The 1153433-nt window shown below is 42.0% G+C and overlaps 7 protein-coding genes, 1 long non-coding RNA gene and 3 pseudogenes across 27 annotated transcripts; 4 read left to right on the forward strand and 7 right to left on the reverse strand.

The window, feature by feature from the left end:
• Positions 1–1954: 1954 nt before the first annotated feature.
• MEST (mesoderm specific transcript) lies at positions 1955–21150 on the forward strand. Of its 3 annotated transcripts, none has more exons than XM_082633068.1 (12): positions 1955–2019; positions 10795–10949; positions 13033–13112; positions 13521–13598; positions 13722–13858; positions 14011–14069; positions 15163–15203; positions 15741–15811; positions 16063–16164; positions 17507–17583; positions 18769–18832; positions 19754–21150. In XM_082633068.1, exons 2-12 carry the CDS (start codon positions 10796–10798, stop codon positions 19869–19871), a joined length of 981 nt encoding a protein of 326 aa, XP_082489194.1. In that variant the 5' UTR covers positions 1955–2019; position 10795; the 3' UTR covers positions 19872–21150. The 3 variants fall into 3 exon arrangements, with proteins under 3 accessions (XP_082489194.1, XP_082489193.1, XP_082489195.1); XM_082633067.1 differs by lacking the exon at positions 1955–2019 and adding an exon at positions 7360–7632; XM_082633069.1 differs by lacking the exon at positions 1955–2019 and adding an exon at positions 8339–8521.
• Positions 21151–21302: 152 nt separating this feature from the next.
• COPG2 (COPI coat complex subunit gamma 2) lies at positions 21303–160202 on the reverse strand. Of its 2 annotated transcripts, none has more exons than XM_082633065.1 (24): positions 160075–160202; positions 158847–158899; positions 158207–158287; positions 154310–154381; positions 140215–140294; positions 122432–122507; positions 120634–120726; positions 119568–119654; positions 118331–118488; positions 91973–92106; positions 91140–91207; positions 82500–82688; positions 70101–70196; positions 69560–69803; positions 67126–67201; positions 66173–66276; positions 65559–65684; positions 64731–64793; positions 64130–64269; positions 63395–63566; positions 23345–23442; positions 22452–22590; positions 22061–22159; positions 21303–21581 (listed from the first exon to the last, which is right to left on the reverse strand). In XM_082633065.1, the coding sequence occupies exons 1-24, from the start codon at positions 160109–160111 to the stop codon at positions 21451–21453; spliced, it is 2616 nt and encodes an 871-aa protein (XP_082489191.1). In that variant the 5' UTR covers positions 160112–160202; the 3' UTR covers positions 21303–21450. The 2 variants fall into 2 exon arrangements, with proteins under 2 accessions (XP_082489191.1, XP_082489192.1); XM_082633066.1 differs by lacking the exon at positions 160075–160202 and adding an exon at positions 159709–159843.
• Positions 160203–160452: 250 nt separating this feature from the next.
• On the reverse strand, positions 160453–199613 carry TSGA13 (testis specific 13; the record flags this gene model as incomplete). The annotated part of the gene is made up of 6 exons (XM_082632247.1): positions 160453–160715; positions 163629–163756; positions 164327–164466; positions 168985–169191; positions 170075–170146; positions 199533–199613. The coding sequence occupies 6 exons, from the start codon at positions 199611–199613 to the stop codon at positions 160546–160548; spliced, it is 798 nt and encodes a 265-aa protein (XP_082488373.1). The 3' UTR covers positions 160453–160545.
• Positions 199614–211457: 11844 nt separating this feature from the next.
• KLF14 (KLF transcription factor 14) lies at positions 211458–212441 on the reverse strand (the record flags this gene model as incomplete). The annotated part of the gene is made up of 1 exon (XM_082632294.1): positions 211458–212441. One exon carries the CDS (start codon positions 212439–212441, stop codon positions 211458–211460), a length of 984 nt encoding a protein of 327 aa, XP_082488420.1.
• Positions 212442–280025: 67584 nt separating this feature from the next.
• LOC309810328 (small ribosomal subunit protein uS12-like) lies at positions 280026–280754 on the forward strand (annotated as a pseudogene). Its single transcript has one exon. The product of its transcript is annotated as a small ribosomal subunit protein uS12-like (transcript).
• Positions 280755–319116: 38362 nt separating this feature from the next.
• Positions 319117–519298, reverse strand: LOC309810579 (uncharacterized protein). 5 transcript variants are annotated; one of them, XR_014295024.1, is made up of 10 exons: positions 518996–519298; positions 517027–518114; positions 469106–469217; positions 449910–450080; positions 409496–409551; positions 408304–408385; positions 383378–383451; positions 376634–377072; positions 349421–349527; positions 319117–336264 (listed from the first exon to the last, which is right to left on the reverse strand). XR_014295024.1 is itself a non-coding variant. In XM_082632689.1 (9 exons), the coding sequence occupies exons 5-7, from the start codon at positions 409543–409545 to the stop codon at positions 376795–376797; spliced, it is 402 nt and encodes a 133-aa protein (XP_082488815.1). In that variant the 5' UTR covers positions 409546–409551; positions 449910–450080; positions 469106–469217; positions 517027–518114; positions 518996–519298; the 3' UTR covers positions 319117–336264; positions 349421–357971; positions 376634–376794. The 5 variants fall into 5 exon arrangements, 1 of the variants encoding a protein (XP_082488815.1); XR_014295023.1 differs by lacking the exon at positions 383378–383451; XR_014295025.1 differs by lacking the exon at positions 349421–349527 and having other exon boundaries at positions 319117–324690; positions 395063–408385.
• Positions 519299–519430: 132 nt separating this feature from the next.
• Positions 519431–881857, forward strand: MKLN1 (muskelin 1). 4 transcript variants are annotated; one of them, XM_082632687.1, is made up of 21 exons: positions 519446–519524; positions 548159–548283; positions 550937–551004; positions 560249–560320; positions 739503–739572; positions 764263–764405; positions 765677–765765; positions 774616–774725; positions 777398–777590; positions 792983–793060; positions 796264–796329; positions 808135–808247; positions 817671–817883; positions 825012–825233; positions 828148–828277; positions 849808–849955; positions 851476–851590; positions 853252–853391; positions 858360–858462; positions 866289–866343; positions 873417–881857. In XM_082632687.1, exons 6-21 carry the CDS (start codon positions 764371–764373, stop codon positions 873536–873538), a joined length of 1932 nt encoding a protein of 643 aa, XP_082488813.1. In that variant the 5' UTR covers positions 519446–519524; positions 548159–548283; positions 550937–551004; positions 560249–560320; positions 739503–739572; positions 764263–764370; the 3' UTR covers positions 873539–881857. The 4 variants fall into 4 exon arrangements, with proteins under 4 accessions (XP_082488814.1, XP_082488813.1, XP_082488812.1 ...); XM_082632686.1 differs by lacking the exon at positions 550937–551004; XM_082632688.1 differs by lacking the exons at positions 548159–548283; positions 550937–551004 and having other exon boundaries at positions 519431–519524.
• On the reverse strand, positions 636066–687728 carry LOC309810580. Of its 4 annotated transcripts, none has more exons than XR_014295027.1 (5): positions 656980–660030; positions 651594–651780; positions 644793–644877; positions 637593–638060; positions 636066–636871 (listed from the first exon to the last, which is right to left on the reverse strand). It is a non-coding gene; the product is annotated as an uncharacterized lncRNA (long non-coding RNA). The 4 variants fall into 4 exon arrangements; XR_014295028.1 differs by lacking the exon at positions 636066–636871 and adding an exon at positions 687645–687728 and having other exon boundaries at positions 636921–638060; positions 656980–657124; XR_014295029.1 differs by lacking the exons at positions 636066–636871; positions 656980–660030 and adding an exon at positions 687645–687716 and having other exon boundaries at positions 636921–638060.
• On the reverse strand, positions 815055–816013 carry LOC309810632 (transcription factor BTF3-like; annotated as a pseudogene). Its single transcript has one exon. The product of its transcript is annotated as a transcription factor BTF3-like (transcript).
• A 2801-nt stretch (positions 881858–884658) lies between the features above and the next one.
• PODXL (podocalyxin like) lies at positions 884659–925869 on the reverse strand. Of its 4 annotated transcripts, none has more exons than XM_082632897.1 (8): positions 925552–925869; positions 894290–894943; positions 893130–893350; positions 892733–892819; positions 890662–890809; positions 890376–890437; positions 889942–890109; positions 884659–888848 (listed from the first exon to the last, which is right to left on the reverse strand). In XM_082632897.1, exons 1-8 carry the CDS (start codon positions 925613–925615, stop codon positions 888651–888653), a joined length of 1602 nt encoding a protein of 533 aa, XP_082489023.1. In that variant the 5' UTR covers positions 925616–925869; the 3' UTR covers positions 884659–888650. The 4 variants fall into 4 exon arrangements, with proteins under 4 accessions (XP_082489023.1, XP_082489021.1, XP_082489022.1 ...); XM_082632895.1 differs by having other exon boundaries at positions 890247–890437; XM_082632896.1 differs by lacking the exon at positions 925552–925869 and adding an exon at positions 910648–910912.
• A 27629-nt stretch (positions 925870–953498) lies between these two features.
• On the forward strand, positions 953499–954777 carry LOC309810289 (cleavage stimulation factor subunit 1-like; annotated as a pseudogene). Its single transcript has one exon. The product of its transcript is annotated as a cleavage stimulation factor subunit 1-like (transcript).
• Positions 954778–1153433: the final 198656 nt, after the last annotated feature.

Consider the following 1153433-nt stretch of genomic DNA (forward strand, 5'->3'; position numbering starts at 1 on the left):
TTTCTCTGTGCCAGAAACTCTTCTCTTTACACGTATTAACTCATTTAGACTCCATACATCCCTCGTGATATCTTGGTATCCCCATCTGTGGCAAGTTTTTGAACATTCTATGGTGACTCTTTCAATTTATCAATATATCTCTCTTACCCCACTTATCCAGAAGGAGATTTTTTTTAAAAAAATCTACTTATTAATGGTTTACAATACATCAGTCCCTTAGCAAAAAAATTCATAACATTCATATCATAAGAAAACATTATACAGAATAATAGCAGGATTTTTTCCTTATTTAGCTTGATGTCAAGGCTATTTATTTGGCCTTCAATACCATTAGTTTAAAGTAGAACACTATTTCCATCTACTAGAGTAGAACAGCTGTGTGCTTTTTCCTTTAAAAAATAAACTCTGTAATACTTTTAAAAGATGATCTGTGATTTTTCATATATCATTTAATTCTACAAACCTTTTTGATGAATCGATAAACACGAGCAGACATATCTGTGTTCAGATCCTGGCTGCACAACTTACCACCTCTGCATCCTTAGGCAAGCTCCTTCATCTTTCAAAGCCTCAGCTTTCTCATCCGTAAAATTAGGAAAATAATAGTTCTTTTACAGCATTATCATCAGAATTAAATGATATAATGTACATAAGGAGTTTAGCACAGTGTCTGGCACATAGTGATCAACAAGGGACAGAGATAGCACAGAGGGAGTGATATTTCTGTAGGAAGGTTGCAGGGAAGGCTTGCAAGAGCATGTGACAACTAAGGTGAATTTTGAGTAATGACGTTTTTAGATAGCCTAAGTGGGGACGAATGTATTTGGCAGGGGAAAGAAGATGTGTAAAGGCATGGAGAATGGAAACCACACTGTTTTGGGAGGAACTACAATTAGCAACATTAAGTCAGATTATGAAGTTTGGGAGAGGTGCGGGTGGTAAGAGAGAAGATTCTAGAGGAAGGGAAGGTCCAGATTTGGAAGTGTTTTGCATGACCAGTTAAAGAGCTTGAATTTAGCATTGGGAATAGGAGTTAGTACAGAGTTTGAAGACAGAAAGAGATGTGATCTGATTTGCATTTTAGAAAACATCACTTTGGGCAGGTGTGTGAATGATGAATTAGAAAGGTGTGATCGTGGAGACCTGGAAACCAATTAGGGGGCAGTAGTCCAAGTGAGAGATACTGAGGCCTGAACAAGGGGAAACGGCTGGGAATGGAGGGAAGCAAGATGAATCCAAGGTACCTGGGAAGTAAGATGAAGAGGAGGGGGAAGGAGAGAACTTGCTGGGATTTGTACCCAAGGCTGCTTGGCTTTTTAGCTTCATTCCATTAGGCCACAGGTGTTGGTAATTGAGTGTCGTAGACTGGAGTGGCTAATGATGCTATTAACCACAGCAGAGAATAAAGAAAGTAGCACAGGTTCTGGGGAAGGGGGGTGGTTAGTTTGTAGTGGAGGAAGAGTAGTGAATTTAACTTAGCCCTTGTGGAGTATAAGACGTGTGTAGGCCATTCATGTGAAGAGGAACAGAAGGCAGTCAAATATATGGATCTAGAGTTTGGAGTAGAGGGAAGGGCTGGAGATACAGATTTGGGAGTCTTTAGGGTAACTATGAAGTTAGGGAAATGGTTGAGATATGGAAGCCTCGCCAAAGATCTCGACATAGTTAATAACTATCTTTGGCCTTCAGTTTTACCATGTAAATGTACTCAGATTGGGCCCTATAAAAGTTTATTCGTTTATTCAGCCTCTTATTCAATGCACAGCCTGCCGTTTCATACCCTTTGCAATAGGTGGCGCTGACGCCCGGCAGGGAGAAGGCGGCAGCATAGGTTGGGCTCGGGGGCGATGGGCCGGTGCGCGGAGGTGGCGACGCTCTAGCCCAGAGCCGGGTATTCGGTGGCTTGGCCGGGTCTTCCCTGGGACTGGGGTCAGGCGGAGAAGCTCTGGCCGCGGGAAGCGCATGCGCAACCGGGTTCCCAAACATGGAGTCTTGTAGCCCAGGTCTTACCTGAATCAGGTAGGAGACAGGCGGGGAAGGAGTGACCCTCCACCTTCAGCCTCCTAGCCCAGCGGATGACTGGGCATGGGCACACTCGGGGTATGTGGCTAGTGTGCGTGGACTACACCAATCCTGGGGCCAAGCTTTGAATGATAGTGGCCTGGGAGGCCGTGAGGACCGGCTGGGGCGTGCCGGACTACGCGGAGGTTGGTGGGTGGCCGCACGAGGTGTGCGCGCCACTCGAGGGCTACGCGGGCGAAGTCCTCGGTCCTCGTCTCCTAGAACCTCGCGGTCGGACGAGAACACAGAAGTCCCCTAACCCTCGTCCGAGGCTTGACTCCCCACAGAGCGTTTAGTCACTCAGTCGGCTTGACCATCCCTCCAGGAAATCGGGTCTCGAGTTCCCGAGAGGCTGCGCCTTCCCGCTTCGGGACCTCATTGGTGGTTGGGAAGGTCGCAGCCACACGGGCCTGGGCGAATGTTGGGGGCACAGGGACGCGGCCGCACGGCGCCGGTGGGGAGGGGGTGTAGTTTTCGCTGGGAGTTGGAGCAGCGAGTGCGGGGCTGTGCAGAGCGAGTGCTTAGTAACCGGCTGGTGACCAAGCGCTGCGGTAGTAGCGGGGGTGGGGGGCACTGGAGGGCATGGTGGGGGAGGACAGCTGAAGGTTTGCGGTGTTGCTAGCAATCGAGGAAAAGAAAAACACCTGCTTCTGGGTTGACTCATCCAGGCTGGGGGAATAATTTAATGTGGAATGTAGTTTAAAAAAAAAAAAAGTGAATTGTGTGCCGTAGCCCTTTCTTCCCCAGGCAGCTAGGAAATTGCTTGTCCGTCCGAAAGAAAGCTGTTTTCCTTAGAGGACTGTGATGAGCATCAGATGAGATAATATACATGAAAGGGTAAAGAGCTATAAAAATGCAAGATATGATTTTATTTCAAATCCTTCATCCTATTTATGTGTGAGTGTATAAGATGTATTCCAGGTGTGGAACAGCAGAATAGTACCAGACTTGGGATTATGGGATGTGCCCAGTAATGCAAAGGGTGTGTAAAGATACTTTAAGGGTACTCAGTAATACTGTAATCTCTAGAAACAGTCTCTTAGGTTTATCTTATCTGGTTAATGGGTTATTCGGCTCCCTTGCTTCTCTCCTCTCCCACTTGTCTTTTGAACTTTTTTAGCCAAAGATTTTTACCCAAAAACGAGCCTGAAGAGGAAGATACCAGTCGCTTTTTGGATATATGGGTTAAATTTGATTGAGAGGGAGGTTGATGTGATTGTATGCATAATTTCTTCTATTTGTCTTGCCCTCAGCATGAAATAGCATGAAAGAGCTCTGGGCTGAGGGACACCCAGGAAAGATCTTGTTGTAGATCTGACCTTTCAGGGAGGGGTCACCCTGGCCAAGTTCCAATGCCTCTCTGAGCCTTAGTTTCTATCAGATGGGAAAAGACCTTAAAGGTCATTCATGCATTTATCCAGACCTTGCATACCTGCCGCAGGGCTACCCAACCCCTAGAGACAGCGAACTTGTCACGTCCCCAAATGGTTGAGCTACCCAGTCTCTAGACAACCCTGTTGGAAAATTCTGTATGTTGAATCGACATCTGTTTCTCTACAATTTGCACTCATTGGAGCCATACAGAATAAAATGTCTAATGCTGCTTCCACAAATATTTGAGGACTGCTAACACATTTCCCTTCTACCACTCACTCCACAAGGGTTCTTTTCTTCCAGCTAAACATGCCCGGTTATTTTAAACAGCGAGGCAGTGTGGGGTAGTGGAAAGAACGCCAGCTTTGGAGCCAGACGCATCTGCGCTCAGTTCCCAGTCCCTTCACACACTAACAGTGCTCTGAGCTGCTGTATCTTTCTCTGAAAAATATGGATGAAAGTATTCATCTAGCGAGTTATTATGAGAATTAAGGATAAATTGGGTGAAGATCCATGCTATAGTAGGAACTTAAAGTATGACAGCTGTTACACCTTCAGTGACATAATTTGCAATGCATTTCAGTCGGTCTTCTCTGAACAAATTCCTGTTTATGTGTCTCTTAATATCTGCGCTGCAGAACAAAATAAAACACTTTCTCACTAGCAGACTAGAGCAGGATTAGCTTATTCTGCGTGCTTCTCTAATTACAGTCTACAGTCTATCTACAATGTTTTTTTTGGAGCCATATCACATTGACTCACTGACAGCTAAAATCCTGACTCGCTTTATGTGCTGCTGTTCAATCAAGTTTCCCCCATCTTGAACTTCTTCAGCTTATTTGAATCGATAATTATGGCTCTTGCAAGTGGCAGTCCCAGTTCTGTCCTGTTGTCTCCATAAATATCCTTGTTGTTATATTATGGGTCTCAAACTGGGGTTCAAAAAAAATGATTATTGAACCCACAGTACCAGCCGTGCTGATCTCACCACTGTTGCACATCAGCAAGCTAATAAATGCTGAGCTTTCTACCCTCATCTTTGCACAAATCTGAGGTCTTTTTATGTGGGACTGTCTGAGAATTGGAATGTGACAGGAATGTATGATAAGCTACGGGTTGAGGGAATGCTGCTGCCTGTGATGTCGGTCGAGTGTGGTGTTTGTATCCAAGAACTGAAAGGGTGCACTGAGAACCAGCCAGAGGCAGGCTTTGGATTTATGTACGGTTACATGTTTTCTCAGGCACTCCAAATGTTTTATACCTTGGGCCAGATTCTCCCCTGGTGGAGGAAGCTTCTCTCTGTAAGTCAGGCACAGTTAAAAAACTCATTAACTGTTTGGCTTCTGGGGCATTCTCTAGCATTTTCTCCCGGCTTTAGCCAAGCTGATCTCTGTTAGTATCCTCTGTGTTTTCCAGACTCCTTGCCTCTGTGCTGGGAGGTTCTTCCAAACATGAATGCTTCCTTTGCCTAAACGAGTTACGGGTTTGAAGTCCTTCTCAACCTTGTTCCCTCCTTTTCCAAGGAGGTTTTTCCTAGCACTCTGTCCGGGAGGGTTTGTCTTGAGCATCAGACTTTGAATTCCCGTTGTCTTCAAGTGCTTCCCTTGGTCCCCTCTGCCACCCCCTCCCCCAGCCCCAGCAGTCTCCCCTCCTGTCTACCTTCTTGTTCCACGTGGGTGGACATGTTCCATGGCTTTCAGAATAAGATCCTTTGTGAGCACTCAGTCCATTAAATACAAAATTGCCTTCATCTTGGATGCTGGTGCTTCTGGTATGGTGAGAATGAAAGTACGGAATTGTTTGTAGGACTCATAGGTTCCATTGACAGTAAATACGAAAAACTATAATGCCATGTTTGTTATATATTGTTGTCTTAGTTAAAATAGGAAAGTCTTTATTCTGTTGAAAGGACCGATTTAAATTTTGCTGAGTAATTAATTCCGTCCTTAAAAGGTGGTGGTTCGTTAAAATAGGTAATCTTCCACTTGTTAAGGGGAGTAATTTAAATTTCATTAAGTAACCAATTAAGGCCACAGAGGGTTTAAATCCATCGGTGGCTCCTCATTTTCTTCAGGACAAATTGTAAACTCCTTAGGATGAAATACTCTTTCTAGCCTAATTTTTTGTCTACCAGAGCCACGGCCCAAAGGACTTGGAGTTTTCCCCAAAGGTTGTGCGGTCCTGCGCCTCCGGTGCTTTGCGAATGCCGTCCCCTCTGGTTGGAATGCTCTTTGTCTCTGGTAAATGTCTATTCATCATTCAAGACAACCCTTTCCCCCTCCCCTTAATTACTTCCTCCCCTGTGCGCCCTCAAATTCTTGTACTTATTCATGCAGTATTTATTAGGAGTCTGCTTTGTGGCCAGCGCCGTGGCAGGCTCTGGGGATACAAAAGGTGAATAATACTTGGGCTCGGGCGTTGAGGGGCTTGCATGTTAGGGGGAGGGGGCCAACCTGTCACAAAACGCTGATAGGAAATTAAAGGGAAAATTTAAGCACCGTCAGTTCTTGTGTGTCATCCTCACCGGATGGACAGCAGCTCGCTTTGGGGGCAGGGTCAATTCCTCCTTCGTCTTTGCACCCCTGGCTCTTAGCGCTCTGGAGGTGCTAAATTAGCATTGGTTTCATGAACCTCGGAATCGACACCAGTAGAGGTGTACCCTGGATTGCGCCACACGTTTTGGTGACACGCTCATAGATGGCGGTTTCTCCTATGTCTGACTGGTGCCCTCAGCTCCCTGGCACACTGTGAGGTGCCGGGTGGGCTCGGCTGGCCCGGCCTTTCGCCCAGATGTTCGGAATCTTGCTCGCCCGCGCTCTGGGCAGCGGAGTGGCGGGGCGGCCTGGGCGGGCGCGAGTGGAAGAGAGGCCTGCAGCGCCCCCGCTGGAGGGAGCTGGCACCGCTCGGGCTGCCTGGCTCGCTCACAGCCCACGCGTTTGTCAGGAATTCAATTTACAGCCAGAAAACGAACAGACACTGATTCTCTACACTTTTCTCTTCAAAGGCGCGATAGATGCCTTTTAAAGGATTGTGGATGAAGAAAAAATCCTTCTCTCTTTTCCGTACCACTGGGGCCCTCGCATTGTGATTCAATCTTAAATAAATGCATAAACAAAGGGAGCTTTAGTCTCATAATTCGACCGATCATTCTTTCCGGCACAGGACGGGCTAGTGCCGGGAGTGGGTGCCGCGGGAGGGCTGCAGCGGGCCTCGGGCACGCCGACCACGTCGTGCTGCCGCAGAGGAAACGTGCCCGACGCCGCGGCGGTGGCTGACCGAGAGAGCCCAGACTTGCCGCAAGTTGGCCCCTTTTTTTTGCTCTCGAGCGGCCGTCCCTTGAATCAGCCGATTACCTCTGCGGTAGCCCAGCCGAGCTTGTCGTTCCCTAGCCGCTCGGTTGTGCCCTTGGTGGGTACCTATAGTTAGAGACCTAGGAGGTGTTGGGCGCTCAGGGACCTATGCTTTGGCCCGGGCACTCGAGTGGTTCAGAGCCCCCGCCTGAGAGCGGATCGCGAGCGGGATGTGAGCCGGCGCCACAGCGGAAGCCCTGGTCCCACTGCATCTGAGGTCGAGCGGCCACCTCTGGGGCTGGGGGTGGGGGGGCCTATGGGTGGTCTCGGGGGAGGTGATGGAGTCTCAGGAAGTCTGTCGTCTCTTCCTGCAGTGTTAACTCGCCAGAGGAGGATTTTTGCTATAGAACCTGTGGTTCAGGGTAGGGGGCCGTGAGGGAGCAGCGGGGTGCTGGTGGGGGTCAATACCCCTGAAGATGCCCTCCGGAGCAGCTGCTGTAGGAGGGGCGCCCCATCCTTGCGCCCTCAGCGGGGCTGCGGGGAAGGGGGTGGCTTCGGCGGGAGGGGCACTGCGGCGCGGTGGGCGGGCCAGGGGCGGGGCGCGGGTGGGCTCTAAAAGTCGGTGCCCACTCGCTCTGCGCTGCCGCGGCCACCAGCACATCCCGGCGCATCACGGCGGGCGGCGCCTCCTCTGCGGCAACCGCGCCTTGCGCATTGCCGCAGCGCACGTCCCGGTGGCCGCTCGCTGCTTGCCGCGGCCGAGCCGCCCTCGCGGGCTGTGGGCTGCGCCCGGCTGCCGGCCGACCCTGCACCGCTGCGGGCGTTGCGGCGCGCCCTTTGCTCAGGGCCGGTGTGCAGGCGGCATGGGATAAGACGCCACCATGGTGCGCCGAGATCGCCTCCGCAGGTGGGTGCGTGGTGGGCGCTGGGGGGGCGTGTGTGACTGGCTTGCAGCCGTCGTCCCCAAATGGGGTGCGGGCCAGCGGGTGGGACTTTGCCCGTGCGAGCTGGGGCTGCCAGAGCGCGACTCCCGCAGTGGAGGGAAAGTCTCCGGAGGGTGAGGGGCATGCATTCCTGTCCTCTGAGCCCGTTCTACCTGCTTGGAAGGGGATGTCTCGCCTGCACACAGTAGAATGTTCAGAACGCCTGATCGCCCTGATTTAGGATTTCTAGATCCTGGTATCTCTCTGATGCAATTTAGAATTTCTAGATCCTGGCGTCACCCTGTGCGGTTTAAAATTTCTAGACCCTGGTAGCGCCCTGGAGTGACTTAGGATTTTTAGACCCTGGTATTACTCTGATATGGTTTACAATTTTTAGACCTCGGCATCACCCTGGCATGATTGAGGATTTTTAGACCCTGGCATCGCCTTGGTGCGATTGACGGTTTTTAGATCCTGGTGTCACCCTTGTGCGATTGAGGATTTTTAGATCCCAGTACCCCTAGGTGTGAATTAGTGTTTCTCGACCCGGGTTTCACTTTGACGCGACTTAAGATTTTTAGACCCTGGTAACGCCTTGGCGCGATTAGGGTTTTTACACCCCAGCATCGCCTTGGCGCGGTTTAGGGTTTCTAGACCTGGGTTTTGCCTTGGCGTGAATTAGGATTTTAACATCCGAATATCACCCTGACACGATTTAGCGTTTCTAGACCCCTGCATCGCCCTGGCGCGATTTAGAATTTCGAGATCCCGGTATTGCCCTGCGGTGATTTAGGATTTGAAGACCCTGGTGTCGCCGTGGCGTGAGTTACCGCATAGGTGTGACTAGAATTGGCAGTGTCTTATCACCGAGGCGTAAGTATTTTTGAGATTTCAGTAACAGGAAGCCAAGTGAGAATGATGTGACCAAACTCATAATATTACACATGAATTATTTGCATTGGTTTACAAAATAGTTCATAGTCTCACCGCGATGCTGTAAAGTGGGCAGGTTTGGTGGTATTAAATGTGTGTATTTTTCCTATTTACAAGATGAAGAAATAAAGGCTCGGAAAGGTTCATTAATTTCTGGAAGGTTTGTTACTGGGGTTTGCTGAATTTGTACTCTTGATTCTTGGCTCATCAAAGAATGGAGATTTGGGTCAAAAAATGTTTAATCTATTTTGCCTACTGACTGCCTGATTGCTTACGTACTAAAAATCCTAAAATGTTGTTGGGGGCATTTTTACTGAAGTAATTAAGACAGAAAGCGGCTTTCTGAGGGGTTGCCTCTTCGCTTTCTTAGCGTAAAAGAGAAGGAAGAGGTGCGGGGTGAGGGTGTCCCGAGCAGAGTCTGTCTGTCCTTCCCCTCACCGCCCCGCACGGTGGGCGGCGGCGGGGCGGGGGAGCCTCTCCTGCTCAGCTCCTCTCGTATCCCTCCCCGGCTCTCTGCTGAGTCACTGCAGAGACTCGGCTGCTGGAACCCGTCAATGAATGAGATGAGAAGTATGGGGATCAGGGGTGATGAAATGCGCAGGTGAAAATGTATAAGCTTAAGTCCAGGACAGATAGCGCTTAGAAATGATCATCTAAACCTGATACTTTTTGTCATCTCACCTTTTCAGGAGATAATGGGATGTAGCCTACTACTACTGTGGGGGGTGGATATTTTGATATAATGGTCATGTTCCGGGCATTTTTTCTAATCATTTCTTAATCTTTAATCTTTCTACCTTGGAAGGTAGAACCAAATCACTGGGTCTGTTTTATGGATATGCACTTCAGAGGGGGGAAGAAAAAAAAGACCGCCCTAGTGACACCTTAAAAATAGGCAAAGGAGCTGAGATTCTCTGTGGATGTGAAACTACAGGCTCTTATTTTTTGAAAAAAACTCTAAAATAAATAAATATCTTGTGAGTTGGATTAGTTTGTTAGAGATTGTGGCCAGATTACAGGTAATATGGTAGAAGGGTACAGACACAAAGACATTTCCACCAGGGCTTTCACAATTAATTCTCCTTATTTATAGTTCTGTGTCCTTGACAATTCTTATTTTAGTTTTAGAAGGTATTTCCATTCTGGCTGTTTTTAAGAGAATTTCCATTCTACTGATGGTTCTTTCCCTGGTGGCCATCAGGAGTCATAAGCTAGAAACAGAGGGGACTGTTTCTAACTCCCGTTTAGCACTTCTTGTCATTGTGGATGAATTGATCTGGACCTTTGAAGTCCTGGGCATGGGAAGGTTGGGTGTGCAAATCCGTGCTTTCCTCCCCCAAACAAAATCAGTTCCCAGATGCTCTGCCCCCTTTTTTGGGGGGATGGGAAGGAAGGGGCATCCTAAGAAATTAAATAAATGGGGGAGCTTCCTCAAGAGTCTGCTAAGAAAAGCAGAAATATAATCTGCTGCCGTGACCTCTCAAGAGATTAGATATTCAGGGTCATGACAAAGCTGCTTACGTTGGAATATACAGGGCACCTATCTTCTTAACTTTCACAGACTCTTTACCCTGAGCAGTTTCTCAGCACAAATCCAGATAGTAGTAGCAAACTGGACTTCACTGGAGTCAGAGGGTTGATAAATATTAGAAAATCAAGAGCAGCTCTCTGCTTTAGGACATGTGATGTTCCTACGTATTTTTTTTAACAAACATTTGTTTAAAAAAATTTATATATATATATATACGTAAAACATTTTACCGGTGCGGGGCTGGTGGGTAGATGGTAGAGCTTTTAGAGTAAATATGAAGGGAACCCTCCCTCCCCCCAGGAAGCCTTGATAAAAGACAATGAAGTTACTTAAGTAATTTATCTTCCTTTTACTTTATATAAAACCTCTACAGCAGGTCTTGGGAAGAGCACAAGGGGAGGGGCTGTGCGGTTAAAATGGGACGAAGTTGAGGGGGAAGATTACATATGAAAATAGTTATTTTTTCCTTAAAATTAGAATGATGAGCAAATATGGTGATTGCCATAGCAGGCAGAGTACACTTACATTCTTGGTAAATTTTCTGCCATGGTTGACATGGAGGACAAGGTAGTCCCCACATGGTACAGAAATTCCCCACCCTGTTTTACCAGTTTGGGGCTTGTGTTAGAATCGTGTACAATGTCACCCAACTGCTTACCCCAGGTTTCTGATTTTCCTACAGGATGAGGGAGTGGTGGGTCCAGGTGGGGCTGTTGGCTGTGCCCCTGCTTGCAGCCTATCTGCACATCCCGCCCCCCCAGCTTTCCCCTGCTCTTCACTCATGGAAGTCATCAGGCAAATTTTTTACCTACAAGGGACTGCGTATCTTCTACCAAGGTAAGAACAGGGCTCTTGAAACACTCTGCATGTAGAGGTTCCGTGGGTCCCTCTGAGGTACTTATTTTGCATCCATTGGTCTCTGTTGCCCCTCAGTGATGGAGGGGAAAACCCTCTTTTTCTGTATAGTGTCCATTTGAAGGAATGGACTAATTCCCCTCATTAACTTGATAGCAGGGAAACTCAAAAAAAATTGCTGGGAGGGTGAGGGTGGTGGAATGGAGATTCCAATGTCCATAGACTGACTTGTTAGTATAATTTATTTATTTATTTTTTCTGATTTTGACTTTAACATCTTTATTGGAGTATAATTGCTTTACAGTGGTGTGTTTCTGCTTTATAACAAAGTGAATCAGCTCTACATATGCATATGTTCCCATAACTCCTCCCTCTTGCGTCTGCCTCCCACCCTCCCTATCCCACCCCTCTAGGTGGTCACAAAGCAGCGAGCTGATCTCCCTGTGCTATGCGGCCGCTTCCCACTAGCTATCTATTTTACATTTGGTAGTGTATATGTGACCAGTATAATTTACTTTGTAGCCTGATTTGCAGTGATAGATAGTACTGGCTTTCTTTTGTGAGCGCCCCTAGTGTCCGATAATATAAACAGCGTCCATAGATACAGCTGCCATTGGTTCTGTTCCCCCCATCCCTGATTTCATTTTATTGTTTCTGTAAAGATTATTTGTTATATGTATAACTAAATGTGATTTAAGTCTTATACCTTTGTCTAAGTTAATTTGCTAATAATTATTATGACTGCTACTTACCAATTAATTACCTTATGCTAGGCATTGAATTATATTTTCAACCTTCATAATTTCGTTTAATCTTTACAACAGTACTTGGAGGTAGGTGCTATTCACCTCATTTTATAGGTAAAAGGAATGAGAAACAAGATTGGAAAAGATTTCTTTTGGGCGGGGGTCAAGAGCAATAACGAAAAATGTTTGTCATAAACCGTTTTTCATTATTGCTCCTGACCTCCTCTCATTCGTTATATTCAACTAAAAGTAAGTATATAATTTTCTTTATGTTGGTCACTTAGGTTGTTTCTAGTTTTCCAATGTTTTAAATAATGTTAAAGGGAAATCTCCATGTATGTGTTAATTTTTTCCTTATTTTTTCAAATAGTACTACATGTAAATGAAATGATTTATTTGCATGGATTCTCAAGAATAAGACTCCTAGGCTAAAGTATATAAAATTTTTCATTGCTTCTAACTAAATTATTTTTGTAAACCTTATTATCAAATTCTCATGCCAGTGGCAGTATATGAATCTATCAGTTTTAATCTAATACTATTTTTTATTAGCAAGGCTACTTACTGTTTAAATATTTGGATAATTTAAAAGATGTTTATACATTAAAAATGTTCATGTTTATGTTGATTAGCCTTTTTTTATAGTTGCTAGAATTTTGCAATAGTTGAGCATTATGCTTTTAATATTCAGTTGAGTCTCCTCTGCGGGAAATAAAATTGTTGGACAAATGGCATAAACTGAGGCACTCACTGGGTTGAGGAAGGGAATTTTTGCGAGGCCATTAATAATAGGTACAAAGAACTTGTAGTTATTAAGTTGTGACTGTATACTTTTAACTGTGAAGCTTTACTTTTTACTGTGGAAAAGCAATTTACATATTAATGATACAGAATAAAGGGAGAAATGAGGAAATACTTCTTAAAAATCTAGGTGAAAGTAAGCAGTCTGCCGTCAAGTATTTTCATATAAAGTGAGCTATTTACGTTTTTAAAAAATTGTAGTTGATTTACAATATTATATTAGTTCAGGTGTAGAACATTAGTGATTCAGTATTTTAATAGATTATACTCCATTTAAAGTTATTATAAAATATTGGCTATATTTACAATTTTTAAATATACAGAATAAAAGAAAACAGATATCAAATGCTTATTCTTACGTAAAGCAATAAGCTTGCATTTTAAAAGAAATCTAATATTTTAATTTCATTAATTTGGTCAGGGTTTCTTGTCCTTTATACCAGATTATTTAGATTTTTCATATCTTCAAGGTTATTTTCTTAGGGCATCAGCCTAACTGATCTCTCTCCTCTTCCCAGACTCTGTGGGTGTGGTTGGAAGTCCAGAGATAGTTGTGCTTTTACACGGCTTTCCAACGTCCAGCTATGACTGGTACAAGGTAAGGAAATCAGACTTCTGGGTCCTACTATGCCTTTAAAAATCCAAAATCGAGGATTTTGTTGTCAGCACTGGAAGACTTGCATATTTGAGTTGCTTAATAAAATAGGATTAAATGTAGAACTGTTGCTCATTTACTGTAAGGGAGTAAAAAAGTCTTTGGCAATCTGGGAGGGATCATTGCCAAGTTAAAAAGTGCTGGAGTTCCTCCCTCAATGGAGATTAATTGTAAGGAATAAAGCACTTTCCAGGAGGATCATTTGTGGGCCTGTGGTGGTTTCATGAGATTTTCCCTTTATCGAAGTCTGTTTATTAAGCTGAGATAGGGATGAAACTCCTTTGCTGCTGTAGGTTGGAGAAGAGGAGGAGCAGGATTAGAAAAACCAAACCATCCCTTTCCTTCTTGTAGATTTGGGAAGGTCTGACCCTCAGGTTTCATCGAGTGATTGCCCTTGATTTCCTAGGCTTTGGCTTCAGTGACAAACCGGTAAGCAGCATCTAGATGGGGCAGTGTTGCGGGATGGGGGTAGGCAAGGATGGAGGGGTCAGGCTGGCAGACACACCTGCACCCTTGACTTCACCCTGTGTATCTGGGCTCTCCTTTCCCTAGAGACCACATCACTATTCCATATTCGAGCAGGCCAGCATCGTGGAGGCTCTTTTGCGGCATCTGGGGCTCCAGAACCGTAGGATCAACCTGTTGTCTCACGACTATGGGGATATCGTTGCTCAGGAGCTGCTCTATAGGTCAGTGAAGCCATGACTTGTGTACGATTCCCAGGTTTCACTCGTTTAAGATGAGAGAAGTACATTGTTCTGGGTTCTTTCTAGCCCTTTTCCCTCTTGGGAGTTTGTCTTCAGCTGCTCAGTAAGCTATGCGTTTCCCTCCCCGTCTCTAGGTTCAAGCAGAATCGATCTGGTCGGCTTACCATCAAGAGTCTCTGTCTGTCGAATGGAGGTAACTGCCTTGGAGGCGGGTGGAAAGTGAGGTGTAGCCTAGAGGGCCACATTTAGATACGGCAGTGACGTCTAAATGGTAATCTGATGGTACTGCAAACAGACCCAAGCAAAGTAGTGGATCTTTACCTCTTTCATGCCATGAACCACTTTGTGGCCTGGTGAGATTTACTGATGCTTTCTCAGAATAATGTTTTTAAATATAGAAAATAAAGTAAGATTACAAAGGAAACTGATTATCTTGACATAAGTTAATAAAAAACTGTGTTGTAGTAAGATGTGCTTTTAAAAATGTATTTAATGCATTTTCCAGCAAGATCTTGTGGTGTGTCTGGTAACAACTGTGATTAGAAGTGGTGGGGAGTGCAGATGATATTTTGCAATCTCTGTGACAACTGCAGTGGGTTCTGCAGACATTTGAGATGAAGCCACAGGTGCTTCTACTACTTACTACTGTGGTTTGTATCATAAACTCTCAATTCACAGCAGTGCCAAGTTTCAGTTGGAAATTAGTGAGCCCTTGATTAGACCTTTTGGAGATGTTTCTTGTTCTTTGCCTGCCATTGAGCCTGGCTTGTAAATCCATGAATATCCAGGTGTCCCCTGAATACCTTAAGGGCAGATTGGGAGAGGAGTCTGTTTGTCCCTTTATCAGCAACACTCATGGCTTTCTTCCATTGACTCTGGAAAAAAACGGAAACGGAAAAGCTCTAGGTTTTTTGAAGGATCTACACTTCTGAAAAATCTCTGGTTTCCTTTGCAGCCCGAATAGTTAACAACATATGTATTTTGAAGAACGGGTGGAAACGCTAAGGGGAGCCAGAGTCTAGTCGTCAGCAGTGTGGAGGACCATGACATACTTTTCCCTTCTCTCTACAGTGGGGAAAGTGATCCCAGTGGGCTAGAATTTGACCTGGTAAACACAGAATTCCCTGGAGAAATAATAAATGACAGTACTAAGTTTTTATTTGTAGTTTGGTTTTTGGCAGTAAAAGCCCTCAAGGTGACTAATGGGGTGAATTGTCTCCGATAATGGGCCTATGTTTGGCCTAAGATTGTTGGTAAGTAACTACCCCAAGTCTCTTCTCCTACAGGTATATTTCCTGAGACTCACCGTCCTCTCCTTCTCCAAAAGGTTGGTTACTCCACTGACTAGATCTTTAGTTTTTAAGGTTTATACTGATATAAATAATGCTGGTATCTTTATAACGGCCATACCTGCTCTCATGGGCTGTAGTTAAAATCCGTTTCATCATGAACTCATGTTAATGAAGTTAATTTTTTCCTTAATAAAGGAAAAATAAAGCAGTAGAAGTGACCCCTAGATAAATAAAGGCTTATTTCTGAGAATGAGAGCAACAAATATTTGGAGAAGTACAGCTGTCTAAAGAGTTGTGTCATTAGCATGATGTTTGAACAAATTGGGATCCTAGTCTAAAGTTGAATATATCAGTTAAAAGTCTTTGGGATTTAGGGAAGTCTAGAATGTAATCTTAAAGGGAATTAGAAATAGGTTTGTTTTCTATGGGAGAAGAATGTGGGTAAGCAAAACAAGAAACTAAAAGCCAGTAGATTTGGCTAAAGTCGTTTTTTAGTTCCTGGTATAAAACCTTTTATCCTGGATAGTTGGTTTCTTTCTTTGGACTGTTGATTGTTGCTTTTACACTTATAGCTTCTCAAAGATGGAGGCATGCTGTCACCCATCCTCACGCGACTGATGAACTTCTTCGTATTCTCTCGAGGGTAAGTCATTGTCAGACACTGATTCACTTCAGCATGGGAGCAATGTAGTGAAAAGTTGCTGCCATTAAAGTTCTGGGCCAAATCTTAGGGTTTGACCCTTTAAAGTAAAGGTGTTGACCACTGCCAGGCAAGTAGTAGAAGGAATTCATAAACCAGTCAAGGGTCAGACATACATGACCTGAGGTTCCAATCATACTTGATGTACTGAGTTCTTCTCACACTTACCTTTCTGCTTTTTTGGACTTGTTCAGTCTTACCCCGGTCTTTGGGCCATACACCCGACCCTCTGAGAGTGAACTGTGGGACATGTGGGCAGGGATACGCAACAATGACGGGAACTTGGTTATTGACAGGTAAGAAATAACCCTTTGCTTTGGTTTCCAGAGACACTTTTTTGGGGAAGTGGGGAAAGATGTGGGATTGTGTGTTCTGTTCCTTGCTTTCATAACCACAAGAAGAGTGGTTAAGACCTATGAGGCAAACCAAAAACTCATGCTCTGTACTTTCTAAGAAGAAAGAAATTGAGAATAGAGTGAGCTCTGAGCCTAAGCCATTTGGCACCGTAAGTTTGGATAAACAGCTGCAAATTCTAATGCTAATTTAGTCTGTAACTGACTGACTGGCAAATCGTCTTTGGACCTTTTGTCAATAGTAAATGTTTCAAAATGTCTAATCATAATTCTGAAAGGTGCTTAATGCCTCTCTCAAAGTACAGATTGTTTCCTTTTTCATATCTTTTCTATAGCAACAGGGACTGAGAAGGGAGGTTTCTCTGTCTTGTACAAAGAATCCCTATGCCTTGGTTCAAACGAGAACGTAGCCACTTTCACAGAGGGACCTAGAGATAGTGTATCCAGAACTACTTGGGGTAAGGCCCTGTCTCTTTGCCAGCTGGGTCAGTGTAGCTTCCAGTGTGTTAACTGGTGGCTGTGCTGGGAACTGTGAGGTCGAGGGAGCCATTCCTCCCTAACCCCCATGGGACCCTTGAAGATTCATTTTAATATAAAAAACTGAAAAACAAAGCCCTCTTGTAAAATTCCCTTGTGCTTTCAAGAAACTAAATACCATTTCTAAGAGGTGATCTTTGAAGTGCAGAATAATTAGAATACATGAGTTTGAGTTCTGAAATGTAGCTATGACATCCTACACTGTAGGATGAAGACTCTGCCTCCATTGTATCTGTGGTCAGATGAAATGCAGAGGTGGAAGCTTTGTGCTCATGAACTTCTACACCGAGTATTTTAGAAGTAGATGCCAATTTAGAGATCATGTAGTTCAGTCTCTTAAAGATGAGGAAAGATGTGTGTGTTACCAACAACTTTTGAGTCACAGAGCTTGTTAGTGGTGAAGCCAGAATCAGAACTCTAGTCCCAGACTTCAGTCACATGTAATCCAAAGTAACTTCCAGCCTTCCTAGATTTCATTCCCTGCTTAATCAACACAAAGAACCATTAATTCTAACATCGATAGTAGGCATGATCACTGCCGTAGCTACGTGGTGGTGAACTCTAGAGGTTAACAGAAATGGGTACATTAAGTGGGCCGTTCCCAGGAAGGCCAGGTTGCTTCTGGATTAAGAAAACATACTGATCGTGTTCAGTAGGCTGTGTTCCTTGTGGTTCCTGTCAGGCCTTTGCATCCCCATAGCAAAAAAAAGTTTCTTGTTTTACTCTTGCTGACTTCTCTGTCCTATAGTCTCTTGCAGTACATCAATCAAAGGAAGAAGTTTAGAAGACGCTGGGTGGGAGCTCTTGCCTCTGTATCTATTCCCAGTGAGTATTTCTATATTACCTCTTTTTTCTTTTTTTAAATAAAGTTTACCTTGGGCTGCGTTGGGTCTTAGTTGCAGCGCACGGGCTTCTCATTGTGGTGGCTTCTCTTGTTGCAGAGCACAGGCTCCAGGCATGCAGGCTTCAGTAGTTGTGGCACAAGGGCTCAGTAGTTGTGGCTCGCGGGCACTAGAGCGCAGGCTCAGTAGTTGTGGCGCACGGGCTTAGTTGCTCTGCAGCATGTGGGATCTTCCTGCACCAGGACTCCAACCCAGGTCCCCTGCATTGGTAGGCGGATTCTTAACCACTGCGCCACCAGGGAAGTCCCTCTATATTACCTCTTGATAGGAAAACTGAGGTACTATGGGTTAAATAATTGCCAGACTTAGCAAACAAAGATACAAGATACCTAGCTAAATTTGAATTTCAGATAAACAACAAACACCTATTTAGGATAAGTATATGCTACGCAGTATTTGAGATATACTAAAAAAAAAAATCCTTATTTGAAGTTCAGATGTAACTGGCCATCCTTTATTTAATCTGGCAGCCAGTGACATGTGTTGAAGAGAAGTATATAAAACATTGGGATCCTGTTGCAAAGGGAGTTGGTGTCTCTGTCAGGAGTGAGAGTTAGACCAGTTTCTGTGCTGTGCATTGTCAGTAGCTGCCACATTCAATGCTGAATTGCTGGGACAGCAGGCTGTTTAGATTACTAATAAAGAGGCTATAGGTGGTCTCTTCTTATTTGTCTCTTCATTCTTACGGATTTAAAAAAGAAATTCAGCGCACTATCTCACACAGAGTAATTAGTGCTCAGGATATCATTGGTTGATTTCAAATGTCAAGGGTCAATTATAACTGAAGAGAGAGACTTAAAGAATTACACTCTTCTGGATTTATAAAAATGGAATGTTGGAAGTGGGGCTTATTCCTTTTGGTCCAGGGCACAGAAGAGATGAAGGGACTGAATGGTTGTTTACAGGAGAAAAGGTCTCAAATGGACTGATTTTTAGGCTTATTCCCATATGTTCCTTGTAACCTACTTATTGAAAGAAGCTAGGTTTTCTATTATAAAAAAAATTATTTAAAGAAAAAAAAATTTTTTGAGGGGTAGTTAATTTTACAGTGGGAATAGGAAAATGGATGTGAGAGCTGTTAATAATTCATTCCTTTTCCCTTTCCTAGTTCATTTTATCTATGGGCCACTGGATCCAGTGAATCCCTATCCAGAGTTTTTGGAGCTGTACAGGTGAGTCTCCCTCAGGGGGTCTTTGTTTTCTTAGTACCTCATCCCGACAGTGGTGAACAGGATTGTCTGCTGAGGCAAATCTAGCCTCTGTCTCTGACCTCACTGGCTGTTCATCTAGGAAACACATAACAGAGGATGAAATGGGGGATCTTACTCTCACATAATGTAAAGATCAGGAAATTCAGTTATACATTCTCTTGGTTTATACAGTCTGTTTTCACTATCATGGTTACTACATGTTCCAATATGTACAGGTAAGAAACAGCTATCACGTAAACCAAGGAATGGAAGTGGATATATTTTAAGAAACGTTTGCTTTAGTCTGATTGTAAAGCCAGCTCATTGGCCTCAGCTGAGGAGACTGCATGGGGAGAATGAACTGTGGGAAAGTGCCTTTGCAGGTTGTTCTTCTCTCTAGGTATTTATTTGGAAGGTGTCGGAATATGAGAGCTTGATTATGTCACATAAAAATGTTCCATACCTTCACATGGCCTAGTAGAAACAGCCCAGTAGTAAATAGCTTACATTTAATTTTAAACAAAAATACCCTCTCTCATCTCCTCAGGTTAAGCAAGGTCTTTTGTTATCTTTACTTGGACAGTGAATTGCTGAATGGCCCACTTCTCCAAGGAGCTGGAAGTCATCCCGCTCTGACATGTGTTGTATATGTGTTATATTTTCACGTTGTTGTCTGCTGGAATATGAGCATTTAAAAACTAGTCTGTATACATCATAAATGGAATTGGCAAGTTTATCTGCCTAAGATAGATATAATTCCAAAGTAGAAGGTGAATAAGCTCTTTGTTGGTTCCTTCCAGTGTGGTATGTCCACAGGGGCGTTTACTAGGGCTGCCCACTGGCTTACATCCCTCCCCCTCCCTCCAGCCTCAAGTTCACCTACATGCTGTTCTCTTCCACTAGGAAAACGCTGCCGCGGTCCACAGTGTCGATTCTGGATGACCACATTAGCCACTATCCACAGCTAGAGGATCCCATGGGCTTCTTGAATGCATATATGGGCTTCATCAACTCCTTCTGAGCTGGAAAGAGTAGCTTCCCTGTATTACCTCCCCTATTCCCTTATCTGTTGTGTATTCCACTTAGCAAGAAACGCCCAAAAGAGGTCCTGGCCACCAAACACTATTCTCTCACAAAAGTCCACCTGACTCACACTGGTGAACAGCATATAGTAAAAAGCCAGCAGAAGCTCTAAGGGTGACCTAGTAGTCCACCTCCCATTCCTTTGACATCTGATCAAGTGTATGGACTTGCCTTTGTCTTTGTGTTATTAGGAAATTCTGATGGGCACTACTACTCACTGATGCAGAAAGACAGACAGACATTCATTTGCATAAAAGTCTTTGAAACACTTCTATGGACTTTTCTGAAATATTTAGAAATGCTAATTTCTGGCCCTGATTGGAATTATCTAAAGGTGCCACCTTCACCTTGCCTTGAATGGCTTTAATTCTCTAAGTGACACAGCTTTAAGCGAGAATGAGGCTCCCTTGTCATAACTTTGGATTTAGTTTCATTAGCTGCTTCTAACTGTAGTCATTTTGTTAGACTTTGGTTTCAATAATGCAGTATTCTAAGTATACTTTAAGACTATGATTTACCTACACGTATTATGTATGTATTTTATAAGGACACTAAACCAGCAGACACCTACTCTAGCAGAGTAGTTTAACCTTATTAACCATGTTTCATTTCTGAGTAAATTGAACTAAAGCCAAGCTATTTACAGAATTTCCTAAAATCACAGAACATTAAGGACAGTAGTCTCTGTGCCAGAGATTTACTGTTATTTGCTGTTAGAACTGGTCTTTCCAGCTAATAACAGTCGGACTTGTCATACCTCAGTGCTTAGAAGCATGTCCCTCCTGAGCCAGAGTGGAGAGGAGGGGATCGTTGTACAGTCCAAGTTAGCAGGCTGAACATATACCGATTGCTTAACTTCTCGTTAGTTGTCCCAGAGAGGGTTCCTCATGTAGCTCAGCAATTCCTGTACTTTACAGACGGGAAAGTTCCAGAAACTTTAAGAACAAAGTCTGAAAGTTCTATGAGCAAATGGTGCTGAATACTTTTTTTTTTTAAGCCACAGTTTCATTGTCTTAGTTAAAACAGGATTATTAAGTGGTGATTTTAAATTCTTTTTTTTATTAGCAACTTCAAGTATAACAACTGGAATAAGTGTTTATTTTCTATTAATAAAAATGAATTTTGACAAAAGTGGACTCTGGCTCCCGCTCCCCCACCACCCCTCTGGGATAAAAGCTTTCCAACATTGCCAGGAGCTTTCAGATACACAGTGAATTAAAGAATTTAATGAAGTTAAGCAGCTGGGGCATAGGATAGTATTTGATTTTCAAGATCACCCAAAGCTGTACTACCATACCAAAGCTGACCAAGTGTAATAAAAAGAAAAAGGAACAACAACAAAAAGACATGCACAAGGACAGATATCTGCTTGATCTGCTGGCTCAGGGCCAAAACATTTAATTTGCTTTTCTGAAGTCATTCATTTTTGAAAGTATGATTCTGGGAAATTCATGCCAATAGCCTGAAAGCCCACTGACAGTGAAGGGTACATCAACTTCATCTCACCCAGTAAAAACTTATCCAACAGAAGCCAAGATAACATCTACAGGTGTTCCCTCTTTGCTTCTGACAGTCACCTGCATGGTCACCCCATCTGCTAAGGCCAGCCTGGACCTCACCAATAAATCATAGCCACCTCTGTATACACCTGAGAGGAAAAGAGTGAGGAAAACCATTTTAAGAACTCAAAACAAGCTCTGAATAATGAAATTTATCATGCTCTGCCTGCATTTCCTTTCTATTATTTTAGTTTAGCTTTTCTAGAGATTTGTGCTTATGGTGGGAATTGAATCCTACATACAAATTCTAAATAATCTTTTATATTCCCATAATACCAGGTACATAGAAGGTATTCAATAATATTGATATGGAGTACTTAAGCGGGGAGCACTGGTATCTGTAGAAGAGATTTAAGTGTCTTGGGCCAAATATACATCTTAAAAGAACCATCTAAGAATAGCATGCAAATTAAACAGCTAAAACAAATTATTCATTTTGATGGGGCTTCAAGTTGTAACTCATACAATGGGATAATGGGACAGTAGCAGGGCATGAGATGCCCACGCACATCCCTTCCTATCAAATTTTGCAACAAAATAAAGGAGAAATCTGGTGAAAGTTTCTTACCTGCCAGATAGAGGGAATGGGAATTCTTGTTCTCAGGTACTTTGTCCGACCTCTCACATGGCTGCATGCCCAGAAATGTGATGATGTTGTTGACAGCTTCTGTGTTGAGAAGATGGATGCAACCGTATGAGAAAAGGTCAGCGTAGGGATCTGCCTCTGCACTACTTGGTGCTGGGAGTTGGGGGTGCACGGGGTTGGTGGTGGTGTGTGGAGGGAGGCTACTGGACTGGAAATGGGTTGACTGTTAGATGATGAAGGCAGCATTTGGCCTTTTAAAGTGGAATAGTTTACGGAGTGTTTAAAGAAAAGGGAGTCCTTTTGGAAAAACAAATATGCATGTTAGGTGTTAGACTGCTATCAGGCAATATACTGATAGCAAAATTGTTCTCACCTTCAAGAGTTTTGGTAGAACTGAGGGCAAAGGTCTCCTCTTTCTCAAAGGTGTCGCCTACCTCTTCCCAGGCAGCAGCAAAGTTAGGCTTCATTACCTTCTGAATGTGGTCAGACACAGTCACTTCAAGATCTTCTAGCTAGTGGGTTAACAAACAGGGGTCAGAAAACGAGTCTTCTCAGTTCAGTACAAAGGTAGAAGAGACTAGTTCATTTGGTTTTATCATCCTGTGTTATAGCCTTTGCAGGAGCCTAGGAAAAACTCTACTACCAAGCTAGTTTGAAGTTCTGTAGTCTGGATAAGTCTAACAAGGTAGGCCCTAGCAAAGGAAAGCAAGAAAACAGGTCATCTGGCAAGAGCCATATTCAGATTAACGTCTGTAGCCCTGGCGTAGGTACAGAGCAGTCACACTGCCACACGTAACTGCAGAGTTCAAGCCGTACAGGGCCTTCTGAACTTTGCATTCACGAACAGGTAGATATTTCTAAAACTTTTCCCTGTATTCTGTGAAGGCTTTTCAGTCCACGATGTGGATACGTTATAAGCAAACTAAAAGCTGCTGAACAACAACAAAAAACCCCTACCCCCAATACTTTAAATAAAGCTGATCTCAATGAAAATCATGTAATTCTTTTCATCTCTTAATTATCCCTATTATAAAAACATTAAAAAGGGTGAGTTTTGCTTTAATCAGTAATGAAGTGGTAAATCCCAATTCTCTTTGGCATGATGCACTCCCACGACAGAGGAGGATTAGCCCAGGTCCTCCTCAGCTGTAACGTGTTTGAGAATACAATCCCATAAGTTCACGTCAGATGAAAATGTTCTCTCCAGACAGAAGTCACTCAGTGGTGCAAGGGGTCAAAGTGAGCCTCTCTGCAGGGGAGACTCACCACGTACTCATCATCATACCCCTCCTCAGCTGGCACCCCCGTGTCAGGGTCGCAGTCCCGGACAGTGAATTTCATGGTGCAGCTGAAGGTACCTGCAGCTGGAGGAGAGAGAGCAGGCGAGCCTGTGTCATGGGCAGCACAATCACACGGTTTCCATCAGTAACTTAGGAAGCGCCACCTGCCCTTGGCTCTGTGTTCTGAATTATCAAGTGACACATGTGTAGGCTGTTTTCTAGGGTCGTAGTTCTCAAAAGAAGCCGGTAGGCTGGACTTCAAAATCTATTCCCTGCTGCGAGTTAGAACAGTACAGAAAAGACAACATGGGCAAAACTCTGTTTTTATGTTCAGATAAGGAAAGCAGGGGGTATGGCTCAGTAGTAGAGCATCTGACTACAGATCAGGAAAGCAGCAGGGGAGACACCTTTTAAGGGGCTTTTTGCCATGCCTGTCAACACGTTAAGAACCACTACTTTAGGAGCTGACAAACAAAGCATAAAATATGGATGGTAAAGCACACAGATCATTAAATTAATACTAAGTATATCACAGTCTTGCTATCTTTACAGATATTATATCTGTAGACTGTGGACCAAAAGTGGGTTCAGAGATCACCAGAATGAACTTGCTTTATGTCAACTTTCAACCTTTAGTGAGTAGGTCAGTAATGAAGTTCTAATATTGGTGAAGTCAGTGTCTTACAATGGAAAAGCAAGTGGGCAGTTATATGTTTTGAGATAATCAGTGGAAGAAATGAAGGAAAATGAAGTCTTCATGAAGAAGATAGGATTTTCTGAACTGTCTGAAGGAGGGGATTTATTAATCTTGGATGAAGAAAAAGCACATAAGGGTCTAGTCCATGGTGTGGAAAAGGCTTATAGGTTTAAAAAATTTCATATGTGTGTGTATATATATATGAAACTGTGGAGTTAGAAAGTTACTTGGGGGATAGGCAAGGACAGGAAAGAATAGACTCAGATGTGAAGACCGTATATGACAGGTTGGGTAGTGAGACTTTCATTTGTTCAGTCTTAACTTTAAACTCCCTCCATCCAAAAATGTAGAAAATGTCAATACATTTATAATGTAAAGGTATAAAATGAATATGCCAGATCCTTAGATAAAAAGACGACTAAGACATGACCTTTTTCCCCACAGCTGATTGTCTAGGAGTTGAATAACAGTGTGTGTGAGAGATCTACCATAGGTTCTTTAATATAAGTTTTAATACAGTGCTATGTGGGAGTGCAGGATTAACAGCCTGGGAAAATCATAAAAAATTTGAAAGGATGTACAGTTTATTTGGATCTCAAAAGATGCAAAAGAGCTTTGGCAAGCAGAGGAAGGTACACGAGCTAAAGGAAAGAGGCTAGAAAGGCAGTGGTGTAATTGGAAGCAGTAAGAGAGAGATTAGTACATAGGTGCTGAGAAGAGAATGTGTTTAGGAACAAATGTGAAATACCTTATATTTCAAAGGAAGGAGACTAGATATTTTCCAGCAGGCTCTAGTAGCTGAGGCAGTCAAGAGATTGAAATGTTAGAGGTAATTAAAGCCACTGGTAGGAATCCTATGAATAGGCCTGAATTCAGAGAGCAAATGAATTCACTCTAGCATACCGAAAACAGATGATGGGAATGGACTGCCCCATATAGGAAAGAGTGTACCTATCAAAACTACAGAATGTATTTCAGTGCAATAGGGGGTTGATGAAAGAAGGTCCTTGTTTAAATTAAGGTAGGATTTTCTGCAGGAGGAAGGGGGAAGAAGAAAGAAAGAAGTGGAAATTAACACAAACCTAGAATGCGTCAGTTGAGGTATTTAAAAAAGAAAAAATGAATGGAGAGAATGGGATTACAGTATGAACAGAGGTCATGATCAAATAAAAATGGAGAGACAGGATAGATGTTGAGTAATAGAAGATTATATGAACCCCAGGTTGGTTCATGGAGGCTACTGGCAAATGAAGAAGAGGAATAAGGAGAGACAGTCAGGAATAATGGTAGATCACAGACTGGGTTAACTGGTTGAATTTTATGTATAAGTAAAGACAGAAGACACTTTATATATAAGTAAGTGATAAGGAAAAATGGATTAAGGAAGCAAATAGGAATGGTATTAATAGAGATAATGTTTCTGAAACTTTTGTGGTAAATTTTCAATTAAATGGTTTGGTTAATACAGTGAGAGGTTACATGGAATCTAAGGTGAACTCCATTAAAAGCCACTGGTAGCAATCGCTCAGTGTTGTGAGAGAGGATGACTAACGCTGGGTGATGAGGAGAAGGGGGTGAGAGAGAGCCTTTCCATGGCAAGAGAACAATACTGAGTCCACTGCCATGACAAAGATGAGAGCTTCATGAATGAAGCAAGGCAGATAACCAAGGGAGTAAGAGAGGAATGCCCTGAAGGTCTACATTAAGACTGTTCCCAGAAATGAGGCTTGTCTGAGAACTGACTGAAAATGGGAGATAACTACTGAGGAAACTTGTAGGGAAAAGAAATACCAAAACACAGACTTAGAGAAAAGATGGATGCTGGAAGCTAAGAAAGGAGCGAGCCATGTGAATTGGGCTGGGACGCAGAACATGCAGTGTGGCAAATGGCAGTGGGAGATTTGGTGGGAGCTGTCAGGCCTCAGCCACTAGAGGGAAGACTGTGACTAAATAAGTGGGGTTATGAGGAGATGCCAGAAAGCTCTGTTGGAATAATAGTTACAGAAAATGATGTGGTCAGTGGGGTGAAAGATAAGAGGGTAGGAGGGATGGGCCTGAAACACAGGCTACCTGCAGCAATCCCCACAGGACTGGACCAAACTGAGAAGGAAGGGATGCATAGAGTGTGCAGGGAATCAAGGCGGATGAGAAAGCAAGTTGAGCAGTGAGTGCCAAAAATGAGGAGAACATGCCTACCAGGAAGATGCTACACATGTGGCAGAAGGCGTGCTGAAGATAAGGTTTTCCTCTAGGACAAATATGGGGAAAAAGGAAGAAAGGTACAGAAAAGTAAGATTAAAGTTGCCCTCAGACAGAAAGGAGACACTAAGGAATGACAGACATCAACTGGAAGGATAAGTCAGCATTCCTGGGCCAAAAGCCATGATGGAATAAAGAAAGAAAAGAGAGACTGGAGGCAGATAAATGGAAATATTGTATAGTGGAGAGCACAGAAGGCAGAGCAGGTGTGTAATAAAGGCCTCAAATGGGGAACCCTGTCAGAGCTCAAAATGGTCTAACTGGACGCATTTTGGATGTAAAGACCGTATAGCAACGAGAAGTATACAGGAAGTGCAGGGAGCAAGGACCTGAGTAGGAGGCAGGAGTAGACTAGCTCCTGAAGCACCGATTTGGAGGGAAACTGTTAAAGGACTTGGGTGACAGCAAAGTTTATAAGGAAGCTGCTTACAATGAATGCGGATAAAACCCCATTGCTGCCAACTTTAGAGAGAGTAGGTTTGACTTAATAGAGAGCGTGAATAGGTAGTTTGGCCAGAAGATAGATTATTGTTGGAGAATGGGTGAAGATTCTGAGGGAAATACACCTCAAGAGAAGTACTTTGCCTCCATTCCTTCTGTAGACAAGATGGTAAATGAAAGGGTGACGGATAGCTAAGTTATCGTAGATTATTGCAGTGCGCCATTAAAATTGGTTGCTCTTAGAAGTTACCCTACCATGGCTAAAAGTGACAGACATTTCCTAGGGAGATTTGTATGAAAATATCATGGAGAGAGGGGAGAAGACGGAGGCTAGAAGCATAAAAACAGAAGATGGAGGGTTTAGGCTGGGGTGCCGAATATAAGGTGTGAGTAGGGAAGGCCATTAAACAGGGCCAGAAGGAGGAGCACTGGAAAAGGGCAGAGCTGCGTATTAAGTAGAGAGATGGGAGCTAAGCTAGGTTACAGCCAAAGGGGAGAGAGGATGTGGAGAGGAAGTGGCTGATAAGAGCTGGTGTTCATGAGGGAGTGCCTCACTAACGGAATCTGGGAATCTTTTCTCAAATGATATTTGAAGCAACAAGTATGGCCAATGGAGTGACATATTAAAGAGTCTAAATGGGATGGATCCAAGCCATGGCCAGTGGCAAGAATCCTATGAAGGTCCGTACTGAACTGAGAATGCAAATGTATTCAGAACAGTGTGCAGAAAACAAGATGAAAGAAGAGACTTCTCAATCCATGAGAAATGATATAAAGATGGTAGCTGAAAAAACAAGTGACTGTAGGTAGTATAGGTGTTTCTCTAGAGTCAGTCAAGGAAAAGAGTGGAAGAGCTGCAGAAGAGATGGGGTCATTGGAAGATTGGCAGGTACTGACAGGAGGGATATGGTACCATACTTGTACCAAAGATCATGATTAAATAAGAAAGAAGAGAGAGACCGGAAACTACAAAAGGGAAGAACTATATGAAGAGCAGTTGAGAACAGGTGGAGTGGCATGGGCAGATAAGATGAGGAACACAGTTTTCCAGAATGAGAACTCTTGTAAGGTCTTACAATGGGTCTGTCTGGTCAAATGATGGGTCTTAACGCTGGACTTTGAAAAGCCATATATACAATGGGAGAACAGGGCCCGAAAAGTAATGGGAAGTTTTGGTGGGAAGTTTTAGCTAGGAGGATTGGAAGGAGATGGATTAAGATGAACTCTGATATAAAGACAGGCCAGCAACCTTAAAGACACCAGGATAAATCTCTGAGCACTGGATGACTAATACTGAGAGTTGAGTGGCTAGCGATCATGCCCAACTCAAAAGTAAAACTTCATTTGTTATTTTCATTTACAGATGGTAGATGAAATTATGCTATATGTAATTAAGACGTGGGAGGGCAGACCACCAAAGGGAGACACAAATGAATATCTTGCAAATGCCACATTAAAGTTATCCTTAGAATTTACTCTGTCGTGTGAAGATTTTCTGAAAGTGGAGAGACAGCTCCTGGGGAGAGAACCTGGCTAGGGAGTGCTGTCCACTTGAATGAAACAGAGATGGTAGCTATAAAAAGAAGAGAAGCTGAAGATAAGGCAGCATATTTCTTTAGGGCAAGACAGGTAGCAAGGGAAAAGGAATGGGAGAACATTACAGGTGCCCCCAGATTAAAAGAATGCCATTTGAAGAATGACAGGTATTGACTGGAGGGAGAGGATCCCATACTTGGGCCAAAAGACACAGAAGGAGGGGTGGGGGGTAAAGCTAAGAGGAGCACTGTATGGACTAGAGAACGATTCTGAGTAGGTGGGTGGTAATAAGAAAAACCACAGGACCGTAACGATGCCCAGAATGGGGAAGCCTATAGTGTGAGAATGGGCCTGAGTGGTATGTTGGCTATAAGCCAGACTGCAATGACTAGTCTATATAATGGTAGAGAAATAGAGGCCTGAAAAGGAGTGATAGTCAGGAGTAGACTTGCTCTTGATGCCTTCATGGGAAATTTTTAATTAAAGGGCTTGGTTGGGGGAAAGATTAGAGCAGTGCTTCTTAAGATGTGTTCTATCAGCACTGCCTAGGAATATGTAATTCTTCGCCCTACTAGACCTACTGAATCAGAAATTTGGTGTGGGGCTCAGCAGTTTGTATTTTAACAAACTGCAGTTTGAGAGCCACTGCTTTAGACAAAGGCAGATTAAGAGTAATCCCGATTAAAAAATCTTTGCTAGCAAGCTGTCATATTAGGATTAGCTGAAAATTAGAGAAGCAACTGAGGAGACTTGTAAGAAAGGATAGTAGACAAGGAGAGAATGGCGACTAAAAAATGGAAAAGGGCCATGTGAATTAGACTCAGGTGAGGAACTTGCAGGAGAGTAACATGGCCAATGGGTAAGGGCATTAAGGAGTGCTAGAGTGAGAAATCCTGGCACATGGGAGAGTAGGAACTTTAACAGAGTGATTTTATGTTAATCTAGATTGCAGCCACTCAAAAAGAGAGAGGAAGGAGGGAATGTGGCTTAATAAGAATTGAGGTTATGAAGGGGAACTGTTCAGGAAGCTTTGTGGAAGAGAGAGGCTGCATGGGCTGGAACTATATAATCCAGTCCAGAGTCTGAACAGTGACTGCTGAATATGAGGTGTTTGTTTATCTAGAAGAGATTACTGAATCTATGGGAATGATATGTACATACACAGTCTCTGAATGAAAGAGGGATGCTGAATATAAGGTACAGTTTTTTGTGGGTTTTTTTTGCGGTACGCGGGCCTCTCACTGTTGTGGCCTCTCCCGTTGCGGAGCACAGGCTCCGGACACGCAGGCTCAGCAGCCATGGCTCACGGGCCCAGCCGCTCCGCGGCATGTGGGATCTTCCTGGACCGGGGCACAAACCCGTGTCCCCTGCATCGGCAGGTGGACTCTCAACCACTGCGCCACCAGGGAAGCCCCAAGATACAGTTTTTAATAAGGCAAAATAAAGAAAAAGGAGTAAAATAGCAAAGTTAAAATTGCTGCCAGCCAGATGAGAAGGTATCACTTAATACTGACATAGAAATTGTCACTGATACCACCTGGAGGCATAGGCACCATAGCTGGGCCAAAGAACACGATGGAAAGGAAGAAGACAGGTTAGAAGCTATCTAAGGGAAAGGCTTATCTAAAGAGTAGAAAATTGGGGCTTCCCTGGTGGCGCAGTGGTTGGGAGTCCGCCCGCCGATGCAGGGGACACGGGTTCGTGACCCTGTCCGGGAGGATCCCACATGCCGCGGAGCGGCTGGGCCTGTGAGCCATGGCGGCTGGGCCTGCGCGTCCGGAGCCTGTGCTCCGCAGCAGGAGGGGCCACAACAGTGGGAGGCCCGCGTACCGCAAAAAAAAAAAAAAAAAAAAAAAAAGAGTAGAAAATTGGTTTTGAGTGAGGCACAGAGTGGGGATCAGGAGAGGAGGTAACCTCAAAAAGAATATGCATTCATCACTGTGAAAGGTTAAGATATATGGGGGAATTCTCCAAAGGGAAACTGGAAAGAATGTCCCATAAGAGGGACATTAAAGATATACTCAGAAGTTAAGGAAATATACTAGAATTTGCAGTAAGTTAGAGAAGCACCTGAGGAGACTTGTATGAAAAAATAGCAAAGAAGGAAAGAGCAAAAGATGGAGATTGGAAACTAAATAAGCAGAAAGTGTGTGTGAATTGGGCTAGCGTGCAGAACATGCAGTGTAGAAAAATAAATATGGAAGGACACTGAAGAGGTCTAAATGGGAACATTAGGAAATGGGAATTGGAATTTTGTTAGAGCTGTGTATGAATGAGAGAAAGTGAGGTTAAAATGTAGCAAAGTAAGAATTGGAGTATAAAGTTTTGCTGTCCAGATGCTTTTTTGGAAAAATACTAGAAGTGGTGGGTGTGGTCAATAGAGTGAAAGGTCAGAAACAGGCCAAGTGGGATGGACTAAAAGGCAGGCCAGTGGCAGGAATCCTATGAAGTTTATGCTAAACCAAGAATACAAACAAATGCAGTAAAGAGTGTAGGACACAAAGGGAAGACAGCAGGGCTTGGGCAGTGAGTGTCCAACATGAGGGGAGTATCTAGCCCAAAGGGACAGCTGAATCTGTAAGAATGATGTGAATGTAGGTGGAAGCTGAAAGGAGGGACACAGAAGACAAGGCAGCATGTTTCTCTAGGGCAAAATAAGGATCAGGGGAAAGCAATGGAAGAGCAAAGTGAAGCTTCCCACAGATGTGAAGGGATGATTTAAGAATGGTATCTATTGACTGGTGGTAGTTATGTTACCATATTTAGACCAAGATTGTGATGGAATAAAAAGCAAAAGAAAGTTTGTTAACTTAATAAAGGACTATTGTATGAACTATAGAAGACTTAAGAGTAATGGAATAGCAGTAATATAGATCAGGTGTGTAATAAAGAGACTCAGAATGGAGATTTCCTTAAATGTTCAAATTGGATGGGAAGGCCCAATGGTAATGAGTGGTGTATCTAACAGAGTTTCAAGGACCTGGATAAAAATGGGAATTTTAGAGTAGACTAGCTCTTAATGCTGTGGGTAAAAGTTTTTAATTAAAAGCTTGGTTAATAATAAAGTTTACGGCAGTTTTATTAAGATGAATTCTCCTAAAAAGACATAGTTAGTAATCTTAAAACACATCAGGATTGACCAGTTAAGGAGCATGGACCAGTGGTTTGTCTATAGAGAAGACTATCTGTATTTCTTGAGGAGTAGTTGGGAATCGTTAGGGAGGTAAACCTCACTAGAAAACTACTGTACCCTTTGCTATGACATAGGACAGTAGCTGAAATGGATAGTTAAGATATGGTAGAGCATAACAGAATAAGAAAGAAGAGGAGGTTTTAATCTAAATAATGGGAGCATTGCATGCATTAGAGTAGGGTTCTCAGTAGTCAGAGTAGCAAAAAGGCAAATAAGATGTGAATTGAAGAGACCTGGAATGGAGAAATCTGTCAGATCTCAGAAGGGGTCTAACTGGTTAAAAATGTTTGGTGTTAGTTAAAGATGACAATGAGTGGTATATAACTAGAGAGAAGTAAAGGCCTGCATATGAATGAATAGGAGTTAGAAAGTAGACTAGCACTCAAAGTCTTGATGGGAAAAAAAATTTTTTAAGAATGAATATATATATATCCCTCAAAGAGGGCATTACATATTATTTATAGATATATGAATATTTGTGGAAAGTATAAAATATTTATGAGGATAAGTATTTAAGTATTTAGTGATTTTCTCTTAGAAGGGAAAGAGGTAAATGATTCTAAAGTGGTACAAAGGAAGTCTCAATTACATGTTCACTGTTCTATTTCTTTAAAAAAGTCTCAATCAAATATAGCATAAAGTTAAGATATAAAGAAGTGGGATGGTAGGTATATGAATTTTGGGGGAACGGAACATTTTAATTAAAGGGATTGGTTGATAAGAATGGTTAGAGGGGGAAGTTAGAATGAACCCTGATGAAAAGTCATCGATAGCAACCTGAAAGGCGCTGGTTTGACCAACTAGAGAGTGCAGGTGGACCATTTATCTGGTGAGAGGATGAAGTGTACTTGGTAAGAAGTGAGTGGAAGTGCGCCTCAAGAGAAGACTAATGTGTCCCTCACTATGATTACAGATGGAAACCAAAAATATTATAGATGTTCATGTATATGACAGAGCAAATAATCAAAGGAACTCAGGAAGAGCTTGTTGAGGTATGATGTTAAAGTGCTCAGAAATTAAAGTATCATGTTAGGACTGGCTGTGAGAGAAACTGCTGAGATGTATTTTTAAAAAGAGAGAGAGAAAAAAATTGAGGCTGAAATCGAAGTAAGGAGAGGGAGTGTAGGATATAGGCTGTGGTGCAGAGCATGCAGTTTAGCAACATGTTAAACAAGGACGGGCGTTAAAGAGGTCCAGGATGAGGAGCACAGAGAGATCAGAACCAAAAGTTCAGTGAAGGATTGTACGGCAAGCCAGGTATCAACCAGCCAAGGAAAGAGGTGAGAATACCGCCAAGTAAGAACTGGAGTATGATGTGTTGCTGCCCAGAAAGCTTTGTTGGAAAAAGATTTGAAGCAATCAGTGTAGTCAGTAGAATGAGAGGTTAGAGAGCAATTAAATGTGATTGGACCTAAAATGGGCCAGAGCAGAAATCCTGGGAAAATCCAGACTCCATGGAGGGTGGAAACAGATTTCAGTACAGAGTGCAGGAAATAAGGAAGATGGATGAAGGCTGAATTGCAAGTGCTGAACATTAGAAGTGTACATATCCAGGAAAGATGATCAGATTCACTGGAATGATACAGCTGAAAGAAGGGATGTTGGAGGAAATGTAAGGAGTTTGCAGCAAAAGGAGAAAGGGGAAAAGGAGAAAACGGATAGAAAAGCAATGTTCAAGTTCCTTGCAGATGGAAAGACATTATTTGAATAGTCATACAGATGGGAGAAATGGCTTTTGCTCCATACTAAGGCCAAAGGTCATGACAGAATAAAAAGAAAATAGGAGAGGATGGCAAGTAAGTAAAGGGGCATTGTGTGAATTAGAGAGTAGTTCTGAGTAGCTGGAATGGCAACAAGACAGATCAGGTGTGAATGAAACAAACACAGAACCGTCAGGTCCCCGAACTGCATATATAGAATGAAAGAGGATCCGGGCCCTGAAAAAGAACGGGACTTGGGTAGGCTGGCTCTTGAAGTCTTCGTGGGAAATTTATGACTGAAGTGATTGCTTGTTAAGAAAGGTTAGAAAGAGATGGATTAACATAAACCTTGACAAGAAGGCATTGGTGGAAACCTTAAAGACATCACCACTGACTGACCTTTTAGAAGGTGTGGATTGGATACTTTTTCTAGTAGAGCAAATGAATGCTATTGGTTGAGGAGTGGTTGCGAATCATGATGAGGCAATCTCAAGAGAATAATACTGCATTTATTGATATATTATAGAATCTGTGGGTGAGAGATAAGGGAATGTTTAAGACCTGGTAGGGCAAATAGTCAAAAGGAGTTATGGAAGACCTGCCTGTAAGTGTGATGTTAGCTTGCTGAGAAGTTAAGGAGTCACGTGAGGACCGGCTGAAAGTGAAAGAAGTAACTGCAAAGACTCGTATAAAAAAAAGAGGGAAGGGCTTCCCTGGTGGCGCAGTGGTTGAGGGTCCGCCTGCCGATGCAGGGGACACGGGTTCGTGCCCCGGTCCGGGAAGATCCCACATGCCGCGGAGCGGCTGGGCCTGTGAGCCATGGCTGCTGGGCCTGCGCGTCCGGAGCCTGTGCTCCGCAACGGGAGAGGCCACAACAGTGAGAGGCCCGCGTACTGAAAAAAAAAAAAGAGGGAAGAGGAAAGGAGAGAAGATGCTGGTTAGAAAAGGGATGTATGAATTAGGCTAGGTTTGTAATATGCAAGGCGCAAAATGGTAAATATTACTGAGACCAGAATGAGGAATGCAGGTATCACCAGCTATCTACTCACATTACCAAAATACTTGTTAACATGAAAAGTTTTTACCTACATATCACCATGTGCTTGGGAAACTTGGTAGAGTGAGTTAGCATTCTTGTGCTAGCAAAAACTTTGACTTTGTACAGTCTATTTGGGATAGTATATGTTTGCTGCAGACACAGGTCTTTTATCTATAGGTTTACTTCCTATGCTCAAGGTTTTTAAATGTGTTGTGCATTACTCCTATCATCTTCCCTATAATATGTGTGGAACAACTCCAGCAATTCGCCAATTGGTAAGTAAATGTTTCCCAAGAGTTTCTTATTTATACAATGCATTTTGAAAATGTATATGCATTTGTTATTTCTCTTGAGAACCTTTCATTATTCCATGCACTGTAAAAGGAGAATGCAATTACAGTCTTATATCATAGTATGGGATCATTTTGTACTACAAACATGTACACTAGTAAATGAATTTTATGTTAAATAATTATGTAGTTCTTTAAAATGGTTTATATTATAAGAAATACTTAAAAGTTTTTATAATAGCATTTTTGTGATAGTTGAGAAGATATGTTGGATTTTTTTAAAGGAAAATGGTTATGGGCCTTTTCACATTTAAGATATTGCAATATAACCATTTACTAAGAAAAACTGCTATTCAGCATATCTTAAAGAAAGGATAATGAAAATTGCTTGTACTTATAAAGCAGTTGAGCCAGGAAGAGAACTGTGTGGTGAGGCATTTCTTAAAGGAAGAAAAGGGGGAGATAAAGTTATAACTGAAAATGAGACATAAGAAGGACTGTATGTGGGAAAGTACATTTGTATAAAAAAGTGTAGTCGGCAGAAAGGTCAGAGATAAATTCAGTAAAGTGGACCTAAAACAACACAAATTGCAGTGATCCTACGAAGGAATAAATGGAAAACCAAAGCAATTCAGCAAAATATGTAAAAAGAAGAAATATGGAAATGGATTGAGCAATGAATGTAGAACAAAAAGAGGAACCAAAGAGGGAGGTATTAGTGAGTGTATGAGAATGGTACATACTCAGAATATGGATGGTTAATAAAAGGCAGAATAGGGAAAAAAGAAGAAGAAGAAAATGGGTGGCAAAGCAAAATTTAACTTTAGACGGGAAAGCTCATGTGAGGAGTGACATACTGAAAAACAAGTTTTGGTACTATAATTATATCTAGTGGAACGAGGAAGAATACAGGTGATGGAAACCACGTAAAAAGAGCACTGTATGGATAAGAAAACATTTCAGAGTAATGAGATAAAATATAGGGTAAAACAGTTTCACAATAAGCAGATCTTTATTGAGGGCAGAAACAGACACAGGATTAAAGACAGGCGAAAAGTACTGAAGAAAGTGAAGGCAGATGGAAACAAGTCAGAAGGCAACTACATGCAGTAGGGTGGAATATTAGAAAAAGGCAAAGTGGGAAAAGAAGTTAAGACATGGATAAAGAAGAATTCAGCTGACGGGGGGAAAGGGTGTCATGGAATGGAAGTGAAAACTGCACATCCACATCTAGAAAGGATTTATAACTTCGTAAGGTGGTACTGGATGAATTACGGAACAAGGACGGGTTAACTAGGGGGTTAAAATATGGCAGAGAAGAGAAAGAGGAACAAAATAGATACGCAAAACTAGAGTTACACATAGGACTAAAGGATTCCATGAGAAGAAATAAAAATGAGACGAAAATGACCTTATTCAGTAGTAATGGAAATAGAGGAAGAACAAAGGAGAGGAAAACTGCATGGATTACAGAAACAAAATGACAAAACTAGAGTCTAGTAAAACCAACACATGATGCGGATAATAGCAAAGAGTAGCTAAAATAAGGTGGTAGAACAGAGAATCTTGCCAAACTTGTTATAGTATATAAACTTAAAACATACAAAGTACTTATGAAAGAGGAGAAAATATTAAATGGGAATGAGAGTGAAATCAGGTTGAGAAGAGGGGGTTAAGGCTATATGTACCTGTTAATAGCTGAGTTCAAGGAAGGGTCAAGTTTTCAACAAGACCCAGAAGAGAGAGAAATTAAAAGTGTCTGGCAATAAGAGTGGAGTAGGGGAATGAGGGATGAGAGGAAGAGGTTAGAGCACGTCCTGCAAAACATAAACACAGAAAAGGATGAGGGCTGCAGTGAGTAGATTTCCAGGGTTCTGTGCTAACACAGTGAACACTAAGCACTTTGAAAACGAGTGAAATGAAACAATGGAATGAATGTGGATGGTTTAGGAAGTTTAAGTAAAAAGAATTAAAGTCACATTCAACAATGATTCTTGACTAAGAGGGAAGACAGACGTAAGAAAATGAAAAGTGTAACTATGTAAAGTAGGCTGGAGTTTGGGGCATATCAGATGGAAGGGACTGTGTTGGTCCCAAGAAGGGATGGCTGGATCAGTGTCAAGAGTGGGGGCAGGGCTGGGATCCTTGAGGAACAAGGGTCAATGGCAACCGGTGGGAGCCTAGAGGCGGGCAAGGGGAGAGTGCAGCCCAGGGAGGCACGCTGGGCTTCCACAGCAGTGATTCTTCCCCGGGGGGGAGGGTAATTTTCACCCAAGGGGGGCTGTGGGCATGGACCCCAAGGCAGGCCTGTCAGGACACCTGAGGGTGAGTGGTGCACTGCTCAAAGCAAAAACAAAACCAAAAAGATCAAAGAAGAAAACACAAAAACATTCCTGAAGATGATGCTGATAGGCTTGCCTTGGGGGTCATGCATCCTCTGGTGAGAATCACTGGGTGGAAGGGGCAGGGTGGACAGCTGGGCAGAGAGGTGAAGCATGAGCAGATGAGCCCGAGTCGGGCAGACGGAGGCATCAGAGTCAAGAGTGTCAGACATGGAGGAAAAGGCCCCAGGCAGGACCAGGGAGACAGCGAGTAAATGAATGTAGCCAGCAAGGCACCTGGAATGATTGGGGGAGGGGGAGGGGGATTACTGTCAATCATTTGGGAGGGGATTGCAAGCATGGTGTCCCTGAGCTTAGGACTCTGGAGGAGTAAGGCTGAGGGAGATGGAAGTGGTGACTGAAAGGAAGTTGGGTTGTGTGTATGTGAGCAGAGAGCACCGGAGGGGGGTGTCCACGCAGAAGGAAGGGGCCGATGGGACGGGAGAGGACAGTGCAGGAGAGCGTCTGGGAGAGAGAGGACTGCTCGGAGGTGGGGGGAGGGCGGACAGCAGGACCCGGGGCTCTGTGCAGGTGGTGTCGGGAGTGGGTCTGGCAGGTGCGGGGGCAGGAGGGTGGGAAGAAGGTGAGAGTGCTGCGGTGAGAGAAAAAGGTCGGAGAGTCAGAGGCCAGAGCCTCCCTGAGAGCTGTGTCAGAAGAGTACGTGACAAGGGGTCTGGATGGAAACCTGAAAGGTTACAGGGAGTGATGTCGTGGGGTCGTGCGGCCCGGGAGGCAAGCTCAGCCTGGCTCATGAGCGTGGGTTGGTGGGCGGAGCGTGAGGATTCAACACAGTGTGCCTGAAGCAGAGGCGACTCAACTGGGTTGAGCAGTGGATGGGGGACGGAGAAGGGAGCACAGAGCAGAGGAGACAACTGAATCCAGCTGGAAGGTGCACAGACGGTAGCTGAAGGTGTTGCTGTGTGTGCCATAGAGAAGCAAAGCAGCAGAGACCTAGAAACTGGGCCCAGGATTAGGAGGTCAGGTGAGCTGCCTCCAACAACTGAGAGTGTGGTAGAGGCGCGGGCTCCGACGGGCCACAAGAGTGAGGAACTTCAGGTGATGGCACCCAGCAGCCAGGGCAGGAGAGACTTGTTGAGAGGATCAGGGAACACACTGTGCTGAGAGGGATGGCAGGGAGTTAGAAGGAGAGAGTGGGTGTGGAGAATCTGCTCCCAAAAGTGGGCCAAGGGTGAGAGGAAGCCCATGCAGGGGGAAGAGCACCGCGCAGGTAAGGCAGGCAAGGGGCAGGGAGAGGGGGGTGAGGCCCGAGGAGCATGGGCTGGTAGGGGCAGAGGCCCACGGAAAGTGCTGGAGACGGGCATGGTGAGAAGGAGGGTCACAGAGAAGCACGCAGAAGCAGTGACCTTCTTCATTCAATGTCGTGGACCCAAAATGGTAGGGTGTTTAGGGGTGAATTTGGACGGCAGATGGACTTAGTATGAGCACACTGGGGACAAAGAAACTGGCCATCCTGGGAGCATGAGGGCTAGTCAAGGAAAAGAGTACTGAATCCTTCTCATGACTGACAGAGGCAAGGGAGTTGCTCAGGGGGTGGCAGGGAAGAGAGACAGGGACAAGTATCACAGGAGAAGGGAGAGAACCTTACGAGTATGTGAGGGGCTCAGGGTAGAAAGGGGAAGGCAGCCTGAAGAGCTATTAATCTGGAGACTTTGGCAGATCTCAGGGTTAAGAGGGGTAGGATGTGTGGTATTGGGACCAGAAGGTAGGTGCAGTGCAGAGGTGAGACCTAACAGCCTGGGCATTTGAAGACCTGGGGCCCTCAGGAAAAAGTGGGGTCCATCTCCTGATACGACTGTGGTAAAACTGAGAAAACTGGGCATCGTTGCACATTAAGAAGGACTCTACAGAGAAACCACTAGTAGGTAACCTCAGAGATTTCGGATGGACTTAGTGGTTGGAGTTCAGAGTGCGGGTAGCAAATATGCTTAAAATGGCAGGGGAGTGAGGGAGAACCAAGGCTGTGTTGACATTTCCCAACCATCACCGATTCTGAGCTTTTGCTATTCCAGGGGCACTGGAAAGGGGGGTGGTGTAGGCCTAGCATGTGGTGGAGAGACTGCACACATGGTAGAAGGGGGACCTTCTAAAGGAGTGGGGTGTCAGAGGTCGAGTCTGAGAAGACAGTGTGTGCAGAAAAGGGGCACAGGGGGAGCAAGCAGTGGGTGGGATGGTAGAGGCTTGAGGGGTAAGGAACTCTTGTTTGGGAGACTTAATCCAGAAACAACAGAGGGGGCAATGCAGAATGGGACGGAGAGAGAGAGGAGGATCTTAAAATCTGTACATGAGGGGATCATAGCCCAGAGGGAAAGAGGGCAAAGAGTGGATCCAGACCATGTCACCGGGGAGTGGGAGAGCAAGGTGATGGGCAGGGGTGCATTCTGGAGCCTGTGGGAGGAGAGACGAAAGCAGTGGAGGTGATGGAAGAAGAGAGGGGAGTCGGGCCTGGTGTAAGGAATTGTGGGCAGTGGCTCTATTAAAAGGAAACAGAGACGAGGAAGGAAGGTGAGATGAGGTGAGGATGAGTATAAGGAAGCCTAAAGGGAAGGCAGTACTAAACCCAGTGGAAGGACCTGATGAGAGACAGCAGATGGTACTGGAGAGAATGTGGCAGGGCAGGGGAAGAAGAGAGAATGAGCATAAGGGCAGGTCACAGGAGGGAGAGCCCCTACGGAGAAGGGATGACCCAATGCATCTCGATGACAGGCATCAGGGAGCACTGAGATGACATCACGGGCCCTAGAGAAGAGGCAGACACTTTCCCTGGGCCAGAGAGGGAAAGGGAAGGAACGGATCACGTGAGGAAAGGTCACAGGAAGGAATGTCCAAATGGGGCCTTGATGTGGCACGACAGGAGGGTCACCTACCAGGGACAGACCAGGTGATGGGAGGCATGCAGGGGAGGATGGAGAATGGAGCGCAGTGGAAGGGACACAGGCTGGACACCAATGGGGGAGCAGCGGGAAGAGGGAGGTGGGCAGGTAGGAATCCAGGCAGATCTCAGAGGTGCCAACCAGAAGGAACCTCAGAGTTACAGGGCCAGCCAGTGGGAGCAGAGGCTTGGGGAGGGAGGAGTGGAGGGTGGCAGGCAGGGGGTGGGGAGCAGTGGCCGCTGCCGCAGCCTCGAATGTTGTGGCAAGGGTGCAACTCTTCCGCCAGGCTCTTTACTACGGATCCGCTGGGGGCGGGGAGGGAGCTGGGGGCGGGGAAGGACTGGGTTAGGGTGTGGGTTGGCTTTGATGGGGTTGGACGGGAGGGCAGGGTTGGGATTAATGGGGATGGGGGTGAGGAGTTGGGCGAGGGTTATGAGGCAAGTTCCAGGCACTGAGAATATCATCTACTTTAACTGAACTTCTGGTGCTTATACGTCCAGTGTTGGGATGATGACTTCAGGTTGAGGAGAGGACTGGGAAGACCAGTGAAACCACCCAGAGAGGACAAAGGAGAGTAGCTGCAGGAAGGGAGGGAAAGGTCTGCTTGGCAGGAATCACAGAGGGACAGGAGGACCATGGGGCCAAGGCTCTGCAGGGGATGGTGTCGTGGGTCTGAAATGAAGTAAAGTAGAGAAAAGAACGATGGCAAGTGCCAAGAAGGACTAGATTTGGACCAAAGATATTGTCCCAGTGCCTGAGGGTCATAGAGGATGGGGGGCAGGAGGGAGACCCAGTGTGAAAAGAACAGTGTTTTAATGCAGACCGGAGTTTGGGGCACGGCAGGTGTCAGTGAGTTAATATGGAAGGGAATGTGGTGGTGCCAGGAGGACAGTGCCGGGCCAGTGTCAGAGTGGGGGCAGGGCTGGGGTCTTTGAGGAACAAGGGTCAATGGCAACCGATGGGAGCCTAGAGGCGGGCAAGGGGAGAGTGCAGCCCAGGGAGGCACGCTGGGCTTCCACAGCAGTGATTCTTCCCCGGGGGGGAGGGTAATTTTCACCCAAGGGGGGCTGTGGGCATGGACCCCAAGGCAGGCCTGTCAGAACATCTGAGGGTGAGCGGTGCACTGCTCAAAGCAAAAACAAAACCAAAAAGATCAAAAAAGAAAACACAAAAACATTCCTGAAAGATGATGCTGATAGGCTTGCCTTGGGGGTCGTGCATCCTCGGGTGAGAATCACTGGGTGGAAGGGGCAGGGTGGACAGCCGGGCAGAGAGGTGAAGCATGAGCAGATGAGCCCGAGTCGGGCAGACGGAGGCATCAGAGTCTAGAGTGTCAGACATGGAGGAAAAGGACCCAGGCAGGACCAGAGAGACAGCGAGTAAATGAATGTAGCCAGCAAGGCACCTGGAACGATGGGGGGTGGGATGCAATTACCGTTAATGGGTCAGGAGTGAAGTGCCAACTTGGTGGTCCCAGAGCTGAGGATGCTTGAGACATAAAGCCGAGAGATGGAAGTGGTGACTGAAAGGAAGTTGGGTTGTGTGTATGTGAGCAGAGAGCACCGGAGGGGGCTGTCCACGCAGAAGGAAGGGGCCGATGGGACGGGAGAGGACAGTGCAGGAGAGCGTCTGGGAGAGAGGTGACTGCTCGGAGCGGGGAGAAGGGAAGGAGGGCGGACAGCAGGACCCGGGGCTCTGTGCAGGGGGAGATTGGGGTTGGTAGGTGTGGAGGCAAGAGGGAAGGCAAAACGCAAAAGAGCTGTAGTGAAGGGGTAAAGGTCGGAGGATCAGGGGAAGGGTTCCCCACGACCTGTGTCAGTATGAAACAGTCTGAGTGGAAACATGGAAGGTTACATTGGTGGGTGCCTAGGATGACAGCGTAGTCTGGGTTCACAGGACAGGAGTGTGGGTTGGTGGGCGGAGCGTGAGGATTCAGTACAGTGTGTCTGAGGCAAAGGTGACGGAACTGGGTTGAGCAGTGGATGGGGGACGGAGAAGGGAGCACAGTGCAGAGGAGACAACTGAATCCAGCTGGAAGGTTCAGACTAGCTGAAAGTGTTGCTGTGCATGCCACAGAGAAGCAAGGCAGACCTTGAAACCGGGCCCAGGATGTAGGTCAGGTGAGCAGTCTGGAACCACTGAGAGTGTGTAGTAGAGGAGAGGGCGTCCAATGGGAGGATGGGCAGGTGATGGTACCCTCGCAGCTAAGGAATGAGAGGCTTGCTGAGAGGATCAGGGAATGCGCTACCTCAAGAGAGGGATTACAAAGAACCCGAAGAAGTAGATGTGGAGAATCAGATATTCTGCCTCCAAAAGTGGGCCAAGGGTGTGACAAACCCCAAGTAGAAGGAAGAGCACAGTGTGGGTGTGGCCAGCAGGGAACCTGGGAGATGTGTGACAAGACGATAGAAGGTCAGAGAGAAGCCTAGAGAAGCAATGACCATCTCCAAAATGGTGGACCCGAAAAGGAAGAGTGCTTAGGGGTGAATTGGGACAGCACATGGATTCAGGACACTACACTGGAGATGGAGAGAATGGTGATACAGGGAGCATGAGGGCAGGTCAAGGAGGGAGCAGATGTCAAGAAAAGACTGCTGACTCTGTGGCATGACTGGCAGGTGGTAGGAGAAGCAGGACAGGATGTTGAAGGTAAAGCAGAGAGGTTCTCGAAGACAACAGTGAAAGAAGAGGCAGAGGCTGGGCCAAGTAAGGTTCCATCCACACTCAACGTGGGAAAAGGGAACAGTGGAGTCTGGAGCAGCCATCAACTGGTGGACCCTGAGAGTGAGTCGTATCAGGGGCATCAACAGGAAGAGAAAGGGACAGCAGAGGGGAGAAAAGCTCATGAAAGTGCTAGGGGCTCAGGTATAGTAAAGGGGACACCATGGAAAATGGGGAGGCCATGTGAAGAGGTCCCAATCTGGGGATGCTGGCAGATCTTGGGGGCAAGAGGATTGGCATGTGTGGTACTGAGGCAAGAAGGCAGAAGCAGAGCAGAGCTGAGACCCCATAGCCCGGGTGCTTGAATACCTGGGGCCCTCAGGAGCAAGCAGGGAAAGGGGACCTGGTGATAGGGGTGCAACTGAGGAAACAGGGCAGTTGTTGCACATCAAGATGGACCCTGCACAGAAAGCCCTGGCAGGTATTCTCAAGGACTTTGGTATGGACACATGTGGATGGAGTCCAGTGTGTAGGTAGCAGATGTGCTCAGAAATGGAGGAGTGAGCAGGAACCAAGGTGGAGGTGACATTTCATAATGATTGCTGAATTCATGCATCTGCTATTCCAGGGGGGCTGGAAAGGGTGGGGGTCTAACATGTGCAGAGACTCCACCCAAGGAAGTTGGGAGAGAGGGGGGACCATCAAAACCTGTGGGGTGTCAGAGGTCTAGTCTGAGAAGATAATGTGGGTGGCAAAGGAGCACAGAGGGACACAGCAAGCAGTGGGAGGGTGGAGCCTTGGGGAAAGAGGGGTCTCTTGTTTGGGAGGCTGGATCCAATGGACAACATAGGCATCTCTTGTTTGGGAGACTGGATCCAATGGACAACACAGGCAACAAGGCAGAACCGATGGAGAGTGAGAGGAGGGTCTCAAAAATCTGCACATAGGCATGGTGAGTGGAATGTGGCCCAGAGGGAAAGAGAGCAAAGAGGGGATCTGGACTCTTTCAAGGGGGAGTATGAGGTCAAGGACATCTGGCAGGGGTGCATCACGGGGGGCTGATGGAGAAGAAATGGAGGAAGTGCCAGCTTGGTGTAAAGAACTGTGGGCAATGGCTTAACTAAAAGGGAAGAGAGGAGTGGAAGGAAGGTGAGACAGGGGAAGGCTAAGGCAAAGGCAGCCTAAAGGGAAATGGTGGCCTAGGCCAGTGGAAGGACCGGACGAGAGACAGCAGATGGTTTTGGAGAGAACGTGGCAGGGCAGGGGGTGGAAAGAGCATGAGCTATGAGAGCAGGTCACAGGAGGGAGCACCCCCTATGGAGAAGGGATGACCCAGTGCAACTCGATGACAGGCATCAGGGAGCACTGAGATGAGATCACGGGCCCTAGAGAAGAGGCAGACGCTTTCCCTGGGACAGGGAGGGAAAGGGAAGGAACGGATCACGTGAGGAAAGGTCACAGGAAGGAATGTCCAAATGGGGCCTTGATGTGGCATGACAGGAGAGTCACCTACCAGAGACAGACCAGGTGAGGGGAGGCATGCAGGGGAGGATGGAGAATGGAGCGCAGTGGAAGGGACACAGGCTGGACACCAACGGGGGAGCAGCGGGAAGAGGGAGGTGGGCAGGTAGGAATCCAGGCAGATCTCAGAGGTGCCAACCAGAAGGAACCTCAGAGTTACAGGGCCAGCCAGTGGGAGCAGAGGCTTGGGGAGGGAGGAGTGGAGGGTGGCAGGCAGCGGGTGGGGAGCAGTGGCTGCTGCCCCAGCCTCGAATGTTGTGGCAAGGGTGCAACTCTTCCGCCAGGCTCTTTACTACGGATCCGCTGGGGGCAGGGAGGGAGCTGGGGATGGGGAGGGAGGAGCTCAGGGAATGAGTGGGGATGGGGATGGCGTTGGGGTTGGGGTGCAGGTCGGGTTTGACGGGGTTGTATGGGAGGAGAGGGTTGGGATTGCTGGGAGTGGAGGTGGGGTGGGGAGGGAGAGCCAACTGCAGACACAGAAAATCATCTACTTTAACTGCGTTTCTGGACTGATTTCAAGTCCAGTGTTGGGGTGATGACTTCCGGTTGAGGAGAGGACTGGGAAGACCAGTGAAGCCACCCAGAGAGGACAAAGGAGAGTAGCTGCAGGAAGGGAGGGAAAGGTCTGCTTGGCTGGAATCACAGAGGGAAGTGAGGACAATAGGGGCAAGGCTCTCCAGGGGGACGGTGTCGTGGGTCTGATATGAGGAGGGGTAACCTAGGGTAACAGACAATGGCAGGCGCCAAGAAGGACAAGCACCAAAGATATTGTCCCAGTGCCTAAGGGTCATAGAGGATGGGGGGCAGGAGGGGGATATAGGGGTGTGTGAAAAGAGTAGTGTTTTAATACAGACCGGGGTTTGGGGCACGGCAGGTGTCAGTGAGTTAATATGGAAGGGAATGTGGTGGTGCCAGGAGGACAGTGCCGGGCCAGTGTCAGAGTGGGGGCAGGGTTGGGATCCTTGAGGAACAAGGGTCAATGGCAACCGGTGGGAGCCTAGAGGCGGGCAAGGGGAGAGTGCAGCCCAGGGAGGCACGCTGGGCTTCCACAGCAGTGATTCTTCCCCGGGGTGGGGGGGTAGATTTCACCCAAGGGGGGCTGTGGGCATGGACCCCAAGGCAGGCCTGTCAGAACATCTGAGGGTGAGCGGTGCACTGCTCAAAGCAAAAACAAAACCAAAAAGATCAAAGAAGAAAACACAAAAACATTCCTGAAAGATGATGCTGATAGGCTTGCCTTGGGGGTCATGCATCCTCGGGTGAGAATCACTGGGTGGAAGGGGCAGGGTGGACAGCTGGGCAGAGAGGTGAAGCATGAGCAGATGAGCCCGAGTCGGGCAGACGGAGGCATCAGAGTCTAGAGTGTCAGACATGGAGGAAAAGGACCCAGGCAGGACCAGGGAGACAGCGAGTAAATGAATGTAGCCAGCAAGGCACCTGGAACGATGGGGGGTGGGATGCAATTACCGTTAATGGGTCAGGAGTGAAGTGCCAACTTGGTGGTCCCAGAGCTGAGGATGCTTGAGACATAAAGCCGAGAGATGGACGTGGTGACTGAAAGGAAGTTGGGTTGTGTGTATATGAGCAGAGAGCACCGGAGGGGGGTGTCCACGCAGAAGGAAGGGGCCAATGGGACGGGAGAGGACAGTGCAGGAGAGCGTCTGGGAGAGAGAGGACTGCTCGGAGGGGGGAGGGAGGAGAAGCAGACAAGGAGGGACGGAAGGCAGCACCCATCACTGCAGGACGAGACTGAGAAGCATGGTGTAGCATGTGGGGTAGCAGGTGCAAAGCTAAGAGGGGGGCAGAAGTGCCACTGTGAAAGGAAAAAGGAGAATCAGAGGAAGAGGCTCCCCAGGAGCTGTGTCAGAAAAATAAGTAATAAAGGAGTCTGAACAGAAATATGAAAGGTTACAGGGAGCGACATTTTGGGGGCCCAGAAGGAAACCATACACTACGTCCACGGGGAGTGAGTATGGGTTGGTGGATGGAGCGTGCAGATTCAGTGCCTTGCTTCTGAGACAAAGATGACTGAATTCAGTTGAGCAGAAGGTGGTGGACCAAGAAGGGAGCACTCAGCAGAGAAGACAACGAAATCCAGCTGGAAGGTTCACAATGGTAGCTGAAAGAATGCCACATGGCTCAGGTAGGACAGTTCCTTTGCTATGTATGCAGTGACTGCAAAGCGGCAGAGACCTAGAAACTGGGCCCGGGAGGTAGAAGGTCAGGGGAGCCATCTCCTAAGGGTGGGAGAATATGGTAGACAGAGGTAGTCCACAGGGCAGGAAGAGTGAGAAAGGGCCTGCCATGGAGCCTTGGGGTTAGGGCAGGAGAGGCTTGTTGAAAAGGTCAGGAAAGCAGTGCACCAAGAGTGGGATGGAATAGAACCTGTAGGTGGCAGTGGACATGGAGAATCCAGGAACTTTTGCCCCTGGGAATGGGCCAAGGGCATGCAGGAGGCGGAGCAAAGAGCAGGTAAGGGCAGCAAGGAAAGCGGGAGTGGTGGGAGGAGACCAGAGGAGAATGCGCTGGTAGACAGAGATACTGGCCCATTGAAAACGCTGGAAACAACCCTGTCAGTGCAGGGCCTGGGGAGATGTGAGAGGTCAGGGAGAAGCTCACAGACGCATCAACCTTCTCCAAAAGGGTGGACTAGAAAAAGCAGGGGGGGAGCAGAAGGATTCATAGCTGCCCATTAAAGAGGAAGAAGCTGGCAACAGGTGGAGCTTCATGGCAGAAAGGAGCAGATGTCAAGGAAAAGACCACTGAATCCACCCAGGAACTGGCAGATGGAAGGGGAAGTGGAAGATGAAGTAGAGGAAAGAGAGCAAAGAGGGGATCTGGACTCTGTCAAGGGGGAGTGTGAGGTCAAGGACATCTGGCAGGGGTGCATCACGGGGGCTGATGGAGAAGAAATGGAAGCAGTGGAGGCCAGGAAAGGAAGAAGAGGAGGAAGTGCCAGCTTGGTGTAAAGAACTGTGGGCAATGGCTTAACTAAAAGGGAAGAGAGGAGTGGAAGGAAGGTGAGACAGGGGAAGGCTAAGGCAAAGGCAGCCTAAAGGGAAATGGTGGCCTAGGCCAGTGGAAGGACCAGACGAGAGACAGCGGATGGTTTTGGAGAGAACGTGGCAGGGCAGGGGGTGGAAAGAGCATGAGCTATGAGAGCAGGTCACAGGAGGGAGCACCCCCTATGGAGAAGGGATGACCCAGTGCAACTCGATGACAGGCATCAGGGAGCACTGAGATGAGATCACGGGCCCTAGAGAAGAGGCAGACGCTTTCCCTGGGACAGGGAGGGAAAGGGAAGGAACGGATCACGTGAGGAAAGGTCACAGGAAGGAATGTCCAAATGGGGCCTTGATGTGGCACGACAGGAAGGTCACCTACCAGAGACAGACCAGGTGAGGGGAGGCATCCAGGAGAGGATGGAGAATGGAGCGCAGTGGAAGGGACACAGGCTGGACACCAACCGGGGAGCAGCGGGAAGAGGGAGGTGGGCAGGTAGGAATCCAGGCAGATCTCAGAGGTGCCAACCAGAAGGAACCTCAGAGTTACAGGGCCAGCCAGTGGGAGCAGAGGCTTGGGGAGGGAGGAGTGGAGGGTGGCAGGCAGGGGGTGGGGAGCAGTGGCCGCTGCCGCAGCCTCGAATGTTGTGGCAAGGGTGCAACTCTTCCGCCAGGCTCTTTACTACGGATCCGCTGGGGGCGGGGAGGGTGCTGGGGATGGGGTCAGTGGGTGTGTGGGAAGGGTGAGGGGTTGGGGGTGGGAGGTGCGGAGGGGCAGGGGGACAGGGGAAGGGTGAGGGGTTGGGGGTGGGAGGTGGGGAGGGGGAGGGGGGACAGGGTTAGGGTGGGGGTGTGGGTTGGGTTTGACTGGGTTGGATGGGAGGGTAGGGCTGGGATTAATGGGGTGGGTGGAGGGACATAAGCCAATCTCTAGGCACTGAGAATATCACCTACTTTAATTGCGCTTCTGGACTGATTTCAAGTCCAGTGTTGGGGTGATGACTTCAGGCTGAGGAGAGGACTGGGAAGACCAGGGAAGCCACCCAGAGAGGACAAAGGAGAGTAGCTGCAGGAAGGGAGGGAGGGAAAGGTCTGCTTGGCAGGAATCACAGAGGGACAGGAGGACCACTGGGGCATGGCTCTGCAGGGGGACAATGTCATGGGCCTGCTATGAGGAAGGGTAAAGTAGGGAAAAAAACAATGGCAGGTGCCAAGAAGGACCAGATTTGGACCAGTGAATATTGTCCCAATGCCTGAGAGTCATTGAGGATGGGTAGAAGATGTGTGGCATGTGTGTGTGAAAAGAACAGTACTCTGATGCAGACTGAGGTGTGTGTCCTGTCGGGGGTCAGTGAGTCACTGCGGAAGGGAATGTGGTGGTTCTGAGAGTACTGACCAGTGTCAGGGTGGGGCCATTTGGAGATTCTGAAGAGGTGTCAATAGCAACCAGTGGGAGGCTAGAGGTGGGCAAGGGAGAGTGCAGCCCCGGAGGTCACACTGGGCTTCCCCAGCAGGGATCATCATGGGGACAGGGGGGTGGATTTCACCCAAGGAGAAGCTGTGGGCAGTGGCCCCAAGGGAGTTCCATGAAAACATCTGAACAGTGAGTAGTACTCTGCTCAATACAAAGAGAAATCAAAAAAATCCCAGAAGGAAAGCACAAGAACACGCCGGGATAATGAGGCTGATAGGCCTGCCTTGCGGGGTCATGCATCCTTGGGTGAGAATCACTGGGTGGAAGGGGCAGCGTGGACAGCTGGGCAGAGAGGTGAAGCATGAGCAGATGAACCCCCGAGTCGGGGCAGATGGAGGCATCAGAGTCAAGACTGTCAGAAACAAGGGAAAAGGACCCAGACCAAGCAGACAGTGAGCAAATGGATGTAGCCAATAAAGGGCCTGGAATGAGAGGGGGCAGGTTAGGATTCACCATCCATGGTAGAGAGGGTGGGCACCAAGGTGGTGGTCCCTGAGCTGAGGACACCTGAGGAGTAGGGCTGAGAGAGATGGGAATGGCGACCAAAAGGAAGGTGTGTTGTGCAAACCTGAGCAGAGAGCTCTGGGCGAGATGTCCACAGTGAAGAAAGGGCAGACGGATGGGACACAACACGGAGCAGTGCATCTGGGAGAGAGACGACTGCTGGAGAGGGAGGAGGAGAGTGGAAGGGCAGACAGCAGGACCCAGGGCTCTGTGCAGTTTGAGACCGAACGGGATGATGTCAGGCAGCAGGGAGGCAGAAGTCGAAGTACTGGAGGGAAAGGAAGAGGGGAGGAGAATCAGAGGGGGGAGGCTCCCCGAGAGCTGTCAGAGGAGTATGCAACAAGGGGTCTGGATGGAAGCATGACAGGTTACAGGGAGCAAGCTTTACGAGGTCCCGGAGGAAAGTACAGCGTAGGTCCACAGGGCTGAGTGTGGGTTGGTGGGCAGAGTCTGTGGATTCAGTACTGTGTGTCTGAGGCAAAGAGGGTTGAACTGGGTTGAGCAGCAGGTGAGGATCAAGAAGGGAGCACTCAGCCGAGGAGACAACTGAACCCAGTTGGAAGGTTCACAATGGTAGCTGAAAGAATGTCACATGCTCAGGTAGGACAGCTTTTTACTGTGTTGCAGTAGAGAAGCAAAGCAGGAGAGACCTTGAAACCAGGAGGCCAGGTGAGCAGTCTCAGACAGGTGGGAGGGTATGGAGAGAAGAGGGGATCCAACGGGCCAGATGAGTAAGAAACTGCAGGCGATGGCGCCCGGCAACCAGGGCAGGAGGGGCTTGTTGAGAGGATCTGGGAACACACTGCATCAAGAGGTGGATGACAAAGGGCTAGAAGGAGACAGTGGATGTGGAGAATCTAGGAACTGTGCTCCCGAAAGTGGGTCGAGGGCACAAGGAAGCCCATGCAGGAGGAAGAGCACCGCGAGGGTAAGGCAGGCAAGGGGCAGGGAGAGGTGGGTGAGGCCCGAGGAGGCTGAGACGGTAGAGGCAGTGGCTCTTTGGAAATTTGGAGACAGCCCTGTCAGCGTAGCGCACGGTGAGATGATGAAAGGTCAGAGAGCACCTAGAAGCAATGATTTTCTCCAAAATGGTAGGCCCAAAAACTAGCATACTTTGGTGTGAATTCAGACAGCCTGGGTTTAGTACAGCATGCTGGGGATCAAGAAGCTGGCAATGGGGGAACATAAAGGCAGGTCAAAGAAGAAGGCAAAGAGTAGGGAGTGTGTCACATGACTGGCAGCTGGTAGAGGAAGTAGGATGAGATGTTGAAGAGGAAGCAGAGGGGCTCCTGGAGACAAGAGCAGGAGAAAAGGTGGATGAGGGGCCGAGCCGGTTCAGTGGCAGCCAGCTTGGAAAGAGAGAAACATTGGAGTCTCGGGCAGCCACGAAAGGTGTCTGCGGGATACGAGTTGGGTCAGGGAAGTCGATGGGAAAAGAAAGGAACAGGTGGCAGTGAAGAGGGGAAAAAACATCATGAACATGCTCGGGGCTCAGAACAGGTAAAGGGGGCACTGCAGAGAAGAGCAGGGCAGCCTGAAGGGCTCCCAATCTGGGACTTTGGGAGATCTCAGGAGGCAAGAAGGTTTTGTGCGGTACTGATGCCAGATGGTAGGAGCAAAGCAGAGCTGAGACACCATTGCCTGGGTCTTTGAAGACCCAAGGCCCTCAGAGCAAGGGGGAAAGGGCCACAATGACTGGTGACGCAGAGGACAGGGCAGTGCTGTACCATCAGATAGACCCTGTACACAAACCACTAGCAGGTATCCTCAGGGACACTGGAAAGGACCAGGTGGAATCCAGTGTGCAGGTAGCAAGCATGCTTAGAAATGGCACAGGAATGGGTGGGAACTAAGGTGTAACAGCATTTGTCATCAGTCACCAAATCCATTCTTCTGCTATTCATCAGGTGCTGAAGAATGGAGGTTAGCAAGTGGCAGAAAGACTCTGCACAGGGAATCAGGGGAACAGCTGGGACCTGTGAAGCCAGTGGGGTATCAGAGGTCTAGTCTGAGAAGATAATGTGGGCAGGAAAGGGCCACAAGGGGAGAGAGCAGTGGATGGGGTGCTAAATGGTTGGAGGGTGACGGACTCTTGTTTGGGAGGCTGGACCCACACAACAGAGGGAGCAAGGCCGAACAGGACGGGGGGCGATTGGAGGGTCTTGAGATCTGCACATGGGTGCTGTGAGGGGATCGTGGCCTAGAGGGAAAGAGGGGGGTCCGGACATGTTATTGGGGAGTGGGAGAGCAAGGCAATGGGCAGGGGTGCATCCTCGGTCCAAAGGAAGAGAGATGGAAGCAGTGGGGGTGAGGGAAGGAGAAGACAGGGAAGTAGGGGCCTGGTGTAGAGTCCCGTGGGCAATGGCTTGATTAAAACGGAAGAGAGAAGAGGAAGGAAAGTGAGACAGAACATGACTAAGGAAAAGGGAGCCTAAAGGGAAACGGTGGCCCAAGCCAGTGGAAGGATCAGACCAGTGACAGCCGATGATTTCAGGAGAGAATGTGGCAGGGCAGGGGATGAAAGGAGCGTAAGCTGTGAGAGCAGGTCACAGGAGGGAGCACCCCCTATGGAGAAGGGATGACTCACTGCAACTCGATGACAGGCATCAGGGAGCACTGAGATGAGATCATGGGCCCTAGAGAAGAGGCAGATGCTTTCCCTGGGCCAGAGAGGGAAAGGGAAGGAACGGATCACGTGAGGAAAGGTCACAGGAAGGAATGTCCAAATGGGGGCCTCAATGCAGCACCAAGGGAGAGTCACCTGCCAGAGACAGACCAGGTGATGGAAGGTGCACAGGGGAGGATGGAGAGAAGAGAGAGGTGGAAGGAGACAGGCTGGTTACCACTAAGAGGAGCAAGGAGAAGAGGGAGGTGGCAGGTAGGAAACCAGGTAGATGTCTGAGGCGCTCACCGGAAGGAAGTGCAGAGTACTGGGGCCAGCCAGTGGGAGCAGAGACATGGGGAAGGAGGAGTGGAAAAGGGGTGGCAGGCAGGGGGTGGGGAGCAGGGACTGCTCTTACAGCCTCAAATGTTATAGCAAGGGTGGAACTTTTCAGCCAGGCTCTTTACTGTGGATCTGGCAGGGAAGGGGTGAGAGCCTGGGGGATGGAGTTTGGGACGGGGATCAGGATTGGGGTGCAGGTAGGGGTTGACTGGGTTGGATGGGAGGGCAGGGTGGGGATCAGTGGGGATGGGGGGACGGGGGTTAGAGTCGGGACACATGAGTCAAGCTCCAGGCACTGAGAAAGTCATCTACTGTAACTGAGCTGTGGACTGATTACAAGTCCGGCGCTGGGGGGTGATGAGTACATTAAGAAGAGTGAGGGTGAGAACACTGAAGCCGCCCCGAGAGGACAAAGGGGAGCGGCTGCAGGAAGGCAGAAGGGAGACAGCTGGTTGGCAGGAAACACAGATGGACATTATGACCATAAGGGCAGGGGGTGTCACAGATCTGAAATGAGGAGGGATAAACTCTTCAAAGGGACAAATGACAAGCACTGAGAAAGAGGAGAATTAGACCAAAGATATTGTCACATGCCTGAGAGTCATGAAGCGCAGGGGATACAAGGGGTGTTTGGGGCTGTGGGCATGAAAGAGACGGGAGAGGACAGTGCAGGAGAGCGTCTGGGAGAGAGGTGACTGCTCAGAGTGGGGAGGGAGGGTGGACAGCAGGACCCAGGGCTCTGTGCAGGTCCAGACTGAGGGCGGTGGTGTCGGGAGTGGGTCTGGCAGGTGCGGGGGCAGGAGGGTGGGAAGAAGGTGAGAGTGCTGCGGTGAGAGGAAAAGGTCGGAGAGTCAGAGGCCGGAGCCTCCCTGAGAGCTGTGTCAGAAGAGTACGTGACAAGGGGTCTGGATGGAAACCTGAAAGGTTACAGGGAGTGATGTCGTGGGGTCGTGCGGCCCGGGAGGCAAGCTCAGTCTGGCTCATGAGCGTGGGTTGGTGGGCGGAGCGTGAGGATTCAACACAGTGTGCCTGAAGCAGAGGCGACTCAACTGGGTTGAGCAGTGGATGGGGGACAGAGAAGGGAGCACAGAGCAGAGGAGACAACTGAATCCAGCTGGAAGGTGCACAGACGGTAGCTTCTTTAAAGAATGTCACATGGCTCAGGTAGGACAGTTCCTTTGCTGTATATGCAGTGACTGCAAAGCAGCAGAGACCTAGAAACTGGGCCAAGGAGGTCAGGTGAGCAGTCTCCAACTGGTGAGAGAGTGTGGTAGAGGAGAAGGGGTCCAATGGGCCAGAAGAGTGAGGAAGGTCTGGTGATGGTGCCCAGCAGCCAGGGCAGGAGAGGCTTGCTATGAGGATCGGGGAACACATTGTGCCGAGAGGATGGCAAAGAGCCCACAGGAGGGAGTGGATGTGGAGAATCCAGGAACCTTGCCCTGCAAACTGGACCCAGGGTCAGAGGAAGCCCATGCAGGAGGAAGAGCACAGCGCAGGTAAGGCACGCGAGGAACTGGGAGAGATGGGATGAGGCCACAGGAGCATGGGCTGGTAGAGGTAGAGGCCCATTGAAAATGCTGGACACGGGGCATGGTAAGAAAAAGAATCAGAGAGGACCCAGAAACAACCACCTTTTCCAAAATGGCAGACCCGAAATGTAGGGTCCTTATGGCTGTTTTCAGAGGCCATGGACAGCACTTTGTGGACCAGGAGCTGGCAGTCAGGAACATGAGCGTGTGTCGGAAGAGAGGGAGCAGGTGTCAAGGAACAGGCAGCGAAGACCTCGCATGACTCAGGTGGCAGGGGAAATAGGACGGATGCTGCAGATGAGGTAGAGTGTTTCTCAGAGAGCGGAAGAAAAGGCAGAGTATGGGCCAAGTAACGTCCAATCCCCACCCACTCTGGACAGCAAGAGACAGAGGCATCTTGGGCAGCTGTGAGAAGGAGGGAGCAGGTTGGGTCAGGTAGTCGATGGGACAAGTAAGGGACAGTAGGCACAGAAGAGGGGAGAGAACCTCATGAATGTGGGGACATGCACTAATCTCACGGCTCAAGAGGCGTGGCCTGTGCAGTACTGAGGCTCAGTGGTAGAAGCAGAGCGGGTCCCAGCTGAGATGCCAGAGCCTCTGGGCGTTCAAAGACCCAGGGCTCTTAGGAGCAATCGGGGACAGGGTCCACAATGACTGTGGTGACATGGAGGAAACAGGGCAGCACTACACATTAGATACATCCTGCACAGAAACGACTGGCAGGTAACCTCAGGGACTTCAGGATGGACTCAAGTGGATGGAGCCCAGTGTGTTGGTAGCAAATATGCTTAGAATTGGCAGAGAAGTGGCCAGGAATTCAGGTGGTATCAACAGTGCTTCTGCTATTACAAGGGAGCTATAAAGGGTGGAGTCCTAGGATGTGGCAGAGAGAGTCCACACAGGGAACCAGGGAAAACCAGGGACCTTCAAACCATATGTGTAGTCAGAGAAGAGAATGGGGGCAGCAAAGAGGCACAGGGAGAGAGAGCAAGGGGCAGAGTGGTGGAGAGTTGGAGGTGGGGTCTCATGATCAGGAGACTGGATCTGGGGAACAACAGAGGGGGCGGGCACAATGGGATGGACAACCAGAAGAGAGTCTTAAAATATGGCCAAGAGGGAAAGAGGGCAAAGGAGAGATCTGGACCACGTCATCACGGAGTGGGAGAGCGAGGCAATGGGCAGGGGTGGACACCAGGGTCTGAAGGAGGGGAGATGAAAGCAGTGGAGGTGAGGGAAGGAGAAGATAGGGAAGTGGGGGCCTGGTGTAAAGTCCCGTGGGCAATGGCTTGACTAAAAGGGAAGAGAGAAGAGGAAGGAAGGTGAGACAGAACATGACTAAGGAAAAGGGAGCCTAAAGGGAAATGGTGGCCCAAGCCAGTGAGAGGACCAGACCAATGACAGCCCATGATTTCAGGAGAGAACGTGGCAGGGCAGGGGGTGGAAAGAGCGTGAGCTATGAGAGCAGGTCACAGGAGGGAGCACCCCCTATGGAGAAGGGATGACCCAGTGCAACTCGATGACAGGCATCAGGGAGCACTGAGATGAGATCACGGGCCCTAGAGAAGAGGCAGACGCTTTCCCTGGGACAGGGAGGGAAAGGGAAGGAACGGATCACGTGAGGAAAGGTCACAGGAAGGAATGTCCAAATGGGGTCTTGATGTGGCACGACAGGAGGGTCACCTACCAGAGACAGACCAGGTGAGGGGAGGCATCCAGGGGAGGATGGAGAATGGAGTGCAGTGGAAGGGACACAGGCTGGACACCAACCGGGGAGCAGCGGGAAGAGGGAGGTGGGCAGGTAGGAATCCAGGCAGATCTCAGAGGTGCCAACCAGAAGGAACCTCAGAGTTACAGGGCCAGCCAGTGGGAGCAGAGGCTTGGGGAGGGAGGAGTGGAGGGTGGCAGGCAGGGGGTGGGGAGCAGTGGCCGCTGCCGCAGCCTCGAATGTTGTGGCAAGGGTGCAACTCTTCCGCCAGGCTCTTTACTACGGATCCGCTGGGGGCGGGGAGGGAGGAGCTCAGGGAATGAGTGGGGATGGGGACGGCGTTGGGGTTGGGGTGCAGGTCGGGTTTGACGGGGTTGTATGGGAGGAGAGGGTTGGGATTGCTGGGAGTGGAGGTGGGGTGGGGAGGGAGAGCCAACTGCAGACACAGAAAATCATCTACTTTAACTGCGTTTCTGGACTGATTTCAAGTCCAGGGTTGGGGTGATGACTTCCGGTTGAGGAGAGGACTGGGAAGACCAGTGAAGCCACCCAGAGAGGACAAAGGAGAGTAGCTGCAGGAAGGGAGGGAAAGGTCTGCTTGGCTGGAATCACAGAGGGAGGTGAGGACAATAGGGGCAAGGCTCTCCAGGGGGACGGTGTCGTGGGTCTGATATGAGGAGGGGTAACCTAGGGTAACAGACAATGGCTGGCGCCAAGAAGGACAAGCACCAAAGATATTGTCCCAGTGCCTGAGGGTCATAGAGGATGGAGGGCAGGAGGGGGATATAGGGGTGTGTGAAAAGAGTAGTGTTTTAATGCAGACCGGGGTTTGGGGCACGGCAGGTGTCAGTGAGTTAATATGGAAGGGAATGTGGTGGTGCCAGGAGGACAGTGCCGGGCCAGTGTCAGAGTGGGGGCAGGGTTGGGATCCTTGAGGAACAAGGGTCAATGGCAACCGGTGGGAGCCTAGAGGCGGGCAAGGGGAGAGTGCAGCCCAGGGAGGCACGCTGGGCTTCCACAGCAGTGATTCTTCCCCGGGGTGGGGGGGTAGATTTCACCCAAGGGGGGCTGTGGGCATGGACCCCAAGGCAGGCCTGTCAGAACATCTGAGGGTGAGCGGTGCACTGCTCAAAGCAAAAACAAAACCAAAAAGATCAAAAAAGAAAACACAAAAACATTCCTGAAAGATGATGCTGATAGGCTTGCCTTGGGGGTCATGCATCCTCGGGTGAGAATCACTGGGTGGAAGGGGCAGGGTGGACAGCTGGGCAGAGAGGTGAAGCATGAGCAGATGAGCCCGAGTCGGGCAGACGGAGGCATCAGAGTCTAGAGTGTCAGACATGGAGGAAAAGGACCCAGGCAGGACCAGGGAGACAGCGAGTAAATGAATGTAGCCAGCAAGGCACCTGGAATGATTGGGGGAGGGGGAGTGGGATTACTGTCAATCATTTGGGAGGGGATTGCAAGCATGGTGTCCCTGAGCTTAGGACTCTGGAGGAGTAAGGCTGAGGGAGATGGAAGTGGTGACTGAAAGGAAGTTGGGTTGTGTGTATGTGAGCAGAGAGCACCGGAGGGGGGTGTCCACGCAGAAGGAAGGGGCCGATGGGACGGGAGAGGACGGTGCAGGAGAGCGTCTGGGAGAGAGAGGACTGCTCGGAGGTGGGGGGAGGGCGGACAGCAGGACCCAGGGCTCTGTGCAGGTGGTGTCGGGAGTGGGTCTGGCAGGTGCGGGGGCAGGAGGGTGGGAAGAAGGTGAGAGTGCTGCGGTGAGAGAAAAAGGTCGGAGAGTCAGAGGCCAGAGCCTCCCTAAGAGCTGTGTCAGAAGAGTACGTGACAAGGGGTCTGGATGGAAACCTGAAAGGTTACAGGGAGTGATGTCGTGGGGTCGTGCGGCCCGGGAGGCGAGCTCAGCCTGGCTCATGAGCGTGGGTTGGTGGGCGGAGCGTGAGGATTCAACACAGTGTGCCTGAAGCAGAGGCGACTCAACTGGGTTGAGCAGTGGATGGGGGACAGAGAAGGGAGCACAGAGCAGAGGAGACAACTGAATCCAGCTGGAAGGTGCACAGACGGTAGCTTCTTTAAAGAATGTCACATGGCTCAGGTAGGACAGTTCCTTTGCTATACATACAGTAGAGAAGGAAATAAGGAGAGATGATGAAGGTGGGCCCCGGATGTAGGCGAGATCAGGTGAGCATTCTGAAACAGGTGGTAGAGAAGAGGAGGTCCAATGGCTAAGAAGAGTGAGGAAGGTAAGGCAATGGCGCCCAGCAACCAGGGCAGGAGAGGCTTGTTGAGAGGATCAGGGAACACACTGCACAGAGTGCAGTAGCAAAGAGCCAGAAGGATGGAGCTGGATGTCGAGGGTCCAGGAGCTGTGCACCCATGAGTGGGCCAAGGGTGTGAGGAAGCCCATGCAGGAGGGAGAGGACAGCGTGGGTAAGGCCGGGTTGGAACATGGGGGAGGTGGACGAGGTGAGAAGAGGATGAGCTGGTAAAGGTAGTGGTCTGTGGAAAATGTTGGAGAGGAGCCTGTCGGTGCAGGGCATGACCACACGAAACGATGGAAGGTCAGACAGAAACCTGAGTGACCTGAAAAGACACGGTGCTTAGGGATGAATGGGGACAGCATAGGGAGTCACTACAGCACATTGCAGACCAAGAAGCTGGAGACTGGGGAGCATGAGGGCAGGTCAAGAAGAGAGCAGATGTCAAGGAAAAGACCACTGCATCTGTGGCATGACTGGCAGGTGGTAGGGGAAGTAGGATGGGATGTTGAAGATAAAGCAGAGAGGCTCTCGAAGACAAGAGTGGGAGAAAAGGCAGAGGATGGGCTGAGCAAGGTTCAGTCCACACCCAGCCTGCAAAGAGAGAGATCCTTGGATTCTCTAGTGTCCATGAAGGTGGTAGGCCAGTATTGAGATGGGTCAGGGGAGTTAATGGGAAAAGAAAGGGACAGGCAGCATGGATGAGGGGAAGAACCTCATGAATGTGTGAAGGGCTCAGGGAAGTTAAAGGGGGCTCTACAGAAAAGGGGAAGGCAGCTTCAAGAGCTCCCAATCTGGGGACATCAGCAGATCTCAGGGGCAGGAGGGGTGGTATTGAGGCCAGACGGCAGGTGTACACTAGTGAATAAAAGAAAGTACAGGTGCTATCTGTTATATCTGTGGGAAAGCACTGTTTTATGGGAAGATAGACAATGTAGAATGTTTATAGAGGGAGAGGCTACAGCATAGCCAAGTACAAAGCAAAGGTGTACAGTGCAATCAATTGGATTTTGAAAGAACTGTATTTAGCACTGGTAAAATATGCCTCCTACAGATGCTGATATAGTGTTTATACGTTCATTGTTTTTCCAATGAAAATGAGCAGAGGAAAAAGACAAAAGAAGTGGTTAAAATAAAATTGGAACTAAGTCAACAGTATACATACAAATCATTCTTAGAATTATTAAGGAACATTATAATGGTTAGGATGCATAGTGCGACCTGTTCAACTTGATCACAATTAATGGAATGAAGGGAAATAGGAGAAATATATAAAAAGAAATTACCACAGGGAAATTGGTGGGTGGCTGCCTGAAAAATCTATCAGACAATTATGTCAAAGTGGGTAGATTCAAGAGAATAAATGGTCACATAGAGATAAATTCATAAAACAAAATCTGAAGGGAGAGCGTCAGCAGCAGTTCTTGTAACATTAGTGCTCCTGACATCCTAAGAGGAAGATGCATGCCAGAGAATGGGGTTGTTTTGAATAATAAGAGTAGGTCAAGGAGTAATTTCACACATTTTCACATACTGAATCCATTTAAAGGCCAGACTGTGAACCAAGCCTGGGTGGTACCAACAAGCAGAGGGTTTTTCTAAGGCTACAAGATGGGGAAAAAGGAAATGAGTGGATATGCCGTGTTTACATTGCATTCTGGAGAGATGTTATCATTTAAGAAAGGCATCAATGAAGATGACAGCTATCGATGATGGTGTGAAACGGGAACATGAAATAGGACAGGAAAACAGGTTCAAAGTCAGCACAGAGGAAATGTTAGAAATTTCAGTGTGTTAGAAATTTCAGTGTGTTTGAGGAAAGGGAGGTTGGTTGCAAGATGAATGAACAGGTGAATGAGGTCTCAAACTGGAATCTTGGCCAGTCTCATTAACGGGTCAGATTTGGAGGAATATGGATTCTACAGCTAGGCTGATACAAATTCTAGTGATAAAGGTAGGGGAAATGGTGGCTAAATAGTAATGTTCAACCTATCCTGCTTTTTTAGCATTTGAGTAAAAATTCAGATTACGTGCTTAGCTTGGAAGAATGCAAAGTTTCACCAAGGGTCATTAATATGGATCCCAGTGAGTGGTTGGAGGTGAGTCAAAGTAAAAAAACAGGTAAATTTTACTTAACTGAAGTTGTGGATTTAATTCAGAATGTCAGGAGTTAATATGGCTAATACTGAATAGCAAATAATGGAATGGAGACAACAGATTCAGCGAAGAGACTGGAGCCCATCGGGATCCTGTGGTGGTAGCTCATTAAGATAAAGGTTTAAGGACGTGTAGAACTGCAAGAACTGCAGTAGGTATGTATAATATGAAAGAGTTATGAATTGTTAAATGGGAGGCAGCATCCCTAGTGAAAAACAGAAAGAGGGGCTTCCCTGGGGGCGCAGTGGTGGAGAGTCCGCCTGCCGATGCAGGGGACGCGGGTTCGTGCCCCGGTCCGGGAAGATCCCACATGCCGCAGAGCGGCTGGGCCCGTGAGCCATGGCCGCTGAGCCTGCGCGTCCGGAGCCTGTGCCCCGCGACGGGAGAGGCCACAACAGTGAGAGGCCTGCGTACCGCAAAAAAAAAAAAAAAAAGAGAGAAACTTATATACATGTCCTATTAAACTTGATCTTAGTATGGATATTTTCTATTGAAGGCTATTTAAATGAGTTATCTAAATTTGTTGAAATGAGAAATAATGATGCAATGAGGACCAAGAGTTCAATAATAAAAGCAATATAGGGATTAGAATGGTTCTGAGTAAGTAATAAAGCAAAAAGGTAGAGTCATTACAGAGGTCCAAAGTGGGGAAAAATTTGTAGAATGTTGCATATATATGTTCTTACTGGTGTAATAAACATTCAGAGGAAGGAGCGTTGCTGGATGAGAAAGGACACTAAGAAAGCATGCTGCCTTGAAGGCTTTTCTAGAAAATTTTCAGTAAAGAGTAGTCGCTGGAGGATGGAAGATAAGTAGGCCTAACTAAACTGAGACTTATATGATGTTCATTACTCTTTCCACAATTTGCCCAAGATTTCAGGGAAGGAGTTATGGTAATACCTTGATGTTGAGTTAAAGTAAATTTTTTCAGATGGCATAGATTTTTTGTATACTTATAAAGTAAGGAGGAGTGGGAAAGTTTAAAGATACAGAAAAGGTAAGAACAGTTGATGGAATAACTTTCTGAGGAGATGGGTGGGTGGGTGGGTGTCTTTTGAACTGTGAACGACTTGATTGTTAAAGAGGATAAAAGGAGAAAGTGGATAGTTTCAGAATTGAAACAATAATAGCCTCTATCTATTAAGTATTTACTAGGTGTCTGGCACCACGCTAATCACGTTACTTAATTTCATTTTATCCTTACAACAATCCTAGAAGGTTTAGAGATCAAATAACTTGCCTATGATTACACACTCAGTGTGTAACAGAGTCAGAATTCAAATCGAATTTATCTATCTCCAAAACCTACATTACTTTCTATTTTATACAGTTTTCAAGTTGAAGGAAATCACAATCTATAGAATTTCTGTTTTTTTTCTGTGACTATATGGAAAATATATTTTCTGAGATGAGACAAGCAGAGGTGATTGATGTATAGATCTTCAGGTGATTGGTAAAATTCAGAATATCTGCAATGGGAAAATGCTGAAAGGAAGGCATGTGGAAAAGACTCTTATTACCACCTATGCCCTGGTATTTCACTTCTATTCATTGCACAGCAAAGACTTTGGATTGGCCATGGATTAAAAATTTTAGAGTTTCTAACAAAGACTAAAGAATAGAAAGGAGTTTTTTTTAAAGCAGGTAAATGATAGGTAAAATGTAAAATCGACTACTAACAAAATTTTAAAAGTCCAAGTGTTGAGACTTCCATTGGAAGAATTCCATTTCTTTTCTCCAAGATGCAATCACAAGAGTTTATAACTAAGTTTTAACACCAACCAGCAAACCCTTTGAATTTAACAGAAAAGAAAGAAAATTCTCCAAATGACAAATTTTTATAGACAAAATACTAACACCCATCAAGCAAAAGAGTCCATAGCCAGCAGACCAAAGGTTGAAACCTCTGGGCTAATTTGTAAGATCTGTATTTTAAAAAGAAATTAACTCCGTAGTAAGGAGGGGTAAGAAAACCTCCCTATGCTTTCTGTCTTAGTAGAAATGTTTTCTGTTGTTGTTGTTTTCTCCTATACTATATGTAACTTCTGTAATTTCAATATTGTTGTTTTATGTATTTTGATATTGTAAAATTGTATTTATTGTATTCTGTTAGAACCACTCCGTGGGGTGTGAGGCACCTGAGTTATCAGTTATCCAAGTGAACCTGGGGAAATGGGAGGAGCTAGTATTCTCAATTGGGGAGAGCTTGATTCTTTAACCAATGAGTTCAGCATTTTGCTTCCAAAATTAAGTGGCGAAGTAATGGCATCCCTTAAAAAATAGGAACTTAGTGGGAAGTAAAATGGGGTTAGAATTTTGAAATATGGAGAGGTGGCTACTGGAAAAAACTGAAGAAGTATGGTGTATCCCAGGATGATGGCAGAAGCCATAGGGCTACATTAAGACTGGGCCCAGATACTGGGTTAGAATAAGGGTAAATAAAACTAGTTTTATTTACATAAGAGTACAGCCAGCTTAATTACTGGCTGGTGGACATAAGCCAAATCTAACCAGAGGGAAACAGACCAGGAAAGAAAGTGAAGCTAAAAGGGAATGGAATAAGAGAAACCTTAGAAAGGGATAAAGGAGGTAATTAAAGGTTAAAGTTGGATGGCCTAATGCTCGAAGGAGAACTAGTGGAGGCCAGATAGGAAAGTGCCTTCCTACCCAGGGGCTTATGGATCCAGGGTGGCCGCAACTGCAGGTCCACCCAGGGCCAGAGGGAACAACCTGGGGTTCAGACCCAGCAATGGTGCCAACTTGAATCTACCTCGTGCTAGAGTTGAGTAGCCTGGTCTATCATCCAACACAGGTAAGATTGGGCAGGGGCTCCCAGAACCAACATCTAAAAAGGGAGTTGGGAGAGGGGCTAAGGGAAGACAGGTTAAGCCCCAAATGTAATGAATGATGACCAGGGATAACTATTTACTAGTGCTTTTACGATTTCTTGTAACTCTGTAACTTTCCCAGTATTTGTTAACTTCTATCTGATTTTTCCTGTATTAGTAGTAAAAATTGTTTTTTCCTGTATTAGTAGTAGAAGTTGTTTTTTCCTGTACTAGTAATAAAAATCGTTCAAAATGTAAGTGCGATGTGTGTGCTTATTTCAGTGAAAACTGGGTAACAGTTGTGGAAACTCTGCAGTGAATATGGGAAGAAAAGAACTCAGGTGGGAAAAATGGGAAAAGAAATCAAGTACAACAAATACTTGACATTCATAGGTTAGAAGATCTCAAACCCCCAATTTGTAAATACCACTGGCACTAGCAATTGGCTCTCCTTCACAGGCCTTCCCCACTCCACCCCACCCCCAAGATTGCATTCAGGTCAAGGAGATTACAAGCCCTTCTCAAATGTGGATACACAGATGTTGGCTAAGCCACTCATTAGGCTGAGACATACTCTTAGACACTTGCCTTGTGTTATAGGACCCTTAAAAACAATACATTTTATGATGCCACGGATCTACTAAGTAAAAAGTCCTTAGGATGCCCTGGAAAGAAACATCAGGGAGAAGCAGGCCATGATCCTTCATAGGAGACATCAGGTATATGAACCCTCACTAGTGGTGACACTGTTCCAACAGAAAGTCTGAGTTCCTTTTTGGGCTACCACTGTATACATCCAGTTTCTGTTTTACAATTAAATGTCCAGCATATTTTACTCAGAAACTTGGTTATAAAATTAATATTTCTATAAGCAGTAACTCATTTTATAAATATAAATATACCATCATTTAATTCCGGAAAAGAAACAAATTCTTGAACCCCAAACATCTGTCCAGACATTTAAGAGCTCAAGTGGTAATGCACTCTTAATCATATCTCTTCCATTCTGTGTGTTAGTACCTGCTGTAGAGTCATCATCAGGTAAACGAACAAGAGTGTAGCATATTCCTGGTTGATTATAAGGTAGGCTGGGGACTGGGATACAACACAGCACTTCATAGGAATCTGATGGTTCCACCTGCACTGTCACTTTCTCCAGTAGCTGGTCATTGAGAGTATTGGTACAGTCAAACTGAAAAGTCAGCAAATAGGAAAGTTACGAAGGAGAAGAACTGTTTTCAAGCAAGTTGTTCCTTCCCACCCGTAACCCACGACTGAGTTCTGGAACCTTCTATACTTTCTAAACACCATGCATGTCTCCCCCTAAGATTTTTCCTGAGGCAACGAGGATAACCTTATTCTTGAGGTCTTTTTTGTTTATATTAACCAGTTTTTTCCTCCTTCCTGAGATTGAGTTCTACCAAACAAGATGGTAGAAGTCTGATAGCTGTCTGAGAACCAAACTGAAATCCAAGTTCTTGGAACGACACACTTATTTTACCCTGATATTAAATGATGATTATTTTTTCCACAGGTTATACTTTATGCTGTCCAACTTCTTCAGACATTTCAGTTTTATGTCTTTTTAAATTTAAATCATCAAAAGCTACCCATCCATCTCTACAACTATGGAGTTAGGAAAGAAAACCAGATACGCTGCTAAATTTGCTTCTCTATAAAAGGAACAAGAATCATAAACTAAAAGGGGATTAATACTAAACCCTTTACTAGAGCCAGTTCTGGCGCTTATCTCACCTGGAACACAATATGATTGGTAAACATGTGCTTGATACAACGAACAAAATATTCTGTCTCTGCTTCTGTAAGTTGAACAGGCTCAGAAGACTTGAACAAGGGTCCTAGATTCATAAACTCAGGAATGACAGCCAGTTGTTCTATCAAGAAAAAAGGAAAGAAAAGGAGGAGGAAAGTAAAAGACGGGGAAGACATTACTCTGGGTGTCTAAAATGTTTTAAGTTTCTATAGTCTTACTAATAGTTGAACACTCAACTAATGTGTCCCCAAGCTTTAGTGAAATAATCTTTTAAGTAAGAGTTTATACACTCAATTACTAAAAGCAACAAACAGACAAACAAACTTAATTCCTAATTTCATAGAATTTGAGTTCCCTGATACAGAGTAAGAACAGCATTCTCCGTAAGCTGGCAACTGGAAATGGAATGTCCCACAGACTCCAGGTAGCGCCCGCCAACTGTAAGCTAGGACAATCAATATTCGGCCATACAACGATCTCCCGTACTGAGAATTAATCAAATTGAACAAAAGTAGTGGCCTTCATTATACTTACAATGCCTCGGGTGCTAGGCTACTGCTTCTACACATCAAATCATCATACCTTGGAAAATGTCTTGCCTGGAAGGAGCCAACTTCTCGGGCTTAGTAGCCATCAGTGTGATTTCTACAAAGACAAGTATGAGCAATCAAGTGAGCTTCCCTCCTACTATCAAGCCAAACATGCAGACAGGAGATGAGGACAGAAACGTCAAGCAGATAAACATAAAGAGCTATTGCTGAATCATACCGGGAGGTTCTCTGTCATCTTTTTTGGAGGGACACTCAAAACGTATTTAGTGAACATATTTTACAAAATAATAAAGTAAGTCCTAAAAATACAAAATTTGCTTTAATGGACTGGAATGTTTTCTTTAATTACTCTTAAAAGGAGGAACAGTTTATAAAACAAATCTCATGATTCAAATAGGAAAAACTACTTATATAGTACCAACAAAAAAACCTGAAAATGTTGAAAGCATAAGCTCTTTCATTTTCGGTTCTAAGCACTACACACTTTGTTCCTTTATTTTTTTAAGCCTCCAACAGAAAAATTAATTAACTAAGAAGTTAACTAACATCGGAAAATAAAAATAAGAGGTGACAGCACAATTACTGCTCTGAAACACACGGTGACAACTAACTTCAAACGCTGTAACACTTAGCATTAAAAAAGAAAACTTTCAATCTGAGTCACATTTCATATTCTTGCTTTCATGAGAAAACAAGGAAAAAAATTTTAAAACCCTAATTTAAAAAGTGTCATCCATCTTAGTTCTATAAGATTAGAAGCAGTGACCATTAAAAGAAATATTAAAGAAAATATGCTAACAGTGTATTTTACTGGTGTAAAACTACTTATACATAGAAAAACTAACAGTGTTCCCCTTACCTGCTTTCTGTTCAAAGACAGCAGCCATAGCAAGAGGAATAGATTTCATATCAAAGGGCTTTTCTGAAGGCTCCAGTGTGTACTGGTGTAAGGCTTTCTCCATCCCTGGTACAGAGACTGTCAGACCTATGAAACAGAAAACTCTCAGCACTATAACTTCTTGCCAATCCTAGGACCCAGATAGGCCCAGATTTGTAACATTTATCTAAGCTTTCTAAAGAAAACTATAACCACAGATTTTATAACCTAAATAATAAAAAATAAAGGCTCTTTAATTTCATCCAAGGAAGCATAAGGAGCACAGCATAGGAATTTTCAACAAAATAGAAGTATCTTCCAGAAAACAAAGCAACGGAGACACACGGAAACGATGATGGCATAAGGGAAAAAAGGTAAACCCATCCAAGAGGGAGCTCAAGGAGGACCAGAAAAAGCAATATTCTTTGGGGTTTTACATACTTTAGGTCTCCCTAGAAATGGAAGTGCATTCAAAGACAGAAACCAAGCATTTTGCCTAGTGAAGCCAGCTCATATGCAAATCATCATGGATATGCTTCTCAGACACCATTTGTGGAACAAAAGTGTACTTGTCTCCATTCTTGGCTCTCACTGACCATTGAAGATATATGTAGCATTCAGCGCCATCTGCCTCTGCTGCAGCACATTCAGATAGAAGGTAGCTCTATCCCGTACCTCATCGTCAGTATCCATCATACACCTGTCCAGGGATACAGAAGGTGCATGTCACAGCACCATAACGATTTCCAATAGCTCTACCACTATACCTAAAGGACACGATCCAGGCCATCTGATACTGCCTTTATAAAAGAGCTCAACAACAGCCAACAGTGGATCCTAAAATCTCCACAAATATTGGGTACTGTTCTCAATTGGTAAAGAAATGGTGTCATTATGAATCAGAAGCACTACATAAGTAGGCATTAAAATAATTAGGAAGGACACAATAACAAAAGATAGCAGTTTGGAGTCTGTTCTTGGATCTGCAACCACATGACCCTGGTAAAGATTTAGACTTCGAATATAATTTTAAAATGGTAATATTATACTTTCCAAGGATACTAAAAAGCATTCCAAATCCAGGCATTGGTATCACTCAAATGGCAATTTATTTGATTTAAACCAGCCAGCCTTTGGCTTGTAATTTTTCTGCTTCAATTACAAGATGTAATCACAGAGTGTTTGCTAAAGCAAGTTTTTTCCTCATCAAATAGGGAGTCAAGGAGACCATGAAAAGCTGGTATTTTCAACTCTACATAGTGAATCTCTTTGAAGTTGGTCCCTGTTATACAAATTGAGGCACATGTATTTAAGTCACTTTCTCAAAATCATGCAAGAGAAATTAGAAGTCAAATTTTACATGTACTTAGCACATGCAAAATTACCAGAAGAACAAGAAAAATGCCATTTGCCCTGACTCCATCAGCTCTACTCTTAGGTCCTGCAATGCATTTTGATATGGTACAATGAGGAATTCTCTATTCAGCCACATGGCATTCTTATTTTAAAAAGAAAAGAAAAGAAAAGAAAAAGACATTCTTTTAATTACCTTTGTAAGAGTACCAGGATACTCGGGAGAAGATTCTCATTCTGAGCCCCAAATTTAGCCAAAGCGCTCACAGCAGCTATAATGGAGCATAAAATGAAACAAGATGAATATTGGCTTCTCAGAGTCAAGCAGTAATCATTAAAAAAAAAAATTAGGGGAGTTTCCCGTGTTCAGTTGGAATAAACTCTTATTGTTTTATTGTGAGTTTCTTGATCTTATTTCCTTGATCCATTTAAGCATAAATAGAAATCAGCAGACCCAAGAGAGCTCTGAGTAAGAAAACCCACCATGCATTGAGGAAAAAGGATCATATGTATTCCTTATATGAGCTATCCTCCAGTCCAGCTCCTTATATACCACACTGATTAATTAAGCTCTAATCTCAAACAACCAGCCCCACACATTAAAAAACAAAAACCCAAAACTCTATTATTAAAATTCAGTGTATCAACAAAGGTTTACTGCTTACTTAACCTTTGTCAGGAGTTGTGCTAGATGCTGGAGGCAGAAAGACAAAAGACATCAAGGAGTTGTACTCCAGTGGGAAAGACAGGTAAGTAAAGAGGTAGTTACAACATAGCACAGAAAGTCCATGGTAGGACTATATCCAGGGTACTACGTGAGTAGAGAAAGGAACGTAAGTCAGAACTGGAGGAGGAGGAGACAAACAAGGAGTTGACACTTATTACCTGAGCTAAAGTTTGAAGAACAAACAGAGTTAGCCAGAGGGAAAAGGCAGGAAAACAGCATTCGAGGGAGAGAGAATAAAAAGTACCAAGGCCCTCAGGCCAGACAAGAAAGTGTGGCAAGATCCTGGGACTGGACACAGCTGAGCAAGGCTGAAGCACTAGACCTGTGCTGGAGAGCAGGAGAAAAGTGAGAGACTAGAGACAAAACAAAATTCGGTTATGCTTCAACCTCAAGGCTATTATTAACGGGTGTTAAATACAGGATGAATCTGTGTATTTGTAGCAGAGTGTACTACTCTAAATTTGTGAGATTTTATGTCTAATGACCATTTTGGTAGCAGAGTGTGGAGAATATACTGGATATGGGCGAGACTACAAGCAGTCAGACTAGTTGGGCATCTGAAATGGATGGGAGCCTAATGCAGCCCTCAGGAAATCTATGAAAAAAGACAATGAAGAAATGCATTTTGAGGAGACAGAATGGCAAGAACTTTGCCAAAGGATAGATGGGGGTTATAAAACAATGGAGTAAGGTTCTAGCCTTGCAACTGAGTGGATGATATAGGTGAGGATTTCTGTTTGGGATAGTTTGAATTTCAAGCTGAATTTAAAGTGCCTTAGATAGCCAGACATACAAGTTCACGAAAGAGACATGACTGCAATGCCACAGCATATCAGCAGAGCTCTGGAAATGATCACCAGAATGAATGTGTATGTTGAGAAGACAAACCCCTAAGGAAAACTAACGTTTTAAGGAACGGAAGAGAAGCTCTATAAATAAGACTGAGGAGTGATGGAAATATGCAGGCTATTGTGGAAACCAAGGGAAGAGAGTTTCATGAAGTGTTTAGGCAACAGTACATCAAATTGAGGTGAACAAGGGTAAGAACATTAAAGTGTCTAACTTGATTTTCCAACTAGCTTATAAATAATTTCCAAAAAAAATAGCTTCAGAAGACTTTTAAGGGAGAGAGCAAGATTATAGTGAGTTGAAGAGAAAATGGAGAATAAGTTCATAGGGGCAGCTAGTAATAGCTCCTACAAGGTTACATAACAGGGGAAATGTGGTCAGTAGCTAGTGAGAGACAATGGATCAAAGGAAGGCTTATAGTTTTAACAGGGGAGATTTGGACCAGTTCATATGCTAAGGGGAGGAGGAAGTAAAAAAAACCCTAAGACCTGTTTAAAAAGTCACTTAAAAACTACAGAGGGCTTCCCTGGTGGCACAGCGGCTGAGAGTCCGCCTGCCAATGCAGGGGACACGGGTTCATGCCCCGGTCTGGGAAGATCCCACATGCCGCAGAGCAGCTGGGCCCGTGAGCCATGGCCGCTGAGCCTGCGTGTCTGGAGCCTGTGCTCCGCAACAGGAGAGGCCACAGCAGTGAGAGGCCCGCATACCACAAAAAAACCCACAAAAAAACAAAAAAAACTACAGAGGCAGAAAGACACACAAATTTCACAGACATTCATACTTCTGGCCATAACTCGGAAAAAATGGATGACGCCATCATAGTCTTCTGTCATACCAAAAGTCAAGGGTTATTTGTCTCTGATACAGGCAGAAATCAGGATGGAAATTGGAATACAAAGAAAAAGCTGTACATCTGGGGCTTAAGTGTGCTCCAAGATCCCACCATCAAACAGACGTTGCAACTTCATTTTCCAATTTCATTACCACCCCCTTGAGTTAATAAGCATTTCACAAGATCAGCAGTTACACGATTATTAGTGTTCCAATGACTCACCAGCTCTGACAGCCTCATTCTCCAGTACCACCCTATTAAAAATAAAGCGGATATACTTGGAGGGGACAGGCGTTCTGGGGCCCTCTTTGCCCAACAAATGTAGAATCTTAGTAGCCAGAACAGTGTGTTCACAGTCCTCGATGAATTCACAAAGGTGGGCTAGACCTGCCTCTTTACTCTCAGGGTTCTCTTCCACAATGCTGATTATGCAGTCCACAATGGCTCGCTTATATTCAAAGCCTCCCTGGCAAAAGAGAAAACTGCCATTCATTCTGAGGACACTTTTTGGAGAAATGCTTACACTCCAAGGCTCATGCTATAACATTCAGATTTCATTTCCCTTCCCTTATGAAAGAAACAAAAGCGTTTTTTCCTCCAAATGGGAAAGCCAAAGCAACAGCGTGTCTAGTAATAAGACAGAAAACAGAATTCAGCACACTATTTGAGACGCATACTGAGATGATAAAGCAAGCTGCTTTAAATACTATGGCATAAGAATTTAAGACAGCAACTTCACACGATTAAAAAGTAGTGCACCTACGTCATCTCGGAGCATGTTGGAGAGGAAAGTCATCATGACGCTGTGCTTTCGAGGATATTTCTGACAGAGAGCACTAATTGCCTGTACAACCACCACCTGTAGAAAAACAAACAAAAAGGACATGCACCTTTATAATGACTACAACTACCACCTAGAGGAAAACACAGAAAAGACGTTCATCTTTATAACTTTAGCTACTTATTTACTGCAAGCTAAGAAGGCACTAAAATTAACTAAAATAACAATAATGGTTCTTCATGAAAGATAAGCAAAAGAGACCTCAGAGGAAAATAAAAAGCAATGTAAAAATGAAGTGTATTCAAGAGACCCCAGGGCTTCCCTGGTGGCGCAGTGATTGAGAGCCCGCCTGCCAATGCAGGGGACGTGGGTTCGAGCCCTGGTCCGGGAAGATCCCACATGCCGCGGAGCAGCTGGGCCCTTGTGCCACAGCTGCTGAGCCTGTGTTCTGGAGCCTGCGAGCCACAACTATTGAGCCCACATACCACAACTACGGAAGCCTGTGTGCCTAAAGCCCGTGCTCTGCAACAAGAGAGGCCACCACAATGAGAGGCCCACGCACCACAACGAAGAGTAGCCCCCACTTGCTGCAACTAGAGAAAGCCCACGAGCAAGCAATGAAGACCCGGTGCAGCCAAAAATAAATAAATAAATAAAATAAATTTAAAAAAAAAGACCCCACCCCTTTGCTCCAAGCAAATAAGCTTTGAGCATATTTTAAAATTTTACATTTAAAATTTTCACATACAAATTTTAAAGTGAACAGTAAAGATAAAAAGCTTAAAGACTGATTTCCATAGAAGAAATAGAGAAAGTTACCAAAGAACTATTTCACAAAATGGTTTCTAGGAAATTTTTACCACAACTTTAAAGACCAGTGTCAAGAAGTGAAAAGAGTGTGAAATTTTACCCTACTTGCAAGCTAACAAGTTAGACTGCTACAATTTCATGGATGATGGAAGAATACACAGGAATCCTGGATCAGAGATGAAAGACAGTTATTTAATCACAGCAAAAGCAGTAGCCAGGATATCAGCATTTGGGGGTCAGTTTCCTAAGCCCCAATCACCATAGGACAATGCAAAAAGGGCCGGATAATACCTGAGCCCACAGTAGGCTGCATTACAGGAGATTTTGAGATATGGAACTTGAATATTTTACAGTGGGCAGTAAGCATGCCAGTCCTCTATTCAGAAGGGAAACATTACCTTTATTATACTGGGCAATGAGCATGTTTGCTTTTTGCTCTAGAGGCAGGACTAGCTGTATCTTCTAGGGCTATATGGAAAACGGCCATTTACTACTTTTAGGGAGATGCTTTATCTTTTGAGACTGGAAGAGATCTTGCACTACACAAAGGGAACAAAACTGGTATAGTAGGAAACAAAGGGCACTTAGTGCCTAATTTGCAGGGTGTGCAGAAATGCAAGAAATTTATGGAAGACTGGAGAACTGTCTGCCAACAACCAGATAGTCCCAAATCTATATATGTTGTTTCAGAGCATAGAAAATGAAGGAAAACATCCACAATCTTTTATGAAGCATTGATATATAAACTTAATAAAGATGGTATACACAAAAAGAAAAATTACAGATGGAAATCATTTATGAACATTGATGCAAAAATTCTAAGTGATACATTAGCTAACAGACTCCAACACTACAGTAAGAAAAGAATATGCCATGATGAAACGGAATTTATCCTAAGAATGCAAGAATGATTCAACATTAGAAAATTAATATAATTCATCAGTATTAATGAGTCTGAGGAGAAAAATCATGACTATATCCATAGATGCTGAAAAGCCTTTGATAAAATCCAACAGTCATTCCTAATAAAAATTCTTAAAAAAATAAAACAGGAATGGACGGACACTTCCATTTTACACACACACGCACATATACACACACACACCCCTCAATCGTACTGCCAGCATATTACTTAATAGGGAACCCCAAGGGTCATTTACTTTAAGGTCAGAAACAAAACAAGGATGCTACTATCTCGACTGTTATTTGACGTTATTCCAGCACTATTAGCCAATGCAATTAGACAGGAGAAAACAATTAGAGGAATAAGAATTAGAAAATAAAAGACAAAACTATCTTTATTTACATATGATATAACAGTATAACATGGAAATCCTAGAGAATTGATGATAAAACTAACTCAATAAAATAATTCAGCAAGGTAGCAGGCTGTAAAGTTAAAATGCAAAAAGAATACTATTCATATACACAAATAATAACTAGTTAGAAGACACAATGAGTAAAAAAAGATTTATAACAGCAACAATAATAAAGTACATAAAAGAATTTTTAAAACATTCAAATCTAATATAAAAAATACTATAAAATATTCATGAAAGGCACAAAAGTAGACTTGAACAAATTAAGAAATATCCTTTTTCTTCATTAGGATATCTCAATATCATTAAGATATTTGTTCTCCCCTAAGAAAACTTATAAATTTAATGTGATCCCAATAAAAATGCCAATGAGTTTTTTTTGTGTGTTTTGTTTTTTTTGCCGCACCATGCAGCATGTGGGATCTTAGTTCCCCGACCAGGGATCAAACCCATGCCCACTGAAGTAGAAGCACAGAGTCTTAACTACTGGACTGCCAGGGAAGTCCCGAGATTTTTTTTAAATGAAGCTAGACAAGTTAATACTAAAATTCATAAGGAAATATAAACATGTAAGAACAGCTAGGGAAACAATGAAAATAAAGAGCTATGAGAGGAGACTAACAGATATTAAAACATCCTTACAAAGCTTCTTTATTTAAAATAGCGTGTAGTACTGATGCATGAATAGGTAAAGAGAACAAAAGAATAGAATAGAAAGCCCCCAAATAGACCCAAGTACATATGGAACTTCAGTATATGATAAAGGTAATATCTCAAATACTGGGCAAAGACAGACCTTTAAATAAAATTTTGGGGGGCAACTGGACAGTCATTGGAAAAGGATAAGATTAGATCCACTTCTCATTCTACATACAATAATAAAATCCAATGGATCAGAGATTTAAATGTAAAACATGAAACTATACATATACTAGAAGAAAACATGGGTGAATTCTTATTCACCCATTCAGATTCTATAGTCTGAAGAGAAAGGCTTTCTAACTATTACTCAAAAGCCCAATGTAATAAAAGAAAAGATCAACAAAAGAAGATCTGGCACATATATACAATGGAATATTACTCAGCCATAAAAAGAAACGAAATTGAGTTATTTGTAGTGACGTGGATGGACCTAGGGTGTGTCATACAGAGTGAAGTAAGTCAGAAAGAGAAAAACAAATACTGTAAGCTAACACATATATATGGAATCTAAAAAAAAAAAAAAGTCGTCATGAAGAACCCAAGGGCAGGACAGGAATAAAGACGCAGACCTACTAGAGAACGGACTTGAGGACATGGGGAGGGGGAAGGGTAAGCTGGGACAAAGTGAGAGAGTGGCATGGACATATATACACTACCAAATGTAAAACCGATATCTAGTGGGAAGCAGCCACATAGCACAGGGAGATCAACTTGGTGCTTTGTGACCACCTAGAGGGGTGGGATAGGGAGGGTGGGAGAGAGGGAGACACAAGAGGGAAGAGATATGGGGATATATGTATATGTATAACTGATTCACTTTGTTATAAAGCAGAAACTAACACACCATTGTAAAGCAATTATACTCCAATAAAGATGTTAAAAAAAAAGATCAACAAATTTGACTACATAAAAATTAAAAACTTGTGCATGACAAAAGACATCATAAGGAAAGTCAAAAGACAAATGACAAACTGGGAGAAAATATCGTAACACGTTTCACAGGTGAAGAATAAATATCCCTAATATACAAAAAACTTTAACTGAGGAAACAAAAGACCAAAAATCTTATAGAAAATGGGGAAAAGACATGAGCAGACAATATTAAAAAAGAGATATTAAATCATCTTTAAAAATATGCAAGAATGTTTACCTTCCCTCATCATAAGAGAAATTCAAATTAAAACTACACTGAGATACCCTTTCTCACCCAACTGATTGGAAAAACTTCAAAATACAATATATGTACTCTATTGGTAAGGCTATGGGGAAACTGGCACTCTTTCACACTGCTGGTAGAATTAAACATTCTCTACAAAACTACATACTTATTTACCTTTCAACCTAGTATATGAACTTCTAGGAATTTACCCTGAGGATACACCTCCAAAATTTCAAGAAAACACATGCAGAAAGTTATCCACTGCATTATTTGTAATCACAAAATACTGCAGACTATCTAAATGTCCAAACATAGGAGATTCATTCAATAAACTATATTACAAAATGACCTTCATAACCTCCCAAGGTTTCCCAAAGATTCAAAATGTCTACTTGAATATACAGGCTATGTTTGTTTTTTAAAAGTAGATAAATACAAGAAGAGAGTATACAGAGTCAGCTATACCTCTTGACTGCGAATTAAATAAAAATGAAGGAATAATATCTTTTTACTTTAATTCTTCTAACTGAAATTTATTGCTATTTTGATTATCTCTGACACATTCTCACCAGTTCTCTTCAACACTGTATTGGAAGTCCCAGCCATTTTAATAAGGCAAGAAAAAGAAAGGAAAGGTATTTGGATTGGAAATGAAGTAAAAATGTCTCTATTTATAGATAACATGATTATTTATATGGACAATCCTAAGGAATGCATATAACAACTACTAGAACCAATAAGGGGACTCAGCAAGATACCGAATTATGGGAGAGTTAAAAAAACAAAAGTTTTTGTTTTTGTTTTTTTTGCGGTACGCAGGCCTCTCACTGTTGTGGTCTCTCCCGTTGCGGAGCACAGGCTCCGGGATGCGCAGGCTCAGTGGCCATGGCTCATGGGCCCAGCTGCTCCACGGCATGTGGGATCTTCCCAGACTGGGGCATGAACCCACGTCCCCTGCATCAGCAGGTGAACTCTCAACCACTGCGCCACCATGGAAGCCCCCAAAAAGTATTTTTAATATACTAGTAGCAAACAATGAAATACAAATGTTAATAAAATGGAATTTAAAAAGCATAAAATATTTATACATAAATTTAACAAAAGACGTGCAAGACCTCTAGAATAAATGCTATAAAACACTGCTCAGAGAAAACAAAGAAAACCTAAATAAAGGAAGAGGTATACCATATTCATAAAGTGGAAGAATAAATAATATTAAGCTATCAATTCTCCTCAAATTGATTATAGCTTCAACACAACCCCAATCACAATCCTAGAAGGCTTTGTTTTACAGAAATTATAAGCTGGTTCTAAATTGTATATGGAAACAGGAACTAGAATATTAAAAAAAAGGACAAAGTTGGAAGACCACACATTTAAGAGGTACCATAAAGTTACATTAATCGATACACTGAGGTACTGGCATAGGATTGACAAATAGTTCGATAGAATTTGATACGGATCCCAGAAATACACCTACAATTATATGGTTATCTGCTTTTTAGACAAAGATGCCAAGGCACTCCAATGGGGAAAGAGAAGTGTTTTAAACAAATTATGCTAGAATGACTGGTAATAAGTATGGAAAAAAACTGAACTTATCACACACAAATATTAATTCAAGTTGGATCATAGACCAAAATGTAAAAGCTAAAACTGTAAAACATTTACAATAAAACATAGGAAAATATCTTTAAGACTTGGAAATAGACAAAAGATTTTTAGGACACAGGAAGCAATAACTGTGAAGGAAAAAAAATAATAAATTAGACTTCATAAAAATTTAAAACTTCTGCTCATCAAAAGACACTGTTAAGATAACAAAATAGGGAACTGAAACAAGATGGCGGACTAGAAGGACGTGCTCTCACTGCCTCTTGTGAGAACACCAGAATCACAACTAGCTGCTGGACAATCATCGACAGGAAGACACTGGAACTCACCAAAAAAGATACCCCACATCCAAAGACAAAGGAGAAGCCACAATGAGATGGTAGGAAGGGCGCAATCACAGTAAAATCAAATCCCGTAACTGCTGGGTGGGTGACTCACAGACTGGAGAACACTTAAACCACAGAAGTCCACCCACTGGAGTGAACGTTCTGAGCCCCACGTCAGGCTTCCCAACCTGGGGGTCCGGCAACGGGAGGAGGAATTCCTAGAGAATCAGACTTTGAAGGCTAGTGGGATTTGATTGCAGGACTTTGACAGGATGGGGGGAAACAGAAACTCCACTCTTGGAGGGCACACACAAAGTAGTGTGTGCATCGGGACCCAGGGGAAGGAGCAGTGACCCCAGGGGAGACTGAACCAGACCTACCTGCTAGTGTTGGAGGGTCTACTGCAGAGGAGCGGGTGCTGTGGCTCACCATGGGGACAAGGACCCTGGCAGCATAAGTTCTGGGAGTACTCCTTGGCATGAGCCCTCCCAGAGTCTGCCATTAGCCCCAACAAAGAGGCCAGGTAGGCTCCAGTGTTGGGTTGCTTCAGGCCAAACAAACAACAGGGAGGGAACCCAACCCCACGCATCAGCAGTCAAGCAGATTAAAATTTTACTGATCTCTGCCCACCAGAGAAAGAGTCAGCTCTACCCACCATGAGTCCCTCCCATCAGGAAACTGGCACAAGACTCTTAGATAACCTCATCCACCAGAGGGCAGACAGCAGAAGCTAGAAGAACTACAATCCTGCAGCCTGTGGAACAAAAACCACATTCACAGAAAGATAGACAAGATGAAAAGGCAGAGGGCTATGTACCAGATGAAGGAACAAGATAAAACCCAAGAAAAACAACTAAAGTACGTGGAGATAGGCAACCTTCCAGAAAAAGAATTCAGAATAATGATAGTGAAGATGATCCAGGTCCTTGGAAAAACAATGGAGGCAAAGATTGACAAGAAGCAAGAAATATTTAACAAAGCCCTCTAAGAATTAAAGAACAAAGAAACAGAGATGAACAATACAATAACTGAAATGAAAACTCCGCTAGAAGGAGTCGATAGCAGAATAACTGAGGCAGAAGAATGGATAAGTGACCTGGAAGACAGAATGGTGGAATTCACTGCGGTGGAACAGAATAAAGAAAAAAGAATGAAAAGAAATGAAGACAGCCTAAGAGACCTCTGGGACAACATTAAACGCAACAACATTCGCATTATAGGGGTCCCAGAAGAAGACAGAAAGGACCAGAGAAAATATTTGAAGAGATAATAGTTGAAAACTTCCCTAACATGGGAAAGGAAATAGCCACCCAAGTCCAGGAAGCACAGAGAGTCCCATATAGGATAAGCCCAAGGAGAAACACGCCGAGACACATAGTAATCAAATTGGCAAAAATTAAAGACAAAGAAAATTACTGAAAGCGGCAAGGGAAAAACAACAAATAACATACAAGGGAACTCCCATAAGGTTAAGAGCTGATTTCTCAGCAGAAACTCTACAAGACAGAAGGGAGTGGCATGATATACTTAAAGTGATGAAAGGGAAAAACCTACAACCAAGATTACTCTACCCAGCAAGAATCTCATTCAGATTTGATGAAGAAATTAAAAAGCTTACAGATAAGCAAAAGCTGAGAGAATTCAGCACCACCAAACAAGCTCTACAACAAATGCTAAAGGAATTTCTCTAAGTGGGAAACACAAGAGGAGAAAAGGACCTACAAAAACAAACCCAAAACAACTAAGAAAATGGTCATAGGAACATACATATCAATAATTACCTTAAAGGTGAATGGATTAAATGCTCCAACCAAAAGACAGGGGCTTGCTGAATGGATACAAAAACAAGACCCATATATATGCTGTCTACAAGAGACCACTTCAGACCTAGGGACACATACAGACTGAAAGTGGGGGTATGGAAACAGATATTCCATGCAAATGGAAATCAAAAGAAAGCTGGAGTAGCAATACTCATATGAGATATAATAGACTTTAAAATAAGAATGTTATAAGAGACAAGGAAGGACACTACATAATGATCAAGGGATCAATCCAAGAAGAAGATATAACAATTATAAATATATATGTACCCAACAAAGGAGCACCTCAATACATAAGGCAACTGCTAACAGCTGTAAAAGAGGAAATCGACAGTAACAAAATAATAGTGGGGGACTTTAACACCTCACTTAACACCAATGGACAGATCATCCAAAATGAAAATAAATAAGGAAACAGAAGCTTTAAGGGGCACAATAGACCAGATAGATTTAACTGATATTTATAGGACATTCCATCCAAAAACAGCAGATTACACTTTCGTCTCAAGTGTGCACAGAACATTCTCCAGGAGAGATCACATCTTGGGTCACAAATCAAGCCTCAGTAAATTTAAGAATATTGAAATCATATCAAGCATCTTTTCTGAACACAACGCTGTGAGATTAGAAATGAATTACAGGGAAAAAAACGTAAAAACACAAAAACATGGAGGCTAAACAATACGTTACTAAATAACCAAGAGATCACTGAAGAAATCAGAGGAAATCAAAAAATACCTAGAGACAAATGACAATGAAAACACGATGATCCAAAACCTATGGGATGCAGCAAAAGCAGTTCTAAGAGGGAAGTTTATAGCTATACAAGCCAACCTCAAGAAACAAGAAAAATCTCAAAAAAGCAATCTAACCTTACACCTAAAGGAACTAGAGACAGAAGAATAAACAAAACCCAAAGTTAGCAGAAGGAAAGAAATCATAAAGGTCAGAGCAGAAATAAATGAAGTAGAAACAAAGAAAACAATAGCAAAGATCAATAAAACTAAAAGCTGGTTCTTTGAGAAGGTAAACAAAATTGATAAAGCATTAGCCAGACTCATCAAGAAAAAGAGGGAGAGGACTCAAATCAATAAAATTAGAAATGAAAAAGGAGAAGTTACAACAGACACCACAGAAATACAAAGCATCCTAAGAGACTAGTACAAGCAACTCTATGCCAATAAAATGGACAACCTGGAAGAAATGGACAAATTCTTAGAAAGGTATAACCTTCCAAGACTGAACCAGGAAGAAACAGAAAATATGAACAGACCAATCACAAGTAATGAAATTGAAACTGTGATTAAAAATCTTCCAGCAAACAAAAGTCCTGGACCTGATGCCTTCACAGGTGAATTCTATCAAACATTGAGAGAAGAGCTAACGCCCATCCTTCTCAAACTCTTCCAAAGAATTGCAGAGGAAGGAACACTCCCAAACTCATTCTGTGAGGCCACCATCACCCTGATAACCAAAAACCAGACAAAGATACTACAAAAAAAGAAAATTACAGACCAATATCACTGATGAATATAGATGCAAAAATCCTCAACAAAATACTATCAAACAGAATCCAACAACACATTAAAAGGATCATACACCATGATCAAGTGGGATTTATCCCAGGGATGCAAGGATTCTTCAATATACACAAATAAATCAATGTGATACACCATATTAACAAACTGAAGAATAAAAACCATATGGTCATCTCAATAGATGCAGAAAAAGCTTTTGACAAAATTCAACACCCATTTATGATAAAAACTCTCCAGAAAGGGCATAGAGGGAACCTACCTCAACATAATAAAGGCCATATACAACAAACCAACAGCAAACATCATTCTCAATGGTGAAAAACTGAAAGCATTTCCTCTATGATCAGGAACGAGACAAGGATGTCCACTCTCACTACTATTATTCAACATAGCTTTGGAAGTCCTAGCCACGGCAATCAGAAAAGAAAAAGAAATAAAAGGAATACAAATTGGAAAAGAAGAAGTAAAACTGTCACTGTTTGCAGATGACATGATACGATACATAGAGAGTCCTAAAAATGCCACCAGAAAACTACTAGAGCTAATGAATGAATTTGGTAAAGTTGCAGGATACAAAATTAACGCACAGAAATCTCTTGCATTCCTATACACTAATGATGAAAAATCTGAAAGAGAAATTAAGGAAACACTCCCATTTACCACTGCAACAAAAAGAATAAAATACCTAGGAATAAACCTACCTAGGGAGACAGAAGACCTGTATGCAGAAAACTGTAAGACACTGATGAAAGAAATTAAAGATGATACCAACAGATGGTGAGATATACCATGTTCTTGGATTGGAAGAATCAATACTGTGAAAATGACTATACTACCCAAAGCAATCTACAGATTCAATGCAATCCCTATCAAATTACCAATGGCATTTTTTACGTAACCAGAACAAAAAATCTTAAAATTTGTATGGAGACACAAAAGACCCGGAATAGCCAAAGCAGTCTTGAGCGAAAAAAACGGAGCTGGAGGAATCAGACTCCCTGACTTCAGACTATACTACAAAGCTACAGTAATCAAGACAATATGGTACTGGCACAAGAAATGAAACATAGACAAATGGAACAAGATAGAAAGCCCAGAGATAAACCCACACACCTATGGTCAACTAACCTATGACAAAGGAGGCAAAGATATAAAATGGAGAAAAGACAGTCTCTTCAATAAGTGGTGCTGGGAAAACTGGACAGCTACATGTAAAAGAATGAAATTAGAACACTCCCTAACACCATACATAAAAATAAACTCAAAATGGATTCGAGACCTAAATGTAAGACCAGACACTATAAAACTTTTAGAGGGAAACATAAGAAGAACACTCTTTGACATAAATCACAGCAAGATCTTTTTTGATTCCCCTCCTAGAGTAATGGAAATTAAAACAAAAATAAACAAATGGGACCTAATGAAACTTCAAAGCTTTTGCACAGCAAAGGAAACCGTAAACAAGACAAACACACAACCCTCAGAATGGGAGAAAATATTTGCAAACGAATCAACGGACAAAGGATTAATCTCCAAAATATATAAACAGCGCACACAGCTCAATATTAAAAAAACAAACACTCAATCCAAAAATGGGCAGAAGACCTAAATAGACCTTTCTCCAAAAAAGACATACAGATGGCCAAGAAGCGCATGAAAAGCTGCTCATCACTAATTATTAGTGAAATGCAAATCAAAACTACAGTGAGATATCACCTCACAGCAGTTAGAATGCACATCATCAGAAAATCTACAAACAACAAATGCTGGAGAGGGTGTGGAGTAAAGGGAACCCTCTTGCACTGTTGGTGGGAATATAAATTGATACCGCCACTATGGAGAACAGTATGGAGGTTCCTTAAAAAACTAAAACTAGAATTACCATATGATCCAGCAATCCCACTACTGGGCATATACCCAGAGAAAATCATAATTCAAAAAGACACATGCACCCCAATGTTCATTGCAGCACTGTTTACAATAGCCAGGTTATGGAAGCAACCTAAATGCCCATCTACAGAGGAATGGATAAACAAGATGTGGTACATATATACAATGGAATATTACTCAGCCATAAAAAGGAACGAAATTGGGTCATTTGCTGAGACATGGATGGATCTAGAGAGTGTCATACAGAGTGAAGTAAGTCAGAAAGAGAAAAACAAATATTGTATATTAACGGATATATGTGGAACCTAGAAAAATGGTACAGATGAACCAGTTTGCAGAGCAGAAATTGAGACACAGATGTAGAGAACAAACGTATGGACAACAAAGGGGAAAGCCATTCGGGGGTGGGGGTGGTGGTGTGATAAATTGGGCGATTGGGATTGACATGTATACACTGATGTGTATAAAACTGATGACTAATAAAAACCTGTTGTATTAAAAAAAATGTGCCTCCCTGATAAAATGTTTAAAATAAAAAAAGAAAACATTGTCTTGCATAAAGAAATACTTATTTGAAGTTCACAATTAACTTCAGTTTTGATTATTTTCCTTTTTAAAGTTCAAAATTTATTTTTATATTGTTAATTTTAAAATAATATGTATAGTATGATTATATTTCTATTAATTTTTTTCTGAATATATCTAGCTATTCATTTACCCAGCTGCACATATAAAGAGCTATATTTAGAATAATGTTTAACAAATATCAAAGTTGTTCTGGGGTATTGAGATTGTGGATAATTTGTAGCTGTTTTTTCGGTGATTTATTTATATTCTTCATATATATGTCATGTACATCTCTATTTTTAATAAGAATTATTATTTTTAAAAAGCAAATAAGGGCTTCCCTGGTGGAGTAGTGGTTGAGAGTCCGCCTGCCGATGCAGGGGACACGGGTTCGTGCCCCGGTCCGGCAAGATCCCACATGCCATGGAGCGGCTGGGCCCGTGAGCCATGGCCTCTGAGCCTGCGCGTCTGGAGCCTGTGCTCCGCAACGGGAGAGGCCACAACAGTGAGAGGCCCGCGTACCGCAAAAAAAAAAAAAAAAAAAAAAAAGTAAATAAAATTTATTGGAAAAAAAAGAAATGAAATAGGTAAGCCAGCGACTGGGAGAAAACATGCTCATATTTGAACTCTTACCTTGAACTCATCTGAGATTTCAGACACAAAGGATGATATCTGCTTCATGAGCCTGTCCACACTGCTCTCACTTCCTGTTTTGAGGAGTGTAGTAATGGCCAGGGTAGCAATGCTTCTGTTTGAGTCTGTGATCAAGTTTTCTAAGTCCAGATTGCAGGCAGTAACAGCAGAGGGGTGCTTCATTGCCACCTTGCAAAAGGGCGAGAAAAAAATTAAGCAAACTGCTACTGATAAAGACCAGAACTTTAAAAAATAAAAGAAGACGAAAATAGAAATTTTTTTTTTTACTTTAAAAACTGGAATTTTATTTCCTTTATTTGTAATTTCTATTTGGGTCTCCCCTTATAATATGATCATCACCATTAATTATACAGTTGTGCAAAACCAGAATCAGGAATTTAAAAGTTTCCTTTTTTTATTCACAACTCACACACACACACTGTATTTTATTTTTACAAGAGATAAATAGACTGACACCAAGCATTGTAAATGGATGACCACAACAAAAGCAACAATGATTGCAATTACCAAACACGAAACACACTCACGCTATGTCATAATATTGACATTCAGTCCAGTAATCCTCCACCGTTACAGCTCCTTTACTTTGCAGTGAAAATTGATTTGTATATTTTTTGCCTCTGACTCCTTGTGGGATTTTTTTTTATTCAAACAGAAAGTCACAAAAATTACAATCATCCTCATCAGTTCACTCAGTCCCGTGTATTAATTTTTTTTATCTTGATCTTTTGTTAGCACTTTTATGAATTCATAAGTTTTCCATTAGAGTTCTGAAAATGCTTATTCATTCAGTTCAGCAGTAGAGTCAGTTACCAGGAACCTGTACTTGTCAGTCTTTTCCATGAATTCCTTGAAGATGAAACCCTTTTATAGGAACATTTTTGTGAAAGCATCAGAGTACACCCAGAACTATCTGTAAGTGACAAAACACTTAAAAATGACCACGATTGGGGCTTCCCTGGTGGCGCAGTGGTTGACAATCTACCTGCTAATGCAGGGGACATGGGTTCAAGCCCTGGTCTGGGAAGATCCCACATGCCGCAGAGCAACTAGGCCTGTGAGCCACAACTACTGAGCCTGCGCGTCTGGAGCCTGTGCTCTGCAACAAGAGGGTCCGCGATAGTGAGAGGTCCATGCACCGCGATGAAGAGTGGCCCCTGCATGCCACAACTAGAGAAAGCGCTCCCACAGAAATGAAGACCCAACACAGCTAAAAAATAAATTAATTAATTTAAAAAAAATTACCACGGTTAAAGATTTGATGAAAGTTCATAATGCTGCAATTGACAAGGAAATTTAGTTATTTCTGAGATACACATTTTAAAGTAATAACTAGAATTATGACTTATAACATTATACCAGAACATATAAGATTTTCAGAAATTTTATGTAATGTTTGAAACATTTATATTAACACATTTCCATACAATAACCCAAAGAAAGTTTAGTATTACTTGTTTTTTTATGTGTTTGTTTTTTTATACTGCAGGTTCCTATTAGTCATCAATTTTATACACATCAGTGTATACACGCCAATCCCAATCGCCCAATTCAGCACACCACCATCCCCATCCCACTGTGGTTTCCCCCCCTTGGTTTCCATATGTTTGTTCTCTACATCTGTGTCTCAACTTCTGCCCTGCAAACCGGTTCATCTGTACCATTTTTCTAGGTTCCACATATATCCGTTAATATACGATATTTCTTTTTCTCTTTCTGACTTACTTCACTCTCTATGACAGCCTCTAGATCCATCCATGTCTCAACAAATGACTCAATTTTGTTCCTTTTTATGGCTGAGTAATATTCCAATGTATATATGTACATCTTCTTTATCCATTCATCTGTTGATGGGCATTTAGGTTGCTTCCATGTCTGGCTATTATAAATAGTGCTGCAATGAACATTGGGGTGCATGTGTCTTTTTGAATTATGATTTTCTCAGGGTATATGCCCAGTAGTGGGACTGCTGGATCATATGGTAATTCTAGTTTTAGATTTTTAAGGAACCTCCATACTGTTCTCCATAGTGGCTGTATCAATTTACATTCCTACCAACAGTGCAAGAGGGCTCTCTTTTCTCCACACCCTCTAGAGCATTTGCTGTTTGTAGATTTTTGGATGATGCACGTTCTAACTGCTGTGAGGTGATCCCTCATTGTGGTTTTGATTTGTATTTCTCTAATAATTAGTGATGAGCAGCCTTTCATGTGCTTCTTGGCCATCTGTATGTCTTCTTTGGAGAAAGGTCTATTTAGGTCTTCTGCCTATTTTTGGATTGGGTTGTTTATTTCTTTAATATTGAGCTGCATGAGCTGTTTATATATTTTGGAGATTAATCCTTTGTCCGTTGATTCGTTTGCAAATATTTTCTCCCATTCTCAGGGCTGTCTTTTCATCTTGTTTATGGTTTCCTTTGCTGTGCAAAAAGCTTTGAAGTTTCATTAGGTCCCATTTGTTTATTTTTGTTCTTATTTCCATTACTCTAGGAGGTGGATCAAAAAAGATCTTGCTGTGGTTTATGTCAAACAGTGTTCTTCCTATGTTTTCCTCTAAAGAGTTTTATAGTGTCTGGTCTTACATTTAGGTCTCAAATCCATTTTGAATTTATTTTTGTGTATGGGGTTAGGAAGTGTTCTAATTTCATTCTTTTACATGTAGCTGTCCAGTTTTCCCAGCACCACTTATTGAAGAGACTGTCTTTTCTCCATTTTATATCTTTGCCTCCTTTGTCATAGGTTAGTTGACCATAGGTGTGTGGGTTTATCTCTGGGCTTTCTATCTTGTTCCATTTGTCTATGTTTCATTTCTTGTGCCAGTACCATATTGTCTTGATTACTGTAGCTTTGTAGTATAGTCTGAAGTCAGGGAGTCTGATTCCTCCAGCTCCGTTTTTTTCGCTCAAGACTGCTTCGGCTATTCCGGGTCTTTTGTGTCTCCATACAAATTTTAAGATTTTTTGTTCTGGTTACGTAAAAAATGCCATTGGTAATTTGATAGGGATTGCATTGAATCTGTAGATTGCTTTGGGTAGTATAGTCATTTTCACAGTATTGATTCTTCCAATCCAAGAACATGGTATATCTCACCATCTGTTGGTATCTTTAATTTCTTTCATCAGTGTCTTACAGTTTTCTGCATACAGGTCTTCTGTCTCCCTAGGTAGGTTTATTCCTAGGTATTTTATTCTTTTTGTTGCAGTGGTAAATGGGAGTGTTTCCTTAATTTCTCTTTCAGATTTTTCATCATTAGTGTATAGGAATGCAAGAGATTTCTGTGCGTTAATTTTGTATCCTGCAACTTTACCAAATTCATTCATTAGCTCTAGTAGTTTTCTGGTGGCATTTTTAGGACTCTCTATGTATCGTATCATGTCATCTGCAAACAGTGACAGTTTTACTTCTTCTTTTCCAATTTGTATTCCTTTTATTTCTTTTTCTTTTCTGATTGCCGTGGCTAGGACTTCCAAAGCTATGTTGAATAATAGTAGTGAGAGTGGACATCCTTGTCTCGTTCCTGATCATAGAGGAAATGCTTTCAGTTTTTCACCATTGAGAATGATGTTTGCTGTTGGTTTGTTGTATATGGCCTTTATTATGTTGAGGTAGGTTCCCTCTATGCCCTTTCTGGAGAGTTTTTATCATAAATGGGTGTTGAATTTTGTCAAAAGCTTTTTCTGCATCTATTGAGATGACCATATGGTTTTTATTCTTCAATTTGTTAATATGGTGTATCACATTGATTTATTTGTGTATATTGAAGAATCCTTGCATCCCTGGGATAAATCCCACTTGATCATGGTGTATGATCCTTTTAATGTGTTGTTGGATTCTGTTTGATAGTATTTTGTTGAGGATTTTTGCATCTATATTCATCAGTGATATTGGTCTGTAATTTTCTTTTTTTGTAGTATCTTTGTCTGGTTTTTGGTTATCAGGGTGATGGTGGCCTCACAGAATGAGTTTGGGAGTGTTCCTTCCTCTGCAATTCTTTGGAAGAGTTTGAGAAGGATGGGCGTTAGCTCTTCTCTCAATGTTTGATAGAATTCACCTGTGAAGGCATCAGGTCCAGGACTTTTGTTTGCTGGAAGATTTTTAATCACAGTTTCAATTTCATTACTTGTGATTGGTCTGTTCATATTTTCTGTTTCTTCCTGGTTCAGTCTTGGAAGGTTATACCTTTCTAAGAATTTGTCCATTTCTTCCAGGTTGTCCATTTTATTGGCATAGAGTTGCTTGTACTAGTCTCTTAGGATGCTTTGTATTTCTGTGGTGTCTGTTGTAACTTCTCCTTTTTCATTTCTAATTTTATTGATTTGAGTCCTCTCCCTCTTTTTCTTGATGAGTCTGGCTAATGCTTTATCAATTTTGTTTACCTTCTCGAAGAACCAGCTTTTAGTTTTATTGATCTTTGCTATTGTTTTCTTTGTTTCTACTTCATTTATTTCTGCTCTGACCTTTATGATTTCTTTCCTTCTGCTAACTTTGGGTTTTGTTTATTCTTCTGTCTCTAGTTCCTTTAGGTGTAAGGTTAGATTGCTTTTTTGAGATTTTTCTTGTTTCTTGAGGTTGGCTTGTATAGCTATAAACTTCCCTCTTAGAACTGCTTTTGCTGCATCCCATAGGTTTTGGATCATCGTGTTTTCACTGTCATTTGTCTCTAGGTATTTTTTGATTTCCTCTGATTTCTTCAGTGATCTCTTGGTTATTTAGTAACGTATTGTTTAGCCTCCATGTTTTTGTGTTTTTACGTTTTTTTCCCTGTAATTCATTTCTAATCTCACAGCGTTGTGTTCAGAAAAGATGCTTGATATGATTTCAATATTCTTAAATTTACTGAGGCTTGATTTGTGACCCAAGATGTGTTCTCTCCTGGAGAATGTTCTGTGCACACTTGAGAAGAAAGTGTAATCTGCTGTTTTTGGATGGAATGTCCTATAAATATGAATTAAATCTATCTGGTCTATTGTGCCCCTTAAAGCTTCTGTTTCCTTATTTATTTTCATTTTGGATGATCTGTCCATTGGTGTTAAGTGAGGTGTTAAAGTCCCCCACTATTATTTTGTTACTGTCGATTTCCTCTTTTACAGCCGTTAGCAGTTGCCTTATGTATTGAGGTGCTCCTAAGTTGGATACATATATATTTATAATTGTTATATCTTCTTCTTGGATTGATCCCTTGATCATTATGTAGTGTCCTTCCTTGTCTCTTATAACACTCTTCTTCTTATTATTATTATTATTATTTTTTTGTGGTACACGGGCCTCTCACTGTTGTGGCCTCTCCCGTTGCGGAGCACAGGCTCCGGACGCGCAGGCTCAGCGGCCATGGCTCACGGGCCCAGCTGCTCCACGGCCTGTGGGATCGTCCCGGACTGGGGCATGAACCCACGTCCCCTGCATCAGCAGGTGGACTCTCAACCACTGCGCCACCAGGGAAGCCCAGACATTCTTATTTTAAAGTCTATTTTAACCGATATGAGTATTGCTACTCCAGCTTTCTTTTGATTTCCATTTGCATGGAATATCTGTTTCCATCCCCTCACTTTCAGTTTGTATGTGTCCCTAGGTCTGAAGTGGGTCTCTTGTAGACAGCATATATATGGGTCTTGTTTTTGTATCCATTCAGCAAGCCCCTGTCTTTTGGTTGGAGCATTTAATCCATTCACCTTTAAGGTAATTATTGATATGTATGTTCCTATGACCATTTTCTTAGTTGTTTTGGGTTTGTTTTTGTAGGTCCTTTTCTCCTCTTGTGTTTCCCACTTAGAGAAATTCCTTTAGCATTTGTTGTAGAGCTGGTTTGGTGGTGCTGAATTCTCTCAACTTTTGCTTATCTGTAAACGTTTTAATTTCTCCATCGAACCTGAATGAGATCCTTGCCGGGTAGAGTAATCTTGGTTGTAGGTTCTTCCCTTTCATCACTTTAAGTATATCATGCCACTCCCTTCTGTCTTGTAGAGTTTCTGCTGAGAAATCAGCTCTTAACCTTATGGGAGTTCCCTTGTATGTTATTTGTTGTTTTTCCCTTGCCGCTTTCAGTAATTTTCTTTGTCTTTAATTTTTGCCAATTTGATTACTATGTGTCTCGGTGTGTTTCTCCTTGGGTTTATCCTATATGGGACTCTCTGTGCTTCCTGGACTTGGGTGGCTATTTCCTTTCCCATGTTAGGGAAGTTTTCAACTATTATCTCTTCAAATATTTTCTCTGGTCCTTTCTGTCTTCTCCTTCTGGGACCCCTATGATGCGAATGTTGTTGCATTTAATGTTGTCCCAGAGGTCTCTTAGGCTGTCTTCATTTCTTTTCATTCTTTTTTCTTTATTCTGTTCCACCGCAGTGAATTCCACCATTCTGTCTTCCAGGTCACTTATCCATTCTTCTGCCTCAGTTATTCTGCTATCGACTCCTTCTAGTGTAGTTTTCATTTCAGTTATTGTATTGTTCATCTCTCTTTGTTTGTTCTTTAATTCTTCTAGGTCTTTGTTAAACATTTCTTGCATCTTCTCAATCTTTGCCTCCATCGTTTTTCTGAGGTCCTGGATCATCTTTACTATCATTACTCTGAGTTCTTTTTCTCGAAGGTTGCCTATCTCCACTTCATTTAGTTGTTTTTCCTAGGTTTTATGTTGTTCCTTCATCTGGTACACAGCCCTCTGCCTTTTCATCTTGTCTATCTTTCTGTGAATGTGGTTTTTGTTCCACAGGCTGCAGGATTGTAGTTCTTCTTGCTTCTGCTCTCTGCCCTCTGGTGGATGAGGCTTTCTAAGAGGCTTGATGGGAGGGACTGGTCGGAAATTTTAATTAAGGTAAATGGCTTTTTAAAATCTAAAGGGGACAACATACGTTAAAAAGCAATTGTTTCAAGATAAATGTTACTAATAAATAAGATACAATATATAATTTGATAAATGATTAACTGCTAGTTACAGTATAGCACAGCACTTTATCTTACTAGGTTTCTATAACCTTTATAACAATATCATAATGTGTCTTTTATTACAGTTGTCCTGTTCCTCCTTATAGTATATGTGTTCATGGTTATCTATTCTACTAGATTTTAGAATATCTGAGAGTAGGACCTAGAATGATAAACACTACTCGAAGACACTTAAATGTAATATCTTACCACTTATAAAACACTTCTGTATTTAAGCAAGCAAACTCCAACCAAACTGGATTGCTCATGGTCACTGAAACATGTCTGTCATTGTCCTGCTTCTTTGCTTTTGTTGATGATGTTTGCCTCTCTGACTAATCCAATACTGGTATAGAATCCTTTACCCATAATGCTATAATTTTGAAAACTCAGCAAAGTATTACCATCAGAGTTCACTGAACACAAAAAATGACCCAAACTAATGTAAAACTAAGTGTTAATTTATTCCATGTAGTGAGGATAGTCATATGTATAAAGCAGAAATATTAACGTGTCTAATGTGTCTAACTGCTCTAGGCCGAAAGGGGCTAGTATTAATTTAAGAGATGGTACCGTATTACCTCTCTAAAATTCTCAAAAGACTGATTTCTGAGATACATCTAGTCCCAAGATTATAGATGAAGGAATGTGGACCGATATCAACTCTTCAAAATACAATTCATATTGTTCTATAAAGCCTCCCTCCATGGCTGCTCTAAATTTCTCTCTCCTCCAATTCGTAATACAATTAATTTATAGTCAACCACATGTTACATTAGACCAGTATTCTACAACATTAAACTTTCATTTAAAATTTTTAGGGACTTCCCTGGTGGCACAGTGGTTGGGACTTCGCACTCCCAATGCAGGGGGCCTAGGTTTGATCCCTGGTCAGGGAACTAGATCCCACATGCATGCCACAACTAAGAGTTCGCATGCCACAACTAAGAAGCCAGTGAGCCACAACTAAGGAGCTGGTGAGCCACAACTAAGGAGCCTGCCTGCCGCAACTGAGACCCAGCACAACCACATAAATAGATATTTAAAAAAATAAATAAAATAAAATTTTTACAGTTATTTAATTCATTCTGTGTTTCTGCACTGTATCCTCTAGATTTATGCTGTCCAATATGGTAGCCAATAACCATATGTGACTACTAAGCCTTTGAAATGTGGTTATTCCAAACAGAGGTATGGTGTAAATACAAAATATACACCTGATATCAAAGACTTAGTATGAAAAAACAGAAGGTAAAATATATCTCTAATAATTTTATACTGATCACGTTGATAAATTTTATAAATGTTAGGGTAAATAAAATATATGTTTAAAATTAATCTCATCAGAAACGAATTTAATGTGGTTATAATAAAATTTAAAATTGCATATGTGACTCGCATAGTGTTTCTGTTGGATAGTATTGCTATAGTCCAGCACTGTCCAAGAGAACTTCCTGCAATGATAGAAATATTCTATATCTGCAGTGTCTAATATGATAGTCACTAAACTACATGTGGCTATTGAGCACATGAATAATAGTACAAATGGCCATATCTAAGGCTGCAAATACAAGTGAGGTGCTACAGAAGTGAAGCCCATAAATCATATCTACTAACCTTGGACAGACAGCCAAATGCTTCATATTTAATGTTTCTCAACTGAACACTGATACAAGTCAATAGTTAGCAAAGGAACACCTACCTTGTTCAAGGTCCTCACAGCTGCGTATCTCAAAGCTGGCTTAGGAGAACTACAGAAAAGCTGAAGAACTAGGAAAAAAAAAGGTCACTGTGAACATAGCTCATTTCAACCTATGGCATGTTTCTGAAACTACAGCACATGAAGAATCACGTTCAAACTACGCATAAGGAAATCAGATGGCAGCATCAGAAGTTCCCGTTAAAACTACATCATCAGAAACAGGAAAAGTGCTTTCTGTTGGCTAGAAAAACTTCAAATACAGGAAACAAAGTGTATTTTTCCCTAAAAAAGTTAATGTACCCATTAGTATCTTAATTTAAAGAGTAGGAATATTTATGGTTGTAAGAGTAAATGGGTTTTTTAAACATGGAGAACTGAAGGCATTAAAGTTACTTGTTTTCTAAGTAAAAACTTAAATTTTTTAATATGGGGAAATGATAACTTCAGAAAAAGCAATACAGTCACCCCTCCATATCTGCAGGGGACTGGACCCCGGACCTTCCAGGACCCCTGGCAGATTCCAAAATCTGGGGATGCTAAAGACCCTTATATAAAATGGTGTAGCACAATCAGCCCTTGGTATCTGCAGGTCCCACATCTGAGGATTCTACCAACCGTGAATCGATTGGGTTGAATTGGTGGGATGTGGAACCCAAGGATATGGAGGTACAATTGCAACTAAAAAACAGCTAAAACAAACCGTTTATGTATCAAAATGTAAAGGCTATATATACAGAGCTAAGGTTCAAAAATACCTATTCTGTAGACCTATGGAACTTAAGACAAAAACATAAGAAAATAAACAAAAGCCAGTTATCAAATATATAACTAACCTGAAACAGCAGGTGCCAACTCCCTTGCAGTACAGTTAGGAAGATGGATGATAGCTGAAGCAGCTTCATAAATAACCATTTCATGTTTATTTCGCAAGCAGCTCTCAATGAAATCAAAGACTGGACTTTCATGGCTGACAATAAATATACATAGGCCATAATTAGATATCATAAAGAACAGAGGCAATGTGCATAGTGGCTAAAAGCACAGACAGGGGGACTTCCCTGGTGGCACAGTGGTTAAGACTCCATGCTCCCAATGCAGGGGGCCTGAGTTCAATCCCTGGTCAGGGAATTAGATCCCACATGCATGCCGAAACTGAGAGTTCATATGCTACAACTAAGGAGGCTGTGTCCTGCCACTCAGGAGCCAGTGAGCCACAACTAACAAGCCCACAAGCTGCAACTAACAAGCCCACAAGCTGCAACTAAGACCCGGCGTGACCAAATAAATAAATATATATATATATTTTAAAAAGCACAGACAGAATGAGAAGCACTTTTGGAATTATGAATGAAGGACCTCTGAAAATACACTCCTCCATAAAAGCAATGAGAATACTGGTGTAAATTTTCAAAATCAACGTTTTCAGCACTCTAGAAGTTAGCTAAAGGACTGCAACAATCCTAGGAACATTTATTCAAGAGGAACAGCTGAATCTTCATAAGAACAGTAAGCTTTCTGGTATTTTAACTTGCTCTATTTCATACCCTCTTCCCAGCTTCATGGTAGCCTTGGAAACCAGGGCCTCAGAACCACACTAGCTATGAAAGCCAGCAGCCTAGTACCCACTGAAGGAGGCAGATGAATTTGGAGCACCATCAAAAGCCCTGTTCCCAGAGCACTGTCACTACTTGACCTGAATGATGCTCCTTAAAAAAGCCCCATTCATGAAGCTAATTTTTTGGCCACACTACACAGCATCTGGGATCTCAGTTCCCCAACCAGGGGTCGAGCCCATGCACTCTGCAGTGGAAGCGTGGAGTCCAAACCACTGGACCACCAGGGAATTCCCCGAAGCTAATTTTTATTTCATCTAACTCTGAGGACATTCAGTGAGGAAAGCCCTATCCCCAGGAGGTTTGTGTCCCCAAAAACAGTGGCAATTGCTTAACACTGCGGTTGCCACAGGTATTGATTCTAGTTGGTGCAAACAAGAGTCTGGCCAAAAAAACTTAAAAAGAAAATCTAAGGAATAAGATGCCCATAAGGGGCTTTAATTTCTGACATATTCCTGGGGATCTAGAAGGCTGTGCAAATACCCAGGAAAGAGCTTACAGAGCTCTAGCCTCTCACCCATGCTTGACTTTGAGTTTCTGCACAATTAGGAAGGGAAGACTAAGGCACAGTTATGCATACCCCAACACACAAAATGCCCACTGAAAAAAAGATGGGAGACATGTTGGTCAAAACCATTTAAGAAAATCTGTCAAATCATTATCCGAAGACTCAGCTAACCAAGCAGACTTCAGTAGCCACACATGACAAAGAATAAGGACTGCAGAATTAGTCCAGGAAAGTCACTAAACAAACAACAACACACAGCAACAAAAACAAACTCTGAGGATGGAAAAGGGGGAAATAAGGTTGTCAGTTACCACAGTGTATTAAATATCCGGTTTTTGACAAAAAGCTATGACACAAATAAATAGTGAGATATGGGCCCATATATAGTGAAAAAAAGCAGTCAATAGAAATTATTCTTGAGGGAGCCCAGATGTTGGATTTACTAGGTAGGCAAAGCCTTTAAGTCAACTAATATAAATATGTTCAAAGAAGCAAAAGAAACCATATCTAAAGAATTAAAGGGAATTAAAAAGTTAAAGGCATGACAATCATGCCTCACCCACGAGAGAGTATCAATAAAGAGAAAGATTGAGTTTTGTTTTTTTTTTAAAGGAACCAAATAGAAACTCCGGATTTAGAAAGTGCATAACTAGAATAAAAATTTCAAATCTGCTCAGATAAAAAAACAAGTACCTACAATTTGCTGCCTATAAGAGACTCACTATAGGGCAAAAGTCACACAGATTCAAAGTGAGGGGATGGAAAAAGATATTTCATGCAAATGGAAACAATAAGAAAGCAGGGGTAGCGATATTCATATCAGACAAAACAGACTTTAAAACGAAGTCCAAAAAGAAAGACAAAGAAGGACACTATATAATGATAAAGGGATTAATACAAGAAGAGGACATTACACTTGTTAACATATATATGCACCCAATGTAGGAACACCTAAATATACAAAATAAATACTAACAGACATAAAGGGAGAAATTGACAGGAATACAATAATAGTAGGAGACTTTAACACCCCACTGACATCAATGGACAGACCTTTCAGACAGAAAATCAATAAGGCAAGAGAGATCCTAAATGACACAACAGAACGGATGTACTTAATTGCTATCTACGGGACACGTCATCCAAAAAAAACAAAAAACAAACAAAATACACATTCTTTTCAAGTGCTCATGGAACATTCTCTAGGATAGACCATACACGAGGACACAAAACAAGCCTCAATGAATTTAAAAAAACAGAAATTATTTCAATCATCTTTTCTGACCGCAACAGTATCAAACTAGAAATCAACCACAGAAAGAAAAATGGGAAAAAACAATCACATGGAGACTAAACAACATCCTACTAAAAAACCAATGAGTCAACAATGAAATCAAAGAGGAAATCAGAAAATACCTCGAGACAAACGACAATAAAAATACAACCTTACAAAATCTATGGGATGCAGCAAAAGTAGTTCAATGAGGGAAATTCAGAGCGATACAGGCCTTTCTCGAGCAACAAGTAAAATCTCAAGCAAATAACCTAACCTACCACCTAAAAGAATTAGAAAAAAGAAAAATAAACAAAAGCCAAAGTCATTAGAAGGAAGGGAATAATAAAGATCAGAGAGGAAATAAATAAAATAGAGATCAAAACAACAATAGAAAAGATCAATAAAACCAAGAGCTGGTTTTTTGAAAGGATAAACAAAATTGACAAACCTCTAGCCAGGGTACCAAGAAGAAAAGAGAGAAGACCCAAAAAAACAAAATAAGAAATGAGAAATAACAACCAATACTGCAGAAATACAAAAAATCATAAGAAAATACTATGAACAGTTATAAACCAACAAAGTGAACAATCGAGAAGAAACAGAAAAGGTTTTAGAAACATACAGTCAGCCAGAATTGAATCAAGAAAAAACATAATTTGAACAGACCAATCACTAGAAGTGAAATAGAATCTGTAATAAAAAAACAAACAGAAAACCCCAAAAAACTCCCCACAAACAAAATCCAGGACCAGATGGCTTAACTGGGGAATTCAACCAAACATACAAAGAAGAATGTATACCTATCCTTCTCAAATTATTCCAAAAGATTTAAGAGGAGGACACACTCCCAAAGTCAGTTTATGCAGCCACCATCACCCTGATACCAAAAACAAAGACACTACAAAAAAAAGAAAATTACTGGCCAATATCTTTGCCAAATAGAGATGCAAAAATCCTCAACAAAATTTAAGCAAGCCAACTCCAGCAACACATATAAAGGATCATACACCATGATTAAGTTGGATTCTTACCAGGGCCACAAAGATGGTTCAACATATGCAAATCAACCAATGTGATATAACACATCAACAAAGAAAAGACAAAAACCACATGATCATCTCAATAGATGTAGAAAAAGCATGTGATAAAATTCAACATCATTCACGATGAAAACTCTCACTGAAGTGGGTACAGGGGGAATACATCTCAACATAATAAAAACCATTTATGACAAACCCAGAGCCAACACAATACTCAACAGTGAAAAGCTGAAAGCCTTCCCACTAAATTCTGGAACAACACAAGGGTGCCCACTCTCACCACTGCTACTCAACGCATTATTGGAAGTCCTAGCCTCAGCAACCAGACAAGAAAAAGAAATAAAAGGTATCCAAATTGGAAGGGAAGAGGTAAAGCTGTCATTATATGCAGATGACACAATACTCTATACAGAAAACCCTAAAGACTCCACACAAAAACTATTAGAACTAATAAATGAATTAGCAAGGTAGCAGTGTACAAGATTAATATACAGAAATCTGCTGCATTTCTTTACAGTAACGATGAAATATCAGAAAGTAAAAAAAAAAAGTTTAAAATCGCACTAAACACACACACACACACAAACACACACACAAACACGGGAATGAACCTAATCAAGGAGGTGAAAGAGCTATATGCTGAGAACTCTAAGACACTGATAAAGGAAACTGAAGATGATTCACAGAAATGAAAAGATATCCCATGCTCTTGGATTGGAAGAATTAATATTATTAAAATGGCCATACTATTGAAAGCAATCTACAGATTTAATGCTATATCTATCAAATTACTCATGACATTTTTCACAGAACTAGAACAAATAATCCTAAAATTTATATGGAATCACAGAAGGCCCCGAATTGGCAAAGCAATTCTGAGGAAAAAGAACAAAGCTGGAGGTATAACTCTCCCAGACTTCAGACAATACTACAAAGCTACACTAATCAAAACACTGTGGTATTGGCACAAAAGCAGACATATAGATCAATGAAACAGAATAGAGAGCCCAGAAACAAACCCATACAATTAATCTTCAGCAAAGAAGGCAAGAATATACGATGGAGAAAACACAGTGCCTTCAGCAAATGGTGTTGGGAAAGCTGAACAGCTATTTGTAAATCAATGAAATTAGAACACTCCTTCACATCATATACAAAAATAAACTCAAAATGCCTTAAAGAAACATATAGGATGTGACACCGTAAAACTTCTAGAAGAGAAGATAGGTAAAACATTCTCTGACATAAATAGTAGCAATATTTTCTTAGACCAGTCTCCCAAGGCAAAAGAAAAAATAACAAAAATAAACAAATGGGACCTAATCAAACTTAAAAGCTTCTGCATAGGGCTTCCCTGGTGGTGCAGTGGTTGAGAGTCTGCCTGCCGATGCAGGGGACACGGGTTCATGCCCCGGTCCGGGAAGATCCCACATGCTGCGGAGTGGCTGGGCCCATGAGCCATGGCCACTGGGCCTGTGCATCCAGAGCCTGTGCTCAGCAGCGGGAGAGGCCACAGCAGTGAGAGGCCCACGTACTGCAAAAAAAAAAAAAAAAAAAAAAAAAAAAGCTTCTGCATAGCAAAGGAAACCATCAACGAAATGAAAATACAACCTACAGAATGTGAGAAAATATTTGCAAACAATGTGACTGACAAGAGGTTAATTTCCAAAATATACAAACAGCTCATAAAACTCAATATCAAAAAAACAAACAACCCAATCAAAAAATGGGCAGATGACATAGACAGTTTTCCAAAGAAGATATACAGATGGACAACATGCATACGAAAAGATGGTCAATATCACTAATTAAATGCAAATCAAAACCACAAGGAGGGGCCTCCCTGGTGGCGCAGTGGTTGAGAGTCCGCCTGCCGATGCAGGGGATACGGGTTCGTGCCCCGGTCTGGGAGGATCCCATATGCCGCGGAGCGGCTGGGCCCGTGAGCCACAGCCGCTGGGCCTGCGCGTCCGGAGCCTGTGCTCCGCAACGGGAGAGGCCACAACAGTGAGAGGCCCGCATACCGCAAAAAGAATAGAAAAAAAAAAAAAAAACCACAAGGAGGTATCACTTTACACCAGTCAGAATGGCTATCATCAAAAAGTCTATAAATAGGGCTTCCCTGGTGGTGCAGTGGTTGAGAGTCTGCCTGCCGATGCAGGGGACACGGGTTCATGCCCCGGTCCGGGAAGATCCCACATGCTGCGGAGCGGCTGGGCCCATGAGCCATGGCCACTGAGCCTGCGCGTCCAGAGCCTGTGCTCCGCAACGGGAGAGGCCACAACAGTGAGAGGCCTGCGTACCGCAAAAAAATAAAAAAATAAAGTCTATAAATAATAAATGCTGGAGAGGGTGTGGAGAAAAGGGAACCCTCCTACACTGTCGGTGGGAATGTAAACTGGTGCAACCAGTAAGTAGGGGAAACAGTATGGCGGTTTCTTAAAAAACTAAAAATAGAGCTACCAAATGATCCAGCAATCCTATTCTTGGGCATATAACCAGAAAAGACAAAAACTCTAATTCGAAAAGATACATGCACCCCAATGTTCATAGCAGCACTATTTACAACAGCCAAGACATGGAAGCAACCTAAGTGTCCATCAACAGATGAATGGATAAAGAAGAGGTAATATGCATATATATATATATATATATAATACACACACACACACACACACACACACACAGACTATTACTCAGCCATAAAAAAGAATGAATCACTTCTCTGTACACCTGAAACACAGTAGTGTAAATCAACTATACTTCAATTTTTAAAAAACTGAGAGAGTTCAGAAACAACTTTTAAAAAATTCAAATCTGCAATTCAACAGCTGATTTGCACTGACAGTAGAAAAAGCCAGTAAACTTGAGGACAGGTTAAACTGAGATAATTTAGCTGAGGAAAATAAAGAATGAAGGAAAAACAAAAACAAAAACAGAGCCTTGGAGACCTATGGAATACGACCAAGTGTACCAACATTTTCACCATAGGAGTCCCAGAAGGAAAGGAGAGAGACAAAGGGACAAAAGGAATATCCTGAGAAACAATGACCAAAAACTTCCAAAATTTGTTTAAAATATTAATCTACACACTTGAGAAGCTCAACAAATCCCAAGTTGGAAAAATACAAAAAGATCCACATATAGACACACCATAGTCAAAGTGCTGAAAGCATAAGACAAAGAGAAAATCTTGACAGAAGCAAGATAAAAGCTACTCATCACATTGTACAGGGGAGCAACAATACAGTTAATGGCTTTTCACCTGAGACAATGAAATAGAGAATGCCATATTCAAAGTGTTGAAATAAAGAAATAAAAATTCTCATCCAGCAGAACTATGTTCCAAAAATGAAGGCTAATAACAGGACATTCCCAGATAAGCAGTGACTGAGACAATGTATTGCTAACATACCTGATTTATAAAAAATACTAAACGAAGTCTGTTAAACTGAAAGACTGACTCCAGTGCCATGAATAATCAATGAGAAATAAAGAGCACCAGAAATGGTAAATATGTGAGTTAATATAAATGATTCTATAAATAATTTTTTTCATTTCTCTTCTTAACTAATTTAAAGGACATAAAATTGTATAAAAATAATTATAACACTGTATTGGATAATGCACATACATGTAATATACATGACAATAATAGCAAACAGGAGCAGGGAGAGAACAGAACTATACTGGAGCAAAGATTCTATATTTTACTAAAATTAAATTAGTCAACCTGAAGTAGATTGTGGTAAATTAAAATGCATATTCTAATCCCCAGAGAAACAACTTTTTAAACAGTAAAAATACTGACAGAGAAATTAAAATGATTCAATGAAAATTTTATTTAACACAAAAGAAGGCAGTCAAAGAGGAAGAGAGGAACAAAAAAGACAAGATACTTCTATAGAAAAAACAGCAAAATGGCGAAGGTAAATACAACCACGTCAATAATTATATTAAATGTGAAAGGTCTAAACACCCCAACCGAAACATAGAGATTGCCAGACAGGATAAAAAAGCAAGATCAAACTATGTGCCGTCTACAAGACATACACATTAGATTCAAAGATACAAATGAGATGAAAGTAAAATTATGGGAAAAGGTATCCCATGCAAACTAATCGTAAGAGATCAGGAGTGGCTATATTAATATCAGACAGAGAATTTAAGACAAAATATTATAAGAGACAAAAAGAGACATAATGAGAAGCTGCTCAATACATCAGGATGATATAACAATGATAAACATATACACACTTAACAACAGAGCCTCAAAATATATGAAGCAAAACTTAACACTAGGGCTTCCCTGGTGGCGCAGTGGTTGGGAGTCCGCCTGACAGTGCAGGGGGCGTGGGTTCGTGCCCCAGTCCGGGAGGATCCCATGTGCCGCGGGGCAGCTGGGCCCATGAGCCATGGCCGCTGGGCCTGCACATCCAGAACCTGTGCTCCGCGACGGGAGGGACCGCAGCAGTGAGAGGCCCATGTACCACAAAAAAACCAAAAAAACTTAACACTAAAGGAGAAATAGATCTTTTAACAATAATAGCTGGAGATGTCTATACCTACCCAATAGCTGATAGAACAACTAGACAAAATCATCAAGGATATAGAGGACCTGAACAATTTAATTCCTCAACTCAACCTAGAACATTCAACCCAGAGACTATAAAATACACTCTTTTCAAGTGCATATGGACAGTTCTCAAAGACAGATTAAACGCCAGTCATAAAACAAGTCTCAATACATGTAAAAGAATAGAAATCATCAAAGCATATTCCCCAACCACGACTGAAGTAAATTATAAATTAGCAACAGAAAATAAAGGAAATCCCCAATATTTGGAAATAAACAAGTTATTTCTAAGTAACCCATGTATCCAGAATAAATCAAATGGAAAACAAGAAAAAATCTGAAACAGAATGACAACAAAAACACAGTAAATCAAAATTTATGAGATGTAGCCAAAACAATGCTTGAAGGGAAGTTTATAGCTCTCTAAACACCTATACCAGAATAGAAGGTCTCAAATCAGTAACCTAAGTATCCACAATAAAGAAATTAGAAAAAGAAGACTAAACCAAGTCCACAGTAAGAAGAAAGTAAATAAAGATCGGAGAAAAGATCAATGGACTAGAATGCAGAAAAATAACAATGAAAAAAAAATGAACAAAACACAAAGCTAGTTCTTTGAAAAAATTCAACAAAATTGCCGAACCTTTAGTTAGACTAAACAAGGGAAAAAAAAAAAAAAAGCAAAGGAATACAAATTACCAAAATCAGGAATGAAGTAAAGGACAACACCACTGATCCTAAAGGAATTTAAATGATTATAAGAGAATATTATAAACAACTATATGCAAACAAATTAGATAACTTAGATGAAATGGCAAAATCCCTAGAAATACCAAACTACCAAACCTGACTTACAAAGAAATAGAGAATCTAAACAGACCTATGAGTTAGTTACTTAAAATCTTCCCTCAAGGGCTTCCCTGGTGGCGCAGTGGTTGAGAGTCTGCCTGCCGATGCAGGGGACATGGGTTCATGCTCCGGTCCGGGAAGATCCCACATGCCGTGCAGCGGCTGGGCCCGTGAGCCATGGCTGCTGAGCCTGCGTGTCTGGAGCCTGTGCACGCAACAGGAGAGGCCACAGCAGTGAGAGGCCCACGTATGGCAAAAAAAAAAAAAAAAAAAAATCTTCCCTCAAAAAAAGCAAAGGTCACAACAGCTTCATTGGTTAATTCTATCAAATATTTAAAGAAATAATACCAATCTTTCACAAACTCTTTTATAACATAAATGAGGGTACACTACCTCCCAGCTAATGATGAGATGTCATTATTACCTGGATAACAAAGCCTGACAAATTCTCAGAAAACAACAGACCAATATCCCTCCTGACATAGACATATGGAACTCCTTAATAAAATATCAGCAACCTGAATCCACCAATACATAAAAAGAATTATATATCATAATCAAGTAGCATTTTTCCTAAGAATGCAAGCAAAATTGATTTAACATCAGAAAATCATTAGGACCTTCAAGATGGCAGAGGAGTAAAACGTGGAGATCACTTTCCTCCCCACAAATACATCAAAAATACATCTACATGTGTAACAACTCCTACAGAACACCTACTGAACGCTGGCAGAAGACCTCAGACCTCCCAAAAGGGAACAGAAGCCCTCAGGCAACCTAAACGCAGAGGCAGGGCCAAGTCCACAGCTGAACCCCAGGAGCTGTGTGAACAAAGAAGAGAGAAGGGGAAATTTCTCCTAGAAGCCTCAGGAGCAGCGGATTAAATCTCCACAATAAACTTGATGTACCCCGCATCTGTGGAAAACCTGAATAGACAACGAATTATCCCAAAATTGACATGGTGGACTTTGGGAGCAACTGTGGAATCGGCTTTGCTTTCGGAATCTAATTTGTTTCTGATTTTATGTTTATCTTAGTTTAGTATTTAAAGCTTATTATCATTAGTAGATTTGTTTATTGATTTGGTTGCTCTCTTCCTTTTATATATATATTTTTCCTTTTTCTCTCTTTGTGAGTGTGTATGTGTATGCTTCTTTGTGTGATTTTGTCTGTATACCTTTGCTTTTACCATTTGTCCTAGGGTTCCGTCTGTCCACTTTTCTTTTTTTAGCATAGTTTTTACTGCTTGTTATCATTGGTGGATTTGTTTATTGGTTTGGTTGCTCTCTTCTTTTCTTTATTACTTTTTTATTTTTAATAATTTTTTCTTTTTTATTTTAATTATTTTATTTTATTTTATTTTTTCTTTCTTTCTTTTTCTTTCTCCCTTTTCTTCTGAGCTGTGTGGCTGACAGGGTCTTGGTCTTCTGGCCGGGTGTCAGGCCTGAGCCTCGTAGGTGGGAGAGCCAAGTTCAGGACATTGGACCACCAGAGACCTCCCGGCCCCATGTAATATCAAACGGCAAAAGCTCTCCCAGAGATCTCCATCTCAACACTAAGACCCAGCTCCACTCAATGACCAGCAAGCTACAGGTCTGGACACCCCATTGCAAACAACTAGCAAGACAGAAACACAACCCCACCCATTAGCAGAGAGGCTGCCTAAAATCATAATAAGTTCACAGACACCCCAAAACACACCACCAGACGCGATACTGCCCACCAGAAAGACAAGATCCAGCCTCATCCACCAGAACACAGGCACCAGTCCCCTCCACCAGGAAGCCTACACAACCCACTGGACCAACCTTACCCACTGTGGGCAGACACCGAAAACAAGGGAACAACAAATCTGCAGCCTGGGAAAAGGAGACTCCAAGAGCAGTAAGTTAAACAAAATGAGAAGACAGACAATACACAGCAGATGAAGGAGTAAGGTAAAAACCCACCAGACCAAATGAAGAGGAAATAGGCATTCTACCTGAAAAATAATTCAGAGTAATGATAGTAAAATGATCCAAAATCTTGGAAATACAATGGAGAAAATAAAAGAAAAGTTTAACAAGGACCTAGAAGAACTAAAGAGCAAACAAACAATGATGAACAACACAATAAATGAAATTTAAGATTCTCTAGAAGGAATTAATAGCAGAATAACTGAGGCAGAAGAATGGATAAGTGACCTGGAATATAAAATAGTGGTAATTACTGCCACAGAGCAGAAATAAACAAACAAGAACAAAAAGAATTGGGGACAGTCTCAGAGACCTCTGGGACAACATATTAATCGCACCAACATTCAAATTATAGGGGTCCCAGAAGAAGAAGAGAAAAACAAACAGAGTGGGAAGATATTTGAAGAGATTATAGTTGAAAACTTCCCTAATATGGGAAAGGAAATAGTTAATCAAGTCCAAGAAGCACAAAGAGTCCCATACAGAATAAATCCAAGGTAAAACACGCCTAGACACATATTAATCAAATTATCAAAAATTAATACAAAGAAAAAATATTAAAAGAGAAAATCAACAAATAACATACAAGGGAATACCCATAAGGTTAACAGCTGACTTCTCAGCAGAAACTCTGAAAGCCAGAAGGGTGTGGTAGGACATACTTAAAGTGATGAAAAGGAAAAACCTACAACCAAGATTACTCTACCCAGCAAGGATCTCATTCAGATTCGATGGAGAAATTAAAACGTTTACAGACAAGCAAAAGCTGAGAGAGTTCAGCGCCACCAAACCAGCTTTACAACAAATGCTAAAGGAACTTCTCTAGGCAGGAAACAAAAAACAAGGAAAAGACCTACAATAACAAACCCAAAACAAGTAAGAAAATGGTAATAGCAGCATACATATTGATAATTACCTTAAAGGTAAATGGATTAAATGCTCCAACCAAAAGACATAGACTGGCTGAATGGATCCAAAAATAAGACCCATATATTTGCTGTCTACAAGAGACCCACTTCAGACCTAAGGACACATACAGAATGAAAGTGAGGGGATGGAAAAAGATATTCCATGCAAATGGAAACCAAAAGAAAGCTGGAGTAGCAATTCTCATATCAGACAAAATAGACTTTAAAATAGACTATTAGAAGAGACAAAGAAGGACACTACATGACAATCAAGGGATCGATCCAAGAAGAAGATATAACAATTGTAAATATTTATGCACCCAACACAGGAGCACCTCAATACATAAGGCAAATACTAACAGCCATAAAAGGGGAAATCGACAGTTAACACATTCATAGTAGGGGACTTTAACACCCCACTTTAACCAATGGACAGATCATCCAAAATGAAAATAAATAAGGAAACACAAGCTTTAAATGATACACTAAACAAGATGGACTTAATTGATATTTATAGGACATTCCATCCAAAAACAACAGAATACACATTTTTCTCAAGTGCTCATGGAACATTCTCCAGGATAGATCATATCTTGGGTCACAAATCAAGCCTTTGTAAATTTAAGAAAATTGAAATTGTATCAAGTATCTTTTCCGACCACAATGCTATGAGACTAGATATGAATTACAGGAAAAGATCTGTAAAAAATACAAACACATGGAGGTTAAACAATACACTACTTAATAATGAAGTGATCACTGAAGAAATCAAAAAGGAAATCAAAAAATACCTAGAAACAAATGACAGTGGAGACACGACGACCCAAAACCTATGGGATGCAGCAAAAGCAGTTTTAAGAGAGAAGTTTATAGCAATACAATCCCACCTTAAGAAACAGGAAACATCTCGAATAAACAACCTGACCTTGCACCTAAAGCAATTAGAGAAAGAAGAACAGAAGGAAAGAAATCATAAAAATCAGATCAGAAATAAATGAAAAAGAAATGAAGGAAAAGATAGCAAAGATCAATAAAACTAAATAAAACTAAAACTAAAAGCTGGTTTTTTGAAAAGATAAACAAAATTGATAAACCATTAGCCAGACTCATCAAGAAAAAAAGGGAGAAGACTCAAATCAATAGAATTAGAAATGAAAAAGGAGAAGTAACAACTGACACTGCAGAAATACAAAAGATCATGAGAGATTACTATAAGCAACTCTATGCCAATAAAATGGACAACCTGGAAGAAATGGACAAATTCTTAGAAATGCACAACCTGCCAAGACTGAATCAGAAAGAAATAGAAAATATGAACAGACCAATCACAAGCACTGAAATTGAAACTGTGATTAAAAATCTTCCAACAAACAAAAGCCCAGGACCAGATGGCTTCACAGGCGAATTCTATCAAACATTTAGAGAAGAGCTAACACCTTTCCTTCTCAAACTCTTCCAAAATATAGCAGAGAGAGGAACACTCCCAAACTCATTCTACGAGGCCACCATCACCCTGATACCAAAACCAGACAAGGATGTCACAAAGAAAGAAAACTACAGGCCAATATCACTGATGAACATAGATGCAAAAATCCTCAACAAAATACTAGCAAACAGAATCCAACAGCACATTAAAAGGCTCATACACCATGATCAAGTGGGGTTTATTCCAGGAATGCAAGGATTCTTCAATATACACAAAACAATCAACGTGACACACCATATTAACAAATTGAAAGAGAAAAACCATATGATCATCTCAATAGATGCAGAGAAAGCTTTCGACAAAATTCAACACCCATTTATGATAAAAACCCTGCAGAAAGTAGGCATAGAGGGAACATTCCTCAACATAAAAAGGCCATATATGACAAACCCGCAGCCAACATCGTCCTCAATGGTGAAAAACTGAAACCATTTCCACTAAGATCAGTAACAAGACAAGGTTGCCCACTCTCACCACTCTTATTCAACATAGTTTTGGAAGTTTTAGCCACAGCAATCAGAGAAGAAAAGGAAATAAAAGGAATCCAAATTGGAAAAGAAGTAAAGCTGTCACTGTTTGCAGATGACATGATACTATACATAGAGAACCCTAAAGATGCTACCAGAAAGCTACTAGAGCTAATTAATGAGTTTGGTAAAGTAGCAGGATACAAAATTCATGCACAGAAATCTCTGGCATTCCTATACACTAATGATGAAAAATCTGAAAGTGAAATCAAGAAAACACTCCCATTGCAACAAAAAGAATAAAACATCTAGGAATAAACCTACCTAAGGAGACAAAAGACCTGTATGCAGAAAATTATAAGACACGGATGAAAGAAATTAAAGATGATACAAATAGATGGAGAGATATACCATGTTCTTGGATTGGAAGAATCAACGTTGTGAAAATGACTCTACTACCCAAAGCAATCTACAGATTCAATGCAATCCCTATCAAACTACCACTGGCATTTTTCACAGAAGTAGAACAAAAAATTTCTCAATTTGTATGGAAACACAAAAGACCCCGAATAGCCAAAGCAATCTTGAGAATGAAAAATGGAGCTGGAGGAATCAGGCGCCCTGACTTCAGACTATACTATGAAGCTACAGTAATCAAGACAGTATGGTACTGGCACAAAAACAGAAAGATAGATCAATGGAACAGGATAGAAAGCCCAGAGAAGGGTGGGAGGGAGGGAGATGCATGAGGGAAGGGATGTGGGAACAGATGTATATGTATGACTGATTCACTTTGTTATAAAGCAGAAACTAATAATAATAATAAAAAAAGAAAGCCCAGAGATAAACCCACGCACATATGGTCACCTTATCTTTGATAAAGGAGGCAGGAATGTACAATGGAGAAAGGACAGCCTCTTCAGTAAGTGGTGCTGGGAAAACTGGACAGGGACATGTAAAAGTATGAGATTAGATCATTCCCTAACACCATACACAAAAATAAGCTCAAAATGGATTAAAGACCTAAATGTAAGGCCAGAAGCTATCAAACTCTTAGAGGAAAACATAGGCAGAACACTCTATGACATAAATCACAGCAAGATCCTTTTGGACCCACCTCCTACAGAAATGGAAATAAAAACAAAAATAAACACATGGGACCTAATGAAACTTCAAAGCTTTTGCACAGCAAAGGAAACCATAAACAAGACCAAAAGACAACCCTCAGAATGGGAGAAAATAATTGCAAATGAATCAACTGACAAAGGATTAATCTCCAAAATTTATAAGCAGCTCATGCAGCTCTATAGCAAAAAAACAAACAACCCAATCCAAAAATGGGCAGAAGACCTAAATAGACACTTCTCCAAAGAAGATATACAGACTGCCAACAAACACATGAAAGAATGCTCAACGTCATTAATCATCAGAGAAATGCAAATCAAAACTACAATGAGATATCATCTCACACCAGTCAGAATGGCCATCAAAAAAATCTAGAAACAATAAATGCTGAAGAGGGTGTGGAGAAAAGGGAACACTCTTGCACTGCTGGTGGGAATGTGAATTGGTACAGCCACTATGGAGAACAGTATGGAGGTTCCTTAAAAAACTACAAATAGGACTACCATATGACCCAGCAATCCCACTGTTAGGCATATACCCTGAGAATACCATAACTCAAAAAGAGACATGTACCAAAATGTTCATTGCAGTTCTATTCACAATAGCTCGGAGATGGAAACAACCTAAGTGTCCATCATCGGATGAATGGATAAAGAAGATGTGGCACATATATACAATGGAACATTACTCAGCCATAAAAAGAAACGAAATGGAGCTATTTGTAATGAGGTGGATGGACCTAGAGTCTGTCATACAGAGTGAAGTAAGTCAGAAAGAGAAAGACAAATACTGTATGCTAACACATATATATGGAATTTAAGAAAAAAAATGTCATCAAGAACCTAGGGGTAAGACAGGAATAAAGACACAGACCTACTAGAGAATGGACTTGAGGATATGGGGAGGGGGAAGGGTAAGCTGTGACAAAGCAAGAGAGAGGCATGGACATATATACACTACCAAACGGAAGGTAGATAGATAGTGGGAAGCAGCCCCATAGCACAGGGAGATCAGCTCGGTGCTTTGTGATCGCCTGGAGGGGTGGGATACGGAGGGTGGGAGGGAGGGAGACGCAAGAGGGAAGGGATATGGGAACATATGTATATGTATAACTGATTCACTTTGTTATAAAGTAGAAACTAAAAAATAAAAATAAAAAGAAAAATAACCAATAAAAAAATTAACTTAGCAGAACAATACTCAGTATGCACCATTTATCTACTTTTCTTATTAATATTATTTACCCGCTGGTATAAACAATCTACAGAAAGCCTAATAAAAGAGATGGGATGCCTTAAGGCAGGAAAAATAAAAAAGATATATGCACCCCAGTGTTCATAGCAGCATTATTTACAACAGCCAAAATATAGAAGCAACCTAAGTGTGCATCAACAGATGATTGGATAAAGAATATGTCGTATATATACAGAATGGAATACTACTCAGCCATAAAAATAAATGAAATTTTACTGTTTGCAACAACATGGATGAGCTTGGAAGATATTATGCTAAGTGAAGTAAGTCAGAGAAAGACATTTATACGTGGAATCTAAAAATTAAAACAAACTAGTGAATATAACAAAAAAGAAAAAAGACTCACAGATATGGAGAACAAACTAGTGGTTACCAGGAGGGAGAGGGAAGGGGGAGCAGCAATATAGGGGTAGGAGAGTAAGAGACAGAAACTACTATTCATAAAATAAATAAGCTACAGGGAAATATTGTACAGCACAGGTAATACAGGCAAGATTTGATAATGACTAGAAATGGAGTATAACCTTTAAAAATTGTGAATCACTATGTTGTACACCTGAAACATGTAATATTGTAAATCAACTCTACCTCAATTTTTAAAAAAGGAAAAAGAAAAAAGAAAATCACTTTGTGTTACATACTAAATTAATAATAAAAAGGACAGAAACCACATGATCATCTTAACAGATACAGAAAAAGCAGTCAACAAAATCTAACACCCATTTATGATAAATACTCTCAAAAAAGCTAGAGAATGAAAGGGAATGCCCTCAACCTGATAAAGGGCATCTTCATAAAATCCATGGTTAACATCATGCTTAACGCTTTCCCCTTAAGATCAGGGACAAGGCAAGGATATCTGCTTTCACCACTTCTATTCAACATTGTACTGAAGGTTCAAGATGGTACAATTAGGAAAAAAGAAATTAAAGACATCTAGTTTGGAAAGGAAGAAGTAAAACTGTATTTGTTCTCAGATGACATGATCCTGTACATGAAAATCCCAAGGAACACACACACACACACACACACACACACAAATGGAACAAATAAATGACCATATCAAGGTTACAGGATACAAGATCAACACGTGAAAATCAAAAATCAACAATCAACTGCTGATTTCTATATATTGGCAACAATTAATCTCAAACAAAATTAACAGAACAATTCCATTCATAGCAGCATCAGAAAGAGTAAAATACTTAGAAATAAATTTAATAAAAGCAATGCAAGACTTTTACACTGAAAACTACAAAACCCTGCTGAGAAATCTAAATAAATGGAGAAACAATTTCTGTTCATGGACTGGAAGACTAGATATTGTCAAGATGGCAATTCTCCCAAATTGATTTATCCAAAATAGATCTATTCTATTCAATGCACTCCCTATCAAAATGCCAGCAGGCTTTTTGTTGTAGAAATTCAAAGCTGATCCTAAAATTATATGGAAATATAAAGGATCCAGAATAGTCAAAACAATTTTCAAAAAACTAAATATAGCAAACATTGACAGATCTGAAGGGAAAAGAGAGCAATTCAATAATAGTAGAAGACTTCAATACCCCACTTTCAATAATGGATAGAACATCCAGATAGAAAATCAATAAGGAAGCAGTGGGCTGGAACTACATTGACCTAACAGACATATACAGAACTTTTTGCCCAACAGCAGCACAGTACACATTCTTCTCAAGTGCACAGGGAATGTTCTCCAGAATAGATCACATGTTAGGTAACAAAACAAGTCTTAACAAATTCAAGAAGATTAAAATCATACCAAGTATGTTTTTCAACCACAATGGGATGAAATTAGAATTAACAAAAGGAAAACTGGAAAATTCACAAACATACGAAAATTAAACAACACACTCTTGAACAACCAATGGGTCAAAGAAGAAATCAAAAGGGAAATTAGAAAATACCTTCATACAAACAAAAACACAGCATACCAAAACTTATGGGATGCAGTAAAAGCAGTACTAAGAGGGAAGTTCATAGCAAAAACTGTAATTTTTTTAAAGGCCAACTATAATAATGGACATACAAAATCCAAAATAATTGCCAGAGAAATTCTGAAAATTAATAAATGAGTTTAACAAGTGAGGAGTATGGTCATTTTGTCCAAAACTGATCTTCTGGCCACTCAGAAAAGAAGCTGGATTCCTATGAACTTCCATAACAACTGGACTCAGCTAAATGTGTATTCGATTCTGGTCACCCACAAAGCTTGGACTCAAGCTCCTTCCTATCATGCCAAAGGAGGGGCTGGTGCTTCCCCAACAGTAAAGGTGGACGTGGAGATTTCTATTACTAGCATGCCATGTCATACATCTGGCAAGGTTTGGATCCCAGCCCTTGATTATGCCAGGGAAGGGCTACTTCTCTCAAAATTTATGTTAAGCCGTCAAAATAGGTTCTAGGTTATCCAATTTGTTGGCATATAATTATTCACAGTAGTTTAAAAATCTCAAAACCCAAGGGTCATAATCCCTTTCTCAGGGTGAGAAAAATGGTCCTGATAGACCTCTGTACACTGTCCTAGGATGAAAAGGCAATGTGGAGCCCACTGCAACTAGTACTGCCCCAGTCTATGCGTTTTGCCCAATGAATGTTACTCCAGTAGGTTAGGTATTTCCTTGGATATTTGCTTGGATATTTGTACTTATTTGCATAAAAACTGTTATAGCAAGGTGGGCATCAAGCCAGGTTTCTACTGTAGCTTTCTGGAAGTGGATCAAAGAATGAGAGGTCAATTGGCAGCATGCCCAAAAGAGACTCATTTTGGCAGCATGGCCAGTCATTGGGATGGTTGGTTTCACTAGCTGCCTGTGGAAAATATCCCTAAAGTCCCAATGAATGAAAAATCTGGGGGATAAGATTGCCCAGGTTAGAACTTCTTGGTTTTTATTAATGTTCTTGGTGGGAGTGTCCCAGGAAGAGGCAAACTCAACTGAGGGGAAAGCGAAATAATCCCTGATAAAATGATATACACACAGAGAGAGAAGAGAAATAAGGATACAGAACAAGAACTGAGAAACACTACTGCAAATGAATAAGAGAGGAGGATTTGTTCTACCATATATCTACACTATTATAAAGCTGTGATGATAAGGCAATGTTTTGCTGGTACAGGGAGAGAAATATAGAGCAGTGGAGAACAGGAGCCCAGAAACAGACCAATGCATATAAGGATGCCTGTTTCATGGCAAAGCTGATATTGCATAGCAGTGGGTACAGACAGGTATTTCAACTAATGGTGCTGGGACTACTGGATATCCATATGGGAAAAAAAGACTGCTACCTCATACCATATCCAAAAAACAATTCCAGGTAGATTATAGACCTAAAACATGAAAGTTAAAACTATAACGCTTGTAGAAAATAGTAGAGAAGATACATTTGAGAACTTGGGGTAGAAAACATTTCTTGATCAAGACACCAAAAATATTATTCTGAAAGCAAAAGAATGACATTACCTTTAAGAATGTTCTGTTCATTAAGATATCAAGAAAGGGAACAGACAAACTTGAGTGGGAAAAGCTATTTGCAACTTATACAACCAACAAAGGACTCACATCTAGAATACAGAAGAACTAGAAATCAATAAGGATAAAGTGGATAACCCAAACAAAAAAAAAAAGGGCAAAACTCCAATAGGTATTTAAATAAAAAGAATATCAAAATGGCTCATAGCCATGGCCGCTGGGCCTGCGCGTCCAGAGCCTGTGCTCCGCAACGGGAGAGGCCACAGCAGTGAGAGGCCCGCATACCGAAAAAAAAAAAAAAAAAATGGCTCATAAATATAGAAAAAGGTTCTCAAACTCATTAGTAATTAGAAAATTACAAATTAAAACCACAATGATTTGACAATGATGCCAAGACAATTCAAGGGAAAAGGACCAGTCTCTCAACAAATGGTGCTGAGACAACTGCAAACTCATATTGCAACTGCATATCCACATGCAAAAGAATGAAAATGGACCCCTGCTTCACACCACATACAAAAATATCTCAAAATGGACCAAAGACCAAAATGTAAAAAATAAAACTCTTAGAAGAAGGAGGCACAGGTGTAAATCTTTGTGACCTTGGATTAGATAATGGTTTCCTAGGTATAATAACAAAGGCACAAGCAACCAAAGAAAAAAAGACAAATTAGACTTCATCAAAATTTAAAACTTCTGTACTTCAAAGGACACTATCAAGAAAGTGAAAAGGAAGGCCACAGAATGGGAGGAAATACTTGCAAATTATATACCTAATAAAGGTCTAGTATCCAAAATATATTTAACAACTATTTCAAACAACAATAAAAGACAAATAACTCCATTTTTTTTAAATGAGCAAAGGATTTTAAAAAGATATACAAATGCCCAATAAGCACATGAAAAGATGCTGAAACTTGTTAGGGAACTAAAACTTTTCTTGCTGTCAGACCAAGAACTTATCTGTATAACTTTTTTTTCAATAAAACTTTTCCAGTGGGGAAAAAAAAAATCCCACATTGATATACCTCTTCACACCTACTATGGTGTGTATAATAAAAAAAGACAGACAATAGTGAGTGTTGGTGAGGATGTGGAGAAATCAGAACTTCACACACTGCTGGCAAGAATGTAAAATGGTTACAACCACTTTGTCAAACAGTTTGGCACTCCTCGAAAAGTTAAACATAGTTACATTATGACCTGGGGATTCTACTCACAGGTAAATGTCCAAGAGAATTAAAAACATGTCCACATAAAAAATTATGCATGACTGCCAATAGCAGCATTATTCATAATAGTCAAAGAGTGGGAACAACCCAAATGTCCATCAACAGACGAATGAATAAATAAAATATGGTATAGCCACCCAGTGGAATATTATTCACCCATAAAAAGAATGAGGTACTGATACTTCTACAATATAGATGAACCCTGAAAAGATTATTGTAAGTGAAACCAAAAACTAAAGACCACATATTGTATGATTCCACTTATATGAAATGTCCAGAACAGGCAAATCCACAGAGACAGGAAGCGGATTAATGTTTTCCAGGGGTTGAGGGAGGGTAGAATAGGGAGTAGGACTGTTAATGGGTTGGGGGTTTCTTTTTAGGGTGGTAAAAATGTTCTGGAGTTAGCAGTAGTGGTTATACAACTTTGTGAATATACTAAAGACCACTGAATTATACACTTTACAAAGGTGAATTTTATGATACGTGAGTTATAGCTCAATAAAAAATATATAATATACCCCTTAGATTAGTAAAATCTTTAAAGTTTGACAATATCGAGCCTCAGGAAATCCCACACTGCTGGCTGGAGTGTAAATTGGTACAATAACTTTGAAAAAAAGTCTAATGTTACCTAGTAAAGAGATGTACACCCAATGATCTAGCAATTCTATTCCTAGATATATACCCTATAGAAATGCATGCTTACATAAAAAGACATAAAGCTATGGTAATGAGGTAGTGTGGTATGAGGTACAGGGATACTGTTTATAGCCATTTCATTATTAATAAGTGCTCCAAACAGAAAATAATCCAAATGCCCATTAATAGAAGAATGAATATAAATAAACTAGGAAGTATTCAATCAAGGAAATATAAAATATAATTAAAATGAACTAGAGCTACACCAAAAGCAAGGGTGAATCTTACACCAGAATACTGAGTGGAAAAAAAAAAAAAAAACAAGACCCAAAATACTGCATGATTCTATAGACAGAATGTTCAAAACAAGGCAAAACTAAACTTTACTGTTTAGGGATACATGCACAGGGGAGTAAAAATCTAAATAAAAGCAAAGAAATAACTACCATAAAAGTCAGAAAGTGGTTTCTACTGGGAGTAGTTATGACCAAGAAGTATACATAAAACATTTCTGAAATACCAGAAATGTACTACCACCTAATGTATACAATCATTATAAGAGTGTCTCACAGAAAGTGGAAATAATGTATACAACTACAACTTTTATGCATTTTTCTATATGTACATTATGTTTCTCAATTTAAAAATTTTAAAGAATTAATATTATGTATTCTCTCTTGGACACAGGGTTATAAATCCAAGGTCAATTTTGTTATCAGTGATATACAGGTCAACTACAGTCTGAAGTTTTTATGCTTGATTGGCCATCTAAGAGAAGTGTTTAAAGTCTCCCAAGACCTTGAGATTGGGATTGACATATATACACTAATATGTATAAAATGGATAACTAATAAGAACCTGCTGTATAAAAAAATAAAATTCGGGCCTCCCTGGTGGCGCAGTGGTTGAGAGTCCGCCTGCCAATGCAGGGGATGCGGGTTCGTGCCCCGGTCTGGGAGGATCCCATATGCCGCGGAGCGGCTGGGCCCGTGAGCCATGGCCGCTGAGCCTGCGCATCCGGAGCCTGTGCTCCGCAACGGGGGAGGCCACAACAGTGAGAGGCCCGCATATCGCAAAAAAAAAAAAAAAAAAAAAAAAAAATAAAATAAAATAAAATTCAAAATCCAAAAATAAATAAATAAAGTCTCCTAAGACCTTAATTTCTTGTATTTAACATTTTGCTTTACATATTTTGAAACAATGCTATTAAGTATATGTAAGATCGCTCCTGTTATACCATTTTTAAGACCATTACTTTTGTCAAAATACAAAATCCCACTATCATTTTTAATGCTTTAAACCTTGATTCCTATTGGGGCTTATACTAATAATGCTAAACTATATATTTTTTGTGTTAGTATATATCTAGCATATATTCTTGACATATTTACTTGAAATGTTTCCTCGTCATTTTGTTTGGAAGTGTCTTATGTAAAAGGCTATATAGTAGGTCTGTTATTTTGTTTACCAATCTGAGACTCTTTTAATAAGTAATCCTTTAATAATGTAAGTAAACCCATTTACATTTATTATTATAATTGAAATATCTTGTTTGCTAGCCAGCCTCCAAGATGGTCCTCCCAAATCTCCACTTTTGAATATCTACATCCTTGTGTAGTCCCCTCCCACATTATATGAGGGTTGGTCTGTGTGACCAAGAGAAAGCATCAGAGGTGATGGCATGTCACTTTCAAGATTAGGTTATAAAACACTGCAGCTTCCATCTTAGGCTCTCTCCCTCAGTTCACTCTGGAGAAGCCAGCTGCCAGGCTGTGAGGACATCCAGGCAGCCTAGAGAAAGGCTCTCAAAGTGAGAAACGAAGCACCTGGCCAATAGCCAGGAAGAAACTGAGGCCTATCAACTACTGCATGAATGAAATTGGAAGTGAATCTTCCAGATTCAGTTGACTACAGCTCTGACAACTTGATTGCAACTACATGAAGAACCCTGAACCAAAACCAGACAGCTAAGCTACTTCCAGATTCCTAACCACAGAAACTGTGAGATAATAAATGTCTGCTATAAGCGGCTATGTTTTGGGCTAATCTGTCACACAGCAAGAGATAACTAACACATTTACACTTAATTCTATCCAGTTTATCTTCTTTTTTCTATTTATATACTTTGTCTTTCTTATTTTTTCCTTACCAACCTTCAATCAACTTTTCCTTGTTCCATTTTTATTTCAACATTATTAAAGCTTTATATTCCATTTATATTCTTAGTTACTAACCCATATATTTTTCTGACAAAGTTTAATATCACTAACAATATCTTCCTCCCAAACAAAAACAAACCACAAAAGCCTTAACATGCTTTTACTTCCATCTAACATCAATATTTATCATGGTGGGCTTCCCTGGTGGCACAGTGGTTAAGAATCCGCCTGCCAATGCAGGGGACACAGGTTTGAGTGCTGGTCCAGGAAGACCCCACCTGCCACGGAGCAGCTAAGCCTGTGCGCCGCAACTACTGAGCCTGCGCTTTAGAGCCCGCAAGCCGCAACTACTGAGCCCTCGTGCCACAACTACTGAAGCCCGCGCACCTAGAGCCTGTAGTCTGCAACAAGAGAAGCCACTGCAATAAGAAGCCTGCGCACCTCAACAAAGAGTAGCCCCCGCATGCCAACAACTAAAGAAAGCCCACACAGCAACGAAGACCCAATGAAGCCAAAAATAATAAAAATAAAGCTCCCTTTTAAAAAAAATTATCACGGTGCTGTCCTCCTGGAATTTTTGAGCTTGTTTTTAAATTTTAAACTTACAACATCGATTTAGAATTACCTAAACAGTGAGAATTCCATTGCTCACTATTACTTCTTAAATCCCACTATTGCCTTCTATTTGTTTGTGCTGGAATAAATCTATGAATAATTCTTACAAAGTGATGGGTTAACTATTTATGGTAAACCCTTATGTTTGAAACTACCTTCCTTTCACCCTCACTGATGAATGACAGTTTGGCTGGGTACAGAATTCCAGGTTGACAGTTATTTTCCTACAGCACTATGAAGACAATGCTCCACTGCTGCCTTTCGTGCAATGCTGCTGAGAGATACCTGAAGTAAAACTATGGGTCAAATGATCTTTACATAAAATTTAGAATTTTTTCTTTATTCTTGATATTTAAAAAAAATTCACTATTAGAATGTGCTTGCTTATCTTTGTCCTTCATTCTACTCGGCATTTGGTGCTTTTTTTTGGTTTTGTTTTTTTACTCTAAAGATATCTTTCTTTGTACAGGCCTGAGAAATTATCAGCCATTTTTAAAAGTTAACTTTGTATTAAATTATAACAAAAATATAGAAAAATACATGAGGTAACTGTTAAATGGACTGAATGTGTGTATTCCCCCATCCCCCCCACCAATTCATATACTGAAGCCCTAACCCATAGTGTGACTCTATTTGGAGATAGGGAACCTGCAAGGAAGTAATTAAGGTTAAATGAGGTCATAGGGTGGGGTCCTGATCTGTTAGGATTAAGGTCCTTGAAGAGACAACAAAGAGCTCGCTTGCTCGTGCTCTCTCTCTCTCTCTCTTTCTGCACATGCACCAAAGGAATATCACGTGAGCACACACTGAGAAAGCAGCCATCTGCAATCCAAGGGAAAGCTCTCACCAGACACCAGCCCTACTGGCACTCTGATCCTTAATTTCCTAGCCTCCAGAACTGTGAAAAAATAAATTTGTTGTGTAAGTCACCCAGTCTGTGGTATTTTGTTATGGCAGCCCTAAAAAACTAATACAGTAGATAACCTCGAAGATGCCCCCGTGACTATTTCCTGGTATTTGTTCACACTGAATAGAGCTGACCTTTTTTTTATCCAACAAAAGACTGCAGAAGTGTTGGGATGTGTTTTCAAAGACTAGGTCATAAAAATGACTGTGACTTTCACTTTGTACTCTCCTGTATCACTTGCTCTGGGTGAGGTCAGCTACAATATTATGAGGACATTCAAGCAGCAACATGGAGAGGTCAACACAATAAGGAACTGAGGTGTCCTGCTAACAGCCTGCATTAAGGCGCCAGTCATGTGAGTAAGCTACCTGGAAGCAGATTTTCCAGCTTCCATCAAACCTTCAGATGACTGCAACCCTGGCCAACATTTTAACTGCAACCTCACAAAAGACCTCAAGCAGAAATCATGCAGCTAAGTCACGCCCAAATCCCTGGCCTACAGAAACTGTGTGGGAAAATAAATGTCTATTATCCTTTTAATCTGGTTAAGTTTTGTAGTAATTTGTTGTACAATAGATAATTAAATCATAGGTGAATTATTACAAACTTGTATGTGCAAATCATAAGTGAATTATAACAAACCTACTATGATAAAGAAAATATTTCAAGCACTTCGGAAGCCCCCTACATGCCAAGCACTACCATGCTGGTGCCCTAAAGATAAACACTATCCTAACTTTTAATACTATAGATTAGGGGCTTCCCTGGTGGCGCAGTGGTTGAGAGTCCACCTGCCGATGCAAGGGACACGGGTTTGTGCCCTGGTCCGGGAAGATCCCACATGCCGCAGAGCGGCTGGGCCCGTGAGCCATGGCCGCTGAGCCTGCGCATCCAGAGCCTGTGCTCCGCAACGGGAGAGGCCACAAAAAACAGATGTGATTCTTGGAATCCCATGATTTTTTCTTAATTTGGAAAACACCAATCCATCTGTAAAGTCGGCATTGCCCAAAAAATATTCATAAAGGAAATAAACTCTGAGGTGTGTTAACCAGCAAATGGAAAATTTCTTAGGTTTAGCTGAAAACACTTACCCCTCTTCATTTTCTTTTAGTAAGCGACTGGCAATTCGGATCAACATGCAGTAGGCAAACTGTGATTTGAGACCAGATTTAGTAAATTTATTCAACATCTTAGAAACAGCAAGGCGATCACTCTTTTTAAGGTGATACAAGACTCCCAACGCATGGTACTAAAGAACAAGAAAAAGAATATGATATAGAGAGAAGGCTGAGTAGGAAGAGGATAAAACTTACATAAATATAGAATCATACGGAAATACATTTTTAATAAAAAGATACCCAAGTTTAGTGTATACAAATAGCATATCTTTTTCATACTGAATCAAACACAGGCATGATTGAAAGGATAAGAGTTTCTAATTTACCCTCAGAAGTTGTTAATACAGATTAGGTAAGTATTAAGGGGGTGACATACAATCTGAAGATGGCTCTAGCAGGTTCAGCGTTGCCCCATCCATCGTTAGTACAAAGGCTCTCAGGTCCAAGGCTTTAACCAGTGTTATAGGTCTTGCTTAGTGGATTTAAATCATCTGTGGTTATGTTAGCGGTTAAAGGATTAATCTCCTGAAGTAGGCTTATGGCATGTAATTATCATGGCACTTTGTGTAAAAACACAATGATCAGAGTTAGGAAGGTGAGAATGTTTCCCAAGGGAAAAAGTACTACTCTACTTCCTCATAAGTGAATATGAGAAGTAAACATTAGAAGAGGATAAATAAGTACCCTCTCAAATATAAATGGAGTACTTTACATAAAATTGCCAGTTAAGAATTTAATCTTGTTCTTTTTAATTAAGAAGAGCGTAATGAATATCAAAAGGAGATCTTTCCAACAAAACAGTTTTAAAGCTTCACAAAGTGATAATACTCTTTACTGTTTTTCTAATGTCTAGTATAATCAAGGCCTGAAAAGCTTGGAATTGAACATCCATCTTCACAAATTATTTTTCAAACAAAGGACTGAAATGAATAATGACCTTTGGAATGAGCATCTCAAACTACCACTAAATATAAGAATCTTCTCAAACATTCCTACAGTTTCTACTAAACACTACAGCAGGGCCTACAGTGGTAATCATAATTAGTGGGATACTCACTTGGGAATATGCACTAATATATACTTAATATTATGCTGCTTAATATTAGCCTTTAGCTAATACTCATCTGGGGAATCAATAAACTGCCTGTAAAATGTAGGGCTAAAGAAAGATGATCTGGAGACATAAGCTAAGGTGATTCAATGACAGTACCTGGACCATAATATTATCACTTGAAGCAGCTTCTTGGGCTTCATTGACCCAGCGCTTAACCACATCATAGCTTATCTTCATCATGTGCTAAATACAGAAAAAAATTGAGAACAGATCATGCATAGTCACTAAAAGTTTAGAAACATGAGTTAGTTTTCTTGGAGAATTACTAACAGACATTTTCAGAAAAAGAGAAACAATGTTATAGCTTTTATAAGTCTATTTCAAGTCTCTGAGACAACTAATAAACCTGAAAAACTTTCTCCAAGACCCCTTTGCAAAGGTGAGCATATGTTTGTGGGCGGGGAAAGGTGTATAAAGGGAAGTAATGAGAGGGGAAGGATGGGGAGGGAATGGATAATTAATAGGATGGTACTTAAATAATGTTAACATTATAGGTTTTACTTCCAGGAAACTCACCTGGAAGAAAAAACAGAGTACCATAAAAAAGTAGAGTACCTGCTGTAAAACTTGACCAATTATATTCCAGAACCAGCAACTCTCGTGATTCAGATGATCTAATCCATTCACACATTAGTAACCAATTTTAATCAAATACAATGTGATAGGCTGTCATGAATAAATTTTGTTTTGATAAAAAAGAGAAAGAAAAGATATTACTAAAACAAACAGCACTTCCTGGGAGGAAACTTAGTAATGGGACAGTAGACTTTGGACTGAAGGACACTGCAGACACAGGGCACCAACAAAAGCAGAGGACAAAGAGACAAGAGGTAGAAGGGCAGGTCATAAAGGAAGATTTAAAGAAAGAGATTAGCTCAGTTTCTTCCCTGATCCCCATGCCACACTAACCCACCATCTGTATTATACGTACAACATAGCTTTCTGATCACCAAAACCTTTCAAACATATGAAAATTTCATGTTTTTATAACTGCCCATTTAAATTGCTCAATGTTCCTCTTTCAGATAAAGCATTATTGTATAAAGTAACAGAAATGTATACATATTTTTAAATGTTTCACTTGTGAGAGAATCATAGTGATACTTTGTTTTTGCAACTAGAAACTGTACCATGCATGAGAACCAGTTACTTGTTCACTTACTAAGGAAGATACCAATGCTGAACTCGATACACTGGAGACTTTATCCACAATGGCCTGTTTCATGTATCTTTCAATGGCCTGCAACATTGTTCCCTGAGAACATTCATAAAGAAAAAGCAGTTGAAGCAGAACACTTTCATCCAAAACTACCACTTCAAAATAATTTACAAAAACAAGTCACATATTTGTCTCTGTGCAAATATTTAGAATGCATTAAAAGGCTTATCATATAATAATCAGATCCCAAAGGGCAAAACCCAGACAACCAAGTGGCAGCTTCAAGAAGGAACATTTGGGGGCTTCCCTGGTGGCGCAGTGGTTGACAGTCTGTCTGCCGATTCAGGGGACACAGGTTCGTGCCCCGGGCCGGGAAGATCCCACATGCCGCGGAGCGGCTGGGCCCGTGAGCCATGGCCGCTGAGCCTGCGCGTCCGGAGCCTGTGCTCCGCAACAGGAGAGGCCACAACAGTGAGAGGCCCGCGTACCGCCAAAAAAAAAAAAAAAAAAGAAGGAACATTTGTAAGGAAGAGTAATAACTGTTCCACAATGAAATAAACTATCTCAAAGTGAAGAATCCCAGTTCGGAAGAAATACACAAGTAGAGGCTGAACCTATCAGGGATATTATAAAAGAAATTCCTAAATAGGGATGCTTTTAAAGTCCTGAAGATACCTCTATGTGTAGGGCATGTATTTTATATGGATCCCAGAGAGTCCTATAAATCAACTGTAATCTCTGATTATTTTAGATTCATAAGAAATTAAATGTGCAATATGCTACTGTATTGAGTCCCCAATAGGAAATCCTCTGAAAATAAAGTTCTTTTTAATTTATCTGGAAGAAAGCTTAGCACTGGGAAGGTGGTGGCAGGTAAGTAAGGATGCGTAAATACACCAAGATCAATACTTAGATGAAGAGAGTCTTAGCTAGCTCTGGAACGGTCAAGTCTTATGGCATCAATTTAATGCTAAAAACAAAAGCAACCACAATAAAGTAACTGAGCATTGAAAAATACTAAACCATTTCTATTACTCCTCCTAGGATCCAGATTTACCATTTAATCCTGCTCAACCTTTGAAATTTGAGAAGATTGCAAACATATACATAAAATACACCCGATCATGAATATAGCTGAAATATTATTCAATTTGCTTGGCAATGCCCAGCCTGTCCTTCATTTTAACCTTTCCTTCCCAGAGTTCCAAGAAAGGGACAGCCTAACATACTCTATAACTTCATCCCTCCCAATACAACAGACTAAGTCAAGGTTAAACGCCTGATTTGGACCCAGGTAGATAACAAGCCACTGGATGGCTGATGGCTAATCAGACTGTTTCTCTTAAATACTTAAATGAGAGGGCTTGAGCCTGGTAAATGATGCCTCATAATAGTAAATATCTGAGAAGCTTGCTGCTGAGTTCCTTAGAGCTGCCCTATTTCTTGTTCTGGTTGTAAGCTTTACCTCAAATTCTGAGAGATTTGTATTTTGTAAGAAAGCTTTTTTTTTTTTTTAAGCTAAATTCAAATGGGTTTTTGTCTCCTGCAAGCAATGTGCCCTGACTATGACAAAAGTCCATGAGGGTAAATATAGAGAGAAATAGAATAATCTAAATAAACAAAAGGAAAAAACAATCTAAAAGAAAAAAAAAAACCTGGAGCCACAAAAGCCTTTCTGGTGGTCATGTTTCTCTTCTGCTGATGATTCACAAGGTCAGACAGGGAATCCTACTAAATTTACATGGCCACCTGCAGATAAACATAGGTCCCCTTTGACACCTCAGTAAAACAAAGAACTTACATCAGTGATTCTGCAGAGAGCCCTGATGGCTGGGCCTCGGTACACATCTTCCTTTCCAGTCATGTCCTTAGTCAGACTGAGAAAAATCAAATTGGTTACCATAAGATTAAAGTTTTCTCTTTTGTGGAGTCCACCCCTCGCTAATTCCACTTGTCCCCATAATTATCTTAATACAACTATTGATTAAACAAGTATTTATTGAGTGTCTTCCTTGGATAAATATAAAAACTACTGGGTAGAAGACTATTTTAAATCTTAAGAATACAGCAGTGAGTCGGTGGGAATGTAAATTGATACAGCCACTATGGAGAACAGTACGGAGGTTCCTTAAAAAACTAAAAATAGAACTACCAAATGACCCAGGAATCCCACTACTGGGCATATGCCCTGAAAAAACAATTCAAAAAGAGACATGTACCACAATGTTCATTGCAGCACTATTTACAATAGCCAGGACATGGAAGCAACCTAAGGGTCCACAGACAGATGAATGGACAAAGAAGGTGTGGCACATATATACTATGGAATATTACTCAGCCATGAAAAGAAACGAAATTGAGTTATTTGCAGTGAGGTGGATGGACCTAGAGTCTGTCATACAGAGTGAAGCAAGTCAGAAAAACAAATACGGTATGCTATCGCATATATATGGAATCTAAAAAATAATTTAAAAATTGGTACTGATGAACTTAGTGGCAGGACAGCAATAAGATGCAGACATAGAGAATGGACTTGAGGACATGGGGTGGGGGAAGGGTAAGCTGCGACAAAGTGAGAGAGTAGCATGGACATATATACACTACCAAATATAAAATAGATAGCTAGTGGGAAGGAGCCACATAGCACAGGGAGATCAGCTCAGTGCTTTGTAACCACCTAGAGGGGTGGGAGGGAGGCAGATATGGGGATATATGTATACATATAGCTGATTCACTTTGTTACACAGCAGAAACTAACACAACATTGTAAGGCAATTATACTCCAATAAAGATGTAAAAAAAAAAAAAAGAATACGGCAGTGAGCAAAACAAAGTCTTTGCCTTCATGGAGCTTACATTCCAGTGGGAAAAGAGATATTAATCACCTAAACTAAATATATAAATAATTTTAGATACTGATTACTGGCATAAAAAACAGACAATGATATAGCCTAAGGCTGAAATCCCCCAAAATCCCCAAAACTCATCAGACTTCAAAATAACTCTATGAAAGAAACTGACTAAAATGATTACTTCATGAGGTCTCGCTCTCACAGGAATGGCTTTCTAAAATAATTGTCAATGGTTTCAGACCTTTCTGTGGAGCTGCAAAAACAGGCAGAGGAGTGTGGACTGAGCTACAGAATTTCATGGCCGTAATTTTAAAAGGTTTTTAACCTTTAGATTATTCACTCTTTTACCCTTCCTTCTCTTGTCCTCTGTGCATTTATACTACCCTCAAACTGACTATCCACCTCCTCCCTCACTCAACTTCCCTCACATATCCAAAACGGCCTCCAACTCCAAGTCACTCCATTAGGGCACCAAGAGGAGAAAGTTGTGAATAACTGACAGTCCTTCAATTTCGTTCATTTTTCAATTATTAGGGTTGCTTAAGTTTTCTTAAGAAAGTTCTTAAAATATATGCAACCACAGAGACTTTTTAAAATGCATGCCAGGGCTTCCCTGGTGGCGCAGTGGTTGAGAGTCCGCCTGCCGATGCAGGGGACACGGGTTCGTGCCCCAGTCCGGGAAGATCCCACATGCTGCAGAGCAGCTGGGCCCGTGAGCCATGGCCACTGGGCCTGCATGTCCGGAGCCTGTGCTCCGCAACGGGAGAGGCCACAACAGTGAGAGACCCACGTACCGAAAAAAAAAAATGCATGCCAATGGATCGCCACTCTTCTGGTACCTTCAATCTTACTTAGTAATATAACTTGAAAATCTTTCCTTATAGGCAGATGTTTTAAAATTTTAGATAGTTATGTATATTAAAATTTCTAAATAGTATATCTAAAATATCTTTTGAATGGTAGCACAGATTTCCATTGTTTGGGGATAAATAATTTATCAACCAGTCTTTTTCACAAATATTTGCATTTTTCTAATTAGATTAAAAAACTGAGGCTTGGCAGGTTTGGTTCCTGAGTCCTCTCTCCTTGGCTTGCTGATGGCACGGAAGTAGCCATAGTAATGCACAAACAAGAAGGCATGGCTACGTTCCGATAAAACTTCATTTACAAACTGAGGCAACAGTTTTGGCCAAGGGCCATAGTTTGCCAACCCCTGCTCTGTACTTCTGTTTAGCTTGGGCTGCCCTGACCGCAAAGGCTTACATACAGATAGTTTATGTGGGAGTGTGTTCTGAGGGAGAAGTAAAAGATAAGGAAGTAAACAAAGGAGGAGGGAAAGTCAACCCAAAGAAGTTTTCTCTAGTGTGTCACTGCCACAAGCAACTGGTTATTTAATGACCAATCTTCTGAGGAGCCTAATGAAATACATTTCAGAAACCACACATTCAAGGGATGAAAAGCAAAGAATTTATCCACTAGCTCTTAGCCCCTGGTAGAGATTTAACCCCAGAGTGTTAACTCCCCATTCTCTTAACATGTTAACTCACACATGTGAGTTCAGTGAGCGTGCAAGAAATTGCAGGGCAGGAAGCAAAACGCACAGGACATGCTTGAAGTGAGGCACTATCGATGCTAGTGAGCTGGACCCTACATGGCAATGTTGACCACAGCCACAGCTGGAACCAAAGATGAAGCTGAGGAAACGGGAGGTTGCTCAGAAGTGGCACCCAATACAGCCCATCCTTTGCACCCCTCACACTTGAACATGTCTTCCATTGAATCTAATCTATCACTGAGTCTTCAAGATGGTAACCATCCACTATTTCTACAAGAGACTGGAAGATGAGTAGAATATGGTACAACCTATACGGCTACAACACATTTCAAAGCCATAATTGATATTCATCATCTCCTTCCTATAACCACCCATCCTTTATTTCCCTCACTCTTGGCCAGCACTTCACCTCATCTTGGTTATGTGTCTGGTAGGTGACTCAAACCTTTATCCCAAGGGATCTGAGCCTTTGTTGGATTTACCCTGGTTGGACCGTTGGTTGTTCCCTAGTCCCCAGTCAACATTTTCCCATGCATGAATGCACAAAAATATACTCAAGTGAATACTCTGAACTCTAGATACAGTCCTCTCTGTCACCTTTATATAGAAACAACCCTAGATCCTGATAGGGATCAAGGTCAGTTCCCTCTACGAGTATAGCAGCTCCTTTCATTACCTGCTGGTCTAGTAGCATGAAGAACACAAAGTGACCCAATAGGAGTCGTCATTTCAAGTGTGCAAACTGGCTCACTTCCTGCCCCACGGTTGCTCTGACTCTGCAGTGTGGGATGTCTTAGGTTGCCAACCTGTTACTCAGACATGTAGAATCCAGAAGTGTGGGATGTTTCTGTGCTGGAGACAATCCACAACCCACGGGAACCAGGAGTCAATGGGTTAAATGCTTCTCCCTTTTCACCCCTTGAAAACATTGTCCCCTGGGAACTGGGACCTCTAATCCACATTCGGGGTGAGAATGGGAAGCATAAATTCTACAAGTGAGTCACGGGGAGTGAGGGTTAGAGGAGCCAGTCCTACTTCCACCTCTTGATTTCTGGACCTGCCTATTCTATTTCTTGGTGACAGTACCATACACTGGCAATCGATTCAATGGATATATGGCATCTTGGAGGAGAATTCCCCAACCTCTCAGAGTCCTTCCTCCAACCTACTACCTCAGCTGAGCATTCAATAGGCCATCTCATCATAGCATCAGGCTGTCTGCTCCTAGGTGAAGCACAATATAATAAAACTACTCATCTCCCTCCTAGTCACAAGCCCACTATCACTCTGCTTTTGCCATAAAATGAATGGCAATGTCATGTAGGATACCATGACAATAAATTAAGAATAACTGTTTATACCACAACTTGGCCCTACTGCAAACCCCTGGTTTATTCTCTCTATATTTTATGGTGTTTGGGTCATGCAATTTAAAAAAATTATGTAGTCAAATTTATCAATCCTTTCTATTGCCTTCGGATTTTAGTCATAATTACAAAACTTTTCCCTACACCAAGGTTAAAGAGGAATATACTCATGTTTTCTTCTAGTACTTGTACGGTTTCATTTTTTTAAATTTATACTCCTTATCTTTTTAGAGTTTACTCATGTATATGATGTGAAATACAGATCTAATTTTATCTTTTTCTAAGTGGCTACTCTAATTTTATCTTTTTCTAAGTGGCTACTCAGTTGTCCCAGAAACATGTATTAAAAAGTACATGCTTACCCCAGTGATTAGAGATGCCACCTTTGTCATATACTAAGTTTCCATGTGTCCTTGGGTCTAATTCTGTACTTTCCATTTGTATCAGAGAATTCTGAAAAATGTAGATCAGCACGGCCGAGTTGACACTTTACGCAGTCATCACACAATTTTACTCCACTGGTCTCTTTGTCTATTCACGTGCCAGTACCACACTGTTCTAACTGTACAGGCCTTAGTATTTCACTGACTGGTAGAGCTAGTCCTTCCTCACGGTTTTCCCTTTTTCAGTTATTTCCTGGCTATTCTTACATGTTTGTTTTTCCACATGAACTTTAGTATCAACTTTTCTAACTCTATAATATAACCTGTTGGATTGAAATGAATTTATAAATTAATTAAGAGAGGATTAAAATCTTTATAATGTTGAACTGACCTATTCAAAACGGGATACCTTTACATCTGTTCAAGTATACTTTGAGCATTTCAGGGCTTCAAATTTTTTCTTCCTCTTATAAGTTTCGTGCATTTTTTGTCAAAATTATTCCTAAGTATTTAATCTTTGTTGTTGTTGCAATGGGGTTCTATGCGTGTTGTTTGTTTACATAAAGGCTACTGATTTCTATGTGTTAATTTTATATCCTGCTACCCCACTGAATTCTTCTATTGTTTGAGTTCATTTTATCATTGTCTAGGGTTTCCAGGTATTCTACCACATCATCTAAAAACAGAGAGAGCTTATTTCTTTGTTAATTTACTCTTATTGTCGAATTGGTTTCTCTTGTCTAACTGCATTGCTTAATACCTCTAGTACAATGTTGAATAGTGGTGACTGTGGTTCTGCCGACTGCTTTGTCTCTTGAGAGTATTCTTTTTTTCTTGTTTTTTCTTAGGCTTTCTAATTTGTTGTTGAAAGCCAAACATCTCGTGTAGGACAGCAGAGATGAAGTAAATTGTTTACATGCCTTGAAGTGGGGACACGTTTCCTCCTGCTAAGCCATTAGCTCAGGGGTTTGAATTAATCTCTTTGGGAGTTGGACTGGGTTTGGTTTCCTGTTGCTCTTGTAACACTCAGTGCTCCCCAAGCTTGGCTTCAAATTCCTCTAGTGATACCCTATGTTTAGGTTGAGGGCTGGTGTGACAGAGTATTTTTTTTTTCAATGACTACCCTCAGCTTTTGGTATTTTCTTCCCCCAGCCCCTCAGAGAGGATTGGTCTCTTGCAGGTTACACTTACTTCTCCCTCAGTGCAGTGGGCGGGTAGGGATGGGCGGCTGTTCTTTGTGGTTCTAATTAAGGCTGTCTTAGGCAGGCACCCTGTTCCTGGATCTTACGGTTGTGGCCTTCACTTCTGCCCCTTCTAGAACTGCAGTTGACTCAGTGCATATCCTTATCACTCCCCCAGGGGTAGAAAGTTTTTCCCCTGTTCCCTTCCCACAATGGCAATGAGTTTTCACCAGTATCTAAAGATGAGTGTGTGTTGCCATTCCTCCTATAGCTTAAGGCTTTTCTTTCAGAGGGGAAACGGAGGAAAAGGATCCAAGGGCAGGTCAATATCCCTACCAAGGTAGCTGCTATTCCCTGCTCCCAGTTCTTTACTCTGAGGGAGATTCTCCCTCAGGACTCTCCCAAATACTCTATAAGAGCTCGGTTGGGTCCATGGAGAAGAACCAACAAGGCTATAGAGGCTCAGACCGCCCTGTATTTGTGGCACCGAGGGGCTTCACTCTCTCTAGACAGTGGTTATACTCAGTCTCCACCAATTCAGCAATCAGCCCAGCTGAACTCTTCTTACTGGTATCAGCCACATCTTGTCCAGTAAACCAGGGCTCACATCTCATCTAACCCTGTAAGCTCTGGTCTCTCTTTAGGTTTTGAGCCAGTTGGTTACTCTGAGATATCAGTGTCAGCACTCTAAAGGATTCAGATAAATTGCTGAACTTGCTATTTGTTCAGTCCCTTTTTCATGGAAACATTGGACATAATGCTCTTTCCAAATCTCTATACCCCAAAAGCCTCCATTTAACTTTTGCTTCATTTCACCTGGGTTAACAGCTAGAAGTGAACGAACTGGATCTTATGGTAGGTTCATGTTTAACTTTTTAAGAAACTGCAAAAATGTTTTCTAACATGATTTCACCACTTTACATTCCTACCAGAGATCCAATTCCTCCTCATCCTTAGTAATATTTGCTAAAGTCAGTCTATTTAATTTTTAGTCAATTGAAAGATGTATAGTGGTATCTCACTGTGGTTTTAAACTGAATTTCCCTAATGACTAACAAGGTTGAACATCTTTTCATTTGCTTTACTTGCCATGTATATATCTTCTTTAGTGGTGTCTATTCATAGATTTTACACGTTTTTTATTGTATTGTTTTCTCATTATTGAATTTTGAAAGCTCTTTATATGCCCTAGATACAAGTCCTTTATTATATATAATTTATAAGTATTTTCTTCCAGTCTGTGGTTTGTCTTTTTGTTTTCTTTATGGATCAAGCTTTTGACGTTATATCTCAAAAATCTTTGCTTAATTCAAGGTCACAAGGATTTTTCCATGTTTTCTTTTAGAGGTTTTGTAGCTTTAGGTTTTATATTTAGGCCCATAGACCTTAGAAGAAAAAAAAAAAGGCTACAGATTAAATCTTTCAGCTTTTTCATGTCTGAAATTGCCTTTATGCCAACTGTTTTTGAAAGCTATTTTTGCTGGACACAGAATTCTGGGTTAACAATTGTGCTTTTTGTTTTCTTTCAGTACTACAAAGATGTAGTATCATTTCCCTTCAGCTTAAAACACTTCATTTAATATTTCCTTCAGAGTAGGTCTGCTGGTGACAAATACTCTTGATTTACCTTCATCTGAGGAAGTCTTTATTTCACTTTCACGCCTGAAAGATATTTTTTGTGGATACAGAATACTGGGTTGTCATTTCCTTTTGTTTCACCACTTAAACGAGTGTTCCACCATCTTCCGACATCTGTGTTTTCTGATGAGAAATCCACAGTATTTTTTCAAAATATTTATTTATTTATTTGGTTGCACCAGGTCTTAGTTGCGGCAGGTGGACTCCTTAGTTGCAGCTAGCCAGCTCTTTAGTTGCAGCATGAAGGCTCCTTAGTTGTGGCATGCAAACTCTTAGCTGTGGCATGCAAACTCTTAGCTGCAGCATGCGTGTAGGATCTAGTTCCCCGACCAGGGATCAAACCCAGGCCCCCTGCATTGGGAGCATGGAGTCTTATCCACTGCACCACCAGGGAAGTCCTCCCACAGTATTTTAAACTGAAGTTTCCTTATATGTAACGAGTCATTTTTCTCAAACTGCTTTCAAGAATTTTCTTTTATCTTTGGTTTTCAGCAGTTTCGTTATGATCTGGGTGTGGATTCCTTTGAGTTTATCTTGCATATGCTTCACTGAGCTTCTTGAATCTGTAAAGTTATGTCTTTCCCCAAATTTGGAAGTTTTCAGCTATAATTTCTTCAAAATTTTTCTGCACCAATCCCTCTCTCCTCTTCTTCAGGGACTCCAATGACATGAATGTAAGACCCTTTGATACAGTCCCATGGGTCAGTGGGGCTATTTTTGTTTTCCATCTTTTTTCTCTTTATTCTTAATTGGAATTATTTCTACTGAATTACTTTCAAGTTTACTGATGCTTTCCTCTGACATCTCTATTCTACTATTGAGCCCAGCCAATGAATTTTTTATTTTGCATGTTGTACTTTGTCATTTCTAAAACTTTCAGTTGGTTCTTTTTTATATATATAGTTCTCTGCTGAGAATTTCTACTCTTCTATTCATTTCAAGAGTGTTCACCTTTATGGAGCATGGTTGTATTAGCTGCTTTCAAGTCTTTAATAATCCCAACATCTAGGTAATAACAGGGTTGGCATCTATTGATTATCTTTTCCCTTGAGAATTGGTCAGACTTTCCTGGCTGACTCATTTTGGATTGTATCTGGAGATTCTGAATATTATGTCATGAGACTCTGAGTCCTGTTAAAAGCCTCTGAGGAATGCTGACTTTTGTTTTACCAAGCACTCAAGGCAGTTTCAGATCGCAAGTTCTGCATGGCCTTCTGTGCATGTCATTTCTCCCACACTCTCTGGCTCTCAAGGACTCCTTTTCCCAGTTCTTCTCACCAGAAATATGAGATTCTCTCAGAGTTTTAGCACCCTATGCTACTGCACAATTCTTTGGAAGCGAGCCCTCAAGACAAAGAGATAAAAGAAGGAAGGGGGCCTCCCTGGTGGCGCAGTGGTTGAGAGTCCGCCTGCCGATGCAGGGGATACGGGTTCGTGCCCCGGTCTGGGAGGATCCCATATGCCGCGGAGCGGCTGGGCCCGTGAGCCATGGCCGCTGGGCCTGCGCATCCGGAGCCTGTGCTCCGCAACGGGAGAGGCCACAACAGTGAGAGGCCCGCATACCGCAAAAAGAAAAAAAAAAAAAAAAAAGAAGGAAGGAAAAAAAAAATACAGTTGACCCGTGAACAATGCAGGGGTTAGGGGTGCCAACCCTCCACACAGTCGAAAATCTGAATATAACTTATATTCAGCTCTCCGTATACGTGGCTCCTCAGGATCCGTGTGTAAGTGGACCTGCACAGCTCAAAACTCCTGTTGCGAGGGTCAACTGTAACGTGGATTTCCCCCCACTCTTCACATGCCGGGGCCCGTTTCCTCAGAGACAGGTCTTACCTCAGGGCTTCAGGTGTCTGAAATACTGCTGTCGCGTCACGGTAGTGTTCCACAACTAGGGCTGGCCTCAAGGCAGGACCAGAAAGTGAACAAAAAAACAATACCAAACAAACAAGGATTCTCCCCCATGCTCTCCAGCTTGCAGGGGTCTTTTCTTTAACTTGTGCTCAGGCTAGAGAGATGGGCTTCTGCCTTTGTTGGCTCCTCCCACTGTACAGTTCTCTAATTAGCCTGCTCTTGGGTCAAACGTGGGGTGTAAAGAGGAAAAATAAACATGAAACTCACTGTTATCACACTGCTTATTCATTAATTACTGTTTTCTCTCCTCAAATTTACTGTTATTATTCAGTTTTCAAAGGCCTCAGGTAGTCACTTTCTGTACTTTTGTCCACAGGTTTCTGTTGTGATCATTGGGAGACATGGCCTGCCGTGGCCTTACTCCATCTTGGCTAGAATCAAAAGTCCCCTGACTTTCTCTTTTACTCATTGGTGTTCATTTCATTAGGCTTTGGAGAAAGGAGGTTTATGACTTGGCATCATTTTCATGATTTTCTCTCAAAAGGTTTCCATAATTTCATTTTAAAAGAGAATTAAGTATGAATCCAAATAAATCAGGGCAGTCTGCTTGTCAACTGGGCAGGAAAGAGGCAGGATACAGAAAGGTTTCTCAACTCCCATTAAACCCACAGTGATGGTTAATTTTCTGTGTCAACTTCACCGAGTTAAGGGATGCCCAGATAACTGGTAAAACATTATTTCTGGGTGTGTCTGCGAGTGTGCTTCCAGAAGACTAGCATTTGAATCAGTAAGCTGAGTAAAGAATATCACCCTCACCAATAGGAATGGGCATCATGCAATCCGTTAGGAGTCTGAATAGAATAAAAAGGCAGAGGAAGGGAGTATTTGCTCTCTGCTTGGGCTGGGACATCCATCTTCTCCTGCCCTGGGAAATTAGGACTCCTGGTTCCCAGGCCTTCAGGTCTGGTCTGGAACTATACCACTGGCTTTGCTGGGCCTCCAGTTTACAGAGAGCAGATTATGGGGCTTAGCCTCCATAACTGCATGAGCCAATCCTTCATAATAAATCTCTTTCTATGTATCTATATATCCTATTAGTTCTGTTGTCTGGAGACACCCAACTAATACACCTGTATTTCTCCACTTCTTCATATGTGTGACTGCTGTCTTGAGATAGAGAAAGACAAATAATCCTTATGATTTCAGCCCCCTTAACTGAAGTGAGAAAATGGATTATCCTGTGCTTAATTCATGAAACAAACTTTTAATGTGTGTCTAATACATGCAAGGCACTTTTCTAAGAATTAATGATACAAAGTCATATATGATATAATTTTTGCTCTCAAGGAACTAACAGTACAGAGGGTAGAAAAACATGTAAACAAATCCTTACAGCACAATGTACTAAACACTAGAAGAGAGGTTAAAACAAAGTGTTATAAGAACGGCAGAAGAGACAATGACTAACCTGTCAAGAACAGGAAAATCAGTATGTAAAATGATATTTGAGCTTTGTGGAAAAGGAAATAGGATAAATGCAGGAACAGGGAGAAACATGTACAGTGATACAGAGGATCAAACAGCATGATGAGTTTGGGAAATGGCAAAAGCATTGATGTGAACCCCAGGGAGTGCCAAAATTCAGGGTGACAGGCAGAGTAAAACAGCCACTTCTGTGGAAGAATAAAATGGAATAATCAGAGATGGGAGGAAATCCAGGACTATGGTTCTGAAAGCCAAAGACGGTAGAACTTCAGGGAGTGTTTAACCATATTAAAACTAAGAGAGAGGTCAATTAAAATACAGACTGAAAAATCAGCTTTGGGATTTTGCAATTAAGAGATTACTGGAAATCTTTGAGAGAGAAGTTTCACTACAGTGGTGGCTAAGTCAGATTAGAATAGTATCTCATTTCCTTTCTTGCTCTACACCAAGTCCTGGCAGACATAACGTCAGGGACAGCAGCACCATTCAAACAGAAAAGTTGTTTCAGGCTTGAATATTTCTTACCAAGACTGTGGATGGTCTTAGCTTCTTCGTTCCCTCAGGAAGCTAAGTATTATCCTCCCCCTGCCCAAATCCTCACATTATTCCCACAATTGATATCAAAACTGCCTGCCAGACAGCCGTTTTCTACAGCCCCTTTATTTCTTCCTAAACCATGGCCTATGAACTGTTCATCTGATTTTCTGAGACTAGGGATGTAACTAATCACATACTGAAACCCAGTCCCCCATGCTACTCCCCATGTGAATGATGGGTCATTCCTCAGGACTCATTTCCAGAATTCTAAGCAATCTTCAGATGCAGCTTTTCACTGATGAGTCTCATCAGACAGGGGTAGAACAGTATAACTAACCAGATTGTCTATATACTTGACCATCCTTAAGCCACTAACTAAATCTCTTCATGTTTTTCTTTTTGTTAACTGAGCTGTAATTTATATACAATAAAAATGCCAGCTTAAGTATTCAGTTAGATGGCAACTGTGATCACTCATATATCCTTTACCCAAAATAAAATGCTGAACACTTCCATCACCTCAGAAAGTTCCCTCATGCCCACTTCCAGTCAGTTTCCTCCAACCTACCACACTTCTGGTTTCTATCACCACAACTGAGTTTTGACTGGTCTTAGAATTTATATAAATAGAATCATCCAGCATGTATTCTTTTGTGTCTGTTTTCTTTTGTTCCAACATATTATTTTAGGAATGTATCTGTGTTGTTGCTTGAAACAGCAATTTGTTCCTTTTTATTGCTGAGTAATGATCCACTGTATTAATATAACACAGTTGGTTTAACCATTCTCCTGTTGATGAACTTTTGGGTTGTTTCTGGTTTAGGGCTATCACAAGGCTGCTATGAAATTCTTATACAGCCTTTTTTGTGGCCAAAGATTTTCATTTTCTTGGGTAAATACTTAGCAGTGGAATTACTGGCCACAGGGTAGGTATATGTTTAACTTTATAAGAAACTGCCAAACTTTTTCTGTGGTGGTTGTATCATTCATTCTACATTCCCACCTACAATGTAGGAGAGCTTCAACTGTTCCATACACCAAGTTCCATACTTGGTATTGGAGCAGGCTTGTTGATTTTGGTACTGTCAGGCCTTTCTGTTTTAACCATTTTGGTGAGTATGAAAAGGTATCTCGGGCCTCCCTGGTGGCGCAGTGGTTGAGAGTCCACCTGCCGATGCAGGGGATACGGGTTCGTGCCCCGGTCTGGGAGGATCCCATATGCCGCGGAGCGGCTGGGCCCGTGAGCCATGGCCGCTGGGCCTGCGCGTCCGGAGCCTGTGCTCCGCAACGGGAGAGGCCACAGCAGTGAGAGGCCCGCATACCGCAAAAAAAAAAAAAAAAAGAAAAGGTATCTCACTGAGGTTTCAATCTTCATTTCCTTGATGACTATATTGAGAACATTTCCATGTGCTTATTGGCTATCTGTATATACTCTTTTGTGAAGTGTCTGCCTTCAGGTTTTCTCAATATCCATGATTTCTTACCAAGCTAACACAATTGTCTATGTATGTAGAATGGTCATCTAATATATTAGTTTTCTATTCCTGCTGTAACAAATGACCACAATTAGTGGCTTAAAACAACAAAAATGTATTTATTATCTTACAGTTAGTTCTATGGGCTAGAATTCCAACTTAGGTCTCACTGGGCTAAAATCATCGTGTCAGCAGGGCTGCATCCATCTCAGAGGCAAAATATATTCACCCTATCCCAAGATCCCCCCAAATCAACACATTATAGCATCAACTCAAAGTCCAATATCTCAGGACTTCCCTGGCAGTCCAGTGGTTAAGACTCCATCTTCCAATGCAGGGGGCACAGGTTCAACCCCTGGTTGGAGAGCTAAGATCCCACATGCCCTGCAGTGCAGTCAGAAAAAAAAAAAAAAAAAGTCCAAAATCTCACCCAACTCAAAAGTCCCAATCTTATCATCAAAAATCATCTAAATCAGGGATGGGTGAGATTGGGTATAATTTATCCTGCGGCAAAATTCCTCTCCATGCATGGACATGTGAAACTAAAAAACAAGTTCCCTGCTCTGAAAAACAAAGATGGGACTGCCATAGGATAACACATACAGACGTTCCTGTTCAAAAAGAGAAAATGGAAGGATAAAAAAGAGTTACTGGACCCAATCAATTCTGAAATCCAACCAGGCAAACTGGAAGAGGTTTCAAGTCGTGGCAGAATTCACTATGGTTCTCAGCTCTACCTTATGGGCCTCTGCCCTCTGAGCCATCCTTCCTTTTTATAAAGGGCAGCTTGTGTTTAAAGCTCAGGAGTCTTATCAGCCTGTCTCCTGCCTGTAGAATTTTGGGGCTCTGATAGCCTTCTTTCACTTCACCTCTCTGTTCCTTTCAGTCCAAGCTGGCAGTGTTTCTGCTGGTATAAGATTCTCAAGAGCCTTGTGGGACTACCGTATACGTACAGAGACTCACTCCACCTGACAAGAGGCTCCTCCACAGATCTTGCCTAGATAATCCCATCTCTATTTTTGGCTTCTGCTTAGATGCTGAGGGAATCTATGAGTCACACCCTTCATCTCTCAGTGTTTTGTGTGAGTGAATACACTGACCTTTTAATCTTTCTGAGGTTTCAGGAAAAGGCTGTAGAGTAACTCTGCTTTTTTCTCTAGAGAAGGCTTTCCCAACACACATCTCTTGATTTTAGCATTCTTTGCCATTTTGGTAGGCTGACAATTTCCAAAATCAACAACTCCTGGTTTATTTTTGTTTTGTTTTTGAGATGTAATTGACATACAACATTATATTAGTTTCAGGTGTACAACATAACCATTTGGCATTTATCAAGATCTCCTGGTTCATGTTTAACAGGTCTCTCCTCAATTTATTACCCTACTCTCAAATTTTACTACAAGTGGCAAAAAGAAACCAAGCCACACCTCAACATTCTGCTTGGAAATCTCAGTTAAATATCCAAATTCATTGCTTACAAGCCCTGCTTTCCACCTAACTGCAGGATACAAGGCCACTAAGCTTTCTGCCACAATATAGCAAGGATCCCCTTCCCTCCAGTTTCTAATACCTTCCTCATTTTCTTCTGAGCCCTCACCAGCAACACCTTTAATGTCCCTATTTCTATCAACAGTCTGTTCACAATGCTGTATGATAAATGTTTTCTCTATCCTGCTCCTCACTTCCGAGTCTAGCAGTCATTAACGCCCATATTTCTACCAGTTTGTTCAAGGCAGTGTAGGCTTTTTCTATCATGTTTGCCAAAACTCTTCCAGCACCTACTCACTGCCCAATTACAAAGCCACTTCCACATTTTTAGGTATTTGTTACAGCAGCACCCCACTTCCAGGTACCAAAGTCTCTATTAGTTTTTTTTTTCTAGTTTTGAGATATAAGTGACATATAACATTGTGTAACTTTACGGTATACAATGTATTGATTTGATACACTTAAATACTGCAAAAATCTGTTAGTTTTCTATTGCTGCTGTAACAAATTACCACAAACTTAGAGGCTTAAGACAACATTCATTTATTTACCTTACAGTTCTGTAAGGTGAGGTCCAACACAGGTCTCACTGGGCTAAAATCAAGGTGTCAGCAGCATGGCATTCCTTTCTGGAGGCTGTGGGAGTAAATCCATTTCCTTGCCTTTTCCAGCTTCTAGACATCACCCATACTCCTTGGCTTACGGCTCCCTTCCACCATCTCCAAATCCAGCAACAACAGTGCATCCCTCTGAGCCGGCCTCCATCATCACATCTCTTTACTGACCCGTTTCTTCTGCCTCCCTCTTCTACTTTTAAGGACTCTTATCCTTATATTGGGCCCACCTGGATAATCCAGGATACTCTCCCCATCTGCTGATTAGCAACTTTAATTCCCCTTTGCCATGTAATGTAACATATTCACAGGTCCTAGGAATTAGGAGAGGGATATCTTGGGGGTGGAGGGAGCATTATTCTGCCTTCTACATCTACTAATCACTTAAAACGAACGAGAAGCAAACCATAATTCAAAGCGGCCTAACAGGACTCAGATGGAAGTATTAACAGCTAAACAAAGGAACGAAAAACCCTCAATCAACAGTTGATTAATCTATTTTTAATTTTTCCAGTATTTAGTGAATCTAGCAATCTAAGTGAAGTTTTTTTGTTTTGTATTTGTGCCACACACTGTTAGCTGACTAATCCAATACCCATTTTTAATCCCCTCCCTTCTCCCAAGCCTGCCCCTTGGGCTATAAAAGCTATATACTCACTTTCCTGGCCTCCTAAAGTTAGTCATAACGCAGTTGTGCCAAATAAAATCTAAAAATTGCCTTGGGAAAAGCTTTTGCATACCTGATAAAAGGGGCAGACAGCACTGGCTCTCTCTGGCCCCCTTCCCGGTACCCCTCCCACCTTGAATGGTGCACTGCCAGTAATTCAGGCATCTTATTTTGCAATAATGTGAGGATGTCCAAGAGAATTTAAGAGACACCAGCCCTGACACTACTGAACCACTGAACCAACACCAGCTACTCTGTGCTTATTTTGTTTGTTACTATTTAATTCTGGTTTGTGTTATTTTCAGCTGAAAGCTTTACTAATATTATGAAACTACATTCAACACAACTGCTGGTTAAACGTAAGTACCCTCCTCCAAAATTTATTTTCTTCTACAAATACCAGATTCACTTGAATGAGTTATAATTAGTAAGTATTAACTACAACTATATATTAGTAATTGTTAATAACTATTTTCTAAATAACATTTGTTATATATCTTAGGACTCTGGATTATACATACTCATTCTAGGACATTAGGAAATTATCAAAAGTTTAAAGAAAATAAATAGCCACAATTCCAAACACCCAGAGATAACTTACTGGTAATTTATCAGTGTATATCCAATCATATATTTTTATATACATACTTAGAATATTTTTAAAAGAGACTACAGGGAATACACAGACTTGAATCCAACTTTCATTTAGCACTTTATTGAAGACTTTTCCGTATCATTAAAGATGTCTCAAAAATATATTCAAAAAATTAAAATATTTCATAATATGACTATAACATGATTAATTAGATCATTTTAACAATGACACACATTCAAGTTGTTTTTTCCTTTTTGCTAGTGTAAACAGTGTTGCAATAAGCATCATTGTATATAAGTATTTCTGTGCTATCTCTGATTGTTTTCTGCGGATAATTCCATAGATGTGGAATTACTGGATCAAAGGGATAAACCCTTTCAAACATTCAACAAATGCTGCCACACTGCTTTCAAAAAAAACTGAATCAATTTATTATTCTACCTCCTGTATACAAGAATATCAATATCCCTTACAAGTACTGACTGCCTTTTTTCTTTTTTGCCAATTTGATTGGCAAAATATTATAATTTTTCAAAATTTATAAAGAACTCATAAACTCAATAGCAAAAAAACAAACAATCTGATTTAAAATGGGCAGATGTGAACAGACATTTTTCCAAAGAAGACATACAGATGGCCAACAAGTACATGAGAAGATGCTCTACATCATTAATCATCAGGAAAATGTAAATCAAAACCACAATGAGCTATCACCTCACACCTGTTAGAATGGCTACTATCAAAAAGACAGAAACAGCAAGTGTTGTTTAGGACACGAAGAAAAGGGAACCCTCTGCACTGTTGGTGGGAATGTAAATTGGTACAGCCACTATGGAAAACAGTATGGAGGTTCCTCAAAATATTAAAATAGAACTATCATGTGATCCAGCAATTCCATTTCTGGGTATTTATCTGAAGAAAACATTAATTCAAAAAGATATATGCACTCCCATGTTCACTGCAGCATTATTTACATTAGCCAAGATATGGAAACAACCTAAGTGTCCATCAACAGATGAATGGATAAAGAAATTGTGGTACATATATGCATTGGAATATTATTCGCCCATTAAAAAATAATGAAATCTTGACATTTGTGACAACATGTATGGACCTTGAGAGCATTATGCTAAGTGAAATAAGTTGGACAGAGAGAGACAAATACCATATGATCTCTTTTATATGTGGAATCTAAATAAACAAATAAATACATAAAACCAGGCTCATAGAGAGATACATAGATACAGAGATCAGATTAGTGGTTTCCCAGAGGCAGGGGCTGGGGGAGTTGGAGAAATGGGGGAGCTGTTTTGGTTTTTTTTTTTCTTTAGTTTAAATAAATTGAATTTAAAAAGCACAAAAAGCAAAACAAAAAAATATTATAACTCATTCTTGAATTTTTAATTACATTTTTTGGTTACTAGTGAGAATGACTATTTAAAGATATTTAGATCCTTTATATTGATTATTTTATGAAGTATCACTTGGAGTTTTTTTTGAAGAGTTCTTTATATATTATAGATGTTAGCCTTTTGATGTACTTGTTATATTTTTTCATAAATCAACTATACTCTAATATAAAATAAAAATTTTTAAATAAATATTTTATTTCAATGTATCATTTACTTTTTAGTTTTGTTTATATATTTTTATGACATTTTAAAATGTAATCAAATCTATTAGTATTATCCTTTGTGACTTCTTTCTCAGCTTTATTAGACAGAGATGGTTTTCACATGACAACCACATTTTAGAAAAGAATGCTTTAAGACATTATGTTCTTTTAAATTCCTACTGGCTTTCTTACAGTCAAAAAGTAAAATTAACAGAAAGAGAACAACAAATACTCCACTAAATATGTAAGTATCGCATCCTAGGTTTTAACTATTCACATACCTGCTTGTCACAATTATGACATCCTCAGAGATGGTAGCCATTTCTTTGATAGTAAGGTAGCACATTCTTCTCAATGTTTGCTGAAAAATTATTTATAAAAGGCAACAGGTTATTCATAAGGAAATGGTTTTTTAAACTGTTTGAAGTGAGGACCCCAAGTAAATATATTTAGAAAGTTATTCTTAGAAAGATTCTCATCTACCCAAAAAGTCCTTTTAAAAGTGCCTGTATGGGCTTCCCTGGTGGCGCAGTGGTTGAGAGTCCGCCTGCCGATGCAGGGGACACGGGTTCGTGCCCCGGTCCGGAAAGATCCCACATGCCGTGGAGCGGCTAGGCCCATGAGCCATGGCCGCTGAGCCTGCGTGTCCAGAGCCTGCGCGTCCGGAGCCTGTGCTCCGCAATGGTAGAGGAAGTCTCTATATTGACATAAAACATTTAGTATCACTTTTCCATATATAACATACATAACTACTGATCTATTGCATAAATGCCTGTTAACATCTGCAGCTAAACAGTAAGTGATTGCCCATTAGAGAAAGTATTTTATGATTCATAAAGGATGCATGATAATAGAGTTGCTTATTATGAATATTATCCTCTTAATGTATATACCAACTTCAAAAAACAGGTCCTGGGCTTCCCTGGTGGCGCACTGGTTGAGAGTCCACCTGCCAATGCAGGGGACACGGGTTCGTACCCCAGCCTGGGAAGATCCCACATGCCGCGGAGCGGCTGGGCCCGTGAGCCATGGCCGCTGAGCCTGCGCGTCCGGAGCCTGTGCTCCGCAACAGGAGAGGCCACAACAGTGAGAGGCCCACGTACCGCAAAAAAAAAAAAAAATAAAAAAAATAAAAGTGCCTGGATGAGGGGACTTCCTTGGAGGTCCAGCAGTTAAGACTCCTCACTCCCAATGCAGGGGCCCGGGTTTAATCCCTGGTCAGGGAACTAAGATCCTGCATGCCACAAGGCATGGCCAAAAAAAAAAAAAAAGAAAAAAAAAAGGCCTGGATGAGAAAATATTCAAAATTCTAGTATTTCCTAAACACAAGTAATTGATGCACTAACAGTAGAAAACACCTAGATGAAAATTCAAAAATTCAGTTAATTACATGGGTCTTTATACAAAAAGACCCAAACTGTGACTCTGACAATGTAAGTCCAAAGACAGGTTTTTCAAAGTGCTAAAGGCTTGTCCTAGAAAATGTATTTTTTAAATTCTTTAAAAATATATACAGAGAGACATGCAGACTCTGTTTTCCTCAGTTCAGCATATTTTTCCTTTAGGTATTTGTGGTTGTACAACTACTATTTTCAATTATCAAGATTTCTAGATGGATACCTGGATCCAAAAGAAGTGTTAGATAAACTTCCGCCCACCCTTTCTCCTCACCTGGATCTCCGATTTTATTCATAAACACTCATACTCAGTGCTCAAAGCCTTGGTTCCTCTAGCCTGTCTAGCCTCATCCTCTACCAAGTAACTTCAAATTTCTTATAAGTAGTGAAACTCAAATACATCAGACCCAGCTCCAGAGTCCAAGCTGTACAAAGGATCTGTTGGAGACTACTGAGCCCATTAAGTAACAGGCAGAACAGAGTGAGGATTCTCATGGTGATTAAACACAGAAAAAATCACCCCAGAATGAGAAAGGCAGCATGGAGCAGATAATGAGGCATATCACATCCATATGAAGCTACTATGAGACAAAAGCAAAAAAAATGACAATCAAAACTTCAGAGCAGGGCTTCCCTGGTGGTGCAGTGGTTGAGAATCTGCCTGCCAATGCAGGGGACATGGGTTCGAGCCCTGGTCTGGGAAGATCCCACATGCCGCGGAGCAGCTAGCCCCGTGAGCCACAATTACTGAGCCTGCGCGTCTGGAGCCTGTGCTCCGCAACAAGAGAGGCCGCGATAATGAGAGGCCCGCGCACCGTGATGAGGAGTGGCCCCCACTTGCCGCAACTAGAGGAAGCCCTCACACAGAAATGAAGACCCAACACAGCCATAAATAAATAAATAAAATTTTTTTTTTTAAAAATTGTTTAAAAAAAAAAAAAAAAAAAAAAACCTTCAGAGCAGAAGAAAATTTACACTCCCCCCCAAATAAAAATCCACCACGAAGCAGAATAAAACTAGAGATCCAAAAAAATTTAGCTAAAGCACAGAAAATGGAGGCTCAACACTGTTAGTCACTGGGGAAATACAAATTAAAACCACATTTCATATACCACCTCACACCCACCAAATTGGCTAAAATTAAAGAGTGACAATGTAGTGTTGACAAAGATGTGTTTTTAACTACTATACTGCCTAAACAAATACACAGAAATGCTGAATAAAACAGGAAAAAATTTTATTACATAGCCAAGGGAAAATGAAGGGAAATTTACAGGTGCCAAAAATGGAAAAACACACGACTCATAGCCACAGAAGTACAAGCCCAGGGTCTTGCATAGGATAAAGTATCTAAAGTCTACAAAAGACGGGATTCTAGAAGGTATATTCTTCAGGCACGGGGAAAATTATTCTAGATAATAACTCAGAAAGACAGTAAGGAATGAAGAGTAAAAAAAAAAAGAAAGCGGTAAACAGTAACAAGACAGAGTGGTATTGGCATAAGAATGGACAAATTTATCAATGGAACAGAAAAGACAACCCAGAAATATACCCACATAAATATAGTAAACTGATCTTTGATAAAGGAGCAAAGGCAATACAATGGAGTAAAGATAGTCTCCTCAACAAATGGTGCCAGAACAACTGGATATCTGCATGCCAAAAAGATGAATCTAGACGCAGACCTTACACTCTTCACAAAAATTAACTCAAAATTGACCACAGACCTAAATGTAAAATGCAAAACTATAAAATTCCTAGGAGAAAACCTAGATGATGTTGAGTATGGTGATGACTTTTTAGATACAACACCAAAGGCATGATCCATGAAAGAAATAATTGATAAGTCAGCCTTTATTACAATTAAAAACTTCTGCTCTGCAAAAGACAATGTCAGGAGGATAAGAAGATAACACAGACTGGGAAAAATATTTACGGAACACATAACTGAGAAAGGACTGTTATCCAAAATACACCAAACCCCACCCCAAAACAAAAAAAAAACTCTTAAAAGTCAAAAATAAGAAAAACAACCTAATTTTAAAATGGGCCAGAGACCTTAACAGATACCTCACTTAAGAAGAAAAACAGAAGGCAAATAAGTATATGAGAAGATGCTCCTCATTATATGTCATCAGGGAAAGGCAAATTAAAACAGCAAGCTACCACTACACTCCTGGTAGAATGGTCCAAGTCAGGAACACTGACAACACCAAATGCTGATGAGGAGGTGGAGCAACAGGAACTCTCATTCACTGTTGGTGGGAAATAAACATGGTACAGCCTCCTTAGAAGATAGTTTGGCCATTTCTTACAAAACCAAACATACGCTGAACATGCAATCCAGCAACTGTGCCCTTTGATATTTACCCAAAGGAGTTAAAAACTTATGTCCACGCAAAACCTACACACAGCTGTTTATACCAGCTTTACTCATAATTGCCAAGCTTGGAAGCAACAAAGATGTCCTTTAGTAGGAGAATGGATAAACTATGGTACATCCAGACAACAGAATATTATTCAGTGCTAACAGGAAATGAGCTATCAGGCCATGAAAAAACATGGAGGAAACTTAAATGCGTATTAGTAACTGAAAGGAGTCAACATGAAAATGCGACATGCTGTATGATTCCAACTATATGACACTCTGGAAAAGACACAACTATGGAGACAGTAAAAAGACCCGTGGTTGACAGGGGTTGGGGGAGGGAGGGAGTTAGGGATAAATAAACAGGCAGAGTACAGAGGATTTTTAGGGCAGTGAAAATACTCTGTATGATATTTTAATGATGGATATATGTCATTATACATTTGTCCAAACTCACAGAATGTACAACACCAAGAGTGAATGTAAACTATGGACTCTGGGTTATAATGATGTGTCAATGTAGGTTCATCAATTGTAACAAATGTACCACCCTGGTGGGGATGTTGATAACAGGGGAGTCTGTGCATGTGTAGGTAAAATCTCTGTACCTTTCTCTTAATTTTGCTATGAACCTAAAACTTCTCAAAAAAAAACAGTCTTTTTTTAAAAAGTGGTAAAGACATGGGTAAATCTCAATAACAACAAAAATCCCACAAAAATAATGTATGATATATAAATATATATATGTATATGTAAATGTTTGTGCATGTGTGTGTGTATGTATGTGTATGTGTGTGTGTGTGTATATATATATATATATATATATACACACATGCAGATTACAGATGGTCCCCAACTTCAATGGTTCAAATTATGAGTTTTCGACTTTACGATGGTGCAAAAGTGATAAGCATTCAGTAGAAACCATACGTCAAATTTTGAATTTTGATCTTTTCCCCATCTAGCAATATGCTGTACAATACTGTCTCATGATGCTAGGCAGCGGCACTTAGCTGCAGCTTCCAGTCAGCTATGCAATCACAAAGGTAAACAACTGATACACTTACAACTATTCTGTACCCATACAACCATTCTGTTTTTCACTTTCAGTAGTCAATAAATTATATAAGATATTCAACACGTTATTATAAAATAGGCTTTGTATTAGATGATTTTGCCCAATTATAGGCTAGTGTAAGTGTTCTGAACACGTTTAAGGTAGGTTAGGCTAAGCTATGATGTTCGGTAGGTTAGATGTAATAAATGTACTTTTGACTTATGATATTTTCAACTTACAACTGGTTTATTAGAACAACTTAAGATGGATTTATCAGAGCTGTTTTAATGTCATTGTCTGCTAATTCCACCATCTTTATCATTTCTGGGCTTGTGCCTGTTGATCCTTTTTCTCCTCGTCTGGATAATATTTTCCTGCTTCTCTGCATACCTGATAATTTTTTATTGAATGCTGTACATTATGAAGTTTCTGTTGTTAGGAGCTGGATTTTGTTGAATTCTTTTACATAGTGTTGCACTTTACTCTGTCATGAGGTTAAGTCACCTGGGATCAGTTTTTCACTTTTGAGGCTTGTGTATAAGCTTTTTAAAGCCTTAGTCTAAGGCTAATATATTCCCATTACTAGGGTGTACCTTTCTGAGAACTATACACAATGACAAGGTCTTCCCACTCTCACTGGTAGGAATATGAATTATTCTCAGCACTGTGTCCTGGTGATTCTTTCTTTGGCCTTAGGTAGATTTCCTTTTACATACGCACAGACCAGTTCTTATCTAAAGATTCAAGGGAAGACCCTCAGCAGATTGCTGGAACTATCTCTTTCCTTTCTTTCTTTCTTCCCTCCTTCCCTCTCCCCACACCTCCTTCCTCTCTAGTACTCTGTCCTACAAGTTTAAGATTTCTTGGCTTCCCCAAACTCCATCTGTTTTCTCTGCTCAGAGAGAGATAGGTAGGCTCCTTTTCAGTATGCCCTCCCTAACCTGAGAACTGTAATCTGCCCCTAGGAAATGAACTAGCACAACCCTAGGTTTTTCTCTTTCTTCAGATCATAATCCTGGAATGCTTGTTAATCTGATTTCTGAAAAACTACTGTGTAATATATATATATATATGTATGTGTGTGTGTGTGTGTGTATATATATATGTATGTATTTTTTTCTAGGTATTTATGATAGCAGGGTAAATCTAGCCCCTTTACTTCATCATGGCTGGAAACAGACAGAAATGTGTTCTTTTGTTTTTTTGGCCTTGTGGCTTGCAGGATCTTTGCTGCCTAACCAGGGATTGAACCTGTGCCCTCAGCAGGGAAAGCGTGGAGTCCTAACCACTGGACTGCTGAGGAATTCTCATAAATGGGTCTTAATATCAAAAAATATGGTGAATTATCTAGTTACTCTTTTATTATTGATTTCCAACACTAATCCAATGTAATTAGAGAACATAAGATACACAATTTCATTCATTTGAAATTTGTTGCATCTTGTTTTATGGCTCAGTATATAGCCAATTTCTGTAAATGTTCTTTATGTTGTTCATTTACATTTAATGCGACAATGATGTATTTGGGTCTATATCTACTATCTTATTATATAATTTATGTTTGTCCTGCTTCATCTATCTTTCTTTTCTTTTCCTTCTTCTGGCTTGATTTTTTATCGTGTGTGTGTGTGTTGTGTTTTTTGTTTGTTTGTTTTGCACAATTAAGTGCACAGTTTGGAAGAGAAAAACAATACAGAAAAGTCAATGAAACAAAAAGCTGGTTCTGTGAAGAGATCAATAATATTTATAAACCTCTAGACAAACTTCGCAGGAATAAAAGAGAGAAGATACAATTTACCAATATTGAAGTGAAAAAAGAGATATCACTACAGATCCTCAAACATTAAAAGAATAAGGAGATATTACAAACAGTTTTATGCCAATGAAGTTCAACAATTTAAATGAAATGGACAGATTCCTTGAAAGACACAAACTACCAGAGATCACTCAAGAAGACAAATAATCTGAATAGCAGCATATCTATTTCCTTTTAAAGTAGTTAATTATCAAAAACCTTCCTAAAATGAAGATGGTTTCATCAGTGAACTCCATCAAACATTTCAGGAAAAATTAATAATGATTCTACAAAAACTCTTCCAGAGAGCAGAAGAGGAAGAAACACTTCTCAATTCATTTTATGAAGCCAACATTACCCAAATACAAAACCCAAGAAAAAACTATACATAAATATATTTCATGACCATGGACTCAAAATCCATAACAAATTTTAACAAACAGAAAACAAAGATTTTATATTTTCCAGGAAAATAAATGCATCTCACCATATTAATATACTAAAAAAGAAAAACCACAATAATTCAATGGATATAGAAAAGACATTTGACCAAATTCAATACCCATTTATGGAAAAAAAAAATCTCCCAGCAAACTAGGAATAGAAAGGAAATTCCTCAACCTGATAAGGGTCACTTATGAAAAACTTGGAGCCAGCATCACATTTAATGGTGAAAGATTAAATTAAATACCTTTCCTCTAAGATCAGGAACAAAGCAAGGATGTCCTCTACCATCATTTCTATTCACACTATACAATAGTGCAAGAAGACAAAAAGGTAAGATAAACAAATAAAAAGCATACAGGGCTTCCCTGGTGGCGCAGTGGTTGAGAGTCTGCCTGCCACTGCAGGGGGCACGGGTTCGTGCCCTGGTCCGGGAGGATCCCACATGCCACGGAGCGGGTGGGCCCGTGAGCCATGGCCACTGAGCCTGCATGTCTGGAGCCTGTGCTCCGCCACGGGAGAGGCCACAACAGTGAGAGGCCCGTGTACCGCAAAAAAAAAAAAAACATACAGACTGAAAAAAGTAAATCCTAAGGAATCTCCCAAAATACTCCTAGAAGTAATAAATAAATTTAACAAGATCACAGGAAACAGGTCAATATATAAAAATCTATTTAATCTCTATAGACTACCTACAAACAATACAAATGCAATAGTATAAAAATGTTAACTGCTTTGGGGATAAAGTTCACAAAATATGTATAAGACTTGTATGCTGAAAGCTACAATACTGCTGACAGAAATTAGAGACCTGAATAAAGGGAAATATATACCATGTCTATGGAGTAGAAAACTCAATAATGTTATAATATCAGTTCCCTTCAAACTGATCTTTTTTTTTTAATTTTCTTGAAGTATAGTTGAACATATTGATCTTTAGAGTCAATGCAATCTCCATCGACATTCCAGCAGGCCTTTTTTAATAGAAATGGACAGGTTGATTCTAAAATGCATAGAGGAATGCAAAGAACTTAGAAGAGCCAAAACAATTTTGAAAAAGAAAAAAATAATAATAAAATAGGAAAACATGCACTAACTGATTTAAAACTACTATAAAGCTACAGTAATCAAGACAGTGTGATATTGGAATAAGAATAGATATATATATATCAATGAAAAAGAATAGAATGTTTCAATATGCCATTGTAACGCAATCATCATTATTTCTTCCTCCTCCTCCTCCCTCCATATTGGTATGCAATTATTCCAGTAGAATTTGATGAGAAAAGAAAGGAGGAGGAAAAGGAGGAGGAAGAGGAAAAGGTGGAGGAAGAGGAAGGAGATGAAAAGAAATTCAACCCTCACTTTATATCATGTACAAAAATTAACTCAAAATGATCATAAAGCAATTTAAGACACAAAAACTACAAAATGCTTAGGGAAAAAGCATAGGAGAACATCTCTGTGACCTTGGGTTAGGCAAAGATTTCTGTAATACACATCAAAAGCACAATCCATAACAGGAAAAAAAACCCTGATAAACTGGACTTCATCAAAATTTAAAACTTCTGTTCTTTTTAAAGACTAAGAAAGTGAAAAAATAAGACACAGACTAGGAGAAAATATTTGGGAAACATCTGATAAACAACTTCTATCCAGAATACATTAAGACCTTCAAAACTCAATAATAAGGAAATATACAACCAAATTATTAAAAATGGGCAAAAGATATGAACAGATCCTTCATCATGGAAGATATATAGAAGGCAACAAAAGCACATAAAAAGATTTTGAGATAATTAGTCATTTGGAAAATGCAAATTAAAACTACAAAGAGATACTACTACATACATATTAGAATGACTAAAATTAAAAAACACACAAACAAACAAACAAAAAACATATAATACCAAGTGCCGACCAGAATGTAGAGCTACTAGAAGCTTCATACAGTAATGGGGAGAATGGTACTGTCACTTTGGAAAATGGGTTGGCAGTTTCTTACAAAGTTAAACATATATACACCTATCATATGACCCAGCAATTCCACTCCTAGGTATTTACCCAAGAGAAATAAAAACTTACATTTAAAAACTTATACATGAATGTTTATAGCAACATTATTCATAACCACCAAAAAACGGTAACAAACCAAATGCTCTTCAGCTAATGAACAAATAAACTGAGGTACATCCATACAACAAATTACCACGATGAAATAAAAAGGAGTAAACTGACACAAAAAATAACACGGACAAATCTCAAATGAATTATGCTAAGTGCCTGAAAAGAAGACTCAAAAGGCTTCATATAGTATGATATCATTCTTATGACTTCCTGGAAAGGCAAAACTATAAGGAAAGAAAAGAGATTACCGTTTTCCTGGGCCTGAGGATGTGAGGAATAGATCATATAGTAGGGAACTTTTTGGAGTGATGGAAATGTTCTAAATCTTGACTGCAGTGATGATAATACTACTGTATGCATTTGTCAAAACTCATAAAACCATACCCTAAAAAGGGTGAATTTTACCATTTGTATATTATACTTAAAAAAAAAAAAGAAAAAGAATGCAGTGTTGAGTGAATGAAAAGGCAAGCCACAGACTGGGATCTGGGAAGGAGAAAATATTTACAAAACACCTATCTGATGAAGGTCTTGTACTCAGAAAATAAAAACAGCACCTACAACTCAATGAGCAGAAGATAAACAACCTGATTTTTAAAAAAAAATAGCTAAAAGATTTCAACAGACACTTCACCAAAGAAGATAAACGGATGGCAAATAAGCATATATTTGCTTAATACATGCTTAATACATTCATCATTCAGGAAATGCAAACCCAAGAATGCCACTTCTGGATACTAACCAAAGAAAATGAAAACATAGGTCCACACAAAGACTTGTACTTGAATATTTTTAGCAGCTTTGTTTATAATATCTATAAACTGGAAACAACCCAAATATCCATTAACTTGTGAATGGATAAAGACAGACTACCTCCATACAGTGGAATACTACTCAGCAATAAAAATGAACAAACTACTGATACATACAAAAACTTGGATCAATCTCAAAAGCTAAGGGAAAGAAACAAGAAATAAAAGTCATAAATGACTATATACTATATGATTAAATCTAAATGAAATTCTAGAAAATGCAAAACTATGTTGTCAGGAAGTAAATCAGTGATTGCCAGGTGCTTGGGGTTGAGGAAGGAGATAGACAACTAAGAAATAATGGGGCACATTCTGGGATGATGAAAAGTTTCTGTATCATGACTGTGGTAATTGTTCCATGACTCTATACACTGGTCAAAACACAACTGTACACTTAATTGGTGAATTTTATTGTATATTTAAGCTGATTTTTAAAATTAAAAAAACAAAGCAGATTTTTTAAAGGCTAAAGTAAAGTTTTAAACCTATAAATCAATAGAAGGAATATAAATAAGCAAAGAATATAAACAGACAATTCACAGAGGAGGAAAGTAAAATGGCCATTAACTATATGAAAAGTTTCAATTTCAGCAGTGATATGTCAATGCAAATTAAAACCACAAAGAGATGCCATATCACCTTCTTGTGAATGGCAAATATTTAGATCAGATAATAAGAAATTATTATTTGGAGCAGGTAAGGATTTGGAAGCAAACCAGTGTAAATTAGTACAACCCTTTAAGATCAATTTGGCAAGATCGTATAAATAGCATTACCTAGAAATTCCACTTAGAGGCATCTAACCCAGAAAAATTCTCTATGTGCACAAGAAGACATGTACATAAACATTATGTGTAATGTCATTTGTAATAGCAAAAAAGCAGAAGCAACTTATAGATCTACCAATGGGAGAATGGATAAATAAATAAGAATACTGGGGCTTCCCTGGTGGCACAGTGGTTGAGAGTCTGCCTGCCGATGCAGGGGACATGGGTTCATGTCCCGGTCCGGGAAGATCCCACATGCCACGGAGCGGCTGGGCCCGTGAACCATGGCCGCTGGACCTGCGCGTCCGGAGCCTGTGCTCCGCAACAGGAGAGGCCACAACAGTGAGAGGCCCGCGTACAGAAAAAAAAAAAAGAATACTGTACATTCACACACTGGGATTCCATACAACAGTAAAATAGAATAAAGTAAAAGTACTTGTAGCAAGTGGGCAGATCTCAAAAATATATTAATTTTTTAAATTGCAAGATAATATGAAGATGAAATCATTCAGATTATATTTTAAAACACAAAAATACTAAGTATAGATTATGGATACAAACAGATATAATATATAAACACAGGAGGATACCAATCTCAAAATAATTATTACCCGCTGGGAAAGGAAGGAGCTCCACATGCCGCTGGCAAAACCCCCTCATCTTCCCCGCAAAAAATCATATCCTCAATTCCATATTCTGCCTAAGGGACCATCAAAACAGATCACATCATGCTGTTCATGGTTACTAAACCTCAGTCACTACAAAAATAAAATAAAATATCCTGGTCATTACTCATCTCCTGGACACTGGATGAGCACCTAATCTGACTCCATCTTCCATCCCTCCACAAATTCCAAACCCCTTCAATCAGGTTCTCTAGCACTTTCAACAGCAAAACTCCTTATATCCTTAAACTCTTCTCTAAACATTCCCTTCTTTTCTCTGAGACCTGGCTCTCCCCTGAGGATTCGCCTGCAGCCCTCTCAAATGGTGTCCATTTCTCCCTCGTGCCAACAGGCCAACAGGTAGGGAAGCTGTTCAAGTTGATCCTCATTGCCTCTGCAAAATCACTGCACTGACTTCTTTCACTGTACCTCTTTCATCCCTAAAAAACTCTGGCTTTAAGAGTTATGCCATTAAAAAAAAAAAAGCTTATGTCATTAGACTGCATCACTTGCCACCACTGCTGGCTGCATATATAGACCCCAGGTTACTTCCCTTATTTAAAAAAAAAATTAGTACTTTGTTTACTATCACTATTTCCAATAAAATCCCAGTAATAATTGGTGATTTTAATATCCATACAGACAGAATTTCTAAAACTCTGAATATTCCATGGAGTCGACCTCTTCTCCAACAATCGTGTCCTCCTTCCTATTGCAATTACCCGCTTCCATTGTCACAGCCTATATCAATAACAGTACCCCTTTTGTATTTCATTTCCAAGCATTCGCTCTCCAACCACCACTCCTGACTCAACTCTTTCACTCCATCATGACCTACAAGCCATTGATTCCATCAACTCTTTACTGTCCCAATCAGCCCCCGGTCTTACTTGCCTCCTAACCAAACACAGACTCCACAGTCAATATTTCAATCACTCAATTTCCTTGCTCCTCCCTCTGTTTACTAACATGGCAAAACCCCAATCTTGATTAAATCCCATCTTTAACTGTTCCATGCCTTAACCTGAAGCTTGTAGCTGGAGAAAAACATTCACCATGCTACCTGGGAATACTTTAAATTCATGACCACTAACTTGAAGGGGCCACACGTCCTGTCCAACAATCCTACATTTCCCCAATCCATTTCCTAGAAAACTACTTCATGTCTTCTTCTCTTAATACAACCTCTGTGCTAGAGGCTTCGAGTTTGTCCTCACGCTATTTCTTCCCTGCTCTGCGTCCTCTTCCCTGCTCCGTGTCCAGCTCTTCTTCCCAACTGCCAGCCCCGTGAGCAGCGACAGCCTCGGGCCTACCACAAGACACGTGAAGCAGCCTTCCACAACTTTTATGATAGTCTCTCTCCGTGACCCCACTCTCCAGCAGCTTGAAATGCCCAGTTTTCTAGTTTAATTCCTCTAATAAATAATTAAATAATAAACACAGTAATTCTGCTTCCCTGACTGAACCCCAAATTTTGGTACAGGAAGTGATTAAAGGGAAACAGGGCCTTAAGGATAGGAATCTGAAATTGCTTTTCTGACTTGATAAAAGGAATTAATGACCATCTCCAGTGGTAAAGGGGACACTAGTCATCCATGGCATGCCGTGGCAACATACTTAAATCATCACCTACAGACAAGTATAATCAAGGACTATAGAAGACAAAGGTTTGGGTAATCAACTAGTTGCTGCCATAGAACATTTTTGTAAAAATGAGTTGTATAATGGGCTAGTTCCTTCTAAGTACACTGGCAAACTAGGTAAAAGAAAATGCTAAGCTCAGAGTTTTGAATTCACAGCTTAAGGTCTATGTCAGGGACTAGGAAACATCCATAATGCCTTAATAGAAAGCCTCATGCCATGTGGACACAGGGCTGAGATTTCTGAAAAGTATATCCTGCAGGTGACTGAATTACAATGCAAATTCAATTTACCCCCGTGAGCCATTTTACGTTAAAGTTAGGACCACGATTGGCAAGGAGTGGGGCCCTGAAAATTGGAATGGGGACATATGGGCAGATTCTGATGAAGCTAAGTACCTTGAACCTCTAAATTCCTCCAAGCCTCCTGGGCAAGCAGAAGCAGTCCTTCATACCCTGTCTGAGGAAATTAGGCTCCATTTGCCTGAAGAATGTGCACTGACTTTCCCTGAGATAGTTGCCTTACATGGGACGCCAATGTTCCTGAGGACCTAATCCCCAAACTGCTCACTATCTAGACACATAACCAGACTCAAATCCTATAAAGTCCTCAGGGTCAGGCACAAAATGTGGCCTGTGATGATATGCAGTACATACCAAAAGAACTGCACAATTTGGCCAATTTACGTTAACAGAAAGCTGGGAAGTACAGATCCCACAATCCCCTTCTCTGATGGTTCTGAGTCAGAGCTGGGCAAAAAGGAAATATGTGCCACATTTGGAAGACAGAAGTGAAGCAGACATCATGCTTGAAAGTCAGGGTGGTCGAAGGTAATGAGAGACAGATGCAGAGGTGCTGGCAGCTTTAGTTTGTCCTCACTCTTCTTTTTCCCTACTCCATGTCCTCTTCCCCACTCTGCATCCAGCTCTTCTTCTCATCTGCCAACAGCAACCCCAGGCCCACCAGAAACTCGACTAAGAACTTAGAGATGTGATAGCTATGTCCTCTGACTTCTATACCAGTCCACCTTTGCAGTGTCACGCCAGAAGCTGGATATAAGCAGTCTTTATGACCGCACGGTAGATCTGTGAGTGAACAGCTTTAAACTATATACTTTCATTCTTTCATTTTCATATGTCCTTTAATGAACATTTATAAATTTTATGAAGAGAAAATTTTTAAGTAATTTTAAACATTTCAAGCAACTTTCCCTAATTTGGAGCACTCTAAGTTCCCCCAAGGAAAACAGATAAAAGGAGCTTTTTTCAGCCTAAAAGAATTAAAAAAAAAAAAAAAGACTTACATCATTAGATTGAAACAATCGAGTCATCGCAAAGAAGGCTTCTGTGGCTTCCGTAGTTCCAAAGTGTTCACCCTAAGTAATTTAAATTAAGTTTAAATTAAAACAATTTCTTAAACTCAACAAAAATTAAGGATTTTCCATTTATTTCTGCAAAGATCTTTGAGAACTCAGGAAAAACTCTCTGTATAAACATTGTGCCTCTTTGCTATTTTTCTGGCTTTTAATTTATAAACCTACATAGCCATTTATCCATTTCTTATTTAAAACAATCCATTATCATACACCATGCTTTTATGAAAGTTCTAGAACAGTGGTATCTAACTTTTTAGCAGGAACTATTTTAAATTCCCTGAAAAATTGTGATTTACAAGGAGATAGAAAATGATAGTAAGTTGACTTCCTTATCAGAACAGGATGTTATTGTTACACTGCCTAAGAGCAGAGATCATACCTTCTACATTTCTATAATCCAATGCCTGACATATCATAGGAGCATAATAAATATTAAACTGTAAAGAACTATTAGGAATACCAGAAAACATGGTAAAAAGGGACCAACCAAAAGGGCAGGAATCAGATGAATTATATAAAAGTAAGGTTTATAGGGCTGCTGATACATCGCAAGACACTGGCTCAAGCCCCTAAAAACATGCTTTGGATCAGAACTTCAATGTGCTTAATAAATCATCAGAGGATCTTCCCAAAATGCAGATTCTGATTCGGTGGCTCTGGTGTGAACCCTGAAATTTTCCATTTCTAATTAGCTCCCAGTGTTGTGAATGCTGCTGATCTGGGAACCACGTATTTTTGAGTAGCGAGGTGTTAGATAACGTATTGGGTTGGCCAAAAAGTTCGTTCGGCTTTTCCTGTAAGATGTAACAGAAAAACCCAAACAAACTTTTTGGCCAACCCAATATTTTATTAATAGTCAAAACACTGCAGATCACAGACCACCTGAAACATTACCATTTCAATATTTAACTTCTTCATTAAAAACAATCCTATAGGGGCTTCCCTGGTGGCACAGTGGTTGAGAGTCCGCCTGCCGATGCAGGGGACACAGGTTCATGCCCCGGTCCGGGAAGATCCCACATGCCGCGGAGCAGCTGGGCCCGTGAGCCATGGCCACTGAGTCTGCGCGTCTGGAGCCTGTGCTCCGCAATGGGAGAGGCCACAACGGTAAGAGGCCCGTGTACCGCAAAAAAAAAAAAAAAAAAAAAAATTCTATATGATATGTTAGGCTCAATCACTTTTCAGGGCTTCAGCTCTCATAAAAAATATAACTAGTCAATCGTCATAGGTATAAGAATAAACAAATTTTGAAGAAAAACCCTGAAAGTTTAGGATGAAAGAGAAAGTATAAGAGTTTACAATTACTTAAGTCAGAGTACCCAGCTTGCTCATCAGCAAGAGATTTCCCTTACTTTCTTTCATATTTAGAGAACATACAGACACCCATCTACTTGTCAGTCATACTAGTACAGTAAATCCTAAGTCCCTACTTTTTGACTTGAAACTCAGAGAATATACGGATATGTCAACTCTAGTAGAAACTTGTAAGTATTTTTCCATAAAGCACTACCAAGAACTAGGCAAAAGATAAAGTTCCCAAATCTGTTCACCTAGTTGACTGTTGATCAGACTGTGTGGGTAACTTCCTTATCAAGATAATTATATGTTTCAACATGAGTTGCCCATCAAAGCAGTATTGGTCAATGTAAAAATATATGCTACTCTGAACCAACTTTAACTACTCAAAATTCTGCTTATAGACTGGAGTTCCCCAACTTGGACACAATGTATGCTATGAAAAGTTAAATCAAACTGACTTTGCATTAAATGTTTCTAATATAATACCACACGAGGATATATGTTTGTGAATAGATATATTTTATTTAAAAGCATGTTCTTGTTGCTCTGCCTCCATTTGCAAGCTACAAAACTTCATGTCTCTGGATGAGGTCTTCAGTCATGAAGCACAGTAAAGTAAAAATATTCTCATGGAATTCAAATTGGAAACCACAGTCTTCTTAGCACCATATGTAAACCACCTGAGGTAGGGGTGTGTGTGTTTGTGTGTGTGTGTGTGTGTGTGTGTGTGCGTGTGTGTGAATCTAAGAAACAGACTCACATTTTCTAAGGCCCTAGACTAAAAATCATGAGATTTTTTAGTCTGAAGCAAAAAAAACAAAAAAACACACAAGAAACAAACAAACAAATAAATAAATAAAACCACACACAAGAAAAAAAATTAAATAAATAACAATAAAGAGCAAGTGGGGGACTTCCCTGGTGGTGCAGTGGTTAAGAATCCGCCTGCCAAAACAGGGGACATGGGTTCGATCCCTGGTCTGGAAAGATCCCACATGCTGTGGAGCAACTAAGCGCCACAACTACTGAGCCTGCACTCTAGAGCCCACGCGCCACAACTACTGAGTCGGCGCGCCACAACTACTGAAGCCTGCGCACCTGGAGCCTGTGTTCCTCAACAAGAGAAGCCACGACAATGAGAAGCCCGCACACCACAACGAAGAGTAGCTCTCACTCGCTGCAACTAGAGAAAGCCTGTGCACAGCAACGAAGACCCAATGCAGACAAGAATAAATTAATTAATTTAAAAAGAAAAAAAAGCACAAGTGGGATCTATGTTTCACGAGTGCAAATATTTTTGTTGGTTTTGTCTGCTACGTCCCCAGTGCCTAAAACAGTGCATAGAACACAGCAGGTATGTAATAAATATATATGCTGAATGACCGAATGAAAACTATTCCTGAATGTTTACTATGTGTCCAGGACTATTCTCAGTGCCTCACATTTACTGTATCATTTAATCATTATAACTTTATAAAACAGGTATTATCATAATCCCCATTTATAGAAAAAGACATTAAGGCACAAAACAGTTAAGCGCAGAATCATACTGCTAGCGGTGGAGTAGGGAAAATAAATACAGAAATACCTTGCAGATACTGTGGGTTCAGTTCCAGACCACAGCAATAAAGTGAATACTGCAATAAAGCACGTCACAGGAATTTTTTGGTTTCCCAGTGCGTATAAAAGTTATGTGTACACTATACTGTAGTCTATTCTGTGCAATAGCATTACGTTGGAAAAAAAAACAATGTACATACCTTAATTTAAAAATACTTTACTGCTAAAAAAATGCTAACCATCATCTAACAATGCAGGGTTGCCACAAGCCTTCAATTTGTAAAAAAAAAATGTAATAAAATATAATAAAATGAGGTATGCCTGTATAAAATTTGAATATTAAAATCAAAGCTTTAAAATATTAATATAATATACTCCCCCCAAAAGGATAAAATATCTATCTGGAATTTGTATAAGATTTTGCAATATATTTTTATTTTCTGAACATATCTAAACAACATGTTTTAATATTAACTAATACTTGTTAAATTCAAATCAACGTTGAGATCCTACTATGTGCTTAGCTGATTTGGTACCTCATGAATAAAAAACAAATGTCTGTCATACTCCTCGTCCTCAAGAAATTTTACATATTATTATGTTAATCGAACACTGTAAATTTTAAAATTAAGTGAATTTTTTTTTTTTTTGCGGTACACGGGCCTCTCACTGTTGTGGCCTCTGCCGTGGCGGAGCACAGGCTCCAGATGCACAGGCTCCGGACGGGAAGGGTCAGCGGCCATGGCTCACGGGCCAGCCGCTCCGCGGCATGTGGGATCTTCCCGGACCGGGGCACGAACCCGTGTCCCCTGCATCGGCAGGCGGACTCTCAACCACTGCGCCACCAGGGAAGCCCTTAAGTGAATTTTTAAAAAATAAATAATTACACTTGCCAGAAAGTACTTCACTGCATGTCATGTATTTCTATTCCATGACACAAATCTGAGGAAAATCAAAATAATTTACCTGGTTCAATAAGTAAAGAATCTTTGTAAGAATATGCAAACATCTTCTTGGATTAATGGGCGTTTCGTTGAATATACGAGCCTGTGGAAACAAAAGCACTGCTATATATATTTTCTATCTTTGCTATCACAGATTACAGAAAATCAACTTAAATAAAGACTATTATACATTTTAATCACAGTATCCAAATAATGTTGCTTACAGTTTTCAATTTATTATGTTATATAATAAATTATTAGATGTGGCCTAGGTTTTCCATTCTATACTCACTCCCTTAGGTCTGCTACTTCAACTTGTGGGCTTTATCTATTAAGTAAGAATCACAATATTTATCTACATCATTTGAATACAATAGGCTTAATATCTATAACTTCCTTCAATAACCTTGCACTAAACACCTCCTTTGGTGTTTTATTTAAAATTCTCAACGTGTGACAGAGTCTACATATTTTTGCATTTCTATAAGCTCTAGACCCTCCTATGACAAGTAACCCCTCTTCTTTTTCCCTCAAGTACATATTCTTTGGACTCAGTTACATTCCTTAATTCTTATTTTGGATCAGAGCATTCCGGGACTCTTCGTCCCCCATTCTAAAATGGAATAGAAAAGAAAAAAACACACTATACTTCCAAGCCATACCTCCTGTAAGACAGCACTCTTCTCCAGATGCCGAAAAGGATTGGAGCCACTACCTATGTTATAGGGGAAAAAAAAATGCCTTTAATAGCTGTCCTACACAAACTTACTTTCTACAGAAGGGTATTGAATGCTTGGGAAATCTCACCCAAGTGAGGTGACCACTTGGATTTCACAGTGATAATCATTACTAATATGCATACAAACTGATTAAAATCCTTCTCATTGTGACACTAGCTCTGTCTGCTATCCTGTAAGATCCTGTACTTCTCTTTTGCAGAAACCCTGCCTGAAACGAGTGTATTCTTGCCCTGCCTTCTTTTTATATGAATGTTAGAAATATCTGTCATGTCCATACAACTAAAATTAATGAGACTGTGGTAGGGTCCTTTGGATTTCCCTAAAGGAAAGCACTATTTTATGCGTTTCTAACATTTACTGTGAGGAGTTTATCAGAGAATTAGATACACGTCAAGCTGGAAGGGGCCACAGAGGTTTACTAACCCAACCCTGGACCACACTTAGAGCAGCTATCAAGCACTGAGGGTTTTTTTTGGGGGGGGGGTGTTGTTTGCTTGTTTTTGTTTTTTGAGGTGACTTGGCATCTTCCTCATTTACTCTGGACCAAAGACGGGTATCAAGATGCAACTCACTTTTGGATGCTTGAGTATTAAACAAGCTAGGTACCACGGAGCAGGCTTGCCCGCACGGAAGCGGACAAAGCAGAGGTCCCCAGGGAGACTGCAAGGTACAGACACCACAAAGTTCACAAACACACTCAGTCCCGTCAATCCCAGACCCACCGTGGGCCTTGCACTACCAGCACCCCACCCCACCCCGCCTCTCGCAAGCGCACACTCACTACCTCCGCCACCTGCCATGGGCCGGACTCTGGTGGGCAGCCCACCCCTGGCGAACTGGAGCAGGTGGCTCCGAGGAGCTGCGCCGGAGGAGGGGGCTGGGGGCGGGGCCGCCGAGTAGCCCGAGGCTGCGCGCGAGCGCCCGGGCACTCGCGCGCGACTTGAGGGGAGGTTCCGGCGCCCGGGGGAGGGGCTAGGGGCAGGCCCCCGGCTAGAGCGGAGTGGGTCGGAGGAGGGGCTGGGCTCCAACTCCGGCCCTCCGACACACCGGCACCCACGCCCCCAGGTCCGCAGTCCGCGAGAGCAGGTAGCGGCGGGCAGGGGAAGGGGACCCCGCGGCTGAGGGTGGGCGTCAGACGCCCCGCGCGTACCAGACTCCTCGTCCTTCTTGTCGAATTTTTTAATCATCTTGGACGACTTCCCAGCGCCCAGACCCACCGCGACCGTCCCAGGCGCCGCAGCCAGCAAGCGGAAGAAGCTGCAGGAAGGTCGGCCCCGTGCTCTGGCTCCGGTTGGGCCGCGGTCCCGTCACTCGGAGAGAAGGCCCGCCCTCCCCGGCAGTCGCCGGCCCCTCTCAACCCCAGGGGACGTGGCCACGCCCTCGCCTCCTCCCCAAGCCCGGCGGAGGCGGGGCCAAGGGTGGGCTCCCCGGGGCCGCGTCCCCGTCCCTACGGTGACAGATCGCAACAGGGGACTCACCACGGCCCACCCTGCAAGCGACCCGGCAGCCCACGCCCGGAGAGGGCAGAATGAGATTTTATTTGGTTGGCACGCCCTAAATGGCGACTTCTCCAGGCCGCTCAGCCTCTGGAGATGAGGCGAGGGGCATGTAGGGCTTGTTTTCATTTAATGACAGTGGCTTTTTTTATAATCCACTGCTGGGCCCTTCCGTTGCGGAACGCGCTCTCTCCTGGCGCGGTTCTGGTGGGCTTCTCTTCCAGGAGTGATGAAACGGTTAATGGTTCCCAAATCATCTGGGAAGTTGGCAGGTTGCTCCCTGACTTCTTGGAGACTGCAACGAAGCACAGGGCACCTTCGTGAACGTGGATTTCCAGAGGGTTTAGGACACTTAATGTGAGACGTAAAAAGAGACCCGCTCGGAGAGCCGAGAAAGCTGGTCTTTACTCTGAGCAAGAGGATAGGTTTTGGACCACGGACTACCATTCCAACCTTCTTTATAATTCTTCCCTTCATCAACACCCACCAGTTTAGGGTCTTCCCTATTTAATCCCACCCCTTTCAAACGATTCCATCTGTGGCCATTTTGACGCTTACATAAGTGAAGGTACTTTCACTTGTATATTCATATTCCTCTTAGCCTTTTCAGTTCTCCTGTCTGAGAGTGTAACTAAGAAACTGTTTCTACCTCTGGCTTCACTGTCATCACTTTTTCCAGATTCTCTTTCAACTTCTCCCCTTCTTGGACACCTCCGTTGTGGGCTCTTCTTGCTCCCATCCCTCCCCACCCCCCATTTTGAAGCATTATGCCTTGTAAATATCCCTTAAATTTGTTTTCTTATTCCTACTGCTGTCAACTTAATTCGGGTCCTATCTGTTTGTTTCTTGGACAGCCTCCTAACCAGCCTTCATGGCCCCCATCCAAGCAATTCTCTATGTAATCTTTCTTTATTTGGGAGCCTGGTAAACATGGAAAATTATTGATGGAAGGAGGAGTTGCTAGGTTCTCTTTTAGTTGAAGTAGAGACACTTTCAACTTCACAGTAGACTGTCTTTGTTTAGGAAAAGCATAATAATGGGCCCTTTAGATACATAAGTAAATATCCTCTCATTTTTCTTGAGGGAAACTGTAAAGTCACCATAATTCTAATAAATGCTGCAGACGGAGATGTTAAGTGTTCTGTTTAGAAATGTAAACTGGGATACCTTAACAGAATCATGCCCTTGAAAAATCAGAGAAATTCTAATCCAGATTAGATTCTAGACTGGAGAAATTCTTCCTTCCAATATAGATTTAAGCTGAACTGCTGATATCCTGCATATGGTATCATTTAAGATTTAACTCTGACTAAATGTACTATTATGTTTGCCTTATCTGGCTTATAAAGCTCAAAGCTTGCTTTCCATGTGGAGTTTCCCTTGAAGGAAATAGATGTTCCTACTTATTTATTCTGGGGGCTGAAAATAAACAGGCTTAGGGGAAGGAGCTACCTTTTCCCCTTCCTTGGGCCAAGGGTATTGGGATCCTAGGCAGAGACAGTGCTGGTAAGCCGAGAGACTCCCAAGAATGGATAATGTGCTGGGGGGGCCTGTTGGGAAGTATGAAGGGACTGAGGGGGGGTTGAGGCTGAGCCTAAGAGTGTCCCCTTTTAAAGCAAGATAAATGACTCTCTGCCATCCTTTAATTTTTCTTCACATCTATGAAGTGTTATTTAATATCACAGCTTGGTTTTAGCTGTATATGGGGAGTTAAGAGAGGCAGGAGGGATGTCAGGTGGTGTGGCAGATAGGTACAGAAGGAGCAGAGACACTTGAAGAAGCCAGGTAAGGGATGGTACGATATGACCTCATACCTCTGGAACTGTGACTGTTTGAGCTGAGGATGGCTGGCAATCACTAGGATGGCCTTGTAGAACAGGGAAGCATACCTTAGGGAGTTCCAGAAACTGCTCGAGGAGAGCAGTCCCGTAGGAGAAATGAACCTTATCTTGGAGCCATAGGCTGGTGAAGTCTGGGGAGCCATCGATTATACTTCTAAGACACAAATGTGTGTTCAGCGCTCTGCAATGTTTCAGTGGGTCCCAACCGCCTGCTGGATAAAACCTAAGCCCTTATTTATACAGATATACAAAGCCCTTCATGACCTGGCCCATCCATCTGTCTTACATATAGAAAGTGCTATTATTATTGGTGCTTGATAAATATCCAACACTAGTAAGTGCCCCATAAATGTTGCTAAATGAATGACAATTTGTGAGGAGCATTTTTGTTGTACCCCTTCCTTACAACCTTATCCCAAACCTCTTCCACGCCATAGCCTGCCTCAACCCCAAAGAGACTCATGGACCTCTGAGCCTCATAGCTTATCCTTTGGCCCTTCTAGAACAGTTTTCCTCGAAGTGTGATATGCATACCACTGGGTAGTTTTAGGTGATACGTAGATAAACATTTTAAATTTTAATTATTATGGGACTTCCCCGGTGGCGCAATCGTTGAGAATCCGCCTGCCAATGCAAGGGACATCGGTTCGATCCCTGGTCTGGGAAGATCCCACACGCCGCAGAGCAGCTAAGCCCGTGCGCCACAACTACTGAGCCTGTGCTCTAGAGCCCACAAACCACAACTACTGAGCCCTTGTGCCACAACTACTGAAGCCCGTACGCCTAGAGCCCGTGCTCCACGACAAGAGAAGCCACCGCAAGGAGAAGCCCTCACACCGCAACGAAGAGTAGCCCCCCGCTCGCCGCAACTAGTGAAAGCCCGCACTCAGCAACGAAGACCCTACACAGCCAAAATAAATTAATTTTTAAAATGTAATTATTATGAATTTGATTAAATGTTTGAGAGAAATGTATAAGAGAAAAAAACCCATGTGATTAGTATATCAAACCCATGATGTCGATATAGTATTAATTAGGACAAAAAAAATAATTTGAAAGAAAAACATTAAGTAAATAACAGGGCAAATAACTCATTGACCAAAACTAGTAAAGTGGTAGGTGATGTAGTTTGGAAAACGCTATGCGGAAAACACTATGCTAGAGCTTTCTTGAAATGTGAGGATTTAAACAGGGTGGAAAGCCTAGCACCACCTGGGCCTCTGTCAGTTCTTGGCTTCCATGCTAAAAGGAAAACTGGTCTCCAGAACCTCCAAGAGAGATTTGCCCTTATCTCTCGTCCCCATAGTTTGTCCCTCCTGCCCACATCTCCATCCCATAAACCATTGTTTTGATAGAGAGGACCTTACCATCACTCCTCAGATCTCTTTTATAGACTGGAGCAAAGTTGAGCTGAGGGTACATTTTTTTCTGTTTTCTCAAAGCATAGACCTTTGAATACTTCCCTTCACTCTTGAAATCTTTGTCCGTGGAAAACCTTAACAAAGAAAGTTCATTTAGTAGATCCTAGGGTGAGGGATTAATGGAACCACTGACTGCATTCTCAGATTCTGGGGGAGAAGAAAGGACAGTAGGATTTGAGAGTGTTCATTGGTACAGAGTGGGAGTATTGTTCAGTGGAAGGGATGCTTCTAGAACCTAGCATTGTAAACCTATGAAGGAACTCCAGAATCTCCTCTCTCCTCTCCAAACAAGATATAAGCTGCTCCTATAACCAGTTCCAAATCAAATCTCATACATAGCAAATTGTTCCTATATCACAACCCTTAACAGGCACTGAGGGAAAATTTTTTTTGTTGCTTCCTCAAAGCATAGACCTTTGAATACTTCTCTTCACTCTTGAAAATCATTCTTGTGAAAAACTTTAGTTTTGCATTACTGTTTCTCTGTTGCTAAGGTAGAAGTGTGGTTGGGGATCATGTAGGGAAGCTGTCCTATTATTATACAGTTGTCCACATTCCGTACAACCAAAAAGTGTTTGTTAAATCGTATTGGAAAGAGATAGTGACACGAATAAGGAAAAGGTAAGAAAGAGCCAGGACTTCACCTAAACCATTGTTCTCTCTTGGATTTAGGGTCTTCCAACAGTGTCACAGGGAAGATTGGTTTCAGCCCAGATCTTAACTTTTTTTTCTGATACATCAGAGGTAGGAAGAAGTTCTCAGTGGGCTTGTGCTGATGACTTTCCTGCAGCAAAGGGAAGAAGAGTAAGTGAGGGAGTTAGCTGAGTCCCCTGGACTTACTGACCTAAGCTCCTGGACTAAGCTCCAGTTCCCCTAAAATCATGCAGCAAAACCTGCCGAAGAGGGAAGTAGGGATGCAGAAACCCAAAGAAGAGAAAACAGTTCCCTGAGTGGGCTAATACCTGTTTGTTTCACAGCCAGATGATTTGTCCAAAGTTAGGTCAGTTTCCTAAGAAATCAATTAAGCTTGCCCACTAGCCCTTCGTAGTAAATGGAAGACAAATTTCCCAGGTTTTGAGAAGGATTCAATTAGTGAATTGCTTAGGAAACCAAACATTTGGTAATAAATTGGGAAATAGATCCATGGGATTCTACCCACCTTTCTTGGAGATGGCTGTCTCATTCACATCCCATTCTCTGTCTGCAGTGAAAATGCCACAGAGTGGGATGTTTTCTGTGGTAATAATTTCATCATTATTAAAGTCATAGAATCAAAGACTTTCAGAAAGGATCTTAAAGGCCATCAAGTCTAACCATTCATCTGACACTCTTATTCCCTCCATAGTAACACTATCAAGTGGTCAATCTTCCTATATCTAAAAACCCAGCTTACTTCATCTTTGATCAGCTGATTGCTATCCCCTATAACTTCTACCCTACAGTCCAAACAGAATAAATCTAGTGTCTCTTCCACAGAATCCTTAAAGAATTTGAAGAAATCTATCACGTTCCTCCTGAGCGCCCTCTCTCTTCCAGGCTCAACATTGCCAACATTTTGAACTTTTTTTTTTCATATGACATGGCTTTGGGTTCACTGTTCTCCTGATTTCTCTCATTTTCACTCATTTGAGAAAGTTACAATTTATATTTACACATTATGTTTATAATTATATTTATATAATATGTGGCAATTTGAAATGAAAACAATATGCTAGGTGTAGCAACTGCAGGACACATCCTATTAAAGTCTCTTCAAATGTCATTGCTGCTTCTGAGAGCCTTCCCTAACTACACTACCTAAAATCACCACTCACACCCATCACCCTCCATTCCCTTATCCTGCTTTTTGGGCACTTATCACATTATACATTATCCTTGCGATTGTTGGCTTGCTTATGGTCTTCTACCTCACTGGAATTAAACTTTGACTTAGTCACTGATAGATCCTTACTACCCCATAACGTTGCCTGGTACATAGTAAGTGCTCAATAAATATTTGTTGAATGAATAAAAGAATGACAATTAATGAATGAATAACCAAACTAATTAATTGACCTGTACTGAACTTTTTTGCTCAGAATTTTCAAACCTCTTTTTTAAAAATGCTTGCTGCTGAATCAACTCTTTTCAATTCTGTACTCATTCTCTTTAAAGTCTTCCAGTTTTGAGGAACAGGAATTCATTTAAGTTACCTCAATTAATAGGGGTTTTACAGTAGCAGCATGTGTGCCTAGGACCTAAGACACAGCTCATAATCTGGCCACAAAAGAGCAGAAACCTTAGCAGAGCTAGACCTTAGAGCAGAAAAACAAAAATAAAAAACTTATCTGGAATTCAAGGCAGCACTATCTAGGACCACTACTGCATGAGTTTGTCTATCTTGTCTCATATCATTTAGCATCATGTCATTAACACGCTTCCTACTTTCTTCCTGTCTGCTTCCTTCTGTCTCTAGTGTTCATTCCTTACCTTTACCCTGCATATCTTTTTTTCTACCCACAGCTTCTGCTTATTCATTTCTACTTCAAGCTGCCCCTACCTTCTTCCTCATGGTTTGACTTTTTTATGGCCTTCCTCTACATGCCCTTTCAGGTTTTATTCCCACAGCCTCAATCTTTTCCTTTCCCAATTCAGATGCCTGGAAGCAAGAATATGATTAGCTCAGGGATTTTGGTTGTTGATAAGTTACAAAACCGAGCAGGACCCTGTGTGGCTCCTGGGCACAGAAGCCTTTCTGTCCCCCATTTCTTGTTCATAGGGAACAGACTCCAGCCTCCAGCCTCCATGACCTTCCTTGAGTTCCAAAGGGAAGATTTGAACAGTCGCTAATCAAGGGAGGAGCAGCCAAGAAACCACCTGAGGTGAGATTAAAGGGACCAGAGAAGCTCATCAAGACCACCTGAGATTAAAGGAGTGCAGGCCCTGCACACACCCTAATCTTATCAGTAACCTTTGAACCATTACTATAAAACTCCTCATCAAATCCTCCCAGGTTGGAACATAGTTTTTCAGGGCAGGAGCCCACTGTGTCTCCCTTTGCTTGGCAAAGCAATAAAGCTATTCTTTTCCACTTCACCCAAAACTCTGTCTCCGAGATTTAGTTCAGTGCTGGTGGTACAGAGGCCAACATTTTGGCATCAGTTAGTTGGTTTTGGTTTTGGTTTGGTTTTGGGGTTTTGTTTGTTTGGTTTGATTTGGGGGTACCAATCTACACCACAGGTCACTAACCAGCCTATGAATTTTGCTTCACTGGATCAGACGGCCTTCTCTGGTCCTAGGTAGGCATAGAGAATTGAGTCTAGTTATTCAAAACAGGACCTTTTGGGGCATCCTATTCTTCACAAACTGTGGTAGGGCCATGTCACTTAGAAGAGGCTGTGAGTATAACAATCACTGTGATAGACATGTCTGGTTCATTCTTCAACTTGATTGCTGGTACCCACACTCTTCTTATACACATGTCTGGGTGTAGCAAAAGAATGCTTCTTTTGTGCATAATCTTAGGCTCACAAGAGATTGTCACATTTGTATAGTAAGAGGAAGGGATGCAGCATGAATATTAAAGAGGCATTCTAGATATTGGGCATTTCCTTCCATCTTCTTGGACTTCTTCCAGATAGCCCCATAAAATTACCATGCTGCCAGTCTTTGACAATCAGAGCCTTAATACTGTCTATTAATACAATTTGGCTGGTACCACAATTTACTCATGAATATGATCAGGTCCCACATGTGACCTGGAATGCTCACAAAGTGCCAGCTGTTGGAAGAAAGCTCTTCTTGCACCAAGGTTACATGATAGTCTTGTATTTCCTTCTCTACCTTGAGCAAGGCAACCCTGGCTCGACATTTGTTCCTCTCAGTGTATATTATCCACTACCATGAGAAACAACCACTGAGGCTATGTTCAAATGGCACAAATTCTGAGACCCAAGAAACCATAGGCCATGAATTAATTAACTCCTTTGTCAGCATATACCATTGGATATTAGCATTTTATCATCCGTTTGGAAAGGAATCTCTCACTGCCATCCATCTAGCTGCTAAGAAATACTAATTCCATATTGACCACATTTTATTTTAACAGTCTGTCTTGGATAATTCCACTCCCAGCATCAAATTTCTGTAATAATTAGATTTTTAAAATTTACACTTTCACTTATTTAATTTCTTCTTGTTATATTAGGCCCACTCTTAAGGCTGTCAAGATCTTTTTTAGATCATATGCTTAAATATCTCTTAATTGATTTTCTTCATTTCCTCTGTTATTGATTTATTCAGTTCTTCAGCACCTCTCACTTTGACAATTGTAGTAACAATATAACTAATCTTACTGATTTTTTCTCTTCCACAACTAATACACCTTTCTCTCAACTTCCAAAAAAGGTCTTCTAAAATGCAAATTTGATTTTACCTTTTATCTCCTGCCATTTACTCTCTTACATCCCCCTAAATGCACCTCACTTTCTCATGTCTCTATGCCTTTGCCCTTCCCACTGATTGGAATATTCTCCTTTTTTTTTTTTTGGACAGGGGTCACCTCTTCTGTAAAACCTCTTTGATTACTTCCTTTACTCCAACAAAGATACTGTTCTCTACTGTATATTAGTGTATCTTGTATATTCTTTTATTATTCATATATCCTGGTATATAATAATTACTTTTTATATCTCATTTATTGATCTGTCTCTCCTGTTAGACTCCAAGTTCCTTCAAGATAGAAACTGTCCTGTAATCATCTTTATATTTTAGTTCTTAGCGTAGTATATGTCCAGCAATTGTTTATTGAATTGAATTTGAACTTCTCTAGTGTATAACAAAGTCCCAAACATCTGGCTGTTGTGATAGTAAATTTTCTGTTCTCTCCTTCTGACACCCAAGAGCAGTGGGTATAGAGCATAACCCTTTACCCCTTTCCCAATTTGATATTCATTTCTGTTCCTTGTTCGTCATTTCCTGTTTTATCTGTTGCTACTTTATACTCAACTAGAAAGCCAGTGGCTAGTTTACCCTTTGTTAATTACAAACTAAATATCTTTGACCAAGGAGGAACAATTCTGAATTAAGCCCCTCTTTTCTCTGTGTAATGAAGTTTCATGACCGAAGTTTGTACAACTCTGATTCTGAGTATTTCCCAGGCTCTCAGATTCTATTTGGTGAAGCATATGGCAAAGAATAAGAAGGAAGAGGTTGGGTCCTGAGTACCATCCTCCTTGTTAGGTTAGCTCCCTTCTTCAAGCTAACTCCTAATTCTTCAGGATCCTTACTCAGGGTGCCAGGAAACCTCCCCAGGTGCCATCACCTTGAGCAGTAACTCACTGGAAAAGTATTTTGATGTCATGTCCTTTCCTTGATGGTCGATTGAGCAGGGAAGTGGGTTGTTGGTCATAATCAGTAAGGTCTTATCCTGATCATACTCTGTTACTTTCAATGTGAAGCTTTGAATTTTCCTGTTTCGAGCCAGGAATTTATGCAATGCAGTGGGCTTCAAAGGCTCATAGTACTGGGCCTAAGCAGAGAGAAAGATTTCCAGCGAGACAAAAGGATTAGTTCAAGAGCAGATTAACAAATCAGTTGGCTAATCTTTTGCCTCTATGGGGTAGGGATAGAAGCTGGACAGGGGCTGGGTTTAATAGAAAATGTCTGAAGCTCTCTGTTCCTTTCTTCTCTCAGAGCTTTTCCCTTCAAACAGACCAAGGGGCTGGGGAAATGAGATGGAAAAGTTTCCACATTAAAAGGAGCGAGATGACTTAATTCTTGTGAAAAAGTTGTGCCAACATTGTGTCCAACAAAATAGGGCAAGCAGAAGTTTCTATGTTCAACCTAAACAGCCTTCTCTACAACTCACTCTGAGGCAGAGGGGAGAAACTGCCAGGAAGCAAATCTCCTAGTTCAGAGAGCCCTGAGGGGGTCAACACAGCCGTTATCTGCATCTTCCCACCCACCAACGTTTCTCCACAGGCACAACCACATTAATGTGCAGAATAAGCACAAAGTTAAAAAAAGGAAAAGCAGTCACAAAAGACAGCATGTCACTTAAGGTGTAGTGGGGGAAGGGGCATGTCCACTAAACTTGCTTTTCCATCAATAGGAGGAAGGCAGAGGATTAGAGAGGGAGGAAGGGAGAGGGAGAGAACAGAATACTTCCTGATTCGAAATATGTTTTCTCAATTAAAAAAAAAAATCAGCTGCAGGGACCACCTTCTTCCCAGTCCCGCCCTCCTCCCTCACCACCATTCCCAACAGTGTCCCAAGACAGCTCTGCTTCCCTGTCCTAGGAGGATGCACAGTCACAGAAGCTGGTGGCACTTGGAGGCACTTGGGATACTCTGCAGTGGACCTCAGCTGAAACTTGCTGTTGGAGATCTTGGGGGAATGCTTTTATCACCTACCAAATTTGGATGGACTGTGTCATGGTGAAGGTTCTCTAGAACAAATTTTGATTGCCCGACTGCATCAAAAATCTAGAGACAATAATCAAAATTAGTATTTCAAGTTGTACCTATTCTAAACCATATTCCTTTCCTTACCTCACCTTAGTCTGGCTAAAATCTGGTCTCTACCTTAAATTAAGTGAGAAGAACTCCATGCTCTGCACCCTGGGTTTCTGGAATGAGGGCCATAGCATGGAGAGCTAGGTTCTAAGGCATCCTGACAGGGTAGCTTGTACATGGAAATGTGGACCAGCTTTGTGAAATGTTAGGAGCTGTTAGGAAGTGAAGGGGTGAAATAGACAAGGACAGCACTAAAGTTTAAACTGGGAAAAATCACCCCTAGAGCTCACACCTCTTTCTTTTGCCTCTTCCATCCCTATAGAAGGGAAGTCAGGTGAAAAACAAAACAAAACAACCTTTAAGGAGAAAAACAAGTTACAAAGGGCAATAACTTAAGGGCTGTCAGTGAAAGGAAGCCTGGCGGATAACTGCTTTCGGGGCTGGGGGCAGCACACAGGAAGGGAGAAACAATGGTGCAGTCTGCATTTTTGAATATTTCTGCGACATATAATTCTTCCAGAAATGTGGCAAAAAGTAATTGCATTTTGGTAACCCTTCTGTCTACCACTTTGTATTTTTCTGCTGCTCGTGGTGCTGGTGATTGGTGGATTGCTTGAGCGCCATGTCTGGTGGTAGGGTTGCTGGGCCTCCTCCATCTCCTTCTGTTGACCCCCAGGCTGTTGCCTGGCCTCTAGCTTAGCCCTAGGTTATCTAAGGATAAATCAAAGGGATGAGAACACAAGGAGATAAAAGCTCTGAGTTATCTCCTTCAGGCTTGGCCTAATCAGGAATCAGATAAAGAGCACAATGCTGTATGTGGATGAGCATTTCTAAAGATTGCCATGCCCCCAAGGAGGTGATATAGTAAGCTGGGATTCAGAAGAAAGGGAACTCACACTGAACAGGTGAATACAGCAAGAAGGTGAATGGAGAAGAGGGAGATAGTAAGAGTGGGACAGAATTGTGTGATGAGGGGAGGAAAATGCCAGGAGTTGGCAATTTCCAGGGCTTGGAGGAGGACTGGGGGGAGGACTAGCAGAGATATGCCATACATTCTTTTAGGAATGGTGGGATGAAATAGGGGACAAATCCAAAGATGCAATGATTTCATTTGTGTTACCTTCTGTAAAACTGAAGTCCCTTTGTTCAAAACAAAAATACATTTGAAAAACCGGCTTCACAGATATAACATATATATTTAGAATCACAGACGTCTCGGAAAAATTTATTTGGGAGAAGATGTAAAGACTTTTCCTTTATAGTTGTTTTTTTTTTTTTAATTAAATTTTTGGGGAAAGTCTCTGGGAAAAATGTTTTTACTCCCAAGTTTTTCTAAGGGATTGCATCTTGTTTCCAAATTAGTCTCCAGTAGTTGACTAAATCCATAAGAATGTCCAAATTGGAGTATGTTTTTAGTTTTATGTTGAATTGTATACTAACATTATGTTGAATTGTATACTAACTCTGGCTGATGAAATAAAAGTTTACCTGGAAAATTCACTTGAATATGATAAATCTTGGGAAGCAACCAAGCTATCCAAAGGAGTTTTGTTGCAAGAAGTGACCACAAAATCAAGTTTAAGTCAGGGTTTAACACTCGCTCATCCCCTAAAATAGATTTCTGGTCCCTGGGTTTTGAGCCCTGATTCTTTGCTGATATGTCCCTGTCTCTTCCCTTTTCTATGTCTCTGTTTCTCTTTCATAAAATTAGATAAACTAACGTTGCTTTCTATATAAATCTTGACCCCTTTTTGCTTTTCAACAGGAAGTTTGTGAGACCCAGCTTATAAAGTAGTCTAAGCAATTCCAAAGAAAGATTACAAGTGAACATTGCTAACGCTCTTTCTTACCTCATCACTATCAACAATTGTTTCTTAAATTTAACTGGGCTAGTTCTTGAAGTCTTTGATTTGCCATACTGAAACCTGAAAAAGAGGCAGAATATCGAATTATTTTTTTCTTACTCAGAGTCTTGGTCTTCTACATGTTCTCAACCTCCCTCAATGAAGTTTGGGGACATGACTTAGAAGAGCCAAGTTTGGGTGACCACTAATTGCATATGTATGGGTAGTAAAGAACAGGACTCATTATTCAGCCTGCATGCTGGGCTCTTCAGTTTGAAGAGTTAATCAAGTGGGACCTCTTGAAGACATGGTGACAACTGATAAGTTGATTTCTTCTAAAATAGGGGTTTTAAGAAATGCAAATTAAAACCACAATAATCTATCACCTCACACCTGTCAGAATGGCTATTATCAAAAAGAACACAAATAACAATTGTTGCAGAGGATGTGGGGAAAAGGGAGGCCTCATACACTGTGGGGATGTAAATTGGTGCAGCCACTATGGAAAACAGTATGGAGGTTCCTAAAAAAAAACTAAAAATGGAACTACCATGAGACCCAGCAATTCCACTCCTGGGTATATATCCAAAAAGACCCTGAAGATACTAATTCAAAAAGATACATGTACCCTAATATTCATAGCAGCATTATTTACAATTGCCAAGATATGGAAGCAACCTGAGGGTCCATCAACAGACGAATGGATAAAGAAGGTGTGGTATGTATGTACAATGGAATACTACTCAGCCACAAAAAGAATGAAATTTTGCCATTTGCGACAACATGTATGGTCTTGGAGAGTATTATGCTAAGTGAAGTAAGTCAGGCAGAGAAAGACAAATATTATATGATATCACTTATATGTGGAATCTAAAAAATAAAACAAACTAGGAAATATAACAAAAAAGAAACAGGCTCACACAACAGATATAGTGAACAAAAAATAGTGGTCGCCAGTGGGGAGTGGGAAGGGGGGAGGGGCAAGATAGGAGTAGGGGATTAAGAGGTACAAACTACTATGTATAAGATAAATAAGCTACAAGGATATATTGTACAACAGGGAATATAGCTAATATTCTATAATAACTTTAAATGGAATATAACATTTAAAAATTGTGAATCACCATGTTGTACACCTGAAACTTATATAATATTGTACATCAACTATACCTCAATTAAAAAAAAATAAGGGTTTTAGACCACTCAAGGAACTGGTCTAGTAGACTGCTTAAGCAAATTCTTTTGGGCAACTGGACAATCATAATACCCTCAAAGACCACCTACTGTTTTGAATGTCTACCTGCACACTCTTCTCCACATGGAAACAGCTCTGCCCTTGCCAATAATTAGCCAATGATTCCATGAGAAGGGATACAGTTAGTCGAACTTCACAACTAAATTTCCAATTCTTAATGACCAAGCTTGGATTACTGGTTCCCTCATATACCTAACCACATCTAAATTTCCCTACCTAGAATTAAGGTAATAAAAACAATCATCAGTGGCAAATATTCTCATAATCTAAACTTTCATTTACTTTCCCATCTCCCTCTCCCCCAGATACCAGTTCCCTTTGAAGAAAAGGGGCAAAAGTTGCAATATTTAGTAACAAAGTATTTTGGATTCCTTGACCAATTCTTACTAAACCCATTTACTGCCCTAACATAGTGAAAGATGCTCATCAGTAAGATTGGGTTACTTAAAATACATAGCCTGCTTTCTCCCTGGAGGTTAAACTAGCTTAAATTAAGTAGGATCCTGGTACTACCTCAACTAAACCTCTCTCCTTTAAAAATGAGGGTGGCAGAGTAAAGACCAAAATAAGAAAAATAGAAATGGCCAAGCTATGTAGTTGATAGGTCAACGGGCTATAGCATGGTACAAATAATCCCAAATCCAGGATCAAATCCCATCCAAGGATGGCTCACTTCCATCTATTGCTGGCCACCAGCTGCATCATTAACTCAGGCCAGAGGTCTTAAAAATAGTCCCCAGGAGAGAGGGTGACACATTGTGGGTAGACCAAAATAAATTCACCCCCACTTAACATCATAGAGTTGGTGCCCTTTTGATGTGTCCTATTACCTTAAGTTATCTAATAATTAACACTATATTATAGGCTTTATTGTAGCACTTTTCAAAATGATTCTTTGGTATCTAAGAGGCAGCACAGGATCCCAGATACTCTTGTTCAAGGCCAATTTAAGGCATAAAACTGCATGAAAAATGCTTCTTCAGCCCAGCAGTGTCCATATTTGACAGCCCGGCCTTTTTCTTTTGATAAAGCTACTCGAGTTGCTGTATGAAGCACAGATCGAGATCTGATTTTTGATCCAGGGACAGTAGGTCAATTAAAATGTTTTTAATGAGTGTCTACTCTGTGACTAGTACTGTTCAAAGTGATATGGACTACAAAATGAGTCTGTATAAGAAGGTATTCATAACTTAGTTGGGCAAACAAGACTACACACTTGGCCTGTCTCCTTTGGCCCATTACTGTTCACTGCTAAGTGGGCCAACCCAAGGCAAATATTCAACCAGAGGCCAAACTCAGTGCCGCTAAATAGTCCACGTTCTGCAGGGGTTCAGTTCAATCCAAACATTCTTTTCTTAGCACATTCTGTGTGCTCAGCCCCATTCTTGATCCTGTGTGGGAAACAAGAGGAGACTTATTCTGCTGTTGTGAAGGCAGAAAGTGCACAAGACATGATGATCCTTGCCCTCAAGAACTTAAGTTTAGTTGGTAAATGTGGGGAGGGAAGAGAAAGTGATTGTTAAATGTGAAACAATAATGACAAATACATGCTAACATATTAGGTAAGTCAATTCATTTCTTGGGGCCTCAATTTCCTCACCTGTAAAAATAGAGTTAACCAAATGATTTAAAGGTGACGTTCTAATTCCACGACAGTGGTGAGATTTACCTATATAAAGACCTGAAATAAAATTAATTCACGTGTCAGTTGTGGGAGAAATTTGGAGGAGTAGCCATCCTTTAATGTATACCTCCCCTCTCAATATAATCATACTTTTCCAGATATTAGTCCTGACTGGAAGGTTATTTTGTTTTTGTTTTTTTGCTGTTGTTGTTTGAAATGGTAAGACATAAAAGTGGGGAGGTAGGATGAGATCAAATTATGGGGGCCCTGACAATTAAGTAGAGCTTTGATAAGGCCTATTAGCCCAAGCTCCTATAAAGCCTATGGGTTTGGAGGAAAGATCTATATTAATGTTAATAGTTTTGATAGGTGATTGCTCAGGGTTTATGTCTAGTTTGATTGTCTAGACACAAACCCTAAATATGACTATCTAGAGTTTATCACTAGACTGAGTTAACCTCTGAAACTTCCCTTCAAGGGAAATAGACTAATAAGCTTTTCACCCTTTTCTCACCTTTAGTTTTTCTGGAATTGTGAGTCCAGCTCACATGTATATTGAAACTAAAATAAGTAGGAGCCAACAAATTGGGGGATATAAGGCTTGTGCTGTTTGTCTGCAACCCAGGGTGGGGAAAAACATCACACAAACACAAAAACTACATCTAAAATAAGAATAGAAAGATGGAGTGTACAATACCTTGAAGGACATTAGGAAAGCTTAGTTCAGGGAAGAAGGGGAAATTCCTTGACATGGAAACTGTCCATTTTGAAAATATTCTAGAGGAGACACAGGGAATTTGTGATGAAAAGGCATTCTAGAATGCTGAGGTGTTCTATGTTGGAGTCAGAGAATGAAAAGTCCAAAGATTTCAAACAAAATCTGCTACAATCTGCTCCAGTTTGTTTTTCTAGCCTATGACTCCCCAACATACACACACACTGACCCTTTCACTGTATCTTTTTGAAAAAAATTTATTGAAGTATAGTTGATTCACAATGTTGTGTTAATTTCTGCGGTACAGCAAAGTGATTCAGTTTACATATATATACATTCTTTTTCATATTCTTTTCCATTGTGGTTTATCACAGGATATTGAATATAGTTCCCTGTGCTATACAGTAAGGATATATCTTCATTGTATCTTAATCAACCTCTGCCTTAGCCAATGTTTTTACCCTGTTCCTCAGACATAGTGAACATTTATTTCTCTTATTCTCCAAACTTAAAACTCTCTCCCCAACCTCTTCAAACCATTTGAGTCTTCTTCTTTACTTATGTTACTACTTAAGCCTTTCTTCTTCAGAGAAGACTTTCCACATCAATCTAATCTCAAATTCTAGCCTGCAGGTACTGTTTTTTTGTGCATGCAATTATATAGTAAATTGTTATTCTACGTATACTCTTCTTATATGCAGGTTGTTTGCTCCCTAGGCAGTAAGCTCCTTGAAAGTGAAATATGAATTATATATATATTATGTTTGTTCCACCCACAGTGCTTTATACATTAGGCATTCAAAATCAATATTTGTTTATTTCAATATATTTGCCAAACATCTATGACATATTAGGCACTGTCGTAGGTAATGGGAACCAAATATAAATTAAATGTAGTCTTCGACCTCAAGGAGCTCACAGTTTAAGCTAGAAGACAGACCAGGGAAGAGTGGAATGCAACACATTGCAATGGGCATGTTAGAGAGAAGTTCAGGATGCTAGCGGAGTAGAGAGGAAGAGCACTTAGCCTGGATGAGAAGAGACAGGGAGAGGTTTGGACCTAATCCCTAAAGTGAGTCTGGACAGATGAGTATGAGTCAACCAGGTGAAAAGAAGAGGAAATGGGCATTTGAGAAAGAGGGAGCAACACAAGCAAAAACATGAGCATAGAATAAAGCATGTCTTGTTTAGGAGCACTGCCAGTAACCACAGTATGCCTGGAACATAAGATTTAATGAAGGGACTTCCCTAGTGGCGCAGTGGTTAAGAATCCCCCTGCCAATGCAGGGGACACGGGTTCGAGCCCAGGATGATCCCACATGTCGCGGAGCAACAAAGCCCGAGCGCCACAACTACTGAGTCTGCGCTCTAGAGCCTGTGAGCCACAAACTGAGCCCGTGTGCCACAGCTACTAAAGCCTGCGTGCCTAGACCCGTGCTCCACAACAAGAGAAGCCACAGCAATGAGAAGCACGTGCACCGCAACCAAGAGTAACCCCCACTTGCTGCAACTAGAGAAAATCCGCGCAGCAGCGAAGACTCAGCGCAGCCAAAATTAATTAATTAATTTTAAAAAAAGATTTAATGAAACGGTAGTAAGGGATGAGACTAGAGAGGAAGCCAGGGTCTAAATCCTAGAGTGAAGTCCCTAGAAGAAGCTTGTAGGCTATTCTATGAATAATGAAGCACTATGGAGGGATGTTAACTAGGGATACTTTGAACAGTATATATTTGTAAAATACAAAAATGGTGGCCGTGTGAACTATAGATTGGAAAGATGCAGAGGCATTTGAGAAAGCTAGTTAGTATTGAGGAAGGGTTGAGAAGGGCCTATGGCAATTTTTGCCACTCACCCCTGTTTCCTAGCCCTGGATGACTTATTCAAAGATGGCCAACCAGATTCTCTCTACTAGGAATTTGAAAGTTTGATAAAGACAGAGAGATGAAAGGTGATTGTAGCTGAGTTACCTTACCCAGTGTCCCAGACAGAAAGTTTGAGCTCCACTTGCTAAGGTCCCCGGAAATGCCTCAGATCTAGTCTTCCTTGAAGCATGGTTATTCAGTTTTCCCTCCAATTCTGTGAGCTTTCCCAATGTCTTTTCAAATAAATACCCCTTTTTTGCTTAAATTAGTCAGTTTGTTTCTGTTGTTTGCAACCAAAAAAGCCTGAACTGGGCTTCCGTGGTGGCGCAGTTGTTGGGGGTCCGCCTGCCGTTGCAGGGGACGCGGGTTCGTGCCCCCGTCCAGGAATATCCTATATGCCGTGGAGCGGCTGGGCCCGTGAGCCATGGCCACTGAGCCTGTGCGTCCGGAGCCTGTGCTCCGCAACGGGAGAGACCACAACAGTGAGAGGCCCGCGTACCGCAAAAAAAAAAAAAGTCTGAACTGATATAAGGTCTAAAGTAAGGTAGTGGCAATGAAGAAGGATAAAAGAGGGAGATCTGAAAGATGTTAGAAAGGTGGGATTAATAAGACTTGGTAACCGGTTGGATCCATGGGCTCATGAATATTATAGTCACATTTCTAGCTCGGTTACCTGAGTGAATGTGGGTGCAATTTACTAAAATGTAGCATAAAGAAGATGGAGTCAGTTGATGAATTTTGGTTTTGGTCCACTGAGTATGAGATGCAGGTGGGGACAGTGTCAAGTAAATGGCTTAAAATATGCTTTGGGGAAAGAATTACACATTTGGGAATCAACATCAAGTATATATGCTAGTTGAAACTATTGGAGTCAATGAGCTTAAGCAGGAGAAACGGTGGGCTGAAAAGACACTAAGGCACAAGACAGAGCCTCAGATAAAGCAAACACTAAAAGAAGAACATCACGAGTGGATGGTGTAAAGAATGCCAAAAAGGAGTGGCCAGAGGTTGGAGAACCAGGAGAAAGGAGCCCCAGGAATCACGGGAAGAGATGAGAAAAGAGAGGAGAGCCTCTACCTTAAAGCACCTAAGCTGCAACTTTTGAAGGTACAGAAACGATTAAAAACTCACAAAAAGTATCAAAGCTTAATAAGCAAGCCCATGCTACCAGTTATAAGGCAGATAAATCAGATCAAAAAAACCTGCTAGGCTTGAGTTCATGGCAAAGCCAGGATTTGCTTGAACAGAGACCATCTGAGAGAAGATAATGTGAATGTATCATACATTCTCCCCTGACTGTCTTCTTTCCAAACACAGGAGCTGCATCCACCAAAACTCAGGTTGGTCATCCCTTTCTACTACCCCTTAGGTGTTGATCTATGATGGGACCTAAGAATTGTTCTTCTCATCCCTTCATCTCCACAACTTTCTATGTCTGGATGGAGACCTCACAGCCCAGGTAAACACTGGCTAGTAAGGATGGGGTGCTTGAGGTGGCATAGTGCATTTGGGGAGTATTAGGTGAGGGCAGGAGGCAGGAAGAACTCTTTGTGGAACCATTTTCTTCCTCTCCTCCTATTTCTAACTGCTTATAAAACAGAAACTTCTATCCTTTTAAAAGTATTGGTATGGTAGCATCCTCCCTTCTTCTCTGAAAAGAAAATCTATGGTATATAGTGCTGAGCAAGGGTAAGTAATCCCAATTTTGGCCCTTGCTTTCCCAAACAACCTGCCAGCGACATGTGGTAAGTTACCTGGGGGCTAGGGGGATGTATTGAGAAGCCAAATTTATATTCAGGTCCCAGCCACAGACTCCAAACTAGCCTCTAGCAAAAACAGATACTTCGAAATTATTTGATTTTTGCATTTTTAAAAAAATTGCTTTGGAACCTGTAGGGGGAGGAGGTATATTTGGTACATCAAATACCTCAACATCCTGGCTGCATTGAATGCTGAGGCTGTAGTGTGAATGTTCTACATTGGTTCAGATACCAGCGAACAAGGAAATAGGGGTTTCAGGAAATTATCTCCATGGCAAAGCAAAAATGAAAGCCTGCTAGAAACTGAAGCCTGGGCAGAAAGCTTTGCCTAGCAACCTGCCTTCCATCTGTGGGCAGAGTGGGACCAGGGTTTAAACATCCATTCATCTCATCTGTTGATCAATATCAAATCTGAACAGAACTAGCATTATTCAGCAATGAATGAATGGAAAATGACTTTCAGAGTTAATGATTTTATGAAGAGGAGAATGTAGCCGCAGCAATAGCCACTGTGGAATAAATATGGAGCTAAGAAAGACTACCAGAAATAGAGACATAAGAAGAAGATCAGGAGATTGGGAACCTGGGAAATTCAAGGCCATGAGATTTGTTTGTAGATCTGTCTATTTAAAATATGGGGATATCTACTCACAAGAGAGAGTGGAAGCTGTCTCTCTACACAGAGCTTTCATTCAATTTAGCACAGGAGTGTAAGGGATATGGGGGCCAAAGGAGAAACAAAAGGGGAGAAAATGGGTTTTTAAAAATATACAGGATGGACAGTAAGGGATAGAAGGTGGTCTCAGGAAAAACCTTGGGACTGAAGCCTCTCACCATGGCAAGTTTCTAAATGTTGTGACTGGGATGCTATCTGGAGGAGCAGAAGATGTGTTTTCCCATTCACGGCACCTTCCCAACCCCACTGACACATTTCATTCTCTTGTATCTTTAGAGCCTTTCTCCTGATCTAGCTCAATGGCACCACAGAAAAAGGTTGCAGATTCTTAGCTTATAAGTCCAAGCATCAAAGACCCAACTGTAAGACAGAATGGTTCAGGAAATAGATGTGATCAATAAAGATGCCTCTCTCCAAGAGAGAAGAATATTTGTCAGCATTACAGAATTCTACCCTGATATGGGAGACACAGTGTCACAATTCATTGTCAAGATTGAGTTCACCCACAAAAGGTAGACTCTGGGCAATTAGCACTGATTTATTGGCATCTCAGTAGGCTGAAACAAACAAGCTTTCTCCCACCCTCTTTTTATTTTCTCGATCCTTCCAGTTCTTTCAAATAACATCAGACTTTTCATAGTGTGATAGCCAGCAACAGTGATGTAGGATAATACATAATCATACCAAACTATATGTCTTCCTGTACATTACATTTTCACACCAAACCATATATTGAATTTCAATACTGACAAAAACTTTAAAAACTTCAATACTTTGTATTGTAGACTTAGGGTGAGGGGGGTTGGGAATGTGGAAAGATCTCTTTAGGAAGCCTCTTCTTTCTCACTTTTCCGCTTTGTTTTCCCTCAAGAAGCAAATTCATATCACTGTTGGGACTTCCTTTGTATTTGGAGAGATCTTATACATTAAAAGTTCACATAAATGGTTTCACTCATTCCTCTGTTCAGGCTCTGGCCCTCTATTCTCCATGTCTCCCTTTTCTCCATGTGGCAGACCAATCCAGAAATTTGAATTTGAGCTCTAATAGAGGGAAGAGGCCCCTCAGACACGGCTTTCTCTCACTATTTTAGGTATTAATATGTGGTATTTGTTTGTTTGTCTTTCTGGTATGTGGGCCTCTCACTGTTGTGGCCTCTCCCGTTGCGGAGCACAGGCTCCGGACATGCAGGCCCAGCGGCCATGGCTCACGGGCCTAGCCGCTCCGCGGCATGTGGGATCTTCCCGGACCGGGGCACGAACCCATATCCCCTGCATCAGCAGGCGGACTCTCAACCACTGAGCCACCAGGGAAGCCCAACATATGGTATTTGTTGCCACCATTTGCTTTTTATCATTCTGCTCAGCAATGGCTATAGGCCAGGACTTCAAACTATGAAAGCTTCAGACTCACATTTATTCATTTATTTGTTCATTCAGCAAATACTAAATATTTATCAAACACCTGCTGTGGGACTTCCCTGGTGGCGCAGTTGTTAAGAATCCACTTGCCAATGCAGGGGGCAAGGGTTCGAGCCCTGGTCCAGGAAGATCCCACATGCCGTGGAGCACCTAAGCCTGTGTACCACAACTACTGAGCCCACGTGCCACAACTACTGAAGCCTGCACGCCTAGAGCCCGTGCTCCACAAAGATAAGCCACCGCAATGAGAAGCCCCCACTCGCTGCAACTAGAGAAAGCCCGCATGCAGCAACGAAGACCCAACATGGCCATAAATAAATAAATAAATAAATTTATTTTATTTATTTATTTATTTTTTTTTTTTTTTTTTTTTTTTTTTTTGTGGTATGCGGGCCTCTCACTGTTGCGGCCTCTCCCGTTGCGGAGCACAGGCTCCGGACGCGCAGGCTCAGCAGCCATGGCTCACGGGCCCAGCCGCTCCGCGGCATATGGGATCCTCCCAGACCGGGGCACGAACCCGCACTCCCTGCATCGGCAGGCGGACTCTCAACCACTGCGCCACCAGGGAGGCCCAATAAATTTATTTTAAAAAAACAAAAAGAAAAAACCTGCTATGTGCCAGGGGCTCGTCTAGGCTCCAAGAATACAGTAGTAAACAAAACAGACAAAAATCCCTATCCTCTTGGAGTTTACATTCTGGTTGAGGACCAGATGCAACTGCAGTTTACATCTGCTCTTGGATGCTAACGGATATCTCAGACTTTGACAAGTTCAAAATAATTCTTGATTCTCCCTCCCCATCATTCCTCCCTCAGTCTTTCCCATCTCAAGAGGTGGCACTGCCATTTATTCTATTGTTCAGGCAGAAAGCTTTGGGGTTATCCTTGATTCCTCTTATTCCCTCAACTACACATCCAATCTATTCATCATCAAGACCTATTGATTCCATTATCCACATGTGTTCCAAATCTGACTGCCTTTCAACCACCCTGGTCCAAGCCAAAGCTTCCTTTCACTATGGGCTGCCTAAACACAATTGCAGCTTTCTTTGTGATGAATCTCCTTTGCAGGAGATGAGGAAAAGGGGAAGTAATGTTAGGGAGTGAACAATATGTCAGGCAGAAATTAGATGCCTGTTGGCAGTTCTTATCAGCTCTATTTCCCTTAAGAAATCAAAGACATTTGATAAGAAAGAATTCTAAGTGATCTTTCTCAGGCTTTTAGAAAGAGTCTATGAACTATGGTCCAAGTATTCCATTTCCCTGAGTTTGCAAGTTGGGCCTGCTTCCCTTATGTCCTCATGAACACTTGGTTAAACCCAGAGACAGTGTTAAACACACAGGAGAAGGGGAAGGAAAGAAGCAAATGTATTTCTGTAGATAGATCTTTTTTAAATGTAAAAATAAAATTACAGGATTTTCCTGCTCAAACCCTGTCAATACTTCCTATCGCATTTAAAATAAAACCCAAACTCTTTACTATATTATACAAGATCACCCTTCTCCCTAACTTCATCTCCTTCTAGGCTCTCCATCACGGCAGCAACTCTTGCTATTCCTTGAACACACTAAGGTCATTCCCTTTCAGGGCTTTTGTTAATTCTAGTCTCTGGAACACTCTTCACCAAGAACTTCCAATGACTTACACCCTCACTCCATTCCTTTTTCTGGGCAAGTGTCACCTTATAAGACAGGATTTCCTTAGCCACTCCAAATAGGTACTCCCTCCCAATGAAATTCTATCTCTTTATTATGCTTTATTATTCTTCAAAGCCCTTCAATTTACCTGAATTTATATACTTTTAAATTTATTATCCATCTCCTTTAGAAGAATGTACTCTGTAATGTGGCAAGGATTTTGCATGCTTGCTTCACTACTATCTCCCCAGTGCTTGGAAGAGTACTACTTGATACACAGCGGACACTCTGCAAATATTTGTTGATTGAATGAGTAACTGAAAACCCTGCTGAAAAATTCCAAGTAGACTATGTGAGTTTGGGGGCTTGATATATTATTGCTACACGTTGTTGGTGGTACTAAATAGCCATCCCAAACCTTCTTCCTTTTTATCTTGTTCTTAAAGAAGAAGTAGGTGTGAGGAAAAATCAGCATGGAAACAGAATCAAGGGTTTTATGTGGCTTATCAACAGCCTCCTTGAGGCATTTCCCTCCCTACCCACCTCTGCTCTGTGCTCTCAGTTTGGCTCTGATATGTCTATTAGTTTTGAGCCAATCACATTTGTGAATACCATAGCAGTATAGCCATGACTAGATGAAGAGGAAGAGGTCTATTCTTACAAGAAGAATGAAACAACACCATAGGAAAGGCCGAAAATTCACAATAGGGAGCCTGCATCTGGCATGCCTTTACTTATGGAGTTAGGCTGGTCCAGAAACAGTGGGAATGCCCTGATGAGCAGGCAGGGCCAACCCACTGGGTGTTTCAAATGAAGAGAGAACTATGGCTTGAAAATGTTAGTTTTAGAAATGATAGAAGGCAAACTAGTGGCATATCAGTAGATGAATGAAGAGAGATTGATACTCAGGGGAAGACATGAGATCTGAAATGTCAAAACTAGTCTTATACAAAAAGAAAAGAATATCTCTCTGATTTTATATGGACCTAACTGCTTTTACACTTGGGACTAGGCTAGGAAAAGGTTGGGGAGATGTTTTTGATGATAGTAGGTCTGGGAAAATGACTGTGTCCTAGAGAGGTTTAATGGAAGAGGAAAGGAAAGATATTAAGGAACAATTTAGAATTATACCCCAAGAGGGAGCCTGGATCCAGGAAATTATTGAAAGTCGCCCTCCGATGGTAACAAATAGGAAGTCCTTAATGAGAACGACTGGGGGACTTTGGTGATTCCTGGGAATAAAAACTTTGGGGAAGGGATGATTCAGGAATCCATAAGCAGGTAACAGAGAAACTTTGAGTTTTAGGGCCAGTGTAAATATAAGCTAAGGGGAAAATAGCTAAATTAGCCAATATAGCTAAACAGTTATTGGAAAGCTGATCAAATTAATAGTTATTACATTATTACATGCATTTCAGGTGCTCAAATTCATAATTTGGGATGTGAAAATAGCCTCTAAGTAGTGACTAAAACAACTTATGCACTTTACGTGATTGGATCTGCAAGGAATCCATTCAATTTCCCCAATGCCTGGCCTCTACCCCTTACATGTCCAGACATCTTTGAGTGGTTACCAATATGCTGGAGATCAGAGTAGAGAACAGTCTTCCTTCTTCTTTCCTACTGCCTAGTCTTAGGCAGCTCCTCAACATGTACAGACTTTAACTTTTACCTGAGACTTTGACTTTAGGGGAGAGACACCAGTTGACGGGGTGCTAGAGTTGGCCCACAGATAACCTTTAGGGGATGTAGGAGATTCTATGTTGGTCCATGAGCACTTCTGGAAGTTCTCCTGGGAAGTTTCATAACTCAATTTATAAAAAGAAAAAACATATAGGCATACACTCTATGAGATTAAAACCTAACCCAATCAAAACCTCAATTAATATAGGGGAAAATATCCACACATGGAAGAGAAACACATTACCCTGTTCAAAAACTGTTTGGTCAGATACTTCAATTCACACAATTAAGACATTCAATAACACTAATTTTTGAATATTTGGCATAGTAAAAATGCTTGTATGGCTTTTTTTTTTTTTTTTTTTTTTTGCTGTACGCGGGCCTCTCACTGCTGTGGCCTCTCCCGTTGCGGAGCACAGGCTCCGGACACACAGGCTCCGCGGCCATGGCTCGCGGGCCCAGCCGCTCCGCGGCATGTGGGATCTTCCGGGATCGGGGCACGAACCCGTGTCCCCTGCATCGGCAGGCGGACTCTCAACCACTGCGCCACCAGGGAAGCCCGCTTGTATGGCTTTTTATCACTGAATGCCGTGAGTCTAACAGGTTCCATAGGAAAAAAATACAACACCTAATTACACTAAAGGGCTTAATAGCAAATTAGACACTAAGGAAGAAAATCTCAGTAAATCTGACAACATAACAAAAGAAACTATCCAAACTGAAGCATATAGAGAACATATGAAATACATAAGAAAAATAAACAAGGCCTCATAACCTGTAGGACAATATCAAATGGTCTAACCTATGTGTAATTGGAGGCCCTGGTAAGTGGGGAAGGGAAGATATTTTAAGAGATAATGGCCGAAAAGTTTCCAAATTTGAAGAAAAATATCAATCAACCAATTCAAGAAGCTCAACAAACCCAAAGCAGAATAAACAAAAAGAAAATGGGACTGAGAAACATTATGCTCAAATTTCTGAAAACCTGTGATAAAGCAAAGGGGGAAAAATGTACACAGCTCTTTAGTCTGGGTTAAGGGTAGATACCATTCTTACAACTTTTCCCTAAATTTTAAATTCTATCAAAATGAACAGTTACCAAAAAGACAAGATGTAACCAAAATACTGGTTGATAGCAGGGAAGGTGGCAGGGAAGAGTTCAGAAGTAAACGGTCTTCCTTTTTAACTCCATCTGTTCAGAAGTATATTTCTTAAATTTGTAAAAACTGCACATTGAAAGTTTAAGGGTAATTACTAGAAGAATCTGCAGATATATCCCACATAATATCTTGCTTGTTAATATTATGAATGTTTCCTTGCTTTTAAATACCAATATTATAGAACTATATCACTCAATAAAAATATTTTCCATCCTTATTTATCTAAGAAAAATTTATATTCATTCCACAAAATTCAATACTACTTAAAAAATGTGTTTTATTATTTTTAAGGTGCTATAATTTATTAATAATGGCTTAGTTTATTTGTTTAATTGAAGTATAGTTCATTTACAATATTATATTAGTTGCAGGTATACCACTTAGTGATTCAGTATTTTTACAGATTATATTCCATTAAAAATTGGGAATTCCCTAGTGGTCCAGTGGTTAGGACTTGGTGCTTTCACTGCTGAGGGCCCAGGTTCAATCCCTGGTTGGGGAACTAAGATCCCGCAAACTGCACATGGCGCGGCCAAAAAAAAAAAGTTATTACAATATAATGGTTATAATTCCCTGTGTTATACAATATATCATTGTAGCTTATCAATTTTATATGTAGTAGTTTGTATTTCTTAATCCCATACCCCAATTTGCCCCTCCCCTCTCCCCTCTCCTATTTGGTAACCACTAGTTTGTTTTCCATATCCGTGAGTCTGTTTCTGTTTTGCATATACATTCATTTGTATTATTTTTTAGATTCCACGTATAAGTGATATCATATAATATTTATCTTTCTCTGTCTAACTTATTTCACTAAGCATAATATCCTCTAGGTCCATCTACGTTGCTGCAAATGGCAGAATTTCATTCTTTTTATAGCTGAGTAGTGTTTCATTGTATATATAAGCCACAACTTCTTTATACATTCGTCTGTTGACAGACACTTGGGTTGTTTCTATATCTTGGCTATTGTAAATAGTGCTGCTATGAACACTGGGGTGCATGTATCTTTTCGAATTAGTGTTTTCCTTTTTTCTGGATATATACCCAGGAGTGGAATTGCTGGATCATACGGCAAATCTATTTTTAGTTTTTTTGGTTTTTTTTTTTTTTTTTTTGCGGTACGCGGGCCTCTCACTGTTGTGGCCTCTCCTATTGTGGAGCACAGGCTCCAGACGCGCAGGCTTAGCGACCATGGCTCACGGGCCCAGCCGCTCCGCAGCATGTGGGATCTTCCCAGACTGGGGCACGAACCCGTGTCCCCTGCATCGGCAGGCAGACTCTCAACCACTGCGCCACCAGGGAAGCCCTATTTTTAGTTTTTTGATGAACCTCCATACTGTTCTCCATAGTGGCTGCACCAATTTACATTCCCACAAACAGTTGTACAAGGGTTATCTTTTCTCCACATCCTCTCCAACATTTGTTATTTGTAGAATTTTTGATGATAGCCTTTCTTTTTTTTTTATTGGAGTATAATTGCTTTACAATGTTGTGTTAGTTTCTGCTGTACAACAAAGTGAATCAGCTATATGTATACCCCTATACCCTCCCTCTTGGACCTCCCTCCCACCCCACCTCCATCCCACCCATCTAGGCCATCACAGAGCACTGAGCTGAGCTTCCTGTGCTTTATAGCATGATCCCACTAGCTATCTATTTTACGCACGGTAGTGTATATATGTCAATCCTAATCTCCCAGTTCATCCCCCCTCCCCTTCCTCACCCCCCGTGTCTACATGTCCCTTCTCTACATCTACGTATCTATTCCTACCCTGCAAATAGATTTATCTGTATCATTTTTCTAGATTCCACATATATGCGTTAATATACGATATTTCTCTCTTTCTGGCTTACTTCACTCTGTATGACAGACTCTAAATGCTGGAGAGAGTGTGGAGAAAAGGGAACCCTCTTGTACTATTGGTTGGAATGTAAACTGATACAGCCAATATCAATTGTGGAGTGAACAGTATGGAGGTTCCCTAAAAAAATGAAAATAGAACTACCATATGACCCAGCAATCCCACTACTGGGCATATACCCTGAGAAAACCACAATTCAAAAGAAAACATGTACCCCAATGTTCATTGCAGCACTATTTACAATAGCCAGGCATGGAAACAACCTAAAGATTTTGAACATCTTTTCTTGTGCCTGTTAGCCATCTGTATGTCTTCTTTGGAAAAATGTCTATTCAGATCTTCTGCCCATTTTTTGATTGGGATGTTTGTTTGTTTGTTGATATTGAATTATATGAACTATTTATATATTTTGGATATTAACTCCTTAGTGGTCATATCATTTGAAAATATTTTCTCCCATTTAATAAGTTGTCTTTTCATTTTGTTGGTGGTTTCCTTTGCTGTGCAAAACCTTTTAATTAGGTCCCATTTCTTTCTTTCTTTTTAAAAAATATTTATTTATTTATTCATTTTTGGCTGCATCAGTTTCTTCTTTCTGTCCTGTATCCCCCACTGCCTTACCAGTTCATCCTGGGAAGATTTCCTTAGTGTTTACATCACTGGCAAATAAGTCCATATCTCAACGTCTGCTTCTGTGGAACATGATCTAAGATGTATCCCCCCATACACATACTTAGTACACATTCAACTTGCTAATTTTCTTCCCATTTAATAGGTGTAAATTAATATCTCATTGCTGTTTTAATTTGCATTTCACTGATTATTAATGAGTGTGAACATTTCTTCATATCTTAATCAACTTTTGGTTTCTTCTGCCATTGTTTTATTGCGATTGCTCTCTTTTTCTTGTTCATTTGCAAAATTTTTTGGTATATTCTAGATATCAATCCATTGTCAGTTTTTATGAGTACAAGTAATCTTCTTTAATTCTATTATTTGTCTATTAATTTTTTTCTCTGGATAGAAAGCTTTTTTTTAATACTTCCACCAAGACTTTTATTAACCATTTTGGTTTTTTTATTATCTTTAAAAATATTTATTTATTTATTTTGGCTATGCGGGGTCTTCGTTGCGGCATGTGGGATCTTTTCTCTTTTAGTTGCGGCATGTGGACTCAGTTGTGGCATGCACGTGGGATCTAGTTCCCCGACCAGGGATCAAAGCCAGATCCCCTGCATTGAGAGCGTGCAGTCTTACCCACCGGACCAACAGGGAAGTCCCTATTAACCAATTTAAAGTGAGCGATTCACTGACATGTTCATTCACAATGTCATACAACTACTACTTCTATTTAGTTCCAAACATCAGCCCAAAGTAAAACCCTTCTGCATTAAGCAGTTTCTCCCCATGCTGCCTCCCCTACAGCCCTGGCAACCACCAATCTGTTTGATCTCTATGAATGTTTCTATTCTAGATAGGTCATATAATGCAATACATGGTTTTGTGTCTGACTTCTTTCGTTTAGTATGTTTTGGAGGTTCATCCATGTTATAGCGTATATTACTACTTCATTTTTAACAGCTGAGTAATACTCCATTTTATGGGTAGACCACACTTTGTTTATTCATTCTTTCATTGATGGACATTTGTGCTATTTCCACCTTTTGGCTATTATGAAGAGGGCTGCTATGAATATGCATGTCAATGTACTTGTTTGAGCACTTGTTTTTAATTCTTTGGAATATATAGCTAAGAGTGAAATTGTGGGGTCATATGGTAATTCTATGTTTAACTTTTTGAAGAACCACTAAACTATTTTCCACAATGGCTGAACCATTTTACATTCCCACTAGCAATGTACAATGGTTTCAATTTCTCCACCTCTTTGCTTGTTATTTTCCAATTTTTTTACATTGTAGCCATTCTAGTGAGTGTGAAGTTGTACCTCATCGGACTTTTGGAAAGCTTTAATTTTGATGTAATCAAATTCATCAACATTTTGCCTCATGGTTTGTGTTTTCTAAATTTTGTTTAAAAGTCTGTCCCAGGGCTTCCCTGGTGGTGCAGTGGTTGAGAGTCCGCCTGCCGATGCAGGGGACACAGTTTCGTGCCCCAGTCCGGGAAGATCCCACATGCCGCGGAGCGGCTGGGCCCGTGAGCCATGACCGCTGAGCCTGCGCATCCGGAGCCTGTGCTCTGCAACAGGAGAGGCCACGACAGTGAGAGGCCCGCGTACCGCAAAAAAAAAAAAAAAGTCTGTCCCTGCTCCTAGGATATAAATGTATTCTCTGAATTTTTCTTCTGTGACTTTCCCCCTACCCCTACATTTAAGTCTTTAACCCATCTAGAACACCCCTTTGTATTTGATGTTAGGTAAGGATCCAGTTTGTATTTCTCAATATAGTGACGATGTTAGGTAATAATTCAGTTTATATTGCTCCACAGAATGAGCCAGTTTCCTCAACATCATCTACAAATCAACTGATCAATCAAGCAAGAAAGCAATCTTCATTTCTCAATGAATTTTTGGAGTCTTCTTTAGTTATACATTTGATTCTGATAAATTTTTGTTTCTAAATTCTTTATTCTATTCCACTGGTCTGTTTGTTCTTGAGCCAAAAATTTATTCATCAGGTATTAAGTGCCAAATTTCTGTTAATATCAGATATGGCAAATTCTACCTCTATACTCACATTTTTTGCTTGTTTGTTTTTTTTGTTCTGGCAGCACCTCACGGCATGCAGGATCTTACTTCCCCAACCAGGGATCTAACCCTTGCCCCCTGCAGTGGAAACATGGAGTCCTAGCCACTGGACCACCAGGGAATTCCCAATACTCGTATTTTTTAAGTTGATTTTTATTCATATTTAAGAGTGAACTTATCATCTTCTTCAGAATGTCCAACTGGAATTTTGAGTTGGATTACTTAAAATTATAGATGAATATAGAGAAACATTGTTATAATATAAAGTTGTACCATCCAAAAGCATGACATTTTATCTATTTAGATCTTCTTTATATTGTCTATTAGTTTTTTCCAAAATAAGTTATTATTCTATGGAGTTGTACCATTTAAGAGGATAAAATTGTTTACTTAGATTTTCTTTATATCCTTTACTAGAGTTTTAAAGTTTACTTCATAGAAGTCTTAAGCATACTGGATTAAATTTAATTCTAGTTACTTCACAGTTTTTGTTGCTACTGTGAATAGTGTTTTATTTTTATTACATTTTCTAGTTGGTTATTATTGATGTAGAGAAATTAGTTCTAACAGTTTGTTGATTCTGTTGGTTCTTCTAGATCAATGATTCTATCATCTGCAGATAATGGCAGTTTTTCAGCTACTTACGTCTTTTTCTTTCCTTATAAAGTTGGCCAGGACCTTGAGTATAAATAATAGCAGAGATGGGGGCATCTTAATCTTGCCCTGGGTCTAAAGTTTCTCCATTCATTATGTTTGCTGTTGGTTTTTGACATATAAACTTTATCAAGGTGAAGTATTTCCTTCTATTTCTATTCCTAGTTTTCTTAAGGGTTTTTTCATCATAAATAGATGTTTATCAAAAATCAAATGTTTTTGGTGACTAGTGGTATAAGGTTGATGTTGTAAATTTTGTTGATAGCTTTTCTTATATAGACTCATATCTTAATTTCTGAGATTTTTTTTTTGGGGGGGGCTGCACTGTGCAGCATGCGGGATCTTAGTTCCCTGATAAGGGATCAAACTCGTGCCCCTGCACTGGGAGTGTGGAGTCTTAACCACTGGACCACCAGGGAAGTCCCTGAGACAAATTTTAGTTGACCAAGATTGGAGAATTGGTGACAATGAGGTTTGAAAAAGAGACTTTTAATTTCTTCTGTCTTTACTGAGACAGAAGACTTTATATTGACCCCACTTTCCTCTCCTTCCCTTTCAGCAAAATTCCTTGAAAGGTTTGTCTATATTTACTATCTCCAATATTTCTCCTCCCATTTTTCTTTTTTTAAAACTTTTTTTATTGAAGTATAGTTGATTTACAATGCTGTGCCAATCTCTGCTGTACAGCAAAGTGACTCAGTTATACACATGTAGACATTCTTTTTTTATATTCTTTTCCATTATGGTTTATCACAGGATTTTTTTAATATAAATTTATTTTATTTTTATTTTTGGTTGCATTGGGTCTGCGTTGCTGTGCGCGGGCTTTCTCTAGTTGTGGTGAGCGGGGGCTAATCTTCATTGTGGTGCACGGGCTTCTCATTGAGGTGGCTTCTCTTGCTGTGGAGCAAGGGCTCTAGGCACGCGGGCTTCAGTAGTTGTGGCACGTGGGCTCTAGAGCACAGGCTAAGTAGTGTGGTGCACGGGCTTAGTTGCTCCGCAGCATGTGGGATCTTCCCGGACCAGGGCTCGAACCCATGTCCTCTGCATTGGCAGGCGGATTCTTAACCACTGCACCACCAGGGAAGCCCTATCATAGGATATTGAGTATAAGTCAATATTAAGTATAGCTCCCTGTCTTCCCATTTTTCTTGATCCCACTTCAAACCACCTTACATCCCCATACTTTACTAAAACTGCTCTTATGAATGTCACCTGCATTGCTTCTTCCAATGGTAATTTTAGGTTCAAATCTTATTTAAACTATCAGCAGCATTTGTCATAGCTGATTACCTCTCCTTGGTTTCCAGGGCACCACACACACCGCACACAAATATCCATGCATGTTTAAATCTCCCCTTCTCTCCTAAAATCCATACTCATATATCCATCTTCACATTTCCACTGGGATGTCAAACAACATGTCCAAAACTGAGCTCCTAAAATCCACCCAGGAAAAAATACACCAAACTCAAACTTCTTGCAATCTCTATCTCAGTAAATAGCAATTACTTTTTTTCCAGTAACCAAAAAACCTTGGAGTCAACTTCCTCGCTCTATCTCACATCCATATCCAATACTTCAGCAAATCCTGTCACCTTTACCATCCACTGTCCCTGCTACCATCATGGCCTAAGCCATCATTGTCCCGTGACTGAATTATTGCAATATCCTCCTATCCTAACTGGCCTCCTGTACTTAACCTGGATCTCCCTCTCCACATTAGTCTATCTCAACATAGCAGCCAGAATAATGATGAAAGCAAATGTCAGATCATGCTGCTCCTCTGTTTAAAACCCTCCAATGATTTCCCATCTCACTCAGAGTAAAGCCAAGATTCTGTCAATGTCCTACAAAGCCTTACATACATGGTATGGTCTCCACCCTGCCTCCACTACTCCTTCACCTCTCTGCTATTATCTCTTAATACTATATCCCTCTTGCTCAGTCCAACTCACCTACTAGCCTTCTCTTTGTTTCTCAGATATACCATGTGTACTCACAAGAGCCCTTCCACTTGCTATTCCCTATGTATAGTCTGCTTTTCAAGATATCTACAGATATGAATTCCTGACCTCCTTCAGGTTTCAACTGAAGCCCTATCTGTCATCTTATTTAAGATTGTGATAATCCTCCCCAGCCAATATTTCCTATATCCCATTCCTGCTTTATTTTCTCATTATTATTGATACTTGTGCATATTTTATATACTATATATTTTATGAGCTCCATGAGGTTAAGAGTTTTTGTCTGTTTTTTGGCTGTTCTGTTCCCAACATCTGGAGTAGTGTTTGGTACATATTAGGTAAACTTGATAAATAATTTTTGACTTAATTTGTGCTGGATATCTCCTGTGTGCCTTTCTAGATCCACTCTTTAGTCTTTTCGACCTCTCTGCCCATTTCTTATTCTCTGCCCTGGGAGGCTGACCTGTTTGGTCTGCATCATTTGTCCTCTGGCTACTGGTTGGGTTTGATAAATAGGAACCCTAGGAAGAGATGAGAGGGAAGAAGGACATTTAAGTCAAATGATATAGTCCCTTGACTCTCTCCCCATTGGGTTATCGCAAATGAATGTCACAGCTTTCCTCCAGGTAGCCCTCTCTATATGACTTTATCTTTCTGCGTTTTCTTTTTTCCCTCTGCTTTTGGGTCTAGGTGTGGAAACAGCGCTAGGGTACTATACTGTCCTTTGTGCTACATGCTGCCTATGCCTTTGTAAATAACCCTTGTTACCTCTTTGAAATACCTTAATTTGAATGTACCATTTATCTCTGCTGGGACCCTGAGTGATAGAGAATGAATGAATGAACAGCTCAGAATGAACCCAGAGTGTAAGAATATCCATGTTCCCTGTGGCTGCTTAACAAAAGGCTCCTACTGCAGAGATGGTTGAATTATCAGGTAGATAAAATGACCTCTCCTGTAGATATCAGTTGGTTTCTTTCCCAGCACTGAGAGCTTGTTTAATGGGCTCATAAACAAAGTGAAATAGTGGCAGATTTCAAGTTTATACATAGGCTTAATAACATGATTTTTTTCTTTCTTTTCAGGTTATCAACCTGTGAGCAGTAATGACCTCCGAACCTTCACACTCAGGTGAGTGGTGGTAAATGAGTTACACTGAATCCCTTCAGTCATGGAAGGGACTTCTCTTTCCCCATACTGAAATAAACACTTATTCTGGATATGAATTTGTTTTCCATGCCTGCCCTTTCTCTCCCATTAGCATCATTTTTGGACTTAACGTTGATTCCCTAACACAATATTACGTATAACTTTATTTTGGACCAAGAAATTCACACTTCATAAAAGTAATAGAGCAAAAGGTTGATTATGCCCATGGGATCTCCTGGTTTTACCATCATCATAAGTCACTGGGTAGAAAGGTTTTTGAAGATTCATTTTCGGTGTCAGCAGGGAGACCTTATATGATTGAGAGCACTTATAAGATAGGGATGCTTGTCAGGGCATATGTTCTGAACCAGGACTATATATGGGGCTGTTTTTCCCAAAGCCAGAATACATGGATCAGGCTAAATGTTGGAGGAGTGGAATTCTCACATCACTTACAAAGTTCTTATTTCCCTTCTCCACTGCTTTGGGTTTTGCTTGTTTAAAGCTCCTAATACTAAAAGTCCCACAATGGTCCCATTGCATTAGAAGCTGAGGCTACCTCTTGACCATTTGGGGCTCCTCATGCCACTGGGAAAACAGATTAAAAGAGAGGTTATGATGTTGGTTAGTGTACATTTGATCCTTGATAATGTTGCTGCTATAATAAGAGGGCAGAAATGGAGGAGGAGTATGGTGGAATCTAGGCATCTTAGGAGAGGGAGGGTATAAGTGTCTGGATGTTAAATTTAATGTCTTGGAGAAGAATCTCAACTGTTGGGTATAAAATTAATTTTCCCCCTAGCGGCTGCCATAATCTACTCTTCTGAAACTTCCTTTCCTAACAATTCCTGGCGATTCATCTATTAGAACAGTCATTTCCAGTTCTTATGACTCCTTGCTGTTCATTTCACAACTTAAATCTTCTATGTGATTTTAAGGTCTCCCCTAAACCCCTTATTCAGAGCAGTCTGGCTCTCACCCCTCTCTCCCTGGCGCATGTTCCTCTGACTATGGAGTGGGGAGGAAGGATAGCAAGGGTAGATCCTTTTGGGTTGTCCACAAAGAGATTGTTTATGTCTCTCTTTGGCTCACTGTCTATGGGCATAGTGTGGACAAGGTTGTAGTTCCAACAGGCTCCACTGAGAGAAGATTTGTTCTCAAACTCTCCCCTTGGCTACCTCCCAACTGGGGTCCTCCCATCACATTCTTTTTATATGTGTGCATCTTAATCCCACTGAAGACTGTAGCCCCCAATCTCATCCACCCTCTGCAGCTAACTCTTGGGCCCACAGGCATTTGAGGTATTCACGTGCAGTTCCTTCCAGGAACAGAGAACTTGGGGAGGGAGTGGCCCTGGATTTCTCTTTTCCTTGTTAGCTCTCCTATACCATCTTTCCTCCATTTTTCCCTCCTGATCTCAAAGAACAGGGCAGGCCCCTTGGTGGTCCTTTGGCTAAGAAGACATTCACCTGTACTACCAATTGCCAGCCTCCTTTATAGAACACCAGTAGGTATCCTCAGGAAAATCACTCTGCAAGGAATTACTATGTTAAAATAGTCTTTTTGGTCAAGAGACAGTCTCCTAAATTAACTGAAACCTGTGTCAGTTTATAAGGAAAATAATGCAATTTTTCTTCTAAAATAGGACCAAGTCTGGGATCCAATAGGCAAGTGCTGCTCCTTGATAAGCCTGAGTTGGACTCTCTTGGCTCCTGTCAACTGACATCCAACTCAATGCTGTTCTGCTGTTCTGTGCTTTGACCCTGTTGCTAAGCCTCTTGCTGTTTGGCTTTTAGAAGGCTGGACCATCTGATATCTTCGACTGTACACCTCAGGGGAACAGGCCCAACTCTAGAAAACTATCCAGGAAGGCATTTTAGCATCTGGCTCTGTTTTATGCCAATTCTCAAGGTGATGTGCTAAGCCGGAAAAAAAATTATTTAACAAAGTCCCAACATATTATCCTTAAATCAGGACCTGACAGGAAACCGAAGGTAATTTCTCTTCTTTCCCTAGTGGTTCCACAGTTGGGGAGGTTGCTTATGTCCTGGCAGAAATGACTAATTTCTCTATCTTCTATAGCAAGCATTTACAGTTGTACATCCAGAACTGACTTCTCCACAATGATACACTCTAAATGAGATGGGATGCCAGCAACAAAACCTTTGGAATGGAGTATCAGTTACCTGGCTGTCCATGATCTGGCTCAAAGGTGAATTCCTGAGGTCCCTCTCTGAGCCCTCTAATATTTCTCTTGGGTTAACCTGGTTTAAAGAGTCTCATCCCCATAAATAGGAACATGGCTGGGTATCTGTCACACAGGACCCTTCACAGCCTGTCTCAGGATTGCAATATGATGGCAGGGTATTTACAAATGTCTGAGGGTGTTCAATTACTGCATAACTCTATTCTGATCTGATCTGATCAATTCCTTGAAAAGCATTCTGTTATCATTATTATTCTCTTAATTTTGAGGATTTCCCAGTACACTTGGGGATATTGATGGTTTAGAGGTTATTGGCATAACTTGCCTCTGTTCGATTTTAAATTTGATTACTATCAAATGATTCAGGAAGAAAATGTTTATGTGTGTATAAATTATAGTTGTGTGTGTATATATGTGCACACGTGCACATACACAGAGAGAGAGGTGAATAAAGCAAATGTGGTAAAAGGTTAACATTTGGATGATCATTGTGAAGGGTATATGGCAATTTTGTGTACTGTTACACAAAACTTCTCTGTCTAGAATTATGTCAAAATAAAAAGCTAAAAAGTATACAAATACATATGTAAGGTCTGATTAAGAAACTTAAGAAACATATCCCATAATATTAGTACTGCTAAAATGTGGGATTACAGGAAATTTTGTTTTCTCTTTTCAGTTTATCTGTGTTTCTAAATGTTCTACAATGGAAATGTATTGCTCTTGCTCTGTAATAAGGATAAAAGAGCATTAAAATCATAAATTGGTAAAAGGTAATGTTTTTCAAAGTTGATCTTATTGGCTATGCTAACCACACGATAGTTACTGCTCTTCTTGAGGAATGTAATGTAGACATAGAGTTCCATAATGTGTAGTCTAGATCTCCTGTTTTGAGTGAATAGATATTTTGTTCTGTCATCTAAACAAGTTAAAAAGAAAAAAGGACTACTGGCATTCCTCTAGCCCTTTAAAATTATTGATATTTTGCTGAATATCTTTTGATATCCCTCCATATCCACTCTCTACCTTTCTCTGCTCTTCTTTATCCTCAGAAGTCTGAGCCAGTCAAAATACTGTCTTGTTGTCTGGCTTCCAGCTGGGTTTGGCCAATGGTGAGCAAGTAAGAACATGGGAAGGAGAAGAGTGACAGCTGGGTAATTTTTTCTTGGTTCCCTCCTGGCAGGCTTGTACAAGCTGGCTTCACCCCTTAACTGAAGAACATTGCACCTGCCAGGTAACTCTCTCTACACAGCTCTCTCTTTCTCTTTCTTCAGGTGTGGTAACCTGCTGCTAAGACCCTGCCCTTGCTCCTTCAAGTCTAGGAATGGTACCTCAAGTTACTAGTTGCAGGATACTTGCTTCATTTCTACTTACACCTTTGAAGACAGTGCCTTTATTAAACTTCCCTCTATTGACCCAACTGAATGTGCCAGATGTTTGTTGCTGGGACCCCAAATGACATGGCAATATCTGGTGCCTTGTGGCTTTAAAGGAAAATTCATCAACTATGCCTGATAGCCTTCAGTAGAGGTCATTTTCCTACCACTCATCTCTTTGATTCTCTCATATGGCCTCTTAAAAAGATTGGCCACAGATGATTCATAGAGATTGTTGTGTGGGTCTTTAGCTTGGCTCAGATATAACATCTACCACAATTGTTTGCTGCCATTGATATGGCCCATGCTTTCCTTTAGATCTCTGTCCACTCCAACCAGCAGCCCTCCTTTCACTTGTGATGCTCAGTGACACACTCTCAGCATACTTAATTATGGTTGCATTAATTCTCCTGACTTGTACTCCTCTGTGGTGTGGCAAGAACTTTTCCTTGGTGTTCCCGTCTCCCTAAGAATTTTCTTGCAGGACTGTATCAATGATGTCCTTATCTAGAGCCCATTCAGAGATATTTGCACATATTCAAGCTCCAGAATGTCAGTACCTGACTTCTGAGCATTAAATGTCTGTTGTCAAATAGATTTTCCCCTGAAGGTGTCTTTTTCCAAGAAGGACATTCAGTGCCTTGTCAACTTGTCTAGTGACCTGCATCTTATTCCAGTTTATATTCACAGTCAGTCACCCATCAGTCTTCTACCTCGGAGCTCCCTTGAGTGGGAAGCCAAAGAAGCAGGAGGGACCCAAGTCAGTACACAAGAGAGGACTGTCATTCTGGCCTTGAGGTTTCCATTACTCTGACTGGAGTGACTCTGTTACTTTCCCTTGAGGCTTCCTTGTTAGATTATGGGCCTCCAAGAACTCTAGCAGAATGTGGAGTCTTTAAAAAAAAAAAAAAACAGTCTCTGAACCTCTGGATGTACATATTGTACAAGAACAACCTCTATACCATAGTTCCTAGGAACTACATCAGGATAGTCCAGACTCTGAGCACACATAGTGGTCCTCTGAGTACGATGGAATACGTGTTCAGGGTAATAAGGCAAGATTGCCTGTTGCAAAGATGTTAATATAGCTAATGGCCCACATGTCACCAAAAAGGACTAGAAGACCCCATCTGTCTCAGTCATTCCAGTTATAAAGGAGATCAAAATGTCCCACTCAGCCTTAAAAACAGTTTTCTGAGATGAGAAATTATGTGATATTAGCAATCTAAGGAAAAAGGTATGTATGATTTGAAACTAAGAATTTAACACCTCAGAGCTCTAGGTGGACACTTTCCTCTTATTGTCCAACCTGAAAATTCATCGGGGAAGCTAATGTCCCATCATAGATTTTGTGCTGGTAATTAAGTAATTAAATGGTCACTATAATGTGGAGCAGGCCTTACTAGGGAAGAGACTTGAATATCCAACTGCTTCACAGATCACATATTCATGTTCCTAGCTAAAATCAATCCCTCCGCTTGTGCACTAGATCCCATTGCCTTCACCTCCTCAAGGATATCACTCCTGAAATTCTCCCTGATCTCTGTCTTGCATTAGCAACTTTTTACTCCCTCTTGGATCATTTTCATTAGCATATAAACAGGCTGGGTTGTTTGTTTGTTTTTCCATCTAAAAAAAGCAATCAGTTCTCTTGACCCCATTTTCCCCTACCAATTTCCACTCCACTTCTTTGCTCCCATTTACAGAAAAATGTCTCAAATAGTTCCCTGTACTCATGGTCTCCAGGTTCTTTCCTCCTGTTCTTTCCTAAATCCACTGCAATCTGGCATTGACCCCTACCACTCTACCACGACTGCTCTTATCAAGGTCACCAATGACTGCCGAGTGGCGGGAGCCAATGGCCAGCTCCCCAGCCTTCATCCTACTTGACTTAGCATGATCGTCTGACAAAGTGGACCACTCCCTTTTTGGATACTTTCTTTATTAGGCTTCTAGAACATCACGCTGTTGGCTTTCTTCCTACCTCACTAGTCACGCCTTCTCAGCTCCTTTTCTGGTTCCTCCTCAATTCCCTCAGTTCTTCACTTTAAGATTGTCCCAGGGATCAGTCTTAGCCTTTCTTCTCTTCTCCCTCTACACTCATTCTCTTGTTGATCTGATTCAGACTATGAGCTTTAAATATGCAGTTAACTCCCATCTTTTTCATCTCTAGTCCAAGACCTTTCTCCCAAACTCCAGACTTATTTCATTGCCTATTCAAAATTTCCACTGGGTTGTCTAACATACATCTCAAACTCAACATGTCCGAAACTAAACACTTGTTCTTCCCCTACAAACCTGTGTACATATCTAGACTTCCTCAACTCAGTTTATGGTAACTCCATCCTCCTAGCTGCTCAGGCCAAAGCATTTTGAATCACTCTGACTCTTCTCATATTCTCACTCCCCATAGCCAACCTTTTAGGAAAGTCTATTGGCTTTTCCTGTAAAATGTATTAGACTCTGACCACTTCTCACCACCTCCTCTACCATCACTCTGGTCCAAGCCACCATCATCTAGATTAATGAAACAGCCTCCTAACATATCACCTTGTTTGAGCCCCTTTAACATAACAGTCAGAATGATCCTTTTAAACATAAGGCAGATCATATCATGCTTCTGCTCAAAGTCCTCAATGACTCTCCATTTTACCCAGAGAAAAAGCCAAAGTTGTAAGCTATAATACCCATATGATCTGGCATCCCCTCTTCCTTCTGATCATAATTCTGCTCCAGCCATCCTGTTCTCCTTTCTGTTTCTTGATCTCATCCTCTAGGGTTGTTTCTTTAGCTGTTCCCTCTGTCTGGACAATTTCCCCTCAGATAGCTCCCGACTAACTTTCTCACCTCCTTCAAGTATTTGTTCATATCTTATTTGTACAATGAAGCCTATCCAGATCACCCTGTTTATTACCTCAATCTAACCCCTACTCCCACCCAGCACTCCTGATCCTACTTAGCCTGCTCTACTTTTTGTTAACGCCATATCTTTTATTACTTAACATACTATATACTTATTGTTTATTTTCTATATCCCTGCTAAAATATGAGATCATAAGGGCAGGGATCTTTGTTTTATTCACTTTGTATCCTAAGTGCCTATAACAGTGCCTGACACATTCTAAGTGCTCAATAAATATTTGTTGAAATGTATGTCCTGGTCCATGAAAGCCTCGTTCTTTTAGGTAAAAGCCATGAATACACACAGCCCCAGAAGGAAAGCCTCTAGTACTGCCTCTGGGGCTGCTAGATGCATTCCAGTCCAATCCATTGCTGACCCCTGCTGGAACCCACTGACCAAGTTGCTGTCCTACCCTTGACTGCACAAGTGGACTCAAAACTCTTTGGGTGACAGGATGCTGCTAATACCCGCTCTGCCATCTATTTGTGCCATAAACACATCCTGCTTGGAGCAGTAATGACTATAATCCTTCCTTTTCCTTGGACTTTTCCTGATTCCAGGGGTCTGCAGAAGATAGACTTTAGCTTCCTTTTGTTTTACTTATATTTAATAAGTTTGTTCTTTTGTAAGGACCCCATTAGTCGGGGATGGGAGCGGTTGCTCTTAGTTACACCTTCAGAACTAATAACTTAATTTTTTTTTCTTTTTTTGGCTGTACCACACAGCTTCTGGGATCTTAGTTCCCCAACCAGGGATTGAACCCAGACCCTCAGAAGTGAAAGCACGGAGTCCTAACCATTGGACTGCCAGGGAATTCCCAAGAACTAATAACTTAATCTTTAACCAGACTAAAAATTGGTGAGAGGGAGATATGCTTTGAAAAATATTAATGTGATTTTTTTTCTTATTTTCTTCCATGCGACCATTACCTTTTTAACCAAAGGCATCCATTTGCCTCAAAAAACATCATGATAGTTATAGCAGGAAGGCAAAGGTAAACAATAACTCTATTTCAGCTTTTGAAGCCTATAACTAAATAGTAATCTTGAAAGCTTTGTTGGGAAAGTAAAAGAAGCTCCAAATTTCAAGCACTCTTAAATACTAAGAGCAAAGCATGAAGACTAGACAAAAAGTTTCACTATAATCATAGGCAAAGCAAACTTAGAGTATGACAGTGTGAAGTTGTCACCTACTGAGAGAGGAAGTGAAGTGTTCTTCCAGCTGGAAGAGCCTAGGATAAGGGGAAGGTCAGTGGGGTTGAGACAAGACTTGCCTGGTGCTTGTATCCCAGAGAAGGAACCCATCAGTCCCCTCATTCCTTGGGTCTTGGCCCAGAAAGGGGAAGATGGACACAACATCAGGAACCCAAATAAGCTGAAGTAGAATCTGGAACTTCTGGGCTCACCCTCCACTTCCACTGCAAGTTTGGCGTGGTGCTAGGGCAACATGGTGCCATCAAGAATTAATTCTGAAATGGCTGAGAGATATCTAGGCAGATGGACCTGTGTCTGTAACCCAGTGTCTTATGGCCTTGGTGTGATATGGAGAGGGACCAGAAGATATTTTACGTCTTGGCAAGAGGGTGCCAAAATGCTGAGAGAACCCAAGGTCCAGAAGAAGTCTGCATTTGGGATGAGAAAGTTACATTCAACAGAGACCTCAGAACTAGAAGTTATAGCAGGACCACTGGCTCCAGCAGGGAAATGAGAAAGGCAGCCAAAGAACCAGACAGGACCTGTTGTTAATTCATTGGGCATAAGCACTATATACCCAGAGATCCCTAGAATAGCCACACAGCAAGGAAAATGAGTGAGGATCCAGAGAACAGCACTGCACACAGCATTGAGACAGTTTCCCCTTCTGCCATGGGTTCCTGGCATTCAGAAACCATGGTGGGAAGGATCGGAGAGACCCTTGGAAGGAGGCAGCCCTGAGAGAGAGTTTGACAAACTAAAATTTCTCCTCTGTCATTAACAGGAGTGGGAGCTTGCTAGTAAGATACAATTAGCTATAGATAATACAGGATGCTACCATTCTGTAAATGTTTGCACGTTTTTGACTGGTTTTCTTTTCTTCCCCTTTCCTAAACTAAATATTTTGAAAGGGGAACTAGCATTCTGGGTCAAGCTCTGAATCATCAAGAGCTTTTTGTAAAAAAAAATGAGAGGAACAAAGAGTATTCTGGAAGAGGAGAAAGGAAGGAAGACCTGGGGAGGTGGAGAGAACTTCCTGAGGGAATTTAGATTGGGCTCAGTTCCTATGCGATTTAACCTTTGTCGGTAGAACACCCCCACCATCCCACCCCTGCAATGAGCTTAGAAAATGGGGATGGGTCTCTGAATTTCTAGAGAGGGATGGGAGAAGAAACCCTTGTCCAAATCCTGGAATAGGCATTAGAGCTCCTGAGCTGACATCTCTAATATATGGGCAAAAAGGGTTTTAATTACTTTAGATTCTTAGGGTACTATACTTTTTCTCAATATAAAATAATCTATATTTGTCCCACTAATGTATTGTACTTTGAATTTTATTTTGTCTCTGATATTAATCTTGTCATACCTGCTTGCCTTAATTAACATTTTCTTGGTATATCCTTTCCTACCCTACCATCTGCTTTTGTTTTTCAATCAATAGTATTTTTCCCCTCCTTTAAAATATCTTTCAATTTTTTTAATGTAGGCAAGCAATACATGGAGATATGCTCACTTTAAAAGAGAAAAAGCATTATATATACAAGGCTAAAGATCCGCTGTCTCTCAACCCTGGTTCTTTCTTTAAGCTGCCTGTTACTATCCTTTGACCACTTTTTTTTTGTCCTTATATCTTAAATTATTGATTCTTTATATATTCTGGATATTAATCCTGTGCCTGTTAAATTTTTTTTCAGAGTGTAGCTTGATATTTGACTTTGATTAGGTTTTCAGATGTAAAACATTTTAGAATTTGGATGCAGTCAAGTCTGTCTTTTCCTTCTTTAAATTTTTGTTTTAAAATTTTTTGTGTCCTAAACAAGAAGGTCTTTATCCAATGATTATATCTTCCAGCTTTTTAATAAGCTTTTATAGCTTAAAAATGTTTAGGTCTTTACCATCTGGGATTTATTTTTCTGAAAGATTTGGGATAGAATGTAATCCTGTGTTTTATTTTGTTGATTTATTTAACTGAAGAGCCAATTGTCTCAATAAAATTTACTGACTAGTTTATCTTTTCCACACTGATGTGAAGTGCCTTATCTCTTATATGTCAGCTTCTATAGTCACAAGACTATTTCTGGGTTCTTTACTCAATCCACTTATTTGTCTATTCCTGCACATTACCACGCTGTTTTAATGACCATAGCTTTGTAGCATTATGATATCTGGCAGATCAACTCTCCCTCCCTACCTCTCCCCCCCACCTCCCATGATCTTCTGTAATATTTCCTTGGAAAAGTTTCATGAAAAATCTTTTTGCGGTTTTGATTGGAATTTCATTAAATACATAAATTTGAGAAAAGGATGGACATCTTTTTTAAATTAATTAATTCATTAATTTTGGGGGGGGCTGTGTTGGGTCTTCATTGCTGCGTGTGGGCTTTCTCTAGTTGCAGTGAGCAGGGGCTACTCTACGTTGCAGTGTGCAGGCTTCTCATTGCAGTGGCTTGTCTTGCTACAGAGCATGGGCTTCAGTAATTGTGGCACGTGGGCTCAGTAGCTGTGGCTTGCAGGCTTTAGAGCGCAGGCTCAGTAGTTGTGGCACATGGGCTTAGTTGCTCCATGGCATGTGGCATCTTCCTGAACCAGGGATCAAACCTGTGTCCCCTGCATCAGCAGGTGGATTCTTAACCACTGCACCACCAGGGAAGTCCCAAGGATGGACATCTTTATAGTATTGAGTTTTACCATTACAGGAACATTATTTATCCCCATTTAGTCATATTTTCTTTTACATCATTCAGCAAAATTCTATAGTCTTGTCTATAAAGGTTCTTTATGTTATTCATTGCTACTGTATATGGATGGAATCACTTAGTCTATTACATTTTCTGATTGATGATTGCTGGCATATAGGAAAGTCATTGATTTTCTCCTTTCTTCAATTAATGTAGTGAATTATATCAATAGAGCTCCATTATTGAATTAATCTTGCATTTCTGAGATAAATTTAACATTATCATGTTGCATTATTTTCATTTGCTGCTGAAATACAATTTCTAGTATTTTATTGTACTTGGGATTTTTGTATCCATCTTTATAAATAAAAAGTGGTATATTATTTTCTTATCTTTTATATATCTTGTTTTGGTATTAAGATTAGCTTAACTATATAACATGAAGTAAACTGGATAACTTTCTCTTTCCATGATTTAAAGCAATTTATAAAATATGGAAGTTACCTGTTTCTTGAAGGTTTAGAGAACTTGCCTATATAACCACCTAGACCTAGTGCCTTTTTTGGGGATAGATCTTTTACTACTGTTTCAGTTTCAGTTTTTCTATATCTTCTTAGACTATTTTGAAATTTTATATTTTCCTGTAAAATTAGCCATATATTTTTCAACTCTATTAATATAAAACTGTTTGTATTATTCTCTTATAATTAGAAAAATCTGCTCATGCGTTATGATTTTATGTCCTTTTTTATACCTGATAAATTATTGTGCCTTCTCTCCTTTTTCTTAATATTTGCCAAAGAAACCTATTTTTAGTAGGCTCTTAAAAAGTGTTTCAGACAACTCTACTCACTTTCTTTTTCTGTTTCACTAACTTCTGCCTTTATCCATGGCAGTGTTTTTTCAAGCTTTTTTCATTATTACCCCTCTAGGAAACTTTTTAGACCTTTTTTCCCTTAATCACTACTTTCTTCCCCCTGCAACCCGCAACCTTAAACCACATATATAGTATGTATCTGTTTATGTAGTATGATCTTTTGAAAAGCCACAATCATTGTAATAGCTAACATTTTTTTCAGCCCTCAAGAACCGATTTTCACTCCCTTGGGGGCAATATCTTTTCTATTGAGAATGCATTGCCCATGGTAATGTCTGTTTCTACTTTCTTTGGGTTTATTTATTTTCCTTTTCTTCTGGAGTTGAAAGCTTAGTTCATTCACTTTCAAAATTTTTTTTAAGTAAAAAATTTAAGGCTATAAACTGTACTTTCTCCCCCAGTGCTGTTTGCTTGCATCACAGAAGTTTTGCTCTTTTGTACTTTTGGTTTTCATTCAGTTCTAAATTTTTGTAATGGCCACTTTTATCTGAGTTATGTAGAGGCTTGCTTTTATATTTCCCCATACATGGATTTTTGGGTAAGATTTTTATTGTATTTTTATGTGACTGCCTACCTGGAGTTTGTTGAAACTTTCTATCTTACCATATGGTCAACTGAAATTTCTGCAATCTTTCAAAGTTTGATGTTTTCTGTAGGCTTTTGGTAGACAATTTTTATCAGTTTAAGAATTATTTTTGTTACCAGTTTGCTAACGTATTTTTACTTTTTATTTATTTTTAATTATTCTTTTATTGAAGTATAGTTGACTTACAATGTTGTGTTAATTACTGCTGTACTGCATGCTAAGGTGTTTTTAAATTAAATGACAAATTGGTGTTGAGTTTTAACAAATACTTATTTTGGAAGCAATTGAGATGATCGTGCTTTTTTCTTCCTAATTTCTATTAATTTGATTAATTACTTTAATATATTTCATGTGTCTCATCTACCCTATGCTTTCCCTTAGAAGCCTAACTCTGTACATTCCCTAAGGCATATTTGTGTTCCCATTTACAATGATAATATCACTGAGACTAAGCTAAAAATGTTGGAAGTAATACATCTACATTTTCTTTAACCTTCTAATATACTCATCTTAGGGTTGATGGGATGATTTCCCATTGCTTTCTCTACAGATTCAGGAAGGTACCTCTCAATATTTCCCTGGATCTGAGATCCCTGGTGGAAGTGGGCATTTCTGTTTTCTCTCTGAGAGCTTGCTTCCATTCTTCTGTTGTAACTCTTTGGGTTCTAATTACCTCCTCTAATTAAGTAATGACTAAACTACTACCCTCTTCTTTAGTCCCATAGTAAGATCATTTGGTTCTGCATCATTTTCATTTTCCCATTTGTATTGTCAATTTTTTGTGTCCTTTAAGAACACAACCTTTCTTCTAAAGAAATCCTTTTCTTCCTCCAGATCAATTGGCCTGTCTTCCTTCACTTTTCACCCTCCCACTGCTTCTATTTTTTTTAATTTTTTTATTTTTTTGCGGTACGTGGGCCTCCCACTGCTGTGGCCTCTCCCGCTGCGGAGCACAGGCTCCAGACGCGCAGGCTCAGCGGCCATGGCTCACGGGCCCAGCTGCTCCGCGGCATGTGGGATCTTCCCGGACCGGGGCACGAACCCGTGTCCCCTGCATGGGCAGGCGGACTCTCAACCACTGCACCACCAGGGAAGCCCCCACTGCTTCTATTTTGACTTTAAGGCCTGAACATATACGTGAAACAAATACAATTCTTACTTGATTTCCTGAATAGACCTGTTTCCTAGGAAGAGAAGAATCCAGGCACAACACTTTTTAATACTCTTCCTAGCCTTTGGAATTACAATAGCGTTGCTTCTCGCTACCCCAAACCCCCATATAACAAACATTTGCATTTCTCTTTTTATGTTTATGATTAAAATCCACCATTCCTCTGTGATTGAACACACAACTTGAGTTCTTGAAATTCCCCTGTCAGGGCTCATATAGTTAACACATAAGGCACTTGGGACATAAATGGAAGGTGACTCTGAATACCCATGTGAATTAAAGAAGTTGGCCCCTTCCATCAAGATTAGCCCAAATTGGGTGAAACTAACCTAATGCCACCTGCTAATCTCCAGCACAATTTAAGGGCTAGACTCTCCAAAGTTTGTTGGAAGTACACATGGAACTTATGCCAGTAAGTTCCTTAAAGTCCTCATCTGCAATTCTGGCTGAGAATAAATGGCAGCACAAATTTTTCCATTCAATAGTGCCTTTCCCTTCTGCAGCAAGCCTGTCTCAACTATATCTATGTGAATCAAGATCAGCCACAGTGACCTGTACTTTTGCAAAGCCCTATGTCCAGTACCTCTAAAAAAATAATGACTTGCCTATGGACATTAGCTACCATAAGCTGATAGAACTTGAAAAGGCCAAAGAATTAAAAGACCCAAGATCACTACAGCACTAAACCTGTGCCCTTGCAAACCAGATGTTCCATCTCTACACATCTTATTTTGGTCCCCTAATTCCAGTCAGAGTGCCTATTTCTCAAGACTTAATAGTCAATGCATATTTGCATGTGTTGGGGCTTAAGGGGGAAAATTAATCATATCCATTTCCTTTCTAAGTTCTCAATCAGCTAGGTAATAGATACAAGAATCAGACCAATGAGGATCAAAATATCAGTATTTTGTTGATGAGGCTGTACCTATAGCCAAAATTGGGCTTTCTAATACCAACCCTCCACTGCCTTTCCCACCCTTCCCAATTCCTCCTATTGGTATTACTCACCCAAAGAATATAGAAAGAAAACACTTACCTGGGGAGCTGCAAGGGGGAATGGCTGTTCCAAAAGTGGAGACACAGAGAAGTGCTCTTCAGACCTGCCTCTGGAAGGCAGGCCTGGGCCTCAGGAGGTGTGCTTACCATATGAAAGCTGGATCCGAGTGGAGTGGGTACATATTGCAGGCAGAGGTACAAAAGAGAGAAGAGAGTTTAGAGAGAGAGAGAGAGAGAGTGTGTGTGTGTGTGTGTGTATGTGTGTGTACATGATGACCCTCTTCTGTATGTCTCCATCAGAGAACACAATCTTCCTTTGGAGATTAAGTAAGAGGTAGAGACAGAGGCCAAGAGTGATATTCCAATACAGTTTCCTACTTGGAGGAGAATAGGGAAATAGGGACAAATGACAGATTCTTGTCCCTGGGGGTGGGGCAAGGCCTGTACTCTTCATCCCCTCCCAGCAGGGGCAGGGGATCCAATTCTCTCGTGCCCAAGGTCTGACCTGGAATTCAATCCCAGCTCCCAACCCAGATTTTAGGAAGAGTTCTATTAAAAGATTCTGTTACTAGGTCATTCCTACATCAGAACTCAGGATGGTGGGAGTCGGGCAAGAGCCCAGAGGTTCAGATTGACCACAACCAAACCCCAGACATACTCACTTGCTGAGCTCCATCTGATTAACAAAAAGAAGCAAAAGAAACACTAATAAAACTAGGAAGACCCTTTCAAGGTATTTCACTAATGACAGGTCCTCAAGAGCTGTCTGGCCACTGGGGTGAAAAGGGTAACAACAATAACCAAAGCTAAGAAAGATCAGCCTACTAATATTACCCCCATTGTCTGTCTCCCTTCCCACCACCCCAAGTCCTTGGAGAAGTCACTGAAAGACATGCTACATTTAGCTTGTCAGAGGCCTTTCCCAGACAAAAGTCCCCAAGGTACAAGAACTCAAATAAGGACACTACTTGGGAGATTGAAAATCAAAAGTTATTTATCAGAGGGTGATTGGAAAAGTCACGCTTTCTCGAGCCCAATTCCAGAATGGTCAGTGGGAGTCTCTCTCCTGTTAGCTTCATTGGTCCACCTACCCAATGGTAGATCTTCAACTGAAGGGGACAAAAGGGAAATCACAGTCCTCAAGGGGGGCCCAGAGTGCCCTTCCTATCAAGTCCCAGCTGAGGAGACAAACCGAGCAAAGGGAGGACTCTTTCCACCACCAAAACCCACCTTCACAATTGCAGGCCTCCTATTCCCACACGTAACTCAAGGAAAGCTCCACCTACCCTGCTTAGTCCTCATCAGGAAACACTGAACCTCTTCATACCCTTTGGGTCCTTCCTAAATACCTTTCCTTCACTTAGTGTAGGAGCACTTAGTAGAGTCCCAGTGTTCATATCACTTACTCTCTCAAGGAAGATAGAGTGCCCAGGACTAGAAACTGGCATTGAAAATTAATCTACCAGATCAAAAGATAAAGTCTCTCCCAAGATGCTAAAGAGGCATTCCCACTTTAAGTCCACATGGTGTGGAAGGAGGGAATGGACTCAACCTGCTAAGAAAAGGGCTTTGGGGTTAAACACAACAGGCAAAGGGTTCAGCGGGGACTGGACAAGATGAAGGAACGTAGAAATGATAGGGAATAGGGAAGGAGGGGATCCTTGTGGCAGTAAAGGAGAGTGGTGCCCTTTGACTAAGGGCCCAGATGGGGTAACTAAGCATGAGGGAAAGAGTCACTCAGAAGGCCAGATAACCAAGTTCTAGTCATGGCTTTTGCCAGCAACTCAGCATGTGACTTTGAGCTTACCTAGCCTTCAGTACCTTCATCTGCAAAACAGGGGAAAGAGGTTTGTTTAACTAGATGCCTATTATGGTCCTTTGAGAGTATGGCATCCTCCACAAACATGATTGATGGACTATGACAAGATATTCAGGAGGGGGCTAAAGAGGACTTTACCAGATCAGGAAATGCCTTTCAGCCCCATCTCTAATGAAGGGGTCACATGTATACACATTCACACATACATAAGCAGAGTGGCCGACAATTTCATCCATAGCAGCAGAAACACTTACAGAGAAAAATAAATACTGGTGATGCTCAATTCCTGCACTGGGGGAGAGGGGTCCTGAGGATGTAACGTGGAGGGGCTCCAAGGTCAGGGGAGAAGGGTCCCCCTATTTGACAGTAACTTTCACCTTGCTGTCCCTTCCCCAAATCCAGAGCAGCTAGCTGTTTGAAAGAAGCCACTCCCACCTTCCCCTCCCCAAACCACCAACTCACCTGTTGCAGAAACAAAAATGCACAGACCCCAAGGGAAATAACCCCCTAGCTAGCCACTAAGAAATGAACAGAATCTACCACACCTGAGGTTACTTGGGAGTGTGGCCAGCTGGGACCAAAAACCCCTACTTCCCTGAACATTAACAATGGTTCTGAAAGGTCTTGGTTTGGACCTATCTCACCCACCGTCACTTGGGTTTGCCCTCTTGGTGAAGTGGGAACTAGCCTGGATCACCCTTTTATTTCTGGTGCGTTTATGATTGTTTCCAAATTTTTAAACCAATCTCATTGCAAGTGAGCCAGGAAATTACTTCCCCAAGTAGCACTTCAAATTAGAAGAAAAGCTACGACACAAGTCCGACCCTTGCAACAGGACCTGCAAACAGGCTCGCACAACCCCCCAGACACCAAGAAGCATCTCCCAGCCACACATCCACATGGACTCTTACATGGCCTCTCCTAGCAGAGGTAGCTGGGGCAGTTGGGGAGTGAGGGATATCAACCTCCTATCAACCTGTGATCCCTGTTTAAAATACACTAAAAATACATTAGTAAACATTGCTGTTTACAGAAATAGAAATCATTTCTGTTTCCAAAGGCCTCTCACCATCCCAGTCCTGGACATTTCCAAGACTGCCACCCCTGACACCCTCTCCAAGGTCCGCCCTGGTGGGTGGGTAAGACACTAGAGTCCTTTGAGACTGAGAGCTCCTCAGGCACCTGAGAATTCCAGTTTCACATCTCTGGTTCCCATGGAAGGGAGACTCTTCAGGACTCTGGAGAGTACCGGGGTTCATCCCTTCTTATCAGTTCCTGGGGGCTGTCTTGAGGCAACCCCCCCTTTTTTGGATGATATACGTGTTGTAAGGATTCCTGCTATTTTCGGGCCCACAGTCCCTCCCCAGAATCCAACGTGCCTGCCTGGACCCACCCTCAGAGCGGAGAAGCCAGTCTGTGCCTTGGTCTAATCACTCTGGGAAAGAGGGATGGGCAGAGAGAAAGCAAGGACAATGGCCTGGGGGATCGTCCTTGAGGAGACAACTAACAGCAATGACTGTCAGACAAGCAGGTGGTGAAGCTGGGCACCTGCCCGGGGACGGAGCCGGAGCTGTCCACCAGGTTGGCGGGTTGCGAGTCGACGCGGGGAGTGCGACGGCGCCCCCGGTACTCGATCATGTCGGGATGATAGGCTGGATGGCGGCGGGCGTGCTTGGTCAGGTGGTCGCTCCGGGAGAACTGCTTGGGGCAGAGGGGGCAGGAGAAGCGCTTCTCGCCCGTGTGCGTCCTGTAGTGGCGGGCCAGCTCGTCGGAGCGCGTGAACTTCTTGTCGCAGTCGAGCCAGTCGCAGGAGAAAGGGCGCTCACCCGTGTGGGTGCGCTGGTGGGACTTCAGATGCGATGACTTGTAATAAGCTTTGTTGCAGCCCGGGAAGGGGCAGCGGTGGCGCTTGGCAGCAGGTGTGACTGGCCTCCGACGGGGGCCTGGACCCGTGGCGGGGGCGGGGCCCGCCCCAGGGGCCACGCCGGAGACCGCGCCAGGGTGGGCAGGCACTCCCGGGATGGCTGGCGCGCCAGGGACCGTGAGCGCGCCGGAGGAGTGCACGGGTCCGGAGACCTCGGCCGCGCTGGTGGCCGGGGTCGGATTGGAGCACAGGGTCGGGCCGGAGCACGGGGTAGGGTCGGAGGAACCGGACGAGGCGCGCAGATCTTCCCCCGAGTACTCTCCAAAGCACCCCCCAGAGCCGCCGCGCAAGTCAGCCAAGACGCTTGCAGCCAGCAGGTGGGGCGCGGCGCCGCCCGCGCCGGGGCTGGGGGCGGGGACCTGGGGGAACGGGGGGACCGACACGGGCCCCGGTGGCCCCGGACCCGGCAGAGCGGATTCCGGCGGCGCCGCACCCACCTCCGAGCTTGCCGCTCCGCCCGCGCCCTCGGGGTCCGGCAGGCGGCGGTGAACCACGGCACCCGCTGACATGGACACCAAGCACTCGGCGGCGAAGTAGTCCAGGCACGCCACGGCAGCCGACATGCTGGCACCGCCGGGCCGCCGGCGCGGGCCGTCCGAGCGCGGCCGGCCGCGGGCGAGAGAGTTCTCGGGAGCGTCCGTCCCGCAGCCTCGGAGCGAGAAGCAGGAGGCCCGGTGCGCGCCGCCCGCCACCCGCCGCCGCCGCCGCCGCCGCCGCCGCCCGCGCGGCGCCCGCCCCGCCTGACGCGCCCCTGACGCACCGGAGCCCGCGGGGGCGGCGGGACCCGCCCCGGCCGCAGGACACCCCCTCGGAACGCGCGGCCCACCGGGCTAAGTCATTTTTAACAGCCTAAGAAATTATCTTGTCTTCGCGTTCTTGCCTCTGCTGGTGAGCCAGGTAATTTTAATAAAGAGAAAACTCCCCGATCGTAACTTCTGGGCAGTCTGCCGGCTTCGCCCCCCCTTCGCCCGCTGGTCCTCCGCCAGCTGGGTGTCCGGCGGAGTCCGAGAAACTTTTTTTTTAAGGGAAAAAAATGCTTATACCTGACATGTCTTTCTATTCATAATTACGATTGTTAGTTAAGCGGGCTGGAATTACATTTCACTTCTGTTACCGCTGTCAGATCGAATTTAAAATATCCCCGAGTCTTCATCAAAAAAAGTTTTCTCATCTAACAGTTCCACTGCTAACCCAGGGTCGGTACCAATTCCCTAAATAGAGCCACTACGTAGCCATTAATTAATAGCATTTTGAACCAGAAACATTTTTAACCTTGAAAAAAAGCAAAGAATCCCCTCATGGTTGAAATTGAAACTTAAAATCCTTTGAGTAACGATTTAACTATTCAACCAACGAAAGAAAAATGCATGTTTAAACTGCTTTAACCTGTCACAGGCATACAAACAAATTTCCACGATGTAGTATAAATTATAGACTAGCAGCGAGATAAACACATTAAAATGGATTCCCACAATTTTAATAATAGAAAGTCACGTTTCCAATTAGGCAATATCTTTTATTTTTCTCTTGACAAAAATTAAAAATAAGAAAATGCAGCAATTTATATAGAATTGCTCATATAATGTGTTGTGATTGTGGAGGTTTTTCTCTTTATATAATCAGATATATGTATGTATATGTTTACATTTCTGCACTGCTTTCATTATTTTCTTCTTTTGAATTTTAAAAAATTAAAAACACAGAAAAGAAAACAGGATAATTTCTAAAAATAGTCATAGCATCGTTTTTGATGTATACAAGCTTTACTTACATATTTTTGAATTATGTGCAGTTTGTTTGCAATTCTTCAGTACTTTTTCTTTTGAACATTAAAAATACATATATCTCAAAAATAACAAACATTCATGTATTTACTTCTTAGGGTAATCAAATGTGAAATATTTGTCACATTTGCTTCAGGTTTTTTATTTTTATTAAAAATTCCAGATAGAGTTGAATGTCACCTTATTTTCCTCCCCAGTTTCATTCACCTTTCTCTCTCCTTACTTGCCTAGGTAATCTGTATCATAAAGGGTGTATTCTTCCAGCAGTGTTATTATTCTTTATTACCTAATTACCTATATATATTTATATGTAAATATATATGTCCATGCTTATATATTTTAAATTTTCTTTATAAATGGTACAGTAGAGTACATATCATTTTGCAACTTACTTTTTCCCCTCAGTATGATTTTGAGAACTATCCATGTTGACACTTATAGAATCTGCTTTATTCATTTCAGTAGTTTTATGATCTTGTCAGCCTTGTTATCTTTATGGAGATTCTATTCTAAAACAGATAATTATTATAAAGCTGCTTGCTTCAAAATTTTAGACAATTAACTCAATCTACACATATTAAAATTCTATCAGATAGAATTCTTTACTAGCTGTTTTTAAAAAGTATTATTATTTAGAAAAAAATCTAAAGCTATTTTAAAATGCAGAGAGAGTATTACAGGCACCCATGCACCTATCTCATGTAATTGGTAAATGTTAGCATTTTGCCATGTCTGCTTCAGGTCTGTTTTTTTTTTTTAATTGAACTATTCAACATTCTGATAAAATTGAAGTCCCTTTGCACTCCTCCCCAAAACCATTCTCCACCCTTTTGTCCAAAGGCAAACATTATCACGAATTTGGTATGTAACTTTTAAATCTAGGCTTTATACTTTTACTACGTATGAAGCCATACAAATACAGAGTACTGTTCTGATTTTTTAAATGCACAGGTGTGGTGTTGGACTATGCATATTCTGTGACTTGTTTTTTTTTTTTCCTTCATGGTATGTTTTCATTCTTTCTCTCCGTGTTGATAAATATAAATCCAGTTCATTCATTTTAATTGCTATATTGTAGATCCATGCATGTGAATGTGCTGGGTTTATTCATTCCCCTATTGATGAATATTTAAGCTGCTGCCAATATTTTGGTATTAAGGGCAATGCTAATATGAACATATGTGTACATGTGTCTTCTATAGGTAGGTAGAATTTCTCTATCTACCTATATGGGGAATTGCTAGGTTACACACACATTTTCAGTTTATTAGAGACTGCCAAATGGTTCTCCAATTTATACACCCATCAGCGGTGTATGAGAGTTCTTGTTTCCCTCACATGACCTTCCCTTACTTTCTAGATTCAGACTTTTCTTATTTCTGACAATTTGATTTTTTTTTTTTTTAAAGCTCAGTATCTCATCGCTTTATTTGAATTTCCCTCACTGCCAACGAGGTTGAGCATATATTTACTGGCTATTAAGGTTTCTGAGTCTGTGGTTTGTTTTTTCATAGTCTTCATCCGTTTATCCAGTGAGCTGTGTATGTTTTCATCTTTTTCCCTCTTGATTTGCAGGAGTTCACATATATTAACATTATATTGTCTCATTCTGTGACTTCTCTTTTAACTTCCAATAACTTTTGAACTATAGAAAATTTAAAATATAGTCATATTCACTGATCTTCTTTATAGTTTGTGTCATTTATGTCATATTAAGGACAACTCTCCACACCTGATGCCACAAAGATAGCCTCCTATGTTTTTTCCTTTAATGTTTTAAAGTTTTGTTTTCCACACTTGTAAAATTGATCCATCCAGGACTTATTTTTTTGAATGGTGTGAAGTAGGAATTTAATTTTATTCTCCCTCCCCCAACATGGAAAACCTGTTGTCATGACCTGACTGACTAAACAGTCTTTCATTCCTCCCATTAATGTGTAATGCCACTGTGATTATAAATTAAATTTCCGTACATTCATGGATGTATTCCTACTTTGTCCTTTTCTGTTGATCAAACCAATTCTGAGACAGTACTACAAAGTTTTAATTATTATGGCTTTATAATAAGTCTTCACCTATAGAAGGGCATTTCCTCCATTTGTTCATTAAAAAAACTGCACCAGCTATTTTTTGGACTTCTGCTCTTCCATACCAACTTTAGTATCAGTTTGTCAACTTCCATTGAAAAATCTTCTCAGTATTTTGCTGAGTTAAATTTGTAGGTTAAATTTTGGGAGATATGACAACTTTATAAAATTGAGTCATCCAATACATTAACAATATTCTGATTTCCTCATATCCCTCCATAACATTTTATACTTTGCATATAAAACTCTTGTACCTCTTTGTTAGATTTATTCCTCAGTACCTTACAGTTTTTGTTGCTTTTTCAAGTGGGATTCATTAAAAAATTTTTAAATTGGTTAGTGCTGCTGTTTGGAAATGTTACTGATTTGGGAATAATCCTGGGTTTTTTGGCTGTGCCACACGGCTTGTGGGATCTTAGTTCCCCAACTGGGGATTGAACCTGGGCCCTTGGCAGTAAGAGTGCAGTGTCCTAACCACTGGACAGCCAGGGAATTCTCATGGAATAATCCTGTTTTAGCAAATATGCTGAACTTTCTTACTGTTTAAGTTTATTTGGAAATTCTCTTGTATTTTTATGTAGATAATATTATCCTTAAATAATACTCTTAATACTTTCTTCTTTTCTTATGTCATTGGATGGGCTGGGACCTCCAATATAACATCAAATAGCAAGAATGAGAGCAAGCACTGTTTTCCCATTTCTATCTCGTTGAGAATGTTTCTAATGTGTCATCATTATTTATGGTAGTTGCTATAAGTTTTTGGTAGAAACCCTTTAAAAGGTGAGGGAGTCCCCTTCTATCCCAGTTGAGTTTGAAGTAGGAATATTTTAAAACCATGAAATGAACATTGAATTTTGTTAAGTGCTTTTTCTAAAACTTTTGAGATGATTATCGGTTTTGTCTTTGATATGTTAAAGTAACGGGTCACTTTGATAGATTTTTCTAACGTAGATTTATCCTTGCATTCTTTGACATAAACCTTGTTTTGCCATAATGTACTGTTATTTTTTAATACACTACTTCATGCAATTTGCAAGTGCTTTTTATTTTAGGATCTATGTTCCTAAATGATATTGGCTTATGATCTTGGTTTCTTGTGCTACCTTTGTCCATGTTTATACCACTCTCATAAAATGCATTTAGAGGTTTCCCTTTTTCTATTTTCTGTAACGATTTGTATGAGATAGGTATTATTTGTTCCTTGAATGTTTGGTAAGTCTCATCTGTGAAACTATCATATTTTGAAAATTCAGTTCAGTTTCTCTCATGATTATTAGTTTATTTGGATTTTCTATTTCTTCTTGAGTCAACTTTGTTAATTCACTTTTTTTTCTTTAAAAATTAGGTATTGGGCTTCCCTGGTGGCACAGTGGTTGGGAGTCTGCTTGCCAATGCAGGGGACACGGGTTTGTGCCCTGGTCTGGGAAGATCCCACATGCCGCGGAGCGGCTGGGCCCGTGAGCCACAACTACTGAGCCTGCGCGTCTGGAGCCTGTGCTCCACAACGGGAGAGGCCACAGCAGTGAGAGGCCCGCACACTGCGATGAGGAGTGGCCCCCACTCTCCACAACTGGAGAAAGCCCTCGCACAGAAACGAGGACCCAACACAGCCAAAAATAAATAAATAAATTAATTAATTTTTTAAAAATTAGGTATTAAACTTAAGCCTCTAAAATTTTGGTATGTGGTTCACAGCATTCCCTCATTATTTAAAAATTCTCTACAGTATCTGTAGTTATATCCTCCTTTTCATTCCTGATATTACATACTTGTGAATTCTTTTTTTTTCTTTTTGTCTTAACAGGTTTGTCTTAAAATGTAGACAACAGAGGTTTGTCTACACTTTAAGACAAACCTATAGAAGTGTGTCTATAATCTTTTCAAATAGTCAGCTTTTGCTGATCATATCCGTTTCTTTTAAAATATATTTAATTTCTATATTTATTTGTATTAGTCTCTCACACTTTTGTCTAGTTTAACATGTTACATCTTTTTAAAAAAAAGTTTTGCAACTTAAATACCTAACACATTAATTTCCAATCTTTCTTATTTTTTCTTTTTGAATAAATTTATTTATTTATTTATGGCTGCGTTGGGTCTTCGTTGCTGTGCGCCGGCTTTCTCTAGCTGCGGCGAGTGGGGGCTACTCTTCCTTGCGGTGTGCGGGCTTCTCATTGCGATGGCTTCTCTTTGTTACGGAGCACAGGCTCCAGGCACGCAGGCTTCAGTAGTTGTGGCACGTGGGCTCAGTAATTGTGGCTCACAGGCTCTAGGCTCGTGGGCTTGGGGTTGGGGCCCTAATACTGATTTGGAGGTTGCTGAAGGAGCTCTTCCAGTTCCAGTGGAAGACACACAGTCTTCAACCACTGGGAAGGGCCTCCCAAGGGATTCCTCTGTATGAAAAGAAGCATAGGTGGAGGAAGTGGCAGGGAAGAGATGCCTTATACATAGGTAGTTTCTCTAGATAGGGAGGGGAGTTTTCTTGTTTCTTGGGGTTGAGGAATTCGCTGGATAATGGACAGAGCATCAGTTGTTTAAGTTGATGAGAAGACTTTGGGGTCTCTATATAGGTGGTGTTCTATCACTTGAGCTGATCTGTAACCAGTGCATATTGTGTAACCTCTTAGGAATTTGCCCTGGAAGTAATGGAGGATTATTTGAAATGGAAAGTAGAATAAGGGTAATTCCTCAATGTAGTGTTTACTGCAGCTTGAAGTAAATGTTACAGAAATGATATCTCTCCCAAGCTTATTCAGAAGCTTCCAGGAGCATCGTCAAAGAGATGTTCCTGAAAGCCTGGAAAGGATGACCTGTCTACCCCTTTGGTCACAAGTGGTTCAAAGGAGGCACATAGTAGGCATTATATAAATATATATGGAATAAATGAATAGGAATATATAAACTGACAGATTAGTATCACTATTCATTCATGATTACCAATCTCAAATAGACATTCAACATTCCCAGAAAGACTGCAAACCCACTGCATCTGTACCAGTCTCCTTCCCCACTTTTGGCAAAGGCCAGTCCATTCTCATGAGTTATAGCCCCATTACTACTTGTTTCTCAAGGTCCACAAATGATAACATAGCTCTTCTCTCTCCATCATCTTCTGTCTTTCCTTCTCTACAGAATAATTTCAATCAACATTCAATAATGGACTAATATCTCCAATTAAAAAAAAACTCCCCCCTTGACTCTCCATCTCCTCTAGCTACTGTCACATAGCCATATTCCCCTTTAAAGCCAAATTTCTCAAGAGATGGATATCTTATGTCCTCTGTCACCATTTCCATACCCTCATGTATTATTAAAATCGCTCCAATATTTAGCCCTTACTTTGCTACAGAAATTCTTTTTGTTAAGATCAATACTGATTCACAACGATGTGAATGTACTTAATGCCACTGAACTGTATACCTAAAAATGGTTTAAAATGGTAAATTTTGTTACGTATATTTTATCACAGTAAAAAATCTCTTTTCTCAAAAAGAAAAAAAAAAAGATCAACATTGGCCCATGTTGCTAAATCGAATCTTCAAATTAATAGATCTTTCAGAGCAGTTGAGTCATCCTTGAGACACTTTTTTTTGGCTTCTGTGGCACTACATTATTTTGGGCTTTCTTCCGTCTTTCTAACTGTTCCTTTTCAGTCTTAACTGTTCATTTATCTTCCTTTACCTAACCTTTAAAATTTAAAGTTCTGCAGAATTCTGTACAATGCCCTCTTATCTCAATTCTACCCATTCTGTCTACCCACTTTTAACATTTTCCATGACTTAGGTACACCTATATACCAACAATTTATGAAATTATAATCTTTACACCAGATATATTTTCCAGAGATGTCAGGTAGCTTTATATCCCTATGACTACTTGACAACTACCCAGCCCTCCTGAGATGTCTCATAGATGTCTCAAACTTAATATATTCAAAAGCTGATTTATTGGTTATTACCCCCAAATCTAATCTTCCTGTATTTTTCTCTGTCTCGGCAAATAGCACATTCATACATCCTGTTCCTCAAGCCAGGAAACCAGGTGTCATTCTTGACACCTCCCTCTCCATCAGCCCCCACATCTAACTCATCCTAATGTTTGGTTAATTCTACCTTCAAAATGGACCTTGACCATTCAATTGTCTATTTTCCCTCCGGTGTCCTAATCCAAACCACCATCATCTTTTGGTCTAACTACTATAACAGCGTAACATATTCATGGGTTCTGGGTATTTGGACATCTTTGGGGAGCCATTATTCTGCCAACACAAGGCTGATGCAGAGTAAGTGAAGAGGAAGAGATGGTAAGAGCATGGTAAGAGTTAAATGAGTTCTGAGATCTGGGTGAGTGGGAGGCACGTCATGTAGGAGGACCTTGAAAACCAGTATAAAAAATGATATGGTAAGTTTTAGGGAGGATTTTGAGCAGTGATATGATCTGACTTACTTTTTACAGGTTCACCCTGATTGCTGTGTGGAGAATAGACTAGAGTGTGGGCGATATTGGAAACAGGTGACAGGTTAGTTAGCCACTGCAGAAATCCAAGAAAAAGATGGTGGTACTTTAGACCAGAGTGGTGGCAGTGAAGGTGGTGAGATGTGGTCCAAGTCTGGATGTCTTTTGCATTAGAGTGAGGGATGTCTGCTTGCTGATGTGTTGGACATAGGGTAGGAGAGATGGTGAGGACTCACTAATGACTCTAAGATTTCAGCCCAACAACTGGAAGAATATACTTTGTATTTTGAGATGAGGAAGACTTGAGAAGAAGCAGGATATAGGAGGTGGAAAGTGGGGGTTTGTATTTGGAGACTTTTATGTGCCTTGTAGACATGGTAGAGATGCTGAATAGGCATTTGGATCTATGAGTCTGATGCTTTTGCAGTTTGGCCTGCATTCCTGGCTGAGCAACAGGATAAAAGGATTTTTTTTAAGTGTTATATATTTTTATATGTATATTCCTGGAGGACAGGAATTCCAACTCTTGGTAGTTTCTCAAATGCCATATATAATTATTTTATTTAGTATTTTTAGTATAATGATAATAAGTCATTATCAAAGTATTTTTAAACTAACAGTTTATATTAAATTATAAACATTGAATGCTTTCTATTTGATATAATCTAATAATTTAAATCTAACGTTTTAGATTCAATTTCAATTCTTAATAAAACCCCTATGTTCTTAGCTGTCAGTTTCTTTTAGATTTTAGATCCAGCTGAACTTCTTTCATGTTACATTCAGGCTCATGTTAATTTACAAGCCTAAGCTAAGTATACCTAACCAGGTGAGCCTTTATTTGACTAATTTCAAATACTTTTCAGTGCCTGTACTGTTGTGAGCTTTAAAAAATAACCAATGAGGGCTTCCTTGGTGGCGCAGTGGTTGAGAGTCCGCCTGCCGATGCAGGGGACGCGGGTTCGTACCCCAATCTGGGGAGATCCCACATGCCGCAGAGCGGCTGGGCCCGTGAGCCCTGGCTGCTGAGCCTGCGCATCCGGAGCCTGTGTTCCGCAACGGGAGAGGCCACAACAGTGAGAGGCCCGCGTATCGCAAAAAATAATAATAATAAAAAAATAACTTGTGACATGAAGAATTAGCACATAGTAAATAATCAGTAAATATGTTTACATAATGAGACTGAGAGCAAAGGCTTGACTGAGGTGTCTATATTAAGACAGAAAAAAGTGGGTGATAGAAGGTTCTATAGTATAATGGCCCAATAGTTCAGCAATATGTGTGGAGTCTAACAAGTCAGATTCAAATCCCAGCACAAGACATAGGACCCGCCCCTTTCACATGGAGGAATATAAGTTGGTGCAGCAATTTGACAATAATTTGTGAAGATGACGATGTAAGTACCCTGTGACTTAGAAATTTCATGCAGACACCTTAGAGAAACTCTTGTCTTTAGCCCTAGGAGACAGCTACAAATATGTTCAGTGCAACATTTGCTGCAAATTTTTGAAGCAATCTAAATATTCATAAAAATGCAAGGCATGATAGCCTGTACATGAAGGTTAAGTACATGGAAATTACTTCTAAATTAACATGTTATAGTTGTTAATAGCACAAACTCTGCAGCCAGGCTGCCAGGTTCTGGTGCCATCACTTAGCTGGTCACCAGCTATGTGACCTTTATTAAGTTACTCCTCATTTATAAAAAGGAGATAATAATAATACCTACTTCATTGGGTTGTAATGACAACCAGTTAATATATGTAAGGTGATCAGACCATCGTAGGCAGGTAGTAAGCACAATATTAGTTATTAATTTTTGTTTACCCATATGTTATCCATCATATATATCCATATATTAAAAATAAAATCCATTAATGGGTGGGATAAACAACAAATTTTAGGCAGTAGTTATCTCTGTTGAGGGAGGAAAGGGAATGAGATTTCAACAGATTCTTTAGTGTTTTATTTATTTATTTTAAATCTGAATTAAATAAGGCAAAATGGTAAGATTTGTCAATATGGGTGGTGTGTACACTGCTGTTTGCTGTGTTATTTATTCTCTATACTGTTCTATGTGCATGAAGTATTTTATTTTAAAAATCCCAGTACAGAGCCTGGAACATTACATGCACAAGAAATACTTGCTGAATGAATGAGTGATTAAGAAGTGGCATGGGTTGGGGAAGCAGCTCAGGGAACATCCAGCTGGACTCCCCTTTTATTCTGCTTTCTAGTCCCTGAGGAGGAGAGCAGTGGGGTATGTGGCCATTAGGAGGGAAAGCTTCTCTTCAGCAACAGTGGATTTAGGGAGACAGTAGAGCAAAGCCTTCAAGGTTCTGAGGGAAAATTATTTTGAACTCAGAATTCTATACCCAGGTGAACCCATCATTCAAGTGTGAGAGCAAAATAAAAACACTTTCAGAAATGTAAGGGTTCAGAAAATATACCACTCAAGCACCCTCTCTGGAAGAATAACTAAACAATGTATTTCAGGAAAATGACAAATGAATCAAAGAGGAAGGTGTGAGGAACACAAAATCTGGTGACAAAATGCAGCAAAACTTGTGGCAAAATTTAAAATCATTATTGATTGAGGAGAGTGCAGAAAGAGAGAGAGAGAGAGAAAGAGCAAGCAAGCAATCTGGAATTAAAATCCCTAATGATCTTTACTTGGGAGGTAGCAGGGGCAAAGGAGAAAAATAAAAGCAGGAAGAGGTTCTTGACTTGTTCGGAGAGAAACTAGTTATATTCAGTAATTGAATCTATTGATTTTATAAAACAAGTTTAAGTACATGCTTAAGAAATAAACACTGGAAAAATTGAAATAGGATATCTAACTTCCTAGCCATTAAAAGAAAAAAAAAATTAAATAGGAAAACACCATCCTTTCAACAAAAGGGGAAATGAGAAAAAAGGAGAAACAATAACAATGTATTGTAAACAGAATACACAAAAGAAGATGCAAAAATTAGTCTAGAAGTGTCAGTAATCACAATGTGAATGGATTTAGTAACCGTATGAAAAGACAGAGTCCCACAGATTGGAAAAGAAAGAAAGAAAGAAAAGACCCCAAGCCCTAAAGGCTATATGCTGGCTACCTAAAATACCTAAAACAAAATGACCCAGTAATTTAGAATTAAGTAATAGAACAGACAGAACAAAGATAACCAAATTAACATTTCAAGTAGGAAAAAAAAATAAGGATATGGGAGATTCAATTGTTAAGAAGCTTTATACTCAAGAAATAATGGGGAGATATACATATCTTTTAAACGTACATGGAATATTTACAAAGAAAATGTCAATAGATTCAAAAAAAGTAGAAATCATTCAAACCTACATTCACTGACCACATGCATAAAATTATTAAACAACAACAAAAATAGTAAAAATGACAAACAGACAAAAACTATCCTCTTGAAAATGAGAAAGCACACTTCTAATTAACTTGGATTAAAGAGGAATTAAAATTGAAATTACAAACTACTTGGAAATGAGCACATGAGCACATTACATTTCAAGATCTGCGAGTGCTGCCAAAGTGGTCCAAATGGAAAGGTTTACAGCTTCAAGTCCTTGTAGAAAAAAGAAATTGTGAAAATAAACAAACTAAGCATTTGACTGAAGAGCTAGAAAAAGAACAGGAAAAATAAACCCAAAGAAATAAAATGAAAAAGAATAAAACTAGAAATTAATGAAAATTTTAAATAATTGGGCTTCATTACTAAAGCCCATTACTACTCTTTGAGAAGACCAATCAAGTAGATAAATTCTTGGTCAATTGGATTATGGGGAAAAAAAGATATAAATAATGTAAGGAACAAGAAATGGGGAAAAAATTGAATGATTGTTATGTACAACTTTATATAAATGCAATTTAAAATTAAGATGAAATGTTTGATCCATAAAAGTACAAATCACCAAAGTTGGTTCAGTAAGAAGGAGAAAAACTATGGACCATCACCTAAAATGAATGGAAAAATAAATTTAAATTTACCCTCTCCCCCGCCAAAAAAGCATCAGACCCAAGTAGTTTTGCAATCTAGAGCTGCCAAAATGAAGGAGCAGACATTTCTCATGTTATATTTATGTGGTTCTAGCCCATAAAACAGATTGGAAGCTTTCCATTTCATTTAAGAGGTAGATATTACTCTAGTTCTGAAATCAGCTGAACATAGGACTAAGAGAAGAAGTTGATCTCACTTATGAACATAAATACAACATTTCTAAATAAACTGTTAGCATTTGAAATCTAGCAGGGTATTAAAAGAATACTGCATCTTGTCCAAATTGAGCTTATCCCAGGCGAGGAAGAGTAGTTGGAAAGTAAAAACTACATTAATAGAATTCATTGTATTCACTGAAGAGAAAAAATGATGATTATCTCAACAGGTGCCAAAAAAAAAAAAAAAGAGTAGTTGGTAAAATGCAATACATATTCCTAGTTTAAAAAGGAGATCTTTGTGAACAGGTGATTGAAGAAAGCGTCCTACATTTGAAAAGGTGTCTCTACCAAAAATCTACAACAAACATAATGTTTAATTCATGAAATACTAGAAGCATTCCCATTAAAACAAGGAACAATCCAGGTGTAGCCCCTACCACTACCATTTAGCATTGAACTTGATGTCCTGGTTCAATGCAATAACGGAAAAAAAGGGAGGGGGACAAGAGTAAGATATATAAATGTTGGAAAGGAAGATATAAAACTGTCACTTTGGGCAAATATTTCCATCTACCTGGAAAAATCAAAGAAAAGTATCAGAAACTTTAGAACTAGTAGGATATTGGTAAGGTGAATATATAAATATCTTCATGAAGGAAAGTACACGAGAATGAAGTTCACAAATCAAGGCCTGAATAAATGGAGAAATACATTTGTTTCTTATCAGAAAAGCTCAGTGCTATAAGGTAATTATTCCCCCAAATTTATAAATTTAATGCTATCCCAGACAATATATCAACAGGTTTGTGTATGGAATTTGGCAAGCTGATTCGAATCTGGAAGAGTAAAATGACAGGAATAACATTTTCCTAGCAGATATTAAAACACATCAAGTTTAGTAATTGATTCAGTGTAGATTGGCATAAGAGTAGACCAATAAATTGATGGAACAAAAGAGATGGTCCAGAAACAGAGCTATTTATGAGAGCTCTGTGTATGAAAATGTGACATTTCAAATGAGTGGGGAAATGATAGACAATTTATTAAAGGGTTTCAACAATTAATCATTTAGGGCAAAATAAAGTTCAGTCACTTCCACATACAATATAAAGAATAAATTCTAGGTGGGTTAGAGATCTAAGCATAAAAATAAAATTTAAACTACTGGGATAATAATCTCAATAGAGGTAGAATAAGTTCTTGACAAAATTCAAAATCTGTTGGTGATTAAAAACTCTTAGAAAACTAGCAATAGAAAAGAATATCCTTGGGGCTTCCCAGGTGGCACAGTGGTTGAGAGTCCGCCTGCCGATGCAGGGGACACAGGTTCGTGCCCCGGTCCGGGAGGATCCCACATGCTGCGGAGCGGCTGGGCCTGTGAGCCATGGCCGCTGAGCCTGCGTGTCTGGAGCCTGTGCTCCGCAATGGGAGAGGCCACAACAGTGAGAGGCCCGCGTAACGCAAAAAAAAAAAGAAAAAGAAAAGAATATCCTTAATTTGATAAAGGGCATCTACAAAAAACCCTACATTGTACTTAATGATGAAAGACCAAATGATTTTCCTGAGATTGGAAACAAGCCAAGGATTTTCAGTCTCTCACTTCTATTCAGCATTATACTGGAGGATTTAGTTAGCACAGTAAGGCAAGGAAAGCCATACAGCTTGGAAAGGAAGAAATAAAGCTGTCTATTTTCAGACATGATTGTCTATTTAGAAAATTCCAAGGACTCTACCAAAAAGTTACCAGAGCTAATGAGTAATTTTAATAAGATTGCAGGATATAAAAATCAATAGTATTTCTATATATTAACAATGACTAAAAATCAAATATTTTAAATTTTATTTTAAAATTTATTATTTATCACCAAAATATTACCATTTTAGTACCCCCAAATGAAATATTTAGTATACACTTAACAAAATATGCATTTTCTTTAAAACTATAAAATGCTGATGAAAGACAGCAAATACCTAAATAAATAGAGAGACATACTCTTTCCATGGATTGGGGGTCGTAATGTTGGGAAGATATTAATTCTCCAAAAACTGATGTATAGATTCAATGCAACCCTAATCAAAATCCCAGTAGGATTATTATTTTTGTTAGATATCATATCTAAAGCTGATATGGAGGGACTTCCCTGGCAGTCCAGTGGTTAAGACTCCACGTTCCCAGTGCAGGGGGCACGGGTTTGATCCCTGGTTGGGGAATTAAGATCCTGCATGCCACACAGTGAAGCAAAAAAAAAAAAAAAAAAAAAAAAAAAAAAAACCCAAAACATATGGAAAGACAAAGAAACTAAAATAACCAAGACAGTTTTGGTAAAGAAGAACAAAGTAGGAGGACACATATTATCTGATTTCAAGACTTATTATAAAACTACAGTGATTGGGAGACTGTGGTGCTGGTGAAAGGTAGACACAGGATTAATGGAACAGAAGAGAGACTCAAGAAATAGATCAAATTGGCCAACTGGGTGTTTGTCAGTGGTGTAAACACAATTCAATGGAGAAAGAATAGCATTTTCAACAGTTGGTGCTCAAACAATTCAAAGTCCATATGCAAAAACAACCTCAATCCAGACCTTTCACCTTATACAGAATTAACTAAAAATGGATCATGGACCTAAATGTAAAATCCCAAACCATAAGATTTCTAGAAAAACAATATCTTTGTGAACTTTGGTTAGGCAAAGGTTTCTTAGATACAATACCAAAAGCATAAGCCATGAGAAAAAAAATTGTAAATTGGACTTCACCAAAATTAAAAATTTCTCTGCAGAAGACACTATGAAAGGAATAAGAAAACAAGACACAGACTGGGAGAAATATTTGCATATTACATATCTGACAAAGGACTTATATTGAAAAAATATAAAGAACTTTTAAAATTCAATACTAAAAAACAATACAGTTTTTAAAATAGACAAATGATTTAAGGAGACACTTCACCAAAGAAGACATATGGATGGCAAATATACCAAAAGATACGCAACATCATTGTTAGGGAAATGCAAATTAAAACCGAAATGAGGTACAACTATTCACTTATTTGAATGTTTTTTAGAAACCTGACAATACTAAGTGCAGAGCAACTGGAACTCTCATATATTGCAGGTGGGAATGCAAAATAGTTTAGTCACTTTGGAAGACAGTTTGATAGCTTATAAAGTTAAGCATACACTTACCACATGATCCAGTAATCCCTCTCCTGGTATTTAGCCAAGAGAGATGAAAATTTATATTCACCCAAAGACCTTCATGTGAATGTTCATAATATTTTTATTCATAATAGCCAAAACCCAGAAACAACCCAGATGTCCTTTGGCTGGTGAATGGATCAACAAACTATGGTACAGTTGGCCCTGTGTAGCCATAGGCTCTGCATCTGCAGATTCAATCAACTGAGGATCAAAAATACTCAAGAAAAAAAATTCCAGAAAATTTCAAAAAACAAAATTTGAATTGACATGTACTGGCAACTATTTACATAGCACTTACATTGTATTAGGTATTATGAGTAATCTAGAAATTATTTAAAGCATAGGAGAGGGTGTGCGTACGTTGTATGCACATACTACACCATTTTTTTTTTTTTTTTTAACTGTACGTGGCCCTCTCACTGTTGTGGCCTCTCCCGTTGCGGAGCACAGGCTCTGGACGCGCAGGCTCAGCAGCCATGGCTCACGGACCCAGCCGCTCCGGGGCATGTGGGATCTTCCCGGACCGGGGCACGAACCCGTGTCCCCTGCATCGGCAGGCGGACTCTCAACCACTGCGCCACCAGGGAAGCCCTTATACTACACCATTTTATATAAGGTTCTTGAGCATCCCTGGATTTTGGTATTGGGCTGTCCTGGAACCAATCCCCCACTGTTACTGAGGGATGAATGTACTTCCATACAATAGAGTACTATTCAGCAATAAATGAAATAAACAGCTAATACACACAACATGGATGAATTCCATATGTATTATGCTAAGTGAAAGAAGTCAGGTAAGAAGCTATGGACTTTATGATTCCATTTGTATGAGAAATCCTTGAAAACAGATCCATAGTTGCCATGGGTTGAGTGTGGGAAGAAGGGAATAATTGAATTTGGTGGTTTATAGAACTGTTATATATCTTTTTTGTGGTGGTGGTTACTTGGCTGTATGAACTTATTAAAACTGTTGTGCAATAGGGAAGGAAGCTTTGAAGGAAAAGACTCACAGATATGATTACTACAAAATATTAAACTTTTAAAGGACACACATCATCACAAGTTTAAAAATCAGGCCACAGACTTAGAGAATATATATTTTCAGCATGCATAACAGACCAAGGATTAATACCTACAAATTAATATGAAGAAAGATAAATATTATAAAAGACAAATGGGCAAAGTACATAAGTACAGGGTAAAATACAGGGAGCTTACAGAAAGAACCAAACGGTCAATAAACATGAAAAGATTCACACCTCACTGTCACTCAGTGAGCTATGAATTAAAGCAATAGTATAATAGCATTTTCAGCCATCAGGTAAGCAGATCTTTTAAAGATTGTTAAAACCCAGCATTACTATGTGGGATGTGAGGCTACACATACTCCTGTGGAGTTTTTAAGAGCATATAACGGTACATTGTGAAGGATAATTTGGTCATAGCTATCAAAAACTTAAATATGCATATTTTTTGACTCAGTAATGTCACTTCTAGGTATTAATACTGTAGCAGTACTTCCACAGGTGAACAAAGATGTATATGAAAGAATTTTTTATTAGAGCCTTGTTTGTAGTAGTGAAAAACAGGAACTAATTTGAACGTCTGTGGGCAGAGGAGTGGTTAAATAACGAGGTTAATTGATATAATGGACTGTTATGACAAATGGCACATATGTGAGTACTGATATAGCACTGTATATTTATTTACAAAGAAATGCATTATTAAATGAAAAAAGCAAGTAGTAATGAATGTATAGTGTTCCTATTTGTATTTTTTAAAAATCTACAATTCTGTACACATAAACACACACGCACGCACGGAGAAAGGTCTGGAGAAATACACAACAGAGTCAGGGTAGTGGTTCTCTGTGGGGAAGGCAATGAGATTGGGGGAACTCGCTTTTCACTTTACATTCTCTGGTCTTATTTGAACTTCTAAAATGCAAATGTATCTATGTTTTACTTGTATAGTTTTTTTTTAAATTAATGAAACAAAGAGGTATAATTCAAATATATCTATACATTTTAAATTCAATAAGCCCAAGTAGAAAACACAAAGGTATGTAGTTTCCAAATCATCAGTGGGAAAAGAAGGTAAACTTGTCTACTATAGTGAGAAAAAAAAAAAAGAACCAGGAAGCATTAAAAATAAAAGTCATAAAATAAATTGACAGAACAAAGACCAGGTAAAGCTGTTGTCATAATAGATATGAATGGCTTTAAGATCTCTATCAAAAGACAAAAGACTCTCAGATTAAGTAGGGGGAAAAAAAGAAATTTGGCCATAAGCTGTTTATAAAATGAATATATCTGATAGATATCATATAATAAATATAAATAAATGAATAAACACAAAGTGAAAATGACAGAGAAAGTTGAGAAGTAATGGGATGGGCAGAAATATCAGAGACAAATGCAACCAAAGGGAACACAGTCATATGTGCTAAGCTTAAAATCATACAAAATAGGATTCAGGACCAGAATATTAAATGGAATAAATATAATTAATTTTATACTGATAAATGATAGAATACACTACAAAGGCAATACAGTCAAGAATGTAAATGTCTCCAAATAGAGAATTGGTTGGTTACATTATGGTACCTATTTATTTACAGTGAAACTCTACGTGGGCAATAATAAATATACAGTGACATGAAATATGTTATAGATAAATTGTGAAGGGAAGAACATATTCTATAAATACTGTATGAGCTCAAATTGTTGTAAACTTTTATAAAAAGGAGGAAAAGCACTGGCAGGATCACAGTGTCAGGGCTGTCCCTTGCAGGTGTGGTGTGGAGGAAGGACAAACAGGCTGTGAAACAGTCCTAAAACAGGACCCTTGACCACACGCAAGGACATAATACTGGGTATTCTGCCTGAGGGTTGGACAGCTCTGTCTTTAAACCAGCTTTGGCTGATATCTCTCTTCCCTTTGTTTCTCAGCTTTCTAGCAGCCTGGATTTCTTGGTTCCCTTAACAGGGGAGCCTGGTGATAGCTTGTAATTACTTTTCCTGAGACTGGTATCTACCACAGTGAGCCGTCACACTTTCCCTATGATTTGTGTGATTTTGGTATTTGGCTCCATTATGAATGTTGTAGGATATCCCCTGAGGGGTGCCAAGATATTAGGAGAGACCAGATTGACCTAGAAGCATTTAAGTGATCATAGGAAAGTGCTGTATGTCACAAGGGTGGCCAAATCCAACAAGAAGAACAAGATGAGTGTGGATTCCTTGGAGGACAAATATCTGCACTAGTCCTGGAGGTCCGGTTGGAAGGCTTATTCATTCTGTCTCTCCTATAACATCTTCATTGCTTCTCATGGGGATTGGGTTGTCACGGTGCTGGGAAGGGAATAAACTCGGAGAAAACTGAGAAGATATTGCAATGGAAGAAATGACTTGATTGATCTAAACCTAGGTCAGCATGCACTCCTTTGGGCTAAGCTTGAGGTGATACATTGCCTCTTCCCTGATGCTGGGCAGCATCATGAGGCCGGAAAATGTCCCTAGGTCCTTCTCTGAATGACCCTGAAGCCCTGAAATTTAAGAGGTGTCCTGGAACTCATGCCAGTAGGGACAGGGGAATCAAAGTTACTGGCAAGAGAGTGGTTGGGGGAGAAACTGGACCCTGACTGATGTCCCCCCTCATAACATCAGAGGAAATAAGTCAAGGGTGACTTTGTGGAAACAAGGAAAAAGAAACCTTTCCAACAGTGACAAAATTCTAGGGGCAGAGTGTCAAAGTCTACTATCTGGGGCACCGATGCAGGGTTAATTGGAACGAAATATTACTACTTAGTGCATAAAGCAAGGAAATGACCGAATTTCACTAGAGAGATTTGAATGAGACATAAAAGACATGGACTGGAAATCTTCTCTTGACTCTTTCACTAACTGTCTGTAACAGTTAGTGGCAAATCCCATAGACTGCTGGTTTTCAAAGTTAAGCCTGCGTCAGAAGCGCCTGGAGGGCTTGTTAAAATACTGATTGCTTCCCCTCCCCCAGAATTTCTGACTCAGTAGATGAGGGATGGGCCGTAGAATTAGCATTTTTAAGTTCCCAGGTTGATACTGATGCCGCTGGTCTGGGAACCACACTGGAGAACCTCTGGCTTAGAACCCCAATAAGCAGGTAAATAAAGTGAGTGAATGGAAGATCTCAAAAGACCCTTGCTTAATTCCAAAATCCTAGGATTCATGTATTGAAGGACTTTCTGATACAAGGGTTGTTAAATAATGGACGCTTTTCTACATTTACATGGGAGAAGCTGGTTGGCTGCTCAGGGAATGATCTTCTTGGAGGTGCTGTCCCTGTCCCGGTCCCATATATCAAGCCTGATCCTTAATCTCCCAGGCTCAGTAGAGCCACAAATTAAGGTATGATGTGAGGGAAATAATATGCAATCTAGATTTTTCATAAAATTGTCTCAAGACCCTTCGACATCCTGGGGAAATCCCAATGACCTCCCTAGGATTTATGTTCTCAGGGACACCTTTGGTTCTGAGCTCCTGTCTCCCCTGAGCTCTCATCTGCTGCTGCTGCTCCCTTCCTCATACTGCACATGACCAGAATGTGGGTCTCTGCTCTCTTCCCTCATTCCTCAAATACCACTCACAGGAGATGCGGGTGTAGCAGACATCTGTTGTTTTGCCTGTCCAACAGTCCCCATCTTCCTGGTCATAGTACCCTGATCTGCTTTGGGGAGTTACCCCTCCCCTAGTGGAAACAGATACAGGGGCTATGTAGTATCCTACCAAGCCAGGCCAGTCAGAAGTTGGCTCCCTGAACTTTGAATCTGGAGTGGAGTGGCTGCTGCCGACCTCAAGAGTGGCAGGCTGGTCAGATCACCAGTACTGCTTGCTAAGCCCAGATCTTTGATCTATTCTATATCGTCAACTAAATCCTGTTTTGAAGTTAGCCACATTCCTGCTTGTGAAGAAAAAGGAAAAAACATAAACTGGAGGTCTGGAATCTGGAAGGAGTTTATATTACAGCAATACAAATAACTTAAGATGAGCTATTATTCAGCCTTGCTGATTGAAAAAAAAAACAGTCTTTTGGCCACTCTGCCACAGGACTGGGTCTCTGTCCACATTTCCTCATGGGCTTCAGCTACTTCACATGTTGTCCCACCTCTGTTTTCTCCCTCCCCCTTTCCTCCCATCTATTATACTTTTCCCCCCAACATTCCTTTGCTCACTGGTGCCTCCTACAGAGCAGTGTAACTCTGTATCACAGTCTCCCTCCCAGCCATGGCCGTGGAGTGTCACCCTCCACATCCAAGGCGATCTATCAAGGTCCTCTCAAAGAAGACCACTGCCTCCCCACCAGGAACTTCGGTACCTGCCATTCAAATAATACAGTTTTTTTTTCACCCTGCAACAAAGTGAATGCTTACTATATATCAGGTCTTACAAATGTTACATTACCTGATGCAGCAGATAACTGTATCCTGTTAAATGAACCAACAAAAATAAATCAACAAAAGACTGATAGGGCTTCCCTGGCGGCGCAGTGGTTGAGAGTCCGCCTGCCCATGCAGGGGACACGGGTTCGTGCCCCGGTCCGGGAAGATCCCACATGCCGCGGAGCGGCTAGGCCCGTAAGCCATGGCCACTGAGCCTGCGCGTCCAGAGCCTGAGCTCCGCAACGGGAGAGGCCACAACAGTGAGATGCCCATGTACCACAAGAACAAAAAAAAGACTGATAAACCAAGGGAAAAATCTATTAATTTTAATGTTGGTAACCAACAAAGGGATCGGAACAGGGATTGCCAAACTATGACCTGTGGTCTGTTTGTGTACAGTCCATGAGCTAGAAACCTTTAAAAAGTTTTTTTTAATGGATCGTAAAACAAAAATAAGAATATGGGACAGAAATCTATGTGGCTCACAAACCTGAAATATTTAATTTACTACCTGGCCCTTTACAGAAAAAGCTGGCTGACTTCAGGATCAGAATCCTCTTATAAGAAGGTGCCTGTGGCTGAGATGGACTACCCCAAACCCTAAGCATCAGATCAGTGTTGAAGTATTTTATTTGGGGATTATCTCTTTGGGCCATGAAGACCTTTCTGCCTGTCATCTTAGGAGGTGGCTAATTCTGTGGCTGAAAGCAAGAGAGGGAGGGATGTTCTGTGGTCACTGGACCCAACTGAGAGGTATGGGGAGGCCAGAGAGGTGTGGGGTGGAGGATGAGCCACTCCTGCCCTGTGGAGGATGTGGCACATGGGTCCACTGGCTTTCATCATCTTTGTCACAGGCAACAGTAGCAGGGGATACAGGGCACGAGGACTTCTAGGATGAAGAGAATGAATCTGCATGTGGGAGAAGTGGTCCTGGCAGTCGTGGTGTATCCCTGATGCCTGTGAGTTCAGCAGGAGAGATGGCCTGGGGTAAGCAGTTGGAGACCCAGATTGGGGAACATTTGAGTCCCTAAAATTCACAGTGGATGAGTTACAAGGCTAACTGGCTCTTAGACCAATGGATGCCATCCTCAGCTCCTTCAGGTCCTGACTTCCCTGCTTCTCTACCTAAAATTACAACACCTCCACCTCTACCTTCCCCATAAATCCCTCTTGCTTGCTTTCTTTTTCTCCTTGGTATTTATCAATATCCAGCTATGATGTTATTTAATTCCCTCCTTAATTCTCACTTGTCTCCTCCATTAGAGTGTGAGCCTACTGAAAGCAGGGATTCTGAAGGGCTGTTTTATTGACTGCTTTAACTACAGTGTTCAGTAGTGCCTACCACATAGCAGGTGCTTAATAAATACTTGTTGATTGAATTGAATGAACCCTGTTTCCTTAAGAATATTTACAGGGAAAGATCCCTGGAAAGTCTTAATTCCTGTTAATTTGGTCACGAAGGGACTTAGAGTCCAAAATTGAACATTAAAGGAAATATACCCTTATTTTGTATCCTAAACTGATAACATATGGCATATTAGTTATATCAGCACCAGCTCATCAGTACATTTTCTCCTTGGCAAAATGTTTACATAGAATGCTAACTTACTATCAAAAAGTTACTTACTGAAATGAATCAGAATAGAGGTACCAGCATAATCGTTACAGCTGGTGCTGTCAAGCTATAGTGTAGTCTCGTGACCACCTGCATGTGATGGGAACACACCTTCCCTGAGGATCAAAACACTTATGGGCTGTTGGGTGTCCGGCTCTCATATGATAACAGGCTGCACTTACCTAGTATCTACTCTGTGCTAGGTGCAATTTGTTGACAATTTTCTGTGTAATTTGTTGAATGAGCTTATGAGTAATAGTGACTAGTTTGTGCTTTTCCGTGTACCAGGTACTATTTCATATACTGTATCATTTAGTCTTCATAAGAATCTGAGCAGGTGATTCTCATTATCATCCCCATTTTGCATATGGAGCAACAGAGGCATTGAGAGGTTGACTAACTTACACAACGTCACACAGTTAGCAAGTGGTGGAGCTGGGATTTGAGTTCTAGCAGCCACCATGCCTCTCATGGACACTGCTGGAGGCTGAGAAGCTATTGCCCACTGCTGCCTTTCTTTCGACTTGTATGTATCATAGCCTCTATGACACAGCAGCTCTGCAACTAAGTAGATCCCTCACCATTGTTGTTTTTTCTTTCTTTCTTTTTTTTAAACATCAAACGCATTCCAGTCACGCCTTCCTCTGGAAGCACCTCTGTCCATCTTCAGTGGGCTTGTCTACTCCTCAAGTCTAATCAGCAAAAGCCTGTCATTATTTAAATCATAACTGTCCCATGTAAAAGTGGCTGCCACTTTAATTCTAAAAACAAGATCATATTTTAAGTATATCAGGAGAGGCTTTCTATCGTAACTTTGTGTTGAACTCTTCTATAAATCTGAGAACGTTCTTATAAGCACATAATTTTTGTGTTTTATACATTTGGAATTTCGCATATTAGATTTTCTTAGAGTAGCACATGATTCAAGGGAGAATGTTAACCTTTTCATTCAATTAAAAAATATTTTTGCACACCTTCAGTGATTAGAACTGAGCGGGCTAATTAGAGAGAAATGAGCTTAAACATGAGCTTACTCGCTTGTTGTGGAGACAAGACACAGACACAGGATATGCTTTGATAACCAATAAAACTGCTTTTGATCAGTGTCAGACTGAATGGAGCAGATATGAAGTACAGTGAGTTTGGATAAGATGGGATATCTTGGGACTATCTAATCACAGAAGACATATTTCACTCTTAGGAATGGTTTAAATTCAGTCCCCTTGGGTGGGCTCGATAATATGGTCTGGAAGGTTTCTCAGATTTGAATAGCCCTGTTTATTTAAAAAAAAAAAAAAAGAGAGAGAGAGAAGAAGAAGAAGAAAAAAAAGAAAAAGAAAAAAAAAATCCATTAGCTCCAAGAATAATCTTGGTGGGGACGTAGTTCCCTCTAGTGGTGCTAGAAGGAGTTGCAAATTTTCTTTATTGTATATTTCTCTTTTTCCTTATTTATTCATTCAGTCAACAAATATTTAATGAGGACCTGCTATATATTAGGTTCTGTATTATGGATAAACAGATAAAAGACACCGTTTCATTTCTCAAAAGCTCACAAGGCTAGAAGAGAGAAAGCCAAAGAATTATGATACACTATATCTACAAATAAAAATAACAATGTGAAACTACCTAGCCCAGATCAGGAGGGATGGGCTTAAATGAGAGAAGACTTCCTGAAGGAGTAAAGATGTGATCTGAGATTTGATGAAATGAATGCTACATTTTACTCTTTAGAGTATCTATATATGTTTGTTGTAGAAAATTTAGGAAATGCATATGAGGTAAAAAAAAGAATTACACATTATTCCATCACCCAAAGGCAACCACTTAACAATATTTTGCCATATCTACTCCACTCCCCTTTTTATACATAATTTATTTTTTTAACAGACTATACTCATAACATTTTGTAATCTGCTACATTGTAAATGTAATTGCCATTTGCAATCTGCCATAAACAAGTTAATATATTTTGAAATTTTTCTTACTATATATACTAATGCAACATTATTACTCTTTTTCAAAATAATATTGGTTATTTTCCCACTTTTATTTTTTCAGATGTTCTTTAGAATAATTATGTTCAGTTTTTAAAATCCCACCGGTATTTAGATTGTGGAAAATATAGAGATTTATTTGGGGAGAGTTTATAGCTTTATCATATTGAGTTTAGAAATATTAGATCCAGAAATATTGTAAATCTCTCCATCTGTTTGGATTTTCTTTTATGTTCCCTCAATTAAATGTTATAATTTTCATCATTAGGGTCTAGCATCTCAATTTAAAGATTTCTAAACCTTTAATTATTTAGAGGTTGCATTAACCTCTAAATAATTGCATTAGCATTTAGATCTTTCTCAACTCATTATTTTTCTAAGTAATTATTATGGGTGTAGACATAGAATGCAGCTGATTTTTAAATATTTGCAACATTACTGATGTCTGAATTTTAATCTTTTTTTTTTTTTAGCTGATTGCTTTAAGTTTCCATATGGACAGTCACAACACCTGAAATAATGACCATTTTTGCCACCACCTTCCCAATAACTATTGTTTCATGTTTCTTATTGCATTGAGAGGAACATCCATAACTATATTCAATCATATGGGGACCCCTGTCTGGCTGTTTACTTTATTCATTTTTTAAATAGAAGTATAATTGACTTACAACACTATGTCAGTTCTAGGTGCACAACATAGTAATCTGATATTACAAAATAACCACCATAAGTCTAGTTACCATCTGTCACCATACAAAGTTATTACAGTATTGTTGACTATATTCCCCATGCTGTACATTTTATCCCTGTGACTCATTTATTTTGTAATTGGAAGTTTATACCTCTTAATCTCCCTCACCTATTTCACTCATCCCCCTCCCCCCTCCCCTCCCCTCTGGAAGCCACCTATTTGTTCTCTGCATCTATGCATCTGTTTCTGTTTTGTTATGTTTGTTCATTTGTTTTGTTTTTTAGATTCCACATATAAGTGAAATCACATGGCATTTGTCTTTCTCTGTCTGACTTATTTCACTTAGCATAATACCCTCTAGGTCAATCCATGTTGTCATAAATGGCAAGATTTCATTCTTTTTTATACCACTTTTTATCCATTCATCTATCAATGGACACTTAGGTTGCTTCCATATCTTGGTTATTGTAAATAATGCTGCAGTGAATATAGGGGGTGAATATATCTTTTCAAATTAGTGTTTTTATTTTCTTCAGATAAATACCCAGAAGTGGAACTGCTGGATCATATGGTAGTTCTATTTTTAATCTTTTGAGGAAACTTCATACTGTTTTCCATAGTGGCTGTTCCAATTTATATTCCTACCAACAGTGCACAAGGGTTCCCTTTTATCCACATCCTTGCCTACACTTGTTACCTGTTCTCTTTTTGCTACTAGCCATTCTGACAGGTGTGAAGTGATAGCTTATTGTGATTTTGATTTGCATTTCCCTAATGATTAGTGATGTTGAGCATCTTTTCATGTGTCTGTTGGCCATCTGTATATCTTCCTTGGAAAAATGTCTATTCAGGTCCTCTGCCCATTTTTTAATCAGGTTGCTTATTTTTTTGATGTTGAGTTATATGACTTCTTTGTGTATTTTGGATAGTAACCCCTTATTGGATATATCATTTGCAGATATCTCCCATTCAGTAGTCTGCATTTTTGTTTTGTTGGTAGTTTCCTTAACTGTACAAAACATTTTTAGTTTGATGTAGTCCCATTTGTTTATTTTTGCTTTTGTTGCCCTTGCCTGAGGAAATATATCAAAAAACTATTGCTAAGACCAATGTCAAAGAACATACTGCCTATGTTTTCTTCTAGGAGTTTTATGGTTTCAGGTGTTACATTTAAGTCTGTAATCCATTTGGAGTTTATTTTTGTTTATGATGTAAGAAAGTAGTCAGGTTTGATTCTTTTGTAAATAGCTGTTTTCCCAACACCAATTATTGAAGAGGCTGTCCTTTCCCCATTGTATATTCTTGTCTCCTTTGTCATAGATGAATTGACCATATATGTGTTCATTCTCAAGATTGTTTTGGCTCTTCAGGGACGTTTGTGTTTCCATACAAATTTTAGAATTATTTGCTGTAGTTCTGTGAATAATTCTGTTGGCATTTTGATAGGGAATGCATTGAATCTGTGGATTGCCTTGGGGAGTATGGTCATTTTAACTATTAATTCTCCTAATTCATGAGCATAGTATATCTTTCTGTTTGTGTTGTCTTCAGTTTCTTTCATCAATATCTTATAGCTTTCTGGGTACAGGTCTTTTACCTCCTTAGTTAGATTTCTGTCTAGGTATATTATTCTTTTTGATGCAATTAGAAATGGGATTGTTTTCTTAATTTCTCTTTCTGATAGTTCATTTTTAGTGTATTGAAATGCAACAGATTTCCACATCTGTATTTTTGTATCCTGCAACTATACTGAATTCATTGATGAGTTCTAGTAGTGTTTGGTAGTGTCTTTAGGATTTTCTATGTTTATTATCATGTCATCTGGAAACAGTGACAGTTTTACTTCTTCCTTTCCAATTTGGACTCCTTTTATTATCTGATTGCTGTGGCTATGACTTCCAGCACTGTGCTTGATAAAAGTGGTGAGAGTTGTCTTCCTTGTCTTGTTACTGATCTTAGAAGAAATGCTTTCAGCTTTTCACCATTGAGTATGATGTTAGCTGTGGGCTTGTTACATATCACCTTTATTATATTAAGCTATGCTTCCTCTATACCCTCTTTGTTGAGAATTTTTTATCACAAATAGATGCAGAATTTTGTCAGAAGCTTTTTCTGCATCTATTGAGATGATCACATGATTTTTATCCTTTATTTTGTGAATGTAGTGTATCATATGATTAATTTGCGAGTATTGAACCATCCTTGCCTCACTGGGATAAATCCCAGTTGATGAAGGTGTATGAGTTTTTTTTCCTGGTCACGCCATGTGGCATGCAGAATCTTAGTTCTCCAACCAGGTATTGAGCCCATTCCCCCTGCAGTGGAAGTGCAGAGCCCTAACCACTGAACAGCCAGGGAATTCTCTGTATGATCCTTTTAATATATTGTTGAATTAAGTTTGCTAATATTTTGTTGAGGATTTTTGCATTTATGTTCATTAATGATATTGACCTGTAATTTCCTTTTTTTGTGTGATATCTTTGTCTGGTTTTGGTTTCAGGGTGATGCTGGCCTTGTAGAATTAGCTCAGAGGCATTCCATCCTCTTCAATTATTTGGAATAGTTTGAGAAGGATAGGCGTTAACTCTTCTCTAAATGTTTAGTAGAATTCACCTGTGAAACCATCTGGTCCGGGACTTATATTTGTTGTATTTTTTTATTACTGATTCAATTTTATTACTGGTAATTGGTCTGTTCATATTTTCTATTCCTGATTCAGTCTTAGGAGATTGTACATTTCTAGAAATTTGTTCATTTCTTCTAGGTTGTCCATTTTATTAGCATATAATTGTTCATAGTAATCTCTTATGATCCTTTGTATTTCCAGGGTGTCAGTTGTAACTTTTTCTCTTTCATTTTTTATTTTATTTATTTGGGTCCTCCCTTTTCCTTGATCAATCTTGCTAAAGGTTTATCAATTTTGTTTATCTTTTTAAAGAACCAGCTCTTAGTTTCATTGATCTTTTCTTTTTTCTTTTTTCTTTTTTTTTTTTAGTTTCTGCCCTGATCTTTATTATTTCTTTCCTTCTATTAACTTTGGGTATGTTTGTTCTTCTTTTTCTATCTCCTTTATATAGAAGGTTAGGTTGTTTGAATATTTCTTGTTTCCTGAGGTAGGATTGTTTTGCTATAAACTTCCCTCTTAGAACTGCTTTTGCTAAATCTCATAGATTTTTGGATTGTTGTGTTTTCATTTTAATTTGTCTCCAGGTATTTTTTAATTTCCTCTTTGACTTATTCAGTGATCCATTGGTTGTCTAGTAACATATTGTTTAGCCTCCATGTGTTTGTGTTTTCTGCTGTTTTTTTTTTTTTCACTGTAGTCAATTTCTAGTCTCAAACCATTGTGGTCAGGAAAGATCCTTGATATGACTTCAGTTTTCTTAAATTTATTCAGACTTCTTTTGTGGCCTAGCATGTGATCTATCCTGGAGAATGGTCCCCATGCACCTAAAAAGAATGTATATTCCACTGTTTTGGGGTGTATGTGTGTGTGTGTGTGTGTGTGTGTGTGTGTGTGTGTGTGTATATATATATATATATATACACACATATATACACAAACATACATATAGAGTTCATCTGTCATTTATTTCCTTTTCTGTCTTCATTGCACTGGCTAGAACTTCCAGTACTATGTTGAGTCATAGTGATGAGAGTGGGCTTCCTGCCTTATTCCCAACCTTAGTGAGAAGGTGTTCAGTCTTTCACTATTAAATATGATCTTCATCAAGTCGAGGAAATTTTCCTCTATTTCAAGCTTTCTTACAGTTTTTACCATGACTGGGTGTTGAGTTTTGTCAGATATTTTTTCTGAATCAATTGATATGATTATGTGAATTTTATTTTTCAGCCTATTAATATGGTGGAATACATTGATTTTTCATTATTGAACTGGCCCTGCATCCTTGGAACAAACCCTACTTGTTCATGATGTATGTCTTTTTATATATTATTGAATTCCATTTGCTGATATTTTGTTTTAAAATTTGCATCTATACTTTTGAAGGATATTAGTTTGTAGTCTTCTCTCTCTGTGTACATGTGTGTGTGCATGCGTGCGTGCGTGATGTCTCTGTCAGGTTTTGACATCAGGGCAATACGGGCCTCAAAATTTGAGTTGAGAAGTACTTCCTCCTCTTTTATTTTCTGGAAGAGCATAGTATTAACTCCTCTTTAAACAACTGGTAGAATTCTGTTTCAAGTTCACTGATTCTTTCCTCTGTCCTCTTTATTCTGCTATTAAGACCATCTGTTGAGTTTTAAAATTAGTTTACTGCATTTTTCTGTCATAAAACTGCCATTCAATTCTTCTTTATGTATGTTTTCTGAATCTTTTTTCATTTGCATTAACTTCTCATCAAAGCAGTTATATGATGTCTCAGTTGACTTTTGTGTTAGGTGTGAAGAAAGGATCTAATTTTATTTTTTATGTACAAATATCCAGATTTCCCAGCACTTTTTCATTGAAAAGTACATCCTTTCTCTTTATTTTAGAGTGCCAGCTTAGTCATTAATCAAGCATTCTTACATTCATGGTTCCCTATCCCCATATCCAGATGCTCTGTTCTGTTCCATTGATCAAATTGCTTATCTTTTTAGCAATACCATACTTCCTTATTACCATAGTTTTATCATAAATCTTCATGTCTGATAGAGCAAATTCTCTTCCTTTGTTCTTCAAGAATGTTTTTGTGATTCTTGGTTCTTTGCATTTCCTTGTAAATTTTGGAACCAGTTTGTCAAGTTACTTTTAAAAAGTTTTGAGATTGCATTGACTCTAGCCAATTTATGGAGAACTGATATCATCAAATTGAGTCTTCTAATACATCAATATTTATTCTTGATTATTTTTAACTTTTTTGTTAAATAATTATAGATTCATGGGAAGTTGCAAATACAGTACAAGAGAACCTGTATACCCTTCACCCAGCCTCCTCCAAAAGTAACATCTTACATAACTATAGTACTATCAAAACCAGGACATTGGGCTTCCATGGTGGCGCAGTGGTTGAGAGTCTGCCTGCCGATGCAGGGGACACGGGTTCGTGCCCCGGTCCGGGAAGATCCCACATGCCGCAGAGCGGCTGGGCCCGTGAGCCATGGCCACTGAGCCTGCGCATCCGGAGCCTGTGCTCCGCAACGGGGGAGGCCACAACAGTGAGAGGTCTGCGTACCACACACACAAAAAACAAGCAAACAAACAAAAAAAAAACCCAGGACATTGACACTGGTGCAGTCCATAGAACTTACCCAGATTTCACCAGTTTTACATGCACTCAGTTGTGTGTGTATAGCTCTATGTAATCGTATCACAGTCAAGATACAGAACTGTTCCATCACCACAAAGATTCCTGGTGCTGCTCTTTATGGTCACACCCATTCTTTGATTTTTTTGATAAAAATTTTAACTTCCTCCATAGTACAAATACATCTTAGTATATTTAACCACCCCCCTACTGATGGACTTTTAAATTATTTTCATTTATCCACTATTTTAGACTCCACTGCAGTGACTATCCTAATACTTGCCTCCTCGTGCACATATGCAGTTGTTTATCTAGGATAGAAACAGAGGAGTGTAATTACTGAGTTGTAGGATAAGCCCATCTTATATTTCAATATGCAATGCCAAATTGTCCCTCCAAGTGGCTATACCAATTTATAATACCACCAGCAGTTAGGGAAGGATCAGCACATTGATGAAAATGAATAAAATGGAGAAAGACAGTACAATATTTTTTTAATAAATTATTTTATTTTATTTATTTAGTTTTGGCTGCATTGGGTCTTCGTTGCTGCGCATGGGCTTCCTCTAGTTGCAGCGAGTGGGGGCTACTCTTTGTTGCGGTGTGTGGGCTTCTCACTGCGGTGGCTTCTCTTGTTGTGGAGCACGGGCTCTAGGCGCACGGGCTTCAGTAGTTGTGGCACACGGGCCCAGTTGCTCCGCAGCATGTGGGATCTTCCCAGACCAGGGATCAAACCCGTGTCCCCTGCATTGGCAGACAGATTCTCAACCACTGTGCCACCAGGGAAGTCCCAGGAAAGACATTTTTTGAAAGAAGCTCTTTTTAGAAGTCCTTGAATTGGGACCCAGGATGAGCATTGAGGAGAACCTTCATTATCAACACCAACTATGACAGGCTGGACTGTAAGAGTCTCCTGAGGCACAGAGAAAACTACATTCCAGGAAGTTTTGTTCATTCATTCATTCAACATTAAGATTGCACCTACAATGTGCCAGGCACAGTTTTAGGCAGTGGGAATAGAGAGATGGACAAGACATGCAAAGCCACAGCTTTTGTGGAAACTGCAACACACAAAGAAACAAGCAGTAAACAAGGAAATGTCAGAGTGATAACAGCTACATGGTATGAAACGGGGATGATGAGTCTTAATAGTTGAAACTTTTGAGAACATCGTGGAGCTGGTATGCTTTCTGGTATAAAAGTGTAAAAGCAGCCATAGGCTTTATTTCAGAAATATCTAGTTCTCAAGCCTGTATTAGAGTAATTAGTCTGTTGGTAAGTGATTGGTTTTCCATGGTGCTTCCCATGCCATAGTTCATTCAGGAAAGTTGTATCTGAATTTCAGCCACACATGCCCTCAATTCTCTTCCCACTGTACTCCGTACATCTTTTCAAGGCACTTTAGAATTTTATGTATGTATATATATGTTATATATATAAACTATATATATATATAGCATATATATATTATATTTTATATATATATAGTTTTAAAATAGTTTCTTATTGTTAGTTTTTCTGTGTGTGGTGGGATTCTATTTTGAAAACCTAGAGAGGCCTTGCAGTCTGGGGAGGGAGGACACAGTAGGGAATGCCAGTTTGGACTAATGACCTGAGATCAGGTTTAGCCTGGGTGCTTTTTGGTTAAGCACACTTGGTGAGTCCTTCCGACATGAAGCCCAATATCCTTCTGTCTGGGGAAACTGTTTCCTTTGTTATTTGCTTTGTGGTTTTTAAGGCTCTCCTTCCTTCCCTTTCTCTGCTGTCTCTTATTAGAATATTGTTTGTCAAATGTGGGCCTCTCTAACTCATTTTGATGCTTTTTACTGGTTTTCTTTTCACATGTTCCAGTTTATTGACTTTTTGTTTTACTTTTGCTTAGAATTCCTAGACTGCACTTTTCATGTTTTACACTGATTTTTTTTTTCCATTTTGACAATGATATTAAAAAAAAAATTTTTATTGGAGCATAGTTGATTTACAATGTTGTGTTAGTTTCAAGTGTACAGCAAAGTGAATCAGTTATACATATACATATATCCACTCTTTTTTTTTTTTTGACAATCACATTTTTATTTACTGAATGTTCTTTCATGTTCTCTGATATCTCTTTTTTTATGGGATCCTCTTTTTGTTTCATGGATTAAATATCCCCTCAATCTCTCTGAAATGCCAGATGTTCTTTTCCAGTTCTAGATTTTTCACTTTATTATTTGTTTCTTCTGGGGACTTTTTTCCTCTTAATTCTGGTCTTTTCCTTCCAGGTTGCATATTTTCCTCAAAGTTGGTGATCCTTGCCCGCTATTCCATTTTGTCCTGAAAATTTCCATGCCGGTAGTTTTTATCTAAAAGCAAAAAGTCTTCACATCTGCATTGATAGCCAAAAATGTTTTTATGGGTTCTTCACCCTTAAAGTACACTGTTCTTTCATTACTAATGGTGATGTGTCTAATAACTCTTTGGAATCCTCTCACCAAAGGAGGGCCTTCTTTTGCTCTTATAAATAACCCCAGATGATATACTCATTTGCATGTTCGAGTACAGTCTGGATTCTGCGACAGCTGGCAGAGTGGGTGAGGAGTGGTTCCCCACCCACTCATGGTCAGCAGTTAAAAGCTCTGTTTGGGTCCACCTGCCAGAGAGAGTTGCCCTGCACCTGCATCTACCCAGACCCTGTGATCCTGGTCACTTTAGTTTCTGGTTGTTCTGGTAGTTCCTGAAAAGCACACCTGGTTCATTTGCATCCTGGGTAATAGCTCCCTCTGCTTCAAACAGGCCATTTCATCAGGAGTTTGGCAAGATGATCTTTATAGGCTGAGGATAGGTACATATAGGCCCAGATCTCCAAAGAGGGACCGTCCTTCCTGGGAACAGGAATTGTAGCATGTTGAGGGTGCCATCTGTCTTATGGTGAAGGGAAGAAGTTGTTCCAAAGCACATTCTATACCTTTAAATTCTAATCTCGCTTATAGTCAAGAATTATACCCTTAGTAGAGCTTGATTTGGGGGGAAGAAAGATTAAGAAAAAAGAGGGAATAAGAGCCCTGAGTATGAGACACTGGCACAGTCACACCAGCAATTTTTACTTGGCTAATTGGTATTTCTTTATCCAGAATAATTCTAAATGATAATTCTCCTTACTAGATTATTAAATTCAGGCAAACCTGCCTCTATCTGAAAGGCTTAGGAGTCGCAAACCTTCGATTATTCTGTAACTAAATGCATTACTTATAATAAAAATAGAGATGAACTAGTAATCCGCGTTTCAGCTTTAAAACACGAAAAGGTCTTAAATGATTAAGAGTCCTAATCCAGCGAGTAAAATTGGATTGATGCCAAGGTTTTAGATTTGAGAAGATGAGAGTTCAGGTGAGTAACATTCCAGGCTTTTATGATACAAATCTCTCTATTGGAGTAAAAAGATAAGGACAAGATTAACACTTGTATAACCAGTGAGAGTGTACATGAATGCATCTGTTTTGTAATTATTGTGTTGCTCTATACCTATTCTTAAAGGGTGTTAAAGCATTTACAAGAATCTGATATATTAGATGTTGAAAAATGTAAGTTGTAATCAACATTTAAGTATCTGTGGAACTCTTATATTCATATTTATTTGTTTTTAATTTTTTGTTAAGTGCATAAATACTTCGAGGAATTTTAAATGTTTACAACATAATACACTAGATTTTGTAGGATAATAAAATGGATACTAGATGAAGCACTACCAATAAAGTGCATTCCTCAGTTAGAGAAACATCCCTCCCTCCCCCAGCCTCTGCATATTCTGCTTTTTTTGTTTTTTGTTTTGTTTTGTTTTGTTTTGCATGTTCTGCTTTGAGAGCTCTCTCTGATTACACCAAACCATTTATGTTACTTTGCTATGAGAAAAAGAGAGAATTCTACAGAGGGAGGACAAGACCAGAATCAAGAGTGATAAATTTTGTCTCATTATAAAATCCTTTCCATGGCTATGTTTCTCTCTACCCCACATTAAACTCATGACTTTTCTCCCTGTTTCTCAGGTGGCAATTTCTTCAATGTGTTTGGAACTCTACCTAGAAAAGCAGACTGGATAGTGTCCCAAAACAACTTTTATATGCACAATAGGCCTTTACCAAACAGTAATAAGAAAATTACTTTTAATTAATCGTGTTGCCCCTTTATATTATTTCTCTTCACAGAAGAAAACTAAATAACAACAAAACCCCCAAACTATTCTAGATAGAAAAATTTAAAAACATTGAGTTTTTGAAAATTTTGAGTAATTGAGTTCTATTTTGAGGTTTTTTTGTTTTTGTTTTTTTGGCCACACAACTTGTGGGATCCTAGTTCCCCAACCAGGGATCAAACCCGGGCCCTTAGCAGTGAGAGCATGGAGTCCTAATCACTGGACTGCCAGGGAATTCCCAGAGTTCTGTTTTTGAACTCAGAAAGATCCTATGTACTCAAAGTAAGTTAAAATTTAGATGGAAGGAGATACATGGACTTTCACACTAACAGTAAGAATGAAGAAGATGATGAATATGTTTGTATGCTTGCTCTGTGCAAGCTTTATTTTAGGTCTTACCTGAGCCTCACTGTGTGGGCACCATTGTGGTTCCCATTTTGCAAATGGGGAAACTAACTTGCAGAGGTGGGCCTTGCTCATATTCACCCAGACACAGACCTTCTCTTGGTCAAAAGTACAGAAAGTAATTTATTCTTTAAACTTCTATTTGCCTGTTATGTGAATCTGGTAAAACCATGTAATATTTGGGTTAAATACAAATAAGAAAGTGTTGAATAGAAACTTCATTGTTATGAGGGTGCTCCATAGCTCCCAAGGATAGTACATTCTAACGGCTTAAAGAAAATGTCACTAAAGGGTTAAAGAGCTGACTTAGCTGACTTTTCTATTTCAGGCACAATTTTATTTAGGTAGTGATGGTCTTCATAGCCTGGGATAGAAAGCATCTGGCATTATGCCCAGAACTTGCCAAGCGTTCAAGTCTTCGGAGAAAAATTATGGTTTCGGTTAATTTGGGATCTTGGCTGGTGGCCACGGCTTATATAGCTTCTGAACTGAGAGCGGGGGAGGGGTGAGCTGAATTTCACTCCACCTCCTTCCTTTAGTAAAAGGAGTGTGTGAGGAGAAGGGAAAGGGATGCTACTAATCAAAGGAAAAGTGCATATTATTAAAATGAGCAAAATCAGGACCTCAATTACCAGGTCCCTGGAGGAGCCTAGGCATGCTGCAGGGGACTCCGAAAGAAACAGGAAGTAGAAGAAGGTTGGTGAGACAGAGGCGGATCCCAAGTGGAGGAGGGGGATGCTGGCTCAGGGGAAAGTCGCTAGGAGTTGGCTCAGCTCTCCTCCTAGGCAGACTGGAGGGGAGCCAGTGTCCTCAAAGAGGCTTCCTCTCCCGGAGCTGGAGAGTTTAAAGGCCTAGAGTAGAGTGACACTGAAGGCCCCAGAGGGAGGTGTCTCCCCCATTACAATGCAGGTACTAACTGGTATACAAGGTGGAAACTTCCAGTATTATCACCCCAAACAAAGATTTGACTATTGAATAAACTATTTCAAATGGGAATTATATAGGCAGGGGCTATCCCCAGCAAATCCCAGAGAGCAAAAATAAATTAGAGGCCTCAACCAGGTCCTAGCCAGAAGCTGAGCCTCGTGGGCCTCTGTGCTTAAATAAATGGATGGATGGATGAATGAATGAATAAATGGAGGAGGAGGAGGAAGGAAGGAAGGAAGGAAGGAAGGAAGGGAGGGAGGGAGGGAGGGAGGGAGGAAGCCCTTATTTGTACTTGTTGTCGATTTCTATGGTATCTCCATAGATACTCCCATCATGGCAGGTTTCGAGCTATCAATGTGAAGTCACTGCACAGAGTTGATAAGAGGTGCAGAGCGGTGACCCTCTTGGGCCAGTATCATCCAGCCGCAGCCCACCACTGAGTCTGCCCTGACTCAGGAGTCTGGTTTGTCCTCATCCATAAAGCAAAGACAACTATAATAAGGTGACTCTGTGTCCCTCCCCCTCCACTGATTACACATTCACCACAGAATGCAAAACTGGAGCTTGATGTGCTTTGGAAATGTGGGTGTTAATCAAAACTTTCCATAAATGTTGTGAAATTCTTTGGTTGTTTTATATCAAATAAAACCCTCTGGCAGGGTTTGAAATGTGTCTGAAAATTACTTGTAAAGTTATTAGGAGATAACAAAATGTAATTTAAATATAATTTTGCTACTAAAACATGTTAATTAAAATATGCTAATGTCTTTTGAGTAGTTCTTGTGGAATATCAACAGTGTTTTAAAGCTGTTTACCTACACAAATTGTTCCAATGACATTTCTGGATCAAAAGTTCTAAAAATCCGTGATAATTCTGGTTATTAATTTGGTGATACTTGCTGATACCTTTAGAGTTAATGCAACATTGAGACAGTAAATACTTATTTAAAGACCCTATAAAAATGGGAGTTCAACATTAAAGTTATCTGTCCTAAAAGAGAAATAATGTACTGATTCCCATAAAAATCGAGTTAAATGAGAGTCAAAGTCTCAGAGTCCTAATTGGTTTGTTTTTCTCATTATTCCCTATTACCTCACTGCACCCATTTATTCTCTTTCTTCTCTGCTTTGCACCATGATCTGAGAGCGGGACTCTGTGATTGCATCACCAAGCTCCTCTGCATCAGCTTCTGGTTGAGTTTGGCAAATGGGAGGCAAAAGATTGTGGGGCAGGAGGGATAAGTCTGGATACTTCTTCCCCCTTCCTTCCTTGCTTTGGAGTCACATCTTGGGCAGTAAGTGGATCCTTCCATGAAAACATTTCCCACTGGGTGAACTTCTTCCCCAGTGACATTGTTTTCTCCCTTTGTCTCTTCCTTCCGAGGGATTCTAGTGGCTCCACGCTGCTGCTAGTCTCTGGGGCCCTGGCTTTGCTTCATTTGTTCCCGTAACCCTGCCCAGCCCTCTAAAATCTCCCCCTCACTCCGGTCTCTTCATTTGAACCATCTGGAGTGAATTCTTCTTTCTGCCGATATCCTGCCCTGATACATTCATATTATGTTCTTTCATTTGTATTTTCTATTAATGGTGAATGTAGTTCTAAGAACAGTTATTCCATGTGTTTGTGTTTTCTACCATGTGCCTTTTGAAGAGATTTATTTAAAGCCTTGTACGGTATGAGCAGCAGCCAGTCATACCAGACACTGACTTGTGTGTTGTTCTAGTACATTCTGGGTGAATATTAGCCCTTTTTGGTACAATAAAACCTAATTCCAAGATACTGGGATTGAAAGGAAATAAATAAAAAATAACTGATGAGGTCTAAAAATAAATGCATTAGCTTATTCTGCAGCCAAGGCAATGGCCTTCAGTCTTTATTCTGTTATTTCCTCTGTTTGAAATGGTTTTTCTATTAAAACTGACTTTCCCACTGCTGTCTTTTTGAGATGTGGCAAATTTACAAAACTAGGCCCCAGAATTAGGAAAAAAATATCATAGAGCAGTGGTACCCAAACTTTAGTGAGCAATGGGGTCATCTAAAGAACTTGTTAGGACAGGGACTGCTGGGCCCATCCCCAGAGTTTCTGATTCAGTATGTGGTATAATAAGAGACATATTTGGTCTTTGTCCCTAGTTCCTGGCACAGAGCTCCTAAAACTCTTGGAATTTCCTGAGCGGTAGGAGTGTCTTTCGTTGTTTGTAAGGAGGCCCTGTTGAGTACACCAGCATTTATGCTAGTGAGGTGATAGGATGGGGCCCCTACGTAGCCTCAGGATGGGGCTGGTCACCAGAAAGACCAAGCAATTAGAGGGCTGGAACTTTCAGCCCCATCCACTGACCTCTGGGAAGTGCGGGTGGGGGGAGGAGCTAGAGATTAAGCTGCATACAAACTCTTGAACAAGAAGATTTGATGAGCTTCCAGACTGGTGGACCCATCCACATGCTAGGAGGGAGGTGCACCCCAACTCCATGGGACAGAAGCTCTGCATTAGGGACCCTCTCAGACCTCGCCTGTGTACCTCTTCATCTGGATGTTCATCTGCATCCTGTATAATATCCTTTATAATAAACTGGTAAATGTAAGAAAATGTTTCCCTGGGCTTTGTGAGCCATTCGAGGCAATTATCAAACCCAAGGAGGGGGTTGCAGGAACTCAGATTTTTAGCCAGTTGGTCAGAAGCACAGGTGACAACCTGGACTTGTAATTGGTGTCTGTAATCGGTGTCTGAAGTCTGGACTGAGCCCTTAACCTGTGTAGTCTGACAGTGTCTCTAGGTAGATGGTGTCAGAATTGGGGTAAATTTATAGGACACACAGTCTGTGTCCCTTAGAATTGGAGGATTGTTTGGTGGTATTGGAAAACACACCAGAAGTAGGTCTGAGGTAAGGCCTGAGGATCTGCATTGCTGACATGTTTCCAGGTGATGCTGATGTTGCTGGTCCAGGGACACACTTTGAGAACCACTGCAGTAAATAATCTGGATCATACAACAGATGGTTGTCTGGTGGCCCTTCAGATTATTCTCCATTTTACAGTTTATATTGGTGCTCTTTGCTGCTTGTGAGAGAAGGGGAGATAATAAATCAGCTAGAAAACATTTGTTTTGCCCTAAGTATTAAGCACCTTTCTCAAGACTTTTACCTCTCATGCTTTATGTTCACAGTGTAAAGAATCCTGGGAAGACAGCTGTGTCCTTTCCTAAACTTTCTAATGGGTTTTCTTTCAGTTTCCCAAAGTAGTGACTATATATTTTCCAGATATATAGATGCAGCTTATTATAAAAGAGCTAATTCATCTGCAGTTACAAAGACATATTTGAATGATTTAATTCCTTATTGGAGACGGTCTGTTTCCATTGTCAGGGAGAATGGGTCAGGGAATAAATCAAATAATACATTTTAGTGCCTAACAACTTTTGTACTTCCTTACTAACCTCAAAGTGCAGGCGGAACTAAGGAAAACACAGTATTTCAAAGAAAATAGTAGCTATGCTGTTGTAACACTAGATGGACTTCTGTTAAAGCAAGATACCCATAAATCTAGAGGCTTCTTTTTATTGAGAATAGAATATGCCATACCAAAATAACTGAGTTTAACCCCACATTATAGTTATTGTTGAATATATTAGGAAACTTAAGATAGAAAACTAAGGCAAAGAAAAAGCTCATAAACTTTAACTAAATCATAAACCTTTTAGGGGTTTTCACATTCGAAGTCAGCTCACAGCCAGAGGATACTAGGAAGGTAATCAGGTTCTCAACCTGACTCAGATCAACCTGACTCCCATCTGGGAAGATGGATTAAGTTGCTACATCTGGGCCCATGGCCCAGCCAACATACATTAAGACTAGATTTATTTGAGTTACTTTAAAAATATTGATTTCAACACTCTTTGACATAAGTCATAGCAATTTTTTTTTAGATCTCTCTCCTAAGGCAAAGGAAACAAAAGCAAAAATAAACAAATGGGACCAAATTAAACTTAAAGGCTTTTGCACAGCAAAGGAAACCATTGACAAAGCAAAAAGACAGCCTACTGAATGGGAGAAAATATTTGCAAATGATATGACCGATAAGGGGTTAATATCCAAGATATATAAACAGCTCATACAACTCAATATCAAAAAGACAAACAACCCCTAAAAAATGGGAAAAAGGACTGAAAAGACATTTTCCCAAAGAAGACATACAGATGGCCAATAGGCACATGAAAAGATGCTCAACATTGCTAATCATCAGAGAAATGCAAATCAAAACCACAATGAGATATCACCTCACATCTGTCAGAATGGCTATAATCAATAAGACCACAAATAAAAATGTTGGCAATGTGGAGAAAAGGGAACCCGTGTACACTGTTGGTAAATTGGTGCAGCAACCGTGGAAAACAGTATGGAGTTTTACCATATGATCCAGCAATCCCACTCCTTGGGTATATATCCAAAGAAAACAAAAACTCTAATTCAAAAAGATACTTGCACCCCAATGTTCATAGGAGTACTATTTACAGTAACCAAGATATGGAAGAAATATAAGTGTCCATCAACAGATGAATGGATAAAGAAGTGGTATATACATACAGTAGAATACTACTCAGCCATAAAAAAGAATGAAAATTTGCCATTTGCAACAACATGGATGGACCTAGAGAATATTATGCTTAGTGAAATAAGTCAGACAGAGAAAGGCAAATACTGTATGTTATCTAAAAAATAGAATGAGTGAATATAACAGAAAAGGACTCACAGATATAGATAACAAACTAGTGGTTATCAATGTGGAGAGGGAAGAGGAAGGGGAAAAGTAGGGGTATGGGATTAAGAGGTACAAACTACTATGTATAAAATAATTAAGCTACGAGGATATATTGTATAGAACAGGGAATATAGCCAATATTTGATAATAACTTTAAATGAAGTATAATCTATAAAAATTTTGAATCACTGTGTTGTACACTTGAAACTGATATAATATTATAAATCGTATATATATAGCTTTAAATTGTCATCCCATCCTGAACGACTCATGGTGGTCATTGGCGGATAGAAAGGCAGTCCTAAAGTTGAAGCCTCGTATTATAAGCACAATAGTGGCACGCAGGTGAGCCAGGTAGGGGAGCAAATTCAGCACTAATATTACTCCAGGGAAGGTAACTAAGGCATTTTTCAAATCTTTATTGGAGTATAATTGCTTTACAATGGTGTGTTAATTTCTGCTTTATAACAAAGTGAATCAGTTATACATATACATATGTTCCCATATCTCTTCCCTCTTGCGTCTCCCTCCCTCCCACCCTCCCTATCCCACCCCTCTAGGTGGTCACAAAGCACCGAGCTGATCTCCCTGTGCTATGCAGCTGCTTCCCACTAGCTATCTATTTTACGTTTGGTAGTGTATATATGTTCATGCCTCTCACTCGCTTTGTCACAGCTTACCCTTCCCCCTCCCCATATCCTCAAGTCCATTCTCTAGTAGGTCTGTGTCTTTATTCCTGTCTTACCCCTAGGATCTTCATGACATTTTTTCCCTTAAATTCCATATATATGTGTTAGCATACAGTATACAGTATACAGTCTGTATACTGTACAGTATACAGTATACAGTCAGTATACAGTCTTTCTCTTTCTACTTAAAACAACCTAAGTGTCCATCATCGGATGAATGGATAAAGATGTGGCACATATATACAATGGAATATTACTCAGCCATAAAATGAAACGAAGTTGAGCTATTTGTAATGAGGTGGATAGACCTAGAGTATGTCATACAGAGTGAACTAAGGCATTTTTAACTGGAAACAATACTCTCTCAAGTTCCTTCCCCTACAACTTGACTTGAGGTTACGAGAGTTTCTCTTCATCTAGTAAGAGCCCTCATGCTTTCAATGCAGCCACTATGCTCAGTCAGTATCTACCCCAGTTCTCCTCCTTGATGTGATTATTAGGTAGTTCCGTTTCTATACATATAAAAGCATCATTTGCATGTTTAAAATAAACTCACTCTGGTAGTGTGAGCTTCCCCTGCTGAGCAGAACACATAAATATGTGCCTGCAGGGAAAAATAAATGCTTCTTGATGTAAATGGAACAAAAAGAGGGAAAATGGTGTGGAAATTTCACTGCTGCCTGGTACTCTATTTATATTCAGGCAAGGCAAGTTTATGAAATACATAGAGCCAAATTCAAGGCTGAGTTTGAATTGGCATGATCTGAATGCAGGCACTTTGTTGCTGTCTAATCTATATCACCTAGCTCTGATATCGAGAAATGTTTACATGACGTTTTCAACCCTTAAAGTATGCAAGTATTGCACTGCTGGTGTCAATACTAAAATAATAATAGTAATAATATGCACGCAACAGGTATTTGGAATCTTCTTACTAAAAGAAAGCATTCTGCAGCTCTTTTACGTAAAGTCTAAGTAATATATCTGTAAATCTGAGGACACTGTGGCTTCTGTTACAATCAGTGCCAGGCTAACTCTTCAATAATTTTTTAATTCTGTGGTCAAGGAGAAATTCTCTTCATTACACATTTCAGCTGACAATGTCAAGATAAAGAGATGCCTTTTTGAAAGGGCCTGCATGGGTCTGTCTGATGGAAGAACTTATCTGCCATGATACCCATTGGAACTACAAGATCTTTTTTTTTTCTTTTAAGTCATGCACTTGTTTTAATTAGTGTGGGTAGATTCTGGTTAGCATGCCTGCTTCATCTGAGTACCAGGTATGAAAGGAACTCATTGAAGTGGTACATTATAAGTGCCACAGAGAGAGAGCTAGAGAGATACAGAGCTCTATATATCTATATCTATATCTATATCTATATCTATATCTATATCTATATCTATGAGACATTTATTATGAGGAATTGGCTCACTCAGTAACAGAGGTTGAGAAGTCCCATGATATACCAAAAGCAAGCTGGAGGCCCAGGAAAGCTGATGGTATAATTCCAGTCTGAGTGAGAACCTGGAGAGCCAGTGGTGAAAATCCCAGTCAAAGGGCAGGAAAAGACCAATGTCCCAGCTCAGCAGGCAGGCGGGAAGAAAGAGGGGTGAGTTCTTCCTTTCTCTACATTTTGTTCTGTTTGGGCTTTCAGTGGATTAAATGATACCCACCCACATTGGGAAAGGCAGTCTACTTTAGTGAGCCCACCAATTCAAATGCTAATTTCATCTGGAAACACCCTCACAGACTCAGAAATAATGTTTAATCTGGGCACTTCATGGGACAGTCAAGTTGACACATAAAATTAATCACCATAGTGTCCTTCAAAACTGAAAATGAAATAAAGTGATTCCCAGATAAATAGAGCCTGAGTGAATTGATATTAGAACTGCCTTATACTAATACTAAGGAAGTCCTTCAAGCTGAAAAGAAATGATGCCAGACAGAAATTCAAATCCAAAGGAAGGAATGAAGACCAAAAAAAGTGATAAATCTGTGGGTAAATGTAAATAATTGTATAAGTTTTTCTTTTTCTTTTTTCCTCTTTATTTAAGAGACATAAGATTGTTTAAAGTAATAACTAACATTGTGTTTTTGGGTTTATAACATATATAGATGTAATAGCATATTTATATGCTATATCTATATGTGTTATAAACTATATAAATATAAATACATAAAATATAAATATATAAACAGCATCTATAGATGTACAGATGTAAGGAGGGAGAAGGAAATGGAGCTATAGTGTAGCAAAGTTTCTGTTTTACCAGAATAACCTAAATATTAATCTGAAGTAGATTGTGATCAATTAAAATGCATACTGTAATCCCTACAGAAACCACTAAGAAGATAATTCAAAATGTATAGTTAAATCAACAGAACAATTAAAAGGGTGCGCTAAGATTTTTACTTAACATAAAAGAAGACAAGGAGGAACAGAGTAACAAAAAAAGGTTTAGACATGCAGATAACAAATAGAAAAATACCAGGTGTAAATCCAACCACATCAATAATTACATTAAATGTGAATGAACTAAATACTCCAGTCAAAAGGCAGGTATTGTCAGAATGGATAAAATAGCAAGATGTAACTATGTTCTGACTATAAAGTCACACTTCAGATTCAAAGACACAAATGGCTTGAAAGAAATATAATAGAAAAATATATACTATGCAAACAGGAATCATAAGAAAGCTAGAATAGCTAGCTATATTAATATCTGGAGGAAATTGGTAACTTTAAATACCTATATTATAAAGGAAGGTCTCAAATCAATAATCTAAGCTTCAATTTTAGTAAACTGGAAAAAGACAAAGTCAACCTAAAGCAAGCATAAGGATATAATAAAGATTTGAGTGGAGATCAGTGAAACAGAAAACAGAAAAAAAATTAGAAAAAAATCAGTAGATACAAAAGTTGTTTCTTTGAAAAGCTCAACAAAATTGATAAACTTTATTTAGCTAGACTAAGAAAAAAAAAAAGACCAAGATTACCAAAATCAGGAGTTTAAAAAAAGGATCATCAATGTCAACCCTACAAAAATAACAAGGATTATAAGGGAATGTTCTAGACAATTTTGTACCAACAATTAGGTAACTTAATTTCATGAAATGGTAAATTTCTAGAAGGACACAAACTATCAAAATTGACTAATAGATAAACAGAAAGGCTGAACAGACCTATAACAAACATACTAAATTTGTAATTAAAAATCTTCCTACAAACAAAGCTTAGGCCCAGATGGCTTCGCTGGTGGATTCTATCAAATATCTAAAGATGAAATAATGTCAATCTCACACAAACTCTTTCAGCAAATAGAGGAGGAGGAAACACTTTCCAACACATTCTGAGTCTAGTATTACCTTAATAACAAAGCCAGAAAAAGACATGATAAGAAAAGAAAACCACAGAACAATATCCTTAATTAAAACAGACATAAAATTCCTTAACAAAACATTAGCAAACCAAATCCAAAAACCTATGAAAAGTATTATACACCATGACCAGGTGTGATTTATTCCAGGAATGAAGGTTGATCTAACATCCAAAAATCAATTTATGTAATAATACACCATACTAATAGAATAGAGGACAAAACCCACATAATCACTTAAATAGAAACAAAAAAAAGCATTTAACAACAGCCAAAAACTATTTATGATAAAAACTCCCAACAAAATAGGAATAGAAGGGAATTTCCTCAGCCTTATAAAACAGGCATCTACAAAAAAGCTACAGCTAGCATTATTTTTAATGATGAAAGAATGAATGCTTTCTCTGTAATATAAGAGATAAGGCAAGAACATTTGCTCTCGCCACCCCTATTCAACATTGTACTGGAAAAAATAAAATTTCAGAAAAATAAATTTAAAGGAATACAGGTTGAAAGGAAGATGTTAGAGTCTTTATTCCCAGACGACATAATCCTATATGGAGAAAATCCTAAAGGGTCAACAAAAAAATTTGCTAGAACTAATAAGTGAGTTTAGCATGTATGCAGAATACAAGACCAAGATAAAAATCAATTGTATTTCTATATGTCAGCAACAAATAATCCAAAACCAAAATTAAAAAATTCTTTTCACAGTAGAACTGAAATGAATAAAATGCATAGGAATAAATTTAATAAAAGACAAGTACACTGAAAATTAGAAAGCACTGCTAAGATAAGATAAAGAAGAACTATACAAGTGGAGAGACAATTTATGTTCATGGATTGGAAGACTCAGAATTAACAGGTGGCAATTGTCCCCAAAATGATCTATAGGTTCAGTGCAATCCCTATCCAAATCCTAGCAAGCATTCTAATAGAAATTGGCAAGCTGTTCCCAAAATGTGTATGGAATGCAAAGAGCCTGAAACAGCCAAAACGATTTTGTAAAGTAAGAACACGATTTTATGTACTTGATTTTAAAACTTACTATAAAGGGACAGCTTGGGTGGTTTTAGTGTAAGGATATAGATATCAATGAAGCAGGGTTGAGAGTCAGAATTAAGAAATAAATCCTTATATTATGGTTAACTGATTTTCAACAAAGGTGTCCAGGCAACAGAATAGGGGAAAGAATAGTTTTTTCAACAACAAGAGGTCCAGAGGGAAAAGAGAAAAACACCCTTAACCCACAGCACACAGAAGTCAACTTAAAATGAGATGACAGAGCTAAATATAAGAACTAAAACTATAAAATTCTAGTAGAACACATTGAAGAAAATCTTTGTGACCTTGGATTCAGCAAAGATTTCTTTGCTTAATATGATATGATACCCAAACCATGATCCATTACAGAACAAATTCATCAAATAGACTTCATCAAAATTTAAGACTGTTGCTCTTCAAAAGATAACATTAAGTAAATTAAAAGTCAAACCACAAACTGGTAAAAATATTTGCAAATCACATATCTGATAAAGGACTTATATCCAGAATATAAAAAGAGCTCCTTTAACTCAATAAGACAAACAATACAATTAAATAATAGGCAATAGATTTGAAAACCCATTTCACCAAAAAAAAATATGAATAGCTAATAAGCAAATGAAGAGATGCCCAGCACCTTAGGGAAATGCAACTTAAGACTACAATGAGACACTATTACATACCTATTGGAACTCTATAATTAAAAATAAAACAATACCAAGTGTTGGTGAGGATGTGGATAAACAGTAACCTCATACATTGCTAGTGGGAATGTAAAATGGTATAGCCACTTTGGAAAACGTTTTGGAAGTTTCTTAAAAAGTTAGGTGTAGGACTTCCCTGGTGGCGCAGTGGTTAAGAATCCTCCTGCCAATGCAGGAGACATGGGTTTGAGCCCTGGTCCAGGAAGATCTCACAGGCCGCAGAGCAACTAAGCCTGTGTGCTGCAACTACTGAGCCTGCGCTCTAGATCCCGCGAGCCACAACTACTGAAGCCCGCGTGCCTAGAGCCTGTGCTCTGCAACAAGAGAAGCCACTGCAATGAGTAGCCTGCACACTGCAAGGAAGACCCAATGCAGCCAAAAATAAATAAATAAATAAATAAAATTTATTTTTAAAAAAATGTGTAAACTTACGATACAATGAAGCAATTGTACTCCTACATATCTGTCTACCATAAATGTAAATATATGTCTACTCAAAGATTTTAAGTGAATGTTCATAGCATTATAATTTGCAATAGACAAAAACTGGAAACAATCCAAATGTTAATCAACTGGTGAATGGATAAACAAGTGTACATATTCGTATATTACTCAACAATAAAAGGGAATGAACTATTGATAAATGCTACAACATGGGTAATCTCAAAATCTCAAAAATATTATGCTAAGTGAAAAAATAGACATAAAATATCACGTAATTATAATTCCATCTATATAAAATGTCCAGAAAGGGCAAATCTGTAGAGACTGAAAGTGAGGATTTACTTCAAATAGGCATAAGGGAATCTTGGGGCTGATGGAAATATTATAAATTAGGTGATAGTTAAATTGATATATCAATAAATTTACTTTAAAAATTGAATTGTATACTTACAAAAACAAACAAACACTCAAGCTCCTGCATATTCCAATTCTTGCCCCCGGACCCGCCCCTATACTATCCTTCTCCAAATAGCTGGACCAATAATAACTCCCTTCACTTCAAGATGGGTAACAACTACCAAAAAACCAACCAAACAAATAAGGACAATAAAACAAAACAAAACAAAACCCCACAATGGAACCTGTGTAAAAATGCACGAGAAAAAAAAGAAAAGGGCCGTGATAAATAAAAGACGAAAAAAATACACACACTAGAAAAATTACCTCATGATCCAGTAAAAATTGCGATCAAATAATTCTTTATGAAATCAAATAATTTAATGAGGAAATGATCTCCATGAAAAGTAAGTTCAAATAAGATATATAGAGGCTCAAAAAAGAAATGATAGGACAGTACAGGAAAATAAAAATAAGTTAGCAGAGATCTAGAAAGCGAAAGAGGAGAAAAATTAAAATGATCATGAAAATTAAAATCACTGTTAAATCAGCAATGAGGAGAATATATACTGCTGAATATACACACCTGGGGTCATGGGATAAAATCTTAAAAGAATTGAATACTATTAAGTGGAAATGAACAAAGAATGCAAATGGATTGGATAGAAGATGATAGCTTTGAAAAGAGAGAGCTAACATACTCAAAATTAGTGACCATGGAAAAAACAAAAGAACATAAGAACAAGAAAAAAAGCATTCAAAGATGAAATTAAGGACAGGTCTTAAAATAGACGTGAATCTACAGATTGAGAGTACACACTATATCTTAAGAAAATACTACATATGCTAATACACACAAGACATATTCTGGTTAACATATTCTATATAATATAAAGTTAAACATGGGTAATGAATCTGCTGGGCATCAGGCAAAAAAAAATAAGACACTTTTTTTTTTTTTTTTTTTTTGCTGTACGCGGGCCTCTCACTGTTGTGGCCTCTCCCGTTGTGGAGCACAGGCTCCGGACGCGCAGGCTCCGCGGCCATGGCTCACGGGCCCAGCCGCTCCGCGGCATGTGGGATCTTCCCAGACCGGGGCACGAACCCATGTCCCCTGCATCGGCAGGCGGACTCTCAACCACTGCGCCACCAGGGAAGCCCAATAATACACTTTTAAAGTTGAATCTGTTTGGCCTCATACTTCTACCTGGCAATATTCAGTATTCTTAGTGAAAAAAGTGGTGAATAATTTTACCAAATTTTTATCCAAGTTCGAAGGCAAATATTTTCAAATACAGTTTCCTGGTGTATTTCTCGAACAAAGTATTAGAAGTTGAACTTCTGTGAATCAAATGTTGAATGGAAAAGTTTGGGGTAAAAAAACTGATGGCATTGAATCCATTGGATGCAAAACTAAGATTTAACAAATGAGAGAATAGTTAGAAAATTGCAGCTAAGTGTTTACTCTTAAGGTAGAAAAATGATTTATCTAAAGTCAGGAGACGGAAGAGGAGAAACAGTGGAAGACAGTGTAAATATGTCAATTTGCTCATGTTCTATGATGAGTTAGTAGATGTCTTTCAGAGTTGATAAGTTAATATGAGAACTATTAGTATATTATTTAACAGTATAACAGTAATATTGAGTAGTCAGATTTGAGTGTGAAGGGGAGGATGGTGCAGTGAAATGTAGAATTATACCTATTTCCTCATTTTTCAAGTGAGAATCCAATATAAATCTGATTGTAAAGTAAAAGAAGATTTAGTATATTGTATCAACATTTAAAACCTGGGGGGATGGATGGTGGGGGGTGGCCGCGTGGCGCGGGGAGATCGGCTCGGTGCTTTGTGGCCGCCTGGAGGGGTGGGATGGGGAGGGTGGGAGGGAGGGAGACGCAGGAGGGAGGGGATGTGGGAACAGATGTATATGTATGACTGATTCACTTTGTTGTAAGCAGAGACTAATAAAAAAATAAATAAATAAATTGTGAAAAAATAAATAAATAAAATAAAACCTGGAGGATTAATTTTGCTATTATAAGAAAACAATACATTGGGTCAGAAAGCAAAACCATTTATAAAGGATACAACTGAAACAAAGTGACTCGGAAAGTTCAAAAATAAGAGGATAGGAACAACTAAACCCTACTGTATAGCACAGAGAACTATATTCAATATCCTATGATAAACCATAATGGAAAAGAATATGTAAAAAAAGAATGTATATATATATAACTGAATCACTTTGCTGTACAGCAGAAATTAACATTGTAAATCAACTATACTTCAATTAGAAAAATAAGAGGATAGGAAGAGTCATACGAGGCAAATTAAATTAAGAGAAGGCAGAGATTTTTTTTTTAACATCTTTATCGGAGTATAATTGCTTTACAATGTTGTGTTAGTTTCTGCTATATAACAAAGTGAACCAGCTATATGTATACATATATTCCCATATCCCCTCCCTCTTGCATCTCCCTCCCTTCCACCCTCCCTATCCCACCCCTCTAGGTGGTCACAAAGCACCGAGCTGATCTCCCTGTGCTATGCAGCCGCTTCCCACTAGCTATCTGTTTTACCTTTGGTAGTGTATATATGTCCATGTCACTCTCTCACTTCGTCCCAGCTTACCCTTCCCCCTCCCTGTGTCCTCAAGTCCATTCTCTACGTCTGCGTCTTTATTCCTGTCCTGCCCCTAGGTTCATCAGAACCATTTTTTTTAATAGATTCCATATATATGTGTTAGCACATGGTATTTGTTTTTCTCTTTCTGATTTACTTTACTCTGTATGACAGACTCTAGGTCCATCCACCTCACTACAAATAGCTCAATTTCGTTTCTTTTTATGGCCGAGAAATATTCCACTGTATATATGTGCCACATCTTCTTTATCCATTCATCTGTGAAAGTGGAGATCTTAATATCAGACAATGGCAAATTAAAGACAAATTAAAGTTCACCAAATGAGATAAACATGCCATTCCACATTCATGACATAACAGTCATGCACACTTGCACACCAGATAAAACAAAGAAAATCTGGAGGAACACGCAAATTCTTTTTGCTACTCATGATAGATCAATAGATTTTAAAACTGTAGTGGGAGCTGTGGATGTCTCCCAGGAATTCATTTACCTCTCCCCCATTGAATAGAAGCATGAGGTGCACTTGGAGTGGGGGTAATAGTGATAGAGGGAATTAATCCCGTCTAGAATTCAGGGTTAGCACCTCATTGTTTTAACCTAATCAGGACCACCTTGTCAGGCCTCCCAGTAATGGTTTCAGCAAACCAGGCCTATGCAGTCACTGTGCAGTATGCCCCTTGCCTGTGATTACTTAGGAATGGACATGGGCAAATAACCCAATTTAGGCCAAAGAGTTGGAAAATCCTCTGGGCTTCTAGGCAAAATTTCTGCATTCTACAAAAAAAAGAAACATGGTCATCTGTCTTCAGAATGCTGTTGTGTAGGAATGTGAGTTCTGGCACTACTCAGCCATCTTGACAAACAAGAGGGTTTAGCTCAAGAGAATCATGGGAAATGATCTGGTGCTGTAGCCTCTGGGTAAGTCAACTTGAGGCTCACCCTACCTCTGGCTTTCAGCCAAGTACATCTCAGATAATTAATAAGATAAATAAGATAACTAAGTATATCTAATTGGGATATAAAAGACTCCACACCTGAAAACCACACATCTGGTTTTCAAGTGCCCAGGAAAATTTTCTGAAATTGACCATGTAGGGCTTCCCTGGTGGCGCAGTGGTTGAGAGTCCGCCTGACGATTCAAGGGACACAGGTTCGAGCCCCAGTCCAGGAAGATCCCACATGCCGCGGAGCAGCTGGGCCTGTGAGAAATGGCCACTGGGCCTGCGTGTCTGGAGCCTGTTGCTCCACAACGGGAGAGGCCACAGCAGTGAGAGGCCCGCGTACCGCAAAAAAAAAAAAAAAAAAAAAAAAAATTGACCATGTACTAGCCATAAAGAAAATATCAACCCAATGTAAGAATCAATATCACAGATTCCAATCATAGTACAATAAAGCTAGAAATGAGTATCACAATCTAGAAAATCCACAGTCATAAATACTAAAATAGATGAACAACAAAGAATAAAAATAAAGTTCATAGCAGCACTATTTAGCCAAAAGGTAGAAATAGCCCATATGTCTATCAACTCATGAATGTATAAACAAAATGTGGTTATCTATACAATGGATGGAAAGTAGATTAGGGGTGCCAGTGGCTGGGGGAGACCAGCAAGTGGGAAGAGACTGTTAATGGGTACAGGGCTTCTTTGGGGGATATACTGGAATTAGATAGTGGTGATGGTTGCACAACTTGGTGAATATACTAAAAATCACCAAATCATAATTTCAAAGGATGGCTTTTATATGTGTAAATTATATCTCAATATAAAAAGTGACACACTTCATAGAATATATTGGTCACAGAGACCAACCATGATACAGTGTGAGAAGGGACACAAGCATGTGAATATCAGGAGGCAGGGAGCATTTGGGACTCTCTTAGAGGCTGGCTACCACATACATCTTCAAAAATGTGTGTCCTATTACACCTGACATCTTCTCCTATGTCAAATACCTTCAACTGGATTCAGCTACTAATGTACCAAAACTGACATCTGTGTACTTATGTCCTTTCACTGGCTAGTCTCAGATATATTTCACAGCTCATTTTCTATCCTAAATGATGTCCTACTTGAACAAAGGTGATATGCTTTGGAAATCATTTTCTAACATAACATTATTTCTTACTGATCTGTCTGCTCTCAAGTATAACAGTTTCCACTTTTAGGAATTGCCACTATATTAACTGTAGATACATTATCTCCAGTCCTAATAGAAATCCTGTGAGGACTTCCCTGGTGGGGCAGTGGTTAAGAACCCACCTGCCAATGCAGGGGACACGGGTTCGAGCCCTGGTCCGGGAATATCCCACATGCCGCAGAGCAACTAAGCCTGTGTGCCACAACTACTGAGCCTGCACTCCAGAGCCCATGAGCCACAACTACTGAAGCCCATGTGCCACAACTACTGAAGCCCGTGCACCTAGAGCCTGTGCTCCACAAGAGAAGCCACTGCAATGAGAAGCCCACACACCGCAACAAAGAGTAGCCCCCGCTCACTGCAACTAGAGAAAGCCCACGTGCAGCAACGAAGACCCAACACAGCCAAAAATAAATAAATAAATTTATTTTTAAAAAAATCCTGTGAAGTAGAATTGCGTATTATTGATGAGGAAACAGAGGCTTGGAAAGGTTACATAATTCGCCCAAGATTTCATGGCTAGTAAGTGGCAGAGCAAGGATTCCAAACCATGTGATAACAACCACCACAATAGTTAACATATATTGAGTATTTACTGGGTCAGGCATTATTCCACCTGCTTTCCATGGATTACCTCATTTAATCATCACAACAACCTGATGAGGTAGATACTATTATTAATATTTTACAGATGAGAAACTGAAGCTCAGTTACAAAGGTAGTGAGTGACAGAACAGAGACTAGAATCTGGGTATGTTTGACACTGGGTGCACTTTCCATTTTACCACACTGCCTCTCAGGGTAAAGCAGAGATGAGTAGATCAAGGGAGGGTTTCAGATTTTTATTTATGTACTACTCATTAATTTATGTACATATCCATTATATCTTTGGTCCATAAATAATTTCAAGTGGCCAGTCGGTCTAAACTCTCTTTCCATGAGTATATTACTAACTCATCTTTCTCATGTAGAAAATAACTGACTCAGTTTTCTATGCAAGTCTTTCACAGAAAGTCTGACTGAATTTTTCTAGATTCTATCCCTACATCTTTCTTTCTATACCTTTTGAAATTTCCCTCTAGTTATTTCCCCTTTTAGCTCTCACCATAATGGGAAATAATGAACAAAACCTTTGAGATCCAATTCCACCAAAATGGTTTCCTCACCCACCACCTTGTCTGGAGAAAGATCTCCAGTTCCCAAAGGGGGCACTGTGGTTCTGGTTAGGGCTTCCCTAACGAGTTCCCACTTGGCTTTCTTCCTTTTGCTTCCTCTGAATGATGAATTGCAGTATAAATTTAGGATCAACTTTTGTAGGAACTGGACAACTCAAACACAAAAACCTGATTTTCTTGGAGGAAAAGGAAACAGCTGAGGTTTCTGCATAATTAGAATGAGAGGAGAATGCCCTCAACAAGTGTCCATCTAGCAAAGAATTAGAGACAGAAACAGATTTACATGAACACAGTTAATGAAAACTAAGCTTCAGGACCACCCACCCGCACAGCCCTCTCCAAGGTCCCAGGAAGAGGTCCAGCATTGTGTTCAGTCATATGTTTCTGTAAAATTTGCAAAATGTGGTATTTATTTTAACCACAGTCAGTTAAGGTTGCTATTCCTTCCTCAGCTTTCTCTTGGTCACATGCCTCCCTAGATCCAGTCCTTCTGGGTGGCCTCAGCATGACTTGGACCTGGCTAAGGCCAAGTGGAGCTGGGGATGCATTCAGTTTTGGGTTAATAGAATATTTTTATGGGATTTGCAGTTATTTCTGTAGAGTTAAGTTACTGCTAGGCGTCCTGGTGCTGGAATGGCTTCTTTTTTTTTTTTTTTTTTTTTTTTTTTTTGCTGTACGCGGGCCTCTCACTGCTGTGGCCTCTCCCGTTGCGGAGCACAGGCTCCGGACACACAGGCTCCGCGGCCATGGCTCGCGGGCCCAGCCGCTCCGCGGCATGTGGGATCTTCCCGGACCGGTGCACGAACCCGCGTCCCCTGCATCGGCAGGCGGACTCTCAACCACTGCGCCACCAGGGAAGCCCGGAATGGCTTCTAAGAGCACTGCTATCACCCACAGAGCCAACTTACCCAATTATCATGACATGAAAGTGTGGGCCAGTGATCCTACAGGAATAGGAACGTGTGCCCAGCACCAAAATTATGTCAGTCGTGTTGGTGGGAATGTAAATTGATACAGCCACTGTGGAGAACCGTACGGAGGTTCATTAAAAAACTACAAATAGAACTACCATATGACCCAGCAATCCCACTACTGGGCATATACCCTGAGAAAACCATAATTCAAAAAGAGACATGTACCAAAATGTTCATTGCAGCTCTATTTACAATAGCCCGGATATGGAAACAACCTAAATGTTCAACGACAGATGAATGGATAAAGAAGATGTGGTACATATATATGATGGAATATCAATTCAGCCATAAAAAGGAACGAAATTGGGTCATTTGTAGAGATGTGGATGGACCTAGAGTCAGTCATACAGAGTGAAGTAAGCCAGAAAGAGAAAAACAAATATCGTATATTAACGCATATATGTGGAATCTAGAAAAATAGTACAGATGAACCTATTTGCAGGGCAGGAATAGAGACGTAGACGTAGAGAATGGACATGTGGACACAGGGGTGGAAGGGGAGGGTGGGACGAATTGGGAGATCAGGATTGACATATATACACTGCCATGTGTAAAATAGATAGCTAGTGTGAACATGCTATAAAGCACAGGAAGCTCAGCTCGGTGCTCTGTGATGACCTAGATGGCTGGGATGGTGGGGTGGGTGGGAGGGAGGTCCAAGAGGGAGGGGATATAGGTGTACATATAGCTGATTCACTTCATTGTACAGCAGAAACTAACACAACATTGTAAAGCAATTATACTACAATAAAAAAGCAAAACAAAACAAAAAAAACCCAAATTATGTCAGTCGTGGTAGAAGAACAAGATTTGGAATGTATGGACACAGAAGCTAGTCCACAGAGAATTCTTACAATCATTAGACATGTAAGATTATAAGCACAGGATTTTGTTCTCATAGATGCCTGGTCAAAATAGAAGTACTCTTATCAGGAATATATTTGATACTGCAGCATATCCAATTATAAATACACCAAACATTTTTAGGCAAATCACACAAAAGAATATTTCCAGGGCATGAGCCTACAACCACAAACAGTAACTTCTATGGATGAAGTTGAACCTTTTATGAACCCTAGAATCATAAAAGCAATCATAAAAGATACATTTATATGCAATAAGTATATATACTATATATAAGAAAATATATATAAAACCATACTAGAAGAAAGAAATAGCTTTCTCTTCTTTCTATAGAAAATATTATAAAGTCACTCTCATATAAACAGGTGATCAAAGAGTATGCAGCCAAAATATGTACAAAACATATCATAGAGGTTTGTCAGGCAATAAGTCAATAAAAACATTGAATTCGATTTATGGTTTGTGGTATTTGTCATATGTTTACAATTTTTAAATTTGCTATGACTGTTTTATCACTTTAAATGAACATTCTCATTCCTGCCTAATTTTATATTTGTACATTTGTGTTCTCTTGCTCACAACAGATCTCCAAAATTACATACATTTCAGGCCCTACAAGACCCACATCGGCCCCTGGTTAGAGGTGTTCTCTCTGAAACTAGAGCAGAAGGATGGCAGAAAAAAAATAGATTTAAATTTTTGGCTTATTTAATAATCAGAGATTTTATTTCTGGATATCAGTTTTAGTTCTATGAATTTCCTTTTTTACTCAGTTTTATTGAGATACAGTTTACATATACTATATATACAGAGATCTTAATTATACATACACTTGACAAATGTATGCATGAGATAATAGAAAATATATATATTGGTCTCTGCCCCCAGTTCCTGGCACAGAGCTCTAAAACCCTTGTATATTCACAAGTGATAAGAGCACTCAGAACATCTTTTGTTCTATTGAAGTGACTATGGGTGGGCTCCTGGATGGCTTCTGGTAGGAGCTGTTTACCAGAAAGACAAAGACATGATTAGAAGCTTGGAATTTTAGCCCCAGTCAATAATTGATCATACCTATGTAAGGACGTCTCCATAAAAATTTCAATAGCACAGGGTTCAGAGAACGTCCAGGTTCAAACACATCCACACTAGGAGGGTGACACATCCCACCTCCACAGGGACAGAAGCTCCTACACTCAGGACCCTGCCAGACCTTGTCCTGTGCATCTCTTCATCTAGCTGTTCATCTGCATCCTTTATCATATACTTTAATAAACTGATAAATGTAAATAAATGTTTCCCTAAGTTCTGTGAGCTACTCTAGCAAATTAATCGCACTGAGGAGGGGGTCATGGGACCCTCCGATGTATAGCCACATCGGACAGAAGTTGTGGGGAACCTGGGAACCGACTTCTTGCAATTGGCACTTGAAGTGGTGTGGGAGCAGTCTTAACCTGTGGGTTCTGACACTGTCTCCAGGTAGATTGAGTCAGAACTGAGTTAAATTGTAGGACAGCCAGTGTCACAGAGAATTGCGTGGCGTAGGAAAAACTCCCACACATTTGGTGACCAGAGTATCAGAAGTGGTGTTCTGTGTGAACGTAGAGGAGACACACAGGAGAAACTCAAAAGGGAAAGACTGGGTTTCTCCCTACACAGGAGGAGACCTGTACCTTTCTCTAACTCAGTAGGCACCCATGAAAATAACACCCAAATGAAGATATAAAACACTTTCATAACCCTCCCAAATTCCCTTGTGTCACTTTCCAGTAAATACTCCCCCACTAGAGGCAACTGGTATTCTGATTTTTATCACCAGAGATGAGTTTGCTATTTTTGAACTTCATATAAGTGAAATAATGAAGTACATATATATTCCTTTGTGTTTGACTGCTTCCTTAAGCATATGTTTCTGAGATTCACGCTTGCTGTTGCCTACATGCTGTTGCCTAGGAAAGTAATCTCTTCCTTTTTATTGCTGAGTAGTTTTCCATTGTGAGGCTGTATCACAATGTGCCCATTCTCCTGTTAAACATGTGGGTATTTTCAGGTTTGGGATATTATGAATAAAGCTGCTACATATATTTGTGTATAAGTTGTTTTGTGAAGATTGTCAATTCTCTTGGGAATGTACTTAGGAAAGGGATTGCTGGGTCCTATGATAGGAGAAAATGTTATATATATATATTCTATCCATTACTGAAAACGAGGTGTTTGAGTCTCCAAATATTATGGTTGAATTGTGTATCTCTCCCTTCAATTTTTCTTTCTTTCTGTACTTTGTAATATGCCACCCCACTGCCTCTGCTGTTTCTAATGGAAAGTCAGGTGTTAATCTTATTGGGATCCTTTTGTAAATGATGAGTCACTTTTTTCTTGCTGCTTTCAAATTTTTCTCTTTATCTTTGACTTTCAGCATTTATATTTATTTTGCTAAGAGTTTGTTGAGCTTCTTGAGTTTTCAGCCATTATTTCTCCTCCTTTCTCTCTCTTCTCTCCTTCCCGTTATGTGTATATTGATGTGCTTAATGGTGTCCTACGTTTCTTTGAGATTCTGTTCACTTTTCATTTTTTCCTCTGTTCTTCAGATTACATAATCTCTGTAAATTTATTTTTTAAATTGTCGACTCTATCTTTTGCCTGCTCAAATGTAATATTGAACCCTCTAGTGAATTTTTCATTTCTGTTATACCTTTTGAATCCAGAATTTCCATTTGGTTCTTTTTTGTAGTTTCTATCTCTTTATTATATTGATATTTTCTATTTTATGAGACACTGTCATCATTCCTTCCTTTACTTCTTTTTCTTTTAACATCTATATTGGAGTATAATTGCTTTCTTCCTTTACTTCTTTAAGAATTGTTTCCGTTACCTCTTTAAGCATAGTTCTAATGATTGCTGTGAAATCTTTATCTGTTAAATTCAACAGTTGGGCCCTTTCATAGGCAGTCTGTTGCCTGCTTCTTTCCTGTGTATGGTCTTTCCTGTCTCTCTGCATGTCTTATAATTATTTGTTGAAAGTGTACTAATTATTTGTTGAAAGTTGTACATTATGGAATATTTTGTAGCAACTCTGGATACTGATTTCCTCCCATGCTGGGGCTTGCTGTCTGCTCATTTGTTTAGTGACTGGCTGCAATATTTTAGTGAAGTCTATAATTCCCACAGTGTGAAGACTCTGATGTTGTTTCTCAGTGGGTGCAGCCTTGGGCATGTGCATGGTCATCCTGGTCTGACTAGGCTTTTGCAGGACTCCCTTGGATTGTCTCTTTCTCACCAGCTGTTAGGCTCACTAACTGCCAGCTGATTGGTCTATTGCTTTCAATGCCTGGGGTATACATTACTCCTCAGTCAGACCTGATTAAATCAGGCCACTTTGCAGGGGTTGTTTTTGAGGCAGGTCTTTGAGGTTTGTTCTGACTTCAGAAGTGTTTTTTGTAGCTGTCTCTTTCCCTGATTTTTTTATGGTTAGGCTAGCTAGCGCATGATTTAGTATATTGCTCTAATGAAGCTACCAGCCTCCTCTTAGTTGCTCACCAACAAAATCTCCATCATTTTTGAGAGTGTCCTTAGGCTTGAATGTTCTCACACTATTTCAAATAAAGTCAGTTCTTTTGGGGAGAGCTTCGATGCTCTCTAATCCTGTAGACTGTCTTTCCCTCTTGGCAAAATCTCTGGAACTGGCTTCTTTTGGAGAGACACCCTGCTTTAGGTGCAGGGAGCTGGGTAGGTGGCTTGCCTCTCTTGGCATGGAGCGTCTGCCCTATGAGCAAGCTGGAGCAAGGGCACTTGGGGCTCCGATATTCTTTACTGGCTGTGTTTGTGGTAGAGCCTCTATACTATGAGCCTGGGCTGGGTGGAGGAAGGGTGCCCTGATCTCTCAGCCATACTCCCCAGGAATTTAACCTCTGCAACTCTGTAACTCTCACTTTTATCCACCAGCTCTCATCCACCACGGTTGATGAAAGGCACTGGGGCATTAATTCTCCTCTCCATTCTTCTAGGCTAGCTCATGTGCTGAGCAGGTATATCAGTCAACTCAATAACAAAATACCATAGACTAGGTGGCTTAAACAATAGAAAAGTATTTTCTCAAGTTCTAGAGGCTGGAAGTCTGAGAATAGAGTGCCAGCATGGTCAGGTTCTGATGCAGACTGTCTTGCTGACTTGCGGGGAGCCAACTTCTCACTGCATCATCTCACAGTAGAAAGAGATAGAGAGGGAGGGAGGGCACAAGCTCTCTGGTTTCTCTCTTATAAAGTCGCTAATCCCATCATGAGGACCCCACCTTCATGACCTCATCCAAACCTAATTACCTCCGGAGGCCCCACCTCCAAATACCATGAAACTGAGGGTTAGGGCTTCAGCCTATGGATTTGGGGGAATATACAAGCATTCAGTCCATATCAGCAGATTTCAGTGCCTTTCAGAAGGCTCTGAGGCAGAAAAGCAGAAACACCTGGCATGCCCTTGAGGTGGGACCCTGTTAGCATGACATATGTATTCTATATATTGATTATGCCGGTTAGATTTTCTATAATCTTACTTTTTGTCCATTTGACCTGTGTCCTGTGTTGGACCAAAGGTGATATCTCCTAGTTTTGCTGTGGTTTTATGTATGTATATCCTTCACTTTCTGATTTATAAAGATAGTTTCTGTGCTCTTTGTGTTACATATATTCACAACTGATGTATTATCATTGTGAATTAAGCTCTTGGCATTATCAAGTATTCTGCTGTCTGATTTAATGCTTTTTGTCTAGATTCAACATTTTCTGATATCATGATCACAGTCTCTGCTTTCTTCTTGTCTTATTTGCCTGCTATACCTTTACACATCTCCCTCGTTCTAGCCATTTTGAATCACTTTGATTTAGTTGTATCTCCTGAGCACAGAGTTGGGTTGTGCTTTGTGAATCAATCTGAAAACTTTTTTTTTTTTTTTTTGCAGTACGTGGGCCTCTCACTGCTGTGGCTTCTCCTGTTGCGCAGCACAGGCTCCAGACGCGCAGGCTCAGCGGCCATGCTCATGGGCCCAGTCGCTCCGCAGCATGTGGGATCTTCCCGGACTGGGGCACGAACCCGTGTCCCCTGCATCGGCAGGCGGACTCTCAACCACTGCGCCACCAGGGAAGCCCTGAAAATCTTTTTAATAGGTAAGTTTCCATTTATACGCATTGAAATGAGTGACACGTTTGATTTAATATCTATTTTACTGTTATATTTACTGTGCATTTTGTTGTATTTAATATGTTCCTTTCTCTGTATGGTATGTTTCCTTTTCTCTTTAAAATTTTTTTGGTGTTCAGAAAAATTTGAAAATTTGTTCTTGCAGTTACCTTCCAATGTTCATGTGTCACTCTGCCTGTGTGTGTTTGTGTCCAAGTTTCGCCCTTTTGTATGGATACCAGTCCTATTAAATTGGGGCCCACCCTTCTCCAGTATGACTTCATTTTAACTAAATGTACCTGCAGTGACCCTATTTCCAAGTAAGGTCGCATTCCGAGATACTGTGGATTAGGACTTCAACATTTGAATTTTGGGGACACACAACTCAACAATAACAACTCCCATCTTAATATCTGCTGTGGTGCCTCAAACTCTGTTCTTTGATTCTTCAAGCTATTAAGATTGTGAGATTCCATCTAAGTTTTGTTTGTTTGCTTGTTTTTTGGCCACATGGCATGGCATGTGGGATCTTAGTTCCCTGACCAGGGACTGAACCCGCGGCCCCTGCAGTGGAAGTGTGGAGTCTCAACCACTGGACCGCAATCTAAGTTTTAGTAGCTCCCTTGGAGGAGGACTATGGGCTTCCCTTAGTCTAAAAGCCATCAAAAGGGAAAACTTGGGCTTCCCTGGTGGCGCAGTGGTTGAGAGTCCGCCTGCCAATACAGGGGACACGAGTTTGTGCCCCGGTCCGGGAAGATCCCACATGCCGCGGAGTGGCTGAGCCCATAAGCCATGGCTGCTGGGCCTGCGCATCCGGAGCCTGTGCTCCGCAACACAAGAGGCCACAGCAGTGAGAGGCCCGCGTACCGCAAAAAAAAAAAAAAAAAAAAGGGAAAACTTACCCAGTCTGGTCTCTTTTCCCAAGTGTCAACCCCCACTCTTGTTTCTTCTTCCTTTTGGTTGTTCTCTAGTTCCTTCAAGTGGTTGTTTTTATATTTTGATAGGAATTTCATGGCTGTTATTTGTAGGAGGATTGGCCCAAACAAATTCTTCCACCATTATTGCAAGACTCTCATTTTATGTTATCTTGGGTTTTGTTTTGTTTTGTTTTGGGGAGGGGGAGGGGTTGAGTTTTTGAATTTGTGACTAGCTGTTTTTCATATCTGCAAATGTTTAACAATGTTTAATTCAGTTTGGTTATTGTGCATGTTTCCTTCTGCTTCGTTTTTGGGAGGGATTTTTTATTGGCTGAAATGTTATGATTTTTATTTTATGTGACCTTTATACGTTGGCTTTGTATGTTATCTTCCATTTGCCATTCATTTGGAAATGTTCTCTTTTTTCTTGGACTAGCAATAACAGGCAAGGATAAGGATTTGACAGCTTACTGTATTTCACAGTTCACGTGCGCCCTCTTCTGTTTATTTAGAAAATTGTAGTTCCTTTAATAATTATGCTTTTTGGAGGGTAGGTTAGTGTCTTTCATTTTGTTCTACCAGTTATTACTAGTTATTTTTAAAAATATGCTTAACTTCCTGAGGTTCTAACAAGGTTTTATTTCTTGATGTCTGGGATAGTTGCAAGGTGTGTTCACCTAGAGAAAATTCAGTGAGCTGTATGCTTATGATATGTACATATTTATATATGCATATTACACTTCAGTAAAAAGCTAAAAATATACTTAAGTCTATAATTCTCTAAAGACTAATGTCAATAATGAAATGGTAGTATGTTTGAGAAAATTATCTTCTATCTTCCACTTTTGTTATAACCTACCTACTATTTTTGTCCAGTTGTTACTCTAAAAATTATACCTTGCATATATGCCTAAAAGGTATATTTTATGAATACACATAATGGCATCTTAAAGTTACTTGTTTTTAGATCATTTGATGCTCACTGCCAGTTCTTTTCAAACTATGTCTTTAACATTCATGAATTCTCTGTCTTGATTCATCTTGCAGCTGAAGTACAAAATCAAATAGTTTTTAGTGGAAAATAGCACTCCTTCATAGTTTCACCATTAAAACTAGCACAGCCTTGCATATTTAAGATTGTCTTTCTGTTGCTTCAAAGAAAAAGAAAATTTGGCACATCACAAACATTCCCCCTCGGGCTTCCCTGGTGGCGCAGTGGTTAAGAATCCGCCTGCCGGGCCTCCCTGGTGGCGCAGTCGTTGAGAGTCCGCCTGCCGATGCAGGGGATACGGGTTCGTGCCCCGGTCTGGGAGGATCCCATATGCCGCGGAGCGGCTGGGCCCGTGAGCCATGGCCGCTGGGCCTGCGCATCCGGAGCCTGTGCTCCGCAACGGGAGAGGCCACAACAGTGAGAGGCCCGCATACCACAAAAAAAAAAAAAAAAAAAAAAAAGAATCCGCCTGCCAATGCGGGGGACATGGGTTCGAGCCCCGGTCCGGGAAGATCCCACACGCCGCGGAGCAACTAAGCCCGAGCGCCACAACTACTGAGCCTGTGCTCTAGAGCCCACGAGCCACAACTACTGAGCCTGCGTGCCACACTACTGAAACCCGTGTGCCTAGAGCCCGTGCTCCACAACTACTGAGCCCGCGTGCCACAACTACTGAAGCCCACATGCCTAGAGCCCATGCTCCACAACAAGAGAAGCCACTGCAATGAGAAGCCTGTGCACTGCAACGAAGAGTAGCCCCTGCTCGCCGCAACTAGAGAAAGCCCGCGCGCAGCAACGAAGACCCAAAACGCAGCCAAAAATAAATAAATAAATAACATTTCCCCTCAAAACTTGTTAGACAATGTTTTATTTTCTGACATCACATATTGGTCATAATATGAAGTCAGCCCATTTTTTAAATTAAAGATTCTTTAAATTCTACAGTGCTTTACAATTTTGAGAAGTTTCACACACGATTTCATATAATCCCAGAATAACCGCTTCCCCCCTCACTCCTAAAGTGCCCCTCCCCCTTTCCCTCTCACCACCGGTAGCCCCTGGTTTGTTCTCTATATCTGTGACTCAAAGCCAGCACATCTTCAGAAATTCCATTGTCTAATTTTTTGTTGCTGGTATATAGAAAGACAATTGATTTTTTAATATCCATCTTGTATCTAGTGACCTTGTTAATGCATTTATTAATTATGATAAATGATTCTTTTGAATTTTCTGTATATATGATTGTGTCATCTCTGAATTAAACATTTTATCTGCTGCTTTCTACTAGGATTCTTTTCTCCTGCTTTACTGTGAAATAGCAAATGCCCTCAAGGGAAAAGCCAGGGGAAATATGAAGTCCACCTCACTATGTTTCCTTTGTTTCACATATTGTAGCCCCTCAAATCCTGCCTGAGTTACGTATCCTCTAAATATTTTAAACAGTTTTAAAATGTACATTGTACATCTTTTATAGTTGTTTTCAGCAGGAGAATTCATCTGATATTAGCTATTCCATCATGGCTGGACCAGAAGTACAACCTGCCTTTTTGCTTTGTTTGTAATTTTATTTTCTACTTACATGCTTATAGAATTCATTCTTTACCCTTAAATCTTAAGATTAACCAAGAAATATATAGGGGTTGATTGATTTTCATTAATTTATTGTTTAATGGGAATCTTTTTGATGTGCAGTGGGGTCTTTATTCAGTTCCATCAAATATCATTCCACTTATTTTGTTCATAAGTCAATGAAAAGAGCCACAGTAAAGGAGCACTCCCTCCCTCGTAGTTTCATCATTAAAACCAACATCTACCTGCCTTTCCATCCTTGGATGAAGGATCTCTCTTCTAGAGAAAGGACAGCCCCTCCATTGTGCCCTGGATCAGAACCCTCTCTTCCCCGGTGTATTAACCTCTTCGTCTCCTGCATCACTAGCTTCTTCCTCACTCCTGAATCACCATCAGCAAACAAGCACACTCTAGTATCCCCTATCCTAAAAAAAGAAAATCTGCCTTCACCACATATCTCCTCCAAGCCCAGTTTGGCTTCCCTTCAGAGGGAAACTTACCAAAATTCCCTTCATTCTCTTTCTTCATTTTCTTCCACTTTGTCCTCAACCCTTTCCATCTGCCTCCCCTGTTCCCCACCACCACAGAGAACTCCATCGAAACTTCCCTTGTCAAAGCTGCCAATTAGCTCCATTTGTCAAATACTATCATTGCTTAATATCTCACTCAGTCTCTCAACAGCATTCAAAACACGCTTTCTTCTTTTGGCTTCTATGACTGCATACTAACCTGGTTTTTCTCCTGTCTTCACATCATTTATTCTATGTATATTCTCTCTGGATGATCTAATCTAGTCCTTTGAATTAAATATCAGTTGTATACTACTGACTTCCAAATATATACATCTTTGGCTCTGGGTGTTCCCTTGAGGGATGGGGTTGTCTCTCTAGTGGTTTATTTAACGTGTGCACATAGCTGTCTAAAGCTAATACAGAGAAAAATAAGCTCCATTCCCTCTCTTCATACCTGTTAATCCTTCATTTGCTCCCATTATGGTAAATGGCCCTACCATATATTCAGTTGTTCAACCCAAAACAGTGATCATCTGCAATCCCCCTTTCCTTCAACCCCTATTCCCCACTTTTCTGTAAGTCCTTTCAGATACACCTGCAAAATGCATTCAAAAGAATTCCACTTCTATTTTGCCTGTAATCAGTGAAGTTCAAGTCACCATCATCTCACCATTACTAGTTCTCTAACAGGGCTCTGTGTTTCCACACTTGCCCCCAACAATACCTCCTCCATGCAGCAGCAAGAATTATCCCTTTAAAATGTGATCCATATCACATCATTCTCCTAAACCCACCAGTGGCTGCCTTGTACTAAAGTCCAAACTCTGCACCTTAGTCTACAATTTTTATATGCTTTAGCCCTTGCCCAACCACAAAGAGCCAGAGGATACCATTGTGTACCCAGAAGGTGGCAGCTCTAATAGCTATCAACTCCTTATCATATCATGTTGTTTACACAATAGTTTTCCAGTTATGAAATATGTCAGAAAGAATGAACATTACATCAGGGGAGTGATGTCAGCATCATGACGGCATAAAACATTCCTCTTTTTTGCCCCCTTTTTAAAACAACAAAATAGACATCCATCCACAAACAAAAGCACCTTTGTGGGAGCTGTGGGATCCAGAAGTCTCACCTACCTGTGCATCCAGTAATAGGCAGACAGATTTCGGTATAGGTGGCAGAATCAGGGGAGCCAGTGAACCTGCCCAGAACCCCCTCTTGCTATGATTGGAAAAAAAAAAAAAAAACCCGAAACTGGAGAGTGCTGACCTGGGCAGATACTCATGCATGAGAGGGAGTTCGCAGAAGTCCAGCCTTCCTGAGGGGAGATTCCAGCACACCATTCTGGAAACAACAACAGCAACAAAACAAGTTTGGTCACAGCAGCAGAGGGGGCGGTAAGAGGAACTTTCCCAGTGTCCCCTCCCCCAAGGTGACACTGCACCAGGCTGATGTATCTAGTAGCGGCACCCTCTCCCTCGTTAGGGGTAGGGGAGGATAGTTTGGGGTGAGTACCCAGCTACCTCAGTTGTGTGGGACAAACCTGTTTCTCTCCAATAGCACCCAGAGTACTGAGGTTGGTCTTTCATGCCTGGAGATGGGGTAAGAGGCAGAGAAGGGGCGCCTTTCCTGCTGATTGCACTCAGCAGGAAGTCCACCCACAAACCCCTGGGAGTACCACACCTGAGGATCTCCCTACTAGATCCATGGGCCAGTGCTAAACCCACACCTTGGCCCTAGTCTGTGGCATCTCCGTGTGCACGCTTCCTACTGCAGTAGTGAAAGCAAGCTCCTGTGGCTAGGAAGCACACTCAGAAACAGGCCACATAATGTGGACAAGGGAGAAACCACAAACTGAAACTATAGCACCACCTTCTGGAAGACAATAGAGAGGTTTCCAGGAGCCTGCCTGGTGACTTGTAAGCATCAGAGAAGACCTAAAAGCTTAAGAATCCTGCCACACGAGGGAGCAAGAGAAGTGGAGTAAGAGTACCAATACAAAGGCAGATAAAACCCCAGGTAATAACGACACCATTGAACAGGATACTCCATCAGAAACCAACTAACAAAGGTTTAAGGTGTCATCTCCTTAATTTCAAATGTGAAAGCAGTAATGCAAAACTACAAGGAACATTTAAGATCAAGGAAACATACCATTACAAAAAGAAAATAATGATTCTCCAATAACAAAGCTCAAAGGTACAGAATTTTGTGATCTAGCCAAAAAAGAATTCAAAATAGCTGTTTTGAAGAAACTCAACAAGCTGCAAGAAAACTCAAAGACAGCTTGATGAAATCTCAAAAAAAAAAAAAACCAAGATCAAAATGAAAATTTCCCCAAAGAGATAGAAATCATAAAAATGAACCAAGCAGAGATTCTGGAGCTGAAGAACTCAATATATGACATGAAAAATGCAGTAGAATCTGCAGCAGAGCAGAGTAAATGGAAGACAGAGCAAGTGCATTAGAGATTAGGAATTTGGAAAGAACCCAATGAGAGGCAACAAAACAAAACAAAACCAGTATGAAAGAGAGTGGAAAACGCCTATGTGGTCTATGGTATTCCATCAAAAGGACAGATATAATAACTGGGGTTCCAGAAAGAGAGAGAGGGAGATGGGAGCAGAAAATTTATTTAAAGAAATAATAGCTGTGAACTTCCTAAACCTGAGGAGAGAATTGGGCACCCAAATACATGCTAATAGATCATCCTATTGGTCACGATGTATAACACTTTTAATGTGTATCTGCTCTAGGTTTTTGCTTTGCAGTTACCGTGAGGCTTCCACAAGACATCCAACAGATAACACGGTACCTTTTAATTTGATAGCAGCTTGACTTCAATCATCTACAAAAGTTTCACCCTTTTACTTCTCCCTTTTTATATTTTTGACATTTCTCAGGATATAGAAAGAATTCTAAAAGCAGCTAGGGAAAAAAGGATTGTAACCTACAAAGGAACACCCATTAGGCTATCAATGGGTTTTTCAGTAGAAACCCTACAGGCCAAGAGTGTGGAATGGCATATTCAAAGGGTTGAAAGAAAAATCTTGCTAGCCATGAATGGTCTATCTAGCAAAGTTATCCTTCAGTTATGAAGAAGAAATAAAGCCTTTCCTAGACAAAAGCTGAGAGAGTTCATTACCACTAGACCTGCCTTGCAAGAAATGCTGAAAGGAGTTCTTTGAGCTGAAATGAAAAGAAGCTAATCAGTGACAAAAAATACAAAAGTATATAACACACTGGTAGAGATAAATATACAATCAGACCTAGAAACTAAATCTGTAATAGGATAGTTTGTTAACCACTTAATTTTAGTATAAAGGTGAAAGGAAAAGAGTATTAAAAGTAATAATAGCTACCATAATGTATTAATGAATATGCAATATAAAAATGCAACATCAAAAATATAAAAACAAAGAAGTAAAAGGGTGAAACTTTCATAGATGACTGAAGTCAAGCTGCTATCAAATTAAAATGCACTGTGTTACCTGTTAGATGTCTTGTGTAAGCCTCATGGTAACCACAAAGCAAAAACCTAGAGCAGAAACACATTAAAAGGGTTATACTCTTTCGTTCAGGCCCGTGGCACTGGCAGGATGGGCAAGTGTCGCGGTCTTCGTACTGCGAGGAAGCTCTGTAGCCACTGACGAGACCAGAAGTGGCATGATAAACAGTACAAGAAAGCCCATTTGGGCACAGCCCTGAAGGCCAACCCTTTTGGAGGCACTTCTAATGCCAAGGGAACTGTGTTTGAAAAAGTAGGGTTGAAGCCAAACAGCCAAATTCTGTCAGGATTCAGCTCATCAGGAAGGGTGTCAGGATTCAGCTCATCAAGAATGGCAAAAAAAATCACAGCCTTTGTACCCTATGATGGTTGTTTGAATTTTACTGAGGAAAATGATGAAGTTCTGGTTGCTGGATTTGGTCGCAAAGGTCATGTTGTTGGTGACATTCCTGGAGTCTACTTTAAGGTTGTCAAAGTAGCCAATGTCTCTCTTTTGGCCTTATACAAAGGCAGGAAGGAAAGACCAAGATCATAAGTTTTGATGATGAAAGCATGATAGTAATAAATTTCCATATGCCAAAAAAAAAGAAAAAAAAAACATTATACATCATGACCAAGAGGGATTTATCTCTGGGATGCAAGGATGGTTCAACATATGCAAATGTGATATACCATATTAAAAGAATGAAAGATGAAAATCATATGATAATCTCAATAGATGCAGAAAAGGCTTTTGACAAAATACATCCTCTCATCATTAGAACCCTCAACAAATTTGGTATAGAAAGACCATACCTCAGCATCATAAAGGCAAATATGATCAACACACAGCTTACACTGTACTCATCGTGAAAAGTTGAAAGCTTTTCCTCTAAGATCAGGAATAAGACAAGGGTGCCCACTCTCACGACTCTTATTCAATATGGTACTGGAAGTCCTACTTAGGAGCAACTAGGCAAGACAAAGATATGAAAGTCATCCAAATCAGAAAGCAAAAAGTAAAACTGTCACTATTTGCAGATGGCATGATCCTATATATAGAAAACCCTAAAGACTCAACCAAAACACTGTTTGTTGGAACTAATCAACAAATTCAGTAAAGTTGCAGGATATAAAAGCAGCATACAAAAATCAATTATTTCTATACACTAACAACAAAACATCTGAAAAAGAAGTAAACAGTCATTTTGATTCAGTAGCATCAAAAACAATAAAATACTTGAAATAAAGTAACCAAGGAGATGAAAGACCTATACAATGAAAACTATAAGACATTAATAAAAGAAACTGAAGAAGACACAAATGGAAAGATATCTCGTGTTCATGAATTGGAACAATTAATATTGTCAAAATGTTTATACTACCTAAAGCCATCTATAGATTCAATGCAATCCCTATCAAGATTCCAATGGCATTTTTCACAGAAATAGGAAAAAATCCTAAAGTTTGTATGGAACCACAGAAGACCCTGAATAGTCAAAGCAACCTTAAGAAAGAAGAACAAATTCGGAGGTATCACAATTCCTGAAACAGTATGGTACTGGCATAAAAATAAACACATAGACCAATGGAACAGAATAGAGCCCAGAAGTAAACCTACGCATATATGGTCAACTAATTTACAACAAAGGAGCCAAGAATGTACAATGGAGAAAGGACAGTCTCTTCAATAAACAGTGTTGGGAAAACTGGACAGCCACATGAAAAAATAAAATCGGACTATCTTACACTGTACACAAAAATTAACTCATAATGAATTAAACACTTGAATATAAGACCTGAAACCATAAAATTCCTAGGAGAAAACATAGGTGGTAACTCCTTGACATAGGTCATGGTGATAAATTTTTTAATCTGACACCAAAAGTAAAAGCAAGAAAAGCAAAAATAAACAAGTGGGACTAGATCAAACAAAAAAGCTGCACAGTAAAGGAAACCACCAACAAAATTAAAAGGCAACCTACTGAATGGGAGAAAATATTTGCAAATCATACATCTGATAATGGGTTCATATACAAAATATGTAAAGAACTCATACAACTCAATAGCAGAAATATAAACAATTCAATTAAAAGCAGGCAGAAGAGGGCTTCCCTGGTGGCGCAGTGGTTGAGAGTCCACCTGCTGATGCAGGGGACACGGGTTTGTGCCCTGGTCCGGGAGGATCCCGCATGCTGCGGAGCGGCTGGGCCCGTGGGCCATGGCCGCTGGGCCTGCGCGGCCAGAGCCTGTGCTCTGCAGCGGGAGAGGCCACAGCAGTGAGAGGCCCGCGTACCGAAAAAAAAAAAAAAAAAAAACAGGCAGAATATCTGAATAGACATTTTCCCAAAGAAGACATACAGATGGCTAACAGGCACCTGAAAAGATGCTCGACATCACTAGTTATTAGAGAAATGCAAATCAAAACCACAGTGAGATATCACCTTACACCTGTTAGAATGGCTATCATCAAAAAGACTAGAAACAACAGCTGTTGGCGAGGATGTGAAGAATAGGGAACACTTGTGCACCACTGGTGGGAATGTAAACTGGTGCAGCCACTATGAAAAACAGTATGGAGGTGCCTCAAAAAACTAAGAATAGAACTACCATATGATCCAGCATTTCCACTTCTGGGATTTATCTGAAGAAAATGAAAACATTAATTCAAAAAGATCATGTTCATTATAGCATTATTTACAATAGCCAAGATATGGAAACAATCTAAGTGTCCATCAGTGGATAAATGGATAAAGAAATTGTGAGATACATACATATATATTTTTGGGGGGTTGGCCAAAATGTTCATTTGGGTTTCGAATGAACATTTTGGCCAACCCAATATATAAGATGTTATACACACACACACACACACAGGAATATTACTCAGCTACGAAAAGAATGGAATCTTGCCATTTGCAACAACATGGATGGACCTCAAGGGCATTGTGCTAAGTGAAACAAGTCAGAGAAAGGCAAATACTGTATGATCTCTCTTATATGTGGAATCTAAAAAAGACAAACTTGTAAAAAATGGAGTAGAGTGGTGTTTACCAGAGGTGGGCGGTGGAGAAGTGGGGATATGTTGTTCAAGAGTATAAACTGGGAACTAGTAGATAAATAAATCCTGGAGAGCTAATGTACAGCATAGTGATTATAGTCAACAATACTGTATTATAAACTTCAAAGTTGTTAAAAGACTAGATATTAATTGTTCTCACCACAAAAAAGAAATGACAATTATGTAACATAACAGAGTGTTAGCTAATGCTGTGGTAGCAATCTTACTGCAATATATAAATGGATCAAATCAACATGTTGTACACCTTAAACTTACATAACGTTATATGTCAGTTACATGTCAACAAAAAAGAATGAACATTACATAATGTAAAGTGTGAGGGATAATAAATAAATCTCTGTGTATCTATCACCCAGGTTAAGAAATAAATAATTCCAAGACCTTAGACACCCCTCCTTAATGTGTTCTTCAAGGAGCCACCTTCCATCCTAACCTTTGGGTTAATAATATCCATGCTTTTATTTGTAGTTTTACTATATAAGCATGTATCCTTATTTAGTTTTGGCTATTTGGGACTTATATAGATGGCCATATATAGTTGGAGTTGTTTCTTTCAATAAATGTAACATTTGTAAAGTTAATCTATATTGATGAATGTAGTTATTATTTAAATGTATCCATTTTTAAAATTATTTATTTATTTATTTTTGGCTGTGTTGGGTCTTTGTTGCTGAGCACGGGCTATCTCTAGTTGAGGTGAGCAGGGGCTATTCTTCGTTGCCATGCTCAGGCTTCTCATTGCGGTGGCTTCTCTTGTTGTGGAGTATGGGCTCTAGGCATGCGGCTTCAGTAGTTGTGACACACGGGATGAGTAGCTGTGGCCTGTGGGCTCTAGAGCGCAGGCTCAGTAGTTGTGGCACACGGGCTTAGTTGCTCCACAGCATGTGAGATCTCCCCGGACCAGGGCTCAAACCCATGTCCCCTGCATTGGCAGGCAGATTCTTAACCACTGTGCCACCAGGGAAGTCCAATGTATCCATTTTTATGTTTAGGTGTATTTGTTTTTTCTACATTTAGGCTTTTATAAACAATGTTTCTATGACTATTCTAGCACATATGTTTATTTTTTCCTGTTTTATTGAGATATAATTGACATACAGCACTGTATAAGCTTAAGGTAAACAGAATAATAATTTGATTTACATACATCATGAAATGACTACCATGATAAGTTTAGTGAACATCTGTCATCTTATATAGTTACAAAATTAAAGGGGAAAGTGGGGGGAGGGATAAATTAGGAGTTTGGGATTAGCAATACACACTACTATATACAAAATAGATAAACAAAAGGACTGACTGTGTAGCACAGGGAACTATATTCAATAACCTATAATGGAAAAGAATCTGAAATATATATATATATATAACTGAATCACTTAGCTGTACACCTGAAATTAACACAATGTTGTAAATCAACTACACTTCACAAAATTATTAAAGAAATTGAAAAAAATTTCCTTTGTGATGAGAACTCTTAGGATTTACTCTCTTAATAACTTTCCTATACAACATACAGCAGTATTAATTATATATATACACACACACATATATACATATACACATGTAATAAATATATATATATAATGTTGTACATTACATCCCTAGCACTTATTTATCTTAAAACTGGAAGTTTGTACCTTTTGACTGCCTTTATTCAATACTCATCCCCTACCTCTGGTAACCACAAATCTGATCTCTTTTTCTGAGTTTGTTTATTTGGTTTTGAAGTATAATTGACTTATAACACTGTGTTAGTTCCCAGTACACAACACAGTGATTCGATATTTCTATACATTTAAAAATTTTTAACTTAAAATTTTTTTTTAATTTTTATTTATTTGTTTTGGCTGTACCATGTGGTAGGCAGGATCTTGGTTCCCTGACCAGGGGATTGAACCCCTGCCCCCTGCAGTGGAAGCGTGGAGTCTTAACCACTGGATCACCAGGAAAGTCCCTGTATACATTTCAAAATGATCACCACAATAAGTCCAGTTACCATCTGTCACCACAGTAAGTCCAGTTACCATCTTGGTTCCCCGATCAGGGATTGAACCCATGCCCCCTGCAGTGGAAGCATGGAGTCTTAACCACTGGATCACCAGGAAAGTCCCTCTGTACATTTCAAAATGATCACCACAATAAGTCCAGTTACCATCTGTCACCATACAAAGATATTACATAAGTATTGACTGTAGTCCCCACACTGTACATTTCATACCCATAACTCATTTATTGTGTAACTGGAATTTTCTACCTCTTAATCTCCCTCACCTATTTCTCTCCTCCACCCACCCCCCTTTCCTCTGGTAACCACCTGTTTGTTCTCTGTATCTATGACTATGTTTGTTTTGTTATGTTTGTTCATTTGTTTTGTTTTTTAGATTCCCCATATAAGTGAAATAATGAAGTATTTGTTTTTCTCTGTCTGACTTATTTCACTTATCATAATACCCTCTAGGTCCATCCAAGTTGTCACAAATGACAAGGTTTCATTCTTTTTATGGCTGAGTAATATTCCATTGTGTGTGTGTGTACGTATATCACATCTTCTTTATCCATTCATCTATTAATGGGAATTTAGGTTGCTTCCATATCTTGGCTATTTTAAATAATGCTGCAGTGAACATAGGGGGTAAATATATCTTTTCAAATTAGTGTTTTCATTTTCTTCAGATAAATACCCAGGAGCGGGATTGCAGGATGATATGGTAGTTCTGTTTTTAGTTTTTTGAGGAACCTCCATATTGTTTCTCATAGTGGTTGTATCAATTTACATTACCACTAATTGTGTACAAGGGGTCCCTTTCTTCCCATCCTATCCAGTATTTATTTGCGGACTTTCTGATGATAGCCATTCTGACAGGTGTGAGGTGATATCTTGTAGTTTTGACTCTGCCCGTGTTTTAAAATATTTTTTTATGTTGAATTTCATTAGTTCTTTGTATATTTTGGATATAAACCCCTTATCAAATATATGGCTTGCAAATATCTTCTCCTAGTAGGAGGCCTTTTCATTGACAGTTTCCTTCACTGTCCAAAAGTTTTTTACTTTGAGGTAGTCCCATTTGTTTATTTTTGCTTTTGTTGCCCTTGCCTGAGGAGACATATACAAAATATTTCTGTCAGATGTCAAGAGCATACTGCCTGTTTTTTAGAATTTTATGGTTTCAGCTCTTACATTTAAGTCTTTAATCCATATTAAGTTTATTTTTTATATGGTGTGGGAAAATAGTCCAGTTTGATTCTTTTGCATGTAGCTGTCCAGTTTTCCCACCTTCATTTATTGAAGAGGTTGTATTTCCCATTGTATATTCTTGCCTTCTCTGTCATAGATTAATCAACCATAAGTGCCTGGGTTTATTTCTGGGCTCTCTATTCTGTTCCACTGATTTGTGTCTGTCTTTGTGCCATTACCATACTGTTTTGATTACTGTAGTTTTGTAATATAGTGTGAAATCAGGACACATGATACCTCCAGATTTGTTCTTCTTTCTGAAGATTGTTTTGGCTATTTTTGGTCTTTTGTGTTTCCATACACATTTTAGAATTACTTATTCTAGTTGTGTGAAAAATACCTTTTTTTTTTTTTTTTTTTTTTGCGGTACGCGGGCCTCTCACTGTTGTGGCCTCTCCCGTTGTGGAGCACAGGCTCCGGATGTGCAGGCTCAGCACCCATGGCTCATGGGTCCAGCTGCTCTGCGGCATGTGGGATCTTCCAAGACTGGGGCACGAACCCATGTCCCCTACATCGGCAGGCGGACTCTCAACAACTGCGCCACCAGGGAATCCCGTCATTGGTACTTTTATATGGATTGTATTTACTCTGTAGATTGCCTTGGGGAATACAGTCATTTTAACAATATTAATTCTTCCAGTCTACGAATATGGTATAGCTTTCCAATTGTTTGTGTCATCTTCAGTTTCTTTTATCAGTGTCTTATAGTTTTCTGAGTATAGGTGTTTTACCTCCTTAGTTAGATTTATTCCTAGGTATTTCATTCTTTAGATGTGATTGTAAATGGGATTGTTTTCTTAATTTCTCTTCTAATAGTTCATTGTTAGTGTATAGCAATGTAACAGATTTCTATATATTAATTTTGTATCCTATAATTCTACTGAATTCATTGATGAGTTCTAGTAATTTTTGGTGGCATCTTTAGAATATTCTATGTATAGTATTATGTCATCTGTAAATAGTGACAGTTTTACTTTCTTCCAATCTGGATTCCTTTTATTTCTTTTTCTTGTCTGATTGCTGTGGCGAGGACTTCCAATACTATGCTGAATAAAAGTGGTGAGAGTGACCATCCTTGTCTTGTTCCTGATCTTAAAGGAAATGCTTTCCATTTTTCACTGCTGAGTATGATGTTACCCGTGGGCTTGTCATATATGGCCTTTATTATGTTGAGGTATGTTCCCTCCATACCCCTTTGTTGAGAGTTTTTATCGTAGATGGATGTTTTGTCAAAAGCTTTTTCAGCATCTGTTGAGACGATCATATGATTTTTATTCTTCAGTTTGTCAATGTGGTGTAGCACATTGATTGATTTGCAGATATCGAACCACCCTTGCATTCCTGGGATACATCCCACTTGATCATGGTGTATGATCCTATTAATGTATTGTTGAATTTCGTTTGCTAATATTTTATTGAGGATTTTTGCATCTATATTCATCAATGATATTGGCTTGTAATTTTTTTGTGTGTGTGCTATCTTTGTTTTTGGTAACAGGGCTATTCTGGCCTTGTAGAATTAGTTTGGAAGTATTCTTTCCAATTCAATTTTTGGAATAGTTTGAGAGGATAGATGTTAACTCTTCTCTAAATGTTTGGTAGAATTCACCTGTGAAGCCATCTAGTCCTGGATTTTGATTTGTTGGGAGTTTTTCTATTACTGATTCAATTTCATTACTGGTAACTGGTCTATTCATATTTTCTATTTCTTCCTGATTCAGTCTTGGGAGATTGTACATGTCTAGGAATTTGTTCATTTCTTCTAGGTTGTCAATTTTATTGGTATATAATTGTTCATAGTAATACCTATGAGCCTTTGTATTTCTGTGGTATCATTTGTAACTTCTCTTTCATTTCTGATTTTATTTATTTGGGCCCTATCTCTTTTTTTCTTGATGAGCCTGGCTAAAGGTTTATCAATTTTGTTTATCTTTTCTTAACAAACCAGCTCTTAGTTTTACTGATCTTTTCTCTTTTTTAAAAGTCTCCATTTCATTTGTTTCTGCTCTGATCTTTATGATTTCTTTCCATGTACTAATATCAGGTTTTGTTTGTTCTTCTTTATCTAGTTCCTTTAAATGTGAAATTAGGTTGTTAGAGATATTTCTTCTTTCCTGAGGCAGGCTTGTATTGCTATAAACTTCTCTCTTAGAACTGCTTTTACTGACGTCCATAGATTTTGGATTATTGTTTTCATTTTCATTTGTCTCCAGGTATCTTTTTATTTCTTCTTTGATTTCTTCAGTGATCCATTGATTGTTTAGTAGCATGTTGTTTAGCCTCCATGTGTTTGCATTTTTTGCATTTTTTTCTTGTAGTGTATTTCTAGTCTCATAGCACTGTGGTAAGAAAAGATGCTTGATATGATTTCAATTTTCTTAAATTTACTGATACTTGTTTGATGGCTTATTAGCATGTGATCATGTGATCTATCCTAGAGAATGGTCTATGTGCACTTGAAAAGAATGTGTATTCTGCTGCCTTTGGATGCAATGTTCATATATATATATATTCTATTTGGTCTAATGTGTCATTTAAGGCAGCATTTCCTTATTGATTTTCTGTCTGGATGATCTGTCCATTGATGTAAGTTGGGTGCTAAAGCCCCCTACTATTATTGTGTTACTGTCAGTTTCTCCCTTTATGTCTATTAATATTTGCTTTATGTATTTAGGTGCTCTTTTGTTGGGTGCATGTATGTTTACAATTGTTATATCTTCTTCTTGGATTGAACCCTTTATCTTTATGTAATGTTCTTTTTTGTCTCTTGTGACAGTCTTTGTTTTAAAGTCTATTTTGTCTGCTTTAAGTACTGCTACCCCAGCTTTCTTTTCATTTCCATTTCATGAAATACCTTTATCCATCCTCTCACTTTCAGTCTGTGTTGTCTCTGGATCTGAAGTGAGTCCCTTGTAGGCAACATATATATGGGTATTGTTTTTGTATCCACTCAGCCACTCTATATCTTTTGATTAGACCATTTAGTCCATTTACATTTAAACTAATTATTGGTAGATACGTACATTGCCATTTTGTTCATAGTTTTGGGGTTGTTTTTGTAGTTCTCTTGTGCGCTCCTTTCTTCTTTTGTTCTCTTTGCTTGTGATTTGATAACTATCTTTAGTGTTATGTTTGCATTCATTTCTCTTTTTTGTGTATCTGTTGTAGATTTTTGGTTTGTGGTTACCATGAGGTTCATATTAACTATATATGTGATTCTTTTAGTTGATGATCTCTTAAGTTTGAACACATTCTAAGAACCTTGCATTCTTACTCCCTCTCACACACATTTAATGTTTTTCATGTTACATTTTACATTTTTTTGTTTTGTGTATCCCTTAACTACTTAGTGTGGATATAGATGATTTTTACTACTTTTGTCTTTTAACCTTCCTACTAGCTTTATAGGTCGTTGATATACTACCTTTGCTGTATATGTCTTTACCAATGAGATTTTTCCTTTTGCAATTTTCATATTTTTAGTTGGGGCCTTTTCCTTCACACTTAGAGAAGTCCCTTTAACATTGCTTGTAAAGGTGGTTTCATGGTGCTGAAGTCTTTTAGGTTTTGCTTGTCTGTAAAATTATTTCTCCTTCCAATCTGAATGAGAGCCTTGCCAGGTAGAGTATTCTTGGTTGTAGGTTTTTTCCTTTTATCACTTTAAATATATTGTGCCACTCCCTTCTAGCCTGATAGTCTTATGGGCGTTCCCTTCTATGTAACTAGTTGCTTTTCCCTTGTTGCTTTTAATATCCTCTCTTTATATTTAATTTTTTTGCCATTTTAAATGCAATGTGTCTTGGTGTGGTTGTCTTTGAGTTCATCTTGTTTGGGACTCTCCGTGCTTCCTGGACCTGGATGTCTGTTTCCTTTCCCAAGTTAGGAAAGTTTTCAGCTATTATGTCTTAAATATGTTCTCTGCCCCTTTGTCTCTTCTTCTGGGACCCCTATAATGTAAATGTTCATATTCCCGATGTTGTTTCAGAGGTCTCTTAAACTGTCCTCATTTTTTCAAATTCTTCTACATTCTTCTGTTCAGCTTCAGTGATTTCCACTGCTCTGTCTTCCAGGTTGCTAACCTATTTCTCTTATCTTCTAATCTACTAGTGTATTTTTCACTTGAGTTATTGTATTCCTCAGCTCTGTTTGGTTCCTCTTTATATTTTCTCTTTGTTAGAAACTTCTATCTTCTCATTGTGTTCATCCATTCTTCTTCTGAGTTCTTCTGACCATCTTTACAATTATACCTTGAATTCTTTATTGGGTAGACTGCCTATCTCCACTTAGTTCTTCTAGACTTTTATCTTGTTCCTTTGCTTAGAACATATTTTTCTGCTCCTCATTTTGCCTAATTCTCTATATTTCTCTGCATTTGGTAGGTTGGTTATATTTCCTGATCTTGGAGATGTGGCTTTATGTAAGAGATGTCCTATAGGCCCCAGGAGGATACTCCTTTCTGGCCACCAGAGCTATATGCTCTGGGGGTGCCCTCTTTGTGTGCTGCATGTGCCCTTCTGTTGTAGGGGGCTGACTTCTGTGGGTGTGCTGGTAGGTGTGGATAGCCCTTGGTCAGGTTGGTTGTCAGGCCTTGCCTAGTGTGAATGCTGCCAGCTGTTGGTGGGTGGGGCCTGGGCCCAGGGGATCCTGTGGTTGGTGTCAGCCTGCTGGTGGGCAGGGTCAGGTCCTGAGCCCAGTGCTGGCCCACTGGTGGGTGGGGCCATGTCCTGGGGCAGCTTGTGGTTCAGGGGTCCTGTGGCAGCCAACCTGCTTGTAGGTGGGGCTGTGTCCCTGCCTGGACAGATGCCTGACCTGGGGTGTCCCAGGACTGATGCTGACTAGCTGGTGGACAGGCTGGGTCCCAGCATTAATAAACTAGAGGGAGGATCCCAAAATGGCACTTGCAGCACTAGCATCCTCATGGTAGGATGAGCTCCCCAAAACGGCAGCTGCCAGCATCTGTCTCCAAGATGATTCCCAGTTGCCTCCTGCTTCTCTGGGAGGCTCTCTAAGATTAGCAAGTGGGTCTGACCCAGGCTTCTTTCAAATTACTGCTTATGCTCTGGGTCTTGGGTGTGTGAGATTCTGTGTGTGCCCTTTAAAAATGGAGGCTTTATTTCTCACAGCCCTCTGCCTCTCCTGAAAGTAAGCCCCAGGGGCCTTCAAAGACAAATGTTCTGGTGGTTCATCTTCTGGGTGCAGGACCCTCACACTGGGGAACCCAATGTGGGGTTTGGACCCCTTGCTCCTTGGGGAGAACCTCTGCAATAGTAATTATCCTCCAATTTGTGGGTTGCCTACCGAGGGGTATGGGTGTTGACTATACTGCATCTCTGGCTCTACTATCCATCTTGTTGTGGGTCCTTCTTTATATCTTTAGTTGTAGAAGATCTTTTCTGCTAGTCTTCAGGTCATTCTCATTGCTTGTTACTCTGTAAATAGCTGTAATTTTGGTGTGTCTGGTGTGTCTAAATTTGGAGGTGAGCTCAGGGTCTTCCCCCTCCACCATCTTGGCTAGTCCCCCTCTAGTACATATATTGTGGGAGTGGATTTGCCAAATTATAGGATACGTACATGTTCATTTTTACTAGATAATGTCAAATTGTTTTCAAAAGTGTTGTAAAATGTACTCCCAACACTATGAGTTCCAGTTGTTCCATGTCTTTACCAACATTTAGGATTGTTGAACTTTTTCATTTTTGTCAATCTGGTGGGTCTACGATGGTCTCATTTTATTTTTGCTTTGATACAAATGAGGCTAACATTTACATATGTTTTCTGTTTATTTTTTTAATGAGGATGATTGGTTTATATTTGTTGTTCCAGCATAATTATTAAAAGGCCTCCCTTTGTTCTCTAACATCTCAGTTTGGACACTAAATTATGCAGCATTCTATTCTTAGTTGAATTCCTCTACTAACATAGAAATTCCCTTCTTGCTCTTTAGGATTACGGATGATACTCACGTGGTCAAGTGGCTCTGAGGGAAGAAGACGAAATTTGGGTAGATACAGAGGATGGAGCAAAAAAAAAATGAGAGGGAAATCAAATGTATTGACTATGACTACTTAGTCTGACTCAGGATGACCATTTCCAAAATAATGTGAGATGGTGCCTTCTAATGGGTACAAGCAGATGGACTTGATCAATATCATTCAGCATCAAAGTAAAAGAATTTGTTTACTTACTTCTGAGAAATGACTCAAGTCACAATCATTATTTGAAAGTTGGTCACAGTGTATACTGCAGCCAACTTACTTCCCTCTCATTCTGTAATAATTCTTTTAAAAACTTGCATATGAAACCAAACAGTAATTTTCATACCTTGAGATCATTTTGTGAAGTCCCCTACTCTTTAAAAAACTCACTTGTAATGGTGCTACTGAACCACTTCCATATTACTCAACTAATGCTTCATTTCCCCCCAAAAGGAAATCAAATAAATAACATCTCTGTAAATAATGTGTATTGAGGGGTACTTTGCATTTGTTAAAATGATTTATGGTTCTAGTCTTCTTCCTTGAAGAAACCCTGAGAAAGCATTTTTCCCCATCCTTGTAGATGAAGGAGAAGAGGCCCATCAAGGCCGAGTGTCCCCCAGTCATTAAGGAGGGGAAGTCACACTGTTGCCCCAGAACTTTGGAGTCTCTGGTTTAGCCCAGCACATTTCCCAATAAAGCACATTTCCTTCCTAATATGATTTAATGGGGTTGCGTGTACGAACTCATGCTGGGGACTAAATGCCAAATTATTTTCTTGCTCAATATTCTTCTGCCATCATGTCAAACATGAGAAATTTCAACATTCCAAGTTCATTTCATTTCTAATCACTTGAACAAAAACTCTCCCAAGACAAGCTTGACAAATGTTATTTCTCCTATTTAGAAAGCTCCCTAATAGCTGGAAGGATTTTTCTTCCAAATCTTCCACAAATTGAAGTAAATTTAAAGATAAATCCCACCTTTGGAAGGAAACAAAAGGTGGGAAATTCTAGCTCTGTTTCTTTAGTTATAAGTGACTACTAGGCAGGGGCTTATCCTGTACACAGTTGGCGAATGTAAATACTAGTGTTGCTCCCTGACGTTCCTCAGACTTCCTTGTCTCACATCTTTGTTTCTTCCCTGGCCAAACTCTCCGCATTTATCCAATTTATCTTATCCGATTTCTTTCTGGATAAGCAGCTCAGTTTATGTACTTAACAGAGCAGAAAGAAAACTTGTCATTTCTGAAAAAAGAAGTGAGGTTGCAAATGTACAGGGTAGAACAAGATTAGGCAGGACCAAAAGGCAAGAGCAGGATGCTCATAACAAAGACAGTTTAAAAATTATAACCATAATTGTTCATCCTATTGGAATTTACTGGCTGTCAGCACACTGTGGGTGTAAATTGTTAGGCATTTTGATGAGTGATCGTCCTTCCTTCCTTCCTTCTGGCTCTCTGATGACATCCTCTAGCAAAGCTCAATGTCATCTTTAAAAAGAAAGAACAGCACACTGATGAATTAATTTGCAAGTATTTGACTAGCTCTTCTAGTCACAAATTTGGAAATAAATAGATATTTTGCATAAAACAAGTGCAAGAGCATGGAGTTAAGTACATGGAATATCAGTCCTTATTCGCTGTTATTAGGGTTCTCCAGAGAATCGGAACCAATAGGATGTGTGTAGATGTATGTGTGTGGGTGGTGGGAGTGTATTTTTGGGCCTCTCACTGTTGTGGCCTCTCCCGTTGCGGAGCACAGGCTCCGGACGCGCAGGCTCAGTGGCCATAGTTCACGGGCCCAGCCGTTCCGTGGCATGTGGGATCTTCCTGGACCGGGGCACGAACCCATGTCGCTTGCATTGGCAGGCGGACTCTCAACCACTGTGCCACCAGGGAAGCCCGGGAGTGTATTTTTAATATAGGCTCATGTAATTGTGGGGCTGGCAAGTCTGGTATATGCAAGGAAGGCAGACTGGAACTTCTGGCCAGAGTTCATGCTGCAATCTTGAGTCCAAAGACAGCCTGGAGTCAGAACTCCTTCCTCTTTGGGGGATCTCAGTCTTCCCATTTAAGACGTTCAGCTGATAGCATGAAGCCCACCCATATTATGGAGAGTCTAAGTCTACTGACTTAAATGTCCATCACATCTAAAAAGTACCTTCACAGCAACATCTAGACTGATATCTGATCAACTAGATACCATAGCCTAGCCAAGTTTACACATAAACTTAACCGTCGCAGTCACCGAACATGTAATTAACATGATGAGTGGGTGTATTTGCTAGAGCTGCCATAACAAGTACTACAGACTGGGTGGCTTACACAACAGAAATGTATTTTCTTATAATTCTGGAGGCTAGAAGTTTGGGGTCAATGTGTCAGCAGGGTTGATTTCTTCTGAGGCCTCTCTCCTTGGCTTGTAGATGACTGTCTTCTTTCTGTGTCTTACCATTGTCTTCCCTTTGTACAGGTCTGTGTCCTAATTTCCTCTTCTTCTAAGGACAACAGTCATATTGGATTAGGGTCCACCCTGTGACCTCACTTTGATGTAATTACTTCTTTAAAGACTATCTCCAGGGACTTCCCTGGTGGTCCAGTGGTTAAGACTTCACCTTCCAATGCAGAGGGTGCAGGTTCGATCCCTGGTCAGGGAGCTAGGATCCCACATGCCTCGCGGCCAAAAACCCAAAAAATCATAAAACAGAAGCAATGTTGTAACAAATTCAATAAAGACTTTAAAAAAAATTGTCCACATCAAAAAAAAACCCTTAAAAAATAATAAAAAATAAAGACTATCTCCAAATAGTCACATTCTGGGGTATTGGGATTTAGGACTTCAACACATGAAATCTGGTGGGGGAGGGGCAATTTAGCCCATAATAGTGGGAAAACACAAGAAAATTCAGGGGTGGTGGTGACTTTCCATTGTGCTGAGAAGTGCTGTGTTTGATTTAATCATTTCCAAGTGATCGGGGTGGACCTGGAAGCAGATAATCAGTTTACTTTGATGGATGGGTAACTTCCCTGTGGTAAGCTTTAAAATGGTCTTCCTGTTTAAAAAATGAGTATTTATATGCTAACTATTAGATTGAAAAAACTGAGATATGGGATAGGGAATCAATTTGCTACCCCAAAATGTAGGATAGGCATGGTTCCACATGGGCATCATCTGCAGATGTCAACATCTCCTTCCCCCAATTGTAAAACAAAGCTGTTGGATGAGAGAAGCAGGATTGTTGGACTCTCCACAGCATATGTGGCTGTTGGTTACTTTCTTTGGTTTATAAACTCACTATCTGGTTTTAACACTTAGACTGAAGTGGTCTTCTTCTTGATTGACTGGTTGATTTTTAAGCTTATTGATTTATTTTCTAATTAGAAAAATATTCTGGCTTATTGCATACATTTAGAAAATTTATAAAAGTATGAAAAAAAATATTAAAAATCAGAAATTTCACCATATATTTAGAAAATCTGTTAGTAGGTTAGTGTATTTCTTTTTTCGAGGCATACTATACATTTTCAGTAAAATTAGGATTACACTATAGTCTGTTTTCACATATTATATTGTAATCAACATTTCCCTGTTTCTTACTTATGAAAATATTTAAATGGTTATGATGCATTTATCCATTTCCATGCATGTATCCGTTCTTTTCACATGTTTTTTAGTGCCTTCAACGTGCTCTGCCTTGTGCTAGGTGCTGGGGATGCACTGGTAAAATAGACAGGAGTCTTGCATTCATAGAGACTTTCCCATTTTATGGACATATGAACAGGTACTTAAGCACACCTTTCCTCTGCTCAAAGAGAGCTGAGTTGGGAGGAAGGCATTTTGCCCTCTCCCTCTTCCAGCTGTACACCTAGAAATGTGAAATAATGGCTGGCACTCCAGCAGCCATCTTGGACTGCTGTAACTTTGAAAATGGAAGCCAAATATTGAATACAGGATGACATATAGGAAATCTGGGTGTCTGAGCAAACCATGGAGATAGTTTATGGGCCCTGGGCTGTCCATATCACGACTTCATCTATGTGAAATGAAAATAAACTTCTAACCTGTTTAAGCACTGTTATTATGCTGTTAGGCACAAAACATATCCTAACTGATACAACACTATTTGTATAGAGCCTGCAAATTTCTACATAATATATCACATTTCATCAACTCTAAGACATGTTTGCTTTTGTTTCTACAATGCAGTGTCTCAAATCACTATCATCTTAAAATGAAAGACAGTTTAAATGACTTTTTTTGAGGTGAAATTCACATAACACAAAAGTCACCATTTTAAAGTGCACAGTTCAGGGAATTCAGGGAATGCCCTGGCCGTCCCGTGGTTAGGACTCCGTGCTTCCAGGGCAGGGGGCATGGGTTCAATCCCTGGTTGGGGAACTAACATCTCACAAGCTGTGTGGTACAGCACCTGATCTCCCCCCCAAAAAAATTTTTTAAAATAAAGTGTGCACTTCAGCTGTTTTTAGTACATTCACAATGCTGTGCCACCAGCATATCTAGTTCCAAAACAGGAAACCCTGTACCTGTTAAGTATCGCTCCCCATCTCTCCTCTCCCCAGTCTCTGGCAACCACTAACCTGCTTTCTGGCTCTGTGGATTCGCCTATTCTGGACATTTCATATAAATGGAATCATACAGCATGTGGCCTTTTGGGTCTGGCTTGCTTTGCTTAGCATAATGTCAAGGTTGAGCCATGTTGTAGTACATATGAGTTCTTCATTTCTTTTTACGGCTGATATTCCATCGTTTGGCTGTACCACATTTTGTTTATCCTTTCCTCAGGTATGCATGCGTGTTTGGGTTGCTCCCACTTTCTGGCTATATGAATGATGCTGTTATGAATGTTGGTGTAGAGTCTTTTATGAGGATGTGTGTGCTCGTTTTCTTGACTATATACTGGCAAGTGGAATATCTGGGTCATATGGTCACTTTATTTTTAACTTTTTGAGGGACTGCCAAACTATTTTACAAAAGTGGTTGTACCATTTTACATTCCCACCAGCAATGTGCCAGCAGTGTTTGTACCTTTTATCTATTAGGAATAATGCTGCTATGAACATTCGTGTACATGTTTTTGCTTGGACATACCTTCTCAGTTCTCTTGGGTGTATACCTAGGAGTGGAATTAGTGGGTCATATGTAATTCTGTGTAAATTTCTGAAGAACGGTTGAGCTGTTTTTTACAGTGGCTGCACCATTTTACATTCATACCAGCAATATATGATTCTGCATGCCCTCACCAACATGGTTTAAATGGCAAATTTCAAAATTCTTTCCTAGTGGTGTATAAAATAATAGTGCATCTTTTAGTCAGTGTTATGGAGTCAATGAAATATGATATGCAAATTTTCTTTGGACTCTCATTTTCTGCCTTTTTTATCTTAAAATCTAAAGAACAGCGATAAGCACGTAGAATAAGCATTTTTTATACTTAGCATCCATAATTGACAAAAATTAACTTTCTGTTCACTTTTTGACTTTAGATATTAAAAAAAAAATAGAACATAACAGATAAAGAGTCCAAGCCCTCCCTTTCCCCTTCACCACACCTAGTACATGACCCCCCTTTCCAGAGACAATTGTTACCACAAATTTGGCATTTAGCCTTCTAGATTACATTTTATTACCATTGATAAATATTATAAATATATAACATTTCTATATGTTTTTGAGCTCTAAATATATGCCACCACATATTCTGCAACTTGCCTTTTAAAAATAAACGCTGTTTTTGAAGTCTATCTAGTGATGTGCTGGTAAATATTTAACTAACAGCTCTTCTGTGGGGGGAAAGGGGGTGTGATTTGTAGCGTTTTCTCATTTCAATGTTGTAAATACTCCTAACATGGCTGATCTCAAAGTACTGATGTAATATCAACCACCTCACAAAATTCCTGAAATTTTAACAATCAGCTCTTGAGACCCGGCTTCAGCATTCCACTAAATTTTCCATATCCATGTGTAAATCTGGGTTCTGCTTTTGTTCTTCATTTTAATATCGTAAGACTGTGTCATGATGTTTCTATCCATTCACTTGCTGACAGACACCTAGATTGTCTCCAGGTTTTCACTGTTATAAAGCAGCACCACAGCAAGCACCCGTCTACATCTCTCTTGTGCACATGTGCAAGGTTTTCTGGGTCACCAGGTATGTTCACCATCAGCTTTACTAGACGTGGAAAACTGCTCCCCTTAGTAGTTGCACCAGTTCACCCACTCACTGGTGGTATGTGAGAGATCCCACTTCCCCACAACCTTGCCGACACTGGTGTTGTCAGATGGTGATTTTTGCCATTCTAAAGGGTAAAATTCCATTGATTTCAATATATTTTTGAAGTATAGTTGATTTACAGTGTTGTGTTAATTTCTGCTCTACAGCAAAGTGATTCAGTTATATGTATATACATTCTTTTTTCATATTCTTTTCCATTATGGTTTATCATAGGATATTGACTATAGTTCCCTGTGCTATATAGTAGGACCTTGTTGTTTATCCATCCTGTATGTAATAGCTTACATCTGCTCACCCCAACCTCCCACTCCATCCCTCCCCCAACCCCCTCAGCAGCTACCAGTTTGTTCTCTACATCCATGATTCTGTTTCTGCTTTGTAGATGGGTTCATTTGTGTCATATTTTAGATTCCACATATAAGTGATATCATATGGTATTTGTCTCTTTCTGACTTACTTAACTTAGTATGATAATCTCTAGCTGCATCCATGTTGCTGCAAATGGCATTATTTCCTTCTTTTTTATGGCTTCCATTGTGTATATGTGCCACATCTTCTTTATCCATTCATCGGTCGATGGACATTTAGGTTGTTTCCATGTCTTGGCTATTGTGAATAGTGCTGCTATGAACATAGGGGTGCATGTATCTTTTTTTATATATATATAAATTTATTTATTTTTCCCTGTTTTTAGTTCTTCGTTGCTGTGCACGGCTTCCTCTAGTTGCAGCAAGAGGGGGCTGGCTACTCTTTGTTGCTGTGCGCGGGCTTCTCATTGCGGTGGCTTCTCTTGTTGCGGAGCACAGGCTCTAGGCGCCCGGACTTCAGTAGTTGTGACACGCGGGCTCTGTAGTTGTGCCTAGTGGGCTCTAGAGCGCAGGCTCAGTAGTTGTGGCATGCCGGCTCTAGAGCGCAGGCTCAGTAGTTGTGGTGCACAGGCTCAGCTGCTCTGCGGCATGTGGGATCTTCCCAGACTAGGGCTTGAACCCGTGTCCCCTGCATTGGCAGGTGGATTCTTAACCAGTGCGCCACTAAGGAAGCCCTCATGTATCTGTTTGAATTAGAGTTTTGTTTGGATATATGCCCAGGAGTGGGACTGCTTGATCATATGGTAGTTCTATTTTTAGTTTTCTGAGGAACCTCCATACTGTTTTCTACAGTGGCTGCACCAACTTACATTCCCACCAACAGTGTAGGAGGGTTCCCTTTTCTCCACACCCTCTCCAGCATTTATTTGTAGACTTTTCAATGAGGGCTTAAAAGTAAAATTCCAATGATTTCATACATAGTTGTCCTTCATCCTGAGATCCAGCACCTATTTATATGTAATTACTTATATATTTATCGTTTCCTATTTTTTATACACTTAACTCTGGCATTTATCTCTAGTGATGATAATAAATACAATAGGTTATCATAGAGCTTCAAAGCTCAAAACTAGGGAATGTGGCTACTTGGCTTCTCTATGAATTTAAAAGAAATGTAAAACTTCAATTTGGAGATTTAGAAAGAGAAGCTAAGATGTGTGTGCAAGGTTGTATTGGTTAGTACTGCATTTGGCTGCAAGCAGCGAAGAACCACATTAACAGTGGCTTAAACAAGTGTAGCAAATATTTATTTCAAGCAATAAGAAATTCAGGGCTGGTAAAGGAGGCAATAGGCCATCCTGGACTCAGATTCCCACCATATTTCTCTGCCATCCTTAGCCCACGGCCCCTTAGTCTCATACTCATCACTTCATGGTTGCAAGATAGCTGTTGCAGTACCTGGCTTCACATCAGCACTCAAGGCAGGAGGAAGGAGCAGTGCCCAGTTCAGGAAAACAAGGGCTTTCACATAAATACCGAGAGGACTTTTGTTAGTATCATTGACCAGAACTGTCACAGTACCATCTCATGTGGTAGGCAAGTATTTTTAGTGGGGGATACATTATGTCTCATCCTCTGAACAAAACTGGCATTCTGTTAGGATGGGAAAAGAAGGGTGATGCATGCCACAAGTTATTTGAATGTGGATTTTATATGTATTATTTTTTCCTAGTATCATCAAATTGGGTAAATGCTGGGAACTTGTTCAGAAATTTCTACTATCCAAAAAAACAGAACACACAGTTCTCATTGCCTTATTCATCACTGTTTTTTTCATTTTACACTGCCCATTAAGTATCTAGGTTTCACTTCCCTTTGTCTCTTTTCACTAATTCAAAAAGAATTTAATATTTAACCAGGAACATGTTATATTATGATGAGTTTTCCAGGCATGCCTCATGCCATAAAAGTGCAGAAATTTTATAAGTATACATTGTGGGGTATGAGAAAGAAGCACATGGGGCCTAAAAAATCTGATTTGTCATTATCGTTTTGTGTTTGTAGACAAGTCCCTTTTAATGTCTCATATTACTAACATAACTCAGGAATGCTTTTTCCCAAAGTTGAAGACTCTTAGCAATATGTGTAGACAGGACCAAAAAAGGTGTGGTTCCTTATAGACCATTACCAAAAGGTGAATCATGGGAGGGTTGTAAATTAAACAGGAAGGAGGATATTTGGATATGAAAGGAGGAAATACATTAGATTCCACAGCAATTAGACTTTTGCATAAAAGAAGCATCTGGTTTTAGAACTTGCAAAAAATAATAAAAAGTGAGAATTTGAAGGAGATCTTGAAGAAAGCATCTAGGCACTCAACTAACAGTAGTTAACTACTAAGTCCTGTGAAGAAAGGCTGAGCTGTGGAATGTAATCATTGCTCCACTTCCCAGGACACTTGTTATTTATTTATTTTTAAAACTTTCTATTTTATCTTGGAGTATAGTTGATTAACAACGTTGTGATAGTTTCAGGCGTACACCAAAGTGATTCAGTTATACAGTTTCCCATTTAGGTTGTTGCATAACATTGGGCAGAGCTCCCTGTGCTAGACAGTAGGTTCTTGGTGGTTATATTTAAAATGGATAACCAGGACACCTGTTATTGAGATGGTACATGCAGTGTATCACCATTAGGACCTAAAGAGGGTGGGTGTGCCTGTGTGTCCATGTTACTTTGTAATATTAATTTACTGAGGTCTCAATTTTATATATTCTACATTTTTATACATTCTAGAATAGATCAGAGAAGCAATTAGTCATCTACTACGAGGTGTTTCATTTAACATTTTATATTCCCACTGGAAGGATTTCAATTCTAGTTCTGGATTTAAAACTTTCTGAAATAAGAAAAAAAAAACTTGAATGATGTGCTCTCTGATCTAAGACAACACAATGCGTATGTGAAGCTGAACTCATATGCCTCTTTAGAAGTGCATATATCACATAATGCAAGGCACACAGTTTATTAACAAGAATGGTTTTCTCCACCACGGCTGTGTGTGGCACCCATGCTTGTGCGCAGGTTCCTGTGAAAGGAAGTTTGAGACCCGCATCTGCATCAGGCTGCTGTGAGGATGGAGGTAGTTTCCATTTCACACCTGGCACACAGGGGATGATGAGCAGGTGTTAGTTCCTGTCCCCTCTGTCCTCCAGGGTCATCTGCATTCTAAGTTTGTCTGTACTTGCATAGGTTTAGCTTTTCCCTTCTAAGAGGCATTAGGAGGGGCAAAGGAATGGTTCTGGGGACAGGTCTTCCTCCCCAGAATCACTGGGGAGGCCCTTGGGGGCCCCTTGAGGTCAGCTCCTACCTTCTGTTTTGGAGGACCCCTCAGACATCTGGATTAACATAGCTCAGAGAAACAATGGCTCTCTCTGTTTCACAGATTAGCAGACACCGAAAATCAACAGGGGGAAAGCAGCTACCTCCAAAGTCAGAAAGACACTCAATGGGGTAAATTCAGATTGAGACCTGTGGGTGTAGGTCACTGTCCAGGCAACACTTGAGGACAGAGTGGTGCCCATCAGAGCACAGCACTGGGGCTTCAAGTGTCTTTTCTCTTGCTGACCTGAGCATTGGCTTGACTGGCCATTAGAGTCCGGGAAGAAGGTGAATTCTTTTCTTAAAAAAAAAAAAGACTTTATTTTTTTTAGATCTGTTTTAGGATTATAGCAAGATTGATAGGAAGATTCAGAGGTTTCCCATGTAACCCATCCCCACACACACACAGCCTCTCCCATTACAATATCCCCCACCAGAGTGTACATTTGTTACAACTGATGAATCTACAGTGACACATTATTATCACCTAAAGTCCTTAGTTTACATTAAGGTTCACTGTTGGTGGTGTACATTCTATCAGTTTGGACAAATCTATAATGGCATGTATCCACCACTACAGTATCACACAGAGTATTTTCACTGTCCTGAAAATCCCCTGTGCTCTGCCTATTTATCCCTCCCTCCCCACCTAATCTCTGGTGACCACTGATCTTTTTCTTGTCTCCATAGTTTTGCCTTTTCCAGAAAGTCATACAGTTAGAATCATACAGTATGTAGCCTTTTTGGATTGGCTTCTTTCACTTACTAATACTCACTTAAGTCTCCTTTTCAAAGTTTGATAGCTCATTTTTTAGCACTGAATAATATTCCATTGTCTGGATGTACCACCATTTATTTATCCATTCACCTACTGAAGGGCATCTTGGTTGTCTCCAAGTTTTGGCAATTATGAATAAAGTTGTTGTAAACATCCATGCACAGCTTTTTATGTGGACATAAGTTTTCGACTCCTTTGAGTAAATACAAGGGGCACAATTGCTGGACCATACAGTAAGAGTATGTTTAGTTTTATAAGACACCGCCAAACTATCTTCCAGAGTGGCTGTATGTACCAGTTTGCATTCCCGCCAACGATGAATGAAAATTCTTGTTGCATCACATCCTTGTTGGCGTTTGGTTTTGTCAGTGTTCTGAATTTTGGCCATTCTAATAGGTGTATATATTGGTATCTCATCGTTGTTTAGAAGGAGAATTCTTCAGGTAAAGATTCCCTTTATTTTCCTCCTGCAGAGAGGATTTACTTCACGCCCAAATTTGTTATCTCTTTGGCTCTGACCATGGTGCTGAATCCTCTGATCTTGAAAATTCAACTCCTACAATGGTAGTAGATTCACACTCTCAACAGCTGTGGGATGCATTAAAAGTGGTATAAGGGGGCCTCCCTGGTGGCGCAGTGGTTGAGAGTCCGCCTGCCGATGCAGGGGATACGGGTTCGTGCCCCGGTCTGGGAGGATCCCATATGCCGCGGAGCGGCTGGGCCCGTGAGCCATGGCCGCTGGGCCTGTGCATCCGGAGCCTGTGCTCCGCAACGGGAGAGGCCACAACAGTGAGAGGCCCGCATACCGCAAAAAGAAAAAAAAAAAAAAAAAAAAAAAAAAAGTGGTATAAGGAAGCGTGTGCCCCTCCTAAAGCCATGTATTTAAGCTATAGAGTTCACCTGCTCACTTGAGCTCCTTTTAAGGAATATAAGATTTGGGGAGAATTTCTGGTTAAAATTTACAGATTAGGATGCTCCCAGTTCCTGAACTCCATCTGAATATGAGTAGGAGGCTTTGTTTGTTTGTTTGTTTGTTTGTTTTTGGCTGCATTGGGTCTTTGTAGCTGTGTGCAGGCTTTCTCTAGTTGTGGTGAGCGGGGACTACTCTTCGTTGCAGTGTATGGGCTTCTCATTGCAGTGGCTTTTATTGGAGAGCACGGGCTCTAGGCGTGCAGGCTTCAGTAGTTGTGGCATATGGGCTCAGTACTTGTGGCTTGTGGGCTCTAGAGCACAGGCTCAGTAGTTGTGGCACACGGGCTTAGCTGCTCCGTGGCATGTGGAATCTTCCCAGACCAGGGATTCAACCCGTGTCCCCTGCACTGGCAGGCGGATTCTTAACCACTGAGCCACCAGAGAAGTCCCATGAGTAGAAATAAAGTTTTTAAACAGGAAACCAACCAGTGCCAAAATAAATGGAATGCAGGTCAAGTACAATATTTCCCCCTCAATTTCTAATGGAATAATAATAGCTATGCCATAGTTCCTAAGATAATGACCTCAGAGAGCCTTCTGATTCTCAGAGTGGGGATTCCCACCTTCAGTGTGGTGCTGCCTTGCTGACATCCAGCAAATTTTTGTTTATGTAAAGCTTTATCATAGGTTAATCCTCTAAAGATAGAATCGCGGGTAATAGCGCTTTTCGTGCCAATTCAGTTCAATGCTGAGTGCCTACACTGTGCTAAACGTGTGCTGGGAAATGTGGACCCTGACGTCAAGAAACTTACAGTCTATTAGGTGAGAAAAACATGAATGTGGGCGATGCTAATGGAAGGCAGAATGTACTATGTGATTTAACAGAGACACCATGTGTTAGAAGAATTGTGACAGGACAGTGATCCTTCCTGACGTAAAACCTAAGCAGAGAGTTCTCCAGAGTCCTGAGCTCTGGTCTTGACCTTCCACTTACCCTCCATTCCAGGCCAGGGGCAGACATACCTGAATTGACGAAGTCCGGTCAGCCATAAATATCCTGTTAGAGGTGAATTCCACTCTGCTACGAGATCCTGGTCATGACCCTCAGGATTCCCGCTTGCTGGAAGCTTGGGTGGATTGCCTTTTTTCCTTCAAGTACTGCCAACCGGGGAGCGGATAGTCTCAGGCAGGTTGGGGCAGATAGTGTTTAATCTGCTCCATGGACACAAACTGCAGCTCCGTCTCCACCAGCTTCTGCAAACAGACAAGGCAGAGATTAGTGTGCGGAGGTGGTGTAAACAAAGGGTCACACAGGAATTTGTTCAGCAAGGATAAACCACACGATCAGACTCTCCTCCACTGATCTGGGAGGACCCTGGTCAGCAACAGGATTACAGTGTCTTTCACCTGATTAAACAGCAGGTTTTCCTGTTGCCCTTCTTTGGGTCTCTTTCTCAGGACTTAAAGTACTTCAGAGAGAAAATTGTGGCATGCTGGGGGAACAGCATGGAGAGAGCAGCATGGGATTTTAATTGCATGAAAAGATGGCACTTGCAATCAGTTTACCAATATCTTGAGGTGGAAATGGCCTGAGAAGTAGAGTTCTGGGCACATTACAGAGGAACTCGCCTCTCAAGGCCTAGACAGTGCTTAGAACATTGTAGGTGCTCAACAAATCTTTATTCAACTGAATTGCTGCTGAGATACTAAAGGAATGGGGGGACCGCTGCTTCCCAGGACCAGTGTTGTGTTCCAGAAGGCAAACAGGAAGTAGTCGTGTGTTCTGGACCTTTGGGACACTCCCACAACCCAGCAGACCATAATCCTCACATTCTACAGCACTGAGGAGAACTCTTGCTGCTGGGACGAGAGGCATGAACTCAGGAAAAGTTCACCCAAGGACCTGGAATCTGGCCCATCTCAGACGGCCACATCGTCTTCAGATAAAAAAGGCCAATATACATGTCCACAACCCCTCTTTTTCTCTTTATGGGCTTTGCCACTTTCATTTTCAGGATATCTCAATGAGGTATTGCTATTGACCTTACCTTCTAGATAGGAAAAATGGGGCTAGTGGTTTCTTTCAGTCCATCAGTGTGGAAACGGGACCTTTTCCAAGGTCATTTCAAAGTCATTCACGGGTGGAGTCCTCCCAAGAATCTCGTAACTGTTCATTGTTTTGTTGTTGAATTTCTGCTCACTTATATTTCTCCCAGCCTTTTCCCTACCCAACTCTATTTTTTGCAGGTAGTCAGCCAGTGAGGTAGGATGAGAAAATGGCTCCATATACAATCCACACCTTATTCCTTTGCCCTTGTTCTCCTGCCTGCCCCTTGACCTTCCCCTCTGGCCTGTTCAGTCACAGGAAGGAAGCCTGAAGGGAGGGGCAGCTGTTTTCATAGAGTAAAAATGCCTCTTACAAAACCATACCCAAGGGCTGTGCTTTTTTCCAAGACCAGTTCTGACAGCTAAGAAGGCTGGCGCCCAACTGGCACACTCCAGTAGCTTTGTTCTGTCACCTCCTGCCACATCAAACCTTTGGCACAGGACTGGCTACCCAACCTCTGCCAGGCCCGTACCATCTCTGCCCAAACCATGGCGGGTGGTATCCAACATGTTCAGGGTTGATACAGACTGGTACAGTGCCACACTTCTGTGGAGTTTTGTTTTTACAAACCCTGCAGACAGGATTTGTAAAAGCAGTAGATGTACCATCATCCTTCCTCCCTCCTCCTCTTTGACTTCCTCCTAGGACTTCTGATGAACAAGCTCCCTGTCCACCTACAGACCCTCTTATCTCCCAGAAGGAAGAATTATGTGTCTACCGCCACTCATCTCTTCTGTAGCTTTAGAAAGTGCTAATCGTGAGACAGCAAATCTGCACAGTTTGGCCACGAGGCTTCACAACCGCACCCACATACCAGGGCAGTGCCAGCTAAGGCAATTATCTATTGTTTCCACCCAGTGGGCAGGGTTGGCCATTGGGTACTAAGGCCACCTGGGTGGAACGAACCTTTTCAAAGCAGGGTGGGTCCAAAGCAGTTGGCTACAGTTTGTTCCTTGGCCTTGAGAAAGAGTGAATGAGGGGCGCGGAGGTCAGAACTTCTCTAGAATCAGGTCATGGGAATTAAAAATCAATGCCGAAAAATCCTTTCATCAACTTAAAACAATTTCAGTGGGGTTCTAAGCTCCAGTCTCAGGAGAATCAAAACTCATGGCCATGGGTGGCCATTGTGCCTAGATAGGGTAGAACAAAGGGGATGTTAGTGCCTCTTCCCATCCCTCATGGACCCACTGGGTGGGTACTGAGACAACGGTTCTCCCTTTGGATACCTCTGTTTTACCAACTGTAGAATGGGGTAAATACTGTTAAAACTCATTTCAAAGTCTTTTTTAAAAAAGGAATGATTGGCTGGTAGAGCTATTGCTTTAACTATATGCTGTATGAAATGATCAAACATAACTTGTATTCAGCAGACTCAACTTTCTAAAACTTACAGCATGCAAAAGAAAGAGGGTGAACACAACTACTAAGGCAAAGGAAGATGGCCCCATGGTTACAGGTGTATGGTATTTGTCCACTCAATAATAATCCTATTGTGGCCGTACACCTGGGTTTCCACGTAGCCTCAACCAGATAACAATTGAAGACATTAAGCCTTGCAAGGTAAGCTCGTGTCGGGTCCAGAGATAAAGAACTGTAACTGCAATGTTGCTCTGATTTCTTGGAGGACAGTTAGCAAATATCCTTCCCTTCACAATTCCTCCTGACCTAGGCAAAACCTGCCCTCATTCCTTTCATCTTTCTCAGAAATACAGAAAAACGGTTCTGTCAGCCACTTACATGCAGCCCCAAACAAGTCATTTGGCTCCTTATCCACACAGAGCATAACATGCACAGAATCCCAGGAGCTATGCTGCTCTTCAGGCCCTAAAGAGCTGGAAACAAAGATCAAAACTAATATAGAGTCGTTTGGGTACATAGTGATGCTATTACCTATCATCTGTAGTTTTACCTAGCCTGTAGTTCAGTTGAGCCTGCTTTCTCAACATCATTATTAAAAACTGTGTGCCGTAAGAGTGCACGGTCAGAGAGGCCATTGCTAATGTAACCTGGACTACCCCCAATGGCTGCTGGCAAAGCCTCTGCTGAGATTTGTCACCATGATTCCATGGCGTTTTTCATGATGAGCAAGTGAGAGACTTCTGGACCCCCTCTTCCACCAGCCATGCTGACTAACCATCTAGAAGTCCACAAGCCACTTAAACTCTAAGCCCCCTTTTTAATTTACTTAAAAAAAATTTTTTTTATTGCTGTATAATTGATTTACAATGTTGTTTAATTTCTTCTGTACAGCAAAGTGATTCAATTATACATATATTCTTTTTCATATTTTTCCATTATGGTTTATCACAGGATATTGAATATAGTTCCCTGTGCTATACAATAAGATGTTTTTATCCATCCTGTACATTGGGTTGGCCAAAAAGTTTGTTCGCATTTTTCATAACACCTATGGAAACCCCTGAACAAACTTTTTGGCCAACCCAATAGTTTGCATCTGCTAATCCCACACTCCCAATCCTTCCCCCACTCCCCGCTTTGGCAACCACAAGTCTGTTCTCTAAATTTGTTTTTGTTTCATAGATTTGTTCATTTGTGTTGTATTTTAGACTTCACATATAAGTGGTATCATATGGTATATGTCTTTCTCTTTCTTACTTCACTTAGTATGATAATTTCTAGGTCCATCCATGTTGCTGCAGATAAAGCCCCTTGACCTCCCTGAATTCAGACTAATGCTTGGACTCCAGATTTTTTGGTTTCCTGATAAATAGTGCATTGAAAACTATTTCATTAACTCTTAAAACGGCCTTGAAATGTCACCTTTGAAATATACTACATTTAACCTTACAGCTTTGAAAAATCAGAATGTCAGGTGACCTCAGAGGTGAGCTGAGCCAGGGGTTCTAAACTTGGGGCTTAATATCCTTGGAGGCTTCTTGGAAGGCCCTCAGAGACCTGTGACCCTTCTAAAATATACTCAATTTTGTGTTTGTCCATGTGTACTATTTTTCTTCTAAGGGAGAGGGGCCACAGCTGTCATTAGAGCCTTAAAAAAGGACCTCAATGGCACTACCTTGTTTTTTAAATTTTTTATAAATTTATTATTTTTGGCTGCATGGGGTCTTTGTTGCTGTGCGCAGACTTTCTCTAGCTGTGGTGAGCGGGGGCTATTCTTCGTTGCGGTGCACGGGCTTCTCATTGCAGTGACTTCTCTTGTTGCGGAGCACAGGCTCTAGGCACATGGGCTTCAGTAGTTGTGGCTCACAGGCTCTAGAGCGCAGGCTCAGTAGTTGTGGTGCATGGGCTTACCTGCTCCGTGGCATGTGGGATCTTCCTAGACCAGGGATCGAACCCGTGTCCCCTGCATTGGCAGGGAGATTCTTAACCACTGCACCACCAGGGAAGTCCTGGGACCACCTTGTTTTAGAGATGAGAAAATGTGGTTCCTTAAAATGGTAAGATAGCTGGAAGTAGACCTAGGCCACTTGGCTTTGAGCTCTTTGCACGTTATTATACAATTTTCCTTAAAAAACTTACAGATGTTCAAGTTAAACACAGTGAACTCATGGGCTTGTTGACTTCCTTCTGAAATCCCACTAATATGATGATACAGGGTAAAATAAGTCTGAAGCAACAAGGACAAAGGGAATGTGAGAGCAGACAGCAGCCCGTGCGGCTGTCAACAAAATCTCAGGGAAGGGACAGATCTGTGGTAAGGAGACTTAGGCGGAAACCTGAGACCCCAGAGAAAAAAGCCCGCAAGAAGCAATCTGATTCCTGTGCAGATCGGGGGAAGGTCAGAGGTGCAGCCAGCCGCCTCTGAAGACGGGGACCAAAAACCTGTCTCACTGGGAGTCTGGGTAAGGGCTCAGTTAAACTCCAGTCTTCTCTCTCGTCCTCCCAACACAAATTCCATTCTCTGGAGAAGCTCTGGACTTAGGAATCTCAGGCACAGCCAAGGGAGGATTAGGTGCCTTACTAAAAAGAGGGTTAGATTTAAGTCCACGTTGTGAACAGTGAGCTTTCCTCATTGTTCAGCTTCCAGCCGTTTTCTTTAGTTCAGCTTCCAGAACCTGGCAGCCAGGCTTACAATATACCTCCGGCTGGGTTGTCTACTGTCAGTCAACTCACGACCATCACCACGCCTGTCTACGGCTGGGAACCACGCTTCCCAGAACCCCTTTCCCGGCATGATTCCAGGCTCAATCTGCCAGTGAGAGGAACGTGCGTAAGATTCGGGCGGCTGAGTGGAGAGAACGCCATCATTCCAATCGTCAGCTGTGGCGGGTTCACGGATCTCTCTCCACAAGCTCCCGTCTCTCCCCACAAGCTCCCATTTCGCAGCCTCTTTTGGTAGATGCTGTGGCTTCTTGGAATTTCCTGGTACCTCCAGCTTCTCCCACCCCAGCGCTGCAGGCTCAAGTCCTCAGTGACAATTTCACTAATTCTCTAGCTGCGTTTTCAAGCCCTTCCCTTCCTCAGCAGCCTCCTCCCACATTTGTGAAGGCCCTAATGCCTTAATTTATTCTAGTGAAACCTATGGTGATTCTGTTTGACCCAGTCTAACTGATAGACCCCCAGCAGGAGAATGAAGGGTTCATTTCTGAGGAAATTGACCAGACCAAGAGAGAGAGAGAAAAAAAAAACACCCCAAACTTTATAAATAACGACACTGGGAATCCTCAGTGAAGCAGGTGACTGACTGTCCTTCCAATCACCTTATATTAGTTTTCTATTGCTGCTGTTACAAATTATTACAAACTTAGTGGCTTAAAACAACACGAATTTATGACCATACCATTCTGGAGGCCAGAAGTCTGATACAGGTCTCACTGGGGTAAAAGCACTGTCAGTAGAGCTGCGTTCCCTTCTGGAAGCTCTAGCGGAGATTCTCTTTCCTCGCCTTTTCCAGCTTCTAGAGGCTGACTGTATTCCTGGCTCATGGCTTCCTTCCTCCACCTTCAAAACTCGCAGCGTGGCGTCTCTCTGACCTTTCTTCCCTTGTCACGGCTGCCTCTGACCACAGCTGAGAAAGGTTCTCTGCTTTTAAGAACTCCTGTGATTAGATTGATCCCACCTGGGTAATGCAGGCTACTCTCCCCATCTCAATGGCCTTAATCTGAATCTCATCTGCAAAGTTCCTTTTGCCACGTGAGGTAACATTTCCACAGGTTCTGGGGTTTAGTATGTGGACATCTTTGGAAGGTCATTATTCTGCCTATCACCCACCCTAAGATGAGCCCACCAGTTGCCAATGTATAGAGAGTTTCTAACAGTTTTAAGATCCCCATCCTTAAATATGAACAGATAGTCAAGGATCACAAGACATCTGAGCAAGCCTCTAACATGAAAGACAAAACCAAAAATTAAAACACAAAGAACCTGAATAAACAGAAACAATGCAGGGAGCAGAAACCTTTAAAAAGGGGGAAGGGGAATACCTATTTAACATCTTCAGAGGCATTTGTGAATCCTCAAAATAAGAACAAAAGGCTAAAAAAATACAGACAAAAACTCTCAGATATTAAACACGTTAGCAGAAATAAGAGTTCTGTATTAAGTTTTGAAAATACAGGTGGGAATTTTCCCAGAAAGTAGAACAAGATCAGAAAGGTAGGAAACTGGAAAGGAAAAAATAAGAAAAATCACAGGGTTAGTCCAGGAGGTCCAGTATAGGAAAAATAACAGTTCTAGAAAGAATAGTGAAAATGAATAAAGGAAATTACCTAAGAAATAACAGAAATATTTTTGAGAGTTGAAAGAATAAACCTCCAGAATGAAAGGGATATTAAATACCTGGTCAAATAAATGAACAAAACCTCTATCATACACATGATGAAATTTAAACAACACAAGGGAGAAACAGAATCTCCTGACAACTTCCAGAGAAAAGGAGCCAGAAATCAGCATTGTATCAGGCTCCTCAGCAACACGGGGGGCTTGAAAACAAACGTCTGTTTTCCAATCAGGAATTCCAGTCAAATTATCAATAAAATATAAGAGTAAAATGAAAAGCCTCAAAAAATTACCTCCTGGTCATCCTTTCTTAGGAAACTACTGAAGGATGGGCACAAAAAAAAAGGGGGAGAGGATGAGAGTTAAAAGTAAAGCAAGAAACATCCTGTGACCCAGGGTGGAGAATCCAACCCAGGAGAAAAGATAGAGAATTTCTAGGATGGTAATGGAATTAAGTCCTGGGATGATGGCTGGGAACCATGCCCAGAGAGCAGCCAGTCCAGATCACCGCAGGAGGATACACAGCTCCGAGAAAACAATGCTGAAACGGTCTTATGGTTCTATAGTAAAGACTGGGAAATAATTAAGGATAAAGAAAATTAAGCAAATTAAAATGAGGAAATTATTATTTCAGAAATTTCAGAATTAAAGTTTAAAAGGAAATGTAAAACTATGTGGCTATGCTGTCAACAGTATTTATTTAATTATCAACACTAATTTTTGATTTAACCAAAAATCGTGCTATAACTAAATTGTGACAGTAAATGGAGTAGTATACCCAAGTGGTGATGTTAGAGCTAAATCCTCATTTCCCATAGTAGAAAAAGTAAAAAAAAAAAAAAAAAAAAGCCAAAACGAAGAAGTATCAATATGAGCATTTTAAATGGAGGAAAAAAATCAGAAGAAACAGATTGGGCTATTTAAATGGAGGAAGATAATCAGAAGAAACAAAATGGGCTGAACTTCCCCGGTGGCATAATTCCCTGCCTGCCAATGGAGGGGACACAGGTTTGAGCCCTGGTCCGGGAAGACCCCACATGCTGTGGAGCAACTAAGCCTGTGAGCCACAACTACTGAGCCTGCGCTCTAGAGCCCAGGAGCCACAACTACTGAGCCCACGTGCCACAACTACTGAAGCCCTCATGCTCTAAGGCCCATGTGCCGCAACTACTGAGCCCGTGTGCTGTAACTGCTGAAGCCCGTGCGCCTAGAGCCTGTGCTCTGCAACAAGAGAAGCCACCGCAATGAGAAGCCGGCGCACTGCAACAAAGAGCAGCCCCAGCTCGCCACAGCTAGAGAAAGCCTGCACACAGCAATGAAGACCCAATGCAGTCAAAGATAAAAAATAAAATGTAACTCTTTAAAAAAAAAAAAAAGAAACAAATGGGCTGAAAGTGGTTGCTTGTGGGAGGGCAGAGGATGGCTCATTGTTATCGTGGGACCAGCACCATCTGACTTGATAGTCTATGGACATGTATGCCATTGATAGAAATAAAAATGTAAATGTAAAGAACAACAAGCCAAATGCCCATCAAAATGATGGCAAATAAACAAAATGTGGTCTACCCATACAGTGGAATGTGATTCAGCCACCAAAGCAATGAAGTACAGACACTGCTACAACATGGAAGAGCCTTGAAAACATTATGCCAATTGAGTGGAGCCAGGTGCACATATTGTGTGAATTCATTTGGATCAATGCCCAGAATAGGCAAATCCACAGAAAGCAGACCGGTGGCAGAGGGGCACTGAGGCGTGCCCACTTAATGGCTACAGAGTTTCTTTTGGGGGTGATGAAAATGTTCTTGAACTACATAGTGGTGAAGGTTGCACAACGTCGTGAATGTACAAAAAGCCACTGAATTGTACACTTTAATTGGTTAAAATGGCGAACTTTATGTTAGGTGACTTGTATCTCGGTAATAAAATATAAAGAATACTGGATTCTGTCTATAGAGTATACAGATTTTATTTTTGGCTAAATGAGAGTTGTTTACAAAGTCTCTATAACATATTTCTACATTCTTCTGGCTTTAGTAAGCATAGGATGATGAATATGATTGAAGCCTTCGATGATCTATTGTTTCCACGGTTTCTGAGGATCAGTCATCATCCTGCATAGCCAAGATTATACTTTAGGCACATTAGACAGAAATGAATTATGTACTAACCTCAAAATATAATATTAGAAATATTTATGCATGCAGTTCTTCAGTAAACTTAACAGCTTGCTTTCTTGTCATCTGACACTTTCAGAGTAGAGAAGTGCGGAAAACTTAATGAATTCAGAGATCTGGGAAGTGACGGCTTGTGAATGAGGTTACACCGTATTCTGCTGCTTTTCTTCCCAATCATATTTATTTCTCATTCTTTGGCATCCCGTCCTTCTGCAACATCTTCTATTGTCTGTTTTATTCAATAGTCAATTACTGAAAATCAGATAAGTCATTCTGCCACAAAGAAGAGCTTGATCCTTAAGAGACAAGCCAAGAAGCAAACCTTGGCCACTAGACTTGGGGTCTCATGTGTGCATTATTTTCAGAGTTCAAATTTGTTTCTGTTATTATTTTTTAGTGGTTTGTTTATTTGGGTTTTTGGTAGGTCGCCAAGAAGATCTGAAAAATCCTATCTCACTTAATAGCTTTTTAGGATCTATCCAAAGCTTCGCTGTGCTTGTTACTTTCTCCTAAGTCACTTGATGTCCTCATTTATATACCCTACTTAAAAAAACTCAACCACGAGAGTGTATGTAAAAATGGGATGTCTTTTCTCCTTTAAGCAACATCACTCATTCTTTCCTATAAGTTTTACTTTTATGTGGATTGTTCTTTAAGAATCACTTGGAACAATGCTGCAAAATAATGCAGCTAAATGTTTAAGCAATTAGAGAGTGGTTAGTTTTATTAAACTTTGCACACAGAGTTTTGTTTGCAAAATGTTTACAGCTACTAAGTGGTTGTAGTGCATGACTAATTTGTGGTAAAATTCTAGTAATATAAATTCATTCCAAAGAAAAACCCAGAAAGACCAAGTGACTTGCCAGGATCACACTGCACAGGAATGAAGAAAAATGCAGATTAGTACTTTTAGTTAAATAGCTGCCATTTAAATAGTTACAAGCAAATTAGGTATTTGCATATTATATAAATAAAAATTAATTTATACCAACATCATAAGGCAAAAGAACTATTTGTGAATCTTGTAGTATTTGACATGCTTATTAATAAATGAAAACTTTAAAAGTTTTACTTTATTAAAATATTATTGCTTTTTAGAAAGGTGTATTTTATTTTTTAAAAGTATTTGTGACTTGTTAGGGCCTTATCATTTATTACTTGGAGCCACTCCCACCTCTCCCCTCAGTAACTTTACATAATAGTTTTCAGTTAAGTTAATGTAATGGTTATTTTTCCAACTAATTATAAAGAAGATCCCTGATTAAAGACTTTGGTAATATTCCTTTCTTATCTATGGGTAGGTCTCCCAAATTTTAGCAAACACATATATATTTCATCTCTCTTTCTCTACACAAAGAGTTATCGGGTGTGATATCTATTAGGCTATTACAAATATGACCCCAATCCTGGAATAGAAAAAGGACCTTAGTGGAAAAACTAGTGAGATGTGAATCAAGTCTGAAATTTAGTTAACAACAAGGTACCAATGTTGGTTTGTTAGTATTGACAATGTACCATGATTACATACAATATAACAGAGGGTGAGAGATACAAAACTTCTTTGTACACCTTTTCTTTAAAGTTATTCCAACAAAAAGTTTATCTAAAAAGTTAGGTACTGTAAGCAGAAAGTTTGAGTCTAGACATGAGTACTATGAGTTGTATAGTTATCTACTGCTGCATAACAAATAACCCCAAAACGTAGTGGCTTAAAACAACAAACATGTATTATGTCACAGTTTCTGTGGGTAAGGAGTCTGGGCACATTTTAACTGGGTCCTCTGGCTCAGGGTCTCTCATAGGCTACAGTCAAGGGTTTGGCTGCACCTGAAGTCATCCCCAGGCTGGTTGCAGGGGGATTCATTTTCAAGTTCACTCACGTGGCTCTTGGAAGGCCTCGGGTCCTCATGAGCTACTGTCTGAAGACATCAATTCCTTGCCAGATATGCCTCTCCACTGGGCAGATCCCAACGAGGCAGGTGTCTTTCCTTAGAGAGAGAGAGAGACAGACAGCACATGCAAAAACATCAAAGAATCACAGTCCCTTTGTAACCTAATCTCAAAAGAGACATCCACTTCTGCTGCATTTTATCTGGAAGAAGCAAGTCACTAGGTCCAGCCCACGCTCAAGGGGAGGGGACTACACAGGTCATGAATACCCATAGGTGGGGATCAGTGGGGGCCATCTGAGAGGCCGTCTACCAAACAAGCAGCCCCATGATTACATCCACAGTGAAGAGAACAGCACTGATCAAGAGAGAGGCACTGGAATCAGAGCGATCTGGGTTTGTACTCTTACGCAAAAACCTTACAGTTACATGATCTAGGACAAATTATTTCATTCTTCTGTTTGTTCTCTCACGTGCAGAAATTTGAATGAATACCTACTTCATGGGACTATTTGGAAAGTTAGATTAAGTGAGATAATTCATGTAAACTGTTGAGCAAGTGCCTATAGCACAGAATAAGAGCTCAGTGTTAGCTGTTACTACCGTCATCATTATTGTTGTTTCGTATCTGATTTAGAGTCACTTGAGCCTGACGCTGAAGAATTGCTGGAGTTTTCAGGCTGAGGAGGAGGAGGAAGAGAGGGAAGATGTGGGCAGAGGGAATGTTACACACATGCTTGGAAATGTGCAGGTGCCTGCAGGTCAGCAGCAGCAAGCAGCTGGGTGAGCTCAGAAGCCAGGCCCTAATTGGGGGGGTGGGGGGGTGGGTGTCTGGAGAAGAGGGTGGCCACCTAGGCAGGGGTGAGACCCACGAAAGACGGAGAGGGAGCAAAGTCACGTGTCAGTAGAAGAAGAACTGGACTAAACACAAAAGCTGGACTAAAGGTTAAGAGGTGGGGCAAGAAAGCCACCTAGGAGGCTACTGAGGGTTCAGAGAAAGGGGTGAATTTTGAAGAAGTTAAGACAGAAGAGAGGCAAGGCTTGGAGAGTGTGAGTGAGGCCGGGGCAGTGGAGGCGGTCAGCTTTAACCACGGCGAGAGCTGGTTTTGGGCAATGAAAATGAGCACAGCTTTGGCATTATAATTGAAAGAGGTTTAGAACAGCAGGTTAAGCTATTTAGTACCCTCTGGAGGGAAGGTTCAAGTATCGCTGCCCCATAGCCTGTTTTGAGTAAGGCATCCTTGTGGAAGAAGGTTGCGGGGAAAGTGGCTGCTTGGTCCTGACTTGACCAGTTGAAGAGTCATGCAAATTATCTTCCAAATACCCGTGTGAGTGTGTGACTTATTGGGTGGCCAAGTCTGGTAAAGCTGTCTGAATGAACAAGTGATCCTTTCTTTTAAAACTTAAGGATTTTGTATGAAAAAACTAGAAATATGGAAACAAGGAGTTGTGAAAAATATCTGTGGCTGGAGCTCTAGGTGGGGAAAGTCATCACGTAGCAGGTGTATCTGTAAACAGGGGAGTAAGTAAGGTTACTCAGGGAAAACAGAGCAAGTAAGAAAGCAAAAGACAGAGTTCTGGGGAAATAATAACCACAGGACGGAAAAGGAAGCGAAATGGTCTCACTTGATTTGCGTGGCAGACAGAAATTCCAAGCCCTAGCCCTGAGGTGAAAGGCCTTTCCCGGACAAATTATAAGCAGGAGTGGGGAGACGCACGGCGGGTGTGGGAAGGGTAGGAAGGTGGAGGCCTGAGCTTTGGGAAGCAGGGCGAGCTGTCACCTGACGTCAGGCTGCGGAGCTGCTCCAGGCCGGAGGGAAAGCGGAAGGACAAGGCCTCCTGGACTTTCCCAAGGTGCCCCTTCCATGCAGCAGGATGGCACGTGGAGACAGCTGGTGGCGTGGCAGGCTGACCTTCGGCTAAATCAATTCCTGGGGCAGAAAGAAGCGGCAGAGGAGCCCTGGGAGGTGGGCGGCTGAGACAGCTCCCTCCCGCGCCATTTTTTTTTTTTTTTTGCGGTGCGCAGGCCTCTCACTGTCGTGGTCTCTCCCGTTGCGGAGCACAGGCTCCGGACGCGCAGGCTCAGTAGTTGTGGCTCACGGGCCCAGCGGCTCTGCGGCACGTGGGATCTTCCCGGACCGGGGAACGAACTCGTGTCCCCTGCATTGGCAGGCGGACTCTCAACCACTGCGCCACCAGGGAATCCCCCTCCCGCGCCTTTTCAACCCCCTGCTCGGACCTAGAAAACCCGGCGTTGTTTTTGGTCTAACAACTTCCCTTCCAGGGTAAGAAGGTAAAATTTAGGAAAGTAGTTCAAGTGTGACCTGGGGCCTTCTTCACCTTGCTTTCAAAACCGAATGGAAACGTTAACTTTGTCGTGTCCTGGACACAGAAACCTAGTCGTCTGTGCCATGTTCCCTCCCGCGCCTTGTCAGATTTAGCTTCCAGCCCACCTGAGCCTGGCGCTGCCTGTTAAGAAAAGGGCCTGGCGGACCACGGGATCCACTCTACTCAGGAGGCAGGGGAGCGTCTGAAGGTGAGGTCTACAAGCTCGGAGCGGGATATACTCCCGCTCTACACCTTTCAAGTGACCCGAGGCACCGACTTCACCCACTCTTTCCTAGGTATCCAGCATCAAAACAAATATCCCCACAAATTCTGTGGAATTCCTCTAACATACAACCATTAGCAATATGCTAATAATTAACCATTTATCAGCATTAAAAACACACGTAATTCAGGGCAATGAAACTCAAAAACTGAAAGAAGAGAAACCACCTTGGTATTTCAGTTTTCTTGTTTCTTATTCACGGCCCCAAAGGTCACCAATCCATTTTCTCCTCTTAATCGGCGGCACGGTGCTCTTCCCCAGTCATTATAACCGATTTCAGATGGTGCTAGAAAATTATATTGACTCTGAACACCAAAAGAAATCAGTCATCCTCTAAGGGGTCATAGGAGGATGCGAGGGCTGGGAAGGGCCCAAAGATTAATAAATCCGCCATACACTCAGCCTTTTAACCCGTGCACGAAGGAGTCCGTATTACAGGAAAAGTACTATAGAAGGTGTATCGTACAAATGAGTGTGAAGTTCTAGCAGTGAGACGTCGCATAATTAACCTGTTGTTTGTAACACCACTGCTCACCGCTGGCGGCAGGGAGCTGGGCGGGGTGACGGCGGGGAGGATGGATCAGCTGCAGCAGCAGCGCCGGGTGGGCTCTCCTCACCGGCTGGTCTTTGCTTTCAAAGTCTTCAGGGCTGGTCCCATTCGTTCCTTTTGCCGCTGGCAGCGCAGCTGGTCTCCCCCAAGAACACTGATTTCAAATGGTGCTAGACAATCACTATTTAAATCTAAACCACCATGTGAAACCAGCTTCCTGAAGAAGCTTTAGCATCTGTTCTTCCTTCAGAGTGATCTCTTACAATAAATAAGACAACCTAGAAAGGAAAAAGTTGAAGCTCCGCTGTGAGGTATTTACTTTGTGGTCTAAATCGAGCTTTAGCAAATCTCTGTGCACGTGCTGCTCTCACCAAATCTGATGTGAGGCGGGTTGTGTGTGTGTGTGTGTGTGTGTGTGTGTGTGCGCCTGTGACTCTTTATTCTTGAGCTGCCCAGACAAAGATTCGGTTTTATCATTTAGAGGCAACGGCACACATCAACTCCTTCACTCCCGGTGGGAGGTCCAGGGAAATCCTTTCCTTGGGGAAAAGATCGGCCAGAGCTGATCCAGGGGTCAGAGTGCCCCGGTGCAGGATAAGTCAAAGTGCTACAACATACATGTAAATGGTACCAAGTAAGCAGGCGCTCTGGTACGAGTTCAAGAAAACGCTTCCCTAAACCTGGTGCTTTCATTTGAAGATAATTTTGTTTGATTCAAAGGATGACTATGATTTGGGGGTCTAAGGAGGACAATGGAATAGCTCAGAGGCAAAGTAATATATTGATGCTAATGAGATCCTAATGTTTTTTCCAGAACGGAATTCCTTAGATTGCACCTATGAGTAAAGGACTTTTGTTGGCTTTACTTAAGGTTCTGCTCCCCTCCACTCACTGCACTCCCAGTTCCCCTTAAATTATTTTTTGCTGCAGTTCTTTTCTCCTTCCCATCATGGTTCTTGATATCATTTTACGAGGAAGCCTACCACCATTCCCTTCGGGGTTCTAGGGATTCAAGAAGATACTTACTGTATCTGGGACACCTAACTAAAGAGATGTGCATTCTTTTTTTAAAATGGTGATGAAAAATTTCACACATACATTAACTTTGAATGACAATAAATGTATTCCTAAATTTCTTCCACCTAAATTCAACAACTGTTCATTTTTGCCACTTTTGCTTTAGTGATGTTATCTACATGTACAACATAGGTATACTTTTTGCTGAATCATTTGAAAGTAAATCAACAACCATCCTGACACTGTTTTCCTAACTTCTTGAGCAGGTCTAAAAAAATAAGGCCATTCTTCTATATCGTTACAATATCTTATTCATACCTAAGAAAATTAACAATTTCTTAGCATCATCTAACATGTAGCCTATATCCAACTTTTCCCACTTTCTCCAAAACAATTTCTTTTGTGGTTTTGTTGGCTTGTTTTCAACCCCAAATCCCGCTGAGGTTCACTCATTAAGACTCTTCGGTTTCTTTCAACCTAAAACATTTCCCCACCCTTTTTTGGTTTTATCATGATCGCGTCACCTTGTGAGAATGGTTCTAATCTTGGCTGTACCGTTCACTTATTCTGCTTTCTTTGCTTAAATAAGTTAACAGAAACTTAGCTTTTCTTTGTAACTTTCCTCATACATCAAATGACTGTGGGAAGAACAGCCAATTACAATGTGCCTGTGGTTGAGGATTTCAGATGGGTTCAGCTGGATGTTAATAAGCCAGGAGGGACAGAGGCTTCAGCTCAGGTCTGATTCCCAATCTTACCCCTGACAGGCTTGGCCACTTACCCCTCAATAGGAGATCCCAACGCAGACTCACCCTTCACAATGGAAAAGCATCACTGCACGTGCCTACCACTACTAGGCTAGTTTTTTCATCTCTTTAAAGAAGGAAATAGAACACTACGGGCTGCAGACTGGGCAGCAATCATTGCTGGGTAGCAATCACTAACTTCATCAAAGTAGCTCACTAACTGCAAAGAAATGCACATATTTTGTCAAGTGACAGGCAGTTAAATATTTCAACTGGATAGTAAATTCAAGCATTTAAAATTGAAAAAGTGCCAAGAATCACTGGCACTTTCAAATAACTATTTCACGAATTTTGTGATTAATTTAGGGGTCCCCTGTATCCTTCTGGATATGCTATTGTAATTGATAATAACAATGATTGAAGTATGCAAGACGCAGCCAGATTGTTCTCATTAGTTAAAAAATCAAAATCCAGAACAAAAAGGTCTGCTTACTTTTTACAAATGACTAGTTACAGCTTTTGCTTACTGCCACTTAGAAGTTTTTTTGTTTTTTTGTTTTTTGTTTGTTTGTTTCCCTGAAGAGTGAATTTCTTCCTTTTACTTATGACTGATAAGATCATACATATCTTATACATCAAATATGTCACACCCACACATACACATATATGCGCATGTGCACACACACACACACACACACATACATACATATACATACAACCATACCGTTCTGTTACCTGAGCAGAAACAAAGAGGTATGGTAAGTTTTCTGTATTATCCTTTAAGTATGTTTTTCAAAAAATTCAGCAGAAGAACGAAGGTGGATATATTCTTTCCCATGTATGTCTCTTCACACGAGGAGGCATTTTCAGCAGACAAAGAGTAATTACTAGCACAGGGATCAGTCACGTAGTATACTTCTCTGAAGTTTATAAGCCCTTGGGGGGAAACTGAGGTATTTAGTTGGTGACTGTGAAATGACTTAAACAAAATACAGTGAATTAGAGATCTTGAGTTGGACCTCTGTTTGTGTTTAATCGTCCAGCAAGAGGTCGGTTTCCTGCAAAGCGGCCTGCATGGGCAGACTGGCTATCAAATTAACACAGAGAAAAAAATCTCATTGTTCACTAGTAGGGAAGTGAAAAAAAAAACAGTTGATAAATTAACAGGGGCTCATTCATTCTCTTTCCAGGACGTACATAGGTAAACAGGATGACAGCACGTGGTATCTACTTACTTTTTTTTTTTTTTTTTTTGCGGTACGCGGGCCTTTCACTGTTGTGGCCTCTCCCGTTGCAGAGCACAGGCTCCGGACGCGCAGGCTCAGTGGCCATGGTTCATGGGCCCAGCCGCTCCGCGGCATGTGGGATCTTCCCGGACTGGGGCATGAACCCGTGTCCCCTGCATCGGCAGGTGGACTCTCAACCACTGCGCCACCAGGGGAGCCCTCTGCTAACTTTGTTGAGTCTTTCAGTGACAGTCAACTGCAAGGAGAGATTTTACTCAGTAAACATCAGCATGTTTCCACTCCTCCCCATCCTCCAACCTGCAACAATCAACCTGATTGTTCTGTATTTTCAGGGCAGGAGACGGCAGGGCTGAACTTCTGTAACTCAGGGTGTCTCTATTTTAACCGTTAACAGTTTTAAGGTACTGCATCGTTTGAAAGGAATGTTACTTTTTAACAGCTTTCTTACACACACAGAACACACACTTAACACTGTTAAACTCTCCACCTCCACGTTAAATGATCACCTTTCAAGAACAAAATTCCTCCTTGGTGTCTCTCAGCACAGGGGCTACAAGAATGTGTTTCTATTTCAAAATTCCACCTGCGATTCCTTACTTCATGCTGTTCTGGAGCAAGCTGCCATTCTTTGTTTTTTTTCTTCCAGATCTGATAGGAAAGTTAGAGCCTGAAATGTGAATCAGTAAACCACACCGGTAACTCCTGTGTGGCAAAAGCGGAACAGTGGAAACACGCTGTCTTCCTTGAAGTGAAATGCCAGTCTGTTCTTGCATGAGCAAACTGGATTAAGATAATGTCCCCTGGGGCTTGAGGATATTTCACAAGGAGACAGTATCTGACTATGACGCTTCTTTAAAGAAGGCAGCTTCAGAACGTTACAGACTTCAGGATACAAGAGTCCTAACCCAAATATTCAGGCCAGACTAAAGATGCAACCGTTATCGGTTGGAAGGTGCTGGATCGTACGGTGGGAAGTAGTTCTCTGTTGACTTACATGCCTTTAATGAATACTTTCTTACAGGAAGCAGATAAATAAGTAGCGCAGGATCTGGAGCTCTGGCTCCAAGCTGAAGTTCTGGCTGTGCTTTTGACTAGCTATGGGATCTTGGGCAATCATTTAATTTTGCTGAGCCTTAGCATGCCGATCTAGAGAACGGAGATACAAATTCCTATCCTGCAGTGGTTCTTAGAGGCATATGGAATTCCGTATATGGCAACAACTGTAATTTTTTAGAAAGCACTACACACAAATATTGTTTTATTAGATGGATCAGGACGCTGCAGTGCCGTTTCAGAGTGAAGGCCAACATGAACTGCGAAGCGGATGGAAAGGTACTCTGCTAAATAATAACAGCTTTCATTTTTGGAAGACTTACTCCGTGCCAAACACTGTGCTACGTGCTTTCTATGCACTTTCTCATCATTCACAACCACCTACAAGGCTAGTGGCGTTATTTCCATTTTTCAGGTGAAGGAACAGAGACATAGCGAGGGTACAGCACTTGCTCTTGGTCACAAAGTTTAGGAATGGCAAGACCAGGATTCAGACTCCACTCTGCTTGATTCCAGGCCCAGGCTCTTACTCACCATTCTTTGCTGCTTGGTGCTTTATAGATACTGTAACGGCCAACCTCCACATGGCCATGTGGACCTCTGAACATAAACGGGTTCTGAGGTGCAGGGTTTCGTCAATAAGCACATGAGCAAACCACTGAAACTGGCTTTGGTCCCAAACAGCAGAAGCGGCACCTAACAGCCAAGAGGAAGGAGAAAACTTGGAAACCGGTAGGATTTGGCCCCAGACCCTCCGCCACACTCTGACTTGCAGCGTGACCTTAGGCAAGTCACATCGTCTCTAAAGCCTTGCTCGCCTACTAGTCTTAAGCAAGCTCAAGTCTTTTTAAGTCCAGCAGCCCCCTCCCGCATGGGACTCTGGCAGTGCTAAAACACCGTCTCTGAATACAGCCTGCCAGCTCATCCTCCAAAGCTGCCCGTTTCTAGGGGGCAGTTTGGTGGGATGGTCCAACGCAGACTTCTGGGGCTGGAACGTCAAGTTCTGGAACTCGCTCCCTGCACAAACTGGGGGAAGTTACTTAACTCTCTGTCTCCTCATCTGTGAAATCAGGGTAATAACAAGACCTACCACGTTAAGGTTGTTGTGAGAATTAAGACGGAGAAGGAGAAGCAGGTGGAACTAGAAATAGCACATGTACACATTCAATAAATGACGGTTACAGTGATAAAAATAAGAAATCGGTTTTCCTTCAGCCTGTTATAAGCAGAGATGCTGCTAGGAGAGATCTGTCACGGCTCCCAAACGGAAGGGCTCCCGGATCCCGCGCCCACACCCTGAGCTGTACGGGGCACATTCCACAGTCGCTAACCACAGAGGAGTCTGACGAATACTAAACCCTGAAAAGATGCCCTCGGATCTACGAATGGCATCTCCAACTGAATTGACCAAAGTGAGTGGTTTTAATATTTTCTGCCTTCTCCTCTTCCCATTCTGAGACCTGAATATGGGATCCATACCCTTGATTTTAAGCAGAAGTTCATATTATAGACTTTTTCTGATAGTAAATTGGAAGTTGAGTGTTTCAGAGAAAAAAAACCCGAGATCAAACACGGATGACCCCCTAAAAAAACTTACTGGGGGATCCTCCAGGAACAAACAAAATAAAACAAAGCTCCCTTGAGACTGATTTTTGAGCACAAGCCTCTACTTACATAGGGTGTCAAAGAAATCGTAGACAGATATTTTCCAGGCACAGAAATCCTCAGGGGGCATTTGTTCAGAAGGTCAGCACCTGGAATTTAAAAGACAGTATATGAGCCCTTAGGAAATATCCCAGAGTTGACAGAGGAACAAAGGCAGTTTTCTCTCGTTACTCCACCAGTGTGATAAAGAGATGAATTTTTTAGAAGAAGGAAAAAGGAGCACCTTTCCTGCTTAAGACACACAGGCTGGGAAAGTTCCTGCCCAGCGAGCGGCACACACCTCCTCAAGCTGGAGTTCTCTCTGTGTGAAGCTGGTGTGGCTGCGTGCATTTCACATCCCCTCAAGGTGTGGTCAGCTAGACGTCTTATGAAATAAAGCACTGTATGGACCCTACACCTCCAGTCACGGAGAAAGGCATGAAAGCAGCCTGCACAGGAGGCTTCTATTTCCAAAACTGGTTTTGCAACCTCCTGCTGCAGCAGCTCAGACTCCAGAGAGCCAGCAGAGGGCAGCATGAGTCTGTAAATTTGCCCTTTTCCTGCTTGGGAATCAGGCGGAGGACAATCTAGAAAAGGATCCGGGTGACACTCGCTCCTATGTGGTCTAACTTTAAAGGTGGAAAGCACCTTTCACCACATCACAGGAGCGGAAGCCCAGGTCGTCGAGGTCTTCGTTCCTGAAAACTGGTTGCTCGAGGGAACGCTTGAGTCTTCCGCACACGGGGCCTGCCTAGCTCCTGGGAGGGCTTCAGAGCAGCTCCAAGGAAGGTTTCTTAGGGAGGCCTGGCTCTCAAACGCTCATGTTTCTGCCAGCGAGAGGCTGAGTGACTCAGCAGTGCCATGCAGGAAAGTCTGTCAAGTGACTGCCTATTGAAAGGTCTAAGTTAATGATTACAACCCCTCAGAGGAGGAACTTAAACACAGCCAAGGCCAGAGAGCAGGCTTGCTCATCAGCAGACGCGTCAGACCCGGTTCACAGGTGTGACCTTTCAGCCGAGTGCTACTGAGCGGGACTGTGCTCAGGTGCTTCAAGATGCCGTCAAAACAGGGACATACTATGTTAGGAAGATTCTTCAGAGTTGGGACTGAAATTCAAGAGGATCTTGACCAGTAAGAGAAACGGTTGAGAAGAGCAACAGGTATATTCAGTACTGTCTTACAACAATCAAAAAAAATCAAGCAAGTGGAGAAGTACACATGGGAAGGAAGATCTATCAGGGTAAACACACACAATTCAAGCCAACGTGGAGTCACACACAATTCTGGAATATTTAAACAACGTTATAAAATGATAGAGTGTTTCCCAAATTGTCTGATCATAAAAATGAGGATAGGACCCAAGTCAGAGAGGAGCTCTTTCCCTTTTTGACAGGGGCTGAGACATGCATCAGACCGTGGGGGATGCCAGTCTGCTGTTTTCTGGGAGCGTTTCAGTCTTTGGAAAAGTATTTGGAATAGTTCATTTAAGCCGCTGGGAAGTCCTCCTTCGATTAACCTTTTCTTGTAAAAGCACGTGATAAAGCCTAATTCTGCACTATGCTTCTTCCATCCTTGCTGTCACTTCTCTGAGGAACTTGGGACCTGTGCCTGCAGCCTCTTAAGACTTAGATGCACGGACATCATCTGCAGCTGGGGAGACCAGAGCACAAAAAAAGGTTTGGTCAAGAAAACGGCATGAGTTGGTGCTAAGGTTTCTTAACTATGAGGATATAAGCTTGACAGAGGCATTTTCTGCTTCCCGTAACTTCTCTGCCCTTCCCCCTTCCCATGAGCACTGGAAGTCTGCGCCTCCTACAGTTGCTCTCATCTAAGTATGGTGCTGAGGCTTGTACTGAGCCCATCACCAAAGGGGAGAGCGAGAGCCAGTGAGCACGCTTCACTAACGGGATTCCTGCTGCTTTCTTGGGGGGTGGTCAGGGGTCAACCTACACTCTCCACTGACAGCCCCCTGTCACAGAGCCCCCAAAGGTGGTCTTCTTAAGTGCTCAGCGGTCACCCTTTTGAACTTTTAAGGTGTTAGAAGCTGACCTCTGTCAATCCCTGCTTAGAATCAACCTACCAATGAGTATCTTTTCCTTACCTCTGACTTTCCTCATAAGCATTAGCTTATCTGAGTTAGTACTTATGCGCTGCCTTTTTACCCTCAAGTACTATTAAGCAACCTCCCATTTAATGGCCCATTTAACTGGGAACAGAGAGACGGGCAGTATAAGCTTTGAGATCAGAAAGATCAGGATTCAGATTTTCCCTCTGTCACTTGTTACACAGCTTGGACACGCTGTTTAACCCTTTCGAGCTTTCGTTTCTTTATTTATAAAGTGAAAATAATAATGTTAATTCTCAGAGTTGTGAAAACATAACTAACTCAAATAAGACGCACGGTAGGTACACAGACCTTCAATAAATGTCAACTAACCCCATCACCCCCAAGTTTCCCTGTGAGGGGATGGCTCATCTAACATTCTGGATAACAGTTCCTAAGGCATTATAATCAACATGTTAAAGTTGGTGTGAAAGACTGAAATAATATTGGCCATCAGTACACAAAACCTGTGGGGCTGGGGGCTTCTCTGGCGGGAAAGGGTAGCACATAAGCCAAGGGATGTTGCAGCAAGGAGTCGAGAGTCCAAGACAAGACAGATACAATCTGAAACTGGGATGAGGATGTTCTGACCACGTCCCGCCATCTATTCACGCATCACGGATTCACTGAGATTACAACGTAGCAGGAGCTGAATGAGGCTCAGAGGACACAAGAGCAAGCAAGGCAGGTGAGCCCAACAGATGATGATAGGGTGGTACAGGGGCTCCACAGGAAAACAGCTTGTATGGGGGCCAATTTAGGGCCACGTCCAAAGGAGGGGCCGGGACAGTCATGTCTTTCATTGAGGGATTAACAGCAGCAGTACTACAGAACCACGAGTCACTTCTCAGTACCTGCTGGTACAGACAGGTGCTTCAACGTCAATCAGCAGGCCCTCACTGATTGCCTCCTAAGAGCCCGGCACTGGGCTGGACACTGGAAAACCAGGTAAGGAGATGACGTGGATGCACTTGCACATGACCTTACAAGCTAACTGTGGAATGACGTCTAACACACAGAACAGGCACGTTGCTACAGGTAAGTCCCGCACCCCCCCCCCCGCCCCACTGAGGCCTTGGGTGGGAAGCTTCCTTTGACTGGGTTTTCCTCCTCAGATGAGTAACTCTATCCATCTCTTGGTTCAGGGTGTTGTCCTTACACAAAGACAGGCGACATCGTCCTCCTAGGGGATCAGGGAAGCTACTGGCAGAGAGCTAGGGACCTGGCATGTCCTTCTCTGCAGCTCTTGTGGACACGGAAGTGGGGGGGGATTGGAGGACATGGTGGCGCGTGGGCCCAGCAGGGGTCATGGTTCACGCCGGGGCTCACGGGGAACCGAGTCCTTTCCCGTGGGCTTCTCGAGGCCCGGCCTGCAGTCCTTGGCCCAGCAGGAGGGGTGAGTCACTGCTCCCCCAGTGGCGGCTTCTCTGCCCCATCTCCACCGCCTTTCACTCTATTCCCAGGAGACACGTGCAAGCTTCTAGAGCATCTTCTAAACATCACATTCACTCAGTGCTCCGAGGAGCACAGTGTGCTCTCAGAACATTGCTCAATTCTGTCTCCTGTGGGAAGGAGTCGACGTTTGTTTTATTAAGAACGAGCGTGAAATAAGTTAATTCTCATCCAAAAAAAGAAAAAGAGAGAGAGGGGTCTATCAAGTCTCCCATTTCGGCACATAGATAGAAATGCTATTATTCTTATTTCTGGAAGCCCAGGAACTAATAAATTCACCAGGCTGACAAAGGAGGTTGGGCGGAAGCTGTCTATGCAAGTAAGTAACTGATTTGTTTCATTCTGTACAAATGAGGTTCTCCTCTCTGACCTAAGCCGTTTTCTAAGCATCACCCAAGGGCAGCAGCTTCTCCCGCCAGGCTGGGGCAGGAGCTGTGTGGTCATAGGAGGGCGGCCCGGCTCCCACCGGCCTCTGCTTCCCGCGCCGTGACCTCCGGCCGACCACGGCCCCTGGTTCAGTCTCCTCATCTCTGAAACAAGCAGCTGTCTGTGACAGTTTCCCTTGTGCTCTAAAATGATTCTAAGATGTGACATGAAGTGTGAGGCTGGTCTCCACTCTGGCCTTAACCTAAGGGGCTTCAGTCGTAAGCCCATGAGTGGAAAGTGGCCCTGCCAAGAGAGAGACATCCTGAATCACTCAAAACCATGACGAATGTTGGTTGGCTCTGACTTCAGAAGGGCAGGATGAACAAATCCATGCCCAGGCGGGCACCTGCTGACTGGCTGTCTCTGCCTTTTTAACCCCTCAGGGCCTGAGTGCTTCTCAGGAGCCTTCTGACGCTCTGATGCTTCAACGCTGTCAGGATGGTACCCTTTGCCGGCTTCCTTACAGGCGGGCATGCCGAGTCCGGGACGAATGCTCATTAATCTTTCTGTATGGTCACTGGGATTGGCTTTTTTGCAACTTCTACCCCCAAAGCAGATTAGTTCTCCCTCTCAACACAGGTCAAAAAACAAAGAATAAAGCTGCCCTCTTTTTAAAATCCTCTCTCCAAACTGCACACCCAAATCCAATGAGTCTAGAGATTCTTTCAACTGGAATGGATTCTAGAATCAACTGACCTCTAACTTCCAAATGCACTTCAATTTGGCCTTTATTGATCTGAGATCATAAAGGTTGTAGGAATCAGGATATGGCTCTGGTTGCTAGTAGAAGCTGCATTAATTCTTCCTGCCTTCAAGAAACTGGGAACACTTTGGACCGTCCATAGTTTTGTGTGGCTCACGGAAAGTAAACAAGATAATAACAGAGAAAACCCAAATTCCTGGTCACAGCTCACAGCATCTTTGGCAACTAAGTAGTGAGTTCCCCGGCCCTGATGAAAACTGCCCCATGGTCAGAGCATGTGAAAAAACCCAGGGCTCAAGACAATTTGCCCAAGAAAATGACTGGGTTTTTGCCTTCAGGGACACTTCAGCTGTAGAAAATAGCTGGGCACACGATGTGTGAAGTTTAAAAAAAATGAAGCTTTTTTTTTTTTTAAGTTAAAGAATTGCATACTCAAAAAGCAAGAGATGTGATGCTGTTTTCTCCGATTCTGAAAGCTCACAGTGGCCACAGCACAGTTAACCACACAGAGCATTCTCATTCAGGCAACTGTCTGATTAATTGTCACCAGACTTGTTACGGCCTTATAGGAACTGAGTAAGCTGGGAGTATTTCCTAAGAGCTATTCAGTTGTGAAAATGTAGAGAGCCTTCTGTTTTGTCTCTTGTAAAATCTAATCAGGTAAAATGATGACTTGGTGATCAGACTTGCGATTCTTTTGCTACTTGAAAAAGGCTTATTTTGCCAGGCAAGGAGAGAGATTATGGTTAACTTGTTTTTTGAGACTGAGGTCATCTCTATTCATTGGTGTAGTAAACAAGCCAGACTTAAACAAAACAAGACAAAACATCAAAAACAACAACAACAAAAAACAACCCTCCTTTCAAGAACAACACACTACATTTTTATCTTCTCTGGGATGAACTAAAAGCACCATAATTTTTAAAAGACAACAGCCATCAGAGTATCTATGAATGATAAAGAAAACTTAAAAAAACCCTAAACCTCATTTGCTCATTTCCAAGAATATTGACAGCTTAAGATATCTCTTCATATCATTTTATTCCTTAAACTCTCTTAATTTACAAGGTCTAACAGAATCTTAAACCATCGTTTTAAAATCCTCTTCATTCCTATCTTAAAGATATCTGTAAATGGATAATTTTGGTATGTTCAAATAAAACAACCACAGCCCATAAGTATAATTGTGAAAAAAAAAAACTCTTTGTATTTTGCCAAAGATACCAGCTAGAAACTACCATTAGGACAGTTTCCTTTTTGGTCTTCAATTGCCTTTATTACACTTTCCTATCAGCTCGGTGACACTCTGGATGCATAAAGCTTTCTCCGCAGCTCTGGCAGTGCCCTGAGAGCCTTGCAGAGCCGGGTGAAGTGGAGAGCTCCTGGTTTGCCAGGGCACCGTTCCCAGGGCGGTGACTCAGCTCTGGAGGCCACCTGCTGCAGGGGTGCTACCACTCTCCGGGTCATTGCCAGTCACGAGGGTAGAAGGACAGGACAGAGCTGAATGGACCCAAAGAATCAACAGCTCAGAGCCAGGTCAAGGGCAGCGTCCGAAGGAAAACGTTTGTTTATAGAAAGTCCAGCCTTTCCAGGTGAGGCTCTGCGTAGCAGAGGGGCTTCACACCTGGGGGCTAAGCATCTTGGTCACCACCTGCGCCTCTGGCTGCGGTATAAAATGAAGGCAGGGCCACAGGGCAGCTCCCACTTTCAACACCACTTTGATCAAGTCACCATGGTTTTCAAAAGTAACAAAGGACATCTGCTGCCGCAAGACAGCCCATTGCTTCTGAGGTCTTCCCTCCACCTGAGTCCAAACTTCCTCCAGGGCATTCTCTCGACTTCCTTTAGGTAAACCCTCTGCTCCAACTAAAATCGGCTGCCTCCACTGCCCCACTCTGCGGGGCTCCCTCCCTCTGGTCTGTTTTTCTGTTTTGAGAGGCTGGTTGGGTTGCCAGCAGCCACAGACACTGAGCTACTCCACCCAGGATCCTTCTCATTCCTTGCCCGTTTTAGGTGTACAAAACCGCTAAGATTCAGTTCAATATTCCCTTCTCGCTCTACGGAGCCTCCCTGGACCACTTGGGCATGTCACCCTCTCCTGCACTCACAGCACCTTACGTCTTAACCGTGCAAAGCCAACCAACGTCTGCTCAGTCCTTCCAATGTGTTAAGTCCTTTCAGTCAATGACAAACACTTAAGGGACGTGTGCTCCACGTCAGACAGCATGTCAGGTGCTCCGAGTATGAAGGGAAAAGACACTGTTCCTGCGGCATGAGTTTACATCCCTCGCAGGACAGAAGCACGCGAGCATCGCCGCCTAGCACGTGGAAGGAGCTCTGCCTGCAGACTCAGCAGGCTTTACGGAGGAACTCTAGGCTGAATTTTTTTTAAAAAGTAAGGTTTTAACGGAGGGACAAGGTTGGACAAGGAAGGAAGGTGGGCGCTACAGAAATAAGATGGCGAGTTCACTTTGGTATCTCTGCAGCTTTGGGTTGAAGGGTTGGGGGGCATACGGGGCTGGGAGGTGGGCCGGGGCCGGGGCATGAGGGGCTTTGCACTGGCCAAGTACCTACATTGTATGAGGTGGATCAACAGGGTATGAGAGAGGCAGACGGCAGGGCTGGCTGGGCTCAGGAGTGCTGAAGGGCTGAGGCACTTGGACATACATTATCTTGCTCAATCCCCACCACATTCTTGAGCTCTCTGTTTGGCAATTAATCACACACTGCCTTGTGACACGTTCACATCTGCTATCTCATTCCCTAACGTGGCCTGCATGCTCTGTCTTCTCCCCAGCTAGACGGTCAGCTCCTTGCAAGCACAGAACAATGCCTTCTCTCTGCTGGCCCGCAGTGGCCAGCGCAGTGCTCCATACCCACAGACGGTCAGAAATACACGCCATTTTTTTTCCTTCCCTGTTCTTTTTTTAAAAATTGAAGTACAGTTGATTTAACACAGGTCTTAACTGACACTTCAGGATGTGCTCTTGCCGCCTGTCAAATAAGTAATTAAGTCCATCAGCAAATAATTCTTGAGACCTAGACTCTGGATGGTACTTAGGGCACATATCAAAAAGGTGTGCAATAGGGCTTCCCTGGTGGCACAGTGGTTGAGAGTCCGCCTGCTGATTCAGGGGACACGGGTTCGTGCCCCGGTCCAGGAAGATCCCACATGCTGCGGAGCAGCTGGGCCTGTGAGCCATGGCCGCTGAGCCTGTACGTCCAGAGCCTGTGCTCTGCAACAGGAGAGGCCACAGCAGTGAGAAGCCGGTGTACCGCAAAAAAAAAAAAAAAAAAAAAAAGGTGTGCAATATAGGTGGGTGGGTCCTGCCATGGAGCCTGGACTCTTCCACAGAAGCATTCTGAGTGAGGAGAAGGAGGGCGGGCTGGGAGAAGAGCTTAGCTGGCCAGCTCCGGGAGGTGATGCACTTCTCTTCACCCGCACTGACTGGCTGTGCCTTTACTCCTGGGCCTGGAGCTTAGCTTAGTTCTTTCCCGAGCTCCATCACGCCCAAGAGGAATCAGTCGGTGATCTGGGTCTTCGCCTGCTTTTATCCTGTCTCCCTTTATTCCCTCTATAGTGGTGAGCAACAGTGATATGCCAGACACTGTGACACAGAGAAAAAAAGTCTCCCCTTTCAGGTAGCTTATGTCTTGTGGGAGGGGAAGAAAAGCACTTGGTTATAACGCGGCGTTGCTCACGTTTTCTCCCTCCCCCTCCCCTTATTACATTACATCACATTATCTAATGTAATCCAGAGGGCTCCCTGGAGGAGGTGATACCTGAGACGCCTCCTAAGAATGCACAGGTGTCAGCAGATGAACGGACGAGGAAAAGAGAGGAACACAGGTAAAGACGAGGTCCAGGGAAGAGAAGCAGGCCTCAGGGATCTTCTGAGAGAGGCACTGGAACCAGGAAAAGGAGGAGCTATTAAAGGGCTTTGAGTAAGAGAAAGACAATCAGATTTACATTTTAAAAAGATCAGTTGGGAGGCCAGTGGAAGAGCTTACTGGAAAGTGGTGACCTTGGAGTCCAAAGAAGGCAAAGTACGGATTAGAAAGATAACAAAGCAGAATGGTTAAGCCCTGGATATGGAGTGACACGTGTAGAGAGAGAGTGACTGAGAAAAGTCTTTTAAAAAGACCTTTAAAATGACTATTTCAGAGAGCCTCCAGCAACAGGTTACACACGCACTGCTGATGCTGGCCACAAGGGGGCAGCCTCACACAGCCATTCCATGGCCAGACCCTCCAGGGTGAAGGGAGAGAATTTCCAGGTTTTTGTGCAGAAAACTGGGAGCACTTGGTTTTAACCACCAGAAGTGGCTAGCCTTTTCTAGGCCTTTTAGACTAACAATTTTGTGTGATGAAGAATATCTACAATTCTCAGCTTAGTTCCTTGTAAAGTCGATTTAAGACACTGTTATCTATTCAGGGTGGTTCTCTCCTTACACAGAGATCTGACAAAACTTCAGGTTTGTGACTTACAGGCAATCAGCACAACTTCATCTACCCTCGACCTGGCTTTCTCTTCCCGGATTGCTCACCTCTTCAGCTCCCACCCTTGGATTCATAGATGCCCCTCGCCAATCCCCAAGGGAGTCCTGGACTCTCCTACCCAGGCAGCCTTTAAAGATGTAATTCCTGGTGGAGGCTGGATGGAACCACCCAAACTTAAGAGAACAGGGTTCTCCACCACATAGGGCAAAGCCACCAAGTAAATTCTGGAAAGGAGACACAAGCTTTCTGAACTTGCCCCATAAACATAACTTTTCTCCCACTGAGAACCTCTGTAGAAAGCATGGAGTATCAGGTGATTTGGGGGGTGGAGAGGTGTGAGCAGCATGAAAACTGGTGGTCTTGTCTCTCACTGGGATACCTGAAGGGTAGCCAGCCAAGCCCTCAGAGAAGTGTGTTGGGCGTTTGAAAATGTAGACTGAGAAGGAAAAGTTTTCAGTAAGTTTTCACCAAGGAGAACCAGCTAGTAAAGAGCTTGGCCCCATGACCCAGCCTGACAATGATCCTTGAAACTGCAGGAAACTGGCACATGCTGCCGGGACCTTGACAGGCCCAGGGGCACTGTGCCCAGGTCAGCAACACTGTCCACCTGGGGCCCCGTGTCCCCCTGTGCAGTTACCCGCGGGGGCTGCTGGAGCCTGTGCTGTGTGTGGAGCTGAGCCTTTCCTGGGGAGGCAAGGGCTGCTGTGTAAGCAGCCGGGGAGGAAGGCAGGCACAGAGAGGGCACCAAGACCCCAACCCAGGGCCCCTCGGGCTTCCTGGGTCGTTACTTGCTCTGACTGGCTCTCGTGACCGCGCAGGTCTATCTGCCTGAAGAGGTAGGAGAAAGTAACAGACACTCCATCACCGGAACCAGCGTTTGTGATCCTTCCCAAGAAAGGCAAACCACCTTGCAGGCACTCCACACACTTTAACCCATTCAGGCCTCACAGCAGCCTGTGAGGTGTGTACTACTCCCATTTGACAGACTAGGAAATTGAGGCACCAAGACATTAAGTAATGTTAACGTGCCCAGAGTCACACAGCCAGCAAGTGGCAGAAGCGGGTTGCAGACCCAGGTGGCCTGACTTCAGGGCCTGTAGGTTATATCCTGTCTCATCAACAGGGAGAGGGAGAGGCCCGGGAACCTCCCAGAGTCACTGGTGCTCACGGGCTGGCATGGATATTGAGGAGGGGGCGGGGATTGGATGGAAGAGACAGGGATCCGGCCTCCTAATCCCACCCAGAGCCTCCTCCACACAGTACGTGGTGCCTTCTATGCTCTCACTGGCACCACTTGCTCAGAGGGCCAGAGAGATGGACCAGCCCTCAATCAAAACAACGACCAGCCAAGCAGAAGTTTACCAAAGAGGCAAAAACCCTTGCATGAAAATTGACCTACACTTTTCTTACTACAGACAGAAGCCCTCCAGCTTGCAAAAGTGATTCTAGAGACAGCTGGTATATTCCAGACAGGATCCCTTCCTTTTATCACTTTTCACAAGTTGTACTTGGTTTATAACCTCACTGAAGTTTTCAATTGATTTACCACTGCTAGTGGTTTAAATCGGCTCACCCCAAATTTTAAGAACCTACGTGTAGAGGTCATGTCAGCATCAGAACTTCCACACATGCCTGAATCACCTCAATGTAGGAAAAGAGAAAAAGAGTGAACTATGTCCCCAGGCCCCGATTTCCAGAGAAAACCACACCTCAGAGGGAAGGCACTGGTCCCTGGGTGGGACACAGAGCCCTCTGAGCGGCCCTCTAAGCAATGTCACAGACTCGAGCTGAATTGTGTGGGTTTCAAAGCTGCTTCATCAAATCGGCAGCCCACGAGGCCTCATGAATATTTGAAAGCATAATAGAGAAGTGAAGTGAACCAGAGCAAGTGCGCCTGGCACTGAGCCTCCTGCTGGGAAGTACTGCGGTAGGGGAAGAACCCATGTCTCAGAGCAGCCCTGACAGACTAAAAATATCTTCTGCTTCTCCTCTCATCCGTCTGGTCACTGTCCCAGACGCAAGCTCAGCACAGCCTGGTCCACAGAATCAATTACATCACCGCCTACCTGCACTTCGTAACTGGATAAAGAAAGCGGAATATGCTCCTTTTTTTCTTTCTCACGGACTCAAGTACAAATTTACAGACTAGGATATAATGACATTCTATTCAAAAACAGGCGCCAAGCGTACCTGCTTCAGCCTGGCATCTCAGGAAAACTTTGGAAGTAGAGTCCTTTAAAGGAAATCACTTAACTTTAACTGCAGATTGGCAATAATGACTCACCCCAGAGATCCAGCTAAATGCCGGCACAGGAATTCTTAATGACAGTCAAGCAAATAAGATCTTATGTAAAGGGAAACTTCTGCGTAAAATGCCTCGTGGACAAGCGGCTCTGACCTCCTCCTGCATCCTCAAAGCTCTTCTGCTCTGTTGCATAACCCGTAACCTTGAGAACAATCAGCCCTTCCTGCCAGCAGCTTCTCCGCGTCCACCTGCCCCTACAGGTAGTAAAAGACAAAAAGGATCAGGACCAGTGTTTACACAACACGTCCCAGCACTCTCTTCCTCTTGGCCTCACCCCACCCCCCGGCTTTGAAGTTCATTTCTTCTCAAATGGGGGCGAGGTGACTAGAAGAGCGAGGGTGCGCGGCGAAAGAGGAGGGACGCGTGGCCAGAGGCCTGCCCCGACCTCGTGGGCAGCGCAGGGGAGCACTCCCTTCCCACACGGGACTCGGGACTCGGGAGGGACTCGCCAAGCAGGAGGCCGCCAGGCTGCTGGCTGGGGACGCCTGGACTGGAGGAGGTTTAACGTCAGAAGAGGGCCTCTCCCACCCCGCCCGCTCGGCGGACCACCAGAACCTCGGGGGCCAAGAGCGCAGGTTCCACTTGGCAGCCCTGACCAGGGTTTTTGTTTAAATCCTGCCGGCCTGGCTGTGTTCCTGCTCACAAGACTGGCACGTGTGACCCACGGTACGGCGGGCAGATCATCGGTTTAAAACCAGTTCCATTTAAAGTCACTGTACAGTCCTGTGGGCATATTCTCACACTCTGGGGCACCTGATATGACTACTGGTTTCACTAAAATCTGCTTTTGCTGTATATCCTTATTTATTCCCCTCAACAAGTGACAGTATCAGGAGATGAAGGTGGCAGGCAGCCTTCTGGGGACAAGAGCTCTAAGAGCCTGGGTGCCTGGGCCGCGGACACTTCCGGGGATCATCGAGCATGTCCCTGAGACTTCTGGGATGGACACCTTCCAGAGCAGGGAGGGACCAAGCTGAAGGCCTCTGAGGGGCCGCACCTGCTTGCCCCTCCCTCACCTGGGCCACACCTGCCTTCTTCCTGATCCTCAAAGGCCAGACTCATTTCCCACTCCAGAGCCTCTTTTTTTTTTTTTTTTTTTTGCGGTACGCGGCGGGCCTCTCACTGCTGCGGCCTCTCCCGTTGCGGAGCACAAGCTCCGGACGCACAGGCTCAGCGGCCACGGCTCACAGGCCCAGCCACTCTGCGGCATGTGGGATCCTCCCGGACCGGGGCACGAACCCGTGTCCCCTGCATCAGCAGGCAGACTCTCAACCACTGCGCCACCAGGGAAGCCCTCCAGAGCCTCTTAAACGTGCGGTTCTCGGTGCTTGGAACCTTTCCCCCAACTCCTCCGCCCACACATTCCTTCCCATCCTGCAGCTCTAACCTTGGAAGTCACCTCCTCACAGAACCACTTGAAAGGAAGGCCCTCTTTCATCACAGAGCACCTTTCCCCTCGTCTCATGGAGCCTGAGTTTTAATAGACTGCTTTTCTGTGCATTTACTCAGGTTCCATGGTGACAGAGATCACTGTCATCATCTTCTCAGTGCTAACCAGTGCCTGGCACACAGCAGCTGCTCAAGAAATCTTTGTTGACTGAATGAACAATGACGCCAGCCTGCCTTGACCTCCCTGAGTCACTCTGATCTGTGAATGTCCTGTAGAAGGTACTTCGAACTGCATCACCATTTCATCCTGACCTTGCCCACCCCCCAGTTAAACCATAATAAAATGCTGGGATGGCTTCTTACTGTGGATAACCAGGTACAAAAGGAGACGTCCATAACTGACACTCCAAACCACCACTGGAGGAATTTATGAACTTTGTCTAACGTTCTATCATGGTGGCAAAATTAATTTCTGTGTGAAATTAAAAATTCCTCCCTTTGACAACATTCCCAGGAGTACCTAGAACAGAGCAGGGCTGAGTATTAAATCCTGAACTTTTAAAGTTTAGGAAACGTTGCCCAAATCTCTCTCTGCCTGACTCTGTATTCCGCGGGTTACTTGCTTACGGAAATGACAACAGGCCCTGCATTCCAGGTGAGTCCGTCATACCTAGCTCTGTGTGTCCAAGATGCTGCCAACTTGCCCTGCCGCCCGGCCCAGCCCGCCCCCGCCAGCAGGCCCGTGGAGAACACCCCAGTCTGATATTAAGATCTATTCAACTGGTCAGTTACACAGCCAGCAACCTCTCAACAGCCTCTTACTTGTCAACCGAACCAGCCCGACTCATACCCTCTTGCTCACTTTCTCGGTGCCCAGACACACACACCTCCCACCCTGCTCATTTCGTACTCCCTAATACACCAGGATCTTACTCAGTTTGCTCAAGAGCTTTACCAGAACCCCTGCAGTTCTCCATTTTTCCAAAAGCTCTACTACCCCTCTCCCCCAAATAAGAGCAGCAGCCAGCTTGGTCTGCATACAAAAGATTCACCGTCAACACCTAGAAACTTGGAAAGGATCCATCACAGGTCACTGTAAGGCTTTCGCTGGAAACGTGGGTGGGGATGGGGGGTAGAAGGATGCCAAGGAAGACATTAAAAGGGAGAGAAATTAAAACCTGTTGATTCTCCCTCTGGATCTACTCGGTGAGGACAAGAATGACACACTGCCTTGTTACAGAGTCTAATACCTGGACTAAGACCGGCCTTGGAATATTCACATGGTATGTCAGAACGTAAGACCTGGGGTCAGAAACCGAAGCTCAAGTCCTGGCTTTCCCACCTACAAACTGTGTATATGCACCAGGGTAAGCTGATGTTTCCATGTCAGTGCAATGGAGTTAAAGAAATTGACTTCCCAGAGTTGCGGTGAGGATTCAGTCAGGTAATATCATGAATGTACCTTAGGAACTGTCAACACTGGATATTTCATACATTAGTTTCCCTTGTCACCAAGTATGTCATTTCTACCTCTCTTTCATTCGAACATTTGTTGAGTACCTGCCATGTGTCAGGCACTGTCTTGTGTGTCAGGGTGTTTATCCAAAGGTAAACAATACTGGTAAACAATACTGGTAAACCTTTATCCAAAGGTAAACAATCCTGGCTCTTAAAGGGCCAGTGCAAGTCAGGGAAGACAGACAAGAAACAGGAATTTAGAACTTGGTATGATGTGTGCACAAAGGGGTGCTGTGGAAGCATGTGAGGCACTTGACCTGGTCCTGAGCAGTCAGGGAAGGCTGCCTGGAGGAGGTTTCATCTGAAGGGAACAGTAGTGGTTGGCTAGGAAGAGAGGGAAGGAAAGAGATTCCACACAGAGGGCAAACATGACCAGCTTCATCTGGCTGGACCAGAGATCATGGAATAGGGGTAAGGATGGGGTAATGCCAAAAGATGAGACCAACGCATGAAGGGCCTTTGTGCCATATCACTGGAAAACCCGCTCTTCCTGACTGAGGCATTATGTAGTCAGTCTACCAAGCAATAATAGTCTCACAAGATGACAGATTTCTGGGTCCTGACAGTGCGCTTAAATGATAGGGCCTGAACTTACTGGAAGGCACAATATTAATGAGTTTCTGTTCATTTCCAGTAATAAAAGAAAAGGTGATTCCATCATGGGCCACACCTCATCGGTTTTTGGTAGTTGGGATAGTTGCTTTGTTAATTACCTTTTTTGGACATACTACTCTCTGATTACCAAAAGCGCATTGGCTGGAGCCGTGGGGGCAGGTTGTGGTAATGTGCATCATTAATGACAAGCTGTAACCAGGTGAAGATCCAGAGCAAGGTAAGGCACGATAATGCGCAGCTTTGGGGGCTGCATCCATCCTCCCTAATACATTAAAATCACTTCAAAAGATAATTGACTAATTGAAATTGAGTGGCCCCAAAGGATAAAAATACCTCCAAAATATGAGTCATTTATGGAAACTGAATAGGATACAAATTAAGAGCTTGGGTTTAGGAGCCAGACTTCTGTGATTTGATCCTGGCTCCTCCACTTACTAGCTATGTAATCTTGGGAGAAAAAAACTTCTCTGTGCCTCAGTTTCCTAGCTGTAAAATGGGTATAATAATAGCACCTGCCACACAGGATTGCTTATTAAAACAGACAACCAAGTAAAGTACTCGGCCCAGTGCCTGACATATGGGGCCCAGCTAAAAGTGTTACCTACTGTTAGTATTACTAATCTCTTGCACCTGTGTTGGGTCAGGTCTATTCTCACCTATTGTTTACATGAATGAAGAATTAGAGGCCTGAACACAGAAATGAGTTATTCCTTGTTAATCCTGCCCCTGGAACAGTGAGGCCACAGGAAATACAACCGAAGTGACCTGGAATCCTTGGTTAGTCATGGTTGGTACAGATTAGGTCACAGCTAACTGACACTGTTATCACCACAGTGGTGATGATATTCATACTTCAGTTTCAAATGAGAGGGCTCTCAAATCAGTACATGAAAGATTCCGTACTGGAAAATATCACCCATCTACCTAAAACACTGTTTCTGTGCCCTCTGTTGTTTTTAATCCCTGAGAGTAACACCATAGGGTATTTCATTAGAGTTTTCTCTTCAAGACATCTATCTTAAAAGTTAAGGACGTACCTCACATATCTTATTTTCCTTACAAACCTGTTATATAATCCCACTGCCTGTGAATGCACCCCAAACCTTATTTTATGTTTAAAAACTTTATGATTTAATTTAAACTCATTTTAAAGCCATTTATATTTTTGACATGTTAACCCCTTTGGAGATACTAGGTTCCAAACAGGTACAACCCAGCTTACAAAGCAGCTTTCGTACGACTCCCAATGCTAACATAACAGGACCTGGTAAATAACTTCATACTCACTCCATAGCATTTATGATCTCAGTCGTATTTCCTGCAGACCTAGCCCGGAAGCTAGATTTTAAAACTAGCTGTGGATTTAGAAGACGATTCATAAACCCTATGCACGGCACGGTGATGACTGGTGGGGACAGCCGGTTCTTACATCAGTCTGCTTTACATTCTAATAGTGTGGAAAATAACAGGTTAGAGTAGTGCTTTGTAACTACCCTCCCCTTGCTTCTGACAAATTAATGAAAGCCAAATAAACTCCACACTTTAGTATTTGTGTATCTGCAGAGTGAAAGGCAGCACTGGGCTGGGTGGGGCGTGATGGTGCTCGGGAGGTGGGCAGAGGGGTAAGGCTGGAGGCGCTGCGTGTTCAAAGGGAGGGTAACAGGAAATGGCCCGGCGGGTTTGGGAAGCAACAAGCTGAGTCTTGCTGGAGTGTAAAGGCGAGAGGGGACAGTGGCATGGGAAAAACTCAGGTTCTTGAACTTTTCTTTTTCCTGAAAATCCCTCAAATAGGATGCCTCTTCTGAATACTGATATTACTAGAATATCAATTTAGATTATGTTAAATTTTTTCAGTATAGCTATCCTTCCATTTCAAAGCACTGGTTGGCTAGACTTCTAAAATACTATCACATCATCCGCTACGAGCAGAATATTTAGAACAAAGGTGACACTGGACCACAGGATGAGTCTCCTGGAGGTCGAGGAGGGAACATGCTCTGTAAGCAGCTAGTCAGCTAATATGCTTCCTGTGAGTAAGGCTTCCCTCTCTGCGCCGTGTCAGGAATGCCCTCTCATTCCTTTCACAAGGAACTAACGGCTTTACAATTCTAGCCTTAGATCCAGAGTCTGGTGAGCTTCATCGATGGTCTTAACAGCCTGGAAAGTATTATTCAAAGAAACTGGAAAAAAACAAAAACAAAAACAAAAAACTGTCTTCCCAGATTTCTGAGAAAGGGGTGAATACTGACCTACATTTAATGCTCTAGATTAAAATCAAAGGTTTAGGATAAAGAAAAAAAATCTTCTATATAATCTAATGAAATCAACTTATTCTGCATATAGGAAATTGAGGCTTGGATGGGGAAGAAAAAGTACAAAAATTAAACCATGGTTAATTTCTAGCAGTGACCATGGGTGAGTCTTTTAACGCAGGTTGTGCCTTCTTCCATCAACTACTTGTTTGCTGCACCGAGAGGCAGACGCGGTAGGTCGGTCTGCTGTTGAGACATGGCTGCAAACCCATCTCTAAGCTGAGATGCTTTCAAGCACCAAAAACTCATGGGAATTTAGGGTGCTCATCATTTAGGCTGGAAAGAGGTGACTAAGCTCCTTGACCTAAGGTTTATTCATCCTGGTCACTCGCTGTGAACCAGGGACATTCAAAGCCAAACATTAGCAGGGCAGGTCTGGGACAGGCTGCCCTGGGCAAAGGCAGCCTTCATGCTGAGGGCTCGGGTGGCAGAGCCTGATGGCAGCTACTCGGGAACGTGGCTGACTCCAGCAAAAGCCTTCTCTCAAAAGCCCACTGCGGCCCAGCCAGCCCCCTTGCCAGCTGTGGCAAGGCCCACCCACCACAGACTTACACAAGCATCTCGGTGTCTACTGAGGGGCCTTTCTATCCCTTTCTTCAATGTCCCCTTCAGTTCCATCCGAAAAGAACAAAAAGCATCTGTACTGTCGTGGAGGACGGAGCCCTTAACAGAGATGATGTTTGAAAAACAAACCCACTGTGATGTGAATCATCATCATAACGCTGACAAATCAAACCATATCCATGAAATTAAGAGAAACCAAGCAGTTTCTTTTGGTATCTATTAGGATGTTCACTATTTTACTGTATTAATATAAATTGCTAAAAGTTTCCTGGAAATCAAGCCTACAAGTTAGAGAAAAAACAGAATGAAAGAAAATGTCTTTGAGCCCAGTTTTGAATTCAAATGATTCAGGAGGTTTAAAAGGTATCATATGAATAAATAAATGATAAAGGAAAAAGTGCTAAAACATTAATTGCAGAATCTAGTAGGTGTATATATGGGGGTTCACTGTAACATTCTTTCAACTTTGCTGTGTGCTTGAGATTTTTTATAATAAGATGTTGGAAAAAAAGTATTTTCATATCTCCACTTGGGTGCTAATATCCACCAAAACTCATGGACTCCTACAGCTAGATATAACAGTACAAGGTCTTGAAATATAAAAGAAGCACCAAAGATTAACTGGGTAAATGCAGATGACTCAGCACACAATGCTGATGGATCTACTTTGTGAAAAAAAAAAAAACCCATTTGGATCTTTTTCTCACACTTCACTTCTAATTTGGTATTTTACATAAAAAATGTTTCTCTAAATTTTTAATTAGATGAATATTTTCCAACTTCTGAGTGGGAAGGAATTCCTAAGCCCAACGTAACAGAAGTCACAAAGGAAAAAAAAAAAACAGACAAAAATCATTTCATTTTCAGCTAAATAAAGTGTAAAGGTTCTATATCTCAAAAAATCATAAGCAAAATTAAAAATCAAAGAAGCTGGGAAAAATATTTGCTGCAAATATCACATGCACACGTGTGCACGCGCGCGCACACACACACACACACACACAAGACTAAATAAATTACAGAACAGTTCAAATACATTATAGAAGAATTACACCTCAACAGAAAAGTTGGTAATGGACATGAACAGAACATTTACAAAAGGAAACAATGGACTAAAAAACACATAAAGAAGTTAAACTTTACTAATAGCCATTAAAAAATGCCACATGCCTGTCACAGAGTGGGTACTCATCAAATAGCTGTTGAATAAATCAACCAAAAATAATGTAATGTTTTTGTCCAAAGATTTAAAAATAGGTAAAACTCAAGAAATTATGGTGAAACGGGCATTTCATCCATTGCTAGAATGTGTGTGACTTGATATAAATTTTCTAGAAAACAAACAGGCAAAGGGTATCAGCTCCTTTGCCTTAATAAGTACACTTCAAGGAATCTATCCTAAGGAAATCATTAAAAATATGTCCAAGACGCATGTATTTAAAAGGTTAATTACAGTCACAGCAAAGAAAACCTTCCACAAAACAAAAAGGCAACCTACTGAATGGGACAAAACGAAAAGACAATCTACTGAATGGGAGAAAATATTTGAAAATGGTATGACTGATAATGGATTGATATCCAAAATATATAAACAGCTCATATAACTCAACATCAAAAAGACAAACAATCCAGTTTAAAAAATGGGTAGGAGACCTGAATAGACATTTTCCCAAAGAAGACATACAGATGGCCAATAGGCACATGAAAAGATAGTCAACACACTAATTATTAGAGAAATGCAAATCAAAACCACAATAAGGTATAACCTCACACCTGTCAGAACAGCTATTATCAAAAAATCTACAAATAGCAAATTTTGGTGAGGATGTGGAGAAAAGGGAACCCTTGTATACTGCTGGAAATGTAAATCGTTGCAACCGCTATGGAAAACAGTATGAAGGTGTCACAAAAAAACTAAAAATACTACCATATGATCCAGCAATTCCACTCCTGGGTATATATCCAAAAAAATAAAAAATAAAAACTAATTGAAGAAGATAACGTGCACCCCTATGTTCATAGCAGCACTATTTACAAAAGCCAAGATATGGAAGCAACCCGTGTCCATCAACAGATGAGTGGATAAAGAAGATGTGGGAGGTGTGTGTGTGTGTATGTATATACATACACATATATATGTATACACACACACACACACACACACACTATGGAATATTACTCAGTCATGAAAAAGAGTGGAATTCTGCCATTTGTAACAACGTGGATGGACCTAGAGGGTATTATGCTGAGTGAGATAAGTCAGACAGAGAAAGACAAATACTGTATGTTAGTGGAATCTAAAACAATAAAATAAACGGATGTAGGGACTTCCCTGGTGGTCCAGTGGGTAGGAATCTGAGCTCCCAATGCAGGGGGCATGGGTTCGATCCCTGCTTGGGGAACTAGATCCTGCATGCATGCCACACCTAAAAGATCCCGCATGCCACACCTAAGACCTGGAGCAGCCAAAATAAATAAATAAATAAATAAATAAATAATAGTAAGTTTAAAAAAAAACAAATGAATGTATATAACAAAAAAGAAACAGACTCACAGATTTAGAAAATAAACTACTGGGTACCAGTGGGGAGAGGGATGGGGGGAGGGGTAAAACAGGGGTATGGGATTAAGAGATACAAACTACCTTTTATAAAATTATTTTGTAATAACTTTAAATGAAGTATAATCTATTAAAATGTTGAATGACTATGCTCTACACCTGAAACTAATATAATATTGTAAATCAATTAAAAAAAACTTCTCAGGAAAATTCTAGCCAAAATATAATTAAAAGTTTTATTTATACTAAAAACAAAAGGATAATTATTGTAATGTAAAAATAGCTTTTAAAAAAATGCAAGCAAACTGAATACCCCCAAATTAGAGAATAATGCACCATTATTTAAAAACATTTTAAAATGTTTTTAAAGCAGTTTAAAGCATGTGGAGAAGATGTGAATTTAATGTGAGATATAAAAATGCCTATACAGAATGATGCTGATCTTGCAACTGTGTGTGTGTGTGTGGGTGTGCACACACATGTGTGCATATTCAGAAAAATATTGGAAGGAAATAAATATACATAAATATTAACAGAGCTTTGGGTGATGGAATCAGAGGTAATTTTTATTTCATCTTCATCTTATTCTATATATATATATATATATATATATATATATTTTTTTTTTTTTTTTTTTTTTTTTTTTTGCAGTATGTGGGCCTCTCACTGTTGCGGCCTCTCCCGTTGCGGAGCACAGGCTCCGGACGCGCAGGCTCAGCGGCCATGGCTCACGGGCCCAGCCGCTCCACGGCATATGGGATCCTCCCGGACCGGGGCACGAACCGGTATCCCCTGCATCGGCAGGCGGACTCTCAACCACTGCGCCACCAGGGAGGCCCTTATTCTATATATTTTTTAAAGTTTCATTACAAGTTAGTCAGAAAAAATTTTAAATACCATATAAACAATTTGGAAGAGTGACCCACTGCTTTAGCAACAGGTCTTCACACAAGTCAAGGCCACCACCGACTTCGAATTGTTGCTGCTAACCTACATTTCAAGGTCCACATCCATAAAAACCGCCTTCCGGCCCGCTTGGGCTCTTACACCTCGGCCTGCTCCATCCACGTCGCCTTGTCTTCCCCATCAAACTGTTTTTCCTCTTGGATTTCATTCTGTGGTGATCGATACCAACTAATAACCTAAGCCGCTAACCTTACTTCACATTTTCCCGGTTTTCACCGCGCTGATCTCTCTGGAATCCACAGCCATCGGTGTCCTCGTCCTTTCCTCACTGGATGACGAGAGCTTTCTTTCTGTCTGGTCTCCTCGCCCCTTGCCCGACCCATCCCCTCCGCCCCCAACACACACACACACACACACACACACACACACACAGGCCGCTCCCTCCAGGGCAGCCCTGTGATCTTTCTGAAGAGTACATCTGGCCTCGTTACCCTCCTAGGTGGACACCTTCAGGCAAACACGGCACAACGCATTCGACCCCTCTATCAGTGATTCCTTCTGCTTCACCTTCTCTCATCATTCCTTTCCCCACACCGTCCACCATACCACCTATTGCTCTGAGCCTGTGCCTACAGTGTTCCTCCTGCCTGAAGCTCTCGCCACAACGCCTGCCTCCCTGGTCCAGCTAACTCCTTGAAGGCTGTCCTTTAAGGGTGAATTCAGACACCACCTCCGCTGGCAAGACTCACGGATGGTGGCTGAGTGTTATGAGGTCCTGCGGCATGTGCTGTTTTCTTGCTGCCAGAGCACTAATCATACACTGTGAATCTGTTTTTGTACCTTTGCCTCCTCTATCAGATCGTGAGCATCTAGCAAAGGAGGCCCTCAGAGCTTGTAGAAGGAATTAATCAATGTTTCCACCGTCTAAAACAGAATTCCCTATTCTCATCTTGAAAGAGATCCCAGAGATTTCATAACTTCCCTCAGCCACTCGTTTACTTTATCATCTTGGCAATCGAGATTTTCTTATCTATTAATCAACAAAGAAGTGTATTTATTATATACTTTATGTCCTGACGACATCTCTTTGGTTTTATTTGAATTTATTTCACTCTGGCCGAAGCTACCACATAAGTGTTACAAGTGTCCCTACACAGGACAGCCATTTAAAGTACTGCAATTTGCTGAAAGCAGGCAGTGTGTTACAAAGATAAATCAGACTGTTACTACTTAAAAACCTTTAGCAAGAAGTCCTTTAGCCTTTTGGGGACTAAAACCTCTGGTTACTTTCTCTTTTGCTAGAAGGGTATATAACTTTCTGTTGCTTATATATCGGAGCTCTTCACGATTACCCAAAATCTTTTTTCAAATGTGACTCAGATTGGACATAATAATGAGTCTGACTAATGCCAAGTCTTATTTTCTTACTCTTTTATGTCATACTGCTTTTAATACACTCAAGAATCATGTCTATTTTTTTCCACAACAGCATTACAGTACTGACTTAAATTTAGTTGACGGCCTATAAGGGCTACATTTTCTTTTTAATGGCGTTTTTTTGTGTACTCAGCTAAACTACCTTATATCTATCCCCACCCAGCAACCACAGAGAATGACTTCTTTCCGACTTGGATGCCTCCTCTTTTAAATTCTAGTGTTGCTGGGAAGCCAGGGAATGGCAGAGTCACGGTGAGGTCTTGATCTTGGCGGGGCCCTTAAGCGGGGCCCGCAGATGAGCCCCGCTGTGGCTGCAAAAGCGCCTTAAATGCGGGCGAGTGTTTGTGTATGAGTGTGGGAAGAGGATTTGTGGCTTCCATCACAATCTCAAAGGGGTCCTACACCCTGGCAAGGGTAAGAGCCCCACCCTAAGGCATTCAGACATAAAGCAGTAAATTGGATAAACAGCGCCAGCATGACCGAATCAACTTTCTCCTCAGCCATCTCCAAAGAGAATGAGAAACTCTGTAGTAATTATACACTAAGCATCTTTTGCAATAGTGAAGAACAGAACTTGAGGGTGTGATCTGGTGGACCCATCATATATGAAATTACACAGAGGCCATAATCTAACACTTTAAATAGCAATCACTTCAAACACCCTCAGCTTCTACTTTTATCCAAGTACAGTATACTTACTTTGTTCTCTTTTGATACCTTTAGCTGATTGGATAAAACTTACTTTAAAACCAAAACATCAAGAATCAAGTTTCTCTCATATAAATATTATGTTAGTAGCCAAAAATATATGCCTTTCATGAACTATTAGTAATTATATTATTTCTGCTAGAATATACTGTTACCTTCCATACTTGTGTTTTAAATAACATTACCAAAAAAATCACTTAATTGTGTCAAAATCGAAACTGCCTTCATATCATTAAGCTGCAAAAATCTATTCTATCAAAATATATCTTCAATCTTAACTTTCATTGCTGTCTACCGGTTATGCTATCTCTTATAACTATCACCGCACCTAGTGTATTTTCTACAGGTCAACATAAAACGTAGCATAAATGTGCCAGGAAACAATGCTCTTTAAAGCGTTTACTTGGATAAAATGCCCTTTAGAAACTGAGAAGCAAAAACTAGTAAAACTCAGAAACTGCTGTCATCCGTACTCACCACTGAACAGCCACACAAAGGATCCCCAAGCACAGGCTAGACTTGTCCTGGAAGCAAGGGACTGAATTCCATTAGGAGAACAAGCAAGTAGAAACAGCAAGTGGCCACACTACCTTTCTCCAGCTCATCTTATTTGCAGACACACAGACTTTGGAATCCTCCAGGACTAACAATGAAAACCACACTAGGTTGTTTTCCCCAATTCCTATGAAATGAGTCAGTAGGTCAAACAACTTCTCCGCTCAGGAGAGAGAACAATTTCTGAAGCTGCACTCACTGTTTCCAGTAACTGGATTCCCTCTCTTTGCCCCCTCGATAAAGTGCTGCCAATAATCTATGGAAAGCCCACCGGGTTCTGGGTGAGACACATCGCAGATACTGCCAGAAGGTTAGTCTTTTTCATGGGGTAGTTTCCCCTTGTGAATAGTCACGAGGACAAAAATCCAGTTAGGAGTAACACGTGGATGAAGTTTCTTCACTTAAAGAGTTGGCATAACTTTTTCTCTGTTGAAACCATGTAGTCATTTCTTTCTTTCACACAAGAAGATGGAGTGATACTTAAAATAAATATAGAAGAGAAGTAACTGCATCTCTAAAAGCCCCCCCCAAACTGCTTCCTTCTGTAAAACATCTTTTCTTCCTCAAAAGGACTAGTATATTCAAAAGATTCAATGATTATGCAATTAACCCATGTTCTGAAAAACCTTTCACAGGCTTCCATGAGTCCTGCAGCTCCATCCATTAAATCATACAAAGCAGAAGTATTTAAGAGCTTGCTAGCAGTCCTCTGAATCCATGACTCAAGAGGATGAGCATGGGGTTAGCAATAATCTTCAGAATCTACCACCTACTCACCGCACGTACCATTTCTTGTAGTTAGCCACCTTCTGCGGAGGAGATCACCAGCTACCGGCAATGAATCCGTAATTCCAAGGACTCACACGTTCAGGCAAGTATATGGACGTGTATCTCTAAATACAAGTACAGAGATCTTCTGTGACAGTGCGTCAGGAGGAGACTGGAAATACTTTTGCTTTCTGTATTGAGAGTACTTTCTTTCCTTTTAAAGAGGAAGTTTCGTTTTGATCTTGAGAAATTCTCTCTGATAAAACCACCAACTGAAAACCTGCCATTATAAACGAGGGATTTCACAACCTTCATTCCAAAAAACTGTGGCTATTCATTTCTGGAAGTGATTCATTGCAAAAGAATCGTTGTTGGCGGTGGAGGGAGCACTAATTTTTAGAAGACAGCCCGCCCGCCCTCTGAGAAGTGAGCAGAAACCTCAGAAACGGCGGCAGCCACGTGCCTCGCTGACCCCCCGTCACAGCTCCCTGAATCACCATCCACCAAGATGACGCGCGATGACCAATTTCCTCCTGTAACTCCCTCAGTACACAAAAACCCTTTGGTCTGTACACCCTGAATATTCCCGGGCTCTGGCAGAAAGGTTCAAATAAATCTGGGAGGAGGGTAGCAGCACTCTCCACCTGTCAACGCTCAGTTGCTGGCGAGTAACCAGCATATGGATACTCACTTCCTGTGAGTACTTCTAAAAGAGCTTATGATATTTCCTTTGGAAAGGAAAAAAAAAGTGGGGAGGAAAGCAATACAGGGAGGAGAAGTAACTCCAACAAGCATTCAAAGCTAAAAGCATGCAACGTGATCGCTGTTTACCAGCCACGCCTAATTTTAATTTGGTTTTTCAACCCCTGTGTAATTAAGACAGCCAAGAGAGAACAGCATCAGGAGAAAGAAAAAAAAAAAAAAAGACATTTCACAAATGCTTAGACCTTCAGTGCGCGTGACCAGAAAAGTAATTTTAAGATTCAAGTGAACCAATCTGAAGCTGTTTAGAACATTAACCCTTCAAGGAAAAAGAGCTATTTTCGTTTGTCCCTACATTTCAAATACGGAAATCAACTTCCCCACTGGGTGCTGAGACACTGAAGACATAGCCTCTGAGTGCCATCCCCAGGGTTTGGGAGAAGAGGGAACATTTTCAGATTTGTCTGTGATGGGGGCAGAAAAACACCTATTTCTAACACCCCTTCACATTAACGGTGACCACGTGATTTTCGCACCAAAGCACCCCTTGAAAACCGACCACGAAGGGCTAAGATGTGACCTTTTGTATTTCTCTTGGCTTTAGCCAAACCTGATCACTTAGAGTAGAATTTCTTGATAACTGGGCAAATTAAGAAAAATTGCTTTTATTCCATTTTAAAGAGCATCAGTGTGACACAGCTCATTTTCTGAAGAGACTTGTAGACATTTTGCTAAATGAAGAGCTTAAAAAAAAAACCTGTCCTTTATTTTCAGGCTGTTTATGTGCTTCTATCTTGGGTGGGAATGGTGGGGTACAGGGCAGAGGAGTTCATGCAGGCAGAAAGAGAAAAACACGAGCTTCCACTTAATGGGACTGAAGAATAAAAACAAACAGATCCAATGTGTTCACGTTATTTGTTACGTGGCACCGCTCAGCCCTTAATTTCTTCTACCCCAGCTCCTGTATTTCTCATTTTTGAACACTCAAGATAAACATAAAGAATATATGTGAAAAATTTTAATAAAACCGTCTGTGTTTTATACTCTGGAAGGAAATTTTCACGAATGTGAAATGCTTTTACAATTTTACCAAAACTGATATTTTAAAAAGAAGAGTATGGAAACCATATGCATGGTGTGAATATAACCTTCAAATTGAGGATGAGTAAGAAACAGCACCAATAAATGTCCTTAAGGATTTGATTCAAACCAACAATACTACACAACAGTCATCCCCTGTCCTCACTCCCAAGACCTCATCATGAACTTGCTCAACGTAAAGAGGACCTCTCTGTATGATGTCCAAAGAACAGGAACCCTAGAGGGAGTGCAGTTTTAAATATCTACAGCTTAAAAAACTCCTATTGATACTGAGCTTGGTGAATGATTAGAGGCCAGACACTTACTCAAATGTTAGAACATCTAATTTCCCCTCCCACTGTGTCACGTTCATACACATGCTCGAAGTTCTCAAAGCTTCTGTGCAGTTTGTTCCTGTTTCAGACTGTGCGTTATGAAAGTTCCTCTTAAGTCCCGGGTGGCCAATGCAGAGGTTTCAAAAAGAGAAAGGAAAAGTAGAACAAAACAGAATAAAGATCATTAAAATACACGCGGGGACAGTATGGAGAATATGACCCCAACCCACGTGGCCGCTGCCAAGAAGCCGTGGCCCTCTAGGAACTCCTGTAAGTGGGGAAGGCTGAGGGGACCATTTCTAAGGGTGGGTATTCAGAATGTGATTAAGCTACAGGAACTATCCAGGTCCTGCTCTAATTTGCTATGCTGTGGACATCCTGCAAGCCCAAGTTTACAGAATCAGTGTTTGCTCTACAGACCTCTGGGCCCATTGTCCCCCCATCCCCCCAAACAAAACAAAACCCTGTCACAAATGTTCTTCACAGCTAACGTTTACTCAAAGTTTCCTTTTAAACAACGGAAAGGAGTGCGCTCTTTAGTGGCCCTTTTATAGAAACGTTGGGGTGTGGCCTCACACAGGAAGGGCACCAGACCCAACGCGGGAAGTCGGGAGGCCTCACATTGGAGTTCCGCCTCTTCCCTCGGCGATGCTTTGCTCTGGTCCCGGTCACCCAGCCTCTTTCAGCCAGTTTGTCCATGGTGACAGCAACGTGACTACAAGGGCTGGTTTAGGCACCTACACGGATCTACTCATTCGATCCTCACAGCAACCCTACAAGCTCAGTTCTTTTGATTATTCCCATCCTACAGGTAAGGACAACTGAGCCTCAGGGGCTTTAAGGGTTTGACCACGGTCACACAGTTGGCAGGTGGTGGAGTCAGGGTTCAAAGCCAGGGAGCCTCACCTTGACCACTCTGCTCGGAGCCTTCCATCAGCACGTCCGCCCGCCACGCCAGGCTGTGGGGTGTGTTAAGAAAAGCCGCCCTGAAAACTACTACTCGAGGCAGACTTTTACTCATGTCACATGCAAATATATTCTCCGCAGAACTGAAAGAAAACTAATGACAACTAAGTACTGCTAACTCTAACACATCAGTTTGTTCTCTGAGAACAGCTTTGTATAATTTGCAAACGACCTCTTTGCAAAATTTGTGATACTGAGTTTTGGAGGCAGAAGGGATCTAGAGATCCCTTCAGTCAGAGTGGTGGAGTGAGGATCCCCGGCACAGAGGCAAGGTTCGCCCCTCCATCACAAGGCGCCGCACCACCGCCTCACAGCCGCCCGGAACTGGGAAGCACTTCTTGAGTATTATTTTGATCTGTCAGGCATTCATTCACTCATGTGACGCATGCACGTGTAACATCAGTCCTCAGAAATGTGTCAGATAGTTTCTTCTCGCTACAAGCTCCTCAGGCTTTAAGAAGAAAAGAGAAAGATGAGGGGGAAAAAATCTTTTCTTCCTGTTTTTTCTTCTTCTTTTTTAAGTCAGGGAAACACAAAGCCTCTATCAAAGTTCTCCTATGATGAACGTAACTCAAGTTCTATCCAATTCTTTCTTTTCTCTGTAAACTTGCTCATATGCAGACCTGATGTTAAACAAACTATCTTTCCCATGTGCTTATGGAACGTGGAAACCAAAGGAATTGGAAGCTCGGGCCTCCTTGGCTTCGATGGTGATTGATAATTTGGTCATTTACTCTTGAAGGAAAAAGTAATTTCCTACTTAAGGTATTCAAACTTTTCATGCTATTTATTCTATAACGTTTGACCTTATTATATTCACTTAGAATTTTTTTAATGGTTCCGTGTCATATTGGGTCACAACGAAATACCCGAAAATACCTCATCCTAAAACAAAGACATCTGTGGACAAGAAAAGTTAAGAAGGGAAAGAAATAAGACCACATTCTGGTTTTATTTCCCCTTAAGAGAGCAAAGATTCTGGGAAATTTATGTACGTTAAATTTATAAGCGGGCACTTTTCCCCCCAAAGATTTATTTGGCATGAAAAGTTACTTCCTGTAATCGTAAGATCAAATGCTATTTACTCCTGTCATAACCATTCACATACTTCCTGTCATAAAAACTTGAACTTGGCTGGAATATTAAATAAAACATGCAAAAAACTACAGGTAGGAAGTGACTGTATAAATATATATTATGCTAAGTTCATAGTCCAATCTAAGAAGGGGACGAATCACCTCTTCTTGGAAAAACTAGTATTATACTTTATCATCTTGGCTGGCTAATCCCACAGAATGAACTTGGAGGGTAGAAAGCTTTCTCTATTTGCTGAGCTCAATCAATAGTTTTAAGGTGGCTTTAGGATGCCTCCCAGGGGTACTGTATGTGCATCGGGCTGCGATGTTCTTGAGGAGTTCATGGCCCAGAGTTAGAATTGTGAAGAGTCAAAAACTTACACAGGGTAGATGTGCACATTTTAAATGCATGCCCACATTTTTCTTTGATGGCTGCATATTTCTAAAAGAAAACAAGCTTCTAAATTCCTAGGCTTCCGTGTGTCTGGTGGGAAAAGCAGAGCCAGTGTACACATACAATGATAGAAGAAAGTGTGTGTGAGCAGATTTGTTTACAAAACAGGGCCCAGCAAAGTCTGTTTCTCCATGCCACAGCAGGATCCATCCAACAAAACAAACACAGAGACACAGAAGAATCTATGGGAATAGCTCTTCTTTCTGATGAAGGTATAACAGTTTATAATTATAACTGAGCCGTAAGTTATAATGTGGCTTAGTCCTGAATTGGGAATATGTCACAAAATCCAGTTTAACACACACATGCGCGCGCACGCACACAGAGGTGTGTATACGTCTATACAGCACAATGGTTTCAACGCTCCTTCTTTGGCACTAGAACCTCAAAGTTATTTCTTCACACAGGCGTCTTTCTCCTACCTTCAATCCTACATACTTCCATCTGGACAGGGTGGTCCTTTCAAACTCATCAGGAAACAACAAAACCAACAACGTCTATTTATCTTAGCTTAATTAATTGTACGGCCATAGGACCAGGCTTGAGAACTTGGACCCTAACCCTTCTTCAGGGAACAGAGCTGAGCCAATCGGTCGCCAAGTCTCACCAGCACTTGTTTCCAGTGACTGCTGCCTTTGCCCTCTCCCACCCATTCCCGATTCTAAAAAATATGTCGGACCTCTATCACTTTGTTCCTGGACAACTATGACAGCCTTTTTAATTGGTTCACTTGCCAACGAGCAACTGCGTGGCAGAAAAACACAGTAAAGAGTAGGAAGATTGGGTTCTGGGTTTGGCTCTGCCAGATGCAAACCATGTGGTCCTGAGAAAGTTATGCGGTTTCCTTGGAACTCGGTGTTCTCATCTACAGCATGAAGAAAATGGCTATCAAATGATATGATCTAATCTGGGACATACACAGTCACCAAATATGACCTTCTGAAACTTAGTTTCCTCAGGTAAATGCACACCTTAAAAATCTTCAGTGACTTTGCTAAAGTTTAAGTTCTTCAGCCTGAACTGAATGTGAAAGTCTCATAAAACGTACGGCACTGCACAACTGCCATAGTGACCCTCACAGGGATCATTTCTTGAGCTACATGCACTAGGCATTACCCAGGACTTTTATATACGTGGGCTCTAATCCCCACGACCACTCCACAAGGTTGGTTTTATGACTCTATATGACACACCAAGAAGCTGAGGTTCTGCGAATAACTCACCCAAGATTATAAAATCTATTAAGTGCCAGGAATGGCATACAAATCTACATGTGGTTGATTATAAAGCCCACTAAGCCATACTGAGTGCTTTAAATGTACCATAATATGGGGCGGGGGGGGGGGTGTCCCTAACTACTTGAATGATCATTCTCTGAGTCTCTGTAGCTACCAGGATGCAAAAGGAAGCACCGATCATCAGAATATAAAAAACAATGACAGGGGCTTCCCTGGTGGCGCAGTGGTTGAGAGTCCGCCTGCCGATGTAGAGGACACGGGTTCGTGCCCCGGTCCGGGAAGACCGCACATGCCGCGGAGCGGCTGGGCCCGTGAGCCGTGGCCGCTGAGCCTGCGCGTCTGGAGCCTGTGCTCCGCAACGGGAGAGACCACAACAGTGAGAGGCGCGCGTACCGCAAAAAAAAAAAAACAATGACAAAGTGATCACTTAGTGTTTAGTACTCGTTAACATCAGCATCTATTCCTGCTCACTTTCTTGGCTGCTCAGTACTACAGAATAAAAATGCAAATACAATGTAGTTCACTTGTAACAGAAACTGCAGTTTTACACATAGCTGATAAAAGTGATGCTGGGGAACTGTGTGAGTCACACGCAGTCACTGACAAATAAGGATCAAAGGGAGTTTGAACAGTTAACAACTGAGGAAGCAAAAGTCAACAGAGATGATTATACCAGAGGTAGGCTCTTCAAGAGAATGGTTTGTGTATCAAAAGATTAAGAGAGTTCCTTGGGGAAATTAAATGCTTATAACAAAAATCACCCCCTTTATGATTCTGCCACAGAAGTGAACAATCTTTGGTCCAAGAAATAGCCTGTTGTTGCATCATAGCCCAAATTTCTGTTATATAATGTAAAACAAACTGAGATTCAACTTTTTTTAACTTTTCAAGACTTAATCCCAATAAAATCTTTTTTTAAATTTTACTGTTTCTTTAAAATATCTGATTCAGTTTTAAGTCAATTCTCTCAAAGTAACAGTTTTCTTGGAGCGGTTATCTTCAGATAACAAGGACCTCTTGAAATGGGAATAACAGAGAAAGGAAGAATAGAAGAATTACTGATATGCAAATAGTAGTGGACAATAAGAGAACTAATTCTCCAGCCCACAAATGGGAAGTAATGTCCCAGGTCTCCTCTCATTTCAAGATTCTCAGGCTTACCCAGCCCAAAGCCCCCATAGAGAAGACCTGCTCATCAGCTCCATGCCCTGGTCCCACCACTGTATCTATGGTGGCATGGATACGGCATTCATATGGCATTAGGCTAGCCTCTGGGAAAGTCTGACTGTCTAGGCAAAACTAGACCGCAGTCTAGTAAACTGTGTAAATCCTAACTTTACAAGATTCACTCCACCTATTCTATCTTTATCTAGTTACCTGAAGATCTCTGCTTTTTTCCCCAGAAGACAAGAGTTTATAATCTGGAAGAATTTTGTCTTATGATAATTCAAGTTATAAAGGCCTCAACGTGTTATCAAGATCCCGCCTGACACGTGTATATACACCTCTGTATAAAATTAAATGGTTTTGGTTTCTGCAAATATCCTTCAATCAAGCGTTCAGAGAAGGGTTGTTTTGAGAAAGATTTAATGGGATTTGTAACATAAAACCTCAAAAGCATATTATTGACTTAACCAAGACAACGCTGGAATATAAAATGTGATTGCTGTGCTTTTTCTCGTAACTGTCATGTCTGCCTCCAAGAATCTAATAAAACAATGTTGTCTCTGGTGCCAGAGAAACCCAAGAAGGCACACCCTCGGGAGACTGAGTCTTAAGTCGGTGAATTCTGAGGCATGTAAGTAAGCGATCAGAACATTATATTAGTGAGCTTCTGGCCTTGCGAGACGGTTGTTTGCTGTAGGGATCTTGGCTGGTTACTAAACAGAGAGCGGTTTTGTGATACTTTGAAAAAGCTCCTTCTCTCCGAAAAGCAAGAGGTGTTAACTCTTCATAAGGAAAAATCCAGAGCCTGTGATCTACACCTTATAGTAGAGATTCTTTTTCATATACATGCAGAGGCTATACAAGCACAAAAATGCACCGTGAGAAATTAATATGTACATAAATACAAGAGCTTTCTAGAATTCAGAAATCTGAAATTGGGGAACAGAGTGAACAGAAGTGGGATGGGAAGAACCGGTGGCAGTTCAGCGGTTTTGAACTTCTGACTGTGATTCCGAAAAGATTTTTAACACAGCACTGGTTTTCCAAAAAGGGTTTTGTAGCACTGACCCCAAAGGCAGCATAATGTCTTGTTGCAGTATATGTTAATGAAGGCCATTGTTAATGATATACTCTCTTTTAAGACTACACAGAAGCTGCATATGCAAGCAGATAATGCAGAGCAATGCTGCAGCTCCATTTACAGTCCTCGGACGGACGCAGTGAAGCCTGTGCTTCAGAAGCTCAGGGTGGAATGCTTGTTTTGGAGAGCATTCAACGGAGAGCATTTGGTTTCCTCCATTTAACCAGGTCACCCAGGCATGGAATGCACAGCTCTGCCAGACAGAGAGCGTTGCGGATGCCTGAGAAACAACGGCTTGTCCAGGCTACTGATGCGAAGAGAGGCCACGGTTTCCTTTTTCTCTGCTTTGAATGGCAGCCTTGACGTCACAACAGCTAGGAACTGCTGGAGGGACAAATAAAAAGGCTCAAGCCAAGAGTGCCCTGCTCTGTTGCAGGGCCATTTTCATCCCGTTCTGGTATCTTCTGTGGCTGCAGAAAGTCAGCAAGAGCAGAGGTGAATGGCTGGAGCTTAAAAACAGAGGCGGCCTCTGGGCGGATAAAACAGACCTTTGACCATGTTAATCATCACCTTCAAGAAACCTGGATAAACTACAGCTCTTGCATTAAGCTTGTTTCTGACCAAGTGGACTCCCCAGGGAATGCCTGGAGTGATGTTGCTCACGGTTCAGACCTCTGAATTTTCCCTGAAGAGCTGAACTTCCTGTATTTCAAAGCGGACCTCTTCTAAGAGGGACTGCCACAAACATCCTGAGAGAGGCAAGGACCTCAGGGGAGCGGGCAGACAGTTTTTGAAAGAGACTTATTTTCTACGATAAAAACATCCTTTAGGGATTTTATAATTTAAGTTCAAGCAATTAAACATGCACGTTTAGCACCCAACTGCAGGTGTTTGAACAAATGGGTGAAAAATGTTCAGATGGCTGGCAGGCTTAATTCACCATTATCTAAAATGAGTTGTCTGTCTAAGTCATCACAGCAGTTTGAAAAGCATGATCTTTCATGTTTCAACCTTACCTCAAAATTATAAATTATATTTAGCTACGTGAGTGTCGGATCACTTATTTCCATTATAAATGCAATGCTAACTGTAGACATACCGGGCAATCTGCAGGCAGGATCTGAAAGCATCATGCCACCGCTTTCATGGAACAGAGAACAGCTTTCTGTTGCCACATGCTTCCCCAAGTTCAGCCCTCTGCCTTTGAAGCAATAACAACTTTCACCAAACCCCAACCCTAGCCTAAAACCCACAGTGCTTGGGGTCCTTTGGGACGGCCGAAGCTCGAAAACCAGGAGCTGATGGGACGTCTTTGAGATGTGTGTGTTGTAGCAGCAAAACACACAGAGGGCAATGGAAACACCTGCTCTTATGACGTCTGTGCTCATATTTAGAAGTTCAGCAGAAGGAACAACACCTCTGAGCTACTTGGCCCCTTTTATAAGCTCTTTCTTTTCTTGATTTTTTTTTAATATTTATTTATTTGGCTGCACCGGGTCTTAGTTGCAGCATGCATGCTCTTAGTTGCAGCATGTGGGATCTAGTTCCCTGACCAGGGATCGAACCCAGGCCCTCTACACTGGGAGCATGGAATCTTAACCACTGGACCACCAGGGAAGTCTCTCTTTTCTTAATTTGATGAGCACTCCCAAAGCATAACTTCCCTGTGGTCATCGGGTCCGTCTTGTTTCAAGAGAATAATCTGCCGTGAAGATATACTCACTTTCAAAGATAAAAGAGGGTATAATTCTGATACAAAATTCTCATTTAAGAACTCCTACAACAGAACACACCCCTTCTTGCCTTCAGGTTGTCTTGAACATCTCTCGTCCTCTGCAGGTATCTGAGGCCTGTTTTGCAATCTGGTCTTTGGACTCAAATGATCTTTACCTGGGTAGAGAACAAATTCCATGCCTTGTTTCTGCTGTTTAAAAAAAAAATCCAAGTATCTTCAGTGATTAAACAATGGAGAAGATACAGCAAAAATTATTTGTTAACTGCATTTTCTTTCAAATGACAGTTATGCTCAAGAGGTGAAACTTATTCTAGCCTTACGCTTGTTTTTCTTTTATAAGAGCTTTTTATAGTTTCAGAACTGTAATTAAATTTCTTCAGAACTGATTAATTAAACTTAAGTTTTCAAGAAGAGAATGATGGGTTTTCTTAAACTATTAAGTTTCCAAAAGGAAGACAAATTATTTTTATTCTAATATAAAAGATGAGAGACTGAAAGGGAAAATTTTTTCCATCTGTATTTTGATTAGAATTTTTTAATGTCCAAATTCTTGGTTGTAAACCACAGTAAACAACCAGTCATTCATTAAGAAGCAACTATTGAAAAGGCGATATTTAAAGGAGAAAAAATAAAACATGATGTGATTAAAACTCCACGCACGTCTTCACTTCAAGGCAAACGCTGTGCCCATCTGGGTATTTAGAAGGTGCCAAATATCATTGGGATCTAGATTTAATTCATGTCATAAAGAAAGTACTGTGTTTAATTTGTTTACAAAAGACCTAGAACCTCATGGAAATGATGGTGGTGATATGGACATGAAGTGAACTCAACATTAAAATGAGGTACTGATTTTTAAATTATTTAAATATACAATCAATCACAAACATGAACAAACTTTCAATGATCTAGTATTCTACTCCTAATGAGAAAAGGTAATTTTACAGATAACCTTCAGCTTTAATAGGTTTCTGCTCTAATTTTCTCCTCTGTTCGGAAATCTTTAAAGGTCAGTCGGTTTAAAAATCCTGGCTGCTTTTAGTCAGAGGGCCAAAGAAGAAGAGACAAGGTCTGTCCCGAGGGGACTCAAAGCTGGATTGTGAGAATTTAAACCCTGGACATGTTACCTGAACTGAAGGCACTGTCTTTGCTCGCTTTAGTGGTGAGACTTGGGAAGGACCCGAGCTCCAGAGCCCTCTCTTCAGGTGACAGGAAGTACGAAGTGCAGTGATCCCAGCAGCTCCCAGCACACGTGCAGAGGTATCCACCTTCAGAAGTTAAGCCTGAGCTGGCCGACCTGCCGGCCAGGGTGGCCACCGTCGGTGGGGCGGTGGCTTTCCCTCCACACTCTCTTGCCCACGGAGTCTTACATGAACAGCAGACCCGATCCCTGATTTCAGTCTAAGGACACTGATGGGAATTTTCCATGAAATCTTCTTTAGGAACAGACAGCTATCGTAAACACCACAGAAATGAGCTCTCCCTTTCCAAATTCCTCTGAGAGTGGCAGAGAATATGTACAGCCTTGCTGTAAACTTATTTGTAACAGATAAAATAAAATAAAAGCTTCTCCTCCAGGTTATTACAACTCTACCAACAGTCATCATCCAACCCTATAATGCACACGTGGGACCTACGTGGAAACAAACTCATAATACTAATCTCCAAGAGTGATTCCGCAGTAGGTAGCTTTATAAAACCAGGCCCCCCCCTTTTTTTGGCCATGCCTTGTGGCATGTGGGATCTTCCCCAACTGGGGATGGAACCTGTGCCCCCTGCAGTGGAAGCACGGAGTCTTAACCACTGGACCGCCAGGGAAGTCTCTAAAACCAGCCTTTATGCTTATAAATCTACCCTCCAATAGGTGACAACAGAACAGCTCTGTCACTCTCCTTCATTTCTAATATGTACACAGAGAGGCGAACACAAGGTTTTATTGACACCCTTACTGTACGTGCTTCTTTTCTTCATAGCACATCATAACCTGCAGTTGCCTTTGTGCATTTGTACACTGCCTGCTTCTTCCACTAGTCTGTAAATTCCATGAAGGCAGGATTAGCGTCTGTGTTATCCTTATATAAACACCATGGGATGGATGGAAGGAGGGTGGGGAAGAGGTGGGGAGGGAAGGAGAAAGAAGTAGTAAGAGGAGGAAGGGAGGGAGGGAAGGAAAGGAAGACAGCAGGTGCAACAGCAGCTACGCTGGTTTCAGCAGAGACACGGCGTACGTTTACAATTTCATCAGATTTTTCATTTACAGAATTTAAAATTCTTTATAACTATTACCTCATCAAATCACCTAATAACCCCAAGTGCTCTTTTAGCATGAAATTAAAATTATTATGTATGTGACACGGAGGCACAAAAATGAGGAATAATTAGCTCCTAGATCTTTCGTGTTTTATCTGTACGACAGCCACTACAGCAGGTAGTTCTGCTCACTGACTTTTCAGGTTATCTGTGTGTAAATACAGAGCTATGTTTCTTAAGTGAACGGTTTAAGAACTGTGACCAAGGTCCAGTATTTCCGCCCTTTTTATTCATTCAACATCTCTTGGAAACCCGAAGCCCGACTTTAACTTTGGATACAGCTAGGTGAAGGCAGAACTAGTTCTCAAGCAACTCTTCTCATTTTTACCACCTACATAGAAATGTAGCTTCTGGCAGAGGATGCCTCTCAACGAGGAAATCATTTACCAATAATAAGCAGGGTCACTGGGGGCAGAGGACGACATCAGACCTGACGGCTAGGAAGGCAGGTAGTGTCACTAAGAGGATGCTCGAGATCCCTCCCATCACCTGGCTCCAGGGGCAGCATCCGAGGAGTCCTTTCCTCACGCAGCGTATCCCAGGAGGGTATGATGGGCACTGTCATCAACACGGGACTGAGGAGGGCTCGCCTGAGTTTACACAGCCCGTCAGGACGCAGCCCCACGTCTTAAAGGCTGCGTCTGCTGCCTCAGCGGGCCGCCAGGCTGCTCACTGCTCAGGCTCTGAACCCGCAGGGCCGCAGGAAGTGGCAACAAAATCATCTGCACCACAGAGAAAGTGTGAACACACACAAGCCCAAACCGATCATCATAGTTTGGAAGCATCTTGTCTAGGAACAGTTACCGACAGGAAAGTTAACCTGCTGAGCCAAGCGCAGACCTAATCAGGTCCGTTTTTGCCACAAATGCCTAAAGCCCTTCTGTCAGGGCAGAGACGAACCTCGACTCCCATCATCTGTGGCTGCCGTGGGAATTACGAGAATTAAAAGAAATAACGCACGCCCTTGTGGCACCTTAACGCTGTGGGTCTCCTGCGCAAACTACATTCAACCCCAGCTCCCATCTGAACACAGCCAGACCAGCCTTGGCAAGTCAGCTTTCATCTTGCTCAATCCTTTCTCAGTTTTTCTCTATCAATTTATCACAAGTGTTATTGGTTGAGGGTCTACAATACATCTAGCATTCTTCTGATGACAAAATAAAAAAATCACTCCCTGTACACTCTGCACTCAAGTACTTTATGATTCAGATTTTTTTCTCCCTTCTGGATGTCTATAATTTCTTCCTGACGGACTAGGGTTTAGAAAATATGGCACGTTCACAACCATAGGAAGTTAACTGCACGGCACCCACCACAGAGCAAGAAAGTCAGAAAGGTGTCAGTTCTGACTGCTGGGCTAATTCACCTGGGTCCTGACCTGTATCACCAATGTCCCAGGAATGTAACCTTCTCATCACACCCCCGATGGCAAGCAGCTGTGACATGCTGATTCTGTGGGTAGGACGTCATGCGTTCCAGCTTCATTTGCAAGAGTATTTCTAGGTCCAACTGCCGCCTTGTGGCCACAGCAGAGGTCCTGACCCCTTCAGCCAGCTCCACTGGGAGACGGAATCAAGGCCAGCGATCTATGATCTAATCCCAGTGCCAAGGTGAGTTTGTCAAAGGCCCTGAGAGCAAATTATGTTTTCCCTGCCTGGGGCTTGGTTTCTATGCTTTAAAAAGAATTCTCAGTATTTACTGCAGTAAAATTAAGCACTTTCAAATTTCTGCCAGATGCCCTGGAGAAATACGGTTTATTAACACAGAACAAATGCAGTGCCTGAAAGGCAGGAGACCTGGATCTTAGTCCCTGGCCCACTACTGATTCACTCACTGGGTGGCTTCAGGCAGGGAACTTAAATCAAGTGCATCATTTTAAACGGGCACAGAGTGGACACTTGGCAGGTGGGCAGTAGCCTGTGAGGTCTGAGGCTGGTCCAGTGGCGCAACTAAGTCAGTGCAGACGAGGCCCTTTGCCAGGGCCCAGGGCCTTGAGTGCTGTTTTGTAGCTGGCTCAAGGTGGCCACGCTGAAATGTGACCATAAAATTTGTGAAAGCTTGAAGCTGAAGGAACTGGTTGAAACCTGTCCTTGAAAAGAGGGGCAGTCCCACATATTAGGTAAGAGCACAGCTTTTAGGAGCCAACTCTGTGGATTCGAATCCTGAGTCTACCATTTTCGAGCTTTAGCTTTCTCGTCTGTAAGATATGAATAAATACCATCTACCTGTCACAGGCTGTTGTGAGGATTAGATGTGTTAATTCTTGTAAAGTAAACACTAGGTGAACATTAGCTATTAGCTAAAAGTTAACAAGGTATTAAAATCAAATGTAATAATTTATTAAGTATATATTTTTTCAGTTTCCAAAGCAAATTTATATAGAGTTCCAGTTGGAATGAATGAAACTCCATGAGAGAGGTAATAATAAAATACCTAACCTTCTACACCCCTTTAGAGTTTGCAAGACACTTTCCCCTGTTTTCTTTGAGGCTCATATTCTCCTCATTTATTCTTTTACAAGTCACACTTCAGCAAAGTGACCAGGCAGACTGGAAAGACCAGAGGCAAAAAGATTAAAAATCTCAATCAATAGGTTAAATAGCATTCCAGAAACGGCTGGAGAAATAATGCTTTAGAGGCCATCTGCACGCTGGTATCTCCATCTGAGACCTCTCCCCTGAAATACAAACTTGAATATCCACTTGCCAACTCAACATCTCCACTGGAATTGCAATAGGCATCTCAAAGTCAACATGACTAAAACAGAACCTCCTTCTTTTTCTCCCCTCTCCCCATAAACAAGATAATGGGTAAACTGTGATACATTCACACCTCTGGAACACTGCAGCAATGTATACAAAGGAACTGCAGCTATACTCCCAACAACATGGGTGACTTTTATAAACATAATATGGGGGAAAAACATAAGCTACGAAAAACTACACATGGTGTGACACCATTTTTTACGTATCTCAAAATACCTTTAGCAACGCACATTTGTGTGATAAAGTTTATATGTTTGTTTAAAATAAATCGAGAGAATTAAAAACACAAATTTCAGAATTGCAAGGAAGCTGGAGAATAGTGGGAAGAAAGTTCACAGAGGGATCCAGAAGCATCTGTAATGTTCCAGTTCTTAAAGTAGGTGGTGGGTCACTAGAGTACATTTTTTAAAACTGTGCTTTAGAGCTTACTTGTATGTTATGCATAATCTTTTGTATATATCAAATAATCAACAAATTAAAAAGACAGAAATACAACCCGTAAAAATGAACTGTGTTGAAAGTTATACTTTAAAACAAACTAAGCAGTGAAGGAGAGTAAATCTTGCCAAAAATATGAAGAAATTAATGTATACTAATAAAGTTGGGTTATGGAATATAATTATTTTTACAAGGATGAATAAAACACATAGGTAATACATGGATCAAATGCCAAGGGAAAAAATGACTAGGTTTAGAGGTCAGAAAAAATTTATTTATCGGGGATCTTTTTTCTATTTCGCTGGGCTTTCTTTCTTAAAAACAAAATGGATTGATTGATTGATATTACTTGTTTCGTGTTCCCTGTTTAGCAGGTGGACGATCCAAGGCTGCTAAGGATGAGAACATCTCCCTCTCCTGCCCGGGCTTGGGTCTCTTGAGGCTTGTCCAGGAGAAGCTCAGCACCTCACCTGGTGAAGGCCCATGATTTTGGAGTTACCCTTCTCTCCCCCATCAGCACTGATAGCGGCAGTTTATTGTAGACAGACTTAAAACATATGCTTTCTTTTTTCTAGAGCATCTAAGTTGCAATTCTTAAAACAAACACAGCATCAGAGTCTATTTTAGAAGGAAGTGACCAAGCTCAAAGAAGCACTAGGCATGATGTGCCTTGTTTATTTATCTGTTTGAACAGGCAATGAAACAAAAAGAGGCCTGTGCATTTCTTGTGCTTTTCAAATAGGAACTGGATCTATCTGAATGGCCAGGGAGGAGAAGACAGTTTGATTTAGATTTGGCATGGGTTTAGGGGAAGAAATGTCTTTGTAACTGGTCCTGAATATTATGGCAACTTGGACTGAGTCAGTCTCCAAGGGAGAAGTCGCCACGTGTTATAACAGAAGCCAGTGGGCTTGGCAAGGAAGGGAATTAAAGAATTACAATTAAAGCAACACCATTTTTCCATCATGGCGAAGATGCGCTGGCCAGGACCATGGTCTGTCCTCCTTTTCCATGGCTGATCAAACTAAGCACTGCCCTTTCAAATCAGTCTTTATCATCATATTCTGAAGAACACTAAATGCTGAGATTAATGTTAATTTCTAATGAATTCTTAAGGAGAACTTCTTCTTCCTCCTTACTAAAAAAAAGAATAAACGATTCAGAACAGAGATTCAAAAAGAGGAGTGCCAGCAAAAATTCTGTTAAGAAGGTTGACAGAGTACATCTTTCAAATGTACTTATTAATTTTGGAGCTCCAATAAGATAAGATTGTGATCTGTTTTGATGCATGCTTCCGTGCCCCCCCGCCATTTAAATTTCTGAAAGTTAGATTCTTGCCTATCTGTCTTGCTATTTTAACTGGTCATTCCCAAACATAAACTGCCCCACTTTGAAGCTTTCCAAAGCCAAGAAGAGGTGAAGTCTGGCACAAAGCAGGCTGTCAGTGAGTGTTTACTGAGTGAATCTGCATTTTTGCATGGCCTTGAGTTGGATGTAAATTCTAAGGCTTCTTACATTAACAGTAATTTTTCAGTCAACATCATCATAACTTACTATTTCCAAGAGGAAAAATAAGCTTGTATAAATGCTACTGAATACAGTATCTAGTTTTCATTTATGAGAAGCAAAGGAAAGGAATTTTGAGAAAAAAAAGGAGACAAAATATAAATATAAATCATACAGTTTCAGTTTACAAAGTGGTTTTTCCAAGTATACCACGTATTTCACTAAAAAAGAAAGGAGATATATATGTCTGTGAGATAGGTAGGTGACAAACTAAGGGGTGTGTGTATGCATGTGTGCAAGACCAAGAAAGCATGAGAGAAAGACACAGACAGAAAGAGAGACAAAGAGGAACCTGGAATAATTAAAGAAACAGAGAGTTTAAGGAATGTTTTAAAAATACATTATTGATGATTCCTTAAAAGCACCAGAATTCCTTAGATGTTGCCCTAGACCAGTGTGGCATACCAGCTATGAAAAGTCGGTCCTGAATGCTAATGACAGGGATGTACACAGTATCATGCAGATTTCTTTTGGGAAGGAGTGTTACTGACAGAGCCATGTAGCACTGACTGAAGCCCAGGCTGATAGGCTCATCTTGAGGAGAAAACATCCTCAAATAGGTGCCCAAGGGCTAAATCCACATGCGTCTGTAATACCCTCTCTCCCCATCCCCATGGCTATTTGGGAGTGATCTCAGAGAACAGAGTGAGTCCGTCACTCAACATACATGTATAAGAACCTACTACGTGTCAGGCACTGCACTTGGTAGATGCAGAAATATGATAATGAACTCAGTGAAAAAAAATGTTCCTGCCCTCATGGATAGCAGGGAGCTGGCGGCAGAGGTGCAGCAGAGTGACTGAGAACACTGGGGGCTGGGGGCATTAGATGAGGTTTAAATCCTGCCCTGTTTAACTCCCTCATTATTGCTTTCTCTATATGTAAAATGGGATGATAATGTTGAGAAGATTCCAGGAGATCATGTTTGTAAAGCACCTAGAACAGTCCCTGGCACACTAAAGGCCCCATAAATGACAGTTACGAGGGTTACTTCCTCAGAGAACTGAAGGACACACACAAAGAAGTTTGCCATCTTCTTCCCCAGAACACACCCCAAATTGTTGGACAAGGAACTAAGCCACATCACCACTTGATCACATTTCTGTATGACTTTTGGCAAATCAGGTAGCCAACAGTGTCACTGAGCTAGACAGGAAAGTTTAGTCGCTAAAAATATACCCCAGAAATAATATACCCCATACTGTTGCCGTAATGGGAATGTTTTCTGTTTCTCAAGGAGGTAGCAAGAGAGTATCACTGGAAGGCCTCTTGAAAAATCAATTAGAGCATTTCTCTTTTAAAACAAGCCCTATCAAAGCACCACTAACCATGATGAAGGTTCCAGATGATGGCTCCAAAGGGACAGATGAGAGGCTATATTCAGGACATCTTAGACTGAGAAGCAGTAGAGCAGAAGGGTTAGGAGCACAGCCTCTGGAGCCAGGCTGCCTGGGCCCCACGCCTGGCTCTCTCACTCACCTGCTGTGCAGCAATGACCATGCTGCTCACTGGGGCTCGGTGTTTAAAATCGGTAACGGGGGGTTAATATCAGTCCCCATCTCATTGGGTAGTTGTAAGAATTAAAATCGCTAACATCTGTGAAGCAATTGAAGCAATTATGATAGACCTGAGCCCTAGAAAAATAGTCTATAAATGTTAGCAATAATTATGCCTGGCAAACCCAGTAACTTTATTATGCTGCTAATAAGCATGTGACAGCCCAACAGCAAGAGAGCAACCGAACCACACCCGAGGAGTCGGGAGTCCTCTCCTTGGCTCACACATCTTCTTTCTGCATCACACTGGGTGCACCACATCCCTTCTGTAATTCACGCTCCTCATCTACACGACAAGCAATATACATCTCCACCAGGAATGCCTAGAGGGGCCTGATGCCGTTTTTTGCTAATAGCAACAGCAGCTGAACAGTTTAAATTTCTGTATCTTCCTGTCTATATCAGTCAGAGTTTTCCAGAGAAAGAGAGCCTATAAGATGTGGTGTGGAGGGGGCGGAGGAGAAAGAGACAGAGATCAAGAGATGGAATTTTAAGGAATTGCTTAGGCCAATTCCAGTGGGGTTTGACAAATCCGAAATCTGCAGGGCAGGCTGGTGACCCAGGGAAGAGATGATGCTGTGGTCTCAAGCCGGCAGGCAGTCTGGAGGCAGAATTCCTTCATCCCTGGGGGACAACAATCTTTTCCTCTTAAGGCCGTCAATGGATTGAATGAGGCCCACATACCTTATGGAGGGTAATTTGCTTTACTCAACATCCCTGATTTAAATGTTGATCTCAGCTAAAAATACCTTCAACAGGTATTTTTATACACCTTCTTGACTGGTGTTTCACCAAATACCTGGGTACTGTGACCTAGCCAAGTTGACACATAAAATCAACTATCACACTATCCTTTCAGAAGAGATGGTGTTCAGATGATTCTTTGCTGCAGGAAAAGCCTCTAAGAATGCACAGCAACTTCACTTTCTGAGACCAGATTAGAGGCAAGAAATTCAGATGAGGCACCCATTTCTTTAGAAATGAATTCTAAGGCTGAAGAAAAACCTTGAAAGCAGACATAGAAGATGGTATCTGAATAGTTAAGTAGGAAGAGTCAGGAGAATGTACTCCAGTCCACAGAAAGGACAAGCCTTTAGAACAAGGGCTGCAAACTCAGTACCTATAAGGGCCAGACAGATAAGACAAATGAGTGAAACGAACAGGGTGGGGGACATGCAGAGTGCACAGTGCACACCCCATGTAAAACTGCTCCCCAGCTTCTGGCCGAGGAAGGCTCCAAGTCCAACTTTCTTTCTGCAACAGCCCGAGGGCACACACAAGCATGATCCAGTGGGAGGACAATCAACTTTCGGTCAGGTCAAAGGAGCCCTGTCTCTCTATTCTACCACTCATCAGCAGCATGACCTAGAATAAGTTCCTTAAAACTCTCCAGGCCTCTGTTTTGTTTGTAGAATGAGGTCACTGCCACTTACACTACAGAATTATTGTGAACACTCAGGGAAAAGTGCCCAAAATGTGACGGTTGATATACATGCTTCCTACTTTGCTTTTATTAACCACCATTTATATGGCACTTACTATGTGCAAGGCACTACTTTGCAGCTCATTTAATCCTCACAACAACCCCACGAGGCAGGTACTCATTTTACACATGAAGCAGGGAAAGGGTAAATAATTTGACCAAAGACACACAGCAGAGAATACTAGAAGACTGTCAAAAGATATAAAACAATAGGACTATTAGATGCTATAATAGATTCTATCCCTCCAGCTACCAGAAGATTCTCTGTCTTTTCTTTCAACCTAAAATTTGTTGCAAGTGTAAGTGACGTTTGCTGCCGGTACCCATTGACTCCCACTCACTCCTCCACATCTTGCATGCCCCGCCCCCACCACTCCATGAGCCTCTCCCTTAAAGGCACTCGTGACTCTGGGCTCAGCAATCCGAAGGCCTCTCACAGTCCCCCCCCTCCTTACCCCTGCGTTAGTGGGGCACCTCTCAACAGTTCCTCTCCGCAGCACCAACATCCACTGGCCTTCTAAGGCTCTGAAGTTCCCCGTTTTCCCCTTTGGAAGCTCCTCCGCGGTCTCCTCCCACCCCTTATCCGCCCCCAGAGGTGAGTCCTAGGGCCCATTCACTCTCTCCTCATGCTCCTCTTCGTGCTCTGACGCTGTGCACGCAGTCCGTGGAAATCACGTTTTCAACTCACACGCCTCAGTGCCCAACCTCCAAACCTATGCAGCAGGTAGTGACCGACCTACACGCTGACCCTCTCCCCTCCAAGTCCCGCCAGCAACCTGTGTGACTTTAACCTGCACATGAACACCCGTCCAGCACGCGTCTGTTAGCTCCTTAACCTCCCCATATCCCACGGCCAGCTCTCCCCTCCTCTGGACCTGTCCACTCCAACGACCTTGCTCTCTTACTATCAGTTGAACTGCTTCACTTCTGAACTAGTACATGCTGATGTCCCTCTCTCTGACCACGATCCCCTCTCCTTCAGCTCCCTTTACTAATTATTTAGGACACCAGTTGGTTACGTAGGATAACCAAACCTAATAATCCTAAACCCCACATCTGATCCTTCCACCGTGTCCCCTAGGAAAGTACCAGCAACAACCCAGCTGCCCAGTTAGAAACTTACATGTTAACTTTTATCCTTCTCTCTCCCTTATCCCCCATATCCAACAACCCCGCAAATTCCATATGTCTACCATTCTTAAACGTCAACCAGAGTCTCTCTATCTGGATCACCCTCACCTCTCGTCTAGAATCCTCTCTCCAATGAACTCGTGACCAGTTTTCTTGCTTCTGGTACTTGCTTCCCTAAAATCTATTCTCCAGCAGACAGAATGGTCCTTCTAAAACATGAGTCTAATCACATCACCCCAGTGCTTGAAACCCATGAACACTTCCCATGTCCTTAACGAGATGATCAGATCCCCTAATACAGCTTCTGGGGCATTTCTTGATCTAGCTGCTACCCACCCCTCTGGCCTTATCTCCTGTTTTCTCCGTTTCAGCACCACATAATTTCCAGTTCTTCAGATGTATCATGCTTCTCTCTTGCCTCTGGGGTCTTGGTACATTCTAGTTCCCCTACCCGGAATATGCCTTTTTCTTCCTTTTTACCTTGGCACTCATCATGCGAGTGTCATGTTAAGGACTATAGCTTCCTTCAGAGACTTCCTGGTCCCCAGACTTGGTTAGGTGCCCCGGGTCGGTGTTCCTGTAGCAAATCTGCACTCCCCCCGCCCCTACATTACAGTCACCCCACAGTATGGAGTCTCCCTCGCCAGCCTGTTCTGTAGGGTAAGACTATGGCTCTCTCGTTCAGCACTCTATTCCCACTGCCACGCAGTGCTCGTCCATAAGGACGCTCAACAAGTATGTGTTGAATAAAGGAGCACGCAGCTGATTCTTAAATCCCTGTCTCCAATCCTCTTAACTTTGTCCTTGAGATTCAGCTCCACAACTCCAGTTGCCTGATGGATGTCTTACCAGTATCTAAACTGAACATGTACAAAGTGGATAGGGATCATCTTCTCTCTCACATCTGCTCTCTTCAAAACCTAGTACAGTAGAAAGAGAACAGGTATGGAAATCAGGGACGCCTGGAATATGCTGCTCTATATCCTATTAGCTGGGCAGCTTTAGACAAATCTTTCTCCAAGCCTTAGTTTTCTCATCTCTGAAATAAGGGCAAAAATACCAACCTCATAGGATTAGTCTAAGGTTGAATGAGATAATGTATGTGAAATGCCTGGCAAATGACATAGAAATAACAAATGGCACCTGAGTTCAAAAATCTGGAGTAGGGGCTTCCCTGGTGGTCCAGTGGTTAAGGTTCCGCACTCCCAGCGCACAGGGCCTGGGTTTCCTCCCTGGTCAGGGAACTAGAGCCCACGTGCATGCCACAACTAAAGAACCTGCATGCTACAACGAAGACCTAGTGCAGCGAAAATAAATAATGAATATTTAAAAAAAAAAATCTGGAGTAATTCTGCTTCTATCCTCCTCCCCGCCAGGCAACCCCTCTCATCCAGGCCCATTTCAGTCGTGCCCCCTCTCTTAGGCCCCCTGCACCTCTCTCCTGGACTATCACAGCAGCTCTGCTGGGCTTCCCTGGCTATGGTTTTCTCACTGTCCAGGCCACCCCACACACTGATTCCAGAAGATCCTATTGTCATTCACCTGACCGAAATTCTTCAACTGTCCCCGTGACTTAGTATCCAGTCTAAATCGTTTAGTCATAAGCCTTCACAGCCCTCCTGGGTCAGCCTCAACTGACCTTTGCTGTCTTCTGTTCCCGTTAGTCACTTATACACACACTGTTGCCCAGCAACGACACATTAGTCACTGCCCACTCTGCGCACCAGTACTTCCCATCCCTTTCTATATGTCTCTGCTCATGTGCCCTCGGACTCAGACCCTCGCAGTCCTCAAGTCCAACACCACCTTTCTTTGTCCGGCCAAAGCCTCTTCGATCCATGATGCATTTCTTGATGGCCCAGCCTGAGAAAAATCTCTTCTACAAATGTGTAGTGTGTTTGATTTCTCTCTTTTCTTTTACACATTTTATCTCTCTTCTCTGTTTATCTGTGCACGGAACCTTAGCTCCAAGCTCTCTGCAGGCAGCATGACATCCGGGCCCACACTGTCATGCTTAGGAAAGGCACCCAGGAAACAGCAGCTGAATGTGCACACCCACAGGGTCCTGCTGCGGATGTACCAGCACCTGGGGGGCTGCAATCATCAAGCTTCTGCTCAGCTCCTAGAACAGTGCCTGGCATACAGTGGCACTCCACAAATAACTGTTAAATGAACTTATCCACAGAGAGATCACCTATTGGCTGTGGGACAGAAATTCTGTCCCCGCGGAATAAAACACGAAAGAAGACCTGAGGAAGCCTTTTCTCTGCCACCATATACTTAGGATGCAGGCCAGTTTCAAGTTCACTGTCTCCCGAAAGCTAGACAGCTACTCTCAGCAATCAATATGGCATGTAATGCTTTGGTATATTTAATGGGTCAAAAGTACTCAATTTCAACATGTAAGTAAGAATCATTCCTCAAAAACAGTCTCCTTTGGAGAACACAGAGTTATTCTAACAATGTCCAAAATCTTTTTCAGACCTCACCTTTCATATAGCCACAACTTTAAAAAAAAAAAAAAGATGTCTATTACAGAATGAACACCTTTTCTCATAAGGCTTTCAACTAGCTGAGAATTAAAGAATTTCAGAAATAAAATTCCCATCTCCTTATCCTTAAAGTAGAAGTTGTTTTTCAGGGCTTTCATTTCCAAAATTCTATTATGTAAGCCACTTTATAAATCATGTACACAACAATCCTCATTTTTCCATCAAGTTTTAACTCCCCCCCTCCAACCCTGCCGGGCTCTGGCAACACCATGCACCACGTGTATCTCTGTTATAGTACTTGTCAATCTGTGATGTTACCTCTTTATATGTCATTTATCCCACTCAACTGTCCTCCTGGAGACAGGCCCCTGACATGCCCGTTTCTGAATCTGCAGTGCTGACTGCTGGAATGTAGTCGATGGCTCAGTAAATGTTTACATGAATCAATGATTCAAATCAGTTACTGGATCATAAACCTTTTCATCAGACCTAACTACTGGTTCCTTCCTACCCTCCAAGGCCAGAGAATTCCCATCACTGTGGATAATAAAAAAGGATGGGAGGCTTTTAAGGCAACGGTGAAAAAAAGTTTTGAATGTGTCCTTGGCAAAGATGGCATCGCTGTAGGAGAAGTTTAAATTCTTCCCAGCTAACACAGTACTTTAAGAAGGCAATATCCATTTGCATGTCTATGTGTCTTTTGCTAAAATATTAATTGCATTACTTTAGAGTCACACCTTATACATGTGCTTCATTTAATTCGTTTATTTAGTTGCCCTGAAATATATACTGATGGGTAAAAACAAATTAGTGTAAATCACAACTTTAAAAAGATAGTTAGGGAAGCATCTAGTTCAATGTCCAAATTACATGAAAAAGCCAAAAAGACCCGCCCACTCAGCACCGTGTACCCTTCAGTGATTAGGAAATGAGCTACTTTTCAGGTATCATCCAATCATACCTGTTGTCAGTGTCTCCAGAATCTACAGACTGCTCTTCCCAACATTCAACAACATAAGCACATCTTAGTTTCCAAGAAACCTCATTACAGGTTGATGACAAATTTGAAAAAATACTCTAAATAAAATTACAGACAATGACTCTGACATTTGGGCTTTCCAAACATATTGCTATGGGTTTAAGAAACACATTTCCACGTCACGCAGAGTTCCAAAAATCAGCATATTCTGAGAAGTCCATTATCTACTGCTTGGGGAGGCTTAACAGAGTGTGTTAAGGACCAAATCTTTTAGATAACTACTGGCACTTTGCTAGTTTTTGTATACGAAAACTGAAAACAAAAATAACCAAAGATTTTAGAATTTTTCAGTGATAATAAATTTTCTATCAAAGACAGAAAGTATTATTTCATATTCTCTTAAATATTTTTAAAAGCAGCACATATTTCTTCCATTTAAAGGTGTGGAAACCGAGGCAGGAAAGCTCAATTATTTTGTTAGAATATTCTATGTTTCAAAAGCAGTTAAAGCCATGACCCCAAACTACAACTACACTCTCCAATAACCTATTCTCATGAGAAAAGGTTTAAAAGGCTTATTGCTTAACTGAAGGATAATCAATGTAAGTTATTTCAATGACTGGACCAAAAAAGCTGCAGTAGACCAGTAGACCACTGAGTATCTTAGAGATCTGTTAACCTCTTTGTCCACAATTTCCCTTGAGATTATATATATATAGGTATATATATATAATATATATATTATATATATAATAAATATATATATATATTATATCTATAATATATAATAATTAACAGGTGTCCTTGGTTTTGATAAGAGTAATATTCCTGTACATCCTCACTGGACAGCTACAGGCTGCCATCTTCTACATTATGCCCGGTGGAGTGTAAACAATTTTTCATGAAAAAACAAAATCAATAAAAGTAGAACCTCCCACTTTTTCTGCCAGTAGTGCCCTCAGCGACAAAAGGGGCAATGACACCAACAAAGGGATTACAATACTCTCAGACATAATTCAAGCAGAATTCTAAATGGATAAATTCATGTTATAAACTTTTTTTTTTTTTTTTGCAAGTGCCTTGCATGCTTATGTTACTATTCATTCTGAGATAGAAAGATCATCAATGACCTTCTGGGTCACTGACTAGGGAGAAAGCCGACTATAAAAAAGAGTGGGAGAAAAATAAGAGGGGGGGTTGCTTCCTTCCACCCCAGACCCCCTACTGCCTTGAATGAAAGAAGACAGATGGCAGCCACCTTCCCCTTTAATTAGGAGGGGCAGCTCAGAAGGGGACAGCCCTGCTCACTTGGCACCATCTTTAACAAACTGTTTCGATGGTAATGCTCTGCTCATTCACCCTTGTTTCAAACTGTTCTCAATCTTTGATTTATAAATCAAATCTCTGTAAATTTAATTGTGAAAAACTATAGCTCTGAGCACAACACTGAAAGTACCTTCAGAAAGAAGGTATTTAAAGATGTTTGCTGAATTAATAATTCACAGACATTCATATAGGGAGCCTGGAGTGTTTCAAATGAAATACAGACACCTCAAGTCCTACCATCACCACTTTGGGATAAAATGGGAACTCCCACGGCACAGAAGCCCACACTTAAATTCACACACTGTATTCCACACTAGATTTAGAAGTAAGACCCCTGACTTCTGCTTTCCAACGCCACACTACAGACATGCTGCCCCTTCTACCTTCAAAGTGTCACTGTTTAAGTTCAGAGAAGTCAAGAAAATTCTCCGGTAAAAGCAGTCCATTTTATGAGGAAGGATCATTTTAAATACAAATCACAAACCACTCTGCATTTCTATTCGTTTTGCATTTTCAAAACCACAGAACTTTGTATTAAAAATTTATCAAGCCATGTAACATCTTTGGAGACAGGATCAGCATAAAAAACAAACAAACAAAAATGTAAGACTGGCCAAGTGTCAGAATTAGGCTGATGTCACAGAATCTTCTGTGTAGGAGATGAAGCCTCTTAATTATTATTTTTTAAAGTTATTAAACATATTTTCTATAAATCTACAAGGCACGAAACTTTCTAACATGAAGGAAAAATTCGGTTAGGACTTTACACATTTTATCCCATTTTTATATTAATTTTTTTCCCCAACATCATTAAATAACTTGTATTCTTCAGGTCCTTTCCATTTCCTGACAGGCTTTAAAATTACAGCCTTTTATCCAAGAGCCATTCCCACCTAGTGTCTGCAGTTCCCACGTGCAGACACCCCCGTCCTCATACCTGTCTTGTACATGCACCCTTCCTGCTTCCCAATGGAAATAAGGGCAGTGAACTGGGGCTGTTTTGCTAGATGTGCTCCTGGCTGTACCTCGTAAAAAGCCTGGTCTGTGTCACTGTCATTTAATTAATGGCAAAGTTCTTGAACCATTTAAAAAGAGAAAAAAAGGGAACTTTTTGTTTTCTCATTGATGATAAATTTGTCTCTTTTTACCTCTTAACAAGCCAGCCAGCACACTAGATACAGGAAGAGAGGCAGAAAAGATAAAAGAAGCAATCAGCTATTTAACAAACTTCATCTCCTACTTCCCAATGAAAAGGAAAAAAAAAACCCTGGCATTTGCCAGATACTGAGTGTTTAATAATGTTAGCAAGAAAAACATGTAGAGAGACTGACTAAGAACAAACAAAACTTACTTTGTTTTCCAGCACAGTAAGCAGGTCAGGAACGAGATGAGGGTAATTCCCTTCCTCAAGGCCCCTGCTTTCACTTTATAAGCTGTGTTTACACTTAACATCCAGGTTTGCTGTGGGACTCCAAAATGCCTGCGCTTCTCAGGATGCCCCAAGTTCACAGTTCAGCTCAGAAGCTTCACCGAGGAACAGGAATCTCCAGGACAGACCAAGGCGACCTCTGGGCGCCACGTGGCACCACTGCTGCTATTACCACACGCACGCCTGGGACACCCACTTGTTAGGTCAGGAACCAGGCCACCAGCAGATAACGGCTCAGACGAGCATTCAGAGACTGGAGCCTCCGGCATTCTCAGGTTCAAGGCTGGAAAATGTATTAAGACGAGAACCATGCAGTCAGCAGCATTCTGCGCCATTAACTTTCTCGAACGTAGACGCCTGTCTAAATAAGTGCGAAAGGTACAAAATTAGAAGGAGTGTTTTACTGGTGACGGTGACTGGCGTTTGCTGTGTGCTGGGTCATATCTTGCTCTCTAAAACTGCATTTAAGAATCCTAGATCAGAAGTATTTTCATTTCCTCTGTGGAAACTACAGAGAATCAATTAACAAAACAAAACAAAACAGGAAAAAAGTATAATTCTGCTTAAAAATGTAACCCTTACTAGATCTCATCTGGTTAATTTTTTTTTAAGTCCAAAAAGTAGGAAGAAAAACCCAACATATAAATTTGATGTTTGTTTTGAAAACTTACTTCATCCATGTACTGTCCAGCTCATCGAAACAAACCTTCTTCCAGCAAAACGGGACACTATGACCTTGTTTACTGCAGTGTTTTGAAACTGCTGTCTCGTAACTCCTGACATCACTGGACGTGTATTAGCACCTTGGCTGCTGTTGGCTGCACATGCTGCTACCCTGACTGTCTTGAACCACCTCTGGTTGAACAAATATTCCACACAACACTCGGGATACTGGCGTTAGCATTAAACCCACAGAACTCACATGATACCTCTTGTAAGTCTCACATCTCTCTGATCACTTTTATAAGAAAACAACAGCATCCAACATCTGATACGTTTTCAAGTCCCAGCATCCAGACCTAGTACAGACCATTCTTTCTTCTGACCCTCTCCTTGCCCAAGAGAGGGGCTTCTTTCCTCACCGATCGCCATATTGGCAAGAATTTCTGCCACAAAGCTTTACTAACAGAAGATCCTGACCTACTTTCTCCCAATAAAAAAATCCCCACAAACCTTCCTGGAGGATAATTTATTTTAGCGTATTTTAGAGTTTCAAAGAGCACCGTTGTTGCATTTTCAATTTTGATAAAGTCAGATTTATCCATTTCTTTTTCTTTTGTGGAACACGATTTTGGTACTGTATCTGACTGCTGCATTTTTAAAGAAATAATTTTCTCCTGTAAGTCTGACATTTTCCTTCTGTGTTCTTCAATTCTTACTCTGGATCTAGCAGAATTAAACAAAAAAATTTAAAAAAAAGAGGATAGTTGCAACACAATTTAATTGTGTTAAGTCACAGTAAAATTTGAGCAAACATCTCCCATAACCCATCTCTTTAAATAAAACTAAATTCTGGTCCTACAACGGTAGTGCAATTTTACAGAGAAGTATTTAAAAACCCAAGTTTAAACTATCTGAAATCCATTGATAACATTCTCGTTCCTTTCCTGAAACAACGTGCATCAAGTCCTCAAACTATAGTCACCAAGAAATAAAAAACACCAAATACATACTTGAGCAATTATGGCCCTTGTTTGTCAGAGAAGAATAAGAAGAAAAACGTCCAGGGTTAATAAAATTAATTAACTCTAGCTAAAGAACTACTAAAAAGACCCTCCAAATATCATGCCGTTACTATGACAACTTCAAAATTGCTTTGAGAAAATGTGAGGGATTTTTAGATTCATGATAAACCAAGTGTCATCCAGACTGCTAGAAATTACTTTCATTTATATCAGGCAGCAGAAAGGCTAAATGGCCATTTACAACTCTGAAATATCAAATCGTTACCTTTTGAGAGATGCTGCACTCTCCATTCAGATCATGAAAAGAATAAGTAAATGAACAGCTCTCTCAGTAATCGGAACCATTTTGATTTCAGTCCTGCAACTACACCACTCCTACGTTCTATCTACTTGGTACTTTATTTTTATACTGAAAGCAAACTCTGATGCAATCTGAAAGGGAAGGGACAAAAGAAAAAACAAAAACAAAAACAAAAAACCACCCTAACAGTCTCTAGTTTCCAAATACAAATAGGCAAACACACACTCCGATTTTTTTAGGCATCAATAATGAAACAGAAAAAGAAAACAGCATTTTTCCCTTTAAATTCCTGCTCTTAGGTATTTAGACTGATTTACATTTTACATAATCTTAATGGCTCAATCAGGAAGTGAAATTTTTAAGTGCGTGTGTTATGGACGGGAGGAATCACGTGACCCATAGAGCAAAGAAAATTATGCAGTAGACTAGCATGCTAAGAAAAATAAACTTAACAGGAGTTTAAAAATACTGTCTTTGGGATTCATTGAGCCATGAATATATTACGGCTTTTAAGAAATAAAAATTCATTTGGAAACCTTGAAAATAAACCCTCAGGATGTTTTAAAAAATATTACGAGATCAAAGCAATGCACTATGAAAAACAAAAGTTTAATTAATAAAGAAACTGTTTCTACGAAGATCATAACCATTCAAGGTTTATTTTAAAGATGATTTTTCATGTTATTTGAAGATCAGGCAAGACATAATTGTAATGAAACGAAACATAGTTGCAGCTATGTATAGATATTTGTGCTTTATTTAATATATACTGCTGTGTGCTCCTGGAGCACAAAGAAAAAACTGTTTAGGTTTATCCAGACTTCACACAAGTTTTATAGATTTCAAGTGGTTACTGTATTTTATTACAGCAAATACATTCTTAAGAGGAAAACATCAACACCATAGAAATTTTCGTCTGAGGTTATTTTACTCTGGAAACCAAAAAGTGGGAGATAAACATTAAAACACCTTAAAAAGTGTAATGGATTGACTAATAGATGACTTCATCATATAAAAACACTACTTGACCATAGTCTCTGTGCTGGTTGTCTAAAACAGAGTATGTTAACATAAACATATTTGAAATTCAAAAGGTTTGGCCTGTGACTGTTTTGCTTCTCAGTGCAATTTCTATTATTAATTCGTTAATAAATAATAATTTATTAATACCAATAAAAACAATTAACACGGTTGAGAGCAGGTATTTGTACCTCATAACTATTACTTTTATCACCTAATGCTTCACATTTTTCAAAATGCTTTTCATATCTTTATTTCAGCTTTTTAAAAAAATTTATACCCCAGGCAAGTGGCAGGGCAAGGTCAGTGACAAACATCAGTTCTGAGTGTTTCCTGATTACTAGCTCATCTTTTTAAATTCTTAAACACAAGAGGTAGCTGGAGAAGACATTATTAGGGAGGACAGAAGACTCTCAGAAGGGAAGCGTGAAATAGACTAGGAACGGTCAGGAATGGTAAGAAGCAGAAACCCCCCAAGGTGGAGTATTACATGATACTGTGATATTCTTCCTAAACTTGGTATCATACTGGCTGACTGGATTAATAAGGAAAGATGAACTAGTTACCAAGAAATGTTCCCCAACAAAGTCATAGCACAACCTAGCTCTGCCACTTGCCAAGACCATAACTTATTGAGACTAAATCTCAGATTTATTCTATAAATCAGGAAATTAGAGAAGCTAAGAGACTTTCCTGTTATACAGATAGTTGACTGACAGCTGAAACTGGACCCAAGCTCTCTGACTTTCCTAGGCTAGGACTATTTTTTCACCACGTGCTGCCTTACAGCTATAACCTGAGGTTCAAGTAAGCCTCCAATGAGCCGAGCCCTGGGAGCTTATCTTAGTCGAGGAAAACTGAAATGGGGTCAAGACTTCGAGAGGCTCACTCTGGGCTACTTAGTCCCTAGCTCATGGGCCCCCATCCCTTATTACCGCTGCCATCTCTGTCCCCCACCAACCTGTGTGGAGCATCATGCTTCCTGAGCCGGAAAGAGACATGGCAAGTTCTGAGCTGAGAAGTAAAGCTATTGATCCTGTCCACAGGTATATCGCAGCCTCCTCATTTTTCTCAGTGGGAAAAATCAAGGCACTTAAATAACAAAAAGCACTTGTTTCGGTTCACATCACAATTTTACTGGGATTTTGGACAAACATGAGAACAAGATAATATTCTTGAAAAAATAAAATTAGCTCCCACTTTATAACCTTCATCAGAATTAATTTTGTGGAGATTAAAGAGTTAAATGTAAAAGGGGAGAAAAAGAAACAATTAGAAGAATATATTTCTGAATTTGAGATAGGAAAAGAAGTCTTAGCTTTACAAAAGCAATGGAGAAAAAGCAACAAAAGGCAAGGTAATCAACTCCATCTGACAACATTAAAATATTAAAATCTGTAGCTTCAAAACCGGCAGACAAAACTGCAAGGTAAACAAAAAAAAATACTTGCAAGAGAATAATATATTTTATATTATTATAAATGTAAAAGGTAAAAGATATTAACAAACAATTCACCCCAACATATAAAATGTCAATTAACACAAAAAAGTATTGAATTTCACTAGCAAACACCAAGATTTTTTTCATCAATCAGAGTCACAAAAATGCACAACAAAAAGAGCAAAGCAGGTGAAGTGAGGTGAGACAATCGTTTCAGGAAATCAGCAATATCTTTTTACAAACCCTCAAACTGTTTTGACTGATAACATGTCTATAAATATCTCCTGAAGAAACAATCACAGATACACAGGAAGATAACTATACAAGGACACGCATACAATAACTTACAATAACATAAAATGGGAAACAACCTAAACATCAAAAATTGGAGGAAAGCATGTGACTAAATAAATTAGCAAATTCGTATGTTTAAATCATGGTTTTTGGAGAATACTTAATGACATTGGAAATCACAAAATATAATGTTAGGTAAAAATGCTGGATATAAAATTGTATATAAATATTATATCAGTGGAGAGAGGGACAGACAAACGGTGGGGGGCGCGGGGGTGTAGAGAAGCTTATCTCAAAGAGAGACTGGAAAAGGATACATTTAAAAAGCTTAAGAAGGGGTGGGCAGAAAACTTAGATTTTCATTACTTCTTTGCAAAACTGAGATATCTGACATTTTGTATGAGAAACATTATTTTTATAATTAGAAAAATGTTATTTAACCTAATGAACACTCTGTAAATATCTCTCAGTCATATAAAATAATTAAACTATTTACAAAGGCCTAACAAGAGAATGCTTACACTTTAAGTGCAAAAAAGAAGTGCAAGACAATATGATCTTAAATAGATAAAAATTCACATTAAAAAGACCAGAAGAATATGCATCAAGATGTTAACAGTGGCTGCTTTTTGATAGTGCTATTGTGTGTAACATTTTTTCTATACAAGTTTTCTATGATTGTCATATATTGTTTTCATGAGGAAAAATAGATAGATATCAATATCACAACTATAGGGCTGATACATCAAGAAGATGCTACTATTAAACAGTTAAATTTCAAAATACAGATGGTCAATAGCCACAAAAATCTGCCCTGTCACTAAGGTGTCTTTTTTTTAAAATTTAGGAACCACTGGTATGTCTTCAGAAAATAGCAGGAATTGGTGGGTGTCCAGGAGGTGGGCACAAATAATATTTCTTAGCTGCCAAACTGTTTTCTCCATATAGCAGCAGCCCTGTGAGGGCCACACTGAAGCACGAGAATCTTGACAGTAGGACGTTCGTTATTAAGCAAAATGGCAAAGAAGATTGATGGGCGAGGGGTGGTAAATGGCCAAAAGAGGAAGGCAAGAGTTCGTGAAAACAACAAAAGCATCAAGAAAGAAGATTCAAGAAATCATTAGATCCAAAATAATTAAAAGAAGGGTCTCAAAGAGTTATTTGTATACCTATGTTCATAGCAGCATTATTCACAATAGCCAGAAGGTGGAAGCAACCCAAATATCCAATCAATGGATAAACAAAAATGTGGTCTATACAAGCAACAGAATGTTACTCAGCCTTAAAAAGGAAGGAAATTCTGATACGTGGTACAACATGGTTGAACCTTGAGGATATCATGCTAGGTGAAATAAGCCAGTCCCAAAAAGACAAATACTGTCTGAGTCTACTTATGAGGTTCCTGGAGTAGTCTAATTCCCAGAGACAGAAAGAACTGTGCTTGCCAGGGGCTGAGGAGAAGGGAGAATGGTGGGTTGGTGTTTCATGGGAATGTAGTTTCAGTTTTGCAAGATGAGAGGGTTCTGGAGATGGAGGATGGTGATGGCTGTTCAATAATGTGAATGTACTTAATGCCATTACACTTATTAAAAATGGTTAAGATCGTAAATTTTACATTGTATGTATTCTACCACAATTTAATAACATGTGTGTGTGTGTGTGTGTGTGTGTACACATACCATTAAAGGAAAAAAAAGAGAAAAAAATAAAGAAAGAAAGAAGTCATTAGAGTTAGTAGTTCTGAAGAAGGCTTTTGACTTGGCAGGAAACACAGTTTAAAGGATGTCAAGGGTGCAGGCATCAAAATAAAATAGACCTTATTTCTGATACATCTTTAAATACAATTATAGAAGTCAGCTCAGAAACAGAGACAATCACAAGTGAAAATCAGAAGGAACATTATGTTTAACTTGAAAAGAACATACCAGACCTCTCTGTGGTTCTTTGAGACCCTCTCATTATGGCCAGCTTGAAAAATTCCCCAGGACTAGGAAAGAACCTGCAAAGCCCAAGAAACAAGATGACATTTTCCCACCAGCTAACAGGAAAAAACATAACTATGAGGGAAACCCTGAGTGTCCTAAAAACGTCCTCTATCCTTACTGCGCCCTGTTATCAGAGAATTGAATAATTCTGGAACTGGACAAAGGCTCTCAGGCAGAGCTGCTCCAGAGACACCGACACCCAGAGAGCTTGCCCGGGCTCACTCGGTGATGCTGGATTTAAAGACAAACCCCTGGAGCACAGTTATGTTTTGTTTGTCATGTTTTATTTTTCAACAGGCATGCTTTGTATTTTAAAGGCAGCTTATTAAAGGTAAGAAGTATAGAATATTTGGAATACTCTTTTTACAAGTCATTTGATTAATTCTATTCAAAAAATATTTATTGAGCACACAGTACATACCGTACACTGTAATACCAGGCACTGGGCTAAGCGCTGAATGGTGAACAGGATGCCACCATCCTTCCTTCACCAAGCTAGCAATTATGATTTAAAAGAGGCATAGGATGCTATTGGTACACATAAGAGGGGGCTCCCATCTGGTCTAGATAGGTTGAGGATGGAAACCTGTATGAAGTGACATTTTTAGTAACAGTAGTAGTCATTATTATCATTGTTGCAAACTTGATTGACTACTATTGTGGGTCAGATAGAGTTTTGGCATTTTTTTTTACATTTTTTAAACATCTTTATTGGAGTATAATTGCTTTACAGTGGTGTGTTAGTTTCTGCTTTATAACGAAGTGAATCAGTTATACATATACATATATCCCCATATCTCTTCCCTCTTGCGTCTCCCTCCCTCCCACCCTCCCTATCGCACCCCTCTAGGTGGTCACAAAGCACCGAGCTGATCTCCCTGTGCTATGCGGCTGCTTCCCACTAGCTATCTACTTTACATTTGGTAGTGTATATATGTCCATGCCACTATCTCACTTCAGATGGACTTTTAAAAGCACTCTCCATGCACAAATTAATTTAATTTTCACTATAAAGTGGAAATTAAATCTTATAAAGTGGAATTTTAAAGATGAGAAAATTGAGGCACAGAGAGGTCACCCAGTTCTTACATAGTGGAGTCACACCAGACTGTATCCTTTTCACAATCTGCCCTGAGGGAAACCCAAACTAAGACAAGACAGGGATGAAACTCAAGGATCAGAACATTCATCAAAGAGCTGAGCTCTCTGAATACGGGGGTGGTAAATGCAGTAGGAATACTACAGGTAGGAGCGGATGGGGCTGGGAGGCATTACCAGGTGAGCGGGGGAGCGTGGGAGGAACATGAAGCCCCCGATCAGGAACCTTGGAGGGCAGCGGTGAGTGATGTCCAGTCGGGATTTTCATTAGGTTCTGCTGTGTGGAGGGGGAAGTAAGTCTCTTCTGCGTCCCCCTGTGAATCCTAGTGTTTGATGATTTGTTTACAAGGACACATATTCTATAGGGCCCTGATCAAGTTGGGTACAGGATATCACAAAATCGGGTCAGAGTTAAGAAGAGAAGTGACATGATGAGGCTGCTTTTCAGAAGCACCACTCTGAATGCAGTCGGGAGAATGGACTGGGGAAGAACATCAATAAGCAGGGAGTGGGATGCTAAAATGCAATAACTTAGGTCAAAGGTGATGGTAACCAAGAAGGACACACTGGAGACAGAGTAGATGGATTTGAGAATGGCTGAGATGTGGAATTTTGACCAGATTTTGTTTCTTTGTGGACTTGGAAGATGAGGAAAGAAAAGGCGCAGTAAATCACAGGTTTCAAGCTTGGGTAACTGGGATCAGTTTGGAATCTGCTGGCTATGAGGCGCTAGCAAGATATCAAGTGGGCATGTCCAGCTGGCATCTGAATACAAAGCATGGCGCTCAGAGATGGACAGAAAGAACCTGCAGAGGGCAAGGAGGAGAAAAAGGCAGAGGGGCAGGGCAAGCCAGAGAGGAGAGGACATCAAACAGGTCACGGAAGATACAATGCTAAATATATCTGGCGAATGTGGCAACAGAAGGATAGGAAGACAACCATCAGCTTTGGCCAGAGCAATATCAACTTGGTCACAGGTGCAGAAGCCAGACTGGAGGAGCCCGAGGAGGGGGCAAGGGTGAGGAAATGAAGGAAGCAAATTCACACAATTCTTCCAAGAAATTTGGCCCTGGCAGGGGACGTGAATGGAGAAGTAAGTGAAAGGGAAGGCAATATGAAGGCCGGTGGTTTTGTTTTCAATGGGTAAGCCTTGAGTAGGTCTACACGCTCATGGGAGAAAGTCAGTGGTGGCTGGCAGGTAAAGGTCAGAGAGAGAAAGTCTCTGAGGAGGTGAGAGGGGATAAGGTCCAGAGCGTGGACACGGGGAAGGGCTCCTCTTCCAGTGGAGCAGGAGGCAAGGAAAGCAAGGCGGGTGCAGAGGAAGTGTCGACTGGGGCCAGAACCTGAGTGAGTTCACCTTTTGGTGTCTGTTTTTCTCTGTGCACGGGAGGCTGGGACAGCTACAGAGACTGAGGAGTGAGAATGAGCACCAGGGAGAGGGCTGCCGAGAGATGACAGGGACCTAGGGCAGCAGGGAGCAGCCACGCTCAGCGGAAAGTGACCTCCCGGAGTCAAATCATGACAGCCACATGCCACTGCTCTGTGCCTCTGCGGCATTTACCAAACAACACTGGGAACATAAACAAAAACCTGACGACACCGAGTGGACCTCGTGAGAAGTCCACCTTTCAATACAGTAGGGTTGGGTAAGTCAGCTGTAATAACATCAGTCTTCCTTAGGCCTTAACCACATACGGTACAACGAAGACACATGCTTCCAAGGCGTATGATGGCCTTCCTGTGACAATGTGTGGAAAGCTCACGCTTCAGTCTATAGTCAAACTCGGTTTGTATGTGTAACCAAAACGTCATATTTCAACACCATTAACGGCGCATTAGCAACCTTCGTGTTTGGTCTGAGCTGGATTTTGCTTTCGGGCATCTCCAACCCTGCTAAATGGGCACACGGATTACAGTGAGGGTCGGACACACCCCTCCTCCCAGAGTCGTGCGGGGAAGCACGGTTGGGAAAACAGTCCTGTCACAGTCGCTTCTCCCAGACTCGGCTCTAGTTCTTGCTCTGGCCAGGAAATTGCTAGAGAAAGCAAAAACACGGGCCAGGAACTGATCACAGCGGTACAAGTCCAAACACAGACTAGGGGAGGTGGTATTTCAAGTGAGCAACTGTTGTGTTTTACTTGAGCTCAGAGCCAAGTAGGAGGAGAGGAAGATGCGGACTCAAAGAATATCTTTCCCTGTAAAGTCTCTCTGTAGCAACAAAAGGAATTCTAGTAATTAGTATGAAGCACCTCTTGTATTTCCAGGGCATACACCTCCCAAGAAGCTCAAAAGAAAAGTCTTTAATTCAGCATCCTTTGGGGGGGAGAATTGAAATTAACAGTAAAACCTGACCAGTTCAATCGACTGGGGAGTGTGCTACAACTAGTGAGATATCTGGACCGTAGGAAAGTAATGTACTTTTGTTTTTTAGTTTCTTCTTTTTAAAAAGATTTCCTTTTCTTGTGCACCTTTATTATAAAAGTAATATAATATTACTACCGGCCAACAGTCCCCATGGTGCTCACCATGACTCAGGCACAGCTCTGAGTCTCCTACCTTCCTTGAACTTGAGGAAGGTGCTGTGATTCTACCGGTTTTAAGGAGAAGCACAGAGGGGCTGACTCCTTCTCCGATGGGGACCCGCAGAGCTGGTGTTCCAACCCAGGCGGTCCAGCATCAGAGTCCTGCGCTCAACCACTTTCCTGCGCTGCCATACTATGAAAACACGAATTCTAACACTCGAAAATTCAGGGTGTCAGAAAGAGATAAGCATCATTTATTCTACCCCTCTAATGGAATAATGCGGTGTGTTTCCTACTCTGTTCATCCTTCGGTTTTCAAATCAAGGACTCTCTGAAAAGAAGATGGTTTTTAACCATATTCAAGTAAAAACGCTAGATAAAACTGTTTACGAAAAACCTTTCAAAGCAGAGATTCTACTCGTAGACAAAACTTATTTAAAGTCAGCAGATCTATTTTTGTGTACAATATGCACAAACCAGCAAAACAATTTTTTCGTCACAAGTTTCTTTACGTTACGAAAAATTTTCTTAAGAGTAGTATTTTTTTGTCTGACCCACACTTAATTATAATGAGTTCCAAAATCAGTCATTTTGAATCCATGCATATCCAAGTTTTCAAATAAGAAAACTGAAGTTCAAATATTTTGTTCTCTTTGAAGCTACCTGCAGGCTCACGTTGGATTGTGCAGATTTGATGGTATACTTCCGTGCAGATAAGAACCTGACCTTCAGTGTGGGAATGCTGGAACTTCTAGAGGCCTCAGCTGGGTTAGCTTTATAAAACAAACAAAAAATGGCCCGCAAAATGGCCCCTGCAAAGTTTCTGTTAGTGACCTTTGACGCAAATGTTCCATGATATGTAAGTTCAAGACTGCCAGTCACTTGAGGCTTATTAAGGTTGACCAGTGTGAACTGTTATTTCCTAGACTTAAGTGCATGCCACATGTGGTCTGCACAAACATTCTTTAGGGTTCCTTTGAAATAGACTCACACATATATGGATAACCAATTTTCAATACAGGTGCCAAAGCAATTCAATGAGGAAAGGGAAGTCTTGTCAACAAATCATGCTAGAACTGAAGAAACATATGCAAAAGAATGAGCCTTAACCTCTACCTTACCCAATACACAAAAATTAATCTGAGATGGATCATAGACCAGAGTATAAAAGCTAAAACTATAAGGCTTCTAAAACAAAACACAGAAGGATATCTTTACAATCTTGAAGAGGCAGATTAGTTAGGAAACAAAAAGTACTGATAATATATGAGGAAATTTGATTAATTAAGTTACTTCAAAATTAAAACCTTCTGCTCATCAAAAGACATTTTTAAGAAAATGATACAGACTGGGAGAATATATTTGCATTACAAGTTTCTGACAAAAGAATTTTATTCAGAGTATACACAGGAAAAAACCTCCTTCCTATCAATAATAATAGGGACTTCCCTGGCGGTCCAGTGGTTAAGGTTCTGAGCTCCCACTGCAGGGGGCACAAGTTCGATTCCCTGGTTGGGGAACTAAGGTCCCACATGCCATGCAGACAATCATCATCATCATCATCCAATTTTTAGAAATTTATTCATTTATTTATTGGTTGCGTTGGGTCTTCGTTGCTGCACGTGGGCAACTAACTCTTCATTGCAATGCATGGGCTTCTCACTGCAGTGGCTTCTCTTGCTGTGGAGCAAGGGATCTAGGCGCGCGGGCTTCAGTAGTTGTGGCACGGGGGCTCTAGAGCACAAGCTCAGTAGTTGTGGTGCACGGGCTTAGCTGCTCTGTGGCATGTGGGATCTTCCAGGACCAGGGCTCGAACCCGTGTCCCCTGCATTGGCAGGCGGATTCTTAACCACTGCGCCACCAGAGAAGTCCCCATCATCCAATTTTAAAATGGTCCCAAGAAAAATAAAAATGGGTAGAAGATTGAACGAAGGTATACAAGTGGCCAAAAAGAACACGTTAGTCATCAAGGAAATACACATGAAAAATCACAAAGAGATACCACTTGCCATCCAGTAGAATGGCTAAAATTAGAAAAACCGACAATAAACAATTGTTAAGAAGGAATTGGAGCATCTGGAACTCCCATCCACTGCTGGTTGGAGTATAAAATGGTATAATTATTTGGAAAATTGTTTGGAAGTTTCTTATAAAGGTAAACACAGATCTACTGTCTGGTCCATCAACTAAGCCTAAATCCAAAAAGGAATGAGACTGAGAGAGAGAGGACTTGTTCATAGTGGCTTAATGTTCATAACAGCCAAAAAGGTGAAAACAATCCAAATGTCCATCACCAGGAGAACGGATCAAAGAATTGGGTCCATTCATACAACAGAACACTACCCAGCAATAAAGGAAGAATGAACTAGGGTACACACAACAACATGAAACTGTTGTGTGAAGGAAGCCAGACACGAAAAAGTGCATGCTCTGTGATCCCATTTAGATGAAGTTCAAGAACAGGAAAAAACAGTGATATAAATCAGAAAGTGTTTGCCAATGGGGGTGCAGGCTGGGGCATGAGAAAACCTAGGTGAAGAAATGCTCTACGTGTTAACCAGCATTGGGTTACATGAGTGTACTTAACATCACCAGCATTGCACCGTGGTCGTCTCGTTTCTTTGGGACCATCCATATAAGGTATTTCCTCCAGAGGAAAAGATAAAACTTGCTGATTTTTCTCTCATCCAACAGTAGCAGTCAACTGATATGACAGGTCCCAGAACCAGTGTGACGGTGCTCTAAATTCTCAGTCATAGTGTCCTTTTAGGCCCATCATTTTTCAGTAGACTACCGACAAGCCGCACTCAACACATTCCAAGTGGATATGGATAGAAGGGCACGTGGAACAAGCTGAGGATATTTGTTCTGGCCAATACCAGAAATAAATTACAAGCACGTTCTGGGAGCTTGCATCCTCGGAGCTCAGGACATTTCAGCACTCTCCACATCTGTTTCTAGGGCATGGCCTCACAGGGCCTGCTCTTTGATCTAGAACAGTCCAGAGGCTCTAAACTGGTAAACAACTTACAGAATACAGAGGTCAGTTACCAGAGGATCTTTACTATCCTCAATTACGTCTAAGCCATTACACAAAGGATAATTAATATGCAACAGTACTACTTTGCAAATTCTCAAGAAAGATTTGGGGCTTCTAGTATTGTACTAGAGATCAGGATAGAGCGAGAAGATTCTGTGGTTAGGTTCAATCACATGGGAGCAACCGGCCCTAACTGTGGGGACCTCTGGGGAAGATCTCCAGGGATTCATCACAGGGAAACAGCTGCTTTTTCCGAGTAAAATGAGGCAATGGTAAGACTGGAAACATCAGTTCAGAGTTTCTTCTGAGATACAAATGGATACCCTTGTGTGAGGGAAGTTAAAGGACTAATTAGTTAACATCTGATTTTTCCCATCTTCATGGTATCTACTATGCATTTTCAGGAACTATGGGACAAATACGAGAAAGGAATGATCAATAAGAATTTGGAGCTTTTTTTCACAAAGGAAATGGAAAGGGAGAATATGAGATGCTTCTTACAAGAACAGGGAGAAGTATGAGGGTCTATCCGCTAAGGAGTAAAAGTTATAGAAACGAAGGAACAGGAGATTCTTTCAGAAATTCCTATGTCTAAGGGCAGACAAGAAATTAAAAAGTAAGCATATGCACATTTATACTTGTATTAAAGATCAGGGACAACTACCACTACTTCTATAGATTTTTTTTTTTTTTAATGACTAAGTTGCATGTTTCACAAGATGCATCTTTTCTTCTAGCAACAAAGCTAGAAGAGTGTCTTGGGGTGTTCTATGATGAATGACTATAGCCTCCACAGCTGGAAAGCATGTCTTTGTATAATAATGTCAGCTCACTGTTTCTTCCCAGCCAAGTTATTTTTTTTTCATTTTTCTTGGAGTACAGTTGATTTGCAATGCTGCGTTAGTTTCTGCTGTACAGCAAAGTGAATCAGTTACGCATCTAATATATCCACTCTTTTTTAGATTCTTTTCCCATATAGGTCATTACAGAGTATTGAGTAGAGTTCCCTGTGCTATACAGTAGGTCCTTATTAGTTATCTATTTTATATATAGTAGTGTGTGTATGTCGATTCCAATCTCCCAATCTATCCCTCCCAGCCAAGTTATTTTGAGGGTTAGTTTTTCCAAACCCCAATACCCACTGCAGTTATCACGCCCTCATTTAAACGTTTTCCTGGCTAAATGCATTTCTGACTTAATTCTTCAGATGTGCTTCTGACAAATCAACAAATGAAAGGACTTCTCATTTGTTATGGACTGAATGTTTGTTTTCCCCCCAAATTCACATGTTGAAATCTTACTATGATGCCTTTAGGAGGTGGGGCTCTGGTGAGGTGATTAAGTCACGAAGGTGGAGCCCTCATGAATGGGATTAGTGCTCTTATAAAAGAGACCCCAGAGAGCTCTCCCGCCCCCTTCTACTATGTGAGGACACAACGAGAAGACAGCTTTCTATAAACCAGCCTCCCGAACTGTGAGGAATAAATTTCCATTGTTTATAAGCCACCCAGTCTATGGTACTTTGTTACAGAAGCCCAAACTAAGATACCGTTTCAAAATAGTGGTCAGGGCACATGAAAGATCCCATTACAGTTATAAAAAAAAGTATACATACCCACCGCAGTTAAAAGACTATCATGGGGCCTCCCTGGTGGCGCAGTGGTTGAGAGTCCGCCTGCCGATGCAGGGGATACGGGTTCGTGCCCCGGTCTGGGAGGATCCCATATGCCGCGGAGCGGCTGGGCCCGTGAGCCATGGCCGCTGAGCCTGCGCGTCCGGAGCCTGCGCGTCCGGAGCCTGTGCTCCGCAACGGGAGAGGCCACAGCAGTGAGAGGCCCGCATACCGCAAAAAGAAAAAAAAAAAAAAAAAAAAAAAGACTATCATGGGTCTGAGAGATTTCAACAAACATCTGGAAGCAATAAAATGATGAAGTCCTGACGGATGAAGCTGAGCAGAGGCAGCTCACGGCCCCAGAGGTTCTCTGAGACGGCTGCTGCTGAGGAAGGCAATAATCCAGTGAAACCTCAAAGCGGCTCTAGACTCAGAAAAAGCAAGGACCGTACGGGCCAGAGATGACAAAAAGGGTAGAAAGGAGAAGATTAGCTGAAAAGTCTAAGTATCAACAACTGTTACTTCCGTGCCTAATTCCTATCTTTATGAGAAACAACAAACCTTATAGCCCCCCACCCAGGCAAAAAACTAAAAATTAGAAAAGGGAAATGATTCTCTAAAGAAATTAAACACAACGTCTAGTGAGAACTAAACAGCTAGTATGGTTCTGAAAACCCCAAAGTCAAGCCCTCTTCACTCTGATACTGAGCCACTCTCCACACCAGGGCTGGCTCTGTGCCGCCAGAGGGACGCAAGACGCACCCAACATAACGAGCCCTGGCAGCCTTAAGGCCACCTCATCTCTATATGAGTGAAGAGTTAAGCATAAATATACAATTAAAGAAAGCCTGCCATGTGAAAGTGGAAAACCAAGATACACAATAAAAAGACCCTGGAAGAAACAGAAAATTCAGAAGAGTGAAGATATTTTGTCAAGAACCCTCAAAACAACTTTTATTAGTGTCCCTAAAAAATATTTCAGAAGCGATAATTACATCCACATAAGAATAACAACAACCAAAAAATGCACAAGAAATAGCAATCCAAGAAAAAGGTCTACAGATTTAAAAATGTGGCCCCAAACAACAAGTATCAGTGAGCACTGCATGCATGTGCCTGGGTACCCTGACCTCACAGCTGTGACTCTGATGATATAATCCTGTGTCACAGACAATACCTTACCTAAGATGCACTATATTTACAGCACACAGTCAGAAGTCTAACATGGCACATGCAGAACATGTCCCTGGGAAGAAGACAGTGACACAAAGCCCCCTTGTTCAAAAAAATCTGAGTCTGTTTTTAACTCCTCTGATCGTTTGCAAGATGACCTGTAAGCTTCTCTCCATACCCGTCTGTCCTTTCCTACAGGAAGGGAGAAACCAAAGGTGGTGTTTTTAGAGTGACCTAATAAAGACTCCTGGAAAGTATTAATAAGAACTAGCTTAACATGAAGACCTCAAGATACTAAAACATATTAATGTAGTACATGTGAAATCTTCCCTGGAGATCTTCACATAGAAGATAAACGTCCCTCCCATCTGGGTGATTTGCATACTGTCCTTCCTGGAACTACAGAGAGGAACTGAATCACTGGTTCAAAACCCCACTAGTCCCAAAGCTTTCTTTTTATAACCAAAAAATTTTGTAATGCCCTATTTATATTTGCTATTCTGAAATGAAATTCATTGGTAAACATTACCTGGTATACACATATTTTTAAAACATCAATATAATACCTTAAATGTAACGTAAAGCAGAACCTAAAAGCAAAACAATTTATAATAAAAACATGACATATTTCAATATGTACATAACTTTCAGGTCCCATTAACTATGTAATGAAATAGATGTTTATCACTTACTTATAAAGAATATAAAGATCAATAGAAGTCAAATCAGAAGCTTTCCATATTAAAAGTACAGGAAAACAAAAGAGGAGAGGTACAGGTGAATGAAAATGAGTATATCCTGTGTGTATTTAAAGTATGCCAAGGTTATCTTGTGTTTTTATGTAAAATGAATTTAGGTCTAAGCTCGGATAATTATAAACTAATTTTCACTGCATGAATATCCGACAGGATAGTTGAAACTCATGTGGGATACAGGGCAGTTCTTTCTGTCTTTTCCACTGTGGGACATTTAAAATCTCTGATTCAAGGCCCTTCACTGCAGAACCAAACAACGTGCCAAATTTCTACTATGTCCTCTAGGGGACAGCACTGTTCCCATGAGAACCCCTGGCTAATGACCTATGGGAGTTTTCCTTCCAGCCTTCATATTCTACCACAGAGAATCAAATCCTAAAGAACAAAATCAGTAACATACCTAAGAAAAATATTAATAAGGAAAATGACTATGAAGAAACTAGTTTAGGTTTATGCCATCAACTATAGCCATATTCAACATTATTTCCTCTTTATGAATTCAAGATAACTAGTTACTTCATATAGAATATGGAATGAAAAGCTGTTATCTCCGTGACATTTATTTAGATAGCACAAAGTGATTCTGGCTTTACAATTTTTAACTTTCCAATCTAGTTAATTAATGATGAACAGGGAGTTTTCCATAGAACTCTACAACTCTCATTTCCTCAAAACAAGAATTAATGCATTCTTTCATATGTGGTCATTACAGGAAGGGGGGAGGGAGCCATTTACTGTAAATGCCTTTCTGATGCAATTCTACCACCTCTCTCAAAGAGAGAATTCATCTAAGAAGGCTTACTCACTTCTTCAAGAAAAATGCCGCTGCACTGAATATCCACAGTCGGAACCCCCTGCCTGAGGAGAGAACTGGAGCTGGTCCCACCAGGAGTAAACGTGGGGGGGTGGCAGGGGGAGAGGTCTCACGGCTCCTTCATCAGAACAGATTAAGCAGTGTGCCTCAAAATTTGGCCTTTAACATAGGGAAAAGTCTGACACATTTGTAACGTCATTGTTTCATAAATCATATGCAAACACCGATTCTCCCCGCCCAACTTTTAAAGCATACTCCCTAAAAAAACATGAGACTTAAGTTATGAACTAGTAACCTATGTGTAATTAGCATCTTAGCAACTAGAGTTATTTTATTTTAATTTAAATATTAATTTAATATTATTTAAAAATTTCATGCACAGAAAGAGAAATGGAATCCTATGCTTAAAAGATTTGAAAATGAAACTACACTTTGAAGAGGATGGATTTCACATCAAAGGGAATGATGACATACAGGGTAATCCTAAAAAGCAACTCAGAGGGAAAAACTTAAGACAAATAGTTCTGAGCTCTTCTCAGAGGACTAATTTTTCTAAAATCTCAAATCCACCCAAAGGAAAACAAGGAACGATTTCTCCAATCTACCCTTACCTGGATGCCCATTAATTCTTCTAACAGCCAGATGCACCCCTTGCTTCTGTGGAGGAGTCAGTGCCAAGCCCAAAGCCCAGAAGTCTCCCAAGACTCAAGGCTGTTTCCTGCTGGAGTCCGAAATCCGCCTGATGAGTGAAACTGCACATCGTAATATACACGTTCTGAGCAAGCTATTGGCTAAGTGAAGGCAACGCGTGTGGAAGTCTGATTTGCCACCTTTGGGGCATGCCTCTCATATCCCATCTCAGAAAGAGGAAAGACACACCACGTCTGAGTGAGTCAAAACTAGACAGGGTTCTCTTTTTTCTGTAGCATTCTCCCTAACCCTACGGAAACCACCGGGAGAACAAACCACAGTGAGATAGGACTCCCTCATCAGGCAAAGTCAATGAAGAAAGAATTATGTCGACGCTGCAATTTAAAAATAAATCTCATGCCACTGCCAAAGTTTTCTGTGTTATGCAGCTGCCTAAGAGTTACACGTAAGTATAGGCACGGTCCACATATTTTTAAGCCAAGAATTCTAAGCCATGGTTTTGGGGCTCAGAATTACCAAGAAGTGGTAAAAATTCTCAAAAGAAATTTAGTCTTTATGCTACACTGATGATCAACGAAGAATAACGGAGCAGTGGTGTAACTGATCTTAGAATTAGGGGTTTTCAGCACGCAGCTCTTGGACCACGTGCATCAGAATGACCTAAAGTTGACTCAGAACTCTGGGGTGGAGCCCAGGGATCTGCATGTTAAGAAGCATTCCAGGTTATTTTTAAATCCTTTAAAGCTGGAAGATGATTTTTTCCTGTCAGTGGAACTGAACAGTTGATTACAGCTGCTGCCATCTTCCCTTTCATTCAGTTATTTTGTCTTTGACTCCTGCTGAAATCAGGAGCGATAAGGATGCTAAAGCCACCTCAGTCCTGAGGCTTTAACTCCAGGGGAGAGGAGAGCCTGCCTGGGTTCACCTGGCCTCTCCTCCCCACCACCTCTCTACCTGAGAGACAAAAGCTCAAGCTGCGGGAGCTGAAAAACACAGTACTTGATGTTGAATGTGAACATTACATTAAAAGATGTTACCAGAATAAAACATGCTGCTAAAAACAAGGGGAGGAAAATGAGGAGAGAGGACACTAACGTTTACTGACTGCTCATGATGTTCCAGGCACCACATCAAGAACGTTACAGACAGTTTTCCTTGCCACAGAAGTCTCACCGAAACAAAAACAAACACAAAAAACCCTGCTTCACAAGGGTATGAACACACGGAGTCCACGTCCAACGGCAGGGACCTACCGGCAACGCATTCTCTATGTCAGACTTCACGTTGGCCCTGTATGCCCATCTCCACCCCCATTATCCTCTGAACAATAAAGGATTTTTAAAAAGGAAACTGAGCAACATTGTCAGAAATGCACTTAAAATGATATCGTCTTTCCATATTTCTTGTTCTTGGTTCCTTCTTTATCCACCACAAGACTGTGTGAACTTGCAGAAAACTCACAGTCCTTTTCCATCAGCTGTGCTCCATTTTAAGCAGTCAGTTCACTTCAGTCCAAAGTGCTGGGCAGCAGGGTGGCGGTGGCAGTGGGGAAGCACCATCATTACAACGTGCATAGAGAAATGTGATTTGAACATCACCAGCGAGTATAAAAATTATGTTTCACTGAATAAAAAGGGTTTATCTGTTCCTCCAACATGCATAAAATTTCTAAGGGAACTTTCTGGATGAGGGGAGCCCAACTTAGAAAACAGTGTGCTTACGAACAAGCTTTTCCAAGTGCCCCCCGCTGTGTCTCAGGATGACTACACACTCTGACATCCTAACACAGACAGGGCTATAAGGAAGCCGACTTCATATCTTTAATTTTACTATGAGTTGATCTAGTGTATTTGGTGTTCCGACTATTTTGCCTAATAGGTAAAATTTGCATCTGTCAGAGCACCGGTTCTCAAAATGTAGGTTAGCGCTGGAAGCCCTCCCCCAAATGAAATCTTAGGTGAAGCCCAATATAGGCACCAGATGAAAGCAGAGCATCCTCGGTTGATGTGGTGGGCTAGAGGATGCAAAGCCCTCCTGATCTGGGCCTGCTGACTCATCTCACCCCTCAGCGTGGCTACCGAGGCACCACTGCCAAACCCCAAGGGCTCTGTTTTATCTTTTCTCAGACCTTGATGATTTTTAAAAATGTATACTTTATTATTATATTCTATGTATGCCTTTATGTCTCAAAGTTGGGCATATATAAAAATTGTTAAAAGCCCTAAGTCCAAATGCTGCTTATTTACTACATTAAGCTTAGGAATTCTGTTGCGTATTTGGCTTGTGTGGACCCAAACAGAAAGATTATAATCTCTACTGGTATCTCTTTGTCAACAATACTCTTAGCATATCTGCAAGTTCAAGGTCATTTTATAAACACAAAATTGTGTCAAGATAATGCATCTTCAATGAACGAGAACATATTCATGATGTACAAGACCCCTTGCCATGATTTCACTTTCACCAGGGGCCTTTAGCTTGCTACCTACAGTACAGTAAGTTTCAGACTATATACTAAAACTCAAGCAAAAGAAAAATATTACCCTGAGATAAAAAATGAATAATGATTTTGAAAAGTTGTTTGGTAACCATTATTTTAAAAGGTATAATACCAGGTCGGCAGAGAGAACAAAGATTGAAATGCCTTCATGAAGACCCAAAACTTTAAAAATTCTACTAATAGGAAAGTGTACTAGCCTTTTCTTTTTAAACATTTTCTGACTGCTGTTTCCAAGTCTTCAAAAAGATAATGTGTTTCATCAGCCAAAGCCATCACATTTCAAGTGTACATGTGAGAAAGTGGCCAGAGTGAGAGGGCTGTCCTGAGTCACCTGGGACCACCAACATGAACTGAGGAAAGGCCCCAATGTTCTTCATTCAACTTTCCCTCAGAATAAACGTAGTGTTTGAAAGTAGTAAACTTTTATGTACAAGAGAGTGTCATAAACACTTATATATACAGAAGTGATAAAAGTGATTTGTCATTTCAAAATCCATGCTTAAACATATTCCTATTTTCAGAATACTCTATATTTTCCTATGATTTCCATTTTAAGTTGTTATTGAAAATAATTATGGAAGTTACTCTACTCATACTACTCTAGTAGTACTTGGGTGATTTTAAGATAGTCAACCTTTTTCCATGAACAGAAGCATGGCTAAGAGAAATAAAGACATTAAGTAGTCCTCAAATACCTGGTTACATACCCAAAACGTACTTAACGTTGGTGGGTTAGAACTGGTGCCGCTTTTCCCTTAGGATTGATGCTGCTAATGAAAGTTAGTACCCAGAGGTCATTCCACAGAAACTTATTTCACTCATAATGTATCTGTAATACAATACTATATAAATATAAATATACATACACACACACACATCTGAAATGAGATGTACCCTGCAACTGTGCTGCAATACTAACAATTATATGAGGAATAAAATAAACTAAGAATGATGTTTATTTCTCTACGCAAGTGTGTAAGAAGGTATAATCAGAAGAGGATGAACCAGACTAAGACACTTAAGAGATCTGAAAGTTAATGACACTGACTACCATGCTTTATTCTACCTCCAAATATACTACGCTCTTTCCTCTTGATAATTATTATATCCCTACTCCTGACTTACCAGCTATGACTGGCACCACTGGGGGCTCTCCAAAATCAAACAGAGGGAAGAAAGAAAAAAATCTTAGAGATTTACTTGAAATATGGGGGAAATATGATAAAGAAGTAGGTATGGATTTAATAACAAAGACTACGACCTAAAGGGGGATGGGCAGGAAAAGAAGAGAATGTAATATTCAGACTTTCACCAAGTTCGATGGAAAAGGTGCTGGATTAGACACAGCACCCGAGCCAGGAGAGCTTGGCTGCTGTGTGGAGCAGGGGCGTGGGAGGCTGACCTAAGGCAACGTGCGGTTGGTCACGTGTAAGGCCTTGTGTGGTAACCTTGGTCCGAATCTGGCTGTCAAGCTTTCAAAGAAGTATCAACAGTTGTTTGGTCTGGTTGGTGGCTCAGTTGGTGAGAACAGAGAATCAGGGCTCAGCAGGGGCAGTGGTGTATGTTCAGCTTCATGGTCACAGGGCATGAGCAGCTCTAAACAGTAAGAGCCCAACAAACGGTGCTGGCCGAAGACGGAACACACTGGAGACTATGGACAGCTCAGGACGCCAACAGCTCTCAAGAGCTCTGTTCTACCAATAAAGTCACTTTTCTGCATATGTTCTTAATGCCTTATTTAACTGGGGGAGGAGTGGGGCAGAGAAGTCAGGTATCACAATCTGAAAAATCTGTTACTCTTGTCATACCTAACCTTAAACACCTTCCTGAAAGTGATTATTGGATCCTACCTTATAGTGATATGAGCTCTATGTATTTTTAATATTACAAATGTGCTGAAAGTGAATCTGAAATACAGTAACACTTAAAGTCCTTTTAAATGACAATGCAAACTTTGCCCTTGCTAAATAGGTTGGTGGCATTTAAATATATGGCGGGGGGGTGTTTAAAGCTGGTGAATCCCAGCTCCACTCTCAGGGGAAGTTAGGAAAGAGAATGAAAAGGAAGGGAGTATTGGTTATAATCAAAGGTATCCCCACTTTCGTTCTAGACAAGTCAAACAGGTTTAATGCAGTGTTCTTCAAACTGTAGGGTAATTCATTAGTGGGTTGTGAAATAATTTCAATGCGTTGCAAGCAGCACTTTTACAAAAATGAAACAAGAGAATAAAACAGAAAACAAGAGCTCACTGAACTTAGTGTAACTATTCTTTCAGAAAGTTAACTGCTTCATTTACGTGTGCTGCGTGTACTTCTTCATGATGTAAAACACAATCCTTTCCGTGAGTTCCAGGAAAGAAAATGGTTTATTAGAAAGAAGATAAAGCACCATGGTTGAGATGAGGTGGGAGGATCGTGCCTGGATGTAATTTAATCAGTGCGGTGCCTACACGGCCTTCTGTTGAAAACTAACCAAGTTAGTTTACAAAATGCATTTACATTACCAATCAATCATTCTAAAGATACCATGCAAGTCATTATTCACTCATTCACCCAGTTAAGTGTCTATTCTCCCTACATAAGGGTCATGGAGAGAGGATGAAATTTTAAAAATTAAATAGGGTCACATATCATAATAACAGCTAACACACACTCAGCGCTTACTGTGTGCCTGATAGTGTTCTAAGCACTTTACATATCATTAACTCATCTGATCCCCTTAATAACCCCAGAAAGGTAAATACTAATATTATCCCTGTTTTTTTTTTTTACAAATGAAGAATCTGAGAAATTCAGTCAGTTGCCTAAGAGACGAAGCCAGTATCTGAACCCAAGAAGTCTGGATCCAGGCTCCTCAGTCTTCATGTACAGAATCCTTACCAGTTAAGAGCATAATCATCCATAATTGAGAGTCAGACAGTGGCACTGGGGAAACGGGAGCCCAGAGGCAAACTCAGGCCGTCAACACTACTGCCCAGGCTTTGCTGTCTGTCCTCATTTCTCCTGCTATTAAAGTACAAGCCACAGTCTAGGCCAGAGGCAGCTCACCTCTTTTACACTTCGATATCCTGGATGCATTCTGAACACGATTCCCAGCAAATCAGTTCAGACTCCATCCTTTCTTCTGTCCCTAGAAAACATGTTAAGAATGCAACTGAGTAGGTCCCTACATTGCTGTAATGAGTCTAACTCTCATTTATTTAAAAGTTAAAAAGAATTCATTCTCAGGTGCTGGCACTTAAACTTTTCTATTAGCCAAACATTTCTGACACATCTTCCATGTCTTATCTCCACGAACCAGTGAATCCTGTAGCTGCAGTGAGCACTGCCAGTCTGGGTGATACAGAGCTCGTTGGGGTACCTCTTTCTTCGCACCCACTTGTGTTACTCCCCTCACTGGTTTTCACATAAGATCCAAAGAAACTGCAGGTGTAATATACACTGTGGCAAGTGAACCATCGTGTTTCAGAAAAATATGAAAGAATTATGTACTAAAGATTTCTTTTCCTCCCGTCTACCCACCCTTGTCTTCCGCTTATATACTAAGCCCTATAGGTAGGGCCTAAACAGATAATAAAATAAGTAAAAATCAACATAATTCCTGGTAGCATGGTTACCCTTCCTCAGCTACCTCAGAACCCAAAACAGCACCGTTTAAATGCTGAGTAAACACTATATGCTTCCACATATTGAAAGGAGAAGGCAGTACTACTCCTCCTCTTATTTAATCTGAATTAAAACAGCCAGTGCAAATGAATTCTGGAACAAAAGCAAAACAACATTTAGGTCTCTGTCTGACAACTACACCTGGCCACACAATTTGAAACCTCTCATGAAAGCATCTTGTGACAAAACAAACATCATTATCTTTCAAACTTAAAGAAGTTATAAAAAAATTAATGCATAATGAAGCACTGTACATTGTGATGTGGAGGATTAAATTATTAGAATAATTCAGGATTCTTTCAAAATGCAGTGAAATACTCAGATAACTAAGACAAACTCTTGAGGCTTCAGTGTACTGTGACAATGATTTACCACACTTTGCTACATAGACATTCTCTAAGGAGTCTGTCAAAAGTAAGGCAGCGGTTTAACACCCTCTTGAAAAATACATATGAGGTAGAGTGTTTCTAACTGAATAATAACTGTGTATATGCCGGCGTCAATATAATACTAGAAGCTGGAACTATGATTTTACTATTTACCACTATCACAATTTTTAGGTTAATTTTAGGTATATTTAGGTTACTTCTTTTCCAGGTCAGATTAAACTGTTTACTTCTACCAGGTATTGTGTCTAAAACCAATACTTTTCACATGGGTTAGAGGGTACATTTGCTGTAGTTAAAAAAAAAGGATGAGTCAAGTATAAAGTATATACCAATCTAGTCAGTCAGCTTCTAAGAAAGATACATTTTTGGATAAAAGAGTGGTAAGATCTGCACTCTACAAACATGACACTTTTGACTAGTGGTATTACACATGGGGATTTTTTTTTTTTTTTTGGGTGATGATGCTCATTTTCCTGCCCCATTTACCCTGTCTCATTAACTGTACTTGGAACCAAGAGCATTCATGAGGTCCCATGCAAATGATAGTAGTACCTGGTTCTAAGAATTCGACTTTAAATTAAATTGGGAAGCAAAATGATTTACGGGGTAGGGGGAAAGAAGTCCAACGTAAATCTGTAGCCTCAGCAAGCTCAGCGCACTAACACAGTAAGTTAATTGACAACGCTAAAACTGCCTCTCTACCAGTAAAAAATCATACAGGTAATAATATTCTAAACAGGAGGGGATCTGCCAGAGACCTCCCTAGAATACAGGAATTAGGGGGTGGTGTTTTCTGGGTTGGACATGGACACAAGTAGCTGAGAAAGACATTGAACTTCTCAGGGAGCAACTATTTCTAGAAAAGCAGGTGGTTCCAGGTTTAAAAATTATCCCATAAAACCTTCATTGTCACTGAAGTGACGATTAGGCCTCTCTCTTCCTTTCCTATCTGTACCCATCAGGCTGCCCCCAGTCGAGCAGAGTGGAAAAAACAGTACCCACGGTATGAGTGGGCTTTGCTTTCCACTACCTTTTCCCAAGACACACACTTTCCAAGTAGTGTGTTAAAAAACAAAAAGCAAAGACAAAAAAGACTGCGGTTTACTATTAATTTCTGAAAATTATTCAAGTGAAGGTAATCCTTTCACAAGGTATATGTTCATCAATCATGATGTTGTATATTTTAAACATTTTATAATGTTTATAATCTGTCAATTATACCTCAATAAAGCTGAAAAAAATCATTAAAAGTCCCGGTTGAAGAAGTGCTATCTACCTGTCAGTATTAGTTCTGCCCTTTAATAACTCTGTGGCTTTGTGCAGTCCTATCAGCTCTCAGAAACTCAGTTTCCTTGTCTTTAAATTGAAAAGGTTAGTGTAAGTGACTTCTAGCCTTCCTTCCCATTCCAAATTCAAATGGTTAAATTTAAATTATTCTGTGACTTATTCTCCCCTTCAAATATCTTTGATCTTCATTCTATACTAATTTCACCTTTAAAAAGATAGGAATAGTGGGGGATGGGAGACAGGAGGGCTTGTTAAGATAGATTCAAGTGTTAATTAACCTGTTTTACCCTGGACATTTATAGTTTTAAGAATAGGCAAATGAATTTGAATCTACAATGGAAATGTAATAAAATCCATAATTCAATTGTGTATTAATTTAAACTTTTCACAATATTTACAACTTATTTTAGATTATAGGGATATTCCTCTATTTTACAAATATATGTTGAGCCACTTCCAAATCCACTGCTGTCTGCTGTGCATTCCAGAAAGCAAAGAACCCAAAGCAAAACTAAACAAGAAGATAAGTTACTGTGAAAAGAAAACTTTTTTTTTTTTAAAGAGCAGTAAGCCTTTATTTCCTTGTTACACAAAAAAAGCTGGCTGAGTTGGCTACTGAAAACTTTTGATTAGCCATGCTAATGTTCCCTTCCATTAAGGTGGTAAACTGAAAATTGATTTTACATATATATATTTATTTGCCTCTTCAATCAGAGGTATTGGATTTATTCTCTTCCAATTATTGATGTGGACATAACATACCCCCAATATGGAAATCCTTCAGAATCTGTCTGCCTAAAAGGTCCATTTCCTACTGAAATCACAAGATGTATCATGTACAACTGAAAATAGCAAATATTCAGGAAATACATGAAACATGTTGATTATATACATTTAAAAAGGGAATATTACTTTCAATTTTCTTATATTACACTATTCTATCCCTGAGGACTAGATTGTAAATTGCAAATAATTACTTTAAAATCTTTAACCTCAAGAATATGAAAGCAATGCTACAAACTTAGGAAAATCTGAGTTACTTTTTTACTCTGTGAAAACCCCCTCTTTTAATAAGGAGTATTTTCCTTGTGTGGCTATCACAGCTAATCAACAATGTAAAGAAGCTTTTTAAGCCTTTAAATATTGCTGCAACATTACTTAAAGCCAACTACCATTTGGTTCTGATGAGACTATGGTCTCTGCTGGGAACTGACTAGAACCTTCTGTTATCAAACACATTCTGTAAAACTGGGATGGTGGCAGTGTCTCCCCTTACACTCATCACCCAATGCTTAGCACGTAGGAAATAATAAAGGCTATTAACCTCACTGTTTTCTTTGCCATACAAATTATCACAAAAAAATAGGATAGATCAAAACAAACCCATCCTGAACTATAGGAAACACGACTAAAAGAATGTCCTGAGAGCACCACTGAGTATCTTTGTATGTGTCAACAATATCAGCTGCACCTCCTTAGCACTTAGAATGAACCAAGCATTTCACTTACTTTTGGTTGTTGTTGTTATTTTTTTATTTGGCCACACCATATGGCATGCGGGATCTTAGTTCCCCGTCCAGGGACGGGGACCTACACTGGGAGCACAGCGTCTTAACCACTGGACCGCCAGGGAAGTCCACACTTACTTTATTTCTTGACAACATAAATACTTAGGCTCTAGTGCTATGAAGGACTGAAGTTCAAAACTAGCAACCCATAACACACTATGTCATATCTTGTTGTTTACTGTCTTCTGTTTCTTTTTTTTTTTTTTTTTTTTTTTTTACGGTACGTGGGCCTCTCACTGCTGTGGCCTCTCCCATTGCGGAGCACAGGCTCCGGACACACAGGCTCAGCGGCCATGGCTCACGGGCCCAGGCGCTCCGCGGCATGTGGGATCTTCCCGTACCGGGGCACGAACCCGTGTCCCCTGCATCGGCAGGCGGACTCTCAACCACTGCGCCACCAGGGAAGCCCTGTCTTCTGTTTCTTTTATTCATGCTTTTAAAAGAAGTGCTTGGCTACCTGACGTGACTTCTCATGCTTTTCACAATCAATCTAGGTGCCTTAATAAAGGGGATAAAAATAATTTCTATTTTCACTTCAGTTTCCCCTCACAGAAAATGAATAAAGGAAAACGGCCAGAAAAACTGGACAAGTATGAAATAAACACTTTTTTAAAAAATACATGTTGTTCTTGTTTGGGGGTTATTAAACTCACGGTAGTTTATGTTCCCAAATACTGTTCAGATTTCTGCCATAATTTGTCCCCTGGAACCATCAATAATATCCTTTTCAGCTGTGCCATTCTCTGAAGCCAGTACAACCTTGTCCGATGGTAACGTGGTTTACCTTCTGAAATGGGGGCACGGGGCAGGGCGGGGGGCGGCACAAATGCCTATGAACGGAGCCAGGCAGGGGGCAAGGATCAACTCCTGCTTCTGTATACTCTCAAAGCTGCTGGTTAAAGGGACTAACAAATATACATTCTGGTGTTTTTCTACTGATTTCCAGGCATGTACTGTGCACTAGGACTAAACAAGAGCAGGCTAGGAAACAGACTAGAATTCACTCTTTACGCGGGCCTCTCACTGTTGTGGCCTCTCCCGCTGCGGAGCACAGGCTCTGGACGCGCAGGCTCAGCGGCCATGGCTCACGGGCCCAGGCGCTCCGCGGCATGTGGGATCTTCCTGGACCAGGGCACGAACCCGTGTCCCCTGCATCGGCAGGCGGACTCTTAACCACTGCGCCACCAGGGAAGCCCTAGAATTCACTCTTAACAAAAAGTTTTTTCCTAGTTAAAGGCCTTTTATGGTTTCTTAATTTTTTTCAAAAAGTAGGGATTCAAGTGAAGTAGTTTTGAAGTATTTATTTGAACTCTCTCTTTCACTACCTTCTAGCACCTGCCCCTGCCTATGCTGTGCTAATGCTGTGAGCTCACTGGTCAGGAACGGAACGGGACAAAGGGAAGACCCAGGGCTCACACCGAAGTTTTAGGATCGCTTATACGGTTACTTGGAAGAAATCATCGGGGAGGTAAGAGAACATGTAGTAGCTGTCTCAAAAGGCAAGAGTACAGAGAATGGAAAGGAATGAAAATAACCCCCTCTAACAGTAAACACATGACCGAGGTTGGCGCAGTCTCGGTGGCGATGGGGATGTGATGAGGGAACTACAGAGCACTGACTGCCATCTTGGGAGAGGCTGGAAGGATTTGTCCTCATGGTTTATTTCTATATGAGCTGCTTACTCAGTTCTTCCGAGACAGGATCTTCCATTAGCTCTATGCATATTCCCTTTTGTTTTTCCTCAATTTAGAGAGGGTTCTGAATCACCTACCAGTACAGCCCCTCTGGCATCTTCCTAGGACTGGCCTTCAACTGCCTGGAGACGATATGACTGCCAGAAAGGTACCACTGCATCACCTGCACCTTCCTAGGTCCTCTTCCATGCAGAGATGATGCATTAATTGTGTCCTAGCCCAAATGACATAAATGCACATGGCTGTAGAATACTGCACCGATTCAATCAATCTTCAAAGAAATTAGTGAGTAAAAGAAGGAAGAATATATCTGAGGAACAGTCGTCCAGGAAGAAGTTAGTGTTCCTTAATTAATTAAGACTAAGAAGAAAACATCAGAAAATTTAATTGTTGTGCATGCTCTATTTATTTAATGGAAAAAAATACTTTATGATTCATTTAAAATTGCCTTAGAAAGTAAAAAAAAAAAAAAAAAAGAAAAGAAAAAAAGGGAAATCAAAATGAAATCCTAGATAATGATTTTTGTCAAAGGATTTTGGTAAATATACCTTAACATCTACTAGCTGTCAAAGTCTGTTTTATTCTCTTCTCCCAATACTTTCAAACCCTAGATAGGGCAAAACAAAGCAATCCAAATTGTGCTATATGGCATTTAAAATCATTGTAAAGTATAGGAATGTGTTCACCTATAATACTTGGCTAAGTAATATTATAACAATATAAAATAATACAATATAATAATTTAACATTTGGCTGAATTTTGGCAAATATGCTATATTTATAATTACATGGAAAGGCTTCATTAATCATGACTGAAATTAGAACATACTCAAAGAACCAAATGAACTTTGGCTTGGCTTCAATAACAAAATATTTAGAAACTTCTATGACTACTCAAATTAGATCTTTTTAACTCAGCAAACTGGGATATTCTGTCTCATTTACTGCCTATAAACCTTAGAAAGAATCTTCAAAGACAGGTGAATGCTGGTTTATCTTAGGTTAAAAGAACCATTTTGCACATTATAACCATTAAAATTTATTGTACATACTAAGTAATCTTAGATGTATACAATTATGATTCCTTTATAAATAAACTTGTCTCTGAAATCAGCGAGAATTTTGCTGCACAGAAGTCACCACGATATTGTGATATGGGGTTCAAAACAGATAAAGCAATAGATTTTAGCTTCTTGTTTTTCCAGCACTAGCCTTCAAACTAGAACCAAATGTATCTCTCATCTAACAAATCAAGCTGCAAACCTACAACATTTAAAATGAAGTTCTTAACTATCTTGGAAGAGTGAATTCTCATTTCCAAAAGTTTTGAATAGATCCTGGCTTGTTGGGTACTTTACTAAACTATCATATTATAGTCCCGTTAAGAAAAAACACATGAAGGTAAGGAATCAAATTTTACCATGAAATCCTTTTCCCTCATTACATATCAGCTCCCTGACTGAGTGATATAGCATGAACGCATTTCAGTTTATTAGATGCTGAGCCAGAAATCCTAAAAATGCTTAAGGAGATTAAGTGATTAAAGTGGGTAACTTCAATGCATTCCAATATACAAGCTTTCCTGCACACTATGAAAGTTTAGTAAACATTGAAATTAATGAAAAATACATGTGTTACTTTTTAAAAATTACGTTTAATATGCAAGATCGAATAGTACAGAGGTATCTATTTCATTTGAAATAGTAATTCTTGTCTATTGGTCAGGAGAGGAATGTCAAAGTTCAAACAAAGAAAGTTGAGGAGTGAATGGTATGTGACAAAACAGAAACATAAGCTAAGTTACAAACGAGGGAGAGAGTTTCGCACATAAAGAACCAAGTTAAGGCAAGTTGGGGGGCGGGGCGTTTAGGGATAAAAGATACACACACCTTACCACAGAATGTGGACAGAAAGGCAAGAAAGCGGGTGCCCCTACCATAGCACAAAAATACAGCAAGTCTGTCAAAGCACTACTGACTAGTAGGTTATGAAACCCATTTAGTAGGTTATGAGGAACGTTTAAATGAAGCGAGAAAAAAGAGAAAAAAAGAAAAAGTGATAGAGAATACAATAGACTAGAAAATTCTATCACACTCACATATAGTGAAGATGTATCGGGAACCCATACATCCACGTGCGCAAGTGCGTGCACCGGGTCCTAACGTGACACGTATTTCTTCCTGTGGGTTCCAATAAAAAGGGTATGAGAACCACTGACACACTGAGCACACCACGAGTGCCCGCCTCCCTCAAGTTCATAATGTCACACTTCTGAATAGAAAAGTAACTTCCAAAGATAATAATATCCCCAAATGCCAGAGGGGGAGCATAGCAAAACACAAAACCACGGAATATTTAAAATGAACTATGTGAACTCTGACACAGAAGTCCAGGGAAAGCAGGCCTTCTAGAGAAATGTCTAACACTACCAAACCAGACTGCGGGGCCTCCACTCCCAGAGTTTTTCTCCCCACCCTGAATAAAGAGTGGAGGGAGTGGAGCCGGGGGAGACAGAAGAGCTGAAGGTGGGAGGGAAGGTGGGATCTAGAGCATCACTCTGGCCAGGAGACCCCAGTCTCGCCCCCAGTGAGGTAAAGAAGGCAGGAACCGGTACAGATCCAGAGAGATGGGGTGGGTGAGGAGAAAAGTGACATGTTCATCTTTGCAATCTCAAGGCCAAGCACAGCACTAGGCACATAATAGGCCCCTTATCAATGTTTGTTGAATGTGTCAGTAGGTCTTAATAACACCGTCAGTTTTGTGATGTGAAGGCAGAGCCTGGGCAGGGTCAATAGTTTGAAACTTCTTATTCCAAGTAATCTCGGCATCATCAGAAAATGTGAGTTCTGTTCTTAATGCCATCCTCTCTACCTTTACTAACTATCCACAAGCCATTTCAGTGGCCACCTGTAAACGAAGCCATCTCCACAAATGATAAGCTCTTCAAGAATTGTAAAGAAGCTTGTTTTGTTTCAAAAAACTGAAACTGATCTGACACAAGGTCATCATGAATTGAGTGCTCAAAGATTAAGAAATTAAGTTTCTCAGGCCACTGTAAGAGGTCACACAGAGACCATGTGATGTTCACACTTGCTTTAGGGGCAAATGGTTTGTTTTTGTTGGGTAGTTTTTGGATGTATGACTGGTTTGTTTTAGGCTCAGGTACAGCTAAAGGAACTTAATAGTAGTGAACACTTATGTAGTTATTTACTGCGTGCAGGTAACCTTCTAAGGACTTCACAAATATTAACTCTAATACATGTGTACACAACCCCTGATAATGTAGTTACCTGTTCAGTGGTTTATTCTGTTCCATTAAAAGTACCTCCGTTTTTTCCATTTTCTCCTGCAAAAGATGAGGAAAATATTGTTAGTGAGTGGTCACAAATGCACACATAATGTTTTATATCGTTGTTTGATATCTTCCGGACTTGAGAGTACCAACGGGGCTTCATTAAACTTTAGTGAATTATTTCAACTGCCTAACTTTACTGAGTTCCTAAATAAAACCATTAAGACAATATCATTACATGTATCGATAAAAGGAGATTTGAAAAACAAATACTTTATGATTTCAAAAGAAATCAACATGGCATAATAATAAAAAGATGGACGCATAGGGAAACAACGTAGGGTACGATTCTCCTTGACTCTGAATCCTTCTACATTTAATATGCCTTTTCAAACTACATTCCCTCTGAAATTCTTTTTCAGGTGGCAGCACCCTTCCCCACTGGGTGAAATACTTTCTGTTCTAAAGATAGAAACAACTGGTGAATATAGCTATTGATAGTACAGGTTTACTTTAAATGTTTAAAAATGATAATGGAAAAGCATTCATCAAAAAAGAGGGTGTTGGGGCTTCCCTGGGGGCGCAGTGGTTGGGAGTCCGCCTGCCGATGCAGGGGACGTGGGTTCGTGCCCCGGTCCGGGAAGATCCCACATGCCGCGGAGCGGCTGGGCCCGTGAGCCATGGCCGCTGAGCCTGCGCATCCGGAGCCTGTGCTCCGCAATGGGAGAGGCCACAACAGTGAGAGGCCCACATACAGGGAAAAAAAAAAAAAAAAAAAAGAGGGTGTTGCTTAGGAAAGGTAGCAGTTCAGAGAGTCTCCACCAGGTGACATTCACCTCGGGGAACTCACAACTGTCCAGGTTCTGTCCCTCCCTCTGCTGGCTCCAAAAGTCTATCTCACTAAGGTTTCAAAAATGATCATGTTTATCAATACTGATTCATGTTAACAAAGCTCATAAAAGATTGACAGATAAGCCACAAAGCCTATGGATTCATTTCCCATGAAAAATATGTCATCACACAGCCTGGACACTTGCTCCATCCAGCTTGACCAACATACTCACATTTCTTTGGTCAATAAATACTGCCTGAAATCCCAGGTATGGGTACCAAACAGGCAGATCAAGCCAAATTAACAGCAGATTGTTGGGTGAGCATGTCAGAGCAATCACAGTTCAGATGCCAGTGGCCTCCAATATTCTCTCTCCAGACAAGTGTTCTCCTATCTCCTCCACTACCACCATCCTAGTCCAAGCTGCTATCATCCTTTTCCTGGACAAACATGAAACACTTCTTGCTATTTTCCCAGCTTCCGCTTCCTCCCTTCCAATCTATTATCCACAACGTGTCCAGAGTAAACATTTAAAAATAGAAAACAGGTCATGGCTCAGCCCTACTTCGACTCCTTTAATGCTCTGCACGGGTCTGATGATAAACACCCGAGAGCTGCCTCTCAAGCCTTGGTCTGGCCCAGCTCACCCCTCCAGCCTCCTCCGTGCTCACTCTTCCTGTCACCCTCACATTTCAGCCACACTGGTCTCCTCTTTTACTCTCTTAAACGCAAAGATCCCTCAACACCTCAGAGATGTTGCATGCCTCACTTCCTCTGGCTAGAAACAAATGCACATACTCTCCACCTTCCCCACACAGCACACACGTGCCTAGTCATCTGCAGCTCCTAGCTCATATGTCACACGACCCCAGACTAGGACACTCCCTTATCTTAAGCTCCCATAGCATCTTGATCTTCTCCGTTGTAGCACTTACTACCGTTTATAATTACACATTTATGTGATTATTTAATTTACGTTTATTTCTCTCACTAGACCTTAAGATGCTCCATAAAGGTGAATACTGTGCTCATTTTATTAGCATGTCCCACAACAGTGAACACTCAAGAGATATCTTAATGAATGAATGATGGCGTTGGGCCGTTAGAACCTGCTGCATCCGTCGCCAAAACAGGGATTATTTTGCCAGGCAGACCATGTGGCTTTCCTGAATGGGCTCCATCCTGAATGGGCTCCATCCTCCCTGATGTGTCCTGCCCCTGGGGGGGTCAATAATTAGATGGGCACTGTCTAACTCACTTCCGTAACTTTACTGTTTCCTAGACTTCCATAGCCAAAATAAATCTTAAGATACTAAAAGAGAAACGGCACAAAGTTCAAGATACATTTGAGTAGCACCTCTGCAGACAGGACTTGTAGCAGTGGGCTACTAAGAAACACTATAAACAAAAAGGAAAACATAAATTGCGGCCAAAGGAAACCCTTGCTGAGACAACACTGGAAAACAAATAAATATACACGCACGCATGTGCACAAGCACCCAAAGCAGTGGTCCTCGGAGGGGGGCATGGAAGGCTTTGAGTTTGCTGTGGGATGCCTCCACGACTATGGGGCCGACAGCAACGAAGTGTGCAGCTCTCTGAAGGAGGCCCCATACACTGCACCTCCTCCTGTCCCTGGGGCCTGACTCTGCACACTCGGCACACAGGAGACCTGGTGTGTACTGTGTCATTCTCCTATTTGCCTTACAAATCAACAACTAATCGACATTTCCTAACTCGCCGCACAGAATGTTTTAAATGGCTCACAGCTGTGGTTTACACTTTAAAGATGTTCTAACATTTCAGTCCTCTTATGTAATGAGAATGAGAACAAAACTGACAGGAAGAAGTTCCACAATGCCCTTGACTCTACATTCACATCTAGTCATCGGGGGCTAGAAAGGGCCAACTTCACTCACTCATTCAACAAACAGCGTGCACCTGAATAAGCCAGGCATGGTTCTAGGTGCTGTGGACACAAAATGAACAAGACAAAACCCCTGCTTCTCAAGGAGGTAAAGTTCTAAGAGGAGACAAACGGTGAACATATGTTAAGTACAGGTATACCTTGGAGACATTGCAGGTCTGGTTCCAGACCTCAATAAAGCAAGTCACACACATTTTTTGGTTTCCCACTGAATACAGAAGTTATGCTTACACTATACTGTAGTCTATTAAGTGCGCAACAGCATTATGTCTAAAAAAAAAACAACATACATACTTTAAAAATTCCTTATTGCCATAAAATGCTAACCATCATCTCACACAGAGTTGCCAGAAACGTTCAATTTGTAAAAAGACAACATTTGCAAAGCACAATAAAGCAAAATGCAATAAAGCAAAGTGCAATCCAATGAGGTATGCTTGTAAAATGTAAAATATGTTGGGGGGGGTGTTAAATTTTAAATAGGATGGTCAGGGAACGCCTTACTGAGAAACTGACATATGAACAGAGAGCATGACCTCTTTTGGAAAAGAGTCATGTAGACATCTTGGGAAAGACAGTTCCAGACAGAGGATCAGCAAGTGCAAAGGCCCTGAGACAGAAGTGTGGCCTGTCTGACCCGGGGCATGCATGGGAGACAGTAGTAGGATGTGGGGTCAGAGAGGTAAACAGTGACCTTGTTAGGGTACCCAAAGGTCTTGGGCTTTTATTTTGAGGGCCCTGCAATGCAACAGAGGTGTTTGGGGCAGAGGCAAACAGGATCTGGCTGCTGTGTTGAGAACAGACTGAAGTGAGAGCAAGGGAGGGAGCAGCAAGACCAGTTCTTAGGCTTCTGAAACAGCCCAGGCAAGAAATTACAGGGGCTTGGACTGGAGTGCAGCAGTGACGCACAGCAGTGCTTCTAAAAAGCTGACAGGTTCTTCATGAAACTTTAAGAAAATACCCTAGGATTAGCTCCAACTCAGTTAATGGCTGATTTTAGCAGTCAATCTTTTTATCACTAAAGGGGTTTGTTTTGTTTCAGTTATTACTTTTTTTTTTTTTTTTTTTTTTTTTGTTTTGTTTTGTTTTGTTTTTTTCCTTGCTGTACGCGGGCCTCTCACCGTTGTGGCCCCTCCCGTTGCGGAGCACAGGCTCCGGACGCCCAGGCTCAGCGGCCACGGCTCACGGGCCCAGCCGCTCCGCGGCATGTGGGATCCTCCCGGACCAGGGCACGAACCCATGTCCCCTGCATCGGCAGGCGGACTCTCAACCACTGCGCCACCAGGGAAGCCCAGTTATTACTTTTATAAAAGAAAACTTAGTGCATTTTTAGCTATGAAGAAGTAATATATGATCATCACAGACAGTGGAAAAGATCGAACAGACAAAAACATCATCACATCACATTACAGAAGAATTGAATATTCAAGTACTTGTGACACTGGTCACCACTATGTATTAGCATTTTTCGTTTACTCTGAAAATGAAAGGCTCCTCTAAGTGAGGAGAAAGATCATTGAATACATGTGGCCATGGGAGTTAATGACTATTTAACATGAAGATATTCCAACTGAAGATCTGTTGATGTACAGCAGAATAAACACCAAACACAAGTATTCTTCTTAAAATCAGGCTTAGGCCAACATGGTCCAGCGCTGACCTTTGTCAGCTGTGCCAGTTTGAGCTTAGCCCAGAAGGAATGTTTGCACATCACTGAGGAAGCTACGCTTTTCTGCACAGACTTTTCCCGAGAAACCCATGATGATAACATGATGTAAAAAACGGACACGACGAATTCTAAAAAAAAAAAATTTTAAGTATTCTTTTAATTCTCTGCTCTGTTGGTTAATGGGGTGGGGGGGAGGTAGGGGGAGATCACAGCTCATAACTGTCGTCATGGAAACAATTCCACTCTCGGGCAGGGAAGCAGCTCTTCACTTGCTATCCAAGCCAGGGGGCACATCATCTGTGCAGTAAACAGAACCCCGTCCTCCCCTAAACAGGATCTGCTGTTTAGTCAACTGTGACAAACAAAATTAAACTCTGATTCTCAACATTTAATACTTTTGGCGGATATACCTTATTTGTTCAGCTTTTCTCAAAGTGTGCTAAGACAGGTAAATCGCTCATGGTGAATCAGTTACTGTCATCACCCACCAGAGCAGTCCTTCTCAAACTTCAATGTGCACAGGAATTGCCAGGGGTCTGTTAATATGCAGATTCTGATTCAGAAGCGCTGGGTTGGGGCTTGAGACTCTGCATTTCTAGTAGGCTCTCTGGTGATGCTGCTGCCGGCGGTCTATGGACCACCATTTGAGTACACAGGGGTAGAATATTTATTATCCTCCCTCCTTCCCCTCTCCCTACTATTCCCTCGATAAGTACCACTGATGGAGACTGAAACTACTGCACTGAAGACTAATTGTTTTCTTACTCTTACATTAAACATAAGAATTTGCCCTCCATGGCGTAGGATACTTAAATCCCAGCAATAAGCAAACAGTCTCTTCTGGGGCATCCTTAGCTAACTGATTAGATCTGAAACTTCTACTTGAGCAACCAAATACGGTTTTCTTTTTATTCTCCCTTTTCTTCACTCATCCTTTCCCCACATGGAAGAATGGTTCGCACAAAGGATCACGGCTATAGGGTAAGCTCCCGGCTTCAGCACTAGGTGAGGGTGTGGAAGAACCAAAATTACTGAACCTTTTCCATCTCGTCCTTTTTTTGTAAAGAGGATAATCCATAGACAACCATGGCACTGGCACTGGCTTGGAAAGTACAGAATTTTTATCAAGGGGTTAAGAGTGGTCGACTAATGATTGCTTACAGGTACCGACATTACCGGCTGCCATCAACAAATAGGCTTTGAGAATCTCTCTCTAGGACCCACCCAAACCCTGCACTTTCAGACAGAGGGGTCTCATATTACACACATGGCCAAATCTCTCATTCAGAACATAACTGGTATTTCCAAATTACAGATAATTCATGTGAAAACGTAACCTGAGCTTTAACATGCCTCTCTCAACCCTTAACTTCTAAGCTATTTTAGTTCAATCCTAATTAATTTTTATTAGCATTTCACAGGTACATATTTCTTTCTTAGTTTGCCTCTCAAGTAAAACATAATAGTTATAAGATTGTAAAGAAAAATACTGTTCCTCTAGGACAAGGATCCCCGGCATATGTGTGAGAAAGGCCTACTTTTTGTTTCTCTAAAGCCGTAAGGTGACCAAAAGGAAATGGTGTGGTGGGGAAGAAGTGGAGGAGATGCTGGACTAACACCTCTGATTGCTTCCTGCCCTCTGGGATCCTGTGAAACCACAGAGGGAGGAACCTGGCAGAAACGAGGCCGACAGACAAGAGGGTACAGCGGCAACAGCAGCAGCAGCTGCTTTGGAGATCTGTGAGATCAATCTAGGCGATCGCAATCAACTGTAGATTCTAAAAGGACCAACTGGAATTATCACTGGGTTATGTTAAGGAAGCAAACGACTAACCAAAACCTATTAAGAAGGACAAAGGTGTACACAGCCTGGGGCAAGACTTCAAGAAGCAAAACACCACTTACACATAAAGGCAGGTGGCAAAGAGCAGGCAGGCTCATTCTGGGCTGCTCCTGCGGCTTGAACTCAAAGGTAAAACAGAAAAGGAGACAGACTTGGCACAATACAAGGAAACACTTTCTAACAAAATACAGTTCTCAGCCAGAGAACAGTTTTTCTTTCTTTCTTTCTTTTTTTTTTTTTTTGCAAAGCGGTGAGCTCCCATCACTGCTGAGACAGCCTCATCCTGCTGCCCTCCTCCTCCCCAGCATCAAGCACCACAGCTATGCCAGGCTGCATGCATGCCACTCCCCAAACGTGCTTTCACGACTCTCACACAAGTACCGTGCCTGGGATGCTTTTTCATTTCTAGGCCACCCCTTCAGGCTTGAAAGCTCAGCTTCCACATAACCTCTGTGAATCGTATGCTGTCTCTCTTCCTCCAAACAGGCTGAGAGTGGGAGCCTCTCACCCAGGTAACCTCACACGCCTCCTCCCTGCACATCCTCATCCTGCTGTACATACTTTTAGACTGGGAGGCCTCTGAGGGAGGGGTCATGAGTATTTACCTGTGTATCTGCAGTGCCTGCCATAGTGAGCTGGACACAGCACGCATCAGCTGGTAGGTGAAGGAAGGAAGAGGAGAGGAGGGAAGTGAAGAGAAAGAAGATGATGCCTAAATTATCACATCTTGGGCTTCCCTGGTGGCGCAGTGGTTGAGAGTCCGCCTGCCCATGCAGGGGACATGGGTTCGTGCCCCGGGCCGGGAAGATCCCACATGCCGCGGAGCGGCAGGGCCCGTGAGCCATGGCTACTGAGCCTGCGTGTCCGGAGCCTGTGCTCCGCAACGGGAGAGGCCACAGCAGTGAGAGGTCCGTGTACTGCAAAAAAAAATTATCACATCTTAGGCACGTTGCAGAAGGAATTCTGACATTGGGAGAGAAGTTAATTTGAATGAACCTTTTCTACATAGAAAGACATGAATTACTGTGGCTTTAAGGTTTATCATTTTAGGTATGTTTTGATCTAATTATTGTTAATAGCTGTTTAGAAACAGTCCCAATATTTTGCTTTTATTTATGTATCTAAATACACGTATTTACTATGCTATTTAATAATACAAATAATTTTCCCAAAACTTTAAAAAATATTAAAAAAAAATCTTCCATAGTTACTGGGAAGCCTGCAGAAAATGCATCCATGGCATTTCCCCCAAGTTTGGAATAAGTATATCACTAAAGCAAGTACACGGCCACTACTGGCAAAAGACCCTGGCGATACTTCGTAAGCCTTTATGCTAAAACGCTGCATACCAGAAACAAAACTCTGTCTTCAAACTTTTCCTAATTCATGCAAGCCTTTACCATCAGTTCTTGTCTTCCTAAGCATCTACACCCAATTAATCTGCTCTGTACACCACCAGCGGCAATTCTCAAAACATGACGAGTATGTGAAGGGCCGTTCTGATGGCCTCAGGGGAGTGACAGGGCAGTGACAGGCAGGTGAATACATCTGGGAACTACAGAACCATTGCTAATGACCATAATTACTCTTTGGGAGGATTTCTATAAACCGCACCAGCACCCTTCCCAAAGAACAGATGACGACAGGTGAACCCACACCTGAGACCAGAAAACTGTCCGCCAGAGCCTGGCTCTGCATCAGCCCCAACGTCTTCCCCCCACAGACGACTATGAACACACTGCCACCCTTGCCTCCCGCACAGCCCGCTTCCTTAAGTCCCACCTTCTTTCCCGTGCTGCTGCCCTGGGTGGCAACAGAACGGGTCTGGGCTCTGTGGGCACCCACCCGGCCAATTCCCGTGGCTGTGGGGCAAGGCTGAGGAGGATGCTGACCTCCTCGCAGTGGGTGGCGGGGTATCTGCATATGAACTGCTGCCCTGTTTCCTTTTTATAGAGGGAGGCACAGTTAATCGTCTCCATGAGAACGTTAGTCTAGGAGTGAGTGAAGTCTTTTTTTTAAAAAATAAATTTATTTATTTATTTATTTATTTATGGCTGCATCTGGTCTTCATTGCAGTGCGCAGGCTTTCTCTAGTTGCGGTGAACATGGGCTACTTTTTGTTGCAGTGCGCGGGCATCTCATTGCGGTGGCTTTTGTTGCGGAGCGTGGGCTCTAGGCACACGGGCTTCAGTAGTTGCGGCGCATGGGCTCAGTAGTTGTGGCTCACGGGCTTAGCTGCTCCGTGGCATGTGGGATCTTCCCGGACGAGGGCTCGAACCCGTGTCCCCTGCATTGGCAGGCGGATTCTTAACCACTGCGCCACCAGGGAAGCCCCTAGGACTGAATGAAGTCTTTATTGCACTTCATGAGACTTAAAAAAATAGCTTTGAGATATATATGTATTTCAGAGGACAGCAGAAGTCTTCTGGCCTAACATCAAGTCATACAATCGATAAACCTATATTAGCATATCTTTTTACCAAAAAAATGCTAGATTTGTAAAATGGAAAAGGGCAGGATGGTGCAACAGACTGGCCAGATGCAGCTTTGATCATATTGATTTCTTTTCATCCTACAGGTTTTACAGTGGCAGTAAGAGGTGGCCTGGGCTGAGTAACAGAGGACACGGATATGCTTCAAGGTGAAAAATGCCCGTGCAGAGCCCTGAGCACAGCAACACCCGAGCAGGGCGGCTGCCCCAGGAACGACCAGCAAACATGCTGAGGAACAGGATGTCTGGTGGTTACTCGTGATCTGAGGCTGTTTGTCAATAGCGTAGAATTTTCAAAACAAAATTTTTTTTATTTTTAATTTTGCCAGTTCTTCCTTGTATCTGAGCAAACTAGATGGGAAATAAAGTGGCAAAATTCAAAGTGGGTTTTTGCGGCCCGCCCCCTGCTCCAATTCCTCAGCCGGCCACGAGGGAGAAGGATGCTTCTTTCAGGAAGACCCACCTAGGCGCTGACTGAAGGGCAAAGGCCCCCCAAATATCAGTCTCCCATCCTGACACCTGGTCAGGTCATTAGGAAGAATCTGCCGAATACCTACTATCCCCACAATAAGCCTGGGTTCCATAGTCCAACAAAGAAATGGAGGGAAAGGAGCCGTTACTGAGGGCTGCCTACATCCCACACAGTTTCATGTTCACCTTTTATTTATTTATTCAAAGTTTGTTTGTTTGTTTATGTATGTATGTATGGCTGTGTCGGGTCTTAGCTGCAGCATGAGGGATCTTTGGTTGTGGCGCCCAGGCTTCTCTCTAGTTGTGGCGCGCAGGCTTGAGGGTGTGTGGGCTCTGTAGTTTGTGGCACGTGGGCTCTCTAGTTGAGGCGCGCAGGCTCAGAAGCTGTGGCACGCAGGCTTAGTTGCCCTGCAGCATGTGGGATCTTAGTTCCCTGACCAGGGATCGAACCCGAGTCCCCTGCATGGGAAGGCGGATTCTCTTCCACTGGACCACCAGGGAAGTCCCCAATGTTCACCTTTAGAACAACCCATGGGTAGATTTAAATGGATGGGAGGTGTGAGTACGTAGGCTCAGAGAGGTTAAGTAACTTTCTAAGCTTAGCTCCCACCAAGGAGATTTCCCGAGGCCTGAGAGGCCTCTTGCCACCCTCTCCCAGGATGCCTCCTCCAGGGTAGGCCCCGAAACAGGCCCCCTCTCACACTCAGAAAAAGAACACACCTGCTCTAATGACAGGACTTAACTAGGACAATGGGATTGAAGGCTAAATAGGTTAACAATAAAAACACGAACCGGGCTTCCCTGGTGGCGCAGTGGTTGGGGGTCCGCCTGCCGATGCAGGGGGCGCGGGTTCGTGCCCCGATCCCGGAGGATCCCGCGTGCCGCGGAGCGGCTGGGCCCGCGAGCCATGGCCGCGGAGCCTGTGTGTCCGGGGCCTGTGCTCCGTGGCGGGAGGGGCCACAGCGGTGGGAGGCCCGCGTACAGCAAAAAAAAAAAAAAAAAAACACGAACCAAGCCAGGAATAACTGAAGGTCACACATGTCCCGATGTGGCGCACTTCACAGGAACGGGAAAACAAGCCCCTCTCTGCAGTGCTGTGTGGAAAAACCCCTCACCAGTCTCCCCAGGATACAGACAGGAGACAGCCTGCAGGAGTACCTGTGATATGCCCCAGTGCAAAGGCAGGGGGGGCCTCTATCCCTGGTTACAAGAACTAACAGAAAATTCCAGGACATTTCTAGAGGGCCTTGCCCCAGATCCTGAAACTTGGGATCCATGCAGGGAGCCCTACAGTTCGTCATCGTATGCTGCATGTTGCCTTCCTGGGCTTGGGAGAAATTTGCACAAGTGCAATACCAAGGGACAAATAAAGACCCAAACTTTAGTGAACAAACAAGCAGGAAGGTGGGGGGGGCAGGGTGGAAGTTCCCTGGAGTCGGGGAAAGGAGAGAGAGAAAAGCATTTTTTAAAAAATAAAAATATTTGTTTCTCTAGAATTGAGAATGAAGAGAAATGACCAGAAAGCACTGGTGAGCGGAGGAAGAAGGGTGACACCACAGTCTCAAGCCAGAACAGAGAGTTCACATAAGCCCGGGTGTGTGCTTGCTTCCATTCCCGCCCACCCACGGTTCCTGGGGCAAACAAATTCTTGGCTGAGCAGGTATGTGTGGGAGGCCTGACTTATTTTCCAACCACTAGAGCTTTGCCCAGAACTACTTAATCATAATTTTTCAAGGTCATACATTCAAATATGATGTTACTACCTCACAAAACAAACAACTCTAGGGTCTGTGGAGTAGGAGGCGGGGAAAGAAGGAATTATCCATCCTCACTTGAACTATCTTCTTATCCACTCTTACTGGGTATCTCTTATATGTTCTCAGAAAATCAACAAACTGCCAAAACGCATAGCTAAAAGAAATAATAGCTAACTTTAATATAATGTTTACACTCTATGGCAAGCACAATTCTAAATGCTCTGTATATATTATTTGACCCTCAACAATTCTTTGAGGTGGGTACTATTATCATTATTATCCCTATTTATAGCTGCATCCAGAGGGTAAGTGACTTGCCTGGCTACCAACAGCAGGGCACCCTGTGCACCTGCCCTGTGCTATACTCCTTCCTTCTCTGTGTTCGGCTCTCTGGCACCCCCAAAAGGCAAAATTGTAACAAGAGCTCTGTTCCATTATGGGATATCTAACTGATTTTCCCTGTGCAGTAGGGCTTTCTTTAAGCTACCCTTCTGGGAGGAATATTATCAGAGCCAGTCCCCACCTTTAACCCTGCTGCTCAAAAAAGCCATATAAGCTGGAAAAGTCCCAGAGCTCAAACCACAGTTCCCCTTACACGCTGCCTGATTAGAAACAGTTCGAAGCAAAGCTTTGATCCCTGTTAAAATGTAAAAGCTCTGGGAGGTGTACTCTTTATGCTGTTATCAGTTTGTAGTGAAAGTTGCACTGTTATCTTTTTAATGGTAAGTTTAATGATAAGAACTTCAGGTGGTTTCCAGGCATCCAATCCACCTGTCCAGTTTGGACCTGTTCACTGCTGGGTGCCTAGAACTCTCCAGGACCTGGCACATTAACAGTTGTTCAATATACCAGCGTGGGTGAACAACTGAACAAATGAATGGCTATAATTCTTGCAGAGGTCAGTTTTAGTGCACATTTATGATACAGGTGGGTCTTAAAGTGGCAGCCAGGTTGGGCAAAGTATCACTGGAAAGGTCTGAAGAACAAGTAAATCACTGTCTCACAGTAATGACTTTGAAAGAAACCCCAGGCATATTTAAATATATAAAAAGGATCTCTCTTTGAATTTATTAGAATGGATTATATTTTTAAATGTATATAGAGCTAATTTATTAATGAAGAAGGTAATCTAAGAGGGTAGTGATATCTACATCATCTTCCTCTACAATTACACTTTCCCAAAAGATGTGGTGCCCTAGAACGACATCTCTTCTCCTTAATATTCTCATACCCAAGTCCTGTATGTCCTCAAGGGCCTCCACAAATGTCTTTTATTCCAGGAACCCTTCCCTGTGTTCCTGGCCAGAAGAGGTCATTACCCCACTTTGTACTCAAAGTTACTTTGTTCTTTCTTTTGTGTACATAAATGCACTTCCTGAATTGTTGTATTTTTCTCATCTGCACTACCTGGCTGTCCCCAACTCTATCTCCGTATTCCACAGGGAACCAAACATTTTTCCTAACATAATCAGCATCCAGTCAATATCAGACTAATGTTTTTAAAAAGACTACTATGGAAATGCTCCAAGGATACACCACCATCTGTTTCTAATGTTCAAATACATTTTAGATATTTTAAAAGCTGTAATTTTTTTTAAATGACACTGAAATGGTTTATACGCAAGCTTCTCACCCACTGCGGACACACAGCATCATGTGCCAAAGATCCTGTCTGGGAGATCCAGGCGATCCCTGTAGCAGGCTCCCCTGCCACCTCCATGTGCACATGTGGACTTCTTGTAAGTGTGACACTGGGAAGGAAAGCTGTAGCTCCACCCGGTCGTGTGAAAAACACTGTGTGCACAGTCTGCTCTCAAGAGGTTGTTCAAGTAAGCACATGAATACAAACCGCACCCCAGTGTCGGCTGCCCTTAAATGCGGGCGAGGCACCGGGGGCATCTGGTCGGCCTTGCTTTCATCACAGTAGAAAGTCCTTTGTGATAACACCCTACTTGAGAGAGGGTAAATATTTATTCTAAGAATTAGATGTTTCCTGTATGACTTTAGATTTATGATAAGGAATGTGAGCTATTGTTTCCTTACGTTTAGTTACAGGGTTACGATTTTGAAACAAATATTCCCTACCTTAGATTGGTTGAATTGAAAAACATCCTGGGATCCCAAGGCAAGTTATTTAAAAACAAAACAAAAACAAAGAACTCTTGTTATAATTTGCAAGTAATTATCTATGAGAACAGATTTTTAAAAAAATATATGATGCATTTAAAGCAAAGTATATGTTTATTAAACACAGCTGATAATGTGAATACAGCTATTATTATACAGTCATCATCAACACCAGATTTTTTAAAGTGTTTCATTATATCTTAAGAGCTTCATTGCTCTTGCTGACTCTTCAGTAAACATTATAAATGTAAACTCCAAAAAAATTTATAGTACTAGGAAATGTCACTTCATCTGTTTTATATGGTAGAGTTTCATTTCATTTGATGAAAGGACTCCCTGCCCCAGCAAAAGTTTGAAAACATCTGTTAGTTTTTCTCAAATCCCAGTCTAGGGAGCGGCTGCAGTAGACCTGGATGAGCTTTTTTACCATATGGTTTTTCCTGGGCTCTTTTCTCAGTAGTTCCCTTCGGATAGGCATAAAGTGAGGTGAGAATATGGCAAGGGGTGGGGAAGCAGGGCGGGAGCGGGGAGGGGGGATAAAAAGGAAACCACTGATCTAATCAGCACATAACTGTCTTCATAGAATTTTTGGTCAAATGCTTCAGTAAAATCAAGACAAAACAAGTCAACAACATGTGAACTTTTTCACAAAAGGAAACAAAGTTAGTTTTATATTATTTGTCCTTTAGTGAACTCATACTGGACCTACTAATACCATATACTTTTCAAAAAGTTCACGAATCATCTATTTAACTCTATGTTTCGTTGGTGATCAGTAGCCAGAGCATGCATTTGGTTTCTAGAACCTCTTGCTTTATTTAAAATTTGGAAAAAGGTTGTTTTTCTCCTGTCTTCAACCCCTTTTAAATTCTGTATGATTTGTCAACATTTAGTAAACACTGAGGTCTTTTGAGATATTTGCAAGCTCCTTCAGCAAACTAGAGAGTTTGAGAACCACTAATTTATAACAGTCATCACTGGCTATCTCCTCCACACTGAGCTACTTCCCAAGACACTGCTGCAGTTCTGTACACTTGACAATTTCAAAATCATTCTTCTTGCTGGAAAAGATTGGAAGTAAAACAGCAGTCGGTAGGATCACAGATTTTTTTTACACAGAAGGATACTTTGGAATGTAACTACTCTACTACACTGATTTTTCTTAAGATAAGGAAATACACTTAAGAAACATACCCAAGATGAAACAGTCATTGGCAAAGTGAGAACTCAGCACCCACCTTCCACAGTTTAGTAATCAAAGACCTAAGGTCATATTCAGATTCTTCTACTCACTAGCTGCAGGCGCCCTGGTCAAACCCCATAAGCCACAATTTACTTAGATATTAAAATGGGAATTATATCTTCCAGGGTTGTTAGGTATATTAAAGTGAAGATACTTAATGGTCTTCTGGAAAAGCATCTGACTCCAAGTAAGTACACAATAAATGTTAGCAGCTGTAAACACATTTTTTTTGGCTGGAGTTTTAGAACAAAAGAGAATTCTCCAGGTATGTGGTAGACTACCCTGGAAAACCTTTGCGTTCTTAAAGTGGGGACAAAAGGAATTAAGTGCTAGAATATTCTCCAGTGCCATGGGTATGAAGGTTGGGGGCTTGTGGTCTTGAAAAAGGGAGTTAACCGTTGGGGATGATTTCTCCAAAACTGGGAGAGGAAAGGGTTAGGGTCCCATGAAGGGCAGAGCCCTGACCCATTCACACGCCCACAACCTTCATACCCATAACCCTGGGGGATTCTAGCACCTTGATTTCCTATTTAAACAGTAAAAGAAATGGAGAGCATTTGAAGGTGGGGGAAAGAAAGGTGACTGGCCAGGAGAGACCAGCCCCTTCCTGGCCACAGGTCAGTGGAACCTCATTACTTTATATAAGATACATCAGCCACCTGCCAATTCCAAAGAAGTGCCTGTCCTCAAATGCAGTTTCTGCTAAACATATTTCTATACAGAAATTTCTCATCTATTGTATAGCTCTAGAATAGATGGGTTTAACATCCTCTCTTGCACCCCCAGTGGCAGTGCAGCACCCCCTCCAGCTCCTGCAGGTTCTCCTTGGAGCAGCAGAGCTAAGCAGGGGTTGAGGAAAAGGAGAGGGGTCGTGAACCACGCACCTCTTTAGGGACAGTCACCAAGTTAATTTCTTCTTCTCCACATCCATGGGTAATATGCCCAATGTAGCACTATAAAATACCAAAGCTAGAGTACTAGTGAAGTTGCTGCCAAGCTATTTTATCATTTCCAACATTCCTGGTAGCAACTACCATACCTGAACCAAAAAGAATAGGCCATCTGAGAACACACATAGGCACTTGGTAAGTTTCTAAGAAAACTATTTGCAGATCAGTAGGGATATCCATCTCCAATCTCAGTCTTTGACCAGAAAGTTCTACTGCACAACAATAGTTTTTGAAAAGACACACCTTTTAAAATATTTATCTACTGCTCTAGACTCCAGCTCCACCCATTCAGGCCCTACCCATTCTTTTACTTTCTGCACAATTGCCACCTTTTGTATCGAAACTTTCCACAAACCATATCCATTCTTCTCGGGGAGAAAGGAATCGAAACTTTCCACAAACCATATCCATTCTTCTCGGGGAGAAAGGAGTGAACTCCCACGGCACTCTGTCTCTAATGTCCCAATAGCACCATCGTTTTCTACCTGCATGGCTTTATTTTCTCTTTAAGCAACATGGGCATAGGACCTGTATGGTTCTGACTTTCTTCTAGTGCCCAGCATCTTGCACATACACCATGCGTGTATGTATATATGTGTGTATGTCCTGGGAGGACACGTGGACACACACCCAGATTTACTGAGCAGCTACTATGTCCCAGGCACTGTGTTTTACCTACAACATTGGTTTTTATCTGAACAACATCTCTATCAAGTAGTCCTTATCAGCCCCAGCTTGCAGATGAGAAAACTGAAATTCAGAGAGGTTAAGGCTTGGCCAAAATCACAGAGCTGAGTTTCAAACCCAGGTATGACTGACTCTAAAAGCCCATGCACTTATAAAGTTAATATCCAATAAGCATTCAGTAAATCGCTTAATGAAAAGCATTTCTATGCAGGGTATTGTGCTGAGAACTACTGAGAATCAAGATGCTTTAAGTTCAGCAACTGTAAGTAACTATACTACAAAGTAGTAAGTAACAAGGCCAAGAAAAGAGTTTACATAAACATGAAGGATGTTCAGAGGAGTGTGAGACCACTGTTTTTGGAGGTGGAGCAGGTAAGTGGAGGGGGTGGGGGGAGAATTAAGATAATCATGAAGAATATGGCAGCCCTGAAACTTGGATTTAGACAAGCAGAGATGAGAGGTGATAGTATGTCAAAGATTAAATGAGCTCATCCTAACATTCTTCCTAAAGCAGGAAAGTGGACTAACAAATTACATTCAGTAAGTTTGTACCCCTGACAGCAAAGACAATGCCATATACTTGTTTTTTATGTAATATTCATTCTGGGAACATTTAATAACTATTTAGTGATGGAGAAAGGACAGGAAAAGGGATAAGGGGTGTGGGGTTTGTAGTACTCCTCAGAATATTTAATTAACTCAGACACACTGTCCCACATGCAGTCTGGTTTTATAATACATATTAATTAAATCCTATTCCAGTCATTAACAATCTTTCACTAAGCTGTATATGTTTTCTACCCGATCATAAGTCTTTATGGGTACTTCATATTCACAATGACTAGCCCAAATCACTGTTACCAGTTTTACTCCCAAAACTAAGCACAAATGTATTTTAATCTATTTATCTGTACATCAAAGAATTTTTCTTTGGAAAATAGCCTAGTATTTAAAAAAAGGTAAAAATTAACAAAAGGTGCCCATCTACCTAAAAGAGAAAAGAGGAGCCATCTACATGCAAAGCAACATAATAGAATTACAAAGCCAAACTTAAATGCAACATCTGCTTCTAAAGGATATGTTGGCAGAGAAAATTAACCAGTTGTATTATGCCTTAAGCAATGAAAACCTGTTTCATTTCCTTCTTGTCCTTTTGAAAAGACAACATGTCACAGTCAGACTTTTTAAAATAACAGCATCCATTCTTGTGACAAATGTTTGCCAAGGGGGGCGGGGAGTAAGGAAAGGAATAAAAAGGAAAAGAAAGCGGAAAAGAGACAGGAAACGGTAAGACGCCACCTGCTGACAAAAGGGAGAAAAAAAGGGAAAGAAATTTGAGAGCACCACTTCCTGACTAGTGTGTTTGAAAAAATGTCAAATGAGTCTTCCAGTCATCCTCATGAAACAGAAAATGTTACTACGAAAATATGTGGAATAATTTTTTTTACTTTTGTAAAGTTCATGTCCTAAAAATTTACTGTTACTACTAAATCAAATTATAAAGACCACCATTCCTCAAGTGCAGACAGAACTACACCCGAAACTATTTTAGGCATCAGAGGAGTATTAACACTGAATGAAATAGAAATATCCCAGTGATATATTTCAGCTTTTCCAGGCAGAGTCAGCTAAGGGATGATTTCTTTGGTTAGAAGCAGTCATCTAAATTTTAAGCACACCTGTAACAGCAGAAGACTACAGAATACTAAAGGATGATCATTCTCTACAAATAGGATGTTGAACATTATTCACCACTGATTACAAGCTAGCTAAGCAATATATCAATTACACATTCTATGCTACAAAAAGGTGTAACAAATTATAAGAAGTAAAAGCTCAGTGGCTGTGAATAAAATTAAAACTAAATGATAAGTCTCAGAGCTGAGGAGAAAGGAGATAGGGAAAGAGGGGTTTACTTGCATGTACACCTTTAAGAAATTGTAACAAACTGGTTTTCTTTTCTTTTTTCAATTAACCTGGCCACCACACACACACACACACACACACACCCTCTACCTGTTTCCATTTCAAATACACTCACACCCTCTACCTGTTTCCGTTTCAAACACACACACACACACACACACACACACACACACACACACACTCTACCTGTTTCCATTTCAAATACACCCATACTCCCAGCTGAAATAAGACCTCTCAGCTTGACAGGCAGTTTCTTTCAACACCCCAATTTTCGGTATGCGGCATTTCTCAGCATTTAAGTACTACTACTAAGTATTTGTATATGGAGCACCTGAAGGCCAGCTGCACACCAAAGGACGAAAGTACCCAGTGGACATCACTGTGGTTTTAGAGCTGGAGCATGTTGTCTGTAAGTTCTCATTTCACAGTACTTGGGGTTTGTTAGTTCACTACACTGATAGCTTTAGGCATTTAACCTTCAAAAATACATGGTTTTCATTGATTTGTCTATATACTATTTGATTGTTTTGCATTAAACAGAATTTAAGAGATATTCTGGGGACTTCCCTGGTGGCGCAGTGGTTAAGAATCTGCCTGCCAATGCAGGGGACACGGGTTTGAGCCCTGGTCTGGGAAGATGCCACATGCCATGGAGCAACTAAGCCCGTGCACCACCACTACTGACCCCAGGCTCTAGAGCCGTGAGCCACAACTACTGAGCCCACATGCCACAACTACTGAAGCCGGCGCACCTAGAGTCCATGCTCCGCAACAAGAGAAGCCACCGCAATGAGAAGCCCTTGCACCACAATGAAGAGTAGCCCCCGCTCGCCTCAACTAGTGCACAGCAACGAAGACCCAATGCAGCCAAAAATAAATAAATAAATTTATTTTTAAAAAAGATATTTTGTTACCGAGTCATGGTATTTTTTGTTTTCGATTGTGGTCTTAAACTCTGTGTACAGAGGCTACAAAAGCTCAAGAAAAGTGGACAAAGAGCCATATTACAGGGAACATAATGTCTTTTTACCTCATGTTATGGTAACTATGCTACTCTTTGAAGCAGTTATGTCAGTTTCTAACTGAATGTAGTGTTGTGTTAGTATAAATGGATGTCAGTTTGAGGGCTTAGGATCACTAACATTTTTCCTATTGAAATTATTTAATTATTGACAATTTTGGGGGGGATTTTTTGATGTGGACCATATTTTTAATTTTATTTTATTTTTTTTTGCTGTACGCGGGCCTCTCACCGTTGTGGCCTCTCCCGCTGCGGAGCACAGGCTCTGGACGCACAGGCCCAGCGGCCATGGCTCACGGGCCCAGCCGCTCCGCGGCACATGGGATCCTCCCAGACCGGGGCACGAACCCGTATCCCCTGCATCGGCAGGCGGACTCTCAACCACTGCGCCACCAGGGAGGCCCGATGTGGACCATATTTTAAAGTCTTTATTGAATTTGTTACAATATTGTTTCTGTTTTATGTTTTGGTTTTTGGGCCCTGAGGCATGTGGGATCTTAGCTCCCCAACTAGGGACTGAACCCGCACCCCCTGCATTGGAATGCGAGTCTTAACCACTGGACAACTTTTAAGAATTTATCCTACAACGATTTTTCAGAACAAATGACCCACATAATGTTGAGGCCAACTTATAAAACACCTCGGAGGGAAAAAAATAAATGTGGGTTGACCCTAATATATATATATATATATATATATATTTTTTTTTTTTTTTTTTTTTTTTTTTTGCGGTATGCGGGCCTCTCACTGTTGTGGCCTCTCCCGTTGCGGAGCACAGGCTCCGGATGCGCAGGCCCAGCGGCCATGGCTCACGGGCCCAGCCGCTCCGCGGCATATGGGATCCTCCCAGACCGGGGCACGAACCCGTATCCCCTGCATCGGCAGGCGGACTCTCAACCACTGCGCCACCAGGGAGGCCCGACCCTAATATATTTTAACAGAAGAAAAATGCACTAAGGTTTGATGATCTATGCAATTGCCATGGTTTAATAATGATACCTTAAAGCACCAGAGTCCTCTGAAGTGCTCTGATGGAGGGTACCAAAAAGGGTTAAGGACATGGTACCAGTGACATAAAACTACAGAAAAGATCCTTCATTAGGGAGGACACACGGTGCGGTGCAGGGAGTACTGAGCAAGCAGTCGGAAAACCCTGATTCTTATTCTCAGTCCCGTCACCAGCAACCTGGATTTCCACCCCTGCCTCTCAGTCACCTCGGTCGACAAAGGGAGATTAGTCCTTCCAGCCCCACCTGCCAGTTTCTATCAGCCCTATTAGCCAATAAAACAAGCACACACTCAAAACCCAAAACCCATATCTATTACTGAGAATAGGATCCTAGACAGTGTCACCTCTAAAGATGATTGAGGACTATTAAATCACATATCAGAAAGAAAAAATGGGCTCAGCTCAAACTACTATTCTAAATTTAGTGTGTATCAATCCATGGTTGTCTTCATATTTTTACCACTTATTATTTCTGCATCCACAAAGGTTAAATAGTGGTGTCTTCCTGCACTTGTCTCTTTACACACATGTTCCAAAGTTTCTCTAGGGTATATTCCTGTAAGTGGAAAGGCTAGGTAGGGGGTCTGCCCAGATTTAACCTTACTATAATGCCTTGGTCTATGTCTCTGGTCCAGAATGGCTTCTTGCATTGGAATCTACTCTTAATTCCAATTCCTGTTGGTCTCTGACTTTACCTCCCCTTGTCCCATTTATAGTTTTTTCCTTCATACTTAACACTCGGCCTGGCTTTTACTGTATGACTTTACCTCCCCTTTTTGATCATCGATCACTAAGTACTACTCCAGCTATGCTGTCTCCATCCAATCCAGCCTCAGGACCCTTTTGCCACACAGCCAGTGCACTGTGTGTGAAAGGCACTCCTACAGTTACCCCCTATTTCCCAGTTTCAAAGACCACTGCTTGCTACTTCGGAAGTCAGCAAATATTTATTAAGTCTTTAACTCTGTGCAATGCACAGAGACCCAACATACATGTGTATGTGCAGGGTTTGAATATCATTTGCTTTCCCTACATAGACTCAGTGAGTGCTCAATTAACAGATTACAATTAACCAGCCATAAGAAACTCCAGTCTGAAGTCGGTGACAGTTTCAAAGAGGAGGAAGGGAGCAGGTATGCATATGATAAGAAGGCGACCTTCCTGTCCCTACCTCCCACCCTATTTCGAGGTATATGTTGGATTTAAGGGAGACGAAGAGTAGATTTTCTGTGTAGCACTGAGGATCCTGGAACTTGTTCTATCAAGTGTCATCCTGCTCCCCTTCCCCCCGCTGAAGGGCCACTGTAGACACTCAGCATTACTTGTTACATCGTGGCCCTGGCAAATCATTTCGTTTCTAAAAACACTGAGGATCTCCAGTTGCTAAATCTCAGTCGCCTTATCTGTAAAAGGGAGGTAAATGATACCCACCTGCCAGGCTTTTTCTGCAGATTCCGTGAGAATGTACAGAACAAGCATATGTAGTGGGGCTTTGTGCCTTGCTCCAGAACCGGGAACACGGGCCAAAGTCACCATCAGACAGACGCCTACTGAGTATAAAGAAGAACTTTATATATAACAATTAGAGCAATCTAAAGATAGAAGCAGCAGTTAGGTACCAAAGTTCAAGCAGGGGGTTGTAAGGTCTACTCATTCAAAAGGATTTTTCATAAATCTTCCTTCCATAGGAAGAATTATCCTAGTTCAAACAGGAGAAAATACTGTGCTTAGTTATCTTTCTCTCTCCATCTGGATATTTCATGATGCAAAGGACTGAACTGTCAAATAAGCAGCCACACGGCTCTGTCTGCACCAGGCACCACTTGCCCCCATCCACACTCCCCAGAGGGGCTTCTCCTCTGGGCTCCCTGCTACGCCTGCCACTGCCGGCCCATCACTGCACCTCTCCGCCAGAGGGCTGTGCCACATGCATCCACCGGGCGCCCGCAGGGCAGGAAGAGTAGTAGAAATGAATGGCAACACCCTCCTCCTGCCCTCAGACAGGGGCTGACCAGAGCGGACGTGTGAATGATCCAGCTTCTACACCCTCAGGTGGGATCCAGGGAGGCAGGTTCCTCAGTCGGCCTCCCAGAGGCCCAGCAAAGCTGGGCTCCAGCTGCCCACTGTGGTAACTGGCTTGGTAACACACTATTGGTGCTTCCGGTGTTTCCCTCACCTTGCAAATAAACTACAGGCACAGGCATCCATGTCTCTCTCGGGGGAACTCAATCTAAGAAAATACGTCATACCACGAGGACTTGAAGAGACATATTTACAAAGCACAGAAGGGTCTTGTCTTAGTTCCTTCTTAAATCTCCTTGCAACAAATAAATAAACTTCAGTCTCGGGTTTATCACAGAATTAGCAACACACAATCTAGAGATATTTATATAATATTAAGATAAAATATCAGTGGTGTTTTTGTGATGACCAAAGAGTCCACTGGACTCATAATAGTAATTCAGAAGAATACTATCATGAATTTTTTCAATTTGGATAGTGAGTGAGTTCATCCTAATTCAAAAAGATAAAATCACTTTGATATAATGAAAAGAAGTTCTAAAACACAATTTTATTACGTGGAGAAGTTCAGTTCCAGAAATAATTATTGAACACCTACTAGTTTCCAGACATGAAGACAACCCAGGCCCTGTCTCCAGAAAACTCAGCCTCCAGAAAAGGGAGACAGACATGGAAGTCAGTCATTACATTAGAGTCAAAAGGTGCGGTAATTAAACTGTGAACAAAGACACTAGCGGAAGTCCGTCTGGATGGAAAAGGATCAAATAAGGTTTCCCAAGCAGGTATTGTTGGAACAAGGTTTTCCAAGATGTCTAGGAGAGTTGACTAGGCATTCCAGGAGTGAGAGAGAGAGCACACCAGGTAGAGGGGCCAGCCTGTGAAAAAGGAGAGGCAAAAGCAGCTCTGTGTGTTCATCAGGCCCCGGCTCCTGTTCAACAGATGTAAAATCAATACTCATGTGTAAAAGAATAACTTTTTCCTCCAAATTGTAAAATCCTCACAAGAATCACTTGACAAAAAAAAAAAAATCAGACAAGTTTTCTGCTTCAAAAAAGCTTCTGGGCCCTCACGTATTATCCTTGAAGCATAAATAAGAGAAAAATTGTCTGACTCGAAATAAGGTTACTGGCTACACACCATATGATCCCAACTATATGACATAAAACTATGGACACAGTTAAAAGGTCAGTGGTTGCGAGAGTTGCAGGGGCAGGGGGATGAACAGGTGGAGCACAGAGAATCCTAAGGGTGGTTAAAATACTCTATGTGATACTATAATGAGCGACACCTGTCATTATGCATTGGTCCGAACCCAAAGAATGTACAGCGTCAAGACTTCAGGTGATTACGATCTGCCCTTGTAGGTCATCAACTGTAACAAATGTACTGCTCTGGTGGGGGATGATCATGGGGGGACCTGTGCCTGGGGAGAGGGGATGTATGGGGTATATGGGAAATCTTGGTTCCCAAAATTGCTCTAGGATAAATTCATATATACATATATAATCATAAATGTTCATTATTACTTGTTAAAGGCCATCAGATCTATAGCCATGGGAAGAAAACTACTACTTTTAGAAATAAGACTTATTCTGTTATCTTCTGCATGTGCGGTTCAATTTAAACTTCTTCTCAGAGTTTCAATAAACACTGATTGCTACCGCCTCTGTTTACTGAAGCAAATCTTCTCTTTCAGTTCTTTACAGGAGAGGAGAGGCTGCAACAGGGACTAGAGACGTTAGAAATTGTGTCCCAGAGTTTGGCATTACAGGAATGTTCCTGACTTATTTAACAGAAACACAGCAATGCTACAGTCTTAGGATTCTTTTTCTTTGCCTGGGCTGTCAGGGAGAAAACTTAATATCCTTACAGTTTGAGGTCAGATGTGCAGCTTTTATTCTGAATGTAGCATCTTCAAAAGGGGACATGTAAACAGAAAGCTTTGGTTATAACACATAAGATAGTGTTGTTTCACTGTATGACTAGAGATAGCGTTTCATAAAACATAAGAAAAATACTCAAGATGAACTCCACAAAAATTAATGACAGGTGACATTCTGATACTTAATAAATAAAACAGAAAAAGAACCTCGCACAGCAATAAAGGATTCAATTTCAGGGTCTACTAACTTCACCACGAAAGAAAGAAAATCTAAATCAAAGCAAAATAATTTGGACCCTAATGATGTCAATACCCTAGGCCTCGTTAGAAAAAAATTTTCCAGAAGTCATTCTTTCCAAATCCTTAACTCCATGAAAAACAGACAAGTGTTTCTTCTGGCAGCTGATGAGCATTTCCTGATGGGCTCAAGGCAGCTGTCACCCTATAAAATATGACAATAGCGGCAATATTGTCTGCTGAGTCGTTCATCTGTTTATTGCTTAGGAACCACATGGAAGTAACTTGAAAAGACAGCTTATTTTAAGTCATTCTCAGCCACACAAATAGGATAATTTTTCAGAACACTCCTGAGCCGGGCTCTTGCTTTCCTTTGCAGGACTTCTTTTACTGAGCTCCATCTCTGCCTCCATGGGCTTGCCCCCTCTTTTGCTCACTTTACCTCTCCCAAGCCTTGACAGGAAAGCAAACATCCACTCTTTTGGTCTTCTCCCATCCTAATCCAAAGATATCACTAAAAAAGTCTTGAAAGTAAGGAACTACATACCTCAAGTAATTTCCACTAGGAACTGACTAATGGTGCATTAAGAGATCTTGGCCACAGCATCCTCACTGATTTATTAGCTGTTTAGCCTTTGGCAAGTGACTTAATCTTTCTAAATCCTACTTTCTTCAACTAGCAAATGAAGAGACCGAATTAGATGACCTCAAAAGGCCTTTCAGGCATTAAAGTTTTTGCTTCCGTGAAATATACACAAGCAGAGATGCACTGAACTTTAAGGAACATGGCCTGGCAGATAAGAGCAGACAGGACACCAAGAAAAGGCCCATGTTGTTAAGAGTCAAATCTTGTATTTCCTCAGGGACTCAGCCCACTCAAACAGCAACTTCCAAAACCATTATTAACTGCTTATGAAAAGAATCATGAAGTAGGTTCCACAGGACATTAAATTTTAAGATACAATTTCTATTTTCAAGTAAGTTTCAGAAACTCTGTAAAGTTAAATAGATTTCTCAACGTCTTAGACTTTGATATGCTGCATGTGCACTGTGAGTTTCCAGGAGAGCTATCAGAACACAGCATTTTCCCAAACTTATTTGCCACAGAATCCTCTTCTATACAGCAAATCCTGCAGATCCAGTGTTCCCAGGAATACACTCAGAGATTGCTGTTCTGAACCAATTAAATGTCTGCCCTGCGATGAGTGAATGAACTTGGAGCAGCACCCAGGGCACCAACAGGAGCCTGGGCAGCAGGTCAACATTCCTGTCTCTGCTGCAGGTTCTGCTGCCAAGTGGTTGTTTGCACTGGACCCAGTTCACCAGCCTCCCCAGACCTGCTGGGCCCCACCTGCCCTCCAGGCATCAGCTGCCAACCTGCCCACTCCAGCCCAGCCCGGAGCAGCTCGGCATGCAGCCATCCCAGGTCTCTGTTCTATATCTACTCTGAAGAAAATGCCGGCTGCAGAGGCTGCCTCCATGTCATCATCCAGATAACCTGTAACCTTCATTCCACCGTCATCCTAATTTCTACATTATTACATAACAAATATGGGGGAATGGTCTAGAGTTGCTGCAGAGTAAGAAGAATTCTAAAAAATCCCCAATTTTCTTCCGCATAGACATAACTAAAGAAAACGAACTACAAATCTCTTTTCGAACTATTCTCTTTTCACAGAAATGTCCCAATTAGCAAATTACAATTAAGCAAATACTGGTAATTAGAGGAACAACACAGGTTTCTTTGAATTAAAAAAAAGAAAAAGCTTTTCTGATAAGTATTATTGACTGAAAACCTGTTGACATGTTTGTCACATTCAAAAAGCCACAAATGAATTTCTCTGAAAAACCGAACGTCTATTTAAAAAATCCACAAAACTGGGTCTGTGCCAAAGCGTGAATGTTACAAAACCATACACCACATGCCCTTCTCTGTTTCGTATGAATTACTAAAGGATTAAGCTTTTGGGGGTCTGATGTCAGGAAGATCAGACATGGATTCAAATGCTGGCTCTAGCTGGGTGTATTTGGGCAAGTTACTTAATTTTTATTTAACCTCAGACTCCTAACCCATTAAATGAGAACAAGAATACCTAGCTCACAGGATAATTAGGAGTTTTTGTTTTTTTGTTTTTAATTAGGAGTTTTAAGTAAGATAAAACTGAATCTTCCTAGCAGGTTACGGACCTGCTACATTACTTAGAATTAGGTTTGGCTGAGAATGACAGGAAGCTCAAAGTACCAGCGGCTTAAACAAGAGAGGTTTCTTTCTCTCTCAGGAAAACATCCAGGAAGGCAAGTGGGGCACTCCATCTGTTTTGTTGTTCTATCACGTGTGACCCAACTTTATGGTCCAAGATGGTGGCATCTAAATTCCGGACAGCAGACTGGGAAAGATATAAATAAAGAGAGGGCAAGAGGGGCACATATTGTCCCTTAAAGAAGGTTCTGGAAAGGATCACATAGTAACACACTTCCAATTAACCAGAATTTAGTCTCATGGCCATAAAGCTGCCAAACGCTCCAGTTGTGAAGTAGGCTCCAGTGATTCTATAAAGAGGGGGGTCATGGATACTGGGGGACAGCAAGCAGGCTCTGCCCCAAAACCCAGGAATAGCTCATCTCCCATCTCAAATGGCTTCACCTTTCGGCAGGGGTTACATCCAGCCTGTACACATGGGTACAGCCGCACCAGTTAAGACTGGCATCCATTCTCAATGTCTGGATTCCCATGCCGTACTGATTGTTAACTATTTTGAAAATTACCCTTGCCTTTGGGAAGCTGTGCCTTAAAACTCCACAACAAAGACTTCCTTTGTAACATATGCAGTTTAGGACATAATTTTCCCCTAACTAGTTATTTTCCCCTTAGTTTTCTTTCCCGAAAAAGCACAGATCCTAGCAACTTGCTTTAATAGAAAAAGATCAGTTTTGCTGAATGATAGGGTTCTGTTTTTGTTTGTTTTTTTAACATCTTTATTGGAGTATAATTGCTTTACAATGGTGTGTTAGTTTCTGCTTTATAACAAAGTGAATCAGCTATACATACACATATATCCCCATATCTCTTGCGTCTCCCTCTCTCCCACCCTCCCAATCCCGCCCCTCTAGGTGGTCACAAAGCACCGAGCTGATCTCCCTGTGCTATGCGGCTGCTTCCCACTAGCTATCTGTTTTACATTTGGTAGTGTATACACGTCCATGCCACTCTCTCACTTTGTCACAGATTACCCTTCCCCCTCCCCGTGTCCTCAAGTCCATTCTCTAGTAGGTCTGCGTCTTTATTCCCGTCCTGTCCCTAGGTTCTTCATGACCATTTTTTTTTGATTCCATATATATGTGTTAGCATATGGTATTTGTTTTTGTTTCTGAGTTACTTCACTCTGTATGACAGATGCTAGGTCCATCCAACTCACTACAAGTAACTCAATTTTGTTTCTTTTTATGGCTGAGTAATATTCCATTGTATACATGTGCCACACCTTCTTTATCCATTCACCTGTCAATGGACACTTAGGTTGCTTCCATGTCCTGGCTATTGTAAATAGTGCTGCAATGAACATTGTGGTACATGACTCTTTTTGAATTATGGTTTTCTCAGGGTATATGCCCAGTAGTGGGATTGCTCAGTCATATGGTAGTTCTATTTTTAGTTTTTTAAGGAACCTCCATACTGTTCTCTATAGTGGCTGTATCAATTTACATTCCCACCAACAGTGCAAGAGGGTTCCCTTTTCTCCACACCCTCTCCAGTATTTAGTGTTTGTAGAATTTTTGATGATGGCCATTCTGACTGGTGTGAAGTGATACCTCATTGTAGTTTTGATTTGCATTTCTCTAATGATTAATGACGTTGAGTAATCTTTCATGTGTTTGTTGGCAACCTGTATATCTTCTTTGGAGATATGTCTGTTTAGGTATTCTGCCCATTTTTGGATTGGGTTGTTTTTTTGATATTGAGCTGCATGAGCTGCTTGTAAATTTTGGAGATTAATCCTTTGTCAGTTGCTTCATTTGCAAGTATTTTCTCCCATTCTAAGGGTTGTCTTTTCGTCTTGTTTATGGTTTCCTTTGCTGTGCAAAGGCTTTTAAGTTTCATTAGGTCCCATTTGTTTATTTTTGGTTTTATTTCCATTTCTCTAGGAGGTGAGTCAAACAGGACCTTGCTGTGATTTATGTCATAGAGTGTTCCGCCTATGTTTTCCTCTAAGAGTTTGATAGTGTCTGGCCTTACATTTAGGTCTTTAATCCATTTTGAGTTTATTTTTGTGTACGGTGGGCACTTCATTTTTGATGTCGCAGTCTCCTAAAGGCTGATATACAGAGACTTGATGGTGGAAGAAAGCAGCTCCATCCCCACTGCCCATTCCCCCCACGCTGCTGGGCCTCGTCACCTCCTGGTCACTGACAGTAGTTGTAAGCTAAGGATGAGAAGGAGAAGGAGCAGTGTAGACTATTAAATCTCCACTCAGTGCACATGTGACATATGTGGGCAGCATGTGCTGAATAAACTGTACCCCATTCACCATTCCAATTAAAGCCAGTTAACACCAGTATTCATCTTCTTGAAAAACTGGAGCTGAAGCAGAGTGCCCCAGACCAGATCTTTCTGGGATAGTAATTTCCAAGAGTTTAAATCCTAAGCTGTGTTCTACAGGTGTCAAGAAAACTTGAATGGAAAAAAAAAAATTCAGTATTAGGAATATTTTTCCTTCTAAAATGTATTAAATTAAATGTAATAAGAAACAGTTTAAAATAGCTTTAATTGCTGTAAAATAACCAGCCTGTAAGAAATTGTGTACCAACCCTAGGTCCTGGTGTGCTGTGAAAGCTCTGGCTAGCCCTCTGCTCTTATTCAACTATTTAATTCTTTCTATCTTAAGTGACCCTTACCTCCTAAACAATCTGTTCTCCATCCTGCACATTTTATTTTTTCCTTAATTACTTTATTGATTTTTTTTTTTTTTACTAACAAGCACATAGTTACAAGGTACATTAAGAAAAGAATACACAGTGAAAAAGTCACCCTGTTCTCTGTTTCCCTTACACTATTTCCCTTCCGAAAGGGAACTATTCTTCCTGTTTCCTGTGAATTTGTCCAAATTATGTATTTTCTAACACAAATGTCAACATAAACACATTCTGTTTTGCATTTCCAATATTCTATTCTTTTCTCATTTTAAAAAGCTTAAACATATTTTTTGTCAGCACTCACTGTAATTTACTTTCTATTCTAAACTGAACAGTAACGTTTACTGTATATACAGGTGCTATTTAACAGTGTGTGTGCACCACCAATTATCACAAAGTAATAGTCTTACCTTGAAAAGCTCTTGGTACCAATTTTCTTTCCCACAATTAACTTCTATGGAACACTAATTCTCAACAAATAGCTGGAAGAACATGCGTCTTCAGAGGGAAGAATTAAAAAAATCTTGAATGGGAAGGGCATGAAAGTGCAAGTTCTCCACCCACCCCCAGAAATTCTGCATGTCCCCCTGGGCCGAGTCCCCCATCCATCACCTGTGGAAAACTCACTGAATTTAAGGAGAAAGGTATCTGAAGAAAGCTTCTAGTGCAGCACTGTCCACATGAACGTTCTGCAAACTAGCAATACTCTATATCCATGCTGCCTAACACCCATATCCACCAGCCACATGTGGCTAAATGGATACTTGAAACATGCCTAGTACAACTGAGGAACTGAATTTTTAGTTTAATTTAGTTTAAATAACCACATGTGCCTAGTGGCTACCATTTTGGACAGTCCTGGTCTACCGAATAGTGGATAAACAGAAAAAGATTACAATCCCTGTTATAAAACAGGGACAGTAGGAAACGCGTGTGTATGAATACGTATGTTAAGCATGGTAGAAGCTCAAGCTACATCTCCTGAATCTTCTTTCTTTACATACCCAAAGCTGAGCGGACTATTTCAAAAAAATTTTTTTTTTTTTTTTTTTTTTTTGCGGTACGTGGGCCTCTCACTGTTGTGGCCTCTCCCATTGCAGAGCACAGGCTCCGGATACGCAGGCTCAGCGGCCATGGCTCACGGGCCCAGCCGCTCCGCGGCATGTGGGATCTTCCCGGACCGGGGCACGAACCCGTGTCCCCTGCATCGGCAGGCGGACTCTCAACCACTGTGCCACCAGGGAAGCCCCAAAAATAATATCTTTAGTTAAATTTGGAACAAGCCTTAAAGCTATGCTGCAGCTACCTTTAAGATCTGAAATTGAAAAAGTTTTAATTTACTGAAACTCTATGTTTGATGATGCACTCTGTTTTATAATTTTCCTGGCATGATGTTACATGTGCATCACACTAAATTAACAGTTTCTCCATTAGGTGGAAAAAACAAATTGCAGAAGCATATGTACAATATTATGCCAACTGCACATATATATATATGCATATATATATGCATATATATACATGTTTGTGTATGAATAGAACTTATCTAAAACGGTGCTGCTCAACAGCACATTCTGTGATGATGGAAATGCTCTCTACCTACCCTGTCCAACATGGTAGCAACTAGTCATACACAGCTACTGAGCACTTGAAAGATGGCCAGTATGACTGAGGAACTGGACGTTTACTTATATTTAATTTTAATTAATTTAAATTTAAATAGCCACAGTGCCTTCTCTGGTGGTCTAGTGGTTAAGACTTCGCCTTCCAACGCAGGGGGTGTGGGTTCAATGCCTGGTCGGGGAGCTAAGATCCCACATGATCCCACATGCCTCGCGGCCAAAAAACCAAAACATAAAACAGAAGCAATATTTTAACAAATTCAATGAAGACTTGAAAAATGGCCCACATCAAAAAAGTCTTAAAAAACAGAAATCTAAATTGCCACAGGTGGCAAATGGCAACTTTGTTAGATGGCATGGGTCTAGAATAAACCTCACACTGTTCAAAGGCTACTTCAAAAGGTCTTAAGATCGGAGGGAAGAAGATAAGGTTTTACTTAAACTTTATACACCACTGTAGTGTTTGAATTTAATTACCTAGTTTTGTACAACTGGCACGTATAGCTCATCAAATGAATAAATACGAAGGGAAGGTGTCTCATTAGCTCGCGCCTCCGTAACAAATTCCACCGACTGGGTGGCTTAAACAACAGAAAATTTTCTCTTACAGTTCTGGAGGCTGTTAGGTCCAATGTGAGGGTGCCAGATGGTCGGGCTCTGGTGAGCGCTCTCTTCCTGGCTCGGGGACAGCCCCCTTTTCACTGTGTCCTCATGGGGGAGTGAGGGTGGTGGGGAGCAAGCTCTGGTCGTCCTCTTCTTACAAGCAAACTAATCCCTCATGGGGACACCACTCTCTAAACCTGTTATCTCCCCAAGGCCCCACCTCTGAATACCGAACACTGGAGGTTATTAGGCCTTCAATATATGAATCTGGGGGACACAAACATACAGTCCATAACAGAAGGACACAGGGAAGAATGAAAAATTCCTTCTACTTTGTGCATCTCTCTACTCCATTCACTTAGCTCAGCAGGTGCCCTAGAATCCGTACTTTTAGGTTTCCGACATCTGGTTCTTGAGCAGCTGGGACAACGGCATTTTCAACTGAGAAGAGTGTGGCCAGTCTCAAGACCTTAAGATCTTACAAATTCCCATTTGAAAGAACACATGAATGATTCAATGTTCTCATCTCTTTATGTAATTTCCTGATGCCCTCAACAACGGAATGGTGGTGCCAGATATATGACAGGCAAAGCTGGAAAGGCCACTTCACATGTTACCTTTAACTGTGCTTGTTCATAGTTGTGCCAGAATGAGCAGAACTGCCTTAAACCCTCTGGGTCACCTCAACAGCCTCGTTTTTCCCATATCATTTGCTGGGAAGGTACCTTTTTGCAGGGAAGAGGACAGAGTCAAACTCAGCTTCCCACAGGCCCAGTGCCTTCTCCTCTCTGAGTTTTGGGGAACTTCTGCAGCTTCCCACAGGTCCCAAGGTCTCGAGGTACGGGGTCGGGGTGAGGGGGGCAGCTGGTGTTCCCAAACAATGCCTGTAAACAGCAGGTGTCCCAAATCCAGGCTCCCTGGTCCAAAGCAGCCTGTGTATTCACCCACCATTAAAGGTGCTTTCTTATGCCCCATAAAAAAGGTGAAGATGTGAAGATGTTTGCCAGGGCTAGGAAGAGGGCGAAATAAGGAGCGACTGCTCAGCGGATACACAGAGGTTTCTTCTGAGGTGATGAAGATGTTCTGGAACTAGACAGAGGTGGTGGCTGCACAACGTTAATGTATTAAATGCCACTTTTCACTTTGAAATGGCTAACCTTATGTTATGAACTTCACCTAGAAAAACAAACAAAAAAATAACCAAAATCTATTTTTAAAAATATAGGAAGGGGGCACCATCCCATCAAACACAGACCTACACTACACTGAGGGCGCACGGGCCCCGCACACCTCTCTGTGGGACGATGGGCAGTGGTGGACCCCCTTCCTTTCTGTTTTCAACCAATCCTTGTTAGCTCTCCCTTCCCCCAACAAAGCTTTGTCCTTTACCCATGCTCACTGACACTGCAGAATGTGCCCTAAACCCTGGGAAGGCCCATGAGGAAATGCACCTCGCTGGAGAGGCTAAGTGCATTCTCTCCAACACTCTGTATTCCAACTCAGCCACTGATCTATCTGTTGCTCTCAGGTTATTCCCTGTTGGTATTTTTTCATCCTGTTCTGCTGTTTCCTACCCGTATTCCCTAAGGACCTCCCACTCAGCATTCTACCAGAATCTAACATTGAGGGCAAATGCCATCTTCCTGTTCTGTAGTGGTAAGAAAATTCCTCAGGGAACTTTGACTGCACTCTTGATTGCTCTGGCTTCAACCACAGTGGTTGACTCTATCTGAACAGTCAGTGCAATCCTTATGGTTGTGGTTAATTAAAATGTCAAATCAGTTGTTTGAATAAACTGACAAATGGTTGGACTGAATTAACTGTTTTGTTTTTTTTTCTAGGTACCACACCAACATTCAGTAACTGTTGGTGGGAATATGGATAGTTAGGAGGAAAAAATTAGGGAAATAAAGAAAAATGGTTTTCTTTAGTCTCTTCCCTGTATTCTGTCATATCTGCGCCAGCTCTCCGGATCATGCTCTAGAACCATTTTTCCAAAACGTATTTGACTATGAGATCCTTTTTCACACCAACATCCTTCCCCATCAACCCTTACTTTCCCCATCTCAGTAAATGGCACCTTCCTCCACCTAGTTGCTCAGTATAAAAATCTCAGGGTTCTCCTTGGCTCTTCTTTCATTCATACCCCACAAATGATCTATCAGCAAAATGTACCAGCTCTACCTTCAATGTCCCCAATCCAAGAACCTCTTCCCCAATCCAGACTGAACTACCAGCCCATCTCAGGCACACCAGCTCTCCCCTAAACCACCCCAGCTTCTACTTTTGACCCTCAACCCCACAGCATCCAAAGTGACCTTTTAAAATTCTAAGTCCTAACACGTCTTTCCCCTGTTCAGAAAGACTCCTCATGCCTGGGAATCAAATCTAAACTGCCCACCACAGCTATTAGCCTTATGTGGACTGGACCTCGATCTCTGTCCAACTTCATTTCCAAATGCTCTTTACTTTCCTGCCTGTTCTGCTCTGACAGGGCTGTCCCTCTGACAAGCCAAGCCCAGTCTCATGCCAGGGCCTAAGAACTTGCAATTCCCTGTGCCTGGAATGCTGTTCCTCACTTCACTCAGTGCTGTGGACTGAATGCTTGCGTCTCCCAGAATTCATATGTTGAAGCCCTAATCCCCACTGTGATGGTATTTGGAGGTGGTGCCCCTGGAGGTGATTAGGTCATGAGGGCAGAGTCCCCATGATTGGGATTAGGGCTCTTATAGGAAGAGACACAAGAGAAATGATCTTTCTCTCTGCCCTGTGGGGATACAGCGAGAAGGCAGCTGTCTGAAACCAGGAAGAGTCCTCACCAAGTACCTGCCCGTGTTGGCCCCCTGATCTCAGATCCAGCCTCCAGAAGTGTGAAAAATAAATGTTGTTAAGCCGCCCATTTATGTTTTATTTGTTACAGCAGCCCAAACTGACCAAGACACCCAGGTCCGTGGTTAACTGTCAGCTCCTCAGAGAGGCCTGGGGTGTAGTGAATACAGCAGCACACACCCCCTTCCCGCTTCTCCCGCCCCTTTGCTCGGCTTTACTTTCTCCCAGGATCGACCACTATCTGGCTTCGCAACGCATGTTTATTGGTTTCCTGGGAGGCTCCCACACCAGAACAAAAGCTCCAAGTGGGTAGAGGTGTTACTTTGTGCCCTTATCTGTCCCCAGCACTCAAGAGTGGTACCTGGCTGGTAGTAATGCTCAATAAACGTCTACTGAACAAATTAATAACTAGTTCTTACAGAACAGTCTCTCAGAATAATCAGTGAGTTGCTTCTCTAGAGTAAAATAATAAAAACAAAAGGAGCTGAGTTGGGAGAGAGGGTAGGAACTATGACGTCGGGACACAGGAGCCCTCCACAAAGAAGTAAAGGCCAGGGCACATCCGTGCACAGGACAGAAGCAGCTCAGGCTCCTCAGTAGGATGCAGAGGGGCTAGTTCCCAGCTGCCCGTGACACATAAAACTGGACTGAACTATCATCTTCAGTCATCTCAAAGGGGTTCTGATATACCCTCTGAGACAGACAACCTATCTTTTTTCTCTTTAAGACATAAAAGGCACTGAAGATATCAGGCTTGTGGTGAAGTATGTCAAGGCATAAGTCTGAAGTTGGCCTTAGACGGTAACAGAGGGGCAAATAAAATATTTTGGTGAGAATACGTTACGCATGAGAATCACAGTGATAACAAATGCACCATAAACTGAATAAAGGTAGTATGAAAAAACAGGATTTTTTAAAAGACTGTATGAAATTACATAAATATAACGCTCAGCACAGACTTTAATAGTCTTTATTATAATACACTGGAATGTCACCGTCAGATGTTTTCTCCCTACGATCACCACAAGGGCAGTACTATGTCATGCTCATAAGCTTTGCATCCCTGAATGCCCAGCTCTGGAATGACATAATTAATAAATCAGTGAATAATGTCTACTAAATGTTCCCGTTTTTATGTGAAAGCCAACCAAAGAGATGAGACAAAAGAAGAGAAGGGGGAGAAAATGAGAGAAGTGCAGAGCAGCAGCACAGGGGAGCAGCAGCACAGGGGAGCAGCAGCATTTACAAGGAGCAGCAGCACGGGGGAGCAGCAGCATTTACAAGGAGCAGCAGGAGAGTGGGCAGCAATCCTCCAACAGCGGATCAGAGAATCAGCACACAGAGGCGTAGACGAGAACAGAGCTGAGGTTGACCTGGCAGAAGTGGGAGCCAAATCTCTCACCTCACCGCACCTCGATAATCTGCAAAGGTGAGCCATGCTGAAGACAACGCTTTTAGAACACTGTAATAATAAAACTGATCTATCTATGAAATTCCTGCCCATTTCTAATCTGAAAGATGCCAATCAAATTTTCTACAGCACGTATGCAGAATAAACCCTAGGGGACCATCTCTGCAGAGCACACAACCATCCAGCAGCCGAGGGAGGTGGTTCCTGTGTAAAGCTTGGCACTGCATCTGGCTAAGGTCACAGAATGAAGGTCTGTGGCCCATGTGAGTGCTCACACACACACAGCACAAGAAAGCCAGGGGCCTGCCACCCTCCAATAAATTCCAGCAGAAGGCAAAGGACAGAGGCACAAAAATGTTTTACTGTACTTAGGAGAGAAAACAGATGTCTGTACTCGTCTTATAACAGAAGTCAGTTTGATGGAAGTGAAACCTACAAAGACAATTAAGACAGTATAAAAGGTGGATGAAAAACCAGGAGGTCATCAGGACCAGAGAAGGCTCCGTGGCAGGTGGGACAGGGAGTTCCACTGCAGGAACTGGAACTCGGCTGACTCTCAGCTGACGAGAGTAAGCGGGGAGGAGATGGATCATGAGTTTGAGGACTGGACTAGCTTAGTAACAGGCACCATGAAGCACGAGAAGGACAGTTCACCAGAATCATGCAAGTGCTGTGCAGTGTGGGGCAGCACCTCAATTTATGCACACAGGTACCAATCTACCTCCTCGTATGATTCGCTCCAACACTGCTCAGCAGCCTGGATGTGAGCCAAAGGACAAAAAGGTCAGGAGGTGTAAGCTTTGGGCAAGAGAGTGACCTAAAACCTGGACCATGGATTCTACGTGGATAAGGAGGGAAATAAAGACAGGAAGGAACTAATGGCTAAGTACAGAGCAAAGGAGTCCGCCGATTAGGGAGGTCTCAGTGAGATCAAAAGAGAGGCAGAGGGTGTAACTCTGTGGGACAAGGTGGATGGACAAGAGGATGTGGTCAAGGAGGGAACTTCTGACTTACTGACCTGAGCCATGAGGAGACAAGGTCTAGGAAGTGGGGAACTGAGGGGAGTTGGGGAGATCACTGGTGAAGACAAGCCCCAAAACCCATGCAGTCAGGGAAGGCGGTGGGTCATCCCGTGAAGCTGGGGCGGGGTGGAGAACAATGACGCAGTCATCAGTGATGAGTGGGAGTAGTGAGGAAGTCAGCAGAGAAGACTTACAGGGGGGTGGGGGGCAAAAGGATGGTTAAACACGCGGCTGATGCTCAAAAAAGTAGGGGATGGACAGGAAGGTGGAAAAGCAAAGACCCAGTGCAGCCAGGGCAGGCATGGGCGCCACCAGCCCACCTTCTGAGTAGTTTTTCATCTCTGTAATGATGAAACTAACTTACCTAATCAGGTAGTTCTGCCCATTTTTAATCTGAAAGATGTTAACCAATCTTTCCCCTGCATTTACACAAATAAGTACTAGTAGTAGACCATTAGATTACTACAGGTTTCCCAAGATAAAATCTTCAGTGATTGGGCATTCATTTTAGAATCTTCAAAAGGATCACACATTTATCCCACATGCTTACAGAGTATAAGTAAATTAACATTTCTATTAGATTTTTTTAAATGCCAAGTTTTTACCGTACTTTATACCAATTGAAAATAAGCGTTCGCCTCAAAATTGGAAACCTTTTTCCTTGTCATTTAAATTGAAGATGCAGGGGTCTGGTATATTTTTACTATCTCCTCACCTTCCAGTATTTGTCACTGATTTGACCTATGAACTCATTTATGATGCACCATTTATGTTAATAAATATTTCAAAGAGAAATTTGGCTCTTCCACCCCACTTGTTCAGGGATTGTCTCCTTTGGGAAGATGTCACTGATACCACATCTCCATTCCCCATTTCCCCAGCTGGATGCTCCCCTGTTCTGCCAGAGCATTCCATAGGCAGCTCTCTTTCTGCACTTAAGTACATTCGACTGTCAACCAAAACAAGCTTTATGACCTTGGACAAGTGCTTAAGCTCTCCGGGCCCTAATTTGTTTTTATGTACAATAGAGAAAATAATAGTAAGAACATCATAGGGCTTTTTTATCCATTCATGAGTTAAAGTTAATGCCTAGAAAGCACTTAGAACAGTGCCTGGCATATAGTAAGCACTACAGAAGTGTTTTCTATCCTTATAACAATATTTATTTATGAACCTCTCCTTGTGTACTTGTTAGCACCTTTAAAGTAAGAGACTAGGTCTTAATCTTTGTATCTCCAGCACTTAATACAGTGACTGGCAAATAGGAGACATTCAGTGAATGAATGCATGCATCAATTGATAAATCAATTTTTATTTAACAAAAAAGTCACAGATATTAAAGATAATAAGCCAAATTATTATCTTATTTATAACCCCAGTGTAAAAATAACTTAAGGAAGTTCGTGGACTACAGCCTGACATTTCAAATATGAAATTAAATGAAAGAAGTTAAAATTAAGGGTAGAATTGCATCATCAGTACCACTAAAAGGTCATTGTCAAAATGGACTTAAGAATTAAGTAGCTTAGATACATTTTGACTCTAAGAATTAGTAAATTTTCACTTTCACTATAGGAAAAAAAAAGAGTCCAGAGGCTTGACTCTAGACCAGGGATTTGTTATAATTTCTTCCACAGATCTAGGTACCCAGGGAGGAGATAAAAAACCATAACAACAAAGTTCACCTACTTAATCTGTCACATTTCTGCAGTAAAAGTCTCAAAGTTGCTGGCGATAGAAGGGAATCGACTGAGGTATCCAAAAGAAAATTCAAATTATTGTGGCTAAAAGTTGAAAATGTTCATGAAGCCCTCAGGCCCTCAGAGTGGGGAGGTGGCTTCTCTCAGTCTCCAGTTACAAACCAGCCAATCGCTAGATTTCATCTTGGGTTTAACATTCTACAGAACACCTGATCTAGGACCACAGCATAGCCCTATTTAAAATTAGCACCACTAATGATTTAATATTATGGTTCTCTTCAGATTATCTCTGACACTATTGAAAACGAGCCTGTCATATAACTAGTAGGACTTTCCTCTTTCACTGGCACATGAAAAGAAGCCACCTTATGGAATTTAGTGCAAGTCCATGTTTTGTTTTCATTTTTGTTTTTGTTTTTAATTTTTATTTTAACATCTTTATTAGAGTATAATTGCTTTACAATGGTGTGTCAGTTTCTGCTTTATAACAAAGTGAATCAGCTATACATATACATGTATCCCCATATCTCCTCCCTCTTGCATCTCCCTCCCTCCCACCCTCCCTATCCCACCCCTCTAGGTGGTCACAAAGCACTGAGCTGATCTCCCTGTGCTATGCGGTTGCTTCCCACTAGCTATCTATTTTACATTTGGTAGTGTATATATGTCTATGCCACTCTCTCACTTTCTCCCAGCTTACCCTTCCCCCTCCTCGTATCCTCAAGTCCATTCTCTAGTAGGTCTGCATCTTTATTCCCATCTTGCCCCTAGGCTCTTCTGACCATTTTCTTTTTTTTTTTTCTTTTTTTAGATTCCATATATATGTGTTAGCATATGGTATTTGTTTTTCTCTTTCTGACTTACTTCACTCTGTATGACAGATGCTAGGTCCATCCACCTCACTACAAATAACTCAGTTTCGTTGCTTTTTATGGCTGAGTAATATTCCATTGTATATTTGTGCCATATCTTCTTTATCCATTCATCTGTTGATGGATACTCAGGTTGCTTCCATGTCCTGGCTATTGTAAATAGAGCTGCAATGAACATTTTGGTACATGACTCTTTTTGAATTATGGTTTTCGCAGGGTATATGCCCAGTAGTGGGATTGCTGGATAATATTGTAGTTCTGTTTTTATTTTTTTAAGGAACCTCCATACTGCTCTCCATAGTGGCTGTATCAATTTACATTCCCACCAACAGTGCAAGAGGGTTCCCTTTTCTCCACACCCTCTCCAGCATTTATTGTTTGTAGATTTTTTGATGATAGCCATTCTGACTGGTGTAAGACAATATCTCATTGTAGTTTTGATTAGTGCAAGTCCATGTTAAAGAAAGTCTGGGAGCGTTACTGTTTCACAGAGGAAGAGAAATATTTATCATATCCTCATGGACATCCAAGTCGAAACCTATTTAAGAAGGATGAGAGTGAAGAGCTGGAGGAAAATCTTTAGCAAACCGAGGTTGTGTCTACTTGGTGGAAGAGTCCCTCACTCCCTTCCACATTTTCCCTCAAGCCATAGAGCATTACACTTCAGCAACCATCTAAGGGAGACTGAAACAACTAACACATAAGGAGAGATATAAATTTAAGTGTGAACATTGAAAGAAGAAACAAATGATTAATAGATTTCCCTGGTCCCCATGCTGATATTCTGATAATAACAAACTCAGATATAGGCATGTGAGAGATTATCTGCTTTTCCAAATAACTTCACAGCTAAATGAAATCACTTCAAGCAGTAACCTTCTATTCTGCTTTCCCAAATAAGCCAGCATTAATATATACAAACACTCCCATCAGAGAAAGAGCATCAAGAAGATACAGCACAATTGACATATATACACTATTAAATGTAAAATAGGTAGCTAGTGGGAAGCAGCCACATAGCACAGGGAGATCAGCTCGATGCTTTGTGACCACCTAAAGGGGTGGGAGGGAGACGCAAGAGGGAGGGGATATGGGGATATATGTATACATATAACTGATTCACTTTGTTATACAGCAGAAATTAACATACCATTGTAAAGCAATTATACTCCAATAAAGATGTTAAAAAAAAAAGACAGCACAAAACATACATATACCTTAATAGTGTGTTTTTCTATAATTAAGTATGAAGCATTTTTATTTACTTATTTTAAATGAAAAAAATGAAAACTGAGGTTTTCAATCTGACAGGGATTGCATCTGAGGATTAAAATGTCCAAGTACATACCTCTTAACTCCTCATCTTTTAATTGCTGCATAAATGGTTGCCGAGGAAACGTCCCGACTGGATGAAGAGGCGCAAGTGAACTCTCGTTTCCAAGCTTGCAGGTATGACTCACTACCTTTGCTCCCACAAAGTAGGCCCTCCTGAGTTCTTAGAGGCAGATATTTTTGCAACCTGGATGACAATTTTAAAAAAGGAGAATAATTATTTATTTTGAATATATGTTTCTAACAGGAATAGAAGTTAAGGGCAAGTCCCTATTCACATCAAGTTTAGAAGAGAAGTGCGTATTCTCAAATATGCCCGTACAATTTATAGCAAGTAGTTATGGAGGGTTATTTTTATGGCAGTATGTTAACAAGACAGTGATTAAACATTATAATGAGAGAACAGAGAAAACACTGGTACAGTAAGACCACAGAGACACCTGCCAAAGAAGAATCCGGTTACAGGGGTACGACCCCACAAACCACTGAGACCTAGCCCAAGTTCAGGTTCCCTGAGAATTCTTGTAACCTAGCTACACCTGTGCACAGAATGACACCATGACATCGTTAAAGAGTGACAAGAAAACACAGCGCAGATCGTCACATGCCAACAGGTATGCAACCTGGGGCAAGGGCACTTCTGAAGGTTCTATTTTAACCACAGCAGATGCACGGAAGCAGCCCGAAGTAGTAGGTTCAGCCTGCAGATTTCTGAGGAAGGACAGAACCTTATGTAATTACAGCATATTAGGGCAGAAATGCTGAGGACAGCCTCAAGGCCGAGGCCAAGTGCAGCTGATACCCTGGGTTCTGACACTGCTTCTGGTGTCTCAGGACAGAGATGGACCATGCCTGGAAGGAGAGGGTGGGGGACCAGGCCCAGGGCTGGAGGCAGAGGGGGCCCACCGCCCACTGGAAGGGTCTCGACTCTCCTCCCTGAGCTCTTCCTCTAAAATCTTTTCACCTTCATCCTAACATAACCATCTTTTCTTTTATTGTGGTAAGAAAATTTTTCATTTAAATTTAAAAAGTTAAAACCGACTCTTCTGCAGGAAAAGCAACTGCTAATTCCCACCTCCACCCCTCAGCTATGCTTCTGCCTCAGAGCTGCTCCAGGTGGAGGGGCTGGGGAGGAGGGGGGCAAAGGAGGAGACAGACTGAACTCAAAGCTCTCATTGTTCCCCTGGATAGTTAAAATATTCTACTAACTTCCACCCCTGCTGCTACAGCCTCACACTGCAGCTAATCCCCTCCCCACACTGATGGGTGGGGTCGAAGATTCCCTCAGCGACTCCCTATTGCCCTCAGGAGAAAAACCCAAACTCTCCTCAGCTTAGGTTACAAAGCTCTTCACCAGCAAATCCCTGAAAACTCCAGTGCATTCCACTGTGACCTTGAACCTATAAAAGAAAAACTGCCCCAAACCTGGTCTGGAACAGAACCAAATTGCCTACTGTAAAATTCACAACATCCTAGTGAAAAGATATCAACAGCATTCCACATGAAATGCTTTTTTTCTATGCAACTTTCTAATGAACTTTAAGAAGATTAAGGTTTGTCCTAGGGAACTCACTACCACCCACCCAGTTGACTGTCAACTAACAAAGTCTAAGGATTTATAACCAGACATTCTTTTCAATGATGATTTAATCATTCTTCCTATCAAGAGTGACTCTCTGAATACACCTACCATGGGCCTCTTCCCTTGCGTTGCACAACTGTAATATAAACGCTGGCACGTGCTCATAACTGAACTGAGAAGTTTTCTTTAACAAACACTAACCTCAAGCAGGTCCTAAGACCCTGCAGTTTCCAGCATGTTCCTCAGTCTCTAGACTGTATAGGCCTTTGAATAGGCAGCAACCTCCCCCGGGAGCACCTCCAGAGCCTACATATCCCCTGGCTCTCACTCTCCTTCCTTTACCATAACCCCCGTCTTCTCCCCCATCTTGCAGCCTCCCAAACCTAGGTCATCTATCAGTTTCTCCAGAACCATCTGCCATGAGTGTCTGGCCTTCCCAGGCGCTTCTATATCAGAGCTGTTACCACACTGCACTCTATTTATCTCCCTAGACTGGAAGCTTACTGAAGACAGTGCTGGGCCTTTTTATTTCTGTTCTCTCTCACCTTATCACAGAGCCTGGTTCAAAATGAGCACGTAATAAATGTTTGTTGAATGAATGAATGTAGGAGAGAGATGAAGCTGAAAAAAAAATTCTACTGCAAGAGGTATTCACTGTGCAGCTTCAAAATCGCCCCTGAGATGCAGTGTGGTTCTGGACTGAGGGGGGCTGGACTCCACAAGGCAGCCCATGCAGTGCTCTCCAGCAGACCTGCTCAGAGCAGGCAAGTAAGGACCTTAAGGACTGTCCCAAGTCCACTGGAGAGCACAGACAGCTCAGCAGGAGGTGGTTCAGATGCACAATTCCCTGAAGTTTTGCAACCAGAGGAAAACCACAGGGGATCTTAGAGGAGAAGCAAAATAGAAAGGGGGGCAATAGAAGATGGGTAACGGTTTCAAGGTACCCTCACAGATGGAATCTTCCTGGCATAGGAACACCAAAATTTAGTTTTTCGTGAAAATATGTTACGTAGGGTTTTGAGATATAAAGACCTGCGGAAGCACCAGGGAAACTCAGGAGAAACTTTTGTTGTTGTTTACTGCTGGCTGGCTTTTGGATGGGGCTGGGAGGACTTGTAAATGCTTTAAGGGAAAGACAGCCTCTGTTCCATGCCCACCTCCCCCAGTACTCCGTATCTCTTTCCCCAACAACAAACCCCACCGAGGCCCGGGCATGGCATGGAGGACGAGGCAGAGGACGCCCAGGCACCCTGCCTCCTGTGTGCCAATTATGAGATTTCCTCTCATCGAAGACAACTTCCATTCGGTACTAAGTTGTTTTTGCAAGTGCGCGTGCAGAGTGGTGGAGTGGACGGCCGCCTCCTGTTTGCTGCTGGGGTTCTCACGTGTCCCTGGCGGGACAAGGTAATGGAGTCAACGGGAGTGTAAACATAACCCTGTCCTCCCCAGAAGCCACAGCTTCGCCCACGCAGCTCGGGAAAGTGCAGTACAGTACAGGTGGTCCACACGCACGTTCTCTGACTGCCTTCTTCGGAGTATACCAATTACCTATGGTATGTCATGGATCTTCAACCTGGTATAGTTTCCCCAAAATGGCTCAACATTTAATACCTTTTTGAAGAGCACTTCTAGTCCTTAGGAATCTGACCTGACGGTAAGTGCAGGACACATACCTGCCAGATCTGAGCAGTAAAACTCTGCCTGACTCTGAGCATGAAGGACAGGAGAGCCTGCAGCTAACCAGAGAGGGGCCGGTTCGTGCAGCGAGAGGCAGCTGACGGGGCCTCCTGTCTCCAAAGCTCTGTAGAGTTTTCTTTACTTACTGCAGAAAAAAGAGTCAGCATATGTCCAAAGATCTTACATTTAACGGGCCTTTAACCGACCTGAGAACAAATTAACTTTTTCTATTTCATTTTATAAAGCTCAGCCTTTCTCATTCTTGCACATCTATACTTAGAAAAAAGAATGAGTAATATTAAAACACAGTACCAGTACGCTGAACAGCACTCACACAACAGATTGGAAACGTACGCAGTACTGTCCTCCATTCCACACATATATGAAAGCTTCTCAAGAGACCTATTATAGAACACGTGGGAATTCCCCACATGAATCTAAGACTCTTTTGACTGACTGAAAGTAGAATTGAGGGGCCAGGGAAAGGACTTCCCCTGCCGTTGATTAAAAACATTATTCTGTTTTTGAGTTGTCATACTGAGTTGACCATGAAGTGAACAAAAGTCCCCTTAAAATGTACTTTTTGAACTTTCTCTTCTAATACTGGATTCTAAGATGGACTTATAGACAAAATCCTCTGACACACTAAAAACAGTTTCTTAAGTAAGTTCACAATCGTAAGAAGAAGGAACATGAAGTTCTAATGTTCTGAAAACACACATTAACCAGTCCACCTTAATGAAACGTGCGCACCTATGGATGAAATGAAGTGTCTGCAAATGTGGATTTGCAAAGTCAGTCATTTTTGGCATCACAAACTTATTACAGGGTTTTTTTTTGAAATAGCAGGTTCCTTAAGAGCACATACAATGATGATCTGATGAACAGAAACAATTTTTACATATATCATTTCAAGAACGTTCCTATTATATGCCAAAACAATAAAATATTCTTCTTCTTTCATTCTTCTTTAGAAATGGACTTGAAGTGAAAATGTAAAGTCATTTGAGTTGAGTTCAAAAAACTAATCAGACAAAAAAAATCAAATTAATTGAGAATTTCACCCCACAAACAACATAACAAGCAATCTGTAATGTGAATTCCTAAGGTTTGAACAGAGTAGCCCACGTGGTACAAGGATGTGGCACACAGAATGTGAAGATTTTTAAATAAAACCAATAAAGCAAATATACAAAGACTAGGAGAAACATAGTTACTAACTACTTCAAGTCCCTTTTAGGCCTAGGCAGTTTTTATTTATTCTTAAGGCTTTAAACACAAAGTACAAAAAATAGTACGAGAAATAATAGGCATGGTTTAAATATAACAGGGTCCAGACACATAGGACAATTAACAAGTCTCTTAAATTGGGACTACACTCTGCTTACTGACTTGCTTCCAAAGAGTAGAGTATGCTAAGGGGTGGGGCGGGGAGAATACGTTTACAGTGGAGGAACCTTGCAAACACTACCCTGGCCAGGTGACCAAGGTCAGCAACATCAGGGATAAGTCATGATGATGGCATGTTCCCTGCACACAACATGATAAGAATGTCACTTCACCTCTGTGGTCTTCCTCTTAAAACCCCACAACCCCAGGCTAATAATCAGAAAAACAGGAGAGATATCTGAACTGAGGAACGTTCTACAGAACATCTTACCAGTATTCCTCAAAACTGACGCCATCAAAAACAAGGAAAATCTAAGAAACTGTCACAGACAACAGGAACTTAAGAAGACATGATGACAGGATGTAATATGATATCCTGGGTGGATCCTGGAACAGGATAAGGGTATTACGGAAAAACTAGTGAAGTCTGAAGAACATGTGGATTTTAATTAGTTAATACTAATGTACCAATGTTTGTTCCTTAATTGTGACAAATATGATAAGGTAAGAGTTATCAACTGGGGTAACTGGGTGGGGGACATATGGGAACTCTCCGTACTATCTTTGCAACTTTTCTAAAAGTATTCTAAATAAATAGTTTATTCAAACTTTTAAAAACTCCGTCCACGGCACCAATGCCTGGTGCTTCAGGTGGGTGCTGCAGCACTGGCTTGCACCAACAGGGACAAACACAGGCTAGGACCCCGGCCACTCTGTATGCTGACCGACTTCGGCCAATCTGGGAACCTAAGATGCCAGGGACCACAGATGGTGCGCATGTGAAACAGGAACAGACATCTCCGAGTGCCTAACACCCCCATGTGAAGTGAAAAATAGGCAATTTTATGCAAGAAAAAAAGACAAAGGCTAAGTGGGTTGGCCTGGAGCCACCAGTGCTCTGTGAAAACACACGACAAACCAGCCTCTAGCCTTCACTTAGCAAGTACCACTGCCAGAATCCGAGCAGGTGTGAAAAAGAGATATGCAGCCTTCCCTCCCATACCCTACAGGCTCTGTGTCCTATTTCCTTACCATAAAAAAGGTAAATCAGAGAAGGGGAGGCACAGAATTCCCTTAAAGATTTGTAGGAGGAAGACCATTAAAAGACTTTTCTGGCCAAGGAGCACACAACTCTAGCTTCAAGAATCTGTCCAGCCAGGGCACATGGTACCGTGTGAGCCATGTTCTGCAGGGGGGAGGTGAAGCCCCTGAAGTGCTGCTCAATGTAGAAAGACACTTGTCTACAGAATAAACACGTGGCATGACTCCGTTTGCTGCGATGGATTTCCTTCATTGCCTTGAATTTTAATCGAAAAAGAAATCTGGGGATTTATCTTCTCTAACCAAAAAGTTCCAGAATTCATAAGCTGGATGAATATGCAGTACTCGTTAGGCCAGAAAATTAAAATACAAATGACTAAATTTTTTTCAGAAAACTAACACACTGTCAATCAAAATCCTAACAGTTCTAGAGGGAAAGTGACCAACTATTTAAAGTTTATCTGAAAGAGAAACGATGTAGAAATATCCCAGACAAATCTAAAAAATAAAACAGTGCTGCTGCTGATGAAGAAGGGTGCTCTAACAGCTCTCGCAGTTAAGACAGTGTGGTATGTATCTGGAATCGACAGACGGACCCATGGAAGAGTAACATGCCCGAAAGTACAACAAATAGTAAAAATTGGTTCATTTACTCAAATGTCTATCGCAGTATGGGCACTGCTGATGGTTCCTTGACGGTGAAACAAAAAAGGCAAAGTCAGACCAAAAGGACAAAGTATGTGAATACGGCCAACCCCATGGGGTAAGTGAGATGTTTTTCTCACATCTTACATCTGAATCTATTCCAGATAAATGTTTAATTATATAACAGCCTGGCATTACGAGAATAAAACACAGGTGAATATTTATACATAATTTATTGATGGAAAAGATGTAAGTTCAAGAATAATCAGGGCTTCCCTGGTGGCGCAGTGGTTGAAAGTCCGCCTGCCGATGCAGGGGACACGGGTTCGTGCCCCGGTCCGGGAAGATCCCACATGCCGCAGAGCGGCTGGGCCCGTGAGCCATGGCCGCTGAGCCTGCGCGTCCGGAGCCTGTGCTCCACAACGGGAGAGGCCACAACAGTGAGAGGCCCGCGTACGGCAAAAAAAAAAAAAAAAAAAAAGAATAATCACTGTGAACTGTGCTAACCTAACTGTCAACAGGGGCATGATCAAATAAATGGATGGTTACGTAGACCTTAAACTGTTGATTAAGAAATGTATTTATTAACATGCAAAATGTCAGTATTTAGTAAAAAGGTAAGGTATAAAAATTATGTGTGCAGTACAAATACCTAGATATAGATATTAAAGATGACATTGACAGGAAACATCTATTCTGCAAAGATATCAAGACTCCTCAAATTAATCTATAAAGTCAATGCATGAACTCCATCCAAGGAAGATTCTTCTTGTAGGTCTAAAATTCATGTCAGACAAAAGGCAAAAAGTAGGGACAATTTTAAAGAAGAACAAGGAGAAGGGAGGATTTACCTTACCAGACAGTAAGATACAATAAAGAAATAAAGGTATCATAAAGAAAGTGTAGAAGTGAAGCAAGAAAAAAAAACCAATAAAACAAAAAAGACCTATATAGGTGGAAACTTGACGTGGCAAGATGGCACTGCACGTCAGTAGAGAAAAGATGCACCATTGATAAATGCTGCTAGGAAAACTGGCTGTCCACGGGAAAATAAAATGAGTTAACTACACCTCACAATATACACACAACTCCATTTTAGATGGATTGCAGGTGAACCTGTGAAAAGCAAAACTTTAAAACTTTTAGTAGAAAACAGAGGAGAATATTTTTATATGACCTCAGCCTAAGGAAGAATTTTTCAAATTAAGACACAAAGAAACAATGCGAAAAGGACTGATTAAATCTGACTGCATAAAAGGAAACTCCTATTCAAGAAAAAGCATTATTTAAAAAGTGAATGATCAAGCCCTAAACCAAGAGAAGATAACTGTACACATACAGACAGCAAAGAAGGGGTAAGAAAAATATATAAAGATTGTTTAAATTAATAAGAAAAGGAAACCAATAGGAAAAGGGGGCACATGACTGGCATACACACTTCACTGAAGACACTCAAGTAGCTACATTCTCAATCTCACTAGTAATCAAAATTTTTATTAAAACCACAGTGAGATACTATTTTATACCCATCAAATGACAAAATTAAAATGTGACAATGCCAAGTGTTTGTGAGGATACGGAGCAAGGTACAAGCACTGTAGAGGGCAGTTTCATTACAGTTACTCAGTTTGAAGTGATGCACATTCTAAGACCAGGAATTTTCCGGTTATATACCCCAGATGAACTAAGGACATGCACTCAGGAGATACAAACAAATTAAATGAGTGACTACAGCTATAGATATTAGCATGAGTAAATCTCAGAAACATAATATTGGACCAAAAACGCAAAAGCTCTGATGATGCACATGATATGTACTAAGTGATGGATGCTGAGATGTGCTGCTTAGGTCCCCCTTTATGGATGAAGGGCTTATTCCCCCAGCTACTGGGAGTGCTGCAGGCTGACAGCCCTCAGCTGAAAAGAGTCACCTTGTCAAAGTCAGGTCCCCTCTCCGGGGGCAGCCTATGCCAGGTAACTGGCCACAGCGAGGCTATGAATGCTTGGCTCCTTGCCCCAACTTAGGACAATTCTGAAGGGCTGTCCCACCTCCAGTGCTCCCTCTGGCATCGGCTGAGGCCTTTCTTGTGACTGCACTGCAGCCTAATTTCTCTCTCTCTGCCCAATCCCACGTCCTTCTCTCTCACAGGTGTTAATCCTAAAATCTCCTTAATAAACCTCCTGCCTGTTAATCTCCTTCTCAGAGTCTGCTTTCCTTGGAACTCTCCTTTCAACAGATACAATTTATATCTTGTTTGAAAACATGTACCACACAAATTTAAGAAGACTGAAATCATACCAAGTATTTGTTCTGACCACAATGGAACAAATCTAGAAATCAATAGCAGAAGAAAAACTGGAAAATCCACAAGCATGTGGAGATTAACACAGTCTTGAACAACCAACAGGTCACAGAAGAGATCAAAGGGGAAATTAGAAATATCTTGAGACAAAAAGGAAAACACAACGTACTGAAATTTATGGGATATAATAAAATCAATACTAAGAGGGAAGTTTATAGTGGTAAACACCTACATTAGAAAAGAAGAAAGATCCCATATAAACAAGCGAAACTTATACCTCAGGGAACTAGAAAAACAAGAACAAACTAAGCCCAAAGTTGGCAGAAGGAAGGAATAATAAAGATTAGAACAGAAATAAACAAAATAGAGAGTAGAAAAACAATAGGAAAAAATTAACGAAAGAGTTGGTTTTTTGAAAAAAATCAGCAAAACTGACAAAACATTTAGCTAGACTAAGAAAAAAAGAAAACTCAAATAAATAAAATCAGAAATGAAAGAGGAAACATAACAACTGATACCACAGAAACAAAAAGGATTGTAAGAGACCGCAATGAATAAGTATATATCAACAAACTGGATAACACAGAAGAAACAGAAAAATTCCAGGAAACCTACAACCCACCAAGACCAAATCATGAAGAAGACCAAATCTGAATAGTGTTAAGGAGGCTGAATCAGTAGTCAAAAACTTCCCAACAAAGAAAAGCACAGGATCAATGGTCACTGGTGAATTCTATCAAATAGTTAAAGAAGTATTAAAGCTAATTCTTCTCAAACTGGTACTGGCATAAAGACAGACACGTTGACCAGTGGAATAGAAGAACCCAGAAATAAATCCACGCATATAGGTCAGTAGATCTTCAATAAGGGTGCCAAGAATACACAAAAGGGAAAAGACAATCTCTTCAATAAATGATGTTGGGAAAACTGGATATCCACATGCAAAAGAATGAAATTGGACCCTTATCTTATGCTATATACAAAAGTCGACTCAAAATGGATTAGACTTAAACATTAACACCCAAAACTGTAAAACTCCTAGGAGAAAACACAGGGGAAAAGCTTCATGACACTGGTCTTGCAACAAAACCAAAAATAGACAAATATCTGTACATTAAACTAAAAAGCTTTTGTACAGCAAACAATCTAACAGAGTGAAAAGGAGTGCCTACAGTATGAGGGAAAATATTTACAGACAACATATCTGATAAAGGGTTAATATCCATGATATTTAAGGACTGCTACAACTCAGTAGCATAAATAAACAGATACACAAATAGATAAATAAATAAGTTAAATGATTAAAAATGTGCAAAGGACTTGAATAGGCTTTTCCCCAAAGAAGACATACACATGACCAACAGGCATATGAAAAGATGCTCAACATCACTAATCTTTAGGGAAATGCAAATGCACAATGAGATGTCACCTTACACCTGTCAGAATAGCTATTATTAAACACACACACACACACACACACACACCTCCCCCAAAAAAGCAAGTGTTGGTAAGGATGTGAAGAAATTGGAACCCTCGTGCACTGTTGCTGGGAATGTAAAATGGAGCAGCTGGTATGGAAAACAGTATGGAGGTTCCTTAAAATATTAAAAATAGAACTACCATATGATCCAGCAATTCCACATCTGGATATTTATCCAAAACAACTGAAATCAGGATCTCAAAGAGATATTTGCACTCCCATATTTACTACAGCTAACAGGTGAAAACAACCTAAATGTCCATTGATGGATGAAGGGATAAAGAAAATGTGTAATAAAATATTAATCAACCCTAAAAAAGAAGGACATCCTGTCATGTGGGACAACATGGATGGACGTTGAGGACATTATGCTAAGTGAAATAAGCCAGTCACAGAAAGACAAATACTGCATGATTTCCATTTGTATGCGGTACCTAAGGTATGCAAACTCATAGAAGTTCAAAGTAGGATGATGGTTGTCAGGGGAAATGGGAGTTGCTGTTTTAGTGTGTATAGTTTCAGTTGTGCAAGATGAAAAAGTTCTAGAGCTCTGCTGGACAACACAGTAGTTACAGTTAATAATGTACTGAACACTTAAGAAATTTGTTAAGAGCGTAAAAAAAAAAACAGGTACCACAATTCTATCTATGTTTAGGAATACATCCATATGTAATAGAAGCGTAAAAACATTCAAGAGAATGATAAACACCAAATTCAGGGTAGTTACCTCTGTAAGGTAGAAAAGGAGACAGGCTTAGGAAGAACACACACAGTGTTTTACTAATTACATAACACTTTAATTAAATACTATTCCTTATGCTTTCTTTATATGCTTGAAATATTCCATAATTTTGAAAAGTAACTTTAAAGGAACAGCTTGCCCCTCTATCAGCTGTTCTCTACCTTCTTTTTACCAAAATAAAGAAGACAGATGACATTCATGTGGACAAGAGTTTATCACGGGGTGTTCCCACATTTTGAAACAAGATCACATTTCATGGTGAAAGCAAAGAAAACAGAGCTACAGAGTTCTTTTTTCTTTTACATTCTTTTCTTTAAAATGTTGCAATCTCAAAGTATTTAACATGTTTTTAACTCCTTAGAGTGTACCAGGAAGATCGTTTGAAATTTGCTGCCACACAGATAAAGTGCATCATTTTCTACAGTATTTCCACTTCTCTTTCTCCTGCTCAAGAAACTATCAGATTCAAATGAGAGAGAAATTATTAGGCTAACTTTGTCACATTTCAAACACAGTAGTGCGATAATTTGAACCTGGGCAGTCTGACTCTGAACTTGGATAGTGTTTATTACCAGGAACAACCCAGAGAAAACTTCTAAAAGTAGGATTCAGAGTAAAAGGAGATGCCTATGGATCATTCTTTCTAAATTCAGAACATTTTCCAATACAAAAAGTGTTAAAAGTATAATTACAGTTATGTAAAACACAACATGCTCATGATTTTTATACTTATAATAAAAAATACTAGCAAAATAAAGGGATTGCCTGGATAATTTAAATCAAAGAACACATTCACATGAAGCAGTCACACAGATGAGATGAAACGATTTCCCTAAATTTATCAGAATAATTCCACAACTGCCAGTGTCACTGTATTTGTATAGCTCTGATCTTGTCAATTGTAAAGATTTCACTGTATATTGAAATTAGTTCCACGTCCCTAGGGTTGGTTCACAGAACAATGTTCTTCCTTGTCCCCCACCCAACTTTCTGAGCTATGTATGACAGCAAAACATCAAAGGACTCAGAAACTCAAACAAAGGGAAAAAAGTGCATGGAGGGAGGCAGGATGAAAATATTCAAATTTTGCTAATTTGGGGCAAACAGATTTTGTACATATCCAAGGCACTGAGAACAAACAATCCAACTTATCTTTAACCAACATTAATCACTCAAGACCACTACTAAGAAACTAAACTTTGGGTTCTATATTTGTTTGATATAACCGATTTATAAACACATTTGCAAAGAAGGAGGAAAACAAAATAAATAAATAAAACTTCTCAGATATAGGCAAAAAAAGAAAAAAGGTTGTTGACTGGCAATGGAAATCTGTAATGATCTATGTCACGAAAGTTTTCACATCTTAAAGGGATCCTATTCACAATCCTTCCCTTTACATCACTTGATGTTTCGAGTACCTCTTTCCCTTGACACTGTCAAAATAATCTTTTTCTTTCACATTTTCCCAGCAATCTACTTGTCCCTAACTTTTCAGCCACATCTTGCAAAGGAATTCAGGCCTCAGCTCTGGTTAGCAACAACGCAGGCACGCCCTCTTGTGGCACAAAAGAAAACTGCCTGCTTACACTGGCACTCATGCCCAAGTTATTTCTGTTTCAGAGCACTGGAGCATGTACCTCATTGCCTGTGTTTTTATAGACAAGGAAACAGCCTAACTGAGGTCCAGCAACTTACTTCCTCAAGGTACCTCAACCAAGAGTACATTTAAAGCAGGATCTGACCACATATTATTAAAAGGTAAGTTGGAAGCAGTAAGTAAAACCTAATTTTAACTTCTGTTTTATGTAGTTTCAAAGCAACCGTTTACATAGTATCTTTGGCTTAATGTAATATATTCATGATCATTAAAAAAGACAGGAAAGTGCAGAGTGGGCAAAAATTTTCAGAAGGAAGCGGAGTTATTTTCCAAATTAGTTTTCAATATTCTCAAAAAGTATAGAGTATTATTTTGTGTATCATGGATCTATTTGTTACCAGTGTACTTCTTTCAAAAGGACAAAGTAGAAATGATTAGAATTTCCAAAATAATAATTTGTCATCCTCATTCACATGCTAATGTCAATGGATATGAATAAGAATTTATGCTTTGTGTTTAGGCATATCAAAAAATTTTAAACCCGTTGATTTCAAAATACTTTTATTATTAATCTTTATCAAGAATTAATAGGATTAAAAGTACCTCCTTTACAGGGTTATTTTAAAAGTTAAATGAGCTAATACATATAAAGGATGGAGCAGTCTTTTCTAAAATGTACCCTTTTAATCTTCTTTGTACCAAAGAAGTATAAAGAATGTACTTTATATATGATAAAAATGTGGAGACAAGAGGTCAAGTAGATAAAAGTAATAAAAAGGAATTACTAAATTCTTAAACGTGGTAGGTTTTCATGTCCAAGCATTATTCCACTCTGTAATTGCCCTGAAGTTTTCAACAGTGATTTTACCTGTAAACATGAGACCCACTACAGCCCGAGATAATGAACAAACACAGACACCCCCAAGACCACGTCAGTTTTCACTTTCCTCCCTAATGCTCCACGTGTGTTCCCCCAGTGGATGAGGGGTCACAGAGGGGCATCTTTAAAGTTCAGTCAGGTGTATGCAAATAGCTGCACTCCTCTGATAAAACCTCTAGAGTGAATTATTGGTTTCCCAAAGCAACAATCAAAACACATAAACCTCCTGGGTGTCTTGTATTCTCACCTGGTGTGAATGGTATCACCACTTGTTGAGATGGCCAAGGGCAAAGTTGAACTAATCCTTGATGTCTTTTTCTCCTACATTCTTCAAATTCTGCCAGTCACAAAGTCATGTCACTCAGGCTCATTGCATCTCTTGACCCTATTCTCTCTTCTTTAAACCCAATGCCACAGCTTTAAGGTCCTCGCAACTCCCCCCCCAACACCCGACAACCTGGCTAACAGCCAAGTCCTGTTCATCCTCCAAATCTCCGCTTTCTACATTCCCTGCTCCAAAGCTTCCCCAACCTCTCTCTGAACGCCCCTCCCTCCAAGGAGGCAGGTTACATATCATCAGGCCCCCACCCTCAATTCCATGCTTCTTTTATCCTTGTAGGTATGTCTTATCTTTGGTGTGCTTGACAAAGATGAGTGTTCCATAAATCTTTGTCGAATAAAGGATTTGTTTCGGAGGGGGGGAAGAAAAAAAAGAAAAAGAAAAATTTAGTTAAATAACTGGTACTTTATTTGGGAAAATGGCTGAATGAATTTCAGGTAAAGAATTGGTTTGTTTCCAGAATAAATTTTTTCTATTTTAATAAACTTAGGCAGAATCACAGGCAAGACGTTCTAGAGTTGTTAATTTTTTCATTAAAATTAGGTCATTTTCTGATTTTATCTAAGGAAGTAAAAATTCAGTCTCCCCAGAGATCTTGATTCGTACTCTGGTGCAGAACAGGGCCAGACCCAGCTGGAAAGTGCTCCAGGGGAGCTCTCTCGGTTGCACTCTACCTCCCATTCCCAAGGACCTTATGTCCAGATTACTTGCTGTCTCCACATATATGGTGTTGGCGACAGGTGGGTGGGCACCTAGAAGGATGTGCTTCTCTGCATCTACAAAATGCAAAGGTGTTAAGCTGTCATCAGTTTCCTTTGTGAAGAACTGAGAGGTGGAGGATAACCTACACGTTTGAACTACTGTGCACGAATAGAGTATCAATCTAAGAAACTACCATTTCTTCTGGCCGGAGGCGGGGGGGTGTTAATAGTTGTTACACATAAAGCCAATCATTCTAAATCAATGTTCACATGCAAGGGAAATGCAGCTGTTACTGTTCACTAAATTCTGGGAAAGACAACTAATAATGATTTCTGTTTCACAATTAGAATTCAAAGAACATCTGACATAGAAATTAATTCAATAGGTCTCACCAAAGTATTCCAAAGCAATAGAGTACAATGAAATCAGCAATACCGTCCCATTTCTTGAACGGTCCTCTTAAAGAGGATTTAAAATTTTGAGTGGCCACCCATTTTTAATGGCTTTATTGAGGTATAATTTATATGCCATGAAAGTCATCCATTTTAATGGTACAATCAGAAGAGTTTCAGTAAGTTTATACATAAACAGCCACACGACTGTCAATAAGAATACTTCCATCATCCCAACAGCTCCCTCCTACCTGTTTACAGCCAAACTCTGCTTCCACCTCTGGCCCCAGGCAATCACTAATCTAATCTATGATTTTGCCTTTTCTTAAAATTTCATATAAATAGCATTATACAACATTCAGTCCTTTGTTTCTGGCTTCTTTCAACCGGCATAATATTTTTGAGGTTCATCCATGTTGTACTATGTAGCATGAATTAGGAGTTCATTCTTTTTCATGACTGAATAATATTCCATTGTGTGGATATCACACATTTTGTTTATCCATTCACCAGCTGATGGATTTGGATTGTTTCCAGTTTTTGTCTACTGTGAATAAGCTGCTATGAACATATGCTTGGTTTCTGAATGGACATAATTTTTTTACAACCTTATTGAGGTGTAACTGATACACAATAAACTGCACATATTTAAGTATACAATTTGATGAATTCTGATGTATGTATACACCCATGAAGCTACTATGCATAATCAAGATAACGAATATATACATCACCCCAGTGTTTCATTGTGCCGCTTCCTTTGGAATCCTTCTCTCCCTCCTCTCCTGAGCCATCCTCAGGCAACCATGGATCTGCTCTCTGTCACTACAGATTAGTCTGCATTTTCTAGAATTTAAATTAAATGGAATCAGACTGTATGGCACTTGGGGGCAGGGGGAATCTGGCTTTTTTTCATACTGCATAATTATTCTGAGATTCATCCATGCCATTGTATATATGAATCGTCCAATCCTTTTCATTGTTGAACAGCATTCCAGTGTATGGATTTATATATTCATCTGCTGATGGATACTTACATTATTTCCAGTTTTGGGCAATCACAAATAAAGCTTCTATGAACACTGTATACAAGTCTTTGTATGGACATATGCTATTATTTCTCCTGACAATATATTTATAGGAATGGAATTGCTAGATAATTTGTTAAGTGTATGTTGAACTTTTAAAGAAACTGCCAAACTGCTTTCCAACATACCTGTACCATTTTATATTCCAATCAGCAATGGGTGAGGATTCTGGTTTCTCCACATCCTTGCCAACACATGGATTGTTAGTCTTTTTAATTTTAGCCATTATAGTGGGTGTGCAGCAATATATCATTATGGCTTTAATTTGCATTTCCCTAATGACTAATGATGTTGAAACTCTCTTCTTGTGTTTATTTGCCATTCATATATCTTTTTTTGTGAAATGACTCTTCAAATCTTTTGTACATATTTAAATAGGATTGCTGTCTTATGACTGAATTTTAAGAGTTCTTTATTTTTTTTCTACATACAAATCCATTAACAGACATATGTTTTATAAATATTTTCTCCTAGTATGTGGCTTGACTTTTCATTTTCTTAAGAATGGTATCTTCTGAAAAGTAAAACTTTAATTCTGATGAAGTTCAATTTATCATTTTTTTTATTCTTCATGCTTTTTATATCCTATTGACTAAATCTTTGTCTAACCCAGGACACAAGACTTTCTGCTATGTTTGCTTCTTTACATGTTGGTCTATGATCCATTTTAAGTTATTTTTGTGTATACTGTAAGGTAAATGTCAAGGTACATTTTATTTCACATGGAAATCCAACTGTTGCAGCGCTGTTTATTGAAAGGACTATGCTGTCCCTATAGGATTACCTTAGTACCTTTGTACTAAGCAACTGACCACATATGTATCTATTTCTAGATATTTTGTTCCACTGATCTATATGTTTATCCATATGCAAATACTACACTGTTCTTATTATTATAGCTTTATGATAAGTTTTGAAAACAGGTAATATAAGTCCTCCAACTTTCTTCTTTTTTCCCCAACTTCCTTCTTTTTTGAAGTTACTTTGACTATTCTAGATCTTCTGCATTTCCATATAAATTTTAGAATCTGTTTGCCAATTTCTATAAATATATTTCTACAAAAGTCCTGTCTGAGACTTTGGCAATGACTTTGTTGAACCTCCAGATCAATTTGGAGAAAACTGCCACATCATCAATACAGAATCTTCCATTTATTCCCACTTATTTAGGGATACTTTAATTTCTCTCAACAAAATTTTGTAGTTTTCAGTATGTAGGACTTACAGTTCTCTTGTTAACTTTATTCCAAAGTATTTTGGTTTTTTGGATGCTGTATGAATGGACTTGTATATTCCTGGCATTTCATATAAATGGAATCATACAATATGTGACCTTTTGTGACTGTCTTCTTTCACTTTTCATGTTTTCAAGGTTCATGCATGTTCCAGTATGCATCAGTACTTCATTCATTTTTACTGCCCAATAGTATTCCATTACATGGGTATACTGCATTTTATTCATCCAGTCATCAGTTGAAAGATCTCAGTTTTCTAAGGGTTGATGGTTCTTTTAGTAAGTAGCTTGAACTTAAACTGTAGAATCTGTCTTCCCCCCATGAAGTGTAGCCTCTGATACCTTTGCTTTGTTTTTAAAATTCCTATTTGTTTTCTGGCCTGGTTCCCTAGAGGTATACCTCTGTGTCTGCATAGACAATAAGCAGTGCTCACATGATGTTACCATTCATTACCTTTCATCTTCTCTCCCCATCACTCACTTCCCTCCAATCAATCACCTCGCCTCCTACAATTCAAACAAGCCAGGCACACTCCTGCTATTCCCTCTGCCTAGAACACTCTTCCCCCAAATATCTATAGGGCTCTTTCTCTCACCTTCTTCAATTCTTTGCTCAAATAACACCTATTCAGTGAGGCCTTCCCTGAACCATCTATTTAGAATTGAACCCCTCCCTTGCATTTTCTCCAAAGCACTTACTGCCTTCAAATAGATTATATATTTTACTTATTTATGTTTTTAGTCTAGTTTCACTAATGGAATGTTAACTCCATGAAGGCAGGAAGTTTTGTTTATTTTGTTCACTACTGTAACACCAGTACCTAGAAGACTGTCTGGCACATAGCAAGTACTCAGTAAATATTTGATGAATCAAAGAATCATATCCTTAAAACAATATAGATTTATATTAATTGATCCATACACAGCCCAGAAGGGTCAAGGCTTACAGAATGCTGAGTAATGGATGACTAAGCATACTGATCATATACAACAGGCCAGTTCTGTTCACTGGAAATATAATGTAAGCCACAAGTAATTTACAATTATCTAGCAGCCACATTAAAAAAAAAAAAGTAAAAGAAAACAAGTGAAATTAATTTTAATAATATTTTGTTTCACTCAATATATCCAAAATATTATCATTTCAACATGATTCATACAAAAATTATTAATAAAATAGCCTTTTTTTCATACTAAGTCTTGAAATGTGTGTATTTTATGCACAGCACATCTCAACTGGGACCAGCCACATTTCAAATGTCAATAGCTACTACTGGCTACTATACTGAACAGCTCAGATACAGACCAAAATTAAATAACCCCATTGTAGTGGGAAGCATCTTGTGTATTTATTAATTGTATTCACCTCAGCATTCCAAAAAAGGCCCTGGTACAGCCTCATAGTTTCCTAGTTTTGTCAAAACAGATTCAATGGATATAACAAGAGAACTAGTAGCTTTCATACTGAAAAACAGTTTATATCAAATTGACTGGCTCAACTCTTTAAACTTCACTCAGAAGTTTTAATTAGAAAGAATGAATGCCCTTCTTTCTCAGTCTCTTTAATTAAGAAACAAAGTCAAAATCCAGAGAAATTTTGTAATCTTATCTATATTAGAAGGAAAAAAAATCTTTATTTTCAAATAGAACTTTTAAAATTCTACTTCCAAGAAACAAACCAGTATTTATTTCAAGTTAGCCAAAATACATTCCGTATTAAAATACAATTTTTATATACATAGAGTTGCATTTAAAAAATTCATAACAGTTGTCTTACCAATATTTTTGCATTCATAATATAAAAGCGAAATAAGGCACTAAGGAGAGTGCTCTTAAATTTTTAATATATACATTTAGGTCCTCAATATGTTCCTTAAAAGCTAATGGAAAATGTTTTCATTAACTTTTTTTTTTATCATCAGGGGATTAATTTCTTCCAGAATCCCATTATTTAAAAACATTCACTTATTGGAATTATAATAATTGACATCACTATTCAACAAGAAAATTTAAAGAACCCAATTAAAGTACCTGATAACTTAAAACTTTAAAGTCATAAAATTTTCCTTTTTTTTTTTTTAAGCAATAAATCAAAACACACCACAGCATCTACTTACTCAGATGTTAGAGGGTGCTTTCTATCATCTCCCATAAACTGGCAGGTTTGAGCTTAGATCATCAGCGAGGCAGAGAAACTCCAGATGATAAAATATCCCAACTCTTTTCGCCCTGAAAAGCATAAATAAAATGCCAGTGTGAGAAAGAAAACTCGAGTTACAACCAAGATAGAACTCTCAGGAGTGGCTTGTCTAGATAGGGAGTAACTTCTGTTTCTTCGTTTCTTTTCTTTTTTTTTTTTTTAAGTGAGAGCTCACAAGAAGTTAATTCATGACCCTGGAGTTGTGGGTGACCTGATATAGCGATACTTGGTATTACAACTGCCCTTCTGTTTTAAGAAATCTCTTTGGGAGGAAGTCTAAATTAGCGCAATAAAATATGCATCCTGTACTATAACTTGATGGCTTTTTTACCAGTCTGACCCTTCAACTGGAGAGATCCTCTATCTCTAATCACATAATTTATCAAAAAACTAAGATACTTTTGAAAGTGAAAAGGGTAACTTTTTTTTTTTTTTTTTTTGCGGTACACGGGCCTCTCACTGTTGTGGCCTCTCCCGTTGCGGAGCACAGGCTCTGGACGTGCAGGCTCAGTGGCCATGGCTCACGGGCCCAGCCCGCTCTGCGGCATGTGGGATCTTCCCGGACCAGGGCACGAACCCGTGCCCCCTGCATCAGCAGGTGGACTCTCAACCACTGCGCCACCAGGGAAGCCCAAGGAGAACTTTTGAAATATTTATTTATTAAACAATAAACTGTTTTTATTATACAGGTTTTTTTCCTAAAAAAGAAATAAAAATAATGTACATCCGCTACATTAAAGGAAAAAATGTAAGGTTTCTTTATATTATATGAACACTTAAAATATCATAAGTAGATTAAGTATTCTTGGTGTATATTCAGTACTTTAATCCATTTTCTTAAAGAGTCTGTCTCTAATATTGTGTCACTGGTATTTTTTCTGGAAAAAAAAGTTTATTATTTGAAAATTTTCACCAAGTTACTGCAATCTTTTTTAAAGTTTCATTTTATGTTAAGCAATCTCAAATCACTGACATCTTCATCTGCCTCTTCTGTGTTGATATTATTTTTAACAAGAAAATGCTCTCTTCGCAGGTGCTGAGAAACCTGGTAAGCTCAAAGCAAATTCTGCTAAGTAGAGGATATTCTCAATTCTATTTTTTTATAAGAAAACTGTAAATATCTCAGTCTCACTGTTTTACAGATAACTCTCCTTTTGCCTAAAGTGCAGTTCTTTTTTCCCACCCTTGCCGCCTCCAATCCATTCACCATGACAGTGCAGCACAGGTAGTTTTTTCCACCAATGCAAACTTATCATGTCACTTCCCACCTAAAAACTTTTCAACAGCTTCCCATTGCTATTAGGATATAATCCCAAATCTTAGAAGGCCTCCAAAGTCCTGCACAACCTGGTCCCTTCCTACCTCTCAGGCCATACTGATGACCTCTCAAATCCTCCAAAGCACCAAGTTCTCCCCTGCTCCAGGTCTCTGCATGCTCTGTTCCCTCTGCTTGGAATGCTTTTCTTTTCAGTCCATCTTTTCTTCTAGGACCATCTTTCCTATCTGAGAGGCCTTCTAATGCCACCCAATTTAAAGTACACCAAGGCATTCTCTCTCTCTCAAAAGTATTCCATACTTTTCCTACGAAGCATTCATTGAAATCTGTATTTATTTATTTGTGTGTTTTTAGGAAGCCTATCTCCACCAGACAGTAAAAACTCCACCAGAGAGTGTATAGATTGTTTGTTTGATTCACCCCTTAATCACTGTTTTTTACCCAGCCCCTGGCTTGATCCTTGGCACCTTGTGAACCTTCAGTAAATATTTGATAAATGAATGAATGAAAGACTGAGAAGAGAAGAGACAAAGGACAATCTAGTTATTTCCACCAACCTGTTACTTATGATCAAAAAAACTCATTATCTTAAATCTAACTACATCATCAAGCTCTCCCCCTATACAGGATTATTCTCATCAGCATTTAACAGTCTGTACTTTCTCCCAACCTAAAAGAAAGAGACGGACAGACACACACACACACACCTTTCTCCTGACCCCACATTCCCATGAATAAATTCCCCATTTCTCTAATGCAATTTCATAGGAATACTCAGAAGAGCTGACTATATCTGCTGTCTCCAATTCTTTCCTCCCATTCTTATTTGAACCCATTCCAACTAGGCTTTTATCCCCACCGCTTCCCTGAAACTGCTCTTGTTAAGTCACCAGTGACTTCCACCTTGAACCACCCAGTAGCCAGGTACTGAGGCAGGCACTTTAATGAATTCTCTCATCCATTTAAACAGTTCATCACAGCCACCTTTGAGGCAGGTACCATTTGCTATCCCCAGAGAGAGGATCCTCTCTTTTTTTAAACACTTTCTTGCTTGGTTTCCAGGACAGGACACCACACTACTGCCTCTCCTCCTCCTTCACTGGCCACTCCTTCTGAGACTTCTCATTATCTCAGCGTCTTGATGTTAGAGTGACCCAGGGCTCTCAGTTCTCTGTCTTCTTTTCTATCTATACACCCTCCCCTTGGTCGTCCCAATGGGTCTCATCACTTTAAACACCACCTACAAGAGCCTAAACCTCTTCCCTGAACTCAAGGCTCATATTTTCAGCCGCCTGCTTGACATCACTCCCAGATGTCTAACAGACATCTCACACTTAACATTACCTCATGACAAATTCCTGATGTTCCCCCCTAAGGCTGATGCTCCTACAGGATCCCCCATGTTAGTAAATGACAATTCAACCCTCCAAGTCATCCCTGACTTTTCTCTTTCCCTAACACCCTGCAACCAATCCATCAGCGAATCCCACTGGCTCTACCTTAAAAATATATCTAAATTCTGCCTACTTCTCCCTACTTCCACCACCACTACTGCCATCTAAGCCTCCACCATCCCTATCTAGATTATTGCAATAGTCCCCCAGTGGATTCTTTCCTTGCCTCACTGCATACTATTCTCAAAACAAAAGGCCAGAGTCATATAGAATAATAATAAAAAAAAAATCAGATCATGCCACTCCCCGAAACCCACCAACTGTTTCCCTTCTCATCAGAATAAAAATCATTTTTCTTTTTTTCTCTTCCGCCTGTAGAATTTAAGCTTCTTAAGGGGAAAATTGTTTGTTTTGTTCAATACTGTATCCCTCCGGTGGCATGAAAATGCCTGGCACCTAACAGGTCTCCAATATATACTTACTGAATAAAAAATGGGTGAAAACAATATCATGGATAAGCAATTTAACTAAATCTCCAGACTCTACTGCTCTTAACAGCAAGCTTTTGGAGAGCATGGACCATGCAGTTACAATTAAATTTTGCACAGTAACTTGCACACAAAGTCTTAATATAATTTCATCATTGATATGTTGTATTTCCCACTGAAATTTTAGTTTCCTATATTATATGAATGTTAATAACTTTAAAACTTAAAGCAGAACATCTTAAAATATGACACCTGGGTCTCAACTTACACTGCAACTACCCAGCCGCTCCCTCCTCCGGGGAGGTATATGCTTACTTATTAATGCTCTGCATTGTGTGAGCACTGTCTTGACCGTTGCTCTGGAGCTCTCACTGTTACGTTATTTGCTGCACCGTCTGTAGGGGGACCTCACAGCCATGCAGGGGCTTAGACTGGATGGCAGGAAGAACAGTGACTGAGAGCCCAGCTCTGGCTGCTTTCTTTTTACAGAGTTCTTCTTTCAACTTCTGGGGTATATCTATTAATGCTTTAACTCTCTCAAAGGCATTGCTCAGCCAATAGCCAAATGTTTCCAAGGTCCTTTTCATGAGTAAGCCTGTCTTCCGAGAGTTCTATGACTCCTACAGGCTGTATCAGCCTGCACACACTTCCATTTCCAATCCCCAGACTCCAACCTCCTCTTGGTTCTTACTGGACTCTATGTAAGAATATTTTATCAATGCAGTATCTTTATGTGATAAATTATATTTCACAGATAAAACTAGAGCAAGTTGAATTCTGAAACAATTATTCTACTCTCGAACACTGTTAAACCTTGTCTCATTCCACCAAGAAATTCAAAACCATTTGCATTATTTTTTAAATTATCATCACTCTATAATTTAATGAGAGACTATACATTTTCAACACATGTTATTAGTGCTTTTCTTACGTATCAATATAAAACAACACTGCTAAAATCAGGATAGATCCCAACATGCCTAAAAATATATATTTATTATGATCCAGCATAAAAATTCTGGAAGAACTTTAACGTATGGCCATCATCAATAACATGAGAGGATGATGAACTAACATTTATTAAGTACTTACTATGTACCAGGCATTTTATCCACATTATCATATGTAATCCTTATAATAGCCTTGTATGATAGGTATATATCACCAGACTTCAAACCCCCCCAAGACGCCTTCCTAAAGCCCAGTACCACATCTTCTTATGTCCCAGACACTTGTGACTCACACTTAAGAAGCATTGGTCAGTTTTTACCAAAATGAGCAGCTAATAATCAACATCTATATTAAAACTATTGTATCTGGTAAACATGTAAAGGTCACCTTATAACCTACAGGACAGGCTTAAGTGTTTTAAAATTTTTTTCAGTTAATTCACCCTAGCAGATCCAAGGGATACAAGCATTCTTTAAAGAAATTGCACTATGATGACGATACTGAAGTTTTTCATAGAAAAGATGAATAGTTTGTTATATCTGGCCCTTACATATTTCAGGCAAAAGCTGTTTCTTCCATGTCACATAAGTTGCGAAGTCACAAATTACTCTGTTATGAAAACTTATATTAATGAGCAGATGCTCCTTGAGGAAAAAAGAAAAAAAAAAAAAGATTCCCTTGTTGACCTTCACTCTGAAGTGAACTAGACTTCTGAATGGTCAAAAATACAAGCCCAGCTCTTGAAATTCCATAAGAAATGTTGCTTGCGTCCTTCAAAGCTTAAAAACGTCACATTAATCTACAGAATAAAACATCTCCACTGAAAGCATTTGTCTGAGAACTTGAGGACGAACAGAATAAAATCAGCACTGATACAAAAACCACGCTGACGACACCAAATATTTAGAGAAACAAACAACAGAAGGGTGCTATTGACGATCGAGATTTCTGAAGCCCCTTCCTTAATGGCGTTTCCCCACAGCAGAGGTGCTGGATTCCGCGCTCCCAAAGCCACCGCCCCCAGCCCTGTGGCGCACGCACCTCCCAGCCCTGGTTCCTGCAGCCTCCTCAGACTCTGGAGAGCACAGTCCACGTGAGCTGCACCCCTGGGTCTTTCACATAACTGTGGTTGAAGATATTTTTCACAAGGTTCTTTAAACAATGATTCACGTGATAAATTTCTGCTCGAGTTAGTTCCAGGAAATGTTTGGTTTCTGCAGATGTTTGTATGCTTCCGGTTGTCAGTACATGAAAACGATAGAATTCTGTGTTTCTTTTTCTTACTTGAGCAACTAGAAAATGTGAAATCAAATATATTGTCCAAATCTCTCAACATTGACGGATGGGAATACTTAATCCTTCAACTTCTTTCAGGTGAGATTGGTTTTATTTTTATATCAAGTTACTTTACTTTTGGCCTGAAATTTGTAAGTTGCTTTAAGTGTTTGCAGAAGCAAGGAAAGTTGCAAAATGTTTAAAACAGGAAAGACATATCTAATGTTGACCTGCTTATAAGTTCCAGAATACATTTTTTAAAAAAGAGAAAAGTACACTGAGAAGCCACAAACGCCCAGAATTAAATTCTCTGTTATCTAAAAGATACAGAAGACTCCACAAAGAAACAAAACAGTCCTCTAGTCTCTGTTTAAGCCCAGTTAACCAGTTTGAATACTCAAATAGGTTCTTGGTTGAATCTCCCTAGCAATTTATTTAATTTTAAAAGCTATATTAGAAGGGCAAACACCTACCCATTGGATCATACAGGTCTAAAACATTAGTTATCAAACTTTTTTTAGTAGCAGAACCATTTCTGAGTTGGCAAACAAAAACCAAACCTAATACATAAAAAATTAAAATGGTATATTCTATATATTTATTATTATAAGTTCAAATTTATAATATTAATTTGTAGTCAATGTGAATATGAGTTTTCCAATGGGTGAAAACTAGAAACTGAAGGTTATAAGTGAGAGTAATAAACTCAGATCAGCCCCAGTAAACACTTCTGTATTTTGCTTGGATGCACTGTGCACTGCCCATGTGGGACTTCTCTCTACACATTCTGAGCTACCCACTTACCAAAGGCCACAAGTAGCAGCCATCTACTCAGAAAGCATAAGAAGAAAACACAGCATGCCAGCAAGGCAGTTTCAGGTATTCCTCTTCACGGGAAGAGTCCACCTAAGAGTCCACATGGCCAACCAGGAGCTATTCTCTTGGGCATTCAGATGACAGCTCAGGTGCAAGGAAATGAGAATCACAGGGTAAGTGCAGAGTCACACTGGCTTAGAAGCCTTATGTCCCAAATAGAAACCAATACCTCAAATAACGATCCCAGCCACAGCTTCCAGGGTCCCCATGAAGTTCATACCCATCTCTGAAAAGTGCCCCAGGGAAGCTCAAAGCTACTGCTTCTAACCAAGAATTTACAGTTCATGCATAGTTCCTCCCAGTCCAAATATATTTACCAAATAAAGATCATTTTTACCATAAGCAGTGTTGCCTAGTAACATGGCTGACTTTCCCCTTTATCGGGATTCAGAGAAATTAAGTAGAAAGTTCATCCAAGGTCAGGTTTGTCCTTAGAGAATGAGAATGGTTTGGTTAATTCTTTACCCACCTTCCTGATTAAAAAAATAATAATCCTAGCATATCAAGAATAGAAAGAACTTCCTTAGTTTCATCAAAAACCTATAACAAAACCATACTTAATGATTAAATAAAGTATTTCCTTTAAAAGCCAGGAAATTAGACCAAGAAGACTACAACTATCGCTTCTATTCAACAGTATAGAGGTCGTCAATGTAATAAAATAAAAATGAGATATAAAATTTTAAATTAAGTGACAAAATTTCTCCAAGTGATCATTATTTATAAAGAGAATTATGAAGGCAAGCTATTAAAAGTAATATAAAAACAAGTTCATCAATGTCGCTGGATATAAGGTCAATATACAGAAATGAATGTAATTCCTAGAAGTCAAAAAACACCACTTTGTAATTTAATTAGGAAAAGCTACCATTTAAAATGGCAGGACTTCCCTGGTGGCACAGTGGTTAAGAATCTGCCTGCCAATACAGGGGACACGGGTTCAACAAGCCCTGGTCTGGGAAGATCCGACATGCCGTGGAGCAACTAAGCCCGTGCACCACAGCTACTGACCCTGCGCTCTAAAGCCCGTGAGCCACAACTACTGAGCTCACACGCCACAGCTACTGAAGCCTGCACGCCTAGAACCCATGCTCTGCAACAAGAGAAGCCACCGCAATGAGAAGCCCGTGCACCACAACGAAGAGGAGCTCAGAGCAACTAGAGAAAGCCTGCGTGCAGCAACGAAGACCCAACTCAGCCATAAATAAATAAATAAAACATATGTATTAAATAAATAAATAAATAAATAAATAGCAACTTTAAAAAACCCCTAAGTTCATGGATAGAGCAAACAGACCTGGTGGCTGCATGTGGTACAGGGGCCTGGGGGGGGGGGGGAGCAGGGTGCAAAACGGGTGAAGGTAATCAAAAAGTACAAATTTCCAGGTATAAAATGAATGTCATGGGGATGTACAGCATGGTGACTACTGTTAATAATACTGTGTTGCATATTTGAAAGTAAGAGAATGGATCTTGAAAGTTGTCATCACGAAAAAGAACTGTGTAATTATGTATGGAGATAGATGTCAACTGAACTTATTGTGGTGGTCATTTTCCAATACATAAAAAATGAAAATCATTATATTGTACACCTGAAACAAATATAATGTTATGTCAACTATGCTTCAATGAAAAAGAGAGAAAGAAAAAAGAAAGAGAAAAAAGGAAAAAGAAAAGAAGAGAGAAAGAAGGTAATTAAAAGCTATAAGCTAATAGTAAATTTCTAGTAATAAAACTAACAAGAAAGTTTCAAGCACTTTACAGAGAAAATTACAAAGTTGAGTAAATGAAAAAACAAACCATGTTTGTGGATGGAAGACCTGATAAATATTCTTAAATGGAGTGGGATTGCAATCTGATTCTAATAACACTCTCTACAGGGTCCTTCTTAAGAAAAAGAGAGCCAAGAACAGCCTTGACAAACTTGAAGAACAACACAGGTAACATGCCCTCCAAAATGTTAAGACATATTAAACCACGGTAACACAGTACAGACAAATGAAAGCAACAGAACACCCAGAAAAAGACATATATGTTTGGAAATTTGATATGTAATAGAGGTAGTACTGTAAATCAGTGGGGAAAGGATGAACTATTGGACAGTGGTACTAAGACATAGGTCATCTGTAAGGAAGTACAATTAAATCCCTGTTTCACACCATTGAGAAACATTATCAGGCTAATTAAAGACATAAATGTGAAAAAATTTTTGAAAAATTTTAGAAAAAAAATCCTTGCTATAATGAGGGCTTTAAAAAATAAGATACAGGGCTTCCCTGGTGGCACAGTGGTTGAGAATCTGCCTGCCAATGCAGGGGACATAGATTCAAGCCCTGGTCTGGGAAGATCCCACATGCCGCGGAGCAACAACGCCCGTGAGCTACAACTACTGAGCCTGTGCGTCTGGAGCCTGTGCTCCGCAACAAGAGAGGCCGCGATAGTGAGAGGCCCACGCACCGCGATGAAGGGTGGCCCCCACTTGCTGCAACTAGAGAAAGCCCTCGCACAGAAACGAAGACCCAACACAGCCAAAAATTAATTAATTAATAAACTCCTACCCCAACATCATAAATAAATAAATAAATAAATGGATGAATGAATGAATGAATGAATGTAAAGAAGCTCATATCTATGACCAAGCAATTCCACTCCTGAATATGTGCGCTAGAGAAAAAACTGGCACAGGTCCATGAGGAGGCATATGAAAGAGTATTTGTTAGCACTGTTTGTAACAGCAAAAAACTGGAAACAACTCAAACATGAATTAACAGGAGAATGGATAAACATATGGTGATATAGGCTTATAACGAAATACTACATATATTTAAAAGAATCAAGGACAGCTACAAATACCAAAGATAAATAAATGCTACCAAAAAAACCAATGTTAGTTTCTGCACAGCCAAAGAAATAATCAACAGACTGAAAAGGCAACCCACAGAATAAGAGAAAATATTTGCATATATATATCTGATAAGGCATTAAAATCCCAACTATATAAGTATCTTCTACAACTCAATAGCAAAAATAAATCAAGTAACCCCCTATTTATATAGACTTTTCCTTAAAGAAGACATACAAATGGACAACAGGTATATGAAAAGATGTTCAACACTACTAATCATGAAGGAAATGTAAATCAAAATCACAATGAAATATCAGCTCGCACCCATTAGGATGGCCATTATTTTTAAAAAACAGAAATTAACAAGTGCTGACAAGTATGCGTATAAACTAGAATCCTTGTGTGCATGGTGGGAATGTAAAATAGTACAGTTGCTGTGGAAAACAGTAATCATTGCTCCTTAAAAAAATTAAAAATAGAACTACCATATGATCCAGCAATCCCACCTGTGGATCTTTATTCAAAAGAATTGAAATTGGGATCTCATAGAGATATCTGCACTCCCATGTTCACTGCCACATTATTCACAACAGCCAAGAGGTGGAAACAACCTAAATGTCCATCAACAGGTGAATGGATAAAGAAAGTGGGGTGTAAGCATACAACGGAATATTATTCGGCCATAAAAAGAAGGAAGTCTTGTCATACGTGACATGGATGAACCGTGAGGACATTATGCTAAGTGAAATAAGCCAGATACAGAAGGACAAACAGTGCATGGTTCCACTTATATAATAAGGTAGCTAAAGCAGTCAAACTCATAGAAGTGGAAAGTAGAACGGTGGTTGCCAGGGACTGGAGGGGAGGGGGAGATGGGAGTTGCTGTTCAGTGGGCACAGAGTTTCAGTCATGCAAGATGAAGAAGTTCTAGAGCTCTGCTGGACAACATTGCGCTGAGTTAACAATAATGTACCATACACTTAAAAATCTGTTAAGAAAGAAGATCTCATGTTATGTGTTTTTTACCACAATAAAGAAAAAATGTTTGAAATCATATAAAATATTATATGTATGTATGTATACAGTTGTATACAAAGGCAGTAAGAGTATAAAATACGTGTGGAAATGTTAAACACTAAATTCAAGATAGTGGTTTCTACTAAGGAGGAAGAGAGGAGAATAGGGTCAAAAATGCTAAACAAGAAGCTTCTATTTTGTCTGTGATATTTTATTACTTAAATAAACTAAAGCAAATATTATAACTGATATATGATTTTTCATTTTCTATTTATTTTTCTGTATGTGTGAAATATGTTATTACAGAAACAAATTTTTTAGAACCTAATAAATACGAAGAACACTTTCTTCCTTTTTAAGGAATGGGTATAGTTTGTCTTCTTTGATAACAAAAGGTTCCATGGGGAAGGATGGGCCTGAAATTATAGCAAAATTGCGTTTGTGTGTGTGTTCACTCTTCTCAGAAGAGAAGCCACAGATTTCATCAAAGGGGTCTGCAACTTAAAATGTTAAGAACCACGAACATAATTGATGATATCTGCCCTTTTCCAGCAGGAGACAATAAAAAAACAGAACCATTGGGTACCATCTGAAGAAAATGAAAATACCAACTCAGAAAGATAGATGTACTCCTGGGTTCACTGCAGCATTATTTACAGCAGCCAAGATATGGAAACAACCTAAGTGTCCACTGACGAATAAATGGATAAAGAAAATAAATAAATAGTATATACACACAATGTAATATTATTCAGCCATGAAAAAGAGTGAAATTTTATGACAACATGGATGGACCTCGAGGGCATTATGCCAAGTGAAATAAGTCAGACAGAGAAAGACAAATACTGCATGACCTCACATGTATGTGCAATTTAAAAAAACAAACACCAAGCTCACAGATACGGAGAACAGATTGGTGGCTGCCAGAGGTGAGGGGCAGCAGGTGGGCAAAATGGGTAAAGGGGGCCAAAAGGTACAAACTTCCAGTTATAAAATTAATAAGCACTGAAGATGTATCGATAACGTACAGCATGACAACCACAGTTAATAATATCATAGTGCATATTTGAAAGTTGCTACGAAAGTATAAATCTTAAAAGTTCTCATCACTAGAGAAAAAAATCTGTATGGTGACAGATGCCAACGCGACTTACTGTTGTGATCACTTCCCAATACATGCCAATATCAAATCATTATGTTGTACATCTGAAATTAATATAATGTCTGTCAATTATGCCTCAAAAAAAGAAAAACCAGAACCAAATCTGAATTTAAATCAATCAGCATGTTTCTCACCTTTTTCTTAGTTCTGATTTTCTGTTATATGCTTTTTCATTTTATGTATTTTTGCTGTAGAGCTGCCTCAGACTTTCTCTGAAGAAAGGCAAGCTATCAATAAAAAAAAGAAACACCCTTTAAGAAATCCCACCAAGGGCTTCCCTGGTGGCACAGTGGTTGAGAGTCTGCCTGCCAATGCGTGGGACGCAGGTTCGGGCCCTGGTCTGGGAAGGTCCCACATGCCGTGGAGCGGCTAGGCCCGTGAGCCACAATTACTGAGCCTGCGCGTCTGGAGCCTGTGCTCTGAAACAAGAGAGGCCATGACTGTGAGAGGCCTGCACACTACAATGAAGAGTGGCTCCCGCTCACCACAACTAGGGAAAGCCCTCGCACAGAAATGAAGACCCAACACAGCCAAAAATAAATAAATTAATTAATTTAAAAATGAATAAGTCATTTAAAAAAAAAAGAAAGAAATCCCACCAAATCCACGTAAAAAACACGAAATAGAAGAATCATTTGGAATAAATGTAAACACTGACACAGCAGCCTTGGGATCAGGTGTGAAGACAAATGGTTCCATTACTAACTTTAATAGGAAAGGCTACACAGAAGGGATTCAAACACAGGGCAGGCTATGTCCGGGTTCTCACCTCCTTTTTGGCCACAAAAAAACCAAATGCCTAAGGCATATGACAGTTAACAAGAGCAGGTCAGAATCTGGGGGTAGGAAGTATATTGTTGAGAAAAAATTCCCCCACGTGATTCTGCTACACTTTCCCCACATCCCACCACTAAAGCCCCCAATCCCTGCCCCAGTTGAGATCACTGGGTTGAATTTATTCTTTTAAATTGTTCAACACTTAACAAATAGTTTACTGAGCACCTACTCTATCACTGTCATGAAGCGAGTATTTTTGTACTTCTGCACAGTTAGAGATTTCTGCGAAAATTTACTGAGACCTGGGTTAAAGGACAAGCCTTAAAACTTTAGAAATGACTAAATAGATAGTAAAAGATTGATCTCCCCTGAGGTATGTGTTCACATTTCAGAAAGATGATGAAACCAGGGTCATGGAGACATTCCAGAGTTACAAACTCAGAGCCTCTTGTCTTAGGTTACTGACGTAAGTAATAATCCCTGCCTCAGAAACCCTGTGTCTACTTTCAGGGTAATATGAACAAGTATAGATATTAAAAACTTATCAGTCACCATGCACCACGCTACTTCCTAAGAACACAACTGTGAGTAAGAGAAAGTTCCTGCTCTCCCAGAGTTTGTGGTCAATTGTGGTACCAACAATGATCCATCACAGCACAGTACAGCAAGTCCATGACAGGAGATGTACATGGAGCTGTGAGAGACTGAAGGGGGAGGAGTTAGCCAAATGCCTCTGTCTGCAAATCAGAGAAAATCCCCAAACAGAGATTCTATTAGAAAAGAAGAGAGTGGTGAAAGGTCGCAGGGAAAGCGGCCAGTAGGATGTGCTACAGTCATTAAGGTAATATCTCCCTTTTTAGAATATTATATTTAGCACTAACAGGGAATGCAGAGAAATAAAAGACCACCTTATTCTTTTATTATTTTTTTAAATTTTGCATAGTTTTTAATATATATTCAAAAACCATGAAAACAAAATAGTTTTGTTCAGAGACTTACAACAATTCTTCACGTTATAGACAGCAACCCTCTCCCTGGTATCATTCTGAATTCCTAGCTGTCCCCTTCAGAATAATTCTCTCTCTAATTGTAAGCATCTTACTACGTCAGTTATGCATTGTAACACGTCATTTAAAATTAATTATTGGGCTTCCCTGGTGGCGTAGTGGTTGAGGATCTGCCTGCCAATGCAGGGGACATGGGTTCTAGCCCTGGTCTGGGAAGATCCCACATGCTGCAGAGCGACTGGGCCCGTGAGCCACAACTACTGAGCCTGCGCGTCTGGAGCCTGTGCTCCGCAACAGCAGAGGCCGCGACAGTGAGAGGCCCGTGCACCGCGATGAAGAGTGGCCCCCGCTCGCCACAACTAGAGAAAGCCCTCGCACAGAAACGAAGACCCAACACAGCCTAAAATAAATAAATAAATAATTTTAAAAAATAAAATTAAAAATACAATTAATTATTTATTTAAAATTACTTCTCCCTAGGTTACAGTTCAGGCATTATATAGGTTATTTTTGGATACAGTTCTTTTATCAGATAAATAGATTGCAAATATTTTCTCCTAGTTCATGGCTTATCTTTTAATTCTCTGAACAACTTTTTGAAAAACAGATGATTTTAATCCTGACCAAAATATAAATTAGGCTTAATATTCAGTGTTTTTGGTATTCTGTAAAAAGTGTGCCTATTCAAAGTCCACAAGGATGTTCTCCTGTTTTGTTCTAGAATTTTTATGATTTTGCCCTTATGTTTAGGTCTATGGTATATTTCAATTAAATTTTATGCCTGGCATGGGGGAGGAGGATTTCTGTTTGTTAGTTTTTGATATAGGATGCCTACTTGTTCCAGGAGCATTTATTAAAAATATAAAGCTCTTTGCCATTGAATTACCTTAAAGTTTGTTAAAAATCAATAGCTTACATATGTATAGCTCTGTTTCTGGACTCTTTCTTCTGTTATGTTGCTCTATTTTCTCCTTACATAAACACCATGTTGTTTACTGTGGCTTTATATTGCCTTGACATTAGGTGGGTGTAACTCATCTAACTTTATTTTTCTTTTTCAAGACTGTTTTAGCTCTTCTAGGATCAATAGATTTTGACGTAAATATAAGCATTTAAGCATGATCTTGTCAATTCCTAGAAAAGGCATGTTAGGATTTTGATTAGGATGGCCTTCAAGGTATAGATCAAGTTGGGAAGAAATGGGCATCTTAACAATATTGAGTCTTCCAAACCATGAACATTTGTCTGGGTCTTTTGGGTTTGAAAAAAAGGTTTCTAGTCAGAGGACACACGTGACCAAAACTATTTCTGATGAAAACTCTAATTTTCAATAAGTAGAATGGACTGGAGGAAAATGAGACCAAAAGTATCATCCATTAAGAAGCTACTGAGGGCCTCCCTGGTGGCGCAGTGGTTGAGAGTCCGCCTGCCGATGCAGGGGATACGGGTTCGTGCCCCGGTCTGGGAGGATCCCATATGCCGCGGAGCGGCTGGGCCCGTGAGCCATGGCCGCTGGGCCTGCGCATCCGGAGCCTGTGCTCCGCAACGGGAGAGGCCACAACAGTGAGAGGCCCGCATACCGCAAAAAAAAAAAAAAAAAAAAAAGAAGAAGCTACTGAAATCACCCAAGCCTAAGGTAGTCAGGGCCTGGATCCAGAGGTTCAAGAACTAAAAACCAGAAGTACAATTTTAAAAAGTGCATTTGTAAGAATATACACTTTGCTTATTTTATTTACAAACAACGTCACAAGCATATAAAGAAGCAGTGTTGCATATTTTCAACTCACTTATCACTGCGTTATGAAAACTAGGATGACTATCTAGTTTATCTGTTCCTAAATTTTAAGTTTTTACAGCACATCAACTGGGCTTTTTACCCTAGGTTTCTTTTTCAACTCCAACAGGAAAGATGCATGAACCTGAGTGCTTCAGAACCACGGTCTCTGTGGCCTCCTAGTGCTGGCCGTCGATAATGACAGCTTCTATAGCAAATTCTCTACGAAAACAGGACAGACTCATTCTGTGCTCTAGTTTTTCTTCTGCACGTAGATAAAGTAATTATGACATCCCCCCAAATAACATCTCAGACACTATTCACAAGCATACCAGGTCTATGACGGAGGTAAACAAAACATCCACAAAGCTTAGAGTCACTGGATCATTCATGCTTAGGTCTCCAACATTATTTCTTACAACGATCTCTGAGAAGCTACTGCCAAGGGTTTTTTCTGTTTTATTTTTGTTTCAAACAAAATTTTAATTAATGTCTGCTCATATCTTCTATGCTATTTATTCTGTATTTCACCCTGGCAACTTTATTTATCCACTCTCCTTCTATGACTATTCACTATGAAAGATAACCAGTGCTTCCACCTGTCAAAAGACTCAAGTATATTTCCCTAATCAAAGAATCTCTGATCTTCTGGATGGACTGAGGGTATTGCTAGCTTATTATGCATGCTTGACACAGCTTTTGCTGACTAGCCGTCTTGGTCACACACAAGTGGGGCTCCACTTCCAGCCAGACCTTGAGTCCCATGCCGCCCCGGAGCAGAGACGCTCCAGCTACCCAAGAAAAGACCACCAAGGTCAGAGAGGAGGGTTGTGTGCTGGCTGGCCGTGCTGTCCACTAAGGATGTGATCAGCACAAAATATCCAGATGTCTGTTTCATGCAACCATAAAGTTTTAAAGATACAAGTAGCATAAGTCTTCATGTCGTCTGGACCTTTCACACCATAAATGACAAAATATTTTAGCTGAAGAGTTAAACAACTGGGTCAAGGTCACATACCCTAACTATATTTAGACATCTGGGGAAGAGTTTAGGGAGGAATAAGTGACAAATACATAAAATCTAAGTAAGCAAACGTCTTCTCTCCAAAAAAGACAATTATTAACACCAGGGAAAACAAAAAGCTATGTTGGAAAGAAAAAGGAACCATGGATTATATTCCTCAGCTGTGAATAATGTTTTCATGGTCATAATAATGTAAACACTGATTATTATTCAAAATTTAATTATAACGAGAAGGTAGGAGGGTTCTGCACATAGAATGAGGGTGCATAAGAAAGATAAATCCTCTTCCCCTATCATGAGAAGTCAAAGGTAATGCCTAAGACTGAAAAATTAAAAACTGGAAAAAGAGCAACATGCTATTTGGAGATTTGGAGGTAAATAACGAAACAATTAGGTCTCAGAGTTGAACTTCAGAGAGCAGGGACTGGGGTGGGGGTAAGAGTTGGGAGACTGCTGAGTTTTGTATCAAGCCTTGTACAACCCCTGGACTCTGAATTCTGTGCATGTATAACTGAGATTAAAATTAAATCTAGAGACTAGAACCTACGATTTCTCACTGTGTAATATTTTTTTAATTACATATTTTTTTCACTCTAAGAAAACATAGAGAAAACACTGATATTTTAACTAAACAATTTAATTTTATATTATCTTGTTGTGGCTATTGTGTCTCCATTTTATGGAAGCAAAAAAAATCAATAAATCAAATATTCACCAGCTGAACTGGAGACATATGAACCTGTACTAGGTGCTGGGAAACAAATACTAATAAGACCTTCCCTGCAAAGAGTCACTCTGTTTTAGAGAAACAAACACACAAATACCCAAAAGCAATGAGATAAGCACCCTAACACTTAACTGTTCTGTGAGCCTTGGTTTCCTCATTTGCAAAACGCCTCATCAGGTTTTCGTGAATATTTAATGATTCAGTACATATAAAGTTCTTGGAACACTGCCTGGCAGATCCTAAGAAAAATAAGGTCCAAAAGACAAACCTTTGCCTGCCTGATTTTAAAGCCCACATTCATTCCACTACATCACGCTTCTAAAATAATCCTATTCTTTTCAAAAACAAAAAATTTTTCCTCCTCCAAATGGTATCCAGTAAATGGACAAATTGTGACTCATTACATATGCAGATGTAGATGTAGAATGAAATCTGAGGATAAAAGAACTTTCCTAGCTCTTTTTTTTTTTTTGCGGTACGCGGGCCTCTCACTGTTGCGGCCTCTCCCGTGGCGGAGCACAGGCTCCGGACGCGCAGGCTCAGCGGCCATAGCTCACGGGCCCAGCCGCTCCGTGGCATGTGGGATCTTCCCGGACCGGGGCACGAACCCATGTCCCCTGCATCGGCAGGCGGACTCTCAACTACTGTGCCACCAGGGAAGCCCCCTAGCTCTTTTTTTTCTGGTTATTTTTAATTATTTGCAAATATTTGGTTTATTTAGGAATAGTCCCCTAATATGTCTTAGGAGTTAGGCATGATTAAAAATGAAGTTCTTGATTTATCAAGAGGTAAAACGTAGTAGCGATCTTCAACCAGAAAGTAAATTATTTGGCATGATTAAAAATGAAGTTCTTGGGACTTCCCTGGTGGTACAGTGGTTGAGAATCCGCCTGTCAATGCAGGCGACACAGGTTCCATCCCTGGTCCAGGAAGATCCCACATGCCACGGAGCAACTAAACCCATGCGCCACAACTACTGAGCCTGTGCTCTAGAGCTCGCAAGCCACAACTACTGAGCCCACGCTCCGCAACTACTAAAGCCCGAGAGCCACAACTACTGAGCCCATGTGCTACAACTACTGAAGCCCACACGCCTAGAGCCTGTGCTCTGCAACAAGAGAAGCCTGTGCACCACAATGAAGACCCAACGCAGCCAAAAAAAAAAGTTCTTGATTTATCAAGAAGTAAAATGTAGTAGTGATCTTCAACCAGAAAGTAAATTATTTATCACTAGATGGCACTGTACTGGATTTTTTTTTGTCTTGTTTCTTTTAGCTCGAGGTTCAAATAAAAAGAATTCTTTCAACAGAAGAAAGTAAGATTATATTACTCCTGTTTTAAGTTATCTCATGGCTTTGAAAATAAAGATATAGTTTAATGGAAAAGGAAACAATGATATAATCAAGTTAAACTCTATTTTTAAACTATTCTGGTATGTTAAATAACTCTTCTGATATCTTCTAAGCAGAAATAATTCTGAATGTCTCTCTTGTTTACAATACAACAAACAAGTACAGGAACGTGTGCTGGTTTGTACTGTATCAACTCGACTTAGGTGGAACTACATTTCCCAGAATCCCTGGCCACAAATGGCTCCAGGCAGAGTTGGCCAAAAGAGGAATTCACTTCAGACGGAGGAGGAGGAACTGCGGCAGCCGCTGATTCTCTCTTCTTGGTTAGATGTGGTGACAGACACCGATGCCAGCTCGTCCTCACACCCCTCTGGTCCGTGTCCAGCTGTTTTTCCCAAACACTAAACTGACTGACCAACAAAGACCCCAGGCCCACACCGGATGCTTGGCAGGAGACAGAGAGGTGGCGTTCCGGAAATATTTAATTATTGACCAATAATGTTTAGTAAGCTGTAATAATGCAGTAAACGAGTTAAGCTCCTCCTCACACAGTAGCTTCAATGTATTGATAAATGTTCTACTAATTTATAGTTATATAACCTTTTGCATGTATCAAATATTATGTAACTTTTTTTAAAGAATAAAGCACGTGACAGGGCAATCAGTGATATTGAACATTTACAGATATTTAAATAAGTTGAGACCACAATGTCTGAACAAAATAGTGAGCTAAGAAATCCATCTCCACCACGTCTTTATTATTTACCAAATTATTATTTAGCAGTTTCATTCATTGTGCATGAAAACTCTCCAACATCTATAGCCACCTATCTTTAATAGTCAGCCAAACTCCTGAGTTTGACAGCTAACCACCCAGATGGCTTCTTAGTCTGCTTTGTTTTCAGTACTGAAGAAGTAGATCTAGTGCTAGAACCCATGACAGGTGTATACAACAGGCTCAATAACTGTGTGTTAAAAAGAGTTGATGAGTTAAGTCATCTTCATATTGGTATCAGTCTGATTCAACTCCCGTAGCATCTGAGTTACCACAAGGTAATAAAACAAAACATCAAAGAAGATAAATATAATTGCTAGTCCACTTTTGTGGATTAAAAAAAAGGTAAGACTCTGTGTTCTGTCCTGTTATTTCTTGTGCTTATCTCTGGCAATGTCATTCAAAGTCATACGGTCTGGATGATTGCTTCCAGAGAGATAACTCCCCAAGTCCTATCTCTAACACTGAACTTCCAGCAAAGTCATAATGCCCCAGACCCATAGGGCAGCATTCTGTTCAACTGTGTGTGCTGCCAGTGGTTACAGAGGACTCCCTAAGTTCCTGAGTTCACAAACTATCATCTCCAGCACTCCTATGAAATAGGTACTACTACACAGACCCTGGTGCTGACATGTACTAGGTGTGTAACCTTGGAAGGCTTAAAGAAACTGAGCAGCTTTTTCCAAGGTTATGTATCTAGAACATGTCAAAACCAGGATCTGAACCCACGTTGGGTCTGACTGCAGAACCCAAGTTCCCAACCCTCAGTCCATCCTCCCCTCCCACTAGATCAACTTGAGAATAATGTCTGCCTCTGATTTCATCATAGTATCCACCCAAAGCAGGCAACGCACTTGTATTTAGTAGGTGTCAAGAGTTATCTCTTGGGGCTTCCCTGGTGGCGCAATGGTTAAGAATCCACCTGCCAATGCAAGGGACACGGGTTCGAGCCCTGGTCCGGGAAGATCCCACACGCCGCGGAGCAACTAAGCCCGTGTGCCACAACTACTGAGCCTGTGCTCTAGGGCTTGTGCGCCACAACTCCTGAGCCCACGTGCCACAGCTACTGAAGTCCATGTGCCTAGAGCCCGTGCTCCTCAACAAGAGAAGCCACCGCAATGAGAAGCCCGTGCACCGCAATGAAGAGTAGCTCCCACTCGCCACTAGAGAAAGGCCGCACGCAGCAACGAAGACCCAACGCAGCCCAAATAAATAAATTTTAAAAATAAATTTATTTTTTTTAAAAAAAGAGTTATCTGTTGACTAAACATATCCTGATTGAGGAAGTTAGCTAAGGTGTTGCCTGATATCAAAGAATAATTCCTGCTCCAAATTAGAGAATGCTCTACTAAGTTTCATAAAACGTAACAACAGTGCAGACAATGAAGACAAAAACCAGAGGATAATAAACTAAAGCCATGTAACCTCTATACCTCAAACTTATCCCAGTGTTTAGGATTCCACTTACACTAAGGACAATCATGTTATATTATCATATCTCCAGGTTCTACATTCTATGTTTCCTACTGGGGTTCCTTCCCAAATGAATGAATAAACTCCAGATCTCTACCCTTCCTGGACCTATGGCAGTTTAAGTGGGCCAAATCCAGCCATGTTCTGAGAGATGATAATTAGAGAATAATTTTTAAGGATCAAATGCTATACAAAAAAAGGGTACTTTTCTGCCCCTCTGAGATTTCACACTTGGGTTTTGTCACCCTACCTGAATTAAATGTATCGGAGTTTTGTCCTGTGAAAGTTTTATCCTGCTCTCTCTTGTCTGCTAACAGGAATCCCCTACTTGGTACTCCGTAGTGAATAACAGACTTGAGAGTTTGTTCAAATACACCAAAAATATTTACTACATGTGTATCTCGGGAATACAAATGCTATTCACTTGGATTAGGTTTTAAGCACCATAGTCTCCCAGTGTGCAATTTCATGGTAGGTTTAGAACATTAAAAAGACTCTCCTAGGCCTTCCACGATATTTCCTTTCCCTCTGGGCGGCAATTCCCTGGAGTCAGTACTCTCTGTTAGGCCACTCTACCTCCACTCCCAGACGCAGGCTGAGCTCTCCTCTCAAGTCCCGAGGTAAAGAAAGCGAGTCCTTTTCCCTCTGGGCCCCAGATCTAGTCCTCTCAGTTCAAAAGCTTTCTCCTCAGCCACTGGACCCACCACCTAACCACTCAGGCGTCCCCCTTCCAAAGAATTCCTTCTCCTTGAGCATATTCTCAGCCCCACTCCTGTTCTCTTTAGCCTGGATCCTTGCTAGAAGTCATTTTTTTCTACAACTCTCTCCTCCCAGCATCACCCACTCACCTGACTCAGCAAGGGTCACACAAATTGCATACTTTAAAGATTTTGCTATATCTTGAGCATTGTTCTTTCTTTTACATCTGAACAAAACAGTAAGGCATGAACATTTGATTACAGTTTAAGTCCCTGACTCTAGGTAGGGAAGTGCCCGCTTTATCCGTGACTTTTACAATGAGAAATTTTTTGCTACAGATATTAATTAGTTGCTCTTAAATGTATGCAGTCAGAACAAGAGAAGAGCATTGAAATAAAGCAGAAGAGATCAGGTACTTCTTAATCACCTGGATACTAAAACACTTAAATGTACCACTGATGGGGGTTGTAAAATTTCTAATTCTGTCAATCTTCAAGAAAAAAATAAAAAATAAAATGGAGAGAAAACAAGTATCTGTCTTTGATGATTTGGTATCATTTGCCTGAAGGAAGAATTTAGAGTGTTTCATAGTCCCTCTGACTTATTCTTTGTTTTCATCATTACTTTAGAAGGTAATTTGATCCACTCTAATAGTCCCAGAGAACCACTTATCCTTTTCCAAGCATCCACTATAAGACTGAACCTGGCTTTGGTACTCCTCTTTCTTTAAACTCACTCTAAAAATGGGCTTCAGAGAATGACTTTTCTAAAGTCAACACAAACTTCAGACTTCGGGTCTCTATAACAATTGGTCACAGAATGCAGATGAAACTCAAAAACTCAGTGGTGTTCTCAAAGTTTTCAAAGCAAAACAATGAACAAAGATGCAGAAATAAGCACAGCCTTCAAATGACACTGAAACCCACTGGCTTACTTCCATGAAGCTCCTGAGTTCTAGAAATTACCGTTCTGTAAATGACTTTTTTTACTTTGTCAGGATCATCCACTCAAACAACCCTGGTATGTCACCATCAGTGCTTACATCTTTAAAAAAAAAATGTCTTTCACTGGCACAGGACAGGTGATTCAAGAGTTCAGAGAAACATTCATAGGTTAAAAGAAAACATCTTCAGCAAGGCGTGTATCAGATTGTGGCTTTCAGCATCAAATACTGTAGTCAGATTTCTTGAATAATGTTTTGTGAGATCCTTAAAAATGAATGGTTATACATTTTTCATTTTTAAATATAAATTTTCTCATTTCCTACTTGTGATTAGGATTGAAATATAAATTCAGTCCAAAAAAAGTATTTTTCTTCAAAAATCTGCGCTATAAATCTATCAACTTAGTTCTGTAAACTACCTCAGATAAATTCTAAGTTGGACAAATACACCAGGTAACATCAATAAATAACTGTTATTTATATTAATTACACCAGTAATTCTCCACTTTGGGCAAATGTTTGATTCTGTTCTTAAAAGCTTAACTACAAAACAGCAAGACTTTAATGCTACGAGGAGCCAAGGACATTTGATGAACACCAGGAAAACTTTAAAAAGCACATCTTCATTCAGTTCAAAGCAAAGAGATTTGACTCCTTCAGAATAACAGAAGTGGAGACAGGACTACGGAGAGACTGAAGGGTTTTAGAAAGAGCACGGAGCCTGGCATCAGGAGGACCAGGATCTGAATCCTGGCTCAGTTACGCGCCAGCTGTGTGTCCTCGCCCAAGCTTCTTCAGCTCCCTGAAATTCAGTTTCTTCAGCTGCAGAGTAACAGGAGTATCCACCTCCCAGAGCTGCTGGGAAGACTGAATCAGACAAAGCATTTGCAACCAGTGCAGCACCTGACACACGGTAAGTGCGACGACTTCCGTTCTTCTGCCTGCCTCTCCCCTGTAAAACCAATGTGGCGGGTCTTGAGAACTTAGAATGGCTGTGGAATAGTTGTGTTCTTTAAAAGAAAAAAATGTGTTTAAATCATATTTTAAGAATACTGACGGGGATGTTGATACAACATGGATGAAGCTTGAAGACATTATGCTAAGTGGAATAAGCCAGTCACAAAAGGACAAATATTCTATGATTCCTCTGATGTCAGGTCCCTAAAGTAGTTAAATTCACAGAGATAGTAAGTACAACAGTGGCTGCCCGGGGCTGGGGGCAGGGGGAAATGAGCTGGTGTTTAATGGGTTTCAGTGGGGAAGACGAAAAGGTTCTGGTGATGGATGGTGGTGACAGTTGCAAAACAATCTAAATGTTCTTAATGTCACAAAACTGTACCCTTAAAAATGGTTAAAATGCTCAATTCTATATGTATTTTACCACACAGAGACTACTGAAAAGTACTTGTTATTTAAAAGAAACTTACAATAAGTTCTTTTGACAAAAGAATGATTTATAGTTAAATAAATAGTCATGTTGTAGTTTACTTGTTCCAGCTCCCAGGCTAAGGAGAGCACTATGGGAGAAAATTCAAGTACCTGTCTCATTTGGTGGAAAAACTTGCTTTCCACTTCAGCCAGGCCCTCGCTGCTGGGCAATACTCCACAACCTGTCCCTAGTCAGCTATCTCTTGATTCCTACAATTGCTGTTCCAAGCATGTGTAGACATTCAGACCGTCAAAGTATACCTATACTACCTTATGCCAAAATAAAGACCCTCTCTCTACCCTTTTTCCGTAATCTATCTCCTATTTCAAATTGTTTTTTAAGATGGCCTATACATACTCACTGCCTGTACTCATTAATGCCCGCTGCACTTAGCCATTGGAATGAAGTTTCTAATGCCAATAATACAATTTTTATCACTGAGAGCCTCTGACTTGACCAAATCCAATGGCCTCATTCTACTTCTCATCCCAACTTGACCTCTTATAGTGGCATCTCATACTGACTACTTCCCTTTTTGAATCTGTTCTTCGATGGGCTTTTCCCTACCCTTTAAATGCTGGAATGTCCAGAGGTCCTCTGCTTGGCCCGCCCTCGCTCTGCTCAGGTAGCTCCCCTTCTGTAATCTCACCCATTCACGCACATATGACTCCACCCTCCACATCTTTCTCTCCTAAACTTTGGAGTCACGTTTCCAACGGTCTGCTAGTTGTTGCCATTTAGACGCCCCCTTCTCAGATGTCCAAAACCAAATCCAAGCTTCCTTTCTACTCTCTCATCCAATGGCTAGAGGACTAAAAAAATCTACAGCCATTTGCTATTCTTCCATCTCTCTCACAACTGCTCTATGGAGCTCCAGTCAATAAGCCTCACGAACTCTACTTCCCAAAGCATACTCTACACTGCCTCCTCCTCCTCATCGCCACTGTCAGTGCCCTAATCCAGGCCCTTTATCTCGCTCATCTGGACCGCTGCTCACTGCGCCAGTCTCCTAACCAGTCTATCCTCTTTAGTTTTCTCCCTTCCAGTCGAATTTTCACACTGCTGCCAGGGCATTTTTCTAAAATGTGAATCTGTGCCATTCCTCTGATTTTAAAATCTCTAATGGTTCCCCACAGTCAACAGGGCCAAGACCAGATACTAGGACTACAGACACAGCTCCTTCCAATCTCATTTCCCACCACGTGCCCACTCCCCAACTCCCATGAGCCTCAAGCTCCTTCTCAACGTCTCAAGAAATGATCCTCGGACCTCTATGGCTGGTACATGCTCCTCCTTCTTCTGCACGTGGTGAGCAGCTACATATCCACTTCCCAACCTCCCCAGGCCGCATTGATCACAGGCTTCCAGCCTGCCTGTGAGGCCTCTGCTGCAACACTTAACACACAGCGTCTCATTTACTTGGCTCTTGCTCCCAAGCCATCACTGAAACCTACTTGGTGGAGCACCTCAAGATCAGGAACTCCACCCCCCTCGTTTTTCAGTCCACCCCAGATTCTCTATGGCTAACGTGATCTGTCTCCCTAGTCACCGGATCTCCTGACCGTCAAAGTGCAGCGACTCCACTGCCATGCTGATGTACCATGGTGAGTGTGTCTCAAGGCATGGAAATCATTCATTTGTTCACTCCACTAACACTTTTTAGACATGGGGATACACAGATGAGTAAGACTTGACACCTTCCACTAAGGAGTTCACGCTCTAGTAGGGAAAACAAACACGTAAACAGACATTTATATAACATGTTGGAGGAGCCCAGTGACAGAGTGATTTCCAGGACATTCTGGAGTGGAGGGGCCCAGAGGAGGACAATGAACCCAGCAAGTGGGGGGAACTGGGTATGAGAGAGGCCACTGGATGAAGCTTCTGGGACTGATGGTGCCCGAAGTGAGTCCCAGAGAACATGAGGGAAAGAGGAAGGGACAGGACAGGTGCGAGACAGGAAAAGGAAAACACAGCAATTAACCACACTAACTTTTTGTCCGCTGCCCAAGTACAAGTAGTAAAAGTCATAAGACAGTCCTTGCAAATATGTCCAGACATTTAATTGTGAAAACAAACAACAAAATTGTCGACCTCCCAGGACACTCTTTCTCACTCCCTTTTTATCTGTCCCTCTCTCTCATATCCACTGACACATGAAAAACTTAATGCATGTAATGAAAATTATATGTAAGACGAGTCATGGCAGTATTGACACGTTTAGAGCCCATGTTTTCATGTCCGCTTCAACAGTCACTTCTTATCTGTGCTCTCCACACCAAAGTTTCTCAGACTTCCCTCACTCCTGCTGGCCTTCTCCCCAACTCCCTGACCCTTTCAGCTCTTCCTGTGCTCACCTTCCATGCACAACACAGGACTAGGCTACATCATTTAATGTTGCCCTATTTATTCAAATATGACGTTACCATGTCAGTCAGATCTTTTTGTGCTAAAAAGAATTTATCAATACATTTTTTCATAACATAAAGTCTACACTTTATTTTAGAACCACAGTTACTATTGATATACTGGTTTCGTTTCTTTAAGTCTTTAGAAGACCCAAAGTTATTCTTAAAGGAAAAATAGCCCTATCAGAAAAAAAATTAAAATAATAATCATCACACCATATAGCAGAGAAAACTCAGATTTCATTTTTGGCTATGTCGGTGTTTTACTACATAATTCCTTGGTCCATCTGATCTCAAATCCTTATAGAAATCTTGATATATACTATCTCACATAAAGTAATTTTTAAAATATTTTCACATTTTTGTTCCATCTTATTGACAACTATTTTACTAATTTGAAAACTGATTAAATACACGTACCGAAATGTAACATAAAAGAACACAAAATCATCTTTCAATTTACTATTTACATTTGTCAGCAGCTATCTTAATCATATTTACTAATCATCCCTGAAAGTTCAGTTAACAAAACCTATGAATAGGGCTTCCCTGGTGGTGCAGTGGTTGAGAGTCCGCCTGCCGATGCAGGGGACGCAGGTTCGTGCCCCGGTCCGGGAAGATCCCACATGCCGTGGAGCAGCTGGGCCCGTGAGCCATGGCCGCTGAGCCTGCGCGTCTGGAGCCTGTGCTCCGCAACGGGAGAGGCCACAACAGTGAGAGGCCTGCGTACCGCAAACAAAAACAAAAACAAAAACAAACCTATGAATAATGGAACTGCACTTAAAGTTGGGAGGTAAGGAAGAGGGAAAACAGATGATCCCTTGTCTTGGTTCTGATCTTGAAGTCATACTAACAGGGGGAAGGGAAAGGAAGGCAGGAGGGCAAAGAGCACAGGTAAGAATAGTTAAAAACAGTGTGTGAAGTAAAAAAATTATAAAGTAAGTTGATTTCACTCACAGTTAAGAGTCCCTGAAAACAAGTGAAGTAAAATCCTACTCCATCCCTCAGTCCAAGAACTGAGCAGAAGTTCCCTTCCAGGGAGGCTCGGTGGTGCTAAAAGGAGGCAAGAAGGATGTGAGATCTCAAGATCTAAGTGACGAGAGGCACGCCAGCCATTCATCCTCCCACTTCAGGCGCTTTGTAAAAAAAAAGTTAATCATCGAATTAAATGTTATAATCCAATTTCCAAAATTGTTCTACTCCACTTAAACTGCCGTCACCTCTAATAATCTTACAGGCAAATGCATTCATTTCAAAACATCATTCTCTTCCGATTCTGCGATATCTGAAGCTCTCGATCGCTCCACCTTTTTTGTTCCTGCCGGGAATACAGCGGGCTCTTTCTCTAACGCTATAGATCTAGCCCCTCTTCCTAACTGTACTCCAAACCACGGTTTCCCCCTGAGGCTTGGTCCTCAGTGCTCTGGCCTGCCTCCCTGCATACGCATCCCTTGAAGAATTTAACCCTCACTTCTGGGATGACAAATGTGAAGTTTCCCTCTTTGGCTAGACATTTCAACATGAGCCCTGGTTCATGTTTCAACTACTTAGGAATTTCCCCTTGAACGTCTAAAACCAGACGAGCACCTTTATCTCCTCAAAATTGGTTTCTCTTACCAGTTATTACATGCCTGATCATCCTGCAGGCATTTTTTTTACTCACATCTTCCTCTCTCTCATTTTGCTGCACCCCTCATGTGCATCCTACCTTCTCCTCTCTCATCTCCCCCAACTAACTCCATCAGTACTCTACCGCTGGATTATTTCACTCGGGTCTACCTCCTATTTCTCCCTTCCTTCAATTCATTTTTGCCACTGCTACCAGATTAATCTTCTGCTAGATACCATGGTATTCTTCTTTTTCAAAATCATACCACCATTCTTCTTCTTCAGAAGACAGACGGTGTGGTGGTTTTAAAATGCTCCAAGACTCTTTGACACACCTCTCCTTAAAAGGTGGAAGCTAATGCCCCTCCCCTTGAATGTGTGCTGAACTTACTGGCTTGCTTCTAAGGAATAGAATGTCGCAAGACAGCTCACTGCTCCCAAATCCCTGACCCACAGAAATTGTTAAGAGATCGTAAATGCTTGTTGGTGTTTTAAGCCACTAAATTTGGAGGTAATTTGTTACATGGCAATAGATTATTAATTCAGAAGGCCTTTCTGCTGCCGAGTGGATCAAATCCAAACTCTCTGGGCACCCAAGGTCTTCCAGTAACTGACTTTATCTTTATATACGAACACCTGCTTCAGTCTAAGGCCAGTTATTTCACTGACTTCACATGACATGGTAAAACTCTGCTTCTTTAGCCTATGCTAGTCTCACATGAAATGTCTTCCTTTGATTCTGCCTACTAATCTATAAATTTATTTATTTATTTATTTTTGGCTGCGTTGGGTCTTTGTTGTTGCACACGGGCTTTCTCTAGTTGTGGCGAGAGGCGGCTACTCTTCGTTGCGGTGCGCAGGCTTCTTATCGCAGTGGCGTCTCTTGTTATGGACCATGGGCTCTAGGGGTGTGGGCCTCAGCAGCTGTGGCTCGTGGGCTCTAGAGCGCAGGCTCTGTAGTTGTGGCGCACAGGCTTAGCTGCTCTGCGGCATGTGAGATCTTCCCGGAGCAGGGCTCAAACCCGTGTCCCCTGCACTGGCAGGCGGATTCTTAACCACTGCGCCACCAGGGAAGTCCCTGCCTACTAATCTAAATTCAACACTTTCCTTTTAGGCTCAGTTCAAAGTCCACCTACCAAAGAAATTTTTCTATTTTCTAATGCATATAAATAAACATATATCTAATTTCCAAAACTTTAAGTTATTTAAGGGAAAAAACATGACTTTGCTATCTTTATATTCCCCATATTAATGGATACATAGATATACTTTTTGTTTAGAATTAACTTTTATGACCTTTCCTTCAAAAAAAAAAAGTTTTGAATGTCTTTTAAGACAGGACATATACAATAAAGTTTAAACTTTAAAAAGTGTCAAAAATAGTTTGAGACGGTAATTTGGTAGAATATATTACCAAAAATATCTACATGGCTTATGGATAAGCAATTCCATTTCCAAGAATCTATTTTACAGATATAATTATACAAGTAAGCCAAAACAAAAGTACTAAGGTATTTTCCACAGCATTGTTCATAAAAGGGAAAACTCAGAAGCAACATAAAATACATCAACAGAGAAAAAATTAAATTAGGGTACAATAGACTACCATAGATCCATTTCAAAAAATGAAATATGTCTACATGTACTGACCTGTTCAAATTGCCATGATACAGTAAGTGAAAAAAAAGCAAGTTTCAAATTTCACAAAGAAAATAAAACATTTAAGAATAAATTTGACAACAAATGTATAATATCCATCTGAGGAAAACTTTAAAACATTCCTAAAAAAGACACAAATGAAGACTTTAACAAATAGGAAGACATTTCTTATTTTGAAAGAGAACTAGCCAACATCATAAAAATGTCAGTTCGTTGTAAATTAATTTATCACTGTAATGCGATCCCCATAAATATACCAATAATTCTTTTTACTGAAGCTGGATAATTGATACTGACCGCATATTAAAAATATATGTGCAAAAATAGCCAGGAAAACACCAAACGGGAGAGGGGAGGACGAGTCCTACTAGACATTAAATTATACTATAAAGCCTCTCAGTGAAAAGAGTGCTACTAGCCTACAAGTAGACAGACAAATCAGTGGAGTAGCATGGAAAGTTCAAAAACAGACTGAAGTACAGACAGAACTTTAGTACTGTGTATGTGATAAAGGGGGCGTCTAAAAATCACTGGGGCAAAAACTGACTTTTTAATTAATGGTTAAAGCAGTTGATTAGGGCTTCCCTGGTGGTGCAGTGGTTGGGAGTCCACCTGCTGACGCAGGGGACATGGGTTCGTGCCCCGGTCCGGGAGGATCCCACATGCCGCGGAGCGGCTGGGACCGTGAGCCATGGCCGCTGAGCCTGCGCGTCCGGAGCCTGTGCTCCGCAACGGGAGAGGTCACAATGGTGAGAGGCCCGCGTACCACCAAAAAAAAAAAAAAAAAAAAAAAAGCAGTTGATTAGCCATTTGGAAAAAGATAAAATTAGATCCATTCTTCATACCATACACAAGAATAGGCTCCAAATGAATGAGGGATCTAAGTGTAAAACAATGAAGTCATACAAGTACCAGAGGTGGGGAAATGGTGAATTCTTCTCCAACCTTGATATAAGGAAGGGCGTGCTAACTATGACTCAAAATCAGGAAGAATAAAAGACTGATAATTTGATTACATAAAAATGTTTAACAATATTTTTCTGCATGGCAAAAAAATTATTAACCAAAGACAATAGATATAATAGGAGAAAATATTTGCATCATATCACAGATATCCACAATAAAAAACACTTAAAATTGAGGAGGGCCTCCCTGGTGGCGCAGTGGTTGAGAGTCCGCCTGCCGATGCAGGGGATACGGGTTCGTGCCCCGGTCTGGGAGGATCCCATATGCCGCGGAGCGGCTGGGCCCGTGAGCCATGGCCGCTGGGCCTGCGCGTCCGGAGCCTGTGCTCCGCAGCGGGGGAGGCCACGACAGTGAGAGGCCCGCATACCGCAAAAAAAAAAAAAAAAAATTGAGGAAATAAAAGACTAGTAACTTGACAGAAAAATAGGCAAAGGACATGAATATACACACACATACATATACAGACACGTATACATGTATACACATTACAGATACACACATGTATATGAACATATGAAAAGATATTAAATTTCACTTATAAAAGAAATACAAATTAAAACTACACTGACATGTTATTTCTGACCTATCAGATTGGCAAAAATTAAACAGTGTGAAAAGTCACCCTTGGCCAGGATATGGAGAACTAGGCACTCTCATGCAGAGCTCCTTGGAGAAATGGCCGCTTCCGGGACTGAGGCAGAGAAAATAGACAAGGAGGATCATTCTGTGTCAGAAAGTAAGGATGTGTCAAAGCACGGTGGGGGTATGCCAAAAGGACACAGGAGCCAGCTTGAAGAGGCTCCCACTGGCCAAAGCTGGGACAATTTGAGCTTCAAAATAAGTAAAGATCGTAAGATAAAGGAAGAATTCATGAGTCTAAACTGATATTTTTAAAAAATAAATAAATGAGAGATAAGGGAACACTCTTTGTGGAAGAAATCCAATGAATAAATGAAGAGAGAATGATGAAATGTTAAATCCGATTGGGCAACCATTATAAGGCTAATTGAGTCAGGCAAGAATCATCCATGGATTCTAAAGCCTACAAGTAAAAATCTGAGGAGTAACAGGTTATTAATGAAAAACATCACTCCACAAGATAGTTATCGTCTGAAAAGGGGGAAAGAGTAACACTGGTCAAACCTGGCAGGCTGGGCCTTAACCGAAGGATCAAAGTCAACATGCCCAGAAGTGGGACAAACAGACATTGTGTGCCTCTGAATATGATGAACTGAGAAGAACACAACGTCCCCTGTGCAACATTTCTGCCAGAAATGCAGAACCTGAATCTAAACATGTCGAAACTTCAAACAAACCAAAATTGAAGGATATGTTAATAATAATTGGCTAGCACTCTTCAAAACTGTCAATGCCATGAAACACAAAGAAAGACCGAGAAACTGTTCCAGATGAAAGGTGACCAGATGCAATGTATGGCCCAGGATTTTCTTCCTATAAAGACATTTGGGGAATAACTGATGGAATCTAAGATCTACACTTAGATAATATTATTGTATCAGTGGTAATTTCCTGATTTTGAAAAAGAATAAACTTAATAAAGAAGGAGAAAGAAAAGGAAAATTTGGCTGAGAATGCATAACCTGCCTCTAACGATGAGGAAGCTTCAGACAAACACAAAAGGAGGAATTTTCTACTATTTCCCAAAAAAAGGCACTATATTCTTCAAAAAATGTCGATCTGATAAAAGACAAACTGTAGAAATATTCTAGAAGAAAGGACAGTAAACAGATACGACAAGTAAATGTAATATATAACCCCAGACTGGATCTTATACCACAGGGGAAAAAATGTTATAAGGGACAGTACTAGGTCAACTGACAAAACTGTGATATGGACAGCAGATCAGATGAAAATATTTTAACACAAATTTATAAAATAGTTACTGTTGTGTAAGTGAAAATTCCTGTTCTTAGGAAATACACACTAAAATATGGGTAAAGGGCTATGATATATATAACATTCTCAAATGATTCAGAAAAAAATATATACATATACACACATATACATACATAAATACACAGCAAGAAAATATACACAAATGATAAAATGTTAACAGTAAATGAATCTAAGTAAAAATAGTTTTTCTTTGCATTATCCTTGGGTTTTTTCCAACCTTCTTCATTTTTAATGGTTCATCCTCTAAATGAAACTACTACTCAGAATTACCATAAAAGAAAGACCAGCAATCTTCAAAAAGAAACTACGCTAACAGTTACTGCTTAAATATTTTAACAATAACTGTATTTCCTAAGTGTTCACTTGAGAGATAAGGAGTCTCAAAATGGCCATGCTACATCCTAAGGAAAACACAACTGGAAAGAAGCTGAAACGTGCAAAAGAAATTCTATCACATGTGGCTGAGATCATAAGCTTCTCTAGAGTCAGGCTACCTGGCTCTGAACTTGGGCTCCAAGCCCTGAGCCTTCCTAAGCTTTGATTTTCTATAAAGTGGGAATGATGATACTATCTATTTCCTAGGGCTGTTGTGCAATTAATGGAATAATCAGAAAAAACAACAACAACACATTTTAGCAAAGTGCCCAACACATGGTAAGCCCTCGTTATTATTACTATTATTTCTCCTTTGTATTGTAACATATCTGCCACAGGGTAATGGGGCTCTTGGTAACTAATTACAAAGAACACCAGAGAAGAATTCATTTTTATCCAGCACCACACAGTAAAGATGCTCTGACTTTAAGGCCCAGTTTTTAAAGTAGAACAGCCCCTGGAGCGAAAAAAAGTCCTCTATCAAATTCTCATGACTTGATGAAAATATCAGTTGAAAAGATCCCATTCTTCCCCATCGTATTTCTATGTTTCCCAAGTAAAGTTATGATCCAAATTTTACCCTTTCGACCCGTCTACAACTGACCACAGTACACCTCCCTTGGCAAGTTACCTCACTGGGATATCCAATCTCCCGTAAGCTTGTAAGCTTGCTTAGCTTACTTATCGCATCGTTCAGTCTCACAGTCCTCAGCGCTGAATGAATTGATAAAAATCAAAATTCTTCACCTGCAAGGTCACACCCTAGACACCCAAACAAAACATGCAGAGTTTCACTCCTCTTGAAGGCCTGCCTGAGCAGTCAGCGGCTTCCCTCCCTGACAGGAATGCAACTACCACTGTTGACATGTTAACTTTCCAGAAGCATCTATCAAGGGTGGACCATCAGTCTCCATTAACCACAGGATGCCTAATGGACACTGGGAGCAATTCAACACTCACTGATTAATAAACACTGGCCTTCAAGAGAAACAGCACTGAGTACCAATCGATACCTTTGTGTTAATCATTCAAAAACAGAAAAAAAAATTGTGGCTGAGTTAACTCAAATTAAATTTAAACTTTCATGCAACATATTTCAAAACGCTTCAAAAGAGCAATTTTTGAGCATAAATATCACACAAATTCACCATATAATTACATCAAAACGATCACACGAAATAATCAAATTACTATCAAATGGAAATAATTTACTAATAACATATTTCTAGTACTTATTCAGTATGGCTTTCTTTTAATCTTCATATAATCTTCAGTAAAACCCAAGAATCTCTTTTAAAAATAAAGAAAATAGCCAGCCCTTATTCCTAAATGTTCATTTTTTCTTAGCAGCTTTTTAAATGTACTTATCTTCTTTCATCATCAAAGGTGGCATGAATATATACGCAATGTAAATTCTGCGTCCCCTTTGCCATCTTCTGTACTTTTCTACTGAAACAAACTATAAAATTCTCTTCTGGTTTCCCATTCTTAGACGAGAAAAAATTATTCAAGAGTAATAAACAAGCTCCTTCTACATCTTCCTTTGTGCTTCCTGTACAGAATTCCCAGACTTTCTGGATACCGGACCCCCCACCAAGTCCCAGCAGTTCCTGAAAAAAATATATTCTTACACCAGGAACATCGTTTTCCATTAAGTGACACAAACATCAAACTTCAAAATTTAAAAGATAAAAAATTTCCTCCATCAGGTCTCATTCTCCAAATTTCTTTAAGACATAAAGAGAACTATTGTCCTACACCCTACAAGGTTAATAACAGTACCAATGTAAGTCTATGCTTACTTACTATTTATTTTTGAATAAATAATATGTTCAAAGTTCAGAAGGTGAAAAAGAGTATTCAGGGAAAAGTATCCCTGTCCTCCAGCTACCTACTTCCTTCTCCTAAAGGCATGAAATGTTACAGTTCATTTTTTATCCTTCCAGAGATGTTCTTTCTATCTACCTATCCATCCATCCATCTATCCATTCACAGCTGTTTATAAGTTCTTCTTTACGCTCTTCTATGCCTTGTTCTTATCTAAGATTGTATCTTCAAGGATCTATCATATCAGAATACAATGAGCTTCCTCCTTCTATCTTAATGGCTATACAGGAATTTTAAAATATGTAGAAACCAGTTTCTGTGGCCCTATTCTCTTGTCCCACAAATTCATTAAATATGCATTGTGCCTAACAAGTCCACCTGATTTTAAATAAATAAATGAATACACATTCCACCCCCGAATGTAAATATTTTCTATATACTAGACCATGTTGTTATATCAATGCAAAACTTGTTGGGTGTGATAACTGTATTGTAGTTATACAGAAGAATGTCCTCTTTAGCAGGTATTTAGAGGTGAAATGTCATAGTATCTGCAACTTATATTCAAGTGGTTAAGCAAAATAATACAAATGTATATACCACATTTGATTCAAAAACATACATACACAGAACATGAGGCAAGTGTGGCAAAATGTTAACAACTGATTAATCTAGAAGAAGAGTAAATAGGTGGTCATAGTACTGTTTTCCTAAAGGTGTGACATCTTCAAAATAAAAAGGGAGTAAAAAGGCTCTGGTAGTCCCATAGGGTCCCCTCATTTGCTACCTTAAAGCATAAAATTGTCATTTCCCAACTCCCAGGCCTATGTCCTAACCTAACCCAATCTCATCCCCCGTACTCTCTTCCAAAAGAATATTAAAACAAGTTCTTTAGCTATTCTTAACTCAAATTGCTCAAATGTCATAGCTCCTTGGGGTCTTCCCCTACTGCTTGAGTCCTTCTCCCTTCTCTCTCCTTGTCTAGCCACTCTTTGGGGCACTCAGACATTTACTGCATCTTATCTTGGCCTAAGCATTGGGAACCCAGCAAGAGAGTAAATACCTAGAGCATGAAGCCCTGGATGAATAATCCTTTTGTAATTCCCACAGCACCCAGCTCAAAAAGCGTTTATTGAGAGAATCGGTTTCTCCAAACAAAGAAGGTCAAGGGAACCACCGCTAAGCAAAGAGGGAAAGGTCTCAAAGCTCAGTCTTCTTAGAAAAACTTCTCCAGTCTCCTCAGCTTTTTTCTCCAATATGTTATGAAAACTCATCTCATCTTTCCTGTCCTTTCAGATTGCCACAACTGTCTGCACCCTGACACGACAGATTATCCTACTGAGAATGGAAAAACCTGTTCCACAATCCCAAATAAAGCAACTCTAGAAGTTAGAGTAGCCAATTCTCTTACATTTTATTTATTTGACATTACTCTCTAACGCTGTAATAAACTGTCAACAATTTGGAAAAAAAAAAAAAAAAGCACCTCTCAGTCATCTGTCTATGGAATATTCCTGCATGGTACTCTCCCACCAGTTTGAAACTAAGGGAGACCAGCCTCTGAATGTGTATTTACCTCAGTTAATCAAGGTGATGCCAGAGGCAGCTATCATGTTGACTAAGACAACAACCTGTGTCTAACAACAATACACTTTGGAAAAGTTGATAATAGGAAAACATACAAATGATACCTACTAAAAAATAGGAGTGCTTCTTCTTGAAATAAGACTCAAATTGAAATTGCACAAATTGAAATTTTACAAATGTAAAATAGGAAGATTCTAAATCTATTTCGCTTTTCTCGCCTGAGTACAAGTCACAGAACTGGAAGAGATCTTTAAGTTCAACCCTCCAAAAAAATGAGATCCAGAGAGGTTAAACACCCAGTCCAACATCCCATCACCAGCAAATGAAAGTCAAGCTAGGTTTAGAACTCATATACTCTTCCCAGGCTTCTCTGTCCATTTTACCTCTTAATTTCATAAATTCAACTTTCTGTCCAAAAAAAGCAGAGTGGATAGGGAAGTGGAAGGCCTAACTGTGGTCAGCGGTGCCACTAACCAGGTGTGTAAAATTAAGTAAACTGTCTCATCTACAGAATAAGAAGACTAAATTAAATTAGCTCTGAAGCCCCCACAGAGCTAGAATATACCCTGATCCTTGACAGTGGCATACGTAATAGTTGTGTATTTAACACAAATTTGATGCAGTCACATTTTTTATACCAAACTTAGTTACAGCTTAAGCAATTTAAAAACATTATTGTAACCCAAACCACATCTTTGTTTACCAAAAATTTCAAAAACACAAAGAATCCTGAAATTCATTATCTATATGATTACTAGCACCTGAATTTTGGCAGGATGTCCTTTAGCACAAAATTTAAACTTCAATCTAAAACCTATTTGAATGCCTATTTAAATACCCTAAAGAGTTTGGGAAGTCATACATTTCACATATATTTTCCATTCAGCATGGCATCCGCTGTATAAACATACTCAAATCTTTAGAAAGAGTCTGCACCAGCATCTTGTCATAGTAAAACCTGTCTTTGGCTCTGGGCTGCCATTTAGTCAGGCTAAAAAAGCGCCTGTGGGAACTGTCAGCTGTTATTGGCTATTCATACGGTGAATGGGAAAGACAAAAGGGAAAGCAAGAAGAACAAAAGAAACAAAGAAGAACCCAAGAAGGAAAAAAAAAAAAAAAAAAAAAAGGGAAGGAAATCAAGAGAGTAAAGAACATGGTAAGACAGACAGAAAGGGGATAAACAAGGAGAGGAATGGCCCAAATGGCTTGTCAGCACCCCCAAGGACACGGGGTGCCAGCATCCACAAGCCTTCAGACAGACTGCAGACACCTTTAAGTGTTCTTGTTCGTTCGTTTCCTTTCGTTCAGTTCTGGACAGAAAGTTTGCCCAGAGAAGACGTTTACTTGTGCTACTCCTAGTCTCCACGTCGACAATTAGGAGGATTCCAATGCATGAACAGTAACACAGAAGAAGCCATGATCCACAATATACTACACTGTTTACCAGGAATGTCCAGGACCTGACATGTTCCTGATGAGTCATTTTTCCAGAGCTTGTATCTCAACTCTGAAAGAGCACAATGATCCAAAAAGATGTTTTACCAAGTACTATGTATATCTATACAAATGCAATTCAGTGCTTTCAACTGGTGCTGTCCAGAGACAACAACGAAATACAGTCCGAAGGAAGGTATTTCCAGTCATATCCTCTGGATGCCACTGCAGCCGTCCCTCAACCACACGGGCCCCTTCCTCAATCAAAGGGCTGGGACCTCGGATACAGAAGGAGCCTAGGATATCAGGCCACCATCATGCCCCTCACACACGGGCAAACGCAGCTATAATAAGGCATGGTTTCTTATACAGATGATCACTTTAAAAATCTTTTTAAAGCAAATCTGTTGTTGGAAATATTTGTTTTTTAGGATCTCAAATGATCTTCTATTACGAAAAATATGTATCTTCAAAATACTCTGCAGTTGACATGAAATGACTAAACAGATTATTGATTCACAAAGCTAATGAAGTCTTTGTTCCAAACTGCTAGTTAGGTAGTAACAAAGATATACATACGGCAAAGAACAAACTCCTCTGTTCATTTTCAGAAGAATTAAATTAATAGCAGAAGGAATCTTAATTTTGAACCCTTTAAAAGTTGGAGCAAAGGAGGATTTTGGTATCTTTTTCCATAAAAATAGGAGAAGCCTGCATAGTAACTTCAACAACTAAAAGGCATAAAATAGACAACAGATTTCAAAGATGAAATCCAAAGAAAGGCTATGAATGGCATTTTATTTAAAAATACTTTTCATCTGTTGCTATCAAGTACCTGCGTTTTCAGGCAATAATCACTAAAGACTGAAGAGCCCTCACAAATTCTTTTGGGGCAGAGCCTATGAAAAGTAGGTATTACACAATTTTGAAGAGCTAAAAATTAGAAAAAGCTGAAGAAACATTAGTGACACTAAGGACAAAGCTAACAAGGTAAGTGTTCCTAGCATAGCTAACAATGATTAATCTCTCTGGAAACACAGAGAAACAAAAAAAGACAATCGTAGGTTTTTAGAAAATGGACAATATGTGCCATGAGTGCATGATACATCAGTATAAAAGCAGAAGGCAAAACAGTTGTCAATGGCCTTGACAATGAAGAGATAAGCGTGGTTGTGAACATTATGAAAAGATTCAGTACTAACAAAAATTCCCCTGCAAATAGGAAACAAGCACTCAAGGTCACAGACCATGTACAATTTTGCAAGAGAAAGACCTGGGGTAGCATTTTTTTAATGAGTTGTACAAGAATTAACAGAAGTATTAAGCAGGTTCCCAGAAACTCCCCTAGTGGTCCAAATATCGCCCAGTGCCTCTATCATGGAGATGAAAAGAAGCAGAAGAATATTCCAAATTGGGGGTCAACAACCCTTCCAAACTGGAGTGTTGAGGTTCAATTAATTTCCAGGTGTTCTGATGTAGATAGTACAAGAATGGAGAAGGGTGCCCTCGAGACCCATCCCTAACTTCAAGGAGTCCCTGATCTCCTGATCCTGGGACTCAGGAGCAACGCCCCTACACTGAGGCCAGTCTTGATTAACATGGATCTTTCAAAAAGCTAAAGTACTCCTGTGAGGGTTTACCATCCTACCACAATGGGAAAAAACTCAATCACAGCACTTTAGGGCCAGAAACACCTTACTCCACATTCCACCAAGCCCTAATTTTACGGACAAGCAGCCTGTGGCACAGACTTGGACACTCTCCCAAGTTCTGTAGCGAGTGGGAACTAGACCCTAGTGGAAAGAATACGGCACCCCTAGCACAGCATCCAAAGAGGCAGGTACACACTAATTATTATTAGAGATAGTAACACTATTCTAACCTCAATACTCTTTCCACCAAACTAAATAAGATCAGCCACAGCACAGATCTAGAAAGAAAAGGAAGAAGCACGTAGAGGTAGGACCATAAGGGACATTCATGGGTGGCTTTGGTCAACTAGAGGCCAGGCACCTGGCTGTCAGAGAAACAGAAATGTCAGAAGCTGGAAGACAGGAACCTCAAGAGATGTGGGAAGACAAAGACAGATGTTGCCAAGTGCTAGTGTGTTGTGTCTTAACTCCCTAAAGCACAGGAAGTTTTTCAAAGGTACTGGGGGTGGGGATGGGGGTGGAGAACCAACGAAGAGAGATGGAGGGTGGGGATCACACAGCTGAACCTCCCTCCCTCTGGCTGCTCAGTGAAAATGGGCCCATGGGCCTTCCCCAGAACTCCTGTCATGTAGACCGCCAATCCCAGCCTCAAACTGCCAAGTCTAAAGAATCCAAAACTGCTTCACAGATTTAGTTACGAAGATTATACCACAGATATTCGAGTCAAGAAATGACTGCAGATCTAAATAGCAAATCACATGCAGTTCTTTTCAAAGAAATCAGCAGTAGATCAAAATCTAAGGCTGCATCCATGAAATATAGTTTAAAATCAATTATATGGATGCTAAACCAACTCTAAGATTTAATATGCAACCATTTTGTAAAAGAAGTCAGAAAATAAAGAATTTCAAGAAAAGATTAAACTGCTAGATGTGCAAAGCAGGGAGATTTCGTGGCCTCAGCCCAGCTCTGTGGCCTGTGCTACACACACGATGTTTCCTAATCCATAAAACACATCCGTAATAAGCACCACGCGTGCCTTCCAGGAATTTGATTCAAACTAGTTAACGACTATAAAGCAATCTAAAAATGCAAGCACTGCATGAATTCTGGGCATAACTTTGGAAAGGCATGTAAGTCAAGTAATAGCATCTGGTGATAATTTGAAGGATTCACCGGAAATGAAAACTCATTAATTTCTTTTCTAACAAAAGAAACCTGTGCTATTACCTAGCCTTGACATACCCACAAAAAGGTTTAGAACACTTAATACTTAAAACCTTTCATTGTCATTCTCCCATTCCTTACTCCTTACCCATTTCTTCTTTTTTATTTCCTTGCTCTCAGATAAGATTATATTTTCCTCCAAATCTTACTCTTCTTTCTTCTCCAATAAATTCACTCATATTAAAATGTACTGTCAAACCACACTTCTAGTCACTTCAGCCTTGAATCATTCTGACTCTGGGAGTCTAGTTTAATCTGGAATGCTTCCAGAGCACCACCTGTTAGGATGCCTTGGCATCTCCATGAACCCCTCCCCTAAGTCCTCCCCTTCTTCCCCCTCCACCCTGACCCCAGCCTAGCAAAATAAACATATACTCTGGGTGAGAACAGTGTGCTTGCTCTGCAAGGGCTGCTTTAAGACATCTCCTGGCATCTCCACTGCCTTCCTACCAGATTCCAGCCCCAGAGCCCCTTCACTGAGAAACTGCAAAGCCTCCACTCTTCCCCAAAGTCCTCAAAATAGGGAAGGGCCGTGCCCTGGCTTACCCTTCATCTCCTGATGCGTATCCATTCCTGCAACCAGGAGTCTTCTACGAGGCAGTTATCTTCAGAGGACAATGCCCAGGTGAACGCTATCAGAACTCACTATGGACCCACAGACTAGCTTTAACTAGGAAAAGAACTGCATCTCATAAAAACCATTTATTTAGTAAGTTCACAATTATCTAATGTGATATATCATGCTCCATAGCTGTATATTAAGAGGCACTTGGTTAGATTTGATACCTAAACATTTAGGTTTAGGGAGCAGCAAACAGTTTTGTCATTTAATAACATCAGTAATATTTCAATATGTTTTAACTGGAGACTTCCACTATTGGGTAAGAATACCTATGTGAGTTTTAACAGACTCAGAGTTTTTGCAAAATATACGGGATTCTGAAGAAACTCTCAAAATAAAATTAATTTAATCCATTTTAAACTTTTAAACCTCAGTTTGCCATATAGCAATCTTTAAATGAAATAATTTTGCAGAATCCAAGGGTAGGTGCTACAACTTGAAAAGGCAGAAAAAACAGGCATAGAATCATAGAACTTTAGAAGAGATGATCAAATCCTATGGTTCTCAAAATGTAGTCCTCTGACCAGCAACATCAGCGTCACCTGGGAACTTGTAAGAAACGCAGATCATTAGGCCCACCCTAGACTTACTGAGCCAGAAACTCTGGGGTGGGTTCCAGCAATCTCGGTTTTAACAAGCCCTCAGTGATTCTACACACACTGAAGTTTGAGAACCACTGACCCAATCCCACCACCCCACTGATGAGAAAGAAATGAAGCCAGCAACTTCCTTCAATTCTATACCAAAGTTAGCGACCGAGGTCACTAAAGACAGTTCTCAATAAACCTTCAAAACGATTCTTAAGCTATACACCTAAATCCAAGTAGCCACACAGGATCTTCTAGGCTGACTACATCTTGATCTACCACAGGCAGGAATTCTTATATCACTGCTAAATATTTAGACAGGCAGATATAGATTTTTTTTGTCACGAGTAATTCACATTTAATACCTAAAAAAAGGCTTCACATTATTGGCCTCTCCACAAAAGCAACAACTCAAATCTCATAGGCTTTCTTATTTGTTCGTTTGGTTGGGTGGGCTAACTTTTGTTGCTGACAGCAGTGGTGGGTTTTGTCTTGTTATGGTTGTGTTTGGTTCCATTTTGAGGGCAACAGCAGGAATTTATGGTTCACATGGTTGATAGTTTGTTTTTGGTTCGGGGGGCTCCCCACTGCCACCACCAAAGAGGTTCACACACCAAAGGCGTTTGAAAGCAGTCATAGAGGACTAAGAGGCCAGAAACTGCTAAAAGATCCCCCTCAAAAAACTTTACATTTTATCTTGGGATGTATCATATGATTTTTTTAGACAACAGATTTATATTTTCAATTATGTTTTACTTACCCTAGTTTAAAATTAGTTTTCATATGTGCAACACATAGTGGCAGAATGATAGGAAGCTAGCCTCTGTCCTAGGAATGATGACAGGGTTATAATCCAGGCACACATAACCCCATAAACTAGGTAAGTCTGACGCACATCACTGAGAGGCGAGTCTGTATCATCTTCTACAAGTACCAGACCACATATGGGGCTGCGTCATCAACCCACCAATATAGCATCTACCACGTGAAATGAAATCTACAATTTTCCGCTTAGGGCTCTCGCTCTAAACAGATGTTTGATGTATCTCATACCTTTTTATATAAATATTTCAAAGTCTGGTAGTGGTTATCTGAACAACTAAACATCTGTTTCTATTTACATTTTAAAATATCCTCTTTGAGACGTTTATCACTTGGGTGTTAGGATTACCACAGACTGAGATTTAGAGGTTTAAAGGTTTCCATTCCTGTTTCTCATATAGAAGCTGTTTTCTCAATGTCATGCCATACAAGAGCTATTTTCAGTCCTCTTTTCAGACTCTATTAACATATATAATTACCTTCGATTTCACAAACCAACTAACATGGCTCAGCGCATGACTATTTGAGGAAGAATCACGGACAAGCGCACAAAGCAACAGAAACAACTACTTCGATTTGATTTACACTTCCAACCCCCTCTGTGTGACCTGAGCACCAAATCTTCTTGTGACTTTATTTTTCTGTCTTTAATTAGGGGTAACAATTCCCGTTATATATATACTTACAGAAGAGGAATCAAAGTCACTGAGTTAAGGAGAGTGCCCCTGGAGAGACTGCATTCATTCCTCGGAAGAATTGTAAATTACAGTGTAGTTATTGATTCTAGGCCTCCTCTTCAGTTCCACAACACACCCTATGAGGCTAAATTAGAGGGGTTAAATTATTTGAACGTTCCTTCATTGAACAAATATTTCTGAGCACTTGCTATGTGTCAGGTACTATACAAGGACATTGGGAATATAATGGCCAGCAAGACAAACGTAGCCCCTGCTCTTCAAAAAACATCTTAGGGAAGTGTTAGGTTTTTTTTTTTTAGGAAAGTGTTGATTAAGCTCACAGGACCTCCAATCCGTTTATACACCAAGGGCTCAATTCCATTTGATTTTTTAAATAATTACTCAAAATCATAATGACTCATAATCACTCCACTCTGCTCCTAAAAATGGGAGACCACATGAACTACATGAAAAGCCCACAGATGCTCTACAATATGAAGACCTTACAAAGGTCAAAAATATCACCCTGGAAACACCTTATAATCTATGAACGGGAAGCATGTTGCTATGCCCTATAAAATGAATTAAAAATTTTCTTTTAAAGGCAGAACACTGTAAGCTAATGTTTACCTATCAAACACTAGACTTAAAGCTAAGCAAATCCTCTGTAACTGTGCTGTCCAATGCAGTAGCCACCAGCCACTTGTGGCTATTTGCATTTAAATCAATGAGAAGTTCAGTCCCTATGGCACACTAGCCACATTTAAAGTGGCTCACTAGCCTCAAATGCTTAGTGGCTACCACTTATAAGTCATTATAAGTATATCACTGTAAGTCCTTTCTATCATTCCAGAAGCTCTGTGGGACAGTGCTGCTCTACAAATACCTCTGCAATACTAAATCTGAAAATTGCAGTGTAATGAAATGTGATGATGCATCCGTATTCTGCTACTACACATAAAAAGCATGTTCATCGGTAATACAGTGCCACTTCTTTCTTCCTAAATAAGTTGAAAAATGATAATGTTGAACATCTCTCCCAGTGTACATGAGTAAACAATTGGCGAATTGAGAATAAAATTGGGAAACAAGTGAAAAGCTGATTACATTTAGCCCCTTCCTTCCTATTCCTTTTACTAGAATGTGTTGATGGTACTCTGAATTCTCTGTGCAAGGACGTGTGCTTTTAGCCTAGTAGCTAGCAGACGTGAGGACAGTTAAGAATGAAGATGGGTGATCAACCCAAATAATGCAACTCAAATTCAATTTAGACTGACGCAACAAACTTGAGTGCCTACTGTGTGCCAGTGATACACAAATAAACAATCACCATTTCAACCTTTTATGAAGTCAATTTAGTAGAGGTGTCCAACGTATAAATAAAAACAATATATGTTGTGAAAAGTGCACTGAGACAAGTACGTGCAAGGCATAAAGGTGACACAGGAGGATATTTTTAAATGTCTTCCGAGGAGAAATCGGGGGAAATTTTCTAAAGGAGGCACCCTAGGAGCAGAAGACAAAGCTGTGCAAAGGAACCACAAGTGGTTTGGCAATGCTGGATTAAAATATCTTTGGAGGTCAACAGGGATGGAGACGACAACGGAGGGAGGGAGATGGGGTTAGAGATCTATTTCCATGCCAGAACGTGACCACTCGCAGTTATGTCAAGCTTGCCCTGGTGGGTCTATAAGCTTTTCTCACCAAAACTGCAAGTAATGTGAAAACCAATCTCAAAAACTTGATAGGTAATTTGCCTATGTCTGCCATACAGCTAACAGTATTAGACAGTAATCATTAGTAGGAATAAAGAGATGTCTCTTTGTTACACAGTACCATTTAATAATACGTATTGGTCACAAAAACATTGTAATTGGAACTCTTTGTTTTCACGGGAAAACCTCTGTTGCCTGTTTTATTTGGAACATCCTTAGAGTATATTTCAATGAACACATTTTCAAAACAGGTGGATTACCCCCGCATCTAAATATTCCCAATAAGAGTTTATCTGACAGAGAAGCAAATGAAATAAATAAAAGAAGTAGGACACAGAAGCAACACTTTTGTACTCCAGACCAGAGTAGTTGCTTTTTCCTCCCAAATTTTCAAAGCAAAACTTCTGCTACTCTGTATACTGCCTTGCACTTTCTGCTACAACCAGCCTATGACCAACAAAATTATATCATGTCCAGCAACCTAAAGGACTTCTGTGGCTGCTCATGTAAATCCTTGGAAATTATCTGCATCTTCTGGACACTCCCCTTCACTTTACACGTATGTTCAAGTCTCAAAACAAAACCAAAAACTTCCACGGAATCAGTTCTCTTCAAATTACTGGGATCCTCTCTCCCCTCTTCACAATAAACTTCTAGGAAATGTTAGCAGCCTAGAGGCCTTAACGAATTTACCAAGCGATTCTCCCTTTGGTACAAGCAAGACTTTTCAGATAAAAATACATATATAAATATACGTAGATAAACTGGCTGGTCCTTAGGCAAACACAAAGTATTCCTATTCGCACGAACACCTGGCCCTTAGGTAAAGGGAGATTTCCAGGGCAGTATATGTAATGATTGAAAGAATGGGTTCTGGAGTCAGCCTCCCTGGGTACTAGTTATGGGTCGTCACTGACCAACTCTTACTTAACCTCCTGAGCTTCCATCTCGCCAACTGTAAAACAGAGGTTACAATGTTTCATCAAGTATGTCCCCACACATAGGCACAGATTTAGCCCTATCTAGTGACAGATAAATACGTGTTAGCTATTTCATCCCTAAAGACGGATGGTTTCACAGCTATCTATTCCATCCAGCAGGCTAGTTACCTCTATAAGTTCTCATCCCTCAACGTGCATCAAAAATACTTAGGGAGATTTTTTTTTCAATACATTATGTTTAGGACCTATTTGGATTTGGTTTCGATTGGGCCGGGAATCGGAGTTCTTTCTAAAGCGCTCCAGTCGCTTATAACGTGCAGCCTGGATTGAGAACCACATATAGGTCTCTATATGCCCACCGATACACACACCTACACACTGTTCGATTTCTAACTCAATCAGCGCAGGCCGGCCCCCCAGCCCGAACGGACCAAGATCGCCTTGATGCTGTGACGACGAACTCACAGGGCGGTGGGATTTACACCCACGTCCGCATACTGCTCACCGAGGATCAACTCCCACAAACTCCACCAGATGCGGCCTTGACGCCCGGCGCGGTCCGGATCTGTCTGGGGCACACGCCCCCTCGCCCCTTTGGCGACAGCCCCCCGCGGGCTGCCGGCCCTCCAGACGCGTGCGTCACCACGCCCTCGCCTCCCGCGCCCCAGCCCCCTCCCGCCCACGGCACGTGACTCGACACGCGCCAGCTGCACGCGGGCTCCATCAAAACAAAAACAGAGAGGGCTGGCCGGCCGGGCAGCGGGGGCGCGCGGGGAGCGGGCGCGCCCCCGCCGCCACTGCCCGGCGCCGCGACCGCGCCTCCGCCGCCCTCGGCGCCGCCGGCCGCGCGCCCCGGCCGGCCGGGGGCGGGAGGGCAGAGGGCGCCACCCTGTTTACAGCCGTCGCTCCGGGCCCGGGACCCCGCCCGGAAACGGTCTCCCGGGAAAAGGCCCTGGCGTGCGCACCCACCCGCGGCCGGGACGCCGGCCCTGCGTGGGAGGCTCCGGCCGCGGCTCGGAATAAAACCGTCGCCACGGCGCTGGGGTCGCGCCCGCGCGAGTCTCCGCTCCTCCTCGGCCCGCCGCCCACGGCTGCTTCGTGTCAGCCCCGGTCACGACTCTGTTACGCACTTCACCCCCATCTCTCAGCTCCGGCGCTTCCGCAGACCCTCCTCACGTGGCCGCCTCCTCCCGGCCCCGGCACTCCCCCACGACTGGGCTGCGGAACCTGGCGCACTTCGGGACCCTGAGCTGCTCCCACCCCGAGGGACGTCACCCCTCTCGGACACCCCCAACCCACATCTTCCGCCCCGGGGGCGGGGGTAGTAGCCACAAGCTGTCAGAAGCCTAGTTTTCCACATGACGAAGCTCACCCCTCACCCTTACACATCTCCACTCACCCTTCAGCCTAGCTTCGAGCTGAATCAGATATTTAACACGGGGTGGGGGGTGGTCTTGATTTTTCTCCCTAGTCGGAAAAAAAAAAAGACGCAGCTCTGCCCATCCACTCGCTTTAAGACTCCCCACGTCGTCCCACCAAATGCAAGACTTGTAGAATACAAATGCCCACCACACACCTGCTACGCCACTCGCTCTCTGGAAACCTGGAGACCCACCCAGCCCGCCTTCTGGAACCTGCGCCGGGGGGGGGGGCGGGGGTGTTGGAAGCGACGCCGTCCGGTTCCCTAAAGTAAGAGGGAGTGAGAGGGGAATCAGGCACCCCGGCCCCGCCCGGGAGAGCGGTCCTCCGGTCCCCCAGCTCCAGAGCACAGCACCGCATCCTCCGTCCCTCTCGGCGGAACGAGGGAGGTGGCCAAAGGCCTGGGTGCCAGGGGCTGTTTTTGCCTTTAGAACCCAGACACCGCGTCCTCTACGAGCACTCCCCCCCAACCCGCCCCCCGCAGCCGCCTTATTTCTGGTCGACAGCAAAGGTAGGGTAGGTGGGAGAAAGGAGCGGGTTCGGGATGTTAGTCTCCGCGGAGTGAAGAGGTGGGATCTCGAAATGGAAACAGTCTCCCCCCTCCCTCCCCTCCTCCTCCTCCTCCTCCTCCTCCTCTTCTGTTTACCTCAAGTTTGAATTTTATCTGCGCAACATTAGCTGGAATGCGGACATTGAAAAAAAAAAAAAACACACACACACACACACACTCTCAAACCGGCAGCAGCTCCGGAGGAGCCATGTGGCATCAAGCCACCTCAAAGGGGAAAAAAGTGCTCTTAGCAACACAAACATGGCGAAATCGCCTCGGCATTCCCGGATAACGCCACAACCCCTACCTTCCCTCGCGCGGCTCGCCAACATCCCGGCCGGGACCTGCGGCCCCTTCCGGGGAGAGGCGAGGGACCCCGGGGAGTCCCAGGGTGGGACCGCCGGGCGTGCGAAAGAGGAAATAACAGAGTCCACAGTGGAAATGTTTCTGCTGGACCATCGAACCCTCCGCCTCGCCAGCAGCGAGAGGATGCCTCGTTCACCTCGAGAGGTCCAAACGGAGAACAAAATTCCCATACCAAAGTCCTGCTGGGCCGGCTTTCCCCACCCTCCAGAACTTACCTTGGGGCTGAACACACGTTGCTGCTTAAATCCCTTTCTCTTTCCTTCCTCCGGAGCGAGACGCAAGGGGGAAAATGATGCGCATGTATATTTGTAGAACATATTCTTCCAGAATGCCCCTTTGATCATCACGAGGAGCGATGGAGGCTCCGGAGACAGGTGCAGTGCCGGCCGAGGCTGCCGGCTAAAAGTTGCTCTCTTGGCGGTGGGCAGCGGGGTCCCCGGGCCGGGGCTGGGGACCGGGTCTCCCTTCCCCCCCGGCGTCGCCCACTTCCCGCGGGCTGCTGCTGCGTGCAGCTCGGCTGCAGGGGAGGTGGCGTAGTTTCTCTTCCTCCCACCTCTTCTCACTCACTTGTTTTTGTAGCCGTGGGCTCCCCTAATGCTTTCCTCTCCACAATGTTGTTTCATTATATCATGTCCATCATGTGACACCGGAGAGGCCTCTCTATGGAAACTTAAAGGGCCTCCCACGTGACTGCAGCAGCAACAACAGCAGCGGCAGGACTGGCGGCAGCGGCCGCAGCGTTTGTACCACCACCCACCGAGCGCCCCTCGCAGCATCCCGGAGGGGCTTCTGGCGCTGCAGAAGCCCAGATGAGTGAGCCACAGCATCCGGGAGCTGTGGCGTCTGTGCGTGCGTGTAGCCTTTGCTCATTACATAGGAAACCGAACAGAAGGAGCGTCCTTAAATCCTTTCCTACAGTCACAAAACCCACGCTCTGTTAAAATTACATTTCGTGGCTCCTACTTTATTTTCCCCAAGAGCAATGAGTTTTGTATCAGGTCCGATTAAATTTTACCAAGGGAAAAAGAAAAACTGGATTTGTCCCTCTGCGAGTTCAGCCTGCTCTTGAGTAGATCAGAAATGACAAAATAATAACAGAAATAGAATCAGGTATTTGATACATAATTACCATCACACCAGCTTTAAAGCTTTTCTGGAATTACATTCCTCCGGTAACTGTGTTGATGATGCTTGCAGGAGGCAAATGCAATGCAGTTTTTCTCTTCCGCAGCTATATTAGGGCTTTGTTGCTGACAACAGTAAAAACTTGTTTGTGTCAGGAAGTGAGGTACGACGATATGACCTGGAAGGTACAGACAAAACCACAGTGACAGTTTTTGCATTACTTTTCTGACCACATTCTTTCAAATGGTGAGAAGCAGCTGATCTGCTGTAAAATGCGTAGTGTGTGTTTGGTGGGAAATCAAATAATCAGAAAAACACATTTTCCCCTTAATCATTGCAGACATGCAAGACACTAGAAATTATATATAGATTTACATATACATTGTATATGTGTGTATAGAGAAAAAGGAAAGTGTATGCCTTTTTATGACATTTTGAACCAATGATTTTGTCATCATTTCTAGCATTTAACTGAAGCATTTAACAAAAACTTTGAAAGACTTAAGTCCAGTGATGTGGAAACTGTAATATCAGCTTTGAGTGCCTTCAATGTTATTGAATCACAACCCCCAATCCTAAATCTCTGCCTTCAAAATTGGGTGGACCATGAGATTTTATCCTGTAAATCTAAGCTAAACGGCTTTTTCTATGTTTTAGTTCATGCTTTTCCATTTATAAGGAAAACTCCCTGTTGGTTTGGCAGAATTATGAAAAACTTTATAGGAAACTGAAGAATGGAACGGAAGATCATCCTTTCTTTTTGGCTTTGCCTTGACTGTATCTCTTTCCAGCTCATCAGTTTCCCTCATCAGCCATGATGCATGATCTCCACTACATCCTTTCTGATTCCTTAATATGTCCCCCAATATTTACCTTCCTATCTAACGCCTAATTCTTCTATCCCTTTCCGCTTTTCTGCCTTTGCCTCCCAATTCAGCCCAGTGCTGCCTGGATACTTAGCTCAAGCCTCCCCATATATTCCCTCCCAGTCCTTCCCCAGCAGGTCCCCTCCTCCCCTTCCCTGCTCGCTCTCCCTTCTCAGCAACTCTACCTCCTTACCTCTCTTTGACCTCCTTTATTCTCCTTCACAGTCTGGCCCTCGACTTCTCGGCCTCTTCTTCCCCTTCTTTACCTGCAGTGTCCTGCCTCAACTGGGGTCTCCTTCACACCCTTCTCTCTGGTCCCATCCCTGAGAACGCCGAACCCCAGCTTCCCTCAAGGGCTTGGCCTGGTCGGTTTTAGCCTGATTTTGTTCCCTTGCCCCTGAGCTGGGAAAAGAGTGTGTGGCGCAAAGTGGGGGCAAGAATCCCCCTCGGCGGTGGCCCCAGCCTGGTTCCCTCTCCGCCCCTCCCGAGTCCGGGTTGCGGCGCTTCCTGGGCGGATGGTTGGGACTTGCTGCGGCAGCTGCGGTTCTGCTGTGTCATGCAAGAAGGAGGCGGCGGCGGCGGCCGGAGCTGGAGGGGGAGGAGGGGAGGAACCTGATCTCTCCAGCAGCGAAGGGCTGGAGGCAAACACCGAGTTCCCCCAGAGCCGCCCGGGAGCAGGGAGGGTTCCGCTACCCCGGGGAGCCCTCCCCGCGGGGCAGATGGTAAGTGGGGCGGTGCAGGTGGTCGCCTTGGGAAGGGAGTGCGCAGGGGGGTTAGGTGGGGAGGCGGGGAGAACTAGGAATCACCCCGGCCAAACTGAAGGAGTCCAGTGTCCAGCTGAAAGGGACCCAGGCCACGATAAGGATGACCCGCGGCAATAGTTACCGTTCGAATAACGCCCCGCAGTTGACCCAGGCTACACAGAGGAGTTGTGCATCCTGAACCAAGGACCGAGCTAGAGGCAATGATTCAGAGTTAGAGAACCATCATCCCATCAGCCGTGGCGCTTTAGGGTACAGCTGACTAGCAAAAGTCAACATACACCATATTCCTATAGCCTGGCTGAGCGTTATGGGTTGTCTTGTTTAACACTAGGAAAGGCTATGGAAACCTGCCCAACCTCCCTTTAGGCACGAACATAATGCTCTTGGCCAGTGGCCTTGGACAAACAGCCTCTGGTGCAATTAAACAATCAATAGGAAAAATAGCTTCATTCCCTTCACCACCCTCCTTCCCCAAGCAGCTTCAACCAGGGTAATTTACTCTGCTTAAAGGAGAAAGAAAACTGTGCCTTACGTTCCCTCCCCCCACCCAGCCCCACCCCCGTCAGACTCGGTCCTACACAAACTGCCCACCCCACTATGCACTCCACTTTCAGACTGTGATTTATGTTGGTTAAGGGGACTGCCTTAAACTCTGAACAATTTCACCTCTGCACAATTTCACCTCTGCTGCCCTTTACCGGGAGGGGATTCAGAGACCTAGAACTGAAAGCAGTGAACAAGGGGACAGGCTGGGCATATAGGAACATTACTTCTTTTACCTGAGTGCAATTCTCAGGACAACTTTTTAAAAAATTATTATTCTTTTCCATTTTGCTTCTGGAAATTTCAAAGCACTTTCTGCAACAGCTTTTTTTTTTTTTTTTTTTTCTCTCTTTAATTTCAGTCATACATTAGCAGTAAGGGGTTGGCGGGATTAACTGAAAGGCTAATGACTGCCTCAAAAGCACATGCTGTTGCTAGGGAACTCAAGCTCATCCTTCTCTCTAATCACTAGCATGTTATGTGGAAATCAAACTTCTCAGGGTGTTATTAAAATGAATGGCATTTGGTTAAAGGCGTTCTCGCTTGTGTTGTAGCATCCTGGATTATTATCGATTGCCTCACACCCACCTATCTTGTTTTCCTAATTTGATTTCTGTATGTGCGTCACTGCCAGGGACACGCAGACTAGACCAGTTAGGTTCACTTCCTGTTTCTCAGAACTGGTTTATATTTGGTCTCGTAGCTTTAGCTGGTAAAACATTATCAAACTGATCCTCTTGGAAAGAAATCTGTGCTTTCCGTGAAAACAAATTATCCCAATTAAATTCTAATTCCCATGGAAAACGTCATCATTTGAGGAATAAAGTAGACTGCCAGTTGTCATTTGAGAAAACAATTCTTGAAATGTAAAGCCTAGAAAAACCCATCATCTTTATTTCTCTTACCCAGAATCTTGATTCCTCAGCATTAGAACTAAAACAAACCCAATTTGAGAGGAGATTTAAGTATGATATTTATAAAATAAAGCTCAAAAAATACACATTGAAGCTGAGGGAATCATTTAGACTAAATAAGGCATAGAACTGAATAGAATCCAGGCCCCAGAAGCACAAATAAGCTTGGTTTAGCATTGGGGCACTCAGAGAACAGAGTGTGATTACAAGGCTACACTACAAATAGGAGCCCATTTCTTTGTACTAATTGTCTCTTTTACCAATTCTCTTATGTTCCTGGATAAGACAGCCTTGCTTATTTTTCAGTTCCTTCCTCTTTATAACAAGGATATCACAAAGGCAATATCATAAAGATAAGCACTATGTAAATAGATAGGTTCCAATGTAGATAATTTGTTTAGATGGAAAATAATAGGGTATCTATGGCATTGAGGAAAGATCGGCCAACTGAAAGTTAGGAAATTCTATAGACTAGATGACCTTGGGTGAGCTATTACAGGTCTTCTCGTGTCTGTTACCTCATGGAAGCTTAACAAAAGTGCTGGGCTAAAGGATCTCTAAGATTCCTTCCATTTACAAAACTCTGTGATTATACTGAACTCACTACAAAAAAATTTCAATTTTAGCTGAATTTTGCAATGTTAAATTTTCACACTGAAACTTTAATACCCATAGAGACCTTGGAGGAAATGATAATGGGAAATGGTTTGCTGTTGACACATCACTTTTTAGTGTCAGTTGCCAGACAAATAAAATCGACCCGACTCCCAATGTATTTACTGTCTGCTTGCTTTTTGGTGCTGTGGAAGCAACAGGATAAAAGGTAGAAAGGATATAAAAGTGTATTGAAAGATCTTTCAGTCATTTTAGATATAGTTAACCCAAAGTACTTTGATGAGCAAAACGGTGGAATGATGAATAAGGGCTATTCAAGAAATACATGGTTAACTGAACCCTCATGGAGTTAGTAATCTATTTGCCTGTATTTTAATTAGTGATAGGCAAAAATGTAGCATGGATTCTTGAAATTTTCAGATTCAAGATGTTAAGAAGTAGGATAAAGAAATGTGAGATTTGTGCCAAAGAGAGAAGATCTGACTTTGAAACCCAACTCTTCCACTTTATTTATTCATTATTGAGTGCTTGCTTTGTGTCAGGTACTGAGCAAAGCACTGGGAATACAAAGATGAATAAGACAGTCTGCTCTGAAGGATCTTGTAGTTTAATGAGGAGACAGATGAGTACATAGTTGATCACACAACAGTGAGATGCTAGCAACAGGGGAGCTCATTGGAAAGGTACGTAACCTTGACTGGGCATAGTCAGGGTCCCTAACCATAGAAGATGAATTCAGAGAGGAGTTCTGAAGCATAAGTAGAATAATCCAGACAAGTGAGAAAGTTAAAGAGAAATGTAGTCCAGGTGAAGAAAGTACTATGTGTAAAGTCCTGGGGGTAAAACAGTGTACCCATAGAGTTGAAGGTGAAGGACAGTGCCCAGCAAGTAGTAGATTCTGTCTTGTATGAATGCATGGTGGAACCCAGAAAGATCAGCAAGGTCTTGTATTATGAAAAGTCTTTTATGTCTTCCTAAGAAGTTTCAACTTATCCTAAGGCCAGTGGAGAACTACTGATGAATTTTAAGGAGCATAGTGAAGCAATCAAATGTCCATTTTATAAAGGTCACTCCAGTTTGGAGAATTTATTAGTGTGAGTAACACTGTAATCAGGGATACTAGTTAGGAGGCTGTTTCAGCATCACGGGGAAAGAAATGATGGACGTCTAAACTAAGGCAACAAGAATGGAAACAGAGAGAGGAGAAGAATTCAAGAAATATTAGGGACATAGAACCAACTGAATTTTATTATTGGTTATATCTGCAGAATTAAGGAATAGGAGGAGGTTTATGGTTCAGGTAAATGGGAAGATGGTGTTACCATTCACTAGGTTGGGGACTTCAGGAGGAGATGTAGGTTGAGGAGGGAAGGTAATTAGTTTAATTTGAAACATGTTGAGTTTGAAGTGTCCATGGGATATCAAAATGAAGCTTTCTACTATATAAATGCACAGGGGAGTCTAGAGCTCAGGAGAGAGATTTATGCTGGAATCATCAGAGTGAGTGACAGTCCGTGGAGGTAGATGGAATCCCCAAGAGAAAAGGTATAGAGTAAGAAGAGAAAAGGACCTACTCTGGAACCTTATGAAAATGCAAACATTTAAAAGGTGAGGAAACAAAGATACAGGAAAGAACATCCAGAGATGTAGGAGGACCAGGAACAAGTAGTTTCAGAGAAGCCAAGGAGGAATTGTCAATAGTATTAAATGCTAGAGAAAGGCCAAGAAAAATAGACTGAAATTCCTTGGTTTTAGCAGCAAGGTCAATGTTGTGTTTAGCAAGAAGGAGATGATTGGGATAATGGGGATAGTAACCAGATTGCAGTGGATTGAGGAGTGGGTAGGAGCAGAGGAGGTACATAGAGGACGTTCTTTTGGATAAGAAGGACTAAAGTCCAAGTAGGGAAGGAAAATTAAAGTATTGGGCAGAGAAAACCATGATCTGTGAGGTTAAGGATGCATAGGGGAAGAAAGAAATAATATAGTAATACGAAGTTCTGGATTCTTTCAGCCTTCTTCAAATTGAATGGCATCACCATCTACCATTGCTCAAGCCAAAAATCATGTAGATGTTCATGATTCTTCTCTTTTCCTCAGTTCTCATGTCTACTCCATGAAGAATTTAGGTCAACTTTAACCTTCAAAACATTTCCACAATCTGTCTCTTTCTATCTCCAGTGCCATCACCCTAATGCAAACATCATCTTCTGGGCTCCTGTAATAGATTCTAATTGGTTTTCCTGTTTCCACTTTTGCCTCCTTTCTCTACAGCACAGCTAGAGTGACATAGATCATAAAAAATAAATCAGATCATATCGCTCCCATCTTAGAATCCTTCCATGTCTTCTGATCGCACTTGGAATAAAGTCCAGACTCCTCTGCTGGCCAGAAAGGCTTATGTGGCATCCCAGACCACCTCTTTAATCTTGTCTCCCACCACTCTCCCCTGGCTCCAGTTGCAGTGGTCTTTTTTCTATTCCTGAAACACATTGGATTTGCTCTTGTTTTTAAAGGACTTACCCTAGATATTTCCTTTTCCTGGAATACTCTTTTGATTATTCTGATCTCTTTTTAAATGTCACCTCCTCAAAGAGGCCCTTCCTGCCCCCCCCCGCTGAAAGTATCCTTTCTTGCCCTTCCTACCAATCTTATATATATTTTTCATAGTAGTAAAACTTTATGACTGTTTTTTTTTATTGCTTATAAATGTGAACCCCTCTAAAATGTAAACCCCATGAGAATTCCTGGCACATGGTAGCCACTTAAAAATGTTCATTGGATGTTTGTACAAGGCAAAAGAGAAGAGCAATTGATTCTTAGAAATCAGAGGTATCAAGGATCAGAGCCTGGTATGGCTGAAGAATGGCCAGTGATGATGGATTACTAGGCTTTCAAGGTTCCAGAAGTAGAAGAATTATTAGCTGTGGGACCCTGGACATTCACATTCTCTGAGCTTTACTTTGTAGTTAATAATAATACATGCCTCACAGGGCTGTTAGGAAAATTAAATGAAATAATATAGGTATAGGTATAGGTATAAGGCAGTCTTGTCAGTCTCTTTTCAGGGAGTCTGGACTTCTGCAAATCTATTCATAACCTCTACATTGAGCTTTTCATGTGGGCTCCCCTATAATGGAGTTAACGTTTGAGGATTACTTATTATTAGGGAAAATTTGACAAAATTGTGACTTTTCAAAATACTAGGATTCTGAAAGAATCTGGTAACTAGATTATTTAATAAGAAATCAAAGCACTCCTACAAATCAATAAGAAAAACATCAAAAACTCTGGGAGATTGGGCAAAGGGTATGACAAATAGATAGCAGTTAAGGAAATACAAATGGGTCTTTAAAATATGCAAAAATACCCACCCTTTCTCATAACAAGAGATATGCAAATTACAACTGCAGTGAGATATACTTTTTACATATCGGGTTGACACAAATCAGAAAGTTTAATTAGCATACTTGGTTTGCCAGGCTGGGGAGCAGGCACTTTTTTACATTGTCAATAGCCTGAAAATTGGTACAGCTTCTGAGGAGGGCAACCTGGCAATATTTATCAAATTTCTAAATGTACAAAGCCTTTGATCTAGAAAATCCATTTTTCTATATTTATCCAATAGATGTACTCACCCATATTGAAGAATGACTCTTCTAGTATCATCATTGAAGCATTATTTATGGTAGATAAAGACTGAAACAACCTACGTGTCCATCAATAGAGAAGTGGTTAAATAAATTATGATACAGTTATACAAGTGAATGGTAGTCAGCTGCTAAAAATCGTGAGGCAGTTCTAGGTGTTCTGATGTGAAAAGATCTTCATGATAAATTACTAAGTAAAAAAAAAGATTAGGATGAAGGATGAGGATGTGGATTTTGCTAGCATTGTGTTTCTTTCTAAAGACTATTTACATTTTGGGTTTTTTTTTTTTTTTGCATTATGAGGGTCTCTCACTGTTGTGGCCTCTCCCGTTGCGGAGCACAGGCTCCGGACACGCAGGCTCAGCGGCCATGGCTCACAGGCCCAGCCGCTCCGCGGCATGTGGGATCTTCCCGAACCGGGCCAAGAACCCGTGTCCCCTGCATCGGCAGGTGGACTCTCAACCACTGCGCCACCAGGGAAGCCCACATTTTTGGTTTTCTGCCTGAAAAACATAAACTGTGAGAAGATAAAATAAAGCAGAGCAAGAATAGATGTGGAGAGACCAACTGGGAAGGTATTTCAGTGATTCATGTGAGAGATGATGGTTTCCTGGTCTAAGGTGGTAGCATGCTCAGGAAGAGAAATGATCAGAGTCAAGAGTTATTTTAAAGAACTTGACAGTTCAATGGAAATGGTGAGTTATGGAGAAGGAGGTAATATCATGATTGATTTGAGATTTCTTCCAAGATCCGATGCATGAGCAGAGATGTCAATTACTGAGATGGAGAACCCTGGGATAGTATCAGAAATGCAGGGGAAGATCAGAAGTTCTGCCTAAGGGGAGATGCCTACTGCAGATCTGTGATATGGATTAGAAGCTCAGAAGAGTTGCTAGAACTGGATTTATAAATTTGGGAGAAGATTGCCTAAGGAGGGTAGATATAATCAAAAGAAAAGCAAGCCCACGACTAAACTCTGATCATTTAGAGATTGGATAGAAAAAAAAAAAAGAGCTGGCAATGGAGACCGAGAATCAGAAACCAGAAAAATAAAACCAGGAGACTATGGAGCCAAAGGAACCTAGAGAGGAATATATTAAGGAGAATCAACTCATGTTAAATGCTTCCAGAAAGTCCAGGAAGATTGTTTTAACTTGTTTCTTTCATAAACCCTAAGCTCCTTGAAAGTTGGGATTATTTGATTTATTTTTGTATCCTCAGGGCTTGTACTGTGCCTCACACATATAATCAATGATCAGTACATTTTTGTTAAATTGGATAGAGAGACAAAGATACAGAGAGAGAGACAGAAAAAGATACAAAAAGACAACAGAATGTGTCTTTGTGTCTCGAAAAATAAATAAGTAAGGCATATTCCCTTGAACTGTACTGCAAACCAAACCTGATCTTAGGAAAAGTAAGAAGTTCTACTCCCTTGCTTTTACTCCTGAGCTAACACATTGATTGAGCTCTCAAAATCCCACCTTGCTGGGAATGTTAAGAGCCTCCTGAAAACATTTTGATAAGTAATATTCACCAGTGTCTCGTCATTCTGAGTCATTTTTGTCTTTATTTAGGTCCTGGATGATGACAAAAAGAGCAATTTGCTTTTCCTCACCTATGTGACTCCATCATACCACCTTGAAGCAGTTGATGGAGTCTGGAGAATCCATTTCGGTGCCACTACAGTTCTGTAATACACTGTAACCACTCATAAGGATGCCCAGCCCCAGTTTCCCATCAAAGAGAAAGATGACTTTGGGCAGGAAGAGACATATCACCTCTTAGAGAAACCACCAGCTTCTCAGTCCATTATTGTTTTTGCAGAAAGGTGCTACTGCTATCAGGAGAGAATATAGAGGATACCAAAGGAGGAGAGGGTTTGACTTTGTCCTGAGAACATGGAAACCTTCTACACAGCAAAAGAGATGTCATGACTTTTGAGTCCAGTGTCCTTTAGTTAGAAACCAAAATAATAGATGTCGTTTAAACAATATTTAAAATATTATGACATCCTGTATTATTTAGTTAGACCAGAGGCTAGCAAATTTTTCTGTAAAAGGAAATATTTTAGGCTTTGTGGGCCACACAGTCTCTGTCCCAACTACTCAGCTCTGCCATGGTAGTGCTAAAGCAGCCATAGACAATAAGTAAATGAATGACCTTGGCTATGTTTCCAATTAAACTTTATTTATGGAAAATGAGATGTGCATTTCATATAATTTTCACGTCATGAAGTATCATTCTTCTTTTGATCATTTTCAGCTACTTAACAATATGAAAACCATTTTTAGCTCACAGGCCATGTGAAAACAGGGGTGGGCTGTATTTGGCCCACAGACAATAGTTTGGCAACCTCTGATTCAGACGAACAAGAAGATCATGTCGTGAGAGAGATTTTCAGATTCAGAGTTCTGAAGAAAATAATCTGTTTCATATATACCCATTACTTTAACTTCTCAAATTTATTTGAACATATAAACACATTTGCCTACATCTGACTTAGTTGGGGATAAAGTGTGTCTCCTCAGTTCAGTATTCATTTAACACTTGGCCCCTTCTCATCCATGTAATGATTCAACGTGCATGAATGTAGTGTTTCTATAGAGCAAACTGAAGAATTCTTACCGCTTGACTATGTATATACCCAAACCAAGAGAGGATATAGTCATTCTAATCACATTTTTTAACTGTATTAATTCATTCAGTAAGTACTTACTTTTTTAACATCTTTATTGGAGTATAATTGCTTTACAGTGTTGTGTTAGTTTCTGATATATAACAAAGTGAATCACCTATATGCGTACGTATATCCCCATATCCCCTCCCTCTTACATCTTCCTCCCACCCTCCTTATCCCACCCCTCTAGGTGGTCGCAAAGCACTGAGCTGATCTCCCTGTGCTATGCGGCTGCTTCCCACTAGCTATCTGTTTTACATATGGTAGTGTATATATGTCCATGCCACTCTCTCACTTCTCCCCAGCTTACCCTTCCCCCTCCCCATGTCCTCAAGTCCATTCTCTACACCTGTGTCTTTATTCCTGTCCTGCCCCTAGGTTCATCAGAACCCTTTTTTTTTAGATTCCATATATATGTGTTAGCATACGTTATTTGTTTTTCTCTTTCTTTCTTCACTCTGTATGACAGACTCTAGGTCCATCCACCTCACTACAAATAACTCAATTTCGTTTCTTTTTATGACTGAGTAATATTCCATTGTATATATGTGCCACATCTTCTTTATCCATTCATCTGTCGATGGACACTTAGGTTGCTTCCATGTCCTGGCTATTGTAAGTAGTGCTGCAGTGAATATTGTGGTACATGACTCTTTTTGAATTATGGTTTTCTCAGGGTATATGCCCAGTAGTGGGATTGCTGGGTCATATGCTGGTTCTATTTTTAGTTATTTAAGGAACCTCCATACTGTTCTCCGTAGTCACTGTACCAATTTACCTTCCCACCAACAGTGCAAGAGGGTTCCCTCTTCTCCACACCCTCTCCAGCATTTATTGTTTCTAGATTTTTTGATGATGGCCATTCTGACTGGTGTGAGGTGATACCTCATTGTAGTTTTGATTTGCATTTCTCTAATGATTAGTGATGTTGAGCATCTTTTCATGTGTTTGTTGGCAATCTGTATATCTTCTTTGGAGAAATGTCTATTTAGGTCTTCTGCCCATTTTTGGATTGGGTTGTTTGTTTTTTTGATATTGAGCTGCATGAGCTGCTTGTATATTTTGGAGATTAATCTTTTGTCAGTTGCTTCGTTTGCAAATATTTTCTCCCATCCTGAGGGTTGTCATTTTGTCTTGTTTATGGTTTCCTTTGCTGTGCAAAAGCTTTTAAGTTTCATTAGATCGCATTTGTTTATTTTTGTTTTTATTTCCATTTCTCTAGGAGGTGGGTCAAAAAGGATCTTGCTGTGATTTGTGTCAAACAGTGTTCCGCCTATGTTTTCCTCTAAGAGTTTTATAGTGTCTGGCCTTACATTTAGGTCTTTAATCCATATTTTTGTGTATGGTGTTAGGGAGTGTTCTAATTTCATTCTTTTACATGTAGCTGTCCAGTTTTCCCAGCACCACTTATTGAAGAGGCTGTCTTTTCTCCATTGTATATTCTTGCCTCCTTTGTCAAAGATAAGGTGACCATATGTGCGTGGATTTGTCTCTGGGCTTTCCGTCCTGTTCCATTGATCTGTTTTTGTGCCAGTACGATACTGTCTTGATTACTGTAGCTTTATAGTATAGTCTGAAGTCCAGGAGCCCGATTTCTCCAGCTCCATTTTTCTTTCTCAAGATTGTTTTGGCTATTTGGGGTCTTTTGTGTTTCCATACAAATTGTGAAATTTTTTTGTTCTAGTTCTGTGAAAAATGCCATTGGTAATTTGATAGGGATTGCATTGAATCTGTAGATTGCTTTGGGTAGTATAGTTATTTTCACAATGTTGATTTTTCCAATCCAAGGACACAGTATATCTCTCCATCTGTTTGTATCATCTTTAATTTCTTTCATCAGTTTTCTGCATACAGGTTTTTTGTCTCCTTAGGTAGGTTTATTCCTAGGTATTTTATTATTTTTGTTCCAATGGTAAATGGGAGTGTTTCCTTAATTTCTCTTTCAGATTTTTGATCATTAGTGTATAGGAATGCAAGAGATTTCTGTGCATTAATGTTGTATCCTGCTACTTTACCAAATTCATTGATTAGCTCTAGTAGTTTTCTGGTAGCTTCTTTAGGATTCTCTACGTATAGTATCATGTCATCTGCAAACAGTGACAGCTTTACTTCTTTTCCGATTTGGATTCCTTTTATATCTTTTTCTTCTCTGATTGCTGTGGCTAAAACTTCCAAAACTATGTTGAATAACAGTGGTGAGAGTGGGCAGCCTTGTCTTTTTCCTGATCTTAGTGGAAATGGTTTCAGTTTTTCACCATTGAGAACAATGTTGGCTGTGGATTTGTCATATATGGCCTTTATTATGTTGAGGAAAGTTCCCTCTATGCCCACTTTCTGGGGAGTTTTTATCATAAATCAGTGTTGAATTTTTTCAAAAGCTTTTTCTGCATCTATTGAGATTATCATATGGCTTTTCTCCTTAAGTTTGTTAATATGGTGTATCACATTGATTGATTTGCATATATTGAAGAATCCTTGCATTCCTGGGATAAACCCCACTTGATCATGGTGTGTGATCCTTTTAATGTGCTGCTGGATTCTGTTTGCTAGTATTTTGTTGAAGACTTTTGCATTTATGTTCATCAGAGATATTGGCCTGTAGTTTTCTTTTTTTGTGACATCTTTGTCTGGTTTTGGTATCAGGGTGATGGTGGCCTCATAGAATGAGTTTGGGAGTGTTCCTTCCTCTGCTGTATTTTGGAAGAGTTTGAGAAGGATAGGCATTAGCTCTTCTCTAAATGTTTGATAGAATTCGCCTGTGAAGCCATCTGGTCCTGGGCTTTTGTTTGTTGGAAGATTTTTAATCACAGTTTCAATTTCAGTGCTTGTGATTGGTCTGTTTATATTTTCTATATCTTCCTGGTTCAGTCTCAGAATGTTGTGCTTTTCTAAGAATTTGTCCATTTCTTCCAGTTGTCCATTTTATTAGCATATAGTTGCTTGTAGTAATCTCTCATGATCCTTTGTGCTTCTGTGGTGTCAGTTGTTACTCCTCCTTTTTCATTTCATTCTGTTGATTTGAGTTTTCTCCCTTTTTTCTTGATGAGTCTGGCTACTGGTTTATCAATTTTGTTTATCTTCTCAAAGAACCAGCTTTTACTTTTATAGATCTTTGCTATTGTTTCCTTCCTTTCTTTTTCATTTATTTCTTATCTGATCTTTATGATTTCTTTCCTTTTGCTAACTTTGGGGTTTTTTTGTTCTTCTTTCTCTAATTTTGGGTTATCGTGTTTTCATTGTAATTTGTCTCTAGATTTTTTTTATTTCTTCAGTGATTTCTTGGTTATTTAGTAGTGTACTCTTTAGCCTCCACTTGTTTGTATTTTTCACAGTTTTTTTCCTGTAATTAATATCTAGTCTGATAGCGTTGTGGTCAGAAAAGATACTTGATACGATTTCCATTTTCTTAAACTTACCAAGGCTTGATTTGGGACCCAAGATATGATCTATCCTGGAGAATGTTCCATGATCACTTGAGAAGAAAGTGTATTCTGTTGTTTTTGGATGGAATGTCCTGTAAATATCAACTAAGTCCATCTTGTTTAATGTGTCATTTAAAGCTTGTGTTTCCTTATTTATTTTCATTTCAGATGATCTCTCCATTGGTGAAAGTGGGGTGCTGAAGTCCCCTACTATTATTGTGTTACTGTCTATTTCCCCTTTTATGGATGTTAGCGTTTGCCTTATGTATTGAGGTGCTCCTATGTTGGGTGCGTAAATATTTACAGTTGTTATATCTTCTTCTTGTATTGATCCCTTGATCATTATGTAGTGTCCTTCTTTGTCTCTTGTAATAGTCTTTAAAGTCTATTTTGTCTGATATGAGAATTGCTTCTCCAGCTTTCTTTTGATTTCCATTTGCATGGAATATCTTTTTCCATCCCCTCACTTTCAGTCTGTATGTGTCCCTAGGTCTGAAGTGGGTCTCTTGTAGACAGCATATATATGGGTCTTGTTTTTGTATCCATTCATCCAGTCTATATCTTTTGGTTGGAGCATTTAATCCATTTACATTGAAGGTAATTATTGATATGTATGTTCCTATTACCATTTTCTTAATTGTTTTGAGTTTGTTTTTTGTAGGTCTTTTCCTTTTCTTGTGTTTCCTGCCTAGAGAAGTTCCTTTAGCATTTGTTGTAAAGCTGGTTTGGTGGTGCTGAATTCTCTTAACTTTTGCTTACCTGTAAAGGTTTTAATTTCTCCCTCGAATCTGAATGAGATCCTTGCTGGGTTGAGTAATCTTGATTGTAGGTTTTTCCCTTTCATCACTTTAAATATGTCCTGCCACTCCCTTCTGGCTTGCAGAGTTCCTGCTGAAAAATCAGCTGTTAACCTTATGGGGATTCCCTTGTATGTTATTTGTTGCTTTTCCCTTGCTGCTTTTAATATTTTTTCTTTGTATTTAATTTTTGATAGTTTGATTGATATGTGTCTTGGCATGTTTCTCTTTGGGTTTATCCTGTATGGGACTCTCTGTGCTTCCTGGACTTGACTGACTATTTCCTTTCCCACGTTATGGAAGTTTTCGACTATAATCCTTCAAATATTTTCTCAGACCCTTTCTTTTTCTCTTCTTCTTCTGGGACCCCTATAATTCGAATGTTGGTGCATTTAGTGTTATCCCAGAGGTCTCTGATCCCAGAGGTCTCTGAGACTGTCCTCAATTCTTTTCATTCCTTTTTTTATTCTGCTCCCTGGCAGTTATTTCCACCATTTTATCTTCCAGCTCACTTATCCGTTCTCCTTCCTCAGTTATTCTGTTATTGATTCCCTCTAGAGTATTTTTAATTTCAGTAATTGTGTTGTTAATCACTGTTTGCTCTTTAGTGCTTCTAGATCCATGTTAAATGTTTCTTGTATTTTCTCCATTCTGTTTCTGAGATTTTGGATCATCTTTACTCTCATTACTCTGAATTCTTTTTCAGGTTGGTTGCCTATTTCGTCTTCATTTATTTGGTCTTGTAGTTTTTTACCTTGCTCCTTCTGTAACATATTTTTTATCATTTTTTTTTTTTTTTGGATGGGTGGTGCTGTATTCCTGTCTTACTGGTTGTTTGGCCTAAGACGTCCAGCACTGGAGTTTGCAGGCAGTTGGATAGACCTGGGTCTTGGTGATGAGATGAGAACCTCCAGGAAACCTCACTCTGATTGATATTCCCTGGGGTCTGAGGTTCTGTGTTAGTCCAGCGGTTTGGACTCGGAGCTCCCACCACAGGACCTCGGGCCCAACCTCTGGCCTGGGAACCAAGATCCCACAAGCTTTGTGGTAAAAAAAAAAAAAAAAAAAAAAAGAAGAAAGAAAGAAAAAAAGGAGCAGTATAATATCAAAGAATAAAAAATATATTAGGAAAAATAAAACTATAATTGAAACAACTGCAACAAGGTAAAATAAAACCACAACAGAAAAAAGAAAAAAAGGGGGGGGGGGGAACAAGCCAAAAGGAGAGATCACTAACAAAGTATAAAGAATAAAATAAAATTAGAAAAATAAAAGATTTTTCAGGAAAAATAAAAATATAAAAGAATCAACAAGGTAAAACAGAACCCTAATCATAAAGAGGAAAAACGAAAAGAAAAAGAAAAAGAAAAAAGCCTTGGCTATGGCAGTGGAGTTTAGGTGGGGGGTGGAACTTAGGCAGGGGCAGGGTTTAGGATGGGGCAGGACCTGGGGGGGTGACGTTTGAGCATGGGGCGGGGCCTAGGCGGGGCAACATTGAAGCATGGGGCGGGGCCTCTGCTTAGGACTGGCCCAAAGGGGAGAGGCAGCATGTGGAAAGGAGGGCCTCTGGAGTGTGGAGTTCCGGTGTTTGGAGGTAGGGCCCTGCATGTGGGTGTGTGAGTAGGGTTTAGGCCCAGTGCATTGGAGGGGGTCTCCGAGTGTAGAGGTGGGGACCTGGGTGGGTTTGCAGGGGCAGGACTTGAGCTCTGTGCTGCAGGAGGGAGGCTCCGAGGGCAGAGGATTAGGCCTTGGAGCCGGACAGGCTCCCCAGTGCCTAAGTGGACAGTGAAAGCACTGGCCCCGTTCCCTTCCGTTCCTTCGCGCCCCCCCCACCATCTCCCCCAGGGTCTCCCCCGTCCCTGCTGGACCCCTAGCTGCTGGACCCCTAACCATGGGTGGGTCCCGCTGGGTGCAGGAACTCCTTCCCTCCCCTAGCCACCCCTTAAGGGTGCCGGTCCCGGAGGTCCAGCCTTTACTTTTGCTCCCCCTTCTCTCCCTCCCGCTCCCCTCAGGACCCCCGTGGCTGGAGGGGGTCTAGGTGGGCAGAGGATCAGGCCGGGGATCTCAGCAGGTTCCTGGGGGTCCAAGTGGGCAGGAGAAACCTGGCCACGCTCCCTTTTGATCCTCTGCCCTCCCAATGGTTCCCCAATTTCCCCCCTCAGGCGTGGGATCCCTTCCCCTCCACTAGCCGCCCCTCAGGGCCGCCAGTCCCATCCCGCCTCCACTTCTCCCCCCTCACTCCCCCCACACCCCACATCCTCTCTGGTCTCTGGGGGCTTCTCCTGTCCCCTTAGGTGTCCACGGTCCCCCACTGGTGCCTGGTAGGTGCCCTAGTTGTGAGGAGACGCGAATTCCGGGTCCTCCTAGTACAGCATCTTGACTCCACCTCTCAGTAAGTACTTGTTAATAATCATTTTTATATAGTGCAGTACTGAGTGTTAGAGAGTTAGAGATAAAAGAGGTTAGAAGATAGATAGATAGATGAAAAATCTAGTGGCTGATAGGTGTCAGTGAGAATTGTCTGACAGTAATTGTATTACAGTATAAATGTAGTCATTTAAGCCACAGATAGGCAGTTAGACAAAACTAAATTTAAATCCGAGCTCTTTTGTTTTCCTGATGTGTGACCTTGAGCTGATTACATAAACCATATAAGCTTCAGTTTCCTCTTTTTAAAATGGGCATAATAATACCCACCTCCCAAGGAGGAGGTGTGGGAATTAAATAAGACATAGTGTATGTAAATCAGCTAGCATGGTACCTGTACATGATAGGTAATCAGTAAACAATAGCTGTTGTATTACACCAATATGAAGGTACATAATTTGTTCAAAAGAAGCACACAAAGGCAAAGTAGAGTAGCCCTGTGAGTCAAGAACTTATGGATACAAATGAAAACCCACAAACCTGAAGGTTGACGCCTGGTAGAGAAGATTTGGGTGAAAATAAAAGCAGAAGTGACATTGTCCCAGAAGCTTACAATAAGGCAGCTGGCTAGTTGTCTTGCCTTTGCCTTCCCTAGGAACCAGCTGCCTGATTGTCTAAGGAGCTCTGCCTATAGGTCTAGCTCTCCAAGTTCCCCAAGACTTAAATGGCAGTTCTGACTAGTGAGAAAGTGTGTCATCAGTATCAGCCCCAGTGTCGTGCTTCCTTCTACCCAGGTCAGCTGTGAGCTTTGGATATCTGTAGGTCCCTCCTATTATGCCTCCCACTCCATGTTTGTCCAATTCCGGGCTTCCACGTTAACCTCCACACCTTCAGTCTCTGCTCATTCTGCCTTGCATCCAGGCTTCCTGTAGATTTGGGACTCTCTTGAACCCTGGTCTTTTTTATCATGATTCTGATGTCTTGTTTAAGCTTATCTCTGACCAGTCCTCTTTCCAGAGGGCTGTATTCTGCTGTTCACACCCCTGCCGTGATCTCCTTAAACTAAGATACACCCGTGCCTTACCTTTGTGCTGGACTTCTTAGTATTAATAGCTTCTTGAACTTCACCTTGGTAAGAGACATCAGGTCTTGAACAGCCCAGCTGCCCTAATCCAAGCCAGCTTCTGTATTCACAGCCCATGCCCTGAGGAGAGCTCTCCACTCCCTTTGGGGCTCATGCTCTCTCTCCACTGGCCATGTATTGTCAGCTAGTTCTAGCATGCTTTGTGATCCTTTTATGGCCACATCAATAATGCTTTCCCAATACAAATGACAGAATTAATAGCACAGGGCCACAATGTAGGGGTAATGGAGAACTTCAACATCTACTGACAAGCTCATTCTGCTGAAAAGTGAACGTCAAGGTTGGCATGACTTAAATTTAAACTAATTGCTTATTGAAAAGGTACTATTCTATGTTTAATTCTAACCAGCTAAGAAGAATGTGTTGGTGAAGTGGAAGTGACAGACAACTTAAAGTGACCACAGTATCCTTGAATTTGTAGTAGCCAGAGAAGGCAATTCTTCACTTGCTAACTGGATACAAAGAAAACTTGAGCAAGTTAAGAGAATATATGGACATAAGGCTCTATCTGGCCAGGAACTAGGAAAGAAAGCTCAAGAGGAGTAAAGTGACTTGAAATTTAAATTCTTATGAAGCCAGTGATTTCAATAAAGAAAAGGGAGCATCTAAAAAAGATCAATGTGGCTGCTCAAGAAGTGTTCTGATTAGCTCGTATTTTTAAAGGACATATACAAAAATAGATAGCAGGAGGGGGAGGCCTCACTCTAAAGAAGGACTCAGACCTGTGAAAATAATGCCAGAGGACTTAAAGTCCAGAGAAAACTAGACTCTGGGAAAAGTACTGAAGACAATTTTTGTTTGTTTGTTGCGTATGGATATAGCAAGAATAATGATAAAGAAGGGGTAGCACAACCCAACTACTGAATGGGGCAGACTCTCTGATGTTAATAGGTAGCTAAAACCCAAAATCATTCAATTATAGCATTTACTAGATGCTAAGGTACAAGGCTTTTCCCACACATTTTTAATAATTCTAAAATCAGAAAGTGTCTTCAATAGATGTATTGAACGTGGTAGTGTTTTGTGGGGAAGGCTCTAAAAACAGTAAGTGATGGTGTATCATACAAGGAGTTGAAGAATAGAAGAGCAGCAAGTACTAGAGACAGGACTGAGACAAGAGAGGAAAATTGTGGTCAAAACCTCTAAGAAAGGGTAAAAAGAGACTTCTCTGGGCCCACAGAAGCCAAGTCACTGTACAGGTATGTCACAGAGGCAGGGGGGATGATGTCTTTGTCAGTTGGAGCTGCTATAACCAATACCATAGACTGGGTGACTTGTACAAAAAAAACATTTATTTCTCAGTTCTGAAGGCTAGTAAGTCCAAGCTCAAGGTGCCAGCAGATTTGGTATCTGATGCAGAGGAGCACCTTCTTGCTGTATCCACACATAGAGAGAGAGATCATCTCTCCTTATAAGGGCACTAATCCCATTCATGGGGTCAGATAATGGCTTGCCCTGGGCAGGACATTTTGAACTGTGCCTGGCACACAGCACATGGGTACTATTGTGTCCTGCCTCTTCTGAATCACTGCTGTAGTCGACATAAAGCCCCAGTGCTCCAAAGTCCAACTTAGTTAGCTATAGTTAGCCCTTGGAGGGCTCCTCTAAGAAGATATTTAGGTCAAGCTATAGGTCTCAGGTCACAAACCAGGAAAAGACATTGCAAAGTGGTATAAGACTTCTAGATTAAAAAAAAAAACAAAACAACACAGGAATGGTCCAAATAAGTAACCAGAAAACAAAGTAGCCAGGAGACAGAGACTTTGCCAGAATGAATTCAGGGGAGAATTGGAGCTATGGCCTTATTTCTTCTACTGAGTCTATGTAACCTGTTTAAAAGAAGGAATTCAGAGAACCTATAGATTAGTTGGCCATGGAGGAAATTGTTCCAGTCACATATGATTAGACCTTTAGAAACTGTGATGTGCCCAGGTGGTCCCTATGCAACTTGAATTTAAGGGGTTTAGTACCTAAGGAAGGGACCATGTCCTTTCATGATTTTAACTCTAGTTTCTATTACGTTAATGGTAGTAGAACCAATGTTTTCAAATGGCAGAGGATTTGTCATTTTCTATCAAAAGCAATGATCTTGATACTTAAAGATGTAGTCCTTACCTTAGTTGTCTTCTCGCATGAATCCCTCTTTCTCAGCTGCCCTTTCTGTAGGACATCCATGTAGTTTTGAGAAAGCTGACTCCACCTTTATCACCAGGAGATAGGGCATGTGGTCCAGACTAAGTCAATGAGTGAATTTCATCCCCTTGGCCCCAGTGACCACTTCATGTATGGGCATGTAACCTAAGTCAGTCCAATCAAAGAAAGAGAATGTCAGGATTTTTGTGCTAAGACAAAGACACTTTCCTCTAGAAGTGAATGCAGAAGCATGTAACCTGGGAGTTCTTGGACACCATCTAGGGACAGGAGGGGAGAGTCTCTTGGGAGAGTCTATTGAGAATGGAGCTGTCACCAAGGACTAAAGCAAAGAAATGAAGAGGAACCATCAAGTCCTCTCCACATTGTGTGATGTGTGGGCCACCTAACCATACGTGGCCCTGAAGCCTTTGAACTTTTCTACTAACAGGAGGCAATAAATTCAATATTTTGTTTAAGCCAATTTGAGTTAGATTTCTCTTTCTTGAAACCAAAGCATCATCTCTGATTCAAAAGGATAGAACAAACATGATTAAGAACGAATGGGGGACTTCCCTGGTGGTGCAGTGGTTAAGAATCCACCGGCCAATGCAGGGGACACGGGTTCAAGCCCTGGTCCGGGAGAATCCCACATACCATGGAGCAACTAAGCCTGTGTGCCACAACTACTGAGCCTGTGCTCTAGAGCCCACAAGCCACAACTACGGAGCCTGAGTGCCACAACTACTGAAGCCTGTGCACCTAGAGCCGGTGCTCCACAAAAAAGAGAAGCCTGTGCACCACAACAAAGAGTAGCCCCTGCTCTCTGCAACTAGAGAAAGCCCACGCACAGCAACAAAGAGTAGCCCCCGCTCTCCGCAACTAGAGAAAGGCTGTGCGCAGCAACGAAGACCCAGTGCAGCCAAAAATAAATAAATAAATAAATAAAATTTATAAGGAAACAAAAAGAAGGAATGGAATAAATTTCCAATGGATTAAAGAGTTAAATATGAAAAATGACCCATACAAGAGAAGTGATATGTCTTGAAAAGATGAAAGTGGTGTAAGCATTTCTTGACCTTAGAGTGGTAAAAATCTGAGTGAAAAAATAAAGGTTTATGATTTGTAAAAGAAAAACATTTATAGATTTGACTACTTAAAACTTTTTAGTTTATGTAGATGAAACAGTACCACAAACAAAATTAAAATAAAAATGAGAGACTAGAACTTTTGCAACTAAATATATATGTGACAAAGGGTAGTGTCCTTAATATATAAAGAGCTCTTACAAATTTATAAGAATAATACAACATCTCAGAAGAAGTGTGGGTAAAGAACACGAAAGCCATGTGGGTAAAGAACATGAAAAGGCAAAAAGAAAAAAAGGAATTCGATTGGTCCAGTCTTAGTAGTAATTAAAGGCAGACTGGAATGGACCAAGTGAAGACTCCATAAGTAGAAATATAAAGTAAAACCAGATGTCTTTGTACCTAACAAATTGTCAAGAACTTTAAAATGATAACTTCCATGGATAAAGATTCAGGGAAATAAACACGCTTATACAATATGGGGCATGTAAATTGGTTCAAGCATTCTAGAGAGCAATTTGGTATTGTGTATAAAAAAATTTTAATGTGTGCAAACTATTTAACACAGTAATTTCATTTTTAAGACTTTATCCTAAGAAAATAACCAGAAACACTCACAAAATTTAATGTAGAAGAATATTTAGTAGAGCATGCCTTCTTTGTAATATTGAACACTTGGAGATAACCTAAGGGTCCAAAAAGAAGTATTCTATAAATTGTAATATATTCCTTTGATGAAATCTATGCATCCAGTAAAAAGAAGATTATGGAAGATGTCATGATATCAGAAAATGTTGGTAATTTATTTTTAAATATATCTGCTCAGAAAAAAAGACTGGATGGATACACAGAAAAATATTGTTAGTGGTAATATCTCAATAGTGGACTTACAATTGATTTTCTTCTTCATGAGTTTTGAATATTTTAAATCCACCTCAGTAAGTGACCGTGTCGTGAATATCTTTTTAGGCACTGAAATGCCAAGCCCAATGCTTTAGACAGAGCAGGCACTCAACAAATATATGTTGAACTGTTCAGGATGATCAATTGCTAGTTAAAAATGCAACAAGGGGGCTTCCCTGGTGGTGCAGTGGTTGAGAGTCCGCCTGCCGATGCAGGGGACACGGGTTCGTGCCCCGGTCCGGGAAGATCCCACATGCCATGGAGCGGCTGGGCCCGTGAGCCATGGCTGCTGAACCTGCATGTCCGGAGCCTGTGCTCCGCAATGGGAGAGGCCACAGCGGTGAGAGGCCCGCGTACCGCAAAAAAAAAAAAAAAAAAAAAAAAAAGCAACAAGGTTGTCTTGTGGGGTAGTGAGCTCACAAGAGTTGTTTAAGCAGAAACCAGCTGGCTGGCTGTTATACTGAAGCCTTCCATTTCATAAAAAAAAAATGCTATACCTTGCCCAACTCCATTTTCTTCCCAGCCATTACCTGCTTCCCTTACAGCCAAACTTCCAAGAGGAGTCTTCACTTGATCCATTCCAGTCTGCCTTCTAACGCTGTAGAAACTGTGCTCATCAGATCTAATTACAAACCTTATCACTCATACTACCCCAGAGAGAACTGTTGATCATTTCCTCTTTGAAGGTCTCTTCTTCCTTTACTTGCAGACCTCTGTCCCATTCTTATGCTATCTCTCTGCTCCTTCCCAGTCTCCTCCCCTGGCTCCTCTTCCTCTGACAGCCGCCTGAATGCTTTTTTTTTTTCAAGGTCTTGGCACTCTTCTCACTGTAAGCCCTCCTCAGGGTATCCCATCCATTCTGAGGACTTAACTACCAGTGGACACTGACTTATGAACCTATGTATTCAGTCCAAACTTCTCTCCCGATCTGCAGACGTGTCTTTCATTTGCCATTGGATATCCTATAATCACTGCAAATTTAATATGCTACTCATCCTCCTCCCCCCACCCTCTTGCTCTCCTTCTCCTATTTAGCTTAGTTAATATCATTATACTTCAACCTTGGCCTCTCTCCCCTACTCCCAAATGCCTATCTTAATCAATAACTATGTCCTCAATGCTACTTCTAAATCTCCCTGGGATTTGTCACTACTTTTCATCCTGCTGCTGCTATGGTGATTCAGACCATAATCCTTTCCTTAGACTATTACAGTGACCTTCTAATTGGCTTTCTTGGCTCCAGTCTCCCCTTACTCTAGTTCAGCCATCATCTTGCTACTAAACTTTTATGTATTTATTTTTAATATGAATAATCACATCCCTTCCCTATTTAGGAACCTCTGATACCTTTCATACTTATTGTCTTCAGTGTAAAGTCCAAGTTCCTTAGCTGTAAATCAAGGTTCTTCTCAATATGGCTACATTCTACCTTACCAGTTAGTTTCAGCCCACACCAGACTTCCCTCTCTTCTCTGAACACAGTTTGCCTTTTCACACTTTTGTGCCTTTCCCCATCCTATTCCCCTAAGTATCTTCTCTCCTCAGCCAACTCATTTCCTCCTTCAGTGCCCAACCCAAACTTCACTGCCTCTAGGAAAAGAAACCCCCTCTGCAGCTTCCAAGTCAGACATTAGGACAAAAGATATGGTATTTAAAGCAGTGGATCATATGATATCGCTTACATGTGGAATCTGAAAAAAAGGGTACAAATGAACTTATCTACAAAACAGAAATAGAGTTACAGATGTAGAAATCAAACTTAAGGTTTTCAGGGGGTAGGCGGGGGATAAATTGGGAGATTGGGATTGACATATACACACTACTATATATAAAATAGATAACTAATAAGGACCTACTGTATAGCCCAGGGAACTCTACTCAATACTCTGTAATGGCCTATATGGGAAAAGAATCTAAAAAAGAGTGGATATATGTATATGTATAACTGATTCAATTTGCCGTACACCTGAATCTAACACAACATTGTAAATCAACTATACTCCAATAAAAATTTAAGAAATAAAATAAAATAAAGCAATGGACTGGATGGGAAATTGCAGAGGACCAAGCCCAAGGGGGCTCCCAGCATTCAGAAATCAGGAAGGACCCACTAAAAGAAACTGAGAAGGAATAAACAATGAGGTAGAAGGAAAGCCAGTGTGGTGTGATGGAAGCAAAGTGAAGAAAATGTTTCAACAGAGAGGGACTAATCATTAGTGCCAAGTAGCTGCTCAGAGGGCAGTGAGGTGAGGATGGACAACTGACCACTGGATTTGACAACAAAGAGGTCACTGCAACCTTCACAGGTGTGTTTGCAGTAGAAGAATGGGGGACAAAGGCTGACTGGATTGGCTTCAGGAGAGTCCGAAATGAGGAAGTTGATGTTCCTTGAATGGGTGAAGTAGTAGATGAATGAAGAAATAATGTCTTAGAGGGACTTCCCTGGCGGTCCAGTGGTTAAGACTCCATGCTTCCAATGCAGGGAGTGCAGGCTCGATCCCTGGTCAGGGAACTAAGATCCTACAAGCCGCATGGTGTGGCCAAGTCAAAACGAAAAAAAAGATATCTTAGAGAGGATTCTATAATTGGTCAGGAACCAAAATAGATTAGTTATTTTGAACTCTTAGAGTCTCTGAAAAGTTTCCAAATAGAAACAAGGATGCAATTTGGTGGTGCAAAGTTTTTCTTAAGTGACAAGGGAATTCAGAGTAGGATTACCAAGGCAGTAGGGTTAGTCTAGGGAAGGTTCTATGTGAGTTCTCTGTAATGGTTGCATTTTATCTATTACTGACCTGGTTCACAAAGGCCTTCATGCAGGACTTCTCAGAAGCTTCAGGAAAGAGCTGTCCCTGCAGGCAGTTGGGTGTAGAATTTTCAGAGACTATTTCCAACACCTCTTGCTGGTGTGTAGAGGTGCTGATAAGAAGTCTATAAGGCTGGCTCTCATGCTTTTGGAGGCTGGGCAACACCAAGGCTGAATGATTGGGAAGAGGTAAACAGGAAATATCTGACTCACACAATGCAGTGCATTTGGAAATGCTGCATTTGGAAGTATTTCTATATAACAATTTTATACTGAAATCATAATGGAGGTGGACTAAGGATTCACCTACCTATATTTGATGAATAGGTAGTCTGTTCTTACCTGCCGCCTCCTAGAGATGAAATATGGAGAATACAAACTTTGGGTAGACCAGACACAAGCTTTGATTTTGTGCTGTTACCTATGTGACATTTTTCAAATTGTCAGAGTTTCAAAAAGTACTTTGATACAGATCCCATGTAGAATGTGTTTTTACTTACATGACTGAAGACAACCCATGGACCATATATTCCCTTTATAGAATTATTTATGTTGACATCTAGGGCCTGGATTATGGAATAGAACCAGTTATAGAATATTGAAGAACCTCCTGTTATACCATGCTTCCTGTGGTTCCCCAAATGCACAGGATGGTCTTATATGTGCCTTTGCTTGTGCTGTGCCCTCTACCTGGGATACCCGAATCCCCTTCTTCCTGGCATGCTTAGATCTAAGAGGCCTTCCTCACCCTCTCAGACAGAGATCAATCCCCTCTCTGTGCTCCCCAGACTATTTTCATGTGTCACTCCATCTCTACACCAACCACACTTAACTACAGCTGTTCACTCTTCTGGCTCCCTCATTGGGCTGAGTTTCCTGAAGTCAGTGATTTTGTCTTCCTACTTCTATCTTTTACATCTAGAGTAGTGTTTGCACATTTTGGACACACAATCCATGTTTGTTGAATGGATGCATGAGTGCTTGAGAGTATGAATAAATGAATGAGTGAGTGGATGAATACATGAAAAGATTAGAAAAATGTTACACCACAGATGGAAGTTCATACAAACATGAAAGTGTCAAAGACTTTACATATACACAGAATTAGTGCATGGAATCGTACTTTCCAAGTACAATTGAGATGACAAGATTACTGTAGCATAATGCATGTAAAGAGGAGAGTGATACACACAAATGACTCGTAACATGTGTGGCACAAGATGGCGAGAACTGTGCTGATTAAAATGAGTTGGGTGGGCTTCCTTGGTGGCACAGTGGTTGAGAGTCCACCTGCCGATGCAGGGGACACGGGTTCGTGCCCCGGTCTGGGAAGACCCCACATGCCGCGGAGCGGCTGGGCTCGTGAGCCATGGCCGCTGAGCCTGCGCGTCCAGAGCTTGTGCTCCACAACGGGAGAGGCCACAGTAGTGAGAGGCCCGCATACCGTAAAAAAAAAATAATAATAAATAAATAAATAAATAAAAGGAGTTGGGTGATAGGAATTGATTGGTTTTCATATAGATTTGGGAGAGAGATTTGATCTGTGGAACAGAATGAACATTTTGGCCCTTGTGATTTCTTTTTTTTTATTTTATTTATTTTATTTTTGGCTGCGTTGGGTCTTTGTTGCTGGGCGCAGGCTTTTCTCTAGTTGCGGTGAGCAGAGGCTACTCTTCCTTGTGGTGCGCGGGCTTCTCATTGTGGTGGCTTCTCGTTGCGGAGCATGGGCTCTAGGCGCGCGGGCTTCAGTAGTTGCAGCGCGCGGGCTCAGTAGTTGTGGCTCGCGGCTCTAGAGCGCAGGCTCAGTAGTTGTGGCACACGGGCTTAGGTGCTCCACAGCATGTGGGATCTTCCCGGACCAGAGTTCGAACCCGTGTCCCTTGCATTGGCAGGCAGATTCTTAACCATTGCACCACCAGGGAAACCCCTTGTGATTTCTTTTAAGCAAGGTATTCTTCATCTTAAAATTTAAGGGCAAGGTACACCTTAATAAGCTTGTTTATCTAAAGCATGGCTTCATTGTAAAACAAAACAAAAAAAAGAAAAGGAAAAACCAGCTATTACACCTTTAAAATGGAAGTTACGTTAAACTAGTCATTTCATTCCCGCGTGCCTCAGTTTCTAATATGCATACTTTGTATGCATGATAATAATAAATGATAATAGCCCTTACTAGTATTTACACTATAAAAGGGTTGTTCATGTAAATTAGATAGTATAAAATGGGTTATGATGTCTTCTTTGAAAGACAAGCACTATACACAAATGGGATATTATTATTTAGTTTTTCCTTTTCAATCTCGTTAAATGAGAATTAGATGAAAACTCTGCCCCTTAAGCAATATCCAGTCGGTAAATGATTATTGAGTCAGAGTAAAATGAAAAAAAAAATCTTCAGCTGAAAAGTCAGTTTGTGCGGCTTAGCTAGTCTGTGCACAAGACAAAAATATTGTCTTTATCTGATGTTTACCACTGCTTTTAATCTCCTCTCTGTGCGGTAATCACAAACTGAAGACAGTTAAGCCTTCCAGTTCAGTCAGTGTGTGCATTTTAGAGAACATAGATATCCTGGAATGATTACAATTGAGAAATAATGTTTCATTTAATCAAGCCATGCAGCCAGTTTTGCTATCGATTTAGGGCTAACTCAGCTACTAGTTCTTAGGTTCAGGGTAGCTATTACTGCAACCTTCTCGGGTTAGTTACTGCCATTGCCTCTGTGCGCTCCCTGTTTGCACCATCCAGGCCAGAGCTTCCCTATCTTCTCCTTGGAATACAAGTTACTAAGAGGGGTTGAGGGTATAAGATTTTGGGAGTCGTGCACGTCACAAACGTCACTTCATTGTCATGAAGGTGCGAGAACTGAACGCAGTGGAGGATTCAGGATGACAGAGCTGGTAGTGATAGGGCCACCTGTCCAGCACAGCTGTGCCTGGCCTCTGTGTGCGTAATAGCTCCAGCCTACTTCTAGTTCCTAGTCCCAGTTCTCTGCGTGCTCCCTGCTCCTCCTCTCTCATCCAACCCCCTTACAGTGTTCACCCATTGTATCTAGGCTCACCTTCACTCCCTAGGACCAACCTCAGCATTGCTGGTAGTTGTGATCATCCGTTTTCCCCCAACCCAAATCCAGAGCTTTTGGCTTCTGGATTTTGCTCTCAGAGACGACCCCTGCCTAGCCAGCTGTGGGTCAGCTATCTGCTCTAAGGTGACCAGACTCCTCTCTCCTCCCTCTGATTAGCCCCAATACATGAGCTATGGCAATAGGTGTGACAGCTGTGTCTGATCAGGTTTTTATCAGTACCCATGAAGGTCATTTCATTGGTGGGCTGCTCAGAGAGGTCAGAGCCCAGGAAGCCTGTGTGAAGTTTAGAGGCCTAGAGAAGGGGCAGGTGCAGAAGAAGAGTCAGGAGGAGAGCATGGAAGGCAGATGTGGTTTACTGGACAGTTTTAGCCACTTCCAGCACCAGTTGCAAGACCACAGCCCAACACAAAGGCCATGCCTACCAAGAGCATCGCCATGTGGTAACTGAGCTAATGTAAAAGTGGTGAGGGAGCCTTCGTAGTGGCACCATTTCCCTACCTTTGGGAAGAAAATCTAGGGATTATATCTTCTACTTTTATTTTATTTTATTTTATTTTATTTTTTTTTTTGCTGTACGTGGGCCTCTCACTGTTGTGGCCTCTCCCGTTGCGGAGCACAGGCTCCGGACACACAGGCTCAGCGGCCATGGCTCACGGGCCCAGCCGCTCCGCGGCATATGGGATCCTCCCAGACCGGGGCACGAACCCGTATCCCCTGCATCGGCAGGCGGACTCTCAACCACTGCGCCACCAGGGAGGCCCTATCTTCTACTTTTAAAGCAAATTGTTTAAAACAGTTGTCTACATTCAGGTTCCATTTATTCCTCAGCTTCCTGTGGCCTGCCTTCCGCCTCCACTGACCCTGCTCTCACCCAGCTGGTCAAATACCTCCTTGGTTCTCCCTCCATAGGTGCTTCTCTACTTGATCTCTTGACAGCATTTACCTTTGTTGACCATAACCTACTTGTTGAAATGTGCTTTTCCCTTGTTCTCTATGATATCTCATTCTTTTTGTTTCCCTCCTGTCCCTCTGGCTGTACTTTTTTCAGGGATCCTTTCTCTGCCCATATATATATTTTTTTAAATTAATTAATTTATTTAGTTTTTGGCTGTGTTGGGTCTTCGTTGCTGCGCGCAGGCTTTCTCTAGTTGCGGTGAGCGGGGGCTACTCTTCGTTGCGGTACGCAGGCTTCTCATTGCGGCGGCTTCTCTTGTTGCAGATCACGGGCTCTAGGCATGCAGGCTTCAGTAGTTGTGGCTCACGGGCTCAGTAGTTGTGGTTCATGGGCTTCGCCGCTCCGCGGCATGTGGCATCTTCCCGGACCAGTGATCGAACCCATGTCCCCTGCCTTGGCAGGCAATTCGTAACCACTGCACCACCAGGGAAGTCCCTCTCTGCCCTTGTTTTAAGTTTTGGTGCTCCTCTGGGTTCTCTTCTGAGCCCTTTTCTCTTCGGTGACACTCTCCCAGTGTATTGCTTTCATCCCCTTGGATTCTATTGTTGCCTACCGTGTACTGATGCTTCCTAAGCCTGTATTCTCAGACTTCAAGATCAACCTGCCTACTCGTGCCCAGAGAGTATTCCCCAGGCATTACAAACCAAACATGACCATGGCTGGTCTCATCCCTTAAGTAAGTGTCTTAGTGAGTGATGTCACTGTCCACCCAGTTGTTCAAGTCAAAAACCTGAGTGGCAGTTTTGACTTCTTCCCTTCAAAACTCCAGCATTCAAGCAATCACAGATTTCAGTAGATTGTATCTCCTCTATGACATGGCTTGTAAGGCTCTGTATAAATTGGTTCTGTTTACCTTTCCAGTCTCATCTCTGACCACCCTGTCTCAGCTATCCTGAACTCTTTTCAGTACTCAGATAATCAGTGATTTCTGTCGCCTTCGAAACGTGCATCCTTCACTGAAACAGATCTTCCTCCGCTGAAACAGATCCACCCCACCTCTTTATTTGACTAACTCCTCGTACCTTGTAAGTCTCCACGTAGAAGTTACTAACTTCCAATTCTCCCAAATTCCGGGTTAAACGTCCCTCCTAGAGCTCTTGGTACTCTTCTCTTCATAACACACTGCTTTATAGGAGCTGCCTTTCCAGTTTCTACCTTGCCCTCTACTGCAAGCTCTACTGGAAGGTGCCTGTAAGCAGGAACCATGTTTATCCTATTCACCTTTGTACTCGTAGCACCAACAAAGTGTCTGGTACAAAATAGACGCTCAGTGAATGAAAATAAATATTAGAAGTATCACTGTGAGAGTAGAAAATAAATTTCCAATCAGAGGTTGCAATTAGGATTTTACAAAACAAAGATTTATCAAGTCCCTCTAACATCAAAGGGATTTGAAGATTATCTAAAACTATTCAGAAGAATTTATCAACATTAGAATCATGAGCAGGGAGTAGTTAATAGAGGTAGATTTCAAATCTGTCCCTTATGGGCTTCTTTTCTAGAGTTCAATATCCAGACTCTCTGAGCCATGTTTTGGGGTCACCCAAGCATTCCATCCTCCTGACTTCCCATAAATTTTTGGATTCATAACCCACTCCATACTTGAGAACATGGGGACTGGAATAAGGTAAGTGTTAGCTTTTCTGTTTTTTCCTCTATTATTTCATTTTCAACCATATACTATACTTGTAGAGCAATAATTTTTAGTCTCTCTCTGGAGTCTTGATCAGGAGGTATGACCAGCTTCCCTGCTAGTCTAGCTGGACTCACAATGTTTGAATATCCTATGCAAAGAAATGTTGCAAAGTCTCTTGAGGTATTATGTCCTTTCATATTTTCTTTTTTATTTCATGGCTATCTAAATTCTTTATCATCGTTCTAATGATTTTACCTAATATGATTTCACACAGAAAAAAGTGAGTTTTGAGAAACCAGAAAGACTTGCTTCCCACTCTGGGACACCTTTTGGGCCAGATGCACAGTAAGAATGCAGGGCATGAGCAGTGCAATCAAACTTCAAAAACAACTCTGCTTTAGTCACACTGCATATAGGTAACTGCTCACTGCACCTCCACTGTCAACATTCGTGAACCCCCTCCCTGCTTTAGTTTTTCATTTAAAAAAGACTTATTATTATTTATTTATCTTCATATTTGTTTATTGCTTATCCCCTAACTAGAATGTAAGCTTTATGAGGACAGGGATTTTTTTTTTGGTTCACCATTATATATGCTCAGCACTTGGAACAATAACTGGTACATGGTAGGCACTCAATAGATATTGTTGATTGAATGAATGGTGTCTTTTTAAAAAAAATTTAAGAGGCTGATGCACACCCAGGCCTCTAGGGATCTAACGCAAATCTGGTTTGCAGCTTTGTTGCCCTTAACACTTTGATTGATGGCTAAGATGATAACATTGACTGCGTGCTGAACAAATTTACAGATGATGCACAGCTAGAAAAGATAACAAATAAGTTGGATGATGCTATCAGGATTCTCCTCCCCCTTATCAAATCCTGAAAAAATATAATAATGAATCACATCTAACAATATAAAGTTTACCAGGGACAAATATAAAGTACTCAAAGATCTCCAAATTCAATTGTACAAGTACAGGTTGGGGACAAGGTGACTTACAATAGCTCACGTAGGAAGATTTAGAGCCTTCTGTTGATTGTGAGTAGATGATGAGTCAACACATCATCACGTTGTGATGTAACTTCCATGTTGTGATGTAACTTCCACAAAACAAAAGTCAATCTTTTGTTGTATTAATAGAAATATAGTGTTCAAGTCAGGGAGTAGTTCTCTAGTTCTCACTGGTGATCAGGTCACATTTGCTCTGTTTTATGAATTCTGATCTTCAGCCTTTAAGAAAGACATTGATAAACAAAAGGTTATTCAAGAAGAGTAAAAAGGGTAAAATGGGATTTTGTAATCAGTGTCATATCAGAAATGATTAAAGGATCTAAGAGTCAGTGTGGGTGTGTGAGGAGGACGGTGATAGCTAGCACATGTAGCTGCCTTCCAAAGTTAAAGGGGCTGTCCTGCAAGGAGAGATTAGATTTCGTCTGGGTAATCCCAAATGACAGATGGAAGACCCTTGAGTAGAAGATGTAAGTATGTGTATTACAACCTGTTAGAATTTATCAGCAATTCTGTTTTGCCCAGTAATCAAGTGGGCAACTGGTGGAGGTTGTAAGTTCCCTGACCCTGGTGGTATTCAGGCAAAAGCTGGGCACTCATGCCTCATGTCCTGAATACACTTGTGAGGGAAGTTCAAACACTGGGGTGAGGGATTGGATTAATCACAGTAGCAAACACATACTAAGTGCTTACTCTATGGTAGGTACCATAAAAAGTGATTAATGTGGGTTATTTTTTGGCTGCGTCGGGTGTTTGTTGCTGCGCACAGGCTTTCTCTAGTTGCGGCGAGCGGGGGCAACTCTTTTGTTGTGGTGCGTGGGTGTCTCATTGTGGTGGCTTCTGTTGTTGCCGAGCACAGACTCTAGGCGTGCGGGCTTCAGTAGTTGTGGCTTGCGGGCTCTAGAGCACAGGCTCAGTAGTTGTGGCGCCTGGGCTTAGCTGCTTGCAGCATGTGGGATCCTCCCTGACCAGGGCTTGAACCCATGTCCCCTGCATTGGCAGGCGGATTCCCAACCACTGAGCCACCAGGGAAGTCCCTGGGTTATTATTTTTAATGTATCAATCTTACTAGCTCCATCTTAGAGATGAGAAAACTGAGGCTTAGAGGGGTTAAGTAACTTGCCCAAGGTCTTACACCTTGTACATAGCAGAGCAAGGATTTTAACTTAGGCAGTCAGATCCCCAACTTTAACTTATTGTTCTATAAGGACTCCCACTTCTAAAAAACCACTCTTTCCCACCCTGAGATTCTACCACTCTAATGAAGAAATCAAACAGAGGAGCTTATTATCTCCACTTGTAAATGATTCTATACTAAATAGGTTCTTTCTGCATAGTATGTGGCGCTAAATTAACCTGGGCAGTTGCCACTTGTGGTACACTGTATGGAGCCCAGCGTATTTATTAAGGGAAAAGAATGGTGAATGCAACCACACAAGCTGCATTAGAAATGACAGAATCTCAATATATTGTGTCTGAGGAAAAACAAGCACATTTCTGGGTGGTCTACCGAGGATACTTGGCAAAAAGTGATAATCCATCATTCCTGGCAGAGGCCTTGTGAATTCCTGCTCAGTTGTTTGGACAGTATTCATTTAAACAAATATTTATTGAGTACCTGACCTGTGCCAGGTATGTCCAATGTGCTGAGGGTGCAGAGGTAAATCAGAGGATGCCCTGTTAGTGGGGGAGATGGACAGGTAAGCAAATTCTTATGATACAGTGTGACAAGTGCTTAGCAGGTGTATGCATATGTTTTAAGTATTACAGGGACAGAGTGGAAAGGAACTGATTCTGCTTGGTTGAAGGAGGTGTCCAATACTTGATTATGTTTTCAAAATGACTGTCACATACGTTGCATGGGTTTATTTGGTCTTCATAAAGACCATGTGAAGTCATGATCCCTTTTTGGACATAAGCTCAAATAGAGTATCACAGAGGTTAGGTGAGCTCCCCAAGGTCATGCAGCTAGCAATAATAATTGCTGACATTTATTGAGTGCTTAGGCTACCTGAGGTTCTCTTCTAAGCCATATTAAGATGTTTCATTTTCACAACTCTACGAGGTCATTATTAATATTATTACCACTTGACAAGTGAGAAAACTGAGGCACAAGATTTAAATAATTTGCCTAGAGTCCCATAGCTAGAAAGTGGAAAAACCAGGATTTGCACCAACCCATTCTGGCTTTAGCAGGCACGCACTTACCCAGTGCACTAAATTACCTGTAACTGGTCCCCTGAAGAGCTGGAACTCACACTTAGATTCTGATTGCAAGTTCAGCTTTCTTTCGAGTGACCTTGCTCTTTAGCAATATTACATCCAAATGAGAGAAATGGTGTGTGTCTGGCTGCAAGGAGAGGTTGTGTACGTCAGGCATTCCTGAAAGTGTTTTGGGAGAGGTATGGTAAAACCTAGAATATGCATTAGTTGTATATGCGGGGGTTTTCAGGGCAGCCAGAATTTGGCCTCTTGTTCTCCAGCGCAGCAGTCTGGGCTCTAGGGACTATGATTTGTTATACATAGGAACTAGACACCAACACTTACTCTGTAGCCTTTTAAACTTTAGTTTAAATTTTTCTAAAAGAAAATGACAAGATGTGAAACATCAAGAATGAAGCAAGTTAAATTCAGTACCTTATATATAAGCAAGAATGGAGTTACAGAAAAGGAGAAATGAAGCACATAATTGCTTAAATTATCCAAGTTTTATCTCCATAATAAAAATTCTTGGATTGAAAAATAGTTCAATACAATATTACTGTACCTTAATAATTAGGTTGATTTGGCTCTGTGGTAAATCTGAGAAAGAATTGGTTATTAAAATGAATGAAGTAGATCAGCCTTCCCTCAGTAATTACTACTTCAGCTAATAAGGATATGACCTACGTGATTGTATCTACTGCATTTTTAAGACATCCATCTCCCATAATTTTTGGAGATTCAATAATTGAAAAATCAGCAGTGGGGCTTCCCTGGTGGCGCAGTGGTTAAGAATCTGCCCGCCAATTCAGGGGACATGGGTTTGAGCCCTGGTCCAGGAAGATCCCACATGCCACAGAGCAACTAAGCCCGTGCACCACACTACTGAGCCTGCGCTCTAAGCCTGCGAGCCACAACTACTGAGACCGCATGCCACAGCTGCTGAAGTCCATGTGCCTAGAGCCTGTGCTCCGCAATGAAGAGAAGCCACTGCAATGAGAAGCCCAAGGACCACAACGAAGAGTAGCCACTGCTCGCTGCAACTAGAGGAAGCCCGTGCGCAGCAAAAAGACCCAACACAGCCAAAAATAAATAAAAAATAAAAATCAGCAGTGGGTGGGGATTTCTGTGGTAGGCAGAGGGCAGAAAAGGTCAATGTTCTTCATCATTCTTTCCTTCACAGCAAGTGGGGTTTTTTGGTTTCCACTGGTTTTCAGTGTTTTGTTTTGTCATGTATGGAGACCTAGGAGATGCAACTGATTTATCTTAGCCTTTGTGTTTATAGATTTCTGTTTTCTTGGCTTCAGGTCCTTGGAAACATTTGTTTTGATGGTGGCTGGAGAGTTAGTCATGTTTTATTTTTGTTGTTCCTATTTATTTTTAAGATCCTTTAGTTCAAGTCCACTTACAAGGTGTTATATAACCTGTATTTATGTTTCCACAAATGAAATATTCCTAGTAGTAATTTCTAGTACACTCTTATAAAAACAGTTAATAATTTGATGCCCATCAGAATGATTCTGTAATATTAATAAGCTAGAACAAGGATATGCCTTGGAAAATTGTGTTTTAAATTTATAATTGGATTTAGCACTTAACATGTGAAATTTCAAGTTTCTTACATCAATTATTTTTGAGTTACCAAGCAGCCAAATTCTTATAAACATATTTTTCCTTTTCATCCCTGAGTCAACAAAAGTTGGGAAATTCTTTTCTCACATATTCCATTCTTTAACTAAGCCTGAAGGCTTTTTAAAAAAAACCACATCCCAAACAAACAGTTTTACATGAGGTTATGAGTAATGAGTAAACGAAGAGTGGGCTCTACTGGCACTGGGGATGTACGTCTAATTAGAAGTGTCAGTATTCCAAACATATAATTTACTAACGTTGAGGTTTTTAATTCTTAACTTTGAGTCCATTGGGATGGAAACAAGTGACCCTTGGTGGAAATATGTCAAGAATCAACTTTCTCAGGTTGACCTTTAGTTTGTTGGTCAATGAATCAAAACATTGTGTATTCCCAGGCTTAAAGATGTCTGTACCTTGTTAAATTTGTTAAAAGATCAAGGCAGAAAGCTAGCACTGCTTTGCTGCTGTGAACAGGTTGCCCTCTCCCTTCTTCTTGATGCCTCTTCTTCATGAGAGATGGTCCATCTTAGCTGGCTCCATGCATGAAGCAGTATGAAGCACATTGCATCTCCTGCACATCCTCCGGAGTGGGTCTGGGTGTGGGGGGAGGTAGAGAACTCTGTTTTTACAATGAGACAGGTGAATATCAGCTTTCGAACTGACTTGGCATACTTTTTAGTCCAAGGCTCCATACTAGGCACCAAAGACTGCTACAACTGCTCTCAATCACCAATGTTCATGACTTAAAAGTAGTCACATAAGATTTGCAATCAGTTAGATTACTGTCTGACCTGGAGCAAACAACTTAACCTCTCTCCAAAATAACTATTTCACAGTGTTATTATAGTAAATAATTGAGATTATATATATGAAAATACTTAGTGCAAAGCCTGGCACATAGTTGCAAGTGAAGGCTGAATTTATGTGAAGTGTATAATTAACTACCCGTGGAACCTCAAATGGACAGATGAACCCAAATCGACATTATCTGTCTCTAGCCAGTTTTAAGTCAGAAAATTTCACTTCCAAATGAATAAACTACATCTACCAATGACTTTGCTTTAAAGCCTACATTCAGAACAAAATGTTATTTAAGTGATAATCTGTTAATATATTTCATAACAGGAGCTGACTATGGTTTCTGTAGCAGAAAATTACATGTGAACAAAAGGAAGAAGGAAAATTAGATAAATGAAAAGTCTTTATTTCAAAATAAATGAAGACGGGACAGTTATCTGATTATAGAACATTCAGATCATGGTATAATTATTGTAAGTCTACATGAAATTACAAAATATAATTGTATTTATGTTCGTTTTTAAATTTTTTTTCTGATCTTAAAGGACTAATTTTCTCATAATTGAATGACAAACTCTGCAGTACCTCGTATTAACTATTAATATGCTAAAAATACCCATTAACTATCTTTTTCTTAATTGCAACTACTGTCTTGGACTTACATTTATTTAAGCAATACAAAAGGAATGATTTAAACTGCTTGCTCTTCCACATATTAGAAAGTAGGAGAAAGAAGCATTCCCCCGACCCACTTAACTATGAAAAAAGGACTCTCCCAAGTTGCCAGGAACTAACACGATAGTAAAATTACAAGAAAATTTTGTTAAGAAACCTTTTCTCATCTGCAAGTTGTTTGACTGAAACCTGAGGTGCTGAATTTCAGCACAAAGGTGACTTTGGAGGAGAAAGTTTGTGCCAAACTGGATCAGTTGTTTTTGTGTTATGTAAGAAGGAGAAAAAAAATTAACTGTTTCCTCCTAAGCTATAAATTTAAGATTACCCTATTACACCAAATGAGAGAATTTCCAGACCTCAAACTTTACTTCAGCCTTATATTTTCATGAACTATTTTCTGTACCCTCTCAAAACTAAATATAATATTAAGTCATTTGCCTGGCCAATTATATTTTAAAAGTACGAAGTTATTTTATTCATTACATCAGAAGTGAATTCTAGTTGAATGGTAAAAATGGTATTGTTAAACAATTTAAAACATTTTCTTTTAAAATATTTTTTCCTGATTATATAGAATATAAGTGCAGTGTAAAAATATAGAATATACAGTAGAGTAAAAACAAAAAGATAAAAATCACTAAACTACCCACAATTGTATCATCCAGAGATAATCACCAGCAATATTTTGCTGTATCCCTTATAATGGGTGTTCACACACACACACACACACACACACACACACACAAACCCATTATATGTAAATGTATATTAATGTTTTATTATAGAAAATTTAAAACATAAACAAAAGTAGACAGAGAGCATAATGAACCTTACATACCTATCAACCTATGATGACCAAACCAACTCATCAATTCCCTCTTCTTCTTTCCCACTTATTCTGTTTTAAAGCAAATTCCAGAAATTGTATCATCTCATCCACAAATATTTCAATATGGATCTTTAAAAGATGAGGCCTTTTAAAACAACCATCATCACATCTAAACTAATTAACAATCATATGTTACTAATATGAAATAAGTCATTGTTCAGAATTTCAATTGTCTCATGAATGTCATAATTTTTTTAATAAACTTATTTATTTTATTTATTTATTTTTGGCTGTGCTGGGTGTTCGTTTCTGCGTGTGGGCTTTCTCTAGTTGCGGCGAGTGGGGGCTACTCTTCGTTGCAGTGCACGGGCTTCTCATTGCTGTGGCTTCTCTTGCTCGGAGCATGGGCTCTAGGCGCGCGGGCTTCAGTAGTTGCAGCACACGGGCTCAGTAGTTGTGGCTAGCGGGCTCTAGAGCACACGCTCAGTAGTTGTGGCACACTGGGCTTAGTGGCTCCGCAGCATGTGGAATCTTCCCAGACAAGGGATCAAACTCGTGTCCCCTGCATTGGCAGAGGGACTCTAAACCACTGCACCACCAGGGAAATCCCATAATTTATTTATTTTATTTTTATTTTTATTTTTTTTTTGCGTTATGCGGGGCTCTCACTGTTGTGGCCTCTCCCGTTGCGGAGCACAGGCTCCGGATGCGCAGGCTCAGCAGCCATGGCTCACGGGCCCAGCTGCTCCGCGGCATGTGGGATCTTCCCGGACCGGGGCATGAACCCGCGTCCCCTGCATCGGCAGGCGGACTCTCAACCACTGCGCCACCAGGGAAGCCCCCCATAATTTATTTTTATAGGTTGTTTGAAGCAGGATCCAAATAAGGTTCACATGATGAGATTGGTTGATATGTCTGTTAAAGGTTGATATGTCTGTTAAATCTCTTGAAATATAAACGGGTTTCCACTCAAATGTTTTTTTTCCTTCCACTTTAGTTGTCGAAGAAACCAAGTTGTTTGTCCTGTAGAACTTCCCACAGCCTAGATTTCTCTGATTGCATCTTCATAGTATAGTTTAACATGTTCCTCTGTCCTCTATATTACCTGCCACTATCTACAGGGTTTAACAGATTCAGTTGTGGTTTCTTTATTTTTTTTGGCAAGACTGCTTCATAGGTAATGTGTTTTGCCATTAAGAGGTGCATAATGTGTAATAATCTCTTCTTTTACATTGTTACCTGGAGTCATTAGTTTATTAAGGATTGCAAAATGGCTATATTTTTAATCCTATTATTCCTTGAGTTGATTTTCTGGTATGTGCCAATGGTGGCTAAATAGATGTGTTGTGATTTTGCTTTTTATGTTTGTTTGTCTTTAAATTATCATTCAAACTCATTAATTGAAACATTTAATTTGTTTCAACACATCTTATTTATTATTCTTATTAATGCTGAAATTAACCTTTATTTGGCCTGTGACAGCATCTTCACATTAGCTCCTAATTCTGACATGACCCTAGGGGTCTTTGATAGAGCCTCTGCTAGTTGGTATAATAAGATGGTCTAGGCTAGGCCTTTCTAGTTATGTATAATACTGCAACAAAGCATTTGTGCACATATTATTATTTCTTTGGTACAGATTCCTATAAGTGGAATTACCTGGCCAGAGGGTAGGAACATATTTAAGCTCTTGATTAGTATTGTCCAGTCGCTCGCCTCTAGAAAGGTTATACCAGGTTACACACCAAGCAGCAGTGCAGGAGAGTGGCTGCTTCATCCCGTGAATAGTTACAGACATTCACATTGACATGTTTCTGCCAGTATGATCTAAGTCAGGTAGATTCACTCCTGTTTTTTCTTTGTTTTTCCCTCTTTGGTAGAGAAACTTTAAAAATTAAGAATACCTCATGGTTGGGGCTTCCCTGGTGGTGCAGTGGTTGAGAATCCGCCTGCCAATGCAGGGGACACGGGTTCGATCCCTGGTCCGGGAATATCCCATATGTCACGGAGCAACTAAGCCTGTGCACCACAACTACTGAGCCTGCACTCTAGAGCCCGTGAGCCACAGCTACTGAGCCCGCGTGCCACAACTACTGAAGCCCGTGCACCTAGGGCGCGTGCTCCACAACGAGAGAAGCCACCGCAATGAGAAGCCCGCGCACTGCAATGAAGAGTAGCCCCTGCTCGCCGCAACTTGAGAAAGCCTGCGCACAGCAACGAAGACCCAACACAGCCAAAAATAAATAAATAAAATAAATAAATTTATTAAAATAAAAAAGAATACCTCATGGAAAAACTACACTAATGTAACATTTTCATATTTATATTATGAATTAATAACTATATATCAACAAAGATTAGAATGGCCTTATCAAACTAAATGTATTACTTATAAATTAACGTGTGGAATTGGTAATACTTTTTTTTTAATTTTTTTTATTTTTTTGGTAATACTTTAGTTGCAAACATACATATAATGGCTGAACATTAATTTTTATAGCTTTTTGGTAATTTGGTAGCTACTTTTAAAATTTCTGGGGTTTTTAGTTATAACCTTACCTTTGTAGAACTCATTATATATAAAGTTTTATTTCCCTGATATTTTAGAAAGTTAAGTAACTTGCAAACATTACTTACATGTACCTTATGTATACAGTTTCATATAAATCATGAAAGCAAAAAAAAAGTAGATTACAGATTTAAAAAACAGACTGTTAGAGCTAGAAGGATCTTAAAGGTGATCTGGTCTAACCGCTTCACTTTATATTTTGGGAAACTAAGGCAAAGGGCAGTTATGTAACTTCCCTGAGGTTACACAGCTAATTTGTGAAAGAGTAAGATAAAAATCCAAATCTGATTCAGTATAGTGCCCTCTCCATGTAGCTTCTCAGAATTAGCAAAACTTGAAGGCAATATGCAAAATTAAAATAATTGTTGTGTTAGGGAAATGGCATTTGAGGTATCGTCTTTTGAAATTCTACTGTTACACTACCTTTTCAATTAAAAAAATCTATAGAAAATAGACCAAAAACTACATTATAAAATCAGGTGAAAGAGAACTTCTGTTATTTGGAAGCTAGAAATAAATTATTCTAATTGTAGGGATTTATAACAATCAACATACACAGCATATGAATGCTTTACACACACACACACACACACACACACTATTGCAAGCACTTCAATGGCATTATCTCATTGAATTCTAACTATTATCTCAAGTGCAGAGGTTATACGACTTGCCCCAGGTAATCTCGTGAGTGTCAGGGTCGGGATTTGAACCCGGGCAGTCATAGACACAGTGGATTGTTTGCAGTTTCAAGCCTCAGTGGTCAATTTCATTGCTACTAAGGGGTGCTGTGATTGTCTGACTCTCCCCAGCTCTCTCCTTATAGGGTAAAACTTTCCACCTTAGAAATCCATGTGTTGGAATAACATGATGAAATTCCTTAGGGCAAAAATTTTTAGAGACATTTCTCCTAAACCCCTTGTCTACCACTTGATAACTATGTGACTTTTCATTCCTCATCTATAATGTGGGTATGACAATATCTACCTCATTGGATTATTGGAGGATTAAATAAGATAAATTGTATCCACTTCTTAGTAGAATACCTGGCTCACAGTAAATATGCAATAAGCAATATCTGCTATCATCAGCTATCATTGCCATCAGCAATATTATTAATATCATTATTAACATTATCATCATAATTTCTTTCCTATTGACCACTTTTTAAATGTAAAATCCTACAGAAGGGGTAATACATTATTCAAGGGGCTAGTGACTCATTGGTTGTTTTTCTCCTGACAGGAGAGTGCAGAGGTAGTAAAGCTCGGGGAAGGAAAAGGAGATATGGAAAAGAGAGGTGGGAGACACTGAAGACAGAGTTTTACCTCCAAGTAGTTGGGATAAGTTTACAGAACAGTTCATTTGAAGTCCAGTGCTCTTCTATGGGATCCTGTAATCCTTACCAGGTTTCCAGAGGGTCTGTTAGGGAGTGGAGAAGACTACTATTCCCAGGCCGTGGAGACAGTCTGTCACTGCCCGAGGAGTCCCACGCACCATGGCCACCTGCCTGTCCAGGCTGCAGCGGGGGAAGAGGGCAAACAACCTTTAGCGAATTCTTCTGTTTACTGGGCCTGGAAACAGGCCTTTTGCCATGGAAAATTTTCTCACTGTACCCATAGGTACAGGGTACATATTACATAATACGGAACATCTTTTTTTTTTTTTTTTTTTTTTTTTTTTTTGTGGTACACGGGCCTCTCACTGTTGTGGCCTCTCCCGTTGCGGAGCACAGGCTCCGGACGCGCAGGCTCAGCGGCCATGGCTCACAGACCCAGCCGCTCCGCGGCACGTGGGATCCTCCCGGACCGGGGCACGAACCCGTGTCCCCTGCATCGGCAGGCGGACTCGCAACCAGTGCGCCACCAGGGAAGCCCCTATACGGAACATCTTATTAAGACTCCTTCCTCACCTGTGTGCATGCTGTGCTTCAAGCCTAGGGCTGTGCGCCATTTCTGAGGTGTCATTCCACTTTTTACTCAGGGGTAAGGTCTAAAGGTGGCTTGCAGGAGCATCTTTACACAGATCACAGATACCTGAAGTCTTCCTGTTTTATGCTACCAGGTTCTCCTCAGGTCCACGTACCCTTTATTTTTCAGTATTTTATTTCACACTTTTCATGGTTATGACAACAACATAAGCACCCTTTTGCGTATGTTCAGTGAACAGTATATCTCATTCCCATCCCCGTCCCCAGTGCCATGGCCCAGAAGTAACCACTGTCCATTCATTCATTCAGAAAACATGGTGGAGTGCCTTCTCTGCAGCAGACACTGTCCTGGATGCTTAGGGACGAGTAGCAAACAGACAGGTAAGATCCCTGCCTTCTAGTAGGAGTTGATGGGCCACGAAGAAGATACAAAAGCAAATTATCGTATAGAATATTAGAAAGTGATAAATGCTGCAAACAGAAACAAGCAAGGGAGAGGGATAGAGTGATATTTGCACAAGGAAAGAGGGAAGGAGCTATCATGAGGAATATTCCAGACAGAGGGAAAGCACGCTCTATAGCAAGGTTGGCATGCTGTCGGGACAGGGTTTTAAATATTTATTTACTTTTATTTATAAAACACTTATAAAGTATCTACCACAGGTCAGGCATTCTCCTGAGTACTTTCTATATGTTAATTCTGTTAATCCTCGCCACAAGCCCAGGCACTCTTATCATCCTCACTGTAAAGGGGAACTGAGCCACAGAAGAGTTAGGAAAGTTGCCCAAGTCATAAAGCTAGTGAGTAGTGAGACCTGGACTTTTACACAGGCTGGCTCATGTCTTAACTGCTGCACTCTCCTGCCACACGGTAGGCAGGTGGCACTGGAGATGTGTGGGGCCATCCTGAGTGTGAGATTGGGGTGATGGGAGAGCCTTGAACAGAAGAGTGACAGGTACATTCTTTCAGAAAATTCTGACATATGTACATGCATTTATATTTATGTACATGTGTGTGTGTCCTTGAGGTTTGTGCTTAGTAGTTAATATGCTTAATGTTAAAATGTAAAACAATTTTAATTTAAGAGGAAGGAGAGAAAAGACGATATTATGTGTGCTGTAGTTAAAGATGATATCTTATCAAATAATATTTTGGGCACAGGTGATCTCTTCTATTTTTAAAGTCTACAAATACTTCTCTATTCTGGGGATTTGGCAATACTTGTGTATCTGACCATGCTTCCCTAGGACAACACATCAACTTTCTTTTTTTAACAATTCAGTGGTTTTTAGTATGTTCACAGTGCTGTACAACCATTGCCATTATCCAATTCCAGGATATTTCCAGCATCCCAAAAGAAACTCCATACCAAGGGGCCTCCCTGGTGGCACAGTGGTTGAGAGTCCACCTGCCGATGCAGGGGATACGGGTTCGTGCCCCGGTCCGGGAGGATCCCATATGCCACGGAGTAGCTGGGCCCGTGAGCCATGGCCGCTGAGCCTGCGCGTCCAGAGCCTGTGCTCCGCAACGGGAGAGACCACAACAGTGAGAGGCTCGTGTACCGCAAAAAAAAAAAAAAAAAAAAAAAAGAAACTCCATACCTGTTAGCAGTCACTCTCAATTCTCCCCTCCCCACAGCCCCTGGAAACCACTAATCTATTTTCTGTCTCTATGGATTTGCCCATTATGGGTGTTTCATGTAAATAGAATCATGCAATATGTGGCCTTTTGTGTCTGGCTTTCACTGAGCATCATGTTTTCATGGTTCATCCATGCTATAGCTTGAATTAGTACCTCATTCCTTTTTATTACCAAATAATATTCCATTGTATGGATTTATCACATTTTGTTTATCCATTCATCAGTTGATGGACATTTGGGTTGTTTCCACTTCTTGGCTGTTATGAATAATGCTGCTGTGTACATTTGTTTACAAGTTTTGTGTCAACATGTTTGCAATTCTCTTGGGTATACCAGTGGAATTGATGGGTCATATTCCAACTGTATGTTTAATTTATCAAACCAACTTTTGAGCACAGTGTATTGCATAGCACCTCGATCCTTATAAGGGGAAAATTATAGGAGCAAGTGGTTGCTTTAGCAAATGTCCTATCCTGTCCCATTTATATGAGAAGGTGGCAGATTAGTGGTGGTGCCTATTTCTTGGGGTTTAATGTGTCAGTATCTAAAGGTCATTGGCACTCAGTGGATATATTCTCCATGTAGATCCCACTTTTTGTGGCCCTCTCCTGACAATAGTTGGGGGTGGCCACGAGGAAGTGGTCTTTGAAGTAACTGAAAGGCTCAGCTTGAGTAACCTAGTCCATCCAGGTACTCCTAAGAGCATCATAGCCAGGTCCAGTCTCTCCTGGAGAAGTGAAGGCTTTGGGAAGATTACAAAGTTCTCTAAGAATACTAAGGATAATAAAGGAAGCCCCAACACTTTAGCGTTCACTACATTCCTAGCATAATGCTAAATGCTTTACAGCTTTTTTCTAGACCTGAACTTTCCACTGTGGTAGCCGCTGGCCACAGGAGGCTATTAAGTGCTTAAAGTGTGGTTAGTTTGAGTTGAGTCAAACTGTACATGTGAAATACACACTGGTGGGCTTCCCTGGTGGCGCAGTAGTTAAGAATATGCCTGCCAATGCAGAGGACACGGGTTCGAGCCCAGGTCCGGGAAGATCCCACATACCACGGAGCAACTAAACCCATGCACCACAACTACTGAACCCGCGTGACATAGCTACTGAGCCCGCATGCCTAGAGCCCGTGCTCCGCAACAAGAGAAGCCACCGCAATGAGAAGCCCAGGCACCGCAATGAAGACCCAACACAGCCAAAAATAAACAAATTAAAAAAAAAAAACGCATTGGATTTTGATGACTTAGTACAAAAAAGGGAATATAAAATATCTCACTAATATTTTTTACATGTTGAAATGATATTTTGGATATGTTGAGTAAAATACATTACTAAAATTAATTTCACCTGTTTCTTTTTACTTTTCTTAATGGGGCTACTAGAAATTTTTAAATTACATACATGACTCACATTTGCAGCTTGCATTATATTTCTATTGGATACCACTTGTTCTAGACTGTTCTTCATAGTAATTTGATCAGCTGGACTGTATTACCATCCCCACATTATGGGTGAGGAAATTGAGGCTTAGAGAACTTAAGTAAATTGCCTGTGATACAGCTGTAGCTTAAGCACTAATCTGTCTCTAAGCCTGAATTCTTACCCATTATTCTGTGCTGTCTCCCCAGAGTCCAGAAATATAACCCATGTGATACAGAAATGGTTATGATCATTAGATATGGCAAAAAGCTGTTTTCACGTCTCCATTGTGGAGCACAAGAAAAATTGTCCATGCCATTCTGTAAGGCAGAATTTAGGTTGTAGCTGGGGAAAATTGCCTATGGGAAAGTTTCTGAAATACTAGTTCTTTGTTTGTAACGGTTTGGGGCTTACTTGTCAAGGATAGAAGGTAGATGAAACTACTTCAGAGGTTACTTTCATTTCTATGATCCTATATTACAATTCATGTCAGATTCTCAGGTCAGTCACTGCTGTAATACTCCGAGTGAGATGGAGTAGAGGGAGATGAATTAGTGCTTCAGTTTCATCCTTTTTTCCTGTAAAATGTAAGGCTTTAATTTTATCCCATTTCATTTGAATTTGTGAAAACCTCAATGGGACATTCTTCATAGCAATGCTTCTGCCTTCTAAGTTGCAATGACGAGAAGATGGCAAAACACCTTCTTAGTTTAGGAGAGAAAGAGTTACTCCATTTCCTTCCCCTCACCCCCACCTTAAACCATTCTCTAACATGTGTTTTAACTTAGTCAAATCTTCCTTTTCCTAAGACATCAGTGTTCATCACTCAAAAGTAATTTTCATGTGCACATATTAATACTAGCTATTGCTATATTGTAAATACTATAACTTAATTTTACTCTCATTTTACATATACTTGTGTATAACATGTATCATGAGTATAATTCACTTTTTAAATTTCAAATACCAAAGGGGAAGCCCAGTTTAGAACACTAGTTCCTTAAGATATTTTTTCAAGATGGGAAGGCAAGGGAAGGATTGGGATAGTTAGGAATTATGCTTCGTCTCAGGGTCTCGTCCCAAATGTTTAAACCCTCTCCTATTTTTAGGGGCTAGATATGTTGCTGTCAGCCATTAAGCAAAATCACACACACTTTTTTCTTTTGTCCCCAGACTACAAATTTACAGCATACTGAGAAACATGGCAACTTGACTCCTAAAAGATTAAGCGCAGCTCAAAAATCAAACCCTAAGAAGCTAAAAAATTCTCTAGATCTGTATGCACCATGTTTTGTTTTGTTTTTTAATTCAGAGTCAAAATTTTAGTGCCTCTAAATTAGATTCACTTTGGCTTAAATAGCTACATGGAAAATAAATTTCAGCATTTGTTTTCTGTTTAGTCATCCTTCCTTAAAATTCCTTAGCGGTTTCAAATGTACTTCAGATGGGATGACAATGAACCATAGAAGTCGGAAAGATAGAATGGTATTGGGAAAGCAATATGGATCTGGGAATCAGATGACCTGAATTCTAGTTCTGTTTCAACAGCAAGGCTTTTAGGTATTTAAGTTCCACAAACATTTAATGGACACCTACTAAGGTCAAGGCATTATAATAAGTGCTGTAGGAGTTACAAGGATAAACAAGACATGGAACTTACCACCTAGTAGGAAAGAAAGCATATTCACAAAACTATGGTATTATATGATACTGAATGTGTGGATAATGGAGTAGAATTTATGGGAGCACAGAGGAAGTAAGCATAATTCTAGCCAAGGAGTTTGGGGATGAAGAAGGTGATGATTGGGGTGGTCCTGGAAGTATGGCTAGGATTTCTGGATGGGGGCTGGAAGGGAAGGGTGCTTTAAACAGAAGGTGCAGGGAACGGGAGACAATGTAAGCAAAGGTGTAGGTTAGAAAGTGCAGAGCTGGTTCGGGAAACTTGTCAGACGGGAAGGCACAGTTCATTCCGAATAATCATGGGAGATCATCTTTGACCACTAGATTAGAATCAGATTGTGGTAGGGCTCGAATCCCATTCTGAAGAATCTGGACCTTATTTGGGCGGGGGGAGGAAGGGGCAGAAAGATAAAGAGCAGACCAATGAATGATCAGCTTTGCTAGGATGATTGCTCTGATAACATGGGTAGTACGAGTGGTGAGCAGAAAAATAGAAGGCTGGGGGGTGAGCTAGAGACTGTCATGGTGGGGTTCAGGTAATGGGAATGGATAAAGAAGGCAGATGCAGGAGACATTTTGGAGGCAGAATTGACAGGGGTTGGTCATGATTGGTTTTGAGATGCGAAAGATGACTGCGGTTTTGAGCACTGATGGGTGAGAGCATTGATGGAGATGCTGAGAAGTAGGAGGTTTGCTAGGAAAGATGTTGTTTGGTTTTGAGCATATTTAATCCATTCCGAACAAATCAGCTAACCATACAAAACACAAATCAATTCCTGACTCACCTCTTTCCAAAACCCTTCAATGCCTTCCCATCCTACTCAAAATAAAAGAAAAATCCTCACAGTGTCTGATAAAGCTGTACATGTCCTGGCTGCCCACTTTCCCTTTGCTCTCATCTCCTTCCCCACCCCCCTCTTCTCAATACACAGGAGCCACACTAGCCCTCTTGCTGTTCCTCCAAGACTATCCAGCGTGAATTCTCCTTAGGGCCTTTCTTGGTGTTTTCTCTGCCTGAAACCCTCTTTCCTCAGACCATTCTCATACCTTACTCCCTCACCTTCTTCAGCTTTTACTCAAATACCTGTGTAGAAGAGTAAAGTAGGAACCCTCAAGGCCTTTCCTGATCATCCTAAATAAAATCCTGATCATCCTATATAAAGGCCTTTCCTGATCATCCTACATAAAACCCTAAAAAATAGGGTTGGGTTCCCAGCAACTCTCTCCCCTCCTTGGCACTTTCCCGCTCACCACTTTGCTGTTCTCCAACCCTCTTATCACTACCTGACATTCTATGTATTTACTAGTTTATTTTCATAGCCTGGAACTGAAGCAGTAAAAACAAACTAATAATGAAACAATCCAATGTTTTCAAGGGTGCAGTGAGGTTTGGTACTCTCACCCACTATTTTTAGGACTGCAAATTGATATAATCCCTTTGAAAAGTAATTTGGCAATAAATATAAAGAGTCATAAAATGGTGATGTCCTGGAACATTTTACGTTTTGGAAATTCTGAAAATCAATTCTAAGAAGATAATATATGGAAAAGAAAATAGGCAGGAAAATGTATATGGATACAATATTTATAGTATCAAGAAACTGGAAAGATTCTAAACATCTAACAATATAAGGAGATAGTTAAATTAAGTAAATTACTGTTCATTTACTAAATGATATATTATTCACTGTTAAAAAGATAGTTATAAAAAGCTGGTTAGCAACAAGGAAAATGCTTATGAAACAATGTTCTATTTAAAGGAACAGGATCCACAATTGTATACAGTATGATTAGTTCTCTTTAAATATGCATACAATTTTACATTTGGTAGTATGTATGTCAATGCTACTCTCACTTGGCCTCAGCTTCCCCTCCCCCACCTCACCCCATGCCCTCAAATCCATTCTCTATGTCTTTGTTTTTATTCCTGCCCTACCACTCGGTTCATCAGTACCATACACTACCAAATGTAAAATAGAGAGCTAGTGGGAAGCAGCCACATAGCACAGGGAGATCAGCTCGGTGCTTTGCGAGCGACCACCTAGAGGGGTGGGATAGGGAGGGTGGGAGGGAGGCTCAAGAGGAAGGGGATATGGGGATATATGTATATGTATAGCTGATTCACTTTGTTGTACAACAGAAACTAACACAGCAATGTGAAGCAATTATACTCCAATAAAGATGTATTAAAAATATGCTTATGAAAAAAGACTAGGAGGAAATGAACGCAAGTGCTGATATCAAATACATTAGGCTAATGGGATTATAGGCTTATTTTTTTCCCTAAATCTCAGATTTTCTGTATTTAGGTTATATCCTTTCTGTAATGTGGTTATGTTATTTTTTAAATAATCATTCTTTTAATGATCAAAAGAAACTGAGCTGGTACAAGTCAACTCATCCTCTCGACTGCATTGTCAGGTATCAACGGGAAGTCTGAGCTGCTCAGCTCCCCCACCTCCTCACTCCTGACTTCTTCCTCTTCTCCACTTGCCTGCATAATTTTAGCCTGTGTCCTCCTGCTTATGACGATCACAGTCATGAAACAACAAAGGCGGAAAGAACATAACTTGCCCTTTGCTTCTTGATGTTTATATGCAGGGAGTGAGGCTAAGTCACCTGATCTATGTCTCCTTCTATTTTTTCTTTCTTTTACTACCACTTCCCCCATCGGTAGACCTTTAGGGTTCCTATTTTGCTCTTCTATACAGAGTTTATCACCATCTCATATATTATGTATTTACTTGTTTATTATCACAGCTTAGAAACTGAAGTGGTTAAAAAAAGAAAAAAGAAATAATACCATGTCAACCTAGTAAGTTTCAGTTAAGCTCTTTCCTCATTTTATTCCTCATATGTATTTCCTCATTTTATCCTTATAAATCAGCAAGATAAATGTTTCTCATATTTTAGGGATGAAAAAACTGAGGCTTAGGTTAAACAATTTGCCCAAGTTCACTGATCTAGGAGGTTACCAAGTTGAAATTTAAACCCTCATCTTTCTGACCTCAAATCTTACGCCCTTAGCCTGTACATCGATGAACACACATTAATTATTAAGATAGCCTAAGTTAATTTATTATATACACATTGCCCAGGTGAAGTAAGCAATTGAATAATTGAGTAATTCAAACTGAAACTCTCAATTAATTGATGTTGAGAATCTTTGTGTCTAAATTAACCAGCTCATTGCTTTAGATTTTCTCTGTGTATGTCCACAGTGTCTCAATAACTATTAGAGACCCTAAAATTATCAATTTGAAGTATTTTGGATATCTGCAGTATTCTAAGCATTTACATATTAACCGAAATAATTTTACGTGATTTGATTAATGGCCTCCATTGGAGGATTTAGAAGCTCTCTTTTGGGACCAATAGCAACATTTTTTGATAAAATAAAATCTTTGGTTATTAAATATTAAATTAGATGTTTTCAATTGGTTATTTGGACTAAAGAATTGAGACTATTAATAGAAGACATGTAAGATGTCAAAAGGAATATAAAATCCAGTTATGACTAATACTATTTCAGAGGAAACTTTAACAAAAAGAGATTTTCCATTTAATAACCCATTTATTTCAAGCAACAGTCAGTTTAATAAAGATTCTAAGCAAATTTGTTGTAATGAGATTGAAGGAACTGAATAGAATTTTCCAAGGAATGTCACTCATAATGTTCACCATTATAATAATATCTCAGCAGTGTTCTTTCTTGTCTGCCTTCTTTGGCTGAAGTCCCTTGTAGAAAACCCTTTCAGCTCCTGACATAGATGTGAGAAGCCATAACATCATCATCCTCATCATCGCTAATATTTTTGAGGACTTACTATGAGCCAGACTTTGCTGCATACTGCACTTGATTATCTCATTTTAATGCTCAGTATCCAATAAAGTAAGCACTATTATTATATCCATTATTATATCCATTTTATAGATAGATAAAGAAACTGAGGCATAGAGTATTAAGTAACTTGTTGAAGAAACAGTATTTGAAAATAAAAGAGAAGCTCTGTTTTACTGGTTATTTTGCCTTCTCTGTGATCTGAGAGAATAACATTTTAAAAGGAATGTCAAGTGTGACTTTACAGCTTTTATGTTAAAAGGAAGAGTGAAAGGCTTTTTTTGAATTGCTGTGGCTGTTATGCCAGTGATTAATTCCATTGGAGAAGTGGTTCAGTGAGAGTTGAAATTTTAGATCTAAAAGTCTGAGAGAGTGTGTTTTCCTTGGATAGTCTGTGCTTCCCTTACAACTCTTTCCCCCATCAGCCTGTGCTGAAAATGCCCCTTCACTATAAGAATGTTTTCATCTCTGAGGGTTTTTTACTGGTGGAGCTGTCCTTGGTCTGAAAGATCAGAGAAGAAATATTTTGCCCGGGGTCTCTGACTTCTCACAAAGTTGCTGGGCTTCTCAGTTGATTTGTAGAAACCTGCCAACCCATCATGTAGAACAGATTGGGAGAATTCTTAGGAAAGACCATGAAAACTCTAAAGTACTTCATTATAGTACATTTTAATTTTTCTCTCCACTTAAGCAGAGCTTTCCCACCTTAGGTCAGGAAATGGGGAACCTAAAGTTCACTTACCCCAAGAAAATAGTTTTGAATACCTACATAATACAGTTTTAACACCACAAAAGATGATGGTAAGTTCCTTCCCTCAAAGACTTTACATTCCAGTGATAAGACTCACATTTAATAAATATAGTTTAAAAACCCAGTGTCATAAAGAGATGGATCAGAAGAGTGGCATGGATACCAAGAGTTAAAAGTTCAAAGCAGGGTAATGAGGGATGGGGGAGGATGCTAAAGCAGTGAGGGGGGCTCCAGGGGAGAGAGAAAACTTAATATAGTTCTTGAAGAGGAGGAAGCTAGCCACCAGAGTAGGTAGTTTAACTGCACTTACCTAAAAATGAAATAAACAAAAACTATATGTGTATTAAATGCATAGAGAAATTGTTGGAAAGATACCAGCAAATTGGGAGGTGGGAGTATAGTCAGCAGGTGATGGGGGAGGCAAAGGGAGGGCTAGAATTCGTAGGGACTTTCAGTTTTTGCTGTACGTATACTTCTATATTGTTTGAATATTTTCCTAAAAAGAATGTTGCCATGCATTATTTTGTTTAATTAAAATGCACAAAATTTACAAAGCAAATGAGTAGTCTTGGGATTGTAGAGCAAAAGGAAGAAGATATTTCAGATGAGAAGAACAGCTTGAGTTAATGCCTGAAGGGGGAAAGGTACGGGGTACGTTTGGCGAACAGTGAGTAGGCAAGTGGAGAAAGGCTATGAATGCAAGACCTAGGAGTACGAGCCTTTCACCTTTGACCAGAAGCAATGAAGAGCCTTTGAAGGATTTGGTTTGGGGTTGATTAATATAGCTGTACAAGGATTAATTTAACAGTAAGCATAATTGATGACCCAGAAAGTTAGATAGTATGAATTCAAGTCTGCCTATCTTGCACACCATGAATGGCCATGAAAATGTCTCCTACAGTAACTGTAGCGAGAAAGGCTCTGACTTCCGTAAACCTGTTGTTAGACTTTTCAGGAACCATTGAAAGATAGAAATGCTGTCAAATGCAACTGGGGAGCAGCCACTTATACTTGATCCACAGTATTAATTTCACTATAAATCTTTGTGTAATGTTTGACATCTATGATGAATAATTCAAATGTATGAGGGAGATTTCGATCCCTAGCATATGAGAAATGACTGACTCAGATTTGTAAAATTTAAGTAAAAATTACTTGATTTTAAAAATGAAAGTCAGGGGCTTCCCTGGTGCCGCAGTGGTTGAGAGTCCGCCTGCCGATGTAGGGGACACGGGTTCGTGCCCCGGTCCGGGAAGATCCCACATGCCGCGGAGCGGCTGGGCCCGTGAGCCACGGCCGCTGGCCACTGAGCCTGCGCGTCTGGAGCCTGTGCTCCGCAACGGGAGAGGCCACAACAGTGAGAGGCCCGCGTACCGCAAAAAAAAAAAGAAAGTCAGATGTATTCTATAATATGGTATTTGTTTTATTTAGTTTGTCCTTTCCTTGGGTGAATTGGAGAAATCAATATTTTCTCTAAACATGTGTTTATAATTATAATACTATTCAAACACTATATATGTACACATTATATTTTACTCATACACACACACACACTCACACACATACAAACATATTTATACAACAGACACAGTGTAACAAAAATCTATAGCTACCTGGGAGTGGAGAAGAAACTAACCTACAAGCCAATCTTTAAGGAAACATTAAATCTAATATGAGGAAAAATACTGTTGCTAGTTGAATCTTGAGTCATGCATTGTGATTTATTTTAAATGATTGGATTCTGGGTGAGAAGAATTTCTTTACTGACCAATAAATGGAAGAGAGATATATCAGAGACTAGAATGATGATGTGAGTTAGGTTTGTAAAAACATGGTCTTCATCTACTGCAAATTATCTTGTAAACAGAAGTGATGTTTGAAAAAGAAACTGACTATTAAATTTCATTTTTTCAATTTTCACTTTCTTCCTTCTTCAAACTTTAAAGACTTTTAATCCCCCATCTTTCCCCTCACCATCTCCACCCTACTCAGTCTGTTCTTTTTTAGAGAGGCAGATGGCATTCTTTTTTTAAAAAAAATTAAGTTATTCTTTTATTTATTTATTTATTTTGGGTCTTCGTTGCTGTGCACGGGCTTTCTCTAGTTGTGGTGAGTGGGGGCTACTCTTCGTTGCGATGCACGGGCTTCTCACTGTCCTGCCTTCTCTTGTTGCGAAGCACGGGCTCTAGGCGTGCAGGCTTCAGTAGTTGTGGCACGTGGGCCCAGTAGTTGTGGCTTGCAGGCTCTAGAGCTCAGGCTCAGTAGTTGTGGCGCACGGGCTTAGTTGCTCCGTGACATGTGGGATCTTCCTGGGCCAGGGCTCAAACCCATGTCCCTTGCATTGGCAGGCAGATTCTTAACCACTGCGCCACCAGGGAAGCCCACAGATGGCATTCTTAATAGGCAAATTTGAGTTTCCCTGTCTGGTGAAGGGAAAACAAGTACCAGGGGACAAGAAAGATCCAAAGAAGCTTTATAAATTCCGTGGAAAGAAAGATTCCTGATTTCATATGTTGGTTGCATTTTCGTCAGAACCTCTTCTCTGTTTTTTCTTAATCCTTCTTTATCCTTTAAAATTACTTTGTGGCATCTCTTCCCATCATGAGGATGAGGGCAGCACAAGGTATCTGACCTCTGTGTGTTGGGAGCAGGCAGAAATGCAAGATGATCCCGTGCCTTTCATGATTAGACTCATACAAATTTTAGGAAGACAATTTTTGGAATTAAAAAAAAATCCTTACAAAATATCTTCTAGACTAGAAAAAAAATCTTCTCATCATTTTGATGTAGTTCTTAACATTGATTTTATCAATTTAATCCAGTAAATATGTACTACTATCTGCAAAGTTGAATTTTTAAAAATTCATGTAGTCCTGATAGAATTGTGCTAATCAACAGGGTTACAGAAGGAGTACAGAATCTCAGCTTCTAGTACAATTCAGACAGAGGAAGTCTGTTCTCTGCCTCTCTCCTCTCTGTTTCGATTTCTCTCTGTCTTTCCTCCCCAATCTGTCTTCCTCCCTGATAGATGGGCACCCTATATGTGTCTTCATCTGGGAAGCAATGCATTGTTTGAATTGTATCTGAAGTCTGAAACCCCATAGGTGGAAAAAATTGCTTCCTGAGTTTGATGTTCTCTTACACATGGAAAGAAGATGGAGCTTCTGTGAATGACAACAGCTTAAGCAGAGGCGGAGAAAGGATATTTATGAGTGCCAGAGTTGGCGAGAAGGTCATTCTAAGCAGAAAAATGGGAGCTGATTTTGTAATCACACAAAACCTTTTTTAAAGAGAGGAAGGAGTGGGGATTGGTGAAGAATTGATACACTAAGATAATGCTGAGAGAAATTAGCACCAGCCAGAGAGTTAGGAAATATTTTGGACCAAAAAATTAACCACCCTCAGTTTATCTATTTATACATGAACATATTTGAGATGAAACATGGAAAATATGCAAAAACATAAATACCACTCTGATGATGGTATTACAGGTCCCCAAAAGCAAAGGAACAAATACCCCATTCATTCCAGTTGACATCAGTTTATCAATGGTTTGAGACGTAAAATAAACTTACTATCTTCAGTTCATTTTTGCTTTCCCTCTAAGTTTAGGGATAAAACTTTGAAGTTTCTTATTTATATAATATTTTTCATTAAATTTAATTTTATTAAAAATATATAAACATATTCAATACTTATCATTTATAACATAGCCTACATGTTTATAATTTACTTTTATGAAATAATTATTATAATATACAATTAATAGTATTTTCTCTGTTGTATTTATAATAGTGTTCTTATTTTCATATATTACTGTACTTGCTCATGAAAATACTATCTTTTCTTGACCAATTTAAAAATATTATAAATACCTCAATATTTTGCTTTTGTGATTAAAAAATGTTTTATTTGGTGGGTTTAAAAAAGAAGATTGAGGGCTTCCCTGGTGGCGCAGTGGTTGGGAGTCCGCCTGCCGGTGTAGGGGACACGGGTTCGTGCCCCGGTCCGGGAGGATCCCACGTGCCGCGGAGCGGCTGGGCCCATGAGCCATGGCCGCTGAGCCTGCACGTCCGGAGCCTGTGCTCCACAGCGGGAGAGGCTGCAACAGTGAGAGGCCCGCATACCACAAAAAAATAAAAATAAAATAAAAAAAGATTGATATGTGTTTTTTCTTTTTGTATCTAGTAGCTAAATTTAGAGATTCTGCCTTATGTCACAAATGATCCTTGTTGGTACAAAAAGTTTATGTATTGGGGGCATAGATAATTCTAGTCTTTTAAGCTTTATTTATGAAGTTTTTGTCGATTGTTTCCTAATGTCCTCCATATTAGCTTGCCAGTAATAGGCAAAAATAAAGCTGGGACTGTGTCAAAAAAATTCACTGGACCACATTCATCCTTTTTCAGTAGAGTTTACTCAATAGTGTTCCCCATTCAGCTACTGTGCCAGCCAATGGAAACAGCTAGTTGTTGTCTGAAATGAAGAATAATTGGAAACATGGTGCCTGTTTCTTTTCCTGCAAGTAACAATTCATCCATTTAACATTCTTTTGGTGCTCTTGAATTCTGTGCTAGACAGCATTGTGTTCACTGTTCAGTTGAGGCCAAATGGAGAAATGTTAACCTTCTATCCAGCCCTGACCCTCCCAGTGGAAACTGTGACCAATGACAGCCATCTGATGGCCTGGCACCTCTGCCAAGAGTTGGTTATTAGCAGCACTAGCAGCTTTATGTAGGTAAATGGACATCAACCTGGAAAATGCTAGGCCAGGAGGGATAATAATAATTATAGAAGATAATATTTCTAGCTATTAAGAGTCTTACTCTATAGATAAAGACAGAAAGCCCGGCAAAGTTAAGTATCTTGCCCAAGGTCACTCTGCCGGCAAGCTGTAAGACAGACCGTCTGGTTCCAACATCTTCTGCACCCAAACCACAATATGCTTTCACCTTTTATGGCCAAATACATGATTGATTTTTTTTTTTTTTTTTTTTTTTTGGTGGTACGCAGGCCTCTCACTGTTGTGGCTTCTCCCGTTGTGGAGCACAGACTCCGGACGCGCAGCCTCAGCGGCCATGGCTCACGGGCCCAGCCGCTCCGCGGCATGTGGGATCTTCCCGGACCGGGGCACAAACCCATGTCCCCTGCATCGGCAGGCGGACTCTCAACCACTGCGCCACCAGGGAAGCCCTACATGATTGATTTTGCAAGCGTTCCATACACATATGAAAAGATTGCATATTCTCTTTTTGTAAGGTAAAAATTTGTAGTTTTTTACTGTATACCAATCACACACATATACTCATATATACATGCATGTATGATAAACTTATAGATTATAGTCTTCTATATTCTCACTTGTTTTTGACTTCATGTTATATCAAGTTTTGAAAGAGGTATCTACTGCTATGGTTGTCACCTCATCACAAAATGCTTGTCTTTCTAGCAGTTTTGATTTTTTTTTAATTTTGTACTTTCTTTGGTTCTTCATAGTCGAAACTATTATATTTTTTTCGTGTTTATATCTGTACTGCAGGAAATTGAGCTGGCTGCATATAAAATGATACCCAAATAATAGTGGCTTAAATAAATAGAAATGTGTTTTTCTCAAACATGGAAGATGCCTGATGGTAAAAAGAAGTCCAGGGCTGGTAGCAGGGCTTCGTGGTCATCTGGAATGCAAGCTCTGTGTGTCTTTCTGCTCTGCCACCTTTAGTAAGTGGTGTTCGTCTCCAAGTCATCGTTGCAAGATGGTTCCTGAAGCTCCAGCCATAACGTACATATTCCAGTCAGGAAGGAGGAAAAAGAAGAAGGCAGAGAGGAATAGCTTCCAGCTGAATTAGACTTCAACAGGCCCCACCCATTAACCTCTGCTTACAACTTATTGCCCACCCTTAATTGTAAAAGAGGATGGGAAAAATAATTTGTATCAAGACAGACTGCTGTAACAAATTAAAATGAGGTTTTGTTAGCAGGGGTGACAAGGAATGGGCATAGGCATCTAGCAATCTCTGCCATAGTGCCTTTGATCATTCCATCCTCTTGTTCCTACTTAACGCTTTTGGCCTTGAATTTGTTATTAAATTGCCATTCATGCTTTTGGATTTGCCCAACCATTTATTTTCAAACCTCCTTTATCACTTTATTTGAAGTGAATTTCTTATACATAGTTTAATTTTGGGTTTTTTTGAGCCCAATCTGAAAGTTTGTCTTTTGAAAGGGAAATGCAACTCATTCAAATTTTTAGTGGTAATTGATATATTTATTTTTATCCATTTCTTTTTATTTTTATTACTTATTATACTTCATTGCTGTTTCTTCCTCACTCCCTTTGCTCTCTTTAAGTTTACCGGCTTGACCCTTTTTATAAAGTTTTTTACTCCCTCTGTTAAGTTGAAAGTTTTCCTTTGAATTGCTTATTTCTCTTAAATAAATACATGCTCATTTCTGATTAAGTAACCATATCTCCCTGTATCTCAGAGATTCACTGTGAATATGCTGAGGAAGAAATGCAATTTATTTCTTCCATAGTGAAGTAAGGTCATTGGTACCATACACTAATTAAGGAAGTTTGTCTTCCTCATTCCCTTCAATATCACATGTAGACACCAGTGAACTCTCTTAAGCAGAGCTGGAGATGAGCCCAGTTTCGACTGAGAGCCACTCCTGTGTGCAGCACTTTCCAGATTCCTTTCAGAGTCTAACTATTGAAACAAAAAAGAAAGCTGTCTTCCTGGATTCTAAAAGTCCACATGGGAATGAATTATGATAAGTATTCATCCTTACATTTTTCTGGGTCTTTGCTAGAAGCAAAACAAGTTACCGTGGGTGATAAAGCAAACAATAATGAGTAACATTGCACTACACTTTGTGGCTTGCTATCCCCATTGCATTTGTTTTTTTTTTTTTTTTGAGGACATGGGGAGGGGGAAGGGTAAGCTGGGACAAAGTGAGAGAGTGGCATGTACATATATACACTACCAAATGAAAAACTGATAGCTAGTGGGAAGCAGCTGCATAGCACAGGGAGATCAGCTCGGTGTTTTGTGACCACCTAGAGGGGTGGGATAGGGAGAGTGGGAGGGAGGGAGACACAAGAGGTAAGAGATATGGGGATGTATGTATATATATGGCTGAGTTACTTTGTTATAAAGCAGAAACTAACACACCACTGTAAAGCAATTATACTCCAATAAAGATGTTTAAAAAAAAGCATTAAAAATAAATAAATAAAATAAAACCAAAACAGATTAAACCCATTGCATTTGTTTTAAAAGAAGTTTTAAAACCTTTTACCATGGAAGGCTTGAGTTCTACAAAGTTTGTGGTAGTTCTATAAGGAACTTGTCTATGAAATTTAGCTTTAGATTACTTGGTGAGATTATTAAGTCTTTTTTGATAACTTTTACGTTTACATGACTATACTACCTCTGAAAGGAGCCTTCTTTCTCTCATCTGGCTCCAAATTATACCTTCCACTTCATGCCACAGCAGTATACTTGTTCCCAAGAGCAATCAAGGAACTTACAATTGAACAAATGGTATGTGTTACCATCTAGGTAGGAATTTTGCTGTTTTTACCAAGGGAACAGTATAAAAGAAGAAATCAAAGTTTTGTTAAAACCATATAACTTCTACCTAACTTCATCATTATAATTTATGTCTTGTTTTTTGAATTTTTGAAATTTATTTTTTATACAGCAGGTTCTTATTAGTTATCTATTTTATACATATTAGTGTGTATGTGTCAATCCTACTCTCCCAATTCATCCCACCACCACCACCACCCCTGCCAGTTTCCCCCTTTGGTGTCCATATGTTTGTTCTCTACATCTGTGTCTCTATTTCTGCCCTGCAAACCTGTTTACCTGTACCATTTTTCTAGGTTCCACATATATGCGTTAATATACGATATTTGTTTTTCCCTTTCTGACTTACTTCATTCTGTATGTCAGTCTCTAGATCCAACCACGTCTCTACAAATGACGCAGTTTCGTTCCTTTTTATGGTTGAGTAATATTCCATTGTATATATGTACCACATCTGCTTTATCCATTCATCTGTCGATGGGCATTTAGGTTGCTTCCATGACCTGGCTATTGTAAATAGTGCTGCAATGAACATTGGGGGGCATATGTCTTTTTGAATTATGGTTTTCTTTGGGTATATGCCCAGTAGTGGGATTGCTGGGTCGTATGGTAATTCTATTTTTAGTTTTTTAAGGAACCTCCATACTGTTCTTTTTTTTTTTTTTTTTTTGCGGTACGCAGGCCTCTCACTGTTGTGGCCTCTCCCGTTGCGGAGCACAGGCTCCGGACACGCAGGCTCAGCGGCCATGGCTCACGGGCCCAGCCGCTCTGCGGCATGTGGGATCTTCCCGGACCGGGGCATGAACCCGTGTCCCCTGCATCGGCAGGCGGACTCTCAACCACTGCGCCACCAGGGAAGCCCCATACTGTTCTCCATAGTGGCTGTATCAATTTACATTCCCACTAACAGTGCAAGAGGTTCCCTTTTCTCCACACCCCCTCCAGCATGTGTTGTTTGTAGATTTTCTGATGATGCCCATTCTAACTGGTGTGAGGTGATACCTCATGGTAGTTTTGATTTGCATTTCTCTAATAATTAGTGATGTTGAGCAGCTTTTCATGTGCTCCTTGGCCATCTGTATGTCTTCTTTGGAAGACATTTAGGTCTTCTGCCCAGTTTTTGATTGGGTTGTTTGTTTTTTTAATATTGAGCTGCACAAGCTGTTTATATATTTTGGAGATTAATCCTTTGTCCGTTGATTCATTTGCAAATATTTTCTCCCATTCTGAGGGTTGTCTTTTCATCTTGTTTATAGTTTCCTTTGTTGTGCAAAAGAAGTTTCATTAGGTCCCATTTGTTTATTTTTGTTTCTATTTCCATTACCCTAGGAGGTGGGTCAAAAAAAATCTTGCTGTAATTTATGTCAAAGAGTGTTCTTCCTATGTTTTCCTCTAAGAGTTTTATAGTGTCCAGTCTTACATTTAGGTCTCTAATCCATTTTGAGTTTATTTTTGTGTATGGTGTTAGGGAGTGTTCTAATTTCATTCTTTTACATGTAGCTGTCCAGTTTTTCCAGCACCACTTATTGAAGAGACTGTCTTTTCTCCACTGTATATCCTTGCCTCCTTTGTCATAGATTAGTTGACCTTAGATGCGTGGGTTTATCTCTGGGCTTTCTATCCTGTTCCATTGATCTATATTTCTGTTTTTGTGCCAGTACCATATTGTCCTGATTACTGTAGCTTTGTAGTATAGTCTGAACTTAGGGAGTCTGATTCCTCCAGCTCTGTTTTTTTCCCTCAAGACTGCTTTGGCTATTCGGGGTCTTTTGTGTCTCCATACAAATTTTAAGATTTTTTGTTCTAGTTCTGTAAAAAATGCCATTGGTAATTTGATAGGGATTGCACTGAATCTATAGATTGCTTTGGGTAGTATAGTCATTTTCACAATATTGATTCTTCCAATTCAAGAACACGGTATATCTCTCCATCTGTTTGTATCATCTTTAGTTTCTTTCATCAGTGTCTTATAGTTTTCTGCATACAGGTCTTTTGTCTCCCTAGGTAGGTTTATTCCTAGGTATTTTATTCTGTTTGTTGCAATGGTAAATGGGAGTGTTCCCTTAATTTTTTTTTCAGATTTTTCATCATTAGTGTATAGGAATGCAAGAGATTTCTGTGCGTTAATGTTGTATCCTGCAACTTTACCAAATTCATTGATTAGCTCTAGTAGTTTTCTGGTGGCATCTTTAGGATTCTCTATGTATAGTATCATGTCATCTGCAAACAGTGACAGTTTTACTTCTTCTTTTCCAATTTATATTCCTTTTATTTCTTTTTCTTCTCTGATTGCCACGGCTAGGACTTCCAAAACAATGTTGAATAATAGTGGTGAGAGTGGACATCCTTGTCTTGTTCCTGATCTTAGAGGAAATGCTTTCAGTTTTTCACCATTGAGAATGATGTTTGCTGTGGGTTTGTCATATAATGGGCTTTACTATGTTGAAGTAGGTTCGCTCTATGCCCACTTTCTGGAGAGTTTTTATCATAAATGTGTGTTGAATTTTGTCAAAAGCTTTTTCTGCATCTATTGAGAAGATCATATGGTTTTTATTCTTCAATTTGTTAATATGGTGTATCACATTGATTGATTTGCACATATTGAAGAATCCTTGCGTCCCTGGGGTAAATCCCAGTTGATCATGGTGTATGATCCTTTTAAAGTGTTGTTGGATTCTGTTTGATAGTATTTTGTTGAGGATGTTTGCATCTATATTCATCAGTGATATTGGTCTGTAATTTTCTTTCTTTCTTTTTTTTTTTTTTTTGCGGTACACGGGCCTCTCACTGTTGTAGCCTCTCCCGTTGTGGAGCAAAGGCTCTGGACGCGCAGGCTCAGCGGCCATGGCTCACGGGCCCAGCCGCTCTGTGGCATGTGGGATCTTCCCAGACTGGGGCACAAACCTGTGTCCCCTGCATCAGCAGGCGGACTCTCAACCACTGTGCCACCAGGGAAGCCTCTTTTTTTGTAGCATCTTTGTCTGGTTTTGGTATCAGTGTGATGGTGGCCTCATAGAATGAGTTTGGGAGTGTTCCTTCCTCTGCAGTTTTTTGGAAGAGTCTGAGAAGGATTGGTGTTAGCTCTTCTCAAAATGTTTGATAGAATTCACCTGTGAAGCCATCTGGTCCTCGACTTTTGTTTGTTGGAAGATTTTTAATCACAGTTTCAATTTCAGTGCTTGTGATTGGTCTGTTTATATTTTCTATATCTTCCTGCTTCAGTCTGAGAAGGTTATACCTTTCTAAGAATTTGTCCATTCCTTCCAGCTTGTCCATTTTATTGACATAGAGTTGCCTGTAGTAGTCTCTTTTGTTGCTTTGTATTTCTGTGGTGTCTGTTGTAACGTCTCCTTTTTCATTTCTAATTTCATTGATTTGAGTCCTCTCCCTCTCTTTCTTGATGAGTCTGGCTAAAGGTTTATCAGTTTTGTTTATCTTCTCAAAGAGCCAGCTTTTAGTTTTATTGATCTTTGCTATTGTTTTCTTTGTTTCTTTTTCATTTATTTCTGCTCTGATCTTTATGATTTCTTTCCTTCTACTAACTTTGGGTTTTGTTTGTTCTTCTTTCTGTAGTTCCTTTAAGTGTAAGGTTAGATTGTTTATTTGAGATTTTTCTTGTTTCTTGAGGTACGCTTGTATTGCTATAAACTTCCCTCTTAGAACTGCTTTTGCTGTATCCCATAGGTTTTGGATGGTCGTGTTTTCATTGTCATTTGTCTCTAGGTATTTTTTTATTTCCTCTTTGATTTCTTCAGTGATCTCTTGGTTCTTTAGTAACTTATTGTTTAGCCTCCATGTGTTGGTGTTTTTTACATTTTTTTCCCTGTAGTTGATTTCTAATCTTATAGCATTGTGGTCGGAAAAGTTGCTTGATATGATTTCAGTTTTCTTAAATTTACTGAGGCTTGATTTGTGACCCAAGATGTGATCTATCTTGGAGAATGTTCCATGTGCACTTGAGAAGGAAGTGTAATCTGCTGTTTTTGGATGGAATGTCCTATAAATATCAATTAAATCTATCTGTTCTATTGTGTCATTTAAAGCTTGTGTTTCCTTATTAATTTTCTGCCTGGATGATCTGTCAATTGGTGTAAGTGAGGTGTTAAAGCCCCCCACTATTATTGTGTTACTGTCGATTTCCTCTTTTATAACTGTTAGTGGTTGCCTTATGTGTTGAGGTGCTCCTATATTGGGTGTATATATATTTATAACTGTTTTATCTTCTTTTTGGATTGATCCCTTGATCATTATGTAGTATCCTTCCTTGTCTCTTGTAACATTCTTCATGTTAAAGTCTATTTTGTCTGATATGAGAATTGCTACTCCAGCTTTCTTTTGATTTCCATTTGCATGGAATATCTTTTTCCATCCCCTCACTTTCAGTCTGTATGTGTCCCTAGGTCTGAAGTGGGCCTCTTGTAGGCAGCATATATATATGGGTCTTGTTTTTGTATCCATTCAGTGAGCCTGTGTCTTTTGGTTGGAGCATTTAATCCATTCATGTTTAAGGTAATTATCGATATGTATGTTCCTATTACCATTTTCTCAATTGTTATGGGTTTGTTTTTGTAGGTCCTTTTCTTCTCTTGTGTTTCTCACTTAGAGAAGTTCCTTTAGCATTTGTTGTAGAGCTGGTTTGGTGGTGCTGAATTCTGTTAGCTTTTGCTTGTCTGTAAAGCTTTTGATTTCTCTTTCGAATCTGAATGAGATCCTTGCTGGGTAGAGTAATCTTGGTTGTAGGTTCTTCCCTTTCATCACTTTAAATATATCGTGCCACTCCCTTCTGTCTTGTAGAGTTTCTGCTGAGAAATCAGCTACTAACCTTATGGGAGTTCCCTTGTATGTTATTTGTCATTTTTCCCTTGTTGCTTTCAATAATTTTTCTTTGTCTTTAATTTTTATCAATTTGATTACTTTGTGTCTCAGCGTGTTTCTCCTTGGGTTTATCCTGCCTGGGACTCTCTGTGCTTCCTGGACTTGGGTGGCTATTTCCTTTCCCATGTTAGGGAAGTTTTCAACTATAATCTCTTCAAATATTTTCTCGGGTCCTTTCTCTCTCTCTTCTCCTTCTGGGACCCATATAATGTGAATGTTGTTGCATTTAATGTTGTCCCAGAGGTCTCTTAGGCTTTCTTCATTTCTTTTCATTCCTTTCTCTTTATTCTGTTCCATGGCAGTGAATTCCACCATTCTGTTCCAGGTCACTTATCTGTTCTTCTGCCTCAGTTATTCTGCTATTGATTCCTTCTAGTGTATTTTTCATATCAGTTATTGTACTGTTCACCTCTCTTTGTTCGTTCTTTAATTCTTCTAGGTGTTTGTTCTTTAATTCTCCTAGGTCTTTGTTCAACATTTCTTGCAGCTTCTCGATCTTTGCCTCCATTCTTTTTCCGAGGTCCTGGATCATCTTCACTATCATTATTCTGAATTCCTTTTCTGGAAGGTTGCCTATCTCCACTTCATTTCATTGTTTTTCTGGGGTTTTATTTTGTTCCTTCATCTGGTACAAAGCTCTCTGCCTTTTCATTTTGTCTATCTTCCTGTGAATGTGGTTTTCCTTCCACAGGCTGCAGAATTGTAATTCTTCTTGCTTCTGCTGTCTGCCCTCTCTAATTTATGTCTTTTTTAAAAAATTATTATTTTAGTTTCCCTATGGATATGATTTGGCTACAAACTGTATACATTTTGATAAATCTTAGAATAATAATTCTATACAGCAAACTATTTGTACTCTGCAAAAATTTATTTATACATATAATCAAATAAATAAGTAACCTGTTAGGTACAAGAAACTCTCCACCTTGAAATATTTGGGTTGTAATATTTGCCCCCAGGGCTCTCACTCCCTTCAGTATCAAGAATGGAATGACCCCCTCATTCTGCCACTTGTTATATAGTGATGGAGCAAAGTGACAAAGTATCAGTTCTGTTGTTGGAAGTGCTTCCTTTCCATCATCACTATTTTCCTGTAACATTTTAGGCAAGGGGAGCAAGGCGCAGTGTCACAGGAAGAGGATAAGTAACAGAGTAATACACTTAAAATCTACCACTTCTTTCTCTTCTTAAGTATTTTTCCTCTAGTATTGACTATGGAAGGGGCTGGCCTCACTTCAGCCCTGGGGAAGTGAGAGAAACTTAAGAGTGAGAAAGAAAAATGTGTGATGAAAATAAATTATTTTAGGAAAATATATGTAAATAAACATGTTATTGTATCTGAGCATTAAAATTTATTGGCATATAATGTGAGTTTAATTTTACTGGCTACTAATGTTGAGTGAACATCAGGCTTCACAAGACTGACCATATGTTGAAGCTGGATGATGGGTTCAGAAGAATGGAAGTTGGGTGCATTTTTACTCTTCTTTCTACCTTTGGATATGTTTGAAACTTTCCATAATAAAAACACTTGGAAAGAAAATAAGGTTTCAGAAAACTGTTCTAGATTGGTTAGTTCTGAAAAAGAGATTCCTCTTTTTATGCTGCATAAAAAGAGCATCATAAATATCTTCATCATTGGAGTTCAGAACTGGTCTGGATTCAATATGCCAATAAAATGCTTCACCCCTGTATGTAAGTCCTACAGTTGACACTCCATAATTGAACCTGGAAAAAAATAGGCTTGCATAGCTTTCATGAATTAATTGAAGATAATAAAAATTTAAAATTTCAGTAAGAGATGACAACACTTACCAGAAACAAGTCATCAGTTCTCTAGTTATTTTTACTTTCACATTATGTGGATCCAGAATATTAGATAGGGAATCAGAAATCTATATAAGCTAATCCCTAGAATATACAACTTATTTTATGTCTTAGCATCTCCATTTTTTCCTTGGTTAAATGAGAAGAAACCCCGCAACTAAACTTTAAATCTTCCAGAAGCATTTGAGGAATAACGATGTTTAAAAAAAAAAGATTTTTCTAATATATCATATAAAATTCTATTACTACAAGGGGACTGTCTCCTCTGCTAAGAATAGAAAATAAAGACTATAAATGAATGAATAATTCTAAAAGTCTGTTTCATAGTGTCATCTCTTTGTAAAATTTCTCATACAAGGTGTCATGTTTTTCATTTTCTTCTCAGCCGCCCTGGGCTTAAAGCAATGATCTGCCAGTCACCTGTATCAAGTATGTGCGAGAATATAGAAACATACATAATCCTTGCTTTGGGTACAATTTGAGTGAGCCGATATAGCACAAGGAAGTCTCTGAAACCCTAGTGGGTTACAAATGCATTGATCTCCTGGAGCCCTGTGTGATAGATGTGACCATGGCATGCTTTGTGACTTTTTTGGTTGGTTTGCTTAGACTTCAATCAAACTTTAAGGTAACTATGGGGTGAAATGCAGTAAGGGACATTTCACACAGCTTCAAGAAGATGTGGAGTGGCTTTGCCACTCAAATAAAAATAAATCCTGAGAAATAACCCCCCTAAAGGAACAGAATGTAGGGGAGAAGGGAAGACAATGCCTTATCATTAAAAATTAATCAGATATTTACTAAGTGCCTCTTCTGAAGATTTCTTACATTTCTGTAGCTAGCAAATCTTGGTTTACAAAATACTTTCACATACGTTATCTTATTTGATCCTCCCAACAAACCGGTAAGGTAAGCAGGGCAATCTTAAGATGAGGAAATTACATCTCAGAGGCTTATGTGCTTCCTGCAGCTCTTATTCCCAGCTGAAATGTGCAGGGGCAGAGAAGCTACCCAGGCCTCCAGACATGGTCCTGTGGTCATTTTCCACTGACCACCAGTATTGCGCCCCTCCATTCTGTGTTTGGTCTTGTGGGGGATTCAAAAGAAGTAAAGATCCCTGCCCTCAGTGAGTTTATGATCTAGATTGGAAAAATGCAAGTTTTACATAATGAAACAAACAGAGAACTAAGCGTTAAATTGTATGAAATGGGCTATAAATACAGTAACATTTGGATTCTTTTTTTAAAAAATATTTATTTATTTATTTATTATTTATGGCTGCGTTGCGTCTTCATTGCTGCACACGGGCTTTCTCTAGTTGCGGCGAGCGGGGGCTACTCTTCATTGCAGTGTGCAGTCTTCTCATTGTGGTGGCTTCTCTTGTTGTGGAACATGGGCTCTAGGTGTGTGGGCTTCAGTAGTTGCGGTGTGCGGGCTCAGTAGTTGTGGCTCATGGGCTCTAGAGCGTAGGCTCAGTAGCTGCGGCTCAAGGGCTTAGTTGTTTTGTGGCATGTGGGATCTTCCCGGACTGGGGCACAAACCCGTGTCCCCTGCATCAGCAGGCAGACTCTCAACCACTGCGCCACCAGGGAAGCCCTGTGTAGCCACTTTAATATTGAAGATGGAAAAAGAAAAGCAACATTTTCGGCATATTATGCTTTATTATTTCAAGAAGGTAAAAATGCAACTGAAACGCAGAAAAAGATTTGTGCAGAATATGGAGAAGGTGCTGTGACCGATTGAATGTGTCAAAAGTGATTTGTGAAGCTTCCTGCTGGCGATTTCTCACTGGACGATGCTCCACGGTCGGGTAGACCAGTTGAAGTTGATAGCAATCAAATCGAGACATTAACTGAGAACAATCAACATTACACCACGTGGGAGATAGCCAACATATTCAAAATATCCAAATCAAGCACTGAAAAATCGTTTGTACCATCTTGGTTATGTTAATCTCTGTGATGTTTGGGTTCCACATAAGTTAAGCGAAAAAAACCTTCTTGACCGTATTTCCGTATGTGATTCTATACTGAAATGTAACGAAAACGTTCCATTTTTAAAACAAATTGTGATGGACGATGAGAAGTGGATACTGTACAATAATGTGGAATGGAAGAGATCATGGGGTAAGCGAAATGCACCACCACCAACCACACCAAAGGCCGGTCTTCATCCAAAGAAGGTGATGTGTATATTGTGGGATTGGAAGGAAGTCCTCTATCATAAGCCCCTTCTGGAAAACCAAACAACTAATTCCAACAAGTACTGCTCCCAATTAGACCAACTGAAAGCAGCACTCAACAAAAAGCATCTGGAATTAGTCAAGAGAAAATGCATAATCTTCCATCAGGTAATGCAAGACTGCATGTTTCTTTGATGACCGGGCGAAAACTGTTACAGCTTGGCTGGGAAGTTCTGATTCATCCACCGATTCACCAGACATTGCACCTTCGGATTTCCATTTGTTTCTGTCTTTACAAAACTCTCTTAATGGAAAAAACTTCAATTCCCTAGAAGACTGCAAAAGGCACCTGGAACAGTCCTTTGCTCAAAAAGATGAAAAGTTTTGGGAAGACGGAATTATGGAGTTGCCTGAAAAATGGCAGAAGGTAGTGGAACAAAGGGGTGAATATATTGGTCAATAAGGTTCTTGGTGAAAATGAAAAACGTTTTTTACGTAAAAACCGAAGGGACTTTTTGGCCAACCCTATACTTTATAATCCTGCTTGCCACAGGGAAAGTCAAAACAGCAGTCCCGTGCTGGCAGAGCTGTACTGGAGTCGTCCCTCAAGCATCAACGCTTGCCCACTCAGAGGAGGAGAGGCGCTGGGAGAAATCAGCTTGGAGTTCAGGATGCAGCTGTAACGTTTTGTGTGTGAACGTGAGGGTGTGCTTTGGAGTCACCACCGGCACCTCCAACGGCGCTGGTCACTTACACTGAGCACCTGGGGGCAAATGTGAGCACGGTTCTATCTGACTCCTATAGGTCCAAGCACACAACTGCTACCATCGGACCATCCATGTCATCAGACATGTACCCTTTGAATTCCTTTTCCAGGAGTGGCAATGGATTTAGGCTGAGTCACTCAAGCTTTCACTTCATCCAGTGGTTGTGAGCGTGGACTCTGGAACCAGATCTGTCACGTGCTAGCTGTGTGACCTTGGGCAAGTGACTTAAAAATTCTCTATGACTCCAATTCCCCATGTGTGAAAGGGTGGTCATTATACTAGCCACCCCATAAGTCGTTATAAAAATTAAATGAGGGCCTCCCTGGTGGCGCAGTGGTTGAGAGTCCGCCTGCCGATGCAGGGGATACGGGTTCGTGCCCCGGTCTGGGAGGATCCCATATGCCGCGGAGCGGCTGGGCCCGTGAGCCATGGCCGCTGGGCCTGCGCATCCGGAGCCTGTGCTCCGCAACGGGGGAGGCCACAACAGTGAGAGGCCCGCATACCGCAAAAAGAAAAAAAATAAAATAAAATAAAATAAAATAAAAATAAAAATTAAAATTAAATGAGTTTAGACATGTAAAGAGCCTAGAACATTGCCTGGCACATATGAGCTACTGCATAAGTGTTAGCTATTTTCATTCGTTCATCTAATATTAATTTAAATTCTCTGCTCTGGACACTGTTAGGTGTTGAGAAGTAAAAACAAATAAGACACAGTGTACTTTCAGTGGGCTTCTACTCTATAGTATAGGCTTGTGTTTTATTTATCTTTTTGTGCCTAGCACAAGAGCTGTGAGGTGCTCAATATATGTTTTTGAATGTGTGACTGGATTGGGGAAACAGGCAAGTATACCACTAATTTCAGTTAAATGACTTTATTTAACAGTGTCTGGCACATAGAAAGTGCCTGGTAACATATATGCATTATAAACTATTTTAATTATTAATTTAGTAGAATAAATGCTGAGACTGAGTGTGCGTACTGGAGGCTGAGGGTGAGGAGGTGGAGGTGCGCTCAGGGAAGTCTTCCAAGAGGCAGTATCATTGAGCTGAGTTTTGATCAGTGAGTGGGCGTTAGCCAGTAAGAGAAGAGGGCTAAGTGTGTTCCAGGCAGAAGGAACATTGTGTGCAGAGCTAGAGAGGCGTGAAATAGCACAATACATTCAGGGAGCTCCGAGTAGGCAAGTACCACTGGAGCCCCATACAGTGTGCATTTGTTAAATGAGTATTTGAGATTAGAGGCTGGGAAATGAAACAAAACAAGTGAGACATCACTTGTGTCACCCTGGCCTTTAGCATTAACTAAATAACCAGTTATGGACTAAGTGGCTAGGGAATTTTAAGTTGCTCAGTATAGTCCTTCCCCTGATACAAATGCTGTTAGTCTATACAGCATTGCTTTATTGTCAGCCCCTTCTTGTCTTCTAATAGAGGAAGTAAAGTCACTTAATTTACCTGTTTTTTTCAAAGTAGTTGAGATGAATTACAATAAAGTTGATGGGATCATGGTGTAGGTGAAGATGTTTTTGCATAGTAACATAGGTTGCTCTAGATCAGGGGTTAACAAACTGTGGCCTAAGGGTCAAATCCTATCCACTGCCTGTTTTTATAATTAAGCTTTTTTGGAACACAGCCATGCCCATTTGTTTACATGTAGTCTAGAGCTGCTTTAGCACTACACGGCAGAGTTGAGTCATTGTGACAGAGACTGCATGGCCTGCAAAGCCTAAAATATTTACTGGTTGGCTCTTTAGAGAAAATGTTTGCCAGTCCTGCTCTAGAGTCATCTCTTCTAATCTGATAAATAAAAACCACCTAAATATTTAAAACAGGGGATTGATTTGGATTTAGAACCAACATGGCAAACAACAGGTTATTAGATTTTTTAAATTCACTACCAAGGAGAGAGAAGATTGCAAATATGTTAGCCATAAAGGTACAATAAACATGAATAAATCAAGGAACATAGATTCTGTGACTGGTCTTCAAATTTGACTCTGAGCTTCCTGGCAGTCAGGAAAAAAAAAAAAAAAGAATGGAATTGGTTATCTGTATTAGTTACTTACTGCTTCATAACTTATTGCTTAAGACTTAGTGGCTTAAAATAGCTACCATTTACTATTTCTCATGAGATTGTGGGTTGGCTGAATGGTTCTGTTAATCTAGCATAGGCCTGGCTGATCCTGGTGGGCTTGCTCATGCATTTGTTATCAGCTGGTGTTAGCTCTGGACTGGCTGGTCTGGGATGGTCTCAGGTAGGATGACTCCTCTCTACCCCATATGATCTCTCATCCTCCAGCAGCCTAGCTGGGGCTTGTTCACACAGCAGTGGCAGTTTCCAGGAAAGAAAGAAAATAGTACTGCACACTTGAGGCTTAGCCAGGAACTGGCACATTGTAACTGGTTTTGCATTCCAGTGGCCAAAGCAAGTCAAACGGCCCAGATTCAAGGGGTGGGGAAATAGACTCTAACTCTTGAAGGGAGGGGCTGCAAAGTCACGTTGCAAGGGGCAGGGGAACAGGAGGGAGAGAACCGAGGCCATGATTAAAATCGATCGGCATCTTAGCCCGCATGTATTCCAACCATAAATTAAAAAAAGACAAAGTTGTCTCTGTGGTCTAAAGTGGAAAGGAGTATTCATCATATGTCTATTCAGCCCCACCCACAGATATGAATCATCATTGTCTTTAACTAAGAGGACCAATATCTTCTTGCTAATGACAGATGCAGAGGAGTGGAAAGAAGCCTGTCAGAAATGTGGCACATACCATATGAGACCCAGGCCCATATTAAAATACCATCTTGATGAATTTCACCAGGGAATCAGACTCAGTTTTAATAAGTTAAGGGGATAAGGAAAATCGTTATCACAGAAGTAACCAATGGCTAAACCAAACAGCCTTTGAGACTGCAGACCTACAGTATTCTTGCTGACCATTCCTATGCCCCCCCACTTCCATTATCAAGTGGTTTTAAAATTGGTCACTGTCAAAGGCAACATTGCTATCTATGGATATGGATATGATTGAAAAGATGGAATAAACAGTCTTTTAAAAACTCACTAGCCTGGGAAGCTGCTGCATAGCACAGGGAGATCAGCTTCATGCTTTGTGACGACCTAGAGGGGTGGGATAGGAAGGGTGGGAGGGAAGCTCAAGAGGGAGGGGATATGGGGATATATGTATACATATAGCTGATTCACTTTTTTGTACAGCAGAAACTAACACAACATTGTAAAGCAATTACACTCCAATAAAGATATAAAAAATTTTTTTAATTTAATAAAAGGAAAAAATAAATAAAAAATATCTCACTAGCCATGTGTTGATTTTTAAAAAGTTATTGCTGGAATATCTTCATTATTACCAAAGTTGCCTTAATAAATAATGTTAAATATAAATAGCAACAATGATGTCAGGAATCTTCCTTAATGTTTCTTTTCCTAGTACCGTGGGCTGTCAGTAAGAAAAGAACATAGGTAACCCTCGTTCCTCAGAGTCTATTTAGACTCTACTCATAATATCCCAAAGCTCCAAAAAAAATAAAAGGCAAAGCCTTAACAACAAAACTCAAACTCCCAAACCCTTTCAGACAAAGCCACACAACCTAGGTTTGGGAATATTCTCTCTGGCCTAGAGCCAGTCAGCGTGCTTAAGCCTTGTTCACAAGAAGCTGACACCTTTACACGTGGCCTTCCATGGAGCTGCTACCATCAGTAGTGCATGGGGAGGTACATGACAGAATTTAGGGAACTATTAGATGCCTGTTGACTCAGACATCAGGACCAGCTGTGAAGGGAAATCTATTTCAACTTAGATACAGTGAAAAAGAACCGAGCTGTTGACATTATCGAAGAGATGGGGACGAAACTTTCAGCATGCTTGAAGATAACCAACCTCTGGGCGGGTCTGGGAGAGGTAAGGCTGTCTCAGGAAGGACAGATGAAGCTTTCAAAATTTGGTGTGCAGGAAGTCAGAAGTTAACCTTGGGCGGGCCACAGAAAGGTCAAGTGATATAACATATTAAATACCTGGCAGGGTACTTAGAAAAGTAGATCTCAACAAATGTTGGTTCCTTTGCTCTCTCTGTATCTCCCCTCCACCTGAGAGATTTCTTAAAAAATGACCTGCCAGCCAGCTGCCATTGGAACAATAGGATAAGCTACTGATAGGCGGTTAACAATCAACAAAATTCACACTCAGGTAGACGGAGCAGGGCATGTCACCTTTCCTACCCCTCTCCTCATCACAGCCTGGAGGCAGCACAAAGGCATTCCTTCCTTCCTGCAGAGGAAGTGTGTGTGTTCTCTCAGACCTACCTTGGCATTCCTTGATGTCTTAGAGAAACAGATGACCCCGACTGAGTAAGACAGTCAGCAGAACAGCAGCCCTTGATGCTGCAATTGGAAATTTCCATTCTTTGCTTGCAGCTCTGAAAAAAAAAAAAAAAAAAAAAATCTAAAGAGCCCAGTAGCTGGGAAATTTCCACAATGGAAAATTTTAACATATTCTTTAGCTCTAAACTATGCAGGTTTATAGAGACAGTTTTTTTCTTTTGGTAATTTCCTTCTTTAACAATAATTTATGAACATGGTAACACTACAGCTGTGGGAATAGGGAGGGCAAGATGACTTGGAGGGGAATGAATATGGTTTGGTTAGTGGGAGGCTGTGCTATATAGGCGTTTGACCACCTGAACCATAGAAATGCAGATTGCTACAAGACCCACTGGTTGGGAACTCATCCAAAACAGAGATAGTTTGCCCAGTAGCACTGCAGAGAAATCTGTTTAGAGACTGGAAGTGGAAAGTGAATGGAGAGAGCTTTGAACAGGAGATGGTGAGTCCTGTTGCTGAAAAAAACAATCTCAGGCAGATCTCTTCGACCACTGCTTCTTAAACCTAAAAGTGCATATGAATCACCTGGAAATCTCGTTAAGCTGTAGATTCTGATTCAGTAGGTTTGGGATGGGACCTGAGACTCTATGGTTCTAACTGGTTCCCAGGTGATGCTGTTGCTGCCTTTCAGTGGCGCCCTTCTAAGGACCACTCTGTGAGTAGCCAGGCCATAGACAACAGGTCCTCATCAGTGTGAGGCCAGCTTGCCTTACGTAGCAAAACACAGTCAAAGGACAGCTGGAAGTGTGCTCCCTTGGGGTTGTTTTCTCAGATTACAAAGCTACGGTCTAAGAGAAGAGCTGAATGTCTTCTGGAAAGGTGCTTCATGCAAGTCTGGATAAAGTGGATCTCTTGAAAGTGTGGGGATGCAAGCAGTTACCAGAAACCTACTTACTCCAGCAGGTTCAAGTTGGTGGTTTCTGGAACTCAGTGCCTTTCCAGAGAAATCCCTATAAGAAGTTGGTTAAGATCCCTAAGCTGGTCCTGTCTCCTGAGTGATTCTCCAGCATTGTGGCATATGGGGTGAAACATGGATGAACTAGCTGCAATTACTGAGGGAATACTGTTGGCCAGAAGGGTATAATGGGGGAAAGGAATCTGTAAAATAAATTACACCCATCCCAGCCAGAGTAACTCATTTTTAATTGAAATAAAATAAAGTGGGAATAGGAGAATTTTCACCTTTGTGCTACCTATTTTCCAGGAAGAGCCAGAGAAAGAGAGACCGAGAGAGAGACTGAGAGAGAGAGAGATCTGGAATCTTTATTCCAGGGTGCTGCCTCCAGTTGAGCTGTAATACATCTGCTGTGTGTATCTTTTTTTTTTTTTTTTTTTTTGCGGTACACGGGCCTCTCACTGTTGTGGCCTCTCCCCGTTGTGGAGCACAGGCTCCAGACGCGCAGGCTCAGCGGCCATGGCTCACGGGCCCAGCCGTTCCGCGGCATGTGGGATCTTCCCGGACCGGGGCATGAACCCGTGTCCCCTGCATCGGCAGGCGGACTGTCAACCACTGCGTCACCAGGGAAGCCCTGCTGTGTGTATCTTTAAAGCAACATTTGTCCTATTTTTCATTTTCCATTCAGTTGAGTTTTGGATGGGTTATTACTACTTACTTTTCAAATAAAGTACACAGGAGCATATGGGGAAAAAAGAGGAGGGAGATTACCATCATGAAAATGCAGTGTTGAAATCAGAGTGTAACAAGCATTAAATGAATTTGATATTAAAAAGTATTAAAATATATATTAAAAATAAATACCTATGCTAGTATCCTATCATTACATAATATTTATATATTCTAAATGGCTTATAGGATTATTTAGGGATTTGGACTTTTAGAATTTCTAGGAGATTTTAAAAAATCTTCACTGTGGGGTTAAGGTAAGATGATTCAGCATTGAAATAGATTTCCTAATTAAGCAAAAGAGATCAGTTTTGATTTTTTCTTACTATTGGTCTCAATGAGCAATTATTCACCTAAGAGTCATCTTACAACCTATAGCCAATCAAGTAGAACTTGCTTGATCCACCTAAGGTCACATCTACTTAACAAACACAATAATTATAATAAAATTTAATATTATGGAGTACTTACAACAAGTGAGGCATTTGATCCTTACAACAAGCTTATAAGATGGGTACCATTGTTATATAGATGAGAAACTGGGATTTAGAGAGCTTAAATGAATTGCTTGGGATCCATACATTATGGCCAAACAGGGTCTCTGGCCAAACCCACTTACTCTAGTGCTTTTTCCAAATGCCACAGCTACATCTCAGCTTCATTTCCCTTACCACAGACAGATGGATAGATACTCCTTCTCAAGTTTAACAACTTCACAGAGCTTGATTCAGATACTGAATGTGTTGTTAGTTGCTTACAGCTGCTATTTCTCTAGCAGTGCAGTAAGTCCAGGCAAACTCTTTTGAAGAGCTCATTAAAACTGCTAAAATAAAGTCTTAGAAGCAGGTGCATTCATTAGCTGAAATGCAGACGATTATGTTAATATCGCATTCAGGTGACAAATTTAAAGCCATCGAAATCATGGAGGATAAAAGGATTTTTAAAGCTAAAGTTAACTTTTACCTTGCAGGGCTCTTCTCTCTGTTAAACATGTGACTGCCTTTGCAGCTGTCAACCTGGGGACCTCCAATGTTACCTCACAAAAATAAAGTCATTTTTGCAGTATCATATTTCCTTTACAATTTCTTGGGTGTCTATTCAGGTAAAGAAAGGTAAGGAGTTGCCTACAAGCCTACTGCTATTTCCTAAATAGGAAATTTGGCACTTGATTTAAATCTAATGTCAGGTTGAGCCCAAGGGTAGAGGAGACATGATCAAGAAGATGGTTAAAATATTTGGGTGATAATTTCAGGTTAGGATCAGATGGACAAACAGCTCTTTCACTTTGCCTTTTCTTTTTTCTCTTAAAGAAATACTGAGCATGAAATATGTATATGACATACATATGTATTTAGGAGGCTGTACATCAGAATCTGAATAGTTACGCCAGGATGATTTTGATTTTCTTTTTTTTTGTTTTTTGTTTTGTATTTCTCAAATCTTCTACAATGAATACGTATTACTCTGTAAATTTAAAAATTATTACAAATTATTACGGAACAGTTAGCCTCTCCACATTCAGTTATTTTACCTATAAAATTGGGTTACTTTTTAATTGCCTAACGTATGGGAATTGGATGAGATGTTTTCCCAACACCCTTTCTTCTCAAATCTGGGATGTCTGTGGAAACACTGATTCCTCCTTTCAGAAGAAAATATAAGAAAAAGAGGAATAGTATCCAGCCACTTATAAGAAAGTTATAAACATGCTTAAAGATTTTTTTTTATAAGTCTTCAAAACCTCCATCAAGTGGGAATTCATCAAAGTGAATGCATCTGCCACTTGCAAAGGGAAAAAGACGGCAACCTTTTTAGGCCAAATTTATTTAAGATTTTTTTAAAGTTATACACTCTGGAAAGTCTTTGTAAGCTAAAACTCGACATATTGTTTTCGTTTTTTTTTTTTTTTTTTTTTTAAGTCAGAAATATTTATTAGAATGTTTAAGAACCTAATGTCATCATCAACTGTTCGCGGGCCTCTCACTGTTGTGGCCTCTCCCTTTGCAGAGCACAGGCTCCGGACGCGCAGGCCCAGCGGCCACGGCCCACAGGCCCAGCCACTCCGTGGCATGCGGGATCCTCCCGGACCGGGGCACGAACCCGTGTCCCCTGCATCGGCAGGCAGACTCTCCACCACTGCGCCACCAGGGAAGCCCTCGTTTTTTTTTTTTAATGGTGTGATACAATGACTGTATTACTGATTGCAAAATATAAATAATGAAGCTGCTATAGAATTGAACCCATCTATTGGGTTCAATACTATAAGGCATGTTTACATATTGTGTGTGTGTGTGTGTGTCTAAAGAGCTTAAATTAACAAGCTGAAAGACTGCTTGTACAGTGTAATAGTCCTATTTTTGCCTGCCTTCCTCTTCAACTCTTCTTCCATCTTGCCCTGTACATTATTACTTTCCTTTTTCCTACACAATTTAAAAGACAACCGACCTCATCTAAAATGAAAAGCAATATAGAAAGCAGGAAAAATCTCTTCAGGATGGGGCTGGGTAAGCATATACTTCTACATACATGTAAGCATACTGAATACATGTACACATAGCTGAATCTCTGCTCCAAATTGCCGTTAAGCCTCATTAGTTGGTCCTTTGACTGCTGGACAGCTCCGAGTCTCCTAGGAATATTTTCCCACCCACTTCATCTCCTGTTTAATTCTCAGAGCTGCCACCTTCTGAGAAGCTGCTGGTTCAAGACAAAGTGAGGAAGGTGGCCGGAAGAGACTCCTGTCCTTTCTATATGGCGCATCACCACCCTAAGTTTAAAGGGTGAACTTCAGAGCACAGAATTTAAAGATGAAAGGAACTTAAGAGGACACATTAATCAAGTTTTCTTTAAATGTATGTGTCTCTTGCAGAGCATGACTGATAGTCATCCAGCCTGACCTTGAAATTTTCCAATATCGAAAATGTCTTACTTTTTTCATTTTTATACCAATAGATGAGTAGAGCACAAAAAGCGTTCAACCACAAGGCCAAAAAGGAAAAAAGAAAAAGAATTATTCCTAATCCTGCCACCCTTTAAAATATCAACTATTTTAAAATTTCTGTTACTGATCCAGGACCCCCCAGTCTCAAGTAAATATAACCCTTTAGGGTCCACGAGGAATGTAAAGAGAGGCTGAACCATTTGGCTTAAAGACATTTTGGAGATTTTATTTGTCCACAGTATCAATCACACCATAAGAGTTAGACCTTGAAAAGGAAAATTGTGTAAAGAATTTATAAGCCTCACAACTATACTCCAATTAAAAAAAAATGTATAAGCCTCAGTAGCACAGTGTTTCCCGAGTCTCTTCCTAATTCATCCCCTTTTGTCACTCTGACACCCATACAACAAAAGAAAATTCCTCAGATTACCTTACTGAGGGATCTTTCCAAAATTTACAAATACTATCTAAGTTGAGAAATGTGTTCCCAAATTGCCTAAATTGTACCATATAAAGGTATTCTTTTCAAAGGAAATTGAAGAGTTCAGCATATTCTGAAACAAGTAGGTGTGACAACACAAAGAACAAAAATAACAAAAGAAAATCCTTCAAAGATAGTGTGCCCTCCAGAAACAGATATTCTGCCTTTTTACATTGGCCATATGCAAGAGTCTTTTAAGCTGAATTGCAATGGTGAAAATGCTGTTGAGTTTTAGGGAAGCAAATTTAGAAAATCAATTAGCTAATAGAGAGGATAGAAGACTGTGAAATATAATTTTGGCTAAGTAAATAGAATGGAGAGGTTTCTTTTAATGATTATTATTTTAATGAATTGTAAAGAAAAACTATTAAAAAAGTCAAACCACACAAAAAAATACAAGAAAGAAAACAAAAACTACCCCACATCCCACCACCTAAAAATAACTGCCACAAATGTTACAGGAATATTATTCCAGATATGGGAATAAGAGATATCTTAGAATTTTAAAAAGCAACTTGCACTCAGGCAGCTAAACATGGTCTTCTTGATGATGGCCTAAAAAGACCCCAAACCTGATTTTTAAAAACGTCTAGTTCATCTGAAAAATGATGAGAAGTGAAGAGAGGAAGAATGATCAGTCCATAAGCAATTATAAGAATGTGAGTTCATAGAAATAAGCAGATACTTTTATTTCATCTATATATCTGTGATCTGACCCTCAATCTGGCTGCATCTAAAACATATTACAACAAGATATGTTTCCATAATGCTTTCAGTTTACAAATCAACATTACGCTGACACTCATGACCATATAAAATAATCAGAGTTGATGCTAAGCTGGTACGTATTAGTTTGGCCATTCCAGTTGTTTATGGCAAAGTGTCCATTCTGCTTAATTGGACATCTATTTTGATTGTCCAGTGCTGGCAGTCTACCAGTTATTAAAAATTTTGAACATCACCTTTGGAATAGGAAATGATAGGCAAACCTAAAATCTTGTCTAGCACTTTATAGTTTGAAAAACACTTCTACTTATTTATCATCTGATGCCTACATTCTCACCATTCTTTCCCTTGTAGCAAATACTCCAGCAAAACCATCTACTTGTGGTTCTTTGAATACACAAATATATTTCCATATCTTGGCAATATATTTCATTCCCATGAAAACAGCTTTCCATGGGGCAGGGGTGGGGAAAAGAAAAGGCAGATGCACAGCACCTTGGTCTTCCCAGGTGAGGGACCAGTCATTTTGCCTTTGCTTCAGGCCAGAAAGGCTGTAGCAGGAGCTCAATCCAGCAGGTGCCAGGATTTATGGAAATCACATTATTCCTGGCACAGGAGATTCTGCCTGCTCTTATAGTTAAGTTCCTGCTCATCAGTAAAGGCAAATACACATACACACTCTTCAATCCAAACCCACCACTTCAATATTCACCTGAGAATATTTTTTTTAATTGAAATACAGTTGACAAACAATATTATATTAGTTTCAGGCATACAACATAGGGGTTCAACATTTATAAACATTGCAAATTGATCACCACGATAAGCCTAGTTAACCATCTGTCACCATGCAAAGTTACTACAATATTATTGACTATATTCCCTATGTTGTACATTACATCCCCATGACTCTTTTTTTTTGGCTGTGTTACGTCTTCATTGCTGCTCGTGGGCTTTCTCTAGTTGTGGCGAGCAGGGGCTACTCTTCGTTGTGGTGCGCAGGCTTCTCTTCTGATTGCAGTGGCTTCTCTTGTTGCGGAGCACGGGCTCTAGGCGTGTGGGCTTCAGTAGTTGCGGCACATGGGCTCAGTAGTTGTGGCACACGGGTTTGGTTGCTCCGTGGCATGTGGGATCTTCCCAGACCAGGGCTCGAACCTGTCCCCTTCATTGGCAGGCGGATTCCCAATCACTGCACCACTCATTTGTTTTTTAACTGGAAGTCTGTACCTTTTAATCCCCTTCACCTTTTTCACCCAACCCCCTACCTGCCTGCCCTCTGACAACTACCAGTTTGTTGTCTGTATCTATGAGTCTGTTTCTCTTTTGTTTTGTTTGTTCATTTTTTTTGTTTTTTAGATTCCACATATAAGTGAAATCAAATGGTATTTGTCTTTCTCTATCTGACTTGTTTCACCTAGTAAAATACTCTCTAGGTCCATTCAAGTTGTTGCAAATGGCAAGATTTCATTCTTTTTTTTATAGCTGGATAATAATAATAGTCATGTATTATAGAGCCACCGCCCTCTGCCTCTCCCAGATTAAGCCCTGCTGGTTTTCAAAGCCAGACATTATGGGGGCTCATCTTCCTGGTGGAGGTCCCCTGGGGGCTTGGCTCCCTCCTTCCTCTGGGAGGGAGCTCTGTGACTTGTGATTTCCCTCCTGATGGTGGGTCGCCATACGAGGGGAGTGGGTTCTGACTAGAGTGCATCTCTGTCCCTTCTACCCATCTTAGTGTGGCCTTTTCTTTATATCCTTAGTTGTAGAAAATCTGTTCTTCTAGTTTTCAGGTCATTTTCAGAGATAGTTGGTCTTTGTGTAGTTGTAGTTTTCGTGTGTCCAAGGGAGAAGGTGAGCTCATTATCCTCCTACTCTGCCGTCTTGATCTAGAACCCTTCTAAGAATATTATTCTTGCTTAGCCAACCCTCCTTCCCCTACAGGAAGAATAAAGAAGGGATTGCTTTTCATTATAAGTAAAACTATTCAATAATGGGGAGGCCTTTATATGTCACATCAAGGCCCAGTTTAATGGTTATGCCTCTTTCTCTGAGCATACTAAATATTTCCCTGAGCCAAGGCTTATTCTTTTTTTTTTTTTTTTTGCGGTACACGGGCCTCTCACTGTTGTGGCCTCTCCCGTTGCGGGGCACAGGCTCCGGATGCGCAGGCTCAGTGGCCATGGCTCACGGGCCCAGCCGCTCTGCGGCATGTGGCATGTGGGATCCTCTCGGACAGAGGCACGAACCCGTGTCCCCTGCATCGGCAGGCGGACTCTCAACCACTGCGCCACCAGGGAAGCCCCAAGGTTTATTCTTTTAATTGTCTCATGTTTGATTTTTTTTTAATGTGTCACTGTTAACTTCATCTATTAATGAACATATCCCATAAGATTCCTTCTCTTGCAGAGGTGAAGTAATTTTTATTTAATTGTTTCTTTATGGAAAGGGAGGAGTAAAATTCCTCCTCCCGTACTCCTAAACTACCTCATTAAACTCACATTTGGGCAAAAACTTAGCTGGAAATTTTCAAATTTGAAGGAAATTTTTTCCTTTATGTTGCAAAAATCAGGGACATTGTGGTCTCCATTATGTGTGTAAATTCAGGGAACATTGATGCTGATTGTCCAAATGGCAGATTATTCCAGTTATTTTTATTTAAAATTTTTATGCTAGCACTGCCCTCCTACTTATATTTGACTAATGCTAATACAAAATTAGATGCCATTTCCTGACTTACTCACCAACTTACATTGAGAAAATGCAGGTCAAATAGGTGGAAGAGGAAAGCCAATATATTTCCTTGGTAACCCGCATATCACAAGTGAAGGTAATTGCTTAATCAAAAGTACAGATTTTTTCATCTAGTAATAGCTCTGTTTATCTCATAAACACTAGAATATAAGACTACCTGATCCATTTTCCAGAAAAAAAAGTGTCAACAGTTTTAGTAAATTAAATATTTTTTTCACTGACATATTCTAATTTAAAGATATAATTTCATTTTAATTGAGAGTGGCACTTCACCATTCTTTTACTATTGATACTGGTGTAAATCAAGCAGTAGGCTCAAAGTCCATGCCTATGCCACTTGTTTTTACTTTTATTGTATATAAAGAGCAGGAGCCACATTCTATGTAGGAGTTAAGGCCATATTTCAAAACTCTTCCTCCTTCCTTAAATTCATTAAGTGGTCTCCTCAGTGTTTGGATGTTTGAAATGTCATACTTCATTAACATTAGCTGATTAGGCACATTAGAGAAAGGACCAATCTGAATTAGTGAAAAATTTGAATGCTGCATTATAAAAATACATAGTTTTATCCATTTATGGTACAATATGCCACTCAAGCCGTCTGTAGTGAAGTATTTCCAAGAAGAAAAGCTACTGCTAGGACTGCTTTAACGATAAGATTCCTCAATATTGTGCACTTTAAGCTTTAAGCAAGTGAGTGTTGCTAGGTTATCTGAATATGTTCAGTTCACATTCACTGAGCAGTTACTATATGCTTGGCGTCACACTAGAAAAATGTTGTCCTCTTGAGTTAAGAGTTCACTCTAAATTATCATTCATTTTGCCTAGTGACACTGTATCTCATGCTTTATTCACCACCTGTCTAAATTTACTCCTTCATTCAAAAGACATTGAACAGTTATAATGGGTTAGGCACAGGCACAAATTCAAAATGACTGGGGTTGTTAGGGTGAAAGTCATTTACCATGTGGACCAACACCAACAATCATCAATCAATCAATCAATCAGTCAATCAACCAGCCCTTTGTTCTAGGTAATTTAGCTAGTTGAGAGTTTCTCAAGCTTGGCACTGTTAGCATTTTGGATCAGATAATTCTTGTGGTGTGAGGTTGTCCTGTGCATTGTAGGATGTTTAGCAGCACCCTTTGCCTCTTTTCATTAGATGCCAGTAGCACCCCCATTTCTAGTTCTGGTCATCAAAAACGTCTCCAGACATTGCCACATGTCCCAGAGGTGGGGTTGGGGGGGGAGGGGGGAGGCAACATTGTCCCTGGTTGAGAACCACCAAGCTAGTATGTACTTTATACCTTCTTTACTAGATTATAAAGACCTTGAGGGCAGAGACCCAGTCTGATTCATCACTCTACCGCCCTCTCCCCACCAACTAAATTTAGTTTCTGGCATAGAAATGCTTCCTGATAAATGTTCTGTAAAGAACAAAATATCTCCAGAGTACCTATACTGTTGTCAGCCCTGCACAAACCACTTTGGTAAATCCAGAAGATGAATAGGTAACCAGCGCAAATCGTCTAACGAATTTTTATTATTTGAATAATCACTCCCTATTCACATCATATCCCCACTTTGGTGCCAAATGCCTACATTTGTATAGGGCTTTAATGTGTATGAAGCACATTTTACATAATGGCATTTGATCCAGATACAAAAATAATCACCTCTGTTTATAATTCAAGCTTCCAAGTCCCAGAACATATTCTCAGGCAGGAGTGGGAGGTATTTTGATTTCAGTGGCATCGCTTTGGTTATTAAAACCAAAAAAAAAAAAAAAAGAAGACAAAACTCTTAATTTAAGATTGGTTTAATAATGTTAAATTTAAAGTTCAGGATTTTTTTTTTTCTATGTTAGAAGTAGAACATCTCAAAGGCTCTCTTGTGATCTAAGTGATTCTGGTTTACTTAGATTCCTGGAAATTGCCAGAGGGGTTTAAGGGAGGAAAGAAAAAAAGAGTGAGGAAATTTTCCCTGTGGGCAAATGGGGAAAACAAAAATATTTTTGTGCTGTGGAGACTTCTCAGGAAAGAAGGATTGGCGAGCAGCGGCATCTGTACAAGGGGAATTTCCACATTGGGGAAAACATGGTCATAATTAATGACTTAGGAAAGCCAAGAGAATGGACCATGTTGGAAAAATATGATCTTCAATGGCCAAGTCATTGTCAACTGATTGGCCAGAAAATTGTTTTAGAAAAAGATTTTTTATTTGTGGATATTTGCCTACCAGTCCTTCCTTCTGTGGCTCTAATAAGGACCCTGCCCTTGCCTGGGGAATCAGCTTCCCCTAGCCAGACCCACTCTCTCTGTCCCTCCCTGCCCTAAGGGAGTGTTTGCATTAGACTTCTGGCCTGGACACTGGCCTATAGTCTTTCCCTTTGAACGTGATGCTTTGGACTAGCCAGCAGGGCTATTAGCATCCATTAGAATAGAGATGATTATCCAGGATTTTTGGACAAGGGCGGAAAGATGAGATTGCATGATCTTAATGCAGCCATCATTTATTGAGGACTCCATGTCCTAGGCCAGGTGCTAAGAACATTGAAAAACTATCCTGACCTAGACATGAGGAACCTGAGGCTCAGGGAATTTAAGTAACTTGCCTAGGGTTGTGCAGCTTTTAATTATCAAGCTATACTGGCTTTTAATTACCAAGCTATACTTCTCATTTTGTATATATAAAGTCTCCCCCCCAAACTGGAATGTCCTTACCCTGTACACAGCCTCTCACTTACTTAACTATGACCCCCTTCCTCTTCCTCTTCTCCAGATCACTTTGTTTAAATTAGATCTGGTTGTGGGGTTGTGCTCATCAGAGAACTCCACGGTTACCTATGATTCTCAAGAGGAGAAATCTGGGTTAGCAGGCTTAGCACCATTTGTATCTCTGTTTACTTAGGGCATAATTATGTGGTCAGAATGTTCTTGCCCCACTTTTTGGTTTTCTTTTATCTCTGTGATCAATTTTATTAAAACAAGTATGATCATTATTTGCCTCTTCTCTTATAATTTTCTCAGGATCAGAATATAGCTTGCTGAATTTCACCGTATTTGTCAAGGTGGAGGTCAAGATTTTTAGAAAGGGAACTACAGCTAAAAAAAAAAAAAATCCCTATATTTGACATGTAGATGTGGTATCCAGTAGAGCATCTATAAAATGCAGCACTTTGTTCTGTGAAATGAAAACACTGCAGGTTCAATCTTGTCCCCCTGAAGCTACAATTCCACGCTCTAAACCCATATGACATGGCTTCTAAAGTTAGCCCTGTCCTGCAACTGCAATGAATATGAGAAAACAAACCTAACTACTATTAAAGAGTCCAACTGCCCTGGATTGAACCTCAATGGGTATTATAATTAGTTAAAAAATAATAGCCTCTTGGAAATAATTCAATATATTTCTTTTCAACTTAAAACATATTAATTAATCTTATTAATATTTGTTTTCTGAGTGCTTCTTGGACTAGCCAGACGTTATTACTTTTATTTAGAGATGTGAAAACCAAAGGGATGGGCTTCCCTGGTGGCGCAGTGGTTGAGATTCCACCTGCCAATGCAGGGGACACGGGTTCGTGCCCCGGTCCGGGAAGATCCCACATGCCACGGAGTGGCTGGGCCCGTGAGCCATGGCCGCTGAGCCTGTGCGTCCGGAGCCTGTGCTCCGCAACGGGAGAGGCCACAACAGTGAGAGGCCCGCGTACCGCAAAAAAAAAAAAAAAAAAAAAAAAACCCGAAGGGATGTGTTAGTTTTCTACTGCTCTGTAGAAAATTACCAGAAACTTCGGAGTTGGAACAACAGCTGTAGGTCAGAAGACCCGGTAGGTTTGGCTGGGTTCTCTGCCTGGCGTCCCACTGGGCGGAAATCAAGGTGTTAGGCTGGACTCTTATCTGGAGGCTCTGGGGAAGAGTCTGATTTCAAGCTCACTCAGACGGCTGGCAGAACCCAGTTCCTTATGCCTGGAGCACTGAGGTCCCTGTTTCCTCTGGCCCCTAGAGGCCCCACACATTCCTTCTCACTGGTTTGCTCTGTCTTCAAAGCCAGCAATCACCTTGGAATCTTTCTCATGTTTCAGATCTCTTTGACTTCCTCTTCTGCTACCAACTGAGGAAAACAATTCTCTTAAAGGGCTCACCTCATTGGGCCAGGCCCACCTGGATTATCATATCTTAAAGTAAACTGACTTGGGACTTTACATCTGCAAAATCTCTTCACAGCAGTATTTAGATTAGTGTTTGACTGAATAACCAGGCCTGGTAATCTTGGGAAGATATCTTTAGAATTCAGATAACCATGAGGAAATAGAGTTTCCCAGTTAACCTGAGATATGATCTGGATATAGGTTCCCAACAGTATCGAATCAAAGAATTTATTTTTTTTATTCCTTCCTTAAAATATATATATATATATATATATATATATATATTTGAATATGGTTTATTTTTTAATGTACATATTTTGGTGCTACACATCCCCACATTTTTTACTGATGCATGATCAAAAATGTTGCAAGGCTGTATGGGGACATGTGTTTCAGGAGCTTGTCAATGTTCAAGAGATTGTAATGTGTAGACATGGAGCTGGACATGGGTGTGGGGTGGGGGATGGTGATGGTAGGTGAGGAAGCAGGAGGGGCTGAGGCTGCAGTGAGTACAGAGGACCAGTTTATTCCTGTTTTTTTTTTTAAATATTTATTTATTTATTTATTGGCTGCATCGGGTCTTAGTTGCGGCACTCGGGATCTTTTGTTGCAGTGTGTGGGCTTCCGTCTAATTGTGGTGCACAGGGTCATTAGTTGCGGCCCACGTGCTCTCTGGTTGTGGCATGTGGGCTCCAGAGCACGTGGGCTCTGTAGTTGCAGTGCGTGGGCTTAGTTGCCCCGCGGCATGTGGGATCTTAGCTCCCCCACCAGGGATCCAACTGGTGTCCCTTGAGTTGCAGGACCGATTCTTAACCACTGGACCACCAGGGAAGTCCCTATTCCTGTTTTTAATATATTCACTGAAGAACTTTGAAGATGAGAATCCTTTTGTTATTTTCTGTTGGCAAGTCTGGAAGTTCAAAAACCCAGGGATTCTTTGTGTGTAATTTATGAGCAGTATTTGAAGATATTTCTAAACACAGGGGCATTTTGGAATATACTGGATCAGCCTCATTAGGATGCTGTGTCCCTAGTGTAAATGTGAATGTCCCAAAGTTTTTGTTGCACAATTTAGATGTGCCATGGCCTGCCAGATGCACAGGAGGCCTAGAATGCAGGCTGAGCCTTGGGCCCAGCCAGCTGCTGATCCAGAAGCCTACACCTGCAGAGGGTCACCTCGGGATTGAGATGGTGTGGAAAGGGCTGAGTGGATCATAGAAAAGGAGATGAAGGAGGATTGCATATTAATTTCTCTGACTTTAGCATTTTACCTGGAGGACAGCCTGATGAAAAATCTGGTCTTCTGGTGAAGGGAGTGGAAATGATTTTAGCCTTTAGAAAGAACACATATAGAAATGTAAAAACATCAGAAGAAGGCAGAAATTTCAGATGCTAAGTATTTCTCTCTTTTTCCGAGAACATTTGGGTTTTTCCCTTCTTGAAATCTTGGCCAAAATCAAAGGAGAGAAGGATGTTCCCCAAATGTTTCTTTTAAATTGTCCTGGACCTTCAGAAAATAGTGAGAAAATATAATCATATTATTAGGCAAAAGGAAAGAAGTCAGGGGAGAAGGTATTCAATAACTGCATTGATAGAGTGCTAAGTTAAGAGTACATGTGGTGTGTTTAGCTTTCGAAAGGAAGACAGGAGGAAAGAGGCTGGGTGGGAGAAATTAGTGTTGCTTATTAATTGTGATCTCTTTAAAGCATAAAACACTTTATATTCTTTAACTAACAAAGTGATTTTGCTCTATAAAGGACAACGCTCAGGATGTTGATAATATGTTACAGATGTTGTTTTTATTGCTAAAGTTTCCACTTATAAATCTTTCCCTTCATTTATTCATTCATTCAGAAATAGTCAGTGAGAGTCTACCATGTACCTTGATCTAGGTGCTAGGACTATAGCAGTGAACACAATAGACAAGGTGTCTGCTCTCATAAAGCTTATATTCTAGTGTGGAGGAGTTGGAAAATAAAGAAATAGTTGTATTTCATGACATGATACATAAAGAGATAAACAAGGTAATGTTAGACAGTGATAGGTGCATTACAGAGAAACAAAATAGGATGAAGTGATGGGTGACTAGAGGACTATTTTAGTTTTGATGTCCAGGGAAGACTTCTCTGAAAAGATGACATTTGAACAGTGATTAAATGACAAGGAGGAGGACTTTCTGGTGGTCCAGTGGTTAAGACTCTGTGCTTCCAATGCGGGGGGCACAGGTTCCATCCCTGGTTGAGGAAGTTCCACATACTGCGTGGCCATAAATAAATAAATAAATAAATAATAATAAATGACAAGGAGGAACTGGTGGTGAAAAGATCAGAATGAAGAGCATCCTAGATGGAGAGAATAGTTGGTTCAGAAGTCCCCAAGATGGTAATGAATTTGAGTTTGAGGAAGAGAAAGAAAGCTTAAGTGGCTGGAACTTAGTGGCAGACAGATAAGTGGTTACAGGATGCAGTTGGGGGCTTCCCTGGTGGCACAGTGGTTGAGAATCCACCTGCCAATGCAGGGGACACGGGTTTCAGCCCTGGTCCAGGAAGATCCCACATTCTGTGGAGCAATTAAGCCCATGTGCCACGACTACTGAGCCTGCGCTCTAGAGCCTGTGAGCCACAGCTACTGAAGACTGTGCACCTAGAGTCTGTGCTCCGCAACAAGAGAAGCCGCCCGGGCATGGCAAGGAAGAGTAGCCCCCTCTCACTGCAACTAGAGAAAGCCCCGTGTGCAGCAATGAAGACCCAATGTAGCCAAAAATAAAATAAGATAAAAAAAAAAAAAAAAAGATGCAGTTGGACAGGTAGAGCTTAGACCTTTTAGGCATGGAAGATCAAAGGAAGGAATTTGGATTTTAGGTGAGATGGGAAGCCAACAGGAGGTTTCAAGCAAGGCAGTGTTTTTCTGTATGGGCAATGAATTGTACAGGGCAAGAATGAAAGCACAGAGATATTTAGGAGGCAACTGCACTAATTCAGGTGAACAGTGGTGACTTGGACTAGGATGGTAGCAGTGAACGGGAGAATACAGTGCATTGGGGGTATATATGGGAGGTGGAGTCAACAGAGCTTTCTGGTGGTTTGTACGTGGCACATCAAAGAAAGAAAGGAATCAAAGTTCTCTCCTCCATTATTGGCTTGGGCACTGGGTGGATGGTGACGCTATTTAGTGAGACAGGTAGGCTGGGAATGAGAAGTGTGGCAGACTGTTAATTCCCTCCCCAATAGCCATTCCTCTCTTCCTCTTTTTTTTTTTTTTTTTTTTTGCGGTATATGGGCCTCTCACTGTTGTGGCCTCTCCCGCTGCGGAGCACAGGCTCCGGATGCACAGGCCCAGCGGCCATGGCTCACGGGCCCAGCCGCTCCGCGGCATGTGGGATCCTCCCAGACCGGGGCACGAACCCGCCTCCCCTGCATCGGCAGGCGGACTCCCAACCACTGCGCCACCAGGGAAGCCCTCTCTTCCTCTTTGCTAACAGAGCCCTGACTTGGTTGAGGAGACAAGATGTCCAGCCCCAAGTGATGAATTATGAGTGGTGTAATTCAATCATAATAATTACATTTTCTTTTGCTAGATATTCAATTCCCCCATCTTCTTTGCAGCTAGGGGTGATTCACTTCTGGCTAATGAGACCTAAGTGAAAGCCTTCTGGGAATAGATATGGCTATCTTGAACACCATCACAATGCCTGGAGTTACAGCAGGCTTCTTATGAGTACAAGACAAAAGACCTGATGATGTTAAAGATGGTGAAGCAGGAAAAAAATAGAAATTGCCTGGGTCCTTGATGGTAGAGTTGAGCAGCTGAACCAACACCAGCAATCATCTAGTGCCAGACATCTTGTTTATGAGAAAAGCAAAATTCTGTTCAAGCCTCTTGTTATTTTTTTTTGTTTGTTTGTTTGTTTTTTTTGCGGTATGCGGGCCTCTCACTGTTGTGGCCTCTCCCGTTGCGGAGCACAGGCTCCGGATGCGCAGGCCCAGCGGCCATGGCTCACGGGCCCAGCCGCTCTGCGGCATATGGGATCCTCCCAGACCCGTATCCCCTGCATCGGCAGGCGGACTCTCAACCACTGCGCCACCAGGGAGGCCCCCCTCTTGTTATTTGATATAAGAAGATTAAGGGAAAAAAAAATCAAGAGTTCTTTTTTGGCCGTTTTCAGTTTGAGATGTCTATTTGATATCCATGTGGATGTGACTGTGTAATTTCTTGCCTAATACAAGGGATAAAAATTTCTAGACATTTTTATCTTTTCATATTACTGTAATACTAGAAAATGTGAAAGGATAAGTATAAAAGTGAACAAAGTTGCAGTGACCATGTGGGAGCACAAATCAAAAGCTGACCATCAATATATAAAACTGACTCTTAGCATTAATAGGTTAGCAAAGTAGAAGCTGTTAAAACAGGAAAGCTGGGGTGATGGAGAAAGCTCAGTTTCAGGACCAGTTAGGTCCCTGCATTTCCAAGTACTTTCCATCACTTTGGTGGAGAAACGTCCTAGACTAGAGTACATATTTCTATTAAGATACTTTCTTACCTCTATATCACAGTGTTCATGTATTTCTTTATTCCCTCTACTGAATATAACAAATAGCCTCATGAAAATTTCCCCACTCACTTACCCAGGGAATGTAAAGTAGGCCAAATTGAGCTTTTAGCACAGTTTCTGGTTGCTGCTAAAAATCAGCATCTACAAACCCAATTGCACATATTTCCATTAGCGCTATCATCCACCACTAGACATACAGTTTTGTAGATTAAAAGTTTACCAACCCACATTTTTTTTTCCTAAACATTTTACTGTATGCTGGATGGTTTGGACTCCCATCTATAGAAGAGAAGAGTACATTTTTTTTTTTTGTCAGTGGCCCATCAGAAACAGCTATTGATTTTGTGTGTACAGACAAGTAACCAAGTCTGCAAAGTGGACTTCACAGGGTATCTTCTATTCTGCCCATATTGGGAGTCTATGTTCTCCTGAGGTTAATTGGCTCATCATATTCTGCTTTCATGTTCCCTAGTTTATCACTGTGCTTGGGATTTTTGCCCCTACACCTTTCATTTTGTTTTTCCATAATTTATTACAACCAACCCTTGTATTTTTTAACGGTTTTGGATCTGCATTAATTTTTAAGTCCCCGGAGGAACATTATGTTCCCAAACATTATGTTCTGCACTCTCACGCTCATATCACTTAGTGTTGTGCCAGACACCTCCTGGGATCTCAAGAAATGTTTCTTTTTAAAAGATAGGTGATTACTCTGGGATGCCCATAAAATATCTTTCTCAGATGAGTTACTCTCACTGTTTATTTATCCCTAGTGGCTTAGGTAAAAATATTGGTTAATAGAAAGAACCTAAGTCTTTGGAGAAGCTTTTCTAGTCTCTCCCCATCTCTGTAAAAGCAAGAGGTGGATATCGACCGGTCTTACAGTAGTATTGGAAAGAAATTACGAAAAGCGTTAGGAATAAGAAACTTTCTTTAAAAATATGAAATGCTATAGGGAGATGACAGTATCATCCTTATTGAGCAGACCTCAGCGTGAGCGGAGCTCACTCCTCTGATAGATGCTCTTCATCATTGTTACAAAGGATGGCTGTCTAGCAGGATTCCCTCTGCTGGTAGCATCTATGGCAGACTGTCAGAACTGTTTTCCAAATACTCAAGATCTGCTGTACCCACAATATTTCCCCTTCTCTCAGCTTCTTAGCTTTATCTAGAACATTTTAATGTCTTCCTACAAGGCAAATTTGAGCCTCCCTCTAAATTCTTCTAAGGTTGTTTGAGGGAGAGGAATAGGACCATGGACAGAGGTATAGCCTAGCAATCACTGGCGCAGCAGGAAAGCCAGCTCTCATCCTGCCAAGAATCCCTGGGAGGGGTCTTTAGATGAATAGACTCTTTTTTATTCAAGGGTCACTTTCCCCTTCTCTAATTTTCCTTTGGAGGGACAGTTTCTTCTGGAAACACTGGCTCCCTCTACCATCTCCATGCTCCTGAGACACACAAAGAATACTCATTCTTGCAAATGCAGCTCATAAACTATTTTAAAATGTTGTCATTATAAAATATTTCAAACAAACAGAAAAATAGTGAACATAGTTTAACAAACATCTGAGTATACAACACTCAACAAATCAATATTTGACTTATTTGCTTTAGGGGTTTTTGTTTGTTTTTTTGTAAAAGGTTTAAGTACAACTTGAAGCCTGATCCCGTTCATTTCTCTGTTTTTCTCCGTTTTTTCTCCTTTCTTCTTTTCCCCAAAGTACTCACTATCATGAAATTACTATAAATCATCCCTATGCACGTTTTTATACTTTTCTGTTATATGTGTATATATTCATAAACAAACATGGTATTGCTTTGTATTTGTAAAATGTAAAGGAATACTATATCATGCTGTACATAACATTCTGCAATGCTTTTTTAGTTATCATTATTTTTTAGATTTACTCATGCTGCAACCTGAAGAACTAACTCATTAATTATAACTGTTGTACATTATTCCCTTGTTAGAATATGCACAAGTTCCTTATCCATCCTCCTGCATATTGACATGTAGGTTGTTTTTAGTTTGTTATTGTTGTTTGCTGTAACAAATAATGGAGTTAACGCTTAAATAGCAGCCTGCTGGTGTACAAACACCATATGAAAGTTTTTCTAGGCCAGGATTTTTCAACCTTGGCATTATTGAACTCTTAGGCTGAATAATTCTATGTTGTGGAGTAGGATATTAAGCAGCTTCCCTCACCTCTACCCACTAGTTACAAGTAGCACCCCACACACACACACAGGTGTGAAAACCAGAAATGTCCCCAAACACTGCAAAATCGCTGCTGGCTGAGAAGCACTAATCTAGGCAATATACCTAAGAGGAACAGATGGGTCTTAACGATTTCTACTAACATATATCATCATTTTGCTTCCTAAGAGTATTGTTCTCCCACATCACGCTAACTTTTGGTATTTTCAGAATTAAAATTTTTGCCTACTTATGGATATGAAATAGTAACTTTTTATTATTTTATTTCATTTTCCCTTAATTTCTACTGAGATTTCACATCTTCTTGTATGTCTGTTGACCATTAGGGTTTTTCTTCTGTTAGTTGGCCTATTCATATCCTTTGCCAATTTTTCTTTCTAGGTGTTTCTTTTTCTTTTTGCTTTGTAGGAGTTCTTTATAATTTTTTTTTTTTTTTTTTTTTTTTTTTTTTTTTTTTTTTTGCTGTACGCGGGCCTCTCACTGCTGTGGCCTCTCCCGTTGCGGAGCACAGGCTCCGGACACACAGGCTCCGCGGCCATGGCTCGCGGGCCCAGCCGCTCCGCGGCATGTGGGATCTTCCGGGATCGGGGCACGAACCCGTGTCCCCTGCATCGGCAGGCGGACTCTCAACCACTGCGCCACCAGGGAAGCCCTATAATTTTTGAATACTAATACCTTGATTGTTTTATGTCTGGGAAAATATGTTTTCCCAGTCTAAGACTGTCTTTTCACTTTGCTGATGAATTCTTCTTATTTTAAATCAGTAAAATGTATCAATCTTTTCCTTTATATTTTATGCTTTATTTAATAAATTTTTCTATCCCAAGGGTGTAAAGATAATCTCTTATATTTTTTCTAAAAGTATAAAAATTGACAATTCACATTTAGGTCTTTAAACCAACTTAAACTTCTTGTGATATGAAAGAGAAAATACACATATAATTATTCCAACACATATTTCCTAAATAGTTCATCTTTTCACTCCTGGTTTGTTATACCACCTCTGGTTTTAAATTTTGATATTTGAGGGGGAAGGGGAGTTGAACTGGGAGATTGGGATTGACATATATAGAGTACTATGTATAAAATAGATAACTAATGATAACCTACTGTATAGCACAGGGAGCTCTACTCAATGCTCTGTGGTGACCTAAATGGGAAGGAAATCTAAAAAAGAGGGGAGGGGATACATGTATACATATAACTGATTCACTTTGTTGTATAGCAGAAACTAACACAACGTTTAAAGTAACTATATTCCAATAAAAAATTTTCTTAAAAAATTGATATTTGGTAAGGCAACCCCCCTGACTTATTTCTTTTCAAAATTGCCTTGGATATTGTGGTTGGTTATCTGACCAAAGAATATTGTCTCTTTCTCCTTTCTAACTTGAACCTAAATTGTTTTCAAGTGTCCATGAACCTTATCTTATAGTACTCAGGCTAAGCCCATTAAAGTAACTTCATTCCATTGGGATTGGTTTGGCCATAAGCATATGTTGCATCTCTTGACAATGAGACCTAAGTGGAATTGCGCTAGAATGGAGATGGGATTGAATAGGTAAGTTTTCTTCTCACTTAAAAATGTACATAAGAGGACTTCCCTGGTGGCACAGTGGTTAAGAATCTGCCTGCCAATGCAGGGGGCATGGTTCGATCCCTGGTCTGGGAAGATCCCACATGCTGTGGGGCAACTAAGCTCATGCACCACAACTACTAAGCCTGCACTCTAGGGCCTGTGAGCCACAAATACTGAGCCCACAAGCCACAACTACTGAAGACTGCACACCTAGAGCCCGTGCTCCGCAACAAGAGAAACCACCACAATGAGAAGCCCGTGCACCACAACGAAGAGGAGCCCCCACTCGCCGCAACTAGAGAAAGCCCGCACATGGCAACAAAGACCCAATGCAGCCAAAAGTAAATAAATAAATAAGTATTTTTAAAATGTACATAAGGAACAGACTTGCCCTGCCTCTCTTTGTATAGATTTGGAGGAAACTGTAATGTCTGCAACTGTGGCAGCCATCTTGCCACTCTGAAGAAGGTACGAGTGTAGTCCAGCACGCCAAGAATGGCTAAGCAGACAGATGAAAAGGTCCCTGATTCCCATGATGTCATTGTGCTGCTGAATTATCCAATACTGAAACCACTTATCAGTGGACATCCTGAGATGCAAAATAATAAACCTCTTATTATTTAAGCCACTTTAAGTTTTACATTCTTTTACTTGCAGCCAAAGGAATCCCCAACTACTATAATAAGTTTGACCCTTTACTCTTCCACATGAATTTTGTGATCATTGTTCCATGTTACTTAAGCAGGTTGGGATTTTTAAAAATATAAATTTATTTATTTTATTTTATTTATTTATTTTTGGCTGTGCTGGGTCTTCGTTGCTGTGTGCAGGCTTTCTCTAGCTGTGGCGAGCGGGGGCTACTCTTCATTGCGGTGCATGGGCTTCTCATTGTGGTGGCTTCTCTTGTTGCGGAGCATGGGCTGTAGGCACACGGGCTTCAGTAGTTGTGGCTCGCAGGCTCTAGAGCGCAGGCTCGGTAGTTGTGGCGCGTGGGCTTAGTTGCTCCGCAGCATGTCGTATCTTCCCGGATCAGGGCTTGAACCTGTGTCCCCTGCCTTGGCAGGTGGATTCTTAACCACTGTGCCACCAGGAAAGTCCCTGGGATTTTTAAAATTGGGTTTGCATTGAAATTAAATGTTAACTTTAGGAGAACTGACATCTTCATTATAATGAATATTTGAATTCATGAATATGGTACATTTCTACTTATTTAAATCTTAGTTAACTTTTTCCATAAAAGTTTTTTATATATAAATCCACATTTTATGTTTTTGTTATTCCTAAGCACTTTATTGTTTATTAGTATTAAGAATAGTGTCCTTTTTTGCTATTAAATATTGTCTTGGATAAATACTGAGGTATAGGATTGCAATTGAATTTTGTATGTTGATCTTATACCCAGCAAACTTGCTGAATTGTCTTTTTAGTTATAATTTTTTTTCAGTATAGTCTGTTTGATTTTCTTTCTAGATAATCATATCATCTATAAAGAGAGTTTATCTATTTTTTCCCTTACTGTGTTGATGGAGATGTCATAAGTCAGTCATGGAGGTCTGTGGTTGCTTGATCCAGTTTCCTATCATGTGTCCTGTCTTCCTGCCTCATCATTCCCTTATGAAATGCCCATCATTAGGCAGTGGTCAGCTCTTTAACAAGCTAGTTTGTGAGTATGGGAATGAGGGTTCACAGTGTAGTCCATAGTTTCAAGCAGTGAATCTGGTCTGGTTCCCATCCAATTCCTTCACCCCATGCAGATCACTTTTAGTCTCCCTTCCCCTGCAGAAGTCCCTTTAGAGCATTTTCTACCTCCTTTCATACCTGGAGGCCAACAGGCCCATGTCTTCCCTCTCATTCGTTGATTTGCATTTCTGGCCCATAGAAAAGTTTATACTTGGGGCCAACTGTGTCTTTCGTTTTTCTCTTTTACATTTTAAAAACCATTGCTTTATGTTTGGAGCTGAACAAGTACCCCAGAGATTTGTACAACAATGCTACCTTGACCAGAAATCATAGTTCTAAATGTCTATTTTGTAAAGGACTTACAGAGCTAGCTTCTAAAACTGATGATACTATTAATAGTAATTATCATCAAATACAGTGCTACTCAGAATTTTCACAATGTCTTTCAGCTCCTTGTGTTTTGTAAATGTTAGAGTTGTGTCTGTGTTTGTCACGTGGGTAATGGGGAATGGAGGTAAATACTATTTTCTACACCCGAGAAAACTGAGGCCTCTTACTTAATTGTGGCCAAGAATAAGATAGATTCCTCCAGAGGTAGGGCTGTGCTTTGTTCATGCTGTGCCCTGTAGAAAATGACCCTCAATGCAAGGTTTTGAGCTGAGAAAACCAAACTCTAGGCCCATGCCTAGCTCTATTCATGAGGATGTCCCCTGAATTAAGGAGACCCATAATGAAGTCCTCAAGATCTATGCAATGCTATGACTTGAGGAAAAGAAAGAAAAGGAAGGAGAAAAATAAGAGCAGCAAGAGTTGATTTTAACCAAAGTGAGTGGGAAGGAATTGTCAGTAGCATTTCATCTAAAAAGTGAATTTTGATTGAGATTTAGATTTTTTAACACTAATCCCCTTATATAAACTAGCTTAGTATGTAAATATAATCAAAATAGCATTCATTAAAATTGCAAAACTTAGGGCTTCCCTGGTGGCACAGTGGTTGAGAGTCCACCTGCCAATGCAGGGGACACGGGTTCGTGCCCCGGTCCGGGAAGATCCCACATGCCATGGAGCGGCTGGGCCCGTGAGCCATGGCTGCTGAGCCTGCATGTTCAGAGCCTGTGCTCCACAACAGGAGAGGCTGCAACAGTGAGAGGCCCGCGTACCGAAAAAAAAAAAAAAAGAAAGAAAATTGCAAAACGTATTTATTAAGATATGTAAAACAGCCAGCTGCCGCACTAGTGACTAAGAAGTGTAAAAATAAAATATTTTGTTCAAGAAATATTTATTGAGTTTCTACTATGTGCCAGCACTATACAGGAAGTTGGAATGCAAAGATAAATAACACAGGTCCTTGTGCAGCTACCCATCTAGTTGGCCCAACTAATGAGCAAATAATCCAAATACGATGGGATAAGCTCCTTAAGAGTGTTAGTTCAAAGACATATTTTACACCCATGTTCATAGCAGCATTATTCACAATAGCCAAGAGGTGGAAGCAATCCAAGTGTCCATCAACAGATGAATGAATACACAAAATGTGGTCTATACATACAATGGAATATTATTCAGCCTTAAAAAGGAATGAAATTTCAACACATGCTAAACATGGATGAACCCTGAGGATATTATGAAATAAGCCAGTCACAAAAAGGCAAATGTTATATGATTCCATTTATATGAGGAATCTAGGGTAATCAAATTCACAGAAACAGAAAGTAGAATGTTGGTTGCCCCAGCCTAGGGGGAAGGGGAAATGGGATTGTTTAATGGGCATAGAGTCTTAATTTTGCAAGATGGAAAAATTCTAGAGAGTATTTGCACCACAGTGTAAACATACTTAACACTATTGAACTATACACTTAAAAAGAGTTAAGATGGTAAATTTAATGTTATGTGTAATTTACTATGATTAAAAAAAAAGTGTTAGCTTTATGAGGACAGGGGCCTGCCTGTTTTGTTCACTCTTGAATTTCTAGCATCTAGCAGAATGCCTGATACATAGTAGGCACTTGACAAATATTTGACCTTCCTCTGGTTTCTCCTCCCCATTCAAATCCTACACAACACACAAAAGCCAAGTCATCTGTGAGCCAATTCAGCAAACAAAGGCACCTCTCTACTTAGGGCCCGGAAGGGGAAGAATTTAAAATATTTGTGATTTGGTATTTGTCCTAGTCACACCAAGGATCCAACTATTCTTTACTTCTTTATTATGCTTATCTGAGCTTATTTGGCAGTTAAGTTTCCTAAAGATAGATACTGTTTCTACTTCCCAAAACAGAGCTGTGATGGACTTTGTTAAGCAAAAAAAGTGGAAGCAAGTCCGTGAAATGAAATCATTATTAGGCTGCGGTACAAATGGCTCTGGGGCCATGCCTGCAGGTCCCTGAGGAAGGGTGAGGTAATTAGCATGTATTTGCAGGTCTGCTGACTCTTCCCTCCCTGCACTGGCTCAGTCTGATTCTAGTTGCTCAGTTTATTCTCTTGTGTTTGTGTTTTTCACTTGATCAAAAATAGACAAAAAAAGTTTCCTTGCACTTACTAGAGCTTTTCTACTCTTTTCCGTGTGTGTTAGGTCTCCTCTTGCCCCAATCCTTCTTCCTGCCACCTGCTCGTGTCTCTGCTTTTCTACCTTTCTCAATTAGGGCTTTTCCTTGTGTTCTGTAACCCTGGCTTGGGGCAGCATTTAGTGACAGCACAAGCAAGGAGCCTGACAAGGGCTTGGGGGGTTTGCAATGAGGAACTCCCATTTCTGGCCCAGGCACCAGACAGAGCTCCCCGTTGGTGGTTCTGGCTTGGCCTCAGCCCTGGGCATGCACATTGTGAGGCTTCAGAGTAGAACAAAAGTGCCTTGCCTAGTGCTTGAGGGGAAGCCCAGAGGTGAAAGGTTCCAGGGTATCTTTCTTCTATCTCCTCATGCTGGTATGATGGGAGGGTAAGTGCAGGCCAGAGCCAACCAAAGGCCTTCTTGGAGACAGGGTCAATCATAGAACCAAGTGAGGTTTCCAGGCTTGGAGATTTGATTTGTTACTTTTCACATGTAACACTTAAATAGTTCTTGCTATGACAAACACTGTTCTAAGTGCTTTTAAATATTAACTCATTTAACCCTTTAAATATTAACTCATTTAATCCTTATAACAACCCTGTGAACTGAGAACTACTATTATCTGAATTTTATGGATGAGAAAACTAAGACCCACAGAGGTTAAGTCACTTGCCCAAGGTCACAGAGCTAAGTGGTAGTGGCAGGATCTGAACCCAGCCAGCCTGGCTCCTGAATCTGTGTTTTTTACCACTATACTATGTTTCCTGTCTGGTTTTATGTACGGTCCCCCAGGATTTCCCTTGAAAATCTCATGTGTGATTTTACAAAATATCTTCTCCAAGGTATAACACCCTCTGGTAGGTGCTGGGCAATGTGTGTATCCCTCTGAAATTTCTGTGCAGCTCTTGGGATATCTGCTAGCAGTCGTGTGTTCACAGGCTACCTCCTGAACAAGACAGAAGCAGACTTTCTCTCTCTCTAGGGATAAGGGTGCAAAAAAGCAATTTCTACTCATACAAATTTTAAGAAATAAAATTTCAGTGTATGTTTAATACAAATAAAATATCAATAGTCCTCTTATGAAGTTTCCCCTCATACCCACACACACATAAGCAAGAATCTTACCCTGGGATCTGTCTGTCCTGAATCAGAGTGAGCTTGCAGGGAACCATCCCCACATTCTCCACCCAGGCCCTTACAAACAGCATCATGAATTTTTTAGATGGTTGGCTGGACTTGGGGGTGCAGCTCAGAGCTGTAGGACAGATCTTCTTGTGGGAGTAGCAAGCTAGTCTGGAGAGAAGCCCACGACCTTGGCCTCTTTGCTCTGGGAGACCCTGCCCTGGCCCTGAATATCTGCAAATCCTCTGACCTTCCCTGTCATCCTCTGGCTGTGCCCCAAATGGCTTTCCCTGCTAAGAGCTGGGTTAGCAGAGAAGAAAGTTTCACAAAACATTAAGATGAGCTTGGCTTTCAGCTGCTGACTTATGTTGAGGTGCCGGTCTCAGTTGTCTCTGGCATCTTCTGTGACGCCTGCCAGCTTCCCTGCTTATAATTTCCGAGGCCTCTGCCCATTCTCCATCTCCACAGTGCTTGTCTGGATCTTCCTCCCACAGAGCCCTAGTTCTAATCTGGACGGAATTGATAGAAAGTGAATTCCTGCTAAAAAATTAGCTGATTACATCTCAGACAAGGGCTCTCCTCTGGGTACTGCGTTTGCATATTAATAAGGACATTCCAAACCAAAAAGTTAAGAAACTCAAAGGAGTGACTATCTAGGGGTAGAATGTCAGGCTCCTCTACACAGACAGCTTGATGGGGTGGTGGGGGTGGTGCTTGTGTCTTGTAGATCTCCCCATATTTGTGTATGCGTCTAAAACTGGCCCTAGTGTCAATGTCAGGTCCACAGACATCCTCAAATCCAGAATAAAAACATTCACTTTGGAGCAACAGCTATTTCTCTCTGAGTTTGTTCTTAGAACTCACCAAATCTTAGGGCCCAGATCAGGGCATGCTAATGAGTTCAGTTTATTGGCAGCTGGAGCAGGGTCCTTTGTCAAGTGGGGTATTTCCTCTGACGTCACTGGACTGCTCATCAGCTCCAAGGTGGGTCTTTGCCAGGAAAACCTGAATCGAAGAGGAGGCTTGGCCTTCGGGGAAGAGAGCCTGTGTCCTGGCAGCTGGGTGTGTCTGCTTCAGGCAGGCCTCTCAGAGCCACTGATGCCCTGGGTTAATGAACTTTTGACCCAAGAGGGGAAAAAAAGGTATAAAGAGTAGCAGCTACAGCAGTTAGCTCTTACAGGGTGGCACTTGTGAACTGGTGAGATCATGACAACCTTAGCCCTACCCACCTACCTGTCTTCCCTGCCCACTCTCCTGCCTTCTTCCCTCCCCTCGCCCACTACTTCTCTCTCTATTCTCTTGAAAAGCAGCTTCCTAGGTGATACCTTTTGTTTCCAAAACCTTCTTTGTAGTTCTTCCTTGACTCCTTTCTCAAAATATTCCCTCTCTTTCCTCCTTCAATGTCAGTCTGTTGGCATCTGTCTCCCCATCTTGCGCAGGCTGCCCATCTCTGGCTCACCAAGGTTTTATTTTTATTTTTTAATTAATTAATTAATTTTTTGGCTGCGTTGGGTCTTCGTTGCTGCGCGTGGGCTTTCTCTAGTTGCGGCGAGCAGGGGCTACTCTTTGTTGCGGTGTGCGGGCATCTCACTGTGGTGGCTTCTCTTGTCGCAGAGCACGGGCTCTAGGTGCGCAGGCTTCAGTAGTTGTGGTACACAGGCTCAGTAGTTGTGGCTCTCAGGCTCTAGAGCGCAGGCTCAGTAGTTGTGGTCCACAGGCTTCGTTGCTCCGCGGCATGTGGGATCTTCCCGGACCAGGGCTTGAACCCATGTGCCCTGCATCGGCAGGCGGATTCTTAACCACTGCACCACCAGGTAAGTCCCTCACCACCATTTTATAATTGCCTCTGGTTAAAGTTTAAATAGATGGGTTTCAGCCCAAGAGAAAAATGTAAACAAGACCTTTCTGCAGTCTTTCAGAACTGCTGACTTCTAGTGCTTTTGAATTCTGTGCTAGGAAATTCATTCACTCTCACCGAGGAACTGAGAACCGCCACTGGGCTTTCAGAGACGTGAGAGGCACTCTGAAACCATTGAGAGGCTTTTAGAAGATCTACCCTCTTTCTTTTAACTCAATTAAGCCATCAGGATCCAGTTCCCATTCTAGGATGTTTGTCTGGTGTACTGAGGTGACAGAACAGTTAAGCAATCTTCACGGGCTGACTTCTGAAGAAAGGAAGGAAGTGAGGGGAATTTTCATTTCCCTGTGGGAATTTTTCCTTTGTGGGGGAGGAAGGGATTGTATTTGTTGCCCCAGGTCTTCTTGTTGATGAGGTAGTCTTAGGAATCAAGACAACGGGACCACCTTTGGCCAAAGCAGAAGGAAGAGGGCAGGTGGGGTTTGAGCTGGTGATTCGGTCACATATCCCTTCATTTGCTGTTTCCTCAGAAGTAAGCAGGCCACTTTGTTGAGTCTTGAATAAGAATATTGATTTTCTATATTTTCCTGTTTTGTGTACTTTTTGTACTTGTGATTTGGTGTCAGGATGGATTCAGCAATACTTTCGGATGTTTTAGTCAAGGATTTGGTTGGATCCTTGGCTTCCCCTATTTAAAAACCTTCAGTAACTCCTCATTTCAAGTTCAGACTCCTATTCAAAGCCTTCCACGGTCTGGATCCAACCAACCTTCACCCTCCACTATTCCAACCATACACCCCTGTACACCGACCTCACTGAACTTGTCACTCCACTCCTGTTATATGTTCCCTTCCTTACTCTGCAGCACCCCAAAGCTTGCCGAGTCCTCCCTGGCCTCCTCAAAATGCCATCTTCCCGTGTTTTGTGGAACATTCCTCGCCCTCCACGCATGACCAGGACCAACCACTCCTTCCCTCAGTTCTCAAGCAGCTCGTGACACCTCCCTTCACAGTAGCCCTGATTTCATCGTCTATTGTTCAGCCCATGTTTATGTGTCAGCTTCCTGCACTAGCTACTCAGCTCCTTGAGCAGAGGATGGTTTATTATACTACCATGCTGCCCTGCCTTGTGTGTGGCCTGTCATCAGTGCTCAATACATATATTTTTCAACCTCTCTGAAAACTTAAAGTCAACATTTAAAAAATAGCTCTTGAGGGACTTCCCTGGTGGCACAGTGGTTAAGAATCCACCTGCCAATGCAGGGGACATGGGTTCGACCCCTGGTCCGGGAAGATCCCACGTGCCTCAGAGCGACTAAGCTCGTGTGCCACAACTACTGAAGCCCGCACACTCTAGAGCCCAAGTGCCACAACTACTGAAGCCTGTGCACCTAGAGCCCGTACTCTGCAGCAAGAGAAGCCACCGCAATGAGAAGGCCGTGCACCGCAATGACGAGTAGCCCCCGCTCTCTGCAACTAGAGAAAAAGCCCACACACAGCAACGAAGACCCAACGCAGCCAAAAATAAATAAATAAATCATTTAAAAAATTTAGTTAGAAAGAAAAAAAAATTTTTTGTAATTAAAAAAAAAAGAAAAAATAGTTTAAAAAAATAGCTCTTGAGAGGAACCAACAGTAAGAAGGATTTTGGAGTCAGACAAATTTGGGTTCTAATCTAAGCTCTGCTAAGTATTAGTACTAAGGTGGCTTCCCAATTTTAATCCATTCCAAGCCTCACTTTCTTCACTTATAAAACAAAGATAATAAGATTTCTTTGTGAATTAAAATGAGATCAGGCAAGTAAAGAACCCAACACAGTTCTGTCTTATCCTTACCCTTCCTTGATGTTAAAACATTTAAAATGTTCCAACATTTTACTCTGGAACATGAATCATGTTCATCAGTTTAACATATATGGGCCACATTTTCCCATTCCTAATACAACCTCCCTTGATACCACACTTTCTTCTCATTCACACTTGCAAGTTTTTCAAAGGCTTACCTTGTACATAGGATTGGACTTGTCTGTTGGTCACCTGAAGAAATCCCAGTGATAGGGACAATGATGAGACAGCTGCTCTGCTCGTTGCTCAGTTATTTTCACACATGGAGGGTCATCCTCACAGCATCATGCTGCCCTCTTTACTTCCAGTGTTAACTTTAAAGAGGAGAAAATACACCATTAGGACACCCTTTTCTTTCCCCCTCCACCAAAACTCAGTTGCTACTTTCACCCATGGGAGGGGAGCAGTGGACTCTGTTCATCCATACAACATTTATTGAATGCCTGCTATGTGTCAGGTACTGAGATGAATCAGCCAAGGTCCATGCCTTTAAAAGTTTCAATCTAATGGGTTTTGGGGGAGTAGGGGAGAAGATAAGCATCTAACCGAACAAGGATTATATGGGAACAGAGGAAAGGACAGTCAACCAGTCAGGAAAAGCTTCAGAAAGAGGTGATACTTGAGCCGAGTCTTGAAAAATCAGTACATGGCTGTCAACAATGAAGGCAGAGCGCTTCAGGTAGAGGAACCCCAACTCTTGTTCCTCTCCCTCTGATCCCTGTATGCAGCCTGACGCATCTGGCTCTACCATCTTTACCCTATACAGTTGTCTTCTCCTTGGTCTAGGGGACTTAAGTTCTTCCTTGGCAGCAACAACATTATTAGTGCTGGTTCTGATCAGAGAACTGACATTAGAAGCTTTGCTGCTGCTTTTGTTGCCAAGGCCAGAAAACAGCTGGAGTAGTTTGAGCTCCCTGGGGGAGGGTGGAGGAGTTGAGCACGCATGCGTATACCTGTGTCTGTGTATGTATGAGTTTGAGAGTGTGGAGGTGTGTGTCCATCTGGATGGCCAGCTAGATGTTTATCTGCAGGTGTTGCCACAGAAAACAGAAGTGGATATTCAGGAAGCAAAGTGACAGCTTGGGATCTCACAGACAGCTGAAAGACTGCTCAGAGAAGGGAGAGGTTGAAATAACCCCGACCAAAACAAAACGAAACAGAGAAGGAAGTTACATCAGAAGAGGAAAAATGCCAGCGTCATGCTGGAGAGCCACAAATGTCACAAAATAAAAATAAAATGTGGGATTCTTATTTTACTTAGTCAAATACTATTACAATGTTTTCTTCTTTATAGAGCATTATTAAAATTACAGAAATAGTAATATTTAGTGCAGCAAACATGGAGAACACAGGAAACACAAATTGCTGTAATTTTTTAAAGTTATATTCGTAGTATCTTATTTATTTGGATCAGTGATTGCTTATAACTTTGCCTTCTACTTTCATATACGAGTTGGTTTTTTCCTTTGGCACTTAAAAAATACTAAAAACAAGTTCTGAGATTGACTTACTGAGGAACATTTTAAAAGTCTCATTATTAGCACAAATCACACTATTTTGATAAGGATACTCTAATAATAGTTAAGTGACTAAAGGTGTCAGAGCAAGAAATGTAGATCCCAGAGATGTTAAGTTTTTCGTTTCCATTCATGTTAGTCTCTTTACCAAAAAGAAGTGAAAGAGTAGTTTTCCTTTTGATTAAATTCTTGTAACCATACAAATGAAAAATTTATAGAATTGGCTTTAGGTGAGAAGGTTTTATAAGAAGTTAATATAATATCGAAATAAGCTTGGCATCAGATCTCATATGAATCTTTTGAATTTATTACTTTATAAATAAAGCAATTGGCTTTCCATCACCTTCTTAGAATTATAATGGCTTCAAATGATTAACTGATTTTCCAATCTCACAAAGAGTTAAAAGCATATGGAGAGGAACAAACTACTATGTATAAAATAAATAAGCTACAAGGATATATTGTACAACACAGAGAATATAGCCAACATTTTATAATAACTATAAATGGGATATAATCTTTAAAAATTGTGAATCACTATGTTGTACACCTGAAACTTGGATAATATCAAACATCAACCATACCTTGACCTCAAAAAAAAAAAAAAAAAGCATGCACAGTTTTGGGCAGTGAACTAGGGAAATTGTGTGTGCTTTGGTTATAGTGCGAAACAGTACTTCCCAACTGGATGAACTATTAGTCCATATGCTATTTTACCAGGTAACTAGTGAATGGATTTGGGGCGGACAGAGTTGAGAAGAATTGACTAGGGAAAGAAAAGTACCTGGTGAAGAAGAAGCAAAGCAAGTAAGACTGATGCTCACTCTGTTTGCACATAGTAGGTAGTCAGTAAGTAATTGTTGAAGGAAGGAAAGAATGAAATGAGTGAATGAATAGTAAGTATAAAGAAAGTGGCATAAACACCTAATTCAAAATGAAATTTAAATTTTGCTTTGTGACAGGGTTATAACATATTTCCCCTATGATACCTGCCTTGGTGATATATAAAGATGTATAATTTTTAGAAGTTCTGAGACCCTTGAGAAAGAAAACATCTAAAAATTAGATGTGGGGGAAACAGAAATCAATGCATATCTAAACTTATAGATTTTCTGAATTTTTTTTACAAGTCTAAATTCACTGTTACTTTAGGAACATGATAACGTATTATGTATAAATTGATTTATTCACAAAGCAATATTGCTTCTGTTTTATGCTTTGGGGATTTTTTTTTTTTTGGCTTCAAGGCATGTGGGATCTGAGCTCCCCAACCAGGGATGGAACCCACACCTCCCCCCGCATTGGAAGGCAAAGTCCCAACCACTGGACTACCAGGGAAGTCCCTCATTTGGCTTTTTTAGTTGAGAAGAAACCAGCAAATATTTAGAAAGTGAAGAAACCATAAACATCACAGAAACTTATATTTTTTTCTAGACCTACTTCTTTCCATAAGGAGTTTATTTTCAGGAAATAATCTAAGGGTTGTGGGCAAAGGAAGAATAAAATAAACAAAACTCATTGATTGCAACTTTTTTTAAGCGAAGTATAGTTGATTTACAATATTATATTAGTTTCAGGTATACTGCGTTATGATTCAGTGTACAGATTATACTCCTTTAAAAGTTATTACAGGATAATGGCTATTGACCGCAACTTTTTTCCAAGCATCTACATTTTTGTTTAGTGAGTGAATGCCCCCATATCTGCCAGTTTCCCTGCTTTCTGGGCTTCCACATCTCCAGGGACCCCTCCAACTGGATGCATTTTCTGACTCAGAACTTGCTGAGGCTCTCAAATCCCAGTCTGAAGTAGTCTCATAAACTCCCTACCCCAGCTTATGTTCTGGGAAACATGTCCTTTCTGATGGTCTGCCTAAGGAATGGGAAAGAGAGAAGAGGATGCCAAGTTCTGTTTTACAGTTTAAATCCATAGATCTTTCCTTCAACGAGTTGCAGGCCATTCTTAATTCCTGCTCCTCTGTATGGAAGAATTCAGCATCACTTCCCATGGTGATCCAAGGAACTTTGCTCTTTGCCCGAAATATCTCTCTCTCCCAAAGCAATTTCCCCTCCTCTGAGAAATGCTGTCCTGTCAGGCTGCACTGCCCTTGAACCAGACAACTTTCTCTGCTTGTCTTTATCTGTCTAAATAAAGCTAACCTACATTTGCTGTCTTAATTCATTCGGATGCTTGCTGATGCTATTTAAAGCATCCCTTAAGACTCCGTGGAAAACAAGAGGCATTATTCCCAGTAGGGAAACTTTAGGTTTGTTGGTCATTTAAGGAATTCAAGAATCGAAAGAATCCATTCAGTCTTCAGTAGTTCAGATGTGAAGGACAAAGCAGCTCTTTGTGTTTTTTATCCCAGGCAGTCTTCTTTGACTTGTACGTTGCTGGGATCAGTTGATAGCAAAAGAGGTAACTAGAAAGTTAATCTCTGTGTGTGTGTGTGTCTGTGTGTCTGTGTGTATGTGTGCACGCGCATGCGTGTCTCTCCTTGTCTCTAGGCTTCATGAAATTAGCCCAACAGAATGTGTTTTTTATTCTGGATTCTGATAATTTGTTAGTCCATTGTGAGTTTACTTCCCCTCTCAGGGAACATATGTGAAAGATCAAAAGGAGATGTCACCTTAGTAAACAGGCTTCTGGTGAGTTTTTGGCTTGTCTCCACCTCCCCCTCTTCAGCCTCCATCAGACATTTCATTAGAGAATCCTGGTACTTACACATTCCAGAAAAAAAGAGGAAACTCTAAACAGGGAAAGGAACAAAACATTGGGGTTGTAAATAGGTCTCCACTGTGCACTTCTATAGGACTGGGAGTTCAGAGAGGTTCCAAATCTGTTGACTGTTTTTTCACATCTGGTATTTATGTCAGTCTGTCGGCTTGCTTAGTGGGAAGGAGAGCTGGTACAATGGGATGGTTTTTAACCACCAGTGCCCCGCTTAAGCACAAGCTTTTATCAGCATCCACTTGTTCAGCCACGATTCTGTGACGTCCATTGCAGCGAGTGAGTCAGAAGCCACAAGCTAACAGGTCTGTTCCTTCCTGCCGTCACCTAGGAAACCAATGCATCATCCACAGGAAATGCAGGCCCCAATGGGGAGTATGCCCAGATCAGGTTATAAAGCTGGCAATGAGTTTTTCAAAAGAGGTCAAATAATAATGGGTAGAATCTTAGTCTAGGGTAGGAAGTGGATCCAGCCTCTTAGGCATGGATCGAGGACTGTCAGGCAGAAATACCAGGAAGAATTAGTCAGCTAAAATCATGAAAAATGTCTGCTTTATAAGAAATTGGCCAAGGGCAAGGGGTATGGAGATATGGTTTGATTACCCCAAAGAGCAAATGCATTTATTTGCCAGTTGGCTGAGAGTAATTTTTTGTTGTACGTTAGGACAGTGTGTGAAGTGAGATGAGGAAACTGACAAGACATCACACCAGGCTTTCAGCTGAGTGAAATGTATATCCTCTTTTTCATGTTCTCTCTCCCTTAAAATAGTTATGGAGAGTTCCATCAGAGAAAACCACACCTTGTTTGCCCTCATGCTCTCACTATTTTTTTTCTGCCTGAGCCTTATTTTCTCCCTCCTTCACTACTATAGTTCAGCACAGTCCATTGCCTTAGTGTATAAACACAATCTACCACACACTGTCCACATATCTTATATAAGCTTAATGCAGCTGAGAAAAAGTACCTGTGGAGCTTCAAGTTGTTTGACAAGCTTAATGTTTCCAGGCAGATTTACACTCTCATACTGCTATGGGCGAAAGAGTCTACGTAAAAGTACAACGTGAGCTCTCCTGGAACTTCCTGTTTCAGACTCAAAGAATATTAGAACAGGAAAGAAAAACAACTCAGAAATCACCTGATCCAACCCCCTCATTTTTCACATGAGAAATGAGTCCCAGAGAGGTGATTTGTTTAAGGTCATCTAGTGAATTAGTGTGTATGCTGGGGGCCAGGAAGAGGAGAGAAGAGAGGTGGGAAGCTTGACCACAAGCTCAAAATGAGTCAATAGGTGATATGGCCACCCAAGAGACTGTTATAATATTAAGCTGCATTAATTGAGGTATGGAGTACTGACTAAAAGGGGCAATTGGTACCCACATAGGCTGGTCAGTGTTGCCAAGAATATGACATTCTGTCCTGAGTACCCATGGAATGGGGAAGAATGACAAACCCAAATGTGCCCAGAGGAGGGTAAAGATGGTATTAAGAGCTTTAGTAACTACTGTATAACCTAAGAAGAAAAACTTAAAACATTAGGTTCCTCAGCTTGGATACCAGAGGATTTGTCACAGAGAGCATAGAAGGAGGTATTGTCAAATAGCTGAAAGGCTGTTTTGAAGAGGGCTCAGACTTATTTTGTGTGATTGCAAAGGGCAGTTACAAATTGGTACAAGTTAGAAGCTGATAGGTTTTAGCTTCATACAAGTAATTTTCCAATCATTCAAGCTGATCCAAATGTATTAAACTGACCAATGGGATAGTGAATTAACTCTCTATCTCCAGAGGTGTGCAAATGTTCATTCATGCATCCAAATACATTTATTGAGTGCCTGCTATATGCCAGTCATTGGACTAGAAGGACTTTGAGGTTGTCATCTGGGTTAATTAAGGCAATACTAGCTGCTGTATTAAATCTGTGTATCAAATCTAAAACTGTCTCATGGCTCAGACATGACAGGAAATTTATTTCTCACTCATATAACATCCAAAATGGGTGATCCTGATGGTGGGTGGCTCTCTTCCAAGTGGTAGTTCAAAGAACCAGGTCCTTCCATCTCATAATTCTGCCACCTTCAACATGCTGTTATAAGGTTGCTTTAGGTGTTGACATCCTGCTGACAGACAGGGAAAGATTGTAGAGGATTGTGTGGGGAGGTTTTTAGGCGATGGACCTCGAAGTGGTTCACGTCAGCTCTGCTCGCATTCTTTCTGTCCAGTAGAATTCAGTCACATGGCCACACCTAACTGCAGGGGAGGCAGTCCTGTGCCCAGGAAAAAGAGGAAAATGGTTTGATGACTGACTAGCAAATCTTCCAGCACACTGTCCAACTCTGAGCTTATATAATTATGGTGACAGAACCAAGACAGGAATTTGAAAATTTTCTTGTTTAATGCCAATATCATGTCTCATGTTTACATTAAATGTCTTCCTATTGAGGGCTCCTATTCAAAATATATTAAGTTAAAAAGCAAGGTAGAGAGCAATGTATATGGTATGCTACTTTTGTGAATGAAAAGAGGAATTATAATGACAATATTTATTTGTATTTGCTTGCATATGTATACAGAAACACTGGCAGGAAACACAAGAAGCCATAAGGACGAGGGTGTGGGCAGAGGGAGGATGGTGACATCACTGGGAGAGAGCTTCTCCGTGTATGCCCTTAAATATTGTTTAATCCATTAATTATAAAACTATATAGTTTTTAAAAATCTTTCTTTCTGTTGGAGAAGAGTTTTTCTCTGATTAATCTCTTTCAGTTTTCAAGTTAAAAAAAAAACTTGAGGGACTTCCCTGGTGGTGCAGTGGTTAAGCCTCTGCATTCCCAATGCAGGGGGGCCCGGGTTCGATCCCTGGTCAGGGAACTATATCCCACGTGCATGCCGCAACCAAGAGTTTGCATGCCACAACTAAAGAGCCCTCAAGCTACATGCTAAAAAGCCCACCTACCTCAACTAAGGAGCCCATGTGCCACAACTAAGGAGCCCACCTTCTGCAACTAACACCCGGTGCAACCAAATAAATAAATAAATAAATATTTAAAAAAAAAAAAAACTTGAGAAAAGGACTGTTTGGAAAGGTGAGCAGGCATAACTTATGAACCTGAGGTAACAATAGTGATGACTATGGTGTCTTTCCTGTTACAGTGGGCCTATACTGGATTAATTAACTTTTTCAAAAGAAAGTAAAGGGCTTCCCTGGTGGCGCAGTGGTTGAGAGTCCGCTTGCTGATGCAGGGGACATGGGTTCATGCCCCGGTCCAGGAAGATCCCACATGCCGCGGAGCGGCTGGGCCCGTGGGCCATGGCCACTGAGCCTGCGTGTCCGGAGCCTGTGCTCCGCAACGGGAGAGGCCACAACAGTGAGAGGCCCGCGTACCGCAAAAAAAAAAGTAAAATAGTGCAACAGCTTGGTTTTATGGATTCATCTAAAAGTCTCAGAGTGTTGTTGTTCTTTTTTTTTTTTTTTTTTTTTATTTATTTATTTATTTTTAGCTGTGTTGGGTCTTCGTTTCTGTGCGAGGGCTTTCTCTAGTTATGGCAAGTGGGGACCACTCTTCATCACGGTGCACAGGCCTCTCACTGTCGCGGCCTCTCTTGTTGCGGAGCACAGGCTCCAGACGTGCAGGCTCAGCAGTTGTGGCTCACGGGCCCAGCTGCTCCACGGCATGTGGGATCTTCCCAGACCAGGGCCCGAACCAGCATCCCCTGCATTGGCAGGCAGACTCTCAACCACTGCGCCACCAGGGAAGCCCTGTTGTTCTTTTTTTAAAAAATTACTTTATTTATTTATTTTTGGCTGCATTGGGTCTTTGTTGCTGCAAGTGGGTTTCTCTAGTTGCTGCAAGCGGGGGCTACTCTTTGTTGCGGTGCGCAGGCTTCTCATTGCGGTGGGTGGGCTTCTCATCGCAGTGGCTTCTCTTGTTGCGGAGCACGGGCTCTAGGCGTATGGGCTTCAGTAGTTGTGGCACGTGGGCTCAGTAGTTGTGGCTTGCAGGCTCTAGAGCTCAGGCCCAATAGTTGTGGTACATGGGCTTAGCTGCTCCACGGCATGTGGGATCTTCCCAGACCAGGGCTCGAACCCATGTCCCCTGCATTGGCAGGCGGATTCTTAACCACTGTGCCACCAGGGAAGTCCCTCAGAGTGTTTTGATAGCTGATATCTTTGTTTATTTTTATGGCATTCCTAATAACTATGATACAAAACATATAATTCTTATTTCGTAAGATACTGTCAGAGTCAAGAATAGGAGTTTATTTGTCTACAAATTCATGTTAGACTGTCTACAAATTCATGTTAGACTTGTAGTTTGTCTACAAATTCATGTTAGATTTGTAGTCCAGTCCTCTTGATTTCTGGATAGCATCAACACTAGAAGTATGTGATTAAAATCCTTTATGTTTTATAGTATTTTCACAAATATTTTCTCATTCAGTTTTCCCATCAGCCATGTGAATTAACTGCAATTGGTATTACCTTTAGAGATGAAAAACAATGGTGGTGACTATTATAAAGTTAAAAGGCAAATAAAAAATTGGTTAATATATAAAGAATGATTACAAATCATAATTAAAAGGAAAGTGTTCCAGTAGAAAAATTGGCAAAGGACATGCATTAAAAATCATAGAAAGAGGTCTCAATAACAAATAAATAAACATTAAAAAATGTTTTCTCCTCAAAATGAGTAGAGGCAAAAGAAAAATAGTACCTAATACTGACAAAGGTACATGGAAACAGGAACATTGATATTTTTCTTGAAGGGATATCAGTTGGCAAAATCTTTTTGAAGGAAAATTTAGAAATATATTAAAACTTTAAACATATTCATAACACTATGGCCTAGTAACTTTATTCTACTAATTTATCCTAATGAAATAATCAGAGAAACATAACAATTTATGCCAAATGATATTAATATCATAGCATTCTTATGAACTCAGCAAAAAGTGGATCAAATGACAGTAAGGAAGTGGAATACCAAGCTTCCATTGAAAGACCATGTTAAACAATTAGCTAAAAGCTAAAGGAAAATCCCACTGTCCAATGTTAAATAAAGAAGCAAGATCCAAAAAGTGTACAGAGGAATGTATACACACATTTATATATCTTATAAACAGGTGAATTCTGAAAAACTGTAGTAAGACAAAACTGGCCATTAGTGATTTAAGCTTAGGAAGACCTGTCTCTACCAAAAAGGGGCTTGATGGTCCTTCAAAGTTTTAAAAGTAGAGAGCATTCTAATCTCCTTGCTGATAGCCATCCTACTGGGCTTCTTTATCGAAACAGACCAGTCCATATAAATTGAAAGGTGGTCAAGGCAGCCTTTGGTGGGCTTTGCCAAGTGTCATAAAACTCCTTCTCAGCTTCCATAGGGAATTTAATGTTGTGTAGATCTAACAGATCTTGAATCTATGGAACTATCACTGGTTTTCAGCAAAGGATCCAGAATGAGAACTTTTTTTTGGGGGGGGGTACACGGGCCTCTCACTGCTGTGGCCTCTCCTGTTGTGGAGTACAGGGTCTGGACGTGCAGGCTCAGCGGCCATGGCTCATGGGCCTAGCCGCTCCGCGGCATGTGGGATCTTCCCGGACCGGGGCACGAACCCATGTCCCCTGCATCGGCAGGAGGACTCTCAACCACTGCGCCACCAGGGAAGCCCCAGAATGAGAACTTTTACCACACCTGGCTTTTAAATGCTTGAACATATTTTTTAGCCCTTACCTGAATTAATATTTGGATTATAGGAATTCAAAGCTGATGCCAGGTCTCTAATCACAAACTCCAAATTGTTTCCATTTCTTGGATTACTTTTCCTCATTTCTTGCTGATTGTGATGTTCATTGCATTGACCCAGACAGCATTTTTCACATGTTTTGAAGCTCTCTTTGTCTTTCAGAATCACCCCTATTGACTAATGATCTCTCTTTTACCCACATGCAACACTGGTGATTTTTCTTACCATTCCTAATATTCATTTTGTTAATCTCTTTCATTTTCATTTTCATCATAATCATAAGCCTCTTCTTAATAGCACATTCCACATTCTCATTGCTTTTGCAATTGTCAGACAAACTGGGCTTAATAATGTTGCAAAACACCCCAAATTAAATACAGTAAACTTGCTGATAGTAGAAAACTAGTTGGCCAAGACTAAAACAACCACGTCCAACTGCCATTGCCACCTGTTAGGGGCAGGCAAAGTTGAAAAAATTTGCGTTTGGAGCAACTTATTTTTCACCTTAGTGAAAGTTCACGGGTGGCCAAGCTGGCAAAGAACCCCTGTCTCTTCCACTATCGTGCCATTCTGGTGAAGTATATTTGAGACAATAGTCATCAAATCATATATAAATATGTAATCCACCAAAATTATTTTTAGATAGCTCAGTTGGTTTGCATTGTCTTAATGAGGCTGAGGTCATGGGTTTGATCTCTGTGTGGGATTTTTAGTACACAGAGAAAAACCATGTCACCCAAGTAGTCTATACCTCCATCTAGCCATCTCGCAAATGCATCATCTTTAGGACAATGGTCCCAAACATCTTTGGCACTGGACTGGTTTCGTGGAAGACAATTTTTTGACAGACGGCGGGGGGGGCAGATGTTTCAGGTGGTAATGCGAGTGATGGGGAGCAATGGGGAGCGGCAGATGAAGCTTCGCTTGCTTGCCCGCCGCTTACCTCCCGCTGTGTGGCCCAGTTCCTAGCAGGCTGCAGACCAGTACTGGCAGGGTTGGGGACGCTTGCTTTAGGGGACCTAGACATAGTGTGTGGTGGGACATATCATTTCAGTACAGTCCATATAGGAAAATGCAGCTGTGAACCTTCATAACAGTATATAACTGGAATCTTCAAACTGAAACCTCAATTAGCCATTAATCAGAGAGAAGATGCTTTAGTCATATGTTCAAGTTTTTAAAAAATCTATCATCTATAAGCACAGGTCGGATCACAGTGTTCTCCAAATGTAAAATACTAAAGAAAGAGGCTTATTTTTCTCACTGAGATCATTAGAAAAATGAGAGTGGTACCTGATTTACCTCTACTCCCCAGGAAACTGATGACAATTAATTCCTATTGAATTAGTATTCTAAGGTTTACCAAGGAGCAGGTCAATGTCACCAGAGAATGTTACACATTTGTCAAAGCACAGAAAGCTACAGATTCACAACTCAGTTTTTGGCCTCAAATGCAATTTTCTCCCTCTGTTTTCAGATCCGCTCCTCCCTTCAACACCAGAGCTGCAGGCTGCTCTCTAAATAACACCGTGTCCCTGGCCTCCTAGCTCCCATTTGAACATTTTGGCAGGGCTCCTTTGAGGTCTGCCCCCCACCGTCTCCCCGCTCCAGGCTTGTCTTCGTTTGTCTGAGTCAGCCGTGAGTCACCTCACTCATTAATGGAACTCAGAATGCCTCTCCATTCTCTGGATCCCTTTTGTCTCCCTTCTTGTAACTGGTTTTCTGGCAGCATCAGGTCTGTGGACAACCTTGAAGCTATGGGCTGGGTCACTATTAAAATGGTCTGCTCTGTGAAGAGGTTGGCAGACAGCAAGTAGAACTAAAAATGACGATAATGACAATAATGATGATGACGGTGCACACAGTTGCTTCAGATGCACTTTAACGGCCAGATTTGGTACCTTTGCCTGTGTCAGCTCATTGGACAGCACAGGGGTCCTTAATTCTTGGTCCCTTCTTTCTCTTCCTTGTCTCTTCTTTCCCTCCTCACCACCACTTCCTCCACACACATGCCCATATGGTACAAGGTGAAAGCTTAGAGACTCCACTCACTGGAAAGGCAGATAAAAGAGCAATGTCCTTACATCGGTGGGCATTCTTTTCTCCAGCGTTTTCAGACTTGCTCTCATTTCTACTCATTCTATTTTACATTCCCAATTCTTTCCTTTATGTGAGAGGTAGACCAGAGAGGACAAAAGGGAAGGATTTATGCCCTGTTGGTGCCTCCTGGGCATATAAAGAAGCCTAGTGAAATGATACTGATAATAAACTCTGAATTCACTGTAGAAAACTGCAACACCAAAACACCAGTATTAATTCATTAATCTTACTTAAAGCCCTTTGTCAAATGGTTGATACTTCACTCAACTGGATAGTGACTAGTTTTCAGTAAATCAGATGATTTACTTTTGAAAGGGACCGCAGAGATCACCCTGTCCAGTCTTTCATCCAGTGGGCATGCATTTACTGAGCACCTGCAATGAGCAGACCCTGAGCCACGCCCCCCAGGGCAATGCTTTTCAAGCTTCACTGTGTGTGTATGTTACCTGGGAAACTTGCTAAAATGCAGATTCTGATTCATGAGGCCTGGAGTCAGGGCTCAAGGTTCGGTATTTCCGTAAGCTCCCTGGAGATATCCCCGCTGCTGCCCACGAACCACAGTTTGAGGAGCAAGACTACGGGGCTCTTCATAGAGCCAGACAAGGCTTGACTCTGTCCCTGAGGAACATCGGGGGCCCACAGGCTCTGGGATGCTGCCCTATGAATTCCTTCTCCTCAGCTGCTGATAATTATCTGTGAGGCCCAGACAATGCTGATCTGTTCTTCCCAATGTTTTTGGCTTTCTCATGTCTTCACTCCAGTGGAAGGTATTAAAATTGCAAAACTCAAATTGGGATTAGGGCAAGGAAAAGGCTCATTTATTTATTTATTATAAATTTATTTATTTTATTTATTTATTTTTGGCTGTGTTGGGTCTTTGTTGCTACGTGTGGGCTTTCTCTACTTGCAGCGAGCGGGGGCTACTCTTCGTTGCCGTGCATGGGCTTTTCATCGTGGTGGCTTCTCTTGTTGTGGAACATGGGCTCTAGGAGCACGGGCTTCAGTAGTTGTAGCACGCGGGCTCAGCAGTTGTGGCTTGTGGGCTCTAGAGCTCAGGCTCAGTAGTTGTGGTGCACGGGCTTAGCGGCTCTGCAGCATGTGGGATCTTCCCGGACCAGGGCTCGAACCCATGTCCCCTGCATTGGCAGGCGGATTCTTAACCACTGCACCACCAGGGACGTCCAAGGCTCATTTATTTATTTATTATAAATTTATTTATTTTATTTATTTATTTTTGGCTGCATTGAGTCTCCGTTGCTGTGCACACAGGCTTTCTCTAGTTGTGGTGAGCGGGGGCTACTTTTTGTTGCAGTGCACAGGCTTCTTGTTGCGGAGCATGGACTCTGGGCATGCGGGCTTCAGTAGTTGTGGCTCGCGGGCTCTAGAGTGCAGGCTCAGTAGTTGTAGCGCACTGGCTTAGTTGCTCTGCAGCATGTGGGATCTTCCCGGACCAGGGCTCGAACCCATGTCCCCTGCGTTGGCAGGCAGGTTCTTAACCACTGAGCCACCAGGGAAGCCCCAAGGCCCATTTATCTTTAACCTTTGTTCTGAAATCTAGTCTAGGCCATTTTACCAGCGATTTCTAAACTCACAGTTTAAGCAGAGCCTGATTAACAATAAAGTATTTCTTTGATTACTACAGAGATCTCATTTTATAATTTGTTGGTTTGTATACTTTGCCAATTTTTCTATTAGGGTCTTTGTCTTTTAATGATTGAGTTGTGATAGCTCTTTATTAAAATATTAAGGAGGATCTCTTTGCCCCTAATAAAGGATTTTTTTGTCTTTTAATTTTGTCTATTCATTTTGGAGTTAAGAATCTTAGACTCTAGGTTAACATTAATTTTCTTGCTTATCTGAGCAAGCCCCTTTACCTGTTATGAAATGGTTCCTTTACCTGTAAATGGAGGCAATAAAGACTACATACTGAGTATATGTTGAGTATAGAACTGTTGAGTATGAAAAGGAAATACATGTGGGATGATGCTATACAATCACAGGACATGGTTACTTTGGTTTCAGAGCTTTTATTAATCTGATAGTATTATGAACCTAGAGTGGGACATAGCTGACTGATGTTAACAAGTACCAGTTTTGTTTGTTTCATTTTGTTTTGCTTTTAGTTTCGTTTTGGTTAAACAAGCACTTACAAGTACTCTGAGTGCTGTTCTAGGTTTTAGTAATACGAACATACATAGAGTTAGAAGCTGCCTATTAACAACTTCAAATGTGTAAAAGTGCTTATGATTTCTGTTTTCCTTTTGCCTCCTCAACTGCAACTTTCTAAGTTGTCAACAGACGAGATCTTCTACCACTCGTAACACGTCCAATTAAGAAACTACCTCAGTACTGAGGCAAATGACCCAGTTGCTCCTTGGTCTCTACATTAACTGTCTCATGTCTACTAGGACGTTATACTTGTTAAAATTATTTATTTATATAGTAGAAGTTATGAGTGATAGTATTCCAATTCAGACGGTTAGGTTTTTATCTAGCTTAAAGAAACAGAAAACGTGTATTTCCACCCTCATTTATGATGTTTAATGCCTTTAAGTTCTCTCCATTACTGCCTGAAAAAAAAAAAAAGACAGGCAAGAGAGAAAGAATATAATGAACCATTAATAGTAAAATAGAAATAGAAATGTCTGAAGACAATGTCTTTTGTCTCTAGTTGGTGTTTGTTTTTTGATACAGTCAAAGGAAAGAAACTCTAACAGCAAAATTTTAACTATCATCCAGTTAGAGCACACTCCCTCACTCCCACTGGTTCCCCCTATATTCTTCCTACACAAAATCTGCCTTATGAGTCTCTACACTGAGCATAGATAAAACAGAGTCAATATTATTGAATCTCATCCATCCGCCAAGCACTGTGCTAAGTGCTTTCACATACATTTTCTCATCTAATGGATCTTTTACTTTCTTACTGCAGGGGAGAAGGTGAGATTGTGCCTTTGCTTTGCTACTTCCTCTTCCTAGCATCCTTACTCTTCTGTGTAAGCCTTACACTGCAAGCAAGGGAACCCAGTCTGAAGCAAAATCCATTGTTTTTTTTCATTTCATCCAGGTCCACAGCAAAAAGTTGACTGGTTTCTCATTTCTGGGAGATGAGAGATGTGTTGATTTAGGAAAAAATGAATGGAACAGGGCTGAGGGCTAAATGCTCTTTTACATACATGGGTGGGCACCTACCTCTGATGAGAAGTCTCTCTTTTTCTGGATTCTTTCCCAGATAATTCATTGAACTCTCCGAGCAAAAGCATCGTATACATTCAACTCCTCCTTTGATTTATTTCTTTATATATGAACACAGGTTCCTTACCACTTCCTTCACCCACCCATGACCCACCAAAAACAAAAAGAGAAGAAAAGAAAATCTCTCCTGCAGAAACATGACAGATCTTATCTATTCCTGAGATTAACTGCCATTTTCTCCTCTTACCATGATTCCAAATTTTGGACTCCACTAATGAAAACATAGCCTGGGTGACATTGCGTAACCAGTGAGAAAGGAATCTTCCCTCAGTAATGAGAGAAGGGCTGAGTCACTATCTCAGCTCTTAGGAATGGCTCTCCAGCTGCTGACTGAAGCCACAAGGGTTCAGCCACGAGGCCGGCAGGGACCTCCCCAGTGACTAACAAAAAAGAGGCAACCAGAACTAGCCAGAGTGAACTGGGGCAACTGACCCATTTGTAGATGTACCCCCAAGGACAGTGGCCAGCAGTCCAAGTCGCAGTGTCCTGGCAGTGTAGCAAATGCCTGATCCGATCTGATGGATGAATGATGCCCGACAACAGAAGACTCTGGAAAAGGATACTTGTAATTAGCATGTGGTGGCATTTTTATTCCAGAGGCTTAGTCTTTATTCTTTCACATATACAACAGACATTTGAGTGAATATATTAGGCACTGAACTAGAGGTTGGCATATTCCTTGCCCTCAGGGAGTTGACAGTTCAGCAGAAAGGGAGTAAACATAGGAGCTCTAAAAGAACATAGAAGAGGCACTTAGATTTGACAGTTGGAAAAGCTTCCCCAAGAATGTGAAAGGTTTATGGAGGGGGGGGGGCATGGAGAATGGACACTCCAGGTGAAGGAGGCAACAGTGCAAAGTCACAGAGGCAAGAGAGAACAGGTGGTTCATTGGAGAAGGTAAGTGGTTTGGTGTGGCCAAGATCAGAATATGCAGGGGAAGGGGCAAGAGATGATCCTGGAGAGGTGAGCAGGGGTCAGATTAAAGGTGTAATCTTGTATGTATGTAAGAGGGTCTGAGTTCTATCCTGAGGGCAATGGGAACCACTGACTTTCTGTGGGAGAAGGACGTGTCAGATCTGTTTTTTTAGGAAGTTTTCTCACTGGTTGTAATATGGAGATTGGATGTAAGGAAAGCAAGTATAGAAGTAGGAGGACCAGGTTGGAGGATCTTGCAGTAATTGAAGAAGAAAATAATGTGGGCCTGAACTATAGCAGAGGCAATAGGGATGCAAGAAAGATGAGGTTGAGTGATACCAAAGTAGTTACCGACCTTGGTGATTAGCCACAGGTGGGGCCTGTAGAGCTCACAATGACTTTCACCTTTGGTGGGTGGGGAGAGATGATGGGAGCAGAAGGCTTGCTGGAAGGAGATGATGAGTTCAGGTTGAAGCAGAAACCCAGGATGGAAAGCCTGCCATTGACCTGAATATCAATGTTGGAAGGTCAGAGCAACTCAGTGGCATTCAGGACTCCCCAGGTATACCCCAAAGGAGACTTAAGGACAATTCCAGACCCCACCAGCTAGAGAGGATGGGCCTCCTAGTACTAGTTCCTCCTTAGAAGCCTGGCTTATTAAGGCTGAATCTGTGCAGGACTGGGGCTGCAGATGAGAGGTCTTCAGAACCTGCAGCCAAACAGGGCCTGACAAGCTGTTTCCATGGAGACGCGGTGTGTGCAGGAGGGAGTGAGTAGGAAAGCTCATCCATTCCAGAGCCTTGGGTCACAAGGCTGCAGTGGCCTGACAGATAAACAGGAAAAAGACATAGTCAATCAGAAAAGGATGTTCAAAACTATTGGCAGTTAGCTGGGGTTACATCATCATAATTCTAGATTAAGTCTAACAATTTAGAAGGATTAGGGTAAGCCACTTAATGATCCTGCTAGTTATTTCAGGTACCAATTATTGAGGATACACAGAAGTGGATGCCAACTCAGACTAACTCCAAATGTACATACACCCTTCTTAAGCCTTTCTGCACCCCTGGACTCTAAGTAGCTACAGATTATTTCCAAGTTTCTGGGGAAACAGGCAGAGATATGGGAAGTTAATTTTTTTTCCGTTCGCCATGCTGTTGGCAGTAATACTCAGGAATCTTTGGAGCTCTTCAGGAACCTCAGGTGCTGGCAAAGCCTCAGATTAGATGTTATTATTAAACAATTTGAGGAACATTCTGGACAGAGAGCCAGCAGTAGTGGGGCCCCAAGGGGTGTGTGTGTGTGTGTGTGTGTGTGTGTGTGTGTGTGTGTGTGTGGTAGAATATACATAACATGAAATTGACTATTTTGACCCCTTTTTTTTTTTTTTTTTTTTTTTGCGGTATGCGGGCCTCTCACTGTTGTGGCCTCTCCCCTTGCGGAGCACAGGCTCTGGACGCGCAGGCTCAGCGGCCATGGCTCACGGGCCTAGCCGCTCTGCGGCATGTGGGATCCTCCCGGACCGGGGCACGAACCCGTGTCGCCTACATCGGCAGGCGGACTCTCAACCACTGCGCCACCAGGGAAGCCCTATTTTGACCATTTTTAAATGTACAATTCGGTGGCATTAAGTATATACATAATCTTGTGTAACCATTACCACTATCTCTTTCCAAAATTTTATCATCATCCAAAACAAAAACTCTATAACCATTAAGCAATGATTCCCTATTGGGCCCCAAATGTTTTTTAACAACTTTATTGTGCTGTGAAAACTCTGCCTACCAGTCAGGACAATAGTTTGGCTGCCGCAAGTAAGAAAACTAGCTCGATCTTGGTTTGGTCAGTTGTTTTCAATTTAGATCTGGGGTTTTTTGGCCAAAGAGTCCTCGCCCTGTGGGTGAGCTTGTTAAACCTAATCTCTGGAGGGAGACCGATTTTAACCACCTTAATGACTGATGGGACTTACTAATCTTGATCTCCAAGGTATTCAAATGGCTTGTGGCAGGCTTATTAAGAAGTCAGTAAAAAGTAAGTCAGGGCCACAGGCCCTTGTAAAGATCTTACTGGAGGCAAACTTTGTTCCAAAGATAACTGGAAGATGAATTGTCTAGGAACAACTTCATTTTAAGTGACCAAAAATAATAGTGCCTGGGGAGGATGAGACATGATTCTGGCTTGGAACAGTAGACTAGGACCAAAAGATCAGAGCCAGAAATTCCAAGTTCCCTACTGCCTTTTCTTTCACAAATTAAAACATTTAGTGAGGGTAGGGATAAACTTTGTGATTTCCTTTCTTCATCCAACAAGTTCAAGGTGTTTAGAACATGATGCTTATTAGACAAGACTCAATCTGTAGTTCACAAATCCAAAGCAGCAATAACTCTCAAAGCCCAGGCAGATACTTCCCAGATGCATGATGTCAGTCACAAGAAATAGCAGGATGGAAAAAGAATAGGGAAGATTTAGTGAAAATCACTCCACCATAAATACAATCTAAACTACATGCCCTATTTGGGGACCAGCGGTGAGACAAATATTTGAACACAATATGCTATTCCAGGGAACTGGAGCTCAGAAGAGGTTGACTGGCTTACTCTGCGTCACCTAGAAATCCAAGAAGAGAGCTAAGATTTAGTACCCTTGTTTCCTGATACCTGGTTTAGTGGTTTATTTTTATCAGTATCTGCTGGTATTCTGTGCTTGGAGTACATAAGGGAGACGGTTCTCAGAGATTCTCTATGAAGTTTTCATCTGGTCAGGGGTGATCTATCAGTACCTGTACCTCAAATTCACCTCCAATTTAGTCTTCATATCATACTTGGTTCAGAACCCAAATTCTGAACAGTTCAGAAAAATGAGGGGATCAGTATCCAGACCTGCTACAGTATATTATCTAAAATGTCCAGTTTTCAACAAAAAAATTATGAGACATGTAAAGAAATAGGAAAGTATGATGTGACCCATAAAGGAGGAAAAAAGCCGTCAACAGAAACTCCCTGTGAGAGGGCCCAGATATCCAACTTAGCAGACAGAGACTTCAAAGCAGCTATCATAAATATATTGAAAGAACTGAAGAAAACCATGCTTAAAGAATCAAAAGAAGGTAGGGTAACAATCTCTCATAAGATAATCAATAAAGAGATGGAAATTATTATTGTTTTTAAAAGAACCTAATGGATATCCTGAACTTGAAAACTGTGATAATAGAAAAAAAAATTCACTAGAGGGGCTCAGCAGTATATTTGAACTGGTAGAAGAAAGAATCAGCAAACTTGAAGATAGATAGATAGATGATAGATAGATAGATATTATTTGATCTCAAAAACAGAGAGAAAAGAGGATGAAGAAATATGAACAGAACTTCAGAGGAATGTGAGAATCATTAAGCACATCAACACATGCACAATGGGAGTACCAGAAGGAGAAAGAGAAAGAGAGGAGCAGAAAAATATTTAAAGAAATAATGGCTGAAAACTTCTGAAATTTGATGAAAAACATTAATCTACACATCCAAGAAGCTCAACTAATCCCAAGTAGAATAAACACAAAGAGATCCACATTCAGACACATCATAGTAAAAATGTTGAAAGTGAATATCTAGAAAACAGCAAGGAAAAAACCCAACACATCACAAACAAGGGAACCCAAATAAGACTAATAACTGACTTCTCACCAGAAACAATGGAGGCTAGAAAGCAGTGAGATGCCATATTCAAAATGCTGAGGGGAAAATCCCTGTCAAATAGGAATCTTTTATCCAGTAAACTATTTCTCAAAAATGAATGTGAAACAGAGACAATCCCAGATAAACAAAATCTGAGAGAATTCACTGCTAGCTAGAGTTACAAGAAACAAGAAAGTTCTTCAAGCTGACTCAAATCCACACAAAAAACCAAAGAGCACTAGTAAATATAATTATGTAATTAGAAAAGACAGTATATCAATATATATTTTCTCCCTTTTTTCTCTTAAATGATCTAGAAAGCAGTTGTATAAAAGAACATATTTGATAATGACAGCACAATGGAGGTGGGTGGGAACAAAGCTGTAGTGGAATAAGAAATGAGTTACAAGATGGTATCTCAAATCTGCAGGAAAAAAGTGAAGAGAACCATAATTGGTAAATAAGAAGGTGATATAAAAAAACTCTAAATATAACTTGCTTTCCTTTCTTTTCTCAACCTTAAAAAATGACATAAGATTATATTAATGAATAATTATGACAGTGTATTATTCGGTTTGTAACAAAACTATAAACCAGTTAGACCTAACAGACATCTATAAAATGCTCCAACCACCAACAGCAAGATACACATTCTTCTCAGATGAATATGGACTATTCTCCAGGATAGATTATATTCTAGATTATAAGACAAGCCCTAATAAATTTAAAAGATTTGAAGTTATACAAAACATGACTTCTGACCACAATGGAAATAAATTAGAATCAGTAAGACAAGGAAATTTGGTAAATTCACAAATAAATGGATATTAAACAATTCACTCCTAAATAACCAATAGGTCAAAAAAGAAATTACAAAGGAAATTAGAACATACTTTGAGATGAATGAAAATGGAAGCAAAACATACCAAAACTTATGGAATGTACCAAAGCAGTACCTAGAAAGAAACTTATAGCTGTAGATGCCTATATTGAAGGAAAAAAAAAAGAAAAAGATCTCAAATCAATAACCTATTCTTCCATTTTCAGAAACTAGAAAAAGAAGAGCACACTAAACCCAAATCAAGCAGATGGAAGGAAATAGATTAGAGTGGAAATTAATGGAACAAAGGATAGGAAAAACAATAGAGAAAATGAACAAAACCAAAAGCTGGTTCTTTGAAAATATCCACAAAATGACAAACCTTTAGCTAGACTGACCAAGAAACAAAAGAGAGAAGATTCAAATTACTAAAATCAGAAATAAAAGAGGACACTACTACCAACTCCACAAAAATAAAAAGGATAAAAAAGTGAATACTATCAACAATTGTATGCCAATAAATTAGATAACTTGGATAAAATGGACCAATTCTTTGAAAGACAGAAGCTACAGACTTCCCTGGTGGCACAGTGGTTAAGAATCCACCTGCCAATATAGGGGACACGTGTTCGAGCCCTGCTCCAGGAAGATTCCACATGCCACGGAGCAACTAAGCCCATGTGCCACAACTACTGAGCCTGTGCTCTGGAGCCCATGAGCCACAACTACTGAAGCCCACGTGCCTAAAGCCTGTGCTCCTCAACAAGAGAAGCCACCGCAATGAGAAGCCCGTGCACTGCAACGAAGAGTAGCCCCCGCTCCACGCAACTAGAGAAAAGCCTGTGCCAGCAGCAAAGACCCAATGCAGCCAAAAATAAATAAATTAATTTTAAAAAAAACTACATAAACTATGCAAGAAGAACAGAAAATCATAATAAACCTGTAACAAATAAATTGATTGAGTTAGGAATTTAAGACTTCTCACAAAGAAGAGGTCAGGCCCAGATGAGGTTGCTGTTGAATTTTACCAAAATTTAAAGAAATAATACAAAATTTTCACAAACTCTTCCAAAAAATAGAAGAGGAAGTAACACTTCCAACTCATTCTTTGAGGCTGCTGTTACCCTGATTCCAAAGCCAGACATCACAGGAAAAGTACAGAACAATATCGCTTATGAATAAAAATTGTCAGCATTATACTAGCAAACTGAATCCAGCAACATATAAAAGTGACTATACACTTAGAAGAAAACAGGACAGAGCTTTACAGCATTGGATTTGGCAGTGATCCCTTGGATATGATACCAAAGGCATAGGTAATGAAAAAAAATAGATTATGTCTAGAAATATAGAAAGAACACTTACATCTCAATAATAAGATAAATAACCCAATTTTAAAATGGACAGGGAACCCTCCTATACTGTTGGTGGGAATGTAAATTGGTATAACCATTATGGAGAACAGTATGGAGGTTCCTTAAAAAACTAAATACAGGACTACCATATGATCCAGCAATCCCACTCCTGGGCATATATCCAGAGAAAACTATAATTCAAAAAGATACATGCACCCCAGTGTTCACTGCAGCGCTGTTTACAATAGCCAAGACATGGAAGCAACCTAAATGTCCATCGACAGATGAATGGATAAAGAAGATGTGGCATATATATACAATGGAATTAGCCATAAAAAAGAATGAAATAATGCCATTTGCAGCAACATGGATGGACCTAGAGATTATCATACTAAGTGAAGTAAGTCAGACAGAAAGACAAATATCATATGATATCACTTATATGTGGAATCTAATAAAAAATGATATAAATGAACTTTTTTACAAAACAGAAACAGACCCACAGATCTTGAAATCAAACTTACGGTTACCAAAAGAGGAACATGGGGGAAGTGATAAATTAGGAGATTGGGATTAACATATACACACTACTACATACAAAATAGATAACTAACAAGGACTTACTGTATAGCACAGAGAACTCTACTCAATATTCTGTAATAACCTATATGGGAAATGAATCTGGAAAAGAATGGAGATACACACACACACACGCACACACACACACACACACCCCTGAAACTAACACAACATTGAAAATCAACTACACTCCAGTAAAAATTTTAAAAAACAAATAAGTAAATAAAGCCATGTGAATCAATCTTAGGACCACACCAGGCATGCCCTACAAAAGCAACCTGGTTTCCTCCCAAAATGGATATACCCTAAGACCCTAAATTGCTTATAAAAACAATTAAAGCCAATCACATTTGATACCCTAAAAAATAAAATGGACAAAGAATTTGAATAAACATTCCTTCAGGGAAGATATACAAAAGGCCAGTCAATAAGCACATGAACAGGTGCTCAACATCATTAGCTGTCAGGGAAATACAAATCAAAACTAAAATGAGGGCTTCCCTGGTGGCACAGTGGTTGAGAGTCCGCCTGCCAATGCAGGGGACATGGGCTCGTGCCCCGGTCTGGGAAGATCCCACATGCCGCGGAGCAGCTGGGCCCGTGAGCCATGGCCACTGAGCCTGCGCGTCCGGAGCCTGTGCTCCACAACGGGGAGAGGCCACAACAGTGAGAGGCCCGTGTACCGAAAAACAAACAAACAAACAAACAAACAAAAACCTGTATAGAGGAGATACAACCTAGTGGCTTGCTTTATGGTGCATAGTTTTGTAGAAGGGAAATGACCTGCAGTGTCTTTGGTGAAAACAATCCTTTTCCTCTCTGTTTAGCTTCCATAACTGCAACAGTTTGACCTTTCAGTGCAATTAAGCAGCCCAAACCCCAAGGAAGGACACAGGGGTAACAGGAAAGCCAGTTACAGCTGAGAGCAATGATTCTCTGTGCAGACTTCCTGCCCTCCCGTTTTGGGTTGAAACTTTTTCTTCATCCTTTTGAACTTTCTCGTCAGCTTCTTTTCATATGTAACACCTCTATTAGGGTTATGTGACTCTGACCACCAACACTCTTCCTGTGCCACCCACCTCCTTACCCTGGAAAGTCTGGCCTTCCAGAGAGCATCACCTTAGAGTAACTTACATTTCCAATTCAGATCTCCAGTCATCGTTTGTGGTGTCTTATAGAAAGGTGATTTGTTCATGATTCCCTTCTCCTTTGTAAAATTCTAGTACATAGAAGGAATCAGAATAGTATAATGAACATCCAATATCTACCATCTAGATCAAACAATTGCTAAAATTTTTCCATATATTCTCCATTTTTCCTTTTTCTTCTTCTTTTTTTTTTTTGCTGAAGTAATTTAAAGCAAGTTATAGAAACATATATGTTTCCCCCCTAAATATTTCAACATTTATCTCTAAATAATAAACACATCTTTATCAGGTAAACACAATTCCATTTGCACACTTCACATGATTCTTATAATTTCTCAATAGCATGTAATATCCACCCACATTCAAATATTCCCTACTTGTTCCCAAAATGTCTTTTTAAAAAATATGTGGTAAAATATGCATATTGTAAAATTTTCCATTTTAAGTGTCCAATTCAGTGGCATTGTCTATTCACAATATTGTGTAATCACCACCACCATTTCCAGAACTTTTTCGTTACGCTAAACAAACTCTATACCCTTTAAGAATAACTCTCCATTTCCCCCTCCTCCCAAATGACTTTTAAAGATGGTTAATTCAAACATATTTTATTTGGTTGTTATGTTTCTTAAGGCTCCTAATCTAGACCTGTCTCCTCACACCATACCCACATGCATTTTATTTTCATGACATTGACTTCTTTTTTGGGGGGGGGTTAGAATGCAAGTTTTATTTTTGAATCCCCATTGAAATAAATATGTTAATCTTTGAAAAATATTTGGTTATATGCCACTAAAATTATCCCTAGAGCCCCCAGTGATAGTCATGCCCCATTCTGGAAAACACTACCATAGGGAATTATTGGAGGTACCCTGGGGAGGTAGGATGAGGCCACTGTTTGTTGAGCAAGGGTCATCTGTGTCCCAGGTAAGCTGCTTGCTGCTGTTCATAATTCTCTGAGCCCCAGACCTACCAACATATTTGATCTTATCTTTCCTGGCTGGCAACACTTTGGTGGCTCCCTATTCTCTTCTAGTTAGAAAAATAAATGCCTTAACATAACCTACAAGGTCTTTGGGGATCCTGGGATAGGCCTACCATGGCCCCATCAGGCTAGTGAAGAGAGGAAGACAGAAGACAGCGAGGATCCCCTGGAGGAATTGACATCTGAGCTGAAGTCTAACCGATTTATGGAGAGAACTAGGTGATGGTAGTGAAGAGCTTTTTTAGGTAGAAGGAACAGCATGTGCAAATTTCCTGAGGCAGGAAGGAACAATGTGCATGTGAGCACCTGGCACTAGAGGAAGAGTCAGGGAGAGGAGTTTGCAGGGGCCAGACCCTGCCTGCAGTCCCTGCAGGCATCACAAGTATTGTGATCTTAATGCTGTGCCTTACAAGGAGCCATTCAGAGCTTCAAGAACAGTGACTTCAGTTACTTGAATAACAAATACTTTCTGAACACCTACTTCAGGTGGAGCACTGGGGATTTTAATAGAACAAGACTCTCATGGTCCCTGCCATCAGGAAACTTATATTCTTTTAAAAACAAAAGTTATACATATGCATGGTTTAAAGAAATAACAAGTATTATAAGGTTTTCTATGAAAACAGAAGGCAGTCCACTACCTTTTCCCCCATTTCCACTTTCGCAGAGGCATCCATTTTCAACTCTTTTAGCTGACTGTATTTTGGATTTATCTCCATTATCTCTAAGTAATCTTGGTTTTTTTTTTTTGGATTTTTGAATTTTATTTATTTTTTTATACAGCAGGTTCTTATTAGTTATCTATTTTGTACATATTAGTGTATATATGTCAATCCCAATCTCCCAGTTCATTCCACCACCTCCCCCCAACCATTGACATTGACTTTTTGATGATTCTGGGCTAATTGTTCTGCAGAATGTCCCACCTGCGGGATCTGTCTGTTTTCTCATGGTGTTGTTAAACTTGTTCTTCTGTCCTCTGTATTTCTTGTAAGCTCAAAGTTAGATCAAGGCTTGATAGGAATCAGGTTAAACATTTTGGTAAGAATTCTTCATACGGTAACGCTGTATACTTCCCACTGCCTCGTATTAAGTCCTATGTGATGTCTGGTTGTCTCACTACTAATGAAGTTAATACTGATCACTGGCTGAAGGTGATGACAGCCTATTTAAAAATGGGTTTTTTAAAATGGGAACTTGACTACTTGCACTGTTTTAAAATGATTATCCCTACTTTGAATGTTCAGATAAAGGGGCTCTGAGTTGTTGCCTGGCACCCAGGAGACAGCGTTTATCCTGTGTAAAGGATAAGAGGATTAAGACTGAGGCTTTGTCCTCTTTATGGAGTAGATGCTGGAGTTCATGTTTATCTCTGAGGGTGGTCAATCAGGGCAGAACGTTCTGGAATATGAAGTCTAGCAGAGACTGGGCCCAGAAGAAGGTACTCTGAAACTGGTCATTAGCCAGAATTTAACTATGAATAAACAGATCTTTTTGCTAACACTTCTTAAAGGCAGTCAGAACATTTTGGGAGTTCAAATATGGAAGACTCTTTTATGGCATTTTAAAATAACTCTCCCTTCACCTTCTATTCTTCCCCGCCCCCCGCAAAAAAAAAAAAAACCCACTTTAAACTCTAAAGTAAAAAATTAAGGAAGAGCATTTTCTTTGGATACAGAATAGACGGATCTTTAGATGTTTCTTGAGTACTGTTTAAATTCTAGAGTGAGGAAAAAGTATGCATCTATTCTCTTTAGTTGATGTTTAACTCTTATCTTTTAGCTACCATAAACTAAATAATCCATTGAAAATATAAGCAACTAGGTTAAAGGATTTCATTGTTAAAAATAAGAATTTGGGTTTCTAAGGAAAATGAGTTATTTTTTAAATCTCCAAATAAACACTCTCATTTTACAGCAATTAAGTACCCAAGTCAGTTAAACTTTGCTCAAGGTTGCCCTGTATTTCTGGATACCCAGAGGGTTTTTTTTGTTATTATGGCTTGTTTGTTTTTGTTATTTTGTTTTTCAGCTATCACAAAGACAAGGGAGTTGTTGTGAATTTTCTGCATAGCAGGACAGAACTTAACCTTAGGATGCTGGACTAATAGTTTTCATTTTACTACTGGAATTAGTAATATCCTTTTTCTCCATTTATACTGTAATTTTCAAAGATTCTGGCTTCCAAGTTACCAGTTGGGTAGGGGAGGTGGTAAAGGTCCCTTTGAGGAAATAGTTCTTCCACAATAGCACTGCCGGTGGACCTAGCAACACTTGCCTATTACCTCCATTGGGGGTTATTACTTGGTGCTGAAGACCTCACCAGTAGCTACAAGAAAAGACAATGTAAACGGTCATCCATTCTTTTCCTTTTCTCTTCTTTTTTTCCCTCCTCTTTATCCTCCCTTCTCTCCTTCTTTTCTCTTCCTTCCTCCTCCTCCTTCTGCCTCTCTCCATGTCCCTCTCCCTCTTCACTCATTCTTTTTTCCTCCCTTCTTTTGCCACTCATTCTAGATTGACATACTTTAATGACTCCCCCGTTCCCACCAAATTTTGTGTTCCCGAAGGATCCCCTGCTTCACACCAGCCAGTGGTATGTCACTGAATACTCAATAGAATCAAAGGGGTGGGAGAATCCCAGAAGAGGAGGTCTGTGCCTGGATCTGTGTTCTGAACTCCCTCTGTTCAATTTCCATTTGTTTTGAACTGCCAACTCCAGTTTCCATTCTGGTTTTCTGGGATCTCAGAGTTCTATAAGGATAGTAATGAAATTACTTGAACCATGTTCAATACTTCAAAAAAGCCTAGAAGACATATATATATATATACATATATATATACCTTTTTTAAAGATTTATTTATTTTTGGCTACGCCGGGTCTTCATTGTGGTGTGTGGGCTCTTTAGTTGTGGCCCATGGGCTCCAGAGCGTGAGGGCTCAGTAATTGTGGCCTGTGGGCTTAGTTGCCCCGCAGCATGTGGGATCTTAGTTCCCTCACCAGGGATCAAACCCACATCCCCTGCACTGGAAGGTGGATTCTTAACCACTGGACCACCAGGGAAGTCTAAAGACATTGTATATTTATTCACAATACAACCTGAACAGATTGACTAAGTAATGCAAAGCTTCTTTATTCTTGGGGGAAGCAGGGGGCTGGAAGATGGGGGGAGATTATGCCACACTAATTCATTGTAAAGACTGTATCTTCACAGTAAGAAGTTCTGGTTGGTTGTGTGTGTTGTCTATAGGGTAGAGAAAGTCTGTTGGAAAGAATGTGGGAATGGAGGTAAGGCCAATCAGAGTTTAGTCTCTAGGGAGTTCCCTGGTAGACTAGTGGTTAGGATTCCAGGCTTTCACTGTCATGGCCCAGGTTCAGTCCCTGGTCAGGGAACTGAGATCCCACAAGCCATGCAGTATGGCCAAAAAAAAATTGAGTTTCTAGCAATAAGACTTGAGCTATTTATGTAACATCTCTGAACCTCAGTTTACTCATCTGTAAAATGGGGCTATTCATTTTCATTTTTCAGACTCCTTGAGGATTTTAGATGATCTATGTAAAGCACTCATTAATACAATTCCTGGTACCCAATAAATAGTTAATATATTTTCTTTATGAATGTGATTTATTTAGTAGTTAAAAATCTTTCAAAGCATATAGCTTTGGGGGAAAAAATGAGATCATTGAGAAAAGAGGCTGGGAAGCACTCATATAACATAGTTCTACATGGCCACACAGATCCCTTAAGAACTCCTGCCAAGTCCTGAGGGCTCTGATTAGGGGATATACAAGGAGGTCGCACATCCTTTGTGTTAATCAACAGATCCTGTCTTGAGGGGGATACTCAGTTGCCTAACCATACCTTAGCAACATTTCCTTAAGCCCACCTGTTTGTCTGCTGTATTCCTACATGATTTTGACATAGCTCTGGTGATGAGTTTCAAGAAGTGCCAGGTCTGCTCATGGCTATCTAACTGTAGCCAGGGATTTTAGGTGGGAAGACAAAGGAATGGAGCGCCTTGGGAAGATGGACAGAAGATGAAGTTTCAGGAAGAGATGAGGATCATCATAGCTTAGTTTGCACCCCTTGAAAACAGGGCAGTAGAATATATTTCTTGAAAAGAAAAGTACTATCCCAAGACCGACTCTTTCATCTCAGCCCTAAGGGACTCTTAAAAAAAATGAGACTTTCTCCTAAATCTCTTACTTCTTCATCTCCCTGGGCCCTAACTCTCTCCCAGTTCATCCCTCTCTCTCTGCACTCCCAGGATAGGGAGATCAATTGCCTCTTTCCTATAATGGGATCAGATTTACAGGTAGACGCTATCTAGCATTTTCTAGGACTCTTGTCCCAGGCCCCTGCTACGTTTCACTTGGTAGAGCATCTGCACAAAGATGAACTATAGAATCCAGCTTTTAAGCTTGGTGTTTCTGTTGAGCAGGCCAAATGACTTTGGAATATCCCGTTTTAAGCTGAATTTATCCCTTGTTATTTTAAGAGCTATAACAAGTTGTTTTTTAAAATGTTTTCAATCAGCACATCTTTATTTATTGTCCTTAAGACCCGACGCTACATGAAGAAGGATTTAATTTCCAAAGTCTGATAAGTAAACAAAAGTTTCCCAATAACATCTTCAGGCAAGCACCAAAAGACCTCATTTTTTGCCACAGTGCTTGGTTGGCTCCCCCATAATTGTCCATTAGTATTGGGCTCAACCAAACCTTGCATAATCACATAAAAAATATACCTTCAAACACAATTACTTACTAATTGATTTTTTCTTCTTCTTCTTAATTACCATGTTTAGCAAAAAGCAAAAGTAAAACAGGTTTTAAATGTGGTATTATCTGACTAGACCTTAAGCATATAAAATCAAACAGACTATATTGGGGGTTCATATGTTAACTATGGTCGGGAAATGGTTATTCACTGTTCTCCCAAGAGTTTGAAAACGTCCAGAAGGGACTAGTTAGATAAGCAGAGGCTCACATGCATGGCTTCAACTCTGTGGGAATGTCTAAGCTTTAAAAGTAACTCCAGAATCCCACTAAATGTGATATTCCCTGATGCTGAGCTTTGTCTCTGATACCTTCTTTTGTCTTGATCCTCTGTAGCTGTGGACTGAGACTCCCGAAATTCACCCTAGTCTCTCTTCCTACTTGTGACCAGGAAAAAAGTTGGGAAATAGGGTTGTGTTAGTCAAGATAGGCTAATTGTTATAACAAATGACTTCAATATAATGGTTTGGCCCAATAAAAATATATCGTTCTTGCCATAGTACAATATAGATTGGGAGGGGTGGGGATGTATGGAATGTAGAGGTCAACGCTATGCAGTATTTCACGGTCTTCTTCCAAGGCATGCTCTAGCTTCCTCTAGGTTTTCAGAATCCTCTCCATTCAGCCAGTGGGTGGGGAAAGAGCCTGCCATGTATTGCACAGGAGGCTTTTCATGCACCAGACCTGGAACTGGCACCCATCACTTCCATACACATCCTATTAGCCAGAACTCTGGCACATGGCTTTGCCCAACTTCAAGAGAGGCTAGGAAGTTTAGTCTAGCTGTGTGCTGAGCTCATAGCAGTTTCTGCCACAAGGGGAGACAGATAGCTCCTCAGGGCAGGCCAATGGTTCCATGCTTGTATATCATCAAAGGTCTGCAAAATAAGTGTAATGTCCTATTTTTAGGTCATTTAATGCCTATACCTACCATTAACATCTTGGTCAGTTCCTGGAAAAAGTCCACCTGTCAAGATCAGCATCAACCTTGGTACCACCACAAATCAGTCCACACTGCAAACTTACTTGTTTATATTTAGGTCTTCCCAGGGTTTCAAGATACCTGGGCCAAGCCCATACAGAGGTTCTCATTGGAAGTTGCTTATGCACTTGCACTTTGTTCTGCTCGTCAGATGGTTCCCATGACAAAGTCTGGCAAGTAGTCCATTGGAAGCCATTTGTAATGTCTAATCCAAACTTTGTCACATGGGACCTATGAGGAGAATAAATGTGTAATAAACATTTGAAAAAGTGTCTCCCTACCTCTTCAAAAACTATGAAAAACATGTTTTTGTCTCTTCTCAATCAGTGTATTTTTCAGTTGTCACGACTCTGTAATTGTCTGCACTCTTGCTTCTTGCTTCTCTCATTAACCAATTTACAAAGGCTATTTCATAGTGCAACCATTTTGGAGACATCCATTTCTCCTCATTTACTCACAGGCAACTATTGCCATTGAGATTTTAGTTTCCTCCAATAATGTTTGTTCATCTTTTTTTAAAAATAAATTTATTTATTTTATTTTATTTTTATTTTTGGCTGTGTTGGGTCTTCGTTGCTGCGCGCAGGCTTTCTCTAGTTGCAGCGAGTGGGGGCTACTCTTCGTTACAGTGTGCGGGCTTCCCATTGCAGTGGCTCCTCTTGTTGTGGAGCACAGGCTCTAGGTGTACGGGCTTCTGTAGTTGCGGCTTGTAGACTCTAGAGTACAGGCTCAGTAGTTGTGGCACACGGGCTTAGTTGCTCCGCGGCATGTGGGATCCTCCCAGACCAGGGCTTGAACCCGTGTCCCCTGCATTGGCAGGTGGATTCTTAACCACTGCGCCACCAGGGAAGCCCTGTTCATCTTTTTATATAAAGAGGATGATGACATAGATTGTACAAGGTAATGATGGTAAAGTCCTGATTCTGTTCTGCTTTTCTAGTTGTAGTGTAAGTTTTCACCACCCCATTGACACTTTCCTCTTGTAATGTAAGACATGCACTTATTATATGGCTCATGGGATTAAGGGTGCAGTCTTCATTCATTTATTTATCCATTCATTCTTTCTGATATAATTACTGAGTACCTACTGTGTGCCAGATAGTGTGCTAGATGCTGGAGTCAGAGCAAAGAACAATACATATAAGGTCCCTACTCTCATGGAGCTTATGCAAGAGACAGACTCTAAGTAAATAATAATGCAAAATATTAATTATAATTGTAACATTTGTATGGAAAGCTTATTTTCCTTTTAGCATTATGGATAATCTTGAATCACCAATAATTTTTGTTTGTTTTTTAAACTGAGGTCTTTGTTCCTCTGTAAAAACCCACTTATTTTCCTTAGGGTAACAGTCATTCATTCACTGATAATATTCATCAATTCATTAAATATTATTGTAAAACTACTATTTACTAGGCACTATGCTAAGATTTCCAAATACAAAAATGAAAAGACAATATCCTTGCCCTCAAGGCTCATAGTCCAGACTGACATGCAAACCACACAGTACATTATGTTAATTGTCATAATGGGGAAATGTGAAAAGTGCAGTGAGGCATAGGAAGAGGAGGACCTAGATCTGCCTACATAGGTCAGAGAAGACTTCACAAAGGAGGTAGCACTTGGACTGAGGTTTAAGGGTGAATAAGACTTTGCTAAGAAGACAAATCAAGGAAGGGCATGAGATGGCTAGTTGACCATCAGAGACTCATGCTCTCCTTCCATAGCATCAACTTTTTCTGGGAATTGTCCCAACCAATTTCTAATCCCCTATACATCTAGGTGGAACTAGGTGATCCGTTCTCATTAATGGGATGTGAGCAGAAGTGATGTACATCATTTCTAGACCAGGTTAAGAAGTAGGTATGCCTTTGACTTCCCTGGTGGTGCAGTGGTTAAGAATCCGCCTGCCAATGCAGGGGACATGGGTTCGAGCCCTGGTCCTGGAAGATCCCATGTGCTTCAAAGCAACTAAGCCTGTGCGCCACAACTACTGAGCCTGCGCTCTAGAGCCTGCGAGCCACAACTACTGAAGCTCATGCACTGAGAGCTCGTGCTCCACAAGAGAAGCCACCACAATGAGAAGCCTGCGCACCGCAATGAAGAGTAGACCCCGCTCACTGCAACTAGAGAAAGCCCGCGCGTAGCAATGAAGGCCCAACGCAGCCAAAAAAAGAGAAGTAAGTGTGCCTTTTCTTCCTTCTCTTTCCCAGCTGTTAGCTCTGGAAATAAAGGACTCTAAAGCTTAGAGGATGGCAGAGCTGCAAAATAGAAGGACCCTGGGTGGAAGGCGGCTTGCCAGACTGATCTGTTATATGACTAAGAAATAACATTCTAGCACTTTAATGTACTGATATTATATAACTCGTTTGTTACAACAGTGAGCTCTACCTTAATTAATATAAGGCAGTTCAAACAAAGTGAACATTGTGTGCAAAGGCTTACTGATATAAGGTCTAGCACAGAGTACATGCTCAGTAAGTATTTGAAATTGCACGAAAAGTGTTATGGGGGAGTACAAATAGTCCATTATAGCCAGAGTATAGAATACATGATTGGTGGGAGTGAGAGGAGGGTGGCACAATAGATAGGCATGGGCTGATCTCAAAGAACCTTGAATGTCACGCTGAAGAATTTAGGTTTAATCTTGTGATAGGAAAGCCAATGAAGAACATTTAAAAGGTGAGAGGCAAGATCTCTGAGAAACACAACACCCAAGAACCTGCTTTAATTTTCTTTAAATGTAAGATGCGAATCCAAAGATGAAAGATAGAATTTCAGAACTAGAAGACATCATGGTTTAATCAAACCTCATTTAACAAATGAGGAAAGTGAGGTCCAGAGAAGTTAAGTACCTTTGCCAAGGTCACCCAGCTAAAACTGGGCAGAGCTGGGGACTAGAAGGCTAGTCTCTTATTGCCAGCCCTACAGCATTGCTCTTTCCACTGTGCCACAGTGCTTCAAAGCAGTTGAGACCAGCTGGTGTGCCTGTGTTTTCAGTTCCCTAATGAAGACATTGGGGATTTGGAGGCAGGGTGTTTACCATGGAAGGTTGTCTTCTCTGTAATTCCTCATCTGGCTTGAACCACTATTTTGGACAAGGTCCATTTTTCAGCATCAGATTTCCCTAGAGGACAATTGGGAATGTGCTTAGTGGCCTGTGGGATGCCCTTGCACTTTCTGAGCTTTTTGGGGGAGGAGGAGGAGAAGAAGGTAGCAGTGGTTTGAGCTCCTGGAAATGTTCCTGGTCCCTAGGCATCTGGGGAGTTGTTGGCCCTCTCAGTGACTGTGGTTTAGCCTGCCAGCTGACTGTCCTTCAGGGGTCACATCAAAACATCTTCGTCAGCTTGTCTCTTTAAAGGGTCAGCCCCTATGGCTGGCATTTTAATATCATTTTCTGTTCATCAGTTCATTACTTCTGGTTTTCATATATTGTTAAGCTGATTCATTATTCATTATCATTATTTTTACTCCATGTGCCACCCAGAGCCATATGACATACATTTGTTTTTTAATAGCAAGTGGGGGCAAAAGGACAACTGTGCTGAGGCCAGTCTCAGGAAAGCATGACATGTGGTCTGACTTAAGGAGGACTGGGTATTATTGAATTATTTTACAACTGAGGAAGCCAGAGCACAGGTTGGGGGGCAGGGGAGGTCATTTGTCCAAAAGTCCCCAAGAAATCTGGGGAAAAATACATTTCTTGATGTCTTTTGGCCTAGCATTTTATAATCTCCTCACTCCTCATCCTTTGGATGTATCCTGGTTTTCTCCCTTGCATGCTGCTCAGTTGATAGCGCAGATGGTTGGGATGAAGTATTAACACAGATGAGATTGCTGCCTCAGTCCCTGAGGAGTGCCTTGGTGGCACCCAAAGACAACGTCTTATGCAGTGGAAAGTGCTTGGGCTTTGAAGTCAAAGAGACATCAGCCACTCTCTAAGTTCTTAATGTCTCTGAGCCTCAGATTCCTTTTATGTGAAATGGGAAAATAATGCAAACTCTGAGGGTGGTTGTAAGTATTAAATGAATGAACATACATAAAGCTTCTTTCTTGGTGCTGGGCACACAGTTGGCTCTTAACAAGTGTTATTTCCTTTTCAGGTCTCTGAGAAGTTCCTATTCTTTTCCTCAATCCCTATCCTGGGTTCTGGTCAAGATGTGAAATGAAACAAAAGAGTGAGCAGATGGAGACCGAAATACCACGTTGATTGCTGATAAAGTCTGTTTATTGTGAGAGATAACGGGATACTAAATACTAAATGAGTTTCAGAATTAGGTCGACTTGTTCACCCAGTCACAAGGAACATTTGACCAGGACAGGACTTCTCACGCTGGGAGTAGGAGTGGGAGTAGGAAGGGGACCCTGCTCCCAGAGGAGCAGACCAAGGTGACACCCTCACTGTGGGCAGGTGATACCTAAGTGGAAGAAAGAAGGAGCTGAACTGAGCCTGCCCTGTGTACTTCTCAATTCTCAAAGCAGATTAAGCCCCTCCGCTAAGGAGGAGGAGTAAGAGAAGTAGACAGATGCCAGGAGTGCCAAACGCCCACAAGGCAGGAAACCTCAGAAGCATCTCCCTCAGCATTTCCCTTCTCTTGTCCCCCTCCTCTCATTTTGTGCTGCTACTTTTTAGCCACCCTGCTCATGATGGACACAGCTGTCAGTACTGTGGGTAGCCTCAGAATACAAAAGGTTGGGAGAACGGTGTGGGAGAGGGAGGGAGAGGTTGTGTTGAGTCATTAGTAGAGAAAGAGGGGTGGCCACATAAATCCAGAAAGAAAAGTCTAAGTTCAGAGTCAGGAGTTAGAGGTCTGAAGGGAGGGAGGATCAGTGTTCAGAGACCTGAACTAGACAGGAGGGCACTGCAGGAGCATAATCAGAATTTCTAGGCGTGGGGCAAGACACTATGGCCAGATCCCAAGAGGACAAGTAGGCATCAGGGTTCCAACATATCTGACCTCTGAGTCCTGGAACCACATCTCCTGGAGATGACTCTCAATCCTAGCATTGTGTTATATACCCTCTACCTCAATTTTTAATCTTCAAAATATAAGCATATCTTGTGATTATAAAACTAATACATGCTCACTTTGGAAAATTCAGAAATACAGAGAGGTATAAAGAAAAACAAAAATAACCCCAAATCTCATCACAAAGAAAAACTAATATTAACTTTAGCTATATTTCTATTCAGTCTTTCTTCTATGCATATCGTTATACAGATAAGGTGATTTTATCTATACTTGTTAAATTTGCATGCAGAATTTTTAACTTAATATTATAATATAATCATTTCCCCATGTTATTAAAAGTTCTCAGTAATTAACATCATTTAAAATGACATTTTCCCTGGTTTTAAGCACATCCGGATCAATCTCTACCAATTTATGAAAATCCCATGGGTCTGGAGAAACCTTCTAAATGTTTACCTTCTTTTGGGTTGGTAAATAGGGCATTCTCAAAGGCCAGGGCTCTATGGGGCCTGTGCATGGTAACTACTACACGGTACTTGATCTTCTGGAGAGTTCTCATATTTCTAGCAATTGATGACATGATTGATCAGAAGATGCCACCCTGCAAAATACAATAATTCAAAGCATAGGCCCTTCTTATACACCACATCATTGTTACACACTCAAAAGAACCACTGTATTATTTTGCTATGGCTGCCACAACAAAATACCACAGACTGGGTGGTTTAAAAAACAGAAATTTATTTTCTCACAGTGCTGGAGGCTAAAAGTCCAAGATCAAGATGTCAGCAGGTCTGGTTTCTCCTGAGGCCTCTCTCCTTAGCTTGCATGTGGCTGCCTTCTTGCTGTGTCCTCAGATGTTCTTTTCTCTGGGCATGGCTGATCCTGGTGTCTCGCTGGGTATATTGAATTAGGGCCCACCTTAAAGACCTCATTTTAACTTAACCTCTTTAAAGACCTTACTATAATATATAGTCTTTCATGAACAGCTTCTTTCACTTAGCATAATGTTTTCAAGGTTCATCCATGTTGTAGCATACATCAGTACTTCATTCTTTTTCATGGCTGAAAATATTCCATTGTATGGATATACCACATTTTGTTTATCCATTCATCAACTTATGGACATGGTTTGTCTCCACTTTTAACAGCTGTAAATAATACTGCTATGAATGTTCATGTATAAGCTTTTGTGTGGAGGTATGTTTTCATTTCTCTTGAGTAGATGCCTAGGAGTGGAATTGATGAGTATTATGGTAATTCCATGTTTAGCATTTTGAGAAACTACCAAATTATTTTCCAAAGTTTTACATGTGTCATTTTACATTCCCACCAACAATAATATGAGGGTTCCAATTTCTCTATATCCTTACCAACACTTGTTATTGTCTGTTTTTATTATAGCCATCCTTGTGGGTGTGAAGAGGTATCTCATCGTGGCTTTGACTTGCATTTCCCTAATGACTAGTGATGTTGAGTATCTCTTCTTGTGCATATTGGCAATTTGTATAAATTTTTTTGAGGAATGTTTATTCAAATTCCTTGCCCATGATTTAACTGTGTTGTCTTTTTATTATTGAGTTGTAGTATCTTTTTATATATTCTGGATATAAGTTCCTTGTCAATATACAATTTGCAAAGATTTTCTCCCATTCTGTGGGTAGTCTTCTTACTTTCTTGATGGTGTCCTGTGAAGCACAAAAGTTTTTAATTTTAAAGTCCAATTTATCTATGTTTTTCTTTTGTCACATCTGCTTTTGGCAACATATCTAAGAAACCATTGCCATATTCAAGGTCATAAACATTTACTAAGTTTTCTCCTAGGAGTTTTGTAGTTTTAGCTCTTAATTTAGGTCTGTGATCCATTCTGAGTTAATTTATTTGTATGGTGTAAGGTGTAGCCCAACTTCATTCTTTTGCATGTGGATAGCCAGTTGTCTCAGCACCATTTATTGAAAAAACTACTCTTTTCCTATTGAATTGTCTTGGGTCCCTTGTCAAAAAATCAACTGACCATATATATGAGGGTTTACTTCTGGACACTCAATTCTATTCCAGTGGTCTAAACATGTATCCTTATGCCTTAGACCTTGATTATTGTAGTTTCATTGTAGATTATGAAATCAGGAAATGAGCATCTTCCAAATTTGTTCTTCCTCTTCAGAAGTGTTTTGGTTATTCTGGGTTACATTTACATATAAAATGTAGCATCAGCTTGTCAATTTATGCAAAAAAGAAAGATAGAGTGATAGGATCTGGATAGGATTGCCTTGAATTTCATTTTCTGATTATTCATTGCTAGTGTATAGAAATACAACTGATTTTTGTATATTGCTCTTATATCCTGCCACATTTCTGAACTCGTTTTATCTTATTTTGTTAATCACAATTCTTTACTGCTTACTCTGTGTGTTAGATATTATAGAAAATACAAAAATGAACAAGATATGGTCCCTGTTCTGAAGAAGCGTATAGCCTAATTCAAGAAATAAGACATAAACCTACTGAGTGAGTAATAGCCTGTTTCAGCAATGTACAGGAAAGCACAGAATTGGCAAGTGAACACTACAGATAATTAGAGCTCTAGCAAAGTTCAGGGGGTAGAGAGAGACAGTTAAAAGTTGGAGAGGTCTGGAAAAAACAGAGTAGAAAGGATCTGAAGGCTCACTGATATGAGCCATTCCCATAAACAAACTTTTAATTTCAGTAATCCTAAAAATCTCAAGAGATCCTTCTGCTATGGATGACCCTCTGAGTTACCAGTGGAACATATATGCACTATCCAGATTTAATAAATTAAAACAACTTGCCATATTTGCTTAAATTAAACTATAAATACAGTAAGTCCCCTACGTATGAACCTTCAAGTTGCGAACTTTCAAAGACACAATCACACATTCACATGTCCGACCACGTAAGTTAGTTCACATGTCTGGCGTACATTGTCACGTGTGTGCATCCTCTACAAGTGGTTGTGCTTTTGTGTACTTTACTGTACAGTATTGTATAGTGTACAGTAGTACAGTATCTTTATTTCAAGCCCAGGATGTCTAGGAGCAAGCGTAAAAGCAGCAGTGATGCAGCTCGTACTGCTAAGAAGCGCCAGAAATTGGAGGCCCAGAGAAAGGATGAAGAGAGACAAGAGGAAGAAGAAGTAACTGAAGAATTGAAGAGATTCATGGTGCAGGAAATGGCAAGGGTCTTTATTTGAGGAGGCACCGTTAGCTTTTGAGGCACAGGACTGGAACGTAGGACGGGACAAGAAGGTTGCAGCAGCCGTTCAGAACGCAGTCCAGTGCTACCGTGTCATCTATGGTGAGAAAACAAGAGCTACGACCCAGACATCACTGGATCGTTTTTTTCAAGAGAGTAGATAGAATTGAATCCAGCAAGGAACCAGAACCTGTGCCATCAACGTCAGGCATGAATGAAATTGCAGCTGGCCCTCCGCCTCCTATTGCTGACGATCCTTCAGCTCTGCCATCTCCCCCCTCCTCTCCCTCCTGCAGTCAGTAACTCTTCTTGCTGTTCACTCGATGCCAGCCCGTGTGCCAGCTGTTGTACTGTACGACTGTACTTTTCAAGGTACTGTACTGTAAGATTAACAATGTTTTCTTTTTGTGTGTGTGTTTGTTTTTATGTACTATTTGGGTGAAAAGTATTATAAACCTATGACAGTACAGTACTATACAGCCGATTGTGTTCGTTGAGTACCTAGGATAACTTTGTTGGGTTTATGAACAAATTGGACTTACAAACACACTCTTGGAACGGAACTGGTTCACATGTAGGGGACTGTCGGTAAAACATTTTAGTTACAAAAAAAGGCCCTTCCATCCCATCTCTGCTCAGAGATAACCAATCTCTTGAAGATGGTGGAAATCCTTCCCACATATGCTTTTATATTTTTACTAGACAATATGTTTTGGATGTTTGAACATGTATATAAATAGTGTACATATTTTTCTGAAACTTTTTTTTTCGACATCATGTTTTTAAGATTTATCCATGTGACACTGGTAGAGCTAGTCCATTCTATAATATAGTAATAGTATACTATATAATACTGCAATATAGACCAATTGCATAAATATTCTAGAATCTATTCTATGGATGGATATTTGTTATGTCTAGTTCTTTGCTATTTCAAATCATGATGTAATTAATATTCTGGTGTATGCTTCCTTGGGCGCATGTGTGAGAGGTCTTCTAGGGAATATATCTAGAACAGAAATTGTTAGGGAATAGAATGTGCACATTCTCAACTTTACTAGATTGCTCTCTACTCTCCACAGTAGCTGAACTACTTTTTACTCCCATCAGTGATATGTAAGAATTTCTCTCATCCTATATTCTAACCACCACTGTCAAGTTTTTAAAAAAATACACATATCTGGGTCCTATTTTCATAGATTCTGTTAGGGTAGATCTGGAGTGTGGTTTGAAACAGCCACAGGTGCTACTGAAACACAAATGAATGGGGATTATGAATGAATTCATATCATTGAGAGCATCAGCTCGTATGTATGTATACACAATCTAATACATTGGTATGTGAGTTGGTATGGTGAAAGTGCCCTAGCACTTTGTTGGTAACATCTATGTTGGCTGCATTTAGATCCTTGAAGATAGGTAGAGAAGTACCAACCGCCTAACATACCTTGCAGATGCGTTTTGAATCAAACAGGGGTATGTGACTGACCAGTCCACTGGCTGATACTTAATCTAAAGTCCCACCTTTGCCAGCTGGGCTGATGGGGGACAATGTTGGCTTTCTGGGAGCTGTCTTGCCTCTTCCTAGGTGCATGGCTGGGTGCCAGTAGTCGGGACTTGCCTACGTGCCATTGCTTAGGGCAGGGTGCGTGTCAGCGATGTCTGCCAGCCCGCTGGGTGGTGTCACTGTATGGAGCACCTGTGGCTTTTTCAAAGCCCTGAGGAATCTGAGAAGCAAGTGAGAGAATGCTGCATGAAAACAAAAGACAGTGGAAAGAGCGACCAGCCAGCAGGCTCCAGCAGGCTAGAACGCTCTGTCCTTGTTATTACTGCTTCATGAAAATGCCGCCAGCTTCCTGGCAAGGTCTGGAAGGTGAAGGCTTCTTGAGAAAACAAGGACAAGCGATGTGTACTTCTGGTTGCCCAACTTCCTAATTTTCCAGTGGAAGCTGCAGGGTGAGGATGGGGAACCCACTCCCCCTTGGTTGGTTTAGGCTGGTCTTTCCCTCTCTCCTGGCTGCTTTCCTGAGTTTTCTACTCCTACTCAAAGCAGCACTGTTCTGGTCTCAGAGGTCCAGCAGGGTTGGGCTGGGAGAGAAGTTGGGCCATGCCCCAGACAGAGCTGTTCCTCAAGGAGCCATGTGAAGGTCAGCCTAGGGGCTTCAGCCATCATCCCCATTCAAGGGGGTTTTGCCACAAAGAAGTGCCTCCTGGTTTGGGGCAGTAAGACCAGGGAGTGCTGTCATTCCTCACCTGCTTTCCTCAGAGCTATTCATGCCCTGGTATCACACACTCTCACAGCATAGCCTGCCTCAATTTTCAGAAATGAGGGAGAAGCTCAGGAAAGGTAAGAGTTTTCATTAACTCATTATTGCATGGCTACTTAGACTCATCATTATTGGGCCTGTCAGAAGTCAACCTCTCCTTTCCCTCCTGATAATCTCCTGTCAGTGACATATAAAATATCTAGGTGTGGGACTTCCCTGGTGGTGCAGTGGTTAAGAACCCACCTGATCCGGGAAGATCCCACATGCCGCGGAACAACTAAGCCCATGCACCACAACTACTGAGCCTGTACTCTAGAGCCCGTGAGCCACAACTACTGAGCCCATGTGCTGCAACTACTGAAGCCCATGTGCCTAGAGCCCGTGCTCCACAACAAGAGAAGCCACTGCAATGAGAAGCCCACGCACCACAACCAACAGTAGCCCCCGCTCATGGCAACTAGAGAGAAAAGCTGGCACACAACAACGAAGACCCGACGTAGCCAAAAATTAAATAAATTAAATTAAATTATTACAAAAAATATCTAGGTGCAAAATAAGGAAGTACTCAGCATTCTCTTCCTCTCTTAAAAAGTAGCTATGAGGATAATGAATAAAAATAGGTCTTTGTGGATACAATAGGGCTGAACTGAGGGTGTGGTTTGCTTGGCAACAGCTCAAGCAAAGTTATTTCTCCTGGTCCCCAAATGCTCTTGACTTTGCTCTGCCTGATAAAGTCCTAAAAGACCAGCTTGAATGTGACGTTTTTTGGTGAAACCTTCTATCAATAGAGTTAATCATTCCCTTCCTTCTGGTCCCATAGCATCAATTTTTTATAAAAAGCATTCATCATGTTGTGTGACAACTACTAACTTGGAATTACGTCTTATTCTATGTGTTTGTGTGTGTGTGTGTCTCCCCAGCATTTATGGACTGTACTTTAACATAATAGTCCTTTTTTGGCCACGTTGGGTCTTCGCTGTTGCGCACGGGCTTTCTCTAGTTGCAGAGAGCAGGGGCTACTCTTCGTTGCGGTGCGCGGGCTTCTCATTGCAGTGGCTTCTCCTGTTGTGGAGCACGGGCTCTAGGCACGCAGGCTTCAGTAGTTGTGGCTCGCGGGCTCTAGAGCGCAGGCTCAGTAGTTGTGGTGCACAGGCTTTGTTGCTCCACAGCATGTGGGATCTTCCCGGACCAGGGCTCAAACCCGTGTCCCTTAACCACTGTGTAACCAGGGAAGCCCCAAACATAATAGTCCTTCGATAAATATTTACTGGAGGAATCAAAGCTCCTGAGAAAACACCAATACTGAGCTTTTGTATTTTCTTAATTATCCCCTGCCTTTTCCTCCTTGGGGTGAAACTGCAAGCATTTTTAGCTCCACATGGAACACAGGACACGCAAAAACCAATTTTTTTTTTAAAGGAATTGCTCCAGCAGGAATGGGTGTTTCAGATATATCATTCTGTTACAGGTACAGAAGTTGTTTCCAGGGAACACTGCCATTATTATCTCTGAAAGGCAAGTCAGTGGACATTGTTATTTTCCATTTACAGATGGACAAATGGAAGCTTTCTTGCTCATTTACCAATTACAGAATGTGCACTCTGTTCAAAGTACTGTGCTAGGATTTTCATGGGATACAAAGATGTGCAAGACAAGTTTCGTGTTCTAAAGGAGAATGTTATAATCTGGTTAGGAGGAAAAGATATTTGTATGCAAAAGTAACTATAACTTGGGAGCATTTTATTTGAATTATATGAGTGGTCCAAAAAGAAGTACCATAGGGAATACAGAAGTTAGGCAAAAGAATTTTCAGCCAAGGTGATCAGGGATATCATTGTGCTCAACATGGCATTTGAGATGAATAGATTTTGTGCTGGTTATTCTCCATTTGGCTCCTGTATTTGTTTCCTGTGACTGCTGTAACAAATTACAAAACTGGGTGGCTTAAAACAACAGAATTTTATTTTCTCAAAGCTCTGGAGGCCAGAAGTCTGAAATCAAGGTTTTGGCAGGGCCAGGATCCCTCTGAAGGCGCTAGGGGTGAATCTGTTCCTTGTCTCTTCCAGCTTCTGATGGCTCCAGGCTTCCCTGGCTTGTGGCCACTTCACTCCAATCCTGATTCTATGGACACACTGCTTTCTCCTCTTCTCTCTCAGAACTCCCTGCTTCTCTTTTATTAGGATACATGTGATTGCATTTAGGGCCCACCCACATAAACTAGGATATGCTCCTCCACTCAAGATCCTGAACTTAATCACATCTTTTGCCGTATAATATAATTTTCTCAGGTTCCAGGCAGTAGACTGTGGACATATTTTTTTTTTTGAGGTGCCACTAGGTAGTCCACGACAGCCTCCTATCCACCTCTGCCCTGCTCTGTGCCCCGTGAGGCTGTTATCCATAGATGACTCACCTGGGCCCACTGCCCTCTGGCTTACTGTTGGGTTTGGCCAATGGGAGGCATCAGCAAGTATCAGAGGGCAGGAGAAAAAAGAGTTTGAGGTATTTCTTCTTATTTTTCTGCTTTAGCGCCAGGTTCTGGCAGTAGCTATGCCTTTTCACAGCTCGAGCTCCTTCGGGACTCCCATAACACCATTTCCGTGCCTTGTCTCTTCAGCCCTGGGCTTCCATTCTTGCTAGTCCTTGGGTGCCTCGATACTTTTAAGTTCCAGAAACCCTGCCTACATCCTTGTAAATAGTGTCTTCATCAAATTATGTTCAAAAGCCCAGCTGAGTGTGCCTTCAGTTTCCAGCCACAATCTTGACTGATACAGACACTGAGAGGCAAAAATTTAATTTCCAGAACAGAGGTAGACTCAGGTTGCCTCGATCTAAGTTTAAGTAATGACCAGTGGGGACTGGAAGGTGATTCAGCACACAATACAGCCATAGCAGCTGGGTTATCTTGCGGGCTCTTGGCAGTAAGTATCTGTTGCTTTGTACTCTGATTATCTGCTGTTATTGTGACTCTGCTTCTGTTGCCCTTCCTACTAAGTATTTTCTATTCTTTTTTTTTTTTTTTTTGCTGTATGTGGGCCTCTCACTGTTGTGGCCTCTCCCGTTGCAGAGCACAGGCTCCGGACACGCACGCTCAGCGGCCATGGCTCACGGGCCCAGCCGCTCCGCTGCATGTGGGATCTTCCCGGACCGGGGCACGAACCCGTGTCCCCTGCATCGGCAGGCGGACTCTCAACCACTGCGCCACCAGGGAAGCCCTAAGTATTTTCTATTCTTTTCTCACAGCTTCTATTGCTTCATGGTTTCTGCTATGTAATGTCAGCTTTCTTCCCTCTGTGGATCTTTTAGTTTTCTCCCCATTGCTAACTCCTGACTATCTTTTTGTATTTCATATTCAACCCCTCCAAAGGGCCTGACTGGTTTGGCTGCTCACCATCAAGTACAGGCAGTTAGGCAGAGCTTTCTTTGACAAGTCATCATATGAGCATAAGTTTATTGCCCTAGGGTAGGTGCCTGCTCCTGGACTAAATGGTTTTGTTTGGAATGGCAGAATAAGTTGATACATAATTTGGTCTCCTGTCAATTAGAAATTCCTGGGAAGTGGTTATGGGTGTGGCAAGCATTCTGATACTTCCCAGGGGGGTTATCAAAACACACAAGTACTTCTGTTGTCCAGTTCAATTGCAGAGGCATGGTGGTCTCAGAAAAGCAAAACACATGTTTGGGAAAAGCAAGCAGCCCAGAATAGCTGATGGTATAATTCAAATAGAGAAACACTAACATTGGTATTAAAGCTGGAAATGTAGGTCACGACAGTTTGTGGAGGGCCTTGAGTGAAGATTTGTTTTAGAAGGAACTTTAGACATTATTTTTTGGGCAGTGAGAAGTTACTGAAGGTTTCTGAACATGGAGAGCAAGATAAAATCAGCTTTTAGGGCTATTTAACTGATGGCAGTGGTATTCAGATTGGATCAGAAGTAGGAAAATGTGGAAACAGAAAGACAAATTAGGAAGGTGTTATGATAATCTAAGAGAGGATAATGGGGACCCAATCCAGACTAGAAAGGAAGGGAAAGCTAGTTGTGAGAACCTCAGAGCATAAGTGGATTTAGGATTGAGGCTAGTTTTGAGCTACTGGTTTAGAATCTTTTTACCACCAAGGATTCTTTTAATTATTTTTTACTTTCTTCCAAATAAATGACACCTTTTTGGAGGAATACATGAATTCTATCAGGCATACTAATAAGACTGACAATATTATTACCAGCTATTATCTTTTGGAATACATTTTTGGAAGCTTGGCTCTGAGCCAAGGGAATGTAGGAAGTGGTGGTTCCATTGAGAGAAATTGGGTCTGAATATCTTAGCCGAGTGGTCCTCAACCTTTCTGGCACCAGGGACCGGTTTCGTGGAAGACAGTTTTTCCACGGAAGGGGGCAGGGTGGTGATGGTGGTTCAGGTGGTAATGCGAGCGATGGGGGGGGTGGCAGATGAAGCTTCCCTCACTCACCTGCCTGCCGCTCACCTCCTGCTGTGTGGCCCGGGGTGGGAGGGGTGGGGTTAGGGACCCCTGTCTTAGCCTATGTTTCCCAGAAAAATAGAACTCAAACCAAGAATTAAGGCTAATATTTTATTTAGGAGATGTAATCCCAGGGCAGTCAGAGTGAGAGAAAAAGGGAAGAGAGACAGAGAAAGAGGTGAAAGCAATGCAAGGTGATGTTTGAACAGCCTACAGAGACAGTAGGTACACCTGCATGTGCATGCAGAATATCTCCAGACATGCTGCATGGCGAAAACATGCTCAGGTAAGTTCTTGGGAAGGAGAAAGGAAAAGTAATCCATCTTCATGGTTCTCTCCCATCTCCTATTTCCCACTGATCAAAATTTACCACACCAGTAGTTTCTTTCCTCATACTTCTACATTATGTCATCATATGTCCCCATTGTTAGTTTCTTAGCAAGCCACAGCCAATGCTCTATGGTATGGCCTTTAGTCCTAGTTGGGGAGAGAGAAGCCAGAAATTCATGGAGTGTTGCTGATGAGCCTAGTTGCTCAGTGGCGATCAGGGGGAACGCCAGGCTGGGAAAGTGGTAGATAAGCTCCAGCCCCAGGTAGCAGGACTACCTGTGCCCAAACAAAGCAAGTCAGCTGCAGTAGTGGCTGAGACAGAACCACCTCCAGGAAGACAGTGTTCTGAGGGTTACAGAAGGAATAACCATAGAGAATTATATGCCTACACAGCATAGAATAAATGAGTATGAACATGGGCTTTGGAGACAGGCAGAGCTGTGCTTAAGTCACAGCTGTATATGATTTTAGGCAATTTACTTAATCTCTTTAAGCCTTAGCTTCTTTACTCACAACATGGGGATGATGATACTATATAGCTCGTGTTTGTAAAGCATTTGGCATGATGCGAGGCATATAGTAAATGCTAAATACATTACGGCAATTACCATCATTAATATCATTCTTGGATGACTGTGTAATCTTCCCAATGCTTTCTTTTCTCCAGGCTGACTCTGCCATGTGCTGCTCCTAAATCTATCTTGAGCAGATTGGGTGGCTCAAGCCTGAGTCCTTTAGTTACTCTCAGGGGCAGTTGCCTCTAGAGTGCTCCACACTTGAGGTCATGAAACCCCAGAGAAGGTGGGTGGCCCCCTACAGGGTGCTGACCCATTAAGTCCCAAGAAGGCAGCACCACTAACCCATCACCTTTGGTATGTAGATAGGACATATCTTAAATAACCATTTGCTCCTATACATTTTTTTCCCTTCAAAATAGAAAAACAAAGCTTTTTGGTCAAAATTTTGTCTTGGTGCCCCAAGAAAGCACAGCCAAATACATAAGTATTGCTAGATCCACACAATAAAGAAGTTCCTGTAAGACTTTAAAAACAGAAGAGATCACTCTTACACAAATGGTATTTGATGGGATATCATCTCTAAATTATACATATCAAAATTTCTTTCTTCCCATAAATTGAAATCCTTTTGACTTTACATAGGCATATTAAATGCCCAGAGTAACACATACCTAAAGTATGTAACTACTTCGGAAATTCCTGGAACGACGACAAAAACAGACATATCACTCTTTGGTTCAAAATCCGTATCACTCAATAAAAATTCAAATCCTCAATGGCCTTTAATGACCCAGGGGATCTAGTCTCCAGTTATTGGACCTCACCTCTTAGGAGCTAGGAGGCAGGATAGCATACTTGGGTACTCAAGAGCACCAAAAGTCTCTAAAGACCGACTACCTGAGCTCCAGTTCAACCTCTATCATTTGTTAGTTATGTGATTTGGAGGCAGTTATTTAACCCTCCTGTGCCTCAGTTTCCTCATCTGGAAAAGAGAAAAAACAGTACCCACATCACATAGTTGTTGAGGATTAGTTAATATTTTTAAGTGCTTAACAGTGCTACGAGTAAGGGCTATCTAAGTGTTAGCTGCATAAAATACTTCCTCTCATTCACTGCACTCTGGCTGCACTGGCCTCCTTACTGTGCCTCCAGCAGGCCAAGCGCACTCCTGCTCAGGACCTTTGCGTTTGTTGTTCTCCCAGATGGCCACATGCCCAATTTCCTCACCTCCTTCAAGTCTTCGCTCGGCTCTCACCTTTTAAATGATGACAACCCTACTTAACATAGCAATCCCCTCCTGTACACCCCTGCTTTATTTTTCTCATTAGCACTTACCTACATTTAATACTCTGTACAATTTTCAAATTTATTTGTTTTTCACCTATCTCCCCCAAATCAAAGGTAAACAAGGGCAGAAATATTTATTTTATTCTTTGATATATCCCAAATTCCTAGACCATTGCATGGGCCATAGTAGATGCTCAATACTATTTGTGGAATGAATGAATGCACTGTTTTCAAAAAGAAAGTTGAGCCTACGTAGATTGAAAATTGATTTGTAAATGATACTGATTTGTAAATAAGATTCCTATGCAAATGCAAAAGATCTCCCCCAAAGTTTTTCTCTTAAGTTGAATAGATATGATCTCCTTCCCACAATATTATTTAAGAAATTGTTCTTTTTTTCCCCCCTAAGATATTTAAAGGTAAACTTTAGCTGGTACTTAGGTAAAGCTATCTAATTAGTAATGAGCATATTCTGAATTAATAAAATTGATCAACTCCTGATTAATTGCTAGTGGACTCTGTGGCACAGTCATTTATCCAACATGACCTAGAAGTCATGGCCTATCATCAGGATATGGAAAGAAGAGAACTAATAAACACCTGCTCTAGGTTAGATGAGCTGCTGGGTCAAATCTGTGAGTAAAATATCATCATCCCCATAGTACAGATAAACAAACCAAGGCCTACAGAGGCCCCAGATCACATACCTAATAGGTGATAGAGCCAGCATTCAAACTATGAGCTTGCAAAATCCATGCTCTTTCTAGTATCTCACTTTGAACCTCAGATTTCTCATTGGTAATATGTAGTAACATTACTAAGGCACAGTTATTATGACAATGAAAATAACATATGTAAAGCAAGGCACTCAATAAATGACAGCTTTTTAAAATGGCTATACTTTGGGAATGATGATGAGACTTTTCCCATGGAGAACAATCACGTAGCCTCTCCACGGAGAAAAATATGAGCCCCGATTTATTTGGACATCAGAAGTAGGTCCTATGGGATAGATTAGTGGGAGTAGCCACATTTTAAAAAAGAAGAATTTAAATTTTAATACAAGTTTAAATACTTATTGTACTTTTATTTGTTAAGAGTTGAATTTATGGGCTCTAGTTAGCCAAATTTGAGACAATTCAATCACCAAAATATTGTTTGTATGGTTGTATAAAAATGATGGTTGTAAAAAAAGAAAAAGTCACACACTGAAAGTGATTTAAAAAGTGGGAGGGAGGAAAGAAGAGATAGGGGAGAAATAGGAAAACAAAACCTTCTTTACAGAAAAATGTCAGCAATAAACATTGAATAAATGATGAGGCTTAAGAGAAACACTGTTGTACAATCCTCAGTGTAATAACTGATTCAATCAAGGACTATCAGTGGATGATAAAACCTTTTGGTGAAGGGTTGATGGGTGTCATGGGTTGAATTATGTTTCTCAAAAAATGGAGCCTCCCCCCAGGCTCCCAGAATGTGATCTTATTTGGAAATAGGTTCACTGCAGATGTAATTAGTTAAGATGAGGTCATACTGCAGAAGGGTGGGATCCTAATCCAATATGACTGGTGTCCTTTTAAGACAGTCATGTGAAGATACAGACACATATGGAGAATGCCATGTGAAGATGGAGGCTGAATTGAAGTGCTGCAGCTACAAGCCAAGGAATGTCTGGGCTAACAGAAACTGGAAGAGGCAAGGAAGAATTCTCCCCTAAGGTTTCAGAGGGAGCCTACCAACACATTGCTTTCATACTTCTAGTCTCCAGACTATGAGAATAAATTCCTGTTGGTTTAAGCTAGCCAATTTGTGGGTACTTTGTTACAGCAGCCCTAGGAAACTAATACAATGGCAAGCAGGATAGACACAGTGCACCAAAGTATCACCTTGCATATATGAAAAATAGAGCTGTCCAAAGGAGACCTCTGTCAGTTACCACTTAATCGAGTATCAAACTTAACATCACCATCAGTGAGACAACCTGACGTGTATACCTCCTGATATCATGCAATTAGAGGTACACAATATCAATTTGATAAACTGAGTGCAACAGGCACATCCCTTGCAATGTGACTTTGCAGCAACTCCCATGAAGAGGAAGCGTTTATTTCTCTACTTGAGTCTAGGCTGGCTTTGTTACCTTCTTTGGCCAACATAATGCCGTTGAAGTGATAGAGTGCCAGTTCTAAGCCTCAAAAGACCTTGCACACTTCCACTGTCTTTCAGACCCTTGCCTCTTCCATGAGAACAGGGCAGTGCTAGCCTGCTAAGTGTGACAGATGAATGGGGCTAGGCCCAGTCACCCCAGCTAAGGTCATCTTAGACCAGCAGCCCCCAGTCAATCTGTCAAATGCCTGCAGATCCATGAATGAGTCTAACCAAAATCAGCTGAGCCCAGCCCAGCCCAGATCAGCTGAACTACCTATGCCACTGAGTTTGGGGGTGGGTTGCTATGAGGTAATAACTAACTGTTACAATGATCTATGTTATATCCTTGCTAAATATGTTTAAATGGAAAACTAATCATGAGGAAAGAATCAGAAAAACCTAGAGTGTGGAACATTCTACGTTACAACTGGTCTGAATACTACAAGTCAGTATCATGAAAAACAACAACAAAAAAGTGAGGAGACTGTTCTAGATAGATTAGAACAAGGGTTTTCAATCTCAGCACTAACTGACATTTTGGAATAAATACTTCTTTGTTGTGGGGGGTTATTCTGTGTATTTTAGGATGTTTAGTAGCATCTCTGGCCTCTGTCCACTTGATGCCAGTAGCACCCATAGTTATGACAATCAAAAGTATCTCCAGGCATTGCTAAATGTCCACCTTGGGGCACTGGATTTGAGAGACAGAATCAAATGCAATGTATGGACCTTGATAAGATCTTGGATCAAACAAAAAAAGATGTTTATAGAAGACATTTTGGATGATTATAAGAATTTGAATGTGGAATTAAAGATATTGAATCATTAATTTTCCCAGATCTAAAAATAGTATTGTAGTTATGTAGGAGAATGCCTTTATCCTTAAGAGATGTACACTTAATTAATCTGAGTGAAACTTCATAAAGTATTCAACTTACTTTCAAATGCTTCAATGGATAAAAATGTATTTTTATAGAAAGAGATAAAGCAAAGGTGACAAAATGTTAACAATTTGTGAATCTAGGTGAAGAGTATAGGGGCATTTATTGTATCATTCTTTTAAGCTTTGTAGGTTTGAAATTTTTCTAAATAAAACGTTGGGGGTGAAAAGTGTTAGTCTCACCTCCACTGCTTGACTCTTTACTGACTTAATATGATACAAAGAGCAGGCTTGTTCTAAGTGAATCTGGGTGCTCATTCTGTGTTGCCTGGACAATGAGTTAGCTCAAACCAGGGTATGAGGGGTTGAAGCTGAGGAAGGGGGCTTCTCCTACCCTGAGGAACTGTACACAAGCTCAGCTTCTCATGGGACCACTGGCTTCCTTTCTCTTGTGTAACATCCCATGGGACCAAAAGTCTAGGTGGTGGTCAGCTTGTGTGTGTTTCCCAGACAACTTTGGTAAACAGCTGGCACCAAAATCCAGGCTGCCTGGTGCCAAGACAGTCTGGTTATTCCTTTCACTGATAAGGCTGCTCTCAAACTTGCTGTATACTAGAAGGAGTCCAAAAGAGGGGCAGAATTCCCTTCTCTAGAAAGCCATTCTGTAAGGCCAACAGGTCAGCCAGGGACACTAAGAGGAAGGGGTCTCTCAGCCCTCCCTTCTCTTAAAGACCTTGACTTTGTTTTTCCAAAGTAAAATCTAAATTTTTGAACCTGTACCTATGATGTAGTGAAATTCAAATCATGCCCTGGTGCATTAAAGTTTAAGCAACTGTAAAGAGACCCATCTTGTAAGAGAGCTAATATTTAAAACATAGACAAAACTCAGAAGCCAAAAAGGAAAATGCTGATAAATGCTTTAGTGTAAAACACTTAAAACTTTTTAATGGTAAAAACAAATATGACAACAACAACAAGAAAATACCATAAATTGAGCCAAAAGACAAATGGCACAGAAGAAAAACATTAGTTGTAACCCAACATCAAAAGTGTTTATTATATAAAGAGATCTTACAGTTTTACAAAGAAAAAAATAAACAGAAAAAAGGGCAAAGAATATGAACAGATATTTCATAAAGAAAATAAGAATGGCAAGAACTACTTGGAAAAAATACTTCATTAGTGCTTAGAAAAATGCAAATCATAACAATGTGATACCATTTTTATCAGATTGACAAAAGGTTGAAAGTTTGATAAAACTCAGTTTTGACAAGGGAATAAGTGAACTTACACTGTTGACAGAAATGGAACAACTATTTGGAGATTACAATTTGGCAACATCTAACCTGATTTTTAAATGTATATATATATATATATATATTTTGACCCAGCAATTTTATTTATAGGAATTTATCCTAAGATAGAGCCATACAAATTCCCAATGACACATATAAAGATGTTCATGGAAACACTGTTTATAATAACAAGTGGAAATGATTTAAATGTTCATCAATGGGGCAATGGTTAAATAAATTATGGCACATCCAATGATTAAAAGATCTTGGAAGATCTATATATGCTGACATGGAAATATTTCTGATATATTATTGAATGAATAAAGCAAGGTATAGGTGTTTAGGAAAAACTCATTCTTCCTCCTGTGTGTCTCTCCTTCACTCTCACACTACCACACTTACAACATTTCTGACACCAGATATGGAAGTTTTCCCCAAACCAAGCAATTCTCTGTGACATCAGCTGGGTGTCCTACAATTTAATTCAATCTTGACGCTATCTACCTGGACACTATCCCACAGGTTAAGGGCTCAGTCCCACAAGATTGCCCCCCCCCACTTCAGATGCCAGTCTCAAGTAGTAGGTTCCCAGCTCACCCACAACTTCTGTCTGACTTGGCTACAAACTGGAAGGTCCCATGACTTCCTACCCCTTGGATTGAACTGTTTGCTAAAACAGCTCACAGAACTCAGAGAAACACTTATGTTGATCAGTTGATTATCTAACAAAGTGCAATGTAAAGGATACAGATGAACAGCCAGATGAAGAGATACACAGGGCAAAGTCTGGGAGGGTCCGAGGGCAGGAGTGCTTCACCCTCCAATAATGTGGTTGTGTTCACCTATCTGGAAGCTCTCCGAATCCCATACTATTGGGATTTTTTTTTAAAGTTATTTATTTATTTTTATTTTTGGCTGTGTTGGGTCTTTGTTGCTGCGTGTGGGCTTTCTCTAGTTGAGGCAAGCAGGGGCTACTTTTTTTTTTTTTTTTTTTTGCGGTACGCGGGCCTCTCACTGTTGTGGCCTCTCCCGTTGTGGAGCACAGGCTCCGGACGCGCAGGCTCAGCGGCCATGGCCCACGGGCCCAGCCGCCCCGCAGCATGTGGGGTCCTCCCGGACCAGGGCACGAACCCGTGTCCCCTGCATCAGCAGGCGGACTCTCAACCACTGCGCCACCAGGGAAGCCCAGGGGCTACTCTTTGTTGCAGTGTGTGGGCTTCTCATTGCGGTGGCTTCTCTTGTTGCGGAGCACAGGCTCTAGACACGCAGGCTTCAGTAATTGTGGCACGTGGACTCAGTAGTTGTGGTACGCGGGCTCTAGAGTGCAGGCTTCAGCAGTTGTGGCCCATGGGCTTAGCTGCTCCGTGGCATGTGGGATCTTCCTGGACCAGGGCTCGAACCCATGTCCCCTGCATTGGCAGGCGGATTCTTAACCACTGTGCCATCAGGGAAGCCCCTGGGATTTTTATAGAGGCTTCATCACATAGACATGATCGATTATTAATACTATTGCTATTCCTTTTTCCCTCTCTGGAGAATGGGTGGTGGGGCTGAAAATTCCAAGCTTCTAATCCTGGCTTGGTCTTTCTGGGGCCAGCCCTCATCCAGGAGCCATCCAGTAGCTCACCTCACTAGAACGAAAGAGGCTACAAACCCCCAGGAAATTCAAAGAGATTTAGGAACTCTGTGTCAGGAAGCAGGGTCAAAGACCAAATATTAGAGCAAAAGATGCTCCCAGTGTTCTTATCACTTAGGCTTTACAAGGGTTTTAGGAGCTCTGTGCTGGAACTGTGGCACAGTTCAATGTATTTATTTTCTATTATCTCACAATAGGACACTGTATATTTTATGATCTGCTTTGTGGAAAAATGGTGTATATATATTATATATGCCTATGTGGAAAAAATACACAAGAACTAGTTAACAGTGTTTACCTTGGGATAAAAGTGGAAAGATTTTTCTTTCCATTTTAAGCCTTTTGAAGTTCGAATTTATTTTCATTATGGTGGTGTTTTACTTTTACAATTAAAAAATATACAGATTGTGCCTTGAAACAACTTTTAAAATGTCAATCAGTGCCCCTTCTGATACTTCTGTAGAAAATATTTAAATTACTGAAACAGGATGAGGCCGTGTATAGGCAAGTTGATTTTAGCTGGGGATGCAAATATGAAAATAGTATTGAGCTACTGCAACTAGGTATATGATTTTTAGAACCTAGTTAGTCTGGATCAGAGCAGTTAGCAACTTTCTTAGGCGGTCTTGGGTCATTCACCTTTCTAAAATTGCTCAGGCCAAGCCATTAGCAAGACTCCTGTTGGAAAGCCACCGTAGCCAGCAAGAAAAAAACAATGTGACAGGAAATTTTCTTTCTCCCTCTCTCCTGAGTTTTTTCAGGAATGTAGAAGTTAAGATATAAACATGACTCAAAAGTACTAAGCTATGGGGAAAATTTGCAAAGGCATTTGGATGATTCTTGCTCTTTATAAATGCTCCACATTCGCGACTGGCTGAGTCTCTTTTTAAAACACCCCAGGTACTAATCTGAGAGGACAGCCTCTATCAGGGGAACATTTTCTGTTCCCAGTGAAGTGGCACATTCAGTTCCTGGTGCAGGCTCACTTAATTCCTATTAGTCATTTCATAGCTGTATCTTGGGAAGAGAAAAATCTCAAATACTTTTGGGTGATTTCACAAGTAAACTAAAAACAAAACCGTCCCTCTTTTCTCACAGTTCCCATTTATTTACAAATTTCAAGTCAATAAAACATGTCTACCTTTGTGGATATTTCTCTGCTGATGTACCTACCTGATTTCCACTCTACTTGTGTGCCTAGATTTATTGCCTTAACATAGCAGGTGGATGCTGGGCCCACCCCCCCAGTTTGCCATTGAATTGATGGTGCAATTTTTTCTTTTCATGGTTTATGACTCTAAGGTTGTTCTGGGACACTGCTTAAAAACACAGGTCACTACCGGGGCTTCCCTGGTGGCGCAGTGGTTGAGAGTCTGCCTGCCGATGCAGGGGACACGGGTTCGTGCCCCGGTCTGGGAAGATCCCACATGCCGTGGAGCGGCTGGGCCCGTGAGCCATGGCCGCTGAGCCTGCGCGTCCGGAGCCTGTGTTCCGCAACTGGAGAGGCCACAACAGTGAGAGGCCCGCGTACTGGAAAACAAACAAACAAACAAAAAAACACAGGTCACTACCAAGCGAGACACTGGGTCTGATCAAGGTTTGTTTGTTATTTTCTAGGTTGTTTAAGGACATTAGATGAATGCTTAAATTTGTTATTGAACAGTTGCCATGAATACTGAAGATGCACATACGGGATTATTATTGCAGGTTGGTTTATGACAGCTGGCCCTGATTTAGTTATTTCCTCAAGAAGACACTTTGAACAATTATTTAAATGCCTCCCCTCTGCAATTATAATAATAATGATGATGATGATTTTGCAACTGAATATGCAATTCAGGATGCATACACTCAACTACTGTTTTTAGCTTGCTTTTCTTTCTACATTGATGTCAGCTGCTGTTGTCAGGATTACTGAAGAACAGAGACCCATTTTTCTATTGAGGGTCACCGAACTACAAGAAAAAAGTAATCTGGGGCCAACACAGGAAGTTATAAGAAAAATAATTATTATAGTTAGCATGTAAGGATCGCTAACCATGAGCAAGAATTTTTTTCTTCTTGGAGGAAAAAAATATAGCATCTTCAGAACTTATCTGCTTTTAAAATTAACAAAATATCTTATTTAATAATTATAAATATCTGACAATGGCTTTGTTCTATAGCATAGTCAACTAAGGAGCCAGAAGTGGGAAAGATGGTGAAATAGAGGAGAGAAGTATGTGTTGTGGGTAAGCAGGAGACAGTACAGAGTAAAAAAAGTGGAATCAGATGGAGAAGGAACAAGAAGATGAAGAGGGCCAAGACATAAACAAGGGGTAAGAGGAATAAGACAGAAAGACAGTAATAAGGTGGGAGAACAGGTGAAGGAGATAGCTAGGCAGGAAGAGAGAGGAAGGGGAGGAGAAACATGAATAAATAAAGGAGACGACAGACTGAGTAGTGTAGGGGGTTTTGAAAAAAGCATTTAGATTTGTTTTTAAAATGCATGTGGGACCTCTAGAATGTGGCATTTATACCACCATCACCTGTTACCAATTCTCTTTGAAATGCTGATTCACTATTGTTCACAACTCTAAGCACTAAAATCATCTTAATTGTAGACCTGGTGGATAAGGTGGGAAAGTTGAAATGGAAACGTTACAAAGTGGATGTCCAAGCTAGCTGCCATTGCAGTATCTGGTTTTTGGAGACTGACTTCTCAGGAGAAATTCCAAAGGGAGGAGAGAGCTCAGCTGTCAGTTATAGGCAGCTTCTTGCCTGCCACTCTCCTAAGATTTAAGGGGAAAAAGTTCTCAACCATAGACGTGCTCATCAGAGAATCCCATTGTAAGGCTGGTTATTTTTTGGGCTATGAGAGCAGTGTCTCCAACAATAAATCAGATAAAATTAGGCCAGAGGCCAGAGGTTCTCAAACTTTGTACTATATATTTAGTAAGTGGCATTGCTAAAAATTGGTGTGGAAGTGGGGGGAGAAGGAGATCATTTTGAACTTATTTGGAAATATATTGGAAGAAAATGAATCAAAATGATCAACATGGTAAGAAAGTCTCTACAAAAATTTACATTTGAGGGCTTCCCTGGTGGCGCAGTGGTTGAGAGTCCGCCTGCCGATGCAGGGGACACGGGTTCGTGCCCCGGTCCAGGAAGATCCCACATGCTGCGGAGCGGCTGGGCCCGTGAGCCATGGCCGTTGAGCCTGCACGTCCGGAGCCCGTGCTCCGCAACGGGAGAGGCCACAACAGTGGGAGGCCCGCGTACCGAAAAAAAAAAAAAAAAAAAAATTTACATTTGAGAAATACTTTGACCTGATTCCAACATCTGGTGTCTCTTTGAAGACAAACTTCAGTTGATATCCTCAGATGGATCTCAGACGGGGAACCAGGAGAAATAGTTTGCTTCTTTTCTGCTCATTTGTTCTACAGTATAGCTCAGTTCAGTCCCTTGTCCCGCCGGACATCCCTGTGCTCCCTTACTTTTTGGCTTGTTTGGGTTCTCTTTTCTAGTGTGGAGCCACCTAGAATTTGCTATCACCATGTTCTCCTATTTCCGTTATTCCCCAGTTCCCTCTGTCCAGTTCTCTTTGTTTCAGTAACACTGGAACTTATTTAACCTGCCCATCATTTATGCTAATATTCTTAAGGAGAAAAGGTAGGGACTTCCCTGGTGGCACAGTGGCAAAGAATCCACCTGCCAATGCAGGGGACACGGGTTCGAGCCCTGGTCCGGGAAGATCCCACATGCCGCGGAGCAACTAAGCCTGTGAGCCACAGCTACTGAGCCTGTGCTCTACAGCTCGCGAGCCACAAATACTGAGCCCCCGCATGCCACAACTATTGAAGCCTGTGTGCCTAGAGCCTGTGCACCACAGCAAAGACAAGCCACCACTACGAGAAGCCCGTGCACCGCAACGAAGAGTAGCCCCCGCTCACCGCAACTAGAGAAAGCCAGCACGCAATAACAGACCCAACACAGCCAAAAATAAATAAATAAATAAAGAAATGTATTAAAAAAAAGAAAAGGTAGAGGAAGCTGGACGTCCCCAATCAGCCCCATCCTTTCATGCCAGGTAACATAGATATATTTCCATTTACAGTGTCCTTCTGGAGCCAAAGCTTTCTAACCTAGGAAGGCATTCTAATAGGATGACTTTCATGTGAAATAGAAAGAAAACCCACAGAAGCCAACGCCTTTAGACCTATGGGATTATCTCTAGATGATTCTACTATGTTCTGGAGATAGCTTTAATAAGGAAATACGGTATTTGGCCTTTGGCCTTACAGAGATAATGCTACTGCTAACCACGACTATGACCATCATTATGACCTTATATTTTATAGGCTAATTCTTTCTGAATGCTTTGTGGATTAACCTGTTTAATATCTGACTACTTGGTTGTGAGCTCCTTAATAGCTAGGTGTATGCCAGCACCTGACACACAGGAGGTGCCCTAACAAGTGTTTACTGAATGGATGGATGAAAGTTTAAGCAGTACAGGCAATGAAAGTGAGAGCAGGCAGGATGAAGCAGGGGGAAAATGAGAGGAGCAAGTTCTGTCTCCTCCTTTACAAAGACCAGGTTGAGCCCCGACAGTGGTGATGGGACAAATGCACTGAAAGATTCTGACTTGATGAATCCCCTTAACTTCAAATGTTGCTACCAGAGGGCTGGGATACTTCTTTTTTGAGCCACTTTCACTTTTCCCAAAAGGCCTTTTGGTTCCAAATACACTAGGAATCAGTGTTAATTGCTTTTTGGAATATTATTTTGTCAGCTTCGTTTAGATGTGGTAATTTGCAAAGCAACCCCCAGCAGTTGGCAGTTCATCCATAGCTGTGTGGTGTTCAGACATTTCCTGGGATTCCTGCCCACCGCCTAGGCAGCTGGCAGTGTTCGCCAGGATCTGTGCTCACCTGGGATTAACTTGGAACCAGTAGTGCTTTGTTGTGTCTGGGATTTTTAAAACTCTGAAAGGGTGAAGGCCCAACCCTACTTAATCCAAAAAATGAAAGTATACTAACTCATAATTTAAAAATTAGCAGGTGCTTAAAGATCATCTAGTCCACATTTGGTGGGAGAGGAAATTGCAGCTCTGACAGATTCAATGACAAGGTCAGTTGCTGGTAGCTGGGAGGCCGGGTCTAGAATCTGTGTTCTTTGTGTGGCACCAAACTGTGAGCTGGGGTCCTCTGGATTTATGCCTGTGTGGATGTAAGTGTTTAAGTTACTATTTGTTTCTTTCTGAAGCTCTTTTCCCTGACCAGAGACTTCCGGGTCCTCCTTCACACATGCTTCAAGGTCACAGCCCAGACCAAAGTGTTTACAAAAAAACGAGGCACTTATGAGAGGACTCATTGCCAGTTCCTGCACTCTCTGTGCCCTGGCTTCAACCAAGCTCAGCAAACCAAGGGAAGGATAAAATGGTCTCTGGAACCAGGAATTTCTAGGTATGGATGCCAACAGGCAAAAGGATGAATTCTGATTTCTCCGGCAAGCTGAGGCTGCTGCCGCCACCTTCTGGGAGAAGACAGACCCGAGCTTCATACCTGAAGCTAGTCTCAGTGTTCACCTGAGGAATAGTGTGAGGAATAAATGTCTGTTGTTTCAACTGCCCAGTTTATATTTTTGTTAGAGCGGCCCAAGTTGACTAAGACACAAATTGGTACGTAGGACTGGCGGTGCTGCTGTAACAAACACCTAAAACTATGGAAGCAGCCTTGGAACTGGGTAACGGGCAGAGGCGCAAGATTTCTGAGGTGCCTGCTAGACAAAGTCAGTATTGCTATGAAGGGACTCCTAGAGGCAATTCTGGTGAGATCTCAGAAGGGGAGAGCTGGAGAGACTGCTTCCATCTCCTCAGAAAATAAAAATAACCATGAACAGAATGTTGGTAGAAATATGGACAGTAAAGGCCATTTTGGTCTCAGACAGAAAAGAGGAACATGTTATTGGAAACTGGAGGCAAGATGATTCTTGTTATAAAGTGTCGAAAACTTGGCTGAATTATGTTCATGTTCTAGCATTTGGTGGAAGGTAAGAACTTGCAAGTGATGAAATTGTATATCTAGCTGAGGAGATTCCTAAGCAAAGTGTTGAAGGAGCTGTTTGGTTCCTCCTGACTGCTTGCATAGCAAAATGTAAGAAGAGAGAAATGAATGGATGATGGAACTGTTGAGCAAAAAGAAACCAGAACTTAAAGATTTGGAAAATTCTCAGCCTGTCCATACTACTGAAAATGAGAACGCATGACTGACGGACTTCTTGGATTTTACATAGAGCTATTCAGTTGGCACATAAGCTATTCTTCAAGACAAGGAAAGAATGACCCTGAAGGCAATTCAGAAATCAGGGTTTCAAAAGGTGAGGTGTGTGGGGAGGAATCTCCTCAGTTTCAACAGGCCAGACAGCCTCCAACCAAAGTCTTGGGAGTGAGGCCATCTGGAGCCTACAAGGTGTGACCACCACCTGGCAGAGCCCTGGGTGGGTGTGTCTCTGGCCTGGCAGAGCTCCTGGGGCAGGACTACTCCAGGGGGGTCCAGAAGGCAGAGCATCATGCCAAAGGGATTATTCTCTAGCCTTAAGATCTCATGGAGTTTCCTTTGCTAGGTTTTAGACTTGCTTGGGACTCATGATTCCTTCCTTCTTTCCTCTCTCTCCCTTTTGAAATGGGAACGTCTATCCTAGTCTGTTTGGTTTCACAGGTTCATAGCTAGAAAGGAATTTTGCCTCAGAATGAGTCTCACTCATATCTGATTTAGATGAGACTAGACTTTAGAGTTGATGCTGGAATAAGTTAAGACATTTGGGGCTGTTGGGATGGAATGGGTTAGGGTTAGTATGAATGTATTTTTTATGTATTTTGTCTGTGAGGACATGCATTTTGGGGGCCAGGGGTGAAAGTAAGAAGTTGGCTGTCTACAAACAAGGAAGAGGGCCCTCACCAGATACCAAATCTACTGATGTCTTGATCTTGGACTTCCCAGCCTCCAGAACTGTGAGAAATAAATGTGTGTGGTTTAAGCCACCCAGTCTATGGTATTTTTGTTATAACAGCCTAAACTGACTAAGACAGTGAGTGAGAAGAAATTCAGGAGGAACTAAGAGATTCAATTCAGGAAATATTTCTGGAGTATTTACTATGTGCTAGTTATAGAGGATTTAAAGAAGAACGATGTAGGTATAGACCTAAAAAGTTTCCATTAATTACGTTACGGAAAAAAGTGACTGAGAATTAGGTACTTGGGTTCTAGATTCAGATCTGCAAACGGCCCAGTTGTACAAATGACCTTAGATGTGACATCGGACATATTTGGATATTAGTTTCTTCATCTGTTGCATAATAATATTGTGAAGGGAAATTCTTCTTTTTACAGCAGAACTTGCCTAGGACATAGCACATTGAGTACTGCGTTGTGCTTCAACTCTCCTAACCAGCTGGAAGTTGTTAAAGAAACCATGAACTTTGAATGATCCTTTGAATGAGCTAAAGCAAGACCCTTACAGGACCTATCTGAGGACTTTTTTTCCTGACCAATGAAGTATGGGGCTTGTTTTAAGCAATCATATACAAAGCTGTGGATATATTCCAGCCTATTTAGAGTATTTGTTTAATCTTTAATTAGTGTTACACACCATGATACCCCTTCCTAAAAATTAAAAACACCTTCTTTTCCCCCTCAGTCAATTGGTATGTTCCTTTGCCTGGAAATAAATAAAATCGGCTGGATTTGCTTTGCTTTTTAACTATTATTTGACCATATCTTATATTTGAATAGCACTTTGCAGTTTACTAAGTCTCTTCCCACCTGAGAGGAATGGGATGCAATCCAACAGGATGGGCTTTTGAAACAGAGAGATTCTGGCTCTGTTACTGACTAGCTATACTGCCTTGGATAAGTTACTGTAACAGTTAGGGTCCCAGCTGGAAACAGATGGCATTCTCAAATTGGGCAATTTGAGAGGTTTAATAAAGGGACTATTTATAAAGATGTGAGAACATACTGGGAAACCACAGGGAGCAGGGGAGTGGGTGGTTACTGGAACCCGGAACCAGAGAGAGTAGTGTGGAGAGGCCACCTGGGAGGACTTGTGACCTTTGGTTGAAAGGGCCAGTCAGCGCACTGTGTATACAGGCAGGGAGTCAGAGGAAGGGATACCCCAACCTCACGCTCTTCCCTCCCATGTATCTGGAGGGACAAACCAAAGATAACAAACAATTATTTAACCTTTCTGAGTCTTATTTTTCTCATTTGTGAAAAAGGGAATAATAATATTTCTCAGAGTTTTTGTGAGAACTAAATGAGAACTTAGAGCAGACAAGCTAGGCCTTCTTCCTTCACTTCATCTTCAAAACCCCCCTGTGAAGTAGACAGATTTTATTAAAACCACTTTAGAGTTGTGGAAAATGAGACGCTGAGAAGTTAAGTGACTTTCCCAAGGTCTCATAGCTAGAAAAGTATCAGAACTGGGACTGCAAACAAGATTTTTGAGTATACTCTGGGTTTCTTTCCCTAGACTGTTCTGTACCCCTTGATCCCCTTCTGCAGAAGGCTGCCACAGATGGTTTCTTCTTTCTAGAGCTGCTATACCCAGAGCTATGCTGACTCTGCTGTTTAGAGGAAAACTGATTGACCCAGGAATCAGTGCCTAAGCCAAAAAAAAAAAAAAAGCACTGATTGGTTATATATGAAGGAGGTCAAATGCCTATGAGGTGGTTTGATGTAAGTCTCTGACCAATATAGATCCCCATATCAGCTGCTTGACAATCCACCTGGATATCTATTAGGTATCCCCTATATACCACACTGAAGTTGGAATTCTTGATTTCTTCTACCTCAAAACTGTTCTAACCCCAAATCTTCCCCTTTCAATAAAAGCATCACTAGCTACTCAGCAGTGCAAACACAAAACCCAGGAGTTATCCTTAATTCTTTCCGTTTCTTCCTGCCTTCCCTCCCTCATCAGCAAGTCTAGTTGACTTTACTTCCAAAATACAGCCCAATTCAACCATTCCTCTCCATCTCCTGTTAGTGCAAGCCACCATCATTTCTTGCCTGGCTTAACCTCCTGTAGAGTCTCATCCCTTCCACTCTTACCTCTCTCCAACCCATTTTCTCTTTTGCAGAGTGATCTTCACAAAATGTAAAATGGATCACGCTACTCCTTGGCTTGAATCCCTGCACAGGTCTCCCCTTCACATTTCCATGTCATGACTCCTTACCATGACTGTTAGGGCCCTACTTGTTCTGACTCCAGTCTCCCTCTTCATCACTACGCTCCCACCACACTCTCTTCTTTCTTTTCTTTAACAACCCCTTCCCTCCCTCAGGCCCATTGCACTTGCTTATTCTCTCTTCCCAGAATGCTTTTTGTCCAGCCTTTGCATGGTTGGCACTTTTTCACTGCACAGGTATTAGTGCAAATATTACCTTCTTAGAGACACTTTCCTTTACCATCCAATCTAAATATTACTCCAGTGTAGTCTCTTCCTAGCACCTAAAATGCACAGACTAAAATTATCTAGTTGACTTATGATATTTATTATATGTTGCCCTGCCAGAATGTAAGCTTCCTGAAAGCAGGGCCCTTGTCTGGCTTTTCTGTTTGTCCCTGCCTCCCTAGCATCTAGGACAGGGCCTGGCATATCACAGCCTCTCAATAAATCTTTTATTGCAGGAAAAGATAGTGAATGGGGACAAACCAAATATAATCAGTTACTCTCTCTGGGAAGTGTTTACTATGAGAAGCATGTTGAGACATCATCAGAGAGTAAAAGACGGTTTCTTTTAGATGCCAAGATACTGGATTACTAGAGCTGTTGATCCCTGAAAATTGATGATCCATTGTCCAGTTCTCCATGAGGCCATCAATATATTAATGTAGGGGAACTAGAGAGATTAAATGGCTGCTGACAGTTTCCAGACCTTCCCCATGTATCCTTACAATAAACCCCATAGACTAAGGCAATGCCCCAGAGGCAGTGGAGGTAAATATGTACCTGTAGGAGATCTGAGGTATGGCAGACTCCTGAAGATTTTAAAATTTCTTTAGTCTTCTATTTTACCTTAACATTTATACAAATTTGGGGGTCAGAATCATAAGATATCTATGAATTTAAAGCATTTGTATGTTAACATATCTATCTGTATTTATGTTAACATACGAATGCTTTAAATTATTTTACCATTTGTAAAATCTGTGCTGTAGGAAAGCCACGCTATCCAGGGTCTTTACATTCTCTGTGGCAATCATACCTCAGGGATACATTGTTTTAGTCTGAGAAGTGCTGGCATTTTTTTTCCTTTGCAACCCAAGTACTCTTTTAGCACAATTAATTCATTCTTCAGTAAATATTTATTGAACATCCACTATATGCAAGACACTCTAAAAGAACTAAGGATACAATTGTGAACAAGATATGCATGACTCCTACCTTCATGGGAGTTATAGTTTAGGGAGAGAGAATGAGAAATAAAGAGGAAATAAAAATATATTGTGGGACTTCCCTGGTGGCGCAGTGGTTAAAAATCTGCCTGCCAATGCAGGGGACGCGGGTTTAAGTCCTGGTCTGGGAAGATCCCACATGCTGCGGAGCAACTAAGCCCGTGTGCCACAACTACTGAGCCTGCGCTCTAGAGCCCACGAGCCACAACTACTGAGCCTGTGCTCTAGAGCCCGCAAGCCACAACTACTGAGCCTGTGCTCCAGAGCCCGCGAGCCATGGCTACTGAGCCTGTGTTCTAGAGCCCGTGAGCCACAAATACTGAGCCCGCGTGCTGCAGCTACTGAAGCCCACGTGCCTAGAGCCCGTGCTCCGCAACAGGAGAAGCCACCGCGATGAGAAACCCACGCACCGCAACGAAGAGTAGCCCCCAGTGGCCGCAACTAGAGAAAGCCTGCACGCAGCAACAGAGACCCAACGCAGCCAAAAATAAATAAAATCTAAAAAAAAAAAAAAAAGAATTAAAAAACATATATTGTGATGTTTGCTAAGATAAGGAAGGAAACTCAGGGTGACAAGGGAAATGTAAAAAAAAATGGCACCTAACCCCGAAATAGGTGATGAGGACTGATTTTCCAGAATGAAATAATCTGAAAAACAAGCAGAAGTTAGCCAGGTGAAGAATGGGGGAGAGTATTCCTGGCTTGGTTTAGACTAAGCCCTGGAGACCAGAGAGAGCACAGAATTTATAGGAGCCAATTCAGTGTGTTAGTGTGGCTGGAGTAGGGAGTGCAGAGGAGAAAGAGAAGAGAAAAGCTAGAGAGGTAATCAAGGCAGGATATGAAAGGCCTATGCTAAGGACTTTCAGTGTTACCCAAAGGGAATAGAAAGTCACTGAAAGTCCGAGAGAGTCATCTTAGGAAGAACTGACTTATGTGTTTTTTTAAAAAAGATCACTCAGGGACCATAACTCTGTGTCTGGAAAAGAACAAGGACTTGACTTACATTAGGGTAAGAGGTGTAATTAGCAAATTTGGAGCCCCAAACTAATTGAACCGAGTCACCATCTTAATCTTTTCCCCTTAAAAGTATCTCTTTTCCCCCCAAATAACCACTAATCATCTTTGGAACTAATCAACCTTCTCTGGCCTCTTCACAGTCTCTGGACTCCTGACTTCATTGCTGGGATTATAGCATTCCCTCAAGGAACAAATACTTTCCCAGCATGCTGCAACACACAAAGCACATGGGATTTTAAAGGTTAACATATTGTGGCCTTTCTATTTGGCATTCTCCATCTGATATGCTAGTGGAGGCTACTACTGAGTTTTTCTCTGTGGAAACAGGAAGTCAGGAAAGGATTTGAGGAAGTTTGGGCAGGTTAATGATTATAACAGGAAAAGAATACAACTATAGTACTGAGGTGTTTCAACTTACTTGGTCATTCACTAAAAAACCCTTTGCTTGAGTTTTTCCATTGGTCAGGTGGAGATGAAGACGCTGTGCAGGCTTCCAGGGGTAGAACCACTTAGACAGTGAGAGAAGGGTACTTTGGTAATGCAGTGGCTAAGCCAAGGAATAAACATGCACAATGCTGACCTACAGGTATTTGATGGGAACATTATCTAAAGCTGCTAGATATTTAGAGCAAGTGTTCATTTTTAGATAAGGAGCTGGTATGATGCCCATATAGCATTCAGAGCACATGGGCTGTTATTCTCTCTGTGGTCATTTTCTTGAAATTCTCTGTCTCTCTCTCTTTTTTTTTTTAATAATACTCTTTTTTTTAAAACCCGCATTTGTTTATTTATTTATTTTTGGCTGCGATGGGTCTTCGTTTCTCTGCAAGGGCTTTCTCTAGTGGTGGCAAGCGGGGGCCACTCTTCATCACCGTGCGCGGGCCTCTCACTGTCGCGGCCTCTCTTGTTGTGGAGCACAGGCTCCAGACTCGCAGGCTCAGTAGTTGTGGCTCACGGGCCTAGTTGCTCCGCGGCATGTGGGATCCTCCCAGATCAGGGCTCGAACCTGTGTCTCCTGCACTAGCAGGCAGACTCTCAACCACTGCGCCACCAGGGAAGCCCGAAACTCTGTCTCGTGCTTTTTCAGAATTTGGGGGCTAAATATCTGTCAGTTAAAAGTAGGTAGATTTACCAGCTGTAAGAATGACGACACCCAGCTTCCCAACTCTTTTAGGATTTTTCTGGTCTGTGGGTGAATGTCATTACTGAGCAAACCAATCGCGCGAGATGCGTATGAGAGAGCTCACAACAAATGCTTACCACGAAGGGCATCACAGACTGAAAACTGAACAGGATGAGAGGACACACAAACATTTCCTTTTCCTGTCTCCATGTGACTCTGGAACGGGGTGGGGGGAGGGACAAGACGTGGAACCGGGGCGGGGGGGAGGGACAAGACGTTTAAAACCAGGACAACTCCAGAAGGAAAGGCCATTAGCTATTCCACTGCAATTCCCTTCAATGCTGTTTCCTTACAGAATTTAGAAACTGGAGAGGGCAGTGGTTTCCAAAGTCTCAAAGGCGTCCCTTCTCCAACTTCTTCTCATTTTCCCTTCCTGGCCCATAACTACAATTTATTTTTTTCATAATGTTTTTGGCTTTCCCCTTACCTCAGCTTTCAAGAAAAGTCATTTGAGACATTCCTCTCCAAGCCCCACTGGAGAGCCCCTCAGATGTTCACACTCCAGTCCCAGTTTCCGCCTGTCAGTCTTTCAGGATGGTTCAGCGGCGGAGACCCCCAGGGTGAATCGCCGGCCCGCGCGCGACTCACCGCTTCACGCAGGGGTAACGACGCGAGACCGGGAGAGCTGACGGCTCAGGCGGGCCGCGGCTCCTTTAAGAGCAGGCCCCGCCTCTCCCCCCTCCCGGCGCGGCTGGCGGTCGGCGGCGGCCTCTACGGTGCTGACAAGATGGCGGCTGGCGGGGCTGTCTCTGCGACGCCCGAGTGCCGGCTTCTGCCCTACGCGCTACACAAGTGGAGCTCCTTCTCTTCCACCTACCTTCCTGAGTAAGTGCTTGGCCCTGGGCTCGGGCTGCCCTACTCCTCGGCGTAAGCACGGCTGGGCCAGGGGGGCCGTGGAGGGCAACCGCGTCGAGAGGCCCAGGCGGGGCCTGGTGAGGGGGACGCGCGGCCTCCGGAGTCTCAGTCCAGCCGCCGAGAGCGTTGCACGCCCCCGCCTCCGGGAGGGGTTAGGATCCAGAGTGCGAGATTCGGGTGGAAGGGGCAAGGTGTGTGGAGGGGCCGAGGCGCGTAGAACAACGGGGAGCCAGGTGATGCGGCGGCCGGGCTTGGGGGCGGGCGGCTCAGGGAGGTGGAGCAGGAGTTGGGGCTTTCGGGACCGGACGGCGGGCAAACTGGTGAAGATGTCTAAGGGCGTCCGAGGTGGTGGGAGACGGGGGGCGGTTCAGTCGATTGCTGCCGGGACAAAGTGTAAAGCTGAGAAGAGTGACTGTTCCTGGGGGAGGGGGGGTGGTCATTAAAAGCGATTAGTTCCAGGAGAGTGGTAAAAGTCACCGACGGCTGAAGAGTTGTGGAACCTATCTGTGCAAGTGGGGAGACGTTGTAGGATTTGCGGAGGGTATCTTTTCCGGCTGGTAGTTCTGAAAAAGATAGAGAGTGGGCAGGAGGGACATTACAGAGGAGTTCCATTATATGATGGCTCAGAGCATGGATTTATGTCGACACAGACCAGTTTCCCAGCCCGGAAACTCAGATATAGACAGAAAAGTATGACTTTAATGAATTTGACTTCCAACACTCGTTTGGTCTGGATCCGCAATTTAGGTGTTAAAAAGAGTTCCAGTGCGTTACAGAAAAACCGTTTTTTTCTGTAGCAGATTGCTTCTGAAATGCTGACAGTGCTTTCATTCAGTATTTGCTTATGTCTGAGAGAAGGAGCAGATCGAACTCCACTTTTACATACTGATAGAGAAACAGGCTTAGTAAAGTTTTAAGCTCTGTGCAGACCCTGAAGAAAAGTGCTAGCTGTCCCCCGGACCGTCATTTTACAAGTCTAGGAATGATTTTATGAACAAAACAAGTTACAAATAATATGTTTTTCTTACTGAACAAAGTGACTAGATATGTGACGCATACTCAAAAGTTTAACACCTATATTTCAAAAAGTCTTCACATTTTCTCCAATTTGATTTCTCTGGTCACATCAGTCAGAAATCTAAAAATGGAGCTGTGACTAGGAGAATCTAACTCTCTTGACTGCCAGCCCATTGTCCTATTCTCCAGGTCAAGGGTTGGCAGTCAGGACTTCAGTAGGATGTGGTTCATTGAGGGGTGCCAGGTGACCTGTGGCCTAATCTGGCCTGTGTGGCCTGTTGATGGCTACTGTATGGCTGTGTCCCTGATTGATGCTGGCATCCAGCTTTTAGTGTGAGAGTGAACCAGGTAAACATTCTAGGCCTCAGCTGGAGTTGAAGTGTGGCCCTAGGTACTTGACTTCTGATTTTCAGGGCTCAACAAATTGAGTCTGAAGGTAATCAGAATTTTTCTATGCCCAGGTTAGGATCACAGATAGTTGGGAACTGGAAGGGCATTGTTTGATCTAATAACTCTGGAGATATTTTCCTGGTCTTAAGTTAGACTACTTCCAGGGTTTCACTCCTTAAATTTCTGTCGTAGAGGTGAGACTTGGATGTCACAAGTCCCATCTGAGTTATGAATAAAAAAGATAGAGTACATTTCAAGCAGGAAATGATTTAGTGGGATGGCAACTTTACTTTTTTTTTTTTTAACATCTTTATCGGAGTATAATTGCTTTACAATGTTGTGTTAGTTTCTGCTGTATAACAAAGTGAATCAGCTATATGTATACATGTATCCCCTTATCTCCTCCCTCTTGGGTCTCCCTCCCACCCTCCCTATCCCACCCCTCTAGGTGGTCACAAAGCACCGAACTGATCTCCCTGTGCTATGTGGCTGCTTCCCACTAGCTATCTATTTTACATTTGGTAGTGTATATATGTCCATGCCACTCTCTCACTTCGTCCCAGGTTACCCTTCCCCCTCCCCGTGTCTTCCATTGACAGATGAATGGATAAAGAAGATGTGGCACATATATACAGTGGAATATTACTAGGCCATAAAAAGAAACCTAATTGAGTTATTTGTAATGAGGTGGATGGACCTAGAGAGTCTGTCATACAGAGTGGATGGAGTAAGTCAGAAAGAGAAAAACAAATACCATATGCTAACACATATATATGGAATCTAAAAAAAGAAAAAGAAAAAGGTTCTGATGAACCTAGGGGCAGGACAGGAATAAAGAGGCAGCTTTACTTTGACTTATGTCTCGTTATCCTGGCGCCAGATTTGAAGTGGGCAGCATTCTAGTTTTGGAGTTAGAAGGCAGCTGTTTGAAATAGGAGAAATCTGTTGTTACGGTTTTCTCAAATATATTTGTAAACTAGTATTTAGTGCATATTTAACTCTCAAACACTTTCATTTACAGTGTTTTTAGTCTTTATAATATTCTGTTGACTTATCCAGTATAGTTTTTATTTTAAAGCACTAAACTATTGTAATAGAGGAGTAATCTGAACTTTTTCTTTGAAGGAGTATAGTTGAGTATTATGGAGCTTGAGTTTGAGAGTTTTGTGTCTGCTAGATTGGTGTGTGCCATGCCTGGACTTCTAATTGCAAGTAAGGATGGCACTGAACTTCTATTAGCAAGTGAGGATGTTATAACTTTGTATAATAGGAAGTGTGAGAAAGGGATTGACTTTACTTACTTTTGCCCTAAAATCCTAACAGCAATTGCTGTATCTTTACTGGCAGCGACAGTCATGTTAAAGTACTTTTTTTTTTTTTTTTTTTTAATTTATTTTTGGCTGCATTGGGTCTTTGTTGCTGCGCGCGGGCTTTCTCTAGTTGAGCCGGGGGCGGGGGGCGGGGGCGGCTATGCTTCTTTGCGGTGCGCGGGCTTCTCGTTGCGGTGGCTTCTCTTGTTGTGGAGCACGGACTCTAGGCGTGCGGGCTTCAGTAGTTGTGGCACAAGGACCTAGTTGCTCCATGGCATGTGGGATATTCCAGGACCAGGGATCGAACCAGTGTCCCCAGCATTGGCAGGCGGATTCTTAACCACTGCGCCACCAGGGAAGTCCTTAAAGTATTTCATAAACAGGCATAATTTCAAGTAAAGCCTTTTGTTGAAATTGTCTACAGAATAGCAAATATTTATTGATTACAAGTCACTGATCAAGGCATTTTGAGGGAATAATAATAAAGCAGTAACAACAATGGGAAACATTTATAATGTGCCTTCCATTTGCTAGGCTCTCTTATGAACACTTAAGTGTATTATCTCATTTAATTCTCAAAACAATTATATGAGGAATCTTCATTTTCCAGCTGAAGAGACGAGGAGATGTTAAAACTTGCCGCAGGTCACACTGCTGGACAGAATCAGGATTTGAACCCAGGTAGTGTGACTCCAGATTCTGTGGTCTTAACTGTAGAGCTGATCTGCTTCTGCACAAAGGTGGAGACAGGAATTCAGAGATTTGGAAGAGTTCTTGTGTTAAAGGCACTTACATTTTAGTTGTGAAAGACATGAAGTCATGAAAAAAAGAAAAATTTGGATCTCTATTTTTTTTTCCTGCAGACTTAAAAAAACGTTTTCCTTCTCTCAAAGTCAGAAAAGAACATTTTCCCTTCTAACCCTTTTAGATTTATTTGGACTTTAAAAATGTTAAAGCAGATCAAGTTATAGATAACACATTTTTATTTTGAAACTAATGAAGTGGCCTTTCATTTTTCAGTGTGCTTAAAAAAGTTTGCTTGTATTTTACTTTTTTCTGAAGTTTACAACTAATTTGGGAATTAAGAGAAATGCATCTATTTAAATGATGATTAATTCTTAGAATTACATGCACTCTTATATGTAAAAATATTTTATAAACTGCTCACCTCTATACTCAGTTGTTTATTGCTCTAGCTAATAGTGATACTAACTACAATTTATGGAGCACCTGCTGTGTGCAAGATGATTTTTGTATATAGTTTTACCTAATCCTTACAACAAACCTGCAAGATAGGTATTGTATTTATTTTGCATATGAGGAAACTGAGGTCCATATAGGTTAAGTAATTTACCCAAGGTCATATAGTTTTCAGGAGGCTTGGCAAGTTCTCGGACTTAAAAACTCTTGCGTGTGCCTCTAGTAACAACCACTGCTTGAGAACCTTCTATTTGTCAGGCACCATGCTTAGGACTTAGATTGTGTTCTTTTGATTTCGTATTTATAAAAAAACCCTATGATAAATATTATCATTCTCTTTTACAGCTAGGGAAACTGAGGTTCAGAGAGGTAAGTTAAATTGTCCAGGTCTAAGAGTTGAAAGGGTAGGAGATAGGATTCTGATCTTGGACCTCCTGACTTCTGTTATCAAAGAAGAATACTGCTCCTTCAGTATTTTACATGGCTGTAATATGTTCCTAATTGGGAATACAGATAAAAAGTACTATAAGGTGAGAATGGAGAGAGGGAATTACATGGCTGTAATATGTTCCTAATTGGGAATACATATAAAAAGTACTATAAGGTGAGAATGGAGAGAGGGAAAGATATTTAGGTATATTTTATCTCGACATTTAAGGTTTTTATGCATTAATATAAAAATTGGGAGGACCTTTGAAAGTATATTTACACATTAGGTAATTTTATTGTTGTAGAATGATCCTTCTTTTATTTACATGTTAGTGAAAGACTTCATTAGTTTAGATGGTAAAATTGGATGCATTTTTAAGTGTTTACCTTTTTCCTGTTAGTCTACTTTATTACTTAAAATCAGACATTAATTAAAACTGTACCTTTGTGAATATGTGATTCATGGTTCAGAGTAAAAGTGATATAATTTGACAAGTAGGTTAGGAGGTGAACCTATTTCAACTATTTTAAAATTCCACATTTAAAAGTGAATATATATTTTTTCTACTTGCCAAAAAAACCCCACCCTAAGTTACTTGAGGAATATTTGCAAAATATAGACGCACAGAAGCAAAATTTAAATTAACCTTAATCCCACCACCCAAAGATAACTAATCACCCTGTGATATATATCATTCCAGATATTCTGTTGTGTCTATATCTATTTTCCAATTTGATATTGTCCTGTTTGCTGTTCTGTATTCTTTTTCTTTCTTAATATATGATAAATATTTACTCATGTTATTAAATATTTTTCTATATTATCATTTGTTATGGATACACTATAATCCATATAATGATTTTATGGCATTTTATTTAATCGGCCCCCTATTTTGGGACATTTAGTGTTTCTGGGTTTGTTCTGTTTTTGTTGTTCTTCGGCCATTAGAACAACATGGAGTAAAAGTGATATAATTTGACAAGTATACTAATGTCTCATTAGTAATGAGACATTCTGCCTTACAGAAACAAATCTTGAACTCATTTATGATGAGTTCTGAGATGCTGAATTGTTGGATTAAAGATATCAATTTATTTTCCTACTGTCTGTGTAGGGAACTCTGTTTCTATGTACCCTGGGTTTACTTTGGTATTACCCTTAGTAATTTGGGATTAAGAATGTGGTTTTGGGGCATCCCTGGTGGCGCAGTGGTTGGGAGTCCGCCTGCCGGTGCAGGGGACGCGGGTTTGTGCCCCGGTCCGGGAGGATCCCACATGCCGCGGAGCGCCTGGGCCCGTGAGCCATGGCTGCTGAGCCTGCGCATCCGGAGCCTGTGCTCCGCAGCGGGAGAGGCCACAGCGGTGAAAGGCCCGAGTACCAAAAAAAAAAAAGAATGTGGTTTTGGTCAGATAGGTCCTTAGAGATGTCTGGAGAGTGCTTACATAATTCAAAAGTGACATTGTTCCTTATCATATTGTTCCTTATCATTTCTCTCCCCCCCCCATTTTAGCTTTTAAATGGATTTTTATTTTATTAATCACATACATTTGAAAAATAGAACACATTTGTGAGATTTATTATTTATTTGGTGTATAGACAGTGATTACTATGATATGAATTTGAGGATTTTTTACAATCCCAAAGGCATCTGAAACCCAGGAGTTGTGAGTCACTAGTTTCACCAGTTGGAGGTATTCAACGCCCTGGAGACTGGAGACTGTCATGCTGTTTCTTTCCTTCCCTTTTTTCCCTTTCCCTAAACTAAGGTTAGTACTGGCCTGGCTTGGGAACCTTACTGGCCAGTGGAAGTTCTAAGACTGATATTTTCAGTCTGATGATATTAGAACTTTAGGAAAATAAAGATACCCGAGATAGAGGAAGAGCTTGAGGTGGGTCTAGGATTAGAGATTGAATCTGTGGAGCTGGCTCCTAGGATTGGATCTTTTTGAACTTTACCAAGTTATGATTCTTCTCTGAGCATCATCACTTTCCTTCTGTGTAGAAATACTTTTTATCTTGATCAAATAAATGTTGGGAGGTTTAGTATTATGTTTAATTTCTCTTTTTCTTTTTCTTTTTTTTTTTGGCAGATAGATAGCTCTATTATTTGCATTAACTTTTTTTGAGACTGATACAGGGACTGTGTGATGTTCTGCTATTGGTAAGATGCATTTCAGCTGTTTGTGGTGATCTGACTTTGCTATATGTCAGTCATTCAGAAGTCATCTTTGGAAATATGAGAGATTTTCTAGATTTTAATTTTATAGGTGTAGCTATTAGCACCTAAGAATGGTTTTCTTTGTATTGACTCTGTTTGGGATTTCTGGCACCTCTCAAATTTATAGGATGACTCCCATCAGTTCTGAAAAAATTTTGATAGTCTTCAAATATTCTTTCTACACCCTTCTTTTTCTCCTTTCCTCTCTGACTTCAATTAAATCCATACTCTACCTTTTGTCCTGTCCCATATGTCCTTTATGCTTTTTTCTGTCTTTTTTTATCATTTTTTTTTCTCTCCTTATTTCATTCTGAATAGGCTTTACTTGCCTGTGTTCCAGTTCACTGATTCTCTATTCTGGTATGTCCAGTCAGCTTTTAATCCCATCTATTTTATTCTTGGGTTCAGCTATTTTTTAGTATTTTTTAGTGCTAGACTTTTCATTTGATTTTCTCTCTTTTTAAAAATAGATTCTAATTCTCTGGTGAAAATCTCCACATGGTGACATCAATCAAGCTGCTAAAAAGTCTGTGTCTGAAAACTACAATATCTGTAGGTCTATTTCTCTTGTCTTTTATCACACATTTTATCTTGGTGTGTCTGGTAATAATAATTATTATCACTATTACCATTATTTTGGGGAGTAACTTTTTCTGAATACCACACATTATATTTAGAATTTTAGATACAATGACAAATTACAGTTAGTTGCCTAATGTTATAACATTTCTTTAGAGAGGATTCACCCATCTTCTGGCAGGCAGATAAAATAGAGGCAGATCACCTCAACAGTCAGGAACTGAGCTGACTTGAGGCTGAGTTTTGGGTTTTGTGAACATCTAGTTTGCACAACTTTGGTAGCCCTCCAGGGAACCCAACTGAGAGACTAGGTGTTTCTAGGGCCTCTCCTATTTTTGCCTTTCCAGCAGCATGAGACTCCTAAAAGGAGGAGCTCCTTGCTTTCAGTTGCTTTCTGCTGGCTTTTTAGCCTCTTGCTTTTTGCAGTTTAAAAATCGACACATGCTTTAAGAGGAAAATCAGTATGTAGCGTCAGGTTTGTTCTTCTGTACCTACCTTTTCTATAGGATCTTAACCCCTCAGGTCTTGGATGTCATGGCAAGACCCAGTTACCAAGTTTTGGCCCCCTACCCCCTTGGAATTGCCAAAAGCTCTGCTGACTTCTCTGCCCTTTAGTAGCTGTCTTTTCCTGGCTTCTCAGCTCCTCAGCTCCTTTCCTGTGCCATTAAAGAAATAGGTGGAACGTCCTGAGAGGGAAAGCTGCCCAGAATGTGGGGCTCCCTTTAACAAGTTCTTTGGCATCTCAAATCCTAACTGCCTCAGAAAATCTCTGATACCTTAAGAACTTTTTTTTTCTATTTTAAACAGCTTTTCTAGTTGTAAAAGGTAATGTGTTGGTCTGCTGCAGACTATTCTGTCAAATCACAGAAAAAGCAGAAATCTTTCTGTGTTTAGTTCTTATGAAATAGACTTATATTTTCTAGGCTTATGAATTCCTCATGGTTATGTTAATGTACTATCCTAATACTTGGGCCCCAGATTTTTTTGCACAGTGTTTTCCTTCATTTTGCCTTTTGACACCTTAACTGCTTATTCCTAATATCTATCTGATGGGAAAAATTAGGGACTATGAATGACATTATTTGTTAGCAATTGTTTTAAATACTTACTGACTAAAATGAGATTTATTCTTGGTTTTATTGATGATTCATAATTCTCTTTTGAGACTTACGAGGTCCAGAAATTGAGAGTTTTATCTTTGTCATAGTATATAGTTATTTTCCCTTCCTATAATGTGATTTTTATATTATTTACCTTTTTTTTTTTTTTAGAACTTTCATGGGAATATTTATGTGAAGGCATTGTTCAGAAGGAAGATACTTGGGTGTAATGTAAATTTTTTGGTTTGTAAATAGTTAGTATTTAATACTTTTTAAATATCCTTACATTTCTTCAATATGACTGGTATTTATTATAGTTATCACCTATGTACTTGTTAAGACATGTTGTTTTGTATAAATAGAAATGTTAAGTTATTTTAAGCATCCTTGGGTATGTCCCCTTTCCCCTTCCTCTCATTGTCCCCTTTCTTCCCTTTTGATCTAAGTAGTTTGATCAGAAGAGCCCTAAAACCTAATTCCTACCTATTCTTCAGCTGTCAGCTAGAATGTCACTCTCACAGCAAAGTCTGACTTACCCCTGTCCCACCAAAGAAGTCTGGCACCCCTTCCCCACCCCTACAGTTAAATGCTTTCATACAAATGTATACCCTTCTCATATATCACTTTATATAGTTTATAATTATGCATTTATTTGTATAATTGTTTGATTAATAGCTGTCCCTCCAGCTAGACCACAAGCTCCATAAGGACTATGAAAATTTTCCCCCTCATCATTGTAGTGTAGCATAGTGTTTATTAAATGCATACATGAGCTAATTAGGCATTTAGACTACTTTTCTTCTTTTAATAGAGTTTTGTTCTTGGGTTAGATGGAGTCATATACTGGCCATGTTAAAAATATTTATTTAGGTTTTTTTTTTTTTTTTTTTTTTTTTGCGGTATGCGGGCCTCTCACTGTTGTGGCCTCTCCCGTTGCGGAGCACAGGCTCCGGATGCGCAGGCCCAGCGGCCATGGCTCACGGGCCCAGCTGCTCCGCGGCATATGGGATCCTCCCAGACCGGGGCACGAACCCGTATCCCCTGCATCGGCAGGCAGACTCTCAACCACTGCGCCACCAGGGAGGCCCTTATTTAGTTTTAATAATAAGTTTTAAATCTGTGCTATAAACTTTCATGGTCTTCATAATTTTTCACAATTTCAGAGAATATTTTAAGTGAAATTGGTTATCTTGGGGTGGGGATATTGCATTTGGAAGAACTTGGAAGAGAAAGCTTCTTATCTATCTTGCTATTTTAAAAAGTTTTTATTATTAAGGTTATTTATATTATTATGGGCAGTTTTTCTAATGAGACCTCGAGAGCTTTAAAGCTTAGTTTATTACAGAATCTGATTTGGCTAATAGCTTTTAATAGTTTTAGAATATATTGCCAATATTTTGATTAATTTTAGGATAAGGATCATTTTCTCCAATTCCTTAAATATAAGTATTTAATAGAAAGTAGGAAAAGTAATATAAAAAGTTAGTTGACTTTTTAACATAGTAATGTTTTTGGTTTGGTAATTTGCATCCCATGCATTCAGCTACTTAAAAAGTGTAGTTCAGTGGTTTTTAGTATGTTCATGAATATGTGCAACCATCACTGCAGTCAATTTTAGAACATTTTCATAATCTCAAAAAGAAACTATACCCTTTGTTATGATCTGCTTACTTTCTTATCCCTGAGCAACCACTGATTTACTTTCTGTCTCTATAGATTCTGGACATTTCATATAAATGAAGTCATAGAATATGTAATCTTTGTGATTTGCTCCTTTCAGTTAGCATAGTGTTTTCAAGGTTCATTTATGTTGTAGCATTTAGCAGTACTACATCCTTTTTATGGCAGGTAATATTCTATTGTATGGGTATACCACATTTTTATCCGTTCATTAGTAGATGAGCATCTAGATTGTATTCCCTTTTTTGGCTGCTGTAAACATTTGTGTACAAGTTTTTTGTGTGGTTATATGTTTTCATATCTTTTGGGTAAATGCCTAGGAGTGGAATTGCTGGGTCATATAGTGATTCTATGTTTAACTGTTTAAGGAACTGTCAGGCTGTTCTTGGTTAATTTTTTTTTTCCCCCTCTCTTATTGAGGTAGTGTCAAACTGATTAGTGCATATGAATTGAAGCCCTGTAAGGAAAGTGACCACCTGGAATTAGATAGCAAATCACTTGACTTCATGTCTTTTACTCTGAGAACTTTCTGTGACAGTTGAGCTAGTCTTTTATCTTCTTTTATTTTTGTTCAGAATGCATGTATATGGACTGGCTCCATGTCTTCATCTTTTAAGTTATTTACCTACCTATCAGTGTACATACTTACATGGAGACATACATACATTCACACATACTTTGGTAAGTAGTTCATGGTGGGGATGTTAATTGAAAGTTGGTATTTTTTTTCTAAAATTTATATAGTTTGTTAACATGTGAAATATTGACTGGAAGATATTTATGAAACTTGTTTATGAATTCTTTCCTTAAACTGAGGCATAGATTTTTAAAGAGCTGAAAATAACTTCAAGTTTGACAGAATAGTTTCTTCTAGAATATAGAATTTTAGATGATTAGAAAACTCACATATCTAGTTCTGAAAGTTTAAGTCTTCTCATCTATCATCTCCATTTTCTACAACCTAAAATGCTACTATGGGTGACAGGTTAAAGAAAACTTTGTTTTTTATTTTTATTGCTACATTGTGGTATTTGAGTCACAATTATGGCTTTTCACATTTTTGGCTACCTGTGCCATAAACAAATTATTGGGTGCCTCTAACTCCTGAATAATAGCCAAGCCTATTTGAAGTTATGAGAGAGAATTTCTGGTGATGAACTATCTGTACCTATAATAGTACAATAGAAGGTAGGAAAAGCTAAGTTCAGGTGAATGATAAAAGTAGTAAATGCTACAGCAACTAGAGGTGAGATTCAGAGAATGGAGCTTCTACTGTTGGCATGGGCTTGAGGAGAGACTTCTTGGAAGAGGTTAATGAGCTATGATTTCCTTTGTGTACAGATCTAATTTATTTTACCATTCTTCATGTTTCTTGAATGCAGGAATTTATCTTTACCCTGGTGCATATTCAGCAACTCCTATTTGGGAAATCCGGTTAACATTTGGCATTTGTTGAGTTAGTGTAGCATATCGGAACCAGGAAGATGCTTGGAGGTAGACTTTTCCCAGACAGTATACAGGGCAGTTGATACAGGCTGGATCATTGGTCAGGTACTTCTTCCTTATATATTATATATGTGGACTGGTGTCCATATTTCTCTCCAGAATCACCAGTTTTTAGTACTTTAAGTAAATCTTCTTCTTTTTATTCAGGTTTGTTTCATATATACAGTTACAAAAGATACTGTTTACTGAAGGTGGCTTGGCTGATGGTGTTTCAAAGTCACTTGCTGTATTCTATTCCCCTCTGAACAGCTAACATTTATCATACCCATTATTTGACAGTGAACTCCTCCCCTCTACTTATTTATACTTTATGATTTTGTATATTAGGAGAAATAAGCATTAACTTATCTATGTACATTTAGGAGACTTGCCGCTCCCTATTGCAGAAATTTAAGTGTAATGAAAACAAAACTCTTTGAATTTTATTTTATTCTTTTGAGGAAATTTAGTAAGATATTATGAATTTTTTACGGTATTCTAACCTGCTTTTCCAGGGCATTTAGGGCAGTGATTATGTTTATATTTATCTAAAATGTAATGCATGGATTGCAAATTAATCCTCTAGCAAGTATCTAATACTATTGATAGAAATGTTACTATTGCCCTTAGATTTACTAGATTTAATAGAACAATTTTTTTGAGATGTCCTTGAATTATGATGGGCTATTAGGCTGCTATTAAAAAGTAAGTTTTAGAATATTTTTTAATTATGTAGAGAAAATCTTCCAGATACAATAGCATATAAAAGACCTACAGATCAAAAAAAAAAAACAATGCCTTATTAAATGGCTTGCTCCGATTTATCTTTAAACGCACACACCCACCCCCTTTTGTATGCTTATGCATATAGAAAAGACTGCAAAGAAATTTACTAAAGTCTTAACAGTGATTATCTCTGGGATGTAGTAATTGTGTTGATTTCTATTTTTTAATGCCTTTTCTCTGGACATTGCCCAAAGTTTTAAATTTTATTTTATTTTAACAAATTTATACATTTAAACAACACCAAAAAAAGTAGAGGTTGTGTGTGAGTGTAAGTGATTGGCTTGTTCGGTTATAAACACAAATTAAAGGATCTTAATCCCATGTTAGTTTGAATTTTATTTTTTGGAAAGTGAGGAGCCATCAAATAATTTTAAGTGGAAAAGTGATGTGACTAAAGTCAGTGGTTTAAAATTTAAAAATTTAAACACTCTTGATAAACAACAAGGTCCTACTGTATAGCACAGGGAACTATATTCAGTATCCTGTGATAAACCATAATGGAAGAGAAAATGAAAAAGAATATATATATGTGTAACTGAGTTACTTTACAGCAGAAATTAAATATAACATTGTAAATCAACTATACTTCAATTAAACTAAAAAAATTTTTTTTTAAACATTCTTAAGAGCCAATAATTTCCATTTTTAGTAGCTAATTTTGAGCAGCAGTCTTCAAATTGGGGCACGCTTATCCCTGGGAGTTCGTGTATACTTTCCAAGGGATACACAGGCAAAAATAGTTTTGAAGGATTCGATTTCCTGATCTATTGTCATTGTGTATTTTTTCTTAAAAATTGATCAGCCTGAGAACTTGCCCGTGGTTTAGGCCCTTGCTACTCAAAAGTGTGGCCCACTCACCAGCAGCATTGCCTTTACTAGTTGCTTGTTAGAAATGCAGAATCTCAGACCCACCCCAGACCTACTGAGTCATAATCTGCATTTTTAACAAGAACCCCAGGTGATTTACCTGCACTTTGAAGACTTCTAGCTGTCCCATATCCTATTTCATGATTGCAAAAGAGGCATGCCTCTCATCTATTACATGGAGTGTAAAAATCTTCAGAGTGCCAAAAAAAAAAAAAAACCTTCAGAGTGCCAAAGCACTTATAAAAGTTGATATTGAAATTGAGAAAGTGAATGACTGGAAAAACAAAAATCCTCTTGTAATATAGGTGGCTCTCAAGTTCTTTTTTATTTATTTTTTTGGCCATACCACACAGCATGTGGGATCCCAGTTCCCCAACCAGGGATTGAACCTGTGCCTCTTGCATTGGAAGCACAGAGTTTTAACCACTGGGACGTCCTCAATTCTTTCTTTTTAAAGAAAACAGAAGGAAGACGTAATCAACTTGTCTGTTGGTAGATCATAAAAAGTAATTTTTAATGATAGCTCATTATGTGATTTTTTTGTGTGTGTGTGTGGTACGCGGGCCTCTCACTGTTGTGGCCTCTCCCGCTGCGGAGCACAGGCTCCAGACGCGCAGGCTCAGCGGCCATAGCTCACAGGCCCAGCCCTTCGCGGCATGTGGGATCTTCCCGGACCGGGGCACGAACCCTTATCCCCTGCATCGGCAGGTGGACTCTCAACCACTGCGCCACCAGGGAGGCCCTATGTGAGTTTCTGACATATAATTCAGAAGGTAGTCAAAAAATAAATAGTACTAGCAGAAATTCTTTCTGTTCCCATGTATTTGTATAAGCAAGGTTTTCAATGCATACATCTATAAAAACAGATATAGACTTGATGCTGAATCTCATTTTTATTCTAGCAGTGATATTCATCTGTATATACATGAAATAATTGTAAAAAACAGAAAAAATCCTGCCCATATCTTTGAGAATCACTATTAATACCATTTCGCTCCATATTTAATCAGTATCTGTCGAAGTGCATAATATGTTTATATTGTTTTGGTCAATAGTATACTTCTAATAGCATCCAAAAGAAATTTTTTAAATTTCTTGATCAAAGCCAAAAAAGTTTAATTTTAATTTATACTTTTTTTTCCAGAGAGGTCATATGGAGTGAGATATAAAAGACCCTGCAGCATAAAAGAATTACTACATTAGTTAAAATTCTGTAGGGAAAGTTTAAGGAAAAGCAAGAATAATATAAATTTTTGACTGTATGGGAAGAAGCTGTACTTTTAAAAAATAGATATTTTTATTCTGTTGGTACATTTGAAAGAACAAACATAATAGCTTTATTTAAAATGACAATATTTAGAGTACACTGGAAAATACAAGTTTTACAATCATTATAAGCTATGAAAAATTTTTCTTGCCAACTTAAAAATGGTAAGAATATGCATAGATTTTCAAAATTATTTTAGGGAATATTTGAGCAAAAAAGCTTGAGTACCATTAACTGACAGCAGTAGATCCCAATCTTGTTTGCGCATTCAGATTACTTGGGGAGCTTTAAAAAATGCTGATGCCCCCAGGTCATAAAACAATCTATTCTTTTGGGCCTAGGCCCAAGATACTAGACTTAAGATGAAGCTCCCACAAAAATGGTAATTTTTCTGTAGTTATGTACATACACATCTGTTTTTTTTTCAGTAATTACATACATACACATAGCAAGTGATCTGAAATCTAGAACAAAAGGAAAAAGATAAGGAAAATAGTTAAAATTTGAGACTTGGAGGTTAGCCTTGATCCAGAAGGCCCACTTGCTCATTTTCACAACACATGGCTTAGTGAGAAAGTGATGGTTTTTAATCAGGATGCAGTACTTGGTAAGTGGGACTCAGGCTGGATTTCAGCTTTTCCTCCTCAGTGGGATCTTGTGCAAAGTACAACGTGATACAGCAGCCCAGCACCTCTACCTAATAAGTCTAGAAAGATACCAGAAAAAATAGAGAAGAAATTTAAAAAAAGAAAAGAAAAAATTTCTGAGCTCAAGAAAGTTTCAAGTCATTCATTCGTTTGAAAAGGCCTAATAAATGTGAAGAGACTAAAAAAAGTACCCACAAATAATATACATTCTGATGTAGGAACTTGGTGCTAGAGAAGCTGCTTGCATGCACACATCAGCTGGGCTTTGGGGGAGCCGTGTATACTCTAGGAGCAGGATGCTAGAGAAGCATCTGTACTGTAGAAACTGAGAGCTGGAGAAGCTACGTGTGCTGAGGGAGTCTTTTGGGCAAGGATACCTGAACTAGGAAACAAAAACACCCCTCAGTTCATTAGGGAGGAAGCAAAGACACCCACTGTGTCCTGAGATGACTCTCCTGCCCCACCTCTACAGACAAAACTTAACATTGTGCTAGCTGGCCAAGGAAAAATACTTAAAGAGCCCATATCCATTTCCAAGAAAAGGCAAAAAGGATGAGTTTAGAAGTGAGAGTGAGTAAATCCATAATTGGCACACCTATACTTCAGCTTTTGATACGATCTTTTAACTATTGTTCTCAGCATTTCTTTTATTTTTAAGCTAGTTGCGTCTACTTAGTGTCTGAAGTTTTCTTCATTTGGGTTACCTTATGATGCCCATTATTGTTTCAGTTGAATTAATGTTACTAGTAGGCTTTTGTATTTTCATTTTCCATTCTTATAAAATAATAGGAGAAACGCAATAAAATATTTTAAAGATTGTAAAAATGGACACTGAACTATAAAGATGGCAGTGCTTTGGAAACAAATGCTGGCTGACGTACAGGGCATGTCAGCATGTGTTATATCGGCTGGCACAGTAGCTTGAACTATTGGTTGGATCAACTGATGAGCATTCTGAATTTAATAAAGGAAAGACAGAGCTCTAAGCATATAAGATACAAAAGTGTGGGTCGTCTGAAAGTTAAATGAGGGAAGTTGATTATCACCTGTAATAAACTTGTCTTCAAAGTTAATGCCACCAAACTGCTCACATTCCATATAATAATTTTAAAAAGTCAGAACAGCATTCTAATTCACATTCTGTGCTACAGTGGTCTGTAATGAGACTTGCCATATGACATTTTACTAATCCTTGAGGAAAGCATAAAAACCAGTCAGTTCTGAACCTTGTTCAATTATTAATTATGTTATAGTTGTTAATTTATTTGTGAATTTTACATGAACAGACATACGTAGAACTGAATTTTTAAAAGACTGGCATACAATTACAGCAGTGTTAATCAGTGACGTACTTTGAAAAGTTCTAGAGATACAGAGATGTCAGGAGAAATTTTACTCTAAAGTTGGCACAAAAACAAGGTAGGCAAGTTTTTGTGGAGGGTGGTATCCATTGTAGTAATATTTGGCCTATAATATTTTTGAATTTTTTAATAGTTTTAAGATTACTATAAAATATTTTAAAATATTTTTTTAAAGCTCAGATCCTGTGGAGTCTCTCTGAGGAACAGTTTGAAAAATGCTGTGCCATAGGACTTAGGCCTTGGTCAAAGTTAACCTGTTATGAGGATAAGGGGAGAATTCTCACAAAATGAACAGTTTTGGATTAGTTAATATTGGTTTGACCTCTCACCATTAGTACAGTTTAAATCACTACATTAAGCTGGGGGGGAAAGTTAGATCTGGTACAAAGGAAAACATGAAAAAAATTGAAATAGTGTAGTATAGAGAGACCAGTGAACAAGGACAGGAGATTGGGGCTCTAATCCCAGTTCTGTCATCAATTAATTGGTATTTTTGGATCAGTCATTAGTTTCTCTAGCCTTTTATTTATTTTCATACAAACCAAGAGGATCAGATGCTTAAGGTCTTTTTTGCACAGGATAGCATGGAGTATTACAGAATAGTTTTTAAAAATAAATGACGCATGTAGGGACTCAAATTAAACTAAATTGTTGCCCAGCAAAGATACTTTGAGGACTTGGTTTATCAGAAGATGATAGTGATTATTTCCATAAAATTATTTACATATAAATGAAACCTTTGAAGGTGCTTGCAGACAGTTTGATATCTTACATCTTTCTGATTCCTTTGTGGGTATATTGTTATCTTGTCTGAGGTTTGAAGAGTGTGCATATTAAGCAGCAGTCAACCTTTCCCAGATCATGTCCAACTTTAACAGTCTTTGCTCTGGGTAGAAAGGGGCCGTTCTTAGTCTTGAAATGTATTCCGAAGGTGCTAATGTTTAATTTCAGAAACGATTGATGAGTCAGCCTTCTCAGATATTCAGCAAATGAGAACTATTTTTATATGAATGTCTCAGCAAATTTTTTTGTTTTGGGGGGGTGGGTGCAGACACCAAACCACATTTGCTAGCTTTCCAAGTTGATTTTTGGCCAGTGAGAGTTTCCTAGTTTACCATTCTTCCATATAGGAATGTTTGTTTATTTTGTTGCCGTTCTCTTTTCCCCCATGGTTGCCGCATTGCTTTGTGTAGAGCGTGTATGTAGGTATATGTTCCCTATGTGCTTTGAGTCCTTAGAGGTAACTACTATAGTCTCACACATTTTCGAGTGCTTGGTAATAATAAGCAGAGTAGAGTTTTTCTCTGGATGATGGTAAGCAGATGGCCTACCATTTACTAGATCATTGACATCCTATAATTCTCAACAACGACTCTTCAAAGTGTAGTGTAGGTATTTATTTATAAATGCACACTAAGGCCAATAAGAGTGTAATAGCTTAATCAAGGTCATTTATGAAGTAAGCATTAGAACTGAGTTTAAAATCCACATCTTTATAAATTCAGTCATATTCTCTACATGACTAGGGCATATTAACAATGTGAGACAATTTTAGATCTCATTTAGACTTAATATAAATTTGTTGTCAATGAAGGTGAAATTGTTATATGCCCAGGTTATACTTAGTGCTATAAAATTGATCTGTTGTCATTTTCTCCATCTTTTTATCTGTTAAAATGGGAGAGATCATTTTAGATTAGTTTTTTTCTCTTATACTTTAGATCCTGTTCTTATTTTGTTTATTCAGTTAACTCTTCTTTCCTATATTATCAACCACTCAGTTCCTACCCCTGCCCATAATTCAGTGTCCATCAGACCAACTTTCACCAATCTTTTAAAAACTTTGTGTTAACCCCACGTCTCCCATTTATCTGCTTCTCTACACAGCTAAACTCCAAAGAGTTGGGTATATTTGCTGTCACGGCTACCTCACTCATTCATTCTTTCAAAAAACCTCTTTTTTTTGTGGTATGCGGGCCTCTCACTGTTGTGGCCTCTCCCATTGCGGAGCACAGGCTCCGGACGCACAGGCTCAGCGGCCATGGCTCACGGGCCTAGCTGCTCTGCGGCATGTGGGATCTTCCCGGACCGGGGCACGAACCCGTGTCCCATGCATCGGCAGGCAGACTCTCAACCACTGTGCCACCAGGGAAGCCCTCAAAAATCCTTTTAATGAACATTTCCCCAGCATACCCAGCAGTAGAGAAAAGTGAATTCTAATGTTCCCACCTTCAACAATTACCAACATTTTACTTGCCATTTTTTTTTCTTCAGTCTCTTTCCACCACCTCTTTTTCTTTCTTCTGGTGTATTTTATGATAAATATAAGTTATGTCATTTAGTTCTTAAATATTTTGGTATGCATTAAAAAGAGAACATTATGTTAGTTATCGATTGCTCCCCAACAAAGTACCACAAACTTAGCAGCTTCAAACAATACATTTATTATTTCATAGTTTATAGGGTCAAGATTTCAGTAATAGCTTAGATGAACCCTCTGCTTCAGGTTTCTTATATGGCTCCTAAGTCAAAGTGTTGACCAGGGTTGGGGTTTCATCTGTTATCTTGAGTGGGGAAGAATCTGTTTCCAAGTTTATGTGATTATTGGCAGAATTCATTTTCTTGAAAACAGTTGGCCAGAGGCTGCCTCTTTTAATTGCCATGTGGGCCTCCACAAAGTGGTGTTTTGCTTCATGAAAGCCAGCAAGGGAGAGAGTAGGAAGAGTATGCTAACAGATCAAAGTCACAATTTTCTGTAGCCTAGTCCCAGAAATGATATCCCATTACTTTTGCTGTATATTCTGTTGGTTAGAAGCAAGTTACTAGGGATTACACAAGGGCATGGAATACCAGGAGGTAGGGGTCATTTGGGGCCATCTTTGAATTTCCCTGCTAGAGACAATTTTTCTTAGAACCACAATGCCTTTATTTTACCTAACACATTTAGCAGTAGTTCTTTAGTTATACCTAATACCTAGTCCATTTTCAGTTTTCTCTGTTAAAAAAATGCCTTCTTACAGTTTATCTGAATCAGGATCCAAACACTCATTGTATTTTTTGTTGTAGCCCTTTAAAATTATTTTCATCAAGAATAGTCTTAACTATTCTTACTATTCTCCAACCATTTTTCTTTCATCCATTGATTTGTTGAAGAAACCAGGTCGTTTGTTCTGAAGAGGCTCCCACATTCTGGATATGTCCAGTTGCTTCTTTGTAGTAGCATTTGACTAATTCCTCTGTCATACTTTGTATAGATTGGGAGTTACACGGAAAGACTTCTTTAGATTTTGGATCAATTTTTTCTTTTTTTAAAGACTCTTCCCTAGATGGTGCCACGTACTTTGTTTTTGTATCACTTCAAGAGACACAAAGTCTGGAGGTGACAACTTGATCCCTTTATGGTAGAGTTTCCCATCCACCTTTCATTAATGGTTTTAATCTCCAAAGATAACCATTGTTAGAATAAGCTAGTTCGTTAAAGTTACCAATATTGGATTTTTCTGAGTCTGTCATTCCTTTCACATTTATTAGCTGGAATTTTTTTTGTATAGAATTCTCCTTCATTCATTAGAGCTTTTTGGTTGCTCTGAAATAGTTTTATTGGAAAAGCAAGATAAATGCTTTATTCCTTTTAATGACCAACTTTCAAAGTAATGTGTTGACATATACCTCCAGGTGTCTGACTTTTTTTTAAAAAAAAGAAAAGCATTTATGAACCTTAGGCTTTTTATGTATTCATTGTGTTTTTTTAAATTTCAGTAGTCATTCTTTTTGGTGCCAGATTATTCCGTCTTTGGCAAATGGGAGCCCCTTCAGGCTTGCCGCTCCTGTGTTCCTTTGACATGACCCCATTAATCTTTATTTGTTTTCTTGCTTTTTGGTATGGCAAGGTATCCTTTGTTTATCATGCCCTGATGAGGGAATGATCACAACTGGAAGCTAGGAATGCTTGTTGTTACTGGATTGTCATTTCTTTTAGACCCTTTTAGGGGATGTAGCTAGGAAATAAATATTTTTTTAAGAGAAAAATATCTTGAGTTCATACTGCTATTTCCAGTTCAAATTTGATTTATGGGATGGATTGTAACGTCCATAATTTTACAATTCTATTATTTTTTCCTATGTCATCTTTACTATGTTGAGTCTTTCAGTCCATGAATACGATATATCTTTCCATTTATTTAGGTTGTCTTTAATTTCTTATTTTATTTTATTTATTTATTTATTTATTTTTAAATTTTTTGCTTTATAACAAATTTAATCAGTTATACATATACATATGTTCCCATATCCCCTCCCTTTTGCGTCTCCCTCCCACCCTCCCTATCCCACCCCTCCAGGCCGTCACAAAGCACCGAGCTGATCTCTGTGCTATGCGGCTGCTTCCCACTAGCTATCTACCTTACGTTTGGTAGTGTATATATGTCCATGCTGCTCTTTCACTTTGTCACAGCTTACCGTTCCCCCTCCCCATATCCTCAAGTCCATTCTCTAGTAGGTCTGTGTCTTTATTCCTGTCTTACCCCTATGTTCTTCATGACATTTTTTTTTCTTAAATTCCATATATATGTGTCAGCATACAGTATTTGTCTTTCTCTTTCTGACTTACTTCACTCTGTATGACAGACTCTAGGTCCATCCACCTCATTACAAATAGCTCAATTTCATTTCTTTTTATGGCTGAGTAATATTCCATTGTATATATGTGCCACATCTTCTTTACCCATTCATCCGATGATGGACACTTAGGTTGTTTCCATCTCCAGGCTATTGTAAATAGGGCTGCTATGAACATTTTGGTACATGTCTCTTTTTGAATTATGGTTTTCTCAGGGTATATGCCCAGTAGTGGGATTGCTGGGTCATATGGTAGTTTTATTTGTAGTTTTTTAAGGAACCTCCATACCATTCTCCATAGTGGCTGTACCAATTTACATTCCCACCAACAGTGTAGAAGAGTTCCCTTTTCTCCACAACCTCTCCAGCATTTATTGTTTGTAGATTTTTTGATGATGGCCATTTTGACCGGTATGAGGTGACACCTCCTTGTAGTTTTGATTTGTATTTCTCTACTGATTAGTGATGATGAGCATCTTTTCATGTGCTTTTTGGCCATGTGTTTGTCTTCTTTGGAGTAATGTCTATTTAGATCTTCTGCCCATTTTTTTTTTTTTTTTTTTTTTTTTTGCGGTATGCGGGCCTCTCACTGCTGTGGCGTCTCCCGTTGCGGAGCACAGGCTCCGGATGCGCAGGCTCAGCGGCCATGGCCCACGGGCCCAGCCACTCCACGGCACGCGGGACCCTCCTGGACCGGGGCACAAACCTGTGTCCCCTGCATCAGTAGGCGGACTCTCAACCACTGCGCCACCAGGGAAGCCCTGCCCATTTTTTGATTGGGTTATTTGGGTGGTTTTTTTTTTGATATCGAGCTGCATGAATCACCTTTATTGTCTAGTTTCAGGGAAATACTTGTTCTTATTTTTGGGTATAATTAAATTATAAATTAATGTGGAGAGAATTGACATCCTTATGATGATGAGTCTTCCTGTATAGGGACATACTATGCCTTTGAGTTTATTTTAGGCTTACTTATGTGCCTTTTAGGATTATTTAAAATTTTTCTTCATATGTTTTACACATTTCTTTTTTAAGTTTATGCCTAATATTTTATTTTGTTCCTGTTGTAAGTGGGGTCTTTTCTTCCATTATATCTTCTAACTGCTTTTTTGCTTTTAAGTTTGAAGGCTCTGGTTTCTGTATTTTAACTTGATATATTTTTTTAAACTAAATTTATAGTATTTTTTTCCCATTGATTCTTTGGTGTTATCTAGATAATGTAATCTTATCTGCAAACAAGTAATTTTTCATTTTCCTTTCTAATATGTATGCTGTAATCACTTTGCCTCTTTTTTACTAAGTTATAGACTTTTATTTTTTAGAGCAGTTTTAGATTTACAGAAATATGAAGCAGATAGTACAGAGAGTTCCCATATACTCACCAGCAGTCTTTACTATTATTAATTATATAACTAATATTATGATTACATACTATATTATTACAATTGATAAGCCAACATTGATACATTATTATTACTATAGTCCATAGTTTATTCAGATTTTGTTAGTTTTTACCTCATGTGCTTTTTCTGTTCCAGGATTTCATCCAGGATTGTATTTAATTGTCATGTCTCCCAGGCTCCTCTTGGCTGTGACAATTTCTCAGACTTTGTTTTTGATGACTTTTATAGTTTGAGGAGGACTGGTCAGGTGTATTGCAGGGTGCCCCTCTCTTGGAGTTTGTGTGATTTTTTTTTTCCCCTCCTGATTAAGATGGGTTATGGTGTTTTGGGAGAAAGATCAAAGAGATAAAGTGCCGTTTTCATCACTTTATGTACATAACTATTATCATGATTTTTCACTATTGATTTTGACTTTGATTACCTGGTCGAGATAGTGTTTGCCAAGTTTCTCTACTGTAAAGTTATTCCTTTTTCTTCTTTCCATACTCTACTCTTTGGAAGGAAATTACTATGTGTAACCCACTGTAGAGCCCACACATAGAGTGGGGAATTATGCTCTCCTTCTTTGGGTAGAATACCTATGTAATTTATTCAGAATTCTGCATGGGAGCTTAGTCTCTGCCATTTATTAATTTATTCAGTAAGTTATATCAATTTGGACTTCATGTATACTTATTTTGTCCTTTGGGTTATAATCTAATACTAGTTTATTTTGTTGCTCAAATTGTCTCAGATTTGGCTCTTGTGCCCTTTTTGGTTTTTTTTTTGCAGTACGCAGGCCTCTCACTGTTGTGGCCTCTCCTGTTGCGGAACACAGGCTCCAGACGTGCAGGCTCAGCGGCCATGGCTCACGGGCCTAGCCGCTCTGTGGCATGTGGGATCTTCCTGGACCGGGGCACGAACCTGTGTCCCATGCATCGGCAGGCGGACTCTCAACCACTGTGCCACCAGGGAAGCCCTCTTGTGCCCTTTTGACATAACCCCCATCAATTGATTTCTTTTTAAGCACTTCTTTACTTTCTGGTACTACAAGATGCTCCAGACTCATCTTGTATATTTCGTGCCCCATTTCTTCACGGAGCTCTGGTTCCTTTTATTGGAAAATGATATCAGAAACTAAGATTTGGGTATTAGGTAAGCTCCTTGCTTCTGGGGTGTTGTTTATTTTAGTAACTCTCAGCTGACAAAGTGAAGCAATAAATTTATGTATAGTAATACAAATTTATGTATAGAAATAAATTTATGTATATGCACATATCTAAAAATATTTCTATATGTAACCATTTGTATCTATATTAAATTAAACATGAGTTTCTACTGATGTCTCCTACTCTATTCCATTACTACATGGGTAATTATAGACTACTCCCTTTGCTGATCTGTAAATTTCCACTCCAGTAGTTATAAACCTGGCTCTAACCATTTGCAAAGCATCTTAATTTTTTGGTTCTAGTATACATGTATAGCAGTATCAGAATTGTTTATCTGTACCTTGTAGGACTCAACTTTATTAACTAGAGTACAGAACTCATACAGTTTCTTCTGCCTTTAGTCTTACATACTCCATTCATTTACAGAGTTACTTAGGTCAGTACCTTTTCCCCATTGCCTTAAGGGGCGTTGTTTCATGGATTTGTAATATAGTTAGATTTTCTTGTCGCAGTTTGCATTCTTTCATGGAAGCCTCTAACTTCCTAATTTTTTTTAACTTGCGTGCGTTAAGGTTTATTCTTAATGTTGTAGAGTTCCATAGGTTTTGACAAATGTATAGTGTTATATATCCGCCATTTACAGAACCATACAGAATAGTTTCACCACCCTAAAAGATCCTTTGTGTTTCACCTGTTCGTTCCTTCCCTTCTCCCCCTTAACCCTTTGTAGACTGATCTTTTTACTGCCTATAGTTTTGTCTTTTCCAGATGTTCATATAATTTTTTAATTTAGCAACATTCATTATGATTCCTTCATGTCCAGATGTTCATATAATATTTTAGTTTAGCAACATTCATTTATGATTCCTTCATGTCTTTTCATGGCTTGATGGCTCATTTCTTTTTATTTATGAATAATATTCCATTTTATGGACATACCACAGTTTATCCTTTCACCTGTTGAAGGACATACTGATTGCTTTCAGTTTTGGGCAGTTATGAGTAAAAGCTGCTATAAACATTCACGTGAAGGTTTTGGTTTGGATGTAAGTTTTCAACTCATTTGAGTAAATACCTAGGAGTCTGATTGCTGGATCGTATGGTAAGATATGATCACTCTACCATTTGGCATTCCCACCAGCTGTGGGAATTGAATTCTCAATTCTCTTTGGTACTGTCAGGGTTTTTAAAAAATTTTTATTGGAGTATAGTTGTTTTACAATGTTGTGTTAGTTTCTGCTGTACAGCAAAGTGAATCAGCTATACGTATACATATATCCCTTCTTTCTTGGATTTCCTTCCTGTTAGGTCACCATAGAGCATTGAGTAGAGTTCCCTGTGCTATACAGCAGGTTCTCATTAGTTATCTGTTTTATACATAGTAGTGTATATGTGTCAATCCCAATCTCCCAGTTCATCCCACACACCCCCTTCCCTCCCTGGTATCCATATGTCCATCCGTTCTCTACGTCTTTGTGTCTCTTTTGGCTTTGCAAATAAGTTCATCTGTATCGTTTTTCTAGATTCCACATATAAGCGAGTACTGTCAATTTTTTTTTGATTTTAGCATTCCAATAGGTGTGTAGTGATAATCTCATTACTGTTTTTTTGGGTTTTTGGGGGGCATGGCATGCAGATCTTGAGGACTCTTTTAGTTGCAGTATGCGGGTTGTAGTTCCCTGACCAGGGATCGCACCTGTGCCCCCTGCATTGGGATTGCAGTCTTAATCACTGGACTGCCAGGGTCCCTCATTACTGTTTTAATTTGTAATTCTCTAATGGTATGTGATGTTGAGCATCTTTTCATATGTTTTTTTTTCCATCTATATACAGATGTCTGCTCACATCTTTTGTTTGTTTTTAAATTCGTTTGTTTTCTTATTGCTGAGTTTTTAGAGTTCTTTGTAGATTTTGGATACAGACCTTTACCATATGCGGGTTTTGCAAATACTTTCTCCCCATCTGTGGTCTGTTGTTTATTTCTCTTAACAGTGTCTTTTGCAGAGCAGAAGTTTTTAATTTTAATAAAGTCCGACTTACCAATTTTTTTCTTTCATGGATTGTGCTTTTGGTGTTTAAGGTCATTGTCAAACCCAAGTCACCTAATTGTCTCCTGTATTATCTTCTAGGAGTTTTATAGTCGTGTTTCACATTTAGCTCTAAGATTTATTTTGAGTTAATTTTTGTGAATGGTGTATGGTCTTCTTTTTTTTTTTTTTTTTTTTTTTTACTATGTGGATGCCCATTTGTTACAGCACTTTTTGTTGAAAGGATTCTCTTTTCTCCATTGAATTGCCTTTGCTCTTTTGTCAAAGATAGTTGATTATTTGTTTGGGTTTATTTCTGAACTCTATATTCTTTGCCATTGATCTGTGTTCTTTCACCATTACCACACTGTCTTGGTTACTGTAGCTCTAAGTAAGTCCTGAAGGCAGGTAATGTCATTCCTCAACTTTGTGCTTCTTTAATATTGTGTTGGCTATTCTGGGTCTTTTGTCTTTCCATATAAACTTTAGAATCAGTTTGTTGATATCCACAAAATAGCTTGCTGGGATTTGTTTGGGATTGGATTGAATGTATAGATCAACTTGGAAAAACTAGTGTCTTAACAATATTGAGCCCTATATCCATGAACATGGACTATCTCTCCATTATTTATTTAGATTTTCTTTGATTTCTTTCATTAGTAGTTACAGTTTTCCTTATGTAAATCTTATACATATTTTGTTAGACTTATTCTGAAGTATTTTATTATTTTTAGTGCTAATATAAATGGTATTGTGTTTTTACTTTTAAATTCCAATTGCTTATTGCTGGGATATAGGGAATCAGTTGACTTTTGTATATTAACCTTCTGTCCTGCAACCTTGCTATAATTGCATATTAGTTTCAGGAGGTTTTTTGTTGATTCTTTGGGATTTTCTATATAGACAATCATGTCATCTGTGAACAATGCCAGTTTTCTTTCTTTCTTTTCAATCTGTATACCTTTTATTTCCTTTTTTAGTTTAACTGCATTAGCTAGAACTTCCAGTATGATGTTGAATAGGAGTGCTTTGTTCCTGATGTTAAGGAGAAAGCATATAATTTCTCACCGTTATGTTAGCCATAGGTGTTTTTAGATGTTCTTTATCAATTTGAGGAAGGTCCCTTCTACTTCTAGTTTGCAGAGATTTTTAATTTTGAATCGGTGTTGGATTTTGTGAAATGCTTTTTCTCCATCTGTTGATACATGACTTTTCTTCTTTCGCTTGTTGACGTGATGGATTTCATTGATTTTTTAAAATTTTATTTATTTTTTATACAGCAGCTTCTTACTAGTTATCTGTTTTATACATATTAGCATATATATGTCAATCCCAATCTCCCAACACCAACTGCCCCTCCCCCCCGCTACTTTCCTCCCTTGGTGTCCATACGTTTGTTCTCTACATCTGTGTCTCTATTTCTGCCCTGCAAATTGGTTCATCTGTACCGTTTTTGTAGATTCCATTTTTATGCGTTAATATACGATATTTGTTTTTCTTTTTCTGACTTACTTCACTCTGTATGATAGTCTCTAGGTCCATCCACGTCTACAAATGACCCAATTTCGTTCTTTTTTAATGGCTGAATAATATTCCATTGTACATATGTACCACATCTTCTTTATCCATTCGTCTGTCGATGGGCGTTTAGGTTGCTTCCATGACCTGGCTATTGTAAATAGTGCTGCAGTGAACATTGGGGTGCATGTGTCTTTTTGAATTATGGTTTTCTCTGGGTATATGCCCAGTAGTGGAGTTGCTGGGTCACGTGGTAATTCTATTTTTAGGTTTTTAAGGAACCTCCATACTGTTCTCCATAGTGGCTGTATCAATTTACATTCCCACCAGCAGTGCAAGAGGGTTCCCTTTTCTCCACACCCTCTCCAGCATTTGTTGTTTGTAGATTTTCTGATGATGCCCATTCTAACTGGTGTGAGGTGATACCTCATTGTAGTTTTGATTTGCATTTCTCTAATAATTAGTGATGTTGAGCAGCTTTTCATGTGCCTCTTGGCCATGTGTTTGTCTTCTTTGGAGAAATGTCTATTTAGATCTTCTGCCCATTTTTTGATTGGGTTGTTTGTTTTTTTAATATTGAGCTGCATGAGCTCTTTATATATTTTGGAGATTAATCCTTTGTTGGTTGATTTGTTTGCAAATATTTTCTCCCATTCTGAGGGTTGTTTTTTCATCTTGTTTATAGTTTCCTTTGTTGTGCAAAAGCTTTTAAGTTTTATTAGGTCCCATTCGTTTATTTTTGTTTTTATTTCCATTACTCTAGGAGGTGGGTCAAAAAAGACCTTGCTGTGATTTATGTCAAAGAGTGTTCTTCCTATGTTTTCCTCTAAGAGTTTTATAGTGTCCAGTCTTACATTTAGGTCTCTAATCCATTTTGAGTTTATTTTGGTGTATGGTGTTAGGAGGTGTTCTAATTTTATTCTTTTACATGTAGCTGTCCAGTTTTCCCAGCACCATTTATTGAAGAGACTGTTTTTTCTCCATTGTATATCCTTGTTTCCTTTGTCATAGATTAGTTGACCATAGTTGCGTGGGTTTATCTCTGGGCTTTCTATCCTGTTCCATTGATCTATATTCCTGTTTTGTGCCAGTAACATATTGTCTTGATTACTACAGCTTTGTAGTATAGTCTGAAGTTAGGGAGCCTGATTCCTCCAGCTCCCTTTTTCTCCCCCAAGACCACTTTGGCTATTTGGGGTCTTTTGTGTCTCCATACAAATTTTAAGACTTTTTGTTCTAGTTCTGTAAAAAAAAATGCCATTGGTAATTTGACAGGGATTGCATTGAATCTGTGGATTGCTTTGGGTAGAATAGTCATTTTCACAATATTGATTCTTCAATCCAAGAACATGATGTATCTCTCCATCTGTTTGTGTCATCTTTGATTTCTTTCATCAGGTCTTATAGTTTTCTGAGTACAGGTCTTTGACCTTAGGTAGGTTTATTTCCAGGTATTTTATTCTTTTTGTTGCAATGGTGAATGGGATTGTTTCCTTAATTTCTCTTTCTTATTTTTCATTGTTAGTGTATAGGAATGCAAGAGATTTCTGTGCATTAATTTTGTATCCTGCAACTTTACCAAATTCATTGATTAGCTCTAGTAGTTTTCTGGTGGCATTTTTAGGATTATATATGAATAGTATCTTGTCATCTGCAAACAGTGACAGTTTTACTTCATCTTTTCCAATTTGTAGTCCTTTTATTTCTTTTTCTTTTCCGATTGCTGTGGCTAGGACTTCCAAAACGATGTTGAATAATAGTGGTGAGAGTGGACATCCTTGTCTTGTTCCTGATCTTAGAGGAAATGCTTTCAGTTTTTCACCATTGAGAATGATTGCTGTATATGGGTTTGTCATATATGGCCTTTATTATGTTGAAGTAGGTTCACTCTATGCCCACTTTCTGGAGAGTTTTTATCATAAGTGGGTGTTGAATTTTGTCAAAAGCTTTTTGTGCATCTATTGAGATGGTTTTTATTCTTCACTTTGTTAATATGGTGTATCACATTGACTGATTTGCATATATTGAGGAATGCTTTCATCCCTGGGTTAAATCCCACTTGATCATGGTGTATGATCCTTTTAATGTGTTGTTGGATTCTGATTGCTAGTATTTTATTGAGGATTTTTGCAACTATATTCATCAGTGATATTGGTCTGTAATTTTCTTTTTTTGTAGTATCTTTGGTTTTGGTATCAGGGTGATGGTGGTCTCGTAGAATGAATTTCAGAGTGTTCCTTACTCTGCAGTTTTTTGGAAGAGTTTGAGAAGTATGGGTGTTAGCTTTTCTCTAAATGTTTGATAGAATTCAGCTGTGAAGCCATCTAGTCCTGGACTTTGGTTTGTTGGAACATTTTTTTTTTTTTTTTTTTTTTTTGCTGTACGCGGGCCTCTCACTGTTGTGGCCTCTCCCGTTGCAGAGCACAGGCTCCAGACGCTTAGGCTCAGTGGCCATGGCTCATGGGCCTAGCCACTCTGCGGCATGTGGGATCTTCCCAGACCAGGGCACGAACCCGCGTCCCCTGCATCGGCAGGCGGACTCTCAACCGCTGCGCCACCAGGGAAGCCCTGTTAGAACATTTTTAATCACAGTTTCAATTTCATTACTTGTGATTGGTTTGTTCATATTTTCTGTTTCTTCCTGGTTCAGTCTTGGAAGGTTATACCTTTCTAAGAATTTGTCCATTTCTTCCAGGTTGTCCATTTTATTGGCATAGAGTTGCTTGTAGTGGTCTCTTATGATGCTTTGTATCTCTGCAGTGTCCGTTGTTACTTCTTTTTCATTTCTAATTTTATTGATATGAGTCCTTTCCCTCTTTTTCTTGATGAGTCTGGCTAAAGGTTTATCAGTTTTGTTTATCTTCTCAAAGAACCAGCTTTTAGTTTTATTGATCTTTGCTATTGTTTTCTTTGTTTCTTTTTCATTTATTTCTGCTCTGATCTTTATGATTTCTTTCCTTCTACTAACTGTGGGTTTTGTTTGTTCTTTTTTCTCTAGTTCCTTTAGGTGTAAGGTTAGATTGTTTGAGATTTTTCTTATTTCTTGAGGTAGGATTGTATTGCTATAAACTTCCCTCTTAGAACTGCTTTTGCTGCATCCCATAGGTTTTGGATTGTTGTGTTTTCATTATTATTTGTCTCTAGCAATTTTTTGATTTCCTCTTTGATTTCTCTGTGATCTCCTGGTTATTTAGTAATGTATTGTTTAGCCTCCATGTGTTTGTGTTCTTTACGTTTTTTTCCTGTGTAATTTATTTCTAATCTGAGAGTGTTGTGGTCAGAAAAGATCCTTGATATGATTTCAATTTTCTTAAATTTACTGAGGCTTGATTTGTGACCCAAGGTATGATCTGTCCTGGAGAATGTTCCATGTGCACTTGAGAAGAAAGTGTAATCTGCTGTTTTTGAATGGACTGTCTTATAAATTTCAACTAAATCTATTTGGTCTATGCTGTCATTTAAATTTTGTGTTTCCTTATTAATTTTCTGTCTGGATGATCTTTCCATTGGTGTAAGTGAGGTGTTAAAGTCCCCCACTATTATTGTGTTACTATTGATTTCCTTTTTTATAGCTGTTAGCATTTGCTGTATGTATTGAGGTGCTCTTATGTTGGGTGCATATATATTTATAATTGCTATATCTTCTTCTTGGATTGCTCCCTTGATCATTATGTAGTGTCCTTCTTTGTCTCTTATAACATTCTTTATTTTAAAGTCTATTTCATCTGATATGTGTGTTGCTACTCCAGCTTTCTTTTGATTTCCATTTGCATGGAATATCTTTTTCCATCCCCTCACTTTCAGTCTGTATGTGCCCCTAGGTCTGAAGTGGGTCTCTTGTAGACAGCATATATATGGGTCTTGTTTTTGTGTCCACTCAGTGAGCCTGTGTCTTTTGGTTGGAGCATTTAATCCTTTCACATTTAAGGTAATTATCAATATGTATGTTCCTATTACCATTTTCTTAATAGTTTTGGGTTTGTTTTTGTAGGTCCTTTTCTTCTCTTGCGTTTCCCACTTAGAGAAGGTCCTTAAGCATTTGTTGTAGAGCTGGTTTGGTGTTGCTGAATTCTGTGTAGCTTTTGCTTGTCTGTAAAGCTTTTGATTTCTCCGTCGAATCTGAATAAATCCTTGCCGGATGTAGTAATCTTGGTTGTAGCTTCTTCCCTTTGATCACTTTAAATATATCATGCCACTCCCTTCTGGCTTGTAGAGTTTCTGCTGAGAAATGAGCTGTTAACCTTATGGGAGTTCCCTTGTATGTTATTTGTTGTTTTTCCCTTGTTGCTTTTAATAATTTTTCTTTGTCTTTAATTTTTGTCAATTTGATTACTGTGTGTCTCGGCGTGTTTCTCCTTGGGTTCATCCTGCCTGGGACTCTGTGCTTCCTGGACTTGGGTGGCTATTCCTTTCCCATGTTAGGGAAGTTTTTGACTATAATCTCTTCATATATTGGGCCCTTTCTCTCTCTTTTCTCCTTCTGGGACCCCTATAATGCGAATGTTGGTGTGTTTAATATTGTCACAGAGTTCTCTTAGGCTGTCTTCATTTCTTTTCATTCTTTTTTCTTTATTCTGTTCCGCGGCAGTGAATTCCACCATTCTGTTCCAGGTCACTTATCTGTTCTTCTGCCTCAGTTATTCTGCTATTGATTCCTTGTAGTGCATTTTTCATTTCAATTATTGTATTGTTCATCTTTGTTTGTTTTTTCTTTCTTCTAGGTCTTTGTTAAATATTTCTTGCATCTTCTCAGCCTTTGCCTCCATTCTTTTTCTGAGGTCCTGGATCATTCTCACTATCATTATTCTGAATTCTTTTTCTGGAAGGTTTCCTATCTCCACTTCATTTAGTTGTTTTTCTGGGGTTTTATCTTGTTCCTTCATCTGGTACATAGTCTTCTGCCTTTCTGCCTTTTCATTTTGTCTGTCTTTCTGTGAATGTGGTTTTCGTGCCACAGGCTGCAGGATTGTAGTTCTTGTTTCTGCTGTCTGTCTTCTGGTGGATGAGGTTATCTAAGAGGCTTATGCAAGCTTCCTGATGGGAGGGACTGGTGGTGGGTAGAGTTGAGTGTTGCTCTGGTGGGTAGAGCTCAGTAAAATTTTAATGTCTGCTGATGGGTGGGGCTGTGTTCCCTCCATGTTGGTTGTTTGGCCTGAGGCGATCTAGCACTGGAGGCTACAGGCTCTTTGGTGGGGCTAATGGCAGACTCTGGGAGGGCTCATGCCAAGGAGTACTTCCCAGAACTTCTGCTGCCAGTGTCCTTGTCCCCTCAATGAGCCACAACCATCCCCCGCTCCTGCAGGAGACCCTCCTACGCTAGTGGGTAGGTCTGGTTCAGTGTCCTATGGGGTCACTTCTCCTTCCCCCTGGGTCGTGATGCACACACTACTTTGTGTGTGCCCTTCAAGAGTAGAGTCTCTGTTTCCCCCAGTCCTGTCGAAGTCCTGCAGTCACATCCCGCTAGCCTTCAAAGTCTGATTCTGTGGGAATTCCTCCTCCCGTTGCCGGACCCCCAGGTTGGGAAGCCTGACGTGGGGCTCAGAACCTTCACTCCAGTCAGTGGACTTCTGTGGTATAAGTGTTTTCCAGTTTGTGAGTCACCCACCCAGCCGTTATCTCATTGCTGCTTCTCTTTTGTCTTTGGATGTGGGGTATCTTTTTTGGTGAGTTCCAGTGTCTTCCTGTCAATGATTGTTCAGCAGTTAGTTGTGATTTCAGTGCTCTCACAAGAGGAGTCTCATTAATTGATTTTTGAATGTTGAACTACCCTTGCATATGTAGAATAAATACCATTTGATTGTGGTGTATAATTAGTTTTACACATTGTTAGATTTGACTTGCTGATATTTTGTTGGGAATTTTTGCATGTATATTCATAAGATGGGCTGGAGTTTTTCTTTCTTGTAATGTCATCATCTGGTTTTGATATTTGAGTAATGCTGGCCTCATACAGAGTTAGGAAGTTTTCACTTTGCTTTTAGTTTCTGGAAGAAGTCACAGAGAAGTGGTATTTAAAGTGGTTTTCTTTAAATGTTTGGTGGAGTTCACCAGTGAAACCATCTGGACCTGGTGCTTTCTTTTTTGGAGGATTATTAATTATTGATTTAATTTCATTAGTAGCTGTCAGCCTATTCAGAAGATCTATTTCTCCTTGAGTGTTGGTAGTTTGTGTCTCGCAAGGAATTGGTGCATTTCACCTCTTACAAAGTTGTAGAAATAGAATGGTGTATGATACTTATTAACCTTTTAGTATCCAGGTGATCAGTAGTGATGACCCCTCTTTCATATCTGATGTTAGTAATTTGTGTCTCTCTGTTTTTTTTCTGGATTGCATAGCTGGAAGTTTGTCACTTGTACTGTTTTTTCAAATAGCCAGCTTTTGGTTTTATTGATTTTTCTCTTTTCATTTCCTATTTTCAGATTGATTAATTTTTGCTTTTTTATTATTTATCTTCTCTGTTTGCTTATACTTATATTGTTCTTCTTTCTCTAGTTTCCTAAAGTGGAAGCTTAGGTGATTGGTTTTACATCTATCTTCTCTTCTAATATGTGCATTCAGTGCTATATTCAATGCTTTGGTTTGGCTGCATCATACAAATTTTGGTTTTTTGTTTTCATTATCATTTAGTTCACTATAATTTAAAATTTATATTATGACTTGACCCATGTATTATTTAGAATAGTGTTGTTTACTCCAATATTTTGGGATTGTCAGCCTATCTTTCTGTTACTAAGTTTAATTTTACTCATTAAGTTCAATTAAGTTTAATTCCATTGTGGCCTGAGAGCATACTTTGTATAATTTTCTCTTCTTTTACATTTATTAACATGTATTTTATGGTTTATCTTGGTGAATGTTCCAATGTGAGCTTGAGGAGAATGTGTATTCTGCTTTGTTGGATAAAATAGTCTATAAATGTTAATTAGATCCAGTTGATTGATGGAGCTGTTCAATTGAAATGTATTCTTGCTGAGTTTTTGCCTCCTGCATCTGTCAATTACTAATAGAGAGATGTTGATGTCTTCAATTATAATAGTGGATTTGTCTTTTTCTTCCTGCATTTCTGTCAGTTTTTTCCTCAAGTATTTTGACACTCTTTTTTTGGGATACAGACACATTAAAGATTGTTATGTCTAGGAGAATTGACACTTTTTTCATTATGTAATGCCCTTCCGTATCCCTGATGATTTTCATTGTTCTTAAATCTTTTGCTTGATGTTAATATAGCTTCTTTAGCTTTCTTTTGAAAGCATGGTACATCTTTCTCTATTTCTTTACTTTTCATCTATCTATGTCTTTATATTTATGGTGGGTTTCTTGTAGACAACACATTCAGGCCTTGTTTTTTTTATTTTTGTGGTATGCGGGCCTCTCACCACTGCAGCCTCTCCCGCTGCGGAGCACAGGCTCCGGGTGCGCAGGCTCAGCGGCCATGGCTCACCGGCCCAGCCGCTCCGCGGCATGCAAGATCTTCCCAGACCGGGGCATGAACCCGTGTACCCTGCATGCAGACTCCCAACCACTGCGCCACCAGGGAAGCCCCAGGCCTTGTTTTTTTAATCTACTCTGACAGTCTCACTCTTCCAATTGGATTATTAAGCTCATTCACATTTAAATTGATTATTGACATCTACCATGTTTGTGTTTTCCATTCTTTGCACTTGTTCTTTAGTTTTCTTATTTTCTCCTTTTTCTCTGCCTTCTCTGATTTGAAATGAACATTCAGTATGCTTTTATTTTCTCTCCTTTTAGCATGTCAGCTTTACTTCTTTTCAACATGTTTTCAGTGGTTGTCCCAGAGTTTTCAACTAATACTGCAGCTATATTTACAACTAATCTAATCCAGCTTTAAATGACAGTATACTGCTTGATGGGTGGTTCAAATACCTTATACCAAAGTATTTCTAATTCCTCCCTCCCTTATATTTCTAATTCCTCCCTCCCTTATAACGTTGCTCTCATTCATTTTCCCTTTATTATATGCTATAATCACCCAATACATTACTGCTTTTATTTCTTTGAACAGATATCTCTTAGCTCAGTTAAGAATAAGAAAATACAGGTGTTTTTTTTTTTTTTTTTTTTTTTTTGCGGTATACGGGCCTCTCACTGCTGTGGCCTCTCCCGTTGCGGAGCACAGGCTCCGGACGTGCAGGCTCAGCGGCCATGGCTCACGGGCCTAGCCGCTCTGCGGCATGTGGGATCTTCCTGGACCGGGACACGAACCCACGTCCACTGCATCGGCAGGCGGACTCTCAACCACTGTGCCACCAGGGAAGCCCAAAATACAGGTTTTTACGTTGGCTTCATATAGTCCTTTCCTGTTCCTTTTTGTGTTGATCCAAGTTTCTGACCTGTGTCATTTTCCTTCAAAGAAATTATTTTAACATTAATGCAACGCAGATCTACTGGTGGCAGATTTTCTCAGTTTTTGTTTTAGGAGGTATTTTATTTTTCCTTCCATTTGAAAAATAGTTTCATTGGTTACAGAATTTTAGGTTGGTAGTTCTTCTTCTTTCAACACTTCTAAGTATTTTTTTCTAGTCTTTCTTGACTGTATGGTTTCTGGTGAGAACCCTGACATAATTCTTATCCTTGTTCTTCTGTAGGTAAGGAGTTTTTCCCACTGGCTTTGCTCAAATTTTTTTTTTATTTGGTTTTCTGGAGTTTGAATATGATAATACCTCTGTGTAGGTTTTTTGGCTTATATCCTGTTTGGTTTTGTCTGAGCTTCCTGGATTTGTGGTTTGGTGTTTGTCATTAATTTTGGAAAATTTCCAGTCATTATTACTTCAAATATTTTTTCTGCCCCTTACTCTCTTCTCCTTCTTTTATTACAATTATGCATATGTAATAGCTTTTGTAATTTTCTCACAGTTGTTTGATATTCTTTTCCTTAAAATTTTTTTTCTCTTTCAGTTTGGGAACTCTCTGCTAACTTAACTTCAAGTTCCCTGATTGTTTCCTTGGTACTTCACCCATCTATCTTGCATTAGTGTTCTTAAGATGTTAATCATAGTTATTTTAAGTTCCCTATCTGATAATTCCAAAATCTGTTTCGTATTTGAGTCTGCTTTTGATGCTTGCTTTGTCTCTTCAGACTGTGTTTTTTCTTGTTTTTCAGCATGAAGTTTTTTGTTGGAAGCCAGCTAGGATGTATTAGGTCACAGGAAGAGAGGTAATCAATTAGGCTTTTTAGTTTGAAGTTTTATGTTCATCAGGTTAGAAGTTGGGCTGTTTAGTGTTTGATGTAGCCCAAGGTGCCAGAGGCTTCATTTCCTTTAGTGTCCATGTTTTTTCTCTCCTTTTTTTTGGACTGGGGGGCTGGTCCTTATGAAGTTCTTAAATGGTTTATGTCTTGAAGCCCTCAGTTGTAGTCTCCTGTAATAATACATTACCCCATTTGTGGTGGCTAGATGTGAAGGAGGGGAAGCATTCTTTAATCTTATGATTAAATCTCAGTTTTTACTGGGTCTGAGTCCCTGTACTCTTACTTTGCAGAGTGTTTTTTAGCCCTTCTTTTTCTCCTCTAATGTGAGAAAGGAAGGCTAGAGGGGGCTGGGGTTGGCTTATTACTTCCCAGGTAGGATAAGGCTCAGGTAAAGAAGTTGCCTTTAAAAGGCTGGCTTTCATTATGAAGAATGCTCTGTGGATATTGAAAAATGGTTGCTTTTCCCCTACCCTGTTCCTTTCATCTTCTTTTACTGGAAGTAAAACCCAGAGAAATATGGGGGGTCCCTAAAACTATGCCCCCAGGAGTATCTAACTCTCAAGCTAGTCCACCTTCAGTCTCCAGAAATTTGTCAAAATGACCTTGTAATTTTTCCTACCGATTATTGGCTCTAGTGGTTTCTGCCTCAGGTAAGGTGACCTCAGCTGTGATTCTCTGTCTTTTGCCCATCTCACCAGATTACAGGGTGATTGTTTCTCTAGTAACCTCAGCTCTTTGAAGGATATAAGGAAACTTGTTGATTTTCACTTTGTTCAGCTTTCATCTTGTTGTCTAGATGAGAGTGAGAGACAGCTTCTAAGCTCTTAACATTTTGGAGCTGAATCTGGAAGTCCCTTTGCTTTCCTTTTTCAAGTCGTACTGTCGAGTACATTCATTATTAAATGTTTTCGTAAGATTTCCTTGCTGGGACTATTTGTACCTACTTAGTGTTTTTTGATGGTTGGGTTCTGATAACTTTTTTTTCTTCTAGGGAAATTTCTCTGTTTCACATTTCTTTGTCTATTAGGGTCAGTTGGTATTTTTTTCCCACAGAAAGTTATACATTTCATCAAAGTTTTCAAATTTATCTCCATAGACTTTTGCAGAATAGCTGTGTGATTCTTAAAATAGTCTCTGCCTAGCAGGGGTTTTTTATTTTTATTTTTTTTGATACTTGGATTTTACTTCCTGTTTTTTTCACTTTAATTTGTTCAAATATTTAATTTTTAGTTTATATTGACGGAGTTAATAAATTTTATGAATTTTTGGTGTACTGTAGAAAGCTACACTATTCCGTATGATAATTACTAGATACGTGTAGCAACTTAAAATGGATTTTAAATTAAATTTAAAAGTTGAGCTCCTTAGTCACATTAGCCACATTTTTTTTTTTTTTTTTTTTTTTTTTGCGTTACGCGGGCCTCTCACTGTTGTGGCCTCTCCCCTTGCAGAGGGCAGGCTCCGGACACACAGGCTCAGCGGCCACGGCTCACAGGCCCAGCCACTCCGCGGCATGTGGGATCTTCCTGGACCGGGGCACGAACCCGTGTCCCCTGCATCGGCAGGCGGACTCTCAACCACTGCGCCACCAGGGAAGCCCACATTAGCCACATTTTAAGTACTCAGTAGCCACGTGTCTAGTGGCTATTGTATTGGACAGTGCAGATACAAAATATTTCCATCATCACAGAAAGTTCTCTTGGAAACTGCTGCTATACTATCTGTCACATTGCTATTAGCATTATTTTGTAGAAATTTTGCAGTTTGCTTTGTACTTCTCCTTTGACCCAATAATTTTTTTTTTTGGCCGCTTCTCACAGCATGTGGGATCTTAGTTCCCTGACCAGGGATTAAACCCATGCCCCCTGCAGTGGAAGCATGCATGGAGTCTTAACCACTGGACTGCCAGAGAAGTCCCATTGACCCAATAATTTTTAATAGAAATTTTATTTTCAGTTGAAGGGGTGTTTTTTTTTTTTTTTTTTTTTTTCTTTTTGCGGTATGCGGGCCTCTCACTGTTGTGGCCTCTCCCGTTGCGGAGCACAGGCTCCGGATGCGCAGGCCCAGCGGCCATGGCTCACGGGCCCAGCCGCTCCGCGGCATATGGGATCCTCCCAGACCGGGGCACGAACCCGTATCCCCTGCATCGGCAGGCGGACTCTCAACCACTGCGCCACCAGGGAGGCCCTGAAGGGGTGTTTTTTGATTTCAGTGTTTTAAAAAAAATTTTGTGAGTAATATCTACCATTAATGTGTATTATAAAATATAGTATTTTATTATAAAGTACTCTTTTATTTTTGCTTAAAGCTCTGAATTTCATCTTATATGAAATTAAATTTGAACCCTGCTTCATTATTACTTGCATTTGCTTGATGTGTCTTTGCTAATCCTTTTAAAATATATAACTTCTGGAATCACTTTGTTTTACTTATGTCTCATATATGTTACAGAATTGGATTTTTGCCTTGTTACCTGATCTTAAAAATTAAGAAAAAATGTGTTAAGGCCATTTATGTTTATTGATACATTTGATGTCAATTCTATTCTAATGTTTTGTGGCATATTTTACACAAATGCGCGCACACGCAGAATCTTTCACTATGTTGTCTTTTTTCTTTTTCTTATTAAAACAAGTTTCTTTTGGCATTTAGGGTGGCTTGCATTTTTGTTTTTTGGTTTCCTTCAATCCAGTGTCTTTTAATGTAACACTTAAGCCTCCCTGAGGAACTTAGCTGGGAACCTCCTCTTCTTTCTTCCCTCTATCCCAGCATCTAATTGTAAATGATTATCTTTCCTTCTAAGGGTTAGTATTTGTGAAGCAGTTAACAAGTCTATTCTGACTTCTACTTATTCTCTACATTCTTCTCTCATTTTTCATAGATCTATCTTTTCTACATTGCTGTAGAACATACATATTGTTAGGTCATCCTTATCTTCATGGTTAGTTTTAGTTCTGCAGTTGATTTTACTTTGAAGCTTTTCAAGTCATTTCTTGAATATATATAGTTTGTTCTTTAGTAGGTCTCAGGAAGGGCTCAAGGAACTTTTATATGTTGTTAACTATCTATGCCTGTAAACTTGAAGGACAGTTTGAATGTATATAAAGTCCCAGGCTCACATCTTTTTGTGCTTGAGGATCTTACAACTTTTTGTTTCATTGTTTTGTGTACAAAACAGCTGTTGTGAAGTTTCTTGAAACTAATTTTCTTTTTCTTATAAGAGACTTGGTCTTTCTACCTGGATGCTTAAAGTCTTTAAAACCTAATAGTTTATAGTAGGAATATTCTCAGTTGAATTTCCCTAATATACCATGAATCCTTTCAGTATGTAGATTCAGGCCTTATTTTAGGAAGATTTGCTTGCAGCACAGTTTGAAATACTGTCTGGTTCCAATTACATATTTATTGGATCACCTACTTACTGTTGCTTTCTTTTGTATGTTTCATTATTTTTACTCATTTTCTAATCTGTTTTTTCTTCATTGGGCTTTTTTGGGCAGGGTTGGGGGAGGAGGGAGTATATTCTTTTTTTTTTTTTTTTGTGGTACGCGGGCCTCTCACTGTTGTGGCCTCTCCCGTTGCGGAGCACAGGCTCTGGACGCGCAGGCTCAGCGGCCATGGCTCACGGGCCCAGCTGCTCCACAGCATGTGGGATCCTCCCGGACCGGGGCACGAACCCGTGTCGCCTGCATCGGCAGGCGGACTCTCAACCACTGCGCCACCAGGGAAGCCTGAGGGAGTATATTCTTTGTGTGTGTGTGTGTTTTAGTTGAGGTACAGTTGACATACAACATTATATTAATTTCAGGTGTGCAACATGTTTGATATTTGTATATATTGTGTAATGGTTACCACAATAAGTCTGGTTAACAGTCTAATTAGTTCTTTCTAATTTAGTCTGTTTTCTGAAAAAACCTATTTTCCCTCATTTGTGAGTCTTACTAGCTCTTCCTACTGTCTAGTCATTTTATTTCTGAACTGTTGTAATTTTGATTTATTACTGCTTAATAAATCTTCAGCTATTTTCTTAATTTCTTTTAGTTCATGTTGAAATAATAGTTAATAATGTTCATCTTTTTTGTGGCCACATTTTTCTCATGTGTTTTTATTATCTGTTAGAATTATTTATTTCACATATATTATTTTTCCTATAATTTCTTAGTGTGTGCTTTCATTTTAAGTTTCTAGTGTTTAAGCAATATGGGTTTCCAGTAGTTTTATTTTATTTGTTTATTTATTTATTTGGCCACGCAGTGCGGTTTGCGGGATTTAGTTCCCCGACCAGGGATTGAACCTGCGGCCTCAGCAGTGAAAGCGAGGAGTCCTAACCACTGGACTGCCAGGGAATTCCCTTCCAGTAGTTTTAGAAGGAACTGTAGGCAGAAGGGATGGACAAGTGTAGTTCTGAGCTTTGGGGCCCAAGATCTCTCTACTTTGTGAAATATTTTTTAAATTTGGACTTCTGAGATGTAGTGAAGCTTTTCACCTTTATATCTATGCTTTGCAAGTATTTTGCTTTCTGGAGAGGAACCTTTAAATGTATTTTGCTGTGTGATATGTTTTGAGTTCTGTATCGCTTGGACCTTTGCCCACCTAGAATATGAATCTTACCTTTCCTGAGGGTTGTCATTCTTTATGCTTTGCTTAATTTATTTTCTATTCCCTGCAGTTTCTCTTCAGAGTGGGTTTCTGTCCTTCTAAAAGTAAGAAAATATTTGCAGGATAGTTCTGAAATCCTCTTAGGGTCTAGACTCGGCATTTTATGAATGTTCTCAGGCCCCCTTAGAGATTTCATGCTTTCTTTGTGTTTACCTTATCTTGGCACCTGTGAGGACATTATCTGACTTTATCCAGTTCTCAGATTTTCATGGTCAGATTATTTCCTGTTGCTGTGATTTTGAGCATGTTGGTTTCTTTGTGAAGAATTGACTTTTCCTTCATTTTTCCATGAGTGGATCCTTCTAATTAGCATAATTAGCATTTTGGGGACCACTTCAAGTAAAAGAACTCCCCTGTCCTAGTGCAGTTCCCTGTTTATTTCTTTTATAGCATTTATCATAATCTGTAATTACCTTGTTTGCAGCTGTACCTGTTAACTTTCTGCTGCTTCTCATTTGAACGTTAGCATCGCAAGTGGGAATCTTTTCTATCTTAAATATCAGTGTATTCCCAGAGCCTAGCACAATGTCTGGCATATAGGGATCAGTAAATATTTGTTGAATAACTCCAGCTTATGGTAGGGCCCTCTCTTTACCATGCCTCTGTGTGAAAATTTGGAAATATTTGGTGTGAAAATTGGGAAGTATTTGAAAGTGAGTGTACAAGTGATTTTTGGAGAAGCTATACTTTTTATAGTATACTCTTTAACACTGTATAGCTGTGACTATTCAGAATTGATTTGAGTTGATTTCTCTTTTGCATTTTGAATTGGTTTTTTATTGTATATGTTTTTGTGTCATAAATTTTATCCTAAGTACATTTATTATTTATTAAAAAATAGATCATAATCCCCTTGGCCGCAGGTACCCATTCTTGTACTTTTGTGGTGTTACCCCAGCAGGGTGTTCACACATAATGGAAGCTGTATTATAATCAATGGATTGTGTGTTGTTATTGACTGCTGTGTAGGAGGAGGATTTTACATGATATGTTGAATGAAGGATGTGAAATCTTTTCATGGAATTGTAGAATGTTAACATGGCCTTATGAATGGTGTTTCCTAGAGTTGTGCAATGCACTGCCCTGATTAGAGCTGGAAGAAACTTGAGATCAAGGAATTCAACGTTTCCTTTTACACTACAGATAAAGGAATTAAAGTCCTGTGAGGTTACATGATGTGCTTAAGGTTATCCAACCAATTAGTGGCCAAGCTCCAGGGTCTTATGATTCCTAGTCAAAGCTGATTTCTTCTAGATGCATTTTATCACATCATTCAACAGAAGGACACAGGTTTTAGTAGGGTGTTTTAAAACTACCAAAAGGAAGATATTCACAGATTGAATCCTTCCACACTCTTTTACATACTCTGCTTGACTGACTTCTTCACCTCAAAATTAGAGGTAGCTTTTGAGTATCCAAAACTCTCGATTTAAAATTGACTGGATTTACTGTTAAGTATCTTGAGCATCCATTAGCAGAAAAAAACGTTAAGTGCTCCATTTTTTTGCTCAAGTGCTGCTTTTTATGTTTATTTTAAGTATTCTTAAGAGCAGCAATTTAGAAGATATTGCCAAGCAGACTTAGGATTTGAGCATGTTTAATAAAAAAAAAAAGGTTTTTAATTTGCTGACTTGAATTGAACCCAAAATGTCCAATAATTTCTCTTCTCATGATGAATTTTAATAGTTTGTTCCTGACAGTTGGTAGTTTATTTAGGTATACTACATTAAAAATTTTGCAAAATAGAGACATGTAACTTGGAAAAAGTTAACATTGTATTCCATATTTCAATTGTCCATGTGTTTCACTATAAATTTTTATAGTCCTAGTTGAAAAAATTAATTACTCACAGCCTTGCCTTTGTAGTCTATCTATGTTCAAGAGACTTAATGTGGCTCATTTTTATTACCTTAAGTTTTCATACTGCATTGGTAGGAATAAAAATGTACCTTTTTAAAATTAAATTAACACTGATGGAAAAAGGAAACCGTTTTAGTCCTCATCCCATCTCTTTTATTCTTCTTGACCAGTTCTCCGTTAGTTATTTTTTGCATTTTGCATTTTAAATATATTTTACAATGGCATATATTGAGCTTAATCTTAGTAGATTAATCTTTGTTATTTGGATCATATAGTTTCTGTATGAAACTATATGAATTGTGTTTTCTGTAACATTTTTTTTTTTTTGCTCATCATTTATTTATTTTCCCAGACAATAGTTAAAATGTTAAAATTAGTCATGGAGTACCTAGAAGGGTATTTTGATCACATTCTTTTGGTTGCCAGAAACAGAGCCTCCTGGCAGCTAGAACCAAAAAGCCATAATTTCTATTCTCTGTTATTCCTTGGAGTCTCTGCTGTTTTATGTCTCCTACAGTCTTATCTTACTACTGACCGGCTTATTCTTTCTCTTGTATCTCTTATACTTATTTTGTATATCTTTTCTCTGTTTCATTGGTTCTGTTTACTTATACATTTTTCTGTCTTATAATTTTATTTTTGTACTGGCCCATTCCATCTCCCATCATAGGTCATTAGCTAGCCTACGTTAGCTGTCACTAAGATAGTTGTAAGGGAGAGTCACAAGTACAAAATATCAGTGTCTATGATTGCTCCTTCAGCAGAGGCTGTGGATGGGATATTTCCCCTGTTAGAGATCAGGGATAGTGAACTAGAGGTCAGGGATAGTGAACTAGTATCATGATTAACAATATGTAGTAAAAGAGGTTAATGTCTCTCCTGAGAGTTAGAAGGAAAAGCTATACCAGTAATGATGGTGGGCTTTATAGGTCTTTGGGAAGTATGAGGAAGGATAATAAAGAACATGTTTTATAGGATGCTACCATACTGGCTGTGTTTCTATTGATGAAGGGCTAACGTTAATAGTCACTGCCCTCAACTAGTTTCTCATTTGCTTTCCAGGAGAATGGAAATGGATTTCAGGAAGGAACATCTGGTAGGGAGAATTAAAAACAGTCTACAGCTGACTAAGCTTTGAGAGATCATCTGTCACTTAAAAATTTTAAGAGGCAGTAAGCCTTTATTAATTGCTTCTCCATCTCCTATGTCTTTAAAAAGAAAGAAAAGTTGAGCCTGATTTGATCATCTGATGATAATGTAGTCAGTTTGCCATAAATATGGAAAGCTTGTTGTCATCTCAACCGTAATATTTTTACAATAATTTAATGTTTATATAAATAATGTTTATTATAAAAATCTGAATATGACAAATATAAGAAGATAAGCTAAACCCCTTAATAATATTTATGCTTCATTTTTGGCTTATATGTGTGCTTGCTTTATATAATTTAATACAAATTAGATCATATCACACATGGTTGTTAATATAATTGTATACGAATATATATATAAATAATAGTTTTTTTTTAACAATGAAATCATACATGCTTCTTTGTATCTTATATTGCAAAAATCCCTCCAAGTTACCTGGCATAGATCTGAAGTATTCTTTATAATGGCAGTATAGTGTTCCATGATATATGTGTTTTATGATTTATTTAATCATTTCCCTGCTACTACAAAAAACGCTGCATTAGACAGACTCATTTATGAGTCTCTATACATAGATCTTTATGTACTGATGGTCTTATTTTTATGGGATAGATTCTGAGAGTGCTAGGTGAAAGAATATGTACATTTAGAATTTTGATAGATGTTGCAAATTGACTTTCCATCAAGGTTGGAGTAATGGACATGTCTACAGTTTCTCCCTGATTTCCTGTTAAGTAGGGATTTAATTTCATCAATTTGATGGGTGAAAAAAGATATCTTAGTATGTTAATTTGTTTTCCCTGACACAAATAATACACAAGGATTTAGAAAAAAAATTTTTTTGTTGCTGTTTACTAGCCATTTTAATGACTCTTCAGTGACATGCATTCTGCTCATTTTTCATTTTGTTGTTCATCTTATTCCCAATGTGAAACAGTGTTTTACATATCTTCGGTATGAATACTTTATTAGTCATATGGTTTGCAAACACTTTTCCCTAAACTATTGCTTGTTTCCTATCTTTCTTTATGGTGTTTTTTACAGAACAAAATTCAAAAGTTTTTTGTAATCAAATAACTTTTTCGTTCTAAAACTTCTGTGTTTCTTGGCAAAAAGATCTCACTAACACTTTTGGTTCTACATATTGGCTCTTAAATTTTTTTCTAATATGTTTATGTATGTATGTACATATGTATGTTTAAATTTTTAATTGGAATTTTGTATATGATATTAGATAGGGGTTAACTTATTTTCTTCCAGTGGATATTCAGTTGTATAAGCGTCTCTTAAATATGAACTGTCATTTCCCATTGAAATAAAATATCACCTTCATCAAATATTAAATTCTCTTATAATATTAAAGATTATCTAGCAAAAAAAAAGTTAAATTCTCATCCACACAGGGCTCAATTTCTGGATTTTTGTTTCTTAGCTATTGATCTGTTCCTATACCAATTCCTACTGTTTTTAATTATAGAGGATTTGAAGTGTTTTAAAAGCTGATAAAATTATCTCTTCTCACTATTCTTTTTTTTTTTTTTTTTTTTTTTTGCGGTACACCGGCCTCTCACTGTTGTGGCCTCTCCCATTGCGGAGCACAGGCTCCGGACGCGCAGGCTCAGTGGCCATGGCTCACAGGCCCAGCCACTCCGCGGCATGTGGGATCCTCCCGGACCGGGGCACAAACCCGCGTCCCCTGCATCGGCAGGTGGACTCTCAACCACTGCGCCACCAGGGAAGCCCTCACTATTCTTTTTCATAAATTTTCTATACAAACTTTTTTGTATTGTGTACTCTTTGGATGAGGCTTCTGATACCTCAGAGAGAGTAGGCAGTCTGGCAGTCTTTGTCCTGTGGCTTTCGGTATACCATTTCCTATATTGTTAGTTCTCTGTAGGTCACCAGGAGAGACCTCTCAGCAACTAGATGTCCTCAGCTAAGAGGGCAAGTACATTCTCATCTTCAGGGCTAAAGCTCTCCTGAAGATCTTTGTGGGCCAGGGAGACAGCCTGTTGTCCCAGGAATGCTCTTTTAGTTGATGCCTTTTTCTTGGGGCAAGAGGCATCCATAGATCTCATGGTCCTCCTAGGGCTAAGCTTTTGTGGTAATTCTTAAAGTTCTGGTTCTGGCCTCTGTCACCTTCTGGGCTTAAGAGAGGTACTTAGTAGTTGACTTAGTGTTGGGCTGGAGATCATCAGGAATATCTTCAAGCTTCCATCTTTCCAAGCCCCCTTAGGCTGCACCTTGTTTCTGGTCTGTATCATGTTTCTCTTTTTTCTTAATTGTATAGTTGATATACAATATTATATTAGTTTCCAGTATACATATTTCTCTTTTATCTTAGTGTAAGCTTTAAATTACAGATAATAAATAAGGATTAATATACTCTATGCTTTGATGGAACCACTTTAATTTTTTTCCTTTTAGTACTGTTTATTTGTTCATATCTATTAAATATTTATTAGGCACTTTCTGTTTGGCAGCATTTAAGTTTTGAGTTAGGCATATGAGGGTGAATACCTCCCAGCCCCTGTCTTCTTGGCAGCATTTTACATAGTTTTCACGTCTTTGTTCTCAAAATACTTTCTTCAGTTGGCATCTACAGTTTCTAGGTTTTCATCTTCTTCTCCTTTGGCCCTTCTCAGTCTCCTTTGCTTGATCTTTCTCTTCTGGACCCCCTAAATAATGGACCCCCAGAGCTTAATCAGTCCTTCAGCTTCTCTTCTAGCTCTCTTTTATCCCCTGAGTCGTTTCACTCAGTGTCATAGCTCTAAATATTTTAGCATTTGATATACTGATGTTTCTCTATATTTTTTTCAGCTCTGGCATTTTCCTTGAATTTCAGCCTCAGATAATCCAACTGCTGGATCGCTAATGGACTGTTTAATAGGCATTTCAAATTCACAAGACCATAACATATTGTAACTGTTTGCCCCCTTAACTTTGCATTTAGTGATCATCTGCTCATTTTTCAGATTATGACATGGCTAGCTCCCTCATATCGTTCAGGTTTGTTTCTCTTCTACTTTGCTTTATTTTTCTTCATAGTACTATTAATGCTTACCACTACTTTGACATTATATAGTTGTTTGTTTATTAATTTTCTAGGTGCTGAGAGACTTTAATCTCCTGCTACTGTTTTTTTATCAGTTTCTTCTGATATTTACTGTGTTTTGCTTTATTTTTGTTTTCGTTTAATTCATTAAGACTCACAGTCTTGGCTTGAACTATTATTTTATAGTTATTGTTTTCATCCAGTTCATACTTTTTTAAATTGTATTTTTTTATCTCTACCTTTGACCCCTTTAATCCCAGTTAATACTTTTTCTTTAACTTCCTCCTAGTTTTACAAAGATTATGTCTGCCTTATATATCTTTTATCTATCATGAGTCACTGTTATTGTGTGTGTGCCTTTGTGTAATAGTAATGTTACTACTATTCACCCAGTCCAAAGAATATCTTACTATGTTATTTTAGATCATTTATATGTATGACTGTACTAGATGCTTGGTATTAATATTGTCATTTTATTTAAAATTTTCTGTTTTTAATGTGTCCTGCTTTCATTTAATCTTTTATTTCCTTCTTTTTGCTATTTTTTTTGTTGTTGATATTCTGTCTCAAATAATTTATAAGATATGTAGTATGTTTTTATTCTAAACTTAAGTATGCTTGAGTCTCTTTCTTAGGAGCTATGAAAAATGATGAAATTAACTCACGTGTCATTTGATCTCCCCTCCTCCAATTTATTATACTTTGTGATTTTTGTTGTCCCAATTTATCATAGTTATAATATATTAGGTTTTCTTTCATGCTTTATAACATTCATGTCAGAGTGATTTTTTTCCTAGTTTTTTAGCTTTAGCTTTTAACTGTACTGCAGTCTTTTCATAGAGTTCTCATCTTTGCTTTGTAATTCATTCTTAATAAAACACACCTTTTTTTCTGATAATGTGTCAGATGTGTTAATTTTAGAATATTTGAAAAGTACAAAAAAGCACAAAGAAGGAAAAAAGTCACTGAAATCTCACCATTGAGAACTACATTAACAATTTAATATATCTTCTTTGTCTTTTCTGTTCATGCATGAATATTATTATTACTTACAACACTTGATTTACAGTATATATACTGTAAACTACCTTTTCCCTTCACTCACTATGTAGTGGACATTTTCCAACAATATTAAAGTCAGGCTGTAGAATACATTATGATTACATGGTGTTTTGTAACATAGGTACTTCATAATTTGTTTTAACGCATCCTCTGTTGTTAGACAATTAGGTTGTTCACAGTTTGTTATTATAAATTGTATTGTGATGAATGTGGATGATTTAAATCCCCTGGATTATTTTTTAGGTTAAGTTCCAAGAAGTGGAATAATTCTGAGGCTGTATAGTATAGTGATTAGGAGTGTTGGCTTAGAGTCAGATTGCCTTGGGTTCAAATTATTATTTCTTAGGTGTGTATACTTAGGCAAATTAATTTATCTCTCTCAGTTTCTTAATCTGTGCTTTGACGGTAATAGTTTATGTATGGAAAGCACTTAGACCAGTGCCTGAGATGTCATAAAAGCTCAGAAATGTTAGATGCAAACATCATCACTATCATCATGGCTGATGTCATTATCATTTTTATTTAAAAGGATATGCATATTTGAAGTTTTTTAAAATATATATTATATTAAAATTCTCTCTTGAAAAGTTGTATCAATTTGCATTTCTACCAGCAAAATATGAGAGTGCCATTTTACCAACTCTGGCCAACAGCTGCAATTATGATTAAAACACATGTTGTTTTGAGAGTGTAGGCCCAATTTTATAGGGTTAATATATATCTTTGTTTTAATCTCTAATTTTTGGTTATTGATTTCGAATGTTTGGGTTTTGCCTATTTTCATATGGGGTATTTATGTTTAAGTGCTCTTCATTCAAATTTTAATTAGCCTTTTGTGTTTTATGTTGCCTATATTTTTCTAGTTGGTTTTTACCTTTTAGTATTGTTTGAGGTTATTTTATGTATTAATGTTTTACCTTTGTGAGATGTGTATGTAAAGAAAATTCTTTTCCTTATAGTACTGCCTTTTAAAAAAAAGTTATTCTTTTTGACATTTATTAAGTACTTTCTCTGTGACAGGTATAGATCTATATTTTAAGATAGATAAATAAATGGGCCTTTGAGAAGGCCCATTATTTTAGAATGATTTTAGATTTACAGAGAAGTTGCAGAGATAGTACGAAGTTCCAATATGCCCCTCACCTAGATTCTCCTATTGCTAACATTTTATATTACCATGGTACATTTGTCATGACCAAGATACCAACACTGATACATTACTGTTACCTAAATGCCACATTTTATTTGGATTTCATTAGTTTTTCCACTGTCTTCTTTCTGTTCCAGGATCCCATCCAAGATACCATTACTTTTAGTTGTCTTGTCTCTTTACTCTCCTCTGGTCTGTTACAGTTTTTCAGTCTTTCCTTGTTTTTCAATATATTGAGAGTTTTGAGGAGTACTGGTCATGTATTTTGTTGAGTGTTCCTCAATTTGAATCTGTCTGGTGTTTTTCTGATTGTTAGACTGGGGTTATTTATATCAGTATGGACTCAGGGATATTTATACTTTGGGTTCTAATCCAATACTACGTTATTTATTTTGTTGTTTATTTTAGCTTTGGCCATTCATTCTTTCATGTTGGCTCCTCTGTGTCCCTTTGCCCTGGCCCTGCCTTCCTTTTGCTGTTGTTTTGAGCACTACAGCATGCTCTAGGCTAATCTTCTGGATTCCCTGCTCTAACCCTAGAATCAGCTACTTCCCCAAGAATCCCTGTTTCCTTCTATTGGACTGTGGTATGTAGAAACCAAGATTCGGCATTGGTGTACTCACTGCTACTGGGGGTGTCACTGCTTCTAGTCTCTATTGGTGAACAGAGCTAGGAATACTATTTGTGTCAGTGTGCATGGATATATGTACACACATTCACATATAATTACTTCTGAATCTGTATCTATATAAACCTAAATATGAGTTCACACTGATGTCTCTGACTATTTCAGTACCATCAGGAACATTCCAACCTCCCTGCCCTTGCTTTTCTGTAGCTTCCCACTCCGAAGTGACAAGCTTGACTCCCATCATCTACCGTTCATTTACTTATTTGTTTGACCCCAGTATACATATAAAGTGTTCAGAATTAACCCATATCCCTCTGAGAAATAACTTTATCAAATTAAGTACGGTTTTTAAAAATTAATTAATTTAATTTTGGCTGCGTTGGGTCTTTGTTGCTGTGTGCGGGCTTTTCTGTAGTAGCGGTGAGCGAGGGCTACTCTTCGTTGCAGCAGGCTTCTCATTGTGGTGGCTTCTCTTGTTGCGGAGCACGGGCTCTAGGTGTGCGGGCTTCAGTAGTTGCAGCACGTGGGCTCAGTAGTTGTGGCACGCAGGCTCTAGAGCGTGGGCTCCATGGTTGTGGCGCACAGGCTTAGCTGCTCCACGGCATGTGGGATCTTCCTGGACCAGGGCTCGAACCCGTGTCCCGTGCATTGGCAGGCAGATTCTTAACCACTGTGCCACCAGGGAAGTCCTTAAAATACAGTTTTTGTATATGGTTCTATTTGTCTTTAGCTTTACAGTTTACAGTGAGAGCACTGTCTTCCAAAGTTACTTGTGTCAGTTCCTTTTTTCACAGTTCTGTTTTTGGTGCTGGGCTTAAAAGACCTTTTTGATCCAAAGATTGATTTTTTATATATATATATATATATATATATATATATATAGAGAGAGAGAGAGAGAGAGAGAGAGAGAGAGAGAGAGAGATTGAGAGGGAGGGAAGGAGGGAGGGAGAGAGGGAGGGAGGGAGGGAGAGAGAGAGAGAGAGGGAGGGAGAGAGAGAGAGAGAGGGAGAGAGAGAATTTTATTAATTATTAGATATTTTATTACTTTATTTACCTTAAATTCCTAAATACAACTATAGTTCATTTTGTCACTTGATGTGAAGTAGAGCTATACACACACACACACACACACACACATGCATATATATATAGTACTTTTTTCAATTGTTTAAAATGCTACCTTTATCATTTTAAAATTTTTAAATTACTAGACATTTTCTGTGTTTCTTTCTCTTTTTTTTTTGCGGTACATGGGCCTCTCACTGTTGTGGCCTCTCCCGTTGCGGAGCACAGGCTCCAGACGCGCAGGCTCAGCAGCCATGGCTCATGGGCCCAGCCGCTGCGCGGCATGCGGGATCATCCCGGACTGGGGCACGAACCTGTGTCCCCTGCATCGGCAGGCGGACTCTCAACCACTGTGCCACCAGGGAAGCCCCCATGTTTCTTATTCTGTTTAATTTTCTCTTTTTATTCAAGTTCCAGGCATTATATAACTTTGTGATAATTTTAGCATCTGGTAGATTATTCCTCTTTTTGCATATTCCTGTTCACTTATTCTTTTAATTAATTGCTATAATTTTCGTTTCTTTATTTCAGGAACATTTTAGTGGATAAGCCAAATGACCAGTCTTCACGGTGGTCTTCAGAGAGCAACTACCCTCCCCAGGTAAGATTATGTGTAGCTCTTGATACCATTCAGAAGTCAGATTTTAAATAGGCATGCACTTAACTGATATCAGTTATCTAGATTCCATTAATAGTTTATTCAGTCTTTGAAATTGTGAGGTAAATTTTTTTTTTTTAATTTATTTATCTGGCTGTGTGAGGTCTTAGTTGCGGCATGCGGGCTCTTGGACTCTTTTAGTTGCAGCATGCAGAATATAGTTCCCTGACCAGGGATCAAACCCAGGCCCCCTGCATTGGGAGTGCAGAGTCTTAACCACTGGACCACCAGGGAAGTCCCAAAGGTAAATTTTTATTTCCTCTTTTTTTGTTTGTTTACATTTTGGAAGAATTTTTATTTCATAGGCAAATACAGTGTGGAATTTTCTGAAGCATAGACTTTATACTTCTCTCTACTGGAACATTTAAAATCTAATTTATGTTTTTTCTGGATTACTAATGACGCAAAACTAAGTTTCTTGTTACGTTTTGAGGAAATTGTTAACTAAAAAGAACTGGTTACGGTGCTGTTAGTGTTCTGAGTAGTAACTGATCAGAGTACTGATGTGAGCAGAGGTTGTGACTTCTACTGCACTTAAACTCAAGTCATTCTGTAGATATTTAAGGAGATGTTAGTAATTTCAACTTTGACTCAGTGATTCAGTAACTGCCTTTTAGGGAAAATAAGCTTAATATAGTTTGTTATTTTACTAAACTAGTATATTTAGATGACATCAGGACCATGAGCTAAATTGTTTCTTTGACAAGTGGTGTCTGATGTCATCTGAATTAAAAAATAATCATTTTTCAGTTATATTACACTTTCAGCATTAGCATTTATGTCCATATCCTTGAGGAAATTAATTCTCTGATAGGTAAAGAAGATGGGTAAATAAAACTTACTTTATTATTTTTTTTCTAGTGTAATTCTTGGAAACCTAGTCTCTGTACTTACTTTTCCTTTTTAATTGTTTTTTTACTGTTTACAAACCTTTTTGGATCACCTGGTGTTTAAGTGTTTAATTGCAAAATGTATATCCAAAGAGTAAACACACATACACACACACTTATATATAAAATATAAAGAATAGTAAAGCAAATACCTGTTTACTTGTCTACCATCTTTGGAATGGTACAACCTTTGAAGCTTCCTGTGAGCCCCATCTTATATCTATCCTCTAATCCCATCCCAGTAATTATTATTTCATATTTTGTTAAGCATATTCTCACAGTATTATATATGTATATGTTTATAAATTCCTGTGATTTAAGTTTTGTCTGGCTTTGGCTTTATATAAATATAATATATATTGAATCACTCATTATACATCTTCTGTGGCTAGCTTTTTGTTTGTTTAACATTATGATATTAATGTTGCCGAGTATAATTATAGTTTGTTAGTTTTCACTACTGTTTAGTATTCCAGTATATAAGTATGCCAAAATATATCTATCCATTTTTCAGTTGATAGGCTTTTGAGTTTTTTATAGTTTTTGCTCTTAGGAACAAGATGCTATGAATATTCTATGTTTTTTCCTGGTACACACATACAAGAGTTTCTTTAGGGTATATACCTTGGTGTACAATTCCTGGATCATAGAGGATATGTGTGTTCAACTTTTATCTGGTAATGCAAGACTGTTTTTACAAAATGGGTGTATAATTTATACTCTGACTGGCAGTGTATGAAAGTTGTGCATTGTGTTCTTCGCATCACTTCTATGGATGATTTTTAGATTTTGCCAGTCTGATGGATCTTTCACTGTAACTCAGAGTTAAGTTCCTGCTAGCCTCTTGTTACAGATTTTCATCAACCAGTCAAATACATAATGTTGCTTTATGTGCATTTCTGTTTAAAGACACCTTACTTTGTGTATATTGTTTATTCATTAGCATTGGACTCACAGCCATTAACACTATAACTCTTGCCTGAATGAAGCTTATCTAATACACATATTTTCTCTGTAAGGCACATTGCAGCCTTCTTGCATTTAGAAATACTAGACAGCACTTCAGCACTATACTTGGGGATCATTTTAGACAGTGAAACACCAACAGAAAACACAAAAATATTTTAAAATGTGCCTAAATAGACCATGAAAAGGAAACTTGTTTGTAGTATGAGAGCTAAAACAAGAAGGTATAGGGTCCATTGTTTGACCTTAGCTGGGAGAGTGTGCTTTCGGCAACTTAAATTTTTTGCTGCTCTGTGCATGTCCAGGAATGACTGAGAGTATTGATTAGATGTTACAAATAAATTTTAGTGAGTAGATGAATTTGCAAGTGCAAAACCCTTGAATAGTGAGGAGCAACTATACTGTAACTAACAATTAATTTACCATATCTTGAACAAGTCTGAGAATTAGAAAGAAAGGAAAAGAGGTCTCTGAAAAATCAAAAGCATTGTGATGAGATTTTAGGTTCTAAGGGCCTTTTCTTAAGAATCCACTTAGGATATAATGTTATTCTGTTTCGTTGATTGTTTGTTTTGGTTTCAGCAACTGGAAGCAGCTTTGTGCATGGGGGGCGTAGTTTTGAAAGATAGGCACACTAACAGCAAGTTGACAACTGACAAAGTGTCGTAAGGGGGAAGACAGAAAAATCTAAGTAACAAATAGAAAACCCAAAGTATAACATTTAGGGGGTCTTTAGTGGAAGAATACTCTGTATTTCATTAACCTCTAGGATAGTGTTTCTAGTAAACTTTCTGCAGTGATGAAAATACTCTATAATCTGCACTGTATAATATGGCAGCTGCTAACCACAGGTAACTATTGAGTCCTTGAAATGAGGCTAGTGCATCTAAGGAATGCAATTTTAAATTTTATTTAGTTTTAATTATTTTAGATTAAATAGCCCCAGGTGGCTAGTGGCTATGTATTAGACTGCACAGATCTAAGGCATTGCTGTTATTAGGATGTACTGTTTGATGCTCACAGTGCTTGATTCTGTCAGTAAGAAATTTTAATTATGTTTAGTGTATGCAGCTTAAGCAGATAAGGAAGTTAATGGTGCAGTTATCTAGAGAGGGGTGGAAAACAAAATCAAAGCCTCTCAGCTACTCCTCTTTTTCCCATAATGAGGAAAAACTATAAGTGTGTACATAAATACTAGGATGTATCGCATGTTTTGAGAGTGAATGAACCCTAAACACTTCTCTTGAAAGCTTGTGTTGGGTTATGAGTGGGGTAGGTAAAAATACAAATACTTTTCTTGTAATATATGTTGATTATTTTTTTTGGATGGCTACTAAATTGTCATGGCATAAGTATTATACTTATTAAGTTGTTCGGACCTAACTACTTAAGAAATAGAACTGTTGATATTTCTTTTGACCTTGGGTGCTATATTAGTCATCAATTGCTGTGTAACAAATGACCGCAGAAATGAGCAGTTAAAAACAAACATTTATTATTTCACCCTGTTAGTGAGGGTCAGATTTTGATGCAGGAGAAAAAAGAGAACCCATCTACTGGGGAATGCTTGAATACATTTTTCATGGAATATTGTCAACCATTTAAATAAAATGAACTGGCTTCATACCAGTTGACTTGGAGGAATTTCCACTATAAAATGAGAAAAGCATGATGCAGAGAAACATCTATAATAAGATCCTACTGTTGTTACCTGAATAACAACTCTCCCTCTCTCACCACTATATGTGTATGTACATGTGTATATTTTTATTTGATACAGTGAGCCCAGATAAAGATATGATAGGATATACATCTGGTTGTTGGCATTGGTTATTTAAGAGAGGAGGAGATGAGATAGGAAAAAGAGATAAAACAATTATTTTTAAAAGTTATTCCCGTCAAGAACAACGTATTTGATATTCGACTTATGTAAAGTATGTGTCTGTGTGAGTGTGTGCATAGAGTTCAAATGAATTATCATCAAAATGGTGGTGGTTGTGTCAGGATAATGGAATTTAGGTAATTTTAAATTTCTTTTCAATTTTATTCTTATACTTTTATCTCTTTTGATTCTCACTTTCAATTTATATTTATAATTTATATAAACAGAAAAAAATGAAAGGCATTTTCATTGTGGTAGGGAGCAAATATTTTTAGACCTAATGAGAAAACATTGCTGTTGATTCTGGATTCTCTCTCTGTACTGGGAGGGAGTAAGTGTAGCATGAATGAAAACCCTATAAATACTTTAAGATAGTAATTTCACGCTTCTCCCACATCAGATATGTTTTATAGAAGTTACTGATACTGCCATGGAAAATATGTCTTTCAAGGTGACTGGGGAATACCCTAGGGTTGGTTGAAATGTACAGGCAGTTACGTATGTCTTGATAATTGCTTTAAGAAAGGTTAGATCATAATTCTTCTACTACAATTATAGTAGACTTCTTCTTAGAAGTAGTAAACTTCTAAGGTAGTTTAAATAAAAGTATGGTATTAGGTAATATTCTTTGCTTTCTGGGGCTAGAGAGAGAGCAGTTAAAGTTGTTTAACGAACTGCAGGCATTCTGCTTTTGCAGGTCAAAAAAAACTTTAGTGATTACTTAATACAGTTGGGTGTGTGTGTGTGTGTGTTACAGCTTTTGCAGTACACTTACATTATTCTTTCTGTGTTTGATGAACCATAACAAGAATATTATAGGAATAAGAGTTACTTGCAAAGTAAGGAAGAAAGTAGAAAATATATGCATTTCAATGTAATTTCTATCTGTGGAAACAGGATACCAGTAAATTTATGAAGTTTCTTTATGGTATTTTGCCCAAGTGTGTGAAAAGAGCATTGTATGTTTTGAATAATACATTTTTATTTAATATGATTTCCATATAGTGAAATACATGAATCTTAAGTGTATAGTATCCATTTTGAAAAATGCACACACTAATATAATTTACACCCCTATCAAGATACAAAATGTTTTCATCGGGTCAGGAAGATCCTTTCTGTCCCTTACCAGTGAATCCTTAACTCTCTCACCCTCTACCCAGAGGCAACCACTGTTTGGATTTCTTTTGCTGTAGATTAGATTTACCAGTTCTAAAATTTAATAGAAATGAGTATATATATATATATATACTCTTTTGTATATGGCTTTTTATACTCGGAATTTTGGGGTGGGGGGATGCTTGTCCATGTCTTATGTGCATCAGTATTTCATATCTTTTTTTTTTTTTTTTTTTTTTGCTGTACGCGGGCCTCTCACTGCCGTGGCCTCTCCCGTCGCGGAGCACAGGCTCCGGACACACAGGCTCCGCGGCCATGGCTCGCGGGCCCAGCCGCTCCACGGCATGCGGGATCCTCCGGGACCGGGGCACGAACCCGCGTCCCCTGCATCGGCAGGCGGACTCTCAACCACTGCGCCACCAGGGAAGCCCTTCATATCTTTTCATTACAGAATACCATTCTGTTCTATGGACATGCCACAATTTGTTTATCCATTTTCCTGTTTATGGACATTTGCAATATTTCAGTTTTGGGTGATTATGAATAAAGCTTATATAAACATTCTTTTATAAGATTTAAAAAATAATACATACTTTCGCTTATTTGGGGTAAATATCTAGAGATAGAATTGCTGCATCATAAGGTAGAGATGCAGTTGACCCTTTAACAATGTGAAGAGGTGGCAACCCCCATGCAGTTGAAAATCTGCATGTAACTTTTGACTCCCACAAATATTACTAATAGCCTACTGTTGATCTGAAGCCTTCTTGATAACATAAATAGTCGGTTAACACGTATTTTTTATGTTATATGTATTATACACTATATCTTACAATAAAATAAGCTAGAGAAAAGAAAATGTTATTAAGAAAATCATAAGGAAGAGAAAGTACATTTACTGTACTGTACTATGTTTATCAATATCATAAGTGTATGTTGTATGTTGTCTGTGTACAAGATGAATTGTGTGTCGGTACCTACATCAATATCGTCTCACATGATACAAAACACTGTAGATGTTATATGTATTACTAACACTAGACACTAAAAATGAAAAGGTAAAATGTGGAAAAGAAATTCATATTTATTTACAGGTATAGCTATTCATGCATTGATAATGAAGAAGCAGCAATATGGTTGATTTCTGGTAGTCTAGTGTAATTGATACAGTTGCTTCACAGTACCCTACCCTGTACACTAATGAATGAGTTGTTATAAAATTTTTATGGTATACAGTATTACAGTCATATTCATAATACAGTTTTGGAAACATTGTTAACATTTTCTCAAAAACTACTTACCTGTGATGATAGGCTGACAGTTTTTCCAATTACTAGAGAGAGGGGAGCATACTGTATGATAATGTAATCATTTGAAAACAAAGTTATCCAACAGTAAGAAAACTAACATTGTTAATTTTGTATAAAATGTCAGTCACCTTATGCCTATGTAAGGATAGGCTATCCACTTCAATACAAGTCTTGTACATGGTGTTCTACACAATGAATACTTAGGCAATGATGATGACACAGAAACGTTTCATATAGTTCTTGCTGTACACTTACTAAATTTTCACATGACGACGCACACATATATACAGCAGAGAGGTTTATTAATTGTACAGCATGATGATTATTTACTATTTATTAAGTGGAAGTGGGTCATCATAAGGTCTTCATCCTTGTTATCTTCATGTTGAGTAGGCTGAGGAGGAGGAGGAAGATGAGGGGTTGGTCTTGCTGTCTCAGGAGTGGCCTCGGTGGAAGAGGTGGAGGAGTTCCAAGAGGAGGCAGGAGAGGCAGGCACACTTGGTGTAACCTTACATAAATACACTGTAATTTCTGACTTTTTTGCTTTTCCATTTCTCTAAAAATGTTTCTATATAGTACCAATCCTTCTTCCACTGTTGGCTTTAGTTTTAGTGCCCATGTCATAGAAGGGTCCATGTTGTAAAAGAAGTCAAAAGCAGTATTGAATAATTGGAACCCTTCTTTCTGCCAGATTGTCTAATGTCAGTTTGTTTTCTGGCACTGCTTCTGTGTCTTCTTCCTCATCGTCTGGCACTGGTTTGGAAGCACTCATCTCCATCAAGTTATCTTCTGTTAATTCCTCTGGTGTGGTGTCTGTTAGCTCTTGAATTTCTCCAAGATCCATATTTTGAAACCCTTCACCCCCTACCTTTTTTGCCATATCAACTATCTCTTTCAGGATTTCCTTGATTGACTGTCATAAATCCTGTGAAATCATATACAAATCTAGACACAGTTTTCCTCAGCAGGAATTTATTGTTTTGGGCTTAATGACTTTCACAGCTTTTTCTACAATAACCATGGCATATTCATTGGTGAAATCCTTCCAGACTTCCATGATGTTCTATCAGTTTTCTTCCATAGCATTGGCAGTCTTTCCCATGGAGTACCATGTGTAATGAACCTTAAAGGTCCTTATGACTCCCTAATCTAGAGGTTGAGTTAGAGACACTGTGTTTGGGGGCAAGTAGACCACTTTGATGCCTTTGACACTGCACTCACGGGGTTTTGAGTAGCCAGAGGTATTGTCCAATATCAAAAGAACTTTAAAAGGCAGTCCCTTACTGGCAAAGCACTTCCTGTCTTCAAGGACAAAGCATCAATGGAACCAATCCAGAAAAAGGGTTTTCGCCCAGGCCTTCTTGTTTTACAACCTTATAGATAAGGGCAGTCCTGATCATAAACCCGACTGCATTTACACAAAATAGTAGAGTCAGCCTATCCCTTCCTGCCTTAAATCCTGGTGCTCACTTCCTTCCTTAAATATCCTTTGTGGCATTTTTTCCCCAGGATATGGCACATTAAAAACTTGTTCAGGGGCTTCCCTGGTGGCGCAGTGGTTGAGCGTCCGCCTGCCGATGCAGCGGACATGGGTTCGTGCCCCGGTCCGGGAAGATCCCACATGCTGCGGAGCGGCTAGGCCCGTGAGCCATGGCCTCTGAGCCTGCGCGTCCGGAGCCTGTGCTCTGCAATGGGAGAGGCCACAACAGTGAGAGGCCCACGTACGGGGGAAAAAAAAACTTGTTTAGGCAGCTATTCTTTCTCCTCAGTGATTTTGTTAATGGCATTTGGAAACTCATATGCTGCCTCTAGGTTGGCTGGTGCACTGATTCCCCTGATACCTTGACATTTTTAAAAATTTATTTATTTATTTTTGGCTGTGTTGGGTCTTCATTGCTGTGCGCGGGCTTTTTCTAGTTGTGGCGAGCTGGGGCTACTCTTCGTTGTGGTTCACGGGCTTCTCATTGTCGTGGTTTCTCGTTGCGGAGCACGGGCTCTAGGCGCGCAGGCTTCAGTAGTTGTGGCACGTGGGCTCAGTAGTTGTGGCTTGCGGGCTAGAGCTCAGGCTCAGTAGTTGTGGCTCATGGGCTTAGTTGCTCCGCAGCATGTGGGATCTTCCTGGACCAGGGCTCAAACCCTTGTCCCTTGCATTGGCAGGCAGATTCTTAACCACTGTGCCACCAGGGAGGCCCTGCCTTGACGTTTTTTAAGCCAAACCTTTTTCTATTGTAAAATTATCAAACTATCCTTTGCTAGCATTAAATTCTCCAGCTTTAGATCTTTCACCTTCCTTTTGCTTTAAGTTGTCATGTAATGACTTTGCTTTTTCTCGAATCATTAGAGTCTGTAGGTAATGCCTTTCTTATAGCCATCCTGCACCCACATAAAAGCTACATTTTCAAAATAAGATTAAAAGGTATTTCACGAAAACTGCAAAGTTTTTGTGCCTTCTGGCATAGCTGTAGCAATGGCTTCATGGATTTCTTTTTCTTTTATTACAATGGTCCTTACTTGAGATTCAATTATCTTGAAATGGTGGGCATCTGCAGCTGCGGACACCAATCTGTGGTAGATATTAAGTAATTCAACTTTTTCTTGTAATGTCATGACTTTGCTTCTTGGGAGCACTTCCAGCATTACGAGTGGCGCTTTGTATGGGTCTCATGGTTTTATTCGTGGTTCACAGTATTGCACTAAACAGTGAAAAATACGTGAGAACTGCGAGATATCACTTCTTATTGTGATATGCAATTTACTGGAGAGACAGCTGCTCACATGGAGATGATAAGCATCACATGGCATTTTAGGCAGATGCTCTCAACACTTGAGCTCACCACAATAGCAACAGGAGGTGGCTATGAAATTATTACAGTAGTATAGTATATATTGCAGTTAATTTTATGCAGTTATGATTTAATATTGCAACTTTGTTTACATTTCCCTTCACTGCAAATGGCACCACATACAGTTTGTAAGGGTTTGTGTGTGTAAGTTTCAATAAATTTTAACTTTTTATAGTAGATTTGTATATATTTTATGGTAGTAAATGATAAAATAGACTAGTATCTACATATATTTTATGCATTCATTGCGTAGCTTTTTCTTAATTTTTTTGATATTTCTAGGCTTTTTCCAAATTGTCTGTTTTTCAGTTTTTTTCAAATTTCTAGGTCTTTTCAGATTGTTGCAAATCTCCAAAAAATTTTCTAAGGTATTTACTGCAAAAATGTTGCATGTAAGTGGACCTGTGCAGTTCAAACCCATGTTGTTCAGGGTCAGCTGTACATTACTTTGTATGAAATCATCAGACTGCTAGTTGCTTCATAGCCTCACCAACATTTGGCATTGACACACATTTTAATTTTAGTGTTTATTGGTGGTATAAAATGGTTTTAATTTATAATTCCCTGATGACTCTTTATTTTTTTTTTTTTTTTTTTTTTTTTTTTTCCTTTTTGCGGTATGCGGGCCTCTCACTGTTGTGGCCTCTCCCGTTGCGGAGCACAGGCCCCGGATGCGCAGGCCCAGCGGCCATGGCTCACGGGCCCAGCCGCTCCGCGGCATATGGGATCCTCCCAGACCGGGGCACGAACCCGTATCCCCTGCATCAGCAGGCGGACTCTCAACCACTGCGCCACCAGGGAGGCCCCCTGATGACTCTTTATATTAAGCACTTCTTTCTATTTGCTTACTGGCTGTTCATTTATATTTCTTGTGAATTCTTTCACTCCTTTAAAAAAGTGGGGTTGTTTTCTTTTTTTATTACTGAGCTGTAGAAGTTGTTTATATATATTCTGGGTATAAGTTCCTTGTAAGTTATGTATTGTGAATATTTTCTCCCAGTCTGTGACTTGCTTATTCATTTCTTTAACACTAACTTTTATTATTTTTAAACAGCTATTAAAGTATAATGGACATACAATAAACTTTATATTTTTAGTGTACAGTGTGATACGTTTGAACATAGGTGTACACTCTTGAAAATACCACCACTCCTGAAATACTAAACATGTCTATTACCACCAAAGTTTTCCATGTCTTCTTTTAATCCCTTCCACTCACCTCCATCCCCCATCTCTAGGTACCACACTTCTTTCACTGTAGATTAATTTGCATTTTCTAGGGTTTTATATAAGTGGAGAAATATGGTATGCATTTTTTGTCTGACTTATTTCACTCAAAGTGATTATTTTGAGATTCATCCATGTTGTAGTTTGCATCAATAATTCATTCATTTTTGTTGCCCAACTGAATTCTCTCATATGGACATATCACAGTTTGTTTATGTACTTATCTGTTGATGGACACTGGATTGTTTTCCAGCTTTTGGCAATTACAAATAAAGATGCATTGAAAATTAATGAACAAGTCTTTGTGGTTTTAATTTGCATTTTAAAAATGATTATTGATGTTGACCATCTTTTCATATGCTTGTTTGCCTCTCTCAATGTTCTTTGGTGACATGTCTATTCCAAAGGTTTGTCCATTTTAGCATTTGTTTGTTTACTTTCTTATTATTGAATTTTGAGAGCCTTTGTATGTTTTATGTATAAGTCCTTTATCAGATACATGGTTTGCAAATATTTCCTCCCCTTCTGTGACTCCCCAGCCTCAACTTTTCTTATGTCCCAATGCTAGGGGGAATTTTCATTAAGTATGATGCTGGCTATGGATATTTTATATATGTCCTATGTCAGTTTGAGAAAATTTTCTTCTCTTTGTAGTTTTCTGAGAATTTCTAATCCTGAATGGGTATTGAATTTTATTGTTTCCCATATCTTAAAACACTTTTATGTTTCTCTACTTCTCCTAGAATAGAGTCCAAATTTCTTAATATGGTCACATATTACAGCTCCTTCCAGTAAGAGGTGCAGTCTATTCCCCTACCTTATAAATCTTGGCTGGCCTTGTCACTTGCTTTAACCAACAGAAAATTCTATGGAATTGTTACTGCAACTTCTAAGCAAGGCCTCAAGAGGCCTTGTAGCTTCTGTTCTCTCTATCTTGAACTCTTGAGACCACTTGCTCTGAAGAAAGCCCATCTAGCCTTCTTGAGGATAAAAGCCTATATGGAGGGACCCAGTCATCCCAGCTAGGTCCAGCTCCCCCACTTTCTACCCCAACTAAGTCCAGTCCCCCCAGCTGATACAGCTACATGAATAAGTCCAGGAGATATCGTGGAAGAACTATCCATTGAACCCACAGAATCATGAGAAATCATAAATCACTATTGTTTTAAGACACTGGGTGATTTATTACACAGTCTGAGATTTACATAGATATACAGTCTGGACTTTTCTGGTGTCATTTCCTGTTCTAATGCTGCCTGTTTCATTGTCAGTCCTTCACATCAGAGTAAATGATATTTCAACTACCCTGTTATTCAAGTCAGAAACTAAATCATCATCTTGATACCTCCTTCTCCCCTCCCTATATCCAGCTATCACTTAACCCCATTCATTCTCTCTCCAAAATATATGTCAAAACTGTCTAATCCTCTTTATCTCTGCACCACCTTAGTTCAAGTCTCCTTCATGTCATCTCTTGTCAGAATTATTGTAACTATCCTAACTCATCTGCCAGTCCCTCCAATCCATTCTCTACAAGGCAGACTCTGTGTGTGCGTGTGTGTGTGTGTGTGTGTGTGAGATGTTAATCAGATCTTGGCTTTCCATTGTGCTTAATGGATTCCATTGCATTTATAATTTATAATGCGTGATGTGGTAACTGCTTACCTCTTCAATCTCAACGTTACCATTCTCCACCTTGCTTACTAGGCTCCAACCATGCTGGCCTTTTAACAGCTTCTATAACTCATTTTTCATAAGCCTTTTTGCTTGGCTAGCTCTGTGTAGTAGGTTATTAGTGCCCCTCCCTCCCCAAAAAGATGTGCAACCCCAGAATGTAACCTTATTTGAAATAAAGGTTTTAGCAGATGTGATTAAGATAAAGATCTTAGAGTGAGATCATCCTGGATTAGGGTGAACTCTAAATCCAATGACAAGTGTTTTTATTAGACACAGAAAAGGAGAAAATACAGAGGGACACTAGGAAGAAGGTCATGTGAAGATGGAGGCAGAGATTGGAGTTATGCTGCCACAAGCAAGGAACACCAGGAGCCACTGGATACGGGTAGTGACAAAGAAGGATCCTCTCTTAGAGCCTTCGGAGGGAACATGGTCCTGCTTGATTTCAGACTTCTGGGCTCCAGAACTGTGAGAGAATAAATTTCCGTTGTTTTAAACCACCAAGTTTGTGGTAATATGTTATGGCAGCCTGAGGAAACTAATGCACTCTGTCTCATCCTTTAACACTCACCTCCTGGGATATACTTTTGCTGATAGATCCATCTAATCTAATGGATGCTGATAGATCATCCATTTCTCCTTTATATCATCTTTATTACTTATAAATTGTTAACATCCATATGGTTAAAAATGATTTTTAAATTGTTTTTCATGCTGAAAAAAATCTCTTTGGGCTGAAATTGTGAACAGTTTTTTGGTTTTTTTTTTTTTTTTGCGGTACGCGGGCCTCTCACTGTTGTGACCTCTCCCATTGTGGAGCACAGGCTCCAGACGCGCAGGCTCAGTGGTCATGGCTCACGGGCCTAGCCGCTCTGCAGCATGTGGGATCTTCCCAGACCGGGGCACGAACCCATATCCTCTGCATTGGCAGGCAGACTCTCAACCACTGTGCCACCAGGGAAGCCCTGTGAACAGTTTTGAACATTAAATTTTTTCATTGTTTTCTTAACTCTGTGGCTAAATTAAGAACCATGTGATAGATAGTTCTTTGATCCTCTATGAGCCTACCCTCTGCTTTGATAAAGAGATTGTGAGTCATTATGTTTTATTTTAAAATTAATTTATTAATATTCACATATACAGAATTTAAAGGTTGATAATAAAGGATCTAAAATAGTTTTTCTAAAATGTTCATTCTTAATGACTTTTTTTTTTACAGTTTCTATTACTAAATCTACAGCAGTTATTTCTCCAAATTAAAAGTAATGGAAACCTCTTTAACTATGGAATAACACTGTTTAATAGTAACAGTACTCAGCCTCGATGCCCAAGAGTTTTAAAAATGAAGTTATAAAATTTATCAATAATGTGATTAAACATTAAAAATTTTACCTAGAATGTATTTGTCAGATCATTGTGCTTTACTTCAGTTAGAGAATTTACATTTTACTTATGTAATTTTTAATAACAAAATCCTATTTGGTTATAAATAAAATTTTATATAGACAAATGCTTTCTGTTGTATTCAGAGGTGTTGTATGTGGGATGATGGACGGTATATAACAGATTGTATAAAGATCCATTTTTACTAGTTACAACATTGTATCTAACTAACCAGTTATCAGAGAAAACTGACTTGTAAACTGAGACTTTAAAGAATGACCAAAGAGAGAAAGAAGGAGGAAGGGATGGGAGGAAGTGGGAGTTCATGAGAAAGACAAAGAGATGTAAATAGTCCCTTGCCTAGCTGTGTAGTCTGTTCTCTAACATACAGCTGTATTCTTAAGAAACTCAGTTACCAGAAATCATATTACCACACCTATTAATTTGATATGGATAAAAAGGATTAATAACTTAAGAATAGCAATCTCAATTTTCCTATGGCAATTTCTATAATAAAGAAATCTTAATAGCTGCTTAGAATGTAAACCTCATATAAACCTAAACAGTTGTTACTGTGTAGTCATTAAATAAAGTTTCGACTGTGGGGTTAGTGAATCAGTAGGAATGCTTTTAGCACCAAATAATAGGAGGTCCTATAACAGTGGGTTAAACAAATAGAGTTTCTTTCCCGCCATCACCCCATCTCTGTCCCTGCCACAAACAAGGAAACTAGAGTTAGGCAGTTACTGGTGAAAGTTGAGTGGCTCAGAGATGGCTATCTGTGAGATTCTCTTAATCTTTTTCTTCATTGTTGCACAGTGGATGTTACAGATGTAACTGTTCAGATAGTAAAGAGGTAGCATTTGTTTCAAAAAGCAAAACTTATCCCACAACAAACTTCTGCTTATATCTCATTGACCAGAATTTTACCATGTGTCTATTTTTGGCTGGAAGGTGGCTAGGAAAAACTGGATTGAGAATGGAGGTTGGGTCAGCCAACCAACAGTATCAGACAAAATCAGATTAAAAAAAATTTTTATTAATTGAACTATAGTTGATTTACAGTGTTGTGTTAGTTTCAGATGTAGAGCACAGTGATTCAGTTATATATATATATATATATATATATATATATATATATATATATATATATATATATATATATATATTCTTTTTCAGATTCTTTTCCCTTAATAGATTATTACAAAATATTGAGTGTAGTTCTCTGTGCTATACAGTAGGTCCTTGTTGTTTATATATTTTATATATGGTAGTGTGTATATGTTAATCCCAAACTCCTAATTTATCCCTCCCCGTCCTTTCCCCTTTGGTAACCATAAGTTTGTTTTCTATGTCTGTGGGTCTATTTCTGTTTTGTAAATAAGTTCATTTGTATCATTTTTTTTTAAGATTCCACATATAAGGGATAACATGTTATTTGTCTTTGTCTGGCTTACTTCACTTTATGATAATCTCTAGGTCTGTCCATGTTGTTGCAAATGGCATTATTTCATTCTTTATTATGGATGTGTAATATTTCATTACATACATACACACACACACACACACACACACACACCCCACATTCTTTATCCATTCATCTATCGATGGACATTTAGGTTGCTTCCATGTCTTATCTATTGTAAATAGTGCTGCTGTGAACACTGAGGTGCATGTATCTTTTCAAGTTATAGCTTTCTCCGGATGTATGCCCAGGAGTGGGATTTCTAGATCATATGGTAACTCTATTTTTGTTTTTTGTAATGAAACGCCATACTGTTCTCCGTAGTGGCTGTACCAATTTACATTTCCACCAACATTCCTTTTTCTCCATACCCTCTCTAGCATTTATTATTTGTAGACTTTTTGATGTTGGCCATTCTGACTAGTGTGAGATGATACCTCATTGCAGTTTTGATTTGCATTTCTCTAGTAATTAGCAATGTTGAGCATTTTTTCATGTACCTGTTGGCCATCTGTATGTCTTCTTTGTAGAAATGTCTATTTAGGTCTTCTGCCCAGTTTTTGATTGGGTTGTTTGGTTTTTTAATGTTGAGCTGTATGAGCTGTTTGTATATTTTGGAAATTAACCCCTTGTTGGTCTCATTGTTTGTAAATATTTTTTCCCTTTCTGTAGATTGTCTTTGTTTTGTTTATGGTTTCCTTTGCTGTGCAAAGCTTTTAAGGTTCATTAGGTCCCATTTGCTTATTTTTGTTTTTTTTTTTTTTTTTTTTTTTTTTTTAATTTATTTTATTTTTTTGCTTTATAACAAATTTAATCAGTTATACATATACATATGTTTCCATATCCCCTCCCTTTTGCGTCTCCCTCCCACCCTCCCTATCCCACCCCTCCAGGCGGTCACAAAGTACCGAGCTGATCTCCCTGTGCTATGCGGCTGCTTCCCACTAGCTATCTACCTCACGTTTGGTAGTGTATATATGTCCATGCCGCTCTTTCACTTTGTCACAGCTTACCCTTCCCCCTCCCCATATCCTCAAGTCCATTCTCTAGTAGGTCTGTGTCTTTATTCCTGTCTTACCCCTATGTTCTTCATGACATTCTTTTTTCTTAAATTCCATATATATGTGTTAGCATACAGTATTTGTCTTTCTCTTTCTGACTTACTTCACTCTGTATGACAGACTCTAGGTCTATCCACCTCATTACAAATAGCTCAATTTCATTTCTTTTTATGGCTGAGTAATATTCCATTGTATATATGTGCCACATCTTCTTTATCCATTCATCCGATGATGGACACTTAGGTTGTTTCCATCTCCGGGCTATTGTAAATAGGGCTGCTATGAACATTTTGGTACATGTCTCTTTTTGAATTATGGTTTTCTCAGGGTATATGCCCAGTAGTGGGATTGCTGGGTCATATGGTAGTTCTATTTGTAGTTTTTTAAGGAACCTCCATACCGTTCTCCATAGCGGCTGTACCAATTCACATTCCCACCAGCAGTGCAAGAGTGTTCCCTTTTTTCCACACCCTCTCCAGCATTTATTGTTTCTAGATTTTTTGATGATGGCCATTCTGACTGGTGTGAGATGATATCTCATTGTAGTTTTGATTTGCATTTCTCTAATGAGTAAAGATGTTGAGCATCCTTTCATGTGTTTGTTGGCAGTCTGTATATCTTCTGTGGAGAAATGTCTATTTAGGTCTTCTGCCCATTTTTGGATTGGGTTGTTTGTTTTTTTGTTATTGAGCTGCATGAGCTGCTTATAAATTTTGGAGATTAATCCTTTGTCAGTTGCTTCATTTGCAAATATTTTCTCCCATTCTGAGGGTTGTCTTTTGGTCTTGTTTATGGTTTCCTTTGCTGTGCAAAAGCTTTTAAGTTTCATTAGGTCCCATGTGTTTATTTTTGTCTTTATTTCCATTTCTCTAGGAGGTGGGTCAAAAAGGATCTTGCTGTGATTTATGTCATAGAGTGTTCTGCCTATGTTTTCCTCTAAGAGTTTGATAGTGTCTGGCCTTACATTTAGGTCTTTAATCCATTTTGAGCTTATTTTTGTGTATGGTGTTAGGGAGTGATCTAATCTCATACTTTTACATGTCCCTATCCAGTTTTCCCAGCACCACTTATTGAAGAGACTGTCCTTTCTCCACTGTACATTCCTGCCTCCTTTATCAAAGATAAGGTGACCATATGTCCGTGGGTTTAACTCTGGGCTTTCTATCCTGTTCCATTGATCTATCTTTCTGTTTTTGTGCCAGTACCATACTGTCTTGATTACTGTAGCTTTGTAGTATAGTCTGAAGTCAGGGAGCCTGATTCCTCCAGCTCCATTTTTCGTTCTCAAGATTGCTTTGGCTATTCGGGGTCTTTTGTGTTTCCATACAAATTGTGAAATTTTTTGTTCTAGTTCTGTGAAAAATGCCAGTGGTAGTTTGATAGGGATTGCATTGAACCTGTAGATTGCTTTGGGTAGTAGAGTCATTTTCACAATGTTGATTCTTCCAATCCAAGAACATGGTACATCTCTCCATCTATTTGTATCATCTTTAATTTCTTTCATCAGTGTCTTATAATTTTCTGCATACAGGTCTTTTGTCTCCTTAGGTAGGTTTATTCCTAGATATTTTATTCTTTTTGTTGCAATGGTAAATGGGAGTGTTTCCTTGATTTCACTTTCAGATTTTTCATCATCAGTATATAGGAATGCCAGAGATTTCTGTGCATTAATTTTGTATCCTGCAACTTTACCAAATTCATTGATTAACTCTAGTAGTTTTCTGGTAGCATCTTTAGGATTCTCTATGTATAGTATCATGTCATCTGCAAACAGTGACAGCTTTACTTCTTCTTTTCCAATTTGGATTCCTTTTATTTCCTTTTCTTCTCTGATTGCTGTGGCTAAAACTTCCAAAACTAGGTTGAATAAGAGTGGTGAAAGTGGGCAACCTTGTCTAGTTCCTGATCTTAGTGGAAATGGTTTCAGTTTTTCACCATTGAGGACAATGTTGGCTGTGGGTTTGTCATATATGGCGTTTATTATGTTGAGGAAAGTTCCCTCTATGCCTACTTTCTGCAGGGTTTTTATCATAAATGGGTGTTGAATTTTGTCGAAAGCTTTCTCTGCATCTATTGAGATGATCATATGGTTTTTCTCCTTCAATTTGTTAATATGGTGTATCACGTTGATTGATTTGCGTATATTGAAGAATCCTTGCATTCCTGGAATAAACCCCACTTGATCATGGTGTATGATCCTTTTAATGTGCTGTTGGATTCTGTTTGCTAGTATTTTGTTGAGGATTTTTGCATCTATGTTCATCAGTGATATTGGCCTGTAGTTTTCTTTCTTTGTGACATCCTTGCCTGGTTTTGGTATCAAGGTGATGGTGGCCTCATAGAATGAGTTTGGGAGTGTTCCTCCCTCTGCTATATTTTGGAAGAGTTTCAGAAGGATAGGTGTTAGCTCTTCTCTAAATGCTTGATAGAATTCGCCTGTGAAGCCATCTGGTCCTGGGCTTTTGTTTGTTGGAAGATTTTTTATCACAGTTTCAATTTCAGTGCTTGTGATTGGTCTGTTCATATTTTCTATTTCTTCCTGATTCAGTCTTGGCAGGTTGTGCATTTCTAAGAATTTGTCCATTTCTTCCAGGTTGTCCATTTTATTGGCATAGAGTTGCTTATAGTAATCTCTCATGATCTTTTGTATTTCTGTAGTGTCAGTTGTTACTTCTCCTTTTTCATTTCTAATTCTATTGATTTGAGTCTTCTCCCTTTTTTTCTTGATGAGTCTGGCTAATGGTTTATCAATTTTGTTTATCTTCTCAAAGAACCAGCTTTTAGTTTTATTGATCTTTGCTATCGTTTCCTTCATTTCTTTTTCATTTATTTCTGATCTGATTTTTATGATTTCTTTCCTTCTGCTAACTTTGGGATGTTTTTGTTCTTCTTTCTCTAATTGCTTTAGGTGCAAGGTTAGGTTGTTTATTCGAGATGTTTCCTGTTTCTTAAGGTGGGATTGTATTGCTATAAACTTCCCTCTTAGAACTGCTTTTGCTGCATCCCATAGGTTTTGGGTCGTCGTGTCTCCATTGTCATTTGTTTCTAGGTATTTTTTAATTTCCTCTTTGATTTCTTCAGTGATCACTTCGTTATTAAGTAGTGTATTGTTTAGCCTCCATGTGTTTGTATTTTTTACAGCTCTTTTCCTGTAATTGATATCTAGTCTCATAGCATTGTGGTCGGAAAAGATACTTGATACAATTTCAATTTTCTTAAATTTACCAAGGCTTGATTTGTGACCCAAGATATGATCTATCCTGGAGAATGTTCCATGAGCACTTGAGAAAAATGTGTATTCTGTTGTTTTTGGATGGAATGTCCTATAAATATCAATTAAGTCCATCTTGTTTAATGTATCATTTAAAGCTTGTGTTTCCTTATTTATTTTCATTTTGGATGATCTGTCCATTGGTGAAAGTGGGGTGTTAAAGTCCCCTACTATGATTGTGTTACTGTCGATTTCTCCTTTTATGGCTGTTAGTATTTGCCTTATGTATTGAGGTGCTCCTATGTTTGGTGCATAAATATTTACAATTGTTATATCTTCTTCTTGGATCGATCCCTTGATCATTATGTAGTGTCCTTCTTTGTCTCTTCTAGTAGTCCTTATTTTAAAGTCTATTTTGTCTGATATGAGAATTGCTACTCCAGCTTTCTTTTGGTTTCCATTTGCATGGAATATCTTTTTCCATCCCCTTACTTTCAGTCTGTATGTGTCTCTAGGTCTGAAGTGGGTCTCTTGTAGACAGCATATAGATGGGTCTTGTTTTTGTATCCATTCAGCAAATCTGTGTCTTTTGGTGGGAGCATTTAGTCCATTTACATTTAAGGTAATTATCGATATGTATGTTCCTATTCCCATTTTCTTAATTGTTTTGGGTTCATTATTGTAGGTCTTTTACTTCTGTTGTGTTTCTTGCCTAGAGAAGTTCCTTTAGCATTTGTTGTAAAGCTGGTTTGGTGGTGCTGAACTCTCTCAGCTTTTGCTTGTCTGTAAACGTTTTAATTTCTCCATCAAATCTGAATGAGATCCTTGCTGGGTAGAGTAATCTTGGTTGCAGGTTTTTCTCCTTCATCACTTTAAGTATGTCCTGCCACTCCCTTCTGGCTTGTAGAGTTTCTGCTGAGAGATCAGCTGTTATCCTGATGGGGATTCCCTTGTGTGTTATTTGTTGTTTTTGCCTTGCTGCTTTTAATATGATTTCTTTGTGTTTAATTTTTGACAGTTTGATTAATATGTGTCTTGGCGTATTTCTCCTTGGATTTATTCTGTATGGGACTCTCTGTGCCTCCTGGACTTGATTAACTATTTCCTTTCCCATATTAGGGAAGTTTTCAACTATAATCTCTTCAAATATTTTCTCAGTCCCTTTCTTTTTCTCTTCTTCTTCTGGAACCCCTATAATTCGAATGTTGGTGCGTTTAATGTTGTCCCAGAGGTCTCTGAGACTGTCCTCTGTTCTTTTCATTCTTTTTTCTTTATTTTGCTCTGCAGCAGTTATTTCCACTATTTTATCTTCCACCTCACTTATCCGTTCTTCTGCCTCAGTTATTCTGCTATTGATCCCATCTAGAGTATTTTTTATTTCATGTATTGTGTTTTTAATCGATGCTTGATTCATCTTTAGTTCTTCTAGGTCCTTGTTAACTGTTTCTTGCATTTTGTCTATTCTATTTCCAAGATTTTGGATCTGGGAAATAGAATCTTGGATCATCTTTACCATCATTATTCTGAATTCTTTTTCAGGTAGACTGCCTATTACCTCTTCATTTGTTAGGTCTGGTGGGTTTTTATCTTGCTCCTTCTCCTGCTGTGTGTTTTTCTGTCTTCTCATTTTGCTTATGTTACTGTGTTTGGGGTCTCCTTTTTGCAGGCTGCAGGTTCGTAGTTCCTGTTGTTTTTGGTGTCTGTCCCCAGTGGCTAAGGTTGGTTTAGTGGGTTGTGTAGGCTTCCTGGTGGAGGGGACTAGTGCCTGTGTTCTGGTGGATGAGGCTGGATCTTGTCTTTCTGGTGGGCAGGTCCACGTCTGGTGGTGTGTTTTGGGGTGTCTGTGGACTTTTTATGATTTTAGGCCACCTCTCTGCTAATGGGTGCCGTTGTGTTCCTGTCTTGCTAGTTGTTTGGCTCAGGGTGTCCAGCACTGTAGCCTGCTGGTCGTTGAGTGAAGCTGGGTGCTGGTGTTGAGATGGAGATCTCTGGAAGATTTTCGCCGTTTGATATTATGTGGAGCTGGGAGGTCTCTTGTGGACCAGTGTCCTGAAGTTGGCTCTCCCACCTCAGAGGCACAGCACTGACTCCTGGCTCCTCAATTTGGGATGATGTGTTGTCTATTCATGTATTCCGCAGATGCAGGGTACATCAAGTTGATTGTGGAGCTTTAATCCGCTGCTTCTGAGGCTGCTGGGAGAGGTTTCCCTTTCTCTTCTTTGTTCTCACAGCTCCTGGGTCTCAGCTTTGGATTTGGCCCCGCCTCTGCGTGTAGGTCGCCGGAGGGCGTCTGTTCTTCGCTCAGATAGGACAGGGTTAAAGGAGCAGCCTCTTCGGGGACTCTGGCTCACTCAGGCCGGGAGGGAGGGAGGGGCGCGGAGTGCGGGGCAAGCCTGCAGCGGCAGAGGTCGGCGTGACGTTGCACCAGCCCGAGGCGCGCCGTGCGTTCTCCCAGGGAAGCCGCCCCTGGATCCCGGGACCCCGGCAGTGGCGGGCTGCACAGGCTCCCGGAAGGGCGGTGTGGGCAGTGACCTGCGCTCGCACACAGGCTTCTTGGCGGCGGCAGCAGCAGGCCCAGCGTCCCACGCCTTTCACTGGGCTCCACGCTTTCAGTCGCGACTCGCGCCCGTCCGTGGAGCCCCTTTAAGCAGCGCTCTTAATCCCCTCTCCTAGCGCACCAGGAAACCAAGAGGGAAGAAAAAGTCTCTTGTCTCTTCGGCAGCTCCAGAGTTTTCCCGGACTCCCTCCCGGCTAGCTGTGGCACATTAGCCCCCTTCAGGCTGAGTTCTCGCCGCCAGCCCCAGTCCTCTCCCTGCGCTCTGACCGAAGCCCGAGCCTCAGCTTCCAGCGCTGCACGCCCCGGCGGGCGAGCAGACAAACCTTTCGGGCTGGTGAGTGCCGCTCGGCACCGATCCTCTGTGTGCGGATCTCTCCGCTTTGCCCTACCCAGGTATGTGGGGAGTTTCTTGCCTTTTGGGAGGTCTGGGGTCTTCTGCCAGCGTTCAGTAGGTGTTCTGTAGGAGTTGTTCCACGTGTAGCTGTATTTCTGGTATATCCGTGGGGAGGAAGGTGATCTCCGCGTCTTACTCTTCCGCCATCTTACCCGGAAGTCCTATTTTTGTTTTTATTTCCATTACTGTAGGAGATTGATCCAAAAAAGATACTGCTGTGATTTATGTCAAAGAGTGTGCTGCATATGTTTTCTTTCAGAAGTTTTACAGTATCCGGTCTTAAATTTAGGTCTTTAATCCATTTTGAGTTTATTTTTGTATATGGTGTTAGAGAATGTTCTAATTTTGTTCTTTTACATATAGCTGTCCAGTTTTCCCAGCACCACTTATTGAAGAGACTGTCTTTTTTCTCCATTATACATTCTTGCCTCCGTTGCAGATTGACTGATTTTTAATCTAAGCTCTGCTGTTTTTTAGCTTTGTAACTGTAGTAAGTTATTTAGCCTTTCTAAGCCAGAATTTTTAAAATGAGGATGAAGAGGATGATTATTGTTATTAAAATACTACTCTTGTTCCTCCTACTCCTATTAAAATGAGATAATACACATAAAAATCTGAGTAATTTGTCAGACAAGGGAGTTAGTACTCACTATATATTAATTATATCATCATCTTTTATGTTACCACCAGCTTCATTCTTTTATTTTATTGAGGTAAAATTCACATAGCATAAAATTAACCATTTTAAAGTGTACAATTAAGTGTCATTTAGTACATTCACAATGTTGTACAGCCATCACTTCTATCTAGTTATTTCACTACCGCATAAGAAAACCTGGTACCAATTAAGCAGTTTCTCCTTTCACCCTTAACCCAGCTCCTGGCAACCAGTAATCTGCTTTCTGCCTCTATGAATTTACCTGCTTTCTGCGTCTATGAATTTACCTGAATATTTTATGTAAATAGAGTCATAACAATATATGGTCTTTTGCATTTGACCTCTTTCACTTAACATGTTTTTGAGGTTTATCTATGTTGTAGCATGTATCAGTACTACATTCCTTTTCATGGCTAAATAATATTTCATTGTGCAGACACTCTCTTTTTGTTTGTCCATCCATTAGTTGATGGACATTTGGGTTGTATATATCTTTTGGCCATTGTGAATAGTTCTGCTGGAAACATTCATGTACAAGTGTTTGTTTGAATACCTTTTTCATTTATTTTTATTATATAACTAACGAGGAGTAGAACTTTTGGGTCATGTAGTAATTCTATGTTTAACTTTTTGAGGAACCACCAAACTGTGTTCCATATTGTCTGCACCATGTATAAGAGTTCTGGTTTCCTCACATCCTTGCCAACACTTGTTATTTTGGTTTTTTTGGTTATAGCCATCCTAGTGTGTGTGAAGTTATATTTCATTGTGGTTTTGATTTGCATTTTCCTGATGACTAATGATGTTGAACATCTTTTCATGTGCCTGATGGCCATTTGTTTATCTTCTTTAGAGAAAGGGCTATTGAGGTCCTTTGCCCATTTTTAAATTAGGTTGTCTTTTTCTTGTACAAATTCCTTATATATTCTAGGTACTAAACCCTTATCAGATACGTTTCTGCAAGTATTTTCTCCCACTCTGTAGGTTGTCTTTTCACTTTCTTGATAGTGTCCTTTGATGCACAAAACTTTAATTTTGATGAAGTCCAGTTTATTTTATATTTTGTTGCTTGTACTTTGGAGTCATATCTAAGAATCCATTGCCAAATCCAGAGTCATGAAGATATACCCCTATTTTCATCTTAAGAGTTTTATAGTTTTACCTCTTACTTTTATGTCTTACGTTTGATTGTATTGGTTCGATTTTGGATCACTTTTGATACATTTTGAGTTAATTTTTGTGTATGGTACAAAGTGGGACCACCAACTTCATTCTATTCTCCTTTATCATGAGTATTACCCATTATTATGAAGCATGAAGCCACTCCAACATAACATGAGTTGTTTTCTAAATAGCTTTTTCTCCATTTTTGACAAGTAGTAGTTTCCTTCTTAATTTGTATAATTGAAGACAGCCTGCATAATGTAAAATGTGTTCCCTAATGAACTGATGCCATTTTATCCTGTGTATAATAGCAAAACTTGAGCTATATTAGATATATCTATGGTAGGTCTGAGTTTTTTAATTTATAAAATTGGCAGGGGTGAATAGTAAATCTGTTTTTTTCTAGGTTTAAAATTTTACCACTGATTTTGAACATTGAATTTGTTATTGAAGTGTAGTCAGTGAGAATATGTAATTGTTACTTTTGCATTCTAATTTTGTTTTATTTCATTATTCATAGTCTGTTATATCATACTGACTGTCATTCCTTGATTAGAAGTTAGCTCACCAGTCCTTTTTTCCCTCCTTCATCTACATTGTTGAGAATGATGTAGTTTCCTGGGAGAAAGTGGTGATGTTATGGTAGCTTGACTGTTGCATACTATCCTTTAGCATAAAAAATAAAAATAAAAAATCTGCCAGTGTAGGATGGACAGGATGAACATTATACGTTCTTGAGTTAACTGGCCAAAATTTTAACTACTCATGTTGTCTAGCGATTTGTTTTAAATGGAGGAGGATATAATTTGGTTGTTCCTTTTTGTAGTACTTGATTCTGAAGCTTGAAAGGCCTGCTATAGTCCAGAATATCACATTTGGAAAATATGAGAAAACTCATGTCTGCAATTTGAAGAAATTTAAAGTCTTTGGTGGAATGAATGAAGAAAACATGACTGAGCTATTGTCCAGGTGGGTTATGATTATGGGGAGGAAAGAGTTTCTAAACAATCTGCAGTCTTAGTTTAGTCTCTTTGTAGCTAAATCTGCATGGTTTGTTTTTTCTTGCAAAGGAGAGAAGAGTATTTCTACTATTTTATTTCTAGTGCCTTATTTTAATATTGTGCTTTAGTTAACTTTTCCCCACAAGATACTAATTAATATTGTTACCAAAGCAGAAAGAATAAAATTTGGGGGTATTTTTCTACTTCTTATTTTTCAATCTTATTTTTGAATTGTTAATGACTTCACATATACCTCTCAGCTATAATAAAAATCTTTGCTGTAATCCTTGATGTAAAAATATAGAATCTGTCCAGAACATTAAGATTGAGTGCCCTAATCTGGAAGTAATATTCTGGGAGTTTAGTATAAATTGGAAACTAAACAGAGTAAAAGTATGTGGCTGCACCTACTGCAGTGCCTACCTCTTGAAAGGAGCTCAGTAAATTTGAGTTTTGACAACATAGATCACCAGGAATGAATGTTAATTTGCCCTCTAGGTGATGAAAAATGGGATAGAACATGGAGTGGACAAATAAAGCCATGTTAGAATATAATTGTGACATGGTGTGTCCCTTTAGCACAATATTTTATATAAGTATGTATTACGTCTAAACTACATTTAAGTCATGAAAGTATATCAGAATATAAGGCAACCTGACGGTAAGTGACTTTCCCATAAATACTTGAGTCAGCCGAAGTTGTTTAAGTAGAGAAGTGATATGGGTTTATTTTTATGTAGGAAAAGCAGATGCTATTAAACCAACAGAGTAAGGTTGTCTTTGAAAATTTATTCAGCTATAAAAGGAACATTGGCATCTTAGTCAGAATTTAATAACTTAATTCTTTGACCGATTCTAATATTTGGCTCTGTTTAAGTTGTAAGATATGAGTATGAATTGTTTAAATTTTCTTCTTACTGCTTGAATATTTTATATTGTATTCAGTTATACGTTAGGGACATTAGGTCTCGTCACACATCTTCATGTATTGTAGTCACATTCTTTAACACAACATTTTTTCATTAGCCCTTATTTAATTAAGAGAATACAGTATAGTGCAGTTGATGTGAATGTACAAGTTTTGTCCTGTATTCTCATGTTCAACTACTTCGTTACATCGTCCTTGTCATATATTCTGAGCATTCGTTGACCTTAAAATCGGAGTATGATATTAATCTGTGTTTTAGTGCATTTACTAAATTATGAAATCAGATTTGATAACCTTATTTTTTTTCACAGTGGCTTAAAGAATGATTATAACAAAGAAACATTTACCTTGAAGCATAAAATTGATGAACAGATGTTTCCTTGTCGATTCATTAAAATAGGTAAGGTTTCCAGCATTCTGGAGTAGAAATAAATTCTTTATACCATCCGTCATCAAACTACAGCCTGTGGGCCAAATCCTGCAGGTTCCCTGTTTTTTTTTTTTAAATAAAATTTTATGGCAACACTGCCATGCCACTTGTTCACATAGTGTCTTTGTCTGCTTTTGCACTACATGGCAAAGTTGAGTAGTTGCAAGAGACCACCTAGCCCACAAAGCCCAAAATGTTTACTGTTTGGCTGACCCCCTACTTTATAAATCTGTAACTAAGTGACAGTTATTTCAAATGGAACCTTTTCTACTTTCTCATTTGAAAGTTTCTTAGAACCTTTTCTAAATACTTTCTCATTTTATGAGATATATGGATTTGATTGCCTTGATTGTTTTATGGAAGGTTTATCAGTTCTGAAGTTATATCATTCTAAAACCAAATATTGACGTATTCCTTAAGGCCATATATTATGGTTATTTTCTATTCTTTTCTTTCATATTTCATTTTTTGTGTGTGTGATAATGTTGGTCAAACTCATAAAACTAATTTCATAACCCATTAATAAGTTTCAAAGTAATGTTTGAAAAATGGTACCTAAGCATTTATTGTGTTTATTTATTAGCAAGTGTTTTAGGTTAAGAAAGTATGTGTAATGCCTCCTCAAAACTAGTGTTTTTAGGATTATTTTGTTTATCTATAAGATGGATTAGTTAGAAGGTAGGAAGGTTGAGGACTTGACTCTTTTAGTTTCCATCTATATTTCATACCTTTGAAAATATTATGTTAAAATTGAGATTAAGGTGAGTCATATCCCTTTAAGAATGATAAAGCCAGAATCCCATGTTTTGATTTGGGAGAAAATTCCTCTTTTGGAAGGACCAGCTCCATAGTCATTGTTTCCCAGTCTATCAAGAGTTGGCCTGTTCATTTCATTGAGTCAAAAAGATCCATTAGACGAAAAGAATATCTGAGATCTTAATAAAGACTATTTATAGAGGGGAAACTATTTCTAGAATCATTGGGCTGTTTGGTGTGTTACTTTCTTTTATAAATATAGTTTTTGTTGTTATAATTAATTGTAAATAAAAAACCTGTATCCTGTTTACCTATGAGAATTTAGGAACAAGCAGATTTTTTTTTTTTTTTTTGCGGTACGCAGGCCTCTCACTGTTGTGGCCTCTCCCGTTGCGGAGCACAGACTCCGGACGGGCAGGCTCAGCAGCCATGGCTCATGGGCCCAGCCGCTCCGCGGCATGTGGGATCTTCCCAGACCAGGGCACGAACCCGTGTCCTCTGCATCAGCAGGCAGACTCTCAACCACTGCGCCACCAGGGAAGCCCCGGAACAAGCAGATTTTTAAAATAAATTCTTGATTGTTTCTTCTTTCATGCTAATGAGTAATTCTTTCCTCAGTATGCAGACCACCCATTTCTTATAGATTCTTGCATAGCTTGAATAATTCTATGATTTTACATTCCAAATGTAGAAGCAGTGAAAATATCTTATATTTTCATGTAGTAAATTTAGATTTCATAATTTTAAAGTACTTATTCAACCTCTAATTGCTTAGTCATGCAAAATGAAATGTTCTTTTTTTTTTTAAGTTCTTTTATTTGAACTTTTGGGGTACATTTCCTATAGTCATTAGTTTTCTTTGAAGGAAAATATCTACTACTACTGCTTCTAAAGTTCTTAATCCTCTAATATTATTCATTAGAACTATGAATAAAAGTCTGTTTAAGGATTTTGAATAGTTTCTTCCCTTAAAAAATTTATAAGAGAACAGAGGTCTCTTATGGATCAGTTAGACATTCAGATGCCTGAAAACAAGAAGTTGGACCTCTTTCCGGCCCTTTCTATCAGCCTTCTAGTTGTAGGGCATGATGATGTTTTTTACTTGACCCTGGTGGGTTAGTTTTATGGTATTCAGGCAAAATGTTAACTAGAGCTTTCCAAATAATTGAAGACACTTATTAACTCATTTGATATTTAGGGTATTAATATTTAGATAACTTCATATTTCTCACTTTTCTGTTAAAAAATGTTAATAGTGGTCTGCAGTGTTTTTGCTTTTCAACCTTCTCCCCACATTCTCTTGATAAGTTTTGTTTTTTTTTAATAATAAGGAAAATGTGAAACTTAAAGCCTGTGTTAGGCTTTTTTTAGTTTGATGTTTTTAAACTAGTTTTTTTAGTTTGATGTTTTCTTTAAAAATAATTTCGATAAAACACTAAAGTGATGTGTAGCTTTCTTTTGGTGGTGATTCACACAGATACTTGTTTACCTGGCTGGGATAAATTGTTGGAATTTTTCTTAAAAGAAAAAATGTGTTTGAATACTTCACATTTATGTTCTATAATGATATGTTTGAAAGATCTTGCTTTATTTTAAAAAAAAAGTTTATTCTTGGGCTTCCCTGGTGGCGCAGTGATTGAGAGTCCACCTGCCGATGCAGGGGACGTGGGTTTGTGTCCCGGTCCGGGAAGATCCCATATGCCGCGGAGCAGCTGGGCCCGTGAGCCATGGCCACTGAGCCTGCTCGTCCAGAGCCTGTGCTCCGCAACGGGAGAGGCCACAACAGTGAGAGACCTGTGTACCGCAAAAAAAAAAAAAAAAGAAAAAAAGTTTATTCTTAAACAACACAATTTCTAAATATAGTCAGCCTTCAGTTACTCATAGTAATGGAGCGGAACAGAAGCAAGACTTAACTCAATAGCGGATAATCTGCAAATCATGCACTGACATCTAAATATGATACTTTGCATTTATAAAGAATATAGCTTATTCATTAAATTTGGCTTAGACCCAATTTAAGTAAGTTTGTTTACAAATTAACAAGGAAAGTGAGCCTTCATTTTTACTGCATGGCAGGGGTTAGGTTTTTAAGATCTGTTGTGGATAATCCACAGTGCCAGCATAGCTGAACTGACCTTTAAGTAAATTTTACTTTCCTTTCTTAAGTTACCTTTTGTATAAAATGAGTATGATAATACTTTCTCTGTCTAATGATAGGATAGGTAGCTATATTGGACATTTTCTTGAGTTCTTTTGTAGTTTGTGGATGAGTGGTAGTCTTATGAATTTTAATTTAAGATCATATTTATGAAGGAAATATTTTCATTTTGAATGTCTCTTTTTTATATATTTATATTCATAGAGCTCTTGATTACATGCCTTCTTACATGTAGTATTTTAAGTACTATAGAAAAAGTACATGCACAAATATAATTTGAACCATCATGTCATTTCAGCAATCATTATTTAGAACTTCTTATATGTTTTTATTGTTTTTGCATTTGTAAGTGCTTTCACGTGTGGTATCTCATTTGAGCACTATACTGGAAGATAAAAATCTTTCCTTTTTTGGTTAAGGAAAATGAGAGTAGAAGTCAAATGATGTGTCCCAGGGTACATAGCTAGTAAGTGATGGATCAAAGACATAGTATTTGGTATATGCTTTTGGATATGTGCTTGTATTGCTTTAAAATAGTATAATAGATATTGTTTATGAAGCATCTGCCTAACACTCTGTGAAATAGGTATTATTACACTCACTTTACAGATGAGGAAACTGAAGTTTAGAGGTAAATTAAATGATTAGGCCAAGACCTTACAGGTAGTAGAATGTAGAGATGGTATACAAATTTAAGTCTGTCTTTTTACGAATGTTGAGTTCTTTTACTGTGTGATATATGTAAGTTTTATTTCCTCAGGTAGATTGTAAAATCCTAGGGGATAGCAACTGTCTTCAGACTCCTCAGATTTCAGAAGCAACAAGCAAACTGCTTGCCTCATTAGAGACATCGTATATATACTTTTTGAGTTTATTGTACAGCAGTTTATAGGGATTAATCAATGGCTGTGTGAACTTAATGGAGGAAAAGTTACATCTTAGTGGTGTCTAACCTCTAACAAATGTACTTAGCATTTCCTTCAATTATGAATATAGGCAGTAACTCATAGTATTAGCAATACCTGTGACTTGTCACAGATAGAAGTTATAAATATTTCCCATCATATTACACTGTGGCAAATATCATAACTTTGAAATTATGATAATTATTAGACCTGCCACTAGATCATCTTATCTAATTTGTTAATAAAAAAGCATATATATTTCTATATCATAATTTTGTATCTTCATTATTTTTATAACTATATTTCAATACAGTTTGCCTACTCTGTAATCTTATGTATTTTTCATTTTACATTTAAATCTGAGAGGGATTGGGTCACGGGGTTCACTGAATAGCCAAAGGGGGTTCACCACACAAAAAAGCCAAAGAGCTCATGCTGGAGTGAAATCTTTGATAGGGCTTAGTGTGGAAGTTGAGAGTTGGCCTTAGGAAGAAGCTTGGTTTTGGCTAAGGTTTGTAAGTAAAAAGAAAATTTAGTAAAGAAGGAGAGTTGTTGATTGGGAGGCCAGATTCAAGAGAGCAAGTTAAAGGTTTGGAAGGGAAAACCTCAGTTGGAGATTAGATCAGATGACTGAAAACATAAAGTTGAATGGGATGAGAGTATTGGTTATAGATGACTAGAAAGGTTTATATCTTGATTCATAGCCAAGATAACAGTTATATCAGGAAATAAGGTGATTTGAAGGCAGAAGGAGGTACTGATTCTTGGAAGGATTCTGGGGGAGTCCTGGTTTTTGGTAGAGGGATGACTGGATTTCTATGAATTTTTTGGATTTTTGCAGCCTGGATGGGTGTGGGAGCTTCAGAGAAGCTTTAGCTTTGGCTGGATGAGTACCGTGTCTTCTGGGGGCGGAGGTAGGGGTGAGGCGGCGGGAAGGTGCCCTGATGGTGGCCTTCATGAGAGCATGTGGAAAGGTAACATTTAAAAAGTATAGCTAGTGGGAACATGCTATAAATATAAAGCACAGGAAGCTCATCTCAGTGCTCTGTGATGACCTAGATGGGTGGGATGGGGGGCAGGGAGGGAGGTCCAAGAGGGAGGGGATATAGGTATACATACAGTGTATTCATTGTACAGCAGAAACTAACACAACATTGTAAAGCAGTTATACTCCAATAAAAAAATAAATTTTAAAAGGAAGAAAATTAATATAGTAATAAGAGCTAACAATAATAGCTAACATTTATTGAGCACTTACCATGTGCCAGTTACTGTGCTAAGTGCTTTGTGTACTTATTAATCTGTAAGTAGAATAGATGCACTCTTTCAGAGTGGTTAATCTTAAATTTTTAAGATCTTCCAGAAGGCGATCTTAAAAGTACTAGCATCTTCTAAGCTGTTTAGCTGTCTAGACAGTAGCTTCCCAAGTGATAATACCAAAGCATATTGAATATACCACATATATGTTTGATTGTGTTGAGATGTTGACCCCCGCCAATCGTACAGTTGTCAAATCCTGCAGTCTAGTATGCTTGTGTACTAAATATCTTATCATTTTCTATGCATGCCATTTTATGGAAAACATACGAGAGGCACTGATCCTGATCATGTCCTTGTCTGAGTATCCCATTGGAAAAACTGATGGTTGAATTCTTAGGATACAGACTCTTAGCCTTGGGATGTGTATTAGGAGTTTCTAATCTTTTTTTTTTGAGGTGAGAGCAAAGGCATCTTTCATTAGGGAGTGAAGAAGGTGTGCCTGGAGCTCCATTTCACATTTAGGTTTCTGATACATAATACGGAGTATGTCTAATATGCAGTATTAGTGTTGTTAATGCCCTCAAAAATCATTGGTAAAATTTGAAATGGGTGTATATCATTCTGCTCATTCTGTATATATGCCTTCAGTCTGTTAAAAATTAACTATACTCTTCATTCATCTAATATATGACCTTGTGAGATGAGTGCCTACTTAACCTCCCTCCCACAATGGCTTCAAAGGATTTAATAAATGAACGTTTTACTGATATAGTAGGAAGATTTTTTTTCCTCCTAATTTTATTGAACTTGGACCTGGAACTTGAGAAGGGATTTCAGCTCACTAACTAATGTTATATGTCTCTGGTCACAGTTAATAGCCTGTGTTCTTAGGGCCTTGGGTTTCAAATCCTGTTTTATTCTGACTTTTATATTACTTAATGGTTATTGCAGTGATACAGTAGTACACTTTTTCAATGGTACTGCTACATGAAGAAACGAACACCAAAACAGTGATGATAAGTCAGTATGCGTTGGTAGAAACCTTTTTGAAATTTGTGTTGTTTGCACATATAAACTGAAGGCCATATTAAACATCCCAGGAGTCCTGCATATATCCTAATGACTGGTTCCTGTTGCTTCTGTCTTGACTCACACTGTTTTCTTTAGAGGACAGAATAGAAAAGCATATGACTTAGTACATCTTATCTCTTCACTGAGTCTGATATGCTAGAAAAGAGTGGTGGACTTGGAAATAAGTAGACCTGATATCAGATATTGTGGATATTCTGTTTTGATACTTAATCAAAAATTGGCAAGTGTTAGTTTCTTAAAGGTAGTTGCATTACTCAGCCTGAACCATGTCAATGTTATATTAAAATCCACTGGCCTGTCTTGTACTTTGAATCAGGCTTTCATCCATGCATGGTTTTGTAAAATCATTCATTGGTCGTTTAGAAAATATGATTCCCTAAGTTATGCACATCTTTCAAATGTTGGAACATTTCATTATATAATATATTTTTAAAAGTCACAACGTTATTATCACCACCAGTCTCACCAGAAAAGTACTGGGTAGTAGCTAAGTTCACAATGGTGAATACTAATTTTCCAAAATTCTCATTTTTCCTAAAAAGTTTGAATTTTATCCTTGGCAACAAAACTGTCATTTGTTATCCTTGAAATGACAGGTAAACATCTGTCAAATACCCAAATCTAAATAATCATAGATTGTCAGTTTTTCTTTTAAGGGCTATTTCAGTGGCTATTTCAGCTCACAACTCAGCTTACACAGGTTCTTTTTCTTGAGACAGCCTTCATGCTTTGGTATGCAGCAAAAGTCCTTTATGTGTACTTTCCATTGTATCACACAGAATATTAAAGTGATGTGTACTTAATGATAGGAATTTGTTAAAATTTATTCTCACACGTCATCAGAGACATTCTTAAATGAATTGTCTTTTTGTTTTTTAACTGCATGTGTGTGATGGTAAGGAATACAGTTCATACTGTATTAAGAAATACTGGGACACTTTCATGCTACTTTTTGTGGCACTACCAAGATGCCAACAGTTTTATTCAGCATTGCCTTTGCACCATGAGTGCAAATGTCAGTACAGTTTAAAAAAAAAAAAAGGCTATAAAGCCCTAGTCTTATTATGAAAAATAGTTTTGACCACATGGGACCTCCTAAAAGGGTTGTGGGGATCCCCAGGAGCCCATGGATCACAGGTTAAAAACCTCTACTCTGTCCTGTCATTACTGATATGAAATGTTACCTTCATCCTATGTTAAATTCCTCTGGATCCTTGAGAGATTTTTGGATACACTCTTCTGCTCCAGTGATTTTACTTCGTTTTCCTTTGCTAATATCAAACTTATAATTACTATATCTTTTAGTATGTTTATTTTCTTATTATTTGTATTATTTTAGGTATTTTGTGTTACTGACTTTTTTCAGATCAGCTTGTCTGGTTACATGTCAAGAAAAAAGTTGGATATTATACCATTAGGATTATGAGACTACATTAAATTTATAATTAATTTGAGGGGAATTAATATGTTTACAACTGAGTTTTCCCATCTAGGAACATATTAAGTAAAATTTTTGTTTTAAAATTTTATTTTCTTGCATATTTTAAACTTTATTCTAAGATATTTTCAGCTTTTTTTTCTATTACAAAGGGGACTTTTTTCATTACATTTTCTAGTTGGGTTTTCTAGATACAGGGAAAGTTGATTTTCATGTTTACCTTGCATACAAACTTTAAAAGTTTTTCAGTTAAATCTCTTGAGTCTTTTAGGTAGATAAGCTGTACCATCTTCAAGTGATAATATTTTTTCTTAATTTGCAAATTTTTTTCCTGATTGCATTAGCTAGGATCTCCCACATAGCGTTGAGTAGTACAGATATTGGGCCTCTTTGTCTTGTTGCTGACTTGAGTGTGAATACTTAATGTTTCTCCATTAGTTTTGTTTTTGGTTTTGGGGGTTTTTTGAGGTTTTTGATACTTAAAAAAAAATCTAGGTAACAAAGTTTTCTTTTGCCTTCTATTCCTTATATATTGAGGGTTTTTTAAAGTAAATTTTATTAGTTTGCTCTTAGCATCTGTTGAAGTAATCAAATGTGTTTCTCTTTTACTTTGTTAACAAAGTGAATTACATTAATGTTGCTCCTGTTGAACCAACCTTCCATTCCTGTAATGAACTCTATTTAGTCACAGTGAAAATCTGGTAGAATTTTTTTGCAGCCTTTTAAAACATTTATTATTATTTAAAATTTTGAATATATACTCATAGCTGAGATTGTCCTTAAATCCTTTCTCTTCTGGTTTTGTTTTCCAGGTTATGCCACTTTGATAAGTAATTGAACTTTCAGTCTCTTTCTGTGCTGTGATACAGTTTAAATTATATAGTAATTATTTGTTTCCTGTGGGTTTGTTAAATTTTACCTGCTAAATCATCTAACCCTGGTCCTGTTTTTTGGGGGACAGATAAATGACCGCTTTGAATTTATCTTCAGTGTTTTTATCATTAAAGCAACCTCATGATGGCATGGATCATATGTTTCTTTTTGCTACTGTGGCCCCAGCGCCCAATAGTCCAGTGCTGGGGATATAGAAAGTATTCAGTAAATTTGTTGAATGAATCCTAATAAGTTTGAATAGTGATTTTACTTTGCTAAAGTTTTATTTGAACTATGTTAATTTTTTTTCTTTTTCTTTCTTATTTTTCTCCTCAAAGTTCCACTCTTATCGTGGGGACCCAGCTTTAACTTTAGCATCTGGTATGTTGAACTTAGTGGCATTGATGATCCCGATGTAGTACAACCCTGTCTCAACTGGTATAGTAAGGTAGGACTGTATTTTAAAATCCTGATTTCATGCTTCGAGTGCCTATAATAAAGAGAGAATTGTGTCACTCTCTTGTCTTAATTGAGAATAATTTAAAATATTGAGAATAGTAATAATAGTTATAAAGATTAATCAACATTTATTAAGCATTTACGTTTTGCCAGGTTCTAAGCTTCTTTATCACTTATTTACTCATTGCCACTCTATGAGATAGGTACAGTTATTATCCATATTTTACAGGTGATGAAGTGGAACACAGGTTAAGTATTTTGCCTAAGGCCACACAGTTGTAAAGTGCTCAGGGCAGTATATCAACTCAGTCAGTCTGGAACCAAGAGTCTGCTATTACATTATTATACCCATCTGTCTCTGAATTTTGTTTTTAACCTATATTGATAGAAACATTTAAACATAGTTTTTAGTGGGGTAGTTTTGGTTCCAGATTGCTTTTATTGTATATTCCTCCATTGTGTTTGTGTTGAGTAAAATAGGAATATTTACTTTTCCTTTTAACTAAAATTTGAGATAGTTTCTATAAATATTATGATCTTACGGGGAGTATAAAGGTGATACTTAATAATTTTATTCATAGGTCATTTTATACAATAAATGCAGCCTGAAAATGTGAATTTAAATTATTAAGAAATAGGTCTTTGATTTTTTTGAACACCTTTAATGCTTCACCTGTGTTTCTGATGTATATCTATTTGACTCTTTTGGCTATGTTTTTGTTGGGGGAGGACTATTTCTTGTTAGGAGAATGATAAAGCTTTAGTCTAGTCACTATTTCCTGATATCTTTATTTGCACATAGGGCTCAATTGTCAACTCATAGGCGATTGGGAAACAATATACGTTCTTCCTAAGATTTTTTTTGTATAGAATTTCAGCCCTTTTCTGGTCAGCTTAATTGAGGAACTTTCTGTTTGACTGATTTATTTTTGGCATTCTGTTATATTCAATTTAAAATAGATGCTGGCTTTTTTTATTTTCTATATGTTTTTTATATATTCTTGGATTACCTGTAATATTGTAAATTCTTTCAAGGTAGAGATGATATTTTTAAACATTAAAAATCACCTTTACAGTGTTATACACATAATAGTGCTTAGTATATACTTATAATCTTCTAAATTCTATTGGTTCTTCTTAAAAAAATAATGCGTAAGCTTTTCTGATACTTAAAAATTTTTTTTCTCTTTAGTCTATGATGTGTACATGTGTTTTCTTTAATATACTCACAAATCTCTTGATATTGTAGGAAGCTGCAAATTTCACCTTTTCTCCCCAACACTGTGGACAGATTATATTTGGGAAACTTAAAATTGTTCAGTCATTCATTTGTCAAGTTCTATTTATTGTGAACCTCTAGAAATTAAAGTCTTCACCCTCTTTGAATTTCAATCCTTTTTCAAAGCATTATAATTTCGTTTCATAAATCCTCTCCTACTATGTATCTGTATGCAGCCTGATAGAAAATTTAAAATGTGGATGTGATTCATACTCCTAAAGTCAACATGATAAAAAGGTATTATTGTTTAATATGGTTCCAGATAGTTAGGATAAATCTTTATTTAGAGGCTAAGCATAAGAAACTATTAATGTGAAGTTAGTTTGGATATAGAATCATTCTTTTGTTATTTGATGAGGGAAAATATTAGTTAACTAGAGTGTTTAAGGAAAAATGTTTTGATCGCCTTTTATTAATAAAAAAATCAGAGACTATAAAGTGATTAGTGTTTCAAGTCTTGTAAATTTTCCTGCCTATTAAAGAGTAAGGCTTACAAGTAAATTGTATTTTGCTTGGTTATTATGCACTGCTTCTGTGTCATCAGTTTATTTGATTCATTCTTATTTAAGAAATTGTAGAAATCTCATAACATATCCTTGAATTAAATTTTCTTTTAAATTCTTTATATGAGGTTGTTTTTTGGCATTCATCCTTTTAGGGGGGAGATTTAGTAAACTGAATATTTCTTTTGGGATTGTAATTGAGATTTTTACTTTATAGCTGTTTAATCGATGAGGTAGCCCAGGTTTAGAAAAAAAATTATAAAACTTTAAATAGTCTCTTTCTGATGATTTTGAATCATAAAACCTGTTTGTGAATTTGAAATACATAAACATTTGATAATATTTGTCATTCAAGTAATAACTTATTACTAAGAACCAAGAACAAAGAGCATGAACATTTATGTATATTATTTAATGGTTTCTGTGCATTCAGTACCAACATTGTTATCTGATTAGTAAAAGCCTTGGAAGTTATCATTTTTACCATCTTAAGTAAGCTTTGATAAATAGTTTTTCTGGTTCTTTTCTTGAAAGTTCAGGCTCTAGAACTAGGCCTGGTTTCATCTTTTAATATCTTTTATCTTCATGAAATATACGCCTGATATTTCTGTATACGTTCATCTCCTTAATATCTTTCTGCTATATACTTTGTGACCTTTGGTGAGTTATTACAATTGACTAAGCTTCAGTTTTGCCATTTAATAGTGGATATAATAATGATACTAATGAATAGGGTTAGTACAGTGCTTAGTTATGCTTAGTATACTTAGTTAATGCTTAGTAAATGCTCACTTTACGTTAGTAATTATCACTTATTGTTTCCTACAGTAATAACTAACCAAATCTCTTCTTTTCATACCTTCTCTTGTGTTCCAGTAGTACCGTGAACAGGAAGCTATTCGCCTTTGCCTAAAACACTTCAGACAACATAACTATACAGAGGCTTTTGAATCACTGCAAAAGAAAACCAAGATTGCCCTGGAACATCCCATGTTAACAGATCTGCACGATAAATTGGTACTGAAGGGTGATTTTGATGCTTGTGAAGAATTGATTGAAAAAGCTGTAAATGGTATGTCATAAACATGTAAACTTAGATTGGTTATTAGGGTGATTTTAAGTATATACAAGAAACAGGTGTTTTAAAAGAATATAAGTTTATGCCAGTTCTTAGTTTCTTTCTTTCTCCCCCCCCCCCGCCATCTCTTTACTCTGTAAAGATGTTAGCTCCTTGAATTAAGGACTTATTTTATGTAAGACAGGTCCATAATGTAATAATGAGACTTGAAAAATAAGAAAGTAACATACTTGAACTCACATATCTAAATTTAAGTTGTCATCTTGGAAAACCATGCACTTACAAATGCTAACATTGATTAGTACTGAACCACTTAGAAAAAGTCTTTTAATGTTGCCTTCAGTATCAGTGACCTATTCCTTTACATATTTTTGTTGATAGCAAATTGTCATTTTTTTAGTAGTGTAATTTGGGGGTGAGGAGTGCTTGGATAAGTCAAAAAATTTTATTAGTATACAGTTAATAATGAATGAGGAGATTTGTATTGGAAACATCGTCTGTGTGATGTGGATGCTACATAATTGCTGATTTTCTTGGGTAGCCTGTATTCTGGCTCTGAAAGAAATGTGAATATTGGAACATAATATAATCTCCCAAAGTAATTGTTTTGGAGGATGACACCAATTGAATATTTAAGGTCTGGTATGTTTTGTTATTTAAAATAAGGAACTCTGTTGTTGCTGTATAGAGTAGCATCCTTTTAAAAAATCTACACTTTCATAGTAACAAAGAACAGAGTAGGTGCTGTGGTATAATAAAAAGTAGATATTTGGTCTTTTCTCTTTCTTGGCACACAGCTCCTAAAACCCTTGGGATCTGCAGGGTGATGAGTGTCTTTTGCATGCTGAGAACCTCTAAAAAAGCCCTAAACAGTGGGGTTCAGAGAGCTTGCCCCAAGAGGTCATGGAAGCTATACACACACGCGTGCACGTGCACACGTGCACATGCACACACGCACACACACACACACACACACACCCCTGTACCTTGCCCTACATCTTTCTTCCATTTGGCTGTTTCAGACTTGTATCCTTTATAATAAACCGGTGATAGTAAGTAAAGTGCTTTCCTGAAATCTGTGGTTACTCTAGCATTATCGAACCTGAGTGGGGGTTGTGGGAACCCCCAATTTATAGCTGGTAGGTCAGAAGTACCAATGGCTTGGGATTTGCGATTGGCATCTGAAGTGAGAATAGTCTTGTGGAACTGAGCCCTTTAACTTGTGAGATCTGACACTGACTCCAGGTAGATAGTGTCAGAATTGAATTGATTCTCGGTTGGATACCAAGTTGGAGTCAGAGAATTGGAGAAATGGTTGGTGTAAGGAGAAGACCCACACATTTGGAGTCAGAAGCATTGTGAGTGAAAACAGCTTAATGCTGAATTATGAAACTTGTGGAATGATACAAAGTTGTATAGAAATTCTATTCTTTTTATAGAAAGAAATAAAGAATAATAGACTTTCTCAGTGCTCTGTTTTCATATATTTTAGTCTTATCACTATCATTTATTATTAGTAGTTACTCATTTATCAGATATTGGTTGAATATTTTACAGCTAAACAGAACCAGTACTGCCTTCTTTGAGTTTATAAATTTAAAGTTAACTCAAAATGAATTGCTTGCAGCTCCATTGTGTTATAATAACAAACCTGCCTCTCAGCCTTGTATATTGTTACTGTTTATTTAATTGATGATGATACTTGCAAATAAATGATTACTATGTTTGAAATAGAATATACTTTGGAGTATACCAAAATGGAACATATATAATAATCTCTTACCAAACCATCAAAATGCCACTAATGAAAGTATATATGTATGTGGGGGGGGTGTGGGTGTGTATGCCATTTCTGAGAATGAATTCTGTATTTTTTAACTATAGGATGAAGAAGGCACAAGTAATTTTATGGGTTTTTTGTTTTGTTTTAAATCTTTAAGGCATTTAATATTTTGTTAAGGTAAAGTAAAGAACAGAACCACCAGCAACTTTGTGTAATTAGTTAGCTAAAAACAGGTTTTAAAACTGTCTCTTTAGGGGCCTCCCTGGTGGCGCAGTGGTTGAGAGTCCGCCTGCCGATGCAGGGGATACGGGTTCGTGCCCCGGTCTGGGAGGATCCCATATGCCGCGGAGCGGCTGGGCCCGTGAGCCATGGCCGCTGGGCCTGCGCGTCCGGAGCCTGTGCTCCGCAACGGGAGAGGCCACAACAGTGAGAGGCCCGCATACCGCAAAAAGAAAAAAAAAAAAAAAACTGTCTCTTTAGCAATATACTCATTTACGAGAAGCTGTTAACATCATGTACAACTCTGCTACTGCAGAGACTTAACTTATCCTTCTGACTCTAGGAAGAAACCAAGTTTAGGAAAATTGGTAGTAACTCTTCTTGAGACTTAACAGCCAAGTCATACTTTTTATACTCCTCACTGGCTTGGAACAGTGTTTAGTTAATAAACATTCCTTCCAGGGTTGTTCAATTTGCTGCTGACTGCACTGATGATGATTTGTTGGACAAACAAGGAAGTAAACACTGCAAAGTTTTTTGGCTTCTGCTCTGTTAAAAACATAAAAGAGAAGGGTAAGAAGTTCCTGCCTGGTAAATAAGAAAGTCTAGGGAATCAGAAGCATCTTTCAAATTTCTTACAGTGGACGAAACAAAAACTACTTTTAGTGTATTTGGTATATTAGTATGCTCTTCTTCAAGTATGGTCTATATTTTAAGAAAGTGTTGGGCTGTATTTATTTCTCTAATAGGCTTCCTATTTGCCTAGAAACATCCCTACATTTACGTTTAATTTCATTAGAGGTGATGCCTGAACCAATCATTGCTACTTCCTCTTTGACAATGCCAGGGAAAAAAGGTAGAATCCAGTGATGATAGCCAAAAGTAATCACCCAGGAACAGAAAATACTTAAAGAAAACCTCCCTTTGTAGTGTTTATCTTATTTGTTAATGAAATAAAAGTTTGCTTTTGTGAGACAAGGGGGAGATAAAGTTTAAAGTTTAAAGTAGTCCTAAAGTTTAAACTTGAGGTCTTTATCTCCCTCCCTCCCTCCCTTCTTCCCTCTTCCCCTCCTCCTTTCTTTTTTCTCTACTCCACCCCACAGTCCTGCCCACCCCCACCCCACCCTGTATCTCTTCCTTCCCATGCCTTGGTTTATGCCATAGTTGTTAATTATATGGTAGGCCTATTTCCCTCTCCTTAGAATTTTTTTGAGATCTCAAATCTTGTTGGAGTTACCTTTGTGGCAAGGTTTTTAACTACAAATTTAGTATTGTTAATAGATATCAGGCTATTTATATTCTGTTTCTTATTGAGGGAATATTGGTAGTTTGTGTCTTTTGAGGAATATGCCCATTTCATCTAAATTGATGAATTTACTGGCATAAAGTTGTTTATATTCCATTATTGACCTTTATGTCATTTCATGTTCTTGATATTGGTAATTTTTGTCTTTCATTTCTTGGTAGTCTGGCTAGAGATCTATCAGTTTTATTTTAAGAAAACAGCTCTTGGTTTCTTTGTTTTATCTTTTCTCTCTATTTCATTGATTTCTGTATCTTTATTATTTCCTTTTTTCCACATACTTTGGTTTTAATTTGCTCTTCTTTTCCTAGTTTCTTAATACGAAAGCTGAAGCCATTAGAGATTCTTCTTTTCTAATGTAAGCATATGGTGTTAAGAATTTCCCTTAAGCACTGCTTTAGTTGTATCTCACAAATTTTGCTATGTTGTTTTCATTTTCATTCAGTTTAAAATACAGTTGACCCTTAAACAGCGTGGGGGTTAGGGGCGCCAGCTCTCCCTCCCCCGTCCTACTGCTTGCACAGTTGAAAATCCACATGTAACTGATTCCCCCAGAACTTAACTACAGTAGCCTACTGTTGACTGGAAGCCTTACCGATAACATGAACAGTCAATTAACACATATTTTATATGTTACATATATATACTGTATTCTGACAATAAAATAAGCTAAAGAAAATGTTATTAAGAAAATCATATGGAAGAGAAAACATTTACAGTGTGTACTGTGTTTATTAATATCGTAAGTTTATATTATCTGTTTACAAGATAAATTGTCAGTACCTGTGTCAATATTGTCTTAATGATACAAAACACTGTAAGTATTATATGTATTACTAACACTAGACATCAAAGATGAAAGTTAATGTGGAAAAAGAAATTCATATTTGTTTACAGGTCTAACAATTCATGCATTGCTAATGAAGCAGCAGCAATATGATTGCTTCACGGTAGTCTAGTGTAATTGATACAATTGCTTCACAATAGCTTAGTCCTTATGCTAATGAATGAATTGTAAAATTTTTATGGCATACAGTATTAGTCGTATTTATAATACAGTATTGGAAACATTGTTATATTTTCTAAAAACTATTTACCTCTGATGATAGGCTGATAGTTTCTCCAGTTGAGAGAGGGTGGGAGGGGGGCATACTGTACAGTAATGTAATTCTTTGAAAACAAAGTTATAAAACAGTAGGAAAACCAACACATTATTAATTTTATATTAAATAGAACCCACCTTATGCCTGTATAAATATAGATAGAGTAGTACCTACATATTTTATGCATTCATGACTTACCTCACCTTTTCTTAATTTTCTTGACATTTCTAGGCTGTGTGGTTCATCTGCAAGTTCTTTCAAACTGTTGCAAATCTCCAAAAATTTTTCTAATATATTTATTGGAAAAAACATCCATATATAGGTGGACATGTGCGGTTCAGACCTGTCTTGTTCAAGGGTCAGCTGTACTTAGGCATAATGACACATTTTTCTTTCCAACCCTGATAACTTTTTCCCCCTTGTGTTTAATCTCTGCCAGGATCTTTAGAAAAAGATTGCCATGGCATAATTATAGTGGATAACCCTGTGTAGTTCATGATCCCAGAAGAAATGCTTTTTGCATTTCATTGTTAAATATATTTTTGATCTGGGATTTTTGGAGATTCTATATCAGATTCCAAGATTCCTAAGAGTTTGTGTCATAAATGGATATTGGATTTTGCCACTTTTTCTCTACTTTTGTGATATGATTTTCCTACCCTATTAATATATGAAATCATAGTAATTGATTTTCTAATGTTTCTAATGTTAAACCTCATATATACTTAACTTTGTTATGTATTTTTTAAATTTATACTGGGTTTAGATTGACTAATGTTTTGTTAGAATTCTTCCAACTATTTTTGTTAGTAGCTTTTCTTTCTCATATCTTCCTGTTCAGGTTTAGTATCATTATTAGGCTAATTTCACATAATGTGTTGAGGAGTTAACCTTTTCTTCCTATTTTCTGAATAAATGTAAGATGTGAATTATTTCTTTCTTAAATGCTTGGTTGAATTTACCATTGAGCTGTCTGTGCTTGAGATTTGCTTGCAGGAATATTTTTAGCTTGCCAATTCAGTTTCTTTAAACTTCGTAGGACTATTCAGAGTTGTTTGGTTGGTTGATTGAGCTTTAATAAATTACACTTTTCTAGTAGTTTGTTTCAGTTTCATCTAAAATTTCAAGCTTATGGATGTGAAACTGTACCTAATATCCCCTTATTATCTGTTTAATGTTTGTAGAATTTCTTGAGATGTGTCTTTTTTTCATTCCTTATACTGGTTATTTATGAATTCTTTCTCCCTCCCCAGTCCATTACTTTCTTTTTTATTTATTTATTCTCGGCTGTGTTGGGTATTCATTGCGGTGAGCGGACTTCTCATTGTGGTGGCTTCTCTTGTTGCGGAGCACGGGCTCTAGGCACGCGGGCTTCAGTAGTTGTGGCTTGTGGGCTCTAGAGCGCGGGCTCAGTAGTTGTGGCACATGGGCTTAGTTGCTCCATGGCATGTGGGATCTTCCAGGACCAGGGATCAAACCCGTGTCCCCTGCATTGACAGGTGGATTCTTACTGCTCCACCAGGGAAGTCCCCCCAATCTATTGCTTTCACCATAAGCTTAGCAAGTTCAGTGATCTTTTGAGGGAACCAACTTCTGGTTTGTTGATTCTTTATGTTAATTTTTATGTCCTTGGCTTATGCTCTGTATTTAATGTTGTCTTCTTTCTCTCTTTGAGATTAATATGCATTTTATAATTTATTGAGATTGATGCTTAGCCTATTAATTTTCAGACTTTGTTATTTCCCCATATATGCATTTAAGGATATAAATTTCCTTCTCCTTTTTTTTCAGTTGTGCTATGAAGTGTTTTCATTTTTGTCCAGTTCAGTAATTTCATTAGGAAATGATATTGCTCTTTTGTGAGTCATAGTTATATAGAAATATAGTTTTTAATTTCCAAATAAATAAAGATTTTCTGGCTCGTTACTGATTTCTGGCATAAATGCATAGTGGTCAGAGTACATATTTTGTACTCTTCCAATTCTTTGAAATTTGATAAGACTTACCATATGGCCCACTTTGTTCAATTTTTATAAACATATTAGGTACACTTGGACAGAAATCCAGTTCTTTAGTTGTTACTGCAATGTTCTATATATGTCCAGTTGGTCCAGTTTGCTAATCATGTTGCATAAATCTGCTTTACCAATAATGTTTTCTGTCTGATTCTCTCAATTACTAAGAAAAATGTGTTAACCTACAGTTAATCCTACTGTGATTATGGAATTGTCCCTTCTTATAATTCTGTCAGTTTTTGCTTCGTATATTTTGAAGCTATGTTTCTAGATGCATACAAATTTTAAATTCTTTTATTTTGAATGAAATCTTTTATTGTTAAGTGTGTTTTTTATCTCTACTAATGTTGTTGCCTTAAGTTATAAATTGTCTTACATTAATATATCTGCTTTCATTTGGTAAGTATTTACATATCTTTTTCCATCTTTTAATTTCAAGCTTTCTGTATCCTTTTTTCGAAGAAGTATCTTGTAAATTTAGTTGTTTTTTAAAAACTCTGCCTTCTTTTGATTTAAACATTTATTTCATTTACATGATTGAATTACTGGTAGATATATGGGTTCAAACCTACCATTTTACTTAATATATTTTGTCATGTCCTTTATTTCTTGTTTTTGGCTGTTGTCTCTTACCTTTTTAAACTTTTTAATCTTTTCATTTTTTTCTTTATTTATTTGGAAGTAACACTCTGTATTTTATTTATGGTGAGTCTATAAATAACCACAAATATACATACTTAACAAAATTTATCAGTACAAGGACTTAGTGGACTTTGAACTCCCATCTACTTACCTTCCAACTCATATGCTATTGTTGTTCTTTATTTTGATACCATATTCAAAGACCCTAGAAGATATTACTATTCTTGTTTTATACAGTGTCCATTCATTTTACCCAAATATTTACTAATTTTTTTGCTTTTCTCTACTATTTGAATCTTTGATTTTATACCTAAGATCATATTCCTTCTGCCTTAAGCACATCCCTTAGAATTTCTTCTAATGCAGATTAATTCTCTCAGTTTTTGTTTGCTTGAAAATTTGTCTCTTTTCTTGAAGGATATTTTCACTGGGTATAGAATTCTAGATTGACAATTGTCTTCTCCAAATACATTTTGGATGTCATTTCACTGTTAACCAGTTTCCATTGTTGCCAGTTTCAACTATTGCTCTTTTGAATGCAATCTCTCTTTTTGCCTATGGCTGTTTAAATATTTAAATATATTAAACATATCTTTGTTTTAGATTATGTTATAGTTCTATAAACAGGGCAACTCCAGTGTGGTGATACTGTTAACTATTACGTATTTTTGTTTTCTTTTAGTTAGATGTATATCTTTTATTTTCTCATTTTAATTGCACATTTATGTTTAATTTTTCAACCTTCTCTAAATTCTTTCTCTCTTTTCCATTACTATATTGTTAATAGTGTTTTCTTTCCTTCTTATTTTGGTCTTCATTTCTGTTATGTATTCATTTTGTTTTTCTTCCTCTTTTCCTTCAACTCTGACATTCATGTTTTATTTATCTTTGTTGTCATACCATATCTCTTCCAACTATTTATATCTCTGTTTTCTGTTTATATCTCTAATTTGTGCTCATGTTTTATAAAGAGAGTTTCTTACTTAACTTTTATATTCATGGAAAAGTATTTGGCCATTTTCATCAGTTACATGACTACATTTTTCTGTTGAATCAGATTCTTTTGCCACTTAAAAATTTTTTTCTTTTCCTTTTTATATCTTTATATAAATTCTGAGTTGGTTGTTTTTGAGTTTTATTAATCTTTGAATGAAATGAGTTTTTCCTGTTTAAATAGGTTCTTAAGACTGTGTTCTAGAACAGCAAGATTTTTCCTTATGGTATTGCTTTTCTCTTGGGACACTGTTTCTCCTCAGCAGTACTCCTAATGCAAAATCTCTCTCTCTCTCTTTTTTTTTCACCAGACTGCTTCCTGAAAGATGGCTTCTTTCCCTAATTCCTGTTCATTCATGCCTTTGTGCTTTTTTTTTTTTAATTGGAGTGTAGTTGCTTTACAATGTTGTTTTAGTTTCTGCTGTACGGCAAAGTGCATCAGCTATACATATACATATATCCCCTCTTTTTTGGATTTCCTTCCCATTTAGGTCATGCCTTTGTGCTTTTGTTTATGTTGTATTCCCTCCCCTGATTACTTTTCCTTTTTATCACCATTCACTTACAACTCATTCTTCAAGGCTAGCTCTTTCAAGCTAGTTTTTAAAAATTATTCCTGCACCTCAGTTGCTCCTTTTTCTCTTAATTCCTATTTGCCTTTGTACCATATTTCTCATTTTGTGCATAAAAAATTATTAGTTTTTTGGCAAGTATAGTTCCAAATATTACTTCATTATTATAACTGTTCATGTATTCAAAGGCCAATATGCCATCTACTCTAGTAAACACTATATATGAATTAATTTAATTCTTGTACCTACTTTCTAGGTAAGTATTATTGTTATTTCAATTTAATAAATGTCAGTGATTAAGTAGTTTGCCTAAGACAGCATAGCTGGTAAGTGGCACAGCTAAAATTTGAATCTATTCATCTTACCACCATGCTTTACCATCCAAGTAAATATTTACTGGTTCAGTTTCCCCAGTATTTATTGTTGTAATGTAAATTGTTATAATTCATGTATTTCTCTTTTCAGAATTTAATCAAACTGCTGAAATGCATAATTTTAAAAAAAATCTCTTTTACCCAGCCAATATTATTCTTGAACTATAAAAACTTTTTTATGCTGTACCTGTAAGTGAATTTTTAGTTTTTTCTTTAAAGAAAAATCTCTGTGTTGGTGAAAAATCAGTTTGATAAAAGTTTCGATGTAGGCAGCAGTACTGTATTCTGTGCTGTTTTTTTTTTTAATCTTGGATGAGGCTTGAATATATTTTTTTTCTTTAAAAAAATCATGTACTTTCACCATTAGAGACAAGAACAGCTTGTGCCTAATTAGGACTGTATGAAACGTGTTTAGTTATTATAGTCATAATCATAGGGGGAAAATGAGATGGTATTGGACCGGGAGCCTTTCAGTAGTTTGAAAATTCTTAGCAACTAGGTCTTAGTGTGATTTCTCCTAAGTCATATTTTCAGTTCTTTTGGATAGTTTTACTTTTGGCAGACCCTTCTGATTTTCTGCTTTAGATTTTTGTCAAAAGTAGACATATAGAAATATTAGCAACTGTCTGAGTTCTTAAAATACAGAAGTAATTTTTAAAAATAGTTCATAAACATTTAAATGCCTTACTTTTTTGCTTTTGAGACTTTTAAAACAGTGTAAGAGGTGTTTTCATATTTTTGTAGATGCGAATGTCATTGTTTCAATAGAAAGCTCAGATTTTTTGCTGAATCATATAGAGTATATGCAAGTAAGCATACCAAACAAAAGGCGACCTTTCAAGAATTAGAAATATAAGGAACATGGGGAGATTATTTTGGCTGCAGAGGCGTCAGCTTTTCATTTGTTTTTAGGTCTTGAAAGGGAGTTCTTTAACATTAAAACAAGGAACTGAAAGCAATGTATTTTGAAAAAATCTTTACCCTGCTTTAATGTTTGTAGCATTTTTATTGATCACCTCAAGGATTTCAAGCTTATGACTGTTTGTTTTTGAAAAATTTAATTTGTTCTATTAAAAAATAAAGTTTCTTTAGCACTTGAAATGACTGTTCACCAAGAAAACATTATATTAATAAACATTATATTACTACTTTTCTGTTTTAGAGCGTGAAAGAAGATGTTTAAGCATGTTATTTCATTGAAAATAGCTACTAAATATAACTTGCTCCAGATCTGATCTGGACTATTTATTGACAACCCAGTTTCCCTGGCAAGAGGCAATAATATGTATTGTAATAGATTAAATGAGGGTAATCTTTAATTTATCATGTTTCCCTGCAAAGTACAGCATAGTTTTTTGTTTTGTTTTGTTTTGTTTGTTTTTTTGCGGTACGCGGGCCTCTCACTGTTGTGGCCTCTCCCGTTGCGGAGCACAGGCTCCAGACGCGCAGGCTCAGTGGCCATGGCTCACGGGCCCAGCCACTCTGCGGCATGTGGGATCCTCCCGGACCAGGGCACGAACCCGTGTCCCCTGCATCGGCAGGCGGACTCTCAATCACTGTGCAACCAGGGAAGCCCACGACATAGTTTTTTAAGTCATTTTTTATTTTGAGTGATTAGATGGTTTAATATTATAAAATGGAAGTATCAAGAAGTTAATTAAATAGAGTTGAATAGTAGTGTAGAGAGGTGTGAGAGGGCTGGAATTTATGTTTCTAGCTTTTGTGTCTTACGGTAAGCCAGGATTTCTCCAAAAGAGGTGTTTTGGGGGTTTTTTTTGTTGTTTTTATTTTGGTTTTTGGTAGAACAGCTGGCTTCTCAAACTAGCCATTTGTTGTCTGGAACAACTTCCAGATGAATGAATACTTAAGGTTAAGAAAGTGATCTAGAGTAGTGACAAACCAGTGTTCCAGAGAAGAAACAAAACATAAAAAGTAAACTTTAGCCACAGTTACCAGTAGGTCTTTATTTAAGAGGGAGATTACATTTTTTCCTTTAAATTATAATTAACTATAATATATTTCAACTGTTTTAGTTTTATCCCTCTTTTATTATAATAAGTTTAATATTGCAGTAGAATGATCTGGTATGGTGAGTTATGTTTCCCAGTCTTCCTTTTTAATAGGTAAATTTTGCTGTCTATTGAAGTGCTATTGAATAGGTAAATTTTGCTGTCTGTTATTACAGTGTGTAATCTTAGATTGTAATTTAAAAACTATTATTTGTGTGTTAGTTATATGTGTGTGTTTATATTTATTTACATGCATTCTATGAAGAGTTGAAAAGATTTTAGACTTTGGAATTGGGCTTTATACCTTTTTGTTTAGAGTCTTTGGGCATGATATTAATTTCTCTGAACCTTGATTTTCTAATCTTTGCAATAATTAATAATGACCATTGTATAGATTTATTGTAAGGAGTAAATGAGTTAACCTTTGTGATGTCTTGCACACAGTAAGTATGCAATAAAAGTCAACTCTTTCTTCTTTGGTAAGATCTTTTTAGAGAGTTACTTCCAGATTTGATAATGCTATATATATATATATATTTTTTTTTTTTTTTCTTTTTGCGGTATGCGGGCCTCTCACTGTTGTGGCCTCTCCCGTTGCGGAGCACAGGCTCCGGATGCGCAGGCCCAGCGGCCATGGCTCACGGGCCCAGCCGCTCCGCGGCATATGGGATCCTCCCAGACCGGGGCACGAACCCGTATCCCCTGCATCGGCAGGCGGACTCTCAACCACTGCGCCACCAGGGAGGCCCGATAATGCTATATTGAAATAATTTTCTTCAGGTTTTCTGATAGTCTCCAAAGAAAAGTAAGAGATATCAAAGAGAATTGTGTGAACTTTAGACTAGTAAAGAGAAAAGGAATTTACTTGAGACAGAAGGAGGCAAAAAGTTCGCCAAGCAATTTTTTTTAAATGTTTGCTTGACTACTGTACAGGATTGGTGTGACTTGTCAGGGTGCCATTATATACTAGGAATATGCTTTATTGGAGGTAGGAGTTTTATGTATAGTTTGTTGTAATGTAAGGAACTTAGTAACATTAAGATGACTCAAAGGAAATGTCAACCATGTGGCTAGGAAAGTTCCTCCACCCCCTGCTCTTTTTTCCATTCTAAGCATTTATTATATACTGAGCACCTCTGATGTTATGCTATTAACTATCATTATTCAAGAGAAGATTAATTGTATCTAGTGTAAAATCATCATAATTTCTAATATTTTAAGTTTGGATTACTTATTGTTTAAATTTTGGAAGTAATTTCCTCTGCATGCTTGATCATAAATCCTTTGTGCATATTTAGCTCTCTTTGTCCTTGTTAAAACAAGCTAATGTCAGTGTACAAAGCACTGCTTGTAGAAACGTGAATGTGTCTAGTGACCTGTGAAGAAGAGACATTTCAGGGGTAACAAAGTATGTAAAAATGGTTTATATTGGTAATAACAATATGTTACAAAGTTTTTCCAAAATTTAGAAAAGAATTCCACATATCTAGTTGTTTTGTGACCTTTCTTCCGGTAATAATAGAGTTCAATGCAAAAAAATTGGGAAAACAAAAAAGTACAAAGGCTAAAACCAAAACCAAAAATCACAATCATCCTAATCCTGCCAACCAAAGAAAATTGCTTTTAACTTTTTGATGTATGTCAGTGTTTTTTCTTTTCATCTGTGTGTGTGTGTTTACAAAATGATTTTACAAAAATGGTATAATGTTTGAGAGTTTGCTTTTTTTACTTGAAAATTCCTGACAATATTTTCATAGGACAGTTGTGTTTGATAGAAGAGAAACTGTGAAGCTCTTGATGGGTAGAGTATTTGTAAGTTTTTCAGGTTAGTTAAGAGTGGGGATAGAAGGATTAGTTGAAGAAACAATTAGAGAATTTAATTTTACCTGCAGTGTTCAGAATGACATTAAAGATCAGGAATGGGGTCATCCGTCAGATTATAACTGTTCCTGTGATTTCTTAGAAGAATTTCCCCCAGTGGATTGTGATTTCTTTTTCAGAATAGTCACAGAAGGCTTAAGGGGAAAGAGGAGATGGAGACTTTTCTAAGATGAACATAGGTGGGATCAGCCAGACACACACAGTTCGAGTGAATATATTGGTTCTAACAGTGGTGGGACCCTAGTATGCCACAATGTGGAAGGAACCTCAGGCCCTATCCAACTCTTAAACACCAGTTTTGCAGATGAGGAACTTGCTTGACTTATCAAAAGTCATGTAACTAACTAGTATGGGACACTTTAGTAATATGGCAATTGGGCACTATTAAAAAGTATGAAATCTATTACTTTTCTAATTGTCTCTATTTTTGCTTTGTATTTTTCATGTCTTGAGTTTTCTTATCTCCCTCAGTTTTCTACCCATCTCCATATACTCCCATCTTTACTTTTTTCTCTCTCTCCTCTTCAGTTAGCCATTATGTGGAATTAATATTTTAAAATCATTATTTATATTGATTAATTTTATCTTCTCTGTTTAAGGTTTTTAAAAAGGACCATTTAACTTTTATGTGCCTTTCACAAAATGGAATAAAATTTAATTACTGTGTTTTACTTCTATATAATACTAAATTTATGATTAATATTTTATTATCATCTTATCATTACTATTAATAGGAGCCCCACAACATTTTATCTGAAAAAAGAAAAGATTTCCAGCTCTTGTAATGGGAAACCAGTATTGGCCAGAGTAGACTGGATGGGGCAAGAATTGTCAGAAAAGCCCATGGGGGAGTAGGTGATACGATAGAAACACTCTCACTAAAATAAGTTGTGAATCCACTTGTTCCCCTTACTTTAACAATTAAAACATAAATGCTAATTTGTGAGTGCTAATTTAAGAAGGAGAGAACTTTCTTTTTGCAAGAATTTTTAAAGTCCCGTGGGCAAAGAAAAAAACTAGATGAGTTTATGGGGTAGAGGTTTTCAGTTAAAGCCATCTGGAAAGACTTGAAAGCTGAAGGGTGTGGTTACCACTGAGTTTCATAATTACCCAGAAAAGAAAGAGATTAGGGAGGTTTTTGTAAAGTATGCAGTCTCTGGCAAGTATACAAGTCACAGAGAACAGACAGTTTTACTTATAAATTCTTTGGAAAAGTGTTTGCTTTCAGTGACTAAATGAAGCAAAAGGGAATCCTTTATTCAGATTGAAATCAGAGTCAAATGACAGAATTTATAGTAAAGGTATCTCTATAAATTATAATCTGTTTGGGTTCATGTAAAAGAAAACCCTAGTTTAAAAAGTAAGGAAATGTTATTTTATCATATAACAAGAAGTCCAGAGATAAGGTAAATTTCATGGTCAGTCAATTCAGTGATCCAGTTTCTTCTTCTCTCTCTGCCCTGTCATCATTATAGAGTTGATTTCATTATCAGACCTCTACAAATGGGCTATAGCAGGGATGTACATTTGCATACAGATTCTGAACATTTCCAGAGGAACAAAAGTACATTCTTCTTCTCTGTATAGTCATTTAAAAGTAAGGAAACATTTCCTTGAAGGCCCCACCCCCACCCCCCGCCAGAGATCCTCATGTTTCATTAGCCAGAATTGGGTTTCATACCATTCTTAAACTAATCTTTGTTGAGGGGCACAGGATTAGGACTTGATAATAATTTGGGGTAGAATGGATGTATGTGGGGAGTTCAGTCCCCATGACCATAGCAGTACCTAGTGTAATAACTAGTTACTGTACTGTAACAACTCCTCTTAAGAAGGAGATTTAGAATTTATTAATGAAGTAAGTAAAGCATAGTGAAACATGAGTTCCAGCCCCACCACTCAAGAGCTGTGTGATTTGGGTTAAATTCATGAATTCTCTAAATATGCATTTCCACATCTGTAAAATGAAGATGATAATGCCCAATTCATAAGGCTGTTTTTTAGAATTAAATCAGATAAGTAAGATAGCACAGATTCTAACATTTAGTATTCAATAAATATACTATTACTGGTACTTTTATCTCTATGTAGTTTTGTACTCAAAGAAAACTCTAAAAATGGTATTTTCACTTTAAAGGATCAGTTGTTGTTTTTTGCTGAAGATACAAGGGCCTAGACCAAAGTTGTTGGAGCTCCCATTTCCTCCTCTAGCTTTTTTGTATAGTAGTACAAAAATGGGGGAAACTTAGTAAGTTTAGTGTGAGCTGCCACTAAAACAATTCGTTTACGTGGTTGTGTCAACTAATACTTTGCTATTTATATTTGAGGTAGCATAAAAACTGAACTGACACATATTTTATGAAAATGTGCTATTGTATTAGTGACATATTAGTAATTTTCTTTAATGTAGGCTTCTACATTTTGGTCTTTTTTGCTGTAATAAAAAGTGTAAGCTGTTAAGTTGTAATACTCTCTTTCTTTAATATTTGCAGATGGCTTATTCAATCAGTATATCAGTCAACAGGAATATAAGCCACGATGGAGTCAAATCATTCCCAAAAGTACCAAAGGTAAGTCCTACCTTCTAAGTTGTGGGTGCTTTTCCTTTAATGTCCCAGTTTCATGTATCCGAAGGTAGCTCAAGTTTCACTGTACCCTATTAATGAAAAGCAGGTGTTTAAAACAAGACATAGGTTCCTCAACTAGATGGCAGAGGAAGTTTATTATATTAAATTTTTCTTTTAAACCTTTTTGTTTTATTGCTATAACAGAAGGTTGGGCATTTTTTACACAGAATACCATCATAAACTGCTTTTATAGAGACACTATAAAATTATAGGCTATTGTGTTGTAATCCCAAACGTGTCCCTGAAAAACCTTAAGTTCTGCAGAATTGCTCACAAAAGCTAATAGGGCTTATGAGAGAAGTAGAAATGGGACATACCATTCTAAATCTGTGGAACTTTATAATCAGATACTAATAATAAAAACTAATGATAAAAACTAATAATATAACCAGATACTAATAATAAAAAATAACAATTCTGATAAAAATAAATACTAGTACAGTTAAATCTTTCTAGGCATTTATATTGAGCATCACAGTGATTTTGGAGCTTTAAACCCTGGGGCTCATGCTTCTTTCTTTGAGCTGTAGACCCTCAAGCTGAAGACCACCTCCTGTGGTCTTCATACATTGCTAAAGCCTTCATTTTAAGGTGAGAAAGCTTTCCTCAGATAGTGTTAAACATTAATATACTGGAGAAAATTGCTTATGAACCTCCATGATTTCTGAGTTATATAAGCATCATTTTCCTGCTTTATCAGTCATATATGAGGTAATTTTCTTCAGAAGTACATGTTGTATTTGAAAACTAATGGATTGAATATGTAAAATGCAAACATACTGACAATCTGTTCTTTTTTTTTATGGTCAAATACCTGTCTTCTTTATTTTTTATTTATTTATTTTAAAAATTTATTTTATTTATTTTTGGCTGCATTGGGTCTTCCTTGCTGCACACGGGCTTTCTCTAGTTGCAGCAAGTGGGGACTCCTCTTTGTTGCAGTGCGCGGGCTTCTCATTGCGGTGGCTTCTCTCGTTGCGCAGCATGGGCTCTAGGTGCGCGGGCTTCAGTAGTTGCGGCACATGGGCTCAGTAGTTGTGGCTTGCGGGCTCTAGAGCGCAGCAGGCTCAGCAGTTGTGGCACACGGGCTTAATTGCTCTGTGGCATGTGGGATCTTCACAGACCAGGGCTCGAACCCGTGTCCCCCGCATTGGCAGCTGGATTCTTAACCACTGCACCACCAGGGAAGTCCCTATTTTTTTAATTTATTTATTTTTTTGGGCTGCATTGGGTCTTCGTTGCTACACGCAGGCTTTCTCTAGTTGGAGTGAGCAGGGGCTACTCTTCGTTGCAGTGCACGGGCTTCTCATTGCGGTAGCTTCTCTTGTTGCAGAGCATGGGCTCTAGGTGCTCAGGCTTTAGTAGTTGCAGCATGTGGGCCCTAGAGCACGCGGGCTTCAGTAGTTGCGGCGCACGGGCTTAGTTGCTCCGCCTCCGCGGCATGTGGGATCTTCCCAGACCAGGGATTGAAATCGTGTCCCCTGCATTGGCAGGCAGATTCTTAACCACTGTGCCACCAGGGAAGTTCCTCTTAATCTGTTCTTGAAAGTGGTAATACTGACTTTACTAATTGGGGGAAGAAGGAAGAAAAGGGTGAAAATTCAACAATAATGAGCTATAAATTCTAAATCTAGCTATTAAAAAGGAGGAAGGGGCTTCCCTGGTGGCGCAGTGGTTGAGAGTCTGCCTGCTGACGCAGGGGACACGGGTTCGAGCCCTGGTCTGGGATGATCCCACATGCCGCGGAGCGACTGGGCCCGTGTGCCACAACTACTGAGCCTGCACGTCTGGAGCTTGTGCTCCGCAGTGGGAGAGGCCGCAGCAGTGAGAGGCCCGCGCACCGCGATGAAGAGTGATCCCCGCTTGCCGCAACTAGAGAAAGCCCTCGCACAGAAACGAAGACCCAACGCAGCCAAAAATAAATAATAAAAATAAATAATTTAAAAAGGAGGAAGAATTTGCAGGAAACTTCTGAATGATTAGTGCTTGAATACAGTTTCAGTTTTGCATCTTATTTATAATATACAAGAACTGACATTTCAGTCTTTTTCATAATACCCCTGTGGAATTAGTAAAAATTTGGATGTTCCTGGCACTTCCCTGGCAGTCCAGTGGTTAAGACTCTGGGCTCCCAGTGCAGGGGGCATGGGTTTGATCCCTGGCTGGGGAACTAAGATCCCACATGCCGCAGGGCGTGGCCAAAAAATACATAAATTAAAAAATAAAAATAAAAATGCCCTTTACCTAAAAAACACAATTAAAAAAAATTGGATGTTCCCTATTTTACATAGGAGAAAGCTGATACAGGGAAAGTTATTACCTAAAGTAATGTATTTCAATTAATGAGAGAGTTACAAAGAAAACCTCAGGTTTTCTGGTTTACATCAAGTAAGGCATTAGAATCCTGTAACCTTTTGAACCATTGAAATTAAGTTATATCTTCATATATAAAAGATCTGATATAAAGTAAGATAAATATAAGTTAAACAATAGTTTTCTCCTTCAGAGGTTTAAATTTTTCACTGATTATATTTAAACCTGCCTATTAAGCTTTGTGATGTAAATAAGAATCAAAGGGAAGCAAATCTTACATTTTGTCAGACAGTACTACTCAAATAAAATAGTTGGTAGATTATGTGGGAGATGATTTTTGAAATATTGGCACAAAATTAATACAGTGAGGAAATTATCATTAATGTAAAACTTGATAGCATCTTAGTTTTCAGTAGCTGGTTTTATGAACTTTAAAACTGCTCATTATACTAATAAACCATGCCTGGAGTTATAGACCTGTGATCTAGTTCTGTGATTGTTTTCCATCTTCACTTTGTCACTTCACTAGTTTAGAGATTTTACGTTTTTGTAGAATATCCTGTGTCTTTGCTGATATATGGCATTGGTCCTAAATAAGTTGAAAGTAGCTTCTGGTTGCTTTAAAAGCCTGAAAGCAATTAGAAAAAAAGAGCAAGATAATTATTATAAACTTAGTTATGTCATATTATGTCTCTTACGAGTCCTCTTATTCTTAATATTGAAAGAATAAGTGTGTTATTTTCACTACTCATTACAGATTTATGAATGAAGTTACTCTGGATATGCAGTTGTTCTGTGGTATTTCTTTAAAGAAAATATTGTTTCTACTTCAGGTGATGGAGAAGATAACCGACCAGGAATGAGAGGAGGCCATCAGATGGTTATTGATGTTCAAACAGGTGAGGACTACTTGGAATGGAAAGCAAATTCTTTTAAAAAATTATACATTATTGAATATCAGGTACTCATAAATGTACTTCTTTCCATTCCTTACCAAGTTAAATGTCATTGGCCATAACCAAGTAGCAAAGAAAATAGGCATTATCTACAGGTATAACCTAAACTAGGCAATGGCACGTCAGGGAGGGGAGGCTGCTGCACAAATGAAATTAGATAACCTAAAAGAAATGTCATGTGCAGCCCTTTAGAGCTGTGTGTGTGTGTGTGTGTGTGTGTGTGTGTGTGAAGTTTTATATGTGTTTGATTTCCATAGTATACTGTGGAGTATTTCTGGATTTTTAGTGCATTTATATTTTAATGCTGTAATATGGGAATTGTTGCAGTAAAAGAGAATTAAGATATATTTTAGAGGGGAGAATATAAAATTAAGTAGCCTAAGTGTTGGTAGATGCATAAATTGCTAAACACTGTCCACAAGCCTATAATAATTTGTTTTAGTTAGTCTTCTTTGCTGTCTTTTTAATTTTATTCTGCAACTTGATACTGAAAATTTTCCTTAGGTTTCTACAGCCTAGAACAGCTTAAATACCATTATATTTAGAGGTTAATGCTAAAATTATAATAGGTTTCAAATTACCGTCTTGATAAGCAAATAATACCAAGAATTTTGTATAATTTTATTTTATTATTTGGTTTTAGAAAACTTTACCACATACAATGCCAGTATCCACCCAAATAATATTTTACTTTTTCCAAGTGTAATAAAAACTCTGTTCTATTATTGTATTATGCTGACAATAGTGCTTCAGGAATAAAGTTTTTTTGACTCATTATAATTACTAAGATTATTGCAATGCAGATAATAATCATCTAGGCATTAATATATTTTCACAAATGCTTTATAAGTAAAAGGAGGAATTATAATATTTAAAATTAACTGCTAAATTTGTGTAGTAACCTGTGAGTTTGTTTGGGAGTATTATTAGGGTCTCTTTGGAAAAGGTTCATTTTGAGGCATAGGAATTTGCTTTCCTTATCTTGGCCCCTCTTCCCAGACCCCTTCCTTCCCACAAAAATAGGCTTGACTCAGCTGTAGAGTCTTAAGCATCTTTTTTTCTACCTGAGATTTCAGTAAATATGCAAATGCTTATTTCTCAAAGAACCAGATCTATACAGAAATTGTTTTTTTAATCCAAAATTAAATACGGTATAAAAAAAGAGTTGAAATTTGTGTTTAGATTGTCTACAGTAGCTTTTCTCCTCTTTTGAACATACAGTGGGATTTATAATGCTGTTCTTTTTCTCAGTCATGATGAAAATATTACTAAATTCTTTTTTTAAAAATTGCTAATAAAATACTAAAAAAGAGTGTTGAAAAGCTACTTTAATTTTCTGGACAAAATGCTGTTTTCCTTAAATGCGAAAGTAATGTGGTTTACTTTAACATTTAAAGTTCACCTTATCAGGGAGCAGAAGGAATTTTCATAGTGCTTACTGTGTTGCTTATTATGGAATATGGACTGTATAAAATAGGTAAAATAAATGTGTAAGAAAAGAGAAAGTTTTTCTCTTTTTATGTAATCCATGATATTTGAGAATGGAAAATGAGAAGATTCAAATGATAGGCAAATATCCTGACAGAACTTTGTGTGAGCAGAGTCACTGATGATTAAATGCTGACTTTTCAGGTCAGAGATCCTTGAAGTAAAATACTTACAGCATATAGTGATAAAGGTCCACATATTTTTCTCTAATATCTTGGTTTTATGCATTAATGGCAGGGTTTCAGCAGACTCAAGGTCCTTATCCCCATTCCCTTTAAAAAAATATTTCAAGGAGAGGAAAAGAGTTGTTTCAGTATTTACTTGGTTTGCTTTAGAAACAATAATTATAAGAAAGCAATGACTTAAAGTAAGTCATTGTAAATAAGTAAGAATGACTTATTATAGGCATGGGATATATTCCAGATGGAATCTTTAAAGGCATAATCTCTCATAGTTTCTGAGGATTTATTATAGGTTGACAAAAGTCTACAATGAAAAATTAATCAGTATCCATACTTCTGTATGAGCACTAGTTGATAAAAATGTAATAAAAGTACTTTGTGAATATATTTTTAAGCAAATATTTCTACTATAGGAAATTTAGGGACTTAGCCGTCAATAGAGGGATTTTTATTTAGAGCCATTTTGTATCTGTTTCAGTGCTTTTTTTCCACCCCCCCAAACTTTCTGAATACTGGGTCAGGCTTTATTTAGGTCCATGTGTGATGATTAAATGAGATTTTGAGCCTTTAACAGGAACCAAAAATTTAAAGTCTGGTAAAACTAAATAATCATGATAGTTAATGAGCTTGATGGTCAGTATGTTACCATTACCACTTACAGTGTGGAAACAGTACTAACTATGTGAACGGTGAAGTTGAAGGGGTTTAACCACATTCAGATGATCCTTTGTATGAGTAATAGGGAGTATGAGTTATAGGGATGGTGTGTAAAACATATTGGTATGGAATTCTTTATAAATATATATAAATGAACTGGTGATGCAATTAGGGTTGGGATCCAGATTGAGATAGCGGAGAAATGCAGATTCTGAGGATTCAGGTGTCTGGAAGCAGAGAGAGATGTAAGGAAAGATGCCCTAGGACTCAGCCAAGTCAGAAAAAGCTTTGAACTTTCATAAGACTCTAGAATAGTGGTTTAGGTTAAGTTTAAACAGGTGTCTGGTTGTGAGGGTGGGTAATCCAGGAATCTGCTATATCAAGACAAAACAAAAGTAATTTTTAAAATGCCATTCAAAAGTCTAGTAACTGCCATACCCTGGCATTCCGACTCTTTTGTTTCAGTTAACCATTGCTGTCTATATTCCTTTCTATCACCGTGCTCTATCCTTTTAGTATTTCCTTGTTTTCTTAGATGAGGCTTCATGAATGGGCTTTAAGGAGGCCCATGATACTCTTGAAATTGTATGTAATATTTTTGTCTGCCTTTGTGGAGTTTACTGGGAAGATTCATTACCTATATATTTTTTAAAGGGTTAAATATTTCTATTAAGTTTTGACATTACATGGTAAGTAAATACTGCTGGTATTCATATAAAATTTCAAATGAAATTCCTTGCTCTGTGTAAGTGGTATTCATTGTTGAAATAATAGTGTTTCCAAAGTAAACTCTTGCCCACCTTTCCTCTACTCTTGTTTTTTTTCCAGATTATTCGTTGCTAGATATAAGGTGGGTGAGGAAGAGAGTAAAGGCGATGAAGTCAGAGAGGTAGTGAGGGGCAATTGTGTTGAGTTCTTTTGTAAGAACTTTAACCTTTACTCATAGTGAGATGATTAAAGGAAAATATTGTTGGGTTTTGAGAAATGTTACTGACTTTGCATTTTAACAAAACAAATTGGGTGAAGGGCAGAAGCAGAGCGACCTTTAAGGAGGCAGTTCCTTACCAGAGAAGTGATGATAGCATTGACTTTTACTAGAGTGGTGATCACAGTGTTGAGAATTGGTCAGATTTGGGGTGTATTTTGAAGATGTCACATACAGCTGACAGGATTTACTGATGGATTGGATATGGGTGTGAACGAAACGAGTGATGAATGACTCAAGGTTTTGACCTGAGTAGTTGGGAAAATAGTATAGCCATTCCCTAAGATGGGTAAAACAAGTGGATTAAATATGGTGGGTTGTTCAGCAACTTGTTTTTAGACAGGTTGAGATGCCAGTTAGACATTCAAGTATATAGATATGTCAAGTAAGTGGTTAGATATATTATTGTTTGGGGTTCAGGAGACAGGTCCAGGCAGAATGATCATTTCCCTTTCTGTATTTACATAGCACTTTGTTCATACTATTATTTTTACTGTAATGATTTCCAAATTGTTTTAGAGTTGCTTGTGTAGGTGTTATGTATCCCATTCCTCTCTATTCAGCTTTCTCCTTTCTACCTCCCATCCCCAATATTCGTATTGACAGGGGAAAGACAAGAATCTTGCATTATTTATTTTTATGGCCGCAAAGCCTGGTATGGAGTAAGTGTGTACTAAATATTTGTTGAACTGAATCAAAATTTTAAAATCCATTTTCCTTCGAGTTGAAAGAAAAATATTTACTTGGAAAATATACTCTGATATTGCTTTAAACCTTGATGAGTGGACTGTGTCATGATGTCATTTGTTGTAATATGCTAATATTTTTCTGAGGTGAATTTATGTTATTGGTTATACTCTAATATATTTAAATTTTCTGGTGATTCTGTTTGTTCTTTTCTAGTATATAGACTATATTTCCTTAAAGCTGTAGTTCTTATTACCTTGGGATCTAGGTAGAAAAATTAAATGTTATGTAGACTTTGCATTTTTTTAGGGTAACAGTTGGTGCTTTCTGAATTTAATTTGGGTGTAGGAGCAGAATCTGGGATATCTTTGGGATTTTTTTCTCTAGAAATTCTACTTCTATTGTAAAATTATTAATAGCATAAGTTACCAAGGTGGTTTCATATACTTTTATTTCATCATTTATGTACCAGAGTCTTATAACTGCTATCATCAGGTTGATTTTAATCATCTTCAAAGTTGTATTTCTTGTTAAGTCTCTGAAAGAACCTTTTCTAGTCCAGGCTTACTGATATAACAATTAAATATAGTGGTTGGAGGTTGAGTGTGTGGGAAGGAAGTGTGTGTGTGTGAGAGAGAGAGACACACACACATATCTGGATTTCAATCCTGACTTTACCACCGACTTTTTGTTTGATCTTGAATGAGTTATAATGACAATAAAAACAGGAATACTAAATTAAGTTGCTGTGAGAGTTAAATGAAATAATGTCTTATATGTAAGTATCGATATATATTATTTATATAATATGTATTTTTATATGCAACATATTAATCTACAAATGTATACTGATTAGTTCTGCTGAGAGAATTTGATGTAAATTTAGAGATCTTTCTTTTGTGTTTGTTTTTATTTTTTTGACAGAATCTCACAGTGGAAATATTTTTAAACAATTTAAAAATTTTTGAAAAGCAATTTAAAACAACATGAAAAGCAGTGCTGTGTTGAGGGAAAAAATATCTCACCCATAATTCCACGTTCTAACTAACCAATATTATTTTGGTATAATTGTTTCATCTTTTGTATATATTGCCCTTATTGATGTTTTTAGAAAGGAAAGGATAAATATACTTTTAGATTTTTAGGAAAAAATATTAAAATTCATTTTAAGAACTTTTTCATTAAGGATTCGGTTGATTTAGTAGTAGCGTGACTTTCCCCAAGTAGAATTTGAAGAAACTAGAAGTTCTGTCTTTATAAGGTTGGTGCCTAAGTAGTGAAATACAGTTTAGAGAAGTCCAGTCCTTATTTTAAATATGCAATTTGAAGGTTTCCTAAAGCAAGGGCTCTTAATCTGTTGAAGTTATATACAAAATTTTATTTGTATGTACATTTTTCTGGAAGAGAATCCATGAATTCAGATCATCAACGAGTGCACATCTTCACTAGACTAAAACTTTTTTTTTTAACCTGAGGAGTAATAATATTTATTAAATACCTACTACATGTAGAGATTAGGATTAGCACTTTTATATGTTCATACGTTTCACTTAAACTGAAAAGGTAGATACCTTCATTTTACAGAATAGGTCGTGCTGTGTCCAGGGCTGTGGAGCTGGGATTTGAACACAGGTCTGTAGGACTGTCTGGCTCCAAAGCCCATGTTTTTGCTGCTGTTACTATAGTGGTTCTTAGTTTTCTAATACTGAAGATACAGTGAAAATCTCAGGTGTGATAGGTGAAAACAGAAAATACAGTAGATTGTGAGAGCTAAGTCCTGAGACCTCAGCAAATTTTAAATACATAAATACTAATAAAGCATATCACTTTGCTTATAAAATACCATAAAGTGAAATTGAAAAACATAGTTGATTCCTTTACGTCCTTATTAAAAGCTATTGCAGATATAAAGAGTGAGGAACAATAGCCGACCTAGTAATTGCTAACATTTATTGAGTGCTTCCAATGTGCCAGGTATTTCACTAGACTGAAACTTCATAGAGCTCATTTCAGCTTCTTTAAAGTGACTTGTATTTCACAGCAATTATTGCTTCCCAGTGTTTTGTTTATCTTGTTTTCTTAAATATTAAAAATTAATACTCCCTGAATTTTCTTTTCCTTTTTCAGTCTGTAGATATTTTTTTCATTTTGCTACAGCTCTAAGGATAGACTCACCATTTAAAAAAGTACATGGTGGCATAAATTTTACTCTGATTTTTCAAAGCTTTCTTCTATCCTAAGTGAATTCTATTATTCTTACCAGAGAAGAATGTACTATTGTATTGAATGTAGTAGAGAAGGAATGTAGTATTTTGTCCTACTTGGGAGTGTATGTCAATTTTATTGATCATAATTCCTATACCTGGCATTTCTCTACTTAGGTTATTCAACTCTGAATTGGGTTTCAACTCTGGGTAAAATAAGGCAAATAGAAAGAGAAAAAGGCATGTCCGTTTTGCTTCAGTGTGGAAGTCTGTCCAGATGAAAACTTAAAATATCCATGGTACCAGGCAATTCTTTGTTCAACTCTCATTGAATTTTAAGAACCTATGGTACCAGCCTTTTTCCCTCTCTCAAGCAGAATAGGTAGTAAGATTTAGGCAAAATCCCAGTGTTTGGTATCTATAAAAGAAGTTGCTTGTCACTTGAAAGAACCATTCTGTGGAAATCTGAACCTCTCTGACTGTACCAATTATATGTAAAGTGCTTTCATTTTTTTTTTAATGCCACATAATGGTTTTCCTTGATATTCTTTAAAGAAGCTATTGAAGAAAGTAGGTAAACCTGGGTTTTAGTTTTTAAATACAAATATATTCATATGGCTGTATTTCTGTAGCTACGTATGACACGAATCTTTTTCTTTCATACAGTTATCAGAAAGGAATTCTAAAATATAGCCCTAATACAAAGTATATTGTCATAGGCAGAAAATACAACCTTTTAGCAGGGAAATTACAACCATATGTTGAATTCACCCAAAAGATCAGTCTCTAGTTTTGTAATCATAGCCTTATGTAAGAAATAAAGCTCTCGGGACTTCCCTCCTGGGGAATCATTCTTAACAGTGGTTAAGAATACGCCTGCCAATGCAGGGGACACAGGTTCGAGCCCTGGTCCAGGAAGATCGCACATGCCACGGAGCAACTAAGCCTGTGTGCTACAACTACTGAGCCTGCACTCTAGAGCCCATGAGCCACAACTACTGAGCCTGCGTGCCTCACGCCTAGAGCCCGTGCTCCGCAACAAGAGAAGCCACGGCGATGAGAAGCACGTGCACCGCAAGGAAGAGTAGTAGCCCCCGCTCAGGGCAACTAGAGAAAGCCCATGCGAAACAACAAAGACCCAATGCAGCCAAAAATAAATAAATAAATTTTTTTTAAAAAAGGCTACACAAAAATTCACCAATTAAAAAAAAAGAAAGAAATATAGCTCTTTTTAAAAAGAGAGACAGATGAATCCAGTTGATAATCTGCTGGGTTTTGAGAGTTCAAGGGAATGGCTAAAGAAGGTAAGGTTAAAGAGCATATAAAATATCTTTCCCCTTCTAACTTATTCTTCCCTTCGAATATTCTAATGTCAACCTAATGTCCTATTAACTACACTTTCAGAAGGATTAGACTCTTAAACTAAATGTCCTGACAGGGTTCATTTTTATTTTGAATATAAATTTGTGTTTCTTAAAAGTTTTTTTTTTAATTTCATTTGTTTTTCTCTTGGTGTCTACATTAAACTAGGAATTAAGCTAACCTCTTTTACAAGCCTAGTAACCTTCCACCTACCTCTTCTTTTTGACACTTGAATTTTATCTAAGGTTGGGCCCATGCTATGTCAGTGCATAGTATATGCATTCTATACTATTTCAAAGTGGAAAGATGGATTTAATTACGAAAATAGTGTGCCATCTTGTGGAGGATTATGCAATCAGCATAGTCTGATTTACCCCTAAGAATCAGAGGAGGAGGATAGATATTGCAGTTGGGCTCATAAAATAAAAAGCCTGCTTCTTTGTGCAAAATGGTGTGAAGATACTGATGTGTTAACATTTCTACCTTTTTCTTAGTGTATATAAGATTTGTAGATTAGTACTTTTGGTAGTAAGTAGTTGTAGGGGTTATTTAGTACTGATACGAAAAAAGACCCGTAAAAAAGACTGGTTGCGTTTTAGCTTTTGTGGCCTGAGTGATAACTGATTGATTGATTGGTTGGTGATTGATTCATTTAGTTTCTGAGAATGAAATTGGTTTGATATCTTGAACATAGGCTATTATTGATCACTTTATTTCCGATCTTTCTGTTTCCCTGGCTCCTCCTTTTCAGTAAGTCCTATATGCTGCAAGTTCAGATCTGACCATGTCACATCTCTGCTTAAAATCTTCTGTTGCTATTTAATACTGTACTGTCTGTGGAGTCGAGTTCAAAACCTTTATATTGTCATTTAACCCATTTCATGATGTGGCCACTACCTGTCTTTTTAACTTATCTCCACTCCACTACTCTTTTTTTTTTCTTTTAAAATGAACAGTGCATTTATTCATCACACAGTTTTCACCACTGTGCATGCATTTTTAATTCTCATGGTAGCTTTAGGAGATAGGTACTCTGTGCCATTTTAGAGCTGAGGAAACCAGTGGTTAAGGAATTTGGTGTTGGTCACACAGCTGTGGTGATAGAGCTGCAGTTCCATCCAAGATCTGCCTGACTTTAGATTCTGTGTCTTTTAAAACACTTTTTATGTGTTTTTCTGTCTCTGTACCCTTGTTTTACTTTTTACCCTGCTTGAAAAGTCCTATTCTCTTTCCTTCGTTCTACCAGCAAAGCCACTTTCTGATGCATAGGCCAGATACCACTGTCACCATGAAATCTTCCTGAGCCCCCTCAATCTGGTATATTCTCTTCCCTTTTTTGAACCCCCGTGGTGCTTTTTTACCTTTCTTATGGCACTTAGTCTGCATTGCATTATGGTGATTAATGTACTTGTTTTATATTCTTCACTAAATTGTAAGCTCCTTGAGGGTAGGGATGATGTCTTCTTTATTTTTATTCTCTAAAGTGCCTTGCCAATTCAGATTAGTACTCAAAAAATGCTGAGTGAACATTTAAGTGGGTCTGGGAGAAATAGCCTCTGTAGCCTGTGCTCCTTTAAGAAAAAATACAGAGAAAGGGCTGCTGCATGAGGAGGATTGTACTGCCCTAGGGATGTACATGAATTGTTATATAACTTATAAGCATGAGAGTGGACATCCAGTAAACCAAGCTACTGCCATGTTGCAGATAATAGCATTTTCTTTTATCTACTTCTCACTACAGTTTTGTCTGATTATTTCTATAATCTTTAAAAGTTTTTGATATCCTTTATGCATTAAATAATATTTTTGCTGGTGTTTGTTTCTAGATAATATTTCATTCCTGAATGATTTAACTTAAATGATTAGATGATTTAATTAAAATTTTGTTATACATTTCATTCAGGTATGTCAAAAGGTCCTGTTACCATCTGATTCATTCAGTTTTACTATTAAACTTTAACTGGGACCACAAAGCATTCACGAACAAGAATGACATCTTGGATTAATTCCATTGGGATGCTTGCTCTGTGCCAGATTTTATTTTGCTCAGCTATCAATGAGGCTGTTGTGGAAATGTGGGTTTTCTTTGCTGTGAGAATTTATGCATACAAAGAGACCTGCTTTTCAGAAAGAACATTGAGAACCCAGATCCCAAGAGGAAGGGTTATTAAAGTTAGTGAACCAGGGTAACCTTATCCAAAGGGTGCCCAGAAACACTGTAAAACAAAAGGTCAATTGCTATTGCTATTTTAGTTACATACCCCCTCTCTCTCCAGGCTTCAGAATTTAATGGGGTTAATTGCATTTATAGTGAGGCCTTGGCAAATAATTTTTAAGTCAGATGAAAATTCTTTAGTTTTTTTCCTACAGAATTCTCAGTATCTGGGCATTAATGTGTGCCATTTGGGAAACAGAATGTTACTTAACTAATGATAATGGATTGTCTTATACTTCTGAGAGATGGCAGTTTTCTAATAGTTTCCATTATTTCACATTTGTACAGAGCCAAAAGTGTTCTAGGTACTGGGTTAGACATGGAAACATACAGTAATACTGGTTTTATTGCATCAGTGGTACTTAGTATCTACAAAGTATTTTGTGTATATTATGTGCATGTTTTAAAGGAAGAAATGCTGTTCTTGCTTGACAGCCTTCAGAATGTTTTCATGTAACTTATATATGAAGAACGTTACCACCACACTGAGAGTTTGTAAATGAAAAAATCAGGACCCAGGCAAGTTAAGTGACCTATACCTGATTACCCAGTTAGCACTAGAACTGTTCCAGTGGTCTCTTCTTATCTGGAAGCATTGTTTTACTTTCCCCTAGGTTCTTTCACTTAGAAAATTCACTTAGAGTTTGAAATTATATGAAAATATGTCATAAATCTCTTATCAGACATCTCTATGAATGGCAAGAATTTTCTTAAGTAGTGTTACAGTATTTCCAGGTGCATTTCAACCCTTCATGATGGGATGTAATTTAGATGACAGTCTCCGCATATATTGGCCTAGGGCATGTCAGAGAGTAGATGGCTTTATAGTTTTCCTGTAATGTATTATATTTAACTTTAAAAAATGGTAGGCATGTATAACAAGTAGACATAAGATATTTACAAAGGGAAGAAATATTTGAAGAAAGGAAAGGCACTATTATTTTATAAAGAAAGGTAAAAATTTTCACTGGTCATGGAGCAAGAAATGTTTTATCACGTGATAAAGTCCATAGGTATAATAGACATTTCAGAATTAGAAGAAACCAAACCAAATTCTCAAGATACCTGGAATGACTTAAAAGTTGATTTCTGAGGAGTTAAATCTACCACAATATATTTGGAAAAATTTCCCCCAGTTTCCATGGGAATATCAAGGCTCTGCATCACTTTATGCTTAAGATATCTAACTTTATCTCACAGCTAGTTTTAACCATTGTTTTTTGTATTGTAATAGAAAACAGTTTTAATGTGAAGTTTTTTCAGAAGTAGCTAGATAGCTTTATGTTATATTTTGCACTGTATATTCCTCTGGGATTTCTTTTCCTTTTTTTTTTTTTTTTTTTTTGCGGTACGCGGGCCTCTCACCGTTGTGGCCTCTCCCGCTGCGGAGCACAGGCTGCGGATGCGCAGGCTCAGCGGCCATGGCTCATGGGCCCAGCCGCTCTGTGGCATGTGGGATCCTCCCAGACCGGGGCATGAACCCATGTCCCCTACATCGGCAGGCGGACTCTCAACCACTGCGCCACCAGGGAAGCCCCCCCTTTTTTTTTTTTAACTATCTGAAGCTGCTTTGTTAAGAAGCTGGTAAATGTAAATTTTTTGTGGCCTGACACAGAAACTCCTAAACTGGCTGCACATCAGGATTCCCCCTGGACACTTTAAAAGTACTGATTCTTTTTACCCACTGAGGACCTATGGAATCCGAATCTTAGGGGATGCCTCCTAGTTATCTTTGTATTTATAAATCTCTCAAGATAGTGGTTCTGCAGCAGCCCTTCCGTATGCCTATATTTAGGAAATACTAGTATTTATTTTGGAATGTTAACCAGTTTAAGAATCTCATTTTTAAGTTTACTTAGATGTACCTTCTTAAATGATCTTAGAAGCAATGGCTTGATCTGGGTGCCTATACTTAAATTTTGTTCTTAAGTTTATTTTTTTTTGCACATATTTTTCTAATTTTCACAGAGACTGTTTATTTGTTTGGTGGCTGGGATGGAACACAAGATCTTGCTGACTTCTGGGCGTACAGTGTGAAAGAGAACCAATGGACATGTATCTCTAGAGACACTGAGAAAGAGGCAAGTTCTCAGACTTTTCATCCATCTGTACCATCTGTATTACGATAGGGGTGTGGTCGTACACTTCTTTTTCTGAATGATTTGTATTCTTTGTAAATGTCTATCAGCAGTGATAGCAGAAGAATTTGTGGTGACAAGTTTGGTTTAAGTATTCTTGCATTCCAGCTTCTATACCTGGTTCTTCAACTATTGATACATGAATAAATCTATTTTATAGAGATAAATAGAAATGGGTATATAATATAATTTAGTTTTTAACCACTTTAGTTAAAATGTAACTGTGTAACTGTTATTTTTCTTATGTTCTTGTCACCTCTACTCTTATTTTGAACATTTATCTTATTTTTATTTCCTCTGGAAAAATGTGCTTTTGATTCCTCACTGTCTTACTATTTTGGCCCCTCAGTATTTGACTATCTTATCAGTTTTCACAAATGATGTATATTTTATTTTTTACTAAAATTGTATGTATGTATTCATGTGTGAGTCTGTCTATTGATACATATATACATAAAGCTTTTCCATAGTGAATAGTATGTCTTGGATTTATGGCATTCTTTTATTTAATTTTTTGAATTATATAAGTGCATAATTAATTATACCCTGATATAAAGCACATATTCATATATTATTTTTTAATCATTATATAATTTTTTATTGTACTTTTCCCTCTAAGCAATTTCAGATTACAAGGTGAAAAATAAACTAAAACAAAACAGTAGTAGCAGCAAATGAAAAGGGGAGGAAAAGACCTAATTCAAAACCACTGATTTTAATCTAGGAAGGCCATTTTAAAAAAATCTGGTGCTATGTCTTTAATCTTAGGAAATTAGATTCTTGTTTACTTGGTGTGTTCCTTTGTTAATCATTTGGGTAGTTTTTATCTTTTTAAAGAGATCTTAAAATTCTGATTTTTATTTATAATCCCTGTGAAAATGGCCTTTACCTTTTCAATATTAAAGTACCATTTTCTGAAATGATTATTTTTATCCTCAACAAAAATAAAGACAGATCTTAAAAGAATACATATCTGATTTCTCTTAAACTATTTTAAATCTGAGTTAATTGTATTTGTAATTATTCTTGCAGGAAACCTACAATTCATCCTGAAATCCTGCCTCTTCTTCATTGAGGGTATCTAATTAGGGCCTAAAGTTCCACCGGTTCTAGCACTCAGTATTGCGTTTCAGATGTTTCTTCCTCTCTATTCCTTTTGGCACTAATTCCAACTTTGTGGTTTCTTTCTTAAACTTTTTTGCTTCCATTGTTGATCTCCACATCTATTGTCCATTCATTAGCACAGTCTTTAAAAAAAAAAAAAAACATTTGGCCATGTGACACCTCTGCTTAAACCCTATGGTTAGCCTCAGTCCCTGTTTCTGTTATCTACTGCATTCCATATATTACGTTACAAGCACCCACAAAACTTTAGTGACATATAGTAATAAGCATTTATTTTGTTCACAAGTCTGTAGGTTGGTTGGGCTCACTCATGTGCTGGGAGTCAGCTGACTGTCAGCTAGTCTAGATTAGCTTCTGAGACTACTTGGCTCTGCTCTACATAGCCACCCACCTTCCTGTTGGCTAGCATGAGTCTTGTTCTCGTGTAGGGGCAGGGCTGCAAGGAGGATGAAATAGACATGAGCGCTCAATTAGATATATTATTGTCCCATTTTCCCAAAAGAAGTCATGTGACCAAATCCACAGTTACTGGGTGATGGGCAGCACTATCCAAGGGCATAGATACAGGGAAGTGTGAGTAATATCAGCAACAACAGTAATGAAGAAGTTTATCTACCTTAGTTCCTTTTGCTTAGAGTAAAAACCTCAAATTTCTCATAATTTGGTCCCCATCTACTTTTCTAGCCTCATTTTTTGACTTTATGTGCTAGCCATACTTATAGTTGCTAGAATTATTCAACGTTCTCACCTGTGTTCTTTGTAATAGTGTTTTTTCCCAGTTTGGAATTAACAGAGGCTGCTCCTCCCATGCACCCAGCTTTTATGTAGTGTATGCCTACTTACTCTTTAAAACACAGTTCAGACTTCAGTTCCTCTGTGAAGCCTTTCTTGACTTCCCTAACCAGAATTAGAAGCTTCCTTAGGTGTGAACACTTAACCCCTTACCTTCCTTGAATGGGTTACTATAATGATTGGTTTACATTTCTTTTTCCCTTTGGAGACTCTGAATTCCTTAAGGCGTGGATCATATGCTTACTCTTTAGTGAGTAAATAGTTCAGATAAGTTAAATAAAAAATTAATGCTGGAGAAAAGCAAAGGAATGACAAATACAAAATTCAGGAGAGTGGCTGTTTTGGCAGGAAAGGCGATGGATTACAGGGGTCCTCAAAAGTAATGTTAATGTAATATTCTAAGTTATATTTAGAATGCAATTAATAATTATTTAAAACTAGTACTGGGAAAATACAGAAATTATTTTGATGAGAACACTTTTTTTCTGTTATTTTGAAGTCCATAGAGATAAGTAAAGTGGTGATCCAGTACTGGAATTCAGATTTATTATAATTTATTACTACTTTCTTCATTTAAACACCTAAAAATCTTTTGTTGATCCAGCAGTGAAGTGAATGAGGATATATGGCTCCAGCAAAATGCTCATTCCTTCCAAAATTGAACAGAGTTTCATTTTGTTTTTTACACCAGTAAGTACAAGTTTTATTATTTGATGATACCCCAGTGCATATGTTTTACAAGTATGATATGCAATTAAAAAGCAAAATTACTATGTATAAAATAAGTAAGCAACAAGGATATATTGTACAGCACAGGGAAATACAACCGTTATTTGATACTCACTTTAAATGGAGTATAATCTATAAAAATATCGAATCACACAGAAAAATCAAAATTAATTTAATTCACTTTAATTTACTTAGACTAAATAATGTATCTAATAGCTCATGTAGTAGATTGAAAGATAATAGAATGGCTCAGTTTTTAGAATACTTATTTTAAATGTTCATGTAGGTATGCATGTAAGTTTTTATCAGTTCAAAACAATTTGTATTTTTAATTTTGCATTTTTATAAATCTCTTTAATATTTAGCTTAGTGGAAGACAGCTAGATTCTCATATGTGCTTTTGCATTTAATCTTTTGTAACGTGTTGTTTTATGTGAGATATATGAAGAAGATTGGACCTCACATTCATACATTCTTGGAAAAGAAACTATTATTTTAATAGTAGCCTTTTTATATAATAGCACATGTATTTTTTTGATCTTATACCCCAAATTGACAAGTTGTTGTTTGCTTCTTAAAAATAATTGCACTGTAGTCTCTGAAACCATATCAGCTAATGTTTTGTAATTCTGTTACATTAAAATCCACTGATCTATGTTGCTCTTTGAATGGATCTTTTACCCATGCTTGGTTTTTTGCTCAATGTGTTGGTCACCTGAAAAATATTGGTTCCCTGAGTTATGCAGGTCTTCAAATGTTGACATATTATTATACAGTATCCCCCAAACCACATATGATCACTCTCATTAGAAAAATCTTTTAAGTGTTGGGAAGGTGTCAAGATCGCAGTGTCAGGTAGAAGTTTTCTAAAATTCTAAATTTGCTTAAAAATGTGCATTTTATTATTGGCAACAAATTTTATCAGTTGTTTTTCTTCAAAAATAACATACTTACTACATTTATTTTTCAGAAAATGTCTGAATAACCATATTTGGATTGTTAGTTTTCTTTTGAGTAAATACCATGTTTCCTAGAAAAAGCAGCTACGTCAGCTTGCAACTCAAACAATTGCATAGATGCTTTTCCTTGAGACAACCATCATATATCAAGTAGCACTGTTTTATAGTTTTCCAAATCTCTTTAATTGTGACTTAATAGAAGGCAGCCAGATTCATATCTGCTTCTGCTGTTAGGAAAATAACTTTGACTTTGTAGAATCCCTGAAGACCCCAGACTGCACTGAGAACTGCTGCTTTAATCCACATTCCCTTTTCACATATAAACAATTACCCAAATAATGCCTTAGTAATTTCCTTTATATGTATCTTACTGTTACCCCCAACCTCTATCCCTGACCCAGGACTTAATTCATGATCACGCAGTACATTTCAGTGTCATGTTTCTTTAGTGTCCTTTAGTCTGGAACAGTTACTTGACTTCTCTTTTGTCTTTCTTGACCTTGACATTTTTGAAGAATACAGGACAATTGTTTTGTGGACTATCCTTCAGTTTGGTCTGTCTGATGTTTTCCCAGGATTGGATATAGGTTAAGCATTTTTAGCAGGAATGCCATGTGGAGGACGTCGGGTCCTCCTAAGTATGTCCTGTCAGGAGACAGGCACATCATGTCAGTTTGTCTGATGTTAGCTTTGATCACTTGGTTAGGAAGGGTGCTCACCAGATTTCCCACTCCATAATTAATAAGTAATTTGTGGGGAGACATTTTGAGACTATGAAAATATTCTGTTACTCATCAAACTTCTGCCCTTTTAGCATCCATTGATGCAACTGTTAAAGCTTTTCCCAAAGTGGTTGTACTATTTTATATTCCTTCCAGTTCTGGTCACTCCCCGTCTTCTTTGCCTCCTGAACTGCTTTGGCATCTTTCTCAAAAATCAATGAGCATATAAGTATATGTCTCTCTTTGGACACTCTAATCTTCTCCATGATCTTTTGCTCTATTCATATTCCAGTATGACACTCCTTCAGGTCAAGTAATGTAAGACACTTTTGTTCTTCTTTTTAAAAATTATTTTGACTCTTCTAGGTCCTTTACATCTTCATATAAATTTTAGAATCATATTGTCAGTTTCTAAAACTGTTGGACTTATGATTGGAAATGTGTTCAGTCTTTAAATCAATTTGGAGATAACTGATGTCTTAATGATACTGAGCCTTCTAATCCATGAACAGGGTTAAATTTCCATTTATTTCAGTCTTATTCATTACCTCCCAGCACTCAGAGTTTGCAGATTAGAGGTCCTTTTTATTTTTATTAAATGGATCCCAGTGTATTTTGTTTTTCCATGCTATTGTAAATGAAACTTAAACATTTTTAATTTTCAACTTGTTTGTATCATGTCACTTTTCTAAGTCCACTTATTATTTCTAACAGTTTCTCTTCTGTTCTATGTTGATTTCTTAGGATGTTTTAAACAAATAGTCCTGTCATCTGTGAATAGAGACAATTTTAACTTCTTTCTTTCCACTCTCTTTTTCTGTCATAACTTTTAATTTTATTTTTTAATGCCTTATTGCACTGATTTGGACTTGAGTACAGTATTAAATAGAAGAGATGAGAATATACATCCTTATTTTGTTTCACATCTTAGCAGGAAAGCATTCTGTATTTCACTATTAAAGGGAAAATTAGATTTAGGATTTTCATACATTCTTTATCAGATTGAGGAAGTTCATTTCTATTTCTAGTTTGCTGTGAGTTCTTCCTCATGAATATTTGTTGAGTTTATCAAGTGCTTCTTCTACAATATATATATTGATAAGATTGTGTATTTTTCCCCCTTATTCTTTTACCTTTTTTTTTGGCCACGCCACGCGGCTTGCAGGATCTTAGTTCCCTGACCAGGGATTGAACCTAGGCCCCGGCAGTGAAAGCACAAAGTCCTAACTACTGGACCACTAGGGAATTCCCCCTTTACTCTTTTTTTTTTTTTTTTTGCGGTACGCGGGCCTCTCACTGCTGTGGCCTCTCCCGCTGCGGAGCCCAGGCTCCGGACGCGCAGGCTCAGCGGTCATGGCCCACGGGCCCAGCCGCTCCGTGGCATATGGGACCTTCCCAGACCGGGGCACGAACCCGTGTCCCCTGCATCGGCAGGAGGACTCCCAACCACTGCACCACCAGGGAGGCCCCCCCACTTTACTCTTTTAATGTGGCAAATAACCTTGATTGATTTTCAAATGTAAAATTGACTTGGCATTTGTGAAATAAAACCCTTTTAGTTATGAAATATTATTCTTATATATTGCTGTATTCTATTTGATATTTTGTTAAAGATTAGTTTTATTTCTGTATTCATGAGGTATACTAGCTACCTGTATGTTACTTCTGCTCTTCCTCCTTTGTAATATTGTTATTTGGTTTCAGTGTTATGTTGTCCTCATAAAATATGTAAGTTAGGAATGAAAAGAATACAGGTTTTAAAAAGGAAGTCTTTTTCTTCCTCTGTTTTCTGAAAAATTTTGTGTAAAATTGATACTATTTTTTCCTTAAGTATTTGATAAAATTTACAAGTGTAGGTATCTGTGGCTGGCCTTCTCTTTGTGGAAAGATTTAAAATTATGAATCCAAGTTTTCAGATTTTCTTTTTCATCTTGTGTCAATTTTAATGTTATATTTTTTCCAAGGGATATGTCCATTTTATCTACATGGTCAAATTTTACTATGTTTTTCATGACAGTTCCTTATTTTCTTTTTAATTTCTAGTGACCCTATATTGATAGTATTGCTTTCATTTCTGATACTGGCAATTTGTATTTTCTCCCTTTTAAAAAAAATTAGTCTTGCTAGTGGTTTATAATTCTATGAATGTTTCAAAAAAACAACTATTAATTTTCTCTATTTTTTTGTCTGTTCTGTAGTCTCTTGGTTTCTAGTCTTATCTTTATTCCCTTTTTTCTCCTTAGTTAGGAAGTAATTTGCTCATCATTTTATTGGCACTTGTGCTAATTAAGCTGAAGCAAGAAATTCTGTTATTCTCCTATTAAAACTTCAGATTTCACGTTCTAGGAAATATGGCATAGATACATTATATCTTACCTGATATTTGTTTTTCAGATTATTTAATTACAGAGGAAATTCTTTTTTTCTTTTTTCTTTTTTTTTTTTTTTACTAGGCAAAGAACTTTATTAACCTTTTTTAAACTTTATTCCCAAGCTTCTTCAGTTTAATTAGCTGCGAAGAATGAAGTGTATATAAGCAAAAACCGAAAAGAGCCACAGTGTCCAGGGGCTTGGGCTTAAAAATATTAGAGATCTAGATTTTATCAGATCCATAAACAAAATTTTAAAAAGCAGTCATATAAAATAGCAGCTCCCAGTAACTTCTTCAAGATTTCTCTTCTGGGCTTCCCTGGTGGTGCAGTGGTTGAGAGTCCGCCTGCCGATGCAGCAGACGTGGGTTCGTGCCCCGGTCCGGGAAGATCCCACATGCCGCGGAGCGGCTGGGCCCGTGAGCCATGGCCGCTGGGCCTGTGCGTCCGGAGCCTGTGCTCCGCAACGGGAGAGGCCACAACAGTGAGAGGCCTGCGTACCGCAAAAAAAAAAAAAAGATTTATCTTCTTCAGAAGTTAATTCAGTTTGCTTCATTCTTGGAAGCCTCATCAAAATTCTCCACAAGATCTGGAACTTCATCATCTCATCCTCTCCAGGGGCAAGTGGTGCTTTTCCATCCACAGGTTATTTGGGCAGAGCTTCAGCCAGTCTCCTTAAACTGGTTGGACTGTCTGCACCAAGGTGGTTTAAGGTGCTGGATAGCATTTCTGTCAGCTGCTTTGTCACAGCATGGCCTGTAATGGTGAAAATGTTTGCTGCCAGAGATGCCTGAACTTTAGGGTTGTTAAAGTGGATCACTGTCCCTTGGTTTGTGAACATATTCACTTCTTCAATACCAGAGATATTGTTTACCCCTAACTTCTTTAAGGAGAACTGAAGTTTTTTGTCATCTGCTGTGGCTGTTCTATGAACCACCTTCTTTCTGCGAGCAGTTCCTTTCCTACCAGTGTGCATTTGTGCCTGCAGTTTGGTGAGGTTTCTCCTGGTTCATGATAGTTTCTTTCATCTTGTTGCAGTGGAAATGAGGCCGTGTAGGGGACTAGGGTTGGCACTTAGGGGTTCTCGGGCAGACCAGCTGAGGTTAGGAACACACACACAGGGATGCAAGATGGCAGCTAGAGCAGAAATTCTTTCTTAAGTAATATTTCTACCTTATGTGCTGAAGATTTTCCTTGACGAAAATCTCTAAAAATAATTTTTAAAATAGTAATTAGTGTGAACACTAAATTGCAGATTCAAATCAACTTAATATCTGGATTAATAACACTAATGTCAAACTGTTCTTCCTGTCTAATATTTTTATTCCTTCATTTAATCTAAATAATGCTGGATTACTCTTCCTATAATACTGCTTTTTTATTTTATATCCTTCTCTAGAAACCTATAATAGTTCTTTAATGCTTGCAAGATTACATTCAGTTCTCCTCTGTCAGTCATTCACAGGCTTTCTATTTCTACCTTATACTTCAACTCTCTTATTTCTGTGGCAGGAATTCTTTATCTCAGTCATAACCCCACACATTGTATTTAGTGTATTTTTGCTTTTGTTTATCTTATCTTTGGGAGAAAACAATCTGGAAGAGTGGAAAGAACACAGTGTTTGGCTTGGTTACTCTGGGGCTTAGATTCTCTATATTAGTTTTGTGACTATAGACAGATTACTTAGACTTTGTGAAATGGTGATATTATTTCCTTATGGAGTTGTTACAAGGATGAATGAAATATATACACACATAATAGTAATAATATAGACAGAATTTAGTAAATATTTAACAAATATTAGTTCTCTTTCCTTTTTCCTCTTTCAGCTAATCCAGTCCTACCCAATTGAAGTTCCTTTTTTTTTTTCATGAACTCCTTTTTTGGGCCTTATACTACAGTTTTGTTTGTTTGTTTGTTTTTTTACCTTTTATTCTGTCCTGTGATACAAGTGATCTCAGCTAATTAATTTTTATTGATAATATATTGTTCTTCATTTTGTTCCCTAGTTGTTTAATGCAGCTGAGTCATTTATTGTCAGGAGAGTCAATTTTATATAATGTAAAGGCTGGATGAAGAAGTCAAGACTTGGATTCTCATTCTGCTTCTGTCACTAGCTTACTAGCTTTCAGGATGATATCATTCCTCTTTGAGCTTATATCTCCTCATCTTTAAAAGGAGATCATTAAACTACACTTTTATTAAGGTTCCTACCAATTATGAAATTCTAAATATTCTTGGAGTGCCTGTTTTATGCTAGATTCTGATGAAGTGTACAAAAATATTTTGGAAAACCAAATGTGTCTTTAAGTAGATTGACATGTACAAAAGAATTAAGGTCTATACACAAATGACTAAAATGTAATGGAGTATATAGTAAAAGCCATATAAGTGTTACAAACAGAGTGCCATAGAATAGAGAATAGTTCATCTCATCTTTCCTGGTAGAGTTTAAGCTTTTCTAAGGTAAGATTTGTGTCTCCTACTGCTTCTTTTATTTTCCCCTAGAGATTTAAGCCTAGTATTGGACATATATATTAGTTGGACTTGATACAAGATTCTGAGCAAACCTTTTCGTGAAAGTAAACAAAAAAAGGCATTTAATTTTGTCTTCTGTTATTTATTTTTTGAATTTTTTTCTTTTCATTCTTTTTTTTTGCTCTCCACAGAATGGTCCTAGTGCTAGATCATGTCATAAAATGTGCATTGACATTCAACGAAGGCAAATCTACACACTGGGGCGTTATTTGGATTCCTCTGTGAGGAACAGCAAATCTCTGAAAAGTGATTTCTATCGTTATGACATTGACACAAACACATGGATGTTACTCAGTGAGGATACTGCTGCTGATGGAGGACCGAAACTGGTGTTTGATCATCAGGTTTGGTGCACAGATAACTGTATGGTGGAATTAATTAGTGCTCAGTGACTTTTTTTTTTTTTTTTTTGTTCCCACATCCCCTCCCTCCTGCGTCTCCCTCCCTCCCACCCTCCCCATCCCACCCCTCCAGGCGGCCACAAAGCACCGAAGTGCTCAGTGACTCTTGCTCTTAGAGTTTATTTCACATGTTATATTGAGTTTTCTGTTGGTGGTTTCTACTATAAATACGTATGACAGATAATAAAAAGAATTACTGTTTCAGTAGGTATAAAGTTATTCTTTAAAAGTTATTTTCTCTTGTTTGGTACAGAATAAAATACTAAGATCTCAAAACCCAGTTGTTAATTTATAAAAAATTTAGAGAGAGTAGATGGAGCAATACATATTAGGAAAAACAAATTTAGTTTTATGATATTCATAAATCATACCAATAACAACTTGCCCTTTTAAAACTTTTTATTCTACATTCCTGGAAAATTTTTAATTATTTTATAATGAGTTCAAGAATTTGATATGTAGAGTTTTTCTTCCAATGCGAGTGAAATATATTTACTTTTGTATATAATCACAAACTGAGTATAAAACAGATAAGAATTTGGCATGTACTAGATGAAGTTTAAATTCAGCACCAGTAGAAGTCATAGAATGATGTTGTAGACAAGAAGACTACATACAGCAATCTCTTAAACCATTTAAATATTAATATGTATGTAGCTGTCATATCATCATCCCCATTATCATTGTTATCTGTCTTTGAAAACTTATTTTATATCAGTTCAGTACAGGTCAGTACTACCTCAAACAAAAAAGTAGCCACTTTGAATTCTGTAGGCAGTTTTGCTTGGCTTAACCCATGTCCAAAGGTTTTTGGAGTATGGGGAAGAAAAAGACTTTTAAAAAATCTGTAACACTATTGATGAACAAAGCATTATGTATTACTTGAGAAATGGGGGGTGGTGCTAGAATTTATGACAGAATCTAGCTTATGCCTAATATCTAGGCATTAAAACCCAAGTCTTTATTTATTGTTTCTTTACCAGTTTTTGTTAATCCTTTGCTTTAAAACTTTCCTCCTGCCATATTTATACTAACAAGTAGTTTTTATAGGAGAATGGTAAGGAAAAGAGGAGTGGCTTATATGCCTATTGAGTATGTGGTGGGTGGAAAATCAAAAGCATTAGTCTTCAGAGTACTCCCTAGATTGAATTTGGAACTTGTGCTGGCTGTACATAACCGAACTCTGTAAAGCTTTGCACTTGCCTGCTGACATCCTCAGTGTTGTTCATGTGGAAAATAAGAACTCGCAAAAAACTTAGACTTCTTCTGATCTTTTGAAAACAGAACATCAGCAGATAATGTTGTTAGGGAAACAGTTTATTTTCTTGCCTCCAACTGGTTACAAATTACTTTTCCCAAAGAGGTTTATGTTTTTACAGGTTGAAAAAAAGAATAACATAGGGGTAGTCTGAGTATAGCACATATGCTGTCCTTGTGTGGGGCCTTTGTTTCTCTTGACTTTGGTAAAACAGAATGTTCCCTGAAGCCTAGGTTCAATAAAGCTAGGTTTTCAACTCATTAGGTATTATTAACAGAACACTAGGGATGAAGAAGCCAGGATTTCAGTGCTAATTCAGCCAACAGCTGCTTCTGTGACCTTGAACAATTAACACAATGTATAAGCCTCCATTTTCTGTTCTGTTTCATGAAAATAAAGTTATAAGTTGGAACCTACTCCAAAAATTACTTGGAGTTGTTTGTGATACTTTAAGATTTGACAGTTAACATTCCAATTTGAGAGGAACGTGAGAAAGTTAGAGGCCTGAAGATAGGGTTAAAAGTTACTTTGCCATTTTGAATTTTAACATATTAAAAAAATTAAAATTCAAAGACATTTGTATTTCCTAAGGACACAGTGGCAGCTTAGTTCTGAAGCTTTCCATGTTGTTGCTTTGTGTGATCTTTCAGGAACAATGAAAACCAAACAAAAAGATTTAAAAAAAACACAAGTCACATATTCAGCAAAACCAGAAGCGAAAGAAAACCCACAACTCCCAGTTCCTTTTAAGTTTAGCCAAAAACAACTGGAATACCCAGAACCTGTACTGAAACTCACAGCAGTGTAATGCGGAGAACTGGGAATGTAGAGGAAGCTTAGCAGAAGTACATCATAATGGAAGTGTCATGAGCAGAGCAGAAATTGAACCCAGTGCAGCCCCTGGGGGAGTCAGTTAAATACCATGTGGAAAGTGCCTAGCAAGGCCCATAAGTGGTAGATATCAGAAAGCACCATCTTCCAAAAGTAAAGGAAACGCTATGACAAGTGGGGACAGTGGCTCTTTATGCATGTCCATTGAAGGAACTGGGGGAGCTCAAGGCTCGAGATAGAAGCCCCCCTAAACCAGATGAGGTTCATAGTTAGAGAAGATGGCTTCACAAGCGCTATATTTTGAAGAAGCCATTCAGTTCAGTAGCAATAGAGAAGGAAGTCCTTGAGCAAGAATGTCACACTTCCATAGGGACCTTGTATTATCTGGTCCAGGGGAATTCAGCTCATTTAAATATGAAAAACTAAAAAGCAGTAAACACCAAATCTTTAGAGAAGTACTCTAAACAAAAACAATAAAAGGAAAAAGAATAGCAAAAACTTTCTTTCATGCAACAGCAGATGAAAATTCTATTCCAATATTCTAACATGAATTAATTGACTTAATGAGGCTTGAAACTCTGAAGAAAACTACAAGGCATACATTCAAGAATGCAGATGAGATGGCCAAATAATAGGAGCAGGTGTAACTGGACCTGGTAAATCTCAAGAAAGAAACTGAAGAAAAATACAGTAACACTTCAAAAAATGAAGACTAGTTTACAAGGAGCATAAAGAAGAATAGGTTAGGGTCATAAGAAATGAGAAAGGCAGGTAAAGAAAACAAATACAGATATAAAGGCTAGCCAGCAAATTATAGATAGAGAAAGCAGGCAAAAGAGAGCCAACATACACATAATTGGAGATATTAAAGAAGAAAACCAAAACAATGGAACAGAAGAAATATTTATACATAAAATTCAAGAAGACTTTCTTCAAGAAGGAAGCCTATTGCATGTAGTATAAGAGGACCTGATATTGATAAATTCAGGGAAAATTGACCTGGGCATTCAACTCTGTGATATATATTACTGACACTGAATTTCAAAGATAAAGAGGCCATTTGGTGGACAACTAGATGAAATGATCCAGAAGTAAAATGAGAATGATATCAGATTTCTCTACAGCTGTATTCAGTGCCAAGAGACAATAGAGCAATATCTAAAAGGTATTCAAAGAAAAGACAGTGTGAGCCAAGGGTTTTATATCTAGCCAAACTGTCCTTCAAATATAAGCACATTTTGAGGAAATTGCTAGAAAATGGAATGTGAGCTAATCAAGAAATGACAGGACGGGCTTCCCTGGTGGCGCAGTGGTTGAGAGTCCACCTGCCAATGCAGGGGACAACGGGTTCGTGCCCCGGTCCGGGAAGATCCCACATGCCGTGGAGCAGCTGGGCCCGTGAGCCATGGCCGCTGAGCCTGTGCGTCCAGAGCCTGTGCTCCGCAAGGGGAGAGGCCACAACAGTGAGAGGCCCGCATAACAAAAAAAAAAAAAAAAAAGAAATGACAGGAGAAACTTTAATCACAGTATTGGAGATCTCAGCTCATTGATGTTCTCCCTGGGTCAGTGTGGATCATTGGCAGGCTGAACATATATTTTTACCCTCCTCCTGCCCAACATCCTGTGAAATGACAAGAGAATATATTAGTAATAGTGTAGAAAAACAAGAAAGAATGCCCTTAGGGAATTTAAAATATTTGAGGGAATTTCTCAGATAGAAAGCAGGTAGGATCAGATCCAACCAGAAGAAACCACAACCTATAAGATAGCAGCAACTTGAGTCTCAAAGCATGTAGTTGGGGCAAACAGTAGATCAGTTGGAGATGAAACAGCAGGACATTTTCCAGTTTGACTGAGCAGCACTGAACTGTGATAATTATTAATAGGTTAAGTGTTCATTGTGGTCATTGGAGCTGGACAGACAGAGCAATACTCCTAAGAGGCACTGGAGAGCTGCTGCAGGACCTTTCACAGCATCATGTCTCATCGTGCCTTACCCAGTCCCTTGAGGTAGACTACTGTATATGCAACAGGCAGATGAATAGGGATTCTCAGATACAAAGAAGACTAAAACAATAACCCCCAAATCCAAATATTTGAAGATAATTAATACTATGAGATATGAGGTACTGAACTCAACAGATTAAGAATCAACAAAGAAGAACAGTTTGTAGTGTAAATTGAGGAAGTCTTTAAGATAAATTTAAGTGATTTCTTAGAGCAATTCAGGAGGCTACTGCATTCATGAGAAGGAAATATATAGAAAAATTATAAATTAAAGATTTGATAGTGAAATTAAAATCTCAGTAAATAGATTAAAAAGCAGTGTGGACATACCTCTAAATGGTTACTAAATTAGTGAGGTAAGATTATGAGAGAAAAGTTAAACAGAGAAAAGGATCTGAAGTTCCAACATCCACCTTATAGGAGTTCTAGAAAGAGAATGGAGGCCAAAACAACAACAAGAACAAACCACTCAAGGTAAAAATGAAGAAAATTCTCAGAGCTGAAGAAAGATCGTTTTCAGAATGAAAGAAATTCCAAGTGCAGATCAGAATGAATGAAAAAGGAATATCCCTACCTAGATACTTCCTTAATGAAATTTCAGAACCAAGGAAGAAGAGAAAATCCTAAAAGCTACAGAGAAAACTGGTTACCTTTGTGGGTAAGCAAGGATCAGATTAACATGAGGCATTTTTGGAGGTTGGCGGGAGGTAGGGTAGTGGGTTGGACAGTACTATTTAGAAAGCTTTATAGCAATAGCTTCAACTTTTGTGAGGAGGAAATTATCTTGAACCCAACCTAACCCTAGCCAATTTGGTGTTCATGTGATAAAGTAAAATAAAAAGACGGTTTCAAATTAAAAAACATTTGGGGATGGGGTGGGGAATAAGTGGCTAACCATTATTTATTTGCTTTTATTTTATTTTAATTTATTTATTATTTACTTATTTATTTATTTATGGTTGTGTTGCGTCTTTGTTGCTGCGCAGGCTTTTTCTAGTTGCGGTGAGCAGGGCTACTCTTTTGTTGCGGTGCATGGGCGTCTCATTGTGGTGGCTTCTCTTGTTGCAGAGCACGGGCTCTAGGCGTGCAGGCTTCAGTAGTTGTGGCTTGCGGGCTCTAGAGCACAGGCTTTGTAGTTGTGGCCCACGGGCCTAGTTGCTCTGCAACATGTGGGATCTTCCCGGACCAGGGCTGGAACCTGTGTCACCTGCAGGCGGATTCTTAACTGCTGCGCCACCAGGGAAGTCCTGTGTATTTGCTTTTAGAAATTAAATACCTAACCTGCCAGAGTAGACTTAAAAGATTTCTTCAAGTCTTGAGGGAAAAGATTCTATGATTGCACAGAGTTTAATAAGCCATTGGATTTTCAAACATTTTTCAGAGATTAAAAGGAAACCATAAACTGACAAACAACATAAAGTTTCCTAGAGTGATTAAAACTTGTTATGAACAACATAAAGTTTCCTAGAGTGATTAAAACTTGTTATTTGATAATTGACCCTCATTGAAACTACCTATCTTATCCAGGGAAGAACCAAGCTGAAGGAATAAAATTGTTTCTGTTTTGTGTCATTGTTCTAAGATTGGGAAAGAATCAAGCTAAACAGTATCTTCCTCCCTTTTTGGGTTGGCTTGGTCTGCTATGCAAGAAAGAGCTACTAGGATAAAGATGTTTATGCCTCTCCCCTGATAACAAATGAGAATAGCTATATCAAAATGAAATTTAAATATCCCCAAAAGGAAAGAGAAACTCCCTTTGTAACCATATGAAGTAGAACCATAGGGGCTAGATGACAGAGACTGAACCAAATTAGTATGAATCTGTGAACTTACGAAAATGTAAATAGACTCACATTATGTGTGTCCCTCAGCAATGTATGGATTACTTTTCATGATATAATCATTTAAGATTAAAGGGTAGGATCACTTTTCTTTGTAGTGCCAGGGACATGAAAACTTTGACATCTCAGTTTTTCAACCATGTTCCCAAAGATTTCACCCTTAAGGAATTGTAGATTTTCATCTTAATTTATGGAAGTCTGCCAGAAACCTGGGAAATGGCAAGTGAGTGAATCTTTTTAGTGGTAGGTAAAGATTAGGAGGCGCTAGAATGCTTTCTTTTTAATATTTAATATTAAATATTAATTTTAAAATAAGCTTTACAATTAGTTTAATAGTTTCTTATTAAAAACAATACAAAAAATAGATAAATAGCAGGAGTAAATTGATGGGAGGAGAGAATTGAACATATAATGGCTAGTATTTGTGCTTTAGCAACAACAATAAAAAAATAGGTGTTTTATGTACACTTTATTCTTTAAACATAAATGCCACTTGTATTCAGCATCTAATTACCAACTTGGACGTAGGTATTCTTTGAAATAGAATTTGTTTCACCTGGAGACTGATTGCTGCAAATGTCTTTTCTTGTGTTTGTTTTGCTATTTGGTAACAACATAATTTGAAGAATTTTGTAAAATAAATGCAGAGAGATGAATTAAGCTGCATCACTCTTATTCACATATCTTCTCTCTTATTAAATGGTAGCAAGAGGAATAGAATGCGTGCCTAGAATGGAGAGAAGGGAGTTTCTATAAGGAGGATGTGATCACTGTTTGCCGACAGAGTATGATCAGTATTTACTCTTAGGTATAAGTCAATACCTAATGTATTATTGGTTGATTTGGTAAAAATAATGCAGCTTCAAGAAAGCATAAAGCTCCTTAACTTAGCATATTGTATTCTCACTGGAAAAAAAATGGAAACCTGAAAAGGTATTTAGAAATCCATCCTGAATCTCTGCCAGGTGTTGAGCAGTATTTTAATAAGTGCATATGATAATCAGGGATGGTATTTGGTGTTATTAAGACAATGTTCAGTTTCTTTGAGATTCTAAAACCGCACGCACTGGTTTCATTTTAGCACATATGATAGGAACAATCTAAAACTATTCAATCTGTTGCCTTGTTCTATAGATGTGTATGGACTCAGAAAAACATATGATCTACACCTTTGGTGGTAGAATTTTGACATGCAATGGCAGTGTAGACGACAGCAGAGCCAGTGAACCACAATTCAGTGGATTGTTTGCTTTCAACTGTCGGTGTCAAACCTGGAAACTTCTTCGAGAGGACTCCTGCAATGCTGGGCCTGAGGACATCCAGTCTCGTATAGGACACTGCATGCTATTCCACTCAGTAAGAATGTTCTGTACATTGTCTTATGTTATTGTGTCATGTATCTCTCAATAGGAAAAGAAGTGGTGAGATCTAATTCTTCAGTAAGAGAGCAAAATTTTTCATTAGAAATAAATGATGTGTTGGCAATGATAGACAAAAACAAAGCTACCTTTAACACGGAACTGTTTGCTAATTATAAGATTCTCCTGTCAACCTAATAATTCCTAAGTAGTTATCAGCTGAGTACTAATCTAGGCACTTTTATGACTAACTTCTGCTTATATGTAGTAGCTATTTCTCTTTCTTATATGCCTTTCTAATTACTGTTTTCTCTTAGTTTCTAGAAGATCAGTTTTCTTATCTGTTCTTATTTTCCCCTCTGCTACTCTCCATTAAGTGCAAAGACTTAAGAATTGACTTAATAGAATTAGAATTAAAATTTATCAGCAAAAACCAGCATACAGACATTTCTTTAACCCTTTTTTTTTTTTTTTTTTTTTTTTTTTTTTGCGGTACACGGGCCTCTCACTGTTGCGGCCTCTCCCGCTGCGGAGCACAGGCTCCGGACGCGCAGGCCCAGCAGCCATGGCTCACGGGCCCAGCCGCTCCTCGGCATGTGGGATCTTCCCGGACCAGGGCACGAACCCGTGTCCCCTGCATCGGCAGGCGGACTCTAAACCACTGCGCCACCAGGGAAGCCTTCTTTAACCTTTTTATGTGCTATAGTGAAAACTTGGGCTTCTTGCTGTGAACATAACTTTAAAAATATACTGTGGAATATTTTTAACATATAACAAAGTAGAGAGAAGAGTATAATAAATTCCCATGTACTTATTTATCAGTTTCAACAGTTATCATTATTCAACTATTCATTTTTCATATATCTAACCCACTTATATCTTATTTATTTTTTTAATGTTTCTTTGATTTTTAAGTTTATTCATAAATTTTATTGTGTTGGGTTATTTTGAAGCAAATTCCAGACATTGTATCATTACACCTATAAATACCATTTTGTATCACTAACAGGTAAGGACTTTTTAAAAACAATTATAGTATCATTATAAAACCCAACCAAAGTATTGACAAAAACGATTTCTTTATATCATTTAATACTGCATTCATTTTTTCCCTAAAATACTGAAAAATACCTTTTCATAGTTGGTTTATCCAAGTCAGGATCCAGATAAGGTCTATGTATTGCATTTGGTTGTTACAGCTCTTAAATTTCTTCTAATCCATAACAGTACTCCCCTCTCCTATTTTTTTTCCTCTGTATACCACTTATTTGTTAAAGCAAGTAAATCTAGAATTTCCCATTTTCTCAGTTTGACCGATTTTATACTCATGGTGTCATTTAACATGAGCCTCTATCTTTGGTATTTCCTGTGAGCTGGTATTTAGATCCAGAGGCTTGAATTTAGATTCACTCTCTTTTTTAGGGTGGGCCAAAAGGGGAGTTGCAAGAATACTTCACAGCTGGTCTGATTGCAAGATATAAAGAGACATTTAATGTGTAGTTGCCATACTTTTGGTGATGTTAAAATTGTTCTGGTGGGTTTAGGTGTTAACAGCCTGATTGATCAATTATAAAGTTTCCTGTTAACTTGTTATCTGATGGGTTTAGCAGCCACTGATAGTCATAGACTACAGTGACTATAGTCGTAGACTAATCTATAGTCATAGATTTTAGTAGGGTTTGAAAAATGGTCATTTTCCTAATTACATCATTTCTTCATTTATTAACTGTGATTGTACTATAAAAGCTTATCCTCGTTAACTAATTGGCTACCCTAATATGTAAACCACACAGGATAGGTAATATAAATGTTTGATTCTTTTCCTCTATCACCTTTTCATGTTAATGAGCTGAGGCTCCAGAGTTTACCAATTTTTTTTAAAGTATTATTATGAACTTGTGGATTTTTATTTATTTGATGTGTTTAATCCAATGCTGTCATTATTCTTTTTGATCCCCTAATTTTTCTCTATCTTTGGCCAGTGGGGGTGCCCACCTCCCAGTATACCTTTGCATATATGGACACACGCGTATATGTATACATGTCTTTTTTAGTAAGAGAAAAATCATGAGTTCCTACTGATACGTCCAAGTCAAATTTAAGATCATAGAGTTTTAAATTTTAATATCTTTGATTTTGTTTTTGTGTATCTTTTAAGGTTAAAATCCTACTTCCTAATGATGATATGTGACTTGGCTCTGTCTTTCTATAATAGTTTACAGAATAGCAAAACTAACAACAAAATCACTGAGTGCTGTTTAAGATTGCTTTCTGATTATTTTTCTGTTTAGGATGTTGCCCACTAGGGATGGGAGTCAAAAACAAGAATTAAAATCACTAAGAAATACTACTTTTCTGTGTGCTCATGTCTCTCTGTGTGATCATATCTCTGTATACAGGCTTTGTATATAGGCTTATTTGTTTCACTTTTTTGCAAAGATTATTTTTTCTTTTAAGTTAATTTTGTTTTCTAATTAAGTAAAAACATATACATAGTTCTAAAGGCAAAACCGTAAGTCAGTATCCTTTTGGAGATATATGGTTTTTATCCCTGTCTTCCTGTTCTGTCCCTTCCCCTATAGCTGCCCTTTATTAGTTTCTTTTGTTTCTTTTTGAAGAAAGAAACAAACACAACACACATTACTTTTTCTCCTTTCTTACACAAAGGCAGCACCCTATAGCCATTATTCTGCACCTTGCTTTTTTTTACTTTAATAGGATATCCTAGAGATTACCTCTTAGCAGTATATAGAGAGCTTCCTCATTCTGCTTTGTACCAGTATAGTACTCCATTGCATGGAATCTCTCATGAAATTACTTTTTTAGAGGTTTAAATTTTAAAAGGATCATTCTGAATTCTTCGTGGAAATGACTATTTTTTTCTTCTTTGCCCTTTTTTTCTTATTTTTCAGAAAAATCGTTGCTTATATGTATTTGGTGGCCAGCGATCAAAGACCTATTTGAATGATTTCTTTAGTTATGATGTGGATTCTGATCATGTAGACATAATATCAGATGGTACCAAGAAAGACTCTGGAATGGGTAAAGGCATTTAGTGATTCTTCTCTCATGTCTTAATTACTTTAGGTAGAAGACTATATCCCATTTTCTTTTCTTTCTAACCATTCTTTATCCTTTTCCCATTTGTTCAACTGAAGTGATTCTAAGAGGAAGAAAACCCTCTACCAGCTAAACAATTTAATTCAACCTGTTTAAAAATACCATATGAATTATTATTATTGTGATTTCCTTTGAGCAGGAAGACAATATGTGAATTTCTAAAGGAATTACGTGTGTGCTTGTGATGGGTGATTGCAAGAATTAATAACTTAAAAACTGTATTATCCTGTATTTGCTAATTCTTTCCACCTCACTAAAGTGACTTGTATATTAGGCACATATAGTAGAGTATGTCTTTGTTCTGAGGGAAGATTTCACATAATTCATTGGTAATGCCGTATAGCTTTACAAGCTCTGCATCCAGGAAGTTATTCTCCTGGTGATAGGGTAACTAGTTTGCCTGAGCTAATCCCAGCTTATGTATAATTATTAATAGTACCCCATTCACTCTCAAAAGTGTCTTATTTTGGTTAATTTACATAGTTCCCTACATAGTAGTCACTTTGCCTGTGATTGGTATACACAGAAGAATGGTATTTGTTTAAGACCCAATGGTTTAAAATGCCTAATTAGAGCAATAGGGTGAGAAATTAGATCAGCTTGCTTTTCCTTTTATCTATTTTTTTTTTAATTTATTTATTTATTATGGCTGTGTTGGGTCTTCGTTTCTGTGCGAGGGCTTTCTCTAGTTGCGGCGAGCGGGGGACACTCTTCATCGCGGTGCGCGGGCCTCTCACTGTCGCGGCCTCTCATGTTGAGGAGCACAGGCTCCAGATGCGCAGGCTCAGTAGTTGTGGCTCACGGGCCCAGTTGCTCCACGGCATGTGGGCTCTTCCCGGACCAGGGCTCGAACCCGTGTCCCCTGCATTGGCAGGCAGATTCTCAACCACCGCGCCACCAGGGAAGCCCCCTTTTATCTATTATTTATAAATATATATATATATTTTTTAAATAGTTGTTTATATTTAGGAGGAATTAAAAAAAAAAAAAAAGATAGCACCATTGTAAAAAAGTGCATGTGAAGTAGTTTGACCCTCAGGATCTTTCTCCCATACTTCCTACTAGGCAGAGGCTAGAGCTTTATTTTCTGAGGGAAATAGAGGCTCTGTGGAGGCAGAGGGAACAGGGTAGAAAATAGAATTAAATCCAGGTACTGAACAGTGGAACTTCTAACCATTTCCCTGCTCTCATGACGCTAGGCATGTGTCTCCTACAAAAGGTTAGTATCACTTTCTCCGAAGAAAAATATGGCCTCATAAAAAAGATTTCCAGATACTGTTGTTTGGGGATACCCCCCCCATAAAATGTCTAATCTTGCTGGTTGGCCGCCAGTACAGTGGCTGCTTTCATGCCCAGTCCCCCTAATGTGTTGCCTACAGTTGTACACATACTGTTTTCAATTAAATTTTATTTCTTCACTCTTAATGAACTGTCAGTTAAGTATCTTCTGTATTAGGACCTTCCCTATGAAAGAGAGAGACAAAAACAAAACCTGAAAACAGAAATCTGGAGTAATGCACTAAACACAAGTACATGAAAATAATAATGATCAAGATCACTTTTGGTAGAGAAAAGGATACTGCATCCATAAAACAATAACAGGATGTAATGAAAGACCAGAGACTTTTGGAAATAAATTTTGTTTAAAAGTAGGAGAGTTGTAAGACATCTGTCTCCCTAAAAATAGACAAAGAGACAAAGATGGAAATTGGAGAAAATAAGGATATTAGAAAATCAATATAGGAGGTCCAGTGTTGAATTCATAACAGTTTCTCCAACTATGGAGAACAAGGAAATGGAGGAGACTAGATTATAAAACAAAGAATTAACAGAAAATTTTCCCAAACTGGAAAGTATTGGTCTGCAAATTATAAATGGCCCCCTTTGGAAGTCAGTACATTGAATTTAGAAAAAAAAAAAAAAAAAAAAAAAAAACCTTCTCAATCGGAAGGCACATCATTGTTCGTTGTGGAATTTTACATACCAGCCGTAAAAAGAATATCTAAAAAGCTGCCACTGTAAAATAAGGTTAGATTCAAAGGAACAGGTCTTAGAATGATAGGAATTTTCAGCAACATTGGAAGCGATAAGGGGAAACAAGGTCTTAAAAATTCTGAAGGAAGATTATCATCAACCTGGAATTCTATTCCTAGCCAAGAGGGAAGAAATAGTATTTTCAGATATAACAGGTTTATTGGTGGGGTATGTGTTTGTTTGCAAGTAATAGAAAACCAAGAGAAGAATGGCTTAAAAAATAGGGAATCTTTTCTCTAACTGGACGAGAAATCCAGATGTAGATAATCTGGGACTGATGTAGTGACTCAAGAAATGTCATGAAGGCCCTCAGGTTCTTTTTAATCTTTGTTTTTCTATTTTTAACTCGCTGTAGCCTCATGGTAGCAAGTTGGCTGAAATACCTCAAACATCATGTCTTCATTCCAGATAGGAAAAAAGGAAGGAGAGCAAAACGTACCCAGAAAGCTCCCTACTTACATTTCGTTGACTAGAACTGTGAAACCTGGCTTCAAGAGAGTCTGGGAAAGCAAGCGATTAGCTTTTCCAGCCTTTATATAGTACATAGGGGAAGGGGTTTGGAAATGGCTGTTGGATCGTTGTAATTAAGAGTGTCTGCCACACAAGATTAAAAAAATGATAGATCTTTTATGCACTCTTTTTTAGGAAGTTAGTACACCATATACACTAACAAAAGAGAGTAAAAGTAGTTAAAAAGTACACCATATACACTAACAAAAGGAAGTAAAAGTAGTTAAAAAGTACACCATATACACTAACAAAAGGGAGTAAAAGTAGTTAAAAAGAAAACGTGCTGAGAGCTGAGGAAAAGAGAATCTAACACAGGAAAGCAGTGAAGGCACATCCCAAGATGATACCTACACAGCAAAGCTGTGAGCATCCAGTTCAAATTGGAGCAGGAGGACACAGGAAAGTAGACCTCTCTTCCTCACCAAAAGTGAGGTTTCCAGATAAAAATAGACTAAATAGATATGTTTGAGCAATTGGAATAAAAAGGTGTTAATCAGTAAATAATACCTCATGTAAAAGAGTAAGGATACGAACATAGTAGGAAAAGAAAAATTTTTAAAAAGCAGGCATCATCATAGTACATTTCTTGGCTCTACAGTAAGCAGTATTTTCCTAATCATAATAATGCAAAAACTACAGTCAATTTAACCAAAAATTGGGATAAAATTAAGTGGGAGGATAGCGTCAATGTGGTATTGATAAAGTTCTTCATCTGCTGTAACAGGAGGTCAGTAGGTAGTGATGTTATATAAAAATATGGAAAGAAATATTATAAGAAATGACTAATAACATTACTTATCCTATCTAAAATTCTGTCTTATTTGTTTATTCATTTATTTTCTACTACCATAGGATAATGTGGAGGTATATGATTTAATCTTTGATTTCCTCTAGTTTTTAAGATTTATTCTAATTTTCCATTAAAATAACTAGGCAGATGGAGGTAATAATCCCCTACAATCCTAATGCAGCTCTACCTGAAAAAGGTAGTGAAGATAGTAATTGGCTTGACAAGTATGTGTTGAAAACTCCTACATACTGGCTCAGTGCTAGACTAGGGAGGGATACAGTGGAACTAGATGGTCATGGTCTCTCAGAGTGCTTATAATCTATCTACTAGGTAACATTCTGATGGATTATAGTAGCTATTCTTTATTTAGACCCTACTAAAAGCCAGTCACTAAGCATGGAGCTTTATAAATAGTTCTAATTGGTGGTATTATTCTCATTTACCAGATGAGAAAAATTGAACTCAGTGAAGTAGTATCTCAGTAATACATAACTTGATAATGATAGAGCTGGGATTTAGAAGTTGGAGTGCAAAGAAGGTTTTTTTTGTTTTGCTTTGTTTTTGACCATACTAAACTACTTCCAAGATTAAAAGGAAAAAGTGGCAGAGTGATAGTGGTAAAGATTTAGCAAAAAATGCACTATAATAATAAGTAGACTTTAATGACTGTCATTTGAAGATTTTTAAAAATGAGATATTATTATTTAGTAATTTGCAAAATTGGTCAGTATGTTTCATTCATGTCTATGGATAGCTTTAGAGCCAGCATAGTATGATAATTGTTCTTTTCAATTTTGTTTTGATTATAAGAGTAATAATATGCTCATTGTAGAGAATTTGAAAAATACAGAAAGATGCAAAAAAGAAAATATATCAAACCATCCAGACATAATCTGTTAACATTTTAATGTATTTCCTTTTAGTCTTTTAAATGTATTTATTTTATAAAATTTAGCACAATTTTATATTCTGCTATTTTTAAACTTAAATTGTGGTAATTTTTTTCATCACTGTGGCTTTATTACTAAGACAAGTGGATTCATTCCTTAATTACTGCTATAATCAACTTTTATAAAATCAGAATCGCCAGTTTTGCTATGTGTTTTTAAATTTTTAATTGATATGATAATTTATCCCACAATGCAGACAAGTTCGTTGGTTAATTTAATAGTGGTTTTTTTTTTTTTTTTTTTTTTTTTTGCGGTACGAGGGCCACTCACTGTTGTGGCCTCTCCCGTTGCGGAGCACAGGCTCCGGACGCGCAGGCTCAGCGGCCATGGCTCACGGGCCTAGCTGCTCCGCGGCATGTGGGATCTTCCCGGACCGAGGCACGAACCCGTGTCTCCTGCATCGGCAGGCGGACTCTCAACCACTGCGCCACCAGGGAAGCCCAATTTAATAGTATTTGTTGGTCACCTACTAGCATCTAAGTTTGACCTTCTCCCTTCCTTTCTCCCAATATATTTCAGCGCCTTGTATATGCCAACATGTTTAGGTCCATAGCTATGGACCTAGGGGACAAGATCCCTTCTCTCAAAGGGCTCATTCTAATGGAGAGAGATCTGCACTTGCCTTCTAAGTACTGTGAAGAAAAAAAATTGGATGCTATAATAATGAGTATCATGGAAGGTCCCATTTAGGTAGAGTAGGTTGGGAAACCATCTCTGAGGACGTAATCTTCAAGATTTAAGAAAAGAAGTAGAGAATTAGGAAGAACCATGTTAAAAGACTGAGAGAAATGCATGTACAAAGATTTCAAAGCAAGAAAGAATTTAATGTGTTCCAGAAACAGAGTAGGGGCTAGTGCAGATCGAGGGTGAGGCAAGTTGATGTGAAATGAGGTTAGAGAAATAGTTAAGTCTGATTATTCAGTGCTTTGTACAATACAAATACAAGAAATTTGGATTTTTTCCCCCTGAATAACATAGAAGGTTATTGGAAGGTTTAATGCTAGGTGGTTTTTTCTTTTCTTTTCTTTTCTTTTAATTGAAGTATAATTGATTTACAATGTTGTGTAGGTTTCTGGTGTACAGCAAAGTGATTCAGTTTTCTGTAGTATGTATATATATTGGGTTGGCCAAAAAGTGCCTTGGGTTTATAAGTAAAAATAAAAGACACATTTTTCGTTTTCACCAAGAACTTTATTGAACAATGTAGTCACCCTTTTGTTCCACTACCTTTTGCCATCTTTCAGGCAACTTCATAATTCCATCTTGCCAAAACTTTTTATCTTTTTGAGCAAAGAACTGTTCCAGGTGCCTTTTACAGTCTTCCAGGGAATTGAAATATTTTCCATTAAGAGAATTTTGTAAAGACCGAAAGAGATGGAAATCAGATGTGCAATATCTGGTGAATACGGCAGATGAATCAGAACTTCCCAGCCAAGCTGTAACAGCTTTTGCCTGGTCATCAAAGAAACATGAGGTCTTAACGTTATCCTGATGGAAGATTATGCCTTTTCTGTTGACTAATTCTGGATGCTTTTCATCGAGTGCTGCTTTCAATTTGGTCTAATTGGGAGCAGTACTTGTTGGAATTAATCCTTTGGTTTTCCAGAAGGAGCTCATAATAGAGGACTCCCTTCCAATCCCACCATATACACAACATCACCTTCTTTGGATAAAGACCGGCCTTTGGTTTGGTTGGTAGTGGTTCATTTAGCTTGCCCCACCATCTCTTCCCTTCCATATTATTACTTTTCATCTCCCATCACAATTTGTTTTAAAAACGGAACGTTTTCATTACATTTAAGTAGAGAATCGCATGCGGAAATACAGTCAAGAAGGCTTTTTCCACTTAACTTACGTGGAACCCAAACACCAAAGCGATGAACATAACCAAGCTGGTGCAAATGAGTTTCAGTGCTTGATTTGGATATTTTGAATATGTCGGCTATCTCCTGTGTGGTATAACGTTGATTGTTCTCAGTTAATGTCTCAATTTGATTGCTGTCAACTTCAACTGGTCTACCTGACTGTGGAGCATCGTCCAGTAAGAATCTGCAGCACGAAACTTCACAAAGCACTTTTGACATGTTCGATCAGTCACAGCACCTTCTCCGTACACTGCACAAGTCTTTTTTTGCGTTCCAGTTGTGTTTTTACCTTTCTTGAAATAATATGCTGAAAATGGTGCTTTTTTTTCTTCCATCTTCAATATTAAAATGGCTACACAGAAATTCACCAGTTTTGATAAGTCTTTTTTTAAATGCACGCTGATATGACAGCTGTCACAATCTAACAGAATTGTTTCAAATGAAGTTAAAGACAACTAACTGCTGCTAGAGCCATCATATGGGAAAAAACAAATGAACCTTTTGGCCAACCCAATATATATATATGTGTGTATATATACTGTTTTTCAGATTCTTTTCCATTATACTTTATTACAAGATGTTGAATAAAGTACGCTGTGCTATACAGTAGGACCTTGTTGTTTATCTATTTTATATATAGTAGTTTGTATCTGATAATCCCAAATTCTTAATTTATCCCTCTGACCCTCCTTCCCCTTTGGTAACCATAAGTTTGTTTTCTATGTGAGTCTGTTACATGAGGTTCCACATGTCAGTGGTATCATGTGATATTTGTCTTTCTCTGTCTGACTTATTTCACTTAGAATGTCCATCCATGTTGCTGCAAATGAATGCTAGGGTTTTGATCTGATTAAAGTTTTGAAAGTATCACTTTTGTCTAAATGTACATTTTCCAAGTGGTTAATTTTGACAGTATGCCTGTAAGTTGCCTTGTCCAAAGCCTATATGTACAACCAGTGCCTTAACTGAGGATTTTTATGGCAGAATTGAGTATCTGGTTAGAACTACTTGGAAAATTTTCCTGCCTAAAAATGTTGCCATTATTACTTAGAATTGTGGAACCTCAGCAGCTCTGTTGGCATATTAGAGTGAAACTGAAATTACTTTCTTTTCATTTCATTTTTCTTTCTTATTTTTTTCTCTCTCCCTCTCTCCTTCTCGTAAGTCCCTTCCATCCCTCCTTCCTTTACTCTTCTCTCTTCCTCCCTCTCTTCCTTCCCATTTTTCCCTTCTCTGCTCTCTTCCTTAAGCCTCCTTTTCTCTCTCTGTCTGTCTTTCCTGTGCACCCTCCACTCCTACCCAACGGGTTTCTGAACAGTGGCCAGGATAGAGGATCACTGTTCTAGCTCTCCAGAGCCTATCTCAGTCCTTGATCAAATACCCCACGGCAAGTTACTTAATGTCTCACCTTATTTTGCACATCTGTAAGTGACCCAAATTATATTTTAAGTAAAATAGTTTCTGACTTATGGCCACTCTAGGAGTAGAGATGGTTTGACTCTCTAGTTTGGGCTGGTGTCATTGTTGGGTATGTCAGTTTTCACAAGTATATGTCAATACTGCCTACAGGTTGATCTATCCAGTAATCAAGTCATGTTAATTTTACCTCCCATCTTCTCTCTATTCCCATTGCTATTTCACTTGTTTGGACTGCCGACACCTGTTTGGCCTCTGTTTCTAGTCATCTTCTTCCTGTGTACCCCATCCCTCCCCCAACCCATTCTCCACACTTTGAGCAGAATGCAGCTGTTCTGCGTTACCAATTAAGTACAGAACCATACACTTCAACATTTATTCAACAGATACTTTCTGGTCACCTACTAGGTGCCAGTTAATAATCTAAGCACTAGGGTTACAACTGTGAATAAAAGCTCTAACTTCATGGATCTTACAGTTGTGTATAGGGAGGAAAAAGAAGTAGATTGACACCTTACCTTTTGATTTAGTACTAATAAGATAAGAAAAAAAAATTTTTTTTTTGACCATGCCGCGAGGCTTACGTGATCTTAGTTCCCCAACCAGGGATCAAACCCAGACCTCCGGCAGTGAAAGCACCAAGTCCTAACCACTGGACCGCCAGGGAATTCCCAGAAAATATCTTTTAAGAAATATAAACCTGATGATTTTTCTTCTCCCTTGCTTAAAATCTTTTTATCGTTCCTCTTTGCCCTCATGATTAAGTCTAAACTCAGCCTGACTCAGATTCCTTTATGATATGCCTCAGCTTAGGTAGTTCCCCATTCTTGGTGTCCACCCTCAGCTTGCCACCAATTCTTTGTTTTATGACCACTGAGTATTGATTCTCTATTGATAGCATATTTTTTCATGCCTTTGGGGTTTTGCCCATACTCTTTTCCCTACCTGAATCACTCTTTCCTCCTACCTCCAAAATGTAGCTAACTTGTGCTCATCTTTCAGATCTTAGCTTATAGATCATTGTCTCCTGAAATTGTTTAACTCCTCAAACCCAAGTTAGGAATTAGAGCATATGGTTCTAACCTTAATTGTTAGCACGATTCTGAATATTCATCTGGCAGTATAATTTTGACTCTGCTTTTCAAAACCTGTAAAAAAGCTCAGCTGAAATACACAGACTTTATTCAGGATTTCTAAAGAATATTCAGTCTTTTCAGTACTCTAGATCTAAAAGTTTTTTCACTGGATTAAGTTAGACAAATCAGAAAACCTCATGTCAGAACTATGGTATATGTATTGTCTTCCCATAGAGTTACTTTTACCTGATTTTTAAAATTTGTTTAAATTTTAATTTTATCTTACTAGATTATTACTTATTGTGTAAGCCATTCAAAATCCTTTTAAGGACAAGACAGGGTACTATTTAAACCTCTACATTATTAAGTATTCTGAGAAAATACCAATTTTATTATATGGATGCTCTAGCTTATTTAAACATTCTATTTATTAACTGTTCTTCTAAACCTGTTTTATTACAGTTAATTACTATAATTTGAAATGGACTTAACACATAATTACTATGTTTATCTGCAGTTCAGTAATGTGGGTTACTTGATTAAAACTGCTTTTTTGTGAGTTTCAAATTGGATTGTTTGCAATCTTAGAAGAAATTTGTGTGAACTGTTGAGACCAATTAGAGACGGTATATCTAATTATAAAATTGCTTCTGCTTGTTATAATTTTTTATTGAGTCAGATACTGTAAAATCTTAAATGATTGCTCTTTATAATTACTTAAATGAATTATCTCAGATTTAACATTTTAAGATCTGAAGAAACATCAACTCTTTTTTTTTCAACTCTCATTTTTTTAACTAGAGTGTAACAGTTTTATGTTCCCCTCAGAAGGAAACTGTAATTTAAATCAGTGGATTGACAGCTGCTTGGAAAGAAGGGATTTATTAGTATTGCGTCTAACACATACATAATTACATCAAAATTCAGCACATCCAAAATTTGGGTATATTTCTGAATAACTTTTGGCAATAAGTATGTGAACACAAGGGGTTTAGCAGACTCCCCATATGTAAGCTCTGTTTAACACTAGTTGAAAATTATGTTTAGAGGTCTGTCACACCACCAGAACTTTATGGTTTGCTAAAGAAACTCAGTCTATTATACTCAGTCTATTATACTAGGATTACTTTCTCATATCTGTATTATTCAAGGTAACAAACATATATTGTGTCTTCAACATTTGCCAGATACTAAGTTGGGCAGTGATGATACAGAGCTCTTACAGTCTAATCTCTGTTCTATAGTAGTTAATGTGTTTACTTGTTGTGTTCCTTAAATCCTGTCGACTGTATTTTCCCACATCTGCCACTGTTTATTCCATTCTGTCCTGAGCATAGTGGCAGATTGGTATAATTGAAAGAATAGTGAATTCAGAGTCAGAAGATTTGGTCTCTCTTCATCTGGGTCTGCCACTCATCCTTCTGTAGCTTTGGCAAAGTTGTATAACTTCTCTGGACTTCATTATTCATCTGAAAATGAGGGGATTGGACCAGTTGATCTTAAGGCCTCATCTGGCTCCAGAATTTTGAGTTAAATTTCATTCCTTTTTGCTGTTATCAGGCTGTGAAAATAACAAACGAGGGCTATGTTAGTTATGTCTGCAAGATATGATTTATCTATAAACATATTTTCATGGAAACCTTAAAAGCAGAATCTTACTGATTTTCATTTCAGCCCTGGGAATGTCCTTATTGTGCTTATTGACATTGGGGTTTTTTTGTTTTTCTTAATCTGTGTGTTTGTGTGTGTGTGTGTGAGTGAGAGAGAGATAAGTTCTTATGTTTTTGACCCTTTTAGACTTCTACAAATTAGCTGAATAAGGCCAATTCCGCAGTACATAGAAGACTCTGAAGCTAATGATTTGCTATCATTAACATAGATTAGTTACTGAGCTAGGAAATGGTAGTGCTTATTTTTAATGTAACTAGGCTTCATTGCTTTCTATTTAGAATCTTTTATATTAGGTGTGCCATTATTCTGATAAATTGGATTATGTACTTTTTTTCTTCTCAACATTACTGGTAATAATAACTTTCCATAACTTCCGCCTTTCACTCTCACAGGGGTGTTTTTGCTAGTTATAGGCCTATAAAAGTATCTCATATTTTTCGGGCTTCCCTGGTGGCGCAGTGGTTGAGAGTCCGCCTGCCGAAGCAGGGGACACGGGTTCGTGCCCCGGTCTGGGAAGATCCCACATGCCGCGGAGCGGCTGGGCCCATGAGCCATGGCCGCTGAGCCTGCGCGTCCGGAGCCTGTGCTCCGCAATGGGAGAGGCCACAACAGTGAGAGGCCCGCGTACCGCAAAAAAAAAAAAGTTTAGGTTATTCGATAGTAAATGTGAATTAAACTTCACCTGTAAAAACAAACATTTGAGAACACTAAAGACAATTTTGAAAATGAAAGGTAATGTAATACTACCAAATAGTTATAAAGCTACAATTTTGTATACTTTAATGGAATGGAATACAACAGATAATATAAAATATCCCTAAGTACATATGAGAATTTAGTATATGGTTAAGTGGCATTTCCAGTCAGAGAAGGAAAATAGATTATGCAATAAATGACACTGAAATGTCACTTAAGACCTGGCAATAAGCAAAAAGTAAAACCCTGACTCTAATTGATGTCTATTTATCACAAAAAATTCTAGGTAGACTCAAGTTTTATACTTAAGGAATAAAAATTAAGTCTAATTGTTTTGAATAATTTAGGATTGGGAGACCTTTCCAAATATGACACAAAACCCAGAAGTTATAAAGAAAGAGATTTAGTTTGATTTTTTGCAAATTAAAAGATTATATATGGAAAAATACTTAAATGTCAAATAATAAATGACAAACTAGCAACTGAGACAAAGGTTAATATCCTACTATATAAACAATAGACTCTTACAAATCAGTAAAAAAAAGAGTAATTTTCTAGTAGAAAGATGGCAAACGACATAACTAGGTAGTTCAAAGAAAAAAATAATTCAAATACCTGGCAAATTTACTTCTATATAGATGCTCAGCTTCATTCGTTTTAAAATTTTTTTAATGTAAATTAAAAGATGACTCATTGAATGTTGATATCTAGTAAAATATAAAATACATATACTCTTTGACCAAGCATTTTTTTCAAGCAATTTATCCTACTTACATACTTGTACAGATGCATAAAAAATAAGTTGTACAGAGATACTTATTGTGGTATTGTTGGCAAAAGTTAAAAAATCTGGAAACAACTTTAATTATCCACTAATAGGTAACCAGTTAAATAAATTGTGGTTGATCTATTCAGTGAGATGAATTCTTTGTAGCTTAATGCAACTGAGATAGATAAGTAAGTACTACATCACTGAGTGTCAAAAGCTAGTTGGAATTTTACAAAAAGCAAATAATGAGTGGTAGAAACCCAGGTTCAGGTAAAATAATAGAAGTTCTAAAATAATCCTAAAATTTATATGGAACCACAGAAGACCTAGAATTGCAAAAGCAATCCTGAGAAAGAAGGACAAAGCTGGAGAGTATAACCCTTCCAGACCTCAGACTATACTACAAAGCTGCAGTAATCAAAAGAGCATGGTATTAGCACAAAAGAGACATATAGATCAATGGAACAGAATAGGGAGCCCAGAAATAAACCCACATGCTTAATGGTCAATTAATCTACAACAAAAGAGGCAAGAATATACAACCGAGAAAAAACAGTCTCTTCAACAAGTGGTGTTGGGAAAGTTGGACAGCTACATGTAAAACAATGACAGAACATTGCCTCATACAAAAATAAACTCAAACTCATCCATATACAAAAATAAACTAAAGGGCCTCCCTGGTGGCGCAGTGGTTGAGAGTCCGCCTGCCGATGCAGGGGATACGGGTTCGTGCCCCGGTCTGGGAGGATCCCATATGCCGCGGAGCGGCTGGGCCCGTGAGCCATGGCCGCTGGGCCTGCGCATCCGGAGCCTGTGCTCCGCAACGGGGGAGGCCACAACAGTGAGAGGCCCGCATACCGCAAAAAAAATAAAAAAAAAATAAAAAATAAAAAATAAACTCAAAATGGTTTAAAGACCTAAATGTAAGATGACACCATAAAACTCCAAGAAGAAAACGTAGGTGGAACACTCTTTGACATAAATCATAACAATATTTTCTTAGATCAGTCTCCAAAGGCAAAAGAAATAAAAGCAAAAATAAACAAATGGGACCTAATCAAGCTTAAAAGCTTTTGCACAGCAAAGGAAACCATCAACAAAATGAAAAGACGACCTACAGAATGGGAGAAAACATTTGCAAATGATGCAACCAACAAGAGGTTAATATCCAAAGCATACAAACAGCTCATACAACTCAATATCAAAAAACAAACAATCATTGGGCTTCCCTGGTGGCGCAGTGGTTGAGAGCCCGCCCGCTGATGCAGGGGACCACAGGTTAGTGCCCCGGTCCGGGAAGATCCCACATGCCGCAGAGCGGCTAGGCCTGTGAGCCATGGCTGCTGAGCCTGCGCATCCGGAGCCTGTTGCGTTGTGTGTGCTCCGCAACGGGAGAGGCCGCAACAGTGAGAGGCCCGCGTACTGCAGAAAAAAAAAAAAAAAAAAAAAAAAAATGGGCAGAAGACCTGAATGGACATTTTTCCAAAGAAGACATACTGATGGCTAACAGGCACATGAGAAGATGCTCAGCATTGCTAATTATTAGAAAAATGCAATCACAACCACAATGAGGTATCCCCTCACACCTGTCAGAATGGCTGTCATCAAAAAGTCTACAAATAACAACTGTTGGAGGGGATGTGGAGAAAAGGGAACCCTCATGCACTGTTGGTGAAATGTACACTGGTGCAGCCACTATGTAAAACAGTATGGAGGTTCCTTAAAAAACTAAAAATAGGCCTGTCATAGGATCCAGAAATCCCACTCCTGGGTATATATCTGGAAAAAACAAAAACTTTAATTTGAAAAGGTACATGTACCCCAATGTTCATAGCAATACTATTTATAATAGTCAAGACATAGAAGCAACCCAAGTGCCTGTCAACATATGATTGGTCTAAGAAGATGTGTGTGGGGTGTGTACGTGTGTGTGTGTGTGTGTGTGTGTGTATGTATTACTCAGCCATAAAAAAGAATGAATTATTGCCATTTGCAGCAACATGGATGGACTTAGAGAATATAATGATTAGTGAAATGTCAGACAAAGACAAATACTATATGATATCACTTATATCTGGAATCTAAAAAATAATACAAATGAATCTATATACAAAACAGAAACAGAAACAGACTCACAGACTTAGAGAATGAACTTACCAGGGGCAAAGGGTGGTGGGGAGGGATAGATTGGGAGTTTAGGATTGACATGTACACACTGCTATATTTAAAATAGATAACCAACAAGGACCTACTGTTTAGCACAGGGAACTCTGCTCAATGTTCTGTAATAATCTAAATGGGAAAAGAATTTGAAAGAGAATAGATACTTGTATATGTAAAAAAAAAAAAGCAAAAAAGAAAAGGATATGGAGAAGAGTTGTACAAGTACCAACATCTTAACAGCAATTCCAGGAGAAGACAAAAATGAAAATTTAAGAAGTTGAAATAATTGGTGAAATAAGAGGTAAATTTCCTAGAATTCAGAAAAGGTGAAAGGCTTCAGATTGGTGAAAGGGCTTATAGTATGCTAAATGGGAAAAATAAGGGGGAACACATACCTAGGCATATTTATTAAAGTAAAATTAAGAATATTAAAGACATAAAGGAAATTCTGAAAGATTTCAGAGAGAAAGAGCAGATGACCTGCAGGGAACAAGAAGATAGAGAGCTAGGTATCAGCTCAACAGCAATAGTGAATAGAAGAAAATAGTCAACTTTAAAAATACTCAAGGAAGGGCCTCCCTGGTGGCGCAGTGGTTGAGAGTCCGCCTGCCGATGCAGGGGATACGGGTTCGTGCCCCGGTCTGGGAGGATCCCATATGCCGCGGAGCGGCTGGGCCCGTGAGCCATGGCCGCTGGGCCTGCGCATCCGGAGCCTGTGCTCCGCAACGGGAGAGGCCACAACAGTGAGAGGCCCGCATACCCCAAAAAAAAAAAAAAAAAAAAAAAAAAAAAAAAAAAAAAAAATACTCAAGGAAAATGTCTTTGAACCAAGCAGTTTATATCCTCCTAACTTTCATACGAGGATAAAATAAAATATCAGGTATTTTTGCCTCGAAGCTTTCCATATGAAAACCCATATTGGAAACCCATTTGAAAGCAAGATTCATGAGAAATCTGGAAGTGAGAGGTGGTGATCAAATTATCTTGAGGAAATTTATTGTTGACTGAAGACAAAATTCTAAGAAGTGAAAATATGATGGGGGAGGGGAATGGGGCACCATATAAATTCAGGTATTGTGATTGGACTTACAGGGAAGAACATGTTCTGCATTATTAAAACTTTTTCATTCCAAAATGTCTTATACAAGGCTTAAGACCTAATGGGTCTTTATTTTCTTTCAAGCTTCCTTTTCTTTTCCTGTGTCATATATCACTGCCAGTATTTCTTATATCCCATGTCATTCTTTACCTTGGATTCATTTTTGTTTGTTGGAATAGCTCCTGAAAGAATCTTTTCAGATGCAGTCATTGATAATGAACTTTAATATTTCTGCTGATCCAAAAGTTCTTTTATGTTGCCCTCATTGTTGGGGTTGCTAGTTTAACAGGAAATAGAATTTTAGTTCCATATCTTTTTATATTCCAAGGAATTTTAAAGTTATTACTCCATTTTGTATTCTAGCATTCTTTGTTACTGATAAAAGGTCTAATGTTAGTTTGATACTTATTCCTCTGTATATAATAACCTACTTTTCCCCTCTCTAGAAGCTTTTAGAATTTTCTTTTAATTCCTAAATTTTTGAAGTTTCACTAGGAGATATGTATATAAAGTCTTTTTTTTTTTAATAGCCAAGCTAGTTTTTTTTTTTTCCATTAATTTATTATTTATTTATTTTTGGCTGTGTTGGGTCTTTGTTTCTGTGCAAGGGCTTTCTCTAGTTGCGGCAAGCGGGGGCCACTCTTCATCGCGGTGTGTGGGCCTTTCACTGTCACAGCCTCCCTTGTTGCGGTACACAGGCTCCAGACGCGCAGGCTCAGTAGTTGGTGGCTCACGGGCCTAGTTGCTCCACAGCATGTGGGATCTTTCCAGACCAGGGCTCGAACCCGGCTCCCCTGCAGTGGCAGGCAGATTCTCAACCACTGCGCCACCAGGGAAGCCCCTTTTTTTTTTAAAATAAAACGTGCTTAGTGCCCCAGGCTCTTTCAAACAGGACACCCACTTTTTTTCTTCCATTCAGGGAAATTTTCTTTATTTCCTTCTTCTACATTATTTCATTTCTCCTCCTGGTGCTCTTTTCAGACAAAGTTTTTACTTCAATGGCTTTATCCTCTGTATCTCTTAACATTTCTATCATAATTTCTATATCTTTATGCTATATATTCTGGTAATTTATCAATTTTATCTTGAGATGACTGACTTTGTTTTTAACTATGCACATTTTATTTTCATTCTGTTATTTCATTTTTTTGTCATAGTTTTACTTTTTAATATCTTTTCATACTCTGCTTCTTTTTAAGGAAGCTTATTTTTGTTTTACAGATGTAATGTTCTCTTCACTCTCTACAAGGATAATGAGTTTGCGTTTTTTCTTCTAAGTTCTGTTCTTTTCTGTGATTTATCTTTTCCTATTGTTCTGTTTGTTCATCTAGGTCCCTCTCCTTACATTGTTGATTTTTTTCTCATATTGTCATGTGATTCCTGTCTAAACATTAAAATTTATGAATAAAGGACTGTATCAGTTAAGAAAGGTAGTTGACAGTGGTTTCCTGTGCATTGTATGTCTCTTTTTCCCAGTAGCCTTCTCCCTTAAATCAGACACCGACTGAGGGTGTTGTATAAATGCATGGTACATGCAGGCTTTTTTATAGGATGCGTAAACTGAGAATAGACCCCTGTGTCGTTATTAGAAGCTCTCCCTCAGGAGTGCTTCTCAAGGTCTACTCCTGCTTTTTGTATTTGATGACTTATTCTAAAATTTTCCATCTTTTATCTCTGGTGAGTTGGGCTCTCTTTTCCTTGGCTCTGATTTCCTGTCAGTATAATCCCAACTGCTATTTCTCAAGATTCCTCAAAATTTCTTATCTATTGATACTTTCTTGACATACTTTCTTCTTCTCTGGATCTGTTTTTTTTTTTTTTTTCTTTTTGCTAGAATATTGTTTCTGCCAATTCAAGCGGGATGATGGGAAAGAGGGATAATGTAGTTAATGTTTAGTTTTCTGTCTAAAACCAAAAGCCCCAACCTTTAGATTTCATAAGCAGCTTCTGTCGGTAGTAAAAATTCAAGTCTAAAATGCCTACTAGGGCTAGACCATCATTCTTTGATGCATGTGTACATGGAATTTTTTTACATTTTAATTTTCTTTAATAAGAATGCATAAAATCTTCATTTGAAATGAAAAATGGGGGTTTGTTTCCTTCTGTTTACAAAGGAGATAACAAATTAGATTTAGAGTATTACAGAAAATGGACATTTTTAGTAGTTTCTTGGAGAAATCCAGACTGCTTTTGAAGGTAGATATGAAAAACTTTATTATTTTTTTATTGAAGTACTGTTGATTTACAATGTTGTGTTAGTTTCTGGTACAGCAAAGTGATTCCATTATATTCATTTCCATTATAGATTATTATAAGATACTGAATATAGTTTCCTGTGCCATACAGTAGGACTTTGTTGTTTATTTTGTATATAGTAGTTTGTATCTGCAAATCCCAAGTGCCTAATTTATCCACACCTGCCTTCTCCTTTGGTAACCATAAGTTTGTTTTCTATGTCTGTGAGTCCGTTTCTGTTCTGTAAATAAGTTCATTTGTATCATATTTTAGACTCCACGTGTAAGCGATGATGTATGACATTTGTCTTCCTCTTCCTGACTTCACTTAGTGGTAATCTCTAGGTCCATCCATGTTGCTGCAAATGACATTATTTCATTCTTTTTTATGGCTGAGTAGTATTCCATTTTATACACACACACACACACACACACACACACACACACACCCATGTCTTCTTTATCCTTCCGTCTGTTGATGGACATTTAGGTTGCTTCCATGTCTTCACTATTGTAAATAGTGCTGCTGTGAACATTGGGGTGCATGTATCTTTTCAAATCAGAGGAGAAAATTATTTTTATTGGTTTTTTTATTGAAATGTTTTTTAAATTGTTACTGTATGTGGAATGGAGTGGAAATAGGAATTAAACTTAAGTACAATTCGTAAAATTTACGCAAAAGACCATTAACATGGATACATTCAGTGTAAGTTTGAATTAACCCCTTGATCTTTAGGAACTCTTCAGATGTAAGTTTTCATTTTTATATTTTAGAGAAAAAAATCAAAAATACTTTTTAATACCTAGTTTTAGTTCTGCAACTAAATGATTTAAAAACATTGGTGTTTTTAGTGCCAGTAAAACTGTCTTTTGACAATTTTATGAATTCCCTTTCCATCTAAATAACAGCATTCCAAATATTAATGTAAAATTTTGTTCATGAGAAATTTGGGAGAATGCGTGAGAATTTTTCACTTATTACTAATAGTCCCCAGTATTTATACCCAGATGTATTTTTTTTTCTGTGTTTTGGTTTAGATTTTTCTTCTTTTCTTGTAACTATAAAAGCAATATATATTGAAACTTTTCATATTCTATAATAGAAAGTTAAAATGTCCTAACTTCCCCCTCTCCAATAACTATTATTTATCTTTTGGTGTATGTTCTTTTATGTTTCTTCGATTCACATACAAACATATATATAAACATTTTTCCTTGTCATTAGTATGCAATAAAAAGTATATTTGTAAGGGTATGTAAACTTAAGGAGTAATAGAAATTCTGTCCGTGAGAGATTTTACATTTGAATATTCTTAGAGTAAAATATTTGGATACCTCGAAAAAGTTTCAGTGATTTTTTTTTTTTTTTTTTTTTTTGCGGTACACGGGCCTCTCACTGTTGTGGCTTCTCCCATTGCGGAGCACAGGCTCCGGACGCGCAGGCTCAGCGGCCATGGCTCACAGGCACAGCCGCTCTGCGGCATGTGGGATCTTTCCACACTGGGGCACAAACCCGTGTCCCCTGCATTGGCAGGCAGACTCTCAACCACTGTGCCACCAGGGAAGCCCCCCAGTGAAACATTTTTACTCTTATTTTTCACAAGTTTCTGCTCCAGCCTTGGTCTCTGTTAAACCAGTCCAGAGATTTTTGTACTTTTGACATAACATCTCCTCCCTTTTTTTGCTGATGGAAATCGTGCTTCTTTATTACTGCCTTCGTCCAGTCCACACCATTGCACTGTTAACAGCCTCCTAATTGATCTTTGTATCTCACGAGCCTCTCACTTTGCCTGTGTATGCTGCACACTGATGGTTGATAGACATGTCAAATGATGCAGTGACCCTGTGGGGAGATGTGAAAGGGGATGGGGAATGACTGCTAATGGGTACAGGGTTTCTTTTTGGAGTAATGAAAATATTCTAAAATTAGATTGTAATGATGGTTTTATAGTGGATATACTAAAAAAAAACCCAAGCCGTATGCTTTAAATAGGTGAATTATATGGTATGTGAATGATATTCTGTAAAGCTGTTTGAAAAGCCAATAAAAGATTTAAATGTATAACTTTGAGGCAAAAGTCAACATTATGCAGAGTAAAAGGCATATTGTATATGAAAGATGAAAGAAATGGGAAGTGTATACTTTCTAATCTTTATAATCAATTTTTTATAATTCTTATAGTACAGATGTTATAAACATGGTAGTCTTACCTCCCTGAGTATTGTAAACCTGCCCACTGCTTTCATTTTTGAGAAGCAACACTTGTCATTTTTCTCTTCTGCTACAAAGCTGCTTCTAGGTAAAATGTGACAGTATGGAAGAGAAAGCATGTAACATTCTTACATGCCTCCGCTAGCCCAGTACTCCTTTATTCTCCTCTCGGTGACCCAGCCCCGTTTTATAGAATTCAAAATCTCTTTCCCTCTGCACTGATTTCCATTCCACTCAGAAATTTCTGGTTCCTTATTTAAGGTATTTAAGTGGGTCCTTATTTTAGTTAAGCAGTTTGTTGCATTCATTTATAATAAGTCATACATCTCTGATATTTGCATTTTAGAAGATTATAGAATAGGGGTTAGCAAATTTTTTCTACGAGGAGTCAGATGTAATTATTGCCGTTGCAACTACTCAGCCTTGCTATTGTGGGGTGAAATCAGCCACAGACAAGATGTAAATGAATGACTGAGGCCTGATTTGACCCTAGGCAGGTCAGATCAATCCATAGTTTGTCAACCCATGTTATAGAATTCTACATGGGATGAAGAAATTTAAGTGCAACAAATTTAGGCAGTTATGTCCTCCACTTCTACCACTAATGAAAATGATTTCATTTCTTTACTGTTTTATCTTTCTTCCAAGGTTATCTGAGGAACAGAGGTCAGAACCTGGGCACTTTTGGAAGTTTACCAAGGCTTAATTAGAAAATACCAGGCTTTACATAACCACTAAAGACTATGTATTATGAGGGTTGAGGTTGTTAAGATTAGGTTGATGTGTGTGTATAAAGATAAATGTATTTGTGTATGGATGCATACAAATTATGTATTCTGTTATATATGTGTATATAATTTTTTAATATATTTACTGTGGGATGCATTTGGATAGTCTCTAAAATGTTCCAAACAAATTTATTGAATATGAATGTGAAAGGACCCCTGAATTAAACTAGGAAAAAATACATATTGCATCATTTGGCCCTGCTAAAGTAGTTAAAGATGAATAAATATCAGTGTGGTTAGCATCTCCTCCCATAGTATTCTGGATTGATTGAAATGTTTTACTTCAATCTGATGTTTGTTTAGCTTTTTCAGCATATGATAATTGTTCGTGTATAAAAGAAATGTAGTGTTGAAACAGTGGCATTGTTTTTAGATCTGTGGCAAGTATGTTGTGAATCATAAAATTATATTTCAACTAATATTTCCAAGTAATAACAGTGAGAAAATTTGCATTTGCTATATCAGTGTTTTCCAAATTACTGGACAATGCCGAATGACCATCACTCATTTGATGGATTTCTCAGGAAATAAAATATTTTCTCAGAAAATTAACTTCGGGGAATTCGAGCCACTCAGGAAAAGAAAATGACATATTTTAGCCCCAGATATTTTATTTTATTTTATTTTTCTTGGAAATTATGTCATTTCATTGTAGGTCTTGAACAGGTATTTTAGATGACTTTGACCTTATTGAACAAACCTGTGTATCAAATTTGTGTTTTTCTCGGTCGAGATTTGAATATTTTGTCTCTGCTATTAAACTAGAGCTGACCCAGATAATAAATCAGTTAAATAAAGCATTGCCCTTTTCCTCAGTAAAAATGATGACATTGCATACCTCTTTCTATCTCTTCCCTCCTTCTAACTCCATTCTGGTAGTTAGCATTCATTTATTTCAGCAAATAGTTGGGTAACTATTATATGCCAGGCAATTGTTTTAGGCACTGGGAACAAAACAGTGAACCAAACAACCTTTGCCCTTATAGAGCTTATGTTCGAGTGGGGAGAAGGCAGTAAACAACTGATTATTGTTTAATATAAAAGTTATGTAGTCTGTTATAAGGTAAGTGCTGTGGACACAAGTAGAGCAGGGTAAGGATGTAGTAATCTTTTATAGAGTAGTACTAATCTGTTAAGTAATGTTAATACTGTCATCTTATTTTCTCTTTCAATTTATAGTTCCAATGACAGGATTCACACAGAGAGCAACCATTGATCCAGAACTGAATGAAATACATGTCTTATCTGGACTCAGCAAAGACAAGGAAAAGAGGGAAGAGAATGTCAGAAATTCATTCTGGATTTATGACATTGTAAGGAATAGTTGGTAAGTAGCTCTTGTCTGCGCTGCAATCACAGTATAACATTTATTTGAGGTTGTTGGTTTATTCAAAAGAAGAGAGAGATGGAAGGCTTATGTTAATTTGTGATGTCATACATTTTAATATCAATATTGGGGAGTGGAAAAGTCAGTACTGGTGCCTGTGTGTACAGCAATGTTCAGCAAATGGATTTTACTGCTGAATTATTTCAGTTAGTAGATGTTTCTTGGTCTGAGATGCAAGAGAATTGTATTTTAGTCTAGCTTTTGCTACCAAGTAGATGTGTAAACTTGAGAACAATGTATTTTTAATGTTCCCAGGTCTTTTCTTAGTTTTTATAAAATGAAGCAGTTTGACTAGAGCAAGGTGGGGAGCATTATTGTTTAGCATTTTCAGACTAGGACCCTTTTGTCACAGAGCATCTCACAGAACTGCTGCACATTTTGCTTTGAAAAACACTGACCTAGGGCTTCCCTGGTGGCGCAGTGGTTGAGAGTCCACTTGCCGATGCAGGGGATACGGGTTCATGCCCCGGTCTGGGAGGATCCCACATGCCGTGGAGTGGCTGGGCCTGTGAGCCATGGCTGCTGAGCCTGCGCGCCTGGAGCCTGTGCTCTGCAGCGGGAGAGGCCACAGCAGTGAGAGGCCCGCGTACCGCAGAAAAAAAAACAAAAAACACTGACCTAGAAGATCCAGCTCTAATGTTCTGTGATTACTACATAAGTGAATATTCTCCAAAACAGAGGAACTTCAGAGAACTTCCTCCATTCAGTAATGGAGGGTGGTGCTCAACAGCTAAGGAATTTATTATTTTCTAAATAAGACATTTATTTACAGTAAGAATGAAAGAAGTCTGTTGTGAGCTTTTTTATTGTGAATAGATAAATGTGATATCATCTCTTTCAGCCATTGGTTTAAGCCTTCATATACGCTGATGCTGTTTCATAACATGCAGTAGGTTGTTCATTTTTTTTTTTTTTTTTTTTAAAGAAGATGTTGGGGGTAGGAGTTTATTAATTTATTTATTTTTGCTGTGTTGGGTCTTCGTTTCTGTGCGAGGGCTTTCTCTAGCTGTGGCAAGCGGGGGCCACTCTTCATCACAGTGCGCGGGCCTCTCACTACCGCGGCCTCTCGTTGCGGAGCACAGGCTCCAGACGCTCAGGCTCAGCAGTTGTGGCTCACGGGCCCAGTTGCTCCGCGGCACGTGGGATCCTCCCAGCCCAGGGCTCGAACCCGTGTCCCCTGCATTAGCAGGCAGACTCCCAAACACTGCGCCACCAGGGAAGCCCCAGTAGGTTGTTCTTGAGTGAGATTTTTGATGGACATTAAAGACCTTCAGAACTCAGTTCTGACAAATTCAGATTATTTTATGAGGGTGACCAGAACTTTAAGATTTGATGTGAACAAATTTATAGTTTTTTGTTGGTAATTAGACATTGCGTTAATTTGCTTGCTACAATTGTATTAACATTATGTGTGCTGCTAGTTTTCTAAGATAGAATGCCTTAAAAGCAATGTCTTTCAGGTCTTGCGTCTATAAGAATGATCAAGCTGCAAAGGATAATCCAAGTAAAAGTCTTCAGGAGGAAGAACCATGTCCAAGATTTGCCCATCAGCTTGTATATGATGAGTTACACAAGGTATACTAACTACATTGACCTGTAAACCTTCTGTGATGTACAATTGGAAAGAATCTCAAAATATATGTTTCTGATTATTTTTAAGTAGATTTGAATAAAAATGACTGACATTTACTAGAATACGTAGCAGACATTTGATATCACTTGTCCCTAAAATTCCTTAAGAGAATAAACATTTTTGCATAGTCCACAGTTCCTGACACTTTTCTTCTTATGAAAATGGTCAGTGGTTGCTGCTTCTTAGCTTCATAGATCTGATACATAGCATGGCCTATTGTATCTGTCAATACAATATGAATATTCAAGTAGAAGATGTACAGTTTTCAGCACTTGTATACCTTTTTCCATGATATGAAAAGGTGTATATAACTTCCTGATTTTAGATTTTCCCATTGTATAAGAAGTCTTTTTATCTTTATTATTCCTATCTATGATTGACATAATCTGTTCCATCAGCCTATGAAAACAGTCCTGAATTCTGAAGTTTTAGTGTCCCTAAGTGTTCAGAGTGGTTTCTTTAGCTATTTCTCCCTTAAATTTTACATGTTGTTTAATGATTGGGCTCAGATTACATAGTAAATTACTGACAGAACCTGTATTCTTTCTGTTTAGGCCATAGATGATTGTTTAAATCCTCTGTCATTTGAGAACTTTAGGTAAAAGATACCATGGGAGTAAATAAAAGCCCTTTCTCTGAGTCTCCCAAGTTAAAGGATAAGTGAATTTCCATCTGTAGGACAGAAATGAATAATATCTCTGTTGTATAACACTACTGGTTATAAATGTTTTCAAAAGTTCAAGAACTGGGCTTCCCTGGTGGCGCAGTGGTTGAGAGTCCTCCTGCTGACGCAGGGGACACGGGTTCGTGCCCCGGTCCAGGAAGATCCCACATGCCGCGGAGCGGCTGGGCCCGTGAGCCATGGCCGCTGAGCCTGCGCTTCCAGAGCCTGTGCTCCGCAACGGGAGAGGCCACAACAGTGAGAGGCCTGTGTACCACAAAAAAAAAAAAAAAACTTCAAGAACTGCTTTAACACTTTGAGTACAGAATATTACTAAAGCTATAATTATAATAGTGAATCATTATAGTATTCCTTTTACATTTCTTATTTGATATTAATTGAATAATAGAAAAATATTTTAAAAGTTATTTCACAAATCATATATGCCATTTAAAAATATTCAGTAATAAGGCTAAAGCAAAAGTAAGATGCTAAAATTTTTAAAGTTTCTAGTTACTGTTGACCTTCAGTGATTCAACTTGTGTGTCAGTTTTTTAAAAGATATCATTTTTTATTACGATCAACACTTGATTAACTTGATAATCCCCATTATTTGTTGCCCTAAGCAAACTCAGTATCTTGCAATAGCTTCTTACTATCATTGCTTTTGTTTTATGTCTTCCATTGTCAGTGTAACTGTGGTGATACAACTTATTTTAATAGAAAATATAATTTAAGGAAGTAGTCACAGTACTTTAAAAATGGAAACTTGAGAAAAAGCAGAAGCAGCCTTTAGTAGACATGTAATAATGTTTTAGTCTTTAGTAAAGCTAAAGAAGTTACTTGTTACACACTACTACCAAAATGAAGAAATTTTACTTTGACTTTCATAGTTTCTTGAGTATGTGTGCATTTTTTTAAAATCTGGTTTATTTATTACAGGTTCATTATTTATTTGGTGGGAATCCAGGAAAATCTTGCTCCCCAAAGATGAGATTAGATGACTTCTGGTCACTGAAATTGTGTAGGCCTTCAAAAGATTACTTACTGAGGCATTGCAAGTACCTCATAAGAAAACACAGGTATAAAAATAAATCACTGAAAACTTTTATTTAGCATTATCAGCTATTGTTGGTATTACCTAAGCTTTGGAGATGTGACTTTGTCTTTGGAAATTTAGTAACATGACACTGTAAGTACTGTGAAGATCATGACTTTTGTAAATGCCCTGTCCTCCTTTTTTTTGCTTTCTTCTTTCAAAGGACGGTACAAAGTGAAGATAGATCTTGATGCTAAAAATTATTAAAGATAGAGCAAGGATATTTTGCAGCTGTTAATGGAAAAAGTTTCTGTGAACGTGATGAACCTACCTTCAAGTAACTCAAGGCCTAACCACTACAGATTATATCAGTTCTAGATTATTGGCATGTGACTGACCTGTTGATAACTCTCTTAACAGTGAATGTGATGATATAGTTGAGTAAATAATCTCTTTATAATTTGATGTTTCAGAATACAACTTCAAATATGATTATAGCTTTACATCATTACTTTTGCCATTTAATTGCAAAATCAAGTAATCAAACATTTTCATATATCTCCTCGATCATGTTTGCTTTTTAGCCTTAGCAGGTGATAAGCTGAAAAATTTAGAAAAATACATCTATCCCTTTGGTTACTGGTAGTGTTAGATCGTAATAAAAATTTACAATTTGGAGGGAGAGAAGTTTAGCTTTTAATGATGATAATAGGTACCATTTATGAGCAGTTTTGTGTGCTAGATCCTGCATATTATTCTCACAATAAGACAGTGGAGTAGGTACTGTTATTATTACTCTTTTATAAAAGAAGAAATGGAAGCGTTTTTCAGTGGGTTGTATAACTGACCTAAGGTCGTTCAGCCGTAAGTGACAGAGCCAGGATTTGATGCAGCGTATTCTGACTCCAGAGTTACCACTTCACCACCACCACCACTCCGTACACATCTGTATATACACAGACATGCACACGTGTGTTTATATGTTTAGTATATAATTATGTATTATATTTTATATAGAATATAAATAAAAATCTCTGTAGGTGTTAGATTTGTGTTCCTTTATCATATCATGTTTGCTTGTTATTTCTCTGCTTTCACAAGTTGTGCTTGAGAGATAAATTGATAACAAAAGCTAGTTGCTTCTGTTACTTTGTTATTACTATGAGTAATTAAGAGTATTTCCTATAGAATCTATAGGAGAAAAGGTCTGAATTGTCACATTGGCTGGATGGCAAGAGATAAATTCTGTCTTACTAACAAGATTTAAGCTTGAGGTACCTTCAGCTAATGTTTACGTTGCTAAAATATTATTCCTTGGTACTTAATGTTAAAGTTTGTTTTTAAAAGTTTAAAAAAACGTTAAACTTTGTTTTAAAAGGTTAAGACAAATAAGACAATAAGACAAATTTGGGGAAATCAAAATGGTTTTTTTTTTCCTACTTCAGATACAACAACTATAGTTAGAATGTTGGGTTGAGGTTTTAAAAAAAATTTCCTGACCAAAAGCCCACTAGAGGTTAAAGAAGGTTGTATAGTGCTGTATGTGAAGAATTCGAACTTATAAACACTTTCCTCTGGCTTTTTTTTTTTTTTGGCAGTACGCAGGCCTCTCACTGCTGCAGCCTCTCCCGTTGCAGAGCACAGGCTCCGGACGCACAGGCTCAGCGGCCATGGCTCACCGGCCCAGCCGCTCCGCGGCATGTGGGATCCTCCCAGACCAGGGCCCGAACCCGTGTCCCCTGCATCGGCAGGCGGACTCCCAACCACTGCGCCACCAGGGAAGCCCTTTCCTCCTCTGGCTTTTAATTAGAAAAGTAATCCATGGTTAATAAAGAAAGAAAAAAGTCCTCTCTCCCCACCACAAAGAATTGAATCATCCCTCATCCCACCATTCAAAAATAATATTTTGGTGTGTATCCCTTGAATTTTATGTGCACAAATAGAATTTTTGTTTGTTTAAAAAATAAGGATCATCTTGCTTTGAATCTGATGTCTTTTAATGAGTGATGTATTATAAACATCTTATTACCATGTTAAAAAAGAAAAATACAAATCATAATTATAATGGCTACATAGTGTTCTACTCTGTGTAATTTACTTAACTAGTCTCCTTTTGTTGACTATTTAGATTATTTCCAACTTATTTGCAGTTATAAATAACACTGTAGTTAATGTTAGTATATACTTCCATATGCACCCCTATCCAAAATTTCTGTAGGATAACGATAGAATTGTTGAATTATACGTTGCCCTCCAGAAAGTTAATTTTCATTCCTTCTGGAAGTAAGTAGAATTATTCATTTTCCCACAACCAGCCTATCCTAAGAAGTATTATTATTTTTGATCTTTGGCAGTCATTTTTCTCCTTTAAAAATCTATCAGTGGACAGGTGAAATGACAATTTATGGGAATCTGAAATATATATTATGGCATGTTTTAAGTTTCAAGTACAAAACATCATTAGTGACTTGTGCTAGTAAAGGCACAAAGTGAAGAATGAAAGTGGGTAAGGAAAATAATAATCAGTAACAAATTATTTAAATTTTTAATTACATTATAAAAGACTAACAAATCTTGTGAGTGTGAGAATGATTCATGAAATAAAGTGACTGAAGTTGAAAGGTAGCAAGTTTGTGTGATTGGGCAAATAATCGACCTTTGAAATTTGCTACTATTTAGTTAAAATATAAATTTTAAAGTATAAATTTTAGTTAAAATATAAATTTGGAGGGAGAGACGTGTATTGAATGCCAAGAAAGTATCTTTGTTCTTAATGGTGCCACATAATACAGAAAATAAAGTGCCACTGTTTTTTCCTATAGCATTCAAGTTTCCAAATATATTGATGATTGGAGGTGGAAAGGAGCAAAAGAAAAAAATTTAAATACAATTAGTTCCTTGTTCCTTTAGAACAAGAGGGCAGAACTGTTGGCTGAAATATAATTCTAGACTGCAGACACAAGTCCAGTAATAAGTTTTTGTGGGCTAACAAAAAAGCTTAAAAAAGAAAAGAGAACACACCTTCCAGGAAAATGGATCCCTTTGCTGGATTTATTTAATAGTGCAGTAGGTGTGTGTTGGTTAAGTTATCAGGTTACAAGGATAAAGACATACTTAGGATATCTCACTGAAAAAGAATTTATTATGAGAATATCCAGAGAATTAAGGTGCTTCCTCAGCACTTGAACAGTGAGGCCTGGTGGAGAATTGTTTAGGATACTGAGACAATTCTGATAGCTAGAAGCTACTGAAGTAGCTTTCCTTGTAACTGAGCCTCTCTCTTTCTGCTGCTTTCTGCCTGCTATTCCTGTTCTACTTCCTGACTCTGCTTTCCCTTATGGCTTCGGTAGGTGGCTAGGTAGCTAGGTAGTAGGAAAGAAGGAAGGGAGAGAAGGATAGGAAGAGGAGGAATCTGTCATCTCATATCTTCTGCTTATTGCCTTCTGTGTTTTGTATGTTTTTTGTGTCCTTGTGTATCTCACATTCAGATTCTCTAAGAGAGTATCTTCTTACAGAGAGTTCCCTAGAGAGAGTATCCCTATTGGAAAGAATTCTGCCAGGCCATTTTATAAATTGCTCGTCAAGCTCAAGACGATTGCTTTTGGCTCAGGTGCCAAAACTCTGGTCTAATTCATTGTGGACAAGATGGTAGAGTAACATGGACCTAACACTCTCATCTGAGTGTTGTAAGGCTGGCTGACAATCAGGGTACTATCTGGTACAAGAAAACTGAAATAATTTGCCAGTCTTTGCCCCTCCAGGTACCCTATCACTGAGATTAGCTCTAAAGACAGGAAATTATTGATGCCATCAGCTGAACACAGTTGTGAAAGGATCTTTACTATTTTCCTTTCCCAAATGAAATTAAATGTCTTCTCTTCTTTCTGTATAATATTTTGAAAAGCATACCAGTTTATTAGAAATAAATACATATCTAATTATGCTATTATAAAAGGAATTATCATTATTTAAATAGATATATAGTCCCAAGCAGACTTTTTTAATTTAAGAAAATGCATTGTTTCCTTTCAGCTTTAGAATCAGAGACACTTGAGTTTAATTCTACTTCTGCCACTTACTGGGTCTTAGCTTGTCCAAGTTCATTTACTAGGCTCAGTTCCTCATCTGTTTTTTTTTTTAATGATGATAAACTTCTCCTCACAGAGTTATGGGAGGATACATGAAATGATATATGTAAGATACTTGATACAGTGTCTAGCACAAAACAAACGATTGATAAATGCTACAGTTTTTGTTATTACTGACTGAGACATGGAAATAGTCTCATTAAAAATATCTAATCAGTGTTAATGATACTCATTAAAAGAAACTATACTCGGGCTTCCCTGGTGGCGCAGTGGTTGGGAGTCCGCCTGCCGATGCAGGGGACACGGGTTTGTGCCCCGGTCTGGGAGGATCCCACATGCCGCGGAGCGGCTGGGCCCGTGAGCCATGGCCGCTGAGCCTGCACGTCTGGAGCCTGTGCTCCACAGTGGGAGAGGCCGCAGCAGTGAGAGGCCCGCGTACCGCAAAAAAAAAAAAAAAAAAAAAAAAAGAAACTATACTCATTTCACTTTCTGAAGTATCTGTTAAACACCTCCAGTGCAAAGTATATGACACAAATCTAGGAAAGTATTTTTATTTTATCTCTACTTGTTTTTTTATGAAACATATTTGGCTGTTTTGCACTTCTGTTATATAAAATATTTGACATATTCACTATGTTTTGTAGTTGATTTAATCTTAGCTTCTAGTTTTAAGAGGAGGGTCGGAAATGCTCTTATCCAGTCTCTAGCACCACAGCCTGACATTACCATTACATCTCCAGGGACTCCACATGTACACTATTTATATATGTGTCAGTATTCTTATTTCTGGATTCTTAAACACAGGTTTTTTAGATATCCACAGTATCTTCTCAGATACAGAGTATTCCACTCTGGGTTTAAAAGATATTTCTGATGTTTTTTCATAACTCTAGACAATTATTATTCTTGTTTACATTTTCTAGGTTTGAAGAGAAGGCCCAAATGGATCCCCTTAGTGCTCTGAAATATCTACAAAATGATCTTTATATAACTGTGGATCATTCAGACCCAGAAGAGACAAAAGAGGTAAAGGTGGTAATAAACTTCAGAAATTGAACAATTAAAAAATTGTCTTTCTAACATATTTGTTGACTTTGCTCTTGGGTGTTTAAAGGAAAGTGAGGAAAATATGATGACAATAAAAATCTTAAAAATGGTACAGAGCAGATGAAATAAAAATTGAGTAGACATATTTTCATGTGGTAATCGAAGACTCAAGTCACACCAAAACCTGTGATCCACTCAGAAAAGGATTCTCAGTTATAAAGTTTTAAGTAGTCATTAGATTTTGTATTGGGAAGGAAATAGAAAATTTTACTTCTGCCGTAGTTCCATACTTCTTTTACTTAAGGGTTACATGAAGTTCAGTATAAACTTTTTCTACTGATACTCGAAAATCCCCCTAAAAGAAGAAAGAAAACTCTCCTTTATTGTAAGGAGAAAGTGAAGAGAGGTTGGTGGGAGTAGAATCTTTGCTGGCTTGATATTTAGTTATATGAATGTTGTAGCAGTACAGTTTTACCATAGGCTACTAACTTCGTTGATCAGACTTAGAACTTAGTAACAGATCATTACTTTTCAGTTTTTTTGATACATAACATGGGATGGAAGCAACTGTTTCTAAGATTTAATATTCTTAGGGCATATTTTCGTATCCACAGTGTGTGAATATACCTGCAATGAGTTTCATGGTCTTACAACCTCTCTTCCAACTTCTAAGATTCCTTTTGTCACTTCTTCCTTTTGCCAACTATTCTTGTTCATAATTCATCTAGCAACATCTGAACTGCTTATTTTGCCTTCCATTCTCAGAATTGGTGATTATATGTAGTTCTGTTCCTTACATCTATTTCCCTGTTAGCTGTTGCTGTGCTTTGGCTTTGTAATAGCAACATCAAGCAGTGTTTTCCTCTGTTCAGCATTGACACAGGTATCAGATTGAATGGCTTTCAGGTACCAGGTTCATTGTACATTCAAGCAGAAGAGCCTGCATGTCCTTGGCACCAAAACAAAGAAATACTCTTTCATAGTTGCCGACTGTGAAAATAAGCCCTAGTTCTCTCACTCAGTATTGGTTACAACTCTTCAGTAGGTGGAGAATCAGCAGAACACATTTTAAAACCCCCTGAAAGAGGACAGTTAATTGTCTTTTCTTGAGTCTTCAGTCAATTCATGATACTATTTGAAATAGGGAGAATTGTCATGATTTTGCCAAGTAGCAGAATATATTTGGTTTAATCTGTTATGGCTTAAAAACTGAACATAGTTGTGAAGAGTCCATTAATGTTCATTTTGTTAGACCATGCATTTGATAGTTATAAATGGATTTTCTTGTGTTTTCACCATAGTCTGTCTAAAATGGCTATAATCCGGAATTCATTTTTCTTTTATTTTTTAAAACCAAACCAAAACAAAATATTTCAAAGTAAATAATTTCAGCTGTGTGAGTTGCAAGGAGGCCAAAGAAAACAGACAGTTTGCTCTTAAAGCTAAGCTAGTAGGAAAGTCCAGGACAGGGAGGTATCTCAAGTTCAAACAGTCATTTTAAGAATTTTGGTAGTGGGTTTCTCTTTTCCTGAAGAGTATCAAATTGTGATTTTGTATGCCACAGACTTCCACTCCATTTCTAAAAAGCTGTATCTATCAAGATTTGTTTAACCCTAGTAGAAGTTAGTAAAAGTGATGTTATTCATGTGTATTCAGCATCAGAATCACTTTAGAAACTTTTTCAGAACAATACCCTCACCCTAAGAATCTCCTCTGTCTGCTCTTTTACAACGGAAAACTGAAAACACACCTAAAAAATTGAGAAGTACTGGTCTGTAAGATTATTCTTTTGTTTAAAAACGTGTGAACAGATTTCGTTTGGGGAAAGAAATCCCTTGGTGACAGTTCCAGTATATATATGTACTTACAGTATCTGTTAGTGAGGTATATAGATCTTCGCTTTTCATTGTAAGAAATCATTCCCCTTTTTGAGAAAGGCCTTACTGATCTTCATTTTCTGTAGTAGCTTGGTTTTGTTCTCTATGTATGTTTTACAAATTTTTCATTATATTAAATGATTTTATCAGCAACCAGAAGTGGTTTTTAGATTTTTCTCCCCCTTTTTTGGGTCATCATTGTGTCTGTTAGTCGCAAAATGCTGGTGGACTATCAACTAATGGTTCTTTGCTTTCTTCCAGTCTCCAGAGCATGGGTTCTAAATTGGTGATGAGCTTATAATAAAGCTTACGAACATTATATTTTTTTCTAGAAAAGGGCCAAGAAAAGGATGCCTAAACTGATACTACCATTTTCAGAGAGGATTCTATAATAGAGAAGGAACAAGAAAAACAAGTTTTCAGCCAGTATTGCACACTTTGTATTAATTGTCTTTCTACTGAGCTTCCAAAGTACTGATGTCATTTATTTAACAGATTGTGTAGAGTTCCTACAATATGCCAGGCATTCTTCTAGGTATAAGAGATATACCAGTGAACCAAACAAGATACTTGCCCAGGAGGTACTTACATACTAGTGGGGAGGAACAATAAACATATTAAATAAATTATACCATGCATTAGAATTTGATAAGTATTATAGGAAAGTTAAAAAGAGATCAAAAATATAAGGGGACTTCCCTGGTGGCGCAGTGGTTAAGAATCTGCCTGCCAATGCAGGGGACCCAGGTTCGAGCCCTAGTTCAGGAAGATCCCACATGCCACGGAGCAACTAAGCCGTGTGCCACAACTACTGAGCCTGCGCTCTAGAGCCTGCGAGCCACAACTACTGAAGCCCTCGAGCCACAACTATGGAAGCCCACGCGCCTAGAGCCTGTGCTCTGCGACAAGAGAAGCCACCGCGATGAGAAGCCTGCGCACCGCAACGAAGAGTAGCCCCTGCTTGCCGCAACTAGAGAAAGCCCACACACAGCAACGAAGACCCAACACAGCCAAAAATAAATAAATAAATAAAACCTACGTTTATATATATATATATATATATATATATATATATATATATATATATATATATATATATATATGGGGTAAGAATTGGGCAGTTGCAGTATTAAATAGAATAATCATAATAAACCTCATTTGGAAATCAGATTTGCACAAAGACTTGAAGAATATGTGGGAGTGATCTAAGTAGATAATTTAGGGAAGGTAATTCCTAGCAAAGGGAGGGCTAGAACAGAGACCCTGGGATGAGAGTATTTGGCTTTGTTTAGAACGGCAAGGAGACACTTGTGGCTGGAGTAGAGGTAAGGAGAGTGAAAGCAGTCAGAGATGAGGTCCAAGAGGTAAGAGCAAGGATTGGCAGAACAGGTTATGAATGACTTCGTAAGTCATTATTAAGGAGTTTGGCTTTTACTCTGAATAGGGAGCTGGCTCAGGGTATTGTCCATGCAGAGGAGTGATATCATCTGCTTTATGTTTTCATTAGGTCACTCTGACTACTGTATTGAGAATAGACTAAAAGGGAACAAGGATGGAGTCAAAGAGAACTATGAGGGAGCTGTAGAAATCTAAGCTAGGGGGATTGTTGCTCAGAGCAAAGTAGTAGCAATAGAAATGGTGAGAAGTAAAAAAGGTCAGATTCTCTCTCTCTCCCTCCCTCCCTCCCTCTCTCTCTCTCTCTCTCTATATATATATATATTTTTATATACATATATATATACACACATATATATGTATGTGTGTATGTATGTATGTACATACTTTTTTGGCTGCATGGGGTCTTCGTTGCTGCATGCGGGCTTTCTCTAGTTGCAGCAAGTGGGGGCTACTCTTCGTTGCGGTGCGCGGGCTTCTCATTGGGCGGCTTCTCTTGTTGCGGAGCACGGGCTCTAGGCACACGGGCTTCAGTAGTTGCGGTGCGTGAGCTCAGTATTTGTGGCATGCGGGCTTTCGAGTGCAGGCTCAGTAGTTGCGGCACACGGGCTTTTAGTTGCTCTGCGACATGTGGGATCTTCCTGGACCAGGATGGAACCCGTGTCCCCTGCATTGACAGGCGGATTCTTAACCACTCCGCCACCAGGGAAGTCCCCTCAGTATATTTTAAAGGTAGAACCAACGGAATTTTATGATTGGATGTAGGGTTTGAAAGAAACGACTCCAAAGTTTTGAGCCTGAAAAGCTAGAAGGATGGAGTTACTGTCAACTGAAATGAGAAGGTGGAGCCTCCTGACTGGAATCAGGAGTTTAATTTTGCATATGTTCAGTTTGAGATGCCTGTGAAACAGCCAGCTTGAGATGTTGAAGTGATAGTTGGATATTCAAGTCTGAAGCTGGGGAGAGAGGACTGACCTTATTCAGATTGTGTACTATTACTCAGTACCTGTTAAAACTCTAGGCCAGTACATAGCAGTGCCACTTATTTAATTGGATGGTTAAAATAACAGTTTTCTCCCCATCCTTCTGTTTAGAGCCAGTGAAGTTTATCTTTCATCTTAGAAGTTAGAAAAGAGCAACAAATTAACCCCAAATAAGTGTTCACTAGAATATAGGAAATTAGTAAAATAGGAAACAGTAGAAAAAATGTAAAAAGTGAAAAGTTTGTTCTTTGAAAAAGTGACTAAAATTGGTCAACCTCTAGCAAGACTTATCAAGGAAACAAATAATGAAAACATAAATTATCAACATCACAAATGAAAAGGGGAGAACATTACAGCCCTACCTATGTTAAAAGTGTACTAAGGAGATATTATGAACAAGTTTGTCAACAAAATGAGCAACTTGATGAAATGGACTAATTTCTTGAAAGATATGACTTACCAGAACTAACACAAGAAGAATTAGAAAACCTTAAGGAACTCCATATCAATTACAGAGATTGAATTTGTAATTGAAAACTTTCCAAGAGAGAAAATACTAGGCCTGGATGGCTATATCAGTAAATTCTATCAACCCTTTAAGGAAGAAAAAAATGCCAATTTGGTATAGATTCGTAGAAATCAGAATAAGACAGAACACCTTCTAAATCCTTTTATGAAGCAGCTTAACTCTGATGTAGAAACCCAAAAAAGACATTACAAGCAAAGAAAATTACAAACCAATACCCCTGTGACTGTAGGTACAAAATTGTTAAGAAAATTTTAGTTAATTGAATCCAGCAATATATAAAAAGGTTAATGCACAATAGCCAAGGGGGGTTTATGCTAGGAGTACAAAGTTGTTTTCACATTTGAAAATCAGTATATTTCACCACATTGGCAGAATGAAAGAGAAAAACCACAGATCATCTCAATAAGTGAATAAAATCATTTGACAGAATGCAAAACCCATTGATGATAAAAGTTCTTAACAAACCAGGAATAAAGGAAACATCATAAATCTCATAAAGGGCATCTGTGAAAAACATACAGCTAGTACCATAGTTAACTGTAAAACATTAAACCCTTTCCCCTAAGATTATGACAAGGAAAGGTTGTCTGCTTCAACACCTCTATTTAGCATTGTGCCAGAAGTCCTAGCTAGTACGATATGGTAAGAAAAAGAAATAAACAGCATATAGATTTGAAAGGAGGAAGTAAAATTGTTTGCATTTTTAGATGACAAATTAAAGAATACCTAAATAAATGGAGAAATAAATCACATTTGTGGTTTGAAAGACTAAAAAGTATTGAGATGCCCATTCTCCCCAAATTGGTTTATAATTTAATGCAGTTCCTGTCAATATTCCAGCCAGTTTGGGTTTCTTTGTTATTGAGGAGATAGACAAACTTATTCTAAAATTTAGTCGAAATGCAAAGGCTCTGGACTAGCTAAAACAATCTTGAAAAAAGAAAAAGTTGGAGGTCTCATACTTACTATCTGATTTCAGGACTCTGTATAGAGCCATAGTAATCAAGGTGGTGTGGTAATGCCTTAAGGATAGACAAATAGATCAGTAGAACAGAATAGAGTTCAGAAACAGACTCATATACATGCAGTCAGTTTACTTTTTTTACCAGAACACCAAGTCCAATAAGGAAAAAGTTTTTTTAAACAAATAGTGCTAAATAATGATATCTCAACCCCTATTTCACTTTTTTTTTTTTTTTTTTTTTTGTGGTACGTGGGCCTCTCACTGTTGTGGCCTCTCCTGTTGCGGAGCACAGGCTCCGGACGCACAGGCTCAGCGGCCATGGCTCATGCGCCCAGCCGCTCCGCGGCACGTGGGATCTTCCTGGACCGGGACACGAACCCGTGTCCCCTGCATCGGCAGTCGGACTCAACCACTGCGCCACCAGGGAAGCCCATCAACCCCTATTTCACTCTTAACACAAAAATTAAGATGGATTATGGATCTAAGTATAAAACTCAAAACAATGAAACTTTAAGAAGAAAACATTATCTTCACAAACTTGGGATAAGCAAAGCTTTCTTGGACATGACACAAAAGGCACTAATCATAAAAGAAAAAGTTGACAAATTGGACTTCAACAAAATTAAAATTTCTGCTCATTAAAAGACCAATATTCCTTCTTTTAACTGACCTGTTTTCCAGCATCCTCATTCAAGATAAATATGAATAGTTCTCCTAAATTTTTATTTCTTTACCAATTTGTTAAAGTACCAGTGATGCAATAGTTTTATTTTGTCATTGTTCAGTTGCATTGTCTGATTTAAACTAACTCTGGCTAGCCTGGGAGTCTAATCAACACAACATTTTTTTCACTGTAAAAAAGACCTTTGAGCCTTTATAATTATATGATAATACAATTATGTATGGCCATGGAATACCAATCTAAGTTGTAATTTAGGGATGGCTTATGCATAATAACCATGCTTTTTTTCTCAGAGTTTGATTTACACAGAGACATCAGGTGTTTTACAGTAGCATGCATTTATTTTTGAAGTGAGAATTCATATTTACTAAAAGTTCAGTAACTGTGTACAGGGCATCAGTCTCTCTACATGTGATAGATTCCCAAATGAGTAATTTTCTTTTTCTTTAATTGAAGTATAGTTGATTTACAATATTATATTAGTTTCAGGTGTGTAAAATAGTGATTCAATACTTTTATAGATTATATCCCATTTAAAGTTATTATAAAATACTGGCTATATTCCCTGAGCTGTACAATGTATCTTTGTAGCTTATTTATTTTATACATAGTAGTTTGTACCTCTTAATCTTATCTCTGTCCTGCCCCTACCCCTTTCTGTCTTCCCATTGGTAACCGCTAGTTTGTTCTCTCTATCTGTGAGTCTTTCTGTTTTGTTTTATTCATTCATTTATTCTTTAGGTTCCACGTATAAGTGGTAACATCTGGTATTTGTCTTTCTCTGTCTGACTTACTTCACTTAGCATGATACCCTCTAGGTCCATCCATGTTGTTGCAAATGGCATTATTTCATTCTTTTTTATGGCTGAGTAGTATTCCATTGTATATATATACCACATCTTCTTTATCCATTCATCTGTTGATGGACAGTTAGGTTGCTTCCATATCAGGCTATTGTAAATAATGCTGCTGTGAACATTGGAGTGCATGTATCTTTTCAAATTAGTGTTTTAATTTTCTTTGGATGTATACTCAAGAGTGGAATTGCTGGATCATATGGTAGTGAGTAATATTTTATATTTCAGTTGACCTATTGTTCCTTAATAAATACATACTTTAATATATTTTTAAAATAAAATAATTCCAGGACTTGGTCTAGTATTTTGGAAAATGATAATAGCCGTCCCCTAGAAAAGTCAGCATGTTGTTTAATCTAAATACGGTGTTCTTGCCACTTTTTGGTGAATAGACTTATGCAACACATGTGCGGAGACATCCAGTGGCTAATGAATGGTCAAAATTATAGGAGTTTTTTCTCCAATGTGCTTACCTAGCTAATTTGCTTTTTTCTCTCTCTCCCCACCCCACCCCACAGTTTCAGCTCCTAGCTTCAGCTCTGTTTAAATCTGGTTCAGATTTCACAGCTCTAGGTAAGTATTCCAGTATAATTTATCTGGCCATATGCCCTAGAATTTGGGAGGTTGGACTTCGATTTCTTTTAAATGAAACATCAGATGAGGTGTCATCCAAACAAATGAAGCAAGTTTCAAGGTAGCATGCAAAATTTCTAATAACCTGCTACAAGGTTATTTTCCAGGCATCAGTCCCCAGTTCATGGATCAGTTTGCAGTTCCTATTACACCAATTGCTGGGTTATTATGCAAACAGATGGCAATAGAAGCCTGATCAAAATAAATTAATTTGTATAACGTTGTTTTGGAATGCAGACTGTGTTACTGATATAGTTACCGTGAGTTAACACTTGTTGGTTGAATGGTTTTCTTGTTTGTTCTTTGTGAAATTGTGTGGTGTCAACAGAATGGTGATGGAGTCGGCAATGAAATAAATGTTTGGGAGCAGAGGAACGAATTACCTCTTTCCTGAAAATGGATATTTTTGTATGTTGGTATCTTAATTGTTCAAGTGTTTCTCAAGCATCCCAGATATGGGCATCAGTTTTCACTTAGTAGTACTCTCATTTAGTATTAATGAATTATTAAAGTAGTTAAACTAGATTGTAGTAAAGTGGGGAGTCTGTAGAAGTTCCAGAATCCAGAGCTTTAGTCAGGTGAATTTTCAAGGATCTTTTAGTTAGGATAAGTCATTATAGCTTCAGTTTTTCAACAAGATAGTAGCCTTTTGAAGTATGGGAATTTCCAGCTTTCCTCCTGTCATTATGCAGTCACACAGTGAATGCATATTAATCTCATTAATGCTGGTGCTATTTTTAATTTGCCTTAGAGTCGAGCAATAGTATCGAAATTTTCCAGCATATGTAATATAAATACTTCTCTTTATCTTTGGAATTAAATAATACTTTGGAATATCAGTTTAATTTCTTCATTGTTTGACCTTTTGTCTCTTAAAGGTGAAACATACCTCAAAGGAAAAAAAAAACAGAGACATACAATGATGGTGTTTCTCACTGGGATGGGAAATAGTAGCAGTGTCTCTTGGGGTCTTGCCCTTTGTTTTGTTTTTCCTTAATGAGTAATTGAGGCTACTCTACTGATCAAGGCAACTGCAGTCCTGAGTTCTAATTCCAGAATATGTAGGATTCCACAGGGCAAGAGGACTGTTCTAAAACGTAACTCCAGTAGGTTCTCCTAAAAATTTATGTAATTGTTTACCACTATTCCATACACTCAAAGGGCTTTTAAAAAATGTTTTCAGGTTGTTAGAAATCTCAGCCCTAAGATGGAGAGTCTAGTTATAGGCATTATTTTAGAAAGTTCACACCCTTTTGAATTTTTATCATTTGAAACAGGTTTAATGATACAGGAACTGAGAGCCTTGCATATAGATACTCAGTTTGAATAAATGTGTGCCTTGTTAGGTACGGATACTGCAGCCCAGAGCCATTCTTTTTATTTTAATGGTGGATAGCACTGAAATATCTCTGGCTGACTTATATTTAGCCTTTAGAACAAGAATTTTTTGGCAGTCATTTGAATATGTTAGACTGGTGTCAGCAAATGTTTTACTTTTAGCTTATTAACTCTTTTCTTCTTTCTCTGCCCTATTCACTGTCAGCTAATATATTTTGTCAGGAACAGTTTGTTTTAGTTGGATTCTAAACTTCAGGTACACTGAGATCCGTACAAACACAACAGAAAAAAATACAAAAAGGGAAATTTTCTGTGGGGTTTTGTTTCCTACCTGTCTGAAGGGAGGCAGTTTAGTAGTTAAGAGATAAGAGTGTAGTATAGTGGTTAAGGGTCAGAATCTAGGTTTAGCTATCAGCTCTGCCACTTGCTAATTTTAAAAGTGACTTTGAACAATTCACCTTTCTAAGAATTAAGTTCTTCATCTATAAAATGGAGGTAAGCAGAGTACTTACCTCAGGTTGTTGAGAGAATTAAGTAATTATGAAAAACAACAAAATGAAATACTTAGTAAGTGCTCCATTCAGGTACTAGTATTACTACCTTCTTTATAAATGTAATCTTTGTAACATTGGTGAATTTGGATGAGGAGCAAATTCAGATTATATGCTAATTTTAATAAGGAGACATTTGATATATTACTTATAAACAAAAAGTACCTTTCATAAGGTTTCATGCCTATTTAGAGTTCCTGGTTCTTATTCTCATTCATTTTCTGTCTGATTGTTTTCCCTTTATGCCACTTAGAATTGAAATCTAATACATTATTTTATGTATAGATGTATACACTTTTCATGTATAGATGACTGAATATTTTGTTTTCTAAATTATATCCTGCCAAAATTGGCTCAACCAAACTGTCTGACTTCCTTCAGAATTCATCCAGTTTATCTTAACCTCTTAGAATTAAAGTATTTACTAATGTTATATGTAATTTAAAGATTTAGAAAGATGGAAAATGATTTGCAAACAGCTGTCATTATCTTAGTTTTGAAAAATGACTGACTTCGGAGAAAAATAACCTTTGGGGATCTTTAGCTTAGAGCTACTGTGTCTGTCTGTGGGCACTTTGAAGCTTGAGCTTGGGCTTTCTGCTAATTTTAAGAGCATATTTTCAGCAAGGTATGTGACAGGGAAAATCTGGTCTGTAGAAGCATATTGCCTTTCTTGGTCTTCACACCGTTCTTTAGAACTTTTATAGTCCGTATGCGATGTGCAAGTATGAATTCAGACAACTATTTAAAATATTTTATGTCTGAAGTACAGTGCTCTTTGGCAGTGTGTTGACATTCGTGAATGAGGAACCTTAGGGATTTCACAGCATTTACTGTGCCCTTTTAGCCTTTATACTTGTACTAAATCCACCAAACTTAGATTTCAGCAAGAGACTTTCTTCAACCTCCTGTCTTTAGCCCACATGTTTACAGGTGATTTTTATATAATAATGAGTTTATTTTAGAAATAAGAAATGTAAACACAAAGAAACTTATGTGTAGGAGAAAAATGAGAATTCTTGCTATTTCTTCCTTATTACCATAAATAGGAAAAGCTACCTAGTCTGTATAGGATGTTAACTTTAAAGTATATTCCTGGGGCTTCCCTGGTGGCGCAGTGGTTAAGAATCCACCTGCGAATGCAGGGGACACGAGTTCAAGCCCTGGGCCGGGAAGATCCCACATGCCGCAGAGCAACTAAGCCCGTGCACCACAACTACTGAGCCTGCAAGCCACAACTGCTGAGCCCACGTGCCACAACTGCTGAAGCCCGCGCACCTAGAGCCCGTGCTCTGCAACAAAAGAAGCCACCGCAGTGAGAAGCCTGTGCACCACAACAAAGATTAGACCTCACTTGCCAAAACTAGAGAAAGCCTGTGCGCAGCAATAAAGACCCAATGCAGCCAAAAAAAATGAATAAATAAAATTAATTTTTGAAAAAAAATTTTTTTAAAGTATATTCCTAATCGGTCACTTTCTTTTAGACCAGTCATTGTCTTCAGTCACAATAGTCATGATAAAGTGATAGCTATTATTTATTGAGCACTTACTGTGAGACCAGGTACTATTGTAAACACTTTACATGTCATAACTCACGTAATCTTCATAATAACCCTATGAAGTGGCACTAGTATGATCCCCTTTTATTATATGTGAAGAAACTGGAACACAGAGAGGCTAAAGTAAGTTGCCCAGGAATAGTGCTAGTGAGTAGCAAAACCAGGATTCACACCTTAGTGCTTTGGCTTCAGAACTAGATCACTAACTGTACTACCTCTCATTGAGCTTTACCAGTTTCCACTACTCTGAGCAATAAGTTCCTCATTCCACTGTATGGTGAAAACGAAGTGAGAGAAACAGTAGTTAGGAGCATGAGATTTAAAATCAGTACAACCTTTTTTGTCCTGTCTCTACCATTTAAGTAGTCATGTTGCTATTGATGAGTTTCCTGGTGCCCCACCCATTTTTAATATATATATTTTTCAATATTAAGATTCTCTTTGAACAACTTCCCTCAGTCCCTGCCTGCTTCCCTCAAGTGTAACCACTTGTATTTGGCAGATCTTTATACACCGACATACAGGTAGAGTTGATTCCCATTACTCACAGTAATAGTCTGTGAAGTCACCTATAACACTGAATTGGTGAATACTGACCCTTTGCTCCTATGGAAAATACAGAGATAGGGCTCCTGTAAGCCTCTTGTCACAGACTTTTGGTCAACTGATTAATAACATAATGTTGCTTTCTTTCAACAGGAACACGCCTTGTGTATTTATACTGTTGATTCATTAACGTTGAACGTACACCAGCAGCACTATGCCTCATTCCTGAACGAAGCTTATCCAACATGTCTTTTCTTCATAAGGCACATTGCCGCCTTCTTGCACTTAGGAACACTAGCCAGCGCTTCAGCACCACACTTGGGGGCCATTTTCAGCAGTGAAGTCACCAACAAAAATCACAGAATGTGAAGAACATGACACCAAGTAGACTGTGAAAAGGACACTTGTTTATAGTATGAGAACTGAAACAAGAAGGCAGAGCATTACCTAGTTGACCTCAGTTGAGAACATATATTTACATGTGGTGACTCAAATTTTTGCCACTCTGTGTATGTCTGTAAGTGACCACAAAAGTGGCACTGATACTGATTTGGGGGTTACAAATTTTAGCTAGTAAGCAAATGTACAAATATGGAATCTGTGAATAATGAGGATCAACTGTATTTATGTGTACACACACACACACATACACACATAGATGTATGGTTTTATGTTTTCTGGTTTTATTGATTACATAATATAAAAACATGTATTCTCCACATAACTTTAAAATTTAATGATGTGGCTTGGAGGTGCTTACATGAAACTATACTAGATTTATTGTATTTGTAAGTGATACACAATATCCCATAATAGGGATCTACCATAATTTAACCATTCATCTAATGAGTATAAATTTCAAGTTCATAAACTGAATTCATAAACTGAATCTGATCATAAGGAAGCAGTCAGACACCCCAAATTTAATACATTCTACTACATTACTGCTCTTTGTTTTTTTAATAACAGTGTCACAAACAAAAGAAAAACAAAGGTTGAGGAACTATTCCAGGCTAAAGAGATTGGATAACTAAATACAGTGTTTGATCTTGAATTTTAGATTAGTGGGGAAAATGACTATAAAAAAGATTTTCGAGACATAAATGTTAAATTTCCTAAATTTAATATATAGTACTTATTTAACTTTTTTTTTTTTTTTTTTGCGTTACGCGGGCTTCTCACCGTTGTGGCCTCTCCCGTTGTGGAGCACAGGCTCCGGACACGCATGCTCAGCGGCCAATGGTTCACGGGCCCAGCCGCTCCGCGGCATGTGGGATCTTCCCGGACCGGGGCACAAACCCGCGTCCCCTGCATCGGCAGGCGGACTCTCAACCACTGCACCACCAGGGAAGCCCATATAGTAGTTATTTAAGTGAATGTTCTTGTTCTTAGGTGAAATGAACTCAAGTATTTAGGGGTGAAGATGTCTACAGTTTACTCCCAAGTAGTTCCACAAAAAAAGTGTGAGTGGGGTATACAAACACACTTAGAGAACAAGAGAGAATGAAAAAATATGTGGCAAAATGTTAACAATTGGTTAATCTAGGTAAGGATATATGTATATGAATGAATGTTGTACTATTCTTGAAACTTTTCTGTGAGTTTGAAATTTTTCAAAATAAGTCGAAAATAAAGCAACTTAGAAAACTCAGAAAAACATAAAATAGAAAAAATATAATCTCACCATTCAGAGGTAACCTTTGTTTACATTTTGGAGTATTTCCTTCCATTCATTTGTGTGATATAGTAGTAGGCTTTGTTAAATCTAAAACTCATCTCAAAGAAGTAAACATTTGCCCTCACACTTAAAATAGTAATAATTTTTTTTTTTTTTAAATAAGGAGGAATGTACCTTTCTTGAGGCATTGTTTATTTTCCTTCCAGGAAACTGGTATCCTTGGCAATGTTTTTTCTGTTCTGTTCATGTTCTTTACAAGATTAAAAGGCAGATTGCATCTAAAACTGTATTCTAAGTTAACTGAAAATCAGTCCAATTTGAAATAGTCTTCACTGATTATCATGGCATAAAGAACTTTCTGGCACTATTTCTGTTTCTGATGGCATTCAGTAGGCCTCTCATATTCAGTTAGCCATCTCAGGAATGGGGAAAATCAATAGACTACTTTGTTTATTTTCTCATTTTCATTCTTCATATGTGCATAAGAAATTTGAAGCAGCTGGGGGAGCAATACTATTATTACTGGCTGACTAAAGGAAAGAGTCATCTCACTGAATATTTCCTTGGCTGGAGTAAACTTGAAAATTAAGTGTTTACTAGATATTAAGGGGGGAAAATCTTACGGTTCAACGATCTTAGCCTTTTTAGAATGTCTTTCACTAGGACATTCATCTAGATAAAAGGAGTTCATTGCTCTCTATTTTTCACATGATGTGTGCCTAGCATAGAGCCTGATGCATAGTACCATAAATACATGGTATTTCCTATGTGCCAGTTATCGTTCTGTTTATTATAGATGTATTTCTTAACCTCAGCTGTCTGTATTTTCACTCAGTTCTCTGAGACTTCTTGCAGCTCTCTGGGACTTAATGATTTTAGACTACTTTCTAAAGACCCCTTTCATTTTGATTATATTTTTATTATCAAAAAATGTTTACTGCTCAAAAGCATTAAAAAGTCAGTAAAGAGGAATGAAAATTCCTCAGTGGACTAGAAGAGGAAAATGCTTATAAGGAAAAGAAGAGAAATCAATATTAGTTTCTAAACTACTAGTCATTCTGCTAGGTGGTTTTCACCTAATTGCATTTAATCTGCACTGTAAACCTATGACATGAACAGAATTATCACAGATTTATAGCTGAGGAAACAGTTGCAGAAAGGCTGATTACCTTACCTAAGATCATACCATTGCTAGGTAGTAGAACCGGGATCAGGACCCATGTCTGTCTGGTTTCAAAGCCTGATTTGGTTTTGGTTTTTCCATTATACATTGCTGCTTTTCTGTTACATGTTGAGTTTTAAACGCAATGGATGAGTTTCTTTATATCTCTCCTTCACCAGGCTTTTCAGATGTGGATCACACCTATGCTCAAAGAACTCAGCTCTTTGACACCTTAGTAAATTTCTTTCCTGACAGCATGACTCCTCCTAAAGGCAACCTGGTGGACCTCATCACACTGTGACTGAAGAGTACCTGGACAGAAATGGAGCACAGGAGTCTCTGCTTTCAGTATTCTGGATTTCAACTCTGTTGACTGACAATTAGGCTGCAGTGACTGAGGACTGCACCAGAATTTTGAAGGGATCTTTGCTGTCACAAATTTTAACCCTCTTCCTTCACACCTGACCTCAACCCCATAGTCCTCATCCCCTTCCAAAATAAGGCTAATAAAGTGAAATCGGTATACTTCCCATTTAAATATATATATATATTTTATTACTTTAACTTTTAAGAATTCATGAGTATAAAAGAAAAAATAATCAGGCAGTATACCCTTTTCTGATTTTTATTTCATTTTTATAAAATTGGGGCAAGTAAGCACTGTTCACAGACGCAGTGCTACAAGAATTGGAATTTTCTTGTTGGGTTGTTTGGCCTTTCTTCTTTCTTCCCATTTCACTTTACCTTGAGTCACACAGCTGCTTGTAAGTGATACGTATCATTTGTTTACCTCTTCATTCTTAACAGTATATAGTTCTGTAGGGCAATTGATGTATGTTTAAGTGATATATGTGTCTCTGTTGACTAGAGTCTTGTATTACATTAAACAGTAGGAGGAAGGGGGCTCTAATTTACGCTCCTTGTCATAGAACTAAAAAGTGAAACCTGAGATTGATCCCCACACTTATCTGAGATTGGTATATAGTATTTCTATAATGATATATTTTATAGTGGATATTACAAAGCTTTGAGTCACAGAAACCTTAAACTGAGGAGAGAATACAGTTCAGAACCTTAAAGAGCCACTCTCAAAATTACCAGCGGGAGGATTCTAGTTGTGATTAGCATGTTCATTGATATCTCTGTACTAATTTTGGAAGAAAATGACTCTTTCCCCTGGTAGAGCTGTGCAGGACTAGGGCTTCGATTTCTTCCATGTGCTATCTGTAGCATTTTCATTTGGGAGGATGGGTTCCAGAGCTACGTTTTTGTTTATTTTCATACACATTAGCTCCCTACATCTGCTTCTATATACTATATTTTAAAGAATAATGGTTTGTAGTTGTCCAGTGGAATACAGCTGACAGGCATTTCATTAAACACATAGACCAGGCTTTTTTAATGGAGAAAAAGAAAAATAATGGTGCAAATATTTTTTATTAAACTAAAAGAAAGGCAGATGGGCTTTTCCACTGTTCCTTTTTTTGTGAGGAGTGGTGGTATGTATTGTTCCATGAGGTGCTGTGGAATGCAGCATAGGAAATCTAAACCTGGCCAGTGCTTACATTTGCTCAAAAAGTGTGCTGTATGCAACTGATACCCACCATGGTTAAAGCAGGCTAAGTATAATAAATGTCCATCAGTCCAGTCACTCTTCCAAGTGAATGACTTTAGAGAATTTACTGTGTCCCCAAGTAGCAAGATTAGGCCTCACCAAAGAAAGAAGAAATTGAATTGCACTTTTGAAAAGTCTCATGTATAGGAATGAGACTTTGAGGTCCCTCTTCAGTCTGTCATTATTGCATGGTTTCACGTCTTTGGGGGAAGGACAGAAGTATATTTGTCCTAGTTCTAGGCTTGAATCTTGGGCTGCTTGGCTTTCCAAGCATCCCAAAGCGATCAGTAGTGATTTATTAAACAATTAGATTTGTTCCTTACCTTGTGAAAGATATAGTACATACTTCAATAAGTACCAAGTTGTGTAGCTGCAGAATAACCAGTTGACTTTACAGGTGAGCAAATAGAATCTACCTACATACTTAGGCAGTTTCATTAAAAGATTTCCTTGACAGTCAAGAACATAAAATATTAATATCGCTAATATTGTAGCCTATTGAACTCATTTCGTGGAAACACGTTGATAGGAAAGAACTTGATAAGAGTTTCTAAATGTAAAAGCTCTAGTTCTGCTCACTGTGAATTCTGGCACTTCAAAAACCACAACAGGGCTTCCCTGGTGGCACAGTGGTTGAGAATCCGCCTGCCGATGCAGGGGACGCGGGTTCGTGCCCCGGTCTGGGAGGATCCCACATGCCGTGGAGCGGCTGGGCCCGTGAGCCATGGCCGCTGAGCCTGCATGTCCGGAGCCTGTGCTCCGCAACAGGAGAGGCCGCAACAGTGAGAGGCCCGCGTACTGAAAAAAAAAAAAAAAAAAAAAAAGTAACCAAATGAAATTCTGTTTCCCTCCACCGTTTATTTTTGTAGTGCTTTTTTGGTCATTTTTTTCCGTTCCTTAGATTCCATATTTGGAGGAAACTCAGTTCTAGAACTCAGTGATTTTGTTTGTTCTTATTTTTCTCTGACTCTCTACTGGTTGTTTTCTAAACATGCTTGTTCTAATTTTATCTTTCCTCACTTTAAGTGGAACCTTTTCCCTTTTCTTCACTTACAGAATTTTTTTTTTCACTAACATGTTTAAATGGGGTTGAGTCATAGCAAACTGTTTAGGGTTGCTTAAGTGACATAGACTGTATTTAGGAAGTTATTGACTAGGTAAGTCAAAATTTGTACCCTGGGGCTTTAATGAGGCACTGCTGGTAATGATTGCAGGAGAATATAAGCTTCATTATATCCGTGACCAAGATTGACACATTGCTCTCTTTCGACATCAGAACCCTGATATGAAACTTGTTTATATATTTAGTGAGGAGCTACATGTATTTCCAAGTATTCCAGCACTATATTATAATTTAAATAATCTAATTTGGTATTTATACACATTATTTAAGTAGCCAAATATCTATGCTTTACTACTTAAAAATTCTTTCATTCTAGCTTAGTGAACCCCAGATTGAAACACCTGGTTTTAGATGCATTAGTTAGTGGGGTACAATTTGCTCAGTGTCGTTATTACTAGCTTCAGTTTCATCCCCATTTCTCCTTTTTCCAGTGGAATATATTATTCCAGAATAATAAACTAGAAATAATTTAAACTAGAAGTAAACTAGATCTGTAACATTTTCAGTGCTTATACCTCATGAGAAATTAATTATCTGATTTGCAAGATACTTTGAAAATGCAGTTGCATTTTGTGGAATGACAGAGACCTCATGTGGCCAGCTTGATTAATTCACATATATCAATCTCCTGTGAAGCAAAGGAATTCAGATTTGGGTGCCTAACTGTGCTAAAGCTGACAGTATTAACCTTTAGCAAGATTGTCTTTTCAGACCTGGTTTTCATTAAAACTGACTTATCCATGTCTAATAAGTAAAAACTGATAGAAAACATTAGAAAGTTAATACACTGATTTATCACAGAAAAGCTTGTTGGCTTTAGAGCTCAGTGATTTGTTTAAGATTGTAAACTGCATTCTTTGGTGAAATATGTCTTGAATATAAATGGTTTGTTAGCTTATCTTTCTAGTGAATCTTTTCACATCTGCCTTAAAAGTGCTATTTAGAGATACATTAACAGAGTTTCATGTAATAAAACAGTTTTAAAATCTATAAACAAAAATTAGTTTGAGGTACTTAATCATTGGTGAGAGATTGAGAATGATGCTTAATGAATCAAAAAGCACTTAGAAAGGAGTATGTTTCTGATTTTATTTTCTGAATTAAACTCAGTGTCATGGAAGGAGTTACCCTATAATTATTCTTAACACAATATGAAATTCATTGGGTAATTGTGGGTCATTTAATTTTTTCCTGGGTGAATGTTGTGTTAACTCTCTAGCTGATTGAATGTTGCAAAGCAGTTGAGAATTATGGTTTGAAGTGATTTCTATGAGGGGATCATTACAATGTGTACTTTAAACAACGTCATCTAGCTGTAAAAAATATACCCTTTGTAACCCTTCTTTTCTTAAAAAATACATGTTCGTATGTAATTTCGTCCTTTTGCAGAAATTCTGGCCTGAACTTTCACTCAGTTTTAAATTCTTAAGATAGTCCTTAATCTAAGATATGCAGGCTCCCTCAGAAAAAGTTCATAGTTAATAGAGGGGCAATCATAGAGGGTCTGCATATGACAGTAGTTGTAGATTAGATCTTTGGGTTCTTTCAAAATTTTTGTATTCCTTATTAGTCAAATGACATTATTCTTTTGTGATTTTTGACTATGGCCTACATCTCCCTGTGATGTGTATTAATGCTGAAATGACATTGGCTGCCCAAAACTTCTAGTCTAGAGGTGTTTCAGTTGAAGATGGAAGTTTCAACGTTTGTTGAAATAATTAGTGAGGAGCCACCTAGATCAGCTGAATGATGTCGCCACCGTTTGTTTTGATGGGAAGGACTCAGGATTGTAGTTTATTGATTTCTTCACAAGATGCTCTTTTTATCTTTCAAAAAAACACGCTATCTTAAGAGATTTTATTTATACATAATTTTTAAACCTTGATTTCTTCCTATCCCACAAATACTGTGAATTGTTTCCATTATTTTTTTTTTTCTTAGCTAAATCCTCTGACAATAGATTTATAGCACTTAAACCTAAGGAGTCATTAGAGGTTATGGTAAACCAGATTTTCTCGTGGGGCAGAGAGAGATGCCCTTGAGGGAAACCATATCACTTATGTGTTTTCTGTTAGAGAGGAGAATGAGGGTATGTTAAAGAAGGAAGAATAGGAGCTTTTTGCTCATGGATTTGAAGGTCCACAGATCTAAATGAGAAAGAAAGCTCTTCATTTCTAACCCTAAATTAATTTAATGCAGTGCTGAGAAGACAACTACTATCAAGAGGGATCAAAGCTCAGTTCTGAGTAGTCTTTGGAAAGCAACATTTCTTGGTTAGTTGCTTTCCTTACTGTCTCCCAAGTAGCTGATAGAGATCTGGAAACAGAAAACCCAGTGTAATGGGCTCTAGCTCTTAAACTAGGTGATCAGTTTCTTATGTACAGCCAATTCCTTGATAAGGATTCAGAGGGAAAACCAGCAATAAAACATTTTAACATGCAGTTTTTGGGCTCCCAGGGGACTTGCTTTTTTATGGAGTTTAAGCTCTTGCTGCAGCACAGCTCTGTACCATCTGGGATGCTAGCATTCACAGCGGTTCGTTTGGATATCTGAGCTGTCTGCCACGCAAATACCAGCCCAAGGAGATCATCATCCTTCAGTTTCATTCAGTGCTTAATGAATGCCAGATTAATTGGCAGGAAGGAAAAACACTGTGTGATATACTGAACAGGCCTGTGTGCATGATTAAGGAGTTACTGAAGTAGCCAATTTTGAGCTTAATTTCTCTCCTTTGTTAACAAATCTCAAGAAAGCCTTTGTTACAATTTAGCTAGTGTCATTTGGTTGGTATTCATTTTCTAACCCTTTAAAATAGGAAGAAAATTGTCATTTCGTGTTTAACTTCTAACCCATACAGAATTGAACTGACATCAATTTAGTTTCCATGTTTTAAAATAAATTAATTATACATAATCCAAAGGGTCTCTGTTTATTCTACTTTACCAGGAAATACATGAGTTCTGGGCTTGGCAGTAGAAGTATTTAATAATTTTGGTTTATTCTTTAGGTTTCCTCCACATCTGTGAAGTGATTAATTAAATTAGAGAAGGTATTTAGAATAAGTTCAATTCCATTGCAACTGGCAGAGCTGTATAAATTCATTTTGCAACAAAGGAGAGGATCTTATACCATCAGGACCATGCCATCAGAGTTTGGCAAGTGACTGTTTGATCACATTGCCTTGTAGTTTGCTATTTTTTCCTTCTTAAGATAAAGGGGGGGAAACTGAGGACAGAGATGTATAACTTTACGTTTTTTTAATATATTTTTTTATTTTTGTTTAACATCTTTATTGGAGTATAATTGCTTTACAATGTTATGTTAGTTTCTGCTGTATAACAAAGTGAATCAGCTATATGTATACGTGTCCCCATATCCTCTCCCTCTTGCACCTCCCTCCCACCCTCCCTATCCCACCCCTCTAGGTGGTCACAAAGCACCGAGCTAGCTGATCTCCCTGTGCTATGCAGCTGCTTCCCACTAGCTATCTGTTTTACATTTGGTAGTGTATATATGTCAGTGTTACTCTCTTACTTCGTCCCAGCTTACCCTTCCCCCTCCCTGTGTCCTCAAGTCCATTCTCTACATCTGCGTCCTTATTCCTGTCCTGTCCTTAGGTTCATCAGAACTTTTTTTTTTTAGATTCCATATATATGTGTTAGCATACTAACTTTACATTTTTTTAATTGCCTACTTTAGAAGTCTTAGGGTACTTGCACCTTTATAAAGGCTTAGCTTAATTTTACACGTACAGATTAACTATACTTGTAAGAGCACTGAATACAAAGTTATAAGACATATTAAAGTAATTGTCTACCCAACCCCAAATTTGATAGTAGGATATCAAAGTCCAAAAGTTTAAATGCAAGTAGTCTTCTATGGGGAAGGTATATGTTTTTAAAAGTCATGCACATGGTCTCCTTTTTGAGATATTTTTTCCTCTCCCAGAAAAATGATTTTGGTGACCAGTTGTAAACTGATTTCTCCCTCAATTGTAAACCACCCATTTAGAGAAATAAAAGTGGACTCACTTTCTTAAGCATTACATTTAGCCTGTCCAAGATATGCTGTGATTGTGTTATTCTTCAAGCCAGCTTGCTTTTTTGACTTGTCATAAAATGTCTTTTGAATTGAATGAATTAAATAGTATAGTATTAATTTTCTTTTATGTATAGCTCAATTTAGATATTACAAAATAATGAGACATTTTTCTATGAGCAGATTCTTTTATGGAGATAGGTTTTTCTTTTTAATGAGATTTCTTCCCTGTCACCACTTCAAAATCTATGTACAGCTGAGTGTGCAGCCTCAGAAGAGTACAGGAAAGCTTAGGGCCTCCTTTTCTTGTGTTGTTCTTGGCAACAAACATGATTCCACCTTTTCAATGGAAAGATGGGGTGGGTGTGTGTGTATGTGTGTGTGTGTATATTTATTGGCCTGAAATTGAGATCCCTTTAGGTAGAGATAGATCCTCAAAACCAAAGTTGGACTGCAAATTAGGTTGAGGAGGAAGGTACAGCTCCATCCATAGCCAATAGAATCTGCCTGTCCTTCTGGGTCTGCTTATTAACGCTATGGATAGCTCCTTCTCTGTTAGAACATCTCCTGGACTGGAAACATGGTGTTCCAGCAACCAGCTCATCTGAAAGTTGGAGAGTGTTAAACATCTTTTATGGGACTTTTAAATAAATAATAACATTTATTGATTTTTGTGATTATAAAAATATGTTTATCATAGAAATTTAGGAAATTACTAAGTGTGAAGAAGGAAAGCCACTAGTATTTAACTGGTGAGACTTACTAATTTTATTTTTCCTGACTTCCTTCTGTTATCCAACATGGTAAAGGCCAGAAAAAGTAAAAAAAAAAAAATTGACACAGCCATTCCTTATTGTCTGCAAGCATTTTTCTCTACCTTTACTATATTCCTTTAAAGCATTGCCCTTTTCTAGACAGTCTGAAAATAGTTCTGTTGATATGTATCTTTTAAGCCTAAACTATAGATGTAAGATACTACCCAAAAGCTATAGGGATCTGCCTTGTTCAGGTCATTGGAAATTTTATCTCTAAGATTAATTTGAATTTTTAAGCCCTTTATGCACCATTATAGACATTTGGAGCATATTCATACCCATGAAGAGCTTTCTGTTTAGATGGACTTTTTAATATAACCATAATTAAACTCACACCTAAAAAGGATGAGGTACTTTTCAAAGGCCGAAGGAAAAGCAGAGAAGAGCAAAGTAAAACAGATGAAATGAACGTAAGTATATAAATAAGGAGTCCTTGAAACAAGAGTTCCCTTACTGTGCTTAACAAATGTCTCTCCAAAAAATGTATTTTTCTGGTTACCAGCTAAGATTTAGAGTTTTATATTTCATGAGAATCCTTTTCTTAATATGTGAAGGAAAAAACTGCCACCTTTCAGAGTTCCACTCCTTCCTTTACCCTCCTCTTCTGTATCCTCAAGTACCTAAATCAGAAAGGAAATCATGAGGGAAATCTGCAACAGCTGGCATAAGCTAGTTGTAGTTTTTAAAACAGAAATGTTTTGGGGCATCAGGTGTCCCCTAACATCATTATTGTTCTAAGTCATCGTTGGGCTGTGTTGAGTGTGTTCCATAATCTTCCCCATTCCCCTCATGATCCTCTCTGTTTTATCTTACTTTTGCCCTATCTGTATGGACTTTTTAGGGTTTTGTTTTGTTTCTTAGTACAAGTAATGTTCTGATCCCAGGTTTGGTGAATGTGTTAACACTGCTTTGTGAATAAATAAGTGATCTGCTGAACAATTGCAGTTGTAGAATTATGTTGTATGTAATGTACATATGGAGAAAGAATGTATTTTGTTCATTTTCTTAATAAAAAGTTATATATGGACACTACAAGATGTCTCGTGTTTCATAAAACTACTTTTGAAGTCAGCTTTTTAAATGTTTACATACTTTGCAGTTAATATTTTTCCCTCAGAAAGGTGACTTTTATTCAGGCAAACTATGTACTCTAGAAAGACCTTGTTTTCTTTGAGACAGTGTTGAAATAAAGAAGTTCTGGTGGATCTTACGAAGTTTCTAGGAGAAGTTTCCATTTTTAAAGAGCACTGGTAAGTGACTTCATAAAATGGTGTTTTCTTAATCTGCTATTAATGACCAGTCCTATTTTATCTGTTTTGTAAATTTGGACTTGTGTTTCCCAGGTTTTCTTTGAGGGGGGACATACCTTGTACAGGTTAGGAACTAGAAGAAAAAACTGAACTGAAATAGAAAATTAATTGTAGAAAAGATAGTAAAGAGAGAGAACCTGGAGGTGTTGCACAGATTGGGAAAATTCTGGATCCCTGTCCCCAAAGAAGGAAAGAAATTTTAAGGGCTGAACCTTGAAAAAAATAAACTCAGAAATATGCCAAACAAAGATAATTGATTGTCCGGGTTGAGTTGTGTGAGCTTTCCAGACAGACTCTCAATAACAAGGAGCTCTCCTCTTGGCCCTTTTCATCTCCTGATCTGATTTACATATTCTTGGCTTTGTGTGTGACCCTGCATTCTGCAGTAAGTTAGTTGTCAAATGATTTTATTCAAAGTAGGGATTACGTTTTCTCACTTTACAAATCAAATAATCCATCCTACCACATAGCTTTCATTTCTAGAGTGTGCTTTGAGCATGGCCCATAAGTAACATTTGTGTTCAAAACAGGAAAACGATGTGCAGTGATAAGGTAAGGAATTGGCCTTTCCTGGGTTAATCCTCCAGAGAATTAACTCAAAAGGATGGAAATGTGGGCCATCACCTCCTCTCCCTTGATGTATTTGTCATCTGGTGGGAAGGGAGCAATAAGCAAAGAGGGCTTTGTATTTAACACAGTTGAGATGCCAGCTGCTCCCACGTCAAGTGAGTGTGACTTTCCTCCCACTGGGTTCTCACCTAGGAAAAGCAAAGGCGGTCAGTTATATCTTTTCTGGAAACATTACAAGGAAGAAAGAGAGAAAAGCTATAGTAGAAGTGGTCTGGCCACCGCTGTGCTAGTAAGTTTGATGTTTGGCAAAACCTAAAAGGGGAGATTAGGACACTTGGTAATGTCTGTAGCACGTGTTGTATACCTGCCCTCTGAACTTGGGCTGTAAGGATGGGTAACCCAGGGCAGGAGCCAGGAATCCTAGGCTTATTTCCAGATCCACCAGTGACTTCTGTGTAGCACTGGGCACAGTCTCAACCCCTTTGCCTTTCTCTCAATTTTAAGTAAGTGTTGGCAGCAGATCCTATTTGCTAGGATCCCAGTGACTTTTTAATCTATAAAATGCCAAGGTCATTGAAAAATAACTAGCCATCTTAGTATCATTCCTGTTAATTATAGTAGCCAGTCCTATTCTTTATCTTTTCCCCTTGGGGTTCAAAATAAATATGTGGTTTGGGAGGGAGCTTGTAAAATGGGGGGTTATGAGTGACAGAGGCATAACAAATTAAAAATGACAACTGAGAGTGCCTTTTGGTTGGCAGGGCAGGGAGCAGGGGGAATGACCTATTCAGGAAAAGAATGGAGTCTTAGGTCTTTGTGACCATGATAAAATATGAGTCATTCTCTTAGAACAGTGTGCCTCGAGCATGGCCAGAGGCCTGCCTGAGTTCCTGGTACTTGTACTCCTTTCTGTATCCTTGGCACACTCTTGAAGTTAACCTCAAAATACCTCTGGCCCACCCTTAAGGATGTTAACTGCTTTCAGAACTGCTGTATGAAAAAGGAAAATCATATTGTAACAGTAGTTGCATTCTAGAAATGTACTTTGTTGTTAATGGAACTCGAGCATTGATGTGGTGTTGAGAAAAGAATGTAGGACTCAAGAGGGAAAAGATGTAGATTCAAGGCCTAGCAGTACCATTTAAGTAGCTGTGTGATCTCAGAATCCTTAATCTCTGTACCCAATTTCCCTGTTGGTAGAGTGGTGACAATTCCTAAATAAGATGTGTAAGAAATGTTTTGTGAACTGGAAGATGCCAGGCAAGAAGAGACTGTTGTATACCTACTATGAATGTGGACCAGATTCACCTGACATTTTCCCTTCTGCAGGTCGGGAATGATGAAGTTTTCTTCTTGCAGTGCAGAAACATGTAACTAGATAATACCACCCCAGGAGATGAAGAGAATCAGAATCGTCTTTGAGCGATTCCTTTCCTGAACCTCCTTCGTCTTCACTATGTCTGTAGGTAAGGGACAGGCAGAGGCTTCTTCTGACAAGTAAACAGGTCCTTTTATTGGCATAACAGGGCCAGAACAGAATTGTTTATTTTTTGTATTTTTATTTGCCTTGTCTCTACACCAGTGTTTTCATACCTGATCAGGGTTCAGCAGCCCCCTTGGGATCTTTGGTGGTGGGTGAGTCACTATTTTATCTGAGGCAAAAGTAGAGGGAAGGAAGAGGGTAAAGCATTGGTAAAACTGTTGTGAGGGAAAATGAGGCCCTTTGAGTTACAATCACTAGAGCAGCCTGAGATAATCTGGAGAACTTGTGGATCCCCTTTTTCCTTTCAGCTTCCGTCCTTCTCTTTTTGTGTCTGGACCTGCATAGTTAAGAGGCATAACTAAGAGCAGAGGTTGCTGCACTGTGTCCTCAGGGGCTTCAATGATGAGCCTCGTGCACAAGTGAAGAATGGAAGCCAATCAGAGCAAAATACTAGGACTTGAACCAGCTTAGACAAAAGCACTTTAATTGACAGTATACAATTTTCCAAAATATATTTTTGTAAGAAAACGGCAATAATTAAGTACAGTCTTTACAAACAAGTTTCTCAGTAAATTCCAGTGTACTTTAGACCCCTGTCCACTAAGACACATGCTCCCCCAGTCTCCTGGGCAAACTGCTTAACATTCACTAATTTTAAAAAAGACCCAGAGCAAATAGTAATCCCCTCCTTTCACTCAGTGTTGGGTTTTCACCAAACCTGAGTGAATCAGCTAATGACAGTGATGAAAGACATTGCTTTACTTTTGCCCCCCCCCCCCGCCTTCCCCTGTCTTGTTCCCTTTGATCCTTAGTCCTACTCAGAAGATCTATATGTAAAAGCTCATTCAAAACTTATTTCTTAGCAGAAAAGAATTGTTCATTTAAGCCTTAGACCTAAATAACTCAGAAGTATAGAAGACCAGTAAGGTTCCTATTTTTGTCTTCACGCTCTCCCTAGCCTTGCTGCAGATTCCAGAAGGGAATTCTGTCCTTTGTGTCATTCTGGTGCCTGCCCTTAATTAGCAGTCCTTAATTTGTTGATTCTTCCTGAGGCACACAGCACTGGACGGTCTTCCAACCCAGGTTTTAAGCCTGTTTTGTCACTAAACGTGATTTTGGCCAAGTCACTTTATTTTTCTGGGCTTCAGGCTCTTTTTCTGTTGTTGTTTTTTTTTTTAAAAAAAAGATTGGACTGGGTTCTAAAGCCCTCTCCCTATGACTAGAGAGTCACTTTCCAACCAGTGCGTATTGACTCCAACCCTTACTGTAACATGCTGGGACTTTATGGAGAGGGGATGAGGATCATATTTAAAAATAAAAATGCCCAATCTGCAAGACAGACACTTTGTCATCAGCCTGTCTTTTATTTCATTTTTCATCAAGAAAAAAAATTATTTCCAGTAAAATAGACATTTACATTCCTGTTTAGAGGGGAAAAAAAGCCTTCTCTCTTAGCTAACAAATGTTTTTTCAAAGTATATTTGCTCAGAGCAGTGCAGGGTGTATTAACATTCGGCTGTTGTATTTACATTATCAAAAAATACATATGTGTATCAGCTTGAACTTGTTTTCCAAAGTTTCTCCAGTATATTGTCTAAAAGATAAAGCTCAAGAAGTGGTTTAAATAAACTTTCTGCTAGCTTTCCTTATCAAGAGGAGAAAGAAGAATCTTGTGTCTAGACTAGATTAAACCTGTATTTTGTCCTACAATGCAAAGAATATTCTGTACCCCATTCATAAGCATTGCTGCGTCTCTCCCCACTCACATAACAGTGTGCTTCCCACTAGATTTTGTCCAGTCATCAGATTCATGGCTTCTGGTCTTTTATGACGTTTAGGGAAACCATTGTGCCACTGAGATAGAGTTTATAATCTCTCTCTGGCATAACTTGTTTCAAGTCATGCTGAGTTCCTGGTTCTCTTCTCTTCTCTTCTTCTCAGCCCCAGAATCTGAATTACCAGATAGCATCAGAACCCAGTAAAGATGTGGGTTTACAGATACATGGCAATAACGGTCTTTGATATAGGTGCCTAGCTAGTGTCAAGAGCAAGCCAAAGCAAGTTGCCCTAAAAGGCTGGAGCAATACAATTTGGATGCATCAAAAGAAGGGAACCTTTGAACCAGCCCAAAGCTTTTCAAGGTTCTCTGGACACAGCCACATTTATTCCTCTTGACCAAGCATAATTTTTACTCTCTGGTCCTTGCCAGTCACCATCTCTCTCCCCAAGAGGCCTGGGGGTTGTGGCTTTTGATTGGTTTGCAGAGACATATTTGCTCTCTCTGTCTAAACCTAGCTGCTGGAATGTGACCCGGAATCAGCAAAGGAGTAATCTAGTCTGGCCTCTCCCACAGTGGCCACGATAGAATGGGTAGAAAGAACCAAATGCTGGGTAGGAAAGAAGCAAACAGATCTTTTCCCAGTGAAACAGTATTTCTTCTATTTTCTCTCAAACTGGTATTCTCCATCCTGCCAACCTCCAAATAGTAGAGAATCAGGGCAAATACTTTAGGATCCTTGTTAGCTTAGCATCTTTCTAGCTCTTGGGAAACTCACGGGTCCTACTTGAACCTCTGGCCTTCCTTTTCTCCTAGGTATCAAATGGCTAAAGGCTATGAAGCGGGAATTAGGCAGCAAAGAAAGGACATAGATCTTCCTCTTGATCCTCTCCTTTAAAAAAAATAACCTATCCCAAACCAGATAGCCTATTTTATCAGAACTGTTGCAGCTTAGACTGCCCCTAGGTTCTAGGGGTCTGGCTTTTTGTCCTGAAGTGACCATTTTCATTCTCCTAAGCATCTTCCTAGTAGCTTCCAGGGAATTTATGCCCGGGAATTTATGCCCAGGATCAACAGAGAACATGGGCAGAGTTCAAAATTCCACACAGGATTCCTTCTTCTCAGAAAATCAGATGAAACCTCACAATGCCCAGCCCTCAGCTGCCATCTACGTAGCAGCTACCTGCTGAGCTCCCTCAAAACCCCTCCGCTGGGCAACAGTTGGCATTTTGTTTCCGAGATGCCACCAGAACCTACAGGAGCGCTGGGCAGCCAGCCCCACTAGGAACACAGAGGAGGGGACACAGCAAGCCCTAGCTCCGTGCCCCGACAGTGAGAGGTCACTGGGAATAGAAGTCCAGGACCGCGGGCTGTCCCTTACGCACCTTGCAGTGCACTATGCATCTAGGCCTTTCTTGCCCTGTGCACAGAAGAATGGAATCTAACTGAAAATGTCTCAACGATGTGAGCTTTGGCCTTTGGCAGCAGAGTTCTGGATTAAAAAAGAAGACAAAACTCTCAGCAACCTGCAAAGCCCCTGAATTTCCTATGATATGGAAAGTGAAGCCTATCCTTCCTGCTGTTTCAATCGATTGTCTATTCAGACACCTCTCTGCTGACTGGGCACCAGGAAGCTCTGTCCTAAAGCTGCTCTTTCACGCTGGATCTCGGGGATGACCGAGCTGGGGTCTTCACCCCATCGCATCGGCTGAGCAGTGACAACGAAATAGGAACACCTTGCCTTCAATAGCTGCTGCAGACCTTAGTCCCCGATGGGAATGGGACACCGAAGCAGCACTCGGGGAGTCTCTTCAAGGAGTGCCTTGGAGGTGGGCTGGGACCCATCCTGGGAGGAGAGGCTTCCCTTTCTCTGTTCACCTGTAGATGGACCCATGAGCAGACTTGTTCATACTGGGAGCCTTGTGTGCTGTGTCAGTCCCAATCTCATAAGCAAATGCCAGGAAAGCAGACTCCAGAACAAGGGGTTCAAGATCATGAATGACCTGTGTTAGTCCCAGGGGCCCTGGGACAGAGAGGGGGTGAAAACTGAGTGAAGGGAGGGGGGAGAACAGAGGACAGGAACACTGGCGGACGAGGCTGGCGTAGGAGATAGAAAACGGGACCCATCCTTTCAAGTAATCAGATCCCACTGCAACAGGGTCTGGCCCTGCCTTCCCCTCCATCCCATCCACTGACTGGCAGCTTCATCCCCCCTGCCCAGGGCAGCTCTGGAGGGAGGGCATAGGTGATCACAGCAGCGTGGCGTGGTGGCAATGGGCACTGCACTGAATGATCTCTGTTTTCATCCTGACTCTGTCACCTAATGGCTGTGACCTTGACTTTACCCTCTTTAGGCCTCAGTCATCTCATCTGTGAAATGAAGGGATTCTATTAGACGGTCTCTAAAGTCCCTTGGATGGCTCTTTCCTGATCTCCCAGCAGCACTGAGCTCAGGCACTAGTGGGTTATTTTACAAGAGGATTCTACACAGAATGTGATTTGTTCAGCTTGAAAAGGGAAAAATTAAGGCCTGTGGGGATTGGGGGGAGGGAACCCTCCGAGTCTGCTCTCCCTCCCCAGTCTTTCCCTCGAAGGGGAAGGATTTTCCTCCCCTGTCCACATGGCACTTGAGGCGCTTGGGCTGGAGCTCTGTGCACCATTGGAGGCCACCAGCAGACCTGATTAGAGGTGTGTGTCTTCCTCCTCCTCTAGGTCATCCTTGGTCAGGTTGTCCAGAGGGACGATCCAGCTGTCCCCCAGCTCCCCATTAAGGCTGACCACCTTTTTCTCCTGCATCTCGGATGAGGTCTCCATCACTTCCAGGGTTGGATTGTCGTGGTAACCATTCTCCACCGTCTGTAGCTCCTCTGTGAGTCGTTGCTAGAGTAAGGGAGATGACCCAAGAAAAAGGGGTAATTTTTGAGGGCTGTTAGCCTTGCTCTAGCCTTAATATTACACCTGTACCCCTATAATCCAGGAACCCCGATTTGGCTAAGGTGAACAACAGGTGGTCCTGGAGGCCTTCCTGACTACTGGCCTGCCTCGGGGCTAGTCTGAGATAAGAACTTGCCCCACATCCTAAAATGCCCAGCTCACTTCACCTTTGCCCTGGTGGCAAATCTGTGACATCAGTGGAGATGGACTTTGTCCTCCAGAGTCCTCCAATCTCCTCTTTCCTCCATTCCTTCCCCACCAAACCTTCCTCTCCAGGACCCTCTTCACCCTGCTGCATTGAACTGGAACGAACTGTAAGAAAATGACTTCCATCTGGCCGAGTGACTAAGGACCTCTCCTCTAAGCCTGAGCAAGATGGGTACAGCACAACTTCTAGCTATCTCTGCTGCAGATGGGAACTATCTGGAGATAGTACTTTCTCTCCATTTTTACCTAAGATACAACCTAGGTGGCACAAGACAGTCCCCCAGGAAGCTTTTAACAAATACACTGATCCAGAAATTCTGTTTCAATTGGTATGTGAGGAAGCTAAGCATGGGGGTTTTTTTTTCTAAAACTCTCCACAGTGTGCAGCCGGGGTTGAGAACCATGGGTCAGGGTGGAACTGTAATGAGGGAATTCTATTAAGGTAAATGAAAGAACTTCTGGTTAGACAGGTATGCGTCAGCCCATTTATAGCAGTGGATCCCTCAGAGCAACTCTGCAAGGTGGATACTATGCCCACTATGCAGATGAGAAACCTGAAGCTCAGAGATGATGACTTGCTCAAGGTCACCCAGATAATGGGAGGCAGAGCTAGGGCGTAACCCCAGTCTTCCTGACTCCACAGCCCACGCTCTTCCCTTTCACCACGCTGCCTCTTTAACTGTCCAGGCAAGTTTCCATGTCCTATAAGGGATGACCTCTGCCTATCAGAAAGGGCCCATGGCCCCCTCGCTTTTCTCTAATAGGGGAATAACGGGGTGAGAGTCATCCAGTGAACTGGACTGCTTCCCGGCTAGTGGAATGAAGTCCTCACCTGGTCCTTCCTCTGGGAGAGACGCTGGTGGCAGCAGCCATAAAGGGCCGCGACCAGGAGCAAGAAGGATGCCATGCAGACAATAGTGATGATGAGGGGCATGCTGAACCGGTCCTCGGTCTCTTCTGGTGGTCCTTGACCCTCAAACTGCATGTCATTGACTCCCACCTGGCCAGGAAGGAGAAAGTTACGTGGCAGAAAACAGGTTCCGGGTCACCCTCTCTCAGAACTCCCACTCACCTATGAGCTCTTCCACTTGGGGTTTGGGGGGGAACCCATTCTACCGCCCTGCTGTCCCCTCTTACCCTCCTATCTTCTAGACGCTTGCAAATCAGAGGTTCCTCGACAGAGACAGTGGACCCGGGGAACCGTGGACTTCCAAGGGACAGGCCCCTGACCCGGTCTGTGCCAGCACACGGGGGGCATCCACTTACCTCTTTTAGGTCATCCCATTTGTCTTTCAGCAATTCATAAACGTCCGTGGGAAAGAGCTTTGCTGAGGGGGAGAGGGAGAGATGCCGCTTCAGTGGTCTAGCTCAGAGTGACGTGGTAAGGGACCAAGGAGGACATCCTGCATCTCAGTCCCCTGAGTGGTGTCTCTCTCGGGTGGCCAGGGGTTGACAACTGACCCATCCTTGTGTTCCTGCACCTCCTACCCCACTCCCACCCCACACAGGCCTCAACCTCCCCCATCCCCCCCCACCCCTGCCCTCAACTCACTGCAGATAGTGATTTGTTTGATTGCCACTGCCTGGATTTCTGGAACAGGTGCCAGCTGTATATGGCACTGATCTTGAGCCGGGTTGAAGGAGGCTTTTGCTGCTCGGCACAAAAGCGTGACCAGCTTGTCATTCGAAGCGGTCGCATTCTGTTGTGGAGAAACCGCAGGTAATTCCTCAGGGATCGTGACAGCAGCCTAGGCTTGTGGAGCCACCCTTGAGCTAAGGTCAGGAGGATGCTGTTGTCGGCTGTGAACTTACTCCCTTCTCCAGCCACAGGCTGGTGCCATTCCCAGGCCTGCCAGGAGTGGTGAGTCATGTGCTGTCCTCCCGGGCCAGCCCCTGCCTTCTCTGCCTCACGTGGAGCTCTCCCCCTAGTCTCCTTACCCTGTTTATCTCATCGTGGTTGAGCAATACCATTCGCCCTAGTGCCGCTTTCTCCCTCAGAGCTCCTTAAGGATCACGACCTCCTGCCCCTCATCATCTCTCTCCCCAGAAGGACCTGAGGAGGCACTGCCAGTGGGGAAGACGCCAGGCCTCTCTGAACCTACCATTTGCCAGCCCTTGATGCTGAGCTCAAAGACCTCAGGAGGGGAAGCCCTGGCTCTCAGCTCAAGGTTATCCATCCCAAAGTCGAAACACCTGTGCCCGTCCCCTAGGCTAAGACCCTGAAACCATAAACAGGCTGACGGGAGAAAGGCGAGGCCATCACTGCACAGGGGAAATTGGGAGTATCTTGAAGATGCACGAGGACGTCTTAGACGGGCGTCTTCTGTATTTTTCAGCAGAAAGGGTGTGGCTGGCTGGCTTTAAGGCTGAGGGTGAGGAAGCAAAGTGTGGGCAGCTTTTACCCAGCCCTGCCACATCATCCAGAGACACCCCAAACTGGTCAGATGTGTCTCTGACCAGAGTATGGAATAAGGGTACCGAGATGAAGAAAAGGACTCCATATGGCTTGTCCCACAAACCATCCCTTGGGTTTCTACCTGGAATTTCCTTAGGCTTACTAATTCCCCAACCTGCTACCAGGTAAAGATCCAGGGCTTTCCTCTTTCCATTCACAGCAAAGGAAAAGAACGCCTCTTACCACCAAACATGCCCCTGTCAAGTTTCAGCCAAAAAGAGAGCCGGAGGAAAGGCCAAGCAAGCATCAGTGTGATTCTTACCTTGTCCAATAAGCCCAACCCTAGGGGAACACTGCTCCCTTTTAAAACTCTAGCTTTTCTATAGTTCACTTGGAAAATTCCAGCAAAATGGACACCCAAAAGGAAACAACTGCAGAAAATAGGTGGTACAAAAGTACCGTAAACCCAAGTTTTCCATCCTATTCTAGTTCCATGGGGTGTTTGCCAAAATAGCCACTGACCAGGAGAGGGCAGCAGTGAGCCATCCATCACCAGCACTCGCTCAGGCCTCAGCTACTGACCAGGCTCTGCGGCAGACATCCCCAGACTAAAGCCCTTAATCCTAGGGAGACTGGCAGTCTGAAGGCAGTGGACACACTGCTACACATGCAAACTTACTCACACATGTGCTGAAACCATCTCCCCCAAACAATACACAAACAACTCCCCGAGGGGAAAGACAACTGTCGGCAACAGCTCCCCTAGGTTAGAGGGTGGCCATCAGATAACATCATGGACCAGGAAATATAAAACCACAGACTACTAGAACAGGGAGAGTTAGGCAGACTAAGCCTCTCATTTTCAACTGAGGCCTCTGAAGCGCAAAGAGATCGACTTAACAAAGTCACATCCTGAACTAGAAGCAAACAGGAACCAGGACTGGGGTCTCCAGACTCTCAGAAGTGAAAGCCCAGATTCCTGGCCCTGCGGCAGCCCTGAGGGCGGGGCTTCCCTTAGAGAAGTCTGAACCTGGCTCTGACCCTCCATAAGATGGGAAGGGACCACGTCCTGTCCTACTAGGAAAAAACAAGAGCAGGAAAATGAAAACATCTCTCTGCTCCTTTCTGGAAGGAACACTTCACTCCCTTCCACCTTCCGTGACCCTACTGCTAAGCAGCATTTTGGGGATGTAGATCAGAGTGGGGCTCAGATGAGCAAGGTACTCACACAGATGTTGGTTTTCAAGACATCAGTTTTCGAGATGTTCAGGACGAGCATCTTCTCATTCAGCTTTTCGGGAGAATCGCACTGTATCTGGAAGAAGCCACTGGGATTAAGGGTCAGGCTGAGCCTGACGAGGTCTTGTCTTTCTTTGCCTTCTCCCTCCCTCCCTTGGGTGGGTGACAGCAAGTAAGGAGTTGGGGGCAAGCTGGGAGTGTGGCCGGCTGGAGATGGAGAGCCAGGTGTGTTTCTGGCTATCATGCTGTCTACGCCAGAGTCCAGCAAAGCCAGCGAGGGTGAGTGAATGATGACAGCTCCTCACAGCCCCCCCAGGCGCCCTGGGGAGGGAAGAGTAGAAATGCTCTTTCTGGAGTCCCTTCTCTCCGACTCTGGGCTCTCTCACCTGTCCCACACCTGCTGGAATTACTGAGGTGGGAGAAGGGACACTGGAGCCTTTGGGGGCAGTTGACTCCACATGAGTGATGGAGCTTGTGGGTGCCCTGGCAGGAGATGTGGTCCCAAGTCCCGATGAAGAGCCTGTAGGCTGCAGAGCCTCAGAGGTGCCAGTGACAGCTGGCATCTTGCTGGAGGTGTGTTGAGTTCCTTGTGAGGCAACCCATGGTGCTATAATTGGGAAAACAAAGTTTATGAGAAAAGGTGAGTGGTACCTTTAACACAACAAGACAGGCTTTCTTGTTCCTAGTTTTCTGAGGTTCTTTGGTCTTATCCCCCCACATAGACCACAAGCAGACCTAGGAGGCAGGCTATGAAGAGGAGGAGGCAGGCAGATGAAGTCAATTCCCATAACCTAGTACAGGATGAGCAGACTGGATGAGCCAGCGTAGGAACCCAACAGAAGAAGTATCAACAGCAGTGACAATGCCGGCAGCAAAGCTAACATTAACTGAGTACTTGCTCCCTGTGAGGCTCCTAAATGCTTCAAAGGTACTTTCTTTTTCAATCCTCACAACAACTCTGTGAGGAAGGTACGGTAATTATCCCTATTCTATAAACCAGGAAACTGAGTCTCAGAGGAACTCGATGAATTGCCCAACGTCACACGCTAACAAGTGGCAGAGCAGGGACTGGCACCCAGGTTTCTCCAACTCAGAGCACCAGCTCTTACGCAGGAGGTGACCACCGTGCCCTTGTGCCGTGGCTATCTAGTTCTTCACCACACACCCAAATCACCTCCGGGGCTGGGGGGTGGAGGTTTCCTCAAAACGCAGATGCTCAGGTTCACGCCTAGAAGTTCTGATTCAAGAGATCCGACCTGGGTCATGATCTTGAGGCTCACGATCCATCAGTGAGTTTTGAAATTAATTTACTGGCTTAAGACCAGCACTTAAGAAAAAAAACAGTAAATGCTCCACTAGGCGGGTCAAAACCCTGAGCCCTCATCGGAACACACAGCTCTGCCAGCGGCGATGAAATGGGAAACCAACGGCTGAGTGAAGGTGGTGCATATTCATGAATATGAATATGCATGAATCTCCAGCAACTGTACAGAACATAAGCATTTGTAAGTTTCTTTTTGCTTGAAAAAAGAAAGGCATTACTTACTTAGCGTGGTCAGTGTCCCCTGCGTCGTGAAGGTGGGACCCGCCATTGTGCCTAAACTTGTAGCTGCTGTAATTTTGTTTGGTCCCTCGAAGGAGCTCCCTGCAGGCTCTGAAGTCACAGGGACCGAAGTCACAGGGACGGTGCTAGGCTGGTGAGTGCTTGCTGGGGTGGGCAAGGAAGGAAGAGCAGGCATGATGACTGAGGTGTTACCGTCAGTTGGAGGGTCAGAGGCTGCCCGATTTCCTTCCTTAGTGATCACACTGCTTGTGGTCACACTGTGGCTACTCTGGGTTCCAGATTTAGCTGAATTGCTTTTAATTCCACTCTGGCTGCTTGTGGTTTCAGGCTTTGTCGAGACAGTGGTTGGTGTGGTTGTAGAATCCTTTGAGTCTTTAGTAGTTATAGCAGAGTTGCCTGTGGCTGGTTTCTCATCTTTGCCACTGGCTGCTGCAGTCGTGCTTTGCTGGGCTGAGGTTGGCACTGCCCTTGAGGTGTTAGGCGTTGTGGGTGTGCTTCCCTTGGTCTCCAATGCAGTCACACTTTTATCAGTGGATGGTGGGACTGTGCTTTGTTTGACTGTGTCTGGAACACTGGATGGTGGAAGTGTGTTTGGCTTGCTTTCTTCGGCAGCTGTTTCACCACTAGGCTTGACTTCTGTTTACAAAGACAACACAGAATCAACTAGGGCATTAGCTGGAAGTCTTTCTCTCCCCATTTCTCCAACTCTTCCCCAGGATCCAGAGGCTTTGCTCCCATCCCTGCCATTTGTCTTGGCTGAAGGGTCTGGGTCCTTGTGCCCAGATTTTTCTGGGGTTCAAGAAGCCTCTAAGAGGGAGACTGAGAGGGAAGCAGAGGAAGTCAAGGGAAATTCCACTCAAGAGAAAGACTAAGCAGCTAGTCCCGCTGCGTGTGGGAGCCTGCACTGAATTCTGTGCTCTCCCATCCGGCCCCAGGCACTCGCCCTTCAAGGTTCCCCTACCCCAGCAGAGAACCATCATCACCTCCTTCTCCCAGACCCATGAGCTTGCAGAAGACTCAACAGACTCATGCGTACTGAAGTGCCCTGTTCTCAGCATGGCAAGAGGAACACGCCTCTGTTCCCCTGGACATGTAGCTAGAAGGAGAAACTGGTAAAGTGAAATTACACAAATTACCATTTAAGTACAACTGCGCTGAGGAAGAAAAGTACACAGCGCTCTGACTGTGTCTAGCATGGGAGCTCAAACCTTGTCAAGGGGTCAGGGAAGGAAGGCCTTTTATTGATTGATTGAAGGAACCATTAAGTGACAGGTTCGGGCCCTGGGATACAAGGGTAAGACACATACCCTCAGGGAGCTTACATTCTAGTGGGAGAGACAGAGATTAAACAATAGACAGACAACTCAATGTCAAATTCTGGTGACGCTACGGAGGAAATGAAGAAGGAAATGATACAGAGAACATGGGGAGAGGGCTGTTAGAGAGAGAGGTAAGGAAGGACTTCTCAGAGATGACCACTTAGCGAAGACTTGAAGGACAACGAGGTGAGAGCTGTGTGAAGAATGTGAGGAAAAGTGTGCCAGGAAGAAGGAAAGAACCTGCAAGTCGCCAAAGGAGGGACAAGAGCTCAGAGAAGACAAGTCTGAGAGCAGTTCAGTGAGTGAGGGGGGGAAGGAGGAGGGCTCAGAAAACTCGGGGCCTCACAGGTAAACTGACACTATACGTGCTGTCTAAACCATACCCTTCTGAGAATAAAAAGGAAGCGCTCTTAAAAATTGTATCCTATGTAAAATGAGACAAAAGATCACCCTCCTTAGACCAAAATAAGGATAGGGGATTTTATTTTAAGTGGGGGGAAAAAAAAAGCCACTGAAGCCATGGAAGGCTTTAAAGCAAACAAGTTTTATAAGGTGATTTACAAAGAAACATACTCTTGCTGCTTTGGGGGACATGGATATGGAGATGGAAATTAAAGAGGCTGTTACAGTAATCCAGATGAAGTGGATACTAGTCAGCTGTATTAAGTCATTGACACAGGAGCCAAAAAGTGGATGGATTCAAGACTGTATTTTGGAGTTAGAATCAACTACTTGCTGATGTACTTACTAAGGGAGGGGAAGAGGAGAGGCCAGGATGATTCGTGGTTTTCTGTTTTGAGCAGAAGGGAGAGAATGGTGGGAATCGGCATAGGGGACTTTGGCCATTCTTTGTAGCCAATCAGAATCTGTAGCATTTTTCTATGCTTGGGGAATTCCCCACACAGCAAGACTGAGGGAAGCGGGATTTGCCTATTATAGATGCTGAAAATGCCAGCCTCCCTTGTGACCAGAGCACAAGCACGCACTCAACTGCCATGAATGAGACACCTCCACCCCAGCCAGTGCGTAAAGGGGCAGTAGACTATGGGGAACCCTGAGGCAGGAGCAGTGGAACCACGCTCAAGTGTGAGCAGCCGTGGAGGTGATGCTTGAGCGAGCATCCACAGCCAAAGCTACAGCACCTGGAGCTTGGCACTGGCGAGCAGCACTAGCCTCTTCACACAAGTTCCGTAAGCCTGACTCGGATGATGTTAAAGGTAGCCCTGAATGTGGTCTTCAGCAAGCCCAGCTCCTCCATAAGCTAGACAGTGTCCCAATATCTTTCACATGTGCGCGCGCGCGCACACACACACACACACACACACACACACACATTTTGCTAACGAGAATCAGGCGTGATTGCGGGCAACAGAAATTCGAGGGTTAGTTATTGGACCTTATTGGGGTTAAAAGTAACTGGAATTCTGCAAGTATGAAGGGAACTGACTTGACTATCCTACAGCATCTCATGGAGAAGCAGTCACAGTAGCGCCTGCCATCTAGAATTAAGTGCCCATAAAGTGGCTTTGGCAGGACTGAGTGGCTACTGCCATAGAAGAATATGAAGAGCACACATAAAAGGACGTGTGTTAAAAATCAATTTGATGGTGGTTTTTCCTTCTTAGTAGTTCATAAAATAATGGTGCTTCTTATAACTGATCATGTCAGAGTATCTTTCTGGTAAAAAGTGAGATTGCAGAGGGGAATATCAGCAAGGGAGGTTGGGTGGCGTGGTTACTTCCTACTACGGCAAAGAGCTGAAAACGGCTTCTCAGCCCCAAAACTGCCGACGTTTTGGGCTGGGTACTTCTTTGTTACGGGAGATTGTCCTATGCATTATGGGACGTTTAACAACACCCCTGGTCTCTATCCACTAGATGCAAGTAAGACACATACATCCCTCCCAGTTGTGACAACCAAAAATGTCTCCAAATATTGCCAAATGTCCCCCGAGGGAGACAAAAATCACTACCAGTGAAAACTACTGGCTTAAAGGGAGACAATAACAAATTCTAATTCCTCAATCCTCCTATCAAAGCAGAGACTGGAAAATCAGAGATTTTCTAAGGCTACAGTAAAGGAATCTCTTATTGCTTGCAGCGAAAATGCCGAGAAGACCAAAAGACAAACTTACAGGTCTGATCCCAGGAGTTGCCAAATTACAGCGTTAGTGTAGTTCATAGCCTCACCAGGTCTTTTACTTGAAAACAGGACCTTGAGAAGTGTAGCGGTTACATATGAGAGGGTGCAGGTGAGTCAGAGTCTCGATAAAGCTCAATCTGCAATGGAACTCGCTTGTCGGAAGACTCAACCACTCTTCTCCCGTCTGATGACGCAGTTCCCACCTTGCTTGAAAACTCAATAACCTCACTGGAGCTCGGTGACACAGAAAGCCATATCCCTTCATCACCTCCACCACTCTTCATTTTTTTCAAACCTGTAATAAGTCAGATGCCCACGAGGACAAATACAATTGAGTCTGACCCAGAAGAAGGCTTCCACCCTAAAAAAATATCTGCAAAAACTCTAGCAAATATGTATGGTTAACAGAATATGAGCATGCTAGATCAAAGAGAGATAATCATAGTTTTCTATCAGGCTGAATTTATCAATATGGGTATGCATTCCAGAGATTTGGATCAATATGCTGACTCAAGCAGCTAGAAGTCGTTCTAATTGTTTTCTTAGTTGGTTGACTGAAACCTGGACTCACTGGTAGTCCACATATTAAATAAAGTTAAGTTGCCAGAAATTCCTTGTAAGAAATCCAAAGTCTTAGAGAGATAGAAGTGTCCGAGTGGTTTATCACATACGGTCTGCTTGTTCACACTCTCTGTTCCTTAAGAAAGCTCAAATGACACTCCCTTCACCAAGGCTTTGAGAAATACTATATTTCAGGAGTTCTAAGATGCACATCTTTTCATGTCTCTGAGATGAGGATGTATTATAAATTATCGTAAGTCACACTTTGACAGTGTTTTTTTTCCCCCAAGTGGTTCATAAAATAATAGTGCATCTTATTTTGGATTATTTGGTGTTTTGGATTTTGCTTACATTTGGTATGTTGTTGAGGGGACTCGGAGCATGTTCTAAGAGATTGTTCCGGCTGTTCTTCATCAGCCAGGTATGCTGGTAGGAGATGCTGCTGATTTCAGTGGGAATGGACAGCAGGTTCGTTGGGTAGTAGGGCATGAGCAGAATTTCATTTCCAGGAAAAAAGGTGGGTGTGATACCCTAGGCAGCAGGAGCAGCACGGTAATCAGAATAGTCCAATGGGGTAATTCTGGACAGTGGCTAGTAATCATGTGTTTTTTTAGGATCAAAATTGATGGATGGTCCACTGAAACCCTACCTATAAGCCCGGCAAACTGAGACCTGGGTTGAATCACCACAGTAGAGAACACAGCCAGCCACTCATCCAATTCCCAGGACTGAATCTTTTCACAGACTCGGGGTACCTTGAATGAAGTGTGTATTAGTTTCCCAAGGTGGCTATAACAGATGACCACAGACTGCGTGGCTTCAAACAACATAAATGTGTTATTCTCTCATGGTTCTAGAGGCTAGAAATCTGAAATCTGCAAAGGCAAACTCCCTCTGAAGGTACTAAGGAAGAATTGTTCTTTGCTTCTTCCTAGCAATTGTTAGTGTTCCTTGGCTTGTAGTTAGAATCACTGCAGTCTCTGGCTCCATCATCACATGGCCTTCTTCCCTGTGTGTCTCTGTGTCTCTCCTCTTATAAGGACGCCAGTCCTTGGACTTAGGGCCCACCCTAATCCAGTATGATCTCATCTTAACTTGATTACATCTGCAAAGACCCTATTTCCAAATTAGGTCACATCCACAAGTACCAGGTATTGGGGATTAAGACTGGAATATGTCTTGTGAGGAGGACCCAATTCAACCTCCTAATCTGCTCCCCTGCCTCCACTTGTTCCACTATAAAAACGAGGGTTCTTCTTTTCAAATACTAGAAATCAATCCTCTCTGCTTAAACAGGAAGTGAATTTATTAAAAAGATAATCAGGGCTTCCCTGGTGGTGCAGTGGTTGAGGGTCCACCTGCTGATGCAGGGGACACGGGTTCGTGCCCCGGTCCGGGAGGATCCCACATGCCGCGGAGCGGCTGGGCCCGTGAGCCATGGCCGCTGAGCCTGCGCGTCCGGAGCCTGTGCTCCGCAACGGGAGAGGCCACCACAGTGAGAGGCCCGCGTAACGCAAAAAAAAAAAAAAAGATAATCAGTTAGCTAGTAAAATCACTTGAGATGGCTAGTCAGAAACAGCACCCAGAACCCTTCTCCTGAACTCCTCTGGTGAGTACCTCATTCCCACCACCGACGAGCAAGGATCGCTTCACTTTGCACCGCTGATGCCATTAGTCCTGGATACTGGATTTCATTTCTGAGGGATCTGAGTCTGTAGGGATGCTGTCAGTGAGAGGCCCTTGCATCTACTTCTACGACTGGACGCAAGGGTAGCAGGAGGCACCACAGAGAATCCCCGGGTTCCATCCATCTTCCTCCCTGCCTCATTATGTAGCAGCATATAGGCATCACAGTAAGATGCGTAAATCTTTTAAGGTTAATTCTCTACTTATTTTGCCTTCGAGTGAGTTCTCTGGTGCAGCCCTGTGCTCTGTGGAATATCATCATGGTGAAGAAGGCGTTCTATAAGTCCATGAGTAGAGTTGCTGACAGATCATGGCAGCTGAGAAAACACATTCAAACCCAGAATGTGTCTGTTTTAGCTCCCTGCCTACACCATGGCCACTTGTTCATGAGCCCACAGAGCAGTCACTAGGTGGAGGGAGAGAGAAACTAACTGACGGGCACAATGGGTCACCTTGTCCACCTGATTAATGAGAGTGAGACAAAAATTCTCATGCTCAAGATCATCCCAAGAAGCTCATCCACATGCCTCTTCCATAAAACTCCTTGCACTGATTCTTCATTCTTGTTTCTTCTAAGTTCCTAAAAATCATTAGCTACTGCCTAAGAATCTGGTCAGAGCCTCACCTCTGTGTAGCTCACCTTCCCCCCCCCACACACACACACACAAAGACCATGAAAGGTACTATTCAAGTTCTGCTCATTGGAAGAACTTTCTTTCTATACTATCCTTCAGGGTCTCCCCTAAAAAGGGCTATTATCCCACAGCAGTCCACTCTGGCCTGGCTCCAGCACGTTATACACATGAACATAACTTGGCGTTTTCATTCCTCAGACAACAGATCACAGAGAACTAACTCATTTGAAGCCCTTTAGGTATGAGCTGGCTGGAAGGTGGTGGTGTGGCGTGAATAGGTGTGCTGAGGGTGTGAGCCACGTTGCAATTGACATGCATCTCTCTTTAGGGTCTGCTCAGATCTGGTTCTCTATATACTCTTCAATTTGATAATGGAAAGCTGAGAAATAAACCCAAAGAAAAATAGGAGGAATGAAATAATAAAGATAAAAGCAGAAATCAATGAAATAGAAACCAAAGGACAATAGCAAATATCAACAAAGGCAAAAATTGATATTGCAAAAAGGCTAATAAAATAGTAAAGCCTTAAGTAAGGATGACCAAAGGGAAAAATAACCCAGAAGGCATAAATGTAAAATATGAGGTATAAAAACAATAAGATATTTATAATATATAGGCCATTATGAGCAAATGCTAATAAATTTGAAACTGATGAGATGGACAAATTCCTAAGAAAATACAACTTAACAGAGTGACTCAAGAAGAAATAGAATAATTTGTCCCACATTCATAAAGAAATTGAATTAGTCGTTAATACTTTTCTCATAAAGAAAATCCAAACATGGATTCAAGGATCAAATAATTCTAGCTTTATATGAACTTTCTATAACATAGTCTGTTCTGCCATAATATGTGTCTGTAAAAAGAATTAGTTCGGGACTTCCCTGGCAGCGAAGAGGTTAAGAATCTGCCTGCCAATGTAGGGGACACGGGTTCGATCTCTGGTCCGGGAAGATCCCACATGCCTCGGAGCAGCTAAGCCCTGCCCCACAACTACTAAGCCTGCGCTCTAGAGCCCGCAAGCCACAACTACTGAAGCCCACGTGCTGCAACTACTGGAGCCCGCGCTCTGCAGCAAGGGAAGGCACCACAATGAGAAGCCCGCGCAGCGCAACGAAGAGAAGCCCCCGCTCGCTGCAACTAGAGAAAGCCCGCGTGCAGCAACGAAGACCCAACGCAGCCAAAAAAAAAAAAAAATCAGTTCATATACAATTGTCAATCAACAAAACGTGAAAAGTACAAACCAAAGAAAAAGCCTGATAAGATTTGGTTCCATCAAAATTAAGAACATATGTTTATCAAAAGAAACCATAGGACTTCTAGTTTCAGCCAATGAGAATAAAGAGCTGGAAAGAACATATGTCCTACCCTCACAGCAAGAAAAAAGCTGGAGAAACAGAAAATTGATGACTTTTTTGAACCCATTGGAGAACTGAGGTCATGAGCAAACAACTCGCCTGAAAACTGGTGACACTCAACCACAAGGAGAAACTGGACTCAAGCATTTGCTTACATGGGGCAGAGTTCGGTAAGAAGATTAAAGTTAAAATGTTCAGTGAATTGCTAAAGGCTGAACATGGGCTAATGTGAAAGCGTGGAGACCTGAAAACTGCGGAAATTGAAAGGTTCAGACCCTTGTGTAGACTTTTCCCCCCAGGAACCCCACCTGCGGTTCCTAAGGATGCCTGGGGAGAGCCTTGAGAAGTTTCCCCCCTTGGGGCTGGCTGGGGGAAGGAAACAGCAGTGACGGCTGAAACTCTACATAGTCCCATATCCCCTGGAAAAAAAACCTGACTTTTCAGTGGAAGTCAACAAAATCCATAGCCTGAGGGCACTGGCAGAAACCCCACCACAGCAGAGGAAGGAAACCGACAGCCACCAATGAAACACCAGTGAAATGTTGCCTAGATCCATCTCCCCTATTTCTGCTAGGAAACAAAAGCATTCAGCTGCAGGAGAAACGTAAAAAAGGATAGCCTGAAGGAAGTGGTGGAAATCCAGTGCAGCTGGGAAAGGGAACAGACAAATAAAAAAGCTCTTTACCCCTGGCAGAGGGCAGGAATATGTGTTCTAAGTCCAGCATAACTCCTAGAAAAGAGACAGGAACACTAGCGAAGGCCACACCCCCCGAGCCCCAGGTTCCAGTGCGTGTGCAAAACATCGGAGAATGTCCTTCTACCCTGCCTTTAACTCAAAATGCTAGCAAGTGTGAAGGAAAAATAAATGGAATATAGCTGGGGGAAGCGGCTGCCAAAGACTGCCTCACAGGGAGCAGCAGAAAGGGAAGCCCCACAGGCAAGCAGGGACACAAACAAAGGTCTCACCTGAGAAACCTGCAGCCCCCGGTGCAGCATCAAGTTTTAAACCCAGACCACCTCTTGACTAGATTAACACAAATCCTCACAATGAAGACGCAGCAGAAGAAAAGCCATGCTTTAGGCAACCACTGATCTAATCTCTGTCGCAATACGGATTTTGCCTATTCTGGACATTTCACATAAATGGAATCATACAATGTGTGGCTTCTTTCACTTAATTTAAATATTTTTAAGGGTTCATCCATGTTGTGGCACGTGTCAGTTCTTTACTTCTTTTTATTGCTGAATGATATTCCATTGTAAGGATAGACCACATTTTGTTTATCCACTCATCAGCTGATGAACATTCAGGTTGTTTCCACTTTTTAACTATTATAAATAGTGCTACTATGAACACTTGTGTACAAGTTTTTGTGTGGATAGCTTTCATTTCTCTTGGGTATATATCTAGGAGTGGAATTTCTGGGTCACATGGTAACTCTGTATTTAGCATTTTGAGGAATTAATTGCCAAAACTGTTTTCCAAAGCAGCTGTACCATATTACATGCCCACCAGCAGTGTATCAGGGTTCCAATTTCTCTACATCCTCACCAACAAGTGTTACTGTCTCTTTCATTACAGTTATTTAGTGGGTAAGAAGTATCTCACTGTGGTTTAACTTGCATTTCCTTAATGACTAATGGAATATATATATATATAATATAAAAGAGTTAATACATCATAATCAAGTGAGGTTCATCTCATGGCTAGTTCAGTATCTGAAAATCAATCGATGCAATTCATCTTAACAGTGAAATAAGAAAAAACATACAATCATCTCAATATATGCAGAAAACTCACTTGACAAAATTCATCATTCATGGGCTTCCCTGGTGGCGTAGTGGTTGAGAGTCCGCCTGCCGATGCAGGGGACACAGGTTCATGCCCCAGTCTGGGAAGATACCACATGCCGCAGAGCGGCTGGGCCCGTGAGCCATGGCCCCTGAGCCTGCGCGTCCGGAGCCTGTGCTCCGCAACGGGAGAGGCCACAACAGTGATAGGCCCGTGTACCGCAAAAAAAAAAAAAAATTCATCATTCATTCATGATTTTAAAAATGTTCTCAGCAAACTTGGAATAGAGGGACTTTTCCTAACCTAATAAATGATATCTCCAAATAAACCTACAGCTAACATCATACTTAATAGAGGTTGAATGTGTTGCCATTAATTTTGAGAACACAGCAAGCATGTCCTCTCTCACCACTCCTACTGAACTTTGTACTAGAAATTCTAGCCAGCTCATTAAGGAGGGAAAAACATTTCTTAAAACAACAATAAAAAGATAACCCAATTTGTTAAAATAGGCAAAAGATCTACAAGGAAAAATTGCCAAAGAAGATATACAGATGGCTAAAAAGCATGTGAAAAGATACTCAACATCTTTAGTCATTAGGCAAATGCAAATTAAAGCTACAATGCAATATCAATACACATCTATTAGAATGGCCCAAAACCACCTACAATAGCAAATGCTAAACAGAAATTCTCATACACTCCTAGTGGGAATGCAAAATAGTACAGTCACTTTACTTTGGAAAACAGTTTAGCAGTTTATTTTAAAGTTAAGCATTACAATACCATATGATCCAACAATTCCATTCTCATATATTTACCCAAAACAACTGAAAACTTGTGGTCACACAAAAACCGATATGCGAATGTCTACAGCAGCTTTATTCATAATCACCCAAAACTGAAAACAACCAAGATATCCTTCAACAAGTGAATGGATAAACAAACTGTTATATATCCATACAGTGACTAAGAAATAAAAAGGAATGAACTACTGATTCATGTAACATGGATGAATCTTAAAGACATTTTAGGTGAAAAAAGCCAAAAGGCTATACATAGTATTTTATTTCATTTATATGATTTTATGGAAAAGGCAAAACTATAGGGATAGAAAACAGATCAGTGGTTACCAGGGGTTGAGGGAAGGAGGAGGAATTGACTTTTAGGACAATGGAACTGTTAGAAATGGTGCTGGGATGATGGATACAAGACTCCACATTTGTTGAAACCCACAGTAGCCCCCCACCAGAGAATTAACTTTACTTTTTGCAAACTTAGAAAGAAAAAAAAAAAGAAAACTGAGATGTTCAGAAAAATCCCAGGATGTAACAGGGACTATGAAAATAAACTATGTTACAAGTGTATAACGTACCTCACTGGAGGGGTGGGGGAAAGAAGTTGACCAAAGTAACCAGAAAAGAGTTTTCTGACTGGATACTGTAAGGGTAACAACAAAAAAAGAACTCTATATAATAAACAGTGTACTCTAAGCGGTAAATTTGTTTCTCACAACGGTACGGGATATCAATTTCAAATCTACTTTACTTGTGTACTAGGGTTGGTCAAATAAGTAAATAAATTATAAATAACATGAGCCAGAGTTCTCACTGTTGGAGAAAGAAGTTACAAATAAATAAGGTGTGTGGGGATGAGGCTAAATGAACCCTGTGATACCTGATTAGAGAGAGAGATCAGTATGAATTCATGTATGTGTATGTGTATGTGTATAAATATACACATACACACACAGACATATAAAGAAATGTATAGATTTGTGTGCATACATGGGTTAGTATAGGTAACAAGCAAACGTCTGTTAAAACTGATGTGATAAATAAGTTATGGTATATTCACATACTAGAATACCACTGAAAATCAGTGAACAAGTTTTATATTGTTATATATATTTATATGTATATAATATACATATTATGTATTATAATACACATATTAACATGAATTCATCTAAAAATAATACTGAACAATAAAAACAAAACCAAAAGTTTATATGGTTTTATTTACAGGGTTTAAAAATCTACATTTTTAAACCCTGTAAATAAAATTGTTTAAAAAACTAAACAATATAGTTTTAGAGACAGAAACGTAGAAAACATTATTTACATTACATAGAGAATTTAATACTAAGTTTAGGATAACAGCTACTTCTAGGGGGAAATAGGGAGATGCAACAGGGGCTTCTGATTTTTCTTTCCCCCAAGGAGGGAGTGGCTGAGGGTGCTAGATGATGAGATTGGCAACAATGATGTTCCCAGCAACCTCAACTCGCGGTTTCCGTGGGAACAGTGCAGGTGGAAGCCTAACTCAGGCTGATAGAAGATGAGTGAACGGTTGGGAAGTGAGCTTGCGTGTGTAAATAACTTTTTCAAATATTAGCTATAAAAAGAAGCAGAGGAAATATGGCAGTCGCTGGAGGGAGCTGCCGTAGTCAAGAAAGTTCTGCTTTTCTTTCTGAAGGTGGGAGATGCTAGAGCTGTTAAGAATGCTCCTTTTGTTTTGTTCCCTCTCCTTAAGATACAGAGGGAGATACCCCATGTTAGGCGGTAGGATACACCCGCCTTTGAAACTGGAAGGAAGATGGTGGACACAGACACTGGTACATTGGTAACAGTGGTAGCGGGAAGACAAGTTTCCATTTGACAGCCTCAGTTCCCTCAGCCAAGCCTAGATGCAATCAGCAATACCCCACAGAGATGAAATAAGAGAGGAGGAGGAGTTGTGTGGAAGGCGAAGGTATGAAATACTCATCTTGGAAACAGGAAAGGGAGCCTACTAGAAAAGTGGTTCTCAAAACTCTAGCGAGCATCAGAATCTCGTGGGGGGCTTGTTAAAACACCATTTACGAACTCAGCCCAAGTTTCTGATTCAGCAGGTCTGGGATGGAGCATGAGAATTTGCTTTTCTAACAAGTTCCCAAATGATTCTGATGCTGTTGGTCTGAGGACCCGCACTTTCAGAACCATTCTACTAGAGAAATAAAGGATGACTGCCAATTAGTATCTGGTGCCAAACTGGGCCAGTTTAGCAGTGTTCCTTTCTGCTGCTTGCCGGCAGGCATGGGAGCAGTGGAGGCAGGGTTAACCTGAGGAAAGGGTTTTGCTAGGTGAGTTATGATGGTGGGAGAGGGTGCAAGAGACGTGAGGATACTTGTAAGGTCGGGATTACCATGGTAGGTAGTGAAGTATAGGATGGATAAAGACAGACGGGGGGCTGATAGGCAACAGTGAAGCAGCGATGGGTTATTAGACTGGCTGCCCTGAGTTCAAGCAGTATGGTCTAGGTGTACTTGAGCAAATGAGTTGGAAGGTGGAGAAACAGTGATCAAGGAATGAAATACTTAAGATTGCAGAGGTGGTGCATGGTATGTGGGTGATAAAGTTCAGGGTGTGAAATGGGAATAACTGAATGACGTAGAGATGGAAAAAGGTCAAGAGATAAAGGCAGGCGCGAAGACAGAGCGGAGCCTTCTAGTCCTGGTCCCGCCTCTAACCCTTGAGGGCTCGGCCAAGTCCTTGGTCCTCTTGAAACATCTGCGAAATGGGCTAGGTGACTTCTAAGGTCCCCGAGGATGTAATGGCACTTTCCCAAGCATGACGCTGTGAACACAGGTAAGTCTGCTTTTGCTGTGACAACAGTCACTTCAGAGGCCTTGCTCTGGGCCTCCTTTCCAAGAGCTGACCGGCCTTGAAACTCATTCTCCCGGCATGTGACACCCGCTTCAAGAGCCTTACCTCCCAAGAGCAGGTTCTGCACGTCCTGGGGAAGGGTGCCAGGCAATGCCGCCTCAGGTTCAGCCTGGTGGGCATCTGAGCCCCTCCCAGCTCTCTAGGGCCCACCCTTCTCAGCCCCCAAATCCTGTGGCCCATCTCAAACTGGCCCATTTATTGCCAGGCTTCTGGATGGCAGCTGGGAATTAATTACAGTGGGGCAGGGCAGGCTGGGGGAGCTTTGGAAGGATGCAGGTCAGCAAGGGAACTGGGGCTGCCCTAGGAGCAGAGAGGGGCTGCGGGCCCACTGCTGGCCTGGCCAGGACTTTTCCCCAGGGCCAGTATATCAGATGTCCTCTCTTTATCCTGCATTCAGCCCCCTCACTCTCCCTCTGCCCTTCATTTTGAAAAATTTGATGCCCCCCGCCCCATGTAATGTCCCCAACTTCGTGCTTCTTGGGTTTTATTAAATCAGCCGCCTGACCTGGAAACTCATTTTCCCAGTACGTGACATCTGCTTCTTGAGCCTCTTCCCTCCCAGAACAGAGAGCCGCACCCCTCATTCCAGGTGGGTCTTTACAAGTCCCACACCCCAGCAGAGTCCGGCCATCCTCCCCACCTACCTCTCTCCTGCACAGCTGAGCACTCCAGACCTTCCATCCAGAAGCCCTTCTGGACCCCCCTCTGCCTCAGTGTGGGTCCTGTCCTGGGAGGCTGTTTGCTCTGGGGTTCTGCTCTGGGTACCTCACTAGTCCTATACCCATCCCTTGTAAATGCCTGTCCCTTGTGGCTTTAAGAAAGCCAGGTGCCCTCACCCCACCCCCCAAAAAAGGTCCTAAGCAGGCACCGGTGGGGACAGGGAGGCTGCGGGAGCCTGATCTGGGCAGACAGCATCAAAGGACAGCAACTGGGAAAAGGGGTCAGGGCTGGGCGCCTGGGGAGAGGGACAGGGAGGCCAACTCGCTTCACCTCTACCAACCGGCTACGGCACTCTCCCAGGGCTGCCCTGGACTTGGGTAAAGCCTGGACCCTCTCTGTGCCTTGGGTCCTATGTCCTCAGGCTGCCATACCAGAAACTGGGTGACTTACAACAACAGAAACTGATTCTCTCACAGCTCCAGAGGCCAGAAGTCTGAAAGCAAAGTGTGGCCAGGACTACACTCCATTTGGAGGCTCCAAGGGGAACCCTTCCTTGCCGCTTCTGGCTTCTGGAGGCGGTTGGCATTCCTCAGAAGGCAGGAGCATCACTCCCATCTCTGGCACCGGGGCCACATTGCTGCCTCCTGTCTGTGTCTCTTATGAGGAAACTTGTCATTGAATTTAGGGCCCATCCAGATAATCCAGGATGACCTCATCTCAAGATCCTTGGCTTAGTTACACTGGCAAAGACCCTCTGTCCAAATAAGGGGATAATCAGTTTCAGGGATTTACTGTACATATCTTTGGGAGGGGGGAGGGGTGTATATTTCAGCCTGCCATGGTCCGCATCTAAAAAAAACGGGGACTATGACCTCTGGGACTGCTCTCTATACCCCTCCAAACGGCCCCCTGCTTGGGCCGAGAGCCCCGAAGATGCGCCTGGTCAACTTTCCTGGCATAAGGGGAGCTACGGACTGAAAGTTTGTATCCCCACCAATTGATGTGTGGAAGCCCTAGCCCCCAGTGTGACAGTGTTAGGAGTTGGGGCCCCATGTTGGGATTAGTGTCCCAGAGCTTCCTCTCTCTCTCGGCCACGTGAGGACACACGGGAAGATGGCAGAGGGTCACCAGAACCCGACCCTGCTGCCGTCCTGATCTCAGCACTCTCAGCCCCGGAACTGGGAGACAGGAACTTCTGCTGTTTAGGCCACCCCGCCTGTGGTATTTTGTTGTAGCAGCTCGAGCTGACTGAGGGACCCAAGGTGGAGGTTAATAACGAGAAGAGAAATGACAGGAAGGACAGCTCCAGGGTCTGCGGAGGGGCAGGGTCCCAAACTGCCCTCACCGCCGCCCGTCAGGCCGAGCGGTCAGGCAGACAGGTGTGGCCACAGGGTCTGGTCATGCTCCAGCCGCCCTGTCCCTTCCCCAGGGCCTGGCAGCTCTGCCCTCCTGGTGCCTCTGGACATGAGAACAGCACCCCAGGGGGTTATCAGGCCCAGCTCCTGGGCATCGCCTCTCCCAGAGGAGCCCAGAACTGTCCCCTCGGGGGAGATGGTTCTGGGCATTCTTCAACCCTGGAATTGTTCTGCCCTTATCAGCTTGTTTCAGCTGGTCTGCCCGACACTCGCTCCCAGGGCAGGGCCCTGTCCGGTGGTTTCCCTGGGCGGGAGAGGGCTGCCACTGTCCAGCACGGGTATCTCCCAGCCACAGAGAAAGGCAGGCTGCACCTGGGCACCTTCCTCCCCACAGGGGCGGGGGCTGTGGCCAGAGGCCCTTGCCCCGCCTCTTTTTCTCCAGGCCGGCAATTCTTCCTTCTTTCCTGTCCCCTACACCTGGAGTAGCCCAGAGCCCGAGGTACGCGGATCTGATGTGCACACATCCCTGCCCCGTGTGACCCCTTCTCCCGCCCCACCCCCGTCCCTCTCCACGAAAGCAGGACAGGGTAGGGGTTAAGAGCGCACACTCGGGAGCCCAACCACCTGGGTTCAAGCCCCGTCCCACCACGCGCTGGTCACGTGCCAGGCAAGGATCTTCACTCTATGCCTCAGTTTCTGCTTCCGTCAAAAGTGAGGAGGCGGGGGCTTCCCTGGTGGCGCAGTGGTTGAGAGTCCGCCTGCCGATGCAGGGGACACGGGTTCGTGCCCCGGTCCGGGAAGATCCCACATGCTGTGGAGCGGCTGGGCCCGTGAGCCATGGCCGCTGAGCCTGCGCGTCCGGAGCCTGTGCTCCGCAACAGGAGAGGCCACAACAGTGAGAGGCCCACGTACCGCAAAAAAAAAAAAAAAAAAAGTGAAGAGGCGGGTAATAACAGTAACTAAGGCACACCTTTAAGCACTCAGAGCAGTGAGCGCACATAGAAAGTGCTCAGGTAACGTTAACCACGATTATTTTCCAAGGGAGAGGGGAAGGGTTTCTCCATGCCAGCCCCGAGTCGGGTCCCCGCCGCATCTTCCCCATCACAGAGCCATGCGGAAACTCACCTCTTCCTCTGGGATGCTCACATCTGTACAGGCCTTGATGCAGGGGAGGGGGCACATGAGGCTCTTCCCAGGTTCCCCAGTGAGGCATGGCAGCACAGGGAAGGGTGGGGGAGATCAGCACCAGGGTGACTGTGGCCAAGCGAATTCCCAGACAAGGGGGTAAGCCAGAATCTTCCTGGGGAAGGAAGAGGAACCGGAGGCCTGGGTGGAGCCTGGCTCCAGGAAGTGTTTCCTCACCAACTCGGAGAAGCCTGGGGGAGAGACATGGAGCAGAGACGGGGAGAGGAGGGAGGGAAGGAGGGAAGGAGGGAGGGGCTCTCCTGGGGGCAGCCCAGTGACCCCAGACCTCTGTGTCAGCAGGGAAAGCCTGGGCAGCCTGAGCTTCCCTTCGGTGAGAGCTGCTTAAGGCCCTCTGGGCTCCGCGACCGGGGCGTGGTGGTAGGGACCACATGGGGTGGGCGGGGACCCGGGAGGGGATGCTGGGTACGCGCCCCTCCCTCTCAGTCTGGGCTTCCTCCGCAGTGAAACGAAGCTACCTCACTTCTGCGTCCTTCCCCATCCCACCCTGAGGGGTGTGGGTGAAGATGAAAGAATCTGATTAAGTGTCTGACTCTGGGTGAAGAAGGTGGGGAAACTCTCGTATTGAAATGTGCCGACCAGGGGGTGGTGCAGTGGTTAAGAATCCACCCAGCAGTGCAGGGGACACGGGTTCAAGCCCTGGTCCAGGAAGATCCCACATGCCGCGGAGTAACTAAGCCCCTGCGCCACAACTACTGTGCCTGTGCGCCACAACAACTGCGCCCACGTGCTACAACTACTGAGCCCGCGCGCCTAGAGCCCGTGCTCCACAAGAGAAGCCACCGCAATGAGAAACCTGTGCACCGCAACGAAGAGTAGCCCCCGCTCACCGCAACTAGAGAAAACCCGTGTGCAGCAACGAAGACCCGACACAACCAGAAACAATAAATAAATAAAATTTAAATTTAAAAAAAAGTACTGGCCAGAAGACCTAAATAGACATTTCTCCAAAGAAGACATACCTGGAAGAGGAGGAGGGGCCGCGCTCGCCAGCCCTGCCCCACCCCCTCCCCCGGGCCGGCAGGGGCGGGGGGCCTTCACAGGGGGCTCCAAGGAGCTCTGCAATCCCTCCTAGTGACAGTCGCGGGCCCGAGTCAGCTGAACACTGCCCCCCACCAGCTCTCCAGGTGGGGTCAGAGGGCAGAACCCGCCCCACCCTGAAACAGGAAGCTTCTAAATGCATTCTTTGGATTACTCATTATCATAATTCTGTTGCTGAAGGCAGAGAGGTAAGAGGAGAGCTTGGAATTCATCAACTGCGCCACCCAGGATCTCGGCCCTGCCTCTACCCGAGCCCCCTGCGGCCCCCGGTTCCTCCCCCGACCCACAAGGACGTGCCCGTCCTGGACCAGCCTCCTGCCTCTGAGCCACCTGTCGCCGCTGTGCCTAATGAGAGGCGCGTGCACATGCTGACCTGAGGCTGGGGACGGGTGTGTCGCGCTCCCCGTCCTGGAAAGACGGACTAACCCACCCTGAAACAACACCCTCCCCGGGCCTCCTAATCCTTCCGCCTGCTGCTGACCACGTGAATCCGGATCTGTCTGAGCCGGCAGTGAGCCCAGCAGTGGCCAAGCCCCTGGCCTACGGGTGGGCGGGGTGATGCCCGGCTGACTCCGCTCACCTCACCCGCCAGGAACCCGCCAGGAAGGACTCTCACACAAAGGTCAGGGCGACAGGACAGCACCCTGGGAAGGAGGCAGAGAGCCTTCGGCTCATCGTTAAGATCTGTTTCAAGGACCACCTGTGTGATGTATAGGCAGCCTCCACAGGAAGAACGAGCTTTGGGGGTGGGAGACCTGGGTCCTGCGTGAGCCTGGGGCCTCCTGGGGCCTCGGTCTCCCTGTGAGTCAGGGGAAAGAGAAATATCTACCTTAGAACAAAATGAACATTTTAAAAAATGTGTAAGTGTTGGGGGAAAATGTCGAAATACTCCAAAACTTCAGAGGGGCAGGTCTGTTCCATGGGAAGGTGGGCTGACAACCTTGCCAACACCCTGCTGTGAGCTGGAGACGCCACTGTCTGGGCCAAGGGCTCCGGAAAGGAGGGCAGGCGCTGCGTGTCCCGCTGCGCCTGTGTCAGGTCTGAGGCCAAGGGCACAGGTGGGTGTTTCCTCTCTCTTCTCACGGTGCAGTTTTCTACCAACCACCGATCAGAAACAGTTTATCCTCGTTACTGTTAAGCTTATAAGTAGCACTACTGAGGACTGTCCTGTCGGTCAGACACTGAGCTGCCAGCTTTACCCAGGATCGCATTTGGGTCTCCCACACCCTCTGGCGGGGGAGGTGCCCTCATGACGCTGGGCTGGGGAGACACAGGCACAGACTGGGGGGCAGGACTTTAGTTGGAGGGGGCTGTCGGTGGAGGGGGCTGCCCCACTCCCAGCACCAACCAACCACCTGCAGGCACAACTCCTGGCAGCCGCATCCCTCCCCCAGGCACACCTGCTTCTGGGAAGTCCCGGGAAGCACGCACAGCTGCAGCCAACGCGGGAGCACGTCTGGCCTCCCGCTCTTCCCTTAGCAGCCAGTTCAAAAACAGCCTCGGTAAATATTTTTCTACAGGGGCACGTTGTCACTCCCACACCACCCGCCCCCTCCCGAAGCCGTGAAAATCGCCAGATGTGTACGGGTTTCTCGGCTGCCCCTGGAAACCTCCGCCAGGGACCAGTCGCCAATCCCGGCCGAAAACAAACAAGGGCCAGGAGCCAGAGGGAAGTCCCGCACAGACGGTGAGATGGTGGCCGCCAGGGGAAAGCTCTGTGAAACGCGGCCTGCGATTTTCCCAGGCAATGACCGGTTTCCGCCTGCTGGAAGCTGAAGGTTAAGGCCCCAAGCTCAGCTTTCCAAATTTCCAAACATTTTTTTTTCTGTCCTGGAGAGAAGCCTCCCCTTCCAGGAATAACACCTGCATCCTCCTTTTGCTGCAGAATCATCCACCTTAGGAGACTAAATGTGTGTGCGCTCAGAGAGGGGACGGGTGGGAACTGAGGCTGTCAGTCGGCTCCCTGCACAGCAGGGAATCTGGATTTCTCTGGTGTTTGAGGACAGGGGAGCTCTGCTTGCCGGTGGGGACTGGGGGGTCTCGTCAGGCCAAACAATTGAGGGCTGGCTCCCTTGTCCCCCCACCAAGGCCTGCAGGGAAAGTTAAAAGCCATGTTCCTTTTAAACAAAGCTAAGTGGTCCTCATGTTTGGTACCTCAGAGCCAGTGGAGGAAGCTCAGTTTCCTACGGGCTCCGCCTAGGGAAGTGAATCAGGAATCCCAGGGCCAGGCCCGGCCAGAGCCAGGTGTCCAATGGCTGAAAAGTCAACCCCTAAAAGTAGTCGAGGAGGCTCCATGTCACCTGAAGTGGGCAACAGAAGGTGTGAAAACACACACACGCGCACACACACAGTGATTTCACACCTCATCAGAAGAAACTAGAAGCAAAATGAAATGTTTCCCTCTGAGGTTCTGCAGGTCAGGACAGGTTGTCAGTGTTGCTTGGATCACACAAGATCGATTCTGAAGTCAGACCGAGGGCTCCTTCTCCTGGTTGGAGAAGGGGAGGCACCACCTCTTGTCCTCGGCCTCACATGCTCCTGTCCCTACCTTTCCCCACTCTCTTCACTGCATCTCACTACCCTCCAAGTGGGTGCAGAAGCCCAGATATCTGGTCCAAGTGTATCTGGCCACCTCTATGCTCCGAGCACTAAGGTGGAAGTGCTCAAGTGGAAGACTAGACTCTGCGTAAACCACCACGATCCTCCTGCCTTGGATTTCCCATCTGCAAAGTGGGTGCAGTGCTCTGGACGTGGCACACCCAGGGCCACAGGATTTCAAAGATGCTGGTCCCTTACAGACTGGTCTTTGCTTTTATAGTGGTAGCATCGTGCCTAAAGATGCAGCCAGAAGAGGAGCTGATGCCCACCCCTTAGGCTGGGGAAGCAGGGGTCAGAGAGAGGCAGAGAGCTACTGAGCAGCCAGAACCGGATGCGGCTCAGTACACAGCCCTCCATGACTAGTCTGGGTATGTCCCCTGTTCTAGAAGCCACGCAGACATCACTTTCCTCTGCATCCCTGGGTCATAATGTCAGAACCAGAAGGACCCTAGACATCGCGGATCCCCTCCAACAAGGGAGAGATGGGCAAACAGATGGTCAGAGTCCCGGGCACCAGGTCACACCTCCTTTGGTATCTAGGACTCTGTGGTCCAACTGCCAGTGCGGCTCTCTATCCTGGGGTGGCGGGGGGGTGTGCCCACACGCTCCTGGCCGCAGCTCCTGCTTCCCCTCCTTGCCTTTAGATAGGGAGGGGGAGGCATCTGACCTGCGGTGAGATGAAGAGCAGAGAGGGGCTCACATTTTCCAGGAATTCAAGGTGTCACTGGCTGTCACAGCAGCCAGCTGGGATGAGAACAGCTTCCCCCACCCCCATCCATCCCTGCTGGCTCAAAGCATCACGCTGTCAAGTCTAGGCTCCCCCCAGTCTCCCCACTCCCCTAGGCCCTCCTGGATGGATCCACAAACTTGAATCCATTCCCATTAGGCCAGCAGTTCTGGGGCCGAGATCATCAGGCAAGTCAGGCCTTTCAGACCACTGAGAAATACTAAGTAGCAGCCCCTCACTCACAGATGAGAAAACTGAGGCCCACAGGGAGGATGGCTGGCCCCGAGTGCATGGAGCATCTTCCCTTGCAAACCTGTTTTCTTTTTCTCCCTGCTCTTTATTCAACACCGAACTCAGACCGAGCCTCCTGGGCATGTGCTCCACGCCTGCCGCCCCCCACCCCATACACATATACACACACACACAGACCCAAAGCTTAATTATCAGGAGACCCCAGGGCCAGTTACAGCTGGTGTGTAGAAACAATTGCCCAGAAGTGCCCAGGGAATTCAGAGATGCAAACCTGTGTGGTCAGGATCGGACTTCCAGATTCCCCCCAGGCTCGGGAGCAAAGCCAAAGTGTTTCTCCACCTACTTGCAACCTCCCAGGATGCCAAGGGGGGAACAAGAGCCTGCGGACCAGCTCCCACTTGCCTCTCCCCAGAGCCAGCTGTCCATGGCACAAGCTCTCTAGTGCCCTGGCCCACTGTAGCCACAGAGAAGTTGACACCAGGATGACCTGAGGGCGGGAAGCAACCTTGTGTGGTGTTCTGGGGGTCTTCTGGTAAAGCAGCATATTGGGGAGTGGGCTGACAGCACAAGGCAGCTGGCAGGCAGTGTCCCCTAGAGCTGGGGTGCAGGACTATGTCTGCCTAAGCAAGGGGACCCCGGCTCATGGACCTGCCTGGGAGAAGGTAGGTGCCTTACCTAGCAGTGGCAGCTTGGGAAGCACAGGCAAGCTGGTGACTCAGCAAACAAGATGCACCCCTTTCGCCACTTGGCTCCCTGAATCCCAGGAAAATGACAGCCTGAGGGTGGATGAGATCCATGTATCTCAGCGCACCCTGCCTATCTAGCGCTAAGGAGAAAGCCCCAAACACCACAGCATCTGGTGAGCCATTGCGGGGTGCTGGCTCTGGAATCCCCTCCTCTAAGGCCTGGGGCAGGATGACAGACTCAGACTGAATTTAAAACAGACATGCAATGCCGTCAGGATCAGGGGCTCAAAGCAGCAGGGGCGGAGGCACAACAGGAAAGAAGCCAGAAGCAACCGGCAAACCATGTTTACTCCCATCGGAGCCGAAAGATCAACTGTCAGAAACACACACATAGCCGCAGTTCTCCTCATGATGGCTCCAACTTCCATCGGAGAAGCCCTTTTATTGTTAAGCACCCAAGAGGGGCCACTAGCCTTGAATGTCACTCATTCCTGCCCACACTCAGGGACAAGCAGCTTTCCTAGTGGCAACAACCTTCCAGGCAGTTTCCTATAAAGCCCCTAAGGAAGGAGGGCCTGCTACGGCTACATCACCACGTCAAGAAGATCTCGCTTAGCAACGCTGCAGATGCATCCGGTTGTTTTTTCATCCTGGTCCAGGTCCTTCCATAGGACTGTCTGGGTTTTAGTTCTGAAAGTCACACATCCCTGAATACCTCTCAGTCCTGGGCAAACTGGGACAGTGGGTCATTATGTTTACATCAGCAGCTCCCCAACAGATACTTCCATCAAAAAGAGAAAAGGAAGAGGTTCCACAGTTAAAGTACATCTGGGGAACGCAGGGGTGGACAAAGGTAATGAGGGCCATCTCGGACCACTGAAAATCCTAACATGTGTTGACTTTCCAAGAAGGGGAAAAAAGTAGGTAGCATTTCCCAAACTTTTTGGATCACAGTTCCCTTTTATTCATAAAACAATTTTTTATTCATTTATCATACATTTACTGAGAGCAAAGCTATTAATATCTTGAGGACTACTCGTGTTCTCTTTGGACTGTTTGGGACACAGCTCATTTCACTGAGTTGTAAAAGAAAAAAAACCCATATGGTGCTAGCCCAGATTTACCATTTGGGTAAACTGAGGCACAGGGCAATGCCCCACTGGCGTTTATTGTGCAGAAAACCAAAGGCAGCTCTGTGAGGAGTTCCTATCTTCCTCCGACATCTCACTTCGTGAGGAAATATTCAGTTCCCTGGTTTACGTTAGACGCTGGATTGTAACCTCATGTGCCTCCTCTCCCCTCCTTCCTTCTCGGAGAAAGAAAATGTAGAGGTGGCTGTGCAAAGACCAGCAGCATGCTTCGCTGCCTGGCTTGGACGGTGTCACTGGGAATCTGCTGCAGAGTCAGGGTGAGGCTGGATGAGGAGAAAGGAAGCTATTTAGAGGGGGAGACTCAGACCCACATGCTGGACAGGGGTAGTGCAGCAGGGGTGGCCAGTGTAGCAGCGGCGGCCAGAGGAGCACTTATCCAGGTAGAAAAGAGCTGTGGACTATTCACAAAAACCAAGACATGGAAGCAACCTAAATTTCCATCAGCAGGCGAATGGATAAAGGAAATGTGGTATGTGTGTGTATGTGTGTGTGTATGTGCGTGTGTGTATATACACACACACACTGTATGTGCATATATATATATATATAAACACATACACACAATGGAATACTACTCAGCCACAAAAAAGAATGAAATAATGCCATTTGCAGCAACATGGATGGACCCAGAGATTATCATACTAGGCAAAGTAAGTCATAAAGAGAAAGACAAATACTATATGACACCACTTATATGTAGAATCTAAAAAAATAATACAAATCAACTTATTTACAAAACAGCCTCAAAGACATAGAAAACAAACTTATGGTTACCCAAGGGGAAGGAGGCGGAGAGGAAAGGATAAATTAGGAGTTTGGGATTAACAGGTACACACTACTATATATAAAATAGATAAACAACAAGGATTTACTATATACAGCACAGGGAACTATATTCAGTATTCTATAATAACCTATAATGGAAAAGACTCGGAAGCTGTACACCTGAAACTAACACAATATTGTAAATCAACTATAGTTAATTTTTTTTGTGTGGTAGGCGGGCCTCTCACTCTTGTGGCCTCTCCCGTTGCGCAGCACAGGCTCCGGACGCGCAGGCTCGGCGGCCATGGCTCAGGGGCCCAGCCGCTCCGCGGCACGTGGGATCTTCCCGAACCGGGGCACGAACCCGTGTCCCCTGCATCGGCAGGCGGACTCTCAACCACTGCGCCACCAGGGAAGCCCCTCTTCTCTCCTCTTTGACAGAACTTTTCTCTCAAAGGAATTCTTTTGTGGAGACCTACCTGCCATACAGAACAGGTAAAAGCAGAGCGGCACAAAGTGCAGGGGATGTGAATTGCCCCCCCACCCCACCCCCAAATTGGCCTACTCTTAGTTTTCCCCTCCAGGTGTGCAACCACCCCAAGCTCTCGGTGGCCCCTAAGACAGCTCACAGAACATCTCCACTGGGTTTAAAAGCCACTGGCCTCCAGCTGCTGCTCTCACAAGTGTCCATGGACCAAACTCCTAAGAACAGCATCTCCCTCTGCCCCGTACTTGCCCTGCTGAGGTGCTGAGGAGGATGGGGCAAAGAAATTCTTCTTTCCCAGAAACAAGTGGGGGACAGCAGGTTCCCCTATGCCTGCCCAGGCTGAGGCCCTGCTCATGGGAGGTCTCCTGGGCACCTGGCTCACTGGTGCAGCTCACGGCCGAGGGACCGGAAAGGGAGGGACCCCAGTTTCCCTGAGCATCACAAGGAGCTGCTCTATCAGCGCCAAAAGGCTGGAGCCACAAAAAACAAGGGCCAAGCTGGACCTGGCTGAGCCAGAAGGTGGCAGAGCCTCAGGCCACGGGGGACAACTCCTTGTTTCACTCGTGCAGATGCAAAGTCGATCTTACTGGCAAGGTGAGAACTGAGGACAGAGAAAACCAGGGACCAGGACTACGGCAGCATGTGCCAGGGACCTATTCCAATATCCATCCTTCACTTCTTCACAACCGAACCACTCTTTTTTGGTTAAGCATATGAGTGCCTGAAATAAAGATCACTCTTCCCTAAGGAAGTACTCTTCCCTGCTTCTCTTGCAGCTATGTGTGGCCACAGGACTAAGTTCCACTCAACAAAACGTAACTGGACAGGGTGTGTGTGGTTTCTGGCAGGTAACCTCAGAAGAGGAGCTGCAGCCTTCTTGTTCTTTTTGTCCTGACAGCTGGAGCCAGAGTAGCCACCTTGGACCACAAGGCAGCTCCCCTCATGCCTCTGTGTCCACTCCTCCACGCACAGGGCCAGCCCCCCTGCCACTTGCCTCTCTTCCAGAATCAGATTTGGAGGCTTGCAGTTGAAGAGCCCAGAACAAGCAGGCAAGGCTTCGGATTCCAAACCAGCTTGCTCGGCCACCTACTCGCTCATTCACACATTCAGCAAATATTTATGGACCCTCTACCGCGTGCCAGGTACTGTTCTAGGTGCTGCGGCTACAGTGCTGACCAACAGAAGTCCCTGCCCTCATGAAGCTTACAGTCCGCTCGGGAGCGAGACAAAGAAATGAGTGCCCATCAGGGGATACATGCTACGGAGAAACTGATTGGGGGAGACGGGTCCAGGGTGTGGAGGCCCAGAAAGCCTCTCTGAGAAGGTGGCATTCCAGCAGAGAGCCGCAGGAAATGAGGGGTGAGGCATGTGGACATCTGGGAGAGGAGCTGCTCTTTACCGTGGCCCTTGGCGCCCAGGCCTCCGTTTCCCCCTCTCTGGAATGGTCTGTGAGATAAAGGCTGTCCACAGGTAACCTCGTGCTACCCTGGCTGGAGACACCGGCCCCAATCAGCATGTTCAGAGCAGGTTAGCACAGGAGTCTGACCAGATGAGGGCAGAGGGACCCCTCGGACAGAGCTCGCGAATTTCTGCTACGAAGGGGGCGCGGCTTCAGCTCACACCTAGCTTACCCTTAGCTGAAGAATTAAAAAGTGTCCCTATTTCCTTACCTTCCCACTGTCCCTTCCACGCTGACCTGGGTCAGGGAGCTGAAAGGTTAGAGGTCAGACAACTGACGGCTCCTGGGTCAGCCCACGCTCCTCCAGGGGCCTGGCTCTGGGAGGGCTCCCTGCACCCCAACCCGGAACTGCATGGCAAGCCCCGCGCAGCCGTTCCTCCGCATTCTCTTCCCCCTGGGCTGAGGCCCACAGCCTTCCGGCCGTGACAATTGGCGGACGGGGTGCCACCCTGCGCCCTGGCCCTAGGGAAGTTGGAGGTGGCTGACCCGAGGGGGATAAGGCTACAAAGGAAGAGAGGGTGGTGGTGGTGCGCTCAGGGAGAGGGGCAGGGCCAGTGGGAGGATGGGTGGCTGGGTTGCCGAGCTAAGCTGGGGACCTGTGCTGGCCTCTGCTGGAGCGGTCCAGGGCGGGGCTCAGCGCCATATGACGGCATGCGGTGGGGACACGTGGGGAGGGGCCGCTCCTGAACCTGCAGATGATGCTGCCTTTGCACTGGTCCTCCAACAAGCGGTTCGCACCAGCCCTTTGTCCAGATCTGACTGCATGCTGTGGACACCAGAGGCTCACAGGCAATGGCAGACAAGACACACAGTCACGACGCACGGGGCCAGCGCTGTGACATGGTACTCGGGGAGCCTAACTCTTGAGAAACAAAGTGGCTCCAAGCCTCAATTTACCCTGACGGTGGAGGGGTGCAGAGAGAATCTGGGCACACTACAGAGTTGTCACCACCATGCAACCCTTTCTTAACAGGGTTGGAGTGAGTTTCTTCGATGCCCAGGGAAGAATGAGCCTTGAGGCTGAGTCCAGTTACTAGTACTATGGCTGCGGACACGTGCACACACATCCCCGGGAAGCCGCCAACGGGAGTCCCCGAGAACCTGAGCAAGTGAACCCCCTGGTCTGCATCCCCTCATCTGAAAAACGGGGGGAAGGGGCGTATTAGATGATTTCCAGAACACTCCCAGCTCTAAAATTCTGTGTTCTCTGATTTTCCGGGTAATTTAGAAGTGGTGTGGAAATTGCCCTTTGTCAACTGAATTCTGTTTTGAACAGCCAGCGGGCTGCCTACTTAAAGGAATCTTACGGTCAACACTGTCACAAATATAAAGAGGCTCCTTGTAGTGGATCTTCTGCATAGATTTTCTCGAAGGCCTGCCTTATAGAGAATACCTACAGTCGTGAGGCTAGTATGGCCCGAAGAGTCACAGTCCCAGATCTGCCACCTGATCTGATCTTCTAACAGTCCCACAAAGTGGACAGGACACAAGACAAGGAGAGACCCGCACAACTGCACCGGTGTTCCTGGGAATGGGACAAAACAGGACACACACACACACCCAGCTGAGCTCCCTGCCCTGCATCCTACCCCATGGGCACAAATAGGAAGTGAGCCCAGAGCTGAGGACGGAGCTCCCGGCCTCTCGGTCTGATGAAGCCTCCAGGCAGGCTCGGGCTGCTGGGCAGGGGGTGGGCAGAGGGCGGTCACTCCCATTCTCCAGTGATGTGGGAGGATGTCCGTTCCGGCTTGAGCTCGAGCTTGCACTCAGCAGACCTGCACAGGGCCCCCGGGGTGTGAAGAAGCCGGGGTAGGGTCATCTAAATCCCGACGCTCCTCCCAACAAGTGCGGAGAGCTGTCCGAAGGGTTCCTCCCACTTCCCTTAGGAGCAGAGGGCGACGAGATGAGCTGTCCTCACAGCAGCCGTCAGCCTGGTCCAGATTCCCAAGCCCAGAAGCCCCGACCCTCTGCAGTGCTCCTACCGGCTCTTGGCTGCTGCAGAAAGAGCCCAGTGTCCAGCATCACTGCCAGGGTGTGAGCTGGCCTCGTGGCCCACTTCCGGAGAGCCTGAAGCCAGGGACTAGGGCCAGTTCCTCCCAGAACCGCGGTCCAGATAACATCTCCTGAGCAACTGCTCAGTGCCCAGTGCTGTGCTGGCCCTGCCCTGAGGGGCCTACCACTCAGCACTCGGGGAGACACCCACACAGACTGTGGAACATAACTGGGTTCCATCTAGGAAACCTGGCAAGGCTTCTCAGCCGAGAAGATACCTGAGGACAGATAGAGTTAACTCTCCAGCTCCCCACCCCCACCGGCCCAGGGGAATTCAAACCAGGTGGAGTCCCCTTCCTCTCTCAGCTTCCAAAGGGCAGAGATATCCAAACCGCACTCAGCAGAGGCCCCTCCTCTCACTTTAAACCTAGATTCCTGAGGGGAAAGCAGATGCGGGGGCTGCCTCTCCCCTTACCTCTGCGCCCTGCCTTCTCTAGGTCCAGGGAGACCACAGAGGACCCTCCCGGGCTCACCAAGCTCCCCTCCTCTGCCCCTCCCTGGGTGGCCACACCCTGCAGCTCTGGGCCAAGCTGCCACCTGGTGTCTCTGGAGTCTTCACTCATCCTTCCCAGCCCCTCCTCTCCTCCTCTTCTCAGCCGGCTTAAACCTGTCTGCTCCTGGTACCGCCCCACTATGTCTCGCTCACTCCTGCCTCAAAGCCATGCCCAAGCAGCACCACACTAGGAACACCCACGGTCCCCTAACCCCATCCCATGGAATGTCCTTTCCGGGCTCTGAAAGTTCACCTCTTCCCCAAAGCCCCCCTGCAGCTCACTGACCCCCATCTGAAGAGCCCCCCATCATGCCCCCAGCTTATGACCTGTGTCTTCACTACACCCTGGAATTCATTCCGCCTCGGCCACCCTAGGAAGGGTCTCCTACTCCACACTGGCCCTTTTATTTTAAAATCCCTGTATAACCCCACCTCACCTCGCCCAGATCGCCCCTTCCCAAATCTTACCTTCTCACACATGCCTCCCTTTCCCCCACTGTGTGGCACTTAAGCTTCAGTTTTTATTACTACCTAGCAATTAACTGACACCCACAAACATGAGCAGAATCCTGATGCTGGGGGCACCTTAAACCGATCAAGTGCTCAACACATATGGCTTACTAATCAAAATAGCTAGGATTTTCTGAGCTCTGACTACGAGTTGTGCACAATGGCAAACTCATTAATATGTTATCTCTCATTTTCAGAGCAACCTGCAAGGTGGAGATTTGTTGTCATTTTTTTACAGACTCAGAGAGGTTCACTGTCCGGTCTACAGTCGTGCAGGTCTGTCTGATCCAAAGTTTGAGTGTTTTCCACCACCTCAAGCTAGCTGCCTTTCCCTTGCCTAGGATTCATCCATCAAATGACTCGATCAGACCCATAGAAGACAGAGTGCTCAGTCAGCCTGTCCTTTCGAGCAAAAGCCCAGAAATGTTATAACAGTGAAACTAGAGGTCCCTCTGCCCTTTCTATCTTACAGATGAGGAAACAGGTTCAGAGGTGCGACTTGCCATATGGTTTGATCAAATGTATATCAAACCAAAAAGCACTGAAAGGGCGTCTAATGAGCTGTTGGCCCTGGTTTGAATGCTGCTGATGCTGTAGGCTGTGTGATCCACCTATACGAGAAGGTAAGCTCCCAGGGCCCCGTCGGGGATAATTCCTTTGCTCCACTATAAACCTTGCTTAGAACTAAATCACAGGATTTCAGCAGTTTGGGGGTTCGTCATCCCAGATGACTGCAACCTACAGAAGGGCAGAGATGGAGCAGTCCTTACTGAGTCCCTAGAGGAGACTGTGAAATCTACCACAGCCACTAAACACCGAGCCTGCGCCTTTCAGCCTTTTCTGGCCGCAATATATGCAAATAACAATAACAGTAATACTCCCTTGCCGGTTTACACTCTTCAAAGCACTTCCCTTTATCACCGCATATTGTAATAGCATTTTAGAAACTGGGCACCTGGGATCAGGTGACTTGCTGGTGGGTGCAGAAGCTGGGTTATGGTTCCTTTTTTCTTTACTGTATTTGTTTATTACATACCAAGCTCCTACCATGCGCCATGCCCCATGCTAGTCTTGAGGAGGGATTTTGGAAGAGACGGGGTTTGGGGGCAGTACGCAGATGCCAGGGAAGACAGTCCCAGCCTTGAAGCCAGCAGGGAGATGGGCTTGGAGCTTTTCCGGTGGGTGGCTCCGGAGTCTCTCCTCTTAGGACAGAACAGCAGGACTCCTGTCCCACAACCTCCACCCTCTCCTCCAAGCTCAGCCTCTTGAAGCTCAGAAGCACTGGGAACTGTAGCACATCCCTCCTGACACAGCCCATCTCCCTTCTGGATGGTGCTCAGAGCCCAGATTGAAGTCTGCCCTCCAGGGAGCAGGGCTGAGGAGAGCGGCCACAATGCAGCATCTTCTCAACCCTGCAGGTTGTGCAAATCCGCGGTGGCTGCCATCCTCAGAGCTGTCCCGACCGTTCCTCACACTGCGACCCCTCCTCCAGGGGTGCACACCCTTCACCCACTGGCTGTGCCCATCCCTTTCAGACCAGGCTGTGAAGTAACAGGGCCGCCACCGGAGGATGCCCAAACCTACTCACTTTCTGAGCACCAGCCCCTTCCCATCAGCAAAGTTCCCTGTGACGCAGAGAAGAGACTGTACTGCCATCCCACCCCATCCTTCCCCTAAGACTTTAGTCCCAAACAGCAGCAGCTACCAGCAGCAGGGTCCCTTCCCTGTCTGGGCTGTCACCACAGTCCTCCTGACCCTAGAGTGGAAACATCACTCTTTCTCCCTGCAGACACCTGCTCAGGTGGGCAAGAAAGAAATGCATCTCTCTCCTGGGGCTGAGACTCCAGCTGTTCCTAGGCGCTTTGGGACGCTACCTGTCCCCCCCAGATTTTCACCTTTATAAGAAATAGGGGAGATGTTTCTAAGGCACAGCCCAAGCCTGTTTCATGAGAGAAGTTCTTGCTTCTACAAAGAGGCTGGAAGGGAATCTCACCTTCCTGGCCAGGCACTGAGAAGGGAGCTGTTCCTTTGGTGACATGGAGGTAGGGACCCCACTCAGGTGAGTCTGGGATTGTGGATGACCTACTCCCTCCCCCTCTCCACCTGCTCCAGCACAGGCTCGGGTGAGCTAAGCCGGCACACAATGCTTGGAAAAACCTCTCTGCGAACGCGAAACACATAGCCACGAGGGCTGTTACTGGAGGCTTGTCACCTGCTTCGGGGACAAACACTGAGAAAAAGAGCGATCAGACCCTGGGGGTCCAAAGGAAGCGTGGAGCCTCGCGGTGCCCTAAGTCCCCGCTCTAGGACTGCAAACCCAATCAGCGCCCGCGCGCCCCTGTTTGCCCCAACACAATCCACGGCCACTCCACCCCAGTGGAGCCCCGGACGACCCACGCTCGGAGCCCAGCACCCGCGGCGTTCTCGGGGTGGGAAGGGGCTTGGATGGTGCAAGGTCAGGGCTCCGCGTGTGGCCCCAGCTAGTGGCGCGCGCAGGGGCTGCTCCCGGTCCCGCCACGAGGAGCGGCGGGTTTCCCAGCGGCGGGTCCGGCCGGGGGCGCATGGGCACGACGCGGGTCCCGGCGGAGCCCGAGCCACCACTCACCATGCTGGGAGAGCGACAGCGGCAGCAGCAGCAGAAACGCCGAGAGCACCAGCGCGAAGCGCATCGTGTCCTGGCCTCAGACCCGGAGCAGGTGGCTGCGGGCTTGGCGGAGGGTCCGGGCGGCCGGGCGGCAGGAGCGTGGGCGCCTCTCAGGGAGGCCTGGCGGTGGCTCGGACGGCCGGGCGCTGACCCAAGACTCCCGAGTCGCGCTCCGCAGGCCCCTCCTCGCGGCCGCTGCGGCAGAGCCGGGCCGAGGCGCGGAGCCAGGCGGCAGAGGAGCGGCGGGTGGCTGCGTCGCGGGCGGTGTCTGCGCGGCTGCGGCCCTGCCGGCGGCTGCTGCGACTCCGGTCCCGTCCGCGCCGGCCCCCGCCCCCTCCCCTCCCCTCCCCCAGGACCGCGCGGGCGGGGTGGCGGGGCCGGGCGGGGCGGTGCTGGGCGGAGAACAATGAGCAGAGGAGGAAACTCCGCCCTGGCGCGCGGCGGGCGGGGGAGCGCGGCGGGCGGCGGGCTCCAGGCTCCCGGCGGGCAGCCCCCGCGCGGGCGGGGGTGTGAGCGTGAGCGCCGGGAGGAGGGGTAGCCGGGGGGGCTCTCGGCGCCGGATTGCCCCCTGCCCGCGGGGCCGCCCCCCGGGAGCGCAGGTGTCGCCCGCGGTTCTTCTGAGGGGCTCTGGCGGGACCCCCCTCACTGCCGGGGTCCTCTTCGCCCAGATCCGGAGCTAGGAGGCCCCCAGCGCTGTGTGTTCGCTAAGGAGCATTCCAGACCTCCCGGCTGCGTTTTGCTGCTAAGCCTGAGAAGCACGTCTCCCACTTGCCAGGTGCAACTCACCTGCGGGCGGGCCTCCTGAGCAGGTCTGCGCCGTAGGGTCTGCACCCGGCAATGTGGACTAATTAGTGGCTTAACGTCTCTGAACCGACCTCACCTGTGAATAGAGGTGGTGGTTTAAAAAAAAAGAAATTTTTGAGGGATTAATATGTGCCACTTTGAGTTCTAAGTGCTTTGCATATATTAATTCATTTACTCTCCGCAACAGCCATGTTTTCGGCTTCATTTTGCAGGCAGGGAACTGACTGAAAAAGAGGTTTAAGAAACTTGCTCGAGATCACATAACTGGTAACAGTCAGGCTTGCTTCTGAAAGTATCAATAATTTGGAGACATACTTGGCGCAGTGCCTGGCGTGTAGTAATTGCTCAGTAAGTGTTAGCTGTTGTTCTGACGCTCGCTCTACCAAGAACAGCAATAGGATTTAGGGCTTCGGGACCAAAACTGACTTGAGCTCAAAACCCAGCTGTGCTCATCTGTTAGTTGTAAAACGCTGGGCAAGTGACTCCACATACCTCAGCTCTTTCCGTCTGTAAAATAGGGATAACAACACCTACCCCAGAGGGTTGCTATGAGAGTTAACTAAGATAAAATACAGGACGAGCGCTTAGCCCAGGACCAGGAATATAGAAAGTGTCCGGGAATGAAGCGGCCCGCGCTCCCAGTACTGGAAGGAGAAATTTGCCGACCTGAGATGGGGGTGGGAATTGAATTCCGTAAACCGAGGAAACCCGGTGAAAGAACAAAGAAGTACCCCTCTGTTTTTCGTTTTGTTTTGTTTTTCAAAAGCTGCTGGAAGGATGCAGAGCCTGGAACCCCCTGCGGAGGAGGCGCATGGGTGGCGCCGGGGAAAGGGAAGCAGACCCAGAGGGGGGAGGGGGGATTAACTCTTGTTGAGGGGGCGCCAGGATTTGGCACTCACGTGACTCCTGCGTTGATAATTTGGAGTCTTTCTGCCAGATGGGTCGGGGGGTGGGGGGAAAGAAGGGGTGTCCCCAGGACCCAGACCCTTGTCAGAGACCGTGGACTCCTTGAGCCCCTTAAGTGGGCTACACGCTGGCGCTGCCGGAAAGGCACAGCATCTTTGGAGCAGCGAAAGAAGCGCTGGTGCCCTGGCTGGGGTTCCGCGGCAGCAGGCTCAGGCTTGGGAATGGCTGACTTGCCTGTTTTCATCAGGAAGTTTCTGCAGGATCATTCTGGCCCCGTTCTCCGTGCCGCGTATGGGAAAGACAGCGTGTTCCCTATAAATACTGTGGGATGTGTGTGTGTGTGACTATCTTCGATGTTTTTTGGTACTGTTCTAAATATCCGTGCCAACAAGAGGGCTTGTTTCTCTTTCTGAAACCAAGCAATACGCTTAAAAAATTGGGATTTAAAGTTTTTTGTATTGTGTGCTCTCTGATTTAAAGTGCTTTGCACTCAATCAACTGCTCCAAAAATCTAGAAATGATCATGTTAACTTTGCAAGGGGAGAGTGTATACTTCAAATTCACATGATTTGGGGTTGGTCCCATTACCAGATTGTGCAAAATTAAAATGAGAGCAGACATCCAAGCATAGGAAAGGGGCAGCTCTTTGTAACTGAAGACTTAGCAGAATCAGAGATGAGCTGGACCCTCCCCAGTAGCCAGCAGCACCCCATCATCCTCCCACCTGATGCAGATGGAGCTTTCAGGAATTAGGCTGGCCAGGCTTAGAGATCACCTGTGGTCAGTGAGCAGAACTGCCCGAGGTACCTGGCCTGCGCCCTGGACCCCCTTTAACATAGCACTCCCACTAGCTAGTTCACTGGCCCAGAACACCTGAGTTTATAGTCAAAACTCAAAGCACTTTGTAGATGCTAATCCATAATCCTTCTGAGATTTATTACATTTTGTTTATATGTATGCATGCATTAGCTCCCCTAGGGGACTTTCAACTTTTTTTTTGCTTTAGACAATTATATTTATTAACATATTATTTTGAAATAATTTTAGATTTACAGAGAGTTGCAAGAAGACTACGAGAGTTCCTGTATACCCTTTACATGGCTTCCTTTAAGGTTAGCATCTGAAGAAAACATGACACAATGACCAAAATTTAAAAAATTAACATCAATTCAATACTATTTACTCATTTAAGACCTCAATCAAATTTTGTAACCTTTTTTTCTCACGTACTTGCCCAGGAAGTCATCCAGGATCCCACATTGCACCTAGTTTTCCTGTCCACTTTCTTCTACAGTTGATGACAGTTCCTCAGTCTCTGTCTTGTATGACATTGACAGATGCTTTCAACTTCTTAATGTGGGGTCTCTCTTATTCACCTACTTCCTCAGACCACCCGGAACAGCACATCACATCATATAGTTAGAGATACAGATGTAGATACTGAATGCAAACATGAATGCCAACTGGTAGGTATTACACAGGAATCTATGGCACAGGTTTAAAAAACATGGTTTTAGGCAGATTCTCGACCACTGCGCCACCAGAGAAGCCCCACATTCATTTTTATTTGTCAAAATTTTAATCCACTTGTTATATTGCAGAATAAACATCTTATTGAAGAAAAAATAAATAAATAATAAAAAACCGTGGTTTTTCCCCTGGTCGCTGTCAGTCAAAGCGAGCAGTCATGATACTGGGCCTCACCTGCAATCTGGTGATGTTGCTGACTCATCCTTAAATGCAGGTTGGATAAAGTTCTCCTGATCCGCATCCTTAGTAACTTTAATCTCCAACCACAACGTCTACATCTAGGGGCGGGACAGAGCCTCCAGGCACCACATCCCCCAATAAAAAATAAAAGCCCACGTATCCATGCTGGGGCCACATCACTGTTCACAAGGTGCCAAGGATGCTCTTACTTTGGTTTTCTGATCTCTGATCTCTGAGTTCCTTGGGGGCCCAGGATGGCATTTCTTTCATCTTGGAATCTCAGTGCCCACTACAGTGGTGCCCGCCCCCAAGACGGTGCTCAATACCCAAAGGCTGAATAGACAAAGAAGTGGTTGAATTTTATCTCCAAGGCTGGGCTTTATCTCTGACTGCCAAGTTTTGTGATATTCTATGAATATCAGCTGAGGTTCAAATTGGGCACCTCTCCCCAAAGTCATACACTTACCTATTGTTACTCAACAGCATCTACTCTGACAGCATAGAATGCCAGGCCCTGTACACAGTGCTGAGAATGCAAACGCGGATGATACAGCTTCCACCCTCTCAGGGGAGAAGCGACACCTGTACACAAACATAACTGAGGTGCAGTAGTGTCCATAACAAGTGTCATGAGCAGGCACGTGGGAGGCAGAGAGCAGGACAGACTCAGCTTCACCGGGGGAGGTCAGGGATGGCTCCTGAGGAGGAAACAGGGTCTTGGAGAAGGAGTAGGACTTCACCGGGGGAAGAACAAAAGCAACAACACTTTGGGCAGGTGGAGCAACATGTGAAAGTGAAGAGGGGACCTGAGAACTGTAGGCAGGTGTTTTGCCCTGAGTGCAGGGTTTGCAGGCAGGGATGGAAGATGAGGCTGGAGAGGTGGGTGGGGTGAGATCCTTAGACAATGGAGAATCCTCAAAGGGTCATAAGCTGGAGGAGACAAGACCAGCTTTCCAGTGAGCAAGATCATTCTAGCTGTAGTTTACTGAAGGCTCGGCGGGCAGATGCGAGACTGGAGGTGAGCACAGTGCTTTGGGAGGCTAAGGCACCTGTCCCCGAAGGGCCTGAGCTCAGACAATGGCGGTGGGAAAAAAAGGAGGGGCTGTAAGCAGCTCCTTTGCCTCTTTTTTGTTTGTTCATCCCTATTTTCGTTAGACCCTAATCATAAAGGTGAGATCGTTAGGCAACATTTAACTAAGTTCCTGATTTCTGCTTTTCTAAACATACACAATGCCTTACCTAACCTGTTGATTCCTTTCCTGGATTAGAAGGAATAAGAATGAAGAATTAAGTAGTTAAAGGATGACTGACTCTCTACCCCCAGCTTCCCCTTAGTAAATTTGCAGGTGGACCACGAGGGCAAGAGAACATCCAATTGCAGACGGATCACGTGAGCAAGACAGAGTCCCAAGGAAGATGGGGAGAAGTCAGCAGGCCTGCACGCAATGGAAAGATGACGGAGAATCTGAACTCCTGCCTTAATGATTAACTGAGATTGTTTCCCCTTTAAAAATTGTGACGGCTGAACAGAATCTTTGGAGTTGGTCTCTGGATACAAGTCCACTTTCTCCCCAGATTGCCAGCTTTTCTGAATAAAGTGTCTTTCTTCTCTGCGAAGCTTGCCCCTCGACTTATTGGCTGTTGTGCGTTCGGTTACAGGGCCTGATACAAGAGGTATTTGGTGGTCAGAATTGATAGGACTTAGTGACACACTGGATGTGGACGTGGTGTGTCATGTGGCGTGTGTGGTGTGTTGAGGGCATGGAGCCATGGAAGGAGTCTAGGAGTCTAGGCTTCCCACTTGGGTTACTGCGTGGATTATCTGAGTGCCAAGGTTGAATGTCACTAAATGAGATGGAGAACATATAGAAGCAAGTTTGGAAGTAGAAAATGATGAATCCCACTTTGAACGTGTTGACTCTGAAGACCCACAGGGCACTCCGGGGCTAGGTCTAGAAGTTATATCTGTGACACTGAAGCTCAGATCTGAGGTCAGGACTGGAAATAGAGATTGGTGAGCCATCCAAGTGCAGGCAGGGGTTGTAGCCATGGCAGAGGATGATTAGCCTGGGATGCTGGGCAGTGACAAGAAGCTGGAGGCAGAGCCTTTCAACATTCACGGAACGGGCTGAGGAAGTGGAAACAGGGAATGAGGAGCTGCTCATTCCAAGAGAGAAGCTGCTCATAACCAAGAGAGAAGGGTGCCATGGAAACAGAGGGAGGAAGATGTTTTAGTAAGAAGAAGGTAGTCTAGTGTCACCTGCTGCAAAAACTGAAATCTACTGATTGAATCTGGCAATGAGAGGGTCACTGGGAATTTCACCCAGAGTGATTTTAATGACGTGCAATAACTTGGGGGAGTCTTTGGAGGTGAGGAAAGTGAGGCATTGAGTGTGGGTGTGAAAGGAAGGAGGGAGCACATAAGGTCGAGGGAAAGGTTTGTGTGTATTGGTTCATTGTAAAACTGGAGAGATGCCCATGAGTGTGAGCCGAGAGAAGAAGCCAGTCGAAAGGGAGAAGTTACAGGAGACGGGATGTGAAGCAGAGACGGAAGGACTGATCTCAGGCAAAGGAACTTCGTTGCTGAAGCTGGGGGATTGGGACAGTCTCTGTCACAGCAGATGAGGAATGGCCTTGGAGTGAGTCAGCTGGAATTTGAATCTTTGTTCTGTGATTTAATAGCTGTGTGACCTTGGGCTTTTACTTAACCTCTCTGAGTCGGAGCTGCCGCCTCTATAAAACAAATATTAGCATGAATCTTGCAGAATCACCGTGAGAATGTGAGGGAGTGCATAATGCCTCATTGACACTCAATAAAGGGAGGGTCATGGCCTCGTGTCCACGAAGGAACTGCTCCACTGCCCGCCTCTCCTGTGAGGAGGAAGGGCAACAGGGCAATTACTCTGTGCTCTGTCGTGTTGCTGCTCCTCAGCAGACATTTCCCCTTTCAGAAGCCCTCATTCTGGAGCAGAAAAGCAGGTCGTGCCCCAGAACGGCAGGTTTTCCCACCATGGCTGCCTTCACGCAGGCCAGGGCTGGGGGTTACAAAATCAGGGTGTCTCTCCTCATCAAATGCAATGGAGATGCTTGTACGAGGGCCCTCAAGACAGGGCTTAGCACCTAACCATGATCTTCGTGATTCCCAAACACTTCAGATTCAGAGACAGCCTGGGGCTCAGTGGATGGTCCAGATCATGGGCCCAACACCCTCATCACATGGGAAGAAAACTGAGGCCTGGAGTGTTGAGCTCACGTGTTCCCACCCACACAGCTGGTAAACAGCATTGGTTCCAGATCCTGTCTAGAACTCCAGCCACTGTTCTAACATCGCCCATGGCCTGGGCATGAAGTATCCACACTCACGCAGCTGGGTCAAAAAGCCACAGGTCCCATGGCAGGAACAAAAGGTGATGTGCCGTGGAGACGGGGCTGGGGGAGGGAGATAAGAATCAATTCCTAATTAAGTTGAAATAAAAAAAATCTGGGGCATGGGGTTTGGCTCAGTCTTCCTGATCCGTGTGCCCAATCTGCTTTCCAGTCTCATCTCCCACTTACCCCCTGACCATCCTTCCCCCTCCTGCTAATTCCTCTGCTCGGTGCAATAAAACAGCACGCAGTTAACTTCTACCTGGAGGCTGACCAGGACCAGAATGTGTGCTTGAGTCGTATTGCATGGAGCTTTGACTGTATTCTGGGCATGTGCTAACGCTACTTTCCTCACATGATTTAATCCATACAATGCGGAGAGGTAAATATATTACCATTAATCCATTTTGCAGATGAGGAAATAAACACCTTATTTCCCTGCATCCTCCTGAAGGTAGATATCACTTTTTTCGTGTCCCTCCTCTCAGGATGTTGACCTGTGTGTGTCTAATTTCCCCCGTAAGCCCCAAGCTCCTTGAGGAAGGAGCTGTGTCTGGTTCTGCTCTGTACCCTTGGCGGTCCCTGGTTCAGCCTCTTATCTCCTCCCTCCTCTCCTGCCTTCCCTCCACCTGCCACCGGAGTGTTATCCTTGGAATCAGTTGTGATATATCCTGTCCCTCACCTGTTCAAGCTCTTGTCTGCTTTCTTGTTGCCCAAATTCCTAAACCCAGCATTCAAGTCTTCCAAATTCTGGCCCCAACTAACCTTTCCATCTTCTCCCACTGAGAGGGAGAAGGCTCTTTAGATTCAACTGTGACACTCACTGTCATGCTCAAGTCTTTGCCTTTGCTTCTCCTTGTGCCTGGAATTAACCTACTTTCCACCTGTCAGTGTTTGAAGGCTCAGATTTGGTGCAGGCTATTCAGATCTGTTCCCCACCTCTCAGGTCATAATCACGTCCTCCTCTTTGTTCCCTTGGCCTAGAGTTAGTACCTTAATTCACTGTCTAATTTCACATGTTTTTTGTTAGTTATATACACATACACCATGAGTTCTTTCTTTGAGGACAAGAACCTCACTTTGTGTGTCAATTCTATACTCAGCATGGCTGAAGTTGGCTTTTGATAATAAAAACAATGTGAGTAATATCTAGAGTTTGTTGATCCTTACCACATGTGCTAGCACTGAGCTAGGGGTTTTACATGCACAGCCTCATTTAGTCTTTTCAGCAACCTCGTGAGGTGCCGTTATGTATCCCATTTTATTGATAAGGAAACTGAGGCGTTCGTGGAAATTAAGTAACTGGCCTAAAATCACACAGATATTAAGTAGTGGAGTCAGCATTCAAATCCAGCAGCCTGACTCCTAAAACCATCACACTATTCAGAGAGTGAATAAATACGTGAATGAATAGTGATATTTATTGCACTATAATTTTGCCTGCTGTGTCTCATAAACATTGTTAGGATGAAATATCTGTCCTAGGAGCAATCTAAAACATACAGTGCAGATGTAGCAGGCGACTAGTGTTTTTTCTCATTCAGGAAATGATTGGTTCACCACGCGACCCCTCCTGCACTTGTCAAAACCCACACTCCCTGTATCCCCAGAAAGCCTGCCCAATTCAAATAAAAATTGGCATGGATTTAGCCTTACAGTTTTCAGTTACTGAAACCTCATTATACAATACACATGAGCCCTAGACCACGCCCTGCATTTAAGTTAAACACGTGCAAGAACTTTTCATTTAATCACCAGATTCTTCACGTCTCTGGGCTGCTGCTTGCTCCATCTGCAAAAGTCAGAATTGCTGTACCACCCACAGTGTTTTTATACCACTGCTCCCCAACTCTCTCTTTCTCATTCTGAAGGATCTTCTAAACTGCTTTAACTGGTTGGTATTTGTTAAAGGTTTTTTTTTTTTTTTGCGGTACGCGGGCCTCTCACTGTTGTGGCCTCTCCCGTTGCGGAGCACAGGCTCCGGACGCGCAGGCTCAGCGGCCATGGCTCACGGGCCCAGCCGCTCCATGGCATGGGGGATCTTCCCGGACTAGGGCACGAACCCGTGTCCCCTTGCATCGGCAGGCGGACTCTCAACCACTGCGCCACCAGGGAAGCCCTGTTAAAGGTTTTTATTCACTCTTCCTGGCAGCTTGATTCATAAAACCTAGGTTTATCCAACCCCATTATTACTTCTGCTCTTGGGGGACACACCCCATTTACAGGGACTTAGGTCTAGGGAAAAGGTATCTAGCCCAGGTGTCCTTCTTCCTTGCTAAAGAGGTGACTAAAACTACAGGGACAGGGTTGCAGACCTGCAAAGATAAACAAGCTGGCCAGATACGGACGAACGGCGGGGCTGGGATGTAGCTCTGGAGGTTCCCATGACCTCATCAACCTCTGAAGCATTGTTCTTCCCCTGTTACCAGAGCATTCTGATAACACTTACACACTCAGAGTGCACAGCCGGGGTTGTAGGGTCTGACCCGTGCAGCAGGGAGACAGCGCAAATCCCTCTGCTCAAATTGGAAAGAATCCTGACAATCATTTATTCGGAGGCTTGAATAAAATCCCAGGTTCAGAGAATCCTAGAGTTTAAAGAGTTCTCTCCTGAGTCCTCTTCCTTCATAGCAGTGGTGCTTCGTGCATTTCTAGATTTGTGTCTCTGTGTGCAGCTCTGGGCTCCCCAGCTGCACTCTCTGTGATCACTCTTACATCCCAGTGCCTAGCACGGTGCCTGGCCACAGTAGGTACTCGATAAAGACTGGTTGGATAAATGAATCAAATTCCAGAGATAATTTTAAAACAAAAATTGTATTTCTATTCTTTGTTTTATCATCAACTAGCTCATGATATCAGGAAGCTCTCTGATCAGGAAGTGTTAGTTTCCTTATCTGCAAAATGGGAGGAAAATATCAGCCTTAAGTCCTTTTCAGAGTTGCTTCAAAACTCTGGAGGCAGGGCCTCCCTGGTGGCGCAGTGGTTGAGAGTCCGCCTGCCGATGCAGGGGATACGGGTTCGTGCCCCGGTCTGGGAGGATCCCACATGCCGCGGAGCGGCTGGGCCTGTGAGCCATGGCCGCTGAGCCTGCGCGTCCGGAGCCTGTGCTCCGCAACGGGAGAGGCCACAACAGTGAGAGGCCCGCATACCGCAAAAAAGAAAAAAAAAAAAAAAAAAAAAAAAAAACTCTGGAGGCAAAAGTTGTTGCAGTTTGAAAAACACAAACCTTTGTAGCTATTTCTCATTAAAATACAAACCTCTTTGTAGCTATTTCTCATTATTATTATTTAATCAGTCTCTCCTGGACTTTGCACAGGTTGATGTGGCAAATCGTTTTAACTCCAGGAATGAACACTCCATGTTATATCATGGAGCGCCTCAAGATTGTTTTAAACCTTTGAACCCTTGGGGGACAGTTTATTGATCCACTTTCTGTGCTGTTTTTAGCAGAGCCCTGGGTCCAACCCCTAGACCCAGAGACAGTGACGGATGTAGGAGGGTGTGAAGGCCAAGACCCAGAGGTTCGTTCCTCTGTCTCAAGGTAGGACTGTACCTAGTTGCTTCTGAATGAAGCAGCTTTCTCCCCTCCCTTTCACAGGGAGTCCCAGGAGAGTGAATTTCACAGCTTCCCTCACCTCTCAGGAAGGCTCTCCCAGTCGCTGTGTCCGAGGAGTCCTGGCCTCTGAGCTCTATCTAGGCTGTGAGCTTACTGGGTAAAGTAGTTCAGACTCTTCAGAGGAAAGCCTGGGTCCAAGGTTAGTCAGAACATCTCCCTGGGGTCCATCTTTCACAAAAATCATACGCTTCCACCTTCTGATGACTAAGGGGGCCTTTCTAATAGCAATCACCTTGTACAGGATCAAAAGACTGCATTGTCTCTGCAGCTGTTGAGTGCTGTGTTCTAACTGTTACTGAATACACAGACCTAGGCCCCTAGGCTTCCCCCTTCGGCCCAAAGCCCCACATTCCCAAGCCCCAGACCTCAACACTGAGGACCAGCCCCAAGCTCAGTCTCTTCATTTTCCTCCAGTAACCCCTCAACGTTTTCCTCTCCACTTTGGAAACCAAAAATCCCCCCAAGGCAGCGAGGTTTTCCTTAGGAACTATAAGGCACTGAACACGGGGGGACTCCTCTGGCCACTGAGAGTCAGTGAGCATGGAACTGCCCAGATTTCTAACCTGGACCTCAGTACTTGAAGATGTCTTCTTCCTGCACCAGGTAAACTCAGTAATTATAATTATATAGCTAAGGTTTGCTGAGCACTCACTTTGTGCCAGGCCGTTTGAAGTACTTTGCAAGCAACCTCTAATTTAATGTTTTGCAACAAACCTGTGAGGAAGGAACTATTTTCTTCCTATTTTACATTTAAGAAGATAACATTAATAACTTGCTCAGAGGCGGACAGCTAGTAAGTGGCAGGGCTTGGCTTCAAAACCGCAAGCAGTCAACTGCACGTGCTCTTTACCATTCTGCTCAGCTAGTGGGAAGAGATGCGCCCCTCCAGTGAAAGCTGTTTCTACCTGATCATCCTCTATACTTCAAGGCTCAGCTCAAAAGCACCCCATCGGGCTTCCCTGGTGGCGCAGTGGTTGGGGGTCCGCCTGCCAATGCAGGGGACACGGGTTCGTGCCCCGGTCCGGGAGGATCCCACATGCCGCGGAGCGGCTGGGCCCGTGAGCTATGGCTGCTGAGCCTGCGCATCCGACATCTGTGCTCCGCCATGAGAGAGGCCACAGCAGTGAGAGGCCCGCGTACCGCAAAGAAAAAAAAAAAAAAGCGCCCCATCTATGAAGCCTGTGTTCTGAGTTTTTCTCCCCTGTGGCACTTTATTTACACCGTCGTTGGGCTTTTGCCAAACTATGATAAATGGTGGCACCTGAGACCGTCCCACCCATGCCCGCACCTCTGCCCTTGCTTTAGAGGGAGGCTGTCACCTTATATCCATTGCCGCCTCCCCATCTCCTAGAAGAGCCTCCACGAATGTTCACTGATTGAAACAATGATGAACACTAAGGTGGTGGCTTCTGTCTGAAGCAATTCTGGGGACGAGGGCGAGAAGCACACTTATCTGGGTTCTTGGAGGATAAAGAATGAGTGAAAGTGGTAATCTGAGACTTTTAGAAGTTTATGATATAACTGGGAAATCCGCTGTGCACCCTTAACATATGGGTTTATGAAGAGACACATCAGCAAGGGCAAAAAATGCATATCTAGGGACTTCCCTGGTGGTCCAGTGGTTAAGACTCCACGCTCCCAATGCAGGGGGCCTGGGTTCGATCCCTGGTCAGGGAACTAGATCCTGCATGAATGCCACAACTAAAGGTCCCGCCCGCAAGAACGAAGAGCCCACATGCGGCAACAAATATCCTGCATGCCGCAACTAAGACCCGGGGCAGCCAAATAAATAAATAAATATATTTTTAATGCATATCTAGCTATCGATTCTGGGCATAGATGAACTTAAAACATTTTTTGGAATAGGTAACAATTCACATGATTCAAAAAGTCTAGGGACTTCCCTGGTGGCGCAGTGGTTGAGAATCTGCCTGCTAATGCAGGGGACGTGGGTTCAAGTCCTGGTCTGGGAAGATCCCACATGCCACGAAGCAACTAAGCCTGTGAGCCACAACTACTGAGCCTGCGCGTCTGGAGCCTGTGCTCCGCAACAAGAGAGGCCACGACAGTGAGAGGCCCGTGCACCGCGATGAAGAGTGGACCCTGCTTGTGACAACTAGAGAAAGCCCTCGCACAGAAACAAAGACCCAACACAGCCCAAAATAAATAAATAAATTTAATAAATAAATAAATAAATAAATAAATACTCCTGTTCTCTGTTTAAAAAAAAAAAGTGTAAATGGAATATAGCGACTACTCCCCTCACCCAGTCCCCCAGCCACTCACACTCCTCCCCACAGACCACCAATGCTATTCCTTTCTTTTGTATTTTTCCAGAGGTATTTTATGCAAGAAAAAATAACATGTTTTCGCTATAATATATATTACATATACGTGTATATGCATTAAGTATATATTAGCTATACAAATATATTAGCCATATATATATCATAGCTAAATTATGTAATATACACCTAATATGTATTATATATGTTTTTTATGGATTGACTTTGCCTGGGATATTCAATATTATAGCAGGCCATAAATTAAAATCCAACCTTTACTAAGCTCACTATGTGATAGAAACTGGACCTCAAGATGAATATAACAGAAACCTTGAATCCTGCTCAAAAAGAGCTCCCACTTGGCCTAGGGTTGAGATGCATCTTATTTCACTTAATCCAGCCTGCACCCCAGAGACAGGCTGGGGTGGGGAGTGAGGGATAGAGAGGTAAAGGGAGCAGGTGGGGTGGACTTAAGTAAGTTTTAAAAGAGAATTCATCACTTTTCTCTACTTTCTGTCCCTGGAAACTAACCATAAAGTGAGTCATTGTAAAGCAGATCACATTTTCTCCATAAAAATAATGCTGCAGTTGGAGGTTACATTCTGAAATAGACTTGGCCACAAAAGACACAGATATGACTGGAGATGTCATAAGAGCAAAGAACCATAAACCTTTACAATCACTTAAAACAATAAAATTATGCTCCAAAGCGTTTTACAAATGTACATAAATGTACCTATCATATCGATTACACAAAGGGCCCCAGTGAACCATAAAAGGTACAGGCAGCACATAAAAAACACAGCATTGCTACCTCATAAGTTTTCCCTAGGACATATATTGTGTCTGATAAGCATTAATTAAAAGATTAATTAACAATATTTCTTTCTGTCCCTCGTAGAATTTTTTTTAAAAGGCTTTTTGAGAATAGTTTGAAGATATTCTGAGATAATCATTTGGAGGCATTTTTTTGAGTTCATAATATAATAAAATTTGAGATGCCTTTTAGGCATCCAGAGCTCATTGAAAACTCATCCAAGAAAATTTGAACCATTGCCTAATGCTCCCAATACATTTTCTTTGATGGGGACAGAGACGTTCAAAATCACTCCCTTGATCGTAACATTGCCTTTTAAATGGCAGCAGCTCATTCAAACAGCAAAATATTTTGAGCACAAACTGCGCTAGCTACTGAGGGTTAAAAAGGAAAAGGGATAAGACATGACGTCTACCTGGACGAACTCATAATGGACTGGCCAGCTATTATTAACATTAGCAGCTACCTTTTTGAAGGTTTATTATGTGCCATGGCAAGCCTTAGATACACATTAGCTCATTTAATCCTCGCGTTAGAAGGAAGATCCTTTTCTCTTTTTTTAAATAAATTTATTTATTTTATTTATTTATTTTTTGCTGCGTTGGGTCTTTGCTGCTGCGCGCAGGCTTTCTCTAGTTGCGGTGAGCGGGGGCTACTCTTTATTGCAGTGCACGGGCTTCTCATTTCAGTGGCTTCTCTTGTTGCGGAGCACGGGCTCTAGGCACGTGGGCTTCAGTAGTTGTGGCGCGCGGGCTCAGTAGTTGTGGCTCACGGGCCTAGTTGCTCCGTGGCATGTGGGATCTTCCCAGATCGGGGCACGAACCCGTGTCCCCTGCATCGGCAGGCGGACTCTCAACCACTGCGCCACCAGGGAAGCCCACCCAGAAGATCCTTTTTTAATGTGTTTTAGAGAGGAGGAAACAATTTAAACTTAACCCAGGTGTTATAGGTTGAATTGTGTTCCCCAAAAGATATGTTGAAAGTCCTAATCCCCAGTATCTGAGAATGCAACCTTATTTGGAAATAGGGTCGTTGCAGATGTAGGTAAGTTAAAATGAGTTCACACTGGAATAGGTGGGCCCTTAATCCCATATGGCTGGTATACTTTTAAGAAGAGGAGAGAGAGAAGAGAGCACCAGGTGAAGACAGACACACAGGGAGAAGACGGCAGGTGAAGACGGAGGCAGAGATTGGAGTCATGTGTCTACCAGCCAAGGAAGGCCAAGGCCACCAGCCATCACCAGAAGCTAGTTGAGAGGCATGGACAGGTTTTCCCTAGAGTCCCCAGAAAGAATCAGCATTGCCAACACCGTGATTTCAGACTTCTGGCTTCCAGAACTGAGAGACAATAAATAAAAATAAGCCACCCAGTTTGTGGTCCTCAGGAAATGAATACCCCACATCACACGGCTGGTGGGGTGGAACCTGGCTGGGTCTGCCTCCTGAGCCCACTCTCTCAGCATCCGGCAGAGGGAACAAAGCTCCTCGGAGGGCAGGGAAGAGCGGTCACCTCGGCCTGCAGGCGGGAGTCTGGGAAAGCTTCTCAGAGGAAGGAAATTTTGAGCGGGATCTCATCGGTTAAGGAGGAGTTTTCCAGGGCCTGAAGGGTGGTGGAAGGGCGTGCTGGGCAGGAGGATCAGCAGGTGAGAGGTGAGAAGCAGCTGCACGTGAGGGGGTTGGAGTGATGACGGAAGGTTTGCGTTGCTGGTAGAGGTGGTGGCAGCTTTTGTTCTAAAAAGGAAGGTTTCCTTGTAAAGTGAGGACTGAGTCCCCATTTCTTCCCTTCCACCTCTCCTACCTCCTTCGTGCAGTGGAGGCAAAGGTCCATTCCCAGTGCCTGCTCCAGCCCCACTGGGCTTCTTTCCCAGCCTTGCTCTGCCCTGGGAGCCTCTGCCCTCACCATCTCCGTGGCTGACCCCTCTGGTCCCCAGGTCTCCACCCTGGAGATCCTCAGAGGCACCACCCTCTGCCCCCTGGAGTTTCCTCATTGTGGAGCTCGGTTTTCTTCAACCATCTCATTATCATTTGTATGCTCTGTGTTCTCTACCTCCCCCCCACCCCCACCGGCCCCCCCCCCCCCGCCCGCCCAACTTAAACTTAAGCTCTGTGTGAGCAGAGACCCCACCTGGCCTGTCCCCAGAATAAAGGGCTGGGTCTGGGATTTAGGAATGGCTTTGATAAAGATTTGTCAAATGAACATAGGAAGAACTTTCTAGCAGTGAAAGCAATTTAAAAGATCATATGGATGCCCCCAGGAGGACCTATCTATCACAGTAGGGATTCAACAGAGGCACTACACGTGGGTCTGCAGGCATGGAAGGCAGTTAGACTAAAGCCCCAGCGACTCTGAGCCTGGCTTTGCCGGTAGTCAGACTGTGTCTCCACTAGGACCCAGGTCTAATAAAGAGAGTCCTTTACCTGCGTGAGAGTCCAGGAGCCTCCTGGCAGGAAACTCATCCTAAGGAAGGATAGAATCATGCACATCTCTCAGGTTCTAGAACAACAGGCCAAGGCCAGAGAGAAGTTTCAATTCTGAGGTCAGCAAATATCTGTTTTCAAGGCTGTGCTGTGGCCCAGCTCCCATACAGAGGGGGCTGAATCACAAAGAAAATAAAGGCAAAAAGAGACACTAGGCACGGAGAGAGCAGGAAGCATCAGTGGCCCAGGCTGCGATGGCCAGAGGCTCCATCGGGGCAGAGAGCAGCACGGTCTGCAGGAGCATCAACAGCACGGAGTAGCGGCCATCACGGCAGGAACCTGGAGGGCTACCGTGTAGCCTGGGAAGTTAAGCCGGTGTGGGCGTGACCTGCCCAGAACATGAGGGCCCTCTCCTAATTAGTACAAAGGTGCCATCTGGGCCGGCACCAGGGCAGGTGGTAAGGACGTCGGGTGGCCAGACTGGAGAGCTGTGTTCTTACATGGCACGCTCCCTAGTTATAGACTGGGGCTCAAGGAGGGTGGGTCCTGGGAGCAGGGAGCCAGGAAAATCCTGGCCCGTTTTTAGTTTCTGGCCCATTTTTACCCCTGGACTTGTTGTGTCTGAGAAAACAGAGTCGCAGCAGAAACTGCCTTATTCTAGTGGAGAAGCTCTTGTCTTCCTTGGGACATGTGCTCCCCCACTCCCGCCTCCTCCTCACCTCCTCTCTACTCAAAGATAAACTGTCTTTCCCCCCTTGGAAGAGGGTGACCCCCAATGCCAACTCTCACCATCCCTGTAGCCCTTCCACCAAAAAGTTTGGATACACTGGGAAAATCCCCGGGCTTCCAAGTTAATCCTGCAAAATCACTCAGCTGCAGCTGGTCTCAGTTAATCTGCCCCATGCAGGCGATACCACCTCAGGACTGGAGGGCTGACTAAGGGAAATATAGTATGGAAAAGTGCTCTGAACAGTTTGAAGTCTATGCAAATGTTACTTATTATCATTTTTAGAGCTCTACCTCCCTAGAGGTGCTCTGCATGGCATCTAGAAATTTCCAGAGTTTCCAAATCTCACTCTGAGGAGGGGCAAAATCTAATTAGTGCCTCATGCCTTTCCTTCTGGGGGAGTGACAGGATGGGGTCCACGTAAGAGGAAGAAGGAGGCCATGAGGAAGAGAGGGGACACTCTGTTTTGTAGGAAGCAGGGGGAGTAGGGTTTTGTCAAACAAACATGCAGCCAGGCCAGGCCAGTTTGCCCCCCACACCTTAGCTCAGAAATAAACTTGGATGGGGCTTCCCTGGTGGCGCAGTGGTTGAGAGTCCGCCTGCCAATGCAGGGGACACGGGTTCGCGCCCCCGTTCGGGAAGATCCCACATGTCGTGGAGCGGCTGGGCCCGTGAGCCATGGCTGCTGAGCCTGCATGTCCGGAGCCTGTGCTCCGCAACGGGAAAGGCCACAGCAGTGAGAGGCCCGCGTACCGCAAAAAAATAAAAAAATAAACTTGGATGAGGCAGACTTTTATTCTAGGTGAATTTTGAGTAGAGGGGAGGTTATCTGGTTCAACAAGAATTTATTGAACTTCTGCTATGTTCCCTGAAGGCACCATAGGAATACACGGAAAGGCACAGAAGTACCTCACTGCTCCAGGTTTCACCTTTCTGATAACTTCATCTCTCTGGAATAGTCAAGGAAGGGAAAAAAAGTCTCTGATGATCAGAAATATGCCATAAAGTACACATATGCATTTGTATATTTACTCGGAGCCTCTTAATTCTTCATTTGCACATAGTTCCAGCTTAAGAAGGCATGAACTTGAAAGGGGAAGGGTTGCTACTACTGGTGAGTCTGCAAACAGTGGTCTAAAATTAGCCTTTAGGCTACCTTTTTTTTTTTTTGGCCACCCTGCGCAGGATGTGGGATCTTAGTTCCCGGACCAGGGATCGAACCCGTGCCCCCTGCAGTGGAAGCATGGAGTCTTAACCACTGGGCAGCCAGGGAAGTCCCGCCCTTTTTTTTTTTAAACAAGGTAAATCAGAAAGAAATCTACCAAAAATGGTGATGAGAACTCAAAGTCAGCTATGATTTCCTGTGTGGGATAAACGGCCTATGTACCTCAATAACTTTTGTATTGACATCACTGTATGACCACATGGTACAAAACAAATGGAACCACAGAACATGAGAATTAAGATGAACACTTGGTGTCATCAGGCCAACCTCTGAGAACCAGAGAGGTGAAGGAATTTGCTTAAGGTTGCACAGCTAGCCAGGCAGGGTGAGGAATGGCACCCAGCTCTCCTGGTCCTACCTGGCCCGGGGTCCTTTCTACTGGTCACACAGGGTTCCTAACCAAGACCCCGAGTTCCCAAGAAAAACTCAAATTCTGTTCCAAGTCTTCTGAAGCACCAGGAGTGCGTGATTCCTTTTAGAAAGAATTCCATCGTAAATGAAGACAGTGAAGAAAAGGTCGGGAGCTTACGGAGGTACCCTGGGGAACCGATGCCCACAGACACACTGTCAGCTCTCTGGAGAAGAGTCTAATCCTGATGAAGCTGACAGTAAAGGTTTTCCTGTGGGGAGAAGGAAGGGTCCCTTCCTTCTAGGAGCCCACACTGACTTGGAGGGTCGGGCCAGGCAGAACTGACTCACGATCTGCGAAGGCAGCCCAGGCAGGAGAGCCAAAGTGTGGTGCCAACAGGCGGGCTAATGGACAGGCAGACTCCCGATCCCCCAAAACGTGCCAGCGGAGCCTGTGCAACACCTCATCAGGCATATAAATACCAGCCAGGTTTATTACTGGGAGTATGTGGCCACGTTATTTTAACTCGACGATCCTGTCCCTGGTGGTGGGCATCCTGCCAGTCTGCATTCCCACATCCTGCTGCCGGCTCGGGGCCCACCCGTTTCTATATCGAGACGCTCTTCTCCATAAATAAAGAACAGGAGTCAGGCACAAAAGAAAGGCCATTTCAAGCGCCGGGAAGGCTGTCACATGGGCCAACAAAGGGCAGGAAATGCTGGGCGGTGGCCCCGTGTCCGTCCCCAGGCCCAGCTCACCTGGCTGGGCCATAGGGCTTTGTGCGAAAAATGTCAGGCCCAAGTCCCGAACTTCCTGCCATTTGTCAGGCTGTGCCGTGACCTGGAGTTCACCGAAATGCTTGCTGCTCCTAACAATACACACATGCATCCTTTGGAAAAATTCTCTCTCTCTCCCCTCGAGGCAGCAATGGCTTTTTATGGAAGTGGCTGGGGTGGGACTGGGAGGGTCCCGGGCTGAGAAATGGAAAGTTTCGGTTGTATTTCTCTCTTGAAGAAGCCCAGCTCGGACAGGGCAGGGAGAGGTCAGGATCCCAGGCCTGTGAGGCCAGAGGCTCTGGGGCCTCACCCCAGCACTGTTCCTGACCAGCTTGGAACCATGAGGCCATTGGGTGGGTGACTGTTTCTGTGACCTATTTGTTTTTTCTCCTATCCAGCACCCCAGGTGCTCCCATCCCACCTGCCTCCCCCGAGGTTCCAGGATTTTACTGCCCAAGAATGGGATGCAAGCAGTGTCAAGAAAACCTGAGCAAAAATTCAGGCACTGTGTCTGAGACACAGAGCTGAAGGCGTGGGGTCACCACTGCCCGGCCAGCCATGTCCCTGGCTCCCAGCCTGGATCTTGTGAGAGGAGGCTCCCGGAGGCTTCTCCAGGCAACAACCAAACAAAGACATCAACCCCTCACTCCATGCACTTGAGCTGTGCTCACCTGGTGAGGGGCCGTAGACAGGGGCTCCCAAACACTGGAGCAGACATTGATAAAGTAGTCACCCGTCCCCTGTGAACTGAACAAAAAGAAACAATGAATTTTTCAGCTTGCTAAATTTCTTCCTTTCAAAGGACTGTCCTTTTATTCTGAGATTATTTCTGAAAATGAAGAAGAAACATGAGGTGAATTTTTCCATGCTGCTACGATTGTCCTTTATTCTGGGATGATGTTCTTCCTACTTTCCCAGGGCTACTTTGTGAGTGTTAAAATGTGCTTTTGTTTATGACATCACGGTAGTTAAAAGACATTTTTATCTGATGAAACAAAAAGCTGACAACCCTGTGCTAGCTCTCCAAACAGAAACAAAAAAAACCACCACCTGCAGCTTGGAATGTTCCCAAGTCTATGAGCCATGGTCTAGGGCACATGCAAGGAGCAGGACACTGAGCACTGCCTTTAAGGAGCCCGTGACTTGGTGGAGGGCTACAGGCCTGTAATGGTGATGTCCTGCAAGACCTCAAGGGATTCTGTGCAGAGGCGTGGGGCAGATGTTGCTTGTGCTGTTAGAGGGGAGGCCGGTCAGCGAAAGCCTTGTTTGAGGTAAGGGCTCAGTTAACATTGGCTGAATAAATGAATGACTGGAAAACACTGAAGAGGACTTAGCAAAAATGGGACTGGGAGGGTCTTGCCGAGGGGGAGGAGATACGGAAGGGTGTTGCTGGTCAGCAGGTCAGCTCGGGTAGAGGCATGGAGGCCCAAAAGAGCCTCTGTGTGAGGGTGCTGAGCGGGAGCTGGCCTCCTCTCAGGAACAGAGACAACCCTAACCAGAGTAGCAGGCTGTGATGTTAGGGAATTGGAGGTGTACCTTGAGCCAGACAAATCTGTTTAGATTTGAGGCAGCCATTACTAGGGAGTCATGGAAGGATCTTGAGCAGGGCAATGCCGGGGTGAAATGTTAATTGAAGACTGTTAATCTGGCAGCTGCGTGGAGGGGGCTTGGAATCCAGAACCCAGGGGAGCTGTCCGAGGACTCCAGCCTGCGAGGGCAGCGGGCCGGGGCTTGGGCTGTGGTGCTGGTGAGGGGCGCCACCAAGATGGGAAGGGTGCTGGACTGTGCCTGAGATTTTAATCCAGGAGTCTCGGAAAGTTTTGACATGACTGAGTGGATGGAAATGTGGCAGAGATGGGAGGTTTGGAATTAGGCAGAGGATGGGCTTGGCCTTGGGTCTGCCAATTCTGAGCAGATGACTGGGGTTGCAAGTACAAGGGTCCAGCTCCCCGGGGGGCTGGGGTGAGAGAACCAGGGAGCGGCAGGGCCACGCCCTCCCGGGGCGGGGCGGGGAGAGGCCACCTGTGCTCTCGCGAGCACGGGCTGCAGTCGTGGTACCTGGTGGGGGTGGAGTTGCCGGCCCTTCCCAGAAGGTCCGCAGCCTGGCCTAACAGTGTGTGGAATTCAGGCCTGGATGAAGGGCGTTGAAAGCTGCCCGGGACGAGCGGCCACTCTCCCTGGGAGGGGGGCTGTGAGGAGGCCTGCGTGCTCCGGCAGCCGAGATAATCCCGGGTTATTTCAGGAAGAGAGCCCTAAGAAGATAAAGAGGTCAGTGGCCAGCAGATGGACAGATAACCTGGCTTATCTGAGAGACTGGCGAGAAAGGGCCCTCTGGGGACCATGTCCTCTGAGACGGGAAGGTGCCAAAGTGCATCAGAGGGAGAACAGGGGGTAGGAAAAGGACCAGCAGCCGTGGCTCCAGCTGGGGAGGGGGCACCTCACGGCCCGGCCCAGTCTCTCCCTGGGCGGCAGACAGAAGTCCCTCTGGCTCAGATGGGAGATGGAGACCGGAGTTCCCTGAGGTCACCCCAAATTCAGGAACTCCAGACCTTATTCAGGGTCTGAACGCCTGACAACAGCCCCAGAGACGGCAGGCTTTTTACGTTTTACTCTTTCAGGTTGTTCAAGGGCAGGTGCCCACCTGCATTTACTGGAGGCACAGTGCCCGCGTGGTGTGACGTGTGGGTGCGTGTGACGTGGTGGGGACGTGCACGTGTGGGTGCTGTGTGTGGGCTTGGTAGCTGTGGGTGTGGGGTGAGTGTGACGGGTGGGTGTGATGCACGTGTGTGTGTGTGTGTCCAGTGCGGGTCTGGGGGTGGTGTGTGCAGTGCACGGGTGTGCCGCAGCGCGTGCTCGAGGTGTGAGCGGAGCCGTCTCCCGGCCCGGCCTCGCCCCCCACCCCCATCCTCGTGAAAGCGCAGCTGAGCCTTCACCGCCCTGTGCGGGCAGAGGCTCTCAGCTCCACGGGACGTGGTCCAGACTCCTCAAGACGTCCCGGGAGGCCTTCAGGATTCAGCTCAAGCCCTTCGAGCCCCCTTGGCCAGCCTGCCCTCCCAGGGACCTCCCGTCTTTTCTGACAGGCGTGGGTTTTCCTGTCTCTGAGTCCCCGTTCAGACAGTTTCCTCTCTGTGGAAGGGCCTGCCCATCCTCTCCACCTCAGAAAGCACCTTCGTCCTTGAAGGATCAGCTCCCAGACACTGAGCGGGTCGTTTGGCCGGAGCCATCCTCGCCCACGCCCTCTGCCCGCTGCCCTCCACCAGCTCGCACCCCAGAGCTGCCCATCGTGCACGGATGCCCCCTCACAGCTCATCACGGGGGGAGGCAGGTGTGGTGTGGGCTGCCACCATCGCACTGAAACGCCCCAAAGACGAGGATGGGGAGCCGGGCCCAGGCTCTGCACGCTCACCCTAGGAGTCCTCTCCGGGCTCCCCCAGAGGCCTGAGCTCCATCCCGCAGGGCCCTCACTCCCTGGTCTGTACTGCTGCAGGCACATTTTCCTAGGGCTGTCTTTTTTAACATTTTAATTGAGGTGTAATTGACATATAATGTTACATTGGTTTCAGGTGTCCAAGGTAACAATTCAGATATTTGTATACATTGTGAAATGATCACCAGGTAAGTCTAGTTACCATCCATCACTTTAGCGAGTTAACCTTTAGGATTCACTCTCCTGGCAGCTTTCAAGTATGCGCTACAGTGTTGCTGACCCCAGTCCTCACGCAGTCCTCCACCCCTGTCTTGACAGGACCTCAAACCCCCATGGTCACACTAGCCTCGAGCCCCCCGGTTCTCGACTTTCCTGAAGGCACCGCCATGCTCCCTGCATCCACGCTTCAAAGCTGGGCCTCCTCCAGCTGCCCTGCCCCCAGGCACCGACCACGTTTGTTCTGCTCCTTCCCCCTCCCTCCCCGCTGCAGGTTTTTTTTGTGCTTCCGGATTAGACTGCAGTAGCAGAAGCAAATACTGACGAAGCATGGTATAGACTTAGAGTCAGAAGGGGGATCAATCCAACCCCTCCCGCCCCTTCGCTCTGCAGGGGAGAACACTGCAGTGAGTGGTCAGTGTGGCACCCCACAGACCTGGGTGAGATCTCCTTTGGGCTGGATTCCCAGCAGCCCGAGGAGCCCAGGGCCTGCCGTGCACCGCCACACTGCTCTCCAGAAGGGCGGCACCACTCGAATTCCCAGCTTGTGTGTCTCTGTTACCCACCACTGCATGCTTCCCGTGCTTCTGAACTTTGGGGGTTTCCTTTTCTGTATAGTTTGTCCACACTTTTGCCTGTTTCCTGGTGGGTCCGCAGCCCCCTCCTCACTGATTTCTAGAAGTCCTTTGTATATTGTTGATATCAGAGGATACCTAGAATTAGAATAAAATCTATGTCGGTTTTAGACCTCCTCCCATTCGGTCCTCCATCCACTAATTTTATTCCTGGTATCCTTCAACGGCAATGAATCCTTCATTTTGATGCCGTCAAGCTCAAAACCAATCTTTTAAATTCTGGTGTGTGCTTTTGAAGTTTTAAGATGTCCTTTCCGGTTTCTAAGTCACAAAAACATTTTCCTAGGTTTTCTTGTACTAACCTTATACTTACTTATCTTTATCTAGCATTTCCAAAGTGACAGGCACTCTGCAAAGCGCTTTGCAGACACTATCTTAATAGGTGGAGAGTGTTTTAGGTACTTTGCATGTATTACTTCTGTGGATCCTCACAACAACCCTAGGAGTTGAGGGCTATTATTACCACCCTCATGTTACATTTCAGGAGACTGAGGTACTGAGAGGTTAAGTAACTTCTAAGTAACACACAAGTTGAAGAGTCTGAGAGCCTGGCTCCAGAGACTGTGTCCTCAACCTCTATACTAACCCATCTCTCTAATGTGACCTTCACAGCAACCCCTAGTGTGGTAGTTAATTTTATGTACCAAAGTGACTGGGTTGAGGCATGCTCAGAGAGCTAGTAAAACCGTATTTCTGTGTGTGTCCGTGAGAATGTCTCTGGAAGAGATTGGCAGGTTAGTATTTGAGTCAGTAGACTCAGTAAAAGAAAATGCCTTCACCAGTGTGGGTGGAGATCACCCAATCCATCTGAGGGCCTGGAGAGAGCAAAAAGGTGGCGGATTTGCTGTCTCTGCTTGAGCTGAGATGTCAATCTTCTCCTGCCCTTGGACACAGGACATGGGTGCTCCCGCTTCTCAGGCTTTCAGACTAAGACCAGGACTCGGGCCATCTGTATCCGCCCACCCCCATTCTCAGACCTTCGGCCTCAGGCTAAATTACCCACCAGCTTTCCTGGTTCTGCAGTTTGCAGACAGAAGATCATGGGGCTTCTCGGCCTCCATCATGGCATGAGCCAATTCGTATAATAAATCTCCTCTTCCATATACATTATATATCCTATTGGTTCCGTTTCTCTGGACATCCTGACTAATACACTGAGAGAAGATGAGCAGGAGCCACTCCTGGGGAAAGGGGAGCACCTGCCCCAGCTCGCAGCCCCAAGCTGTGCCCTGAGCCACTGCACTGTTGTCTTAACCTCAGTCCCTCTGGGAAAGCCTGAGACCTGGAGCTGGGTGGTGCGTTTTGGGAAGTGATCCCAGAGCACAGGAGGGGGGGATTGAAAAGAGTGAATGGGGAAGGAGGACAGGCCAATCCAAGGATGAGTTTTCAGGCTGGTTGCTGCTGTGGCAGCGGGGGCTCCGTCCTGCTGGGAGCCTCCGAGGAGCACACAGAATGGGACTCCGAATTATCCCCAGGAGCAAGAGGACAGCATTTATCAAGCAGCTCCCCTCCCCCATTGTCGCAAAGCTTAGCTTATCACCTGTGTGAGTGTCCGGAGGGCCTGTCCTGGTCACAGAGGAGCCCTGGGGCAGAATGGTCACAGGTGCCTCTGACAGGTGCTGTCAGATGCCACCTGGGCAAGGCTGGTGCTGCAGCCCAGGCTAGGTCTGGGCGGAGAGCACGTGAGGCCAAGGCGCTGCCCAGAGCTGTTACCATTGGCACTTCGTTCCTAGTTTCTCTCCCTGCAGGCCTGTCTCACTTCTCCAAGCAGACAGCTGGCCTCTGGTAGGTGGGTGCAACCTCGGCTCATTCGTCTTTATTTCCTCCACGATGCCCAGTGTGCTGCTATAACAACCCCGCCTTTTCTGCTCCTGGCACCAGGGGTGGTCTCTACATGTGCCGATGCCTTTAATCCTAGTGGGAGCCCTGTGCTAACGCTTTATGCATGATGACATGGAGGCTAAGAGGTTTAGGGACCAGTGCAACAGAGCTAACTAAGGTCAGAATCCAGGTTGGCGTTATGCAGAGGCCTCCTCAGGGCTGGCTGAAGGGGGAGCCCCAGCTGCTTCTGTCTGGACCACGGAGACCAGCGGGAAGCAGGAGGGAGGTGTCCTTTACTCAGAGGAAACTGAACAAAGGCCCAGAGGCAGGAGAGCCTGGGCTTGTATTAAGAAGAGCAGTTTGGCTAAGTGTCGAAAATTTGTGGGTGGCACTCCTAAAAGAGTTGCCATTTGGAGAGGGGTGAGGGGAGGAGGTGGCAACAGGGGTGATTTTTTTTTCTACAGCTAGTTGGCAGTGGGGGGGGGGAGCTTGTATTGGACTTCTAAAGCCCCGTCACACTGCAGTCTCCTTGAGGGCAGGAACCCCCGCTTCTCCTTCTCTGTGTGACAGAAGCAGAGAGACGCCTCCCCCCACCCCCTGCCCACTCCCGGCCGTGTGCATGGGTGTGTGTGTGCCCTTCATCATGGACGTGGTGGGTAGAAAGATAAGCTGGGGTGGTGGCCACTCCTGGCTGGCCCTTTCAGCCTATCCCCTGGTTATACTCTCTCTCCTATTCTAACCCACCCACCAGACTAGCCTCACCCCACAGCTCAAGGGGCAGCTCCACCCACTCGTCATCACTTCCATTATTGGTTTTCAGCAAAGAGTCTAACAGTCCTTGGGGACTCCTCTATTGCGTCACGCAGGAGCAGAAGGGTTGTTCTCTCTGTAGATTCCTACGAGCTGCCACCCTCCCCGGGCTCTCACAATTCAATGGCACCAGGAATGGAAGGGAGGAGAGAGCCCCTGACCTGTGGCCTGGTTGGCCCTTGGCCCTTGGCGTTGGAGGTATGCTTTGTCCTTGGTCTCCCTCCTGTGTGTCCCTCCTGTGACTTCAGCAAATTCTCTGTCCCCACAAGCAACTGCCTTATGGCCCACCTCCTTCAGCCGGCCCTGGTCCCAGGCTCCTGGCTCTCACCCCTCCCCTCCAACCCCACCTCCAACAGGTAGCCACGGCTGACAGCGGTATGTATTTGTGATATATATTCAAAACCGGAAGCACACGATGTGTATCCCTGTGCAAATTGCTCCCTCACCTCAATAATACCACGGCCACCTTTCCGTGGACTGTGTGTGGACCCAACTCATTCTCTTAAATGTATGTCAGTACTTGCACATGCTGTAATATTTTGAACAGGTTCTCTTCCCATTATTTATTGAGAAACTGTCACGGGCAAGGCTATATTCTGGGGACCAGAATGTACATTCTAGTAAAGGAGACAGGAGGTATAAAAGTAATTAAATAAATAAGCAGCAGCATTATGGATGGTGTTAAGTGTTGTGAAGAAAATAAAACTGGGGGGTGGTTTGAGAAAGGAGGTGACATTTGACAACTCAGATACAAACATCAGGATAACAAGAAAGATGCGTACTTGGGCCATGTCCAGTTTGGGGCTGGGACACACCCTGCTGATGGCACCTTTGAGCCCATGGGATGGAGATGGTGGAGATGGTGATGGGTGAGCCCCGTGGCGCGAGTCTTCCCTCTTATTCAGTGTCCTCAGGGGTGGTGGCAGCTGTCCAGGCCCAGGGACAGATGCAGAGGCCCACATCCCCTGTGGCTGAGTCCTTTTTCACAGGCCCTCCAGGTGCAGCTGTAGTTCTGCCTCACTCTTGTGACCTCTTCACGTAACAAATGGACTTTCTTCTTTGAAAAACTGAATAAAATGCCTAGCCTGCGTCTGCTTTCACAAGATACCGTATGTGAAAGGGCTTGAAGGAAGGAAAGTTTCAGAAAAAAAGAAAAAAGAGAGGAAATTCTCTCTATGTTTTCTAGGTCTGCTGTAACAAAGTATCACAAACTGGGTGGCTTAAAACAGTAGAAATTTCGTGTCTCACAGTTCTGGAGGCCAGAAGTCTGAAATCAAGGTGTTAGTAGGTTGGTTCCTCCTTAGGGGCTCAGAGGAAGAACCTGTTCCTCTAGTCATTGGATTAGGGCAACCCTGATGACCTCATCTTAACTTGATCTCATCTGCAAAGACCCTATTTCCAAATAAGGTCATAGCCACAGGTACTGGGGGTTAGGACTTGAATATATCCTTTTCGGGGGACACAATTCAACCCCTAACAGTATCTAATGTCATCTTCATCATCAGCATCATTACTATCATTATCATCACGAAAAAATCAGTGTTAAAAAACAAACACCAGGGCTTCCCTGGTGGCGCAGTGGTTGAGAGTCCGCCTGCCGATGCAGGGGACACGGGTTCGTGCCCCGGTCCGGGAAGATCCCACATGCCACGGAGCAGCTGGGCCCGTGAGCCATGGCCACTGAGCCGGCGCGTGCTCCGCAACGAGAGAGGCCACGACAGTGAAAGGCCCGCGTACCGCAAAAAAACAAAACAAAACGAACACCAGGGCTTGAGTCACGCCCCAGCGGAGACGGTGCGCAGGCGCACTTGCTCCGTAAGGCCCCGGAAGTGGTGGCGCCAACCTGCCACCACACCCGCGGTGCTCTCCGGTTCTGACATTTGTCCGTGAGGCGGCAGTTCCTCGGCGTCAGGGTTGTCGCGTAGGAGATAAAGTCGGAGGAGGTGAACGAACCTCTAGAACGCGCCCCTGGCAGGGAAATTATCTTCCTCTTCTCCCCGATGCACAGAACCAAAGTGGGCTTGAAGGATCGCCAGCAGCTCTACAAGCTGATCGTTAGCCAGCTGCTCTATGACGGCTACATCAACACTGCTGATGGCCTCATCAAGGAAATCAAGCCTCAGTCTGTCTGTGCACCCTCGGAGCAGCTCCTGCATTCATCAAACTAGAAATGAAACGACTGTGTGCATGGAGAAAGGTCCAGAAGAATTCATACAAGGAATGGAAAACGATGATACTACAGTTCACTATGCAATTGGTCTTTCAGATACAGTTGCCCCTGGCACAGGAATTGACCTGGAGTTTGATGCAGATGTCCAGACTATGTCCCCAGAGGCTTCAGAGTATGAAACATGCTATGTCACATCCCATAAAGGACCATGTCGTGTAGCTACCTATAATAGAGATGGGCAATTAATAGCTACTGGATCTGCTGATGCTTCCATAAAAATACTTGACACAGAAAGAATGTTGGCCAAAAGTGCCATGCCAGTAGAGGTCAGGATGAACGAGACTGCACAGCAGAACATGGAAAACCACCCAGTGATTCCAACTCTTTACGACCACGTGGATGAAGTCACGTGTCTTGCTTTCCACTCAACAGAACAGATCCTCGCCTCTGGTTAAAGGGATTATACTCTTAAATTATTTGATTATTCCAAACCGTCTACAAAAAGAGCCTTCAGATACATTCAGGAGGCTGAAATGTTATGCTCCATCTCTTTTCATCCTTCTAGAGACTTTATGCTTGTTGGGGCTCAGCAGCCTACTCTTCGACTTTATGGTATCAACACATTTCAGTGCTTTGTCTCTTGCAGTCCTCAGGATCAATACACTGATGCATCAAATTATGGGATGGTGTTTCAAACCGCTGCATCACAACTTCTGAGAAAGCACACGATGATGCTGAAGTTTGTTTTGCCATTTTTTCCAAAAATTCAAAATACATTCTGTCAAGGGAAGAAGACCGTAGCTAAACTTTGAGAAATATCAACAGGGTGAACCCTGGTCAGATACACAGGTGCTGTCATGAGTGGACGGCACGTGCACCGGACGTAGTCCGTCTTCAACCACACGGAGGACTGCGTGCTGCTGCCTGACTAGAGGACCATCAGCCTCTGCTGCTGGGACTCAAGAATGGCCGAGTGCCGGAACCTTCTCTCCCTGGGCCACAACAACGTCGTGCACTGTATCGTGCACTCGCCCACCAACCCCGGCTTTGTGACCTGCAGCAACGACTTCGGGGCGCGGTTTTGGTACCACAGGTTGACCACGGACTAGAGCTGCCTGTGTTACATAGGGTTCTTTTCTCGAGGACTCCGTGCCTCCTTCCCCTTGTGTCCCATCACCAGCTTCAGTAGTAAGTCATGGTACCATCTTTGGCAGTTGTGCTGCCACCTGTACGTCCTTCTGGGATTTGTACGAATCTTTTTTTACCTTGATGGAGAATCATGGTGGAAAAAGTTGGAAACACAGATCTGTGCGGTTGTTCTGCACCCACTGATTGTTACATGGTGATTTTCATCGGTTTTGTAAACACAGGACTTGCTATTTCTCTTGATCATTTGAAGAAGGAGAGTATTAAAGTGCTTTCTAGATCTCAAGTGGATCTGTCATGAAAAAAAAAAAACCCAAATGCATTATCAGCAAACTGGATATGCCTGTTTTTGTGTGGGTGGTAGTGTGCTGTGACATGACAAAGGCAGTGACAGATTTGCAGGAACCTGGGAGAGACAAGACTTAGGTCCTGCTTGGCGCTTCTCAAACAGCAGTGCACACATGAACCACCTGGGGCTTGTAAAAATGCAGACCCTTGTCAGTAGGCCTGGGGCAGCCCTATATTCTGCATTTCTGTCAAACTCCCAGGTAACGCCTCTACCGCTGGTCCATGGACCACGCTGTGAGTAGCAAGGGTCTGATGGATTGCCACCATACAGGCCTCTGCTCTGCCTAAGGCCCAAGTGTTGGTCACCTTTGAAGAACCTCGCCCTCTTTCTCCCATGACCTTCATGACTTCAAGAGCCGGCCTGGAAGGCTTCACGCGTGTCACTTCCCACTTAGGTGGTCCCAGCTGTGATGTCTTTCCCTTCCTAACCCGTTCCTCACATGGCACGCTGTCTTTTCTTAGCCTCACATTAGTATTCTAGTGGACGGCCTCACTGATGGTGGAATGCACTGGGGGAGCCCAGAGGAAACTTAGCTGAAAGGAGGCCTGTAAACACCGCAGAGCACAAAACACATTCAGCCAAAAGACCCCCATTCCTGGACCCCATCCAGACTCGTCCCTTTATTATTTTTGTTCTCTTTCCTCTTTTACTAGACCTTGCCTGAAAACAGCCTGGGTGTTGCTAAGGTAACGCTGTAGAGCCTCCCCCCAATACATCATTGTTTAATTCCAGCAGCAGCAGCCCAAGGAATTTGCTATTTGTTTAAGAGATGAAAGCCACAAACTTCCACACATTCTTCTCTAGTTTCACTCCCCTCGAACTGTATGGCCCAGTCAGAGCGGAGCACATTGGGTGGAGTGGACTCATGGGACCCCACAAAATAATGGGTGCTTGAGAATGGTCCTCATCACCCAAAGAGAGAGAAAGAGAGAGCTGGGATTTCTCTTGATGGGGCACCAGGGGCGATAACTGTCCTCACTGAGGGTCTGAGATGGGCCTGGTGGGAAAGGACAGCCTCTCAGTTATGTTCCCTCCCAGCCTCAGCTCTGGAAATCACACTTCCCTCGGGGCCTCAATTTCACAGACTGCGACTCCAGGAAGGGTACCTGAAATCCCACGAGCAGCACACCTAACCTGTGCGAAAACACATGGGATGTGGTTCAGGGCGCAGAGGTGTTTCAGGAGCACATACAGCCCCATTTAACGAGCTTTATCAGGAAACCACTGTGGCTTGCGGGCCTGTGAGGTAGGTACTGGGGACACAGTGTGCATAGCCCTGGATTTGCAGCTTCTTACCAGCAGGAGCATTGATCCGACTCTGCTCTGCTGCCACTGACGGAATGATTTCTCTCTCGGTCCTTGCTTTTCTTTTCTTTTCTTTTTTTTTTTTTTTGCAGTACGCAGGCCTCTCACTGTTGTGGCCTCTCCCGTTGCAGAGCACAGGCTCCGGACGCGCAGGCTCAGCGGCCATGGCTCACGGGCCCAGCCGCTCCGCGGCATGTGGGATCTTCCCGGACCGGGGCACGAACCTGTGTCCCCTGCATCAGCAAGCAGACTCTCAACCACTGTGCCACCAGGGAAGCCCTATCCTTGCTTTTCTTTGTCATTCTGCTTCTCTCACGGACAACCACTTGGCTCCCCCTCTGTGTCGCATCCAAACTCCCTAAGCTGATACATTTGATTGGTTCAAGTATCACTAGCTCTAGGCCTAAGCTATCTCATAAGACACTTGGCTGACCAATAGAGAGGCAGCCCCTGGTCAGGTGCTCACCCTTGGGTCCCATCAGCTGTAGCCCACCTACCATAGCTCACGTGGTGCAGCATGGCATCTTTAAAGGGAGCTGCAGTTATAGGAGGTCTTCGGAGGCCTGTTCATCCACCCAGTGTGAGTTACATGATAAAGTGATGCTTTCAGAAGAGTTCTGGGGAGAGAGCAAGATGTCTAATGAGGAGGCTTGATTGAATTTTGTGGTGTGTTGTGGTGTGTGACATAATCTCTCTGTCATCCCACTGAGACTTTGGTGAAATGTACATCGCTCACCAATGCTTCTGGTGTTAGACATGTGTTGGGTTTTTTTTTTTGATTAATTCTTATTGGAGTGTAGTTGCTTTACAACGTTGTGTTAGTTTCTACCGTACAGCAAAATGAGTCAGCTATACGTATACATATATCCCCTCTTTTTTGGATTTCCTTCCCATTTAGGTCACCACAGTGCAATACCTAGAGTTCCCTGCGCTCTACAGTATGTTCTCATTTAGTTATCTATTTTATACATAGTGTCAATCGTGCATGTGTGTCAGTCCCAAGCTCCCAATTCCTCCCCCTCATCCCCTAGACATGTGTTTTTGAAGGTTGGCTGTGCTCACTCTGACCTCCAGGAAGACAGATTTAGAACAGAAGCTGCCTCCCGGGGGCCCAGCCACAATCTGTTACCTATAGAAAAACGTGAGAAGTTCCGCAGCCAGTGGAAGGAGAAAATAGGATCAATCTACTGAAGTATCAGGTTCACCTGTACACAACAGACAGCCATAGTGAGACAGAGATGGAGATCTCCAAAAGACACATACCCAGAGAGATACATACAGAGAGACACAACACATATAGCGGCCCACGCACACCCACTGAACCGAGGAGAGCTCTGAAGACAGCTTGTGGCTCACGTGTGGTGGAAGGGAACACTGCACATAGGAGGGCGAGGCTGTCTAGCACAAAAAGAAGAAAAGAACCATCTTTCTGGATGCTTAGGAGGTCATGGTAACTGACCACGAGTTCAGGTCGCTGAACTCATTTCCAGGAGAGGACAGGGTGAGTGCTATGGCTGGGTGATTCAAGATAATCCCTTTTCATAGGAAGATATGTCCCTCAAAGTTGAAAAGCAAAACAAAAAAAACAAAAAAAAAACCCCAAAAAGCAGATGTAGACAGGCTTTTGGAGAAGTTGCCAGAATCCAGATGAGTTCCAAGTGTCTGTTTAGTCTGTGGCCCCAGCACTCAGAAAGGGACCCCCTTGGGGAACACTGTGATACCTTCAGTGTCTGGAGAAATTGTCAGTTTGGTTAGGGAGCCCACGTTGCACAGAAGGGTGGCTGTCCTCTGCCTGTGGTTCTCACTATGCAGCCACCCATATAGGGACTGAGATCATGAAGGAATTAGATACTGGATTCCAGCCACAGCCAGTTCTGGAGGGAGGCCCAGCACCTGAACAGCAGAAGGGGGAAGTGGATGAGTTGTCCCTGTGGTAAGATGTGGAGCTCACACTTGGGCTGTCATGTCTGGAAGGGATCTTGGAGGGCTCCTTGTCCAACCCTTTATTTTTTACAGGAGAAAATGCAAGCTCAGAGATTAAGTGATTTGCCTGGGGTCATGCAATGACTTGGTGGTGACCTGACAAACTCATTTACCAACAGCCGCTGCCCTTAACTTAGGTTTTGTTTTTGTTTTTTCCCTCTTAGAGGAAGATCAGGTCTGTGGGGGAGGGCTGGTGAGGACAAAACCTGACAACAGGTCCGAGGGTCTCTGAGAGGGATTGGTTGAGAAAATACTGTCAAAGAAATTTCTGCTTCATTTTATCTGCAGAATCTCCCCTCCTTCTGAGCCAGCTGTCCCTTGATGAAGACTTCATTTTGGTCACAAAAGGGGTATGGTAACTCAAGTGCTTCAGAGCATGGGCGATCTGGAGTCCTGGAATCAGGAAAGAGGTGAGCGGAGAAAGGCAACTGATGGTGTTCAGGGTCAGGCTGGGATTAGTCACAGCACGGAGCCCCCCACTTTCCTCTCCTCCCCAGCTGCTTGTGAATCAGTTGATTTGGATGCAAAATGGCATCTGGTGGGAGAGGGGCGCCAGTTCAGTGGAGGAATGAAAGGACACAGATCTCAAACTGATAGCACAGGGATCTTGTTCACAACTACCAAAGCCGTGCTGGACCTCCGTACGTGGAGTCTGAAATCACGGGCCAAAGGGGGCTTCCGGCTAATCTCTTGATGGAGCCTAGCCATCGTGTCCCTGTCCCTTGCAAATGCTGTTCTTACACTGAACATGGTCTGACTGTCCCCTTTGGTGCCCTCACCACTCCGGGGATGGGAAGTGGGAGGACAAGGCCAAACTCTTCTCTGTGTTGGGAGTGGGAGAAATGTGACATCAGGTCCAGAGTGGTCGGCTTGAGGTGTGACAGCGCCGTCAGGACCCAGGCATCCTGCCTCCCAGTCGTCTCTGCCAGCGCACAGGTGCCTTTGATGCTCCCTGAGAACCCAGAAAGTCCTGGAGGGCAGCTCTTCTCAGAAAGCAGCACCATATACTGACATCACTGATGACCTGGGCTTGGGGCCGGGGCCAGAGGTGAGAGAGGAAAATGAGGTGAAGAAGCAGCAAAATAAAACCGGTCTCCCCCGCTGTACCCCCTACCCCCAAATGACTCAGTTGGTCTTTGAGATGAGAAAACAGCCACCGAATTCTTTCTGCTCTCTGCTAGGATCTTCCTTTTGAATGCAAAGGAGAGACTGGGAGCTCTTTCAGAGTCAAACATGGATCTTCATCTCAATGCCCAGAGACAAAGGCCAAAAAATGTGAGGAATTTCCAAAGCGCCTCCTTCAAACAGCATCTCCCCCACCCTCTGGCTCAGCTCCACGGGCACTGCTGATGGGGATGGCGGCTTTCTTCTCCTGGCCTGCGGCCCACTCGCTAAAAGCTTGTATCAGAGGAGAAAGGAAATTATGAATCTCCCTGCTCAGCCTCCTGCTCTCATGCTCCTGTAAGAAGATACCTCTGTGAACCCAGATGGTAGGATGGGCCTGGGGAGTGGCTTCCACTGTGTAGACCAGTCTCTGCCTGGCCGCCCCCCTCGTCCATAGCTGCCGTAATGGCGGGTCGAAGAGACAGACTCACCCCATCCACTCGAGGGCAATGGGAACATTTTCACTTTCTGACCGAGGCCTTTAAGCCGAACCCTCATTTGGCTCAGGGTTCTTTCCTCCTTCCTCTCTGGAGGCTGAATGAATGGGAATAAGCTTCCAGAACATTACAGGGAGTAAAGAAAACTGGGAAAGAGCCCAGGGAGTTCTCATTTTAAAACATCTTTGAGACAGAGAGTGATAGTCAATGCTCTGGGGCCCCTGGCAGTTTGGGCGACCGCCTGCCAGCCCTCACTACCTGTTTATTTAACACCAACCTCACCTCCCTCCCTGGTAGGATGCTGGGTTCTTTGGGGGTCACTGCGATCCCTCAGAAAGTGAGAAAAAAACAGAAAAAATAACAACCCATAGATAACTGTTGGAGGAGAGGTTGGTAGTGATAACACTTTGGATTACATAACCCATGTAGGACCACACCAATTATCACATGACACGATAAGCGAAATTACCTCGCTCATTGCTTGCCTTGACCTACCAACTTGGTATACTTGCCCAGGCTCTCCTTGCTCCCTGCCGGGTGCCAGAATAACTTTCCTCAAGCACTGGCTTGGTCATGCCAATGGCAACTTTAAAACCCACAGCAGCACTCTCTGGCCACAGTATCTGGCCCAGGGGTCTTGGCGTGGCACTCAAGGGTCCCCTCTTCCTAGCCTCTACAACTCACCCTGCCCATTGTCCTTCAACATGGCTGCCCTCGCCCGCCCTTTATCCCACCCGTCGCCCTAAACAGTGTTCTCACCCCTTGACTCTTATCCCATCCAACATGGAGGACACCTCCCTTCCTCTCCTCCCAACTCCCATTTCAATATGGTACTTCACAGACTTCCTGCTCCTTCTTCACTGCTATCACATTCACCATCTCGCTTGAGTCACTTTTCCCTAGGAAGCTTCTTTGACCAGCCCCACCTCCCCACTTGGCGTCAGACAGGCCCCGCCTCAGAGCCCTGCATTGTATTCATGGTAGTTTTAGCTTTGGAATTGTCTTTGGGAACTCAGGTGTATATTGGCCTCAAATTATTGGTAACTTCCTTGAGGTCAGGTGAAACCCTCTCCCAATAGTTCTCAAAGTGAGGTCCTGGACCATAGCATCAGCATTGCCTGGGAACTTGTTAGGAATGCAGATGCCCAGGCCCCACCCCCATCCTAACGCACCAGTGACCAGAGGCTGGCCTGGCAATCTGTGTTATAACATGCCCTCTAGATAATTCTGATGCACGCTCCAGTTTGAGAACCACTGCATGAATGCTCTGCAGAGTAGTGTTGTGGAACCCAAGTTCATGTGCCTGACACACAGTGAGTGAGGCCCACCAAAAAGTCGGAATTTGGAGCAGAGAAAGGTTTATTGCAAGGACCAAGCAAGGAGAACGGGCAGCTCTTGCTCAGAAGACCCAAACTCTCTCATGGGTTTCAGGGAAGAGTTTCTTTTTTTTTTTTTTGCGGTACATGGGCCTCTCACTGTTGTGGCCTCTCCCGTTGCAGAGCACAGGCTCCGGACGCGCAGGCTCAGCGGCCATGGCTCACGGGCCTAGCCGCTCTGCGGCATGTGGGATCTTCCCAGACTGGGGCACAAACCCGCATCCCCTGCGTCTGCAGGCGGACTCTCAACCACTGTGCCACCAGGGAAGCTCAGGGAAGAGTTTTTAAAGACAAATTTGGAATGAGGGCTGCAGGTTGTGTGACTTTCTTCAGGTTGGTTGGTGGGTAGGTAACAGTGTGATGTTCCAGGAATCTCATCATCAGCCTTCTGGTTCCGACTAGTCTGGGCTGTGCTTGTGCTCAGCCTAAAGTTATCATGCTCCACCTGGTTGGGGGCCTTAGTTCCTGTACAAGAACTCAGAGATATTTGTATCAGATCATCCTGTTTATCTCTTGAGGAGGAACCAGGACCCTGCCCCAAGCTGCATGATTGTTTCTTTTTTTTTTTTGAGGTACGCGGGCCTCTCACTGTTGTGGCCTCTCCCGCTGCGGAGCACAGGCTCCGGACGCGCAGGCTCAGCGGCCATGGCTCACGGGCCCAGCCGCTCCGCGGCATGTGGGATCTTCCTGGACCGGGGCACGAACCCGCGTCCCCTGCATCGGCAGGTGGACTCTCAACCACTGCGCCACCAGGGAAGCCCTGCATGATTGTTTCTTGACAACTTTTCCTTTGTTTCTGCATTCCTTCCCTCCCCTAATTAGTAACTGTTTGAATCTGCCTTTTGGAATTCAGGGTAAGTCTAGGAAGCTGAAGCTTTTTTCCTACAAACAAGAAACAGGGGACACAGAGAGGCTTTTGTACCCTGGAGGGCCTCACAGCCTCTGCTTGGTTTCAGTAGTACGGGATTCACCACGCTGCATGAGCTTCAAAAACCCATCAGCTGGCTCCCTAACTGATATGGCCCCGGCCAGCAACCCCATTCCTCAGATCTGACTGACTCCATTCAGTCTGTAGGGGTAGGTACCTTGCAGACAGCAGTTTTTCTTCCCTTTGCTCATTGGAAGAGGAAAAAAGGAAATTGCTTCTGTATGCTCTGTTGTGCCCATCCTTTCCTTGACATGTCGTGGCTGCCCGGAGTTTGGATGGCTGTTGACAGAGAGGGATGGGCTCCCCAGAGGCCCACTGGCTGGCATGTGCTCCTGGGCCCTGCTGCCCTGAGGATTTCCCAGGTGGAGGACAGCAGGCGGCACCAGAGGGAGGGAGGGAACCTGGGCAGTGTGTGCTGGGCCTTTGTGGAAACGGGGGGGAAGATGCACCCTGTACCCCTACCCCGGGCAGCTTTCCTCAGGGAGCAGGGGCTGCCTGTGTGGCCGAGGAGGGCCAGCCTGACATGAATGAAGACCTTGTATCGGGGACCTCGCTGGAGCTGGGAGCCACAACACAGGGGCTTTTCACGAGCAACCTTGCAACAGAGGCGGCATTGAGCGTGACTGGTGGTTCGCGGGCAGACGTGGGGTCTGGCGGACGCGTGGCATCAGTGGAACAACATTGCTACTCCTCCTGCCCCTGCCTTGGCTGGGGTGGGCTGTTAGAGGTCTCCTCTCAGAGGGAAAGACGCAGAGTCACGTTGTCCGTAGTGTAAGCTGCCCTGCACCCCTCTCAGCATTCAAGGCTGCAATGGGGGGCGGGGCAGGAGGTGAGCAAAGGGGGCGTTGCGTGCAGAGAGTGGGCTGGCGTGCTGAACGGGAACGGGTTAAAGACAGCTGCTTGGAGACAACTCCACGGGGGCCTGTGCTACAAGAACGGGGAGGAGATGCCAGAGGCACTCTATCTGTCCAAGGGGCGTGGAATCCTAGCATGCCCTCCAAGGGTTCAGTGGGAGGTAAGGAAGAAGTGCAGCCTTGCTGGGGGGCTGTTTGGAGGCTACAAGTCAGTGACAGATGACAACTGCCCAGGAGGAATCCGGACGGGGGTGACAGGGGCTGGGGGCATGGTGGGTTTAATGCTTCCAAAGGAAAAGAGTCTCCCTCCCCATGTATAAACACACCCTCTCTCTGTCCACCTACAGCCGACCTTCACCTCAACGAGGAGCTTAGTACATCAGTTCACCCTGGCTTTCTCTCCCCTCTTCTCCTGTCTCCTTTTCTAGGGTGACCAACGGTCCCGGTTTACTCAGGACCAAAGGATTTCCGGGGATGTGGGACTTTCAGGGCTAAAACTGGGACAGGTGGTCACCCTACTTCCATCTTTGATACCTTCTACTACATTTGAAACTTCTGGGACCTCCTTTGTGGCCTAGTGGTTAAGAATCTGCTTGCCAGGGCCTCCCTGGTGGCGCAGTGGTTGAGAGTCCGCCTGCCGATGCAGGGGATGCGGGTTCGTGCCCCGGTCTGGGAGGATCCCATATGCCGCGGAGCGGCTGGGCCCGTGAGCCATGGCCGCTGGGCCTGCGCGTCCGGAGCCTGTGCTCTGCAACGGGAGAGGCCACAACAGTGAGAGGCCCGCATACCGCAAAAAGAAAAGAAAAAAAAAATAAATAAAAAAGAATCTGCTTGCCAATGCAGGGGACACGTGTTCGAGCCCTGGGCCGGGAAGATCCCACATGCTGTGGAGCAACTAAGCCCGTGCGCCACAGCTACTGAGCCTGCGCTCTAGAGCCCGCGAGCCACAACTACTGAGCCCACATGCCACAACTACTGAAGCCTGCGTGCCTAGAGCCCGTGCTCCGCAACAAGAGAAGCCACCATGATGAGAAGCCCATGCACCGCAATGAAGAGTAGCCCCCGCTCGCCGCAACTAGAGAAAGCCCGCGTGCAGCAACGAAGACCCAACACAGCCAAAAATAAATAAATAAATAAATTTATTAAAAAGCCCTGTCAGTGGCCACTGACAGGGCTCGGCTAACCAGAGCAGGCTGACGCTGCCCTTGCTGGGACCCCCACCCCCACCCCCACCCCGGGCATGGCCTCCCCCCCGCCCCACTCTGCGAACTACTTTCTCTCTTCCTTTTCCCCTTCCTTCTCTCTCCTCCCCAGTTGGCAGTCCCTCCCTGAATCTTAGCCCAGGAGAGGATGACGCGCTGGTGGACAATTCTCCCTTAACTACCCCAGCTGCTTTGTTTTTCTTTGTGGTAGTTATTACCACCTGAAATTGATCACCTGGTTTGTGCTTGTTTCCCAGACTTGAATGGAATGAGGGCACAGACTATTATGTTCACGGCTAATTATGCCCCAGCACTTAGAAGGGTGCTCAGTGCATCATAGTTAATGAGTGAATGAATGAGGTCCCATACTCGGTCTCATGCCCCAGGCTCTGGTGACTTAGCAGCTGGGCAGTGCCCAAGCTCTGTGTTTGGAGGTTTCCTGGACACACAGCCAGGAACCTGGGGCTGGGGAAAGCCCACTGCAGTTCTGCAAACACTTCTTTTAAGCCTGGGGGAGCCACAGAAGCAGAAGGAGGTTTGGGGGTACAAAGCACTGGGGTCAGGCCCTAATGCTCGCCTTACCTTCTAAGGAGAGATGTGCAGCCCCTCTTGCCACGGTCTTGGCGTTGTCTCTCGAGTCCTCCACCAATGCCCACCCTCCTTTGGTCCGGAGCACTGAGTTCATTTCTCCTTTTGTCCCTCAGTGCTGCCTGTTTGGTGGGCAGGACTCCTCAGCTGACATGGTAGCTGGTCCTGGGAGGGACTGGATGATGCTGCGCTCATGCTCTGCGCTCACTGCCTCAGGACAGTCTGAGGCCCAGACACAACAAATGAAGTCATTTGTTCAAGATCACATTGTCTGTCCTTGACAGGGCTGAGAGTTCATTTATTCATTCATTGGACACGTATTTATTGAGTCCCTACTACATGCCAGCACTTTTCCAAGGCACTGGAGGTACATCGCTGTACAAACCCACAGGACAATTAAATCAATGTAACAGAATTAACAACTAAAATAACTACCATTTGTTAGTCTTTTACATTGCAACAAGTATTGTACTAATTGCTTCATTTGTACTATTTAATTTAACCTTTACAACAAACCTATGAAGTAAGTCTTCATTTTTCATGTGAAGACTACTCAGCTAATAAGACCCTGATTCCATGCCCTGTGTTTCTGGCCACTGCAATTCATCTCGGCTCCCTAAATTAAAAGACCTCTGTCTTGACTCCCAGTCCAGGACTATTTCTGCTCCACTCTTCTGCCTCTCAGACTTCCCCGTAGCTCCGTTCTCTGTCTGAAGAGCATCTGCTGTTTAAAGGTCAGAGTTTGTCTCCACATGTAAAGTCTAAAGTCAGTAGATGACCCAATCCTTTCTTGGGTCTAGGAAACATATTACAAAATTAGAGAGGAGACCTGGAAAGAGAGATGATATCATGGGCTAGTCACCCTGGAGCATGAAGTAACAGAGGATGGTCTTTTCCTGTGGGTCCAGAATTGAAGAGTCAGTTAAAATGTGATTAGTGCTTTCTAGGAGAGGGATAGAGATATACTAGACAACCCATATCTGTAAGGAGCAAATAGCCTAGTACCTCATTGGGAACACTTATATATTGGCAAGGTAGAGACAATACAATGTGTTCACAGTCTTGCTAAGGCTTCTCTTCTTAGGCTTACAGCCAAACTACATTTCCCAGACACCCTTGCTGCTAGGTTTGGGCCATAGGAGTGATCAGTGGGATGTGGGCAGAATTGATGTAGTATTGTCTACGCTCCATCCTCTTAGATCATATTTAAGGTGACAGCCTCATGAGTTGGAAGTAGCCTAGGAGTGCAAAGTAGAACCCCCTGACGCTCATTAGGCTGTGCATGGTATTTATGGTTTGGCATAGCCTACCTACCTGGACGGCTAGCAAAACTTAGCAACCAGCCCCCATCCTTAGGGGTTTTCCAAAAGTCATCTCGTTACCATAAAAAAAGATACCTTTAGCACTCTCTTCACGTAGGAAATTCCAAGCTCTGTGCCTGGAATTGGGAATGAAAAACAACTATATATTTATTATAAAGTACAAGATCACAAAAGATATTTAAGAATGTAAAGAGATCAGGGCTTCCCTGGTGGCACAGTGGTTAGGAATCTGCCTGCCAATACAGGGGACACGGGTTCAAGCCCTGGGCCGGGAAGATCCCACATGCCGCGGAGCAACTAAGCCCATGCACCACAGCTACTGAGCCTGCGCTCTAGAGCCCACGAGCCACAATTACTGAGCCCACGTGCCACAACTACTGAAGCCTGTGCGCCTAGAGCCCATGCTCCACAGCAAGAGAAGCCACCATGATGAGAAGCCCATGCACCACAATGAAGAGTAGCACCCGCTCGCCGCAACTAGAGAAAGCCCGTGCGCAGCAACGAAGACCCAACACAGCCATAAATAAATAAATAAATAAATAAATAAATAAATTTATTAAAAAGAAAAAAAAAATGTAAAGAAATCGTAAAACCAAAAAGTTTGAGAAACACTGCAATAGAAGGAACATAATGCAGGAAGCCAGTCACAAGATCACTGGAATTGCAGAAAGGCCAAGCAGTCGGTGGTGAGGAAGCCGGAGGGTGGATTCACTGGGAGTTGCTCCTGCCCTGGAGACTGGAAGAACAGGCACAGGGGGGTGGTGTTCCAGCAGCCATGAGCCAGAGCTTCCTTTTGGGACCCCACATCATGAAGGAGGACCATCTGGCAGAGTTAGAGCACAGAGTCAGGAATACCTAGTGGGAACTGGAATCATGTCAGGGGCTATAAGCAGCTATGGAAGGGGGTCCCTGGAGAAAGAGAGCTAAGCATGGCTTTCTTGACATAAGAGAAGCCATTTTGGGCCTAAGCCATTTTGCGATCTGAGTCTGGCCACAATGTTTGCTCTTGAATTGTCTCAGTAATTAATGATCTTAAGGGAACAAAAGAATGCAGGAACAAACGACTGTTATCAGGCAAGAGAAGTAACAATAGCAAAGATAATGTATCAGTTTTAAAGACTCCCAGTTCTGTTTCAATGGTAAAGATTAGCCTGAAGAACTTAACCACCAGATTTACTGGAACCTAAGGGATGATGATGTTGACCTTTTCTGACCCTCGTGACTTCAACAACTGACTAAAGCTTGGACTCTGTGGATCTTTGTCCTGATTCTATGCTGAATTCTCCTCTGCTCAAGCCCCTTCATGGATATGCCTGTACTCTTAGCTTAAAACTTCCCTAATTTTGCTGTTTAGGGGGACACTGCTTTGGGAAAGATCCCTGTGTTCTCCTTACTGCAAGTAATAAATCCATCCTTCTGATCTTTGACTTGGTTGTGTCTTTTGACACCCACCAAGAGGCAAACCCGGCTTTTTTGGGTAACAGGACTGCCTGATGGGAGCTGAAAATAATAATAAGGCACAGCCCCTGCTGGACACCCCACCCAGAGGAGAGAGAAGGGGCAAGAAATGCCCTTGTTTCTTTCTTTCTTCTGTCTTGTTCTCCAATTTCACTGGACAACCAGGTCTGTAAGTTCTTAACAGACCTTGGAAAACATAGTTTGCAGGACTTAGTCCCACTGCAACACAGAGCAGAGGAGAGCAGGGAAGGCTACACGTGGATCTGAGAGCAATAGGCACATGCCTGGCTCAGAAAAGGAAGGAGGGAACCTGGATCCTGGCTCAAGGGAGCCACAAGGATGAGAAAAGTCGGCTTATGATGGGAGGTTCTTATACTGGTGTGAGGGTAAAGCAGAGGGTGACAGAGGCAAACCCAGTCTGGGTGGAGATAAGGGCAGCCAGGGAGACAGTGGACTCCAGGCAGAATGTTGGCCTTGGAGATAGGGGCCACTGGATCTAGAATTTCCCTATGAAAAGGGCTTAGTAGGGCCAGCTGATCGGAATTAGAAATGAGATAGGCTGGGACCTGGGACCCTTTGCTGAAGTGCTTGTACCTAGACAAAGGTCTCCTCAAGCAACAGAATACAAAGAAACTTAAAAAGAAAAAAAAGATACAAATGAACTTATTTATAAAACAGAACAGACTCACAGGTTTAGAGAAGGAACTAATGGTTACCAGGGGGGAAGGGTGGGGGGAGGGATAGATTGAGAGTATGGGATTCACATGTACACATTTAAAATAGATAATCAACAAGGACCTACTGTTTAGCGTAGGGAATGCTGCTCGGCATTCTGTAATAACCTAAATGGGAAAAGAATTTGAAAAAGAATAGATACGTGTATATGTATAGCTGAATCACTTTGTTGTACACCTGAAACTAACACAACACGGTTAATCAACTATACTCCAATATAAAATTAAAAATTAAAAAAAAAGAAACTATAAGGGACTGAAAAAACTGCATGCATACACAGTTGGGACAAATTATGAACAACAAGATACAAAAAGGTTAAAACCCAACTGCCACTTCTCAGGTGCCAGGAGCAAAAGCAGGGAGCTGCGCATGATCCCTGCACACAGCGCCACGACGGGGGTGGGCTGACCACCGACCAAGCCACCTGTCCGGCCTGACCCATGAACCCACCCCTACCCTCACCCTACTTAAAGGACCAGCTTGCCGTCCCCTCAGGGAGTGAGCAAGAGAAACTGTTACTTGTTTTCGCTCCCTCGTGCTGCAGCAGGAGTCTAAATAAAGCCTTTCTTCAATTTCTTGTCTGGCCTCTCATCAATTTCTATCGATTAAGGAGTCCAAGAACCCAAGTCAGTAACGGAAACAGGGAACTTATTAAAAAACTGTTTGCGTGCTACTCTTACTTAGGGTCCGTTTCTTCGGGGAGATTGTTGGATTTGGGGCATGGAAAGGCTAATATCATCTATCACTAGGCTAATAATTTTCAAGTCTCTATATGCAGTCTAGACCCCTCTCCCATCCAACTGTCTGCTAAAGATCTCCACCTGGACGATGAATACTATGTACTTTGTACTCTTCCTCATGGGCTGGTAACTCTTAATTCACCCTTCAGGTGTCTCTTTAAATGGACTTCCCAGAATCCTTCCCCGGCTCCTAGACCAGACTCCCATAGCGAAGGCTTTATTGGCATTAGCTATTTGATGTCTGTCTCTTCCATCAGTCTAAATAAAGAGGTAAACTGAGGCAAGCTCAAACGACTAGAAAGTGAGTTTGTTCTCTTCGGGAATAGCAGAGGACTTGCAGTCTGCAAAACGCCGTCTGCAGCAAGCTACTGGTAGTCCGTGGAGGGTTCGGGGAACTTTAATTATAGGCAAGGAGCACAAAAAGGGGGAGGTCCAGCCAGAGTCCCAGCAGCGAGTTCATTGGCTTGAGGATGGGGAGAGATTCTTGGCGGATGCTCATTGGTCAGGAGATAAGCCTCGTGTTTTGGTAAATCAGGCGTTTATGATTTCCAGGTTCTGAAGTTTTGTTCTTCCGAGTGCGCACGCGTGAGATCCTCCATTTTCTATCCTCCGGCTCCATTTTAGGTGGAAATCTTTTCACACGTCCCTCTCAAAAGTAGCAGCGTTTCCGCCGCCAGCTCCTAGCACAGTACCTGGTACCAGGTAGGTGCTTAGTAAGTGTTCGATGAGTGAACGAATGGCTGGTTGTTGTCGGGAGGTGTGGGTGTGGTGTGCCCCCGCATCCTTGAGGGTCCATGGAGCAGCTGTGCCCTCTCTCCTGCCCCAAGCGGCCCAGGGAGCCCGAGCAGAGAGACCTGTGTCTGGCAACCTCACTTCCCTATCGCCTGCCGTTCACAGACAAGAGCTGGGAGCTGGCGGGTTAATTTGGCTGTCACATGGTGGCCCTGTGATCTCGGGGAAACCACGACACTTTTCTCCGTCTCCCATCTTCTCGTGGACGACATAGAGACAATAGTACCGGCCCTTTTCACCTCTCCAGGTTGTAGCGGAGGGAGCATTGATGTTACTGATAGAGAAGCACCAAAACCCAAACAGGAATGCGGAGGAGCCCTGGCAGTCCTAGCTCTGAGCCCTGGCTGGCCACACTGATGTCGCCAGCCCAGTCCGTCTCCTAGAGAGAGGCAATGTTACTGGGATCCGCTTCAAGGGAGGCAGCCCTTTGACTGTGCAGCTGGCCTGTCTCCTCGGCTTCGGAAAGCAGCGCGCGCCTCCAGCAGGTGTGGGGTGTGCTGGGCAGCCGAGGGGCCAGCCCATCCCCCACCACTACCCCCACTGTGGGGTTGGCCCACGGGGCAGGTGATGCAGAGGGCGGGACGGGTTAGACCCAGGAATTCCGATTCCCAGATCAGCTCTGGTCCCAGGACAGGTTCTCCTTCGGCCAACAACAAATGAAAGAGATAGGTCCTGAGCAGAAAGCAGCCTGGCAATGCTCACGTCCCTTCCCTGCAGAGACCTTTGCCCAAGCTGGGGATATAAGGACTAAAGCCACAGCTTTTAGTTGAACTTAGGGGTGAACCAGAGATAGAATGGATGCCCGTATCCTGGGCAAGGACCCTGCCTTGCTAGGGAGCAGTGATAGCTGAGGTTTGTTGGGGACACAGGGAGTGGGTGGCAGGCCTGTCCCAGGGCTGCTGCCTGGCTCTTTTTCTCTTGGAGCTGCTGAGGCAGGTCTGCCAGGCACTGAGGAGGGTGCTTCCTGGCTCCAGGCACTGGGGTTGACTCACAGCTATACGAGGTGGATGCCCTGGGAAAGGGCTTGTCTTAGAGGAAGGCCTGAGGTTCTAGGGGACAAACAATCTCACTTCCTCACTTCTCTAGCTGAAATGCTATGCGACCTGCCTTGGGGGCCATCAGGGCGCACAGAAGCCCAAGAGGTCCCCCACAGGCAGGGGATTGGAGGTGAGGTGGCCCACAGGAATGCAGGAGTCCCCCATGCCCTAATCCCCAGGGCCTGGCTGGAGGGCGGGGCTGGTACAGGCTAGGACTGTGGTTTCACCACCAAAGCCTCTCCAAAGCCAGGAGGCCAGAGTGTATGAATTATAGGTGAGGGGCTGAGCAGGAGGCCCTGGGCCTCACGTCCCTCTAGGGTAGATAAGGACTGATCAAAGGCACTGCTTGTGGGCCCATCCCTCATTCAGCACAATTTCCAGGATCCACCACCCAGCGAGTGGCTGGAGTGACAAGACAGATAATCTATGTACATAGAGGGGATTTTTTGTTTCCTTTTGAAGTCCTTTGCATAAACATCTTGTGTGTGGACCAGCCCGAGTACCTCGGCTGCATAGCCCCCTACCCCACCAGCGTTGGGTCTTACACCCCCGCAGGCCATCCCATCAGGCTGGTTCTGCTTCCTCTGCTGGTTTATCCCTTAGAGCCCAGACTGGCTTGAAATGAACACCAAGAGCAGTTTCTGTGAGCCTCAGTAAGAGCCCTGGGGGACCTGTGGCCGCCCGTGCCAGGCTTGGGGTCAGCCGGCACTTCATCACAGCCGCTGATCCAGCCCCTGAGCCCTGGGGAAGTGTGGATTCTCCTGGAGGTTCTCTAGAGGTCACACCGATCACCCAGCAGAACAGCGTCAGGCTTCCCTGCCCAGTAGGCATCCTGGCCCTCTCTGCATCCCTGTTCCCGGGCCGCCAGTGCCCTCTTCCCTTGCTGCTCCTTGTTCAGACTCTAAAAACCCCCCTGCTCTCCAGGGCGGTGGGACCATTTCCAGAGCCTCCCCTCAGGCCTCCTGGGGATTCCCCTTCAGTGTGCAGACAGCAGTTTTCACCCAGCAAACAAGGGGCACTATGACTGCCTGGAGTTTCTTAAACCTGCCTGGGTGCATCCTGCCTGCTTCATCCCACCACTGCTAAAGAAGAAAAGAGCTTGAGGAAGAGACACCGGTTGTAGGTTGCCCAAGTTCTTGTGCGCCCTGGCTTTTGCTCCTGGGGTGTTTCCAAAGCTCAGGGCTGGGGTCTTTTTTTAAAAATTATTTTATTTATTTTATTTTTGCCTGTGTTGGGTCTTCATTGCTGCGCGGGCTTACTCTAGTTGTGGCGGGGGGGGGCTACTCTTCGTTGTGGTGCGCGGGCTTCTCACTGCGGTGGCTTCTCTTGTTGCGGAGCACGGGCTCTAAGCGCACAGGCTTCAGTAGTAGTTGTGGCTCGTGGGCTCTAGAGCGCAGGCTCAGTAGTTGTGACGCATGCGCTTAGTTGCTCCGCGGCATGTGGGATCTTCCCGGACCAGGGCTCGAACCTGTGTGCTCTGCACTGGCAGGCGGATTCTTAACCACTGCACCACCAGGGAAGCTCAGGGCTGGGGTCTTTGTCCACGCTCAGGATCTGGGAATCCATCCCCGGCCCCGCAAACCCTCAGCAGTCTTTCTTCCCTCCAAACAAAGAGCCCTTTTGATCTTTATCACTCTCTTGGAAACGTACATGCCAAACGTCTTGGTAATAAAAATAAGACTCTAAGCAAACATTTAGAGCGCACTTACTATGTTCTAGGTACTGTTCTAAGCACTTTATAGTGATAAGCTCATTTAACCTCAGTAGTTGGAGGGGGCACTGTTTGGTTGCCTTGTATACAGTGACGTTCTCAAGGGCGTGGACTGGGGTGTCATGCCTTTGTATCCCCCAGATTCCTTGCCCTCCAGGAATATTTGCTGATTGACTCAGTCTGCCCTTGGGCGGTCCCATCCCACCCCGGTTACTCACTTTTCCCTTTCTCTTCAAAGGGCGCGGGGATTTCCTGCCCTCTCCTACCTCCTCAGGAGGAAGGAGTGATGGGGAGTGACCTGGAGAGGCTTCGGGGGCCATCGGGACTTTCCTCCTCTGACTGCAGGTAGGACGCTTGGCCTCTCAATCACGGCACCAGCCAGAGCAGAGGGAGACATAGGTGGGCTTCCTGAGCACAAGGGGAGAGAGGCATCCTGTGTGTTCATGGCGATTGTCTCCACATAGTGGACTATGGACAGTTTCGGTTTTCTTGTTATGCTTCCCTGCTTCCATGGTTTCCTGCCACGAGCAAACATTACTTTTACATTCTCAACAAAGAAGAAAAAAATCAAATGTTTACTGACTATTTTGTTGAGCAGTGACTGTGGAGAAGAGTTTGAAAGGATGAGTACACAAGGCTCAGAGCTGGGCTGGCTTTCAGCAGGCGTCCGTCCTGGTGGTCAGTGACCTGTTTTGACTGATCAGTTCTAATGCCACATGCATTGATAAATAGTTTAATCTCTCCCCGCCCAGAAGTCATAATCTCTTCCTTGCAAGGGAGGAGGATTCTAATGTGGGACCAATACCCGTCCCCAAGCCAGCAGCGCCAGTCTGATGATCTACTATATCAATCTCTTTGCTCCTCCAAAGATGCTACGTGAGGGGGTTCTATCACTTCCCTCCTGGATTATCTGTTTCAACCTCCCAGCCCTTAGAGTTAGCAATCTCTGCCTCCAAGTTGGTGTCCACACTCTAGAGGGGAGACCCTCAGCCCTGGCTGCACACTTAAAAAATGCCAGGGTCTGAGTTGCATCCTGCCCCAGTTGCATCGGAACCCCTGGGGGGAGCCCATAGCAGGGGTAGTTTCTAAGGCTCCCCAGATGCTGTGATGTGCAGCCAGGGTCAAGGACCATTGGGGCAGCCGGGCAGAGGCAGAGAGGCCCCAGCGTTGACAAAGGGGCCAGCGTGGATTTGTACTAGACGCTATGGAGGAGGACACACAGCTGACTCCACACATAGGTGCCTGCCCTCCGGGGGCTTGTAGTTGATGAGAAAGCCAAAACCTGTGCACAGAGGGACGGGGACACTGAGAGTGAAGCCCACCGTGTCCAACCTGTGCCAGTTCGGACCTGGGTGTTGAAATGCTGAGGAGGGACGTGATCTGGGTGGCATGAGGATGATCAGGCCGGTCTTTCTGGTAGGAGTTCTGGAGGCAGTTTTGGGGGGACAGTCCCTCCCACTGGTGAAGTGACTCTTGTGGTCATTTTCTAAGGGTTTTCTCTGAGGCCCTTATCTGATGACCCAGCCTCTTTGTAACTCTGGCCCCGGCGGGTGTGGCTGGCCACTCTTCAGTCAGTGCCCTGGCTCTCCAGGACACCCCGGCAGGACTAGGCTGGGACAGATAAGAACTGTGCTTGTTAGCACAGCTGTTCCCTGCAACACCCAGCGTTGTTTTCAAACCTACGGAAACTTGGGTGCGGAAGTGTGGCTGCATCCACCCAACTTCAGATTGGGCTTGGTTCCAAATAAAAGGAAATTTAGTCAGTTTTCCCAGACGCAGGGACAAAAATAGAGTTGACAGGAACCTCAAAGGATCTGCTGGGGTACCAGGGTCGCACCTACAAAAATCAACTGGATCTTTGGTCTGGATGCACCAACACTTGAGCTTTCAGCCTCAACAATGACCCCTGGAATCTGTCCACACAGGTTCTTGACAGACAGTGTTCTAAAGGTGATGTTGTCTTACAGGAAGGTGATTTTGTTCCTTCTGGAAGCAGTGCTAGAGGTTTCTCTGTGTTTTCTGAGCCTCTTTGGCTGATAAGCTAGATTCTGGGGCATATGAAGTTCAAATAAAGTGTCTGCTTGGTCAAGGAGAGTGTACCAGAGGGAGCAAGGAATTGATGGCATAAGTTATATTTGGGTAGACTGGACCCCAGGATGACTTGTTCTGGCCGGATTCAACCTGAGGCGTTTCAGGGAACTTGTTCTGCCTCATCGTCCCCAGGAGGATGGTGCTGAGCCAGTGTTGACATCACACGTGTCCTCCCTCACCCTCTGGAGAGTGTTCTTCTTTCTACTGCCCTTCCAGCAACTCAGCACTGGGCACCTTACACACAGTGGCCCTGGTGGGGGGGCGGGGTCTCTAGCTCACCGTGGGCCTTTTCAGGACCCCTAAGTGAGCAGGTTTCCCAACATCCGACACATAGAGATCGCACCACTGGGAGCAGCAGGACGGAGACTGAAATTCCGATCTCCAGATCCCCAGCCCATCCGTCCCCGCGGAGTGAGATGTGGGTGGTGAGATGGGCGTGCCCAAAGACTCCAGAATCTCCAGAAATGGGAGGTTGTGTAAAGCACGAGGTGTATAACTAGGGTTGGAAAGGACAACATCTCCATGTTTGTGCGAGTGCTGTGCTGCACGTGGCCGAGCGGGCCTTGTAGACAACACAGATATCCTCATTCTCCCGGGGAAGGTTCCGGAGAGCTCGGGGCTCCTGCTTGTGTTGATGGGAAGGGGAAAGGATGTGAGATGGCAGAACTGAACTCATTCTCCTTAAAATTAGAAATGCAAAAAAAAAAAGAAATGCAGCATAGAAGTGACGGGGGGTGGGGGGTGAGTTGTCTGACCCCTCTGAGCTTTAGTTTCCTCATCTGTAAAATGGGAACAAGAGAAGTACCTACTTCACAGAGTGTGGTGAAGGTCTTGCTGAGATGATATTTAAAAAGTGCCCCGAGAGAGCGCTGGGCACGGGAAACTCATTAAGGCTGAGAAACCACCTTTCCTGGCTCCTTCCCTTTGAGACAAAGGTGCCCCCTGGGGAAGTGACTTGTCCCTGAGACCTGCAGTGAGTCCACAGCTCAGCCCTCGAAGGCCAGGCCGTCTCCCTGCCGGTGCACTGAGTTTCTGCCTTCCTCTGGCCGGCCTGGGGCTCTGCTTCCCCCCCCCCCAATCTTGCAGCCGCCCTGGCCGGAAACCCCGCCCCATTGTCCTAGGCGGCGGGCTCTGTGGAACCCAGCTGTGCTGGGCTGACGTTGGGCTGACAGTTTCCTCCTCTGACTTAGATAAGTTCAGGAGATGCCTATCGGCTTCAGGGAAAGGGTGGAGGGTCTGAGCGAGGCCCCCTGCCCCAGGATATCTGGCAGACAATTCGTAGACAAGAGATCATTTAACCTCCACTTGTTGGGAGTTTGGGTATGAAGCTGGACAAGCCTCATTAACCCCTTCAGCACCCTGGGTGCTGTGGGGAGGGAAGGTGGAAAAGTGCTCTTCCTTGGGCCTGGGCAGGCTGATACTCATTGATGCAGGGCTAGAGGGAGGGAGTATTTTCAGTAGGGGTGGTTCAATTGCTCTAGTTTTGCCCCAGGAAAAAGCTTCTTTGTGGCTGAGCTTTGGAGTCCAGAAGATCTGAGTTTAAGTCCAGGCTCTTTCGTGGAGTACCCCACTGAGCTTGGGCAACTTCAAGTTCCTTCTCTGAGCCCTGGGTTTCTCACCTATTAAATGGAGCTAAAAATGCTGAATGCATGAGGTTATCGTGAGGAATAAAAGATCTGATACACATAGAGAAGCTAGCAGAGGGCCTGGCACAAGGAAACTAGCATGATGTCCCTTCCAGTGCTGCCGTCTGGTAGGTGGCCTTGTGACAACCATGGGTAGGAACTCTCTTCACTGGAAACAGCAGCTCAAACTCTGATGGTAAGTCAGCTGGGGCATCTTGGCATGGAAGGAATACCAATTCATTCAGTGAATACCTGTTTGTTGAAAGCTTGCTGTGTACCAGATACTGTTCAAGCAGCTTGGCAGACAGCAGTGAGCAAGAGAGTCCCTGTCCTTAGGGTGTTCAGGTGCGCGGGGCTGGGGGGTGAAGGTGGGCGTGGGGATGAGTTGGGGGGCTGGGTGGGAACAGGTAACAAGCCAGCCAAACAGGAGAATATAACTTCACATAGAGACGGGCGCTTTGAAGAAAATGAAAACAGAATGAAGAGCTGGTGGCAGGCCCGCACGGGTGCTATTTTAGATTGGGCCTGTAGGGAAGGCCTTCCTAAGGGGTGATCTTTGAGCAGCGTTTGAACGGAGTCAAGGAGTGACCGGTGAGAACACGCGACAGGAGAGCTTCTCAGCCACTGAGAACAGCAGGCGTGGAGGCTCCGAGGTAGAGACCCAGTCTGGCAGGTTCTAGAAAGAGCATGAAAACCAGTGCTGAGGGGGTGAAGGGGGGGAGGGTGCATAGGAGCTGGGGCCACACTTGGGGCTGAGGAGCTTCCCCGGCCCCAGGCTATGACCTCTGTCCCTCTGCAGGTGGCCTGTGTGTGTGTGTGTGTGTGTGTGTGTGTGTGTGTAGGGACATCAAGGAGCAGCAGAAAGCTGACCAGGGTGGACTGTGTATTTTTTTTTAATTAGAGTGATGGCAGGCAGCTGTTGCTGCTTGCTTGCTTTATTTAGTCCCTGGTTTCTGATTTTCTGATGAAACCTTGTGGTGCTATTTGCTGACGCTGGAGGCCATCCTGAGTTCTGAAAACACAGCGGGGCCCAGCTGCTCCTCTTGGGCCTCCCCCGTGGAGGGTCAGCTCGCCAGTGGGCAGGAAACAGCCGGCAGCCAGGACAGTACCCTCCACCTGGGTGCCAGCCCAGAGCCCTCATTAGGACCATAATTCGGGGAGAAGAAAGTCACTTGAGTCCCCAGGTCAATCCCGTGACTTGACGAAACTGCCCTTTTCTTCCATGAACTTGATGCTCACACGCGTCCTTTCCTGGGACCGGGTGCTGATTAGGATACACACCCAGCTGGTGGTCCTGGGTGTGGTGTGCTGGCTGATAGCTCTTCTGGTGGGTTTTTACATATTTCAAGTTATCACACTGCTAGAAACAAGGATGAACGAAAGGTGTTCTCTCTGCCCTCCAGGAGCACGCCTGGGTGAGGTGACGTTTTGGCAACTGGATAAACCAAGCGCCAAGACATAAAGTGCATGACAAAATCAACTCCTGCTCATGTTTATCTCCCTGAGCTGAACCCACATGCTGCCTAGTCCCTCTGCCCCAGTTCCAAAGTCTGGACGGTTTTTCTTTCATTTCTTCTGGGTCTCCCCAAGGTTTTCACCTCGGAGTAACTGGTGCTTGGGCAGGCTTGCCCACCTTTGCTCTGCAAGGAGCCCTTCTCGCACATCGCAGGGCCTTGTGGGGTTTTCATTCCTCAGACCCACCATTCATGCTGTTCCCCTCCACCTCCCTAGGAAACTCTGTGTTACAACCTTTGGCTTCCTGAATGTCTCTGTGGAACTTCCGGCCTGCTCCACCCTCCCGTGAATGTCCCTCCAACTCGAATTCTGCTCCATGGTCTCTTTGTAAAGCCCCTTAGTTCTCTGGGGACTGTCACGGTTGCCAGCGGCCACCACTTGCCAGGCCCAACCCCATGCTTCCCAGGTCCCGGCCTTCCGTGGGCTTCCAGTGACCTCAGATGTCCCCTTCCTTTCCAGCTCTGATGAAGTAAGGTGGCTTTGCACCTTCTCAGCTGGCGGGGCGAGCAAAGCACAGAGGGGGGCGGTGGAACACGCCACGGGGTTCTGGAAGGTCTCGCTGCTCTGTGGGGCAGGGGTGGAGTGCCCGTCGGGGAGCAGACCCAGCGTTTCTGGAATGGGCCTGGGACGGGAAGGGGGTGGGCAGTGACCAAAAATAGACCTGGATCCGTCCTGGGGCACCCACGGAAAGTGCTGGCGTGGAGCAGGGTGGGACGCCATTTCCCTGATCTCATCCAGCGTGTGTTTTCCTTTGCCTCCCCCGGTTCAGGGCTGCCCCAGCCGCCTTTTTTGTCACTGAACGTTTATCACGGCTCACTTCCTGCTGCAGGCTGCTCCTTTCTCTGCCGATGTTGTCAGTCTGAGCCCCAGGGTGCAGGCAGGGCAGGCTGGACCGTCCCCTAAGAGTAGGGGCTCGTCAGAAAGCACATTCTGCTGGAGGGTGTGTACCAGGGGGTGGCCTCAAACTTCCCTTTCAGACCTTCTCCTTGAACCGGATAGCGATTCACCCAGAACAATGACGTGATCACAGGGGCATGCCTGGGGCTGACGGCCAGGCCTCTGGGTCATGGAGTGGGGGGTTGCCCTGGAGCACTCAGGAAAGGCCTCAGCGTGTTGACCCCGATGACTGACTGAGACCCACCCTGTGAGGCCGAGCTGAGGTTTGGGCTGCTGAGCCTAGAGGGGGGCGGTGGATACAAGGGAAACTCATTAGAGACACAGTGGCCGGGAGAGGATGGCCAGTCCCCAGCCACAGGGCATCTCTGGAAAGTGCTGGCAAAGCACCTGGGGGAAGGCGACTTCGTGAGGTGCAGACAGCTCCCGCTGAGTGCTGGACGGATGCAGAGGAGAGGGCAGAGAGAATCAGAGACTCCGAGTCACAGGGGAGTCGGCCTCCACTCCATCCACCCCTCGCTGCCCAGACGAGGAAACCGAGCCCACCCGGCGAGGTGAGGGGCTCGGGTCTTGATGTCCCAGCCGCAGTGGGGGCCAGCGGCCCTGCAGCTACGGTCATGGCTCTTTCCACCCACCTTGAGACAGTGCCTGGGGGGTGAAGCACTTGAGCTGGGAGCCGGGAGGTGGGGTTTCCTGGTGTTGGGACACTGAGGTCACCGCAGGGGACAGCAATTAGGGACTCCTGGCAGATGGATGGACTGGCCAACCCTTGGAAGGTTCTCATTTCTCTCTCGTCATCTGTGTTCACCCAACTTGTCTTGTGTTGTCTTCTCCTGTCTGGTTGGGTCTCTCTCTTCCCTCCTCGTCCTCTTGGGCATGGATGCTGGCAAGAAGCCTGCATTTTTCCTCCTGATCCATTTTAGTTCCCAACCAGGTTTTTTTTTTTTTTTTTTTTTTTTTCGCGGTACACGGGCCTCTCACTGTTGTGGCCTCTCCCGTTGCGGAGCACAGGCTCCAGACATGCAGGCTCAACGGCCATGGCTCACAGGCCCAGCCGCTCCGCGGCATGTGGGATCTTCCCGGACCGGGGCACGAACCCGTGTCCTCTGCATCGGCAGGCGGACTCTCAACCACTGTGCCACCAGGGAAGCCCAGTATCTATGTTTTTTTCTCACATAATTTCTCTGTGCCATTAAGAGGGAGGCAGGATTTCTTAAAAGTGTGGATTTTCTTTCAAATGACTGACATAGATCCTGCAGTATTTGATATGCACACGTAGCTGAAGACAACTCTGCCAGTATTGCCACCTAGCCAATGATTCTAAGATGATTTTAGATGTTTTAAAATGTGAAAAAAAAAAGTGCATTTGTAATTGATGAAGTATGTTATCCCATCTTACGGATGAGAAAACCGAGGCACAGAGAGGTTAAACATCTTTCCCAAGGTCACGTACCTAGTAAGTGGCAGAGCTGGGACTTGAGCCCAGGCAGTCAGCCTCTGGGGTCCGTGCTTTCCTAGAAAGCCTTTGCTGAAAACCCATTTCCTAGAGCAAATGAAATTCAAACTCTCACCACAACATTCAAGTCGTCTGTGACCCGGCCCTGCTTTTTTCTTCTAGCCTCATCAGCCCTCAAGTAGTTTGTGGCCCAGCTGCTCTGGCCTGCTCCCAGCCAGGCCAGTTATACCCTGGGCTTGCACTCCTGTGCCTGCCGCAGTAGGAGAGAACTTAGATGCCGCTCAGAGTTTAAGGTTCCACTCCAGTGCCACCGCCTTTGGGATACCTCCCCCAGCCCCTTGTTGGTGCTCTCACAGGATTTAGTTTGTTAAGGCCCTGCTGGCAGCCTGCTGAGTATGCAGTGGCCACTCTGAAAGTATGGGGGCCCCTTGGGGTGGGGCCCAGCTTCCTCCTTGGTGCTGCCCTCCCAGCACAGTGTCCCATCTGTGGGCTCAACCATACCAACCTCCCTTCCCCGCACCTGGACTGGCAGGAAACCCGATGGTTTGGGAAGCATTCGGGAGATCTGGAATGTTCTATGCTATAGTTGCCACTTGAATGTTGACCAGCTGGGGACTGTCTGTTCGTGTAAGTCATATCCTGTTCGTGGGCATGTGTTCCCAGCGTCATCCTGAGCTGTAGGAAAATGCCTGATTTGGCGTGTTCCAACCTAGAACGCCTCCCTCAAAATCCCTCAGCAACTTGTGGGACACAATGACTCAAGCATTGCTAGCTGGAGGAGTCATGGGTGTACTTGTGTGTGTATGTGTGTGCACATGTGTGTGCATGCATGTGTGTGTACGTGTGTATGTGTGTGCTTGCCTGGGCAGGGCAGAAGTGTTGGCGGACAGACCTTGTTTTCTGCTAAAATCTCATTTCCTGTGGCTGATGGATTCCGTGGTGGCTCCAGGACCCCCTCTTCCCAGTGCTCGCCCCGGGGCTGCGAGCCAGCTGCCCTGGCAGGAGATACTCGGGGCAGCTTGGGACTCCAGCAGTCCTCCTCCACAGAGGGGATGGCAAAAACCCATGTGGGAGAAGAGGAGGAGGATTGTTCCAGGCCTGCTCAGTTATTAAAGATGTCTCAAGATAATGAGGCGTAAGGAAGAACAAAGAGACAGAAAAGCATCGGGATTAAAAAATACCACCCTCCGTGCTTTGACCGTCAGGCCCAGGCAGAGGCATTTGGTGGATATTCAGCTGTTTGGAAGAGGGGGTTTCTGGCTGCATCAGGCTGGAGGGTCTCTAGGTGTCCCTGAGGACGTAGGAAAGACCGCCCTGGCTTGAGTCTGTGGTTCGCTGAGCTGAGGGGCTGTGTGTCCGATTAGGAGCACCCTGGGTTTGTGGGTGATCATTCTCCCCGATGTCACCCTTAAGATCAGGGACTTATCCTCCACGGGCCATTTTGCTCTTAATATCCCACTATGGATAGACTATCTATGATTTTATCCTAAACTTTTGGTACCAATTTATATACCTACCTGGAACTGTCTCTTCAGAGTATTGATGACTCACGTTGTGTTTTCTTTCCTGTTCTTACCTCTTTCTAAGCTTCCTACTGGTGCTCTGGAATTTGGAGAACCAGCTAGCTGGGCTGTTGATCATAGCCTCCTTGTTTGGACAGATTAAATAGGGAAGGAAGGGAAGAAGGAAGGAGGGAAGGAAGAAAGATCTAAATAAATTAATATATTTGATTAAGAGGCATCGCATCTGTGGTTTTTTTTTTTAAGATGTTGGGGGTAGGAGTTTATTAATTAATTAATTTATTTTTGCTGTGTTGGGTCTTTGTTTCTGTGTGAGGGCTTTCTCTAGTTGTGGCAAGCAGGGGCCACTCTTCATCGCGGTGCGCGGGCCTCTCACTATCGCGGCCTCTCTTGTCGTGGAGCACAGGCTCCAGACGCGCAGGCTCAGTAGTCGTGGCTCACGGGCCTAGTTGCTGCGCGGCATGTGGGATCCTCCCAGACCAGGGCTTGAACCCGCGTCCCCTGCATTAGCAGGCAGACTCTTCAACCACTGCGCCACCAGGGAAGCTCGCATCTGTGTTTTAAATGTAGATATTTTACACCTGGGGTCAAGCCGCTTCCCTTTGTCCTGGGGAGAGGGTTCTAGCTGAGGTGGCATTGGAGAAGTAATTTTGTTTAAGCGTTAAGTCCTTTAGAAGAGCTAAATTACGCTCAGTTATGAATCACTGGTAAACCCAAAATCACAACCGTTTTGTGTCGCTGGCACACCGCACGATGGTTTGTGCGGGGGCACACCTGCTGGTGTGCAGGGGCACACGGCTCCCAGACGTCAGCCTTGCTCAGCCTCCCTTCCCTGAATGAGAGTCACCTCCTCCCACTACCTCAAATGTGGCAAAGGGACAGGCGCCAAACCCAGGACACGGCAAGACCACGGAAGTCATTAAGAAAATAGAACCTGCTGGCCTTCCCTTTGTCAAAGTGATTCTAGATGAAAGAGTGCCGGGGGGATGGGGCCAGATGTGCTTGAGAAAGGCTGGCTTTTAGGGTTTTCTTGGAATGTCCTGGGGTTTGAGGTTGACGGGAGCTGCCTCTGGAAGGGGGGTGATTTGAGGACCTTGACGTTCTGCCCAAGGGCTGTCCTTGAGCCTTTTCACGTAGAAAGCTTAGGGTGGCTTTGGGTCGGCATCGTTCTCTGCTGTGAGTCAGGAGCTTTTACGGGAGTGGAAAAGGGATCCAAAGTGGTCAGAGCTGTTGATCAGAGTGAGGAAACAAACGTCATATTTCAAGGTCCTGACTGATGTGACCTTGAACTACCAGAAGGGGGGGATGGTGATGGTCAAGGAGCACATGGGAAGTGGGGCTCTCCCACCCAGAGGAGGCAATGTTCTTACAGCCCCAGGGCTTGGGGTTTGGAGGTGCTAGAGGTAAAGCCCATGGGAGTGCCGGGAGGGGCTGCAAGGAGGCCTCAGGCTCAGGAGCGGCTGCTGCAGAGAAGACGAGAGCGCAGAGTTGAGAGGCAGAACCGCCGTGGCTCTGGGGTGACGCTCAGGGGGCGGCTCGCCCCAGGTGCCAGAGGGGGCTCCTGGGAAGGTCAGGTCCAACCGCAAGGCAAAAGACAGACCCCGGTGGCAAAAGACCTTGCTCCTGTCTGAACTCAGAAGGCTGGAAGACCTCATTTGGGATGAGGGCCAGATCAGCGTGGTCCAGAAGGAGGAATGGAACCCGGGGCTGGGGGCCGTCAGCGTGGTCCAGAAGGAGGAATGGAACCCGGGGCTGGGGGCTGGAGGGAAGAGTTGGGGAGGAGCCTGGAAGCAGCTCATGGATACTTTAAACCTGAGGTGCTCAGAAGAGCAGACTTCAGCCTGTCGCGGGGCCTGCCAGGGCTGGGCTTCCTGCTAGTCCTGGGGCATCAGGCCCACGCACGGCCGAGTATTTCTGAGCTGGGAGGAAGCTTGGGGACCACTCATCCTCCTCCTCATTTTAGAGTTGGGAAAACTGAGACTCGGAGAGAAGTGGCCTTCTCAAGCTCACATAGCTGAGGACCCACCGTTGCTGATCCTTGGGCCAGTGCTCTTTCTGCGGAATCATTTGGTCTCGACAGGGCCAGCCTATGGCAGTGTTTCCTCCCTAGCAGGCCACACCCCCTCTGTGCCTGGACTCAGGTACTCCAGGCAAGGACAAGGCCATTGTCTCTGGAAAACTGCCATTGGAATGAACGTGTGGCCACCTGGCAGGAAGGGGTGGCAGGGTCACTCCTCTCTCCCAGAACAGAGACTCCTGAAGATTCGGTGTTTAAGTTAAAGGAATGAATGTCTAAGGGTGGAATTTCAGGCATTGGCCAGTATGTGAGAGTGTTCTTTCTCCATTGCCTTCAAGCAACTGCCCAATCCTGGGCTTCTGTACTGATGTTGGCACAGGTGCTGATGCTGGTGTAGTGTAGCCCATCCGTTCAAACCTCATGCCTGGCATAGCCATATCTGCACAGGCTGGGAACCAGATGGGGCTTGGTCGTATCTTAGAGGACAGAGAACAGGACCCAGAGTAGACAGGAGGCGACGTGCCACAGAGGCCTGGGAATCCTGCTGGGGCAGGGGGCTTGACCTGTAAGGGGCAGCCTGGGGCTTGTAGGGAATAGCAGAGGGCTTGGGGAGAGCCTCAGATGAACCTGCTGACTACAGTTTCCTTGTCGTGGGCTCCGTGGGCTGCTCAGCATAACCATTCACAGGAGACCAGACAGATGCTCACTCCCCCAGAGCCGCCCTTATCACCCAGAGCAACACCAGAGCCGCTGAGAGCAGGTACCTGGAACCGTGGCCCCAGGTCACATTCTTTTCATAAGTGGAATAACGCAATGACCCTTTAAACTTCCTTATTAATTGGCTGTGCTGCCGAAAAAGCAGTCCATCACCCCCTCCACCTCCACTCCCGCTCCCTGTTTACGGTTCTGCTGAGGCTGGGCTCTTAGCCGGCTGACATGATGATGAAGGGCAAAGCCCCAGGCCCCTTGCAAGATCCCATGTGAGGGCTGCGGCCAGAGCTGCCTTGCATCCAGAGCTCTGCTGTTTAGAGAAGCTTCAAGTGGACTTACGGGCTTCCCCGTTCCTGGTACAACCTGGGGAGTGATGTCAAATGGTGCTGGTAAGGAGCCCTGGAATTCCGGTGGCCCCTTTCCCCCAGCCTCCCTCTCTGGACATACACAAGCCAGGTGATGTACTCTCATGGAAAGAGAAACACGGGCACCCCCAGAAAGGGGGAACATGGCCCCTGTATTCCACAGCCAGGCATTGGGGCAGTCTTGGGGGGAGACCCCAGAGTGTCCACGTGAGTTAGGGGATGAAGATGATAAATTCAAACACATCTGCGTGGCCAGCACTGGGTCTTGGCATTGGGTGGCCGGGCCCCTCTGGATGAGCATCAGGGTCTGGGTCAGCACTGGCATGTGCAGGAAGTAGCTCCAGCTCCAGGTCACCTCTCTGGCTCTGAAGGTGCAGGACATTGGACACAGATAGATGCCATGGGGGTGGAAGATGAGGGGAAGATGGTGGCAATAGAGCCTGCGTGCTGGCTAGGAAAGCCAGCTCTGCCTGTGTGGGATCCTGTTTGACCTTCTTCTTCCAGGGTGCAGTGATGGTCTTTCCCCTCCCCACTTCAGGTAGGGGTGTGACAGGTGTCCTTTGGTGGCCCCAGGGTAGAGCCCTATCTCTTCTGGTTCCTCTCGAACCTGCCCACACCTTTGTAAATAGAACCTTTATTTAAAAAACTCTCCCACAGGGCTTCCCTGGTGGTGCAGTGGTTGAGGGTCTGCCTGCTGATGCAGGGGACACGGGTTCGTGCCCCGGTCCGGGAGGATCCCACATGCCGCGGAGCGGCTAGGCCCGTGAGCTATGGCCACTGAGCCTGCGCGTCCGGAGCCTGTGCTCCGCAACGGGAGAGGCCACAACAGTGAGAGGCCCGTGTACCACAAAACAAACAAACAAACAAACAAACAAAAAAACTCTCCCACAGTTATCCTAGTGAGAGCATGCTCTTTGTTTACTGCCGGGATGCTGACTGATACAAATAGCAGGACCAATAGATAGAGCAGAATTGCACCTGAGGCAGAAGAGTGCGTGCACTAGGAGTCTGGGGGAGTGAGAGTTCATGTGGCCTGGGGCCGGCAGGGAGGAATTCTCAGAGGTTCCGGGATCTGGGACCTGGGTGGTGGGAACTGAGGCAACTTTGTGAGCCTCCCAGCACAGTGCGCAGCGAATTCAACAGAATTGAACTGGAAAGCTTGATGATGCCTGGTATTCAGCACTGGCTGCCAGCCACCCCTGCCTGGGTCCCAGTGGGCCACTTGGATTGTTAGGGTGAAGGCTGCAGCTGTGCTGGGACATCTCCCTCTAGGGAGCCCCTGTGCTCTTTGCAGCCTTCCCACGGCCCTTCTCACATGTTGTCCGAAGCACAGGTACAAGCGTACACATCCTAGCTGCCAGGTGTGTTCCGGGTCAAGCGTCCTTGCACGCCTCCCTGCTCCCAGGGCTTAAAACTATGCTTTGCCCAGAGCTAAGTCTAAATAAACATTTATTGACTGAATAAGTGAGTATATGAATGAATCAATCGAATTCTGTTGGTGTTTGAACATCTGATGCGCTCAACACTGTGAGAGGGGCTGGGGGTGCAGAGGCGGGACCTGCGTTGTTAAGGAGCTTCCGGGCTGGTGGAGCAGGCCACCACAAAGGGACCAGGACCTAGTCTGCTGAAAGGCAGGGACAAGGTGAAGAGAGTCCAGAGGAAAGAGGGATCACTCAGAACGGAGTTGGGAGGGGCAGAGAAAGCACCTCAGAGGAGAAGGCATTTGAATGGAGTGTAGACTGTGCCTAGTGGAAAAAGGATGGAGGAGGATTCCAGGCAGAGTAACAGCACGCAAAGCATGCCTGAGAAGTGCATGGCGTGTTTAGGGAAAGACTAGCGTGGACTTGCTGAAGAGTAGGGTGCTTTTGGAGAGTGGTGAGAGAGGACACTGGATGGTGGTTGAGGTTGGATTAGGAAGGGCCTGAAGGCTGTGGGGAACCAGGAATGATTTTGGAGGAAGGGAGTAACATGACCAGACCTGTGTTTTGGAAAAATACCTCTGGTGGTAGGTGTTCGGGGGGGCTTGGGAGTTTAGGGGCCATTTGGGATATACTGTAGCAATCCAGGTGACAGATGATGAAAACCTTGAGAGAGGGTCATGGTGGTGGGGATGGTGAGGAAAGGATAGAGGTGAGAGACATATTGGAAGTAAAACTGATGACGTCTCACGGGAAGTGAGCAGGGGTGAAGTCCAAGGTGATGGATGTCTGGCTGCCACCTGATGTGGTTTTTCAGGGAGATGGGGAACCCAGGAGGAGGAGCCAGTTTGGGGAAGGAAATAATTACTTTCTTTTTCTGTTGGCTGCACCTCACGGCTTGCAGGACCCTTGTTCCCCGACCAGGGTAGAACCCGTGCCCTCCTGCGGTGGAAGCATGGAGTCCTAACCACTGGGTGGTCAGGGAATTCTCGGGAATGATTACTTTCATGTCGGTCAAGCTTGAGGTGTCTGCAGGACATTCCCTGACCAGGAGGAACTAGATGAGGGCTGGAGGTGTGTTCTGGGCTCCATCAGCAGAGGGGTGAGCGTTACACCCGAGGGGGGTGTAGGGCGAGGGGACCGGTGGGCTGAAGGGGGAGCCTTCCATACACCAGCTTTTAAGGGCAGCCATTGTAGGAACCAGAGAATGGGGTTGGCAGGAGGGCTGAGGGTCAGGGAGAGGAGAGCCCAGGCGGGGTCCCTGAGGCTCAGAGAAGAGCGAAGGATTGGCCCAGTCCGAGTACACAGGGAGCTTGATCAACACCCCCTGCCTGGAAGCATCGTTTCTCCCCATGGAGTTCTGACCTTTTGGGCAGATGGAGAGAGGTGTTACGTCAGGCCTAGGAGCTGGTAAAGAGTTCAGAAAGTCCTAGATGGGCCTCAGAGGGCAGCAGGTGTGATAATCATGAGTCTTCGGATCCTGGGAGTCCGGGCTCCTGCCCACGGACGAGGTGGGCACAGGGGACCCTGGGCTGACACCCTTGGGGTCTCTCTCTGTGATCCTGTCAGGGGTCAGGGTCTTCAGAAATGTCATCTCTGCATCCAGCTGGCTCTTGTGTAAACAGCTGCTGACTCTCCTGAGCTTCTTAGGAAACTCAAGCTGACGATGCTAAAAACTCTACATTTCAGTGAAAGAGCACCTTGTAGCTTAGGGAAATCAATGCCCGTGTCTCTTCTTAAATCGTAATTGGTCAGAGATGAGCAATCCGGAGAATTCATTCACGCTGACTCCATATTATAGACAGAGGAAGCCAAGGCTGGGAGCAGACGGATTGAGGACCCTGCAGTGCTGGCTCAGAGCAGTTCTCAGCTGCTCTGGGGTGGTGGTGCCGTGCCCAAGCCCCTCTTCTTTCCAAGAGAAAATGGAAAGAAGTGTCACTTTGCCCTCAGGGGGCAGATGTGCAGAAGAGCCGGGCAGTGTGAGCACGTCACTCTGAGAGGTCCTGGTCTGAGCCCTGAGCTCTGCTGGTCGATGGAGCAGAGGCTAGGTGACCGCAAGGAAAAGTTAACTTCCGTAGAAGACACCCGTGAGTGATTTCTAAAGCAAAAAATCAAACCCCTCACCCCGCTGCTTGCAACCCTCCAGTTGCTTCCTCTGGCCCTTAAGATAACCCAAGCTGTGCAGCAAGCCTTGTGGGGGCCCTGGTGACCCAGCCCTGCCCTCTCCACCCCTGTCTCTGACTCCTTTGTCCTCTTTCCCTCTGTGCCAGCCACTCTGGCCATCCGTTTCTCAACTTTGCAGCTTGTTCCCAGCTCAATGTCTTTGTATAAACTGTGTCTTCTGGTTGGAATATACCCCCGCCCCAGGTCAATCTGTAGGACCCAGCTAAGTTGTCCTCCCCTGGGAGTCCTTCCCTGACAAGTCTAACTCAAGCCACCCATCCTTTCCTCCTATCCCTAATTATTTTCCTTCATATTCATGGTTATTTCCTTAAGAGTTCTTACCACTGTCTGTACTATTCTCAGACATTTATCTGTTTATGTACCTACCATCTGGCTCCCCTCCCTAGGATGTAAGCGCCAGGAAGACGGGGACTGTCTTGTTCACCATTATGCCCTTGTGCCCGGTACAGAGCCTGGAGCACAGGGACCCAGCAAAGACATGCTCATTAGTGGCGCATATGCCCGACACTGACTGTGTCATGAGCGGGGGTATCACCTAGGACAGGAGTGCTTGTGGTCACCAAGGGCCCAAGCAAGAGAGTGTGGCTGACTCTATAGAAGCCTTGGGCTTTAGGAGGTTGGGTGGTTAAAAGCACAAGTTTTGGTCCCTGGTAGATATGAGCTCAAAATCTCAGCTTGCCTCTTGGAAGAGTCTCCTAATTCTGGATACTTCATTTTCCTCATTTTTAAACTTCCTTTTTTTTTTTTTTGCCACACTGTGTGGCTTGTGGGATCTTAGTTCTCTGACCAGGGGTCGACCCCGCACCCTCGGCAGTGAAAGCATGGAGTCCTAACCACTGGACTGCCAGGGAATTCCTAATATGTATGTATGTGTGTATATGTACCACCCCTTCTTTATCCATTCATCTGTTGATGAGCATGTAGGTTGCTTCCATGTCTTGGCTATTGTAAAATGGTGCTGCTGTGAACATTGGGTTGCATGTATCTTTTCAAATTAGTGTTTTTAATTTTTTCTGGATTTACACCCAGGAGTGGAATTGCTGAATCATACAATAGTTCTATTTTTAGTTGTTTGAGGAGCCTCCATACTGTTTTCCACAGTGGCTGTGTTAATTTACATTCTCATCAACAGTGTACAAGTGTTCCCTTTTCTCCACACCCTCTCCAGCATTTATTCTTTGTACATTTTTTGATGATGGCCATTCTGATAGATGTGAGGTGATATCTCACTGTTGTTTTGAGTTGCATTTCTCTAATAATTAGTGATGTTGAGAATCTTTTCACGTGCCTGTTGGCCATCTGTATGTCTTCTTTGGAAAAAATTTCTGTTCAGGTCTTCTGCCCATTTTTCATTTGGGTTGTTTGGCTTTTTGATATTGAGTTGTATGAGCTGTTCATAGATTTTTGGATATTAATGCCTTGTTGGTCATATCTCCTGCAAATATTTTCTCCCGTTCTGTAGGTTGTCTTTTCGTTTTGTCAGTGGTTTCTCTTGCTGTGCAAAAGGTTTTAAGTTTAATTAGGTCCTATTTGTTTATTTTTGCTTTTATTTCTTTTACCTTAGGGGACAGATCAAAAAAATATTGCTACAATTTATGTCAAAGAGTGTTTTGCCTATGTTCTCTCTCAGGAGTTTTATGGTGTTATGTCTCACATTTAGGTCTTTACTCCATTTTGAGCTTATTTTTGTATATAGTGTGAGGAAATGTCCTAATCTCATTGTTTTACATGTAGCTGTCCAGTTTTCTCAGCACCACTTGTTGAAGAGATTGTCTTTTCCCCTTGTATATTTTTGCCTCCTTTGTCGTAGATTAATTGACCAACAATATTTATCTTTTTGTGACTGTTGTAGGAGATGTCAGAATTTCCTCCCTTCTAATGGCTGAATAATATTCTATTGTATGTGTATACCTTGATTTATCCAGTCATCTGTTGATGGACACTTGCATTGCTTCTACTTTTTGGCTGTTGTTAATGCTGCTATGAACATGGCTGTACAAATATCTCTTCAAGACCCTGCTTTCAGTTCTTTTGGGTGTATGCCCAGAAGTGGGATTGCTGGATCATATGGTAATTCTATTTTTAGCTGTTTGAGGAACCACGGTACTGTTTTCTTTCAGTGGTGGTCCCATTTCACATTCCCACCAATAGTGCCGAAGGGTCCCAATTTCTCTGCATTCTTTCCAACACTTATTGTCTGTCTTGTTTTGATAGTAGCCATCCTAAAGGCGTGAAATGATATGTCGTTGTGGTTTTGATTAGCATTTCCCTAATGATTAGTGATGTTGAGACATTTTCCTCATTTTTAGATGGGTGTAACGCCGACCTCACAGGGTGGCTAGGAGGATTAAAGGAGAAAAACGTATGGAAAATCCTTGGTGTAAGTGCTCAGTAAAGGCCATCAACTATTATTCTTTCTAATTTATCCTAGAAAATGGGCCCAAAGTGCAGGTCCTGAGGAGGCATGTGTGAAGGACCACGTGTGCTGCTCGTATCCCTGTTGGATGCTGGGTTCCCCCGGAAACACTTCCTATCAGCACTGTCCCTCTGGCCAGGGAGGCGAGAGCCTGTAAAGGAGGCAGGGACCTTGGGGGTGGGAAGAGCAGGGCGTTAGGCCCAGGTGTCCCAGGGGTCTCCTCATTGCTCTGTGAGCAGTGGGCACCACCTGTCCTCGGCCTCAGTTTCTCCCTATGTCACAAACGGGGCTACCCTGGGAAGAGGACAGATTACCTGTCATGACTGGAAATAGCTCTGAAATCTGTCCTGAAAGCCTCATTTCTGTGCGTGGGACCTGCAGTGGCTGGTGTGTCGGGGCCTCAGGCTCTGTTCCTTCTCACAGATTTTCTGTCCATTCAGGGGACAGGCTGTGGTTGCCAGAACCCACAACTAGCACTAAAAGCCCCTTTGAAGTGAGGCACCACTTTTAAGCGCAATCAGCGCAGAGATAACCCTCGGCTCCCTGCCCCCAACCCAGGAATGTCTCCTTCCCTCACCCAAGCCCACCCCCGGGAGGATCCCAGCCCAGGAATCCTCTGTCTCTGTTTGTGGTAGTTGTGCTGCTTTGTTTTGTGTTTTTCTTCTGTGAAAATGAGAGATGGAGGAGGGTAAATGTGTTCCTAGTAGGAAAATTGAGCAGGATTACAAAATAGTCCTGCAGTTTGGTAAGGAGAGGCTGGCGAAGGGAAGAAACGAGGGAGCATTGAGAAAACAGGGCTGGGGCAGAAGAGACAGGCCAGCAGGTCAGGACCCAGTGTGTGGGGTCATTTTTCCCCTAAGACCCGGGGTTGGGGGGGTTGGGGGGGCGGGGGATCTGAGGTTAGAAAGGCAGGAAGCAAAGGTTTGGAAACCAGCTGGCCTTTGGGAAAGGTAGGGAGTTAGGGAGCAGGTGTTAGCGAGCCTGGTCGCCACCGAGCCTTACCTGGTTGGAGAAGCCAAGTTGGTGAAGTCACTGTGTCGAGGCTCTGGATCACCATGGCGGCTGGTTGCCCAAGTTCGAGGTGGGGAGTGGGAGACCATGGTGCTGAGACTTCAGAGGCAGACTCGATTTCCAGTCCCTCCTCCGTGCCCCCTTGACTGTATGACTCTCAGTGTCTTGGAGCCTTTGTCTCCATTTCTAAGAGATGGAGTATTAGTAGCCACCTGTTAGGGTGTTAGGAGGTCTAACTAAGATCAGCTGAGTCAAGGGTCTGCCATACATCATGAGCTCAGGAAGCATTTCCTTCTTTTTTTTTTTTTTTTTTTTTTTTGTTTGTGGTACGCAGGCCTCTCACTGTTGTGGCCTCTCCCGTTGCGGAGCACAGGCTCCGGACGTGCAGGCTCAGCGGCCATGGCTCACGGGCCCAGCCGCTCCGTGGCATGTGGGATCTTCCCGGACCGGGGCACGAACCCGTGTCCCCTGCATCGGCAGGCGGACTCTCAACCACTGCGCCACCAGGGAAGCCCCAGCATTTCCTTCTTAAGTGGTAGAACCAGGACTGTTGGTGATGGTGCTTGGCTTCCATCTCCAGACCCTGACTACCATGATGGGCGCCTCTCCAAGCTTATGCATGGGCTCTTTGCCCAAGGGGTCAGAAATGTCTTTACCACTTGTCTTCCCGATAGGTCCACTCTGCTCCCACCTGGCCAGGGTACTTGCTCTCCCAAAGCCAGGTCATGGTGCTCACATTTGAGGGCGGTAGCTTCTTGCAGGCAGAAACCGTGCAGTCACCAGGGGGTGCCATCTGGCTGCCAACAGTCTGGGGCTCCCTGGGTAGCTGCTGCGGGGGTCGGAGCTCTGGCCCTGGAAGTGTGTTGGGGAGCCCTGGCTGTGCACCCCAGGCTTGCACAGGGCAAGGAACCAGGGATCCAGACAGTCATTAGATGAAGGTCTACCCAGCACCGAGCTGATGTCTGCAGTTTGGAGGCTGGGAAGGAGGGGCTTGCTCAGCTGATATTTAAACTGGCCTTCAACCCACATAACAGACCGTTAACGCATACATTCTCTCAAGCATCCCGTGAGCAAACTCCCTTCCACCTCCTCCACAGTGCGCTCTGTGACTTCCTTTTCCCTTTAAAGCTGGCGTGGTGGTTTCTAGAAATTTGGTTTCTGCTGGGTGAGACTGTGGGGTGGGCATGGGGGATGCTCCTGGCTGCACTGTCTTAGATTTCTAACCCAGCACACTCTTGGCCCCTGTTTGACTTGGATTCTTTTATTTTTATTTGTTTATTTTTAATTGTGATTAAAAAAACACATAAAATTGACCATTTTAACCGTACACTTCAGTAGTATCTCCACATTGCTGTGCAACAGGCCTCTAGAACTTTTTTGTCTTGCAGAACTGAAACTCTGTACCCATTAAACACCAACTTCCCACTGCCCCCTCCTCCCAGCCCCTGGCAACCACCATTCTGCTCTCTGTCTCCGTGAACTTGACTACTCCAGGGACCTCTTAGGAGTAGACTCAGACGGTATTTGTCTTCTTGTGACTGGCTTATTTCACTTAGTATGATGTCGTTAAGTTTCACCCACATTGCTGTGTGTGACTGGTTGTCCTTTTTTTTTTTTAAGATGTTGGGGGTAGGAGTTTATTAATTAATTTATTTGTTTTTGCTGTGTTGGGTCTTCGTTTCTGTGAGAGGGCTTTCTCTAGTTGTGGCAGGCGGGGGCCACTCTTCATCACGGTGCGCGGGCCTCTCACTACCTCAGCCTCTCTTGTTGTGGAGCACAGGCTCCAGATGTGCAGGCTCAGTAGTTGTGGCTCACGGGCCTAGTTGCTCTGTGGCATGTGGGATCCTCCTAGACCAGGGCTCGAACCCGTGTCCCCTGCATTAGCAGGCAGATTCTCAAGCACTGCGCCACCAGGGAAGCCGTGGTTGTCCATTGTAAGAGGCTAAATAATATTCTGTTGTATGGATATACCACATTTTGTTTATCCATTCCTGTCACTGGAGCGTTCAGCTCAGATTCTGATTCTGATCTAACTGGCCATTACTGAGTGCCCACCCTATGCTGAGGGCTCTTTTAGCATCTGGGATGCCCATCATTAAGAAATTCTCACTCACTTTCGGGAACGTCCACTGAAGAGGGACACAAGTAGGGTCTTTGTTCTTTCTCACTTTGCTGACCCTTAAGAACCCTATTGTGTCACCAGAGCAGCCTCTCAAAGGATTCAGCCATGAACCTGTAGTGCTTTGATAAATGTTCCAAAAGATAAAAATAATAAAAAACAAACAATGAATGTTATATAGCCAAAAGAGGCTTGGAAACTTCAGCTTTGTCTCATTTGGTCCTCGTACCAACTGTGTGAAATTTGTGCCTATTTTTCAGACGGAAATAGAATTAGTAAGATCGGAGCAGGAGGATGAAGGTCGGGAAGGCGAGAGGGTGGCCATGAGGCTGGGGCTCGGCTGGGACTAGGGTGACGTAAGAGAGGTGCCCGAAGTGAGCACCCACCCAGAGGGAGCACCCCTACGTTTGTGGCCTGGGCGCCTTGCTCATCCCACTCTAGCCCTGGCCCTGGGATGAAGGCCTAGCCTGAGAGAGGCCTCCCCAAGGCCAGGAGCAGCCATCTACACCCTAAGGTCTGAGAGCCACCCTGAAGGGGCTCACCCTGAGAGGGGCTTGTGTTGGAAGTGGGGAAGCCCCTGGAGGCCGGGCTCCTGGGAAGCTGGGCTTCCTGAGAGACGCAGAGCCCTGGGACCTGCAGTGTTGCCTGTCGTCCCCATTCTCTGCCTGTCCTCGTCTCAGGTGTTCAGTGTGGATTCCTGCTTATCAGCATCTCTGCGAGGTGCCACCTGAAGGTCTACAGATGCAGACGAAGAAAGCTGTGTCCAGGCAGGGCTTATGCAGATGCCTCGTGCTTCCGAAAGGAGGCTTGGGCCCCTCCGTTGCACTGACAACAGCTTGAAGCCAGGAATTGTGGGTGAAGGTCTCGGCCTCTGTGCTGTGTGGCCAGGGTGCGCCGGGACCTCTGGTGCATGGGACCTCTGTGCTGAGGCATAAACACACGGGGCACGTTTCAACAGCAACACCCATATTTGAAGTTTCAGGTGACCTTCTCGGTCTTCTCTACTTCCGTCCATGATGGGCCCCAGAGAGTTGAGCTCGGCCCTTCGGAGGGTACAGGCTCTGGAGAAGCAGGCCTGACCTCTCTTGGTCTCTCTTAGTGGAGCCTCCTCTCCCGCGAATGAGTGGGGACCTGCGGGGCAGAGACCCTCCATCTCCGCATGGAGGGCAGGCTTTCCGGGTGTCAGGAGGCGGGTGGCGGGTAGGTGAGAATATGGGGTGTCAGCTGTGGGAGTTGCAGAGGCCAAGGGACACCCGAGGAGTTTGAGCAGTTGGCCCTCGAGGCTCTCTTTCCTGGTTCTGAAATGGCAGTAATAATATTGACCTCGTAGGAGTGTTGAGACAGAGGAGAAAGCAGGTGAGAAAGCACTTGACAAAGCAGAAAATGTTCTGCTGGTGGGAGGTTTGATTTTACGTCTGAGGAATGGGTGGTGGAGAGAAGGAAACTGTTGCTATCTGGGGAGCGGATGGGGGAGAGAAAGGCACAAGACAGGAGTGTTTGGGAAAAGATAATGACGAGAAGTTAGGAATTTGTAGACACTGAGGAGAAAGGGGGAGGAGAAGAGGGTAGAAAAGCTGGAAAAAGTAGATGCTAGCACCTACCAAAATGGCGTGAGCAGCGGTGTGTGCGTGTGCGCACAGTGTGTGGTCAGTGTGTGTGTTGTGTAGGTGGTATGTGGTATAGTGTGTGTGGTGTGTGTGTGTGTGCTAAGTGATGTGTACATGTGTGGTATGTATGCAGTGTGTGTAGTGTGTGTGTGTTGTATAGGTGTGTATGTGTACACAGTGTGGTGCATGTGTGCTGTGTGGGGTGTGTGTAGTGTGTGGTGTTTGTATGTGTACACAGAGTGTGGTGTGTGGTGTGTGTGTGTGTAGGTGTGGGGGTGTGTGTACATGTACACAGAGTGTGGTGTGTGTGTGTGTGTAGGTGTGGGGTGTGTTTATGTGTATGTGTACACACTGTGGTGTATGTGTGTGGTGTGTGTGTGTAGGTGTGTGTGTGGTGTTTGTGTACACAGTGTGGTGTGTGGTGTGTGTGTGTAGGTGTGGGGGTGTGTGTACATGTACACAGAGTGTGGTGTGTGTGTGTGTGTATGTGTACACACTGTGGTGTATGTGTGTGGTGTGTGTGTGTAGGTGTGTGTGTGTGGTGTTTGTGTACACAGTGTGGTGTGTGGTGTGTGTGTGTGTAGGTGTGGGGGTGTGTGTACATGTACACAGAGTGTGGTGTGTGTGTATGTGTGTAGGTGTGGGGTGTGTGTGTGTACATGTACACAGAGTGTGGTGTGTGTGTGTGGTGTGTGTGGTGTGTCCTTTGGCCTCTTCCCCACCCCTTTCCCTCTGCCTCTGCTCAGGCTGCCCTCAGGGCTGGCGGCTGCCTGGGCACGGTGTCAGCTCAGTCGGCCTGGGCCTGCCCCCTGGTGGCTGTGTGGCAGGGTGACGGGCTGTGGTTCGGGCATGCTGCCCCCCCCCACCCCGTTCTTGCTCTGCCTGCCTCTGTTCTCTACCTCCTCTCCTTCCTCTTCCCCCGCCTCTGTACCCAAGGTGTCTGGGTTCCTCCCCAGGTTTCCCAAACTTCTCAAACATAAGTGAGGGTGATAACTCTAAAGCTGCCTGCTTCCCAGCGCCATGTGAGGATGAGATGGATGATGGGGGGTGGGTGCCGTGAAAGGACTTTGTGGACGGAGGGGCCCCGGGTGAATCAGTGCGACACCAGCGTGCGACCTGGCCTTCCTGGTGGCTGTTTGTGGAACAGTCCCTTTAGGACCCCAGCGGAATTTCCATCACTTCGGGCATTGCCTGGGTGACAGGGTTCATGGGGTACAGACATTTCCATGTGATACCCAGCTGCTTTATTTTTTCTGATAAGGATTTTAAAAACAACGGAATTATTCGAGACTAACAAAATTACCTAGTGCAGATTTACTAGACAATTAAACACCGTGACTCACGGCAGGTGTGCTGTACAGGTGTTGTTCTGGTTTTAACTACTGCTCCCTGCTCACTACAGAGCTGTCCTGGTCCTTTGGACACAGCCGGCTGAATGGCTTGGTGTCTGCCCTGCTCAGGTGGTGATTCTTTCACTCATGTGTGCATCTGGTTACTGATGCAGCAAGTATTTATTAAGTGCTCAGAACACACTTGGCACCATGCTAGACACAGGGAACAACAAGATAAATAAACACACACCTGCCCCCCAGGGTCTTGACCAGCAAGCCGAGAGGCCACTTGAGGAGAAGTGCTCTGACCAGGCTGTAGCCCTGCTGTGGTCCCCATAGGGTTCTGGCATGGGCGGTGGCATTCAAGATCTGGTAGCTCAGTGATGCAGAGCTGGACCTGCCTCTGGGAGGCTCAGTGTGCCCACGCCATGTGCCAGGCACTGTGACACCAGGACGCAGCCACCACCACACAGATGGTGGGGCCCCCGCCCATGGCAGCTCTGTCCTCTGGCACAAAGTAAGTGGGCGGCATGTTTGTGTCAAATAAACGAGGATTTGATGACCTTATCATAATGTCTTTCTGTCGCCTGCTCCTGCCTGGAATCCAGCACAGAGGTCTGGGTCTGCGCTGTGTATTCTCAGAACTGATGGTCAGAGCTCTGTGGACCGGCTGTCCTGGCTTGACTGAATCACAGAAAAAGCTGTTTGTTGACCTTCTGGGCCAAACATCACCAGAAAGAGTCACTTCAGGAAAGAAGGCAACTCTGTATCTATGGCAGCATTTCCAAAAGTATGTTCTAGAAATATGAATTCAAAATAATTTATAAGGGAATTCCCTGGAGGTCCAGTGGTTAGGACTGCGCTTTCACTGCTGAGGGCCCGGGTTCAATCCCTGTTTGGGTATATGAGATCCCACAAGCTGCGCGGCACGGCCAAAGGGAAAAAAAAAATTAAAGCACACACAAAAATTTATAAATATTAATGTGTAAAGATGAATTTCAAATGCAGAGAGGGAGAGAGGAGACGTTTGTGATCAACTTTACGTTAATGTGTATTGGTGTAAAAATAATTAAACTGGTGTTATTTTAAGTAGCTACTCAGAGATTCTGGTAAGATGACTTTCCAGGAGGCGGAGTGATGCTGCGTTCAGCCTTTTCCAGACATGTTTGGCATCGAGCTCTTTTTGTGAACCAGCTCTTCTCTTCACATTAGAGTTCTGGGGAACATTAGTTTGGGAGAACCCTCTTTACCGGTTTACCCTTCTCCACCTACATCCAATACTAAGGGAACGAATCAGTCAGACCTGAGACCCTGCTGGTATTTTTTTTTTTTAAGTCTTTATTGAATTTATTACAATATTGCCTGTTTTATGTTTTGTTTTTTTGACCCCAGGCATGTGGGATCTTAGCTCCCCTACCAGGGATCTAACCCGCACCCCATGCAGTGGAAGGCGAAGTCTTAACCACTGGAAGGCCAGGGAAGTCCCCCTGCTGGTATTCTTAACATGAGTGATATCACCCCCGAGGGGATGAAATGGTTCTTGAAGAGGAAAACAAATGTTCCTCTGTGTATTATGCACAGATAGCCATATAGTACATAAATAGATATACAGTATATCTGTGGTATTAAAATTTCATGGGAGTGATTAGGGGAAAAAAATGACTAAAAAGTCTCCTTATGGGGCTTCCCTGGTGGCGCAGTGGTTGAGAGTCCGCCTGCCGATGCAGGGGACACGGGTTCATGCCCCGGTCCGGGAAGATCCCATATGCCGCGGAGCGGCTGGGCCCGTGAGCCATGGCCGCTGAGCCTGCGCGTCCGGAGCCTGTGCTCCGCAACGGGAGAGGCCACAACAGTGAGAGGCCCGTGTACCGCAAAAACAAACAAACAAACAAACAAAAAGTCTCCTTAGAAGGGCAGTAATGAAAAAAAGTTTGGGAAATGCTGGCATGCAGACTGTCAGTCACACTGGAGTCAGGTGACAGTTCTGCCACTGTGTGACCTGGGGTAAGTTGTCTACCTCTCTGAACCTCAGGTTCCTGACCCAGAAATAGAGATTCTTACCATCCCATGAGATTGCTGTGAACTCTAAGAAGATGAGTACAGTGCCTAACACACAGGACGTGTTTGACAAACGGAGACTCAGGACAGCCCTTCGGGCCTGAAACTTTGCTCTCCAGCCTGGGTGACTGCAGCAGGGTTAGCCCGTATGCCCTCCTGTAGGGTTTCTCTGCCCTTAGGCTGTAGACTGATGCATAAAGATACGTGAAGCTTGCAACAGCCAGTCCTAAGGAAAGGGAAATGGGAGAATGCTATTTTAAAGCTTGTAAGATCAACAAAAAATAGCAGTTTAGCCTGGGGGCACCCCACCAAGTCAGAGCTGGCCGTGGGGGTGGCTGCACTACCACCTGCTGGGCACTCCACTGCCCCCCTGGACAGCAGGGCCCCAGGGCCCCAGGATCAGAGCCTTCATCTTGCAGGCGCCCCCTGCTGGACACCGGGGGATGGGATGGACACCGAGGTGGGTGGGGCAGGCCCAGGCAGGAACTGTCTGCCGCGCCTAAAAATAGTGTGCGAGAGAACAGGAAACAGAAACTGCAGGCCAACAGGGAAATGCTTTCTGAGTTATCAGGAAACCAGGACTAGCATCGGGGGCAGCCACACCCTGCAGCAGTACTACAGCTCCCGTGAGGCCTCTCCGTGGAAGGAACTGGATGGGGAAGCTGGAGTTCGGGTGGGGTTGGGAGGGGGCTCCTAACTGGGAAACACTAGCCTCAGTGCTTTGCTTTAGGCTTAATACAGCATATCTGTGCCCTGTTGATCTTCAGTTGCATGCAGATGCAAGTCTTTATTAGGGTGACCAACAGTCCCAGTGTTTCGGGAACTGCAGGGGGCACGGAACTTTGAGTTTTCAAAGTGGGGAAGTCCTATGCAAACTCACTAGTCGGTCACCCTCTTCTTATTGCAAGATGCTTAAGTCTCTTAAAGCTTTAGAGCCATGGGTGCAAGCCTCCCTGCACAGAGCATGACCTGGGGGAGTTCTTAAAAATCCCCAGGCCTAAGCTGCACTCAGACCAAGTAACTTAGACTCTCAGGACGGGGCAGAGGCATCTTGGATTTTAAAGCTCTTGCGGCCTCACCCCCAGAAATCCTCAATGCTCTGTCTGCAGCGGAGGCTGCAAATGCATCACTTAAAGCTAAGTCAGTAGAGGCCTCGGCTTGCGGGATCTTAGACCCTAGACCAGGGATAGAACCCGTGCCCCTTGCAGTGGAAGCGTGGAGTCCTAACCGCTGGACCGCCAGGGGATTCCCAGAAAAGTGTGTTCTGATCAGTCCGATCAAAATATTTATTCAACACCTTCACACTGGAGGACAGAAGGGGTTACCAAGATGACTCAATCAAGGTCCCTCTTCTAAACGCAATTAACTTCTAATGAGCAAGACAGCCACAGTGTAGGGCAGCTGGTGACAAAAGTCATCCCTGGGGAAGAAATCTAGGATTGAACTGATGAAAAGTATACTGGATTGAGCATCAGAATTCCTGGGCTGTTATCACAACACTTCTAGAAATGAGCAGTGTGTGAGACCCACAATTACTCTTCTTCCCTCATCCTCACCTGTAAATTCTAAGGCTTATGACCTGACTCCTAAGGCCCCTGGCTCGTCTGAAACTTTGATTCTTTTTTTAAAAATAAATTTACTTATTTTAATTTATTTATTTTTGGCTGCATTGGGTTTTTGTTGCTACATGCAGGCTTTCTCTAGTTGCGGCGAGTTGGGGCTACTCTTCATTGCGGTGCGTGGGCTTCTCATTGCGGTGGCTCCTCGTTGCAGAGCACGGGCTCTAGGTGCGCGGGCTTCAGTAGTTCTGGCACGTGGGCTCAGTAGTTGTGGCTCACGGGCTCTAGAGTGCAGGCTCAGTAGTTGTGGCGCACGGGCTTAGTTTCTCCGTGGCATGTGGAATCTTCCCAGGCCAGGGCTCAAACCCGTGTCCCCTGCATTGGCAGGCGGATTCTTAACCACTGCGCCACCAGGGAAGCCCCCTGAAACTTTGATTCTGAACCTGGCCCTCACGTCTTGTTGGAGAGCAGAGCATGCAGGGCTCCAGGCAAGCGCTCCCCCATGTTATGGACAAACTCTTTCTATCCTGTGGCTAAAAAGAGAACACATTTGGTTAGGGATAAGAGAATGAAAGTCTTAAGGTCCCAAATGGACGGGGAAGATCTCGGGGCACCTGAGTTGACTACAGCGTTTGTTGCAGGTGGGAGAGGGAGGGAATAAAGCCTTTCAGAGGTGTACTGGGTTGCTAAGGCTGCCATCACAAAGCATCACGGACTGGGTGGCTTAAACAACAAAAAATGTATTTGGAGGCTAGACGCCTGAGATCAAGGTGTATGGGACCATGCTCCCCCCTGAAGGCACTAGAGAAGGATCTGTTCCAGGCCTTTCTCCAAGCTTCTGATAATTCCTTGGTTGTGGCAGCCTAGCTCCAGTCTTTACATGGAGTTCTCCCTGTGTTCAAATGTCCCTTTTTATAAAGATGACAGTCATGGGCTTCCCTGGTGGCACAGTGGTTAAGAATCCGCCTGCCAATGTGGGGGACACGGGTTCGAGCTCTGGTCCAGGAAGATCCCACATGCCACAGAACAACAAAGCCCGTGCACCACAACTACTGAGCCTGCGCTCTAGAGCCGGTGAGCCACAGCTACTGAGCCTGTGTGCCACAACTACTGAAGCCCATGAGCCTAGAGCTCGTGCTCCGCAACAAGAGAAGCCACCGCAATGAGAAGCCCGTGCACCGCAACAAAGAGTAGACCCCGCTCGCCACAACTAGAGAAAGCCCGCACGCACAGCAACAGAGACCCAACGCAGCCAAAAAAAAATAAAATAAAATAAATTTATTTAAAAAAAGAAAAGATGACAGTCATATCGGGTTAGGGGCTGTGCCTACTCTAATAATGCCTCATCTTTAACTAATTACATCTGCAAGGACCTTATTTCCAAATAAGGTCACATGTACTGGGGGTTAGGACTTCAAGATGTGAATTTTGAGGAGGCCCAATTCAATCCAGAACCGTGGCAGCACTAACTACTAACAGTAGCAGCTAACTAAACAGGTTCAATGACTAAAGAAGGCTCAGAGGCCCAAAAGGATGGTGCTTGCAAACCTAAATTTATTACAGCGATAACATCGAAGTGGAGATACCATCACAGCCAAAGGCTGCTCATGGCAGGGGTCTGGAGAAACCAAATCCTGGGCCCTCCTGCCTCCCTCTGTCAGTGGCTGTGCAAGATGTGCTCTTTCTCAAATCAGGAACCACTGACGTGTGCACAGGACACTTCTGAGCCCCAAGGTGGAGCCTCTTTCCGGGTTTCTTACACCTGCTGGCATGCAGGCAAGTCCTCACTCCACAACCTCCCCCAGTGGCACAGCCTCCAGGGGCTCCCGGAGACCAGGTGCAAACCATCAATCTCATTGCTACCAAAGCACAAAGTTGACAAGCTGGTACGCACCACCCCAACTCCTCCGGGGCGTTGTTACAAAGCAACGCTATTAATCAGTGTGCTTCATGCCTCGACCAGGGTCAGTCCCGAGGACATGGCTGATTTCACAGGCACAGATCAGGTGAATCCCAGACATGCTGGAATTAGCCCTCACAGTCCAGGGCTGGAGGAGATCATCCAGGTGACCCCCTTTGCTAGGTGCTGAGTTCCCCCTTCCATGTGTCAGGATGTATGAAATTCACGTGGACATAAGGACAAAAATCTGAGGCCATTTGAGAGTCCAGGCAGTTCTATTCCCTTGGCCGTGGGCTTGGGTTGGGGGCTGGTGGTTTAAATCTCATTTTTATGTGCATCCTTTTTAGGTCTTCTGTAGCTCCAGCCACTGGAGTCCCTCCTTCCCTTCTTGCTGTTTTCCTGAGTCACTGCCCAGGCATTTTGGGTCTGAGATGCCTTCAGAGTATGATGTGTGGGGCTCCGTGCCTGACCCCTCAGCCTGTGCTGGCAGCCCTAGGGTGACAGGGAGGTGAGGATGGAAGGAGCCCATGGGGGTGAGCCCAGTGGCCTGAGGGGGTGCCGATGGCTTATCGCCCATAGGCAGTTAGCTTCAGGGGGGCCATCCGGAGCTGGGGGTGCAGAGAGCCTGGGCAGCTCCCGGACCAGAAACACGGATGAATTGGAGTCCCGGTCCCGTGGCTGTTGGTCTCTGCAGGAGGCCTCAGGCCAAGGGTCACTGTAGGCTCCCCCAGGCAGTGAGAGCCACTGGCCCCAGGTCTGGGAGCACCAGAGTCCAGCTGGCTTCCACAGCCATTCCTTCCACACGGAGATAGAGCAGGAGCCAGAACTGGGAGTGGAGCCTGCAGAGGGAAGTGGTAGGGGAAGCAAGACTGATTGACGCTGAGCCTCCAGAGGGTCTCGTTTATTTCCGGCCCACAAGGGACAGGGGTGCTCCAGAGCTTGGCACCTGGCTGAATCTGCAGACGTGGCAAGGGGCCAAGGGAGAGGTGACAGGGCGGAGGCCAGGCAGGTCCTGTAGTCAGCAAAGCAACCCTGCTGAGACAGGGCAGAGCAGACGGAGGCCTCAGGGATGTTTCCTGAAGGGGCTGGAAGCAGTGTTAGAGGTGGAAGGCAGGAGCCCTCCAGCCCCAGCGGGGAGGGGTCTGCCTGGCCTTCCCCTCTTCCAGCTCCACCAGCCACATCCTCTCTGCCTCTACTTGATGGTGCCTTTAGTCCAGCCCTTAGCTAACCAGGTTGGCCCCTGCTGGCTCCACCCCCAACCCGGACAGACACATGCCACACCGTTTGCGAATTTTAATTCTGTTTTCAGGAAGGTCAAAGTAACACAAAGGGCACTAAGGAGAGACTGGAAAAAAGAGATTCAGGTGGCCCCTGTGCAATCTTGCATTTCGTTACATTTGTTCAGTTACGAGAATGATCGCTCAGGAGGTGTTTCCGTGAATGGTGATGCGTGGGAGTCTCGGGTTAGCAGCTTGGCGATGGGTAGTGATGATTATTTACGTGTTACATGTCTGCTTTAAAGTTTGGGGGTCTCTTGAGTAATCCATATGCTCATTTGCCTGTTTTTCTTTTTTTAATGAATGAATTTATTCATTTATTTAATTTTTGGCTGCATTGGGTCTTTGCTGCTGCACGTGGGTTTTCTCAAGTTGCTGAGAGCGGGGGCTACTCTTTGTTGCGGTGCACGGGCTTCTCATTGCGGAGGCTTCTCTTGTTGTGGAGCACGGCCTCTAGGCACGCGGGCTTCAGTAGTTGTGGCACGCGGGCTTCAGTAGTTGTGGCTCGCGGGCTCTAGAGCGCAGGCTCAGTAGTTGTGGCACACGGGCTTAGTTGCTCCGTGGCATGTGGGATCTTCCCGGACCAGGGCTCAAACCCGTGTCCCCTGCATTGGCAGGCGGATTCTTAACCACTGCGCCACCAGGGGAGCCCCCATTTGCCTGTTTTATGTGACTTCAGAGCAACATTTTATAATTTTAAACAATTGTGGAGGCTAGAGTTCTGGAATTTTTGTATTTGGAGAACTTTTTGTTGGGTGTATGATTCGGTTGAGGCTGGGACCTTACTTGGTTAAGGAGATGCTGGAGAGGCTACTGACTTAGGATCAAGTCCCAGCTCTGTCTCTAATAGTCTGTGACCCTGAGCAAAACACTTCTCTGAGTCTCATTTATCCATCTGTGCAATGAAGAGAACACAGAGCCTGCCTTCCAGGACTAAATGCAGCGGGGTATGTGATGTAGGAAAGCCTTTCCAGCTGCAAAGTTCTACACAAGTGCAGAGTATTATTCCTACAGTTACTATTCAATGTAACATTATTTCCATGGGAAAGTCCAGTTTACTTTTTGACAATTGGATTTACAACGTAGTTTCCAGGAATGCATTTGTCTCCAAGTGGTCTTTGGCCAAAAGCAACACAACTTGACCCCGAGATAAAATGCACTGTGGCAAAGGGCAGGAACTGCACAGGCAGGTTTTCAAAGAAAAAGAGAAAACTCCCCCCAGCTATGATGCTCATCTTGCCCATCTGCAGAGAAGTCCTGGTACTGGGGTTCTCCAGAGAAACAGAAAAAACAGGATGTGTATGTATGTGTTTATTTATTTATTTATATTAAGGAATTGGCTCATGCAATTGTGGAGGTTTGGCAAGTCCAAAATGTGCAGGGTGGGCCAGCGGGCTGGAGACCCACGGCAGAGCCGATGTTGTAGTTCAAGTCCAAAGGCAGTCGGCTGGCAGAATTCCCTCTTCATAGTGGGAGGGCAGTGTTTTTCTATTAAGGTCTTCAACTGATTGGACAAGACCCACCCACCCTATGGAGGGCAGTCTGCTTTCCTCAGAGTCTCTTGATTTACATGTTAATCTCACTAGTCATTCCCCTACTCCAAGGGGAGGGGTGGGAGGTGCCTGCATTGCACCTCAAGCTTTGATGAGTGTCCTCTGCACTTTGGGGTGCTTGGTAGACTGGTGACAGCCTCTCACTTGAGAAATCTAAAGGGTGTGAGGGAGGTAGTGATGACCAGTTGTTCTGAAGTTGGAGCAAAAGAGAGGTGGCTTCACTGGGGGCTACCTGCACTCCCGTAGTTTGTTGGTGTGAAGAACATGAGACCAGTTGGAGCCACAAGTGCAGGAGAGGTGCATGGGCTCCTCCAAACCTGCCAAGAGGAGAGCCTTGGGGAGAAGGGGGGAAAGAGTCTTCTGCAGATAGAAGCTGGGACATCTCCAGATGCCCAGAGGCTGAAGAAGGAGCAAGTGACAGCCAGATGAGACATGTGTTGGCTGTCACCAGGAGCCCTAGAACTCTAGATCCCTGAACTCTGGGGAGTGTTCGTGAAGGTCACCTTGGAATGTTTCTTGGCTCAGAGACTGTGATGCCCGTATAAATTAAGAACTCTCCTGCCCCTTTCTCCTCCTGCTTCCCTTTTCTCGGGCCTGGAGGGGTCAGGAACCAGGGTTGGCAAAGTGAGGGAGGAGGGGCAAAAGTACCAGGGAGGGACGGGGGGAAGAAGCCAGCCTTGTTCCCCACTGGATGGCTCGACTTTGGCACTGGGGAGAGTGGCTCTGATTCTGTAAACATCCCCCTGCCACCCGCCACCTGCCCACAGTGGTGCAGTGTATTTCCCCACTGGGCTGGTATTGGGCTCAGCCATGTGACTTGCCAGTGGGATGTTAGCAGATGTCACGTGAATAAAGGCTTGCAGTATGCTTGCACTGAGGACTTTCCTCTTGCATTTCTGTCCTCATCAGGAGAACATGGCCCAGGTAGAGTGCGCTTCCTAAAGAATGAAAGACGTGGAACAGTCCCAAACAGTGTTCACAGCCTGGAGCAAGCCTGACTGGGATCAGCAAACTGCCCCCTACTTATGAGCTAGAAACAGATGCCTATTTCTATGTGTCATGGAGCTTTGGGGTGGTTTATTCTGTGGCATTATTATGACAACAGTTGACAAAAGAAGTTACCAAATAAAGTTGAGACCTGTGATGATTACACTAAGGTAGACATTACTTGTTGACTGGAGGACATTCTTTATTGACTAGAACTGCCTAGAGTTCATTCTGGGGTGGGAGAAGACCATGCCTAACCAACTAAACTTAAAGGAACATTAATAGACAACAATAAAGTTGCTTTCTGATCATACCCATGTGCCCTGCCCGTCCAACTCAGCAGTTACATATATTTCCATCAACAGTATATAATAATGTTGTATATGTTTAAAATTCACACAGATAGCATCCTGTATTCTGCAAATTGCCCTTTTCACTTGCGGTTATGCTTTTGAGGTTTATCCAGGCTTTAGTGAAAGGGGCTGAGATTGGTCCTGTCTAGCTGCTATTCCTTCTTTGACCCATCTGGTCCAATCCTCATTTGGGGCTGCAGCGTTTCTCCTCTGCAGATAACTTTTCTCTGCAGTCACCATTTTTTTTTTTTTTTTTTTTTTTTTTTGCTGTACGCGGGCCTCTCACTGCTGTGGCCTCTCCCGTTGCGGAGCACAGGCTCCGGACACACAGGCTCCGCGGCCATGGCTCGCGGGCCCAGCCGCTCCGCGGCATGTGGGATCTTCCGGGATCGGGGCACGAACCCGTGTCCCCTGCATCGGCAGGCGGACTCTCAACCACTGCGCCACCAGGGAAGCCCACCATTTTTTTATTCTTTAAATCTTCACTGGTACCTGGCCCCTGGGGGAGAAGGAGAGGGAAGGGAAGTAACATTTATGAAGTACCTGCTGCATGCAGGCGCACTGGGTGCTTTAATCCTCTCATTTAATCCTCTTAGTACCCCTTTGTGGTAGCTGTTAGTGTTCCTGTTTTATGGATGATAGAAACCTGGGGTTTAGAGAGATGATTCATTTACCGGAGGCCACATGAGCAGAAAGTCTGTCTGTCTGTAGAGCCCTTGCTGCTAACCATGGCACTGCATCTGTTCTCGTTAGTGGAACAGGTGTCCTTCAGTCCCACGTCATTGCCCTACAAGACCCCTTTGCAATCCCTAGATCATTTGCATAGGGCAGGACCTACCTCTGGTCCATTTTCTGGTTCACCTGCTCCCTCAGGTTGGACCACAGTCCTCGTGGAACAAGCCTTACCCTCTTTTTTCCCAGTACTGCATGGGGGGGGGGGGGTGTGTGTGTGTGTGTGTGTGTGTGTGTGTGTGTGTGTGTGTGTGTGTGTGTGTGTGTGTGTGTGTGTGTGTGTGTGTGTGTGTGTGTGTGTGTGTGTGTGTGTGTGTGTGTGTGTTTGGTACGCGGGCCTCTCACTGTTGTGGCCTCTCCCGTTGCAGAGCACAGGCTCTGGACATGCAGGCTCAGCGGCCATGGCTCACGGGCCTAGCTGCTCCGCGGCATGTGGGATCTTCCCGGACCGGGGCACGAACCCGTGGTCCCCTGCATCGGCAGGCGGACTCTCAACCACTGCGCCACCAGGGAAGCCCTGCATGGCATGTTTAAAGAAATGATTAGCGACCTACACGGAAGTGTCACCAAGGGAAGAGGAGCTGCTCCCTTACTCAGGAGCCAGCAGGTCCCATTGTACAGACAGAATCTTTTGCAGACCCTGGGGGCGTGAATGATAGGCAAGGCAGGGGAAGAGGAGGGTGCAGAGCAGGATAGCAGCTGCTCCTGGTGGCTTCGAGTCATGTTCAGAGCCTAAATTAGCCTTATTCTTTTCCAGATCCTCTGTGGGCTTGCTGCAGGCTGCCTGGCTGCCTCATCTCCTAGGTGTTGTTTTGTCCCTTTCTCCCCTGTCCAGCCCTCCCTCTTAGGTTCTTTCACTAGAGCTAGCTTGCTGAGAGGCTAGAAGGAGTGGCCTGAATGTGGGCTGAAGGATGGTGGTGGTGGGTGCTCAAATTTCTCTTTCATCTCTTCTTGTCCCTAGGAAGTTTTACCATTAGAGGTTAATTCTTTTACTGGAATGCAACTTGAAGTAAAGTCTTATCAGTAGTACAATTTATCAGATTTTCCCCTGAAGACAGCGTATTTGAAAAACGCACACAAAATTCTCGTATGATTCTACTACAATGTAGGGTAATTCTTCCCTCCTGCCCATGTCACCCCCTCCTCTCCCCTTAGATGGCTGCACTGATGGAGGGAAGAGAGCATCAGGGCTCTGAGTTGAGAGAGGTCAAGGAGGGGCTTCACCAGAGGGAGCCAGCAGAAAGGGCAAGCTGGCCATTGGCACAAGACTGCTCTGGGCCAGCTCTGCTGTGGCCTCGGAGATGGAAAGCCCAAGTCTGAGCTTCAGCTGTTTCACAAACTGGGTGCAGAGCCTGGAGAAAGTTACTTCTTTCTGGGCCTGTTTCCTTTCATGGAAAACAAAGGTTGAAGAAGGTGATCTCCAAGATCCCTTGTCACGTAGTGAGTCTGTAAGTTTTCTCTGCAGATTCTGCACTGCAGAACAGTTTTCTCAGCCTCGGTGTTTTGCTGGCTCAGCACTGTGGCTCTCTATCTTGAAAACTAATCTGCGCCCCACAATTCATCTTAAAAACAAGGCAAAACAACAAGCCACAGCTCTTCTTATTAACTCTGCAAACAACAGAGGTAACCTAGGAAGGGACTGCTGACGGGTCATTAGATGGAACCAGGCTTTGCTCCAAAGTGCAGGGTGATGGATGCACTCTGGCGGGCAGCCTTGGTGCACCCTGGTATCTACATGGCACAAACAGGCTTGCAACAATTTGGCTTTTCCCTTGCCTGGCTGGACATTCTCTAGACCCTCTGCAGGTCTTATCCAACTGTGGGCCCTAACAGTTGCCAGGCAGTGTACAGGCACTTCCCATCACTCTGGCATGAGTTTTCTTTGGAATCTTTTCCAAAATAGCTCATTCTCATTTTTCTTTTGTGGTGTGTGTTGCCTTTATACTTTTAACTATTTTGTTTATGTCTCATTATTTTAAATATTCTGATTTTATTGTCTGTGAATTTTTCCTTTATCTGAAAAAAAAATTTTTTTTTCTAGTATTCTTGTTTGTTTTGTCTGCTGGTTCTTGCTGGAGGTGACTGTTTCCTTATAATTTGGAATTGTAATTTTGGATTGTGAGCTCTCATCTTCAGGGGGCTTGATCTGTGGGTTAAGTACCCATTCCTTCCGGGAAGTTTTACATTTGCTTCTTCCGGGCTTCCTGGGTTATCTCTTGTCATGGATCCATTTCATGTTAATTTCTCATCTTGGAGGGTCCCAGATCCATAGTGTAATTTCAGATCCCAAACCCTTGTGAGTCATAGCCCTGGTGCCTAGAATTCTCAGCAGAGACTTCTTTATTCTAATAAAGTAGGAAGGAACAGATAAGTTTCCTTGCAGTCTCCCTGTACTAGTGAATGAATTTTTCTCATCCACCCCTTTATTGAGCTTGCATCTCTTTGAGAGTTCTGGCTTTATGTAGGGATCTTAGTTCCAAATCCCCACCTTGTACCAGATAAGTCTCATTTCCTATGCTTGGATAGATGATGGTCCTGGTTACTGGTCTTGCTGGAATCTGAATCTCCTAGGCCCTCCTGTCTACCGAATAGGAGTTATGCTTCTTGAATAAGAGAGGAGAAGGGAAGAGAGGGCCAGATTGGTTGTTTTAATGTGTTAGTAGCCTTTTTGGAACAGGTGAATATCATCTACTCTAGTGGTCTTTACCCTCTTTTACTTAAAAGAATTTTGAAAACCAATGTGCCTTGTAGCACATTTTTAAGTTCCCTTATGAATAATTTCAAATTAAGTTGAAATAATTGCAAAAGATATAACCTCCAGTGTATTTGAAATATTTTCATTTAAAAAAACAGTTGTATCACTTTTTAAAATGTTAGTGACTTGATACCTACCATTATTTATTTATTCAAAATGCACATACAACTTTTTTTTTGGCTGCACCACATGGCTTGTGGGATTTTAGTTCCCCGAGCAGGGATTGAACCCAGGCCCTCGGCAGTGAGAGCTTGGAGTCCTAACCGCTGGACCGCCAGGGAATTCCCCTACAACTTTTTTTTAAACGTTTGAGACTTTACATCATTTTCTCTTTGAACTCATTTTAAATAATTTTATGATGTAATGTTTTGCCTTTAAAAGTACTTTAGGGCCTCCCTGGTGGCGCAGTGGTTGAGAGTCCGCCTGCCGATGCAGGGGATACGGGTTCGTGCCCCGGTCTGGGAGGATCCCATATGCCGCGGAGCGGCTGGGCCCGTGAGCCATGGCCGCTGGGCCTGCGCATCCGGAGCCTGTGCTCCGCAACGGGGGAGGCCACAACAGTGAGAGGCCCGCATACCGAAAAAAAAAAAAAAAAAAAAAGTACTTTAAATTGTCTTCTTATACTTCTCAGCAACACAAAGCAACATAAAGTTAAATTTTATTTCTTGTGATCGTAAGTCCTTAAGCGTTGAACACATTTCTCTGGATTGAGTTATTTTTGCAATTATTTTGAATAAGCTATGGCTCAAAATAACATAAATACATTATGAAATTTGATAAATACTTAAATACTTAAAAAATGGAAATATTTCATGAGGTGGACGTGACGGTCAAGGCTCTCTGGGCAAATACTACTGTGGCTTAAATGAGACAGGAGTCCGTATATTTCACTCTTATTTTAATTTTAAAAAATTTATTTATTTTATTTTTAATTTATTCTTGGCTGCATTGGGTCTTTGTTGCTGCGCGTGGGCTTTCTCTAGTTGCGGCTACTCTTCGTTGCGGTGTGTGGGCTTCTCATTGCGGTGGCTTCTCTTGTTGTGGAGCAAGGTCTCTAGGCGTGTGGGCTTCAGTAGTTGTGGCACACGGGCTCGGTAGTTGTGGCTCGCGGGCCCTAGAGCGCAGGCTCCATAGTTGTGGCGCATGGGCTTAGTTGCTCCGTGGCATGTGGGATCTTCCCGGACCAGGGCTCGAACCCATGTCCCCTGCATTGGCAGGCAGATTCTTAATCACTGCCAATGATTAAGAATGAGCCACCAGGGAAGCCCCACTCTTATTTTGATTTTTATCGATATAAGCACTGAACAACTTTGCTCACATAAATAAAGAGGATTTGGAAAAGAAGGAGTTTTGTTCTACCTGTTATTCAGTTCTTTAATTTTCTTTTAATTTTTTAAGCCCCAAATCACATGGTCACATGGTGATCTAGCATCAAAAAATTATTTTCGCAACCTGTTAGTTAACAGTTTGATTAGGTTCCCTTTGGATTTTCTGGCAAGCAAAGAACTGAAAAACCATGACTTGCAAAAAGTGAATGAAGTCACTTATTTTCTCACCACGTAAACCAGTGTTGGAAGCTGGCTCTGGTCTGGCACCCCAGAGATTTTCACACCTGGAATCAAGCGGCACATTGAGATTCTGGGTGGGTGGGAGGTGTGCCTTTCTTTCGTAAAGTCGGAGAACAGAAATTGAGTGGGAGGCTTCTGCTGTAGGTGTTTTCAGGTAGATCAGCTTTAGTGGGGAGGGCTTTTGGAAGTTGAGGATCTGGAATGGAAAACGGTTCCCCTTGAGACTGCCAGGCCTGAGCACCCCCTGGAGAGTTTTCCAGACCCTCAGTCATTTGTTTGAGGGAGGTCTTCCTGGAAGAAGAGGGCTTTGCAGCTGGATTGTAAGCTCTGTGAATAGGGACCGCATCTGTGTCTGGGTGGTGCTCAGCGAGTTCAAGGTGGACGATAATAAGCTAACGTTTATTGTGTGTTTACCATCACATTGACACCTGCCTTAGCTCAGTCAGTCCACACGTAAGTCCATGAGGAGTTTGTTCTCACTGATTCCATCTCACACGTGAGGTGCTGAAGACCAGACGGGCAAAGAACATTCTAAAGGGGCCTGAGTGGTACATAGTAGAACTGGGGCTCGAATCCCAAAGAGTCTGTCTAATATCAAAGCAGCAAAGTGAGGCCTCAGCGTGGCCCCATGACTCTCTTCCCTGCTCTCCAGTCAGGGAGAGAAGAGAAGAGATTGCTTCTTGGATAATTAAAAATAATAGAACGGTAGTGTTGGAAATGGCTTTTTAAATGAGCAACGTGCTATGGGGTGAGTTAGCTTTTCTCAGTCCTAGTACCTCATGTGTAAAACAGGGATGTGATGTTGATGATGATGGTGATGGGGCTGATGGGGCTGATGATGAGGAGGATGGGGATGATGATGGTGGTGGCGATACCTACTGCAGAAGGGAGCAGTTATCTCATAGCCAGTACCTGCCACTGCTGGACACTTCGCTCTTTCTCAGTTTAGGCAAACATCTGTCTTCCATCCCCTCCTCTGCAAAACACGTTTCTCATAACAAGCTTTCAGCTATTTGATGTTTAAATACCTATTCCCTTTGTTGTCTCTTCTCCAGGATAAATCTCATGAGTCCTTTGTCTAAATGGAAGTTATAATTTTAATACTCCGTATTTTCCTGGTCACCCTCCTCTGCATATATTCTCATTTGTCAAAATGACTAAAAATATGGTACTCAGATTTTATCTCCATATTCCAGTTGTGGTTTGACTGGGGCAGAATGCTGTGAAATTGCTCTTTCCCTGGATCTTTCTAAACACTTAATGGTTTTTCCTAAGCGTCCTCACTGTTGACTCGGTAAACTTCTGTTAAGTCACCATCCACAGGTTGATGCAAGTCGGCTGCAAACCCCGTCTCCCATCCCATCTTACAATTTTGCAGGGGACAGTTTGTAACCTTGACCACGGGACTTTACATCTACCTCTGTGAAATTTCATTTTGTTGCCCACAGTCTGTATGCTAGCTTGTCCAAGTGTTTTTTTTTTTTTTTTTTTTTTTTTTTTTGCGGTACTTGAGCCTCTCACTGTTGTGGCCTCTCCTGTTGCGGAGCACAGGCTCCAGACGCGCAGGCTCAGCGGCCATGGCTTACGGGCCCAGCCGCTCCGCGGCATGTGGGATCCTCCTGGACCGGGGCACGAACCCGTGTCCCCTGCATCGGCAGGCGGACTCTCAACCACTGCGTCACCAGGTGGTTCTGAATCCTGATCCTGTTCATTAAGGAGGAGAGCACAACGCATGGTGGTGTGAGGTGAACGGGGTGGCTTAGGAGAAAGAGCAGTGAATGAATGGTGTTGCAGACATCCAGGCCAATTGGGTCATCACTATTTTAGGTTCTTTCTCTTTGATAGCAATCCCTTCTATTATTTAGAGATAGGTGAAGGATATGTTTCCCTGCCCCCCTACTAAATGCACTCTTGTAAGTTCCATGATGTTCCAGCTCCCTGTCTCTTGGGCATTCTTCTCTGTACTTTGCATACTCGGGGTAGATGAAGCAATGCTTGAGCAGAGGATTCAGCTAACTATCTAATTGCAACCAGGTGACAAACCTCCACAAACACTGGTGGAATCCTAAGGCCTGGGAGCTTCTCCGAAAGGCATGGGCTACCGGGCTCGGTGGATTTTTCCGCTCCGTTCACACATGGGTGAGAATGCCTGTGAAATCTTTTAGCCAATCCATGAATCTTGAACAGCATTCAGTTCAGCAACAAAAGTATTTTCTAACATTCATTCTACTAATTAACAGAAGTGGTTAGTGTGGATCAGAGATTAAGTTGGCTGGAATGCTTGTCAGTAGCTGCCTGTCGGGTGTGGGATTTTCATGAGAGTGTTCCAAATGCTAACTGCCTGTGCATGGACTGTGTATCCCCATTAAGGAACTTCAGATGTTAAATAACCTCCTCTGGGCTATCTGTGGATAACAATGCTATATGTGACTACAGGGGTTAATTTTATGTGCCAGCTGGACTGGGCCACAGGGTGCCCAGATATTTGGTTGAACGTTGTGTCTGGGTGTGTCCATGAGGGTGTTTCTGGATGAGGTTGAATATTTAATTAGTAGCCTGAGTGAAGCAGATTGCCCTCCATAAGGTGGGTGGGCCTCACCCAATCTGTTGTGGATCTGAGTAGAAGAAAAAGGCTGACTAAGAGGGAACTTCTGCCTATTTGAACTGAGACAGTGATTTTTTTCCTGCCTTCAGACTGGAACTGAAAAATGGGCTCTTCTTGGGTCTTGAGGCTGCTGGCTTTTGACTGGAACTTACGCCATAGGATCTGCTGGGTCTCCAGTTTGCCTGCAGATCTTGGGATTTCTTAGCCCCCATAATCGTGTGGGCCTATTCCTTGTAATAAATCTCTCTCTCTCTCTATCTCTTTCTATGTATGTATATATCTCCTACTGGTTCTGGTTCTCTGGAGAACCCTAATACAGGTATGTATGTACTGCCATCTGTGCAGAAGTATTGTGAAGTAAGTTATAACAAGGTAGCAGATTGGGAGGTGGGTGCTAGGTTTTCTTCCCAACTGTTGCTGCCAACTGGTTCTGCATGCCACAAAGTGGTCCTGTGAGTATCACCATGGTCACACAGAGAGGTCCCATCTAGGCATCCATCTGTTATGCAACAGGACTGGTACACATCCCACAATGTCACGTGGCATGACTCCTCTGTGGGTGGTGGGGGGAAAGGGAGCCTACAAAGCAGAGTTGGCATTACCCTCTCGTCATCCCTCCAGAGAGCCATGCCAGGGCAGGGCTTTGCTGGATGCGCAGTGTGGGTTTGCATTCCAGTGACAGGGGTCTGCCTCATTTTGGGGGCAAGTGTGAGAGTGACTTGATACCAGGGAAGGGAGCCCTCACTGCCTGGCACAGGGCGTCTGGGTTCCAGCTCCAGCTGTTGCTGAGAGTTTTCTGGGAGCACCAGCTGCTCAGCCCCTGGAGATCTGGGGCCCCTCGGGAGTGGCAGCTCCTCTGCAGAGGGTGAGAGTAGAGAGGGAGGATACCCACCATTCCAATGACAAGTGGACTTGAGTGCAGCACTTTGCACTGGGAGAAGTTAGGGAGGGGCTTTTCCAGCTGGCTTGGTGCCCAGGAAACCCAGAGTGAGGTCTTGGGGTCACTGTATGACAGTCCTGCCCCTTGTATCACATTTTGTGACTGTGATGGTTGTGCCCCTTCCTGGGTCGCAGTCTTCTCATCTTTTGGAGTGATGAGATTGCTTTTTGGTCTCTCTCAGGCTCTGCATTCTAAATGGGGACAGAAGCCTACCTCCCTCTAGTACACAGACTCTTGATAAACAAATGGTGTATGTCAAATATATAAATTCCCATGGTTCAAAATATTGAATAATTTTCCTTCAAATTTTCTTGCACAAATGAGTAACAGTTGAATTTTAATATTTTGCTAATAATGATGCTAGGTGATTGGAATGTGGAAAGAGATGTTAAGAAATGCTCAGAAAAGACAGATAAAGCCTTCATATTGCTGAGTGACTCAGTGAGCATTTGTAGGACAATGATGTTTCTGTCATTTTCTCATGCTCATTAAAAAAGGCATGTGGAGATTCTGGGTCCATAGAGTTCTGTCTTTTCTCCCTAAAAGCGTCGCATTTGTTTTAATTCTCAGCGTGACTGATTTTGGAGACAGGCAGCCCTTCTCAAAAGTGCAGATCATCTTGACTTCAAAACAGTGATAGATTCAGTCTTCACATTTTCATGACCCAATGGAGAACAGGATCGCGGAAACCATTTTGCTCACTGGCTCGCTTTGGCAGTGCTGGAGCAAGGCTGCAGGAGGTAAATGGATGCAGCGTATCGACCTGGTTACCGTGCAGCTGAATAATTATGATGGCATCATTTTTCTGCATTCGGTCAAAACTGCACACAGAGCAATCTGACGGTGCCCATTGGTCTAGACCATTTTTCTTCATAAAAGCCACTGCATTTGTCTCCTTTTACATGCAAGTCATCTCAGGCAGACAACTTACTTCTGAGGTACAGATGTGCCCCTTTTCAAAATCCTCCGGAAGTCTCTCCTCAACTTTTCCTTTCCTGCACCTAGCAAAGTGTCCTGAGTATAACAGGCAGTCAATAAATATCTGTTGTGGCTGATGAGGACGGGGAGTGAAATTGAGGAAGCCTTTCATGGGTTTATAATGGCGATGCTGTGCAGTAGATTGGTGCGAGAGGTTGCCAGAAACATCCGATGATTACCGCTACAGCCCCATCTCCCTTGGTAAGCCTTTGATTGAAAGGCAATACAGGTATCATTTTGCTGCATTAGGAGGAAAAGGTATATGGAGATTTGACGTGTGTGGTGTTTCATAACTTTCTCTCCATCAAACAGCGACATTTGTCTTCTTTCATCTAAGGCTGAATCATTTGTGAAATGGAGACCTAAATTTTAAGGCGCAGAACATTTCAAGTTAACCATCCTTGAGAAAGCTTGCTTCATGTTTTTTTCCTGCCCAAATGGGGAGTAAGAATATAGAAACCGGTTACCTCTTGATAATGGCACTTCTGAGTCAGAGCATGGGGAGGGGCGGCTGCAGGAAGCTGCCTGACATCACTGGCTTGTTTTACTTTTGATTCATTTAACGGCTGCGACCCAGACAGTGGAACCTGCGTGGGGCGATGGTAGGGGGGAGCCAGAGGGTGGTTTTGGGGAGCAAGGATAAGGAAAATCCTGCACAGTGACATTTCCTGGAGACCCATCCTATGCCAGACACTATACCAGGCAGTGGGAATCCAAAGATGAATATGGTCTCTGTCCCCAAGGAGCTCCTGGTTAAATGGGGGAAATGGACCAGGAAGCAAATGCTTCCAGCACAGAAGAGGTCCATGGTGACACAGAAGGGAGAGCTGGACATAGTGAAAGCACAGAGGGCGGGGACCTTATCCAGTTCAGGGGAGTCAGGGAAGCTTCCTGGGGAGGCGTGTTGGCATTTAGTCTATAAAAGATGGTATGATTTAGTCAGGCAAAGGTGATGCGGGCTGGAGGTGGTGTTCCAGCAAAGAGAGAAGCGTGTGTGAGGGATAGAGGCAGGAGGGGTCATGGCAAAGTGATTTTGGATCCAGGGAAAGGAGAGGTCCTGAAGAACAGGAGATGTCTGAGGAGGAAGATAGATGCAGAAGTGAAATGACAGAACCAGAAAAGGACAGCCTATCTCCAATTCCTCCGTTCTGCTGTCAATTTAATGCTAGGCTGGTCCTCCATCCTCACACCCCACGTTCAATCAGATACCAAGTCCTGTTGGAGCTACCTCCATGATGCCCCTAGAACCCACCCTCACCCCTCCTCTTCGTCTTCACTGCCATGGCCTCGGACTTCATCCTCTCTGGCTGAGACCCCCCCCTCATAGAGGGACCACAAATAACAACAGCTTGAACACCAGAGAAGTTCATTTCTCTTTCACAAGTAACTGCTGGGACAGCTCAGCAGCTCCGTGGTGCCTGGGACACAAGTGTCTTCTGGGTCCTTGCTTTGATGTTCCTGTGCTCTTGTCCTCGTTTGCAGGATCCCATGTACTGCAGCAGCTCAGCTGCAGTCCAGTCAGTGGAAGAAGCAAAAGAGGAAGGGAAGGCATGCTCCTTCCTTTAAAAGCATCACCTAGAAGTTGTTTACATAGGTTATGCTCACATTTCCCTAGCCATACGGTCCCAGCTATCAGCAAGGAGAGCCAGGAAATGTAGTTTTTATTTAGGGTGACCAAAAACGAAGCAATAAACCAAGGGTTCAAGTGCCATAGAGAAAGGAGAGAAGGGCTATTGAGGGACATCTGGCCACCCACCCCTAGTCTTGCCCTCTTTGCCAGCTGTTTGCAAAGCTCTGAAGGTGTAGGTCATAGCACCCCATCTACTCCGAAACCACATTCACCCACCTCTGTCTCCACCTGTCTGGGAACATGCTCACTCCTGGGTGAGTCTCCAGGCTCCACAAGTTTGCTCGGGCTCCGCCTCCTGCTGGAGAAGCAACAGAATATGGTGCAAGGCACGTGAGACCACAGTCAAAGAACTCTGTGCCTGTGGAACCAGGTGTAAGCTATTCTAGCTCTGAGGCTCTGTCGTCTGTACAATTTGGATAATAATTTAACTTGAGGGCAAGGGTAGAAGATAATGTAGGTAAAGACAGTGCCTAGTAGATGTCAGTCATTACGGCCAGCCTCCTTGCCCCGCCCCCCTCAGGTGAAACTGCTCACCCATCCGCTTGTGACTCTGTTCCTTTCCCCACAGAGTCTCCCCCTAGGGGTTCCCATGTCACTGTCCTCGTAAGGTCTTGGTTCAGCAGCCCGTGCCCTCTCCTGTGATGATTTTTACCCACATCCACCTTCCCTGGCAGGCTGAACTCTGTGGTCCCCACTGCTCGCAGCAAGCTGCCCGCTAAAGCAGAGGTCAGTGTCGGTTAACCTGAAGTGGGTTGAACCGGGGCCAAGAAGCAAGTCACACAGACCCAGAGGAGCCAAGGCTCAGAAACAGGCATACCAGAGCCTTGGAGCTGGTGCTCCCAGCGGGGCATCTGGGGCCAAGTCAGCTCTTACCTGAGGTCAGAGCCTTTGGTGGGTGAGGAGACCAGACTGGCAGGCACATGGAAGAGATGAGATCCAGGCAGGGAGACCTGGGGAGAAGGGGTCATGGTGCGGGCGAAACCCACCCGTATCAGAGCCCCGTGGAAGGAGCTGGACGCTAAGCCAGGCCATCCCTGAGTGCTGGGGTCAGAAAGGGGGGATCCTCATTTGCAGGAGGAGGAAAGGGGAATAGGAATGAGGGAACAGAGAGAAAGGCTCCCTCCCCCCATCAGTCTGGCCCTGGTGTAGGGCCCAGACACGGCATCCTGTGGGAAAAGAGCAAAGACTGGAGAGGTGATGGGAGGAAAGGCGATTTTTGCGTTTGGGTTGCACAGGGATGTGGCCGCACTGCTGCAGGCTCTCCAGCAGAGGGCAGGAGAGGTCCGTGCATGAGGCTCGGGCAGCACGGGCTGCAGGGGCTGGGAGGTCAGGAAGATGGGGAGAAAGGATGGGGAGGAAAAGCTAGGCCCAAGGCTTCTTTCCAAGGAAGACGCTCTCGGCGAACATTTCCCAGCCCCTGGGCTCTACAGAGCTGGGTGGAAGTTGTGACAACGGGGTGGCCCGTGCAGAGGGTTCATTTAGAAGGCGGCTCCAGGCAGCACCCGCGAGGGCCTGGCTCTGAGCTTCTGGTTCGGGCCTCCGCACCTGTCCGCTCTGCTCGTAGCCCACGGTTCAGAAGCGGGGATGACCTGTCCCCCTCCTTGGCCTGTGTTGCTCCTGCGTCAGGACATCTGGTTTGTGAGGCTCGTGTGGGTGGACGTCCCCGCATCCTCAGTCCCACACCTCAGGACCTCGGGGGGATCGTGTCTCTGTCACGGCATCCATCAAACCCTTCCCCATGCCTGGAAACCGCGGAAGGACCCCGTCCTGCCGTCCAGTTGTGGGCAGTCACGTGGGAGAGCTTTGAGCCGAAGTCTTGGGGTCAGGCTCTGGCTGGGACCTCCCCTCATCTCTCTGAGACTCAGTTTTCGCTTCCGAGAAGCAGAGGTTTGAAAACCAGCTCTTACCCAGCGCTGTGAGGAATCTCAAATGAGAGAATTGCATAAACACTCTTCTGAACAGTTAAGGGATACAGAAATGTGATTTTTGGTCATTGATCGTCTGTTTCAGGCACGAAGGTTCTGTGAGGCCAAGGATGGGGTCTTATCCGTCCCTCTGCCTCTGTGGGGCCGAGCACTGTTTTGTGGATGGAAGCCGGTCCCTGAGGAGGGGGTGGGCAGTGAGTGCCGTCCTGGTCAGCACCGGCTCCTTATAGGACGGGGCACGATGGGGCAGTGGATGAGACCAAGAGGCTGCCGCCCAGGCCCGACCTGTTCTGAGACGGTGGATGTTCTGAGGACAGGGGATAAAGATTCCAGAGTCCCCATGGAGGCGGCACCTCCCACAGGAAGCTTTCCTAGAGCAGATTGGGGGCATTTGCAAGCTGATGTAACGCCACGTGGCCCAGGGTGGCAGGGAGGGGTCAGGGATCACAGAAGTAGGCCAGGCAGGCAAGGTCGAGGGCTGGAAACGAGCCCCAGTGCCGCTGGTGCTGGGAGCTGGGCAGCCTTTTCTTCTCTGGCTGCCCCCCTTTCTAGCTGGCGAGAGCTTTTGATTGCAGCCCCTTGGGTGCACAGGAGAGACCACTCCATAGCTCACAAGGGCCCTGGATTCCTTAACCTGTCTTCCTTCTTTCTGGAGAGCAGACGTTTGTGTGTGGGGCATTCACAGGCTCCGACAAGTCCCATTTCCTTACTAATAAATATTCCTCCTCTCCTCTCTGAGCACTAAAAGAAAAAAATCCAGAGGAAGAACAAGTCACCCATTTGTCACCGGCTCCTCCATCCAGACCAGGGGACACATTTTACTGTTGCTTGTGGCCAACTCGGGGAAACAAGGAAGAGGGATGTGCTTGTTTCTCTCCAATTGGTTTAATCCTGCTTGGAAGGGCCAGCCCTGCCCTTGACCCTGGCCTGGTCGCAGCTGGGAGAGTTGCAGGAGGAGGGGGAGGGCAGTGCGGGGCAGCGGCTCAGGCAGGGGCCATAGGAGACCAGACAAAAGCAGGGAGGAGGGGGGAGAGGGGATAGACGGTTGGAGACCCTGACCAGGGGACGCTCTGCCCCCCAGGGGAGGAGAGGAAGAAGTTTCCCAAACCAAAGAGGATACGGGCCTGCGGAGAGCCCAGAGCTCTGGCTACCTTTACCTAAGGAGCTCGGCACCTCCTTGGTGATGGCCATGCTGGTCATTCGTTACAGGAGCATCATGTCCAGCAAGCAGACTGTTGGAGCTCCGGCCTTGCAGCCACTAGCCCGGTGTGTCTGCATCCTACGGGCTGTCTACCTGCTATGCTGGGGGGCGTCTCCAGGCTCTAAGATGCTTCTGTTTTCTCTGGTATTTGCTCATCCCTGTTTAATGTACTTTTCAGCCTCTCACAGAGAACACAGACCGTGGCCAGACCACGCCTGGCTGTCGCCAGATCACAAGCCAGGTCTTGGTGGTGCCGGGGCATGTGTTTTTGTCACAATGAGCTCTCGTGATTGCAGATGTTCTGGGACCTGTCACAGGGGCCCAGAAACAGTTGTTTAATATTATCTGTCAGAGTCCTGGGCAAGGAAGGCAGACCCCGTGTTGGGGGTCTCATTTCCTACCTGGCTGTGTGATATGGGTGAGGGTCACAGCTCCCTGGGCCTCGTCCCTTCTCATCTGCAAAGTGGCAGGAAACCCATCGCTGCCCTGTCATGCCCTTCAGGTTGTTTGGATTCGAGGTGACGTTTAGTGTATGTGAGTCTCTCTGCGTCCCGTGAAGGAGGGTGTCAGTGGAGCTGCTGTTATGGTTATTCTTTGGGGGAGGTTGGCGAGCTCTCTCTCTCTGCTCTCCGTCCCCCTGTCCCCCTCTCATTTCTGTGCTGCCTGTTCCCGCACTGCGAGCTGGCTCCGCCCACCCCCCCGGACGCGGCCAGTCCCATGGCCCCGCCACTCCTGACATGAGCCCCGGCCCCTCCTGGCCCAGCTCCTGGGGGCCCGGTTCCTGCACTCAGCCATCTCCTCTCCTCTGCATTCCTGGCACTGCTGCATTGAGGTGGAAGGTGGGTGCCAGGTTCCTTTCCCAGCAGTTACCCCCCTCGCCCAACATGTGGATGACGTTGCAGGATGATGCTTACTGACCACAGGGGACTTGTTCCAGGGTTTCTAGGGACTCCTGGCCTCTGAGGAAAGAAGAATAACGGGGATCTTGTGTATCTATTGTGTTTTGCCCGTAGGGAGTTTCTGAGGGCTGGCAGGGGGGTGCTTTAAGGCAGGTAGTGTCAGTGTTTCCCATTGTTATTGTTCCCTCCTCCGTCTGAAACAAGAGCCAGTAACGTCCTGAACCTTGGCAATCACTTGGCTTCCCATGGGTGATGGGGGTAATCTCTGTCACAGGGCCCATCTCCCCAGAAAGCAGGAATCACACACTGTCTGCTTACACCTGAGAAATACTTGGTGCTGTGGAGTATTCTGATATGAGGGTGTCACAGTGTCTTGTTTTCTCCACTCCTATGTTTTCCAGTGTTGCTGTTATTAAATGATTCATTCGGTAACATTTATTCACTCACTCACTGGTTTATTGGTATTTATTGAGCACCTACTATGCACCAAGTGCTTTTTTTTTTTTTTTTTAAGTTAGGGAGGGGGATTGAGATCCCTTTTCAGGCCCCGTGAATAGTCTCACCCTGCCCTTTTCTAATGAAACACAGCTGTGGCTCCAGATGTGGGGATAGAGGGGTGAGCAGGACGGAGCCAGGGGAAAGAGCTGGGCACGTATGTAGCAAAGCAGAACTGGGAGGGAGAAGAGATGCGACAAATGTTGGGGGAGAAGAGGACAGATCAGGGTAAGAGGCAGGACAGACTGGGGAAGGAGACAAGATGGATGGGTTGGCCGATCTGGGGACAGGGAGAGGGAAAGAGACAGGAACGGGGAGGAGGGGGCAAGGGGCACGGCTGGGGGAGAGGCAGTGAGGAACACTGGGCAGAGGGGCCCGGGGAGTGGGGTGAGAGGATGGCATGGTCTCAGGAGAGAGTCTGCAGTTCAGGTTTGGGACTGGAATCCCTGAGCAGGAAGTGATGGGGCACAGTTCAGACCCAGGTTCCGGGGGCCTAGAGGTCACAGCTGCAGCCGCGGAGCTGGCCGCCAGTGGCTGGCAGCCCGCGTCGGGGGTGGGGTGGGGGGCGTGCATCCCTGACGGCCAGCTCGTCCCTGTGCTGTGCAGGGGTGGGTGACCAGCTGCTCTGGGAATAATGGCATCAACAGGCAAAGCCCCTGCCTTCAGGGAGCTCCCGCTGAGTGGCCAGAGCCAGCTAGAAGCAGAATGAGTGCAGGGTTGGTGACGAAATGAGGTTTGTCCTCTAGCCCCTCCCTGCTTCCAAGCAGAGCTCCCCACTGCCAGCCCCCTCCCCTGGTGGTCCTCAGCTAGGCTGTGTTTGCCTTTCTCTCATCGAAGTTTCAAAACATACTAGCTCTGTGTCCCTTTCCTGAGTATTCTCCTGGTTGTCAGGAGCAACTTTAATAAGTTATGGTGTTAAAGACTCTGACTCCACGGATGCTGCCTTCCAGGTAGCGTTTATTCTTTGGACCCATAAATAGCTTAAGGCAACGTAGTAAGTAAAACAGGACCACAGGCAGCCAGGCAGGGCCAGTGGGAGGATAATGGGGGAAATCTGGACTCAAGGGACATCAAACCCCACCCTGTAGATGGCCAGGCTATCCTCCTTATCCATGCATCAGGACCCCGTTTTCACGACATCCAAGGAAATCTTGGGGGAAGTGGGTTCCACTCTTCTCTCATTGGTTCTAAGGTTCCTAATAACCACACAGATGCCCTGATGCCTAAAGGACCTCCCCCTCCCCCGCTCCTCCCTCCCAGCTGAGGTCTGAGCGGCATCCCCTTCCAGCCCCGGTGAAGGTGGACAGCTGCTGAGCTTTTTTTCTTTATTTTGTGAAGGTTCTTTCTGATTCTCTCTTTCAGCTCTTTTCTCCTCAAGTTCAAAGAAAATCAGGTTCCTTTAACCTTTCCTCAAGCTTCTTGCTCTTTAATCCCTAATCATTTCTGCAATTTCTGTCCTCTAAATCTTTTCCAGTTCTTGCTTCTCAAGGGAAACCTTAAATTGGACACATTAGGAGTTTGGGGAGTTTTAATGGGGTGATGGCTCCTTGGTTCATATCTAATATTCCAACATAATAATGATAAAAAAGTGAATGTTTTCATTTTTCCTCCTGCGTCAGGCTCTGTTTGCAGGGCTTCTTGTATGTATCTTAATTTAATCTTCATAACAGCTGGCCTATGAGGAAGGCATTATGATTCCATTTTACAGATGAGAGAAACTAGGCTCAGATAAGTTAAAGTCATTTGTGCGAAGTCACACACTAGTTAATGTAAGAGCCAGGTAGGGGTTGGGGGAGGGTGCTACAGAGCTCGAAGCTGACTTTTGTAAATATAGAAATTTATTCTAATTCTAATTTAAAAAATCTTAATAATTCATGCAAATATTTTGCATTGTGCTTTATACAAAACCCACATTTGTTTTAATGTAAGAATAACACTTTTTATTTTGATGAACCTCAGGATAGAATTGATGCTCTGGGGAGACATGCCATGTCTGCGTTGTGGCCTCAGGTCCCCAGGGCACACCCCCATGCACCTTTGGGCTTCAAACACCCCAGAGGGAAATTTCTGTTTTCTGAGTCCTGAGACCTGTCCTCTAGCATCACCACATAGCTGGACAGCTTTATAGGTATCTTTTCTCCTGGAGCACCAGTTCCTCAACTTCTAAGAAAGGAATGATTTGTTTCTTGGAGTCGTTTTGAAGAGAATGTAAAATAATAGATTCGAGAGGGTCTGCGAAGTGCAAAAGCATGACATGCTTGGTGAATGTTTACATTTTGACATCAGGAGGCCATTTGAGCTGCACTGAGCCTCTGATTTACTCTGGCCGTAGATTTATTTTCCTATGCTTCCACAGATTTATTCTACGAAGAGTTTCTATTTAGCCCCATCTCCGCTTCCCAGGGTCCAAATGAAGTCTGTGTTTCCCTGACTTGATTTCTCTGCCTGATTAATAGAATTTCCCTGCAAGTGAGGAGGGGGGCGTCCCCGCCCATGAGAGCCGACATAGCCGCCCCTGAAGTTGGAATTTTCACAGAACACTCACCCTACCTGAGCATCAGCATCTTTCAAGTATCCAGATGGAGCCTGCCATGCAGGGATGCTGCTTATGGAAATGAGATGATACCAAGTTGATGCAACAGTCAGCGGATATGTATGCAGGGCCTGCTCTGAGCCAGACGCTGCTCTAGGGCTTGAGAGATATCGACAAGCCCAACAAAGATTCCTGCCCTTGGGAGCTTGGATTCCAGTGTGTACATACATGAGGTGTAAATATAAGTAAAGGTATGAATAAGCAAAACATAGAGTCTGTTAGAAAGAAAGAAAGGAGAGAGTAAGCAGAGAGAGGGGCATCAGGAGTGTTGGATGGTGGGTGCTACTTGTAAATGGGGGTCCGGATGAGCCTTGCCAGGAAAGTGAGATTTGCACAGCCTCCTTCAGGTCTCCATCTGAGGTGGGTCAAATAGATGTCTGTGGGCAGGGTGGAAGGACCAGATGGAACAAAGGAATTAAGGCGGGATTAAGCCTGGTGTGTCTGAGGAGTATCAGAGTAGCCGGTGTGGCTGAAGTGGACACGAGGAGAAGAACAGCAGGAGAAAAGGTCAAAGAGGACGAGGGGAGGGCACAATCTATCTAGAGCCTTCTCGGCTTGTCCTATAAGTGAAACAGGAGCCTTCTCAGGGTTTGAGGCAGAGAAATGACATCATGTGACATCTTTTCAGCTTAGCCACCCCCAAATTCCACACCAGTTCCCTGGCTGAAGTTCGCAGGCCCTAGGAGTCAGAGGTGGGCGGTAGTTGTGCTGGAGCCACCTGGTCTGAGAGTGAGGAGAGGTGGCTGCTGGGGGGAGAGTCAGGGGGCCTGTGACTGTGCCACGAGGAGAGAGAGTGGACCCTCAGAACTGTCCACCACCCTCAGTTAGCTGGTGCTGCAGATAGGACCTGGGCATAAATAACACTCCGGTAAAAGGCTCTGGGAGTTCAGAGAAGGATGAGATTAATACAGATTCTGAGGATTCAAGGTTTAATTATGGGGGATGCCATTTAATCTGGGACTTAGATAGTAGGGTTTGGATAGTTGGATATGAACGAAGGGGCATCCTGCTGGAAATAGCTGAAATGTGCCCTGGGGTAGAGAAACAAAGAAACAGCCGTGGTAACTGGTTCTAATTCATTGGATTGTAGGATGTATGAGGGGAAGGGTGGAAAGTTAGGTTGATTTGTGAGGTCCTCAAATACTGTTTTGGATGCTCTGAGGAAATAAGTATAGCATTGTTATTCTATGTTTAAAGGATCAGGACATAAACTTGCTAGAATTCTAGAACCACTTGGTAAGGAGAGAGAGAGGTTAAGAACCAGATTCAGAGACATGGGTAGAGTTGAGGGCCTTGTTTGGAAGATAATTGTGCAGTTGTGGGGCTTCAGGTATTTGAGTCATCTCAAGAAACAAGACCACATGACCAAAAACATGGAGGAAAAAAAGAGATGATAGAAATAAACCCATAGAAGATACAGATCTTAGAATGAGTAGAAATAGACATTAAAAGGAAGTTACATGAGAAGATGGAGAACTTCAGGAGAGAACTGGAATCTATGAACAGAAAAAAGAAAAATTCTGGAACTGAAAAATGCTCCATAGGATGGGTTTAACAGTAGGTTTGGCACACCTGAAGAGAATAGCGGTCTGGAAGTCGAAGAAAATACCCAGACTAAAGAAAAAAGTGTAAAATTCAGAAAAGCGTATAAGAGAAAGAATATGGTGAAAAGGTTTAACATATATGCATTGGGAATCCCAGAAAGAGAGGAGAGAGATAATGGGGCAGAAACAATATCTAAAGAAATAATAACCAGGAATTTTATGAAAGTGATGAAAGACATCAAGCTGTGGGCCCAAGAAGCACCACGAACCTCAAGCAGGATAAATACAAAGAAAACCCATATATCTAGGCTCCTTGGAGTAAAATGGCCAGAAACAAAGACAGAGAAAAATCTTAAAGGCAGCCAAAGGGGAAAATATATGTGACCTTCAAACAAACAGCAATAAGATCCACAGCTGGCTTCTTGCCAGAAGACAATGTAAGGCTATCTTTAAAGTGCTAAAAGAAAATAATTGCTAAGCTGGCATTTGACACCCATTAAAGACACCCTTCAAAAGTTAAAGTGAAATAGAACATCTTTGGACAAACAAAAACAGAATTCTTCACATGCAGGCCTATCCTAAAAGAAATACTAAAAAAATTCTTAGGATAGAAGGAAAAGGATTCCAGAAGGAAGCACAGGGATATAGGAAGGAATGAAGAGTGAGGGGTAGATAAATAAATCTACATGAATACTGACCATATAACACTAAAACAATCACAAGTTACTTTTTATGAAGTGTGTATTATGTTTCAGGCAATGTGCATGCATTATTTTATTTATTCTTCACAACAATCCTGTGAGTTTGGTTCCCATTTGGAACACGAGGAAACTGAGGTTTAGAGAGTAAACGTAGTTTGCTTGAACTTGAGTCGGTCTTACGACCAAGACTTTGTTTCTCTAAGTTGTGCTTTTCTGAAGTGTCAGTGGCTGGTCCCCTTATGTTCCAGGGAGAACTGGTGAGGTGGGCATCCATCTGGGTCAGTCTTGGTGGCTGTCATTTCCAGGTACTTCCCGCTCACTGTGGAAGGGTAACCCAAAGTAGCTCTGGATGTGGGCACAGCAGCTGGTTGGCCGGCTCCCTCGGTGGGGCTGGTGAGTTCCTTCTGCTTCAAATAGCTTCTATTTTCTTCTCCACACACCGAATCACTAGCCATCCTTCAACACCCAGAAAAAAATCTCCCCCTGGCCATGAATTCTTCCTTGATATTTCCATTTATTCTGACCACTCCCCTTTTAATCTCCCTGCAAATTAGCCATCAGTACCGTATTGAGGAGGTCTCAGTTTCGTATGTGATGGCTCTTCTCCCCTGCCATTAGACTGTAATTACAATCCTGGAAAGCAGAGGCCGTAGCTGGTTTGACATTTACCAACCAATGTGCTTAGTGTGGCACCTGGCACTTAGAGGGTGCTCAGGCAGCAAATACTCATTGATTTGTTAATTGTAGGTCACCCTGTCCACCACTGGCAGTGAAACCATAGCCAGTGTTTCGGCCATGAATACCATGTGAACAATTGCAGAGCATTTCAGCTTGCCCTGAACTTAGCAGAGTTGTTGAACTCAGTGAGGTCCAATCAGGGCTAAGTTTATGTAGCATCAAGATGTCTGGATTGAAGGGTGAACAGTGAAGTATGCTGAGTTATGTTTGGATTATCAACCAACCAAATTCCCAGGCACTACCAAGAGCAGTTGTTTAATGTAATTTGACTTTCTCGTAGGATCTTCTGTCAAACTGATTTGTGAGTGGCGTAATAGTCAAGCCACAACAGGTGCCCCCTCAGCCCCATTGCTCTGGGCCCCACCTCAGAGCTCTGTGCCTTCCCTGTTGGTTCACCACTGGTTTTTTTTTTTTAAAAAAATATTTATTTATTTATTTATGGCTGTGTTGGGTCTTAGTTGCTGCGCGCGGGCTTTTCTCTAGTTGCGGCGAGCGGGGGCTGCTCTTCGTTGCGGTGCGCGGGCTTCTCATTGCGGTGGCTTCTCTTGTTGCGGAACACAGGCTCTAGGCATGCGGGCTTCAGTAGTTGTGGCTCGTGGGCTCAGTAGTTGTGGCTCGTGGGCTCCAGAGCACAGGCTCAGTAGTTGTGGCGCCTGGGCTTAGTTGCTCTGTGGCATGCGGGATCTTCCCAGACCAGGGCTCGAACCCGTGTGCCCTGCCTTGGCAGGCGGATTCTTAACCACTGCGCCATCAGGGAAGTCCCCTCCCCACTGATTTTTTTTTTTTTTTTTTTTTTTTTTGTGGTACGCGGGCCTCTCACTGTTGTGGCCTCTCCCGTTAACAGAGCACAGGCTCCGGATGCGCAGGCTCAGCGGCCATGGCCCACGGGCCCAGCCGCTCCGCGGCATAGTGGGATCTTCTCGGATTGGGGCACGAACCCATGTCCCCTACATCAGCAGGCGGACTCTCAACCACTGCGCCACCAGGGAAGCCCACCACTGATTTTTAATCTGCTTTCTCAGTGCTGATATTCATGGAAGTCTAGACACATCTGTGGGTAGGGAGGACACCCACAAGGGTACCCGTGGTGAATAATAATGAGTGTTCCATAATGAGACCGGGACACCTGTGTGCCAGTGGGAATGTAGAGGCAGAGAACAGCAGTTAGAGGAAAGTAAGAGAATACATGGCATTGCTGGCTGGGCAAGATGCAGGCAAGGAAGAGGGCTATGTGGGTCTAAAATGGCCCAAATAGATTTTGGATCTCTCTTAGCTTGGCAGAGGCCAAGAGGAAAGTGATACAGTAAAGTGGCTATAGGAAGAGTCAAATCTGGAATTTATTGAGGACCTTGTCATGCTTAGCTTTGTTCTGAAAGGCAGCCAAGAGGGAGAGAAATATCTCCCATTTTGGCCTAAGATGAGAGTGAAGAAAGAAAAGGCAAAGTAAAAGTGTTTTTGGACTAAAACTGTAACTTCCAGTGGTCCATGTACTTTTTGTTTCACCTGTGGTTCTATTTTGTATTTCATATAACTTGAACTTAATTGGGGAGGACATTTTCGACTCCCACTCCCACCTGCCCTTCATAAATATCCAAGCACAGCAATGCGTTGTATTGCGCTAATTGAATTAAGGCCTAATCACACACATACACATACATGTGCACACATGCACACAGATATTCATTCTTTCAGTTGAAATCCATAAAAACTGGTTGATCTGAGATTTAAAAAATTATAAAACGTTGACAAAAAATCTTGATGGGATTTTGGTAGAAATTGTATTAAACCTGAATATCAATTTGGGGAGAGTCGACATCTTTACTATATTGAGTCTTCCAATCCATGAACACAATATGTCTCTTCACTTAATTAGGTCTTCTTTGATTTCTTTCGCTAGTGTTTTGTAGTTGACAACATACAAGTTTTGTACGTTTTTAAAAGATGTATACCTAAGTATTTCATTTCTTTTTGAGTGATTGTAAATGGCATTGTAATTTTAATTTTGGTTTCCATGTGCTCATTGCTGGTATATAGAAATACAGTTGATTTTCATATGTGGATCTTGTATCCTCTGACCTTGCTGAACTCATTAGTTCTAGTTGTTGTTGTTGTTGTTTTGGGTAGATTCTGTAATTTTCTGCCCAGATGGTCATGTCATCTGCACATAGGGACAGCTGAATTTTTTTCTTTCTGGTCTGCATGGTTTTTATTTCCTTTTCTTGCCTTAGTGTGTTGGTTAAAATGTCAGTATTATGTTGAATAGCAGTGGTGTGAGTGGTCAGCCTTGCTTTGATCCTGATCTTACAAGGAAAGCACTCAGTTTTTCATTATTATGTACATTATTTGTATCTTTTTTGTAGATGTCAAGGGAATTCCCCTCTCTTCCTAGTTTTCTGAAAGTTTTTAATCATAAACAGGTGTTGAATTTGTCACTGTCTTTCCTGAATCAATATATATGATCATGTGATTTTCCTTCTTTAGTCTGTTTGTATGTGAATTATTTACATTGACTGATAGACTTTTAAATTTTGAACCACTCTTGCATATATTGGGTTGGCTAAGAAGTTCATTTGTGTTTTTCTGTAAGATGTTGCAGAAAAACCCAAACGAACTTTTTTGGCCAACCCAATATTTAGACTTACTATATAGTACAGTAACCAAGGCAGTGTGGTGTTGGGAGAGGGATAGACACATAGATCAATGGAATAGAATAGAGAACGCAGAAATAGCCCCACACAAGTATGGCCAACTGATTTTTGATAAAGGTGCAAAAATATTTCAATGGAAGAAGTATAGTCTTTTCAACAACTGGTGCTGGGGTAATTGGATATCCATAGGCAAGCAAAAAAAAAAATAGAACCTTGACTTAATCTTACACCTTATACAAAAATTAACTGAAAGTGGAATATACAGATTTAAATGTAAAAGATAAAACTATAAAACATTTAGAAGAAAATATAGGACCTGGCGAAGACTTCTTAGACATGACACCAAAAGCATTATACATAAAAGAAAAAAATTGATAAATTGAACTTCATCAAAACTAAAATCTTATGCTTTGTGTAACATACTGTTAAGAGAATGAAAAGATAAGTTACAGACTGGGAGAAGATATTTGCAAACCCCATGTCTGACAACTTATATCTAGACTATATAAAGAAATCTTAAAACCTAACACTAAAAAACCAAACAATAGAATTAGAAAATGGACAAAAGACATGGAGAGACATTTCACTAAAGAGGATGCAGAGATGGCAAATAAGCACATGAAAAAATGTTCAACATCAGTAGTTGTCAGGGAAATGCAGTTAAGACCATGATGATATATCACTACACATACATCAGGACAGCTAAAATAAAAAATAATGACAGGGTCAGATGCTGCTGAGGGTGTGGAGAACCTGGGTCTTTCATACATTGCTGATGAGAAAGGAAAATGGCCACTCTGGAATATAATTTGACAATTTCTTAAAAAAGTAAATATGTTGGTACAGCCACTATGGAAAACAGTATGGAGGTTCCTCAAAAAACTAAAAATAGAGTTGCCATATGATCCAGCAACCCCATTCCTGGGCATATGTCTGGAAAAAACTGTAATTTGAAAAGATACATGCACCCCTATGTTCATAGCAGCACTATTCACAACAGCCAAGACATGGAAACAATCTAAATGTCCATTGACAGATGAATGGATAAAGAAGATATAGTGTATATATGCAATGGAATATTACTCAGCCGTAAAAAGAAATGAAATAATGCCATTGGCAGCAACATGGATGGACCTAGAGATTATCATAGTAAGTGAAGTAGAGAGAAAGACAAATATCATGTGATATCACTCATATGTGGAATCTAAAATATGACACAACTAAACTTATCTACGAAATAGAAACGGGCTCACAGACATAGGGAACAGACTTGTGGTTGCCAAGCGGGTGTGGTAGGGGGGCTTGGAAGCCTGGATTGGGAGTTTGGGGTTAGCAGATACAAACTATTATATATAGAATGGATAAATAATAAGGTCCTATTGTATAGTACAGGGAACTATATTCAATATCCTATAATAATCCATAATGGAAAAGAATAAAAAAAAGAAAAAAATACACACTTGCCATATAACCCAGCACTTACACTTCTAGGCATTTATCCCAGAGAAATGAAAAACTTATGTCCATACAAACCCTCTCTATGATTGCTTATAGCAGCTTGTTTGTAATAGCCCCAAGCTGGAAACAGCCAAAATACACTACAATAGGCTAATGGTTAAATGAACCGTGGACATATATACCATGGAATAATACTCAGAAATGAAAAGGAACTATTTACACACACAAAAACTTGGGTGGATCTCAAGGGCATTTATTTCGAGTGAAAAAAGCCAATTTCAAAATGTATATTCGGATAACATTTCTAAGTGACAAAAGTAAGGCATTGGAGAACAAATTGGTGGTTGTCAGGGGTTAGGGATGTTGGGAATTAGGGTGGGGAGGGAAGGTGTGATTCTAAAGGGATAGTGTGAGGGAGATCCTTGTGATTATAATATAGTTCTGTATCTTGATTCCAGTGGTGGTTACCTGAATCTACCTACACATGTGGTAAGACAAAGAACCGTAACACACATGTACTAATGTCAGTATCCTTATTTTGATATTGCATTTTAGTTATGTAACATGTAACCATTCGGGGGAAACTGAGCGTAGAATACAAGGGACCACTCTGTACCATGTTTGCAATATCCTGTGAATCTGTAATTATTTCTAGATTAAAAGTTAAAGAAAAGCAAACCTAGAAAGTATTTCAGCCATACTAAAAGATATAGAGAACAGTACAAAAAACGCTGTGTGCCCGCTACCCAGCATGAACGAGGCCCCCCAAATATTACAGAGCTCCCTGTGGATACCCCCCAGCCGCCAGATCACATTCCCCTTCCTCTGCTCACTTCCTTAAAGTGACCACTCTCCTAATTTTGATGTTTATCATCCTCATATTTATACTTCCACCATAAATATATGTATCCTTAAATAATGTGTAATTTTGTTCTACATATTTTAGAACCCTATACATGCAGTCAAATTGTGCTTACCCTACAACTTGCCTTTTTTCACTTGAAATATGTCTTTTGAGATTTGTCACATCAGTATACATGGGTTTAGTTTAATCATTTAAAATGGCGTAGTATTCTACTGAATTAATTTACCACAATTATCCATTTCTTTGATGGACATGTAGGGTATTTCCAATTTTTCCTTATTATGGCCAATACTACAATAGTCATTTTAATAAAAGTCTTCTTGATTATACCTAGAAGAGTTTTAGGGGATATATTTTGGACTAGAAACGCTGGGCCATGGGTGTGGGCTATATGCATCTTCAGCACTACTAGGTATTGCCCAATTGTGCTTCAAGGTGATTTTCCTAGGACCTTAAGAGAACTCCTGTTGGGCCACATCATTGCCAGCATCCAGTAGTGTCACATTTTTTGCCAATCTAATGGGTATGAAGTAGAATTACATTGTGGTTTGAATGTGTGTTCCTTGTCTTCTGGTGTTGTCGAGTGTTAAAAAATATCCTTTTTGAGCATTTTGGCATATTCTTTTTTTTTTTTTTTGCGGTACGCAGGCCTCTCACTGTTGTGGCCTCTCCCGCTGCCGGAGCACGGGCTCCGGATGCGCGGGCTCAGCAGCCATGGCTCTCGGGCCCAGCCGCTCTGCGGCATGTGGGATCCTCCCGGACCGGGGCACAAACCCGTGTCCCCTGCATCGGCAGGTGGACTCCCAACCACTGCGCCACCAGGGAAGCCCTGCTTCCTTATCTTGAGGGTATAGCCTTTCGGGTTCCCACACTTATGGGAGGAGGTTCACTCTTGGACTTTCCATGTTGGGCAGGTTTTGGGCTTTGTCTTATCTTCTAAGCCTCGTAAGCCTGAGCAAACTTAAGGTTCAAGTTCTTTTACTTTGGCAAATGCCTTCAGGACAAATGTAACTTCAGGATTCTTGATTCCCTTTGTCACATAGATTTTTGACCTGATTGTTCCTTAGTTGTCAGCTCTTTGAGATTCTTAAAGAAAAAATTTAATATCTTATCTAGCATTTAGTTCTTTCCTTTTCAGAAGGAAAATCTATCCAACAATCACGCAAGTTCTTATACTGGAAACAGTAGGCTTTATTGAGTTTTAAAATTTAATGACTGCAAAATTTATTTATAGAAATTCCACACTATTTAAAAACATCTTATTCCTTTGTTGTTTCTGACACTTTATTTTATATTACAAATGAATTTGAATTTTTGATTTTACAGCCTGTATCGAATAATTCTATGAACTAAAACTCCTGTGGGTCGGTTATTGTTTCCAATGATTCTTGTTTGCTTTTTCCTGTTTCCTCACATGTTTTGTAATTTGGGCTATCAGCTTTTATGTAATGGAGCTTTGTCAGTGGTATTCTGTGCAGTGTTTATCAGAGTGTACCCTTCTAGAGAAGGGTGTTACATTTGTTTCCATCACCGGCTCAGAGCAATGCCAGAGGGGCCACCTCTATGTGACTTTCTCAGTTGAGAGGTTCGGAGACTATGCAGTTTGTGTAAGGTGGGCCTGTGGTTATGAAATTTTAAGAAGACATTTTTTGGCTACCCAGCCCCCAGGCCCTGAGAGACGGGCTTCTGTGCCACTTTCCTTAGACAGTGCATAGATTTTTTTTTTTTTCTAGTTCACCCTTGCACAAAGACCATAGCCCTCCAGTGTTACAGTTTTTCAGATGTGATTCCCAATTTCATCCCGGCCCATGGCTTTGGTCTCTTGTACCTAGATGGCTATTCAAGCCCAAGATTCTTTATTTTTCTTTTAATCAAGACCAGAAAGTGCTCCGAGTGCAGCCACAGCCTCAGCACCACGTCCCACACCCCCACTCTGGTTTTCAGCTTCCTCTTCCTTTTTTTTTTCCTCTAGAGATTTTCCTTGCTTTCTTAAGAGATCAGCCAAGCATTTAAACACTGTTTGTTTTATTTTATCTAGCATTTCTAAGTAGTTGGTTAACAGGAGGCATTTCAGCTATCTCATCTCTCACGTTGCTGGAAATTGATGTTAATTCAGTCATTTTTTAAGGGAGCATCTATATGATGTCCAATATCTCATTTGAATACTTTTTAAAAAAAGTTTTCACTGATTTTTTTTTTTTTTTTTTTTGCGGTACACGGGCCTCTCACTGCTGTGGCCTCTCCCGTTGCGGGACACAGGCTCCGGACGCGCAGGCTCAGCGGCCATGGCTCACGGGCCCAGCCGCTCCGCGGCATGTGGGATCTTCCCGGACCGGGGCACGAACCCATATCCCCTGCATCGGCAGGCGGACTCTCAACTACTGCGCCACCAGGGAAGCCCATTCACTGATATTTTTTTTTTTTAATTTTTTTTTTTTTTTTTTTTTTTGTGGTACGCGGGCCTCTCACTGTTGTGGCCTCTCCCGTTGCGGAGCACAGGCTCTGGACGCGCAGGCTCAGCAGCCATGGCTCACGGGCCCAGCCGCTCCGCGGCATGTGGGATCCTCCCGGACCGGGGCACGAACCCGTATCCCCTGCATTGGCAGGCAGACTCTCAACCACTGCGCCACCAGGGAAGCCCCACTGATATTTTTGAAGGCTGAAAATAGTGAAGGCAAGGACCTCATCATATTTATCTTTGTATTTCTCATGCCTGGGTATAAAGTACCAATAATTGTTTCAAAAATGAGGAAATAGGAAGTTTATCTAGAGCATGTCATTAGCTATCCTTTCAAGACTGTGCTCACTTCTGAACATCGATAAATAAAATGTCTCAACCAATCTAAAAACTATTCTTAAGCAGATCTGATTAGAGTGCTTTTATTTGTCCACAAAAAAGTTTCTTCTGACTTTGTGAGTGTGAAGCCTTTCCTTACATCCAAACTAATGTTGGCATATAGGTAAAAAATCAGGTGGCTAGCAAGGCTATTTCCCTCCATTTTGGTGACCTCTTTCCTGGGCCAAGTCTCCATGTGGACATTCTAATTCCATTGTTGTTTGTAGACTGGATACCAGTGCAATGTGATTATGGCAAACAGTATCAACAACAGTGTTCCACACCCCCTCCTCTACCCTTGAGCTTACATATTTGATCACACACAGAGTATATTAGACGTGTGCTCCCCCTCTGGAAGAATAATTACAGCTGTCTTTAGGCATTTGCAAGCCCAGAAGGAAGGCATTGCTGTGTACACAGGCCTTGGGAAATGGGCACTTGCATGACGTCTTGCCCTCCTGCAACCCCCTCCTATGGGGTTCCCTCCCCCACCAAGAGGAGCAAGGCAACATCCAGTACTGAGGCTCTGCCAGGCCTCACTGGTTAATTGCCAGCCACTGTGGGAGTTAATCAGAGATTTCCAAGACAGCCAGAGTAGAGATTTGCGAGAAAACAGAGCAGGCAACTGCCAGACATAATCCCCTACCCGCCTGTCCTCTCCAGGATGCTCGAGAGTTGGAGATTTTGAGGCAGCTTCTGAATGTGATGGGGTCGCTCTGGGCAACCCAAGAAGCAGCAAGTAGAGGATGGAGAGATTGGAGGGGGCAGTTAGGGGAGGTGGACCTTGGAGCCGAGAGTAAGAGCAAAGGGACATTGCATTTTCTCTGTGGGTGGTGCTGGGTGTGGACATGGGGAGGCTACTGCTAACTCACAGAGGCAGACAGACTCCTGGGAGCTGTGGTTTCCGGGATCTCTATATTTGCGTTTGGTGCTTCACAGGGGAGTGTAAACCAATGCAAATGCATATGGCCTTGACTGTCAGGCAGTAAGAGACCACAGACCCATTCTCCATCATCTAGTTTTCTAATCAGATTGTTGGCACGCCAAACACACCCCATGCCTTATACTGCAAGCGTGAGTTATAACTCTAGAGAGAGCTAGCTGGATGTCAGGTTCAGTAGGGAAAGCTACGTTGACTGTATAACCCACAAGTACGTACCGTTGGTCACTGTGACAGGGATTTGGCCCTAAACCCCTCTGTAGAACTCCAGGTCCTAGGAAATCAAGTCCGACCATAGGTGGGTGTGGGTTCCCTCATATCCAAGCCCAATCTTTCCTGCTCACGCCTCCTTTCTCTTGGGCCCACCTTGGTTCCTGTTTAGTTTTTTAGGGAGTGGGGCATGGGAAAAGGAGTTGGGGGGAAGTCCTGGGCCCATTTCATGGCACCAGCCCTCTTGGTGGGCCGAGGGATGAGCAGATGCAGATAACCATCTTAAAGGAAAAGCCAAGAGGCTCAGACCCTCGTGTCCTCAAGAATGAGTGTCAGGGCTTCCCTGGTGGCGCGGTGGTTGAGAGTCTGCCTGCTGATGCAGGGGACACGGGTTCGTGCCCTGGTCCGGGAGGGTCCCACATGCCGCGGAGCGGCTGGGCCCATGGGCCATGGCCGCTGGGCCTGCGTGTCCGGAGCCTGTGCTCCGCAACGGGAGAGGCCACAATAGTGAGAGGCCCGCGTACCGCAAAAAAAAAAAAAGAATGAGTGTCAGAATTTCAGGTGCCAGCCTTTTACCTCCTCCCACATCACATTCCCACCCCATCCCCCCGACAGCCCCTTGGCCTGATAGTGTCTTTGGTCTCAGTCTGGATTATGGCTCCTTGAGACAGAGGCAGAAAGAGCATCTTGATTCCCCTCAGTGTTGAGTAAGTCAGTATTAAAGAGACCCAGAGGATTTCCTTAGGAGCTCCAATCTCAGGGTGATGGTTTTCTGGAGGACCCTCTTCCACTCCACGCTGCTTTCTGTCCGCTGAGAATCTCCCGAGCAAGTGTCCCATTGTTGTACCTTTCTTTCCCCTAGAACGTCCCATATCTTTGTCTCAGACTTTGCTTTGCTTACTATCATTTGGACTTCTGCCAGAGGTGGTTTTGTCCCTGAGATATGGAGCTTGCCTGTGGACACAAGGACTCTTTCTGTTGGTCCCTAAAACAGGAGCACTTTCTCCTGGGACTGCTCTGCCCCATTAGATGGATTTAGTGTTAGGTCCTGAGCCCTCCTGGTTTGTCTGGCCATCAGCAGGTGACTGTCCATGCCTGGGAAATGCCAGAGGTGTGATGCCCACCACCTAGGATCCCTCTGGGTGCTGAGTTGAGAAGTGACTCTAGGGCTAGGGCTGGAAGCAGAGACCATCTGAGGGTCGATTGCAATGATCCAGGTGAGAAAGGGTGGTGGTGGTTCACCTCAGGTGGTAGAGGTAAAGGGAGAAACAGCTGGATTCTGAGTAAATTCTGTAGGTAGAGCCTATGCGATTTCTTGACAAACTGGATATGGGGTGTGAGAAAGAGTAGTCAAGGGTGACTTCAAGATTTTAGGCCTGGGCAAGTGCAGGGATTGTGTTCTCATGAACTGGGGTGGGGGATTTAGTGGGAGCAGATTTGGAGTTGGGGAGAGGAAGGTTGGAAGTTCAGTCCTGAATATATTAAATTTAAGGTTGCATGTGTATATCCAAGTGGAGATATCGAGTAGACATTAGGATATAGGTGTGAGTTCAGGGGAGACACCTAGGCTAGAGATGTACATATATGAGCCATCAGTGGGTATAGATGGAGGAGAGCGGAGGAGAGGACAGGACAAGGGAAGCGGAGAGGAGGGGACAGGAGAGGACAGAAGAGGTCCAAGGACTGAGCCCTGGGACACTCCAAACTTAAGAGGTTGGGGAGATAAGCTTTTGTGCATGTCTGTGCTTGTTTCGTTTTTTTACATCTTCCACTGGAATGCAAGGTCAGTGAGGGCAGTGACATTTTGTGTCTGTGGCCCAGTACTAGCTACTCAGTAAAACTCTGTAGGATGAAGGAATGCAAAGCTTTATACCCGCCATGTGATCTCTGATGGTGAAGGGGGAGTTGGCAAGCTTGCCTACTTGGGTGCCACGGATCCAAGCCAAGCCAGACCTGCAGTCCTGAGTGGATGTGGGTGGTGCACTCTGGCATCCCCCCATCCCCTTCCATTGTGTGTATGTTGAAACTGCTTCCTGGGGGTGGAAGTTGGGAGAGGGGGGCGCTGAGAGGAGCCAGGAGTCCTGCAGGATGACTGCAGAGGCCACAGCAGCTTCGGAGGGTGGCCACTCACGTGTCCCCTGTGGAGTGACTCTGGGGGAAGGGGGCTCAGCTGCTGCCCTGAGCCAGCTCCTTCCGGAGCTCACCTTCCTGCTGTGACTCTCTGTGTGACGTGTGTGTGTTGAAAGCCCAGGAAGTGCTGTAATCCCATTATCCCTGTCCTTTCCCTCCCAGGAGTCTAAAATCCAATTCCTGAGAACATCAGCAAACATAATGGATGCGGACGCCAGGGGAAATGCCAGAAGGGCTCGGGTGGCTTCTCCAGCCCCCCACGCAGCCCAGCTCAAATGAGCACGTCCCTGACCCCGATGGGTGAACCTGAGGATGTGGCCGCTCTGCCTCCGGCCTTCCCACCCCCGTATTCTGCTCTCCTTTCCCAGGGTTAATTACTGGGTGCCCCCCAAGGCCAGGTGCACCCCATTCTTCGGCAGGTGCCCCTTTAATTCTGTGCCCGCTGCTCCCCTCCCTCCCAGACCAGATTCCCTTTCTAGACTGAGCTCAGCTCCTCAAGCAGAATTCCTTAATATCAGTGCTTTTGCTTTCTCGGCCTTCTTGGCTTCTCCCCGTTCTCGTTCTTGATGTGATTTCCACCTGCGATCCTCCAGGTATAGAGCTCTGGGCCCAGCTCCAAGGGTATTGACCAGCTGGCCCTGTGTCCAGCCATCAGCCTCTTGTCTCCTGTGGGTCTGTCTGGAGCTGCTCCCTGCGGTCGCAGCCTGGGTCTATCTGCTCCTTACTCCCTTGTAGGAAGATATTGACAACGTGCTTTCAGACTGGTTATTTAAAATGCAACAAGAGCCCGCAGGGCTTAAGGATTTATAGCATACAGATGCTTAAGAATAGAGTAATTAAGGGGGAAGGCTGATGGGGAAGATACATAAAAATCACCCACAATTCTATGACCTAGAGATAACCACTGTGAACACTTAGCTGTGTTTCCTTCCAGTTTGTTCTGTGCATATTTATAAAGCAGCATTGCTGTGATCATACTCTTGATTTCACTTTTCACCCAGGCTGCTTTTGGGTGGGCATTACAGGTGCACGAGAAGCATCCTTCCGCAAGTCTTGTGCAGAGAAGCCTCAGCTCCTGGAACATTGGTCCAGCTCTTCTCAGGCAGCCCCATCCCAGACCACATCCTGCCTATCACTCTGCTGCACTGAGAAATCGGTATTTTTTTTGGGTTTCATCAGCTTCAGGGCTGAGCTCTGCCTGCACTCACTTGCCCCCAAGAGGGCTGTCACTCTTCTGTTCTCTGGTTTTGTTCTGAGTGCAGCAGCGCTGTCCCCGCCTGAGCAGCGAGGATCTCCTGGATCCCGTGTCCCAGGGAGCAGAGGCAGTATCCTCTTCCTGGTCTCAGGGATGCCCCACCTTCTTTTTTTTTTTTTTTAAGAAGATGTTGGGGAGTTTATTAATTAATTAATTTATTTTTGCTGTGTCAGGTCTTCATTTCTGTGTGACGGCTTTCTCTAGTTGTGGCAAGCGGGGGCCACTCGTCATCGCGGTACGCGGGCCTCTCACTGTCGCGGCCTCTCTTGTTGCGGAGCACAGGCTCCAGACGTGCAGGATCAGTAGTTGTGGCTCACGGGCCCAGTTGCTCCGCGGCATGTGGGATCCTCCCAGACCAGGGCTCGAACCCGTGTCCCCTGCATTAGCAGGCAGATTCTCAACCACTGCGCCACCAGGGAGGCCCGCCCCACCTTCTTTTGATCTGTTTTTCCATTTGGAATTCAGAGCACTTTTCTGCTTTTCTCCTTTGCAGAAAGGGCCAGAGGCTGCTTTCTCTCCCATTACCAGTGAAAGCTAGCTTATACTAGCAGCCACTTCCCATCGATTACAAGGAAAGCAGCCGCCAGCCCAGCAGTATCACACGAGGGCACAGGTAGGCAAGGGCTTTTCTTTAGAGTCAGTCTCTTCTCCGGCAGTGACTGAAGTGCTGGAAGATGCAGAAGGAAGGCATCTGCCCCACTCCTTGGCCCCACGGCACTGCCTAACATGGAATATGAGCCTCCCCTTGAGTGAGCTGACTGTGGCCTGTCTGCATAAGGTTTCTCCCTCGGCGCCAGCGGACCCCATTTGGGATCTCTCTGTCCTCTTTGTCTCTCCAGGTCCTACCGTGCCCCCCCCGCCCCCCGCCCCAGGCACACTCTGCTCAGCTGCCTGCTCCCTCTAGCAGCCTGCCCCTAACTACTCCTGACCCTTTGCTCTGAATTCCTTCAGCACAGCCAGCCCACACGGCACCACCCTGGGAGCCAGGTAACCAGGGCCCCTGCTCTGGGCCTTGCTTCAGAAGGCTTCTGTCTCGTCCTCCCTGGCCATGATGCTTCCACAGGGCACAGTAGTCCACAGTGCTGGTCACCCATTTTTCTCAACTCTGGAGGCAGCCTGTGGACAGTCAGCTCTCAGGACCTATTTTATTCCTTGTAGAATTTGAACAATGACTGGGCATGTGTGGGGCCTCAGTAAATACTGAGTGAGGGCTTCCCTGGTGGCGCAGTGGTTAAGAATCCGCCTGCCAATGCAGGGGACACGGGTTTGAGCCCTGGTCCGGGAAGATCCCACATGCCGTGGAGAAACTAAGCCCGTGCACCACAACTCCTGAGCCTGAGCTCTAGAGCCCGCAAGCCACAACTACGGAGCCCGTGTGCTGCAACTACTGAAGCCTGCGTGCCTAGAGCCTGTGCTCCTCAACAAGAGAAGCCACCGCAACGAGAAGCCCGTGCACCACAGCGAAGAGTGGCCCGCGCTCACCACAACTAGAGAAAGCCTACACGCAGCAACTAAGACCCAACGCAGCCATAAATAAATAAATAAATAAATAAATTTTGGGGAAAAAAAATAGTAAGAGAGTGATGCTCAGGGTGTGAGTCTTTCTACAAAGAAAGGCAGGTGGCACAGACTGTCCCAGGAGGTGTGAGAGGTGGGAAGGGGTACCATGGGAGGGACTTTTTGTTTGTTTGTTTGTTTGTTTGGCTGTGTTGGGTCTTTGTTTCTGCACGCAGGCTTTCTCTAGTTGTGGCGGGCGGGGGCTACTCTTTGTTGCGTTGCGCGGGCTTCTCATTGCAGTGGTTTCTCTTGTTGCAGAGCATGGGCTTTAAGCGTGCGGGCTTCAGTAGTTGTGGCTTGTGGGCTCTAGAGCGCAGGCTCAGTAGTTGTGACGCACGGGCTTAGTTGCTCTGCGGCATGTGGGATCTTCCCGGACCAGGGATTGAACCCCGTGTGCCCTGCATTGGCCGGTGGATTCTTAACCACTGCGCCACCAGGGAAGTCCCGGGAGGGACTTTTTTTTAGGGGATACTGAACAGGCCAGGGGGGAACAGCCCTTAACAGCAGTGAAAATGCTTTGGGCAAATTTCATCGTGAAACCAACCCAGAGCTACAGAAACTCACAGGCACCCCGGGACCCCCGTGGGAAGGAAACATGGAGAATGAGTGTCCTGGAGGATGGCTCTTGGATAGGATGGCTTGGCCGAGGGGCTGGGGACCTCACCCTTGGGTTGGGGGTTGCAAGACCAGGCCCCCTAGAATGCTCTAGAGGTCCCACTTCTCTGGATGGACATCAAGCGTTGGAGTCTGGCTTCTGTGCAGGGACTGGAGATGGGGTAAAAGAAGGAATACTTTCTGAGCCCTGCCTGGCTGCCTGGCTCTGGCCCCAGAGATGCTGCAGAGCTGTCTGTCCCAAGGGGCAGAGCATGAACTGCTAGAATTTAAAATGGCTGAGCTCAGCTCTGCTGCCGGGTCCCTGGGCTTTTTGGTGGCCACTCTGTTCCCTTTTTTACTCTCTCTTTCTTTCTCTTAATCTAATGCACAAGACTAAATTCACCTTAATTAGGAGAATTATTTGTCTTATAAATTTCATACCTAATATTCAAGCAGGAGCCTTTCTCCCTCAGCGTATTTATTAAAGATATCCTGGGAGGCATGCTAATGACTCATGACGTCATGAATATTTAGACCGAAGGAGCTGGAGGCAGGGAAGAGGGGAGGGGAGAGGAGAACAGATCATTTTAGGAACCAAAAGGGGTGAAATTTTCCTCTTGGATGGGGGCTGGCTGGGAAGAAATGCGATTTCAGGATTCAGAGGTGTGAGTTCTGTTCTTGTCCAAAGCCGGGTAGGGCCGGGGTGCCACGTGTGCTGGCTGAGTTGGGCTTGTTTTGCATTTGCTTCAGGATGCCAAAGCACACATTTCAATGAGTGATGGAGGAAACATCTTCGCCCCGTGCTGCACCCATCCTGTGTTCTTCTCTGGCTGTCTGGAAGCAGCATTTGGTGTAGATTCAGCATTTACATGACTGACCTTAATGCCAACCTTCATCCAGAAGCTGAATATTTTATAATTGAAATAACAGGGGAATGGGGAGCCTGGAAGCTCATCTCCAGCCCTGGGGGAGAACTCTTCCATGGTTATACTCCCCAATGCCCTTATTTCTCCAGACCCAGATGATGCACAAATTACCCTCTCTCCTGATGAAACTGGGTTATTGAACAGTCTGAACTGAGAGGGGTACAAAGAGGGATCCAGGACGAGTCTCCCCTCCCATCCCCTAGTGACATCTCAGACAGAGCCCTGGCTTTCCGGCCCCCTGAGGAAATAAAGGGCTCCTGGTCTGGTCTGGTGTACCATTCATCTCCACTACCCATCGGAGTCAGTGCTCCTCGGCTGTCCTCCAGACGCTTCGGTGCAGTCAGGGGCTGGCTGCTGTCTTAGGAGCAGAAGTCTTCGTCCTTAGCAGTGCAGTAGGAGTACGCTCTGGGCTGTCCGTGCCCTGGGGACTGGGTGGGAGGGGCAAGAGGTGTCCAAACGGACCAGGGGCAGACCCAGCCCTTCTGCTAGGGTTGCATGAGATCCAGCATCTCCTCCTTGCAGGCACTTCTGGCATCTACAGTTGATTCTGTTGGAGCTGCCTTCTCTTGACTCAGATTCAGGGAAGCATCTTCCTCCCCTCCCCACGGGAAAGGGAGGAAAAGTCCACAGTGTTCTTTGCCCCAGGGCTTTAACTCTGGATTTCTGAAAATTATCTTGACTTCTCTCTTGTCTTCTGCTCATATAAACTGTGTTTGGGGAAGAAGATGTGAGAGTCGTTAGAGATAGAGCCTTCTCATAAGTTTCTGGAAGCTTCTGTAAGAAGGTAGGCAGTAACTTCATGCCTGTTATTTTTAGGTTTGAGGCCTTAGCTCTGATTCTGCAAGCCAAGGCAACTGGAGAGGTATCATTGAGCATATCTTACATTAGCTTTCTGTAATTGAAGTGATATATTGACAGTACACATAGGAGCTCCCCTCCCATCTTCATGTCATTCATTCGTTCATTCATTCATTCACACACTGAATTCCTTGGCTCTTGTGTTGTGCAAGGGGCTTAGTGTTAGGGATACAGATATGAGTAAAGACAATCATCCCTGCCTTTGGAAAGCTTCTAGTTGGGTGGGGAGGTAGACTGGCTAATACATATGATAATCCTCAAAGAGAGGGAGGATAAAGGGCCATGAGAGAACATGCGGGGGCTCCCAGCTTAGCTGGTGCGGGTATCAGGGAAGGCTTTCTGGAGTAAGTGGTAACTAAGGTAAGCCATGAAGACCGAACAGGTATTAGCTAGACAAAGGGGATCAGCAGTCTAGACAGAGGGAACAGCATATGCAAAGGCCCAGAGGGCAGAGCAAGGTCCATTTGGGGAATTACAGGAAGTTCAGGGTGACTGGATCACAGAGAGCAGGGCGGGGTTTGAGGGCTCAGGGATGAAGCGATAGCTGGGACCAGAGTGGTGGCTGGAGCCTGATCACAAAGGGCCTGGCTCCAAGAGGGGACTTTATCCTGAGGGCAAGAGGCAACCCCTGGAGGTTGTCTTGTAGGCCTGTTTCCTAGTTATAAAACAACCCTTGGCTGCGGGCAGAGAGTGGGTTATAGGGGCCTCTCCTGGAGTCAGGGAGACCAGCTAGGAGGCAGCTCCCATGTTTCTCTGGTCCTGTTGGCTACTAGTTTAGTCCAGGGGAGAGAAGTTGGTGGCCTGGATTGGGCTAAGGCCAGTCAGGACCAGAGAAAAGTAGGCAGATTCAAGAAACGTCTTGTTTCTTATCTGCGTACGCTCATTTTTTACTGTAGAAAGAGCCCCTCCATCTGTGCTCTCACCTCGGTGTTCCCACACCTACTGTCCTCTTCCATGGCCACCCCAAAGATTTATAAGCACAGATCCTAGTCCCTGAGCTCTGGGGTCAGGGCATATGTGATCATGGGATGAGTTGCCATGGCAACCCAGAACAAGTTTGGGTTTGGCCTGGCAGATTGAAGGTGAGGGATGGAGGCAAAAATGCTGTGATGAGCAAAGGAGTTTTGGCTCCGAGTCTGCCCTAACACAGGCGGAGGAGAAGGGAGTTGTTCTGTATGCATGAGGACAACCTGCCAGGCTCCACAGGGAGGCCAGGCTGCCGGGGAGGGAGAAGCCAGGTCTGAGTTCTGACTTGTGGGAGGCGTCTGACTTGTGGGAGGCGTCGGGAGGAGTTGTGGTAACTATGGTAACCGGAAGTGCATGACTCCATGGAGAGTGAGCTCAGGCCCTCCCTGACCTGTGGGTACATTAGGGCGGCCTGTGGTCTGAGATCTGAAGGTGCCCAGGGATGGGCAGCAGGCGGGTGATAGGCAGATGAGGCATTGTCTCCAGAGCCAGGAGAGAGTGTTCTGGGAGGGGCTGGGAGTCTGTGAGGGGCCCCCCAGTGCTGCCCACTGATCATGTCATCGTAACACCCTGGGCCCCTGACTCGGGGGGGTCTCCTCAGATCGTCTGCTGCTTCCCTAGTAAACTTCCGGGATGGAGTCCTCGCGAAGATGTCCTCCCTGCCCTCCCTCCTCAGCCTCCACGTCTCCCTTTGTTCTTGTGCACAACTCTGTTCTGCTCCAACAGTGATGGTTGCTGGTGAAGCCGGATTTCTCCCTGTGTCATTCTCCCTTGTCCCCCGCTGTTGGTCATCAGGCCCTTGTCCGGCTATGCTGACGTCCTGGTGGGAAGGCTTCCCAGCAGTGTTTCAAAACCGGGGGAGAAGCAGCAGACAGTGGCTAGAACCCCCCAAAAAAGTCCCCGAATCTCTTCCCATTCCCAACCCACAGGGAACCCACCGCCTTCCTCAGTTTCCTCCTTTTGTAGTGGGTGAGCCTGCAACTTGCTGGGGTGGTTGGCTGCAGGGTGAAGGTGGAAAAAACTCGGTTAGTGGGGGCCCCTCTGTATGGAGAGCCCATTCCTGTGGCCTGGGGTGATGGGGGAGCGCAACCTGAGTGAAGGCCTGCAGAGATAGGGGCTGCAGTTTATGATGAGATGGGTGTGTGTGTGTGTGTGTGTGTGTGCCCCCAAAATGGTTCTCTCTTTGGCTTATTTTGCATGGTTATTTGGCTGCACTGGAAGGGGTCCCCTGAGAGGAGAGAAGGGCCGAACCTACGCTGGGCCTCTGTGCCTGAGTCTTGCAAAGGTGACGGGGAGGGAAAGGGTGAGGTGCTGGCCTGTGTTCTGCACAGACCAGTAAAAAGAAAAACCAACCAAGCGGGGCTAACATGAGGGAACTGACTTCTTTTGTCAAAGCAAGAATGTTAAGAAAGAACAGGATAAGAAACACCGACTTAAGGACAACAACAACAAAACTACCGTTATTATTATTATCAATACGTAAAAGAAAGGGCGTTTTAACATGGAAAAGGGGCTCCTCCCAGGAAGGGAGTACTCTCGGAACGAAGGGTAACTCTACCCAAGAAAGGACCGTCGGCAACCTTGCGCGCGCGCGCGCATACACACACACACACGTATATATCCTGCATGATCCTTATTTTTATTTTTTCGTTTTGATAAAGTCTGATAAAAGCATTCCCATGGGTGGGCCAGGTCTGTAGACCAGCTTTGGGGCAAAGGACTCTGTGGCTCACCGAGCTGTGGGGTATAGAGAAGGATGGGGGAGGGCTTCGACAGGAAGGCACTCCTTGGCCTGCCCTAGCCCCCGGGGCTGGTAGAGCTGGGGAATCTTCTCCAAGCAGGCCGCAGTGATTCTTTTTTTTTTTTTTTTTTTTTTTTGCGGTACGCGGGCCTCTCACTGTTGTGGCCTCTCCTGTTGCGGAGCACAGGCTCCGGATGCGCAGGCTCAGTGGCCATGGCTCACGGGCCCAGCCTCTCCGCGGCACGTGGGATCTTCCTGGACCGGGGCACGAACCCGCGTCCCCTGCATTGGCAGGCGGACTCTCAACCACTGCGCCACCAGGGAAGCCCCCCACAGTGATTCTTGTAATGCAGCTCATCTTGGACTCAGAAAAGGAGAACTGGAAGAGGGGGAGAATAATAATGGACGCTCTGAAGTTCAAGTACACTGTCCCCCTGTGGGATCTCTTTCCATTCCCCCTCCTCCTCCTCCACGTGCCCTTCCCATGTTTGCTGTTCCAGTGGCCACTGTCATCTCCCTAAGGTCCAAGAGTTTTCCATTCTTGGAAGGAAGCTGTGCCCAAGCCAAAGGCGTGGCCACAACTTCCTAAAGTCCCACTGGAGCCCGACTGAAAAACCCACGCCCACAGCTCCGGGGAGCCGGTTGATGTGAACCCTGTCTGTAAGTGTGTCTTTGGCTGGTGGATCTTTGCTCTGGACCCCAGGTGACAGGCTGTTAGTAGCATCCCCAGGGAGAGACACGTTTTCAGCTGCATCACTTTCAGAGACTTTTCTCATCGGTTCAGCATTTTTATTTGTTGTTCTAAGCTGCTGACTTACATTGCCTTTATCAGCTCTTACCGTGAATTCTGACCATCTCTCAAGTGGGAAAATGCCTGGCAAAACATCATTTCCTCTGAATGGAGATTCTGAATTGTCCATTAAATGAAAGCTTGTTCCCTGAAAGAACTTTAATAGAACCACAGCCCAGAGGTTGCAGCTGAGCCATTTGGACTTTTGGTGGCACCAGGGACAAAACACCTCAGTATTGGTGTGACTACGTTAATGTGTGCCAGGGCACACACGTGGCTATGCCTGTGAATTTACACATGGACTCACACGTACACACTCATAGGGGCTGGGAGGATGGGGCTTAGGGGAGAGAAGAAAGGTTGTTTTAAAGGGACAGGGCTTCCCTGGTGGCGCAGTGGCTGAGAGTCCGCCTGCCGATGCAGGGGACACGGGTTCGTGCGCCGGTCCGGGAAGATCCCACATGCCGCGTGCGGCTGGGCCTGTGAGCCATGGCCGCTGAGCCTGCGCGTCCGGAGCCTGTGCTCCGCAACGGGAGAGGCCACAACAGTGAGAGGCCCGCGTACCGCAAAAAACAAACAAACAAAAACATAAAGGGACAGTTAATTTTCTTTGTCACCTGCTGCTGAAATGAGCTCCGGGTTAGAGTGCGGAAGGTTGAGTCCAGTCCCAGATCTTCTAAGTTGCTGTGGGTTGTTGGGGAAGTCACTTCTCTTCTCTGGGCTTCAGATGCAAAATGGATACAAAGACCTCTATAGACCCTACGTGTATGTAATGTTGTAGTCAGTCTTTAAGGTAGGAAACAGAAACCACTCTAGGTATTTCAAGCAGAAAGGGATTTTAGAGAATGAGGATTTTACAAAATCCCTGGAAGAGCTAAATGAGGTTGGAGGCTACGGGTAGGGAAACGGCCCCATCACGGTTGCCTCTGCTGTCACCATCATGGCCACCCCCCCTGAAGCCAGTCATGTGACCCTGGAGCCCAGCCATCACCAGCCCTTGTGTCTGCCTGGCCCTGCTTGTCTGACCACAGCTCTGCAGAGACATGCCGACCCCCGGGCACCTCTCTCTAAATCTGGCAGGAATGCATCTAATTGGCCGAAATTGAACTGAGCTACAAGATGGTCTGGGAAGTGTAGTTTCTAGCTTTGTCAGCTCTGGAGAAAGAAGGTGAAATGGAGAATCTATTAGAGCATCTGGCCCAGCCCTTTTGCTCCAAAGTTCATGATTCTGCTGGCGAGATTATCAGCAGAGACACCAGATTGTTAAAGTTGTTCTTGGCTTTGCCACACTTCACCCGGGCTCCTGGGTGGCCCCCAGCCCCAAAGGGACGAGACGCCATGCACACCAGGGCACTGGGTTCGGATGCCCCTTGAGGTCTCCTTCTGGCCTCCCCTCTCCGTGGGGGTGGGAGGCTCAGGGAGGAACCTGTCAGTTGCCTTCTCTTTCCATGGTTCCTTCTGCCCCGACTCCTATCCTCCTCGCGTGAGGTTGACAAATTGGATTTGGAGGACCGAGAAGTTCAGGAGGAACTTCAGGAGGAGATCAAGGGTCCTCCTCTTCTATCGTCACATGGCCGAGGCCTCGGCCCCATTATCTAAGGACAGACAGCCCCCTCCTCAGCTGGGAGGGTCCTGGTGGGCAGAGTGTGGCAGAGTCTGAGTTCAGCAGGGTTCTGCCTGGAGCAGGGACAGCGGGGACCAGCTCCATCCCCCTGCTGTCCCCTGCGTTCCTGACAAGGAAAGGGATATTGAGCAGAATGGAGGATGGCAGGCTAGCGGCTGCTGGTGAGTTATGAGGAGCAGGGGACCGGAGAAGGAAGAGAACTTTATTCCTTGTTCAGTGAGGAACCTTCCTGTGCCTGCATCGCTCCTGTAAATCGGCACTAATTATGCCCTCCCTCCCCACGCCTGTCAGGAGAGCAGCAGGGAGGGAAGGTGCCAGGGAGTGAGGAGACGCTGCTCCTTCAGAAGCTGGGCTCCTGATCCAGTTGGTGGCGCCGTGGCGGCGAGTGGGGAAAGCAGGAGAAGGTGGCAGGGGTGCTCCGGTGGAGACCTGGGGATGCCCCCGGGGGATCCAGTCTCTTTCCCCAGTGTGTCCTTAGGACTTTGCCCCTGGAAACTTTTGCAGAAAGCCCTGGGAAACAGGCTAGTTTTTCAAAAGGCGGCAGCCTTCAGAGGTGAGTGGGCCATTAAGCTTTTGAGCGCCTGGGTGGCGCTATAATTGGCTGTGACCTGGACCTGGTCCCCTTGGAACAGTGATGGGACTTGCAGGAAGCGCTGCTGGTTCCCAAGGTGGGATGTTCCACTTGAGAAGGCATCCAGAAACCACCCCCGCTTTTCTGATGAGGAACTTTGTGGGTTAAAAGGAAGAGTCCAAGGGTCTTTCTGGATACAAGTCTCCCAAGAAGCAAGAGGGGGCTGTGTATTTTAGTGGAAGGTGCTCCAGTCCATTTGGGCAGGAGAACTGGTTTTGTCCCCGTTCCATCACTTCCCTGCTCTGGGCCAGCTGTTTGCACACCTGACTGGGGACTTAACGGCCACTCCTGCTGAGGGCCCTTTTGGCTTTGATGGTCTGTGATTCCAGGTCCCCCCTCTCACCTGTCCCCTCCCCTTTCCCACAGGATGTGTGTTCCTGCCCCTCCTGGTCTCAGAGCGAGGCTCAGTCGCCTCCACACTCTTTTCTCAGGCAGGTGCAGGGGTGGTGTCTGCGCGTCAAAAAGGCCCCGTTTGGCTGTTGGCTGTTGGGAAAGAGCCTGGCTGTGCGCTGCATACAACCTCCAGTGTTGTTATTCAGAGGAAGAAAGACCAGAAAGAAAAGCAAAGGGAGAAGATATTGTTTGGGTACAATCTGTGTTTGCAATTTTCCACGTCAGTTCTTTTTATGAACGTTCCTAAAACAAGACAACAGCAGTGGCTGATTCAATATGCGCCACGCAGGAAAACAATAAGGAAAAAAAATAAGGGTTTTTAATAAGCACTGGGAAAGGCTGTAATTAAATGTCGGGCTCTGTTTGGGAAACAAGAATCTCATTTAGTGCTTTTGCCCTGGCGCCTCCTAACATCTGCACCCGTGTTTTCTGCTGGGCAATTACTGCGTCCTCCACGGCTTGATTAACAAATACAGGTGTGGGCTCGGGAGGAGGAATCCAGGGATGGAGGGAGGGGCGCGCTGGGGAAGACTTGGCACTCACCCCAACAGGTGTCGGGGACCTGGGGGAGGGAGATGCTCAGGCGGAGGGAGGAGGGGTGAGGGAGAGGAGAGACTCACCTGCCTTTCCCGCTTGCTCTTCTTGGAGTCTCATTTCACCAAGGAGCCCGGGGGTCAAGGGCTCACAGAGGGCCCCTCTGGGCTAGGATTCAGGGACTTTAAAAAAGGTGGGGCTTCCCTGGTGGCGCAGTGGTTGAGAGTCCGCCTGCCGATGCAGCGGACACGGGTTCGTGCCCTGGTCCAGGAAGATCCCACATGCTGCGGAGCGGCTGGGCCCGTGAGCCATGGCCGCTGAGCCTGCGCGTCCGGAGCCTGTGCTCCACAACGGGAGAGGCCACAACAGCGAGAGGCCCGCGTACCGCAAAAAAAAAAAAAAAGGTGACCAGAGGAAGAAGGGACATTTCAACAAGGTAATGGGAGCCTCGAGTCAGTGCAAGTTGTGTGTCCACAGGCAGATTTCTTTTTCGGAAATTTACCAAGTGGCATAGGAAGGGCGTGTCTCCTATACCTCATGCAGTTCCTGATTGCCTCCTTGAGTGCAGGTCTCCACCTGTCCTGTGGAAATGCCACCTGCCCTGACCCCACCGCCCCATTGTAGTACCTTTGTTACTACGCATTCACTAGGGGCCAGGAACATGCTAGGCCCCGCCCTGTACTCTTTTGCCCGAGTCCCTCAACAGTGGCATGAACGCTGCTGTAACCATCTTTGTTTTCTGGATGGGGAAGTTGAGGCACGGAGGTTAAAAACACGTGCAGGAATATGTAGCTGGTAGGAACGGAGTCAGCTCCTGCCTGCGTTGGTCCCCTTGCTTGTTTATCAGAGACAGCGTTCACTGTTCTCTTTCCTGCACTTGCTCTGGGTGCTTGCTTCTCAGATGTTTTAGCCGAGTGCCTGCTGGGAGAGGAGAGGAGGCGTCTTGGTCTGGATTGGGTTGGGCGGGGGGCTGGGCTCCCACTCTTGGAGCCCAAAGTCCCAGGGGTGTGATGCAGGGGAGAGGAATGGAGAAGCAGTTTGATCCAAAGAGATACCGGGGCTTCCACTGACAGGAGATGCTTCCGTGGAGAGCAGGGTCTGCAATCCTGAGCAAACGTACTGACACGTAAAGCCTTGTCTAAAGGGCATTTGCAAATCTAATGTCTTACCCAAATGTTATGTACTGTGAAGACATGGATTATTGGCTGGGTGCTTTGTCCAGAAGCATGGCTCAGGTTGGTATTGCTCAGAGGGCTGAGAGAACCTGTTTACTTGGGTGTCTTGTGTTTATTTACCAACCGTCTCTGTTTCCAACTCTCTGAAGCAGAGCCTGGGTCCTTTGGAAAAGTTTGGCCTTTCCATTACCCTGTGACCTTCAGGAAAGGATTCTCCCTTCCTGAGTCTCAAAGACAGATGGATTTCCTTGTTAGGGGTTGTGTTCAACTCCACGGTGCCACCTTATGGCTCTGAGATCCCCCGCCCCTCTTGTCATGGCTGCCTCTCAGCTCTGGCCAGAAGCTGGCTCTGGCCCCTTCCTTCCCAGCTCCACCCAGCAATACTGAAGGTGCCACTCCCCACACCAGCTGGAAGCCGCCCTGCTGGTGTGTGTGTTCATGGCAGCTCCCGTGCCCGGTGCCAGGCTCCTGGAGGAGAGCTGAGATTCTAGAGCAGTCAGCCCCCTCCCCATCACTTGGCGTAGCTTTTCTCACTTCCTGAAGCGAAGAGGAGGGAAAGCCTCTGATGCTCTGCTCACCGCTGCCTCTTCTGCTGTTGAGGCTGCAGCTGTCTGTTGCTGCTGTGGCAGTTGAGTCAACAGCTGTTGAGGTGTTGCCTGTATCAGCTCCACAAAGTGGAGGGGGAGAGGGAGAAGGGGAGGGAGAGGGACGGGGGAGAGAGAGAGAGAGAGAGAGAGAGCACGAGCAAGCGAGCAAGTGAACCTCACCAAACTGGGAAGTCAGTTAATATCCTTGGGACCAAGTGACTTAGCAATATCTCCTGCCATCAGGAAGCCAATGCAAATGGTGAAAATCCAGGTAAAGATGAGAGCAGGGCATGCCTTTAACGCCAGGACATTCTGCTTGATGTAATCTTGAGGAGTTGAAACAGCCAGCCCTTTAATACTAGTTCCAAACTTGAGGAAGCACCTGAGTATGTCATTAATATCACAACCTTGTACGCAGGTTTCTTCTTCAGGAAGCTCTGATAACAGTAAAGGCATGAGTTCATTTATCCTCACTACTAAGCCCCCCACTTTTCAGATTCAGACGCAGAATCCAGGGAGGTCACTGCATGTTAGTGGCTACATCAGGTTTCTGGTTGCAAGCCCTTGCTCTTTCACTGAAATTCCTTAACTCCATAGAATCTTGAAGTAAACCTCTTTCAAGAGACCCTGCGTCGCCAGGACATGCGCAGCAGATGGTTCTTATTCATGGTGGGAGCTAAACTGCTGATGGTGCCAGGTGACGATGATGTTGTCTGTGAGGGACGTGGAAGCAACTCTGGTGGCTCACGGTCTTTCCTCCACGGCTCAGGTGGGACATTGGTCTAAGCTGTGGCTTCTGCACTGTTTGCTGAGCCTGACTGCCAAGTTCTGCCTCTTAGGCTCTTGCATATTGGCTTCTTTGCGTATTTGTAAAGGATCCAACCATGACCTAAACAGATATGGCCCTGCCCTTGGTGAGTGGATGCTCTGAACCAAAGAGCACATGACGTGGACATCAGACTTACCTGCAGGAATGAAAGCCAAGGTTGACCAGATGGCTGGGCTTTGATCTCTGACCACTCCCTCTCCATGCACCTCCCCCCAACAGGACCATGAGCAGTGACTTCTCTATGACACCACGGTTCCTGAGGGTGGTTAGAGGTGGTGAGCTGAAATCAGAAGTAACTCTACTTCCAGCATTAGTGCCTTTGGGAAAGCAAAGTTTGAAAGCAAGATCGAATGCCATCAACATAGTGTAAGGGAATGCAACATACCCCCGGTATTCTCTGGGGGAGGCTGGACTTCCATATAGTCTTTTTAGGCCTTCCTGGGGAAGTAGAGGCAGCTCGACCAGCCATTTAAGTGCCAGATTTTGGATATACGAGATCCTCCCTGTGGCTTTTACTGGCTCTGGGATATATATCAACAACCTTTTAGCTGCCATGTAATACAGACAAGCATGTGCCTTTTGGGGATGACCCTGGGCAGACCTCACAATTTAGCAGGGAGAAGAAGCCAGCAGAGACATGAACGACAGGACTGTATCAGGTGGGGCCTGAGCTGGATGACCTCTAATATTCCTTCTACCCACGAGCGTCTGTGCTTCTGGGAATCTGTAAAAAAGTTGAGTAGGAAGGAAGAGAGAGGTAAAAATGAAAGTGATGTATGCAGTGAGATGTAGGAGCGGGACAGTACCAGGTTTCCAGGGTGACCCGGCCTCTCCCTCTCACCCACCTGCCTCCCCCACAGCGCACTGAAGATGAGCTCCAGTCTGATGCAAAGGCCAAGGCCAATTTCTAACTCGGAAGGCAGCTCTGCTGGACTAAGCAACAGCTTCTCAGCTGATGCTTCATGGATTAGGGTCTACTCCTTACCACTGTATGGATAGGAGGCCACACAAGTCATCCCCCCAGCTTCCCAAACTGCATATACCAAGAAGGTCAGCTGCCAGCACAGAGTCCAGAGCATGGAAGACCTCAAAAAGAGTTGACTGGGTAGTTTGAATTGCTCCGCTTCAACAGGGCAAACTATTTATGGCAATGCTTCCAAAACTTAGAGGATGAGAACTGTTTGAGCAGTGTCCAAATGCACATTCCTGGGCCCATCCCCAGAGATTCTGATTCAGCTGGTCTGCATTTTGAGCAAGCTCTCCAGCCGGTGCTGTACAGTTGACAGCGTGCCATTCCTTCCTGTGACATGGAGCCCTGGCTTTGGCACCGTGGGGCTTCTCCTTCGACATCCTCATTAGTGAAAGGTGTCCTTCGTGCTTGGCATAGGGGGAGGGGTGTGGGTTGTGACTTTGTCTTCCTGCTCCTCATAGGACTCAGTTTTTCTGGATCGTGCCTGGTTTTAAAGGCCTTCCCGTAGCAGAACCAGGGCTTCTGTCGCTCATCTCTTCCCCGACCTGTCCTGCCCTGAGTGTTCTTATCTCACCCCCAGGCTCAGAGTTTGGAAAAAGTAACTGCCCAGGCTGGCTGTAGCAGCCCAAATTTGGACTTTTCTGTCCGCACTGAGTCCCTCGTTAGCTAGGACAGTTCCTCCCGGTCAGGCCTGTCTCCTCTTTCATCTTGGCTCTGACACAAGGGCTTACTACATAAACAGGTTACCCTGAAGACTCTGGCCCTTTGGGAAGCAAACTCCTTTGCAGGAGATTCAGAATGATCCCCGCCCTGTGCCTTCCGTGTTGATACCCTGCTGGCTGAGGGGGGAGCATAGGCCTCACATCCACGGTTCCTCCTTGGAGGGCAGAAGGGTAGAGGGGTAGCACCTCGGTTCATGGACACGGTGCTTCATGGAGACACTGTCTGCAGGAGAAGAGGAGAGGATGAGCCCGATACATCAGAGCCCTGCTGGCATGGCCTTCTCGGTGCCGAGCCCTGTCTAGCTTGAGACACGTCTCCATGTCAAAGGTCTGAAGCCAGGCAGACCCATGCAATGCAGGGATTCTTTTCCTTTTTTTTTTTTTTTTTTTTTTTTGCGGTACGTGGGCCTCTCACTGTTGTGGCCTCTCCCGTTGCGGAGCACAGGCTCCAGACACGCAGGCTCAGCGGCCATGGCTCACGGGCCCAGCCGCTCCGCGGCATGTGGGATCCTTCCGGACCGGGGCACGAACCCGTGTCCCCTGCATCGGCAGGCGGACTCTCAACCCCTGCGCCACCAGGGAAGCCCAATGCAAGGATTCTTAAGTGTGCCTCCCAGGATGTCCTTAGAGCTTTACTAGCCTTCTGCAGTCTCCCTGGAGTCCTGGGCTGGTCTCCGGGTGCACATAAAGATGAGGAACTGTTGCCCAAGGACTCTCCTGGAGGTAAGGGGCCCTCCCTCTAGGGCTGTGTCTGAACACCACGTCGGCTTATGGATTGTTCTGGTGAAATAGATTGAAGGGTTGGCTCTCAAGTCATTATCTTCTGGTCTTCTACTGGCTTGCATTTAGTAGGTGGACCACATTCTCTTTATGTCTCAGTTTGCTCCCATGTAAAATAGAAAAAAATCTCTAAATAATCATCTTGATATTCATAATAACAATAATGCATTCAACAAGTAGTTGTGAGCACCAGTGACATGCCAGTACTCTTTAATGGCTCTAGGATACAGAAGTGAACAGAATCCATGCCTTTGTGGAGCTTATATCCTAAAAAGGGAAGGAGAAAGTAAAAAACATAAAAATAATATATAATATGTCAGAATGTGATATATTTTAGTTAGAGAAACAAAGCAGGAATGGAAGGTAGGGCCTAGCAGAGAGGGAGGGGCTGTTTTATAGGGTGTGATCAGGGAAGGCCTCACTGATGACCTGAAGGAGTGAGGAGGCAAGCTGAGTGGAGATTTTGGGAGGAAGTTTCGAAGCCTAGGAAATAGCAACTGAAAAGGCTCTGAGGCAGAAGTGTGCTTATCAAAGAGCAAGGAGGCCAGTGTGGCCAGATAATAGTAACAAGAGGGGGCTTCCCTGGTGGCGCAGTGGTTGGGAGTCCGCCTGCCGATGCAGAGGACAAGGGTTCGTGCCCCAGTCCGGGAAGATCCCACATGCCACGGAGCGGCTGGGCCCGTGAGCCGTGGCCGCTGGGCCTGCGCGTCCGGAGCCTGTGCTCCACAACGGGAGAGGCCATGACAGTGAGAGGCCCGCGTACCGCAAAAAAAAAAAAAAAAAGAAAAGAAAAAATAGTAACAAGAGGAACAATAATAACAGCAAAGCCATTTATGGGGTACTTTTTATGTCCCTGAAACTCTGCTAAGTGGTTTGCAGACACCCTGTACAGTGAAGTAGATAATATTATCATCTCCATTTTGCACTTGAGGGAGGCTGTGTGACTTGCCCAAGGTTCTACAGCTACGAGGTGGAGGAGCTCCGTCCAGGCAACTTGACTCCAGGGCCTGCTCTGTTGGTCACCAAATGCAAGAGGATGGGGAGGAGTTTGCCGCTCTTCCCCAATGCGATCAGCTTCTTAGGGAGGGGAGGGATCCGTGTGTATACGTAGATTTCTCTTCTTCCTCTACTAGTTAATCAGTGCATATGTTAGTATAACACAGTCAGTCTTTTTTTTTTTTTTTTAACTTGTAAAAGTTTATTTATTTATTTTTGAGTATAATTGCTTTACAGTGGTGTGTTAGTTTCTGCTTTATAACAAAGTGAATCAGTTATACGTATACATATGTTCCCAAATCTCTTCCCTCTTGCGTCTCCCTCCCTCCCACCCTCCCTATCCCACCCGTCTAGGTGGTCACAAAGCACAGAGCTGATCTCCCTGTACTATGTGCTGCTTCCCACTAGCTATCTACCTTACGTTTGGTAGTGTATATATGTCCATGCCACTCTCTCACTTTGTCACAGCTTACCCTTCTCCCTCCCCATATCTTCAAGTCCATTCTCTAGTAAGGTCTGTGTCTTTATTCCTGTTTTACCCCTAGGTTCTTCTTGACTTTTTTTTTCTTAAATTCCATATATATGTGTTAGCATACGGTATTTGTCTTTCTCTTTCTGACTTACTTCACTCTGTATGACAGACTCTAGGTCTATCCACCTCATTACAAATAGCTCAATTTCGTTTCCTTTTATGGCTGAGTAATATTCCATTGTATATATGTGCCACATCTTCTTTATCCATTCATCCGATGATGGACAGTTAGGTTGTTTCCATCTCCGGGCTATTGTAAATAGAGCTGCAATGAACATTTTGGTACATGACTCTTTTTGAATTATGGTTTTCTCAGGGAATATGCCCAATAGTGGAATTGCTGGGTCATATGGTAGTTCTATTTTTAGTTTTTTAAGGAACCTCCATACCGTTCTCCATAGTGGCTGTACCAGTTCACATTCCCACCAGCAGTGCAAGAGGGTTCCCTTTTCTCCACACCCTCTCCAGCATTTATTGTTTCTAGATTTTTTGATGATGGCCATTCTGAACACAGTCAGTGTTTATGGACACCCCGACACAGTGATCTGGAGTGGACACTAGGGAAGAAGCATCAGAGATAAAGGGAGGAACCGAGGGCCCCATGGCCGACTGCAAGAGGAAGATGATAGTTTCCTGGCTGCCCCTCTGGGTTTCTCTCCCTTCTCCTGCCTCAGGCGCTGGCCGTGGTGCTGGCTGCTGATGTGCTGAGCACAGGGGGAAGTCAGTGGTTGGCGATTTTTAACTAGGGCAGCAGTCAGCGTAGGGGGTGTTTGTGGGCCTGACGCAGGATATTGATGTGGACAGGTGGTGCGAGCTGAAAGAAAGAAGGTGTGGCAGGAGTAAGGGGTGGCTAGTCCACTTCTGATTCTAAGATTGGTCCACGGTGAACTAAACATAATTGTCTTAGTGGTCCAGTCCTAGTTGGACGGTTGCTAGGTGGCTGTGCGGGATCACAGCTGGGGCACCCACCAGCCTCCTACGGCCCAGTAGTCATTACTGTTCACATCAGCAAAGCTACTTTTTCTGTGATCCCAGACCATGTACCTTTCTACCTTTGACTTGGATTGTTTTGTTTCTCCGTCCAGGAATGTTTAAAACCTGACTTAAATCACGGTTGACTTCTTGAAAACACATTACCTATTTCTCTCTCTTTTTTTCTTTTTTTTTTTTGCGGTACGCAGGCCTCTCACTGTTGTGGCCTCCCCCGCTGCGGAGCACAGGCTCTGGACGCACAGTCTCAGCGGCCATGGCTCACGGGCCCAGCCGCTCTGTGGCATGTGGGATCTTCCCAGATCGGGGCACGAACCCGTGTCCCCTGCATTGGCAGGCGGACTCTCAACCACTGCACCACCAGGGAAGCCCTACCTATTTCTCTTTTGAAGTACAATTATATGTGTAGCTTATGTCACACAGTCTAACAGTCACCTCTTCCTAGTCTGTTGTCTAATCGACATTTTCTTGAGGCCACAGAAGTTATTCTTCATATCTTTTGTACCTTCACTACACAGTTCTGGGTATATGATGCGTTCACGAAAATATTAGATCCTTTTTGGTCTTGGTGTCTTTCAAAAGCTCTTTGTACATTTCCTGGATTTCTTTTGCACAAGAGTCACGCCAGGATTTGTAGGGCTAAAATCTCATCTGTTAAGCCTGGTGATTTTTTTGTTTGTTTTGTTTTTTGCGGTACGTGGGCTTTTCACTGTTGTGGCCTCTCCCGCTGCGGAGCACAGGCTCCGGATGCGCAGGCTCAGCGGCCATGGCTCACGGGCCCAGCCACTCCGTGGCACGTGGGATCCTCCCGGACCGGGGCACGAACCCGTGTCCCCTGCATCGGCAGGCGGGCTCTGAACCACTGCGCCACCAGGGAAGCCCAAGCCAGTTGATTTTTTAAGAAGTCAAATAGCCGTGTATGTATTGGACATTATGGAGGAGGGATTAAAAAAATGTGGCTGAATGATGAGGATTCAAGGGTGGGCAAAACAAAAAGGATAGTATTTGTGCTTCTTAGCAGGGAGAGTAACGGTGTTTCATTTTGTGGGTTAATTAAGAAAACCATGAATTACTTTGGCTTGTCTCAAACTGCTGTCCCAGATGGCAGCCTGTCAGGTTATTGGTCTTCTATGGATGCGTAGGTCAAGCACTTGAGTAACGGGCATTTAGCCATATCTTTTTTAAAAAGTAGATTGGGATTGACATATACACACACTACTATATACAAAATAAATAACTAATAAGGGCCTACTGTATAGCACAGGGCACTCTACTCAATACTCTGTAATGACCTATATGGGAAAAGAATCTAAAAAAGAGTGGATATATGTATATGTATAACCGATTCACTTTGCTGTACAACAGAAGCTAACACAATGTTTTAAATCAACTATACTACAATACATACTAAAAAGAAAGTAGATATTACCTCATTGTTTTAGTTCTTTGACCTGGATATTTGAGTGGAGCCAGTAAGCACTATGCTGCCTTGGAGGAATTCAGATTTATACCCTCCTGGAGTCAGAGAGAAAGGAACAGAGCGGAAGGGCTCCCGATCAGCATGACCCCTCCCCTGTCAGATCTGTCCCACACGGTGACCCAGGTAAATGCTGCCCTTATCTTTCTCCACCATCTTTCTCAGGGACTTGGCTACTGCTTTTGTAACTTGGACAGCAACGACGTCCTCAGTAACAGAACTTTTCCTCAGCTCTGGGAGAAACTTGCCGATGTTTGATGACTGTGGGGATATCACAGAAAAAAGCATTAAACTTTCCAACATGGCTGGGCCAAATATTAATCGTCTGTCACCCAGCAATCTCAGCGAGCAGGAAGGAGAGAATGAGTTGGGGAGGGGGTGAGAGGCTGAGAGATAGCATTTCAGGCACTAGGTGGAACGAGCAGTGCCAGTGGGGACGAGGAGGAGGGAATGATGAGAAGATAGCAGATGAATCGGGGAGGAAGGTGAAAGAAACGAAAGAAGGTGTATGGAAAAAATGAAGGGGGAAGGGAGAGAATGCAAGAGGGATGTGAAAAATCTTTAAATAGAATAAGATTCCAGACAAGTGGAATATCATTACAGGTGGGCATGCAGAGGTCTGGGAGAGGAGATGGCAGAAAGAGGAAGAATAAAAACAGGGAGGGACATGGAGATAGACTGAGAACAGACAGGTGGAGGCAGACACACACTGATGAAAAGGAAATGAATATTCCAGGGCCGTAAGAAACCAGGGGCTACGGATATTGTGACATCAACAGAAGGCAGAGACTGCAAGACAAAAGGCAACTTAAGCCATTTTCTGATCTGTTAAGTCACCCATGGCAGCACAATGTGCTGGGAAATGATGTCTGCCTGTGATCATTGTTTACTCAGAAAGCCGGCTGACATGAGATGAAATTAACACAATAGGTTGGAAAATTGCTAATAAAACAAAAATCCCTGCTGTTAGATTTTCATAGCCTAATTATTCAGCACGTTACTCACTAATGGCATGAGGCATTACCATGCTAATGTGCAGACTGCATATGTCAGAGGAGGAGAGGATTGGAGGGGCTTCGACTCCCTGCAAATGGCGAAGTTTCCTAATCCCAGATGGAAGATGGTTAAGATGAGTGGGGCACCAGCGGCCAAGAAAGGGAGGTAGCCAAAGACTTTTCTAGACTTGGGCAGGAATTAGAGCCCTAGGGCTTGTTCCTCTGTACTAATCAAAGCGCTGTGGGCCCTTACAATCCAAGCTGCTTTCTGCATCCACCATGTGTCCCTCTCACTTGAGGATCACATTACTGAAGGTGATTAAGTTTTTTTTTTTTTTTAATATTTATTTATTTGGCTGTGCCGGGTCTTAGTTGCGGGATGTGGGATCCAGCTCCCCGACCAGGGATCGAACCCAGGTCCCCTGCATTGGGAGCGCAGAGTCCCAACCACTGGACCAGGAGGGAAGTCCCTGAAGGTGATTAAGCTTTGGGCACAGATGACAGGAAGCAAAATCTGTCTCTCAGTGAACTCCGTAACTGTGGAAACCCAACTTTGTTGACTCTTTTACTTGGCATCCTCTGATCACTCTCTGACTCAAATCACTTGGAGTTAATTTACACTTGTTGCTGCTTTTATTTGTAAATCTGTTCTGTTATGTTAAAAGGTATTCTAATTGTCCTTGACAAAGTAAAAAATATCAGTCAGGGATCATGTCTTCTACTTTCTTAGAAACTCCTTATTCTGTATATCCATGGATCTGTAGATCCAGGCATCCATTCAACACTGGTTGAATGTCTCTTCCTGAGCCACCTGATGGAATGCAAAGAAAAATAGAGACCAGCAGTTTCCTCAAGATGCTCACAGGCTCTTGGTGGGGCATGGGGTGGGTATGCATATGTCAGAGCTCTTAAACCAAGGAAAGGCTGAAAGTGTGTCCACAGCTAGTCCCACCTTCATGGAGGATGGGGGCAGGGCTGCAGCTCTGGAGGAGCCATTCTGTCTTTTCCAGCCTTAGGTGATTCTGGAGCCATCACCCATTTTCAAGGTAGGCAGTTTGAGGATGGAAGGGCTGCCTGAATGTGTGTGCATGTGTGTGTGTGTGTGTGTTTGTGTGTTTCTTGAGCCTATCTCCCCACTGTGGTAGGCTCAGGTAGCTGTAGCATTAGTCTCTTCCCTTTGTCTTTTCCTATGGATAGTGAAATCCTTTTTCTAACAAGAAGTCTATTCCACGTTAATCCAGTGAGATCAAAATACAGTGGCCATGGTTCTTCCCTGGTGGCGCAGTGGATAAGAATCTGCCTGCCAGTGCAGGGGACACGGGTTCGAGCCCTGGTCTGGAAAGATCCCAAATGCCACAGAGCAACCAAGCCCGTGGGCCACAACTACGAAGCCTGCACTCTAGAGCCCTTAAGCCACAACTATTGAAGTCTGAGTGTCACAACTGCTGAAGTCCGCATGCCTAGAGCCTGTGTTCTGCAACAAGAGAAGCCACCACAATGAGAAGCCCTCTCACCGCAATGAAGAGTAAACCCCGCTCGCCACAACTAGAGAAAGCCCACTTGCAGCAAAAAGACCCAACGCAGCCAAAACAATAAAAATAAAATTAAATCTAAAAAAAAAATTACAGTGGCTATGGTAACTGGTTCAAGGATGGCCACATGACCTAGGCTGAATCAGTCAACATCCTTCTTGTACTTTTGCTGGAACCAGTGGCAGAAGTATTTTCCCTGTCTCTCTGTCTCTGTCTCTGTCTCTCTCTTGTCCTGACAGAACTGTCTGAGATAGATAGAACTCCCTAAGTTGAGAGGTGCAGGTGGCCAGTTCTGTAGCATATGGGGGAAAATTACCTGAGAATGAAATCAACACAGAAAAGCGACGTTAGTAGAGAGAGAGAGAGAGAGAGAAATCTGATGACATTGTTCAAATCAATTCCTGAATCTAGACATATCTGAAATGAGGCCTGTCCTTTGGACTTCCTGGTTACATAGACCAGCTCATTCTTTTTTCGTTTCAAGTGGTTGGAATTAAATTTTTGTCACATGCCCATCGAGTAGTCCTTAGTAATACCCTTTCTTCCACCCTTTCTTCCACTTATCTCGGCTTTAGAATGCTTAAGGCATTCTCGGCCACCATGAACAGAGCAAAACTTTACAATTCTTTACAACGAATGTGTCCTTTTGTCACCTGGCATCTGCTTTGGTGGTGGCAGGTGAAGAGACAGGTCAAGCCGCTTGCTGAGCAGTACTCGGTGGAGTGAAATCTGGGGCCAAGGTCCTTGATCTTCTCACCTACAGAGGCTTTTGAAACACACACTTTTCTCAGCCTCCCTTCTGTCTCTCTTTGGACTTTTTCCCTCTTGTAAGTTGACACAGAGGATATGAAGCTGAGGGAGATCTTTGTAATAAAGGCCTAGGTTTTTCAGGAGGGGTTTCAGAGTGAAGGAGCTATTAAGTGGGTGGAGCCTGCCAGAAGTAGAGTGATGCCACCAGCAGGGATGAGAGGGCTGGCGGAGCCTCTGTCTCAGAGCACCAGTGTTTTCTTACACACTGGCCTGAAGTCCCCCGTGCACAGGGGCCTTGCTCTGTGTCCTTTGATGACATCGGGCAGGGACAGGGATAGGAAGCAGGAAATGGGAGTCAGTAGGACTAATGACTGGTATTCTGATCTTCCTTTTTCTGGGCACATGGTCAGAGTTTATTACCCACCCCTTGAAGGTGAGTGTGGCTAAATTACTTGATCACAGTGAAATATGAGCAGAATTGATGCACCCATGCTGGGGCAAAGCTCTGAAAGCCGTTGCATGATTTTCTGCATTATTCTTGCCATGGTACCTGGTGATATTCAAGATGGGCAGGCTCCACCAAACAGGCCGTCCCCAGTGAGAAAAGGGCAGCCAACTTGATATGGACATGAAGTGTGTGCAAGAAGGGAACCATTGTTGTTTTAGCCACTAGGTATTTTTAAAAAATCAATTGACTTTATTTCTTAGCACGGTTTTAGATTTAAACAACTGAGAAGATAGTTCAGAGAATTCCATATACCTCACCCCTTCACAGTTTCCTCTGTTGTTAGCACCATACATTAGTGTAGTATATTTGTTACAATTAATGAACCAATACTGATATATTATTAGTTTACCTTAAGATTCACTCTTCGTGTTGTACAGTTTTATGGGTTTTGACAAATGCATGTCATGCATCCATCATTATACTGTCATATAGAATAGTTTCCTAAAGCCCTAAAAAACCTATACCTCAGCTATTTATCCTACCTCCCTTTCCCTGAACTCCTGGAAGTCCTTTTTTTTTTTTTTTGCGGTACGCGGGCCTCTCACTGTTGTGGCCTCTCCCGTTGCGGAGCACAGGCTCCAGACGCGCAGGCTCAGCGGCCATGGCTCACGGGCCCAGCCGCTCCGCGGCATGTGGGATCTTCCCGGACCGGGGCACGAACCCGTGTCCCCTGCATCGGCAGGCGGACTCTCAACCGCTGCGCCACCAGGGAAGCCCCCTTTATATTTTTAATGTCTCTGTGGTTTTTCCTTTTCCAGAATGTCATATAGTTGGAATCATACAGTATGTGGCCTTTTCAGACTAGCTTCTTTCAGTTAGCACTATGCATTTAACTTTCCTTCATGTCTTTTCATGGCTTGATAGCTCACTTATTTTTATCACTGAGTAATATTTCATCATATGGAATGCAGTTTGCTTATCCATTCACCTATTGAAGAACATCGGGGTTGCTTTCAGTTTTTGGCAAATGTAAATAAACATTCTTGCGCAGGTGTTGTGTGGACATGTTTTTTTTTTAATTAATTAATTTTTGGCTGCGTTGGGTCTTTGTTGCTGCACGTGGGCTTTCTCTAGCTGTGGCGAGCGGGGGCTACTCTTTGTTGCGGTGCGTGAGCTTCTCATTGCGGTGGCTTCTCTTGTTGCAGAGCATGGGCTCTAGGCACATGGGCTTCAGTAGTTGTGGCACACAGGCTCAGTAGTTGCGGCTCGCAGGCTTTAGAGTGCAGGATCAGTAGTTGTGGTGCACGGGCTTAGTTGCTCTGCGGCATGTGGGATCTTCCTGGACCAGGGATCGAACCTATGTCCCCTGCATTGGCAGGCGGATTCTTAACCACTGTGCCACCAGGGAAGTCCCAGGACATAAGTTTTCAATTTGATTGGGCAAATACCTGGGAGTGCAATTGCTGGATCGTATGGTAAAACTATGTTTAGCTTTGTAAGAAACTGCTAACCTGTCAATCAGATTGGCTGTACTATTTTTTTTGGGGGGGGAGCAGGGTGGATAAGCAAACTAACATTTATTTATTTATTTATTTTCTTTTGTAAGTTACATTGTGATTTAAAAAAAAATTTATTGAAGTATAGCTGATTTACAATGTTGTGTTAGTTTCTGGTGTACAGAAAAGTGATTCAATTATATATATATATATATATATATATATACACACACACACACACATATATATAGACACATATATATATGTATATATATTCTTTTTCAGATTCTTTTCCATTATACTTTATTACAAGATGTTGAATACAGTTCCCTGTTCCGGTTTCTTTTAGATTTTAGCCATTCTGATAGGTGTGTACTGGGATCTCATTGTTTTAACTTGCAGTTCCCTAATGACATATGATGTTGAACATGTGTTCATATGCTTGTTTGTCATCTGCATATCTTCTTTGGTAGGATGTCTGTATAGATCTTTCACCCATTTTTAAATTGGGTTGCTTGCTTTCTTACTGTTGAGTTGTAAGAGCTCTTTTTCCATTTGAGATACAAGGCCTTTATCAGATGGTGTTTTGCAAATATATTCTTCCCATCTGTGGCTTGTCTTTCCATTTCTTAACAGTGTCTTTTGCGGATCAGAAGCTCTTAATATTAGTAAAGTCCAACTCATCAATTTTTTTTCTTTCATGCATTGTACATTTGGTGTTGTATCTGAAAACTCATCTCCAAACCCAGGGTCACCTAGATTTTCTTCTGTGTTATCTTCTAGAAGTTTTATAGTTTTGCCTTTTACATTTAGGTCTATGATCCATTTTGAATTAATTTTTGTAAAAGGTAGAAAGTCTGTATCTAGATTAAATTTTTGCATAAGGATGTCTAATTGTTCCAGTACCATTTGTTGAAAAGACCATCATTTCTTCATTGAATTTCCTTTGCTCCTTTGTCAGAGACCAGTGGCCTTTATTTGTGTGGGTGTATATCTGAACTCTGTTACATTTCATTGATTTATTTGTCTATTTTTCTTCCAGGACTACACTTTCTTGATTACTGTAACTTTAGAGTAGTCTTGAAGTCAGGTAACATCAGTCTTTTGACTTTGTTCTTCTTTAGTATTGTGTTGACTATTCTGTGTCTTTTGCTTTCTGTATAAACTTTAGAATCATTTTGTTGATAATTATTTTGTTGATATCCACAAAATAACTTGCTAGACTTTTGATTAGGATTGCATTAAATCTGTGATCAAGTTGGGAAGAATTGACATCTTAACAATATTGAGTCTTCCAAACCGTGAACGTGGAATATATCTCCATTTATTTAGATCTTTGACTTATTTCATCAGGATTTTATAGTTTCCCTCATATGGGTTCTGTGCTTATTTTGTTAGATTTATATCTAAGTATTTAAAGTGTTTGATGCTTATTTAGGTGATATTCTGTTTTTAATTTCAAATTTCAGTTGTTCATTGCTTGTATATAAGAAAGCAATTTTTGTATATTAACGTGGTATCCTGAAACCTTGCTGTGGTTGCTTACTAGTTCCAGAGATGTTTTTTTGTTTTTTGGGTTTTGTAGGGTCAATTCTTTGGAATTTTATACATAGACAATCATGTCATCTGCAAACAAAGACAGTTTTATTTTTTCCTTTCCTATCTCTGTAAATTTGATGTCCTTTTATTGTCTTATTTCATTAGCTAGGACTTCTAGTATGATGCTGAATAGAGTGGTGAGAGGAGATATTCTTTCCTTGTTCCTGATCTTAGGGGAAAAGCATCTAGTTTCTCACTATTAAGTATAATATTAACTGTAGGTGTTTGTAGATGTTCTTTATCAAATTAAGGAAGTTGTCCTCTATTCTTAATTTGCTGAGGATTTCTATTAAGAGTGGGTGTTGGATTTTTGTCCAATGCTTTTTTTACCTCTATTGATATGATCATATAATTTTTCTTCTTTAACCTGTTGATATTTACATTAGTTGATTACATTAATTGATTTTCAAATGTTGAACCAGGCTTACATATCTGGAATAAGTTCCATTTAATCATTCTGTATAATTCTTTCTTACATTGTTGGATTTGATTTTCTAATATTTTTGTATCTGTGTTCATGAGTAATATTTGTCTGCAGTTTTCCTTTCTTGTAATGTTTATATTTGGTTTTGGTATTAGGGCAATGCTGACCTCATAGTATGAGTTAGAAAATTTTCCCTCTGCTCTTATTTTCTGGAAGAGATAATAGAGAACTGGTATCACTTTTTCCTTAAATAGTTGGTAGAATTCATCAGTGAAACCATCTGGTCCTGGTAGTTTCCTTTTTGGAAGGTTATTCAATTTATTTGATATATATAGGTCTATTCATGTTATCTATTTCTCCTTGTATGAGTTTTGATAGTTTATATCTTTGAAGGAATTGGTCCATTTCATATGTTATCAAATTTGTGGGCATAGAATTGTTCATAATATTCCTTTATTATGCTTTAAATGTTATTAGGATCAGTAGAGATAACACCTCTTTCATTTCTGCTATTAATACTTCTTGTCTTCTTTCTATTTTTCTTGGTTAGCCTGACGAGAGGTTTATCAGTTTTATTGATCTTTTGAAGAACCAGCTTTTGGTTTTGTTGATTTTCTCTATTGTTTTTTTTTATTTACAATTTTACTGATTTCTGCTCTAATTTTATTATTTCTTTTATTTTGTGTCTTCAGGTTTATGTTTTTTTTTTCTCAAATTTTATAAAGTGGAAGCTTGGTGATTGATTTTAGGTCTTTATTCTCTTCTGATATATACGTTCAATGTTATAATTTTCTTTCTAAACCTTTTGCTTCATTCCACAAATTTTGATAAGTTAGTGTATCTTCATTCAGTTCAAAATATTTAAAAAATTCTCTTGGGAAAATCTAGCCAACTTGATGCACAAGAAGTGTGATCAAGATAGAAAACACTGTTGTTTTAAGTCACTAAGGCTTTTATTTCAACTGTAGGAAAATTAGCCTATCTTGTAGGTAAATGGGGGCAAAGCTTTTTTGTAAGTGTAGCAGTCATAGCTCTTAGTTTTAGGCAACAGGGATCAAATCTCGTTAATCTAAGCAGAAAGGGAATTTATTTTATTATTATTTTTTACAACTTTATTGGAGTATAATTGCTTCACATTGGTGTATTAGTTTCTGCTTTATAACAAAGTGAATTAGTTATACATATACATCTGTTCCCATATCCCTTCCCTCTTGCATCTCCCTCCCTCCCACCCTCCCTATACCACCCCTCCAGTCGGTCACAGAGCACCGAGCTGATCTCCCTGTGCTATGCGGCTGCTTCCCACTAGCTATCTACCTTACATTTGGTAGTGTATATATGTCCATGCCTCTCTCTCGCTTTGTCACAGCTTACCCTTCCCCCCTCCCCATATCCTCAAGTCCATTCTCAAGTAGGTCTGTGTCTTTATTCCTGTTTTACCCCTAGGTTCTTCTTGACTTTTTTTTTCTTAAATTCCATATATATGTGTTAGCATACGGTATTTGTCTTTCTCTTTCTGACTTACTTCACTCTGTATGACAGACTCTGGGTCTATCCACCTCATTACAAATAGCTCAATTTCGTTTCTTTTTATGGCTGAGTAATATTCCATTGTATATATGTGCCACATCTTCTTTATCCAGTTATCGGTTGATGGACACTTAGGTTGTTTCCATCTCCGGGCTATTGTAAATAGGGCTGCTATGAACATATTGGTACGTGACTCTTTTTGAATTATGGTTTTCTCAGGGTATATGCCCAGTGGTCGGATTGCTGGGTCATATGGTAGTTCTATTTTTAGTTTGTTAAGGAACCTCCATACTGTTCTCCATAGTGGCTGTACCAATTCACATTCCCACCAGCAGTGCAAGAGTGTTCCCTTTTCTCCACACCCTCTCCAGCACTTATTGTTTCTAGATTTCTTGATGATGGCCATTCTGACAGGTGTGAGATGATATCTCATTGTAGTTTTTTTTTTTTTTTTTGCGGTATGCGGGCCTCTCACTGTTGTGGCCTCCCCCGTTGCGGAGCACAGGCTCCGGATGCGCAGGCCCAGCGGCCATGGCTCACGGGCCCAGCCGCTCCGCGGCATATGGGATCCTCCCAGACCGGGGCACGAACCCGTATCCCCTGCATCGGCAGGCGGACTCTCAACCACTGCGCCACCAGGGAGGCCCTCATTGTAGTTTTGATTTGCATTTCTCTAATGATTAATGATGTTGAGCATTCAGAAAGGGAATTTATTAAAAGAACATCGGGTAGTTCAAAATAACTTCAGACCTGTAGTACCTGGATTGTAGGCTACACACTTGGGAATAATGTTGCAGATCATGCAACAAAAGTAAGGCAGCAAAGATGCCACTGGTGACGCTGCCACTGGTGATTGCCCTGCAGGTATCACCAACACTGGGTGCTGCCTTGGGAAACAGGAAATAGCTGCTGCCATACGCGAACAGAATTGGGTCTCTCAGCTCCTGCCTCTTCACAGTGCTTGCTTCCAGTTTAAAGTCTGGGAGGGGTCATGTAGGCTAGTTCAACAGAACGAGACATCTGCTGTCCTAAGTAAGAAAGGGTATAACTGGAAGACCACCAGACAAGATGACTCGGGTTGGAGTCCAGACTCTCTGTGAGGTGAGCCTGAGCAGGCCGCTTTCCCTTTGTGAGTTTGTAGGGTGGTATGAGGATGAAAGGAGATTAGTGCTTTGAGAGCAGTGAAACTCTCTATAAATGTATGTTATGATGTGTCACATGCCCACAGAGAGCCCAGCAACTAACCTGGCACTAGGCACACATTTGTTCATGTTAAAGATCTTGGCCTCTCAGTACCCATCTGTCTCCCCCACTGGAATGCAGGCTAGAGATTTTGGTCTGCTTTATTCAGTGATGTAGCCCCAGCAGCCAGAACAAGGCCTAAAGGAGTGAGCACTCAATAAATATTTGTTGAATGAATGAATGAGTAAGTGAATGAATGACTATCTCTAGTCTGTCATCTGAGACCAGTTTCCCTAGCCTAGGCCTTTACTTCTGGGTTCATCCAAGGAGTTTCTTCCTCACTGAGTTCCATCTTCCTTCAGCTTTAGTGAAGGGGCTTCAAAAAAGCAACTGTCCAAGCAGCCAGCTTCTGTCATTGTTTTTCTAGGTCTTATGATAAGGACTTGCAGGCTGCTTCTGAAGGAGCTGAGCCCAGTCTCCACAAGACCCCCTTCAGCCCGCCACCCAGTTATGTCTTTGCCCTTTTAGCCATACTTTTCTCTTTGCAGTCTTGGCTTTAATTTTCCCATTGCTCAGTTGGGCCCTAGCAGAACTAGTCTAATGGTATCACTCTCCACCTCTCAATGACAGTAATCAGCCCATCACAGAACTGTCATTTGACTTACCCCAGGGTCATACACAAAAGTCATAGAGAACATAAGGTAAAGACAGTTGGACCTAAAAAGAACTTTAGAAGCCATCTAAGCTTGCTTCTTTGGGGGAGCCTTTATATTTTGTGTTTCTTCTGCTTGTTCAGCATCTCCCTTTGATCTTCCCCTGGCTGGCTCCTTCTTTTCGGAAGCCTCAGTATAAAAATCACCTCCTTGGGGCTTCCCTGGTGGCGCAGTGGTTGAGAGTCCGCCTGCCGATGCAGGGGACACGGGTTCGTGCCCCGGTCCGGGAAGATCCCACATGCCGCGGAGCGGCTGGGCCCGTGAGCCATGGCCGCTGAGCCTGCGCGTCCGGAGCCTGTGCTCCACAACGGGAGAGGCCGCAACAGTGAAAGGCCTGCATACCGCAAAAAAAAAAGAAAAAAGAAAAAAGAAAATCACCTCCTTGTGTGGGTCTTCCTTGAGTACTTAATCTAAAGTACGCGTACCCCTCCATCATAAGACTACATTTTAATGATCTGCTTATTACTACCACTATGTCACATACATATTTATTAATTTATTGATCATGCAAGCAGATGAACAGTACCTGCCACATGTCAGGAGCTCAATAACAATGTTGAATGAATGAATCCATTCAAGCTCCTCTGGAAACCGAAGCCTAGAGAAGTAAAGTGACCCTGAAAAGGTCACAGAGCTCATTAATGGAAAAGCAGGGACTAGAACCCATGGCCCCTGACTCTCGTCCAGTGCTTTTCCTACCATACCTTCGCAGCAATAAAGATAAAAAGAATGAGTCCCCACTGTGTGTCACCCTCCATGCTAGTTGGCCTCTACATGTCAGTCCATCCTTATAACAGCCCTACAAGGTTGATAGAATTCACATTTTTATAAATAAGGGTAGAGGGTCTTTGGATTCTAAGCAGTTTGCCAGAATATCACACTGTTATAGAGAGAGAACTGGGATCTGAACCCAGCTTTGTCTGTTTCTCAAGTTTTTTTTTACCATCTCAGCTGCATGACTCCCTTCAGATAAAATTTGCACCTTATTAGTATTTCTATACAGTAAACCTAAGCAGTGAATAATAGGGAAGTTTCAGGCACTGTGGCAGGCTGACAGAAGGCTTGGGGTAGGGAGGCCCTGTAGCTTTCCCCTTGCCCTTCAAATCACACGATAGAGTTGACATCTGTCTCTTTCTCTCACAAGTGAGGCTCATCGGCTCTAGGATCCTGGAATGGAACTGTCACACGGGATAAGCAGCCTCCAAAGGTCCGTAGTGTGAATGGAAGCTTGGCCCAGCTCTATTTCATTTTCTCCTTGGGAGGACAAGAAGTTGGATGTATGTAATTGATGCCAAAATGGCTAGAAAATAAACTCTCCCATCCATGATTTGTACATCCCGAAATCTAAAACTTGTGGACCAAATGATACGTGAGACCATGAGCCCCTGGTTTCTGCCCGCTCTGTGCAGCCTGGACCCGTGTTCAGTCTAGCTCCAGCCACTCCTTGTCCTCTTGAGCCCGTGTTGCACTTACTTGGCTGACTCTTGACCTTAGGCGAACTCAGCCATTCCCCTTTCTCTTACTCGTTCCCCAGGCAGCAGAATATTTCTGGAGAAAACACACAATCCATGTCCCCTTGCCTCATCTGGGCCTTTGATGCAGCTCCATGGCCCTTTTGTTCTGCTCTGGTCGCCAGCTCCTTCCCATCTTCACTGTTGTAGTAAAGATACCCATGCTGTGTTCAGCAGTGCTGGTCCAAATACACATGCTGGCTTTGACAGCTTAGAGGAAGCTGCAGGTCTGGGGGAAGGACGTTCTCAGCATCAATAATAGCTTCTCAGGTGGTGACAGTCAAGGAGGTGCTAGCAGCTGGTCCTCTGTCATAAAAATCTAAAACTTGCCTTATGGGCTCAGACTCTTGTCCCTACCCCTCTGATAAAGGATTTGAGGTCTTTGTATTAGAGAGCGTCGTCTTCTTGCCTCCTTTGCTCCCTTGCTATCTCACCTTCCTTCTCTCTTTCAATGACAGTCCAGTACCTACTGTGTGCTGAGCATTGTTCTTGGCTCTGTAGGAGGAAGGCTAAAATCTTTGATATCCTGGAACGTCCACGTAAGTCATAGTTGACCTCCATGACATCCATTCTAAGGGTGGAGTGCCTCCCGAGTCCCCTCCATCCCTGGTACACACGAATGTATCTACATGCTCATTAAGCTTAGTTATATTCTTGGGCTGAATCAACATCTTGGGGCTCCCATCTAATTCACTAGATTTCTCTTTCTGAGACAGGGAAGAGCAAAGGCAAAGGCAGTAAGGATGTAAGGAGAAGATACACCTGTTCAAGACGGAGACCCTCAAAGCAGCTCTTGTAGCAAACCAAACATTAAAAGTGATTTTGGTTGAGCCGAGATCTCCCTGAACTCAAAAGCACAGGTGTAGCGAGATGAGAGGGCCGAATTATCTTGGAGACAGAGTAATAAGCTAATACAGCGTGCATGGCAACTCAGGGACTGAGAAGTCATAAATATATTCATGTTTTCTTCCCAGTGAGATTGATTAAATACCCAAACCCAAAGTTAGACTAAAAGAGAGATGGAAGGAGCTAGAGAGAGAAAGGGGGAGTGAGCTACTGAAGTTCTGGTAAAACATATCAACTCCAGACAAAGAACGCTTCATCAAACACATAAACAGCCACTGCCTGATACATTAGGATCTGGAAGTATCATAAATTAACCTGCCAAGAAACTTTGCAAAAGGTCATATTTAACATTAATCAGGCTCTGGGAAGCAGTGTGTACTTTCAAGGCAAGAAGAAAGAAAAAAGACTGCCCTCCTTGTATTTCATTTTCAAAATCACTTCCAAATTATTCAGCAGGAGAGGAAAAAGACCATTTCCAGCTGATTTAGGGACAGAGAATTGATTCCGTTGTCACCTAGACATCCCTTCATTGTGGGTGTTGAGGCATATAAGTGGAAGGGAACATTGCCTGGACCTGACCATTGACTTTCATATTATGTCCTTTCTCCTGCTTTCAACAGCATGGTGGTCTTATTTTGAAAAGTGCCCACCCATAGGTAGCAAAAGAGCAGCTCAGGAGAAGGGACACAGTCAAAGAAAGTTGTAGGTCGAAGAATATGGGCAGTCACCCCAGTGGTGGCTGGTTTGGAAAACAAGCCTTCTTTTAGGCTATGAGACCTTGAGCCAGGGCCAAGTTCTGAGTCATTTAGTAAGACCATATGAGATATGGGACTCACCATTCCTGGGAATTAGTTTCCCCGTCCACTGACTGGGATGATAACAATTGCCTGTAGAACAGATAGAGAGTGTGTCTACTCATCTGGCCGGGAAATGTGTAGCATAAATTTAGATCATTAATTTTCTGTCTTCTCTCAGAATGCCTGTTTTCTTGATCCGACTTTAGACGGATGCTTCTGTCTTTATTGCTGGTTACTTTAGACTCTTACCCTATTCCTTTCCTGTCAACTGCCTTTCCTAATTGGCAATTCTAATTTGCCCCAAGACAGAGCTACATTAACATGTACATTTATTCAACAAATATTTATGAGGCATTCACTATGTGAGTCAGGCTCTGTTCTAGGTGAACAAAACAGACCGAAATCCCTGCCCTCACCATATACATAAACAAATAAACACAAGAAATTAATAATGTGGCAATATGACAAATGTAATAAGTAAATGAAGAGCATGGTAAGTTAGAAGGTGATGCATACTCTGCAGGGGTTGAAGAGGGTGACAGTTGGGAGTGCCAAGGTGGGTGCAATTTTAAATAGAGTGGCCAGTGTAGGCTTCATTGAGAAAGTGATATTTAAACAAAGTATTGCAGGAGGTGAGGGAGGAGCCAATTGAATACCTGAGGAAAGAGCATTCCAGGTAAGAGGACAGCAGGTGCAAAGGCCCTGAGGTTGAAATTGCCTGGCATGTTTGAGGAGCAGCAAGGAGGCTGTCGCATCAGGAGAAGAGTTGAGTGAGGGGGAAGGGGTGAAGGAAAGTGAAGCTAAAGATTGTCTAGGGCCTGCTGGCTCAGCAGGAAGGACTTCGGCTTTTACTGTGCAAGAAATGGGCCCTCTTTGGAGGGTTTGGAGCAGAAGAGACACAGTTTGACTTGCACATTGATTTACAAAGGTGTCACGTCAGTGTTGCTCAGATCTGCAGTAATCAGAGAGAGGAAGAGGAATTTAACCTCTAAAACCCACAGGCTCCGAGGGAAGCTATGGGCAGGTCAGGGCCCACCCAGAGCAGCTCTTCCTTCGTTCACGCTTTCCTTCTGCAAAGTCTTTGTTGTAATCTGAGCTTTCGTCTTCTCCCTCCATCTTGAGGAGAGCATCTCAGACAGCCTGAGGAAGCAGCCCAGCCAGGGGAGCACAGAGAGTGTTCAGAGGATGTTCTGCGGGGGCCGCCTTTCCCAGCCTGCCCCTGCCGGCTGGAGAACCTTCTGTCAGCCACGGAGATGGCTCACCAGGGGAGGTGGCATCTCTGCACAGCCAGACTATCTGTCTGTTCTGATGATCCAGGAGGGGCTTGGTGATAAAACTTCCCCGGGACACTTGGGAGAGGGGAGCTCCTGGTGAAACGTGAAGAACGAGCATTGTGCTGTGTAAATACATTTACAGGACAGAGCTGTTCCTTGGCCCACTGGGGCCCGTTTCTTGACTGTATGGCAGGAATGGTCTTCGCTGGAATGATTGACGGGGCCAGTGGGGAAAGCTGATCAGTCCTTGATGTCTTGCCTTGCGTTGGCACATTTACCTAATGAGTCGGGGGAACAGGCTTGGAGAGGCACTGAAGCTGGGGTCCACAGGTGGCCTCGGAACGGAAAACTCTTGCTCTTCTTGCCATGTGGAAAAATCCCATGTGGTCTGTCTCCATGTTCCAGTTCTCCCTGGTCCAGGTCCCGTAGAGTCTTCATTTTCTTTCACGGGGCAGACAGGAAACTCCCTTTGGCCCAGTTTGGGGTAACATTGTTTAACCGTGGCCGTTAGGAAGCCCTGTCTGTCTGGCTCATCTGGGAGATGCTCCAGGTGGGTCCAAGTCGATGGGTGTGAGATGGTGATGCTCATGATCCAGGCCTGGTGGCAACTCCACTCTGTTAACCTAGAACCAGCCCCTCTGATTCAGATGGTGGGATTCTGGGGTCTTAACAGGTGCAGCTCAGCCGCTACAGAGCTCTCAGCAGGTCACAAAGGGAGAACGTGGCCCCTTAGCAATAGGCGTCGAGGGCACTCAACCAGCCCAGGATATTGAAATATTTCAGACTCAGTCCATGTGTCTGGGAGGTGCAAAAAAATCCCTTCAGTCCAGCCTGGAGAAGGAAGAGGACCAGGACCTGGTGCTCCCAGTAGCCAAAGGTGTCTGAACGCGAGGGTCTCGGAGACCTATTCCTGCTTCCTCTGGGGCTGAGGATGGTGTTTTGTCTTCATTATGCTGCCCAGTGACTGTGCTTGACTCCTTTCCCACGGTGGGCCTGTGATTCCCACTTCTTTGGCACGTCTCTTTCCGGGGTGAGGTCTTGGTGAGGGCTTGCTGACGTGGGAGAGTGTGACTCTCAGCAAATCTACAGGAACGGCTGGCCAGGAACTGCTGTGCGACAGGAGGGGCTGTGGTTTGGTTGTTGTGCTTCTTTCTCTGAGACGAGCAGCCCTGTCATCCTTCTGTTGGGTATCCTGGGGAGGAAGAATTCCTGGTGCTGATACGTTTAGGCTGCAGATTCCTACCCCCAGGAGAAGTAGCAGAGGTGCCAGCTTTCCACGTCCCTCCAGGAGGCATTGGTACCATCCCTGGAGTTGAGTGTGGGGACGTGCTCTCCCCTGCCAGCCTCCCTGGACGTGAGGTGTCTGACCTACTGGGCTGTTTCTACCTTGAATTTCTACAACTCATCACTTTGGTCTCTAGGGGGAAAGAAGCCAGACAGCTAGGATTCCCTGAGCTGCAGCTCCTGGGACAGCTACTGCTACGATTTTGGCATCTTCATTCACAGCTTTTCAAGCATTTGGCCTTTTGACCACCCAGCTTCCCATTCATCTCTCAGCCCCAAGGACAGCTGGGGTGCAAAGCTGTGGGGTCATCATCCCCTGGGGGATTCTTTTCTATTAGCTGATGCTGGAGGCACTTGGTAAAGGATGGGCTTTGCTCCAAACTGCAAGCCCAACTTGGATCTCTTCTAGTTCAGAGGTTCAAATTGCTGAGGGGTTATAACTGGGGACTTTGTGTCTGTGGAGGACACCTGGAATAGTGTGGAGTATGTCCAGAGAGCAAGTCAGCATGAGCCCCGGATGGAGGGATCAAGTTTCTAATGCTGATGACAAATGAGGTGGCAAGTCTTTCTACCCACCCCATCCCCTGGCAGCCATAGGAGCATCTTACAAGTCTCCCCTATAGAAACAATCTGGACCTGAGGCCCCACCCAGTGCAGGCTTCAGAACTGATACTCAGAGATAAGACATGGCATTGGATTCCCACCCCAGTTTTCCATTAAACAACAGAGCAAGAAGGGACTGCAATGATCATCTGCTTTCAACATCCTTATTTTACAGATAAGGAAAGTGAGTCCCAGTGGGAATCATAATAATAATAATAGCCAATGCCTTTATGTTGTTTACTCTGTGCCCATTACTGTTGTAAGAACTTCCTATTCCATCCTCACAAAACTCTGTGAGGTCGGCATTGTTATCATCTCCATGTTACAGAGGAGGAAACTGAGGCAGTGGAGGCTAAGTCACTTGGCCAAGGACATATAGCTGGCATGTGGTCTAACTGGCATTCAGAGACAGGCAAGTCTGACTCCAGGGTCCAACCCTGGTAGTTTGGTCAGAATCAGGACCCACAGTCTAAGCATTCCAAGCCTCCATCCATGCATTCTCCTTTTAGACCTATGTGTTAGGTCCAGTATGGTAGCCACCAACCACATGTGGCTATTGAGCACTTGAAGTGTGGCTTGTCCAACTGGAGGTGTGTTGTAAGTGTAAAATACACTCTGGGTTTCAAAGCCCTAATACAAAAAAGAAAAAGAATGTGAGATATCTCATTATTATTTTTGTATTGATTACATGTTGAAATGATAATCTATTGGAGGTATTGGTTTAAATAAAATATATAATTATAATTAACTTCATCTTTTTTTTTACTCATTTTCTGGTAACTGCCAGGATTGTAGGATTACCTATGTGGCTTGCATCTGTGGCTCACATTGTATTTAACATTGTATATGTGACCTGTATTTGTGGACAGCACTGTTCTATACCATCAGTTGCCAGCTGGAAAGCAAACTTGAGTGTCTCAGTGCTATTGAGGCTGCATCTCAGTCACAGCCCCAGTGACTGCAGTGCCTTGTAAAGAGGGCATCTCACCCACACTTGGCTTTGTCTGCATCTGTGACTCACATTTTTGCTCCATTGTTGAACCGGAACCTTCCCTGCCACCATCAGGGGAAGGGCACACCATGAAACTCCTGAGAGGTTAGTAAGGCTTAATGGAAAGGGCACGAGCTCCATAGATCCACGTTTGAATCCTGGCTTTGTTGTTATGTATTAGTTTCACTATTTAAACTTTGAGCTTCTCGATCCTTATCTGTGGAATGAGAATAATAATGCCTGTGCTCTTGAGCTGTGGGGACAAATGAGATGATGCATATGAAGTACGTAAAGCACAGTGAGGTCCCACTAAAGCCACTGGTCCTCTCGCTTCCAACCCCTGTTATCAGAGGCTGGCTTTTTCCACCACTTACAATATCTTGTTCTAGTGACCAAAACCTAGAGAAAACATCAGGGAAAATGGTCCCTGCTGCTTTTTTACTTTCTGACTTCCTTGGTAACTTGGGACAAGTCTGTGCCTCAGTTTCTCTCTGTGTGAAGAAGGTGAGGCCCCTGAAAGACGGACCCTGCTCATGCTGCCCAGTGATGGTCGGAACTCTCAGATGCCAAGTAGCAGTGCTCAGCGTGGGTGGGAAAAGGGTGCACTGGGGCAGCCTTCAGGTTATCGTCTTCCCATCCTTCTGCTGCTCATGAAACCCAGCCTGCTCTGCTACTACCTCAGGTCTGGGGCAGACACAGGTGTGAATCTGGGACCAGAGAGGCCCAAACTGTCTTGGGCTCAGAGTGGCCGAGACCGGGCCATATCCAGTGGATCTGTCCAGGGAGAATGGAGTGACACCAGCACTCCCCCTGGGCTGTCCTTTGGAATATTTTTGTGGGAGGAGCTGGAGCCCCAGGTTGGCTCTAGTTTTCTTAAAGGTCTCTAGGCTATGTGTCTAGGACCCCCACAGCTGTCCTTTGGAATATTTTTGTGGGAGGAGCTGGAGCCCCAGGTTGGCTCTAGTTTTCTTAAAGGTCTCTAGACTATGTGTCTAGGACCCCCATTGTGTGCAGTAGTGAAGTCACGTCGGTAAAACATGGTGGAAGTGCACAGCCATTCAAATTAGTACAAATGTGCTCAAATTCCGAGCCTAAACTTGTTATATGGCCATGGACAAGTCATTCAATCTCCCTGAGTCCGTTTCTCACCTTTACAAGGAAATAATACCCAGCTTACATAGCAGTTGTACGATAAATGACAAAATCTATTGGAGTGGACATTAAAAATGTGCATAGTGGGCAGTCATTAAGTGTCAGCTATTTGGAGCCATGTCTTTTGGTTCCAGTGTAATGACAGCAGGAAGATTTCCCCCTCTTTGTTTCAAGAACTATGGGTCTGTCCATAAGAACATGGCCAGCAGCAGCCCACTGAAGAAAAGAGGAATGTCAAACGCTTACTAACCTCTTCCCTTCCCCAGTTCATACCCCACTGTCCATTTGATGGTCTGAGTCACAAACATAAGGCTGAGAAACAGAATCATTTCCTCTTCAGAATTCTATAGGTAGGAATCAGCAAGTACAAGGACAATTTGGGACTAATTTCAGTCCCTATGTGGTTTTGAGCAAATAAATGAGTCACAATATGCCCTTGGCCAGCCCATGTATCCTCTTGGGGCATCTGCTTCCTCTTTAATAAAATGGGATGAGTAATCCTTGCCTCTCCTTCATTTTACAAGCATGTATCAAGGATGAATCCAGTAGTGGCTGCAGAATCCTTTGAGGTCCTTGGAGAAATAGTTGCTATATAAATGCAAAGTATGATGCCCATTTCTGTTATATTGTGTTTTGCAAATAAATACGTAGTCCTGCATCATAACCATGTCAATGCCAGTCTGGCCAACTATATGCCATGTGCATTTTTTTCAGTGAAATAATCATCTCCACACATTATTCCTTGAAAGCCTAACTCCAGATTTATAAAGTGTGAGATTGTTACTGTTATTACCATTTTTCTTTGGGGAAGCCCATCTATTCTGCTTCATTTCAGCTTCTGATGTTTCTGACAGGTCATTCATGGTGATGTGTGCATGGGGGTTTCTCAGTACCTTCAAGGACCTGGATCAGGACCAAGGAGGGTTTCATGTTCATCGCTTTTCCCATTTGTTTCCCTGACCCTCTTAATTGAGTTGTTCAGAAGAGGAGCCCTGTCATTCATTTGAAAAATGGCCTGCTTGTCCCTTCCTAAAAACTTTAACCAGGTTGCTCTCTGATTCAGGAGATAAAATAACTGATTGGGGGACACACTTTGATTCTTATAACACTTTACAGGTCATCGGGTATTGTCACTATCTCAGTAATGCTGACACTGCGTGGCCCCAGTGATCAAGCCTAAAGATGTGTGAGGTGGCAATTTCCTAGTCTTGGTTCTGAAGCTTCAGAGCTCACACTTAGGTGAATCACAATTCTCAGGGCTGAGTTTTCTTCCTTTTTAATAAAAATACACAGAAATTTGGCCCATGAGGGAAAAGTGAGTATTGATCCTGAATTAAAGGAGAAACATTTCTGTGTTTGAGTCTCTGGGGACTTGTGCTGAAATGTAGACAGTTGGGGGTCCTCTGGGCTTCTGTCTCCCGGGATCATTCATATCCATCGCGTGTCGGCCTTTCCCCAAAAAGATTCTTGAGGCTTGATTCATGTTCACAAAACCCCTAGGAGCTGAGAATTGGAACTTCTGAATCTTCTACCTTTACAGAAAGTGTAAAGGAAATTCTAGTTCACTGTTCCCCTGAAAGGCTTGGACCGCAAGGGTTTTGTTGCCCTATCCACTGTCTGATCATTCTGACTAAATGTTGGCATACTTTGGGTAAACCCCTGGTCATTCATATTCAGAGTCTCCCTTATTGGGGCTTCATCCTGTCCAGTACTTCCCGTTTTAAATGTAGGTTCTTTTATCAGCTTTCCTTCCTTTTCATTCAAACCAGCCTCTTCCAGTGAGCTTATCCTTTCCCATATCTTTTACTACCATGTTATTTTTCTGATTTATTTTTCTTTCCTTAGCTCCAGATCCATATTTCTTTTTTTTTTTTTTTTTTACCGGTACGCGGGCCTCTCACTGTTGTGGCCTCTCCGGTTGCAGAGCACAGGCTCCGGACGCGCAGGCTCAGCGGCCATGGCTCACGGGCCCAGCCGCTCTGCGGCATGTGGGATCTTCTTGAACCGGGGCACAAACCTGTGTCCCCTGCATCGGCAGGTGGACTCTCAACCACTGCACCACCAGGGAAGCCCCTAGATCCATATTTCTAATTGCATATTGTGCATCTCCTTCTGTATGTCCTATACACACCTTAGACTCCATGACTAAAATCAGACTCACCATCTTTTCTTCACATCTTTTCCACTTCCTACACTCTTTGCCTTGGCTGTGGCAACTAGTAAACAAACTTAAGCCAGAAATGTGGGTGTTGTTTTATATTCTCCCCTTTATTCCATTCAGTTATGAGTCATGTCAGTTTCTCTCGAATCCTCTTTTCCATCCTCTCCACTGCTCTTGGAAGAGTTCAAAGTCTTGGACCCTCTTACTTGGACTCTTGAAATAGTGTTAAATTCACCACCCTTTTCAAGTCTCACAGCCACCTCTTCTCCTCAGTGCATGCATCCTGTTTGCTTGTGGGATCTTAGTTCCCCTACCAGGGATCGAACCCGGGCCCTTGGCATTGAAAGCGCATAGTCTTAACCACTGGACTGCCAGGGAATTACCTATTTTTCATTTTTTGCACCCATATTCATAGCAGCATTGTTCCCAATAGCCAAAACATGCAAGCAGCCCAAGTGTCCATCGATAAGTGAATGGATAAACAAAATGTGGTCTCTACTTGTAATGGAATATCATTCAACCTTAAAAAGGCAGGAAATTCTGACAAATGCTACAACATGAATGAACCTTGAGGACATTATTATGCTAAGTGAAATAAGCCAGTCAAAAAAAAAAAGAAAAATATTGTATGATTCCTTTTATATGAGGACTTAGAGCAATTCATAGAGACAGAAGGAAGAACTATGGTTGCCAGGCACCAGGTGTAAGGGGTAATGGGGAGTTCTTATTTAATGGGTCCATAGTTTCAGTTTTACAAGACGAAAGAGGTTCTGGAAATGGATGGTGGTGATGGTTGCACAACAATGGGAATGTACTTAAAGCAAAAAAAGGATCCATGCGTTCTGTAGAACAGTGATGGACCAGAATTTAGGAGCCTTGTTTTCAAGTACAAGCTTTGCTTCCTACTACGAGCTCTAGGCCTCAGGGTTCTCATCTACAAGACAAAGAAATTGGGTGAGAAGACCCTTTAGGCTGATGCTCCCTCTGAAATTCTGGGATTTGGAATGTGGATCACTGGCCGCAGGGAGAGCCAGGTGGAGTGCTCTGGGAATTTACTGGGAAAATGGCCCTGAGCACCTGCTACTGGAGGGATCACCCTCTCATACAAAGAGATGATTTACATTTTCCTTTTCAGGCCAAGTCTCCACTCCGTTCTCTGCTCTATAAACGGAGCCAGAGAACGAGCACATCATGGGAGATTGGTACTCTCCTCTTAAGGGCACTAATCTCATCAGGTCAGGGTTCCACCCTTATGACCTAGTGTTTTTTGTTTTTTTTTTTTACAACTTTATTGGAGTATAATTGCTTCACAATGGTGTATTAGTTTCTGCTTTATAACAAAGTGAATCAGTTATACATATACATCTGTCCCCATATCTCCTCCCTCTTGTGTCTCCCTCCCTCCCACCCTCCCTATCCCACCCCTCCAGTCGGTCACAAAGCACCGAGCTGATGTCCCTGTGCTATGCGGCTGCTTCCCACTATCTATCTACCTTACGTTTGGTAGTGTATATATGTCCATGCCTCTCTCTCGCTTTGTCACAAGTTACCCTTCCCCCTCCCCATATCCTCAAGTCTATTCTCAAGTAGGTCTGTATATTTATTCCTCTTTTACCCCTAGGTTCTTCATGACATTTTTTTTTCTTAAATTCCATATATATGTGTTAGCATACGGTATTTGTCTTTATTTTTCTGACTTACTTCACTCTGTATGACAGACTCTAGCTTACGACCTCATTTAAACTTAATTACTTCCTTACTCCAAATACAGCCATAATGGGGGTTAGGACTTCAACATATGATTTAGGGGAGATACAACTCAGCCCACAGCAGGGCCTTTGCGCTGGCTGTTCTCTCTATCCAGAAAGCTCTTTCCCCAGTTTTCCCAATGAGTGACTCCTTATCATTCACACCTCTGCTCAGAGTTTTCCATAACCACCCCATACAAAGTAGCCATACTGTCACTCTCTCTCAGGTTACTGTATTTGTAAATAATATTCCACATAATACTCATCACTCTGATGCTTCTTAAGAACTAACTTATATTTGGAAGTCTGCTGCCTATCTTCATCTCCTCCAATAATATAGGCTCCATAGAAACAAGAACCTTGTGGTCTCTTGAGAGCTTGGAACTGTGCCTGGCACATTGCAGGTCCTCACTAAATATTTGTTGAATAGTAGCTAAGTGAATAACTACATGGATGCCAACCCTAGTTACTGCCACTGGAAGGTGGCAGTCTGGTGGGGGTGGCTGATGTGTTAGAAGGCACCAGATCACTGGCTGCCCTAACAGAAGAAAATATGTGTGTTATGGGAGTGAGGGAAGGGAATGCCTGATTCTGTGCAGGGCTGTGGGGAGAATTGGGGCAGACTTCACGAGTGAGATACTCCTGTGTTTCATCTCAGAGTGACACAGAAGAGATGAGAAGAAGGCTGATAATACTTTATGGAGAGAGAAGGCATATGCAAAGTCCTGGAGGGAAGGGAGTGCCATTTCCAGGTGCCTGGGGGTGGTTTGGGGTGGCATGCACAGAGAGGTGTAGCAAGCTTAGGGTCGCAAAGTGCCTTGGGTCGCATGCTAAAGAACCTGGGCTTTACCCTACGAGACATAGGGCCCCACCAAAGGAGGTGAGGCCCCCGACGTAGATGTGCATGCTTACCCCTCAGGCCTAAATGTCTCACGCACGCCACCTCAATCCACTCAACGGCACAAGGTTTGTCTGTTTCTCACAGTTCCCTTACAAGTCTGTGAGCTTCTTGAGGGCAGGCAGCTGACTGTATTCATTTTTGTATCTTCTCCATAGTGCTCATTCCTTAGCTGGTATTGAAGCTCAGCATCTGGTTTTACCAACCTGGTGACTTTTTTTTTTTTTTTAGCAGGAGTCAGAAAGCCACTTCTAACTCAAGCATCCTGAGTAACAGGTGGCTCATTTTGGGGATATAGGGTGGGACACTGGGCTAAAGTGTCTCAAGTGGCCCACTGCAAACCTGGGTAGTTCCAGAGAGAGTGGTGGGCGGGTGAAAAGCTCTGGCTTTGTCAACAGGTGGGTAAATTATAATTTGCAGGGAGGAGGGAGAGAAAGGATTCGTTCTGAGTTCCATGGCTCTAGTCTGAGATGGTCTCCACCGCACCAGGAGAAAAGGGTCATCCTCCTTAGAGATGCCACTGATCGTTTACAAACAAAATATCCAAAACTTGCCACTGATATTTCTATTAATTTTAGAGATGGCAAAGTGAGGCATGGGAAAGCCACTTCTGGGAGCTCCAGCCTGGAGATTCCAGCTTGGCCTCTGACTGTTGACCCAAATATAACACTCAGAACACCGTTTTCTTCTGGGGACCCTTTTTCCTTTGTCTGCCAGGTCAGAGAGGAGGGAACCCCAGTGTACATTACTTGAGAGGCCCTCCCAGTGTTCTCTTGTCGGTCTGTGTTTGGTATCATACTGGGAGCCCAGTGTTAATGCCTGCACGTACACTGCTAGCCAATACCTGGAATGATGCTTGCCTGGGTGCCTTCTTAGGCGAGACAAGGGGTTTTTGAAGGCAGTATCTGCCATGGATCCATGCCACTGCACGACCTGGCTCTGCAGAGAGTGTTGTGTTATCCCGCAGTAAACCAAAGGGAGCCACAGATCCTCTCGTAGTGGCCTGTGACAGTGGCAGGTAGTCTGTGACTTCCAACTAATGTTGGCTCATACTAAGTCCCAGAACACTAGGTCATTCATTTTTCTCCTTAGCCCACAGAATGGTGGTTCTCAACTTTGGCTATACTTTGGAATCTTTGGAGGAAAGTTTCAGAAATCTTGATGCCCAGGATACATTTCAGACCAATTAATAATCTATGGGACTGGGACTCACATATCAATATTTTAAAAAAAATCTAATTCATTGAGGTATAATTTACGTATAATATAATGTATCCTTTTAAGCATATGATTTGATGGCTTTTGACCAATATACATACTTGTGAAAGCATCACCACTATGGTCAAGATAGAACATTTCCATCACCCCAGAAAATTCCGTCATGCCCCTTTGCAGCTGGGCCGCCTTCTTCCTCTCCCGGGAAACCTCTGATCCATTTTCTGTCACTTAGATTGGTTTTGCCTTTGTTAGAATTCCATGTAAATGAAATCTTACTTTGTCTTCTTTTGTAGAGCAAAATGTTTTTGAGATTCACTGTGTTCATTCCTCCTTCTTGATGAGTAGTATTCATTGTATGGATGTGTTTGCTAGTTACCTGTTGTTGGCCATTTGGGGTTTTCCCCAGTTTTTAGCTATTATGAATATACTCCTATCAACATTTGTTTAGACCTTGTGGGAACATTGATTTTCAGTTTTCTTGGGTATTTTGGAATGGAATTGACAGGTGATACAGTAAAATACAAGTTTAACTTGATAAGAAACTGCCTAACTATTTTCCAAAGTAGTTAATTCATTTTACATTCTCACCTGCAGTGTCTGAGAGTACTCTACATTCTTGCCAGTAGTTTATGTTTTCAGGCTTTAAAAATTTTAGCCATTCTAGTGGGTGTGGGGTGGTAGCACATTTTGGTTTTAATTTGTATTTCTCTGATGACTAATGATACTGAGCATCTTTTAATATGCTTATTACCTATTTATATATCTTCTTTTGTGGCATGTCTTTCTTTTAATGGAATTGTTTTGGTATTATTGAGTACCAAGAGTTCTTTTCATATTCTTGATTATTCTTTGTCTGGTATATATTTCTGTTTACACTTATACCCCCCCCCCCCAAGTATTTTCTCCTATGGCTTGCCTTGTTATTTTCTTAACAGTGTCGAAGAGCAGAAGTTAAAAACCTTGATAATGTTTAATTTGCCAGTTTTTTCTTTTGAGATTCATGCTTTTTGTGTCCTAAGGAGTCTTTGCCTATCCCAAACCATAAAGGTATTTTTTTTAAACATCTTTATTGGGGTATAATTGCTCCACAATGGTGTGTTAGTTTCTGCTCCACAACAAAGTGAATCAGCCATATATATATACACTCGTTCCCATATCTCCTCCCTCTTGTGTCTCCCTCCCTCCCACCCTCCCTATCCCACCCCTCCAGGCGGTCACAAAGCACCGAGCTGATCTCCCTGTGCTATGCGGCTGCTTCCACCATAAAGGTTTTAACGATGTTTTCTTCTAGATGTTTTACAGTTTAACTTTTCAAGTCAAGGTTGTGTATGGTGTGAGGGACAAGTCAAGGTTTATTTATTTTTTCTATGGATATCCAATTGTCCCAAGCCATTTATGAAAAGACTATCCTTTCTCTATTAAATTATGTTGTTACCTTTGTAAAAAAAAAAAAAATCAATTGACCAGATATATTTGGGTCTATTTCTGGATTTACTTTTCTGGTCCACTGATCTATTTATCTGTACTTACACTAATAAACATCGCTTTGATTATTGTAGCCTTATGGGAAATATTGAAATCAGTCAGCATAAAACCTCTAAGTTTATTCTTCTTTTTCAGAATGTTTTGGCTATTTTATATCCTTTGCATTTCCATATGAATTTTAGGATCAGCTTGACAATTTCCACAAAATAAGCCTGCTGGGATTTTTATTGAGATTTCATTGACGCTACAGACTAGTTTGGGGAGAATTGATATCTTAAACAACATTGAGTGTTCCAAACTGAGTATGGGTCATCTCCATTTATTTAGGTCTTATTTAATTTATTTTGCAATGTTTTGTAATTTTCAGTTGGTGGGGTGCCTTAGATGACTTTTACTAGATTTATTCCTTTATTCCTAGTATTTTATGTTTTTGGTGCTATTTACATGGGATCATTATTATTTTTTTATTTTTTTTACATGGGATTATTTTAAAATTTCATTTTCCAGTTGATTGCTGCTAATATAAAAGAATACAATTGATTTTTTATATTAACCTTGTATTTTTTGACCTTGCTAAATTCACATATTACTTCCATTACCTGACATGAGATATTTCTACATTTCTCACAGCAGTGAGAAATTTATAGTTTTCAATGTACAGATCTTGCACATATTTTAAATTTATCCTTAAGTATTTTTTGTTTAAGCCACTGTAAATAATCTTTTAAAATCATTTTCTTCTCCAATTATTTTTTTGCTCAGGCACCAGTGTTTTTTTTTAGCTTCTCAGGTAATTTGATAGTGTAGCTGAGGCTGAGAACCACTGGTCTGGGAGACTGATCATGAACCCTGCTGGACGTGGGACCACTAATGGTATTTGTGTTTCTTCCTTTGTTGTGATGCATGTGGATGGCTCAGATCACTCAAGTAACTGAGAGTCCCCTCAATAAGCAGAATCATTTGCACCTGTGGCAAAGTGGAACCCTTTGTCTTAACGATTTGTCTTAACGGAAAGTGCTATTGGGCTCTAAAGATAACAGGCTCCTAAAAGGGACTTAATGAATCTTGAAGTATGTTATTGACCTAGTGTGGACCTGACCATGCTGATTTGCTGGATTTGAACTTCAGCTCCTCAGGACCAGCTGTGTGCTGGGCATTGGTACTGGGAAGCAAACTTTGCAGCTCCGTGGGCTACCTATTTCTCCTGAGGTTATGTGTGTTGTAGGTAGCGGGATGGGTTGGGGAGGACATGGGGGAGTTGTTTTGGTAGTTCTTCCTTAATTAGAAGAAGAGAGATGGAAGGTGGGTTGTGAGTCTGCAACACGTTCTTCATTTTCCCCAGTGCTCCGGGTAATGGTATTTAACGGAAAGACAAATCCATTCATCTTCCCAGTGTCCTGGCACATGGAAGCCGTGAGGGCAACTGTCAGAAGAGACACTAGGGGCTATAAAAAGCCATTCGATTCCCTCCCCTCTTAATTCTCCCTTTGTAACCCCTTTCCCAGGGAGACTGGTACTGTGCTTGCTGATTCTTCATCACCTGGAAGTCTTAGGCCTCGTGGGCATTTTATCGAGATTCAGGTTAGCTTTACCGTCCCATTCTTCTTTCTTTCATCTCCGTCATTTTTCTGCCAGGGGTAGCAACACCATGGGAAGATTTCTTTCTGCTTTATTCTGCGGATTTTTTTTTTTTTTTTTTTTTTTTTTTTTTTGTGGTACGCGGACCTCTCACTGTTGTGGCCTCTCCCATTGCTGAGCACAGGCTCCGGATGCGCAGACTCAGCGGCCATGGCTCACGGGCCCCAGCCGCTCTGCAGCATGTGGGATCTTCCCGGACCGGGGCACGAACCCACGTCCCCTGCATCGGCAGGCGGACTCTCAACCGCTGCGCCACCAGGGAAGCCCCTATCCTGCCGATTTTTAAAAGAGCTGGTTGATATGCCGTTGGGCGTAGGAGAGCAAACCAGTCCCTCAGGACAGGTAGCAGCTGAAGTGGTGCTTCTAGCCTCAGGGCCTTGGTATTTCTGAGACAAGCTTAGGGAAACAGGAGCCCCTTGCCTCTCTTCTGTGCTTCTTTTTTCAGCTTTGGCATCTGTACCTTGTCTCATCTCCCGTTAGTACCCATGTCAGGGTGGAGCTAGATGAGTTGGGCAGCATTAGTCCCCTTTGATCACAAAATTGTCCTGGAGGAGAGATCCATTTCCAAAAGATTTTCTCCCTCTGCTCCTGTTGTTTCCTTCTCTCAGGTTGCTGTGTCCCCTACACCTCTGCCCATATCCCTCCTTTCCCATTTTCATTTGTTTTTCACCACAGGTTCAGAAAATTCAATTCCACAGCCATTTACTGAGTGCTGACTCCATGCCAGGGACTGTGGTGGGCAGGAGAGTTACAGTAGGAAACGGGTCTGGTCCCTGCTCATAAGAAGCAAGTCTACTGGAGGGGACAGACAAACACAGATGCAAATCGCTGTCACTCCAGGTCAGGAATTCCACACTCACAACAGAGGAATGAATAAAGCCCTTTGGATGATGACGTCTACGAAGGGCACGCTTCATATACACGCTGCGTTTTATCTGGGCCTCAAAGAAGGGGTGGGGTTTCAACCATCATAGAGGATGTGAGGGTAGGAAGGGTGCAGTAGGACCTTGAAACTAAGGGAACGGAGTTAGCAAAGGCCCAGAGGTGTGAATTTGCATGTTGGGAGTGTGTGAGTGTCTAGTTCAATTGGAAGGTGGCCCATATGGCTTGGGAGGAATAACAGAGCCTGAGATGAGACTAGAAAGGCAAGTTGGGGTGGCCATTGTGGAGAGCTTGTGCCACACACTAAGGAGCCTACACGCGTGCTCTCTAGTATATGATGGGGAGCTGGCAAGGTTGATGAACAGGAAATGGCATGGTCAGAGCTGGGCTTCAGGAAGCTCCCTCTAACAGAACTGTGAACGATGCATTGGAGAGGTCAGGGATTGCAGGGTGAGCAGATAGGAGCGTGCTTCAGACTAGCTCAGATTAGCAACGACAGGGGCCTGAATGTAGGCATGAGTCTTGAGGCCTGGAAAGGAGAGGACCAGTTGAGAAAGGTTTCAGGTTAGGTCAGATAGGACTCAATGGAAACAGAGGGAAATCAAGTTGACATCTAGGTAAACAGGAGGAAGGCAAAGTCATGAATAAATCCCAAGGACAAGGGTTGGCTTTGGGGAGGGTATATAGTTAAATTCTTTGGATTGCAAGCAACAGAAACTGACACTAGCTAGTTGAAGTAAAAAAGGATATTTAATGCAAGAATATAGAGTAGGAATCCTTCAAACCACCAGGAAGAGTTGCATTCGCAAGAGGACAACTGAGGGAAGCTTCTGACACATCGGCGAAAGGAATTTGTGGACTTTTCTTTTGTGACATTGTCTTCAATGCCTCAGCAACCTCTAGGCTGTCAGTGCAGATTTTATTTATTTATTTATTTATGGCTGCTTTGGGTCTTTGTTGCTGTGAGCAGGCTTTCTCTAGTTGCGGTGGGCGGGGGCTATTCTTTGTTGCGGTGTGCGGGCTTCTCATTGCAGTGGCTTCTCTTGTTGTGGAGCACGGGCTCTAGGCGTGTGGGCTTCAGTAGTTGTGGCACGCAGTCTCAGTAGTTGTGGCGCACGGGCTTAGTTGTTCCGCGGCATGTGGGATCTTCCCGGACCAGGGCTTGAACCTGTGTCCCCTGCATTGGCAGGCGGATTCCTAACCACTGCGCCACCAGGGAGGCCCTGTCAGTGCAGATTTTAAGTCACAGGAGAGAGGATCTGGCCCAGCTTGGCAGAGATGTGTCTTCCTGGGCCAGGAGCTGTGGGCTGGGGTTCGATTTATGGCTTACAGACTTGCTCTCTGGTGGCCCAGCCCTGAATGTTAGGGCTGTTCCCGGAGAAGGGGACATAGTGTGAGCCAGGGAGCCACACTGCTTGATGAGGGCTGAGGAGGAGGACGAGGCCAAGTTTTGTTTTGGCTAAGTTGTGGTGTGGATGAGGCGAAGGACACACCCATCCAGAGGGAATGAACTTGCCCGAGCTCTGCTAGAGAAATGCAAACACATGGGCTCACCAGGTGGAGTGATGAAGCTTTTAGAGTAGGGGAGTTTGGGAAAGAGGGAAATAGAAGAAAAGAGGGAAAGAGATTAGGGTGTGAAGAGACCCTACAAGGTTGGAAAAACCTTAGCTGTCATCTAATCCAATGCTTTCATTTTATTTAATTTACATTCATTTATTTTTATGGAGCTTATAACATACTCATAGGAAAGTGCACACACCTTGGGTAGACAGCTCAATGATGTTTTATACATGTCTACACCTTTGTAAGAACCACCGGAAACAGGACACAGAACATATCCTGACTGCAGAAGGTTCGCTTGCGCTCCTGCTTAGTCCATACCATCACCATCCATACCAGAAGTAACCAGTGTTCTGACTTCACCACCAGAGACTAGTTTTGCCTGTTGGACTTTATACAGATCTTATCAGTCGGTAAGTGTCCTTTGGAGTCTGGCTTCTTTCAATTGGCATTGTGTCTGAGAGCTTTACCCATGTTATTGCACTAAACACAAGTTTGTTTTTTCTTGCTGTGTAGTATTCTATTATGTAGGTATGCCGCAATACATCTGTTATCCTGTTGATGGACATTTGGGCTTCTCAAGGTTTTGGCTATTAGAAATCAAACGGCTATGAAATTTCTTGTACATGCATTGTAGTGACATATTTACTGATTTCTCTAGAGTAAATGCATATTTAGGAGTAGGAGTGCTGAGTTCAAGGGTATAGATGTTTAATTTTAGCAGGTACTTCTGGTGTTCCAAAGTGATGGTACCATTTTACACTCCCCCCAGCAATGGAGAAGAGCGCTCGTTGCTCCACCTCCTCATAAACATTGGTGTCGTCAGTCTTTCTAATTTTACCCATTTTATTAGATATATAGTGGTATCTAGTATGGTGTTAATGTGCATTTCCCATGTGACTAACAATATTGAGCACATTTTCATCTGCATGATTTGCTATTTGAATATTTATGTATCCGTGTGTGTGTGTGTGTGTGTGTGTGTGTGTGAAGTGAATGTTCACGTCTTCTGTCCACTTTTTTTCTGTTCATTTGTTTTCTTCTCGCTTTTAGGAAGTCTAGATACGAGTCCTTAGTTGAATATATGTTTTGTGAGTACCTTTTCCAGTCTGTGGTTTGTCTTTTCTTTTAATAATGTCTTTCCATGAACACTAGTTTTTATTTTCAGTTACCAATTATTTATCTTCTGGTTAGCACTCTTTTTGCTTTATTCAGGAAATATTTACCTACCATAAGTCACTACACTCATTTTGGGGATTAAATCAACAGTATCCAAAGAGGGAAGATGACTCAAGGTTACACATCAAGTGACCGGACCAGTACAGAGACCCATGGCCTCTTTAGCCCCATGCTCCTTTCACTGGGAATCCATGTAGAGTTCTCTTCACTGCTAGAGGAGCTGTAGAAAAAGTGACCAACCTCTGCATCACTGTGACTTCCCACCCCGACAGTTAAGGGAATGAAATTTAAGAAGACGTTCTTCCAAATGCATTGAAAATATTCCTACTCTTTGACCCAATCATTCCTTCTCTAGGAATCTAAAACACAGACAAAGTTTCATGCACACCGATGTTTGATGTTCTTTTCAGTGGCAAAAAGAAAAGAAAATAACAAGTATTCAGCTACAGTGGACTGGCTAATTGAATTGTGGCACGTCTATAACATCGAATAGTATCGCTGCATCATACTAGAACTAAGGTACTTTTGAAAAGACTTAATGACCCATGAAAATGAGCACAATACATTTTTTTTCCATTTTAAAAACTCAACTTTGGGACTTCCCTGGCGGTCCAGTGGTCAAGACTCCACACTTCCAATGCAGGGGTTGGGGGTTCCATCCCTGGTCGGGGAACTAAGATCCCACAATGCCGCACAGCCAAAAAAAACCAAAAACAAAACCCCCTCAACTTTATTGAGGTACAATTTACATAGAAAAAAGTGTGCTTATTTTAAGTGTATAGTTTGATGAGTTTTCTTTTTTAAAAAAATAATTTCATTTTAAAAATAAAATTTAACGATGTTAAGTGAACAGTTTGATGAGTTTGGAAAAACGTGTACAGTCATGTAACCACCACCACAGTCGTGATGCAGAATATTTCCATTACTCCCCCAGATGCCCTCATGCTTCTTTGCCCTCCATTGCTTTTCCTTATTCTTAGGCCCAGGCAGCCTCTGATCTGTTTTCTGTCATATAGATTAGATTTCCTTTTTCTAGAATTTCATATACACAGAACAATCCAGTATTTTGTCTTTTCTGTAGAGCTTCTTTCACTCATTATAATGGTTTTGAGATTCCTCTGTGCTCTTGCTGCTATTGATAGCTCTTTTACATTGCTACAAAGTATTCTATTGAGTAAGCATTTCAGATGTTTATCCATTCTCCTATTTTTTTTTTTTGCGGTACACGGGCCTCTCACTGTTGTGGCCTCTCCCGTTGCGAAGCACAGGCTCCGGACGCGCAGGCTCAGCGGCCATGGCTCACGGGCCCAGCCGCTCCGCGGCATGTGGGATCTTCCCAGACCAGGGCACGAACCCGTGTCCCCGGCATCGGCAGGCGGACTCTCAACCGCTGCACCACCAGGGAAACCCCATTCTCCTATTGATGGACTTTTGTGTTCTTGCTGGGTTGGGGTTAACATGAATGAAGCTGTTACGAACATTTGTGTACAGGTTTTTGTGTGGCCGTGTGATGTCAGTTCTTCGGGGTAAATACCTAGGAGTAGGATTGTCAGGTCTTATAGTAGGTAGACATTTAACTTTGCAAGAAACTGTCAAACTCTTTTCCAAAGTGGCTGCACCATTTACATTCCCACGAGAATTGCAGTTATGCCACATCCTTACTAGTATTTGGAATTTTCAGGGTTTAAAAAAATTCATTTATTTTTTGTTTTTAATACTAGCCATTCTAATAGGTATGTAGTGGTAACTCCTTATGGGCTTTTAAAAAACAGCTTTATTGACACGTAGTTTACATACCATGATGTTCACCTGTTTAAAGTATATAGTTCGGTGTTTTTTAGTATATTTAGAGATTTGTGGAACCATCAATGTAATCTAATTTTAGAATATTTTTATCTCACCAAAAGGAATCTTGTACCTGTTAGCATGCCTCTCATGCAATATGACACTAGGTGGAAAAAAAAAAGAAAAACAAAAAATATTATTCAAATATGTATATTTCCATATATGTATGAAAAAAAAGACTAGAAGGAAATATATAAGAAGAAACCTCAGCTGTCTCTTGGTGGTAAGCAGCTTTATTTTCTCCTCTGTACTTTATGGAATTTCAGAATTCCCCACAGTGAGCGCATATTATCTTTGGAGTTAAAATCACGATTTGTATTAAAAAAAAAAAGACATTTCTTCAGGCTACATCTATGGAGGGGGGCAGTACCATAGCAGCTACTAAGACTGTTTTCAGTCTGATTTCCTTTGGGAAGAGAATGTGTAAAATCTTACTCGTCTAGGTTTCTGCAGTGAGTTGGCAGTATAAGCTTGCTGTTTGCAATATTTACGTGCATTGCCTGGGGGAGTCCTGTAAACTACTCTATGAGTTGGTTTCTCTATTGACACACGGTTGAATTCTTCGAAAATGTGCTCTGGAAAGCAAATCCATATGGGAGTTGACTCAAGGGGCGCACATTGTCTTGTGATACATCACAAAAACTGAAGAGAGGTTGCTATGTGCTTGGGAATCATTTCCTAGTTTATAAAATGTGTTTGTGGCCAGGTATGTATGTGAGCACACAGATGCACATCTGTATAAGCATGTGGCATATTTTTACATGGTAAAGTACTGGAGTGTTGAGGGCTAAGTGCAATGTCTCTCTAGTTCTAGTTTAATGACCCCTGTGCAGTTTGATGGAGACGTCAAATTCCCATTCCTGTGATTACGTTTCCCCCTTAATTCCCATAGACAACTCTAACTCCCATCTCAATACAGGCCTATGGAAGTGAATTGAATCACATCGTGCTTTGAACAAAAAAGTGTTTTGCTTGGAATCTGCACACAATTTCATATCTCAAAGGTCAGTTTCTGAGATGAAGTTGAACTGATGATATTAACCATTTTCCAGAAGAAGCAACAGACTGGTGAGGACTTGGCTGAGGCAGAGATTGATTGCTCAGAAACAAAACCCACTTGGGCTGGCCCAGCAGAGGGTGGACGGGGATACACTGTAGGGACTGAATAAATAGGAAACAGTAAAAGGAGGCCAGGCTTGAGGCAGTTTCCCTGCTTCTGTTTGTGCCTTGAGCCTCATGACCTCTTGCCCTTGCCTATCTGCACATGTGCCTCTCTGGCCTCTCCTTTGCAGGCCGCCTCCTGCTCATGCCTGGTCTCCACCCTCTTGTAACTGCAGTCTGAGTGTGGCTTTGTTCAGTGCGTCCTGCTGGCTCTGGCCTTACTTCTGCTTGACCATTCAGTTTAACTTCGTACTGTATCTAAATGACTCATTCCCTGGAGAGGAATCTGATTGGCCCAGCTTTGGTCAGATTTCCTAGCAGACGTGGTGTGAAGGGAGGTCAAGTATACAGACACGGCCACCAGGGCCTTACCTACCCCTTGAGCACAAGCTTAGTGGAGGTGGCTGCATACTTCAAAGATAGACAGAATCTGGTCAAAGGTATTTTTGTTTCTTTTTTTGGCCAGTCCCCATAACTGAGACACGTAAGTGAAGATGGTATGATGTAAGGTGGTCCGTGGTAAACCCCCTCCATGGTGGCCCCATAATGATACCTGTCTCCTGCGATTCATGTTCTTGTGAATCCCCTCCCCTCGAGCGTGGAGGGACTTAGCAATTCACTTCTAATGAACAGGCTACAACACAACTAATGGAATGTCACTTCCGAGTTAGGTTACCAAAGGCTGTGGTGTTTCCATCTCCTGAATCCTCTCTGAGGCTGTCATTTGCTTGCTGTGATGGAAATAACGCTACATTGTGAGCAGCCCTCTGGTGGGGGCCCCGTTGGCAAGAAACTGATCTCGGGTGGCCTCGGCCTGAAACGGCTTGAAGCAGGATTTTGGTTCCCGGCCAGAGACTGAAGTCAGGCTACAGCAATGAGAGTGCTGAATCCTAGCCACTAGACCACCAGGGACCAATGGCCAGTGACAAGGCCCTGGCCCATACGGCTTTGCAGAAATGAATTCCCACAAAGACAGAAAGTAGTGAAGCAAGTAAAATGTTTACTAGGAAGAAGAAAGAATATGTGTGGATAGACACATGGGTGGACTCAGAGAGAGAGAGTCGCACCCTTGTGGTAGTTTGAATCACTTATATGGGGCATTTCTTCCAGGTTTCCTTTGGCTAATCATCTTGCTTTGCCTGGTCCTGAGTCCGTATTTGGTTTATCTCAGGGTACTCTCATGTGTGCGTGCACATCTCTTAGCCAAGATGAATTCTAGCAAAGAGCCCTATGGGTAGGTTGACATAACTCCCTTTTTGACTTCCAAGTAGTCTTTCTGCACATATGTAGTTGGGAAGTTCTCCTCGACCTCGAGAATGAGAAATATGTGGTCTCTTATCTGGAAAGGGCTTAGCTCCTCCTCCTCTTCATCTTGGAGTATCTGTCTACAGGGGACAAACTCCAGCTGCTCAGCCCGGGGCCCATCTATCTCCTGCCTCAAAACTAGGGGAGGCCTCTGGCCAATAGCCAACAAGGAACTGAGGCATCTGTCCAACCGTCTGGAGGAAATGAGTCTTGCCATCAACCACATGAATCAACTTGGGAAGCTGGGGATACTCCCTGGCTGAGCCTTGAGATGCCGCAGCCCTGGTGACACCTTGACTCTAACCTGTGTGACACTTTGAGGCAGAAACACCCAGTGAAGCTACGCCTGGATTCCTGCCCCCCCACACGCTGTGAGATACTGTTTTAAGCCATGCAGTTTGGGGGTAATTTGGCAACAGTAGGTAATAAGTATGTACATGGTCTCCTAAATCATGCTGTTTTTGAAGCACAGAACCCAGACTCATCTCAAAACAAATTGTAAGAGGTGGTGTGACCCAAGGAGCTCTTCTGGAGAACTTGTTTAGGCCAAGCTTCCTCCAGTATGGTGGGCAAGTTCAAGTTCAGTAGTGCCATGTGGCCAGCTGGACAGAAGTTAGGTTCTAACAGTGACAGCCTAACTGTATAAAATGCAAACAGGGAGGACTCCGTTGTGGAGAACCACAGGTGACAGCCAAATGTTTCAACCTGTGCTGTTATATCTAGGATGTGCAGAGGGTTGCACTTGGAGAATCCGGGTGGCCTTCTCCACTCCAAATGGCAGTGAACCTGAGTATGTGCCGTGGATGCCAAACCCCTATGGCTGGTGCCCCATATGGCTGCTGTGGACCAGAGGAATATCCTCAGGAATATCTCAGTCTTCTAGAATATCCGTGGGATGAAAAGTCAGACACGGGAGACTGTTACATCACAGAGTCTCACTGCAGGCACGATTAGGCTTAGAGATCCGGAGAGCATTCAGGTGGCCCAGCCACTCCCTGAAGCTATTTCACAGGGAGGGCATCTCCGTGAACCAAGACTCCTCAAAATCCTGTGTTTCCCAATAGATTCCACAGAACTATTAGGAGGTTCTCCTACTGGGAAGCAGGTCGACAGTCAGAGAATATGTCCCAAGAGGATAGTTTCTTGCTGCTGCAGCCCCCAGGGTGGAGTTTTCTCTAAGCATCCTTGAATACCAAGAACATGCTTGCTGGGCTCTTCAATTCAGGTCTCCATTCCCTGCTCCCTGAACTTTGGCCTCAGCTATGAAGCCCAAGTATCCAATGCCTTCCTCTTAGGCACCCTCCTCTGCCTCACACCAGGTGTTTTCTTCTTCTTCATCTGTGTCCATCTGTAGGTCTACAGGTTGACAATATACAGTTGAAATACTTAAGTACAGTTTTATTGACACCAACGTCCTGTCCCCACAGAAAGAATTGTGAAGAAATGATGTGACACAGGAGGGACTTTGCCTCTGTGCTTTCAAAAGCAGAATTCCTTAAGCTGCTCTAGGTAACCTTTAGCTCAGGAGGCTGGTCCTTGTGGAAGGACAGATGAGAAATCTCACTTTCTCTGCCACACATGCTCCCACCCAGAATCCAGCAGCAGCCTGGGACAGGCAGGGCTCTGAGCCGACAGCAGGACAGGGTGCAGCCCAGCTGGCAGCCGTGATTGCTCTGTCTGCAGAGGATGAGGTGTTATCAGTCTCATTACAGGAAAAAGGCTATTAATGGAGAAGTGTGCTTTTGGAGGGATGATGGGTAAGGGAAGAAAGAACTGAGCAAAGGGACAGCTATTGTGTCTGGTTTTCAAGGTTACCCGATGAGATAGCATTGCAGCTCCCCTGTGGCCTGGAAAAGCAATTCCTTTCTGATGGCTTTATAATAAAGAAGAGAGACCCTTTTGTTAACAATAACTTGTATTTATCTCATGTCTTTCTTCGGAGAAATTGCAAGTGCTTCAGAGATTTTATCTTTATAAAAAGCTGATGAGTAGGTGTGAAGACCTCTGGTGAACTCAGCCCCTCTGTCCCTAATCCGATCCCTTTGCCAGCAGTCCTCTGACTTCCTTCGGGTGATGATGACTGACACGAGTGGGTGTGCGATCACCCTGGCAGTGCTGTAGACTAGGGGGCAGGGAAGCCCGCTTCCACCCAGGACCGTTCAGTGTCTCTTGTTCACATGTGCCCTGTCCACAATCCCACTCCCGCAGTCTTAAATTAAAGGGACTTTATTCAAAGGAATTGAGAGTACTTCACAGAATTCAAGACCCCTAAGAATGGCTGAATTTCACAAAGGTCTGGTACTGGGTCCTGGAAAGCCATCTTTCTCTGTGTCTCTCCCTCTCTCTCTCTGAGGTCACACAGTTCCCTGGGGCTCCCTGTCTCTGTGCACTTATTTCTTACTACTGTTTCTCTCTAGAGACCCCTTTCTCTGATTGTGTCTCTGGATGCATGTCCCCACGTGGCAGCCTTGACACTTGAGTTACCAGGTCCAGGACGGGCAGTTCCTTTAGTCTGGTTATCCTAGAAGAGGAAACCGATTGTCTCCCCTTGTTGCCTAGACTGGAGTCCACCTGGTCCAGTCATTTCTGGTGGTAGAAAGGGCTTCCTCCTCCAGGGTGTAGTAGGATTTGTGCCTTTGTATTTCCTTGCAGGTTGTTCCCTTTGCTTGGAATGACCTTGGCCTTGACTCCCCAGGGGATCCTCAGCCCACATGTATCCTTCTCTGAGAGGCCATCCCTCGCCACTTTTTCCTCGCCTCTTCCACCCCTACCTACTCTGCACAACCTGTTGTTCCCTCTTCTCCTCTATTGTTACTGTTTGCTTATTTGTGCCCTAGACTCTGTGTCCTTCTAGCATGCAAGTGCCTTGAGGGCAAGCCTTTTGTCTCTCTCCTTTGTGTCTCTTGAAAACTAGCAAAGTGCCCTTCAAACACTTGTGAGTAAATGAATGCATGAAAAGCAATAGATCTCAAACAAAGGCTTTGTAATTTTTGTCTTTACGCTCATGTTTTGTAGTAGCAAAAGAAATGATCCTCTTTTTAAATAGACACTTATATTATGGTTGAATAAAGAGACTTGGGAATAAACTGCACTTGCCACTAGGTTCTTTCACTTTGGGGGATTAAGGGGAGGCCCCCGAGGCTGCAGCCACAGTGTGCAGCGTCCTGCTGTGTGGATCAGGAACTCTTTTCTTGCCAGCCCTCTTATGGCTGCTGAAGTGTGGAGAATCAGCATTCGTGTCACGTACAGTCTTTCATTTTATTTTATGATAATGTATCTATAGATTCGTGATTATATTAGGTATGTCAGTGTTGATTTATGATCATGTGCCTCAAACATTTTCGTTAGTTAGGATCATTTTGCCTTAAAATTTGCAGCAGTACTAAACATGGCAAGATCACTGTATGACAGTAGGTGGGGTAGGGGAGGAGAGGTAGACATGTAGGGTGGCAAAACTGAATCATCTGAAGAGTTTTCCAAATATCCCATCTCCCACCTTCACCTGACACCCATGCCGATCTTGTTCCCCAGGTGCCACTTGCCACTTGCATCTCTTTGCTCATTGTTTCTGTCTCATTCTCCCAGGCTCTGGTGGAAACAGTGTGAAAGACAGAAAGGATGAGGAGAAGGGTGGGTGAGCTCTCTCCCGCTCCTCTTTTTTTTTCAGCACTTTAAATACCCCTTGATCCCATGCTGGTAGAGCCTCTTCTTAAGTCTCCAAGTCTCCCATCCTCCTCCTTAGCAACAAGCCAGTATCTTTGCTGGTGTGTAGCAGCTGTGGAGCCTACACTGAGGTGTTTGGACATAAACACCTTTTTTTTTTTAAAATTAATTAATTTATTTTTGGCTGTGTTGGGTCTTCGTTGCTGTGAGGGCTTTCTCTAGTTGCGGCGAGCAGTGGCTGCTCTTCATTGCGGTGTACGGGCTTCTCACTGCGGTGGCTTCTCTTGTTGTGGAGCACAGGCTCTAGGCACGCAGCCTTTAGTAGTTGTGGCGTGCAGGCTCAGTGGTTGTGGCTCGCGGGCTCTAGAGCACAGGCTCAGTAGTTGTGGTGCATGGGCTTAGTTGCTCCGCAGCATGTGGGATCTCCCTGGACCAGGGCTTGAACCCGTGTCCCCTGCATTGGCAGGTGGATTCTTAACCACTGCACCACCAGGGAAGCCTCGTGAACACCTTCTAATCCACTATTAAGTCCTTTAGTTTGTGTTCTTAACCATAATGAACTCTTCACATACTGATGTCAATTTAATACGCTGCTTCCCCAGGCAGGGTCTAGTCATTTAACGTTAATTAATGATGACTTATTGCAAATGATATTACTGACTTACGGACGCTCCTGGCTGACACGCACATTTTTCAGATGAAGCCATAACATTATTACTTAGCGTTCACATAGCACTTCGCACGCTAAGGACGCCTGGTAATTGAGTTGGCTGCTTTGTCACTATTCCTCATGCTGATCCCGTCAGGCGAGTTAGTGAAGGTGTCTCTCATTGTATGTAAACTTGATGCACTGGGTTTTAAACTTGCCATGTTGCTGACATGGAGGAATGACATTTTATTGATCGCAGAGTCTGGGGCTCATCAGGTGTTCAGTGGCGACAGTACCTGTGAAGCACAAAACTGGAGGGTGGCTCCATCAGGCATTTTTAATACCCAGAAAGAACAAATGGGGGAGCTACTCTAGGGGGACGTGCCGTCAGATGTTTAGATATGAGAGGAGGTGAGGCAAGGTGTCAGCTAATGGTCAAGGGGACCTCTGAGATACAGACAAGGCCACAAAGGACAAATATGCCACTCAGGTGGACCATACTGCTCATAGATACGACCAAGGTCATAAGTTTTTGTTGTCAGAATTTTCAACCTATTTTATGGGTGGGGTTTTCAGTGGCAAACATCTTGGTTTTTATACAACCAAAATCATTTGGAGTCATTGGAAATTTGTTTTATGCAGGAAATGTTAAAAAAATCAATGTTGCTGGACCACATCTATACTGTTGAGTAGGGGAAGGAAATCCTCATGTTATTTTTTCCATCGTCAGGATTAAGGAAGTTCAAGAATAAGGAGATGGCCAACGATCCAAGCCTCATAGAATGAGGTGGGAGAGACTGGAGAGAAATCTTTGGCCATGCAATTCGGAATCCTTTTTTGTCTCCTCTCTACTCTCTGTCACCTGCCTACCAATGTTGCCCTTTTGTTCTGGACACATTATATAGTCTGAAATATTAAACACATCCATTTTGAAACAATATTTTGATCTCTAATAAATGATAAGGAGAGGGGAAATGAGATTCCCCTCTGGCCAGAAAAAGGGTAGTCTTTACTCTCCATGGGAGAAAGATAAGCCCAGTCGATTTGTGGAGATGGTCTCAGAATTAAATTATTTCTCCAGGAACTTTTATATTTAAAAAAATGCAACTTGTCTTTCTTAGAAGAAGCACTATTACCATCTTTCCTTTGTCCCTCTTCTGCGGCAAACTCCAGGACCTTAATTAATTCTTGCTCTTGATTTTATTGGTTCATTTCTGTCTTGTCCTTGTCTTGCTTGCCAACCCCACTTTAAAACAGAAATTGACTCCCATAACAGACAACTAAGAATTCGTCTCAAGCTCAAGTATGAGTAGAACTCATATCAGAAGGTTTTATTTATTATTCCTTGACTCTTGTATCAAAACCTTTTGATGAAGCCCAAGCAAACCAGTGACACATTCAGATCAGCTTAGCAATTTGCACCTTCATGGAAGGCTTAGCAGAGCAGCTGATGTCTTAAAAAAAAATCCATTTATATCTGTCGGGAAATGCAACCTTATTTGTGTCTGGGACTGTGTCCCTGGGCCGGTAATGATGATAAATCAACTCAGGTCTCAAGCATGCTGGTAGTGCTCAAAACATCAGGTTCACCTGGGAGGGGAGGATGTGTCCTTGGGGGTGACCTCCACCTCTCTGGCCCAATCCCTTGCAGAAGCTTCTAGGTGGAGAAGAAGCAGACCCTCTGGGGAGGGGAGACAGTGTAGTAAATGGTCAGCAGAGGCAACCCTAGAGTCTAACTATCCGAAATTCACATTCTGACACTCCACTTTCTAGACATGTTGGCTTGGGCGAGTCACTTGACCTCTCTGAGCCTCAATTTTCTCACCAGGAAAATGGACATAATGGTATCAACCCTGTAAGGCTGTTGTAAAGATTAAATTAAATGAGATGATACACTTAAGGCACTTGCCACATGGTGAGCGCTTGCTCAGGGGTCACTTTTATCTTGATATGCAGAGCTAAAATTTGGCAAGAGAAACAGGCGGATATACAAGTAGAAGGCAGGACACCAGATATTCATGAACTGGACCTGGAAAAAGACTCACCTGCTGATATCTTGTTTGATACCCTTTGAAGCATGTGCATTAAATGTCCATGCCATCCGCATCCGCTAGGTTCATGGGCAGAGTAATGAGGCTCGTCTCCAGGCAGACCAGCCTGAGTGGGGGCAGGGCTGTGGGCAGCAGAAGAGGCTGGGTAAGTTTTCTCGGGTCACTGGCTGGTTAGTGGTGGAGCTGGGATTTGTATCCAGGTTGTCTGACTCCAGAACCATGGTTCTCAACCTTGTCTGCCAATTAAAATCACCTAGAGAGCTACTAAATGTCCAGATGCCCGGGCAGGGCCCGAGCCCAATGAAACCAGAGCTTCTGGGGGTGGGACCCAGGCAGCAGTAGCTTTTAAAGGTCTCCAGATGGTGGCAGTGTGCAACAAGGCTGAGAAAAACTGCTCTAGACTAGGGCAGTGGTTTTCAGAGTGTGGTTCCCCAAGCCATCAGCATCCCCTGGGAAACTGGGAAAAATGCAAATTACTGTGCTCCACCCCAGACCTTCTGAATCAGAAACCATGGGGGTGAGGCCCAGCAATCTGCATTGTAACAGGCCCTGCAGGTGATTCTGCTCCAGAGCTGTGCTTCTCAAACAGCAGTGTGCCTATGAATCATGCTAAAGCAGAGATACAGATTCGGTAGGACAGGAGTGGGACCGGGGCTTTTGAATTGATGCAGATGCTGCTTGTACACGGATCACGTTTGAGGAGTGAGGGACCTCTCCTTCACTCAACAGGCTGCCTCCAGAGTCCCCAGACTGCCTGCATCAGAATCACCTGGGATATTTGTTAACATGCAAATGCCTTGGCCCAGCTCCAGACCTACTGAATTCTGATCTCTGAGGATAGGATCTGGCCGTGCACGTTTACACAAACACCAGGGTGATTTTTTAAAAGTCCTGGTAAGTTTGGGAACCTGTGTTCCCAAGGGCCCTGATCACGATTGGTACTTATTCCTGTCTCTTTCAGTCCCCAGGACCGGCCGGCCAGCCAGCTAGCCAGGCAGGGTCTGGACAGTAGGCAGTGGGTGCTATAGCTTAAAAAAAAAAAAAAAAAAAGAAACCAGCAACAGAAGCCCTCAGGCTGCTGTCAATGCATCTCCAGCTGAGGACCACATCTTGCTGTGTCCACAGCCTACAGAGCGCAGGTCTGTATTAATCCCTTGGTCTCTGACACTGTCCTGTTTAGACACACCTTGGGTCCTGAGGCTAGAAATACAACTTCCCTTCCTCCTTTGGATGCAGGATGACTGCCCGTTCTGCCCAGCCACCCCTCTGACCCAGTGACCTTTGCCCAGCCCACAGGCCAGTAGGCTGGGAGCTGGCATGACCCCCCCCCCGATGTACTGTAGGCTGCCACCCCACATGTGGTAGCAGCTGCTTTAGCTTAATGAGCCCAGAACAACGGAAACCCAAAGAGCTGTTCCAGTTCACCCGGAGGAAGAATTATGTTCATGTGGGTAGTGTGCAGACTTAGAAGCAAGCTCTTCAGAGGTAGACAGCCCTTACTCTGGGGCCATTTGGGCTGGTTCCCTCACAGGGCACACAAATGTCCTTAAACCCATGTTTGCATAAGCACTGCAGTCCTAAAACGCCGGGGTGGGCAGGGCTAGCTTTGGCCAGCACAGTGTACAGGAGGGGCTCGGGAATAACCCCACCTCCGCATCCCCATTCGTCTCTCCTGAAATATATCAGCATTTGTACCTAGCAAGGAGCTTGGAACTCCACCCTTGGCCGCTTATTCCTTTAGATCTCATGGGCTTCTTGATCACAGAATCCTCTCTGAAAATCGAAAACGTAAATATCCTGGAGTAGTTTCTTCCCCTCTGAAATGGGCAATCATCATTTAGGCTGGAGTGAGGATTACGTAGTTAATATATGGAAAGAAGAACAGACGAAGGCCGGGTTCAGGGTAAGGGCTGTATAAGTGTTAGCTGCTATTATTGTTTTTAGTACCAGCTAAAGTAAAAAACTGATATCTTTTTGGGGGGAGCTTTTCATCTAGATCATTGCTAAACATGCCACCAGGTAGAAAGCCCGAGGCCTACAGTTCCCAAGCCATTCTGATCATTGAGAGGCCAGGTGCAGGGGTGGGGTGGGGGGGACGATTAAATAACACAGGAACATCCCTTCCATCCCCAGGAGTGAGGAACTCTGATGCCTCTATCATCTAGAAAACAGAGCCTAACATAGTAACGTGACTTGTCTAGGAGTCTTATCTGGCAGATGAACAGAAATGACTAGCTGTTTGACCTGAATTACAATGACCCCCTGCAGACTAGCCTCAGACACATCTGTAGGTTTGCAGGCAGCTTGATACTGCTTCAGGAGGCCCTTTATGATGTATCACAAGGCCCCCTCCTCCTCGTTCTGCTCTGGATGGAATAATAGCCATTAAAAAGCCATTTTTGAGGGTTCAGTCGAGGTCTCCTTAATAAAGTGCAGGAAACAGGAGGGGCAAGTTGCAGCCCCCAGGTGCGTCTGCAGTGAGGCTGGCCTTCCTGTGTGGCCCTTACCTGAACACAGAGGACCACAGGTCTCACCGGGTGGGCTTCTGCTCGCCAGTTTGCAGGCTGGGAGGGAGGAGAGTATTCTCCACTTCCACCCCCCTCTCCAGTTTTATTTACGGGGATCCTGAGGCTCAGAGAGATCATGTGACTTACCTAAGGTCACTGATTGGATCCTGACTGATACAACTCATTCATAACATGGCTACAAGGACAGGATATACTTCCTGTGCATCAATCCTGTCTACCAAAGCTTAGTGTACGTACCTCATGGGTGGACTTAGGGACTTCAAAGAGATTTGCTGATTGATTGAAATATTCCAGCATTGCTGTTTTGTTATATTTTCCTGATTTCATATGTTTTGCTGTTGAGTGAGAGAGAAGAGGATGTGCGTTGGGATATGGGGATATGGGGTATGAAGACTGGGGGTTTTCCCTGGAAATTGAAAAACTTGAGGTTTTGCTTTGCTTTTTCCGATACAAGGCAGGCTCTGAGAAGGCCTAGAAGATTCCAGGACGGGTGGAACCTTGTTCTTCTGTCATCTCATGGGGCCCATGTCCTTGCTCCTCTCCAGTTTACCTCCATGGTTTCCTCCCAGGAGACAGGAGACAGGAGATAGGATCAGAGGTGGGGAAGGTGGAGAGGAAAGAGCCCAGGAGAAGGGGGAGGGCAGTGAGTCATACTATGTGTTTAGAGAAAAATAAGATGCTGAAATAGATACCATTCATGAAAAATTTTAGAATTTCCTGCCTGAACCCAAGAAGCATGACTGGGGGACCTTCTTGTGTCAGCAACAGGAGCTCAGGGTTTCCGTCAGCATTGTCTGCCTTAGAAGAATCCCTTCCACCGGTGTTCAGAGCCTCATGCACTCCAGCCCATTCGAGCGTGATCTGTTGGCCCACAGCCGCCATTTCCCTTTTGCCTTCCAGTCTCTCCCCTCTGCTTTCTTAGAGGGGGCTCTGCTGCAGGGCTTTATCTTCAGAGTTGTCTCCATCCTGAGCTAAAAGGCTGGGGATGGACGCTCCTTGAGGAAGAACTCTCTCTGGTCCTTGCTCAGCTACTTCAGGCTGTGAGGCGTGAGGACAGCAAGCCACGTAGATGCCAAGGACACAGGACTGAATTGTGTGACGTTGCCCATGGCAACAGATCGTGAGGCCGCTTCTCCTCTGACTGGGTCACACCTGTGTTTGAGAACTATTGCACTTTCTTTAGTGTTTGAGAGTTTTTGGGTGTTCCCTCCCTGCACGTGAAGTGGTAATTTTCTTTTCTGGCGGTATTCACACACACACACACACACACACACACACACACGCACACATGAGCAGTCACTTCCCGAGCCGTGGTTGACATATGAATATGTATCCTCAGCTGTTGATGTTGGAGGAACTTCTGGAACACTGCCTGGGAGTCTGAGTGTGAGGAATTGAGTTCTGGATCTCCAGGTCAACAGGGAAACTGAGGTACCACTGTGGAAATAATACCCAGTTGGAGTTGGAGACCTGGTTTCCCCCCTAGTTTTTTTTTAAAATATATATTTATTTATCTATCTATCTATCTATTTATTTATTTATGGTTGTGTTGGGTCTTCAGTGCTGTGTGCGGGCTTTATCTCGTTGCATCGAGCGGGGGCTGCTCTTCGTTGCGGTGCACAGTCTTCTCATTGCGGTGGCCTCTCGTTTCAGAGCACAGGCTCTAGGCACGCGGGTTTCAGTAGTTGTGGCATGCGGGCTCAGTAGTTGTGGCTTGCGGGCTCTAGAGCGCAGGCTCAGTAGTTGTGGCGCACGGGCTTAGTTGCTCCGTGGCATGTGGGATCTTCCCGGACCAGGGCTCGAACCCATGTCCCCTGCATTGGCAGGGGGACCCTTAACCACTGCACCACCAGTGAAGTTCCCCGCCCCCCCAGTTTTGCTTCCTGTTAGCTATGGGCAAGTCATCTAATGTTGATAAGCCTCCCTTTCCTTATCTATTTCTTGGGGTAAAATACTTATCTCACAAGGTTACTGTGAGGATTAAATTACAGGAAATAAGATAATGGCTGTGGAAGTGTCTACAATGACTGATAAAAATGTGTTGATGAAGAATGGGTACAATTCGTGTACATGGTGCTGGGCATTACTGGGGAAATCTACAAAAGAAATAGAGGACATGGACCCTTTATTTAAAAAAATGTAAAATACACGTAACATAAAATTTACCATCTTAACCATTTTTAAGTGTATAGTTAAGTAGTGTTAAGTACATTCACCTTGTTGTACATCTGATCTTACAGAACATTTTCATCTTGCAGAACTGAAACTCTACACCCCTTAAACAGCAGCTCCCCACTTCTCCCTCCCGAAGCCCTTGGCAACCACCATTCTACTCTCTGTTTCTATGAATCCAACTACTCTAGATACTTCATATAAGTGGAATTGTACAGTGTTTGTCTTTCCGTGTCTGGCTTATTTCACTTATCATAATGTCTCAAGGTTCATCTGTGTTGTAGCAGGATTCAGAATTCCCTTCCTTTTTAAGGCTGAATAATATTCTAATGGCATGGACCTTTCAAAAATGTCTGGATAGGGCTTCCCTGGTGGCGCAGTGGTTGGGAGTCCGCCTGCCGATGCTGGGGGCACGGGTTCGTGCCCTGGTCCAGGAAGATCCCACATGCCGCAGAGCGGCTAGGCCCGTGAGCCATGGCCGCTGGGCCTGTGTGTCTGGAGCCTGTGCTCTGCAACGGGAGAGGCCACAATGGTGAGAGGCCCGCGTACCGCAAAAAAAAAAATAAATAAAAAAATAAAAAAAATAAAAAAATAAAAAAATAAAAATAAAAATGTCTGGATAACATGAAAAACAGCATATATGGAGAGCCATGAAAAATGACAAAGCAGCCTATTACACAAGGCACCCAAAGCACAACAATAGAAGAGTAGATCATTTCCAGGGGGCCCCTGTCCTTTCTGGGCCTGGCTTTGCATCTTAGGACTGAGCATCCCTAAATGACAGCATCTGGGTCAGGCTAGATATATTCCTCAGAACCCTGTGGTTCAGGACAGCGATTCCCAAACAAGTGGTGAGGGAGAGTGGTGAACAATTTAAATTTGCCCCGAGTTTCCACGAGTGAGCGGCAGTGGGAGTGAGAGACAGAGAGAAGGGTCCGCGTCTGAAGTGGGGGCAGCCTTTTGGGACAGAGCTCTTAAATCTGTGAAGTTTGAGGCTAAATCCAGGTAGTTGGTGGCAGAATTGAATTGAATTGTTGGACACCTAATTGGTGTTGAAGAATCAGAATTGGTTGCTTTGGGGGAAAATCCCTCAATGGCCTAATCCTTGAATTCTCACACCACACACAAAAGCACTCCCTATGGAAGTTACTAGAATTGCAAGCTTCATGCTAAAGATAAAAACAGGCAACCACCAGAGGACTTGCTTGGTAAAACCATGCGTTCTAAGTGGCAGCAGACATTACAGGTGACTTGGGAAGATTGGCTCAGTTTGGAGTGAGACAGAATCAGAGCTGAGCTTGAAAGAAAATGAGTCATGAGTGGGAGAAGATATTTCCCTGCATGTAACCCATCACGGATGAATATCCAGAATATACTTGGCCCTCCATACCCATGGGTTCCACATCCCTGGATTTAACCGACTGCAAATCAAAAATATTTTTTAAAAATTCCAGAAAGTTCCAAAAAGTAAAACTTGAATTTACATCAGCAAGTAGTTACATAGCATTTACATTGTATTTACAACTATTTACATAGCATTTGCATTGTATTCGGTATTATAAGTAATCTAGTGATAATTTAAAGTGTACAGGAGGATGTGCGTGGGTTATATTGCAAATATTACACCAGTTAATGTAAGGGACTTGAGCATCTGTGTAGGTTTTGGTATCTGCAGGGCGTCCTGGAACCAACCCCCGTGGATCCTGAGGTACATGAAGTACTGAGGTACTGAACAGTACATGAAGAATTCCACAAATCAATAAGAAAAAGATAAGCCACTAAAAATGGTCAAAGGATAAAGAGGAAGCAATTCACAGATGAAGAGTTCTGAATAGCCAATAAATATATGAAAACTGTTCAACCTTACTAGTTTCCAGAGAGCAAAAAAACCCCACAGTGAGATGCCGTTTCATATCCTTCAGTTTAGCAAAAAATTCAAAAGTTTGATATTATCAGCAAGAATGTGGGATAATGGGAACTCTCTTACAATGCTGGTGGTTACAGCCAATCGGCAGTATCTAGGAAAAATTAAGATATGCAGACTCTGTGATCCAGCAATTCCACTCCTAAGGTGTGTGTCCTCTAGAGGCAGTCCTCTGTAGACAAGGAGATGTGTACAAAGATGACTGTTTCAGCCTTGTTCATGGTGGTCTCCTAAGTAAGCAATTGCAGAATATTATAAATAGCATGAAGCTATTTCCATAAATTTAAAAAACATAAAATAATGCTACATACTTCTAAAGAAACATGTGTAGTAAGACTCAGATACATAGAGGAGAAGGATATACACCGATTTCAGGGAGTTGTTTCTTACAGGAAATGGGATAGGGTAGGGGTGAGGACTTTAACCATACCTGTCATACTTTATTTCTCTTTGAAAATCTCAAGCAATTTGGAAAGGTTTAGCAGTTGTTGATTCTCTGTGATGGATACATGGGTATTTGTCTTATTATTCCCTGTGATTTTTGTATGTTTGAAATATTTCATAGATGCATTCTTTTAAGTAAAAAAGGTAATGAAATCTTTCGTAATCTGGGCAAAAAAACCGGATTTTGTAATTACTCTATGTTCCCATTGCCTACATGTATATTGTTTCTTCCCCAAATCTGTGATTTAAGAAGCTTGCTTGGGACTAGGCAGAAAGGAGAGAGAGAGGTCTTAAAGCCCTGGCCACTGATCATGTAAGGCAGTGAAAAGTCAGCCAGTGCAGGTGGCCTGTCCACACCTTGCCTGGGAAATGGCCACTAAGCATCTGCTAGTATGCGTTCAGCAGCAGAAAACTCACTATGTCCTGCACACCTGACCATTCCACCATTGGGGATATCTTCAGGGTGAGTTTAGAGCTTTCTCCTACATAGGCTGGAAAGCTGAAGCTTTTTACTTTCTTGCTTCACCACAAGAACAATCATAGCACGGATGCCTCTTTGTCCAGATCTTGAACGGGAAGCTTTCCACATGTGTCACCATTTTGTTGATCCTTCTTTAGATGCTCTGAGATATGGCGGTGTGGCATCCAAAGATGAAGCAAGGGCTGTGAATGTGATCAGATTACAGCAGAGCACAGGGAGCCCGTAATTCACATGAACTGGATATTCTACTTTAGTATGTTTGCTTTAGCTCTTTAAATGGCCGCATCACATTATTGCCGCATATTAGGATTGTGATCAATGACTACCTAACTGCCTCTCTTGTGCCGCAAAATCCTTTTCACATAAATCGCTGCCAGGTCGCTATTCCCTCTGCAATCATTCTGCATTTGTGCAAGTGAATTTCAGAGACTGCTGCTGGGCTGTGCATTTATACTTGTTAAATGTTATCTTCTTGGCTTGGGCCGTGAATTCTAGGCTTGAGATCATGCTGAATTTTGATTATGTCATCTATGGCATGTGCTCTCCCCACCGGCTCGGTGTTGTCTGAATAATTGATTGACATATTTTCGAAGGGGGAGGGCCAAGGACAGAATCCTGTAGCAAAGCAGTGAAAACTTTTCTCTGGATTGACATGGAACCATTAATTAGCAATCTTTGGTTACAGCAGTTCAATTGGCCATAAATCTGTCCAAAGTATTATCATCAGACGCTGTGGGAGTGCAAGAGACAGAGTGGTTAGGAAGACTCACTATTGTAAAGATGTCAATTATCTCTAGATGAATCCATAAATTGAATGCAATTTAAGGCAAAATTCCAACAACTTTTTTTTCATAGAACCTGGTAAGCTGATTCTAAAATTTATCTGGGAGAACAGAGGAAGGACCGGGAATACACAAGATAGTTTTGAGGAAAAAGAACAAGAATTGGGGACATCAGGGCTTCCCTGGTGGCATAGTGGTTGAGAGTCCTCCTGCCGATGCAGGGGATGCGGGTTCGTGCCCCGGTCTGGGAAGATCCCACATGCCGTGGAGCAGCTGGGCCCGTGAGCCATGGCCGCTGAGCCTGCGCTTCTGGAGCCTGTGCTCCGCAATGGGAGAGGCCACAACAGTGAGAGGCCCGCGTACCGGGGAAAAAAAAAAAAAAAAAGAATTGGGGACATCAGTTTACCAGAAATCAAGGCTTATTACAAAATTTCCCAAGTGATTAGGGCAGTTTGGTTTTGGAACAGAAAAAGACAAAGAGATCAAAGGAACAGAAAAGAGAGCTCAGAAATAAAATCACAAATATATGGGAATTTGATATTTGACAAGGTACACTGCAAGTCTGTTAGGAATGCATAGGCTATTTCAAAAATGGCAATGGGAAATCTGGTAATCCATAATGGAAAAAATTCAATTTCCATTTCAAACCTATACTAAAATAGGTTCCAGGACCTTTAAAGACCTAAATGAGAGAAGGAAAACTTCAGAATATTGGGGGAGTCGCAAGGAAATATCCTCATGACCTTGGATGTAGGAAGGGTTTCTTAAACAAAATGCCAAAAGCATAACCAAAATGAGAAGTTTGATAGATTTGACTATATGAAAACTAAAAATACTCATGTATCAAAACACAAGTTAAAAGTCAAGTTACAGACTTGGAAGAGATGTTTGTAGAGCTTATAAAAGATGAATAATTAGTAACCAGAATAATAAGAGAAATAATAAGAGAAAGCCTCTTACAAATCAATATGAAAAATACAAATAACGTAGCAGAAACAAAGACAAAGGATATGACCAGAGAGGAGTTTTATTAAAAGGACATCTAAATGTCCAGTGAGTACATGAGAAAATGCTCAACCTCATTAGTAAACCGGCACATGCAAATTAAAAATCACAGTGAGATACATTTCTTTCTTTTTTTTTTCTTTTGGCGGTACGCGGACCTCTCACTGTTGTGGCCTCTCCCATTGCGGAGCACAGGCTCCGGACGCGCAGGTTCAGCGGCCATGGCTCATGGGCCCAGCCTCTCCGCGGCATGTGGGATCTTCCCGGACCGGGGCACGAACCCATGTCCCCTGCATCGGCAGGAGGACTCTCAACCACTGCGCCACCAGGGAAGCCCTGGTGAGATACATTTCTGCCCTGTCAGACTGACAAAATTTAGGAAATCTCATAATAGCAAGTATGGGTAAGAACATGGAGCAAGGGAAGTCATCATATGTTGATGGAAGGTTTCACTGGTACATCATATGTTGATGGAAGGTTTCACTGGAGAGAAAGTTTGGGAACAGTTAGTAAAACTGAAAATGCACATACCTTGTAGATACAGTGATTTCATTCCCAGGTGTGAATTCTAGAGAAACTCAATATTAAAGGCGGAATAAGGACATGAGAAGATAACTCACTATAAGAAAGACAATAGGGCTTCCCTGGTGGCGCAGTGGTTGAGAATCTGCCTGCCAATGCAGGGGACACGGGTTCAAGCCCTGGTTTGGGAAGATCCCACATGCCGCGGAGCAACTAGGCCCGTGAGCCACAATTACTGAGCCTGCACGTCTGGAGCCTGTGCTCCTCAACAAGAGAGGCCGCAATAGTGAGAGGCCCGCGCACCGTGATGAAGAGGGACCCCCACTTGCTGCAACTAGAGAAAGCCCTCACACAGAAATGAAGACCCAACATAGCCATAAATAAATGAATAAATAACATTTAAAAAAAAAAAAAAAAGAAAGACAATAAAATGTACTAAGTGAAACACCAATATAAAGCACGATGTGTTGGCATAGAGTCTTATTGGACTAACAAAGCCATAGTTGATGCAGTATAGATTTTTGAACAGCCACTTTATTATGGGTGTCTATTGATGCTGGCAGTTGGAGCCAGTAGGTCAAGGGCCTTGGGACAGGCTAGAAACACATTGCCTAAAAATATGCCTTGGTTATCTCGTGCTTTGACATCCTGACAATAAAGAGGGAATATTTAGGGAGGAGCTGGAAGAATTAGATCGCTGCGGGCAAACATGCATTGTCTCTTAGAATACTTATGTGGTCACTGGGGAAGAAGTTGATAACTCCTCTTGTTTGGGGCTTCTGTCTGACTGATATTAGGTGCCTGATACAGAAAGAGAAGAATTGAAAGGGGCAGAGCTGCAGACCTTCAAAAGAGAACCCTCGGATAGGAACTGCCTTGCCCTGCTGGACGCATAGGGTGTGCAACCATTCTGGAGAGCCATCTCACACTCCTTAGTTAAATTAAGAATGTATTTTCCATATGACCCAGCAATTTCATTCCCGGCACGTATCCCGAAGAAGTTCTTTCATGGGTCCCTAGTGGCATGTGTGAGGATGCTCACAGCCCGATCGTTTCGAGGTGGTGGGGGGTTGGAGGAAGTCTGATCTGCCATCATCAGGGGAGTGCAGAGCCCAGTGTGGCAGGTACTCCCCGTGGACTAGAAGCAGAGTGGCTAGAAACAGAGACTGGATATACCCACAGCAGCGCGGGAGGGTCTTAAACCCAGAGTGCTCATGAGAAGAGTTAAGAAAAAGGGAATGAGATCTATAGCACAGTAACATTCATATCAATGAGAAATGCATGCACACAAAACCGCAGTGTGCATTTTCCAGGGACGTATACAAATCGAAGGAGTCACGTTAACACGTTAAAATGGTTGCTTATGAGGGGAGTGAGGGAGACCACCCCCCACAAGAGTGACTGTGGGAATTTACTTCGACTGCCTTTCCATTCCATCATAATACCTTGCAATCCTCCCAGCTCCTGCTTAGATGTGCCGGTTTGACTCTTACACCCTTACTAGATTCAGCATCTCTTGCTTTACCCTCTCGGTGTCTAACCACGGCCACGCCCTGAACTTCACTCTGCTTTAACATCTTGCTATGGCTCTCTGAGTTTCTGACCACACTGTTCACCTTCTGGTCTTGCCTTCATTACTCCCATCTCAGCGCTGACAGCTTGTAGCGGTCTTGCTCTACAACGTGGCCATACGGGTCAACTGGTGTGTAGAAGATGGACCTGCTTGAGCTTGTGTGATGGATCCGTGGTGGCCAAATAAAGTCCTGCTTGCCTCAATCTGTTGTCTCCCCAGACCATTTGTCTGCCCTCCACCCTCTCTTCCCCAGGCTTTTAGCTCTTGCTCTGGAGGACTTGGACCCTGTCTGTCTTTTCCTCTAACTCCAACACCGAATGCCTTTGATTTTCATTTAATACCTTGATACGTGCTGATAATATTTTAATATAAACTTCCTTTTACTTCAGAAACAAAGAGCTAAGTAATTTCATATCTATCGAAATACATGAGTTACTGGTGAGTGGATGAAAGAGGCTGGTACTCTAGGCCACACATACAATGACCCTTGTGTCATGAGCACTGGGCTCCATCCAACAGGGTGGGACAGCTTTCAGGAAGCTGGTGACATCAATTAAAGGCTCAGTGACCAAGGGGTTACCTAGAGGGCTTATAGTTAGTTAGAAGATACAAATGGCTGCCTTTTACCTGCCTTCAGTTGAGAATCAGTAATTTGGAACCACTTGTCTCCATGGCTCTTGGCCAAGGATACTTTCCATGTTTCTTGGACATGACACAGAGGAGGGTTGTACAAACACATGTGTATGGGATGGGTGGGTAGGTGAGGGTGTGTGCTGTCTATAAATTCCAGGACCAACAGAATGCCTGACCGCATGTGTTCCTGGCACCTATTAGGCCTCTGTGTGAGCTGGCCAGCTTTCTACAGGGCTTGGTGCCCGGCACAGCAGCACGACATGGGGAGTGGTAAGGACTTGCTTCAGTGCTTTATGACAGTCTGCTGTCTGTTCTCTAGGGGAGAGAGTCAGGCTGCTGGAAAATGGTCGTACCACCACCAGAAGTCCATATGAATAAGAATTGGGTCGGTGATGATGACCACAGTCAGTAGATGTGTGGAGGTGAATTAAACACCAGAGCTTGTGTCTGGGACCCGCTCTGACTCAGCTGTGGTGATTACACCACGTGGCATAATGGCTTTGCTAACATGTAAATAGCCTCAGCCGTGAGTAAGAAGTGGGCTAAAACTCCATTAACATGATGCCAGGGCCGTGTTTTCAGAACCCACAGGATTTTGACAAAGGAAATATGACAAAGGGATTTGAGACTCTTGGATTTGAGAAACAGAGTGGGGAATCTATTATGGTTGTGAATATATTATAATTTCTCTAACTTTTTATGGCTTATCTAGAAAATAGGTCACAATATTGAGCTCAGGATTACTCTGGAAAATCCAAGCCATGTGGGCATTATAGTATTATAGAACAGTTGATATAAGATGTTTTGGGAGAGAGTGGTAATAGCAATGTATGAATGCCAGCAATAGACCAATAGTCTTCTGTTTGATGAATCCAGTAAAACAATGGACCTTTTAGATACTGCTGATTCTCTTCGCAAAAGCAACCCAAGAAGAACAGATGCCAAGAAGAGATGGTTTGACTCAGGTGGGAGAGATGAATTAAATCTAGGGGGCAGGGACAGTAGAGCATTGTAAGGAGGAGGTGGTAGAGTGTAATGATTACAAATTCAGGCTGTTTGGGTTCATATCTAGACTTTGGCACTTAATTGTGTGATCTTGGACAAATCACTCAACTTCTCTTAAAAGAAGAGTAAAGAAAGAAAAGAAAAAAAAGAAAGAAAATTTTTCTTTTCTATAATAGATTTTATTAGTACCTTCCTCATAGGGTTGCTGAAAACATTAAATGAGATAATCCATGTAAGGTGTTTAGCATAGTGGCTGGAACATAGAAAGTGCTAAATAAAGTTTGCTATTTTAATTGTATCAGTTTCAAACTCTCTCATTAAATACCTTAACACGTTAGGTATTTGTTTTTTCATCCAGTTGGACTCCTGGAGGAGTAAAACTCCAACCTCAGCAAAAATGGTCTCTAATAATGTTTTTCCCATTTAATTTAATTAAAAATTTTAAATTGAAGGATAGTTGATTTACAGTGTTTCAGGTATACAGCAAAGTGATTCAGTTTTAGATTCTTTTCCATTATAAGTTATTATAAGATATTGAATATAGTTCCCTGTGCTATATGGTAGGTCCTTGTTTTTTATCTATTTTATATATATTGGGTTGGCCAAAAAGTTTGTTGGAGTTTTCCCGGCCGTCAGAGGCTACGGAAAAACCCGAACGAACTTTTTGGACAACCCAATAGTAGTGTGTATCTGTTAATCCCAAATTCCGAATTTATCCCTCCCCCTTCCCCTTCCCCTGGTCTATAATAATTAACTGAGAATTATATGGTAATGAGATTCAGGTTCTTTTCCATTATCAGTTATTACAAGATATTGAATATAGTTCCCTGTGCTGTATGGTAGGTCTGTGTTGTTTATCTGTTTTACAGGTAGTAGTATCTGTTAATCCCCATTTCCTAATTTATCCCTCCCCCACCCCTTCTCCCTGGTCTATAATAACTGAGAATTATGTTGTAATGACGTCATATGACCACATCTGTAAGCTGCACCTGAAAAAGCCCTTCCATTAAATTAGAGTTAAAAATAGCAGAGGGTTCGATTCATGCAGTAGGATTTGTGGGGTTGAAGCTGAGGCGCTGGTGTGGTGGCAACCCCTGTTGCTGGTGACCATCCCTATTTTGTCCCCAGCCACCTTGCCATTCATGCAGAGAATGCCCATCTTGCTTTGGCAGGGCTTAGGGCTGACCCAGTAGAGCATGATATCAGCACATCCCTTAGAAAGGGCCTGTTGCTGTTGAGAAGCAGGATTCTTGAAAATCCTGGGAGGAGATGGGCACTGCCATGGCCTAAGGACCGCCTAACACATAATGTGGAGTCTGCAGAGGGGGAGGGACCATCTTGGGTCCCCTGTCGACCTCCCTCAGTGTCGAGGGCACACTGGGTAAAGGACGCCTGCTGTCACTCCATCCCGCTGGGGCAGACTGGAGATGCACAGGTCCCCACATGCAGCTCCAGCCCAGGGCTTGGTGGTAGATTATGGGCGCCCCAGAGTCCGGAACTCATCCTGTGATGATCTGAGGAGGGTCCACCGTTCTGGCTTCCTAATCTCATTCAATCGTGTGAAAGAATTGTCACATCTGTCAGCAGGAGTGGTCCGCTTGCCAGGCCTCTCTCATGGGAGGCTCCTGGAACAGGGGCCTGGCCACACAGCAATCTGTAGGCGTGAGTTCCAGAGCACCAGTGGGGAGGGGAGTCCATGTGGGTCCTGCCTCTGGCTTGGAGTGTCCTGGCCAGACTGCAGTGCTGGCCCAAGTAGTCCCAGGCACCAGGCCCAGGTGGGCACTTAGAAAAATTTGAGGCAGTCACCCCAAAGTGGGGACCCCCTCAGGCACGGGGCCTGGGGGAAAAGTCTCTGCTTGCCCAGGACTACGTGAAGCACTGCCTGCTAGAGCGGGAAGGATCTGGCAGCGATGAGCTAGAGGTCAGAGACCTGGTTCCAGTCTTTGCTCTGCTGACGAGCAGCTTTGTGACCATGAGCACATCTACTGGAGGTCTCTGAGGGACTGGTTTCATGGGTGTGTGACTAACGCAGCAGCACAGAGCCCTGTGCCTGGAGTTGAATGCTCTGTGGCCCCCCTCTTGAAATGTGTAAGAAGTTTCTCTTTGAATTTGTGTTTTGTAAGTGAAGTCTGTGGGACAGTGGAGGGTGCCCTGGGGGCTTGGCTCGTTCGTAGTCCTATCTCCTGCCACCTCCTCACGTCCTTTCCTCTCTGGGACTGGTTCTCAGCTGCCTGCTTGCCCTCCAGCCCAGTGACCTCTGCTGCTGCCCTCTGCTCCTGATAGGGGTCTGGGTGTGGGCGCAGTGAGAGGTGCCATTGGGTGTGTCTACCCCCCAACACTGGGAGGGTCTGCCTTCATCCCATGAGTGTTTAATGCCCAAGGGAGTGTGACATTAAATAGCACATAAAAAACCAAGACAGGCCGAGAAAGAGACTGCAGAAGAACAGAAAATGGTGCTTTTCCTCCTCTTTGAACAAAGGGTCCTGTACTTTCATTTTGCACTGGGCCCTGCATCTTGTGTAGCTGGTCTGTGTCTCTGAACCTCACCATCTCCTTTGTAAGAAGGTAGGGTTTGAATTAGATGATCTCTGAGGTACCGTCCACGGCTCATATTCCTTTGCTGAAGGAACATCCATGGCCAGTCACATTTCCCCAGAGGCAGTCTGTAGAGGCTAATTGGCCAGACCACAATTCCCAGGGTTCAAAGGTCTCTGGTATGTCAGTTTTTTGTATGAAGAGTTCTTTCTTTGTGTCAAAGAAAAATTGCACCAGACAGAGTTAAAGAGGCGAGGAAGACTTTACTCGTGACTAATGCAATAGGGGAGAGAGATTGAACTTGACTCTGCTGAAACAAAAGGTGGAGACTTCTAAGCACTGGGATGGTGAACTAGTGGAAAAGTACTGGAGGACGTTAGTGGGGAGGGTGGTTAATGTGATTAGGACACCTGTGCTTGCTAGTTGTTGCTTCTTTTTTTTTTTTTTTTTGCGGTACGTGGGCCTCTCACTGTCGTGGCCTCTCCTGTTGCGGAGCACAGGCTCCGGACACACAGGCTCAGTGGCCATGGCTCACGGGCCTAGCTGCTCCGCGGCATGTGGGATCTTCCCGGACCGGGGCACGAACCCGTGTCCCCCGCATCGGCAGGCGGACCCTCAACCACTGCGCCACCAGGGAAGCCCGCTAGTTGTTGCTTCTGAAGGTAGTTGTCCCAAGGAGACTGGGAGAAAGGGGCCCTCTCTCTCTTTAGAAAATAGCATTTTCAAGGATGCCTCCCAGGCCCTTGAGAAAGACTTTCCTGGTTTGTAAAAGTGGCAGGTGGTTGGGAGACTTATATCTCAAAGGGGCAAGGAAAGAATGTACAGGTTTCTAGTTGACAAGAGTTTACAACTTTCCAGCATTTTCTAGAGTAAATGCTCTAAGAGAAGGGAGGTTGGGGTTGCGTGCAAGAAGAAACCTGTCTGAAGTTTAGCCAAGCAGAGGGAACATTAAGGCTGTCTCAGACACGTGCTGTTGGAGGTGAGGGCTGTAGGGCATGCTGCTCTAGCATCTTTTTAGGGGCAGCGGCTTTTCTCCCCTGACATTATGGAGCAGATGTACTGAGAGGTGGACCAAGCTCTGCACCTCTCAGCAGGCCAGGGTTGTCTTCAGACCTCAGCCAGATCCTCCGTGGGCGCAAACATGGTTCCCTTATCTGTCTTGGCTTCTCCACGAATGGCCATCCATCTACCCTCTACCCTCAGCCCGTGGTTCTCTCTGACCCTTTCCGAATCACGAGTCCTCAGCTCCGGGCCGCTCTCCCCTCCCGCAGGCCTCCCAAGAGGTTTGGCATGAGCAAGCTTTCATAAGTATTTATTGCAGGTATAAGAGCCTGATGCCCCGATGGGTCCTTGGCTGCCGGGAGCTGACAGAGGAGGTAGTTTGTATGCTAATGCCGTTGATTGCCTGCATCTTCTGAGGATTCTGCTTTAGGCTTTTTATCTGCCCCTGGAGAGAGACCCAGGAGTTGTTACCCATCTGCCCTCCCCTTTCCCTCCCCTCTGCCCCAGCCCCCGACCTGGTCTTCCCAGAGAGACCCATAAAATTGTATTCAACTCATTATGTCCCAGGCAAAGCCTGATCCTTCATTTCGAGAATAATAATCAAGTGTCCAGATTCAAATGTGGTGTCTGAGGCTGCGATGAAGGGCCTGATATGAGCTGCCTGGAGGGCAGGGCTTGGGGCTGGTGCTGGGGGAGGATGTGAGGGGTGTAAAGGGAGAGTCCAGGCTCCCACGGACCATTCTTTTCTCTGCGGGGAGGGAGGCAAAGCCTTGATTTTGCGCTGAGTGTTTATCCTGTGTCCCCCACTCTGAGCATTGGGAGGGCAGAGCTGTTGTCAGTGGAAGTGCGCCTTTTCATGGTGACTGGACTGAGAGTCCCGGATGTTGTAGGATCAGGTGCTTACTTCAACGGGAGTCCGTTAAATTCAGCTTTGCTGTTTTCACCCTAATTCAGTGGTTCATGGCCTTGGGGAGCATCCTCATTACTTGGGGAGCTGTAAAGTTACAGATGCTTGGGTCACAGTTCCTGAGATTTGGATTTAATTGGTCCAGAGTTTGGCCTTAGCATTGCGATTTCTAAATCTAACGTGCAGCCAAGGTGGTGAACCCCTACCCCACCTGAATGCTCCTGTATTAATTAGAAGTGGGAAATGGAATTGCCAAGCGGGAGAGCCGTTCCATTGTCTATGAGTTCTCTCCCTGGTAGAAAAGTCACTGTGGAGAGCAAAACCACTCCCAGAAAGGAGGGTAGCATTCCTAGGAGAGGTGGGCCTTGTGGTGGTTAAGAACCCAGGCTCTGGTGTCACACGAACTTGGTTTATTTCCTGGTTCCCCTGCTTTGGGCCTTGTGGCAGGGAGCAAGTCACTTTACCTAAGTTTCACCTTCATCATCTGTAAAAAGGGGATAATACTAGCTACCCCCAAAGAGCTGTTGTGAGGGTTCAGGAACTGATAGAATGTATGTAAAGGAGCTGGTAGAGTGTGCTTACAGTGACTAAGTTTCTCTTTAAAAGTTAGTTGTTATTATCATAGTAAAACCTGGTGTCTTGGAGCTTGGATGGCCTGGTGTTCAACTCTCCTCTATGGGGTGATAATGAATAATGCTGCCTGATGATGCCCTTACTATTTGCTGAGCATGATTCTAAGCCCTTTACCTGTATTAACTGAGGCACAGAGAGGTTAAGCAACATGCCCAGGGCCACAGCTGATGAATGGGGTGGGCGGCAGGATTTAAAGCAGCCAGTCTGATTCCAGGGCTTGTCCCTGACCACCACACTTTACAGCATCTCCAGCTACACAGGTCTTCCCACCACGTGGACCAGAACACCTGGGCATGGTCAGAGCCCCTCTCCCCTGGTCAGTGTTGGCAGAAGCCTTGAAGGAGGGACATGTTCACAGACATGTGATCCTGCGTGGAGAATCTAGAAAAGGAAGCATGGCTTTTTATGGCAGCATTCTGCCAAGCCATTGATTAGATCACAGCCTTCGTTAGCTGCACGCCTATCCCGAGGATCGCTCTGGTCACCTTGATCAGACCTGGCTGTTTTCCAATCTCCAAGCTATCGCTCCAGGCATGGGCACTTATATAAGCAGATGGCCAGGCTTGTCTGCTTTCTGGCAATCTTCACGTGGCAAATTGACTTAGCAGATTTTTGACGCTGATATTTTAAATGCTAATAATCAGCTCTGCAGAAGATGGTTCCTGATAAGGGCCTCTCTGTGCTGGTTGCCCACAGTGATCAGCCCACCCTAGAGTGTTAATTTTAGGGTGCCTTGAATGCCCACCACCTCTAAAATGTACTGAGAGAGAGTTTACCTACACTCCATCTTGTTTATAAGGAAGTGTTTGAAAGTAAATTACCTTATAAACAATATAACACTCTTGCTGGGAGGAGGGTCTTTTCCTTGAACTTATTCCCAAATATTTGTATAGACATAAATGTAGACAGAAGCCCCACAGGCTCTGCAGAAAAGTGTGGCTAATTGAGATCCTTACAGGAGAGCTCCATGTAATCCACTTTATCAGAATTGCACGGAGCCTTTTTGCTATACCTGGGCCAGTTCACATTGTTGGTCCAAGTTTGGTTCTACCAGAGCTGGCAGAGGAGATCAGAAAGATTCTTCATGCCAACACCCAAGCCTGTCCTCAGATCCCTCCTTCCTGCTCTCAGGGCCATTTGCAGAAGAGGGTGGATGAGGAGGACAGGGCTGGAGGAGGCCTCTGCTGAGACTGCCCCTGGGCTGGAGTGAGAGGCCATGAGGAGAACTGAGCATGCACCTGCCCCTTGCCACTTTCCCATCCACTTCCCACACTTGGCTTTATCACTGCATCTGCCAGCAGTTATTCTAACTGAAAACTCTCTCCCTCTAAAGAGTCTTCTAGGATTTCAAGGAAGAGAGAAGGTCTGGGACTCCAGGACCGGCTGTGTGCTATCTTTATAGTTGACTTCTGTCCTTCTGTGCTTCTCTCTTTTCCTCCATCATTTTGGTCATCCCTAACTCTTCCTTCCCAGCCCTCTGAGAGCTGAAGGCCAGCCCCTCATCCAAGGCACACCTGCAGGTAGCATAGAAGAAGGAACAAATATTTACGTAGAGCCCATCATGCACCAGGTGCTGCTAAAAGCTCCCTTGGGCATTATATTATTCCATAAACTCATTATAGGTGAGAAAAGCAAATCTCCAAGAGGTCTAAACATTTCCCCAAGGCAAATGGCTATTTTCAGTAGAGCCTGCATTCAAATCCAGGCCTTTGGGCTTCAAATCTAGTGCTCTTTTCCATTCACCACGTAGTCTCCGGGTTCTGGCTACTGATGTTAAACATTAGATGATCCTCAGCGGATGCCTTCTGGTCTGGCTCCCCTGCCCCACCTCTGTTCTATCTACCTGGGGCAACCTCCATGGCTCCCCTACCCGTTAGCGTCCTTTCCCCTTGTGGCCCAAGGAGAAGGAATCCAGCAGGGAAAGCGTGGGGAAAGCTTGCCGTCCATCAGAGTTGGGGACCCTGGCTGGGACACTCACGGGGCCAGAGTATAATTGGCTGGGAACCTGGCAGTGCCCACTCCAGCCAGCGTGGTTCCCTGTCTGCCTCTTTTAGCTTTGCAGGGAATTCCAGGAACCCCAAGTAACAAATGACAGCAAATTCGGAGCTGAGTAACATAGCAACTGCAAATGTTATCAGTCAGGTGACCCTCAGAAACTGGCTGCCATTCTAGGGGAGATTATTGTTTATCCAAGTAAATACCAAACCCTCACCATGGTGGTTCGTGTAGCAGAGAATGAAGAAACTCTACCATTTCTGCCTAGGAGTACTCAGAGCAGTGGAGTTTAGGGATTTTTACTCCTTTATTAAAAATTAAGGTGCTTTTGAGTGTGTATGTTTGTGTTTAATGGGTAGTGCTGACTTTTCAATGCAAGTCCTTTGTTCTTTTGTGAAGAAGCTGGTGTAGCAGAATTAGCACGGAACTGAGAGCTGGGCCCTGGGCTTTCATTCTGGTTCTACTATGAGTAAGCTGTGTGACCTGGGACAAGTAACTTACCCTCTCTGGGCTTTAGGAAGGGGATTGGAGTAAGAATGAAGGATGGTGTATTAGTCTGCCCAGGGTGCCATAACAAAATACCACACACTGGGTGGCTTAAACAACAGGGTTTTATTTTCTCTCAGTTCTGGAGGCTAGAAGCCCAAGGTCAAGGTTTGGTTTTCCTGAGGCATTTTTTCCTGGCTTGCAGATGGCTTCCTTCTTACTGTGTCCTCACGTGGCCTTTCCTCTGTGCATCTCTGGTGTCTCTTCCTCTTGTTATAAGGGCACCGGTCATATTGGATCATTGGATCGTATTGAGCCTCGTTTAATCTTAGTTACTTCCTTAAGGGCCCTATCTCCAAATATCGTCACGTTGGGGGTTTGGGTTTCAACACATGAAATTTGGACAGACATAATCCAGCCCATAACAGATGGTTAGTGACTCACTCTTAAACTTCGAATCTCTTTTCTGAGGACTAGCAAAGCTCTCTTTCACTTACTCCAGAAAGCTGAAACAGGAACCAAGGATTTCCTTCCATCCCTGCAGGGGCTCAGCACCTGTCTCGCTCTCCTGAGCTGGGACCCCACTCAGAGACTGGGGGCAGGTGGCCCGGCAGGCTGTAGGACACCTCCCTGGGGTACCACTTGCTCTGTGCTTGTCAGCCTGCCCAGGCCCCTCCCCAGGGTCCTCTGCTGCCCTCTCCTGCTGTCATTGTCACATGTATGTCTGACAGGGACCCTCAGAGCCTATTCTCCCAGGTCAGGTGTGGGCTCCTACCACTGCTTGCCACTTTGTAGCCGGAAATTTTCTGTCCTGGCCTCCCCTCGTCTGGGCAGGGCGTGGGCCAGGAACACGCTCTTTTATGGACAGTTTTCAAAGCTGGGATCTGACCAGTAAGGGCTAGGATCAGGAATCTCCCTCCATCTCAAGAAGGGTGATGGCAGGAAGATCTCATTAACACCTTTCCACAAAGGGGAAAAATAATATTTCAGCGTGTTCCCTTTGTGTCTTCAAGCGGTGATAAGGTGCCACCAAAGTGCCAGTCTGAGCTGCGTTCAAATGAAGGATTATTCTGATAAGATGGCGAGAAGAGATGCTCGGGGGAAGGGGACCCTCTGGAGGGGGGGCGATGCTGGCTTAAGGTTATTAAACAGGAAATGCCTGGCCGCGGTGGATCAAGGGGAAATTACACTCTGTCACATTTGCTTATTGAATCCCAGTTCTATCGAAGCTTGAAAGGGGAAGAAAAAAAATAACGCCACCCCCATCAACCTCCTTGTAGCTCTTATTAGATTTCACAGCCTTTCAATATGAAAATGCTAGTGCGGATGGCAAAATTCCTTGTCAGTTTTTAATATCAGTAAGGGATTGTGGTATTAGGCTTAAGGGGGTTGGAGGTGGGAGCGGGGAGGGGTACAGACAGTCCACAGAGCCCCCCGCGTACACAGCCGGAGCTGTCTTTGCTCCTTAGCGCTCGTTGCAAGTGCAGCAGCTCCTGTCCTCACACTTAGAAGGACACTGCCGAGGTGAGGGTGACCATCTCGGGGGGACCACATACCCCTCTGAGCTTCACAGCGAGAGCCACTGAAACCCACACTCAGGTTTAACCTCCCCTCAGACTCTGTCATCAGGTGCTGCTCTAACAAAGGAGGACCCCAGGCTGGGTGGCTTAAACAACAGAAAACGATTGTCTCATGTCTGGAGGCCAGACATCCAAAATCAAGGTGTTGGTGGCAGGGCCACACTCCCTCTGAAACCTGTAGGTGAGAATCTTTCCTCAACTCCTCTAGCTTCTGGTGTTTGCTGGCATTCTGCAGCCTGTAGATGTATCACTGTAACTGGTCTTTTGTCATCACATGCCTGTTTTCTGCCTCTGTGTCACTCTCCCCTTCTTAAAAGGACACCAGTCCTCTTGGACTAAGGATCGCCTGACTCTAGTATCACCTAATCTTAATTAATTGCATGTGCAATGGGCTTATTTTCAAATAGGGTCACATTCCGACGTCCTGGGGGTTGGGACTTCAACAGAGCTTTTCTGGGGACACAGTTCAATCCCTAACAGGTGTCTTTGTTTGGATTCCCCGCAAAGCCAACCCTGAGACAAGCGGTATTTTGGCACAAGTAGTTTGTTTGGGGAATGATCCCAGGATGCAGGCGAGGGAGAGAAGGGGCATTAAAGAGTGGGTTGTCACTGTGGGTGATGTGGTCTCAGTCCCTCTGGAATTCTCTGAGAGGCCATGGAAACAGGCCTTGGAATTGTCCCTGGGGGCAAGGAAGTGGGGTGCCTATTCCTCAGGTGAGGGTCACTTGGAAAGCATAAGCTCCTGGCACTCACACCTGCCTCAGAGGGGGCTGAGGAAGCTCCTGCAGGATCTTCTCAGCAGGGAGATGGAGAAGGCCTCAGCTGCCCAGGACTTGGCTCCAGGGGCCCCCAGGCAAGGTCGAAGGGACAAGGGCAGGGAAGGCTTTGGCAGGGGCTGCTCACCAGGACCGAATGAGCCTGGGCCAGAAGCTTAGACATTTAAGCAGGTCAGCCTGATGTGACCTCGGTGTCCTGCTGGCAGGAGTGGATCCTTTCCTATTCGCTGTGACCAAGCTTGTTCTTCTGGGGCTGAGCTCCTGGCTGGTCTCCTGATAGATATCCTGGTTCTTCCAGGCTGGGGCTCCTGCCTGGACACCTGCTTCTCCTTTCTGGGAATAGCAGTCCTGTCCCCAGTCTCTGACTCTTTGAGTGTCAGGTAAAACTACTGTCCAACCCTGGTCCAGCCCAGGCCCGGAACAGGGTGGTCTCTCAGTGAATTGCCACCATGAGGTCTGTCTCCCACCTCTCTCTCCTGTCTTTTCCACCTTGTGGGGGACTGTTTCTGTCCACAACACAGATGACATCCATCTCTTTTCTCCTGGAGCCACCTACTTGATGAGCTCAGCCATTTAAGGATTTGGGGAGAATAGGGTACTAAAATCAAAGAGGTTGATTGAATTCGCAGATGCAGAACTTGCAGATATGGAGGGCTGACTGTATTTTATTTTTATTTATTTATTTTGGCCACACCACACGGCTTGCAGGATCTTAGTTCCCCGACCAGGGGATTGGACCTGGGCCATGACAGTGAAAGCGCCAGTCCCAACCACTGGACCACCAGGGAATTTCCTTTATTTTATTTTTTTAAAACCTCTTGTGCCTCAATTTCCTCTTTGGCCAGAAGAGGAGAATAACGTACCCAAAAGCCCAGCATCCTCCAGGGTTGCTATGACAATAAAATGAGATAACTTCTCTCCTCAGGAAAGTGGTCCTTCCCTGACATGTAAAGCCAAGTTATTGTGAAGTTGATAATGGGATAGAAAACTAATTGACCTAATTTGGAAGAAAGCTGTGGCAGGTGAGTGATCCAGGTAGCATGACGTGTCTACCTTGAATATATGAGGTGTTGAGACAGGTAGAGGGAGGTCTGGGCGAGGCTGGGGAGGAGGCTCTGCTTCTCATGGACGGTGGCCTGTCTGTCAGTTCCGCTGGTCGCCTGCCTTTCCTGAACACTCCGCTCCACCTGCCACCTCTGCCCCGGGGAGGGCTCCAGGGGCCCCTCCCCCGCCCCTCCCGGGAGATGCACACACAGCACGTCAGTCACCCTGTTCTTTCCACCCTCAGCCCAGCCACAGCCTTAGCGTCAGAACCATCTCTGCATGCTCACTGCTAAGTCTGAGAGGGGCTGATGGAGGGGAGGGTCCTTCTGGGAGTGGAGTTTGTGAGATGGGAGTAGCAGTGAAGTGGGGGTGGTCCAGTAGTGATCCTTTGTCTCCTTTCTGAGAAATGGGGAGAATCATGTGGAAACCAGTCTGCTTTGACCTCATCATTTCATGCAGGCCTCCTATTTTTCAGTGCCAGTAGAGGCTCATCCATCTGAGTTAGTTCAAGTTGATTGAAACGGTTTTACACCAAGTCTTTTTTGATACATAATTTTTGCTGTAGTGTCAACTTGAAAAACTAGGCTTTGGGGACAGATGTGAAACATCACCCTCCCAATTTCTTTTTTTTTCTCTCTTTGTAAATTGAAGTATAGTCGGGTTACCATGTTAGATTAGTTTCAGGTATACAACATAGTGATTCAATATTTTTATACATTATACTCCATTGAACTTATTACAACATAATGGCTGTATTTTCCTGTGCTGTACAATATACCCTTGTTGCTTATTCATTTTATACATATTAATTTGTGTCTCGCCGTCCCAATTTCTTGCTGAACAAACTGCTCACATCTGAGTGGGGCTCAGTTAAGGGCTGAGTGGAGCCCACTTACTTGGTGCCCTTGTGAGAAGCCCCTTCATGGAATTTGGACCTACGTCGTCAGCCTCATGGGAATGTCTGTCTGGCCTGGGGCAGGCAGGTCAACTGTGGAGGGTCTGAAGGTTATTCATGCACATGTCTGATCCCCCACTAGCTGGGAGCTCCTCAGGGACTAGACCTGTCCTTCTTGGTGTCCCGGGAATCCTGCACAGCATCTGGTCATGTCAGCACTTCCCGTATGTTAAGTGAGTCAAACCCTGCCTCTTGGCTCTGGAAACTGGAGGCCCCATTGAGGACCTGGGGGGAAGCCAGGTTGACAGCTGAGCAGCCCTCTCCCAGGAGCAGCCTTATAAATCTGTTCTCATTAGCAAGAGGCCCTGCGGGGAGGGGGCGAGAGTGAGTGGGTGTATGTGTGTCGGAGTGCTGGGGAGAGCTCTGCCATTAACCTGTCAGCGCCCCCTCTCATCTATGATGTGTTGCTTCTGCTTCTGGGCAGGCTGGGTTTGCAAGTGGTGGCTTCTCAGGATCCTGGAGAAATCCTGACCCTGAACCCCAGTGTCCTGTGAACCCACACAGCGCCCTGTCCAGAAGGTCATGCGTCCCTTGCTCAGTTCTGTTTTCAGGTGCACTGATTGGCCTATGCTTTTTTGCGTAAGGGATAGAGGAAGAGCTGCAAAGGTCTGCCCATCTTTGGCGGCAGGTTTTCTTTGTTCTGAGCGCTCAGTTGGGGTCATAGCTGGTAGCCTCAGCTGCAGTTGACATTGGCCCTTGGCCTTTAGATCAAAGGACTTTTCTGCCAGACAAGTGAGAAATTAAAAAAAAAAACTGCCTCTCCATCCCACTCAATGAAGTACAAGTTATTGCCACAGATTCAGCATTCAGGACCTTGCAGGTATGAAGTCTCCAACGTGGGAGCCTCCCTTCCCATCCACTCAGCCAGCTCTCAAGGTGTGTCCACTCCCAGCGTGAGGCAGCCAGAGTGACAGGTGGGCTTCTGCTGCAGCTCTCGGAGGCTCAAGAGCCCACACCAATGTCCACCAACAGCATCCACGGTAAAACACGCTTGTTTCCTCCTCCCCATTTCCTAATTTCCTATTAAACTTGTATACCATTATGATAATGAAACATAGTTCCCTTTGTTGAAGGCCACACGACACTAGTTTAGGCATAGGAGGCAATAAGGGGACACAATAAAGAGCCAAGATGAAAAGAAAATACAAATGAAAGCGGGCTGATCTCAGGAGGGGGACGCTACTAAATGCTGTGCTAGAGCCTGAGCTTAGACTGGCATTATTAGCATTTTATTGTTATGGTCTTAGCTTCAAAGTGTAAAAAACTTCATACCCCCGTATTCATCCTTTAAAGATTTTTATTAACTGCAAAGGCAGTCTTAGCTCTTTTCCTTGGAGCCCAGATCTACACGAATTCTCTGATTGGCTCCAGCTGCAGTTGCTGGACAGGTGACCTGAAGGGGAAGCAAATGATGTGCAAGGCCCCTGGGGGCCCATCTGCGGACTCGATGGCTGTGGAAGCACCAGGCTTCTTGCTAAGTACCCTTGACTTTGTACAATCACTGCCCAGGGTCTGCTCAGGGTCCCTGAAAGCTCCTCTGAGCAACAGAATGAACTACTCACAAAATACTCTGGAAATATTTTTGTTTTGAAGACAGCTTTGTTTGCCATCACTTGGAGAATAGCATTTTTTTTCCAGTTTTATTGAGATATATTGACATACGGCACTGTGTAAGTTTAAGGTGTACAGCATAATGATTTGACTTAACGTACACCATGAAATCATGACCACAGTTAGTTTAGTGAACATCCATCATCTCATATAGATGCAAAATTAAAGAAATCGGAAACAAATTTTTTTCCTTATGATGAGAAATCTTAGGTTTTACTCTGTTAACTTTCATATATAATGTACAGCAATGTTAATTATAGTTATCATGTTGTACGTTACATCCCTAATACTTATTTATCTTAAGATTGGAAGTTTGTACCTTCTTACTACCTTCATCCAATTCCCCCTCCCCCACTCCCTGCCTCTGTAACCACAAATCTGATCTCTTTTTTCCTGTGAGTTTGTTTGTTTTGTTGTTTTTGAAGTATAATTGACCTGCAACACTATGTTAGTTCTTGGTACAGAACATAGTGATTCGATATTTCTATACATTTCAAAATGATCACCATGATAAGTCTAGTTACTATGAGAGTAGCATTATTTTTTTAAAATATTTATTTATTTATTTGGTTGCACGGGGTCTTAGTTGTGGCAGGTGGGCTCCTTGTGGTACGTGGGCCTCTCACTGTTGTGGCCTCTCCCGTTGTGGAGCACAGGCTCGGGACGCGCAGGCTCAGCGGCCATGGCTCACGGGCCCAGCCGCTCCGCGGCACGTGGGATCTTCCCGGACCGGGGCACGAACCCGTGTTCTCTGCATCGGCAGGCGGACTCTTAACCACTGCGCCACCAGGGAAGCCCAGGCGGGCTCCTTGGTTGCGGCTCCAGGGCTCCTTAGCTGCAGCTCGCCAGCTCCTTAGTTGTGGCACGTGGGCTCCTTAGTTGTGGCCTGTGAACTTTTAGTTGTGACATGCATGTGGGATTTAGTTCCCTGACCAGGGATTGAACCCAGGCCCCCTGCATTGGGAGTGTGGAGTCTTATCCACTGCGCCACCAGGGAAGTCCCCGAGAATAGCATTTTTAATACTAAGAATATACAGGCAGATTGTTTCTGCTGGGACCTGAAAGGCACAGAGGAGTCAGAGAGAAGGGTCCCCACTAAAGACATGGACTTGAATCTTCCTGTCCTACTGGCATCAAGTCATGAAAGAGTCAAGTTCAAATCCAGCCCCCACCTCTGTGTTAAGTTGATACATTACAGAACTTATATAAGCCTTAGTTTCTTTTTCTGTAAAAAGTATGAGAATAATAATAGGTTGTTATAAAGATGAAAAGGGATTATATTTGAAACAATGCTTTGCACAGTGCTTAGCACATGGAAATCTCTCAATAGAATGTTAGATTTTATCATTACTGCCCTCCTGGTGTGAATTGATGCAAGTCCTTATAGCTCTCCTTCTTGTAAAATGAGGACAGCAATACCTGCCATAGAGAGTTGTTTGTATTAAGTGAACTAATGAAGTGAAATAAGGCATGAAATGAAGTAAATGATAAAATATCTAAAGTATCAGCCTTCACCAGGTGAATGGTGCAGCTTGACACCAAGATCCAGCATATGAGTTACCGTAATGAAATAGAAATGTACTGTTTGATCAAGCCTCTCATACATTTTCCTACAAAAAGATAACTCTTTGTCAATATCTACCAGTTCTTAATTATGAGATAAAACAAGGGGAACAATATAGAACAATATTAAGAGAAATAAAAATGTCTGTCTTCAAATTAAGTACCTTTTCATCTCATCCTCTTAGGCCATTAATTACCACTTTAACGTCATCTTGGTCTCCCTACTCACTACAAGGAGAATACTTAACTTCCTTTTGGTGGTTCAAGTGCCAAAAATGTCCTCAGCCTGGTGCAGGGTTTTTTCAGAAAATCACTTCTAGCTCTTCTCCTGCTGATCCGTCTAATAACCCTACTTAAGTTTTATCGGAGGAGGCAAAGTGTTAAGTGTTTCATCACTTCTTTAATTAGTTCTAGAGGATAATAACAGCTTCTTGACAAAAATAAACCATTTTACAAAAAAAATTTCTTTAAGTTTTGCTCCTAGAATATGTCCTATTTCTCTTTCTGTCTATCTAACTATCTAATTTAGAGTGGTGCTAGAATATAATATAATAATAATAGCAGCCAACATTTTGGTGAGCACTTACGTATGGGCAGTTAGTTTTCTAAGCATTTTACATTTTAAATCTTATTTAATGATGACAAAAATCCTGTGAGGTAGGTTGCTACTACTCCCCTTTTAAAGATGAGGATACCGAGGCTCAAAGAGTTGAAGTAGCTTGTTCAAGGTCCTTTCAGAGCCAGGATTTCAATGTGGGTGGCGTCGCTCAGAACCTGTCCTTAACCACTGGGCAGTGATGTCAGGCACCGTACATGCATCCAGACAGAAATAGAAAAGGTTATAGCCTGCCAGTAGGGATGCCCAGAACCTTATAGCTGAGAAGTGGCAACCAAGTCCATGCCCCACGATGCGCCCCCAGATCAGGTCCGGTGAGAGATGCTTGCGTTCGAATCCGGCTCTCCCAGTCCGCCCCTGTGCTCTGTCCCTGAGCTCTGCCCTCTCCCCACACCCTGCCTCCGCCTTCCCTTGGTTGCTTCCACACACCGCAAGCAGAAAAAAAATCCCTCAAAGGCTGAGTTTTTGCGCTTATGACAGGGCTTTCCCAGGCAACTTTTTTTCTCTTTCTTTACCAGCATGTCTTTTACATTAATGGAAATTTTGGAAAATCATGCCTCTCTGCCAATTATAAAAAGGTCTTTGATTTTTTTTTAAGTGTTTGTCCCAGAGACTTATGAAAGGAACCCATTTTTTTCCCTTCAGAATAGTTTCCCTATGAGAACAATACAGGAGAGCTTGAAAACAGTTATTCCATGCACGCTAATTAAGAGACTTGTTTGTTTGTTTTCAAATAACAGAAATCAGTGCTGGCTGGTTTAAGCAAAAGGGGAATTTTTTGCAGGGATAATGGGAAATCTCATGGCTCAAAGAAACATGTTAAAGAACCGAGACCAGAAAGGGGAAAAACCTGCGGTGTGTCCGGAGACCCCACGAGGGTCCTGGACCTCCTCCCTCCCCCTGGTCACTGCCATTGTGTAAGTCAGTGCCCGCCTTTCCCTGCTGGGGATCTGGATACCCCATAAGATGAATCCCCAGTGGGAAGAGAATGTAACTGGCCTAGGTATACTTCCGGGTCTACAAATGGATGCGTCGGCCATGGCCAGGAGCAGGGTCAAAGCTCCACGTTCCAGGACGACACCCAGACAAGGGAGGATCGCTCTGAGTGGGTCACCACCCCTTTGCGTTTGCACCATTGTGGTTTCTTTACTTTGCCTTTATGACGAATCACATCGCCCAAGATGTACAGCCTATTGGAGAGCTTGTCCCAGGAAGAAGAGACAGAGAAGGTCACCGGAGCCTAGAAAGCCTTTTCTGTCCTCTTTCTTCTTTAGGCCACCCCTACCACAGGGAGAGCTCGACAGTCCAAAATCCGCTGTGTTCAGAGCAAGCAGGATTGGCCACTGCATGTCTCCGTGGTGTCTTCAGGTAGTTTGGTACCAAGCTAACTGAGGCCAGGTCTGCCTTCCCGCATCAGCAGGTGGAGCTGTGTGCACCTGACTTCCTCAGCCTCCATACTCTCCAGGTGCCCCCCAGCCAGCATTCCCAGCGACTCTTGTGAATAGCTGGTACCCAAACTGAGAGCATTTGGCACCCAAATTCAGGCAGGTTCTAACTGACTTTTAAGGTCCCTGCATGCTTGCCCCATTAAAGGAGAACCTCAGGGTGTGGGTCCCTCTGCTGATGCACAGTCCCGCCCTGTATCAGTCTGCAGCCCAGCCCCAGCATTGCCTCTGTGCAAGATGCTCAGAGAATGCAGGACCCATGCAAGACCGGGCCTTCTTCCATGAGCTCCAGGCGACACCAAGCAACACTGGCTGGTGCTCACCTCAAGCCTTTGGCTCGACCCTATGTCCAAGGTAGTGTGTTAAGCTTAGCCCAAGCCTGGAGTGTGGGGGAATTATTAAGGGAAAGGGGCATCAATCATTCCAAGTGGCCGCAATGCTCAGTGCCGGGTGGAGCCTGAGTTCTCAGTCTGGTAGGGCTTTAGGAGATGATGCAAATGAGTACTGAATCCAGGAGCCAATCTGGGGACTTCCATAGCCTGGGAGAAACTGCCCTTGTTGCCCCAGGTCTGTGAGTAAACTTAGCACTTTAGTCACTCCTGTAAATTCTTTATATGCAGAGGTGTAATGATATCTACCCCATCCTGGAGAGGTTTTATGAGATGAAAAACAAAAGTCAGAAGTGCTGTCTGTTTCGAGTTCTTGTTGGTTTGAGGAAACTGAGTCATGGAGCTGTTCCCCAGGCTGGCTCTGAATGTGGAGGAATGGATTCAGGCCGTGGAATACAGCAGTAGAGATGGGACAATGAACTGTCCCCACAGTCCCTTTGCTGTCCTTTGTAGTTAAAGGTGACTGTGACTTCTGCTAACTTTTCTCAGGATAACAGATTTCTCTGAGCAGAACTGTAGCCATAATAACTTAGCAGGCTCCACTGGATCAATAACTCTGAAATCTAAGGGCCATTCAGTTGCTAAAGGCTTTTTATTTAGTCTTTGTGTTTGGTATTAATGTTATCCCCATGGCATCTAAATGGCAGAGCTATTTATGGATTGGAAGTCAATCTGACAGTGTGACTTCTGGCCATCCATCATGGGTAGGAGAGAAAAATCCAGGTGAACAAAAACTCCTAGGGTAAGCAGGACAGATGGGGATGTTTAATGCTTGCTGATGCCATGAATTCTACCTAATTTCTTTGTAAGCAATAGTAGTAAAGGGCAATAGAGAAAGAGCATCATTCTTTGAAAATAATAGAGATCCAGTACTCAACTTTGGATCTGAGTTAATAACATCCACAGAATCTAAGTTACTGTAAAGACCACACTGTGATGTGTACTGGTACTTGTCAACCTTTTTTTAATTTTGAGTATGTGGATTCTTTTAATTGAAAAAAAACAAGAAAAAAGGCCTCACCGTGGGAGTAGCTGTACTCTGAGTGCTCACTGATTGAGAAAACATATAGTTACTATAGGGGACACTGTATTTAGTACCAGTTTTCAAAGAGTTTGTAGTTAATTCATTAAAAGAGCACACTTGAGAAACAGTGCATATCTGATTGAGACATAATTTTTCTTCGGTCTTTGGACTCAACATACACATGGCTGCTAATGACAGCAACACACCGAACACTTCTTTGAGTGCTTGCGTTGCCCCAGACACCATTCTAGGCATGTTAAAGACACCATCTCATTTACTCCTCAAGACAACTCCGGGAGGTAGGTAGCAAACACTGTTCTTGTTGTACAGATGAGGAAACTGAGGATCACAGATGCCAAGTAACCTGCTCTAGGTCATTTAGCTGGAAAGTGATGGGACAAACACTGGTCCCTGGGTTATCTAACACTATTGTCCAGTATTATCAATATCATCAGCTGTGGTCTTTGAGACTCTTCTATTTATTTATTTTTTTATTGACACGTAGTTGATTTCAAATGTTGTGTTAATTTCTGTTTCTGTTGTACAGAAAAGTGATTCAGGTATATATATATGCATTCTTTTTTAAAAATTCTTTTCCATTACGGTTTATCCCAGGAGATTGGATATAGTTCCCTGTGCTATACATTAGGACCTTGTTGTTTATGCATTCTAAATGCAATAGTTTGCGTCTGCTAACGCCAAATTCCCAGTCCACCCCTCTCCCTCCTCTGTGGCAACAACATGTCTGTTCTCTAGGTCCATTAAGTCTGTTTCTGTTTCAGAGATAGGTTCATTCGTGTGATATTTTAGATTCCACATATAAGTGATATGATATGGTATTTGTCTTTCCCTTTCTGACTTACTTCACTTAGTATGATAATCTCTAGTTGCATCCATGTTGCTGCAAATGACAATATTTTGTTCTTTTTTATGGCTGAGTAATATTCTATTGTATATATGTACCACATCTTCTTTATCCATTCCTCTGTTGATGGACATTTAGGTTGTTTCCTTTTCTTGGCTATTGTAAATAGTACTGCTATGAACATAGGGGTGCATGTATCTTTTTGAATTGGAGTTTTGTCTGGATATATGCCCAGGAGTGGGATTGCTGTATCATATGGTAATTCTATTTTTAGTTTTCTGAGGAACCTCCATACTGTTTTCCATAGTGGTTGCACCAACTTACATTCCCACCAGCAGTGTAGGAGGGTTCCCTTTTCTCCACACCCTCTCCAGCATTTGTTATTTGTAGACTTTTTAATGATGGCCATTCTGACCGGTGTGTAGTGATACCTCATTGTAGTTTTGACTTGCATTTCTCTAATAATTAGCAATGTTGAACATCTTTTCATGTGCCTATTGGCCATCTGTATGTCTTCTTTGGAGAAATGTGAGACTCTTCTAATACAGAGCCTTCCAAAGAGATAATGTGGAGGTCGGGTGGTGGGTAAGAGTTCTGATGCTTGGCTTAGCATCTTTTGAAGTCTGCCTCCCAGGTAGGAGCATGTGCCAACCTCTCTTGACTGCACATCCTACTTTATTCTCTTCTCCTCTGTCTTCTTCCTTGATCATTTCCACTGGCTTTTACAAGTGCAGGTTCTGGAGGGAGAGAGATGACTGGTCATAGTCAGGTGGGGGGGGCACAGAGGGTTGAAGGAGTATCAGGGATTTGGATGGAGTGTTGTCTCTCTGAATCTTACTTTTCGCTATCCCGCTCCTACAAGGTTCCTGATGGAGGAAAGGTGTTCACAGGAACAGTAGTCAAATGGGAAAACATACCATTTTAGTAGCGGCTTGGCAAAGCTCCTGATTACTCCAAAGGCAGGCCTCCTCTGAAAAAAATGCAGTTTGGAAAATATGAGATTGGACAAGAGGCCCGAGTTTGGCTTCCTCTTCCCTGTTCCTTGAACCTAAAATAGAAAACATTCTGTAGAAAATTCTGTGACTGCTCTTTTTTAAAGCCAATCTCATGAAGCATGAATGGCTGGGTTGTTTTTGTACGTGAGCATCTACTATATTTGTCTTGATTTCTTTTCTGGCAAGGGCTCTGCCATTTCCTTTGGGAAACTTCCTCTCTTCCATTTCTTGTCCTTCTGGTAGAGGCTGCTAATTCCAGTATCTGTGTCTTCCCCATCGTGGATGCATTGATTGAGCCAATAAATATGGATGTGGCTCAAGCAAGGCTGGTCTATGGACCGGGAGGAGGAAGTCTTCCTCCTTCTTGAATGTCACCCGTGGAAGTTGTGTAAGATGGGGCCATCTGGGCCCCTATCCATTCCATGTAAGAACACGTGCAGTAGGAAAGAACTTGGCGTCAGCACGCAGAGAGGAGCAGACTTGAGAGATGAAAGGATTGGAGAGAGAGAGCTAGCAAGCTGGACTGTGAGTTAGGAAATCTGAATTCTCGCTACTGACAAGCATAGGATTCTCTGTAAGGCACTTAGAATTCTCTCAAAGCCTCAGTTTTCTCATCTGGAAAGTGAGAGAGTTGGATCCAGTATCCATTCCCTTCCATCTGGCTATTCACTGCAGAGCCTGTGAACACTCTCAGCAGAGGCTGCGTCTTTTCTTGGAGCCTTTGATCCCATGCAGTACTCACCTTAGCCTTCTTCTCAGACAATTCCAACCACCCTTTCCCTCCTTTCCCCTCCTCTGCCGACTGCTTAGATGAAAGAGCACCTGCTTGTTTTGGAAACGGGAATGAAAGCAAGGGTTTCTTTGCAAACTTTTTTTTTTTTTGCCATCAGAGCAAACACTGGGCTTGAGGCGCTGTGGGCTCAGGAACATTTAAATAGCCTCCACACCGTGCTGTCCTCTGTGGCCCACCATGGGACCACCCTGCCCTCACCTTGCCCAAGACCTGAGCTGCCCTTGAAGAGTTTCTAATGACCCCACCCTATTTTCTGAAGTCCACTTCATTGCAGTCCACGCAGAGCAGGGTCCCAGGGCTTTGATGGCCACGGCTCTGAAAGGTACCTTCTAATTTAAACGTTCAGGCTGGGAGCTGAGTGGTTCAGTCTCTTTGGCCTTTGACTTCTTCCTCTAAACAGGAACAAGCCAGATTTCCCAGGAAGGATCTTGTGCCTCTGCAGAAGTTGCAGAGGAATGAAGGGGTTTTTTGGTTGAGGTGAGCAAGCGTGAATTTAGAGGGTCCATGTAGGTGGTGGCTTTCTATGGACGTCTGGTGGACCGAACACAACTGTGGGAGTTGGGATATGAGTTCTAGTCACAAACCCCTCTTTCCCTCCTGAGTGACCTTGGCTGACCATTCATTTAACCTCTGTGAGCCTCAGCTGCCTCAGTAGTAAATCAGGACAGTAAGTCTCATGGGACATTATTGTGACAAATGAGATAATGTGTGTCATTGCTGGCACTTCTAGCTTTCTTAGGGATACTGTGAAGATGACATGAGCTAACCAACACGAAAGCCATTTGAGAGTTGGCAGGGCTGGGGCAGGACAGACTGACTGAGAGGGGCCGGCGCGTCTGGTTGAGCAGAACCCGGGAACGTGGCCATCTACGTTACGGATAGGAGCTCCCCCTTCTCAGCCCTTCTTAAGCTCTGGAGGTTGGATGTGCTGGCCTTGCTGGATTTGGGCAGAGAAGTGAAGATGCAGGGGATGGTGTTCTCCTCCTGTCACACCCTTCATCTCTCCCCATGTCCCAGGCAGGGAATAGCTACAGCCCCAGTGCCTCCTTGCTCAGCGCTCAAAGTCAAGCGGTGTTTTATGACAGAGGCAGATGAGCACGTCTAAATATTTAACTGGCGGATCAATCTGTGGCGATGAGGAGAAGCATTAAAAAAAAAATAAGACGAGACATTCCAGTGACGTCTTCATGACTGGCAGCGTGCCATGGGGACGGGGCCGGGCTCTCTCTGGGATATTTTATTCTGAAGCAACTCAGAAGGGGAGAGAGCAATAAGTCAAACACACGCTGGCCTAGAAGTCCTGCCTCTGGCTGGTAACTAGAGCCGGTGTGCTTGGAGCAATGGTGGGTAGACCGGAGCCCAAGGCCAGGGAGCTCCAGAGCCTGAGCCAGCTCCACTGCGTGCAGAGCCCCTGTAGTCGTTTGTGCCCTGATGGAGTGTGGATAGAGAGGCGACGTCAGGTGGGAGGAAAGAGGATGTGCAAAGCGTAAATCCAAACGAGTAGCTGTATTCCCCACACTCGCTGTGAGGCAGCGCTGGGCTTGCTGGTAAGATGGTGGCTGTCTCTGCCCACTGACCCAACCGTGTCACCCTCCAACAGGACACGGTGGATCCGGCTGTGACCGAGGCAGGTGGCGTCACCAGGCTGGCCAGGCAGCGGTGTTACGAAGAAGTGGGGTGGGGGTCAGGCTTTATTTTAGTAGAACCGCAAGCGCAGACGTGTTCTTCAGAAGTGCAGTACCGGATGGTACAGCATGGAGGAGGCAGCTTGTCATCAACTCCGATCATCCTAAAGCGAAGGCAGCAAGAGGACTGATAGATAATGCTTTCCGCTGTGTGCTAGACCCTTTGCTAGAAAGTTAACATGCTTAGTTATACCTTAAAGTAACTCTGAAAGAGACAGAATGGTGAAGTGGATGTATGAATCCACTCATACCTATAAACACAAACACAGACACACGTATATACACACATACATATAAACATATATGCACACATATAAACATTCATGCACACATATATACATACACAAACATACACTTATATAAACACACACATATATACATATGTGTATATATTATATATATCTTACATATATATAATATATATAACGTGCCAGTCATTTATTCTCTCTCTGTTTCCCTCACCTTTAATATGGAAATGCCTATATCTACTCATTCATATACTTAATTTTTTTTTTTTTACACTCTCTAAAAGTTCATTCCTTTTCAGTGACACAAGCCTCATCTAATACTCACCAATTGGGAGGTTCCAGCAGGGAGAGCTGCTAAGAACAGACCCTTGACCTGGGAAGAGCCGCCCGTGCAACCCGAGAGAACCCAAATCAGCCACCTGCTGGCCACTGGGCAACACGTGATCCTGCCGTGATGCTTGGCATCCTCACGTTAAAGTTGTAAGAGCATCAGCCACATGCATATGTGTACAGATGCCTTTGTAGTTTCCCGTTCACCACTGTCTTCAGGGCCTCAAGCAGTGCCTGGCATGAGTAGACACTCAAATCTTTGTTGAATGAATGAATTCGGGGAAGTAGATGTTTCCGTCTTACAGGCGAGGGAGGGGAGGTTAGGTCCAATGAGTTCCGCGGAGTCACAGAGTAGGCGAGTGGCAGAGTGAAGCTGCTGCATCTCACCCCCGAGCGAGTGCCCTTGGCTACTAGGCCTGAACAGAAAGAGCAGACTGTTTCGTCTCAGGCTGGTTTAATACTCTTAGCACTGCAGCCATTGTTTTCTGAAATTCTCTTCATCTGTGAAATTCTTAGAAATGCTCCCTGAGCTTTAGGGATTTCCTTCATGTTGTTTTCCTCTCTCCTTCTAAGCAAAATGCAGTCAACTTTTAACGACATTGGAGGAGAAGCAGGTCCCGTGGCCCCGTGGCCCCACATGCATGTGCCTGCGTGTGTGCGCGCACTTGGGCACACGTGCTTCTGCACACATGCTCGAGATGCTGAGAACGCTGGTCTTGTTTGCTCCCAAACATGTCAGCTCCACAATTTGGTAATTAGGGAGGATGCTAATATTCTATGATTGGAAAATGTCACCCTGCGTGACTAATTTGCCAACAGGGCCTAATTGAAGTTGGCGTCATCTGTGGCTCCTCTAAGTCTCTCTTCCAAGGTGTGGAGGCAGCGGCGGTGGCGGTGGCAGTGAGCCAGGGCTGGGCCAGCGGACGGCGATTTATTGCCCCTCATTTCTCAACAGTTCTGAAGGGTCAGATGGGACATCAGCTGTGGTTGGGTTGGGCTTGGCCATAAAGGAAAAGTCTGGGCCTGGATTAACCCATGTGGCAGGTGGCACTCAATAAATAGTTGGGCTTTCTCCAGGGAGGACTTTTTTTTTTGAGCCGGGGGGCGGGGGGATCGTTTGTGTGGGGCAAACATCAGAGAGTAGCAGGGCACAAAGCAGCCTAAGGCAGAGTGTGAGTCCTGGGGAGTGTGTTCTCATGATCCTCCTGCCTTGGGGATAGATGTGATGGTACATCCTGGGGACCCAATGCTTACCCGACAGCATCTCCATCCTCAAAGGCTCACTCTCTAGCAGGGAACACCAAAGGCAAATAAATATTGATAATGCTGGGTGATGATTGCTAGGGCCAGTAGGACAGAAAAGTGCCTGCTACCGGGTCTTGTGCTATCTATTGTTAATCTAAACCTCACTGGTACCCACCTTGTCTTGCTCTAACTTACATATCATACGCCTCTCACCCCCTTTCTACCATGTGGGGACATAAGGAGAAGTCAGCCTGAAGCTCAGAAGGGGGTCTTCACCAGAACCCGACCATGTGGCACCCTGATCTTGGACTTCTAGCCTCCAGAACTATGAGAAATAATTTCTGTGGTTCATAAGTCACCCAGTCTGTGGCACTTTGTGATAGCCACCCAAGCTGACTAAGACAGTGAGGGAGAGTCAAGGGACCCAGTTTTATTTAACGTGGAGAAACGTACAGGGCAAGATAGGCACCTCGCAGCATGGGAGCAACTCTCGTCTAGAAAATGACAGCCAGTGGGCGGAAGTGAGGGGCTGAGGCTCAGTGTAGAAGGAATCACTTTCTTACGCTTACTCAGTAGAATCATTTGACAATAGCACAGCTTTTACTTCTATAAATAAAATTACTTCTGGTTTTTATTTTTCCCACAACATGTGAAAACAGCTAGATGAGTTTTCGGTAAGTTTGGAAAGCGTCTTTGGGATGGTCTGCCTTGAAATAGATGCCGTGCGATGTCCTCACATCTCACTCTGGGGGATCTCCAGAGCATCTCAAAGAGCTTGTACTGCCCCCCGCCCCCAAACAGGCACAAAAAGACACCCATGGCACTGACTGAAAGGGACATGCCAGGTGTCAACTCAGACTTTGGGAACAGAACATTTTTTTTTGGACTCTCCATTTTCTGGATGAAAAGAAAATAAAGACACTACTTTTTTGTTTAACCTTTTAATTCAAGACATGGGGCAAAAGCAACCTAATCTGATTCTGAACTTTCTTGTGAGCCACGCACGGAAGATGCCATTTGTTCATTCTTTCCCCCTGCTTCTCTCCTTTAGCTCTTAATGCTTTACCGACCTCCCTCCCCACCCAGAAGAGCCTAAACTCACAAGCTAAATGGAGAAATTAAAATAAAAAATAAATGCTTGTGGCATACCCACTGTTATCTGGCACCCCCTCCCCTCGCCCCCAGCACTCTCCCCAGAGTTAATTCAGGAGGGGAAGCTGTAATCTGATTTCAGATGTACAGCATTATTATTCTGTTTCTTCCAATTCTTTTCTGCCTAAGCCGGTGCAGCTGTCATTCTCTTTCTCTCTCTCTCTCAGTCTCTCTGTCTCTGTTTCTGTCTCTCTCTCTCTCTCTCCATCAACTGCTGTATCACTTTCAGGCCAGTCTCTCTGCATTTGATTTCCCTACCTCCTAATATTGAATTTTAATTCAAAGTCCCCCTTCCCTTGCAAATCCTCTGACTACACAGACCAACCTGGTTTTCTTCTCTGATCCCCGTCTCCTTTCTTCATTATCAGTGAGTCCGATTAGCATCTGACAAGAGAGCAGAATTGACTCTATTCTGCCTTGACTTCAAAACCTAAGGCGGATTATTGTCCCTGTTATAACTATAAAAGGCATTTTAATTTGCTGGGAGCCAAGAACAGGCAAGTCACCCAGAGTCACAATTGAACGGGGCCCAGAGCTCTCGGTCCTGCCACCTGTTTTCTGCTGCTCTGGGGACACAGTGGTCAGCTTTGGAAGAGCCACGTCCCCCTACTTCTCCCCCCCTGCCCGCCCCCAACACACACAGGAAGAAGAGCTCCCCTCTGGGCCTGGGGGAGCCACTCGGCAGTTCTGGGAGCCGACAGCAACCTCCAAAGGGCTCAGAGGCTGGGCCCAAATGGAGGCCTGGGGTGTGTGGATGTTCAAGGAGGGGCCTCAGCTAGCATGAGACTCCCCGCCCTCACAGCTCCCAAAGCCCCTCCCCACCCTTCCTCACTTGCCCTGGTCAAGCCAAGGCCATCTCTAGGGAGTGTTTGGGTTCCTCAGGGGCACGCAGGGGTGGATGGGAAGGCGGGCCTCAGCCTCTGGACACACAGCCCTGAGCCTGCATATCCAGGCCTCAGGCAGCTGCTGGCTCACAGAAGTGTCCCCATGATGGGCCGCTCGGCCTGAACTCCGCCATCCCCGGAGGGTCTGAGGGGCGTCCAAATCTGGAAATAGGGTCCACCGTCTTGCCATGGGAGGTGTTCCTTTGGTCCTTTTTCTCTGGATGAGCAGCTCTTGGTGGAGGGAGGAGAACCTGGGCCAAGGGGCTGCAGATCTACACTGTAGACCCTGGTCCGCTCCGTGTCGGCCGAGTGTGCACGTGACAAGGTGTATTTGTTCCTGCAGATGCTGTAACAAATTATCACAAAACGGTCAGCTTAAACAACAGAAACGTATTCTCTCACAGTTCTGGAGGGAGAAGTTAAAACTCAAGGGGTTGGTGGGATTCGCTCCTACTGGGGGCTCTGAGGGAGGGTCTGTCTCCCGCCTCTCACCCAGGTTCTGGCAGTTGCTGGCCCCTTGGCGTTCCTTAGCTTGCAGCTGCCTTGCTCCAGTGCTGCCTCTGCTGTCACTTGGCCTTCTTCTTGTGTGTCTCAGTGTCCCTGCGTCTTCACATAGCCTTCTTATAAGGACACTGGTCATCGGATTTAAGACTTACCCTCCTCGGGTATGACCGCATCTTAACCTGATTCCATCGGCTACAAGCCTAGTTCCAAATAAGGTCACGTTCACAGGTACAGGGAGACGTGGTTAGGGTGCGGACAGATCATTTGGGTGCGGACAGATCATTTGGGTGGACACCGTTCACCCCACAGCAGAAAGCCACTCAGCTCAGCAAATGGTGCCAGACCCAGGAGAAGTTTGACTCAGTGGAAAGGGAACTGAATTTGGAGAGAGGAGATCGGACCCCAGTCCTAAGTACTCAGAGACCATGTTATCTTGGCAAAGTCCCTTCACGTTCACGAACCTCGGTTTCCTTGTGTCAGAATGATTTCTGAGACACCTTCTCGTTCTTACATTTTATGCTTTTAAATTTATTTTTGACTGGGCCATTCTTCTGCCTGAAAGAGAAAGACGAAAAATGAAGAATAAGAAAACAAAGAAAGCGCAGGAATAGAAAAAGAAAAAAGGGAAAAGAAAATAAACAAGGGCCACACATCATGAGCAGGAGACAATAAGGAGGGATGTAAGGGCAAGGAGAAACGTGGAAGCAAGAAAAACAACCAAAACCAAGCCAAAGAAGGGGGTTTGAGACAGTGGGTCACGGAGCAGAACATTGAGGCCTGTTTGCCTCTGTGTGTGTGTCTGTGTGTGCATTTAACCTTGTTTGCCCATAATCTGACTGCAAAAGAAAAATACAGCTGTATAATAAGGGGCAGAGCTTTTTCCCTGGTTGCATACAAACTCCTGCTTTATAAACCATTACCTCCCTGAAGCTATTCATTTAGAGCATATTGTGCGAGGGACTGCTGAGACACGACCACAGGAAGGGGCGTGTGTGTGTTGGGGGAGCTTTCTTTCCCTTCTCCTCTCTTAAATAAAGCAGGTTGCTGGCAGAAGTGAGGTCAGGGAGAGAAGCTACTTTTCAGGGTCTGTAGCCTCAGCCTGTTTGCAGCTGCCTCCCCCCCGTTCCTCCTTGAAAAAACTGCCATGGGCACAGCCTTCCCTTACCATAGTCGGGTGTGCTCCGTCCACCCCTTTGCCAGGCCATCCTAGTGCACTCCCAGAGCCCTGTGCCCCAGAGAGGCTGCAATCAGGGCCGCCTCAGTATCTCTGGATCTCTCTGTGGCTTTCTCAAGGGCGGGGATCCTTGAGCTGAGATCCTCCCGGTAAATCCCCTCATTGGTAAGAAGCTGCAGCCCTGCTTCCTTTAACTAGCGCTCTCAGTTTCCTGGGCACCACGCGTATGTCCCCTCAATTCGTGTTCGCCTCCCAAATGGTGTGGTGGCTGCTCTTAAGAGCTCCTGTGTAACAATGGTGCAGCAGGTAGGGTTGCCAGACGTAGCCAATAAAAATCCAGCGTGCCCATTAAATTAGAATTTCAGAGCAATATGTGTATTTTTAGTAATATTATGTCCCAAATATTTCATGAGACACACTTCCTAAAATAATTATTTGTTGTTTATTGGAAATTCAGATTTAGTTGGGCCTCTTGTATTTTATTGGACAATCCTCGCGGCAGAGGACACAACGAAAAGTCCTCTTATTCCCCCCGTTGTCATTCTCCTTGGGTCTTGGGCAGCTAACTCACTGCACCATTGGCATCCTTCTCTTCCCCACTCCGACTGATGTTTTCGTATGATATATTAGTTCTTCTTCCTCTAGGTCAGTCCCCTCTGGACGGAAGGAGTCAGTTAAACGTCATGAATAAATAACTAGCCTCGCCTGTCACCCAGATTAGTCCTTGGGAAGTATCTCCTTTCTGCTGGGATGCATCAGCTGGCTCTCACTTAGAGCTCCTTTTTTTTTTTTTTTTTCCCCCACATGCATCCCTTCATGGGTATTTATCTTTTGCCACTAAAACACAAGGCAGGGGGGAACAGTGCGACGTGAGATCCATCAAGATGGCAAACATTCCAGCAATCACACTCCTAGGAATCTGCCCCAAGGAAATAATCAGAGATGTGTACAGAGATTTATGTGCAAGGATGTGCCTCACAGCACTATTTATAATAGTGAAATATTGGAAACTCTCTTAAGTGTCCAACAGTGGGAGCGTGGTAAATTGTGGGACATTTTTTGAGTGGAATATTATGTGACAACTAAAAATCATGTTTTTAGAAAAATGTTTTATGATACAGCAGTATGAATAATATAGAGAGTGGGAAGACAAGGGATACATGGCAGCGTGATCCTGATACACCCAGAGAAAAGTCTAAAAGGAAATTCACCAAAATATTAGGTGCTTGGAAGTGTGTGGCCCAGCCTGCAGGACTCCTACGATTCATTTAAGATTTTCTCCCTTTCTGGTGGTCAGGGGTCAGTGGTTGAAAATTAGCACAAGGGGGCAGTTTGGTTTACTTTTACCTATGGGCCATCACTTGCCGGTTGTTTTTCAGAGCTGGGGTAGGATGTGGAGAAGGAAAGGGGGTGAGATCTTTGCCTCTTAAACTCATGTCTTTCACAGAGGATGACAGCTTTGTTCCTGTACCCCAGTGCACCCTTCTCCCATCTGCAAGTTAACTGCTGCTTGCTGGCTAACACCCAAATCTCATCCAAATAAGCTTCTGCTCACCGTTCTTTTAAGACTTCCCATTACCTTTAGCAGTGGTTCCGATCTATAGGGGACACGCCGGAGAACTGGGGCTCGGTAACCCACATGGGCTCCATGCATTGTCAGTACATCCAGGAGACACGTTTTGTTGTTTTCATACAGGTAAATGCTGTGCCCATCCATGCAGGGCAAACTAAATTTGTTTTAAAAGCCTCGCATATGTCACATAGTTACACAATTCTTTGTTTTCTAATTAAACAACTTAAAAAATATACTTATCAAATGACGGCCAGTGAAACACAGAAGTTATTTGTTTCTTAAATTGTAACTGCTCATCTTTGTTTTATGTTTCTGGAGTAAAAATATGGACTTCATAGGTTTTTGGACTTTGAAGTTTTATTTGTTCTGTGTGAATGATTATTTGATCTTCATACAGCTTGCTTATAAAGAGCCTTTAAAATGGGGAGCAGTTGTTCCCACTTGAGTAGTTTGGGAACTATTGGCCTATAGACCAAAATTAAACTTCTCAGCATGACCTGGCCTGGACCAGAAGTTCTATCCTCATCCCCTTCATATTCCCCACTCACTGGACTCTTTCTTCAACATGCATTTGCCTTTAAACCCTTCCTTCTTTGAATGTCTGTTTCCACCTCTCCATCCCCCTGTTTTACTTCATCTTTACTTTAAGGCCATAGTCAAATATCACATCCTCTCTGAAGACTTCCTGGTGTCCGAATTAGAGGTGGCTTCTTGCTTTGTACCTCCAAAGCATCTTGTTCACACCTTATTGAGGCACTTGCCATAATTTCTTCAGGCCTCTATCTCTCCCATGCATCTGTGGGCAATTTGGGGGGAAGGTACATGTTTTATACCTTTAAAAAAAGTATCCCAGCTTCTTACACATGACTGGAGGGAGACATGTTTGTTGCTTGAGACTATCACCTTGTCCCCAGCCCAAAAGGAAGTCCCAGTCCAAGGATTCTGAAACATTCATCCAACATCTCTTTATTGAGCACCCACTATGGGTCAGGTATTATTCTATCACTGAGGATATGGTAGGAAGAAGACAGACGGGTGTCTGCTCTCAGGGAACTCACATTCTAGCAGGGGAGATGGATGATAGATGGATGGATAGTAACAGATAGACAAAGAAGAGAATCTTAGAACAAAACGGGGTAATGCCATTCATTCAGTCAGTCCACAAATATTTATTGAGTACCTATGACATGTTAGATGTCCTCATTGCTGGGAATACAGAAGGGAAAAAGACAAAGGTCCTGTTCTCAAGGCATTCTGATGATAGGAAAGGACCTGGTGGGCGGGAGGCAGTATTAGATGGGATGGTGAAGGCAGGCATATAACAGGGAGCTGCCTGGGACCTAGATAATGAGAGGATGATACTCGAGTAAACATTCATTTTATAAATAATGAAGAGGAAGCAGCCATGAATAGATCCGGAAGAGAACCGCTCCAGGCAGTGGAAAGAATAAGTGCCAAGGCCCTGAGGCAGGAAAGAGTTGGCGTGAGGAACGCAAAGCAGGCCAGTGTGTCTGCAACGAGGGTCAGAGTGGTGGAGAGAGGTGAGGGTCGGGCAGTATCCCATGGGGCCCTGCAGGTGGGGCTAAGGCATTTGGGTTTTATTTTATTTTACTTCAAATGCAGGGAAGCTATTGGTTTAGGAGGAATAAATGTGCATAACTTCTTGGCCCTCCCTCCTGAAGATTTGATTCAGTGACTCTGGTATAAAGCCTTAAAAGCTGCAAAAACACTCCCTCGGTGGTTCTGGAGCGGGGGGTCTGTGAACAGTTCTTGGTGGTAGATCTTAGAGTGACCACTAAGGCTTTAGCCACATGCCTGCGATGCAGCGGGGGAATCGGCATGGGAGGAGGCTTTGGGTAAATACGCGGCTGAGCCACAGGCAAGGAGGAGGTGGCTCCCCGCGGCAGCCAGGACGCCCGCTCTCCTCGGGCTGGGCACTGGGTCTCCTGTTACGCTCTGGGAATGTTCTGGAGTCTGTGGGTCTCCAGCTTCCTGTGTGGACCCCTGCGTCTGGGGCAAGCTGGCTTAGGGTGCAGAGTCCTGAAGTTCATTTCATGTACCTTCTCTGAGTCCTGCTTTTCTAAAATGGTTGTAAAAGAAAATAAAGGAATAGATGAGATTCACTCTAAGGGCCTCCTCTCTAGATACAACGCAAAATAAAATTTTGGATTATATTCTTTCATCAAACCTTTCATGCTAATCTTATGGAGCGGGCTGGCCAGCCTCATTATCCACAAAGGGTATTACTGGTAGATTTGTCTAGAACCCTGAGTTCCCCTGACTTACGTCTCCGTGTTCATCCGAGACATCCAGAATCAGCCCCTTACTGCATGTTCAGTGTACACCAGAACTCCTCTGATTCCTAAACTCTTGTGGCTAAAGCGCTTAAAATATTGCTTGTTCTGTCCCTCTGGGGATGGACGGGACGGTGCCGAGGCAGGCGGAGAGCTGCATTTCCTGTGTGGGGAGGAGGAGGCACGGCTGAGCTCTGGGCTGATCTTCTCAGCTGGGTGATTTTAGGCAAGTCCTGTCCCTCTCTGGCCCTGGGTTTGTGCCTCTGCAAAGGGAACTGGGGAGATAAAATGTCATGTCTGACTTTCCACGGTTATTTAATCATTTGCTTTAAAGAGCTGGGGAAATCGAGGCTCAGTGTCAGGCAGAGGCTTGTCACCGTCTCTGAGAAAATTGCCTTTTGAATAGAGAACAATTACTCTCTGGTTCCCTGTTCAGCACGCTGGCCGCTGCCAGACCACACTCTATCCCCAGCAAGCTTTTGTTCAGAGCAGCCTGCAGAGAGGCTGCAACAAGCCCACTGGCCTCTGGGTCCCGCTTCTCATTTTCCACTCAAGTGTCATTTAGATGGAAGCTTTTATTACCTCTTTGTCTCTTGAGTTCCTTTCTTCCCTATTCCAATGCTGCCACAAACACAGTGAGAGGACAAATGCTAATTTCATGGAGAACTGGAGACTCAGTTTTTAAAAAAGGAGATAGGGACCGTAGAGGGAGGACATTCTCTATTTTCATAGCGTCAGTGAACCAGAGGGAAGAAGAGAGCAGGCTGTGATTCGGGAAGCTGTGTTCCCTGCTCTTGGTGTGAAAGAGAAGTAGACTCAAGTGTCCCTGCCTGAAGTGACATTACCTTTGTACTGGAGGCAGAATCCATTGACAGGAAAACGTGGGGACATGCCAGTGAATAGCTCACAATCTCAAAGGGGTTTTAACACAGCGCTGATTGTGGCCATGGACACCTAGAGAGTGTTGCCATAGCTCCGTCACTCATTAGGAGTCCTGCAATTTGGACGTGTCTGGAGGTGGAGGGCTTGTGTCCGTCCAGTGGAGGGCGCCAGAGGACTCCATCCATAGAGCAGCCTTCCTCTGAACACTCCCTGCTTTCCTAGGACAGCTTTTAGGCAGGCCTGGGCTGCCTTCATCTGTTCAGCTGCCTGAGCCTGGCTTCCATCCATGCAGGGAGAGCAAGAGCCCTGGATCCAGAGTCACCAACCTTGGGTTTCAGCCTCAGCTCTGAGACCCCAGGCGAGCCATACATCTTGCCTTTCGTTTTCCTGTCTTCCAAATTTGTGATAATTATCTCAAAGGTGCCTTTCAGCTCGAACACCCTGCTGTTCTGTGACTCATAGGTATGACTGAAGCTCTGAGTAGAAAGTGAGACTAACTTGAAATGTTCTTGAAGCTTGGCCTTCGAGTAGGGGTGATTTGTGGACAATTTTACTTAGAGGAACAAGGAAGTGGAATCATCTCCCACAGCCTCCATCCTCTTGAATCAGGAGGTCAAGTTTTTAAACTTAGGTCATTGAAATTTTTTCAGTCAAGCCTGTTAAAAGGAAGCAAGACAGTTAGGCTTGAAGTAGGGTGAGTGAAGTACAAATAATCCCCAATGATAAATAACCCCCAAATTTCAGAAGCCTAAACACAATGATATTATATTTCTTATTCATATCATGTAGTCCAATGCAGTTCGAAGGAGATGGAATGGGCTCAGCTCCACAAAGTCATTCAGGAACACAAGACTCCTTCCAATTTGTGCTTGCATCCTTCCCTTGTCCTCAAGGTGTTCCGTTCAGCCAGGGGACGGGGATGGAGAGTAGGGGACTGCCTAGGAGTTTACAGGTCAAGCCAGGAAGTGACATATTTGATGCCTGCTGTCATTTTATTCAACAGGTGTGGTCACATGGCCCCACCTAGGTGTTTGGGGACTGGGAAATATGGCCCCCAAAAGAAGGAGAACAAGGATCTTGGTGAGAACTAGCCTTCTCTGCCTATCTCAGGGCTGTTTCTGAGAATGAAGTAGCGGCTTCTAACCTGGCCCTTTCTATAGCATACGCACTAGTTGCATGAAGACAGTGTCCCTGTCACTGTAGGACTGTGTCCTCCCAGAGGTATGTCCTACTCTGTTTTACACAAAAGCACTGTGTAGCCTGGGCTGGGGTGTGCTCTGATTCAGTCAGATGTATCTTGCATCTAATCTTAGCCCCATTAATTAACCATGAGAACCTGAATAAGAAACTTGTTCCCAGATTACAGATGAGGCAACTGAGGTTATAGAAACTGACTGAACCGATTTCATAGGGTCAGGGTGAGGATTAGATGAAATAAGATATTTAAGGTGACTGAGACAGAGAAGGCACTTTGATAAATAGAATCAGAGTTCCCTTTTCACTTCCCTTTTGGGATCATTCTAACACCATAAGAACCCTGATTAGGAATATTGGTCATGGCTCAGCTCATTAATGAATCTGGGCCACTTCCAGCTCCCTGAAACATTGTAAGATCCTTTCCATCTCAGCTGAAAGGGAGGGTTAATGTAAGCTCTGAGCCTGGTGTATGTTCATTAAGACATAAAATAAAAGCTCAAAACCGTAGAGAAGAAGGAGCAGAGATAATTATACTAAAAATCTAGGCTACTTAAGTGATTGCAACTGAATATTAAACTTAGTTTTGAGATGTCTGGCAGCCATGGCAAAAAAGGGGAATAGATGGGTGACCAGGTCTCGCTGTCTGATTTAAGAAGGCATGCCTCCTGGTAAGGGAATATTAACTGTTTAAGGGGATAACAAACGTAAGAGACATTATAGATAATGATCACTGACCCCTTCTTTCTATGCGATTGTCTCTGAAAACTGCCTTTGGCGTTTTGAAAACTTATCTGGGGCAGAATGGATCTGGGGCAGGATTTAGCAGCTGGCTGGTGCTTCCCACAGGTAGAGTAAATTGATGCTTCCCTGTTGGGTGAGATTTGAAGGGTCCCAGGACACAGATGAAAGGATCCTACCTTCTACAGGCTGGATTCTAAGAGCCAGGAATCACCCCACACAGAGTCACAGAAACTGTGAACACGATGAGGACAGAGCAGGGATGCTGCTGCCAAGTTCCCCCTCGTGCTCCCTTTCCGGTAGCTTCGCTGGATGATGTACAGGGGTGCAGCTGACCTGTCCAGGGCCTGCTTTGCGCTGTTGTCTTACGCTGACTATAAATCCTCCTGAAATGATTTCACATTTGATTTAGAAGCCGATTTGCCTAATTGTAGTGCTAAAACAACATTATATGCAGATGTGTCACTATTTTTAAAAACCCAATTTCTTTTTAATGAATGCTTGACATGGCCTCTGGTGGCAGCAAGCATAGGGGTGCTGAGTCCAGGAGACAAGCAGTTGAAATGGGATGGCCACTAAGCACAGTTGTCTTTTTATTTTCTTTTAATAAAAATTTTAGGAAAGGGCTTCCCTGGTGGCACAGTGGTTGAGAGTCCGCCTGCCGATGCAGGGGACGCGGGTTCGTGCCCCAGTCCGGGAAGATCCCACATGCCGCGGAGCGGCTGGGCCCGTGAGCCATGGCCGCTGAGCCTGCGCGTCCGGAGCCTGGGCTCCGCAACGGGAGAGGCCACAACGGTGAGAGGCCCGCGTACCGCAAAAAAAAAAAATTTTTTTTAGGGGAGAGGATCAAGTTAAAATCTACAGGAAATGCTCCTATCCAGGACTCTTTTACAGCTCGTGCCAGCCTCAGCAGTGCGGAGCACATTTGGACAGTGCTTTGCAAGCCTTCCCGTTCACAGAGCGCACTCCACGTCACTGATGCGGTAAAGTCGGCTGGTGTTTAGAGAACGCCCATCGCAGAGGAGCCGTTTGTGCTGCGTATTTGTTTTTTTGTTTTTTGTTTGTTTGTTTGCGGTACGCAGGCCGCTCACCGCTGTGGCCTCTCCCGTTGCGGAGCACAGGCTCTGGACGCGCAGGCCCAGCGGCCATGGCTCACGGGCCCAGGCGCTCCGCGGCACGTGGGATCTTCCCGGACTGGGGCACGAACCCGTGTCCCCTTCATCGGGAGGCGGACTCTCAACCACTGCGCCACCAGGGAAGCCCTGGGTATTTGTTTTTAAGTGCTACTTGTTTACACAGTTGTGCTGCGGCCTTGGGGTGACAGGAATCATTTTCCTTTTTAATAAACAAGGAAACTGAGTCACAGCCATCTGTTGGGCTGGCTTCATCGCAACTTTGTTTCTGTCACATGGCATTGGCCTGGGTTTTAGAGGTCAACCTCACAGCAAGTTTATGGGGTGACCACTTGACCTGGGATCTTAGACATGGTCTCCATGAAGACCATGTCCGGCAAGTGGTGGAATTGGGCATGGAAATAAAGCATCCCCGAATGACTTCTGTAAACCTCTCCTTCCTGCAGAATTTGGCCCAAGTGGCCACCAGGCCTCTTCCCAGTTTCCCACATCTGGTTCTACTTCCCTTCCTTGCCCTATCTTCAGACCTTCTTCAAAAGGCTTTGGACACTAGGTAACTTCAGGGCCAGCCGTGCACACTTCACCCCCACTGGGTTCAGTCCCAAGAGGCAACGAGGCAGCAAGGAACTGGTATAAGATTTGGCATCAGTAGACTTAGGTTTGAATCTCAGTGCAGGTATTTTAGATTGTGTGGCTGTGGATAGATGACCCAGGGTAGAGGACTTCATTTGAATGGAGTCTCTCCTGAACACCTAACTGGGTGGCTCTTGGAGTGTGGTTCCCAAGCAGCCACATTGGCACCATCTGATAATTTGTTAGAAATACAAGTTTTTGAGCCCTACCCCAGACCAGCTGAATGATAAACTCAGGGGGTGGGGCCCGGCAGTCTGGGTTCCAAAGCCCTCCAGGTGCTTCTGGAACATGCTTACGTTTGAGAACTGTTGCCGTGACTGATAATACTATTAACCTTACAGGGAGATTGTAAAGCTTATCATTGAAATAGGTCAAGTGAGTTGTTCAATAAGTGTTGGTCGTGAGAGTGGCTTGTCCTCACGATCAACACCATGTCTTCTCTGGAAGTTCCTTTTAGCTTGAGAGACATATGGCTCACAGCTCAGAAGAGTGTAGGATTAAAAAAAAAAGATTTATTTATTTTATTTATTTTTAGCCGCATCGGGTCTTAGTTGCGGCATGCAGGATCTTCGTTGTGGCGCATGGGCTTCTCTCTAGTTGTGGTGTTCGGCTTTTCTCTCTCTAGTTGTGGCACAGGCTCCAGAATACGTGGGTTCTGTAGTTTGCGGCACACGGGCTCTCTTGTTGAGGCGCGCGAGCTCAGTAGTTGTGGTGCATGGACTTAGTTGCCCCACGGCATGTGGGATCTTAGTTCCCTGACCAGGGATCAAACCCGTGTCCCCTGCATTGTAAGGTGGATTCTTTACCACTGGACCACCAGGGAAGTCC

The sequence above is a fragment of the Mesoplodon mirus genome (assembly GCF_964341445.2).
Source record: "Mesoplodon mirus genome assembly, chromosome: 9".
Classification (NCBI taxonomy): domain Eukaryota; kingdom Metazoa; phylum Chordata; class Mammalia; order Artiodactyla; family Ziphiidae; genus Mesoplodon; species Mesoplodon mirus.

What these genes read in the sequence shown, in the direction of transcription:
- MEST (XM_082633067.1), top strand. Translation starts at nt 7,607, where the DNA reads ATGGTGCGCCGAGATCGCCTCCGCAG. An exon ending in TCTCTGTCTGTCGAATGGAG is followed by an intron (nt 14,070 to 15,162) that starts GTAACTGCCTTG and finishes CTTCTCCTACAG; the next exon opens with GTATATTTCCTGAGACTCAC. An exon ending in GGGAACTTGGTTATTGACAG is followed by an intron (nt 16,165 to 17,506) that starts GTAAGAAATAAC and finishes TCTGTCCTATAG; the next exon opens with TCTCTTGCAGTACATCAATC.
- COPG2 (XM_082633065.1), bottom strand. Translation starts at nt 160,111, where the DNA reads ATGATTAAAAAATTCGACAAGAAGGACGAGGAGTCTG. An exon ending in CAAGAAGGACGAGGAGTCTG is followed by an intron (nt 158,900 to 160,074) that starts GTACGCGCGGGG and finishes CCTATAACATAG; the next exon opens with GTAGTGGCTCCAATCCTTTT. An exon ending in GTTGGCACCTGCTGTTTCAG is followed by an intron (nt 91,208 to 91,972) that starts GTTAGTTATATA and finishes TTTTTTTCCTAG; the next exon opens with TTCTTCAGCTTTTCTGTAGT.
- LOC309810579 (XM_082632689.1), bottom strand. Translation starts at nt 409,545, where the DNA reads ATGGAAAAAACGGAGGTACTTTTAATGGAACAGAATAAACCACTGAAC. An exon ending in CAGAATAAACCACTGAACAG is followed by an intron (nt 383,452 to 409,495) that starts GTAACTACATTA and finishes TGGGCTTTGCAG; the next exon opens with GTTCTTTCCTAGTCCTGGGG. An exon ending in AAGAACCACAGAGAGGTCTG is followed by an intron (nt 377,073 to 383,377) that starts GTATGTTCTTTT and finishes GCACTTATTTAG; the next exon opens with ACAGGCGTCTACGTTCGAGA.
- MKLN1 (XM_082632685.1), top strand. Translation starts at nt 687,708, where the DNA reads ATGTTCACACTCCAGTCCCAGTTTCCGCCTGTCAGTCTTTCAGGATGG. An exon ending in TATATGATGAGTTACACAAG is followed by an intron (nt 851,591 to 853,251) that starts GTATACTAACTA and finishes TATTTATTACAG; the next exon opens with GTTCATTATTTATTTGGTGG. An exon ending in ACCCAGAAGAGACAAAAGAG is followed by an intron (nt 858,463 to 866,288) that starts GTAAAGGTGGTA and finishes CCCACCCCACAG; the next exon opens with TTTCAGCTCCTAGCTTCAGC.
- PODXL (XM_082632894.1), bottom strand. Translation starts at nt 910,735, where the DNA reads ATGCCTCACTGGGGAACCTGGGAAGAGCCTCATGTGCCCCCTCCCCTG. An exon ending in GGGGACACTGACCACGCTAA is followed by an intron (nt 893,351 to 894,289) that starts GTAAGTAATGCC and finishes TCCCAATTATAG; the next exon opens with CACCATGGGTTGCCTCACAA. An exon ending in TTCCAGCAGGTGTGGGACAG is followed by an intron (nt 892,820 to 893,129) that starts GTGAGAGAGCCC and finishes GGCTTCTTCCAG; the next exon opens with ATACAGTGCGATTCTCCCGA.